Raw genomic sequence first — 1,059,396 nt, 5'->3', positions numbered from 1 at the left:
TGTGAAGAGATGGAGGGAAGCATCTTACTGCTGAGGGCAGCCAAAGATGAGCATTTCCTGGAACAGGACAACTCCCAGCACAAAGGAATAAGCAGAAAATGCTACCACTGTAGAGGCTGTGTGTCAACCTCCTGGAGGAAAAAAAACCCTGAGTGCAAGGGAGGCAGACAACAAGCTAAGAGGTGCCCTGAGCTAGAACTGTGGTATGGAGCTTTATTATCCCACCACTTTTCTCCTGGAGGACCAGGAGGGATATAAATTCTCTCTTTTCTCCCTAAGCACTATAAGCAGGGATGAAATTGCATCTTGCAATGATGACCAGGGGACACAATTCCAGTGCAGACATGTCTGCCCCTACATGGGACAACTGCAGAATTAAATGCCACCAGGGAGCAGAAAAGCAGCAGAAAGCATTGTCAGATTTCAGTCATCTGAAAGGTGCTCCCATAGGGTGGGGTGTTTTTTTATTTCTGGGAAGATTGAGAAGCCAGTGGACTGTGTCTTCAGTTTGTGTGCATCATGTTCTCTGCTCCTACCTTGATGGGCTTCACACAGATTCTGGGAACAGCTTGAGATGATAGAATTAATTAAATGAAATTAATCAAAACAACCTACCCGGAGATAAAACTGGCATCGGTGAAATGCAGAGTTGGGCCAAGAAAGGATTCTGTACTCAGGGCTAATGCCTGCTCTCATCAATAGATTCTGTTTGGATGAAATCCCATGTCATACACGCCTCAGTCAAAGATGAGGGGCTCTGAGGAGTTGTGTGCCTCATGCAAGATCACGTCTGTCCACGCAGTGCGGTAATTGCAGTGGGAACAGATGGAGCCCTGCTTTTCACAGAGCCAGGCACAGCGTGTAATCACTGATCTAGCTTTGATGCTGAATGAAGCTGAACTCCAAATCGTGCTGTGTTAGTGTGGAGGAAGCAGGAGAACTGGAGCAATGGCTTTTAGAGATGTAACCTAAGAGGAATCCATGGGTCTCGTGGGTGTGTCTGCAAACCTGGGAACAGAGGTACAGATTTGCCCAAATGAACTACTGAAAATTGGAGATTCCCCTCTGCTTTAGTCTCTGCCTCTTTCCCCAGCACGTGTCAGCCCAAGTTTTCTTATGCCAGGTGCCAGTTTGGAGGCATTTTTTTGGGCCTGTCCCAGTCATTTATGTTCTTTGCTTTGTGAAAGCATCGCTGTCCTCCCAAAACCACCTGCATCAACTTGAGGGTCTATGAAACTCTGTGGGCATGATTTTTATCTATTGAGCAAGGATAAAAGCACGGTTACAAGAAAAAATATCTGTTCAAGAGTGAAGTGGTCAGATATATTGTGGGGATGGGTCCGTTATAAATATCTGAGAACAGAAAGAGAGACCCAAGCAACTTTATGAAGTGCTGTGTTATTGGGGCCACAACCCTGTGGCTGGGTTTATTCTGCAACCAGCAGAGGTACATCCATCACAGAGACGGGAAGCGTGATGCAGTACAGGGTCCCAGTGGTTGCCTGGGAAGTCACAGGGAGCTGTGTGTTTCTGAATCAGGGCATGGCTGAGTGGAACAGCATGTCCTGCTTTTAACATTTGGCAAGTATCAGGGGAAGGAAAACGTGGCCATCGCAGTTCCGCCAGACAAGTTCACTTATGACCTGCATGTGGGGTCTTGCAGAGTCTCTTGAGGAGGCCCCTGTGGACTTCCCTGCCGGTTCAAAATTGGATGACTGGCTTTATAGCAATGTTTTGACTTGGGTGCCTCAGCTATGTTCAGAACCTGAGCCCTTTCTTGGAGATTTATCCCCTTAAATAGGCTTCAGGAAGCCAGAAAGTACTTATTTAGCAAATATGCTGCAGACATTTAGGGTGGCGAGGTTGGCCTGCTGATACAGAGCTCACACACTGCGTTTGTGGTCCTATGCTGGGACAGCTGGTTTCTAGTTCAGTCGTCTGTTGACCACAGTCTCCATTCCTGCCCTGGTCACCCTGTTTTCATTTGCTCTACCTCCTTGCCTGGCTGTTAGGAGATAATGGGCTGGTGCCAATTCTCTTCTGTTTCCATTTTGACTTTTCCACTCAATTTCTATGTGGCCTTCCCCCATCTCCTTGTTGCAGGGGCATTAAGATCTCCAGTTTCAGTTGACTGTGCTGTAAAGACATGAGGAAGCTGAACCACATCTGCTGTTTGTCAAAAGGACCATGTACTCTCCTCTATGCAGATCCCATGGGGAACTTGTCCTACAAGGTTCCAGGTGCTGTTAGAGTAGTTGAAGTGCTCAAGGATTCTGTAGCCTTTCTGACAAAGGCAGGAGAAGCCAAATCTGTGTCTCCTCCCGCATCGTCTCCACTGCAGGCCTGTCATGTGGCGGACAGGCTGCTGAGTGCCGTGGCTTATCCAAACAGAGCTGTCACTTGTTATGAGAGAGGACAGCCATGTAAATGTATTCCCTGGCTCGTACACCTTGCTGTGCAGTCAGGCTGAGTCCATCCCCATCTGCAGGGACAGTGAGGGACTTGCCCTCTAATGTGTCCTGTGGTTTTTTGTATGGTTAGATGCTCCTTGAAAAGAAAGTGCCTAGTATTTATGCTAAGCACTGTTCTTCCCAGTCACCCTCCTGCTTCAAAGCCCCTCTTGTTTATGTAGGTGTTCGTACTTGTGGGCAGGCCCCAGTGCTCCTGGGATGATATGGTTGACCCTTTGCTTCTTATTTTCCCCAGGGTAATGAGGACAGAGGGTACTTGGGGCTCCTTGAGGAAGGAGAAGAAAGGAGTTTGCTCCTACACAAAGATGTCTGCAAATGGGAGATGACAGCTCTGTGCATCCCTGCATGCTCTTGTCTTGTTTAGGTAGAAGGAGAGTGATTAGATCCTTCCAGGTCTTTGCTGAGCTCCAAGGGAATGTGCGGCTCACTGCCTCTGATCAAGAGGCTAGTAGGGAGTCTGAAAATAGCATTATTTCTCCTGCTATCATTTCTGCTTTCTCAAATGACTTACTGGGTGATTGGTGGAGACAAATGCTCCAGAAATGGGAACCTGGCAAGGAATCTGAGTGCCCCCAAGTCTGAGATGACCAAAGAGCTGAAATCAGACAGACAAACACATGCACACATCATTAGCCGCTAGCCTGCATGTGAAATGAATTGAGATTTCCTGAGCTGGGATCCAGCTGGCGCCCTAATGAAGACTTCCCCTTGTTCTTGCAAGCAGACAATAAAAATCAACTCAGATACACACCCATCTTCCCCAGCCATTTCTGTTATATAAGTAGTCCGGGTCTTGATCGGTGTTTCTTTGATTATCTCTGTGTGCCCACATAAATATACTGTGTGTGTGTTCACACAAAATCCATCTATTTATCCACCCCAGAAACCATTTCACTGGGAGACAGCATGGTCCCCTGCATTTTTTATGGCTCTGCTTAGGTTGGAAAGAATCCAAAGGTCAAACACTGTACTGTATCTCCAGTCACCTTGCCAGTCAGCGCAGAGCATGGGTCTCTGATACTTTCTGAATCTCCGGATTGCCCACAGGGCACTAAATTACAGCTATTACACTGCAATTCGCTGTACAATTTTATTCTTTGATACACTACCTGCCTTTGTCTGTCTGCATAGCAGCGAGAACAGTATGCATTATTTACCAGGCTAAGTACACTGCTGCTGCTAGTGTTGGGAGAAAAAAAAAAGATAAGAGAACAAGAACAGGCTTGAAATATAAAAAGATGGCACAAATACAGCTTCCTGGGAAATGGTTTCACAGTTATGTAAAACTTTCTGAGATTTTGCAGTCCCTGCAGAGAGGTGTGTCCATGGCCTCCTAAAACTCTTCAGGAAGAACAGAGGTACTGGGGTAGATGGGAAGTCCAGTCTGGTCAGTGCCCTGGCTTCAGGAGGACCCCATGGCAAGCATTGTGCCTATTGGGAAAGGGGAGTGAAAAGCACATGATGAGGAGAGCAGGATGCCACTCCCCTCCACATGGGATACTCCAGGGCCTTAAATTGGTCTGTATTCCTTCTGTTTTGGCCAGAAATCCTTGTGAACACCAGAAAGACATTCCTTTATTACTTCAGTTGATATATACCATCCTTTCTCCAACCTAACCATGGTTTGTGTTCCTTCCAGGTTGTCCCTTTGAACCTGGAACCTACTGAGGCAGGGATCTGGGAATCAAATCAGTTCCAGAAGATTTCCATTTAGTGCAGAGATCATCAAAAAGATCACAGTCCTCTACTTTGGCAGCCTGAGAAAGACAGGTGGTAGCTGGGTTTTGTTGCCCTCTGTTGACTGCTTGTGTCCTTTGGGCTTCCTTCCAGAGCAGGAGTCTGGCTGTAAGGCAGCTTTTGGAACGTGCCTGAGTGGAGCTGGCTGGGTGATGCTGTCCCTGGCTGATGTGCTGAGAGACAGCTCCAGACTTCTCTGCAATGTAAACAGCTGGTGGAGGTGACAAGGCAGAGACAGACAAACCCTGGCAGGAGGGCAGAAGTGAGTGGCAAAACCAAGGCCAACCCAGAGAGGGAGAGTTTGGGAGAAGTAGGCTTGCTGTTTCCATCTGGTGAGAAGAGGTGGGATGTGCATGGTGACTCACTTGTTGCTTTCCTTTCCAAATGCCCTGCAGATGTTCCTTTCATTTCCCGCTCATCAGCTGGCAGCAATAGCCTGACCACCTTGCTGTGGCTCTGGTTTAGGCATTACACAGAGCAATGGTAAGACAGCACTTTATCCATCAGGTTGTGTGTACACTGGGTGCTAGTCTTGCAGGGAGAGTGAAAGCAGCTGTGCACAAGCTTCCTGAAGGCAGAGCTGACTGGAGTCATGCACTCAGACCAGCTCCTGGTCTTTTATTTGTTGAGATAAGCTACAGACAAAGTGGTTTTAAATCTAGTCTGTGGTCAGGGAAATGTTTGCTCACTGGCTGAATGTCACGAGGCAAATGGAGAGAGGAGAGAGAGCTGGGGCTCTGATTATTGCAGCGCTGGTTGAAGCAACATTGGCCTGTATTGCAGCAGTCAGAGCTCTGATTGTTTCCACTCTCCCCAGTGACTGGGGTCTTATTCACTTTCTCTCCATCTCCTTTCCATCTGACATGGCTTCATTACTGCTCAGCAATACAAAGTAGATTGCAGGTTGCTTTCTCTGTTTGGCCCCAAAAGCAGTCCTTACAGGAGATGGATTTCTGATTGAAATCCTCCGTGTCAATTGCTTCTGAGATGCTTTCTACATAGCGTGAAGACACTTCTTGTGAAATTGCTAGCAAGAGAGGGCTGAGGTTGCATGAAGCTCAGGCTCCCACTCCCTTCCTTTCTCTGGCACTGTAACACTGTCCCCATTTCAGAGATGCTTTGCACCCCCTTAGGGTTTTGCAGGCTCCTGAAGTGGGAGCATCAGAGCAGCACATGGAGGAGTGTCCCTAATCCTCTCCCTTCAACAAGCAAGACTGCCAGCTGTGCCTCCCTGGATAGACATCTTCCTGAAATCAGTGCTGAGAAGTTTTTCCCTGTTTCCTTCTGAGGTGAACCAGTTCTGGGTGAATCCCAAAGACTGTTTTTCTGAAACACAAGGCTTCAATTGTCTTCCTGTCCCTCATAGGGAGCTGGGCTCAGGTTGTGGGCTGCACTGGGCAATGTTGCCCTTCCTTGGGCCTGAGCAGTGCTGACTGTGGGAATAGGAATTGAACCCATGCTTGGATGAGATACGTACAGCTCCCTTTCCGAGAGCTCATTCTAGCCAACCTCTCAGCATTTCTTCAAGGTTGACAGTATATTTTTTTAGCTCAGTCAAAATATGTTCAAATATGGGAACCCCTAGGAGACCAGGTGAACATATGCATACAGGTTAAATAAAATCTAAAGATTGGACAGGGTCCTATTTACAAGCTGTGCTGGAGGAGTGCAGGAGCATCCTTTTTGTTGCTGGTTCTGGAGGCTGTTCTGGCAGAGCAATGTGGATATAGTCCAAGAGACTTTTTAGCTCAGCGGAGGGGCAGTTCAGGCGCAGTTTGATGTGCTCCTGCCTTGTTTCAAGGGCAGCACATCAACCATCAGGATGCCGGTGTGACAGGGGACTTCCTTTTGCTGTGACATTTTCCTTCTGGGTGCAGCAGGGGCTGTGGCTGTGCAAAGCAGGCAAATAACCTTATTACCTTCTCCTCTCAGAGTGTCTGGCTGATGAATGTAAAGAAGTTAAACATCAGCACCCTTTTCTCTATTCTGTCCTTCATCCGATGCTTTTGCTTGTGTCTCAGACCTGAGGAAAGATTTAAGTGTCCAAAAGCTCATCTGTCTTATCCAGTTAGAGTAGTTGGAAAAATTATTCTCCTGCCTTACATATTAGGGATAAAGCAGCTGTCCTGGTTGGGCTCATTCCTCTCCCAGGAAAAATATTATGCCTCTATGCTCTTCTGATGATACAGCTGTCTGTGCTGCCCAGGTTGTGTCTCACAGCCATTGCCTTGGCTGTGAATGCGGTGTTGGCAGGCAGAAGGGAGACCAGGGTGTGAAAGGAAGAAGTGAGGGAAAGAGGCTGCGGCACAAGGCATGCATTTTCTTTTCTGATTTGGGATTCGAGCTGTGTGTGGCACATGCAAGTGGGATTTGAATGCTTTTTGATAACTTTACAAAAGAACTTCACTGTTTCCAGATTTCACAACCTGGAAAGAGAAAGAAATTAGCCAAATTACCTAGCTCCAATCTCCAATGGCCAGTCCTTGAAATGACATCAAGCATGTTGCTTTAGAAGTGCTGTCAGGGTTTGGAAGAGGATGGAGAAGTGCCATGAAACAGGGGAAGAAATCTATAGGGGAAAAGAGACAGACAGAACCATTTTGTGTACCAGCTGCTGCTAAGACTGACAAACATGGCTTAGCCATATTTTGCTCTCAGGTGGAGAGTACTCAGGTATTTTCCACACATGTTCATCTCTGCAGCTAACTCAGAGGAGAGTGCTTTGTCTTGGCTGACATGTAGCCAGCAAACACCATGCCCTCACTCGCACCGGCAGATGCTCTTTTGAAGGCTTTATGGATAAACTGACATGTATCTTACTAGAACATGTTGAGACCTTTGCCCTGAGCACCAGTCTCTAATGTATTAAGGCTGCTGTAAATTCTTTTAAAGAAAGACCCAAGCTGGGACTGGAGATGTTGAAAGTGTGAGGTCCCAGAGCACTCCTGCCACTTTGATCCTGTGAGATGGGTTGCTTCCCATGCAGGGAATTTTGAAAATGGAGGTCAGATGGTTTCTTCCCTGAAAAAACATGCTGTTCCTATGCTTCACTTTTTAGACTCTGGAGGTCTTTGCCAGCAGCAGAGCTTTTAGTGGATTAGAGACAAGGAGCCCAGGAAGGGATCCCAGTTCTCCTGGGATTTCCCACATGCATTTTCCATACTTCCCATGGGAGTGCACTGAAGGCAGCACTTTCCTGTGCAGGCTGTCCTGACTTTGGGCAGCCTGGCAGATGACAGTTTTGTCCAAGTCCTCTGCATCCAGTGGTAACCCAGTGTGTGGGCAAGAAAGAGATGGTGTGATGGAGAATCCAGCTTTTGGCAGCCCTAACTCTGTGTTGAGCCTGCCTGCTTTTTTTTTTGGCAGCCCTGAGGGACTATGGGGAGTAGTGGAGCATGTGGGTGAACTGATGTCAAGGTGAAAAAGAGGGACAGGGAGAGCAGTGGCTGTGAAGTCCTTGGCTCTGTCCTTCCCCACCACAGGGGCAGAGGGTCCCTGTGGAAAAGAGGGTGCTGTAGAGCCTAGCTGCAGGAGTCCTCAACAGCCAGCCCCAGGTGCCTTTCCCTAGAGGAGCCTGGGGCATGGCTTGGGCATACTGTGTCCTTGTCTCTGCTGAGGGAAATGCTTTTTCCCCAGCTGGCATATGTTTGGCATATGAAAGCAGCAGGTATGCCAGCTGAGGTAAGACCCACTCCAAGAACGGCGTTGAGGCAACGCTCCTTCCAACTTCAAACATGTTCAGCAGGAGACCTGACTTTAAAATTAGCAAGAATGGGTCTTTTTTATGGCTTCACTCTCAGTCTCTGAGTGGCTGCCAGCCCTGAAAGCAGCAGGGACCCAAGGCTGTCATTTGAAAGCCCTGACAATGGGAGACTGGCAACAGAAACACTCTGGATGATTTGCTTGGAGAAGCCCTCAGAGCAATCCAATTCAGAGACTGATATTATCTAATTTCTACCTCCCCTTGTCATTTATTATTAGGAACCTGGAAACAATCACCTCACCCCTTTGAATTGTCTCCTGACTCTTCCTCTCTAGTCTTCATCTCCTGTCACTAGCATCCTGAGGAACCTCCAGGGTAATGAAAGCAAAAGCTGTGCAAGGCAGATCCACAGGCCTTGGCAAGAGAGCAGACACTAGGAGCTGGTCGCAGTTTGGTTCAGAGGATAATATTCCAAATGGTAGCGCTCCAGGAACACAGATGTGGTCAATACCTCCTATGAAAGCAAAATTCACTCAGCAGGATGGTAGTTGCAGTTCACAAGGAGGCAACACCTCATTAAGTTTCTGCTGTCTGTAAAATAAAGCTGTTAATGATATTTAGTCCTTCTTTTGCACCTTCCCTTTGAGGAGCTTGAAAGCATTTTGCAGACACTAATTAGTACTGGTTTGCAACTCCTTGGGAAAACACAACAAAAACTTAATCTATACCTAGGGAAACTAAGGAAGAAGGACAAGGCATTTCCTACATGATGCCAGGAGAGCAGAAATCATCAGGTGAATAGGTTGGAGGCACTGGGCTGGGGGGGTGCCGTGAAACAGTCAGCCCTGTTTGCTCAGAGCAGGGCAGCGCGGGAACACAGCACAGGGCGATGTGCAGCCAGTGCCTGAGACAACTGTCCCAGAGTTTGTAGGAGCAGCTTGCAGGACTGTAGGAAATCCTAACCCTTGCTGTCTGCCTCTCTCGGCTTGAACCGTGGAAGCTCTGGCTGCCCTGCTCTGTCAGAAAGCTGGAAGCAGAGATGAGTAAAACTGTTTTGTCTGTTGAAAGACAGGCTGAACTGAGTTTTGCAAGCTTCTCTGCTGAGGGTCAAGATAGGAAAGAGGAATGAGGAAGAGAAGATACCTCCCTGCCACTGGGTAGCTGGTGCCTCTCTGGAATTACTTTGTGCAAACTTTTCTCTTCTCATTGCAAGCTCATGACTTACCAACATGCCTCTATTTGCTGGGCTACAAACCCAGCACACTCAACAGCAGACAACCAACAGTCAAATCCCCCTTGTCCTACCCACCAAAGACACCAAATGGAGTACTTTTAATTGGAAGAGTTCTGGGAGCAGGGCTTTGCTTTCCAGGTGACCAGGCACTGGTCTTTAGGTGAGGCTGGGTGTGCTTGAGGTTAGTTTGACTCTCTGCCTTTGCTTCAGCCTGGCTATGAGAGGGACTTGTGGATGGGATGCAGACAATGACTCTTTTGTGGCCACACTGCAGTTTGGTCTTTCTGAGCTGTGCAGGCACAGCCAGTGATTTGTAGGCCAAGCAAACCAGTAGCTCATCCCACCTGCATAAAATAGGCAATAGGACTTCATGCTGGTCCCTTGTATTGTGTCCAGCTGTGGAAACAGTCACACACATTAGCCAATGAAGTCCACCCCCCCTGATCCTCTCCACTCTCACTGGGCTCTGTTCCTCACTGCCAGCTGGGAGGATTTGTTTCTCTTGCAGAAATATTTCCAGCATTTTAGTCTTGGCTTTCTTGCCTCTGCAGTGAAAGGCTCAGTGTTTCCCACCAGCCTTTTTACTGAGCAGTGCTTCTGCTGGACCTGTTCTCCAGGTGTTCTGCTTGGGTAGCCACTCTAAGACCTAGCATAAGCTCTGCTGTGAAGGATAGTGGATTTTGGACACAAGGAGAGAGATGAGAAGTAATTTATTTTACTTTTTTTTCAGTCTTATCTAAGCTCAGTAAAGGAGACCTTTCATGCAAGTGAAAGGATAGCTGTCCTCTATTCAGGTGAGAAGAGATTCTCTTGGAAGAGTCTATTTTCTATTTAGAAAAGTATTTTTCATTTAATGTTGTTAAGGCCTGGTGAATGCATGGCAGCTTTTGTGTGAAATGAGTTTGGCAAGCTCATTTCACATCCTAGACTGTAGGTATAGGTGTCAGAAACCAGGAGCTGTCTCTTGCCTGGCTGTGGTCACTGAAGAATCCAACAGCCTTTGGGATCTGGGACCTTAAGAACTTGGGGGCCAGATCAATTGTAAGACAAGGTAGAGGAAGAGAAGCAGACAGGATTCTTTCTCAGCTTCTCTGGAGACAAATCACAGACCTTCTGAAGGTTTCAGCTGGACACTTTTGTCTGGGGCTACATGAGAAAGACAAGAACAGGCATTTCAAGGTTTGGCAGGCTCAATCTGTAGTCAATGCAGCGACACCATCCTTCTCTACCCATTTTTAGAAAGGTTGACTGACTAAGGGTTAATTGCTGCTGAAAAGCCTCCCTCAGGCAGCTCTTACCCTAATGTAGCAACAGCATGGCTGCAGTATCCTCTGATCCATTAGAGCCTTATCTGGAGTTCCTTATTCATCTTTCTAAAATCCCTTTAATTCATGTCTTCCCAGAAGACGATCAACCATATTCTGACTTCATCCTACTTAGCTGTGTATATAATCACTTTAAGTAATCCACAAAAACAGTCCTGATACCTTGCTGTATGGGTTATAAAAAAACCTAAACTTTTATCCTCTGTGGGAAGAACATTTTTATCTCTTTCTTCCTTTTTCTTTAGGCAGGTTAATAATTTCCTGGTTTTATCACAACCCCCATGGATGCTGGAGTATTCCCCATGGCTGGTATATACTGTACTGCTAAATTCAGCATCGCTTCCAATATTTTAGTAGCACTTCATCACAAACAGTTGGGTTTTATTTGCTATGCATTCTGCTCTCCGGTCCTTCCTATTTTTTCCTTCTGGTATCACGTGGATTTGATTTATTCCCTGTGGGTGGTCCTGTGATGTGACTTGGTGTATCCCTTGACAGTACTGGGAGCAAGAGCTACTGAGTGCAGTTGTGCTTGGTGCATGAGACCGAGAAAGCATCTGCCACTCACCTGGACCTGCAAGGACACATTGACTGATATTTCACCTAGAAGCACCTGGACCCACAGAGCCCAGGATTAGGCACCTTGGTTTTCTGATAGGGAGAGAGAAGGTCACAGCTAACCCAACTTTCCTCTGGGACTCATGCGTCCACTTCAGCCTCTGCAATCCTCCCTTGAAAGCAAGAAACACTGCCTAAACCACAGCCTCTCCTCACAACAGCTGTCTGCTTTGTACTTGTCCAATGCAAGATTCAGGAGCTCATCAAGCTGTGCTGACAGCTAGGAGGTTCAAAAGAGGAACCACCCATTCTTCACACATCATGTAGCTAAGTGGTAGAAGTCCTTGCCACAGGGTGTTGTGTGTGCTTAAACTTTACTTATGTTCAAGAGGAAATTGGATAGGTTCATGGAGAGAGAGCACTCTGAACAGACCTAGTAGAGGGAAGGAGGCAGGTGGAGGATCACCTGCTTGATGTATTGCAGTGCTCTTAGCAGCTCACGGAGCATTAATTGTGGCTTATAGGCCTTGCAGGGATGTTTTAAGGATCTGCATTTTGTGTTCACACATGCTGCTTAATTCACATGTTAATTTTTCAGGTCTAAATGGAGATGTTGCACTGCCTAGGTAATATTAATGAAATCTTTTGCATTCCTGGAATGGAATATGGTACACCGAGGCAAGACCTGACATATGATCATTCCTGGGCAGGGAAAGCTGGCCTTAGCAGGAAGGCCCAGGAGATCTGTTACAAATTTTCTCTTTGGGACAGATGGTGAACCACATTCCTCTGCCACACTTGCTCCTTCTGGAAAGAAATGATAATGCAACATGTCTCATGTGGAACCATCAATGCTGATCTCAGTGAGGAGCAGTAAACAAGACTGAGCTTTTCTGTGCGAGGATAAATATTAAATGCAAAATGGCACAGAAACAAGGCCAGTCTCCTCTGTCAATCCCTTAAAGAACCATTAGCACCCAAGTATTTACTCTCTGACTTCAGATAAATGTAGTTGTTTTATAACTTAGGCCTTTTTATGAAAATGCTGAAGTTATGGGCAATGTCAAGATGGCTAGCTGAAAACCAGCCAACTTTTCTGCCAAGGAGGGATATTTTGGTCAGATTTGCAAGGGATAAATAACAGTCTCATCTGGCAGAAAGCATGCTGAATTCTCCTTTCCTCCAGAGGCATTAAGGTTCTTCTTTGGCCTTGGGAACTGACAGATGGCTGAACAATGCAGAGATGGAAATGAAAAGCAATTAAAATCCCTTCTACCAGACCACTGGAATTATCATACGAGAGCATCTCTGCTGTCCCTCAGCCTGGTATCCGTAATCTTTTTCTTCCCAGCACTGAGAGTTGCAGAGAAGGTGGCAGTCACCATGGTGGACATCCACAGTCTAGAACAGAGCATGTGCCCAGGAGACATCTCCTCTCTCCGTCCTAGTAAAGCAGCAGAGGTCCTACACTGGACCTGGAGGAGTTAAAATCCCTTCCAGAGAGATTTTATTCTGTCAAGTGTGACGGTGGATATTTTCATTATTCATATCAGTGGCTTTTTCTCTTCTGAATGCTTCTAAGCCTCTGTTCTCACTAAAATCACATGGCAGTGAACTTTACAGGTTAAGTATTCATTGTCTAAAAATAGTCTTTCTTTTTATCAGTTCAAAATTCATCACCTTTCACTCTAATTGCATGTCCTCTGTTCTGGTATTATTGCCAGTCTCTATGAGGGAATGATTTACTTCTGCCTGTCCAGAGGTTATTTTGTACCTATTTTTCCCATCCCTTGTATTCATCTTCCTTCTATATTACCCTACTTCAATCTCCCTATCTCTCCCCATTCAGAAGGCTCTGCTGGCTTTTAATTGTTTTTGCTACGCTCTCTATTTCTGCTGTGTCATTTTGCAGAACTGCCATAGGCAAAGCCAGAAGATGGGACTCACTTCTCTGTGTCCCAGACTTCAATCCCCCAGAGTCAAATAGGACTGCACTTGGGGGACACAGTGATAAAGCAGGGACAGGCCATTATCAGATTTTCATTCTTTATATCTCATTCTTTATGCACACAAATGCTGTGTTGACACTGGCAACACATAACCCAGACAGCATTTGCCTTGTGGACACCTTTTGGGGTGCCACATCTGGCAAGAAAAGGTGCATCTGTCAGCATTGCTTGCTGTGCCCCACTTGTGTCTGTCATTGGAGTCCTGCATCATGTCAGCTGTGGTCCCTCAACACATGGCAAGGCAACAGGCAACTCCAAAATGAAGTTGGCTTCAAAGTCATGTTGCTGTAAAGACTTTTTTTTTTTTCTAATTGAGTTTCCCTTTATCTGGGCTTTTAAAATGCTTAGCAAATGCAACATTCAGCTTCCTTTACCACAATCACGTGGTTTGAAAACTTATAGGGACAAGAAAAACTGAGATTTTCAGGAAATTGCATGCCGCCAGGAAGTGAGGATTTTGGACTCCCCCTTTTCCTATCCGTTGAAGATTTATGGAAGAAAGCTGAAGACTGATAACACAGGCTCAACTGGCTTTCAAAGGTTTCCTCCAGGACTGGTGAACACAGACAGTCTTGTGTGTAATCGGAGGAGGTGGCAGAAGTGCTCTTGTAATAGAGCTGCATAAAGGAGGAGGAGAATGCTAAAGACTCCTTGCTGCTGTGATCACTTGTTAATTCTATTGCCCATACAGGTGCTGCTACATGTGAAATCACTCACCAGATTGACCACTTTTGTGTTTTAGAAGTTCTTTGAACCTGTTTTTGATCTTCAATAGCTGCTTACATCTTCCTTTTGACTGCTTTGCTTTCAAATGGTGCCAGTCAGCATGAGGAACATAGATGGAGGCTTTTTGAAAGTCCAAATAAACCACCTCACTTTTCCTTTATCTGCTGTTTTGCTGACATGCACAGTGCATCCTAGAAACTATGTGAGACATGAATACTTTTGCTGAAGCAGTGTTGGTTTGTTCCTGTTATATCACCACTGTCATCTAGATGTTTTATTCTTTGAGCTTTAATTATCTATTCAGCTAATTTGCCTAGTTCAGAGTAAGGCTCATTGGTCTGTAATTCCCAGGATCACCACTAATGCCAATTTTAAAGATAGGTTTGCTTTTACTGCCCTCTAATCCTCCTTCAATACAGTAGCTTATTTTAACGAAATATCATAAGCATTAGAAGACCTGCATTGAGTCTCTGTGCCTTCCTGATCTCTGGATGCATTAGGTTGTTCTGGCACCTACTCTCTGAACCTCTCAGTCCTTTGCAACCCCTTTCTCATTTTGCTCAAAAAGGGTGATCTTGGTCTAGCCTCATCCTCTTATTACCCTGTCTCCAAAATACGTGCTGAGAGGGATGCTGAGGAGAGATCACCTGCTTTCCCTGCAGTGTCTTTGCTCACTCTAGCAGTCCCTTTCAGTTCCTGGTAGTTGAGTCTTGGCAATGCTTCCTGCTCCTAGCAGTGCCTTGAACAGAGATATCCCAGCCATTTTGATCCATGGACTGACAGTTGTGGTGCCCCAGTTGTGGTACAGACCAGTACCCACCAGATGTATGGCCTCAGGTGGCCAGCGTGTACTCCTTGCTCCTCTTCACATCCTCAAGGAGAGCACAAAGGCTGTGGGGGCGAATGGCCTTGTTGCAAATCTCATTTCTTCAAGGCTGAGTCTCTGCTATCACTTTTGTGGTTCTCTGCGAGGCTTTTGGGGCCAGTATTTCCCTATGTCAGCTCTCCCAGGGCAACAGAACTGCTGCAGGCTGGTGCCAAGGCAGGACCTGCATTTCAGACAGTGGAAGCAAAGAGAGGAATAACTGCTTTAAATCATTTTCTGGGTCTTCAGGCTGCTGCAGTCTTGTTTACTACTTCCTTCAGTGGTGCTGAGTTCTCATGAGGTGAGATGATGGGCCCCAGAGAAGAAAAGGCCTTCAGGATTTTAAGATTGCAATGTTTGGTACCTGACTTGTGAACGGCTGAAGGGCTTGCTGAGGGTCTAAGCCAGAGGAAAGGCTGGGCTGTGAATGCTCATGGGGTAAGACAGAAGCCTTTCCTCCCGGAGGCTCCAGGGGGTCCATGGTACCTCTAAGCCCAGGTGCAGGAGGCTGAAGAAGCTTTGCATGGGCCACATCAGGATCTCGCAGAGTCTGTTGTTGTCCAGCTTCTCTCAGTGCCACAAAGAGATGACACACATGCTGAGGACATTACAAATGACTTTACAGATGAATAAAGCCTGGAGCAGATTTCTTAGTAACACTGGATCCTTTATGAGGCATAAAGGGAGGCAGGTACATTGCTTTTTCTTTCACCTCTCCCATGCTGAACTGTTCTTTTCAACTAAGATTGATTTATCTACATAAGAATGACATTTAAGGGCAATCTGTTCACATTTGGTACATAGCAATTTATAATCCATATCTGCACCTTGTTTAATGCTGCTGCTCTAAAGCAAGTCTCTTTATCATCAGCTGGAAGGCTCAGTAAGTGAAATGATACATCTTTGCTCATTAAAAACACAACTCCCTTTCTCCATGATGAGTATGTAGCATAAAACATTTTAGCATCCCATTTGCCTTTCATTTTCTCATACTTGCTATCTGTCAAATGGGTCTTTTGCCTCTTAATATACTGATTTTGTGTGTATGCATCTGCCTTTCAACAGCTTTCTCCATTCCTGTAGGCTGCTATATCAGAAATCGCAGATCTGATGGTGGTTTATAAACAGTGACTCAGATGAACTCTGGCTGAATTTTCTCCTAGCTTTTCCTGATATTGTCATACCTAGGGTCTTTAATGTATGTGTCTGAGACCTGAGTGTGAGTGTGTGTCTGAGTATGACATCTAAACATAAACTCAGTCTTGCTGGCACAGTGTGAGCTGTGGTGGCTAATAGCACCTGTCACACCATGATCATCAGCAGTGTCAAACCTCTGTGTCCAAAACTGTCTGGAGATGGGGCAAATATGGTTTAATACTATCATTTGCTGTGTTCCCCAGGAGGCAACCTGCTGATCTAGCTTGAATTGTCTAATGATTAGGGGTGGGATGGAGAAGACACCAAATTTTCAGTGCTGAGCAGGGGTTCCCTGCTCCCATTTCAATTAGAAGAGATGGAGTAAAGGCAGCCAGCACAGCCTGGAGGGAAATGCCACACAGTGAACTATGCATCTCTGCAGGCTGTATTGACAAAGATGGGATTCAGTTGCTGAAATACAGATGCCTTGTGCTGTTTGAGACACCTTGGGGCATTCAGGGTGTTCCCACTGGACCCAGAGCCCCATGAGGAGCAGCCCTGGGAGGCTGGGAGTCCACAGAATCATCGTACTAGAGTAGTGAATGGCTTAACTATGTGAGAAATATGTTACCTTGAACTCTTACACTGGGTTCAGGCTGATTTTGAGATGGCAAAATTATTAATATCAAATAGTAAGTGGTCATAGGCATTGATATAATGACAGAAGGAATTCATAGAATCTCAGGGTATGAACTCAGACAATGGTATCTGAACATCTTCACCCTGCTGCATTGTGTCAAATTGGTTTGGATATGAAGAGGAAAAGATTCAAAAAAATAGAGAGTTCTCAAACTTAAAAAAGAGAATACTTATGAATGTGAATAGAAATGCCCATTTTTGTAGGCACTGAACAAGCATCAGAATCTGCTTCTTTACTCAACAGGATTCTAGTATAGATGGGGGGAATGAAAACCATAAAATAAAGTCACGTGCTGATATCCTCAGCAAAGTGCCACATACCTCTTTTATACCCATCCACCTAATGCCTGCACACAGTCAGTATCCTGAGGACATGTACTGATCACACAGCTTCTGGAGAGATGGATTATTGCACAGATACTTTATGGACTTTCTTTCTGTGTGTGCATAGAAAATAATCTGGCAGCAACATGTAAGAAACCTGCCTGGGTAGCTAAGGGACAAATGAGGACAGTGTGTTTAATTTTAACAGTTGATGCTACATGCTGTCCTCATTTGTTCCTCAGCCAAGCTGCTAGCATGTTTTTCTCTTAATTTGATCTACTACTCCTAACCTACTTTATTTCTAGCACAACCTTTCACCACAACAGTTACCCATCTGCCAGCTGCACAGCTTTTCTTAATGCAGGGAATAAAATAAAACATCTCCTGTGCTGGAGTTCCTGAAAGCCCTAGACCAAACCTGTGGATGATGCCTGTAGGGAAAGCAGCTCTGGTGCCACCTGGAAGAGGCTCTGAGCATCTTGCATCCTCTGGGAACAAGCCACTGAGGGCTGCTGACATCTCATTCCCACTCTAGCCCTTCTCAATTTGGTTTTCAGCTAGAGACAGCTGTATTGTAGCATCAGCATGTTCTCCCTTTTTAGATGCCAGCTGAGAGAGAGCATCAGATACCAGACAGAGTGATCACATCAGGGTGGAAGCAGACTTCAAATGCTGGATGTGGTCAGTTGGGTAATTTGCATTTCCAAACTCTGTAAGACTTGCATGCAAATGACATGCATCTGGCATGGAGCTTTGATGCATCCTTTAAACTGTGAATAACACCTGACTGAAGATTAGCAAAGGTAGTATCTCTAGTTAATAAGGGTGATAAATGTGCTCTGGGCATGTACATGGTCATGTCTGACCTCAGCAATGTTTAAAGCTTTTGAACAACTTGTGAGGGATGGACAAATTAGCAGAGGTAAATGGAAAAGGTCATACAATGAAACATGAGTTTTGCCCTTGGCAGATCATGACAGAGCAGTCTGATATCTTTCTTTGAGAAGGCAGCTGTTTTTCTAGACAAAAGGTGTGTGGGAGATCTATTTATGCTTAAATACAATTTCTACAGGATGCCACTGAGAAACCAGTGGAACTGAAGTACATGGGGATCAGTAGAGCTCCCAATTAGAGCAAAAAACTGACTCAAGAGAAGATGACAGCAGAGCCTGTATCTTAAGACTGTACTGACTAGGCTTAAGGGTCTAGAACTGTTTCTTAGGGATGAATATTAGGACTGATTTAATGTTTTTATGAACAGAAGAATAGAGGTCCTCTGGTAGAATTTTATACTCACAGAAAGATAGCAGACATCAGCAGGACAGAAGAGGATCAGAATATCATGCAGCAGAAATTGGGTTACTTTCAAGGCTAGAGCAGTGTAAGGTCTGCTACTACTAATTGCAGTGCCAGAAAGTCTGAGAAACTACTTGTGAAAACCTCAGCTGTGAGCTGGGGGTCTATGTCTTTGAAAGAGTCATGAAGACAGAGATCCTGGGGGTGCTGCTGCATCACATTGGCTGGCAAAAATGATGGTTGGTTTTTCATCAGTGTGTACATGTACCTGAAGGGTAGGTGCAAAGAAAGCAGAGCCAGGCTCATTTCAGTGGTGTTAAGTGGCAGGACAAGAGGAAATGGGCACAAACTGAAACACAGGAGGTTCTTGAACGTCTGGAAACAATTTTTCACTGTGAGGGTGACCAAGAAGTGGCACAGGATGCCAGAGATGTGGTGGAGTCTCCATTCTTGTAGATATTCAGAAGCTGTCTGGACACAGCTCAGGGACATCCTTCCAACCTCAACCTGTCTGTGAGCCTGTGTGAAAATGATACAGCCAGAAGAAAGGTAAACGTCAGTCCTCTGAAACAAAGTATTTCCTGCAAAGCGTGGGAATTACTGCTGCCATCAGAAAGGCTGCTTACAAATAAAAATAGGATGGAAAAATGCTTTGTGAGCATCAGAAAGCAGTTCTGCAATGGTTTCTCAGCAGATGCAATGGGGAGGAAAAGCTCCAGTGGGATCTAGGAAGGATTTTGTCAACATGTAAGAGGAGTATGGGCATTTGCTTGCCAGAGGGGACAGAGGATTGGGCTCAGATACTGCAATAGCAAGCCTGTATTTTTAAACTGTCAAGAAGGACGAATCCACCATTTAGGGTATTTCTCCAAATCTGAAGCTTCAGGGAGGGTCCCTTGGTAACAGCAGGCCAGTTTTATATATTCTTTCATTTTATAGATCACAATTTTTAAGCCCTTGCTGAAAGTTCAACTCTTCTTGTTGGCTTCCCAAATTAGGAAGAAGTACAAGCAGACTTAAAATACAATCTTCTGTGCTTTTCTAGGTTGTTGTAAGTCTAGGTTTTGGGAAATCAGATGTGTCACTATAATTAGCCTGGGCTGCCTCCCTGATGCTCCCTGCTCCCTGCTGGAGATTTGTGCAGTATTTCCTTTTATTGAAGGATTAACTTTAACAATAATATTCCAAATATATTTAATGGTGCTCTCTGAGAAAATTACTCCATTCAATAGTTTCCCATTTCTGGGACACTTTGAGGACATGAGCAGTGAGCTCAAGCCCCTCATTCTGCACATTGCAGTATTTCCACTTTGAATTTTCCTTCTCAGTCATGGTGTCTCACACCCTTTGTGGGTTACTCTGCCTCCACCTTTACTCTCCTGGAGTTGTCACTAGTCTGCCGGGGGTGGAGGCTGGTGGGGAGAGAGGTGGAGATGTGCAGGTCCTGTGTCACTTGGAGGTGACAAGAGCTGGGGGAGAGGAGAGTCAGGTCTCTTTTTGAGCTGACTCCCAGATACAGGCTCTGTTGTCCCTCCCTCTGTTTGCTGTGCTTCTGAAAACGCCTGGCATGAACGTTGGTGTTTGCCTTGCAGTGCAGAGCCTCCTGAGCACCAGCCAGCCTGCTGCAGTACTCAGACTATTAGGGAGAAAAGGTTTTGAAGAGAGAAGCTTATTCCAGGAAGGTTTGCACATATCCACCCCAACCTCTGCAATGAACCCTAGGCCAGTCACTGCAGATTGCTAGAAGTTTATAAACACAGGAAGAAAAGAGATGGAATTCAGGCACCTTCATCCAGGCAAGGATGTGAGGAGTGTGCCCTAGTACCCAGCCTTATCGGGTGCTGGTCAGTGATACATTGTATTTTGGGCTACTGGAGATACTGTGGCACAGACTTAACTGCAAGCCAAACACTGATGTATCTGTCAGTGGAGAAGGATAATTCCTTTTTCTTTTTTTTTCCTTTGGTACAGAGATGGTTTTTTTACTGACAGCTTCAGCTGTAAAAGAACAGAAGGATGTTTGTGCTAAAAGACCATAATCTGTGACATGCTGGGGATCTGCACCACTCTGCTCTCTGCATCGTAGATAACAGTAATGTCACAGTGCATCTCCCCAGCCGAACAGAAACACCACCACAGCAGCAGCCCAGATGCTGCAGCTCAGAGTAATGATGCCATTGCACTCAGGACTATAACTCAGAGATATTCTCCTTTCTATGAATATGCTGTGTGCATTCTGGCTTTCCCAGCTGTGGTACAGCTGGTGAGGCAGGCTTAGAGAGGCTCAGATGCTGGCTTTTGGTTTAGCTTTGTGTTCTCTAGGAACACACAAAAACTGAAAAATGAGAAAGGATCTGGCTTGCATTGCTCCTGACACTAATGACATTTTTGACTATGGTCAGAGTTCCACCTGGCCAGGCTCACATTGGGTGAGAGATGCAGCACCAGGGAGTCCCCTTTGTAACCAGTGCTCAGAGCTTTCTCCAGCCTTGCCTTGCTCTGGGAACCCTGTCAAATCTGGGGGTTGAAGCAGAGGAGACTGAGAGCTACCATCCTTTCCTGTGCACCACAAGAGTGAAGAGGGTGCAATTCATGAGCCTGAAAAAAGGTGGAGCTTTTGAGGTCTTTTGTTCCTGGGCTAACTTCTTTTTCCTGAGCAAGGACTGACAGCCACATTTGTTGTGCCAGTCCCCCACTCAGTAAAAAGAGCATAATGAGTCCAGTAGCATAAATACTTTATTCACCTCTTGTTTCCCCCCGCTGTTTCCAGTTTGCAGAGCTCACTCCTGCCTGTGTTGCTGGCTGACTTGTTCAAAGTGTTGTCCTAATGCCAGTAAGTGACAGTGACACGTCATCTGGTATATCCACCCAGTAATCTGTAGATTCCTCCTCAGTGGACTTGCCCACTACCTGCATTATAAAGTCCAGCCTGGGCTGGGAGACTGCCCCAGCATAGGCAACAGGCTGCTATTATATGCTGGATAAATTGAGCCCATACTGGGTCGAGCCTGGGTAGGAGAGATGTCCCAGGCTTGGTACCTCCCACAGACATTGTAGGTGTTTTAAGCCTGAACTACCAACAGCACCATGAGCAAAAACACATGAATCACAGAGCCCAGAGGGCTCATGACCCTCACAAATCTCTTATTACTTTTCTCACAGCAGGTAATACAGGCTGACTGGAGTGGGAGAAACTTCCCCAGGGACAGGTGATACCTTCAGATTTCTTTCTGTTTCCCTTGGAAGAGTCCAGCACCAACCAGTGCCAAGAACTGGTCACACTGAGCCCATCAGCAACTCTTTTTTCACGGAAGCAGGCTAAGCTGCTGCTTCTTAAGATTCAGGAGACTGTAGAGAATATTTCAAGACTCATTGCACCAAAGCCTCCCTCGCTTCGGAGCTTTGATACGCAAAATATGGAAACAAACTCAAGCTTCGCCTTTTCTAATTACTGCTCAGTGCTTGAGATGTGTCTCTCACATTTCTGGCTGCCATGGGAAGGTGGTGATGTGGAAAGCTGATGTATATTAAAAGAGTGACGGTTTGGCTCCCTGTTGCTGCTGGCTCTGCTTCTCTGAGAGCCTGCAATACACCCTGAATATCTGTAGATGTTGCTGCATGCCTGCGGTCTTCCCACAAAGCTTTCCACAGAGGGAAGCCCACAAGTGCAGAGCATCTGGAGGGAGCTACACTTTCAGAGGGGCAACTCTTTCCTCCCTGGGCTCCAGAAAGTGAAGATACAGGTGTGGAGGCTGATCTCTGCTGTCTGACAGAAAGTCTTGAGGAACCAGCTAATTAGGATGGATTGGGATGCGTGCCGAAAGGTCACTGTGGAGTTAAAGGTTTACTGCAAATCATTGCTGATCTGTGTTGCGTTGCCTGTGCCACTGGGTTCCTCAGCACTGACCCCACACTGGAGAGTAGGGCCTGGTCTGGAAACACAGCTGTTCCTTATGTCATCCTTCCATCCTGGGGAATCAAAGGGTTTGCAGGTATCATACTCCCCAATGTGTCCCAGAGCATGTCACAAGTCTGAGTCTGGCCTTCCTCTACACTTCATGTACCCACCCTCTTGGGTTATGGGAACCCCCTAGCTCCAAAATACAAGGTCTGGGAGCAGAGGGGATCCCTTTTGTGCCCTTAGACTGCTGTGGCCTCTGCAAAGTGATGTGCAGAGCTGCCAGTTGAAACTCACAGTGTGCAAGCCCACGCACTCCCTGCTGCCCTGGGGATATTAGCTGAAACCAGGTTAGAGATTGATGTGACTGCTCTTGATTGAGGGTGGCTAGCAGGAATCAGCTAGGTCCTAGGAACCTGCAGTAAATTCCAGCAGATGGGAAATGCTCCTTTGTGACAGATGCAAGACTTTAGAAGCAAGGAAACTTCAAAAATGATTACTCTGAGATGTGATCTGTGCCAGGCACACACAGAGTGACTGGAAAGAGTCTTGCATCAGTGCCCTCAATGCCATGTATCATGGGGCTCCTTAGCCCCATGGGATGGACACAGTGGGTTGGGAGAAGTGAGGAGGGAGTGGGGTAGCAGGCTTGCAGCTAGGGGGGGAGTTAGGCTGCTGCACAGCTCTTCTCCCCTCCTACTACCTGCAGCAAGCAATGCATGGGGTAATGGAGGTGGCCGAGCTCTGCCTCCTTTTTCTATGCCCCTCTCAAATAAGTCCACCATGTCGTATTAATGCAAGTCTCTAACTTGCAAACGCAGGAGAAATTTCTCATGGGGGAAATTACTTACTCTGGTTTAAGAAAGCAGAAAGAAAGAATTTCTTAAGAAAGAAATATAGTGATGGGTTTAAAGAAACAGCCCTGACCCAGGCAGAGCTGGAATAGAGAACTGAGATATTCACATCAAACCTGACCAGGATCTGCTGGGGCTGATCTACAGTATATTATAGGCTTGGCATGAGTGTTTGGCATGTTTGTTTGTAGGTGTTGCTTCTTTTCAATATTTATGTCCTGAAATGAAAGGTATGATATTTTCGGGAAGCTAGCAAGTCACTGATTGTCACTGTCCTGAAGTGGGGATAGAGCTGTAAGCCCTGAGCTGAGGCTGCTGGTGCTCAGAATAATCAGAGGCAAATGCAGTGGGGATGCTGTTATAAAACTGTGGCCATGTCCAAAAATTATAGTAGACAAAGGTGTTAGTATTAAGTGAACTATCTGGCAGATGGAGGGGTTAGTTACCTCCATGTGTCAAAGCAGCCAACCCTGACTGCCCGAGGGGGAGTATCAATATGTTGAAGGGAGTGCAAATAGTTGCAAGGCCCAAGGAGTTGGCAGTGCCACCTGTAGCAAGCAGGGGATGGAAGAAATGCACACCTCTGCCCTCCTCCATGTAGCTGTCTCTGTCCTTTGCTCCCTGCCAGTGGAGTAAGTCATGGATGTCCTGACAAATACAGCAGAGACCATGGGGCTATCAGACTGGGCTGCCCAAGACAGAACTTGGCTTGTTTGATAAACTTGCCACTTGTTGTGGTTTGACCCTATCTGGCAACTAAAGACTACACAGTTGCCTGCTCACTCCCAGCCCCTCAGTGGGATGGGGAGAGAATTGGGAAAAAAAGTGAAATTTATGCATTGAGGTAAAAGCTTTTTAATAGGACAGAAAAGGAAGGGGGAAAAATAATGATAAAGTAATTAGAATACACAAAACAAGTGATGCACAATTCAATTGCATCACTCACTGACTGATGGCAAGCCAGTACCCAAGCAGTGGCCCCCAGAGAGCTTTCCTCATAGTTTATATGCTGAGTTTATATGATGTCATAAGGTATGGAATATCCTTTTGGACATTTAAGGTCAGCTGTCCTGGCTTCTTGTGCCTCCCCAACTTCCTTACTGGTGGGGTGGGGTGAGATGCTGAAAAGTCCTTGACTCTATAAACACTGCTTAGCAACACCTAAAACATCAGTGTGTTAACAATATTATTTTCATCCCAAATCCAAAGCACAGCACTGTACCAGCAACTAGGAAGAAAATTATCTCTATCCCAGCTGAAACAAGAACACACTTCTGCCTCAAATCAATTCCTGGAGAATTTGTTTGTCCTGCCTGCCCCAGGCTTGTGAGGATGTGGGGCTCCCATGGAGACTGAAATGCAGGAGCAACCAGCAGAGCAGAGCTGATGGCTGCTGTGGAGGAGGCACAACAGGGTGTTCATGCCCTGCATATGTTCATATCCCATGCAGGTGTGCAGGATCCAGACAAATACCTGTCCAGCTCAGCATCTCAGCAGCTGGTTGTGTGTGCTTGGGATAAATGTCAGAAAAAGACAAGTGAGCAGTGCAGCCTCTCCAAAATATACCCTCATCTCCCATAGATCTGCAGTTCAGGGACCAAAGCTGCTTGTTTAAGACATCAACAGGTTTGTCCTCCTTGACTTTGGTCTGCTGCGTTTTGCATCCATGTTGATACTGAGCATCCCCACCACCCCATGGCAAGAAGTCCCACAGCTTAGCAAAGCATTGCATGAAAAACTACCATTTCTTGTTTGCTTCAGACCAGCCACTTCCTGCATTCATTTGATGCTCCTCAGCCTATTTCTGGTATAAGAAGAGACAGCAAATATCTCTGCCTTTGGCAAATGCACTGAAATCTGCTTGGCTAAACCTAGACCCTGGCAAGTCTAAGGGCATGCTTAGACTACATTCAGCTTACAGGCTGCCCATCACTTTTAGGATTTTCACATTAGCTGGACTCAGATGTCACCCTACAGCTTATCTTTAGCAAGAAGAAGGAGACATCACTGGATACATCTGCTCTCATGATATGCCAGTGTTGAGGCACAGGCTGCTCAAGAGATCTTTGCTCTGCAGGCAGAGCTTGAAGCAGGGCAGGGCGAGATCGCAGCTGTGATGAAATCTTGGTATTGCAGGCCCTGTGCCCCTGAAGGCTCCCTGTCTGACTGGCACCTGGTGAGCAGATAGGATCCCTGCCTGGCTATGCCACTCATAGAGCTTGAATACCTCATCCCAGACAGAGTATGAAGCAGAGATTAGCCCATTCTCATTGGCATCTGCATCAGGGGAGAGATAAGGCAGTCAGCTGATGGGAGTCAGCCACTTTCTGTAGGGCTGCGGGTGGTTGGGAAGCATACTTGTCCTGCTCACTGAGCAGCAGCAGCAGCAGCTCATCTCTCCCAGGGTCTCCTGTCCTTTCAGCATTAGCCCTGCACATAAAGGGAGGCTGCTTTGCACACCAGCAGGAGCAAGCCTGGGCTTTGAGCAGCACAATTGCCCCTTTCACTGCTCTCAGCTGCCTTGCTCCACTCTGCACTCCCATGCCCGGGGACTCACTCAGTCTTGGGAGCCCAGGGATGGGGAGCCCTTGGCCTGGAGATCTGCTCCCCTGGTTATTTGAAGAGAGTGCTCAGCTCCTTTCAAATAGGCAGTTCTTTCTACCAAGAGCTCCAGCACTGAAGTGATGACACAGCTATTGTAGCAGCTTGGGGAGAAATCTTGGCCCCATGCAAGGACATGGTTTTCAGGTGGGTCATTACCTGTCCTCACCTGCACATCCCTGTGCTGGCACCCAGAGGGGCTACAGCTGCTCAGCAGCCCTGTCGAGCCTGATGCTTTGACCTGACTATCCCCCTATCTGTTTCGGTGCCAAGATCTGGCACCCCTTTTTGGGTCCAGTGCACTTGGATCACCATCCCCTATCCCTTCACTCTTCAGGTACAGGGAATGGTGATCCAAGTCCTCTCCTTGGCCAGTCTGTGAGGTGACAGCTCGGCTGAGAAGCATTGATGCTCAGGAAAACAGGCCAGTCACCCTTTCTTTCCTTTTCTCTGCCATGTATTTCAGGGCCTCCAGTCATTAATTCTCTCCAGTCACTCATCTCCCTCCAACATGTTTTAGGGGTTTGCCCATCTTCTGGATAGTCCTTCAGAATACCCTTGCTTCAGAGAAGTGCACTGGGGAGTGAGGGAGGCAGGGGAGCACTTGGTACCAGCATCAGTCAGGCTGCAGGGCAGGCAGGTCTTGGCAGAAAAAAGTGGTAGAATATATATACATATTTTATATCTATATAGCTATATCTATAATTTTTTTTTAAAGAATACCTTAGGATCTCTAAATACTATTCAAAAATCTGCTTTGTCAAAGGCCAGCCCTACCTCCCAGAGTCTGCTCCTTTCAGTTCTTTGTGCTTCTGAGCAATCTGCTCCTACACATGTTAAGAAGCACTTAGCAAGTGACTAAAAGCCTCAGAAAAGGAATAACCTAAGGATTTAATAAACTGCAAACAAAATTATATAAAAAATTTCCCAGGCAGTTGAGTTTTCAGTGATTAAGAAAATACAATTTCCTGTAATTAAATCTTAACAAGAAATGTTATTAAAAACACTCTGTCCCGGCTTTTGTAATAATTGCCCATTCCCCCAGAACAGTAAACAGAATTAGAGTCTGCAACACACACTGTAATCCATGTGTCATTTTGATCAAATTTACCTTAATAACTTTATCTGAAGAGAAAAGTTGAATTACAGTGTCTGAAATGGAAACCCCTGCATGACAAATGTGACTTGGGGCTGCTTCTGGGGCTGGAGCAGGGGCCAGACAGGGTTGGTGATGCTGCCAGGGTGGTCCTGCCCTTGCATAGGCTCCCTCCATAGCTGCTGCAGCACCCTGAACCCCAGGGATAAATGGGCTTGGTGCTCCTCTCCAGGTCATGGGATATACACCTTCCTCATGGCTCTAACCCTCAGCACTTCCATCCCAAACTTCCTTGGTGTCCCAGAACCCCGCAGTGGAGTCTCAAACCTCCCTCTTGGGAAAGTCTGCTCTGAAGGGTGATTTGTTCCCATCTATGGTTTCAGCTCCTTCCCACGATGTGTCTTGTGCCTGGTGAAGCCCTCCTGGTGCTTCCTTTCACACATGACACCACTGCCATCTGCATTTTAGAGCTGATGTGGGGCTTTGTGCTAACATGTCCCTGTCCCCTTCTTCCTGGGTCTGACTGCCAGGGGGTCTGGCTGTGTAGCTGCTGCAGCCTTGCCCATGCTTCTTGATTCCCCTTCCCTCTCTTTGCCCATGGCATGCCTGCTGGACCATTTCTGCCCTCTTACAACAGTAGCTCCCTTCTTCCAGCCCTCAGCTATTCTCCTGCTTTCCGTCTCCCCAGGACTCTCCCAGCACTGTCTGGCCCTGGCTGCAGGCAGAAGAGAGGTTTTTATCCCTGCCTAGTGGCTCTCTCTAGCATGGCTGACAAGGCATCATGCATTTCCCCTATGATCCCCTCCCAAACACCAGGGCTGGGAATAAAAGTCAAGCGGAGCGCAGTGTGGGGAGTGCTGGCACATCCTTCCCGGGCAGCAGAGACTAACCAGGGGCTCTGTCAGCTGGCTGACAATTTCCAGCCTAACCTGAAATCAGTCTGACAGCAGCTGGGCAACCCACTCACCTGGGGGGTAATTTTTAAAGCCGGTAATTGGCTGTCGTTGTTGTGTCAGGCTATGCCACTCGCCCTCCAGCGAAGCCTGGGAAATGGATGAGGAACCTGCCTGCACAGAGGCAAAGGTTTCTCATGTGTGCCAGGTGGCCCCGGGTGGAGATGGGGAAGTGGCTGCATGTGCTGGGCAGGGCTGTCCTGGATGCTCTGCATCTGGCAGTGGTGGGGAAAAAATACAGCCCCTGCTATGATAAAGGGCTGTTTGCAGCCAATATGAAAGGGACCTTCTGAGCAGCTTGCCACAGAGGACTGCTAGCAGATTTTTTTAGGAAGGGCAGAAAGAGCTGGAAAGTGATGGTCTAGTACCAAATGGAGGGGTGTGGGCTTGAGTTCAGACTGGTCTTGCTTCAGATACTGTTCCCAGCCACAGGAAGAAGCTGGTTTCTCTTGGAAATGTTGTCCAGATGTGCTACAGAGCTGAAGAGTCTCTGCCAGCAGTGGCAGAGCATAGCGCTGTGCAAAACCTGGATCCAATATCTGCAGGGACTTCTAACATTTCAGTAGTTGCTTACATCACTAGGTGGAGGTGAGTGTAGAAACTGGGAAGGGTTGAGGGGAGCAGAGAAGGTTTTGAAATACTATGCCAATTTTTGTCAAAAGGCAAACACCTGACCATGCTGTACAGTTTTGTTCAGTAGGACATTGCATTTTTCCACCCAGCTTCATTGCCCCTTTGAGATGTACTTTAAGAACCTGCTGTCTTCGTTCTCCTCTAGTGATCCAGCTTCCCAGCTAGATGTACCCCAGCCCTTGTGCCTCATATGAGACCCTGTAAACACATGCAGGCTCTCCTTGTGTACATTGTAGGAGATGTGGGCCAAACCATGCAGAGAGAACTCAGCTTCTTAAGGAGAATCTGAAGCCTGAACTATGAACCCTGCAATGGTCTCTACTTACAAGGAAGCACGGGTTCAAGCCAGAAAGACCAGTTGCGCTCTGTCTCCTGGCCCTGTCAGTAGGTACCTGGCTGTGAGGAGACGACAGATCCTGCCAAAGTGTTGCTGGCCACCCAGCATGGCAAAAAGGCAGAACATAACTGGTGGAATGCCTCTTTCTATCTGTTTGTCTGGCTACTTACCTACCTATTTTTCACTCCAACTTTCCTTCTTCTACAGTTAACACCAATCCATCCATCTCTCTCTAACAGAGAAATGCCCCATTACACTGTTTGATGGTAGCATCTCCCTCTCTGATACTGTTTCTGTAGGGGCAATCATTACAGTATCATGGCATTACCTAAGTACAAAAGAAAAGGCTCAGAAAAGGCTCTGCACCTGTGAAATATGGTTTTCTAGCTCTGGAAACCTCCAGACAAACATACAGCAGATGCCATCTCTCTAAACAAAGGCTTCTTGCAGAAACTAAGTTATTTGCTGTACAGGATCCAGCAGTCCTGCTAGCCTGAAAACACGCACGCTCCCACTGGACTGAGTCCTGCACTATTTCAGGGAGGTGGCAGGGCAGATTCCACAGTCCACATACTCCATCAATGCATTTTGCTGGCCAATTTCTTATCTGTCAGGGTCTAAAATGCCTGCTGCTCTCAGAGTGTTTGAACAAACTGCCAAATCCTCGCTCTGTGTCACACTGCTGGCATCTGTTGCTTGTTCTGGCAATAAACCAGTTTATACTGTCACGATCCAACCCAACGGTTCTCCTGAGTCAGTGCAGGATGGCTCAGAAAGGCAGTTTCCTTTTCATAAGGTTTTTATTAAAAACAACACTGGAGAGTGGAGTTTCTGTGCTGAGATGGTGGAAGCAGCTGGGGGATTGTTTTTTTCCAGCACATCATGCAGCTGGTATTTTATGTGCAGCCTTTCTGCAGGGGATGGCCTTGATTCTTCTCTTTCTTCTACAGGTGTAAATGAGGAGTCTTTTTAGTGGAGTTACCCTGCTGTGAAGCAGGTGTAAGCAAGAGGAAAATCAAGCCCATCTGAAAAGAATTGGCAAAGTTAAAGTCTTTGGAAGCATGTTGGAGATTGCTGCTTCAGTAGGTACTTGAGGAATATTCTCTGTCAACCCAGACAGTGGGGCCATTGGCAATAGAAACCGAGTTTAAATAAAAACTTCCTCAGCTATTCAGTGGAAAGCAAGGCTATGGCAGGGCTAGGTTTAAAATAGAGGGACAGTCCCTGTGGGAATCCACTTACTTCTCCAGGAAGGGCTCTGTGCAACCAAGCAGCTCTGATGAGAAACGGGGGGATCGTGAGGCTGGTTTGAGCACCAAGTAGCATTTGAAAACAGGCAGCTCTGAACCTTCCAGCACAGGAGAAATTATTTCAAAAGAACCAGTGTCATGAGTGAATCAGACACACTGCTTTGAAACAGAGCTTTTTGTGGGATCTCAGCACCTTAAGTCTGTTGGGAGTTGAGTTGTTTCATGCTTGATATGTCCATAGTAGTCTTTAGATGTGAACCCTCAGGGATACAGAGGGATGTGGCAGACTCTTGTCTGGGAGTTGGGCTTGAAGGGACTGGGAAAAGTTTTTTCAGATCAAAGTCAATTTGGAGTTCTCTCCTATATTAGGAGAGAATTGATAGAATTCCAGCTCAGAGGGACGAGATACTCCTGGTATTTCACCTTGTGCCCTTGTCTTTTGGAAGTCTGGCCTCTTGCCCGCTGGGAGGAGAAGTGATTGGAAGCCTATCTAGCTCCGGCCACTGAAATATGGGGGTTTATCTCTAGCAAAAGAAGAAGACATACAGCTGGGCCACAGGCAGTGTTCCACAAAAGCCCTGGATGAGTTATGAAAGCTGAAAGGTTAACACTGAGACCTCAGGTAGCACTTATGAGGAAGGCAGCTACTATACCTTATGCACACTGTGCCTTTGCAGGAGAAGCCTAATGCTTGCCAGCTGCCCTGGGCTACAACCCCCAGCACCCCTGCCGTTATTAAACAGGACAGTGACCATCTAAATTCTTGCTCATCTAGAGAACCCACTCTTGGAGACCCAGCACTGGCAGATGTAGTCAGACCAGACTTGTGCTGATACAAAGCTCTAACATCAGAGATGTTTATCTATCCGGAGACTGTCACACTGATTTTAGCACTGAGGGTGTTTAACACCACTGCTGTGGTCCTGCCCAGCAGTGCACAGGCTTCCTGCCTCACGTCTTTCCCCTGGCCCTGCAAATAACTGGTGCCTGAGCTCATTTGGCTTATGTCCAAACTTCAGCATGCATTGCTCCTCCTTGTTTTAAGCAACAGTCTCCTCTTGCCTCCACCTTCTCTAGGGAGGGAGCAGCATTTCATGATTAAAAGCAGAAGGCTGTAAGGAAAGGTGGCTTTCCTGTAATAGTAGATACAAACAAGAAAACCTACAGATGTAGCAAGTCAATGAAGTTAACACAATCCCAGTTTGGAGGCAGAAACTGGAATACTTTATTGGACTCACAACTTCATATATAACAGGTTTAGGGTTTACATATTTAACGGAGTGTTTACATATTCATTGAGGGGTCGCATATTCATTCCATTACAATTGAGGACTTTACAGAGATGAGGTAAAGGGAAAATCCTAAATTTGGGTCTTAGAACTTACATCATAGGGGAAACTCCACTTTATCTGGGGGGATTTCACAGGGGGGAACAGGTAACACACAAAAGGGAGAGAAAACACAAAAGGTTTTCTGCACAGGTTTGATGAGATCAGGGCATGGTTTCTCCAGGCTTAGGCAGGACATTCCAAACCCGTGACATCAACAGATCCTTGTCTGGACTCTAGATGGAGGTTTTTCCCAGTCTCTGTCAGCCCAAGGCTTTTGTTTAAACTTAGCAGTTTTTCTCATATCCAAAATTTGGAATCCAACATACAGAGATTGTGTGCTTGGCTCAGTTTCATTAAGATTTTGAGCTTTTGGCTGATGACAGGTGTTGAGTTAAATCACCCAGGCCATGTTTTATAGTCATTAAAAAAAGCCCCAAAGATAAAAAAGTGAGAGATCGTAAGCCATTTTCAGGATTTCCTCTCCCTTTGTGTCACTGCAAAATTTTAATTATCTTTCTCTGCACTTTGCACTGATCTTCGGATGTTAAGACTGAGACCTTAAGCTAGGGATCATGCTCTAATTTGGCATCACTGTTGCATAGTAATATAGCTCCCTTGGCACTTTTTGCAAACATTGAGTTCTTCTAAATGCTGCACTGGCTGTCGAAGCTCTCTGCTTCGGCTGTGGCTCTTTTGAACACCATCCCTGGATCCCTCCCTGCCCTAGGAGACCATGTAATCAAAGTGACATTCTTCAAAGTCAACCTGCCCTGCAGATGTACGCATGCAATTAGTAACCTTCTTACCCACCTGCATTTTTGGTATCAACCCTTCCTTCCCTTTGAAAACACCTCAGGATTGATCCCTCTCTGATCTTTATCATCTGTCAGTGGCCCAGAGATCCATACAGTCAGAAGGAATGTGAAAGTAAACTGTCTTTAAGTGGACTCAATGCAGTGAAGATCTGTGGGGCTTTGAAGATGGGGAATTTCTCACCAGAGAATGTTAACCTGCTGAAGTTTATATGGGTTCAAAAGACACTGGACCCAGAGGCAGCTCCCAATGAGTACCTGTCCTCCTCCTTGGCCCTAACACCCCTTCTTTATGGCAGATGGTTGAGCTGGGCTGATGTCCACCTTGCACACAGAACTGCTGCATGCACCCATGTCCTGCATCTCCATCCATCTGAGGGGCCAGTATATTGCTGTAGAAGGGTGAGGAGAGCAGGGAGATACATGAATATTTAAACTTGATGCAGGTCAATGTTACAGTGCTCGCTTTCTGGAAGCCACAGACAGACTTTAAAGCACAAATGTGCCTGTCTGCTTCTATTAATTTGAATTTTGCCTGGCTGTTTTTTGAAGGCTTTGAAAGGGCTCTAAGTTTGTACTGTGTTATGCATGTTCAATAATGCATTTCCTGCTCACAATGTTTAAATGGTTATCTTCATTGTTATTTATTAAAACATCTCCAAGAATGTCTGGACATTCATGGCTCTGCATCTCAAATGATTCATTAAAACATCCACTTTCCCTGTCAGAAACTCCACTCTTGTATTATGTTCTGATCTCCACCACTGAGTGGGTGAGAGGCCTATGTCAGGTAGGATAAAATCTTTATCCCACTGCACATCCACAGAACAGAGGTGTCTGCACAGTGTCTTGCAGATGGAGGTGAGCATAGACTTTCAGCTCTCCCCTCTTGGTTACGGTGAGTCAACCCTCCCCTACTGTTAACCCATGCTAGCAGGGGGTGCTGAGCTGCATCTGTCTCGCCCCTCTCTCCTCAGAGTGGCTTAGGAATTTAAGTGTCACACCTTGATAAACTGGCTACCTGGCTTCTGGATCAGAGCTGGCTGGTGCTGGGATCAGAAGACAGGCGGGCAAAGCTGGCTGACACAGTCTGCACTGATACCTGCAATAATCATGATGGAAAGCTCATGTGACTGCAAAGATAGGATTTGCAAGCCCAGGGAAAGCACATATTGTCTTCAGTCAGCAGTCCCTTCTGTTTGGCTCTTGTGAGATTGCATCTGGAGCACTGGGTCCAGTTTGGGGCTCCCTGGGAAGACATAGCAACAATCTGGAAAGAGCCAAGAGGAGGGATACTGAGATGCTGGGGGCTGGGGCACCTGGCATGTGAGAAAGAGTCTGGAGATTTGGGGAGCTCTTTGTTGTCTTCAGCTGTCAAAAGAGCTGTTGCAAATAGGATGGAGCCAAGTTGTTCTCAGAGATGCATAGCAAAGGATGAGGAACACAAACAGACAGCTTCCATGGAAATTTTGATCAGACATAAATGGAAACATAAATCTTCCCTGTGAAAGTGGTCATGCACTGGAAGAGGTGCCTGGAGAGTGTGGGATGTCTATCCTGGAGATACTCCCAGAAGGCTGGACTGGGTGACTTCAGAGGTCTCCCCCCTGCATTCTTACCTGGTTACAGCTGTCTTGACTCTGCCACTTATTGGTGGCAACATTTCACAACCAGCTCTTCTCATAGCAGTCCTCTCTTGATATCCAGACAGAGCTTGCTTCTCAAGGTATACCTTTTGCCTCCTGCTACCCTTACACAGAACACAAGCAGTCAAGAAAGACATTTCTTCCTTCCTAGTGCCCAGACTTGCTGGTAGACTTCCCTGCCAAAGTTTTGGTCTCCCAGGTGCAGATTTCACCTTGCCCTGTTGCAGGTAAGTGGACTCAATGCAGTGAAGATCTGTGGGGCTTTGAAGATGGGGAATTTCTCACCGGAGGATGTTAAGCTGCTGAAGTGTATATGGGTTCAAAAGACACTGGACCCAGAGGCAGCTCCCAATGAGTACCTGTGCTCCTCCTTGGCCCTAACACCCCTTCTTTATGGCAGATGGTTGAGCTGGGCTGATGTCCACCTTGCACACAGAACTGCTGCATGCACCCATGTCCTCCATCTCCATCCATCTGAAGGGCCAGATGTCCCAGAGTGTCCGAGAAGGACTCCCTCACCACAGCCAGGTGTCCCAGAAGGAGCTTTGCAGATCTGGGAATCAGATCACAGAGTTTCCAAATATCTCTGGAGGAACAATAACACCACCAGATTTTGGCTTGTTCCCTGTAGCCTCCAATTCAAGAGCAAGCAGCATCAAATAAAGCTAGTGGGAGCTGGGCTTGAAAGAAGCAAAGAGAAGCATCTCTTCCCAAAAGAGATAATTACTCTGCCTGACTCTTTGCTGCAGGATGTTATGCTAAAGTTTCCATTAAGTCCAAAAGAGGAAACCCCAGAACTCGTTACTGAGCATAATTAAACTGTCTCTGTTTTAGCAAGCCTCTGTGTTGAACCTGTTCACTTCTGTTGAAGGAAAGGGATTAAGAGCAAGTTTTGTATATGCTTGACCTAGTCTGCCCTGGTCCCTGGTCCCTGACAGGACACTGGGATCTCATGGGATACTGTACAGATGTTCTTATGAAGGGGACGACATTTTCCTCACCACAAACCTCACTCCATTGCAAAATGGCAAATAAAAACCTGCTGTCTTTTGTCAAGCAATTAGCTAAGATAATGAGAAGCCTGGGCTTCTGTGTTTCTTGGGAGAGTGTGCCACTTGCACCTGCAGCTGTGCAGTTCCTGGCTCTTAACCTGGTCAGCTGAGATTTTTGAGGGACATGACATTTGACTAGAGCTGTGCAAATAAGCACTGCTTTAGTTTGCTATAGGAAAAACAGCATTAAAAAAAAAACAAAAAACAAACCAAAACCACAAAACAAGCCCACAAGAGGGGGTCATTGGGAAATTCATTATTTTTCAGTTTCCTGCTGTAATGAAAAGCAGAAAAATCATCTTGTGTTGAGTAAATTACTCAGTTTGAAAGCAAATGTTCTGCTAAGGGATCTTAAAAAAAGGTCTAATAGCCTATTAGAAATCTGTAAAAATAAATGGCTATTTCAAGAAGCTAAAACAGCTAATTCAGAAAATGTTGAATTGGAGCCTTTGAACTTGTCAGTTTTCTTCTCCTCAGTTGAAATAATTCGCTGATTTTTGCAGTGATGCGTGACCTAGCTTGGTCAACCCAAAGAAGAATCTTTCAGTGGGAAAGTGTGACCCTGAAAATTGGCTCCTTCTCCTGCTCAGGACCACCCCTAAATATACTCCTGCTTCTGCCACGCTGATTTTCAATTGCTGCAGCTGCACTGGTGTCCTTGCCACTAATTGTCTCTCTGGCACATCCCTGAGACACCTCTTCCCTGGTGAAAGTCTTCTAATAAATAAGCTGCTGCAGGGTTGTCTGCCTCATTTCAGCCTTCTCCTCCTCAAGGGTCTTCATAATTTTTTTTCTGAAGTGACCGGGTGGCTTTAGATATGCTTTTAGCTGAACAATACACAGCACTTGTCATGGTCACCGCTTTTCTGTCTGGTATGGGAAGTGCAAAAAAAGCAAGAGCAGCAAGGGTTGCAAAAGCTTTTTGGAGACCTGTGTTGTTTAGGAGGAATGATGGTGTGTACTTCATCTGGCTGGAGGTCCTAGGATCCTGTGGTGCTTATGCAGACCTCCAGGATAGCTCCACACAGATGGGTTCAGCTGCTTTAAGAGAGGACAGTGTGGACACTGAGCAGTGCTGGGTGGATATGGAGCAGTGGGGTGCTGTGGATTTGGAGGTTCACTCAGCAGCGGAACATTTCAAGCACAGGTGAGAGTCCTGGGTACATCCTTGCCATTGTGGTAGCTCAAGGCTTAACTCTGCATGCCAACCCAAACTCCTTGGTTGCACCTTATCCTTGAAGCCTGCCCACAGACAGTGTGGACACAGCCAGTTGCAGCCCATGATGACGTGAGGGGGGCCCCATTTGGCGGGTTTGGGGAGGTGACCCAGGGCAGAATGAGACTTTGCATGCTCTGCTGCAGATGGATTATATGTCCTTGGGAAAGTGATTTCCTCAGAGTCTCTTGTTTCCCTGGGGGCTGTGAGGCTGGATTTGTTAGTGTCCACAAGGAGCACAGCGGTGGGATTGGAGAAGGCTCTTAGGAGGGCATGGTAGTGATTAGTCACTTGTAAATGTCCTGTGTTCACAAGGATCCACGTGCTCACTAAACCACATTCCAGGCAAGCATTCCCTTCTCACAGTTGCTCTTCTTCTCAGCCCTGTCTTACTTCCCAGTGCTGAATGCAAAATTAACACATTTATCATGCAGTCTGAAAAAGAGAGAGAGACCAATTTAGAACAGGTTGTATTTGCAAACATTTGAGCCCAAAATAACGCAAACAAGCAGTTGCATGACAATTCCATGGTTGCTTTTCTTCTGAAGCCCTTCACTGGAACATGCCCCTTGCCTTGCTTTTAACCATCCTCTGCCAGGTGATGCAATACATTTCCACACTCAAATCTCCAACTAATCTGGCAAAAGCTTTTTAGGGGGCAACAAATCAGATCTCAGCCAATGACCCATGGCCACCACTTGCCTGCTGCAGGCTGCTTCCCAGGGTAGTTTTCTCTACATGGTGTGGCCGGGGTGTCCTTGGTTCTCTGATCCTCAGGAGAAGACAATTTCATACACGGTGGACTCCCACTTCTGAACAGCTGGAAGAAGCTAAGGGTGGCTGCATTTCCAGGCTGGAAAACACACTTTCTCTTCTGTAGTAAAAGGCAGAACCTGATTTTACCTACATTTCCCATGAACAACCAAAAAATGTGGTGGCCCTGGAGGCAAACACCCCACCTCTGAAGACATACAGTGCAAGAGGAACAAACTCTTCTTCCAATATGGCACTGCCAGTGCATCTAGCCATACCCTCCAGAGGTCCTGGTGGAGATGAGGAGCAACCTAAGGTGCCACGGCCCTCAGAGCTCCCAGCTGATGCTCTCAAGGGGGTCTGCTTCCCAACATATGTTGTGTTGGGGTTTGTTTTGCCGTGGTGTGGGTCTGCCCTGTGGAGCTGAGGCTGATATATGCAGTGGAAGAGACTCTTTGTATGGAGATCTTGGAGGTTCTGTATGAGAAAAGGCAATGCCTTAGGAGAGGTAGATTTGTGAGGTGACTTGGACAGTCTGTTAGACCCCATTCCCAGCTGTCACTGACCCACACAGAGACCTGACACTGGAAGTGTCACTCTCAGGGGGTTATTTGTACAGACAGGAGTGGATGGAAGTGCAGAGACACATGGGAAGACCTGTTTATTTTTAACCTATGCCAAGCCTTCAAAGTGAACTCCCTTCAGGATGCTTCTTTCTCAGTTTTCCCTTCATCCCACCCTCCCTCTTGTCACTGTTACAGGCTCACAAGGATGATGGATGAAAGGCCTTAAAAGCAGCTGGTTTCACATTTCATCACTGTCACATAACTTGCTCTCCTCTTTGTCTGAAACTGCTCCTGCTGCCAGAAATGCCCTTGGCATCCCAAGGTGCATTCTTCCCTCACCAGTGCCCAGCAGGGGATGGCCTGCTGGAGTCACATGTCTCAGTAGTTTTGCAGCACCCCTGGACATCTTGAGAGGAAGGATTCCTCACAATCTTCTGCTTCTGATGGCTGGAAGCAACAGCATTGGCTTTCACCATGGGAAGAAGGGATGATCTGAGCATGGCAGGGATGTCCGTGCAGAGGTGACAGAATGGCTCTCATGAGAGAGGGGAGGCAGCCGTGATGGGAAACCCTGGTGGCCAAGGGACGTGTGGGAGTGCCTTTGGGGCTCTGCGCTGGTGCAGCTCAGTCTCCTGCTACCTGTATGCTGGGTATCTGTGCTCTGCTTGCAGGGAGGGGTGGCAGCTGTTCTTCTGGGGCAGCGGGCAGGAAGGCAACTTCTTTGAGGGTTGGCACTGGGTGTCTGGGGTCCCTGGTGGCACCAAGGAGGGTTTCTGTCATGGGCAGAAACACCCTTGATGTGAGGGGGAGAGGAAAGCAAGTTCCTACAAGGACTGCAGTACTTGCACCCCTAATGCCCATGGATAACCACATCACATCTCCCTGTCACCTCTGTGTGCCTGGGCATGGCCAGATCTTACCCTACATTCCCCCATGCTGGCAGGCTCATACCTCTCAGACAAGCCCTGATCCTCAGAATGGATCTGGGCAGGGACTAGTTAGAAAATATTTCCACTCTTGCATCTCAAGTTTCCTCTGTTTGCAGAACAAACAGATGAAAAGCTGGGTTGCAACCCCCCTTGCAGGCAGCTGTGATTGAATGCCTAAGAAGGGGAGGGGAGGGAGAGGAGGAGCAGAAAAGAAATGATTGAATGAAAAAACCCCTAAAGTAAAATAAGAATCAGTGTGAAGCAAGAGAAGATATTGTAAATCAAATCCTGCAAAAGGAGGCAGAGTGCAAACGCTTTAGCCAGGTCTAAGCCACCACCAGTTATTTATTCAGATATTATTGGTGAGGAGAGACACTCACATCTGATATATATCTCCCAGTCCTGGAGAAATATGAAAAGGCAGCTGGCTCTCCTCCTATCAGAACCACTCCAGATGTTTTCAGCTGGTGTTAGACGTGCTGCTTGGCATGACAAAGCAAAGGGGAAAAAAAGCAGAGAGAAAGAAGGGAAAAGAAATGTCATCATCTTTTTTTTTTTTTTTAAACACAAAAGGAAAAAGAAATCATGGCTTCCCATATTAAATGTTTCCCCTGGCAGCTCGTGGTATAGTTGTCATTAATAGCTGAAACAGCAAGGGAGATAGCAGAGCACAAGGCTCCTATTTACCATTGTTAATCAAGCACTAATTGGTAGTTTAGACATTCTAAAATTATTGTGGGGAACATTTCAAAAGTGTCAAGAGCCCAAGATCCATTCTCAGGAGTGTCTCCCAAAACTGATTTCCATGTCTGAGTCATTTAGATGCTTTTGAAAATTTTTACCTGAACAGTCACAGCTGAGACTGGAGCATAAATTTTGGTGCCGGGAGCTGCAGCACGGAGTAGTGGCTGTGCCCCAAAGATTTTGATGAACGTGTAGGTGCAGGAGGAGGCTCTCTCACCATGTTTGATATCTGAGGGGTTAAGTTATGCAGGGATTAAGGGTGGCACCTATATTGCTTTATTAGGTGGCTCTGGAAACAACCCGGGCTTCTGTGAGTCTACAGAAGCTAGCTGTGAGCATGCTGCCCCACCAGCCCTTGCAGCAAGCCTCTCCTGTGGTGCTTCCTGATGCCTGCTGGCACCTCCAGCCTCCTGCCGGGCTTTAGACATTCATTTTGTGCTCTGGTGATTAACCATCTCTGCTGTGAGCCCATGGGAACTTGCAGTGGATGAGCAGGGAAGGTGTTGAGTGAGGTAGTGCCTTACCTGTGGAGATTTGCTTGTCTGTGGGAAAGGAGGCTGGGAGCTGTTGCAAGACGGTGCTTTCTGCCTTTGTCATGAGAAAGAAGGAGTAAGCTGTGAATGGAGCATCGAAGATAAACACAAGCACTATTGAGGAGAGGCAAACAAGGAGCTGGGATGCAGCCGGAGACAGTTACCATAGTTACTCCCCATTCCTGCAAGGAGGGAGGCTCAGGCAGCTGCCCACTGCTTTGGCACACAGAGCAGAGGTATGTTCCAGAGTCCAGGGGTGCTTCTGGCAGTGGGAGTCAGCTGGGGGGGACATCAGTCTGCTTGTCCTGGGCTTAACCCCTTACTTGTTCTGACCTGGCAAGGAAAATTTCTCTGCTACCCTAAAGCTAGCAGCTTGAGGGTGGTGGGGTGCAGTCAGGCATGCAGGACCAGGGCAGGGGTTTGCTAAAGCATAAGCAAAGCTGCAAGAGTGCAAAGAGCATCCAGAGATTGGTTGCAGACTTAGCTGGGCTGTTTATGGTGTAGATATGGGCCTGGGAGGCTGAGGGGAAAAGAGGGCCCTGGTTTGGGATCAGGTCAGGATTTGCAAGATAATAGACATGTCCTAGTCCAGTTGGGGAATTGAGCTTAGATCTCTTTAGGCCCACTGGAAGAGATGCATGGAGGATGACTATGTAGATTGATGATTGAGATGCATGGAGATGATTATGCAGCCCCAATTCAGGCTATGCTTTGGAAAATCAGTGGAATGACACAGAGCACACTTTACCTGCAATTAGTATGAGCCTGAGCCCCTAAAAAGCCAGTTAGAAACTTGAACCATGCTATTGGATGGCTATAGAGAAAGAGCAGTAATTTTTCCCCATCAAGAAATGGCCTTCAGATCACATCAGCCGATGTGCAGTGACACCTCCTTGGCCCCTGGCTGGCTTTTCCTCTTAGAAAGAGTAAGCAGAGAGACATGTATGTGCAAGCGAGTGATAAGCAGCCACAAGGCCCTGGAAGGTTCCTGTTCAGCTCCAGTCTACCGATGGCCATCCACAGCGAGTCAGCTTGGGACTTGTCTCCTGATGAGCAGCCCCGGCATCAGCCAGACCCACTTGTACTGGCTATCAGCAGTACCACTGCTGCTTCCCTTGGGTGCAGGGCTCACCTCAGAGTGGGATGTGTGGAGTGCCTTGGTGCAACAGGGCTGTGTTCAGCTCAAAGCCAGAAAGTCTGCATGTACAGAGGTCCAATGCAGAGGTGGCAAGAGAAGTTGTCGGCTGGGGATGGTGCTAGGCTGACCTGTCCTTTGGGAAGAGGTCAGCATGTCACACGGGCTCCCAAGGCTCAGCACCTTCTGGAGGATGTAGCTGAGAGCTGGGTATCGGCTGGCTGGGACCGTAACCATGGCAGCAGCAGCTTCTGCATAGCAACATGGCTTGGGGACACAAAAAAAAAAAAGGAAAAAAGGGAAATAAAAGGGAAAAAAAAAGAGAAAGAAAAAAAAAGAAAACCAATTACATTCTAATAATTATATAAGCTTGATGGCAGATCAGGTTTGCTGAATGCCTTTCACCTAGGCAGGGCCCACCCCTGGGCACCAGGTGAAGATGTGATTTCTAGAGGAAGCCAAGCATGTGCTCTGGGAAATCACATTGAGAGTGTTCGGCTGGAGCTGGGGAAGGGGGTCCACCTGCTTCTGTGCTCCTGAAAGCTCTCATTACACTAACAGGGAGCATGGTGGGGGAGAGCCATGGGTGCTGGCACCCTTGCTGTGCACTTAATAAAGTGCCTGAAACTCCTGTACGTATTTTTATTAAAAAAGTGTCAGTGCCTCAGCAGAAGGTGGGAAGGAATGACTAAATTGCTGTTAAGCGACATGTTCAGACATGAAATCAAGTGGAGCACTACATTTTTAAATTAGTTTTTGACAGTCCTTTCCCCAGCATCTCATCAGGCTGCAGCTCCTGGGAAGATGTGTCCTCTCCCTCTCCTCTCCCCATGGCAGCCCCCTCGGCTGGTATCTGCAGTGCCAGTTTCTCCTGTTGTGGAGATGGGATGACCACTCTGCCTGATAGACCTTATGCTCCTGGAGGCTTAAGGTACCTGGTGAGAGCCAAGAAAAGCACATTGGGTACATCAACACATGTGGAGGTTCCTCTGGGCTTCACCTGCTCATGTGGGTTCACAGGCTGCTGTGTGAGTGGCCTTCACACCATCATGCAGCTCATGCCAGGGTGATGGGCTCTCTCTGGGACTGTCTTTCCTGGGGGCTCGCTCTGGTGACCATGACAGACTCCTGCTTGACCTGAGTGAGTGGCTCAGTTATGATCCCAAGTTTCATGGCTCTCCATATGTGGCTGTTCCCACTGCCAAGTTCAACTCTTGGTTCATGCTTACAGTCCAGACTCACACCCAGCTGCCCATCCCCTGTCCCATTCACATTTAGCTATGTCCCTGCTCTCCTGTACGGCAGCAGAGGCTCCGATGAGGGATAAGGTGTTGCTGGGTGGGGATATAGGTGTGTGAGGCTCTCAGTGGTGCTGTAAGTAGAGTGAACTGTATATGTGGAGAGGCAGACTTGTTCATGTTGCTCAGCACTGCAGGACATGCCTCTACCACCCACCCTCCAGCACAGGAGTGAGGGATTCAGCCCAAAATCCGTGATCTCAGTTTGCTTCAGCTTGTCTGGGATTTTCATGTGGGGGGTTTAGTGCGCAAAAAATGGCTTTGCAAGTCAAGAGTCAGGGTTAGGAGCCTAGATAGCTAAAGACTATCCTAGAGAAGACAGCAGTGATAGAACAAGGAAGGGTGGAGGAATGAAGGAAAGTTCAGAGAGAAGCTGTGAACCTGTGCAGAGCACTGGATGTCTTCAGGGTAACTCTGTGCCTCCCTTCCCAGCCCGGACGCTGCAGGGACTCTGCCGATGTCTGTGAAGGGCAGAAGCTGTGAGCGCGGGGCTGTGTCACTCTAACGTATGCATGCAAGGTAATGTGCTGGTGGATACCAAGGAACAGCTGATGCAAATTCAGGGATATGCATGTACATGCCCAGCTGGGAGCCAACATGCACATCCCTGGCTCTGGTATATCAGCATATGCATGGCTACAGTACCTCTCCTGCAGTGAGACAATGAGGCAAGGGGCTCAAACAAGCTTCGTGGCACACAAACCTTCATCCTTCAAGACAGACCAAGCAGTCTTTGAGCTTAAACTTCCTGAAAACATCATGAGATTTTCTCAGAGCTCTTGGGCTGCATTTCTCGGTGCAGAGAGCTCATATATAAAACTTAAAACACCCATCTGCAGTGCCTCCCTTGAAAGCTTCTTGGGTCAGAGGTGTGAAGACAGTCCAGGAAGGGAAGGGAGGGGGCAGGCTGTCATCTCCGATGAGGAGAGTGCTGTGAAGAAAGGAAGAGTTTCCTGTCTGATGCCCACTTGTTTCTCCATCGCTTCTGTTATGGACTATTAAAAATTAACTGAATCATGTTCATCATTAACATGCGTGGTCTTTGTTCTCCAGGCTCCTAGTACCCATTTGTAGGGCTTTTGTTATGTATTTTTCAGCACTTTGTCTCTTTAATTGCTCGCTTCTCTCTGATGTGCTGGGCTGTGGTTTGCAAGTCAGTTGGAGGGAACAGAGGGGCATTTTTGTTGCTCCAGACTGGATGTCAGTGAAAGGAAAGGCTCAGCAAGTCCCAGCCATAGCAGTTAAAGCAACCCCTTCAGTCTCTGGTGCCTGTGCACCAGATGCTCCTTGCCTACTGGTGGGCAGACAGCTCTGGAGTCTTTAATCCATTGTGGAGGAGAGGGAGGGAGGCTTTTCTGAAGCTTAGGTTGCCTTTGCTCCTTTTCACCTCTTTCCTCCCACACACAGTCCTGCTGCTTTTCTCACTCTCTGCTCTCAGATGATGTAGCTGTTTTTGGCACCCCGAAGTGCAGTGTGGGTCTCACTGCAGTGCTGTGGTGCTGGATGCCCTGGGCTCCACTGCTGGCTGCACTGCACAGGCTTGCATGGCTGTGGGGACACCTCCAGCCATGACCAGGCTGGAGGTATCCCCACAGCCCTTTCCTGATATTAGTCCCTTCCTCTGAACCTAAGTGCTGCCTTCACTTGAATTTAGTTGGGCCAGGAAGGCCTCCTAACAGTTTGTATAGTCTGATTCCCTATAAAAAATGGATGCAGCGTAGTAATCCTGGCAGCTGGGCTGGGACTGAGTAAATGCAGGAGGTGTGAGCAGCTGCCCCACTCTTGAGGCTGTGGTGTAGGCATCACTGTTGCTAAAGGGAGTTGACCATGCAAGACCATGGTGGTCACAGCTCCTGAGATGTCTCCTCCAGCTGAATGCGCTGGGGAGATGGAGTGAAACTAGAGAGGGGGCTCAGTAGGAGGTACATAGGCTGCTTCTGCTACCAGGAGAGATTTCTCTTTTGCCAACCATGGAGGAAGACAGGAAAAGAGATTGTAGAATAGGGTACTATCAGTGAGTCTCCTGGGGCAGCCCATCACTTAGAGCTACCAGTCATCCTGGCAGTCAGCTGGAGAGCAGGAAGAGATGGGTCAGCTGTTACAGCGCTCATGCGGAGTGAGTCAGACCTCTGCCCACAGCTCCCCAGTGGGATGCTGAGCAGACCTGACAGGCAAAAGTGAAACATCTGCTTCAAGCCCTTGTTCTTTTCAAGCTTGGCAAGTCACAAGGCAAGAGCTCACCTCTTGAAACAAAAGTGCCGAGGGAGAAGTACCAGGAGTTGGGGTCTTTGGTTTGGGAGCAGGGGGCTGTTTGGCACTGAATCCTCCCTTTTAGCAACTTGGGCAGAGAAGAAAGACTTAGTTTCCCTTTGCGTATGGACAATTAGAACTAGGATTGGGACTCACCTCTTTGATCAACAAAAAAAGCCTAGACAGCGCATTTCTGGACTTAATTCAAGGCTCGCTGACTGCAGTTCGACAAACTATGCTGTTAGGAAGGGCAAAGATAATCAGAAGTTTTTAGTGCTCTGAACCTCTGTGAAATATCCTGATGGAGGAGGATCTTTGGTCTCAACTACCTTAGTTAGTGTCCTAATGTTTCTTATCAGAAAGGTTGTAGATCCTCAAAGCACTGATGTCCTGAGAGCACATCAGTCTTTGGGAAGGACTCAAGTCCCTCTGAAGATGACGTAAATCTTTTCCTTGATTTCATCAGTCTGTGGATCAGGGCTGGACTCATTGCATTTTCTGCATGGTGAAGTGAAGTGCCACTGTGATTAAAACAGTCAGCTGCAGAGGTGATGGCAGGAAGTTTTAGAAAGGGAAAGGCTGGTGTCAGCATTTCCTCTAAGAGCTCTAATGCCCAACATGTTGAAATTTAATAATTAAGGAGGTGCTTTCACTTTTTTCTTTTTTTCTTCCTTTCTTTCTTTTTTTTTTTTAATAGTCTAACAGCATGAACTAAGCCATTCAATAATTAATTGACAAAGTCGAACTGCACATGCCAGCACCGAAGCTGAGGGTGTGGGCTCAGCCTTTGCAGACAAATGAAGTGAGAAGTAATTGCTTGATGAAGAAAAGGAAGATATTAACATAAGATTTGTCAGGTCCCTCATAGGAATTCATCATAGTGGGTCTGAGGCTTCGAATGGGATTTGTGCTGCTAATTAATCACTAATTAACACACTAAATTGGCCCAGGCATGAGAGGAGGGAGGAAGCTGGGGTGATTCTAGGCTTCAACAAGAGCAAGTGGAAGGAGAGAGAGAAAAATCTTTATTTGTAAGGGGTGATTCAGAGGGAATAAGGAGGAAACAAAAATGGACTGCTCGTGCTGGTCAACATCTGCACATGTGTTTGTTGTTGGGAAGAGTCTAGCAACACTGACATCCACATGGAGGATCCTAATGTGCTTCCTTTCCAGTGAAGGGAGCCCCGGTTCTGCTCCTGGCTGACTCCAGTCTCCATCCTTCTCATCATTCTCAGGATGTCTCTGCTGTTGCAGATGTTACATATGGTCTGGCTGGGTTCAACCTGACTCTGCTGGTCCTCTACTGCCCGAGCCTTGCTCCATGTACGGTCTGTAGAAAGAACCAAGTACCACAGCGAGGGTAGGCACCTCTCCTATGCTGGCTGAATGTGGCTCTGAAGAGCTGCTGTAATACTTTAAATAACAAATCCACCCAGCCGCCACCTAACATGTGGCAGCTCTACCTACTGTAAGATGTGGCACCTCAAAGTTGCCTCAATAATTTAAGTCTGTCTCACCAGGTTATCTGTATCCCTGTCTCTGTATGTGTGTTACGTGACTTGGATATCTCCTACTTGTTACTATGTGGATCAGCTCCACTTGGAGAGACAGTGAAAGCTCAGTCAGTGTGCCCTAAGATGGCAGCTGGATACTAACTAAACTTGGGGTGCACTGTTCCCCCACACATTCTCTGTTTCCCAGCTATTAGAGGAGTGCCACCTTTCCTGTGTTTTTTTCGTTTTTCTTTTTTTTTAATAAGAAATTTCAAAAGCATGATAAAGACACTAAAACTTTGAAGAATGTTCCTAAAAGGGTAACTTCTTCCCAGCTCCAAGTTTATTCCCAGGACAATAGATTAGTAGCATTTAGGGCTGGAAAGGATCACTAGTTTAATCAATAGACTAAAAAAGATCACAGTCATTAGTGCCAGGCTTTGATTTTTACACTGCCACTACGTGGCTGCCTCCCCTTCTGTGGCATTTTATAGCACTCAGGGTACCTCTGTCTTACCCCAGCCCAATTCATGCTCTAATCTTATCCGATTCATCTATTGCTTTGCTATCTCTTATCTCTCAGATGTTCCTGGATCCATGTCCTGCGATGTTTCCATCATTCACAGGCCATACCAGGTGGGAAGCAGTCCCACAAGATGCTGGCAGTGTTTGTGTGACAACTCCAAGGCAACCCAAGGGCAGTCTATGTGCTGTCTGCTTTTTACTTTAGGATCAGCACCTCCTAATTTTGGCTCGAGACTGACCAGGGATAGATGATTTGTCTCCCCAGACACTACAGCAGCATTCAACTCAGAGTCCTGAGCTAAGCCTCTCCACCTTGAAGGTGATGATATGGGCAAAGTGCTGGCCAGGCTCGGAGCGCTTGAGCAGGCTGCCAGAGTCTTTCTAGATGGGACTGCTGGGAATGCAGTAATTTCTGGTGAAGAAAAGGTGTTTTTCTGCTCTCCCCCTTCCACTGTCTTACAGCAGCTGAGCTACTTTTCTCTCCCTACCCAACACAGTTTTGATCTTTGGCTTGCCTGATGGTGAAAACTCTGAAGCACTCTTAGGAAGGACAAAGTCACAGACTTCAGGTGAAACATGCTGCTGTCAGCTGCTGCTGCAGAAAGGGCAGTGGTCAGAAGTGCCTCTGCGTCTCGTTTGCAAAGAAAAATAAATGGGTATAAAAAGAAACTTGTTTTCTCAGAAAGTCAGCTCTGAAGGTCCCCTGAACTTGTGTAATCTTTTCGCAGCCTGAATGTGACTAGATATGTGAGTGGATGGATTGGGATGCTGCAGCAGGATAGGCTATAGACAGAAATGAAGGTGCTGACAAATTACAGTGTTTCTTTGGTGTAGTTTATTCCAGAGACCTTGCTGCAGCTTCTAGGGAATGAGTTACCCTTGAGGGAATGCAGGAAGTTTTTTAAAGTCTCAGTAGATAAAACCTCTCATAAAAATGCTATTGGCTTCCAGTCAGAACCCTTCTAAAAAGCATCTCAGTATGCTTTGGGTTATCTGTGGATTCTATGCACAAACATATTCCTTCCTTGTGTTGCATGCACTAAAAAGGAAAATTTAGGTGTCAGCTGTTTTTATGACTTCTGGAATTTTTGAGAGATAGAAAAACACAGGCAACTTTGTTGAAGAGAGCCACAAATCCATTCTCTGGCTTCCTGATACAAGTCCCTGGATGAGTTTTCTATGGTTCTGCTATGGATGGATGGCAGTTTCTGTTCCAGCCTTAAATTAATTGGCATTGAGGATCTTTACTCTGTTATGTTTCCAGATGGGAGAATGAAAAATTCCCAAATGAGGTCTCTAGCTCCCTATTTCCATCTCTGGTGAATCAGTCTTCATGAGGTCCCCTTGGGCATTGCTGATCTAGTAGAAAGCCTCCACAAGACTTTGTTTTCTGCTGATCAATAAAGCTTCTTCCAGTCAGATTTTCTCTTGGTGTTTCAGGGGGAGTTGGGAATCTTAATAGGATTTGAGCATCATTGGTAAGCCTAGAGCAGCTATGTCATCTGATAAATAACTTCTTGTTAGTCTTCTGTCTTAGCTATAGAATGATTTTTGCATTGACTTGTGTTTGCTCTTGTAGTGATGCAAGTTATACCCTGTTTCCCATGCATGGATAATCAGACATTGATTAGAGGGGAGTCCCTACAAACATTGAAGTTTTTGTGACAATCCTCAGGACTCTGTGAGGCCAACACTTCACTTGTAGCTTGATGAGGACACTGAAGCCCTTCTTCCAGAAAGCACCAGGAGATCCTGGATGATTATCAGCTATCAGTGATATAACTTCAGCAAAAGTTTTCTCTCTTTGAAGCTGATCTGGGATGCACAAATCAGTACTGATCCCGAGGGGAACCTCGTGGCAGACTAGAAATACCTGTTACTGTTCCCCAATGCTACCTGTGGCTTCTGGGTTCTCCTGGCACATTCCAGAGCCAACTGAGGATTCAGCTGAGGATGTGAGCATTGCCTCAGTGTGTACACATGGTCCAGAGAATAGTGCGAGCTTCCTTCTTCAGTGAGAACAGCAGGTATTTGCAACCCTGGAGAAAAAAAAAAACAACTCCAGCTACTTCCACAGTGGGATTTTTAAGACAGCAGAACCAAAGAATAGGGTCTGCTCTGTGGAAATTCTTTGGAATTGTGTCTTGCTACAGTAATGAAGGTAGGTGCAATCTGTGAAGAAATACCTGGATAAAATGCCTATGCTTTTGGTGTGTGCTGGGTATATGGCAACTGGTGGGGAAAGAGTATCATGACTGTGGACATTCCTGCCTCTTTGGGTGGGATTTCCGCTGTTTGCCAAATGCTGTGTCCTGCAGCATTTGAGCAAGATGTATGAGGGTGAAGGTCTCTGATGCCTGGAGGTAGACGTCTTCCGATGAGTACTAGGACCAGACAGGATTCAGCCAAACTGACTCCCATTGCACTAGAAGAGAATCCAGATTAGGTGGTGGGATTCTGCTGGCTGACAGGGATGCTGTTCCCATGTCTTTCACACCACAGAAATGCTTTCCCGGTTTCACAGACAAGAGCCCCAAGACATATCTCAAAGTGCTCTAAGTGCCTAACCTTTTCCATTTTAAATGGTACAAATCAGATTCCCACTTTCCTAGCAACATGGAAGCTGGAGAGTCCTGTTTTTATTATTGCTTCACTGTTCCAAGAATTCTGCATCAAACCTATTATTTTTACTGTCCCGCTTTCTGAATAAGGGATGTGGGTAACAATACCATGTACCTGGAAAACATCTGCAATGTTAGTTTAGGCTTGTGGCTCCCTGGAAAGATCCAGTGAACTGCAAGCAAAAGCAATACATCAGAGCACTGCCAGAAAAAGCAATAAATTAGCTCTGTACAAGCGATAGTTTCCCAGCAATAGCCAACTCAAGCGGCTCTAATAGGTTTCTACTGACTTTCTGCTGAAAGAATGGCACTCGGCTCGAAAAACAGAGATGTATCTGTGGGCAGGGGAGGTTCTCTTGCACCAGAGGCTGCTGTGAGCTCTGTGAGGGACACTTCAACACTTCCAAACTGGAAAATCTGCAACCAAAATGACCCTGAAACAACCACTTCAGCGACATTGAAACGAAACCTTACAACTTCATAAATCAAACTGTGGTGAGGAAAGGAAGCAGAGGTTCTGCAGTCTGAAACTGGAGGGTATACCCAGTGGGAAGAGCACCTTGGGCTCAGAGTCAGTTTTATCAAACTTTTAGGAGTAAACAATGTTGTTCTGGCTGTGTCTGATAGTAAGAGGATGGATGGCCTAGTACAGTCTGGGACAGGCAGATCTACAGCTGAGCAAATGGAACTGAACATGTAATATATATCAGGCAACCCAGCCTCTTTTCCTCCTGAGGGTAATGCCAGCCACCTGCCATTTCACTGAATCCAAAATAATGGGAGAGACTTGCAGAGTGGGGAAATAATAAAATGTTTTGTAAGTGAGAGCAAAAGGATCAACTGACAGGGTCTGATCTGCCATGGCTTGTGGCAAGGCTCTGGCATTACTACCCAGACTTCTCCTGCCATACCCATGGGAACATTGTGTGTGGCACTGGAGGGACCATCCCTTAGACACATGTAGTATCTGCTTTTCTTCTGTCAGCTGCTTAGAAAATTGCCTGCCATAGGTCACCTGTCCATCTGTCTCCTTGGGACTGGCGCCTTCTCCTTCCTTCCAGAATCAGGGATGGAACAGAGGGTGGGGGTGCTGCTGGTACCTCACAGAGCCATGGGGACATGTCAGCAAGAGGTGGAGGAACATCCCACAGGGGCCACTACAGAGCTGGCACCACTGGGCAGAGCTATCAGAGTAAGACCATCCAGAGAGAGCAGAAAGGTGTCACCTGGTATCCTCTGGTCCCATCCACAGCCCTGGCTGATTCAGCCTGGGAGCCACCAGTGTTGCATAAGGCACAAAGGGCAGGAGCCACCCAAACCTCCTTGATCCATCCCCTCTTTTCCCTCAGCAAATCATGCCCTGTCCAAGAGGAGGAGCCAAGGTGGAGCGGGATAGAGATGTGATGCGGGGTAGAGGTGACCCCACTCTCAGCCATCAGTGAAGTATGCTACCCATGGCAGCAGGGCTGTAAATCTCCCCCTCGTAAACACTCAGTGGTTCCTACGTTCAGACAGATGTAAAAGGAAATCCAATGAGCATTTACAAACTCCCAGCCCATTACCGAACGGGTTCATAAAGCAGCAAACAAAGGCTAATCAATATGCTGAGTGCAGGGAAGAGGGAGCCTGGAATCATTCGTTAATCGGGGGATGCTGCCGGCTTTATAAATAACGTGGGTCTCTGATGGGGAGTGGGCCCAGGGAGCAATTTGGCACCTTTCATCTCCAGTCACCCCTAAATGTCTCTCTCCAGTAATGAGCTCGCAGCTCTCCTTCCTCCACAGCACAGAGAAGAGTGAGAAGGAAGAGGCAGGCGGAGCAGCCACTAATGGTGACTTGCCACAGGGATCAATAGATAGGAAGCAAATTAACTAGGATCCCGTGGGAAGGGATTTGTTGATATGCGGGGTGGCAGGGAGTGACATCAGATTGGACGGCTGTGCAGTTTCGGAAATACCAACCTGTAATGAACCCCCGAGGGAGCAGGAGGGAGGAGACCCTACTGCCTGTCTGGGATGCTGTCTTTTCTCACCTCATCCTTCCATTAGCATATACAGCGCTTTGATTTTTCTTCCTAACAAGTTCTCTCACTGTCTCTCTTGCTCTCTGAAGTGCTGTTCTCTCCAGCAAAACTTCTCCCATAGATCCCTCTAGAGAAGGGGTAGGGTCCTCAAAGTCCAGGGCTCCTTGTGGAGGGTGGGCTAGGGGGCTTGGCATTAGGACATACCTGAAGCCTTTTCTAAGAGTCTTGTAGCCTTCCTGCCCTGGAAATGTGGGATGTGCTTGAAAGAAAAGCCCTGGTCTACTTAGTTTGCCTCATGACCATCATGGCACTGTGCTGTGAGGTGGGGAGGTGGTGAGGGAGAGCTCAGCCAGCTGTTGCTCACTCACCCCTACCTTCTCTGGGCCTGGGGATGGAGGGACTGCTTCTCCAGGCAATGAAACTGGGAAGCATGCTCCTTACCCTGCTTAGCCTGGCGACTTGGTCAGTCTTTGATTTCTGTGTCAGCATTCCCAGAGATGGAGATGTCCTCAGGCCCCACTGCCAGCAGCCAGTACAGGAGGCTGGAGAAAGAGACTGCTCCCAGCCAGCTGCTACACAGAGCAACCTCATGGATGTGGGGATGTCATGAGGCTGGGTTATGGAGCAAGTGTCTTCAGCAGAAACTGGTGCAGCCTGTCCAGGCTGTTAGAATCATAGAATCATTTAGGTTGGAAAAGACTTTTAAGATCATAAAGTCCAACCATTAACCCAGCACTGCCAAGTACAGCACTAAACCCATGTCCATAAGTACTCCAGCTACAAAATTAGACAGCCCTAATTGTAAAGGGCTTCTCCTGCCTTCATTCTTTACCTGCACATGGGGAGCCTGGCACTGCAGGTGTTAGTCCTGGTGTTCTGCACCTCAGCAAGAACCAGCAGACCTGGCAGGAGGAAGGTAAGAATCGACTACCTGCTAGACCTAGCCTGGCTGGGAAAGGGCAGGAGCTACAAGTTGTGGTACCCACTGGAGGTGGTTCAAATAGGAAATTTGTGCACAAGTAGTGCTTTTAAGAACCAGAAGAGATTTCATTATCTTCATGCTCACATTAGGCAGCCCTGGCAGGAGGGTGGGTGGATAGGAAGGACAGTAGCAGGGGAAAACAGTGGGCTAAGAAAAGCAAGTCCTGAGAACACACAGAGAGCAGGACGACCCTGCTGGAGTGTGAGTCATGTCTGCAGAGCAGATCCATATTTAGTACCTCTCCTTCATTGCAGATTTCAGGGCACAGCATAACAAGGCATCAGTTGGCTGCTGAGACAGCCAGGGATGGATTTCCTAGGGCAGACAGCCAAGAGGATGGAGTCTCAGACTCCTGGAAGCCACCACCAGCATCTTTGCAAGGCAGATATTGTTTCTGGACAATACTGAATGTTCCTCATGGAGCTGACCAAGGAGACCCTCATGCTCCTGAAGCTGGCTCAAAGCAGAATTCATGAGAGGAGTCTGAGTCCAGTGAGTTTTGTGAGGGACACCAAAGTTCCCTTGGAAGGCTGGGGAGCGGGTGAACTGGTGTGGGCTGGAGATGCATCTCTGGGCATGCAGAGGTGCATGTCCCATGCCTCTTGCTCTCAACACAGGTGGAGGAGGAAGCAGGACAGAGACCACCAGCTTCTGCAGCAGGCAGCCCAGGCAGCCTTCTGGCAGCTGGTGATCTGGAGGAGTGGGGGTGATCATCTGGCCGTGCTGCTTGTGCTGCTCTGGCAGGGAAAGTTCTTACTGTGCTGGCAGCCCCTCCTCAACTGCCTGACAGCTTATGCCCTGAGGGGCTCATTTGGTGCAGATCCAGCAACGAGTTCAAATCTCATTTAATTTTGCATGCACGCATAAAAGAGAAAATCCTGTTGTTTCTACAACTAGCTGCTTGACTGCCTGCCCAAACAAAGAGGCAAGATAAAGTGACCCTGGGCATCTCTGCTAAGCCATGGCCAAGGCTCGATTGAGCAAATGAACTTGCAGACAGAGAACAGAAAAGTTCATGGATTTGCTCTGCCTTGGTTGTCCTCTCTCCAAACACTACTGGCACCCAAAGGAGCAGGGTCCCCTAGGCCCCTTTCTTGCTGGGAAGGCAGGAACAGGACCAGCTTTCCAGTAGGGGGAGGATTGAAGAGAGTCCACATTGGGGAAACCAGAGCACTGAGTGATTGGCATCTCACTTACAGGAAAAAGAACAGCATCTCTTTGGGAGGCACCCTTTGTCCTGCTGCTGGCACTACAGCCAGCTTGCCTGCCTCACTTTTCTGCTTTCCTCTCTACTCATGGTCAAAGACCCCAGTATCTCTGGGCAGGATTAGGAAGGTATGCTCTGGACTAGGCTGTTAACAACTTGAAAATAAACCTTCCAACCCTCCTTCTGTCTCCCCCTCACTGCCTTCTCATACTTCCATCTCTCCTTCCTGATCTCCACTTGCCCTCTTCATCCTCCCTCCTGTCTCTCCCTCCTGTTTGATCTCATCCTCCCTCTGCAGTGGAACTGTGCCTTTCAAGCAGCCTATTAAAGGGACTTGCTGAAGGAGCCATTAGTTGGAAGCAAAGTGGAGGCCTGTGGTGTTGAAAACAAAAAGCACAGTGGTGGAGAGCAGGGAGGGAAGAGCCAGTCGATAAAATACAGCTCTTCTCCACTACCAAGTTCAGTGTGATCCCCCTCGCCACACATCAGTCAGCCGTGCGGTGACAGCCATTTGTGAAGAGTTCAAGCATTCCCATCTGCATTTCCTAATGAAGACAGTGACTCACAGAGCCCCAGCTGAATCACACCTCCTCCCTTCAGCCCCAGTATGTGAAGCATGAGCATCTGCTGGGGTTTCTGCTCATCTAGAGGAGAGCAGCTCTCACCAGGAAGCAAGAGGAAAGTATGTAAGCATGAGAAGGGACCTAAGAGAAATCTAAAGGTGACAGTAGAGGTTGGCAAGCTCCTGGCTCTTTCAGGCTGCTAGGAAACAGGTGAGAATGAGTGTATTGTCTCAACAAAACCACACTGCCTTGTTGACAAAGCAGGGCTGTGTGTGAGGCTATCTCGCTCTTGCTCACTGTTAGCGGTGAGGAAAAAAGGTCCGTGTATAAGAACAGAAAATAAGATTGGATTGGACACCCTACCTCTCTGTGCCAAAGCCCTTTGAGGTTAGAATGATGTCCGGATTTGAAGACAACATCTGTTGGGACTGCTTGGCAGGATCTTCTGGATATTATTCTTCTTCCTTCTGTATCAGTGAAGCCTGGCTTCTTCCCCAGCACCATCCAAGCAATTGCCCTGCACAGAGCTCTGCCCTAGCAAAGAGCCACTGTGTGCCTGTAGATCTGTTTGCTCTTTCTGTGGTATCTGTGACCGTAGAGTGCCTTTGCTTGGGCAGAGAGAAAGTGCCTGCAGGATGGCTGGAGTTCTGTATTCAGGGCCTATGTACTGCAGTTAGTAAAATACTGGGATGCTATAGATATAAGGTCATATAAGCAAATGCTCAAGATTCCAAAAAGGCAGCATTGTATCACTCTTCACCCGTCTTCACCTGCTTCACCGGTCTTCACCTGCTTTGAGATCACTGAATGCAATATTTGATATAAATGCAAAATAATTATTATTTTGAAAAAAATTATTAATTTCCAATTTCCTCCCATTATACTCACACGCACCAAGGAGTACATTCCCATTGCCAAGCATTTGTGCATAATCTCTGGAGAGTGGCTTGTCTGATGTGTTTATTCAGTGTAAATAAGTTAAATGCTGGGGAATGACTGATTCTACTAATTGAATTTATTCTTGTAAATTTAATATGCCATTCTAGCCAAATGTGCCATCAAAAATGTGCATTATTTTGTTCGTCTGCATGGTCATCATTGAAATTCAGAGAACACATCTGAAATTCTAGTGCATGGCTGGAGGAAATGGTCTTTCCAGCAACCCATGGGAATACAGTGTGGAATTTCAATATTTGTATATCTAGAATGACTGGATCCAGTGACTGCAATTGTAATGCTGAAATATGCCCACTGTGAGAGAAAGTACAGTTTCTTTGCTTTACTAACTTCTCAGATATTGATTCCTTTGAGGCTTAGAGTCCCTCCTGTGCTTATTCTCTGCCCAAAGAGGATTTTAATGTACAGAGGAAGGGGACAAGGAAAATCCGTAGGTCTTTCTATAACTGTGCTTTGTGTACATTGTAAGAATTATATCTGGGTGTAACTTGGCACTGGTCAGGTATCTTTTGCTCTAATTCACCCGTTTTATAGCTCTTATGGAGAACTGACAGCAATGAATGAGCTGTTTGTGAGGACACAATTGATTTGGAAGACCTGAGTGCAGGAGTTTCTTTTTATATCTGCGTGCCAGGAGGGTCTGTTACATTTCTTTAAGCTCTTCATCCATATCTCACACCACAGAGGGCCATGTATCTGCTGCAAACCCAATGTGATACTTTTGAGCCTGTTGCATGGCAGTTCAGTGAGATGGTTTGGAGGTGGAGAAAGCTCCTGCTAAACCAGCCATAGGAAGGAAAATAAAGCAAAGCAGAGAACATCATTTTGACGTTGCCCGTGTGCCAAGTAGGGCATACAGCTCAGCTTCTCCAACTCAAATGCCTTTTATATAGTAGAGGAACAGAGCAGCAAGGATGACCAAAGTGGGGAATGACTTGGGTGTGAAAAATTATTAACTGGGCTAGGATTCTTCTGTCTCAAAAAGATAAGTGAGTAGCTATCAAATTGTGAATACTATGGAGAAGGAGAACAAAGAGCAATTGTTCTGTCCCAGCATCAAGACTGGAGAGGTCAGAAGGAACTGGCAGGTGGCTGTTACACAAGACAGTAGAGGAAGTGCCACCATAGCAGGGGCATTGATGAGCTGTGGAACACCTGGGCAGTGGGCATCTGGAGCATTCCAAATGTGAGTGGGCAACTCTGTGAAGGAAAAGTCCACTGTGAAGTATTAAAGGCAGGAATGCTGCATGTGATTTAGGATGTCTGGAAGCCAAAGTTGGCTGGGAGAGTAATCAATGGCACACTTGCCCTGCGTTCATCTGCTGCTGGTTGGAGACAGGGTGTTGAGTGAGATTGGTCTCTGTTTTTACCTGATATGACCATTATTGCACTTTCATGTCTGTTGCTCAAAAAAGACCCTATGGTAGTCAGCTCAGCTCTAAGAGCACTAAACTTCAGAAAGTTATGTAACTATTCACTGCTTTATCTTCATGCCATTAGGTATCATTAGGTCCCTACTATGGATTAAGCAGAACACTGACTAGCCAAGAGGGAGAAATAATTGCGGTCCATATGCCTGAAATCATCCATCCCACTAAGGACTGCAATTCAGCTCATGAGCAGTAATCACATCAATTAACCTTTGTTCCATTTAACATTAGGAGGGCCATAGAATTACAGCTTTTGTAATTAACCTCCTAAATAGGGATGTATTCAAAACAAAGCGAAATCCCTATGTCTCCCAGGCCTGTGCAAAGGCAGGGAGAGGGAGAGATGAGGGTTACTGAACAAAAGGAAAGAGGGACTAATGCCCACTGAGCTTTGTTGTTGCCTTGCAAAGGGAAGAGCTGCTCTGAGCCCTCGGGGCTTGTGAGCCTCCCTGATGGGTGGCAGTTCTGCACTAAGGGCCTTGAATCCAAGGCCAGGGAAAGGAGGGATGCAGGATCGGGAATGGGGGAAACAGAAAACTCCCAGGGCCTAAGTAAGGGTGAATAAAGGAAGCTCCCACCCTGGAGGGGCAGTTTGTGTGGTATCTCAGCCCCTCTGGGATCAAGTGCCGAGCTGAAGACCCATGGGGTGCTTAAGACCTGTTCTCTGCTGCTCTGTCAGAGGGTCAGACAGCAGAGCTGGCCTCAGGGAAGGAAAAAACACAGAGCTGCCGTTTAAAGGGAAAAATGGAGAAGATTCACTGAACAGTAATGGGAAAGTAATTGAGCTAAACTGAAGTGTAATTGGAAAATAATCATGGTGAGCAGCAGTTTAACACATCTTATTGTAATCTGAACAGAAGGTCCTTTATGAGTTTGCGTTCCACCCCATCTTGGGGCTTGTGGTGTGTCTATAGTGTAGATGGAAGACTTTTTCTGTGGCTCAGGACTGAAACCAGAAACAGACTCTTCTCCCTCATCCTCACTGCCACTCCTGTCTCTGTATGCAGTGCCAGAGCAGAGCAGAAGGAGGAATCTGGTTTCTCCAGCAGTGTGAGAGAAGGATAGCGATACCACTCACAGCGGAAGGTGACAGCTGCTGGCCACTGGGGACGACACTGGAAGACCCCACTTGCTTACTCCATGTTAGTCAAGAGTATTTTCTGTCCATTCTTTCTGTGTGCTATTCTGCTCCAAAGCTGTTTATGCAAAGCATTCAATAAATACTCCCTGAAATGTGGAGGAGATGAACAAGGTAATGTGAAGAATAATGAAATGTCCCTCAGCCTCTAGGGAAGCAATATTGACCAGCCATGGAGAGAGCTCATAATGAGGCCCACTCTACTCAGAGAGAACAATAATAGCCTTTCCTTCCGCAGCCCCCCCTTTGCCATCCCTGTAAATTGTGTTTGCTCAAGAAAATGATTTGTGCAGGAAAGGAGCCAGGCAGTGAGTGCAGTCTGGAGGGGATGATGTGGAGGGAAGGGGAAAGGTTGCAGGGAGAGTCATGGCTCAGATGTGGCTCCGCACAGTCAGTTACTATTGCAGGCAGGGTCTGCTGTCTAAAATGTTCCTCTGGACCCTGCTGGCCCAGAATCCTGGGGGAAGAAGACTTGGGAGTGTGGGAGCCAGAGCTGGCAACAGGGAGTGGATTCTGTGCTCAGTGAGTGTAACCCTTGCTCCAGTCATGGTTTTCCCTTGCCTCACCCATGTCTCTCTGTCCAAACTTTTGTTCTTTGTGCAGGTGATGTGATCTCTGCACTAGTCCCACTCTGTCCTGACAGTCATCCCAGGCTCCTCGGCCCACCCTTGCTCTGCTGCATCCCTCTGGATGGATTCAGTGAACTCGCATGCTGGATTCAGTGGCCACTCTCCTCTGGCCCCATTACCCACCACTGTCTGCTGTAGAAAACTTCTGAGCTGAGACTGAGCATCCGACAGAGGCTGTGTGTCTGGGCAAATGACCGGCCCCGACAGGGCTGTAATCCAGGTAACCTGAGTGCCCAGTGACAGAGCTGCAGTTTCCCACCCAAGCACAGAGGCTTTTGTTTTCTAGCCTATGACCTGGGGTCCCTGGCAGCCTTTACAGCTCTACAGTGTCTCTTGTTTCAGCAGTTATGGAGATTTCTAGAGCACACCAGCTGTTCACCTGGTTTTAACTATGCTATCTGTTCAACACAGCATTCAGTCTACATTAACCTTTACCGCCTTATCCCTTCCATTCCTCATTTCCATTCCTTGCCCCCTTGTTATCTAGGGAGGCACCAGGTCTGTCACTTTGCCTTGCTGTTCTTCCTATTAATTTCTCTGCCTTTTACTGTCAGAGCTTCCTTTGCCTGCTCCCTCCTTGAGCAGCATGCCAGTTGGGACGAGCATCTCATTAGACTGCAATTCTCTTTGCCTTGGTCCGGTGTACAAAGTGCCAGAACCTCTCAAATTGAGCTGGGACTGTTGCCTCACAGACAGCAAGGTCACTGCAATCCAAGGTGCTCCTAAGCCTCTGTGTGTATGAGGCAGCCCACGCTCACACAGAGCAAAAGGCAGCTCTGCAAACTTTAGAGCTATCTGAGTCCTCAAGCTGGTGCATTCAGGCACCCACACACTGCATCATTTCTTTGGCAGATGAAGGAGAAATAAGGGTTTGCTTTTATTATCACTGTTATTGTATCATTTATTTCCTCAGTAATGTCCAGAGGAGAGACTCCTTCCTGCCTCCATGACAGGTGAGAAAAGGGTGCAGAGGAATACACCAGGCAGTGGAGAGCTGAGATGAGGCATGAACCTGATAAGGCTGATTGGGTGATAAAAGACTTGAGTGTGTGGTGGATCACAGTTACTGGTGAGCTTCTTCCCTGCTGTGCTCTAATGTGGCCCATTGTATGGCCAAACCTGACTGGGTTTTCCAACACTTTGTGGCATCCTCCATGGTCCCCCCCAGGCATCTGGGACAAGGGGTTTCTCCCACTGAGCTGTAGACAGTCCCACACTGGCACCCTCAGGGGATGTCCGTCTTTCTCCTCCAGTCAGGGAACAGAGGGGTTAGGCTTCACTGTGCCCTGGGGAAAAGTCACTGGAAGCTATTAGCCTAAAGCAAATTAGAAGAGCCCCCCTACTGTGTTCAGTCTGTTGATTAAAGCAGCAGCTGATCTTATTGTCATTCCTAGCAGATCATCCTGAGTTTTCCAAGGCTGCTGCTGAGCCCATTGTTATCTTGGCTAGTTGCAGTGATCTGAATTTATCCTAAGGGTTTTTGTGTTTTCTTCTTATGGTTTTGACTCTGCTCAGAAAATAAATTCTTTCTCATTTTGTGTTCATTGGGGTTTCACGTTGTGGAACCTGCCAACCTGCAAAACCCCTTTGGTTGTGAGTTGCTGAGGGATGCTGAAGCAAATCAAACCAAACCAAACTCTGTGAAATCCAAAAAAGCTAAGCTATGGCCAAAACAGACCAGATTCAAACAGACCCCATCAGTTCAGCCTCAGCCAAACCAAACCAGAGACCTACCTTGACTTGACCAGATCTAATTGAATTAATATTTGAGTTAAGGGGAATAGAAAAGCCCTTGGACACTGGAATAGAAAAGTATTTTCTTTCCTGCTTCCACTGACTTCAGGAAGAGCTCTGCTCAGTGTTCCCTGACAAGTGGGCCTTCTGCTCAGGTGCAGAGCTTCTTAAGGTGAGAGTGTTGCTTGGAGAACTTGTCACAATGCCACATCATTTCAGAGAGGACCTCTGTTCTATTCATAGTAAAAGCCAAATGAAAGCAGAGAATCATCCTTACCTTTGATATGCTGCCTTAGGAAACAACATGGGAAATACTATCCATTGTTATCACAGCACTGACTGTTCTATGGTTGACACCAGATGCTAACCTGGCTTTCCTCCTGCCTGGAGGTGACACACAGCTCTGATCTAAATGAAGGGATTAGGAAGCACAGTGCCTGTGCCATATGATCAAGGTCAGCAGCACCAACTCATGGCCTTGCTGCTGTCCACTCAACAAGCTATCCACTGGCAATCCCAATCAGGAACAGTAAGTGTGAAATGGAACAGCTCTTGGAGATCGGGTATTTACCAGACTGTCATTATCCATTTAAGTCCTTATGATTGTTTTCCCATAAAAACAAGAAAACAAGCAAACAACCCAGCAGAAATAATTTTCTACAGTCTCAACAGTTAGAATAAAATCTTTGTTTTAAGCCCTCTCTTCTTCCCCATGCTTCAGGTTGAGCTTCTTACTTTTCCCAGCTAATTAGCATGCAGCCTGCAGGTTCCACAGCATCAGCTAAATATAAGCTATCCTTTTATTTTTCCTTTTGTTTGAGGGCTGTTGACAGAGCTTTTTGTTCACTTGAAAGGTAGAGGATTAGCCATGTGAGGTTCATTCCTCATGTCTGTCTCCTGTCATCTCATTAGCCAGGCACACATCCAAGGCAATGCATTGGGCAAGGTGTCAGACAGGACAATGTCACAGCCAGACTCAAGGGAGTGAGTGCCTGGGCACTCAGTCTAGTGCTGAGGACAGGAGCTCAGCTCTTGTCAGTCCTGGCTTTTTTTCCCTGCCTCTTGGCTGTTACAGAGAAGTTACCTTCCTTCAGTGTGCTTTGTGTTCTCCACATTGTGTTTCTGGAATAATCCTGCTTGGGAGGAAGAATGGCTGATGCCTATGAATAGAAAGGTTGCAGGGTGATTGATCCCAGTCATCAATCTTTCGGTTTAACCAGCTGGTACCTGTAAAATTCTATGAGATTTGCTAAGAAATTAGCCTCTAGCATACATGGGGCAGTGATATGTGTCCTCTCCATGTGCTTTCATGCTTCTACTAGCAAAGCTGGCCCCTGCATCTGTCTTGTCTGCCAGTTTGTACTGTTTTAGGAGTGGTGACATTCCAGAGGGAGGAAGGATGAATACAACCTCTGATGTTAATTGTTCATCATTTGGTGCCCCCTGTGTCCGTTTTATACCCATTAGGAAGACAGGGTGACATTAAGGGAGCCACAGACTGCATCTCAAAGCCTAAGGTATCCCATCTTGGCTGAACTGTAGCTGACATTTCACTCACCCTGGGCTTTAATGTGCAGCAGAGACCCTCTGGGCATGATACACAACCGCTTTATGGAGCACTGAAACAGCATTCTCCGGCTGGGATAATAAAGGAGGGGATTTTTTTTTTCCAATGGCTCCTGTTGGAACACATTATGAAACCCTTTTTGAGAGGCTTTAAAAAGTACCTTTAAAATTAATTCAAATGGAGTGAGAGTTGGCAGAGTTTGGAGTGGAAAGAGAATGTGGGGGATGGAGAACCTCCAAGCCAAGGGAAATCACTCTGGGAGCATGGAGAAAGCTATCTGCAGGATTAGATCTCTTTCCTCCTCCCAAATGATGAAGTGGGTGGCAAGACTCAGATTTCCCTCCCTGAAGTTGACACACAGTTGGCCAGTTTATCATTGAGTCACTGGCTTGGTCTGGTTGGTCCCACACTTGCTACCCTACAACCACAAACAGCTTGGTGTGGACACTCAGGGTGACCAGGTGATTTGACTATGATGCGATCCCAGATGAATGTCCCTTTGGACTTACACCACCTCTGCAGCCAAAGGGTTTCCACTTGAATCCATCCCACTCTACTTGCAAGGCTCCTACTTATTTCTTTGCTTCCTATGGGAGGTGGAATCACTGCCACCCCTTATAACACATCCTTCTCTCTAGAGCTGCATCTGTGACTTCTCTCCTTCTCTACAGTTTCACTTATCTACTGCCCATGTTCATCATTACCAGTGATTTCATAATGGAGAAGAAAGTTATAAAATGGAAAAGACCTCCCACTTCTCAAAACACATTGTTTTGTAGGAATTTATAAACCCAGGGATTCTTAATCTATCAGTTCAAGAGGAAAGACCTTTGCCTTGTTGAGCTGGTACCTCATCATATCTGAGTCCTGCTTGCTTGATGCTTCATCCCAACAAGCCCAGAAAGCTGGGCAGTCCACCTGGTATCTCACTCCCCTACTGCTGATAAAGGGCTGTGCTGCCCTCATGTAAGGACATCAAGGGATAAGGAACAAGCCATCTGCTGAGGGGACAACATCACCAGCATGCAGAAGACAGGGACTTCTGTCCTAGATATTTGTCTGACTGGAAGCCAGGGCTGTTGGATGTCCGGAAATGTTGGTCAATGCTCCAAGTGTTAAGACTGGTAGAGCCAGGGCTGATGTGTTAGAGGCTTTCTGGGCCCTTGCAGTTCTGCTGGGGAGCTTGGTGAAAGCAGATGCTTTCTAATAAAGGCTTGTTTTCTGAGTCAGATTAAAGGAGTGAGAGATGAAATTTGAAGATAGGGATGAGTATGGCAGTCTGTATGGTAAGGTCTCTCCTATGTGTTGAAGTCTTCTTTGGAGGAAAGAAATAAAAATTAGCCCATAGCTGAAACACAAGAGATCTGGAGCTTGCTTTGGCCTTGGGAGAGGGAGGGAGGAAGAAAATAGTGTTTGGGGACCTTCATGCTCTTCCAGTGAAGCCTTCTGGTGCAGTACAGGTCTTGTGTTGTCTCTGGGATTTCAAACAGCAGCACAATGGCACATCTGTGGTACTCAACACAAGAAGAGAAGCTAGAAATCCTGTGACTTGATCACTAGCCTGACTCTGGTATCTTTTCCTTAAATCCAACCTCATTGCTACACTAGAGCCACTAGTTTCAAAACTTCAGTTCCTCTGTGCCTGCTCCAAAGTTGATCCGTATGTTAACTGCGCAAGCTGGGGTTTTCAAAGCTGAAAATATGCCTTGGGCTGTTTTAATGTTTCATCTAAAGTGGGTCATTCATTTCCAAAGAGAAGATTAGGGAAAAAACAAACACCACTGATTTGACCACACTGAACAAAATTCTGACAGATGGGTAGTTGGAAAGTGCAAGCTTATATGTTGGAGATAGGAATCAAAGTTTGTATAATTCCACTCAGCCTGACTAGAGCTGCCCCAGTGAAAAGCCATGCATTTCTGAAAACTCTCTGGCCCATCTATTTTCTGTAGAGACCAGCTGTATCTGGGCTGCTGTGTCCTCAGAAGCACCTGCGTATGCTGAGTGAGCTTGCTCTGCCTTCCTGTGGCTCCTACAGCCCAGTTTGACTTCCAGCATCTACAGGGTGATTTTTTTGGTGCAACTGTTTCTCTGTTGTATCATGGTAGACTTTTCAGCCCATAAAGCATGCTACTGCACTAGTGATGAAGGCTGTGTCCCCATCTTCCTGTGCTCCAAAGGAGTATTCCCCAGGATGTGGGTGGGTGAGGTAGGGAAGGAGGAGGCTGTCTCTCCAGGTGCTGCTCTAGCTGCTGCACATGGCAAATATTAGGAAGGACTAAACCAGGAAAATGCAAAAAGCAGGAAGATGATCTCATGCATCCCAAGGGAACTGGATTGTTTTCTTCCTCTGTCACTGTGCTTCTTGCTGTCAGGGAAAGGTGGCATAAGGTAAGATATTCATTGAGAGCAACTCATTCCTCCTTTCCTAAATAATGAGCCTGATTTGTGCTGGCTGTTATTATAACCAGATGGATTCATGCTTCAAACACATAAAATCCTGTGTAAACCCTGAAAAATCAGACTGTAAGATCTTTGCAAATCTAGCATACCAAATTATGATAATTTTGTATGAATTTGGCTTTGTTTCTGTCCTTCAGTTCATCAGGTATGAAGATAATAAAGCCACCTGATTCAACAGGAGAAGTCTGATGAATAATTCATTAATACCTGTGGCACTCAAACGCTATCACGAGCAGAACTCAGGCTTTGAGGCAGGTCTTGAGTCCTGCTGAAGGCTGTGAATGAGCAGGAGCCAGAGAGGCTGAGGAAAAACTAGGGGATTGGAGCAATGGGAGTCACCATGAGCAGAGTAAAATGACTATCTGTCATTGTGGTCCCTCAGTCTGGAAACCTTCTCCCTGGTTCCTCTGAGGAGAGAAGACATGGAGGTACTTGTCTTGGGGTGCTTGGGGGTAGGACTGGAAGGATGCTGAGGAACAACCATGCCCTGGTACTCAACAATGGACCATGTGGGATAAATGGGCCACCTGCATCCCAGCATCCCATCATGTAATTTCCTCCTAGAAAGGAGCACTAGGCTGAAGGGAAGAGACAAATGGCCCTCCTGGAGGGAATGTGGTATTTAAAAGAGAACTCCCCTGAGCCTTGGCTCCACTCTGTGTTCCAAGCTGCAAGGCAGGACCATGTCAGCTCACTCACCCATTGCCATGCCGCTCATCTCCATCACTCCTGCTCCTTGTCCACCCCACAGCCAGGCGTTAGAGTGACAGCAGTCTGCTTGTGTCATCAGCCCGAATGCAACTAGCCTGCAAGGGAGGGAAAAGCATATATTAAACACTAAATGGTATATAGCCATTAAGCACTTTTGAATTTCAGCTTGGGTGTAAAAACTTATGGAACTGCTAATGAGTGGATGATGTGCCAAATGGTAGTTTGTGTCAACAGGGTGGATTAAATGCTTGTGCACACAGTGTGAGGCATCTCCAGAGCTCCACTCCTCCGATTGGCTCCCTGCTGCTGTTTCTGATCCCCACGTAGACAAGCCTGAAAACTTCACACAGTTTCCCTTAGGGCCTCAAGATGGTAAGCTATTTGAGGGTTTAATTTCAAATATTAGCACTGCAAAAGAGTAGGAGTTTTCTGAGAAGTGGCTCACATATCCAGAAAAAGAAAAATAAGGAGATATAGTTATAGTGGGGTGGTTCTCCAGTTGCTGGGTAATTCAAAGCATGACATGCTTCTTCATATGGCATAGTTGTAGTATGAGCTCCCTCTACCCCACAGAAGTCTATAACTTATCAAAGAGATCAAAGTGATCTAAGTGATGGAAATAATCTATCTGGAGTACTGATGGAAGTAATACACATCCCCAGGTGATCCAAGTGCCTGAAACTCAGATCACTCCAACTTCTTCCATGGTTTATCACCAGAACACGGATTTGCAAGTGTCTCTTGACTGTTCTGGCTCTGGGTGGACAGCCTAGGTCAGGTCAAGCAGTGAGCTACTACTTTGCACCACATCAGAAGTCACCTGCTTGGGAGAGAAGTACGCTTAGCAGTAACCTGAGCACTTTGAGCTAATATTTGATCAAGAAGTGCCAAAGAAATGGTGTTTTCCACTGGAAAACTCCAATTTATTGAACCCCAGAGTGTGTAGCAGTAAGAGCTGACTTCAGCGAATGGGGGAAAAATATATGTGCAAGACTATACATTTGTAGAGAAGGAAAAGTTCCCAGACTATCAAAACCATGATGAAATATTCAGGCTTTCGGTTTGCAGCAGCTTTCCATTCTTGAAATGTTGGTTAATTCATACATAGAAGAAGAAAAAAAAAAAAAAAGCCTTGAAAGCTCTAAAGGTTGAAGAGGCTGCACAAATAGAGGTCTGTAGCCTTGGAGCTGTTAGAGAGGCACACTTGCCACACAAGAGCCAGCCTGTCTGGCATGAGAACAATATCTCCTACCCCCTCAGTGGAGCACCGAGGCAGGCTCTCAACCCTGGAGTGGCAGCCAGGAGCTGGCCAAGGGCTTCTCCTGGGCACCCTTTGTCCAAAGGGCCATTTGGCAGTAAAAGGACAGGTTACCCTTGGGCGAAGATACTGTGGCTCCCTCTCCTTTCTGTTTTTCCCTCCTGAGCCACAGCTGGATCCATCCCTCTCAGACTGAGGGGAGGAGAGAGGGGAAGACATGCCAGCAGGGAGGGCCGGGTGAGAGCAGCCTGTTTGTAACCCTCGATAAATGCCAGGGTGCAGCCAGCGTGAAATGAAGAAATATTGCTTCTGGTAAATATTTATTTTATATCAGAAATTAGCATACCAAATGTAATTAAAAACAACTTTATGTGCACGTTCCTCCCCCCCAATCTGTCAAGTTACAGTTTAGAATAACTAGTTATAAAGAATGTGGCCTAATTAGCAAGCATCCCAGCCTACTGCTGCTGTTTGATAATTACCCTACAATGAGCTTCTGAAATGAGGATTTCATTCCCCCTCTCTGCCCTCCTTCAGCCGAAACCAGCACCTTTTTCTTGGTGAATACCTGAGTGCCTATGTGCCAGAACCAGCCTCGAAATCCCTTGCTTTACTGAGCTGGGGAATATGACTGACACCTGTCAGTAGAGGCACCCCTGTCCTGTGGGGCAATTTGTGGAAGGCAGGCATTGGAGTGTCACCTGTGCTCCTCAACTCCTTGTCCAGGCACCCGGGAGCTTGGCTGGGGTGAGAGGATGGGATGAAGGGAGACTGGAGAGAGGCACAGGAAGGAGCAATTAGAAAGATCTCAAGACAAACAGGAGAGTGGTTAATCCCGATCTGGTGTGGGGCTGCTTAATTGCTTATCCTGGGGCTACTTGGGGAGTGTGGCGTGCAATGAGCCTACTGCCTCCGTTCACCAAGCATGCATGAAATAAAAACCAGTTTTAAAGAGGGCTTGCAGGTCTTAAATCCATCAGAAATGACCCATCAGCTGCAGGGAAACAAAAAAAAAAAAAGAAAGAGCCAGATGACGCCTTGCGAAAGAAAGCCTTTCTCCTTTTGTTACTAGAGCAAAATCGAGGCTGCCTTTCCCAGCCCTGCACAGGCTTCTAGTGAGCCTGTAGAGAGAGGCTGCTGGCTGCTAGAGACCTGAAGTCTGGGAACATGACTAGCACATTTTCTCCTCCTGAGAATTTTTACTCCCAGTGATCCCTGATGTTTGTGCAGCCCTGGCCCCTTCCTTGCAGACCCACCACTGCTAGAAACAGGGATAGGGTGGGTGGGGGCCAGTCCCTGGGGCAGGTCCTCAGGAGACTTTGCTGGAGATGTCTGCCTCAGGCATCTCCAGTCTGCTTGTCTCTGAGGCCCTTGCTCCCCTTCTTCCTAGGGAAGAGGACAAGCTTTTAGGATCTGCTTTGTCTGACTTATTTTAGCCATTGACTTTAGTATGAGACAAATGATGTCACGGAAGAGTCTGTTTTCTTCACCTGACCAAGCAGAGACTCCAGGGTTACTTGCTCAGAGAAGAAAAACATCAGTGAAATGAGTCCTGTTCTGAGATCTTGTTTTCCCACAAATAGAGGCTAACCAAGACAAAGCAGAGGAGAGGGGCAGCTAGAATTAAGGAACAACAGAATTAACTGTAATGGGAAGCATTTCCCAAGAGGCTTTTCAAAAGAGGCTTTTCATCAGCACACAAGAGAGGCATTGGCTTTGTCTGCCTTTGTCTGGGATGCTTTACCAAGAGGAATGAGGACATAAAGAGACAAAATTTTGGAGAGAGCCGCAGCCAACAGGGTCACACTGAGGCTGAGTTCTCTAGAAATTTGGAAGTGATGTTGAGGCATCCTTAGCTCCATTTGCACATTGGTGGTTTGTATAGCTTGGTTGAAAGGGGGAGGTGTAAAGGAACCAGAGGCTTTAGGAATTAACCTTGTGCATATCTGGGAAGGCCCTAGGGACATCTGTTCAAGCCACCCGCATCTCTAAGGGCAGAAGAATAGCATTGTCCTACTCATCCCTACCATTCCACGTGGGACCAGACACCTCAGATCCCAGCATGGGTCATGGTCTGGTGTGGGGTGAAGTCACAGCCCCACAACTGAAGTTTGAGGAGTTTGGAATGTTGGGTTGTTTTCCATGGGAGCAGTGAAGCTAACTAGATAGTTCCCATGGACACAGCCTTGAGCTGTGTGGCTGAAGTGAAGGTGCGCATTCCTCAGTGTTTTTGTGGAAATATGTTTGTGTTGTGTGTGTGGGAAAGTAGCAGTGGGAGAATCTAATAAAAGGCTGCCTGCTGCACTGAGCAGGCAGACATCTTTTTGTCTCACCATCCTCGTGTGTATCGTCTGTCCTTCTTCCCCCTTCAAGCTGAGACCCTTTGACAGATACCCAGCGACAGTCTGGTGGTACATTTTGGGTACAGCGAGTGGCACACTGGGAGGGCCACTCAGTGGAAGCTGGAAAGAGAGGCTTTGATGATTTTGTTGGGTCTGCAAATAGAAGGAGCTCTAAGAAGATGTGCCACAGTAGAGACTGTGACCCTCCTTGTTGCCTCCCAATGCTGAGTCTTGTTTTGTGTGAAATTTGAATCTGGGTTTGGTGTCCCCAGAGGCAGTACCCCAGCCAGACTCCATCCTTCTTGGGGCATGCTGGGGTGCTATTGTATGTTTCCAGTCCATGGGGTCAGCTCCAAGTCTGGACTCTGAAGGGTTGTAGGTTCCACAAGGAATGTGAAAAGCACCATATTGCTGCTGGGCTGAGACATGCTGGCATCCGGAAGGAGAGTGGAGGGCAGAAAGAGAGGGAAAGGGACCTGGGTAGCTTAAAAAGGCCTTCCTCAGACTCTGCAGTAGCCTCTGTCCCTGTGCTGGCAGTGCTCCCAACTTTAGGGAGACCTCCTCCTCTTCCTGAAGAGGGCAGAGAGGATCTCCATGCAGACACTGCAAATACAGCAGCCCCAGGCACTGATTTCCTAATTGCTGTGCATGGCTGGGTCCTCTTGGGGATCCAGCAAGGAGGGCTATTGAAGATAGAGAAGGCTGGCGTTTCATTTAAGTCATTAGAGAGCTCCCCAGGGAGCTGGACTGAAGACAAAGTGAGAGGGATGGAGGAGCAGAGGGAGGGGGAGGCAGGAGAGGAGGAGACAAGGAGGGAGTGAAGGAAGGAGTGAAGGAAGGTGCAGATGAAACAGGATGGAAATATGGTGAAGTACCTGGAAAGAAGAAAAAGAGAAAGGAAGAGGAGAGAAAAAGTAGCATGGGTAGGGGGAATGGGGTGTGTATGATGGAGGAAGAATGACCAGATATCAGCGGATGAGGAAAAAAGACCTGGTGCTTACCAAAGCAAGGAGCAGGAGCACTGCAAGCCTTTTCCCAGGGTGTGCTGTGCTCAGGCCCTGTGGCCTCCTGCTTCTTCCACCCCTCTTCCCTCTCCTTCACCTTGCTCTTCATGTCGCCTCCCCAGTTGTTCTTCTCCCTCCAGTTACCCCTCTGTAGCCATCTCCTGCCTCTGAACTGGGCAGCAGCATTTTTAATCTTGAAGATTTTTATTTTAATTTCTGACAACAATGAGAGCAGCATGGAGTCTCCTTCACCTGCTCTTTATTTTCCTTCCCTCCTCGCCCTGCTTTTGGACTCCTAAATCCTTTTCCTTCTCCTGCTTCTCCTGCTTTCCCCTCTCCAATGGAGGGCACCAGGCAGCCACTCTCAGAGCAGGGAAAGGAGCTGGCCAGCAGTGGGGTGAGCTCAGCATATCAGGCTCTACTCAGGAACTTCTAACTGGAAATAGTTGGCTTGTTTTCTTTGGAAATATTTTCTTGTGAAAAAAATAACCCTTTCCTATACCCTTTTTGGAGGAGGATAGCAAATTGTTGTTTCTCTCAAACATTATGTTTTGTAGATGGAGGAAAATAACAAATATGTATAACAAATATGTACTCTTTTGTCTTTCCCTATTTCCACATGGGAAAAAATGACATGTCTGAAAAAGCGAATTATTTTCATGGATTGTTTAGAAGAAATCGATTTTTTTGTTGTCATTGGAGAGCAAAAAATAAAATTTTTTCAAAAAATAGTTTTATTTTGATGAATTCTGCTGGTATTCTGAGCGGACAAAGGGAAATATCCTCACTATAGCTGTTTCACTGCTGTCTTGCAGCACGGGAAGGGTTGGCTTCATGGGTTGGCTTGAAGGCAAGCTGTGAGTCTCTAGGAAAGTGAGGCATCACTCCTGGATTGCAGGCAGTGCATACTGGAAAATTCTTCCCTACTGGCCATGAATCTCATGCGTCTTAGCAGCTCAATGGCTCCACAAAGCCCAGACAGCAGAGGGAACCACAATTTTTCTTGCCCTAAGGACAGGGAATGCCAACACTGGCAGCTGTGCCTACTCGCCTTACAAACAATTACCTCCTTCCAGCCTAAGTTGCACCGTGCTTTTTACACACCACACACAGTGTATCTGACCTTACCTGCTCCAGCTCCGTCCCACCCCAGTGCCAGCTGCACCCTTGTGCTCAGAGCATTGGGCACACTGCTTAAGAGCTGTACAACAAGGACATTTCTTCAAATGAGGAGGCCAGGGAGGAATGGGAATTAGATTTAATTGCTGAAGCTCAGGATGTTTTCTAGAGCTTGCAACACAGACTTTCTCAAACACGGGATGCATCAAACCTAATTGCTCTCCAGGCTGGCCTGCTCCTTAATGAGGAAGTGTTTTAATGCTAATAAAAATCGCTTTGCAGTATGAAATGAGAACCAGCTGCCCCAGCACCTTGCAGCACTGTTAGGACCGAGGCAGGAGCACAAGATGCCTGGGTGTCTTCCTGCAAAGAAACCCCACGGGGCTCCAGTGCTGTGAGATTCAAGGGTGTCCTCTGCATCCGGCCAACTCACCTTCTTTCATCCTTTTTCCAAACAAGACTGTCTCACAGGATATGTGTGCTTTCCTGGGAAAGAAATTCTCTTATTAGATATCCCAGTTCAGTAAGGACATGAGTGGTTGTCGTGGGTTCAGTCTTGAGGCTGGACAGCATGAGAGCAGCAAGGGGCAAGCAGGAGATATGCTCCCAGGCTTTCCCTGGCATGGAGATACCACTGCATCAGCCCTCCTATCTGAGCTGGTGCAAGCTATAGCACGTCCATGGGAGAGAGAAGAAGCAAATAGTTTCCAGCACGGTTTTCTGCTTCTGAATATGTCCCCCTCCTCTGCCTTTCCCTGGTCTGCCGTTGTCATTTCCCACTTGGCCAGCTCCACAAACGTCTTAATTTCATGCCTGCTTGTCAGGGCTGCTTTGTGAAACATCTGAATGACATTAGCACAGTTTAAGAGTGTGACAGACTGAGGAGCAGCAGCCTCCTGTGATCGCCTATTCCAGATGGTTAAGTGACAAATCTCACTTTTGATATCTTAACTAGAAAGGTGCAGGAGGAAAACGTCTCCAGGGAACACCAACACTCCACCCCGCCAGCTCTGAGCCTTTGCTGGGCCCAGGCAGCGGTTAATCCATACGGAAGGAGACATGCAGCAGATGCCATGTTCTTCAGGGACCCTGGAAAGCTTTCCTCCTCCCTCTGACTTGTTGCTATCTCCTATCAGTTACATTCACAGCCATAAACAGCTCAGCCAGACCCAGTGCTTGTTCCTGCAAGTGTCTTTTCACCCAGTGACTATTCTCACTAGTGTGATACTCTATCACATTGCCTTCAAATGGTATTAGCAGTCTCATAGGCAAGCTTCAAGCCCCAAGCCGTTGCAGGATATTTTGAGGGAAGAAACTGCGTTCAGAGCAGTAGTGAAAGACAAGCATTGCTGGGGGGAACTTTAGAGTCAAAATTTGGAGTGTATGTGTGTATGGGTAATGTAGTTGAGGCTGGTGAAGCCCAGGGTGAGACTGCAAATTGCTTGCATCTCAACTGCCTTGCTGGGTGCTGCTTCACTTTCCAGTGCAACCCCTCCTGGGTCATATCTAGTTCCTGGACCACTCCTTCCTTTACTATAAGAGTCTCCTACTACTGTTACCTCTGGGAGTGATAGAAACACATTGTAGGGCTAGTGCTGGCAGTGTTAGCAACTCTGCTAGCAAGAAAAGCTAGAATTTTCTGGGTCAGCACATACGATCATATGTGTGTGTATGCGTGTGTTTTTTATGAATTGCTATTCTACCTGCTGATATCTAGCTGATGTCATCCTTAATCACAGCAGCTGATTGGAAGGACAGGCCATGAGGTGGCAAGGCAGGAAGTGAAACAAAATACAGTAAAATTGGGAAGGGGTACTTAGTAATCATCAACAGCTGGAGTTTTATGCCTCCTCTGCAGTACAACACTGTTACAACACTTCCTTTTGTCCATGCAATATAAACTTCCCATCCTGGCTCAGGAACTGGGTCCTGAAACAATGGTGTCCTTTCTCACGCTGTAGCAACAAATGTATTCTGGGTCCACAGGCCACAGAAAATTCAACAGACAAGGTAAATATTGGGAGACTATGTCCTCCTATGTTCCCAGTGCTGTTCCCATTGCTATAGTTACAGCATCTGTGTGTTTGCTTGGTAATGCCCTTGCCTTCCCTAATCTCCCCTACCCCCAGCAACTATTCCCAAGCTCAGACACCTCAGGGGCAGAGGCTTACAGAGCCTTTGTTTCCAGCTCACCTGGCTTGCTTGTGTCAGTGACCTGGGCAGGGAGTTGAACAGCTTTAGTAGCACTCAAACAGAGAAAAGTGTCCATCCTTCCTGACCTGATGCAGTCTCCCATCTCTGAAGTGAGAGCTCCCTGCCTCCTGGAGCGAGAAGCTGAAGTTGTTAGCAATTGGGCTGGGAGGTGGTCATGAAAGACAACAGCTGATCAGAAAACAAAATCAGAGAGTCTGGGGAGAGGAACTAAATCTTGCTTTTACTGATCTTACACAAAGTAGCAGCAACCTGGTAGTTAGATAATTGCTTTTGTAAAATTCTTTGATTTCAATGTAATGGTTGAAGGTTTTCTGGTAATGCCATATGAATAAATTTGGAGTTAGCGTAGATACTGGTTTTCTCTCTGTGAAATATTTGCTTTTGGTGGCAAGAGACTCACAATTGCAACTAAAGCTCTGGTCTACGGTTGCACTCAGCTGCTGCAGTCCAGAGGCAAGTCTGACTTGCACACTCCTGAGAAATGCTCATAGGAGGCATGTATCAGCATCCTGGTCCCTGCCTGCCTCCCTCCTGTTGTGTTGGAGCACATCTATTACTTCAAAAATATCCCTTGAGCCTCTTTGAAATAGAAATACATGGGAATTATTATATGCTGTTGAAATCCTATCTTCTGCCCTCTGCAGATGGGAGGCAGAAATGGGGTTGGATCCAGCTAGGATTACTCTGGATGGTTGAAATGATTCCCAGTCTGGTTCTGGAAGAATGACAGGCAGAGAAATGAGTGTAGGGGGAACAGACGTCTAAAACCTTGCCAATGGAGAATATTTCAAGTTACACCCTCAAAGAAGAAAGGCGATGTTCACGGGCCCAAGGAGGGTGACCTGGCCTGATTTAATTCATCTATGCGGCTCTGAGTATGGGGAATGTTGTTGCCCATCACCTCCACCTTCTGCTTCCCTCCCCAGGGATCCTGGAGGAAAGTGACAAGCAGAGCAAAGTGGAACCTGTGGGACTCTGCAAGTGAGCAGCAAAGTCCCCAGCCATGGGTAAACTGTGCCTTTCTCAGCGCTTTTAATCTCCTTATTATGGTAATAGGCTGATAACTGATTGTGTAGTTAAAATGGAATTTGGCACCAGGGCTGCCGTTTCTCTGACTTCAGAGAGACTCTGCAGTAAACAACCTGGTAAAGAGCTATAAGAGCTGATGTTCTGCTTCAAACCTGTGCTAATGGGAATATGAAGAAGTGCAAGAGAATAAAGGGAAGCTGAATTTATGTGGATAGAGGCATCAAATGGCCCTGGACAAATAAAGCATTTCTTGGTCTAGAAAGAGGATGGTAAGAGAGGTCACCCTGTGGGTGGAGATGAAAAGGGAGGGGAAAAGCAGGAGCTGTGCAAATAAAAGACTCTGGGGCCACTGGCTGCAGTGTACAGCATCTGCACAATCCTGTTGCTGTGGCTGCATACATAGCCTCAGCAGGCAACTGGCTGGGCTGACACTGATGGTCCCATCATCTTCTTACCCCTGCAACAGCAGGATATCATGTTCTCCTAACGTGGTTCCCCTCTGCTTGGCCCAGCTAGTCACCCGGTCTTTTAATCATCTTTCAGCCTTTTCCTTCTTCTGTTTTATTAATTTCTGGGTTGTATTGTCTCCTGTATTGCCCGCTATGAGGTACAGAGTGACCCAGCATGTTGGCTAAGCATTTGCCCTCCATGGATTTCCTTTGAATTTTTCAAAAATTTGGGGACCTTTCTACCGCTTTACCTGATCTGTCAGCTTTGCTCCTACCCTATCCCATCCTATCCTATCCTATCCTATCCTATCCTATCCTATCCTATCCTATCCTATCCTATCCTATCCTATCCTATCCTATCCTATCCTATCCTATCCTATCCTATCCCATCCCATCCCATCCCATCCCATCCCATCCCACCCCACCCCATCCCACCCCACCCCATCTGACTGCATATCCTCCCATTCAGTGGATTGTTTGCCATCCCAGCAAAGCATAGCACAATGACTGATGTCTGTGGCCTGTGTTCTTTTCTTGTATTTTCACTCTTGTCAGTGGTTTGACATCGAGCTGTGTCTCTACAAAGCAGGAAAGGGATCTCTGTCATGGTCCTAGGAATTAAGTTGCAGAGGATAAGAAAGATAAAGGTGACAGGACTATGAACCTGTCTTTGTCTCCATCTCTATAAGCTCGTTTCTCCCACACTATAAGGAATAGAAGGGGAAGAACCTCCCTCCACTTGGCCTTCTGAGATAGGTGACAACTGATGAGGCAAACTGCAAACCCCTCTGAACTTCTGAGTTCCCAGTACTTTTCCAGATCCTGAATTCTGAGGAGTTGCAGGTTCATGGCCTGATAGCTGCAGGGAAAATCCTCGAGCAGTCCTTCTGGATTTACCCCAATGAAGATCCCTCTTCATGCTCTACCAGCCACTTCAATCACTCCATTCTCCCTTTGAGAAACAGAAAGGAAAAAAAGCATCATTGTGAGGGTCTGATTTTACTTTTTTTAAAAAAACTCATAGTGAAGTACATTTATGTGGGGAAAAAAGACCCATTGAATTTCAAGGTCTTGGGCAGCAGCTGTTTCCTCCATTAAGGAGGCGGACGTGGGGAAATGAGGGAACATGTATTGATTGATTTTACCAAAGTCCATTATAGGTCATGTGGATATTGAAATATCAATCTGGCTTTGACATTAGGCAGAGAGGAAGCTGGACTTCCAAGAGGATGATGTAATGAGAAGGTACAAACTTGTTTTATTTGGTGGGCTCGGGGGGAGGATGAACAGTGTCCCCAGGTGCCACAATTGAAGCTGTGTTCAGATGCTGCAGGTAGTCCTGGAGTGCTCACCATCAGCCCGCAAGCCCATCCTCTTCCTCCTGAGGACTGTGGGTGGTGTAGTAGGTGTGCATAAGTCTCAGACCCCACCATGAGCACGTAAGGATGGGGTTTCCTGTGCTCCCCAGACACCCTCCACCCATGTGCTAGTAGTGAGAATGATACTTAACACTGCTCCTTCACAGGAGAGGCTCGGGGACTTAGTCTGTCCCTGAGTACCGAATGGCTCAGGTACTTGATAGAAAAGCAGTATTTATGGAGGAGTCCACTGAAACCTAAAGCCTGAAAGGTACTGTTCAGGGAAAGTACTGGCTGTCTGGTATGATTAGCTGGGAGTGCCATATGAAGGCTTTTATCTAGCTGCATCTGCACCAGGGGAGGTTCAGGTTGGACATTAGGAGGAATTTTTTCACAGAAAGGTTGATTAAACATTGGAATGGGCTCCCCCGGGAGGTGGTGCAGTCACCGCCTCTGGAGGTGTTTAAGAAAAGACTGGACGTGATACTTAGTGCCATGGTCTAGGTGACATGGTGTTGTTCAGTCATAGGTTGGACTTGATGATCTCAGAGGTCTTTTTGAACCTAATTTATTCTGTGATTCTCTGTGATTCAGGTAACAAGAGGTGAATCTGCAGGCCTGCGGAAACTCCTTGCTGGCTTTGCTCTGCAAGTGCTGGGAAGCAAGAGGGTCTGAGGGGATTGCGCTGTGATGCCAAACAGGGTTTGTGGGCTAATGGTGTCTCACACTCACATTTATTCTCAACATGAGTTGAAGAAATAGAATTAACTGTGTAAATAAGAGCAAGTTCAGCTTCTTTAGGTGAAGTAGATACTGCAAATCAAGCTGTGCTGATCCACACAGCATGTGCTAAGCTGCGGAACTCCTTGACACAAGAAATTAAGTGTGAGAATAACTTAACCAAGCTCGATGACACATGTAGATAGGCAAACCAGCATGTACAGTAATACAATCTTGTGATCCATGGCATAAGATGGAGTTTCTTTTCTAGCTGTTAGGTCTAGGGGGCTTTCCCAGCTTTTTTTCAGCCTGCTGAACAAATAAGTCTTTGCTGTATGCATGTTTCTGTTTGCACCTATTTTTTATCAGGGGATTAGAGAGGTGACAAATGCTTTTCATCTGTGGGATGCTGCTTGACTGATGTACCCAGAGTCAGAGACATGGGTTTATATAAATGTAGCTCACAGGAGTCAATGAGATTCTCTTTTCTTCCCAGAGCTATCAGTAAATCTTACAGTTAAAGCCCCTTAACCAACCCGGCTGTTGTTTGGGAGAATTTGTGACCTTCTTCAGTCCTGACAGTCAAAAGCATGCTCTGCCCTTCTGCTGGGAAACTCTTCCTGTCCTTTTTTATCTACACCCCAGCTCCCTCATCCCAAACTTTGAACTTGTCAGACACTGTCCATCACCTTGGAACAGACGCTGTTTGCTGCCTGCTCGGCTGCCTCCTTCATAGCCCTGTCACTGTGGTTGCACACCAGATTCAAGGCAGTGTTCCCCAGTGTGAGCTGGGCTCTTGTCTTTTCCTTCCCTCCACTGCACATCATTTGTGTCCTTGTGTCATCTCTCTGATGCCACAATGCCTTTTTGCCTTGCCTTCTCCCTGGCCTCTCCATATTAGATGCCACTTCCAGAGGTCGCATTGGTCTCCTTCCCTTTACACGGTCCCAGGAGTGCCCATTAGCATTAAACTTCCCCTCCTTGCAAGTCACAGGTGGTCTCACTCCTTTTGGGCTTTAGCGTCTAATTTTAGCATCATTTTTTCTTACAGCTACTCTTCCCAGAAGGTCAGGAGAGTCCCTGCCCTGCCTGAGATGTTATTCTCCTGGTAGCAAGCAGGTATTTTGCCATCATGCAAGCCAGGCTTCTCAGAACAAAGCAACCTTTATTAGGCATTAGGGATGCTGTGATTCAGGGTCATTAGGCTGGTCTGGTATAGAAAAGCTACACTCACATCTGCTGGGGGTCCCTCTTCAGAGGGGTCTTCCTTTCCTGGCTGACACTGCTCTATGGCTGTGCTTCCCAAGCAACTCCATACATGCACAGACCTGGACTAATGCTATCTAAGTGCTGCCTTTTTCCCTTCCTAGGTCCCATGGTGTAGGGGATCCCTGCAGACTCTGCCTGGGGATGAGCCTAAGCTTCGTCATTACCCAAAGCTTATTACTCTGGTTTTGTGTTTCAGAAAGGTACTTAAGTGCCAGGAAGAGCAGAGGTGCAGTAGAGCTCTCCCCCCTAGCTCCCCTGGGAGAAAGATGTGCTTCCCTAAGCAGGCATTCCCGGGTCACAGCACATCTCTTTGAGTATGGCTTTTCACAGAAATTGCCTCTGTCGTCTCTGAGCTGACTGACACCCTCTGTGAAGTGAGCTGCCTTTTGGTAGCACTGCACTTGTGGTATGACAGGGCTGTGTATTGAGGTTCTTCGTGAAGAAAGGCAGCCTATGAATTATTTAAACACCTCTGTTTCTGATTAGCTTATGACTAATGTTCATTGCACTAACCCCTGAGACACTGCACATTAAAACTACTGGAGAAAAAATAATGCATCTAATTGCTTTCTAGGTAGCAAGGTACACACAGAGCTTTTGTGGACTTTTCTGTGTTTGTTTTGCTTTTAGTTTTAAATAGGCATGCTGAAAGGGAGCTCAGAAAGTCTGCTCAGGGATTGAGAGTCCACAATGGGCCTGAATCTTTTTTCAAGGTCAACAGGGAACAACGGGGAGTGAATACCACAGCAGACAAGGGAATAGGGAAGAAATCTTTCTGATTTTACATTAAGGTTTTATAAGTCTTAAGACCAGGAGCAGGGAGTAGAGATTGCCTTGAGATAGCCCATGGAAGGAAGGGTACATGAGCAACACTAGCAAATTTCACATCATGTTGAAAAAAACATAAAAAATAGTGTTGGTGGAGCTCAGAAACCAGAGGCTTACATTAGAGCAAGTTAATAAATGCCTGGTGTGTACTGATCTCCTTGTGGTCTATGGCTGGAGCTGGAAGCTCTTTCCTGTTGGAGTGGACCTATGATAACCACAAGTACCTACCTCTTACCAGAGAGTGCAAGTCTTATGTAAGAGCTCAGCTACTAACCCCCTTATACATTGAAGACAGCAGCCCAGAACCTGGCAATTCACATATTTAACTAGCAGTTTCATGTAGGATTTGGATACTCAACACTATAGTTTTTCAAAGGATTCCTGTACCTATTAGCAGTCCCCCTTGCCAGGTGACAGGGCTCTCTTTGGGTCACTGGGGATCCAGAGATATCTTTTTATCTGCTTCCCTTCTTGATGTGGGTCAAATGAATTGAAAACTCTCAGCTTGTACTTCTTTATTCACATTCACTGACTGTTAGTTATATGTCCCTCTGGATACCTGTGTGCTGGCTTATTAATCACCCAAGTTATATTTGCTAAATAGGGGTCTTGATCACAAAACCCAAGCAGCAACAAAAAGGAAAACTTCATTATTCATCATATTATTCCACAATATCAGAGCCAGCTGCACCATGTTCCCAATGGTATGAGTTTCCTGTAGACCTTTTCATCAGCTGAGCTCCCTTTAGGTAAGACAGCTAGGACAAAAGCCACTTGTAACAAAAGTTTGGGGTCCAGAAGGAACACCAGGTTCCCTGTTGAGAAACTCAAACCAACTCCTGCAGCCTCCTTCAAAACTTGCATCTATTTCCCAAACTTCTTTTTTTTCTGCATAAAGGTCTTGCTTGGGTTCCTTCTGTCTTAAGGAACAGTATTTCTTGGGCTTTTCAGGATTGTCTGAGACCCCACTTAGCATAAAGAAAAAGGAAAAAAAGATATATGTAACAACAAAGGCAAGAATCAAGGTCTCAATAACACAATGTGTCATTCATTGCACTAAAAGGCATTTTCAGTGGATGCTTCATCTGCCCTCTTCATCTGGAATAGATGAGATTTCTCTTGTCCTTAATATGGCTCTTCTCCTGTAAGAGGGTCCTGGAGTGAATATTTTACATAGAGGCATTTGCACAGTGGACATCCAAAGGGTGAGCAGGAGAGGGCAGATTTTTCCCCTGGTTACAGAAGCAAATCACTAAGATGAGAGCTGTCACCCAACTCTTCTACTTGCGGCCTTGTAAAGTTTTATAGAGGAATATCTTAGCTGCAGGAACCAAAGCAGTGTTTTCCAGAACAGATCCAACCAGTGAGTCTCTGATCCCCACTCAGACCTGGGAGCTTCCAGGTTCTACTGGAAACAAAGGCAGCTTCAAAATATCTCCCAAGAGCTCCTCAATGGCTCTGTTCATTTGAGGGATCCCACTGTGCAATAGCTGTGTTTGCCTGTTTGGTGCAGGTGAGAAAGCCAAGGGAGCATCTGATCCACAGCTGGTTTTCCTGCCATGGGTGCAGAGGGTGCTGAAGCACAGGCTGTCCCATCCCTGCTACCCTTGCCTTTGAGGAAGCCAGCTGAATTATAGCTCTGAATTCATGTGGGTGTCTGTTGACAGTCCTACCTCACTCATCAAGGCATTTCCTTGCTGTGTGGTGAGTGCTGGGCTTCCTGCCAGTTTACAGAGACTGTGTATCTCAGACTAATGCAATGGATGTGGGACCTACCTATGCTTGTGCCTTCTTTAGCTTTGGGGGGTAACTAGGTCTTTCAAACCATTTGAACTTTCCAGGTTTCCCCATAGTGGGGATTTCACCGGATCTCCTAAAATAAGAAGGATTTTATCTGGCCAGTGTCCCTGTGGGAAGCCTGCAGGGCACATTCCAATGATGCTAAAACAAACAGCAATGGCTTTCAGCATCACTGGCATGGTCTGACCCCGAAGGGAAGCTTAGGTGCAGGATGAGCTATCTTGTAGCTAAATCCTTAAATGCAGACTTCGGTGATGTCTTGAAAATTTTTATCTCTGATTTTTTGACCATACCACAAAGCTTGTGAGTCTACTTTGTGCACCATACTTCCCACTGGGGCTGGTATCCTTCATTACTTGCTGCCTCATAGTCCACCCCAGAGGCAGCTGCACTGTGACACTAAGGGACCCCATTACCTGTGGGAGTCCCTTGAGAGGGAAGATGCCATAGCAATGCCTTGATGGTGGCAAAAGAGAGGCGGTTGCTGGGGACCAGCTGCTCTCCCTCTCTGCCGCATGTCTGTTTCTGTATGCAGCCTGAGTGCAAATGCATTTTATTAAATAAAAACATCTTTAATTGAATGAAACTCCCAAAGCTGGTAGGACTCCAAAAGCAACGTCAGCTCCAGGCATTGCTTTCCTTTCTCTTTTGACTTTTAGCCTCTTCAGTCCAAACAGCTCTCAGATATTATCTCTTCTGCATTTTCAATTGGCAGGGCTCATGGGGGTAAAACATTTCTGTGCTCAGTTCAAGGAACAGCATGGCCTTAGCACTGTTGCCAGCAGGATGCACGGGTGAGGCCATCCTGCTTTAAGAGAAGAGAGTTGAGCATGGATGTCAGCACCACGCCATGCTGTCTGCTTTTTTCACCAGAGAACAGGCCCTGGCCTCTGAGACTGTGAGAAAGGGTGTTTTGTCTTAGTCCAGCACTTCTGGTCTCCTAATGTTCCCTATCACTACTCCAGAGAATTGAGGCCAGCCTGGTGACGGTGGGAGATACTTCACCTCCACAGCCACCATCCCAGGAAAAAAATGGACAGAGCAATTTTTCAAGAAGATGAAAGCACTCAGAGAGGAAATGTACAATATCTCTCTCAATAACATCTTAAAGGCATGGCACCAGTGTGTGGAAGATATTCTCCTTCTCCCACTATAGCTGCAGGAGAAATTTTCTACTCCATTTTGCTATGGTCACTTGTAGGAAGGTCATGAGTCTTACTTGTGCACCCCTGGAGTTCCTTCGAGGTTCTTTTCCATAATGACCTTGCTACAAAACATCCTGCTGAGCCTCTCCTCTCCTTGATCCTATCAGTGTCACGTGCTAAGAGAGAGGATCTGTCCCTTTGTCATTTATGGCCTGCTAAGGGATCCCTCTCCCTGGAGGACCCTATCCCCACACTACACATGCTATGCTGAACTAGTTGAAGTGTAGGCAGTCGTCTACCATCTACCAGCTGCAAGGGACACGTGTCCTGGTGAGGGCTGTATGGGCTTGTACAGACCTGAGCCATGCACAGGGTGGAGAGCAGCCTATTTGGGATCTTTGAGGGGTAACCAGACTTCAGCAGGACATTTTCTCCATTCCCATGTCAGTCTGTGGCCACAACACAAAACTTCTGGCTGGGATCTTCCCACAGACATGCAGTGTTGGAGCGTTACACTGCTCTGGCACTGTCCATTAGGCAACCTTGACATACACTTAACTGCTGTTTTCAAACAAAGAAAGACAAAAGCAGTCATTAGTGAGCAGATATTATCTCATCCATCCTAGCAGAACCTACTCCACCTTCATCACGTATTTCTCATGGCACCTTTTTTGTGGTGCACAAGAGGTAGGCTTGACTGCCTGATTCCTCTTCATTGCACTGCTCCCTGCAGCCAGCACCAGAAACAATCTGTTTTCTCCTCACAGTACTTTCAGGTTTGGGATTAAAGCAGCAGAAGCCAGGGATATTTCTCTTCTATACAGGGAGGTTGTTGCCATTGTGAGACTTCATTTGCCTGGGTTGAAACTTGAAAGGGGAGCTTGTGGATCTGCAATCAGAGCCGATTGGACATTTCAGCACTCACCTGGACACAGTCCCCAGCTGTTCCTATAAGAACTGACAACACTTTCATAGTAGCATCTTTTCTTGCAATGAAGCACGTTGCCTTTGACAGTTGTCCACCCTACACTTTTTGCAAGACTCTTGCTTAATGTGTTGCACAGATCATACGATGCTGTCACAAATCCCTGGCATCTTTAGTGCTTGTTTCCAGGGATATTCCAATTTCTTGATCAGGTTTGGGGTCAAATCAGCCTCACTCTATAATCACTGGTCAGGGGTTGTTTTATTTCCCTGAACACAGAGTACCTTCATGCATCATTTATATTCCCTGCACCCTGGCAAAGCTCTGGCCATTTCTATATTCCAGCCACGTTTTCAGAATTGTTCATTTTCTTTCAGATTCTCTTTGTAAAAACAGAAATGCTCTATCATCTCCAATGACTCTGAGGATAGGTGATTTTGTAAATTTTCCACAATCTCAGCAAATGCTTTGTCTGCAGATTTAATAGACACTTAAACAATGCAGCAGATTTATAAATTTTAGCCCCCATTATGATCAGTAAACTGCCAGGATTTTTTTAGACATTATAAATTGTTTACTCTGTCAGCACAGGGCGAGCAGTTTTCTCCCGAGTCAGTGGAAAAGCCTGTTTTGCCCAGACAGCTGAACATACTTAATCCTTGTTCCTTTTCCTCCTGCATGGGTGGATTACTCACAGCCCTGTACCCTGCACTGTGCAGCTCTATGTGCCGTATGACCGGGTTTTGTGGCTCTCCTCATTCACCAGCAGCCCAGAAACAGAATTGAGCTGAACTAAAAAAATGGCTGGGGAAGAAATGGCTCTAAGTCCTGAGGGCTGGTCTGTATCAACAGTTTTGCAAAGAGATGATTTTGTGCACCCATATGGGTGGAAGAGCTATGCCCTCACCTTGTGTGATGCTACTCAGGTCTCTCCCCACCTTCTCTGTCTTGCCAAGTCAAAGCAGAACCTCTGCCAATTCCTGTGGTGGGTTTGCATGGCATGGGCCAGCACCCTCATCTTGGCTGGGACCCCAGTTATCACCATAGCTCAAACACTGTCAATCCGCAGGCAGGTTGCTAGCAAGCTGCCGGCACTTCCATGTTGGAAAAACAACAGCCTGGTGGGCTCTGTGCAGGTTTTTGCCTTAGCTGGACAATGTCTGCAAACTGAGCAGGTGAGGCATTGCATGTATTTTCTTCCTTCCTCCTTCCCCATGCCTAGGTTTCTATCTGGTGGTTGGGTGCTGGTTGGCTCATGTAGGTGGCTCTTCTCTGAGCCTGGACATCTCTAGCCAGGAGACAGCCCCCCACTTTTTTAGATTTTGAAGTTTGATGGATGAGGACCTGTGCCAAGTAGCACAACTCCAGGAGAGCTTCTGAGTCCTCTGACTGTCTCCTGACTCCTTGTCTTCTGATCCCACTGCTTTCCCCTGACATTTCCTCTGACAGCTGGACTTTACTCCCAGTCAGGTCTCCTCCCCTTTCTGCTCTCTGCAGATTGCAGTCAGTTCAGTGGATGGAGGCATGGGGAGGTGAGTAGGAGCTGGATGGTAGAGCAGATGGCATAGTCCTCCATGTTTTGTGCAGATGGTGGGACTTATGAATTATAGTATTGCTCAGTATCAAGAAACTGGACACAGAATGCCTTCACTCCTGTATTATAAGATGGAGACATTGGGATGGCCAAGTGGTCTCTCAGGCAGAAGCAACTGAAGCAGGAGGAGAAGGGCTTTTCTGAGATCCCTCAGGCCCTGGTCTTTGGGTGGAGGTGAGGAGGGAGGGCACACTGCACATCCCACTCTCAGTGTCCCTCTAAAGAGCTCTCTCTTCTGGGTTGGTGTGATCTCTGCTAAGCCATTCTGACCTCTGGAGACCTCTGAGAGACAGATTAAGGCAGAACACACCTGTGGTTTGGGAGGCCGTCAGGCTTCAATGCAGCTGAGCAGAAAGGCAGCTATTGAGTATGCTGAATATTTTATGGTGCATTCAAGTACTGAGACCATTATCAAAGCTGGACATTATCCATTTAAAGCCTTGTGTGTAAAATAAACTATTTGAGTATGATCTGCTGCCAGGTGAAGGAAGGGGGTTGTACGTCTGATATGGGAAGAGAAACTATACCAAGAAGGCTGAACATTCTCACCCGAAAGGCAGAGGAGATGGGAAATTAGCTCACAGAGCCCAGGCATCTCTCCAGTTCAAGATATCATTTAGAGCATATTTCCCAGCAAATTATATTTTTGCAATAAATTGGAGAATTTTGAATCCAACACTCTTCCCAGAAGAAAGGATTTGCTTATTTTTTTTAAACTACAGAGGTAAGTAAAGGCTGAGTCGATACAAATGGTTGTGGAAAAAAGAGGAAATAAAAAGGACCGTGCTGGGTTGGTAATGTGATGCATGCAAGGGAAGGTAGCATGGGCTGGGCAGGGAGCTGTATTGTTGGGGGATTAATTCTGAGGTAAAGATGTTGTGGGTTTTGAGTAAAAAGGAGCTGCAGATGTTTAAAGATATGGAAGACAGGTAAGTCATGGAGGTATAGGAAGGTTTGAAGAGATCTGTGGGGATTTGTGGGGTTCATAAGCCCTGGGGCAAGGGAGGGCAACAGTGAGAAGGGGAAGCACTTCCTCTGAAGAAGGTGCATAGAGCAGGTGACCAGCATCTATCTGACTGAGCAGTAATGCTCAGTGTGTGCCCAGCCTTTTTCAGAGACAACTGCTGCATAGAAAAACACATGAGCCATGAAGTGAAGAGTAAACAGAGGGGGTGAGAAAGGGAGAACAGAGGCCATTGTGAGCACAGGAGATGCCACACTGGATAAGATGAATGTCCCTTTAGGCCCTTATCTCAACCCTGACAGTGGCTGATATCAGATGCTCCAGAGAAAGCTGCAAAAACATTCTTCACAACACATCTGGGCATCAGTGTGATAGCAGCCCCACAGGGGCCCTTCCTGCCAGACCCCATTTGCTGATCAGCCTATACATGGAAATCAGAAGACTGAAGGCTCTTTTCAGTTTTGCTCTGGCTGATGTTGCAGCCTAAAGGACTTTCACTCACACAACCTGCTTGCCCAGCTGGTTTCCTTCCCCTGTTGTTATATTCTGGAAGTGCCCTTCTGGCAAGCATACACCCATGAGCTATGTTGCTAATCCCCATGTTCCTGTAGACAAGCATTGCCCAAGGTGGAGCTGGACTATACCCTTTCTTCATCTAATTGCCATCCATTGAGACCTCACCCATTCTTCATCCCATGGTTTTGAATACCTCGCTTCAAGTGTGAGTAGGCAGTTGGAGCAGCATGCCACCACTCTTTCCCTCACTAGAGCAATGTTCCTGGAGGATGGGCTAGCAGGAGTGTGAAGAACAAAGCAGAAAATCCACATAGCACTGCCATGGATAGTCATGGAAGGTCTAACAATGCTATGTGGCCCAACTGGAGGATCTATACCAGTATTTCCATTGTTTTAGGCATTAAGCCTGCTGTCTTCATTCTGCACATGGCAGGATTGATGAACGGGGGAAATAAATTTGAGGAAGAATCCCAGGAGCAGATGACAAGCATCTGGGACTTATCAACAATTGCTGATCTGGGATTTACTGGCAAATGCTGAGCAAGTTGATAGAGTGTAGCATTATCCTGAGGGATCTTTGACAGGCCCTAAGGTGACGATCTGTAATATATCAAAGTGTAAGATATACAGATCTATTGTACATAAACCTCTTAATGGAAAACCCACACTATCTGTTCATACTCAAAGCACAAGGAGACCAAACAATGAAATAAAAATAAAAAGGAATAAAAGAACTTTAAAAGTTTTATTTGGCTGTAAATGAGAGTTGCTCTGTGCTCTCTGCTCACAATGCTCTTCAGGAGGTCTCAGCAGCTTAGGTGATTACCTACAAAACCAGAGGTGGTGAAACTCTGACCTGATAGGTTTTCTGGGCTAAGTCCTCCCCATGGATATGATTAGATGTGAGCCTGGGACTATCCTGAGAAAGACCTTCCCTCTCCTCAGCACTGTGTGGGAAGTGGCAGCATAAACCATGGGGGAACTCCTGGCTCACGGCTAGTTCAGTTCCTCTGATAGAATGCTGATAATATTGGGAGGTGTGGGATTTTGGTTTTGGACCTCCCATACCCTAGCATGCACACATGCACATTTATATGAATTTCTAGGCACTGTACTATGATATCCCCCAGCTGCAGAATTACATGCCCAGCCAGCAGAAGTGGTTTTGTTCTGTCCTCCTCCCATGCCCTGCCTCAAAGAACTGATTTTGGGGAACACACCACACCAATTCATTGCTATTCTTTGATGTCCCTACTGTGACAGCCTTGACCATGGATCACAGCCCCACTGGCCTGTTTAATGTGTTTGGGTTCACAGCACTACAGTTCCCAGGCAGCGATTGCAGGCTGCTGTCCTCGCTGTTCCTGCTCACTGGAGGAGCCCCGGGGAGGTGAGAGCTTGGCTGCTCAGCTGCTGCCAGCCCTCCGGATGCCTGCTCACGCCTCCCCTCTGCTAGTGCTGGGGCTGTACCCCGCCTGGCACATCATGAGAGGCAGGGGGCCACAGGTCTTGGCTGGGACACCTACGGTGAGCACATGGTGTGTCCCAATCCATCTGCACTCCATGCCCTTCTGCAGCCCCCAGAGGGGGTGGCTTTCACTCCCTGACTACCTGCATCATGGGGTCAGGGCTGCGTTGGCTTTGCATTGTCACCACATGGCATGAGAGATAGTGGAGGATAGCAGGTCATTTGTAGGAGTCTTAGCACAAGGGACTTAGCTGGGCTCTCCAGATGCATTAAAATCCTTGGGAAGGTAAATGAATGGCTCTCCAGGGATGATCTCTCCATGTACTAGCCCTTTCCCTCTTCTTTCTCCTGGCCTTTGATGTGAACTTTCAGGCTCTTGGGGGGGGTAAGTAGGGACACTTGAAAGCTATGATTCATAGTTTTAGGCTTATGCTGCCTGATTTTTTTAAAGCTCAGAATTATTTGCTGCTGGGACACCGCAATGATGCTTCCACAGCCACTTCAGTGCAACAGTGCTCATGCAAGAGACAGCATCTGAAGTACTGCCTCAGCAAGGCCTTTGCTCTCCATGGGCTATCACTGCCCTTCCCTGGGAGCAGTGGCAGCTCTGCATGCTGCTTCTGTATGTGCAAGGTGATGGAAATGGGTAATATTTCTTCTTGGACTGCTTGTGGGTCGTGGTTTGGTTCATGTGACCTTTGTGGTTTCTGGTACTCGGTTTGAAGTGACTGGCTTAGAATGCCTAAGGAAGAGCAGTGAGCAAAGCCTTCTCACAGACCACATTAATGCTTGCACTCTCTTTCCCTCTAAATTAACACTTTCAGGTTGTCAACATGGAGCTTTTCAGGCCATAGAGATTGGGAGGGGGTGTCTAATTTATTTCCACTTTAATGTAATTTTTTCTTCAATAAACATTGTTGGTTTGTTGGTAGGGTTTGTGTTTTGTGTTTTGTTGTTGTTGGTTTGGTTTGGGTTTTTTAGCGGTATCAATGGCTATTTCAAGGCTACTTCTCAAACAAAAAAAAAAGCCTCAGAAAGTTTTTAGCTGTATGGGGAAACCTACAAATGATGCAAATGCAGCTATGTCGTGACAGAGGTTATTGAAGCACACTGGACTTCATCACCCCCCACTTACAAGAGCAATGTCTGCTGTTAATGCAGAGCACAAATTGATGAACTGTTCTTTACATGGTTAAAAGAGTCCCACCTCAATAAATCCATCCCTTCATATGTGTTATAATTCCCCCAAAACTAGCAGTTTGGAGCTATGGTAATCCCACTGTCCACACAATACAGTTCCACGGATCAAGAACCACACCATCCAACTCTATGCTGCTGCTCTCCAAGGTTTGCTGTGGGGCAGGTGTGCCAGGGGAGTGAAGGTTGTGTCTACGAAAAGATTTTGAGCATGGATACTCAGAAAGGCAGAAAAGGGTTTTGGCATAGATAGGAAAAGGGCAAGATTGTACCTCTGGCAATACAACCCTGTAGAAATGTGTTCAGCTGGATAGAGCAAGATCATCTCGGTGTCACATAATACATGTCCACAACCTGAAAACTTGCCTTCACTGTTGCTGACACACATGCTGAGGTGAAAGACTGAATGATAGATTTATAGCTCCCAAATGCTTGTAACAAAGACCCCAGCACTGATCCATGCAGTGCCTGTTATCTATTCTGTGCATAAACAAAGGAATTCATCCTCCAAGGACTATCAGTCTAGGCTTCTTTCATTAAGAATAAATTAGACATTAAAAAAAAAACCAGATTGTAGAGGAAAATTTTTAAAAGTTTTTGTTTTGTTTTGTTTTGTTTTTATTGGAACACATTTCTGTAAAGCCCTGACTGGAATAAGCAACATATAAATGCAATGTATTTCAAATAGAGAGAAATAATGCCCTAAATATACCGGGCTAATTAGATGTACTTTCTCTACAAACCCACAATTCTAATGTTCCTGTCTCGCTGTAATTAAAGAAGCATTTACCACACATTGGAACTTTTAATTAGATCTAACATCTAATAAACTTGGAGAAAACTAACAAATATTTTCTCTGTCAATGGGTAGTTTTTAATCAGTGTTTAGAGGTTTAAAATTTCAGATAGCACACATCAGCCAGTGTCTAAAGAGCTTAAAGAGACATTTGAGCATAACCATTTGAGTGTTATAACATTTGCGCATAACCACGTTATGTTCACCCTTGTAAAGGCCTGTCGAGGGAACCAGTTCCCAGCCTTTTCCCTTTGACAGTTTAATTGTCCTGAGGGGGAATTACTCTACAGGCTGTATTTGCATGAGGTTTTCTGGGCTGTGGAGTGGACATGAGTACCTGATGGGTGCCAAGTGTGGGCTCCTTCCCTCTTGCATCAGTCATCCAGAAGCTAGACCAGCACTTCTGCTGTAGCCAGTGGAGGAAAAGGGGGTTCATTCCCTCCCAAATAGTGTTTAAGAGAGGTGAGGCCAGCCCCTTGCCCAAGATTCCACTCTTTCTCCATCAAGACAGAGCACTTGGTGGCCATCCCAGATGAAATATCTAAATTATAGACAGCCAAAGAGAGGTGAGAGGTATCTTTCCACCCTGCTAGTACAAGATGGAGACAAGGGTGAGCTTGCTGACATGTCACTGCACAGAAATCAGCGTGGTGCACAGGAAAGCTGTCAGGGAGGAGAATATATCTCCTGGTGGCAATGGATTGCAGGAACCCAATGGGGAGAACTTGTGCTAGCCATGTGGGGAACTGTGTCTCTTTCCTCAGGAGGAAGGGACAAGGCTGGGAGAAAGGGGATCTGGATGATGAGGAGGACAGAGGCACTGGGGACTCAGTGGCTCCTTCAGTGGGATCAGACAAATGTAGACTCTTTAGGACTTGCCCTCTCAAGTTCCTGTGCAACAGGACAGCTCTTTTGAATCACAACCTCTTTTATGTGTTCCTATAAAGGGTAGGGGCATGATGCTGGAACCTCAAAGCATAATCAGAATATGGTGTCTCTGCTTGCAGCATCCTAAACTGTCTCCAGACACCAGTCATGCCATCTTCCCATGTCCTATGCCTTGCACCTCTTTCTGCCAGTTGTTCCAAGTTAATGGTCCAGGTAATGGTCTGTTACAAGCTCACTCCTGTGCTAATGGGTTCTGAGAGACATTCCTGCCTCCTCATTGTCTTGGGAAAAGAATTCCCCCCATTTTTTGGCAGGACAAAGGGAGTGCAGAAACTGAATAATGAAATAGCTCAGAAATTTCCATATTCTCTGCAGAAGAATAGGGGGCAGGGGAGTAGAGTATAGGAATACATGTTAAAGGAGCTACTGAGGAAGCAAGCAGAGGAGGCAGGAGATACATGCCCAGTGCAAAGACTGAGGGTACAGTTGGGAAAGAGAGTGTTATGGAGGATTGGGTACAGTGGAGAAAACTGGGAGTGCGAGGAAAGGGTAAAGACTTTCAGATTTGGTCATGGAAATGGGGCTAGCACACTTTGGAGGGGCAGGATGAAGCCCAGTTGTTGCTGAAAGATGGGCACACAAAATACTGCCTGTGAAGGTAATATTTGTCTCTGTACAACTGGCAGGTGCCTGTGCTTGTGGAACAGAAGGTCATATATTTTGTGTGAAGTCTCCTGCATCTAGGGAATGACTTTAATGTAGCTTGAAGTACCAATAAGTGGAATAAGTATGTGCCATTACCAATAACAATAACAGCTCTGGAATATTTTCTACCTAAGGATCTCAAAGCACTCCTTTTTGTGACTTATTCATTGACTCTTTTTGTCCCCAGGGAGGGAGGGGATTATAATGATCACCCACTTTACAGGTGGTGAAAGGGAGGGTAAGTGGCTGAGCTGTGAATAGAGCTGTGACTCTTCTTTGAGAGCATCAAGTTCCCAAGCCAGTGGTTGGGAAGGAAAAAGTTGCAGCAGCTGTCAGAAAAAGCCTCTGACATCCCAAGGGGCATGCGAAGGGGGTGCCTGTTGAACCTTCCTGGTGTGACTGCAGTGTGGAGAAGAGAGACACTCAAGCACCTTGAGGGTAGACCCAAGCAGGCTCACTCTTGTGCCAGGCATGTTCTCTGGTGCTCTGGCTCCTGTGGCCTGGATCCCAGCACCATTTGGAGGTGCTCAAGCTGCAGACCTGCTTTAAAAAAAACAAATTTACATGGGTGAACCCCAGTCTTTCCCCTCACTCCTGGGCACACAGGCTGGTTTCTCACCCACTCCCAGTGGGCAACCCACAGTTCAGACAAGGTTGGTTGGTCTGAGTGTGTGGAGAATATTTGAGGTCTGCTACCCCTCTGTGGCTAAAACAGATGTTCAGGTTGGCTCTTATGCTAGCAGACCAAAGATTAGGGCTTATGGCACAAATCCACACAGCTATGGGTCACAGTGTGGACTACATGCTGTACTGTGTGCAATACATAAAAAGTATACAGATCTAAATGGAAATTAGGAGAACTTATCTGTATGTACACCTTTAAAAAGCCTACTAGGAACTTACCTGGGCACTACCAATATAACAGGCAACTTACCAAAGGGCTGGAGAAGATTGTCTCCAGATACAAAACAGAAGTTTAAAATATTCATGTTGCAATTGGAAAAGGCTCAGGCCCTAAGTGGACAGGATAAAGTTAAGTGGCTTGGCCACTACCAAAACAATACCAAAGCCTAGTAGTAATACTACTCAAAGGCAGTGTTAGTGAATCCTTTGTCTTGCCTCCTGACCCTTTCCACCAACATGGCTCCCTCTTTCCTCACTTACTGTCTTCACTGGACCTGACTGAAAACAGACAGGAGAAATACAGACCATCATAGCCAAGCTCCTGAAGATGTTTTTCCAGTGGGGGCCAGCAGACAGGCCTATCCTGGGGGATCTCTGCCTGTACTGTCTGGCTCTGTCTCTCAAACATGTACAGGCTAAAGTTAAAAGCCTGAACTTGCCTTCTGCAGCTGAGGAGGGGCTGGAGGAGTTGTGTGGCAGCACTGAGAGTTATTGCTATGACATTTATAGAGCATGTTGCTATGAATCGATATCTCACCATAATTACCTCATTTGCCCATTTTTCAAATTAGATAACAAGGTTCAATGTCTGACCAGACCATCCCTCACCCATTTACATCTATAGCCCCTTTTCTATTAATTAGCAGGCCTAACTTAGGGTGAGTGGGGGAACACCCTGAAAACTCATGGCTCCTTTTGCCTTTTGTGCCTGAACATTGTTGTTAGAAAGTGAGAAGCCAGGCCAGACTGCCTGCTCGGCAAGGATAGGGGGCTGTTTGTCCCGGCTGGTTCCAGACTGAGATGGGATGCAGAAGGGAATGAGCTCACGCTCTGTTCAGACAGTGACATTTTCACAGGGCAGGGCTCATCCATCATGATGTGGTGGCTGAGGAGTGCTGTTAACTATTTCAAGCTGGCTGCCTGCCTCCTGCACAGCAGTCACACTCGCTCCCATGGGGAGCTCAGGACCCACAACATCCCTGGGGGAGTGGTTTGTGGGGTGGTCTCAGGGAGAGCCCATTCCCCTGAGCAGGGGGCAGTAAGGATGACCCCCAGCATGACTCAGTGTTTGGGGAACACAAACATCCATTTGTAGGGGCAGTGCTTCTGCTTTAATCCCCTTGGGCAGCACTAGGGAGACATTTTTTTCCTCCTTGTACCTGCTGCTTTCTTCACAGAGGACAGGCAGGCTGCCCCCAACATGTTCCCCTCTTTTATAGGAGCTCATGATCTGCACCACACACTGACATACACCCATCTCTTACCTCAGGGGTTGATTTTGGGCTGGACCCATCACCCTGCCCATGATGAGGTGTTTTTGCTTCTATTACTCAGCAAAGCATTCATGGTCATCTGGGTGATGACTTGGCTTTTGTAAAAATAGCGCTTGCTCAAAATCAGAAGCCAATCATATCCTCAACCCTTCTCCATGCCTCATTCTCCTAAGCCAGCCTCCAAGGCAATACTTATTACCAGGTATTATAAGCAAAGCAAATGCCTGTAGTCAGATGGCTCATTAGCTCCTGCTTCTCTGGGGACACCCCTGTGCATTTCCTCTGCTCTCTCTCCCCTGTGAGGAGCGAAGGACCCCACCTTTGCCAGGGTGAGATAAAGAACAATTAATCTGCAGAAGGAAGGGCAGAAGGGGCACCAGCTGCTGAGCTGCTGTTGCACAGCTGAAATGCGGTTTTCCAGGGGTGGCTGGGAGGGCAGCTTGGATCACAGATGGGGGAACTGTTTTGTGCCTCTCCCTTGTTGTCAATTAGTACAAGAGGTTGGCCTTACTTCCAAGGAGCTAGGGACCTTGGAGCAGACTCTTTGGAGACTAATTGGGGTCTTTCACCTCCTTTTAGCTGCCTCTCAACAATGTGCTCTGGAGTGCAAGCAGGAGAACAGGTCCTTAGTTTGGCAGACAGGGAGTCAACAGGGCTTTACCAGTGCCCCAGGGCCCAAGGGATAATAGGAGAAGAGAACTGGAAGACGTGGCTCTGAGGTCAGCAAGCCACTTTCATTCATTTACCAGCAGTCCTGACAAACTGGGGAGGTCCCAGATAACTGGAGGTTAGTAAATGTGACGCCCATCTACAAGACGGGTCAGAAGGACAACCTGGGGAAACAGAGGACTGTCATCTTGATCTGTGCCAGGGAAGGTCGTGGAGCAGGTCATTTTGAATGCCATCTCGCAACATGTACAGGACAACAAAGGAACCAGCCAGCACAGGTTTATGAAGGTCAGGTCCTGCCTGACGAACCTGATCTCCTTCTGTGACAAGATGACCCACTTAGTGCATGAGGGAAAGGCTGTGGATGTACCTACCTGGGCTTTAGTAAAACCTTTGATACCATTTCCCACAACATTCTCCAGGAGAAACTGGCTGCTCAAGGCTTGGATGGGTGCACTCTTCACTGGGTAAAAAACTGGCTGGATGGCCTGGCCCGAAAAATGATGGTGGATGGAGTTATATCCAAATGGTGTCCAGTCACAGGTGGTGTTCCCCAGGGCTCAGTGATGGGGCCAGTCCTGTTTAATACCTTTATCAAGGACCAGGATGAGGGGATAGAGGGCATCGTCAGTCAGCTCGCAGGTGACATGAAGTTGGGTGGGAGTGTCAGTCTGTTGGAGGGTAGGGAAGCCCTGCAGAGACATCTGAACAGGCTGGAAAGATGGGCCGAGGCCAACTGTATGAAGTTCAATAAGAAAAAGTGCTGGGTCCTGCCCTTGGGTCAAAACAACCCCTACAGGCTGGGGGAAGAGTGTCAGGAAAGCTGCCCAGAGGAAAAGGACCTGGTGGGCTGGTCAACATCTGGCTGAACATGAGCCAGCAGTGTGCCCAGGTGGCCAAGAAGGCCAATCACATCCTGGCTTGTATCAGAAATAGTGTGTCCAGCAGGACTAGGATAGTGATCATCTCCCTCTACTCAGCACTGGTCAGGCCACACCTCAAGTACAAGTGTTCAGTTTTGGGCCTCTCCGTACAAGAACATTAGGGCATGTCCACAGAAGGGCAATGGAGCTGGTGAAAGGTCTGGAGTACAAGTCTTATGAGGAGCAGCTGAGGGAGCTGGGGTTGTTTAGCCTGGAGAAAAGGAGTCTTGAGGGGACCCTATCAGTGTCTACAACTACCTGAGAGGAGGTTGTAATGAGGTGGGGTTGGCCTCTTCTCCCAAGCTGCAAGTGGCAGAATGAGAGGAAATGGTTTTGACTTCTGTCAGTGGAGGTTTAGATTGGATAATAGGAAAAAATTTGTTTACCAAATGGGTCGTCAAGCATTGGAACAGGCTGCCCAGAGAAGTGGTAGAGTCACCATTCCTGGGAATGTTTAAAAGACATGTAGATGTGGCACTAAGGGACATGATTTAGTGGTGGACTTGGCAGTGTTGGGTTAATAGTTGGAATGAATTATTTTAAAGGTATCTTCCAGACTAAATGATTCTATGTTTCTGTGAGGTGCTCTGTGGCTGGGAAGAGGCCCTCACAGGGCAGGGTGGTGCCTTCAATGGCACCCAGCATGGGGCCTCCCCATTCCCAGCTTTCAGACCCTGCATGAGACTCCCTGCTCTTGTGTCCTTTTCTGCCCAAGTCCTTGGGTTGACACTCCTTCAACAACCTGTAAGGGATGACCTGAATTCTTCTGTACCTTCTTCTCCATGGAAACATTCATGGGGAGGCCTTTATACATGTGGGGAGAGCTGGTGTTTTGCCAAATGTGCTGCAGAGGAGGAACACGTACATCCACATGGAGAAGCACCCCTTTTCCCTCCTGCTGCAGGAGGTTGATAGTGGCTTACATCGAAAGGTAGCAGAAATGTCCTATAAAAAGGGAAGGGGAAAAACTGCCCAGGCATCTCCTACAGGAAAGGTGTCTTATTCTGGGAGAGGAGAAAGGGGTGTGGTTGTTCTGAAAAGATGCTCTGGACTGCACCAGAATACGCCATGAGATGAGTTTGAATGGCGGCTGGTTATGAGCCCCGTCAGGGAGGGCAGCAGGATTCAGGCTCAGTTATTAAGACCATAAATCATGGAGACAGTCATGGGGAAGGCTGATGAGGAGGGTGCATGCAACCAGGAATGCTGGGAGGGAGAGGGTGGGCATCAGAGGCACACAGCTTCTCCACATTGTGTTATTTTAAGAATTTTTCTTTTTTATGGCAGTGCTGTCAGTTTTCTCAGAAGAAGGGACCAAATGTTTTCAAGCTCCCCAATTTCCTGAAGACCCAGGCATGAATTTCATGTTGCTCCTGACCAAGAGCAAGGGATGGGGAGCAGGGGTGAAACAGTATTGCCAAGGGGTGCACAGCAAGAGCCAGGGTCCACCCAGAACAGGGCTGAAGTGAGGCAGTTAGGTACCAGGATCATCCCATGTACAGGGAGGGAATGGCCAGTATTTGGGATGGCAGGGTTTTCACTGTCAAAAGCAGAAGGCGTTTTTTGGTGAGCGGGGGACGTCCATCCATAGCTCTGCCTTCAGTGAAAGGTGGAGCTGTTTGAGGAAGCTTGGAGTGAGGCTGTGCAAAGATAGATGAGCAGCAGCCCCTCACCTTGGGCAGACTGTGCAGCACTGATGGCTTCTTGCCCAGCCTGCTCCAGTGCTCGAGCCCTGCAGTTTGTGGTCAGCTCTGGTGTGTCTGTGCTATGCTGTAATTGTGATGCCTGACTATCTGGAGGGTACAGCAGGCAGATCTTTGCCCACTTGCAGCTGTCCAAGCCTCTCACATCTCTTTAGAAGCCTTCAGACCTTTCTAGGTAGATGCTGAGGTCTCTCTGAAGTATCTGGGCCAAGGAGAGGCAAACAGTCACTCAGAGCTGTGCAGCCCATGTGCCTGGCGACTGTACTTTGCTGTTGGACTAAAGGCAACTGCCTGGTTCTGGCTTGGCTCTGACTTTGGTTTTGGCTCTTGCTTGGAGCATCAGGCACAGCTGGAGCTGCAGGGGAGACATATAGTGAGCTTTAGGCATAACTCAAGTACTTAGAGCAGGGCTCAGACTTGCTGCAAAGCCCATTCAGGACACTGGGTTAGAAGAGGCTGAGTCTTGTAAGTGTAAACCTATTGAATAAAGGACACCTCAGTGATTTCCCTCTGCAGCGTAGCTCTTTTCAGAGGCAGACAAAGCTGAGGTCAGCCAGGGCAGCTCATGAGAACATAAAAACTGACACTGGTGTTTTGAACGCTGAGGTGAGGTGACATATAGGCTGAAACAGGGCAGGAGCCTGGCCAAGGGCTGCAGCTCAGTCTTCATGCATGTGACGGGACCCCTTTCTCCTCAACAGTACAGAGAATTTTCTGGTGCTTGTGCAGGCAGTAGGTGATACCTTGATCTGCTTAGTGGTCTCCTGACAGGCTTGACTTGCAGCCCTGCACCCTGCAGGAACAGCCCTAGCTCTCCTGCCTTGTCTGCTCTCAAGAAAAGCCTTCACAGACATGTCAGTCTGGCTTTTGCATGGAGCAATCTGTGGTGTGTCTATTTCCCTTGCGCCCAGGGGCTCACATGGGATGTGGAAAGGGATAGATGGGTCAGCTCTGGGCTCCAGCTGCCAAAACCTTCAGCCTGCTCTGGTATCCCTCCATCATACCTACCAGCCACAAGGTATCTGGGCTAGCCTGTCTCTTCTCAAGGCGATGTGAAATTAGTTAATCCCTGTTCCCTCTCCATGGTAGGGAGGAGTACTGCCAAACTCCCAGGTATGGGAGCAGGCAGTGATTTTGCCTTATGCTAAATGAGTGGAGCAAGTGGAAGGGCTGCAGCGCTCTGATCCCTTGGTGCAACAGGTGACAGGGCAGTGAGCCCACAGGGCCAGACTGCACCATCTGCCTCCTTCCATCAGGAATCCTCAGGGCAGCAAAGGGGATCAAGATGCAGCCATGAGAGGCTAAAGGGAGTCAAGGTGGCTGAACCCACGCAAGGTGGGACAGTGCTGCTGGTAGGCCCTGGTGCGAGGGGGGTTTCACAGAGATCAGAGATCCAATGGGAGCAAAAATACAGGAGGAGATCTGTGGTTGGCAGCAGCACTGACAGAAAAGGGGTGGAGGAGGGAGTCAAGTTCAGTCAGACCCTCCTTGGGGACGAAGGTGTGGCATGTCTAGGGGACCACATAAAGGAAGAGTATCACAATGTGGAGAAAGGCAGCTGGAGAGAGGTGCCCCCTCCATTGCCAGATACCCAAGCGTAATCTAAACCAACACATCTTCCTCTTCCCCTGCTCACTGAGCTGAGGGACAAGGGTTTCCCAGCCAGACTAAGGACCCAGTTCTGCTCTGGGGCTCACACGGGCTGGCAGGATGCTGCTGTGGTAGGCTGTAACTGCAGCCTGTATCTCTAAATCTTTTCTGCTTTTTAGGTCACTTTGTTCTGCTTATAAATCCTGGCCTTGTCGTACAAGCAATAAATCTTCCTCTTCAGTCAGTAACATTTATTTTTTTCTCTAGTCTTGTTAAAATAACAGTGTCAGAATATTTAAAATCCAGATTGTTGCATTTTCTGTGGTTTTGGTTCATAATTAGTATTCTCTTCCATTCTGGGAAAATACCACAGACCTGTGGCGAGACAGGTCTGCTTGGGAACTTGAAGGGAGTGAGGAATACAGGAAAGGGGATCCAAAGGATATGCTGCAATAATCTGCCACTCACACAGCCCTTACATGCATGCTCAATCCCCATTCTTGCGTGTAGCACATCCAGTGCGCCTACTTGCACACAACTTTACCTGCCCTGCTATCACACACCAACCACCTTGCTGGCACCCTGCACCAGTCTTCACTGAGGCACAACCTTGCACAGATCAGAGCTGCGTCTTCTCCCTCCACCCCTGACACCCATAACCAACTCAAAATGTCTGGCAGAGAAAAGAAGTTGTTCCCATCCCCTGCCTTGCCAAGCAGAGCTGTTAACCCAAACTTGGTCCCTGCCAATGCTACCTTGGTGCTCTGAGACTTTCCACCCTCCCCAGTGTCAGGAGCAACTTCTCAGCAACCTCTATACCCCCTGTGCTTCTCACACCTTCCTGCAAGATGCTGCTGGGTCCCCATCTGGGAGAAGCACCACCTCTCCTCTGCTGCCTGCCTGGGGAGGAGGAGAGACTCTATGAGAGTTGGGTTCATGTGTTGCCAAGCACCAGGTACCAAGACAGCCCTGCACGGGATCATGAGCCTGCCAACAAGTCGCGTGAGATGGCGCAAAGCCAGTGTTCCTCGCTCAGCCAGCCTGGAGCCCACAGGTGTGCAGTGAAGCATCTTTGTGTGTCTGCAATACAGTCCTCTTTTTAATGACTATACAACTCGTGTTTCTGCAGGTTTCATGTGAAGGGCTGTACTCACTTGAGCATACAGTCAATACTCCTTTCGATCTTCATCACTCACTGTCTGGCTCCAGGCTTTATTTATTGCACAGCATCAAATCACTGAGCCAAAGACAAAAATGTCTTGCTCCCTTGTGGCCCTTTTGGTGGGCATTCCCGGTGATCAGGCTTTAACAATATTAGCCGTGCTTCTACCTTTGGAGGTGATATTGCTGTCTGCAGTGCATGCAGGAGGGGCTGAGCTGTAGCAGCTGTACAATCAATCGTACAGAGCACCTCTCAGGAACAGCCTGAACCTCAGTCTATTTTCTAATCTGCCAGCACATCCTCTTCTCCCTCAGGGAAGAACTACAACATTAAGTTCAGGAATATATTAGTGTGTAGGTTGTGAGAATGACCACAGATGGGGTGCCAGGCATAGACAAAGACTAGAGTAAATTCTGGATTATTGGAGGTAATCCCCAATAGTGGTGCCCTGCTTGAGAGAGCCAGAGCCCCAATAGGTATCATTTTTTAGATGACACACTAAAAAGCTTTGAGTGTTTCTGCAAAGCAGACGCAGTGTGGGGATATCTAGAAAAGCAAGAATTAACAATTAATGACAAAAATATAAAGAGCAGACTCAAGCTCTCTGGGTGATATTAAACAACCTCACATTTTCCTTCTTTGGCTGCCCCGTCTACCTCATTTTCCTCCCAGACTGTGCAAGAAATGAAGACACATTCCTGCAAAATACAGCCTGCTTTCCTGCACAGCCCCTGCTCAGCCTGAGAGCTGATATGGCCTGTGTGCTAAACGAGAGGGGCCCTGAGAAGTCATGACAGAGTGGGACCTGTATCTCAACATGCGCATGACAGGGGTGAGCTGAACTCGGGCAGGAGAGACAGAGATGAATGCTATGTGCATGCATATATATAATATATATGTATATTACATATATATATATATATACATGTATTTGTTTATTAGTACTTTGCAGTACTTTAAGACCTGAATCTCCGCAGCAATTCCAGTATGCAGGTCCCTTCAGACTCCCATCTGGAGACGTTATTTTTCATCATAGGAGAGAATAAAGGAAGCATTTACTAGGCATGATTCCTTTCATAGAATCATAGAGCTGGCCACCCTCGTTGTTATTGGGTTTCACAACTCATGTTGCGAGGGAAGCACAGGAGGCAGAAATTCTGGGTTGGTTTGGAAGACCCTTTTGCATTGCTTTGAGCCCTATCCCAGACTTTCTCCAGGCAGTTCAAGATGCCACTGTATCATCATCATTAACACGAGCTGGAATGTATGGCTGTAGCTTCAGTGATCCACTGGCCCAGAGTCAGGGTAAGCACCCGGGTACTGTTTTAATGTTTTAGCATCTGTTGAGCTTCAGCCAACAGCTGCAGGTTGTGGCATGTAAAACAAAACTATGTCTGGCTTTCACATCAAGTTCTCTGAAGTGTTGCTCTTAAGCGCTGGGATGAGGCAATGTTAACTTAGGCTCTAAGTGAGTAGCCCTGCAGATCTCATGGCACAGAGAAGACACCCTCACCCAAAAACATCTTAGGCATTATGCGGGTCATGTCTGGCATTGTCCATTCCCTGATGGGTCCGTGGAGTAGTTGGACCCCTGCTGGACACCCTGGGGTGGAGGGGAGTACCAGGACAAGGGGACCTGGCACCACAATGACAGCCCATGATTGTTGGCTTGTTTCACACCTACTAGTTTTGGAGCTGCTGTCTTGGCTCCTCATCTTGTGGGAGAAGAGCAAAGGACAAAAGAGAACCAGCTTTGCTTAGTGTCATCAGGAGCCAGCAGCCTCAATAGCTGCAGGCCTGGTGTGGGAAGGGGAGGTTTAGGAGAGGCCAAAGGAATGCTAGGTAAGGGAACATCAGGGAAGATCTCTGTGCCTCCCACGCTGTGCTCCCTTCAGAAGGATTCCCCAGCACTAACTGCCCCAAAACTGCCTGTGCCATGTCCTATGCCCAGCCCCCGTCATGGGGTTTGAGCAAAAATGAGAGGTCTTCCGCAGGGACTTAACCAGATGTTTTGGGAAGCCTCAGGGTCAGACACCGGCACATACTTCAGTGTTAGGCAGTAATACAAGCTATTCCCTGTCCCAGCCATTGTAAGCACCCATTGGAGGCTGCACCTTGTCATCCCACCCCCACACAGAGGGACACGCAGGCTCACCCACTCTGAGTACTGCAGCTTTATTTGAATGAAACAATTCACGTTGAGAGTCTATAGGTTACACAGTGGGTGCATCAGGGTTGTGGGCAGGGGGATGGATGAGGCAATGCTTATAAAACATCTCACCCTGTTTAAAAGGTTCAGTTCAGTCCCTTTGTGTTTTGTGCTTTTAACGTTGCAGACAGCTCAGTATTGTGGTGGTGAGAGGGTCCCAGCTCCACTCAGTGGTGGTGACGGCATTCTATGAGATGCGGAGTGGGGATGGGACAAGATGTGGTGGTGATGAGGGAGGTGGGTGGAGAATGAGGCTCTGTCCCATGATTCCCACCTAGGATACTGATGGTAAAAAAAACAGGAGACACCAGAGGACCTCTCCCCATCCTCCACAGTATCCCCAAAAACACAGACTTTGTGTGTTGCTCCTGTTGGGGAGTGTGTTTCTAAACACTTCTGTCAGGTCAATGTATACTCTCTACTGGCCTTAGTGACCTGGAAGTGTCAGGGTGACGTAGCCCCATTGAAACTGGATCCCACTGAAGTGGCTCACTGTTGGGCCTGAGCTGGTTCTCCCTACACCTCAGAGTTGAGGACAGGATTTTGGTATGATCCCCTTCTATGGGATCCAGGGGTGAAGTCTGCTGCTGTCTCTCTAGGCTGGAAATGAAACGCTTGGTGAGGATAAGTATGGAGCAGGGGGATGGAGTGAGGAAAAGTGTGGAAATCACTGTCTGATGCTCATTTCAGGCCAAAGGCAGGAGGTGCCAGAGTTGTTTCCCCATGAGACACTTGTATCTTGGATGATGGCCCCTCTCCTCTGCCATGTATATTGCAATACAGACAGAATGGTTCTGGCTGGGAAAAAAGACCCAAGCAAAACCATGCTGGCACCAAATTTTCCACCCATGTAGAGATTAGATATTTTACTTATGCTGTCAGGCAAGGGCTGTGACAAAAACCACAAAGAAGAGCTACATATCTGTAGCATCCACAGCTTTTGGGGTATGTCTTGAGATGAATGCATGCTGTAGAGCCCCCTGGAATGAGATGGTACATCTAGAAGATCCCAAAAACTGGGAGAACAGGCCATACTCATCTATTTGAAAGCACTGACACTAAGCCACTTTAACACCAACAGTTACATAAATGCACTGAGAAGCTGGGGATGGGCAGCAGAGAAGGACAAACATCAAAGTTTGACGAGAGGAAAAAGTCACCTCAGCAAACCCTTGATAGAGTCTTCTTGTCCTAAGATGCTACATACTAAGGGCCTCCAGAAACAACCAAATAAATGGACACGAAAGCTTCTTTGCTCCATGTCTGGAAATACCTTCCCTCATCAGCATCTTAATTTTCCCAAGGAGATGTCCAGAGCTCACAAGTCCCTCGCTCAATCTCTGTGTGGTATGTGCTGCCACCTGTACAAAAGACCTAAATACAGTCCCCATCTATGGTTGTTGGCATTTCAAAGACAGAATGAAATCAATATTCTCCTTTCACCACAGTTGAGGTGCTGAGCTGACCATGCTGCTACAGCCTCTCTTGGCTGTTCCTCTGTATACTGATACTCACAGCTAGTTCTCGATAACAAGACTCAGTGAGACAAGATATATCAAACGTCCCATCTTCAAAGGTGCTCAGAGTTGGAGCATGGACTTTTGGAGAAGAGAAAGGTGGGGACTAGATCGTGGTGCTGCCACCTCCAAAATGGGCTTTCAAGTCCTGTCTTCTCTCTGCTGCATTGCTGGCAGCTGCAACAGAATCACACCTCGGTTTTTAGCTTGGATCCCTCTACAAGCTGCTAAGATAAACACCTTACCAGTGCTGGACCTACAGTGCAAGCAACACGTGGAGACAGCTTCATCCCAGCACCACGTTATATAGCAGAATCACTAAAAGCAAACCAGTTGGTGCCTGCCCACAGAGACTACGATGCAGATGGGGGCTGCACTTACTCTTAGGTAGTTTGGGCTCATCATTGAGCAGCTGTAATACTGAGAGCAAAGGAATCACAGCTCACTCACAGTGACTGAGCAGGACTGCTAACATCTGGCATGTTCCAGCTCCTACCCAGCACCTGCCTTTGCTGATGATCTGAGGCATACTGTAGTTATGCAAGTTTTGAACATCTAGGAGTATCCATTGTAACAGCTGGGTTTTACACAACTAAGAGGCACTTTGCTGCCTAAGTGGCAGGACCAGAGACCAGCTCCCTCAGCCAAAGTAAACCTCTGCTGGCTAGAAGCAGCAGTGGGGCTTTTATCTTCCTACAGGCTTGGCTGGCAGACAGGACAGATGCACATGGGTGGTAGAACAGACGGGTACCCTTCACTTGGCTCAATGTTTAGGCAAGGACCCAGCCATTACAGCACATCCATCGCTATGAGCTTTGGGCACTGGCACTGCTTGGAGACAGTAGCACTGTGTGAGGGCTGTCCAGCTGGCCCTGTCTTATACTGACTTTAGGTCATCCAGGGGGTAAAAAAACCCTACTCTAAGTCAAACATTCATAGACAAATTTCCCTTTAGAACAACAGTTAACGGAAGCACAAAATTTTGCCTCATTCCAGAGGAACAAATGATTTATAGGCCACATCAAATCCAAGCAAAACCTGGATTTGCCACAGACCTGCACAGCTCTTCGCAAAACCTTCTAATTCGCCAGCTCTACCTTTGCAACAGATGTGAGTAAAGACAGAATTTCTCCTTCTCCCTTTCCCTTATTCTCTGCCCCATGCTGGAAAACCCTGACCATGAAAGGCAGCAGAGAGAAAGGAAGGGAGTGCCCGTATGCTGGGATCCGAGCACAACCTCCCTTTCCAGCTTTCCCAAGGGATCACCTGTGTGAGGACAGTGGGTTGCTTGGCTTCCTCATGCACAGATGTGCTGAGGCTCTGGAGGTGGACTGGTGCATTTTAATAGTACAGGTCCAGCTGGGAAATCTGGTCTAAGGACTTTTCTTTAGACTCCTTGCCTAGCACCTGAGTGGCTGCAGCTAGTGAAACAAAAGAGAACGCACTGTGGAGCTCATCTTTCCACTCTCCTTTTCAAGATGAACACAAACAAGGTCTGTTCCATCCTCTCAGCCACCCATGGGGCTGTTGAGAATGTCTTTTGCCTCTGATGAAGCCAGGATGTGACTCGCACTCATCCCTCATGGAGCCAACACATGCCCTGAAGTGCTCCTGTCTTTCTGCTCCACCACCACCATTCAGAAAGCCCCACCAGCCCTTCAGGCTGTGTCAGGGCTGGGAGGAACAAGACTGAGAAGGTGTCAGACCAGATCTAGGTGATGCAGAGCGCAACAAGTGCCAAGGGCAGTGGGACCAAGCCCCCCATCCCCTGCAGCCACACAGGGACACAGCAAGTCCTGCCAACCTGCTGTCAGTCTCTGGGAGCTCTCTCTCCTTCTGAGAAAGGATGCCTAATGGCAAAGCCACTGAGCATGCACCTGAATCATGACCCAGGGTCTAGATGTCAGGCACACATCTCACTCAGACAAAATGGAGTGGGATGGCACTGCTCTTCCATGGCCAAGGGGTGTCCTGGAGACTACAGCTCCCTGCAAGTTGCATCCCCTCCCTCTCTGGAAAGGCAGGTTGTGTGAAGGTGGCCCTGGGCTGTCCTGCAGTGCTCCTCGGGACATTTAAAGTCTCCAGGGCACAAATGGCTGCCTCTGGTTTGATGTGACCATTCCAGACTGTACTGTCAGAAGACCCCAGAATCCCCTGTGGTAGGCTAGGTGGAGGCAGATGATCAGCCAAACTGACATCCTACTCACAAGGGGAGTACTGAAAACCACATACATATCACAGCTATCAGTTGGGATGCCAAGTGCACTGAGGCTATTCAGCTCACTGCTGGAAACCAACAGCTGCCAGTTATTACCATGGAGTGTAAATGGGATCCTGTTAAAATGCAATTTCCTGAACTCTTCAGCACTTGTTCTTCTGCAAAAGCCTTTTGTCTCCATTAAATGCCTTCCCAAGCTGAGCAGGACAAGCTGTTATCAGTGAGGCCAAAGCAAAGACAAATGGTGACAACAGCCTGCACAGGGTCCTGCTGCTGCACTCTTGCCTCTACAAACAGGAGTGCACATGCACTGAGGGCAGCCTGGAAAAGACCAGATGTCAGGGCAGTTTAGGTGACCAAAACTGGTCTCTGACAAAGCCAGGAATGCAAGAAGGCCTCTCCTTTGCACAGGAGATACAATGCCACTTCTTATCCTCACTAAAAAGCTGAGTCCTTCTCCCTGGGTGCAAGACCTGGGCATTTCTTGATGCTGTGTACACCCAGCTTGAAGCACAGAGCCCACGGTGATAAGTCCCTCCATGCTGTTGCTAGGTCATCCAAAGGCAGAAGGCAAAGGGGTGCTGCAGCATTTCCAGAGAAAGATGGATTTCTGAATGGTGCTGACAGAAGAAGGGGACTAAACCAGCAACACCATGAAGCAGCAACTCCCTGAGCTCTCTGCTTTAAGGAAAAAGTTCGTCTCTTCAAGTGGGGTGAGGTGACACTATTTACTCCATCTAGCAGGGAAAATGCCCTGGTTCCTTTGTCTGTCCCTGCCTGGGGCAGGTGAGGTCCCTTAGGGCAGCATGAAGGACCCCCTGGCAATTCCCATAGGTAAAACTCCCTGCCTCAGCCTAGTTGAGAACTAGTGGGGAGCAGGGCTCCTCCTGCCAGTGCCTCGCACAGGGACAGCTTCACATTGAAGACAAGGCTCAGGGCAGCGATGCTTCTGCCATCAGCACCACTTGCTGACCCCAGTGACTGTCACTGCCAGGCTGAGAAGCACAGGGTGCCAACCCAAAAGCAGGGTGCTTTTCTTGGCACAGAATGATAAGAAAGGGCTGAGGAGGAGAAATCTAGACCCTGCTCTCCCTTTGGTAGTGAAGCATTTTTTTGTCATTCTGGAGTAGTGCACCCACAGGATTTTGTATGGAAAGAAATGAAATTTCCATATTTTGAATAGCAATAGGGAATACAATACAATTTGTATCATGTTCACTATGCTCATTTATACATCCCTAAATTATTTTTGCAAGAAATTTACCAGCCTAAACATCTGAAGCCCCCCCTACTTTTTCCCCAGTTGCCACTGCATTTCTCAGCAGAAGAAAACTACTTCCCAGAAGAAGGGCTCCATATCGCTGTTGCTGCAGCTGCTTTTCAGGCAGCAAGCTGTGCAGCTCTGCCGGAGCAGCTCTGCACGCATGACAATCACAACACTTCAGGAGTTCCCAAGCCATTTGTGCACTATGCAAAGTTTTTCATATATATGAGACATTTTTTCACTCCCGTACAGATGGGAAGAGTTGCACTCAGGCGTTCCAAATTACTTAAGTCCAGATCAAATGAAACATATTAGTTCCATTGCTTTCCAATGGCTGATCTACGTAGAAGAAAACTAGTCTATTACTATTATCAGCCAGGAGCTGCATTTCAGAGCAAGCAGTAAGAATTGATGTTCATATTGTTAAAAGTCATGGATTAAAGTCCTGTTGATGACCTGGTATTGGGACTTGCACTGAACTGTAGAAAATTATAATTTAAAAAGTGTATTTTTCAGAATACAATGAACAACTACAAAAAGAGGTTTCAAATGAAAGTTTCTTTGTAAGCCCCACTTGCAACTACACAGTAGCATTCAGTACTTCTAATATCTACAACTTATACCCAGGAGCCTGCACACTCACATATTTTCTGTTTTATACCCTGAAAAAAAAAGAAATTGAGTATATATTGGCTAACACCCACACAGCATTCTTCCTAATGTATTTCTACAACTACCAAGCAGAGGTCTCTTTGTAAATAAAAGCAGTCTCTTAAATTTATATTGCACTTTTCTTCTGCAGGGACTTTCATGCTATATACACGAATAATATCCACCATCGCTGAAATGCAGTTGGTTCTGGAGTGGAATAAAGCAGCTACTCGATAGGCACGGAGCAACATAAAACATCAGAAAGAGAAACATAACATTAGGACTGCAATAGATATTTAAGCAGACAGACTGTAATTAATTTTAAGGACTGTAATTTAGCCAGAACACTCTGAAAAGCATGAAGGGATCTTTAATTGGAAGGGGTAAAGAACATGGCTTTGTATCTCACCCAGGATGTATTACCACCCCAAGGAGATTTGTCCCTCAAGCATGGAGTAGTAAACCACAAATACCACTGTCCCCAAAGAGGAGGGACACTGCCTCCCCTCCACCCCATCACTGCACAGCTTCCCATCCTTGTTGCTGAAGTACCTCTTTCCTCTGCTACTCTCTCTCAGCACATTTGCCAAGGAAATGAAGTCCTTCTTTTCAGCCTTGGTAGTTCTGACAAACTGAGGCACTTGAGTTAATGACTTCCCCCAAACTTATCACCAGCTGATTTCTAACCAGAGATAAAGGAGCAGAGGTCTAAGCAGGAAGGGGCTCCCTGAGACTTTTTCTGAAGCTGATGGGTCCACACCTGACAGCAGAAGGCTTCACCTCTGGCTGGGGCAATCTTCTTGCTCCTCCCTGGACCTACAGCCACCAATGGGCTTCTTGCCCCCTGTGCCATGGGTTTGCTTGGTGAGGCACTTACATCCTTCCTTGCAGGAGCTGGCAGGAGGGCATGGACACCCTCCCTGCAGGTGTCCCTTTCTAAAAATGTGGTGGCCCTTTGCTGACACTCACCTCACCTAAACAACAAAATGTGCTTGTGCAACCTGGGCTAAGCAGTCTGTAGAAGCAAGGCCACAAGGGTCTCTGCCTTAGTAAGAGCTTAGAAAGTGAGATGGTTGCCCTGGGCTATTTCTTACCGATGGGGGAATGTTTCTGTCTCCACCTTCTGCCCAGCAGGAGCTTCCTGGAACCAGCAACACAACACAAATATGTTGCTGCTGACAGATCAGGAGCCATCGTGAAGTTCCCAAGGGTCCCTGGAAAGCACTGTCTCTCTCCTAGGAGTAAAAGTGAACTCTTACCAGGAATCGGGTGATGACTTCAGACCTCTAACAATCATGTAGGAAAGGAAGAGCATGGGACTGAAAGAACTCGGCTAAAAAAGGATGGTGGTACTGGCTGCCCATGAAAATGGCAACAAATAGCAAGATGCAGAATCGCTGTTCGCACCCACTGCATCCATGATGCTGCCTGGCCCTAGGCAACAGTCTTGGGTTTCCAGGTCAAATATGCAGGATGACCAAGGTCTGGGCTCTGAAGGGAGGAGTGGAGACAGAAAAGACACAGTCCTAATTCTTGGAAATGGAGAAAAGCAAATTAGTAAGGGAGACCTGTATAATCCCCTCCCACTGTCTTGCATTGCCTCCTGTGAAGGAGGTTCCCCTGCCCCTCCCAGCTGATATCCTTTCTCTCTCTGGTGACTGGGAAGCATTAGTGCATTAGTGCAGATGAATACCTTTCCAGGATCTAGGGAGTGATGGATTTCAAGACTTCAAACTGCATCTCCTGGGAGTTAGGTAAGAGCTTTCCCCCCCATCAGTGAAGGAAAGGAAGCACCAGCTGTGGCTGGAAGCTGAGCAATGCAGGAGGCAGCTAATACATTCAGGTGATTTCAGATAAATGCAGCTGTCTCAGAGAAGCTGATATATTCATCAGAAATAGGTAAGAAGCCATGGGTACTGAGGGCTTCAGTGAAAGAGCTAGCTTATTATACATCTCTGGTGCCTTAGATAGGGGTTTTGGATGGGGTGTTCCCCAAGAGGAAGAGTACCACTTAAATGGATTGCCAGAGCATGGGCTAGTAAACCACAATTCACAGTCCTGTGGGGCTAACTCTGACCTGTGCAGGAGATTACTCATGTCCAGAGCTGCTTCCAGATGCAGCAAGGCTATCACAGCTCCTTTCTGGCCAGTGCAGGGCAGACCCTTCTCCTGGGGGTTTAATTTGGAGTAGCACATGCCTCCACCTGCTACAGGTCTGCAAGCAGGGAGAAACATTAGCTTTACCCTTTCATGAGACCAGCAGGAAAAAGGTGAATTTCCTGTCTACTTGTTCCTCAGTGGCAAACAGGGCCACAGTTCAGCACAAACCCCTCTTTTGGGTCAACTTCCTACCTCCATCCTTCATCCTTCTTGGGGCATGTTCCTGCCTGTTTCACCTTTCAGCTCCTCTGCCCACTGCTTTGGCAGTGGAAGCCGTGTGATTGCCTGTGTGGCTGCATGTGCTGACAAAATTCAGCCACCTCTCCCCTGAGCAGCAATGCTGTTGCACCCTTCACCCATGCTGCAGCTAATGTGCCATGCATGCAGAAAGGCCTCTGGAGGTGAGGATGCAGCATCGGAGCTGCCTGAACTGCCAGTCCAGGGGCTGGATCATGGGCACAGGACCTGCTGTCTGTCTGACAAACATTTAAATGCCTCACTTTTCCCATAATCCAGAAAGCTTGAGGTGAAGAAAGTTAAGCAATGGAATAACAACCAAAATAAATAGGTAATGAAGTAGAGGCAGAGAAGCAATCCTGGATTTAGGGTTTAGGTGGCCGTCATCCCAATATGCACAGGGGGAAGCCAAAGCGAAACTGCTCCACCCTTCCAGTCCCATCCCATCACACCTCATCCCCCAGCCTGACAGAGACACCTTTCTGTCTGCAGCTCAGACCTGCTCTCATGGTTTCCCTACCCAGCAAGAGTGCTGAAAGACAGAAAGAGGCTCTTAGAGGCCAGTGCTGCAGCTGGATCCAGCCAGTACTTCACCACTCAGCGTGGTCCGCGTCATTGGTCCCTTCCTGCTCCATCTTCTTCAGGCTGGTGGGTGAGAAGCACAGAGAAGTGGGGAAAGGCCAAAGCAAACCACACTGGGAGCAATTAAATACATGAGAGCCTGGAAGATGTGGATGGATGGAGACACTGAAGCACATGCGGTGTGAGGCAAGGTGCTCTGGCCACTGGCACTTGGGGTGGCTGCTGCCCCACGGTTGAGGCTGGCATTACTGCAGGGAGCTGCAGCTGGAGTGGGGCAGCCCCAGCCAGAGGGAAAGCATGAGAAGACAAGGGGAGTACTGCAGTATATCATCCACTAAGCTGTGGGGTCTGCAGTAAAGAAGGTAACTGTTCTGGTAGAAATTTGTGCTTTAATATATTTTTGTTTGTTTGTTTAAAACAAGTTCCCACTTCCCTGAGGAAGCCCTGTCCGACATTCCCAAGGAAACATGGGGGTGTTTTTTTCCTCCTTCGTTTGCTCTTCACATTTCTTCATTCCTATTTTTTGTCTTTCATTCCTTCTTTTCTGTCTGTTTCTGTTTCTTTTCTTCCTTCCTCTCTCTCTCTCACTCTCTCGTGCACGTGCTTTTAAAAAAAAGTTTTGTCTTTATTTTTAAACTTTGTTCTAGACATTATGACTTTCTCAAGGAGTGCTCCAGTTCTGAACCAGATCCCTTTGCGTGGTCATGCCTGTCAGTCTTTGGTAACATATGGACACTTTGGTGTGCCAGTGAGGAGGGTAGGAAAAGGAGCAGAGGTGGTTGATCAGGAAAGGAGCAGGAATGTCTTGGTCCGAAGACAGGAGCGCTCGCTTGCCATCATCTGAGCAGCACGTAAAGGAAGAAAGTCAATGGGCCACAAAGACAAGGGCTGTGCAGGGCTGGGACACCACTTCCTGGAAGAGCAACCGCTGCCAACCGAGAAGAGAGAAAGAGAATTAGTGATGGGACAGATCAGCACGCATCAATGTCTTCTCCCACACCAAAACACCCATATCTATTGGAAGATATTTCTAGCCTTTCTTGGACATTCTCAAGGTTTCCTAAAACTATTTCTTTTCTAACTTTGGAGAAAAGGTTGAATCTTAGATACTTTTGCAATCCAACCCTCCTTTCATCCCCAGAAGTTTCAACTTGAGTCAAGCAAAAGGTTCTGGTTGTGTTTTGGTTACAGGTTAACCATCCTAGGCTGAAACAGACCTTTAACTGCACATAAAATTTTGAAATTTTTAGGGTGTTCTCACTTTTTTATGCTTTGTTTCCCCCTTCACCTTTGAAGTTAAGAAAATTGCTGAAAGTGACTCTTAACAGATTTTTTTGTTTCAAAAATAACAAAAACTTGCTCACAAGTGCCTGCCTGTCTCTGATTTGCCTACTCCAAACATGTGTCCTCCTGCCCACCTGAGGCATGTCATCGAGGACACAGGCAGGACTAAGGCAATAAGCCCACCAGTAATTCCCACTCGAGGGAGAATGCCTCCATACTGCTTACACACCTTGCTATGGCTTCAACCTATAGTGCATCCCAGTGAGAGTGGAGTTGTCTCCATTACTGCAGTGCTGGTATCAGGTTATGTGGATGGACTGGAAAGAGACTGGTGGGATTTAGCTCAAGTGCTCACTGTCAGGATTGGGAGAGAGGTGCCATACAGCTCAGGTAGCTTGCTCCCATCCTGCATGTGTGATACCCTGCCTGGATGTGCCTCTTTGCTCAGAGGGCAACAGGAAGAATCCCAGCCCCTTTACTCCATGCCCCAAACAGCAGATTTTTTTTCCTGGAGAAGGACTGACTTAACACTGCAGAGGCCATTAAATCCTGCAGAAGACCCTTCCATTTCCAAAGCTCCCGCACCTGAAGTTTCCAGAAATGAGATACTGCAGAAGTCCTTAGCTTCTTTGGGATGACACCCCCACCCAACATACTGGTGCAGACTTCAGCATGCTGGTGTCTGGCACCACAGCCCCTACAGGATCTGGCTGTTCCTTTGAGCTCTGCTAACTCACCACTGTAAAGAGGTGTTCAAGAGTCTGACAGCTCCTCTGCTGACTTCTGCTGATGGAGTCAACCACTTTGTTGAGTCCCACCAACATGTGCTTTGAAATTAGCTGTCATCCTTAGTGCATGCATTTTTGAATGCGCTCATACCAACTTGTTTGCCTCTGAGGCACACACAGTCTCACCCTTATTTGGTCCAATTGGCTTCCTTGGACAGTCTCCCTTTTTCAGAGTGACGTCATCGATGGCAATGTCCCCCTCGTAGCTCGTGCCCCGGACACCTTCGAAAATTAACTGCAAGCAGAGCATGGGAGAGAGCCTGGCATGAGGCTGCAGTTGTGGAGGGCCCTTCCCGCACTGCAGGGCTCTGCAGAGGTGAGCAGGACACAGACCAGATCTTATCAGGTCCCCAAGTGAATGATTCCTTCCCGTTTCTCCAGTACTCACAGAATCTGGAAAGCCAGATCCCACTGCTTTTGGGACCAACCTCCCTGTGCTGAGTGTCTGTACGGTAATAAATGACCATGTACAGCTCTGCTTTATTAAGTGTCCTGCGCTAACAAGCCAACCAATACTGAACAGTACGTGCAAGAGTAACTAAATTCTCATTTATTATTTTGAAGCACACTGGGCATTTTGTCACAGTGCCACAACTTACCAGCTTGCACAGAGCAGCTCTCACAAACAACCCTACAACAGCAAAGTAGCCTGTTGAGTAAAAACATCAGCAATAAAAGCAGCCACTTCCTGGCTACACATGAGTGATTCGACGAGCAGATACAGAGTGTCCAGTTCATACTCACAAAATCTCCCATAGTCCTAAACCGGGGGGGAGAGTGGGGGTGGGTTCTTGCAGCACATGCTAGAAGAAATCTCTAGCACTCAGTCATTTTACACCAACAGCCCCCAGATGTTCAACACTAAGAGACCTGTCCGTCACACGGACACGGTACCAAAAGGTGCTCTTTGATAAGCGGTTTCCAGACCAGCAATAATCAGAAATTTATAGTGCCAAACTGATGCTTGCACATAACTTCAGCAAGCTTTTGCTTTGCCCCAGTGACCCTGGGGTTGAGAGCTCCCAGTGCCCTCCCAGTGCCCCACCAGTGCCTGTGCCACAGAGGCAGATGACTGCTGGGAAGGCTCCTACATCCGTACCACATGGACAGGAAAGGTGGCAGGTGACTCCTTGACTGTGGAGCTGACTTACCTGGAAGGGCCCAGGCGGGTTGATGGGCACATGTGCTTGCTGCCACATGTTCCCCCGGTTCCCACTGAGTGACCAGACCTGGGTGTCGATGGCTCGCTTGTTCCGCACGCGGACTAGCAGGTTCAAGGAGCCTGTAAGAGAGAAACCAGGTGCTGGTGTAAGGGGGCAGGCAGGCAAGCCTGCCTGCTGGGGTGGCTCCAGCACAGCTCTGGAGTTCAGCCTCAAACCATAGCTGTATGCCCCAGCTGGCCCAGGGACAGCCAGCAGAGCCGCAGCAGTAATCTTTGAAGGGAGCCAGCTTTCTTCTCTGTTGATGGATAAGTGCCACTGGCAATGTTTCATCCACCTAGACTATCCAGGGGAGGACACAGACCCAGACAAAGAGGGATAGGACAAGGAAGAGGAAGTTTACAGCACGGCTGGGGTGGCACAAGAAGGGGGTAGCAGAAATGCTAGCTGCCAGGGATCTCCAGAGGCATCCCATCCAACCTCCTGCTTGAAGCTGTCTCCCGCTCTACAGGAGGGCAGCATGGTTTTGTCTGGCCAAGTCTTGAATTTCCCTGAGGAAACCAACTTTGTCCAGTATGAACCTTCAGCACTACCAGTTGTTGTCACTGCAACCTACTATGTTGTCTAATACTATGAAAAGATTTTGGTTTTGTCATCTTTGAATGTGCCCTTGAAACAGTTGGGGGCCAAGAGCTGATAGTAAGCTCCTCTTTGCTAGACTGAGCCAGTCCAGCTCCCTTAGGAGCTCTTCCTCAGAACTTTTGCTCCTGGTCTTTGACCATCCTGATGTCCTTCTGCTGGACGCCCACCAATTACTCTACATTCCACTTGAAATGAGGAGCCCAGAACAGGTATTTGTCTCCCTGTTCACCACTGAAACCTGGCATATACTATGCAGCTTATAGTGCTCTCCCTGCCCTGGCCCTGGAAATATGTTGCGGAACTCTGACCAGTGTCCTCACTCACCACTTGCCCTGGAAGCAGCCTTGGAGTGAGCACCGTTTCTTTGCAAGCACTGGACAGTATTGCCTGTACCACACTACCTAATACCATCCCAGCCCCTTGTTTTCAGAGGGACACAAAGACCCTGTGAATCATTCTTTCAAAAAAAGCAATTCCCAAAAGGTTTTGTCTGCCATTAAACCAAAACCAAAGCCAACAAATTTCAAAGCATTTCCAGTTCTCACTTTGAAAAGTGTTTCACAGCCTCCTACCCTTCATCCGCAAATGAAACCATCTCAGTTTGTGTTCCTGCAACATCTTTTCACTAGTGCCCTCAGCTGACTTCTTTTTCTATTTTGCTTAAGGGAAAAAACATTTTAAAGCATTTACTCAGTGTTAACCTAAAGACCTTTTTTCCTCAAAACATCAATCAATCACAACTCTAGTTATGCTGTTGCTCATCAGTGTTTCTGGTCTCCATACAAAGATATATTACACCTGAGAGCAGAGGGGCAATAGTAACCCTTACTTATACATCTGTAGTCTGTCTGCACTTGGCATGCTGCATTTACACATGGGTACGTCTTTTCTGAGAAGCAGCGGAAAGAGGTCAGGGGAAGAGAGAGGGAAACAGACTTTCCTATATGATCTCTCTCCTATATGATCCCCCCAAATTCTTCATTCTTGTCACATCTGCCTTGGGGGCACTGCGTGAATCACAAGGACCTGGAATTACCCCCATCAAGTGCCTGGCTGTCAGAAAGTGAGAGATATATCACAGGGAGTTCAGAAATGCATAATAAAGATGATGAAGTGTTTAGATTCTGAGTGAATGACTTACAAGAAAAGGTTAAAAAAATGAAATATGTATACAATTTAGTGAAATGAGGAAAGAAGGGCATTTTATTGCCTGGAAATATTCTGAAGTGTTAGCAGTAAGGCTAGCTGAGAAAATTAGACGACGGCCTGACAGGACATAGCGTATCCAATTCCCTTCCCTAGTGGTACCGAGCTTTGGATGCACACCATAACCCAAGATCAGGAGAAAAATAGATGGTTTCTCTCTCTCTCAAGACCAGCTGGCACTGCACAGCCTTGGTGGGCCAGAGGTAAGTGAGTGAGACCTCTCTTCTGCAAACACAGTGCCACAGACAAGAGATGCCAGAGTCTCTGGCAAAACCGGGTTTGAACTGCTGATTTCTTGGCATCTTCCCTGCCCTCAGGAGCTTCCTACAAAAGAAAGTCCCTCTAAGAGGGATACCTAGTCCTCCTGGAGGTCCTTGTTAAAACTGATAGCTCACACAAGAACTACATAATTCCACAGATCAATGTCAACAGGAATACGCTCAGAGCAGCTAATTACAGATGCCAGAGCCGGTGAGGTGAGGGACTGAGAGTGAATGAAGAATTAATATGAAGCTGATAGCAAGCGCGGATTAAAAACAACCATTGTCTATTTCACTCTCGTTTGGGGACTTGTAGCTAGGATCTGCTGTGCAACAGCCAGCACTGGGACAAATCAGGCAGCAAATGAACTTTGATGCCCCAGGAAAAAAAGCAAAGGTGAGATAGAAGGAAACCCAGAGAAGCATCTGGAATGCAAATTAGTGCCTCCAAAGCACTGTCTGTAAACGCCTGGCCTAAACCCAAACTAAGCCTGAGCATATCCTGGCTGACAACTTCATGTCCTTGCAGCATCAGGAAAAATGTTTCAACCTTTTGGACCCCAAATTCCCTAATACAACAATACTGATTACGAGCAGGCATTCTTCAAATGGTTGGCAGTTATCTACTCACAACATGCTGTGTTTCACTACCCCTGTCTACAGATGGAAAACTGAAGGTCAAAACAGATGAGCAGTATACAAATCAGTCAGACTTGTGAAGGACAGCCAGGTGTCATAGCCCTACCTGCAATTCCTGCTGAGTTACAGAGGCTCCCTGAGACTGGGAAGGAACTATAATACCTCCAGCTGTCACTGGGAATATGCTTATGGGAGGCATGGCAGAGACTCTAGGACTTTAAACATCTGGACTGTCCCATCTGATTTGAGGCCACAGTGTTGTAGATGTTAAAGACTGTGCAGGTCTTCTACTTTATTCCCTTCTACCATGTGTCAGTCTGCCACCAGTTGCCAGTCAAGTTTAAGGGCATGTAGCCTGTGATGGCGGTACTTGTAAATGAACCTCCAGATCTGAGCTCCAGGCAGAGCCATAAAACATTGCAGACTTGGACTGCAGGAATCTCCAAGTCATCTTTCCAGTTCCTCAGAGCTTCTTTATCTGCACTTTCCAGTCTGGCTTCAAAAGCCAACTTTGTGATGGAATAAGCGCTGCAGGGCTTTGTGTTTTCCAAGGGAAAGCTTTGGGTTCAGCCCACTGCCCTAAAATCAAGCATTGTTCAGGATCTCACAAATTAAGTCTCAGGCTAAAAAGGGAGGTGAGGCCTGTGTAGATATGGACATCCATAGGTCCTGACCTCTGGTAGATTCGCATCTGCCCACACCTACTTCCATGCAATCTAGCAATACCCATCTCATGCCTTATTAACTATCTTTATTCCCAGTGTAGCTTTCAGCATGGCACACAAATTCAGCCTGAATCAACCACCTAATGCTTGTTAAGTGCCCCTCCTAAAGCAAAGACTACATCTCCAAATCCCACTTTGCAGGAGGTAGTCAGTGCACAGTCTATGCATGTGTGGGGTGTGAGGAGCCCATTTACAGCTGAAAACTCACTTGCTATGGGATCCTCAGCAAACTGCTTTTACCTACTTTTGTCTGCTGACACAATATAATAATGATAATCAAGCAGGACAATAACTCTCAGTCACTCAGAAGGGAACTGAGAAACATAGCAAACATTTTATGAGACCTGAGGGAACATACAAGTGCCTGAGCTCTTCTCCCCTTCCAGTGGTTACAAACTGAGGAAGAACCAAAGTGTCACTTGCTCTTCAACTTCCCATCAGTGCAGATGTGAAAGGCCCATATGGGATGTTCTCCAGTGCTGCAGTCACCCTTTTTGCCTGGTTTTAAACTGCAGTTGTGCCTACTCTCCTGTATCAGAGTCCAAAACCAGCTGGTCAGTTTTGTTACCTATTTCTGTCATTCTTGCCCCTTACCCATCTCCTCTATCTGGCATTTCCTAAGGGTATCTGCTGGTGAGGGACACACAAAAATAGACCATCTATCTGCTGCTAAATCTCTCCAGCCAACCAGAGACAAATAAACAAAAGAAAAATCCCAGGACACCAGCAATCCTGTTGCTACCTCTTCCCATACAAGGCAATCTTTTTGTATTTGTCTTGTAATCTGTATTATTCCTTCTTCCTAATCAAAAGGGAGAATAAAGGCCAGTGACGAGTGATGAGGAATCAATTACAGGGAGAGCGAGTGGTACCTTCTGCTGGCTGCCTTTAAGACCAGAGCTGGCATTTCAAAAGAGTGGCACTCACACAAAAGAGCACCAGCTAGGCTGCCAGATACAGTAGCCCAAGGGATGCCTTTAAATGTTACCTTCTCATAACAAGAAAAGGTCTTCACTCAGTTTCCACAGGATGGGGACTTCACTGTTGCAATGAATTGCAGTGTAGATCCAGAAGGGCCAGCGCAGGCAGCAGTAGGAGGGAGGTAGGGTCTGTAAGGGCAGGGCCACTGGCACAGTCTATGCAGGATGGCAGAGAAGGCAAAGGTTTTTTCAAGAGTTCTCTTCAGGGAAACTGGAGGGGGGGTCAACGGAGGGTGATGTTGTGGGAAAAGGCTAAGACGCAGCTCAGTTTTTATGGCTCAGATGGAAGGCAGGCAGCTGGAGCAGTCAGGAAGCAAAGAGAGGATGCTGCACGCTGAGAGATGGGGTGCCATGCCAAGTGCAGCAGAGCTTCATGGGATGGGTAGGGAAAGCTGTTGAAATCTACAGCCAGGAGCTGGGCTGGCTGCAGGCTGGAACGCAGCCTGGTCTCACTGGGACTCCCTGCTGTGCTCTGGCAGGATCCCTGCTTCAGCATGGGGCAATCTCAGGTGATCAGCTATTCACAAGAATTTCTGGCTGCAGCTCCAGTTTAGATTTGGCATCAACTGGGAATTCAAGGCTGAAAGCCCCCATGGAAATTCCCATGGCATTTCAACTGCAGACAAGACAGACTGAGATAAGAAGCTGATTGATTGCAAGAGATATGCAGTGGATGGAAAGAGATACACAATGAGGACTTAGACCTTGCATAGCTTAGCAGAGTCACCTGCAGATTCAACATGAGGGCTAAAACCAATCCAAGGAGAAATCAATCCAGGGAGAAAAGAGCTCTTACCTTTCTAACAGGGGCTCTGAGCGCTTCCTTAAGTGTTTAATGTTAACACACTGATCAGAAACTAAAAGCCCAAAGCTTAGTGCAGGCAAATCCCAGGAGCAAATGACAGTCTCTAGAAAGAATCTATTACTGTTTATAATCTCTGCAACAAAGACAGGTCTCTCCCTCTCTCATTTAAATGGATGTTAATGAATAGCAGTCAGTGTCAGGCTAGTGTTTTCAGTTACAGAGCTGTGGGGGAAAGTGACTGCTCTGTGAGCTAGAGAGCAGAGTGTGGAAAAATAATTGTAGCACAGATAGAGATGGAGAAATAATATCAGCTGGTATTGACTCATAATTTCTAGGAATGGAAGTTGTCTTCATGCCATGATAGGATATATTTACTCATTCACAGTCTCTCAGGATGCTTCATACATTTAACATATGTGCAGTAAGACAATTAAAGCCTCTGGGCTGCTTTGACTCCTGATTACAGAGAACTTTGTCTCTACATGTCTTTAACAGTTCTCAGCTTGGTGTGCAGAGTCCCCTGTGTCCAGTCACAGGGTCACTACATAGACCTCTTCCTGCAGCCACCACTTCACTAACTTCAAAGCAGGAGGGTTCAGAGAGCTCATTTTGGTCAGAGTTCGGAAAGCACCACTATCCCACTTCTACTCACAAGGCATCCCCACTGGGAAACTGAGCATGTTAAGTGCTGTGCTGCAAGTTGGCTAATTGCTGTGGGACACTCTGTGCCTCATTACAGTAGGGAATGAGAAGAGAGAAAGGGATCAGGAATTCAAGCCTCCAGTTCCCTGCTGTGTCTGGGACTTTTTAGGAATATAAATAATATGGTGAGTTTTGAGGGGCATTGTTTCCCCTACAGCAAACCTGTGAAAATCTAACTACAGAAAATTTTCTTTGGAGTTTACAATAGATTTAAAAGCCCCCAAAGAAACAAACACATTTCCACCCCTGACCTCCTAAACCACCCTCAAATGAGGCTGGGATTGAAGCAATATTCCCTAACATTGCAAAGTCAATTGCACAGATTGATCTATGATCCATCATTGTCCATCTCACTTGCCTGGTACGTACATGAATTTTGGAATGGAGGGAATGGGCCAGCAGAGAAGCAACAACACTGCACTCTGTGGATGGCTGGATGCCTGTATGGCTGGATGTCTGGGGGAGACACACTGGAGGTGGGGGACCTGAGGCCTGCAGAAGTGGGGTAAATGCAATGGTATAGTCACAGCTTTCTCATGATGAGGAATGCAAGAGCTAACGAGAGGAAGGCAGGCAAGCTACAGCTATAGCTCCTTCCCTCTAGCATATCCCCAGCTGTCTGTGTACATATAGAGCAGATGGTGATACGGCAAGAGCAGACTTGCAATGGAACTATGCTTGAGCTCCTCTGCTCATTTGATCCACAGTATAGTTAGAGAAACTGTTAGCATAGGAAGACGAAAGATAGAAGACTTCCATCTTTGATATTATATTTATGGAACAAAATCCTGCCACCGCTTTTCATGGAAAATTCCCTCAGAGGTTTGTGATCAGTAACAGGCTTTCTATGTGTGGACAACAAGATGTGGCTTAAGGAATTCAAAAGTGTGAGAAAAAAATCTTGACGCTTCATAACATTAAATTTATACTATCTTGGAAGGACAAACACCCATCTAATAGGCAGCCAGAACAGAGTAGAGGGAGGGTACAGGAGGGGTGATTCATGGGTAAGTTCAGAGCTTGTCACTTTTGGGGTCATGGCTGTGTATGAGCCCAGCGTTGCCTCTGACTGAGCTGCAGGCAGAGCAGGGGGAGCCCCAGGTGTTCGGCAGTGAAATGGACACTGCTGCCGTCATTTCTCTGCGCAGTTGCTGGCAAGCAGGATGGGATGATGCCAATGGGGGCAGCTCCTTCCCTCGTACCTGTTGTAGCTCCTTCTCTCTTACCTGCTGTGCTGGGTACTATATAGAGAGGAAAGGCCAGCCTGGGGGAAAATCATAGAATGGTTTAGGTTGGAAAAGACCTTTAAGATCATCAAGTCCAACCATTAAAAATGAGAGTATGATTAGCGTAGCAAGAAGGAGACCACGTGTAGGAAACTTTCCTACCAATTTTGCAGACTCAAGAAGCAGAGTGAACCACAGTTCAGCTGTGAGGTCTGTTTGCTCCTTGTTCACCCTCTGTTTCGTGACATGCCCAGATGCCTCCAGGCAAATGCTCTTTCTCCTCCCAGCTTTGATAACTGACCCCTTCATCTTTGCCACCAGACACAGATGGGTCCTTTGCGGAGTTCATGTGCTCAGCTCTCAGACTGAGAGCACGTACTGTGCTCTGCACTCTCAGACAAGCTGAAACAGAAGTCTGCTTCATAGACAGTGCCAGGTTTAAAAGAGCACAACAGCCAGACAGGAGAGTCTGCCTGCCTGCCTCCCTTCTGTGGGCAGGCTTTGCAAAGACCTCAGCCAGAGAGGATGGAGACTCCCAGAGCCCCCAAAATACAAGTGATGTATTTGGGAGGGCTCCTGACAAAAACCCTGCAGACACAGATGTATGTACACCAAGGAAAATTTTGCCCGTCTCTTCTCTATCTCTATCTCTATTACCAATTTCTGTATTTCCCCATCATCACTCTGTCTGTGGTGTCTCAGTCCCGGGAGCCAAGCACAGGGCAGCTGCATGGCTGCAGGGCGTGGAGCAGATGGGCTGTTTTACTGTGATGCTGAAGCCAGTAAGACAGCAGGAAGGAGCAGCTGAGTTCATATATTCTTCCTACTGAACAGAAGACACCACTCAAAAGCTGTTCTCTGGCCTCCTCCTCTGCCTGACCCAAGGAGACAGTGAGAGGATGAATGGTTCAGGCCTAGGAAGTGATTTGCTGCACAAAGGCTCTTTGTTAGAGTAGGCTGTGTTCCCCGCTTTGAATCAGTATGCATTATAGCAAGACACTCCTTTCCCATTTCATGCCTGGTTGTACTTTCATCAAAAAACTTCAAGGGGACTAGCTGAGACAGTGAGACTCTCAACCTGGATTTGCAAACTCCTTCAATTCAAGTTTTGGGGTGCCTATCATCCCTGTAGATCTCTCTTTGGGAGAGGAAGTCACCCCTAGAAGTGGTGGTGATGACTGATACTTGCTGAGCACTTTTTTTGTTTTCTGGGAATCATTTCCATACATTTTACAAAATCATGTCTTCTTGAAGCTCAAGTACAGATTGGGATTGGTTGCATAAGTAGTGCATGATGCTTTTGCACTCTGGCCCCATAACCTTTATCCTGTCAGAACACCTATGGGGGGTATCCAGATGTGCACCTGGAATGACCAATAGTGGAACAGTTAACAGCCCACGAAGAGAACAGAATAGTAACAAGGGAGTGCTAAAGAAGTAGCTGGATATGCACTGAGTGCTCCTGTTTCCTCTTAAGTGTCTGTTAAGTTTGTATTTAGCAGTTTCAGGGTCAGAATAATTGATGCAGCACCTGATGTCTCAGGAGACAGTCAAGTCACAGTATATCCTTACGGCCCCTCAACTTTGCACAAGGCTGCTGCTGTGAGCCAAGTCTGAATGGAAGGAGTCTTTGCTTAAAGCCTGGAGGAAGGATGGGGAGATCATAGCAACTTCCAACCAGAGGAGTAACAATGACTCATATCAGGTGACCAGGAGCAAAGATGATATGTGGGGATTCAGGGCATCTGCAAATGAATTGGTGCCAGTGTCTGTGCCTCTGACAACCTTCCCAACAAATTCTGTAGCAAGAATGTGGCCAGACATTCAACTGGCAAGACAGAAGAAGAAGACTTTTGATGAAGACAGTATTTCAGTGGCTATCTGCACTGGGAACTCAATTCAGTGATGCACTCTTTGTGAGGAGCAAGAAAAGGTGGAGATCAGTGAACCCATATTCAACATACTAAGCAGAATGCCTGCAAACAACATGAAGACACAATATTTGCGGAATAAAAATGACATGTAGCCAATCCACATGTGAATACTTTCCCTTCTCTCCATGTTTTTTTCAGCTTTACATGCCCTGCTCTTCGGCTTATGATAATTCACTCCTACATGCCATATCAAACATACTGTTGATGCTCTTTGTAAGTAAACATCCAATAAAGGTATAGACACATAGTATTTACTGGGCCCCAGCAAAAGCAACTGAAGGAGTTTTCTGCCCTTGGTTATGCAGGAAGTTTGATTAGACAATGTATTGGTCCCATTGGGTCTTAATTAACTTTAAATCTATGCCTCTAATCCAAAGTTCACTGAAGTCTTTAGAAAAACAGTGACTTTAATGGTCTTTGGTTCAGAGCCACTCTATTGAACCTACAGAAGTTGAATGACACTTCACAAATATGTAGTTATCTTGCCAGATATTTATAATCCTTGCTCATGGTCATGGTATTTGACTAACTTCCCAAAAAACCAAGCAGATACTACTAGAAGAGACCACAGTCTATCCAAAGGGTCCATACCATAGCCTACAGGAAGCTGCTGGATCTCTGAACAAAACATTAGTCAAATACATATTTATTAACGGAGGAATGAGTAAACCCACAAACCCATTTGAATAAGTGGAAAAAGAATGAGTATTAAAAAAATTGAGTACATTTTTCATTACAAACTCTTCACTCAACTCTAACTGCAACTTGTTTTCAAGAGCCTAGAGGGACATGAATCATATTCATTAGGAAAATCAGCTTCCCCTCAATCAATCCAGTGATGTAATCTCTACTATGTAGAGTTATTGCTCTGGAGATAATGGCATGGACTTCAAGAACAATACTTCATGTATCCAATAGAATGCAGCTACCTCCAGGGCACCACCTGCACAACTGTGCAGTAGCAGGGTGCTGTGTTCATAAACGAAGTTTGGGTAGAAATGACGAAGCTACGATGTTGAATCTTACAAAAACGACGTTTTTGTGGTTCAAACTGCTTTTCAATTGACATAACTGGTACTGGTACTGGTAACTGTGTGACCTGACAGCTCTGACTCCTGTTAGAAATGAGATGCAGCTACATGGCACCCACTGGCATGTGATCATCCACCACAGCCTTTGAGACACACACCTTTGCACTAGTTGCATTATCTGAGTTGAAGAAGTAAAGAAGCAATTCACTTTGGCAAGCCTTTCAGATCTATGATTCCCTCTCAGCAGGAAGGCATCAGTGGTGACAACACCAGTGTAAGTGGCTGCCCACAACTCAATTACCTCTGTGAAACAGCTAATGGCTTTCTTGAACTCGAATGCTGTGGCAAGTGATCTGATCAGGTCTCATTGTTTCCAGTGACTCAGAACCCAAATCTCTCTTCATCAGTCCCAAGCACTGTTGCTGATGCTATCTTAGAACAGAGTGGAGTAGGACAGAAAGAGAAAAAAACAAAAGGGAAGAGAAGGGAAAACGAAGTTGGAAAGGACCTACGACCATCAACTAGTCCAACTGCCTGGCCACTTTGAACACCTCTCGAGGAAGCCTTTTCCAGTGTCTGACCACTCTCTCAGTAAAGAAATTTGCTCTTTCCCTGATGCAGTTCTGAACCATTCCCATGTGTCCTGTCACTGGATACCAGGGATCAGCACCTTCCACCCACTTTCCCTCAAGAAGCCGTAGAGAGCAATGAGTACTTTAAAATTTCATTGGAAGCTTCCCATCTTGATTATACATAGGCTAGACTTAGCTGGAGTGGTCAGATAAGGTCTGTGTCAACATTGGAACAACCACACCTTTAAGTCTTCATAAGTTTCATAGATGCTGGACACATGCCAGAAAATAAGCCAGTTGCCTGATTTCTGGGAGAGGAACTGGCCAAAGTAAAACCATGATGCTTCTAGTGCAGAAAGGAGGCTCAAAGTACAAAAACTGCAAGCCAAGAGCAGGGTCTTCAAACTTTGCATTCAATCAGGCCCAGCTCTTGAAGACTAAGACTTGCCAGTTTCACTACAAAAAGCAGCTGAACAGTCCCATCTTAGGAGGTACCCCAGGGCAAGGAGGGGTCTTTGCCTTCTCCCCTCTCTGAGGCCAACCATAAAACTGCGTGCAGTGACTACCGCTATTAAATACATAGTTTTAAAAGGGTCTACCAAGAGGAGGTATCCACATGTCTCTGAGCAACCTTCATCCTGTGACCTGACAATGAAGATGTCTTTTGCTGCAGGGTCTGTAAGAGCATCCAGCAGGGAGCAGGAGGAAGTGCACACTGTAACCTGGTTACCAGTTAGGAGACATGAGAAAAAGGTGGCGGGGGATTGTGATGGGAGCAGTCCATATTCAGCTTGCCTCTGACCAGGACGCCCAGGTCTCTTTCCATGGCACTGCTTTCCAGCATCTCATTCCCCAGTCTGTCCATACATCCAGGGTTGCCCCATCCCAGGTGCAGAATCTGGCACTACCCCTTGTTGAACTTCATACGGTTGGTGATTGCCCAGTCCTCTAATTTGTCAAGGTCTCTCAGCAGGGCCTCCCTGCCTTCGAGGGAGTCAACAGCTCCTCCAGTTTTGTGTCATCTGCAAACTTACTTAGTGTCCCTTCCAGTCCCATGTCCAAGTGATTTATGAAGATGTTGAAGAGCATAGGGCATAAGACCGAGCCCTGCAGAACCCCACTAGTGACAGGTCACCAGTCTGATGTTACCCCATTCTCTATTACTCTCTGTGCTCAACCAGTGAGCCAATTGCTCACCCACTACATGGTGTGTTTATCCAGCTGTGTGATGGGCATTTTGTCCAGAAGGATCCTGTGAGAGACAGTATCAAAAGCTTTACTGAAATCCAAAAAGATCCAAAAATGAACTGGCTTCCCTTTATCACCTAGGTGGGTTATGTTGTCATGAAAGGAAATCGGTTTTGATAAGCAGGTCTTTCCTCTCAGGAAGCCGTGCTGGCTGCGACCAGTGACAGCGTTGTCTTTCAGGTGTTTTTAAATACTTTCCTGAACAATCTTCTCCATTAGTTTTTACCAGGCACTAAAGTGAGACTGACAGGTCTGTAGTTTCCAGGGTCCTCCTTCCTGCCCTTCTTGAAAATCGGGACAACATTTGCTACCTTCCAGTCAGCTGGGATCTCTCTGGAATCCCAAGAGCATTCAAAAGTCATCAACAGAGGTTGTGTGATGACATCAGCCAGCTCTTTGAGGATTCTGGGATGAATCCCATCAGGCCCTATAGATTTGTAGGGATCCAGCTGGAGCAGCAGATCCTGTAAAATTTTAGGGTTGACTGGGAGCTGATCATTTTCGCAGTTGGTCCAACAGCTCAGGGCACCAAGACCCCCTTGGCCCGTCAGCTGCATTGAAGACAGAGAAAAAGAACACCTCTGCCTTGTCTCTGTCCCTGTTTGTGAGGTGACCATCCTCATCCTGTAACAGGTTGATGCTATTTCTATCCTGCCTATTGCCATTAATGTATTTGAAAAAACTCTTTTTTATTGTCTCCTCCATTTCTCATCAGCTTCAACTCCTGTTGAGCTTTGGCCGCACAAATTTTCTTCCTACAGCTGTAAGCAGCATCTCTGAATTCTTCCCAAGTCACTTGACCTTGCTTCCACTGGGCATACACCTTCCTTCTTTGCCTTATTTCCAAGAGAAGATTCCTTTTCAGTCAAGCCGACCTTCTGCCTTGTCTGCTTGACTTCTGACATTTGGGCATTGCCTGCTCCTGTGCCCTTAGGAGGTGATGTTGGAAAAGTGACCATCACTGCTGGACCCCAGCACCTGCAAAAATGTTTTCCCAGATGACCTTACTTACTAATTCCCTGAGAAGCCTGAAGTCTGCTCTCCTCACATCCAGAGTTTAGGTTTTGCTGGCACTTCTCCTGTCAACAGAGATCTTAAATTTGGTCTTTTTCTGGTCACTGTGGCAGACAGCCACTAATCTCCACTTTGCTCACAAGATTCACTCTGTTGATAAGCAGAAGATCAAAGAGGGCATTTTTCCAAGTTGGCTTCTTTATGACCTGTTCCATAAAATTGTCATCCAGATTTTTTAGGAATCTTCTGGCCTGGGCTGTAACAGTTGTGTGGTGCTCCCAGTTAATTTCTGGCAAATTGATGTCCCCCATAAGAACAAGGGCAGTTGATCTGGAAGTGTCTCTTAGTTCCTCAAAGAATAATTCGTTGTCATCATCGTTTTGGCTGGGAGATCTATAGTAGACCCCCACAATGACATCCACATTATTTGTTTGCCCCTTGATTCTTATCCAGAGGCTCTCAATTGTGCCATTGCCAACTGTGAGCTCCATACGTTCTAATCCTTCTGTTACACACAGTGCCATCCCTGCACCTCTTCTGCTCTGTCTATCCCTCCTGAAGAGCCTGTAACAACAATCCAACAGGGCAATCCTGTCACAGGACTTATCTCACCAGGTTTCAGTTATGCCAGTGATGTCAAAATGCTGGGACCAGACCAAAGCTTCAAACTCCTCTTGTTTGGCAGCCCCTGGAAAGGGAGGAAGAGGAGTCTGATGGCTGAAGCAAGGACTTGAGGATTTGCTCCCAGCTGTGATGCTGACTCTCCCACCCAACCTGACAAAAAGGCTTTTTGAACTTGGCAAATGGTTGCTGCCTGCCATGGCTAGTTTCCTCCCCTGAGGAAAGCAAGCAATTCCTCATTTGATACATCTGCACCAGGCACAATGTTCTTGAATGTCTGAGACTTCTTTCCTTCCCCTCCCTCTGATTTTTGTGTTTAGGCAGGCAGGATCATAGGGCAATGTGAATGCTTGCTCCAGAGGGGGCCAGAGGAAGAAAAACCGATGACCAAATAACTTCAGAAGAACGGGAATTGCCTTCAGGGAGCTCCCCTTCATCCTGAGTTCTCATCAGCTGAGAGAGATTCAACATCGTCCTGCTCTGCTAGTCGCTGAATATTTTATGCCATGGCTACAACCAGTCCATTTGTATTCTGTTTCTCTCTTTCGTCATATCTATTATAAACGAGTAGTGTCTGGGAACTCTCCCAGGGAAGATTTGCCTGGATGGCTATGGATATTTTATAGTCAAATTGTGAGAGTAAACCAGCTTTCAAGTTCTGTAGAGGGGGAAAAAAGGTAATAAAAGGGTTATTAAAAAAATAAATAAATGTCGGGATTTTATATGGCTTCTGTCCGTAGTGACAGAGCTTTGGTTTGCTCCAAAATGGAGCTAGGGTTGCTAGGAAAAGCTTGGGCTGGGAGATACCCTCTTGCAGGCACTGTCTGCCAACAGAAACAATCTGATACGCTCTTGCTAAGTGCTACGGTTGGCTCAGCAGGGCTGGCACCTGGCTCAGTAGGACTCTGCTGGCACTAGGTGAGCCAGGGGTTGGGGTCATGACTGGAGGCATCAGGGATAGCCAGATATGTGGGAAGCAAGGCATGGCTCAGGATTGTAGTAACCCCATCTTTACCTTCATAATGTTGGATATGTGATACGGGTAGGAGGGCAGGGTCTGTCTCCTCATTTGACAGAAGGCCTACTGAGTCCTACACTCTCCTCTAACCCATGGCTAAAGAAGAAACGCTGAATAAACTTGCTTTACCCTAAAAACTCTGAGAGGACTTCAGCCACTAGGGGTATCAAGCCTGGCACCATCTGAAAAATGTACAGCTTTCTGGAAGGGTTTCACAACTTCCATACAAGCAAAACCAGCCAGGGAGTAATCAACATGCATTAGAAATTTAGATCGAGGTGGTGAAACAAGCGTGTCCTGAACGCGGGTTTATTTGCGCATGTGCAGAGATGAGGAGAGGTATACCAGAGTGTTGCCTTCCTTCACAAGGAAGAAGATCAAGTAGCATAAGAGTTAGTAATTATCACAGTGGGAATGATGAAAACCAGACAAGTTCTGATTACTAGGCATTCTGATTTTTCCTGTAGAGGTCTCAGTTTCACTCTGCTGCCACAATATGTAGAAGAGAAGCCAAAATGGTTACAGAATATTGTGACTGGCCCTGAAAGAAACTCCAGTGTTGAGCAGATACAAGATACCAAGTTTCAATCTGCAGAGAGATACAGAGTGGGTTTGCTAGACCGAGTCACGTATTGCACATATTCACGTATTCTGGGACAAGAGAAAAAGAACATTTTCTCATTTAGTTCTCTTTCATTCTCTGACTCTGTCTAGTCAGTCTAATTTTAAAATAATTTATTCCCTCTCAGCTCAGCAGCACCCACACTGGAAATAATCATTTGACATTAGAGTCTATCCACCTTGCACAAATTTATCAGCCCCTTTGTGCAACAAAAGCAAAATGGAGAGCAGGCAGGGGCCACAACATTAGGTATGAAGAGAAAAATCAACAGATGTAAAAGGCATCTGAAGCTGAGGAACAGAAAATGGCACTTAGTGGCTTTCTTAGATTTTGGGAGTTACTGTAGCTTTTGCTCTGGGTAATTTGCTGGTGGAGCAAATGAGTAAAGAGTTAAAATGCTAAAAGCAAAAAACCTATAATTAATTGATTCCCTGGCATGTCCGGTTCATCCCATTTCCAGACAGACTGCCCAATGAGAGCTGTAAAACAGAGCTCTTGTCCAAAAGCAAGCAAAAGTTGATGGCTTTTACTTTACCTGTGAATGAACTTGGGATATGACACACAGTTGTATTTTCAAAGCAAAGAAAGCAAAAGAGGCCTCCTCTCCCTACATCTTTCCTTGCCAGTCTCCCACCAGTCTGGCCCAGTCTTCACTGAAATTACAAAAAATGAGATCCCTCTCCAAGCCTCCAGGACATGCAGAAATTAGGCAGCAGAGCTGACTTACCATGAGGGCTAGCTGCAGGAACATGCGAGTTTGCCAGACATCATTAACAGCTGGACTCGGTCAGCTAAGCGGGACCAGCAAGTTCAGGAAAACCTGGTGTGAGCCAACATTGACAGTGCTCTTCTGTCTGAGCATCCTGCCCCTGCCAGCTTGACTACAGCATGGAGTAGCCTGTCTGCAGGGGAAATAGAGGTGTGTGCAAACACCTTTGACCTAGTCTGACCCCTCAGAAGAAAGACACAAGACAGAGACCTGCTCAGTGAACCACAGACCAGCCCCTAGCCCCCAGCACCCATGGTTGTCAGGGTTTCAGCCTTGCCCAGATTTTGTAGTCAAACTTCTCAGCTGTGCCACAAATGAACAGAAGTGTGGTGACCAGACTCAGGAGTGTATTTCCTCCCAGTGACATCTACAGTGCTGAGTAGAGAGCTGTTAATTAACCCCGTTTATTGAAGGGCGGACACATTCCTGCCTGGGCCCTGATTTTTCAGTCAGGCTCCAGTCCAGCAGGTGATTAATAACCCAGTGTGCTGTGGGAAGAGTGCATCTATTATTCAAATTAATGAAATTATAATCAAGAGGTGACAAATTAGCAATTGCTCCTTGACTGGATATGGAAACTCATTAGTGTGCCAGGCACTTCTGGGGTGCTCGCTGCACTCACAGGCTTACAGTTAGAGAAAAGGGAGTCGGGCAGACCAGACAGCCCCTTGGCACAGCTGGGGGAACACACATCTTGCCCACCCTAAAATAGCTACAGCCACTGCAGAGTTCTCTGGTCCCACAAGACCCCTTAACCTCCACCTCTTCTTCATTGGACAGACTGATTGCAAGGTACTGCCCCAAGGATGGGCTGCAACAGTCTCAAAGCCCTGACACTGCTGGGCTGTGTTATGGGACGAGTATTTGAAAGCAGCAGCCCACCCCGGTGCTGTGAACACTGGAGTAGAACTCCTGCCCTCCTGAATCGCTGGTTGCAGGCACAGTTGGTGGAGTGAGAGGCTGGAGATCTTCCCCAACAGCCTGCTTAAGGCTGGGGTTACCCTTCCCTGGAGGGTACTCACCGATGTGCTTCCCATACATGTGGTAGTAGAAGGAGACACAGTAGTACTTGGCAGTAATGTTGTAGAGGGGGCTGATGAGCCGGGCTTTGTCTCCTGTCACCCGGGGCCGGGACGCCTCAATGAACATGTAGTAGCCTACAGAACAAGAGAGAAAGGTGGGGAAAGGCAGCATGCACTGTTTCTCCCTTCTTGCAAGCTATGGGAAGCCAGTGGCTGGGAAACTACTCCTCCTCTGGGAGACATGGCCTTGCTCTTCCCAACTGCTCTGCACCCAGTGTGATCCTGGCCAGAGACACTTGCAGGACGTCTGCAGTGCCTCTTCTGCCTTTACAGTATTTAGGGGAGAGCAGGAGAGATGGGCATCTGCAGACCGGCGCTGTGAGTGCCTGCAGCAGGTGAATCCCTGAACGTGCACACACACACATCTGTCTGTGTGCAAAACGAGCCTTCCTGCTGCAGCACAAGGACCCCAGAACTGACTCCATGGTGTAAGGAGAAAACCAGAAAGAGAAGGCAGAAAGCATTCCCAACTAATTTCTCCCCCTCAAGCAGAGAGAGAGACGATTCGGTATATCTGGTCTAAACAATATTGTTGTCTAAAGAGAACAATACTAACGTAGTAGTTAACAGCCCAGGGAGGAACAGATTAGCTATTTAACTTGTTGACATAATTTTCAATGCTCAATCAGGTCGGTGTACTGAAAACTAATGGGAAAAGCCATTTCCTTAGCTGGCCATTGGATATTTCCCATTTTTTTTGAGTTCAAAAATATGTGCTTGCATACAAATTTACTTTCCTCGTTAGAGAAAGATGGAAATAATATCCAGCTAAAATGGGAGCATGTGCTCCATTCACAGTTAGCATGAGCAAAACATAACACCAGTCTCCTCCACCTACGAGGTGAGGTGGCTCCTGTCTCTCATCCTCCTGCTTGGCACTAAGGAGATCTGTTTGCCTCCCTGAGACCTTCTTTGAGGAAAGAGCTGGCTAAAACCAGCAGAGCCATTTCTAGGTGTTAGAGATATTCTTGTACTTGTTTATCCTTTTTTAACTTCAAAACAAGCATCAAACAGTACAAGGGCATCAGGCAGCAGGCAATTAGCTGGTAACAAGAACTAATGCTCACACTATTCCCTTCAACAAAGTCGTGGGTGTTTTAATTGTGTGTTTAATGCCAATCAGTAACATGCAAATTAACTGCCTGCTCCCTGCACCCTGTGAGGAGGAGAAGTGTGCTGTGTGGAAAGCAGATCAGCCCTCCACCAGCTCCCAGAGCCGCAAGACTCCTGACAAGCAACGGCATGCATCTCATCCCCCAGCCAAGCCGGAAGAAACCCAGATGTGTGCCTACCCTCCGGCGTACCGCTGATGTCCGTGGGGGGCCCGGTGTTGACGGTGCGCTTGGGGTTCTGGGTGAGGGCATTCTGCCGGGTCCAGTCAAAGTTGTCCATCTTGTCCTGCATGAAGCCGCAGATCTTCTCGTCCTCAAAGCGGCAGGTGTTATCTGTGGGGAAGGAAGGGAAAGGGCTGGTCAGCCGCTGCTTTTCAAACCTCCTCCCCAAGCTGCCTGGGTGCTCGCAGCACTGCTACGTCCCTGTGTTGAGCCGGGGGCAGATGGACAGCCCTCGACCTCAGGAGGAGGCTGAAAAGGAATGTATCACAGAAATCACAGAATGGGTTGAGTTGGAAGTGACCTCAAAGATCATCCAGTTCCAAACCCCCTGCCATGGGCAGGGCTGCCATTCACTACATCAAGTTGCTCAGGGCCCCACCCAATCTTGCCTTGGACACTTCCATGGATGGGGCACCCATAATATCTCTGGGCAGCCTGTTCCAGTGCCTCACCAGTCTCTGAGGAAAGAATTAACTCCTAACATCAAATCTAAATCTCCACTCTTTTAGTTTAAAAATATTCCCCATTGACCTCTCACTACCCATGATATATCCATGATTAGTATTATTATGGAAGGGTTAATGCAGTCTGATGGATGTGATGGTCTGACAAAATAGAATAAAGCCAATATAGCTCAAGTGAAAGAGAGATTCTGCTGAGAGATCTGAAGGGGCAAATGTGGAGGAGGGTAAAAAGAGCATTGAAGGCAAACGGGCTACAAGGGCTTTTATATCAGAAAAACTAGATAGTAGAATAATTTCCCCAGGAGAGAGGAAAAAGCGCCAGCAGATGACCCCCCTTTAGGCTATATATTTAACTAAACTATGACACACATGAAAAAAAATCAGCTGTGGAGAAGAGGTCAGCTCAGTGTGACAAATGTGTCATTTGGCTAGAGTACATCCAATTTATATGAGCTAAAAGGCACATTTGATTTTGAGCTTATGCTGGTTCCCCTAACAAAATAAGTCATGTAGGTAAAAGATTTTCATGTAGGATCAGCCACATGTGCAATAGGGCTCGCTTTTATTACTACCACAGGACAGTTACACCCTACAGCAATATTGTAAGACAGGTGAAAAATCTTGTGCATAGACATAAACCAATATGGACTTGCAGAGACTGGAATGAATAGGACATAACAATGCTGAAGATTGTAACTTTTGTGTTAAAAAGGTAGTTCTTGAGTCACAAAAACAAAGGCCAAAGACCAGCTTTACGCTGCTGATGCAATAGGAGGGGGGTGGATGAAACAGGCAGAAAAGAAAGAGAAAAGAGGTCCAAGACCCAGAATGAAAACTGCTCTGTGTTTTGAGAGGTCCCTGGGTAAAAACTCGAGCTGGGTGGAGAATGGGCTGAGCATGGATCTTAGACGTTGCAAGTGGTCATCCAAACAGATATCAAAAGTCTGTACACCCCTGCCACCCTTGTGGCAGGGATTTGGGTTCCACCTTCTTGCCTGTCTCTTTCCAGCATCCCACCAATGCAGTGAGGAAAGAGGAAGCAGCCTTCTGCTGTGGCCAGCAAAAATGTCTTTGCTAGCATAGGCTAGACACTGTGTGGCAAGCCAAGGGCTTGGTTTACAGACCAGGGTAGCTGGGTTTTCCAAAAATTCAGCGGGAAATGCCTCTCTTTCGAGCTCTGCACAGCCATCAGGAGCTTGGCTGGGCTGGCCACTTAACTGCTGATTAACCCTGGCTAAGTGCTTTCCATTCAATCTGCTCATTTCTAATTAGCATCCAAATCCAAATTAGCCACTGCTCTGCAGTGCCTAGCACAGGGGTGGAATGGCATCTGGAGCTGAAGGAGAAGGGAGGAGTGCAGAGGAGATGATGGGGCAGATGCTGGCGGCGGGGCTGAGACAGGGTAACTGCGTGGGATGGGGGGGGGCCTTTTTCATTCCCCAGCACAGGGAAATGGAAAGAGAAGAGTGGAAAAGCAGCTTCTAAGGATTCTTCTTCAGCTCTCATGGCTGAGAGAAGGGAGTTCATGATTGTACCAGATAGCCAGTGGTCTTCAAAGGAGGGGCTGGAGCCCACAAGCTTGCTGATATTGCTGGGTTGTGTAATACCCCTGGTTTCTCTCTGCTGGACCAAAGACAAGCATTTCCATGACTTCAGCTCATGGGTTGCCAGCTGCAGTTAGAAGAGACAAGTTTTCTCTTAGAATGGCATTATCCTACACAGCAGAATCACCATGACTCTCCTTTTGCAAAGGGACTGGGATTGTTTGCAATTCTGACACTATGATGCACATGGACCTTCAGAGAAAGGTGACATCTTTCTCCAGCACGAAATTATCTTAACAGGGAATATCAGATGTAAAGCAGAGCTGGAAGCTGTAACACAGAGGTCAGCCAGGCAAGTGATTGAGAGGGAACAAACCCACAAATGAGGAGGCACAGATACCAAAGGAGAGGCAGATTAAGGAGAAAGCACAAGCTCAGGTGGAGATCAGAGAGAGCTGTGCAAGACAAGAGGACTGAAGACAGTATTCTCAGCTTAGCACCAAGGTCTGGTTGTACCAGCTGATGGACTACTGTGCCTCATTTGTAAGAAGCCCCACACACCTATGGGATGAGACTGCTCAGAAAAGATGACTTGAAAGCCCAAAGAAAACTCTTTTAATGTCAAAACAGGGTCCTGATTGCATCTGCTGCTCTCACTCAAATGCAGCTAATTCCAGAAGGCAATGCTTCTAGCAGAGAACATAAAATAGAGAACGGTCCTGTGCATCATGGATCAACCAATGCTGTTGGTAATTGACAACATGATCCAGCTTATGTGCAACACCACTTGCTGTGCGGGAGTTTATAACTACAGCACATTACCTCTGCTTAGCTTGGGAGCTCAAGGCACTTTGCAACAACTAATGAACAAGGCTTCTTAACACCTCTATGGCATAGCAATGCCTCTTTCTATATATCTCCTGCCTTACACATGGGGAAATAGATGCCCAAAAGTATAGATAGGCACATTTAAGGTCACAGCAGGCAGTATCTAAGCTGGAAACAGAACCCAAGTGCTCTGACTCCCAGTCCTTTGGTTTAAAACAAGCCACAGGAAGGCAAAGCTCTGTTGTTTCTCCAAGCTAGAAGTGGAGGTGCCATGAATAACTAGGAGATGTTCAATGTCGTTTGGGACACCACCAGCACATCACCTCTGTGTGGTTATCAGCAAAGCTTGCCAGGAGATAACTGGTAGATCCGGCCAAAAGAAAAACGTTTAAATGGCTTGCTGTGTCTTAAGAGGCCACAAAGGTGACCTGACTGATGACCCGGCTGTGTGAAGCAAATCTTCTTGAAGATTTACTCCATCTGCCAGGGATCCTGGCTCAGCACCATGGTGCAAAGTGATGCAATTAAGAAGTGGATTTAAACATTGAACACAGAATTTGTTCTCTGGATTGTTATATATGAGGTGGAGGTGGCAGAGGAGCTGGTTCCTCAAAGGCTGTCTTCACCAAACAGATTTCCTTGGCAAGTTTTGCAGTGGAGGCAGCTCAGTGCAGACATATTTGCACCTGGTTACAGACCCCTCCATGCATTCCCAGGGGAGAGATCCTCTGCTGTGGCTATTAGCATTTCTTGTTGCTTTGCCTTCTTGAGGAATATAATGGAGATTTTCCTTTCAAGTCCTTAGGGGGAAACCATCCCTGGTTCTGAAATGCTGATGCCAGATGAATACAAAAAATAATAATCCTATTCTAGCTGCAGCCTATGGGTGATGGAGTGCACTTGAATAAAATTGCCTGCATCATTTAGCTGTGGTCTGAAGACTGAAACTGGCTTAGTGCATAAAGAAACATGCTCCAAGCCTCGGCTCCGTTGCAGACCTCTTGACTGACCCACAGGCTATCACCTTCTCTTTGGACATCAGTTTCCCCACCTAGAAAATGAAGACAATGAAAACTGTATTGAGACCTCAAAGTACATTGTGAACTAAGCAAAAACATTTAACAGTGTCTTCCATTGTAATCTTCTAGAGCATTAATCACCAGTAATGGAAGAAAGCTTCAAAATTACATAACTGGATAGGTCATGCTGGATTGCTGTCTGGTTTAATATCGCCATCTGCAACAAGGGGATAATATGGTCTACACAATTCTATTTGCCATTATGATACAAAAAATTGTCACCTTTTTTAACCTTTGCATTACACACATTCCTGAAGGATGGGTACAAATTTGAGTAATCCAACTCTACGCAGCAGGCTGGCATCTCATTCCCACATGTTCATACTCGAGCAACAACCTTAAATTCCTCTGGACTGTGAGGCATTATCAGAGACAGGACACACAAGCGCTAGATGGTAAGCAACGAACCATGGTAATCTACAACAACCAGCATTTGGCACAGATCACCACCCACTCTGCTTGTCCATGGTCCCAAAACGTTTTAGCACCACACAGCCAGACTGCAGATAAATGAGAAACAATGTTGCTGCTCTGGAAGGGTAAGACACACTGGCCAATAGAACTAAATCAGCTATCCAATATAGTTCTTAATGACCTCATCACCAAGTTGCAAAGTTACATCTGGTAGAACCAGGGAAACCAAACCACCTGGTGCCGATGAGCTGGAACAGTTTGTGGGGCAGCACTGCAGCATTTGGGTTAGAAAGCAAAGGTTATATCCAAATGAAATTACAGGGGAGAGGTAAAAAGGACAGAGCAGATTCTCCAGCACCAGAATTTATTCATGACATTAAAATAATCAGTTATTCTAAGAGAACTTTAAGATAATTCTTAGGCAGTTTCTTTAAATATAAATTCTGGTTTTTAGAACTAGATCAGCTAAATTTTAAGAGTCAGCCTTACTGGTAACCTCTAAATATCAGAAATCCTCAATGTCTTTTGTTCACTTCCTCTGCTTTTCTTTTGCTTTTCCTTTAGAGCCCTGTACCTGGCTCTGTAACCATGCCACACGCATGCCTGCCCCAATGTTATTAACATCTTATTAAGCTGAGAGAGAAAATGCATGAAGAAATAATTGTATTAAGTGACTCTCAGAGTTTGTAAATTAATCACCATTGTGCATGCCCTTGGATCAGGCTGCCAGAGGCATTAATCATCTAATCTTTGCTTTTCACTTGAGAGCTCTCAATGTTTGCTCCTAGAATTTGACTGGGCAGCCTAGCATGAACTTTTCCCTAGGGGCGGTGGTAGCAGAGGAACTAGGAAAAGAAGAGGTAGCAGGAGGGATTTCCTGTTACTGGGATGACAATCTGAGAACTCAGCTGTGGTCCAAAGAAAGAGCTAAGAGCCTTTGGGCTCATATTTACTAGCAGCTGGTCTGAAAGGAAGGGTCATATCTGAAATCAAGTGCAGTAGGTCCCATTTTAGGCAGTCAGTCTCAAGATGTGAACTCATGGGCAAGACCCTCATGACTGGCCCAGAGGTCCCAGTATCCACCAGAGGCTGGGCAACTTACATCAAGGTGAAATCATAAGTGTTGGGTTTACTGCGTGAAAATACATGCATGGCTGTCATCCTCCACCATAGGCAAATTTAATGCAGTTGTTTTGGACTCAATCAAGCTGCCAAAGCAGCCCCAGGCAGGCAGTCTGAAGGTTCATCTTACAAAGACCCCAAGAGATTGGTACAATCAGGACTGAAGTTGCTCTGGCTCTACCAGTGATTTATACAGTGTAAAAGCAAGTGGCAAAAGGCCAGATTTTGTCACTTTGACCTGCAGGCTGGGATGCTTGCCTCCTCTAGCAAGTACCAAGAGACATACTCTGGAATTGGTCCCTGGCAATATGCTCCATGGTTCCCAATGAGTCTTCTGTGGACAATATTTAAAGAGGATCAGGAAGTGAAGAAAAGTAAGCAAATGGAATATGGAATTAGAGCGACAAATCCCTCTAACCCTGTAAGCAGCTCCTACTCTCAGGCAGAGTATGGCTCATCAAACCATCCTCAGAGTGTGAGCTTGCAAGAATTAACACTTCATGGTTGCCTTAACAAGACAATCTCGTATCCTGATTTTTGGCTGCCTTCTTCTCACTGCTACCCTGCAGTGCAGCTGTAGCACTTACCTACACATACACAGAGTAATACATAAAAGGACTGAATATGGAACTACCTGCTCCCCATGGACCATTAGCAAGTAGTCTGCCCTTCTCTGCTCAAGAGCTTTGCCTGGGCTTATATATATCCAGCAACTGAAGCAAAGGGACTTTGTTTCATCCCCTGAAGATCACTCCACCACTGCTTACAGCAAGCTAGAAGTCCTCTTTCCTGCCCGATGGGCACCATCACATTCATGTCAAAGACCATCATTCTGAGACATTGTGTATTCTGCTCTCAAAATCAATGGGAACTCTGGGGACTCAACAAAGATGGGCCTGCATCTTGGCAGGAATGACCGAAAGGAAAATAAGCAAGTTAACAATGATGACACCAGAAGGGAAAAGAAAGGGACTGTGTTCAAGAAGTTTGTGAGAGGAACCAGATCTGAGCTGGACACAGCTCCATACTAGCCTGCAGAGATATTAAGTGAGATCTTTTCTGGTCAGAAGAGGAGGGGAATATACATTCCTAAACATAGATTATTTTAGGGAACATTTAATAACCTTCTTACTGGAAGCAGACTGCTCATTTTAAGGGAGGGTGGTTTCAAGATCACAGCCTATCCAGTCACAGAGACATCAGGTGTGAATGAGAGGCATATCTCTGGTGTTTATCTCCTGGCAATAATTTGAGGTGCAACAAATGGCAGTATTTACTGGAAGCTTTAGCATATGCAATTTCATCCTCTTTTGGGGAAAAAGGTTTGAAAAAGTCAGCTGTGTGTTCCAGTTGTTGGCTTGCCTTATCTGCTGGAGTACTTGACTAATATGCATTACATTCAAAACATAAACACAAAGGTGTTGTTGCTTACCTGTTGGGTTGGGATAGTTGATTGCTGGAAGAGGAAACAGAAAAACAAGTCAGAACACCTCGTACTTCCTCAAATCACAAATCACAATCAAACTCTGAAAATAAAACAAACATATCAAGAAAGGTCACAGATGCACAAGTCTCCTGGCAGCATCCCTGTGAAACAGCAGTGCTCAGTGTCTGCCTTGGTGATGGAAAAAGATGCTAACACTCTAATTCAAGCTGCAACAGACCTTAAGAAACCCCCACCTAAGGAGTGAGTGATCCTGGGATTACATTGGGGAAGCCTTCTGGCAACCCAAGCAGTTTCCTTCTGGAGCACCCAGTGCGATAGCACCCACTTAGACACCAAAGCTTGGTATCTAAGAGAGAAATCAAAACAGTTTGACACACTGTGGAAGTTTAAGATGACAGGTATGCTGAGGACAACAGACATGTTGTCAGTCCACAGGTTAAGAGGATTGTATGCAATCATGCAAACATAGAAGGAGACGGGTCTGTACTTTCTGCTGAAATATAAGGTCCAAACTCCTAATGGTAGTAAAGAAATAACAGAGTTGTGGAAATGGAGAGAATTCTGAGCTGTTGGGATGCTGAGTCGAGAAGTATGGTCAATGTGTATCAATGGGATGGTTTGGGAATCGTGGTATTGGATAGAGCTACAGATTTATTAGTGGCTAGTTAGGAAAGGAATCATGCATTCAGCTCTGGAAAGAACTGAAGCCTTCTGAAATCCTCTTATTTTTATGGGATTGTGACTAATACAGAGCATCCACTGGCTGTCCTCTAATATGCCAGTGTACCATGGGAAACTGCAGCATGGCTGATGGGGCACTGAGGTTTTGGGGATCTTCTGCCCACAGAGTGGAAAGTGCTGTTGAGTCACAGCTGTTGAGTGATGGTTCAGTGGAGACTGACCCTCAGAAGTCTCTATTTAGTGCTCTGCATTGATGGCAACAGCCAAAATACAGTGAAATGTGATAGCACTGTGCTATCAAAACTCCTCAGCGCAGAGAGGTCCACCCAAGGGTGACAGAAGACCACATCTATTCAGGACCATGTCCCTAGGCCTGGGGCTCAGACCTGTTCTTGTAGCCAGGACTGAGGAAGAGACACCTACGTTCCATGTACCGGATGATGCGGGCAGCCATATCTCCAGCCCCAAAACTGGTGATGGGTGTCAGGCGAACTTCATAGCTCTGAGGCACTTTCAGGTTGGGCAAGATATGTTCCAGCAACAGGCCTTTCTCCATTTTCTTCACAGGAATGAAGGTTTGGATGGTGCTTCTCTGAGACAGCTGCATAGAAAAAGAACCCACAGTGTTATGAGAATCTTGAAGCTGGAAACCTGAGCAATCCTATCCACCATCTAACATACTATTCCACCTCTTCCTATTGTTGCCGTGGGAGTTAGGTGCTGAAAAAATCTCCGGAGCAGTTAATTAGGGGTGAGATAAGAAAGGGTTTATTATGCCAAGGCAAAGATCTTACAAGACGCGCGCGCAGGCCGTGCCTGAGATGTTACATTTTATAACATCATCCATCCAATCCCAGATGTGTCCACCCTGTGGCCTTTACTCCGGTCCGCCCCGGGGTCCACCCCCTGAAAATGGGTCTGGGGTGTATTTCGGGACCCTCTGTTCATCCCATCCTCATCTTCATCAGAGCACAAAGGGAACATAGTCACCCAGTTTTTGACTGTGTTCTGTGGTTTAGGCCCTGATATGCTGTTCTGCCAACAATCTAGGCCTTGCCTTGACAAAAGACTAAACATTTCTGCTGTATTCAGGGGTAGGGGTGATATAGGGAGCATAGAATGGGGTAAGAGGGTTAAGGAATGTGTAAACAAGGGTGCTAGAGGGAAAGGGACAAGGGATGAAGGGTTGCTGCTTTTAAAATCTACTTATAAAAGTTACAAGTATTAGAAAAATAAAAAACCATTAGAGGTTTAAGGCATCACTATAAAGACACGTACATCTGGTTTCTCCATGAGATCTTCATGGTTTGAAAATTCCAACCCCTGGTACAGAACAGTGATCAGGAGACTGAGTTCCCCCTCAAGAGAAGCCTTGGAGTCTTCCTGACTCTAGGGACAAGTTGAACTATGGGTCCTGAAGCAACTTTGTGTCCAGAAAGAATGGTTTCAGGATGGGAAAAATGGACCCAACTTACCCCTATTAGTGCACCAAGGTCCTTGCAAACACAGCATGGCATTTCGCCAAGATACTCTGCAGTTCACAATCACTGCTGCAGAATTCATTCACTTGCTGCCTGGGCCCTGTGGCATTTCATTTGGTGCCTCACTGGGACTTGTCTACTACCATGCTTCCTCAGCAACCTTCCGTAGGATCCATCTTTGAATCCTAGCCCACACTATCTCCGCAGACCAGAGTAAGGGATCTAGTCCAAGTCGGTGGTTGTCTGGAGTCAGTCACAGGCTCTCTCTTTCTCTGATGCCCACTGGAAGGAGCTGAACCCTACTGGCTAAACATTGTTCAGTTTGCTAAGGCAGCAGGGAATTTTCAAGAAAACAATGGGAAAAATATCATTATCAAAATCACCACCACTAAAAATGATGAATTATGTGTCAGTGAAACTTCCCTGTCATGGTCATGCTTCCTTGGTGGAGGAAGGATAAGAATGAGGACTGCATTTTGAAGATACAATTTCCTGCCTGTCGCTGTGCGGTGCCTGGATCCTTGTGGCAAGATACATTATTGAGGATGCTGGTGCTGGTAAAACGACCTTTGGCAGGGCTTTCCATGATCCAGTGTTCACTGTCCCTGACACTAAGCTTTCTCTTGCCTCTGATATATCCTCTAGGTTGACAGTTTCCATCGCAAAGGCAATTTTCCTGACAGGCTGTCTCAGTGTTGGTCATTAACGCTGAAGTTACAGGATTATTGGAACCAGGATGCATGGAGGAAGGTTTACAGCAAATCTGTCAGTGTAGAGAGTGTACGGCAAGAGGATGGAGTGAGGGCACAGTAGGAGCAAAGGCCATCAGCAAGGTAGGGCTGGGGAGCAATGCAGATGTGGCACTTCATAAAAACAAGTTCATTCAATCCCTCCTCTGCCTGCCTTCAGCCCTCACAAATGTAACTGTAAGTTCGAACTCAGAAGCAATGGCTGCCACTGGAGAGCTTCCTGTGCCACAGCCCTGTTCATTTCCAACACAGCCAGGAGCCAACAACCCATCTCCTTGATCAGCCCATAGTTTGGACGGTGCTTCAAAGTGAAGGGGCAGCACTGGACCAGATCCTGTGTTGGGGCAGGACCTGGGACCCCATGGCTGCATGTGGTTCTCACAGTGAAAAACAACTTTGCACCTGCCTTACAGATTGTACCTAAAAGAGACCTTTGTACCTGAGCAGATCAGGGTGCAAGTTGCTTTAAGGACCTACTTTCTGCACCCTCCTCCTCATCCCTGGGCAAGATGGGTCAGAGAGCTGGGAGCTGCTTTCCCGCAGCTTGGTGCCTTCCTGAAAGGTGCCTGGGAGGAGTCCTAGCAGGCAGGACCAGGGCAGGGAACCAAGCATGAACCTGGCACCAAGATGCTGCCAGGATCCATCCGTATCAACAATGCCTCATATGTGCTTGCAAGCTGGCATTCCTACTGCTCAGCCCTCCCATCTGCCAGCCTTCCATACCACTGCTCTGCCAAGCAATGGTAAAGCTGACTCCCAGTGGCAGCGACTTCACTTGGGATCATTAGCACCAGACCCCTAATTATCTGGGAGAAGAGGAGCAGCCACAAGCCAGAAACAGAAGGTTGGAGTGGTACAGCTGGCATAGATGTTTTGGGGAGTGGAACCTCACTGGGAGGGCTGGCAGCAGCTCCTCCCCACAGGCTGCCATGAGCTGGGGTGCTGAGAAGGCAGCCAGTAAATAGGAGGAGGTCAGAAGCCATTTTCCTCATCTAGACATAACCTTTGGAAGAGAAACAAAATGGGAGAGTCAGAGAGAAGCCTGGGGGTGAGATTCAGACAGTGCAAATTTCACCTCAGCTGGGATTTAAGTGGAATTTGGGTATCTAAAGCCTCTGGGAGCAGTGTCAAATCACGTACTCTCCCACATCGTCTAATCCAAGACAAACTACAAAATCAGGCTCCAGTCTGGACTGCAAAGCTCTAGATCCCCCACTTGAGTCTATCCTCAGGGACTTGTGGGTTAAATCAAATAAATATCTGGCTGCCACCAAGGGAAACAGAAATTAATTTTGGCTGGGAAACAGAAATTAATAAGGGCACATACGCTTCCTATGGTTGCAACTTTCCTGCTTCCCAAAAGAGACCCGGACAACTAGGTAATGGGAAAGGCACAGCTGGGGCCCAGCAGTATCTCCTCTTGGTGTATAGAGGGAAAGTTTTAAGAGAATCTTTTCCCTCCATCAAATACTTCATAGCCAACTCTTCTCTCAGCCTATGTCCTGTCTCTATTCAATCTGCAACTTGAACCTACACAGAAACTCACTGCCAGAAAGGCTGCCCTCTGCACATCCTTAGTACGGTCCCTACAGTCCTGGCATCATAACAGAATGTCTTTGGAAAGACTGGCTCTTCTCTGTGAAAGGCAGCATGGGCCAAACATCTCCCCTGAGCCAGCTGCAGCTGTCAGTAGAGAGAGCCAGGTGCCTTGCCAGCACAGTTTAAAGGGCACGTGCCAGGGAGAAAAAGGGGGCAACTCCAGCCAGCCGCTTGCTGTGTGCATGCAGAGCAGGTGCTGGCTTGTAGTCACTAGCACAGATCCAGCAGACAGAGACATTAAGGCCAAGGTCTGCCCCCCTCCCTAAATATCCTTTGCCTCCCTTATTGCCAGCAGCAGGTCTGTGCAGAGCTGCATGCATTGGCCCAGTAGGAACCCATTTTTCAATCCGCTTCAATTGCCAGCTGTTGCCCTTTCTCCCGCTCTGTGTTCTCTTCTCCCATTTTATCCTGTTATCTTCTTCCTTCCACCCTCTTCTCAGCCTCCCTCCTCCTGATCGTGTTGACCCAGTGCTCCAGTTTAATATTGCTGTGGTGCAGTTAATAAAGCAGAGGCAGGCGCAGAGGACAAGGAAACACTGGCCACCTTATTAGAGATGCTGAAGCCTCAGTGGAGGATCTCATGCAACAAGCTCATTCATCACCAGGCTCGAGAAGCTGCCAACAGGGCCAGAACAAGAGCACTGCGCAATGCACAGCCTCGCCTCTGCCTTCACCTCCTTTCATTTCCAATAAAAAGAGGAAGGGGATGGGAAAGGAAAAAAACCCAAACAAATCCACAGTTTCTACCAGCTGGCTGTGAATATCCCACAGGCTGCAGAGGTGAGAACATTCTTCCAGAATGAGTTCACTAAAAACACCTTATGAAGGGAAGAATCAGCCCCATATGGTACGTATGTATTCACATGCAGTGTACGCAACCTGTCCCTTTCCTCTGACACTTATAAGCAGTATTAGCAATCACGAGAGAGCACACTTACATGCTTATATGTACTTAGCCATCAAAGCTCTTGGACCTGCAAACTGGGACTGCCCTTTCTTGTGCCTCAGCATCACATTCTGTTGGTAGGTATTGCCTGTCCAGTCCCCTGTCTTATCATGTGAGCTGGCTTTTGACGCTTACAGAGTTTTTGTTCCACTGTGGCCAGCTGAGCCAGCTCATGGTCCAGGAATACAAATCAAGAGACTCAGAGAGAAAACCAGGATTCCACACTACCTCTGCCCGCTGCTGCCACCTCAGCTGGGGCATTGTCACAGTAGAGGAGTCCAAGGTATTTCACCGCCACACCTATGTTTTCTGTTTATATCAGCTATTAAAGGAAAAAAAGGATGATGTTTTCAGACTGATCTTTAAGCTAGGTACATATCAACTAGAAGACTCAGTAAAGCCAAAGGATATTAATAGACACATCTATCAAGAGTTCATGCTGCGGTTCTGCTCAACAAACCACACCAGGAATTCACAAGATTTGGTGTGACTTGTGTAGCCACACATGTGGTCTCACAACCAGCTGTACCTTTAACTACTATGCATACTTGTTTGAGGGACAAATTAGAAAGAAAGTCTGTTTCATCACCAAGCTCCAAGGAATTGTTGCAAACACTAGCTAGAAAAAAGCACATTAAAATCATGTAGAATCCCCAATAAGCTGATCAGAGCAAAGGAACTGCTCTGCAGCCATCCAGATTCCCAGCATTGCAATTCACTCTTGCCACTCTCTCCTTACTTGTTCTGCTTCTTCAGCAACTTCTCAGCTCAGGGCACAAGCACTACCTCTGCTTTCCAGTATCTCCCATCCAAATCCTTTCCACACATACTCGCTGTCTCACCCTTTTTTCTCAGCCTCATTCAAATTCCCGTGGCTGCTCCTTCCTGCAGCACAAACAAGACAGGGGTCACTTCCCACACTCCCACTCCATTCCCACTAACTAACCACAGACATGGGGTGCTGGGATAGCTCCCAGCTCCATCCCCAGCCTCCTCAGCCTCTCCAAAGGGAGAGGATTCAGCAGAAAAAGGCAGGCTGATGTGGCACAGCAGCTTCACACACAGGCTCCCTCTCTCTGGCAGACTTCCTTACTTCCTGTACAGCTCCACAGAGGAGAACACCAAACAAATGGCAGAGGGATCAGGAGCACAGGTAGTAATTTCTTTGATCCTTCCAGCAGCAAGGAATAATATTGCTAGTAATAGTCAGATCCATCAGGTCAATGAGTAGCTCCAAGGTTGGTGCAATCGTAAAAATCTGGCATTTGTTGACCATGGGATGATCTACTGAACACCTGGTCTACTGACATCTGAGGGGATGCACGTATCTCAGGGGGGAAAAAGAGTTCTAGCACATGAGCTAGTGGGGCTTGTTACAGAGCTTTAAATTAGCTTGGAAGGGGAAAAGGGGTAAAACCAGGCTCGCCAATGATGAGTGATGGGATGGTGTGCCAAAACTTGAAGAAACCAGCACTCATGGGATCCCTCAATCTTCTTCACGAGGTATTTGCTACAGTGTACCACACCTGAAATGTTCCTATACAAATCCATGCACCATGAGGAACAACCAGCAGAACTTGAAGCTTTAGCCCAGTCCCAGAGATTTGACATCATTGGCATAAGTGAAACCTGTGGGATGTGTCCTGTGACTGGAGTTCCCTGTTGGATGGTTATAGGCTCTTCAGGAGGGATAGGCAGGGCAGAAGAGAGAAGGTGTATGCCCAGAGGAAGCAAGGTCAAGTGACTTGGGAAGAATTCAGAGATGCTGCTTACAACTGTAGGAAGAGAATTTGTGTGGCCAAAGCTCAACAGGAGTTGAAGCTGATGAGAAATGGGGGGACAATAAAAAAGTTTTTTCAAATACATTAATGGCAATAGGCAGGATAGAAATACTATCAGCCCGTTACAGGATGAGAATGGTCACCTCACAAACAGGGACAGAGACAAGGCAGAGGTGTTCTTTGTCTCTGTCTTCAACGCAGCTGACGGACCAAGGGGGTCTCAGTGCCCTGAGCTGTTGGACCATGACTGTGAAAATGATCAACTCCCAGTCGACCCTGAAATTGTGTAGAATCTGCTGCTCCAGCTGGATCCTTACAAATCTATAGGGCCTGATGGGATGGTCTCCCTCATGTGCTCAAGAGGACAGTCAGTCTCAGCCAAGCTGCCCACTTTCTCATGATGCATAGACATCCCTGTTTAGCATGATCTAAGGGCCAGGAGAAAGTGACAGCAGCAGAAGAGCACTTTTCTTCTGACAGGCAATACCACTCAGGGTGTGACAGAGTCTCCCATTTGTACCAGTTCAGCCTCTTTGTCAAGAGTCTTGGCTGCATTACATAGCTCTGTCCTGGAGTGCTGCAGGCATCATCTCATACCAGATTTCCCCCGTGGCTGTGACTGTGAGGACCCCATCCCAACAAAGTCCAGCTAAGATATAGCTGCTCCCTTCCAAAGAGAGTTTTGTTCACAATCACACCACTGCACTCAACATGATGGGGTGGGCAGTATCTATGGCCTTAAACTGGTAACAGCCAGGAAAGAAACTTCCAAGCACCCCATCCAAGGGATGGAGGGGACTGAGCTTTGTTATGGTGCTGGTAACAGCTCCTGTGATGAACGTGGGGCTCTGCAATGCAAAACACCCCACTACCTCAGCACACATGCTCTGTCCTCAATTTCTGCCCCAACTGCACCTCCGAAGCTACAGGATGCCTTGCAGAGAGGTAACTTCAAAGAGTACATATCATGGACTTCTGAGTGTTGGAAAAAAAAAAAAAAAAGTAAGTATGATTACAGGATTTATGTGTGTCAGAATTTACAGTGTCCAAGACTGAGAGAAAAATTATCCAAGGGCCAGACCCATTATTCACTGCTGGAGAATGAGAGCCCAGCAGATGAGTTCCACAGGTAAAAATAATTCCTTGGAAAAAGAGAAATGAAAAATGCTCAGAAACAGGATCAAGAGGGAGGCAGGGATAGGAAATTTTAGGAAATCCTCCTAAAAATGAGGCTCCATTATGTTCCACAATGATGGAAAAATCTGCCAGAAATCTGCCCCTCCTCTCCCACTTCTTCCTGTTCACCCTCTGACACATAGCAATGGATTGAGATTCTGATCCTTCATGTCATCTTGGTGGCACAGGGCAGAGAAGAGGAAAATGGTTTGTCTTGTGGGTCCTTTCCAACTCAGCATATTCTGTGATTCTGTGAATTGAACACCACAAATTTGGGGCTTAGTCTCGGTATTTTGGCAGAGGGATAAAAACCCTCTGCACTGGTAGCTCCCAAAGTTCAGAGAAGGGCAAACCATGGACACACTCAAGGACACAGCAGGAGAGGTACACTCCTGGCTGATAGGGCCCAGTCCTCTGTCACCACAGGGGCTGCCTCTGCTTATTAATTTTATGTATGCATCACATCCCCTCTTAAAAGTGGTGCGTTCCCTTTAGGCCTGCTCCTCCCGCTGGATGTCTGTTCCAGAGCCTGACCACCCTAATGTTCTCATTTCCAGATTGAATTTATTCACAAGCAGTTTGCACCCAGTTGATCTTGTGCCAATACTGTCCTTTAGCTTAAATGGCTCTTTTCCCTCACTGCTGCTTGACCCCCTGATATTTTTATAGACAGCAATCACACCACCTCTCATCCTTTGCTTTACTAGGCTAAACAAGCTGAGTACTTTGTGAGTCCTCTTCTAACCCAGACTCTCGCTTTCTCTGATTGATTCTATAATATTTTTCTGCATGATCCCACTTGCTGGAGTTCGGTGCCCCAGCTCTGCATAATAGGATGCAGTGGCACCTCTCCACCTTGCTTATAAGTACCTCACGTTTCACCAAGGAGTACATTTGTCCTTTCTTACACCTGCACCTAACCAGCAGTTACTTGAAGTCAACTCACTCATGCACATTGTTCCTTCACTTCAGTAATTTCCCACTGTAGCAGATTTCTCGTCTTACACATGCATGACCCTGCCTTTGTACCACATCCATTTCATCTCACCAGAACTACTCAAGTAGTTTTCTGTCTTTCGGATCTCACTTAGAATATCCTGATCCTTCACTGAGATGGCATTGTCTCCCAACCTGGTGTCAGCTGCATGAAATTTCAACAGCACAATCTTAATAGGGGTTTCTGAACTGACTGACTGATATCAGCCATGGGAAAGAGGCATACCTACTCTGGAAAAAGCCATTTTGGTAAGATTTGCATAGTGGAGAAATTTGGTTTGGATATAAAGACAGTAATTGTGATGTTTCTTTATAATCTCTTGTCAAACTTCCTGTGCCTGCCATATTGGATTAAAACATTTTCCTTTGTTAGTACTTCATCACCACCTTGGATGAAAATGATGTTAAGCATTAACAGCATCAATTAAAGGGCTAGGGTAAGTTTAAGATGGGATTTATTTCATTTTCCTTGCTTGATAACCTTTACTAATTAGGGGTTTCCAGAGCAAATAATCACAGTGCAAACACAAAGTTGGCATTTACCACACAAGCATACCAGTGAACTGAAATTCATGCCTGTGTTGTTCATCAGTCAAACACACAGGTTCAGATCCTGGGGTTAAGCAAGGATGGATGGCCAAAGCAAATCCATTATTCAGTCTAAATGAGGAGTCCTGGAAGCTTTTTGTCTCAAACTGTCCTTTATCAGGAGGCTCTGTTTCCAGGCTGAAACATCCCCAGCTCCAAAGAGAGAAGCAACTGAGACCTTCAGTAGCTACTGAGGAGAGCTGGAGCCATCTAAGCTGGGAGACAGTCTCTCTCTCTTCCTCTTGCACAGGCAATCAGCTGCCTATCCTCATTAAGTGCCAAGAGCAGCAGTTTATGGCTTCCAAGAGAAGCCAAATTGGTGCTGTCATGAATTACTATAAGTGCTTGTTCCACACTCTTCAATAATGTCTTTCATTAGGGGCTGATCAGAAAGCAATATGTTTTTTATTAGCGTATGTTCCCTGGTCTAAGGAAGAACAGACCTAAATCACTCTGTCAGAGTGACAGTCAAGCAAAAGCCTAAACTGAGGCTCTCTTCTACAGCCCTATTTTCAATTCTGAAGGCACATGCCATCCTTCTGTTTCAGACTGGAAGCTCTATATTGCTACTGCAAGTTCCTACCTGTACTTGACTATGCACTGCAGAGCCTGAAATCATCTCTATGTCTTCTGTATGGGCATAAGTGGATAAGAGACAACATCCCTCGTGTTGCTTCACATCCTCTCTTCCAGACAGCAATGGTTCCAGTCTCTTTTCAGCCTCACATCTGAAAATCAGCACTACTCAGTGCCTTACTGGATCCAACTTTATACTCATCCCTATGTCAGTGAGCATAGTCTCCTCTTCCACCAGTTTCCCTGCACTGGACATGACTGCTTGCAGCTGCACCCACACACATGTCTGTACACTGTGCTGTCAGCACTTCTGGGTCCAAGGAGAAAAACCAATTTGGCTCTGCATAGCCTAAGTTTGCCCAGCTGCAGTGAAGTTGAGCTCTGAGCCACTTTGTCTTATAAGTTGCACTTATGGTTGTAGCTTAGCAAGCAAGACATGCTCCACCAACAGGACCTGCCGCCTCCCAGGCTTCTTTTCTTGGGTTTTCTACAGACCATGGCAGAGCCCTCCGTTAGGGCACCTTCACCCTTGAAAACAACTAATAAAGGATGGGGTTGTTGCTTCCTGGAGCAGAAGTAGCCTTTCTGTGGGACTCTGGACTTTCCAGTTTGGTACATGTAATGAAAGTATAATATAGGCATCATTCCAGAGTCTATAGGCCACCTCTAACTTGACTGCACTTGTGGTCCTGTCTCTAACAAAGAAGAGGCAGCCAGCACAGCATATGCAAGGAGAGCCATACAGCTCCTCTCAATGCTCCATGCTGCCTGCTTCACTTCTTTACGAAACACAGTCAAAACATCTATCTAGTGCCTACTCCTGCTCATTTGTGACTAGCTTTGGGAGAGACTACATCTCTCTTCCAAATCCTTCCCCTTCACACACTCTCACCTCTTATCTCCAATACGTTCTAGAAAGTGAGAGCCAGGGAAAAAAAAATGAAGCCGAGAAAAAACCAAAAAAGGAAACAGAAACAGAAGAAAGAAGTGCAAAATAGGAGGGGGAGCAGGGAAGGGCATGAAGGTGCACAAAGAAAAGATGGTAAAGCAGTAGGAGCAACATGGGCTGACTACTGAAAATAACAGATGAGCAGAGTAAATGGGAGGAAGCTGCATCAGAGCCTATCGACAGGGACTTTTGGAAAGACTCAATAAACAGCATGTACCCCTTGAAGCCACTGAAGGAATGTGGATAAGAAATCCACAAAAAGGACTGACTTTTATCTTTGATACCTGGCAAGCATTTTTCATCCTGCGTTCAGCTTTGTAAAACACAAGCCAACAGCCTGCTGGATATGAACAAGCACAGTGGTGTGAAAACAACATCTCTAGCCTGCAAGGCTGCTCTGAGGGGTGTATTGGTTTGGGGAATCAGATTATCTCTTCTCTCACATTTTCCTTACCCTCAATGAGCACTGAATGGCAGTGTTAGGAGTTAGACAGAGACGAGATTTTCCTTCTAGATGAGTTTTAAGATCATATGAGCCTTTCCAGCAAGATTATTTGTACTGTTCTTCTCAGGCACTGTAACTATTCTGAACAGAACTAAGACTGGAAAAGCTGTTTGGATTATTCCCTTGCACTAGGCAAGCTAAACAATACCCTGCTTTCTCTCTTGCCCAGTCAAGTACTTGAATTGCATTAGAAGCAGTAGTTATGAAAAGTGAATGTTAACACAAAATGTCTGCTGGCACTTTATGAATGGTGAAACACCTTGTAAAACTTTCAGCTACCCTGTTTTGGGCAGATGAGCTTATATATTGGATCCGGGTATGACGGAGTTGATTTTTCCCATAGCAGCCCTCCTAGTGTGTGCTTTGTGTGGGTAGCTAGAAAGGTGTTGATAACACACCAGTGTTTTGGCTACTGCTGAGCAGCGCTGCACAGCATTAGTGCTGTCTCTCCAACATTCCTCCCTCACCAGTAGGTTGGGAGTGGGCAAGATCTTGGAAGGGGACATCATATCCAGGACTGCTGACCCAAACTGACCAAAGAGATATGAAAGGGATGAAGAAGAGGGCATTTGTTATGATGTTTGTCTTCCAGAGCAACTGCTACATATAATGAAAATCTGCTTCCCAGGAAGTGGCTGGACATTGTCTACTGATGTGAAGTATAGAATAAATCTTTTATTTTCCTTTGCTTCTCCATGTGGCCCTAGTTTTCATTTAATAAACTGCCTTTATCTTGATGTGGGTTTTTTTCCATCTTATTTTCTCCACCTTGTCTTGCTGAGGAGTGGAATGATAGAGCAGCTTTGTGGGCATCAAGGTCAACCAACCACGCCTTACTTACTCTGGATAATCACAGAAGAGGAATGATACCATAAGACTGAGGCACTTACCTGCCACTGCTCATATTACTCATTTACTCATATTACTCATACCCCAAACTAATTTTCCCAACTAACTGATTAGAAATTATCTGTGGACTAGGGAAAACCAGCTCAGAAAAACCATGTATCATATTGAAGAGCAATTTGTGAATTCAAAAAGACAGAATTAATCAGACTAATGCATTAGTTAAGCACCATTTGATAAGCTCTCATGGGCAAAGGGAAGAAATCTCAACAGTGGCATTGGAAGATGTTAGGCTATCTAAGGGGACAATCTTATCCCATGGCTACCATCCATTTTCACTGAACTCACCTGAGCCATTCAGTGCTGGTCAGGCCTGTGTCAAGCTTCCCTGTCCAGCCTTGTAAAAAACACTCTGATTCTCTTGCTGACAGGGCCAATGACAACCATGGCTGGGCAGACACCTCCACCTGTAGTGGTTAAGGGAAAACTCCCTTCCTTTGTGCTGAGTGGAGGCTCTGCTATGGTTGACTTAGCCAGTAGAGAGTACATACATGAAATGTGGAAAAAGCTCCTTGTTTCCCACCCCTACCAAACATCCAGCTATCCTTACAACATGGGTAGAAAGGACCTTGCTCTAACAGCAGGTCTCATTAACATATCATCCCCTGTTACACATTGCCAGGGATGAAAAGAGATGGCTCAACGTGCTGTCAGCTGCAGGGACTGATGGTGTGTCCTATTTTCAGGCAGCAGAGAGCAGAGCTGAGGCAAGATCCTTCCCTCTTCACTCCCAAACGCCTGTGGAAAAGTCGCTGCTTTACCCCCAGGTCCTGCACAGCAATCTTACTAAGCTTCAAGGACTGCTTGTCCATCAAATGCTATTGATCAGCCAGTTCTCCTTCCACCAGTGTGTGCCTGACACTCAGTCCCAAACCTCTCCTCCACTTGCAGCCTAGAAAGACAGTACCTCCTTTCCCCTCTCCTGCTTTCCCTGGCTTTGCATCATGCTGGCTGTTCAAACCGTCCACCAAGCACACCTCCTGCTAGTGCACTGGCTTCTTTCTGCATCCTCTTCTACCTTCTCTTCAGGGTTGAGTCCTGCACAGCATCACATATGCCACTAGCACAACTGAAGGCAATGGACTGAAGAGCACAGATGTAATTTGCCTATTCTCACTGCCTGAACAAAAGTTGAAATAAAAAAAAAAAGAGCATCAATAGGGGTATTTAGAGTTGAAAAAAGACTTTTTGCCACTACAGAGTCTGGCTCTGCAGGTAGATGGAATTGTGTTGATTTGAGATCCCATATGACAGCATCCTGTGATCAAACATCAAACTGGCAGACAAGGTAGGCAAAACAGAAGAGAATACTAAAGAAGCTTTCTGACAAATGTGACTTATAAGCCATCCTAAAACAGAAGGTCTGCTTTGAGATTCAGTCCCGGACAAACACTGCAAGGCCAAGTCACTAACACCCAGTCCTAACACCAGTGAGACAGGACCAGCACAGCCCATATCAAGTGAAATGATGAACAGTAGAAGGGTGCAGTTTGTCACACCCCATGAGTTTTTTGGTTGACACAGCATCTCACATGTAGCCAAGGCCACCATCTGCTGCTTCACAAAAAGCCACACTCCCTTCATGGCTGCAGCTGGCTGGGACTGTGATGCTCTAGGCAAAGGGGCTCACACATCCCAGTTCCATGTGCCCTGTCTGTGCTCCACACTGGGCTATCCAGTCAAGTGACCTGTTAGCTGGAGGATTTTTTGCTCCATGTGGCACTACAAGCCCATTCCCTTTTTCCAGGTAACATCAGGACAGTGCACCACAGGGCACATTTTATCCAGAGCAGGTCCCTCCCTAGCTTACAAGACACAACTCCATCCTTTAAGCTTTTCATCTTCTAGTATGACAAGTAGGACAGCCTTGTCTGCTTTTTAGCTATGTCCTAAACCAGGTATCACCTCCTCAGCTCTTGCAGCATCCCCCAGCTGAAAACCCCACCGCAGCACTACTGGGGGAATGTGGCAATGGATTTGTCATACGCAGGATGGAAAAAGTCCTGTCAGAGATGGACTGGTGAGGAAAACAGCTCAAAGCTTATGGAGACAGAAGTCTTTACCGTGGTTTAAACATGTTTCAAAATGGCTTTTTGTATTTTCTGCAGTGTCACTGTCTCCCTCTCCCTGACACCCCCCGTGAAGCTATTGTCTCACACAAGGTGTCCTGGGAAGGTGTCCTGAGGTGTTTCTCATTGGTCCTTTGTTAACCCCTTCCTATTGGCTGTGGACCCTTTACCTGATGGTTTTTTCCGTGTGACCCTGAACTTGTGATTGGTCCCCTTTGACCCTCCGAAAAGCCTTATAAACCCCAACCGCACAATAAACTTCCTCTTTTGTCCATCCCTCCCTGGTGGTCTGTGTGTGCTCCTTGTGGGGTCACCGGACCACGTCCAGGGGTGGGAGGAAGGGCATTCACCTCGCAGGTAATGGGGCTAGCAGCCTAAGGCCTGGAGGTCTCCCCCATTCTCCCTAATCCGCCGTAGGGGAATGCACAGGATGGGACCAGTGGGGTCACAGTGCCCCAGAGAGCTTCAGGATGAGGGCTATGGACCCAATCTGGTCTGCAGCAGTTGCCTTGGCGATGGCAGCATTGTGCTCCAGAGCCAATAAAATGTTAACCCTTTTGTTTGTAAAGCAAATTTGGCCACCCTGAACTGCTCTGCCTTGGGCAGAGCTGCCTTCTTAATGAGGTTTTGGCATTCCCTGGCCCCAGGGTGCAGCCCTGAGGCAACCTCCCAAAGCACTGCTCGGTTTCCCAAGAATCTTCGCCTGAAGCCATGGTTGCATGTGCAGAAGAAAGGAATTTTGTTCACTTCTCAGTGCACAGGGCTGGGCTGCTGCAAGGGCCACCACCTGCTCAAATATATCACCTTTCTGCATCATAGCCTTTTCTAATCTGGAACCCAACAGCATTTTCAACTAAACATTTATGGAAAAGACTGGTGTACTGCTTGCACATCTTCCCTTTCTAGAGCTACTAGCCCTTCTCAGTGCATGCAGAGAAGTGAGAGACACCCCTGCCCTCGGACGGAGTGCCAGCGCCACATGCTAATGAAGCCGAAGACAGACAGCAGTTGACAGATACTACCGAAGTGGGCTCAGAGGACAGAAAAAGAACAACTCAGAGGCAGAAATGAAGTGATACAAATCCACAATCCATGGACCTCGGCATAATACCTCTCCTGCTGCGCTGTGATGGCCATCAGCAGAGTTAACCTTCCACTCTAATCACAGTCATTAAATTCCTGCTAACGTCCCTGTCCTATGTCTGTCCAAACAGCTCTTTTATCTGTCACCTCCCCACACGGTGTGCCCGGCTCCCCACTGCCACAGCTCTCATTAATGCTGCTCTGGCTGGCTGATGAGGCAAGTGGCAGCCGGCTCCCAAGCCCAGATGAGTTTTGTAGACAGCAGGGGATGTTTATCCAACATGGAGGGGATGAAAGTGCAAACAAAGAGAGACCATACAATTACTCAGGCATCGCACAGGGCCAGTCTCATTAAAGACATTCTCCCTGACAGGAATTAATCTGAAGTGACAACCCAGTGAGCTAATTTAGCAAATGGGTTTGGGGCTTGGCCCAGTGCAAATTTCAGGGGGCTGTCTGGCAGGTAGAGCTGAATCTGCTTCTAGGAGAGGAAAGGCAGGAATGTGTTAAGCTGGATTGGTTCTGGCCCAAGACTGTGTATAAGAAGGTACTGAGGAGACAGCAGCCTCAGGTCTCCTTGAGGGGCACAATAAAGATTAAACTTTCCTACTGCACCAATAGCTTCTCCTTCCTCTTTCTCTTGCAGCCTCAGGTCACAGATGGGCTCTAGCTCATTAAGTGCATAGTAATTCTGCCACTATCCCCTGTAACCACCAGCCCAATTCAGATCTTTCCTCCATGATGCAACCTGCTTGCAATATTAGATGGCTTTTCATTTCTCTGTAATGTTAGAGCAGAGCCCTGGGAGGGGATAAAATACATAGAGAGAAAAAAGCAACTTAAAAGGCTTTTTATTTTTTAAGCAAAGATCTGGTCTGGGGAGGCTGCTTTGAATCCCCAAGCAATGAAAAGCATTTTCAGTTGGAGTGCAGTGCCTCAGTGCCTTTCTACACTCCGAGAATACATGGAAGAAAAAAAAGCTGACCAAACAAATAGCCCAAAAGCCTCGTGGCATCTGCCTGTAACCAAACCACCCAGGGCTGTTAACTCATTGAGTTCACCAGTAAAGGTGAAGTAAGGTGGTTGGCATCTGGATCACTTGCCTTGCAGCAAGAAAAAACCTTCCAAGCTGTCAGGACAGAAGGCTGAGCGGCCCCTGCTGTTCCTCAGGGGGGAGGTTTGCCCCTCTGAATTGGCACTCAACAAAGCCACTGCCTAAGCCCCCCTGACCAATGCCCTTCAGGAAATAACCACCTCTTTGCTGAGACATAGAGCAGAGGCTTTGCAAGGAGCTTGCTTCAAGTTGCTATCAGATGTGCTTTGCCTGGGTCAGTGGCTTCAAGCTGTCAAGCTGCTTATGCGGTTTTAATCGAAAGTTAATCCTTATTCTACTGGAACTGGTACGTCTGCTGCGCTGCTCGGCCCGCTCCACAGTGCTGGGAACAATCAGCTCTACTTGTCTGTCTTGCTGGGAGCCCCTATGTATTACCTGGGAAACCATATTCCCCCCGACTGCTTGCAATCCCCCCCGGAATGCATGATCAGCCTTAGGGAGCCGCTGTACAGGAAGAGTTGGAGGAGCCACGGTGCCAGCCAATTAATAAGCAGCACTTTGACTCTCACCCAGCTTCATTTTCAGCAGCTGCAGCAAGCAAATCTAATTCAGGGGTTCCCAGGTGCCTTGCAAACCATCCTGCTACTTGGGGATCTTCACATTACATATGCCAAGAGCTCTTTGAGCAAACCAGGGGCTGTGAAATGAAAACTAGCAAACCATCTTGCAACTAGTGGGCATCTCAGCTGGTTGCCCTTTGGATTCCAGCTCAGCAAGAGTTAATTCTCCCCTTTCCATGCCCTCTACCCCTGACAGCCCTTCACAGCCCCAAGACTGCAGGCTGCTGCTGCCACATTCGTTCACCTTTAAGGTGCTGAAAAGCCCCTACCATGACCACTAAGGCTGCAGAGCTCCCAGGGCTGGCTGGGTAAGCTTTCATCAGCTTGATGATGGCAATAAATCCGTTGTGTCTGACCATGTGCAAGGCCCTTTTTACCTAAGGAGAATATTCCATTTCAATCCTAGCTCTCTAGGATTTTTCTGCCACCACAGCTAGTTCCTGGAAAGCCAGCATATCCAGTGAGGAGAGTGCGCAGGCAAATAGTAGCTCCGCATCCAGGGAGACAAATCCCCTTTCTTAAGAGCTCTCCAGTCAGTAATACTTTTAAGCTTTTGAGCTTTTGACAGTTATATTCAGTGAGGTCACTATGTTTTACAGTCCGACAATGGAACAGAAGTACGCAAACCTTACCCCAGGTGCCTCAGCACAAAGAAGAAGGTGTGACAAAGCAGCAGGGTCTTCAGGACATGGAAGAGGGTGATGGAGCAAGGGAAGGAGTGAAAGGTCAGGAGATGTCACGAGGCTTCTTGGAGTCCAAGTGAGACATCATAGGGAAAACACCAGGAAGGCAGAACAAGAGTATAAGGAAGTGGCAGGCTGAAGATGAGGGGGGATGTGATCCTCTGGGACAAGGAAATGAAAAGGGCTCAGTGAGACCTCAGCAAGGCATGCGGAAGGGGGGACCTTGCCATGAAACGCAAGTATTTTTGTTGGAGGAGGGCCAGGAGGAGGCAGCACTGTGAGAGACTTTTCCAATGTTTCCTGCTTGTGCTTGATAGAAGTGGGAAAAAACTCCCCTGCTTCCTCCTCCCTCTGCCCTCTCTTATTCAGACCCAGGTCACCATGTAGCCATTTCTAAGAGCCTGCCCATACATGAGACTGGGCTACAGCAGGGCCACGATATCATACTCCTCTAAAACACATCAGTCAATAGTTACAACTATGTGGTGATTCTGCAAAACATTAACAGCAGTAACTAATGGAGTATGAACAAAACTGGGGGGAGAGGTGTGTTAAATTTGCATGGCCACTCAGCTCCCTTCATGTCATAACTCAAAGAAGAAAAGTGGGTTTCCCTTTTCTTGATCCCTTTCAGTAGAAGCTCAGTGAAGAACAGATCCAAGATTACTTTTAAGAAATGTGCAAAAGGAAAAAAAACCCTCAACATAACCAGAGAAGGATAAAACCCACAAATTTGTTCACTGATTCACCGTGCTGATAATAGCAAAACTTGGCTCAGAGGGAAGAGCTACTATGACAAACTGCCTTCATTATTAGAGGCTCCCCTGTGTCTTGTATTATTATTAAGTACTGACAACGTGCTCCACACCGTGTGAGTAACAAACACAGGCTATCCCACCCCAGAGAGCTCACAATCAAACGGAGACATAAAACTGGAGCCTACTGTGCAGAACTAGAGGAAAAAGACACTTGAATCTTTTTAATTATTTTGTTTTCTATCTACAGTAAACAAACTTTCTCTTGCAAAATGCATTTGCTTCCCAGCTACCACTGAATGGCAAGAAACACCAATCTTAAGTGTCCCCATTTTTCAAAAATGTTGAACACAGGTGCTTTGCTGAGCGTGGATGAAAGTACCTGGCAATCCTGCTAAGTTAATCTGCTTTTTAAAAACATCAAACTCTTTTCTCTAACCTTCTCCAACCAGTGATGTCTTCAGATTTCACTGAGTTCTTCCCTCCAGCTCCCGCCACCCAATATGATTTCTCTTCAAGCTAAGAAACGTTGAAACCCACTTTTCTTCCCCTGCAGAGTTCATATAGTCCAAATAGCTTAGTTACTGCAACAGTATGAAAGCCCTTCTGTAACACAAACAGTCTATGATTTTTCCCTGCAGTTCCTGCCTGGAGAGGTCTTCAGCTTATTCTCTTTCTTCTGTATGAGTGAGGAGGATGGAATGCTACTTGTTTGAATCTTTGGCCTATAAAATCTACAATACCTACTAATGACTGTAGGGTATTGCTCCCATTAAACCTCCATTCAAAACACTGAGCATGAACAGTCCAATGGGAGCAGCAGGGCTTTGGAAGACCTGGATCGTACCCAACACCAGAGCTAAAAATGAACACTGAACTGTGCACTTGGCCTGTCTCTTACATTCTCTGGGGAAGGTGCAGGACCATCAAGATCGGGCAATTTCATCACTTTCAGCTCTTAATCAGCAAGGAGACATTGATGTAACTGCCTCCTTAACGGATCTCTTCCCAAGGGCATATGCTGAGGTTCCAGAAGAGCAGACCTTACCTGCCGGAGTTCCAGACGGTACTTGAGGATGGGATCCACAGCATCTGGCTCCTTCTGTGTCCACTGTAAGATGTAAGAGTAATTCTTGGACTGCTTCTGGCTCAAGGTGGGATTGGGAGTGTCATAGTAAAACTCTGGGCTATAAGCTTTTGCTGGAGGGGAAAAAAAAAAAAAAGAAGGAAGAAAGTAAAAAGGTGGGATCAAGGGGAACATAAATTACAAAGAGATGCGGTGAAAGTGGATCAGCTCCACTCGCCCAACTCGTCCACCTACCTCTGACATGATGGACACCTTTACTGTTGCACTGATGTGCCACCATTTTCTGTGACTTGATACTGCTTTCACAGCTTAAACTACCGGGAGGATTAGCAGCCCTGCAACACCAGTGGGGCATGACCAGCACCTGAGAAGGTGGGAACAAGTTCAGTTCTCCAGCTGGAGCCAGCTCTAATCTTTTCTCCCTTGCTTTGTAGTTTAGATTGAGGTAACAGCTTTAAACTGGCATTTCTTCTGTTTCATCTGCTGCTTTACAGAGACTCCTGCTAACAAACTCTGAGGAAAGATCATTTGGCCAGTAGGTCATAGAGAAGTGTTATTTATCACACAGGGACCATGGCATTAAAAAGGAGACCTTGCTCCTTCTGCACCTCCCCTGCCTCGGCAACACAGTGCTCGAGCCTCTTTGTAGCACAACAGTCACCTCGACAGCAAAGGGGATGCTGACCTCAGCCTGGGTAAAAACAGCAGGAGCTTTGGCAGGGGCGGAGATGTCTTTTCTAAACTCACATCTCTCCTTAAAAACAGAGTGCAGCAGGAGAAGGGAAACACAGGAGAAACAACGTACCAGAGAGAAACTAGGCAGTTCAGGGAAGAAGGGACTTCGCACGATTTCCCCACCCACTGCTGTCCTGAACCGCTACTAAGCAGAATTTAAAGGCCACTGCCATGCAACCCCCCAGCTGAAGGACTAATGCACAGGGCCCAGAAGCAACTCGAGGTCTTATCCACAACTGGTTTTGCTCTATTTGAAATTACCTGCATTTCATCCTGTGAACTTCAATTTTTGTCAGGTCCTGTCCTGAGCCAGGTAGGAGCTGGACCTGAACAAAAACCCAGCTCTCTGGGTTCAGGTCCAATCTGAACCTGCAGTGACCAGAAAGGTGCCTAGGTAGCAAGGGACACTGGAGAGCAGAACAGGCATAAACTGTCTCCCCAGGCTATCTGCTGCACCTTTCCACTTGAATTACAGAATTGCCACTCTGTGTGGTTATAATCAGGCTCGACAGGATTCAATGTGTTTTTTTTTTTTTATGAACTCAGATGTATAATATTGATATTTATTTCCAAGTCCTTTTTTTCTTATTATTTTTATTGACTTGAATTTTGGCACAAGCAAGAAGTTCAGAACCACCTCAGAGACTAATTGCTGCTTATTCAACTTGTATTGACTGTGGAAGTCAAGCTTCATAATGGATTCAGAAATAAAATCAGAACTGATGATAATCATCATCTTGCATGATATTAATTCCTTATTAATTGACTCAAAGATGGAAATGGAAGTTAAAAAAAAAGCTTTTTGGCCTTCTTGATAGAACTGCTGTACATCAAAATATTTTCAGAACTTCCTTTCTGGAAACTTTTAGCGTTACTGGAAAGGTTTTGCTTTTGCTTAGAGCCTATGGGAAGAGCTGAAGGTTATTCACTCTGTCTTTCAGGGCTCTTCTGTGCTTGTGGCTAGCGGGAGAGCAGGTTATGGCCACTATGGGCTGCCTGATAACTTGCTCAAGAAGAGCGGGTTGGATGTCTCACTATCTTTACAAAACATCTTGGAAAGCTCATCACCCATCCGTAGATTAAAGTAATCCCATCCTGGGCAGATTCATGTACTCTATTTCCAGTACATTTGTGACCCCACAGTCACAAATGAGTCACTGCTTCCTTGTCACATAGGAAGGTTTATGGTCTTCCTTCTGTAGAGAAGAAACAAAACCAAAAAGAGACCATGCCATTCTGCCCACTTACACAGGAAGGCTGTAGCTGATGTGAATAAAAACTCCAGCAATCCTAAGCCCAAGTGTAGCAGTCTAGTCACTGGATTATTTTTCAGGTTGCTCTACAGGCTCTGAAAGTCTTAATTGATTTGTAACTGTCCAGGAAACAGGCAGAGATGTCTGGAGCTGTACAGCTACCATCAGGTATCAATGCCTTGGAAACAGAGAAGGAATGCAGAAAAATAAAGGCTTGCTTCTTTCCTGATCAGTGCTCTCTCTGGATGCAACTTCCTTCTGCTGAGGGAATTCTTATCTAAGGCACAGCATGGCACACTGCGTGGCAATAAGTATTTGTTCCTGCTCCCAGCAAGAAATTCCTGGGAGCATTCCTAAAATTGATAGGGACACAGTTTTCTGTGATGGCTCATAGAGGGATATGGTTTGCCATCACTTAGTGATGTGAGAGTTATGAAAAAAGGGGAAAGAGGGACAAAGCTCTCAAGAAAAATCCACTGCCAGACAAATGCCAGGAAATTTCAAGGGGTGAGAGCAAAGTCCTGAAAAGGGACACAAACAGTTTGGATTCCTCCATTTCTGAGAGCATCTCAGAGTTACAGCATACCTGAGCTTTTCCAAACCTTACAAAAGATCTGCTTCAAAATCAGGCCTCTCTGGATGTTATTTATTCTCTTTGTTCAGCCCTGACTTGAAAAGTATTGTAAATTGACCCCAAATCCAAACCCCAGTATTTGGGTTGAATTTATTGCTTATTAAGGCAACTTCATGGGAGAGCTTTTCTAGAAACTTGTTCCCAAGTCAATTCTGGGGTCGTGAAAAAAGCAGATTTAATGATCATCTGGAGGAGCCAGGTCAGATGTGTGGTTTTAGATGCTATAACTCTGCCATCCCTCTTTGCAGTTGCAGGTGCTGGAGAGAAATCCTATTATGGTGGATGATGGATTCACAGAAAACTGTGAGCTGCAAATCTACTGAGTACTAGTGTCCATATCCAGTTCATGTTTTTCCTAGGAAGCATCATGAGACACAAACAGACAGAAGATATAGGGAAGGTACAGAAATACATAACACAGGGTTTGTTTCTTGGTTTGTTTGCTTTTAAAGGGGAAATTAGATGGTTTGGAGCCTGCTGGAGGTATGTAGAGAGCTTTTCAATTCCCCATGGTCAATACTTATCAATGATACAGGTTGTCCAAGCTTGAAAGCTGATGGCAGCCTTGAATATAAAGTCCTGTATTTTTCAGGCAAGTGGTTGAACACTGTTAAAATGTAGCAGTGGCTAGCTCTAACTGCTCCAGGTCCATCTGCCCGAATGATGGAGGCAGATCTCCCTGTTGGCTTACGGAAAACCATTCCTCCTGAACAGAATGCTGTGTACAGAGGAGGCAGTAGAGGTTGGTTTTATTGGTACCAGTTTATGAGGAGCAAGCTTCTCGCCTCTGTGACCCCATCCAACAGCTTGCTCTGCTGTGGATTCTGTGACTTACCAGACACCTGGAAGAGGCAGGTGGAGACTCCCACGTCATTGGAAATGCTGCACTCGTAGGTCCCACTGGTCTCCCGGCTGACACTGTCCACCTTCAGCTCCGAGTAGTCCTGCTGCTCTGCCAGGGGCTGCACCAGGAGGGTCCCATTGAAACGCCAGACAGAGGTGGCCACCTTCATGGGGCTGCCCTTCAGCATGGTGCAGCGCAAGGTGACACTGTGCCCCATGCCCTGGCGTACATCCTGGAAGGCTGGCTCCACCACGGGGGGGACTGGAGACCGAACAGAGCAAAGACAGGGATGCAGTCAGGGAACAACCGTCTCACTCAGCACGGTCACCCTGACTGCCTCTGACGAGGCAGACACATATGATTTCCAAGGGGATATTTATTTTCTAGTGGGAACAGGATCCGTCAAACCAAAAGCAATAGTCATTTGACATCTCCTAACTGGGCTGTGGTCACATCCCACCTCCCTCCTATTTATGAGGTAGGGGTGGCCTTTAGCAAGTACTCCTTCCACACTGAGACACTGCTTGGAGGAGCTACCAAGCCCTCCTTTTTCGTGCCAAAAGTGCAACCCAAGCAGCTGAGTGTCACGGCTTGGATTCAACCCTCAGATCCTAATCAGAAAAAACATAGTCCTCTTTTGCAGAATGAAATGCACTCCCTGAGCAGGCAGGTAAGCTCCCAATCAGTTAAATTCATGTTCTTCTTGTCAAAGTCTGGCAGGGTTATCAAGGACACCGTGCTTAGATGGAGGGATATGCACTGGCTGTCCCTACAGACCTGAAAGGGTGTTAGAGGGCTTCCCCCAAGTACATCAATACAACACATCAGGGATCAGCCACAGGGACTCTGAGTCCTATTTTTATATCTGAAAACAATGCCCTGATGTTGGGAGGTGAGTCACATCTATCCATGTCAGCTTCTCTACCGGCAGTGTGAGAATGGGAATGGCAATGTGTGTTCACCTCCTTAGCAAAGGGAGACTACCATGTCTTGTTCTTCAGCACTTGTAAAAATTTACAGGAACCTCACAATTTGGGCATGGCTGAAGTAGAGCAAAGAGAATGTCTGGATTGGTACTGTTTAGGTTATGCCTTATTTAATGCAATTGCAGAGGACTTCAGTCTCCACAGCCGTCTGATAGACATGTTTCACTTGCAATAAACTTTTAATTAAAACACTACAGCATAGGGATAACCAGAAGCTCTTCATCTAAAATGAGAAAAGCTTCCTGAACACAAAACAGCTGTTCACCCAAATGTAAAAGATGGAGAACTGATTTAGAGCAGCTTCAGCACAATCACAACTCACCTTCTCCATGTTCAAAGCACCTGCTCTTCCAGAGATGATTTCTATGCACTACAGTTGTGCAGAGCACCCACCTCCTCTAAAGGTCCACAGAACTGCCAAGCACAGCCAGGCCCAAACACCTGCAGCACCCAGCATCTGAAGTGCCACGAACACCTCCAACAACTACCATGGGTTACTCAGTATCCCTGCTGCCCTGAACACAGCCATAACAGGAGGGCTCCAGCTCACTGGTCTCTCCTCTCCCACAGCCTGACCTCCAGCAAGACTCACTGACACCTCTGTAACACTAGTGACATCTTCACCACAGATGAAGGTGGTGCACATGCTGTCCCATAGGTAGGCACGCATAGTGTCCCAGGGCACAAATGCATCTGTGGATATGCAGCTTACAATCATCCGCTCCACCTGGCGGCCCTGGTTTGACATAGATGATTGTTTTCAAGATACCTGTTCTCAGCTCTCAGTCTCTGGGCCCCTTGCTGCACTTCAGTGGATTAAAAGCAGCCCTTGACTGAGATGAGTGGCATGGTCAGCTCATTACAGATGGCTTTGCTAGCAGTGTGTCTCTGCAAGTGCTCCAAGTGCTGACTTGCCTTTGGCTCACGTCTCCCACCTCATGGTGAGAATAACGTGAGAAGTTGTTTGATTAGACCTAGTGCCACAAATGTGTCATCTCCATCCCTAGCTGCTATTCCATTTCTTCAGTCACATCTGCTCCTTAATTGAAGCTGGTGGGGTCTCACATTACAATCTAGGCCAGCTGGTGATACAGGGGAAAAAAAAAAAAAGGAAAAAGGGAGGAGAAGGGAAAAAAGAAGGCTTAAAAAAAATGGCACAGCAGCTCCAGAGGTACTCAAAGCGGTTTCTCTCCTGAGGAGGAGAGAGAGGAGTGGGAGAGCAGCTTCCCCCACTGCACCTGGCTGTGCCTGTCTATGGGGCTGGGACAAAGGAAGAGAAAAGGTCTGAAATTGGACAAAGTGCTGACTGCAAGGAAACACACTGCAGGGAAGGTGCCCTCCTGGGCCTCACTGAGAGAGTGTCTGGAGCTGGTAAAGGGTCACAGAGGAACAGAGTTGAGATGCCCCAAATGCTTCCTCAGGTCACTGGAACAGCCGGGCAGCCAAGGATGCAGAAGATATTTAATCTTCTTCAGCTGGGAAATGGGATTTCCTTGATTTGCACTGGGACAGGCTCTGGGCCTATGTTATCATTTTGCAAAGGGAATGTCTGAAAGTGCCTCTAAATTAAAAATTGATTACATTTTCTTCTCTTGTCTCTGGCACTAGGAAACACCCAATGAGCATTAACTCTGCAGGTAGTTCTGTAGCTCCTGGGTTTTCTGAAGAGAGGGATGAAGTAGATCATCCCATTGCTGCAAAGCATACAGAACTATACCAAGGGTTAGCTATTCCCAAAGGTTCCCAATGGATATGAAAACAAAGAAAGGTCAACAGCAATTACAGAGCCAGACATCAGCTTCAGCCTCAATGCCTACTGGGGAGTCCACACTTGTTCAAGAAGGTTACACACAAAAGGCAGACTTCACCAGAAAGGCAGGGATTCAGTCTGTAAAACCTAGCTGCTAACAACACAGCCTTTTCTGTTTCTGTTCTTTTTCCCTGGCTTAAAGGCAAATGAAAGCTTGTTTAAATGAGCTGGTGCTCCTACTCGCTAGAACTGGGAACTGAACAGCTCCTGAGATGGGGACTGTCTCAGAGCAGAGACCTCCCACATGACTCCTGCACAGACACCGTTAGGGAGCTGCAGGAAAGGATAATGATTTCCCAGGTGCCTCTTATACCTACAGGCAAGCTGCATCCCTGCTGGCTAGGAGAGAGCAGTATCTGGCTATTCTGGCTGGCTAAGCTGCCATGATGCTCTTTGAGGACCTTGGGTATCAGCCCAATTTTTAGCCCAGTTACAAAGCTGAGTCCTTGCCCAGACATTCTTCAAATGCCTTTCTGTATCCCTCCCCCCCCCCCCCCCTCCCCCCCCCCCGCCCCGAACTCCAATGCCTGTGTCTGAAATGCTCTTTTAAGCAGCCACCACATTGCAGGCAGCAGTTGCTACACTTAAAGGAGGTAAAAAACCTCTGTGCGTATACAGGGTTTTGGGATCTCCTGGTAAGAAACACAGCAGACAAATATAGACAATTACTGATCTCTCTCAACACACAGCTTAAGTCTAGAAGAGCTCACTGGCAAGAGGAGTGATGAAAGGGGTGAAGAGGTAATGTTGAAGTGAGGTTCCTCCAGCAACCTTGTTAAGATGCTGTTGCTGCAAAACACAAGGCAGGGCAGCCTGCCTTTGCAGCAGAATTAGCTAGTTAGGAGCAAATCAAATCAGCCAAACACAGGCAACCTACTCTAGCATGCCAAGCACCCTAAAGCAAAGCCAGGCTGCAGGCAGCTCCCTTGCTGTGAGCCAGAGCAGATGCTCTGCACTGAAGGGTTGCTAAGCTAACACAGTGTTCACAACGATGAAAAACAACAGTGAGGAAAGCACAACAGAGAAATGTCAAGCACCAAGGAGCGTTGCTTTGTGTCCGAATAACCTCTTACTTTCTTGGTTTCACTGGAAATAACCAGAATTGAAATGTTCATCCTGCTAGGTGAGTGAGAAGTGCACTGGCTGATGAGTGGTGGTTAATTTGGTTTAAGTCTGTTTTTATTTTAGCCTTGAGGAAGGGAAGAGTGTTCTTCCTTACAACAGCCAAAGAGCTTGAAGAAGAGACCACACTTTTCTTGCACTGTTACTGTGCTGCCCTGCTTGGGCAGAGCTCAAGAAGGGGTATTCAGCCATCCCTGCAATACTGTCTGATTGCTAGAGATTCCCATCAAATTCAGAGGCCTCCAGAAGGCAGAGATGTTTCTTTCACCAGTGATGAAGTCAGAGCATCCCAGGATGGCAGAGATGCACTATAGAAAGTTTTTTACTTGTGGGGTAAATATATATATAAAAAAAATCACTTAAATTAGAAAATGGGGATGCTGTCATGAGTCTGCTCAATCTGGTATAGATGAAAGGCAAAGAAAGGCTCCTATTGGAGTGGACTGATGCACAGAAATCAGCGACAAGTTTAAACACAAAACAGGATCTATAGAACAGGGGAGTACCGAGAGAACAGACCTCGCATTAATTGCTCAGGCAGTAACTGAGAAGGTTGAATATCACAGACACCACAAGACAACACTACTGTGCAAGACACATGCAAAGTCTCCTTTCCCACCGTAGCTTGAGAACTGATCAATTCCCAAATGCTGGCTCATTTTGGAAGGGTTGTCAGAGCTGAGGAACTCACTCATAACCTGCTTTCTGACTTAAAGGCAGCCTTGTCTCCTGTGTAGCCACCCTGACCAGTGGCTGACAACAGCCATCTCTGTAGGTGGTTAGCTGCCTGCATTGTACTGCTGGTCTGTGGAGCTGCCATGGGCTGCTGCACTCTTATTTTTCTACAGGAATTTACTTTCTGCAATGCTTCCTCTGCTGCAAAGAGCACCACAGTGCAGCAATGTCCAGTAGGAAAAAGAGAGGCACAAACCAGAAGGACGTCTTAATTGAGGTCATACAAACAGGCAGCATGAGACAGAAGCAGCAAGGACTCCTGTATCCTGACCCTCAGTATCTGGTGTCCTGAATCAGAATACCTTCCATAACAGGACCCATATCCCAGTCCTTCCATCCTTAGCCCAGGCTTCCTTCTCTGTGAGAAACACCTTCTACTCTACCAGAGTCAGCCTTTACATTTTTATTTAAATTTAGAAACTGCAATACGTAACACAAGTGACAAAAATAGCAAGCCTTGCTAGACTAGAAAGCAGCTTTATTGTGAGTAGCTTTCATTCCACCCTACTAACTGACCCCCTCAAAGCTTAACTATGCATCATAGAGCCAGTGGGACTCCTGCCTTAAACCATCACCTTATCCCATGTGTGAGACCTAACTGATTGCTCACTTGCTGGATTAACATTGCAAATGACACATAGATAACCTGGTATGAAAGACTGTACTTTGTGGTTAGTTACAATTATTAGCTGTGTCTTGTTATCCAAAGTAGTTAATGGCATCAGGCAGTAATTTCTCTCTCTAGAAAGCAAATCAGCACAGGAAGCTATTAGGGCCTTATGAGACCTGTATGACCCCATTCAGCATCCATTTAATTTCTTAAAGGTATCCTTCTGTAGTCATACTGGATGCAATCTTCCCTAATCTCCTCCAGACAACCAAAGCAACCCCAGCAAAAGTGCCTTCCCTATCCAGCCTCTGGTCCCACAGTCTGGGGTAATAAAGATGCTACAGGCATCAAAGATACTGCACCCCTTTTCTCACAGCAGGTAGAGAACTCCAGGGTTTCAGCTCTCTACCAGAGCTCTCTACCCGAGCTCTCTACCCAAACAAGTGGGAAGCTCTTTTATTATCACAAGGCTGGGAAATCACAGCTGAGCAATTCTGTTCCTTGCCACAGCACCCACACCCTTGGAACACACATTATGCACCAGCAGTTTACCCTGCGAAGACAAATATCCAACCCATATTTACAAGTCTAGTCTCATATGCTTGTTTCTGAGAGATATAATTGAGTAGTTAGAAGCAGGGAGATGGAGGAAGGCTTGTTCAACCTATTTCAAAAGCCAGAATCTCTTTCTTTCATCTTAAATGCCTTTTGCCTTTGCACTTCAGTCTCCCCATGCGTAAAGAGATAAAACGTCTGCTTTTTGCATAGTGCTTGAAAGCCAAGTTGCAAGTATTGTTATTTCAAAGAAAACAAATTTGTTTGTGTACATTTTCTGCTAGACAAGTGGGTGCAGGGTCTGGAGAGGCAAGGCGCAGAGCAGAGAATGCTTAGTTCTGTGCTAGTTGACTGCTTTTAAAAGAAGAGCAAATGAAATGTATTCACTACCAGCTTTTCTGCTTTCCTCTTCCCTGAACTTTCCAAGCCAATTAGCTCAACCAGTCTTCACCTTGTTTTAATAAAGAGGGATTTACTAAAGGATTTCCTCTTCTGCATGACAAGCTGTGCTGATTAATACATGAGACCCCTAGCTCACTTTACAGAGTGCTTTGAAGAAAGTCCATCCTGGGTGGGAATTTCCAGACCTTCAGCCTCACAGACATGCCTCCTCAAAAAAAGATCTGTCCCAGACATGCTGGAATGCCACTCAGACTCACTGCCCAATTAATTCGTGCTAACAGGACACTACAAAGCCAAGTATTCTCCTACAGTGTAAAGCCACCTCATTCCCATGCCTCACTTATCTTCAAGCACCTGGTTTCAAAACACTACACTCCTCTAATTGAAAAAGATAAGTGGGAAAAGATGGTGTATGTACAGAAAACACATACACATTTGTATGTGAAAAGCATGCCAATAATCCTCCCCCCAGCCACATACCACCCAATTAGCAAAGTTGTGCACAAGAGAAATAACGAGGGTGAGAGAGTGGGTATTTCAGTGCTAATACCATTAATTACTACCAGACCAATGGCATAACCCAAACTTGGATTTTTTTTTTTTTTCACAGACAAACATGAAAATATTTTCTCTAACTTACAACCGATTTTGCTAATTATAACACGGTCAAGCAGAATGACGGCCAGGGTGGATCTGCCCACCCTTCATTCTCCTACCCACCCACATACCCACAGGAGGGGAGCCCTCCCATGTGTAGCATTGTCAGATTACCAACTATCTGTTCAAGTTCTGCCTGTCTTCTACAAGATAACAAGATATCAGCTCACACCCATGCATCTGTTATTACATACCTCTGTTTAACAAATTGGGCTGTCAGTGACACACTGCTCCCAAAAGTATATAAATAGTTTAGATGCAAACATTCACTAAGAGTCAGCCAATGATATTCTCTCCCCAAAAGCATCCCGTATGCATTAACTTTTGGCAGAGAACCAGTTATCTTACTACTCAATAATTCATAGGTGAGCTACTCAGCTGGGTAGTTCTGGGAATAAAGCAAATCATTGCCAGTGCAAACTAAGGAAAAGAAAAAAATAAGATCAACCCACAAAAAAGAACAAAATGAGATTCTTCTTCCAAAACAGAGAATCCACATCTTTCCTCTTCAGAGTTTATCACTAGTTTTCCTTACTATATAACCCAACTCCCTTGCTTCAGTTTAAACCTACTGCAAGTCCTCCCTACTGGTGTTTTTATGTCCTATGTTATTCTGCCCTATCCCCAGTAGCTCCCAACCTGAAGAAATACTAGAAGGAGAAAATTCTTAGTCCTCTTCTCCTCCTCCCAAAGTCCTTGACAAGAGGATGTTGACATGTTATATGTATGAGTGTGTATGTATATGTATCTTTACAATTCCTCTTTCTCTCCTTCCTCTCTTCTTCAGGTTGCAGAAGCACAGCTTTAGTCAGTTCCTATTTAGATTTTGTTTTCCCTGAGCAGAAACACTGTCCTTGGCTTTTAAATGCCAGAGGAATCACATGCAAAAAGTCTAGGAAAGGGAAACTTAAAAGAGAAACTTGAATCTACATCTCTGACTCTCCTCATGTGCCTGGCACAAACAGCAGGGCACAGGGGCCCAATAATGGGGCAGAGATCAACAGGCACCATTTACAACCTTGCAAGTAGAAACACCATCACAGCAGAACACATTCCCTGTGTTCCATCCACTGTGTAAAGAAGGATAAATAGAGGGAAAACAGTCAGTCTGTGATGTTCATAATCCTAGGATGGGCCCTCCACATTCCTGAGAAGGATTTGGGACAACTGGGAAAGGATTGGTCACCTCCCCCCCAGGTTTAGCAGTAAACCTGGCACTAGCTGCAGCAGGACTTCAAAGACCAAATTTATCCCATCGGACTCCAGGTTCTTCATTGAGGCACTCAACTTAGGAATGCCACCTCCCTCCAAGGCTACTGACTACGAGGCACATCTCCAGAGGATGATTCAGATGGTAGGAATCCCTGGGTGTCCTGCCTCTGTCCTGGGCCTGCACAAGGAGCCTAAGGTGATCCCAGTCCTCACATCTCTGTGGGATGAATGCAGAGCAAAGTAAATGCACAGAAGTGGCCAGTGCCACCCTCCTATATGAACCTCTCCATGAACTCAGTGCCTTGTTTAATGAGTTGATCAGTAGGCTGAGTCATAACACGCAGCTGAAACTTGGGCAGCATATCCTGCTCTTGGGACAAGAGACACCTCTTGTGCTCGAACTGCTGCGTGCCACAAACAGCTAACCTGGGAAGGAAAACGGACACTGGCCTGCAGTGTCATATTCCCCATAGCAAATATAGTGATTACAGTGAATTAGTGCCACCACTAGGGCTACATCCAGAGTATGCAGCTGCCACCTGCAAGGAATTGTTCAAGTTTCCTCTTGTCTTCTACAGGGGATCTCACCTGCAACCAGAGGAGCTACTGGACAGAGGTGAATGCTGACTCCAAGCAGCAATCCAATAGAAACAGGTTCCTATTCCGCCACCAGCTGCCTTAGCAATTCAGTTGCCTCCATATATTTACACCCTTTTAATAAAAGAACTGAAAGTTAAAAGCAGGGAGGCTGCAGGAGAAAGTCCCTCTGAGAACTGCAATCCTGTCAAAACAGAAAAGAGTCCCTGCTTTAGAAATGCAGTGATTGTCAGGGTTGTAGGGGGTCAGAGATTTCTGCTCACAGCTGGGACACAGCATTATCTCACCTTCTGTTTTCAGTTTGAAAGCTAAACTGGGACCACAAGACAATCCCTTCACAGCTGCTTTCAAAACACATAGGCAAAGCAAGAGGCAGCACAGGCAAAACCAGAAATATTGATTTAAAAATCAGACCTGCTTTAATGATGAGGTAGTGGGATCAGAGCTGGAAAGGGGAGAGATCCAAGCCAGAAAGAGCCTGCTAGGGGAAGAAGGGCCATCCAAGGCAATTAAGATACTAATACTAACCAGCATTCCTTAATATGTTTACTTGGAAATCTTTGTCCGTACTAGTAACCAAAAAGGACACACGGGGCAAAGCTATACCAGGAAGAGGTTCACCACTTATGTACAGAGTGAAAAGAGGACAGGCTTCCCCATTAAAACAGGCTTTTCCTCAGCCTCTCCTTCAGGCCTAGTAGGGAATTTGGATCAAGGAGAAAGAACTCTGCATAGAGCAACATGCAGTTCTCCATCACTTCTCTATCAGCTACCTCGGAGTTCTGCTGCCAATTGTTTAATATCCTGCTCCACTAACTGCCATCATTACCCCATTTTCCCATCCTTCACTCATGATTGGTCTTGATTCATCTGAGGAAGATGACGACAATGAAAACGTAACTGTTCAGAAAGAGTCTGAAAGAATGCTCAAACTAAAAGATTAATGGCAAATGTTCAGTTTCATAGATTAAACAGCTGAGGTCAACAGATATCAAAGCAATTTTTCCCATAAGAATTAATGTAACAAGGGGGGTGGTGCATACAGGAACTCAAGAAATGCATGCAATTTAAAAACACAGGCTCAGTATATATGGCACAGAGAAAGGAGAAGAAGGAACATTTTTTATTGTAAGCATTTTTACTGTCACTCTCTGGATGGTTACTGCTTCATCATTGTCATCATCATCTTCAGATGAATCAAGGTAGATCAAATCAATCAAGGGCAAAGGATAGAAAAATGAGGATAGATTCAGGAGGTCATCAGATGAAATGGCTGAGGTCTGTCATAATAGTGACTGGCTCCAAAAACCAGCTGCCAAATAGTCACCTTCTCTGCCATATGTAGGTCCTGTCTTTCCTCTCCTTTCTTCACACCATTACCTGCACACATTTAAAATGTGTGAATTCCATAATGGCCTTTGCTCAACTCCTCCTCTATTAATTTATTATGAAAAAAATACTTTATCTGTCCTATTAGTAACTGTCATAGCTTTTCATGAATGCTTCTTCAGTGCTGGTTACAGAGAATCATCTCCCTATACCTTATTCCCAAAACAGCTAATTGCTTATGGAGACAGCAGAGGATTTGGCAGTCCCATTTCTTCAGGTATGGATGATATCACCTGTCTCAGAGGATGACATGGACTCAAGCTGTAGAGGACTTACTCCCACATTGGAAACCTCGTGTCTTCTCTCTGCATTGGCACTGTGTTTCCCAAGAAGCAGCAGCATACCATCCTTGCTGCTGAAGCAGATGCAGCCCTGCAGCTCCTGTCTTTCCCTGTGTTAGGAGAGCAGTGTCACTTCTGACAGCCGCAGGTGCTGTGGGCTCCCAGAAATCACTCTCCAGGACTAGGGGTCTCCTCTGCAGCAGAGGGCACAGGATGGAGGCCAATGACAGAACTGGCAACAATTCAGTGACCACAGCCTGCTCCCTCAACCTCCCCATCTGGCTGTCATCTCTGTCCCATCTCCTCTGGACTTGGACCAGCAGAGGGAAATTTATTAACAGTCCCACTCACTGGATAAATCTGATCTGACATTGAATTTTCTGTGACTGACCTCAAACCGGGTCAGTACGGCAGGAACCATTTGGAAGAGCACCATCCCTGCAATGTGGGCACTTGCCTATCTCACACAGACACTTTTTCATGTTGACTTGAGGAGAGCTTAGGCTGCAAGAAAAGCTGATATGCAGGACAAGTGGGAGTACACACTCCAGTTCTTCTCTCGATTCCTGGATTTTGTTCCAACAGATAAATGTCTGAACTTGGTTCCATAAGTTTCCACTATTCTCATTCCCAACTCTCCTGGGACACAAAAGGTAAAGCCGTCACCTTCCTCATTCTGACCCACTGCATCAAGATCTCAAAGTGGATCCTGGCCTGAGCCAATCCATCAGCAGTCATCAGTCTGAAGGTTTGCAGCAGCACATACTACAACATAGGATCCTGCTCCTTCCAATCTCTCCATGACAGATAATAACACCTCCCAGAATCAGATACTCCAGGTGAGAAGGGCATTTTAAACAAGTTTCAGCAACATTTACTGAGCTATCCCACTGTGGTGTGCAGGAAGAAGATATAATTCTGTGTACAGTTCTGGAAAGAAGCTGTGTGGACTCAAATCTGGTAATATCTGTGGCTAAATCTGTGATAAAAGCCAGCAATGATGGAAAGACAGGCTATGTCTGTTTGTAAGACTCTCACTAGATCTGTGTACCCTGATCTGAATTCATCAGTGCAAAAATGGCAGAATGACAGACTTACAACAGACCATAAAAGTGTCATAGAAAGTAGGAAAAGATGTGGGAAACATCATCCAGCCAGGTCTTTGAGGGGAAATTTTTGATAGCATCCTGTGAACATCAGAGGAGATAAAATTATTCTGTACCCTCCATACATGTATTGCCTATAGCAGTACAAACATCAATCAACTGGGTCAACATAAGCAAATGAGGCCTCAGAACATACAGCAATAACCCTTTTTATTCCTCATTGATTCCATAAAAAACCTCATGGAAGATGAATGTGGGATGCAACATTCCAAGTTAAAAATGAATGATGATTAATATAGTTTTATGGGTCCTTGGCAGACAAACTGGGTAGTGTTTGAGAAAGCAACAAGAAAAGTAACTATTTTGTCATAACATCCTCAGGCTTTGGAAAGATCCTGGCTTGCTTCCACACGACAGACTAATTGAAGATGTAATACTATTCAAATGCAGCCCACATTAAGCCGATTAAAAACACATTAACTGAAAGGGTTCAAAAAGAAATTTTAAATGGCTGCACACACCACTGGGATCTCTCTAGCAAGAAGAAAGACCTATTCCAGGAAGACGTCTCTAGTAAGAACCCACACAAACCTCTTAAACTGATGCTATTTCACATTTCCATCAAGGTCAAAAATCCAGCCAGCAGGTTGGCATGGCTAAAGCGTATAAATTATAAATCCCTGTTCAGGATGTGTAGCCAACATCACACATTTTTCACATTTCGGACACCTTTAGTGTCTGAATGACCTTGCATCCATTTGCAGATGGGGTGATTGGGTGCAGACTTTGGCATGTTTGTGACATGTGGCTTGTGCTTTGCTTCCTTCCCTCCCACACAAAGGCATAACTGACAATCACCATTCTTAAGTGCCTATGTTGGGATAATATACCAACATCTGTAGAAGACACAAAATATGTAGCAGTAAATAACATACTAAAGAGACACAGACAGGACAACTTGGCTTGCTTCATGGAATGGGGTATGGGAACTCTATTCAATTTATCTTGGATAACCACAGAACCATAGAAAAGTTTGGGTTGATAGGGACCTTTAAAGGCCATATTGCAAAGGTTCTGGAAAGAAAACTGCCAAGGAAAGAATGAGTCGCTCTTTCAAGGAAAGAGACAGTAACCCCAAGAGGAGCCTCAGTTAATGTAATCCAGTAAACATCAGCTTTCAGTTTAATTCTGTAGTCCAAAGATGTCCAAATCCTTGGATGACTAAGACAAAGCTTACTAAACGTATTGTGAGATGTGCATCACATCTGCATTGATGAGATAATTTTTGTAAATCTCTTTAATACGTGTGACCATCCTGCCATAATGATGTTGAAAAAAAACTGAGAAGAGGGCTATAAAAATGAATCAAGGGCTGGAAAACATGCCTTGTAGTGAATGGCTGAAGAGACTCTTTCCAGATTGCATACTCGACAGGCTAAGAGATTACTTGTTCTGTTGTCTGAGACAACACAAGGAAAAGACTGCTAATAACAAATAGCTCGTTATGTGAGAAGACAAAAGCATAAACAGAGCTTGTAGTTGGAAACTGAAATGAGACAGGCCTAGATTAAAAGATGACAACTGAACCATGAGAATAAAAAGACACTGGAACAACTTACTGAGCAACACACTAAATTCTCTGTCACTTTAGTGTGTGAGGAGATGCTGCACTGAAAATGTACAAATAACCCAAGTTTAGATGCACAAAGGTAAACTCACCACACTAGTGATAGGGACTACGTTGGCATATAACCAAGTCTCCTGTCTAGACAAACAGCACGAAACGGTCAGAAAGGGATTTAAAGAGCTTTTGCTTTCTCATACTGATCAGGAAGATGGAGTCACAGCATTTTGGATAGACAGATTGGAGCACATAAGCTTCTCAAATGTTTAAAAAAACCCCAACAACCAACAAAACAAACCACAAAAAAACCCACGGAAAAACCCAACTCTTTCCTCCTCTCTTTAAAATCCGTAGGTAGTTTCATTTGTATCTTTTCGTTTATACATATGAGTTGGTTCCTAGAAAGTGAATCAGTATGATAACTTGCCCACTTCCATACATAAACTTGGACTTTTGCAAGTTTTCATTACAAGCAGCTGAAGGGGAAGAGAAAGATTTCCAAATCACAAAACATTTTGAGTTGCTCCATTTTCCTCTGACCCAGCCAACCACCACCATCTTCTCATCCCTTTAGATCCATCATACTCTTTCCATGAAAACATCTTAGGTGGAGGGCTGCTCCTTTTCCCTCAAGCCCCAGTTCTCCATTTTACAGCACACCAGAATGTTGGCTAAAGGACCTGTATTATGCATAAGCTATGAACTGCTCAGAAAATCCCAGCAGACCTAGCACTATTAAACTCATCTATATTGCATTAAGTTATTAGCTACTGTATTCTAGCTTGTGATTAGGACAGTAGAGTATCTCTTTGCAATCAGCACTTTGTAAGGAAAATCCCTGTTCAGTGCAAATGCTACTATCATTCATTGTTCTCTTGACCTCAATCACAGTCACTGTTGGAAACCTCTATTAGTTTTGGCACTCCAACCAATTTCTCCTATGAAATGCTTGGCTGAATTGGTCCCAGAGTTGTATCATATTTGCAACAGATGAAATTTGCAGCACTTATTTCATCAGCTGTGAGAGCAGGTCACAACAGATAGAGAGTCTACAAACAATCGCCTGGGATGGCCTTCAGTTGCCATTGTTTCTTTACCAGCAGGGATTTGCCCCAGATGCTTCTTTGTCACAGAAACGGAGTAATTTTCAGTCTTTTCTACATCCTATTCATCCCTCTGCAGCTTGGCAAATCAGGACAGAGAAGGACAATACATACAGCTTCAGAGATACTGGAGCTGGAAAAGGCATGCCAAGGGAATGATGGCAGTACACAAACATTTTTCCTTCCATATCTTTCTGATCTGGGCCACCCATATAATTTGAGACCTCAGCCTCAATCCCAAACCGCTATTTTGGTCAAGCAGTAGGATTAGGGTTCAGAGAATCATGAAGGCTCCAGTTCCAGGGATACTGGGGCTGGAAAAGGTATGCTAAGTAGAGCACAGCACTGCACCAACATTGATCTCTCCATATCTTTCTTATCTGGGCCACCCATAGTACTGGGGACCTCAGCAGCCTCTGTCCGAAGCTGCAGTAAGGGTTAGGGTTCAAGGAAGCGGAATGCCTGTAGCTCCAGGGATACTGGAGCTGGGAAGCCTGTATCTCCAGGGACCAAAAAAAAAAAAAAACCAAACCACAAACAACCCAAACCCCCAAAACAATCTCCACCGTTTTTGGATGCGGAAGGGTACATTGCACTGAGGACAAGGAAAAGTCTGAGGTACTTAATGCCTTTTCTACCTCAGTCTTTAAGAGAAAGACCAGTTATACTGAGTATCCTGAGCTGGAAGAAAGGGACAGAATAAATCCCCTGTAACCCAGGAGGAAGTACTTAGCTATCTGCTGTGCCACATAGACACAAGTCTATGGAGCCACACGGGATCCACCCAAGGGTATAATGAAGGGATTGAGAGCACCCATAGTCAGTTTGCAGGTGACACCCAGTTGGGTGGGAGTGTCAATCTCCTGGAAGGTAGGAAAGCCCTGCCGAGGGATCTTGGACAGGCTGGATCGATGGGCTGGGGCCAATTGTATGGGTTTCAACAAAGTGAAGTACTGGGTCCTGCACTTGGGTCACAACAACCCAATGAAGTGCTGCAGGCTTGGGGAAAGAGTGTCTGGAAAGCTGAAAAGGACCAATTGAAAAGGACCTAGTGGTTGGTGCTGGTCAACAGCCATATGAACATGAGCCAGCAGTGTGCCCAGGTGGCCAAGGCCAATGGCTTGTATCAAAAATAGTGTGGCCAGCAGGACCAGGGCAGTGATTGTCCCCCTGTACTTGGTACTTGTGAGGCTGCAGCTCAAGTACTGTGTCCAGTTTTGGGTCTCTCACTACAAGAAGGATAATGAGGTGTTAGAGTGTGTCCAGAGAAGGGCAACAAAGCTGGTGAAGGGTCTGGAACATAAGTCCTCCAAGGAGCGGCTTAGGAAGCTGGGGTTGTTCAGTTTGGAGAAAAGCAGGCTTAGGGGAGACCTTATTGCCCTACAATGATGGGAAAGGAGGTTGTAGTGAGATGGGGGTCAGTCTCTTCTCCAGGCATCTAGTGACAGGACAAGGTGAAATGGCCTCAAGTTGTGCCAGGGATGTTCAGGTTGGATATTAGGAAAAATTTCTTCACCTAAAGAGTGGTCAAGATTGGAACAGTCTAGCCAAAGAAATGGTGGAATCACTATCCCTGGAAGTGTTCAGAAAATGAGTGGATATGGCACTTTTTGATACGTCTTAGTGGTCTTGGTGGCATTAGGTCAAAGGTGATTTTGGAGGTCTTTTCCAACCTTAATGATTCTATGATTCTATGTGAACAGTCTCAGAAATCAGCTTGTCCCAGTCAACAGTAATGAAAAATTTCCACGGTTTCCTGTGACCACACATGACCCTAGAAACAAGGACTCCAAAAGCAAACAAAATGCAACAGGTCCACGTGTAACTGAGAAATTTAAGCATGTCTTCAATTCCTGGGACCAATGACAGTTTTGCAGGTTCATCGCTGGGTTCATAAAAGAAAACCAACTGTTTTAACTCCAGTCCTGAAGGCCAATTAAATTTGAATCAGAAGCAACAGCTGGAAACACATGAAAAGACTTAGTGCACACATGTGCTTATTTGTGTTTTCAGTAGAGAGGCAAAGAAGAATGGAAATCGGGAACTATAGGAAGTGAAAGAGGGTGAGAGGGGTACATGTTGGAAATGTGATCTCTGCTGACTGAGAAAACAGTTTCCTGGCTTCAATGAAAAACAGTTTCTTGCTCAGAAACTGGCCCAAGTGGAAAAACACAAACTAGTCACTGAGCAGCTGTTTCCCCACAGAAAGCTCCAAAAGGCACCTAAGACCTTGCTAAAACCTGAACCTCAGCCCCCCAGTACTGTGTCCCAGCACAGAACTGGCAACAGAAGACCCACTGGGATGTAGAGAAGCCTGACCACCTCTGAAATTTAATTCACAGTTTCCCTATAGGAGTGAATGCAATTAGTGCCATTTCAGAGCTCAGGGTCAGGATGGTCATAGATAATTCAAAATACCCCCAGGATGCTCAGTTTCCTGCTAGGGCTTCTGTTCATATCAGGAGTGTCTCCAGGTCTTCTCTGCATGAGTTCACTCCTCAATAGTGGCATCACTATCCTGTGTGTTGCTTTAGCGTGCTTGCCACAGTCTTTCAGCTGGGCTGGAGGAAATAGTTCTGCTCTACTGCCAGAGTCCATGGAGTAGGTGAGGTATAGCATGGGAGCCTGTTCCTGTACCTTCATAGGTGCTGCTTGACATGGTTTATGGAGCAAAAATCGTAGAAGAAAAGCAAAGACACAGGCACAATGACATGGCAGTACACCGCTGTGTTTGGGAAAGAGGCTGGGGAAAAGGGCCTCTGCTGACACAGGTCCTGGTGGCCTATGCTTCCCTTCAGGTGTGGGCAGCTGTTTTCACTTCCCTGTGCCTCAGGGCCTCATGCAGAGACTGAGAGTTATCATGAGAAAATGAATTGCGATTTTTGTCTGCTTGGTGTCTTCCTGGTTCCCCTAGGAAGTTCTGGTCTGTGATATCTCTCTCCCCACAACTGGGCACCCAACATGCTCATGTTCCAGTCACCATGAGGTAGAATTTTATTGGGACAGAGCATTCCCTCCTTTCCTATCCCCTCCAGCCTTGAAACATGAGTGCTGACAGCAGTTTTCTAATTTTTCTCAATTTACCACCTCCTTTGCCCCATGTCTCCTGATACCACTGTGACCTTGTTTTGGCTAGGACAGTGTTAATTTTCCTCCTAGTAGCTGGTACAGTGCTATGTTTTGGATTTAGGATGAGATTAATGTTGATAATGCACTGATGTTTTAGTTCTTGCTAAGTAGTGGTTTAACTCAAGGACTTTTCAGTGTCTCATGCTCTGCCAGTGAGCAGGAGCACAAGAAGTCACAAGGGAGCATGGCCAGGACAGCTGACCCAAACTAATATAAGAAATATTCTGTATCACAGAATGACATGTCCAGTATATAAACTGGGGGAAGATGGCTGGGAGGCACCAATCACTGACTGGGGTCCCAGGGGATGGGCTGGATATTGGTCAGTAGGTGGTGAGCAATTGTACTGTGCATCACTTGTTTTTCTGGAGTTTTTCTCCTCTTTCAGTCTCTCTCTCTCTCTTTCTTTCTCTCTCCCCCCCTCCCTTTTCATTACTATTATTATTATAATGCTGTGTTTCAGTCACTAAATTGTTCTTACCTCAACCCATGAGTTTTACTTTTTTATTTTTCTGATTCTCTTCCCCATCCCTAATGGATTCCCCATAAATTCAGATCCCAGTCCTATTCATCACCCTTGACAAGAGAATATCCCACCAGTCCACACTCCAGGATCCACAATGCTTTCTCTTCCTTGGCCAAGTTCCCATGTCCCCTGGACCTGTTCTGGTGCTGCACAGACCAAGAGAGAAAGCTTAGCAACAGCTGCTGTGCCAGACTCACTATCTCTGACCTGCTTACTGGAGGTAAGCATGCAGCAGAAGTACTCACAGTGTATGTTAGAGAGGAACCTGTGTTACACCTCTGTGCAAACAGAAGCAGAGCTAGGACAACCTCTCCCTCAAGCCAGGCTGCCTTGATGCAATCTGGATACCACCAGCTGTGTCACACTTTGAAGGTCTTTCATACAGGTGATTTTACCTATGGGCTAAACCCACAACAACAACAGGACTCAAAACCAAAGCAGTTTCTCCTGAATCCCGAGACAGGAAGCACTGGCAAAGTGTCTGACAGTCCTTTGGCAGCAGTATCCTCCTGTGACTTAAAGACAAGGACATGCTCGGGTGAGACCTGAACATGCACAGCCTTTCAGGATGCCCAGTGCAAAGCAGTTGAGAGGATTCTGGAGTTGTTTTTTATCCCAACAAGTTGATATATAACTAGGTCCTACAGGGCAAATAGGTGCCACAGCAGGAAAACTTTAAAAGGGATGTCTGAATTAGAACAGTATGAGATGTGGTGTTCAGCCCTGAAAGGGCCACAGAAGGTGAGCAAACACCCACAGAGCGATGACCAAGATTGTCTGCCATCCACTGTTTCTATACAGCCCTTGTCTCCCCTTTCCTGACAAAACTGTATAGCTTCGATGTGTCTTGATAAAATTAAGTTGTTCTTCCTGGACAGCCTGTCCGAAAAACAGAATAATGGGATTATGGAATGTGTATTTGTTTCTCCCAACAATATCCGAGAAATGGATTAACTGATTTAAACCAGTCCTTTTCTGAACAAACAAATTCATGTCTCTAGGCGAGGAGCTCTCACAAGCTTTTAGAGATGAACAATGAGCTGCACAGAGGCTGAATGGCAGTGCAAGGCAGGCTGCAATCTCACAGACCAGACCTAGGTCCCCTCTTCAAGGCAGGCTCCCACCTTCCTGATGCACATAACTGGGTATTTCCTCCCTTCTTTACCATGTTTTACCCAGGGCACAGCAAAGAGGCCTCATGGTAATTTGCATCTGATGGATGTTGCCACAGACTGGACATGCCAGCTTTGCAAAATCTGCTCCCCAGCCTCCGAATTCCCCCTGCCATCTGGGCGTTTTGCTTTATGTCTCAAGTCTCATATCTCCTGGCCACCACAGCGTGCAGACATGCTCTGTCAGACCAATTTCAATCAAAGAGGTAAATCAGAAAAGCTCTCAAGGCACAAGGGAGACTTCCCAAGAAACCTCAGTGAGTGGCAGCACATGGGAACCTTGTCCACAAGGCAGCAAGCAGAGACACAGATTCTGCAGAGTAAGACCCAACTGCTACACATTGAGGGCAAAAATTCAGACCAGCCAAAATTCATACAACTCCTTTACCCTGTCAAAGGCATTTTTATTTCTTTAAAGCTGCATACAGCAAACGTCACCAAAAAAACCCCAGCACTGGGAGTCCTGGGGCTTTGCTCTATGAACATAAAGGTGGTTCCAAAGAAGGCTTTAGCTAGGCATCCTTAGCCTGCTGAACTATCTACCCCTTAATGCCACAAGGCTGGCAGAAGGGTAGGACCAATGAGTCCTATACGGTAATATTTGGTACAATCCCATCTTAAGACCCAATCCAAGTGCTGTCACAGCCTCCATCTGTCAGGTCATGGGACCTGGTAATTGTTAAGATAAATCTGAGGCTGGCTGTAAGTCTCTGTGATTGTTATTGTGCTCTAAACTGTGGCCATTTGGGTTTACAGCCACAATGGAGTGAAACCGATTCCTCCCTTCAGCCTGTCCTGAGACTGACAACTCTAATTAGTTGTTAGCAGCCCAGGCATGGGAAGCGGAGTGAGCAATCCTAATCGCCCAGGACAGGGCTACGTGCACAAACACAAACTCTAAGCAGCTTAATCCCAAACACAATACTGCAAGCAAAAAGTGTGTTGACAATCAGGAACACAACTCCCTGCTCTTAACAGTGGGAGCAGGGGGGTGCTGTGTATTGATAGAAACACAGAAATAACATGTATACTTTTAGCTTAGTCACACAAACCTCTATGCAACAAATCTGAGGATAAATAGGGAGGATTTCCATCGAAGTGGAACCTAACTGCCAGGCCAGGCTTCATTCAGACTGGTGGTTCAAGGTCATGCCCAGGGCTATGATTTATTTTATTCTTTTTACTAATGAAGGTCTCCAGGTTTGCAAACACTGAACTTCCAGAAGACACAGTTCTCCCATGACTTTGAATACAGACACCCAGAGCACAGGTTCATTCTTAAACCTCCCGTGTTCTAAAATGAACCAGAACATGACAGAGCCCTAGTTGGTAAGAGAGCCCAAGGTTTCCCTCTCTTGCAAGCAAGACCTGTACCAGGTAGAACAGCAATACTGAAGCATAAATGGAAGGGCAGGAAAGCTCCAGCTATTACAAGGGTAGAAAAATCATCATCTGCCCCCAATTTAGCTCCTCAGAACTCAGCTTGGAAAAGGGTATCAGGATGGACATCACTGATGAAATTAATAGAAGAAATTAAAACAGTCACTATTAATAAATACAATCAGAAATTAAACCAGCTAGGTCTAAAATTCTTAGCAGATGGCTTCATACTCCAGCTCACATGGCCACGCAGCAAGACAGATAAGCCAGCTCAGTCACACATAGGGGTCAGCTCTGGCCCCTGACAGTCTCATTTCTCTTAGACTCCCTTCATAGGCAGGGAGAGATGCAGGGAGCTCTAAGGAGCCAAAAGCTCAGTCTTAGCCACTCTGCAAAAACATCTTCATGCCAAAGACATGTCTCAAGAGCACTTTTAACAGAGCAGTTAATATCCAAGCTTTTGGAGGAGGGGGCAGGGCATCCACAAAAGAGCACTGACATTGAGCTATGGCTTCAACAGTTGATCGAAACAGTTTAATGCATTTCTATTTCCAGTTGCATGGATCCAGCAATGCTTCTTACTTATTTACAGTATCACCCCTTCCCCTCCTCCCTGCTCTTCTGTTTGCTACATAGATAACAGGGGAAATTGATGCTGACTATTGCCTGTCTGATGTACAGCACTGCCAATGGGTTCAGCAGGATTTTAAAGAGGAATGAGTCAACAGTATGTGACCGGGAATAACATTTACCAGCGTGTGAGCTTGAATAGGAAAACACATCTGTGCTCACCTGAACATTAGTTAAAGTGACAACGGCAACAGATGACCCAGCAGGACGTGTTCTGGCAGTCTTCCAGGTCAGGGAAGAACCAGACCTGCTAGTCACCAGCCCTATGGCAATGCCTATGTCTAGGACTATAAACAGCTCCTGAAGTCCCATTAGCCATGGTAACCATCTCTCCAAAGTGAATGTCAGTCTTCTTTCCTGGTTACACCTAATATTCACTATGTTTTGAAGATAAAGCACAATAACCCACCTGCTGCTTAATGGGGCAAAACTTTACCTACGGGCTATAAGGATAATCCTTTGGACATCAATCCCAGATGATTGTGGTCTATTACTTTAGATCCAGCACAGGTAAAATTCACGGGCCATGTTATTCCAGGGAAAGACACAGTCAGGTTAATTCCTTTTCTAGTCATTCCTCCTGCCAATATCTCACCTGTTTTGTGACCCCAAGACAAGAAACGGAGCCAACTTTCAGACTCGACGACCCAAAGCAAAGTCAACCCTATATAAATATCCCCTCTTCTTTCTTCTCTTTTTTTGCTGGGCGCTCAAAGACACTAAAACTTCTGCTAAAGTAAAAAACGGCACCAGCGAAAGTCTGCTTATCTCCTCTTCAGAATTTGATTCACTAATTAACAACTGTCAACAGAGGAGACAGGTGCTCTTCTACCAGGCTTTGGTGGTAATCCAAAGAAGGAGAACACATTCAAGTGATCAAGCAAGGGCCTGAGACAGCAAGTAGTGAGTGTTGTTAAGGAGGATAAACCCATCTGCAGGAAAATACTGGAATGGATGTATCAAGGATCAGGTGGGATGAGGAGTACAAGGTTGAGCTGGACTTGGACTAAGCTGTCCAGCAGTTTACGACATGCTGTTGAGGACTGATAAAGCATCAGAGCTGACACAATTTCATTCAAGTAGGATAGTGTATTAGGATTGCAATTTTCACCACACTGTTTTATGAGGCTCTAACATAGCAAATGTCATATTCACTGTGATATGACAGTCATTTCAAAGGCCAGTCCTAGCAACAGCTAGAGTTTACAGTCACTACTAACCTTCATAATTCATGGAAATACTGTTTTGACCAGTCTTTTAGGATACTTGATTAATACACTTTTTTCAATTTGTTGCTACATGCATTCTAAATTCATATCTAGGTAGCATCCTTTTCACTGATCCACACATGCACACTGTCTGTCTTTCCTCCTTTCATACATATTGGCTCAAATGACACTATTGTATTGCAAACCCCAGACTGCTGCACATTTTCAAGCCCAGTGTGTGTTTTACAGCCTTACACTATCTCCCCTGTACAGGGTGACCCAGCCCTGATTTTAAACTCACCTCTACAGAAGATTGATTTTTCTGCTGGGATTTTTTTGAGTGAGTACCTCGTTCTGAAAAAAACCCTTGACAACAGCATCAGTGATAGCACTGATTTTGTTAACAGTACTCTGGCATTCCATTAATATTTTTATCACAACGCTTCAAAGTGCTATGTTTATTATGTCCCACAAATCTTTGATAATATGGGTCACTTTTATTCCTGTTTTGAAGATACAGGAAAAGATGACAAGATGTTGCCACTCCAAGTGGTAGATTCCCTGGAGTTCTGACAAGCCCAGCCTCTCACTCTAACCAGTATATAACATTTCTTCATCCTAAACACAGAGCTATAAGGCTGCAAGGACTTTCGTGAACTTATTAATCTTTCAAAGCTCTACAGTTCAGACCAAGAAGTCCAGGGAAGACACCATCCATCCTGTCAGAGAGCTGATGATAGACAATTACAGCTCATAAGATAAAAGAAGAGCAACTTTTTCTGCTTTCAAAATACAAAAAATAATAAAAGTCCAAACACCTTTTTTGACAGCTGACTTGTTCTTTTTGTCTTCTTATTTTCTTTCTACTATTGAAGTGCAGTTGGCAAAGCCTATTTCTAGGCTAGTTTGTTACAATACAGCACTACATGCATGAGGGTGAGGGGAGAAAACCAAGAAAAAAGGGAAACACAGAAACAGGTTCTGACATCTAATCAGATCTGCTGTATTGATTTTGCAACTTTAGCTTTGGAGCAAATCAGAGAAACAGCCACATTATCATCCAGAATTCACTCTTCCCTCGAGTGAGCCAGTTCAAAAGGAGCTCACACTGACACATAAACAGGCACTCCTGCATGCACACACACGCACACGCAGATGCACACGCCCATGTGGATGCACACCCCACTGAAGCGGCTCTCCAATGGGATGCGTGGGCTGGGGGAGGTGAGGGAAGCGCTCATCACAGAGGCTGCAGGAGCCACACGATTCCCATTTCCAACAAGATGAGAATTCCAGAGCAAACCACCAGACTAATGAGCTACCCACACTGGAAAGCTGTGTTTCAATTAACCATAGAAGCCCCTGCTGCGGCATTCACGTTCTTCCAGCAGCATGAACATGGAGGAGAGGGATAAACAGGGACTGTGTTGTTTCTGGGTCTGGTTTTTGGGGGTGGGGAAGGAAAGGAGAATTCTGTAAAACGGTTGAGGGCAATTCTTGTCCTACTTTCTTGGTTTGCAGTTTCTTATTCATACTAATAGAAAGAGTAATTGACAGTCCTGAAACCAAAGCTGCCTGCTTAGGCACAGAACAGGCAGTACCACCGTAAGGTCCTTCCACAATTTCCGGGCAGGAGGAGACAGTTCAGGTGTACAAACACTCAGGATGCACCCAGCTTCAACTAAGGGTAAATGGAAATAATGGAGAAGGGAAGAGGGCTGTTTGGGTGGGCTGTTGCATGGACCCTGACAGCATTACTTCGGCAGGATCACAATAAAGCATTGTTTGGCCATGGGAAGAGCTATAGGAAGAGTATGTTGAGTTACTCTTTACATGGTTCATCACATTTTTGCCTTCTTGAGGGTCACATCAAAGGCTCTGCCCCAGAACTGCTTGTTGCTTGTACCTACAACCTTTCTTGTATGGGGAATCATGTCCTCCCCCTGCAGCCCAAGATTCAGGGCTGTGATACCCCTCCAGACCACCTAGGAAGCCTGAATTCATCCCAAGCTTGGCACTGCTGCTCCCTCTGCAGGGGCAATGAGGGTCAAGCGAGGACCACACAGCTTTCAAAAAGCAACACCAAACTAGGGACACTAGCAGGTCTGATGGTTCTTTGCTCCCAAGTGAAATTTTGCTGCACCTCTCATCAGTTTTTGAGGTGACCAAGGGTCACCCTCCCTGTCATGTCTGGCCAAACCCCCAGGATGCCTTCCAGAAAAGCTCAAACCAAGATACACATTTTCACCCTGATTAAGGGAAGCTTCTCCACACATATTTACCTGCATGGAATCTTCACACATTTCCCTGTCTCATCCTGTAATCTAATTCCTGCCATGCTCCTGAATAGAGATAATTTTAATAGGGGATCTTTGAATACTCAAAGTGCCTGCAGGATTTCACACACATCCATTACTGCTGTGTTCCCAGCAGCTCACATCTGTGAGCAGTTTGTCTGGTTGGTTTCAGCCAGGTTGTCTGCTCAGGTCTCACTTCTCTTATTCCTGGGGAGAGAGCCTGAAAGAAGTGTGGCAGCATGTCTAATGAGTGCTGCTGTGCTGTGTGTGGAGGCTCATCAGTCACAGCCCAGAGGCAGCATGCCCAGGTGCAAATTAACCTGCTCCCTGCCCATCCCACACCTGTCAGATCTGTGCCACTCAGAGTACTCTGCAAGAGTTCAACAATCACACCATTCTGATGGGATGAGAGATGCAGGAAGAGCCACTCCTACAGTCACTGCTCCTTCCAGACCAAGGCATTTTACCCAGCTGCTTTCCCCATCTGATTCAAAGTCTTGTAAAAGAGAGAGCACACACTCCCACATGTCACAAAACACCTCAACAGCATGAGAGCTGAGCAGGCACTCACTTCTTTGGAGGGAGAAACCACTGCAGGGAAAGGACGGAGATGTCATCCAATGCAGACACAGGCAGCATCCCTCCTTCTTTGTTCACCTTTGTACACAGTTATTGCCTCCAGGTGGGGCTGGGAGCACCGCCCATAGGTAAAATCACTCAGTATACCGCATACTAAGGATCAGTTTTCTGTTACTCACCACCTTGTTGAATGAAAACCATTTGGGATATGCAGTCCCTGTTAGGTCTACCTAGCACTGCTTTTCAGGCAAAATGATTCAGGCACATCCATAAAAGATAGCGGAGGTAACTAAGTTGAAAAAAAAAAGGTTGTGGGGTGGAAATGGTGTAATTAACATTCATTTGCACCTTTTGAATGTTTGCTTTTACAAACTTCATAACATACCCTGAAGGTATTTACACACATGTAATGCATATGAACGCACACCTGGTGAAGCTGCTGTTCTGCACTCATCCTCTGACACGGAAATAGAAAGCATTTTATACAAACATGTACAACACCTCTCCCTTCCATTTGCAACATGTTGGCCATATGGTACCCCGCCCTTATTCTTGTGTAGCCAGACCAATTAAATATAAACTGTTCAAAGGTCCCCAGACAAAAGAGATGTGTCTGCTCAGCCCAGGAAGAAAGGTCAACCCTGCTTAGCCTACAGGCTTTTGTGTACAAAGGCATTCAGTCAGGCACTTCGGTACTGAATGGTTATACTCACACTGCACGTTGAGCTGCACCAGGGCTTCCCGTGGTCTGATGTTAAAGCCATTGTACCTGGCTGTCTGACACTTATAGGTCCCACTCATTTCTCGGCTCACACTCTCCAGATGCAGCTTCCCATCATATGTCTCCATTGTCATTGTCCCTGAAGGCATGGGGGTTTCCTTATCTACACGGGACCAGATGATGGGTGGCTTGGGCTTCCCACGAACCTCGCACTGCAGCTCTGCCCTGGAGCCTTCCCGGACAGTGATGGTGGACTGACCCTTAGGGACACTGATCGTTGGTGGCACTAAAAGAAAGACAAGAAGGGAATAATTTTACAGTGGGTTTTCAGCACGTAAGGAACATTCTTGAGATGCCTGTGTTTCAGTCACGCCAACAGCCTTGAACTTCAAAAGTTTCCACTTGACACACTGCAACCCCTCTACGAGCACACTGTCCTGTGGGAATTATCCTACAGGGTCTGGAGCTGCAGGGTAACAAGAAGATCCCAGCTTCTCCAACATTGTATCCCAATATCAATGGCAAGTGCCACTTGTATTGGGCAGACTCCACCCTCCCATCCCTCTGTCTGCAAAATGCTATCCAGTAGCAGGGATAGCATCCAGGAACCCAAAGGTAAAAGCCTCTTCGATCCATTTCTCAATTTCTCATCAGTGAATTTCTCAAGGAAAGTCTTTTTGTCAAGAAATAAACATTGTATCTCCTGAGGTATCCAGCACCCTTATCCAGGTCAGACCAAAATCAAGATTTAAAGAATTAGTGCTTGTAAATTGCATCTCTAGGAGATCCACAATCCCTCTCTGTTTCTAAACTACAGCAAGGAGTCAGCCCTGTTAGGTGTCTGCTTATTTTACATTGGTGAACGCACTGTGAATCTCCACACCAATGAACTTCTGGATCATTTGAGTGAGAGACAAGTCCCAGCAAAGATCAGTCCTGGCATCCCTTCCAGGTTGGGAAGAGCTCGCCCAGCAGAATTGCTGCCGAGCCACGGCTAGAGTTGGAGGCACAGTAACACTCAAAGAAATACCCAGTTATCAACTGACAAACAAAACTTTGTTGATAAACAAAGCTCAAAAGAAACCCAATGACTACAGCTAAAGGGTGCAGAGTTGTCAGTGGGAAGAGGTTTGCTTTTCACATCCCTAACACCACCAAGAACCCAGGAAGGGGATGTTTGTGCTAAAATCCACGTAATATTGACAACTTATTTGTGTTGGGCTTTAGAGTTAACAGTTCAGCTGAGGTAAATATGGCCACAGTCATTCTCTGAAAGCTGCCTTTTCAGCCCTTCCTGCTGACAATTGGCAACACTTGGATTGACACTTCTATAACTGCAAGGGCCATGTACTTTGTTTCCATTTAAATCAAGATGTAGGACTACAGAAGCTATAACAAGCTGGTCTGACCAATATTAGCTGAATTCAGTTCCAGCAAAGGAGAATGTGCTATGATAATTGTACATGTTACAGCCTGGAGCTCTCTATGAACAAATTTAGGATGGATCCAGCCTAATCTTCCTCTGCAGTGACCTCCCTATGAAACAGGGAGGCCACATTTTCAATTTGCAGGTCTCCTCTGGGCGGGGGAATCTCATCACGCCCTGTCCTGCACAGTGTGAAGGTACGGCAGCACTTTCAGTGCCAATGCTGTCGGCAGCTACTCACCTGGTGAGCAGCAATTTTCTCCACAGGACAAGTTGTAAATTACATTTGAAGATATTTTCTGTTTAATTAGAGCTATCTCCTTGGAGCTGCTCAGTGGAGGCAGCCACCTTGACGAGCTCAGGCTTTGCTCAGTGGGGAAACATGGAGCCGCTGCTGCTACCCTCCTGCTCCAAACCTGTGGTCTTGCGAAAACCTGGGGTTTTATATGGGAATCACATGTTGGAGGTGGCTCATTGCTGTTCATGGGGATGCTGCATGTTGGACAGCCTTGGGTGCTGCACGGAGGGCTGCTCCAGCAGGGATGGCTGTTTTCATTCCCTGGGACACATAGTAGTCCTGCTGGCTCAGGTTGCCAAAGAGAGGCTTCAAAATACCGCAGGCTGCCCTCCCACCCTTCCTCACTGGCAGCACCCACACAAGCATATGGGACTCACCCTCTTCCGAACAGGCATGGGGCAACCTGCTGCTGTAGATACCACCTTTAAGGCAGCAACTGGCTGGTGCTTAGACCAACATCTGCACTGACCAACACTGCCCAGCCTCTCAGTGGGATCATCCAAGGTCTCCCAGCCCTTTACAGCCTCCTACCCTTGCAGTCTTAAACACAACTGCACTCTGCCATCTAGTGATCTTGGGCAAAAAGGATTGCTCCTGGAGGTAGCAACCACACAAGGTCAGGAGAGACAGTTTTGCACCAGGATTGGGGAGTTCCCCCGATTTTGTTCCCTGTGGGTATAACAACGCTGATGTCAGCTGGCATCGAGTGGGTCCTACCTTCCACAGCTGCCCACAGAATAGAAGCACTATTCCTCACTTTTTAGTGGGTCCAAAGCATGGGCAGGACTCATTCTCCAAGCTGCTAATGAGCACTGGATGCAATCCCATTGGGAACAGCCTGGCCTCAGAATTTCTGATGGGAGACAAGGGCTTCCCAAAGCATCAAAACCAGTTGCAGCACTTTTTGTTGGGGAGCTGAAATCAGAAGCGTCCAGAATCAAGACTGGGATCAGCCTGGCCTATGGGTCCAGCACAACCAGAGACTGAGAAGAAACTTTCTGTGAAGGCTGAGGTCAAAATCTGTGGGCAGCTGTCTCCCCTGAGGAGTCCTCATCAGATTACTAATGCAGTGCTGCTTTGTGCTATACCTTCTCAGTCCTGGAAAGGCAGCACAATGACATGGATATAATGGAGAGCACAGCTGGACCCACCGCTTCCCAAGATACAGAAAAACAGCCCTATCAGATCCCAAAGTGACTGACAACCATGTACTTACTGGTCCGGTCCTCACCAAGCGATGGGGTGAAGCTTTGGCCCTGATTTTAAGGGGGTAGGCATTTATAACACTTTGACTCCTACAGAGAGTGCCCAAGACAGACTTCATTTGCAATTCAGTAAACATTAAAACATTAAAAATCTTCATCTATGGCAGATGACACCAATATCCTGGACACAGCTTTGAAAAAAGGTATATTCCTCATAAGCGATGCCAAAGAGAGGAAACAGCAGCTTTCTTTCTCTTTTACTCCCTTCTAAACAAAGGGACACTTGAAATTTGGTGAAATACCACCTCTTCTTCCTTCCTTCACAATGTAGAGGTTTCTTTGAACAATCAAACTTTAAACCTGTCTCTGTAGCTTTGACTGGAGTGTACTTTGGACTTTTCACAGGGAGAAAACATCTTTATGTTATGCTTGCTGCATAACACATCTGACAGAGAAGCTGTAACTTTGTCCATCTCCAATCTCAGCCAAGTGCTTGCCTGAGAATGAGACTTTTCCCCACTGGGATTCAAGACACTCATGTGAGGTCCTTCAAAAAAGCCAGAGGCATGGGGGCAGGGGGGAGCTGGTGATGTCAAACACTCCTCTGAGGTCCCCATCTGCCACAGAGAGGCTCACCTGTCTCTGAGGAGATGTTCACCTCCACACTGAGGTCAGGAATGGGTGCTCCCTGGAAGGTAGCCACACACAGGTAGGTACCATAGTCACTGAATCGCAGGTCAATAATCTCCAAGCTGCAGGTCACAGGTGGGAGCTCGGGGTCATTCCGGGTGATGAGCAACCGGTCTGAGAACCTGGCTGGTTTCCCATTCTTGTACCAGGAATAGACAACCTTCTCCTGGGGAACAGCATCTACATGGCATGAGAGCTTCAAGTCCTGCCCTAACTGGATAGTCTCGCTCTCTTTGATCACATCAGGAGTGATTTGGAATGTGGCATTCTTCATGGCTGAGATAAAAAGAAGTGAAAAACTGGTTAGGGAGAGTAAAGTGTCTTGCATGGGACAGGAAAGCAGTTCTTTGCTCCTCAGGAAGGCAAAATCTGCCCAAAGACCTCTCCCACTTACTTTCCCACAAAATGTCCCCAGGACCTCCCATCTGGCAGTCTGGGATCATTCTCTATCTCGGGATAGTGGTACAGCCTGGGATGAGGCTGCAAGAAGTGCTTGCGCAGCTGTTGGTCTGGGAGCAGAGAAATTTGCACAGGCACTTCTCCAGAATACTAATTGCTGCTAAATATCACATTTGCCCTCAGCTGTACAAGAACAGCCAGGAGAAATGCAAATCTAGCCCCTCCACCCCGAAAACCCATGCTCTGAGAAAAACAGCAACTTACACCGCACCAGCAGGTTCACTATCTTCTTTGCTGGGTTCCCCACATTGTTGATGGCCGTGCAATTATAATAGCCCGAGTCCTCCACGCGGATCCTCCAGATCGTGAGGTTGCCTCCTTGCACAAGGCTATTGGGAGGCATTGGGCCAGGAGAGTGAGACCAAACAACTTCTGGCTGTGGGTCACCACCCATCAGAGAGCACTGCATAGTGATGTTGTCACCAGGGTTGACCACCAGCGTCTCATTGACAGACAGCTTCAGAGCAGGTGGGGCTGGAAATGTACAAAGAGGGATACTTCTGAGCTTGAAAAAGACCCATGCACTTGCCTGTACACAGCTTCATACTTTCTAGGATTTATTCTTGATGATGGCTGATTTGAGTAGGGAGAGCTGGAGGGATTAATGAACTCATTACAAATAAAAGGTGCTTGTGAATCTAAAGCATGATCCTTACCACGTCTTTCAGTTAGAACACTGCTCCCTTAGGGCTAAGAGACAGTGTAGGGAGGAACCACCCCAGTATGGAGGTCATACCTAAACCACTCATCATTAGTGCTTAGGACTGGAGCACAAACTAGGTATGACATTTTATCAGTGCCCAGTGCAGGTTCTTTAGGGCTTAGGATGTAGGTCCCAATGAACCCTTTGCATGAGCAGGGGTGGCAAACAGACAAAATTTGACAATGGAAAACCCAAGGCTGAAAGCTTCTTGACTCCTAGTACAAACAGCTGCAGTTAGGCATAAGGGCAATGGAAAGCCATTGTAAACTTGATGGAGAGGTGAAGGAGAAAGGCTCAGAGAAGCCTGCTTGAACAAAACCACTGCTTGTGTTCAAGGACAGCTTGAACCACTCCTCCCAAACAGGCTTTTTATCCCAATAAGGGAGCTTTAGGGAAGGTCTATCACTAAAAAAAGATGGCAGCTTTCCTACAATATGCTTCTCCATCTCTCACACCCAACCAGACATCTTTGAGAGGCAAAGCCTTTGACAGGCAGCTAGTCCCTGCAGCTCAGAGCCTGATATGGAGGGTTAGAACCTGTTTGCACAGTAGTAGACCGTGAAGAGCAACTCTACACCCACTCTTAACCTTCTTCACCTCCTCAGGTGCCTAATACACTTTTCTATACACTTGGGGGCTACCACAATCACAGGGACTCTCTTCTATGTACAACTGAATGGAAACTCATTCAAAATGTCTAGACAACCTCTCCTTTGAATACCCTAGTACCTGATTTTCGATTTATTTTATTTCTGCACCCTTCTCATTACAGCCCCCTCCAGGAACTGATCCAAAATGCCTCCCTTTGTATTCTCTATTTTATTCCACGAAGAGTCTTTCAAAGCCCCTGTCAGCATCACCACTGGCTCCATCCAGACAGAGTTGAGAAAGTATCAGTCCCCAGCACAAAGGCAGGGAGCTGTTTTAAGTAACAGCCATAATAATGCAAAATAAGATATTGTTCCATATTCATGAAGCCTGATTTAACAGCATCATTATTTCTGCCTCCTCTCTCCCTGGACCCTGTGTTAATGAGATGTGCTGGATTTGTGTTGGATCCCTGAATTACAGCCCATACAAACAAGGCGAGGAGGATTGCTCTCTCTTCAGCACCAGTGCCATAATTTAGTAGTGCAACTACTGCCGTGCTGGAATAATGCTTTAGTGCACTGAATATAACATCCTCCCTGGCCACAGTACATGCTATTTTTGCCAGAGGTGGCCAGTTGTGCCTAAGGAAGAAGATGGCTCCTCTGTCACCTGCACTGGCCATTTTGAGGCCAGTGGTTGGAGTCCTTGAATTTCGGGAGGCCACAACCTGCATTCAATAGACTTTGGTAGCTCTCTTTGTTGGAATCTTGTAAATAGCGTGCAAGAGTTAATGCATACTAAATGACAAAGGAAGGATTTGTACATCCTCACCAAGGTGGTTTCATGAGATACTATGAAGCCCAGAAACTCAATAGCTCAAGTCATTGTGGTCGGGTAGGACACATTCTTGTCACTGAGTGTAGCTGACACCAAATAGCTCTTTCTGCCTTCTGACATTGAGCTAGTCTCAGATTCACAGGGCACGGACAAACTGACAGATGCAGCATCCATCCCCGTCAGAGACAGAAAAAGGTTGAGACCAGCCTCTATCCAGAGAGAAAGTGTCAGAGTTGGGAAGCACAAACCAGAGGTCCTGCATGCTCTGGTTAAGATTGCAGCATTTGATGTGCACATATCTGACCCATACTCATCTTGCCCAGCTATGGGCAAGGCAACATAGAAAAAACATGACATGCTGGTGGAAGCACTGCATCAGGACAGGTTGTGCGTACATGCAAGAAGGAGGTAAGGAAACTGCAAATCTGCTGCCTGCACAGCTCCAGGCAGCAAGCTCCCATGACATACTGCAAAATGGAGCCCTGGCTGTGGCAGCCTGTGTGGATCCCCACTCCCACTCCTGTCAGCAGACAGAGGTTAACAGACTGCAGACATTGTTATGCAGGAGATGAATCTCATTTATTTGTAACCTGTGGCAATTCCTTTTGTTCTTGGCTCAGAAAACCTGCTGGCGGAGTCTGCGGAGCAGCGAGGGGACCATTAAAAACAAAGAATTGCTTTCAATTCCCTTTGAAGTCCAATTTGCTGCAGTAAAACTGCAGGAGAATTAACCAGCTGGCCCGCTTAATTTTGCAAAAATTGAGGAAGGGGAAAACATCAGGCTGACTCTGCTGGAGCAGGTGATGGTAGCCCAGTGCTGAGCTGGTCCTGTGGCCCTGCGGCCCTGCAGACTCAACCTGCTGCTTGGAGCCATGCAACAGCAACAGAACAGAGGAAGATCCAAGAAATCTCCTTCCCATTAAGATTGCAGACAAAGAACCCAACCCCTGCTGCAAGGGCCAAGCTGCTCACATGGAGCCTGGGAGAAGCACATCTTCTTACTGGAGACTATGATCTGCCCAAAGGCCACTGAGGAGTCAGCTGAGGAAAAGCAAATGAACTGAGAAGATTCCCTTGGCGTGACATGATCTGACCCACCAATTCCCCTCAAGGTCTGTAGTGCTCAGGACTATAAATATTTAAGAGATGGATTTCCAACCATCTGAGTGCCTTCTCAGTTGCAAAGGCAAAAGCATCCTGAGTGAAGATGCTCAGGATTCTGGGCACAGCCAAGGCTAGAGAAGCTGTGAAAGCACAAGTGCAAGAGGGACAGAAAAGACCTAGGCAAAAAAGGAGAGAACTAAAGAATTTCCTTTAAATATTTCCCCATCTATGCACAATACTACCTACAGGGCAAGTAACCCAGATAATATTTCGAATTAAATATACTTGTGGTATTTAACGCAAATCCTGCTCACACCGCAATGCCAGCTTCATTTTCACTGCCAACTTCTAATACAATTTGCTACGAACACATTTTCCATGGCCCCTTTGAGCTTGTAGTGCCAGGCTCCACTGTAGCTATGTATAAATATGCATCTATAATTAAGCAACAGGAAAAAAAATACTAGATATACGTACTACATGGTCCAGGTTCAGAGCTTAGGTAAGTACTTAAGAACTTGGTGTAAATTCAGACGTATCACTGACTTCTGATTGGGGCTACAACCTGAAAATACATTTTCCCCATTCACTTAGCAAAGGGGCTGGATTGAAATGAAGGGTAGTTTCCCTGTGCTTAGGATGGCAGGGGAGTGGACATGAAGAGAAATTTGATTTTCTGACTCTTCAAAGGTAAAGACACACAGGAAAGAAGAGCTGTATAAGATCCCTTTCTTCATCATGAGCAGAAGATAAATTTTTAAAGAGAATATTTCAACATTTGCTACAGTCTCATCCTGAGAGAAATTCAGGTAATAGGGTGAGTTGCTCAAGACATATTCAGAGATCTTACTACACAGAGAATATTTTTTTCTGACATTAGCTATAATTCACTTTCTTAAGCTCATTATTTTTCTTCTTCCTACCTAAAATGAGACAACTATTGTTCAACACCTTGGGCTCAAGTTAGATCAATAAACACAATTTAAACAGTATCAACAGTATCCTGTCAACAGTTAGCAACATCAAAAAAAGTTCTGTTTCCGCTGCACAAAGATGACACAAGGGATGCAAACTGCTTTGTGTTACATTAGAGAGGTGAATAATTCAAACCACTACAATGCCTTTCTCTCTGATCATGGAATACTCCAGGGCTGGAAACGATTTCCTGACATTTACTTACTATTTGAAAATATTCAATACATGTGGGGACTTTGCAGGTGGGGATTTTTTTTGTGTGTGTGGTTTTGGGTTTTTTTGTTCTGTTTTTTAATGGGCAGGCTGCAATCAGGTCCTTGCCAGTATTTGATACGTGATGCTCAATCAGTTACTGCAGGTCAAGCAAGAGGCACCAAACTGAATCTGCTGAAAACTGGAAGTGCCCTTAAGTATTGCCAACATGAATATAAGTGTAAAATCTCTTTATTGAGAAGGCACTGGAAAGGTATGCTCTCTATAAACACCAGTACCAGTGGAGCCTGTTAGCTGGGATGTGCTGAGAGCACAGCCTGGCAAACCAGGCCAAAGTCACACATGGATGAATTATTTGTAAGAACTGCAGCACTGCCCAGCTCTAGATGTATCGAATCTATTTTTAAAGTGACTCAGAATTATAAATAAATAAAACAGTGTCTGAGTTAAAAACTACATAGTGCCTCAACACCTACATGCAGTCTTCCTTTAATGATCTCATGGCAGGCCTGGCCAAGGCACCGGATATATGCAGTGCTACAAGAAATTAGAGCATCCCTGGCCACAAGACTTCCATGTGAAGGCTCTGTAATCCTAGCAGCCATGTACATGAGGGTGACGTGCTGCACACCCTGGCCAGGGTTCTGTGTTACCCCTCTGGAGGAGTAATGGTTGTTAAGCAGGTGAGGGGTCAGAGGGTTGCAGGGACCCTTTGTGTCCCCTCTTACCTGTGGTGTTTGTGAGCTGGAAGGTGATGGATTTGTCAGGGATGCTGCAGACATTGCGGACAGACACCTGACATGTGTAGCTGGCATAATCCTGAGGTCGTAGGTTTTTCAGCTTCAGGACTTTGGTTTCACCCTGGGATTTGGGAAAAAATAGGGGGGAAAAAAGACACAGGTGTACAAAGCACAGATCATCACTGCAAGTCCATAACCTGTCCCAAGGTTTACAGATTACCAGCAGATCCCATCAAACCCTCAGGGAACTGAGCATATTCCAAGCCCCTCCAGCTCTATATAAAGGAGACACAAAATGTTTGCAGTGGTAATTTCACCTCAGGGATTTCTCAAAACACCCAGCAACTGACTGACATTTGATCCGAAGGCACTGCCAAACAGGTCTGGGCATAATTTCTCATCAACTGCTGCCAGAATCATCTTGCAGAACATGACAAACCTTAAACATCCCAGAATAGATCCTGGGATCTCACTCTGAGATGTCAGTAGGAACCCAAGGAAAGTCACTGGGGACCCAACATTGCCAAACCAAAGTAAATTAGAGCAGATTGAGGCATTAATGCTGGCCTAAATATGACAAGTTCAACAGTTACACTGTAAAAATTTACACTATAGAGGGAAAGAAGATAATTCAGAGAAATACTCAAAAAACTCCTAAAACTTTCTGATCCTTCTTCTCCAGATTCTAATCTCATTTATGTGGATATAAATCCAGAGTGGCTGCACGGACTTTGATAGCCTTTTCTCATAGTAAGGTATCAAACAAAAAAAATCACTGCCTGGCACTCCATTAGTTACTGGCTTGTTATAGAAACAGAATCAAGTTGTTAAATTAATGATAGATGTGTTCTGTAGATATTTATTTACAGAATGCAGAAAGCTCTGAGGTGCATCCTATGGTTTGCACACCACGCAACTCATATGTCTTCCCCCGACAACTTGTCGCTAATTCTCTCCTTGTGTTTGTCTAAATCTCTTTTGGAGAAATCATTCCATAACTGCCTGCAAATGTGAGAAGGTGTCAGCATGATAAATCCTCCTAAGGACAACCTTGGGGGACTGGACAATGAGCTCAGGCATGCTAATATGCAGAGAACAAGGACATGAACTGAATAAATTAGAACAATAAATACCTGGGACACCAACAACCCTGTGAGAGTCCTGTCCCCTGAGGATTGTTGCTGTGCCACACAAATGATGGCATTTACACTGTGCATGTCATCTACTTACTTACAGGGTCATATGTATCCTGTTTATTGATTAGTAAATGTTGGGTAAATGTATATAAAGTCTTCAACTGCTTTCTAATGTAAAAGTCTGTTCAAACCTGACACTGGTACAGGTTCATCTCTAAGACAATATTGCAAACCTCAGTGAAGGGTGCTTTGTTAAACATAGTGCATTTGAGCTCCAGCAAGATTTTCCCCTCCCAACAGTGTTGCAGAGGTGTGTTTTTATTAACTTCAACTCTTACCAACCCAGGCTTACCAACTTACAGGCTTATACTGGTGCTAAGGAGAAGACCTTAAGGGCATGCCTCTATGAGCACAGCAGTCCTAACACCCTCTCTCAGAGCTAGGAATGACCCATCGAGTTGGGAACATTGCCTGAGAGGAGCTGCAGGATGATGGGTTCTTTACACATTAATGCTGCAACATGGTGAATTTCTACCAGATGCCTTATATAGCTGAAGAAAATATCCCAAGACATCCTCTCATTAAGCAATGTCTCCCGTTAATTACACTGAGCTTAGTGAAAGCTGGAGAGCCCATGGTGGCTTCCTCTAAGGCCAGGGATGTCCTACTTGGGAGCCACATAGTGCACAGACAAAGCTGTCTTCAGGGCCAAACAGCAGTGCTGACTTACAGTGTTTCTGTAAATCTGCTGCTAACCTGCAGCTCTCTCCTCCCTCCTCATCCCCCTGAATGTTTCCATTTGGCTGCCCATTTCCATGACCTACAGAGATGGCGTGTTTCAATAAAATATGAACATGACTACATTAACTTAAAGGTTGCCTGGGGCATTGCTCAGAAATCAAACTTGGGCAGAATGTGCTCAGGGCCCAGCTTTGGGAGTGCAGAAAGGTGCTTGGGATGAAACAGGTGCCCTGGGGAGCTGCCCTTCCAGCCCTCCCTTCCAGCCCTCCCTTCTCACCCATCACTGCCTTGTGCTGCCTAGCAGACTTGCTGGAAATACTGGGGCTGATTAGCATCTGAAGGACATTCAGAACCAGAGCTCAGCTCAGGATAACATGCCCAGAGTGCCTTGGCAAGAGAAAAAATCCCTTTGGTCTCCCACTGCACTGGGAGGCTAACTACTGTGAAGGAAGTGGTATTCACGGGGGGAACATGGTTGTGCAGGGCAAGTCCAGCACAGGCAAGCAGGACAAGCAGAAAGGATGTGGACTCCTTGTCATTGGACAACAGTCAGGAAATGCCCAGGCATCTCTGCTCCCCATAACACGTGGTCATTAGGAAAAGCCCATGGATCCCACAGCAATGCCTGCCATTCACTCACACTGCTAAACAGGAAGCACTTCCCCTTGCATGTGGGGCTTGGGCATTCAATTACAAAAAAAAAAAAAAATCAGCAATGAGAGATAAAAGAAACCTGATCTTGGAATTTTTGCTTGGATTTTAGTCTCAGCCATCTAACAGCCACATAAACTCATTAGGGGAGCTGTGACCTGCTCTCAGGGACAGTGACAAAAAGGGGAGGGTAATTCTAGGCTGTCACACAGCCCCCTGCTCTTCCTGTACCCTGGGAACCCACATGCAGGAGGCTCTACCAGCCTTTCTGGAGACAGTGCTCCTTGCAGTGCTCCACACTCTCCTCAACATCATAACCCATACAGGGAAAGACAATCTACTACAGTGCCCTGCATCAGCCAGACACTCAACATAAGTCGGCAGAGATTTGCTTTTTTTCACCTGTGTGTAGAGGGGTTCATAGATGTCCACGCCATTGTCCTGACTGTGAGAAAGTGTCTCAGCTCCCCGTTTCCAGATGAAGCGAGCTGGTGGGTTGGAGTTGACAGTGCAGCGGAGGAAGACAGTCTTCTCTTGGTAGAAGCTGCCACGTACATCACTGATGGTCTGGTGAACGGTGAGAACAGGTTCATCTAGATCTGGAAGGAAAGTAGGGACGGTCGCAGCAGCAGTTAGCAAAGCTTGGTCTGCGTGTACAGCCTGCAGAGCAAATGATGCTCCAGGCACCACAGAGGAGAGGGGAAGGTCCCACACATTTGGCTGATGACAACTGCTTATTTAAGAACTGACCTGAGGGCAGGTAATACAACCAATATCTAAAGGGAACAGACAGGAGAAGCCAAAATTGTCCCGCTCACCACACAACCTTCAGAGAACAGAAAGCAGTCTCTGGTTTGCAGATCCCCATGCAGTCCTCAAACCACCTGTCTGCCACATGCCTCTCAGAGCAGTGGGCTGCCTCACCTTCCATGATGGCACACCCCCACTCCCTCCCTCAAAATCACCACTCTCTACTTCAGTGAGAGGTCAGAGGGATCCCAGAAAACTCTACTCCATCATCATTTCTCTACTTTTCAACTCCCAGATCCCTCCTGGAATCACGGGACTAAGCCCACGGCTGTGAGATGTCCATACAAAGGACAAAACAAACCTTCAAGTAAAGGAGTGAGAGTGGAAATCAGGATAAGATTGAGGAACTGAGATGGAGAATCATGTAGACAGGAGCAAGCCTTGTGGGGAGTCATGGGAATATGAGATTCAAAACACTGTAATAGGAATGTATAATTTCTCTCCCTATTAAATATCCTCTGTATTTTCTTCAAAGTCTGTACTGACTACCCTTCTTCAGCAAATTCTACTCGCTTCAACTCCATTCCCCATCCCTAAACTGATTGGATTCTTTTGTTTTCTTCCTTTACAGAAGACACTCCTTACAATTCCCTCACCATACCTCTACCGGACCTGCAGCCATCATGACTGAATCAACGGTCATCAGTGACTTCACTTGCAAGGACTCAAGCAACAGCTCCACAGGGAGAGTATTTTCTCCATCCATGCAGAGCACGCTGCTCCCCTAGAGTTGCCCACCTGCTAAAAAGGGATCATTTTCTTGGAAGCTGCACCTGGTGTCAATGTTTGAACATCAAGGTAGCATGGGGGAAACCTCAGAGGAGGTGGATCTTTCTCCTCCCAGAACCACTTTGAGACTGACTGAGGTTAAACGTTAAGATCCCACTTGACAAGAATTGACCCTCTAAAACTGAAATCTGTCCCCGTGCCCTCATGTATGTCTTTTAAGGAATCTTTTGAGCTCAGTTGAAGTGATTCCACATTTTCAGGAGCCTTATGACCCCATCTTCAGCTTTGAGGAAACTGAGGTATGTCTCTGGTGCTGCCAGCAAGTCTTCTGCTTGTGTTAACATGTTAACATGCTCATCGCCTCCTGCCCTCCTATGCCACCTAATTTTCATTCCATTTTATTTTACAGATTTGCAAGTTTGGAGATCTGACTTCTAGAAAGGAAGAGGGAAGCAAGGATGAGTTTCTGTTAACAAGTCATCCAAACAACGTATGTTCTCTGCTGAATCACAAGTGTCAACTTGTGCATTTGCATATTTTAATGAGCTGTATGCTTGGCAGACAGCAATTGTAATGGGACCTGAAATTTGTCTGCTTGACCGTAGCTCAGAGATACAAGTAGAGCCATTAATGGAACAATGACAAGACCCAAAAAAATATCTCAGGGGACAAAAACAAAACCAAAACAAAAAAAAAAAACCAAAAAAACACTCAAGGCTGAAGAAAAACATACACAAGTGGAAAAAAAAAGGCTCCTCTCCATACAGTGCTGTCTTCATGTGGCCATAGGGTGACTGAACTTCACATCAAATTCTTTTGGACCAGGACCCTGGGAACAGATTCTCCTCTTTTCCTTCTTCTTTGTCTTTAATCATCCTTTATTTGTTCAAACTTTACATGAGTGATTCTGTAGCAACCATCCTTCTAAGAATCCATTTCTCAGCAGAAAGTATGGTGAATCATTTCCCTTTCTAACCAAAGAAGATGCTTGCTGTTCAGGTCTCTTGGCTCCCAGCTACTCCCCACACAGAAAACAACATTTTTCTTTTGGTTGCTAAAGCTTTCTTCCCTCAAATCTTCCAGCCTTCTTTTGTAGCAGTCAGCTCTAGGTCTAGCCCTCCTGAGAAAAGCTAAAATAAAGCCTACAATGATATGTATGTCCTTGATCTACAGGTAACACCACTGATGTCAGTGAGCTGCACAAATGATAAATTTGGCCCAAGGCTGCTCATGGAGATGACCACATGGGATGTTTCATGCACAGTAAGAGCTTGTAAACATTCATTCTTTCTTTTCCTTTACTTTCTCTCTCTCCCACATGGAAATACTCCGAACAGCAGCTGCCTCTCTGCCAGTATCAAATCAATACGTTAAAGCCTCACTGATGCTCATTTGAGGCAAAGGAATATCATGCTACAGGGTTTAGAGTTTCCAGTTTAATATCCTCTTGGCACCAACAATGCTCTCTGTACAACCTTGCTGTCTAATACTAAAAGTACGACTGAGGACGAGCAGTAGCTGTCAAGGACACCAAGGTACACATGAGGGTGTGTACACATGACCTCTAACTACAAAATGGGATGTAGGGAAAGAAGGGGTTTGTTTTTAAACTCTTGTTCATTCAGCTGAAGGTTGCCTGGGTGAGCGTTCAACAAAAACAGTGACTTTTCCTATATGTTCCCTTTACCTACTGCAAATAGTCTCTCCTTCCTAAAAACCAAGTGAGCAGAACAGAGGTGCAGTACCAAGTCCATCTGCAGAGTAGATGTAAGTATGAGAAAGCCCTTGGCCACCCCATTAGCCCCATAGTTCTACAGGTCAGAGCTGCATGAGGGACCATGGGACACTACATCACTCTAGCTCCATCCTGCACTGTGGGAGTGCCCTCAGGGCATAAAGAGATTCATGGCGCAGTCCTGTTCTAGAGACACAGGCCCTGACAAAGTGTCACACTGAGGCTTAAGAAAAGCAAGTCCCCTTTGAAATGAAGAGTTATTGTATGTATGCTTCCACCCACATAGGAGAGGAAAGAGGCGGAGAAGCCAAGCAGATCTAGGGCAAGTGTCAGAACTCCCCTAGACAAAGCGATGCAATGCCAGTGAAAAAATACCCATCTTACACACAGTGGCTGCTGCTGAAGCAATCTATTTCCCCAGCCTAGGTAGGATGCTGCCCACACACCAATAAAGGGTAGGGCAAGGAAGGAACAGAGATGGGAACTTCTCCCAGCCATACAATATTACTGTGGATCATAAGCCTGCCAAAAGCTAAGGATGCTCATGTCTATGGTACAGTTTGTGAGAGTCACATCACAGTAGGGCTGGACAGCAGGACTAAGAGGAAGCATTCAGGCAGCAGTTGCTGTCAGCAAAAATATCTGCAAAAGTATCTCCAGATTTGTACTGGAGTTTTGAAGCCTGGAGGTTGCTCCACTGACAGATAACCACAGAGCACATCAGCACAGAAGACTGTGTTGCTGATGAGTGTGGGAACAGGTCATGACAGGTTCTGGGACAGTTTCAGCTGCTTTATCGTATTTCACAACTTTTTAGCATCACCTCTTGCTGGCTAGGCCTTCTCAGAAGATATGAGTGAGGAGAGAGATTTGGTATTATTTGGGCTGGAGAAAATTGGAATAGTGGATAGCTAAGGACAATGAGCAGAATGGTAATTTTCTGCAAGAGAGCAAATATGTTCAAAAATTGCTTAGACATTAAATCTTGGATTCCTCCCATATGGGTGTTATGGCATAAGTTTAATTTCCCTCCCTTTTGTCCACAGCAGCCCAAGAGTAGACATTAATCCTGAGAATAAACATTAAGAGAAAACTTCAAAACTTGGAGCCCAAGTGGAAAACCACTAACAGTTTCCTCAGGACACAAGAAGGATGGGCGCTGTGACCAGCCAGAGAAATGCTGAGTCACCTTTACATTCACCCTTTCACAGCTCAGTCTCCTCAGCTGCATCCCATAGTCTTCTACACTGTTTCCATCATGCCACAGAGCTGGCAATGCTGGGAGCAGGGCACTGATTTCAGAAGCTCTCCCAGCATCGGGGGCACTACCAACTTCAAGAAGCATTGGTTTGCTTCAAGCACTACCAGCTTCAAAATGAAGATAAAGAAAGCAGAAGCTACCTACAATGCTAAATCCCAGACAAGTGCTAGGGAATCCTGTCAGTGACAGACATCATGGCACCTAGATAAGAATGACTCACAAGGACAGACAGAGCTATATTTTTCATGGATTGGTCTAATCTCTTAGGGAAAATGGCCCCTGAGGACACCATGCCAGTCCCTTTGCTCCTGAATCAGGTGCACGTGGTCCTAGGGCAATGCAGCTCCCCGCTGGCCCCGCAGCGAGGCAGAGACATGCAGTAGAACTGTGGGAAGGTCTGGGTTGCCGCTAAACGACTTACACTGCACATCTACTCGAATGGACTTGATGGCAGGGACCCCAACCCCATTTTCTGCTTTACAGTAATAGCGGCCCCCCTGCAGCCTTTGGATCTTCTCAATCCGAAGGGTCTCGTTAAGCACTGACGTCTCTTGGAATTTGTCCGACGCGCTGCCAGCTGTTTTGGTCCATCTCACCTGCATGAGAAGAACAAGACAAATGAAATCAGTGATAGAAAATAGAGACCCCAAGGTACAGCAGAGCTCCCTTTGCTGCTCTTCCCCCTCCTCTCTAGCCCTCTCAAGAATGGGTCCTACAGCACCCCCAGACTTAGCAAAGCTCAACTACTGATCTCATTATGTCTCAGTAGGCCAGCTGCTGATTCTCATCCATCAGCAATCCCCGCGTCCAAGAATTCAGGATGAGCCCTCAGACACCGTTCCTGCTCTGGTCCTGTAAACCCAGCAGCTTGCTCAGTTTTATTCCGCACAGGAATTCAGCCTTGGGACCCCATGTGGCTGGTAGGTCATGATGCTGCAGCAGACATCAGCTCACAGCTACAGAGCTTTCATTGCAGTTCACACTCATCTTTTTCTGGACAGCAAGGCTATTGCTGCTTTTTGCTTTTCCAAGAGTGCGAAAATGCAGTTGCTATCTGACTCTTGCCCCTTTCCCACAGGGAACCTCAGCGTATTTTATTTTTATAAGGCATCCTTTTGCAGTACACAAGGTTTTCCTCTGTTTTTAATGATACAGAAAAGAAAAAAAAAGAAAAAAGAAAAAAAAAATCCCTTCAGATTTCAAGCTATCTTTGCATTTTTTTGTCCTTATATTACATGTCTTAAGATCCTGGCTTGCAGGAACAATGGAGCTGCATGATATTTCACGGTGAATGGTGGCAAGAGGACAGCAATCCTAAAGACTGAATAGTAATTCTTATGTCTGGAATGAGGTACAGCTCTCACAGTGGCAGTACAAGCTTTCCCCTTGTTTTGTGCAGTACAGACAATGAAAGAGAGAGATGGCTTTTCCCAGCCCATTGGTTTCCTATATCTATAGCCTCCCTTCTAAAGGCTGGTGACTGCCAGCCTCCTGCACTGGTGCCCATCTAGACTCTGGGACTGAGATCCAGCAAGATCAGCCAGGAGAAAGAAGACAGACTTGCATTCAGTGTTGGCTATAGATAAAATGGACCAAATATCTTGACCACTCGGCCAGACTTCGCCTAAAGCTCACTGCCATCACCTGATTGATGCTGGTGCTCTAGAAAGAGCAGGGCTGTCTATGTCTCACTCCCAGAGCACCAGACTGAGCAGATTTTCAGAGCTAATGACCATGGATTTATTCAGCCTTTGTAGGCTTATGAAATTGTCTGAGGGCTCCAAGACTCTCCGAGTCTCCTGTTTGCAAGGACAATTCAGCCAGCTCTTTAATCTTTTCAATTGCAATCTCATTTAAGTATTTTGGCCACATTTTCATGCTTTAATGACTGGCTGATAGAAGGGGAAAGAGAAGATTAAACAAAGGTTAACATAAGAGCTTAGCTTGGAAAGAAATCAATCCATGAGGAGGAAGGGCAGAGATAGGATGCCTGTCATGTTTTATATGCACAAGTTCCAGTCTCCCCAGTCACGCCTGGTTCCACATTTTCATGTACCCTGTGAGTGTCCAGGCAATGACAAGCCATCATGTTGCCCACTAGAATGCTGTCTGCAACAGGCTTTGCTCCAGAAATCTCTCTAGCTACTCAGGCTCAAATCCCTACAATTTGACAGGACCTTCCCACATATTCAACAACCTTAGGCAGGTCCAGCCCTGACATCTTCCTCATTTACGATGTACACAGGTATCATTTGCTTATCACAGTCACAACCCTAGGTTGGTCATTTTTGCTGGCTTGGCTCAGATTATTTTCTTTTTATTGTCTCCAGGATATGCTTTTGGTGGATAAACCATTTCAAATCCTGCTGGCTCCCTTGCCTTTGTCATCATCTTTTTGCCAAGTAGCTCCTCACAAGCAAGTCCACAGAGGCATCACTGGTACATGCAGACATACGGCTTCTCAGCACAAATATTTTTGGCAGGATTGAGGAAGGGGGCCAAGAAGACACACGAATCATATGTGTCTCCCTTGAGTGTATTCTGGCACATCCATCCTCATAGTATGCACCAGCTGCCACTCCTACCATGCTCTATCCCAGAGCTTACAGACCCATGCTCTGGTCCAGTAGCTCTATGGACTCATCCATCCTAACACTGAACCGTCCTGCTTGAGTATCTGAAGGGTGGAGAGGTGGCTGCATGGGACTTGAGGCTATACAAGCCTTTAGACACCGCAGGGAAGGACTGCAAGTTAGCCAAGCTCAGCTTCATACCTCTCCACTGAACTGTGTCTAACAACAGCATGGATATGTCCAGTGCCACAAGTATGAATCCACCTCTTCTTGGTGGCCATAAATCAATGAAAAGTAGGCTCTGCACAGCGGTCAGTGAAGTGCAGTACAAACAACTTCACAACCTCTCCCAAGCAGGGTCCCCTGGGCTCTCATCATGTGAGAGACTGATGGACCATGAAGGACCAATTCCTACGGCCAGCACATGTGGGTAGCCTTATCTATTCTCTACACTGTTCCTACTATGTAGTAAGAGTGTAAAAGATTTGAGGGTGGATTGTATATTGGATTCAGTCTGGGCTTTGAGTTTCTGGGGGGACTTCACTGAAGATCATTAGAAGGTCTCTGTAGGCTCCTGCAAAGCTTTGTGGGCTGTTTTCTGCAAAAGGAACCTTAAATGCTTCATAGCTTAACAAACAAGTGCTTGCATGATGGGTCATCCCTATCTGACTCCAATATGTAGGAGAAAGCTGGGCACCCTGCTGCCCACAATTCTGCTCTATGTGGAGACTACAAACAAGTGCCATGGGGAGTATGGGTGACAGCTAAGATTGAAAATTTACCTGTGGCCGGGGGTGTCCTGTGACCAGACACTGCAGAACCAGCGTGTCCCCCTCCCGAATTGTGTAAACGCGTTCACTGATGTTGTCTTCCTTCACCACACATGCTTGCCCAGCATGGATGATCTGGGCCTGAGCAGGAGCTGTGGAGAGAAAAAAAGTAAAGAGGGAAATGAGAAGTATCCCATCTCCTTGTGCCCACTACCCAGGGCAGCTGCTCCCACAGCAGGGTGGAAGAGCCAGTTCTTAAGCCACAGAGGGGAAGAGCCCAGTCAGTGCTGGAAATGAGACACAAAGGTCTTAGGAAATAGAAAATTAAGCAATTTTTCCCATTTCCTGGGCAACTGGTATCAACTTTATTTTAAAACCTTTGGTCTTGTGATGAGCAGCTGTAGGCATTGAAAAGCAGAATATGGAGATTTTTGGGGGGCCCTTCTGCATGGGTTGAGTACTAAGAATATCCTACTCTCATCTCTCCCAGAGAGGAGTACGTAGAAGCAGCTATTTCAGGGACTTGGTCAAATCACAGCTGTTCTATGCCTGTCAAAAATAAGCCTGATTACTATGATTTACCTTGCAGGGGTCTGGCATAACTACCAAGCAGCATCAGAAAGAGCTTTGAAGCTCTGTACAGCGATTAGCACACATACCTAGAACAGGCATAACACACACTGCAGGAAAAACAAGTTTTTCCCATATTAAATAGCAGCCTATCTCAGCCTTGAGCAAGAGAGAACACCGTCTGCAAGATCAGGGGACTCATAATCTCTAGGGATCTCTACACCTAGGGCTCCAAACAGACACCAGTTACTCCCAGGAAAATGACTGAAGACCAGCGCAGTGGAAAAATACATAGAAAGAAAGTTCCCAAATCAAAGTTAAAAAACACAATGACCCCCAAAAAGCACCTCTGTCCCATTGCAGCCCTGATGAGCAGCAGGGATAGACAAGCTCTAGGAGAACAGGATTTTATAATGAAAAAAGCCTCAGCTCTGAAGTCCTGTGCAAACAGCCTTTGGCTTCCTGCTCCAAAGCATTTGTGTGATCACAGAAGCAGCTGAGATGTATTGAAGGCGACTTTGCAGCCCAACAGGACACCTCCGTTTGTTCAAGGGGAAAACTCCAGTCGCATTTCAAGAACAGAGAAACTCACAAACGTCTCTGAGTCAGTGTCTCAGTGACAGTTCCCTGGGATACTTCCCTGACTTGCTAGAATGCTTCCAGGAGACTCTGGAGTCACATCTCGAGCTCCTATTTGTGAAATATAACACAAATGAACAAACCACTGAGGAGATGATCAAAGGTTTCAAAGCAACAAGCTTTAGTAGGACTTCTTAAACATGAACAAATTTTGCACAACCTATTAAGGCTGAACCAAGCACCCACTTTTTCCTCAAAGTTAGTTGAACTTCAAAGACTCCTTTTTTAAAAAATTATTTTCATTCTTTTGACATGACCAAAGTGTTCTAAAACCAATCACCTGGGCAAGGGAAGCCCTCAGATTTTTACTGGTTTAATCTGCCAGCAGTACAGACCTAAGGCAGGCTGGGCTTGGGCAGTGGAGAAAATCTGCCTTTGAGGGCAGTTTATAAACTGGCATCACTACCGTGCACTAACCAAGCGGCAGTGACATGAGAATGGACACAGGGCTAGTGGACAACAAGTTGCTCTTGCTGCTGGGGCTTCACAGCCTGTCACAGCCACCCAACATCTAAGCAGCAGCACTGCACATACAGCAAGTTACTCTCTTTTTTGACACTTTGTTAAAATCACTATTACTGTACAAACTGTTGACAAACAGAAGCAACATGTGTATTTGAATAATATGATGGCACAAACATGTACAAATCCCTCAGGGTCTCCTGTCTTCCCCCACTGCAGGCCTCCCAAGACGCCTGCCATCACTCGAGCGCTATGAAATGCTGAAACCAACTGTCGAGGCTTCGCTGATAAAACTGAGCAGGTGAGTGACTGACCTTTCCCTGCCTGGGTGGCAGAAGAGTCTTGTTGAACCCAAGAGCAAGTGGAAACCTATATATGTGCTTACACACATCTGTGTGTTTGTATACCCATGCATGTATGAATATGTATACTGATATGTAAACACATTAAGTAAATTAGTGACTTATCAGGAAAAGACTATAATAATGCTTGTCAAGCCAACAGTCATAGAGGAGGAATTCAGAAGCCTTTATAACCTTTACTAATACATTTTAATCCAAATGACAGTATCTTGTGCTGTTACAGCCCTCAGATCAGTCTTCTGCAGATCTGCCATCACACCTTTAACCCCACATAAACTGCAGAGCACCACTTACGGGGCTAATACCCAGGCTGGAATGCTGAAGAATCCCTGTTCTAGGATTAAAAGATAGACTAGGTCCCTTTGCATCCTATGCCACATTCCCCCCCATCTCCAAACTGTGCTGCCTGCATTTCAGTAGAGTCCTGGCACCCTGCAGCAGCAAAGCTCTTGCAACCTCTCTTTGTAGTCTTTGGGCTGCATTTGCCAGCTGGTGGCTCTATTCTCCCTTTGCAAACATGACCTTGCTGCAAAAACTAATTTCCAGACACCCCATGGAGAATCAGAATATTTATCTGCAGCTCTAGCTCCCAGTTAAATGTTGCTCTGCTGTACCCCATATGGTATACAAGGTAAGTCGTATATTCTTTTCCCTTTGTCTATCCCACTTGTGTTATTTCACCTTTCATGTGTAACCCTTTTCTACCACTTCTCCAAAGACATTTCCGCATGGAGAATTTCCACAGCAAAATCATTAGGTCCAGCGGTACAGGATTAGCAGGCTTTTGTGCAATTATTCTGGTGCCAAAATACCTTCTGGTATTTTTCTGGTGGCTGAGTTTGAGAGTAATATTATTTAAACTAAACCATTTTTGGCCCTACGAATCATTATTAATCTACAGTAAAACAACAGCCCTGGGAATAAACCCTGGGTCATAATTTTGTCCTCCCAAAATTTCGCTGGATACACTCAGTTTACAAGGAAGGGTGTGAACATCCAGCTTTGTTCATAGGTGTGTGAACTTGCTTGTGTCTTCATCACTAATACCTTTCAGCTAAATTCATCGGAAAGGCACATCACTTTAAGTGAATCTCATCTGCTTAAGCTGTAACATCTCTCTGGCAATCACAGCACCAGGTCCTCAGCAGAACATCCACCATTTTTCCATGTCTTAAACCCCACATGAACCCAAATCCCTCAAAAGGGAACTCAGAAAGCCTAGGGTTGTCATGGAAAGAGAGGCACTCAGGTAGATGGCATAGAAGCCTGAGAACTCTGCCTTTGGTTTGGTTACAACTTGACATTAGTAAAGGAGTGGGGGCTAAGCAATGAACCAATCCAGCTCTTTGGGGCCTGCATTAAATCACGAGATGACACTCAGGAAGGTCTCTGTTCCAAGCTCAGGCTGCCACAGCACACAAAGGCTGGGAAAGTCACCTCATGCCATATTACAGATGGGCAGAGAGACTGTGAGGATTAATTGCACTTCTAATGTGCTTGAACAGAAAGAATACATTATTGTTTGACATCATCCCAAGTCTCCTGGAGGATTTCAGCATGCAGACAGTTTGCACATTGCCAGCACAACAGGATGGCAGGACCATGCCTGTCAGAGCATCAGTTTCACAGAAGGCCCCTAGGAATGAAAAGAAAGGCTGGAGCATGAGGCCAGGTGCTGGAGTTGAAGCAGCAGTCTAAGCCATTCTCAGCAGTGCTCTGTGAAGAACAACTCTTGCACAGAGACAACCTCCCTTGCTAAGTCCTGCTGGGGCAGAATCCCTCTCCTCAGACTATCAAACCCCAAAGCAGAGATCCAAGGAAGACCTCTGATGGTCTCAATGGGGGAAAAGGGGACAGATAGTTTCCCACCATATTTTTCCCAGAATTTTGAGAGACAGATGCATCATTACTTTTATTTCAGTTCCAGGTAAGAGATCAAGTTAGGGAAGGCTCCCAATACAAAGTCCTCCAGAGAAACTAGGACAGCCAAATATTGACTGTCAGATGTTTTAGAAGGGAAAAAATTCAGACTCTGAACATGCAGCATTAGGCCCTTCCTCAGAAAATGGCTGGCTTGCAATGCATTTGGCCTCTGCACTGAGATTTTCTACTATGCTTTCACTTGATATATTTACACATTAAAACAAAAGGAAATTGAAATGGATAAAATAACTTTATTCCCAGTGCAGTGTACTGCACAATGTTATTATTACCATAATCTGGAAAGTTTATGAGATGCTTGGTGCTTAGAGGTTGCTAATATGAAAATGCAGAAAATGAGAGAAAAATGGTCTTTTGGAGAGGACTGAGTCATCTGTGGTTCACATGTCTAACCATTTATCTCCTTTAACCTGAGATCCCATCGCTACAATGGCAATGATGAGAGCTCCTTCTCAGAGAGGATGGTGACACTGCCTACTTTGCTATCAACACCCACAAGAGCCACTCTCCTCACTTGCAGCACAGCATCAACCACACTTCACTGCTGCCTTGTCAGCAGGCTAACATTAGCCATCACTGTTTGACTCTATCCCACCATTACCCTTGCCACCTGCACACATCCTGCTGATGGCCTCAAGGATGAAGAGCGTTCATCTCCAAAGCTGCTGGGCTAATACCCACAGCTACACACACAGGGGCACTGAATCCACCCACCTCTGCTACTGCCCTCATGCAGGGTAGGGGGAGAGGGAAGCTGCACCTGGAGCTTTCTTTCTTCCTCAGGCTTAATCTACCACCCTACTTAGCATGGCAAGCAACGATCTTCCATGTATCTGGTGTAGTTATAATTCAGTCTCTTCTGCACATACCCTAGTCAAGGAAGCCAAAGTCCTTCCCCATTTCTGTTCACAGGCTCCTTGGACTCACATTGCTTAGTTACACTGGAGCAAGAAGGAGGGGAGCATCAGCCACTAATCTGCTGCTTAAACCCCTAAAGAACCTGCCTGTCTCCTTCCCTCAACATTCCCATTGTGAGAAAGTGGTATGTAAGGGATGTATCTTGAAGGGAGTTCCCATAAAAGGGAAAAACACACAGGGTATTTATGAACCACAGTGGGGTTGAATAAGCATTTCATTAAGGAAATCTACGTCTGGCATTCCCTGTGGAACAGCTACTCTCAGCAACTGCGTGTCCATGGGTGGAATTGCCCTGCAGCACTATTAGTTACAGACCATACATGGCAAAACACCCAGGGGGCATCTCAGGCCTCGAAGTCACTGCTTTAGTTAGTGTTTCATCCCATCTGTTCATACAATGCACAGATCTGCTTAAACAGCAGAGGCATACAAACTTAGAGACCTTTGAGGAAGGGATCATGTCCCCTTAGCAGAGCACAAAGAGAAGCCAGCACACATGTAAAGGGAAGAGGCATGCTAGCAACACTCAGCAGGAGTTAGGAAAGTCTAGTAGGATGGGAAGGGTCTGCAGGGGCAGCATCCTGACCATCAAACAAAACACTGCTCTGTGAGCGGATGGCAACTGCCTTGATGTGTGCTCCATCACTATTCAGCTGGTCTCACTGATTGCTTCACTGTGGATGAAGACCACAGGCTTTGCTGAAACTTTAGACAAAACAAATTAACCAGGCCAGATCCAGCCCACAATGCAGGGCATGATATCGATGTACCATTTGAAGAGGAGAATTCACTCCAGCTTGAGGACAATTATGGAAATAATAATACACAATCAGTGTCCATTAACACTGTCAGCAGGGTTGTGGATCAATATTGTATTAATGGCTGAAGAAAGACTGCCCATACCCATCAGTCAGCAGTTAAGACCAGCACAATAGCAGAAGAAGAGAAGATAACAATGGGTGGGTGTAATCGAGCTCAGGCATTGGATGTCTTTGTAATGCCTGCCCAGGGAACCCCTGTCATCACCACTTTTCAGAACACATTCCCTGGTGCTTGCTTAGGGGCCTCCTCCTCACCTCAACCCCTCACTGTCTCTTTGCCCAGTGCAATGGCAAAGGGAGCACAGTCCCTGCAGGGAACTAGGGAAGTTCCCCAGCAGAAAGTGCTCAGTACAGTTCAGCCTGATTACGCTCCAACTTTTAACACAAGACCTTAGCAGAGAGGGAGGCAATTCACAATCCCCAGGGATAGGTGAGGATCAAAGCACATCCATGGTCCTGGGTCTCCTCCCACTCCTTGAACTGTCTTGCCCAAGCTCCTCCTGTTGACTTTTCCAACGTGGTGTGCTGCCTGGGCAGCTCTGTGCTGCTACGAGGCTGTCCTAGAGCAAGCCTTCCCTTCAGGAAGCCCTCCCTGCATGCTGACACTAAGGGTTACAACCCGAAACAAGACAGATCTCTAGGGATGCTCTTCGACTCCCATGCACCAGTGTTCTCACTGCAGCCCAAACCACATATGCTCAAAAAAAAGAAAAAGTTATTCTTACTGTACTCCTGGCCTAAATTTGCAGCAAGGAACACATTATATTTCAGTAGCAAAATGACTCTGATTCCTTTGGTATTTGCACACTGATTATGATTAAAACACAAACATCAATCCACTCATAAAAGAAACACAGCCACTCCCAAGATATGCAAAGCAACCATGTCTAACTCCCCACAACACTTCATAGCACTCTTGAGCAAGAAGAAAAAAATTGGTTTTTCAGTGGGAAGTGCACAGAGAAATGACAGAGTTGCGGAAAGTAATCACTGAGGATGAAACTTGGCTACCTAAAATAGCATGGGATTGTTTTTTACTTGGAAGAGACCAAGACTTTGTCTTTACATCTCTGGCTGATTACATCTCCAGAAACAGTTTCCTTTTGCAAAGCTCAGCCAGGTGATTTCCACAGTCTTAAAATACCTTTTTGCTTAATCAATGTCACTTCCTTGAAGCATCTCTATAATTTTGTTTCTTTTAGAAAAATGCCAGCAACAAAATCATGTGAGATGTCATGAACAGCACGTACACCTCACAGTGACTCGCAACACCTGCTCCCGAGACCACTATTCAATTTATAACTAAAGCAGTATTATGTGCTTTACTAAAGTATCAGTCACCAGATCATCACTGATCCCTCCTCCCCCCAATTCCCAACTCCACTGTCTGCAATGGCTCGCTAGCTTTCCTAATGTTCTCAAAATATTCTCACATAGGTCCACCTAACTGCAGAGTGTCAAGCATCAGAGCAAAATCGATCGGCAACTTTGTTTGATAAGAATCAACTGATGGATATTATACACACACAACATCATGGTGGCATAAACCTTGCATTATTGCCTAACTCTTATGCCTGAGCGGAATTTCTGTTGATGACTCAATGCCACCAATATGAAGTAGGTTGTCTCCAAATCTTTAGGGTTCCAGATATGGTGGCAAGCAGAGCCTGTACCTCACCCATACTGTCCTGGAAGATTCCAACTTTGGCTGGGAAATGAAAAACGCATGCCTGTCTTTTAGTAGCCATCAAAGAGACTTTGTAATCTTTTCCAAGCCACTTCCCACTGTGCCAGCTACAGAGCCTGAGCTGTATCTCTAAATCTTGCTGCAAAACCCAAGGAGCGACAGAGCCACACTTGGGCAAGGTGATCCTGCCAAGCTGAGTGGTCAAAGCATCTCACTCAAAAACACATTTCTTGTCTGATTGCCACTTAAAGCTCCTAAGCATTTTAGAGGGAAATACAAATGAGGCAAGCAGCTAGGGCAAGAAATCATCCTCTATTCTGGAGACCACTGACAGACCAACTTGTTTGTCAGCTGGTAAAATACACAAAAAAATGAAACAGTCCAGTCAGAGAAAACAGGGCTACAAAGAGGGGAACTCAGCTGGGCATGTACACCACAGACAGTCATTTATCCCATCCACGTGCTGCAGGAACAGCCTCAGTAGGACAGGCAAGCACTAAGCTCCTTGGTAGGTTTTGATCCCTTGCCTCCTTACATAAACACCCACCATGTCTCCAGTCCCCTGAACCAATCTCCAGCTGCTCCATGCACCCACCACCGTCTGAAGGTGAATTAACAGCTACAGGCATCCAGAAAGCTTGCAGACCCTCTGGGATTTATTAGCCCTCATGCTCTCAGCTTTCATTGTGCCCATCACCAGAAGCCTCTGAGTAGACAGTTCAACAGAGAGCCAAGGCTGGCTCAGGTGGAGACACAAGTCAGCTGCTCTTCATGCATCTCACACTTCTGCTCTCCTTTTTTGCTCCTTCATCATAGCATGAAGGACCCACCAAAGATGCATATCCCCACTCAGCCAGGAGAACTGCCTTTCACAGCCATGCTGCAGCTTGGCAGCACAGGCAGCAAAGTCCAACAGGCAATGTCCCCAGGATCTGCTGCTAATAACTTTTGCAGGTAAATGGGCTTTGCTTGAATGGTCACAAGGGTTTTACCTCTCCTCTTTTCCCTGAATTCAAGATCAGCTCATTACCAAAGCCACCATTGGCACTGCATTTTCTAGTTTCTTTCCCCTTCTATACTTTGAACAACTTTGGTGACTCTTCAACAGAGGTCCATGTGCACAGATCTTTAAACCACCGTTCTTTGAAACTCAGCTCTTTTTTCATGGCTAGACCATCTAACATAGGAGATAAAAGGAAAGTACAACACAGACGTTTCTTTCTTTCAAAAGTGAGAAAAAAAGTCAATTCACTAATCATTTGTTGACTAGATTAGCAATGAAGGTGCACTAACTCCAATCAAGGAATAACTACAGGCTCCCTTTCATATCAAAACTGAAAAAGAAATCAGATGACAGCTGTGGTTCCTGGATCATAAAAAGTAAAGAAAAGCAGAGGTCATGGTTTCAAACTGAATTCCCCAGCTGATGGGACACATAGAAAATGCTCCAGACTTTGCTGGTGGAGAAACCACCGAAGTCACATACACTTGCTAAATAAAACCCACCCTGGAAACACAGGGAGAAACAAATTCCGGTGTACTAAAAGCAATAGAGAAGAAGCAGAATGAAAACCAAACCAGTATGCAATCAGAGCACACCAACAGAAACTGGGTAAGAATAGGAGCATTTCTATAAAACTCCAGCTGGTGCTGTTCAAAATGCTAAACTCTGAGGCCCAAAATCTTCAACGCCGAGGTGGAAACTGCAGGCTGATGGGCAGGACAACAACTGGCAGAAAAAAGCTGCTGTAAGAGAGGACTTCTCTCTACATGCAGAGCCGAAGGGGACATCGTATACTCAGGGCTGCTAACCCCGGAGAGTGGGTGCACAGATATGGGGCTGGCAAAGCAAGGCACTGACTAGCTGGTGTCCCAGCTCTCCTGAAGACCTCCCTGTGTACGTAACCAAAGCAGTTCCACCACTGTCAGGAGAGTTTCTGCAGAGGCACAGAACTCTGTGCAGACCACAAAGCCCATCTGCACAGCTAAGTAAACACTCAGGCACTGAATCAATGTTAAATCCTCACCTGTCACAGCTTTGTTTCTTCCAGGGCCCCAGCCAGCCAGCTCAGAGTAAGCTGGGAATGTGAGGGCAATCATGCCATGATGGCAGTGCAAACATTCACTCCACACAGGAGAGGAAAGATTCAACAAATGGCCATGTTTACCTACTGTTATACCCATCTTCTGCATAAAGCAAAAGGCTATTTCAATTGTGAAACAGAGGGTGAGGAGGGGCAGAGAGGGGGGAATGAGAGCAGGTAAGAGCCACAAGAAAGAGACCGAAATAAAATTTCACTGAAAGTCTGTTTTGTTCTCACCACAGTTAGAAAGAGCTGAAAGCACAAATGCTGCCCTTAATTCAACTATCTAAAATCCAATTTTGCTACTGAAAAGTGGTGGGCAGCAGTCTCTGTCCTAAGCTATGAACAGCGGTGCCCAAACCATATGCACCCCAGGTCCCCTGTAGGAAAGTCACCTCCCAGGGGATCAAAGCACAGTGGCTGCATGAGATCTGCTTTCAGCTCCAAGTGATTTGGTGGGGGACAGGCAACGCCAGCTGACACAAACCACGGCACAATCACTCACTGGAAAACCTGGCAGAGATGTCAAGGACCCAGGGGATGGCAGAGACTTGGTACCCCTCTGCTGGGTATATATCTGCTTCCAGCAAGATCAAGGAGTAGAGGCAGGGGTGCTGCTGATGGTACAGGGAGGCTGCTGCTAATACAGCCAGCCCCTCAGTGGAAAGAAGCCTTGGTGCTCAAATGAGTTCCAGTGCAGGTCCTCACAACACACTGAAGCTTTTATCCCCCAAGCAGTCCTGTTAGGTGGGGAAATGCTGCTATTGTGCTCTGCCATCGTTGGGCAGGAAGCCTGAAGCACAGCCAGGGATCAATCCATAGCTAATTCCAGTTTAGTGCCACATAATGCAAAGGCCAAACTCCACCCCAAAGGAAGGGTGAGAGCACTGAAAGCAAATGCCAGCAAGTTGTCAGCAAAACTGAGGCAACAGGGGCTGAATGACATCCCTAGAAATCAAGCCAAGTAATGTTTTATCTTGACAGCATCTTTTACATCCCTGCAGCGCCTTTGGTGTTCAGAGTCCTAGAAAGTCCCCAGCTCTTTCCCTTCCGAGTACCAATAATTAACAACCACAAACAGGCAGACAAGCAAGCAATTCCCCCCGGTTCCGATAAGAGGAGCTGACATCTCTCTAACCCTAGCCACCTCCATTGTATTATTCTCTTTGTTTATTGATCCTTTTATGCACATAATGCAAATTGACATTTAATAATTCAGCCGAGTTAATGGTGCTTAAATATTAAAAGGCTTTTCTCTTTTAATTAGCTGTAGCAAAATAGGCAACAAAGGAGTGCTAGATAGACGCCATTTAAAATGCTCTTTTCCAAGTTCCTTGGCCTTTTTCTAGGAATGGGAAAGAACAGTTCAAGGGAAATTTTGTACAAGTCTCTTACTCTTGCTAGGAAGGTAACTAACCCATAGAAGAATTTCCAGAGACTTTAATTCATAGAGCATATTCATCTCTGTCAACTCTTCATTTTCTCTCCCTTCTGCTCTTCTCCTAATAAAGAAAGGAGGGGAAGGAGTGACAGAGGGTAGAATTAAAATCTTTCCTCATAAGCAGTGCCAGCACCCACGTAACATGGTGCAGATGTGGATGCAGAAGCCTTCTGACACATCATTGCAAGACCTGCATCCAGTTGAAAACAGAGCTAAAAGGGAGAAGTACACAGAGCTAATTGAAGAGTTACAAACAGCACAGAAATATTGCAATTATTCCCTGAGGCAAGAATAACTTATCCAGGAAATTAATTTAAGATTACACTGAAAAAAAAAATAAATCCACATACAGCAGGCTAAGGGAGCACTCACTTATTTCTCTTCTGCTCATTACACCAAGGGTTGAGAATGAGAGGGAAAATACACGGTATCTTTAAACCTCTGTTCCATCTCAGCTGGAGCCAATGGCAGTAATACATCTTAGTCATAATGTTGCTGGTATGTATCATCATAGCTGCAAAGACTTGGCATTATTTGGGGTGTTTTAACTGTGCATACCTCCTCTCTGAATTAGTGCTCATTTTAAGTCCTCAATGGGTTTGAGTTTGGGATAATGATTTCCCACCTAACCCAGAGCAGAACCACAGTCACAATAATTAGATATAGTAACTGTTAATAACTTAGTCTAATTACAACCCATTTTCTTCAAATTTAGCCTAGACACAAGATTTCAATGAATTCAAATTACATACCACGTTTGAAGAGCCTGCGTTATTACATTATTAATTCCAGACAAAGAGACTGACAAACACTAAATTCCTTACTGAGGATACTTAAAAAACTTAATCTTAATTCGAGTTAATTAATATATTTACTTGCAAATTCTGGGCAAATTCATTCTTCCAGTGAGGACTATGCATTCTAAATCTGCATTTTTCACACATAAGAAAACTATCAAATTCCATTTTTATGTGCAAAGTTGAGTTCATCCTTAGCAGCAGATCTGCTAGTGGCATTTCCACAAATCACTGGAGTCACTGCTCTGAAGCTGCCGATAGGACATTATGCCAAAGGGTGTCCTCATATACAATGGCACCCAAGGAATTCAGGATGAATGGGAGAGGGCAGAGTGCTGGTCCTTATGTCCTAAAGTGGCAGGAGTGCACAACACACAGCCCTGTTCACAACCAGCATCCCCTCATGCACACAGGAGAGGGCAGTGGTGCACATCCCAGAGTCAGCATGTTATACTTTTATGACTGATGTTAAGGTGGGGAACATAAGGAACTGGTGTTTTATCTTCCCTTGCACACAAAATCTAGAGGAAGGTCTCTGACAACCCTCCTAGACTTGAGTTACCCTCTGACCATTGTTTGGCAGAACATGGGGAAACCCTCCTTGGCTCTGTAAGGCTCTGCACACAGGGAGCATTTGCTGTCACTCCACATCTGCCACATGCTGCTCATGCAGTGAAATATTCTTGACACCATTACAAACAGTTTGCATTGTTTCCCTTTAATAGATTATCCATCTACTCCTCTCCAGCTGTGCAGCACATCTGCCCATACTGCCTCTCCTGGGCAGGCACTTCCCAGCCCAATATTCTGTTTATTGTTGCTCAGGACACGTAGGAGGTAATGAGGGAGTAAATGCCTAGCGAACAAGTTGCATCTCCAGGCATTTTCAGAAGCAATAAAACACAAGCCTGCTTCCAGCCTCTTCAGTAACAAGTTACCACTTTTGACCTTCTGTAGTCTCCCTTCCACCTGTGGCTATTCCCAGTAAGATGGAGCAACTCTCTGGATGTACATGTGATTAAATAACAGGCTGTTCCTGCAAACAGGTTGGTCTTTGGATCACTACAACGAAGAGCTCTCCTTAACCTCAAGTGCCAAAGGTTGGCCTCAGGGGCGTCCCCCAACCCCTGCAAAACAAGAGTAGCTCTGGCATTGCCACATCCCAGTTCTGTTGCTGGATTTCATTCTGACAAGCAGCAGCTCAAATAATTAAACTGGAGGAAAAAGAGGGGGGAAAAGGGAAAAAGGAAAATGGATTAATAAAGAGTTTTGCCAAAAAAAAAAATCTGATTACAACTGAAACACAGACAATGAGAAGCGAGGCAGGCTGATGCTGGTTTGGACATTCACTGATGAGAGACTGACAGCAATGAACTTAAGAGCAAAAGTTCCACAAAGCCAGGTTATGAATTTATTACTCTGCATCTGTGTGGAGTCAAAAGATCACCTGAAACACCAGAGACTTGCATTGGGGAAGCATTAATCCACATGGGATGGTGTTTAAAGTAATTTCTCAGCTGGCTGACTGCACAGGGGGTAGGAACAGGGATTAATTCTCTACCCAAGATCATGCATTTGTGCAAACATTGTTGAGCGGCTTGTTCAACAGGGGATTCGGGGAGTAACACAGCCATATCAAAGCAGCCAGGGTCTGGCTGACAGCCTTGCAAAGGAAGTAAGATGATCTTTGACACTAAGGAAATAAAGCTCTGAGAGACTGAAATGCTGACAGGCACTAGCCTCAAAGTCAAAGCATCTCTAAAGAGGAAATCTCTTTCAAGACTTTTGTTCTCAAACTCTCTTCTCTGAAAGAAGAGGCTTTGCCCTATTTAGGTGAGGCCAAGGGCAGGCTGAGACCTCAGCATATTTTGAAATCACTTATCCTCAGCTCCATTTGATGTTTTCTTGATATTAGGAAGAAAGTTCATTTTATTTAAAACACTCCTGGGCCTTCAGCTGCATGTGGAAGGACACAGAGCAGCCCATCCCATGGAGAACAAAATGGTCCCTTGGTCTCTGAAGGGGACAGGAGGAAAGAAAACTCAGACAGCAAAGTCTCAAAAGTAGCCTCCTTTCTTAAAAGGCTTCAATCAACCCAGCCTGCTGCAGAACACCCTTGGATGAATTAACACAAAACTGGACAGCAGGCTTCCCACTTAAAAGTATCCGAAGAGGGAAAGAAGCACAGCTTCTGAAAATATGTACTTACTTGAACTGCCATCCCTTAAATGAGCAAATCCCTTGTGCTTCCTGTCCGACAAGGCATTGGTTTACCTTCTAAAATCTAGTTTTGCCCTCTGTTTCAGTCTGTTCCCATTTTGTAGTAAGGGGAAAGACTCTGGAATCTGGTTATGCCCCAGAAGAGCGTGCATCTCCAGGAGTCCACCAGACTGATAGCTGTCAGACATTATGAAATTATTTCCCAGTGTTTGTCCCACAAGACATGTCACCAATTACCAAGGCACCACCAATTTGTTTCATTGAGATGAGCAGCCCACTTGTTTTGGGGCATTTCCCCAAGGAAGACAGAGTGGAAAAGAAACCCAGAAACCAAGAATAATCTGTAATGAGCCCTAGTCAGTAATTGCCTTGATGTGTGACCTTGGGCAAGTAGGTTCTCCCCTTCTTGGTGCATCTTTGCCTCCCTGTGTATCATTTCAATAATTCCACTACAATGTCATGCTGTGTACTTTAAAGTTTAGTGTTTATACAACTTTCTGAAGATGCAAAAATCATATAAATGCTAAGTATTATTGTAGTTATTACCTTCCTCACAGGGGGGGTTATGAAGCTTTGTAATTAATATTTGTAAAGCAAACCTCTGTCATCGGATGAAATGTGATGTGCTAGAGAAGTGCGAAGGATTAATATCCTCAGTAATCTGATGTGGGTTTTACTGTTCCGTGCAACACTTAATAAAAATAATTAAAAACAAACTTAAGCTGATCCTGATAGGAAGGATGAGGAAGCAGAGACAGATGCATGTGGGGACAGACTGCTCTCCCTTAATTAAGCCCAATACCATCAGTCTCCGAGACGTTGCCAAGTATTTTCTTACTCCTGGTGATAATCATGCATTAAACTTAATGCTGATTTTGGGTAACCAGAACTCTTGAGCACCCCAGAAAGACTTGCAATACAGTGAGGAATACCAAACACAGCTAAAGCAGCACAGCTCTGACCCCTCAACCTTTACACAACAACTGCTGCCAGGGGACAGAGAGCAAACAGGTGCAGATATGCTCAGAGACCCCACAAGCACCTAGAAGAGAGCTCTAAAAAAGCTGGAAACCCACAGGGCCCTACTCTTATACACCCCAAGTCCTGGTCTCCAGTCACTAGGCTGGAGGAGTAGAGAAATTTCACTCATTAGGCTGTGCAGGATTCAAGTGCCCTTGGAGCACAGTCAGTGACCAGTCCCGTGCATTGAGAGCCACTACCTCAGTGGCTCTGTAAAAATACATACCAACAGCTTTAAATTTCTTCCATATGAGAAATGTGGTTGCTGAAGTGTATTGCAGTACATCTACATCCAAGTGCACCAAGATGGAGAAGCCTTTGAAAAGTCTCTTTGAGAACCATTATGACCAGAGAAGGAAAACTGCTGGCAACTGCTTTTACTGCCCAAGTACCAGCTTTCTCCCTAGCACAGCAGATGCTGCCAGAGCACTGCCCTCCCAATGTCTTCATATCAAACAGCCCTCCAGATACTCCACGTGACTGAGTTCACGCCACACATGCCCTTGTATTAGGGATGGTATAGGTAATACATATATATACATATGTATGGTGGTATGGGCTATATTTCTTTACACACACAGGTTGCAACAGTAGCTCCCTAGGAGACTCCAAAATCAACAGGATGTCCAAGCCCTGCAGATTTTTTTGTGCAACTAACTGTTCATCAGGCTTCACTCCTGTTTACTGCATTTGCCCACATGGTTTCTTCTGGTGCCAATTCTCTTTCCTTAATGTCAACGTGATAAAAGCAATACTGGTTTTCCCCTGAATATGTGCATACAGATATGCCAACACTTTCTATAGGTAAATGGACCAAAAGCAAAACTCAGACGAGCTACAGGAAGAGCTTAAGGAATCACACATATTTCAGACAGAAGAGTCCCACAGTACTTGCCAGGTCATCTGCAAGCCTCCCCTAAAGGCTTCTCCACAAAGATGAGCCTGATCAAGCTTTAAAATATCCCCAGAGAAGATTTCCATAACTTCTTTCATGTTTGCATCAAGAATATTTTCTGGCATTCAGCCCAAGTTGTCCCCACAGGCAGGGGTTTACGATATACTGAAAAACAGCACCCAAAGCACCTGTCTCGTAGAAGGCATGTCATCTTTTTGTTTATCACTTGAAGGCACACAGCAAGGGGATCTGAGCTCACATCAGGTATTACAGTAATAGGTGTGATTATCAACAATCCTGGTTGTGCCTGATAAACCACCACAGTAAGGAAGACGCACATCCTTTCTCTTTAGAGGGCTTCAAGTGATGATGGGAAGCAAACTGCACCACTACTAGAGAAACAAAAATCACTCGAGGAGTCTGTGGGATGGGGTGGGAGTGTGAGAAACTAAACAAACACCTTTTTTCACCTATGACACTTCACTCAATATTCACTTTTAAATCCTGAGAAGCCACTTAACCTCTACCCTGACTCACATGAGACTCAAAAGGAGTACAAAACACGTGTGGCACTATGGAGCAGTGTAACACCCTTTCTCTCTCTGTCCTGTGCAAAGGATCAAGCCAAATGTCCCCTTACTATCTTCAGTTTTACAGGGGAGATGTTGGAGGGGGTGTGTTTCATTAGAGGATACTCTGCTAATCCTTGTTATACATGACCGATAAGGGCAAAGGATTAGCATCACCAGCTGCTCTGCTGGAAAGTGCAACATGGAAAACTGGATGCATATATGCAGTGTGGAGCCATTAGGAAGAACTGCCTCAAGCACCTCCCCCTCCCCATACTGCAGCTCATAATTCCCCATGTCATGCCCAGTGCACTCCCCTTCAGCATAGCCTTTATCTTTTGTCTCCTCTGCAGCCTGTTACTCCAAGTGCCATATCCACTGCTGAAACACCAGCAACACTCCTTTTCCATTCACACTGCTGTAGAGCAGTTACCTTCATTAAAATCATTCTGGGCAGCTGGTGCACACTGCAGAACCAGTAGAGAACCAGTAGAGAACCAGTAGCAGCACCTTCTTTCTGCAGCTTGGCCTTAGCAGAGTGGAGATGCCAGAGATCCTAGCTGTGAGAAGTAGTCACTTTACCTCACATTTTGTTGTCATTTGCCATATCAAAAAGATAAGTAAGCACACAGGTGGGAGAAGAGGTGCTGCTTCCATAAGGAACAGAACATAGCTTTCTCTGAGGAGGAATATAGCTGGTTAACAGGGCTCAGGAACATTATCTAATTGCTCAGGCTAGAAAGCAAAAAGCAATATGAACTGATCTGAAGCTTCAGAGGGAGTTAGGAACCAGAATATAATTACCTAAGTTGGAATTTGGCCACAACTCATGGGAAGAAAAAAAAAAAGTGATTCTGGTCCTTCATGACCGCAAACAAATAGCAACGTGGTGTTGCATTCCTTTCCGGAGTGGTATAGGTGTGCATTTGATCTCATTCACACTGCTCTTTAAGAAGCAGTTTTGAGGTAAAGAAGAATGCACTGAGTTTATACCAATATAGCTGTCAATTACACTGTGATGCTATGCTAGAGATCATAGTGTCTCACGACACTCAGGTGACCTCAGCTTTGGGAATATGCAGATTTTCAATCCTTGACTTTCACAATTTTTAAAATCCTCTAGCAAATCTTCAATAAATTAAATATAGACTAATAATCCAGTGCAGCCAAACACTTTTCAGAATATTTCATATCTGTCACCTCAAGACTTTTCACAAAGCACCCATGGAAGAACAGTGGGTTTTCTATGGCCAGGTATCAACTGCACAGCTCTGGGTCCACGGTGCAGGACAGTGGCACTGCCCTGGGCTTCTGTCCCAGCAGAAGATCTTAGTGGCAAAGGGCTTGGTCAAACCCCAAAGCACATGTTGGTACAGCTCTTAGCAGACTTGGAGTCACAGCAAGATGAGACCAGAAAAGCTTGCATTTTCAAGGCAGGAAAGCCTTCACTCTAATTAAGTCTGGCACATGGCTACTTGGAAGCTTCTCTGGTATTTTACAAACTGTGAGAAGCAGCCAAGCAAAATCTGGTCTGCTTTAAAGAACAGCCAGACTCCCACACAGGTCAGAAACACTGCACAGCTGCCTGCAGCACACATGAAGTCCATATATGGGGCAGGTCATGGCTAAAACAGCATTTGTAAAAAGCTACCAGCAATGCCAGATTGGCCCTTTTCCACCTCCAACCTCACAAGCACTTACGAACAAGTGAAGAAAAAGCTGGTGCCTTTCTGCTTCAGCCTACCCAGAAAGAAAAAAGTGGTGGGGTCTTTTCCCACAGCAATCATTACCAGCTCTAACTTTGAGAGTTTTGATGGGCACAAATCATGCACTAAGATCACAGCCCCCATCATCCCTACTTGTCCTAGCCAAGTGCCTGTTGCACCTACCCCTTTAGACCAGCCTTGCCCCGCTGTTAAATAGCAAGGACAGAGCTAATTCTGGGCAACATCTGAGCTGATTGATTTGCAGTGAAATTCACCCTCATGCTTTGCTACAGCAAGGTGTGTCCACACAGACAACCTGGCACAAGTGTTTAAGCCTGTGGAAGTAAGGGGATGTATTATAAAGTACACCCAGTGCAAGTGCTATATCAACACTGGCTTGAAGATTGGGCCTCTGCTAGAAGGATTACAGGGGGACAGGTAGGGCAACACCATCTCTGCTGTTTAGTACCTATCACACAGCTTTGATAACATTGCTGTTCTCTTCTGAAGCAGAAGATGGAGGAGGTAGAATTGAAGGTAGCTTGGGGGGATAGGGAGGTCTGCCAGGAGGAATTAATTTCAACATTTTTAATGCTTAGGTCTTAAATAATCCAATTAAAAAATCCAAACCTTCACAGAATGAAAAATGTCATAAGCTAAACCACTCAAAACCCATGTACAAACAAAGGAAACCATTGGCAGTAGGCTTTGCTTTCCATCATCTGTCACACTTCAATTCTTAAAGATGAAGCAGGGTGGTGGGAGACACTGGCATCTCCAGTCCACTGTACACTGAGTCACAGATACATGGAAAGGGTCTTGCTCTGACCTTGGACAAAAGGTCTAGAGAGAAAGCCAATGATGGGTCTTCTGTCTCTAATATGTATGGATCCAATTCCACCTTCCACTGCAAAATGGCAACTTTCACTGCAGTCAATGGGAATTACACCTATTTAATAGACAGAATAATTGATTTTGTGATCGCAGGGGCCTGGGCCTGCAAGATTTCAAGCCCACATAACTTTAGACAAAAATCCAGCTAACCCCAAGATAATGAAGTCTTTGAGATTCCACAAAAACTGCTTCACTGAGCAAAGCTCGGAGATGGTTGGAACTCAATGCAATCACAACCTGCTGCTAAATTACCTTGGGCCAGAAACATTGCAGATCAGGACATTTCCAGGCAGGTTAAGGACTACTGTCACGAGAATTGCTACCTAAGGGATATTTTTATCATTACTGCATTGCTCCTGGGCAAAATGCAGAGAGGATTATGTGTACACAGAGCTACGATTCCCATCTAAGAGTTGAGCCTAAGCTTCACATCAAGCTGCTCGACTTTACTCTGCAAGATTTACTTGTCACAGTGCAAATGCAATGATGTGTTTAAGATCCTGTTACCAGACAGAAAGAGTGAGAAAGGCAGCAGGAGCAGCTGTCACCTGCTGAGACATGGCTTTGCAACTTAGTGTGACATTGAGGACTGTGAAGTGCCTGACAAGAGCAACAAAAGGTCAGAGGTATATACTTCACTAGTGGATCTTGGCACCTTGATCAAAGCACTCTTGGGAAATGAGAAGACTCCTCAGCTTTGCTCCTCTTTGTGTTCTCCTTGTGCTCCCCTTGCTGAGCTTCTGAGCACGAGCTGAGGGCAAGAAGCTACTGCTGGAGCCAGCAGGTGCCTGGCAGCTGGGGGAGCTTGATGGAGAGAGCTGAACAAAAACCTGGAGCATAAGGTCAAGCATCTACACCTTTTCTCCCAAAATATCAGTTCTTTTCTGCACCACACTAGAAGACCATGAGGCACCACCTAGCCCTCAGCAGCAGTGGGGAGGAGAGACTGGAGCCACACTGAGCAACAGGCTGGGAGCTCAGCAGGGCTCACCTTGCAGTGAAATCCCATGGCAATGCCTGTTCCAGATCTAAAGGCTGCCTGAGAGTCCTAAAGATGAATTAAGAGTGTTCAAGGAAGACTTTAGCTTGGTTTGCAATCCCTTTTCCTTTGCAAGATTCAGCCTCTGCTCTCCTCCTCTCTAGGGATCACTCTGTGAGTGTTACTGCATTCAATTCATCATCCCATCTCCATTCGCAATAACTCAATACCAGAGGACCATGCAGACCTGGGTGATATGTTGTTCCCATTGCACAGAAATTACATTGTTTAGCAGCACACTGGCCACAAACTGCATCATTTTGTTGGCTCTTGGCCACAGTAATGGTGGCCCACTATGATAAAAGCAGATGCAGCTTCCAGGGAGTGGGTACTGCTGATGGCCTGCTGCTCATCTCCAAAGGCAGACAGGCAGACAGCTGAAAGAAGTACTGTGGCACCTCATGGGACCCCACATCACACGTGGAGAAATGGATGTGGAAGAAAAGGGAAACAGACACATCACCTCTCCTCTGTGGGGGGTTTTATTAGACTGAAGGGATTTGGACCACTGCCCTTCCTTGCAGACTTGCAAAGGCCTCTCATTTGCAAAGAGTCAGATGCTCGTGCACTTCTGGCAGGCTGGTTAGCAGCTGCACAAGTAAGAGAACTGGGCACAGAGAGATTAAGGATTGTGACCAGGATACTCAGGGATTCAGCAGTTTGGTCTAGGAGCTAACTGTTCTCATTTGCTCCCATAGCTACATCAGTCTTCGGTAACATACAGTGAGGAACAATCTCTTTGGTGCTCATCCTTGCAATTTGCAGTCCAACAGCCCAGTCACATGTTTACCAGCCTCCCACAAAGGGAATCACAGTATAGAAAACAACATGGCCTAGAGGGCCTGTTTTCTGTAAGGTATCCAACACAGAATGGCATAGGCTGCCTGGTGCATCCCTATGGTAACACTCACTGCAACAGCTCCTGCCACACAACACCCCAAGAGCCTAGAAAAAGAGTTAATATGAGATGGGGGGGGTTCGCTCCACTCACGAGCAACCTGATTTGCTGCTGGAGAGATCCAGCCCCCAAGGAATAACACAAAGGAGAGAAGTGATGAGCAGGCAATAGGAGACTGAGACAGAAAGCTTCCTTGGTGTTTATTAAAATAACATCTGCTAGTCACCTCCTTGGCTGTGGTGGCATTTAAGCTGTAAAACAGTGCCTTGAGGCAGAAGCCAGCACTCCTGGTGCAAATGCCTGATTCCCACAGGAGGCTTCCAGCACAGCTTTTGCTCTGGCCTACTCAGCTGCCGGTCTTTCAGACTGCCCCAACACATGGAGCCCCTCAGCCTCCTGGAGCCTTGTCTCACATACACACAGTTCTGCAGACCACACTGCCTGCCAGGAAGGGCTGTGGTTTTGCACTGTCTGAAACACCCAGGTGCAGGGAGGAAGGAAACAAGGGGAAGGGGCAGCTGGAGATGCAGGACACTGCTGCTGCAGCAGCAGAGTGAACTACCTCAGCTAGACATGTAGCCAGCCCAGCCACGAGAACTTGCTGGGATTGCCATGCCCCACAGCAAATGCCAGCACTGCCCTCCCATTAACCCATTAATGCTCATTACAGCAGCCTGGATCCTATTACAGGGAAGGCACAAGGTTTCCCACACAAATTCTTCAACAACAGGTTTCAGGCTACAGAATATGCAACCTGCGATAGATTCCATATTCCATATTCACTTTGAGCCAGTGTTCTGGTTCCAGCCAGGACAGGGTTGATTTCTGCAGTCACCAGGAAGGGGCAGGGCTAAGACCCAGAGGATGTCATTGCCTGGGGAGAAGGGAAGGGATTATTTTCCAAGGACAAGGGGGTCCTTCCAGTGGAGTGGCTGAAGGAGCCATCAGGTAGACATATTGTCACAGGGTTTCCATTGTTCCTTTCCTGCACTCTCTCTGAATTGTTCCTTTCCTGCACTCTCTCTCATTAGTATTGTTGCTGTTATTGTTTGTTTTCTTATCTCATTGCTATTTCCTCTACATTGTTCTTATCTCAACCCATGATCTTTACCTTTTATCTTTACCACAGGAGGAAGGGGACAGGAAAGTGAGGGAGCAAGCAAGCAGAGTGCGGTTTGGAGTCTCAATGGGAGCACTAAATCGGAGAGTACCATTCCTAAACCATGACAGCCAGATTCTTCAAAGCGGAGGCTGATCCTTGTGCATTTGCCTTTACCATTTCTCTCCTTGCATGTTCCCTTCTTTCTTGAACAACTAAGTACTTGTAGGATGTTTCATGGTCAGTCTCACCCAAATAAGCCCACTTGCCACAGAAACATATCCACATGGGGGCAGAGCCCAGCAGCAATTTAATGATCTGTTGCAGTACCAAACACCACTTGAACAGGGCAAGAGGAGAAACATTAAATATGATCTCACATCAGGCATGAAAATCCTTCTGCAGCTGTAAAAAATAAAGGCCAGAACAGAACATAAAACCATGGTGGTTTTAGTTTTGTGTTGTTTTTAATTTCTATGTAACCAGGCAAGCCAAAAGGCTAGTGCAATGCTGGACTAGTGCATGCACACCAACACAGTGAGCAAGGCAGTGTTTCACCATTCACCGCCCATAGATGCTACCCAAAGCACTGGGAGATGTTCCCATCTGCTCCCAAAATAGGAATTTCCTGCTGTATCCCATGCTCTTGCCCCACAGCACTGAATAGGATGCTCACAACTCTAATTCATACACCTGAAGAAAGAAAGGGTGAAAAACAACCTGGTAGCTAATGGTAAAGAGCTCAGAGTGCTTTGCCTATGCCCTGGTAGCCATAGTGCTGCTGGGCAGATACCATTACACCAGTTCCCACACAAAAGGCATGAGTTAGAGACCCAGGGAAGGCAGCTTTTCAGTAGCTTTCAGGGACAACTGCTGTGTCAGAGGTTGAGGAAGGTGGGAAACAGAGGGGACTTTCAGCCCAGATGCAGTCCCAGCCTAAGATGTTAATTCTCCTGCGGTGTGTGAGTGCTCTGGGGACGACTTGCCTCAGGGAGGTGACTGGGACCAGCCAGGTCTATAAATGGATTTCTCAGGGCACCTTGACAAGAAGAAACTTCAGATTCATCTGGCTGAAGACACATGTTGCTTTCCTTCCCATTACCTTCCTGCCTAATGCTGCTGGCTGCCAAGCCCAAATGAAGCAGGAAAATGAGGGGGTATGTTTTGGCAAAGAGCAGAAAAAAAAAGGAATAGCCTGCTTCAATTGTTTGCAGAGAATTAAGGTTACTCGGGGAGCAGCATCATACCTGCCTAGGGAAAAGCAAGTCTTTGCTCAATGGGGGGATGCTACTTTGTTCAAAAACTGAAGAACCATTAAAAAAGTCAGTTCTGTGCTCTATATCTAAGACAGGAATGGATGTGGTATAAGAGCAAGTTTCATCCTGCAGCATGAAAATTGTCTTGGAATTCCTCGGATTGCATTTCTCAAACCTCTTCTTCTCTCCATGCCCACAATCCCTTCCATAACTAAATCATGTCTTTTATGCAGATACAAGGCTAGCAAAGAAGTAGAAAGCATCCAAGCTGGGAGCCAAAAGCTCTAATGGAAATTCTAAGAGTTAGAATTCTACCTTTAAATTGTTGAAACCCATGATTTTAGTTTCATGTTATATGAATTACTACAGCAGGAACCACCTAAATCAATGGAGGACAAGCCTTTCAAGAAGCAGTGCAAATGCAGCAGCACCAAGACCTAGGCTAGCTTTGATGTCCAGTAACTCCACGCAACACAGCACTTCTCCTGTCCCAAGTGACCACCAAAGTAGACAGAGCCAAAAGTCATGAACTAAATTAATTTAATGGATATTTTGTGAACATTTATCGACATTTTAAAGACTTTTCACAGGGGTGGTGCATTGACTGTGGAAATTATATCTGTGAACTATATCAAAGGATGGGAATGGGAGCAGTGGGTGATGAGGATGCATTGGAATAGTGTGGGACCTGAGCATGACATAAACTGCATGGAATTGGGGTGAAGAATGTGCTAGTTTTGCCTGGGATAATTATCTTCATAGTAGCTAGTATGGAGCTATATGTTGGATTTGGGCTGGAAACAGTGTCAATAACACAGGGTTGTTTTCATCATTGCTGAGCAGTGAGTCTTTTCTGCTCCTCATCCCATCCCACCAGCATGGGGGCTGGGAGTGCACAAGAAGTTGGAAGGGGACACAGCTGGGGCAGCTGACATCAACAGACCAAAATGACATTCCATACCCTGCAGCATCATGCTCAGCATATAAACCTGGGGGAAGAAGCAGGAAGGGGAAACATTTGGAGTTACTGTGTCTTGTCTTCCCAAGTCACTGCAATCCTGGGGCTGGCTCAACACCTGCCTGCCCATGGGAAGAAGTGAACGAATTCCTTATTTTGCTTTGCTCGTGTGTGCAGCTTTTTCTTTACCTATTAAACTGTCTTTAACTCAATCTACAAGTTTTCTCATTTTTATTCTTCCAATTCTCTCCACCTCCCTATAATGAGGGGAGCAAGCAAGCAGCCACATGGTGCTTAGTTGCTGGCTGGGGTTAAACCACAGCAGAAGGTCAGCAGCGAGGGCCATTAGAGGGGGCTGATTCCTCTGATGTAGTGCCATCAGACCCAGGTGAGGAGGAGATGCAGTCCCTGGACCCCACACGTGCACACATGTTGTGTGACATGAGATTCAGAACTAGAAGAGACTGAGCCAAGCAGTGCTCTCCCCTAAGTCACAGCAAGCCCTCAGCAATGTGGGCAGACAAGTACATAAATAGGCAGATGTGAGCAGAACCTGCAAGGAAGACTTCCACTAGCATTCCTGGGGAAGAAATCCTGCCAGTGGTGTTATCTCATAAAAAAGAAATACACCATACAAGACATTAAAGAGAACACATAAATACTCATCTACAGGGATGGTGAAGGCAAGCAGGTGCTGTTTTCTGTAGTCCTGAACCAGACAGAGCCTGATATGCTTTCTAGGAGAAACATGATGAATCAGTCTTGCACAACAGCAGGGACACCAAGAAGCTGTTATTCTGGGGACCTGTCACAGACTCTGCTGTGCATCCCAGGGACACACTAGGTTTCTATATACACCTTGTATTACTTTCCCAGTAGTTATTTCCAAGCCATATTCCACAATATATGCTACAAAACTTTAATTGGAGGAAAGAGTTTGCCTATGTCCTCAGAGTAACTCATGAACACTATCCCTCCCTGTCTGCCCTTCTCTCAGAAGGGGTCACTCCCAGCATTTTCTCCCTACAACCAATGCAAGGCAGCCCCCAACCACCTTCCTGCCTGGTCCTATACCAGCAGTCTCCTCCTGTCAGGTTGCTACTTGGTGCAGTGCACCACATCCCCCATGGGAGCAAGCACACTTCCCGATACCAACTGAGCTCCATCTCCTCAGGACACTAGCAAAGCACAGCTTGCTTACTTTGCTACAGGAACCAAGACTGCAGAGGACAAGCAAAACGTTAGGGATAATGGAGACAGTTCAGTTAGTTCCCTCCTACAACCTGTGCCACAGCCCATGCAGAGAGAGACAGTGGAATGAAAGGGCAACACATCCAAAGCAATGCCAAGGACTTGCAGTTTGACAGCTCTGTTTTGTGAGTCATTGCTCTTTCTGCTAAAGGCCTGGGCACTGGTCACACTTAGGGCAGGGATTGGACCAATTAGCTGGCATGAAAGGCTTAAAATCCTCCACCTAATGGGAGCCAATCACTGGTGCATGTCAAACAAGTGGTACCTTGGATTTTAATTGTCTCCCTCTAGCCTGCATTGCTCAGAAAGCCTGGCACAGCACTTGCTCTACCTGTTGTCCAGAAAGCCATGCTGCAAGCTGGAGGAATGGGTCTCTCCTTCCATTGGAAATGTGGCCAGCAGCCCTCCTGCAGCAGCCAGCACCCTTGCCAGCTGGGCAGAGGAGCCTGCCCTCCACCAACCCTCTTCTCCAGCACCGTAACAAGCCTTCTGCTGACTATAAAAGCAGCATCAGCTCACTCCACAGCCCCAGTAGTGTTAAATACTCTCCTAAATTTTACAAAATGCTGTTGTCGTTGTCCCCATGCACATTCCCCTCATGCCATCAACTGCAGGGACCTCTGCCTGACTGCTTTAAAATCTCATAAACTTTTCCACTCTTTCTCAAACCTGGAGTTACTGCTCTCCCTGGTACTCAGGCTGGTTCCCTTAAAGTTATGGCCAAGTCAAAAATAAACTTGTGGTTTAAAAATTGCACAGATTTAAGATTTAAAGTGATTATTCATTTCTGCCTCCCTACCTCCTTCCTCCCTCTAAGTGTTTCTGTGACCATCACTAAATTAAAGCAAGTATAAACAAGGCTGAGGAGAATTCCAGCCAATTTTAAAAGCTAAAAGCAGCATCTCCCCCATCCTATTACTCCCTCCTACTCTTATCCTTGTATTTTATACAAAGGAAGACTTCCCTTTCTTCCTGCCTTTACTAAACAGACTTTCCAACCTTAGGCTCCCATATTTGGGCAATTAATGGAAAAAAGGCATTGTGATGTCACTCATTAATGTGGAAGCCCAGTATAAACCCTAAGTTTAGAGGTCTTCTCCGCTTCTTACGTATTTCCAGATGATGTATTTCAAGACACAACCCTGATATTTCTGGCCTTCTCAGAGGCAGAGTGGATGCTTATATGCATGAACAAGGGCTTTCCAAAATATCTCCCCACCTCTCCAACCATGACTTTACAACTGTCTCATTGCCATGACAGACAGGCTATACCCCAGACCTGGAGGTTTTGAGACCAGCATGGGGACTGGCAATCAGACCAGGCATCAGACCAGCTGACAACTCAACAGGCACTGGAAGCCCTAAGCCTTGCTAACCTTGTCAGATTTTTCACCATTGAGATTTATGGCAGCTCTGGATAGCTGCAGGATCTGGATTTAAGGGATGCTGAGACTGTGTTTCCTTGTCTAGATTACTGCTGGAGCAATCATGTAACCGGCAGCCAACAGGGAAGAGTGAGAAAAGGAGCTCCATGTCCCTATGGGACCTTCAGCACAGCTTTGGGTGGAAGCTGGGACTCAGTTGTTGCTACCAGGGATCTTCTGTCAGACTCTAAGAAAGCATCAGAATCCTGCAACATCCTCTTAACATGAGAAGCAAGATCCACACTGGCCCTCTCCAGCAGGAGCAAATTGGGGTCAAACCAGGTATGAGCCCAACATGACTAGGCTGAAAACCACCCATAGAGAGAGCCACCCTCACAGGAAACCTGTTCCTCAGCCAGTGCTGGCAGCACATGGGTAGGCATGAGGCAGAAACCACTTTTGTCCTCCCTCCCCCTCCTCTCTTTAAAAGGCTGCAGCAAGGACAACTTTCTCCTCACTGGGGCAGCTTTGGCCTGTCAGGTCTGTGTGTCCTTCCTGCCGAGGGCATGCAGCAAGCTGCCCCGCTCCCCTTGGCAGGTGAGACTGTTGCAGCACCCAGACCACTCAGAGAGGGAGGGTGCCCAGCTCAGACTTTAATCAGGCATTTTTTTTTAGCCAGTTACCTGTCTCAGGCTTGATTCCCACTTGAGAAGCACCACCCCACAAACCCCCACGATGGGGCCCCCCTCTGTAGACTGTGCAAATTGGAATACAAATCAGAGGAAAAAGCTTTCCTCTGTTTGAACAAATTGCTATAGATTCACCCCCGTCTCAGGTCAGAGCCCCCGATGGGAAATATTTTCACTGGCTGACTGCTAATAGACTCTGGAGCAGCCACTGGATCAATACCTGAATAAGAAAATTAGCCAAAGCACACAATCTGATTTTGCCTTGTTTTGAATTACAGCAGGTTTGTGTTTATTTCGCTCCCTTTTCCCTCCTTCCCTCTCTAGCACGTTTCCCCTGTCCTTGCTCCCTGGTTACCTATCTATCAAATCTGGTCAGATTTGTGGGAACATAATAAAGTACATGCAGGAAGATGTAATGCCTTTTGAAAAATGTTTACACACATTAATATTTCCTGGTGAAACTGCAGTGCTACCACTCCCTCAGAGAAGATAGTTCAGGAGCAACAGCAAGACTTTCATACACCCTCCTCAAAAAGGCCATATGTATACAATAAAAAAATAAATAAATCTGCAAAGTAGGACTGAAACTAGGCTGCACGCTCCCTCTCAGAAAACTCAAGAGGTCAGTAGCAAGGTTTCAACGTTGGGAATTTAAAATAATAATAGTAATAGTAGTAGTAATAATAACAAACAGCTCAGTCCTTTCCTTTAATGTTGGTAGCAATGAAGATGTGTAACTACACCTGGGCTAGATTTCAGATGCAGAGAGGGCTAGACAAGTCATCTAGAAGTCATCCCGTTCTCTGAAAGACTTCACAAGCAAGGGAGAAAGCAAAGTGATTCCTTTCACAAAGATTCAGTGCTGTGTTTCTGACATCTGAACACATGAACCTTCCCAACTTCCTAATCCTTTTTTGCTAGTTTAGAGTCTATTTCATTTTAATCTGGAAATGGCCCTACAAAAAGGGGAGAGATGGAGAAATAGAACACAGATACTAAGCACATTAAAGAAAAAAAGCTGCCAAACCAACTGTTCAGCTAGGGCACGTTGCCCAGATAAAATGCAGTGGGAGTAAAATAATTCCTTCTACTTCCTACCCCAGCATCCCACTCCCCATGCCACCTACAATTGTGTCAAATGAAGAGAGAAAGCATGACTCGATCTTAAGCTTCCTGCTCTGGTGTGTCACGCTGTGAAGCAAAGCCACCAACTGGGCACCTATGGAGAACTCAAAGTGTAAAGAAACCCTGGAGCACTTAACGTGAGACAAGGTCCCTCTGTTACATTAGCACACCACAAGTGGCTTCGGACTAAACAGTTTGAGCTGAACCTCACATCATCCTCTTTATAAAGCTTTCCTCAGAAACCGCACATCTTTCTCCCAACCCAGTCACTTACTGCTACACACCAGGGACAGGACTCTCTTCTCTTGACTTGGTGCACAGAACAGGGTGTCTGCTGGGCATTCCCTGCTTTCTATTCAAGGAAACTGACTGGGTATCCCAAGGGCAAAATCACTTGTGTGTCTAATAAATATATACATTATATATGCATATACATACACGTGTGAGTACATACATACAGACACACACAGCTATTTTACTCTCTGTGATACATGGCCAATGGGTTTAATACCCTTTTTCACCGCCTCTAATCCCACATTTGTTTAATCTTTATGTTACACTCACAGAAGACTACTAAGTATAAATGTCACCAGAGATTATGCTGCACATAATGGAAAATGTACAAATGTCTACCAGCACATCTTCAGTTTCCCTGCTTGTCTGTGTCAGACCACACCAGGAGTGTGCTAATTACAGCATGTTCAACGAAGAACTTTAAAGAGGATAGGCCATAAAGCAATCTTTCTCACAAACACCATGTATCAGGGACCATCTCATTGGAAGAAACTAGAAAAGACATTTTCCAGAAAGCAGCATTTACAGTATGTGATACTGGATCAAGTCCAGTGAGGGACCACTAAAATGGTCAGGCAGGTGGAGCATATGGCATATGAAAAAAAGCTGAGAAAATCTGAGTGGGTTTCTTTGCTTGGTTGGGTTTTTTTCTAAGCCTTAGAAAATGACAAAGGAAGGAAGAAGAACACAGAGTCGAATTCTCCTCAGAGGTGGTTGGTGAAAAGAAGGGCAAAAATCACCAGACAGATTACAGGAAATTCCCATTTCTAAAGACAGAAACTATTTCGCCATGAAGCTGGTCAAACCCCAGTAGAGGGTCCCAGAGAGCCTATGGATCCTCTATATTCAGAGAAGCTCAAGATTCAACTGGATGAGGTGCTTAACATCCTGGTGTAACTCCAAAGTTGGCTCTAATGTTAAAGTAGCTCAGCTTTGAGCAGAGAGCTGGACCAGGTGATTTCCAAAGTTCCCCTCCAACCTTTTCAATGATTCCATGAAGTAACTACACACACAAATCAGATTTCAACTTGGAGATGTGGAAACAAGGTAAAATACAAAACCACAAAGAACTCTCATGGACATCAGACTTACTTGGTTTGGTTTGGTTTTTTCTTAAGATTTGTTCCATTATTGCAGATGCCATCAGAGATGAACAAGGGTTTTTTATGGCTTAGGACCTCTAAACCAGGCTGCGGTCCAGGCAGTAGGAATTTTTGACTGAGTCCCCAATTACAATTACTTTGGTACAGATTTTAATCTCTGGACCCTGCTATTTCCCAGAAAAAGGTAAGAGGATTGGAAAGATGCCACAAATTAGATGTAAGCTCAGTCCCAAGGAAATGGAACTTTAGGGTGTCTTTTTTCCCTTTAAAAACTACCACATTTTTCCCTCTCCCCTCATATACAGTGTTGATTTTCACCTTTACGAAGTTACTGTACCAATTCCCTCCTTGAGGACTATAAAACCTAGAAAGAGCTTCTGGGAAGGTGGCCTCAGAGCTCCCAAAACAATGCAAAATGTCAGCTTTCCCCAGGCAGGAATTCTAGGGAAATCTAGTGGATTATCAAAAAAGCAGTTTTCCCCACATGGATGAATGCTGCCTTTGCTGTAGTTAGTGCCTACAACCACACTGCTCAACTATGGCACCTGGCTGCTGCCACCTATGGGCATGCATGCTCCTGGGGGAGAGCCACTAAATACTGGAGAGGATGAATCTGTGAAAGGGGAAGGGAAAGTCACACTCCCGAGAGATAGTGAGGAAAAATGAAAGATCACTCTACACTTCAGGTAGATGAGAGCTTCATGCAAATCTTTTCTTCAGCAAAAAGGACTGCATTTTTCTGTATTCGACCCAACCAACCCAGATGCTGCAGAAGAACTGCAGATTTAGATGTATTACTCATTGGTTACCCAAGAAACAACAATACACTGATCCAGCAGCAATGAACACTACGAGCACAAAAGTATCATGAGGAGACAGCTTCTTTCTCCACCCTGGGAAATTTAGTGTCTGGAGGTTATTCTGTCCTGGAACATGTGGAAGCTGAGTCTTGGCCCCAGCTGACCCCCCAACCAGGAAGGGTTGTGCTCCAGAAGACACACAAACTCCCAGAAGCACTCACAGACCTAAAGCCCACATATCTTCTTGGAGAGTGATGAGATGATGGACAAGTGATCTGGAAATGTATCTGCCCAAGAAAGAGGCTATAAATAAAACTAAAAAATTAAATAAGGGCAAAGACAGCGATAATGTCTGTGTTGGGAATACCATGAAATGAATTTGTGTGTGTAAATCTACACATCTGGACAAAGAAAAGGGTGAGGCTGGAAAGATGTCTCAAGGAAGGCAGGATGAGGGAGCACTGGGAGTCTGAAAAGACATTTGACAGGCAAAAATAAGAAACGGAACAGTTGACTGTAAGTTTTCTCTATCACTCTTGCTCAGAAATGGGAGCAGTGATGACAGCTCACACCAGCAGAGTAAATACGACAGAGATTACTGGTGTGGCTACAGAAGCAGCCCGAGAAGACTTTAGACCTGACTCAGTTCACATCTGATCTCACACACAGTTCCCAAGAGACCCATGAGCTGGCCCTTGAACCCAAATTCCCAGCTCCCTGATGAACACCAGGCAAGGTTCTGGCCCCTTGAATGAGAGGATACATTTAATGTCAAATGTGTACAAATGATTACAAAAATATTAACAGGAAGGAAAGGAGAGACACAGACACAGTGGAAAAATCCCTCTGCTCTGGTCAGCAGGGCAATCTAAACACATCAGGCAAGGTCTTTCTCAAGGTCTTTCTCAGCTGTTTCTCCAACAGGCTGGGCACTCGGCTACGCTAAGCTCTTCGGTCACCATTCCTTCAGTAGGTGCTGAAGACACTCCGTGCTTCTCCGCAAGTGTTCAAAAGCTTTGTGGAAGAGGGTCAGGAAAATACCCCTCACCAGCACTGTGCCTGCTACTTAATCTTATTCATACAGAAAGATCAAACCAAGCTTCCAGCCGCTGTTTGCCTTCACTGTCGTAACTCAGTATAAAGGTATCACCGGCAGCATTTCAATGCCTCTTGGTTTTTCTTTGCTGCTGTTTCAGCAGTAGGAATTTCCATTGTATTTGGACATTTGCATGTGGGGAAGCAGGGGAAAAGGGCTTTCTTCAGTTACAGAATTTTGTTGACATACTCATTTTATGTGCAAAAGCATACAGTCAGACTTTCTTTGCAAAGCCCTCTCTCGCAGAGCCAATATGTGTATTTAAAATAAGGGATAATGCATCCCTTTAATACCGCTTTTATTGTTCAAACAAGTATTATTTTAAGCACAGTGAATTCGGGAATAATTCCGAAGGTGAAACGACAGGAGCTGAGGAAAGAGAGAAGGCAGATGGGAAGATGGTGGTGACAATGGGACAAAGACTCCCCCCCGGCAGGCCCTTATCTCCAAAGCCAAGTGAGATCCTGAACAGTAGCTCTATTTATGTCCCTTCCTTCTATCTGCACTTTTTAAGGACACCAGAAAAGTTAGGTAACAAACATATGTGACAAAGGCAAGGAAAAAAAATTTCAACCATTGTAATACAATTAAGCAACAGAAAAAAAAAAAATCCTCTTATTCCAGCAAAACAATCCTGCAGGAAAGCAAAGAATGGGGGAAATAAAGAGGAAATCCAAATAACTCTTGCCAGCTACCTACAACTCACTTCAAGACAGCAAGCTGTAAGAGAGACAGGCCTGCGATCACCAGGAAAGGATACTCAAGTGGTATCACATATCAGATAAAACAGCCAAAAACTTTTGGGGTAGGAAAGACTGGTTTTCCCACTATTCCAGATTCACCAACAGAAGTGAACACACGACTTGCTGAGAGTTAAGTTGTAGTTCAAGTATAATAAGAATTACCCCATTCTGGAAAAATCACAAACATAACCCAAGTCCTCCAGAGTAGTGGGGTTTGAAATCAAAGTGCCCAGACACTTTTCAGGCCCAGAGAAACAATGCCCTACAGAAACAACCATCTTGGAAAGTAGGTCCAAAAAATAGTGACTAGGGAGTTTGGCCTCTCCAGTGGCATGTTGCCTGGCTGGCTAAGTCTCCAGGCACTGCACTCTGGCCAGACAAAGCCAGCATACTTTATGAAGAGGGTTCACACTCAGGGATTTTCTGTGCTCTGATGACAGATCTGCTGTCGGATTCTCCAGCAGCAGCTCACCAAAGGCAGCTCAGGGACTGTCTGAGAGACTGGCAGTAGCGCAGTGACCACAACAACCAGCCAAAAGATGCTCATCAATGCAGCAAAGCAGAAACTGCCACAAAACGAAAAATGTCTTGAATGAAAATTTAATGGCGATGGGGTGGAAAAAACCAAAAATCAAATGCCCTTGAAAACCTGTAAACTACTAAGACAGGATTCCACACAAAAACTGAGGTTGCCTGTCTATGCCCTCTCCTTTCATATCTAGATGAAAACACCTCACTGAAATCAGCAGGTTCATCTTCAAAACCTCTGTCCGAGGCAGACAAATGGCATCACCTTCCATTCACACAAACAAAAGGGCAGAAGAAACAAACAGGTCTCATCTTTTTGTGCAATTTAAGGCAAGTTTATTTGTTGCTGCTGTTTTTGTTTGGGCTTTTTCTACATACTTGGTTTACACTGAAGTCTTTAAAATAAAAATGTCATAAAGAAAGACTGACAGCAACAGGATCCAAGCCATTATGTGCAGCATTTCAGGCCAGCATTTTTACGAGAGCAACAGCTCAGCTGCATTTAAGTCCCCTGCTTTAGAATTAAAATGCTATCTACAGGAGTAGCGTAGCATAGCAAAGCCAAAAATCATATCCAGGAAAGTGAATTCTCTAAGGCTTCCCTCACCCTCCTTCTAACTTCTTTTTTCCCAGAGGATCTGAAGAAACACAAGCATTTCTCCCAGTCAGGCAGTAGCAAAGGTTTGAGTCAGAGTTTGGCCAGCAGCTCTTGCTGGTGGGTCACAGGTACAAGGGCTGCCTGCTCACACTCCCATAGCAGCAAGCAATTCTCCTGGGTTAATGAATAAAAAGTCATACATGTCAGCAAGGTAAGCAGGTGTGACAAAGAACATATAGGAAATCAGACCTTATATCAACAAAAATCCAACTAGTCACACATGCCTCAAAAACTGATTACAATGACTCATTGGATCAGAAAAAAAGGGAGAAATAACAATACAGAAAAAATCAGAAGAGTTAATTCAGCAAATGAACCCCTTAATTACAAACTATCACCCATTTTACACCACTGTGGGATTTGGACTACAGCCTTGGTGTCACCTACAGTTGTTCACCCACAGACAGCAGCAATGCTCACAGAGTATCTGGGAATGTAAAAAAAAAGCATATAGGACTATGTATGAAAATTCTACATTAAATCTTCCTGGAGGTGCTAAGACTAGCCCCTTTTTATATGACTTTTAATTGCTTTCTGGCAGATGTGCAATCCTGTTCAGGGAAGGCTTCCGCCTGATGGGGATGGTGGTTCTCACTTGCTCTTCCCATCTTTCATTTTCAACAGCAACAATGTCACGGGTATTATCATGAGGCCAATGAAAGATAGAAATATTCTCACTCTTCAAATTTACACACACCATCAAAAGCATCCATTTCTTTCCTCTTTTTTTTTTTTACATCTAGCAATAGCTAGACACATTTCCTTCTCATTTCCCTGTCTACCTCACCAAGCATATCACAGATCCCAGCACTTTTAGCACCTTCCCCTGCTTCCTCCTTCTGCAAAGCTTTTATTTAGAGCTAACAAGCAAAAAGCTCATGAATGTGGTTTCCTTCCCCCAATATCCTCACTTACTACTTCCTCTAGACTTGCTTTGAGATAATCAAATGCAATTTTAAAAATTAAAATCTGTCTATTAAGTATTAGTTCTTCTGGAGCTTTCCTGCACACTGCTCTACGCAAGGAAATAAAGTTTGTGATGTTGGGCTTCATTTTTCTTTACTGCTCTTTTAAATGTCTGTATAAAATGCCCTGCTGACCCATCTGAAGCTGAGTGATAAGCAGCTGATCTACTGTGTTTTACCCAATGTCTCTTATCTAAAACCATCTCCTTCAGCAAGCCATATGCTGCAAACATACTTTGAAATGTCTCCATAATAATCCAGGAAGCAGAACTGTTTGTCAAATAGCACACACACTACTGCTGGCCACTTGGAATAACCATCAGCCACAAGTAGGTACATATGCTCATTGTGATCTGCAAAAATCAGCATGGCATCTTTGCCAAGGCTTAGCAAATGCCAGTGTGGTTTCTAGTTTCAATAACTACCATTCACTTAGGCTAATTTCTCCTTCTACATGGAGTTTCAAGCCTGATTACCAACCACAAATACATAAGAAACTGCTCCTTTCAATTTGTAGTAGTGATATTCATGCCTCTCACCCAACATCCCAAGATGAAAGATTTATGGTATTAATCATGCACATCATAGTAAACAGTCATTCTCTACTGTCGATTGCATTTTTCTGCTGAAATAAGGATGAAAGTCCTAAGCTGCTTATCATTTGACCAGCCATAAAACAAACTGTTATTGTGCTATTTTAACCAAAGCCGGAGCTTAGTTTCTATGGGTAACATCTTCAGATGCAGCTACATGCTTCAGGAGCTTGACTATCCTGTTTTGAAAAACAATTTAGAAACTTAATCACAGCTAAATGCAGTGCTTGTCTATGCAAGGAGTTATTCAGGACTAGCTTTTCAAAATTAAAGATTAATTCTTAGACCTGTTGTTCAGAGGGTTTTTTTCACCACATCAAACTGCATTAAGCCAGTTTGCACTCCTGCATCTATGCTTGCTCGAAAAACACCACTGAGCAAGAGCAACCCTGGCATTTGTCTTGCTAGAGTTCACAGCTACAGGACTGCAGTAGCTAAGCTGCTGCAGCCCTCAGACTTCAAACTGCACCCAGTAAGTCAGTTAGCTGTATTAACACCCAGTGGTACAGCCTGGAGTTGAGTCTGTTTGTGCTGCAATCCAAAAGCAAGCATGAACCTCATGTAGGTGCCCCAAAACTTATCTATCAAGCAGTCGAGTGGAGTATGTTGCTGCCAGGAGACACCAGGAACAAGAGGCTCAGCACACACCTCAAAGCCCACTCAGAATGTTGCATGAGTGGCTGGAGCACAGGCCAGGCTGAGCTGCTACAGCTGTACTGCAATTAGTAACTAAAACTGACAGTTTAAAGAGAGCTCAAGAGTGCACCCACGAGTCACAGTTCCTACTTCTGTGTAGGCATAGTGCATGTGCACTGTAAGTTGAATTGTCAAACAAAAATCACTGACATTAAATCCTTTTGGGTTTCATTAGCATTTGGGAAACAAACACTAGAAATTTCTCACTGTCTTCATACTTGTAAGAAAAATAAGAATATGGATTAGCACATACTTTAAATGACAAAACGTGTTGGAATATTCAGATTTCTCTTTTGCTTCTTCAAAAGCTGTGTTCTGCTCTGGCATCCAGCCTTATTTTGGAGTCATAGCTCCACCCTTGTTATCACAACTTCTCTCCTTTGTCCCAGACACTGTCCCTCATCATGTACCAATTATATGGTCCCCTGCTTTTCTTCCATCCCAAATCTTTGCTCCTTCATAGCAAACACAGACTTTTTGTCCTTTCCTCCAGGTACAAGCAACAGTCATTTAATCTCCTCCATTCATGACAGAGGCTTTTCGTAGCAAGAAGTACTGCTTCTTTGATCAAGTGCAAAATAATTTAAATTGTTGCAGAATGAGTCAACAGATTCTGAAACTGGTCCTTCTGCAGATCCACACAGCAAAGGCATGTATGTATCCACAACTGAAAGATTTCTTTCTCTCCCAGTGATGTACAGCAAGGCTCAACTTCTAGAAGACCTCCAAGAGATGTCCTAAAATAAATCCTAACCTGTGTACAAAGATGAGCTAAATTAGTAGTGAAAGACAAAACATGGTTGTGTTTTCTTATTAAAAATGCTTGATTCTGTGATAACTGGATCAAAGCCTGTTTTCAGTGGCTTATGCCTTCTTATTGAGGATGTATTTACCTTGGATCTATCAGCCACAGGGATTGCACTTAATACCAGCTGCACTTTACCAGAGAGAAAAGGATGGTTAAAACTTCGCTGATGTTCGATTCTCCATTCTGCTACGGGCAAATCACTTAATCTCCATCTCATTTCCCCACATGCAGAATGGAATAACTGTAGGCAACAGGGGCATTGTAAAGATGGAAGTTCAGGGATATTACAGTGATGGGAAACACAAGAAATCCTACATGTGCACTCTGAGAGGGATTTTCAGGGTCTGACAACTGCAGTGGAAATGCCCCCACCAGTTAAATTTTCTTAACATCCCAGCTGGATTCACTTGACTGGCAAGGGAGTTTAGTCTCCCATCCCCAGCTGGCTCTTGCTGCTCAGGTTACTTTTGTGAGCCTCAGTTTCTCACATTTCTGCTATTCTGAGGAATGCTCCAAGTCAGACTAATCCATTTATTAAACTTAGCAAAAGACAGTAATTCTTCACTCTAAATCTACAAATGCCTTTTTTCCATTGTGCAAGGCATGCAAGAAGCACCAGAAGGTGAAAAGGTATTTGTAAGCAAAAGCCATTTTGACACATTTCTCAAACACCTGTCTGAATCATATCTTTGTTTTTCCTTTTTATTTCATCACAAAGGCACACAAGAGATGCACAAGATTCCCATCCACATTTATTTTAAAACAATTTACACTAATTAGTGAAGGATCATTTCCTTCTGAACAGGAGCAGGAACAGCAAGCAGTTACTCTTGTATTAAATGTCCACCTGCAGACATCCTAAAGCCTTTCTCACAGCTTGACTTTAGCTTTCAATGTTATGTCAGTTCTCCTTTAGACAGCGTTTGCTAATTTGTCTTCAGAAACTGCTGTTCTTACTGCACCTTTGTCGATTGCTGTCCTCACCCTGCCATCATTTCCATTTACATAAACTCAGTAAAGTATCTGCATGCCATTTGTCCTACACTACAGCTCACAGTGGAGAGAAACCACAAGCCGCCACATCACCGTCAGAGGGATTTTTAGTTACATCAATGAGATCTTTCCTATGCAAGCTAAAGCAAAGGGATAACAGCCAACACCACGGCCACGAGCAATTTGCAGCACGAGTGAAAAGAGCCACAAGAAAGCAAGAGGCCGGCAAAATCAATAAAAGCTGCTAGAGATCCTTGCTCGCCACCTTGATACACCCTCTCCCTGGGGGTCTGCAGCCAAGCACATCACTGTGACCTGTTCTGAGAGCAGTGCTGGTGACTTCAAATCACCAGGTGACTTCAAATCACCAGTGGGCTGTCCTGCCTTATTTGCAACCACTGAAATATATAATTGTGTCTACACTGCTGTTCATTACTAGCACAATACTGAGAACACAGAGTGCTTTACAGAGGCATACAGAGGGAGCATTTTTCTCAGAGGAGTTCAAACATTACTAGAACCATAAAGCGCTCTATACATTTTGGGAATACAGTCACAAGCACACAATGGAGTACCCAGACTGTCTAGTCTAGAAGAACAAGTAGAAAATTTAAAGAACTAATCATTTATATTCAGTTGTCTCTCTACTTCCCTGGTTAACTTAAGGCATCTCCCTTCCCCAGCCAGGGACCAGAGTATTTGGGCATTAAACCTGGAGCTTAATAGTCAGAAGCTGACCTTGGATACAGCGCAGCAAATACACTGGTGCAAAGAACTCCCTGCAGGCAGCCACAATGCTCAAAAGACAATTTTGCTTTAAGCTAGGGCCCCTAAGCCCATGTTTTCCAAGAGCCAAAGCACCGGCATCAATCAAATACTTCTGCTGTGGCCCCCTCAGATCTGCTGCCTTATGGAACCAAGGCGATAGATATATCACAGCACTAATGCCTCACCTGATAATTTTAGAGCCCTGATAGCCAGACCTCACCTTGCTGTCTTTTCTCCCTCTTCCAGAACAAGGCAATGAGGATTCATCTTCCCTCAAATCTGTTCAGATTCCTTTAATCCTTAAATATCTTTTCCTTTTGAGAACCAAAACCAAACAAACGCCTAAATGAACAGCAACAACAACAACAAATCACAATACCACATCTACATAGACACATGAAAGAAAAAAAAAAAGGTTAATGAAGGTTTTAAGAAACCTGCACTCACTTTATTGTACGATCTTTGGAAATGGACAAGAAGGAACAGAAGAACAGCACTTCCACCAGAAGAGTATTACAAAGAAGAGAGAGGAAAACAAATAGAAAAGGGTAAAAGGGGAAAAAAAAAAAGTGGGGCGGTGGGCTGGGGAGGGCGGGTCATGAAGTGCTTGTGTACAGTGCGACATAGCTTCAGACCCAAAGACAAACCCGGGAGAGATGCTAAGTGGCACGCAGGCAGTCAGCGCCAAAACCTGGACGCCGCAGCTCCGTCCCGGGCGCTCGCTGCCACGCTCCGTCCTGGAAGACGGACAGCGGGGTTTGCCCAAAGTCCGCCAAGGTGGCCACGGAGAGAATGAGCCGCCATCCGCGTTCCCCGGCCGAGCCGAGCCCGGCCAGCCCTCCCCACGCGTGTCCGGCCGGGACACGGGCGCTCCCACAGCCGGAGTGCGTCCCGAGAAAGTCCCGGCCCCATCTCTGTCTCTGTCTCCGCGGGAGAAGGGGCGCACGCCGGCAGCCCCCGCCGCCGGGGCGGTGCAACGCCTCCCTCTGCCGGGCAGCGGCGGAGCGGCGCGGCCCCGCCGCCCAGATGTGCTCCGCAGCCACAGCTGGAGAGGAGCCAGCCGGCAGCACGGGGAAGGACGGGCAGCTTCCTGCGCCTTTCCCTGGGGCGGGAGGGGAAGCAGGAGCCGCCTGCAGCACCGTGCTGTGCCTGGGCAGAAGTCAGGAAAAGAAACAGGAGTCTAAGCCTTCGTTCCGTGAAACACCTGACAAAAGTCTCTCTGCCTCCCGGCAAGTCCTGTCCTAGCTAACCTGTCGGTAAGCGCCCTTCTCCCACGTGAATTTTGTTAAGCCAAGATCAGCTGATGCCCAGGATCTCCTTTTCTGGGCTCCACTTCTCGACCTCTTTCCCTTAATGCAGCGCTTTTGATTGTCAGCTCCATTAATTTCTTCATCTAAACAGCAAGCGTTTGGCTATAAAAACAAACTTTTGTTCCCCCAGATAAGTAGCAGATGAAAGCTTTTTTCTTTTCAAAGCCAAGTACTTTGGATCCTAGCAGAGTAGAAATCTCACCAGTTAAACATGGGCACAGAGACATGAAACACAGAAACTCTCCTCTCTCATTTCTTCACAACACATCACTCTCTCTGGTGAATCCTGAAGGCCTTGCCAGATCAGCATTCTGCTGTGTGGTGTCAGTGCCATATCCCTCCCTTCCTCCACAAGCCCAGGAGACACTGGCACATTTTCCCCTTCTGAATTTAAACCTGTGCCACACTGGCAGATGATGATCAGCAAAAGGTGTCTGGGACACCTTGACTGCTTGAAATCTAAAATGGTCTCAGTTTTCTTAATAGTTTCAGAGTAACTAAAATCTGGGCTACCAGGTACAGCCTAAAGAATCACACACTGTATTACCTACAGCATCTCTGAGGACAAACCAACATTATCCACAGCCTGTTTTCTAGAAAGCTCATCTTCCCTACAGTAAAACATAGCCCATTACGATGACAGAACACAGCAACCCTTCTGCAGAAAAGGTACTAACATCTCACCTACCCTGATGAGAACTTAACGGGTGAACTGTCTCTCCAGAGCTACACAGGTAAACCAGCTGACTGTAGACTTACCTTATGCTGACTAAAGAAGCCTTTTGCAGGTAGGGTTAAGGACATTTCCACAGAGTTAGAAACACCTTCCATCCCAAGTAGTCTTTCACTAGTTGAAATGCATCTCTCTCTATTACTTGTGCCAGCACACTGGCATTGGCCAAAAGGCAATTTCCTACCCCCCAGCTCTGCCCTCCTCACAACAAGTCGTAGCCACACAGGCATGTTTCTTAGCCATAGACTATGCTTAATGAGCCAAGAGAGCACAGTATGTGTGGAGGGAGGGACTGGAAGCCTGAAAATGCACTATTCAAGCAAGCAGAATAGCAGTAACTCATCAAAACACAGGCAAAACAGTAGGGCTTCTGGTTGATGGGAAGTGTCACAAGATCCCTAAGGTACCAGCATGGAAGTCACTTTGTCTTATTCCTTAAAAATAAAAACAGCAGCCTCAGCAGCACAGCACCCCTTACTGCCATGGCTGAATTGCTGTCTGACTACTGAACCTCCAGGTCCATCTTTTGCTGCATCTTCCATTTATTTGGAGTCACTTATTATACCTACCTTCCCCTCTCTCAAACTCATCTGAAATACATATATATATTTCAAAAACTCCAGTGCAAACCAGACACAGTGATAATTTTAAAAGCTATGCTGCTCATGTCAAATTATTCAACATCTGTCTTCATGTTCCCACAAAAATTAGCATAGGATGGTGGTTTCTGATGACACCTATAGTGAAATATTTTGACTTCATTCAGCAAGTTGCAAACAACCTGTCAAGAGGATAATGTCAGTTTTCTAGTACTGCATATTAAAGTCAATTGAGGGCTTATCTGGTGTATGAAGCTACTGACCTGACCTAAAACTAGAGGCTCTAGTGTCACACGAGAGTCAATGTGACACATTACAGCTGGAGAACAGCAAGGCATTCTGAAGCACTGGGCTGGATAGATTTAATGCCTTGACCTTAAAGAGCTGTTAAAGACTTATGCAAATCTTGGATCAACCCAGTCCTTTGGTGAGTCTATTTCTATGGCACTCCAGTTAGAAAACTCATTCCTCAAAAGGCTGTATACAGCCTAAGCCACCACAGATTTAAGGGCTGGACAACAAAGATAAATGGTTGAGCACAAAAGATGTGTGAACAAGTGTGTATGTTTTTATATATGTACATACACACATACATAGTTTGGAGGACCACTGTGTTCATACTTCACATTTTCCAAACACAATCAGCCAAAAAGTGACTCACAGAGCCAGCTCCGCCCCTCCTTTAGCCAGTGATCTGCTCAGCCATTTCTGAGGGCACAGGGTATGCTGAGATGACAGCAAGGTATCTTGGAGAGCTCCATGTCTTGGACCCCTGTTCCTGCTGGCAAATCAGCTCTAGGCAGAGGCAGGTGAGAGCGATGGATCCAGGTCACTGGGCTCCAGGTGACATTAGAGTGTCTGTGCCCCAGAAACTGGCAGCAAAAGACACGCACGCACACAGGTTGCAAGACTGTGTGAGGCATACTGCATTGTAAACTCTAGTAAAAGCATTTTTACCTTACAGATAAAAGGAGCAGGAAACAAATCATGTCATGTGTACATGAAATGAAAAAGTGCAGATGTTTATGGCTTAAACCCAGGATATGTTTTACCATGACACTCCTCCATCACAGACACAAGGAAACAATCTTCCAGTAGATTTTTTGGGGGGCTGTCTGTAGTGGCATCTCAGGGGCGATGGTGTCTCTTTAAAGAGAGAGCCTTAACAGGTCATTTATTCCCCACTTCTGAGGCCAGGGCAGGCCTACTCTGCTCTGCAAGTGCTTCACCCCCTCCAGTTTCAAGTGCAGCCCATCCAGGCTCTCTGATCATGGTGCCAGCCAGCTTTCCCTGCTGCCCAGCCTAAGCCTTCCTTCTATTTCCTTTCCATCACCCTGTTGTATGTAGCCCCTCATCACACATTGTGATGCCCATTCCTGAAATGCTTTTTCTGCAGGTGAATTTTGAGAGGCAGGGGACAAAACATCCCACTCTTTTATTCCACCTGAAAGGCTGCTGCTGATCAGCTGGACTGTGCTAATTGCAAGACAACCCAGAAGTGTTAATTATATCCTGCACATGGGGCAAGCACAGCAGCAGCACTGTGCACACTCTGAACCAGATCTACACAAGTCCTGAAATCTACAAAGTTGAGCGGGAAGCAAGAGGCACACTCTTCCCCTTGAATACCATCCCCCCACAGCACCAATCCTCTCCTTTCAGTCTAATTTATAGTCTTAAAGTCTTGATAACTCCAAGCCTGGAAAGGCAGGTCCCCTGTCTCCTTACCTCTTCCTTCCTCCTCCCCAATTCTGACATTTTCTACAGATCTATTTCAACTTGCTCCTTATCTTGACCAGCAGCATTAACACACCAGGACTGAAAGGCACGTGCAGCCCGGGAAATGGGCTACCACAAAAGGCTAATAAGAGTTGCTTCTTGGCAGTCTGCTGAATTGGCTTCCCAATCAGGCCAGCCTTGTCTCACTGCAACAAACAAGGCTAAAAGAATGGGATCAGCTAATGAGAAGAGGGTTTCAGACACACTTCAGTCATTACAACAAATGCCAATTTATATAACAAGCCTCTTCAGGTAGCAGGCATAAAGCACCTTGACTCCTAATTAAATTGCACCTCGATTGTAAATGCTCCTTTCCCAGAAACGCCCTTATACACATTTTATTTATACCATTCATCTCAATAAACCTCTCCAACAACTCTGCTCTCCTAGACAGAGGTCTTTTGTGCACATCCATGTGGGTGTATTATTTAAAGGGTACATCACATGGATAGTTTATCTTGTTTAATCTGATTTAATCTCAGGAGATTTGCTAAAGCAAAATATATTTATAGACCCATATAGATGCCTCCCCCAATCTCCACTGCCATACAGTGGAGAAAGCAGAAAAACAGATCTGAACCATGACACTTGAGTTCTCATCATTTCTACATTTGGTGCCATGTGAGATCAACATTCACAACACAGAATGGTCAAGTACTGCTTAAAGCTATGGTGAGAGATTTAGGAAAAATCCAAGTGGGGGGGGCTAGTAGGACTAATTTCTAATCCTGCTTTATTTATCCTCGCAAATATAACCATATCAATCCAGCTCTGCTCGACCCATCAGTAACAGCAATCTTGCATCCAAAGAAACAGTGCTGGCTGCACAAGGCATGCAAACAGCACAGGTTAGTGAACTGAAGACAGGATTGGGAAAGACAATATGAAAACTATCAGCCACCATCCAGTGTGCTGATTCCACAAGACACTGCTTTGGGCTGCGCTCAGCGACAGCTGTGTATTAAGGCTCCTGATGTTGCATAGTTTGAAGAGGTAGGGGTGGGGAGAGGAAGGAAGAGACTGGGTTTCCCCTTTGTGTAGTTAAGTAAGAGAACAGATAGAAGTAGTGTGCCATTTTGGCTCAAAAGAATGGCTTCATCTTAGTGTATGTCTCTATATGTGCTTTCTTTTGTACACAGTTTCTCCAATCTCTCTGTGAGAGAAAAAGACAAAAACATGAGTAAGTTATTCTGAAGATCTAATTTAGCAGCAACTGTGTCAAATGCAAGTTCACTGAAGTGGATGAAAAAATACATCAGGCAGCCTTTTAAAGCACATTTAAGCAAACCTGGTTTTAAGCTCTGTCCCTCTTGCTACAATCCTGAGCTGAGAGGCCATTCTACAGCAACTGACAGCTATTCAGCAGCAAGAACACTAAAGTGAAATAATATAAGTTTGGCTAAAAGCAGATTACCTGTTTTAAAGGAATAAATAACATGCCCTGACCAGGTTTCTGTACCACAAACTCATTCTACTCCTCATCTTTCCAGCCTTCTGAGGGTCATACAATTTTCATCTGGACAGGCAGACTGGGAGAAAACACATATACTGAGAGGAAGAAAGAAAAAAAATAAAGGGAGCTAAACACCCTCTATTTAAAATGGTTATTTTACAAAACAGACCCAAACTCAAATTAACACCCCAGCCCTCAAGGAGAAAGGAGGAATTGTCTCCATTAAAGAAATACATCATTAAAAAGTGACCTACAAAGACTTACCCACAGTCAGTGAGACTGAACTGATCTTTGCCAGAGCTCACACAAGAGACTGGCTGCGTGCTGTTAAAAAAAAGAGGGAGCGGGGGGGCTGGATTCTCTCACTGGGGTCTCTCTTCAGAGCTCAGAGAGCCTGGCTTGTTAGAGGCAGAGGCATGCCTTCCAGGAGGACTTTACAGCAACGCACAACTGAGTTGTAAGCCAAGATAAAGCCGGCTTGTTATGAGAGACAAGACTTGTGGGTTGCTTTTATTTATTTTTTCCCAGTGTATTGGAAATGCAGATCTTGTAAAGCAAAAATTAAGAGAGGGCTGGGAGAGGGAAAGGGGGGCTGCACGGCTGGCTAACGTAAATTCCGGGTGTTTTCTCAGCCCGAGCTTGTGCTCGGCGGTGGCACGGGGTGCCATCCCCCCACCTCTGCCCTCGCACTGAGGGGCTACGGGAGGCAGACCTCTCATGAGAAGACCATCCGAGCTTGCCATTTGCCACCCTGCCTGCAAACAAGGAGAGGAAGTAAGCTCCGTAAACGCAATAATAATAATAATAGTAAAAGAGGGGGAAAAAAATCAACCAGCCCAACATCAGCTCTACCACAGATCACCACCCACCCACCTCCATCACCTTAAGAAGAGAATCAGCAGCAAAGTTCCATAGGGTGCAAAATCAGCCTCGCCCCTCCCGGGGCGCCCGGCAGGGCTCGCCGTGGGGAGTGAGGGGAAGCCGGGGCAGGGCGGAGAGCCGGCCCCGCCGAGCCGGGAAGAGCCGCCCCCCGCGCCGGCAGCGGGGAGCGGGCTGTCCGCGGCAACAGGGGAAGGAGACCCCCGAAGCTCCGACGCGGAGCCCCGCGGGGCAGCGCCGGCCGCCCTTCTCTCTGCTCGCCGTGCCGGTAGTCCTGCGAGGAAGCAAACCCGCAAGCGCAGCGCGGGGAGGGGATCCTCTATCCTCCCCTTGCCCCAAAGAAAATGCAACTCGGAGGTGCTCCCGGAGCCGCCCCCACCGACATCAGCGTGGCGTCCCCACGCGAGTGGGGAGGCAGGGCCGGGGCCCGTGTCGTTCCCCCGGCAGCAGCCCCGCTGGCGGTCCCTGCGTGCCATGTCGGCGGACTCGTACATGGGAGGCGGCCAGAGGTTACGGCGAGGAATTATGAAGTAGCTACAGGCGCTGGAAGCCCTATTGCTGCATCAATCTCTCCGCTCAGGCTGCGACGAGCTTCGCCGGCATCATTTACTTTCTCCTGCAGGTGCTTTTTAACTTTGATCCCACCGCTGCTGTCTGTGCCCTCGCCCCCCATCCCCTCCGCCCTCCTCCGCAAACAGCGACCGTGACAGGTCCCTTACCGTACACCCCTTGTCCCCTGCTGTACACTGGCACCAGAGACAGGAATAAAAAACAGATCATGTCCATCTTCAAGGCAGAGGCTTCATCGCCGGCGAAGAAAAACAGCCAAAACAGCTCAGGCAGCATCCGGCGGGGGAGCAAGGAGCAGCCGAAAGCCTCCCGAAACACCGCCCCATGCGCCCCGCTCCGCGCCGGGCACCGGCGTCCCTCGGGCGGAGGAAGGGACTCCCCCCCCCCCCCCCCCCAACCGGGGCCGCCTAGGGGTAAAATTTAAAATTAAAAAAAAAAAAAAAAGAAAGAAAGAAAGGAATTAAAAAAGGAGGGAGAGAGTGAGGGAAGGAGGCAGGGAGGGCAGGAACGCGGAGCGCCGCTTCCCGCTTCCCCTCGCCAGGTTGCTCGAGGATCTCCAGGCGAACAGGCAGCCGCGCCCGTACTCGGGGTACAGGGAAAGGCCAGCCCGGGGGCACCGGGCCGGCGCCGGGATAGGGCAGGAGTAGGGCTCGGGCCAGCCCAGCGCTATCCTCCAGCTCCTGCGGGAAAGGGGGCTCCTTTGTTCAGCGGGAGCTGCCGAGCTCTGCCCGAAGTCCCGCGCTACCCAAAGTGCTGCCAACTGGGGCCAACTTCAGTGAGTCCTCGCCCTCTCTCCTCCTAGCGAGGCTCTGGCCGCAGCCCCAGAAGCGGACGGGGAGAAGGAGAAGGAGGTGGAGAAAAAGGGGGGAAGCGAGGGTGGGGGGTAGGAGCCAGCTGCTGAAAGGCGGAGGGAGGGATAGGTGATTCCTCTTTTCCAGATCTTCTGGGGAGGGGATTGTTGTAATTAATCAAATCCAGGAAGGATTTTGTTGTTTGTTTTTTTTTTTTTTAAAGCGGCTCCCAAGAGCTCCCCCAGCTGCACTGCATCGCCCCAGCCAGCCTGAAGGGAGAAGCAAACGAGGAGCAGACAGACCACGCACCCTCGTTTCGCCTGCAGCTCAGCCCGGCTCTCCTCGCCTCCTCCCCAGCCTACCAGGTCCTTCTCCCTACAAAACTTTCCCTGATGTTGTGTGCCGGCCTCAGGTGGATGCTTTGCCTCCGTGTGTGCCTGCTCCGCCCGCCTCGCAGGGGATTTGCGGCTGTAGAGAGGCCCGTGTCTCTCTCCCTCGACGGCTGCCGGAGGTCCTATTGGGAACTAACGGGCTGCAGCGGGAAGGGAGCCGACGAGGAGAGATAAGAAGCTGGAGAAAATTGGGCTATTCCTGCCAGATGCCAGCTGGAAACCGCTTGGCAGGTCCCTGCCCCACCGCTTTTTCCTGCAGCGCCAAAATTTCCTGCAGAAGTTGCTAGGAGCGTCACCGCTCCCCAGCCGGCCCCGGGACACTCTGCTCCACCGGTCCCCGACGGGGCGTCCGGGGGTTCCCGCGCCCGCCGGCCGGGCTGCCCCGAGGTTGCCTCACGCCTGCCGGGTCTGGCAGCTGTGCCTTATTTTCTTCTCTGTTGGCTTTCCAGGTTTTTCCCCTCCCCTCCTTACCGTTTCATTCCCCTTCAGTTAAAAAAAAAAAAGAAAAAAAAAAAGAAGAAAGAAAAAGGAGCCAATTAAAGCGGCCGTGCTGGGGAGAGCCCAGCCTCCTGCCCAATTCTGCGGGCCTCCCCACGCCTCGCCCCAGCCCAATTATAGACAACACCGCAGGGCTGGGAAGAAAAAGGGATTTGCTTCGGGCGAGAGATCCGTCGTCAGCCCGGGGTACCCCCATCCTCAGGACACTCGTGGCAAGGTCGGATTCTCCCGGCTGGGACCTGAGATGCGAAGGGGTGGGGGGGCAGCTCAGGCTGCCCAGTGTCTCCTATGCCGGCGCTGGCTGGTGCCAGCAAAGTTTTTTGGGGCCCCCCAGGTAGGTTGCAGGCCGGCGGGGCTGCCTCGTGCATGCTGCCAGGGAGCGGCAAGGCGGGGGTGCCGTACGGGCCCCCACCCCCGTGCGAGGCTGCGGTGGCCGCGGTACCCGCCGGACTGCCGGCCCCGGGCCGTGGTGAGGCTCGTACATGAGACTCGGAGCCGGGGAGCTGTGCATGCCGCCTCCGCTCTTCCCCGCACCTCGCAGGGTTCGGAGCGAGAGGCTGGGAGGAGGAAGAGGATGAGGAAGCTGCGCGAGCCGCGAGCATCGTCACCGGCACTGGGGGGCTGCGCGGGGCTCTGCTTTGCCATCCCTATCTCCATCTGCTTTGCGAGAGGGACAAAACGCTGCTTCTGGGGAGCCTAGACCTGCTCGCCGGCGAGCCTGCCCGTGCCCGGCCCGGGGCCGTAGCAGTAAGCTCAGCCCGTCAAGCGGAGCCAGCGCCGTGGAAACCCGTCTTAGGGCGCGTACTGCTCCCGGGAGCCCGGCTCCGGCTCGCCTCTTCCCCGGCGCTGGTCCTGCCGAGGCTCTCAGGGACAGGCTGATGCGGGTGTCCCTTAGGGACAGCGGGTCCTCTCCGGCTCTTTCCTGGGGCTGGTCACTGCGCGCTCTCCCGCCTCGGCCACGCGTGGGCTCGGCACGCTGCCCCCGGGCGCTCCGGGCCCTGTCCCGCGGCTCTGCACCCATGCCCGCTCCCCGCGGCAGCTGGCGAGGGGTGCGGGACCCGGAGGGAAAGCGGTTGGCCGGCAGGCACTGAGTCGCCGTGTGAACAAGTCACTCCCTGATAAAAACGTAATTTATTAAAAAAAAAAAAAAAAAAAAAGGAAAAATATCAAGAGATATGGCCTAGAGAGAGCGGCCGCCTGCTCAGTCGTGCTCTAACAAACAAGCAATTAATAGATATAGCCCCTAATTAGTAAGCAGTTATTCCTATTGTAAATGGTGCTCAGCGAGAGAGAAAAGCAATAGCGTGCACCAGAAGGGGAGCAGCGATACGAACAGGGCAGTTTCACTCCAGTGCCCAGCATCCCTGCATGGAGGAGGCATGGCAGGCGGTTCCCCACTGGGCTCTATTCTATCACTTGTCAGGATACCGCCAGTATAAAACTGCCTTGTTTAGTTTTGTGGTCGTTTGGGGTTTTTTTTCCCTTCGTATTTTTTTTTCCTATAACCAAGCTAAGGGAACATTTGCCAAGACACTGTGGGCTTTGCACTCTGAGATGCCCTTTCCACAGCTGATGGAGTGGGGCACTTGTGAAAGCACCTGATGTGATCAAGTTTATTCCTTAATAAAATAAACCCTTATCTGAGAAGGATTTAATCCTTCCTGTGGTGAGTGGTGGCAACATTAACAAAGGGCGCATAGGTAGAAGGAGGCAGCCAGCACCAGGAGGGGACAGGTGGAGCAACGCCTTTGCCAGGGCATAGGGAGAAGCAGGAGCTGAGAATGACAAAACAAAGCAAAATTGTCCACATATCCATGAAGTAGGCTGAAAGCAACACGAGGAAAACGAGATGTAGAAATGTCTGCAGATCCAGGAAACTTCATAGTAACTAAAAAAAAAATCAACCAGCATGGCAACATGGAGACAAGACTCTTGTTTTTTTCTGTGCATAACTTTGAAATAAGGATATTTTTGTGGCATTTTGTAGCCTTTCCACTATTTTTTCCAGGGATTCTCATTAAATTATGGAATAGTGCCTCAGTGTTTGAATGAGGCATATCTGGCTAATGAGTCAAAAAAGGAAAAATCAAAAAAATGTGTGCTTCACACCCCTTTTTTGTGTTAACATTCAATGAACATGCTCATGTTTTATTGGCTCAAATGATTATGAAAGATGAATTTCAAAGTAAACTGACAAAGTATACTCTGAGTGGAAAAAAATGCTGCCAAACCCCAAGTACCTAACTGCATTTGCTAAATAAGAATTAATAGTTATTGCTTGAGGCCTGATAAATCATAGCATTCATAACTCTGGAGTTTTCAGTGGGTGACAGCAAGGCAGCACTCCTATGCACACTTGCTAAGCAAGCTACTTGTCATAGGCAAACATACTCTGTAGTGATTCTACTTGTCAAAAAGCAAAGATGAGGGATGCCTTTCCTCCCCTCAGACTGTGTCTAGAGAACATATTTGTCCCATCTTTCTATCTGGGAGTCAGTGTCTCTGGTCGCTTCTCAAGACCCCACTTGTCAAATGAGTCCTGTCTCTGAAATATTTATACATACTACATCACCTATATTTCATATCCATGTTAAGAGGTAGACAGTCTCTGGGACAGATGTGATGTTCAAACGGAGCAAATCATATATAGCACAATGACATCAGGCAAGAGGCGACTGAAGAACCATGTGAGGCCAAGGTCCAGTTGTAACAACATTAATTATTTCTGTGTCAATGTTTTCATGCTGTAGTCTGGTTCAGTCTGTCATTTATCTCTTTTCTGGGATGATGCAACTATCTCTGGGCCCCAGTGATCTTTTGAGCTTGTAGTCTGACATTTCTATCCCCTCTTTCCTGTTCATTTTCTTCTCAGCACCACATCCAAGAATGACTCCATCATAGATTTGCATCAAAGACCTGAGCATAAAGGCTTGTCCCTGCAGTGCTGCTGAGCTGGGCTGAGCAGGGGCAAGTGTCCAACCCAAGGCAGTGAGATGGAGCAGTAAGAGAGCCAAAGAGGGGGAAATGGGAAAGGGAAGAGAAAGCCAATGTGTGTGAGGAAGGGGAGCCCCATCAAACTGTCGCAAACAAACTAGGGGCAACAGCACCAGGTACTCTGCAATGCACAAACTATGGGAAGATGGGAAAGCATGGGTGAAGCTACAGTGATAGGATGCAGTTAAACTGTCCGCTGTTTTCCTTCTGTTTAGTTGGTCTTCATAGGAAAACTGTAAAAAAATATACTAAAAACAATCCTAGTTTGCCATTCTGAAGTGCTAGAGTCAGAATCTCTTTGTGGAAAAAAAATGCCTAGAGCAGTGCTTCCCACCATTCATTACACCAGGCTGGTGCTGCTGCTGTCCTAGATCCTCCTGGGTATCTCCTGCTTCCAGTATGAAGCATGACAAGATAGGGTTATAAATCCCAGGGGTTCTGCTTTGCTGTCCTCAGTTCTCCTCATCTCCACTCCAGGGAATACACCTATGCTGTGCTCACTTTCTTCCCAGATGCATTTTACAACATTAGTAGTACCTCTGAGCCTCTTGTGTATCCTGTTTTTTTGATTAGCTCTCCTCATCACAGATAGTGTTTAGTACAGAGAGGAGTGATGAAGAGGGAGTCCATCTCTATTCCTCACCCAAGACCTACCAGAGCTTTACCACCCTTCCTTCCCTGCACCTCCCAGATGCAGCTAGTCGCAGGGTCATATTGGGATTTCTGACAGCTGGTTGCTATTGTATTGGATTTTGCTATTCCTGCCTCCTGCCTTTACCCAACTACACTTTGACAAACCTACATTTCCCGGTTAAGGCTTATTTGAAACCATTGCAATCCTTTGCCCCTCTTATCTCAATGTGTGGCCACTCTTCTTTCCTTTGCTCAAGTGCTCACCCCATGCCCTCCCCCCTCCTTCTCCCACTTTTGCTCTAAACCCACAGGCTTTTAACTCAACGTTTTCTACCAATCTCTATGCCTTTTAGCCTATATATCTAGTTTTCCAGAGATCCTGCTGGGCTTTTTTTTGCTTTTGCGCTTTAGGACAGATTTGGGCTGGTATAGGGGCACAGACAAGGGTCTCAGCATCACTGGGAGCATCTTTTTCCCGTTTCACCTTTTCTTTGATCTTTTTTCTTCTCTGCCTACTTCTCCTTCTAAATTCATACTTTCTTCTTCTTTCCCACCCTCCCTTTCATGTGTAAAAAGTGAGTCAAAAAAAGTCAAGCTGGTGCTGGTCAAAGGAACTCGTTCTCCCTGTCTTCCACTTCCTTTCATTGCCTCAGCCCTCTCTCCTAGCACACATCTCCCAGACTGCACTGGAGAGGGATACTTTTTCACAGAGGGCAGATACAAAGGGTTTGGGCGTGATTCTCCCCTGTTTGTGCCCTCTGCCACCACCAGCAAAGGGTGCATCAATTGCAGATTTTGTCAGTGCCAGGCGGATGATCTGAAATGTGTGATTTCTGCCCTGTGGTGAAGGTGGTGATGCAAGGGAGGGTAAAGGAGCTACTCCTGAAGCAGATGCCTTCAGCCAGAGGGTTGTGTTTGAATCAGTTGTCAGCACTCCCAGGAGACTGTGCTACTTGAATTTCCCATGAGAGGTTTTAAACACAGCTCACAGCATGGGGATGATTGATTGGCTCATACAACTGTCAGACGGGACTTTCCTGCTTAGACCTTGGTGGAGACAGACTTTGGCCACAGACAGCACATTATGTCTTCCTGACATGAGGAGGAAGCCATCCTGCAGAGTCACTTTTGTGGGAGCAGTCGGGTAAGGCTGTGGATTCACATGCCCTGAGGCCTCTCGGTGGTGAGAAAACACCCCAGCTGGTACCTCCTCACTTTAGTTGTCCAGTGACCACACTTGGTTTTGGGAAGCTGATCTATTAGCATCACAATGACTTAAAATAACACAAAAGAAGTTCCTCAGTTCCTTTTTGTCCCTAGACAGAGCCAACCTCACTTCAGGAAGTTGAGCATTTTTGTTTTGGATATAAAAAGGAAGCTGCAGAGAAAACTATTTTTCTGACAGAATCTCCCCTCACTAGCAATCCCAGAACACAAGAGCTGGGAGAGCCAGTCACAGAAAGATTCAACAGTGTGATGGGCAAGCTGTAGAGAAGAACATCCAATTCAATGCCTGAAGGAGCAGAGAAGAACATCCAATTCAATGTCTCCTTCCTGGGGAACCATAAAGTGCTCATCAGTGGTGCAGCTTTCCATCAGCCTCTCACTGTAACAAGATGTGGTGGGTTGACCTTGGCTGGATGCCAGATGCCCACCCAGCTGCTCTATCACTCCCCTTCTCAGTTGGACAGGAGAGAGAGTAAGATGGAAAACAACCCATGGGTTGGGATAAGGAAGTTTATTAAAGCAGAAGCCAGGCGAAAGCTTGCATGCACAAAAGTGAAGCAAAAGATAGCACAGATTATTCGCTTCTTCCCATCAACAGCGATGGTCAGCCACTTTGAGAAGCAGGGCTTCAGCATGCATAATGGTTCCTCAGCAGGCAGCCATTGGAGACAATGAATGCCTGTCTTCCTGCTCCTTGCCTTAGTTTTTATATCTGAGCTGACGTCATATGGTATGGAATATCCCTTTGGTCAGTTTGGGTCAGCTGGCCTTGTTGTGTCCCCTTACAGGATCTTGCCCTCAATTGGGGAAGGAATGTTACAGTGGTGATGCTGTGTCAGCGCTGCTCAGCAGTAGCCAAAACACTGATGTGTTATCAACACCTTCCTAGCAACCAATGCAAGGCACAGCATTGTGAGGGCTGCTACGGGGAAATGAACTCCATCTCAGCCAGACCCAATACACATGACAATGAAAAAAATTTGAAATCCGTAGCTGTCAGGAGCCTATGTGCACTGCCACCATCCAAACAGCTTGGGCAGTCAGTGGGTATGGGCTTTGTTCCACCCGGGAGAATGGATGTGCAGTCCCAGGCTCACTGGGCATCACCAGCTGTTATGATTGGAGATACCTGAGTCAGCCCAGTTCCTGGTGGAGGCTTCCTGCTGCTCCCTTTTTGGCAGCTCTTCAGCTGAGTGCTATTTACCTTCACTAACACAAATACACTCTCCCAGCCTGACCCATCTTCCCTTTGCCCAGACTCCTTCCAGGAGGATTATAAATAAGCACAGCTTTGACCTGAGTTTTGGAAATCCTGGGGCTAGAGTTCCTGTTCAAAATATAGTGTCTCCAGGGTACTTATCTCCTCCAGAGGTACTCAAAGATGGATGTGGACACTCAAGGCTTAAGTCAAAATAACTTTTATGGCCTGTTTCACTGTCACACCTTGCTCTGCTCTTACCTGTAGCTCAGGGTGGCAGGTGAATACATCAGAAGGTTTCTAGCCTTAAGGAGAGAATGCAAGGAGCTACCTTACTGAGCAATGCACATTTTAGTGCTACTGACCTTCCCTGCTTTGGATCTGTAGGTTAATGAAATCTGGAGGGATAGAGTGCTGCACATCTTAGTCCCATGAGGGAGGATGCTCTGAGCTCATCGGTGAGAAGTCTGGGTCTCTCAGCCCCCATGTACACTCCTCAAGAGTCTCTGTACAGATACCACTTGTACACACACTGTTTCATCTCAGTGTTTGGATCATGTATGACTTTAAGGAAACCTGGATTCCTGAAGTCCATGTGTCTTGAGAAAGGTTGAGCACAAAAAAAGTCAAGGGTAGTTAGCCCCTCTGATTTAATCCAAAAGCCGCTGTCTTCTCATGACCCAAATCTAGCCCAGGGTGGAAAAGTAGCCCACAAGGTTTAGCTTCCTCAGTGAGTTTGGTAATAAAGTCCCTATGGTTAACTTGTGCAGAATAGTTTCCTTGCTGTATATAGTCTATGAGCTACCCTTACTATTGCCTCTTCATTTCCAGGTGTTGTTTGCCACTGCTTCAGTATTTGACACAAGAATCTAGTGATTTTTATCTATGTGTGAACCTCTATGTGTACACACACACACACACACACACACACACACACAATCCTTTTCCCTTCTGTCCAGTGATACACTACAGCCTGTTCAATTCAAAATGTCTTAGACAATTCATTGCACAAATCCAGAAGTTGCTAGAGAAATGTGCAAAGAAGTGTTTGGAACTGTGCCTGTTGAAAAGATGCTTTGAAACACAAGAGCCTCTCCCTCCTCCAAGGATTGCAGCTTTCTCTTTACCTTTGGGGGGAGTCCAAAACACAATTCCATGTTGCCTCTATGCTTTAATATTCTCAAATCCTTAAGGTGCAGTAGCATCCTTGTTTTTCCTCTGTAACTTGATCCATTTTAGAAAATCTGTGGTGAAAGACTCCGTTTCAACTTAACATGACTATTTATAACACAATTGTACAGCAAATCAGAGTCAGAAGAGCCATTACTGTAAAACTAAGTAACACTAGATGCTATACACAAGAATTTAACAGAAAAACCCTATTGGGAGGAAATTATAGAAATACCAACCACATTTACCAATATATTTTTCATTGGAGCTGCTCTAATCATTTTAGAAAAGCTGGAGCTGGGGCTACATGGGGACATGATACAGGTGTGTGAGTGCTGTGCAGCACTGAAGCACTACAGGTAGGGACGTAGTTTATCAGCAGAGCTGTTCTTGACAGGATCACCCCTCTACCCACTGCTCCCAAGCAAAGTAGCAAATGAATCTGCACTCACATAGAGGGGTTTTGCTGGCATAGCTGTCTCAGTCATGAATTGCACCCCTGATCAAAAGTGAGTATGAAGGAGCACTCCTGTGTGTGAGGAAGGGGCTGAAACACAAACTCAAGGTGTGACTCACCCAAACTCAGACAGTGAGGCAGAGAGATGAGCAGAGCTGGAACAGACTACTTTCTTGCCTCATTTCTCAGCATAGCTGCAGACAGACAGCATTGCCACTGAACTGTGTATTCCAATGTATAATTACTTGCTTATTAGCTGGCTAGCTCATTATGCCAAGAAAGTTAGCGGCAATGTGGAGCAAAGACATTTCTCCTCTCCCTGTCTTTCAGACTAGAGAAGAAATGACAGATCATACAACCTGCTGGGAATCTCCACCTCCTCCACCCTTCATAGGCTGGCAGAGGTTGAAGTTTGATTGATTTCTCAGTTACATCTAGTCCTCAGAAGAAAAAGAGCTAATCATGCTAGCCTGATTCTAAAGCCAGGGACTTTGATGGCTGTGGCTATTGCTGCTTACAGAGTGATGTGCTGAGCACGTGTCCTGATGGGTGACCTTGCACTGAGCCAGCTCTACCATACAGCATTGCTCAGTACCTCACAGATGTGGAGTGTCAGCCTGAGGTAAAGCCAAATACAGGAGTCAAAATAGGGCTTGACTTACCTATGGTATAGGTGGCACATTTTTAAAGCTTAAAAACATAATCCCCTCTGTTGCAACCTCCCTCAAGGAGCTCACCAGAGGCTACACTATTTTCACGCATGTCACTTCATGTCTTAAGCATTGCACACCCAGCCTGTGTGTTTCCAAAGAAGTTTCTCCATGCAGCTCCCCAGGTGGCTGCCCTCTGGTGAAGGCTGAGGCACTCCTTGCTGAACCAACCCCTGCATCCAAACTTCCCTAGGAAAATCAGATGAGGGTTTTGAACAGCAACAACAGCCTTCCCTATTGGCTATGTCAATCAGTAAAATTAGCAGAAAGTAGCATAATTTTTAGATGGGCCAAATCATTCACAGATTACAGAGACAGAAGGAAACACTGCTGGTCTGATCTCCTGTTCTAATCAAAGTGCATTGTGAGAAACAAGCTCCTGTACTGATTTCTGAGAAGCCAATAATAAACCATTCATTTGTATTTCACATAGGGCAGTGCCACATTCCATCAGGATGCACAAACCAGTATTCTGAAGGAACAATACACATTTGGGATTGGATTCACAGCTCTACAGCAGCCCTCAGATTTGCCCGTAAACCACAATATCTGACTTGCTGGAAGGTTTCATGGCATATAATGCTGGCAATAAGGAATAGATGCCTCTGATTTTCCTACTCTGATTTTTCCTGGTCTTTGGCATGAAGAATGGGGGGGACATCAGGGAGACAGTGCCACCCTTCCACCCAGCTTCAGGAGGGACTGGAGGAACCAGCAAGATCCAGGTGAGAGGGAGAAGCTGTGGTGAATCAGGGCAGCACTGACTCAGGAATTAATGGAGTGGACAGTGAAAGGCAGGGGTGGGAAATGGTCTGGGGGAGGGATGAAAGAGAGACACTGGGGCAGCTTGAAGCATGGGAAGAGAAGCAAGGACTGCTGGAAAGATGTCGGAGCAAGTAGACAACTGAAATTTGGGGAAAGCCAGCATGTAAGAAAGCACTGCTTGCTGGGGCAAGGACTGGTGGCCCCTGGTTGGGTTGAGATGTGGTCCTGGGCCATGGGTAGGGTGAGGGGAGACTTGAGGAGAGAGGCTGGGCAGGGTCTCCAGGACCTAGCAGCTCTGCCCCTTCTTTTTGCCCAGTCAGCCCTTATTTTTCTCCATCCCACATTTCGGCACCCCCTCACTTGCTTAAAATCCTGACAGAATTCCCTTACATTCCTGTCCTTGCAAGGAAGGCAGTGGGGTTAGATATGAAGGGCTGATAGGAAGGGGCAGGGAGGGAGAAATAGGGTGAAATGTGCCTCCCTGTGCCTGATGATTCAGTCCAACTGCCCTGGGCACACATCGTCTTGGGGATAACATGGAGTATGGTCACCACAGCTAACAGGGAATGAGCTCATCGCTGCTCCAAACATCCTGTGTGAGGTGTCTCATGCTAAATATTCTTTATTCTCCATGTACCTCTGAGCCCCTGAAAACAGCAGACATATTTTACAGGAACAAATAGATGCCTTTCCCTCTGGAAAATGAACATTGGCTGATTAAGAAATTACCAATAAAAATTTCTAATATGAGCACTTTTTTCCCCCCTTGTTTGTCTTGATGGAGAATCACATTTTCAAACCACAGTTCTACATTTATCATCCCTGATTTACCAAATTGCTTCTTGCGAAAGCAGTGTCTAACCTACCTTTATTTAAGATTTTGCAGGATAATATGTTTATGTTGGACCCAGAGAGGCTGACAAAAAAAGTGGCAAACATATTGCAATGGATGTACCGTAAAGGATTTTAGATTCAAAATATTCCTCCTCAAGTAACACTTTCAGAAAATATTGTATTGTCAGTAAGACTTAAATATAAAATCTTGAAGCAAGAGGAATTTTGTTGTCTTTCTCCTTTTTTAATTTTTTTTTTCTTAGTAGGGATCAAAATCAATCTTTCAATAGGCCTCTCTTTGTAGTCAAACTAGAAGAAGGTGAAGATACCTCTACAACCAGAGTTGGCTCAAGGCTTATCAGCAGGGTAGGTAAAATTTAATTTTGCAGCCCAAGGATTTTCACTTCACCCTTGGGCAGGCAGAATTCAACTGCGTGGCAGCAGCAAAGTGGGTCCCTCCCTGGATGTGTTTCTTCTTTTCTATCGCCTTGATACCACACAGCTTGTGGGAGAAAGGCTGGACAGTTGGCTCATGCCTGCTGCAGCTACAGCCATCCCACATCTTCCAGCTCAGGCAAATCAGGCTGCTGGTTGACCCTGGCAGGCTCCCACATTCGGCAGCCAAGAGCTTTGCCTGTGCATGAAACCAGCCCTGTCTGTAGTAAGGTAGAGAAACTCTCATCTGCAAAGCTGAACCTGGAATCATTATATTGTAGCTGCAAATGTAGCCTCCCACTTAAATGTAAGGATGCAGATAATTGGGCCATCCTGTATAAATTCTTCTGCCCTTTAAACTGTAACCAGTACACATGATGCAATCTCACTGTGCCAGGGGAGTGTTGGGAACGGGGGTGGCTTACCCCAAGCAAGAGAGGGCTTCTGTGCCCTTAGCACACACAGATAAACTTCAGGGAATCATGACATTCACACATATGCCCTCTTCCCGTTTAGGCTCCATGGGAATACTATCAAGCTGATGGTTTTTAGTGAAATCAATAAGAAAGTAAGAGGACATCAACAAAATCATTAATAATTTCTTTCAATTATAATCTAGTATTTTCAAATGCAGCTGTTGCTGGAGCCTCCAGCCAGAATTAATGATACGGAAAATCTGAAGGACAATAAACAGTATATCCGTGAGCTAGTAGGATGTGAACAAACAGTAAACAAAAATGAAAATGTCAAAGGGGTTAAATCTTTAATAAACTACTGCTCCATTATTGTTTGATAAGCTCTCCTTCAGATGTTGCACAAATATCCCTTACTTTCAGAGCCAGCCTGGTCTTTTTCAAGCCAAACACATTTCGCAGGCAAAATTGTAGAGGAACTGAAATGGGCCTTTAAAGAGAAACAGATTGTAACCTCATTGTTACATTTTAAAAGCAATAACATGAATGCATTATTACACATTCTTCATAGCTGTGATTCCTTGTTCCTCCTATGTACACAGCCTATGCTGTGTTCAGCGCAGAGCTCGCTGATGTTCTGTACTTTCTGCTGTTTATAAAGTGAATCGAGCAGGTACATTTTGCAATTGTTAATACCAAGGGTAATAATATACACACACATATGCATCCACCCACATAAGCACAGACAGGTTAATACCAACCTAAAAATATTTTGTATGGCAGAAAGAATACAAAAACATTGTCATCAGAGTTGTTGGAAGACAATATTGGTTAATGGAAGGTTTGTGGTCTTGGGCACAAACTGCAGGAGTTAATCCATGTTCCTCTGTCCATCCTGGGCAAACACTGTACTTACTTCTCTAAAGTACTTTATCAAGTGCTTTGTGATGAAAAAGGCCACAATCCCTGTATGTCTTAAATGAAGTAACCAGCAATACAAGTGAAATAGGCACATTTATGAAGCCAAGGAAGGAAATGATAAGTTTTCTTAGGCCTGATTTCATGTCACAGGTGCATTTTTGTTACTTTTAGACTTGCCAAGAGTGACACAAAATGCAGAATTCTAATCCCCCAAGACACAGAGACAATCAATCACTGATGAAGGGGAAATTCCCAGTATCTAGCCTTCTCTAAGAAAGCTGTCCAGCTGTGTCATGCAAACTAATCTCTTACAAGCATCATCTTTTTTGTTTCTTGCCCTGGTTCACATATATGCGCACATGCAGTTGGAGAGAGAGAGATAGAGAAAAAAAGAGAGGCAGAGGAAGAGAGAGGCCATGTTTACACATATCAATAACTGTTGGAAGAAAATAGCTTATACATGGAGCTGGAGTTGGAGAAAGGTGGGACTACTCTAATAATTCCCTTGGTGAACTGCAGCTGAGATTGGTCCAGAACTATCGTAAATAATATACTGCATGGAAGACAAAAATCAGAGCATGTTTTAAACCGTCTGGTGGGGTGAAAATAGCTATAGATTCTGACTGAGAGAAGCAGATGGCAGTGAATTACAAGAGCAGGGCACTGCTGCTGCTGCAGCCGCTGCTGCAACTGACACAGCTCAGCTTTTTTCCATGTGACAGAAGGGCCCCTGGGCAGCCAGAGATGAGTCAGACCTGTGTATGTGTGTACAGGCGTCTCTGGGGAACCCCGGTTTCTCTCTTTCATTTTGTGACACTGCTTCAGGGTTTGAAATGAGTCGTGCAGCCCCTACATCCTAAGAGCACCCTTTCTCCTTGCACTCTGTCTTTCTCAGTGTCTGAAACGTGGCCAGCCCTGATGAGCACAGTGTGGCTGGATGACATCATGCAGGAGGGATCTCTACAGTCTTCAAGCAAGGGTGCTATTGGCATCCTTCGAGTGGTGCACCTTAAGTCCTGAGCTAACACAAGAAGCAGGCATCGAGGACACTAACATTGAAGCCACTTTGCTTACACTCATTGGGAAGACCTGCGGTCTCCACCTGCAAACCAAACGATGTGCAGCAGCCACATTGCAAAGCATCAGTATTTGGCTAAGTCACTTAAACCTATAGGTTACACATTAGCACTGGTGAATAGTCCCCACTGGCTCTGGGAGACACCCCAACCCCTGACCAACACTGGTCCAAACTCCGACAAGACAGTGGAAGCAGGAGAGCTGTGTTTTGAGCTGGAGACTGGCCAAAGCACATATCCAGTGTACCCCACCATGTGAGAAACTCTTGCCTGCTTGCAGAGGAGGAGCTATGCCAGAACTGGCACCCTGGATTGCTTTTTTTGCAGAAGACTTAGCTGTTGGATTGAAGCTGGTGAGACATTTCCCATCCTCAAAAGACTATTTTAGGCTCCACAGAGAGCAGTTGTTGAACAAGCTCTGTAAATACAAAAGGGCAGTAGCAAATCATTTCACCTTCTTAGCTAATGGCTTCCCCTCCTGGAAAAGAGATTCCTGAGGAAGGAAACCAACAGTGCTGTCTCTGCCACCAAGCCTGACCTGAGCCTCCCTGCAGCAGGCTGCTCACTCCAGCATGTGGAAGGGGAAGAGGTACCTCTCTGGTGAACTGGTCTGCCCTCAAATACAGAACTGCAGGCTGAGGGCTGTGGTAGAGGAGGGGAGATGAGCTGGGTAAGAAATTATTGTTTTCTGTGCTTCGATACCTTCTGGGAAAAAATTAGGGATACTTAGCTACTGTCATACAAACATTTTATGCAAATCTTATCTTCGCCTTCTGCATACTGGTACATAATTTACATCTGATTATCAACTTTGGGTCTATTGTTTTATTCTAAACAGTATTCCTGCTGCTGAAAAGTGTTGGATTGACAGCCCTGGTGAAAAAAGTCCTCTCATCATCTCTATATCAAGGGGTTAGGAGAAGAACGGCTTCTTACACAGGGCTCTGCCATTATTCCCCAGCCAGGGCCAGCAGTGAGGGTGCCAGCCTTTGGCCTCTTCTGAGCCTGCCAGCTGATGTAGAGCAGAGCTGTGAATGTGGAATCCCTGTGAACTTTCTACAAAGACAACCAAAAATCATCTTAAAAGGAACAGTTAGTCTTTTGGGTCAGATTTACATTTGTGCTACACACACAAAGGGTTCCAGCACCTAAATGGCTCTGAAGTCACATGGATCATGAAAAAGTTTACATGGTGGGGTCTTCACACCCAAAATGAAAGTCTTTATCCTCTTGACCTAGAGGAGAGGAGGCATTTGCTCCCCCTGGCACATGCACAAATATTGGCAGCTGGATACAGCCTTGTCTCCAGCAGCAGCAACATGCTTAGTCCTTTTCCTGAACATAGTAGGGTGTCTTGCCTTGTGTTGCAAGGCAAAAAGATTTACCTGGAACTGAAGTGTATCAAGTCCACTGCAGTCAGTGACTTGACAGTTTGACTTTGGCTTACCCTGGCTGAGAATTTGGCTCAGTTACACCACGTTACTAGAAACTTTTTGGGAAGCCCCATGCAGAAATCAATGACAACCAGAGATCATGGTTTTCAAGTTCTGCAACACATTGATCTTATCAGTTACCTCCTCTGTCTCTGAAAAGATACTTTTCTGTCATCTGGAGTAAGGACACAGGGCCCTCCTAGTCCTGGGGAAGAACAGGGAACTACTCATGGTAGCTACAGGATGAAATGGGGACTAAACTAACTCTGCAACACAAGGCTGCTTCAATCAAGCCAAAGGATGAGGACAAATGAATTTTAACCTGATTTTCAGGCTTCAGCAGTCACAGCACTGAGCAATACAAGTCTGTCCACTTGGCTTTGGAATGGATGGCTGTTCTAGCTGTGTTTGTCCTGTTGATAAAGTATTCAGGCCCAGTAACAGCTGCTTCTGTAAGAGTGATAGATTAAGACAAATAATGCAGACTTAGTGCTCTTTACATGGATTGCATGGGCTGACCCTGCTGCAATATGCACACCCACAAATCTTCTCAGCTCATTACCTCGTTGAACACGGTTGCTCCTTTGTGAGGAGAGGAGCTGGGTGATACCTCGACAGAATTTGAACATGACATGCCGAATCAGAGACAGAAATAGCTGACCAAGAGCTCTGGGCCTGTCTTGGTAGGGAGGTGGACCCTGTCAGAAAAATGCAGACCCAAGAAGGACACGTGACAGCCCTGCTGGATAGGAACCTTGGCTTTGCGGAGCAGGGAGCACAGCTTTCCTGTCATTGACATCCCTCATTATTTCTGTGCTTATTCTTTGCCAACACCCCCTTAGTATTTCACTTCTCTCCCTCTCTACACAGCCAGTTTTAGGTTAAGAAGGCAGGACTACGCATTGTGCAAATAGGGCTTGTTGTTTTCCTTTGAAGTTTGTGGGAAGGCTTTGAAAACCCAACTGTAGCTGTTCCCAGTTATCTAAACTTTCTGCTCTATTTCTCTGGTTAACCTTGCTGACTCAAAACAACAAAAAGGATAGCCTAAAGGAAATAGTACTCACTGCTTTCTTAACTTTCCAATGGCATTTTACCAGAGATATTTTCTTTTTGTTAAGATATTTGAAGTCCATTCCTCTCTTTTTGTGTGGATTCCCAGTGAGACTAAATGACTTCTCAGCCTGCTTTCCTCCATGACTACCTTCCCCAGGTCATAACAAGAAGGAAGAGTCAGTGAGGGGGCTGCTGAGATGCCAGTAGTAAACAAGTCAGCACAGAAATGTGTTTTGTTTTTTTCCCAGAGGATGGTGGGAGCAAGATTTTCCCTCACACACGTGTCCCAGTTAGAGAGTGAAGACGTGATCTGTTAGGATATCTGCCCATCTAATAAGACTGAGCAAGTCTCTCTTTCATATTACTTTTCAGTCAGCTCAAGAGGTCACTCTTACCTCAAGCAAACTTTCTTCCCCCAGCCCCTAGCTGCATTTACAAACTAATTGCCTGGAGAAGGAAGTGATGGGAAGTTCACATCATGGCAGGCTCCTGCCAAACTTTGCTAAGATACCTGCCTGGAAGAAGAGGGTGATCCAAGAGGATCACTTGAGGGAAAGAGCAGACACCCTTCCTTGTTCCATTCCTGCTACAGTACTTCTCCTCCTTCATCTGAGCTCAAAGAATTGTTGTTCCTTTGACAACCTCAGGATGGTTTTCCACATGCTGGTCAGTGGCTTGATGAACACCTATCCCATGATTGCAAGGCGCAGGTAATGCTTCTGCTGAAGTACAAATCCTGAGTGTGAAGAACATGATGGAAAAGGGCATTTGTCCCACTGTCAAGTGTGCACCACACCACCACAGCATACAGCAGGCTGAAAATATGAAAGCCCCACAGCTAGGAGATGTCTCTGCCAGGAAAGCCTGTCTCATAGATAGTGCTTTCATCCTGACCAAGTCAGCAGAAACAACACGTAGCCGCCTACAAGAATTTAATATCACCACCCTCTGCTTATGTCTCATCTCTAAAGAAATGTCTAGTTTTTCACGGGAAGATGAAGAAAAAGACATGTTCTGCTTCCTTAAACACCAGTCCTTCCATCATAGATGTGGCATGTAAAGGGAAGGAGAAAGAACCATATACAGAGGCCTCTTGAACATAATTGAAGAACTGGACTAATTTGTCTTGTCTTTATAACAGTCCAGAGCTGGGCACTAGACTTACCCGCAACAGATAAGATGAGTAACTACATAATGAGGTTAAAATATTCATTAAGCTAATTGCATGTTAATTAAGTAAATGATGCTATTAGGGATCCATTGAGCTCCATCTGTGTGTGCAAACAGAAGTGAATATAATCACACCAGAAAGCAGGAGGAAAGATGGAGACAGCACTTGGGAACCAGGAATGTGGGGGCAGCTCCATGTCCTGGGGGAGCTGGCAGCTGTGAAAATGATGGTGGTCTCCTGAGAAGAGGGGGGACTGGTCACGAGAAACTCTAGGCTGCTGTCACTGGTAATCATGTTGTGAATGGGCATATTATCTCTCCATGCTCCATTTCAGACATGTAAAACAGGAACTATAGCCTCGTCTCAAGTGAGAAAACTCATGAGAGAACTCAGGATTTAGCCAAGCTCACCTTCACTACTGTGTTTGTTGATTTTATCAGAATTGCTTGCGGGGGCAGAGATCCATCATCCCAGAAAGGACTCAAGCCAACAGGCCATAAGGCACTGGAAAGGTCTGTTATTGAAAATAGCCAACAAGAAGGCTAAAAATAAGGAGGCACAAACTACTTATCCATTTAAACTTCCTCTGTCAGCACTATGGAGGACAGTTTCTAATAAATATTTCTTCCAAAAAAGGAGAAAAAAATTCCATCTGACATAATTCTGTTCTATATGGCAGAATAGGGAAAATGCCTACATTTTTCATGCTAAAATTCATTAATAATGAAAGGCAAGGATTAAATTACGTAACTGTCACCTTTAAGTTAAATAATATTTTCAGCAGAAGGAAAGGGAGATGGGACAACTCCATAACCAACACGTTTATTTCAGTACATGAATAATGTAGGAAAATAATACAACAGCTTTTTAAAAGGGACAAGATTTGATGAGGAGATTGGGTTAGAAAGGACTTGCAACTGCATTTGGAGATTTGAAGGACTGGGAGAGTAGTTCATAATCAATCATTCATTCGATTAATTTGTCCTTTCTTTCGAGCCATTAATTGGCAGATTGTTCTTTTTGCAAATGCACTTACAGTTTGAAGTTTCTGGAGTCAATCTGGTCCATAGTTCCCCTTGAGTGGCCAGTTCCTTGAAAGGAGTCACTGCACAAAATGGAAACAGGTTTGGATGGGGAGGTCATCTCCCAGTGGGTTTCCGATGTCAGACTAGCTCCTCAAGTACTTTTTCCTATGAATCTAAATTTAACATCTCCTCATTCTCCTGCAATAATTGCTTAAATTTTCTTCTTCCCCAGGCAGACCTACCAGCTCACCTCACTCATCCTACTTGGGTACAAAGTAGAGGGCAAAACTGGAGTGAACATGAATGAAGCAGATTCATTACAAATTTCAGACCATTGTTCATGAAAAATCAGTTTATGGTGTTAGATTGTCCCCAGTGAAGCTGGCATTGTTCCAAACTACCCTTCTCATGAGTGGGAAGGAGAAGAACTGCTTAAGTAATTCATATTTCTGCAGTGAAATCTGACAGATGCTGCTTTATCCAGAGGCTGATGATTGTCTTGGGTAAAACAAAAATATCCCTGTAGATTCTGCTAAGTGCCCAAATATATGTGCTCTGCTCCATAGACCCAGAGCCCCCCAGACACACTCCAGCTCATGAAAGACACCCAGGAGAACTGGTACAGCCCTTTCCACAGTCCCCCAGATAAAACCAAATGCAGAAGTTAAACACATTTCTCCAAGTGGCTGGAACTGCTGGCAAGAGCTCAACATGGGTCTTGGGATGCTGATTCCTGTGTAACAACAGAGCTCTGGTGCCCAGAAACCATCCCTGTGACTGACTCAGCAGGAAGTCTTAATCCTGATTATTTTATGGCTCTTAGAGGCCTGTGCTTAATGATTTTTGTCTGGGTTGCCTGCCCATTTCCAGGTAGATAAATGTCTGCATAGCAAAAACAGAGGCCCTGTTTGGCACTGAGGTGCCTGTCAAACTAGGGATCTCAACAGGCAGCCTCAGGGCTCCTGCTCAATTCAGTCTCCACTCTACATCCAGGGAATTCTGTTTTGCAGCCGAAGGAAGACAGACAGCAAAGGAAGCACAAATACATGTTGCTTCTACTCTGTTGGTAGCAACGAGCGAAGAACACCCATCTCCAAGGATTCTAGTAAATTCTGCACCACATTCTCTTAATTTAAAGAAAAATTATAAATAATAAAGACTTCTGAAAATATTTCTGGTAGGTTTGAAATGCAAGTGAAACCTAGGTTGTTCATATATGTAGGCAAAATGGAGAATGAGCAAGAATGAATGAGAGTGGGGCTCCCTGTGAGCAGAAAAGACTAATTTTATCTGAACTGCTTTATGTGCTGGATGACCTAATATATCTTTTCCATCTCTAATTTCTCTGCTTCACCTATCCCTAGTTTATCATTAAAGAATCACTTACACAAATTCAATTAAGTATTTAACATTTTCCTTCCTGTAGCTCCCTGCCTTACTGACTCTTCATCCCATTTCAAATCTCAGCTGACAACATCTTTTACCTCTCTGGCTTCCATTTCTTTGCCCTTAGACTACTAAATCAGTAACTGTGTGGCTTAATCTGCCGAAATATTTTGGGGTTTCTCTTTCTTGCAAAGAAGACACAAAATGAAGATGTAGCATACGGCATTAGCAAAGCCCAGTTGCTGGCTGCAGTCGTATGTTGCAAGAGATTATCCTGCTGGTTTGGCAGCTCTGGTGACCCCAGTTCAATGCTGCCTTAAGTCAGGAATGAAAATGAGGTTTTCCTTTCCATTGTTTGAGTTCACTCAGCAACATATGGGTCTGAGTTTAGCTGAGTGCATTCATGAGCTTAGGATGGGAAGAATCAGGCTGTGACGTGGGCCAGAGGAGGGGGAAGAGCTGTGCATGAGGAGTTCAGGGTTGGAATAGCAAAAAGATGAATGGTTTGCATGATGTACAGCAGTGATGCACAGTAGTGCTCAGTCTCAGCCAAGAATTACTGCTCCTCTGGGCTTTGAGAAGGAAATTTTAGCTGTTTACCACTTTAGGTTCTATCCTCCTGGTTTTTCTGCCATTATTCTTCTGGGTTTTTGCTCTCTCTGGTGTATGCTACCCTCCCTTCACACATACATGTTAACGCAATTGTATGTAAACTTGCTCAAGTTGAAAACCAATGTTCTAGAAAGCCTCAGGAGCAAGTCCCAGCTAAGTGCATAATTATATAGTACTCAGAGTAATTTTCCTTTTCCTCTGAAAATGCGCATTGGCTCTGATTTTTCTATCTGCAGATTGTAAGCTCATAATTAGCAGTAAATTACTCACACAAGTGACAAATTTTGTGCTTTCAAGTAAATAGACAAAATACAGTTCACAAATTGCCTTGTAGTGCCACAGACACCTGGCTTTTCCTGCTTCCATCTTTCCCACTTGCGAGAGGGATAAATGGATCAGAAAATGTTTCTTCAAGGAGCTTGGATGATGTTGCCATTTACTGAGTTACCATAAAAAGCTATAAAGGGCAGCTGCTGAGCTAGTGCTGCCCAGTCCCTGAGGATTGTGTGGCTTAGCTGGGTGTGAGCAGGAGAATATGTGGCAGAGGCAGCTCAGGAGCAGAGGGTCTCCCTGAAGCCATGTCCCCAGCACGCCTACCCAGAGCATCTGAGGACATCAATAAACCCTTGATGTAAGAACTGAAGCTTCCCTTCTGAAGCAAGGGGAAGCAATAAGAAAAAACACGTGGTCTGGGATGTTGCTGCAGAGCACTGGAGGAAGATGAAAGTGCTGAGCTATTGTGGAGCAAGGGCCAGGCTAAGCACTGAGGGTGGAACAAACTTCTTAAACTCCAGTCTGGTGTTGGGCAATGCTGTGTGATGAAGCAGTACCAATACGATTTGATAATTGCAGTTAATCATAGTTGCTGGGTGGATAACCCAGACAGAGTGGGTGGACTTTAGGGCAAACAAGCCAATCATTTTCCAATTGTAAGAGCCATCAGCTGAGAAATGACTCCTGGAAGAAGCCCCAGAGATGGGTGTATCAGGATAAAAGATCATCTATTCTGACTGCACATCCATCTGAGACTCAGAGAATGGCAACAGGCCCATTCATCTGGTTAATGAGCAATATGTTTTCAGGGATTTGACCTGATGGTCATCAGTGTCTCTACCACATAACAAGAAGGGGTCTCAGAAAAAATTGCCATAGCAATTATCAAAGAGGTAGAGATAACAACAGAAAAGAAATTACTTATGAGATCAAAAGGTAGCTGTTTGGCAATGTGTAAATACAAAGGAAGGATTATTGGAGCATGCCATTAGGAGTGGAAGAAAAATGTGAGGAGGTGCTGCATGAGGGATGTTGCTTAGGTCTCCAGTAACTTTCAAGAACCAATGTGTACATTGATGGGGTAAACTCTGTTCCCTGAGCTGGATGGAACACTGTCATGGATGCTGCTGTGACAGTGTAGGCAAAAGCAAAGGCAAAAATCATATTCATGTTTCAGCTTCATTGGAAATTCAGGGGGGAAACCACATAATCCACTCAGCAAGCAGAAAAAAAAAAACACAACAGAACAAAAGAGGCAAGGTATTAAAAATGGAATTTAAAAAAAAAAGGGGGAGGGGAGATTATATGAAAAAATTGAAATAGGAGGTTGCAGTTGGCTTGGGATCATAATTGTTATTACTTATTAATATGTACGGGATGTTTGCAAGGAAAGGATACGATAAAACAATTAATCTACAGCATCCATACAAACAGAGGCAATTCTTTCCTAAGCATAGTATCATTTGAATACATTGGAAACAGCCAATCACAGAAACATTTCATATAGAACTTACATTTTTAAAGATGGACTGAAATTTTCATATATTTATATATATACACATATACACTTAGGAATACTATTTAAGTCCTTGAATAATAGTACTTTGCACTTGTGTAGCAACTTCGTTCTGAAAGACTCAAAGGACTTCACAAAACTGAGTGAAGTAAGTTTCTCCAACCCACTGTGAGGGAGATAACTACTTTTACCTTATTATACAAAGAGGAAGGAGGGGAAACAGCAAGACAGAATAGCTAAGCAATTTGACAGAAGTCGCACGGTACATCTGATGGTCTGAATGAGTTTGAGAAAGAAGTTGCTAAGTTGCTACAAGAAGTGTGCAGCCTGGCTGATATCAGCTCTAAGGAGAATGAGGGGGCAGCAGATGTTGCAGCAGCTCTCTGCAACAGGTGTTTGGGAAAGCAGAGTAGGGAGTGTTTGCTACCTGCGATGCAAACAAGACTGGAATGACAAAATATCCAAAAGTTGCAGGTATAACAGGGTCTCTGGAAGGGCATTTGCAAACCCACTTCAGTCTATTAGTACTCTTTGAGCGTGTCAGCAAATATGGGACAAATGAAAATCATCTACCTGTTTTCACTTGGATTTTCAAAGCGTTCTCAACAGGATCCAAACAAGAGAGTAGGCAATCAGGTACTCTATTAATGAGAACATCATGCCATGGCAAGCAGACAAGCTGGCTAAGCATCTGCAAAAACAAATACATAATTTAGCATCAAGTCTGCCATTTCCAACACGGAAAAATATTACTAGCAGCATTGCATCTAGCTCCTAGAAATATCTGTTATTGTAGATTATGGACAATGTGGTAAACAGTCAGTAAGGTGGAGACACTGGCAAATGCTAAATATTTTTTGTCAAACTTAGAGGAAGATGTGAGTAATCAACCACATAAGGGTGTTAAGTTTCCTGGTAACAAATGCATGTTGGAAGGATTCATTTGAAGTATCCATATGTGGTCCTAGGTTCAAAATTTGAGAGGCTTTATGTTCTCCTGGGCTGCATCCTACATCTTTGTAGCACTGTGCTCCTCTGTGGTCAAACAGTTCTCTCCATCTGATGAGGCATGCATAGGGAATAGGGTGGAGTTTCTCACTAAAAATGGTGTGAAATCAGTATGAAAGAGCATTCTGTCCGTAATGCTGTGTTCAGCTCTGTATTCAAAGAAAATTATAGCAGAAATCAAAAGGGTCTAGAAATAGTCAACACAATTGTTTCAAGGAATAGCATGATTTCCATGTAGGAAGCAAATTAAATGGCAGGTGTATTTATTTTAGAAATCATATGAATAAAATAGGCATTCAAAATAGTTAGAATAAATTATGTAACAAAGAAGATTCAGTGCTCCTATTTACCTTGTCTTTCACACTCCAGCACCAAAGGCATATCTCATTAAACTGAGCGATAGGGAAAGTATTCCATCAGAGGGAATACTTCTCCTCAGGCATCCTCATTCACCTGTGGAAATCTCTGCTACAAGATATCTCTGAGGTGCAGGGTGTGGAAGGATTCAAATAAGAAAGAGATATTTGCGGATATTGAAATTTTCCAGATTTACAATAGAAGAAGTTAAGATACGAATGATGAATATAAAAGCTTCATAGCTTCACAATAGCATGTCAGCTAACCACTAATGAGGGTGCTAGGGAAGATATTTCCCTAAGCAATCCTTAATTGTCCAGCATGAGATCCTGTGAGTCTTCCTTTGTAACTTCTAGCGCCCATCAGTATCAAAGACAAAATACCAACCTAACTGATAATTGGCCAGATCCCACGTGGCATTTCCTATGTTCTTGAACCTTCTTTTCCTCTATTTCTTTCTGTCCTCAAGGCCACCCTTCCTGTTATCTAAAGTGCATGGAGGTACAATTGAGTCATTTTACATTTTTATTGGTGTTTTTCTGCCTCTTTTAAGCAATTGAACTCATGGTCCCCAGCATCAGCCTTGCTGCCAATTTTGCCTTGACCTGGTCACAATTTTGCATGCACTGTCAATGCCAAAGCAACAGCTGAAATGGAAATTTTAATGACGTTAATGAGTAAAAGCTTAAACTATGCTTCCTGCACCTGGGCAGCAAAAGTGCATTTATAATTACTTGCCAAACAAGCCTTCTAGCTGCATTCCATCTGCCCCAGGCAAGCAGTTAACTGAGGTTTTCTCCTTTTACCAAGATTATTTTTGAGTGAATACTTCTGCCAGTGAAAGCTGTTGGATTGACAGCTCTGGAGACTGAAGTCCTCTATTACGTGACAGAAGTGAAAAAATCTGTAACAACAGTTTTTATTAGGTCACCTAGTTCATCCCTCTGTCAACACAGGATTGTTATCTATAATATATTCTTGAGTGATTTCCACCACCCCTATTCTTCTCCTGCTCTTAAATATAAATCCCTGGGTCTTTTCCATTTTTCTGCACAGCTCTGATGCTCACAGTCTCTTCTATGTGGACATTTTAGAAAAAAAAACCCTGTGTGTGTGTGTGTGTGAGTGTGAAGACATGCATGTGCATCTTCCAGGCTCCCAGAGTTCATTACAGAAAGAACAACAAGAAAGTTTGGAATCTGCAGCGAAGATGCTGAGAAAATATCAGATAGCACTTTTTGTGGACCAATGTTCTTCCTCCTAGAAGTCTCCTGAAAGAAGACTTCAGATCAAACAATGTTATTTTCCTTGTCCTGATGCTAATACACTGCTAGTATTGTCTGGATGACCACTACCTTTTCACCAGCAGAGCACCTTTAGAACTTATCCTGGTGACTTTGCCTTTGTTTAAAGAAAGAGAATTGAGGCATAGAGCAATTAAGGGACTTACCCAAGCTCACAGTGGGTGAAATGAGTGTAGATTCCTCCCTGCCTTTTAACCCAAACCCTTAAATTCTCTCTGGGGACTAGTTAATAAAATTGAACTACCAATGAATCTTTGTCCACGACGGGGTACTGGTCCCATACCAAAGCGGTAAGAGCAGAGGAGTTCAAATCCTGTATAACATAGATTTCTGGAAACTCCAATCTCCTTTTAGCCCTTTCGCCCCTTGTGTGTTGACAGAGCACAGGATTTATTGCTTCAGTACCGTAATGTGATGGTGTTTCTTCCAGAATAGGTCCTTCCCTTCTGTCAAAATTAAACCAACAAACATATGAAAGCAGAAGCCTGCTTAGTCTCATGAGAAATACTCTGACAGCTGTTTCTGTTTATAGAATCACAGAATGGTTTGGGTTGCAGGGGACCTTAAAGATCATCTAGTTCCAATCTCCCTGTCAGAGGCAAAATTCCACTAGAATAGGTTGCTCAGGCCCCCATCCAAACTGGCCTTGAACACAGGGATGGGGCATCCACAGCTTCCCTGGGCAACATTTTCTGGTGCCTTACCACACTCACACTATTTAGTACGTGAATGAGAGTGGGAGCAGAAACTACACTAGAGATGACCAGTTTACAGAGATGAATTTTATCTCTGTTTTGAAATCATGTATTTACCAATCATTCCAATAGTCAGCACCCTTTCTTATCAGATTTCTTTCCTGCTACCACTTCTTGTACTAGAACAGAGCTGCTCTAAATAGCTTCCTCCAGAGAGGCATCTTGAAACTCCTTACCTTCAAAAGAGCATTACAGTATATAAAACAGCCAAGACTACTGTCCCAGACATGGTCCAGTTTGATTACTGTTTGAGTTCCTGCCATTTAATTATATATATTTGGTTTATAAAAGAACCTTAGCTGGCCAGTGTCAAACAGCAACCAGGTATATTCAGTCAGGGAATTACAACTGACTTATTCATTGCTGTGATAGTGCACATGGATGGATCCTAGACTGCATGCCCAAAAACACAGGGCATCTTCTGCTCTCGCTTCCACTAGAGAGCATATGTCCATCATGCAGTGCAGATCAGGCAGAAATTTCCAGGCTTGCACGTCATGATTTTGCTGTGGTTTCAAAGGCACTGGAGCTTCACTGTGTGGTGCTGGCTCCAGGGAGTTGGTCCTGCTGGGAGCAGTCTGCTGGCATTGCTGTGCCACTTCCATGACCCGAGCTAATGTTTCCATGCAGCACCCTGCTGTTGGGCTCACTCAGTCCTTCAGCACAGCAGTGCACTGCGCGGTGTGGACATGCCCTTGGGTCACTTGCCAAAGTAATTTTATTTCTCCCAGCTCACGCCATGACAACTGTGCTGCATCCATATGCAGCTATCGAAAAAGAGGGTGATTACAGGAGAATTCAACAGTCTTGAAGAGCCTGTACAGGAGAAGGGCTGGCTTGAGAAAGTCAGAGCATGAGCAGAGCTTAGAAAAGAGACTGCGACCGGAGACAGCCTCTGTGGGGATTTCACTGTGCAGGAGAAAGGTACATACATGGGCTAGATTCAGCAAAGAAATTGAGGATGTTGGAAGTGCACCTATGCTGAAGAAGAATCAGCAAGGCACTTAAAAGAAGGTGACAATCTGGGTTGTAAATAAGGGTTTTGTCAGATGTCTGAATGAAGCCTGGCCACCTGTCCTCCTTCTGTCTTATATCATTACTTTGCGCTCAGCAAAACAAGGTCTGGCTCACTATGCAAAGACACCTGGAGTCTGCCCCATCCTGGAAAAGTTACTAACCTGGCTCCCAGCCATCCTCATGCACCACAGAGCAGCCAAGGACAGGAGCTATGAAGACCACCCTGAGGTCTCGTCCACACGATACCCATAGCACTCATCCAGAATCTCAGTCTTGTGCCCTGGCAAAATTCGTGCCCTCTCTAAGTGAACAATTTCCAACAGAGTAACACAAGTGATTCATTCAGTCTAACAGTCTTTCACATGTAAATATTTTATATTCCTATTGAATATTTTTGGTTGATTATGAATTCTTGATGTGATGAGGACCTTGCTATGTATGAAAGGCAGGCAGTAGCAAGGACTCCTCAAGGAGGAAAAGCATCCAAGAATAAAAAATAAGATATCATTACAAACTACAAATTAGAAAGAGCTGGGATAAAAACATAGGCACATACCACTCTTTCTTTCTTCTCTGACTGGACATTTTCAGAAACTGTCTAGGGCTCATATAATGAGCTTTGCACATGGATAGATATGGAGTTAGCTGCCTCTCACTCTTTCCCTCGCTTTCTCTCTCTCTCTCTCTCTTCTTCTGATTCAGTTTTAATTTCATTGTTCCTGTTGAAAGATGCAATACCAACAGCCCAAAGGACCCAAGACTGAAGTCAGTCCATATCTTCTACTCTGCAGTTTGACTCTGTTTCTGCAGTGCATCCAGAAACTCAGACTGTGCCTCTGAATCCACACAGCGAAGTGAGACTGAGGGTGGAGAACTTCTACAAAAGAGGTAGATCCTGAAAGGATCTGGACAAGACAATGATTAATTTTGGACCCCTAATATTAATAGTGGCAGTACGAGCTTCATGTATGAGTACCAAAATATCTCAGAGTTGTCACAAGGCACCTTTGCTAGGTTGCAGTGATTTCTCTTGTAGGTCTCAATCATCCAGTTAGTCAGAAGGGCTTTCACACATTTCAGAGGTGAAAGGTTGAAAAATGTTAAGTCTCAGTCAAGTTAGGACAAGGTTTGTCAGCAGAAACATATCCTCTTGATTTGAACTGATATAACTAAAAGTGAAGTAAAATTAATGTTGGTTGACTCTATATGTCTATACACAGGCTTGGCTTCTCTTCTAACAGTCCTCCCCGTGAGCTAAGAAAAGGATTTGTAATGCCAATGGTTTTCATAGTTCCCTGACTGACAGCACAATGTCAATGTCTTTGAGTTACCAAAAGCCAGCTGAGGCCTCACCTGCTAGTCCAGATGTAAAAGTACATGAGCCTAAGCCTGTCCAAAGGGCACATAGTTTATGTTGTTAGTATATCTAGCTAGATTAGGAATAATAGTCTTTCTAAGGTTTCTCTAGGATTCTTGTTGTCCATTGTCCAAGGTTCCAGCAATTTCATCTCCATAGAAATCCCATGACAAAGAGTCACACTCCTATCTACACAAGAATCACTTCTCAAAGCCTGTAGGGAATAGCCTAATTTTTGTGGTGAGAGAAGAGAAGACAGCGCTGTCTTTGCAAGGGTGGACGTTAATTTGTACAGGCCTGAACTAAGAAGTCGACTAAGAAAATGCTTATCTGCCCCATGACACATCTTCCAAACCTGTCCACCTCTGCTCATGCTTCCTTAAGGAGTTGTCTGCAAGCGTAGCACCCCATGACTGCTTAGCATGTTGCCTGAAAAGACAAAACATCCCACTGCGTACCAGGGAAACGTGGGCAACCAGCACAGCCAGGGAAGTTCTCATCTGAACAAACCCACATAAGGATTGCACAAAGGACCCTGGTTATCTGGTCCCTGTCCTGCTGGCATCAAGGTCCTGCACTGAGCATTAGGATTTCCATGTGTCCCCAGGGTGCAGTACACTGACTTTGCTTGAAGTGCAATTTAAGATTGATGAATTCACAGGTTTTAAATCAACTGCAAGCATCCGGGCTGGCCCCTTGATGGAGGCTATTAACTTAATGAAACTGAAAGGCTGTGAAGTCAGATAACAGACATTAGAGTCTTTATTTACCTAGAGATTTAAGAGGACCTTTCTGAGGTAGCACATGACTTCTCTTTTGAGAAGTGTAAGATACTGCCTAACAGCACTTCCCAGGCACATATACACACACTCAAGATGCCAGGAAGGCACTGCGTGCTGACAAGTGCTCTTTCCCTCCCAGGTTGACTGACAAGTGGTGCATTGTGGCACAAGGAGAAAGGCTTATTTTAGAAGTCCAGGTTCTGCTGCAGCAGCTGTCCAGTATGAAAGGAAGGACACCCAGTGAGTATTGGGGTCCCACATAGCCAGCCTCCAAAAAATGTTGCAGCCAGATGATTATTGGATACTCTTGATCAGGTATGTACAAAGTCAGTCAGCAGGGCCAAGGGTAGAGCCTGATTCTCTCAACCACTGCCTCGTTCTGCTGGCCACCAAGCACCACAGCTTCCCACCATATACTTCAAGAGGAAGAGCCAGAACAGTTCTCCAGCTGAGTGAGCAAAGATTTAGTAGCAACTGGGATGCCCCTACTCCCCACCTCATGGTGTAGCGTGTGCATGTTCATTCTCTGTACAAATGTTGTCCGTTTCAACCGCTATCAAACTGAGTCTCTCTGATAAGTGCAAACATTATGTTTCCTGCCTTTTCCCCACTTTCATACAGAGCTACAGTGACAGGGTGCACAGTTCAAATGCTCCAGTGGATGCTCACAAGTCAGGAGAGGCTTGGCCATCTGGCTTGCTACTTTCGGGAGGGAGAGAGGAGCAGAAAAGCAAACGTCCAGCATGTACAGCGATGCCCAGGCCCCTGCTCATGCAGAGGCAGTGCTGCTGCCCGCCCTGCGTGGCATCGTGGCATCTCTGGCAGAGCCAGGGAAAGGACAAGGAGGAATAGAGTAGAGAATGGATGGCACACAGATTTAGTGACCCCCAGGCCCTCGCCTCCTCAGCAGTCAGTTCAAGGAGGAGAGGTGGGGTTTGGAAAAATAAGAATGCACCAGCCCCGAGTCCCTGCCTTCACTGCAGTCAGTTTACACAGCAATGAAATCCCACTGGACTTCGTCAACCAAGTAGATTTGTGATGAGAGCTATTAGGGCTATGGAGCAGCCTCCTACAACGCAATAAAAATGCCCTGCTCCCAAGGTAATCTGGTAGAACAATTTTAAATGAAGCACTCGTGGGTGGATGTGTTTGTAGTTGTGCCTCCTTTATTCAAAAATTGCCCCTACTCAGTCACTGAGGTGCAATAGGGCAAAACCTTTATAAGTCACTTCTATCCTGAAAACCCACTACAGAGCCTGGTATATCTTGTTCAGATATACTTGGACTCCTCCCAGCACCAGGCAGAAGGACTCTCAGAAGCATGTGATAGAGGATTTTAGTGTCAAAATAACTAAGGGGTATTAAGGAATTTATCTTGGCTAAATGACATATGTTTCAATTTGCATGAGGCTAAGGACTATTCCATTTAAGCTCTTATACAGATGATTTTTGCTCCTGTTCACCTGGATATAACCATGTCTTTTCAGAGAAAATGCAGGGGTCACTCTGAAACAAACTTTCTGTTCAATTCTCCTCAGAAGAAAAAAAAAGTAGTTAAAGTTTACCTTTTAAATTTTTTCAAGTCTCCAGTTCTCTTCTTTTAGTGATGTAATACCTCTTTGGATTTTCCTGTGGGCTGAATGCATTAGTTAGTCTGTATCAAAAGGACTAAATTTAAATTCCAGAATAATCTTCCATCTGCAGGAAGTTGAAATTAAATATTATATCCAAGTTCTTGTTTATAGGCTCAGCGGAAATGTGCGCACATGTATATATATTTATACATATATAAACCCAAGAATTTGTTGCTAGTATAATCGAAATCTTAACAGTGTAATCCAAGAATAACACTCCAGATTTGACTATAACATAGGAAGAATACTTCTGTACATTAAAAAAGCCCTCCATAGTAGTAAGAATGCATTTTAAAACTTTTCATTTTCCACTAGTTTCCTGCTTCTATGCTCACCCTTCCACAGGTCTTCTGTCTCTTGATGGTGGTAGTTTCTATCTGATGGGAGGGGATGGTGTGTTGTTAGCATGTGGAGTCGATCACCAGAAAAATATGATGTTGATGTTGATGGTTTCCTCTTCTTGCTCCTTTTGGGGTCTATTTTATAGGTCTGTTTTTATACCTTGCTCATTTTTCATTGGTCTGCAACTCCGGTTACATCCAAATGCATTATGTATGGTGCATTTTACATAAACTAGATACTTGTTCCTTCTTCTCTTTGTTACCTAAAGTAACTGGTTTTGTCCAGGTTCAGAGCACTTGTCCAGCCACATTCCTTCACTGGCTGTTGCTGAGTGGTTTATAGCCATGCGGCTTCCAGTGCCAGCCTGTGCCCCACCTCTTGACCCATCCCATACCCCTATGTCCTAGTTAGAACAGCTGGGCCCAGTTCATCACTGGATGGGTGTAACCCAAAACTGTGTATTCTATAGCCTTCCATGCCATTTCCCAGAAACTGTTGTCAATAGACTATTTGCACCCTCTGCCCAGAGCAGCCTGACTCATCAGGCTACAAATTAGGTGCTAAGAGGCCTGCAAGATAGAAGGGTGTTTTTGTCCTCACACCCATTGAGGAACCCCCCACCCTGAGGGAAGTACTGAGCATTCCTGCCTGAACTGGAGAATGTATAATCTTGGAGTCTTGGGACTTTTGGAACCACTCGTGGGATCCAGAGGAAGACTGCAGATCACCGCTCTCAACCAAACTGCAGACCACCACTCTCGACTGGACTGCAACCACCACCCTCTACCAGACTGCAATCACCACTCTCGACCAGACTGCAACAGCACTCTCACCAACAGGTTTTCCCCTCTCCTTTTACTTTGGACTCAGGGGGCCAACAAACACCATTCTGTTCATGTCCCAGGGTGCTGGGTTATACATTTGGGTTTTGTGGGTTAAAACCAATTGTTTGTCTGTATAATCGTACTTATTGTATTATTTTATTAAATTATTATTCTGATTTATAATCTCTCTTTTGGGTTGAGTTCGTTTTCCCTTGCTGGTTTACCTTTAAACCAGCACACCGTACTTCTCTAAACCTCTTCATGCCTACAAAGCTGACAGAGATCCACCTGCTGCACAGTCCTGCTGCTGCTGTCCAGGAATTTTTGCCTCGGTATTGTTCTTTGCTGTCACAAAAATCTTGGAAGACTGAACACAAAGACAGGGAGCTTTTTCTTTTAAATCCCTGTGGCTGTCATTCCTCCTACCTGCTGTCTGCCACCTCTAATTAAAGTGCAAGGACCATGTCATGAGGATGGTGAAGTTGTATCCAGACTGCAAAATTTGTTTTCTAGCCCTGTCACCAACTTACCAACCGATGTCAAGCAAAAATACAGTCTGTGCCCTTTGTTTTTCCTCTTGTAAAGGAAGGATGGCATCGCTTATATTATTTCTGCAGAAATTTTGGAGGAAGGACAGATAATGTATTGACCCAGGTTTACAGATGAGCTCTGACAACACAGTGAAGGAAGTGGCTAAACCATAGTCATTCTCTAACCAGTTTTTCACTGGTTGTGATCCTGGGGATCACCAAATGGCAAGTTTAAGTAGTGCCTAAGGGATTATCCACCTGCAGGGGGTGGTGAAAACACAGTGATTCCCCACTTTTCCCATATCCTTCATATGCTCAGTGCCAGGGATAGCATGAAGGATGACCTGATCCATGAGACCTGTGCCAGCTGAGTGTGGAGAACTCAGCAGTCAGGTACACATCCTCTCTGGCAGGACAACAGGATGAAGAAGGTCTGATTTTCCTTCAGAGTTTGTAATAACAGCAGTAAGAGGAGACATCTCTCTTGCAGCTTGCCTCCCAGAGCGAGACTTTCTTGCTGAGATTCTCATCCTAATTCACTGCTTCATGCCTCCTGGGCTGCAACTACAGAAGCATGCCATTGTGCCCAGGAACATTTCCAGTGCACGGCTTCTGGCTCCATTATTAGAAAATTGTGCATTATCTACTGATGTGTGACTTGTGTGTTAAAAGTCACCCACGGGGCCCTGTCCCCTGTGCACACAGGGGGGTGCAGCCTTTCGTTACTAAGATCCAGCACTTTGTTTCAGGCTGCTGCAGACCACGTTTCCTTTCCATCCCTGTGTCATGCTGCCCACTGCACTCCAGACAAAATACTGTGTACCAAAGGGCTGCTTCTGCTCACAGTGGTGCAAATGGGCTGGTAGTCTTGCTGGGGATTGATGGATATTCCAGGGTGGGTGAAAGCAGAATTCAGCTTTCTAGTTCTCTGACACATCTCCTGCAGTAAGCACAAAAAAATACCATAATACAAGCAATTATGTCTCCTACATCTTACCTTTCAGCATTAGGTATAGTTATGGACCTGGATGCAGCTCCGTATTCCAGATCAGGATTGTAAATTTTGCCTTTTTGGCACAGCTGACAATAGGCATCAGAAAAAAATAACAAAAGCACAACAAAATTAGAACTATTCCTTCACCTATTCTCTACTGGAAGATTTCTTCTCTTTAGTTGTTGCGGAGCCAGAGAAAGAGCAGACTGATGATTGTATTTCTTTTTTGGCAATTGGCCCTCCAAAGGCAGCACCCTTTCCCTTCTCCTTTTCTGGCTTGGGAGATTGCTCCTTCCTGTGCCTTCATCTTCAGTTTTTGTCCTGCTTGGCAGAAGGAGTCAGTTCCCTGTATGGCTCTGTCGATCTGAAGTAGTATCACGGTGATATGGTACTCCCTTAGCTTCACAGAATCACAGAATCACAGAATCATTTAGGTTGGAAAAGACCTCTGGGATCATCGAGTCCAACCTATGACTGAACACCACCTTGCCAATTAGACCATGGCAATAAGTGCCATGTCCAGTCATTCCTTGAAAACCTCCAGGGATGATGACTCCACCACCTCCCTGTGCATCCCACTCCAATGTTTAACAACCCTTTCCATGCAGAAATTCCTCCTGATATCCAATCTGAACCTCCCCTGGCACAACTTGAGACTTTGTCTTTGAAGATTGAAGGCATTCTGGGGAAATGAAGGGGAACTTTGTAAAAGAGAATAACCAAACCAAACCCATTATCATTTGTGAGAACAATAATTATTGAATCCCCTGTGAACTATTCCAACCTCTCCCTCCTTCCCCCATTGGCCAGGTTACATGTCCTAGGGGCACAAATATAGCTTGAAACAAGAAGCAACCCCAAACTGAGATGTTCTGGAGTTACCTGAGCACACACCATGTCTGTAGGAGTAGCTGGGGCAGTAGCCTAGCCTATGGGCAGCTCCTTGGGATTACCTCCAGCTACCACAGAGAATCAAGATTTCTATCAGCTGCACTACCCACTGCATGGCAAATGCAGCATTTACCCTGTAATACCTGAGGTGGATTTTACGAGGTGTTACTTCTGTTTTGCCCAGGAACAAACCCAGAAAGGTAGCTACAAGTGAGCCCTGAAGATGAATGTCTTCTCCCAGCTGTGAAGGAAAGTTCTGCATTGCCTGCTGCTCAGACAGGGAGGACATAACCACATAGGGCCTGTGCAACTACATACTCCTCAAAGAGCAGCAGAATCTCCCCCCCAGCTTCTGGGTCTTTGAGGACCTGCCCTGACTCTGTCTGCCCCACCAGCTTCACCCCTGGAAGGGAATTAGACAGTGCCTCTCCAGCCGAGCTGGCTCTGCCCTGTGTGTTTAGTCTTTTCACTCTGTCAGAGCTGGATTAACCCTCCTGCTCATCTGGACAAGCTGATTAGTTAAAGAACTTGTTTCATCCCTCCCTAGGGCTTTATTTTTCATCTGTCATTTTCCTCTTTATTACCACAGTAAGCTTCTGCCTCTCCAGCTCTTTCCATACTTCCCACTCGCTGTCCCCTCCAGTTCCCGGCTAACAGCCCTTGCCAGCCTTTCCCAGCTGGGATGAGGGTTCAGGGCCTTCCCATTCACCTCAGTGTAATATGTCCCCATATCCTTTCACCTCCTTCCTTCAGATGTTCCCTTTCATATGAGTTATCTCTAGTTTTTTCCTTCTTTACGCCCTTCTGTTTCATCCCCCTGGGTCCATGTTGGTCCCATGCACAGCACTATGCTTGAAGACTCTGGTGCTCCTGCACATTCAGACACAACTGAAGGCAGTCTGGGAGTCTTTTCTCACTGTGCATGGTAGTCCTGGGTCAGGAGTCAAGGAGGAAACTGTATGCAGGTAGCTGTCCTACAGAATGCTTGCACATTGGTGCTTTTTTCTGGCCAAAAGGAGCTTTGGAACATGAAATGGAGATTCCAGGACCTTGTAGTCCGTCAGAAAGAGAAGCACTGGACCTGACAGCCTTTCTCACCCTTTTGTGGGCCTAGCAACACCACCCCCTGAGCTGCCTTACTCGTCTCAGCAGTTTGAACACGACCTTATTTCTCCTTCTTGGCTCTGTCTAGGTTGCTGGTTACCTGATCCTGACCACTGCTCCCTGCTCTTTCCATCTCTTTTCTCTGCTGTTATCCTTGCAAGGGTCCCAACACATCCTTCTCCATCTGTGAGCAATACAGACAAACCCTCCAAACAGTGGGCAAGTGAAATGTATCTTTAGGGAAAAAAAAAAAAAGAAAAAAGAAAAAGAGCCTATAATTATGCTGCCCCTGTGGCTGCCAGCAACAGCCCTGATTGCTTTGACTGTACACTGTGACCCCTTTTGCCATGCTCCATCTGTTTATTTTTACAGTCTGAATTTGCAGCAGCAAAAGGACCGTGTCTTCTTATTTGTATCTACAGGGTCCCCTGTGCAATCTGCCCCTGTTCTGACCAGGGCCTTGCTCTACAGCACAGATAAGGAAGAATAACAATGAAGACATGAAGAGTGGGACCTGCAGCCAGCAGCACAGCTCTACTTTTGGGAGCAGAATAAGACAGTTAAGAAAAAGATTTTCAAATAATCCAAATGAAGAATACAAGGGAATAAATATTTAATACTCGATCATGCAGCTTCATCCTCTCTAATAATCCCTAATGCTTCTACAGTGTCTTTCAGAAGAGAGCAGTGCATAAAGGGCAGATGGAAAGTGTAGCTCCGACAGGCAAAAATCCTCCCTCTTCTCCCAGTGGAGTGGCGAGTGTGCAGCTAGATCCAAGACATGAGGGAGTCCTTCCAGTGGCAGCCATACCTGTAACCCTGTGGAGCTCTGTTGGAAGGATATATTCTGCTTAAGCTCCAGCTGTGGCTATATTTTCTATTCTTACTCCCCTTGACTCCACAGGCAGTATCATCCAGAGATTATGGATTTAGAATACAGTAACGCTCTGTTTAAAATTGAATGAAACCAATTCACACTTTTTGCAACATAGTTCCATGTTCCCTTCTGTCTGGGGGCTCAGCAAGCATTCTTCATGTGGAGAGAGGGTGCACTGACCATAGATTTCCTGCAAAAAACCTCTGCAGTCCACAGACAATTTCTCTGCCTTCCTCTTACCCAGGCATTTTCAGGTGTCAGGCTCCACTCAGAAATTCCCAGCACAGACAAGTGCCAGTATGACAAATACTGGTGTCCAGTCCGGGTCAAGGGGAGTCTAGGACAGTGAGAAGGGACAGACAGATTGCAGGTGGATTGGACTATCCAGGGGGAGAGAAGGACAGGCAGAAGGGCTGTGTGTACCTGTTGGAGGATGCAGGAGCCAGCACCTGGGGTACATACTGGGTATTTTGGAGTGGGAGTACTTTGTCTCTGTGTGTGCAGAAAGAGAAGGATTTCAGCAGTCTGGTTTTCAAACCTTTTTCCACTTGTCTGATTAACAGTTGTGATTATAAGCCAGAATTATCAAGCCTTGTTCATACTGGGCAGGTAATATCTGTGTACAAATGGAGACATATATGTATAGTAGGGAACAGGCCACCTGCAGAGTGTCTGCAGCCTTCTTCCCTAAGTGCGAACTTGGTCTAGTTTTCTTCTTAGTAGTCTAGAGGCAGCTGCAAGCAACTGGAGGGAGAGGGTGAGATGTTACCAACAAGCTGCATCCCTGTTTCTGAGAGTACATGAGTGTATTTGAGTGAAAACAAATTCCAATGGCAAAGGATGGATCCAGATAAAATCTCATTCTGGGACCTGATATGTTTGGTGGGGATGGTGTTAACTTCCAGAAACTTGGACAAGGAATCACATTCCCTTCACAAATTCTCTGGATTACATAACTCTTTTTAATTTTCTACAAAATAAAACATGCAAATGGAGAAAGCACTGGCTTTGTAAGGTGTTCTTAAGGTGGTTTTACACAACGCAGTTTCAGGTCCTGCCTCCCAAGAGGAAAAGAGGATGGCATTTCGGAAAGACGTTTTCCCCCAGTAGTTCCATGTGACCATGAGTACAGTACTGCATAGTGGCAACCTTGGGAGGAGAAAGGAGCAAATTAAAGAACTGCTGAATTATCCAGGTTGGAAGTGACCTTCCAACTCCTGCTGGCCAACTTCAAAGCTGAGATGGGTTACTCAGGGTCTTGTGCAGATGAGTTTTGAGCATTTTTAAGGATGGAGATCCCACAACCTCTCTGGGCACCTCTATCATGATCACCCTCATGGTGAAAAATTTCTTCCTTACGTTCATCTGGAATTTTCCATGCTGCAACGTGTGATAACTGCCTTGTACCTTTTCACCTCTGGGAAGAGCATCTTCACTATCAACCCTTTTAGGCAGTAGAAAACAGGATTTAGATCTCCTCATTGCTTTCCCTACTTAAGACTAAACAAATTGAGTTCCTTCAGCCTCTCTCTGTACTCTGTGCTGCAGCTCCCAACCATCCTGGTAGCCCTGTACTGGACTCCTTCTAGTTTGCCAAGATCTTTCTTTTACAGAGCAATCCCAGACTGGACACTGGACACCAGATATGTCCTCATGAGTGCCAAACAGAGGGACTAATCACTTCCTCATTCTGATAGTCATCTCAGCTTTCCAGATCTGCCACTAATAAATGCACATCATGGATGTATCCTCTGCAGTTCTGTGCTATGCATTGCATACATGTTGGAAAAACTTACTGGTGAGTGTCAGACAAAATTTCCTTTTATACTAAAAAATGAAAACATTTGAAATAATTAGTCTTTGAAAATTATAGAGAGGGAAGAGATTTTAAATGTTCAGTAATATTTAAGGGCAAATTGTGTGTGTGTGCTTGTGGGATGTAAATGAGTAGGTGGCTGAGTGGGTATCAGTGACACTAGAAAGGAATTCTTGATGATTTTTAAAATAAAAACATTAAGGAGCTAGCAGTAAGAAATAGCAATTATTACAAATCATGATCTCATTTCTAAATCTGGTATGAATTTCAGGCTCTGCAGTTATTACATTTTGAATAAATAGCAATTAACATCTAAGGCTTTTCTACTTCTTTTCTATTTTTTTTTTAAACTTCTGGATAACAGACAAACTTCAGCCATTTTAAAATCCAAATACCTCTGAAGAGAATGTCAAGACCTCTACATCTCCACTAATGGAAAAAAAAAAAAAAAATCCAAGGCATGTTATCTGACTCTGAGATTTTGCTTTATCTTCCTGGACTGACATGCACTGACCACTCGTAGGTTGTCACTTATTGCAGTGTCAAATGCCTGCAAATCTCATACTGACTTTGCAGCTGATTTGTATTTCAGCTTCTTGTTCTAGTGCCTCACTGCCAAATTTAGACTTTTCCCCCCCTTGCTTGTACAATAAGACCCATAGCAAAGTTTTGTAGACCATGTTCCATTGTCAGTGACATCCGAGCAATTCCACTTTCTGCCAATTCACTGACAGTGATACAGGTGAATAGGCTGAGTCTCCAAATTGTGCCTGAAGCAGCAAATTGTGGGATACCTTCCCCCACCACTGGCATGTGTGAAAGTGCAGTGTGGAGATGAAGCTCTGAGACCTGGAGCTTCAGGTCACCCTTCCAGGTCTGTGTTACTGGTGTAGGAGACATAACATTGAAAAACAATGAAAATGTAGTTATCAAAGAAAACAAACCTAATTCTCAGGTGGTACCATGTCCTTTCACTGGAAAATCTTTTCTGAACCATCTTCTTCCCCTAATGTCTCCAGTCAGTATGTGTAACATCTACAATTTGAAAAAAAGCCTTGAACGTGAGATGAAACATCCACATCAATGAATTAAACCATTCTTTTCCATTTATGAGTTCCTTAAAAAAATTCCAAAGTAAGTGTTATTTATTTCCTTTAGAACAAATGTAAGACAACTGATCATATTCATTTTTCTCTGATATCATCTGAAAGTCCTGTGGGAGCAGTCTGTGGACTTCCAGGAATCTGCAGAGCTCAGACTGAAAACTATTGCAGTGATGTATACAGAATGAATACACAGCCTGCACAGCAGCAGTTGGACTGGTATTCAGCAAGGTATGAAAGCTTCTGAGTAGACAAAATACTTCACTGTTAACCCCCGTTTAATAGAAAGTGCTGTTGCTGGAGGACTGATGTGAGTATTGCTTCTGAAGAAGAAGCAATACTACAGCCCACTTGATCCTGAAACATACTAAGCTTACTAAACAAGTGGTGCAAATAGTCTGAGACTGTGTGCTGCCTGTTTTATGGGAACTACAAAGGATCTTCTACCTCTTTCCTTGAGAGACTATTCCACAGCTAGATAGGTGCTCAGTCAAGATTTGCCTTTGGACTCCAATGCAGTTTGCTGTTGTTTTATCTCCCTGCCCCTCTTTCACATTTTATCTCCATGTGTACTTTTCAAACCTTCTCTGAAGCAAGCTGGAGTGTGTGCAATGAGTGTGACAGAGTGTGACACAGACTCCACTTGTCCTTTTTCCTGTACTCCCACTTGACTCCACATTACCCTCCACTGGGCACAGTGGGGAATCTGGGCAAAAGAAGTTTCTTGGAAAGTTTCCTCTCTGCAAGTGCAGGGGTTTCCTACAGGGACGCACCCTCTGCTGTGGTTTCCAGGGGGCAGAACCAGGGAGATGAGTGGCTCTTCTGAATCTCTAATTCATAGCCATTAGCAGAGGTCACTTTCAAATATTTCTCCCTTAATGAAGCACTGGCTGTTCCTTGCTGGTGTTTCATTAAATCACAAGCTGGAGCAGGCAAAGATGCGCTGGAATGAAAACGGGGAGAGTGGGGCACCAGCTGGATGCCCTTGGGGTCCTGTAGGACCTCTCCTGCCTCCTGCAACTGGAATCCTCACCCAGATCACAAAAGAGTAAAGAATTTTTTTTTTTGTGATGAGGGTTTTTGTTGTTGTTGTCTCCTTTTCCCAGTGCCGTGCCCATCGTTCCAAAGAGAGGAGTGAATATTTGATTGCAGTAATTAGTCAATCAGTAACTGGCATAATTTTTTTCCCCTGATTAATGCTTTGAATAATCATTGCAGCCCTATCTGTAGGCAGTCCTGTTATCAGAGTCACTTTGAAATGATAGATCTGCATCCTTACAGATAAAATTAGACAGGTCAGATGCTCCACCCTCCAAAAACTGCTCTTTCATTGAAATTGGCCAGGGGAAAAGAGAGATCAAAAATGCATTCTCTTCTCTCAGATCACTCATTTACACTTCTCTGGAAGCACCATTCTGGAAGAACTTGGGGAATGAGTCCACATGGAAAATCTCAAGTACACAGGGCAGATGGAGGCACAGGATGGGCCTTCCAGGAGATGAGGACCAGGAAAAACATTCATACAAAGACTAATCTGTCTCTGTCCCTAGAGCTTATTTCATTGCTCCATGGGAATGCTGAAACAAGGGACCACCTGCTGATCTGAGGGTAGGGCAACCTCAGTATGAACTCCGTGTGTTTATACATATATATACAGTACATGTACATAAATAAAAATATTTTTTAGATGTAGATTATATTTTTGTGTATATAATGCATGCTTTATATGTTTTATCGCTAGGCCCTGGCAGATGAACCTTAGGATTAAAGGGTGGGTCCAGTTCTGCGCATGCTGCGTCTCACCTAAAAAATCCATTGCGCAGGCTCAAATGTTATCCACATTTGTAAAGCCCTGTGGATGGATGGATATGTTTTATGCATATAAAACTTGCATGCATAAGATTAACTTCATAGAAAGAAAAGGATGTGATCCTTTCCATCCTGAAGGAGCTAGAGCAATTCCTAAAGCAGTGGTGAAGTTCAAAGTCAGCCTTGCTTTGGAGGGATAAATAGTGTAATTAAAAAAAATTTTCTGCAACAAATTATTAATTCTGAAAAACTGAATCTCTCCAGAACACCCAAGCCTCAGAATGGTCTCTTGGTTTCTAAGTGGATTTCTAAGAGAAATGTGAGAGAGACAGTTCACGTTAATGTATGCAGTGCTTGGAATGCTCAGCACAAGACAGTGCTCGATGGGAAGGGCCAAACTTTCAAAACCATGGCCTCTCCAACTGAAGTTGAAAATCTGGACCCAAGCTTTACTCATCCCTGGTCAGTGCTGTATTCTCCTGCACAGGAGCTATTTTGAGTGCCACTCCCAGTCTGTCACCACAAAACATGAAAAAATGGAAGTTTTCCTTTCTTTTTTTTTTTTTCCCTCATGTGAAACAGGGATATTTCCAAAATCCTGAAGGTGCTAGGAGAATGGTATCCCATTTCCTGACAGCTCCACCTTAACCACCTTCTCCCAAAAGTGGTAACATCAGCAGTTGTGACAATCATCAGATCACGAAACTCAGATTAAAAAGACAGAGGGTATTTTCCCAAGGTACATTACTGCTTATTTGACAGGACACTATTTATTTTTATCAGCCATTGTAAGGTATCAGTAGCAACCATGTGAGACTAATGATCCTTGTTGTGCTCCTTACCAGTGGCCAGGCAAAGAGATCACGACCTGCTGCCATTTTTACTAGAAGAAAAGAGCCAGTAGATATGTACAGCATGTGGAGAAAATGCCCCCTCTGTAACTGGGGCTGTCACTGCAAGGTTGAGCTGGATTGGATAAAATAGAGACGTGCCCAAGCATCCTTTCTCACATACAAGCTGAATCCTTTCCTTGAGCCCGTTTTCAAAAAACCACAACATTGATGTGTATAAGGTGGAAACCAAAGGTATTTTTAGATTAGGGGAGAAGCAGCGGATTTGTGTGTGAAGACTGACACTGCATCATTCAGAAGAGCTGAACCCAGCTACATTGTGTGACCCTGCAGACATCAGCAGCAAAGGGTTGAAAGAAACTCCTCTACGAGACTAGGATTTCCTGTAATATGCACAAAGATATATATTTAGCAATCTTACAATATGATACCATGAGTAAATCAGGAACAATGCAATAGAATTACAATCAGACCATCTTATCTTTATCTAAACTATTACCTCAGTTATGTTATAACTTAAGTAAAAAAATGTATCTGCTGGCTTCTTGGCAATGAGGCCATTTCTTATGACCTTTTGCCCGTGGAAAGCCTCAAGTCATTTGTCTTGCACCTCCAATATTTCCTGGACATTTAACTTCCACTTAGCTTACCTAATGCTGAGCTGACAAAAGCTGTCTTGGTAATGGGTACTCATATGTGCTAAACTACTACCTATACTCCTATCGTATTCCATTTCTAATGATTATTGTATAATATTTCCTACATTCTCTTATGCTTAATACTATACTTAGACTTACTAAAAGAGTCAGGATTAAATGACATGTGAACAGCTATCAAAATGGATAATACTATTCCCCTTGCGTCAGGAAGACTCCCGGAGTGATACGGTCTGGCTGGCTCGTGCATTTGTAGTCATGAGAAACCAAGCAGACTGATACCTTCTGATTTCTGGCTCTGGAGAAAGGAGAGCTGCTTAGAGCTGCTTTCTGTCTGCTTAACGTGTAGTGGCCACTTATAGGGATGATTAAAGTAGGATGCAAAGAATTACTAGAGACAACCCATGGACAACTCTGTCTCATTTCTGCACTTGGAAGAGCCCGGTCATTTACTAGTAAAGCCAGTAAAAATCATGAGATTCGTTCTTGCTTATAAGATTTCAAAAGTAGCTATTATATTCCAAAGACTGCTTATGCCTTCATAATTGACCTGATCCTGCCAATACAGAGATATCTGCGGAGAGGAAAAGATGATAATTCACTGATATTTACTCACTCTTATCCCAGCGGGGATTCATCATATACAGAAGGTCATGGCCTCCCTTGTCCACCTATTTAACCAAGGGAATTTCTGCCTGGAGCTGCCTGACAAACCTAGGGCTCCCAGAATGGGGAAAGCTAGGGCTGCTGTCCTATCCTTGTTGGTGGCAACTCCACAGCCCCTGGAGACTAGACTTCACTGGAAAAGCAGGGAGTAGAAGTGGTGTTAAATTTAGACCATGTTCATTTCTGCTGTCTGAAGGAAGAGTGAGCAGCTGCCTATGCCCCGGATCCCACATCTGAGCTTTCTCCCTCACGCTTGGATGCTTGGGCATACAAAAAGTCTGGGAAAGAACTGGGGGCAAAGGCAGGAAGGCTGGAGGACCTCTGTGCAATTTCGTCCCCAGGGAGAATCTCTGCAGGCTTGGATGTATTTTTAATCTGCTCCATCAGCAATAACAAACACAGTCAGAAGAAATATTAACAGGGATTTTGCTGTGTATGTATGAACTTGTTATCATGAAATGTAATCTCTCAATCAAATTAGAGCTGTGTTCAGACATTCTCTTCACTGACCTTGGGCTCATCAAGAGAAAAACATTTTCTTTCAAAGGCAGCCTTTCACAGGCCTGTTCTTTACTCAGGGACCTGAACACTTTCACCTTGTAACTATCTCTTCAATCTGTTGACGCCTAACTCTGGCTGAGTCAACAAGGAAGTTCAAAGCAGTGTGATATGTTTTCTTTAACATGAGATGTTCCATAAAAAACCCAGTTGAGTCTGATTAGTATCAGTGCCTTGTTACTACAGTGCCTGAACCAAATACCAAGTCAGAAGAGTTACAGTACATACTGGATTAATTCTGCTGTTTTAGACCACCAAGAGTATCTCTTAACTGTATTCCTAACTGTTAACATTCTTAACTGATGTGTAGTTATGAACTGAAAAGCTATAGTTCACAGCAGGGCTGTGACTAAACCACAGTGTAGAGCAGAGTGCTACCAGAATACGTGAGATGTAGTAAATTGGTGAAGTTTATTAGCTTTCCTGGGTGGAAGACACTCCTCTGCTACCTAGGCATAACTTCTCAAACAATCAGTTCAGGATGCCAGACATCCTCCATCCCAAGAGTGCTTAAGGGCACACAAGGAACTAACAGCTACAGCATCTGCTTGCTGGGCCAATGCTCCCCATGATGAATGTTTGGGGTATTCCAACCCGGCCCCAAAGCTGATGGGACAATTTCCTGATGCAAGCTGGCCGTGTCTTTGTCCAGAGCTCCAGCAGACTCATCCAAACCCACCCAGTAGAAGTTAAAGGGCAGAGTTACCAAATGACCCTGCCATGTCCTTAATGTGCCAGCATGCATAATTCATCATCCTCAGATAACCTGCAGTCCTTCCACCCTTCTGGTGACTGTATCAGCATTTGCAATGCAAAGCACTCCTTTAATTTTATTTATTGAGGGACTGATTTGCACAGCAGGGCATCACTTTGTTTATTCTCTGCAATCGTTGTTACCTTTAATGAAGACAATGAAGAATTTTAAATAATAATTATAAAATATATCCCCCTCAGTTACCCTGGCAACAAGCTGGAGCTTTTTAACACTGCCACATATTCCATCTGTTTCTTTCTTTTAAATGACAAAACAGCTACCTCCCATACCAGCATTGCATGGAGGAGAGGAGATTCTCAGGCCGAGAAAGATAGAAGTTCCAGCTATCAAACCACTCATTTTACCTCTACGAGGGAAAGCCCCTTTCTAGGCAAGAGTGGTTTCTTTCAACCAATGCTGTCTAACAAAGTTTTCTCTACACAAAAAAAGGGTTCGGGTCTGTTAGCAGCCAAACCTCCAGGACTTCACTCATTCCTCCAAAGAACAATAGGTACAGTGGTGAATGTCTCCCTCCCTTTCTTCCATCTGAAGCCTAATCAGACTCCATCAGATGAATGTCCGTCAGCTTGGTGCAAGTCTAGACCTAGATATGACTCGGCCCAGTTTGAAAGCAAGAGAGTAAGTGCATTCTTGTGATACTGCAGGAGAGAGATCACAACAAGATACTTTCCAATAGATTTGTGGGGTGTGGATTAGAGGTTAATAAAATATAACAAAATTATTATTTTTCTAGCCTCAAAGTTTCTGTCACTACTCTCCCACATAGATTTCCTGGTTTGACTTTTTTCTCTTCCTCCTCTTTTTCAGACTCTGTTTTGGGGTTTACCCCAGCTCATCCCCATTCCCAGAAATTTCTTAGCTCTCTAAAATGAACTCTGATCTTCTCTCTTCCCTTGTTGGCAGACAAACCCTCTCCCCCTAAAGACTGGCTGTCTGCCACTGCTCAGATGTATGTCACACCTGCCTCCTGCTTAGCATCTGACTCACAGATGGAATCATTTGTTGTATGAAGTCTCCATCTGCAAGATTTTGCTCTTACTTTTAAGGATATAAAACCAGAGCAATTCTCCCCAATTTGCTGGGGATACTCTGCCTCTTATGCTTGCATTACCAAGACCACAACTATGCTCAAATGTTCCTCTTGGTCTTGCAAGTGGTGTTCCACAGAGAAACATCAATGGACAAAACTGAATGCTTAGAAAGAAAGCTGTGAAGTGACCTTACATGCACAGCAAAAACAAGCCTTATCTTCAGAAGCATCTTTAGGGTCAAAGAGTTTGCAGTCTTTCTTTCCAGCTTCTGGGATTGGTTTTGATTTGGTTTGGGTTTGTTTTTTCCCCTGTATTATCTAAATGTTTCCTGCAGTTTTCCGCCTTCTTTATCAGTAGATTTTGCTTTTTTTCATCTTGTGCCCCAGTGTTTCTCCCAGAGTCCAGTTTAATCACTCAGAATTTTACTTTCGTGTAGGCTGCATACTGTTCTGGGGTTTTGTCTTTTCTCATACAATCAGTTTATTGGTTCCTTCTGTCTTTCCAAATAAGCAGCAAATTGCAGTTGGCAGGGGGAAGGGGACGCTGGAAAGCGTTCTGAGAGTTCACCCAGTGATGGAGCAGCAACACTGACCAAGCCTGAAATGAGAGCCAGCCTGTGGCCAGGAGAGGTTAGTGCCTTTAACCTCTGCATATGTGTATCCTGGCTAGAGCCAAGTCTCATCTTGACCACTACTAATGGACACTGGAAAACCATCATGATGGCAGTCTCTACTTTGGAAAGATTCAGGGATGAACAGCAAAGAAACAGGACAGTCAATAGCAAGGGTCCATCTGCAGGAAAGTCTGGAGGTCACAGCCTGGAGTAGAAGGTGCTGTACCACTGACTGGGGTTGTCCCAGGACATAAATAACAGAACAGGCACCTGGTGGAGCTGAAGGGACAACTGTGTAGTGGTTGCAATGTAGAGAACTCTGACAGTCAGACTGGTCTGAGTGGAGAGTGAATAGCAAGGTCTAGGTAAGGACACACAATAAAGGACAGCTGAGGAAGAACTAAAAGAATAGTAGATGTTGCTAGCACCAAAATCTGGAGGTCACCAGGATCATGGCATATCTACAGGTAGTTTCTCAAGAAACCTGGAAAAAACTCTGAAAAAAAAAAAAAAGAACAAACTAAAACAAGGGATACAACTTCCTTATTTTGTTTTTGGTGTTCTAGCCCTGAAAAATGTCACTGCAGAGGCAGAAATATCACTAGCCTTTCTCTATTACACAGAGGCTGAGATGCTCCCTCTCTCCTTCTCTTCTTCTCATCTTCATCCATAAAGAGGAGATGCTGTTTCCTTGAGAAACCAGAGACTTAGAAGAGCAGCAGGGATGTTTGCCTGTTACCTGGTGAGCCATGGAGCTCAAACTGAGGACTAGTGAAGCTGTCCAGTCCAGCATGGGATGAGTGGAAGAGAGCTCCTCAGTAAAGCACTGCACTATGTTGGAGGAAAAACAGAAGGGCTATGTGGCCTTTTAAAAGGGATAGAAGAACTCCTTGACAAGCAGTAGAAGATGGAAAAACTGGACTGTTTTTGAGATACCTTGCCTTGGGATTTCTAAGGGCAATGTGCAGTCTCTGAATGATAAACTACCAGAAATGTGGTTGATATCAACCTTTAGAGATGCTGTGATGAAAGGGCAGAAGGGGAAAACATCCTCTGTACTATCACTCCTGAGCCAGGAGTGCTTGGGGTGGAAATGGCACCCTCCTGCCTTGGGCCTGCTGTTTCATAGTTGTCCATTACTGGGGATTTTATCCTTCATCCTGAGATGTCCCTTTGTGTCCATTGCAATAAACAGGGCCCTGGAGCCAGATGGTCCCACAAGCAGTCCTGATGCTGGCAAGACAAGAGCACAGCACTTGGCGCTTTACTACCTCCTCCTTTACATTGTGTATAACTGATGGTTTTGGTGTTAAAAAAGGACAAATATGATAAATAGCCACGGAAAAGAAATCCATGTAGATGGATATTCTACTGTAAACCATATGTCTCTGTCCAGGGCTACTGTAGAGTTGTTACTGAAAACAGCAGGGTAATAAAAAGCAAGATTTCCTACATTTTCAATAATGTTTTCTGACCACGTGTAATGTCAAGTGTTGAGAGACTGGCCAGAATTTCAGCCCTGGAGGCTAGACAAAACCTCCTCATGTCACGCCTTCTGGGATCTTTCGCTAGGGGGAGGGAACCATTGCTGTCAGCCAGTGCTTGCCTGGCACCAGGCCCTCTTCCTCCTTCTGGTGGTGAATCTGCACCTCCAAAAGAAGCCAGTTTTCACTGCAGTCCTGGTGATCATAAAACTAAAGTTGTTGGCCCTTGACATTAGCTCTGCAAGGACAGAAATACTACTCAGAGGAAGAACACATGCACAATCTGAGGAAAATCCAGAATATTAGTGCCAGCAAAGAGTTTTTCAGGATTCGTGGTGACAGTCAACCCACCAAATTACTTTCTCACCTCACTAATGAGGATATCCTATGCAGAATAGCATCTGGACATCCATTTACCAAACTCCACTCATGGCTAGGCATATCAGTGTAGGTATTCCTTTGCAGATCTTCCTCTACTCCCCACAGAATGACCTGCCTTTGCTGTCTGAAAGCTAGTCCAGCTAATTATCTACCTCAATTAACATTCATATAGAGAGGATTTACCAGAGGGATTTATGCTCTAACAATGCTCTGACCATCAGCTTTCACTCTATAATCTGTAACAGCTGTCATTGTCATGTTTTCCCTCTATGTTGGTTCTCTGAATTCCTTGATTTATACTTTCTGCAGCAAAAACTTACAGGATGAAAGCTAAAAGTGCTTAGGCAAGCAAGGACTGAGATCAATGAAATCAAGGGTTTGGTACTCCCAGGTGAGGAGCAAGACAGGAGTAAACGTGATATGTTCTAAGTTAGAAGCAGTTCTATCCCATTACCTGCATCCAGGTAAGTGAGCAGTTAACTGTTGCCCCTAATAACAAATGGTTTCTGCAACTGAAAATAAATAATTTTTTATCTTACACAATTGCAATCCAAGGTAATAGTGGTTTATTGTCCTGTCAAAAAGAACACTATGGGTAGGGAATCCATACAAATGGAAATAGTAGTGGAATCATTTCGTCCTCTACCTGAGTAGATGGAATAAAGAGACCTTGCTCCCTTGGAGCTCTGGCTCTTGGGAATTGGCAAGCTGGGAAGATTGCCTTTTCACTAGCAACTATGGTTGTAATAGGGGTTTTCAGTTGGATTTCTGCCCCACTGGGTTTGTAGAAGTGAAGCGTTACAGGAGAAAAGAGCGTTTGCAATCCCTCCTCCCAAGCCTTATCATCTTCTCTTAACTGCTAAGAGGAGCTGAAGGATTTGTTCCCCTGCCCATCTTCCCTGAGCTATTTTTCATAGTGGATTGAGAAAGGCTTAAATGTTACAGATGGCTGAAAATCTTGTGGCATTGGCACGGAATGGCTGTTTCTGTTCATGCTAAGAGCCCAAAATGAGCAGCAGCAGCAGCAACATGCCACTGTGAGCCTCGCTCTGGTCACTTTAGTGTCTATCAGATGAAAAAAATGAACAAATATATCTGATAGCAAACACCATCCAAGGCCTTTTTGGCACAAATTTGCCACTTTTTAAAGTCTGGTTTGGCTACCTCAGTGATAGCAAAGTGACTCATCCAGACAGTTACCAGCATTGTTAATGTGTTTTTTAGCAAAGATGAACCTAACTATAGGATATTTGTGTGTTAGAGCAAACTTCCAAAGCCTCTTGTGTTTTAGACCACTTGGCTACCAGGTCCCATTAACTTAGCTCTCTACGATAGCTGGGAGCCCACATGCCAGTGTCACCTAGGCTTTTGTTCACTGATTGGTTTTGGAGCAGCATTAAAGGTGACCAACATCTGACTCACTGCTTTCTGTCTGTTAAACAAAGCAGGAGATGAATGTGCAGCATCCTATATGTGTGTATGTTGCTTGAAAGGCTTCCCAGTCTTGCTTAAACAAGTTCTTCCTTATACTTGGTCTCTTCAGGACCCACTTCCTTTTTTCCTATTTCTTCCTTCTGTTAGAATGTAGCTGACTCTGGTAGGATGAGAAACCAGCACAGCAAGCTGATTTTCCTTCTCACATCAAGGAATAGCAGTGAATGCAGATGCTTGGTGCAAGAGCACCTGTAACTGAAACCCATCACTGGAGCCATGGAGCCCTCTGCTCCCCATCCTCCTCCATGCTAGAAAGGTATTTGCCAGCAGACATTTCCACACATATGTGCGTCACATCTACGGTCTTCTCTGTAACAAAGTGTGTAAGGAGGTGTTCAGCCGGACCTGTGTTTGAATTGTTTATCTAACAGCAGAAAAAGTGATCTTTTTAAAATAAAAATATTCATATTTCAAGAGATGCATTTGTTGTAGACAGATTTCAGGGTGTTTCTGAGCTGTTGAGCTTGGCTAAAATTATTAAATGAGAGGTTCTAAAACTCACTTTCCATGTTTTTCTGCAGATATGTTTTTAGCATCAACCATGATTATGCCTTGGACTGGCATCCTAGGAAAGCAGATGGGGTTTCCTGGCATTGGGTTTCCTAGGCTTTTGACTGTTGGAGTCTACTGCATCCTGTTGTAAGGGGAATGTATTTTGCAGTGCCATAACAGGATTCTATCTATTTCCAAATATAGTGGTTTCCTCCTAATTCTCAGACATGAGGTACTGCCAGGAATGGCTCAGCCTGACACCATTTTACTACAATGGACATGTGAAAATAGCCTGATTTCTGCATTGAGTCTCCAAGCCAGAAATTAATTGAGCCAAGAACAAATAAGTAATTCCTTATTTATTCCTCAGTTGAGGTTTGCTGCTGTTGTCAGGTCATAACAGCTTGGGGAGGGGAATTGCTCTCCATGCCTCAAAGAAAATATTACTCACTGTTACAGGAAATTAATAAAAGGCAGGATTCCTTTTCCTCTGGGAAAAGGACATCTCCCCCTCTTTGTAATTTACACTAGTGTTTTGTAATCTCTGTCTCTTAAGTACAAGTGGTTGGACTATAACTACTACCTTTAAAAACAGAGGAAATCTTCAGATGCATGATTTCCTTGGAGTTTTCTCTCACATCTGACCCCACAGTGGTTATCCTATGGGGAAGCTGTAAAGGTCACAAGCAGGCACAAATGCAGGGACAATGTGCCTGGAAGCACTGAGCTTGTGAGCTGAACCCGTAAGTTTCCATGTGGAAGCACTGGGGAGTTAGTGTCCTACAGAACACTATTTCATCACTGAAGCCATGGAATCTGCACCACAATCTCCTTCTGAAGCTCTCTTTCCTCTACCATGCTGGCAACATGACCTGCTAGTACCCACAGCCCAATATGCTCTCTTCCTTCACAGATGCTTTTGAAAAGCTCTTTATCTTGTGATTCAGACTCTGTTCACAGGAAGTTTACTCTTGGCTTTACATTTCAGGTGAGTGCCAGGACATTTCCTAGCAATGTGAGCATTGCTTCTACGTAGTAAACCCTGGAAGGAGAGGCTTCTTCAGGGCTCAGTCTCCTCTGTTGCAGGCTTCTTCTCTCTGACAGCGGAGGAGACTCTCCATGGTTTCTGTACAGCAGGGCAGATGTGCAGCTCAGGAGCCTGGCTTGTGTTCCACTAGCAGAGACTCATGCACTGCTAGCACTCACCTCTGGCTGGGCAGTAACCTGTGGTCATGTACTTGAACTTGCTACAGTAAAGGGGCACTGCAAAGATGCCTCCTTGACTAAGATTGCCTTTAGGAACAGGCTAAGTTAGAGTGGTGCCTGTGGGGACACAAGGCAGTCCTGCTGCAGCAAGGGAGGTGCCCAGGCCATCCCTTCCTGCTCAGGGCTCCTCAAGATGCTCTTCTGCTTGGTGAGACAAGGGGCTGCATCAGGATTCTGCTCCATGCCTCTGCTATTCCTCCACACACATGGCACGTGCCCACTGTTACTGCAGTGCTTTTACCTTAGTACTTTAGAGTTCTGTACTACTTTTAGTTTTAGCATTGTTTGATAAGCAACTGGCCCCTTCCAGCATGGCGTTAAGCACCACTGAAATCATTCGCAATTGGTAGAGCCTGCCAATAGAGCCTAATTTCTGCCCCCCCCCCCCCCCCCCCCCGCCTTGAGACAGCTTGTGGAGAACAACAAAGTGGCTATATAGTGCCATCCACAAAAATTATGCAATAGTATAGGGCAAAAAGCAAAGTGAAAACCCGTAGTAATCTGAAATGTTGGGGAGATTTAAAAAACGTATAATTAGACAGGCATCAATGTGGCCAGGAAACCCTGTTTAGTGCCCCATTGTCTTTAGAAAAGGACCTGAATTTTGTGCATGCAGTAAATAAGGGATTTACCAGAATATTAACAATATCCCGGTTCCTATATTAGAGAGCATTCTTGGTACAAATAGAAAGGTATTGCTTGCCACCCACGGTCTATTGCCCTTGCTACTTAGAGACCCCAAGCACTTTGCATTTTGCCAGCCACTTGGAATATATATACTAGCTATAAAATGATACTTAAAGAGTTCCTGCACTTTGTACAAATGGCTATTTATGACCTGCCATCAATGTTGTTCTACAGAGAGGCACAGGGAGGGGGGATTGATGGAGCAGTGAGCCCAATCCATCAGTCACTTTGCTACAAACTCTAAACAGATTTTAATTGTGAGGCCAGATTTACTCCAGCCATCTGTATACGAAACGTGTCTCCCCACTGAAATAGAGAAATACTTTATACTGAATGCTCTTTTGCAATGTATATATTGTGTCAATGTCAATAAAATATTTGTCACAGCAAAAATGTAAGCTTGTCTGCTGCATAACAGAGAGCCCCAGTGGAAGGCAACTTTCCCAGATTTAATGCTGACTAAACTTCTCAGTTTCATAGGAAATTAATGGGGCTGGGGAAGAGCCTTGCAATTAGAGGAGCAGGGCTACAAATTCTTCCCTTGCTGTTGGCTTGCTTTATTGGAAAGATCTCAGTTCTCAGAGCAGGACTAGGCTGATGGCTGGAATTGCTGGGAGGTTTTATTTCTCCTCAGAGCAATAAAAATAAAGCCTCTGACATGACAAGCTTGCCTACACCTCCAACCCCTGTTCTGATAGAGCACCCCAGGTTGTTCCCCACCCAGAGCAGTGGATTTACTCCCACAACCCCTTTAAACCATGGCAGCGCTGTTGAGACTGCCAACATGGGAGCCAATTAGGTGGTACTACAAAGATGTTGATGCCTGTGGTCTGATATCTATCAGCTCATCTCAAATATCCCCTGAACTGCTGTAAGTGGTAGAAGCTTTTAATCACTGTTAAGCTTGACTCAGTTCAGACCATTTTCTTCAGCTATCCTGTCCTTTTGTTCACCTCACTTCCAGGATGATTAAAACTCTATTTACTGTAAGGGGACACTATCTTCTCTAAATTTTATTCCTTTCCTCATCACTAGCCATAATACAGTTATTTCTGAAGATCCTTAGGTTAAATGACTTTCATGTAACATGCCCCTCTTTTGTGGTACACCCAATCTGCCACCTAAGATCTCCGGACAGCATTGCATAGTCACCATGCTTGAGACCTGGTATCCAGTCCTGCCACAGCTCAGCTTTTTCTGGTGCTCAAAGTGGCACCACATTACACCATCCTCTCTGCGTTACCATGGACAGGCCCTCTCTGCCACTCACAGATATTTTTTAAACCAGGTGGAACAGTTCTACTTTGCAATTCCTAATGCACCTGCTAATAAAAAAGACAAAAGTGTTCAGTACAGCCTGAAAGGTTGGTCTTCCAGACTCTTAGGGTTGGTCTGTAGGTGAGGAACATTTCCTCCACAATCAAGTGACCAGTGCATGCAGGCATTTTTTTTCTTTTCTCTGAAGGTGCAAATCCTACCAGTCCCATCTCATCCCCACTTGTATTTTTCTCCTGTGACTTTGTGGGTACCACTCACTCATCTGTTGTGGTTTTCAGTTATTCATATAGCTGATGGAACAGGACTTTAGTCTAATTAACCTGAATGGATGCTGGCATGCTAAATGTTGCTTACTCTGATTTATAGAGGACACCTCAAAAGCTTATCCTTGCAAGGCTTTTCAGAATCCCATTTGCTTTTCACTTTCTGCTGTTTGCTTTTTCCTTGGCATTTCTCTCTGATGGACAATGGAAACAGACATCTAGCTTGAAATTCAGTTTCTAGTCTCGCATTTGTGTTGCAAGCTCCCAAATGGGATTTTTACTTGTTTTTGTTTCTTTCATAATATTTTTAATGAATTGCTGTGCTATATTTTTATTGGTCTGTGGTATTTATGGGGCAGCAAAAGCTGGACTGAAGGTGAAGCCCTAGCCTTGGCTTTTCCCCCAAAATGGTGGTCCCTGTGCAGCAGTTATATGAATCTAAAACATTCATCACAGCTTCCTGTGTGCGTGAAGGGAAGAGCACATATCGATAGTCTCTTATCTCCATTTCTGTCCAGACGTGCTTAGTATCAGGGCAGCTAACTCTTAAATCACCAGATGAACTTCTGCACCATGTGATTCAGAGAGATCTGCCAAAGAAGAAAATAGTAGGTCAGTGTCGGTGCTTCTGCGTTAACCTAGTGATGTTCATTGCACAGGCGTGAGCCTCGTCTCCTGGGTGATATTGAACAACCCAGGAATGATTCCAAACTCCTCAGGCTTTGCTCTCGCTAGGCTGGTGCACGTTTCACCCTTTTCCCATTAGTGGTTAAGTGAGACAAGGAGTATATGGATGTGAAGAGGAGAAGGGATCCCAGTGAGGCAGGCAATAGTTTGGCAGTTAAATTTACCATCAAAACCACTCTAATGTATTCTAGAGCCATTTTAAGTGCACTGCATTAAACACAACTGGTAATACAAAACCAGAACAGAAATATGTCTTTGATTTGCTTGTGTTTTATTGCTCTAGTGTGTGCTCTGTAAACCACGTGAGCATTTGCATCCAGGATAAGGCATTAAATGACAGTGAAATTCAGTGGGCAATGTTCCTGCCTCTAGGCAGCAGGGTTGGAGGTCTGGATTTTCCTTCAAGCTCATACCTGCTGGTGGGAAAACAAAAAAGGGCTGGAGGGATAAGTTGCTTTTTGGAGTAAGAATTAAACAGAGAAACATTGTGAAATGCAACAGGGTGAAAATGAGGATTCACATCACTCATTCCAGAAACATTATAGCAGAGTATGTACATCTGACTCATAACGAAACTTATTAAAATGACAATACAAAGTCAAACAGTGAAAAATTAGGAAAAGGCAGGGATCTTCAGGCAACCATTAGTTTGCTCCCTTATGCATTAACTACGTGGCTACACAGTGTTTTCCCTGCAGGGCCCTGTTTCATTCACTGCACAAGGCAGACAGTGCTAACTTAATAAATAACATTTCAGTATTTCCTTTCTCCTTTGTGTTTGCTCTGCTGCCTCCACAGTTGGGTTCCTCCTCTCCTGTGCCCCTGTCCGCTCTCTTGCTCCCTGTGCTCTCTGTACTCCCCTCCCTTGCTGGTGCTCCATGACAGATCCTCTCCTCAGGTGCAACACCAAGCCTTGCTGCCCCTTTCCATCAGTGCCTCCAAGAAATCCTGTCACATTAGTCCCAGCTCCCCTACATCCTCTTCAACCCACATCCAACGGTTGCCAGTGTCTCTTCAAGGTTATCTCCCCACCATTATCTCCCCACCCACCCAACCTCAGTCACTGAGGACTGGCCCCACAACACCCTCACTCAGCCAGCCCCAGTCAACTGCAGGGGAAGGGATGAATGGAAGGACCAAGGAGTCACCTCTGCATCCAGGGGCTGCGGGAGTTGGACTGTGACATGGAGAGATGCCCTGCAGAGGGTTTGCGTGCCAGCACAGGCTCAGGACTCTGCAGTACAGGCAGATTCCCAGTTTTCATGAGCTTCTGAAGGTTTAAATCACCCAGGGAGTTCAGCAGCTGACGTCCCTCCCACAGGCTGTGAGCCTGGGCCCCATCTGATCCAACACAGAGGTGTCCATCTGAGCTAATCATCTGATGAGCCTTTTGTCGTCAAGGCAGAGAAAACACAGCAGTCCTGGGGCATGATTCATCCTAAGCAGGCAGTTAATATAGGTCAGCAGAAATGTTCCCTATGAGTGCCACTGGCTGTAAATGGAAATAGAGCCAGTGAAGCCGTGTCAATCAAATGCCACGCCGGTGGCCAGGAGGGGGAGATCACACCATCACCTAGACACGGTCCCAGTCTTCATAGTCTCAGTCCCAGACTGATCCTCTGATCCCACTTTCCTTACCCAGGCCATTTTCCAGGCCCAGTTTCTTTGCTCATTGTGTCTCAGTCTTTCACCCTTCTCCAGATCCCAGCCCAGTTTCCCTCTCTCTCTCGGTCTTACCAGCTCCCAGGTGAAACTCCAAAACCTCACCAGGCTCCTGTGCAAATCTGCTACCCCAGCAGCCTTTGAAAGCTGGTTCCACATGGCTACAGACCTTGTACAGTAAATTCTGCATAGCCTGGGGCATCAACCATGCTGAGGACAGACGGACTCTTGGGGGAACACTGCTTCTACAATCCAAGTAATTCCCAGTAGAGATGTGCAAATTGCAGTTTTTGGAGGCCAGATTTGGGGCAGGTTTGTAAAGAGACAAAGGGCATATTCCTGACTCAGAGACTACCCAAGTGTTCAATTCCGCAGCATACTGGACACAGAACATTTAAAGAGAAACATTACCTTTATTTTTTAATGTGGACAGAGGCATAATTTTTTTTCTGGCTTCATTCTTCAAAGCTGTTACATCATTTTGGATGAAACAGACATAAATACATGCATTCCAAAAACGAAGACTGAGTAACCATGAAAAATCTCTGCCTAGAAAAGGTCTTACATAACAAAAAATAAGATTTTAGTATGGGAAATGCTGGACAAGCTTAATTATATGTGAGCTAACAACCTACATGTAAGGATGAGACACTGTCAGGAATTGATGTGTCAAAAGAAAAAATGCTGGAATAAATGTGCTACATTAAAGAACTGTAAATCACCAGTCTCTGATGGCCCAGGTTAAAGAATCCTGAAGGCTCCTGAGAAAGAAATTATGAAGGAAAATATATAATCTCTCAATAAAATTAGTTGGCTGAAAGATAGCAAACACCAAGTCTACCATTTTCAGAAACACTAGGCTTACTCATGCAAATCAATACATCTTACTCTTACAAACAAGTTTTGTAATGAAAATTTAAAACATAATTACAGCATCACTGATTGAGATATATTAAGCAAATTTTCAACACAGGAAAATCATGTTTCATTGGTCGATTGGACTTCTTTGTATAAAAAGGCAATGGAGAATTGGTTGCTAAAGGCTATTGGATTCCAACAGAACTTTTGATGAAGTCTTTCTTAAGACGAAATTGCATAAATTAAGTAGCCAGAGCTAAAGCAACATCATAAACTAAAGCAAGGCTGCAAAGCAAAAGACAATTAAGAGGAACAAATGACTAATTTTCATTATGGTAAAACACCATTTGTGAGATACAGTAAGTTTTAGTACCAGGATCATATTATTCATCATAGTATTCTGTGATCTTGAAACATGACAAAGCAGTATAGCAAAAAAGGAGCCAATAAGCTCCCTTTATAAGGATATATAAGGCTATATAAGACTGTGGGGGTTGATCTTTGTGCATGGACTACTCAAACCTCCAGTGGGGCCACCACTGGACCCCCAAGCCAGAACTCACTTGCTTAACAGTGTATTTACCTACAGTGCTTTTACAAGCCTGCAGCTGCTATGTTGCATTTTTCCAACTTTAATTTGAAGTACAACTGGTCTTCAAACAAATGCTCCCTTAAAAATCACAGATACTACTTATGAAGCATAACCTTCCCTCCCGGGAAGCATCAAGCACAACCCATGCCATACTTGATTCGGACCTTGAGGATTAACATTTATATAAAAGGGGTCTGTTCCTGGAAACCTTTGCTTCAAACTCTGTGAAACTTCCACCACATTTTTAAATAGCAGTGTTTCATGTACATTTATAGCATTATAAACTATACCACCTAAGGAGTCCTGCTGTGCCTTTTGCAACTGGACTTGTCTATCTCGTATTTGCCTTTTTAGCCACCAGCGTGCTTGCAGCAAATGTAAGTAGAGCCCTTCCCAAATCTTTGTTTGCGAAGCCTAGCCATGATAGCATTATAAAAATTAAAATAGTCTTTTTACAATAACCAGTCTGCTACAATCAAGGGTCAAGCCAAGCCAAGTCCTTTGTCCTGGCACATTTGGACAGGACACTCCTTAAACTCCTTGCAGGGTCAGCCAAACTGAAGCCAGTTTCTCCAGAGGGTGGCTGCTTTAGTGCCTCACATGTCTCTGCCTTTGAAGTCTCTGCTCAAAGTTGCTGAGAATAAGGCACCTCTAATCCTAGGAGCTGGGCATGTATCGACAAAACACAGCTCCCATTCTTTTGGGCCTGACCCCACTTTTTGCTGTGGCATGAACAAATCTCCCAGATGGTGCATATAGTGGGTAACAGACGTGCCTTGTGCTCCCAGGTGTACTTCGGTGCTGAGTGTGGGGAGACAACAAGGAGATGCTGTTTTCTATGGCCTCAGAAATATTTCTCTCTTGGGATTTTCCTCTCTTGTCTGGTAGGTTGGCACTGCAACACCCAGGAGCTCTCAAAAGCTCTCTGCTCGCAGCAGCTCCCCACAGCGCTGCAAAGGGGAACATAGGGAAGGGATGGAGGGGGAAGAAGAGGTAACAAAAATTCTTCAGGAAGCAGAGCCAGAAATGGGAAGTGCTACTGAGCCTTCACCTGCAATTGAATTTTCATAATGGTCAGGCTGATTTGGAGGCTGCAATTCTGTGCTAAGGTTTGGAGAGTGATCTGGAAAGATCTGGACAGTTCCCCGTTTGGTCTCGCTGATGTATGGCGTCAATATGCCCTATGGCAAGTCATCTCCAGGCAGTGCCAGACATCAGGACAGACACTGTCCATGCTCTCAAATAGGGCTGTGTTTTTCAGGGGGGCTCCTTTCTCCTCTCTGTGCAGTCGTTTCCTTCTCTGCACACAGTGTCAGATGCTCCACTGGAGATCACTGTGATCTTAGCGATCTGTCTGCTTGTAATCATTAACTGTACAACACACTGTGACATTGCATTCACTTCCTTTTCCCCCTCTACCTCTCTTCCATACCATATAAGCCACCTCCTGTCTGTATGATCTGATGTTTGAGCTCAGATTCCCATATGGAAATTCATATTTTCCATAGTTGACTTCCGTAGGGGCCCTTCCCCAATACACTCTTAAGAAGTGAACAACAATTAAGATTTTTTTCCTATTCTTAGACAGCACACACACACACACACACACAAAATATTTACTGTTCCTCCAGCTATTTACAAAGGCAGGTTTACATTCCCACACTAGCAAGGGCAGGAAGTAGTGAAAACCATAATTCAGGGCTCCTAAATAAAAGCAAGTCAACAGAACAGCCAGCTGAGCTGAGCTCTAGCACCAGTCCTCTGCCCCCATTTCACTTTTCACCCCTTTCTCCAAGTCCCCAGCTGCAAAGAAGAAAGGCAATAAATCTTCAAAGGTCAAATGCTGGTGCTGGCTTGCCAGGATGGACGAGTTTGGTGTCTGATGTCAATGTGGGGCTGTTTTCCCTAGTGCCCATGTCAGCATGCCAGGCTGTTTTAAGGATGACACCTCAGCAGTAAGATGAATATTTGGGCTCTGAGCTGGATGACAGCTGTCTAACAGATTGAAAAGAAGGGTAAGAGGATGGTCATGTGGGCCTGGCAGCATGGGACCAGCCCTCTGATCAATATATTCACACATTCTTGTCCCCATATTTGACTGCTTCAGAGATTGGGGAAGCATTTTTTGAAGCTCCTCTGGCAGAAAAGCATCCCTTGCAGCAAGGAGAAAATGGTCAAAAGCAAGGCAGCTCATGTCTCCCTGGAGTGATATGCAGAAGGTACTGGCCTGAATATGCAGAGTTAAAAAAAAAAACACAAACAGACTCAGCTGCCTAAAAGAGAGTCAGTGCAAGGAAAATAATAAAACTTCTGTATTTGTGCCATGAGTTTTGCGCAAGACAGTCTGTATCACGTGTGCTTGTGACTCAGTACCTGCTGTAAATAGGGGGGTACTGGGGAGAAGAAAGAGGCAGGCTGTCTTTCTCCATGCACAACCAGATATTGATGGATGGATTCCACTGTCCTTTGCAGGCAAAAGGAGGTGACAAGGACTGCTGCAGCCTTCCATGTTGACCCAGCATGGACAGATGTGGGTCATGCAGGTGGCAAAGCACATCAGGATACCTCCAGTCCCTTGACTGTCAAATCTAGGCAGAGCATTTGCTCTCTCCCCCACTTAGACCCAGGGTGGAATTGTGCCTGCCATCAGCACACACCTTGAGGTGCTTTGGTTCTCTGCCTAAACCATGGGGAGAGATGTTTCAAACACACCTTCTTTCCCAGACAAGGGGGTTATTTTAATGCATCTGATGATATTAGCAGTTGAGACTGTTGGAAACTGAGGGCAATTCCCACCAATTTTTTTTTCTACTTTGCCTTAGGAAAAAAACTCAAAGACTAATTTGGAAAATTTTCATGATCTGATTTTCTGAGAGAAGTTCATAAGTTGGTAAAGCACTGGAACAGGTGCCTAGACAAGGTGTGAAGGCCAGGCTGGATGGGGCTTAGAGCAACCTGGCCTAGTGGAAGGTTCCCTGACCGTGACAGGGGTGTTGGAACTAGATAATCTTTGAGGTGCCTTCCAACCCAAACCATTCTATGATTCTATGAAGTTTGTGGGGAAACTCAACACGTAATGCAAAACTCCTCTGACGCTCTTATGTGACAAATGCTGGGGCCCAACAGAGGGTCAGGTAAAGACCACAAGCAGCAATTGTTTGACTTTCTTGACAGTGTCATGAATCCTAATTAACAACCTCAGGCATCTTTGTAGTAGTGCGCCTTTTCTTTTAGTGGCCAGGCTATCACCTTATCCTGCTCTAAGTAACACCCCAGGGGAAGCAAAAGTTCCAAGATAGGCTCTGTCAAGCTGTCTTCCCTTCAGATAAGCTATCGTAGTTGTTCAGCTCCACAAGGTAGACACATACAGTGGTTTTAGCTGGGCAAAATGTACTAAGTGTGAAGCTGGGAAAAGGTTTATCTTTTTGCAACATTTTGTCAATGGTTTTCTCTATTAGACTTTTTCTTCAATAGAAATTGTTTCAATTTAGACCCTTAGGGATAGTCTGTGCATAATTTTTCATACTGACTTAACTATATTAGCTTCAAAGCTGATGTAATTAAAGTAGTATTCCCTCCTCCTCCACAGTCACACTTTAACTGGTATAAAGGGACTTATAATGGTACTGTTTACATGAAAATTAACTGCATTAATTTTTGCTTCTCTGCACACCTGTATTACATCCAGACAGCTGCAACATCACCAGGGGATGGGCTGGGGATGAAATACCAAAAGCCTTCTGGCAGATTTAAATGCGTAGGCAGATAATACTAATGAGACAGACTATCTCACAGTCTGGTCTTGCACTTAGTGGGACAGGCTGAGACTCAGCATCTATGGATTTGAGGAAAAGGAATCTACAAGAGTTTGATTTGGGGCACTCTGTCAAGAGAGTCCAAAAAGAAAGAGGAAGTTATAGCTTCTGGTCTCACACCAGCATCAATCAGGATCTCCACTCCTGATGGCAGAGAACAATGTGTTGGTTTCAGCTATTGCCTCTAGCTATCTCCTCATACACACAGCCCTGTCAACTCTCACAATGTCTTGTCTGGGTACTAAAGTTTGCAGCCATTCTTCCATCCTCCCTAGCCTGCCTTTCCCTCTCCCAAACTCGAGGTCTCCTTCCAAAGGAACCAGCTGCACCCCACATCAGGTGAGCACCTGTAAGTCACCACAGTCATCTTCTCTGTACAGACGCCCAACAAAGTGCAACATAATTTCACATTTGTCACTTTCCAGGCTCCTTCCCAGTCTCCCTGATTTGTGATTTCTATTTCAGAAGCTCTGCAAAGGAGCTCCACTGATTAATCCTCCAGCTATGAACTAAAAGTAACTGTAAGCCCAGGCATGGGGAAGGGACCCTTAAACGTTCCTGGCGGAAAGAGGAAGTATTAATTCTGGCAGGGAAACAGCACTTAGCTTGCCTGCAGAATGACTTAATTTGTTTCTTAATGGACACAATGCTTTGCTGATAAAAGCCCTAAAGTGCCTTCAAAAAAAAATTAAGAAAGCGATTGTTCGTTCTTTACCCGTTGGAGATTTCATTTGTAATGTTTATGCTTCAGCCTGGAAAGCAGAAAGGGTTATGCTCTGGATGGGAAGTTAACACGTGCAGGCTCAAGTACTTTGTTAACTTTGAAATGGGAAGGCGAAGTCCACCATCGAAGAACTGCTGAGAGCAGCTCCTTGTAGGAATTACTGTCCAGCCAGAGCTTCAGGACAGGGCAGGAGGGATGCCTAGACATCCAGGGAGACTTTTTTACCTACAGTCTTGTGTGTTATAGGAAGAAGAGGTTGGAGATTAAACCCCACCTCTGAATTTCCCTAAACTGGATAGTAAGGAAAGTCAGCTCTGCCATGTATCAGGTGAAAGCTGGGACCAAACACCACTCCTTGAACAGAAGGTGTTATCAGCCACTTGGCTCTTCCTTCTGATGCAGCCTTCAGGTGCTGGTATTTTCTTATAATTGCTGATATCTCAGGGAAGGGGAGGAGGAAGAGTGATAGATTCTAGAGATGGGAATAAAGAAAAGCTTTTTAGATGATACATGACATCAGAATACCAACCCAATATTCAGAAACTGAAAATGAGATTCCTGCCCAGCTCTGGATCCTGGCCCAGGGCTTTGTTTTGGCCATTTCTGCAGGCTGAATTTGTGCTGCTGACCACTGCCAGGGATCTGAGCTAGACGAACCATTTGTTCAATCTCACAGGACAGTTCCTGTGTACCGTAATGCATGATGGCTATTACATTTCTAGGGATCCAGGCTTTCATCTTAAGCCCAACATCCAGACTTTGGTACCCATTCTAAAGTGTTGGGGCTCCTGCTTGTACTCCTTGACACATTTGCCTGGAGCTGCTGGGTGTGCTGGGTGAGTGCCAGCCCCACACTGCCATTTCTGCACATCTCCATGGCAGGCAAAGTTCTTCTGGCATTCCCTTGGTATATGGTATATGCCTGGGATGGTGCTGCAGCAGGGTTGATCATGTTTCCTGTCAAGGTTAGGTCTCCCACCCTCTTAGGTCTGGGATCCCTTGTTCAGTTAATCTCATGCTGGGCTTCTTGGAGATACATGACTGACAGGTCACTATCTCCTCTTATGCCTGGAAGCCTCTTCCAGGAAGGAGGGGAAAACAACTTGTCCTCAGAGATTCATCCCTCTCTCCAGGATGGGGACAGCAGACTGAGTCAGAAAGAGAAAGCTTGGTTATCAGAATCTCCCCACAGCAGAAAGTTTCCTCCCTGTCCATGAGATGAGGATGGAATAGCAGAGCTTCTGGAGGCTGGACTGAAGTAAATGAGAAACCAATGTAAAACATTTCAACTCACAGAGAAAACTCAAGGATCCAGGAGTATCAGTGGGAAGAGGGAAGATCTTGCAGAGATCGGTGCTATAAAGAGCAATAAAGCAAAAGAATATGATTAGCTACTCAAAATAAAGTTCCTTGAGTAATGTATTAGCCCATGCAGGAGTAAAATACCCTATGTAATGTATAGAGCAACTAGGTGCAGAAATCTGGGCCAAGGCTAAAAGCGGGGGAAAGTGTAAAAGAGTCTCTGTTTTAGTGTTGCTCTGTCATAAGCAATCACCAAGGTTCAAACACCAGTGAAAACTGCATAGCATGCTGCCCTGGTGAGCAGAAAGGGCACCCTTGTGTCTGCAGAACAGGCAGGATGAACATGAGAGAGATGCAGGAACTTGGCACAAGGTCCGATTGAAATTGAAAATTCCTTGACATGGGCAAATCAAGGTGGAAATCAGTGCAGGAAGACCTGCACTTTTTTGGGCTTCCCTTCTTCTTGCCTAGCAGGTCAATATGTTGTTACTTGCTCTAACAGGATAAATCAGGGAAATCCCATTCCTAAATGTGCACTGAGCATCCAGCCTAAATCCTGATCTCACTTTTACAAGCATCAAGGCAGGTTTAACATCATCTGAGCAACTTCCGACTTAGAGTGGTGTCACCACGATCAGAATCAGGCCTTTAGTCATTCTTGGCATGAGACTCTGTTTCCCTCCCCCTCCTTCTCCCTTTATTTTCTGTGGTCTATAAGATAATTTGCTAAATATATTACTATGTGCTGTTTGTACTGTCTGCCTCTTCAAGGTGTTCCTATGCTGTCACCCCTTCCCCATTCCATTCTGTGGGAATTTCATAAATCACTGCAGGTTACACTCACCTACCATGGGGCCATGCATCACCTAAATACTGTCTTCACACACTGCCTTTCACCCCAAGGATAATAAGAAAAGATGCTCCTGCTGGCTGGTCTGCTTCTTGCCTTGCAGAGGATGTGTGAGGAAAACTCCAGACACAGCAGTATATTGATCTAAATTAAACACACACACGCAATCTAATTGCACTGACAGGAAACTGGTGTTTAAAGGCAGAAAATTAAAGCTGTTAATATAATAATGAACAGTTGTGCTTACTGTCTGTGCCTCTGACATTTCATATTGTCGTCTCACTAGCTAATAACCGCCTCTCCCTCTTTTGTGGGAGTTAAAATGTTTTCATCCATTCACCCAACAAGTTAGCTCTCCAATTGTTTGACAGTTACTAATATATCCTACCTGCTAATGAACCACCGAGCTGGAGCTGCATAGGTGATGGAATAACAGCCACCCACCACTCCACAATAACCCTGGTCAGGTCAGGCAGAGCACACCACCTGTTTGCTTGCCACTCGCCTTGGTCCCTTCGATTAGGGCAGGCCCCCAATAGCCCCACTCACTCCCTTGGTGCTTGATGGGAGGACATCAGGAGCAACTCTGTCTGAGCAATGATGTTAGTTTGCTGCGGGAGGAGTGGAGAGCCACAGCCACTGCCTTTGGCCAAAGAGGTCCCTTCCCAGGTCAGGGCTGGGAAGTCAGACCCTGGCTATGGATGTGGACCCCAGCTCAAGCTGCTGCACTGTCCATGGCTTTGCAGGGGACCTGGCAGGTCTGCCCATGCAGCTATTCCCAGAACAAGCTGCAGAGGTTTTTGAGGCACTGCACTAGACCCTTGTTTTGCCTTTTATGATAATTTGGCTCCTCTAACTTCCAGTAGAGAGCTGTGAAGACTTCAGCCTGCAGCCAGTTAGGCTGCTGGGCTGGGCCATTTCAAAGGGGCTCTTCAGGTTTACTGGCCAGCTGCCACCTGCCTGCTCTCCCAGAATCAGGGGCATGAGCACCGCAGCTCGATGACTTTTTTGCTTGGGGAACTGTGCTCACTGGTAAGTAAATATCTCTGCTCCACAGACAGGGAGCCTGTGGGGAGGGCAGGAGGACAGGCTTGCTTGTGAGTCAGAATCAGGACTGGAAAATGGGCCCTTGCCCCAGCCCCCGGCATTGCCGGTTTCAATTTCGAACAGTTGAAGAGGGAGAAGGGGAATGAGGCTCATCTGCCTTTAAAGACAACCTGCAAGCTGATTTCCTCCAACGATTTTCCAATAAACTTGGCTACATCGCTTGAGTGGATTCTTGACAGCCTCAGCATAACAGAAAGGGCACCACATTCCCCTACAGTAGCCCCCACAAGGGCTGCACAAGCTCAAAGCCTGTGGAATAAATGTTACACTACCCAGGCCAAATCCTGCTTTGTGTTGCCCACCAGTCATGTCCTAGGTGATGTGTAGGTACCTTTTTAATTGTAGTGGGATGAGTTTGAAGTGGCCAAAGTAATTGCACCTATGGTTAGTCATCATCATAACTGGGAGACACCTTCTTCTGCTTGCACAGCCAGTGTGTGCAGAGTCCCATGTCCAGAAGGCAGGAAGGCAGGAAGAAAGAAAGGAAGAAAGGAAGGAAGGAAGGAAGGAAGGAAGGAAGAAAGAAAGGAAGAAAGGAAGGAAGAAAGAAAGGAAGGCAGGCAGGCAGGCAGGCAGGCAAGAAGGCAGCCAGGCAGGACGGAAGGAAGGAAGATAGGAAGGCAGGCAGGCAGGAAGGAAGGAAGGAAGAAAGGAAGGAAGGGAGGCAAAACCACCATTCATTCTCTGAATCTGTCTCCATTGGCTCTGGAACTGGCTCTTGAGACTGACTTGAAACATGGGGATGGGCAGGAACTTTAACTGGTGCTGTGGTCACATCCTTATCAAGACTTCCAGAGGATAATGAAGAAAACTCTGCAACATATAAATTTATAAAAGCATGTATCCCTTGGGGAAACTGCCGCTACCACCCATCTCATAGAAACTGGTTTCTGCCATGAATCATGGGGATTGAGAGTTCATCTTACGAAATTAGGTTTATTTCCATAATCCATATTCATGCATAATTTTTTTATTTTGTTCCCACTCTGTTTTTTGGACACATTAATTTTTTACAGCAAGGAGTTCCACAGACCTGTAGCTATGTATTACACAAAAATAATTTTCTAGCTTCCTATGTGCAGTTTTTCAATGTAATGAATCATCTCTGAGAAAGAAAGTAATTAGGAGCCTCCAGTACACCTTGTCTAGCCCATCTATTGTTTTACTCTGGTCTACCACGTCCTTGTTATATATATCCTCTGTTTGATAAAAAGATACAGTATTTTGCACCACTTCTAAGTTTTTTCTGCCTGGTTGCCAATTCCTTTTACTTCTTCTACATCTTTTATGGACAGATTTCCAGGGCAGAGTATAGTATTGCAGGTAAAAACAAGCCATCTAGAAATATAATGGCATTGCCACATAATTGATCTCCTAACGTATTTCCAGCTGTTCTTTGCCTTGCTTCACCACCTTTCTGCATACTGGAGGGGTTTCGCAGAGTTCTCTGCACTGGAAATCTGATTTTTCCTTCTCTTAAGTGAAGACACATCAATGTCACTGAATGGTTTAAATTATCTCTCCCTGCTCCTTGCCCATGATGGCACCCACAACTCTAGGAAACAGATTATTGGCTTTGTTTGAGTTAGCATTTTTCCATCCTCTGCATTTCTGTCCACCTGTCACCTTCTCTGCCAGCTCTGTCTGCTTATGGGCTGCATGAATTACCCTTCAGTCCCTGAGTCAGCCCCACGTACACAGACCCACACCCGCTGCTGGGACCAGCACTAGATGAAGATGAATGGACACCTCTTCTACTGCAGGTTTCCCTGAACTCCCCACTGAGGAGCAACAGGAAGTCAGTCTCCAAGCCCAAACTTCCCATTACCAGAGACATGAGGAACAAAATAAACCTTCATTCACCCAAGAGGGAAGCAATACTCGAGAGGTGGCATTCAGGTTCCTGCAGGGAACAATGAAACAGTCAGGCAGTCCCAGTTGCCATGCAGCTTTCCCAGGTTCTCTTTAGTGCTTGGGTTGATAAAATCCAGAGGACAGTCAGCAAAGGTCATTGAACAAGCAGGGACGGCAGAAGTCCTGTTTCAGAGGGAGAGAAAGGACAGAGAGGAAAAGTGGAAGGGATCTGACGTGTAGAGCAGAGCCAATTCCACCATCTTCACCACCACATTGCAAAGCATCAGCATGCTGGTCCCTGGGGATCACTGCCAGTGAGTGGGATGCTTGGTGGAGATGCCTCACTTCTGGGCAGCCACGGCCGCTGGCACTGCATGATGCGTGGTGAGAGATGGGAAGTGGTGATGGGGGTGATCAGGAAAGCCAAGGTGTGATGAGCTGTAGCAGTGAATCAGCTTTCCCTGGCCTGGCCCATCCTTGCCCACATGGAACAGCTGGTGGACATGGGGTGCAAATCACTGCTACTGCACCTGCTTTTCCCATTGGGACTGAACCCACTAACATCCTGCTACACATGGATCACATTCTCTGACAGGTAGGTAGCATCCAGGCTTACCCTGCAATTAGCCACTCAGAGGTCTCTTCTGGGGCATGTTACTTCTTGCTTGGCCAACAGCACAACAAAGAGGAATGCAGGGAAGGATATAATTCCCTATTGCACAGGCAATAAAAGTATCTTTCCTAGTTTTATAGGCACCTGCTGTCAGGCTTTAAAAATAGGGGACCCAATTTCCATTTTCATGGTGTTCCCTTATATAATATAAAGGAGCTTTAAATTGGAGTGATCTATATTCATCTCATGGTTTCTTTACACTGCCATAGCGCTGTAAAATCTGTTTTAGTGTAAACGAGAATCAGGTCCAAAGTGCTCTTCTACAGCACAGAACAGCACTGGCCCAAGGCTTTGAGCAAGGAACCAGGGAAGCAGGAGAGAAGGAGAAATCCTGTGGTCAAGAATAGAGTGATGTAAGAGGGCAGGAAGGGAGACATGACCTTGATAGGCACATTTGAGAAATCATCCTCTACCAGCTCGTGACTGTAGATAGCCCTTAGGGATGTGAATGCTCAAAGAGGATTCACATGGGTGAATTAATGTGGGTCTAGGCTTGTGAGAGAAATAGGCACCATGCAGGTAACACCTTCAGTGACACAGTATATTTGCATATGTATAAATCTATATATGTACGCTTATGGATGTCTCTTGGTTTTGGCAAATCTTTTCAAATTTGTTTCAATTCCACCAGGATCCAGTGGAATATTGATAATTTAGAGTTATCCTTCCTGTACAAGATAATCAGTTTCATACACAGTGCAAGCAAATATGTCAAGCAATTTCTTGGTTCACCCATCTGTAGCTGCCAGTCATGCTAGGATTTATATGTATTAACTGTGTTGGATCAAACGTTGTCTCAAACATTGGATAATGTGGTGAGAGAGGCCAGTGTTTTTCCAACTGAAAACATGCTGAAGATGGACAAGACTGTGAGAAACAGAATCGGTTTTCCTTTTTAACCCCTGACAAATTCCACAGGCAACAAGGCCTCCGCTGTTAAAACTGAGAGGATGACTGTGGTTTTGGTGTATACCCAGCTTACATGGAGGTAGCTACTGCCACAGGCAGTGCTGCCTTCTGACCGCCTCTGCTATGCCTGTGGGTGCAAACTGATAGTTGTGACTCCTGGGCTTGGAGGAGGAGAAGGTAGTTCAGGTGCCAAGTCAGAGAACAACAACTGCTCAGCACAGGTTTCCGTAACAACTGTCAGCCTCCACAAAGCCCACCTTTTTCTGTCAGGGTGTCTATGCAGCCTCTTCTCTCACTGCTGACAGTTGGGCCAGCACAGCTTGGAGGCATTTTGGCTTTATGACCAAGATCTACAGAGGTTCCTGAGTCACTCTATGCATTCATCCTCCAAAGAAATTGGTACGGAGAGATAAGGTTAGCAGTGTCCCAACCCTTGTACCCTCACTGAGCTCTAGAGAAACTTTCTAGCTGGAATAAATGGTGCTGAATGAAACCCTGGGACCTGAATCAGACCAGTGGCTGAATACTGGCATGTCCCAAGGCCCCTATAGACGTGCTTTGAGTTATGGAGGAGAGATGACCTCTCTGACCCTTGTGCCTTTGTCTGGCTGAAACTGCTAGTGGGCAAAGAGGAATCAGCTTTCACCTGACTGCCTCTTCCTTAGAGCATCATCAAAATGTCAGCTACAGGTTTCTGGGATGTTGAAAGAGAAAGGAAGGAAGAAAGGAGCTTGCCAACCCAGCAAGGATGAAATGTCATGAAGTTTGTAGGAGGCAGCCTCCAGCCAAAAAAGAGGCTGTTTCTAAAGCCTCTGGTATATGACAAAGTTGCTTGAAGTGCAAATTCACTGGCCAATGCTTCGCACTAATGTCCTCTCATGATGGAGTTACTGTCACTACATGACATAGCATTTGGGGTGGCAGACAGGACCATGTGAATGTCAGTGGGGTGGGTAAGAGACCAGGAGATCCTATTAACTTTCTTCTCTCACGGATTTCTTCTTTAAAAGAAATTGACAGTTGGCTTCGGGCTCCCCATACAGAAAACAGCTTCCTGGTGTCCAGTTGGTGGTCTTATTCTGCAAACATCCATTGCTTCTCACCACCATGGAATTCTCTTCAAAGAGAAAAGTCAGGCACAGTTCAGCTATTGAAGCACTGCACATTTTCCAGCCAGAAAATGTGTAAAGAGCTAAATTAATTGAGTGGGTTAGAGTTGGTCCAGGATGATGGTACTCTGTCCTAGGGAGAAATGCTGTGATATTTGCAAGGGATTAAAGCTATCACTAACTGTACAGTTCATCCAGGTCTTTCTGACTCTTTAGTTGAGCATGGATTCAAAGGGCAGAAAGTGGTTGTTCCCCACAAACACAGTCATACCAAAACACCAGTGCCATTTCTTAAGGCAGCTAAGCTTCCCATACTACTGACACATATTGGTGCTGCTTACTTTGTAGGACAGGTCACCCAAGGGACACATGTGCTTGTCTTCTTCCTATAACTTTCTTTTGATGAGACTGGTTGCATCACCCTCCAGCCACCTTTGCCACCATACCCCAAGCAGAGAGATTGCTGTCACCAGCTGAAGCATAACTGACCAAAAAAAAAATCACAGCACTAGGCTCTTCCAGAACAAGACCTGTCCCCAGCAAGCCAAGGAATGAGAATGAGTCAAGAGTAGCTTTTCCCAGGCAAGAAGCTGTTCATAGCAGGTTATGCTTCCCAGAAGACTTTTCTGGTTGGCATTGTTACTCCAAGGCTCGCTTTGCTTTTGCTATTTCCTAGCTCATATTTGACTAGTTAAAAGTTTTATCAGCCAGGGCCATAAATTACCATGACAGCTTCTAGGGAAACTCAGCCCTTTCGTCTCCTGCTCATTTCCTCTCTGTCCCTTGTCATTGATCAAACCTGCAGAGTTTTAGACTTCTCAAAGCAGAAACAAAGAGAACTCCAACCCTGTCTAATTGAGACGTAGGTAAAGTTAAAAAGCAGCCGCCACGCATGTCTTTGCCTCAATTAAATTGGCTCCTTGATATTTCTGATAATTCCTTTCTCTTCTTTCCTTTTCCTTTTTTTTGGAGCAGTTTTATGATTAATGGGTGTTGTGATGTGCTGACATTTCAGCTTTTCACATATCCCACGCCCCTGTTAAATGGTGAGGGCTCAAGCTCCTGTTTGCAAGGAGCAAGAGGACTGTAAGTCAGCTATTAATCAAAGGGGTAATTCAGCCGGGGAGGGAGGGAGAGCTCAGAGCCTGGCTCCTGGCAAACACAATACCCCCCAGGAAATTTGAAAATGTTTGTATCCGATGCACTCAGCAGCTGAGAGCAAAGTGGCTCAGCTGAGTAGCGAGCTCAAGGCAGTATCATTGCACTGCTTGAAGGTCATTAATTTGTGTCTGATGAGGGAGAAAAAAAGCAGTGAAAGCCAATGCTTTTCCAATGTGTGGATTGAGGGCTCTAACAGGCCCTGAAGAGCTGAGGCTGGAGAGCAGGAGTTGTGTTTCAACCCATTAAACCCTGGCCTGACTTCCAATGTCAAAAAGGAGATGGATGATGGTGCTGAGAGCACAGTTTCCTTGTACAGGAGTTTGGAGGCCATACAGTAAACTTTGAACTGGAAGGAAGTGTGAGGAATATCAGGCTTTGCTGGGGGCTGCCTCTGTAATAACAAGTTTCAGACACTGTAACTGTCTTCAGTCCTAAGGGGACTTCAACAAACCTGGGTACACAAATCAGTCACTGTGATGAGAAAGGAAGGGCAGCTGCTCCTGGAGGAAAAAAGGCACAGTGCTGTAAGACAGCACTGCATATCGGGAAGGTGGGACTGATCCCTCCATTTAAAGGGAGTATTGAGAATCCAAAAGCAATGAACAAGTCTAAAAGTAATGTTTAACCATGCCTCTAAGATACCTCCTAAGTTGCATGAGCATCATGGTTGCTTGCCAGAAAGCCTCAAATTTCCATAGTCAGGTTTCTTGGTCAGGTCTCTGCTAGGTCAGTCATTCTGCAGCTGGGGAGATCGGATAAGGTGGTAGCCTGAGATGGGTGATAAGCTTTATGCACAAGCAGAGGAAAGCACAGCTGAGGGATGGACCATAAGGATTCTCCCCTTCTTCCCCTGGTGCAGCATTTCTGAACAGGGGTGCCAGCCCAGCATTTAGCATCTAAAGAAGCATCAAAGCGCTGAATGTCCTTTCACCTGAATGGGAGCAGAATCGACTCCCTTGCCATTGAAGGGGGAGTTGCACAATGTGGCATGTTCAGCAATAAACAAAAAGACACAGGTTAAAAATAAGCCTTCCAGAAAAGGGCTGGAGAAGCTAACTTCGATCTTCTTATCAAAGCACAGAACACAGCCCTACAATCAGCAGTGTCAGTACAGCTGAGGGGGCTGCAAAATGGGGTGCAAGAACAGGAATTTCTTAAGTCAGCTTTATGAACAAAGGAAACTTATGATGTAATTACACCATGACAGCAAGCACGGCAGCAGCAGGTCTCTTTTGTCTCTGGATTTCTGTTACTCCCTAGATGTGTATATAGTAGAAGCAATCCAGCCAGTCCAAGCTACTCCACATAAAATAGCAGTAGTGAAGAAAACAGTAGAAAGCTCTGTCTGCTATGGCCATATGGGGTTTGTAAATGATGTTCCCAGTTCTAGGAAAGGCTTCTCTAGGAGACCAGGGCGCCTACAAATCACTATGTTGTCTAACTAGTGTGGAGATGGAAGAAGTCATGCTTACTCTTTGGGAAGACTTGTAGAGCAGCAGCCCTCAGAGAAAGAATCAAAGCTGGTGCAGCTACTGTGGTGGAGCTATTGCAGAGCATGCTGTGGTTCAGCATCACAACAGTAATTATCCCACACTGCCTGGGAGGGGAGCAAAGAGCAGCAAAACAAAGAGGAGAAGCCCCTGGTCTGTGCCGCATTGCCGCCTCTCTTTCCAAAGCACCAGCAGAGACATAGAAGAGATGAAAGAGTCAGTTCTTGGGAAAGCAGTGTCCAAACACCCTGTCTTTCCTTCTGCCCTGACAAACCCAACTCTGAGATGTACTGAACAAATACTCTCCAACATAACTAAACCAAGGGATGAGCAGCAAGTGTTTTCACTGAAATAGAGCAGTTCCCAAATTAAGGGTTGGAAGGTCAGTGGGATCCAAGAGAAAACAATGTAAAGAGGCTTTGACAGGGGGCTCAGGGCTGCAAGCTTCCAAAGGAGAAACATCAGAAGGACATATTGGCACAGCTTACCTTGCCTGGAGAGTTTCTGGTATGGGCACGTGTCTGCTGGGAGAGATACAGCTGTGGCCAACCCTGCTGGGGTAGGAGGATGGACCAGTAGATTTTATGATGTTCTTTTTACTCCCATTTTCCACAGCTGCTATCAAAGGGACCTCTTTGCAAATAAAACAAATCATCGTCTTAATTCTTCCACAACCAGGCTTAAGCAGAGCAAATAGATTTAGATATAAAACCCAAGGGACAGGCAGATCCATTGGAGGCCAGAGCTTTATCCAGTAACCCCAGCCACATCCTTCTCCCCCTGCTGAATAATTCAGAGCTTCATTTTCTTATCTGCTCTAATCTGGGTTTGTACAAACCAGCCCTGCTGTTAAGTAACACGAGGAAGATAAAGAACAACAAGGCATCTTTGTGCAGGGGGAGCCTCAGCAGGCAACAGATACCTCCCCTTTGTGCTGCCACACTTTGAGAGAGGAACTGGCATCTTTCCTCTGCTCTAGTACATTTGTTTCCCTGCATTTTCTCTTCTTGCTCCTTTCCCAATGAGGATTCGTTTTGTGCCTAGGCTGGCCTCTACCTGAAGCAGGGAAAGCCAAGCAGCACTGAGGGGAAAAAAAAAAAAGGAAAAAAAAAAGCCCCAAGCTCTATAATAGACTTTTCATGACATTTATTAAATCTTTTGAAAGTTTTCCTTCTTTCTGCACTAAATATCAGTTGCTTAAGATAATCTGTGAACCTGTAGAATGGCCATTAGGAGCTCCCTGGTGACTAGGTTAATTCACAGTAAATTACAGTCACTGCCAAGGAGATTGCAGGGAGGTTAGGAAGAGATTGGAAGCGGCAGGCAGCAAAATACTGTAGCATTTACCAAAACCAGAAAATAGAACAGTAATGAAAGCTCTCCCTCGTAAGGAACAAGGAGGCCAGGCACTGAATGCGTGTTGGAATAGTCATTTCTGAATTCTGACAAATGCTGGTAAACACTGGGATCAACATTGGGTGGGTTTTCTGAGTGACCAACCAGCAGTAGCCATTGTTACCATACACAGGAAGCATGAAGGACACTCACAAAGAGACTACCCTTTTTCCAACTCTTTTTTAAAGTGGTAGAACACAGAAGTGCAGGGCAAGAACCAAAAACTTGGCTGCACCAGGCACTGTACACATGGAAAGATGTTCTTCAGCAGACAACAATCTTTTTACACCTTCCCTTACCCTCCTCCTTCTCATCACCATTATTCCATCCTTTCCCTTTTGACTGTTAATATGATGACACTGACCTTGTCATCAGCCCCATCACTGGTGTTGCTGTGAGGACCCGGGCCCTTTCATAACCCAAATATTTGCTAGTGCACTGGGTGTGCCACTGCTCAGAGGCAGGCTCTCTAGGTGTATGATCCTGGTCCTGGTGCAGACCAGCTAATTTTAAGTTTAAAATGGGGGGCAAGTTCCCTGTGCAAGTTACATCTTGCAGAGCACACTTTGCTTGCTTCTTCTGGCTCAGTTCAGAGCCCAAGTCTCTCCCATGTGTTTGGTCACTGTGATGCTGGGAATAAGTACATTTCCATAATCACATTTGAGAGGGGGGAAAAGGGGGAAATGCCGTGATCCAGGCAATCCTCAAATTACTGAACAGTAATTTGAGTCACATGCAATGTCTAAGGTCTGTGACAAAATTGTGCCTGAAGAGCTTTTTGAAGAATACCAGAGAGTGGTCTTCACTGTAGAGTGTCCATAGCTACCTGGGGACTGCAGCTGTCTGCTGCAAACCTCCTCTGTGCTCCCGAAACAATTGTGTACATCCAAAAACTGCCAGGATTTTTTCCCCACCAGACACAAAAGGCTCCTTTTTCAGCTGACAGACACAAAGACTCCCTCAACACACTTGCATAGTATCCACATGCCTTCAAGAGACCAGCATAGTGAGGACAAACTTGGCAGTGTCACCAAAAAGAGGACACGTGGCAAGCGTCACCATCCTGCAGTGACTTCTCTCCAGCCTCCCACCCAAGATCTGTTTCCATTCTCTTAATCTGCCCACAGTCTCTTACTCCAGACACTGCTCTGACTATCAGTCAATATTCAGATCCCTCTGATATTCTGGCTATGGCTTTTTAGTGTACAAAAGCCTCGTGTTCAAGAGATTCACAGTAAGTTGGTAGTAGATCATCCTCCAATGTGCTGGGGTTTTCTGCACAATTCAGCTCAATCCATTCTTCCACCTTTCTGCTGGGTAGGAGGCTACAGGGTATAGAGGCCCCTGGAAATTCAGATATCATCTCATCCTCCCCTCCCTCCTTCCTTTCTTTTCTTCTTCCCTCCCTTCCTCCCTTCCCAGCAGTCGCTGGGCTGCCAGATTTTTTAATATGAACTTTAATTTCTGCTGCTAGTAAAATGTAACTGTACCAAAAAATAATTTGCGCCTTTTTGCTTTCTTCCTGAAAATATACATATTAACCTATTTGGAAAGGCTTCCTTTCTTCTGCCAGCTGGTATCAACAGTCAATCAGAATCTGTCAACATAGCAATTTTATCATCTCCAACTTGGGTAGCAATGCAGTCGTCATGGGAACCAAAATAGTAACTATGGAATAGCTGCCTTAGTAACAACAACAACAAAAAATGTGTTGGCATAAAATTACATTTGTAGTAAATTTCAGTTAACACTTTAGAAATTAAACAGTCGCTGTGTGAATCCTGGAGTTTGTAAATCCAAGGGCCCTCTCCAGGGAAATGGTGGGCTTTTAAAGTTCCCTGAGATCTAACCTTGTTGCTGACCCCTCACACTACAAGTTGAAAGAGGAGGAACAGAGAGAAACACGTCTTTATTTTGATCTGGGCATCTGCGTAACGTGAGATTATGGATGCAGCAGCTTTATCCTGCTTGAAGAGGCAACCTTCATTCCTAATGTATAGAGTTAAATTTATGATGCTTGGGAGAACTACTAACTACAGAGACTTTAAAGGCAGCTTGCTTTGGTCCCTCTGAAGATCCAAAAGAACAAGACCATGGGCAAACAGCAGGAAGGGAAACATGGAAATTACTGTTTCAGTGCAGACCTGTGGCCCAGTACTCTGGGGCATATCCACATTTCAAAGGAAAATACATATTCTCAAAATGCTTTTGGTCACATACACACAGAGATTCAGCTTTTCAGGATAGTGGGTCATTCTCTTAGTCCATTTGATGCTCACACTATATTCCCAAAAGCAAGAGAACAGAAAGGGAGGGTATGTCTAAGAAGAGCACTTGCTGGGTTTTTCTGTTCAGAGGGCAGATTTAATACGCTCAGTGCTTTCATCCCCTCCAGACCTCTTGTTTCTGTCCTGTAACACCTTCAGAAACAGAAAAAGTCAATCATAGCTTTACTTTGTACGTGACCTCTAAAGATTCTGCCAGATCTCCTTGCATGGTGTAGATGAACATGACTCTCTTAACAGCAAAGATGAATAGCTAATTTCCAGGTCAGCTTTTTTAATTCTCTGTCAAGGAGGTGACCTGCTCAGCTGAGCGTCAACACTACCCACAGCAGCAGGTTCAAATCCCAGCGCTGTCTTCTCTGCCCTGCATAAAGAAATCCAGTTGTCTAGCACGGCGGTCAATCAGTCTGAACATTTGAGGAGAGGGCTATAAGAGTCCCCAGAACAATAATAGAGTTCCTTGTGAAATGTCTTAAGGCTCTTTTTAAAATGACAGCACTTTTAATTGAAGTTTGCTAAAACTACCAAATATATAGAAACTGTGTCTGGCACTAGAAAGGTTAAGCTGCAGGAGGTTGAAGGCTGGAGAAGATGTGGGGAAATATCATTATCTACTTGCACTTGTCTTATACCTTTTCCAAAAGGTCCAATTTTTGGCTCCTGACAGATAAAAGATGCTGTGCTGTGGGGATCTTTGACATGCACAGTTTGGATATTTTAATACCCTTCCATACACATGCCCAGTTCATTACTGGCCTACATCCAGGAAACAGTTTTATTTAATCATTGCTGTATTAAAATTGTGAAACAATTGTCATAAAAAGGGAACGGATATGTAGTTAATATTTGTCTTTCTAGAACATGAGGTAGTTTAAATATTTGTGTAATTGCAGTGTCACAATCCATTATAATTCATCCACTTTAGCACCTTTCTTGGGAAAAAGGCCATTGAGATTGTCAGTTTGTGACAAAGGCCAATGACCCAAACTCCTGCTCCAGCAGTTGATGTTCCCAAGTAAAATACAATCATTTAGAACGGTATAAGTGATATACAAAATTTAAGTGACCTTTTGGCCGGATGAGTTTGTCCTAGTGACTAGTTACCTAGAGAAAGCATGCTCAGAGGAGAACAGTGGTCAGAAAGGTCAAGAAAGCTTCCCATTTTGCCCCCTTTTGAAAACTTCTTGTAAGTCAGAGAAGTGAAGATGCCATGAGATGCTCCAGAGAAATCAATAAGAAAATTCAGCTGGAACGGTAACAAAATCCATGTCATGTAAAGTGAATTTAGACCTAAGGTTTAATGCCATTATCTTAAAAGGGCATCTCTCTACATTCTGCTCAGCACTGTGATAGTACAGTGAAGAACAGCTTGAAAAGGTGTTTTTCAGGAGGAGGTGTGAGTACTGGAGAGTTTGGAGGATTAACCTTTCAGTTGTGGAGACCAGGGCTGTGAGAGGTGGATATGAGTAAGTGAAGGCTGCAAGGCTATCATCATGGACAGAGCCGACAAGGTTACAAAACAGTTTGTGCGATTAGCCAGGAGCCACAGCAGAATCAGTGACAGAAGTGAAAACAGATTAGAAATTCTGCAGCTTTGAAGACAGGAACCAGAACTCTGGCTAAAGAATAAGGTTAGTTTACTCAGAGGTATTCCTGTGCTAATGAACAGGGGCCAGGGGTCTGAATCCAGCCAGTAAAGCTGATCCAGAAAGCAGAACTACAGGTGAGAGAAGGACCGACACTGGAGGCATTAGCAAGTCCAGGGTGTGCCCATGCAAAGATTGTAGCTACTATTTCCTTACTCCATATTTCCTTTACCACTCTCTCTCTATCACTTGTCCCTTCTTCCTTTCATCCTGGCATACATAACCACTTTACGAAGTAAAGGTGGGGATAAGGTGAGAAACCTTTGCAGTTTTACTGCTCAGGAGAGCCGAGCACTAACCATGAAGTCCAAGGAGCTTTGACAGACTAACCAACTTCAGTGACTGTTTGCCGAATTTCCTGTGTTTTCCCGTGTCTGTGAACCACACCCTTTCAGTCCCTGAAAGATGATTGCTACTCTTCTAAGGTCTAGAAGACACAACAGAATTGTCATTCCTTTTGCACTGTGGAGTTATGGGTTGATCCCAGCATTAATGGTGCCTGGCTACTGCCTATACTGTTCTCTAATCCTCAAAAATTTTCCATATTCCACATATGCTACAATTAAAATGTTTTAGAGAGCAATTTAACCCTGGGAAGAAAGAAGCAGGAATATTCCATAAATCCACTAAAATCTACTGGAATAAGGAAGGCTTTAGAAAAGGCAAAAGGAGAAAATGAAGTTACTTCAAAAGACAAATGGGACACAGCATAGGATGTGCATGAGAGGCAGTTTGTCGCTGTCCCTTAGTGCCACCTCTGGCTCAGGAGGTCCCATGACTGCAGTCCATAAGCAGTCACGGAGAGCACACCAAGGAACTTTCATTGCCTAATGGCTTATTTCTGGGGCTCTTCTCCAGGCAGTTGCTGCTGCCAGATACTGGATCCTGAGTGAAACAACTTTTGGGTCTCACCCAGAGCAGCTGTTGGGATGGTCACATCCCGATATGTTCCTGGAAGGCAGCTCTGACTACATAAGCTGGAAAGAGATCTCAGTCCAGGAGGAAACAGTATGAGCAGTATGAGCAGTTCACAATGACTGTGCTCTAAAAACATGTGTTTACCTTTGACAGTTCCAAGAAAATTTTTCTGAAATCAGGTCTGCAATTGCTGACCTATTTTTCTAGTTACAAAGCAAATGATTTTTGAGGAAAAAGTGACCAAAATTGAAGCCAATTTTCCCATGTCCCAAAATAAGGAGCCAAATGGGGATGACATCTCCGGGGTGCCCTGTATGGTTGTGAACAATATTCCTTGTAATTGAGCAGCCCTTAGGCAAGGGAGAGGGAGGTGAAGCCCTGTCTCAGCCACACATACATCCCAGCCCAGGCAAAGAGCTCAGCTCCACTTGGGTGAGGAGCTCTGTGAATGACACAACAAATGGAAATCCAGGCCTGAAATGGTCTCCTGCCCAGCTTTGTGAAACACTATATTATCATTTGATGCAATTATGTCATTAACTAATTTTCAAATTTGCATAGAACCATTAATTTAATCTTTAAATAAATAGTATGGATTTAGAGCCAGTGAAAGCCCTCCAGATTAACTGCTTGGTGAATGAAGCCTTCCGCTTATCTGTGAGACAGCAGCAGGACCAGCTTTATCCCTATGCTGACCTGCCAGCATACTGCAACCTTGATTTGACAGATAAGTGCACAGTGTCTTCTGAGGAGCTGGAGGAAGGAGCTCAGCTCCCTGATTCAGACACCTCATAATCTCTCTTGGGCTATTACTGCACATCAGGGCAGAAAGTTCTCACAGAGTGCAGCTGGCACTGAGACTCATCTCACTTCCTGTGCTTGAATCTCAGCATCTTCAGAATTGAAGCGACTAGCAAGTTGTCACAGGGAGCCAGAAATGGCCCCTCTACAAAATGAACACTCCGCATCCGTGAGCAGCCACAGCAGAATAGCACTTTCACATGTTCTCACACTGTCTTATTGTCCTCTGCCACCCACCTCACTTAAGCTATTTATGCCGTGCTCTACACAAGATACTCACACCTCCTTAGAGACGGGGAAGACAGACAACTGGTTGGATTAGCTCCACTGCCTGGAAGCTGCCTCCGCAACCACTGCTCTCTTGCAAGTTGCAGAGGGAGGCAGCCATTGTGTTGAGGAGGGCCAAAAGATCCTTGTGTACCTGCTTGGTGGTAGATGGAGCTGGATTCCCTAATCTACCCATCACAGCTGGGCAGGTTGACAGCTAACAGACCTTCTCCCTTCATCTGGAAAATACACAGGGCCTACACCACTAGAGGAGGAAGAGGAGGAGGAGGATCCAGGCACTTACTCCAGTGCCTTTGCGAAATCCCAGAACCACAACATAACCATGACAACTGCCACTCTGCAATCAGAGGAGTGAGTACTAAAAGACAGTTGCTGCCAGCCATGAGGAATGGCAGACAAAAAGCAGAGGTAGAAGCTAACAGAAAGGGGGTGACTTGGCAGCCTCTGGTGTGAAAACAGACCCTGTGCCTTGCACCACTGCCTGGGAGGCACACATGGCTCTTGGTTGCTCTTATTATTCCCTGCAACCCTTCAGCATGACTCTTGACAGAAAAATTACCAAATGTAATGCACTTGTGACTTAGTTAATTTGCACCTGTATCTAATTTCAGACCTGCTAGAATAACAGAGCAGTTCTGTAATCAAAAATGGAGAAAAAAAAAAAGCCAAACCTGCCAGTCACTGGCTGCTGCAGGGGAAACTGCCCCCACTTAACACAGGGACCCCATGCAAGAGCTTTGCATGAAGGTCACAGCAGGACACAGAGGTTTCCCTGAGAAGGGACAAAGCAAACTCCCATATGTGGGACTCAGAGTGAGCCTATAGCGATTCTCAGTGGCAGCAGGCAGCAGTGTACTCCTCCCTGCTTTCTCAGTCAGTCAGTTTCCTAAATGTCTCTGCACTTTCATTTTGGGAGATGGTTCTGAGCAGTTTACAATTGTCTACTTGTAGCTAGCAGCCTTGACTTTCTGAGAGCCAGAGGGTACCATATTTCATCATCAGAGAAAGCACTAATGAGACAAAGTCCCTCTGGCTCTTGATTGTGGCTCATTAGGGTACTAGTCACGATGCCTCAGTTTCCCCTCGAGGCTCTGTGAAGCCAAAGCTGTTAGACCTCATGTGTCATTTTTAATCCTCTTCCTCAGTCCCTGCAAGGGTCTATCTCCTCCACAGTATTCAAGACACAAAAGATTTGAGAAAGTCAAAACCACTTTGCTTTTGGCAGGTCTCCCAGCCTTACCCACACTAGTGCCAGTGTGCTCAGCCCAGCCTGCCCAGGATCCAGCCACCACACAGTGTGTCACACCAGCTCACAGACCTAATCTGGGCTCACCATGGGACCTTGGGCTGGCCTCAGTCTGCCCAGCCAGGGCCAGCAGCTGCCTCTCCTTCATTGCCTGGCACAGAGCTGTGGTGGCAAAAATGTTCTTTCTGAAGGAAATCAACAAGGAAGAGCTTTGGTTTACTTCTTGACCAACTTCCATGTCCAGCCTTCCCCAAAGAGGGCCTATCTATATCTGCCTCACTTTCTGGTGTCCCCTCCCTGCATGGATCCCATTGCAGCATCTCCAGATATTCCTTGCATCCTGATGACCCTTAACCCAGGTGCAATTCTATCCTGTCACATGAACACTAAATCATCTCAACCCATCCCCAATCTTCTTCCTACACCTTCCCTCAGTAGCATCTGCTTTCCTGTAGCACAATCACCCAGCTCCTTCCCCACTGAGTGTGGTGATTAACCCCAGTCATCTCCACCCTGAGGGGAGCTGGAGGCAATACAGACACACATACAGCACGGAGCAGCCTGCACTTTTCTGCTTTGAAAGACCAACTGCCTTTAATAGAGCTGCATAGAGAAAGCAGATTGGGACACAAAACATTTTGAAATCTTCAGACAAAAGGGGTTAATGCATCATTAACATCGATTTCTTTGGTTGAAACGTATGTTAAGCACAGGTCTTGGAATATGTAAGTCTGATGTTTAACCTTGTCTTTCTCACTGACTCTACATCTCTAACCCTGCTCAATCATTTCTAGGCTAAAAGGAGGTGGGTTCTAACTGTCCTGCCTTGCCAGGCTGGCTGCTGTGACAGCCTGTAGATCTCTGTAAATGTAAAGGGCATTATCTATCTATAGATGTAGGCATTATCTATCTATAATAGCCTCCAAACTCAGCATCCTGCAATAGCACATGTATCACAGCAATATGCTCCCTGAGGTCCTTCCACATCACAGCCTTGCTTCTCTCCATGTGAAAGTGCTCTCCTGGGTAGCCTGTGCAGACAATATCTGCCCATTACAGCTGAAGATGAGGGTTGAACCACGAGGAAGGAATTTCAGACGCTGTCTTGGGATGTCCTCACACATCATGCTGTTATCCAGTGGTCTTCTCTGCACTGGAATACAGTTCCAGGAGTGGTTGCTCACTCATCCAGGGAGAATGGCACAAAGCACAACTGCTGATCCATGTTGATCATCTCATCACTGCTGAAATTTCCTCCCAGTGATGTCCTGCAGCAACAGAACTCGGAGAGAAGTCTGGGTGAAGGATATGCACTTCTGTCTTCAAAGGGACAGCTGAATCCACCACTCTCAGCCTGACATAGAAGCACAAAGGCCACGAAAAGACCATGCCAGCATTCACACCGGATCCACAAGAGATAATGACTATGGGGAGTGAGGCAAACTCAGGGCACTGAGCAGTGTCAAGGATTTCCCTTCCTGTCATATTTGGCTCCAGCAAACCCTCTCCTTCAGGAAGCTGAAGAACTGTTTCACGTTCACAGTACCTGTGCAGGAATTCTATGCCAAATAGCCTTTATGTGAAAGAGTCTTCCTATGCTTAGAACAACTAGCGCAGGGGACCTGGAATCCTCTTAAGCTGTGTTGACTCATGACTGGGTAACTACCTACTGCCCTGCTCCTCTGAGACAAGCACCTACCTATGGGCTGGTATTCATCAGTCCTCCTAGTTTCAGTCCTAGCAAAGAGGCCAAGCCTCAAGTACCCCAGGGAAACCAATATGGGAGAACTGTAGTGTATCTCAGGATCCAGAGCTATCAATCCAGTGCTGCAGTGGGGAGATACAAAATCTTTAATTAACTTTTACTCACTTGCTCCTAGCACTGGTGGAGGTGGGTGGATGTGATCGTTGCTCAAGGGAGGATTCTTCCCTCCCCCTGCTTTTGAATTCCCAAGCAATTAGTGCTCTGTATAGAGCAACATAAATAGAACTCCTCAGACCTAGAGGGTTTTAGTTTTGTTTTGGGATGGGTTTGCCTTCCTACCTGTTCTATCAAATACCAAGCAATTTATGGACCACTTTGCATGTGTTTGCACACCGTTTTTGCATCTCAACTGACAACCTACATGCTTTTTTAATTAAAATTTTATTGGCTTTTCCATGAGTGATGTACCTACTGTAAGTAAGCACGGTTCAGTACAGATAACATGTGGTTTGCTTAGCTATCTTGCAGGAGATTATTTCTGTTATCATTGTAAGTTGATTATTGTAATTATTGAAAGAGAGAATGCTGACAGAGAGAGATCATGCAGAAGGAAAATGGGGGGGGAATTAAAAGATAATAATAAAAGATAATAATGGTTTCCTTTGTTCTTATTTTTCTCTTGACAGCCTACTGTACATGCTAAATTCCAGTTTAATGTTAGAGTCAATCCCTCCTGTTGCTAACACACCCCCATCAATAACACAAGGTCTTTAAACCCTGGATGCCTGCAATTAAATTCGATATCAAAGAAAGCCAGAAACTGCCTCTCTTGTTAGTACTACCAGCCCTCTGAGTATCTCAAAATGCTTCTTTTCACCTCTTTCTTCCTAATTCGTTTGATATTTTTAACCTTCTTTAGAAATCGTATGGCTTGAGTGTACACAAAATTAGAGAAAAGTATTATGTGCAGGGGGTAATGTGTGTGCATGAAAAGACTGAGGGAGAGAGATTATACACTGCACCGATAACCATGTGGTCCTGGCAACACTTTGAGGCCAATGTATGGAATGGGAAGGTGGAAACCCCTGAAGGCCAGTCACAATGCTGTTGGTGGAACACTGTGCTACCCTGTGCTTGTCAGGAGGGACAGGTGTTCCAGGGGCAGTAAACACTCCCTGTTCCTGAGAAAAGCAAGGGAGTCTACACGTGCTGGTCCTCTCAGTAAGAAAAGTGCTAACTGTGGCACGTGGGGGTTTTTTTCCACATTACAGAGACAGTGGCCAATGCTTACAACTACTGGAGGAAGATATCAGAAACAATCATCATAGGAAATGGCAAGACTCTCATACAATTCAGATGGTGTTGATAAGGTTACTTTTTTAGATACTTTGATCCAGGCTACTAGGGCTTTCAAGGACTGAGACTTTGAACTTTACTGTATATTCTCTTAAAACATGAGAGGAGGGGACGGCACAACCAGCTTGAGCTACTGGAGCGTTCTGGGCTGCAGCAATGTCTCCCACATCCCGATGACTTTGTACTCAATTGGGTTAGCAAAAAGGGGAAAAGCATAGGTCCTTGTGGGACAGCACCACATCCAGGCATTAGCAGTAGTGATATATGTTCACATCTCTACTAACTGGGGTATGTCTCACTGAACCATTCTCACCAGACTGCAACCCCCTCCTCAGCAGGGATATGAAGGGTTTCATGGTCAACAGAGTCAAACACTGCAGAGACATGAGCGGGAAATCTGTCCTCTGTGTATCAAACGCAGAAGTGCCACAAAAGCAGTTTTATCTAATGTTCTGGCCTGACTCCAGCCAGAGCCCCTGTGTCATTCCAGGAACACTGCAAGCAGCAAACCTCACTCAGGCTGGGGGGTCAGAAGTGAAGCCATCCTGCTAGCAGCTACTCAGATCCTTCTCAGAAAATCCTCCCAACAGAGCAAGCCCCACGAAACCGATCTGAAAAACAAAAACCAAGAAATCAATGCTGTGCTCTTTACAGTTTTTCTGCGGTAAATAAATACTGCATTACCTACACTGTGCTCACATTAAAGGATTTTCTTCACTATGGGTGGTTACTCACTTCAGCATATTTGGCATTTGCTTCCCCTCTCTGCCAGAGGACCTGATTTGTGGTGTCTCATGAAACTTCAAAATGAAGTGCAGCTCTCCTTTCCTCTCACAGAAAAGGAGACTAACAAGCTGCACACCCTTGCTCACCTCTCCCAGAGAGGGAGGGCTACAGCCCATGTTATTGCTTTATAATGACATGACTATTTACGGTTGCAAAAGTTCTTGTCATGGTTCCTCTAGTGAAGAGGAGAAAGACGGGAGATAAGACTTTGAAGGTCAAAACAAATGGGCAAACTAAGAGAGTATTTTTTTCACTGGGGGGAGTGAGGGGAGAGACGAGGAAAATATTCCCCTTGAGATCGTCTGCGAACATAAAAAAGCGGTAGGGATCAAACCTGATTTTCATTTGAGGGGTAAAAATCTGGAGATCAGACTGTAAATATATTGACAAATAACCAATTTTACCTTGCCTTCATTATCTAGCAGTGCCCATCCTGACCTGCAGGAAGCAAAGCAATGAAAGAAACTGGAAGGAAAACATTTTTAAATTAACCCAGATTTCTCAAACCACCTTAAACAGGCAAACAAACAAATGAAACAGCCTGAACAGTCACTCACTTCTTGGATGCAAGCTCACGTCAACTTTTATTTTTCTGAATTGATTTGCTTGTTTGTATTGCTTGCCATTTTTATTTTTTGGTCCCTGAAAACGTTGTAAAAACCAACTAATAGGGGTACAAAATAGTAGGTTTTATGTACCTTGCAGAAACTTGTATGTGATGCAGTTTGTTAAGATCTCTGCCGTTCCCCCAGCAGTGTGTCAGGTTTGTCTAACACCCAGCCCCTGAGTTACAGGTTTACGGTGCCGATTTATAGCGTTGTAAGTTTAATATAGTGGCGCGTTGTAAAACGGCTTCTTCTTCTTCTTTTTTCCTCTTTTTTTTTTTTTTTTTTCCCCTCCCTTCCCTTAATTAATATTTCAGATCCCAGGAAAGCGCCACAAGGGCAGGCGGCAGGAGCAGGGCTATAATTTACGGAGCGCCTGGGGCACAGCCCGGGGAGCGGGATCCCGGCGCTGGGGCGGGCGGGGCCGCCCGGGGCAGTGCTGCCCCCTCCCGGCACCGCGCGGCACCGCGCCCGCCGCGGCCCCCGGGGGGTGGGCAGTGTGACAGCGACAAGCTCCATCACCCCCCAGGCGCCTTCAGGGTACTGAGCGAGCATTGTTTAAAAAGCGATAATAATTTTAGGGGGAAAAAAAAAAAAAAAAAAAGAGAGTGCTTCCTAATTTAAAAGAAACAGCCAACCCCGCCCAAGATGGGGTCAACCAGAAAATTGTAAAAATTGGATAGACACAACCCCCTTAATCCCCTTTTGCTGCTAACGTTAGCATTGAAATGTAAACAAGTGGGGCAAAAGCCAAAACATGGCAGCCCTTGTGCACTGGGAGTAAAACATCAGCTTTAGGCACAGGAGCTCTTTCCTGCGCCTGACTGATCCGTCTGGAAAGACTGTGCTGTGGTGGGGATCATGCCATGTGCTGGGGCCATCTCTTCAAGGCCTTCACCTCCCTGGGGTTTACCTCCAGCACAACAGGACACTCCTGAGATGCTAGGGAACATCAAGGTAAACACAGGAAAAACAGCAGCATTGCTGCTACTTTGTAATAGAATGCTAGATACCCTGAGTTGGAAGGGGCTCACAAGGTTTATCAAAGTCCAGCTCCTGGCCCTGCATGGGACAGCCCCAAGAATCACACCGTGTGCCTGAGAGCACTGTCTAAATGCTTCTTGAACTCTGTCAGACTCCATACTGTGACTTTTAAGTCTCCTTATTTGCCATTCTCCAGTGAGTTGTTTTCCCCAGAGACTAGTGGGATCTAACAATACCGCTTGCAAAACCAAGCTGTATTGTCTTACAAGAGAGGTGATGTGGGAGAAGTAAATTGCAAAGTGAAGATGCTTCAGGGACAGAGGAAAGAAGAGATGCTTTGGCTTTCACTGCTGACCCTCTGTCACTGAGCACCCTCTACTCTGAACAGCTGCTTGCCATTAGCCGTGCCCATCACTAGAGTCAGCTCCTGCTTTAGTCCCTGCTTCTCTCTGTCACTCTTCTCTCCTTCCCTAGAACACCAATTTGTCTGATTGTTTGCAATTAACTGTTGATTATGGTGCACAGAAGTCCAAAGAGGATAATTAAAAACCGTTCAGCCAACAGCAGTGGAAAGAGTCTGCTGCTGTAGAAGAGAGAACAGTGCACAGCAAGCATATCCCTGCTTAGGGCAGGACAACAACACCTGGTGAGAACTAACCAGGCTGGTGTGCAGAGGTAGGCAGGGTGCAAGGAGGGCAGAGCAAGCCAGAGGCTGGTGGTGATCTGGTGATCTCAGAGAGCTCGGATGAAACGTTGCAGCTTACTGCTCCCACCCCCAGAACGTGTAAACAGGGGTCGTTCCCCATCCCATTATACCAACACGACCAGGAGCCCTGCAAGTACAACATGCACCTAGGTCCGTAGCAGCAGCATCAAGTCCCTGAGCAATTTCATCAATAACTTTGCTGAATGGGTTGAAGAAACACACTTTTCTGCCTTCTCTAGCAGCATCTCTTTTTAGACAAATTGTCAGTGGAAAACCTTTCAAGAAATCACCTTGCTGTGAAATACGCTTTTGTTGCATGAAATAAAGCACCCAGGCAAATGCTGCAGCTGATAATACAAAGTGCCCACTCAGTCCTGTGTCAACACAGATCATTTTTATACACAGTAATAGACAACATGGGGTGTTGAGGAGGAGCCTGGGCAGGAACAAAGTACACATGATAAATTTAAACCTTGGAGGACCAAGTGCAGGAAGCAGAGTTTTATTGAGGGACAGGCATTTTGCCTTCCCGGTTATACAAAAAAGAATTACAAGTCAATTAGAATGAAGAAAAGTCTATCCAGCTGTATGCAGTAAGCTGACTCTAAACATAGACCTCAGAGCCTCTCTCAGATGACACCTGTAAACAAGAACAGACTGTGACTCTGCAAAGGGAAGTGGGAGGAGGAGTCTGCAGGTAGGACTGCTGTTTATCTCTAATAGTGTCTCAGAAACTAAAAAAAAAAATAGCTTTTCCAAATGAACCATGTATCCAGAAGGATATACTGAATTTGCTCCACCATGGGTGAAACCAAGTCTTGGTACGTGGTCAGCTGAGCCAACACAGATGTGTCAGCTGAAAGGAAGAGATCTTCTTCCTTGGCCCCTTGTCTTTCTTTAGCTCCTGACTTCTCCTGATCCTGTGAGCTAACCCCTCCACTTCCTGGCCCCTTGATCCAACTCTTGGTGCTCAGCAAACCCTCCAGTGAACTATATGAATCATTAGCCTGGCAGGATATGATCCTAATTTCTGGGATGGTTTCTGCTATCTTGAGTTAAAGCCACTCAGGGTATGACACACACAAGGTAAGGATGTTAGATGCAGCTGGAAGAAAAAAATCTTCCTTCAAAGGAAAATAGCACAATGCCAAAGCCTAGTGAAATGTTTCAATACATGGTGAGAATTAAACCTCAAGTAAATCTCAACCTTGACCTGTATTTTGGTGATCATCTTGTACCCCAGATACAACAAGTGATGCACAAATGGGTAAAAATGAAGAATAAAAAAAATAATTGAACTGCTTTGATTTTCAAAGAGAGGTTCAGGACGGCCCAGCTATGGTTATAATGAGCATCCTTTTTTTCCTCCATGGGAGATCTGTAGGGATATAGTTGCTATAAAGATAAGGGCTCAACAAACTGGTAAGACATGATTGCAGGAACTGTGCCATGCTGCTACAACAAAGCATAGTTCGAGACACAGATACAATATTTTCTCTGAGAAAGGTGGAGCTAATTGCAAATTCTCTTGGTTTCACAGAAATCTTCTTCTTGGATTCGTTTCATGAAGCCTAAGCAAAGAAAATGTGAACAGCTGGGATACCAGAGACAGAGTGAAAAGGAGCAGGAATTCTGTGCAGAAGAAAATGCAAAAATACAAACTGAATGAGGCTTGGTACATCAGGGATGAACTCCGCTTTGACTTTTTTTAATAATATCCCACAGCCTGAAGACACAATGCTAGTGCTATAAGAAAATAGCTCTCCTCTGAAGCCTGATGTTTCAAAAGAATCAAGGCTTAAAGTGCCATTAGATATTTGTTTAAGGACTAACACATTTAGCAGCTGTAAAACCTAACTATAATGTCTTGCTGTTTGTCCACTAAATCACATTATGCTGTAGCGGTGGGAGGTATACTCTGCTTAGCTGTCCTGCCTGTCCCCAAAACTAGAGTTTTCTCCCTGAATGTGCCACTAGCATTGTATGGTTCTTGTTCTAGACCTTGCATGTAGGGCTGGTCAGGAAGGATGTGAGAAACATTTTTGAAATATCTGACCTTCTGCCAGGTGGCTCAGGAGCAACACAGGCAAGACTTGAACTGAGATTAAAAAGGAACACATTTTATTTTGTAAGAATTCAAGAAGCAAAGGGTAACTTCTGAAACACAGATCTGTGGGACACTCATTGATTCCAGTGACACAATGCCTTGCCCACAGTTTTACTGATGTCCGCACTATCGGATGATAGACGGGTCTAAAGGGGATGAGAGTTTTCTCATGACCGGTGTTATCCTAAAAGAAAGCAGGCTGCCTATGTTTCATTTACAATTTCAGCAGAAGCCTTGCTCTCTTGCACCTAGTCTGCTTTGGTCCGTGGATCCTATCCAATAGGAAGTTTCATCAAAACTTGATTACTCACTGAATCTATGTTAGAGTGGACTGCTAAGTCCCGACGTCCTGACATTCAGGCTGCTAAAATGTGACACCTTGAAGCCTCAAGTCTTCATGTCAAGCATCTAATTTACCTCGGTCACTGACAAGCTTTCATTCCATTCAGAGAAGCTGTTCTCGGTGTTTATGAAGTCACCCTTACAGCCCAGACTAGCTTTTCTGCTGAGCCTCATAGCCCAGTGACAATTTTAAAGCTTTCTCCACTGCTGTGGATGTGCCAGACCCAGAACTGACAATCCTCAGAATTCAAATCAATAAATCATTCCCCAAAGTTGTGAGTTTTGTCCAAAAGTTGTAAGAACAGATAGATTACTTAGGGACAATTTCAATTTCCCTGAGTCTGTATTTCCCTATGAGTAGCTGGCTGGAGATCTGGGCTTTTTAGAAAGAAGGAAAGAACAAAGACATTAATTCCTTGCTCCAGGAGACAGACCTGCAAGATATCAGAGATCCGTAAAATCCTGAGCTGGCAACACCCCCAGCTCCGGGGTCTCTAAAGTGCCACTGCGTGAAATCAGCCATCATATCTCATCAGCACAGAGCAAATACAAAGTTTATTGTGTAATCATTGTTTCTGGAAGAATTATCTATTCTTTATCTCTGTGAGAGCGTGAGAGATTAAGTTTGGAAGCCTATTAGCCACCGCTGAAATGCCATTGTTATCATTCACTGTTAATCGTCATGCCTGGCTCTAATGCACTTAATCAGAGCAGTTGACACTTGGGCTCTAAATGAGAGTCAGCCAAGCGGGAGAGAGGAGGCAAATGCCCATGGCTATTGCATGGAGCTGGCATCTTCTGCTCATGACAGCTTTTGAGTTAAATAAAGACCCCAGCAGCAGGGTGGGAACTCCTGTCAGATTTTTCCAGATCCCTAACTGATTACAGCTGGTCTTGGCAGTACGTTTAAATGGCACAAGGAAGATAGCAGAAAAGTTCCCTGTCATGAAACATCCAACACAGAACTAACAGACATGCTGAGGAAGCCAGCCCCTGGTCAGGGAAAATGTTTCTTGGGGTCTTTTTGGAAACTCCTGCCTGCCAGCTGTTAATGGATGGGGCTGAATTGCAGTCTGCATGTTAATGAGCCTATTATGAAAAGCACTTTATCTTGTGACAAAGGTGGATTTAATGGAGTTGAAAGGTTTCCCAGAGTAAATTTCTAAATGTCCTAATAACGCGATGAAGACTCCATTAGTGTATTTATTAATTAAGACACAGCCACGTTTCAGCAAGGCTGTTTCAGCAACCCAGGATGTGAACCTCCCAGTACAGGAAGCTCACAAAGACATGTCCTGCAACCTGAAGATGAGAGTGTGAAGTTGTGCGTCACAGCCCAAAGGATCTCCTCACAATTCTGGGCCTCATGGGTGGATCGCTATAGCAAAATATCATCTTTTAGCTTGAAACATCTTGTTAGAGCAGAGCAAACCAGAAGCTGGAAAAGCCTGCTTTGTGCTGCACAAACATGTGGAATCCAGGCCAGAAGAGACCACTAAACAGTGCAGCGTAACCTTTTAGAAGCCCTTAACATGATGTTCCTTACCTCATCTTGCACCTTTGCTTCCACTCTACTTTATCTGGCAATAATTCTCACTTTGAGGTTTATCAGGAGATCTGGGTGCTTATCAACCAAATACTCCAAAACACCTCCTCAGTCTGTCTGTCACTGATGAAGTTCTGGAGTGGGATGAGGGCCTGTCTCATGTAGGTTTGTAGGTTCGAGCCATATCTCACAATTCCCTAGGTATTCCCCATTGTTTCTCTGGACTATTTTGATGAGGCTTTTGCCTCTACCATGACTCCTCCAGCGAATGTGATAGTCATGTCAGCTTCTACAGTGCTACTATGACATGTACCAATTGCTATTCTTTGCATGCCTGGGCTCAGATCCTTTAAAGGTCAATCTCAAGGCTAAGACTGATTCCTTTGTCTCAGGATTGACGCTGGTCTTTTTACCCTGCTGGTCAGAGGACTCTTCTATCTTAGATGCTCTGGCTCAGTTTCCATTTAAATTGTCCAAAGGAGAAAGGAACCATGACAATTGTTCTACAGCACTGTCAGATAGAGGACATCTTTCTTTGTCTTTCAGATTATGATTTGGCTTAATAGTGAAGTGTGAATGACTGCAGGCTTTCTGTGGGTTTGCTGGAGTCAAACTTTTGAACTCTTTCCTCTCCTAGGAACTAGCACACTCAGAGGTGAGGAAAACAAGGTGTGCAATTAACATAAAATTCTGGCACGATATCATGATTCACAGTATCACCTGGGTTTTCCTTTCAGCGCTCATCACCTTTGTCTCTTACTGAGTGCCTTCTGTGCACAGAATACCTATGTTTTCAATTCGCATCTCATTTGGCAACCATACACCTGTTAAAAAACCCTTGCAAATACAACTGCTCACAACTTTTCACTGACAAGGAGAATGTGGTCTTTCCTACCTCCACCAAAAACTCCAGTTGGGAAACTTGCTGTGAAAGCAGCTGCACGGATCTATAGGAGATGCTTTCCTTCATGCCAATTGGCTCATTAGTAATTTTAAAGGAAGGGTTTAAAAGTCTGTTTAATTTGGAAAAGGGGACTAAATAGTATCCTTCAACCCAGTTTCACTCCAAGCTCTCAGCTGCATTTTAATTAACTTTACTATCTCCAGCAATCCAAAAGCATTTTCAGTCAAAAGAAGAAACAATATTTCTTCTATAGTACCTTCTATTCAAGATTGAATTATCATATCATCCTATCGTTATTGCCTTTCTTTGCTGTTGGATGAGCTGACCCAAGGCACTGTGAAGCAGCATGTCTCCACTGACAACGACCAGTGGTGGGACAGACTCCATCCCACTGGCCCTGACTCACAGTCCATTCCTACGCACTCATACTGTCTCATTTGAAGGCATCATGAAAGAGCCCATGCTGCTTGAGCCCTATTTTGTGGCTAGCATGTCTCACCAAGTAATTCTAGTTCTCATCAGGCATCTAGCAAGTATTAATACTGTACCCAGAAGAAAAAAGGCTGCATTTTGGGCTTCTAAGAGGAAGAAAAGTAGGGTTATTTCATCCTTTCTTTGAAGCAAAGAAGAAATTTCTCTGAACATGGAAAGGGTCCTTTTCGGATCATCTAGACCTTCCCTGGACTCAAATGCAATCATGCAGTCATATAACCATGAACTTCAACGTCATACAGAAGGGTATCATTAGAGAAAGAGGTCAGTGCTGGTGAACACAGGTATTCACACACTTCTGAGAAACAAAAGGACTATAACAGATCCAGGAGTTTTTGTTTTACCACTCCTCCAGGGGTAAATTGCAGTAGTCGTGGCAAATACCCCGTGGGAAAAAAAACTTCTTGATGTTTGTCACAAGTGACCAGAGAAGAGCATAAAACCACAAATAAAGCCATTTGTATTGTTAAATCAGTCCTGAACGTGGTGTTTTTTCTGGAAAATACAAATAATATAAATTAATTTGTCAGCTTGTGTTTAGACCCCAGCCTCTTCCACAGCAATACATTGAGAAGAGCTGGTTGAAATAATTATTCTCGACTTATGCAATCATTCTTTTTATTTCTGAAGGCTAATGGAGTGAAAACATGCTTTCCAGACCTTTGCTAATGACAGAGTCAGAAATAATGATCGGGGACCCTTATGTTCCTCTCCTAATGAGGAAAGCAACACAAAATGATAGGGATGCGAGTCCTCAGCAATCACTTGTTCTTTATTTAAAAGGCAAATGGAGCGTTCAGATGAGTTCTTTAGGTTAATGGAGCCACAAATAAGGTTTTGGGGCAAGGATTTTTCACAGATAATGCAATACAGGCAATATCTTCTCTGGAGGACAGAAATATTTACAGATGTTGAGATTTCTCTATCATAGAAAGGCAACCTAAAAGCCAACACTGAGAGGACAAACCAAACCTGTCCTTTATTTCTCATCTCTCCAAGTCTGCACACACAGTCCCCCAGGGTGCAGAGGCACCACATGCCCAGCCTGGGTGTCAGCTGCTGAAGTGGTGCAAAATGGTCACAGGCAATATGAGCCCCAGACAAGATTCAGAGAAAGGGACACAGCAAATTTGAAAATTACTCCTCATGTGCCTGCCACCCAAAACTCATGTCTCCCTGCCATGCACTTTCCTGTCCCCTACTCCACACCCTTGCCCAAGCACAGATCCTGGCACCAACCCAGCCCCCCCAAGACCCCCAGAAAAATGAAATGACCCAGTGACTCCTGCTCCACTGCTGAGGGTCATGAGATTGGACAGACTAAGCCCAGGAGGCCGCTCAGCAGAGCCTCAAGCAGCAGCTCACGCAGTTTTATCCCAAAGAAGAAGAATACAGAGGTAGTCATCTGCAGGATCTTCATCTTCAGAGGTTAGGAACAGAGTGTGGGAAGTTCCCCAGGCTCTTTGCTGATGGTCAGATGCAATTTGTTTTACTTCTGCTACAAGCAGCTGGAAGAAATGAGAGCCTGGAAAGACTTCTGCCCTTCTGGGTCCTTCATTCTTAAGGAGATTGCACCTGTTTCTTTCACACAGGCCGGTGAAGGCAATGGCAGAAAGGAGCCCACATAACCTTGGGACAGCAGTTCAGGTCCAGGTCTCCTGAGTGATCTAATTTTTTTGCTACATCACCACATGAAGCAGGTTCATGTTTCCCTTCTGGTTCTTGTTGTACTCATCAGTTCTCCTGTAAATAGACCTGAAACAACATCCACAGGCTGGGGACTTTTAGAGAAAACTATCTCCCTGATTGTTAGCACCACATAAATTGATTGTTAGCACCACATTTTACTCACCTGCTTTCACTTCTACTGCAGCAAGAGGAGAGCCAGGCTTAGGTGCAATCTCTGCCATACAGACCTTCACTCTTAGCAAAGCCTACCCTGAAAAGATAGGATCTTCTTAGTCCTTCTCATACTGCTGTTTCAGGTGGTTTAAAAAAGTCCAAATGCAGGCATACCCATATAATTGATTAGTCAGTAGCAGGAAGAGGCAGTATATAATCTACCAAATAAGTTCTGAAAGATGTATAGTAGTACAATTAACAGTATCTCATCCCTTTCAATATGAGATCATAACAAGGTGAAAAAAATTTCTGACCACCACTATGATACTTATAACTCAGTAGGTACGATGAAGCAGTCTCCTGGAAAGAAGGAGAGAATAGTTTACAGAAACATTTGTTTTTTATCAAAACCTGCTTAGCCCATCAGAAAAAAGAAATTTAAACCCATTGATCTCTCAGGGTTAACGACAAGAGAAGCAAGTTCAAGAAGTTGGTTCAATACTCAAGACCCTATTTTAATAAAGCTAACTGTTTTCCCAGGTTGTGATCTCATCAACTCTCACAAGCTTAGTGGCAGGAACTTTTTTAATGTGTTCATTGGGAGTCCTTGAGCTTGTAGAGGAGCACCTTGAAGTGCTGGAGGGAAGATGGCTGGTCCTGCAAGGCAGGACTTGAGCCCAGTACCCTGGCTGACGTGCGTCTGGTTCAGTAATCTGTGAGAAGAGATATGGAGACAACATACTTAAAATCTGTGACCATAAAATATTCTACAAGACTTCGTGGATTTACATTAGGCTAGGTGATGTTTGATTTTGAGGAGGAAAAGCTACTAAAATAGAGCATCTATTAATGGATCCATCTTCCTATGTGCAACTTCTCCCTTAAGATTTTTGACTTTCATTCAAGATCCGGGATGAAATCAAGATATTCCTAATAATTAACTGGAAATAGACTCCCCTTCTATTGTCTTTACATCATTCAATAAAAGTACGAGTCTTTGATGCTGTAAAGCAAGTACAAGCTGGAGAAATTCTGCTACTACAACTTTCTCTCCCTACTCTGCCCAAGACAGTATGAGATGCTAATCACCCTTCAAACCTCACTTTGTGAAGATTGTCTCTTGAGGGTCTATGAATGAAGACCCAGCTGCAATAACCTGGGCTCATGTTTTGGATAGATGGTACAAGAATGCCCAGATAATGAAGAGAGAAGGGCAGTTGTCCAGAAAAGTGCTTCAAGTAACTTTAGGTGCACATTTGACTAGGTGTAATTTATCAGCTAGTGCATGAACCTTTAGTTGTAAGCATAGAACCAAGCTCAGGGAAGATGTAAGCCACTTTAATCAGCTTCTCCCTGGGTGGGAAAAGCACACAAGGAAAAGTATAAAATCAGTAGCAGAGTGACATGTGCTGAGCACAGAGTAGATCTCAACAGTCACCTACATCCCCACCAACTCTGATTCACTCATTGCTGGTACAACACTGTCACCCTCACCTGTAAGAGGCTAACACTAACATACGCAAACAGCTAAAAACAGTCTGTGCTGGCAAAAAAACATTTGCAAAACAGTAAGTGATGAGATCCAAATGTATTACCCTAGAGTAACATATTTCAAGATGAAAAAAAAAAGGAAATAAAAAGAAAAAAAATCCTGTGTTAGGGCTGCCATGAATATGAGTTGACTAGATCAGAACAGTTCCTTTTTCCTGCAATCCAGGTGAATGGCTTGGTGTTTGGCACCATTAAAAAACATTTTATTGAAATGGACACTGCAAACTGCACTATTTTATCTCTCTGTGTAACCACTCTGTCCCCATCATTATTGGCTACTCCTTCAGTTTGTGTGTCATCCTCAGATTTTATCAGCAGTAATTTTATATTTATGTCAAGATCACCGATGGAGAAATTGAAATAACACTGGACACAGACTATTTCATAAAAACCTCACTCCCATCAGTCAGTATTCACTGCCTCTTTTGACTCAAGTCAAAATATTGTGCTGGGCCATGCTGAACACATTGCAAAAGCACATTATCTCTCTAGAGTCACTGTCGACAACTGAATTTGTAATCACATACAAAATGAAAGTTGTTCTGTTTAGCAGGCTCTACCTCCTGGAAAGCTATGTTGCCCGATATTAATTATATTTCTAGTTAGAAATTGAACCTCATATTTCCCTGTGCAATATTTTGCCAGATATTAACTTCAGGTTGTTCAGCTTATAACTATCATAGCCACTGCTGTTACATACCTCTGAATTACCGGCAAAACCTAAGACCTTTGCAGCCATCTGCAATATTGCCAGCACTCCCAGGTTCATTAAAACCAGATGTTTCCTGAGCCAACCTTCTCAAGACTCTTAGATATATGTTGTCCTAGTAGATAATGTTTAGCAGATCCTTCAGTTATTTCTTCTGGGAAGTAATCAGCCTTATCCAACCCCATATGCTGTGGCTTTTCAAGTGTAAAGTAGGAACCATGACATAATGCCTTTGACTTCCTGCCTTCATTATAATATCTTTAATTATCTCTCTCTGATAATGACAGTATTCCTACTGTTCCTAAACCCACAGAAAATTCTCATTACCTCTGCCTTCTCTCACTAAACCAGAGGATTGTGTGGTGTGTTTAACTGTCTCGCCCTCCAACAATCCCTTTTCCCCTCTCTCACACTGAAAGGGTGTTATGGACAAGGAACAGCAGGCAAGTTCTGGAGAAGGATCAGGAAGGATCCCCAACAACTGCGTAGGAATTCAGAGGCCTTTCTGCAATTCATCCACAGGTTAATAGGACCTGAAGCCCTGCTGCAATTAGGGGAAAGTTATATGAAAAGAAAAATTTGGTCCCGTCCTCAGGGTCTCAGTGCTGTTGCACAGGGCTTCTCTCTATCAAAAAAAAGTAATGAAAAGTAAGTTAATGGTTGGCACAGGGGCCATAAAGACAGAGACAAAAGTCACTACTCTAAACTCCTAATTTTGTGCCTTTTTCCCATTTCACTCTATTTTTTTTCCGAATTACATGCCCCATCTTGTCTTCACTGCCACATGCACAGCTGAACTAAAAGCTTTGCGCTCAGAATAAATATCTACTACAAGGAGAAGCTTGTTATAGTAATAGCACATTCACCGCACACAGACTGCATTCCAATAACTACAGTCATGTAGAGAAATCCTCTTAAATCAAAGAAATACCACAACGAATAATGAGAATGTTCAACAAAACTCTCTGAAGCAAACTGGGAAATAGAAAGATTGTTTGACCTTTTAATACATCTGCAATGCCCAAGGAATGGCTGCATCCCACAGTCTCCTGAACAAATGCCTGATGCCTCTAATAACACTGTTTTCCTGCATGTGTCTATAACAGCTGCGTGGCTCCTCTTAGCAACAGGACAAGACAGTTGGGATTATATGGAGCAGCATTTCCCAGGTGTTTTGATTTTTGTATTGCAGGTTTTTTGTTTGGTTTGGGGCTTTTATTCAGTTTGGTTTTTTTCTTCCAGGAACAGTGTCCATTGACTAGGTTAAGTCATCAAATGCAGCATTCCTTTCTTCTGAGAGGAGTTAGGCAATACCAGAATATCAGGGATGTATCTGTGCAGTCAACCAAGGGCTACTTTGTTAGTCATCACAGGCTGAAGAACCAGTTGCAAAGAAACATATGTCCCACTGGACAAGCCACACTTCTCTGGGAAAAGTAGGATGAATAGCCTGATCCTAGAAGTTTCACAGTCCTGAAGAAGCTGTGAGGGTCACAGGGGAATTTCGATGAGTGCCTGAGGCAATGGCACCTGCACCTCCTCAGTATCTGCGTTGGCTTATGATGGAAGCAACCTGCATAGGTTTTGGGTTCACCCCATGTAGAAGTAGTTGCAGAAAGAGGGTTCCTCATTGTCTGAGATTGGAGATGGGCCTATACACTCCCCAAAGCACCCTCTGTGGACTTCAAAGCATGAACTTTTCTTCTTGATGCAACCATACACAGAGCAGAGGCCATCAAGTTAATTCTACCCTAATTATCACCCAAACTGGAAGGGGAATAGCTGTGAAGCTGCTTTGCTCTACAGCAAGACTGATTTTCTGGGCACTGAAAGGTGTACTGGATCTATACAAGCTGATTTGTTACCTGCACAGAGCTGCACTGTGCCATGAAGACTCACCAGCTTGTTAGGAGAGGCCAAGGCACAAGCCTGGGTCAAGTTTCCAAAACAGTTTGGTTCCCACAGAGTTAGGTCTGTGAAACTCCAGTACCAGGTATGAGCACCAAACTGTTCGGAAAACCAAGCCCTAAGCTCTTGAAATCTGCCCTTTCTCATGCTCTTCCAATTACTTCATGCTCTTCCAATTACTACTGATCTCCACATTTAAAAGCCTGGTAGTGCTGAGTGGTGGTGTGATGAGCACGGTAATAGAAACAGATTTTTGGAGTCTAACAAGGTACATTTAGCTGAAAAGTTTCAGCCATTCTTCCTTAAGAGTAGCATTAAGAATGGGAAGAAAATAGTAACGGGTTGTTTAAAATGACAGCCAGAGAAGGCAGAAGTGTTTCACTAATCTCTCATAATTCTCTGGCCATGTCAGAGGAAAGCCACGACTTATTCAGACTGTCAAAATGCTTTTGAACACTCATCGCAAAAAAGAGAAACTATAGGAATTCAAACAGCATAGTGGAGGCAGGTAAACTATTATTTTGATGAAACTTTAACAAAGGGAAAAGAAGTGAAGAATCAGATAGACTATTTTCACCCTGACAAATGTCATATGCCTCAAGCCTCCCCTCTGGATGCCACACTGTTTAATTTGCTTGTGTTTTTGAATGATCTAGAAAGGGCTGGAACTGAAATAGCAAAAATGCACTGGGCACAAATTTTTAGGTGGGTGAGTAGGAAGAATTATTACGATGACATTCAGGAAGACCTTAGGCAACCAGATGACTGGCCCAAGTAATCAAATTCAAGTTCCAAAACACCGAAGACATGTAACATTGGAAAAGGGGAAAATGTTGCTTGCACGGAATTCTAAATGTAAGTGGGAAATTCTTTCTTTACAGAGAAAGCTGGGGGTTTTTTTACACCCATCCCATGATCTGTACCCCCAAACTACTGAGGGCCCTCATTGCTGCACAGGGCAGCAGTCACATGCCCAGTGTCTCTGGCAGAGGATGCCACGGCAGCTCTGAGCAGCAATTGCCCCTGTCCCACCACAGGAGAGGCTGTGCCTCACAGCAGGGTGAAGCCAGGTAAAACCTGGCAAGTGAATTTAGTAGAGCAATGTGAAGATTAGAGAGAGTTAAACACAAGCTACAAGCTTTGAGCAAGGCATAGAAAACTTAGTATTAAGAAATAGCGGAGGCAATAAAGTCACTAGAATACAGGACACTCTGACATGAGGGAACATGGGCATGAATGGGGAGAACTAGAAATGCTAGCACACACAAAAAAGGACATATGGAAGAAAACAAAAGGAGATAAGAAAAGAGATGAGCCAAGAAATCAAGAACTTCTGCCAGACACTGGAAATACCTGCCAAAGGCACAAGGAAACTATCCAAATTAGGGAAGGTTCAAAAGTTTATGAAGATGATGGTAAAAGGACGCTGAGTTCATGACGATGAAGAACAGGATTGACCACCGAAGTTCTCCCCAAATTAGAGACCACGCCTCTAACTCCGCCTGTTATGAATATTAAAAGTAGATGTTGCAATGTAATGAATATTCATAATATGTGATGCAATTGCTTGGCAAAAAGTGTACAAAAAGCTCAAATTGTAAGTTTCTCGTTGGAGCAGGCTGTCCAGGGCGACCTGGCTGCTCCCCAGCCGCTCCCTGGCCGTAAATAAATACCTCCTGCTTATAGACTGAAAATTCTGTCTCTGAGCAGTTCCTCTGCGCCTTCTTTGGGGCACAAATTGGCATCAAGGGCAACACCTCCCCTGCCTGCCTCCCTCGCCCAGCTCACAGCATGGGGCTCTGCCAGTTCACACAGGCAGGGCTTCCTCTGCATTTTCTTGCCCACAACACACAAATACACACATGAGTCCCTCAGGTGCCCCTTGGCCTCTGCCTCAGTGAGGAGCTCCAAGCAGGAGAGAAGAACAGAATATGCAACATGCAAGAGAAAGAGGCTGTGATGTTACAGGGAGGAGGAGAGTAAAGGAGGAATGGTCAAGAACTGGGGCTAGGGAAAGGATGCTGCACCGCAAGTGGTACAAAGATATAATGCAGGTGACACAAGGAAACAGTTCAAATCATCACTGTAGATATATCCATGTAGATTCAATCTGTACACAAATGATAGCAGATAGCCAAAATTGATTAAAAATTAAGCACTCAAATACATTTGAGCAATTCTAGGTAAGCACCACAAACCCAGCTGAAATCTTACACATTGTGTCCTTCATTGGCTCTGAAAACTTCCTCAGAGATACTGCACAAGTTAAATGGGGACATGATTGCTGTTAAAGCAAGATATTAAGAAGACATCCTAGGGAAAGAGCAGAAGACAAGGCCATTAACTAAGGTTAGGGTTAAAAATGACTACAATAAGAGTGCTACAACTGGTGCAGGGAGAGAAAGGGAGGCCAAAGGAACAGGGAAGCTGCAAATGTTCTGGACTGAAAAGTCTTCCACTTCCAGGATATCTGAGGGTCTTGGTTAAGGCTGCCCTGACAAAAAGGATGAGTGAAAGGGTTAGGGTTAGGAGAGGGACAAAAACTACTACTCCAATTTGAGTAGGGCAGGAAAGGGGCTGCCAAAGGATAGATGTTCTGCAAAAATAGCTCTCCTATAAGATCCTACTTATCCTAACCATGCCTGGGAAAGCTGAAACAAAAGTTAGCCAAGGTCAGCAATTTGGACTAAGGTATGGATTAGGGCTTGTGTTTAGGGTATCTGTATTTTTTAATGGGGCTGGAAGCAGGCTGCCAAACTAATGCTTAAGCTGTTGAAAGAATTCATCCCCTGAGACCTTTTGTACAATAATGTGAGGAAGGAATGTGTAATCTTTAGAGCATACCCACTTTATCCCTACTCCTAACTTCATAATATCAGGAAAAAAGATAGGCAGTGAAAAAAATCACAGCAAAATCACCACAGATAGAAAGAAATATTAAATTCTTCTTGCAAACAGGTGTTTAAGCCTATTACTCATTGCTATAGTAGACCAAGGACACAGGGTGATTCAAAATGAAAATGTATTTGTCTAAGGATAACATTAGTTTCCAGAGTCATGGGAGTTAATGATAACAACAATTTTTAGAGTGTATTAAATGCCATTCTTCAAGACTTAATCCAACCTCTAACTATTTCAGGATCAGGATGAGATCTAATGGGGCTTGAGAAAAAGGTTGAAAGGATTGATTATCCTGCATCTACCTGCTGTGAGGTTCTTACATCTTCCTCTGAAGCATGGAGTGCTGGCCAGGGTCAGAGGCAGGCGGCTGGATAGGAAGGCACCCTGGATTAGCTTGTTTGTACTTCCCCTGCTCTGCCTTGGCTGTAAGCTATTCAAGGTTTTATGTCTGTAATCCACAGCTCTCCTTGAGGAACACAGAGGGCCTCTGAAATGCTAAACAACCCAGGGAAAGAAGCTTACCTGAAGCCATGAGTAAACCCAGCAGTCAAACCTCTGGCACAGGTTTTGGCTTCTTCCTCTTCTAAATGGCTCAAGGTTTGGATGTCTTTGTTTTCAGCCCTGTATCTGAAAGATAAAGGAATTAGCAGGATTTCTTTAATCTTTGTGTTCTCCCAGATAAGTGTATTAGGGGAATTTTGTAGGTTATGGAAATATTTATTTTGAATTGAAATTAAAGCTGCACCACACTATGTGTTACTGTATCTTAGTGTAGGGCACAATGCAGTCTCCTATATCTGACTGCAGAAACATCATTCCTCTTGCTCAGACCTGGAAAAATGAAATAACAATGCTCTCTTTTCAGCAAAACCCAGTTTATACCTGTTGCGACACAGAATGCATGGAGTCCAAAAAGTCTCCATAAAATAGGTACTTTATTTTCAATATTTCATTAGGAAATTGGTTTGACTTTCAAGCATCAAAGAACTAGAGGTGTGAACTAGGGCATTATGGAGTCAGCATGTCCAGTTATTGACAGAGGAGACCAATAATTGTATTTCTGTGTAAACTTGTTTTACTGAACACAAGAATATCTCAGCTGGCTTTACTTGAGCTCTCTCCAGCCTGTTTCCTCTAATTTAACCAAAAGGGAGGTTGCTGCTACTGTTTAAGATAGAGAAGAGTATAGAAAAAGCGATAGATAGCTAATAGGCAGACACGTTTCCTCACTGTGAGCACAGTTGTTGCTGCTGTCTAAAAAATTTCCTTCCCAGCTCCAAGGGAAATACAGTTTTTGGAACAGATCAAGCCCAGAACACACTCTGAATCTCACAGGCAAAGATTTGTGAGCAAAGTGAACATATTTCTCAGGTGCAGTGCTCCTCTGCCTGAAGGGATATAGGGAAAGGTGAGGAGCACAATATGAACCCTTCCCATCTCAGCAGCTCTGGGCCTCTCTGATTCCTCCTCATGGCTGCATGAAGCCCTCACTGAACACAGCAGCCCACCAAGCAGCATAGCTCCAGCACCAGCTGAACTACTCTCTTACCTAACAACCCTAAAAATCCTATCATAGCCTTCCAAAAATCTCTCACTCCTAGTCCTGACTCAGTCAACACTCAAGGAAATGCAGTTTAATTAACCCTTTCTCATGAGGATTGAATTCAAGTACCCCATCTAGATAAGTACTAGTCTTGACTCAGGTCGTATTGCCTCAGTTTCTCCTGCCATATTATTTTTCCCCTTCTGCCTTCAGTAAGCTCTTTAGATTCAAGCACTCACCTCAGGCCAATTTTTTATTTCAAAGACGGATTACTGCCTTAACTCCCTCTTCCCATTTTTCTACCACTTAGTTCAGTGCTCTCTGACTGTGAGGATGTAACACAGCAACAAAGGACCAGGAAAAAGACACTGGATTAAAGTATAAATGGATTTAAATACTTAATAGCTGGAAGGAAGAAAAGTGTGACCTACATTAATCAGAGGCAAAGTAGTGACAATGGGCTTCAGCTGGTTGTGTACCTAATTGTTTGTATGTTTATTTATTTATTTTTAAGGCACCAAGTAGCAAGAAAATATTCTTGAAAAGGTTTCATTCAAATGTAACTTCAGACATGATTTGGAAATTTTCTACAGCTTGGAAACAAGCAGACAGCACTTGAGGGAAAAAAAGTAGAATTCAGTTTTATGAAGACTGCACACCAGACAAGAGACAGTCAAGAGTTACCGATTGAACCCACTGTGTGTAAATTACTGAAATTTCTGTTTAATTACACCACAAGGCTCTTTGTTGGCAGTTCTTGAAACTTATTCAACCTTTAAAACTGCAGCTTGAAGCTCCAGGCCCTAAAGTCAAGAGATGATATGAGAGTCTCAGCTTCCATCACAAATAACACTGAATGTCAACAATGTTCAGATATCAAGAAAAAAAAAGCAAACAACTTTCATCTATCTATTTTTGACTTACGATTTTTAAAGGCAAATTCATGTGGATGATGTACCAACTTGTCTTCTGAACTGCTGGAATGAGCAGTGCAGTAGACATGGGGCTGTTGTAAGTGTGCAGATCTCTCAAGGCTGCTGGCTGCATCCTTTATTCTCACTCCAGTTGCGCTGGAAGAAAGGACAGAAGATGCAAATGGCCATTGCAAATGGCCACCTGTGCTGCCTCCTGCCTTGTGGGAAGTCTGGGAAGAAGACTGTTCTGCTGACACTTTCTTGGCCTGCCCAAAAGAGGGTGTGATTTTGAGGGTCCCCAAGCCTGAAGCAGTGTGCAGCTGAGAGTGATACATTCGTTGCTTCAACCCATACCTTCTTCGCTATCCTCCTCTGAAGCACCACAGCTTGACTCGTTGCTGTACTGCTGTCTCAGTATCCTCTTGAGCTCTGAGCTGGATTGGGTTTCATTTAACAAATCAGCCTTCTAGCCCCCATTTTAACAGTAATTGATTGGAGATGCTTTTAACTGTTCCTTCTGGGTGTATTAATTTTTTACAGATTGAATTTGGTTTGATGAGGCAGGAAACCTGAAACTATTCCTGGCATCTCCTGTATACTCAGAATAACCATTCTAATGCATTCAGAGGAGCACACAGCAGCAGGGTGGTAACAGATCAGGCTGGGGGACGGGGAGGCAGAAGTGGAGTAGAGGGAGCCTAGATAGTCACCTATCCATTTCCAAAGACATCAGTAAGTGATTGCTTACCCGTGTCATCTTTTATATTAAACATTTTTTTCCCAGCAATGCAGGTATTTTGATCAGGCTGGGGCTGCTGACATTAACAGATATTAAATATACTCAGGAGAAATATGATCAAATGTTTGAAGTGTCTAGTAAATGTGCTGTTAGCTGCCCTCCCAGGGAGGCTTAGTGCAAGCTATTGTGTTTTGCTGAGCGAGAGAAAGGCTGGAATATTAGACAAGGAATCCAAAGGCAATTTTATCAGCAGCGTTATGCAGCTCTGGAACACATTGCTTTTCTATTGGAAGCTTTTCTATTACAGCCATCAAATTACTTGCTATTCTTAAACACTGAAATGCCATTTTGCATTTTAAACCCTCTGAGCTGGCAACTGTAAAGGATTGCTATGCTCAACAACACCTCCTTATTGTGACACTGTGGTGATGCTCCGGGCAGGGCTGGGCTTCGATGTCCTTTAGACCAGACAAAGGCTTTATCCTTCCTGCTCACCCAGGCAGGAAGTGGGAGACACACTTGGCCAAGCTTACTTCCAGAAATGTAGTACCAGCAAACTCCACCATTACAGCTCAACTACTCTGCTCCTGGAGCAGAGAAAATAACAGATGAGAAGATAATTGGTAGAAGAGACAGGAGGTTGGCCCTACTGGAACTTAAGTAAAAGAATATGAGGAAAAAAGACTGGGAGAAGATCCTCCTTCAAAGTGTATATCTGCACAGTGGCTATTTCTCCTCTGTTTTTCAGCTTTTGGATTCAAGAGAAGGAGCCTGAGGCTGCTCCTTCCTCTTGGCACAGGAGGGCCTGAGCCTGTGAGACCTCTGTTAGATTGGGCAATGTAAACACTCCCTTGCAGAGCTTTGCTTATCCTCAAAACAACATTTCTATCTTGCAAGACTCTTCTACAGGGTTATAAAAAGGAAACCATGTAGACATAAAAGGCCACTTTCTTTGGTAAAAGGCCAGGTTTCCCATAGAGAAAAATGGCCACTAAATTTTACAGAAAAAATTCAATTGGTTACTAACTAAGTTACATAGATTAGTGACACACACAGTATTTTTCTCTCTTGGAAAGCACCCTCATTCCTTTAAAACTTCCAAGTATATCCAAATAATCCAAATACAGCCATGTCTAGAGCAGATACAACCCTTCAAAATACTCCTCTCCAGTCAAAAGTTCAATTCAGGCAAAATGAAGGAAAAGCTTTTTTTTTTTTATTAAAGAAATCAAATACCATGTTTCTGGTATACAGCTACACCTTGCCTGAGGCAGCCAGTCCCAGGAATAGCCTGAAGCCTAGCATATTCCTGAGACCCAGGACTACATATCCAGAGCACCTTTGTAGATGATTTGAATTCAGCCTGAATTCAGTCCTGCCCATCTTTCCAACAGACAATACTAGTGCCCTCCTAGTATGGACATGGACTGTTTCATCTATCCTATCAATTATGTGGTGTTGCTACAGGGCAGAAAAGACCCTGAGGACAGAGCCATGTTTTGCACACTGGGGTCTCTGGGCCCACTCACCCATTAGCACCTGTACAGTATGATGTTCCCCTTCTCCCTCTTCCCCATAAATGTAGGCTGAACAGCTGGATTAGACCAGGAGTATCCCAAGGCAGTAATTCAACAGGCTAGACAGCCAGTGCAGGTGTCTTCATTCAAGGCTTTGAGATTAGTCATTAATCAGTCATGATGGTCAATAAGGAATTGGCCAATGCACTGCAGAGGATTTTAACCCGCTGTTGAAGCAGCAGCAGGTGCTGGCTTTGGAGAACCAGTGGTCTCATTTAGCAAAGCAAGCCCTAGGCCCTCCTGTTTGTTAGAGCAGCATGCTTATTTTAAATTCAAACCTGCTGTCTTTTTCTGCTCTTCTTCTTCTATTGCTAAAAATGGGTTTATGACAGATCTTGATGGATATGAATTGTCTGCCATATGTTGTTTCCTTTCCTGACTTATCTCCATATGTCAAATGTACTTGGATCTGATGATCTCCATACAAACGATAACAAAACAAACAGACAAGGAGAGGCCAGACTACAGGGGAAACAGAATCCCTATCAGAGAACTGAAATACCAACAGACAGCCTTTCTACAGGAGACTGTACAGTTTACATGCTGTCACTCAAAAACAGTGACTCCTTCTAGGCACTCTCACACATTAGTTGCTTTCTGACTGCTAAGAAAGGATGTGTTCAAGGGGAAATTCCCTGGGGATCCACCACCCAACTTAGGATATACAGAGTAGTGAGAGACCTAATGAGTAAGGTTTGTTTTGCCTCCAGCATAACTGGTGCCAAGCTTTTTATAATTTGGTTTTTTCCTGGTAAATTGTGTAAATTATCAGAAGTGCCTCAAGTGAGGCACTTAATTAAATTTACCAGAGATTTGATCTCTTAAGTCCCTTAGACACTTACAAAATTGGATCCCTTCTTTCTTATAGTTGTTGCCTTTCTCCTTTGTTTTCTTCTTATCACATTGCTATTTTCTTTTGTGTCTTTGAGACTTTTCCCACTCTCCAAGAGATCCAACAGCAAGGCATACTTAGAAAACACAGGATCATAAATACCTCATAATACAAGATGGTAGGATTCCAACCTTACACCATTTTGTCCCTAATTACTTTTGTCCCTAATGGTCCCAATTTTTATTTCCTAAACCAGATGTGGGAATTCCTGCACATCTTTCAGGCTTTTACCCCCTGCAATGAGCATCTGTGAACATGGGAGTGCTTGGCCCCACCAAAGTCTCCTTGTTATGTCTGTTGAAAAGAGGACAGGCTATTCCAGAGAGGCTGGTGACAGTGACAACAGGTGAAGCCCTACTCCACAGCACTTTCATCTCTGTAATGGAAGCTTTCTCTGAGGCAACACAGATACAGAGTCACATTGTGCAGCCCCTGTGACCATATTGCATCACTGGAAAGGAATCGTCTTTCCAATGGGAAGTATATCTGGAGCCCTGCCTCCTTCTTCCTGTGTCCAAACTTTCAGCAAGAGAGCAAAGGCACAGTGCCTTTTTTCCTGGCTAAATTCACAAGGAATGAAGTTGCTCTTTACAGGCCAAGGTAAATTGGTGCAGTTTCTGAGAAAGAACCCGCCAGCAAGGTAAAAGTTAAAAACCATATTTTAGGTATGATAGTTTTTGACTTCCCCAAGTTCTACTTTGAATCTTTCTTTTCTTTCTTCCTTCCCCTCACAGTTATTGCCCTGCTGAGCTGCTCAACAAGGGAATCAAAGTGTTGTAATAGAGATCTTTGCAAGGTTAGAGAAGACACCTTTCACTTTAACAAATGATGGCCTCCATCTGTTTAGCATCCCTCTCATGTGTCTGTAACAGATACAGGCAGAATTGATTATCTTTACTTCAGGCCTACTAATTAAAGCCCTCCTCTGATGTAATGGTACCACTAAAATTTCCACTTGGGTCATCTGTGTTTTTCTGCGGATCCTCTCTTTTTTTTTTTCCAACACAGAGGAGATTATATTTAAGGGAGTACGTTTTTTAAGGGAGACCAGACAGCAAAGAAGTGAAAGGAGATAACAAATCTAAACAACACAAAGGAGTTCTGAGACCTAAAATAATTCAGGTTGGAAGGGATTTTAGGAGTCCATGTAAAACTAAGCACAAAAACATCAAGAATAAGCTCAAAGTCAGCTTCAAAAGCAGGTCAGGTTACTGAGGACCTTGTCCAGAAGTTTTGAAAATTTTTGAGATGGTGACGCCACAGCTGCTCTGGAGACTTGTTCCCTTGCTTGACTGCACAGCTTGTAGGCTAATACAGCAACCAAATAAAGAGGTTTATGTCTGGTATCTTATCTTAGGTATCCTTTCAAGGCAAAACATGGAAATTGGGGCTGAATATGGCCAGTATTTGCCTGGGGCTCAGCATCTACACAAGAAAATGTTAAGGCCCACAAGAAGAGCTGGTAAATTGGTGTTTCAAGCTTTTGTTAAACTGAAAACACATCAAGGATGCTAGCTCCTAGGGAAGCATAACTTAGCCTGTACAGTCATTTCGTGAGCAAAGAGGATAAAATAAGGACTGTAAAAATTAGCCTCAAAGAGCTGCTGTTCGGAGCCCAAGCACTTCCCAGAGCACCCCTCATCAGAGGGCTAGCCACACCGCACTTCAAAACCAGGGGGGTTTAAGGATTCCCTTATCCCTCATTATGCTACCTATGTTTTTATTAGTCTTACAGTGTTACACATGCTTGCTTTGCCAGATAACATGGCCACAGCAAATTTCCTTCCTTCTGTTCCAAAATCTTTTTCAGGATCTTATCCAGTGATCCAGGTCCATAGTACAGTCAAGGAGGCAGTCAGCAGAGGGCACACATTCCAAAACGAGCGGCAGTGAGCAATCCAGGTCAGAGGAAAAACAAACCAGGTTATGTTAGCTCCAGTGCCGAAGCTGATGCATTAAAATTATGCCCTAAGTGCTGAGCCACCGCTGAAAGAGATCTCACTGTGAGTGGCAATGCTTATGTGAGCAGTCAGGCAAAGGAGAGGGACAGAACCCTTCAAACTAGTCACCTGCTAGTTTAGTGCAGTTAACAGAGGTTAGGTTCCCTGTGAGTCCTGGCTGAGTCCCTCACTTCACAAACCTTGCCACTATTTGCTGGCTCTTGTGACGATAGCAGTTCCTCAGATCTTTCTCATGGAAGGAAAAGAGAGGGGCATAGGTTGGAGCAGACCTTTGAATGCTCAGGGAAAGCTGAGATGTTTCTAAGAAGCTGCAATACACATGGTTTATTTGTCAAATTAGTAACACCTAAGATAATGAAAAACTTGCTGCTTCTCTAATTAAATCAAATTTTAGCTATTGGCTCAGGCCAATACTAAGCAGACTGGTTGGGTTGCCTCTCCTCTACTTGTTGGTTGTTACTAAATGTGTACTTAGAATATTTAAAAAAAAAAAAAAAAGAAGTGATTCATTCTTTTGAGCTAGCTGAAACCATTAATTGGTCCATACAGAGTGAATAGACAGTAAAACATGCTGGCACACACTGGAGTTTTTCTTTGCTTGAGTAAGTCTAGAACCAACCAAGCCTGAGATTTTAGTATTTAGCATTAAAGTTCACACTTGTATAATGCAAATCTTCTGGGTCACTTGCTCATTAGCCACAGAAGTGCTCTTCTTGGAGGTGCAATGTAAGTAAATAAATAAGAGTTAATGTATGTAATTCAATTTAAATTCAAGAAAAATGAACCTGAATAATTTTTCTTAGGGTCATTCAGCTTTCCAGGACTCTAGTCTTCTGACAGTGCTTTAACAGCTGCTCTTAAAGCAGCAAGCAGTTTAGCAAGAGGCATTGGGATATGGGGTAAGTTGAGGGCCAGAAGGGATCAGCTGGGGAGGATGATGATCACCCCAGCATTAGGGCTGAAAGAAAGCAACAATTTCAGACCTTCCTCCACCACAGCTCCAGTTACCAGAAGTCTGTCTGTAAGGATTTATATAGTAAATAGCTTCTAGATTTGTCTCTTGCACATCTCTGACCATTAAGTACCAGTGTTATTGCCCTTGGGGAGCACTTAATGTCTCCATCTATTTTAATTTCTTATCATTTTGCACTGGTTCTTTAGAAATTCAATTTCATGCATTGCTTTCTTTCAGTCAATACCACCTAGACAAATTGAAGTTGGTACATACACAAACTCCTTAAAGATAATAATGCCCTGAGATGAAAGGAAAATATTTGATTGCTTCATATACTTGAACAGGAAGGAATTGAAAGGACCACTACCAACATCAGACAACCTTGCCACTTAGTTGTGTATTTCAAGAGTTTGATTATATTGTTTAGTCAAATTCTTGCAGTTCAATTCAGTATGATTTTTGCCAACATAGTGTGCACTTCAAAGCTGCTGGTGCAATTGCTTCTGTTTAGATGGTGCCCTTCAATCAACATAAGACCTAGCACTACAGAGAGCATATGTAGAACTCATAGAAAGCCTTTCCAAATCACAGCATTTACACGCTCTAAAAAGCAGGCCTATCTGTGACTGGAAAATAATAGAAATCATAAAGCTTCCCTAATTAGTGCATTCAGTTTTGGTGCCATCTAAAGACTGAAGCACGTAAGTCTCCATGTTTAAAATTAATTCTACAAGACACAGAGGAATCACTGTAGTGCATAAGCAGAGCCAGGAAAGATGAGAGAGGAGGAACTGGAACAGCAAAATGACTGTGGCACTAATGATTATGGCTAATAACAAGATGTTGCAAGAGTTAAATTGTCCAAACAGAGAGAGAGTGAGAGTGTGTGTGTGTGCATGAGTGCATGGGGCTAGAATCAAAAGGATGAACTGCTCAATCTCGGTGGAGTTGAGCAAGTTTTTTAATATAAATAACTTCTTGAATGAAGTTAAGCTTATAGTCTATTTATTCCTTATGAAGTGTCTGTTCAATGATTTGAGATTTTTTTTTTACATTAATTCACCATTGGAAATTGTCTCTGAAAACCTGTTAATTAATTCAAGTGATCTACAATTCATTCACAAGCTGGTTTTTGGAAAAATTCTGTATCAGAAACTGTGCTGGGTTTGTATAGATTTCTAGATGAATGAATATGCTTCTCGATCTCTAGATGCTGTGCCTTATTAATTGCTAACACTGGTTTTCAAAGGCAGATTCTATTACAAAATTCAATGTATTAAAAAAAAGTCACACACCAGCTAAAATTCACAGTAAAATGTAAGGGATGAAATTTTTTTCTTTTTTCAAAATTTTTGTGTGCACATGTGCTTACGGGAACTCTGGCCTCCAACTCCCCTCAGAAAAACATGGTGGAGACAATGACAACAAAGTCCCAAAATAAGGGACAAACATCACTGCAAACATCATTGCAAACATCACAGCAAAGGACTAAAGAAATCAAAACTAAGGATACATTTGTGGAGAAAGAAGCAGTTTGAGCCTACATCTCTTAACATGAGAGACATTTCAGATAGATGTTTTGCACAAGTTGAAGAGACATCCTAAGCAAGCACAATCCCAGCAAAATCATTTGAAATCACAAATGTTGATGGCAAGTTGATTAAATGAATCCCTTAAATGTTTGATTTTACCATATTGTTAATGAGTGGAAGTATCTTGAGTTTAGATGGTAAATTTCTTTGTACAAGAGAAGGATGGTCAGATCCCATCCTGCTAATGCAGCAAATCTCTAAAAGCCACAACATTTGGATTAGTGACAACAATGCAGATATTGCACCACGTGGCCGCAGCTGCTGCTGCTGCTGAATTTTGTTAAGTGACATCTAAGGAGGACAAAGTAACTTTCTGTACATATTTGAAGATTATATACAGCAGAGTTGAAAAAGAACAATGTAAATGGTACATAAATAGAACAGCATGTCTGTATGATGCTAAGCTAAATCAGAGAATCCAGGTGCAACATAGTGAGGGCTCACACATACCATACATTTCAAATACATTACAGGTGAGTTCCCTGATTCAGCTGCTCAGATGGATACCTGATGTGAGGTATCTTGAAAAAAAGGAGCTTGTAATAGTAGAATCCACCAAGTTAAGGGACAGAATCACCAGAGAAGGGGTAGAAGCCAGAATTTTGAAATACAGACAATTTGATAGCTGCTCTGCACAGAGGTAGCTGTTTTCCTGTGGGTAAAATAATCTACTGTTTCAAATTCCTTTTCTATGGCAACATTTATGACTCCCAGACAATGGGGCAGCATGTTCCCCACTCCTCTTAGTACCCCTTCCTCAGACAACTCTTCCTACGCTCAGCACCACTTTTTGGTACTTATTACTTCCTTGGCAATGTTAAACCTACGTCCATTGTTGCTGCTGTAGGTTATGGCATCAGGCTGGACTCCCAAATCCATGGAGGAAGGACTGACAACAGGCAATAGTTCAAATTAATTGAGATTTCCCTCCTCATTTGGAAACAACTCAGGGATAACACAAACCTTGTCATATTTGAAGGACGGCTTAATACTACACTTCTAAATGAGACATGACTGAGTCTTAATCCCTCTAAGTGAAGCTTGACTAGTTCGTATTAATAGTTTATTATTATCTCTGATGGTTCCCCCCACTCCAAATCCTATGTGCATCCTTTACATGAGATTTTTAAATGGCAACGCAAAATCCATTAGGAGAGACATTTTCCCATTTTAATAACATTTTCACACACATCAGCTAAGTCAGTCACTGTTGCAGCTCAGCCTCACTTTTCTGCAGTGATCAGAATTAAATGCCAACTGATCTCCTGGGAGTCTACAAACCAAGCCAAGCACTGCAGGCTCCTGTGGTAGATATTGATGCTCTCAGTGAATCCCATACTTATTCGTGTGTTTAGGATTAATTCAACACCACGTGCTTACAGAAATCACAGGATCCCAGTCCAGCAATTTTTGCTGAGGGAGTTTCTCTATACCCTGAGATCATATTTTAAGCCATCTCACTTCAGCCTCTCCATTTCTCAGTGCCAAGTTAGAACCTGTCTCCACAGTGGATCAGATGAAGAAGTGGCCCTGAAGTTAATACAGGAGCTTAGAGGTAAAGATGAGGGCCCTTTCAGGCCATAAACCTAAGAAACAGATGTCAAATTCAGGCTTTGCTCTTGTTTGGACAAACTCAATTATAAAGCCTCTGTTTTTCAAGAAGGAGCATAAGTCCCTTTATTTCCCCTTCCTACAGAACAGGTGTCTCTCTGTCTCTGCTGTTAGGAGCTGAAAGGAGAATCAGAAACACCAGAGTGCAACCTCCCTAACAGTTACGTCCAGCACTGTCTGGGGTAACCACAGATGGCCATGATTCATCTGAAAAAATGACTAGAGACTCTTAAGCATCAGCCATGTCTTTTCACAGATAAGGTCTTTCTTCCTAAATGTTGTGGACACATAGATCACACTCATTTTCTAAGGATAATAGCCCACAACACCATACAACTCAAGAAGCTGGGCAGTCAAGACCTACAGATTTAGACTGGCAGACAGTGTATCCATGCCCTTCTAGGGACATCAGAGGAAGATAACCTCACTTGCAGAAGCAGGAAATACTCTCCCTTCAGGGTTTTTCCACAACTGTTACCTCCTCTCATCCCCCAAGAACATCTGTCTTCTTAATAACCTGAGCCTCAGCCCCTACACTGCTATAACAGAGAGCACTCGCTTTGAGAGTAATCCTTAAGGGAGAGTGCACTCCTGACAGCACTGCCATCACCCAGAATGCTTTACAGGACTATATACCATTTGGGGGAAAAAAATGCGCAGGATTCTCTGTATAATAAAAGATCTTTCATTCCATTTGAAGTATGTAATGGATCAGAGGTAACAAATCTTTTAATTGTGAGTGCATACCGAATCCTTTGTTGTCCATTCTGTGCTGCAGTTATAGGTGATCCTAGGACACCTGAAAATTATTGAGGGTGTAAACTGGCAATGTTATAATTCCTATATGGGCTCAGACGCTGAAAAATTAAATTTTGTTTGCAAGTTGCAAGCAATCAAGGCAATTTTATATCTAGTAGCTTTCTAAATTCATGACAATTTTGAAGGGTGAGGATTGTGCTCAGTCTCAGCAATCCTGTCTTCAGACAAGAGACAGAAGAACCAAGGAAATGTGCTACCATGTTTTAGCATTTGCTAGTAACATTCTATGATTGGGACTATTGTAACATCTAAGATAGTCTTGCTTTGCACCTTGCACAAGGCATTCATGCCTGAACAAAGAACATACAAAATGCTACTCTTTGGATTTGGCAGCATGTTGTAGGCGTTTGGCACAAGCATACATTTCAGTGTAAACTGCAAGGCAACAAAGAATCCAATCCCATTCACTCCACAAAGCAAAGAGGAAAAAAAAAAAGACTATTTTGCACTTACCTAATGACAAAATTTGCCAGGTCTGAAGAGCCTTGTTTTTTTAATGTTCCTATCAGCCTTGCATTTAAAATAGGAAGAATGGTAGCTGAGGGCAACTAATAGCTTACAGGGTCAATCTCAGTGGTAGGATTTGAATGAAGAGATGAAAGAAGTCTAAAGGGAATGAAATCCCCAGACCACAGAACTATGATCCTTTTGAGAATCATTCCCATAGGGCCACTTAGCAACAGGCCACCATCCAAGCAAAACACTCCTGAGAGCAGAAGAAAAACTTTCTTCTTTGTATCTTGCCCTCTCCTTTGAAAATGCCGTTTTCAGCTTATTCCCTGGGGAGTTAGAGCCTCATCAGGAAGAAATAAAGCTGGCCAGTCTGAGAGTGATTGTGTCTCATGTTCTGCAAAGGCACACATTTCTCTTATCCTCAGGAAGAAAATTGCCTCATTTTATATTCAGATTCAAATGTACTGAAATTATAAGCAGTGGAATAATTACCTTCAACATGGCACACTAGATCTGACCTTAATAATACAGCCTGTTGGCCTTAACTGTTATGAGACTGGCTTCTTCCATTTGTAGACCTGTAGATTTCCACATTTGCCCTCCAGTAAAAATAAGTTATGTGCTTCTTGCATCATGTCCATGTGCCTTGTGTGACCCAGGGGGCTAAAGCAGTAACTCATTCAGTTCTGCTGACTTGACCAGTGCCACTAAAATAGATACAAAGAAAGTAAACATTTACTTAGAGAGAGGAATTGACACAGCTGTGGAGTTATTTTTAGTCTTTAATTGTTTGATACTGAATTTTAGAAACTCTGTCTCCTCTGACACAATGATGTTGCTGTCAGTGTTGATGGCTCCAACGGAGTTTGGACAAACCTCTTTGACAAAGGTATTGCGTATCAAAATCTGTCACACACCAAAATCTGCCAGCTTCTTCACTTCTGAGCTCCAGGTCACATTAGTATTCCAGTGCCACCACCACACAACTCTGCCAATGCTGCTCAGTCATGACTTACACCCCTTACTATTAGAGCACCGAGCACCCCGTGCAGTGTAGACTACTCATTTTTCTGATGGGATGGATTTAACACAAACCATCACATAAGTTGGAATCGCTCACCATTGTTCTGAAATCTCCCTATACTTAGAGGAGGGAAAGCTGCAGGATGGGAGGGAGGAAGAAGAACAGATCTGTCTGGGACATATCCTTTGGAACCTGCTGATGTGTTTTTTAATCACTCTTTTTCTTGGGGATCAGTTAATCAAAAATACATGAGAGATGAAAATCAACATTCCAACTTTCTACTCAGTAACAGGAGCAGCTGGAGAGAAATGTGTGGATATAAGTGAGATCTAACAACTATGTGCAAATTGTGCTCCCCAGAGCGTTGCATACATGAAAGTTTGGTTGAGAGCTTACCCCCACTCTCTTGACAGAGGAGGTATTAAGATTTTTACAACTAAATATCAAATCACAGGTTATTACAGTGCTTTCTTCCGGAACTTATGCAACCGTTACTTATTACCAGTTCAACTTTCTACATAATCTCCGATTTCTTCAAACCAAAAGCATGAAACATGCCTTAAACCCCTGAATTGCTATTCCTTATGTGTAAAAGGAGGCACTCTAGTATTTCTTTTACAGGCACGCTGGAAGGATAACACTGCAAATGCTTGGAAGGTGTTCAGAGGCTGTGGGTATAGACATTGTACAGTATGAGGAAAGGCAAAAAGAACTGACTTGTGTCTTTACTGACAAATTACATGTGTATGCATTAGACCTGGAGACTTGGAGAAAGGATATCTATGTTGTTTTCCCAAGTCTGTCCTTGGTATTCTAGGTGCCACTGGAAAAAGCACTTTTCTTCTCAGTACATCCATTTCCCCAGCCATAGCATGGGAGCAATACTACTGACTTATAACTGAGGAGATTGGGAAAGCTGAATTCACTCATGTGCAGAATGCTTCACAGTTTGCATCACAGATCATGGATTAGAATTATCAGTGTCACTGTCCTGGTGCAACCCCAGTGGAGCTGATTTTGAGACTCTCATATTCCAGTGCTAAAGCAAGGAAAGCAAAAATCATTCTTGCTTTAAACAGCAGCAAACCCTGCTTGCACTTTCTGATACACACCTCAGAAAAAGATGACAAGGCACATTGTAACCCATGTGTCAAGGACAACCACACAACATGCCTCTGTAATGTGAGAAGCCATAGCACCTCCTCCGTGAAGCCCCATCCCTGTTCAATGAGCTCTGCCAAACACACCATAAGCAAAAATAAAGGCTGCAAGAGAACCCAAGAACTCTGTTGTACTTTTGCCCTCCACAGCTTCCGTGGATCACCTGGTAGAAGTCCCTCAGTGCCTGTGATCTGCCTTGGACAGCCTGTCAGGACAGCCAACACTTCATGGCAGTTCGTCACTCAGCGTTGCAGGTCAGGGCCCCATGTTCCCTCCCCTGTAGAAAGCCTTTGGCAGTAATTTTCCAAACTTGAGTGTATCCTTTGTCTCTGAGAAAGATCTGTAATCTGAAGTTGCAGAGGGTCTCCTACACAGTAGGAACTGGTCAGTGTTCTGCTGCTTCCCAGTGACAGGGATTTTGCTCCTTGTCTTATTTTGCATGGCCTCAGCATTTACGGTCTGTAGCCTTCTATACATCCTGCTTTTTGCAGTGCCACCATGGAAATGTCTGTATAAATGTGAATTTCAATAGCCATTATACTCCCAGCAGCAGCAATCGTGTTTGGTACCTCAGAGCCTGTTAATCTGTAGTAGTCATGAGGTTACTTATCTCCTGCTCTTTTCAAATACCTCAGCAGTGGATACAAAAGGGAAATGGCAGGAGCTATTCTTCTCTGGAGTCTGAGAGGGGGTTTTTTTATCTTTTCTTTTCTTTTTTTTATTTTATTTTATGCTGTACTGTTGCTACATTACATTCAAAAGCAATGGCAAAGTTTGCAAGAGAGATAATAGATGAAAATCTTCCAAGTTTCTGCTACAGTAAGACTCTCAGCCCATAAGAGCACCTGGTTGCAGGGTGTTGTTTCAAGGGCCCAGAGTGCTTAGCTGTCTGTTAGCTAATTAAAGCACTGTGATCTCAGAGCTTTGAAAGATTTAGTTCAGATCTTCCTTGAGGTAATTTTTAGCTCTACTATCTATTTGCTGATGAACCCTCAGCTCCAGCCCACAGGTGTTGAGCTACAAAGGGATGTTTGGAGAGGGGTGCTTGTAGACATGGACTTAGCATTGTTAAAAGGCAAAGAGAGACGTGACTCCACAGAGACTTGTAGTGAGGATAACCAGAGCTAAAAATGTGCAAAGAAAATAAATTATAAAAGAAAACTATAATTTTGATTGGATTTGGACTGTTGTTGCTATGGTGAAAAATTTGGGATGATGATTAACTTAACCTCTACCACTGCTGACATCCAAAGTTGAAGCCATTTCAGCAACCAAAAACTGGACAAGAGCTGTCCCTGAGGGCCAGTCCTTATCCCTTTCTATCTCCCTAGGTGGAGTGTTGCAGAGCAATAGAGCACTGGGAGATCTCACTGTGTGGCCAAGTGTGACTGAAACATGGCCATAAAAAGAGCATTAAGGCACAAACTCCATGACTAACCAGTTAGGCTAGTAGGACACACTGTTTAATGAGGGACTGAAGAAAATTCTCTAATGTGGGATGAAGTGTCCCAGATGAGATCAGAGGTCTGCCAGATGGGAAAATCCAGGGAAATCCGCTGTGGAGCTGGGTTTACAAAAAGAAAGGAAGGTGCTAGACTTGCACTTCCAAGCCTGAGCAGAGCTGGGTCCTGCAAATGGAGAACAATTGTACCAACTAAGACAGGACACAAAATATAGCAGATGTGAGGGAATGAAGAGGATGCTGAAGGTGCTTAGAAAAAAGCCCCAAAAGATGGGAGTGATCTGGGTCTCTTGAGGAGATGGTAATAATACAACTTTATTTTCTACATATAGCCATTAAGATACTAAAAATTCTTCAATAATTTGGTAAACAAGAGACTCTTAGTCAAGACACAGTAATGTAATCTTCATATTTGTTGTCCATCATCCAGCCTTTGGAACAAGACTATAAAACAGGATTTTCTCCTTTCCTGCACATCAGGGTCCCAGAAAATTCAGTAAAGGACAATGCTGAGCTCCTTGGAAGGTATCTTTAATTCCTATTGAATTTCTGCAGGCACAGCCATATATAAAAATAATCAAGACAAGGCAAAATAAAAACAAAGAGCAAGGCCTAGCAACCTAAAATAAACTACGCTCCTTTTCCTACTGATCACCTCAACTCCTTGCTTTATTCCTAGCCAAATTGGAGAGAGAAACAGCTCAAGGATTTCAGAGAAAATAAGCCAAATAATGTGTACCTGAAAAAAAATCCATCTCAAAAGCCACGGGCCAGGAGCAAAGAAATTAAGTTGAATTAAAATCTGGCTTTCTTCCCTCCTCTTCCACTTCCCCACCGAACTAAAAAGCTTCTGCCAGCATCTGCTTGTGGAAAGGTAAAGGCTTCAGGCACCGGTTTTTTTCTGCTCCAGCATCATTTTAATTGCATGAGCAACCACCAGTATAGTAAAGGAGTCTTGCATTTTCTTCAGCAAGTCTGCTTGTTCTTCTGGCCTGGAAGGAACACGCTTTTGGTGTCTTTCCTTGTGCATCTACATGCATGGCCCACTATGACTTAGCTGCTGTTTGCTGTTCCTGCCTCACAGGGATAGATATTCAGAAGGAAGAAAGTAAATGAGAGAGTGCCCAAGGTGCCTCACAACATGACTTGGTTCGCTTTCTGAATAATTGCTGCCACAAGCTAATGAACATTTCTCCCCAGACTTTCTCTCACAAGGACAGAAAACTCACTTGGCTTAACAGGATTTTCCTGTTGTGGGTACAGGCTATGCAAGCCAGAAATGAGAAATATTTTCATGGTTTGAGGCAGCTGCACAAAAGTAATCAAAAAAAAAAAAAAAGAAAAGCTGTTATAGAAATCAGGAGATGCAATGAATGAGCTCAGATTTGCATTCAAACTTAACCTCAGATCCTCGAAGGCAGCGAAATCTGAGGTGATCTTTTCAGCAGGATTCCTTGACATCTACTGGACGTTCAAGTTCATGAATACGATTTTGTTGTATATGTATGAATGTGTATTTACCTGCTGATTATTTATGTGAACTTTGGCATGGGTTCTTGTACGTACAGTCAGGGCTTACTCCAATGCATTTGTCAATAACTCAGTATTGGTGATGCCCCACCTTAAGCACTGTGCTCAGTTTTGGGACCCTCACCACATGAAAGACACTGAAGGCACTGGATTGTGTCCAAAGGGCACGGAAGCTAGGAAAGGGTCTGGAGTACAAGTCTTATAAGAAGCAGCTGAAGGAGCTAAGGTTGTTTAGCCTGGAGAAGAGGAGGCTCAAGGAGACCTTATCACTCTCTGCAACTACCTGAAGGGAGATTGTATCAAGATGGGGATTGGTCCCTTTTCCCAGGTAACAAGGATGAGAGCAAATGGCCTCAAGTTGCACCAGGGGAGGTTTAGGTTGGATATGAAAAAAAATTCTTCACTGGAAGGGCTGTCAAGCCCTGGAACAGGCTCTCCAGGGATGCACTGGAGTAACCATCCATAAAAGTATTTAAAAGTCATGTAGATGTGGCAGTTAGGTACTCAATAATCGCAAAGATCTTTTCCAATCTGAATGATTCTATGATTCTAAAGCTATTTTCTGGTGTTTACCTAAGCAAAGTAATAATCCAGTTGTACTTACAGCAATTTGCAGCCAGAACACTTGGGGCGCTGCAGAACAACAATAGAAATGCTTCAGAACACAATACAAACAGAGTATTAAAAACATCTTATAATTCAAACAAAACATGCTGAGTTCCTAAGAAGCAAAGCCATGGAGATGTAAAAAGGAATAAATATGTGGTTACAATGGTTTTGTTTCAAAGCACACTGTGAGCAAATGTGGTTTAGATGGATTTAGCAGAGAAGTGGCGGTGGGGTGAGCTCCTTGTGTCAGAGCCCTCTCTGACAAAGACTGACTTTAAAAGCTCATCTGTGTCTGGTGCTGACACAATCAAATTAAACTTGAAGCAAGCAAGCCTGGGGTACTGCAAGGATCAGAGCCATAAAGGGCTTTCACTGAGCAGTATCAGTGTGTGACAGTCGCTCTGCCCCAGAGGAGGCAGCCGTCAGGCTGAACACAGGGCGTGTGAAATTTAATCTTTGCCGTTTTCACCTACAAGTGGGGATTGAGGGAGTGACTTCCTAACTGATATAGGAGCCATGTGAAGATACAAGGAATGACACTGTGACCCCAAAGGTGAGGCTACAACAAATAGCAAAACCTGTGCTTTGTACTCGTGGCCCATCCCACGTACAAAATAAAAAAACCCCACCCTCCTCTTTTATTGCTCTCAGCCCTTACCTTCCCGTAGATTTACTCAAAGAAACACAGGCCAGCCCACTGGGAGCACCAGCTTGCCTGCTCAACCGTCAAGGGGATCCCAGCAAATGCCATCAGAGCAGTTGTTATTCCTCCCATGCAGTATCTCTCAGCACAGCACAGAGATATAAAGCCAGTAGAGGCCTCGCAAACAAGAACCCTATGATTTGTTGAGAGCCTTCTCCAAGGCTAGTGCTATGTAACGGGAGCTGCATCTGGTGATAAGCGTCTTGCTCCAAGGCTACTGAAAGCTAAACAAACCCATGTTTCTTTGTTGTGCAGCAAGCAGAGCTCTAAGCTGGATGCTGCCCAGTGCCTTACCCATGTAAATAGGGGAGTTCCTGCTCAGATGCCAAATGCCAATGCTCAGCTGCCTTTGAATCCCTGACATTGATTTCAACAGGATACAATTGCTGAAGCTTGGTTCTCACTGAATAAAATGAAAGACCTTAAGCAAAGTTGTGCCTGGTGGAGCCGAATTTGGTGTAGCAAGAGAAAGGCTGAACACTGCCCTCTGCCTTTTCAGCTCTATGAAATAGGCGTTTTTCACTCCCAGTCTCCTGTAGAATTCCAGGAAAAATGCCAGGAAGCTCTCAAGAACGAGCTTTAGTTCAGGGCTGAGCCCTGCTAGGGGTGTGCACAGTGAACTAGAAATACTGGTGGGAGGCAAGAGTACTGGAGAGGCAAAAAGTGATAACCAGGAAAGCACCAACACTCAAGTGGAGCAGGACTGTTCAGTATCAGCTTGCTCAAGGGTGTACCAGGATGACATGGATCGTGCTGGCTGTCCTGCAGGAGTCCCACTGCTATCGCAGCAAAACCCAAAACAATCTGGCTGACTCTTGACAACTGTGTGCCAGAGTTCCACTCTTTGTGACACCTGATGTAGTGTAAAAAATAAATGCAGTACTTTAATATAATCCCACTGACATAAACACAATCACAAAATTTCATGTACCAATTCAATCACAAATGTGACATCCATATTTTCACTCTAATTTAAAGAACATTGAATGATCTTGGCCCAAACTTTAATTTAATATATCCAGGTAGAGAAAGAGCCTTCATTGTATAAACAAAATTACTTGTTTGCTTTATCAGAGTAGCATAGAATACAAATTAGTTACCAATATCTGTACAGCACTTGGACTATGACTGAATTGCTTGGGTTCTTGGAGTATCCTCTCAAGAGAAGGAGAAAAAAAAGACACTGTTCTATTATCTTTGTGTTCTCTCCAGCAGCTGTCCCCATGTGATGCATAGGAAGTGGATCTGGCTGGCAGGGGTCATACTAGAATTTCTCTTCCACAGTGACACTACCCCCAAATGTCTAATTGTTACATGAAATGTAGGGTGCTACATATCTCAGGTGCAGTGCTCAGAATTGGCACTCCCGATGAAGGCATCGGTGGCTGAGAGAATGAGAGTTTAAGGTAATATTGAATCAAGAACCAGAATAGCTTAAAATTTATACTATCAGAGTCACTACTGATTTTCTTCAGTCTGTACCTTAGCTGGAGAAGTTCCTCTGGCAATAAAACCAGCATCCCTGCAAGACTTGGAGCCAGATACTTCAAGCTGACCCACCCAAGTCTAAATTTATTAGGCAGGGCCATGCAAGAACAGCCACAGCAGCTCTGTCATTTCAAGGTTAAATGTTTGAAATGGTCTAATATATGAAAGAAGGTGAAACATCAGGATATATTGGGCCAAATGGTATAATTAACCCCCAAATGAGGACTGAATTCTACTTGTCCAGAATCCTTTAAGTTCTGCCTTTCTCTCCAGAGACCTCCCTCATGTATTATTAGTGACACCAGACCTATATCTATGGTCTCTCTCCCTGTCACAGTCCCTACATATCACACACTGACATTGTCCTTTCCTTCTAGCTTTCATAAGGGATGACATTTTTGACATCACCTATGAGCATGGAGTAAAGAAACGACAAAGCGGCAAGCTATTACAGGATGAAAATGCACAGATCCACCTAGTTAATGATCTGAGGGGTTTGCAGGCAGGTGATGTCTCCTGTAGGTTTCTTCTTCAGATAGATGGAAAAAAGGTACATGGAAGAAAGAGTCCCTCCCAGTCCAGGGCACCTGGTGAGAAAGAGACTGTGTTCAGAAACTTCCAAAGTTTGTCTCATTCCTTTAGGGCACAGTTACACTTTTGGGTGTTTGAATTAAAAAACCTCCTGGGGCTTCCTTGTCCATTTTGAGAAACTCCTTTCTTATGTGAAACACTTCCCTTGGACGTATGGGCATGAGGAAGTGTAGAAAATGTGAAGCCTGGGAGAAAAGCCTGGAAAGGCCAGCTATTCTAGGCATAGGTTTGAAGCTGCTTAAAGAGACAGCTTATGTTTCACTGAGGCCAATTCTGTCTTCCTATTCTATTATTCTCCTTTTTCCCCTTCATTTTTGCCTGAAAAGAACTTAAGGATAATAATCATCAGTAACACAAATAACAGAAAATGGCATATACCTAGAAACTAATAAAGGAGATGCTTTTCTGGGATTGATCTGGACTCCATAACAGTGTTGGAAGTCACTGCTGGCCACATTGCTCCAACCTCTCTGTGTCAGTTTCTTGCTTATTTTTCCTTGGTGTCAGCACTATCTATTCAGCAGTGTTATATGTACAGGAACAAACAAAGCATTTAGTGATGGCCAATTTTCTGAGGTTCTAGCTCAGTTTTAACTCAGTCTTTTTCCAAGCTCCTTCCAGAGAAAGAGATGAATCATGATTAAATAGGGGACATGAAAATAGGAAACAGATAAAGAGAATATGAAGTGTTTCTCCTGGAATTTTGTTCATTCTTCAGCCATTGCCCTCCATTTATGTACAAACAGGTGAAAGGATGGGTACGAATATGTTCCAGACTAGACGCAGTAAAATTGATGGAGACTACAGATGCCAGAGCAAATGAGATCTCTGAGGGCTCAGAAACAAACTTGCTGACATATCCACTCAATATTCATTGAAATGAGCTCAGGAAACTTTGCTCAATTAAAGACTGGCTGCGGGGAAAAGCAGATCCAAGCTGAACTCCAAAGAAGTGTTTTTCTGGATGCATGAGATCTAGGTCAAAAGAGACATAATTGGCCAAGGGATGCAGTATATTATAGTGACATCTTCCAGAACCAGTGTTCTGGAGCACTCTGGCTTAATAATGCTCATCTTTCACATTTACTCCGGTGATGAAGTGTCAATGTTTGTATAGCTAGCTTTGTAGTACAGCTGTACCTATAAATGCAGATTCCCATGGACAAAGAGGACTTTTGACTATAACGGTTAGTGAATAACAATTAGGACAGATTCTTTTCCTAGTGACAGTAAATCTGGAATAAATCCATGGAATTCATTGAAACTTCAGCAGTTTTACAGTAGTATAGACTATTGTAACATATTCAGTTGTGATACTGCAGACTTACACTGATATAATCATATATCTTGAGTCCATTTCATTTGGAGAAGGAAACCACAAATTACTAGAGTCAGCTTCACTCATCACCTCCCCAGAATCCCCATAAAAGCTCCAGAACAGGCATGACTTTTCCAGATTAAACAAACCTGCATTGTCATTCTAAACAATGCCTTCCCACACGTAGTGAGCCAGATTAATTTAGTCAATTGCAGTAACATCTTACATTTCTGTAATACTTTTCATTCCAAAGGTTTTGGTGGAATGCTTTGACTCCTTTGCTGCATATAAGCTTATTAATTAACGATATGTTCGTAACCAGTGCTTGCAGCCTGTTCTGCTTCCCACTGCTGTGAAACTCTTCCCTGGAGCCTATGCAGCTCAGTTTGAAGCTCTGGACAACCATATCACCCACTGACCACCCAGGAAACTCATCCAACTGAAGCCATGAATGAATGTAAAAGGCTGTCAGAGTAAAGCCACACTTTGCAGGTAAAAATCAGCCAAATCTCACTGCTTATGCTATACATGTGAGGCATGAGGTGGGTCGTAAATCTTAAAACAATGGATTGAATGGCCTGACCTACAGAATATGAAATTGGATGAAGCATACAGAGAGACCCAGCCTAAGAGAGAATTTAGGTCAGATGAAGGCCAGACAAAAGCTGAGTATTTTTTTCATGCTGCATTCTCAGATTATGCCGCGAATATCTAATACAGAGAGGAAAATCTTCTGTGTAGGTTTTGACCCTTCTTTACCTCCACTTTTGGTAATAGCTCTCATGATGCTGAAGGCAGAATATCATTTAGTTGAATTTGTTAACTAACTCCGGAAATAAGGGAATTAGAGCCATTAGTAAATCTTTTCACCTCAAAACTAAACAAAGAGGATCAGATTGCTATCTGTTGTAGTCTAATTGAGTTCCATGAATTTACAACCACGGACAAATTTTAGCCAATAAAGAGAAGAATATAACTGTTTCATTCTGACATTTGTGACATCATAAAGCTAATACAGCTGTGCAATGAAGGGAAGATTTCTGATCACATTTGTCTAATTTAAGTTTCATTTATAATGGAAAGTAATTAAACACATTCCATGAAATTGAAGAAAGAAGAAAAGAATTCTTAAGGACATCACTTCATTTGTGGGACTGAGATGTACTTTATTGTCTCCTTCTGTTTATCTTTAGTTCTGCAAGCAGGAGTTCACATTTATGTTCATCTATCAGCTGCCAACCTAAAGCCCATTGGAAGATGCATAGCATTTCCAGAAGGATCTTAATAAACACCGCAAGTGGAGAGGCATTTCACACTTGGCAATTCATCTGTCAGAGCAAGAGATAGCTTAAAATTATTTCCATGACCATTTTGCAAGTATTTGTGGAAGACACCTAGCACCAGGAATATAATACTTAGGGAAGGCACAAGTTAGAGAGGACTCACTGGTTTCACTAGAAGAGAGCACAGCTCAGTAAGCTCAGGGGTGACACTTGTCTTACCATTGATAGGCTACACCAAATTCATCAGACCAGTTGAAGAAAATGGAAATTTCCTAGCAATGAAAAGCACAGCGCTACTAACAGCATTCCATGGCTCTGGGGTGCTACTGTCAAACTTTCCCCATCCATGCCATGGTAGGCAGAGCATCTGGAGGGGGAGATTGGCCCAGACAAGTGCTTGCATCGCACAGAGAAGTTAAGAGCACATCCTTCAGCCTCCATAGGATCCTGCCTCTGTAGAATTGTCAGATTGATAGTCTTCTGTTTCTTTTGGAAACTCTAGAAGTTGCTGAAGATACTACAGCTTAAAAATAAGGCCAAAAAATTCATACATGAACCAAGCGGGGAAAAGAGGTAGAACTCATCCAAGCATTGCCCATCCCCCCTTGGACTGTGTTTCCACTGCCTTGTTTATCTGGCAGTGTTCCTCTCTCCCGATTTTCCCATCTCTCTATCACCTTCCTCCACTTCTTGGATAAGAGGGAGAATGGGATGATAGCAAATTAAGTAAACAGGATGCTTGACTCACAAGCAGGCAGCAGAAACTGAGGTAATTATGGGTGTCTTGCAGTCCTTTCCCAATGGAGAGGCAAATGAACAAGGGAAGATGTGCATATACAGAGTGTCAGGAAAGGTGTGCATGTAAGCAGTGCATCTAAGGAAAGACATGACTGAGAATCTCTGTCTTCTGAAGCCATCTGGCAGAAGCTCCTGGCAGCTCTCCCCAGTACTCCTTCAGCAGTATTTCCCTCAAGCTTGCACAGAAGGTCAGGCACAGAAGCAAGGCAGTGCCTTCACTTGGGGGTCATGTGCTGCAGCTCTAGGCATCAGCTCTGAATTTTGTTTCTGGGGAGCAGAGATGAGAGCAGAAAGAGGAGTAGAGCACTGGCCCAACTTGGATCCCCTCCTGAGGTGGATTTGTTCCTGGCATGTGTTTCTTGCATTTGGGTTTGTTTGCACATGGAGCCCAGCAGTTCAGAGGAGTGTTAGTGTATTTAACAGTTCTGCTCTGGTTTTAGTTAAATCAAATAAATTAGTCCTCTCTGACAAGGATTTGTCTTTAATTATGAAGGACTTCATGAGAACAGGAGAAAGAAGTCCACCTTGATGCGCTGCATCCACATAGACTTGGTTCTGGAAGTAGGTTTGCTGGGGCATTTTTTCACACCTTTTTCTTTCAACCTTTTCCAGTGTAACTGCTCCAAGCACACCATGTCCACTATTCCAGCTTTCTCCTTAGTGTCCCTGCAGCACCACAAGGCTGTAGCAGGTTTTTCTGATAGGGCTCTGCAACTCTGGACACGTATCCCAGGGGTTTTTTTCCTTTCTTCTTGTGGCCATGGATGTCACTACATCATTACACTAGAAGTTCACCACTCCAGCTACTACCAGCTGGTAACTGTTACTACCTAGTACAGGACATACACACACACACACACACACACACACACTCTCTCTCTCTCTCTCCAAGAGTAGCTCTTCTTGCTCCCAACAATGCTTTGACAACAAGGGCATTGTGACTCCTTCCTGCTCTAAGAAAACAATGTTCATCAGCTTCCCCAGCTCATGAAATTTTTTCCTGGGTGCTTCTGTAAGACCTACTCTATTCTACCAAGAGTTAATGTGGAATGCATATGAAATATATATTTGAAAGGCTGATGAAGATATGACAAAGCTGGAGGCTACCGAGCAATATCTGCTCCTGTGAAATGTGAACCTAGTGTATTTTTTGCCCCACAGCTTAACTAGTCCTGAGCCTCAATGACTGGTAAAAGCACAGGGTCTTTGGACATGGTAAGACAAACAAACTTCAGAAAATCATGGCTCAAAGGTGTAGGTGGTTTTGCACTTCTTCTTTAAACCCAGATGCTAACCATGCTAAAATGCAAGTTTATTGTGCAGCCTGGCAAAATTTCAGCAATTTTATTGAAAAGGCATTTTGTTACATTTATTAGATTTGTCAAAAAGGCATTTTATGATGTTTATGAGATAGCATATAAATTTATGAAACTGTAACATTTTTTGTCAAAAATAGCCTTTACTGAAAATCAAATAATACAAGTAGTAAAACCTCCTATCAGACAAATACAGGGAAAATTTTCCATCAAGCAAGGTTATAGACTCATCCCCAGAACAATCTGTGAAATACTGTCAGTGAAACCCATGCCACAAAGCAGTGGAAAAATTGCTGGGTGCACACTGGAAGGCTGCAATGCTCCCAGCTGGGTGCAGACGTGGCAATTCTGTCTGATGTCCTTGCCTGACTACAAGTGAGGCGGCATCTGCTGGTTTTATTACCCTAGCTTTTGCAGAAGGAAGGAACAAGCTTCTGGCTTGTGTTTGGCTTTGTATTGTGTACTGCTCTCCATAATAATCACTTGTCCCTCTGATTTCCAGACCATGACTGGCTGGGGTTGACATACTGCTCAGGAGTGAGCCACAAGCACATCCTCTACCAGCTCTCTGCTTCTGTCTCCACTCCAGAAGCCCCTTCTTTAGTTTTTTTTTATTATTATTTATTTATTTTATTTATTGCTGTTGTTGCTTTTCATTTCCTGCTGTTCATTTCTATCTCCCTCCCACACCCCCTTCAAGTAAAAAACTGTCTTATATTTCCACTCAGAGAGCTCCCTTCTGCTCCTTATTTTTTCTTTTGTTCATCCTCCACAGTACCATCAAGATGATGTGAAACACTTGACCTATTCCTTTTTCTTTCTTGCTTAGGAGGTCATTCTGGCACTCTGGAATTGATGTTCTCCCTTCTTGAAGACTGTGATGTGGCAGCAAGACAGGCTGAGAAATTGATTAAGCCATTACTGTGTCAGCTGGGATCTTGGTCACAGCCATGATAGCGTTTCCAAAATAAAGATTTTGGAATGCCATTCCCCCAGGCAGGGAAAGGTGTAGCAACAATAAAATATTTCCCATGCTGCTTCCACTTTGCAAAGGAGCCCTAAAAAGTTGGAAAAGTGGAGGGAACGAGAGGCGTTAGGAGGTTAGGCAGGAGAAATCTATGTACTAAAGAGCTGGAAGATTAGGATCAGGAGGGAATGAAGTCAGCCCTGCCTGTGTGTCAACACAGGCTGTTCTTATGCTTGGACCAGTTCACCCTGCCATGAATCATAGAATCATAGCATTTTTGAGCCCATATGGAAAAGACCTTTAAGAACATCAAGCACAACTGTTAACCTAGCACTGCCAAATCTCCCATAAACCATGTGCCTAGTTCTGCATTTACATTTACAGCTTGCTTCATGATGCATCAAAATGAAACGGACCTGATACTCATAGAGACTTACTACCTAATAACTACTACTAGAATGAAAACTTGCATTTTCCAACTTGTACTTTTTACACTGTTTTTAATTATTCTAAGGTACATAACGAAAATGGTGTAAATACATTCCTCCTAGAGTAACTGTTGTCTTTTAAGCAGCTGTTTTTTCAAAGCACACCCAATATTTTGGTATTGGAAAAGCAAAAAGAGTATTGCATCCACAGGGTTTCAACGTCAAATGGTTTTTTAATAAATAAGGTCCTGAAAGACAGAGAAGGGGGCTATTTGAAAAGCAGAGGACAGACAAGGGAGATGTGGTCACTTTGTGCAGTCGAACGGTCCTCTCACAGGTGTAGCATCACTTCATCAATAACCTTTCTGGGCCTGCTTTGTCTTGCACTCTTGGTGAGGAGCTGCAGCACTGTCTTTGCCTGCTGTTCTCCCTTATTTCACTAGGGGACACATTCAAAGCACAATGCCAAAGCCGGGTCCTGAAATAACCTTAATAGACCTAAACTGTGATGACACCAGGAGCGTGACTGTGACAGTGACCAGCCAAGGGGTCTCCTTCCATTTCCACACGTCTTGTTTGGGGAAATGTACCTCATAAAATGCCATGGGAGCTGAAAGTTGATAGCACCCATCAAATAGCAAAGTGCCTTGTTTATTGTCCAAGCTCTCCCTAGTTGCAGTATCAGTAGACTTGGATGCCCTTATTAAGCATTTATCCACTTGAAAGTGCTGCACTGTCATTAGTTTGATTGAGGTGGAGGCATGTGCTGCAGTGATTGGCCTAGATAGTATAAAACTCTGCAAAAATGCAAAGGGCTGGGAAAATGGGGATGGTGAGTAAGTGAGAGTGTGCTATTACTATGTACTTAGAATCCAAGTTACAACCCAAACAGATTGAAGAAACTGCCTAACTCTTGTTGGCCTAAAATAACATCGACTGTAGGGCTTGCAGAACACATTTGTGCCTTCCCTCATCCCTACCTCTACAACCCCAAGATACACCTGAACATAAAGTCTACCACCACTATCTTAAGAACCCTCTTACTGTAGCTGTACAGCAAGTTTATGCTGTGTTTGGGGAGCATCCTCGTCCGGGTCTGTCCTGTGTTTTTTTTCCACAGGGAAAATATCCTGGATTTACAGGCATTTTCCATCCTCATAGCCCTGACTCCTCTTTGACACCAGCACAGGTCACAGCACACCAACTTCTGCACCAATTACCAGACATAAAGCTTTGGAGAAGAAATAGGTACGTGGAACATTGCCAGAGACCTTGTTTACAGCCTCAGAGCTTTTCCCCCTCATTTTTGCTGGTTTTATTCTTTCCTTGTTGCAATGACCTACATCCTAAGTACATCCTTCTCCACCATTTTAGTACATACACCTATATCTCCAGGTCACTCCAGGCCACTCCAGGCATGTCTGAACAGCCTCCTTTCCCTGGGTGTATGATGACCTACGAATTCTGGGTGACCCCTCATGTGTGCTTGGCAAGGAGATTGTGAGGCATGAGATGGTGTATGAGATTTTGAGAGTATTTATTCACAGGCTAATTTTGGGTACGTGCACCATTATTTGAATCCCATTAGCTTGGCCCTTTATCCAGTGAGAGCAGGCAAGCAGATTAATCAACCCTGGCATGAAGCAATATCATATGGCATATCAGCAAGAGGTCAGGTAGGAAAGTTCAAAGTATAGATGTGTCCTCACAAAACTTAATACACCATAGCTCATCCAAAGATTTTTGCACATGCCACTTTTTAAATAAATCCAGTCTATCTATCAAAAGTGAACATGACTTGCTATAGTTCACTGTGTGAGTTCACTGTAGTTCACTGTGTTTCAGGTTTGTAAGAAAAGGGTAGTACAAAAGCACAAGTAGAATAAGCCGGCCATTAGGCAGCATTTGTCATGTGGCTCTGAATAACTAAGGAAAGCATGTGAGCAGCACATATGAGAGAGCTACAAAAGAAAGAAGGATCAGAAGGATGTTAGAGCTTCTTCCTCTTAAGAACTTATTTAACCCACTGCTTGTTTGTTTAATTAAGAATAAAAGATTACTGAAAGATCTCCATGGTTCTTGGATGATATATTAAGGATGTCTTAACTCAGCACTTTGGGCTGGTACCTTCGGACTGAATGTGGCCTTGGCATAATTGCAGTGCCTTCCACCAAGATGCACCCTATTACCACAGTGCTGACTTTGCCCGCTCTTCTTGAGGCCACATAACTGCGCTCCGTATGAAAGGAATGTATGAAGCAGAAATTAAATAGAAAGAAAGGTATGAATGCAGCTTCATGAATTTTACGCCAGTCCAAATGAACTCGGAAAGATTTCTAGGCAAGCTTTTTAAGTGAGGGACTATTAAGGCATTGGGTTTTTTATGTCTATCAGCACTGACCCTGATTTAATATTTTCTGTATCACTTCAAACATCATGATTCATAGGTGATCTGTCAGGACTTTCAGAGTAGCCTGTCCAACCACTTAAGGTCACAAAGGTCTTGGAAACCAGATGTCCTTAATATCTGAATGTTAACAGTTCAGAAGAGTTTCTTGTCCACTGGCAACCTCACTTTGCCTCTGGTAATCTGATACAGATTACCTGACCAAAGATAATTTGCTTCATACATAGAGGTGGCTATTGCCGTATCTGGTGAAGACCTAAGATCCACCAAGGTTTGGAGCACTGTTTACTGTGGGAACAACTCCACTGCAGTATGCTTTAGGGCCTTTAGAAACAAATCAACAGGAGCGGAAAAAAACCCTATGGCTCTGAGGGGGTCAATCACCCTTCCTCAGTGCTGTTTGCATGCTTCATGATGTGATAGGAGCCAGTATCTATCAGCTGAGTCCCACTTTCCCCTTCTTGCCGCCTGTGCTGCCCCAGATAGTTTTGTACCCTCTGCCTGAGTCTGTTGAATCCTCTATCTACACATCACAAAGCCCTTGATGCTCCTGTAAAATAACATAATGAGTATGTGAGACTGGATAGGCTCAGAACTGCTACCTGGGCTGGCAGCTCAAAGCAGAGCAGCTTGTCACTGAACAGATGGCAGGATTCGAAATACTGGGCTCCCTGGAGCCAGGAGCTCGAGTCCCAACAGGGCCAATTCAACTCCCTATTCCCAGTTACTGCACTCCACATATCTTCCTGTCTCTAACCCTTTAGATAAGACCTTCACATCCTGAGGCTGTGCCTGGTTAGTATGCCTGCAATACCTTTTGAGGCACTTTTGGTGAAAGCTGGGTTTTCCCCAGTGGTTTAGGGTAATGTTTGCACCAGGAATTATCCAAATATCTAATTGACAGGAATCCTAGACCTGCTGGGGAGTAAATTTGCTGGGGAGGTATTCAACAGATAAGATATTCTGCCACGTATATATCAATATTTACAATTTCTAGGATCAAATCTGGAGTCTCACTGAATAACTGGAAGAAAACACACATATTTTGACAGTGCTATGTAAGCACTTGGGGCCTAAACTCTAATTTATAATGTGCTTTGGGATTAAAGGTGTCCTATAAATGTAAGATAATTATTAGTAACAGTATCACTGCAAGTCCCAAAACAGTGAGTTAGGAACAGATACAGAGTATTCTGCATGTTTGTCAAACCAAACATAAGCACTATAGGAGACCAAGTATTTCTTGTCTTTTATTGGAATGAAGCAGAGAAGCAGTATGAACAAACATGATTAAAAATACCCTCTGGATTACATGTACCCCCGATTGCTCTTGCAAGCCAGATATCAAATTTTGCACTGTTTTCTAGGGGTTGATTTTTACTCTATAGTCTTCATCTGATTTTACTGACAGCATTAGCTCAAGCTTATTACATTTGTAACAGGATACAAATACCACACCATTAATTTAATTTTATTTACGTTTCAGAGTTATTCAGCTGGAATAAATTGAACACAATTTGATTGAAACTGTCTTGCAGGACTGACTTTAGACACATTCAACAGGAGTGCTTTATAAATAATGGCAGTATTTGGTACGCAAAAGACACGCTCAAACTGAAGGATTTGCAGGATTTGCTGTCTGATGAGGGAAAAGCAACGTTGCCCAGAACAGAGCTAAACTGAACATTTCTTCTCTGCAGCCCACTTTTCAGAATCTGCATCTTCAGAAGAGACCTCAGCTGAAGACCCTGATGACCATACACCTCTAGATCCTAAAGTAGTTGCTAATTTGGGTGTTTCACTAGGACAAAAACATCAGGACTCTGCTAAACTGTCAAGTGAACCTTGATGGAACAGGAATGAGGAATATCAATATCTGTTTTGTAGTGGCCCTTAGAAGTCCCAGTCAATGATGGAGAAGCTGTTGTAAAGACACTTAGCAGAACTAAAAGACCATCCCTACCTTCCAGATGTATGTAAAGGGCAGCAGGTACATCTGGGCAGACAGGGCAGTGGGTAGTGTGATTTGACTCCTCTTTGTCAGTACGATGGAGAGTGGCCAAACTGCTGGCAAGCTTTTCACAGGCAGCAGAGTAAAGGAGGGTTTTCAACAGAGATTTGGAAAGGTAGCGAGGGTATTTTGCTGCTCTTTACCAATATTCCTCCCATTTACAGCAAGGAAAAAAGCACAGAAGTTGTTTCTATAAAAATGTTAACAAGTAAGAAGTAGAGACTGACAGAATGATGAGAAGGAGATGACACTGTCATAGCAAAGAAGAGCCCTTTGTCAGGGTGGGAAGGGGCTTGACAGGAAAGATAAATAGCTTGTGTTTGATGGAGTAAAGAAGAGGAATGTAGTAGAGAGGAGCAAAAAACGTGTAAAATCCTCAAACTGATGGGTTAAGAGGATGATCCTTATAGCAGTATTTTGCAGGGATGTGTGAACAGACTGAAATTATACTTGGCAAGACCAAAGAGAAGGGTGTTTCAGTAACCAAAATGAAAGACAATTGAATTTTAGCCAGGTTAGATAAGGCCATCTGATGCTTTTTAACTGGAAGGCTAGGCTACTAGCATCATCTTTCTTATCTTGCCTGGAAGTGAAAGGAAGAGTTTGGAATAAATTTTTCCTTTTGATTATTATTGGGTTTTGTTCCAACTTCTGACTGCCTGCAGCATCCATGAAACAAATCCATTCATATGTGTGGGAGATAGAATCATAGAATTGTTTAGATTGGAAAATACCTCCAATATCATCAAGTCCAACTATTAATACAACACTGCCAAGTCCAACACTAAGCCATGTCCCTAACTGCCACATCTACACAACTTTTGAATAAGTTCAGGGATGATGACTCCATCACTTTCCTGGGCAGCCTGTTCCAATGCTTGACAACCCATTTGGTGAAGGTTGTGCGATCTTTGGTGTTTTTCCACCTCTCTACCTAATCTTGTATAAGCCCTGAATGAGGATTGGAAGGCAGTACTGTAACAACAGGTAAGTGAGATTTGTTAGTACTGATTTGGTGGCACTTAATAGGTGGCCACTCAAGGTCAATCCCTTCTGGAGCAAGTGGAAGATAAGGATTTTGTTTCAGACCACAGATATTTTTGTGATCTATCATAGCAAGATATCTGATTATAAAGAAATAGAATTGCCACACTGTACCAAACAAATGGACCATATAGTTTAATAATCCTGCTGTGATAGTGCCTGTTGAAACAATTCAGATTAAGTACAGGGAACCCAGCAGAAGACAAGTTGGGAAGGACTTGCCAAAAGGGGAAGTTTCTTTTTAATTCTTATCAGTTAGCAACTAGCCTAGGCCCTGAAGCAAAAGGGCTTATATCCTTCCATAATAAAAGAAAATATGTATTCTATTTAACGAGAACACCCTCAATCACATTATCCATATAAATGTCTAATCCTTTTTTTAAAATCCTGCTAATCTCTCAGGCTTAATGTTATCTTATGGGAATGAGCTAATTAGGCCTTGTATAAAATGCATTTCCTTTTAACAATTTTATATTTGCTGCCTTTTATTTCCATTGAATGTCCCCTTGTCCTTGTATTCTGGAAGCATGAATAGGAACATCTATTTTTCCTTCTTTCTACTACCCACACATTTCACATCCTAGTCAGGGACCTCCTCTCTGAGGTATAACTTTCAGTGTTTCCAGAAACACCATATTCATGTCATTTAGCAATTTCTGCTACTTGTATCTGAGAGCCTTGTTCAGCATCCTGGCCAAACAGGAAAACAGAGCAGGACAAGAGGATTGTGCCATTGACTCAACCCAAGGGCATTACCGTAATTGCAGGCTGGTTTGTCTCACGCTCTGGGTAGACTTGCATTATTAGCACATTTGAGCAGCCCATTATGCCTTGTGCAGGAGAATCTGATGCACTCTCCCCTGTGGTACTCCAGTTCCCTTCCTGAGGCATTACAGTTCAAGCAAAACCCTGCAAGTGCCATCACCCCTTCAGGAGGCACTGTCCTACACCTGTCAGCGTGGGAAGGGGCCCTCCACCACCTGCACACACAGGATGCCTCTGTCATTGCTTCATCTTCTCTACATGTGAGGAGACTCTGGGGCAGTGTCTGATCCACCTCTAACACCTCACCTTACCCTCCCTTTTCCAAACTGTTAAATAGTAGCCACAGCAGGGATTAAGGAGGGGTCTTGCTAGCAGTCTTTACCAATTTAAAAACCGAACACTTAATCCTGTGCTTTGTTTCCAGCCCTTTCGCAGGTGTTTGATGTTTCCTCCTGTGACCTTTTACCCACCTGGCCTTTTTAACAGTATTTTGGTAGGGGGTTTTGATACATTTTTAAATGACCAAATAAAATTTGACAATTTGTTCACATCCTATACAACCCTGCAGTGGTACAGGAGTAATGATAGTAAAACTTGGTTCTTGCTAGAATATAAAGAACCTGCATGGAGCAAAATATAGAAATTGTGAAGGATTTCTATATTCTGGATTCAGTACAATATTTCTTCTGGCTCTCATCCAAGCTTCTCCACATTGATTTTATTTTTTTTTCAGAGCTTATACAGGAAGCCAAACAACCTTTACATTGAACCCAGAAGTAAACTGATCACAAGCCAAAGATGAGTCCTCTCTCTGCAGCTATCTGAACCATTACAGCAGCATTTATTGAGTGTACCTTTATTTTTCTGGTTTTAATTTGCAGTGTGCTGACAGCTCCAGAAAGATCCTTCTTAATGGACTTTAATAGCGGTGCAGCACTAAACTTATATAGCACCTGCCACATCAAGGCATCCCAGCAGACTTCCCAAATAATAGAGTTTAAAGCTTCTGCTTTCACAAGCCAAAGGAAAGGCTCAAGAGAACAAAATTAGGTTTGGCTTTTAAAATATCGACAAACTTGACATTATTAATTTCAAGAGGCAAATTCATCACTACTGGAATCGATTGCAAGGGAGAAACCAGGGGAGGGTCGTCAGAGACAGCATTGGTCAACTTACAGCCATACACCTGGATGGTAACCCAGGAATGAAAACCTTTCTTCAATGTGCAACAATTGCATGTTTACAGCTGCATAACCTAGAGTAATTAAAATAAGTAATCCAGAAAAGCAACAGAAAGTCTGAAGTCAGACTTGCCCTGTGTCATTTTGAGCTTTCATGCAGTACCTTCTATGCAACAGTTTCAGAGCATTCTACAACTACTAATGGATTATGCCTCCCTGATACCAAAAGCGTTATAGGTATTCCAAACTACAACATAAAGATCAAACGATCTGTGGAAATTAATTCACAATAGCACTAATAGCAGAAACCCAGGAACTTGAGTTCTCAGATTCTACATTTACCTCTTAGTCAATGAAGCTTCCTGAATCTCCAAGAGGCCCATGTATCACATGCATGACTTGTCTTTCACTTTGGTCCTAATTCTAAAAATGGTTGTCTGTGTTCTATTAAGGCTAAGATAACATTAATAACTGTATCTTTTAAAGCAGGTGTCATTTCCATTCATCAGTAAGATTTCATGCTTTTAAATCCAAGGAAGCAGGAGAAGAACCAAACCTTGTGTTTTCTGAGCAGAACAGTCTTTCAGCAATAAATGAAACAAGTTAGAAACATTTTGCACACCACCTGAAGCAAGAATACAAGGAGATGCTGAAATGTTTAGAACACTTATGAATACAGTTGAACAGATCCTGGTAAGAGATTTTACCTCGTTTCAATGGAATAGTAAACCTACTTCCTAGCTATCTGCATAAGCTGATGAAAGCTGCTTCTAAACTGTGGCTGCAAAGCTCAAGACAGGTAACACTTTCCAGTAGAAAATAGGGCACATGCTTACTGAACACTACAGCCAATATATACTTACTTTTTGGTTCCATATCTTTCAAAGTTGAATGCATCTTCAACTGATTACAGCTATTTTCTTATTCTTATGTTGCTTATCACATGTGTAATAAATATGTAAGCACAAGTTCAAGCTCACAAGCTAGGAGTTCCCATTTGAAACTCCTGAAATACTTTTTTTAATGATGGCAATAAATGCTTTTGATTCAGACAGCATAAGTAACTGCGGCTTGTAGATATTATGCAGATCTGAGCTTGGAAAAAAGGCATTTTTGTTTCTCTGCTGTAAGATTGTCCTCCATGATTTTCAAACCATTCTCAGACATTTTGCTGCCAGGCAAAAGGTGACATGCAAAATAAGCTGCAGGAAGGAAAGGGTATGACTGGGCAAAAAGTATGCACAAAAAAAGGCAAAAGGAGCTCTTCTCTGAAAGAGAAAGTTTATAACCAAACTCAGGCAGTCGAAGAAAAATTGTCTGGGAATTTAAACTATTCTTATCATCCCACATGTGAACTCCACCATTCCCCAAGGTCATTCCCACCTTCTGCCTCCTAGGAAGTCCATTACAATCCTATTTTTGAGTGACTATTGAAGGTGTGAGGAGGGATATATCTCTGACTGAGCTCTGTCTAGCTAGGAAACAATTTACGCCTTTGCACCTAATCCACAAATTTGCAGCATGACTTCTTTACACCTACAGGCAGAGCATCTGACTCAGGAAACCAAAATGCTAAACTGGTGCCCTTGGGCTGTCCTACAGTTGTTTGGTGTTAGATGAATACAGCTGGGTAAATCAGATAACTAATATGAAAATCTGTTTTCAGATTTTCATATTTCTGTTTTCAGATTTTAAGGCCCAGTTCTGTCACTTTAAGAAAATATGAGAGTACTGTCACTGCTATCCAATGAAGAAGGTACTTCTTTGGGTTAAATAGATCCAAAATATGAAGTATTAGTGGTAGTTCCTTTCAGCATTTGGATGGGAAAATGATGAAGAGATATATTGTAGCAAACTCCTAAGCACCACAAAGACACAGCATAAAATATGAGGCACAGTGCAGAGCAGAGCTCCCCTTGGCTTATGCATTAGCCTGCATGAGCCAGGAAAGAGGCAGTATAAAAAAAAAAAAAGGTGTATGCTACCTTTCATATCCAAAGCCAGGGCAAATAGTCATCAAGAAGCAGTTTAAATGAGTTTAGGATGGGTCATGAACAGCAAAGGGGACAAAGAAAACTGACAGGTATTTTATAGGACTGACACGTGTAATTGGGTGTGCCTTCCTGAGAGATGCTGCCACACAGGCAGGGAGTTTGGTGTGGGACTGAGAAGCAGCATTAGCACCTTGCAGGGAGGGGAATGGATGATCACAGCTTTTTGTTAGGTTTTATGTGGGGTTGGCAGGGCATGGGAAAGCAAGAGGGGGGAGAGGAAGCTTAACGAGTAGGTACTTTAGCCTGGGGCTTTTAGTGGTTTTTTTACCTCTAGAAGATTTTATGTGTTTCATTCAGGTGTCCAGTACTGCTAGGAACTGTCAAAACATGAACTACAAAAGCAGTTCTGCCTTGATAAAGTTACCAGCCAGGAATAGGGAGCCCAGAACAGATCAATATATAATGTGGGAGTCATCGGCAAACCACCTGCTTAACCAGTGTCTAACAGCCTGTCTCCAGAAATAGACTACATGAGACAAACATGGATGTAAGAGATTCTGCAGTAAGTAATTATGGATTAAGGCACAGCTAACTACCGAGAGTTTGTCTCTCATCCATTTCTGTACCGCCTCACCTATGACTGCAATTTTCACGCATTTTACTTCCAACTGTATTTTCATCCTCCAGGGAAAAAGCTAGCCGTAGACCTTTTTGCAGGGGTATAAATTAGAGCCTAGGTTTCAGTGTAAGCTGAACCCAAACTGGACACAGCTGAAATCTAGACAGCAGAGTTTAATTTTAGTAGTCCTTCAAAGCCACCACATCTCCTAAGCCTGTATTTTCCAGACCCTCTATTGCCTCTCCTTTTCCTCCAGCTTACTAGAAGCCACCTGCTTGTTTCTAGCAAAGCTGAAACCCAAAATATCACAACATGCTCCATTTCTTCATCGCTCAGCTCTCTTCAACAGCCTGAAAAGGCACTACTCGAATGGGCTGCTTGCTGGGCTGAGTGCTCAGTCCTGGGTACTCACTGGTGAGAGAAGGGGAAGGAACGTGGTTTGGCTGGACACGCTGGCACCTGCATGAAAACAGACATGGGAGGATGGCAAATGAAAGCCTTGTGCAGATGTATGTCTTGCATTGGGGCAGGTTAAATACAATTAGACCATCTCACTCTCTGCTTTCCAAGGCAACGTACTGCAACAGCAAGAGCTGCCATGGGGCTGTCCCATGGCGAGGTGACTGGCTAGGCACACGGACAAGTGTTGATACAGGATCAAAGAGGAGAGAGTACAGAGTCCTTGGGAGAGCCCTTGGCAATAGAAGGACCAAAAAAAAGCAGGAATAGACCTTGGGACAGATTGTGTGGTTAAGTGGAGCTGGAGATAATTGTGTTTTAAAGAGCTCCTGGGGAATGAGCTGAGAATAAATGCGGCAGAAGGGCTGGATCTGTAGCTATGTATATAGCTATCGATGCATTTTTTTAGCATGAAAGAGGAAATGGAGAACCATGGCTTCCATGAGTAAATTTCTTTTAGCAGGTCAGTGCACTGTTAGACAGATGTGCCAATACTAGTGGTATAACATTGTCCCATACAGGCCTTTACAAGCCCCAAGGCTATACTGAATGAAAACATTAACAGGAATACTAGTCCCCAGAGGTTACTTGTTCATAGCCTGCTGTTTGGGAATAATGCAGGAAGCTGGAGAAGAGATAATTTTGTCACCATCTTCTTCAACATTACCTGGATGTTCACCCCAGTTATTCCTGACTGCATGGTTACCTTTTTTTTTTTAAACAGAGGAGAAACTTGATGGAAGCTCTGATATATATAAGTAGGATAAATGTCCAACAGCTGTTAGCTAGCTCTCCCTATTAATTCATATGATGATCAGTCAACAGGCACTGAAATCTCCTCTCTGAAGAAGTAGATGTTTTTCTATCAAAAGCCCAAGGAAAGTTATCCACTCTCTTGTTCAGGGATCCACAGGAAAATATCACCCTTCCAAGGCTTCCCTAGGCTGGAGAAGCAGCAGAACAGCCATGGCAATGGACACTACATCTGATTGCCTTAACATTTCAAGCTACTCTACTCCCCTTACCATTTTTCCTAGGTTTGTTCAATGAAACCACTTGAAACCATGACAATAGCATAGGTGTGGCTGCCACTGGTAACTGGGCTACTAATATTTTTAAACAGGCTAAGCAATTAAATATAGGCATGCTTAGTAAGCAGAAATACTAACTTGTGGCCACATGTACTGTAGGACTTATAATAGGGTTTTCTTTCTTTCTCTACACAAAGAAATAACATGCCCTTTCACTGTTTTGATAGGACTTGTCACCTCAGCCTGGCTAAGGAAGCCATTCTGACCTTTCAGCAAGAGATTCGTGATGCAAGGAGAGGGATGCAAGCAAACTCAGAGGGAACAAGGTGCAAAGACAGGCTTTGTTCATATGCCGGAGTACCAGGAGGAGGAGAGGGACAGGGAGAGAGGAGCAAGGGGACGTACACAGTATATAGGGCGAGTATAGAGGGAACAGGGCGAACAGCAGCAGCAGAAACTTGAATGGTTCATAATTTAAAAGGCCATTAAGTGAAAACCCAAGCTATAACACTTGTGACAGTACAACCTCCCACCGCAGCAACCAAGCACATTCTGTGCAGTGCCTGATAGTGGGTGATGCTGGTGATGAATTCCCTTCAAACAGGCAAAAGTCCCTACTCACTGCCTTGTCACTCTCTGTCACCACAAGAGCAGACCAGGCAGTGAAACACTGCTTGGTGTCACAGGTCCTTTACACCAGATGTGCTTCTCTGTTTCATTCTTGGTTATGCATCTGTATATACATGCTGCAGAAAGAAGCAAAAATAAGGAAGTTGTATCTAAAGCTTTTATTAAAACATTAAACTCTTTTGTAAGTATAAAAAGGAGGGTAACATCTTACTCTGCCCTCAAAAGCTGTACACAGCATCACATCCCCTCATTACAGAGGTCACCCCAAGTTGTCCATCTTGAGGACACTGGTTACCCCTTTGACACATTGGTCCAGCCACAGTGCAGTGAGTGCTTTTGCTGGCTGTCCACACATGTGTGCAGACTAGCAAGGTTTTGAACTCCTTGCTGGAGAACTCTCCTGATCTGCTCGCAGATGTTGTGCAGATGCAGTGTGCTGCAGTAAAAATGAGTTGCATCCAGTGGGCTTTGCTAGCAGAGTGGCAATGCCTTCAGTGCACCAGATGTGCATACTAGTAGCAGCTCAGCATGTATAAACCACCTGCTCCCAGGCACTTTGATTTTGGCATTTAACTTCTGGAACCAAAGCAATGCAGTCTGCTTTTCTTTAAAAAGAGATACTCAGCTTGCAGTTTCAGCAGTGCAGGGTCCCTTGCCTGGTTGCTGCAGCCCTTTTTCTCAGAGCAGCTAAGGGCCAGGTGAAAGACCCTGGGTGTGAGTGCAGCTATCTCCCTCTCTGCAGTAAATACGCATGGCCAGAAAGTGCTGGAGTAGAAGTGAGAGGGTCACATTTGTGGTCTTCCCGAAGTAGGGAGGTGATGTGCCCATCCTAGAAACCCAGGAGGCACCACTGAGAATGAGTAATGGCTATCGACACCTAACTTGTGTCACCTTCTGACCCCAGAAGTGAACGAGCTCACTTGAAGGAGAGCACCGCCTACTAATTGCAGGTAACAACAGTACTTCGCTAATAAGCACAGGCAGCTCACACCACAGAGCTCTTGTCTAGAAATTGTCTTCAAAAGGTGGTAGAAATTTTTGAATTGGGTTTTTCAGGCTTTTCTTTGACACCAGGAAAGCAGAAAGCTTTCTTCCCTAGAGAACTGATTAGAAATAGGCCTACGCTGACATGGTCTTAATCCAGCCTTGACTATGAATAACAGAATAAGAAATCAAAGCAGTTCGTCCCAGATCCCATTTTAAGGTGTTGAACCGTCACACTGTTTCAAAAATAGGCGTTATTACAAAGCCACTGTGCCAGCTTTTCCCTTGGTCTCCTTAAACCTCTCACGATTACCTCTGCTGGGGGGTTAATAAAGAAATGAGTAAACTCATCAGGCAACACAAGTGACAGTCCCAGCAACACCAACCACCTTCAGGAGGCTAATTGTGACAGTAAAGGTTTGAGGATCCCTGCCAGAAGTCTCCCAGTTTACGTATTGCTTCCTAAGAGCTGGCTGATAACTCCCCTTTTCCTATCCTCTTATTACTCTTTTCTCCATTGCTAAGGTTTCTGCCTGTGGTATTTCACTGAAGTATTTTTAGCCTGTTAACCATTGACCTGTCCCCATGTGCCACCTCCTCCTGTCAGCAGCCTTCAAGATGTACCCTATAACCTTTTCTTCTGTTGAAAAGTTGTCTGTAAAATGTAGAAATCCTCCTGAAACCCATACGCAAACCCCAATAGTGACTTATCCTCTCTTTCCCACGAGGATAGGGGTGGTTTAGACACACATGATCATCCACTGTTTCATTTCTGTGCCAGCACACAGCTGCAAACCTGAGTGTAGGTATTTGCACTGATCTTCTAACTAGACTCTTACTCCACTCACATCCTCAATTTGTCCTACAAATACACACATGAGTAGCCCATACAGGCCAGACTCACTGCTGAAAGATGGGTTTGGGAAGCTGGAGAGCTGAGAGATAAGTAGAGTGAAGTTAAGAAGCTGCAGTGAGATTATTTCCATCTCCTCTCCTTGTTCAGGATCTTTACATTCCTCACCCATACATAAACACTGACAGCAACTTTCCCTCTCACCTGCTCATAAGAAGTCCTCCCTCCCAAAGCTGAGTGCGACTCTGGGACCACCTGTGTACTTGGTGTGTGTGTGTTACAGGCTATGCAATCTGGGATGGAGAGTCCCAAAGACTTTGAGACAAGACTTACCATTCCTGCTACTGTAGGAAGGAAAAGGATAGTTGTTTCTTGTGCTATGGGGAGATATTATCCATCCCCCCTCCCCCCAGCAGTGGCCCCATACCATACAGCTCATCCCTCTTTCTGCACTGCTGGTAGTATCAACAGACGTTTGCAGGAGCAAAGTATGGATTCACAGCTGCTCACACTGGGGACTGTGGTCATGAACTTCAGGTGCTGCAGCTTCTCACTCACCCAGTCTGCTCTGCACTTTCTGTCTCAATTACACTCGATTTCTGTCTCACAGCTGGGCCAAGGTTTCTCCCTGTGGCTGGTATCTTGTCGGAAGCATCGCCCTAACTGCTTCTTCACTTCCAGATTCTGGGTCCTAACTCTCACAGTTCCCCACAAACCATTCTTTCACAGCTTGCTGCTCTGATTTTTTATCTGTTGCTTTGCTGTCTAGGTTCTCTTCAAATTTCTTGCCTGACTGAAACAAAATGGAATAGTCTTGGCTTCAGCAGCAGCCTGTTAAAGTGAAATGCTTTGCAGCTTGACAGAGGGAGATACAAAGATCCCCTGCTGTGCTTCTAAGGACAATGCAAAGCCACAGCATTCTCCTTACTCACCTTCAAGGAGCACTGTTTCCTCACTCTCTGGCATGTACCCCTACTCATCCAAACTGGAGTTGCAGTTCTCCTCTTGGGGTGAAAGACTCCTTCAGATCTCAGCATTTTCAGCCCAGAGAGAGGAAAGCAGAGCACACCGCCCCAGGTGTGTCACTGCAAGAGGCAGGACAGGACGCTCCAGCAGCCCCTCACCAACTCACCTTCTCTTCCTCTCCATTATCTGTCCAAGGCCAATGGCTGCTCTCTTGGCCTGGGGACGGACTAAGCTGCTCAGAGCCACTACCTCCTCCACCCTTTCCTGCTTGTATTCTGCCATCACCTTGATGCGACCGGCAGACTGGGAAACACTTGTGGCTCTCTGGAAAGCTGGAGGTGTGACTCTCAGCCTGGGATCAGAAAGCAGCACAGGTTTAACAGGGTGGGGCAGAAGGCTTGAGGATGACCTCAGCACTGGTCAGCCCAGCAGATGCTGCTGCATGGCATGACAGCTGTGGTTGGCTGCACAGCATTCCTGCCCACCAGCCTGCAAGTCCACTTGGAATGTGCCCAGCCATTTGCAGCCAACAGCTGTGGAAATGCATCTCAGAGAAAAGGCAAGGGAACTGAGCACAAATGTGGTAGCTCAGTTGTACGGCATAAAGGAAAGCTGTCAGTGTGCACACAGCAGGAGAAACTGTGCCATGGGTACAACTGTTAACACTTTAAACTTGTTTTATAACAGCGTCAGACAAATTTGAAACAGCTGCTCTGTATGCTCTTCATTTCCAGCGGCAACGTCTTTTTTTTTTTTACTTGCTGTAAAAGAAATTGGTGCTACTGCTGTTTACAAAATTACCCGAGCTGCACTTATGACTTCTAACTTCTGATCTTCCTGTGATCACACGGATACTGTAAACAGCAAGATCAGGGTTTGCTCTCCTAACGTTGGTGCCACAGCCCTGAGAAAGCCAAATGTTGGATACATTATGGAGGGGAGAAGGCAGGGCAGCAAAGGAGAACTGTTGGCTTCCATTTCACATTCTCTAAGACCTTTTGTCATTGAACTACCAAACACTTTCTCATGCCGCCAAGCAATTAAGCCTCCCTGACACTGGAGCATTTATGGGGGAATTACCGCTCATCTCGGCCATGCTCAGAAACACCAGGTCAGAAGTCAGAGAATTGATAAACCTTATTGAGGTGCCAGGAAATACGTTCAGCTGCTGAGTCCCCAGGGCTGACATCTTCAGAGCAGTGAAGGAAAGAGCAGAAATAGCTTATATTTAAACAGATTGCTAGGGTCAGGCACCTTCCAATTCAATGAAGAGTGAACTATTTCATATTTATACAAGATGAGAGTTTTATAATGCTTGTTTATCTGTGCTGCAGTAGGACCCAGGAGACCTACGTGTAGGCAAGGTCCTTTTGTGCAAGGCATTATGAAAATGCTGAAGAGAAGCGAGGTAAAGAAAACAGAAAAATATGTAAGTATCACTAATCTTCTACCTTTCCATTTAACCGTATTCTTTTTGCCTAGGCTCCTTTTTCAAAGGGAAGGACATGTATAGTCCTTTATTTCTTTTTATCCATGTAATTTATAAACCAAGTAGCTGCAGAAAAAAATTATTTGAGACTCCATTGTTTAGCAAACCCGGACACTATGGCAGAGGAAGCAGATCCTGGGAGCTGCTAAAGGAACACCCAAGGCATGAGCTCTGCAAGAGGGCACAGACTCTGCATTGGTTGCTATATTGGGAGTTGAGCAATGTGAATGCTATTACTAGATCTGCAGGTGCCTTCTTGTGTGACCCTAGGCAGCTTGTTTCACTTTCCAAAGCTGCTTTTCTCCTGGTAAAATTGCTGTAACAATGCTTACCTTTTTTTTTTTTTTAAAAAGGGGATGGAGATCATTTGCTAAATAGAGCATTCAAAGGCTAAGAATGGTCTTTGCTGAGTCTGCTATCCAGCATCAGGAAATGCCTAGCACAATTTGATCATCATTACACAGTCATAAGTCTCATGGTTTCTAATAATAATGAAAGTTTCAACTTATATAGAACATAGAATCATTGCATCATTTAGGTTGGAAAAGACCTTTAAGATCGTCATGTCCAATGATCAACCCAGCACTGCCAAGTCTGCCACTAAATCATCTCCCTAAAGTGCCACGTCTACACATCTTTTAACATCCATAGGTTTATTTCCCTGTGAGTGATTTTAGTACTAGTCACTGTCACCCCACTGTGTGGAGTCACTGCCCACTTTTGTTTTCTAGGCATCCTCTCTCCTTTTATTAAATCACGTCTGATGTTATGATTTTTTATTTTAAGTATTTTATCTGGCATTTTTAGACTAGTCTAGAATGTTTGTTTAATTGCACTCCGATTTTTGCATTTGTGCTTTTCTCAAAGTGCCCTGGATTACACAAGGGGCATGAGGGTGAAGTAATACATGTGTGAAATAAATAAAAGTATTATTGCCTCTGGGTTAGTTATATTAATGTAAATTGCAACTGGTTGTGTTAAGAGTTTTCTCTTTCACCTTGGACCCTCCATCCAGCCATTAATTGCAAAGAAATGGCACTTTCTTAGTCACAGTAATAATAACAACAGCAATTTCTCATTTCTAAAAATGCCATCCAATAAACATTCCCCTTTACCAGAGTGCCCATGAGATTGTTTCCATTTGAGAGAACAAAACTGAGGCACAGAGAGACTTAAAATAACTAAAAGAACGTCCAGGTCCCTATTCCAAATTCTGTGCTGGAACTATTGAAACTTGCCCTTTAGTTTTCAAATTTAAGTTTTATGTTTCAAAAAGACACAGCTACAAAAACCTTCTAATTTGCATGACTCATAAATTGTTAATTCATGCATGGTTTGTTTTTTTTTTTGCTTTGTCAACACAAGCAATGTTGAGAGCCAAGATGAGCTCAGCTTGCCTTCTTTAATCGGGAGACTTCCTCCAAGCAGCAAAGAAAGCTGAGTTGGATTCATTGAGGCCCAAGCCAGAGGCTAAGGTGCGGGCACTTCTCTCTTCAGACTGCTTGCACTGACACCTAACTTAAACTAAATGAATAAGCAAATGTTGAGACATTCAGCTGGATCACACCCTGCTATGCCAGGTGCATACAAAAATCAAGACATGCCTTCCAAATGGAGAAAATGAGATGAGCTATGCAGTGAAGAGGAGGCATTTGAAAGCCTCCAGCAGCCTTGGTCCTGATTCAGTCAGTCTTTGGGCGTGGTTCAGTCACCTTTTCTGGGGTCACATCTGTGTTGCTGACTTGCTGCAGGTTAATGCCTTCATGGTCTGTAGCCCATGCCCTGGGCTCTAGTGAATCATTGTAATTGTTATGCTATGGCTACAGCTCAGATGTGTCCTCTCCACTGCCCTTTCCCACATGCTCATTTTATTTTTCAGCCTCAATACAGGTTTTAACAAGAATAAACTTCCAAAAGAAAAGATTTCACCAAGAATATCTGCCTACTGGAGAGGAATAAAAAGTGGTGATTATTTCAATCAGTTCAAGAGTCTCTCTAACAGATTGGCATCACATGTGTCACTTTTATCATTTTATGGTAATTTAGATCTCGAGATGAGAAGGAAGACGTACAATACTTGTGACATTCTCCACCTGCTCCACTTTATGGTTGTCCACATGTACTTCAGTTGGGCAATCATGTTTATACTAAAATAAACCACCCCCATACATTCTGAATATATACAGGTACAACATTTTCAAGCATATATATAAAAATAAAAGGGAGCACTTGAGAAACAATGGTATTTTAATTGTGTGAAGTTTTGCTTTCCGATCCTGTGAGGTCTATTACCTCATCTAATCCTTCAGTGGGGTCCTGCTGAGAATGAGACAGAAGCATCTCAGTGAGAGGTTAAAACCAGACTTTACCGCGAGAACATTTTCTGCATGTCCCAAGCATTTCTCCCATTAGAGACATCCCTTTTATATTTGTTAGTAAATTCTGTGTGTCCTGTTTGCAAATATCTTCTATTTTTGTTGATAATTTTGATTAACAATGTATGGGTATCTGTGCCCAAATTGCCAAACAGTAAACATTAGATTTTTCAATTATTTCAGTGTCTGCAGCCTGTATTTTGGGTGCTTTTCTCTGCATTCTCTGAATTGTCTGCAAAAAGATGCCTGCAGAAGAGCTGCAGGGCCACTAGAGTCTCATTAAGAAGAATTAGCACCTTCCCCATCTCTTTCATGCATTCAGATATTCAGAACTAAAATGACCTGAGCTGTTCCTGTTGTTATGTACTCAAACTTTTGCTCACTATTCCTGGCGTCACTCTCCTCCAAGTTACCTTCCCATCACTAAAGGGTTTTTTCCCCCCACCTAATGTGTGTTTACAATGGATATTTGCTTCCCATAAGGATGAAACATGCTTTGCTGTATCTGGACCATATGACTTTCTGTGGATGAATATTCCCAGCCTCGTCCAGCTACTACGCTGCATATCCCTGCATATGCTTCCTAAGTGCTGTTTATCTGTTTGTCTGTGGATGTTTATACGTTAGTTGAGAAAGCATCCAGGCTTGGACTCAGGATGCAAAAAGAAAAAGAAAATGTCACTTATCACTGAAATTCCTCAGGGGGCCAGAGGCCTGGATCAAGACAAGGTCTGTTGGAAGAAGAGCCCACACACTGAATGGAGCCTGTGATGCCCTGTTCATGATTGTGTTAATTTTAGATCAGCTGAACCAGTTTTCTCTCTTTCAGCCTCTGAAGAAGCATCGCACAGCAGTACTTCCCCTTGCTGCCACATTGCAACACAAAAATACACCTTCTGGTGGTTGCAAGTGGATGGATATGATTAGAAGACACACGACACATATCAAAACATTACAGGGTTTAGAAAAGCAGGTACAGATTAACACACTAAATTTTCAGGAAACAATGCTGAACTGATGCCTCAATAATTTAAATTTTGTGTTAAAAAATGTAGAAAGTACCACAAATATATAAAACCAGTGTTGCAGAAGTCATACTTAAAAAGAAAAAAAAGACCAAATCCATCATTACAAAGCACACACGCTTCCCTGCTCTCTGTCCCACAGTATTCAACTGCACTATAACCCTCAAGTCCACCATATGTGTGTGACCTCAAGATTATTTCTCCTTAGGGCATTAGTAGTAGGCAGAGTTAGAGTTGTTCATGGATCTTCACTGTCATCATGCTTAGTATGTGTTTGCTTTGTGTAGTAATATTATACCTAAACTCATGCTTTTCTTGTGTTTAACTTTGGAGTGAATTACCACACCCCTGTAGGGTTTTTAAAAATCTGAACTGCTTGGCAAACTAGAATTTTGACATCATCCCAACATACCTTTACAAAATCATGAAAGGTTTATTTGCAATGACACAAGAGTACTGAGCAGAGAGAATGCTTCTCCACAACATTTCCAATACTTGAAAGTTAACTCAGTATGAGCTTACTTTAATAGCAAATACAGACATACTAAATCATCTTTAAAAAGCCAGTATGTACTCCTTACCTGAGGGGAATTTACAGCCTCTGGCAGTAGCACAGGTAGCCAGCACGAATGGGACCATTTCAATTTCCAATTGACTTACTGGCTTAAAGGGCTGAGTTAACGAGGCCAGGGCTATTTTTTTCACGTACTCACTTCTCTGCTGCCTCAGCAGCTCAGCATTTTCCTCAGAGAGCTGTGCCAAAAGGAAGCCCTTGTGCTTCGGTGCACAGGGTGGTCTGGAGCAACAGACACTTTAGAGAGGGCGGGCAGTTAGACCAGATAATGTTCCATTTCCAGTCTCACACTCCGTGACTTTACAGCATCCAAAGTGGCTGCTGAAGAACAGCAGTGACTGGTTGAGCTACTGAAGCATTAATGGGGCCCACTTAATGCATCAACCAGGAGTCAGGCAACCCCAGACTCTACGTTTTTAATAAAACCAAGATCATTAGCAATCTGGCACGAATTAGCCTCTTCAGAGGAAGTCTGTCCCCATGATTTCAAATAAATTCCAAATTTTCATTAAAAAGTTTTAAGTGTGTGTGTATATGTATTTTGTTATTACTTTTCTTCTGTCAGGAATTAATTTGATAGTAAATTCTTTAAGAACGTTAATATTAAAATCAAAATATCTTTGGCAGAATTAATTAGTTGTTCACAAAAATCTACATACTCTGGACTTTGCTACACATGTTCATTATTTTCAATGTTTAATAACCTTGGTTTTAAGTGCAAAGCAGAAATCAAAGTATAAAAGAGGTAACGACATGTCAGGAATACATCAATATTCCACCTTCTTTATTGCCACACCGGTATTCTTCCACACAACATTTTCCACTCAGATCAGAAAGCAAACTCTAGCAGGGGGGGCAGCAATATGTCCTCTTCCGAGACAAAACCAAGGTACAGTGAGTGCAGGACTGTAGCTTGCTCAACACCACTGGCTAACCAGTACCAGAAGTACAATCCCCATTACTCAGCCCTCAAGTCCAGATGCTGGAAATTCCCCTTTCCTTTCCTGTCCGTCAAAGGGCGGCAGCCAGCAGTCACTGAGCCTGCTGTGCTCTCTCCCCCCCGCCATACCTTACCTCCTCAAGACCCCAGAATGGGGCCAACACACGCCAGCCGGAGCGGCCTGCCTTCTCCCGGCTTCAGCCAGCCCTCAGCTCAGCGTCCTCGAGCAGCAAGTGGTGTTTGTTTGAGGGAAGCCCCGGGCACGTCACACACCTAAACGGCTTTATTTCGGATTGAGGGAACGCAGGGACGCACATCTACAGAATAAGCAAGAAAAGAGAAGGCCCAACGTCGCCCTCGGGGCCTCCAGGCCTCCCTCCAAACGGAGCCCCGGGAGAACAAGTCCCGGTCCGCGCCCCGCACAGCACCGGAGCCCCTCAGAGCCGCCCGGCTGCCGGGGAGAGACCCCGAGCGCGCACAGCCCGCCCACCCCGGCACACTGGGCTGGCAGCGACCAGGACCAGTGAAACACGTTCAGTATCCCCGTGCGCGAAGCAGCTCCCGGTGACTGGGAGCCCCGGCAGGTGCCGGCCTGGCCCCCCAGGGACCCGCTCCCACCGACTTCCGCGTCGGAGCCTCTCTGCGCATGCGCGGCGAACACCGGTACCCGCACCCCGCCGGTCGTCCCTGGCTGTACCACTGTGCGCCCAACGTGTGGGTAGAGGCAAAACAAGGCGGCGGCTCCAGGTCCGCGAACCTCAGCTCCGCCTAAGCCTCCTCACAGAGAATCCTATTCTCGAGCTTATGAGCGCCCTCAAAACTCGCTTCTCACCTAGTTCCCGCACTCGATTCAACCCCACTCCCCCCGGGGATGTGCTATGGTACATGCCGCTCCCAGCTGATTCGGTGGCTTGACGAAACCATCGCGCTCAGGACGGGGGGAGCCAAGGTGCCGGAGGGGGACACGCATTGTTGCGCCAGGGGCCGAGCGGCTCTCCGGGGACGGCGGGCGCGCCCCGCTGCGGCACCGGGCCGGTCACTGGCACCGGCGGGCGGGCGGCGCCGCCGCACGGAGCTCCGCGTTCCCGTGCCGCCGCGTCCCCGCTCCCCGGCGCGCCCCGCCGGCAGGGCGCGGCCGGGCCCCCCCGCGCCCTCCCCTCCGCCGCCTCCCCAGTGGTGCCGCCCGGCTCCAGCTGACCGGCCTGGAATCCCGGCCGGGAGCCGCGCGCCCCCCGCCCGCCGCCGCCCCGCGCCCCGGCCCCGCCATGGGAGACGCCGGCAGCGAGCGCAGCAAGGCGCCCAGCCTGCCCCCGCGCTGCCCCTGCGGCTTCTGGGGGTGAGCCGGGCCCGGGGCTGGGCTGGGCGGGCAGGGACGGACGGAGGGGGGCGGGCGGCCGGGCGGAGGGCGAGGCGGGAGGGGGCCTCGGCCGGTCGTAGCCCCGCACTCGGGCCTGTGGCGGGGGCCGAGGGCACAGATCGCCTCGGGGCGGGGGCGGCCGCACGCCCGTGCCGGGCGGGCCGCAGGGCTTGTCCCCCCCCCGGAGCAGGGGTGTCTGCCCCCCCTGCCTGTGGCTGCTGCGTCCCGGGGGGCCCGGGCCGGGGTGGCGGCTCTGGTCTCGGAGGCAGCGGGTGCCCCGGGGGGCGGTGGCTGCGCTGTCCCCCGGCGCGGGGGGGGTGCCCGGGCCGCCCGCGGCCCCCCCGCCGCCCGGGCACCGCGGCCTTCCCGGCAGCCCGGCGGGGGAGGCCCGGGCGCTCCCCCAGGCACGCAGGTTTCCTGGAGCGGCCGCCCCTCCTCTGGGGCTGCGGGCTGCGCTCCGGGGCCTGCCTGCGGCTCCTCACAGCGCAGATGAGTAATGCGGGCCCCTGGCTGCTCTGCCGGGTGTCCCTGACACATCCCTGCCCTGCGCCTGGGGACGGGCAGCTCTCCCTGCAATTCGCTCAGGGCAGCGTAGCTAATAAAGGGAAAAGGCTAAGGATAAAAACATACTTCTTTCTCCACCTTATGAAGCAGGGGAGGTTCATTATAGATAAGGTCCTTGTTAGCTGTTGGCTGATCCCCTTTTAGGAAGAAGGAAGTAGGGGTCATTCCTTTTTGGCTAAGGTGAAAAAAAGGAGTAAACCAGTTCCTTGCTAAACTACCACCTCTGGGGTCGTGTCTGTTGAAGGTGTTTCCATTAGTGGTTTGGGGTTTTTTTTTGAATCAGATATATCATGGCAGATGGTATACTGGCAGATATCATCATAACGTATCTTTTGTGTCTATCACACAAACGTTAGTCCCTAATGTTCTTATTTATGGAAAATTCAAAGAATACGTGACTAAATAGACTTTTGAGGGCCCACCTGAGATTTACACTTGTCTATGATTGTACCTTCTTGGGATTTATGTTGTGCAGTTTAAGGTACTCTGGGGAAGTGGAGGCTGAGAGAAAAGAGGTACAATAAGAGTGATTTAGTGATGTCACTGTACATTTGGTTGGTTTATTGAAGTGGCAAGATTTTAAATGAAATCCCATTTTTGAGTTATGATGGAAGCCTGAACTGCAACAAATGCCATGGCCCTGTTGGGAGTGATATTGCAAGACAGATTATAAATATACGGTAAACTATTTTTGTTTATTTTTGTTTTGTTAGGCCTCCATATTTGGGCCTGATATTTACTGTAAAGTAGTGGAAAGCAGTTTCTGCTATCTCTAATGTAGTGTACTGACTTTTGCAACATGATATTGATGGGAGAGTTGTAGAAAGTTGAAAGTGAACTTTTTCTTTGGGCTGAACTTCTTGGCTAGTTCAACGTGTTGTGATAATGAGAAAAAAATCTGGTGCTTTGTGTTCAAGGATCTGCTTAATGGTGACAGGAGACTCTCAAGAAAACCCATTGCCTTCAAAGCTGATTTATTTTTTTCTTTTTTAAACATGTTTCCCTCAAGGAGATATCCAAATGGTATTTTTTTGCCTTCCCCTTTTTTCCCCCCCCTTCAGAATGTCATCCAGGCAGTGTTGTTTATTTGAATTATAATTTTGAAAGATAGCACTGTGGAAAAACTCTCACTTTTTCCACTGATACAATAAATAATCTGTTTTTCAGTCTCTTTAAGTATCTGCCAGGTACATTTCAATACACAGTGGCAAACTACATATCTATTTTTCCACTTTAAATAAAACAAACAAACCCCCAAACTGTGCTGTCAGTTTCCAGAGTTGGTTGTACTTCTCAGTCCTGAAGAAACTCAAGTGTCTACATGACCTTATTTACCTAGGCCTTGCTAGTGCTTGAATAGATCGTCTGGTAAATCAGTGCAGACATGCCCTTCTCGTGAAGTTGCATTGTCAGGAGTTCTTAAGAGGTTACAGTTTTATACCAGCTTTCTGAAGAAAGTAAGTCATGATAACAAAAAGACTTCAGATATTCATCTGAAGTTGAAATTCTGCTCTAGTTGTCAGCTAGGGTTATTACCGGCAACGTGTCTTAAGACAGCGTCTTATTTGTGACTTTCATGTCATCTTTATGTCTGTCAACTCACGTTTTGGAACAACAGGGCCAGGACATTTAAAGCTATGAAGAGTTCTGAAACTTGTAATTTAATGTAGTAGTTTCCATTAGATTTGTAAATAAAGTAATGTAGAGGAGTAGTATTTCTTTATATTTCCTGGTCCCCATCGGTCCAGTGGTTGAGAATCTTTTCATAGTTCTTCTTGAGTGAGCCCAAGTCATGTAGGCAGCAGAACAACTCTGTGTCTGTGGGTGAAACAATAAGGACTAGATTTTATCAAACGTAAAAGATGATGCCTTTTTTTAAAAGTTGATTTTATGTGATGCTTAGCCAGGACTGTTTGTAGTAAGATAACATGCTTTCTTCAGTAAGCCACAAAGATGGGAAACATTAGGAAAATACTGAAAGAAGCATTAAAATGAAAGTGAAGTGTGGGTTTTTGTGCTAAAGCTTGCCTATTGGTGAACAGGGATAGAAGTAGCTTCTGAGGCGCATGTTGATAGTGGTGGCATGCAAAGAGATTACAGGAGCAGACTGGTATGTACCGTCGCATTGAAGTTGGGGGGGTTTCTTCTTTTGAAAGACTTGGGTTTATATTAGAAATTCAGATCCTGTAGGTTTCAAGAATCTCTAGAGACTGGAAAACTACTAAACTCTTGATGTTTCAAGATCTAAGAGACTGAAATATGAACAGCTGAAAGAAGAGATTTGAGTGAGACTGCTAAGGACTTCTGAAACATCTGCTTAAGGTCAACGGCTAACGTTTGCTTACCTTTTGTTGAAGATCATGAAATCCATCCTTAGACCAGCAGACTTGCCCTTCATTTTAGACTGTCCAGTCTGTAATTTCTGCTCAAGTAAAGTTCAGATAGAGTACTGAGATAATGTTTATAAAATAATTTCAGTTACCCAGATAATCTCAACTGGGAAACTGCATCAGGATTCATGTTATTTATGAAAAATTCACACAACTTACTGTTTGGAAATATTTTGCTCCAATTTCTCCCTGTTTTTATGTCTTAAACTTCAGTCAGTTGTAACTATCTCGCTTTTTATTGGAATAATCTTAGTATAAAAATATTGGAAAGGATGTAGTATGCAAACTTTTAAGTTACTTCATCTAGAGTTTATGCTGTGCTTAAATTCTCATTTTTATGATCTGCAAAAAATTCTGTCTTATTTTCCCGATTAACAGACCAGAGAATCATAGAATCATACAGTCATGTAATGTTGTGTTTTTTCTTAGACCAGCGGATTTCAGAAACCTGTTTACCTTTATGGCATATATTAACTTGGAGTTGAAGATTTTATAAATACATTAAAATATTGCTGTACATATTATATTCCAGTTAAGCCTTTTTGCTTATTAGAGATGAGGCATGATTCTTTAATGACCTACATGTTGGCAATTTCCCTTTGGCTTTTAAAGGTCTCTATGAAAATTTCACTTGGGTGTAGTTCATTGGAAGGCTGGGGCTGTTGCTGTTAAATAGTTATGTTCATAAAAGCAAAAATATTCCTTGTCTGGTAGAAGCGTATTCTGTGAAAGGGGTATTTTGGAGAGGGTAATACTTTTACAGTTCTACTTGTACTGTAGTGACTGCTGCTTATCTTTCTTATTGTCCAGACTGACACTATACCGTTGCATTTAGTGCCTTAGAACCAGAAAAGAAGGAAATATGTTAATGGACATAAAACAAATGAATTCCATTCTTGAAATGGTGGCAGCCAGCAGGAAGTTGATTGAAAACACAGTATGATTAGTTTCATCTCATCTTAGTTCTGGCAACTATAAGGTACTTTAGTCAGCTAAAACTGATGGCAATATTTGAGGACATGGCCAGCAGGGGTTTTGCAGGATTACCACTTGTTCTGCCTTTCTCTGACACTGCATTCATCATATGTGTGATGAGACATTGTGCCCCAAGCATTCTGTGCAGGCCCAATTCAGAGTTCATTTCTGAATCTGGATTTTCCAGTTACTTATGTATCATCAGGCCCTTGCCATGCCAATCTGGCTCTTTTCTCAATTTTGTTTGCTAAAATTAAACATTTGATCAAACAGTGAATCATTTTTGACATAAGCATGATTACTTTGTGACTGTATATCACCAAAGCTTGCTTTTAGCTTCTAAACAAACAGTGATTATATATATGCCATTTAGAAGCCTCTTCTCTGACTAGTCTTTTTTTTCCTTATTTTTGGTGAGTAGAGGTGTTCATTCCATATGAACTCTCAGTGACAGTCCTTTTAATAAATACAGACTAATCTCATAGGCTGTGTAGGTCATTGTGAATGCATAATATCTTCCTAAACCTAATTTTGCTTTTACCACAGTTGCAAGCTCACACAGATGTTCCTAAATGACACTTGAGTAAACTATTAAAATATGTATCTTTCCCTCTGAGAATTAGTTTTCACTGGGCTTGTGTCATGCAGTTCCTTAGCCAGGCTTTGACTGCCTGGCACATTGGATCAGATGCTGGAATAAGCAATGAATTTGTCAGTTTATGTGAGACAACATACGCGCTACCAAATAGGTTATAGTTTATTACTGAGGTCTTTGAGTAATAGTGAGCAGTGAGAATCCCATAAGGTGCTTTGGGATAGCTGTGTGTGGGTAGAGCTGTCTGAGGACAAGGTTTCTCTGCAGTTATTGATGATCGAAAATGTCACTTGTTCCATCTAAAATAATAAATTGATTTAAATCAATAAATTAATGACGCTTGTGTTCTAGGAAGGGTAATTCTTTCTACCTTATACAAGACCTAACAATTTTTTGTGAGTAACATAAAAGCTTGTTTGCATTTATTAATTACAAATGTTTATAGGCCATCTCTCATAGGAAACTGTGGTTGGTTGGAATTTGTCTGCTGTGGTCCTTGTGCTCTATTTCACTCTTAGGTCAAGACTAAAAATACTTGAATGTTGTATTTTTTTGATGTTATACATGAACTGATTTAATACTCTGTCAAATCCTTGGGTAAAAGAACTTAAAGCAGTTTATAGTTAAAGCCAGCATTAACTGCTGTAATAATACATCGACTGGTGTGTTGCACAAATAGAAGTGAAAAATTATTTAACTGACAGAAACAAAGAGTCTGATGAGAAATTGATTTATTTACAAGCTTTCCTATGAAGTGCTGCAGAGGATGATAAGGGGACTGAAATTATTTGCTTGGATCTTAATTTTAGAAGATATTCAGAATTATGAGACATAGAGAAGCTTCTGTCTGGGGAGAGAGTGGTGGTGAGGAATTGAGCATTGTCATGTTCCCTGCTTGAAGAAGAATATGCAGAATAAAGAATGATAAATTGGGATTTCCCTCAGTCATAATATAAGTAGAAGAGCATCTCAACTGAAATCAAAAGACAGAAATTTTTTACACTTTTTTTTGTACAGTGAGCAATTGCCTCTTGCATCCACATTTGCCAGGTACCTCATTTTTGCTAAGTTTTCCGTTTGCTGCAGAATCTTACCTTGTGAAATGGGGGTTATTGGCACTCGAAGTAAAAGCAGATGAACTGGATTTAATACTTTAACTGTAATAAGCTCTTTTCTAGGAATGTGAAAACAATGCTTTCTTTTGCAGTACTAATAGAATAGACAAAACAGAAAGGAGATTTTGTTATTTAATGAAAACCAGCTGTTCTGGATCAGACGAAAGATACATCCAGCCCTGTTTCTGATTTGGGTGATAAGTGATGCTGAGGGAGTAAGCATAAGGACAGAGCAAGCATGCAGTGATGCTTATCTTGGTATACCTCCTTTGCTTCTGGCAGTCGGACATAAGGTCGTCCTCTGTTTTATGGATTTATAGCTTAGTAGGTCTTACCTGTTTTTCAATAAATTTGCATAATGAATTGGTGAATCCATATGTACTCTTGAGCCTTCTGAAGTCCTGCAGCAAGATGTTCCATAATTTAACCATTCTGTTTATGGGGAAAAAAAGTAATTTTTTTTCCTTTATTCTTGCTGTGCGATAATTCTGAGGAGTGAATAAATTCAAAGAGGTGATGTATGAGGATGTTTTATTTAAGAAGATCCAAAAATAGGCCTCCTTGATTAAAAATGTCTGTTAACTTATTCAGTGCAGCTGGAATTTGAGGAAAACTCCCTCTTGCTTAAACCATGAATTTATTCAAAATTTTTGTATAAAAAGTTTTATAAAAATTTTCTAATTGTAAATGGGTTCTGTGCTAATTATAGACTGACGTATCTAGCACCTTTTAATCTAATTGTAACTTCCTCATCAGTCAGAATGAAATTCATTGCCATAGCTGCTGTTCTTACAAGTGGAACAAATAAGAAGTAGATTGTGTCCTGCTTTTTGAAGCTTGGAGGAGTTCAAAGTTACTGTGTCTAGGTCACCTTCCAAGTTTCTTTCTATCTTCCTCTGAGACAGTACCTTCTCCATGTCTTCTGTAAACTGTGATTAGTCAAAGGTATTATGATTTAGGCAGTGCTGATGATTATTCCACAGTTAGTGCTATGAAATATCTGCCTTAATGCTAACTAGTAAAATGTTCAACTGTCATATGATACTATAGATATTTTTTGTATGTTTCTTCATTGTATTGAAGATGCTTTGGGTTCTCAAAAGTTTCTAAGGGTAAGCCTAGTCTGTTAGAGGTTATAAAATAGATATTAGTTTTAGGGAAATACTGCTGCTGATTTTAATTGCATAAATTTTAAACAATTTACCACTTCTTTGGAAATTTGATGTTAATGTTGTTGCTGCATGTTGGAGAGCTGTTGAAGTCTCAGCCTGGTGGAAGCCTTGTGACCCAGTATTTCTTTTAAGGTTTTGAAATCAGTGATGCAAAACATTAACTAGAGGGAATGATCCTTGATGGATATATTTATTGGAGATGTCTGGTTTTGACTTGAATGTTTTGCTAACGTGCTATGCCACTGCTGGATTTTAATTTTTTTTTTTTAAATTAGGAGTTAGTGCATATAAATAGACACAGACTTTCTTTAGAGCCAGTTGGTAAAAATTATGAATATGATATACTTTCTCAGACAAATATTGCCTGTATTCTTTGAAGTTAAAAATGTCACTGTGTTCCTGTATCTCCTCAAGTATGCAACCTTGACTGACTTAATTAGCGTTGTACTTCCAGTGTTATCAAAAATGTCTTGTGAATGTTGTTGGAAAGTATTTGATCTTGATTGAAACCCTTATTCGGGTTAAGATAAACTTCATATGCGCTTTAGGCATTTAAATTACATTGATCTTTTCTCCCTTTTTTTTTCCCCCTCATTTTCTGACTCAAATGGGAAAAATCTTTCCTGTCTATGTAGTACAGACAGGAATCACTAGTATGGAGTCCCTTCTCCAGTTTCGGAAGAAGAATTGCAAATCAGGCTGTGGCTGCAGCGTGAATCGACTTCTCTTGATGATAGATCTGTGAAGAAACTTAGGTCAGAATAGCTGCAGATATTAAAATGACATCTCAGGACACTGAGAAGGCCACATAAGAAAATACTGTTGAGGACACTATATGCAATGAATAGCAAATGATTTGCAATAACGCTCTGAAAATGAAATGTTCGTGTGAATGACCACAACGGTTTCAGCCTGTGGAGATGACATGAAAGTACAGAAGTACTGGGTTGGTATTTTTAGGTTCTGAAAAAATGCCCAACCATTGTCTTCTACTTTAAGATTTAAATGTAATACTATTTTTTGTTTTTATAGTAGAGATGGATCTTTTATTTGAATTGGTGGGAATTTTATATGCTTAAGGAGTGTGGGATTCAAACTTTTTTTTGACACTTCTTTTTGAGGTCTTGTAACTTCAGAGTCAGACACTGTATTGTAATACCTAGGTCTATTAACTCTGAGTTATTCTTTACCTGTACTCAAGAAAATATTAATTGAAGAGTTACAGTATTCCGTAAGTTGGAGAAGGAAGACATTTGCAGTTGTGTGTAGAATTTGTTTATGGCATCTGACTAGTAGCATTGCAGTAAGTGCAGTAGTTGCCTGCATAGAGAAGTTGTATTAGAAAATTCTTGATGGATTTTTACATTTAATCTGTCATCCGGAGTCTTCTCTGCGGCAGAGAATGCTGCTCTGCATTATTTATGAAAGAACTGTAGGTGCCCTGTTCAATTCTGGCTATTTAATCTGGCCACCATATGCACGCTCTGAACTTGAACAGTGGAAGTCAATGGGAGGAAGATACATTTCAGTTTCTAAATATTGTAATATTTTTATTTCATTAGTGTTTTAAGGGAATTTATTTCTAGTATGACTTTCATTGGTGTTATGTCCTTTAATAAATGTACTTTGGCTAGTGTTGAATTTCCAGTCTTTATTTGGTGTAAATTAGAGGCTAACTGGGAGTAATGAAAAATTTTGAATGGAGATAAAAACTGGTTTCCCTAAAATAATTTTAATAAGCAGTCAGACAAACAGAGAAAAGGAGGTTGGTTGTTGATTACTGTCTTTAGTTTTTGGCTCTTTAGACTATGTAGTGTCTAATGTTGGGTGAATTGTTAATTTGAGGGCCTGTCTTAGTAATGTATATATTTAGCTTCTCCATGGTTGAATGTACTATTAAAGTTGAAAGTCCTATTTAAATCCTAAACACCTGAGGAAGGAGGAGGAGAAAGGAGCACAATACTAGATTTGAAGCAGCATTTAGAAGAACGAAAAGCAGGGTGGTTTCATGATAACCTCCTAATTGTGCCCTTAGAAAAGCAGAATCCAAAGTCATGTCCTCATTGACTTAATTGCTAAAACACAACCGTCCTTCACAATGTGACTGTTACTGAGATCAACTCTGGCACCATAACAGCAGCATTTTTATCTCTAATTATATGTTTAGAGGTGTCTCAGAGGAAGTTGCATATATAGAGTAGGCAAAATGCTGTCATTTAGCGAGAGTCCCTCAGTACTGGAAATTGTATTGTCCTCTAACTGTTGATTGGATCCTATTTTGGTCCAAGATAATGTCAATATTAAGGAGTCTAGTTTTTTGATAAATCAATTAACTATCTTTGAAATTTTTCTTTAACAAGTATCCAGTATTACTCAGTGAAGTGAATTTTTTAGCTGAAGCAAGGTGAGTTTTAGGTCAGGTATTGCTGACACCAGTTTGCAAGAAGAGGCATTAGTGTCAGATGCAGTAATGCTTGTTCATTGTTTAATGGCCTAGTGTTACCTTTTTTTAGTAATCTCCTTCAGTGAACTAATGGACAGTAATGGTTTCCAAAATTGTCCATGTGTTAACAAATGCTTGCTTATTCATGCAGATAGGTTTCAAGTGTTCCCCTGAATTTTTAACATGTTAATCAATTTAAAATCTAATAATTTCTATTTTTAGAATAAACTTTTGACTGTGTACTTCTATGAAGGAGTGAAAGCATTTTTCATATAGTACGTTTCCATAAGGAAGGTTCTCTCCAATTTTAATTTGCAAGCATGTTAGTATAATTACTCAGTTTTTAACAGGGAAAACATTATATGGAAAACATCATAATTTAACTTCTGAGAATGGTCAGAATTTTAGAAAGTTTAAAATACAGTAGTACTTTGAAGCAGCTGAAATCTTAGGGTTTTTTCCATTTTTTACATAGATGTGTGGATGAACCATCATCTGTGCTATAACTCATAAAGGGCTTTGAGAATTATTCCGTATATATGCAGTAACTTCCCTAGGTGTAAATTAATTTTTGAGCTTTCGAAAGAAAGCAATTAACAATAATATTTGAACACTTGAAATATATTTTTCTTGGCATTGAGACTTTGTGATTAATACTTCTTGGAAAAGTAATTGAAATTAAACTTGCCTTGGAAATAATAATTAAGGTGGAGCAAGTTGACTCGCTTTGTTCAAGAAAGTGGAGTAACTCTGCTACTTGTAACTCCTGGCATTGTCAAATACATGGAGTGTTGTGATACTTCTAACATACCTATTTTAGATATAATTCTTTTCCAGAATTAGTTAGCTGTTAGAATGCCACTGTATATAGTGTTGAATGTCACTATATAGTCTTCTTTTACTTTAACTGTAGTTTTGTTGGCATTAGTTTTATTTTGAACACTGGATGCATTTCTGTTTTAACTTTCTCTTGAGTACCACGATTCCAAGTGTTTAGACATTGTGCTCTAATGCTGATTTTTTTTTAATACATCTTACATCTGTTACAAGACTTTAGAGACTATAAACTCAGAAAGATCTGGGTTCCTTTTTTTAGAAGTCCCCTTCTTGGCATTTAAGTTTAGGTAGGGTTTATTATTATTTCTGCTCCTGATATACTGTGAGACAGTCAGTCCATGCTTTTCCATTTGCATGTTTTCATTTGTGAATAGTATATCCCTCCTCATTTAATTCCACAGTGCTTTAGGAGCCTTAAATGAAAGACTGTCTAGCAAGGAATATTTATGGCTTTTCTTTTAGAAACAGGTGTTTGTTTTAAATCAAAACTTGATCTAGGACAATATTGACCCATTGACATGTTGTCTCCTGGGTTGTTCATCCAGAAGGAAGTGTCTGTGGTGGGTGGAGGAAGTCTCTTTCAATCAGAAGAGTTGCTATGCAATTAGAAGAGCAAGCACCGCCTGCATTACACATCTGCGAGTCTCAGGTGGTTTTGCAGCACTCAGTTGATGAAGATAGGACCCCATTATTATCCATTATTCTGTGATGCAGTCTCTCCTTTGACTATTAATGTTCTCGTGTGACTAATTCAGGAAAGACCAGAAATCTTTCTGGTAATAATTAACACTTCCTGTTCTGCTCAAGTGACTTGCAAAGACAGGTTCACAAGGTAAAAACAAACCCACAGTGATATATATTATTGTATAGTGAACTGATGCATTATGTCATTCTTTCAAAGTAAAATATAATACTGAAAATTCCATCACTTAGTGGTATAACAACTCTAGCATTACAGGTTAGAATTCAGTTACCTGAGCTGAAGTGCAGCCGAAATTCAGACAACAGAAAGTACTGGTTGCTTTTGAAACCGCTGTAGTTGGAAACACAAACTAAACAGATCTGGACCAGGGCTTTGAGAAATTCAAGTCTACAGCTTTCAGAGATTGTTGCAATTTTTGTGGGAAGTTTTTTTGTGGTTTTTTGTTTGGTTTGGTTTGGATTTTTTTGTTTATTTATTTTTGGTTCTCGTTTTTTTGCCTGGTTGATTGGTTTGTTTCCCCCTTTGGATCAGATTCCCAGCACACTTCTAGATGCCATTGAGACAAAGTGATTTAGCTGCTTTCTTATTAGCGTTCTTTCTGTCCTTATTATTTCAGTTCACTGATTTAGTGGTGGGTTTCTGACTTCTATTAGCAAAGTGTTTGTTGCAAACTTGTATATAGAAGTGCTTGTTAGGAGTCTTTATATCGTGATTGGAAATGTTGAAATTTTGTGTGTGAAATTTTTTTATATATGTACGCCCCTTCAGTTTCTTTGTAACTTTTGATACAGAATTGTAAAACCTGACTTGACTTCTGCATCACTCATGTAGATGGGTTGTGTAGGTAATGACTTGCTGTAGCACAGAAGAATGCTCATATGTGTTCATTAATTTTCAGGATGAAAACAGCTGTAAAAAAACGTTTTCTGTCTGAACATGACTTTGACTAAGTATTCTAATAGTATTTTTGCTGCTATGAATATCTTAAAATTAGAGATGCAGTGGTTTTTTTTGTTTAATTATTATTTTTGAGGACTATCTAAGGCCACTAAATAACCAATAAATATTTAAATCAATTTATGGTCCAGATGGATTTATATTCCTTTTAAGGCTACATAGTAAGATTTTGAAACAAACGGAAGCTTCAAGGACTCATATGCTTTGGGTGTCCATGGAGGCAGCTACATAAGAGGGCAGGGGAAGTGGTGTGCAGGATCCTCATCTTGGGCTTGATTGTTAGCTGGTTAATCAACAGCGCTTTAGTTTCCTCTGCTTAGTTTTTTTGTCCCTTATCATTATGCAGGACAAATTTTGAAGGTAGGTGTTACATTTTTAGTAGCACAGCTGACTACTTAACTTAGAAAAAGCAGAGCTTTTGGAGGCACAGGCATTTCTTTAGTGTATGGGGAAGCTAATCTACTTGTTCAAAGTATATACCTGGATGTTATCTCTGTCCCCAAAATCAATCTTGCCTATATCCTTAGGTTGTCATGGTTGCAACAATGACATGAAAGATAAGTGTCTTCTACCAGCCAGCTGGACAGATGGCCTGAATTAGTGTTTGTTTTCAGCTGTTTACCTGTGGATGTTGTTCAGAAACCACTATTTCTGCTAAAATCATGGAGCACAATATGTAGCAAACCCTAAATGTGGTATTACCCTTACCACAAAAGATTGAACAGTTCAATTTGTACCATCTAGAGAAAGCTGCAGATGTTTTAAAATCACTTTGATTCTAGCTGTATTAGTCAAGTGTAAACATTTTCTTTGAAAGGGTATAGATAGCATTTTATCTTCCCAAAACAGAGTGAAATCATCTACATAAATTGACTGGAGAAAAATTATGCTTAGAGCGCTGAAAATCCAAAATTATCATCTGCCAGTCTACTGTTTGTAGGGGGTAGGATACTAAGTAAAAGCATTGGGAAGCAAGAAAACAATTTACATGAAACTAATAATTTACGTATTTGCTATTCATTAGTTTAATAGTTGAAGACACTTTTTTTTTTCTGTTACCTGTCACTTAATTTCCCAGACTGCTGTGGTGCAGTAGTAAAAATGGAGAGTGACAAAAAAATTCTGTGAGCTCCTTCAGAAGAGGCCTTCCCTGAGTAAAGGATGCAACTGAACAAGCTGTGGAGTTTTATGATTATAAGCTTAAAGTCAGGCAGAATCATGGAAACATTAATTTTTCTTTTTTATTTTACTTGGAGACTAGAGGTGGCTGAAGAGCTACAGGCTGATACTGCTGCTTGCTTCATTTTTAAAACTCATTTTAACTCCTGCTTCTGTTTAGGATTCAGCATTAATTTGACACAGTTAATGAAGCAATAGAGGTGCAGTTTGCAGCTTCAGCCTGTCATGGTGGTTAGGTGGTTAAAACTTGCCTGTTGTTCTTGTGTACTGAGAAGGTTACGCATAGCTTGGATGAGAGTTCAGGATGAGGTAAAGTTTCGGGGCTCATTTGTATTACTTACTGTTAATGATCACTCTGCTTGCTTACCATGCCTTTGCCTAAGATTATCTTCAGAAATGCATAAAAAGCTGATCTAACAAAAGAGCCTTTGCCATTTGCATGCATGCGAATGAAATATTTAACTTGGCCCTGTTTTCCCGCTGTCTGAATTAAATGAAATAAGCGTACTGGTTGTGATTTATCCCTTCAGTCTCCATTATTAGAGGAAAATAAGAAGTTGAGGCTTGTTCCCACACTTTCTCCATGTTATTTCAAAATAGGAAGATTGTGAGATTAATAGAATGGTTTCTGTGAGTGCTGTGATACCCTTGTTTTTGTTCACGTAAATAAATCTAGGCTGTCTACTTTAAATACTTACAAAATAGTAAAAGCTACCTTGCGTAAATGACAGCTGTGAAGATTACAGTTTGCATTTACATTAATCTAGATCATTGGACATGAAAAAGCCAAACTACCAGTCTGTGTAAAGGTTTCCTTCTCCTGTCATGGGGGATGAAGGATGTCGGATGGATTGGTTTTTTTCACTACATGTTTAAAACCCTTGAACTTTTAAAGCAAAACGTGCATGCTGAATTCTTTTTATGGTGATGGAAATGCAATTGCCTTGGGAAGTCTGCTGTGTGAAATAGGAGAAAGGCACAATGCATTAAGTAAGGGGTCTCATCCCAACTTTACATCTGACTGACTCCCTTTCCAGAAGGTGCTGTTCTCTGACGTGTCAGCCACTGAAGGGCACATGCAGCAGCTCCTTTCCCCTGGAGAGATGACTAGTGCAAATTTAGTGAGCTACCCGTACAGGTGGTCCACACTGCCCTCTGTAGTAGTTGTAGTCTTACTCAGGGGTCTTTCACCTGAACGGCAGTGGAACAAGAGCTCCTGACTGAGTTTCCAAGACACGATATGAGAAAGGCTGTCCACAAACATCTTCTCTGGAGAATAAATTTAGGCTGTGGCAAATTTTTGAAGGAGATAGGAATGGGGGAGGGTAAAGAATGTTGACAATTTGATTATTCCTTTAGTTTCCTTGTTGCCTTTTCTTCTAAGTCCTCACAAGTAGAAAAGAAAACCTAGGTATTTTTATTTTTGTCAAGGAAAAAATCTTAACAGTTTTGGGTGACCTCATTTTCTCTGTCCTCCAGCCATTAAATTTAGTTCTGCTGTAGTTGCATAAAGGCTTTAGTTATAAATTTATAAGGAAAATGTCAACTGGCTAGGCACAAAATTTGATCTCTCTCATTACATTAGACACTGCAGACTTCTCCACATACTGCTTAAAACTCTAGAAAAAAATCTCACTGCATATGTGCGATTGAGTTATGACAGAACAAGGTACACATTATAGAATGGTAAGCACCAGTGCTTTTTGCAATTTTACTTTAGATGTTGAGGGAATCACTAGCATATTGGAGGGTAAAGTTTAAGAAGTTTGAGAGATACTGGTAATTTATTTACCTAAAAGAGACTGCTGATGGGCTTTATGTAGTTCAGAAGGGCTTCTCTTGAATGAATTGTATGAATTAACAGAACTTGCGTGTTTAAAATGCAAAAGTGGACTGATGTCAATCAAGCTAGTTAACTTTGGGAGTTTAGATTTGTGGGTCACTGATTAGCTCAACAGATTTGGTTATGTTAAAGTTGTTTCCAAACAAGACCTACTGCTGTTGATAGCACATTTGCTGGTTGACCTAAACACTTCACTAACCCCCTTGTGATTTAGCATGCGTAGTGTTTAGTTAGTTGCATTTCTCATTAGTTAGATGCTGAGAGGAAATGAGATTAACAGGTTTTATTTATGTTTTGGCAGATTATTGTATAACACTTTCTTGTACTGCTGCACTGCTAAGATGACAAAATTAATAGCTAATGCTGTTTTATTTTAAAAAAGAAAAGCTTCCACTTGTTTCTTTGAGCAAATAGTAACATGATTTGTTACTATTTGCAAGTGCTAGCCATGTGCATCTTGCATTTCAGAGCTGCCACAGAGAGACTGAAATGTAAGATAAATACATTTTTCATTAATACTTCAATTTGACTAAACCTAAACTTGGAACAGCAGTCATAAGAAAATATTTATTTGTACTTTAGGAGCACGAAGAGCTCCCAAAACTGGAAAAATAATTTATCAAGTTGACATTATGCAAAATTGTCAGCTGTTAATAAATCAATGAGTTCTGCACTAGAATAGTTCAAAATCCTAGAATGGAATTCCTTTCCAAAGTAATTGGGTAAAAGAAAAGTATGATACAACATAGACCACAAAATACTGTGGCTAGTAGAGGTACAAATGAGTTCAGCTACAAAAGTATAAAGTTGGGAAAAATGCAGAGGAGATTGCAAATCAAGTTATATATAATCTTACTGCAAACATAAAGGGAGATTTATGAATAAAAGATGTGTATGGGGAATGCTGAATGATCTGCACTCGGTGTGTCACTTGCTACTTACAGGAGCAAAATTTGAATGGTGAGTGGGTGAGAGCAGAGGGCAGGGTTGTTGCAACTGTACGAGCTGTGAGTAGTCATTTGAGCTCAATTCCAGAGGAAGCACAGAACAACTTTTTGTTGCAGTGGGTAGGTACTATCAAACTCCATTTTGGGGCACAAGCAGTAAGAAAGGACTCAAACTTTATTTTGCCTCTCATGTGTCATTAGGAGGAGTGAGGATGACACTGGAATGCGTAAGGCTGAAAGAGATTTGTGAGAAAAATAGCTAAAATTTCTCACTACACCTTGGAGCATGAAAATGGAAAAATGTTACTTTACATTGATAGAAATCAGGAATCAATCAGTATTTTCAGCCTAGAGAGTATTACAGTCTCATCTTATGGATTTCTCTTGCTGAAGTTGTTTTCGTATGCTTTCAAATATTAAAAAGCTTAAGACTGTTATAAACCCACCTGAATTCTGATCATAGAATCATAGGGTCTAATGTATTTTTTTTCTTCGTGGAAGTTGAGTTTTGATTTATTTACTGGGAAGGCCTCCTGTCTAGTTAGAGATGCCCTGAAAATAACATGATTGGGTTAAAACCAAAAAGAACTCTAAATCTTTCGTGGGTAACAAAGCAAACATAGTTCTTGTAACTGAGTGTCCTTCACCGAAAGTCTAAATATAATAAATGATTTCAAAGCATTTAAACGACTTGTGTGTTAAACCCCATTGGCACTCAGGAGCCTTTGAAAATGTTAGGTTACCATCCATACTTATATAATGTGATCAAACAGTGGTTGTAGGCTTTTAGGAATAAATCCAGAGCCAAAAATGTGGTAAAAATCTTAGTGGGGTGATTTAGGCCAGTAGCAGAGTCAGCATTTGATAAGCTTGCATATGGCTTGACCTAAGTGCATTTAAAATGTAGTTGTATAGTCCTTTTCTTTTAGAAAGCATGTATATGTTTAATATTGCACATGTTGGAATAAATAATGTAGTTTTACATATTAATCTTTTCCCCAGCTGCAAGGTAACAGCAAAAACTGTTGCATTTGCAATCTTACAGTTCACATTCAGTCTTGTGGTAAAATTTCAGAACATCGAAATGAAGGAATGCCATAAAACAAGGTAACTAACCATAGTTCTGTCCGTAGTTTGCACATCTGAAAGGAAGTCATAAATACATGGTGACTTACTAATAGTTTTGAATATCAATATGAAATGTTTTTCCACAGCTGTGGACAGTAGTGTAGTTATTTTCATTGTAGATACAGAATAACTATTAAATAATTTCATAGGGCAGTATTTTTTTGACTTCTTACTGGCTACTCTTTTGTGTGTTTAATTACTGGCAGAAATAATACTGTGTATGTAAAAAAATATATTTTCCCCATTAGTAAGATGCATCACTCCACAGTAATTTATTATCGTTTCTGATGACAAACTGTTTTGGAAGAAAAACATTTATCAGCATTATGTTCACATTCTAATATGAGTGTTTTTTTGACAGACCCTGTAGCAATATACCAAATTTTTGCTTCATTTGCCCTATTTTCAGTTTGGAGTTGGAAATTACTTCTGATGTTTGTTGTGCTTCAAAAAGATACAGTAATTTTTCTTTGGGAAAGTTGCATGTGGGTTACATGAGTATGCTTGGGGTCTACAAGTTTGAAGAAATATTTGGAAATCCTAAATTTAGTAGGTCTATTCTGCTGTTGCATATTAATTCCCGTACGAGTTTCTCTGCAGCCTCATTGTACAATATGTTTAAGTATCTCATGGAACCTAGGAACCCTGGTAGGAACAAGATTTTTCCTGATTAGAGCAGTGAAGTAAATTGTTTGAAGTAGGGAACAAGACCGGATTACTGAACTCATTGACTAGTTTAGGGTGAACAATTTTGATGATGGTAATGGAAAAAAAGTTGTTTAAAATATACTTAAGTTCAGCTGTGCTGTATCATCAGGTTCTCAAATTCCCATACTTCCCTGCTGAATTCAAAAGAGAGGTGGCAGGGCAAAGAGGGAAGGACAATAGCTGTCATTAGTATGTATTTTTAACATTTAATGCTATGAACTTAAAAGGAGTTAGGAATATTTTTGCTCTTGCCACCAGTGTTTGCCTTAATATATGCACCCAAAAAAGCCCCATAAGTTTCAGTGAGATGTGGATGCCTACACTGGATAAGAAATAGTCCTTGAGCCCAGGCAAGCTGTAAGCTTTAACATTCCAGGGTGTGATGGTTCATTCAGTACATTTTCAAAAGCCTCAATAACTTGGAAGATGAGTCAGTAATGAAAAAACCACTTTATTCCATCCACACAAATTCTGCTTTTGTAATTAAATATGGTATCAATAAAATATAAAGTTTTCATACAACATAGTTTTTTATGGAGAAGGCTAATGTTTTTGGAGGTGCTCTGCCTTCCCATAACCAGCTGCTGAATTATTTGAGCCATTTCTGTAAAATCATACAGCTTTTTTTGTTACTGTACTGTAAATGCCAGAAGTACAGCTGCAATCACTGACCTTCAGCTGTATAATGGTAAGATAAAAATTTTCAAAACCTTTTGGCCTGATATATAAAGGACATTGCTTTGTATGTCAAGGAAACTTCACTCAAGAGTGAAGACCAGAGTATTCAACTGGTTAGTCCAATTCACAGGATTTTTATTTTTTTTTTAAACCATACATGTAATACTTCTGTTCCAGCTAAAAGTGATGATTCAAAATAAGATGCTCATCTTTAAGGAACAAAAAGCAGAACAAGGAAAGACAGATATGACGGTCAGTCCCATTGGCAGGTGGGAGGAAGAAGGCAGGTAGTTCAAAAACTTTTTTTTTTTTTCCTCCTTTTGACTATTTTGTCACTATTATTGAGGAGGCTTCTGGACTTTGTGGTCTGAGATGAAATGTTCACAGTGTATTACAGGAACAAACCCTGCCCACATTGTGTGATCAGTTTTAGTGTAGGTTTTATAAAGGAAAAATGAAACCTGTGGTGTAGTTATGGTTCTCTTGCACAGTACCAAAAGTGAATATAACTTTCATTCCTCTGAAACCACTAACAGTGATGGTTGTTTTGCTGTAACTGATGGGGAAACTATGACAGATGAATTAGTTAAATGCAAGCTAGAATTGTATTTGCATCTTGAAGCTTTAGGAAAGTGTTGATCACTGATTCACAACCAGGAAGAAAGTTTTAATAGCAAAAATAGTGTGAGATTGCTGGGGAGATGGGAGGATTTGTGATTTTTTTGGTGATTTTTGTTTTTAATTTCTTTTTCCCCAGAATGAATATTGCAACAGGGAAGAACATTGTTTTATAATGTTAAGGCATTTAATTTCAAATGTAAGGGCCTAAAGAACCATGTGGCTCTTGTGTAGGTTTAGAAAATTGTCCAGAAAAAATTACTTTTAAGCAATATATATTACTTTGTACTCTTATGTTATTAAAACCAAGAGCTGACTGCTTGAGCTTACAATTTCTAGTCAGTTTAGCATTTCCAGACAGCATGTTTCACAATATTAATATTATATTCATATAAATATACATATGTAGTGTATACATACATACATACATAAATATATATGTATATATATAAAACTTATATTGAAGCTGTGGACCTTAGTGCTTTCTTATTAACTTGGAACATTTAATCTGTATAGTTGACTTTAGTAAAGAAGCTGTGTTATCTCTTTTAGACTTTGAGATATAGGGAAAAAAAAATTGGGTTGTTTCTTATGTGATGTATAGAAAATGAAAAGCCTTATCAATGTTTAGAAATTCCAATAATTACAATTCTCAGATGACCCGCAAATGAAATTTGGAGGAGAGTATCATTCTGAAGTCTGAAAATCCAGCCCATTGAAAATCCTAAGCCACTTACCTTTTTAAAAAGACACTGTTGAAAGTGTCTTTCTTGATTTTTTTTTAGTTGGTGTTTTAACCTTTATAGAGACACTTAAAGACTTTGAAATTTATTAGTAGAACTGTTGGGACTGTCAAACCACTTCTTTGCTTCTGCTGAATTTGTTAAGATCTCAAGAGCAGAAGGGGGAGCTCCTGCTGAGGGAGCAGGAAGCGAATTGAAATCTATGATGATGTTCACTTTGGCACTGGTCAAGCATTTTGTGAATGACTCTCTTATTCTGTTTAAATATAGTAAATATTCATTTGATGATAATACTTCCCAATGTGTTCATTTTCGCACCTTCTGATTTGCTAGTTTTATTATACTGAAAAAAGAAGCAAGGAAAAATAGCCTAGAACCTTTGTAATGTGTGTAAAAAGGAGGCAAACAGATACATTTTTGTGTAGATTACTCAGATTTTTTTTTTTTTTTTAATACTGGAAAAATTTTCTGGGTTATTTTGCATATATGATACTAAATCCTGTAATAAGGTAAGTTACAAGATTTATCCTGTTTCTTTTAATACAGTATTGAGCATTTCCCCTTCTATGAATAATGCGAAAGACCACCACATCAACAAGTGTATTTGGTTACTGTGTGCTAATTGTAGTGAGTGGTATTTGTTCCCTGTAGGTTTATTTGCAGACATTGCAGTCTGGATCATCATGTAGTAGTGCCCAGTGCAGATGGCGTTCACTGCAGCCTTGCAATACTGGTGTAAGCAGGTTGTTATTTAACTTGGATTTTGTAGAGCTGAGGGACGACCTTCTGAACTTACCAGGTGTAAGTCCTACTGTCCTACTGTGACTTGCCCATTGGTACTGAAGTGTGGTAACCTGCTTCTGTAATACATTTCCTTTATGCAGTAAATTCTCTTTAGTGTTTCTGGTAGTTCAGCTGATTCAGTGTTTACAACAGCCGAAACCCTTGTGTGCTGATAGTTTGAGTTGTAAAATGTTTCACAGATGTTAGAGTACCTAGAGAATTATAAATGTTCTGTGCAAACTAGCAGAGATCCATAGAGTGTGCATTTTGTAACAGCAGAAAGGCAGTTCACTCCTGCTTGTGGGGTACTTTTCTGTGATGCCACATCATTTTGAGAGTGGTGGGTATAACCTATTAGGATGTTAGAGGTATGGTATATTTTAAAGTATACAGTGTCATAACATTTTTTATTGAATAAACAGTAAAATTAATTTTCTGACTTTGGTTATGTGTGAAGGCCAAGGGGAAGTGAGCACCACCTAAAAAAGGTGAGCAGTCTCTCCCTAGCTTCCTTTGCCATTTTTATATTGCCATGGCTGATCTTTTTTAAAAACTTTTTAAGCCAAGAGCTAAGCTGAGATTTGGAGTCCAATCCACTTTCCCTTCGTAGGTCAATTAGATACACTGGAACAATTTTCCAGTTCCTCACAGGATGTGCTCAAGAAAAGACAGGTGGAATATTTGCTATTAAAGAACCTCCTGTATTAGTGAACAGTATGGGACACATCTGGCCTTTCTTAGAAACTCTTTCAATTTAAGCCATACCTAGCTCATACTGTAAACTTCTCTTGGGAAAATAAGCAATTTTAAGAATGCTTAAGAATTATATTTAAAAGATATTTTCAAAGTTGGCTGTAGTTGCATATGTCATAGCACCTGCATTGTTTCTTTTTCTCTTAATTCACTCTAATACCTTTAAGAAAATAGAGATTTGAGTTCTGATTAGAGTATGTTTTGGTAGATCTGACTGCCTTTTTAGCTGGTAATCATGTAAATAAGCAATAGACTTTGATGTTCATGCCACTAGTTCAAATTTAACAAATCCTGGGAGTCTCCGGGTTTGGTGGGTGGTAGCTGGAAGTTCACCCATGGGTAGATGATTTCAGTATGTTTGTGTTAGACTGGGAGCAGTGCTGATTGACTGCATAAGGAATGGTGTACAGTGTTTTGTTCTTTGTCAGGGTTAATAGCAGCAGCATTTACAATGATGAGTGTGAGTTAAAATTATTTTCAAACAGTGAGTCCTTTAAGCCTGAGATGAGTGCACATGAAAATGTCACATCTTCAGCTATGTAGTTTCTAATGTTCATACTTTATAACTTTGATGGTCTATGCTCTGTTTAGAAGATAACACCTAAAATTTGAAAAGTGTGTATCCTGATGTTAGTCATGATCTAATACATTCTTTAGTTTGCATAGCTCTCAATTATTTACTAACATAGGAGATCGTGCAATCTGGCATGTATTTGCTTGTTTTCCAGTCCTTATACTTCAACTGGTAGAATGAGTTTGCCTTCCCTCAATTTACGTCTTCCACCTATGCAAGCAGGTTATATATGTGAGGGTACTTTTTTTAACAGCTTCATGTATCAGAGTAGATTGTAGATTTAATAAGGAGGTCAAGTTTAGACTGAGGACAAAATTCTTCCAAGAGTTGTAATGAAGGTATTTAAAGCAAAATCAGGGTGGTTGCCTATAATGATCTGTGTTTCATTTTGCCTTTTTTTTTAACCACCTCAGTGGTCATTTATTTTTTCGTAATTGCTCAAAACTGGTGGACTGGCTTATTCAATCTTTGCTAATATCTTCCTCTTATATCCAGTTCAGTATTTTGCCTTGTTTTTCATGATGTCTAATAATGAGAAGATTTGGGATGGGGGGAGTAATAAGTAAAGAACTCTGAAGAAGAATGTTCCTGTTTTGGGGTTGGGTTTTTTTTTGTTTTTGTTTTGTTTGTTTATTACTATGCAAAAGAAGGCTATGTGGGGAAAGATACCTGAAAGATATCTATCAGTCTGTTCTTTTCCCCTGATCTTTCTTTTATCAGTATAGCTGTATTAACTACCCAATTTGAATATTTGGGAATGAATTGCTGTTGTTTCCTTTTAGAATTTTGAGAAATACGTTTTTATGTGATGTTTTGAAGATGTATAGAGAGTTGAAAGATGGAAAAAGTAAGATAAACTCGGAATAATCTAGCATAAAAATGCCAGTGTTCCATTAGGAACAAACACTTGCCTGATAGACCGAATTCATCACTAGTGCTTTCGGTCTGGGTTGGGTTTTGTGTATTGTGCTCATTCTGTTTCAGTGCCTATGGAAGATACCTCATGATGTTGGCTTCTTGATCAATGCAGTGATTGTAGTAGTGACCATATAGCTCTGGAAGAGAAGGCAAAGATTATATTCGTCTATTTGAAAGAAGAAAGGAAAAGCATCTGTATAATTACTAATAACATTTACATGTTATGACTCAAAATACTTCTGATTCATTGTATCCTTTTGTTTTGATGGTTTTGTTATTTACTGAGAAAGTTAAATGTGCAAACATACATATAGGCAGCTTTCCCATAACAGAGAGTTATTCTTTTATTAGGTGTTTGTTTTGAAGAACTTCAGTTTTTTTTGCTCCAGTAATGTTTGACTTGTTAGACATGACAAGTAGAGCTCTGTAACAAAGGACTTTATTTTATAATTTTGATGCTCTACTAGCTTTTGAGAGAATACATATTGCATAGTACTTAAACCAGACTTTGTTAGTGTGTTTTGTTAATGCTATGCAACAGCATTTTTAAATCAGTTTACATAACTTGTCCTTTTAAATGTTATTTGACATGCACACTGTGGTCTTGGAAATGCTTTGAAAGCTTTTCTTTTTTTCCCCGTCATTCAAAAGTTCCAACCGTTCTAAGCCATTATATTGCCAGGCTTTTTAAAGTACATTTTTGCCACAGAAAAATAACTTTGATTTAAAAAAAAAAATAATGCTTCCCTACACTTTTGCTGCACTTAAATTGAGCAAGAATTAAACATTTCCCCACTTTCAATTCTAAATCTAGTGGTTCAGGTCAGAAATGTTTCAGAAGGGTTTCCTGTCAAGGTTTGATATATAATTAGCCATACCTTTAAGTCAGGGGACAAAATGAATACTTTCTTGAGGTTTCTTCTGGCTACTTTTTTTTCTAAGAATGTTTTACTATTTAGTATTTATTACTGATCCTGTAGTAAATGGAATAACACAAATGGAACAGATTTTTGAGTGCTGCTTATCAGAAGAACGTTCATTGGAGTGTCTGATCTGAAGAAAAAGATGAAGTTGATATAATCTCATATTGTAAATCTCAAGATGATGCTTGTGTTGTCATAGGGAAATGTTAGTTATTACCTGCAGTACACAGAAAAAATAGTATCCTTGAGGAATTTGTGGAAGTGGGGTAGATCACAACTTTTAAATTTTATTCCTACTTCACTAAAGGCCTCATGGACTCTCTTAATACTTAGTATTTCAACCTTTTTGCTGTCCTTTAAATAGTAGGCTACAAATCTTCATGAAAAAGATTTTGAAGAGTTGGCAGGGGAATATTTGGTGTATGATTTTGCTGCTGAGATTCTTTTTTTTCCAAAGGAAGTATAGAGATGTGTATTCATGGCAATATGAACCATTTAGCCTTGGCTGGAGGGCAGCAATGTTGTAAGCTCAGCTAGAAACTCAGTCGAATGAGATTTTACTTCTTACAACCTGACTTAGATAGTTTAGATGCGCTGGGTTCTTTGCAGTTTAAGAATTATTGGAGAAGGCTTTAAATTGAAACTCTATCAGTGTTTTTGTGTCAGAACCCATATGTTTTGTAAGACTAAGGAGCTACTTTACTGTGTATTTTCCGTATTTTCCTCTCTTGTGTGTTTGTGCTCTTCTCTGGACTAATTGTCAACAGAGCACTTCAGTGTCTTTGTATATTTAAAACATAAAAAGGGTTTCAGTCATAGAGTTTTAAAAGGATGCTTTAGTGAAATTGAAAATATTATAAATCAGGATACAGCTGCTCCATTGGGGTGCATCAGCATATCTTTTGAGTGTGGAAAACTGCCAGAAGGGCATTGCACTAGTACACTGTACTGTTCATAAAGTTTGCCCTCCATTTCATTTCAAATTGAGGTATGAACGTGTGACTCACTAACTGAAGCATCATTTTCAGCAGCTTACCAAAAATCTTGAAATTATAAGCAACATATAAATTGCCAGTGGTGAAAATGAGGAGCCGAAAACCAGAATACTCATATTTTTCAAGGAAAAACCCCAGAAGTAGTTGTAATAATAAAAAAAACCTTACTGATAACACTTTTCTAATTGAACTAGAATTCTTAACACTGAGTGTATGGATATAGAACAGGTGAATTAGAGGATATTGAATACTGAAGTAGAGGATATTGAATGCATTTGTGGGATATTTAAGATTTTAGTTCACTTAAATATCTGTTTCTGAACGCCTGTTACTGCTTCTGGTTGCCAAGTTCTCTATAGGTCCACCTACATTTGACATGCTCCACTTCTGCTCTTTTATTTTAAAGGAATTTGGCATACATCATTCATGAAGAATAATTGAGCTACCTCAGTTTGAAAATATGAATAATTGTTTAAACTGCCCAAAAAACCTTGCCTGTATTCCCTTAACAAGATCATAAATTATGGAGGATCTATAAATATCAAATATGCAGCATATATGAAATCAATGAGGTGACTTCTGATTTAGAGAAGTAAAATGGCTTTCTTCAAAAGCTCATGTACTTTCAAAGGACAATTGAGGGTCTTATTAACACAGCCTAGTTAACCTCCCTCCTGCACAAGGTGAAGCGTTGCACACTCTAAGCAAAAGATGAAACGTGTAAGGGAAATACAGAATTGGATCGATTTCTTTTAATGATAACTAATTCTTCTAGTCTGGTTGGATAAAAGTAAACATATGTGCTCTATGGTTTTGCTTTTGCTGTGTGCCAGGATTCAGCTCGGAGTGAACTCTTGGCAGAGTTATAAGCCTTTGAAAATTGCTTTATAATGGAAATGGTGACAGATCATTAACTACAGTAGTATAAGTGCATTGATTTAACATATGTATAGTTGTCTTAAGTTGCAAAATACGTGATGCAGTATGTGCTGAATGCATAGGGAGTATCTTTGTAGTTTTAACTGATTAATGACATTATTCATATTATGTTAATCTTTTTTGAACATACGGCCCCTGACAGTGTTGGACAGGTGTCATTCAGGGGCTAAGATATGTTTGTACTGTAGTGACACTGTGATCCCACTATAATTGCTGTATGGGAAGGGGACCAGGAAGCATTTTATAACATCATGCATTTAATCACCAATGCAATTACAGTGCCACTGGAGTAGATATGTTTTCCTGCTACCAACTCTTAGGAACTTCTGAATCATAATGAATCATTACTAGATAAGCTGGAAAACCTTGTTTCCAGTAAAAAATGCAGAATCTGGGATTTTGCAGTCACACCTAATTAACATCTGAGGCTTAAATGTCTTTAAAATTAAATGTCTAATGTACGTATGCTATATGAAAGCATTTTTTCTCCAAAACCCTTATTCTTTCATCATCAGAAGACAGATGAACAAAAATTATTTTCAAGAATTATGATTATTCTAGTGTCGTTTTTCAAGCATTGAGGAATATATACTCATACTAGAACCTTTACTTATTTTTACTGTGATGCAGCTGCATGATTGTTGTCATTGGTGAGCACCTACACTAATAATACTAGTTCACCATTACTTTAAAAAGTGTAGGCAGCATGCTAATAAAGGATGAAACTGAGCATTTTGTGTTGCCCTTTGGCACTTGTGTAGAGTAAAGCTAGTATTAGTTTTTAGTGTTTCTGGTTTGCCTTTTTTTTTCATCTTTGAGATGGGATGACGAAGCTATGAAGCACCTGACCCGCTGCTGGAAAATGGAGGATTTTGTTACAAAACCTTCATTATTTATTAGGTGTGCCTATCTAAGTTTCTTGGCAGAAGGTTGTTTTTGGAGACTATCTTAAGATCAGTCAAATTTCAGCATGCTTCTTTTTAACTCCCTTTGACTGCACAAAATTTCCACATGTAACTTGTTCTTCAGATTGAGATTGTCTTTTTTGATCCTGTCTGTTCTGTTCAACTACTGTACGTCTCACAACCTTTGAGATTTATGACTAGAATTCAGCTGCATTCTCTGGATGTGGTTTTGTATTGATAGTCATTTACTGGGAGAGGGGGAAGGAAAACCAAACTTTGAGTGAAGACAGGGTGGAATGCGCATTGATTTGGATGGTACCTTGCAATGGTACTGTCAAATGGCAAGGAATAAAAGGAAAGGATAGTAATATGGAGCATAAAATTGAATAAATAACGTCGAGTGCTCTTAGTGGAGTAGATAAAGCCACTCCGCACCTTTATAAGAATGTACTGGAAGTACCATATGAAAATAGAATTGGGAAAGCAATCTCTTCAGTTTTCTTGATTAGTTACATATCAGTTGTGCTGTAGGATATGAACACGTATAGGGTTTGAAGTATGTGATTTTTGATATTTAATGACTCTTGCTGGCTCACACTTTGCATTATGGACCTTTAACTGGAGATGCCGAAGTCCATCTCACCGAGGTTGGGACCTTTTGGTGGTCTGTCTGTCTGAATGCTCTCGTAGTTTCCTTTGCTGTGGCGATTTGTAGGCACAACAGTGCAAGTGAGGGATGATGATTTGAGTAGCCTCAAATGTGCATTTTATTTTTTTTTTACCCTTACATGTGATTTATTTCCTGCTAAAAGTATAAATACGTTATAACTTCCAGGATTTCCCATTTCTGTAAATTTCTTTCACTTCCAAAGTCCCCATGTTATTGCTACTACTTTCATGGTCATGTTGTTAAAGGAGTGTTTTCTTTCTTCAGCAGTGGGGGCAGTTTTAAAACCCGCACTTTTTTCAGACTGAGCCCTGTGGAAGGGTTGTGTGCAATCATTCTGGAGCCTCTTGGGTGTTCCAGCTGCCTTGAAGTATCCTCTGCCTCTAATTTAGTGTGCCACTTGACCTTCTGAGCTTGCTTCACCTTGTGGTTTCCAATCTACATAATAATTTTGTGTCACCCTTTAGTTAAATGGTTTCTTTTTGACAGAAAGAAATACCTTCAAAGAGGGTTTAACTTTATATTCTGCCTCAGAGATAATACCATTCTATTTGACTTGATTTATCTATAAATATGAATATCTTTCTGAATACCAGCTTAAATTATGTACAAGCGGAGATTATAAATTATCAATATAAAACCGGCTTGCTAGGGTTATTGTACATATATATGTGAGTAATTCTGGATTAGGTGCTGTTCAGCATGAACCTGAGTTTTATGGGGAAAATCTGGGAATTACTGTAAGTCCAGTTAAAAACCAGGGTGGTTTGATATCTGATTCAGAAGCATGTTGAATATCCCAATCTGTGACAGAAGGGTGTAGAAATGTTGGGTCTCAGCCTAAAGACTTACCATCTAAAACATGCAGTTCTCACTGCCAGGACTGACTTTGAATTCTAGCTTTGCTGTGCCTTATTCACCAGTACAGTGATGATTTTACTCTGTGTTCCTAGAAGCAGGAATTGTATTCCCTTCCCTAAGTTACTTGTGACCATCTTTTTCCTATGAAGTGGGAATAGAAGGCTGTGTCATGACCAAGACTGATATTTCAGAACTTTAAGTGTTTCAAATAAAATTTTCTCTAGAAATAACAGATATTACATATGTATGATATATTTGAGAAGGTTATCAGGAACAAAGGAATTGTATATGTTTGTGTTCCTCCTTGGCGCTATGAGCTTTGGTGAATTCTGGAGTCGCTGAGAAATAATTAATATAAACCAGCGATGTGGTTAACAAGATGTGCCTCATGAGAGAACAGCAGTATGCGGGCTTGCTCAATTTTAAGTCTGGTGAGTGAACCCTTGCCTGCTGTAAAGAGGAAATCCTGCCAGTGAGATGCGGGATTTGTAGTGTAACAAAGAGCTGTCGAACAATGTTTTACTTGACAGACAGTGATATGAATCTCAGATAATACCTAGTAGGTTTGATGTATGTAAACTGCATAATGTGTTTTCTTTATAAAGCTTTTTCTCTAATTAAATATTGCATTTTCAAAAGAAGCTATTGTGATCAGTGCTGTTACTCTATCTCCAATAAAAATGCTCTCTTTTTAGTTATAGTATAATGATGATGTATCTGCACTCACATAAGTGGCTGTGTAAAAGAAACTAAGAGAAAAAAACACTCAAAAGTTTAGATTCTCATGGTAGGTAGCAGCCTCAGGCTGACTTGGATGCCCTGAAAAGGCATATAAAAGGTTTGGGGAGAAAGTGATCTTTGAAACTATAACAGTGACCTGAAGTTATTTAGCTCACAAGGTCACTTGTCCAATAGCGCTGTCCTTTCAGAAAATCTGCTGGGTTTTGTGTGTTAGGAGTAAATGGCATTTTTTTTCTTTTTTTCGCATAGCTGTATGTTGTGTTTGCATCTGCGTTTTCCATTGTTGGTGTGCTTTTAAGTAAATATTATATGGGGCTTTGGATTGATATTTAACAACTGAGATGGTTGGTTATACCACTATTGTCATTGCCCATTCTAATGTCATCAATATGAACCAGCTGAACTCTGCCTTTCTTTTTCTTTGCTGCCCCTGGGGTTTAATGGCTTTGCAGAGAAGCTCCTGCCTGGCATACTGAGCTCCTACAGAAGGTCTAACCCATAAGCAGTGAGTACTGAACTGCAGCACACTAATGCTGTAGGTGTTGACTCACTGTGCTGTTTTTAATTGCAGTTGTTTGAAGGTAGATAATCTTTGCAGATATTGAATCTTTGGGTATCTACCAATCTGATGATATATTTGTATGGCTACAAATGCTGATCTGCTTTTCTTTTCCTGGGAATTAACTTTTCTTCTGTGCACATACTGTTTGCATTTAAAACTAGCTTTCATGTGTCTGTGGCTCTTGCTATAGCTGGTAAATGCTTATATCTCAAATCTGCAGTGATGTGTGTTCTTTTAGAATTCTTGAGCCTGATGTAAACCACCTTTCAAATGTGCATGAATTGAAGAGCATCTGTAATGTTTCGATGTGACTAATGCTAAGATATGATTGACCAAGTCTGGATTTACTTTTTTACTGGAAAGTCATTCAAAATAACCCTCTACAAACTCTGTGGGGAGAAAAAATTTCTATAATCCTGATATGTATGTTCATTTGTGATATAATTGCTTTGAAAAAATTGTCAATTTTTTTCTCTCAAGATAGCAAGCAGTTTTTTATAATTTGTGTTGTTAAGGTATTGATCTCTCAAAATTCCATCCGTGTTTGGCTGGAAATAGAAAACAACTGTTTTGATTGTCTCAGTTGTTTTTGTGTATGCATATTTCTAAAGATAAAGGTGCAATTAATTTGCCTAAATTATATATTCCAGCTAGAGATGCCCTGAGGAGGCAAAAAGGTCTCATCTTGTCTGTCAATAGGTACTTTCAGATCTGCTCAGGACAGCTTTAATACTTACATGTAATGGCAGAGCTAGTTCAGGAATGCTGAACAAATCAAATATTGGCAGGCGTGCACAGAAACTGGATTGTTCTTACTTAAAGACATTTCAGCACTTTTGAGAATATTCTCCAGGTCACTTTGTGAAGGAGATGTGATATTATAAGAGAGCTTTTGTAAACTAGGAGGAACTCATTCTCCCATAGAGTTTTGCTCTGGGTATTTTCATGGTAGCCCTAGGGAGGTCTACAGCCATATATATACATATTTATTTTTTTTTTCTGTGAGCATACTGAGTTTCTGAGCTTTGAACACTTGCGGCATAATTGCATAGATAACTTTGGAGACATCTGGGAGGCTTAAGATATGGTGTTGTTCTCCAGCTGTTTTTCTCTCAGCTGAAGGTTGCTGCCCTCAAAGCTGAGCCACTCTAATGGATCATATGAACTGTCCTAGTCCATGTCAGTGCAGAGCCAGACAGGTTATTTTAAATTACTGCTGGATACAGCTGAGGGTAGTAATGAACAGCTTGAGGTAATAACTACTTAAGCCATTCCAGCTAGACTTCAAGAGCACATATGTCTGTGTCCTTATAAGTACAATACTTTAATCTCTCCATTGCTGTATTGTATTCAGGATTTGTCAGGACTGCAGAGCTGTTGCCAAGGGAAGTCTGATATTTAAGTGGAATGTATTGGTGCTTCCTGTCTATCATCATACTGCAGTAGAAAGATTTGAATAATGAATGTGTAACATGTACGTTGAATGGTAAAGGAAGCTTATTTTCATATATGAGGTAAATGTGTGGAAATCATGTTTTGGAAACTCTTTAAATTGGAAAGAGATTACCACACGAAGTCTCTTCCCTGACTCTGTTTCTAGTTCAGCTGTTTTCAGCCACTTATCTTTGATTCTTAGCCATATAAGTTCTTACCCTCTCTGTGCCCTTTCCATTCCCCAAAAACCTTCCCTGTATTGATTAGAAATATAATGAATTTTTTAGCTCTATTTTTTTTTATTTTTTGCCCAGGTCCAGCAAGACTATGAATCTCTGTTCCAAATGCTTTGCTGGTAAGTGCAGTAAAAGGTTTTGTGTTTTTGTTAGATTATTGAAACCACATTGTTGGCATCTCCTTTAGGATTTGTGCATGGGTTTCTCTTCTTTCAGTGTGTATATGTAATCAGGTTTTCCTCACTTCGTTGCTTCATTTCTTTGCTAATCAAGAACCTCTTGTGTAAATGTACCCATCAAAGCTTGTTCTTGAAGTTTATGGAATTTTGGTACATCCTTGAACTACGGAGCTCCACTGCCAGCACAGCTCCTGTATGGATGATGTGGCTTTCAGAATGTCTGAATTGTAATTTGGAATTTCATAGAATTATTTTATAATAACCTCTGTTATATAGAATGGATAAAAAATGAAAAGGAAAAGTTGGTATAGAATACCTTGTTTCTTTTTACTTCTTACAGCCCTTGAATGTTAAATCATCAGTAGCTCATCGGTAGGCTAATTCTAATTACTGCATATTATTTCTTATTGTAAGGTCATTGCTTTTGTGTAAAATCTTAGGAATTGTTATTGACCGTTTCCCATTACCATCTTTTAGCTTTGCCTTTCTGAATTTTTTTTTTTGGTATTATTTAATCTTGTAAACTAATTTTTAATTTTAATTAAAGTCCTGTCATAGTTCATGATTTGTAATTTGTCTTGGGGGAACCGATACAATTTTAAAAGGATCAGCATTTTTATTAAACTTTAAAGCTTTTTCAGCATTTTTTTAACAAAAAAAATGAATTTTGACTCATAGATTATAGATCTTAGGTTCAGCATCACTTCATTAAACAAACACATGGGAAATAAAGATTGTCTAAGGTTGTACAGCAAAATGATCCATGTATTTCTCTGGCTGTTTTCCAAAGCCATGGGTCACTGGAATGGTATATTGAAAAAAGTGTAAGTCCTTTCTTGTGCTCTTTCCCTACTGACCACAGTCACAAACAAGTTACGAGGTCTTTGATTTGATTCAGTGAGACTGATATGTTTATATTAGCACTGTAAAAAGCTTGTGTTTGTGTACCTCAGAAATTGGGGTGTTCTGAATCCGAGACATCAAAATGACCCATCCCTCACATTCTCAGTTTAGCAGAGTACCCAACACTTCTCAGACAGCAGACCAGGCATTAGGCAAAACATCTTTTATTTTGGTTTTACTGGTTTGGATTTTTTTTGCTTGCTTGGAATTCTATTTCTGTTTAACAAGAAGAAAAGTTCTTGTCTTCTATTCTGCAATTCTTCTGAAACTCCATTACTTCTGATAAAGTTAATTTTTTTCTGTTGTAAAATTGCAAGATGATACACAAACATTTGTGTGATTGGGGACTGTGGGGGTGGGGGGAGGCGGGAGAGCTTATGTTTTTAAATTTTCAAGACATTCCTTAGAGCCTGTTTATTTTAATGAAATAAGTTCTTGGAAGAGTTTGAGTAGCTTAAAAAGCTACTACTTGTTGGAATAAAACAAGGTATGGTAGGAAAAGGCAAATTTACTTTATCTTTTTTTAGACCTTAGCTATGGTTCCTTCAACAAGTAGTATTGAAATAACCAGTTCTGTTGGAGTCATAACTTGAAACCTCTCAATGTCATCATTCCAACATAAAAGAATTTTTCTATTTTTTCTTTTTTCCTGATGTTACTGAAAATATTTTTGGCGTATTTTTTATACTGGGTTTCCAGCCACATACAGAAATAGAAAGATGTATACTCTTGTTTCTAACACCACAGATAGCAAGATTTTAGGCAAGTAAGGTGTTGAAGATGTTTTTCACTGTTTCAGGCACTCCAAAGAAAGCATGTGAAAAAAGTTCCTCTTTTTTAATATGGCAAATTATTTATTCAAATGTATTGAAGCAGGTTTGTATGTGAGGGAAAATTGCAAAATATGATTTCTCTTGACCATTGTTTCCTTTCTCTTTTATTTCAGAAAAAAGAAATCCACACAACGAAAAAGGTTAGTGACTTTTTACATTTTTTGTTGGTTTTTTTCAAGGAGAAGGGATAGAATCCAGTCTTCCTGTTTTTTAAAAAATTAATTTGAGACATACACAGCAGGAAAGACCTTACATTTGTGTAAGCATTACTTTTTTATACATACCAGAGGAGAAGGGCAACAAGGGATGAACACATTGTTGTGTTTACAGTGCAGTATGATTTATTCGTGGAGCCTTCCTATCTTAACAGGTTTTTCAGACTTTCTGAACTATGTACAAGTTTGTAAATATGTGATTGTGAGCTGTTCTTTGCTTTTGCCCTTCCTGACTTCCCCATTGTCCTGGTTCCAGCCAGGTCAGGATTAATTTTTGCAGTAGCCAGGAGCAGCATGGCTGGGACCTGGAGGTTATTCCATTCCACCTCATGTCATTGCCAGGGGTGGGGGAAATGGACTCATTTCCAGGGAGAAAGGGTTCCTTCCGTTTGAGAAAACGTGGCAGAGGGAGTGGCCGGTTCCAAGCAATCCTATGTGAATTGTTTGCCTATCTTGTACATTTATTATTGATGTTGTAGCTGTTACTGTGTGTTTTCTTACCTCATCGAAGTCCCCAGTAAATGTTCTTATCTCAATCTGTGATCTTTACCTTTAGTGTCTCCAGTTCTCTGCTCCAGCCTGCCACAGAGGGAGAGGAACGGGGGGGGGGGGGGGAGTGAGTGGCGTGGTTTGGAGTTTCAGTGGAGAATGTTCCTAAACCACAACACCCATCCCTTGGGAAAAAATGGTCATAGTTTGATATCCATTGTATTAATCAGCACAGAATTTGATCAAAGGGCAATTGCCTGTCAGTTTGCCTTATTGTTTGACCAAATGCTTCTGATTTCTAAATTTATTATCAAAATAAATTCACTGAATTTTCACTCCCATTTGTCCAAAGATGAAACAAACAGCAAAAGCAACCAGATTATGTAGCAGGGAGGCTGGCATTCCTTGTTTTGGCTATCTTCTGTACATTTTCTTACATTAAATGTGGGAGTACTGTTCACAATTTATTATAGAGATTAAGTTGTTGAGTTTTCTATGGCAAGAATGAGCTGCATACTGCACAGATATATGCAACCATTTGCCCAGAAGTGCCCAATGTTTTGGCCTAGATCTAGAAGGTTCAGTAAGCTCTTCTGTACAATCACAAATTTGCTGTTCATTTGCCCCAGACTAGCTCTTGGCTTGCATGTGAAGGTTGATAAATACTGTAGAGGAGCTTGAAGTTAGCTGTCCTCTTCAGCACCCTTTGCCGCCTCTTCTGAGAAGGAATACCTGATTTGTTTTACTTTAGCCCTGTAAAAGCAACAGACTTTTGTAATATTCAAGAGCTGCTCTGAAATAATTTCAAGTGAATTGTACTTCTGCAAAGTGCTGTAACATTGTCTCCAATTCAGTGCTGACTGTGTGCTATCAGTGCCTCGAAGTCTCCAGATACAGTACAAATGTAATACTGCCTATTAAAGTGCTTCAAATTAAATATGCTCTTTAGATGGTTAAGACATAGTTGCTTCAGACTTTTCATTCCTTGAGAATACAAATACAATAAAGTGGTGTTTTGGGGTTTTTTAATCAGAATATAGGCTGATGAGTGAAAAAATGCACATTACAGCCAGAGTATCTCCCTTAATGACAACACATCTTTCACTAAAACTGCAACATCTCTTCTTTCAGTATGGTAAACTGTGAAATTGGAGTGATTAAAATACGGGACAGTGATGAGTGAAATTTTTCAAAAGTACTCTTATGAACATAACTTTGCTCACATTGGGTTTATGGAAGTTTTAATGTCACCTTCAGGTAGGGGCAATGTTTGAGTACCTTTTGAAACGTTGCTTTTATAAAGTAGGGTCTTTCAGGCAGGAATTCTGCATTTGTGGAAACAACACCTGGTACCTCAAGAACTCAATTTTAATTGGAACCTCTGGGAAGAGTCACAGAACAAACTATTATGGAGCAAGAACAAATATTTAAATACAGAAAATGGTGAAACTATGCTTTCTACTTAAATGATGCCAAAAACACATAGTCTGCCTTTAATCCATTTGATTGTGATCTTAGAAGGTTTAGTGCATTGGAAAGAGGGGTGCAGGAAGTGGATTTCAGCTTGTTCAATAGTATCTGAAGCTGAAGGTAAGTGCAGCAGGAAGGTTTGATGGACAGATGCACTTGGAAAACTGAAAGAAGATAAAGTTATGATTAGAGTATTCATGGATTTGTGAATCAAATTAATAGCCCTTCTGTCTCAATGTGTAATTGAAACTTCTAGAAGTGGGTGTCATTTCTTAATCCAACTGTACAATATTTATGTTCACATTCTGCAAAACGCTAGATCAGCATCATTGAAATCGAGAAAATAATTCAATGATATAAATCAAGAATTTTCTGAGTTTTAAGGGCTTTACTGTTACTGAACTGTTAGTTCAGTTTTATTTTTAGATTTAAATAAAGCATTTTTTGTACATACTCTTTTCTTGATGAGTAAAAAAAATTACAGATTTTTAATCTCCATCTAACAAGCAGAAAATCAGTATTGCTGGAAGTGCATATGTATTCTCAATGTGTATGTTTAGCTCTATGCTAGGTTATGAAATTTTGTAACCTTTTATTTTCCTGAATTGAAAAGATCTAATAAGGGTGTGGAAAATAAAAATAGCTAGTAATATCTGCTATATAACATACTTGAACTCTTACTGTAGAGTTATTTCATATTTTTGTGCATCTTAAACATCCTGCTTTCTGGAGCAGACCTTTATTTTGTCATGCTTAAGTCATACACAGTTTTTGAAGCTTACAAAATTGGGACTTCTATGTGGCTCAGAGTTACTGAATAACAATTCCTTTTCTCTTGTTTTTTGTAAATCTTGGGAGCTATTTAGAGCTTGTCTGTTATTACTACCATGTCTGGCAGTAATAACACCTACTGTAAGCATGAGCTGGCAAAAATCAGTGTTCCTGCCGAAATAGATTTTGCTGTTAATTAACTGCTAATTTGATCTTTAGTCAAGCTTTCAGCTTGCTTTCTGGAAACCTTTTCAACTGGTGTATCTTGCATGTTTCTAGTTCAAATTTTGGTTTTTTTGCTGTATCCTATTGTATGATAAATGATAAATTATGCCACCAAGCCTTACAGAGTTCAAGAAGCATTTGAATGATACTCTCGGGCACATGGTGTGACTCTTGGGGATGATCCTGAGCAGGGCCAGGAGTTGGACTCAATTGTCCTTGTGAGTCCCTTCCAACTCAGCGTATTCTGTGATTCAGCCCTTCTGTTCATAAAGTTTTCAGTCCTAAATGAATGTTTAAAAATCTGTAGGTTTGCATTTTTCATATGCTTGTAATTTTCAACATGAATCCACAAGTTTTAGTACTTTGTTGGAAAAGCAGTGAACATTTTCAGAAGTTCGAAAACATCACTAAAGAATTAGTTTTCTTTATTGCTGCACAAGATGTTTCTTTTTTCAGTATGGTATTCCCTTTGTTGGCTCCTGATGGAAACCAGAGCCTCAATATGTTGCTTCATTAGGCTACAATTTGTTGCTGTATTCATCTCGGTCTTTGTATTTTGAAGTACATGGAGTGCTTGCTACAAAAAACATCACTCACTGGCTAGAGCTTGAAAGCAGTCAGGCTTCATCTTCTCAGGCTTGCAGCTAAATATTTCTTTGGAAAATTGTATAGCTGATTACAGTGGCAGCAAAAATATTTCTAATTTCTAGAGCACTACTAATAGAAAATTGTAACATTTCAGAGATAACCATAGATATTGTTTGGCATCCATTCAATTTCTTTTACTTTATACCCAAAGAATTTCTGAAAGGGAAAGGCTGGTAGGAAAAAGATGTCTTGGCATAGTTAATGAACTTGAAAGATGAGATGTATGCTAAATTTGAGAAAGAAAGTCACCAGGAAATGGAATTAAGAAAAAATCGGATAAACTACTTCAGTTGAGCTTCAGTTATTTATAAGCTTGATTTGCACTGCTGACCCCGGTGACTCTTTTTACACTGTTGGTATGTATTATTCTGTGGCTTTAAAAAAATGTAAAGATCTGAGTAATAGCTCTGTTTGGTTTGTTAGAACAGGGCAATATTTTGTGGAAGGGTTTGGAAGGGACTTAAAAGATTTTTAGTTGACTCCTTTTCCCCTAACCTGGCTTAAAGTTTTAGAGGGGAAATACAAATTAATAGAAAGTGAGTTTATTAAAATACGGTTGTATGATGTAAGCTTAGGACTAATCATTTTACTGCTGTCAGAAGTAACATCAACCAAATCATCCAGCATGTTTATACTACACCATCTTACGTCTCCATAAATAAAGGAGAATTGGAAATTTGGGAGAGAAGGATACCTGAAGCTTTCTAGCCTTGTTGGAGCTAGAAGAGTTAAATAAAGAACACATGTTGAGTGGAGTTAGTAAAACATTACTTGAGGGGTCCACTTTTTTGTTAATGTCATGGCATGGAAGCTGTGGAGTACAGTGCTCCTATGTTTCTTTGTGTCAATGCTGATATAATTTGGCTGTGCATTATGTAAAAAGGCATTAAAGATGCTGTGTAGAAGACACAACTCTCATCTGCTCGGGACCTGGCTGTGTGGAGTAGTGCAGTGAAGGGTGTGACCAAGGGCCAATGGTTCAGCTGCTCATTTGGTTTGCTCAAATATTTTGTCCTTTTTCATCCTCTTTTATCTTCCCCCATATAAAACAGTGGGAAGGGGTGAGCACTGATGGAGGACAGACCCATGAAGTTTCTTTACAATTGTTAGTGGAAGAAAGGGAATTTCTTTCACAGCTGTCACTCAAATGTTGTGTTCTGCTTTTTCTCTTTTCTTCTTCCTGGCTACTGCAAGTTAGTAGGGCATTATCCCATCACATTTGTGTCATTTCACCAACACAGTCTAGTAAAACTGAATGCCTTTTAATTAATAACTTTATCATTTTACACTCAATCCTGTCAGCAAACTACCCTGTAGGACATTGGTGGCTGTTGGATTGTGCCTTGGGAAATAAAGTCTAGTTGTCTGGGGCTCATTTGTTAAAGATATAAACTCTACTCATACAAAACTATGACCCTGTATCAGTGCTGGCTACCCGAAAAGACTGTCAAATAGTCTTAATTTCATTTTTTTTCTGTCTTGAAAAGACATTACTGATATTTTCCATGTGTTTTGTTTTTCTTATCTCAGGGGTTGGACAGTTCCATTGTACAGATTGATCTACAAGCAAAGAAAAGGACTCAGCTCTCATTTTTTTCCTTAGACTTGCCTTAGTTTTTCATAGCTCTGTTTTTGACTGTATATCCTTCTTTATGGTAAAGCCAGTTTCTTTCTATTTTGCTAATATCTTGTTCACCTTCTAACCTTTCCAAATGACTTGTGGAAACACCAGCTGTAATTTAGTCTCCTGTGTACAGGTTCTCTGTTGACGTAAAAAAAATGTTTAGAAATATGACTTAATTGCTATGATGTTTGCACATTACCAGCATGAAAGCAGACTTATCAAGGATGTGCAACTCACAGGTTTAATTTATTAAACTTTCTTGTAACTCCGTTCTCCTATAAATGTGTGCATGAGACAGAAGGAATGTTTTTGCTTTTTTCTAATTTAGCAATTTGCTTGATTTATAGAAAAGTCTGTGCTCTGTTTTGTGTATTTGCTTGTTTAGAATCCTTCTCTAGTTTATAGAGACAGTAGTGATTTGTTCCTTAGCCTCCCTGTGGAGTTTGTTCCATATTACAATCTAATTCCATGTCCATGTCGTGCACTCCTGAGCTGTTAATTTGTACATTTCGATGCAGTTTGTTTCATCGTGTTTTTGTAATCCAAACTGAATCTAACGAGCCGTGTGCTTTGGGGACCCAGCCTTGCCTTGCCAATTAGAACAAGTGGTTACTGAGAGAGAGCATGTTTTAAATAAAACATGGCACCTCTGCGTGGGACCAGCAGCCTTTGGGGAATAAAAGAGAATATTTAACTCTTTGTGACTGAGAAGAGAGGTCAGATCAGTGGGCACATTTTAGAAACATTCAGCTTATTCCTTTAAAAAGTATTATGCAGATTTTGTCTTGCAAATAAAATGTCGTTTGGCATTGGAGATGTGTCAGGCACTACTGCACGGGAGTATTTAGGAATGCACAAGGATATCTATTGAGGTGACTGCATGTTTTCTAGGATTCTAATTACTAGTGCCATATGAAAATTGTACAGGACCAGCAGCTAACCTTTCTCTTTCCCCTTGCACTGTTACACAAGAGTCCAAGGTGGAACAGGAGAAGTGCTAGGTGGTAAAAGAGCTGGTTTCAAAAGGCATTTTACAAGGGAAGGAATCTAGAGCCAATTTTTTTTTTAATAAGTACTAAGGTTATGTGCTAGGTGGCCAAGAGGAAGTTACTCTGCCATTTTGAGGTAGCTGGGAAAGTGTACCTCTGTGATCAGTATTTGTGATGGTTGGAGAAATTATCCAGCATTCTGCTAGTCCTTACACTAACTAAACTTCCTGGTGAATTCAAGCAGAACACAACAGTGATTTTGGACAGTTAACTCTGCTTGCAGTTCTTGCAGTTCTTTCATTCCAGTCCCAGCATTTGCTTTCCTCTCTTATCCCTATTAACTTGTACATGCTTGAGCATCTCCAAATGGAAGTAGTTACTGTCCAACAACAACCCTTAACCAAGGACAGTGAGAAAGAATTTAGGTGAGCAGTCACAGTGATGGGCTAGACAACATTTCGGCAATTCTTGTCTACACAAGCAAGGCAAGACCAAGAAAGACCTTCCTTGTGAAAAGCTTTTTGCTCAGCAGCTCAGTGTTAAGGAAAGTATAGCTGTTCACCAAGGTGATTTAAGCTGTTGGAGGAGCAGGTGTACAGGACACATGTGATCTGGATAATCGAACAAAATGTAACTGATGACTTTTCAGTTGTTTATCTGTTTTATGTAAAAAGAATGTGATCTAGCAGCTAGACAGCTGACTAGGATCCTGGGACTCGATTTCCTTTTCACAGTCAGTGAGCATTTCTTAGTGATACTAGACAAGTTGCTTTTTTTGTCTCCTAATTCCATTCCTCATCAGTTACTGAGAGATGATAGTATTTCCCTCTTGATTTTGGACAGGCTGATTTTGGACTTGCCTTTTATACCCTTGAGGAATGGATGCAGCTAGGGACCTTTTGTTTCTTTATTTTGTCTTAGCCTTCATAAGTCTTAGACAAAATTCTGGAATTTCAGTTCTCTTCTGTGTGTGGCTGTTCTACAGTTGCATTTCCATTCTTCATCTTTGTGACACTTTATCTTTAGTTCAGTTTGTTTATCTTCTTAATTTAGAAGAAATCACATTGCTCTGTTGCAATTAATGTGTACCAGATTGGGGTTTTTTTTTAAAAACTTTTAATGCTGTTTCTTATGGAGCCTGCAAACATTCCAGTCATTTTTTATTCTTACTGGTTTTCATATGTGTTGCAAATCTTGTATGTTCTCACAAAGTTAGTCACCAGAGGGCAAACTGTTCATGCAGATTTAGTCAATACAACTATAACTTTGAGCTTTTTAAAAAAAATCAGTGTCTATGAATGAGTTTGCATGTAGTATTAATTAAATAGAAGGTGAAAAGATAATGACTCTCATCTTCAGAGGTACAAAATTTAAGATATTATGTTGAATGAGATGGAATTCTTAAAGGTTAACATTTAAACTGTTGGACTAATTTGCAAACTTTGGGGGAAAAAATACCCCTTGATAATTTTTCTTCTTTGTTATTGCATTAAATATCCCTTATTTAATAAGTTATTTAGGATCACTTATAAATAAATGTAAAAAGTGATTAAATATCACTTAACTATTAGTCCAGGAGAATATTAGTAGGTTAAAATAGTTTCCAGCAGGAATGTCTTTATCCTTAAATGTGAGTAGATGAATCTCCACTGTGGGGGCAGAGCTGTGTGTTTGTAATTTTATACTGGAGATCTCTAAGCCTGCAGGACTACTGATAAGGCCTTTCTGGTAAAATTATCTGAAAGAACTGCATCTCTAATAACTGAATGTGTAAGATTTTGCTCCTTTCTTTTGCAGAAAGCATAGGCTATTGACTGAATCTGATGCTGAAGATTTAGGAAATGACAAGGCAGGTTATGGTGCCATAATAATTAATCCAGTCTCTGTGTATCCATTATAACTGTCTTTTAATTATGATAAAAGGATCAAAGAGTACAGGAAAGCATAAGATTACTGGCCTACTCTGGTTTAAATCACAGGTCAGTAGATATCATCTAGGTAAGCTCTGCTTGTTGAAAATGTCTCCTTGAAACAGATATCCTGTCCTGATGTGAAGCCACTGGGGGTTCTGCATGCACCATGGGCTCCAGTATTTCTAATGTATAGTCTCCCTCACTGTTAAGTAATACTAAGGTGTGCCTTCTTAATTGCAACACTGTAGAGATGTTTATTCACAATTGTACTCTCATTCGTTGTACTGAATAGGAGGCAATATAAGACATTCTGTCATGCCCTGTATCTTCTTACCAGGATGCTTGCATTTGAGCTGAATGGAGAATAATTAGTTTCTTTATAGAATTTCTTTAAATAACTCATTAGCCCCCTAGTGTTTCAAGAAAATAAGAAATTTACCATCTTGACATTTTTGTGAGTCAGGGTTGTGATATTCTTGTTCACTGTACATAGATAAGAATCTAAACCACAAATGTCAGACATCCACACATATTGGGATTATATGTTGGATATCAACTTTGAGAAGCCTTGGAACTGCAGTCCTTTCCTAATCTCCATCCCCCAAGGCATATAATTTTTTGATGCTTTAAACATTGAAAGTACACATCTTCCGACCTCGATGGAACTGCAGGGGTATTTAGTGCTTCTCCTAGTGGGGACCCAAGAATCCTAATTTGAACATCTTGAAAATAAATACGAGGAGGAACTTACAAAAGTCACATTAGAATTCTGTGGCAGAGAACATGAGTAGAATTTAGTTCTCTTTGATTTCTCTTTGATTTCCTTGGGGTTAAAACAAAGTCAAGAATCTAGCAGAAAGGAGCTCTGCTTTCTGTAAGATACCAGTTGCACATTGTGAACATTTTTCATTCTATCCAGTAAGCAAATTAAGGGTCCTCTAAAAGAGAAGTTCTGTGAATGCATGCATTATGAAAATAATTTCAAATTAAATAAAGAGATCAGATCACAAGTGTATAAAATTGATTTGATCAGGTGCTTACTTATTTCAGAGTGCTTGACTTTTCAAGCTTAGTGTAGGATTTTGCCATCCTTTAATGCCACTCCCATCCATCTAGTATAAATAAATGCAGTTATGTGGAACTGTGACTGTTACTGGCCAAAGTATTTGGAAACTATGAATCAGGAGTCTTGATTCTGAGCTGTTGGGCTGCAGTCAGGTCACGAGTTGGACCCAAACACTCTGTCTCAGTTGGGATCAGAAGTGCTGAAGCTGAACAAGCAATCTAGCTGTGGTCTTCTGTAGAGTGTATCTTCTGAGATTTTTTCTTGCTGCAACAAAAAGTAATAGCCTTCAGAGCATAATAGAAGACTTTTCTCCCTCTCCTCTGCATTAAGGCTCATCAAACAAATGCAGAGGGAGGCTCTGGTTTGTATATTTTTAACTGCTAATGTTACCTACACCATAGCTGTTTATTACTTGAATAAGTGAACACATAAATTTCATGATGTGCAGGGTTAATGAACTTAATGTATAAGGAGGAAACGTTGGAGATTTCTAAACTTCTGTCCTGTGTTTATGTACATTTATATACCTTAGTACTCAGCAAAAGCAGTAGCATTTTTATTTGATTTCAGCCCTTAAATAATAGGAGCTTTTATATTTTGGGATTGGTCCAGCTCTGTGGGAAAGGTCCCATATAAATGGCGAGCAAATTTGAACAGAGAGTAGATATCTTTGGGGATTGTAAGCATTAGAAATGACCAAAAGTAAACTTGTGCATTTCGAATAAGATTGCTCAAAGTGGACTTAGTATTCACTAGAAGTTGTTTGCAGTGAGCTACATCAGGAATAAAAGACTGATTTCTTTGTTGGTAATTGTATAAGTTACAGGCTTTGCTCTTTTAACAAAAGATGGTGGAGTTTTGCCTTCTGTCTTGAGTTTGCTTCAGAGTAGGGAAAAAAAACAACTTTCAACATTTTAGAGGGTATCTGTGGAGGTAAATACCAGTCTGGCTCATTTCTAGGTTGAAAAGGAAATATATTGTGCTATTTACCAGCGTGTTCTAGCGATGTTTAGTATAGCATTACTGCTCCTAATAGACAAGCTTTCGTTCACCTCTGTTGACACGTCCTGCCCTCCAATGTGTGAAGAAATAGAAAGCTGATCCCAGTGTAGGTGAATGCAGTCTTTCACCGTGACATTTTCTGTGCCTCAGCAAAGTCTGTGCATAGCTTCAAGTCCTCAGGAGAACTGCTGTCTGCTGAAACGCTTTGAGCAGCAATTTGAAAACTACATTATGACAATTTTTTTTTCCTTGAGACTCACTAGTATGTAGAGAAAATTGTGATAGATGTAAATAATTCTACAAATACAGAAGTATATAATGGGTCTTGACATCTACTCAGTTGACAAAGGTAAGTAAAATGGTTAGAAATAGCTCAAATGTTAGTCTTCATTCTGCACCACTTCTGTTAGTGTCCATAATTATAATTTTTAAAGAGTTAAAATAACAGGAAACTTTTAACTGTAAGGGTTTAATTTACGATAGATGTAGCAGTCACTTGTTTTGATAATCAACACATGAAAATCATAGTTGATATGTAACTGCAGCTAGTTGGAGGTAACTGGATGGGTTCCAGTATGAATATATTCTTTTTTTTTTTTTTTTAAATGAACTCTTGAATCTATGCACAACTGAATTGTAAAACACAGTGTCTCAGAATCCAAAATCAAGATGACTGACAATATCCTCCAGATCAATATATCTGGTAGCTGTGGATAGCAGTAGGTCTTCAGTGCGTTTCAGTTATTTTTCCCCCCCCTCTTTTTCTTTTTCTTACTTTGAAAGGGTCCTGGTGTACTTTAGTTGGGGAAAAATACATAGGAATATTCATCAAGGAGATTTAGAAACGCAGAGTGCTGAAAGCTTTTGTAACAGAGCCTGTTTTTCTTGGTAGTAACCAAATGAGCTTTTTTGATGTAAAGGTCAGATTTCATGTATTTGTTCCCACTTGAGCTCTTTCTGGACAGACCGAAAGCTATTTTGCTCTTGATTTATAAGATATTTACTGTGAGTTAGTACTGCATAAACATCTGACATTGTGAGCAGCTCTGGGTACTGCTGACCATGCATTGATGAAAGGAATTTTAAGATATTTATTGGGGCCTTTTCTGCAGGTACTGTAGCAAAGTACAGAATGCAGAAAGGAGAGCAGAAATAATTGTTTTGTTTTTAACTTGAAACCATTTTCTCTTTCACACAGCAAGCTGCAGTAACTCCCTGCAGAGAGAATGAATGGTCAGTTGTGACTCCGTACACACACCTGAGCCTGAGAAATTAGTTGGGCCATAATGTAATAGGAAGGAAAATGTATGGCTCATTCACTTTTAACTTCTGAAGATGATGTTGTCAGTAGGACTTGAGATTATATCTTCCTTTAGGAGACTTCAGAAAAAAAATCAAAACACAAATCTTGTATACTATTATGTCAGCTTGTTCTGTAGTTAGACTTACCAAGGTTCAAATGAGAGTCTAGCTGCTTTATATTAAAAAAAAAAGCTAAGCAGATAATCTTATTGGTGTGATGACACATAATTTATATAAATTCAAGTTGAAGATGCTTTCTGTGAAGAAAGTTTTACTAATATTCTGTTAACATAAGAGCAGTCATTTTTACTAACAGAAGTACCTCTAAATAAATACAAAGCATTTGAGGTGACTCCTTATTTAACCAAGTAATCAATTTTATGTTCCTGTATTTCTGGACTTTCTGGGAAATTCATTGACATGTATTCCTAAATTATCAATAGACAAGCTAGTAAACAAGTGTTCAGCAAACGGGACAAATACTAAGCTTAAGTATTATGTAAATGTAAATGTAAACTTTTAAGCGTGATCACCAATTTGTAAAACATTTTGGTTAAAATTAATCTTTTGTGAAACAGGATTAGAATAACATTTATTAAGTTTAAAATCTGACAACTCTAAAGCTGCCAGGTTAGAACCTATTTCTTCCATTTCTCCTTTCATAGTGAAATTTGAAGGACTTTGGGACCTGAAAATTGAAGGAAACCATAAGGTACTGTGAGACTGTATTCTTGAGCAGGGGAAGAAAACCTGTGTTCTGTTTTACATTCTCCATCAAGTTTGAGGCTGAGTAGCTGTAGAACCTGTGTAAGGAACTAACTGCAAGGGTTGAGATGTTTGCTGGTTTCTACTCGGCCTTCCTTTTCACTTAGCCAAAAGGAAGGTTTAGCTTTTAGACTCTCAGTTGAAGCCCTTTAGCATGCAGCTTACCATGTGTCTGGGTCACCTTCTGCCCTCTTTGGTTCCCATTCAATGAAATAGAGTTGGGTGGGCAGAGGAGTTAGAGTGGCATGGCATTGACTGTGTCCAAACCAGTGACTCCCCCCACCCACCACCACCCCCTTGTATTAGAAAACTCTTTTTGCCCTTTTATATTGTGCCGTACATTGCATTCAGAAGAATACTGTATTCTAGTAAGGACATGGGCACCTTTACAAAACACTAATTCATGCATAACTGGGTTATTGAAGAGAAAGTTTCCTGAGTTTTGACTGTACTTGTAGGTTCCAGTTTGAGTGTGGTTGAGTGAAACTAGTAGCAAATTACTGTCGTAGATTTTTTTGGCTAGTGCTCTTCTGGCTCTCTAAGTACAACTTTCTTCCCTAAAACCTTTTTATGTTAGTATTTAGTATCACTTATTAAATAGAGGCTTAATATGGAATTGCATTTCGTGGTTAACTGCAACTCATTTTCTGCCCTTTGCTCAAAGGAAAGCAAGTAGGAGGCTTCCTGCCTCTTTCCCCAGTTTTACTGCTGGTTAGGGAAACTGAGACTATAAAAGTTAGCTTTTTTCTTTTTCTGCTATATAGGTTTGTGCAGCAAGGTATTAACAATTTCTCAGTTGTGCCCTGGCCTATTAGCAGGAATATACAGTGGTACAAGAATGAATTTGTTGCAAATTTTATGCCTCCATGACCTACTGTAGAATGTTATCCTGCTGCAGTGTTATTGAGTCATATTTCATCTCTTAAATTAATGTTGACAGTCTGTTACTGGATTTGTTCTTGTCTTCAAATTGGAACATAAAGGAAAAAAATCTTATTGCTGGAATATTAAAATTAATTGTTTAAGTACCTTGCTTGAAGTAGAATTCTACTAGAAAGATTATAGTGTAAAATCAAGGTGTGATTTAGATTTGCTTGCACGTATGAAAAAGTGCTTTTGGAGCATTCAGGACATAAGGAGAATGCAGGAGGTAGGGATGAGTTGAAATTGCTGTGAGAAAGGGGAAACTGCAGAAAAGGAGACACCCGTGTCCATCCATGTCAGTATTGCAATGTTTGGTGATGTGAATTTTGTGGGATGTACAGTGAGGTGGGAAAGCCGTTTGAAATTAAATGTCAGTCCTGGTGGTTGGGTTTGGTTTTTTTGCTTTGAAAAGAATCTTTTTGCAAAAGGGGGTGCAGGTTTGGAGCTGGCATTTTGCAAATGTTTTCACTATAGATTTTTGCTCTGATTCTAGAAGTTATTGATAAGGAATTTGTTTGCCTATGGAAGATAAACTGGCTTGATATAGTATTCAATAGAAACTGGATTATAAACATTTTAGAATACTCCAGGTGAAGCATTTGCTTTTAACTTTAGAAAAGAGAGAGATCCATAGAGATTGAGCTGGAGTGCTCAGCATAACCAGTAAGAGATTGGGGAGGTGGAAAGAAATTCTTTGTTTTGCTTATAAGATAATTTAACCATCATACTTGGAGGCTTACACTCCTTCAGACAGAGCATAGGGATAAATGTAGGTGAGCTGGTATTTGACAAGTGGTGGAGCACAGACCTCTGCCAAGAGGGATGCGTGCAAGGAAACCACTCAGCACCTTTACAGCAACAGCAACTACAAAAAGGTGAATAGCAAATAATTCACCAATTACCAGCCCTAGGAAGAAGCACTCAATTTTCTGGTAGTTTTTAAGTTGGACATTTCAGCATGTGTTATATTCATTAGGCAAGTGGTGATTTGTTCTTATTGTTTTGTATTTGTTTTGGTTTTTTGGTCCTGATGGGATGGCCAGCATATGACATCTGAGGAAAGAGAAAATTTTCTTCAGTTTGTTCTGTGGGACAATTGTGTATTTCCAGGAGTTTTTCTAGTGCCTTGTCATCTACTTGCTCTCTTGTAGAGTGACAACACAATTGCATACGGTGTATTCTTTTAACACATTTGTTTAAAATTAACATCTTCAAATTTTATTCAGCTGGCTGAGCTATAAAATGAAATTTGCTTTACAATGATTTTAATAGTTTTGTACCTAAAACTTTTTTAGTTGGTGCAAACTGCTGGTTAAAGTAGAGTCTTGCACTGAATGGAGGGGTAGGTAAAGACAGGAAAGTTAGGGTTAGAGTTAGCTTCTTTTTCTGGCTGATATTGCTGAAATTTAGATCATGAAAGCAGTAATTGGAAACTTTTCTACCAAAAGTCCGAGTTGTATGTCTCATCTGGTGGGACTGACTCTTGTTGTAATGACATTTGTGAAGAAGAAAGGTTTTGTTTGCTGGAAGCCATAAACTAGTGAAGTAAAACCAGTTTGATCACCTAGTCCCTCTGCAGATGACACAGGATTTCTGATACACTTTTTTGGCATGTGATGTGGGCTACAGAAATTGCTTTGAGGATAAAAGGCAAATAAGTTCATGGAATTGCTTCATCTTTTCAAAGGACAAAGAGAAAACACTCTTTTCACTGGTGTCTACCAAATGAGATAGCAAGAGGAATTGAAATATACTTAAAATCTGAGTATTGCTCTGCAAGTACAAAAAATCATGCTGTCAAACACCATATTTTTGCTCTAGAAGTTGTAAAATAAAACCATAAGATTTGTGAATGTGTTAGCTTTCCAATAAAGCACAAAAGATGAGTGTGAGTTTTCTTATGTTAACATAAGTCAGAGGTAACACTGATTTTTATTTTTTATATTATTCCTTTTAATCATCCTTCTTTCTTCTGAGAAGTGAGACTTTCACAGAATGTCAGGTATAGCTTGGCACAGACTTGAAGAATCTGAGACATGTACCTTACTTTGGAGTTGTCTTTTTTCAAGAATTCTTACAATGCTGTCAGTCTAACTTAGCTTTTTCTAACTTGGCCTCATAGGCTACCGCTCCTGCCTTAGAAGGTACTCATGATTAATTCCAACTTAGAATGGATCATTACCTTTATTTGTTTTTTTAAAGGTTTGTATGAAAGTTCATATTATTCAGTTTGATCTACAGAAATGCTCAAAAGAAAATGGGGAATCTGTTTGAACAGAAAAAACTTCATTTAACGAGGGACCAAACTTGGGATCTCTCTATTCCAGAGGGCAATAGTTTGTGCTGTCAAGGTGCTATAGGTGCCTGCTGGAAACAGTTCCCTCATACTAGACAGCTCTTTGTCATGTCCCTGTCCCTCCACTTTTTTTGTTTTCTGGTTTAATTCAGAAGATGACACATCTGTCAGTGTGGTGAAACCTTACTGAATGCAGTACAAAGAGGTTAAAGCAAAGGATCTGTATCTCTGATAGCTTTCTGAAAAGCAGTTTTAATCCCTAGGGTATGGTACATTGCCTGTCTTATATGATCAGTGGTAAGTGTTCCTTACAAATCAGGCATTCTCTGGTAACCTCTTCAAATTCTTGCAATCAAACCCACAGCGTTCAAGAATTATAAAACCAATATTGTGAAGGTTCTCTGAAAAGCAGATGTGCATTAACATGTTAAGCAGCATGCTTTCTAGTGTTTTTCACTGAGAGAAAATAAGTGAAACCTTAACAGTTTTTATACTTTGTTAATGTGGTAAGTCATTTGTGATAATGCTTCCCCATGTCATCTTCTTCCCTGTAGGTATAAATGGTAAATGTGAACTGCATTTTTGAAGGATTTTTCTGCATCTGTGCTGTCTGGTGTTTAAATTGATTGGGCCTTTTCTTTTAACTCTTATAATGAGATTTCAAAATTGTTTTAGTTTCTGGTCAAGGCTTTCAGATATGTTCACACTTGAAATGTAGTGGGCTGTGAGTAAATATTTTTTTCTGTGTGTAAACTTATTACTTTTCCAAAGGAGCTTAAAATCAATCTTAACTCTAACCTCACAATATTGTATTTGTGTGATATTGGACTTTTGTATTTGTGTGATTTGGATTCGAAAATTGAGGGTAAGGTCAAGCTACTAGGTCCTGGCAGACAAATTGTGAAAGGTGTAGGAGCTAACTGGAAGAGAATCTGCAGAGAAACAGTGCTCTCTTTTGAAAATTTGTAATATTTAATTTTTATTTTTCTTCAGTACCTTGTATCTGTCTGCCTGATGCAGTCTGGGGGAATCAGGTGTAGCTTCTCTTCTACCAGTAGCCAGTGAAGTGAATATGCAGACCTCTGTCCACAGGGCCAAAGAGATGAGAGAACCGTTCAAAATAAAGATAAAAAATTGAGAATTTATATTGAATCGTAGGATGCAATCTTAGTTGCTGTTTATTTACAGTGTGCCAGTATTTCATGCCACTCACTCTTGTTAATTTTCTTGAAAGCATTAAACAGTAGTGCTATATTCACTCGTGTAGGGTTGGCAGCTGGGTTGAAAAATCACACTACTCTCTTGGAACCCAGAAAAGCTATTCAGTAATTAGTAAATTTAAAAACAATTGAATCTGCATGAGTTGGTGGTACCATGTGATATCACTGGTGATGAAAAGTTATTAGGAAGCCTGAAAAAATTCTTTGCTCCCTAGTGCTCTAATCACAATAATAAATCTTCTAGGTTATCTTCATTAAAAAGTATAAAAACTGGTTGCTAATTTCAATTTTGTTTTACCATGGCAATAGTTTTCATGGAATTTCAGTGTGTTGATTTTCTACTGTTTAGGCAGTTGCCTTTGTAATTTCTATGTGCTTCAGTCAAAAATAGAGCTGTGTACTGTATGAATAAAAGCGATGATTCACAGTCTTGAGCTCAAGTGTGGCAGCTGGGAGATTGGCAGTGTGCTGTGAAGGGAGAGGCCACTGGTAGGAGGAATACACAGACATGGTTCTTGTGGCAGGAAGAGTCCTGCATTTCTTGAAATTCTCTGTTCAAAAATTTCCATGCATAATAAAATTCCGAATGTTGCATTTTGAGTTGAATTTTTAAAGTTTTCTTTGTATTTTTTGTTTTAAAAACCATTATATTTAAGTAACGAATGAATCAAAGATACATTTGCATTTTTAGTGGAAAACATTCATATAAGAAATTTTTGCCTAGCTCTTGTCTGCTGTGGAACATAAATAACTGAATTATGTTTGCTTTGGGGCTTCAGAGGCACAGAATAGATTTCTTTAACATTGAAAGGGGAAGAGGAGGGTATAGGTGCTTCATTCGAGCTCAGTCAAAGGAGTCACCCTGCTTACAGACTGTTCTTTTCATTGGCATAGTTCAATGACCATTGATCTTATCTGAGATTGTGATCCTGAACAAGTAGCATGGAAAAGGGAAATACATAACTGAATAGACTGCATGGAAAAAAGATTTCTTTTTGAAAGGATGAATTCTGGTTCCTCTCAAGGTGAAGCTGATGTGGGCTTTTAACGGGAGTTTCTTGCATGGTGCAGGAGAGCAAGACAAATACATGCTTGGTTTGAAATATCACCTTACAAAGAACTGTCTCTTTATAAATGGATGTAGAATTTTCTCTCTTCTTTTTTAACTTCTGGTCTCATAGAGGGGACAATTGATGAAAAATGCAGGTGCAGGTTAAAGCAAGGCACAGAACTCATTGAAGTTTCTGTAACAGATGCAGGTTTTTTACTCATGAGGTAAACCCTGGAATGTTGTGAGCAAAAGTGTTCAGCTAATGCTCCTGAACTGTATAAGCGTGTACATGTCAGTTTTTTTCTTTTTCTTGATCAGATGGCCCCACATATAGCATATTTTAGATTTATTAAGAATCAGCTGCTTTAAAAAGAACTGTTCCTTTATTTCCTTTCTGAACAGAAACTCCTCTAGTAAGCATTCAGATTTTCCAGCATTCACCAAAGCAAGGAATTGTTAGAGAAAAGGAAGTGCAGGACTCAGTCTGGTTGACACTGGGCAAGGGTGTTCTTCCTGAGGCTGTAAAAGGGACTCTTGTCCTGTGAAACCATGTAGAGTGTGATAGCTTCTGGAAACACTGGAGGTGGCAAACCACTGAAACTGTTCTTTGGTTTTCTTCTTAGGGAATAGCATATTGGTTTTTAACTCTGAGAGCAACTTCTTTCCAAAGACTTTTCACTTGCCATAATTTGAGGAAATAGATTTCTTTCTGGTTTTCAAATTATATTTAAACTGAGGCTGACTTAGGAGAGAGAAGGAAGAGTGTATGCATGTGTGCACACCCATTTATTTATATTAGTTTCCCTTATAATTATGTTCTTAGACTCTTTTCACCCTACTGTTTTGGCTGTTTACATAGAAATAAGCAGCAACTATCCCTATTTAAGTAGAAAGGGGAAATATTCCACAATGACATTTCATTCCTTGATTGAAGATACACTCCTTTCTAGGATTAAGTACTGGAACATTTTATTCTCATTGCCTATCATTGTGCTTTGCAGTAAGGAAAATGTTTTATCAGTCAGATACCTTTTCATCTGCTTTCTAACTTAATTCTAACAATATATGTGAAACACCTGACAGAATAACACATTGTGTTTATAATTCACCGCTTACTAGAATTCTGGATGGAATTCTGAAAGAGGGCATTCCCTACTTTATATATATTCTAAGCATAATTTTTTTTTTCCCTGGCAAAAGGCTGATCAAACTTCTTAGGACATCATACAGCTATCTAAAAAGGGAGGGGAGAATGTGTTCAGCGTGGCCTGAAACGTGTCCTCTACTGCTTCAACAGTTCTAAGCAGAAAATCTCTGCCTTGCTGATAGCAAAATAAGAATTGATCAGCTACATTGTATTTGACAGTGAATGAATGGGAGAGTGAGGGGTGAAAATAGAAAAGGGAAGATGACAACACCATAATGCTGGAGACATTTCTAAAATAATATTAGGTCTGTTGATGCCCTCTCCTTTGTGAGGGCCATTGTGGAAGCTATTGACTCTTGCAGAGATTCTGTTAACCAGATTTTTCTCAATTTAGGAAGCATCTTAGCCTTTAGATAAGAAAATACAAAGGAGGATAAAGCTTTTGATAGTGTCTCTCAGAGGATCCTTCTGAACAAAATGTCCAACACACAGCTGGATAAACATACTATGTGGTGGGTGCGCCATTGGCTCACAGGTCGAGCACAGAGGGTAATAGTGAATGGGGTGGCATCAGACTGGTGACCTGTCACTAGTGGGGTTCCACAGGGCTCCATCTTAGGCCTTGTGCTCTTCAACATCTTCATAAATTACTTGAATGCAGGACTGGAAGGGACACTAAGTAAGTTTGCAGATGACACAAAACTGGAGGAGCTGTTGACTCCCTCGAAGGCAGGGAGGCCCTGCAGAGAGACCTCGACAAATTAGAGGGCTGGGCAATCACCAACCATATGAAGTTCAACAAGGGGTAGTGCCAGATTCTGCACCTGGGATATGGGGCAACCCTGGATGTACGGACAGACTGGGGAATGAGATGCTGGAAAGCAGTGCCACAGAAAGGGACTTAAGCGTCCTGGTTGATGGCAAGTTGAATATGAGTCAGCAGTGCCCTGGCTACCAGGAGAGCCAAACATCTCCTGGAGGGCATCGGGCAAAGCATCACCAGCCGGTCGAGGGAGGGGATTGTCCCGCTCTGCTCTGCAGTGGTGTGGCCTCACCTTGAATATCGTGTGCAGTTTTGGGCACCACAATATAAGAAAGATATTAAGCAGTCAGAGAGCATCCAAAGGAGGGCAATGAAGATGGTGAAGGGCCTTGAGGGGAAGCTGTGTGGGGAGTGGCTGAGGGCACTTGGTCTGTTCAGCCTGGAGAAGAGGAGACTGAGGGGAGACCTCATTGCTGTCTACAACTTCCTTGCGAGAGGAAGAGGAGGGGCAGGCACTGATCTCTTCTCTGTGGTGACCAATGAGAGGACCCAAGGGAATGGCCTTGGTTGGATATTAGAAAAAAGGTTTTTCACCCAGAGGGTGGTTGGGCACTGAACAGGCTCCCCACAGCAGTGATCAGAGCACCAAGCCTTACAGAGTTCAAGAAGTGTTTGGACAATGCTCTCAGGCACGTGGTGTGACTCTTGGGGATGGTCCTGTGCAGGACTAAGAATTGGACTAGATGATCCTTGTGGGTCCCTTCCAGGTCAGCATATTCTGTGATTCTGTGTAATTATATCTATGCAATATTTTCCATGTGAAGAGGAGAAAACAAATGTGGTTGTTTATTTTGAAGACTGGAGATTCTTATACATACATTTTGTTTTCATTTATTAGTTGCCATGCACTAGTATTGAATGTAGAATATGGGCTAGAATGCATTTGTCACAAGGTGTAAACATGCATGATAATTTGCATTGGAGAAAGGCTTCAAATCTTACACTTATAATCCATATACTTTTAGAGCTTGTCAGTATCACAAAACAAAAATGAGAGTTTTCCATATAAAGGATGTGAAACAAAAAATCCCCATAAAATTATGTTTTAAAAGGAGAGTATTTCTAAACAAAGGAGGAACATGTTAAACATGAGAGAAATTAAATAATAGTGCATGGTGTCTTTAAGAAAAATCTGTGTATGTTCTCTGTCAATACTAAAGCAATCCTTATTATCGATTATTGTAAGAATTGCAAATACTTTTGCCCCGTGAGTTAAAATATGTAAACTATTTGTATTTAAATATCTACAGAATAATACTTCCAAGCCATTGGCAGACCCTCATGGTAATGTTTTACACAGCAAGAACACTGGAATTCTCTTAATTCTTTGGTATTGTGTTCCATTCTGGTTACTTGTCTGCCTCAAGTATAGTGTTTTCACAGTGACCTGGAATGATAATTATATTGGCTCAAATGTGGCATTTTCTAAGGAATTTACCTTCTTAGTGTGGATTTTTATTTCATATATAGCTCTCCCTATTGTAATGCCTGAAATTAAGCAAGCAATTTGATTAACATCTGCTATGCGTGGTTTGTTCTTTCTTTCTTTCTTTCCTTCCCTAAGATAAATCCTGTAGGGTTTTTACTAAATACATTATTTTATTCTCTGCTCTGTATTTATGTTAGTGAAAGCTAGATCACCAGAGTATACCTTGCCTTTAGAGAAGATATTGATAATATTTGCAGTGGTTTTAGTTTCTGTAGGATTCCATCACACTGGATTACATTACACTTGAATTGACTATGGGGAAGAGTCGGTGCCATGTGACTGTGGGGAAGAGTCTGTGCTATGCAAGTGAGCTTCACCCCTGCTTTAGGCAATTTGTGGTGTGTTGATACACTGTGTGGTTCTCTTCAGATGCCTTGTTGGCAGATAACTGGTTTCACAAAGATAAGATCTGACATCTCACCTGAAATTCCTCTCTGAGAAGCCAGGATAGAGGTTTGGACAGGTTCCATGTGCTACTCACAGTATGATGATAAGTGCTATATTCAGCACTGGTTGTAGTTCCCTGAGGGTTTGGGCAATTGGCATTGCTGTAGAGCATCCAGGAAATGACAGAGCTGAATGTAGTTCAGGCTAGATCATCACCTTCAGTTGGGTTGCAGCTTCCCTTAACAGCAGCCATTTCTTAGAGATCATATTTACACATAGGTGTGGGTATATAGTTGTCTCCTGTGATTTTCATGGATGCTGTTGGTTTGATGTTCCACGTGCTGTCCGAATCTTTTGTTTCTGTTCTCAAACAATAGCAACAGGAATACAGTCTTAGCACTGACAGGTGACTCTATCTGCAGTTAATGAGAACTGCTTTACCTTGGGAGGATTTCTTCATCATCGGTCAGACTGCTGCCTATGTCACAGAATCAGAGTGGTTGAGATCAGAAGGGACCTCTGGAGGTCATTAGATCCAAGCCTCCTGCTGAAGCAGAGCCACCTAGAGCTGATTGCCCAGGACCGTGTCCAGATGGTTTTGGATACTCCAAGGATGGGGAACCTGTGCCAGTTCTCAGTCACTTGGTCACTGTCACACTGAAAAAGTGTTTCTTGATATTCTGATGGACCCTCCTGTATTTCAGGTTGTGCCCATTGCCCATATTTGAAGAAATGTCAGGGAAGGAGCAGGATGAGCGAGTAGTCTAAGTACATACCTTTGCTATTCCGAAATAAATATTTGTGAAGAAGGAAAAAAAAGTATGATTAGATCCTTAACCATTCAGATTGCTTCAAAGAATATTTTTTCCTTCCTTAGGCTGTTGTGTGTTGGAGGCGTTACATGGAAAGAATATTGTTTCAAAGTTCTGTTTGCTTTGACACATTCATATATCTAAATGCATGATGGTATTACTAACCAAATACATCTTTGAATCTTCATTCTATGCTGCATAGTAGTATTCCTTTTCACCTAACTTTCTGTGTCTTAGAGCTCAGTCAAACACAGGTCTAGTTCCTGGTTGATGAAAAGTTTGCTGCTTCTCGAGAGTGCAGGTGTTAAATGTCGCATGATGGGAATCATGGGAGAATTTTGCTTCATACTTCCCAAATGCATTTGGAGCAGAAGTAGTTTTACTTGAGGTTTTAATAACAAAAAACTTTTCATCCTTTATGCTGTTTACAAGGATCGGAATGCATTAAATAAAGTAATTAGGCTAGCTGTAATAATGGAGTTGCGAAATCATCTTAATTTACATACAATTATTGTGATATACATAGTGAAGAATTTGTAGCTTGTCATAAGGCAAGCAATTGCTTTGGGTAAAATGAGTATTTAACTAAGTTCTCAATATTTTATTTTTTCCAGGCAGAGAATTAAAAACAGTGTCCCAGTGTTATGTATTGTCATTTCCAGGAGCTGTTGAAGCAATTTTGTAAAAATAGGCAAAAGTTATTATGTAAATTGGGTACAACAGGCACAGAAACCAACTGTGTGGAACAGTACTTCAACCTTTTTGTCTCCTTGTGCTGACTAGGATTCTCAATTCCTGGGTTCTCATGACTGTTTAATAGTACCTTAATCTGTCAATCTGCCTTTTTTTTTCTAGTACCCATTAACTTCATGGTGTTTGTCATAAAGGAACAATAAGATAGATGATGGACACCCTCTAAGTCACCTACGAAAGATGTAACTCTAAAATTTGATACTAGAAGAACAGCTAAAATCATTTTAGGTTTGTATTTGAATGGCTTTGAGCAGGAATGTGTCATGCCCTAGAGAAAGGTCAAGTTAATCTTCAGCATTGTGGATACAAAGTAATTTATACAGGGTTTGCAGTAGAAGAGAGTTTAATGGACCTGCAGGTAGTGTTTAATAACTGAGAATGTAAGTTAAATTGACCATCTGTTACATGTCTCTGCCACTTGCTGCAGTGGCATGTGGGATGGTGGAGGAATTTCACACTCATTTTGTTTCAGATTGTTCTAATTGTTTCTTTTTCATGCAAAGCATGAAAAGGCTCTCACAATTAAAAGAATGCCCTCTCTAAATTAAATGTAAACCCAGAGATTTAATCGAACTAATTCCCAAAGTAAATTCACTTGTCTTCATTGCAATGCCTTGAAGGGATGACATGTAACTTCATAACTGAGTTGAAACAGGACTTCATTGCAAATGATGCCTCTGAGGTGCCTACTGAGTTGCCTTTGTCTCATTCCTTGAATGATTTGCATCAGTTAGGAGATTACAGTTTGTCCTGGATTGTTTATCTTTGGATAGTTGAATAATAAGCTGCACAGTTTTTTAAAATTTGCCTTTAAATGGTAATTTGCCTTTAAATGTTTTTATTTTTTTGAAGCTGTGTTTGAGGTCACAGAGCTAACTAGAGATTCTCAGGAAGAAATCAATAGCAAATGGAATTCAGAAGGATTTTGTCCATATACAAAATACATCGATGAAGATCTTAATTTTAGAGGCTCTAAATACTGTCCCTTGGCAACTCTTATATTCCTTGATGGACAGCAGAAAGGTTGCACCATATGCTAACAGAATAAATAGCACTTCCTCATTGTGAGAAGCTGTAGCATCTCAATGTCAGCTAATTTGAAAAATGTCCAGAATGAAGTCATGCACCATAAATGAGAGCCCTCTTGAGAACATGATTGCTAACTGTCATACAAAAACACTTTCTGAAAATCCAAGTTGCTTCAGGGATCAACATGTTAGTTGAAAAGTGCCCTCAAGCTGACATGTATTGGAGTGGAAATCAATGTTTTAGCTACAACATCTCTTTGAAAGTGCTGTAATCAAAATAGTGTTCACTTCTGTGTACCTAGAATTAAATGAAAACCTGTCCATATAGTTGTGCATATCTCTCTCTCTCTCTCTCTCTCTCTCTCTCTCTCTCTCTCTCTCTCTCTCTCTCTCTATCTATCTATCTATCTATCTATCTATCTATCTATCTATCTATCTATCTATCTATCTATCTATCTATCTATCTCCTGTGAGCATAGTTTATCATATTCGGTATTGAACCAGAGCTATTAATGGTGCAAATGCATGCAAGTGAACTGTATAAGGGACTGGCATGTATAGAAGCTAGTTTTGGCATAAATATGAGTTTAAGCTTCAGTTTGTTTGGGGTTTTTTTAAATATCTGTATGGTTTTAAGTGCTTTGTAACTGAGAACAGAATGTTTTATTAGGACCTAAGCATGCATTTTCTGTTTTTCTTTATCAAGGAATTAGGAGGAGTAAAATAGCAATAAAAACAAAGCCCATATACTTGGTTAAAGTATTAAATAGTTCTTAGGAATGGTTTTAACCTAGTGGTTTTGGTCAGATAATGAGTGAATTGGCCGTATGATACAGCAAACTAATACCAAGTTAATTCAATGGCATCAGTATTTGGTTCAGAAACACCAAAGTTGCGAGAAGGAAAAGTATGTTCCTGGTTTTGGGTGAACAAAATAAAAGTATCCTTCATTTAAGGTTGTGAATTATTACATGCATTTACATAACCATAATTTTATTGCCATTGCCCCTTCCCTGACCCCCACCACAACAGTATATCCACGTGATGAGAAGTGGTAATCTTTTGCTGCCTTGATACGTAGCTTTAGAAATATTAAATTCTGGCCGCTGTGCATTATGCACTGGAGTTTACTCCAAGCAGTGCAGGGTAGCTGTGCCTTTTACATAACCAGTGATTGTGGGTGGTGTGAAGTGTTAGCCTTGTCTGATTCTAAAGGAGAGCTGACAACGCTGTTGGCCATTTTCCAGATGAGCTGATGATTGTACTGGGCATAATAAAATCACCTCCTTCCTGAAGGAGGAATAGGAAGTGTTTCTGTGGGTTCAAAGTATGTGCGAGTGGGGAAGTCCATGCTGCGTTTCCTGAGCTGGACTCTGATGTATTTGTTCAGTTACCGATTTTGTCTGACTGAGCAGAATTTTAGTGCAAAAGCACCTTGAATTTATTGGACTTCAAATATTTAAAGAACAAAAATATGTACCAAGAACCTCAGATAACATCTGTCAGTGTTTGATTTTGAATCCCCTTTTTGTGCAAATGATAGTAACAAATTCTCAGGTGTGTCTGCATTTTTTTCCCTAACAGAAGACATTTAAATACTCCAAGGTCTGCCATTTAGGGGTTTCTGTAAGAATGAAGCATTGCTTATACTGTTTGTCAACCTCTTAAAGTAAATTGCTATTGATTGTTTCTCACTTGTTATTGAAAGTTTGCTTTACCGTACATTAATGTCATAGTAACAGAAATGAGTGGGAAAGCATCTGCATCTGTGCCTTCCCAAACAGGGAACAACCATCATTGGTGAAACAGTTGTTAGTGTTTATTTGAATGTCTTTTTTGTCATGCAGTGGGGAAAATACTTGCTTATGTCCAGTGTGCAAATGACAGAGGCAGTGTCCTTTATAATTGCTGTCGCACACAGTAATATTTATCAATTGTAGGTGATATTTCACAATCCATCTCTTTGGAGTGGTATCTCTTCCAAAACACAGCCTTATATCTGTTGAGAACAGTATTTATCTCCCAGCTCACCAAATGCAACTCAGAATACACCACAGTTTGTAATAACAGGTGAAACAGTCTAACATTTTTAAATCTCTATTTTACATCTGTTGGTTTTGCAACAATCTGCCAAAGCAGGTTTCTGTGCTTTGAGGCCTCTGTCATGGTCCTGTAAATTCTTGATTCCATTTAGGAAATGTCAGCTTTCTCATATGTCACCAGGCTTCCTACTACTAATGTGATAAATATTTGGGTGGTTAACAAAAGCTTGTAAGCCCTACTGCTTCCCTTACTTGAATTTTTAATTTCACATTATGCTGGTTGCCAATATATTTCACCAACTCTGAAAATAAACAAATTCTAAAATTCCTATCACTGATAAAGAAAATGTGTCCTGCATACTTTCTATCCCAAAATTTTTTTCCCAGGAAACAAAATTTGTAACTTGAGTGACAGCCAGCACTGGACTTTGTGCTAGTATGGGAATGAATATGCATATGTTCAAGAGATTATTATGTTGTTTTCATTGCTGACTGCTAATTCTTTTGCTTCCCATATGTCTCTCCAGGGCTTGGACAGTACAGGAGTTTTTTGAGAAGTGGAATGATTTTACATTTAAGGAACTGAGATGCGTATCTTGGGTTCTGCTGTAAACTTCACAGCGTTACATCTCTTAATTTCCACTACTCTGCCATAATTGTTTAAAAATGCTTTTTGCTGACCAGTATCTGTTAGACTTTGCATTGATACCTCGGACACATTTTGGATTCCATTCTGACTTCCATCATATAACATAGGAATCTGTGTTGAGCTCAGATAATAAAATAGTTCTGGTAACTTGAAGTACTATACCATAACCAGTATGAGAACATGCTTGGGTATCCCAGGCTGACAAATGAGGACGACATCAGTGGTTTATAACTCATGTGGACATGGAAAGAATGGGGACGTCAGTCTAACTGTTCTGGATATAAGGAAAATAAAAAGAAACATTTTCTGTAGTGCTCCTAAAACTAAAGAAATATGTTTTATCCAGATTCAGAATAGTTAAATAATTGTGATTTTATTTTTAGAACAGTGAGTAACACTTTCTAAAGCAACCAAAGCAATAGAGTACTTCTGAGAAATAAAAACTAAGTCATGAGCATTGTATACAAAATAGTTCTGAAGTTGCACTTAACACAAGTTTGTGTATATTAATTTTCAATATGATCAATTAAATACAGGTCAATAGTGAAGACTTTTTATTGTGGGTTTTGTGGACAAGCAAATAGCACTAATGATAAAATAAGCTGGTTTTCCTGCTTGGCTTTTATTTAGTTAGGCTGTCTTTCCACTATCAACCTCCTTCAGCTGGTATTTGAAATTGTTTATTAGTGTGCCCAGCCAACCATGTATTCAGTGCTTTAAAAATACAGTTTGAAAGCTTGATCTGCTTAGTTCCACTGTATCAATGTTCCTGTTTTTGAAAACACTTTACTGCCTCTCTTCACTCTGTGCATACAGGGATTCAAGATAACTTCTGAAATGTATATTTGTTCTTAAACCTTTTTCTACCATCTCCTGACAATATGGAAGCAATAAGAGGAAAACAAAATTCCACATATTTGTAAGAATTGCCTAAACTGAAAGGAAGAGCAGAAAATCACGTAACCTCTCAGAAGCTGTAGAGCTCACTGCTGAAATTTTTCCTAGCTTTGTTCCTTGGGTTGAATTGACGACAGGATACGGGTTTCTCAGCAGACAGTGAAGTGACACTATGATATGTTCAATTTTTTTATATTGAAGATAAAACCATCCCCTAGAGACATTATGTAATGTTTCAGGCTACTACTTTTTCTTTAAATTCCCTTTAGAAGGCTTATACTGTGTACTGATGTAATAGCTGTTTTTGTCTAGTATGTTTTGCACTTTAAACTTTTTTCTGATTTTGTTTTAATTTTGGGCATCGTCTTACAGGTCATGTAGAAGTAGACAAGCAGTGGTTTAGACTGCTTTGTTAGATTTTATGTGTTTCCCAATTCTTACTTTTCAGTCAGTAAGTTTGCCTCAAAGAATTGCTTCAGCTATCAAGTTTGCTCTGTAGACTTCTCAGCTTTATTTGTATTTTGTTAAATTCATCTATATTTGGACCAGAGAGATAGCAGTACTTGCTTATGGTTTAGAGAGTTGCTTCTAAATAAAACATATATTGAAAGTCTTATTTAAGATTGTCATAGGAAAAGATAAAGATATTCTAAAATTTTGCTATTTGGAAGTTGACTGAGCTGGCGTGGAGGGGAGGGGGAAAGGTCAAAGGTGTCAACATACTATCTCCAAGGGTGGAACCATTCATGGATATTAAAATACCTATGCCTATATAGGTAGAGGGTATAATTTAAGAAATTTCCCACAAAGCTACTGAAGCAAAGGTAACTAAGTTACTGGATTTTGCAGCCAATTTCAGATAATGAGAACACAACTGCTCTGAAAATTTATCGCTGCTTACTCTACAGATACATGAAACTAAGGCTGAGCTTTCAAGTACATTTCTTCTGCAATTGATATTGTTTCAGGGACTCCCTGTTGTTTGTTTCCTCCTCAGTGTTGCCCTCCCGGTTCTGTTGTGTAAACTGGGCTGGGAACTATGTGATGCTGACGAGAGTCAAAAAAATTGAGGACAAAAATGTGCTTGTTCTGGTATGTGAGGTTCTTTGGGATGACAGGAGGTGGTGTATTTTTCCCAAATTCCGATCAGCTTTCCAATGTGGTTCATCACACTGGTGTAGGACAGTCAGCTGAGGAACATGCAGGGAGAGCTGCTTAAACTGCCACGGCTGTTGGAAAAAATGTTTTCTGAACTGTGGCATGTTTATCTCTTCAAGATGACATTTTTAAATGATGCAGTCATCTTGTTTTGGAAACAGTTTGGTTGGAAAGTACTGGATATATTTTTGCATTGGACAAAATTTCAGACTGCTGGCTTATGCAGATAATAGGGTGAGATAGGTTTAGGATTTCTTTTCCAGTTTGAGGAATAAAATCATCCTCAACTAGAGATTAGATGAACTGTATTAGAAAAACTACTTTTTAAAAGTGAAGGGAGATTTATTTTTGCTAATAAGAAGGGAGGATGGCAAGGCTTACCATTAGCTGCACAACTCCAAAACTTTGGGAAATGCTGTCTAATTATACCATTATAATATCTGGGGACTTGTAGACTTCTTTATAACTTCTGGTGTACAGATAGCTCAAAGGGAAGGTCTGAAGGAATAGAGTAGTGAATTTACAGGTCACTTCAGGTTTGTGTGTTTTGTGTTGGAAAATGTCATATCCTGGAAAACAGAAAGCCTGACATTTTCCTTATTTTAGTTATTGCAAGGTATTCATGGACTTGAAATTTCATTACTCTGCACTAAAAGCATGCTCTCAGTGCCACAGAAGGTTACTTAAAATACTAAGTAAGAGGATGATTACCCTTTATACTAGGTCATAAAACAGAGTAGTTTGATCTTTTAGGCACCACAAAGATGGAATCCCACAGAAATCTTACAGCAGGCTTTGACTTTGTGTTTTCATTACAGTATTTGAAGAAGTCTGTAGTATCCCAGATATACTTTCTACAGTCTTACCTTTGCATGTTTTCTTTTGTTTACAGCTCTCTTCGCAGGGTAGAACAGCAACCTACCTTGTTTGGGCTGCTGGTTATTACTGAAGTATGATATAAAGAATTGGGTTTCTTTTCTTATTTAAGCATGTAGTACAGTTTTATGGTGTTTAGGATTTTTTTTTTATGTGTTTTGAAGATTTTTTAATCTTTGTTTGTAGGTCTCTCTCTTTACTTTCCAATGCTAGTAGTTGACATAAGTCAATATACTGGTTTGTTTTTCTGTCAGTATTTGCAATAGCTCTGACAGTGGCTGAGGTTTGCTTTTTGAAATGGTCATAGTGTGAGAAAGAGACTATAATTTCTATTACAGCCACGTTCTGTAGTGTCTGAAGAAACATGATATGGTGGCAGTGTTATTAACATGAAAATCTCCTTTTAACTCAAGCAAGTCTGTGGCATGCTCTATCCAGGGAACTTACAGATCTGTACAAAAGCATTTGCTTTGCAAAGCAGAGGCGGCACTTTGTGCACTGAAGCAACAAGGTTAAATAAAATGACTGGTGAAATTAAAGACTGCCATCTCCTCGAAGAAATGCATCTTCTCATTTTCCCTCTCCCAACCTTTATACAGCCTTATATTGTCCAGATTGCTGTGGGTCTCTTCGTTAAATGAGCTTTGCATCTCACAGTTAATTTTCTGCCAGTATCACTTTAGGCTGACGACTGTGGGTGTTTGTGTATCTATTAAGCACACTGCCAGGACATGTCCACCACTTGCCACCACTCCCATTAAACGGCTGTCAGCAGGTTTACAGAGCTGCTTTCTTGCTTTGCATTAATTGCTGCAACTCAGTAGATGCAGTGAAAAGCACCTATAAACAGAGAACACAGTTTGCCTTGAAAATTCTAAAGGTAAATAGAAATGCCACGAGCTGTTAAGTCATATTTCGTATTTAGTCATATCAATATGATTGTCAGGAAAGACGTGTCACTTCTTTTTAATTTTCTTTTTTTCAACTAACCTTTCTCCTTGAGCTCCGACCTCCATAAGGAAAATACTGCAAATCTAAACAAGAGTATGTCAGCAGCTTCTTGCATGTGACTGTCTTGTTGAAGTTGTATATAATCCCATGCTGAGAATTACAATTGCTTCTGAAATGAAAATCTGTTAGAATTAGATCAAACATTATCCTAGCTGAGATAAGCAGTGCGGGGAAGATTAATGATTTGTCCATGAAAGTCAGTGTGTAGATGGGTTATTGGTTTAAGGCTTTTCAAGAGATGTACTAAAATGCAGAAGGAGTACTAGCTTAATTTGATGGGCTGCAGCTAGTTTGCTGCATATTAATATGGTATATTTTTTCAGAGTAGAAAATTCTTATTCTAGTTCTTAAGACAAAGAATCATTTGGGGTGAAAATTCCTTTGTACTACTTGAAGCAGTGAAAGCAATAGTAAATAATTAAGGAGTGAAGCAGTAATTTTCTATATTCAGACTCTTAATAAAATACTACCTTGGAAATCTGGTGAACATGAGTAGAAGGCCAGCGCAAGATGCGGGAAAACTTAAGTGTATTGACTGAAGGTATGAAGTTGAATCTAAAGATTTATTATCTCTAAGAAGTTTCTTTGAGGCTTTACTTAGCCTTATATTCAGTGACTTCAGACTTTATTAATTTTAATTTAGCATTCCTGAGCATCGTTTGTAGGTGAATTTTGAGAACAAATCGTTGTGTAAGTTTACAAGCTAATTTGACATGACCAGCATATGGAAAAAGTTGAAAGAAACTAGTGAGTTGTGCAATGTCACTGAGAACACCAGTGGTGGAGAGCAGAATAGTTCCCAAGTGCTTTGATACAAATAGGTATCCTCTACACTGGGTGGCACAGTCTTCTGAAAATGACTAAAAGTTCTTCTATTCATTGATCTTTCTCTGTCTTACATGCTGCAGAACCATGAATTTTTCACCCAGTGATGTTCTCTTTAGAGTCTTTGGGTTTTATACGTCTTGCATTGATCTTTTAAGGGTTGTTCAGTGTTGCTTTTCAAGCAGCCAGCTAAGAGAATAATTGAATGATCAGATACTTACCTCTCATGCCAAACCTGCTGGTTGTAAGATTCCTGCTTTCACTGGTCATAGCATATTGGTGAAATAAAGGATTTTTAAAGATGATTAAGATCTTCAATACCTTCTCACATAGAAATTTGTGTTCTGTGTTTATCCCTATGCAGTAATTCTTTTTACCCAAAATCTCTATGCTATGTACAAATACAGTTAGATAAACTTGATTCTCATGTAAGAATAAAATCAACTTTGTCACTAGATATGTTCTGTTTGTAATAGTTTCTAGGTCTCTTGAAGGTAGCAGTATAAAATAACATTCATCATCTGACTTGAATATTTTGAGTTCCTTTCTGCTCTTTAGTAACCATTGCATTGTTGCTCATAAAAAGTTGATGATTATGAAAATTCAAAAAAACAAACTGATAGCCAGCAACAAAATACAAAAATCCCCTTCTAAAATGCTAATTTTCAGCTTTCCTGTTTTGTGCTTCAAATTTTCTTGTAAATTGGAATTGCATAAACTTTTTTGTGGTTTATTATTGCCTCTTAAAATCTTTGGAGTGCCTACTGGTCCGTCTTGTCCAGCATTAGTTAAATCTAAATCAGCCCTAAGGCACGTTTGTATAACATTTTTGCAGGCCTCTTTCACTGTATATTTTGATCATTTTCTGACAGTGCTGAAAAAGTATGATATTTCCATGCTGACAATTCCCTCATTCTTTTGCCAGGGGTAAAATCCTGTGCAGGCTATGTAAGTAGTTGTTTGTTTGAAAGGTTTTGGGGAAGGGATGGGACTGGACAGGTAGAAGGGTATGTAAATATGTGACATGTTAGAAGGGTTAAAAAACATACTTTGTAAATGTGTAGAGGAATGAAGTGAGCTCTTAGTGGTTCATTGTTCCTGAGGGAGCTCAGTGAAGATTCTGGTGAACAATTTGCCTCCTCCACTTCACCTGTCTTATTTTTATAGTAAAAAAACCTATTCTGTTACTCCAGAGATCTGTCAGCCACAATATCAGTGCCATCTCTAGCAGAACACCTTTAAAGTTGGGCATTTTGAATATGATCCTACCAGTGTTGGAAGCCATATGAAAAGTAAAGATCTGTTTAATCGCACAACACCCTCTGGGTTTTGAGCAGATGTGGCTACATGTATCCACAGCTGTGTTTCAATGTATGCTTACAATACATACACACAATGAAAACCAGGAGTGTTTTCCACTGAGATGGAAAAAATTCTTTTAGCCAGGAGAAAAGGACAGCCATAGTAACTGTTGTTTGCCATTGATGAAGTCTTCGGGAAGTGAATGCAGAGCTCTTTTAAGTGCAATCAAATTGTCCATTACAAATTAAAAAGTCACGTTTTCAAAAGAAACTTTAATATTTCTGTACATAGAAGATGGTAGAATACAGATTTGTGAGGATGATTAGGTTTGTAGTCCTTTTGGGTCTCTCATTTTTTTTTAATTTTTAATGTGGAGATGCATAGATATAGATCTGTGCACTCGCTAATGGTCTAGGCACCTAAGTCTATAAAGTAATGTTAAAAAGAAAGTAATGCAAGTAGGAAAAGAAAAGGATCTGAAGATGTGGGATTAGTGTGGAGTTTCTCACAAATTGCTTTACTACCCTGACCAAAAATATTTGATTTTTCTACTCTGTCTGATTTCTAAAATATGTATTTATGAGGAGTCAGTACCATTGAAATATCTGAGATAGAAGTTCAGGTCAGAGTACTATATAAACAAAACCAAAGTGTTCCTTGCACTAGTAGTAAACTATCTCAACAGGCAGGAAAAAGTTTTAGTGTTTTCCTTTATTCAAGACCTTTACCCTTGGCCCTGTAAACTGAGGGTCACTATGTATTCAGCTATGTGTAGGTTACACTTTATGTTCAGAATTTCATTGGGGCTTGAGGGAACTTTTGAACACTGGAAGCTTTGAGCAAGAGGAATTAAGACTTTAACACTTATGTAGAAGTAGCAAACCATCAAAATCACAAATATGTCAGTCCAAGATCTTTGAGACTCTAGCCCTGGGAAGTAAGCTACTTCACAAGTACAAGGACTTGTTCCATATTGAAAAGATACTAATTCAAGTTAGGCCTTTCTTTCGTTAGATGCTTGTACCTGAAATCTGATGAATGTTTAACTCGTGTCTGATACAGATCAATGTATTTATAACTTGGATGATGATTATAACTTGGAAATTGATGGTCAGATCTTAAAGTATTGACATCGAATGTCAGACACGATCAGTAACTTGCTGGTTCTGAGAACTTTATTAGTAGAATCACAATACTTGTGTGTTTCCCAAATTGCTTTTTGCCCCTTTCCTCCTTTTTCATTAGACAATAACTCGCCAAGTGCTGTGAACATTTTACGGCTGTGTTAAATTTAAACACCAAAAGATGTTCTGAATAGTTAAGTTGATCTCAAATTCAAGACATCTGATACAAAGTATCAATGAACATGTAAAGGATTGAAATCCTGGTAGAATTCTGTAGCCAACTCAATTTTTGCAATATTGGGTGAAGCCACAGAAAATCAAAGTGAGGTTTTGAAGAAAAACATTCTTCACAGCTGTCTGCCTTTGTAATATTTATAAAAAAGACTGCTCTTAGTGGAGACCATACAACCAGTATAAGATACTGGAGGGGAAATTTTCTTAACTGCCTTAAGTAAGATGTCATGAAGTCAGCAAAAATGATTCAAGTACTAGAAGTTTCTGAAGCCAAACGCAAGTTGCCACTCTTTTGCACTTCTTCATTGCTCTTGCTTCTTTTCACTTCTGAGAAAATTTGAGTTCTCAATTTGACTATGGACTTGTATTTTAAAAAGGGCAGAGTAGCATCTCTTGTATTTCTAGCTCATGTATTTACTAAGAATGTGGCTTGACAGTATATTGTGTATCACAGTCTCTGATAATAACTGCCTGTCATGGTACTCGATTAAAATAACTTGATGGTTTTGGGTTTTCAGGGTTTTTTTGTCATTTTCTTTGTCTTGTCTTTTTACAACATGTTGATTAGAAGCAGCAACGTTATGCTGGCTAGAGAACACAGTAATTGTTACCTTCTTGCTTGCTAAAGCCCTAATTAGTGTGAATGAGCATGAAAAATAGATACTAAAATGCAGTAGATAAAGGTAATACTATGCCACAAGAGAAAAGCTTTCTTTATTGTGACCAAATTCTGGCGTATTTAAAGTATTAAGAGGATTAAATGGGTGAATTAAATAGTTGTGCTCTCATGCACTATTTGCATTTGAAAAGGGAGACTGTGTGGTAGGGTTTGGACAAGGAAATGGGTCCCGGCCTGCTCAAAGTCACTGCAGGGACAACATAAATGATAATGGACCTACTGGATTTCTTCACAAAAATTTTTCTTGACAAATAATTTTTAGGAGAGCAGCAGACATGCATAAACATCATTAAATATGAGGTAGATTTGTTGATATATTTTGTTATAAAGTGAACTAACCAAACTAAATTACTTTTTAAAATCACTTAGTGTGTACTTGGTGTATGTATTTATTTTTCCAATAATTTTGTATCTTAATTAACCTAGGACTGAGTGCTTTCTTAAAGATGACAAATTATTATTTTTTTTTAATAAAAGCAGGACATAAATTGCATGCTGTTATTGCAGTGCCTCATTCTGAGGCCCATTCTGGTTTTTATTCTCTGATACAATTTCTTTCAGGTGCGTGATACCTACAGAGCATCTTTTCTCTCGTGGTATGGCTAATTACTCTCTGTTTATTCTCTTTTCTCTCATTATATTTAGTTGCTGAATAGAATCTCAAATAAATATCTTTTGGTTGCACATACAGTTTTAGTTGGATAAAATATGTGAAGTGGTTGTATTTTGTTATCGGCTGCTTTTTCGTTTGCATCTACAGACTTCTGATCACTTCAATTATTCATCTGTCTGGTGTGTTTTTATACAAATTGCATAAGTTATTGTTATATATGCTGGACATTTTCAAGAAATAACCACTCTTCTTAATTGGATACATTTATATTCTAGTGTTCTTTACTTTTCTGATGTGAGTTCTAGTTCTTTAGCTTAGATAGTAGTTCCAGAAATCTGTTGTTTGCAGCTGAATACAGACTGGATGTTGGATTTTGCCTAAAAAAGTCATAAAAGTCTGTTTAAAAATTTCAGAAATTTCTAGCTGTGCACTTTTCACTTCTGATTACTTCTGGTAAACTGGGCAAGTGTAGGTCCTGAAGACATCAGGAATTGTAGGCATCAATGATAGATCCATGACATAACATGCAATAGAGAGTTTGTCTTCCCTTTGTGAAAAATTGTAAACCTTCATAAGCAAGACAAAAATCTGCAGAAAAGTTGTAGCTTGGCAGTTTTGGATCAGTTTCATTTGGACTTCAGTTAGACAGTAATTTTGTATTAACATAAAGAGGCTGTGCTACCAACTTCTGTTTTTAAAAGCAGATGTCTTTGAAGATATTTGAGTACTAATCAGGCATCCAGGTGGAAAGCTTCAGCTTTCTGTTCTTCACCACATGAGATTTCATGAAAGCCTTTCAGTGCACTGTCATTGAATGGGTAAAGAAAATAATAGAAACTATTTTCTCAGCATCAGAATAGCAGACCAAGATTTGTTTCCCTAAAGAAAGTATGAAAATGAGTTGAGAATAGCAGGAGGATGATAGCTCTGTACCTTTGCCGAACTTCCAGATCTTCCTGAACGTGATACTGTTGCCATGCTCTGCTTTTGACAGGAGTCAGTTGCATTGGGACTGCTTTGCACTTGCCTAGTGTTAGCGTGCTTTGCTAACTCTGCAGGTTAACAGTAATGTTGCTCTTACTTGCTTCTAGCCATATTTTTTTTCCTTGTGCTTGATAGCAGAAGTAAGAGAATGACTGAAGAAAAAGGAAGTAGAATTATGCACAAGTGAGAAGACAACGCAAATATGGCCAACAATAGCTTTAACTTCCCTTTTGTGTATATCATTAAGACATCATTTGCTTGGGGATTTTATCAAAAAGGAGGGGAAAAAATTGCAGGAAGAGTCCATCAGTATAACATCCAATACTGCTCCCTAAAAATAAGTGTTGAAAAGAAGAATGTATCACTAAAATAAGTACCTTTTACGGTACTGAAAGAAGTCTGGAAGGCAGCTAATGCAGAAAATCATAAACATGAGTCTTGTGTTTGGAATCTGGCAACAGATCATTCATGGACATGTACAATTACCACTCTCCACTGGCTGATGTCTGCCTCGAGCTTCAGAATCCAGCATTGCAATGAGTTTGACAGACAAGCCTGTTCCTAGCAGTCTTTGTGACTGTAACGCTTTCTAAAAAGTCATTACTTTCCTGCTACATAATTTTGATGTGAAAGCTATTCTGAAAATAGTAAAGATTAGTGCCATGTCTCCAACATAAGGGACTGCTGCAGATTTTCCGACTGATGCAGTTATTCTCATGGCATTGCAAATCAATATCATTGTGTAGTTTTCTTGTAAAGCAAGTTTGATGGGAAATACTGACTGAGTAAATCGTCTTTAAATTGACCAGAGAACATAAGATTCATGTTTCTGAAACTATGGTTTTTGAGGGAATGTGGAGCAGGCAAGAGATTTCAGGTTTGATGAGCAAGAATAAGAAGCTCTAGAATCAGACAGTGGTAATTTCTCTATGCATTATAATAAGCTGTTTCAGGGGCCTCAGGAAAAGGAGAGCAAAAGTCAGGGACTGAAAAGCTCTTGCTGTCAGCCATGGCTTTACTTTATTTAAAGTTATGCTAGTCACTTTGCTGTTTGCAAAATAACACACTTTATAAATATTGTGTAGCGTTTATAAAGGTGTTATAAATTAAAGAATTTTTAAAACCAGGTTTGTTTGTCTAGAAGGGTTGATTAAGCAAGGTATAAGTGGCAAACCTTATAATTTCCACGCAAAATGGCTAATTTCAGAATTTTCACATTACTTGATTTTGTGGCATTGAGTTCTTCACACAGTTTAATCCTAACTATTCTTTCTTTGCAGATTTCTGTTATTCTTTCCTCAGCTCCATTCTTGTTATGGTGTTACTTGCTCTCTTCAAACTGTTTCCTGTGCACAAGTGAGCAATGCCTAAATAATTCATGAAATTGAATAAAAGAGTACCTGTACAGGGCCAGCCAAAGGTATGACTAGCCAGCACCCTGTCATCAGTAGTGACCAAGGTGCCAGACCAAGCAAATAGGGCAAACTGTTCTCAAAATTTCTAAAAATACTCACCAAAAAAACCTTTCCTAAATTTGAAATGAATGTAGGCTTCCTGAATTTGTCATACAGCTCCAGCATGAAATTGGGCAAGTGGCTTAGTTTTTCTCCGTACACAGCTTCTCCCTATCTCTGGAGGCAGTTGGATACCCTTACAAAGTGGTTATGAGAATATAACCAGCAACACTGAAAGTATATTTGATAATACTGAAAAGATTGCTTGACAGTAAGCGGAAACTTAAGCTTCAGTTATATAGCATGGGGCATTTTTCACTTTGAATGGTGTGCAGTTCAGTGTAAAGCAGTTTGAGATAATCCAGTTGAACACACTACAGAAGCTTGGATTTCATGTGTCACCTCTGCCACCATGGTCTCTTTTGGGCTACTAATTTTTTGTCTGTTTTTAAAAAATTCTTTTAAATGTGCAAATTTAGATCTACTAATTCAAGTAGCATCACAACCAGAACTCTGGTGGTAATTTAATACAGCAGAATTCAACTCAGGACAGACTAGGCAAAACTGTTAGTGTAAATGTCTGCAAAACGTAAAAATGAGTGTTCTTCCTTAAATTAAATACGAGGTCCTGAAATCTTATAATTGAAAGTTGAGCTTCTGTAATCACACTGTTTATCTCAGATGCAGCTGACATATTCTAATATAGCCTGGGGAACTTGGAAATGAAGGAATAAGCAAGAAGCCAGGCCACTGTTGCAGTCCAGATTTATGTTCTGAACTGGGAACTGGAGAAGATTGTAAATTGAAGTCCCACAGTGTGTTGCAGAGGTCCCAAATTAATTAGCAAGGGAGTATGTTGATGGAATTGAATATATGGGTTTCATATCAGGGTGTTTGTAGTGCTAATGTGTTCTTAGTCATTGCTGAATTTGGCAGGAAGAAGATAGGGCATAACCAGCAGCTCTCTTGAGTCTGTGAAATCAAGTGTAGGAGATTTGCAGATGACTTGCCTTTATGAAACAAGATGCGAGATTCAGACTTTGAGTTCCTGTGGAATATCAGTGCAGTCAGCATGCAGGTCTACAAATTAATTTCTTGATTAAAAGTCTTGGAGAAAACATGCTTCAGCTTGGAATTCAGTTCTAGGAGAAGAAAAATTCAAATGTTAGGCTGTGGTTTTATGTGATCACCTGAAATCCCTTCATTTTACTTCTGTTTTCAGTTGAACTGCCACTGTAATTTGCTGTGAATCTTAAGGTATTAATGTTTACAGACACCTTGGACAACTAATAGAAAGACAAGTGTTCCCTGAAGTTGACTTCTGGAATATCTAGTGCAGTTCATTTTTTATTTAAATAAACATATAAAGCATCTTTTTTTTGTGCATCTAAGTAGTGTTTCTAGAGATAATTCAAGCCCATAGTATGAATAAAATCGATGGTTCCATTGTTCCTGTCCCATGTAGAAAAAAATTTCCTTTTTTCTTACATTTTTACTTGTGATAAATTTATTTCTTTTGTTGAAATTTATTTTATATATAGGTATAAAAATGTGTCTGGTGTTATATCTGTCACTATGGTCTTACTATATGATGATGAGAATAAAATCTATCCTTCAGAAGAGTAACTCCTGAAGTTGTTTGCCTCAGAGATATTTTAATGTACAGACAATTAGGCAGCACTGAAATGTTACCTTACAGCATTTTAGATGAGGAAGAACAGTGGAAAGTCAGCCAGGGAGTATTACATGTTAGATTTACTGTCACTGTTTCCAAGCAAAATCCATTTCATAGGGAAAAATTTACTCACCTTTTTTTTCCTAGATATATTTCTGCTTCTCCAGCAAGATCAGATTTAATGTTGGAGGTTCTCCTGATAAAAGTTACCATTTAATGTTCATATATTGATGAATTTGCAGACTTCAATTAGAAATAGCCAATGCAGTGGATGACAGGTTTCTTTTCGTGAATACTGGAGTTGTTCTACCCTATATTTGAAGGGATACACACAGGAAAACCTAAGTCTCTGTTTTTCATCTGCATTTCTATTTGCTGTTGGTTTGAGTCTCTCAGGTATTAGCTGTTCAGCTCTGTGAGAAAGAAATAACTCCTCTTTTTTTTTTTTTTTCTCCTCCAAACACAAGGGGTTTGGTTTTATTACGTATACAGAATAGCTGAAACCATTGTAAAGCAAGATGGCTGGGTTGGGAGATAATTTTTTTTTCCATATGTAACTGAGTTGACTGCTGTAGTCAACAGAAGTGAGTATTTCAAGAGAGCAGTTTAGGTCCTGTGTATAGCAGTAGTTTTTTTCCTCGTGTAAGCACTCTGAATCTTCTTCCAGAGATGTCTATTTCTGTCCATTCAAACTTGTGCCAAAATTAAATTAGGCATTGTTGGTACCACTCCTTTGTCTATTAGGAAACTGCACTACTGGTTATTCTCACAGATTTATACAGCAGAATTTACCAAAGATGAAATTATGTGTCTTGTTTCTGCAACTATGTGTCTTTTTCTCCTATTTAACTTAAAATTTATCTTTCAAATTTGATAATGTGCTGAACTGATTCTGTGGAAGATAGCAGGTGGTGCCACTTCACATTTCTTTTCTTTTTTTTTTTTTTTTTTTTCTTCTTCCCACTGAAGACAGTAGAAGTAGTTTCTGTTTTGGAAAAAATTCTGTAACAGTCCCCAGTCATATGGAAGATGAGCATTTCTATTGTCTTTGTGTTATGGGTCAGAAAGGGGATAAAGGGCAGGGGTTTTGTTGATTGTTTGAGATGGAAATTATGGATTAGTTACCAAGTTGCTTCTGTTAAATAGATAATCAAATTTGCCATAGCAGTAATTAGTCTAAAATGTATATACATAGCAAGAGATTCTTAAGAGTGTCTTTACAGCAAGAAGGAAGCTTTTTCCCTAGTGAAGATGATTAGAATAGAAATCAATGTGCAGGGAAGGAAGTTTTTGGAAAATGCAACCTAATGGAACACCTCCCTCTGCTGGTAGACATTACGTTGTTTAGTCTGCTCTGTCACGCACTGAGCTGGGAACTTCCTGGTGAGGAACGCCTCTCAGACTGCTACTGAAGAGCTAGTAGAACTTCTTTAAAAGATAATTGAATTGTGTATATGGTTGCCTGCCACTGCAGCTCTGAATATGATGGGGGAGGGTTGGGCTGCTTGACCCACTTTATTCTGAGTTTGTCAATTAATTATTGTTTTCTCCCACCCTCCCCTCTTGCTGCTGGGATCCAGTTGCATTTTGCCATTTTTACTGGGCTGTAAAGATAGGCTCTATGGATATTGGTACTTTAAGCAGGTAATCAGAACAGCATGCATGAAACAGCTAATAGCTTCTAGCAATCATTTGGCTCTTTCTGAAAATTTAATTAATCTTTTAGTTTATTCATATTTAGCTGTTTGATCTGAATTTTACGTGCCAGTCCTCAGTTAGTTTCCAAAGTAATTTCTGTAATTACTTGAGACTTGTACTTGAAACAGAGTTAGCCACCCCAACTGCAAGAGAAAGTTTGTTGTTAACTGTTTATTTTGTAGTGTATTAATGCCAAGAGACAGATAATTTTTAAGATTTTTTTCTGTACTTTTCAGGGATGGGTTCAATCTATCAATCAATGGCCTGTGAGCCCCCAAAGAGACTGTAGAATTGTTATTTCTAGCTCTGTTTAGGCATAACACAGAATGCTTGAAAGAATGCTTTCAAATGCTTCTTGAAGGCATATTTTAGTTCCTTGCTTTTCTTCACCATTAAACTTCAAGAATTGTATTAAACTAGCTGAATGTGTGAGAATAACATTTTTCATCCTTGTTTTTCTTTCTGTTTAGTAAGCATTTTATAGTGACTTTTTCTGTTCTTTCACAGCATAGTGAAAATTGCTCTTATCCCAGTTGTCTAGGCTGAACACTCAAAACAGTTTTTACTTTTTTTGTACGTCATTAATAGTAGAACCTGTGAAACCTTTTAAATCTTCTCTAAGGCTCTAGATGAGAAGCAAAAAAACTGGGGCCCTTCCATGAGTAGAAGTCCTAATTCCATGATCGTGATGCTGGTAAACTCATAAGAACAAAACTTTGAACGTGGAGGACTGGCTACAAAAGCTGCTTTTATGTGCAGGATCCCAACGTTACCAGCATTTAATAAATGTTCAAAGTCAGCCCATCAGTGATCTGATTTGCAGTTTTATGCTTTGCTACTGAAGATTCCCATTTAAAGGATTCCACATCTGTTATGCCGAATAACAACCATTTACAAGCCAGAGCTCTGGAAACACCACCGGTGAAAGGCTACTTCTAACTTACAAGTGGGAGCACAAGAACTCAAACCACATCAAATCACAAATCGTGGATATGATATGTGCCTCTTTCTTATTGCACTTTGTCTTATTATGGAAATAAAGACAAAGACAAGAGTAGGTGTTTTAGGCAATTTCAGCAATGATCCTCAAGAAGGATCATTTCTTCATCATAAGAGATGCTTTAAGTTCACATGTGTTTGCTATATAAAAATAAGTGAATTAAGGAGAAGTGTATGTATCTGTAATTTCCACTGGGGGGACGGGAATGTATCATTCTGAGGAGAGAAGTTTTTCCATTCCTTTTCCTCTTCTACACTTTCCTGATTTCTTTGCATTAAAAGAAGCATCAATATTTAAATAGCCAACATATTTAAGAAAAAAAATTTTAAAAATCCATGAATTTCAGATATTAACTCAATAGATGACTTATTTTTGCAGCAATTTTGTACTGATTTCAAATGCTGAGATGCGTTCCAACTATTTTCTTTGGGACTAATTGGCTAATAATAACAATGGATGCTGTCATTAACTTGAATTCAACATATCTAATGCCTTCTTCTTGAAGACAATTTTAATAAGAAATAAAGACATTTTTATTAACTCAAAACTCCAGCATGTTTTGTTGCTCACAGGCCTAAGCAATGTTTATTTTATGTAGGCATTTATTTGAAGTCTGCGCATAATCATGTTTTTGTTCCTAAAGGACTGGAAGAGAAATAAATATTTAAAGTTTGCTGAAAATAAGTATGGTATGCTTAAGTTTGGGCTTGGTTTCTGAGCCATGGTTTTCCATAGTCAAAATGTAATGTAACATGGCAGTTTGCAGTGAGAGTTTGCAGTGTTTGAGCTTTTTGATTCATAAACTAAGATAAACTTTTCTTTCCTTGTTCCTTGAACTCCTGCCTTTTTTTTTTTCTTTTTTTTTTTTTGGCAGGTCGAACACTACTCTTCTGCATTTCTATATGATTATAGAATAGGATGGAGGGGATGGTAAATGGGAGACTGTAGCTATTCCCTTAAACTTCTGGACTCCTTTGGAAAGTTGGTAAACTGTGGAGCTTGAAGCTAAGGCACAAAGGTATCAGATGAGATTTCAGTGAGCTTTCTCATTTTTGTGATTAAAATTACCTCAGGTTTTTTCATATTATTGCAGATTATTGAAGTCACAAACTGCTTACATAAACTCCACCCATTGCAAAGTTGTTGCCCCAGCAACTGAGGACTGTCAGACTTGGAGTTTCCTCTCCATACTTTTCTCTAGCTACTGCATGTGAAAAGCAGATATTTATTACAAGAAGAAGCATCAGACTGCAGTAAGGTTGAGAGGAGTGGGAAGATCATCACCCTTTATACTTCACCTCACCATTCATTGCTTTGGTGGTAAAACCGAAACAATGGTAAAATACTAAATCTTCCTCACAGACACACATTTGAAAGGGTTTGGTTGGCTCTGGGGAAGTGAGGCCAGGAAATGAGTGCCTGATCTCCCTTCTCTTCCAGAACAGTCTTTACCTCTTCCTCTGGGATATTCAGAGGAGACTGGGGAAAAGACTCTGATAAATGAGTAATTCTGAGGGATGTTCTGAGAGTTTCAGTCTTGGTAGTTATTAAGGTGCCTGAACTGGAGATGAGGGAGAGGGAACTGATCGGTGGGTTACTGCTAGAAAAGTTTCATTTACTGTAGAGGCCTTTTATCCCTTGAGAAAATCCTGAGGATTTATGGTGTATTCAAATATTGGGGAATACTTGAACCATAAATGTGACTATTATTGACAGAAAATGAGGCAAACGTTCACTTTAATTGAAACCACATAAATTAGATTAGAGGAATTAATTAAAAAGTTATAGACATCTGTTTTGAAATTGGAGGGTTCTCTCTAGGTATTGGAAAGGGCATGATAAGGCAACTTGAAAGATAGCTCCAGTACAAGAAAAGCTAATTGAAACATTTCTTTTATTAAAACAATAGTTCCTATGTGCCTTGTGATTGAAGTGTCCTGAATAATATCAGTGGTAATTAAACTGTATTTCTGTCAGTTAACAATCCCATTTTCAAGATGTCTGATTTATTACAAACACACCTTGAGAAGTTTATTTCGTTAGTTTACTTCGTAGAGCTCACTGATGTTGCAGAGTTTGAGTTCATTGATCAGCTTCTTCTAAGCAGAAAGAATGCCTCTCCCTCTCTAGGAGCATAGATTTTGATGTATCATCACTGAATTTAGCTTGCAATGGGAACTTTAGTAATCTGTTTAGTTTCATAAAGGGATACTAGTACTGAAAGAATTCTAATGATAAAGATACAAAAGTTTAGGGGAACAACACAGCTCCATTTTTGGTAGGTTTTGTGCTGCTCTTAGTCAATTTTAAGCTTACACTTTTGAGTATTTTCTAGAATTATCTGTTGTAAAATGCTCATGTCGCACGTTTTCGAAGTAGTCTTTGAGAATAAATTCTATAGGTCGCAGCTGCTTAGATGTTTCCCCCAGGTACTTTTTTAAAATTTTCCTATATTTAATTCCATTATATTACCACTGTTGTATTACCCCCAGACCGTGTTAAATGTTTGTTCTTCTTAAGTTCCAAATGGATCCTTCAAATGGCTGCAGCATTTTACTTTTCCTGACGGTTAAGTGTCAGAGTTTCTTGTCTTGTTTCTTGGAGTTGGTAAAATTGTTGTCATTGCCATCTTTTCAGTGGCAGCATGTAAGAGTCCTTGGCAAGCTGCCCACTCGGTGTCTTACTAGTAGTCTGTTTTGATACATGTCCTTCCTAATGAATACCCACTGTACATGTCATGAAAAATAAAATATTTCTTGCAATCACAATGGAGTGGTGGCTTTGTCTAGTTATTTAAATTTCATAATTTCCCTTTGTATTAGACTATTACCAATGTCATTTGATACAGATTCAAGAATCCATACAGTCTCAATTCATTGGGTATTAAATTGTCTTCATTTTCTAGTTTTACCAGATGAAGGTGCTGTATAGATAGCCCTTCACTGGTTTTAGGTTTTGCAGTGTAATAGTGCCTTCATGTACTACTTTCTCACTGTATGGCTCTGTAATGAATTAAAAGTATGAATGCTGAGGACCCGAAGGATTCTGTTAGAGGAAATTTTAGGTGGATTGTTAATATAGAAGTTTACTCCTCATAGCTTCAGCACTTTAGATCCTGTGATGACAATAATATTTATTCTTTTTTATGTTGCTGAGTTTTACAGAATAAAAAAATTTTACTTGAATAAACTTGCTACTTTAAGTAGCAATGGGAAATGTGACATAAGGGTGCAGAAGTTTTCAGTGACCTTGTTCCTGGTCTGTACTGAAATAGATACAGTAAGCAAATTGTTATTATCAGGCAGAGCAAGGAGTGTTTGTTCTTTGGGGAAGCTGCTCTCAGGGGATACTTTCTAGATGATAATGAAATTCCTTTTTCATCAATTTAGGATTTCACAACTGCTTTGGAAATAGTGGGATCATATGCTGTAAAAATGGCAAAGCCTGGTTAATACAGTTACTGTAGATTCTTTGATACAAAACTGCATTTTCCTTCCTTAAAAAGGTGTGCATATGTATTAATGACCCTGATCTTAAGTTGAAGGTCATCTGTAACATTGTTATGATTGTTGTCTTGCTAGTCTTTGTTTATTAGTTATTCATGAATTTTCTTGCTAAATAATAGGCAGAATCTGGTAGTCAAATATCAAGCTTTCTGTGTAGCTTTCAGGATGAATCATTTTGTCGAGCCAAGAGAAAGAAGGACTATTATGGAATGTCATCTTTAAGCAAAGAGTGTCTTTTTTTGAGAGAAAAACTGCTCAGAACACAATGTTAACAGACTTCCTGGGGAGAGGCCCCCACCCCCCAAAAAACCCAAACAAACAAAAACCTCCACAACATAACACCAAACTAATCCCCCAAAATATTTATACATCCCAGTAATTTTACAAATAAGGTGTAACTTGATCCTAATTCCAGAGTGATAAATACATGTAGTTGCAGGTACATTCTCTCATTGTCTGTTTACTACCCTTGCAGATGCATCTTTTTAATTTTGCCCTTTTTTTAGTACTTTCCTGCTTATTTGGAAAGAAAATAAAATATCAATGTAAAACTCAGTATATGCAACATGGAAAGCTCAATATTATTTGAAACTCTTATTAATACTGTCTTGCCATTTTAAAGAGTATAGCAATCATAAAGGATAACTAAGCATAAAGAACTCACTTCAGCTTTTCTTCATGAAGAACAAAAGCTAAAAGAAAAAAAAAGAAAATGTTTTATTTATGAATAAAACCCCTAAGAGCTGAATGGCTTTCCTGTACCACATGTGCTTGTAATTCTAAATAAAGTTCGGTCTTATGGAAAATCACCTTTCTAATATTTTTGCTGCTTGTTAATTCTCTCTGTACTTAGCGTTTAACTCTGAAAGCGATGAGATCTGCTGATAGCTCATATATAAGAATATACTGCAATTGTTATTTTGTACTCTCCAGTCTAATATATTTTATTTATATATTTATAAATATAATTTAGTAGAATTAGTACATACCTCTGATTCCTTTTTATGACTTTGTTTGGCATCTTCTAATGGCAGTGCTTGTGCATGTTTTGCAGTGCATACCTCTAATAGCAGGATATCTGTGATCATCTGCAATTGGGCTAATGCATCTTTCTGTCTGTGTGTTATTTAAAAAGAAAAAAACTAAAGCTTCTCTTCCCAAGATGAGTGTTATTGCCAGTCCATTACTGGAGCTTTAGATTGCATTCAAGTACTTACTGAAAGTGAAGGTTTTATCCATTTCACCTTAATTTATTATGCAAAAAGTAGTTATGTATGAATGACACTTGAAATACCTTCAGTAAGCTATGAACCAGAAGTCAGTGAAGAGTCCTCAATAAATAAATAAAATCTTCAGGACTTTCAGTACTATTCCTTGGTCACGTATGAGCAGTTTTTCCAGACACATGATGGAAAAAAAAATAAAGTGATGCAATAACTTAAAGATTTCACAGTAGCGGTTTCAATGTCATAACATTTGTGTTACTTCCCAAAGAGTACCCTCAAAATACTGTTTCTCTTAAGTGTGGAACTGTTTTCTGAGTAGACTTGAGTAAGGTAAAGTCTGTTGTTGTCTGTTGTACATTGGGATACTCGTGGACTAGTAGACATTTGACGTTATGATAACACATTCATTTTTACTCTGTAAAAGAACAAGGTGCTCCAGTAATAGAAAATGTGCAGATTGCAAATCTAATGCAGTGTAAGAAGCAAACACTCTCCAAATAACCTTTTTGCTAGTTCACACTGCTAAGTTATGGGAACTGCAGGACCAAAGAATAAAGAAGTGTGTAATATTGCCTATCAGTCAAAATAATTACTTTAAAGACTCTAATTTTCTCCTCTCTGTTTACTCTGACACTTCTTCCAACATCTATAATTTATTTGAATGAACCCATTTCTTATTAATGAAAACTGTTATAGGCTAGAGAATAGGAAGTGTTTGTAACTTAGACCCTTAAAATAACTCAAAAGGAGAGCTTAAGACTCTTTGGGAATTTCAGAGATGCTATAATGTCTTATATCATAGCATGAGGGCAAATGAGGAAACTCTTTGACTTAGTATTAATTTCATGTAATGCTTTTCCATGCCTGTCTTTTTCAAAAGAAAATGCTTTATGACATGCTGATACAGTTCATATTTGCCTTCACCTCAAGTTTCAACTGACTGTAATCATGGAAGTTACCAGAAGCCAAAGAGTCGTTTCTTGCTTGATCACAGAGTCCTTAGAGTTAAGCAAGAGTTGAGGACTCAAGATTTTCTTAGGTATTTTGTTGGACATTGATGGCTGAAGTAAGCCAAGTACTGTAATGGGGATTGTCTGATTTTTTGTGTCACAGAATCAGGTATTTTAGGTGATGGAAGTGGTTGGATGTTCTAGATATTGTTTGATCTTGAGGTAATGGGTGAAATAAACCTTCTGGGGCTCTTTCTGATTGATCACCCTAACCTGGTCACAGTAAATGGACAAATGAACCGGCAAGTTTTAGTGCTGTGCAGAAGATGCTGGTTTTATGGGTTAGAATCGGAAGCTGTAAAGGCAATGGCCTTCATTATCAGTGTTATTTTATTAATACAAATGGGCAAAAGATTATCCTGCAAAAGAACTTCTCACCTGAAATATGGAAACAAATGTGGCTTCTTGCCTTTCTTTTAGTCTAAGCTATTTCAATTTATTGTATATATAGAATATGAAATATTTGCATCACGTCAGTATATGCACATAGTCATTGTTTTGTTTACAAAGAAATCCTAAGCAACAGAACAAAAATTACACTACTGACATCCAGTGCATAAGATTTTCTGCTCCTGCTCAGCTTGTTGAGATGCTGGGTGCAACCCTTAAACTCAACAAAGAAAAAGGATTATGGAACTAGAAGACTGACAGTGTTGCTACTTACTACTAGCAGCTTCTCTGACATCCAGTAATAGTTTACTGAATGCATTTCATGCATTTTATTGATAGATCTTTCCTTCTGTTATTCCCCCATGCAGGAAATGGCTAATTTTCGTGTCTTATTTTGAGGCTGACTCCCCCATAAAACTAACAACAGGATATTTTGCACTTTAACAAAAAAATCCATCACAATGACCAAAAAAAAACCAACAAAAAAAACCCCAAACCTGAAGGCACTTTGGAAAAGGAGACAGTGTTGAGAAGAAAGAGAAAACATCTTTTCTGACAAATGGAGAAAGTTTGCTTCCACTAAACCTGTGGAATAGCAATTGAAGTTTCTGTCAAAAGTTGCAAAGATGTGTTTCATTAACTGGGAAAGGGTGATGCAGATTTGATGGATTTTTGGTCCGTCTTGTGCATTTTTGCATAGAATTTGCTAGCAGATTGGAAGTCTCAGTAAAAATGAAGGAAAAAAATTATTTAAATTAAAGTGTTTTGCATGCCTCTCCAATTAAATAGGAACTTTTGGAAATGTTGATTAATGTCTTGCCAACTCTTGTTCTGTTTTTTCCGTATTAAGATTATTAGGAGAGGTCATTGTTCTGTCAACAGAACTACGTTCTGATTTTAATCAGAATAAAGCTTACCTTTCAAAACTTGCCAGGGTTTTGCCTGTATCGTGTGTGTATTTTTGTTTTGTTTTATTTGTTAAGCAGTTAAGGCTTAACTGGATTTATTCAGACACAACTCTCCTGTAACTGTTGCCAGCTTTTATTGTGCTTGTGGGGAGAGCAAGGTGATCTGCAAGTTATTTGTGCTAAGGAGAGTCCTGCTTGACAGAAGCCAAATGCCCTCCAGAATACACAGAACAAATATAATGCAGCTCATATAACCTCTGTGCTGTGTTGCTGTTGACACTCCATTACTAAAGCAGCTGTTAATGATTTGCTGTAGTTTGAGTGGTACAGCTTCAGTCACAGTTCATGTGTTTCAGGGCACTTGGGATCATCAGTCTCAACACTTTCCTCAAGTACTCTCGTCTGTGGTGGAAACGTGGGGTGGAAACATGGTTACAAAGGGGGACAGGAGATATTCTCGGGTTCCACACAACTGAGCAGGCTAAGACTTTTTTGAAAGTTAATTGATTTGCAGTCTGAGTAAATGTTGTTCTGAACACGAAGTCGTGGGTTCGTGGAGGCAAAGAGCATTTCACAGCCATGGTGTATTTGCTGCTGTATGACAGCTCTGAACTCCTACAACTGCTGCAGCTGCCTGACTGTGGCTGGTGCAGAATCCCAAGTGCTTGAAGCTTTCTTGATTGCACAAACATACAAATAATATCCATGAGCCAAATTTGGGTGAAATTTTGTTGATAACTAGTGAGCCCGGAGTAGGAGATCTTTCTGGGTCCAGTAACTTGTCCCTGACAAAAAGCATCCCACTGGTTTTTCAGAACTGGATTGTGAAGGTGGATGATTTCCTGCCTGCCACTTGCTTCCTCCTCCTCCTCCTATTTCTTCTTCTCCTTCTCCACCTCCCTGGCTTTGAACTTCTTCCTCTCCAATCTGGACTTCTGGCTGACTCTTCCACAGCAGAAATTATAGCTTATTTTTTCTGGCAAATCACTTAAATCCTAAATCAGCATTTAGGGACTGTTTGACTGTAATGCTTCCCAATCCCAGTGAGTCATGTTGGCAACCTGTGTTTCTAACACATCATCATCTGCAAATATTTATAGACTGCTCTGTTTTTCTCTCTGCCATGATATAATAATGAGCAATCAAATACTGATTGATTTATTTATTTGGGTATTGAATAAGTTCTACCTTTATATGTCATTTACAAAAAAAGTATCTTGGAATACCAAGAGGTGATGCACTTCTTTACAAGGAAGAGATGCCTTTGCATTGGGAGAAAGCTGGATGTTAAACAAACCAAAATCCGCTTGGCTGAGAGGGCTGCTCTCCAGAGGCAGAGTGTGCCAGACTGAAATCCAGTAGTGTAGGTGGTAGGAACTGAGACTTATGCTATGATCAATCAGGTATTAAGACTGTGGGTTTGAGAAAAAGCTTTCAGTGGGGGATTTGCACTTGAAAATATTTCCCCTCAAACCTGAATCCGCTTTGGAGGCAAGGGAGGCCTGAGCATGGGATCTGTCAAAGCCATCGAATTTGGACTATGGGGGCAATTTGGAGACAACTGTGACTTAGCACTTACTGACCAACAGAAAAAAAGGAAAACTTTGAAACCAAATCATTTATACATTGCTTTAATGTATTTTAGTGGTTTATTTTCTATACCTGATTCTCTGCTCATAGATCAATGAACAGCTTTTAGTACTGTTAATGTTGGAGTGAGTGAAGGAAGGAGGAAACACCCCAACGCACGTGTCACAGACACACATTACCCCCAAATCCCCATCAAACCAATGATGCAAAGGCAATCCCTCACCAGCTCCCCCATGCTAACCTGGAACTATAGCTGTCTACACTGGCTTCGCCAGAACTGTTACTGGTGGGATTTTATGTAATGGCAGTGAGAAGTGTAACATTTCCTTAGTGCTGTGTTACATGCCTTGGTTCTTCCTTCATTGGATGTTTGCTCCTTTGTGCTTCTGTACATGCTTTGTGTGAATCCTTTTAAAAATTATATGTGTGCTGTGGTAACTTTGAGTACTTTTGAAAGGCTGGGGAAACAAGACGTTTGTGTAGTTCTGAAGCTGTTTTCTTCAGCAAGTAACTTCTAAGCTGGTTTGTATCTGAAGTAAAAACTTAAAGGCTGCCCTTTGTGTTGTATGAGATATACAAATTATCAGAATGATTATACCTCTGGCAGTGTTTTGGGGTTACTTTTGTTATGTTGGAGGGGGGGTTCTTTTGCATAAAATTTGATGATTAGATTGAGCAAGTGGGATGACATATGAAATCTTGGTTTTGATAGATTTCCAGAAGAAACAGCCAGACGATGACTCTACTCCCAGCACAAGCAACAACCAGTCAGATTTGTTCTCTGGAGAAACGAACAGTGACAACAGCAATACCTCTCTAACCACGCAGGCCGCTAATTCCAACCAGCAGCTTTTGACAGAACTGAATGTAACTTCACCGAGCAAAGAGGAATGTAAGTGCATGACTCCTAAGTGAAAGCGAAGGAGGCATAAACATTTTGCTTTGTTCTCAGGTTTGGGTTTCACTGACTCCCTTTGGAAGTAAACGGCCTGACTTCTGGGGCGGAGGAAAAGGTTAGAAGCTATTCACAAAATAGACAGTGATGGCTTTAACCAAAGAACAAACTAATCACAGAGGTTTTTAACTAATTTTATGGCCATTTGAACTGCAGTATACAATTTAATTTTGAGAAACTCCTCACGTTTCTGGTAAATTCATATATATATTCCACCGTAAACACCGTATCTTGTGAAATTTGACTTTAAAACATGTTGGGTTTTAATTACTGCAGTTGCACATAACACTGGCTGTAACGCCTGTTTGTCTGAGGTGCTGCTTGCATAAAGCTTGTTTCATGTGGTAATTCATCTATTCTTTCACAACCCATCTTTCTTTTATATTGAACTGTCAGGCAAAAATTCTCCCCAAAGGTAAGTTAGGATGGTAAAAATTAGTAAACACAGTGAGACAAAATTGTCTTTTAAATTATTCGAAACCTTTATATAATAAGTTCATCCTGTATCTAATATATTGAGTTTTAAAATCTACATTCTACAACCTAAGCTTCAATGTGTAGTTTGTAGTTTCATTTTCCTTCAATTGTAGCTTTATTTTAGAAAGTGCTCTATGGAGAGAAACCCTCTTGAGCTGAATATACTTTAGGTTGTGGCCAGTAAATAGATATACACATTGCAAGAAAATGCTGGGTTTTCAGTAGGAAATTTGCAAAAGCGACTCTGGTTCTTCAACACTGAGGCAACTGCTGGAGATAACAATGCTGACAAAGCACTGGGACTAAAAAATCTTCAATATACTTGCTTTCAGTTGTGTTAACTGTTTGCATGGGATGATTTTGCTGAGTTGCCAAAGTATTTATTCTCTTTACAGGTCTGAAGAGCTTTTACTTATGCAGATTGGGTGTGGACAAAGCATAAAATATGATTTTGGGATTGCGGTAGCTTATTAGACTAACTAAAGTAAAATTTTTAAACTGAGATGTTGTTTTCTCTTTGAGAATATTGTCAGAGATACAACACTGTTCAAATGTGAATGATCTGATAGTACTTCTTGTAGTAAGACTAAACTTGCCATGTAACTCTTGTCTCTCCTTCACATACACAGTTGCTGCTGACCACCCTTCATCTCTTCCTTCTGTCCAGTGCTTCTTCAGGGGAAACCTGTAGCCTGCTGTAAAAACAAGGCCTTAAAACAACCTTCCTGGAGAATTCAGGAAAACCCATTATGCTTCAGCAACACATTTGGCCTTCACAGGCTTACTGGCCAGGATCTACTATTTAGTGTTACTGGGTGCTCCTCTAATGCTTACTGGGTCAGGTTTTCTGAAAATTTGTTCAGGTAGAAATTAAATTGTGTTACAACGATGTATCTCTCTTGTGGATGGGAAGGACTTGGTAAGTGAGAAGGTGATTACAGGGATGAGAGTGAAATTAAATAGTGTCCTTCGTCCTGAATTGCTGCAAGCCTGTGAACATACACTGAACGTGATGGATATTAGGCAGCACAGCCTGCAGAGCATTTGAAAATATTACCTGTAAAAAAAACCCTCTTTATGACTTCCTGATGGGGTGTTTTTAAGTGAAATACAGTAGAGAGATTTATTTACAGCTTGAGCTCTCTCTGTCTTCTCTCACATTCTCACTATCTCTTTAATGATGCTTAATATCATTTACCAGAAATAATTATACACAGATGGAGCTTTTCTGATGGATAATGGTCTCTATGTACAAGGTTCTTTCTGTAATGAAGAATGTCCAAATTTTAAATGTCTTTTTGATTTTAATTTGAAGGTGGTTTTTTCTGTACAACGTTATTTATTTTGCAGCATGTTCTATAAAGCACGCGCTGCTCTTGTTCCCACTGTGTTCTTCAAAGATTCATATTTTGCACTGCCATGTGAAACTGTGTTTTGTTCTGAATAGAATTGTGGTAATTCATCAGAAACCAATGTATGGGATCATTATGGTAATCCCTATCAAAGTGTGGAAAAATTGGACTACTGGTGAAAAATTCTCATGGTGCATTCCACACCCCTCTTTTTCTTTTCAAGATTTTGAAGAGAGGTATTTGCAACAGTACTTGAGTCCATAGGGTAAAAAGAGTGGATAAAATTGCAGCAAATCATTTAGGCAAATTAATTCATGTTATGACAACTGAAGAGAACCAGAGGAATCTCCTGTGGATAAGATACATATTCTGTGCAAGAGGAAGTGAAGGTTTTTTGTACTTGCTTTTAAGTAGCCATTTCCTTTTTCAGCACAGAATGAATGATACAGGAGAAGAGTTCCTTGGACTGTATTTTGCAAGAGTTCAGTTTGACAATCGCAAGTATTTCTGTGGTTTTTTGTAATTGTTTTGATTTTATGAGCAAGTTGCATTTGCATTCCTGAGTGTCTTACATACCTACCTAGGTTGTAGTGGCTTTCCTTCTCCCACCAGTTCTGAAGAGTAACCTATCGCAGTGGTTGCTTTGCCGATTAATCTCTCTCTCTCTAGCAGGTGAAAGATAGTTCTCAATCTTATATTTACAATCAGTGAAAATGTATTAAAGATTTATGCCCAGAGACCATGATGCAACTTCAGTACTTTTTTCCCCCCTCCTTCTCATGTGGGGTTTCTTTTATGAAATATTACTGATCACTGATTTTTAAAAAATGCTGTTGCAATTGGGGGAGGAATAGTCTATGAAATTCTTTTTTTTTTTTTTTTGCCCCTACATATAATTCTTGAGTTGACTGTTTCTATCCGGAACCTTCAGGTCTCATCAGTTGCAGTCAATTTTCTGAAGTAAACTTATAGACAAAGAGTATGTCAATGTCGGTGTATCTCTACTAAGTCTAGATTTGCACAGTTTTTAATTATCTTTTTCTTAACAGGTGGTTAAATAAGTCTAACTTTTGTTCTTCTGGTGCTTTATGTGCAGATAAGTTTCGTCTATTCTCATTTTTTCCCTTCCATCTTCTCCTTTCATTTAGGAGGTCCTAAGGGTAGTTATTTCTGCATCAGTCACCATATCAGCCAGTTGCTCTGTCAAAAATTTCCTTTTCTTACTGGGTGGGCAAGGTTTTTGACTATTTTTAGCAGACAGGAAAAAGTGGATTTGACAATAGACCTTGTTTCTCTCTGTCCCTACCTTCAGCCACCACCACTCTTAAGCTTATTAAGCAAGGTTCTATGTATCTTGGTAAAGAAAAGGTCACACTGCACATGGAATAATTTTGCTTAGTTTCAGGCCTTCATTGCTTTCTTTGGGGCTGTCACATTATTTTTCTGTCACTATGTGAGTAGAGCTAAAGCTAGTACTGTGCTGGTTTGAAACTAACTCTGTTGTTATGTGACAGGAGAAATGTCAATGGAAGAACAGTGACTCTGGCAGCTTGATCAGATTTGGTATTTCAGTAGTTTTTAGCTTGGGTTGACAGGATTTTATTTTAATTATGTGCTTAACTTTTCTTGGCCTCCTCGAATAGCAAGAACCACAATTGAAAAAGGACAAAAGGAATATCTGATGTTTCTAGAACAGTTAAATGCTCTTCATTTCTACATTGAAGAATTTAAAAGAAGATAAACAAAGATCTGAGATATTGCTGTGAATATCAGAAAATACACTGGAGATTTCAGCCCAGAAAGAAGGTGATGATCACTGACCACACCTTATCTCTGTGTGTGCTGAATTTTAGATGCCCAAATACAAAATTATTTCATGACTGAAACTTTGACTAGTTTTTGTATACCCTCCAGAATTCAAACTATTGCTCATCAAACTAAGTGTTTAAAACATTTTTAATTTATCTCAAATATTTAATTTTGCAAGGTAAGTTTGAAGAATGGTTTTTGGTTGTTTGTTTTATTAAGTATTTGCATTTGCTGGAAGTACTAATATATACCCCCAGTTTTGAAGTTTTTTTATTGAAGTTACTTTATGTACATTAAGCATACTGCATCTGAGACAAAGATGCACTAGGTTTCTATAAAAGAAAGGTGAGAGATTGTTTTTTCTACTGCACCTGCTGTTCATACTCTGAATTTCATTGCTTGTTGAAGCATGACTGTGTAAAAAGCCACATAGGCTATAGAACTAGAAATATAATGATATTTTTTCTGTCTGTGGAATAGAATAAAAAGAAATGCCAGTTTTTTCAACCTAACTTTATGAAAAATGGATAAACAGGTGTGTTCTTTATTTCTTTCTTGTCGAATGGCCTTCTCTCTGACACAATGCAAAAGGTTTCTGGCAATTTATAACAACTTCACAGTTTTTGCATTTTGCCTGAGTTTGTGAGTAGTCATAGATAACAGCTTTCCTATGTATGCTCTGAAAAAACTTCATATTTTGAATTATTATTATGATATCCTTAACTGAAATTTGGGCCTTTAAAGTAAGGACAGAGATTTTTAAAATGACAGATAGTTTTGAATGCCATTCATTGCATACTTTTCTAAACGCCCCAACTTCGAAAGTTCAGTTGCTTATTGCAGTAGAGTCAGTTTTGTGCATCCTGTCTTTTTTGTTTTGGTATGTTTGGGTTTTTTGTATGTTTTGTTTGGGTTTTTTTTTCCTAATTCTGTCTATGGGAAACTTTGTTTTCTGGCTCATCTCTGAAAGTTACATGCATACCTAGTTCTGTAAAGTATTAAATGTATAAACAGACCAAGCTAGCTGCCTATTTTTATCTTGCTTGTCACAACTTGTTGTAGAAAATGATTTGTTTTATTGCTAACCTGATTTATTCTCATACCAATTTGTACGTTTTTCTCTGATTCAAAAGAATGCATTAACTGGTAAAATTATACTGACTTACAAAACTAGCCTACCAGATAGATAGATGTGATTTAGTTTTAAATTAAACTTGTACTCAGACAGAGTCGAGAAAGCTGTGACTGGGTGATGGTGATGATGAATAATTCTAGTTTTCTTTATCAGCGTACAAGATTATCATGTGTTCTTTTTCAATGTAGTCAGTTTTGTATCAGAGCAAGAGCGGACACATCTCTAATACAGAATATGCATCTGACTTTTTTTTTGCTATTACAGACATCTTTGGGTTTCTGTGCCACAGAATAAGAACCAGCTATTTTCTTAGGCTTTTTCTTTTATGAAGTTAGAGAATCGTAAAAGCTGTTTTACATTTTCTGGTATTTTTTTAGCCTTGTTTTCATTAGAAGCTATTAACAAATAATGTTTTGGTACTGTTTTTAATATTGAAATTAATTGAGTTTTTTATTGGATTATCATTAAACCTGTGTTTTTTTAATATTTATCACAAAATACATATCTCTTAGTATCAATGCAAGCACTTTTTCTCTAGGAATTTGCAAGAATGCTTTCAAATATAAAACCGTATTGAGTTGTGGGCTATTTGTCTTTTGAGAGATGCTACTAGTATTAGGTGCCAGTACAAAACATACAGGAAGTTAGAAGTTTGAATAAAACAGTATCTAGAAGTGTCATCTTCATCATCTTTTCGTCGATGTAGATCTTTCTGTAAGTTTCAGTCTACTCCCTACAGTCTGAATTTCATTTAAAGAACATTTTTGGGTTTTCTAACATCATAAGCAAAGATCTGGCACATAGATTTATGAAATGAACAGTTCTTTCCACGTCTGTGGCATGGTAATTTTGAAACATAATGAAGACTAGTGGAATAGTACCACTGTTAATTGTTCCTTCTGATTTATAGTCACTTCACACTGCAGAGTAGACAGTGTGTCCTAGGGTCTCATTTATTAAAGTGAAAGGACCCCATGGAATATGAAGCAGAAACACAGTCACATAAGAAAAATGTGGGTTAGAGCTGCACAGCTATTGAGGTTACATAAAAATTATTTATAAAAATGTAATTTAACTGCTGGTTTCAAAAGCACATTTTTTTACACTTCAGCTTACACCTATAAAGTAGGAAAGTATAATGTCTGTTTTACAAGAGAGAAGACTGAGAAAAAAAGCAGGTAACAGGGTTGAGACAATAGCAGGGAAGAAGGTGGAATCTGAATCCTATCTCCCTGTACTTCATTGTAGTTGTTAAATTTACCATCCATTCAGCAACAAAGCAGTCCAGGTTTCATTTCCTTCAAAAGCTGCATGTAGATAAAAATCCCCAGAAGTACATAAAGGCAGGTTTGTAAAACCAGATTTTAAAAAATATATATTTTTATGTAATATAATCCTCTTTCTTATCTGTTTAGTAATGACATCACTGAAATTATCATGCAGCTTACCCATTTGCAGCAAATAAGTAGTTCTTAAGTGTTATAAAGTTCTTTTGCCTTTTTTCCTTAAAGGTAGCGTGTTCTGTCTGTGCAGACTGAATTTAGAGATTTATGTTCCTTCTTGTTTATGTATTGGTGTTTGTAATCAATGACTGTCTTCAAACTCAATTGTGTAGATTAATTAGATTATGTCTCTACCAATTCATGAAATACACAACTAGATTACTGGTTTGGACAGGTTTCCCAAGATGGATTCTTTCCTGTATTGCAAATAGCCATGACCTTTTTCCTTTCCTGGCTAAAACACTGCTGTCCAAGGAAATTCAGCTCTGAGTTATTACCCTCCTCCAGCCTGTTGCATGCAAGGGGTCAGTGTACTTTACCTAGGAAGGAACCATCTCAATACCAAAAGCTCAGAGTGGAGTTCATGTATCCTTATGTTCCTGGGATCAAGTGTTACTGGGCTTCAGGCTCCTTCACTTATTTTTTTCATGTTTGTTCATTATCTGGCTTGCAGTTTTTGTGGTATCTGAAATTGTTTCAATGTATTGCTGTAATTTAGACTTTGTACTCTTGTACAAACTTGGTTTCACTACGTTCTGCATTTCTTTCTCTGCTTAGTAAGTGCTTCCAAGTGCTGTTCAAATCCACTTGATGTGTGTACTCTGGGCTCTTCCTCAAACAGCAAGAAAAGGGGGGCTGCCCTGCTATTTAACTTTTTTCCTGCATGGGAGGTTCTAACTGAGTGGAGTCACTTCACTTTACAAAGGCCTTAGGAAGGGGAGACAAGAAGTTACCCTGACTCAGGGTATGTCCTCAGGACAGATGCTACTTGGCAATTGTTAATGTTGTTCAGGAAGGGAGGTGCACAATGCAGAAGAGCAGTCTAAAAACTTAAACATATAGAGGTTGTAGTAATTTGTAATAGTAAATAATAGCAATACTAATGTCTCTACAGAAATACAAGCAATATATAAAATTTTTTGGACAGCTAGCTAGCTAGAGAAATTGGATTTGAACGTGTTTTTCCAAACTGATATATTTTGAGTACAATTTAACAGGAAGTTACAGAAAGCTGTGGATATCATAAGCCCAAAACATAGCCGCTACATTAACAAGACCTTTTGTATTAATATATGATAAGGTTCAAGTTAAAAGATCCTGTTTTATCCTTTATTAATTCTGTGTTTGAATTTGCAAACCTGAGTCTTCTCACAATTCTTCTAATTTCTTCAGTAGCTTTTAGTATTTTTATATTTTTAATCAGCTTTTAGGATTACATTATCACTGGGCAGTGGCTGCTGTTGTTTGGAAGAGGAGTTGCAAATGTCAAAAACCATACACTGGGAAAAATAGGAGCAGAAGCTGTTGTTTAATCTGTTAATTGGATATAGAGTAAAAAGATATCTCTACCATTTTAATCTCTTTTTTGTGCTGAGAAGTCTTACAACCCAGTGGGTTATATTTGAAGCTAAACATGTATGGCCTTTCACTGTCCACTGAAGTGTTTAATGTAGCACAGTTAAATACCCTAGAAAAACTTATTTTTTTGGCAGTGAAGATGCATATATGTCCTGAATCATGCGAAGTTATAAGCCTACCTTTGTGAATAGCCAAGAAGGACTGGTGTTCTGTTGTTATCTGACTTCCCTTTCTCACATGCAGAATTTTTATCAAAGCTGTGAGAAATATACTGCCCTGTTTCAAACAGTACGAAGATGCCTGAATTAGCAGTTATGTATACCAAAGATTCAGCATAGTGGTTTCCACACAGAATTGCACAGTCAAGCCCATAGTACTGAATTATGCATGACATTTTTAATGGTGGAACAAAGAGTAGCAGAAGGAAATGCTGCAAAGTACGTGCTGCCTTTGCTGGTTATTAGGCACTAGTGTACGTGCATGCAAATCCCAAGACATTCTTTGTTGAAACTCTGGTGCTGTGCTATACAAATCAAAGCTGTATGAAAGCAATACCTAATGAGGGAAGAATAAATAATAGAAAAAGTCTGACACAGGGAAGTGCAGAATACATACCAACTTATTGTACTTTAGAGAGTGAGAAATGAAGTTCTTACATTTAGCTGGATGCTGAAAGTATCAGCTAGTGTAAATATTTACTGTACCGTAATTACAAGGATTAGTCTTATTTGTTAGTCCACAGTGATGATGCCTCTCACTGTCTATTCAGTGAAAATTGGGAGAACGTAACTAAAATTATTTACAGAGGAGCTGCTGCATCTTAAGAGGCAGCTGTGATCTAAAGGCAGTTCATTGAAATTCCATACCCTGTTGTTTATATTGTTTACACAAATTCCATATTGAAACCAAATACTTGGTCTTTGAAAGCTGAGACTGACTTAACAGACCTGCTCTGTAACCTTTTAGATATTCGAAAGGTTTCAGTAGAAAACTTGGTAAGGCTTCTGTTCTGATTTTCTTCCCAAATGTGCCAAACCCTAGACCAGGCATTTTTGAGCCTTTTATAATAGTATTACTAGCATAGATCAAGATAATATTTTCATTGTTTTTATATTCTAGCCTAGAAAAAGTTATGTTATAAAAAATTATTTCAGCTTACTTGACCATTTCTGGTTGTTGTGAAGCAGTTGTTGCTTGCCAGTGCTATCAGGCCTGAAGAGGGCACCACCTTGGTGATACCAGGATGCTTGAGCCAATCCATTCAGGATGCTTTATTGTTGGGTAGGAAAGGCATCCGCCCCAGGACTCCCAGTCCTCCTCACTGCACAAACAGACTTTGCTCTTCTCATATGCAGACTTGACCCTGCAGAGAGGTCCCTACCACTCCCCTCCACTTACCTGTGGAGTTCAGCCATTTCTCACCAGCTCCCTCCTTACGAGCCTCCAAAATCTAACCGTGCCTTGCAATACTGTCTGTAGCATCTGCCAACTGCTTATGCTGTTGCATGTCACGAAGAGCAATTTCTTATGTCACGTTCAGTAGTTTCTCCATGTCCTGATACTTCACTTAACCTCAGGCCAGGCCCTTATGAGCAGCCTTAGTGTTTACCTGCAGGCCAAGCACTGGCTTGCTGGCCTTTGCAACCACCTTTTAAAAGATTACCTGTTGCAGTTGTGAAACGGTGCATGTTGCCAGAGGGACTTTTTGGGAGAACAAAAGACTCAAAAATATATGGGTTCTCTGGAAAATGGGAAGTGTAAAATGCTGTTCCTAAGTGCATTTCGTTGAAATCAAATATGCCAAAGTAATTTCCTAACATATTTTCCTCCCAACTGCAGAAATTTATTTTCTTTTTTTTAAGTGCTGCTTTCCAGATATGACATGACTGAAAAAAATATAAAAGAAAAAGTATTTTTCAGGGCATGAAGACTTATGTTAAGGTTATCCTGTCATACTAAGCTCTGTTCTATTACCTGCAAAGTACTACTATATCACCAGCAGTTCAGTGCAAACTTGATTATTGGTATTTTGATAGCCAAACTCTAGTAGATCTAACTCAATTTCAGGCTCTCTAGCATCATCTAATTTATAATATCCAGTTTTCAAAGCTATGATGTGTTATTACCTCTGGTAATGTTACTGTCAATTTGTCTTGGCTTCCCTACATGGAGTTTATTTATTTATATTTACTGCAAGTCACTGAGTGCACTCAATTGGTTGCTATTTTAACAAGATCTCTGGAGAACTCCTCGATGATGATGCATGTTAAGGAAAAAGCCAGAAAGCGATTTGCTACCAAACAGATACCAAGACGAGTGGGCAAGAGTCCAGAGCTGAAAAACCTAAAACATGGAAAGAGGTTGTTAACATATGCTTGTGCCACACTTAGAACACACAATGAGGACAAGATAAAAGTGGAAGGTGTTATCTCTGGAATCAGTTGCAAGGTTCCTGTTGACATCAGAGAAGTGATCACTTTGTCCCTCTCGTTACTCAGTTAGATACATTTCTAGCATTGCAATTGTAGTGTGTATTTTCCTAGAAATGCCTCTTGAAGTATTTGCAAAGTATAACTTTGTCCCAACTTTTCATCTATTTTTTTTCAGTGCAAAACATATTCAGATTTGTCTGGGAAAGAAATATTGAGTAGTTGAATACTTCCATATGTGCTTTCCAAAGACAAATGCTCCTCAGTGTTTTATGTTGCTAAATATAATCACGATGTAGTTTTAAATGCTAAATACAGGTGATGTTTTGAGACATATGATTCTCTGTTTCCAGGTGGGCCATGCACAGGTACAGCTCATGCCTCGTTAACCACACCAACCAAAAGATCTTGCGACTCAGGTATGTGTTTTGTGGGGATCAAGGAATTAGGTTTTGCATGATATTTAGCTGTGTGGTTTTAGTTTAATAGTAAAGGGTAGTAACCATATCTGGCGAATGCCAAATGAAAATAAGTATTGTTGCTTTGCTGACAGAAACATATATATCTAAGGATTACTACGGCAGATAGTTCATCTGAGAACTAATTATGGAATTATGTTAAACATAATTTCATAAATACATTCTTCTTTCAGTTAATCTTTGTGAAAACAAGATATGCACGAGTAATTGGTTTGATTTACATCTAATGATTGTGATAGTGTTCTGCAAATCCTCCCCTTGAAATGCTAAGTATTGAATAGAAAACTGTTTGGGGTATATTTACTTTCCCTGACTGAAGACACAGTATAGACAGCTGATGTTTGCATTGAGACTAAATTTTACCTGCTTTGGGTCATTTTGATGCCTTTATTTCTACATGCAGGATATAGACAGATAATCTCTCACAGGGCTAGTATTAGTAGTGAGAAGTTAGGTCATTGCCAGGCTGAAGTCACGGCTTCTGCGTGAGATCTGTCATGAAGAATCTTGTGAGCACTCATTCAGGCAGGCAGCCAAGTTACCTGCATTGGCTCAGGTCTTTTTCAGGCTTTGGTTTTGTGTGGGTTAAGGAGAACTCGTATGATCCTTTCCACCAATACCACTTTAGGAAGCTATAACCTCCTGTGGAGTGGTGGCTGTGTAGGTAGTGGTAACATTCTAGCAGTCTGTTTTTCCAAAATAGTTTTTGCCTATATTTTCATTTATGTACCAGTTGAGCCATATTGAGTGTACAGAAAGGAAGGGTATTCCTGTTTGATTAAGGGCCCTCATTCTTTAAGGAGTTCAAGGTAAATTTCCTCTGAAGTCATTCTTCCAAAAAGTATTTCCAGTTGCTGTTGTTTAGCTGAACTCTAGTTATTCCATAGATGTATATTGTTAGCTTGTAGCAAATATGTGATATTGTAAGTTGGCTTGTTCTGCAGTGAAGGAAGGTTACAGAGAAGCTGCCTTACCTTGCACTTGCTGCAGGTGCAGACTTCTCAAGTGATACATGATAATCTGTGACAATGCTGTGAGTATTTTTTGCCAAAGAACTCTTGGAAGTTTGACACTGAAAGATACTTCTCCAGAATAGGAAGACTGGATTTTCTTTTCTGTGTAGACATGGAGATGTACCTAAACAAGATGGAATGTTTGCCACTTTATCCCTTGCAAACTAACCTGCTTTGCTTATGGTATTACTAAACTATATTTTGTTTACATGTTAGCTTTTGTAATGTTTCATTGCAGGGTAATTTAAAAGCTTGCTATGGTGCTGTAGAAACAGTAAACTGAGAGTACTGTAAGAATATTTTTTTTTAAATATGCTTGTAATTAACAAAAAGGAATGTAAGTTCTCTGGAGTGTCAAATGGCAACAGTAAAAGCTCCTTAGAATAAGGCAGATGAAGCTGAGACGTTGAAAAATATCCATTAAATGTTTGGCTGACTGCTCTGTAGTTTTCTTATTTTCGGTTTGTGTTAATGTTTGGTCTCTATATGTTACGGTTTTCTGTATTATTCATTTAGTGTGTTTTGCAAGAAGGCAATGAGATGACCTTAATTTGATGCCACAGCTATCATCTTCACTCAACTAAACCTAATGATTTTATATTACCTCAATTTCTGATGTTTTTTACATTATTTGTTTAGTAATCTACATATTTTTTATTTATAGCGCCTTACACTAATAAAAACCTGTTACCAGGAGTTACAGTTTTCTTCTTCAGATCATGAATTTTTAGCAAACTTTTGGTTTTAAAATAAATTACCGTGTTTTCATGGGAATTGACAAGAAAATGTTGACTACAAAATATTACCCAGAAATACTGTGACATCTTCAGGCATAAGCAGCATACCATGAAGGCAGACATTTGTCATGGTTTAACCACAAGTCCAAAACATAGCCCCATATTAGCTACTATGAAAAAAATTGACTCTATCTCAGTCAAACCCAGCACATTCTTTTACACTACATTCACTTCAGCTTAGGGTCCCTTCCTAGGAAGCTATTTAGGTGATGGAAGCAATATTTGTAAGTATTCTACATTTCTTCTCCCTGGAAGAACTTTGAAGGAAGAATGTTGTGTTGGATTTCATCTGTATAATTCTGTTCCCCCTTCAAGCATAGTTTTTGCCTAAGGTTCCCTCAATCAGCATTTGAGACAGAAAATTAGAAATTTGACCTACTTATGAGTTCCTATCAGGAGGATATTAAGGAAGACACAAACCTTTCATATTTTATTAGTGTGAATGTAACAATTGAAGAAAGATCAAAACAATAAATCTGCCAAGACATAGGAAAAATTCTCTCACAGAAAAAAGTTTTTACCTAATACACTTGTCAACCTGCATGCTGTAGGAGCTGTTCTGATAAAAAATAGTGTTCTGACACCAAATAGTGGGTTTTTTCTTCCTGTTCTCCAGAATCATCACTGTGGTAAAAAGTATTTCTATTCCAGTGTGCCCACAGGACAAGGATTATAATGAAAGGAATGAATAAAGCCTTGCAATCATTAGTTTGGATGATGCCTCAAAGGTTTTTGAGAGCCAGCAGTCTGAAGACTTTACAGTGAAAAAAATGGGACTGTGTGGCCTAGTGTATAGCCTCTTATGTATTTTGATTTGTTTCCTAATGGTTAGGTAATGTGATGATTGATGGCAGATACTGTGAGGCTTACACTAGTCTGCAGGGCATCCAGATCCCATTTATATCAGGTGCCCATGTTGTGGAAGTGCAGTACCAAGTGGCATATTACTCTTGTTTTTCTGCTGTACAACTTTAATGATGATTTACTACACAACTCTGAACAGCCAGATTTTAAAACATTTTCATGCAGCTTAAAGAAACATGGGAAAAAATCGATGGAACTGTGTGAGTGTGTTCAGTTAATTTTTAATTGTGCAATAGAAAAGGTGGTAGAAACAGGCAGATAAAATGTGGTAATGATACAATCAATTCATACATTATATCCAGAAAGTCGGTGAGGTTTTAAGTACTTTATTTCTCAGTAGCAGTTCATGAGAAATGTGCATCTGTAATACTTTGTATGGTTATATGTGTAGATAGCTCAGATTTTATGAGAATATCTGTCGTAGATTGGTGTGGTAGTGTTTATATTGTACAAGATGAGTATCTGTCTCTTTGCTCTATGTGTTTTCTGGTTTAAAATTTAAGTCTAGAAGATGGAAATAATTCTTTCACTGCCTGGATAAAGTGGCTAGGCAGGCCTGTGGTCCTTTTTGAAGTTTCTAGTTTATTGATGTTCTTATGCTAAGACATGTTCTTGCTTGTAGCAGTGCCAGGAATCTAAATGCTTTGAGGCTGAACCTGTACAATTGAGAGGATAGCCTTTTAGGAGTTCCAGGAAGGTCAGGTTCTGGAAATAAAAGTACACAAATTTTCAGCCAGAGCCAAAACCACAAAATCATTAAACTGATATGATCTTTTTTTTTTTTTTAATCAATCTCTATGTATTGAGTAAGGACAAGAGGACCTCATACCACTAAATAGATTTGATTTTTTTAATTGCTCTGAAGTGTTAAGCTCCTGAACAAAAATACACAAAAGATTATTGAAGGGGGCTTTATAGCATTAAACCAACTTTGAGGTATGTTTTCATTGGTGTTCCAGGGGACTATTAAGGTGTTCTTTAGTGTTTGACTTCTGGAGGGCATTGTGTTAGTAATCCAGCCTTCTTGGAGCTCTTTCAACGACAGGAAAGTGATGATAGAACAGCCTTCAAGCAGCATAATAAATCACCCAGCCCTAGCAATAATAGTGCCCATTAGGGACACTCTTCCCCCCCAACTCCTCTCAGTTTCCAGCTGTACTAATAGAACAGCACATCAAGCAAGGCTGTAAATAAAAGTTACAACCTAATAGGTGGGTGTTGAAGTGGAACGGACAGGAGCTGAGGCATGGAGGCCTTATTACTGCTCATCAGCAATTATAAACAGGATAAAGTGTCTGGGACTTGCACTGATACTGCAAGAGCTAATAGAGGCTGGGAGATGACACTGTACCACAATCAGGTGATGCATGTTGATGGGTTTTTACCACCTCATCTTATTGCCTATTTCTGTGACATGCTGTATTATGTGTTCTGTCTAGGTGGACAGATTGGTTTGCACTCCTACTGGTTATCTAAGAGCCCTCTCAAAGTGTTTTGATTATTATAAATTAAAATCCTTCTAATGGTAAAGACCATAATAGTCATACCTGTAAACAAAATTAAGGACTTGCTCTGATTGTATGATTTATTTTCTCTATCACCATTTTCAACTTTAAAAAGTCACTCTCATTCATAAAAAATAGTGGGTATGGTTCACCTGAACTCTCTTTTACACTGATTGCATCCTGTGCATTTTAGACTAAATTATTTACAACCAGTGTGGTTGGAGAATCCAGAGTGATGAGTTTTGGGCCAATATATCAAAAAGTTTGTTAATCAGCTATAGCTATGGTGATCCTTACTTCTGAATTTTAAAAACTTCAGCAGTTCCTGGGAATGTTTATAAAAGCTTGTTAACACTCAATAATAGGTAATATTTTTTTTTAAAAAGTCCTTGATTTTTATATATCACAGTCTAGCACGTTTCTTTGCTAGATGTCTAAATCATCTCTTTCCAAAACTGTAGTGAAAAAAATACCATGAAATTTATCCTGTACTTGCTTTGATCTAAAGAGAAGTTTTGCAGGCATCTTCGTAGTTCATACATTAATCACTCATGCTGTTTACTTCTGAAGATATTTTTTTTCTGAGTAGTGGAAAAAATACAGCATTTGGAAATGAAAAGCTGTGCAGCAGCATGACAGCAAGTCAAAACAGTGACTTCTATCTTTGTCTATTGAGTACAGTCAGGATAAAATAAATAGATTATTTTTCTATCTTATGGTATTAGGACAGGAGTACTTACATCTGCTTGTGTTAAAGTACACTAAACTGAAATGAATGGAAACTTTTCATAGTATTTCTTTGAAATTAACTTTCATACTTACTGGTTTCCAGGTGTACGTTTTCTTTGCATTGTTCATAAAGTGAGAAAGCTAGATAGTTGAAGTGTCCCAAGGGACAAAGAATGTAATGTGCCTGTGAAAGCCTTCTTTCATATGGTGTATCGATGAATTACAGATACTTACAGACAATGTTTGGAAGGTGTTTATAAAGCCTTGATATTTACTCTGCATCAAACAAGAGGCTGAACTAGGTGACCCCTGAAATCCCTTCCAACCTAATTTTTTCAGTGACACTAGCAGAAAATAAATATGATCTGACTGATTAAAGGTATTTAGTCTAACCTCAAGTAACATTCATAGCACTTGATTAGACCTGAGGCTGGCAGGCTCTAAAAGTACAGGCCAGCATTTAGTGCCTCGAAGAGAAGAGCCAGGAGAGACACTTCTGGACAGGTGGGAGAGTTGGGGTGGTCAGTACAAAGCAAAGAAATGGGAGAACAGTCCATGCAGCAGGGTTCTCCGTGGCCATGAGCGTGGTAAGTGACCTGTGCTTTGGTAAATGAGGCTCTCCTGTCCTGAAAAAATATATGCTGCTGCCCTCAGCACTTTCTCACCACATTTTTCTATGGTCTGATAGGTATTTTTCAATCTGATTGGTGAAATTGTTGCCAAATACAAAATTGTACATTTTCAAGATCATTGTCTTATAGAATTCAGATGTTACCATCTTTTTACTAGAGTCTTAGGGAATTACGACAAAGCATTTGTCCTCAAGTTCATTGAAAGAGTAAATATTTTATCCTTTATGTATATTTTGCTTAAAATGAAGCAACTTTATCTTCAATATTTTTTAGTGATTTCATGCCATGTTTAGTTTTCAAAACTGTCAGGTTCTCAGTGATCAGTTAAGTGACCTTTGACAATAGTTACTATCAAAGAATATACATATATTCAGCAGCCCTGAATTCCTCGTTTCATGGCCACAGACAGCTGGAATAGCTTTAAATAAGCCACATCTCCATTAATTTGAAAGGCAAAAAAATTAGGGTTACATGTCTTGCTTTTCCCACCTACAGCCTGTTGGAACAGAAGTGGGGGAGCTTAGGGTTTGCTTTAATTTTGATTGGGTTTGTCCAATAGCAAGACAGTATGGAGAATGTCGCAAAGAATAGTTGAGATCATTAAGTTTTAAAAACCTGACTCCTGTCGGGCTGAAGAATTGAATTGATTTTATCTCAGCAGTCAACACCCTGATGTCATCTATACAGATCAAGCAGCTTCCTTACTGTATGATTTAGCAAATGAGACACAGATTTTTATAATTTTTAATTTGTTATTTTATTGCACTGGAGAATTTTTTTTAAGAAAAAAAATAAATAAAATTAAATAACTGGCCTGAAATATATTTGAAAGAAATAGCCACTTATATTTACTTTTAAAATTTATTTTTTTTTTACTATGTTAAAATACATGTAGTCTGCAGGATGCTAATCCGTGATCCTGTTCTTGCTGTACTTTTTGATATGAGGGCAGAGCCCCAAAGATTTCATCTGACTCTTGGTAAAGGTCTTTATTCTCACTAATTATTTCAGTGAGCATCAGACAGCTTCTAAGAACAAGTTTTCAGTAGTTTCATTTAGATTCTAATTTTCACAAGTGCCTTAAAACTATATGAAGGTAATTTTAGGGTCTCTTGGAAGTACTCTTTAGTCTGTTGAGCATGCATGGGGGAAAGTGTATCTTCCTGCAAAGTGAGGAACTTGTTTGCATGACTGTTGAGTGAACATACAAACTACTTCTTTTTCCTGTTCCTGCTCCAAGTCTTTTTGCATGACAAAAACTTCAGGGAATAACTAATGAGTCCTTGGGGCATCTTGGGGCAAAAGAGCGTTGAAAAAGAGCTGGATGTAAGATACAAGACAGTGCATGTACTGTTGCATCCTCCCAGTTTCACTGGTCTGTTCTACCTCTCCCTTTATGTAGACCTGGTCTTTGGTTCAGGTGAATGTGGAAGCTTCCCAAACACCTCTTTTCCAAATAGTAAGAACTGCTCACTAAAAAATCCAGTGTAGACAGCAATCAGGTATACAGGAATTATCTTCTATGCCAGGATTTGTTGTTTTCCCCCCACAAAAATTGCTAGAAAAAGTAACACAAAATATAAGCTGATTTTTAAGCTTTATTTAAAATAACGGAATCAAAACCAAGTGTACTTTGAAGATAAATTAACTGTACATTTCAGAACCTACTCATAATGGATTCAGTAATATTTTTATCAAAATATAAAAGCTCTTATGTTTTTTTCCTTGACAATAATCAGTTACAGTCCTTGGAACTGTGGTCTCTCATTGCAAGATTTCTGTTGCTAATGGCATCACTGAGGTTTTGCAGTTAATGACAAATCAGTTTTTTGGAAGATAAATATTGAAAATATGTATTTTTTTCACTGCTAGCAGGCAAGGATTCTTTACAATTCCTTTTCTGAATCTCTGTCTTAGCCTTGGAAAACCCTCATTACACCAGTGCGGGGAAGGGTCTACTACGGAAAACTCAGTGTATGAAAGAAAAATAACAGAGCAACTATTTTCTATGTAGAACTGGTTTTAGGCTATTAGTTTGAAGAATTACCTTCCTAAATACTGTATACCATCTGATTGATGAGGACATAGCTGGAGTATACCACTAGGATTTGGAAGCAGAGCAGCACTGCTTATTTATGCAGTCTGGAGCTGACTAGCAAATATGCAATATTTATAGCATTATCTGTTCTCGTTAATCCAATATTAGAGAATTTCACAAAGCATAAGAGAGCTCTCAATGAAGTCAGCAAAACCAAAACTATAATATTGCTGAATACTTTTGAATTTCATTTTATCAGAACCAGTATGAGCTTATTTGTATGTATTTCTACATACATATTCATATATATAATATGCATGTACTACTACATGCTGTGGAATGGCCAGGATGTTTATGATTTGCCTTCATAACTTTTCATCATATATATTCCCGTGTTATGGCTTTTTTCTTCCTTCTTGTTTCCATTCTTCCATTTAGCTATCTGTGGTGTGTGCATTATCCCTTCACATAATAATCCTATTCTGATTATTCAAACCACTTATGATGTCATTTGTTCTTCAGCTTTAACTGTCACCAGAATCTGCCTTTGTCCCTCTGCTAACCCTAACCCTGTGCTGCTAAAATACATATTTTCATAATGAGAAAAGAAGTCCAAATTGACACCCGTAAAATATTTTTTTGAAAATCATTGAGTCAAGTGCTTTGGCCTTTTTTCCTTTTCTGGCCCTTTTTCCTCTTCTGGCCCGTTTTCCTCTTCTGGCCTTTTCAAGGGTCATTCTTGGTAATAGTCTGAATATGAAGGGCTTGAGATGCTGTTTGTTAGCTATTAAAAAAATTACAGCAACAACCTAAACCAGCTTCCCTTAACATCCTTAGAATAGTATCAGGCTTCTACCCTGCATCAGTTGGCCCCAGTAATCAAGACAACAGGAATTCAGTCTCGTGCCTGCACACACCAGCAGCACTGTCTATGTATGATTTTGCTGTTAGCAGCTGTTTTTAAACATGTTCTTCAGGTGTTTACCCTTGGAGCATGAGATGAACAGCAGGCCAGGTGCTCTGCAGGACTGTCCAACCTGTTCTCTCTTCACAAGCTCATTTGTTGTTGTGGGCTCTTTTGCCCATTGGTGTAAGTCAGGCAAGGAACCCCATTCAACTAGTTATTTAAACAAACAAAATCCTTCTTTCAGTCAGCAGCAGTAGAAGTGGCCATTGCCTTAGGAAATGTGTTAACTAATTGAAATGCCCTCAGTTAATCCATCAAAGGAACTGTACAGTACAGGAGGCTGAATACATTTAAATGTGTGCTTATTTGAATCAGTTTGGTATATGAGTAAAAATGGTTGAGAAATAAATGAATATTTCTATTAACTAAAGACATGCTGACATCAGAGAGTATGGGGGGAGTCATACAAAAACTTAACCATAAAACAGGTGTAGTATAGGATCCTAAATATGAAATGAAAACTAATTAGCTTTTTGCTTAATTTAACAATTATGAATTTTATTGAGAAGAAAAGATAATAGGCATTTTCACACTTTTTCTAATTATAACTTAGCTAAAATGCGTGCAGGAGCCTATATAGTTCACTATTTGTCATACAGTTTTCAACATGAACTAGATTAGTCTCTTCTGTTTCATTAGAGATGGTAGTTAGTAGCCTCATTAGGTAACAGTGCAGTATAGTATACTTCCCTTTTGACAAATGATAATACTGACAATACAGGTTTAGAGAAAAACTAAAAATGTGAAAGATAGATAGGAAGGAATTAATATCTGATTTTTTAATTTTATTTTCCAATCCATGAATCTCAGAATTACAGAAAGGCTGAGAGTGGTAGTGACCTCTGGAGACTGGTCGAACCTCCTTGCTCAGAGCAGAATCCCCTAGAGCAGTCTGGGGGCCATGTCCAGTTGGGTTTGGAGTACCTTCGAGAATGGAGCCTCCACAAACCCACCTGGGCAACCTGTGCCAGTGTCGGGTCTCCCCTGCAGTAGAAAAGTGTTCTCTTATGTGCAAGTGGAATGTTACCAAAACTGTATGTATGGTTATGCTCCCACACTTTCCTGCTTTCTTGAAATCATAGGCCAGCATTAATACACATTCACTCACATATATGCATAAATCTATATATATCTATATATTTCCTCTTTCCTAGAAACACGTGTCATGTATGCCAGTTCTCCTTTTGGAGAAATGAAGCCATTCACTGAGCTCAAAAATACTGCTTACACTCAAAGCAGTACATGATAAGTCCCTCCTTTTTCTTTTTTTTCTTCTTTTCTATTTTTATTGTTCATTAAATAAAATCCAACACTTCAAGTTATTGTCTATAACAGAATCTTTTTTTGTTAATCTCTATTTTAAAGGAGGAGGGTGAATTTTTTTCTGTGAGAGTTTGAAGCGCATCAGTAATGTTTTGCATTTGGAACGTCTTGCAGCAATTCTTTCAATTATGTATCTCAAACAGCTAGGCTAAAAGTTGTGTGGGTTTTTTATTGGTTGTTTTTACTCATTAGAGCTGGAAACAGCTACTGTTGCATGGTTGTGGTGATGGATGAGAAATAATAACTTACGTAATGCAACTTGTGGGGGTTATTTATAGTCTCCAGTGTGATTTCATGGAGAGCCTCCTGAGGCAAAGCAGCGACTGATGGGATGTGAGTTCTGTAGAGACTATTCCTATGTGGTCTCTCTATTCCACACTGTTTAGGGACATTGAGTTTTAGTGAAGTTGCTTTTAAACTCTGTGGAGGGGAAATAATAAATCGTTGAAATGGTGATGCTAAGGGCACTGTGATGATACTAGAAAAAATTGTGTGGTTAGATATTACCAAAGGGTTTATGTCAGATTTTTTGAGACATCTGTCTGGAGTGTTTTAAGAAAAACTTAGGTGAATTCACAAAAGAAATAAATTTCTTGTGAGCATGAGTACTTCTGAAGAGGAGCACAGCTTTGAGATGTAGTCATGATTGTGTGAGATGTTCATTTCAATGTAAATACCAGAGTTTCAGAATAACTTTTTCCACAGCACTATACAGCAACAGGGAGGGACTGAAGTAGTCACAGTTGTCAAACTTGGCTCATAAGGTGTTAATCTTGAATTTCTGTCTCTTCTTTAATAGTCAACAAACAAACGGGTTTTAGAGCAACTATGTTAATTTTAGGTTCATTTGAAGTAGAGGAGATGATTTTAAATGATGATTCTGGTAAATGTGATAGGAAAGATTTGTAAATTTCCTCTAGATGAAATTTCTAATGCATAGTCGACATGCCAGGGAATTAAGTAATCCCTCATCTAAGAATGGAATAATGAAGGGGGGAAAAAAATCAAATAGAAATTGGCAACAAGCTATTGCTGGAACGGTAGTTAATCCCTGTTACATAGTTATTGTCTGTTACCGTCTAAGTTTCTTTAGGGACAGAGATTTTAACAGCTCAAGCTTCTTTTAAAATAGTTTCAGAGGAGATGACAGGCTTCATTAAATATTGCTCTTTCTCGTGTTTGCACAGACAGCTGAGATCATAAATGCCAGTCTGTCAGTGTGATGGGTTCTTTATGAAAAGAAAAAAAACCTGAGTGCCTCAAAAGCTGTCGTGAAACCAGAGATTAAACAGATTCATCTTCTTGAAGCAAACAGCAGCAGAGGAGGGCTCCTCTTTCTCTCACTGTTTTCCAATCTCTTCCATCCTTCCTTCTTCCCCGTTACATTTTCTCAGCCCAGGTCTCTGTTGGACCTAGAGCATCTCACCCTCCCCAAAAAATGGCATGAAAGAGAGTGGAATTCAGCTCAGACACCATTTATTGGAAAAATTTTGAGGGGAGAACATGAGTAATGAAGATGAGAACAGTGAGGAACAAATACGAGTTTCTGTCCATGACATAAGAGTTTTAAGAACACTGCTCTGCTTGTCAATTCCAGACAAGCCTCCAGTTTGTCTTCCTCAGCTGAATTACTTTGTTCTCTCATTTCAAATGGGTTTTTTAAAGAGTCAGCACAATTAGATGAATCTCCATCATCAGATATCGATTAGAAGAATCCTTATTTTTTAACTCTGAAATAAAACTGCAATGAGAGAGTTTCAGTGGCAGTTACTCTGCTGAGCAGTTTCTTTGTGAAATTTGGGGCTCTCTCATCTTTATTGTTTTTCTTCATTTTTACAGAGAAGTTTTATGATTTTTGACAACTGCAGGTAAAAGGAGAGCATTCTTTTTTTCTCTTAGACTGGGTGTTTGTTGGTTTAGGTGTAATGCTAAAATGCAGACTGGGTGTGGAAAATGTTTCTTAAAAGCAAAGGCAGAAGCAATTATTGTTACACTGACCATCCTTCTGAGGAAAGCCACTGTCAGTCACTGGCTGAGATAATCCTCTTCTCTGTAGCCCTTTTTGATTGTTTAAAGGTTCCTGCTGGGAATTTACTCTTGATCCAGGGAATTTCAGCACTTCAGCCTGTTCATAGAGGGTTTTTTCTGCTGCAGTCCAGGTAGTAAGGCTGTGTATGGCAATTTCCTTTTGCTATCAGATCTCTGAACTTTATTGTTGAAAGATTCCAGGTGCTGGAAGATTTGTGTTGTGTATTGCTTGTGTCAGTATGGTGGAAGGCAACGTGATCTGGAAGAAATGCACACTAGACTGAACCTAAAAGTTCCAAATTTCTGACCTCTGCTTTCTCCTTGATCATTGTACTTGCCCATGAGAAGATGTAAGCACCTGTGCTGTTGATCTTGTTTGTAATGAGGATGAGCTGGGGCTTATGTGTTCAAGGCATGGTGCAAGTCCAGGAGAGTCAGGCTAAGTTTACCTCAGTGTTAAAAGTGTTTTAATTTATGGCAGAAACATACGCATTTTAAAAAATTTTAACTCCTGTGATATTAACCAACTTATGCTAATATTCAGTTAGCCATTACCAATTAACAGGAAGTGTATAATTAAATATTTTAATTCGTAGGACTACTAGCCCGTCTTGGGGTAGCTGTTTTTCTCATTAAGGCACATAGTTTCATTAACTGATTAGACACTATTTGATTCATACCATGAATCCCTTTTTTGGATTTTGTTATAAGCAGACCACTATTGTTTTCATCGGCTTAATTCAGAATGCCAGATATGCTTCTGAGAACTACCAGAATGGTGTATGTTTCCAGAAGCAAAGATGTGTGGGAGGTAACTGTTCCAAAAGCAGTGTATCTGTTTCTCTGAGTAATAAATAAACTACAAAACATGTAGTTTGCCATCTTTGGCTACAAGGTGGCTGGAATATGTTTTTACTGAACACTTGAGTCATCCAGGTTAGAGTACACAAGCTGCCTTTTGAAGGGGGCATCCTTCACTCAAGGCTAGCCTGGTCTTCTAGGCAGTCTGAAAACAAGTGTCTGTGTGATAGGACTGTTGGTCTTGGAGCATGAGACAGGATCTCTGTTCAGAATGTCAGGCAGTCTGTTCAGAGGATCTTTCCCTCAGATCACCTTCTGCAGAGATTTAAGACAGGACTAGTTGTTCCGTAACTATATTAATCCATGATGCACTATTTTCTTTTTCTTGTCAAGGCTCCTGCACAGCCAAGTATGCAAAGGTGGAGCATGTTATGTACTGAATGTCAGTTTAGACCTAATATATGTATTTTGTGAGGTGTTTTAATCTATGCCACTACTCAAAAAGGCATCTGTCTTGAGACTCATAGCAGATAAAATCATTGCAGCTTAATAAAAACTTATCACCTTTATACTGTGCAGAAAGCAGTTCACTCTACTATGAAATGTGAGATAGAGACTTTGTACTTATTGTGAAGCCAGGCACATTTTCAGCATATCTTAAGAGCAATATGACAGAAATAAAGTAGGCTCCAGTGAGGCAAGTTGTGTATTTGTAATGGTGTAACATTGGAGTCCAGCAACTGGAAAAACACTGTGACACAAGGGCTGAAACACAGGTAGGAAATGTGGCTTAGTCTGTATCGCATGTGAGTATCCAGGGAAAGTTAACAGAGCATACCCAAGGGAGAAGCTAGCAGGTATTTCTAGTCTTACTTCCTTAAGGTGTTTGCTCAAGGAAGGTCATGATGTTGAGAAGCAGGGGATCAGTTAATATAGCTGATATAACAAGAATACGGACAGTTACCTTTTCCTGCCTGATCCAAGACAGCTACACAAAGTAGACATAAGCACTGGAATATTAAAATAATGGTACAAACATGTTCAATAGGTTACCATCCTGCCAAAAAGATGTAGTTACCCATTGGATCAATGTCCTTTCAAAATGGATTTAACTGAACTAATTTTTTTTCCTTGATCACCATCGTGCACTAGAATGCTGACCAATTGCAATAATGGCTTTCAGCAGCTCCTTGCAGCACTACAAAAAAAAGCTATAATTTGTAGTATAGTTGGAATTAAATTTGTTTACAGTTCCTATTACAAAGAAACACAGCACTGATTCTGCTGTGCACAGGTTTGGGGAGGGAAAATGTCTTATCTTACCTGTCCTGACTTGGATTGCAGAGCAGCAGATCCACTGAAATCTTCTGCCTTTGACATGCCATAAAAACAAGGCTTGAGCATCCCATGTTCCAGTCAGTAATGTGCATTTCATGTGCTACTCTAGAACCCTGGTCAAGATACTCTCCATTGTAAAAAAAAAACAAAAACAAAACCAAACAAACAAACACAAACAAACACACAAAAGGAGGCACTGCACTACCTGAAGTGAGACTGTCCTGAACCTCTAACTTCTTAAGGCTTTCTACACACTATTTTCTTATAATCTGGAATTTATAAAGTTATTAATGCAAATAGTATTCTAATTCTTTCAAAATGGCTAAGCATTTGGAATTTATAGGATGTATATACAGATCATGCTTATTTAGTTTGGGTTTATATTGTTAGTGTATACTAATTTACATTTAAATTGTTAGCCATGTGGAAAGAGAGGGAAGCACAGTATGGTGCTTTCATGTACCGCCTTCAGTCATAAGAGTTATAATTTACATGCTGTGCCTTAAAAATCTCCCTTCTACCCAGGGAGGAAATAGGTTGAACCTGCGTGCACTTGTTTTTCAGCAGCAGCATCCTTCAGTTAGTTTGTGTGGGGAGAATGAAGAAGGCGCGCAGGAGAAACTAAATGAGATGACAGATGAAGCCTGCAATTGTTTAGGATGGTGTGTGCTCTACATGTATCTCTATATGACCCAGCCTTGGCTGGAAGGAAGCTAATCACTTCATTTTATATTTGGTATTGACAGCAGGAGGGGTTCTTATAGGGAACAAAGATAATTTGTCCTTTACTTGATGCTCACTTTGGTTGTTAAGAAAACGTGTGTATGCAGTAGGATGGGAAGAATCACACTGCTTGGTGGTGACCCCAACTGAAAGCAATATACCTTCAGTCTGCCCAAAGGGATGCCTCAGCAAGGAAGTTCTAATATTTTTCCTAAAATATTTGTTGTGAATACAACAGATTCACAGTCGGAGAGTGAGGCTTCTCCTGTGAAACGGCCACGGCTATTGGATGACAGTAATGACAGGCCTGAAGAAACCAGTCGATCCAAACAGAAGAGTAGACGTCGATGCTTCCAGTGCCAAACAAAACTGGAACTAGTACAGCAGGAACTGGGATCATGTCGCTGTGGTGAGTACTGTTTGTCAGTAGTGTCTGGCTTTCTAATGCAGCTGTGCTCAGATCCATCTCAGAGGTGGAAATACAGAGAACACTTGCATTTTTTGTCTTTCAAAGATACTTTAAACAGAACCTGTAGCTTCCACTGGTAGCAAAAAGTTATAATTAGTTGCTGTCTAATTTCCCCTTTAAAATTTTGACCTTGATATACTGCCTTGTGTCAAGAGATCTCAGATTTTAATGACTTTAGCTTCCTAAATCCCTGTAAGGTGGGAGAGCATCAGAGCCGCTTGACAGGAGAAGAAACACATCAGGAAGTATAAAAAGATCAGAAAGTTTTTACAGGGTGTAAAGGAACATAGGTCAGCATCTACATTCTGCATGTTACATTATTATTAAAAACCTTAAACCTAAAAAACTTCTAACTGAAAATATTTTCATTCTCATGTTAGTTCTTGCTGGGGGAAAACTTGTTGTTCATGATGCACTTCAAATCATCTAGCTTGGCTTTACCAAAGTTGATGACACTGTTCAGGCAATTGAATTGAGGACGATATTCCCATGCAGAAATCTAATTTGCAGTTTCATATTAAATGCAAATAATCTTTCTGAAACAATAATTAATGTGACTAGATTCCAGAGATGTTCTCTCCTTCATGAGTTGTGTTCATAACTGGTTTAAATGTGCTCATTAGACCCAGTGATGATGCATGTTTTACCTGCTAATTATTTTTTCATATAATCATGTGTTGAAAGCTTGCATTGTGCTCTCTGACAATACTTGTATCGATACATTTGGAGAAGTTTGTTTTAGTTACTCCACTGTATCTCAGCAGGGGGATAATTTCCAAAGGGTTTGCATAGACAATAGGTGCAATTAACATTGCTCCTGTAAAATATAGAATATTGTGTTAAAAACATTTTCTGGATAGAAAGCATGTCCTCCTGAGCACCAGTGTGAAGAGGAAGGGTTGGGTTAGCTAGTTACAAAGACCCAGTTATTGAATACTGAATACCCAAAACCAAGTGAAGAGAAGCAATAGAAAGCTGCAAAGATTTTATTCTCTTCTTCAGCATCTGTCTGTCTTCAGCCTGTAGAGATTACTGCTGTGTTGTGCTCTTTTGGACATGAGATAGGCCTTGTTTCAGATACTGGAGCACTGCCTAGCATCCATTATCTGTGATGCCACCAAACATGATATCAAAAGCTTGTAATGTTGAAATTCTTGTTACGGAAATCGTGTCAGGACACTTTGAAGTATCTGGTAACAGTTTTATCAAACTGAAGAGATTCAGAGCTATCAAGGACGCAGTTTGATATGACTCTTCCTCCTCAGCATGACAGAGGCAGGAGTTTCTGCTCTTGTTCTGCTCCTGTCATGTTTAGAATGACGGAGGCTGCTCACAGGTTCCTGACTGAAATAGAAGAATCCTCCCTAATATTGGGAGCAAGACAGTAAAAAGGTTTGGGGAGTATTGGAGAAAAGATTGCTTAGCCATTATGCTATATCAATAATCTTTCCTACATTCTGCAATATTGGAGCTATGTAAGAGCAATGAAGTTGAAAGCAACTCTTAAGAAGTCCTTCTATCGATCAGTAGTGTTTTTAAAATTATAAAATAAGACCTGCCTTTTTTTTCTTGTAAACTGGATTATAGATATATCTGGTTGGTTCCTCTCAGGTTTTCTTGAAGTGGTTCCATAATTCAATACTGTTGCAATATAAATGTTGTAGCAATTATTCTTTAAATTGTTTCTACTGGATATGTATAGCTTTATGGAAATATTTCTGTTAAAGTTCATAAAATGTCTAAATAAAGCATGAACATGAAAAAAAATTCTGGGTCCCTCAGCAATAAGTGACAAAATTAAAATCTGCATTCATATATTGCATCCTATATAGTTTAAAGTTTGTAATACAAACATTTCTATTCCACACATTTAATGAGAGAAGTAGAAGGCAGGAGTCTATTTCTGTGTTTACAACAGAGCTGAAAAAACTAGAGATCTTTGGTTTATCTGTGCAGTTATAAGGTTTCATTAACACTCTATGCAGTAAGTGTGTGTTATCTATAATGAAATGCTCTCGTGATGTGAATGTAGGCATACACTGTGCTACTTACTTTTAATAGTCATATTAATAAGAAGCAAACAAAACTCTGCCACTGAGCAGCACAGGTCATCTCAGCTTCACATCACCTGGCTGTTGATATCAGCACATGGCTGTTGTCATTTTTCAAAGATGCTGCCTTAGAAACCGTTCTCAGCAACTTGCCCTGCTATCTGTAAAATTAGATTGCTTTAGGTCATGAGTGACAAACCAGATCAAAAACCCTGTGGAGGAGGTGATGGGAAATGGAACAGAATAAATATGTTAAATTCTCATTCATTTAAAATATTTCCTAGATCCATATGTGATCAGGTTATCCTTTTTCGTCGAAATGTGAAGCACAGGTTATGATGTGTGTTCGTGGAGGTGGTGAGATGTAATCAACTGGTGTAAAATAAGCACATACATTCTTCAAAAGTAGTGGTCAAGGTGGAACATTGTTTGATCTGCACTTTGAACTGCTGCTGTTAAATTCTTGTCGTCTTAATCCTTAACTGAAGCAATGGGAAAAAAATGTGGGGAAAAAACTCTCAACTTCAAACATCAAAAAAAATTCTGATAGTCAGGGTTAATGAAAAGACAGACATCATCTTCAGAATGACAAATATATGTGTTTGCTTGGATTTAAAAAAAAAAGGATTTACCACATACAAATGCTCCAAAGCTGTATCTGAAACACTGTTGTTAAAATCCAAATTAACGCCACAGAGCAGCAATTTTATTGTTTGCTGTTGCACATCTTCTTGTCCTAATGTTAAAAGTACTGGAAATCATCTCCTTTTTTGATATTTGTCCTGGTAACTCTTCCAGTGAGATTTTTAGTGAGACATAGTGGAAAGAAAAGTGTGTACATACAGGACAATGTTTTAATGTAGACATACTTGCAGTTTTTGATCCACCTAACTGGGAGACAGCCTTTTTGAAAAGGGAACAGAGAGAGTGGGCTGCTGCTTTACATCAATTCAGAGATTTTTGAGAGACTGTTATATTGGCTTTACTGTCTCCTGTAAGACCTGTCCAGAGAGAGGTGATGCTGCTGAGCTTGTTCCCTTGACACTACATGGAATTTTAGACAGATTTGACAGAGCTGCAGGGCTCTGCTGTGAAGAAAAACAGTTCACTACTGAGAAGGGAGTTCCAGCAATTCAAACACAACATTTTTCAGATATAGAAAGATTTGTTTGTTTTCATACATGCAGACTCTCAAGATCTTTTTTCATTCTTCTTCCGCTCTGTTCAAGTTATTAACTGCTGACATGAAATTCACATCTCATAAATAATGCTTAAGAGCCATTGCTATATAAATTGAATGTGTTATGAATTGTGATGGGCCTTTTTGTAGCATACTATGCCTGGAGCAGGAAGAACAGAGGATGTCATTTTCATTAATTTCTAATGAGGTGCCAATTAAAGCTAAGGAAGGAACTCAGAAGGGAAGAGTCACAGAGTTCCCCTGAATCCTGTACCCTGGGGCTGTCAAATGAGTGTGCTGCCAAGCCTCCTCTGAAAGTTCCATTAAATTACAAACTCATCCAAAGCACACACAGACAAATTCAGCTTCCCTTTGATCTTCAAAAGAGCAATTTGTAAGACGAGTTCTGAGCCTTTTCACGCAGCAAACTGGGAGAAGTGATAGGAATTGTTAATTGCTGATGCACTTTGCAAGCTTCAGTGAGAAAGAGAAATTTTTAAATTAATTCTCATTTTGTGCCTCTGACTGGATAACCTTTTTATCAACATTACTAGCACAAAATCAGCTTCCCGTGAAACATTTCTAGGTGACAGTACAGTAGGCATGTTCTCCAGACAGCAATGTTCTCTAGTTTGGGGTGGATGGACCTTTCAATAGTTTAGTGTGTTACAATGGATAATGATTGTATTTAAATAAGGTGTTTATTTAATATTAGATGTAGGAGGCAGTTTTATCATCAAAGAATTGCAGCAATTTTGTTCTTCAAGTTACACTCCGTTACAGTATTTCTGTAAGCAGTCCAAAATCAATTGCCTGTGATCCTTGATCTGAAAATTAACTTGTTGTCCCAGTGGGGTGATAACCGGGGTGGTTACCACAGACTTGCTTAAAAACTAGGAGCAGGGAATTTGTGAGTGAAAGTAGCTATATGACACAGAGTTCTGGAAATGTATTTTGGAAAAAGGCAGGTTGGTAATTTGCAAATTGCTAGGCCTGTTCTTAATTACTTGACCAGATGTAATGGCCAGTCTTCGCGAGCGAAGATTTTGGGAAAGGTCATTAACCCTTCCAGCCTGCGCAGTGGATTTTTTAGGTGAGACACAGCGTGCGCTGAACTGAGCCCACCCTTTAGTCCTGAGGTTCATCTGCCGGGGCCGAGCAAAGCTTGGACAGTGGCAGTGAGGTCCCCAGGATGTAGGTTTGTTTAGAGTGACCTTCTCTTAGGTGGATTGCCTACCAAGGCTGATGAGCTCCACCTGCCCAGGGGGCCGGGAATCGAACCCGGGTCGCAGCGGTGAGAGTCAGGCACTCTAACCACTAGACCACCAGAGGCCCCTTGACCAGATGTACATTGCTATTAAATAAAGTTGTGTACAGTTTTAAAAGACACTGAGCCTGTAAACTTTTAATCCAGAGAAATTATTTGCACAGAAAGGATAGCTTAATTTTATGGCAGAGTCTTAGTACTTTACAGCAAAAAGTGGTTCTGGTACCACTTGCTGTGTAAAGCCAACACACAGAAGTCTGCAGTGGTCTTTCTGTTAGAATTGCATGGGAGATACAAAGATATTCTAGATGATCAGTAAAGGAATTTCACATCTGTCATGTTAGATCCACTTCTAGTCAGCAATCAAAGAAAAATTAGTGTGCCAGCTCTGCAGCAGAATTGTTTACTGTTTGTAGGCCACATCCTAATAGGCACCTCTGTACTTCAGGTTCCACCTGTCCAGAACTTCTTGGCAGTCAGTGGGCTGGTGAGAAAAATGGGCCTGGAAAGTTAGCCTAGCTTTAGCTTCCAGTAGAGTGCCATTGAGGGAGGTTGCCCTTTAGTTTGTGTGCTTCTGAGATAGGAATCTTGGGGGGTTTTGTGTTCTTTGGCCAGAGTAGATGCTTAATAGAATGGGAAGATGTTGAAACCTTCCAGTTTGATCACATTTAAAAAATAATTGCTCAGTTGTGGTTCATTCTGATCAAACAGTTGTTAGCCGTATTTCTTGCCTGTGTGGAAAGATTTTCTTGGAGTTTTCCTGGCCTAGGTTGTGTTGTAACAAGTTACAATTTCCCAGAATGCAGATTGACTTAACAGTTGTGTATTCGCTGCTGCTCTTGAGGGGGACTCTGCAGTGAGTACTAACCTCAGGCATGGGTGAAGGCAAAATGTGGTGTTTTGCAATTTTAATTTGATGTTGGCAAGTACTGATGTTTGTCTGTTTTTTGATTTGAAGGGATGCTTGCTCACAACTGGCCTCCACAGCAGTAAAACTTTGAGCCAGGAAACAAGAGTCTAAGTTAGCCTGTTAGCCGGAGTGCTGCCTCGTGCTGCTGAACACATGGAATTGAGAGTGTTGAGGCCCACCATAGACTGCTCCTTAATAAGGGCATAAATTTCCTTCCTAGTTACTGTGCTTATTTTTCCACCTCCTTGTTTTTAGTTTATTTCTGTATAAATTTGAATAACCTGTTGAAATTCTTTTCTTGGTACTATTGTTGGTTTACTTCTGTTTTGATCTTCTGCTAACCAGAGGGTAAGAGGCAGAAAAGAGCAGACTCCTGTCAAGCACTGAACATTTCTGTTAGCCAGCAGAAACAAAATGGTTCCACACAGCAGGGACTGTACCTGTTTTACAGATAACTGACAGCGAGGCTCACTGTGATTCAGTTATCAAAAAAGTGGAAGCAAAACAGCTGCAGATTCTTAAATTGTATAATAGAGCTGCTGGTTCATAAACACAGGAGATGAGGCACTTGTTTGGATAGTGCCAAAATAATTTTGGAATGATTTAATTTACTCAGTTAATTTAGAATAATCTTCAGAAAGACAGGAAGAAAGAAACAAACTTCAGTAGATAAACCACTACATCTTTGTACAAAGTCGTCCAACATATGTTGGACTAATGTTTCTCTTAAAACTTGGTAAAATATTAAATCATTGTTCCATTTCCATGGAATCTATTTCTGTCGAGGAGAATTTGTAATGGTGCTGGTAAATTCACTTTCTAGATGGATAGGGTTTATCTGGAATAAACCAAAATGGCTTCAGGGCGCGATTATGTATTGGTGTAACAGATGTGCTTCCATTGATTAAAATGAAATCCACACACTGCTTCTGGAGATTATGAGTCAACCAGTTCAGTAAGAAGTATTGAAAGAAAAACAAATCTTATTAGTATGTGGTTATGTACTACAATTCTGGCCAGTCTTACTGTTAGCCTTGAAGATGTACCATATTCAACTCCTCTGTTGTGTATTCTAAGAGACTTGCTCCCAGAATAGTACTTTTGCTTCAGCCATATCAGTAATGGCTAGCATCTTAGCTTATGTTGCTGCAAGTATTAAAAAAAAACCACCACAACCGAAAATCCATTGAAGTTTGAATTTGAACTCCAAAGGTTATTTTGTTTTGCTTTATTTTAAGAAGATGTTATTCCAAAACTCTAATTTAAAGTAATAGGGAATTGGAGCTGTTAACTAATGTTGGTCATTCTGAGTAATACGTATTCTGAAAATACTGGAAATTTTACAGTTAAAAGTAGCTGACTGATTGGTGCATCATGAGTTCCAAGGGTAGGACCCAGAAAAGTGCTTTAGCGTCTACATTTTAGAAAAGCTGTCCACAATTTTAAAAGTGTAAATGGAGTTCATGCTCTGCTTATAATTAGGAATCATGAAATATCTTTTGAAGATGCTCCAGTATATTCCCCTAGCTTGTTCAATTAACGTGGGTTTCTTACAGCATGTGCTCATTTTTATTTCTTTCACTTTCTTGCTTCCTAAGGTTTGGCAGTGTTGATTTAGTAATGTATACCGAGCCTATTACCTTCCTGTGGTCCCAGTGATTTAAATGGGTCAGTTGGTCTCTTAAGTCCCCAGATTCTCCTTCAATAAACAAATTAGCATGTTTCTTTTAAAAACAAAACAAAAAGCAGTTTTATTTTGACACTACTGATGTGATATGTCCTTCAGTATATAACCTTCAGGGGGGTTTTACATGGAAACTGCAGTGTGAGGTAAAAAATAAGCATTTTGTTGCTGTGCCACACTATGTCTCTTCTTTCCTACCCACCTGTACTGTGGTTACAGAAGAACAAACTGTATGCTTACAGTAAAAGATGATACAGTCTTAAATTGCCTTGTATGCACAAGTGACGCATGGCCTAGTGAACCTGAACATAAAAATCTATCTGAGACTACCTTATTTCTAATTTCATCTCTTTCAGCACCTTTAGAGAAGTCATTTGCTCAGTCTTTGAGTTGCTTTTTCTCATCAGAAAAATGAAGATAATAGACATCTATCTGCCAGATGTTAAAGGAAACATTTTTGAAGGTTAAAGTACTCTACCTTTTCTAATCAAAGTTCTTTCTTTACAGTGTTCTTATTTATCCAGAGTCTCATAGGCATTTCTTACAGCTTCACCAGGACTGTGCACGCAGAAAGCTTCTGCTGGTCAGCCAGAGGCTGCAGCAGTCTGGTCTCAAAAGGAAAGATACGTCCCCCTCAAAGCAAATCAAAGGTTTTTGTCTATGTGTTAACAAATAGCTATGCACCAAAGTACTGATTTTACTAATGTGCTTGATATTTGAGGTAGACAGAGAAGGCCTAAAAATATGCCATAATAATCTGACAAATCCTGAAGGAACATTTCTGGCTAGTTCAACTGACCATGAAGGTAAGGCTTAGGTAGGGAGGAATGATGCCCAGTGAATTTTGTTGGTGAAAAGTCTAAATTGTTCACAGGAAGAAGTGGGGAAAGAACATAACAATTGCTGCATAAGAACTGGGAGAAGAAAAAGGATGTTTAAAGGAATTGTCAGAATTTGCTTAAAAAGTCAGGGTCCTTTCCAGGAATTAGAGTATTTTTCCCCTACAAAATAAATACATATTAGCTAAAGGAAAATGCCACGTGTGGTCCTAAATTACATAATTCAGGTATAAGAAGGTAGGTACTGAGACCTGAGACTACTTCGTTCGCTACTAGCTTGCTGTGGATGTTCTGAGGAAATTGGATGGACACTCTAAGGAAGTGGCATAAAGATTCCTGTGCATCTGTTTTCACAAAAGTAAAAAGAATAATACTAGTCTGTGTCAGGGCCTTTTAATATTAAATATGTCTGTCTTTGGAGGAAAGTTTCAAGAGCTGAAAAACTGTATTTATGGATATTCACTGACGAGTATTCAGTAAGTTTTTTTTAAGTAATATGTTTATTTAACTGTATCTGATATGTATTGAAATGAAAATGGTTACTCAGAGAGGTGTTTACAGCTGTCAAACATTCCTGAGTGGCTGAAAGTTTTGCAAGTATATGCACAGCTAGTGCACAACTGGAGGGTCCTGCCATATTCTGCACAAGCAGGAGCAAAGAATGTTATATTAAGTCCACACACAAAAAAAAAAAGGAAGAGTGGAAGTGTACATTGCTCTAAGCATTTGTTTTTCTTTATGGTATAAATAGGGCTTCTGAATGGAGCTCTATTTTCCTGTGGTTAGAACAAGAATTAACTCTTGACATAGATTGCTAGAGGCTACAGGAATAGAAGACTCATGTGGAGCAGAACGTGTAATCTAAGCGACCCCGCACATAAGGTGTAAATAGGGAATGAAGACATAAAATACCTGTTATTTAGGTTTAAAAGAAACAGGGCTGCTTCTCTCCAGTGATTTGGCCAGCAAGCCTAGCTGTTGTCAGACTGGAGATCAATATGGTGCAACCTCTAGAAAGCTACTGAAACCCAAGGCATAAATAGTACAGCTCAGGAAATATACTGAAGGTCAAACCTGGAATCATATTCAGCATGTGATGAAGTCAAAATACATGCAGGATCCAGGAGAGCTGTTAGAATTAATACAACGTACAAGTACTGTATGTTGTATAGACCCTTTCATTATTCATTCCAGTTCTTTATTAGAAGTCTTGCATTTTCATTGGGCTAAACAGAATTATACACATACATTATTGAATCACTCAGTATTGCTTGCTATTTTAATTAAGTTACTGGGTACACTTCAGCTTTTAATTAAATCCTCAGCTTCTGGGAGAGGTGCATTAGCTCAGGTGGGCTTGGTGTAGAGAATTCTAGAAGTATTAATGCTCATGTAGCTCTTTTGAAAGTGTTAAACACAGGGCATCAGTCCCTGCACTGATGCTGTGGTGACTCAGTCATCCGCCCTCCCTTTCTCAGGACACGTTGTTTAAGATTTCACACTTCTCAAATCTAAATAAGCTGTGCAGGAAAAAAATGTTTATGTGCTGGTATAGCCTATGGAAAATCTAATTTTACAGTATTACTAGCATTTACTGTGGTGTTACTTATTAACATGTTTTACCTCTACTTTATTATCTGCCTAGTCCTGTACACTAGAAGGCCTTTTTGGCATAATTCTGCTTTTTTACTGTATATTCTATTCTTTGGATTCATTCTTCCACATCCTGCAGGATATAACCTTGTGAAACTAGGAATGATAGAGGAGGTGTAGTATTATTTGTGTGTTCCTGGTCCTGAAATATGGCAATGAGTGTTCCTTTTACAAATGAAGCAGTGATACTAATTCCACTTTAATACATGATTGCAAGATCACACAGTTAACTCAAAAAAGGAAACTCTTTTCACCTACCTCAAGTGTAAACTTTTCATTTTGACCCTAGCTTTTCATCTCCCTCAAGTTAGTCAGTCATTGGTGTTCACTGTCTGGCATCTCTGTTGATGCTGTAAGTTCTTGGGAGCAATTTCTTTAAAAATTCTTTTGTTAAATTAAACACTAATTGGTTTTGGTTGTTTTGTCTATTTTTTTCCGTCTTTATGCTTAAAAAATTGCACAAGCCTTTTGGTGAAAAATGTTTCTTTCAGTTATATTGACAGATTACATGACAAATTAAAATGCTAATTTCTGGGAAGTTGCATCTGTTACCATAGATGAACCGGGATCAGAGCTCAGTTCTATAGACGTTTCACAAGAGCAGTAACCCAGCATTTGTTCTTAGCTGGTGAGTCGGCTTGTGGTGTAACAAGTACTGCTTGTGCCCAGCTGCTGTGGATTGCAACTCAGACAAGAAATTGAGGACAGTGTATAAGATGGGAAGGGGAGCCTACAGATCAAATGTGTAGGTCAGTGACCGCTGAGGTTTAAGCAGTTCAGAAGTGAGTATGGATTGCATGGTGTATCTGTAGGAGTAATCAACCTAAATTGCTCTGTTAAGTCTGTCCCCAGTAGATATTGGCCTTAACTCACAAGTCTGTAATGGGGTGAAGAAGTTGTGATTTAGAAGTATTTACTTATGTGTGCATGAGTTCTGTACAGCAAGAAAAATATTTGGTCCAAATCAAAAGTTTTAACCACCATTTTTTTTCTAGTACATGACATAACAGAGATACAATCCTGACTGAGACCTGCAGTATTCAGTCAGACCTGACCCACAGCAAAATGACTTTGATTCTTTGAGGATTCTTTGAAATTCAGAAATAATCTGAAAACCTCAGTTCTATTCCTGAACAAGCTCTCTAATGTGGAGAGCTGTGGAGTTAGTATCTCCTAGAACAAAAGTAGTACTTGAGTCTAGAAGAGTGCAATATCTTAATTTTTCCCACTCTAAATACACTGTCTTTAAAGAAACAGGAGGAAACTTTCTTTTGAGTTCTTGTTCTTAGTTCCAAATTTAAGGAATAGAGTAGTGTCTTATGTAGAACCTCCTTAGGAATTGTTGATTCAAAAACAACCCCCCAAAAAACAGCATGTGGTCTGTCTTCAAGTGATATAAATTCTCTGTTCAAAATTTATGTCGCTTTTAATGTAAGAAAAAATAGTTTGACAGCTTTCTGTGCAAGTAGTAAGATAAATAGGAAAGTATATTTGAAATTAGCACAAATTGGGATAAAACGTAGTTTGTTTGCAGAGACTCCACAGTGCAAAACTGCATCTCTTGTGTGCTCCCTAAAGCAGCTTCCCAGGCTTATGATCTTAAAGAAAATAGACAGAAGACACTTTGAAACACAGGTTATACATGACTAAACTTGGAAATACAGTCTTTTCCTTGCAGTCTAAGGAATTTTTGCAGAATCTTTAACCATACCTGTCCAGTGGCTGTAACAGTATTATGTCCTCTCTCTTTTGTATACAATTTCTTCCATTCATTTCTTGGGCCGTTCTTTTCACAAATAGCTTTTTTTTATTTCTAATGTAAATGCATATGTATTGCTTTACCCTCTTTGTGGCAGACAAAAAAAATAGAGGAAGAAGGGGAAAAAAAATGTTTGTTCCCCTCTTTACTCCCAAGCATAAACCCAGTAGCAGAAATACAAAATGAATCTGTAGCATCTCATGAGCACCCTGAGTCTCAGATATAAAATCTTACGTAGCATCAGAGAGACCACAGAGCTGCGTGCTTCCACCATGAAACCTGAGATTATCGCTGACTGAAGAGCAGGATGGAAGTCCCAAGTTTCACACCCAGTTCCAGGGACAGATTGGCAGAGTAAACAAAACATTCTAAAGTGTCTTATGCCACCTCTTTCCTTTTCCTCTCTGATTCAGTTATTGATCAGTTTGGTAGTCAGGAGTAGCAACGATCTATATAAAGAAGAAAATGTTGAAAGGTAAGTTGCAATGATCATAGCAAATGGTTAGAAAAATAAGTTAATAGGAGAAGTATTGTTGTCTCTGCTGTATAGTTTGTGAATCTTTTGCAGCTGTGCTCTTTGTGAAGGAATGTGGAACTGAACTGCCTTGAGAGCAATGTTTAAGATAATATGCATTGATATGTAGAGACTTCTCACTTGGAGCACATAGAGGTTAATATTCCCCACCTAATCATCTTGGACTGGAAATGATAGAAAGGACTGCCTGAAGCTATGTTTTGTGGAGTTTTAATAAATACATCTATCTGGTTAAAAAGCTTCACCATAATGTGGCCTACTCCCCTTGGAAATGAAGGACAACCAAGATTCCCAAACAAGTTATTCTGAACTCCTTTAGCACTTAATCAAAGTCCATGACAACTTGCAAAACTGGGAAAGGGAAAGAGTTTAGCTCACTTATTTCTAAAAGTTTGTTGTTTAGCTTAGTGGGGTTTGGTTTGGTTTTATAGAAAATGTCAGTAAATTGAAACTTCCTTGAGGTGTGAAATGAAAGCTGACAATGCCAGTGCAGAACATTCCTCATAGAAGAGAGAGAAGAGGTAATTAGAGCATATGCTAGAAGGAGAATTATACAAGATATCAGCAAGCTAGAATATATTTATATTGCAAAACAGCAGTGCATGTAAGCTGCACTGGACGTTTTGCTAGTCTGGACGATAGTGCTCTTTCACATCCTTCCATTACTGCATGTTCTTTTTGCACAATCTGCAGAACACTAGGGGAGCAAACTGGATTATACTGAAAACCAGAGAGCAAGTGTTTTCTGAGTTACTCTATGTGCAAGCCTGTAGGATCTTGCTTTGTATCTTGGTAGTTATTTGTTCTACTCTTCCATTTATTTCTTACCTCTCTCATGTCTTTAAAAAAAGAATATTTCCCTCCCACACTTTTTAAAAATAGCTTTATTGTTAGTATAATTTGCAACATATTAAATTCTTTGTTCCAATTGAAGGGGTGGGGGAGATGCATAAATGTTGTTTTGGGGATTACTAGACACTTTCAGAGAATGATGTCCAGTTATTCTCAACAGTGCTGCAGCAGCCATGTATGGCGGCATGAGCTAATCTCCTCTGCTGGCTAATCTGCCTGCTTTGGCTGTGCTGTGTGATACCTTGTAGATATGTTCATCTTTGAAAGAGATGTTCAAATTTGTTCTTGCACAGAAATCTGCTTATAGATTCAGACATACCTTGTTAGATAATGTATCTTTGGTAGAGAATTTTTACAGCATCTTCAACTCTTTAAGTTACAAGATGTTTTTCAGTTCTGTTTGAACATCTGTTGATTAGAATTTCAAATTTGCAAGAGAAGTAAAATATCTTGTGAAGAATGTAAAGAAGTCAAAGGACACAGCACAGAATTCTGCACAGGATTATCTCTATGTCATTATTAAGACTGCTTTAAAATAGGGTTTGTATAAGGCCCTATGCTAACAGGTTGTTTATTAAATAAAATTTGAAAATTGTGTAAGCTGCAAATTTTGACAGTTTTGAACTTCTGACTTTTGCCTTGGGAATGGAAATGATAAATACCAATACTAGTGGGCAGGTAAGATGATTTTGAAGTACCAGAATCTCTGATTTTTATGGTAATATTGACTACACTTTCTTTTACCTACTAGTGGGAGTTTCTTTGAAGGAATCAAGAGGAGTCACTGTAGTATAGAAAACTAAACCTTCAGAGCAGTTAGTGCATGCAATGAAAACATAAATGTTTAGTGTGAATAATTAAGATGATTGATGGTACTTGGCAATGAAGAGCTTTGTCTTTTCCTGTCAGCAGTGATACTTGAATGGTTTAGCTTTCAGAAGCACAAAAATGTACCTCTACATACGTGAGGTTCAGTTTTCTTTGGTAGATGGAGCTGCCGAATTATCCATGTGACACATGCGCTGTGTGGCAGAGTCCAAATATGCTCCCTATACTTCAAAAACAAAAGTATGAATATACTGAATATCAGAGTAATTGTGGCAGCAGACAGCAACTTTTTAGGTAATGTATATCAAGATGTTTCCAACAGAGATGCTTTTAAATGCTTTATAGTCACTGTAAATGTGTAAGCTGTGTAAATCTTTAATAAGTTTGTTTGGCACTTTCACCACTTTTCAAACCAGGCACTCAATCCAGTCTGTCTTCTTTTAGCAGCTTTCTGAATGTCTTATCAATGAGATCAGGACCAGAATCTCTGGGTGGGAGAAAAAGGAGTTTCCTTTCTGTCACAATGCTATTCACATAATAGGGATCATTATATTTATTATATCTTTTATGTAACAGTGGGAAGTTCTCCAGCAGTACATTAGCAAAGTCTGGAACCTCCATGCCTGGCCAAGGACATCCACTAGAGTAGTCCCACCAGTGTGCTGTGCTTCTCCACTGGTAGCTTGCAGTAATCCAATTGCTAGGCATTTGTGCCACATTCCAAAAAGTCTGACTACTTTCTGTTGGGTTAACAAAAAGAAAGAAATTCAAATAAAATCAGGGGCCCACAAAAATTACAATCTGACTTCTTTGTTGTGGATTAATATGCTATTTAGTTAATATTTTTCTGAATATTCACTTATCATTTTATTGGTATTTAAGTTGCTTACTGATTTTAGAATTTGAAAACAAAAACTTAACAATTAAGTGTAGGTTTGAGTTGAAACATTTGCTTATTGTCATTCCATCCTCCCATCTAACTAGTGTTCTTGAATGTAGCAATGAAGAATATGCCATCATTTTTCATCATCACCCATGCACAGGAAACTGTAGGTCTGTGATATTCTCTGGTCTTCAATGTGGGAGACTGTACTGTTTTATGTCCTCTCCAACTGCCCTTTCCCAGGAGGTTCCTCAGGAATGATGAAAGCAACTTCACAGCTTCTTGTATGCAATCTTGAGCTTCCTTTGAATGACTCCTCCGTAAGGCAGAGATAGTGCATTGCTTTATGGCTTCAGCCATTTGTGCTCTGGTGATGAAATGGAAGTGAATTTTTTGATGATGTATTGTGAAGTAGTTTCTGGGGTGCTCAGAGGAGCTCAGATGTTTTGAGGCACTACATAATGTTTTTCCAAGATGTTTGCCTTGGAGACCTGAGGAGTAGGTGATTCATAGTTTACTTCTAATATCAGAAAACAACAATTGCAGTGCAGTGAGATGTATTATTACATTTACTAGATTGAAATCTTCTATGCTTGGAGTGGAAGTCTGGCATGATTTTGGTTGATGACTTGGGTAAACGAACTTTAGTTGGCAGATGGATTCCCTTTTCCAGTGCTCTTTCCCCTTGCAGAACATTATTTATTTTGTGTTTTAGTTATAGTGTGCTAAAAGAAGCATTTCTCAGTAAATTCCTGTAGAGGAGACAACCTGTATTTGATACCGTCCCATAATGAACTTAACAGCAAATGCACTGCGAGAGTTCATTTATCTAACTTACTTTATAACTATAAAAGCAGAGTTCTCAGGAGAAAATGTTTCGCTTCTAAATGTGGATTGGCTTTAAGGATCAAAATACAAGTACATATATTGGTCTTCTGCCCCAGAATACACAAGTTAATAATGGAACTGTTGTAAAAACTGATGGCATTGATGTGACATCAGGCATTTGTGCACACGCAGACCACAGAATGTCCTTTCTGATTTCCAAAGCAATGAAGAAGTAAGGAGTGAATATAGCAGTAATAACTTAATTGAATATATCCACTCTGAACTAATGAAAAAATGTCCAGAACTACTGTCACTCAATTAGCTACTATATAACAGTGTTTAAAAGTCCTTTAAATTTCAAATAAAACATAACAAAAATACAAGTTCCAATCCTTGAAGTGACCTAGGCATTTGAAGCAATGAGACTAAAGATCTGAATTCTCTTTTTGGAAATGGAGCTTCCAGAAGATCGGCATTGCTAATTCAAAAAGAATAAACCCCCTTCCTTAAGATCAGCCAATATATGCAAAACTATTTTAGTAACATTCAAAATGTGCTTGGGTATTCTTTCACTAGGTACTGTCTGTTCTAATTAGCAGTACATATTTAAATATGTAGATATTAATAACAGGTTTAGATTATTTAGTTGCTGAAATTAGAAATGCTGTTCCCATACTCTGGGAAAATGAAAATCACCTGTCATTTTTTTGTGGACAGTTATGGAAATTCTGCATAAAAATACTTGACTAAGAGAAAAAAAATAAATAATGTATCACATGGAATAAATGTAGTACACACTGCAGATTTTCCTATGTGAAAACATGCTCTAAAAAGAACTAAAAGGTGTTCAAAAAAGAAATAAACATACATCAAAGGACAGAATAGATTGTACTGGAGGTTGCAATGTAGAAAGAAACATCATGAAGCTCTGCTTGTCTGCAAGAGACAGGAGGCTTTGTAGAAGGTGAGACGATGGGGCAATTGAAAGGTCATTTTCAAAAGTGATAAATCATGTTGTATATGTACCTTTTTACTAGATTTATAGAACTGTCAAAAAGGTCTTGCTGAAGCAATGTAGAAGATTGTATAAATTTTCAAGGTCTCTTTTAGATAGTATTAGATGGCATTTCTACATATGGTTGGAAAGGATCTGTGAAACCATCAGGATTTAAAAAACAGTTTTTACATATAAAGGACTGAGATGCCTCCTGCCCAGTCCATATCTGCAGAGTTTCGTGCATCTACTTCTTGCACATTCATTGCAGATAAGCTGATGAACTTCATTTTTGAGCTCATCTAGTTAGGTGTTTATGTATTCTTGTACCTGCAGTGGACATTGATTCAGCAATTTGAAATTTTATTTCAAGAAGTAAGGGAAACCTTCAGACCATGTGAGAAAGAATTGAGTGAAATGCCTGTACAGTACTGAACCTACAGTCCAAGGATGTTTTCATTTTAACAATCAGACTTTGAATTTTTGGCACCTCAGGAAAGGTATTTGTCACATTTGAGTGTGGTATGACCCAGACTGGGATGGGAGGCAATGATCACAAGGGGCAAGATACATATCAATTCAATCTGCATGCTTCCATCCATATTTCTGAATTGTATATACCAATATAGAAAACTTACCTTTCTTGCTTTGTTCCTAGAACTGAGTTTCAAAGCCAGCCACAGATAATAGTCATGTCTTTTCACAGCCTGATGCTACTGAAACAAAGAGCAACGATAAATCCGGTTTTCTTGTTCTTTTTTTTTTTTTTTTAATAATTCCATATGTGATACTTTTTTCCCTCTATGTTTTTTTAACAATCACCCTAATATAAAGGTAGCCTGTCGTTCTCTCCTGCAGTTGACGTTTTATAGTCCAGGAACTTGAAATATTTCATGCATGTATTTTTTATATATATATATATATATATATCTGTGTATATATGCACAAACAATTATTCACTCACTCATTTTTATCCTTTTCCATCTCTCCAATACCACAGTTTTGTGGGTTTTGTATCTTTTGAGCATTCGAGGAGCAGCAGTAATGTAAAGCACTCAAGTAAGAGGCAGTGTGTTGCCCTTTGTACCATCAGACAGTAAAAATATCACAGCATAGAGGCAATACCATACTTTGTTTTGTTTGCAGTGGGCTGCATGAGCCCTCTAACTGTGTGACTCTTTTCCCTCTTATATCATCTTAATACTACTTATTGCTAGTTAACATTACTTTTGGAAGTAGGAAATTTGAGGCAATTTCTTTACTGTTACAAAGCGTTACAGACAAAAAAGAAAAAAGCTGATTTCCTTTGTAGGCTAGAAAGTGGTAGCTCTGGAAGATGCCCTCCTCACCTGCAGGAAAAAGTATTGACATGTTTCTAAGTCACATGCTCCCTGGAAAGCTGGATAACATTGACTAGCTTTAGACAAAGAGAAAATAACCTACATCTTTTCAGCTACAGAGCAAGATGATGTGGCATGACATGGCCCTGTGTCAAATGCCTGTTCCCCCCTGTGGTTAGTGTCAGAATGGTTCACGAAGAGAAACTTCTGAAAACTGGAACAGTGAAGGAGCAGTGAACTCTCCTGCAGTCGCTGCCAATGTTGGCAGTGAGGAGGAAGAAAGGTGCCTAAATTTAACAGTTCTGACTTAAATGTCTGCTTGGAAGTTCAACCTAGAGTACCATAGGCATGAATTTTAGAAATGACAACCAACTCCGCTTGAAAGTAGACATGATTTCAGTGAAGATGATCAAAACCCAAAAGCATTAGCTTTGTTACTATCTGTGTATACCTAACTTAGATGATTTTGGAGGCTTCCTCTGTAAGAAGAGAGGATGACAAAAAACCCCCACAAATCTGATATGACTTGAGCTTTGGTACTGTGTTGATAAATGATCAGCAAAATGCAGTAAATGATCAAATATTTATTAATACCCTGTAAGGAAGACAAGTAAAAACTTTAAGGTGGCATTGATTTTTGAGAACTGAGTAATCCCCCGGTGGGTGGGGATCCTTCAATACTGATTGAGGTAAGATTCCACCACTGAAGCCAAGTCCCTAACTGTATCTTTTGTTTCCCTCTCCACGGCAGGTTACGTGTTCTGTATGTTACATCGCCTGCCCGAACAACATGACTGCACGTTTGACCACATGGGGCGTGGGCGTGAGGAAGCCATTATGAAAATGGTGAAACTGGATCGGAAAGTAGGGAGATCTTGCCAACGCATTGGCGAAGGATGTTCCTGAGTGCAAGACTGCAACCAAATGCTGTTCTCTTAGTTCACTAATGTTAGCCTTATTTAGGACAAAGTCAGCCAGACACCTTGTACTAGGCAAGTTTCAGACTACAGCCAATCAGTTTCCTTTCTTTAGCCAACCGTCCTGGTACTGTAGTTTAGGGGTTGATGGTGGTTGAAATTGATTTCTGGCTGGTTACTAAGGTGCCTGCTAGCCACCGTATAAAAATAAAACATGGAGAAATATTATTTTTGAGTATGGCTAGTGGATTTAAACAAAGCGAGAAAAATCCAAAGGCTTCTGTTATTGCTGGAGTCACTCTAAAAGCCTTATGCTGGAAACATTCCAGCTGCAGAGTTAAAACAAATAGTTGTATAGAAGCTGGTGTAAAAGTTTGCTATGCACATGGCTTTCAGACAAACTGTTTAATGTGCAGCCTTTCACCTCTTCACTGCTAGTGAATCCTGAGGAGGTGAAATACTACTAAGAGCAGCAACTGCAGCTGCTTAAGCCCAGAAGACCTGACTGGTCACTCGTGCCTTCATTGCGTGTGGCTTTTGAGTTAGGCAGTGTCACCAGCATCAGGGATTCTGTTGGGGTAGGAACACCTTTCTGGTTCTTCCCAGGAAGCCAAAAAGAAAGGGGGACAGAGATTCTTATGAAAAATTTTTATATGTATCTTACTATAAAGAACCTATCAGGGTTTTGGGTTTTTTTTCTTTTTTTTTTTTTTCTTTCTTCTCTGTTAAATTATGATCTCACTTTAAAGCCAGCTCCATCCCGGAGCAGTAAATGGTGCATACTTTTTCATGGCATCCACAGAGATTCTACGCGTTGTGTGAACAGGTTCCACGTACCTTGAGCAGTGCAGCCATTCCCACCGGCCGAAACCTGATTGGCTCTTGTTTGCCTTTTGCTAAGTGCAGGTATCTGATAATTGATCAAATAAGGCTAATTCACAGCACAGTAGCCATGGCTGGATTCTACAGACTGACTTTCTGTAGCTAGACTTATATATTGGGGAAAAAAAAGGACATTTTGTAGCAAACGGAATTCAGTAACAGTATTGGGGAACAACCTGTAAAACACCCTTTTCCAGAATGAGTTTGTGTTCCTCACGTCCAGAGTGTCAATGAGATAATCAAATGGGCTCTACCAGCCCTCCTTCTATGCAGCTGAACGCTCTCAAGAAAATCTCTGCCCGCAAAGCAAGTATAGCAAGTGGATGTGAAAAGCATTACATGGAGTAGAATGTTCTGGATATGGTTAGACCTATGGTTCTGTATTACGGTATGTCACATTGAGCTGAGCCGAATTGCACCAGTTTTGTCAGTTTGGAAACAAAAAAGCAGACTTCATAATCGGGCTGTCTCCTGCTGCACAGGGGTTTTTGCAAGTAAAAAGGATCTGTACCGATGTCGCCCAGCTTAGTCCTGAATGAATTTAACTTCTCAGTCTACTAGTAAGTTATTAACAAGTGGGTAAATTTGTAAGAAAACCTGAGGGAAGGAAAGACTGTCTCATCTTCAAATACTGGGCAGATCTAAAACATCCAGGGGGTGAAGTGACATGTCACTTGAAAAACCCCTGTGTTTTGGGAGTGAGCTTGTATGAGTCATCCTCCATTCTACTTGTTACAGGTAATTAACTCATTATAGGCCAAATTATAGTGTTACTTTGGTAGCCAGTTAGGAACTTTAACAATGAGACAACTAATTAAAAAAGAATATAAATATATATATATGTGTGTCTCTCCAGACAGACAGCATCTGACTGTATTAGCATTAACCATCAGAAGTGTCCCATCATCATAAATGCAAGCTATCCAAAAGGCAAGCTGTTTTTTTTTCTTGTTGTTGTTATTCAAGAATATGAAACCAGCAGCAGAATCTTCTGAATTGTGCTGCATTTTCAGGAAATGGTCCTGGTGAGAGGGATTGTCCAAGAATATTATTTACATTTGCTTTGAGGAGTTAAAATAACATGAATTTTGGCGGCTGCTGTGATACGCACTTTCTTTTCGTACAAAATCCTATCCTAGTGTTCGATGGGCATTCTGATTGATACACAAGACTTTTCTGCATTAATACTGAAGATGCTATTTTGTTCCTCCTTAATATTCTCTTTAATCTCATTACAAGTGCACAGATGGTTTCAAGGTGGCTCTTGAGAGAACACTAAAAGTTTATGTGAATTATGGACAATGTTCACTTTAAGCAAGAAGTTGGGGAGGGGGTTGTTCCTTTGCAGTATCTGTTCTGTGAAGTTTGTTAAACGTAAAGAAAGCTTAAGTTCTTGTATCTTAAAAGAAGATCTTATTTAACCCTTTTGTGTTCTAGATTTACTTACACTTGTAGCCTAGAGCTCAGTTTTAGTTTAACATTGTGAAAATATTAAAAGAACCTTGTAACTTTATTCTTTTTCCTCATGCTAAAAAAAAAATTAAACCAATCAGATTAAAGTTTGAATTCCTTTCTGCCTATTCCAACAGGTCATGCTATTTTGCACCACTTCTGCTGTAAATTTATGTAAGAAATATAAATGGAGAAAATACCAACATTAGGTCAGTAACTTCAAGCTGAATTTAAAATTGGGGAAAGGTGGACAGGATTTTCTGCTGGCTTGGAAGGGAAGGAGAGTGTGCCTGCTGGGTTTTAGTGGTTTGTTTTATAAGCAAATCTACTATAGCCAATGTGGTCCATTTAACTTTGAGGTTAGATACAGTAGTCAAGTGAATAAGCTGTGCATACTCTCTACATCGAATGCATATTGTACGCGGCATCATTGGCATTAAAATGTCTTAAATATTCTTTCATGCACTTTGACAACTTCACCTAGAATAGCTGTATTCCTGATGGATAAATAGAGGAATAACTATTGTTTCTTAATCATTTGGATGCTAGAAACACAAGGCTAATTAAAAAAGCAATTTAGTGTATTAGAGGGAGAGAGAATATAGAAATAATTATTTAAAAACAATTTTGAAAATTATTTGGAATTGAAATTATGCCTGATTCATGGGACACATACATGCATTTTTTTCTCAAATTCATGGAGTACTTTCAATTATAAAACTCTTCATGATTCTTGAACAAGATGGCTGTGTTCTAGTAAAGGTAAGTTACATAAAACAGCTCTGCCTTTTCATCAAGTTTCAAACCTACAACTGGCTGTGAGCCCAGGGCTTCAAGGATAAACAAGAATTGCCCGTGAAGGTTGCTGTGCCAGAGCCTGTCGTTAATTGCAGACATTTCTGTTTTGAAGCAGCTCAGTGTCTTGAATGAGCATCAGTGTAACTGTAACATGAGGTACCTGAGAACAGGAGCTACTCTTCAGTAGTGCACAGGCAACACCCTGAAAAGAGTCCTGGTGCAATTGTAGCAGTCCAAAAGTAATATTAACTGCTTTTATCCACTCAATGGAAGGTGATAAATACATTCAAAACTTGAATTTTGCATGACTTTTCTTTTGGCTAAATTGTAATCCCCTGGCCTAGTGAATACAATGTCCTCTCTATATTTAGCTTTGTACTCTCTGTGGTGGTCAGTTCATTCTGCCATCAGCAATTCCTTCTGTGATTATGCTACAACTTGGATATAAATCTCTAGGAGATAAAAGCACTTTTTTGTTATCTTACAATGATTATTTCAGTACAGAGACACACTGGGGAGGAAAACTGATACTAACGGAGTCATAAAAATACAGATTTTATAACAGACTCCAAGCAATGAGCCAGTGGAATATCTGACAGCACCTGTCCTCGCAATTGGTGTGTAGACAGTCAAGTGCCCAGACAAATGAATTAACGTTCTCTTTGTTGTATTGTAGTTACTGAAATTGTCAGTCATCAGAGGAACAGCAAAGAGAAGGTCTAATCAAAGTAATCCCTTAATGTAACAATGAGCTTGTAGCCAGTTCATGGTGGAAATAAGTTTGTGTTCTCCTGGAAACTTTTATACCTAGAAAACAAATGGAAACATTTAAGATCACACTATTTAAAATGAACTGTATTTACTGGCAACAGATGGTTTATTTCATTACTCAAATACCTGATTAGAATTCTGCACACAGAACAAAAATAATATAAACATTAGTAAGCTGTGGTCCAACTCAAAAACTGTTGTGGCAGGAGCTGCTGTGTAAGGATACAATTCTAGTAGACCCAGTTAATAATCTGATGCTTAGTTAAGACTGTGCCTGTACACACTTTACTACACAAAGGACCACGGTGCAAAAAGAGTGCATAAGATTAAATTGTTCAAAAGTATTTACAGTGTACGCTTTACATGGTAAACTTTTGCAATAGTGGGCTTTATTTCTCATTATCAGCAGCTGTTTTGGGACAGCAAACTTTGCTGCTGGTGGGAAGAGCCACTTCTGAAAGACATCAGTGAGAAGGACTCTCTTCCTAGTCTTCATTCATTTTTCCTTTTTGTTGGGGCAGTCAGCATGTGCAGCTGGGCATTTGAAAGTAGTTCTGCTTGAATGTTCCTCTTTTTGGCTTTTCAGTACTCCCCACAGGAAAAAAAAAACCATCAACTTTGTTATTCTTACAAGTCCCTGCATGTCAGTCTGGGTGGATTAAAATATAGATGTTGGTATATAGAAGTGATAACCTCCTTGTATTTTACTGCAGTGTCAGGCTATTTCTTCAGTTAACTGAAATATAATGCAGACAAAATTTACCTGTTCTGGATGTTGAGCTATGGGGATTTTGAACTGCAGTTCTGTGATATTGTTCAAACACACCTTCCCATAAACTCTGGACACTTCATCTTCCAATCTGAAGTTAGTCAGGAGGAAAGAAGGCATAAAAGCAGAGGGTGCCAAGTGATAAGTGCTTAGTGATCACATCCACCTTCCTCTTCCATTCAGCTCGGATCATAAAAGAGTAAAAAGGCAGATAATTACTTGCCAAACAGCACCAACTTTTTTGACTTGGTAATACAGAAAACTATTTTGCTTTATCTTTGTGAATATACCTGTGTCTGAGTCCAGTCTGCAACATGTTATATGCAAAGAAATTAAATGGGACCGTCATAATTAGAAAACCTTTTTGATGGATTATTTAGTAATAACTACATATTTTACTAATGGACCTTCCTATTTTGCAATATGCTGCTATTTTCTTTAGAAGAAAAACAAGCAGAACTTTATAAGACTAACTGTAAATGATTTCAAATTCAGTACATGCATCTGAAGCTTTAGGGAAAGATTACTGAAATTATATATAGTTTTTAAAGATGATGATAACTGCATCCTCTAACAAAAGGGTTTTGTTCTTCAGATAGTAGCAAGTGTTGATGGCAATAGTTTAAGCATAAGCAGAATGTTCCTTTCTGCTGGGTTTGTGCAAAGCCTAACGGGCAGTAGGATGCTGTGAGTTAATAACTTGTAGCACGGTGCAGTGACTGTGTAAGTAATGAGAATAAAATTATAGAGACCTACTCTTGTCTGTTGGCTCTCCCTTCACACAAAAGGACAGATGGCACCCACTGATTCCTTGCTGCTTAGTCCCCTCAAGTCTTTTCTGAGTTGCAGACGACACTTCCTCTACTAGCATGCTCAAGGAGGATGGAAAACCGCATTCAAACTAGAGGATTTTTAGAAAAAAAAAGTTGACATCTGTGAAAGTGAAGTGTTGAAGTCATACTCTACATCAGAGGTGCAACACCAGGAGCTTTCTTTAGGGTTCTCAGAAGGAACACTTGAAAATGTTGGGGTGATTTTCTCCTCCTAGATTGTTCAGGGGCTCTTAGCCTTAAAAAATCCTAAAAAAAAGAGAGAAAAAAAAAGGCACAGCATTGTATCATCCCTTGAAAGAGGCCTGCATGATCAGCACTGCTGTATTAAGCAAGCTAAATGAAAGGTTCATTGTTAGCTCCTGAAACATTTAGTCTCATCTCTCAGCTTTTCAAAGGAGCAAATAAATGCAAGGCTCTTAGAGGAAGGAGAAAAGAGTCTGAGCTAGAGTTAAGCTAAATTCATTCTTCATTCCAGCAGTAATTTGTCTTCTCCCCCTCACCTTCTCCTGCAGTGTTTATATACGCTTGGTTTAGATTCCTGAAAGCTTTAGCTACCCCAGTTTCTGGAGGCATCTTTTAACATACTACATTTAGCAGCAGCATGAGAAAGATGATGAGCTCCAATAAGTTAAAGTTAATTGCTGTGGCCATCACAACTGTTCTTGTCCACACTAGAGTGCTAAGAGGATGGCTGCCTAAAAATGTTTTAGCTCATCCACCCATATCAGCTTTGCATGAATCCTGCTCATTTGGATAGTCTGTCATGTGCTAGAGGTGTAACCTTTATTCTGTCTGCAAGCAGACTTTCTACCCTTGGTTGCACCTTCCCCCTCCACCCCCAATATTTCTCTAGGTGGAAATACTCATCAGACAAGCAGCACTTACAGCTTACAGCTATTTTCAAGTCACACTGCATACCACTTGTTTTCTCTTTTTGACTGATTGGTCTCAGGTCTTCTCAAAAATAATAGTTCCAAATGGATCTTTCCATACATGGACACATAAACACACACAAATCCCCTGGGACATCAAATGGCTGTAGCAGAATTATGCTGCTGGACTAAAACCAGCTTTCACTTCCTGCACACCCACACACATATTATCAGTCCTTGTCTGGCTTGTCTTCTGGGGAGATGTAGCTTGTCCCCATATCTCAATTTGCCTGTTTAATAGTAGGTGTAGTTTAATCATTATTAACTGCTAGAGACTTAGTCTTGGAACCACCATTATGTTCATTTGCAATTCCACTGAAAACACCCCCCTAACAGCTGAGAGGTTTGAGTGACTGCACACAGTTGGGTTACTGATCTTTCTCAGTAGTGTGTGTCACGCTGTCCCAGGGGCACAGAACTCTGAAGGGTGAAGGGAAGTGTGTGTGTGTGTAGGATCAGCTTGGTGATGCTGACTGTATTCCAGCTGCTACCTCAATAGCAATACTTTGCCTCTGCTTGAGGCAGCAAGTCCTATGTGCTGTTTGAAACTTTAACCTGTTGGCCTGTTCTAGTACCTATGCAGGCCTTGATTTCTCTATTTGCTGTGATTTTCATAGGCTTTCTCCATCATCCCTTTTGCAAAATCTCCCTCATTAACTATAATGCCCATTTCCACATCAAATTGTCATGTTGAGAGGCAGAGTCTGTGTGAAGACAACATAACAGTAGAGATGACCACATCTAAAGGTACTGAGGCTTGTATTGCTGGTAGCTGTTTCCATCTGTAATGAAAATGTTAATTTTGAAGTGTTAAATGACTGCTGCTGTTTAGTATATGAAACTCCTAGAGATGTCTTAATACACTGTAGCAAATAACATTAAGGCTGAGTTCTACTTCCAATTGAAATCCCTTCTCCCTTTCTCTTAACTGTCTTGTGGACTTTCTCAATATGAGGAACCTTAGGGATAGTTGGATACTGCAGCCACTGGAGATATGCAGGCAGTGTTTAATACCAACTCTGCAAGTATCAAATACCCATCCAGGCCAAGAATAAAAAACTCTCTCTTTGTTCTGCCTTTAATTGTTCCTTTCCATTAAGCCAGTCTTAACCCAATGTTGTTATTCTGTGGATAAAATATTAAGCTATCACTCATTTGCCAAGTAGTGCTAAACATCAATCACAGTGATTGATTTAAGATTATTAGCATGTGGTTGATACTGTGGGTTTGTTTAGTTTCTTTACATCAAGCTTTGTGAAGACAATTCTCCACTGTTAAAAGCTACTGAAACAGGCAGATTCTATTGACACAGAAACCATGGGTCAAGTAGACCAAAGTCAAACTTGTTACGTGAATCAGAAGCAGTTCCTTGCCTTTGCTGATCTCCGTCTGGATGATAAAGGTAAAGCCAACTCTGCTGCCTCGGCTGCATGCGCGTGCCAGTTGTCCATGGGCTCAGCAGCTGGGGTGGCACCTCTGCTCTCCCAAGCCCTGGAAGATCTCAGGAGTCACAGAACCTATCCATAAGTCCCTGAAGGCAATCAAGTTGTATATTATACCAGCTCTTTCTAACCATGTTTGTTGTGTGAAACAATAAAATTGTTTATGAAGAGATAAAAGTATTAAACAAGACAGTGCTGATCTGTGATTGAATTATGCATTGTGGGGTGGCTTTCTTTTACCAGCCTTTGCCTGGTAGCAAAAAGGTAGGTAAGAAAATTCAACAAGCCTATGGAACTTAAATCATTCCACAGGAACTGAAAAAAAATGTTAGGTCCTATACAGTCTGCATGCATCCAGCAAGGCAAAAAGATTAATGCCTTTATTTCACACCAGCCCTGATTCAGTCACTTAACATCAACACAGATCAGTTTTCCTCAGCCAACATTCAGCATCTTTCTAGAGTAAAGGCAAAGAGGATCAATCATTTTGAGAGCAGTCTGCAGATAAAACATATCAGAGTTAAATATCTACTATAAAAATTACACAGTTTTGTGTAAAATGTACCAAAATAGAATTCTGATACAGAAATGCATTTCAAATACAACATTACATTTCTCTTTTCTCAGAAAGCTCCATGGAATCGAGATTGGGGCATTAACAGCAGAAAGAACAAAAGGTAATAGGCTTTCTGCACCATATAATTCTTCATGGTAAGACAGTCTGACCCTTGCTGTTCTTACTGTTTATGGATTTCTTGGTGTAATTTTCTGTTTGAGAGAGCTTAACTGTGAACTACAGTTTGTGGATACTGTGTAATTCCATTACTAGATAACAGCTACTCCAGAGCATATGAGAAGAAGGAAAGCATTAAGTCTTAGAATGTCTAATTTTCATCCTTTATTTTAGGGCATATGGCTAAGGGGTTGATTGCCTAAATATAGAAAAACAGAGAAATCTAAAATAGCAAATTCTTCCAAGGAACCTGTGTAAACTCTTCCTGCACAGAATTCATCAGGATGTTAGTCAAGAGCTACCAGGTAAATAGTCTTCAATTTAAGAAAACCTCAGTGATGAAGTGACTGTCTCACTTCAGCCAGGGGACACATTCCTTGTGCCATGCTTCTGTTACATACAAATTATTCGGTCTGCTATCTGTGGCTGCTGGGGCCCTGTCTGTGCCAGCAGAGCCAGACAAATAAAAGTACAAGCTTTGCACACCAACTCTTGCAGTCCATGAAGGCGGCTGAACTTCAAAGGTTTGCAACAGATAATGGGTTTACATGATGCTGTTATAACCATCTTTTGTTTTACTTCTCTGCTGGCACATAGGCCTTATCAAGAAGCATAACAACTTCCTTTGTATTGGTGAAAAGCCAGGCAACTAAGACTTAGTCAAACACCACACAACCCCTCCCCCCCAAAAAAAATAAAAAAGATCTTTCCTTCTCGAGAATATGAAACACAGTCACATTCTTCAAGTTGCAACCAGCCTACAATGCTCACAGGACAGTCTCACACAGGCATTAGTTCATCACAGATGACAGCCTCCCCCTGCAAGCAGTTCAGCAATTAGTTCATGTAATTTGGCAAAGAGAGATAAGTAATACTGGGCTCTAAAGCTCTCACTTATCCCAAATTTATTTGATTGTGGTAGCCAGCTCTGAGTTACAGTCCACAGCCACCCACATAAAAGAATCAAGCTCCATTTCTGTTTGTCCATACTGTGTCAAACCAGTGAGAGAGACATCATCCCCAGTGTGACTGGCACACAAGCTCCTCATCACACCGAAGTCACAGGCAGTATCAAGAAGTTCAGAGTTACCAGGCCAGGCCGAGACCTGTGCACCAGTCCCTCTGCAGAGAAAAAGGTACAACCCCCTGCTACTGTGAAGTCACTGTGACATTTCCTGCACTATCTGTGGTAGATAGGCAGGACAGAAGGGCAGTGATGTGTAAGATAATACTGGCAGTACAGCGTTGGTGCAGTGCTGGAGCTAGTGAGGCATCTCCTGTATTAGTTCCATCCTCTGCCCCTACACCACTTGGCCATGGTCTGCCTGTACTCTACAGAGCCTCTCTTCCAGCAATAGAAAGGGCTTAAGATCTCCTCTGCAATAAAATCCACCCACTTTCTCTCCTTGGACAAGTGTCAGATCAGCACTGTGGCAAATGCTTGACTGAAAGCCTTGACTGAAAGAGAAAGGAAAAAAAGTAGGAGTCCCAATGCTACTTCAGACTGTTGAAGGCCATGATGAAACCTTCCCTCTCCCCATCCCTCAAGTCTTGTTTCAGGTCCTGAAGATCTGTCAAGTGAAGATCAGTGAAGGGACACCCACGCTCCACACAAGGCTCCTTCTTAGATCCCACCAAAGTTGCATGGTGTCCTGGTATTTGATGGTTCTGGAAAGTTTGGTGGGGGTGGAATGGGATGCAAAACTTAGGTGGAATGTCCTCCTGGCATGCAACAAGGGAAGTTGCTTTGTTTTTTAAAATTAGCATCAACCAGCCTCCATTTGGTGAACTGACAGTGCCTATTTTATCATCTTGGACACAGAGCTTCCTGCAGAAGCAAGTTTTAGTCACTGACCCAACCTCTGGGTAAAAGACCAAAGTGTTCCTCAGGAACAGAAACAGTAAATCTCTCTGCCACATTTCATTCTGAGTCCTGCATCAGTGATTGCACAGTGTCAAGATCCAACATAAAGTATCTGGCTCCATGCTGAACTAATGCTTTGGCTTAGTATTTCATTTTCACAAGAAATGAAAAATAGATATGGAAGATTACTGAAAGAACAGGTCACTAGCCAAGGTGACTGGGCTACACTAGTCTGACTTCTCACAAGCCATTCAAGTTTCCTAAGGTTAGCTGGAGTACTGTTCTTCCCTTTCTCACACTAAGAGGGTGTTTGATTTTGCTTGTAAGGTGGTAAATGTGTCCTTCCTCCCAGAGTTATTTGCCCTTTGGAAGAGGGATCAAAGCGTGCAATCCTATTTGTAAAGCACTGAAATACATGCAGAAAAGTGTTATGCAGACTATTAAGAGACTGTCTGTCAGTATTAATTTCAGAATGGCCTGTGTGTAGGAGAAAATAAAGTAAATGTGTGATCCTAAATATAAATAAAATCAGTCCTGAAGGAGAACGTGAAAAATGTAAACCCAGAACCTGAAGGTTAGGGTTTAAAAGACTTTTTTTTTCATTTATGTTTTAGCAGCCTTGGCAGTAGAAATTCTCCCCCATCTCACATGGCTACCTCTCCCACAGATCAGGTCTTTGGTAGCACTTCAATTTCACATCTGTATTTATCTAGTGATCAGTGGACAAAATTTATTGAACTGCCACATTTAGCAGCAAAGAACTAAAGCTGAGAATTAAGAGATAAAATAACTGTGAAAACTTCTGATATGTGGCTGAAATTAAAGTAGTTCCTAAATAAACTAGCAGTTTCTGCAGTTTGACCATTAAGATTCATCCATCTTCCACTGGTATTTAATGAAAACCTCTCTAGGAATGCTGTGGCATTGCTCAAGCTGGCTTGCAAACCTGGCCAGCTGTTTGAGCTGTACTTGTGTTAGGGCTGTGCTTATCTACAGCAAGTCTGGTTGAATCCTTGCCACCAATCCAGATCTGTGGGTCCTGGGCACATCCAGTGCTGGGATCTCCTGCCTGCACAGGCAGTATCAACACACTGTCACAGTGCAACAAAGACAGCAGCAGCAACACTGACCAAACTTCAGAAAAATCTTGTGTTATTTCTTATATTTGGCAGCTATACTGTGCCCAGCCTTGCCCTGCTGAGCTTCACGACCCACTCTCTGCTTTGGCATAAAGACCCTTTCCTCTTGAAAACTGGACAAGATCTCTTCTGCTCTAAGATCACCAGGCCACACTCGCCAGCAGCTGCTAAGCTCTGTTATTATCTTTGCTTTTAAAGCACTCTGGACAACCACAATGCTGCACAAAACATACCCATTTATTTAGCCAAATGCCATTAGCCTTGCCTATTACATTGATGCAGCCAAACTGACAATTTTATTGATCCAGGTAGCCTGTTCCATGTCCCCTCTTCATTATTTTTCATTTGTCCAATTAAAGTAAAAGGAGAGAAGAAAAATAGGCTGTGACAGGACCCTGAATCAGCTGGAGTATTCATGTGGAACTACTCCCCACCTTTTCTTTCAAATGAGCACATCAAAGTACACCAACAAGCTCTCAATCTCTAAACCAGGAGATGTTCTAGTTTATTAGGCTCTAAAATAAGCCCTCTCTTCAAATAGATGAAAAACTGAGATGTGCTTGGTAGGGCAGCCAGTAAAAAGAGTTTCAGAGCAAATTCTCCCTTTCTTATCTCTCTGTCCTTGTGGAAAGGGAGAGGGACTCTCTCTTCTGTTGGAGTTTCCCTAGCCATGTTATTGCTCTTTCCTCCTAAAGGTTTTCTAACTAAGAAGAATAGCTTTTGTTGCTGATGTTGTTCCAAGAGAAAGTACAGGTGGTTCCAACAGTACAGACAAGCAGGCAGCTCTTCCTCACTGCTGCACTGCTACAACACACCTCATCAGAAACAAAGGGGATGAAACTAAGCAGCTGTACCCTTTGCTGCATGAGACCTGCATCTGGTACCACTTGCATCTACTAAAAAAAAATAAATAAAAAAACAAGAACAGTATACAAGAACTAGTACAGCTCAGCTGATGTGCCCAACCTGCATTACTACAGTATACCCAAGATAATGAATTTTCTGCAGCCAAGGGTAACTAAAAAGTCATTTAGCATAAACAGGAGATCTGGGAACAGTGAGCTTGCTTAATTTAATTCAGAGTGTTAAACCCGGATTCTTGTTGTCAGATTTGATGCACAACTTAAAAATAAGCCATGAAGAGCTATGAAGACAATATTCTTCCTCCTTTTGCAAAGAAATAGCTAGACAGAAGGCAGCTGCCAATAAGGTAGCACTTAGTCATGTAAATAATCTTCCATAACCTCCATTTCTTGATGTCAACAAATGACAGTAACAGAGAAACTGAGATAACAGCAGGTCTGCATGAGCCCAGAGGTAACGCTGGCTCCAGTGATGGACAGTTGAGCAGTTGGACAGATGGCCTTAAAACCTGTGCAGTGGCTTGGCTCATTCTGAATGGCTGCTCTTTACTGTACAATGTAAATGGTATGTGTTGACTACACTGTGCAGGAATTGGAGGGAGATGGTTTGCATAACAGCTCTGTTGTTTTGTTTGTTTGTTTTTAAATGAGATGTGTAAACCTGTAATCCAAATGTTTTTAAAAAGCTCTCCCTTTTTATAGCTTCCTTTCCCATCTGCCAACATGTTTTATATCTGCATGCTTTGAGAATTTTCATGATTGTTGCATGCAATAGCTTCAACAGCAATTGTGGGGTTGTTTGATGTTTATAGATATATTCAATTAGTTAGCATGGGAGTGGCTTTGGTTCCTAATTTGTTCCATTTCTGTTTTCTCCAATACATTTCCACTGAGATCAGAATTCCAGAAGTCCAGAGTCAAACTGCACAAGCCAGTCAATGTCAGATGCTGAATTCAAACAGATGAAACAAAACTGCTTTTTGAATAACAAAAATAGATTTTTTTTTATTATTAATTACAGCTATGCAGCACTCCTCTATCTCTCTTATCTCCCCACCATCCAAATAGGACATCTGAGATGGTGTATGTTGGCTAGGCTCTTTTCTCTCATTTAGAATCATTTCACAGCTTTGTAAAAGAGGCATCAAGCAGGCAAAAAAATTACCCAGAAGGTTCCCTATTCAAAGGCAAGTTTAGTTACAATGGTTAATCTTGGGCCCCCACCCTCTGTCTCTCAAGCAATTCTGTCATTCAAGGTACAGGTGAGAAATCAATGTAATTAGTACATATTTCCCAGTGGTAGCTGAACTGACCTACCTTGTACATGCCATTTTTCCTCCTTGATCCAAGAGCATAGCAGCATCTTAGATTCAGCAGCATAAAGGGAAGATCAAGTCAATTAGTGGCAAGAGGAAAAAAGAGCAGTTCCTCTTGCATGTAAGAAAGGGAGAGCAAGGACTGCACAGATTAGGTGGCTCATTACATTCTTTTTCATCTTAGATTTTAAAAGGCAGCAAAAATGCTAAAATATCATCAGAAATATTTGCTGTGACTCTCTGCAGTCAAGTCAGTCTAAATGCAACAAAGAAGTATTAGAAATCCCACACGAAGCCCAGGTGCCCAACAATTCCTGATCAGAGAACTGAAAAGCTTCACGTGGCATTTAGAATGCCACAGGCATCAGAGATCTGCCCTTTGGAGATGATATAAGGCATCAGAACATCTCATTATCCTTTCCACTAGAAAAATCCAAACATTCACTCTACTACTGAAATTTTAGTGCTAGATGTAGCCTCAGTTGCAAAGGGCCCCAGTCACAAATGATTTGTTCTTTCAGAAAGGAAACCTCGAATACGAAGAACACTCTTCTTCTGCTGAGTTTCCTACACAGAAGTAAACAAAGCCCAATCCTTTTCACTCAGGAAAATCATCGTGTGTGGATTAAACACAGATTAATCACTATCCCTCTGAGCACACTGTCAACACTGCGCATTTCTTTGGCACAAAAAAACCCAATCATTTCCAAATGAAATTGCTGTCTCCATCCTGAATGGAACTGAAAGTGATTGGGTTAATATGGTGTACCCTGGATTATGGCTTGTCCAATGAGCAACAGTAGCCAAGGCCTAATATGCTCTCAACCCATTGCAAATGCAAAGTAAAATTACTTCCACATAGTTTAAGTTAAAATCTTGTACTAAACTACCATTTATCACCAGCACTTCAGTAATATTTCACATGCATTCTTCTCCTCTTGCAAACACAGTCCTTCACACACATAGTACCTCAAACATTTGTTATCATAGGAATGTAGATTTAGGGAGGCAGCACTGAAGTTGTTTACATGGAAATTTGAACAGGCCATGCAGAATAAGAATCTCAGTGCCTTGGGAAGTTTTTAACTGCAGCATAAACCAAATGCAATTTTCATGTAGTGCATGAATGATGGCACTTCCAGAAGGACAACATCCCCGTTATCACAGCAAAGTGCTGTCTGCCCTTGAAGGGAGAGGAATGCCAGCTCCTCCATCAAAGGACTACACTCCTTGCAGCACAAGCTTTTCCCTTAGCATTCTCTCACCTAAGAACTGACCAGAGTTGAACCTGTATTACCTCACAAAAGTTAGCAGAATCACAGTCTGTGGCAGCCAGCCAGCAGGCCAAGCAAAGCACTACTCGGATCTCTGCAGTCTTTTTAACAGCCCTGGCTGATTGCCTTTCAGCTGGATCCTCAAATCCAGTGACATCTTCAAAGAGACCAACAGCTGCAAGATCTTGCACTGCTTATGGCAGCAGACTGGCAATAAAATGGCTGTGAAATCTCACTGCATCAGGAAGTGACACAGATATTACAGACCAACAGGGAGATGTGTCCTGGAATGCGCAAACAAGGCACACAAAAGGAATACCACATTTGCTGATGTTAAATGGCAGTCACCCAAAGTGTCACCCCTCTTTTCCTTTACCTGTGCAAAAATAGCTTTCTGTAAGGTCACTAGGCAGGAAGAGAACAAACCAGCAGCCAGTGTTTCTAAGTCATCCTGACTTAATTCATTCAAAGCACAGCTTCATGTTTATATCATGTCCATTATCCTTGGGTTGGAAGACATCTCCCTAAACCACAAAGTCTTTGGGATTCTAGATTAAAGCCACAGACAACACGGCAGAAAGCAAGGAACACAGACTTCACAAGAGGAATTTCTTAAGCACGCACGTTTCACACAATGCACACAGAGATTTGCTGCCCAAGATTCATGAACCTCAGCTCTCCAACACGCAGCCACCTAAGCCCAGTGACAATGCTAGGGAAGAGCACAAAGAGCCAGACCTGTACAAAGCTTTCAGCAGATACATGTTCTGCCCACTGCACTGCCTGTAGCCACTGAGGCACAATTTGGCAGCAATATTTGCCAGCAGTAAATGGTGTGGAATGGCAAAGGGGCCCATGCTAACAAACCTGAGCTAACACAGGCACTATGGGAGTGCAAAGACAAAGGTAGCCAATGTACTGTGGGAGTCCTGGGCAATGTAGAGGATGGGAGAAGCAGTGTGACACGTACTTAAGATCCAACAGTCTGGGTGGCAGAAGCAGTGTGAGAGCTCTGAGGGTTTTCTTCTGTTTTGTTGTTAACACAGGTGCTTATAGTCTACAGACAGTTGTACAGGCTTCTGCACATCAGCACTCTTACATCAGGGATAACCTGGACCTGCCTAAACTGCTGAAAGAAGCAACACAAGTGAGGCAGTCTGCTCAAAAAAGCAGACTGCTGTCTAGACCTGGACTGTGAAGCAAATTCTGCTTCAGCTTTACCAAGAACAGCCAGGTCATCAGAAAACAAATGAGAAAAACAGAGGTGGGGTCATAGGGCGAAACTGGAGAAGGAGGGATCTAGTCCAACTGCACACAGCAATCACAAGCACTCTCCTCTCCCAGGTGTTTTCTGTGCCCAGCAGCTGGGAGCAATCAGAGGTATTATCTCTGCCCTTGGTAAGAACTAGGCATGAGCATGTGCATCTCAGAAGTGGGAGAACAGATCTCAGGGTAAACTGAATAAGTCTGCTGTAGATGCTCCTCAGACTCTGCATCTTGAGAGACCCAAGATGGAAAGTATAAAACCCCTGTTAGCTCTGCAGTCTAACTGCATTAGAGGAGCTGTAAATTGAGAGACACTCAACTTATTATTTTTCCAGCTTAGGAAAAAAGAACTCCCAGCATGGATGGTTCAGATTCACTTCACTCCCCCTTAACTGTCACCGTAGGGGGGTGCTCCGAGCTAAGCACTCTCCCTATTGCCTCAGGTGTTAACTGGCACAGGCTAGGAGGAAATCCCACAAGGAAGTTTTTCCTTCACCTAAAAGACTAGTGAAAACCCCACTTGCTAGACTACACAAAGAATGCAAGGGTAAACCTGAGTGATACAAAATCACTGCACAGCCTAAACATGCCAGACATTGCTTCCTAAAATTGCTTCTGCAGTTGTTAAATCAACAGAAGAACTCACTTCACACCTGCTGCGGTTTAATTGGTTTGGCCACAGGTGACCAGGCTGTATACAATATTCTATGTATTCTGGTATAGTCTTAGTGCTCTTCTTTTGCTGCAGCAAATTCCTCCTTAAGCATGTCTGGAAACAGAAGTACAGAACTGAGATTATCCCAAGGTGTTGGTACAGTGAGGTCTATCCACATTCCACTTGTTGTCAGCTCTGCTAGGACAAAGGGCTGGCCACTGTTTTCCTCTTTCCCTCAGACCACTGGTTCCATTTGCATTACTACCTCACATAACACAACAGTCTTTACTCCTTCACAGTTCAGTTAACTCCACTCTAAAAGTTTTTCTCCTAATATTGAGGCAAACTTAATCGCTTATCAAGCCAAGTGTGCCTGCGCTGCCCTTTAAACATGGAAGCAGTCACACAGTAACATCTAAAGAGTCATTGAAAAAATTCTTCAGGTCTCATCTTCAAGTGAGCTGCCCACAAGATATATGACAATGGTTGGACAGATCATGCTGTTCCAACACTGGTCACTCCCCAAGTTGCAATTTTTTTTTCTTCCCTTTCTACTGTTATCCTGCATTCCTCTGGCATCTTGTATCCCTCTCCTATTTTTTTAATAATTGTTTAGAGGTCTTTAAACAATTATTAAAATTATTAAGTCCCTTAACATTTCATTACATACACAGTAGAGTCTCAAGTCTGATTGGAGCCCTTAGATGCAATGATACAAAATAATAATAATAGCTGCAGAGCTGTGTTAATACTCTCCAGTTGTGATGGGCATGCTGGAAAGATTACTTGATGTTTATAAAGCTTTTTGAGACTCTTAGATGAAAGTCAAGCTAGTGATGCACAGGATTTATTATTCTATTCACCACTTCAGTATCCAAGGCTAGCATCTATTCTAGTTGAAAAAGATTTTTACTGTATTGTAAAATGGAAACAAAATGAAATATATACAGTGCATGGTGCTTTATATATAAGGCACAGGCAGTACAGAAACAGAATTTCATTATTGAAATGGATGTAGCTGAAGCTGTTACACACAGTAGGTAAAAGACCAGATTCAGTGACCTCTTATTCCATTTAATCAAAATTGTTAGTATATGGTTTTCCAAAGGCCAAAGAAAAATTCTGGGTTTTTTTTTCTTCTTTTCTTTATTACGTATTTCATCACTTTGTAATAAACCTTTGTAGTTGCTTATGATGTGAATCTCAAGCAGACTTGACCAGCAATAGAATGAAAATAAAGTGTATGTAGGTTCAACAAACAAAGCCACCGTTCTTCTGTAATACTCTGTGCAGTTAACCACCAGATCAGAACCATTTGGGGAGGCTGCACTCCGTCTTCCTCATCACAACTTTCTGCTCATTTCACAGCACCCCCACTGCTCTATTTAGATGCAGGGCCTTTGCAAGTTCCCCCCTCCTCCAGTTCTGTGCTTGCTGAGCACAGAGGGTAGACGATGCTGTTTTAATGGTGCTAGTTATGCTATACGTGGTCTTGCTGTTTCTAGGAATAGACATGCTCAGACATCAATTAACATCTAATTGCGGGAATTAATCTTGTTCATCTGCCTCAGACACCACAGAGATCAAACCAAGCCTATTTGCAGTTCTATTTTTAATTTAGTGGAATTATAGGGTTTTTTTTTTTCATCCAGTGAAAAATAATTAAGTGACATGCTGTCCAGAGAATACACAGTTCAGGGATCTGGGTGTTTATGAAGAAATGAACCAAGCAGGAAAAGATCATAATTGTTTGTGCCAAAGCATCTTTGTTACTGCAAGTCTTTCCTCTCTTCACACCTTCTCACCAGTATTTCTCTTCACACCTTCCTGCTTGAGTGATCCTCAGAGAGACAGTGAGAATTATGAGAGTGGCTTGGGAAGGAATTGAATTTACCACCCTAGCAAATAATCCCCATTTCTCAGGGTCAGCCTGTGCATAAGGGCAAAACAAGCACGGAAAGAAGATAAAACAAGGAAGTGGAGGGAAAGGATTTAAGAACAACACCAACCACCAGAAAAAAAAAAAAATCAAGCAAAATGTTTTTGCAGCACTCCCTTAAAGCAGTCACCCATCTTCTTTATTACTTGCTGAAGACAGTCATTGCAAGCCACAGATGAGGATTTGGACTGTGTTTTGTAAGTTTTGATACTGAACGAAGTGAAGCAGCTTTCAGCGGACAGCTCCCAGTCTTAAGATACTGCTCCAGTTTCCTACATACATGAGCAAGGAAGGCTTGAGCTTGGCCAGTGAGTGAGGGTGGAAGCAGGTTGGATTATTTAGCAGGAAAAGAACAGAATCCTACATAACCTGGAGTGAACCTGCAACAGATACTGTCAGAAAGCTGGGCTCTAAAGAGCTGTGTGACAGAAAGCAGACATGAGACTACACTCTGGGACTGGGTCACAACACCTTCTACACCAAACTTAAAGCAGCTGAAGGAACCATTATGTCCACCTACAATGCAGACTGCTAACCTATATTTATGGAAAGGTCTTTGATGAGTCGTTTGGTTTTCAGAAAGAAGCAAACCACTCCTTTCTCATTCCTAGGTTAAATTGGCAAAGTCCTAGGTTAAATTCCAAGGTCAATAGTCATGACGTGTAGCTTCACTCATTTTTACTGCCTATGTCAGTCCAATTATTCTCTTAGCTCCTCAGCACCAGTGATCAGAATTGATCTCACCTAAGGCCGTCACCCCTCTCCTTCCTTTTTCTGTCATTTGCTAAATACAGCATGCCCAGTAATAACACTTTTTCTTCCTTCTGCTAAAGGAGAATGTGGAATATTACTACTTCCTATCAGCTCAAACTCCCTCCAGAAATGCAGCTTAAGGAAAAGGTGCTGTGAAGCTTTCTGGCACCTTTAGTATAGCTCACTCCCTATATGAGGAGCACATTTGGAGGGGATGAACACCAATCAGCTCCACACCCATAGAAATTTCAGAATTTACCAAAAAATAAAAAGAGTGTGGGAGAACCACCACCATTCCTTCTGCTCTCATAGATTTTCAAAAATCCCACTTTATTATTTGAAGAGTGGAATGGTTCCCAGAGCTTTGGCAACCAGACCTATCATTCCCACATTGCATTGTACTCAGAAATGGAAGGAATTTCTGGTTCCTGTAGAAGAGGAAGATGCTCAAAAACAAGACTTGGTTTGGTGACACTTTCCTAGGAACAGGTCAAATTTACACATCCTTATGTGTGAGTGAAAGGCAGAGGCAGACTGTTGGTAGCAACGTGTGCTAAGAAGTTAGAAAAAAACCCACAAACCCCATTTATTCAATGCACATCATTAGCTACTTAATTTATATTCCTACCAAGCAGCAATAAACATCCTTTTGCTGCTTCCCATTCCCCTCACCCCAGCTTTTCCATTAGGAGCTCAGCTGGAGGCAAGGAAGGAGTGGGAGAGGAGGGAAATGGAGAACCTAATTCCATATACCTAGTTCTCTCAAAATACTGATACATAATTCTGCCAATGTATGTTACCTTGACTTACAACCTTTGTGCCCCCTGCAGTCCTTACTCACTGCTGACAGCAGAGCTCCAAAATACTAACACCACAACTCAACAACTTGATTTGCTTGACACTTCCTCTACTACACTATTTCTGGAGTTTTTCCCTCTTCCTCCTAATTGCATCCCCCCAAATCAACAATAATCCATACCATTCTATACTGTTTCATCCTGCCCCACAGTAAACGTACTTTCTTTAGGAGATAGATATTGCAATGAAACAAGAACATAAAGAAAAGTGAACCCCTTCCAGCACAAAGATCTTAATTCTCCATCCAGATGAAACCCTCACATAAAGCAAGGACCATTCTAATTGGATGGTATTCACCTCACTTGCAAATTACAGAATTTTCTAGTGTGAAAAAGCACTTGCTATCAAGTGCTAAATATATCCAATGGCAATGAAGAAAAGAAAGAACACAGAATTAAAACTCTCAGATAAAGAGAGTAACCTTAATGTAAACCCTAAGCTAAAAACCAGTACTTTAAAAAGTTCTCACATTCAGAGATCTCCTTTCTTTCTTTCTTTCTTCACAGACCTCAGAGGCACAGACAGTGATACCCTGATCCCAAAGCAATCCGTTTCCTTCTCCAGGGTAAGAGATACACACCTGAACTCAACAATAACAAACAGGTAGAGTTAAAGTGGTGCAAACATGAGAAAAGAAATCAAATAGCTAAACACAACAGTGTTTTGGGTAACATGCCCCAGGCATGGAAGTAATGCTGAAGCATACCAGCACTTCACACAGTTTTTGTAAATAACAGCCAACATTTTCCTGAGTAGGAGAAAAGGGTGTTTAGATGAAAGACTGTAGTATTCCATTTGACTTGAACTGCACAGCAAATCAAAATGTGACTTGCATTCCTACCTCAGTTTGTCATTTATATAATCATGATAATAATATTCAGACACCTTTAAAAATATTTTACTATCTTTGTTTGATAAATGCAACATTAAGTTTATTCATGCTAGTCACTTCCAATATACTCATTAGCTCTACTTGAAGACATCGCAGCTTTATTAGAGAAACCAAAACTCCTTCATAAATTTCAATTACCTAGTACAAATCATTATTACTATTATTTTATTAACTCTTGTGTAATTGCCTGTTGTGCACACAATTACAAAGTTAATAAATGCAAATCCAACTTTAGAAGTTCTTTCTGTAACTTGTATTTGCATAGCTGGCACATGTGTGTGTGCTTACATAATTTTTTCATTAGCTTTAAAATCTCCATCCTGAAATTTTCACTGTGTTTACACATACTAGTGTGATTTAGACATTAAAACATTATTTTTTTGTGATATTACTTACTTCCAAAGCAGTCTTTTCGTCACTGAAAAAAAACCCCAAATCATCTCACCATTCAGATGTATGATTTGGAAATAATCCAGAAATATCCATATTTACAGAAATAAAGGAAAAAGAGGATCAGATTTTTATTTGGAGGATAACAAAGACAGCCACCTAGTTGTGTCTTAGGCATAATGTATGAAGATCCCAAACTACTAATCAACAGCTTTCACTCAGCTGCTGCCTATTGGTGGCAATACCTGCTGATATAGAACACCAGAGGACTTAAAATATACACCTGAGAGAAGGCAGTATTCAGTTTTGAGCATTACTCTAGGGACCATTATTAATTGGTAAAATAACTATGTGTTCCCTGAAGTAGGGATCAGAACTCTGGACTCTCAGGTGACTGAAGTACTTTATGTGGGAGCTTAATTTCCTTTTCCCATGTATTATTTTGTGCATGATGACATAGCTTCGATAACACAGGTAACAAGTACTATACCTCTCTCCCAGTAAACTGCAGGCTTAGATTTCTGGGAGAGAGATGTGACTTTGAAAGTTGTGAGGTTCCAAAGAAAACAATCTCTCACTTTCTGCACAGTTTCTGACAAGGTGTTATATACCAAGATGACACCTTCATCTCTTCTCCTGCAATGAGAATACATTAAGGAAGAAATAAAAGCTCCCTTCTCTTTGCAGGCATCTCCGCTCTATAGAGAACTCCAAACAATATCCTAAATGTTTCCTAATTAAACACTTGAACTCTAAAGAGAGACATGATGGATGATGAACCCTTCCACCCACAGTTTCCTACTGGTGGATCACTGTTCTGGAAACATTATTCTGGAAGTCATTTCGATGCATCTTCAAAACACTGTTCTGGAAGTCATTTTGATATACCCAGCTTTTCCTATACCTCATTCACGAAGCACAAGTGGGATTTGATGCAAGTTTCAGATTCAGCTCCAGGGAGAGGTGATTAAAAAATAAAGCATTCTAGCATTTAAAGTGCTGTACTTCATTGTGCTGAATTGGTTTTGGTATCTAGCTCTTAAAAACTGACATAATGAAGCTGTATTTATTTGCCTTCCTCAAACTTAACCAAACATCTGAAGGTAAACATGGCAAGTTAAAAGGGAAAAAAGTGTGTGGGGGGAAAGGTGCAAAACTAAAATGACAGAAAGCAGAAAGCAGCTGCAATATTACAATAAAAGAAGGTATTTCAGGTCAGACTATAGTAGTTTTACCTAGGCAAGGATGAGCAGGTACAGTACAGAGCCATACCCTCCTTGGGGCTTGACACCCGGGGAGCCGTGATGCAAGTCAGGCCCCAAGAACTGGATAGGAAATTATGGAACCACGACAGGAAAAAGCAGGAAAACAATAGACAGAAACTGAACGAATCACAGGGCATCTCTTGTAAATAAACATAACAACGATGGAATTACTGTCAAATCAAATTATACAAATTGGAGGTCGTAAGACACAGCTGCAGAGCAGCCTGGACCGATCACTCCAAACAGAGCGGGAGGCGGGTGGAGGGCACCTCTGGCACACGGAGCAGCTCCTCGCCCACGCTGGGGATGGGCAGCCCTGGGGCAGCCGCGTTTACAGCGCGGCTTCCACAGACAGGCGGGGATTGAGCCCCCGGCGCGGGAGGGCACTGCCAGGGCGAGGGAAAGCCAAGTCTCTCCGTCACCCAAGAGGGCGAACACAAGGCCGAAAGGAGCCCCAGCGACACCTCCTCGGCCCGGCGGTCTCCGGCTCCCTCTGCCGGCGCGGCCGTGGCCGGCGCTGCCCCCCGGGCCCGGGCTGCGGCCCCTCGGCTGGAACAGCCGCCCTGGGGCTTCTCCGGCTCCTCAGTACCCCGGCTGGCCCAGGGGGCAGCGGGGAGGGGCCCGGTACGGCCCCGGAGGAGCCCCTCCGGGAGAAACGCTCCAGGTGCGGCTCCTGGAAGAGGAGAGAGCCCTGGAGCCCTGCGCGAGGGGAAAAGCCGCTGGCGGTGTTGGAAGTGCAGCGGGAGGCGGGTCGGAGCCCTCGTGTGGGGCCCCGAGGAGGGATCGCGCCGCTCCAGGGGCTGTGGCTCTCCAGGGGCTGTGGCTCTCCAGGGGCTGTGGCTCTCCAGGCGTCTCCGCTGTGAGGCTGCGGGAGGTGCTGAAGGTCGGGAGGTGCCTCTCCACGGGAATCCCGTCCTTCTGCCTTGAGAAAGCCTCGTGAGAGGTGCTGTGTTGTGCCTTTCGCGGCGTATCTGATCAGAGTAAGGCACCTCTCCCCAGGACAGATAAACCACCTTTCTTGTAATGAGTATTCTCCTTTTAAATTTGAATGGACTCCTTCGATAAGTTGGTTTTATCGTTTATTCTGTCTGTACAAAACGATTTTGTTGCTAGAGATAAAACTATAGCAAAGGACAGCGTTTAACAAAGATATCAAAGGGTTTCTCACAAAGCAACGCTCAATACACACTTCATGTTATTGATGCTAAGGAAAGAAATAGATGGCCATTTTAGGTCATCCATCTCCAGAGGGAAAAGGACTTTTCACAGCAATTTTTAATGTAAAATTTCATCCTGCACCCAAAAAGTCCCAGTTGGTTCTTTCAGCTGTATTTCACTAAGGATCCTAGAGCAAAATAGTAAACTCTTAAATAAATGATTGCATTAAGTTTACAATGTCAACCTTCATATGTCACTGTTGCTCTTCTGGCTGGTTATGTAGATATCAGAATGCATTAAATAGTTTGTAGGTTGCTTTCCTTGCCCAGCATTTTGGCAGCATTTGCTTGGGATACTCTACAACAAATTACATGAAACAAGCAAAACCAGATACTACCTCAGCCTCCCTAACAGTGTGAAGCTCATAGTGTAGCTAAGGTAAATCTTCCTTTGAGGTCTTGGCCAGACAAACTGTTATTTAACTCACCTGCTTTTTTTTTTTTTTTTTTAATAAAATTGTCTTTAAAATGTATGTGGCGCATTGGAGGGGACAAAGTGTACAAGGACAGAAAGTGCATTGTCAGCCAAATAAGCAGCTAAATGCAATAAATAAGTAATGAGAGGAAGCAGGAGGCCCTGAAAGATGGGCCCATAAAGATGTGGGAATGCCCAGGAGAGCACTCTTGTAAAAGAGCAGACACTACAGCTTTGCTCCCAGGCAGCCACCCAAAACAGGGGACGTGGAAGAGAAAGCTACCACTGCTCAGGGCAGATGCAGTAAGACTCCAAATGCAGGCACAGACACTTCCAGGGCTAGAATATTAATGCTTTACATAGTCACACAGGTGCTAATTGCAGGTCACGGGGGAAAGAAGAATCAGTTTCTTCTTGCAGTGTCCTAGAAGGATCAGACAGTCTGCCATTTCAGTTCACTAAAATCTAAGGCATTGTTCAGCAATGACTGAAGACAATTCAGGGAGATTGGGAATTGTCCCCTCTTCTTTGTTTCCTTTCTTCCAAGATGAGAAGGGCAACACTCACCTTTCCCTAATGCCATGTGTCCAGCGTTTGTTGGAAAGTGACACTGTCATGAAACTGTTAAATCCGAGTTGTTGCCATTATTCCCAAGTGTTTCCCAGATTTGTTACATAGCAAGGAACGTTATTAACTGCCCACATCACCATATGCCCTTGGCTTCACAGTTTTCCATTTAAAGACATGGAGACTGGGGAAGATACTTTCAAATAGAGGAGCTGTAAATTTGATTTTCAGAGGTGCTGAGATTTCCTAACTACCAGTGAAATGAATTGGAGGGGCATTTGCTCAGCACTGCTGAAAATTAAGGTGGTTTTATTCAGGTATTGCATCAATTTAAAAATAAAAGCCCTGTTTATGCACCCAGGTTGAAGATTTTGGCCGTGAGTTTTAGCAAGCATCAGTCTAAAGCCAAGTGCAAGATCCATGTGGAACATGGAAAAAAATTCTCATTTCATTCTTCACAAATGTTAAGAGCAGCATTTTTGACTCAGCTTTCCTTTCTCAGTAGCATATGGTGCTCTGGAGATTACTGGGCCTGCTCTGTTACGTTCATACTTAGATGGTCATTTACAGAGTTGTCCCCTTTGGGGAGAGGGGCAGGGGGAGAGAGGCCTGAGGATTGATAGCCGAAATGCTATCTGATACTGGCTGTGGAAAGCCCATAAGAGGAATAAACCTATAAAAAGATGATTTTTTTTTTTTTTACTGTGAAGATGCAAAAGGACCTGTGGTACATTAATTTTTCATATGGAAAAGATAGAAACAGGTTGCAAGTTTAAATAATTTACTTAGAAGAGGTAACACACTCTCTTTTATCTCTAACTCATTTATTTTTCAAATACAGATGTTTCTGAGAAGCAGACTACTGCTGGCTCCTGAACAGTTTTGTAGTGGGTGTGGTTTTACCAGCTCGGTGGAAACCCCGGGTGATAAGCCAGCCCCTAATGCCAACTCATCCCACCACTGGGGTGGTGAACAGCAGGGACAGGGAGAAGAAAGGCCTCATTTGTCAAATCTTCTGTGGGAAAATGCTCAGGCAAAACCCAATAAAATACCCCTTAAAGCAGCTAAAGCCTTACAATGACATCCTAGGAATTTATTCTCAAACCATCTGGAACTGATATCATTCCTGGACCTATAAGGATTTCTGGGACACTCTTTCACACTGTAGTTATTAGGTGAACAGCAAACTTTGCTGTGCTTTAGTCATCCTGCTTGCTGGGGTTAAGCTGTGTATAAGGAAAAGGAACACCTCCCAGGCCTTTTCTGGCAACGTAGCACAGTATTGGATATGATAATTATAATTAATACTATGCGTGCAACTGTGCTAAATAGAGAATAAGAACAGAAAATGTTTGAAATGCACCAAAAGCATTCAAACTACTTCACAACAGCAGACTGTCTATTTACAAGCACTCCCATCTTTCAGAAATCTCCATCCAAGTATCAGTGTTGGAAGCCTTTCTTTGCCAGGAATTCACTCTAGTTAGGAACTGAATCAGGAAATAGAATCTCCTGCTGCTTTAAACACCTTTCTTAACAAGAAAGAGCATTATAGACATAACAACAATGTGTATTTTTTAAGGCATTGCTGTCATTCTAGGAAAAGCCGCTTTGGAAATGCCAGCACCTTGAGCCTCCCACCATGTTGGGAACAGCATTCGTGAAGAAGCTGCAGAAGAGGAGCATCTTAATCACCGCTGAGTGGTATTGGAGTGTAAACACTCACAAAGGTCTTTATACCATGCAAGATCTACTAATAGGGATTTAGATTAGTGTCTCTTATCCCTCACTACAGAATGCCCTTTTTAAAACACAGGTGTGGAAAAATAATTGTTTTCAAAACTCCACATTACAAAACCATCTGACAGATGGCAGCTAACAGTGAATGCGACTGGTTCGACCTAACTTACGTATCTGAAGAGCAAAGAGTATTCTGCACTTGGAATGGATAGTTAAACCATGCTTATATTATTTGCTAATGATTAGTTTGTAAGAGATGATTATATTAGGCACAAGCTATTTTCCAGCAGCTATTTGACCACATGGAACAAGCCCATATCAATCTGATTTTAGATTGCAAATGTTGCAGTGCCAAACAGGGAGGCCATCAGTACAATCCCCCTGTTAAAATTTCTTTACACAAAATAGTCAGTAACTGTGGGTGAGAGATCCACTTACAGAAACTATTCTCTGTTCAGAAACAAAATTCAAACTCAGTGGGTAAACAGTTTGCTGCAGATAGCTTGGGTAGATCAAGAGCGGCAGGCTGGGCACACTGTCGCTGTCCTGTGCTGTACCCACCAAAAAACCTCTTGTAAGGGTGCGTGCTGCAGATCAACATAAAGGACAAGCAGAACATCAGGCATTTTCTTTATGGAAAAACTGAACATGATGCTTTTGTCAGCTGCTTCCAGTAGACGACATGAAGCTGTGGGCAGGAAATAGGAAGCTCTAATAGAACAAAGCTCTTCTAAAGGGCAAGTCAAGCAAGCGCTCTCTAAAATTTCGAAAAGAACAAGCACACATTTTGCAGGCAAATCTGCTGTCCAGCTGGATCTGTTTACCACCTGCCTTATCTCAGAGGCACAGCTGAAATAATAACAGGGATTTTGATGCTAGTGAATTGCTTAAATATGGTTCATTAAAACCCAGGGTGACTTGGGAAGGAAGTATTTGCTGTAAGACGCAGGAATGCCAGTATCAGGGACTGACATGTAAAAACTCCCTCGTTGCTGGCCATAAAGTGGCCCAATGAGGGCTGCCTGCTCGAGGAGTTTGGAATATAATTTGCTTTCCCTCTGAGAAAGGGATTTGAGTGGGATATGGGAAAAAAGGGGAATATGTATAAATTAGAGAAGCTGCAGGTGGACAACCTAGTCTACGTCTATATCGGTGTCACTGTCACATTAGATGGTGGCCAAGATTTATTCTTCCAGAGCTTTTATAAGGAGCTGAAGCTTCCAGGCAGTCTGGAGAGATAACTGCTATGGGACTGGGTGTGACATGGCCCTTTTCCTATTAAAGAAATGGGATTACCCTGTTTTTTACTGTGCTTCCTAACCTTGGTGATTTGAAACCTGTTTCATGCTGCCCATGGCTGGCTATGATCCCAGTGCACAGGACCTTGCTGTGAAGGCAGCTGGCTACCCAGGAGGGATGATTAGTGACTCCCCTCATCACTCTCACCCAGAAAAGGAAAATGACCTTTATCTGACTCCTGCAGAAAACCTGAAGCCTCCAGAAGCCTTGGCAGATGAAGTAGATACTAATCAGTAGGAATCTTGAAACTAGTATCTCTGGTCCAATCCTGTGAGCCCTCAGAACACACTTGACTTTTGCACCCTTCAAGGAAGACTCATACTTTTGTACCAGTTCCTGAATAATTTTTTAGTTGTCACAAACATCACAAAGCAAATGGGTCTTCACTGAAGCTGGGGCCTTTTAACCAAAACTTTTCTATTAACATTCATTCTGAATCCTTATCCACAAAGGTGAAATGTTGGGCTCATATTGGTTATTGCTTCACATTAAGTAGAACAATTGATTCTTCATGGAAGGGAAGGACTGGCACAGAGGTATCAATCAAAATTCTAGTCTCTAAGCCACAAATGTGTTAGCCCATGGGAACCAGAAGAATGTGTCAAAAGAATCAATGTGCCTTTACTCTTCATTATACAGTAATAAAGAAGAATTTATGAATCTGTATCTGACTTGCTCTTCTCCCTTTTGTCTCCCTGAAGCAGGGCAACAGAACACACACATCCCAAGTTACCCAAATCCAGTATCTAAGACAGCAGAAATCTGATTATAATACTGTGCTCTGTCAGCTCTCCAGAGATCTTATAACAGTTTGTAATTGCTAATTCAGGCTCAGAAACCCCAGTGAGATAGGCTAAAGCCAGTATTTTCATTTTTAGGTATGAGTAAACTGAGACCGAGTGAGGGGCTATGGCTCATGGAGTATTGCTTCAGGAAGACATCTTAGAATTGTGGCATTGTTGCATTGGAGCAGACTAGTTAATGAAGGTTTGTCCCCCAGAATTCCCGAACAGTGTGCCTGCTTAGCTTAATGGGGTTGGTCACACATGGGCAGTTACCACCACCAGATAAATCAGAGGAAAGTGTAAAATTCCTCTGGCGAAAATTGATATTGTTCCCAGGGCATCTACTAATCTCTTCTGTTAACAACACTGTCTCCCTCTTGCTTAATTGCACTAAGATCTTTGAGTCCATTCTCCAGGATATATCAAAAGGAAAAAAAAAGTAATTCTGTGGGCAGGGATGCTGGTGTTCAGGTTTCTTTTACCCATTAGAGAATTGGAATAGTCTGTTACTGCTGTTGTAATGAAAATACAGCTCTCCTTCCAAGTCTTTAGAATGACAAAGGAACTGATTTTATGGTTGGTTACATATTCATTTTAATGGAATTTTCCTTCTCCCCTCATTAGCCAAGAAGGGGAATGTTTCAGATTACTGCTATCCCCCCGCAGTTTTCTGTGTTCTCCTAGGGAGGTGAACATATCCAGGAGGCAAATGAAACCTGCTTTGGTTCTCTCTAAATATTTGAATACCCAGGATTCCCTTAAAGGATTTTTCATTTATCTGCCTCTCCTTCTGCATGCACATCTCAGCTGATCTAAGAAACTCATCCAGCTTTTCCACTGAAAACACTCACAGTCATGTGTCTGATTTATCATAACAGTGTAGAAGACAAGCACTTTTCCATGCTCAGTTCAAGACACCTTTGCAATCCATCTTCTTCTTCTCCTGCACCTCCATAGTCATCTGAGTTTTGCAGAGCTGTAATTTGCAAAAACTAATGCCATGAACATGACCGTGCAATCACCTCTCTGTTTTCTGGGATTGGATTATTCAGATTATGGTTCATCTTTAACATGGCTGCAGCGGGAGTTGGGTGTGATACACTTCATATTATCACTTAGGTGCAGAGGTGGAGAGCTGGACATACCACTTAAAGGGTTGGAAATCACAGAGCTGATCTGTGTTGCATGGAGCCCCAGCTATAAACCTTGCCAGACTCAGTGCCTGTGCCACACTGGCAGGACAGGTGGGCTGTCAGGAACAGTGTGCAGGGACAATTTCCAGAGCCACAAGCAGTGTGACTGAGTACAGTTGTGCACAGTAGCTCTGCTCAAGCTGGATCTGAGCTAATGCCGTGCAGAACATCTGCAGCTCCGTGCTCCGGGTTCCAGCACTTGTTTGTTCAAGTCCTGGTGGAGACCTAGATACAGCTGCAAACCTAGATCCAGGCTAGCACTGCGCTGGATTAGTGAAGCCTCTCTCCGGAAGACTAAGGAATGCTAGTGTGACTGTAAGAGCCAACCAAGCTCTGATATGGCCAAATAGGCTCAACTGAACTCAGAGCTGCACTGGACACAGACATTGTGTATATTATATTGTGCTCTCAGGAGCACCCAGTAGTATTTGTATAGGCTTCTCATCTCACAAGTTTATCTGTTACCTTTGATAATGGAGATTTTACTATAGGATCTCTCTTCCATCTCTTATCCAGTAGTATTTAGGTATACGGGAAAAACAAATATGGCAGCTGAAGTTTGGAAATTTGCCAAAAACTGCAACTGCAGCAACTTAGTATCCACACTTACATTCTTAGTTGAATACATTTTTCAAGAGATTCTAAAGATGAAAAACTGCCCAGGTACGACTTTATCAAACACAACCTCATTCTTGGCTCGTTTGTTGCCTCTGATACTTTACTTATTTACACAAAGATAAGATCAACACATTCAACCTAGAGTAGCACCTGTCTTACATTTCCAGGAGGCTAGGGAATGTCCAGGCAGCATGCTAAGACTGAGTATGCCACTGGAGAGACCACCTGACACAGAAAAAAATGGACTGGTTTCTCTAGCCAGGGTGCTAAATTAATTAACTGTAGTTTGTAATATATTTGATATGCTTTGGGCCTTTAATGTTCAAGAAAAACAATACTTTGGAGGGAAATAACAGTAAATAATTGTTTGAACTAGCTGATCAGGACTATCATTTCTGTGCTTCTAGCTCTATTCCCAAGTCCTTGGCTGTCATTTTTGCCCCATTGGTGTGTGAGATTTCCTTCAAGCTGATTTAATAGAAAGCATATTTGCACACACATTTCGTTTCACTTCAGTTTCTCCAAAACTAAGCTTCTCTGAGATTTTTGGCTTCCTGTACCTGCTTTTTGCCACAGCTTCTCATTTTTCTCTTTGTTTTGGCTGCAATACAAAACCTGAGATTCTGAGCAACTTTGCTTATTGAGGTTCCACTTTTTGAAAGAACCAGGAAATAACAGTTTTCTTCATGGAAAATTCTATTGGCTGTTTTCCTTTTTAATGCCTCTTCTACCTCTTTCTTAAGGATCTGTACTGCCCTTTTAATTTATTCTAGTTCTTCACATCTCTTTTCCCCCTCCTATTCTTCCTTAGTTTTCCTCCTCTAACCTTTCATTTCCTCTTTCTTTCCAGCCTCTCTCCACTGTGGAGCAGAAACTCCCATTCTCCTCAGTCCTGGAGGGTTTTTCTCTTGCCATGATTTGCATGAAAAGCCTTCCACCTTTAAAATGGCTTTCATCTTTAGAGTAGAAAAGTATACCTTGGTGTTACCCATAATATTTGAATATAGCATGGGGTTTTGAGTGTTATGCTTCAATTAAATATCCTCTGCACTGCGTCCTCTTTCTGCATGTCATTCTCCAGTATTGTCCTAAATTCCTGGACGAGCCATGAAGACATACATTTATTCAGAAGTCCCACTTGAGAGTTGAAGTTAATGCCATGGTTTTCTGAGGCTTGTAGGAAGTTTTGAGGTGGTTATTAGCTGATTAATAATCATAGGAGTATGAATAATCTCCCTAGCCAAATCACTGCCCTGCCAGTAGCATCTGACAGGCTGAGAAACCCACTTGAATGCAGAGATATGTACCCAGATTCACCAAACAGGGCATTTCGGGAGGGATGTTTAAAATTAAAACTATATTTCAGTAAATGAAATTTACATCAGTAAAATGTAAGCCTGTAACTTTCCATCTGCAGTCAAACTACAGTCATACAAGATCCTCTACATGACTGCAGGGACCTGTCTGGTAGTCAGAAATGCAAGTTTATTTTGAGTTTCACTTTTGAATCTATAAAATGAGGCACAGCTTCATCATTTTTGAGCTTGTATCCTACAGAGAATTTAAACTGTCCTACAGCTATGGATTGTAAATCCCTGACCTGACATGGTAGTGAGCAATACTTGTTTGCTCCTTCCTTGCTACAACCATTAGAGAAGTGCTTTCTCTTGATCAGAGGCTACAAAATTAATTCCTACAGATCTCAGGCTAGCTGATGGGTTAGTTAGTCTCTTCTCTTTCTGTCATCAAAAGAACTGTATAGAATGAGTAAAAAGAAGCCATGAACATGCAGAACAGTGCAATTATTTCAAATTCATATTTTTACCAGCTCTTAATCATGCCAGCAGTTTCCTCCCACTCTGCTTCATGTGCTGAGCCTCCTCGTTTCCTTTAATCATTAATTAGAGCACTTGCCAAGCAAAAGGATTCTCACAAAATCCAAGGCTCCCCTGAATTTAGTGATTGCCAACCCTGTCAGCCTTTCGGCAAAGTTTATTAGTTATGTTTTAGCTTCTCCATTCACAATAAAACAGTTTGTCAATGTATTGATCCTTACTGGTTATACTGTGGGATAGCCACTTTCCTGACACATACTAGTGCCAAAGGGACACTTGCACCAAATACATGCTATAAAATGATTGTTCAAAAAAGCCAATAGCAAGAACGAGTAAGGAGGGGACAAAAATGTGCAGAGTTTAGGATTTCTTAATTTAAGATACCCTGTTTCACTTGCTGGTTTCTCTTCCCCCTGTCAGAAGTTTTTCCCCTTAACATAGACGTTCCTTCCACCTTGCATAAATTTTAAATCTGATGTCCCAGACTGAATTTAGTTGTGCTGTTTAGTGGAAACACACCAGGATGAGCATCAGTATAAATACACAGACTTCTGTGAATGTCTGGATTTTTTTGCATAGTGAAGCCATAAGTCTTGTTTGGTAATCTAAATCCTGCTAAAGGGAAATTCAGACAGAACAGTAATTGAAACACAGATTTAAATTGGTAAAATATGAAAGACAGCTGTTACAATCCCTTTTGCCTTGAGGTATGAATGAAAAAAAACCCCAAACCAGCAACCCAAGTTAAATTTCTTATGTTGTAGGATAGTTGCAGCAAATTTTGAAGAAAGGTCATCCCAGGATGGAATATACTAGCTGCTTTTTCTAAATTTAAAACTACAATGGAAAGAGGATCCTATGTTTTCTACTGTGAGACCACTGTTCCATCGTTTCTATTTTCATATAATAGACATTTGGAAAAGTCCCTTTAGATCTATAATCCAGTCTCTAGTTAAAAAAACCCAACTTATTCTCATTTAGAATCATAGAACCATTGAGGTTGGAAAATACCTCTAAGATCCTCAAGCCCAGCCATTAACCCAGCACTGCCAAGTCCACCACTAAACCATGTCCCTAAGTGCACAATCCACATGTCTTTTAAATACCTCAGGGATAGTGCTTCAACCACCTCCCTGAGTAGCCTGTTACAATGCTTGACAACCCTTCTGGTGAAGAATTTTCTCTAACACCTAATCTAAACCTCCTCTGGAGCAACTTGAGACCACTTCCTCTCTCCCTATCACTTGCTACTCAGGAAAAGAAACTGACCCCCACCTTGCTACAACCTCCTTTGAGGTGCAAGAAATTTGCTTGCACAGACTTTAAGTGCTTTGCCCAGACCTATTGTTTTGTGACCTTACCTATTATTTTGTGTTTGAAATTATATTTCAAGTTCCTTGATACAGGAATCCCATATGTATTTTTCAGTGTAGAGGTTTACAGAATACACTCAGGTGACTTTAAAACCATATTAGAAGAAAGAAAACATAATATGGCAATGATTCTGAATTTCACAAACATTCATTATTGCACATCTCCACCTGTTTTTACTTCTCATATAAAAGATTCTGCATTAGACTTGGAATTAAAGATTGCAGGTGGGTGAACTGTAGCAAAGGCCATAAGCATAATGGTTTTATTATATTTTAGTTATTTAGACCTGCTGTCACCCATATAAGTAAAGGCAAATCTCTCCACCCAGCCAACTGATCAGAACACTGTTTTTGCCACAGACGTCACTTAAGACTGAAGTTATTAGCTCAAAATGCTTTTTATAGTGTTTCTTGAGTATTTAAAGATCCCTTTGTCTTGTGGAAGTACCAGCTCTTCAGGAAAGAGGTTGCCTTCTGTCTTCCTCAGACATATTTTACTATTGCTCAATTTTGCTATTGCTAGGACACTGATAGTTCCTTCTGCTTTTACACAGGGTTTTATTCCAAGCATTTTCTGTAAATCTACATTATAGAAACTAATGTTGATTCAGCCACAGAGTTTAACATTGCACTCTTACCTCACTATGCCTATCTAAACTACCTGAGCACAGATAGTGCTTGTAGCTATGGTACCTGAGTGCTCAAGCAGACAACTCCATACCAGTTTTATTTAAGAGTAAATAGAGCAAACCAGACAACTGTGCAGTTACGAGATCAGAAGTCTCTCTCAAATGTGCTCAGAATCCATACTGGCTGTGCCATTCTGTTGATTGTTTTTGCCAGAATTTGTTCTCCAGGTGACATGGAACAGCAGAAAGAATTTCTGAGAAACCACTGGATTCTTGGTCTCTGGGCAATGACAACAGCAGCACAAACTGACCTTATCTATTACTGATGAACCCTCCCTATAAATACAAGCAATGCAGGAAAGCAGCTGATATTGCAGCTTCTTTGTAAAACTCTTGATTCAGTGTGCAATACATGGTGCTTACAGTGTACCTTTACTACAGAACTCCACGATTTATAGCAGTTCAAACTATGTTTTGAAACCACATGAAAAATAATCTGAAGGGAGTTAGGGTAATAAAATTCTCATACCAATGTTGTTACCATTAATTAATCTTGATGATATGCATACACTGTACCTCTCAAAATCACAGTGACATCCTTCACAGTGTTGCTTTCCAATATCTGACGCCATTGTAATGAGACATTATATGAAATTCCTTTATTACCATGCTAAGTATAGAAAAATCTAGTTGAGGTCTGAATGATAAACACATAATGTAATAAATCATACATCCTGTGCTGTGATATGTCTACTACGAACTAGAAGAAGCGACATCTGCTTTGGTTTGGGTTTATTTTTCAAGTGTGGTCTGAATTGGTTCTTCTCCAGCACTGGAAACCACAGCATAGGAGCAGTGTGTTGTTTGTATGCTGAAGACTCCCACCTAGTTGGTATTTCTTTGGACTCTGCTTTTAGGATTTGTTGACAGCGTGACTTGCTGGCTTCACTGATTCCTAGTGCCCTCTACAAGGTGAGCCTTAAGCAGGCTGATGCACTTGTTCTCTCCCACCACAATCACTCCTCACTAACATGGACATGTCCCTGGTATGATGCTGTGAAAAGGCATGACCTTCAGGAAAAGGTAAGTAAGATAGCAGGATGAGTGCTTTATTATGAACAATATGTTTTAAATTTTTTATTTTCATTTTATTAAAAATCTTCTGACCACCTAGACAGATTTTACTTGCCAGTATCATTAAGAAATCCTCATATTTTGATGTTGCCTGGGTGGAACTATGATGCAGTACTATATTACTGTAATAGCTCAGCAAAGATCCTTGAGCATGTAACATGTTGTAAATTTGCTGTAATGGAAGAAAATATTTCTGGTCACTTCAGGGAAAGGGGCTCCTTCTCTTTATGTATTTCCCCAAGTTTTGCCATGAAAATCCAGTCACAGTCAGCTGCAGTCAGTAGGAAGTCAAAGCTGACTGAACACTCCAATATATGATGCCTTCTGTTCAGTCTTCAGTGTTTCTACAGCTTTCAGATATTCAACAGTATTCAAATATTCAACTTTAAAAGCCTCCCCCAATTTAACACAGAGCCCCTGATGCATCCCTAACTAGGTAGGATAATTAGATGAACCAGGCACACAACACTGTTACACTAAGGACAGTCTCTGTGGCAAATCTTTGAAAAGCAAAAGATAAAACTCCCACTGGAATACACAAAGAAGCAATAACCATATGGGGATTGTGATGTTGAATATATCAGATAAATCAAGAAAAATATATCTCAGGGTAAGTCACCATATGGCAGGCATCAGCAAGGCTTAGACATTCTCCTCAGCTTGGGCTGTGTGTTTCTTACACAGGTCACAGAAAAAAATTGCTAATACCAGGAAAAAAAAGTGAAAGATCAAAGTCTGCACATGAGTTAAAAGTATCTCAACATGTGGGAACAGCACGTAATCCATGAAGCAAAAGGAGCAGTGTACTATATTGCCACCTGATGCTTCCAACACCTGACTGCACACAGGGGTACAGCCACCTCAGTTCCCTCAGCCTGCAGCCTGGTCTTCTGACCACCATATTTGAATTATAAAGAAAAGAGTAATCCAATCTCATACTGCAGGACAAACAGTCATCACACGAGGAGATAATTAGAAAATCTCTTTGCTCAAATCTTATACCATGCTGATTACCACGTTTTCTGAAAATGCACCATGCAGTAAAAATTCAACTGTTGTTTTTTCTCTCTCCCCTACCCAGCATCTCTTCTCAGGAATTGCTTCCTGTCTATTTATCTTCTGTCCAGGACCACTCAACAGGTCATGTATGCTTTAGAGAATGTTTTCCTTCAGTTGAAACACCGTACAGTCGTCCTTGCCAACAGCGATATAAGTGATTTGACAGAGCAACAGATGTGTGACAGCATCTACGCTAGGAATGGTTTCCTCCCTTTCTGGAAGCAGTTCATACATTCACAAACTGGTCAAATTTGTTTTGTAATGCATTGGTCCATCATTTAGTGAAAGTGAGTTAGCAATTTCCAAGGTAATTCCCCTATTTTCCTGTGAACAGCTCTGACAGGAGCCCCCGGGGAAATAACCATTAAGCAAACATCTGTGTACTTCCTATCTGTCAACATCTCAACAGCTTCAGAAGTGGGGGCTGACGTGACGGACCTGCCAGCTTTACCAGAGCCCAAATTCTGAGGCAGCTGAGATTAGCAGAAACTCTAAACTGTGCAAAGTAGCAAATTGCTGTTTTCCTAAATGTATTTTGTTCGCCTTGATACAATATATGTCAATTTTTACAATAAAAACCTCCCTTGAGAATCTGCTGCAGGATTAGCATTGTCATCTGTCTAGTGATGATACATTGTACTGTCAACTTGTCAAAATGATTAACTGAACTCAAAAGCTAAATTTTTAGTACTTTCATGATAAATTAAATGCATTGAGGGTTCTTTCTGTTTGTCAGCATCTGCTATGTTTTAGTAATTTGGCTCTGATGGTGGAAGGAAAAGGAAAAACAGAGTGGGGAGAAAGACAGGTAAGGAAAACCATGAATCTTCAGAAAAATAAGACTGTTATCTGCCCATCAACCTTAAGATGAAAATCACTCAAAAAACGATGGGCAATTTTATTTCACTTTAAAAAAAAGACATTAAAGCAACTTGCTACTTCACATTCTCAGAAGTACAATCTACCAAACACCTGTTACCTAATAGTTTCTACAATATTTTCAGGGGAACAGAATATGTTACTGAACTTCCTTGCCAACACTTCCAAACCACACCTGAAATACACCTTTGCATAGTACCTAGCAGAGAATATTTTCTTCAGTTAGATAACTAACAAAACTGTGATCTTATGTCACCCTTAATATATACTAAAACCAGGGATGTGCTGCAAGTGACATTAGTGACAGAGACTGTATGGCAGTTACCTTGATACAAATTTGTAATCAAGTTGAAAACATTTACTATTTTGGATATAGATATTACACAAGCATCTCAGTGGAACAAAAGTCAAACATTACATTTGATGCAGGACTGCTACAGGCAGCCATGGGCATTCTCTTTGGTGTTTTAGCAGTAGGCACATAAATTTATGTCTTGCCCAAGACAGCATGGTTGATTTGGCTTGCCCACTACCACAATCAGTGAAGACAACTAGAGATCATATTCAATACATAAAATATAGATATATACCAGCTTCAGTGTTCAGCCAGCTTCCAACCGACTACATAGCAAGCCAGGATTTGGCAGCCTTGGAAAGCAGATGATCTAAACTATTTTGTCATCTCCTGTCCTTAGAAACTGCTATAGATAGACACCAGCTTTACTTGTAGGTCAGTTGGTTGATGTGGCACTGAATATTCATGTTGCATCAGCTCCTGTCTGTCTCATCTCCTTCAGAGAGAAAAAAATCCTTGCAACCTTTACAAGAGCATCTCCTTGACTATGGATTGTGACAGGCTAAAGTGAAATGCCAGGCCCTTTCATGAGCTTCTTCATATACATAAATCTGGTGAAAGGATCATTTTTTGAATAAGCCTTCTTCCTCTTCCCTTATCCCTCTGAGAGAATATCTGAAACGTGTAACAGTTAAGCTTAAAAATCATAGCATTTAAGTTATTGGAACAGCCATCTCCCTAAACAGCTACCACTGGGAGCAGTTCAGAGTTAATGCTTGGAAAACAAGACAGAAAATGCCCTGGAGTATCAGCAAACTCGTGGCTTTTGTTTCTGAGGTTGCCCATATTAAAGACGACATGAAGGGAAAACAGCATCCTCTTTGAGCAGATGTTTTAATCACCCCAGTTATGTACTAGAGCCCCCACATGTTGGCCCATCATTCAAATAGATATGTGCCAGTGTGAGAGACAGTGGAAGTTCTTAAACACACTGACAGTCAAACCTGAACCTGGCAAATGCCAATGTCTTGCTGTAAGTCATGAGTTCTAGTCTAGTTTGAAACAAAAAGGTAGGTCAGTTAAACGGGGAATTCAGAACTCATAAAATATGCAGGATAACATAGGTATGCTTATACTATTGCTCCCAGTTCCAGAAAAGTAGAAGGAATACTGGAGCTTGCTGGCTGTTCCAATCAGGGGCTAATACTAAATCACAATTGTGCTAAAAGTTACCCCAGTTAGTTTTTCAGACTTTGAAAGTACTAACCCGGTATTCAGTGTTCTCTGCCCAAACTCTTCTACAGGTCTGCAGCTGGAAGAGATGCTTTTGACAAGGGAGCTACCTGTACTTCCCTCCATTTAAATAAACCTTCGCACCAATCCTATATGAGAACATAGACAATGTCTGTGTAGTAATTATATGATTTATTTCCCTTTCAGTAGATTGAACTTGAGAATGGGAGAACAGAACTGTCACTGGCAGAAAGTCCTTCCATTCTGCAGTTACAAAAGGGGATGAAAACTGCCAGAAACAGGACAAGAAAGCAGAACCATTAAACATACGGGAAAGAGTTAAGTGTACACATCAGCTAGAAAGCTGTCCACTGCGAATATTTGTATACCCCCACTCTTATCTCCCATGTCTTTGCTGAAAAACACATTTCTTCTAACAGCCTCAATTGAAAAGCAGTGCTTTTTTATCCTCCTACTAGGTTTTAACCTAGACAGTACTATGACAACATCAAAAGCATAGGTAATTCCTTTCCTCATTCTATTCATTTCCAAAGCTAGCCATTATCACTAATAACCAGATAAATCAAAATATAACTATAATGTAAGTTTATATACTTCTACTAACACTATATAGCTTAGAACACAGCTAAAAGATCACCATGACATGTATTCCATTTATATTAATAAAACTCCATTTATCTGTTTATTAATAGTGAAAATTTAGCTTAAAATACATCTATAAAATAAAGTGTCACCACCGTTATGTGATGTTGAAATCTGAACAGCATTAAGGAGCAATAAAACTACACTATGTCAGCACCTTGGCAAAAATAGCTTTTCACCCAGCAGTTGATAAAGAAACATGATAATGTCACATCTGAATTAAAACAAGAAGGATATTTATGTAGAGGTCTAGCACAGAGCATTCACCATAAAGAATGCACCTGACAGAAATACATCTATTTGTACCACATTCTCCTTTCTTAAAATACACATCATAAGTGTTCATTTCATTAGATTGTTGGAAAGCAAGACTTTTCAGTTCCTTATAGTGGCTCAGTTTAATACATTGCAATGATGGATTGATAGTAAATTGCCTTGTTAAACAGCAGGCACTTATAGAACTGCACCAGGCAGCCTCAGCTGTGCCTTAAGCAAATTTCTAATACTCTTACCATGTCCCTCACTGACATATGCAAGTATATTTGTTTGTGCCTGATCTCTTCATAGATGTGCCTAATGAAACCATTAAATCAAGCTGCAAAAGGGCTATTTATCAGAAAGTAAACACCTCTGAAGAGAATTCACACTTGTTCTCATGCATCTCCAAGGCAAGGGCAATTAGGAGTAATCATTCCTAGAATCACTTTTATATGGCTTTCAAGCAGTAATCCTGGAATCTGTAACAAAGCTTACTACCTAAGAATACAACAGTCCATATTTTCAAAGCTCAAAAATTCTCTGAATCCAATTAGGGATCTCTCATTAGCAAAGTGGGTGCATGAACACAGCTGATTTGCTTGTAGCCATTTGCATACATCAGGTATGCAGAAATATGTGCAAGTATGCGTGACCTGCAAGGCAGAGAAGTCTTTCTATTAAATAAGCACAGCTATGTCTCAATCTGGCCTGCTGCCCTGCGCATGAGCTCCAGGCAGTAGGTCACACAATTTGAGAATAACCGAGGCACGAGGCAGTAGCTAAGGGTAGAGCAGGGAGTGGACACACTGGAAAGCAGTTACATCCCCACGAGGATTTTATCCCAAAGAAAAGAAGGCTCAGGGGTGACCTTATTGCTCTCTACAACTACCTGAAAGGAGGTTGTAGCCAGGTGGGGGTTGGCCTCTACTGACAGGTAACAAACAGGACAAGAGGGCATAGCCTTGAACTGTGCAGGGGAGGTTCAGGTTGGACATCAGGAGGATTTCTTTACAGAACGTATTATTAAACATTGGAGTTGACTGCCCAGGAAGGTGGTGGAGACACCATTCCTGGAGGTGTTCAAGAAACAACTGGATGTGGCATTTGGTGCCATGGTCTATTTGCCAAGGTGGTCTTCAGTCACAGGCTGGACTCGATGTCAGAGGTCTCTTCCAACCTAATTGACTCTGTGATTCTGAGGATGACCAAATCCCTTGGCTATTCAATAGATGTGCTTCCCTGGCTGGGGGCAGGTTGATCACCTGCATATAGCATGTGTGGGCCCCGAGCAGCAAATCCTGTCTTCTGAAATCCATACCACAAGGGGTAGTGAAGGACTATAAATGAAACTGGGGACTGACAAGCAGGTCTCAGGTAAAAGCATGTGTATGACCTGACAGATCTGAAAATGCAAAAACTACTCCACAGTGCACAGAAGGGTGGGTCATCTCCATTTCCTCCTCAATAAACACAGAATGTGAAAACCCAGGATTTTCCTTTTACCTCTTGCAGAGGAAATAATTAACTCACAAATACACTCAGTGCCTTGAAGAAGTCAATGAACATAAGGATGCCAGTAATAGAGTTGGTATATTTAGAGTTTCCAAAAAGCTTTTGATAAGGTTTTTCACAGAATGTAACTCTGTTATGTGCTACCACCAGAAACAGGATACCAGAGTAGGGAGATTGTAGCACTTACCAAAGGCTCCAAGAAACTGAGCTATCATAGGGCATAGAATGCCCCTTCACAAAGAAATAATGTTCAAAGGAGAGAAAACCAAGTATACCTTTTATATTCTAATAATCCCTTCCCTTGCCAACTTGATTTTGTTCCAGAGATGGTGATATTTCAGTGCTAAGCAATACCACTATCTCTCTCATACACATGCCATGAATCTTCACATCCAAAAAACCACAGGGAGGTGTTTGATCAAACAGAGCTACAGCTGTGTTTCCACAAACACACTGGTAACATTCTGGCTCTGCAAGCCAGAAGGGAGTCTGGGGAGCAGTCAGTTTGTTGCTGAGAGTGAAGACTTGTGAATATTGTAGTTTCTCTCAGTTATGCAGTCTTCAAAAAAAAAAAAAGGTTAGCAATTTAAATGTCAACCTTCAAGTTGATGTTTACCACCTTAAAAAGCAGATGACAAAGAAGTCATTCATAAATGGGACTAAAGTTGGCACTGCACAGACTAGGAATGCAACTTCCCAATGACTCAGCTGCAACAAGGGATATTTTTGTGATGCATCTACTCTTACTAAATGGAATATGCTTTTACCTACACATCTTGGTTCTTCTGATGCTTTTGAAGCAAAACCCACACACTTTTCCAGCTACAGAAGGTCAGCATATTATTGGGGGAGAAAAAGGGAAAAAGAATGACAAATCACAGAAATACAGAGACTCAAAAAAGATCTTATACAATTATTTTTTTGTGCTTTGAGCTATAAGGCAAAAATTGCCCACTTTCCAGGATGTTTAATTTAATTACCACAGCCTACAAGGATATTTAAGGAGCAGTTAATAGAGGGTAAAATACAAAATAAGTAACAAGTGTTCTGTTTTTGTGCATTTTTCTTTGTATTGTTATTTGGTCTGTATCTGGTCTTTACAACTCACACTCCACTGATGTGTCTTGGTCTTTTAAGCTTCAACTGCCAATGCTCATTAACAAGTGAGCCCAACACAGAATTAGAAACAACTTTGAAATAAATTCTCAGGCTATACCATCCAAACTGACTGCACTCTACTACTGTTTGGAAAGGCAGCTGTATTTCCACTTCAGTCTGCAATCCCTTCATAAGCCCTACCTCTTGATGATGTTACAAGCCTAAGCCTGAAGATAAACTGGACCCTTACCAGAGCAAGGAGAAAGAATATTTCTTCTTAGCTTTACTCTCATCCAACTCCTTTTTCTCCTCACTATGCTTAACTGTGTTTTTTCTTCTTGTATAATAATATCCAGCACTTGCTATGAATTGCATTATCTTGAACACAATCAAAATTCTGCATGAGGGCCACAATGAAAATTTCCCAAAGGCCTCAAGAAGCCTCTGATTTGTCAAGACAAAGCAAAAAATCATTTTAACTTGGACACATGGCCTGGGAATGGCTTCAGCATGCGCTCCTTCTCATTGACTGGATTATGCTGCTTTCTGTCTTACTTTGAGCCTGTACCCTATTATGCAAATATAATTTCCAAAGTAAGGTTTCCTCCCCTCAATATTCCCACATGTTGTGTCACAATTTAGTAACTGAGGTGAGTGGCAGCTTATGCTTCAAAATCCACACATCTACTTTTTAAAATGAACAGCAGGATCTGACACTTAAAAAATCTCATTTTTCTTCTTAAAATCTAATTATAACTGTCAAACGTATTAACTATTGTATAACAAATCAACACACAAAAGAAATTAGATCCAATTATACTATGGCATTGTATGGTTTTCTCTGGTACCTCAGCTTGATCTTACAACTTGGTATCATACTTCTTTTTTTGAGTTTGACCTCTCCACTTTGTAGGTAACAAAAGGTATATACATTCATGGAGGGAATAGCAGGACACACGTACAAATGCTTAAAAGATTATATTACAGAGAAATATAGTGTTATTACTGGAGAACAGCCACTGCTTTAGGGCATGAAGTTCTGAAATCCAGGCAAGGCTTACAAAAATTCTGTTCAATATGTGAGGCTGATAAGATAAAGGAAGATAAAGGCCTACTATTATGAATCAAACATTCAGTGCTCCCACATTTCATGGCAGTCTGATGAAATCAAGTGCTAAATACTCTGAAAAATCAAACCTTTTTCTGGCTTGTTTGAAAACAAAATCCCAAGTCTTAAAATATTTCCCCACTTTTTTTGTGAAATGAAGTAAATACTCATACACTTCATCCAGAGTGTACAGCAACACATCCTGGTAGCAACATCCCACAGCTGTTGTTCTCAGTAGTTTCGTGGATGCCCACTGGCCTGAAAGTCACTGCAAAAATCACCAGCATTTTCTATATTGATATTAAGACTGGCATTATGAGTTAATATAACAATGATGACGTTATTAACTTCCTTGCCATGACGAGAAATCAATACAATTCTGCCAAAACTCTTCTATTCGTGCATGCAATATGTGAGCAGCATCAGACAAGTCTCTACCATTGTTTTAACAAAACTACAGACAAGCAGTTAAGCACAAAAGATCACTTTATTTTTCAAATCACACCCCTCTCATTCTTGAAAAGGTGTATTTCTAATTGTCACTGTTTTAAATATACTCTATATTTTCCTGTGAAGTTAAATACTTTGAAGAAGAATCCCCAAAGAAATAAATACAAAGCACAACAGTTTCACTTTATGATTTGCTTTGAGCATTGTCTGGTCCTGCATCCACTCTGTCAAGTTTTGCTGTTCCTTGAAACTCTTGAAAAAGAAATCCACAGTCAGCATTCCTTGCTCTCCAGAGCCCTCTGCTTATCAGCTGTTAATACAAACTGTTAATACAATGCCAGAGCATGCACAGAATAGCTTACAGCAGTTTAGTAATTCTAAAACTTTCATTACAAATACATGTTGCTACTAAGGAAATAACCGGGATGCTTCTTTTCTGGATGCACATAGAAAATTCCATGTTACAAAATGCTTGTTTGATGATGTCCACGTCTGCTGGTGAAAAGGAAATCAGTACTAACAAGGTTTGCCAGGTTGTACAATGGATAACTTACAAAACCAGACAATTCCCAAAGTTATCAACCGGATCAACTGCAGCACAATCTGCAACCATCATTTTACCTGAAACCTAATTAGCCCAAAGGGTTGGTAATGCACATCCATTGCAGTATAAAATGATAGCAAGGTCATCAGAACATGCCTTGTGGGGTTTATTCTCATATGATGAGCACAGTCCAATGCAACAGCACGGCTCCTGCTCACAGCCAGGAAGGGAGGTCTGACGATGCAATTTTATGGTGGTTGTCATGGCAATGGAGAGGTGAAAGTAGTCCAGTGCAGGCAGCATCATGTCCCTTCAAAGAGAAAGTTGAAGCACTTCCCATACCAGAAGTTGCTCTCCTGAAAAGCTTTTCTTGAAAGAGATATCAGCGTGAGCCTGAATGGGTGTGGCTGTGAACTCATCCCAGTCACATGTCTCACCTGGAACAGTATTCCTGAAAATGCAATCACGGTCTGGCAGGCTGATTTCGCTACATACATGTGCACTTAAGGAACATACAAAGACTATGATAAATTCTAAAAATTGCAGCTGAAACTCGTACCTGTTCACAACAAGGTCTGAGGTAGTTTAGAACCACTCTATGAGAAAGAAGGAAAGGGATTTAATGCACAAAAATTTGAAGATACAATTATAATTGCTACAGAGAAGGGGTGTGTAACAAAGTGTAAAACAGATTTAAACTACTGTCTGTCAGGAAAGAGGAGCTAAACACAGAAATAAGTGAAAAAGTTCACTGAAAGCTAAACTTCTATTTAGCCTGGCTCTGAACATTAACATTCACTACAAAAAACCCAAACAAACAAAACAACAAATCCAACAACAATAATGAAATTGAGCAAAGCAGAAAGGAAATTTTACAAGAGATTGGACAAGGTTAACAGACATAGGGTCCAAATTGTGAAGTAGCACTGAACTTCACAAAGTGAATCCACATGTTCAGTGTGATGTTTGGATCTCTGACAGCTGAAATACCTTCACACAGGGACACTGAAAAGTTACAAATGCTTTCAAGATTCACTTTTGATGATGCAGTTTATTTAGAAAAGAATATTTATGTATAATCAATGCATTAAGCAATGCACAACTAACAAACTGAGCATATATCTGGTGCATCAGGGTTAGAAAGAAATACTTACATTTATATTTAAGCATAATTTAGATTAACCGGCACAAAACCTGACCTACTTCTTAAGTCAACAGTAAACTTCTTACTGATTTTTCTCTTAAGGGTAACAGATTTTAAACAGATTATGGAAGCACAAGGTCCAAAAGGGTTAGTATTTTGCATATCCATAAACAGCCAAATTTAAATGCTGCTCACTAGCACTTGTCAGCCTAGTGGCAGTTGCCTTTAAAGTCTGATGTGAAAGAAAGGGGATGAGGATATTTTATTCGGCATATGACAAAGAGGAAGAATAAAGAAAGTTTTAAAATTCCTTAAAATATCACAATATGGAGGAAAGCTGCAGGGAACACCAGTGATATGATGTTAGATAGGGAGGAAAAAAGAGGAAGTAACAAGCAGATTGGGGAATGCATGCAGGAAAAAGTAACAGCTGAGAAGACTGGAGACAAACAGAACTAGCTCAGACCACAAGAATCATATCTTTGTGTTGCTCTTCCCGTAAAAACTACTGAAGCCTCACTCCCTACGTTCTTTCAGTGCTCACATTCAGGTGAGTGAGATTCCTTAACAAAATTCCCTAAATTAAAACAGAAAGGCCATGCAGAAACACATCTTTGCCAATAGTCACTTCAACTTGGGTAACACATACATTTTCTTTGCTATATATGCACAGATGCAACCATGCAATTCCATACCAGTCTTTCCCTTAAACTGCTCCTTGCAACACCAGCTCTTGCTTTAACTGACATTTTTAAATCTAATCATCTACCTTCCATGAATTTTGTATTATTGTATAAAAACATTCACTTAAGTATTTACCTCTCAAAATGAATAAGGGACATAATTCCTGAAACAGATCCAAAGAAGACAAAGAAGAAATTCTTTACTGTGAGGGTGGTGAGACACTGGAACAGGTTGCTCAGAGAAGCTGTGGATGTCCCATCCCTGAAGGTGTTCAAGGACAGGTTGAATGGGGCTCTGAGCACCCTGGTCTAGTGAAGGTGTCTCTGCCCATGGCAGGGAGGCTGGAACTCGATGATCTTTAAGGTCCCTTCCAATCTGAATCATACTATGATTCCCTGCTTCCTCTACTGAAAAGAAGCTGTGATAACTACTGTTCACTGGCACATAGCTCAGACACACAAACCCTCATCTGAACAGTAATACTGTCCAACTTACTTGATATTTCAGGAGTCAGCTGTACTTTTTGGACATGTAGAATTTGGTGTAAAAGACCATATAGATTTGTTTTGTAAATTCCTCAGACTACTAAATATAGACTGAAGTTGTTCATGTATATCTGCCAAATCTCAGGAGTCACTGGATAATTCAGAAAATTATGACAAACTAGGTTACCTTGTTTTAACCAAGCATCTGCACAAAGAGAATAGATGTGCCAAGATGATAAATACGAAAAGAATGAGTAAAAGTTCATTTTACCAATAGTGCAGCTTTCCTCCTCTATTATAGGAGGCACTGGAGAGGTATGTTTACACCTGTGCAGGGTGATGCCACCACTCATTCAAGCTTTTAGTAATCTGAACTTCAATTCCATTATGGTCATGTAAGGAATCAATTATCATTTTTTGCCAAACACCGAACTGTATTATTCTATTAAGGCTGGAAAGAAATGAGTAAGAGAAGAGAAGTAATTCTCTAATGACTGTTTGGTGCTAATGTCTAATGCCAAGGGTGGAAGGAACTGATTCTTCATCTCCACCATTTGTATGTATTGTAGTAATGAAACACATACAGAATGATAAAACTGGTATGTAGTTGTACTGCCAGTCAGTCTATTGGTAAATGACAGATATCTGTAGTTTCCTCATTCTATACTGAAGTTTTTAATTTGGACTTTCTTTCTCTAAGAAAAGCAGCAGGGTGGCTTTAAAACTTTTCACAGTAAACAGTCAAACACAGACCCAGATTCTATCATGGAATACGAGTGGGACTTTGACACTATCTCAGACAAAGCTTTGCAATGAAACCTTGGGAAGGGCCAAAAAGACTGCAGGGTGTTTTTGAGCAGTTAACTGAAATCATATGAAGGCTCATTCTGTAAACACTGCAAGCCATAGCAGACAAGGCAGCTAGGAGGAATATCTGTGTTCTTTGGACTGCAGCCCTGTCTTTGAAATTAGCATTTAACTTGCTCTATATTTTATACACCCCAGCCAAAACACTAATACTTGACAACTGGGCAACAAAGCACTTTGGACCTGCTCACCCATACCTTGTTTGGACATTAGCACTTAAGCAACCATAACATAGTCACCATCCTGCCATATCACAGGAGCAGCACTTCACACATGCCTGAAGACATTTTATTTGTTTGTTTGTTTGTTTTTAGTTTTGGAGCTTTAGAGCCTGTTCTAAATTCAAGCTACATAATTAGCTACTAGCTTGATTTAACATATATATATGTGTGCACACATATATGAATATTTAGGTACTCCTAAAACCTGACCCAGAACTTTTATTTTTGTATCCTGAACAAAGCTTTGTGGAGCTTCTATATATATATATCTAAGTTAACTAGTACAACTGACAACAACAACCAGTTCAGAGAGAACTAATGATTCTAACCTAAATAGACCATTCATTGAGAAACTGGGATGAGAACCAGGCTTCAAGCATCTCCTAGGATCTAAAAACTATTATTTCTGAAGCATGGTTTAGTCCTCTGGCAACTAGTATCATGACACACAAGCCTAAACGTTTACTCTTAAATATATTAATTCTTACTGGCTCTGATTATTTGCTCACTACTCTAGCCACAACAACAAAGTTACCAATGCATTCACTTGCTTATTTGACAGTATACTAACACCTGTCAGAATATCAGCCAATTAATATCTTCATAGAGAAATGCAATGTATAGCATGTGAAATCAAATCTAAGTTCTAGTTCCTTACTGAGTGTCTCTGAACAGGCATCACTTTATTACCAGAACTATGAACACACAACAATCAGACAAGAATGGCATTAACTTTGTCTTCTAATTCTTGTACTGAACATTTAATTAGATTGGAACAATTACAGACATCTTTTGCTTTCTTTCATGGAAACCAACTCTCATCAAGTCAGATACTCAACTGAAAATCCTCTAATGTTACCATTAGTAAAGATGAAGATGCACGAAATTGAATTTTTTAGTAATGCTGAGAAGTATTGAGCTCTTACATGAGTTGTCACAATAAACAAGAAAACTTGATTTTTGTGAAGAAAAAAAGAAAGAAAGGGAGCTCTAAAGGAAGGAAACTGCAATGAAAGAGTTCCTACTCTAAGAAAATTGGTATATCTCCCCTGTGCTGTCTTTTACATTAGATTTGGGTTAACCTCTCTCATTGCAATTCCATTTTAACAAGTCGTTTGACCTTATTTTAGAACTGATTGGAAATGGCTTGAAAACAGAGCTGAACAATTTTGTCTCACTTAAAAAATTAATTTTCCCAGATAATAATTTTCCCTTACATTTCTGTGAATAAAAAAAACCTTTTATTTGCATTTCGGAAAAGTTAACTAAACAAAAAGATTTTTAGAAACGCCTTTGCTGAGCTCCACATGAGTTAAGTCTAAATCTGAATTCAACCCATGGAAGAAAAACTGAGAAAATGAGGCCTGGGGAACTTAAAGATACTAAAGTACCAAATAGAATTAATGGCTCAATAGTGACAATACAGTTAGTTGCAGTATGTAGAAATCTAACAGCAGGTCTATTTCATAGTTTCTGACGAGAAAGCCACAAATGCCTGGCCAGTTCTGCTCTATCCTTGTTGCAAATAAAATATGAGTGACTGCACAGTTCTGAATAACTATAGTATTTCATCACTCTGATAAACCCTGATACTAAGCCATAACAGCACTACTTACTTTCACTGAAAGGAAAAACAAAGGTAAAAAAGAAAAGAAAAAAAAACTTCAGAAGAATATACAGGAAGTACATTTGAAATTGGGAGTCAATAAATACAGACAATAATTAGACAGGATGCAGACATTCACACCAAACCACAACTCAATTCTGTGTGGCGTCTTCCTCTGTCACTAGTAATATGTTCCTGATACAACGTTTAAGAGAAGAGCCCGTTTCTAGGCAATACAGGTATTAGGGGTGTTTGTTGGTGGGTAATATTAGAAGACCAAGCAGAGTTCAGCTATCTGAAAACATTATTTCTTTAAATAAAAAGGGTAAAGGTTGAAAATGTGAAGTTGTGGCAGGGCTTGCCTTAAAACCCCAGGAGCTCACTGGGCTCACCTTGGTGACAGGTTCTAAGAGCAACTCTGTATAAAATAAAGACACTGAGAAGGGCCATTGTGAGTAAGTCTAGTACTAATACCTGCAGGAAGAGACAATGCAAAGTTGTTGGGTTTTTTATTGATTTATGGGGGTAAGGAAACGAAGGGTCTACAGGACCTTGGAGTTTTTGCTCTGGGAATCTCAGATATGTTCATTCATATTCTTGGCAGAGTGTGAATATCATGGGAAATAGACACTTCTGTTCCACATTGAGTCACAGGACAAGACCAAAAACATGTGCAGTAGGTTATAGTCTACAAGATCATAAAAATTAATTTTGTATCATAAAAATTAATTGTGCACATTAAAGATTGCAAATGGAAAAATCCCATTCTTTCTCTGGGAGCCTAGACTCAGAACAGCTGGCACAACCTTTTCCTAATTTTTTTTTTTTAACATTCTCTACAACAGTGACTACTAAATACTAACAGCTAGAAAGTTATGCCCTTTGCTCCACAGTTTGACAAAAGCAGACTTGTTTGATCAAACTGCAAAGAAATACCATCACTCACACAAAAGGACTTACATCTACCAAAGGCAAGACACACTCCATGCATCTCAGTAGTTCCAGCATGGATTACAACAGGAGAAGCTTTCTGCTTTTACTTTTCAAAGGGAAAAAAATTTCAACTTTTTGGACCTATACTTAAACAAGAGGGTGGTGTCCCCAGTAGCTGGTCTCAATTCTTTCATGCTCCAAAGGCTGCTAAGCCATAATAAGGTAATCAGCCCCACAGATGAGGAGGTGACTGTCACAAGCAGAATCCTGTCCCAGAACTCCAGACTGTCTGAGGCAGCTGTAGCACATACATTAGAAGCTTTATACAGCACAATGGGCATCCATCTTCACCAACAAGCATTCACAAGTCAGGAGACAGCAGTGAGAAGGGAGAGGACTGCCTGAACTAAACTGTAATTTGGCAATGAAAATACTGTAATATTATTGATAAAGCCTAATCAATTTTATTTGAAAGAAGAAAGGACGCTTTTCTTATTAGAAATTTCCTCTGATTCACTGCTACCACCGATTATATTTCTTTTTGGGTTTAGCACAACTAGTATCCAACAGGGAAATTATTTCAAATTAAGTAGTGTGATAAATTAACATACAATTCACTATGTTGATATAACTCATTTTATCACTATGATTATGCAAAGCAAAACCGTATTTATCCTGCACCAGCTTTGTTTTCTTCTGACAAGGCTATTTATCACCATAGGAAATTCCAAGTTCATAAAACTGGTTAGCTGACATTTCCAATATAATATACTTTGTGAGGAGCAACAATCCTCCTAATCAATTTTGCCAATTACATCAGCATTTGTCTTAAAACAAAATGTCTTTATCCCATACTGAAAGACCAACATGGAGTTCTTCCTAAAAGTCATGGAGGTCTAGAGAGTAAGAGACTGCATCATCATCACTGTGAAAACAGAATAAGCAAAGTAGCAGGCAATGCAATCCAGACAGACACAGATGGATAATAAATTCTGTAACTGTAAAGTAAGGACCAAATTTTTTACAATACAGCACAAAAGCATCATATTTGTGAGGCTCATGAGAAATGTTAATGCACACATAGCCTGTGAATTTTTAGCTCCAGACTGTAAAACAATTTTTCTTGGAAAAATGTAAGTTATCTGCAAATTCTTCTTTCTGTATTTGAACAACTGCTTGTCAGTGACCAGATGCAGTTCCACTTTTCTAAACCAAACATTTTTGATGATCTGTTGCAAGTTGTCTTAGAAATGCAGGTAAAATTTAATCATTTTCAGGAGTGAAAAAATATGTTTTTCTTCAAAAAATGTTTGATTTAGGAATTTCCTTTTTGAGTGTAAGAAATGACAATTTTGTACTTTGAAAAGTCAACTAAGGTCAAGATTAATATAGATACATTAATTAGTTTGTTGATATCATGAATGCTTTTCTTGTCATCCCACTGATGAATGAGGGAATTTGCATCTCAGCAGGTAAACGTTTGATACTTCCTTAATCTACTGTACAGCATTGACTACAGCCAAAAATAAGAGACAAAGTGGAATACAGGGTCAAAATGATTTAGAAAACAGATTACTAGTTACAAAGGAATATGAATGAAGAATCACTTTTAAAAATAACATATATGCTGGACTGATGTGTTCCATAAATATTTTTTTTTGCTAATGAAAGCCTCTAGGGAACAAATACTTATTTCATATGCCTTCCATTCTGCTCCAGTAATTTTAGATTTCCACTGTAGCTCTGCCTTTTATTTCCTTCTGTTTTCCTTGCCTTGGTTAGATTAGAGAGGTAGGGTGTTAATGGGGTAATTGATGAGGATTGAAGACCTATTTTCTCACCCCTTGAAGACCAGCCTGATTTGAACAAATCGAGGAGAGTGAAGCAGTCTATTCGTGTGCTCAGGAAAAGCCTTTTCCATTTCAACGTTTCCAGCTTTCAGACATGGTCTCCTTCGTTCACAAAGAAAGAAAAGGTGCCAGCACAAGAAGGTTCTGAATAATTTCATAGAATGTCATCAAGGCTGCAAAAGCTCCCTTTCAACCTTCTTTATTGTTGGTGAGCATGTGAACGCAAGGTGGATCCAGGAGGGGAATGCAGGGGACTAGTGCTTGCAGCTCAAACAGGGCGAGAAACAAGCTACTGTCCAGCAGTCCCCACCTCTGTTGATGCTACTTCCTTACTACTCTCGTCCTTGTGGGTACTGTTTTGTGCTGGGCACTCAAAATGCACACAGTGAAACACCTGGAGAGAACGAAAAATGAAGATAAAGCAAAACAATTTAATGCTGGCAAAAGCACGATCAAAGTAAGATGAAGTCTATATGGAAGTGTGCAGGCCACATCAATGACAAAGTAATTAGTCAAATGAGAATGTTTCGCCATGAGGTCAAAAACATTTATCCATGGGCAATAAACTTTAGAAAAGGACACCAGTGGAGCAAGAGAAGGCCTTCAAATTATACCAACCTTTACATATGGCACTAAAAATCAGAAAAATACTTAAAAAGTGGATAGAGATATTTGTAAATTATTCTTTTCCTTGCCAAGTAGCAGATATATCTACTACATGCTATCACATGACAACAACAATTATATTGTCTTAAACATATCTTACAATATAATTACTTCCTCAAAAGGCTGAATGTTCACGTACACTAGAAATGAAATTTAAATCATTACCAACATGATTTTATTTCAAGATTGCCCTCTGCTGTAACAGCAATGGTAGCTCTACAGACATGTCCTGGAGTATGTAGAAGGGCATTCAGAGTGTCCACGGAGGCTGCTGCTTCATCAGATGAAATATTCCATTTCAAACAGTGATCATTTACTGATGTTTCAAACAATATCTGGGACCAGTGTACAGGTGACTGTATCTTAGAGGACCATCTGTTTAAGCATTTTTTCCATTTTATTTTCTACTTTACTTACTCTTACTTCTACTTACTTCTTGTTCTTGAAGTGCCTGGGAGGAGAAGGGGGAGGAACTCTTTAAAATTGTTACAAAACTTCTTTCCATATGATTTCTCATTGCTATGAATTGCACAGCTTTGCTACAGACTAAACATAAATCTTTTCTTATACTGTTTTAAAGTCTGCTATTTTCTCATGCCTTATTGTTTTAAAGCTAAAGCTTCATGAATATTAAAACCTGAATTTTAAAATTACTGTCTCAACTTTGTATGCTTTTATGACATTTTCTATTATTCTTGTTGAGAGCAGATCATGTTTTTAAAGCTCTTCTCACAAACAAAGATAATCTCTTATAATCTTAACTGCCCTTTCCCAGACCCTCTCAAGTTAATGTGGGCAAAATCAAATACCATAAACAAGACATGGACATACTACATATTCATACAAGACTACATAATATTATATTTTCTATCCTTTCTTCAATACAACCTAAAATCCTATTATTCTTTTTGACCATCCCTGCTCAAGTGCACACTGAGCAGACATCTGTGTTGACATGTCTGCAATAGCCCCAGGTCTTTTTTGAGGATGTAGCTAGTTAATTCCAATTCTGACAGCACACGTGAAACGAATAAAAAAGTATTCACGGTCACTCTTTTTTTTTTAATCCCCATTATATTTTCTTGTGCCTCTCAGTGTAAGAATGCTTGCAGTTCTTTATACAGATACATGGTGATGCATGCTTATATTTCTATATTTATGTACATGCTCACATGCATTGCTATGCCTTTATAATATATACACTTATGAGCAGATTACAAATCCACACCCATAGCCACACACAGACACATGTGCACAAAATGGTTTTTCTCTGCTATTCTTCTGGTGAGTTTTTTTCTGAAGCTGAACTAATTCCTACAGCGGCATGAATTCTCTCCGTCTGTTACAGTTCTTGAGAAGCTGATTTTTGTATTTAGTTACACTTCTCGAGAAGCCCCTTTTGTACTCATCTCGCCCCCGTGTTTTTAAAGTAACAGCTATCCTCATTTCTCCAGCTGCACTTACAAGGATAAGGCCTTGCAGAAAAGAACATTCTCTCACCTCTTTAAGATGCTGCTTTCCTTGAAAGGCAGCACAGTCTAATGAATGGGATAGAAGCCTTCAAATCAGAAGATTCCATATTTCTACTGTATCCCACAACAATAGTGTTATCATTTAAAACCTCACTTTACACAGTGATGCAGATTTCTTAAATACAGTGTGGGTAGCACTAAAATTTATCTAATACTAGTCTAGAAAGTCAGAAGTACCTGATCCTTATATTCTAAAATTAATTTTTACTGATTCTTTCATACTAAATTCTTAATGCTCAAAACATCTGGCACATTAACAAGCCTGTGAATTTAGAACATTTTTCTCAGTTACTCTGCCACATCAAAATGTAAAGAATAGAGCATGTGAGAGAAGCATAAGACTGAGAAGCACAACTGAGCTCAACCGCTTCAGCTGGTATCGGAATTAAGTATTTCAGAACAGTATTACTAAAACAAAGAATCCTGCATGTGTTTCTCTCAAAAGAAAAAGATGACAGTTCAGCATCATCCTCTGACCCACATCAGTTATACTTCTCATGGATATTTTAAGAAAGGTCAGACATACAAAGAAGGAAGGCCAAGTACATACACACTGGTGCAGTAATTTGTAAGATAAAGCTCTCACATCAGCAACTAGGTGTCCTTTCCAGGTCAGTAATACTGAAGAGGAATAACAAGGTAAACTTACATAAAGTATCAGGTGACCTGTCTGACAAATAAATGAAGACAAGAACTAAGGAAAAGTAATCCTTTTCTCTACAAAAGTAGCATGTCTGGGAGCTCAAGAAAAAAACCCCAAAGTTACAATTTTATCTTGTTCTAATATACCAAAAAAAAATTCAAATATCAGGTCAAAAAATCACTGAACATCACGTCTTCCAAAACCTGGAAAACATGGCAAAGGTAAAAACAAGTTTAAAAGATTAAAGAATTCACAAAGTGGAGAAATTTTATGGGATTTTTTTGCAAGTCCAAAAGTCAACTCTTCACTTGGGAAAGTACAGATTGTGCTTCAAAGTTCAAAGGTATGTGTTGGTACAACAAGCAAGGGGTATTTTTGTACCTATTACAATAATACTCCTTGATAAAAATATGCTGCCATTAGTATATTTTATTTAAAATGAGAATGGTTTGACATAATATACAACCAGCTGTGGGCAAATAATTATGGAAACTGCTGGTATTCTTACTGAAGAGACTACTGAGACTACAGACTCCAGAACAAACCAAGACTTCAGTTACACTATTATTATTTAAATCAGAAATATGAAAAATATCTTGCTTCCTTGTTTGGAAAATTAAAATTTATGCCAAAATATTACAGACCATTTGTTTAATATATCTATAGATACCTAAAAGTAATTTAGTAATAATGTGCACACCGATTATGTTCCTACTTTACAGGATTTAGGAGAAACTAAAAAATAATAATAAAAAAACTAAACGAAATTAGTGCTGGGTACAGATTTTAGAAACAAAAGAGGAAAAGACCAAGAACACCAGCATGTGTTTATAATTCCACTGCGCCACTACATGAATAGCTGTAACCTCAATTTACACATACTGTTCTTCACTAGTTATCCAGTGCTCTATATAAATAAATTACACAGGATATTAAAATCCTTGAAAATAGTAACCAGTTTGAAATTGGAATTATGGTTAAAAGCCTATTACTCTTCAGGGCTTAAAGCTATCTTTAAGAATTAAAAGCTGAAAGTGATATATACTGTAGGCTGGTTTGCTAGGTTCACTCAATGCACCTCATTCTTTTTTGACCAAGAGTTGAGAACGTACAAACACTGGCACGAGAGGAAACAAGACTGTCATTATGCAGTTGACAAACTAACTAATCCAAATGTAACAGTGCTATCCCAAGTTCTTTGTAGAAAGCGTGAAAGTACAGTGGTTGGTGGTGAACTACACGTGTGGGATGTAGACATGCATGTGTATACACAGAAGCAGCAGCGTTTGGTGCCTCTTACAGTCTTGTCATATAAAGTCCTAATCTCACAAAGACTTACAAATATTATTAAATTCACATATTGTAAATTGTTTCATTGAAGTCAAGTGTAAAATCTGGACTTCATCTGAGACAATGCACAACGATTACGAAAGACAGAAGCACAAGTAAATAAAGAGAGGATGATACTGCACTTGGTTGGTTAAGGCCCATTTTTTTTTCTGTATAAAATTAACAATATCTCTTGGTTTGACCACTATTATTCAAATGATTTAACAGGTATGAAAATTAATTATAAATGAATCTTATGCAAATAAGATTTTCTTAAAAATATGGGATTTTTCTTATGTTTTATTAATTAAAAAGATAATATAAAGGTGATAAAAACCAAGTAATCAGAGACCATACACCTTTCTAGTGTGCTAAAATGGTATTTTCATCGTTTATCGAATAAGGATTAGTTTAAAACCCAACCCAGTAGAAATGTTTGATGGCAGTGTGGAAAGGTCAAAACCAGGAACAGACAATACCATCATTAAACACTCACATAAGAAAAGCATTCATTCTAATTTTGCTAGATTAGCAAAAAAATTAGGCCTGTACATTTGAGAAGGCCTTATCAATTTCACTGCAAGATACGAAAACCTGTATTGTTGTGTATTCATGAAGAATGTAGGTTTTCTTAAAAGTTCCTTACCTCATTAGCTGTGTTGCGAGTTCCAACTATTCTGATAAAAGATGCAGGCTGTTTATCAAAAGTGATTGTTTGCCAGGATCTACAAAGAAAATCCAGAAAGACATACAAATATTGAACACGGTCACAAAAGAATGCATTCAAGTGACTGTAAGTACTATTATCACTTAATAGGGCAAATAGAGAAACACTTTCCATTGCCTGAATTTCCAGCACTCCTCCCTTGCGTTTATTTTTAAGTGTCTTGACTCTGCTTATGTGATTTCATACATACCTTATACCACTATAATTTGTGTGCAGGAACATTAATCATACTATTGTTGAAAGTTAAGAAAACGGTAAAAGAAAAGAAGCCTAAAATCTAAAATCCTTGGCTAATATTGACTGTATTAAATAAACAAAAGGTCAGACAAATAAAAGTAAATGCATTCTCCTGTTAACTACTCATGAGAAATCATCAGAGCTTGGTTAAAGAAATTACAGATCTAAGGAAAAAAACCCAACAAAACAAACCACCCAAAAACTCACATAAACTCATCTCACTCTAAGTGGAGCAGTAAAGGCAGAGGAGTCAAGCTTCCTTTGTGTGGGCCAAGGTCCTTTCAGAAAATTATAAGTGACACAAAGCATTCTTTGCAGGTCAGGTCGTTAAGATTTCCCCATCCTGACACAGAGGCAGTGAGGAGAACAGACCACTCCTTCAGAGCAGGCATATAACTTTTTGGGCTAGACTGAGAACACTGGAGGTACAATGGGACCAGTATAATCTTTGTTTCTCGTTCATGCTCTTCTGATCTCGGTGAGGGGCAGCACCTCAAGTAATGTAATACACAGCAGGAAAAGGACACAACTTCCTACATACCTTTGTGCTTACAGAACACACTGACAGTGAAAGAGAAGAAATAAAAAGAATACCAGGAAATAGAGGTTTCGGTTTGGTACCAGTCTTCCACTATACCAGATTAGTACTTGAACACATTAAAATTTAAATTATTTTACATTCATAAAACATGCAAATGAGATACACCATTTAACTTTTCGCTGAAACAGACTCTGTCACAGACGGTTTCAGAAATAAAATGGAGTTAAGTCTAACCTGATTAACTGACTACAGAAGTAAAACATTGGATAGTTTTCCAGAATGGGTTCAGAATACCTTTAGAAGTGTTCATATAAGAAAAAAGGACCAAAGCAAAACTGAAATAAAACACTACTCACCACCAATAGACTACCCCAAAGCCTGGCAGTATGAACAGATTGGTTGCTGACTATTTGTCAGACACTTGATTTTTCCCTCAGTAGGAAAAACCTTTTGTCACAAACATTGCATTTCTGGGATTAAATTAGTCTGCTATTACTTCTATCACTGCTGTCTGGTTGTTTTTGCTTAAAGAAGATTATGAGCCCAACTGAGACTGAATTTCAAGTAGTTTACTGGTCTTACCACATCAGGTAATGGGTGTAATTAGAGTTACTCATGATAACAGAAAGGTGTGGTCTGTGGTAGGCCTCAGAGGTACAGCAGTTATCTACCTAACAGCATGGTTTATTTATATCCCTCGTGTGGCTATACCCTTAATTTAAAGCTCAGGCTGTTTCTTCATGCTCTAAATAAAATACAAAAAAATGAGAATGGACTATTTTGTTGACTGTCCCAAGATCTGAAGACTGTTATGATTTAAACATTTTCTCCCTAAACAGGAGAGTAATTACTGAATTGCTTTCTCACATTACTCTAGTATAGCCAGTCAGTTAGTCTCCATGACCAAACAGAACTTGTTACCTTAAAAGTACAAAGTCCCAAAGATGAGCAGCTGGGACAATAAGATGATCACAACACTACTTCTCACAACAAAGCATTGCCATAGTTTGCATTATGTATATGCTTTCACATTTACATACATACACACTTTATGCAAGGACAATGATGCTGTAAAAATCAGATTTCCCTTTTCAGTGATTTGGAAAATAGTTTAAAGCTATTAGAAATAAAAGAGTATAAAATCCTAAAGAAGCTATTAAGTACAGTCCACACCTTCCTAGACACTAAGGTAGAGTTTGTGTTCCGTGACAAGAAAATACGTTAATTAGGCATCATAGAATAGAATATAAGTGGGTCTGTATTTATTTCTACTATTTCTGAGCACTGGCCAAATAATCACTGCAAGAGCTCAGTGCAGATTTTTCAAGGACGGCAGTAAATGCCATTTTCTGTCCTATGATGTGATAACAAGAAAGCTGATGCATCTATTTGGAAATACAGCTGAAGAGCACAACAGATAGTAAGAGAGGTTGAGAAAAAGATCTCTGAAGATCATTTTGACAACACACTTCCAGGTCAGCTCATCCAGGAAGTCCTTAATTTCTCCCACGTTCCACTTCATTAGAAGCCCTTACTTTCTGCTACAATGCTGTTCTTAGTATTGGATTATAATTACGCCTTTAATAATATTAAAACATAATGAAAAAGAGTAAAAAAATTTCTTGAGGATGTGAGGCTTGAAGGGAGATAGGTTTTTCAATAAATTCAGTCCCAAAAATATTTACTGTTTTGCTATGTGTCCATTTTGTTCCTTTCCCATCGGAAAATCAAAATTATAGACCATTTGTAGAAGAGTTATTAAAATTCAAGAATAGTGCCACTAGAGAATTAGTACTTGATTGTATAATGAGAAAATTAGGTCTCTTAGTTTATTTCCTTAGCAAAAAGAAAAAAAAAACAAAATAGAAAACACGCCAAATGGATTTGCGAAGAATCACTTTTGAAATTAGCAAGGCAAACCTTCTTCACTGGAAAGTTTCATGGATTCGGCTGCAGCAGTACATTTGAGAACATCAATACATGCAAAGCAATAGCTCTCCAGTACAGATATAATTATGCATCAAAGAGATAATTTATGCATGTAACTATACCCATATGAGAAAAGAGATTACTGACAGAACATTATCAAGGCATATCTGACCTCTTTTTGCATTTTTTGCTGATATAACAAATTCACTAAGACTTCTATTTATGTATCAGGCCATAACAATTGTTCAGTGGTGTTCCTTGATTAAGGACATTGTGGGTAAGCCTTAAGTTTCTTTTTAAACTTCCTTACTACTAGTAAAGCAGTACATGTCTAGTCATGCCATGCATATTTGCTCACTTTATATTTTCCTCACAGGAGCTAGTCTTTCTATTCTCAAAATTGCTTTTGATGGTCTTGACAAAAATTTCCTCCAAACTTTATACATAGCTCTGCCATCGATTCACACATAAGTCACTGTATTCCAGGAACAGCAGCATTCAAGTATATCAAAAGCACCTCATTTTTAGCCTGGGATTAGATAGCTCTATGTAATAGATGGCATTTCTTCACCTTTACTCCCCATATGCCAAACAAACAAATCTTCCAAACTGGTGGCAATACTTTCACTGTCTTTACCTAGGACACAGTCATAAAGAAGCTATCAGAATTTACTTCTCTCATAAAATGACATTGCTGTCTTTGGACTTTTTGTGTCTCTGTAGTCCTTATTAGTGACCCTCTAACAGATACATTTTTCAGGGTTTAGCTTTATTAAATATTCAGGCAGTGTCGATTTTTTTTTCTGCTTTGACACACGTCTTGCTGGTTGATTTGTTTTAGATTTGTTGGCTCAATCTGCAGCAGTTCTGGTCATCACTTTCACAACAGAAATAATCACTACCTCAAGCTGAGGTTTACATCTATAAGAGAAGACTCAAGGCTAGGAGCCTACTCAGATTTATACCAGGGTCCTCAAGCTGAAATGCAGCACTACAAGTTATTTGGCTAGCAAATGTCCCCCGATACCACAACTCCATTTTCCAAAAGAAATTAGCCTTGTTACAGTCCTACAGTGTTTTATTTAACACTCTACATCTCACCTCAGCCACCCGACTTTTAACTGTCTTCTTCTACCCAACTCCCCTAAGGAGATGCAGTAATTGGTGATTAGCATTCCAAAGCCATGCTTGCATCCTGTGAGCCTGTCATATTTAATTACATTTTAACTATATTCGTCTTCTATAATAGCCTGAACATAATTTAGATAATTATCTTTTGCTCTCTTATTCTCTGACTCTGCCTGTCTCACTTAGAGCTTCTTGCAATAAAATCACTTTCTCTGTTCAAACATATAAACAGACTCTTGGGCCAAGTGCTTTCATCTCTCCAACGGCAACAGCTGAAAACCCAATGGCTTTGTGCATCTCACAATCTCTTCACCACATTCTATTCAGAGGAAGAAAAGAATATTTGAAACCGCTCTACTTTCATGTCTGTTGTCTTTTTTCTTTATTAGGCTATTACAAGAAAAATGCAAGAAATACTCATGTCCAATAGCTTGCTATTGCTATAACTATCTATAGCTCCAAAATAGCAACTCACCTCCTAAAGAATATAATGGTTTTTCTCAGCATTTGGAATCTTTGCCTAGTTATTTCTAAGAAAAGCTGCTATCTTTCTAAAGATTTATTACATATAATAGGACCTAAATAGTGACTCTTTCCCATTATTTCCTTCTCTTCTGGAAAGAACAAATTGAGAAAGTAGTGGAAGCTTATCTTTTATTGAGGTTTTCTAATGAGCCACAGGCACTACAGAATACTACCAATACTACCCACTCTGTGGGCTATCAGAGCAGCACCGATCAGAGCTGAAAACAAGTTCAGGCCAAAAATATCAGACAAAAGAGAAAGCTGTTACATGTGACTAACATTCAAAAGCTGTAATAACCACATCATATCCATATCAAGGCTTGCTTTAGGCTAAGCATGTATGTTTTCAGTGTGCACATTTTGTCTCCTCACTTTCCACGGTGATGTACATTTTTTGTTCCTCACTTCAAAAAGAAAAGCAGTGCAGACTGGGAAACAAATATAACGTCCATTTTACTTTCTAATACTTGTCCACATAGGCCTTGTTCTACAGTAATAGTGAAACACTTAGTTTATTTGAATGCAGACTTCTTCAATTGTGACTACATTTTTTTTTAAAATGAAATTTGTAAAAGCAAATGACAGGAAAAGGAAAGAAGAGATGTATTGTCTTTCCATGTATTAGTCTGATGACTGTACTGATAAAAATAAAACAGACTGTAACCAGTATGTGATGGTACCAAATAAAAAATGGTGTGCACACATAAGCAAGCTGACTGAGACACGAGGAGCACCGCAGCATGTTCCGCATGGTATGTTACACCCCCTGTTCTATTAATGAATACCATACTAACCTCTCTTATGAAGTACCTATAAACACAGAAGTGTGCACTAAAAATGCTATAAAAGTAATTGTTATACACTTCTGTTTTGTTATAAAATACAAAAACGGTCTACAGCTACCTTATAAATTGCCTATAAGCCCCATGTTTTCCACCATAACAGTACTAAACAATAAAGTTAAGTAATGCTTCCTCTCCTGTTACAGCTGTAATTTAACATATTAATTCAGAGAGACAGACCCATAAAGCACAGAATTCAGACTGCATAGCTGGCTCAGCCACCCCTTTGCCATCCAGCCTCCCAAGCCACTGAGGAGGAAGACAAAGCATGAGAAAGAAAATATTGTGAGGAATCAAAGGTCATCAACACTTCCGTCTTTAAATCAAAGTCAAATTAAGTGCAGTTCTATCCCTGGTCTACCTCTACTAAAACTGAGTTTCCATCTATTCTGCTAATCACCACGACAGCACTTTTTCAAAAGGGGGCCTGTCAAACATGAGACTTCTAAAGATGCAAGGAAGGTGCAAGCTGGAAGTAACAGCTTTTTCTCTGCTGCTCTCAGAGACAGAGGCAAACCTGACCTAATAATACATCTTGGTTATATTTATGTGATAGTCCATTGATGAGTTACCAAATATACTTTATGCAGTATAGTGAAAAAAACCCCAAAAAACACAAAAAAGACCTCAAAAAGGACTTGAAATTCTAACACAGGTAAGAAAAACGGTTAATAGAAATATAACAAGAGTATGGAATAGATGTGAGAATAATAATAAATATTAAAAGTCATCTATCACAGATTTTGTTACATAATAGCTTTATATATTGACAGATAAAAACATATATTCACACCTTTTGGGAAACTTCCACTCAAATGTTTTTATTGTAAATATACCTCCCATAAGGAATACATAATTCTGAAAGAATCTGAACTTATTTATAGCAATTTCTATGACTAGTCACTCACACCAATCCAAACAAAACATCTGTCCTCTATAAGAACACTTTCTTAAACTGCCATAAACATTTTATTACATAGGGTTTGTTGTAGAAACCAAATGTGGGCTTGATGAAACAGACCTATTATGACAATTCTGACATAAAATAGATTGATAAAGTCCATACTGACTTTCTGACATCTTTATAAAGCTTCTAACCTGAAAGACTTCTTACAGTAACATCTGCTTTCACAGTTTCAGTGCTGACATTTTTGCTTTTTTACAAAAAATATTACACAAAGAAAATGTTAAAATACAGTCAAATTGAACTATGGTAAAACTGAATGTACTCATTATTTTTCTAACTAAATGAACTAATCAATTTTCAAATACTTTAGCATTTTTGTCCTGCATAAGCTCATATAATCTAGCTTACTTACACATATTTCCAATTTCAATAGGTTGTCTTTCTGTACTTCCAAAAATACAGATTATATCTAAAAAATCTTACACAAAATTAAATTATTAGCAATTTGTTGGCAATTTTCTTGCTGTAGCAAGAATTGTGCATGTAGTACCTACAACATACATCCTTAGGGGATGGCAGTGGCAGCGGAGGAAGGCTGTGAACTTGAGTAACTTGACCTATGAGTTCATCTTACTTCTGTGTACACCAGAGCACACACGCACAAGACAAGTCTGCATAATCCTAGGGGTTGAATTGGCTTTGTCGTGTTTACTCTCTACCAACAGTCATTGTTCCTGATGTTCACACTGGTAGCAAAGATATGAAAAGCCATCCAATGCAACAACATACCCAGTAATACAACTAATGGGATGCTTTCAACTTTGAAGACTTCTCCCACCCATAAACCTTACAACAGATTGTAAGCTATTTTTATTATATAACTCCTCATACCAAGGGAATAGTTGATTAATAACAAATATATAAACAATACTTTCAGAGATATGAGACAGAATCATGCTCCCTATTATTCAGTTTCTTTGTAGCGTGAACGCTAACGCTGTATTTATCGCACTTGTCTCTTACGTTCCCCTGGGTGTAATTTCATAGCCACTCGTAAAAACTTCACATTTACAGCAACCGCCCTTCTATTACTGTCGATAACATCTAATTGACATGTCAAATCTCCAAGGAATGCAGTAAATTGAACCACAGCCTCTAAGAAGAATAAAACAGTGAAAAAAGTAAATCAGCATGTGCCTCCTCCTAACAGCAATACAAATACTGAGGTTTGGTAATGGAAGGGAGGAAAACTGTTACCCTTTCTACTACCACACTGAATTATCTATTAACCTCAAGGTCAGAAAAGAAAGCCTTGTGACCTCAGACTGAAACTCGCCTACAAAATACCTTGGACCTGAATCCATGACTGCAGTAATTTTAGACATGAGAGTAAAGTGAACTAAGAAAGACAAAAGTAACACATATAACTTTTGCTTCTCTTACTGTGTTATAGAACAGAAAAAAATGTAACTCCCTGACAATAGTGTCTGACAAACTAAATTTTAGTATTTAGATAGAAACTCTATGCCTTAAAAATTTATATACAAAGAGCTGAGTAAAATTCACAAATACAATATGAAAAACAAAGGAAACATGACTCATGATTAAAGAACATAAAACAAAGTCAAGCAAAACTTGCTTAAGTAGCAACCAAGGTAACAGAAAAAAGGCAGAATGATTTTATGTAGCTGAAGTATATGAAATCCATTAAGAAAGAAAAATTAGTTGACAAGGACAGAAGAAAAATAATATCATGAAATTAGGTAACATGATGTTCTGTACTGGTATTGAGAAAAAAAAAATTTCTTTACTGTGGGAATTCAGTGTAATAGAAAAGCAAAGAGCAGAATGAAAGCACCATCCCTTGAAGTATATGAAAAAAACCTGACAACAAATTAATCTAAAAAAAATAAACCACATACCACATGGGGCAGAAATCCCCAAAGGATGAACCTAAAGATATAATAATTCTTCAGCTTTGTGATTCATGGTTATAATCTGTCCTTCTAAATACATTACTGTGAATAAATCAATGGCTTAATACTGCATAAATCTCAATGCAGGATATTTGTAACCCTAAAGACCATACCTGTTTTGGTCAGCATAATCAAATTTCATCAAACTTTCCAGAGTTTTGATGAAATTAGATTCTGAATATCAACAACATAGTTAGGGCAAATCTCTGACATCTGACTGGTCCCCTGACTATACAAGATGTCAACAATTGCTATATTATTCAATAACTTTTCCTGTAAGAAAGGGCTACAGACAAAATAGCAACTTACCATCTAGATCATTAGTTTATTAGATTATCTTATGCAACAACAAATTTCAAAGTAAATGAATATGACCACAAAACAACAGTTCAAGCATCAGGTATTCCTTTCTTATCTCAGGGAGAGAAATGCACCAGTGTCACAGGAGACATCTACAATTTGGGTAACTATTTTGTAGCAATATTTACTTACACAGGTGCTGAGAGTCTGCATGTGTGGGTGTGTCTGCATGCATGTGGGTATATGCATGCAGGCACAGACATTTTTAAAAGAGAGAATTTAAGACTGTGAAGACAATCTAATGTACTGCCACAGGATCATTCCATAATATAAAAGCAGTAATCTGCACTGCTGAGTCCTTAACCAGACATAGCTGAAAGTTTGTTTCTGTTACCATTGGGAAAAAACCCCTTTGCTTTACAGGATGCAAGACAGCAGCAGTATTCTTCTCCTAGTAAGAAAATTTGAATTTCTGTACCATTAAACAAAGTTAGAAATAGTTGGTGCAGACCTCTTAAGACCACAGGCTTTTGCAGAATTGCTTAACGTTATAGATCAAAATGGGACCCAAATATTTGAAGGGGGATATATAAGTATTCATAGCCTGTATGAACAATCAGTCACAGAGGAAGGATACCAGAATTTACAAATTTCTGCGAAGAGCAAGTCTCTTTTCTACTGAAACATCAATATGATAAGAAATAATTATAATAATTCTTGAAAGTAAATGAATATTTGCTTTGATTTTTATTTTAAATAGAAGACTATGCAATGATATTTTGGACATACTTAATTACCACTTTTTTAAAATATGTATTTTTCTAGATTATATTAGTAATACATACATCTATTTATATCATTAACTTAACAGCTTTTACTGGCCTCCAAAGAGACATTCAAGTCTTAGATGACATGGGGGAAAATTCCCTTATCTAAAAGAAACTGTGGGTATTATTAGGTATTGCTTATTCTCTCTGAGGCAGAATTGAGCTAACATCCAAACTGATGTTGGAGTTACTGTGTTGTTTTCTCCACTCTCCTCACAGTACCGTGGATGAAGAGGAGCAGAGAACACGCCAGCCACGTGGCAAATGAGAGTAAAGCAAAACTTTAATGCACATGGCACATGTAGAGCTGCAGTGAAACAAGTGCATAGAAAAACATTCAGGGGAGACTAAGACACTTTGCAACTCCTTGTTACACTGTCCAAGGCTTGTTCAAAAGATCCATGTATATTTGTGGCTGAAAAGCAAACACAGTGATCTGATGGTACAAGTGGAAAAAGAGAAAAGACAAATTAACAATTTGAAAACCTTCCTGTGATCCTGAATCCCCACTAAGATACACAACTTCAGGGAAGCTAGATCTTTCTTCAATCAAGCTAGAATCATCTAAAAGCTAGCAAATGAAACATTAGATATAGAGTTTACACACTTCTGAGAGGCTCCTAATGCTCTGAAATGGAAACTCTGCTTTCTCTCTGTGAAATCTTAATTCTTTGTGCTCAATAAGACAGATCTGTGAAGCTGAAGTCTCTTTCTTCTTTTGCCTTATTAGAATCTTTCAAAATGTGAGCATATAAACACAAGGAAAAATATGTTCTTCAACGCCTCTACCATGCAGGGCTTAAAAGCTCAATAATTACACAAAATGACCCTTTATATCTGTCTAACTTGCTCCAGTAGGCATTACTAGTGGCATAATGAACAGACTAATGAGAACTCTTAGTTTATTTTTGTGAAGTGAGACTTGAAATTGAGCTTAACAATGTAGCAATTTCACAGACATCTTGCTTGAACATATTTCATCTTGCATTGCATGAATGTGGCTACAGTGAGTTGGGCAACCCTGGAGCAGGCATCTGGATTTCACGGAGTTGCTGTGAAATTTGCTTCATGTGAAGTATATTTCAACTATGGATGAACCATAGTTCAAATATACTCTGTTTGACAGAAGAGGTACAAGAATGGTTTTGCTGTGGAACCGACTTAATGTAAAATAGGATGAAGTACAGTCAAAATACTCTGTTTGACATCACAGGTACAAGAGCAGTTCCTTTTATCCTGTTCCACCCCATCACTCAGGAGCTCAGGCATGAGACAGAATTAAGGACTACACAAAAATTAGGAAAAATGTTATTTTCTTATTCTAGTATGACAGGCATGCAAAACTGATGGGAAGCATCAGAAAGAGTGATGTAGGCATAGAGGCAGATGAAAGGCAAAAGAGCTGAGAAACACTACAGCCATTTTATTATGAGAGAGAAGGCCTATGGAAGTGGTTAAGGAAAAGAATGATGAATGAAAAGGGATGTGAGGGAATTCTAGGGATGGGATCATACAGTGAAGTGAAGGAACTAGAAGAGAACAGGAGGAAAAAGCTACTATGTTTGTGGCTAAGTATAAGAAGTTACAAATATAAGTAATGTGCCACATGCACTTACGGGGAAAGGTATTCACACACTTCAAATATTATTTCTATAGTAGAAGAAATAATCATATCATGATAGATATTAAACTGGTTTCACAAAAGTACACCCAGAAAAAAAAAAAATCAAAACCCAAGTTTGCCACTAGCATTCTTTAAAGCAGAAGTACTATAGAAAAAAATTCTCAGAACTGAGATGAGATTCAGAATTTGAAATAGCTATTATATAAGATAACAAACAATAGAAACATGAAATTAAGTTTGGAAGTTTTTAAACATTTATCAAAACAGCAATATATTCTGAATAACAAAAAAATTTAAACAATATATAATGCTGTATGTTATAAACCTTCTGAAAATAAGGTAATGCCCACAAGAAAATCATAAAACTCCCAAAACAGCCATATAGACAGGTGATAAAAACTGCCTTAGAATTTGGGAAACAATGAATATTATTTATGGATCAACAGTTCTATCAGAGTATTAGATCCTTTTTTCTTACTGGGGAATTGAACACGGTATGCCTGTTGCCAATGTATTAGATCCATTTCACAACAACTACACAGGAGAACTTTAAAGAATGATACTGAGTTGATGAGCATTGTGATAGCCTGCTTTGTATTTGTCTTTGCAGGGTTTATTCTATCAGAAGTGTCATTAACTCTGAAGTCTGACTCTCCTACTGGCCTTTGGTATCTTCTGTTTTTCATTTGACTTTCAAACTCTGTCAGCAAATTCTTCTAACAAGTGCAAGTCTCTGTTGTTCAACACTAACATGCTCGAGTCCACTTATAATAAATGTTTTTAAAAATAGAAGGGAACATGACTGTTTTTCATTACTGTCATACTGTGTAGGGAGAAACAGCTTATTGTGGAAAAGAAAAAAAAAAGCCTCCACAGAGCATCTGAAAATTGTCAATTACACAACCAGTATGCATTAATTGGCTCGCACTTAGGGAAGGTACACAAGCTTCCCCTGTGAAGATAACAGACATCCAGTTTCTGTCTTCAGCCTTTTAAAACTGGGAGAAGAGAAGGTTAGGAGTAGCCTGTCAGTTCCTGCCTTTGAGCACTGAATTATTAATTTACACAAAAGACTACATTAAAAATGCCATTAAAACAACCCAAAGCAGCACACTGATAGTTTAAAGGGGAAGTTCACGCTTCAGTAATCTGCCAAAACCAATATATGCTGTTTAAACATAATTTAATTTTCTTTCTCATCGTTTTGTTTGCCACTTCCTGATCATCTAAGGTGTCAGTCGAGGTCTGTGTTTGGTACTCTTATGGTTCATCCTACTGCTTGTGCCAGAGATTGAGCAAAATTACTTGGAAACCTCACAGGATACTTGCAAGACAGCAGGCTAATGACTTTCATAGAAGTCTGTAACTCCACTGCAAGACCAGGCAGACCAAAAGCCAGCAAAGGAAACACGTCTTATACATCTTTGAAGACAGGAAAGTGAATAGAAAATATTACTAGTAATCTAAATTTTCTCATTGTGAAAGCATTTTGTCTCTTTAAATGTAGGCTCCTGTGAAATTCTCCTATGTTTTAACACCATCAAGTTTCATTCCCTACACTGAAAAGCAAGTTATTTTTCTGCAGTCTACTGCAGTATATTAAACATAGAACTAGTGCCAGAAAGGGTAAACTCAGGATTTCAAGACCTTATCAACCACTTACGTTGCACCCACATCTCCAGAACTTGGTAGAGAATCAGATGTAATTTGGAGCATACTTTTTAGAAAGAATTGGTATTTTAGCCTGACATGAATACATGTGTAACAATTCTTAGTTGACTATTGCTCTGAGAGGCACTTGTCAAACAGGCAATCATAGTCCCATGGAAGGACATATCTCCTTCTTATCCAAGTGAAGACAATTTCAATACCAGTACAGGATTAGTCCTTTTTGGGATGGCATGTCAAAGTATTAATCAAAAAAAATCAGGATGTGGCTGAGTCAAAAAATAGTTGCAAAATTGGACCACATCAGCAAAAGATATGTTCTGTTTCATCCAGGTGAGAGACAGGTGCAGCATTCAGAAACATACAATGAAGAAAGAGATGAGTGTACTCTGGTTTCTACCCCTTTATGCTCTAGTCTGGTTAAGGAAGATTACTGAATGCAGGTTATCTTTAACTGTTTGCCTAAACCTGATGGTTTAGGCGCAGCACTTGAGTTTGATCCTTGCTTTTCCTTGGGAAATCTGTGAATCACTAGACTATAAGACATTCAGAGGAAGACTTCTCTCGAGCTGTGCTGTTTGCATAAAATACTGGCGTAATAGTGCTAAGAGGAAGGACAGACAGAAAAAAACATGAAATCCCTTGCATCCAGCAGGACTATCTTTACCCTTATACTATGACAGTAAACCAGAAAAACTGTACCACCTCCACTTTACTAGCATCTGTTAATTTTGGTTAAAATCCAACTCTCTCCTCTGTTTGTTTTTGCTGTTAAAATTATATAAAGTGAAAATAACTTTTTTGTTTTCATGGAAAAAACCCCTCATGTTTTCAATCAGAGATTTTTTTTAAATTACAGAAACTAACCCAAAAAGTCACTTCACATTTCTAGCAGTGACTGGTTCCATTTTTTTCTCTTCATCTTAATAGAGAGATCCTTAAGATGTCTCTACTACCATATTGAAAGCTTACCTTACAATTTTAAGTGAGGACCTTCATTCAGTGCATGAGTCATTGAATGATACTATTTCTTTCATTCTACATTCAACTGTTTTAAAGCACTAAGAGTATGGCTTTCTAGGTCATAGTACTGTGTTTCAGTATTTTTCAGTAAAAAAAAAGGATGGTCCAGCTCTGACTGATCTTATAGATATTATAGTAAATATTTATTTTTCTATATGATATACATAGAGTTATCGACCTGCCATTACAATAAAAGTAATTTTTGAGATGAAGTAATTTCAGCATTTCTGCAAATAATTCCTGAAAATAAAATTATATTAAGTTTTCTGTGACTGCAAAAAAAGAAAAAAGTCCATTTCTCTGATCATAAAGGGCAAGAGATATAAATTGAACATGAAAAAGCACTGTCAAATGCAAAGAAATCACCTGAAAATTGATGGGCAGTGAACTCTGCAAGCTTTATGACCAGCCTTTGTATTTGTTTAGAGGAGATAGTTACAGACAGTGCTAGGACACTCTGTGTCTGCAGATTTCAAGATTAAAGACTGGCTTTATGCCAGCTGAACACATATCTGTCAGAGCAAGAAGTCAGGCAAAATGCAGTTCTCTAATTCACATGAAAATGGTTCCTGCAGCCATAGCTTTGAGAACTTCCAGAGCACCTGTGTTTTGAATCAAGATTTTGAAGTATATCCCAATAAGGCAGCTATCTTTACTTCAGGTATGCATCTCTATTTGCCCAAGGTTAAGGCTTTAAAAAAAAAAAACAAACAAAAAAGCGTGGTTTGAACACTGTGCGAAGATATTTGAACTGGGCAGTCAATCAGCAATGTCACCTGTGCTGCGCATACTTAAGCAAGTGCTTCTTTTGATTGTTATAGGCTTTTAGTATCAAAATGTTCAAGGAAAAAATGCACAAAGATTCTTGACTGTCTCTCTCTCCTTTGTGGTTTCAGCCTTTTAGTGCTCCCACTGCTGGAGGCAGACAAAAAGATGAATTTTATCTATTACGCTGAGATGTCTTTGAGAATGATTAAATCTTTAGTCTTCCTCCAGACCTGCAGGCAGAACACAGGTTTTGTGCTCATCAATACCCTGCCCTTTACAGACAGTGAAAGGACGTGTCAAGTTCTCCTTCACCAACGTGTCTAGAGCACATTGTAAAGCATTTGAGTAGCACTGTTTGTTAAGAGATGGAATATAAACTTTAGAAAAATGTGTGTCAGCAGCATTGCTACAAAGGACTGAATAATTCCCTTACTTGATGTGACAAACTGAGATACATCTCTGAATTTGTAAAATCAATTTTGTTTTGGTTGGCACAAATACAAGATGGGTGGGGGTGGATGACTTCAATTTTGTCCCAAGAAAGAATATAGAAAACTTACTCGGGGAAAAGGAGATAAATAAGGCTTTTATAATTCTGAGCTTCCCTGGGGCTTAGTCAGCAAATCATGTCCTATCAACATTCACTGAATTCTGAACATACCTGTCTTCTGGATATGTAATATATAAATTTGCAGACTGTCTTTTCAGTCCCATGACCAGTATCTAGGTCATTCTTTGCTAGGAATTAGAACTATATTCACATGGTTTAAGAAGGCTACCCATACTAAATTATTCATCCATATTAGAAGAATAGGTTTCATCAGCAGAAATTGCCGAAAAGCCAATGGAGAGTATACATGTGGAGAATATTCATGCCTGATTTCTCCTGATTTAATTATTCAAACGAAAATGAAACAGTTTTTCTCCTTTCTTTATCACTGTTTAAGAAGCATGTTTGTTCCATGGAAGGGTCCTTTTCGAAAACAGAGTGGTCAATGCATTAGTCAGGTGCTCTGCTTTTGAACAGAGAGAAGGTCAAGCTTCGGTAACTGTTTGGTCTGTTATACTTTGGTCCCTGCCCTCACTCTCCCCACTCCCTTCAAATACCACACAATGCATTTATGTGCTTTGAGGGGAGAAAGACATTTTATTAACAAAATTGTTTACCAACTATACTCTCTTCCCTCTCTTTCCACATTTCTCAGGGTAGGGTGATTTGACACCAGGGGTCACCATAAACATGTGAACTCCAGAAAAACATGGTTTAACTTCCAGTGATCACAAAATCAAGGGTATGGTAGGCAGACTGTTTCTAAGAATGAATTATCCAACTGATTATCTGAAGATCCAGTACTGATGTGGTTCTTAAGAAATTGATTCTGGTCTGAAAGTCTAGATGTTCAGTTACACTAGAAGCTGTTACCCTCTAAAGTTGTATTAATCTACAGGTTATGTAATGATCATTCTCTTCACAGGAACCTATATAGGTACTGAACAAAAAACCCACCAGAAAAACAAGTTTACAGTTCTTACTTTGTGCAAATAAGTGGAAAAAAACCTGAACTTACTTGCAGGAAATTTTTGTGCGATCCACCACCATAGTCCACTGCTGCTGATTCGTAGAAACCTCAATGTAGTAGCTGTAACTCCGATCATCACAGTCCCAAAGTAGCAACCTAAGTATGAACAAGTTGTTGAATGATAAGTAAAACAAACATCAAACCAAGATTCTTAAGTTTGCCAGTCCTTTATTTTCTCCACTTAATCCTTTATAAATGTAACTGTTTCTTTTGCAATGTACCTCTAGCACTCAGCAAACTTTACTGTTTCTGCCATCTCAAACTACTGTGTCTCTATTCTTATTATCCCAAGGCCAGTAATAGGCTTACAGGCTTATAATAACCATCTTAAGAACATCAATCTATTACATTCATCCAATTACTTTCAATTTAATTGGCATGTGGCACTGCCTGCTTTAAACACGAAATGAAGATCTGTCTCAACAGGTCAGTTTAGGAGGGGACAGAAAAAAAGAATTGGGTGATTTAAAAGGATTAAGCTGTCTTCTTAACTGTATTCTCTTGGTTTTGGTAAATATATCATAAATATATTTAGAAAAACCCACAAAACCCCCACAGAAATAATAAATATATTAAAAAAAAAATGAGTAGGGAAAGGGGAATTTCCAGTCCTGGTTCATCAGAACATGATAAAAAAAAGGCAATTAATTGTTAAACAGATTGCTAAAAAGGCAGAACAAAAAGGAAGACCATAAAGGTCTCAAGGACTCATTCTGTACTTATTCTAACAAACATGCAGCTCTTCAGGAAGGGCACTAAATAACATATTGAATAGCCTTCAATTTCCATACTTGTCTTACATGGAGGAAGACAAAGCATCAGGGATGTTATTTATCTTAGGTACCGAAACACACATTTGGCAAATGTATCTTCTTTACTTTTCTTTATATGGGGATTATTGCCCTGTTGTAAGAGATATTTGGCCCAAAACTGGACACAGTACTTGAGGTGCAGCCTCATCAGCGATGAGTAGAGAGGCAAACAATTTAGTTCAGCACTTTTTTTTTTTGCTTTTGAAATCCCAGCATTCAAAATGGAATTAGGTCTAGTAGACAAGCAGATTCAAAATAAATTCCCTCGATGCTGAATCTAGCTCATTAATATTATCAAAAATAATATGCTGTCAAAAATAGCTTTAAGAAGCTAAAATAAACCATTTTTAACACAACCATTTTAGAACATGTTAAAACTGTCTATTTGCAAATTAAAAGATTCAGACCTGACTTAGTAAAAAATAAAAATAGTTGCCTGTGGCACCATGAAAGACTTCAAAAAAATCCCACACCCCAAAACAAAACCCCCCAACTTCAACCCCTCTCCTTCATCAAATCATCCTCATTCTGCTTTTCCATAGCTCGAAGGTCTCCAAATACTGAAGACACTGAATAAAGCGTATTTTCTTAAAAAAAAAGTTTACTGATTACAATCCTTTATTTGGTTAACTACTACTAATCAACAGATTCTGAATTGATTTAACATTTATATTTAAACCAAGTCTTCTAAACGATAAAAAGAGGGAAAAGTAAAAACATTCATAAATTTGTTTTCTTTCAAAAAGGCTATTAAAACGTAGCTAATTATGCTTTTCAATAGAATCCTTTTATCATGGGGACTCGGTGTCGTTTCCTTGATCCTTGTTTTTCAAAGCTATGATCAAGAGCTTGAATATCAGAAGCACAGTGGTGACTGTAATTTCAACTAACAATACTCTAATTAAAACACAACTGGCTTGGCTTCAGAGCAAAAGGCTAACAGGACATGTGTGTTACTTTCAAACACATGTATAATTGCTCTCTCCCGAAACAACCTAGCCCAAGTTAAATAGGTTTAGAAAAGCGTATGGCTTAGAATTATTACAAAGCAAACAATGAGTAATTAAAGTTGGAGGAATCTTTCCCAAAGTGACTTAGCATGAATACTAAATGTAATTTTTTCTTTCTTTGGTGCTTGTGAAAGAAAATGAAAAGTTATTTCTTCTCCAGTAGCTTTTTTAGGAAAGACTGGGGAGGGAGACTGACAAAAGAACCTATTTGGAATTTACTCTGCTTGAAAGCCTTTCTGTATAAGCAGTGAAAACCTTTCAGGTGACAACGTGAATATTCACCAGTGCACACTAAACACAAAGGCCACTTTTTACACCAGGTATAATAGTATTTGCAATACATTCCAGGCAAATTACCAAGCTACTTTTGTAGAAAAGCTATGTTTTTCTAAGATGGATATTAATTGACAGGAAGAAGAATACTCTAGTAAAAAAGTCTATACCCATTGGAAATGCATCTGTTTATAGAAAAATTGCTCATGTTCTTAGGACTTTCCATATTAGAATAAAAAGCTAAATTAGCTCATTAGTAAATCCTGCCCTCAGGATTAAGAAGGAAAAGTCAAATGAAGATTTATCCAGCTTACACCCTGCAACATTGTGAGATTTAAACATATTTCTTCTTTGGGAATCTAGAGTCTAGGCCTGTAATTTAATATGACATCTTTATTTACATCACATGTAAAACTTCGTATTACAGGTGTGGGACACAGATTATATTGGCTACCTGTTACATAAAAAGATGCTGTAGCCCTTTTTAAAACAGTATATCCTTAAATGTCATGTGTTGCTCTATGATTGAATGTTCTGTGTTTCTACAAGCATTTTGTACTGTCTCTGCTTGCTTTTTATTCCTAAATTTCTGTAAAAAAAGATTGTCACTTCTTAGTTCAGACTGCTGTATAACTAACTACAGGTACTCAAGGTGTTAGCATAATACCAAACACTACTAGTTGTGCATCTGACAGGATGACACCTCTTTCCTGAATACTATTAAGTCACTATTAAATGTATGACATAAATATTTGATCATACTTTGTTCATAAACCACTTGCACACCTTAGAAACCCAAAAGACAGAAATTAAAACATGAGGTAGTGACACTTCTTGAAAGATGAAGAAAAAGAAAGAAAACCCAAAACCACATGGGAGGAGTTTTCTTATACAATATTTGTGGCATTTTTGCCTCTGGATGTCTATAAACCTCTTCAGTTTTGTGCAGATATTTATGTTTCAGTAGTTATCCTGCAAGAAACCAGTCCTTCAGGATCTTACAGAGGAGATAAAATTCCTGCACATTTGCTAAGTGTTCCTATGATCATTCATTCTGAGCTATGATTTCACTCTCAAGTCAGACAAGCACAGAAAAGGAGCAGCAAAGAAAGAAAAGCTTCCTAAGCAGAAGTGGTATGGAAAATTAGAAAGCATAAGAGATGTACATTATGATGGTACAAGCAAAAATTAATTTATATTGTTTGTTAATTTAAGAATTACTCTGAATATGAAAAGCTATCATATTAGCAATAAAGTCTTCAAGTAGATTAAATTTGGATAAGTGGTTAATGTACTTTTCCAAACATGCAAAATATTTCCATTTATTCTAACAAAAAAAAAATCACTGTTACAGAATAATTCTGTCTCCCTCCACACTATAACAAATCCCATTTTATGTTTTGTTTTCTTTCTTTTTTTTAAATTCATAGGAAAAATCAAGCAAAGACCATAGTGTAATAGTATTATATTCCTCTTCCAGATAAATGCAGGGAGAGTTAGAGAGTTATTGTGATGTGGCAGCCATTTCAGTATTAAAGTTTTAGCCATTAGTTAAACTATGTTTAGTATGTTGCACACAGCAATCACTGTCTTTCTCTTCCTAATTAAATACTTTTACTGCCATTGATAAGAAAGGGTCTTTTCACAGAAGAAAAGAACAAGGTTATTTTGTGCCCAGACAGGCAACTATGTGGAAAAACTACCTAACCTAGCATTTTCTCTGTTAACTGTTCCAAATATCTTGTAATCTGTTCTGAGTATTAATAAAAGAATAAACCTCTTTAATTATTTTTAAAAAAATTTATAATCTAAAAGACAATATTTAGTTACAATTATTTTTTAAAAAAATCACAGAATCATAGAACAGTTTGGGTTGAAAGGGACTTTTAAAGGTCATCTAGTCCAACCTTCATGTTTTCCAAGTCTTCCCTATTACATAACACTACTGAGCACTGACTGTCATTACATCTTTTCAGAATTTCTGAGTAAACTTTGATATGTAAGTCAAGAGCTCCAAATTTATATACAAATACCTGAAAAAGAATTCAATATTAACAAACTTTCAACACAGTCTCCCATAGCATTCCTGAGTCAAATTGAACAAAAGATACCATAAGTTGCCTATGTGCCTTCTCAGCAATGAAGCATGTGGAGCTGTAGCAACAGGAACTGAGGCAGCTAAACAATGGAAAGAGACGATTCTCCTCTACTTGACACTTATTAGATCATACCTGGCATACTGAGTACCATTTTGGATCCAAATACAAGTGACAGATCTGAACAATTACAGCAGAGGACCATCAGAATGGCCATGAGGTTGGAGCACCACACTGTGAGGCTGTGGAAATTGGCTTCTTTAGCCTAAGAAGGCCTAGGGTTGGGAAGGAACTTAACAGCACTTGCCAATACCTAAGAGCAGGTTACCATGGGCTACCCAGAGAAGTTGTGGAATTTCCTTCCTTGGAGGTTTTCAAGACCTGAGTGCATAAAGCCCTGAGCAGTATGTTCTTTTTTCATAGATTACACTCCTTTGCAAAACAAGCTGGGTTAGATGTCTTCTTCCTCAAGTGCCTTCCAACGTGAAGGGTGCTAAGATTCTAGGACAACGAATGACTTTGTCAGAAAGCATGCATACAAATATATACTCTTGAAACATTAAACTCTCTGTGCATTTCTAAGGCATATTTGAGTACCAAGAGTTCTTCTGTTTTTTTCATACTCAGAATTTAGTTGTCATGGTAACACATTCTGTCTTGGAGCCTCTCACCAGTGGTATTCTGATTTCTACAGACCAAAAGCAGATAGCACTCTGTTTTCAAAGGCTCATGTATTTACCCTCTTTGAAACAAATATATTCAATGGCACATTTGTGTTTCTGAACTAAAAAGATATGTACTTTAATTCCTAATTATTAATTTAGAATCTAAACCCACAGGCAGATTTCTGTCTCTAGGCAATGCAGGTAGCCTCCTCTGTCAAAAGATATCCCAGATGATAACATCGTTGTTTTCTTAAAGTAAGCTATTCATCTGGTTTGTACTATACATGCAGGAAAACTGACAGAGAAAGATGAGATTCTCATCTTGTAGCTGTACAATGCAATACCACATAAATCACTAAATGCCTATTAGTTTTAAATTGTGTAATGTTTGGGTTATTTTTTTTAATTTGCTCTACACCCTTGCTGATTATATAATTATCATTTCTTGGCAACCAAAAGTCTAGTTCATCCAACTCACTATTTAATAATAAGACTTATTAAAAATCTTCTCTTAAGAATAAACACTAGCATAGTATTGAATATAGGAAAGTCAGACTTTCTTCACTGACTGGAAAATATGATACAATTCACCAACTGAAATGTAGCAGAAAACAGTAAGATAGGAAGACAGATTATGAACTGAGAAACTAGGAATACTGGTTATTGTCTTAATCCTTCATGTGGTCAAAGCCTTTGCTGCTTTAAGTTTACAGTGGCAGGAAAATGATATAAGTACGTTTCATTTATCTATTTTAAGAAATGCTAGTAGTGCATTTTCCTGGTTTTCTAATTGAGATGCAATACTTAATTGAACGTTAAAAACATCAAACTGAAAGGCATAAAACACTGAGTGTGGAAAGTTTCCAAATACACTTATTCAACTTGTTTCAGCAAGAACAAAGCCAAACTTGGATTATGCATAACATCTATAGCTAGCACGTAGATAAAACGCTACTTTTGTTAGGTTACGGATATGCCCGGATGTTTGATTTTAAACTTTATCTTAAAAGTTTTACATCCATCATAACAATGCCAAAGGCCAAACCCAAACCACACAAAACAGAAATTATGAAGTTACAAAAGAGCTTTCAAGTCTCACTTGGCTCATCAGTCAGTTTGAAGAGGCAGCTCTAACAGGCGGACCCCACTGAGCTCCTAGAAATACGTACCTATGTGAGTGATCTCTGTTGCAAGCCATACTCACCTGGGGTTTCAGCCTCTGCTCACTGGTACTCCAAACTTCAGAAATCTTTCCCTTTTTTTCATTGCCACAGAGCATACAAATTACATCCCTGACTACATATTCTAAACTTACAAAGAACATGATGCCATAAAGACAAGGTTTTACATGCTGATTTTATGAAACAAGAACCACAAACACTCATAGTCAGAATCTGAAGTTTGCAAGGTTATTTTTGTCTTCACCTCTGAAAAATCCCACTCTCCAATCTATTTCCTAAGTCTCTATGTTAGCCAAAAGTTTGATCTTCATATGCATACAGACATTCACTGTAGAAAGAGCCCAGTGAACTTCAATCCGAATCTAAACGCATTCATTAATCCAGCACTGTAAAGGAATAGTCAGATTACTGTACCTTTATTATACTGTTCATGTTCAAGTAAGAACTAGCACTAATTGTATAGTGAAAAGGAAATCTGGCTGACTGGAGGTGATGATTTTGTTCAATAAAATTGTTTTCACAATGAAGTGGATAAGAGGAATTGCACCTACTTAACCAAAAGTGAGACAGAAATTAAATTCTATTTTAAAATAAGTATATAACTTTAATCTTACAATTTGACTGTTACTATTATTATGCCTCTGTAATGCAACATTTTCAGGAATTGCACTGCTGTATCTCAACAAATAATTCACACGTTTAATTTTTTAACACCCCTATTATACTGAAGTAAGAAGCCAAATCACAACGACTAAACCAGTCCCCTAACTGATGTTGTTTCCAAATGTCATATATTCTATTAAAAGTTTCACTGAGGCCTTTAATTTAGAGAAAAATAAACCTTCTTACCGTATTGATCCAATCATGTAGGGCTGTGCTAGCTGTACTACAATAGCACCGCTCCCAAGCTGATGGCACGTGTATCCTGAATCCCAGTCATAGTTTTTTGTGTCTCCATTCAATAAGGCATTACGACTGCGACTCACACCCTCAATCACACTGGCACAGTCTGCAATTGTTGCAACATTTTCAGTGGGAACTGTGAATTAAAAACATAAAGATGACAGAACTACAGTCAGAAAACAGTTCAGATACCAGTGGACTTTATTGCTGGGAAAGGATTGGCTAAAAAAGAGAAAATTCAAAGTATTGTCAACAGAAGGAAATTTAACTCACATAACATGAACTATGAACAAGTGGTACAGATAACTTTTACAGCATTGATCCCAGAATAGCTTGGTAAACTAACAGATGGATTTCAGTCTTGGTGATATGAAAGTACTCTTTTAATACAACTGGGAAAAAAACATCTTGTCCAGTAAAAGTTTAGAAATTTTAAAACAATTTCTTCCTGTTTTCATGACGACACTTCCCTCTCTACTGCCAAAAGAACAAATGAATAGAGACAAAGAAAAAATTGGGAGATAATTTAAAGCACTGATCTGGGCTGTAGGAAGTCAGGACACAAATTCTTCAAAACTAGGGCTTGAAGTCTCACACCTCAGGAGACTATTCTCAATATGTACCTGTTGGTACCTCTGACAGTCTCTCTGACTGTGATGAGAAATTGCACCCCAAGCTTAAAAAATGATTTTTTTTTAATATTTATAAAATCCTTCAATATCTCTACTGGACTACAAAAGAAAAGGAGAGATCAATAGGTCTGTAAGACAATGGAACAGCAAATGCAGAAGTATTTCTCATTCAACCAAGAGATAGGAAAAATGTATGACTGAATGCCACAAAAAACCCTATAATATCCCAACAGAATATAAAATAAACTACTTCGAACCCTTCCTCTTGAAAAAGGGAGGGCCAGAACACAGGATAATGATTTCCCTACAGGAGAGAGTGATGGAATTATACTCTCCTCATTAATGTCATCAAAGATCCTTGCTGGATAATTCTTTCTTCTATCCTATAAGCAGCCATAAAAAATGCCAGTACGCAGTACTGTTATACCAAAGAAAGCTGAAGGCACTACTGCAAATATCAAATTTGCCCTCTTTCATTCACCTGATATACCGTTACTGGAATATTATTACAGGGAAAACAAGCAAGTTAGGAAACTCAAAGAATTTTCAAATTAGTAAAAGCATTCCTGGGAAAATGGAAGGAGCGAGTTTGATTAAAAAAAAAAAGGCAGATTACAATTCTAATTGCACAGGCCAGTGCTAAACTGCTACCTTATGCTGCAACATCTATAATGAACTCTTTCACCTCTACAGCCCCTCTTGCAATCAGTGTACATATCCAACACTGTGGTCTATGCATCGGCATCATCTAACTTCGGTTCTTCCTTCTCCCTAGCACATCCAGAACTGAACACTCTAGACTGGAAACTGCTGTTAGAAATCAAATTATATAAAAGGTGATAGAACCTTTTACTAGGCATTTTTAGAAGTAGAGGAACAGAAGGTACTGGGTAATAAAAAAAAGTGTAGTGTTCAGAATTGTTATTCTTTAGCAAAGGATGTAACTTCAGTGTTGGTTTCTAGAAAACTTTCCAAGGAGAGGAATGCTCTTCTTATACTCACTTAGTCCTGCTTAATCTGATTTACATCCCATGCTAAGTAGTTTACTCCCTCCTTTCAAATCAAACAGAATTCATCATATAGTTAGAACTTGACATAATTTCAGCAATTTCAAAGATCAAGACAACAGCAGCTCCTCTGGGAACACACTGTAAGAAGGAGGTATTCTTCCAGCACTGTTTTACAAGTGCTTCAACACTTGTTTTTCAAATTACATATTATTTCCCTTTGTTAACATTTGATCAAGTATGGTACTTTCTAATTGTAATTCAGAGAGAATCCTAAGCTTTTTGAATGTCACCTTCCAGCAAGATGACAGATAACATAAAACCCCCAAAACTATTGGGTTTGTGCCCCAAGCTATATGCCCCAATCATGTCCAGCACTTTCCTAAAAAGCTCAGTTTCTAGCTAACCTCCTTAGCTTCTAAAACTCCATTTCCTCTCTCAATCAAAAAATTAAAACTAACAAGGCTGAAAAATATGCCCTCTGAACATGTGAAAATCAAGATTGCCTGTTGAGCCTTTGTTTTTTGGAAGGAAAAAGTTAGAAGCACTGCTTGTTCATCTAAATGACAAGAACTCTTTCAGCACAGGCTGTATTAAAAAAGAATCTGAGATTTTGTGTATCATCCTCTGATAAAGGACAAACAACCTGTACCATTTTAAGCCTGCTGTACACGGATAACTTTATCACGCACTTTTAATAGCTGTCTGTAAAATATGTATTAAAATACTACAACATCTGAAAATGACTGAAACATAGCTATGTGAAACTTCAGAGCTATTGTATGAGTCTCCAGCACGCAAAAAAGAGATAATTTTCCACAAAGAGTTGGGATTCCATGTTTTAAGTGGGCTACTGGTATCAGGAGCATAATCTTAGGACAACAACCAATGAACCAAAACACCATAAAACACACCCTGGGAGAAAAAAGTGCAAGCTTGTTGCCAAGTAATAATCTGAGGCAGTGGAAAAGCAACCATTTCTAAAAAATCTACTGTGCTATCAAATGTACTACCATCTCTGTTTGCTCATAAAAAAATTACTAAACCCAGCACATTATTATTCCAGAAATCTCTTGATTCCCCTATCATATTCCCTACTGAAGAGAGGCATTCAACAATTCCCAGATTCTTGTAGGGGAGCAGGTGGTAGACATTAGAAGTACTTCACTGGGAACAATCTGAATAAAACAAAGACTAACAATGCAAACTAAAAGTACGAGCATCGAAATAAAGTTTGCCTTGACTTCCTTTTCTTACCCTCCTCTCCAGGAGTAAGGGAACTTCTTTGAGTATCCATTTTATATAGGCTTTAAAGCATCTTCTACATATGGCTGCTTTTTGTAGAAAGAGGAAGCTATTAAAATCTTGATTAAAAAAAAATGAATAAAAGATGAAGTGTCAAAATCAATGTTCATGTTGAAGCTCCATGGCATATTCCAGACACACTCCAAGCAATGTAAGGTATTAACTGAATGCAGTGCAGCTCAGTTCATCCACTATTTTGCCTGCATGCCCTCTGAGCATCATCCCGCTCCTTCTCCCATCTAGATTTCTGCACTAATCCATGACCTCCTATGAAGATGTTACCCTGATTAGTCAAACTTCTTAACAACCACACAGAAATTGTCTTGGTGTGTTTTTAACATAATTCTGTGGTCTTCTCTACATCAGCTAATTAGAAAGTGACTCAAACTAATTGAAGTGTGCAGAATGTGCCATACTGTTTCTTTTCTCTAGGGGGTCTGCCACTCCCTATTTTGAATGTTCATTATCACCTTTTATATCCGCTTGATAAATTTATTAAAAATACCATCTGGTGGGGACTCTGCTCTGTGCTGTATTTTAAAGTCTTCTGGTTCTCTGTTTTTTTCCCGTTAGAATTTCTGCTTCAATTTAGGTCACTTGTTTACAAAAACATACTGCCAAAAACAACAGTCTTGTTTCTACTTTTTTTTTTTTTTTTAATCCATCAGCTATTCAGCTTTTACGGTAACCAGTACTGTAAGAGAAAACAAAAGAGGAGATTACAAATATGGAAATTGCTTTTTCCCCACTGTTCATACAGCAGTTTTGCCCTGAAAAATCTGATTTGCTTTTATGGAACAGAAAAGATGTGTGTGAGTAAAGCATATACATTCTGTAAGCAAACAAAAGGAAAAGATGATTGAGGTTACAGGACAGCAGCAGCAAACATTTATTAAAACTTACTTTCTTGTCTCCTGGTCTTATGCTGCAGTATAGAGCAATGAACATCTGGCAGTATATTTAATGCTAGTAATAGTATTTTTGTAGAGGACTGTAATTTTCAAGTCATGGCCTAAGGGTCATCTATACTGGTTATATTTAAAGATAAGGTAGATATGTTATTCAACTCTCCTTAGAGATCCTCCACGATAAAATGTACCAGAAGTGTGTTGTAGCCTCAGTCATATTTACTTATCACTCCTTAAGCTTTTTTGCTTTTTCTTTTTAGCATACTTGATTTTTCATAGGAATTTTTTTTTCCCTGAAGTACTGAGAAAAAAATTTAATGCAGCTGCTGCCAACTGGCCTCCACATCTGAGCGTAAGGGTAATCCCTTTTATCTCCCATTTTGGACAGGTCAGCTTTTGCTTTCTGTCCATCTACTGTAACTGAACTACAATCAACTGGTTAATGTGGGTGGGTGGGGAAATGACAGAAAATCCTCAAATAACTTTTTGCAGTACAGGAAGGAACAGAACAAAGTGGGTTTCTGTACCAGTTCAAAAAACCAGCCATTAATGACCCTTAAAACAACTACTAAAACAGGGAGACAGCAGATCTACTGTCTCTCTGTTTATTAGGAAAGGAACAGAAGAATAGGAAGGCAGCAATTTAAAGTATTATGGACTGTTGAATATATTTATACTGCACTCTAGACAACAGTCAAAGGTTCTCAGCTAAAGTACCATTGCAACTGCGATAGTCTGAAACGTCAGTAATGTCTTGAACATTGTCAAAATCCTAGAAAAACTTTTTGTGAAACTGCAAAGAAGCAACTGCCTGTCTGTGACCACCGAGGCACCCTCCCCTCCCAATGACTCCTGACTGGAATTTGGACTGTGACTGGGGACTTGAGCTAAGACTCCTGTCTAGTCATCTCAAGTCTGAGGAGAAGTAAACCAGGCTCAGGAAAGAAGAATTTATTTGTGTTAAGAATCAGCGCTAACTGGTCTCAGGGGGTGGTGGAGAAGGGTTTTGGGGGTGTGATGGTGAAATCTCTCCACACCAAACCGAAAGAGTGAACGCCCCTGCTCTGGGAAGACCATGTACACATGGGACACTCATATGAAAGGCAGCTGATAAGGGGGTCATAAACCATCAAAGACCCCCAAAGCCACCCCCAACTATTCCTGAGGCATCTCCTGAACATATATTAATCCATTAGAGGCTATGTTTTTCAGGACCCTCACCACCATGAAGAGCAGAAGGACTGGACCAATGGGACACTGCTGGGTTCCACAGTGGTGATACTTTTTCTATTTTAATTTCTCTCTGTTTTTTTCTTCCCCCGCCTCCGGTTTCCTATTTCTTTCTATCTCTCTTTCTCTGCCTCACATTTACCATTGAATAAAACTCATAATATTGACTTTGGCATCTGGTCTTGTTTGCACCTAAATTTGGGTTGAGGTATTTCTAATAATTTTAAAAACTGGATCATAACAGCAACACAACTGTTTATTTTACTCAATTCTCTTTGGAAACTTACAAAATCATCACTTTGAAGAAATTATGAACAAAAAATTACACCGAAACGAATAAATTTCTGTTTTACTTAATATGAAGAAGTGATTTTCCTCTCATGATGATATCTGTTAAATGTACAGCTTTCAATTGCTTTGTATTTAACTGTGAAACTGCATTCCTTCTCTACCTGAACATCTAGTGAGCTGGCATAAATATTCTCACAAGAAAGTGATGGCTAGAAAATACAAGGCTGATACTAAACAAAAATAATAATTAAAGATGCAAGTATTATTTCAGGGTTTGATCATATTGTTTTGAATAAAAGGATATTGGGCATTTTGCTGTCATTATTTTCCACATGCCAAAAGATTTGTTAAGTCTAATCTTCATTCAGTATATGAATTTGCTTTTGTTTATTTGCTACATGGTAGAATAAAATATGAAATCTACAGACTTTTCAGTTAATTAAAATTATTGTCACAAAGTCCTGTCTCTCCTTCTACACAGACTTTTTTATTTTCTTGAGCTGAAACTTACTGATGGAATTACTACATTTAATCTGAATCCTTAATCAAGAAATCAAGAGCTTAAGAAATATCAACTTCAAACAAATATCAACAAGCATTTCCACCTGTTTCAGTGAAACGCTTTCTGTAAGCCATATTTATCTGGAAAAGAAAACCCCACTAATATTTGTCTATGGTTTTGAAAAAACTTCAGAGAAGGATGATTTTTCACATGATATCTGCTAGAGCTCATGATTTCTGATCCAATAAATTAGAAGAAAAGCATTCAAGTCATTAACCTGTCCATACTTTTAATTCCCAACCAATACGCTGCTACAGGGCTCTTTCATTAAACATTATGCCTGAAGAAGGCTTTCAGAAATAACAATTGTTTTAGGAAGTACATATCCCTTGTTGCAGCACTGAAAATAGAAAGAAAAAAAGTAAAAAAAAAAGGAACTGGAACCATATGAACAGATCTCTGTTGAAAAATGGATACCAGTAACTAAACCAATCACGTGACTGTCCTTGTAGAAAGAGGGGAAAAAAAATCCCTGCAGTATTTAGATCATCTTCAAATTTTCATAATTTCCTAAGGCTATGCTTGTAGTAGAGCTGACTTACACTGCTGGGTAAGCCTGCATCGTTTTGGAAGAATGCTAACCTTTTTAAAAGAGAAAAAACCAAAATATGATAGCTTTGTGTGGAGTCAACATTAAACTAGACACAAAAATAGCATCTCTCACTGCTTCCTTAGAGAGAGACAAAGCAGTCTTTTACAAAGTTGAATCACACACTAAGAAACTGATATGACTGGTTTCTCTGTTACACATTTACTTTAGTTTTGTTTTGTTTCAAATAACTGCCAAAGACAAGTGAATGTTTATTCGTATTTTTTCCCTTTTAAAACAAGTTCTCCTGAGGCATTGAACAGCGTAAAAAAGAAGGTTCACAATGATTCATAAATGCTGAACAGCATTCCCCAAAGGGTGACCAAGGACATTCCATTGTTTTATATCCATCTTCTGCTTTTCAGTCATTATTCACTGTTCTCCCTTTCATCTGTAATGTAGAAGTTAGAAGACAGTCTGATAGACTGAGACAGACTACAGACAAACACTACTTCATGTACAAGCTGCCCATGTTGCACTTCCTATGACCTTAACCAAGCTCAAAATTGGCCAGTAGGTTGGTCAAACTCACACACCCACATAGTCCTTGACTGTCCCTCAGCACTGAGTAGTGATTAAAGGACTAAGTGAGGTTATCAAATTTTTCCCTTTGAGGCAGAAAAGATGAATTGTTTCCTATATTTAGATGGGGAAAAAAACCCCAGAAACCAAAGTAGGTATTGAACAGAAGCTGTTCTAACTTCTTGCCACTGGGCAGACACACATCACAACACACCAGGTACTGCTTTTACCTCCAAAGGACTATGTCTCTTGCTTGTGAAAACATTCTTTTGTTTTGCATTCCAGATTAAATATTAGTGTCTAAAGACCATTCAAAATGTCAGAAGCGGAAGTTATTAAAAGCAAGCACTATGATTTTGAGATTAAAAAATATTTACATCCTTGTTAAATTAAAGTTATGCCAGTATCATGAATTTAATATGTAAAACTGTTAACTCACACATTTAGAGATAATACTATGCCAAATAGAAAATTACATCTCAACCCTAACATCTGCATTAGGGAATAATTTCATGTGATTGAATTCATTTCTGTCACTTGCCTCATTCCGTGAAACAGCAAAGTGTAAAACCAACACTAAAACACCACACAGTGCTAGAAAGAGAATTTTCTGCTACTTTTACTTCAAAACTACTACTCAGCCACCATTGGGTCATGCCAACACCACATCCAGTATTGTGTAAAGTAACCGCATAAATCATCTTCCACATTAACTTTTAAATGCAATATATCAAGTTAATAATTTTTCATTAAAACCTTGCATGCAAAAACACAACAATATAAAACTGTTATCATGAAACAGCACTTCATTTTTATTATTTGTTTACCAGCCTTCTAATCGTCACTGTACAGTGACAGCCATTACATAGATACTATGTATCAGTAATAATATGGCTGAAAAATTACCCTCTTTGCCTACAGCTTTCTGATCAAGTTGGATAGCTTTCAAAAAAAAAAATTACTCTGAAGTCTCCACATAAGATCCCTAAACAAATACCTCAGAGGCCTTATTTATTGGAATGAGTTTTCAAATGGTAAAGTCTCTGCATATTATCTTCAGTGTTGTTTTGGTACAAGCAAGGGTCACAAAGTCTTTCTGAAAAGGGCCATATGGCCTTCAAGGGCTGACCAATATTTCGTTTTTTTAATAAAACAGCTTACAGAAACAGCAGCTGTATTTGTTCTAACCTAATTTAATACCATATTTAATATCATATGGGATAAGCAATGAATCCAATGAACTGCTTTTCAAGGCTTGAAGATGAAAGCTTTTATACTGAGTCAAGCTTAAAAGCAACCTACTCTGAATACTATACTTCCATATATTTCATGGAACTTTCCTAACTGCTTTCAGTTCACTTTACCCTATCCCGTCATTGCAGAAACAGAAATAAACATTACAAATTCTCATCACAGCAATAAAATAAATCTGTGCTACCTACATCACTGGTAGTTCTACAGAGTTTTTACAGAAGTGGACCTTGGACAGTCTGCTTGATCACAGGAGCCAGACAATATGGTACCTTATGGTAATCCTCAGAGGTATGGAAAACAAAGTACTAAATGGATATAAGGTTATTTTGCTGGATCAAAGTTGTTGAGAATATTTTTGAATAGGCAATACTGATAGCCATAAATTCTGGTGGAACAGCCATTATGCCCCTGCATTCTTTCACAACCGGACTGCTCTCAACTAACCTCTAACTCTTCTCATTTCTACCTTTCTCACCATAAATTCTTCAGGGTCATGTATCCAACTGTTGCTGCCTCATTTACAACTGGAGGACGGTCCACATCCTGCTTTCAATTAACTACTCACTAAATTCTTACTTTTAATTTTCTATTAATTGTATTGACTACCATCCCTTAAATATAAAAAGCTGTGAGAGACCTACAGGCCTCTCTTTCCTTATTGTTGGTCACTTCAAATGACTTACATGTATAACAGCTTATGATTCACACTGAACAACAGTGTAGTTCCACTGATCCCCATTCATACCAATGGATAGTATTATGCTGTCCAAACCCTATTTACCGGTCAGATTCTGTAACTACAAAAATGTTTTAAAAAATGGAGAAATTTTAATAAAGCCATGTGAAGTCTCCACACCCTAGATTACCTCTGAAAATTATGAAATGCTAAAGCAGATCAATAGTTCATCTCACCAAAATGATCACTCAACCAGGAAATATAATTGAGTCTATGAAGGATGAGTCAATTACAGTACAAGTACACTTCCACAAACATGCATGGATTCACTGCCTTGCCTACTGTTACAAACAAACAAACTTTGTGTTAACACAAAAAAAAGGAAAGCAAATATGTTGAGTCCTAAATTAAGCATTTGCTAATTAAGTTTGATAATCTGATATCAAATCCATACATATGCAACAGCTATTTGCACACAGTAACTGATTTTGTCTGAAGTTTTTAAAAATATGTCTGAAGTTTTTAAAAATATGCATATGGCAGAGCTAAATATGAAATTTAACTTAAATATTTTAATAAACCTCAAATACTTTGTTTCTCTGCTAACAAGCTTACTGAAGGTAGATGTTTTCTTTTAACACAGTTCTTCCTTACTGCTTATTCTATTTTCTTGTCAATAGCAATTGCAATGCTACTTGCAATGCAATGCTACTTGCAAAGTGCCTAAAACGAAGGGGATTGATTTGATCTGCATTATTGGACAGCTTATGCAATTTGGGGCTACACAACAAAAAACAGTAAAGTGTGATTTGCCAGGCTACTTTGTTCTATGCTTCCAAAGAAACATGAAATTTCACATCAAACATCATGAGATCAAGTGTAACCGTGCAATGCCTTTTTATAATGCATAGGGAACAGGCTGAAAAGAGTTGTACCTCAGTTTTTCACAGGTAAATATTAAAGTTTTCTCAGGAAAAAAAATAAACATGTCTCATCCTATTTTGAAAACTGTTTTCCTTTCCATCTGTTGTAGGTGCATACTTTAAATATATATATTTCAAATCAGCATGAATTCTGAGAATTTTGCTGAAATTCTCAATTTCATGCCAGAATTAATAAACTGGGTAACATCCCATCTAGACAACTACTAAAAGGCACATAATACTCTTTCCAATAAACTTCAGTATCTGAATTCCATGAGTATAAATGGAAAAAAGCACACAAGCCACTCTGAACTATTAAAAAAAATTGGTATTAGATATTACTGTGACATATTTTATCATTCAGTAGTGTTGGTCTGCTGGGGATTTCTACCTTAATACTGATACCTTAAATCAGTATTATATAAGATGTCCAGAGCTAACAGAGCTCCATCAACATGGTGTTCTGAGAATAATAGTAGCCAATATAACGTTCTGCCATGGCTAAGCATGTCTACGACTCTTTGGGGGAAAATCAACACGTGAGAGTTTACTTTCAGCAGTTGAAACTAGGCTGTATAAGAGTCCCTAAATGCCCAAATCCATCTTCACTGCAATAAATAGCTCTGGTTACTCCATTCTTGTAAAAGAATTTGGGCTAACCGAGTGGGAGGAAAGAGCAACCATACTATGACATGCAACGAAAAATTAGACTGTCAGCACAGAGTGACTCAATTACCAGTAGCTTTGTCAGCAGCAGTTGATTTAATTTGAACTTCAGCATTCCTGCAGCATCATTAATTAATCCACAAAACTGGAATTTCAAAGAAGTTACAAGGACTGCCCAACTAATTCTATGCTTACAGCATTGTTTAACTCAAATTAGAGATTTCTGTGTAGAAACAGGAGCAAGAGTGCAGTGATGGTCAGCTTTAAAAGACAAGCATTCGCAACAGTTCATGTAAAAGGAAAATAGTTTCATCTCTTACCTATCAGACCTTTCTCAAGAGTAAAGGATTTGTTCGTGAACATGCATTCAAATGCCACAATATGGAAAACTTTGTTCACTGTGTTGTGGGTCCCAACAATTCGAATATACCTACAGGGAAAAAAAAAAGGTAAATAGCACAAGTTAAACATGATAAACTTCTGTGCACTAAAATGTAACTGATTCAGTTGGACTAAAATGTGCAAACCTATAGGAACTGAGTAACTTTTTAAAAAAAGAAAAGGAGTAAAAAGACTAAAAATTTCACAGCAAGTTTGCATTTAATCGAGATGCTGGTTACACTACAATTTAAGAAAAAAAAATCTTTAAAGAGATGTGAAATCTGTTAAAAATCTTTCTGGATTAATTTACCAAGAAAAGTAAAGTGAGGGCCTTCTGCTTCAGAAATGGTCTGTTAGTGCATATGTGTGCTCTGGAGCCTTTAAATAATAATAATAAAAATAATAATCCTTTCACCAACAAATTTTCAGCACTGTGAAAGATTTCATACAGCCAGGACAAACACAGCAAATCAGTCAGGCTTTTCTTCAGCAGTCAAAATTAATTCCATTTTATTATGACTGTTTCTAATTCTAACACTCGGTATAGGATATCAATCTCTTTGTTGGTGTATCTTTTATTAATAATAATTAAAAAAAAATCTCTGAACATTCAAACATTATGAAACAAAACTAACTCTGGGTTTCACTCCTAGTTGTACAACTTACACTTCTACACTCTAATTACAAATCGAATAGAGCTGCTCTTGAACACTGTGACCTACTCACCTGCTGTATTACCCTAAAGGCTTCACCTTCCATGAGCAACCATTAACCTCAATTCAGTCCAATTCTGCATTTTCTGAAGAGACTCAACAGTTCTTACTATACTTTTTGAAAAATCTTAAAAGGAATATTGTATGCCATCTCAATAAATGCTGAGCAAGTAACACAGAAAACTACCTGAACCAAATACCACTACCCCACAAAATGGGTTACCCACACCGCAGAAAACTTTGTATGGAATTAACTCATTTCAATGAGTATCAGAATGTATGAATCTTAACCAATATCCTCGGTCTGTGGTACAAAACAATCTTTCACTTACATAGTATAATTATATTTCCAACATCATGGCCATTCCCCAACAGCATCGTTTTTGCTTGTGTTTCTCAATAGATCAATTTGAATCTGTATCAAGACATTTTTCAGTCCTGTGATTTTTTTTTTTTAAACAATAAAGCAACCCTCACGGCTATTTAGTGTACTAATGTTCAACCTCCAAATTTCATTTAGAAATTTTAATTATCATGACTTCTAACAAAAAGAATTAAATGCTATTCCCTAATTAATATTAACTCATGGATCAATTAATTATCACAGTAGCAAATCTCCCGAAAATTATTCTATGCAGAAAACATAAAGTAGCAAAATTGAAGAAAATATTTATTATTCATAAAGAAGTTGAACCTACGTCTTAAGAGTAAAGCAGAATTTAGCCCTTATTACATAACTGTGCCAAGCGCCTGCAAAGACCATCACAGGAATCTTGGCTGACAGTCAGGGAAACAGCAGTTCTTTCCCCAGACCTGTCCATGTGAACCAGATTACTTTCTTTTGTCAATTCACAAGCACAGGTAACCCTAATGAACCCTAAACACACAGGTAATGTCCAGGATTCGACAAGGGTAACTGTTCTTGTTCTCTCCAGCCTCAGAAGCACAAAATTCAATTAAATACAGGAAAAATCTTGGAATATTTTTAAGTGTACGTGGAGGCTGGCTTGCCACAGAGACTCCCTCGTCTCTCTCAGGCAAGAAGGGTATTGACTGAGTTGTGCTGCTTGGACAAAACACACTCCTGGCTAACCAACAGAGCATTACTAATGGAGAGATACTTTGACATCCTTCAGTTATGCTTCCTTGCTTTAAAGAGTTTAGAGAATAAACAAAGTAACAATATTAATAGGAACACAAGAAACTGCTTCATAATTAGCTTTAAAACTGATTTGTTTGGATTTTTCATGTTATGAAATTGTAACACTAGAGCAAACTTCTCGATTGCTTTTTTCATTGAGATCAGAAATTGTTCAAACTCCTGTCAGCAGCAAAGCAGGCTTATAAAACACAAGGTTATCTATGAATCTGTGTGTGATTGCAGAATCACAATCCAATGGTTGGACTAGCTCCACTGTTAATGGACTTTAGACTCAACTGCTAAGACTGAAGGGAAGACAGAAAAAAAAACTCTGAATCATTCTTTAAAGAGAAAACCTTGATCAGTTCATGGTGTTTAAAAGTACTTCCCTGGCAGGTGAACAGAAACGCAGCATGATAATTTTGCCCCTTTATTTTATTTTCTGACCCTGTGTGAGAATAACGGATACTGAAAGTATAAATGCTATAAGAGTTTCATCCACATGTCACAGATTTCTCTGGCCACAGTTAGTCATGCTACACATGGTCCTAAAATTCCCAGAATGGGAATACTAAAATAATATGGTTGGGTTTGGGGTTTTTTTCCACACTTACAAGAAAATTGTTTTAACTAGAGGGAAAACAATATGTTCTACTGGAGCTTGGTAGAATTTTAAACTTCTAAAATTTGAATGGACTCCCTGGGTTGATTAATTAGGCACCCGCATGGCAACGGCCCTCATCTATCTCCCATTTTTCCCAGAGCAATTCTTCACATTTACACAAAACTATGACATGTGTACTCTGTTGTGGCCACAAATACTCATGTTTCTGAACAACTAAATTATGTTTTACTTCTGCTCTTTACATTTGTACAGCTGACACATTTAATTCAGATAACATCTGCTGCAGAGCATACCACTGATTCAGCTGTGGATACCCTGGAGGACTACCAATACCAAAGCTCATCTGCCTACATCAGAACAGTGCTTAGGACATATGTGTCAAAATATAAAAATATGCATACTCTAGAGGTCATTTTAATGCTTCATTATAATAACACCAGTAAGATACAGACAAACTCTAAAATATATTAAGCACAGATTCCAATCTGTTGAGAATATTGAGACAGAAGACTAAATAAGGAGAGATAATGGAAACTAACCGGTATTTTGCACTGATACCCATTCTAAGTTACTATAAAAGCAACCTAAGAACAGCAACAGCAAACTCAAAGAACTAAATCAAATAGGTAAAAAATGTGCTCTTATGAACTTGGCATTCCATTTTCCTTCATGGAGCATTTGGTATGAGACACCAGTGCTAGTCCTACATACTTTATATCTCCCCTAACTGCTTAAAAACCACTAACATTCACATTCCAGTCACTGCCACAAAGATGCATGAGGTACAGCCTAACACACAAGGGCATTTGAAGATATTCTGTTTGTCTTTTAGTGGAAAAGGAAACAGTGCTATTCAACACCATCTAAACTCCATTTATTGACAACTCCCTAAAACGTATAATCCTTCAGGCTCACACAGCTGAATCAACAGTCCCATGGCAGGAGGACAGAAAAAACAAGGAGGAAAAAAATCTATTGCCAGCATTAAATCATGTGGCAAAACAGTGAACGTAAATAAATATATAAAATAAGGAATTAAGCCAGAACAAACTTGAAAAGCATATCTGTCTTTTGACAGAAGACAAGTTTTCCCACTCTTAGACAGGAAAGTCTAGTAAAGTCTACAGCATAACAAAGGAAATCTCTGCTGCAAATATTGAAAGCAAGAGTGACAAATCAAACAAAAAACTTACACAAGACAAAATCATTGAACTCTAGCAGCAAAAGTACATGTAACGCCTGCAAAGCCTGTACAGTAACAAACATTTTCACCTTTGCAATTAATGCAAATACAGCAAACAGGGTAGCAGTCTGAAAACACATTTCTCTTTGTAATGTGCTAAAATGTGCTTCCAGATATTTCATGGTAGAGCATTCAAGTGCCTAAAAATATTGGTATGCAATACTTAGACAGCACATGTAATTGCTTGTGTACTGTACATAAGCAGTATATCAACCAAGCATCCAATGTTTCTCAACATATTTAACCAAATTAACACTGATGTGCTTCGGAACATAAGTGAGACTTGCACAGTCTGATATTTTGTATTCCACAGGTAAGAATAATGAGCTTACAAATGTTTAGTTTTTCATTACTGGTTTCCAATTTTTATTTTTTTACAACAAAAAACCCAAATTCAGAAAAATTCACTTGCATGAATCTCCATCTTCACATTGCACGCATCTCTAGTTCCACTAAAGTTGTCAAATCTGAACTTGGCTTGCCTGGTTTTGTTTCAGGTCAGACCTCAACCCAAAATAGCTCTATTTCCTAGAACTCACCTACATATGGGCAGAAATCTGCAATTACATCTGATCTCATAATGGACATGAATAAAAAACAAGGTAGAAGAAGATAGTAAGACTTCGATGTAAAGAATTCTGTATTTAAACCCTACCCTTGATTTGACTTTGCAGCCAAACACAAATATCACCTTCATTTATCTTTATGCTATCTTTGTTGAATACATAAAATGGGACTCTAATAAATCCAATTTTACAGAAAAAAAGTAGCTCTTACAAACAGAGAAGAAAGCATTGTTCCTCAGAAGGTCTGGTTCTAGCCCAAACTGGTTACAGGATTTAGAGAGCAGACACAAGCTGGCTCTGCTTACCTTCCAGGCTGGTGTGACATGGAGACAGATTCTTTCCAAAATACAGATAATCTTCAACAGGATTAGTTTTCTTTGAATCATCCTATGTTCTGATGTAGTTTCATGACTTTGGGTCAATTTAGCTTAGGCTTCAATATATAGATACATTACAGCCTCCACATTTTTAAACATATTGAAGAAACAGAAGAAAATACAGGATAGTCCTGCTCAGTGAAATCTGAGAATGTTTTCCATTTTCCCCAGCTTCTGTGATTTTAGTATGCAGTAATTACTTCTTGCTCCAAAGATAATACAGTAAGTGCTGTCTAGATCTAGCCTGGAATCAGACTATATACAATATGACAAAGAAATACTTCAAAAGTATTAGAACAATATATCCAATGATATATGGAAGAAACCCTACCATTTATTACATTAAAATTATACCAGAAAAGTACTAAGCAATACTCAAATGAAATCAGCTAAGTATTGGCAACATAAAAATGATGGAATACATCTTTTTCATCAATATTTTTATAATTTAAAAATTCATACCTATGGATTCAATTCTGTGTAGATTTGAAGGTGGAGGTGGTTAGAAAATTGATGCAAAGTATTGCCGGCTCAATTTCAAACTGGCTACGCAATTTGGAATGCTGAAATGTGAGGTAATTCATTAAGCTAAGTCTGCCTTATAAATTTTAAACATTTATGATATACCACTTAGTGTTAATATTCAAGTGTGGGTTAGATCTGAGACAAGAATGGTTTTGTTAACTGGTTCCTTAACTAAAAAGATGAGGATACAGTTATTATATCCCTGTACTACCCAGTGATTTACAGATTTACAGATGCCATGCCAACAGTTACTATGTCACTTAGAAGAAACATCAACTTAAATTGTTCAACAGTAGGAGCAATGTTTGCAGGAGCAAAACCTCTAAAAAAAAATAAAAATAATTACACTCAAACTAGTGGAATGTCAGTTCTGACTGCTTTGGCGTTCCTTTGACATAAATAAAGTGTGCAACATCTGTTCTGCTCCTGACAACACACAGCTTAGCCAAACTTTTTAACTATGATCATTCTTTGGCTGCATTTTAAAAATTATTAATGAAGACTCAAATTTACATGAAATATATATCAGTCACTATGAAATAGAAGAGAAGCCTCACTGGAAATTATAAGACACATTTTTCATGTTGGTGAAACAAATGTCTGATGTGAGACAGATCAGTGAAAGTAACAACCAATTACTTCTATATTCACCAAGTTGTGTCTTTTATGGGAAAAATCGGACATGATATCAATTAGCTGTATCACCTGCTACACATATACATGGTTGCTACCTCTTAATCAGTGTCTCTAATTTTCACTGCTTATACATTCCAGCATATTTAAAGACCTAACTCCTAAATACTGCAGGCCTGAACTGGGCTATAAAATAAAGGACAAAAGAAATATTATTTATGAGACTGTTCATCAAACATGGACAGTGCAGCAGATTCAATCTCGTAAGCTTCATAGTCTAGTTCTTTTTAAATCAAATTGTGTTTTACAGGAAATAATAGATAACATGATGAAAGGAGATCATAAATTTGGATTACAAGTAGGTCTATATTAAGTTGCACAAACACTCCTATACAGCTCAGCAGCAATGAGATGGCAAAAGAGAAGAGCAGTGACTTCCAGTATCTGGACCAAGATAACAAAACTTCCAGAAACTCAAGTTCTTGTGAGAAGAGTTGAATTATGGTTATTTTGAAGGCAGAGCATTTAAGACAGAAAACTACTTTAATGTAATTATTTCTTGTTCTCGCTTGTTCTCTTTTTTTTGGAGAGGCGTGGGGGGAAATTTGTTTTAGTTGTAGAGTAAAACCACATGTATCACTTGGTATTTACCTCATTTCTCTTGATGATTTAATAAGCAATCAGGAAAACTGTTAAATTCAGAACAGCAATATTGCAATATTCACAATATTGCACCAGTTAAATTAATTAGCCAGATATTTGCTCACTGAAAGACTACCATCAGGCTGGAGTGCCACAGCCCAAAGAAAATTTTATTATTTTGTTAAAATGTTGTTCTTGTTCTCCTACAAGATGAAAATAACTTATTTTTGACATGTTTATGAAATATACTACTAAAACTCGTGAGCAGGTGAACAGACTGCAGAAGACAGAAATATATTTACTGAGCTACTGAATTTAGGTCATTCAAGTGGTTCCTTAACCAAAGAACAATAACCACTCATGCAGTTCTTCTCCTATGGGTAAACATGTAAAAATATTAAATTGTTTATATCTAATGTCACAAATATTAAAATCAATTTGGAGGCAATGGAAGGAAAAGAGAATAAATGGTAACCAGAAAAATAAAGACTTTTCTTTTAAATGTTATTTCTTTTAAGTGGAATAGAAACTAAAATTCTCACCTGTCCAAAATTTGCTCAACAGTGAGTGAGCTACATGTAGGTTCCTTCTAGGTGATACTTATCCAGTGGGAGATCGTGACCACTGACTCAGTGACCAACTACTAAAGACAGACCCCAGACCCAAATGGAGGGAAGAACTACGCATACAGAATACTTAGCACGGGAAGCGAGAAATATATCTAGCAAAGAAGGGTTTGAGTACTAATTAATGCAAAAGTTAGGTGATAGGTATCCTATGAATGCTGATACCTTTGTTTGTTAAAATGTATAGTGTGAAGTTTGGATGGTTACCACCCAGCTCCCTATTTGTGCAAACTACAACAAAAAATAGAACTACCTTGCCTCAGCGCGTGAATTGGCGCTGCGCACCAGGTAACGAGCCTGCGTTTGAGACAACAATAGCACATATTTGTATCAGTAACAACAACAAATTTGCCTTGATCTTTCTTTGTAATGCCTTTCAAATAATAATAATAACAGATCCCGCAGAGCACTGAAAGGATGTGAAAAAGTCAGTACTTGCCCGTGCACAAATATTTCTACCAGTTGCAAGATGACTGCTTCTGTAGTGAACTAATATTTATGGCCATGGAAAAAAAACCCCTACAGTAATAACTTCCTCCACTATGAACAAGGAATCTTTTATTTGGGAATGAAACAGAGCTTTTTCTGGATACTTACTTGAAGACAGAATACATTAAGCCATTATCCATTTGGCTATCTATATATTAACCAGTGCCAGAGAGGGGTTTTATCAGTTGTTTCTAAAAAGCAACATAAACTCACTGAGCATAAGAATTGTACTGAAAATAATGAAAGTTGCAAATTGAAAGGCTTTAGCATCATGAGAAAATAAAGGCTTCTTAAATAATTTAGTGATCTAGGATCCTCTAATGTAACAAACTCATTTCTTCTCCATAAACCTCTGCCTTTTTCAGTCCAGATGACATGTAGTACTCAGAAACCTTCTTTTCCAAGCTTAAAGCAGTCTCTGAAATATTTCCATTACTCATGAAGGTGCTGCATTAGACCTCAATTCAGGTAAATCTTGATTGTTTTTCCTTTACTGTTGAATTTCATATTATGCTCAGAAACACTCAAATGCAGCTCTAAAATTCATATATATATTTATATGTAAAGAAAATGCAAAGATTTTTCAAGTGCTCTGAACCATCTAAATTCTTACCACAATATCCCTGACACCACCTTATAAACCTACGTCACACATCTGTTTTCACCTCGATAGCAGCTGGAAGAAGAATTCTGCCTATACAGCAAATCTCTAGCACTGACAAACTGGAGTTCTCAAAACAAAACCATGATGTTAGGTTTAATGGGAAATTGTTTTCTTTTAATTCTGTCTGCTTTTGACTATTGATGAATTTACTAAGCTAACACTAGAATGTGACTCCTCAATAAAGAAATAAACCATTATACTTGAATCAAAAAGTCAGAGCAAAAAAAAAAAAAAGAAAAAAAAGAAATAGAAAGTATTTCCCTATACTGCATAGCAGGTGAGACAGTGAGAATGAAATTAGTGATTTAGGATATTAGCTCGAACGGTTGTGCAGTCCATCAGAAACCTGCAGTTACACAGTTGTGTTGGGACTAGCGGAGCTGGTGGTATTCACATGCTTGTTTCACCATACCTACCTTCAGCATATTTGAGAGGTCTCCATTGTTATTACCTTGTATGTGGCCTTCCCAAGGTGGCTATGAGCATACACAACCCTCTCCTACCCAAAATCCAATTAGATCCTAACAACATTACATTGCAACAACTGGCACTGAAAGGCATTAGGTTGTATTTTATCTTCTTCAAGAAGATTTTTTTTCCCTCTGAAGGCCACAATTCTTCCCTCAGAAGTGACAGAAGTGCTCTGTAGTAGAGTATCTTGGAAAGGAATCTTACCACGCAGTTATGTGAATCTCAGTTCTGTAGACACAAATTTCATTAGCGCATCATTTCGATTTTCCTGAATGTCCTGTGTTACCTTTTAAACCATCTACTTCACTTTATTAGGCTGATAATTTGAGCTCAGTACTGCATTATTTTATGTAGCTAAAAGGTAAGTCAATGCATTTTATTCTTACATATTAATGCAGTGAAAACACGTTTCAGTAGGCAGCTCTTCATTATACTTCATTGCTTTATTCCTAGTTGTAATTGATGTCAGTTAGGAGGCTATTACCAGTCTAATAGTACTTTTTCCTCCATAATATTATTATTATTCTCAGTATAATGACAAATATCTATTTGGAAATGGAGGCAATCAATATTATTTATTGCTCTATTTTCATTAACTAGAAATTTGCAGGGAATAAAAGACTGTGACTTCCTTTTGTCCTTCATGGAGTGGAACCTTTGAACTTCAGAACTAAGGTTCCCCCATCTGAGCTTTCTTACCCTCTGGTCTGTCTGACCTTCCTTACCTATGCTGAAAGGCATATTTTCACACTTAATTTTCAGATCTCTTACTCTCCACCTCTCAGCTCATGCCCTTTCTTTCACCTTGGCAGGTGAATTAGTATCAGTGTTTCCCATTTCCCTACCATGTCATGTATCCTGAAATAGATGATATACTTGATATATTCAAAATGAATCTTGATACAATACAGCCTCATAATTTTAGTTGAAATCAATAATTAACTTGTGTACTTTTCATCATAAAATGTTTAAGAACTCTAATCTTTAAGAACACTACATTTAGCAAGTAATCGTGGTATTGATTTATGTAATGTATGTCCTTTGATGTATAACCTAACCATTTGGTTCATATCCCCTCATAGAGCTTTCTTGACCTCCTGCAACTCCCAGTGGCTCAACTACGTCAACCTTAAACTTCCTGATATAATTTTTTTATATTACTTTATATGGCCTTTAAAAAAAAAATAAAAATTAGTCCAGACAAGGCTGGTCACTGTTTCTACCTAAATACACACAGCTGACTCTCAGTATCTCAATTTGCAGATTCCTAACATCAAGTCAGGAAAGATATGGATAAGCCAAAAGAAGTCAATAATGCCAAAACATTAGTGAAACATTAGCTTATAGAAATGTTTTAAGATGGTTTCAGGGAAAAAAAGAGTCCAGGACCACGCATACTTAGTGAAAGTGACTGAAGCATAAGGAAGCAAAATTATGGTAATTTTAATGCCACAGTACCATTGGTTTTACATCTTACATGTGGACTGAAGCACATACAAGTCTTACAAAGAACCCTCAGAATTACAGTAGATAATACCTGCATCCCTACAACTCACCTGCTATTATTATTCACAGTAGCCAGATCACAATTAAAACATGCATGCTTAACTCGTGTTAGGAGCACACTTTCATTTTGCTATACACATACACCATAGAAATAGGATTTCTATGTGGTCAAACTACATTTAAAACTATCTCTTCTACCCAGGGATTCTTCTATAGTTGCAAATAAGTAGGTAAAACAGAAATACAATGGTCGGACACAAACAAATTTCAGCTCTAATAATTTTATATCTCTGGAATACTAAAAATTATTTGCCCAATGTCTGATTCTGTTTTCTATATATAATGATCAAGTCCATATATTAAGTACTGCATGAAAACATTACAACTAGATCCTATTTATCATCCTATTGCATGACTGTACATGACAAGCCATTTGAGCACCAAATAGATAACAAAATTCATGATGCTGAGAAAAGATCAACTGACGTAAGAAACTTGACAACTACTTATGTATCAGGAGAGATATTTAAGACAAAAAGAAAAAATAAATAACAACAAAAAACCCTCACCACAGTCAACCAAACAAACCCAAACATGATTACAGAAAGATGAAAAATAGTAGGAAGAGTAAGAAAACAGAAAAAAAAGGAAGAAACAGAGTGAAAATTAATAAACAGGCAGTTCCACACTGTTCTATACTTATCTCATTTCAACACATCTTTTTGAAGGTACTTGCTTTTAAAGTATTATTTAATCTCATAGCAAAAAAAGTAACAAAAAAAATCTTTCCACATACAAATGAGACCTGATTTTACTTTGAGAACTCTTAACAGATTTAGCTTCAGACTTTCAAACATTCACCATTGTGAAGCAGAAAGAAAAAAATACAACAAAAACAATGAGCAAGTGCATCATAATTTTGAAAATACCTTGTCAGGTGTGCATTGCCGATGCTAACTTGTAAGAATTCAAAGATTATTTTTATTATAAATAATACACTATTGTTGTAGAATGTCAGTATCCAAAAATGTAAACCCAGTGCATACGCTTTTAGTTCTGCACCTTCAGCTTTGGTTTTCCACCTCCGTTTCAAAGCAATGATGCTGCACACACATAAACAAAAAAGGACATCTAGAATGAATAAATAAAATGCAAAAGTTTGTTTCAGGGCATGGCAAAAGGACAGCATTGTAGCTGCACCTTTACTATGACTACTATACTACATGGTACACCATATTTGCTTTGCATTAGTCAAGTCTATGAGCATGCCTACTCTACACCAAAAAACTGAATCTCAAAATGACTCACATTCTCATAAATACTAATGCCAAAGGCCTGAGACACATTTAAATTAGAACTCAAACCTTCATGACTTTTTAAATATTAAACCATCATCAAAAATACATTTTTAGAGGTATTACTTATATTTTATGCTGTGATGTCCCTTTCCTGAAAGAGACCTTTCAGACCTGCACTTTAATAAAAGGTTTAGATTAGAGACTGAACTTTGTACAAATAAAAAGCTGAGACTGAAAATCTGGGGAATGCTTTGACCTGGAAAAAGCAGTCTTGTTTTAGCAAAAAAATATACAGTTTAAACCACTCATTTTTGAGAGTTGAGTTCATAAATGGCTAACATATCCCTTCCCTTCTAAAACAGAAAGATTACTTGAAATATTCTTTTACCAATTTTCTTCTATATTTATAAACATTGTTGTTAGTGCAATAGGATCACAGTAGATCTCCATCAGTAGATCAGGATAAGCCAAAATCAATTTTCCTGTCAATGGACGAATACTCTTTGGCTCTTCTTTTTCAAAAACAGTTTGTTCAAGACTTGTTTAACACCATTATCCTCCAGAGAGACAGAATTCACTTATCTTATTGATAACCAATACAGGTTTACACCCAGTGCTCTTATTTTATAATAAACTCTGTGGGAAAAGTAACATAAAACCTGTCCCATGCTTTATGAGCATACAATTCCCCAAAAAACCCAAAACCATCTCAAAATGTTTCTTTATCAGTGGAGATTATAATGATTAGATGATGATGCATCCTTAAAAGAGGATACATTCTGGACAGAAGTTATTAGCACTAGCCATCATTAGCACACTCCCAACACAAGGGCAGAAATGCACCAATCTAACAACCACCTTTGAAGTCCACACACTTGGTATTTTGTTTTCAAGTAGAAGGTTTCCTCTGTAGTCAACATATTCAAACAAAGAGAAACAGTTTCTACAACTGTATCTGAAAACTAACTGGTGGAAACTACTAAAGGGGGAACAATTATGTCAAAAATGTAGCATAACAAAAGTGGCATCTTAAAAATGTCCACTCCTCCTACCCATTATGGAATACACAATCACATTCACTGGGGTTCTCTAAGGACAAATAAGTTGTATGCATATACACACTCATGTACAGAAGTCAGCACAAAGCCAGAGTTAACACCTAGAATGAATGCAACCTATTAGCTCAGAAGCTGCAGTCCTCAAATTAAGAAGTTGATTTAACACAGTACTCCATTACAAAGATCCAATAAAAATGCTTTAAAAGCTTGAAATAATAGGATTATGCACCTCATCTGCCCAAGGGCAAGCATGAACTAAACGATGCTTGTGTGATAAAGGTTAAAATGACAACATGGAATTGATGATTAAAGGAACTTCTATATTCATGTTCTCTGATGTTTCTGAGGTGGAAAGAGGGGAAGGTTACCCCTCCCTGCACTGAAACATGGGTCAATCAAGTAAAATTGAGAACATCAGATACAAAGACAAATCATATTTTGATATTATACTTTTAATTTTTTTTTTCAAGATTTTTGGTTTGCCTTCAGGGTTTTGGTTGATTTATTTTATTTTTTAGAGAAATGTCTTGACTCAGAATGCATGAATCTTACAAAAGAATGCATTAGCCTCTTCCAAGCCTCTTCCAAGCAGGAAAAAGGCATAGAAAGGACATCCTGGCATTTTATTTAATGTTGTTACCAGTTAATATCCACATTCAAAAAATCTGTAAATTAAAATATGGAGCAGGAAACTAATATTTGATATAAGTAATTTGAACTTGCCAAATATGTTGGTTTTGACAAGGCCAAAACTCTTATAGAGAATAAATTAATTTCCTTTTAAGGGAATCCACACAAGAGATTTAAATTCATACTTAAATCTTAAAATATATGACAAATTTTCTAAACTTAACACTTGACAAGAACTATGGATTGCAATTATTGACTAAGGGTTTGGGCGTTTGTTTTTTTCCTTTTTATCCACCTCAATTGGAATCCATCATTTTATGAACGTACGCAGTCTATAAGTTTTATAATAAACAACAGTGGGGGAAGTTTTCAAGTACCAATATGAAATTTCAAAGCAAATTGCCTCCTCCAAATACATAGATTACATTGTCAGAAATCCCCAGTTCACAGAAGCAGGATTTAAAGGACGAATGACAATGATCTTGTCATTCCCAATCTCACACAAAAGAGAACATGATAATGATTTAATTCTTTTTAAACTATATTGGGTTGGGTTTTTTTGCCAACCTTAAAATATCAATGTAGCTCTTACTCAAATCAAAGTCTTGAGCCCTTTCTTTTTTTTTTCCTTTATAATCCTTGCTCTGCTGAATTTAATTGCCTTGGCAATGCCGGAACACTGCCTGATCCTAACAGGTCAGCATTGATCGCTCTAAACCAATTGGTTCCTTCATTACTGAGAAAATGAAGCAAAGAGAAAAGGCAGGTGTGCTCTCGCACAGTCAGCTGGACTTCAGCTCTTGCCCTTCTTCTCCCTCATTAACTAAAAACCAATCGATCAGGAACTTGCTCAGAACCCACAAAAACTATTCATCACTTCTGACACAGAATGGTTTTAACAGGTCACTAAAGAATATTTGAGATATCTATCTTCAGAGCCTTTAAAGCTCACACAGTTTTTAAACTTACATCCAAGAGAAACAAAAATCAAAATGTTACACTCCTATATAGTTCTAGTCTAAGCCTTGAATCCAAAATAAAATTTGTTTGGTATTTGTCCAAGACAAGACATTTTAAATGTTCTTTATTGTGAAGAACTTTGATCGATAGAGAGAAAGACCACAGCTGGAAGAAAAAGTACAGATGGCCCCACTCCCTGCTTCCAGTTCTTCTGCACTTCCATGGTCTTCAGTTGAACAAATTAAATATACCACTGAAAGTTAATCCTAAAGCTTTACACATCATTTCTACCTCCATCTTTTAAAATATCTGAACACTGCTTTTATTTCCAACCATTTCACATCACTTTTTCCTAACAAGCCTTTTCCTATCAAGCTCCATACTTCATTTGTCCATACAACTGGAAAAGAACCCTCCTATTTCATTTGTTAAAAATTACTAACTCTTAGTCAAATCACTCTTAAAAATTATTCATCTTGAAAGGTTACCTGTAATGATTAGCTTTTACTCTAGTCAGTTATTCCTGCTTGTTTCTTTTCTTTCTCTGATTGTAAACTCTGCAGAATGTGCCTTGCCATCATGCTTTGTTCATTAACACAGGTTTATAATTTCACATTACTATCAGCTCGAAATATTGCCAACAAAGGTGATTCAAAAGAAAGAAAAAAAAGTCAAAGAAATACGGTAAGAAATATATATTAGCAGGGAACGAGAGGTTTGGAAAAGGAAAACACACCAACAAAACACCTCAAGAAGAGAACTGAAGAGAGCATAAAGGAAAACAAAAGAATAAAGGGAAGAAGTAGCAGACAACAGACTGTGTGAAGAAACATGTGGGAGTAGCACCCCTCTGATTAGAAAAAAGAAAATTCTAATCAAAGATATTGCATAAAACATTGCACTTACATCTACTAAAAGAACTAGAAAAGAGAAGCATCAAACCAGTACATCACTTTATTGCACATCGAATGGGAAGAAAAATTTACGAAGGCTGCAAAAAATACAGATGTAATCCTTTTATTTGCAAAGCAGTGTAAGAACTATTTTTCTCCCAGTTACTTCTATTGTCTAACAAATTAAAAGAAAAGGTAAAGGTTATTATTTTGAACAAATACACGGAAATTAATTGACTGAATCCACAGAACATCATAAAGAAAGTCAGGTGTTTTATCTGTGTTCTTTGTATATAGAAACATGACGTGTGACCAGTGAAACTAATGTCAGTAGGGAAAAGTTTTAGCCATTATATCCTATTCATCCCAGATTACTCTAACAATTATTGACTATACAGTAAAATGGAATTTCCAAGGACAAGTAAATTAACTCATTCTTTTGCTAAATGTTTTGTCTGCCACAGTAACATACAGAATCAGCTTACTTCCTGCTGTTGTTTTTCACCCTCTTTTTTCCCCCTCTTTCTCTTTTGAAACCTTTGAAGCAACTGTCCCATGTATTGCTTAAAGGCCATCATTTCTGAAAAGATGATATTGCTATTCAGGAACACAGTCTCATGTGAAGCAAATCAATTTACCAATACAGTAGACTATATAAAGGGCTATTCACATGACCTCAGTTTGGATCCTACCTGAACTCCAGAAGAAAATCTGAGTACCCCAATCTTTTATCATTGAATCACATACAGACATTTATGAGTAGGTATCTAACTCTGACAGAAACTGGACGATAACCCTTGCTGTGGCTATTCAGTAACACATAAAATAATCACACGGATGTCAAAAGAGAAGCATGAGCATGTTCTACCACAATTTTAAAGACTGTACGATTTTCCCATGAGCAGTCAGAAATAATCTTCTAATGGTAAAAATACATTCCAGTAGGTTTGTGACAATCCTACTAAAAAAAATTTAAAATTTTACATATTACTGCGGAAAAAACCTGCATTTTAAAAATCAGTTAAATCAAAGGTTCTCAGATTCTCTGGATGTGATGACAGTGGCAATTCTCCAAGCTTCTCAGACCTCTGGATATTCTATCAAACTTACTAAAAAAAGTTATTTTATGAGTTTCAGAATAAAATAAGCATGTTTTTCTTACTCATGTGTCTCACCAAATTAACTGGTTTTGACACATGCAAACTCTGAATAAGGTTTTTCCAAAATCAGGGCAATTTTTTTCTGTCTCTGTCTGACCTTCTTCTTAAAGATCCTACAATGCCTGGTAATATTTAGGCTTTTTTCCAGTGAAGATATTAACAGAATGTCTTTCCTATATTTGTTATCAGTCAGTAGAGACTTTGTTTCTTCATGTAATTAAGTGCATACGCTATTAAAGAAATGCGCTTCACCATACTATGTACCCACAAACAGTGATCAATAAATTATAGTTTATATACCATGGAGCTAAATTATCCCACCAATAAAAATGCTGAAAATCAGAATGCAGAAGAATCATCAGCTTTTAAGAAATAAAACTCTACTGACCCTATGGTCATCATGCTGCTTTAACTCAAACTCCCAATTTCAGTCACACAGTCTAGAAATCAGAGTCCAGAAGTCACAGAGAAGAACAGGTTTAAAAGATAATTTAAGATGCTATGTAGTCCATTCCTCCTGTCACCCTTCACGAAGAAAGATCAAACCACATTTATTACACTCCAGACAGATAAATATGTAACCTTGTTAAAGTTCTCCACTTATGAAGCTTTCACAGCTTGTATGCAGCTAATGTCAGTGTTTCTTAGCACCATATGCAACTTTTAATTGCTATAATTTATGCCTATTACTTCTTGTCTTACTCCTTAAGAAGATGGAAAATATATTCATCTCATGCACTTGTTCTTAGGAAACTGCATTCTATTTATTTCAGACTGTGTCTCCAACTTGTCAAGATTCTTTTTAACTCTGATTTTGTCGTTTTGCATAAATGAATCTTCTCTCAGTTTCATGCCATCTGCAAATTTAAGAAAAAGGCATTACGCATATAGAGTAGGATGGAACACATGAAAGACCCCATAAAAATCCCACTTCATATTATAATTCCATTTTCCATTTATATTTAACTACGGTTACAAGAGGTGCTGCTCCAATTTTATATGCACTTTACTGTATTTTCCTTTAGACCATGCTCCCCTTGCTTGCATACTGAAATACCATGTTACTGTCAAAAGCTTTACTTACAACAAAATATAAGTGTACTGATTTATTTCTTGTTCATGCCCTGTTTTTCTGCCTCAGAAGGAAACTAAATTGACTATCTGTTTTTGACAAATCCAGTTTAGCTGACAGTAATTCATTTATCTTCCAGTGCCTACAAACAATTTGGTTCAATTACTTGCTCCAATATTTTTCTGGAAACTGAAATTGTGCTGTATGACACAGTTCCTCAGATCCCTCTTTTTGCTCCTTTTAAGGATGAGAAAAGAACAAATTTTGGGCCCTTTGCCTATTTTCCACAAATTCATAAAATCAATTCCCAGCTAACAGATATAACTACTAGTTCAAAAAAAGCTAAAACTACTAGTTCAAAAGCTGTTTTCTGGGGATTAGAAAGCAAGTTATATGTTTACATAACTAAATAAAATGGGAATTAAAATGTAAATTACAGGTACCAGCAGAACAACTTTCTGGTACTTCAATTACTAATTGTTAACTGCAACTATTACCACTGAGAAATCGAAAGCTTACATATTTTAAACTTTCAAGGACAAAAGCTTGAAGTTAAAGTTTAGCTTATAATTCCCAGTTTGCATAAAATTTCATTAAGGGCAGAACAAGTACTGCCCCTTCCCTAACACAATTATTGCTCCTTACAGTTCCATAGTGAAATATATATGGAATTTTGGAATTAACTTTTGCATGTCATGAAACTATGTACACTGTAAAAATAAACAAACTTCAAAACAAAAGAGAAAAATTACGCCTTACTAAGTAATATTCTTCAATGGGCACAAATCAAGAACATATAGAAAAAGAGGTAAACACAGTGACACTACCTTTTTATCCTTTTTACTTTTTTAGAAAAAAAATTAGTTTTAATGAAAGCCTTTCTGTGAGAATACTCAGACCTAGTGGTAAAAACTCAACGTAAGCCATAATGCCAACAGCTCTGCTCACTAACTTCATTAAATGCAATAGTGTCCTTACGAATCGAATACACCACTGAGGGCCTCTCAGAGACCTCCACTGCAAGGCAGAGGAGGAAAGACCTTTAAGTAAGAGACTGTCATATTGCACTCTAACCTTCCTACAGAAAAAAATGTAGATACCCTTCTTCTCCTCCCTCCACCTCAACTGAAACATATAGGTCTTCCTTTTATGGATGGATGAAGGAAAAGGAGGGAAAAGCAGGGAAAAGGAAGGAAATCCCACAGCTTTCTAGCTTGAGAAGATTCCATTCAAGAGAAAAATCTGTGCAGGTAAGAGCTCATCTTACCAGAAAAGCACAGAAACTACTGTTCAACATACACACCATGATAGGAGTTTTATAGCTCTGAAAAACAAGTCACCTTATTTTTTTTTAGTTTACTGACTGAAATCACTAAAAATGTGATAGCAGATCTGCTGTTATCTGCAGTGTCCACAAGAATTATCAGTTGTTTTCTACCAAAGTCTTTGTTTAAGTGCTGTAGAAAACTGTCTTTCAAAATCTGTCTCGTATCATATATGGAGTTTTAAAAAATGTAAATAATAAAATTAGGAGCAGAACTATTTTAAAAATTTTTTTTTTCTAAATGTAAATTGGGTGGTGGAAGGCACAACAAACCAAAGGAAGGCAATTAGCTCTGTCTTGTTCTTCTTGTATGCAAAAAGTAATAATGTCGAGGTCAAATGATGTAGAGTTTCTTTTATTTAATATTTGAAATAACTGTTTTATAATATGGCTAAATGGGAAGCAAAGAGGGAGAATCTATTGCATTTGTTTGTTTCATGCAAATACCTGCATGTTATTTTTACTATTGTTTCAAAATTCGGGGACTCAAGGTAAGTGAGAAGATAGAAAATCAGGTGTGTTAATAACAAGGCCTTATATGCTTTGCAACAAAGAACTGAGAGCTGCCTTCCCATTTTACATAAGTGGTTGCCTTTTTTACACTTCATTAACATCAACCTATAATGTTGGATAACATATTAGCATATTTCACGTTGGTATTCCTATATATTATTTAGATGCAGTAATCTTTGGGAAAAACAACAAAACTCAGAAACCTGTGAGACAAATCCTTACCCTAGGACCCCCAAAAATTTATACTCTGTTTAGACATACATTTAAAATCCCACAGGGGCAGATGAAGTCACTGTTACCCTCCCCCCCCCCAGTAGTTAAAGGATCTTCACATGATGCCATCTTCCTCTACTTTACAACACATGCATCATTGCATCTCAGTAGAGACATCACCTCTCTACCAGAGGAATCAGTAAATAAGAAAATGTTCAGAAATTTAGAGCAGGAGGCAATTTAGACAAAATTGAGATGAAAATGTAACATATGTTTAATATGTAAGTGTAAAGTAACTTCAAGTAAGTGTTAAGAAAGCTATGTTTGCTATTTTAGACACACTGTATATTTCTTGACAGGAATAGCCTCACAAATAGCAAGAGGTTAGATAAAAAAAAATAACGCACCTCAGGAAAAAAGCTGAGTGCTTTAGTAAGCTTAATTTTCAAAACTATTATAGTATCCTTTGATGACCATGATCAGGTAACAGAAGAATGAGCAGTATTCCACAAGACAGATTAATTACCAGCTCTTCCTATTTAGAGCTCAGTTATTTTACATTCCATTTTCCTCCATGTGATATATAAATCTTAAAAGAAACCAACATAACCTACCAAAATTGTAAAATATTATTTCAAAAATTTTCAGTCTGAAAAAATAGAATGTAAAAATAGATTAAGCTACTGGAGAGAAGATTTCTATCTTCTGTTCTCATGACCTCAAAGATACCTCAAGTTTTCCTCTTGGCACTGAGTGATGGGTCTGCCACACAGACATTGCTTGGATATTATTTTCTTTGAGATATTCCAGTCCTACTAATGAGGAAGAATGCTAGGTGAGAGACAGTAACAGAATAAGACTCTAAGTTTTCAAACATAACAGGAGGAAGAAGAATAGTTTCCTATTCCACTCAAATGACCTACATCACTTCAAATTTCAATAAATATTGTATATAAAAAAAATTATGTACTACTAACTCTGCATCATACTGAACAAGTATTAAGCTCAGTCTAAAAAAAACCTCTAACTCCATTTAAGGTCTTATTTTTTTAGTATTTGATCCCTCAAAAGCAGTCACAGATAGGAGTTTCTATCAATGCCCATATATCAAAAGAAATAATCAAACACTAAACTGCACTGCAGCAAACCATGACTTAGATAAAATCAATAAACACATACTCTATGATCTAGTTATATGGAATACTAACCTATGTATATACATTTTGCTCTCCAACTGTTCTTCAGTTACTGGGCAAACATGGTCAAGGAGGATCAGGCAAACTCCCAGCCAAAACTTTAACATTAAAGTATGAAAATAAGTATTCCTAACTAGCAAACAGAACCTGAATTAAGTTTGATTTTAAAGAAATGAGGTAAAAAGATTAAGAATCAGAAGTAGTATTCAACTCTCAGTAACTTCTCTTCCCTGTGTTCCACCAAGCAGATCAGCCACACTACAGACATAAAAGCTACCAGTCCACTTCTGTGCGCAGTGTACTGAGTTTAGCACAGGTTGTTCAACTCAAGTACTCTGTCATGTAGATGTTACTACACTGCTTGCATACATTTTTGTCCCAAATAAAAGTCACAAACCAAGTTCTGTGCTCCAATGTCTCAGCATTGCAATTCTGGAGAAAGTCCAGTGTGGGCAAAGCAGTACTTCCACGCAGATTTAACTTAAATCTACAAAGACTGTTCAGACCACCTCCAGGCTAACTCCTGCAGGGCTGCTCAAGCATTTTCTGCCCAAGCTTATTATATTGGAACAAGCACAAGACCAGTACATGTATTATAGACAGCAAAAGCAAAGTGACTTCACAGCGGGAGTGGGCATTGCTCATCATCCTCATCATGAGGAGAAGGAGCAGAGGGGCAAAGGCTTCCAGGCAAGTCTGCAGAAAGCAAGCTGAGCCTGTACAGGGGTCGAGATGGTGCTGATAACTCACTCTGCTCTGAGCAGCTCTTAAATACACATCTTGGAGATGTGAACTGTTGAACTTTGCAGTGAAACAGAATTAAAAACCAGGCACCAACCACTAGTTATTAATGAATAGCTACTACTACTACCGTGCTTCTCATTTTCCTAATTGTAGTTTTAATCCAAGGTAAAGGTATATTCAAACTCCCAAAGCAAAAACTGATGTCTCTTTCTCTGTACTAGTATACTTTAATTCACTGTAAGAAATACAGTCTGCACATTGTTAAACGTAACATCATTCCTTTGACAAAAGGCTCTTCAACTCTAAAGCTACAGTTTGCTAGCTTCAAGGATTCATCTTCCTTCATATCGGACAGACTGTTAATAAAGTTTAGTAGTAGAATTTCAAAGACTGAAAATAGCCAGATCCCACTGAGGAATTTATGGCTTCTATTTTTCATGTCATTATGGAGAAGAACACTGAAATGAAAGACACTGTTTCATACTTAAATTTTCACCCTGAGATCATACTTTCTTTTATAGGATATCTCTTCACTATACGTTCAACTAAAATAGCAACATACAACTACTTACCTTATTATTCTGCTAATAGTTCTTTCTCTATTTTTGATACAAACATATTTTTTTCTGCCACTAGTTTGCTGTTTCCCTGTGAAATAACAAGAAGCTCCTGCGTTTCATCACAGTTTATCAGTTGACAATTGATCCAACAGAGTTAAAATGCAAAATACTGTCTTGACCAAAGTGAAACTTTGAGATGTTCAGTGCACTCTGGACATTAGAAGGATCCTGACCATCAAAGCTTAGTGACCCTAACTTCTTTACTGATATTAATAAAGAAAAAATATATACCAAAATAGACCTAACATTACAAAAATTATAAGAATAAAAAAACACTGTTAAGAGTCAGTTGTAATTTGCTATTTTTCCATTTTGTTGTTGTTTTTGTTTTACAGATAAACAAGAGATGGCAATCCAGCAAACACTTTCAATTTTCATAAAACTATCTTTCATCTCAAAGTCAGCATCAGTTTCTTTTCAATTAATAGCTCAATCAAAACATGCTCATTACACCAAGTAAAGCATATAAATGGAAATAAAAAATATTGAATGACAAATTAACACCTGAAAGCCATTTCCATATAAGCTGCTTGACAAGAAGCAGCTTCAAGAACACTAGATCTGTAGGTTTGACACTTTGTAATTTCAAGTAACTTCAACAAGTTTAGCTTTTGAAAAAGTATTGTAAGTCTACAAAAATGAGAATTAGTTACCTTTATTTTACCACTCTATTGAGTATGTTTCTAAGAATTTTTCTGCTGCTGCTCCTATCACCCACCACCTTCAAAGGGTGGTAGAAAATACATCAACAGCAGATTCAATATTGCTTTGCTAGTTACAATACTGCCCTTCTGTTTGTAACACAGACTCTGGTTCTGACAAGAGACCACATAACCATTAATCAGTTCAACTTTTGTCTATCTCAAAGATTAGTCTATTCTGCCCATTACAACACTACCTTACTGATAATATGGTTGCAATAATAAAATCACAGCAAAGAGAAAACATTCTTCAGCTTCCAGTCACAGTACATCATCTCCACAATTTCAAAACAGTATAATTATTTCTCTGAGACAGTAGGAAAGAAGCAGGTGGGCAGACAACTTTTTACAACCGACCTTGTCCTTCTGTATTTAGACACCTGATACATTTAATGTACTTCCAGACCAAATAAAACATGGTTTCCAAACTCATTCAATGGCACATTACCATTCCAACTTTCAATATGTTTATTTTATCTCCAAGAGATAAGGACCCAGAGCAATCACCTCAGATACATCACTTTCCTTATCGTACTGTCCTCAGTCCAGGGTCAATTTTGGTGATGACATAAAAGACAATTCTATAACAGCCTCAGAAACTATTGACTTGGTAGGAATGGCAATGCCTCAAATACACTGGCCTCTCAGAGAAAGAAGATAAAGGTTAAAAACCAAGATGCAAAGAAAATACCACCATCACTACCAGACTCGGAGAAAGAAAATAGCTACAAAGCTTGCACAATCAGTCGAAATGCCTAACTTTGCAAATATATTGAAATCAATTTTATTTTTATTCTAAAATTACCTTCTAGCATGAGACAAAAATGAAGTTTATTTTCAATTAGGTTCTTTATTCACCACATTTCTGAACCAGGACTATCACATTGGAAGAATATTTTTCATAGAATACATTTGATTCTGAAAGTATCAATGTCAGTTAAAAGTCCATAAGAAAACCCCTTAAACTGATCTTTCATAAAATAGGCAGAACTTTATTAAACAAGTTTATCTTTCTTTTTTCTGAAGAAATTGGATACTCTAGCAGATGCAGCAATGGTCTGCAATGCATAAAACAAATCCCAAGTTCACCATATCACATCTTATTTTATACATATTTACATTTCTGTTCTTTTAATGTCAGCTATACAATAAACTCAACTCTTATTATTCAAAGTGTAAACTTAAAAATGTGTTTAAAAGTACAGCATTATCCTCATTGTTAACAAAAATTTCAAATGGAAAATATTTCTATGAAGCTCTACAGCAGAAGTTTTCCAATTACAAGGAATTCAGGAAATGTAAAAACAATATTCTGAAAGGGAACAGAATATCCCTTGTTTGCTACCACATTAGCCTGACCAGCACAATAATATTTAAGAACAAATCTTTTGTATATCCGTGTCAGTGTACAGAAAAAAATAAAACCAAACCCAAATGACACCTCTGACCAACATGTCTACACCAGGGGAAAACTGCAGAACAGGTGTAACTGCGCCACCAAACTATTTTTAGGGAATTAGTATAATATACCCATCCCTGGAAGTGTTCAAGATCAGGTTGGATGGTGCTCTGAGCAACCTGGGCTAGCAAGACATGTCCCTGCCTATGGCAGGGGGAGCTAGATGATCTTTAAGGTCCCTTCCAAACTGAACCATTCTATGATTCTACAATGGAATTGATTCTACAGCAGAAAACAATGCTTCCTTTATAAAGGTTTTATGGTGGTATATTTACATTGCAAAGTATAAAGACCCAAATAAGCCAGTAAAATTTACTTGTAGGGTTAAGCAAAAGCAATTGAAGGCTGTTCCATTTCTACATGACAACCATTGTGGTGATTTAAGATCCTTAACTAATATATAAAGCTCTCTCACTCTTACACTGATTCAGCTCCACAGTCCTCCTGGGCCATTCCCATCTGTCTGCATCCTGAGCAGTTTTTTTACACCCCTCATACTATACCACATGCCACAAAGTATACTGTGCTACAGCACACAAAATCTGTGCCAGAAAGAGAAAATGCTGCTTACAAGATACACATTACAGTAGGTTGGTACTGCTGAATTTCTACTGGGAAAAAAGAATAAAGAAAATAAAAATGAAGTGTAGAAATTTGCCTAGATTTCTGAAAGCAAATGTTTTCTTTCCCTGTTACATTTAATAGCAATAGCTACCTGTCCCTTAAAATTCTGGTAATTTTTCAGTAGACCTATGCTCTCTTTTATATTGCACAAAATTGTTGGTAATAGTGGAACTTTCTATTTATAATATACTTCTCATATTTGCCTGTCATTCATGTTGAGAGTTAAATAATGAAGACTCCAAGTATTAGCAATGTTATGTCACTTTATTTGCACTTTCTTCTGTCGCAACAGATGCAAAGTGGGTTTTTCCAATAAAAGTTAGTTTAAAGCACAACAAATTATCAGTTGGTATCTTTATTGTAAAAATTGTGTATATAGGCCTGGTCTAAAACTGTGAAAAAATAACTTCTGTACCACCTTAGTCCAGAAATAAAGCTGAACAGAAGCATTAAATCTCTGCATTGCACATAAAAACCCTGTAAGCCCTGCATCCTTACCTGAAAGATTCCTGTGCCTCTGACACCCACACAGCTCAGTGTATTCAACTAAAACTCCTCCCTGTGTTTCACGATCCAGGGACTACATACACACCAATTCCCCACTCCTGCCCAACTGACCTTCCTCCATGGAGCCTGAAGTGCTTCCATTTCTCCTCAACTTCCCTCTTCTTAGGACACACGATGCATGTGCTTCAACCATTTCCTTCTATGCTAAGACAGGTAACACAGTATGCTCAAGAGCAGAGCTCTGAGTTCACAAAATCACAGATTCATTTAGGTTGGAAAAGACCCCTGTCATAGTTTGAAATTGGCCCCCCTTGAGAGTTCGAGGGGCTCAGAGGTGATTGGGTGCCAGGACAGTGTTCCCTGTAGAGCCAATCACCACTCATGTCATTCGCTTCTGCTCAAAAATCAAATATCACAGCACCGGAAATGGTTGGCAGTGCAGTCTTGGTTGTTTTGCTGTTGGTGTCTGCTGCGTGTAGGTGGACAAGGCCAGGGGGTGGCTGGGCTCCCTCTCTTGCCCTCCGGGGGGGAGAGGGAAGCCCTGCGACCCCCCAGCTCAGCCTTTGGCTAGAATTGGAGTCAGCATTTGGAGTGTGTGCTGTGAAGGAAGAGATTCACAGCACCTGAGGTAAGAGGGAGGAGGCCAGGCCTTCTTTCCCCCCCCTGCAGCTGCGGGATGCTGGGGACAGTGCATAACTGAACCGAGCTGCCTGTGGCCAAGGCTAGGGGGCTTTTTCTCCCACTGCATTTAGGCTGGTGGGGGGTGGATTTTGAGGCTCAGCACTTGAGCAGAGCCAAGTGGATGGGCTGATAAAATCAGCTCAGTGCTTGGGAGAAGAATGCCAGGTGAAATTGGAGATGGACCAAGAGAGGCTCAGGAGTTTCCTGCCGAAGCTGACCGGAGGCAGCCAAAAACTGACTTAGAGGAATGAAGATTCCAGGACACATATGCTTGATAAGCTGCACTGCAGCAGCCTACGAACCGAGGTGGGACACCGAGAGGAGAGGGAGAGATCACCAGCACAGCAGGAGAGCAAGGACTCAAAGCTATCTTCTCAGACTTCATGAGGAGGAGAGACTACAACAAACAACTGCTGGACTTGGTGAGGAGGGAGTGTTCAGGAGCCCAGAACACTCCCACAGCAAAAGACTGTGTTACATTATCAGCCTTAAAGGCTGCTCCTGGACTAAAGTTAAAGGAGGGGCTTGAAAGGACTGACTGATAGTAATGTAATATATATATATATATATATATATAGTTGCCTTTAGTTTGTATAGTATTTATTTGTGTAAATAAATGTATATACTTCCCCCTTCCCCTACAGAAGCCTCTGGCCTGAAAGTTTCTCTCTGGTGTTAGGATAAAGTGTTGGGAAGGGGTGGGGGAAGCTTGGAAGTTGGATTTTAGATTTTTAATGTGGCTCAAACTGCCACATTAAAACTCAGGGCAGAGCTCTGAGTTCACAAAATCACAGAATCGTTTAGGTTGGAAAAGACCCCTGAGATCATTGAGTTCAAACTTTGATCATCACCTTGTCAACTAGACCATGGCACTAAGTGCCCTAAGACCAGTCATTTCTTGAACACTTCCAGGGATGGTGACTCCATCACCTCCCTAGGCAGTCCATTCCAACACTTGACAACCCTTTCCACGAAGAAATTCCTCCTGATGTCCAACCTAAACCCCTCTGGCGCAGCTTGAGACTATGTCCTCTCATCCTGTTACCAGCTGCCTGGGAGAAGAGGCTGACCCCCACCTGGCTACAACTTCCTTTCAGGTAGTTGTAGAGTGTGATAAAGTCTTCCCCGGAGCCTCCTCTTCTCCAGAGTAAACACCTCCAGCTCCTTTAGCCACTCTTCATAGGACTTACCCTCTAGACCCTTCACCAGCTCCACTGCCCTTCTCTGGACTCACTCCAGCACCTCGAAGTCCTTCCTGTATTGAGGGGCCCAGAACTGGACACAGGACTTGAGGTGTGGCCTCACCAGTGCTGAGTACAGGGAGACAATCACTGCCCTGGTCCCACCAACCACACTATTTCTGATACAGGGCAGGATGCCCTTGGCCTTGGCCTTCTTGGCCACCTGGGCACACTGCTGGCTTATGTTTAGTCACTGTCGAAGAGCACAAGCTCGTCCCCATCTTTTCCCCTACATTTACTGATTTTTATTCCTCTTAGAAGCAGTAGGAGACTGCATGTGTCTACATATATGTGTGAAATTTAGGCTCTTAGATACATAAGCTAGATAGAAGGAATGTTCTATACTATCACCTAGAGGGTTTACCTATTGTTTTAACTTGTATACAAATTTTCCCAGAAAAAATTCAAGACAGAAATATGAGTCAACCAAAATCCAGAAAACCTCCAGTAGCATAGCCAAAGCTAAGATAATATTAGCATCAAACTGAACCAGTATGAGTCTCCCTCACTTATTTCACTTTTTGAAAGCATTTACAGCTCTCCTGAAAAGCTTCAGCTCAACGAGACCAGCTAAAATGTCAGTGGGCAACAATTTGAAATCCACAGTGGAAAGACATTAAAGCCACACCTAGTTAAACAGAAATGAATAAGCTAAATTTATAGACATAAATTAATAGACTCTATAAAATTCTATATTAATAGAATATATAAATTTATAGAAGTCAAATTTAGAAGTGCCTTGTGGGGCACAAAGGCAATTGTACATCAGTTGTCAGATTTAGAAACTTGTATGGCATCTGCATCAAGTAAAATATCTAACAAAATACCTAAACTCCCAACAAAATCTTAAAGTTGTAGTTTTAACTGAATGAAGCCTGGAGTATTCAATTTAGAATCCTCTTAATAACTAATTTCCTATTGTATATAATGCTACAAAAAGCAGGTGTTTTCCCTAGCTAGAAGGGATAATTTGGTGCTGGCAGTGTGATTTTGAGCCTGCTAGGTTAACTAAGTTTATCCCAAGAAGAGAGCAGTTCATTCCTCCAAATGTGATCTATACTCCCTGGATCCTTAAAGTGAAATATAATAGAAGTCAGTAAATGATGTATGCATACAGTTGGAGCTGAGAAACAAGGCTGGTACATTAAAAAAAGCGTAAGACTGACCGCAGGACACCTGATGAAAGCACAAAGTAGAACATGAACAAGGGTAAAGGACATAATAGGGGGAAATTCCATGATTCAGTGCTGCACTGTAGAACAGGGCACAGTCCTTTCACAAGCTGCAGTTCTCAAGTGACACCCAAAACATCAAGTAAAACAGGCTTTTCTCAGGCACCCATCAAGTAGGGCTCCTCAATACTTGAAGGCTGTGGCTTCACTTAACATTCACAATTGTAAACTGAGATCAACATGAAATGGCAACTACAATAAATGCAATACTGTATTACAAACATAAACTTAAGGACTATAAGTAAGCTTATATATAACACCTTGATTTTGGCCTTTCTAAACATCCAATTACTGGATTTGCCACTTCGCAAAGAAAATCCACACAGAAAATTAAATAACTATATCTGACTTTTAAAGCCAATAGATCTATCATATGATATAACACTTTCATCCACTCAGATGACAACATACACATTTGTCATGCAGGCTTGTTAACAAAAGTTAACTGAGAGCAACTAAGAACAGTAGCAGATACTCATTCTCCACCCCATCAGCAGTACAGATGAATGGAATGCTCAGCAAGTTTCACAGATATTTGCTGCCAATAGAAGAAAGCCAACATTCAAGAATTTCTGGTGGTATTTTAAAAATCAGCTGGATGAGGGAGACAGAGAGCAAGTCAGTCAGGCCTACTCCCTCCCAACCTTTTCCAAACCAGTGTCTTACTTGATTATTAAAATTCAAGATATATCAAGGTATTACTAGTTATAAACGGTAATCTGGCAAAACCAGCAGTCCTGGTTTTGATTTTTCTTCTTTTTCATTTATTTATGCTCATACACATTTCAGGTTTGGAAAGGCAAGATTTTTCTTAGTTTGATTTTTAAATTCCCTTTGTGTTGAAAATTCCCCTGTATTTTAAATGAATATACATGCTTCTGAGGACATCAATCCTCAAGATATTTACCATTAAACATTATCCATGCTGCTAATTATAAACTGCAAAATAAAGGTAGAAAAACACCACCAACCTGAAATAAAAATGTTAATTTCATGCTTAACATACTGATATTTTAACTCATTCTATCCACCCACTCTGCTATGAGGCTATGAATTACTAAGACTCAAAATTGAACTGAATGATAATAAGTGGTAGGACCAATTGTATTAAGTGCATCTTCATCTGAAGACAAAACAACAAGTCAATACAATTGGAAGGTAAAATATTTTAAGACAAGTAAAAATGAAGCAGAGTAAATTTGTTCACAGTATCAATACAAGATATAGTGATTTCTAAAAACCTTAATAAAATCCCCTTTTAAAAAAATATTGATTGGAATAATCAAAAATCTAAGTGCTGTTCACACATTGATACATACCTCGACCCCTATGTCATGACAGGAAAAAAAAATCACTTTATCAGTAGATTATTGCATGGCCAAACAGACTATAATTTTTGTTTTACCTCCTGATACATAATTGCCAGTCTACCACTCAGGATATTCACTGGCTAGTCATGTTGTTCTGCAAAGGCAAGGAAAAAAGCCTGTGAAAGTCAAGTATCTCATTCCTTGCTATTCTGTCAAAAGAGCAAAGAAAGGGAGGCCACAAGGGATCAGTAAAGCAAACTGACTACAAGCACTACAGGATACAGTTTAACAGCATTACGATTGGACAGGCTTGTTCCTTAAATCAAAATTTTTGTGAAAATACATTTCCAAATACATTTTTCCCCCCTGTCTGTTCCTCTCTATCACACATGAAAATATGTCAACACATCCTGGGAAAAAGCAAGTAGATCCTCCAGTGCCATAACGTTTTGAGATGAAGAAGCAGTCAGACAACTATTATTTAAGGTATAAGTCACAACAACAAAAACCACGAGGGATGGGAGACTAAGAAAGAAAAGTAACTTCCAGGTTGAACCAAGTAATACAGAGTAAGCAGAACTTCCCTTGTCATCAATCACTCAAGTCACAAGAATACAAAATGTCTTCCCCTTATTTCAGAGGGTTGAAGGACGCCATCACTTCTGGTATACCTAAAGAAAAGCTCTGTTTTGACTGACTTCCCATACAAACTATTTTCATTACATTATGCAGCAAATGACTCAATTTTTCCTTTGCCAACACATGTGCAATGTTAACCCTTACATTTTTACATAAACATATGAATGCACCTACAATAATGCCAAACTCAAAATAGAGGTAGGCTGTTGTCATAAAGCAGGCTCAGGAGACAAACCCAGAGTATACAAAGCAAAAGCAGCTGCACTTCACTCACAAACAGCACAGCAAGTATGGAAGTGTGAGCAGGATGGAAATATCTGTGACTTTCCTATCCTGAATGATTTGGAAGCTTATCCTAGAAAAATATTTTTATTACTGCCATTCTTATGAAGTCATATTGTATTGCAAGACAAGGAAGCAGCTTAACAAGGAAGATAGTATGGTTGATGAAAAGTCCTCCATCAGCTTCTCAAACTACTATATTATATAGAAATTAATCAGCAGAACTTCTACTTGATTAAAAAAAGGCTCTAATGGTAGGTAGCTCTCAGGTGAAATCAAGACCATAAAACTAGTCCATAGAAAAGTCTTAGAAGGGCACTGGGAGTTTAACTTCTAAAAACCTCTACGCAACACTTCTGAAGTTCTTGCCAGTAATCTAATGAAAAAGAGAGAAAAAGGATGTGATGTAGAACTTCCAGGTCTTTGAGGTGGCAGGACCTTAATTTCAGAAGGTTTGTTTATTAAAATTATGTTTTCCAGGATCACATAAAACAACTTGTCAGAGCTTCTCCTAACTAATTCATATGAACCAGGGATTTCTTTTTAACTTCAATCCTAACATGTACATAGTATGATTTTTTTTCCTCTCTCCCAGTTTAATACAGTCCTGGGATGCTAGATTCCTCTTTCCTAACTTCCTCTTTCTCTAATTTCCCCTACATAAAGCATGTTGGTATTTAACTTGCCACAGAATTTCTTAATATTTTTCTTTTTTTTCCCCCTTCATTTATTACTGTATATTTTTCTTCTAAGTTTGTGAAACTACACGCCCTCCAACACCAAGGAACAGAAGACAAACTCTGCAATGGAGACTTAAATAAGCTCATATCTTCCAGTAATAACTGCAAAGTTGTCTAACACGAACATGAATTTTAAAATATAAGCTTTTATTTAAAAGTAGAGAAAACAGTACACTAGATAATGGCCTGCATTTACAGCCATTTCATGTTTCAGTTAAAAACAAAACAGAAAAAAAACCAGAAATAAATGCTTCAACAAATAATGGTCATTTCATGTTCACCTTACCAATCAAACAAAAAAGTGAATTTAATTAAGGTACAGTTCCTTGAAAAGGAAATTTCAGCTGTGGCTACTCTTTACTTTTCAGCTACTTCCATAATACCCATAGTGCAGAAAAAGCAAAAGCTGTCATTTTCTCCAAGTCTCTTGGTATACATCTCCTAAATTTAAGAGTAAAGAGCTCTACCTCTCAACCTGGGGAAAGAAATCCAATTCAAAGACAGAATTAATACAGCAGCCTAATCATCTGACAAACTGTCAGGTGATTAGACTGCTGTATTATGATGATCAAACTGGCAACTTTTATACTATTGAAAGGGTAGGTCTCACTCCATTTCCAATTTCATTATTTCAAACTTCCCATCACTTTTTTTACTTCCAGCCAAGAAGTTCCATCTCAAAACACTTCTGGTGCTTATCAGACAGAGCTTATTCACTTAATTAACTTAACTTATCCAGAGGTAGAAAATTATCGTGTCATGGATCAGTGAGTCGAATCTGTTCATGCAGACATGCACCAGAGCCAGCACAATGGAGAGGGGCAACTATGTTCACCCTAGAATGAGGAAAAAGATCTTCCATCCTTTTCAACCTTCCCGATATGCAGCTACAGATTGTACTTGCACATACATCTAACCCATCTTATAAACCAATTAGTCTCCTAAATTGCTTCAAAGCAGTAGAAAACAAGTATTTCCTCACTGCTAAGAAAAATTACTCGAATATTGAGCATCTCAGGACATGAAGTGAGGAGACACAATTCACATCACCAACTCAGTACTTTTCCTCACAGCATTGCTTTGAAGCAGGGAGTGAGCAGTGTACATATGGTGAAGCCAGTGTACACAGATATCTGAATGATACATGCCATGCTTGGAATCACGTAAGGCACCTAAAGCACAGAACTGTACCCAAGACTCTTAACTCCCACATTAGTACTTAAAGCAGAACAACCTTCTAAAACAAATATGAAGGCAAAGGGTCATTAACTGAGATCCGACAGATGTAATGACATGGCTATCAGAAATAAGGCAGCTGTGCTTCCAAAACCACCAGGTCATACCAAGCTGCAGATCAACTGACCTAGATGGAACACCACAGGCATGTTACATGTTTTCCAGTATTTAAGCTACCCTAGCTATTCCCTATAGACTTGACCCCACATAACCCTAACTAAGGAAATTTAATATAATTATTTAGAATTTCATAGAATCTAAGTATCAGAATCCTAGGCACAAGCATTATTTTGCAGATATATTTAATGTCCTTTTCCTTTTCTTTAAAAAAAAGAAACAAAGCATGCATTTCCTTCCAAAATTGCTAAAATGTGTGTAAGATAAATTGCAACAGGAACTTATCAAATAAAACACATACAAAACATTAAAATACATGACAAAAGAGATGTTTAACTAAGAAAATTATCCTTTGCCAAAAATTTAGTAGTGACATTCATTAGTCCTTTCCCCAAGACACAATTGTTCACATTCATGCAATGGCGTTTCAGGTCTGATTAAAGTATAAAACCTCTTTAGCAAATGTTACAACTGTATTACACCACAATTTACAGCTTATCTGTCTAACTGTGATAACACTGTATTTCTTATCAAACAACCTGTATGTCATCTATTAGTATGTATGAAAATTCACCCTCAAATAACTTCACCATTGCCAGAGATGATCATAAAATTAAGTAAGTCCATGGCTCAGTAAGAAATGCATTCAATACATAATCATAATGGGCTGTACTGAGCTTTTTATCATGTACCTGTTTACGGGAAGACACATGGTAACATTCACTCTTATTTTCATTGTTCACTCTGTCTTAAGCTTTCTTAAATATTGGTTTTGGACGTGACAAGAAAAACACAGGCCTGTTGAAGAGCCCTGAGCACCTGGAAAACTGGATCAAGTGCCTGTACCATCACTGCTATTCCTCATCTAAACTAAAGGTTATTAGTGAAGACTCTTAAGGGGGAGCTTCAGTAAAGAAGAATTTGAAAGAATCCTAAGTGTCACAACTTTGCCACTAATTAAAACTGAAATAATAGACGTTATGCAAAGGTTTTTACCAACATTTTTATGATGTTAGGGAGCGTTTTTTCCAACTGCTACAGCCATGGACTCCTGATAACAAAATATTGTACTGTTGAGCACTCATACAATGTAAGCTGTTGGAATCCAAACAAGAAAAGCAGCTTTCTAGCATTGTCCAATTTCAGTAAATTCAAACCTTATAAAACTGCACAACAAAGCACTTTTGTACCTTTACTAACTGTATACCAAATGTTAAAAAATTTCCTCATGAGATCTCTCAGCTTGAATGCTGAGGTTTTAACTTCGGCAACAGGAGACAGGAATTGAATACCATGATCAGGTAAGTCCATGTTTTAGTCCCTTATTTGGCAATTACACTGATGTCATTATTTCAGCAAACAACATTCACTTCTACTCAACATACAGAATCATATCAATTAAAAGACTATATAATTGGTCTTCAAAATCAAGGTTTATTGGTTTATTAGAAATAGCATCTAGATTGAATCAGCACTTGCTCCAAACCTTGTCCCTAGGTCTACTAAAAAAGAAACACAGGAAAAATGATAAAGAACTATAAAACTGAAGAGAAAGAAGCAAAAGATCAATTGAGAAAATAGTAATTTAAGAAAATAAAATTTTAAAAACTACATTTATCTTCAAACTTTCTTTCCAAGTAACTTCTCATGAACCTGACTGCAAAATAAGAATCAGAAAATGTTACAGCTTTTTTTTTGTGGGTTTTTTTTTTACATATGTCATTAAATTAATGCTAAAAACAACGTCAGCAGCATTTTGTTTTGATTTAGTCAAATAAGGAATTACATGAATTTGAGTAAATTATAACCTTAAAATTTAAATAACTTGCAATGAGACCATTACTGTCACTCAAACAAGTTTCTACAGGTAAAGTCTGCATGTTAAGTGTAAATTAATTTGCCGTTTGAAGAATATCAATAATTTATCTGTTTAACGTGAAGAAGACAAGATGCAACTGGAGATTTTTTTTCTGGAGAGAAAAGATTTTAGTTATTGCACAGCACTCTCTAGCGGCAAAAGGTGTTCAAGTCAACTAAGTCTTTCAAACAATTCTATCTGACTAAGAAATTTATCATTTAAATTATAAAAAATTTACATGACAATATATATATGCTTCTTACCTTGGAGTTTCTGAAAAGTGCTTACGTTTGTTATGGTTTCTGTTAGTTTTGTGGTTTGGGGTTTTCTTTTAAACTACCATCTCTCACGTACAACTTTTATCATAGTAATGCTTCAAATATAATCTATCTGAAGACTACTGATGCTAAATCTAATAACCTTTCATCTCTCTCTAAATCACGCTTTTTAATTTCTATCTAATGCAGTATATTCCATGAACAACAAACCAGAAAGCATTTGCATAACTCTCCATTTATGTTCTCTGACTTCAAGCATAGCCCGTAAGTACAAAACACTTTGAACTGCTTGAAAGCAGCTTCTACAGCCTGCATATATACTTCTTTCTGAAGTATATTTTCATGAGGCTGATGACTCATAGGTTACAGATGAAGATTTGGATACCCACACATGCAGCCAAGTTGTATTTTGTACATAATAAATTGTACCTAATGCATATAAAGACAAAGATCATCTATCTCCATTAATCTGCACAAAAATGACGTAAGCTATAATATTTTTGCTTATATTTTTTAAAGTAAGTAATTTTATTTTAAGATTAATATTAGCTTTACACATGTCAACCCAAATTCCCTCATCCATCACTTGAGAACAAAGACATGAGGTTTGTTTCTGCAAAAAGAACAGAGGAGTTTACTGGTCTTTCAATCAGCTCACTCCCTATCTCTTCTTTTAACAGCAAATTTTCAATGAGATCCTTATGCTCAACAGTGCAGATTTCCTTTAATATTTGGGATATAAGCAAATAACCCTTTATTTTTCAAATGCAGATCAACTCATTTTCATGCTCATTAAATAAATTAATCTGAAATTCAATTGTGTTTGAAATGGAACAAACCTTGCCTTATTATTTAATGACTCAGGGCATGCTGGTTCCTAAACTCCCATTTTATGCCAGAACTTCAGTGCAAACTTATTTTAGCTTTACTTTCAAGGAACAAGCATCTTTTCTGGCCGATTAGTAAAATACTAACTTTATTCTAGCAATAGAACAAGAACAGATAAAGCCTGGCTAATCCATTTTCATGACAAAATTGTAAATAAATGTGTTCCTTCTTGCTTAAAAGGCCCATTCTTAAGCATTAATTATCACATGCAAAATTATGCTTTCTAGACAAGATTTTTTTACACAATAAAACGAGTTTAAAAACATTTTAATTATTTAAGTACATTTGGGCCTACTTACTATCTAATACCCAAACCTTCAAAGAGAGAACTAGAGATCCACTGTTTCGTTTGGCATGTCCCTAGACAGGCTCACTGGGCTTGCCGCCAGCTGGGAGCAAACAGTGAATTGCAACTGCTGACAGCTGGGGCCAAGTAGGATCTGATCAAAACAAACTCAAGGGCCGTGGATTCAAAAGGCTCCAGCAGGTAAAAAGAACTTATGTATCTAAATATTGATCTTGCTCCAAGAAAACAATCCAAAATGCCTACATTGGAGGAATCACCTAGTGCTGGGGGAATGTACAGCCCACTGGAAAGCCCTCACCTAGGTTAGTTTTTTTGCATGCTGAAAATTTACACATACGAGCTCTGAAACATTACTGACTTCTGATACTTCTACCAGCTGATGTATGATCCAGAGACTAGATAAAAAAATCCTAATAAACCAGAATTTTCCTTAACTTTTTATTTTGTTGATAATATTGTTGTTGTTTAAAGCCCTTTATGTTAACTAGGAATAAGCAGCTCCTGTTGGGAATACAGTCTCTGAACACCCTTCTGAAGACTCTCGATTTTATTAGCAGTTCCTGTTAGCTTTTTCAAAATTTATTTGCTGAAGGTAAAGGTGCATATTTATTGTTTTGAAAAGCTACCCTGGCAATGAACAGGTATTTCTGGTATAAAAGTATCACAGTTTCACAACTTCTGGAAAACCACACATACAAAACCAGCCCTTGAATGTATCACCGCCTTAACTGTTGTTCAGAATGCCAGAGAACTATGCTGAGCACAGCATGAGGATTTCTGTATGAACTCATTGCTCACGAAAGCTTCAGAAGTACAGCTTACTCCTTTAAGAGTTGTACCACAAACATAATGATGGTTTAAAAATTGCAGAATTCTTGGAATCTAAACCCCTTAATTCCACAATACGATAAAGCACTGATTACTGTCAACATGCAAGTTTAAAACATGAACTGTTTCTCCATAAAGAACTTCTCTTACTAGTTAGTCTCTGTTAGAACAGTTTCTACCACATAGCTTTCATTTTTGAAGGAAAAAATTGAAGAAAATGCTGGAGGATTTTCTCTAAAATTAAGTGAGCTTTTTAACACCATAAAAATCCATGCCATCCCTTTTTAAAACTTTACAAAAAATACTCTTATTTCAGGCTGTCATACATTTATTCTAAATCAAAAGACTTTCTGAAGCATTTTTGACCTTTGAATTAATTTTAAAGAGTACATGCTCATGAAGACTGCAGTTGTTTTCAGGAGTGATAATTTAGGAAAGGAAATTTATCAACACTTTATTCTGAATTTCTTATTTTATTTAACAAAGAAATTCTAGTTCTTATATATACAACCCTCTTGATAGAAAGAATAATTTTAAGAAATCTTATATTATAAAAACATTTTTTTAAAAATATTATTACATGTAGTATCTACCTAACTAGAAATCCAACACTCCCAGTTTGATCTTAATTGTAGGTAACATTTTGAATTTTATGTTGCATTACATGTATAAGATGAGTATTACAACAGTATACAATCTGCAATTAAAACAATTATTCATTATATTTATAAAGGAACTTTAATATTTAATCTTCCTGAGAGTAGTCTTAACAACTGTCTAAACAGGTTTACGTGTGTGTCTTTGTACACATAGATATAAATGTGTGTGTGCATGTGTCTATAGGTGCTTTACACTGAAAACACTGTCAAATACTGCAAAGACACAAAAGGCACAATGAATTCTACATTTGCTACACATTATTTTATTACAATGCAACACCAGAGAAAAATAGTAAGGAATAACTGCTTATATAAGAAAGTCAGTTTTATTGAATTCCTACTTCATTTTACACCAGTAAGAATGCTTTGAATTAGAATTCAGTACTCTACCTGGGGTTAAACACATAAGACATACAGTTTTGTTTGCTAGTCAAAGAAAGATGTGATTCTGTATATTTCTTGTTAAACCTTAAAATTACTGTAAGGATAGAATAAAGAGTTTCTCACAGGCATATTGACTTTTGCTATGAAAAATACACTGTACTTAAATAATAGTTCCTATATGCTCATTGCTCCAACATAGTGTCTTGAACTACTGTGCAGATTAAAAGCCCAGTCTCTTGCTTCCAAAATGCTTCTTAGAGCACTTTGATAGGAATACAAATTTGAAAAGTTAACATGGTACCTCAGAACTGTGACTAAATGTGGTATTTTGTGGGCATCTTTCCTTACCATCAAACAAGTAGACATTCTGCATATAAACTGTCAGAACAAAAAATAACTTGAGATTTCCCACTTACATTCTCTTCTCAAAGCTAATCTGCTTCTGCATTGCAAATTCTAGTATAACACTAGAGCCTAAGAAACAGCAGTTTTTTAATCTCTTATCACCACTTTTATCAACAGGCAAGCAATATAAACCTAACAGTTTTCATCCTTTGGTCCCTGCATTTCTTTTCCATGTGAGAATGCAAATGGCCCCAGTTCAGCAGAAAACAGAAGGGCATCCAACAGCAGAGACAGAAACCCCTTTTTGGGCTCTTAATGAGGTCTCTAGAGCCCAAGGCAAACCAATAACAAATTGTACTTTCCATACATTGGGAAATGGGGGTTGTGAGGGAGCAGAGGAAGAAAACCCTGGAGCTTGTCATCTGAAATTAATTGAACTTAGCCATGCCAGGAAAACACTGGTAATAAACCTCCCCATCTAAATAAAGCTTTTACACCACAGAAAAAAAAATAAAAATTTATGGCAGTAATTTCATCTTGTGTTTTTCAAGAAGAGCTTGCTGTTTTTCTTGCTCTCAATAGAAAAATCCCAAAGGAGCAATACAGGCAGCAATAAGGCAGACTTCTAAAAAGATACCACTTATTTTCTCACTCCTTCCCTTGCACTATTGCTCCTCTTCCTCTTGTATTTAACTGAATATTAACTCTATCACTGAAATACGCTACCACAAGGTTTCTCATTCTGTACCGGTAGTAAGTCTTATGCTTTGCTATCCCCCTGAGAGGATGTTAGATCTCTGCAGGTTTATCTCTCATTCCATCATCCTAAAAGCAGTCCAGAGATGCTAGACAACTTGGGATTAACAAAATGCCATAAAAGACCAAAACATAAAAGATTTTAAAATATTAAATCTCAACTTCAGCTAGAGGATAAACATTCCACATAAAAGTAACTGACATTGCACTTCTTATCCCCTACATGCCACAGAAACAAAGTGATCTTGAATTTGGTAATTGCTGAATACGTTTTGCTTCACTCACTTATGCATCTTACATGTTACTAAAAATCCAGCAACTAATATTCATTGAATCTATTTAATATACACTATCCAAATCCTTCAAGCACTAAAAATAAAACTTTGCAATTGTAGTTCGTTCTATAAACAAAAGCAAATTAGCCAATATCTTTTAGTTTTATTTTTCTCACCTACATGTGAACAATAACCACAAGCTAAAGGAATTTTCAAGATGACCTATATAAAAAAAAAAATTAGCAATGCACTCTACCAAACCTAAAGAAATTATCAGCTACCTCCTTTATTGCTTCACTCAGTATCATAACAGAAAACAAAAATTTCTATACAGCTCATACATATCTCTTGTGTCATAAAACAGCTTAGACTGAGGTACTTTTGATGTATCAGGAGAGCGACAACCCAAGTTCTCCAAATTAATCATTTAACAAGTTGAACCTCGTGCAAAGAGCTTTCACACCCTGTAAAACACTCAGTTCAAGCAAACAGAAACCATGCCCTCAGTAGACCTGATGGCCCCCCATTTTAGGTCTGCTACCCCCAAGCTGTTCCCCTCTTCTGCACAGCAATCATTGTGCACAAAAGCACAGGACAAACTCTTCCAGAATTCAATCTTGAGATTATTCTGGCTACCCTATCCGTTTTTAAGGTCAGCTGAAAATGTAAGCAGACATACTGCCTGCACTGTGAAAACACTAGAGCTGTCTCTGGCATAATTTCAGCCTAACCCAACTGGCATCCCCTTCTCAAGCACTACTTGAGTGAGGGTTTACATGGGCCAAAAGCTGTTCCACCCAAGGGCAATGAAGATGGCCAATATACTCTGTAAGCTGAAAGGAGTTTCGTACGATGGATGGTCAAGGTGTAAAAGGTCATTATAGGACTAAAGAATAGGCATTGGGACTATTTAGTCCATTAATTTTTAGATACATCTATAAACTACTTGAAACAGTTTCAGAGGTTTATCACAATAGTTATTAGAAACAAACATACTTTCTAGGCAGAATGATACATTTCAAATTTGTTCAGCTTTCCTAGGCACTCTCTAGACTTGCCTTGCATGGCCATATTTCTATATTTTGCACATGACACTCGCTCTTAATCCTATCTTCCATATATAGCTTACCTTGCCCTTTGCCTAATACTCTCACTTTAAAAGGTTTTCTTTACTTTAAAAGCTTATCCTCCTATTCTCCTCTTCTGACCAGGCTTTCTAAATCTCTCTAGTCTCTTCTGAAACTCATGAGCTACATAGTTCTTAAGAACTTATGCAATCTCCCAATCAGGCTTATACTGTACGTTTAGAGAATGTCTGGAGAATGCCAGTTGCCTTTAAATAGGATGAAATATTTTTTTTTATTTCAAGTAAGAGCTATAAAATTTGGATCAAGAAAGAAAATAGTGCAGAATTTCTCTCCCTTTAAACACAGTGATTATCAGGTTGATCTCAGAGAAACTTTCAAGAATAAATCAGAGTGACACTGACAAGTACTTTATTATCCTGCATTTATGTTTAGTCCAATTATATTGTCCAAAGATGCACAAAAAAAACTTTATAAATAATCTTGACTACTTGCCATATATATGCCATTTCATTTACCTACACAGTTCCAAATCTTATCTAGCATCATTTTCAAATCAACAAAACATTCCTTCTAATTCTGTTGACATCATTTGATCCATTTTACCTTAACACAGTATCTACAAGCTATTGCATCATAGCTGACCACAGAATTCACCTAGCTGTCCAAATTTTTTTAAGTATCTTCCAGCTCAGGACAGGAAGATGCTGCCAAAATAAAAACAGCTGGTTCCAGTGAGGAATTAAGGCCTTTCCCAGGCCAATTATGAAACTTTTCATTCTTCCCTCCCTTCTTCCTGAAGTATGATCCAAGTCTCAGTTTTACTGAGAGAAATCAGTGATGAGTTTACATTGTCTATACCACCTCTGTCTACAAGTTTAAGCAATTAAGCCATGCAGGGTAAACTAAAAACAAAGCAAAGGCACAAATGTGAGACAGCTTTAAACCATTACTATCTGGCACTAGCTCAGCAGAGAATTAAGACCATCAAAAACACAGAAAAGATTGATGCGACAAAATACAGAAACCCTACCAGAAGCAGTAGAGAGAAGGAAGAGAGCAGCTCAGCAAAATGAAGGCTCAGCCTGCTCCAGGGACTGCACTTTCCCACTTGACTGATGACTGGCCTGCAAACAGTCACTAGGGGACTGTGCTAAGGGTGAAGAGCATATTCATGTTTAGTCTAAGAACGTGCTTTCCTGGTTAATTACTGTGCACATGAACAAGAACTATTCTTCACTCACAAATTAAGTATGATCCTGCTGTCAAGCACCCATGGCCAGCAGAACAGATATAATGATCCAAAAAATTTGATGACTGCACCATGTATCTCTACCACTGTAAAGAAAGTGGGGGAATAAAGCAAAGGAAGTATCAAGCTTGATCCTTGCAGCTCCTGTCTACATCTAATTCAGCAAATTATTTTTCTTTCTATAAGAGACTGGCAGTTTCTCATACACTCAGTCCAGGAGTACAAACTTCTAATTAAAGCATATGAGGTTAAGAGAGGAAGGTAAGAGTCAGCCTCAAAAATCCCTGCCTCAGTGCTAACCTTGAGCTCAGGGCAGAGGAAGATCACCAGGACCATTTCAATTAAAACCTTCTGAAGGAAGATGAAATAGTGACAGCACAGCGCATGGGAGATGTGTGTTAGTCACTAGGCCAAGAAACCAGCTGTCTTAACATCTGATTTTCTGAATGAGAATGAATCACCTATAATTCAGTCCTAGCCTGGAAAAGAATTTAAAGGATGAATATGAGAAATTAGCAGTTTTTCTAACTACAAAGATCTCTAAAAATATAGAGGACTAATGTGAGCATCAAGACACTGTTAATGTGCAAGTGAACTACTGGATTTAACTTGCTCAACGGGAACTCCAAGGAGAAAAGCAGTATCAAAAGGAAAAGCATATTCTAGCTGCAGATGACCAAGCATGCCAAAGGGCAGGCACTTCTTCCATTTCTACTTTTGGAAGTTGTCCAAAACTGCATTCTAGAAAACAGGCCACAAAAATTACTCCAGTGATCCTGGAATAAATTATTCTTCATTAAAGCTCTAATGTTGCAGTAACTATAAACGACAATTCTTCTAACACTGAAGTGTGACCATAATTCTACAAAGAGTAAAATTTTCAACTTTATTTTTAAGAACACCCTCCTCTGGGGTCTCTAACCCTTGCGAAAAGGACAAGCATATTTCAGAATACCTGGATAAGAAATCTCCACTTTGCTTCCTGATATTGGTGTTTACTGCTTTATTCTAGATACTCATTGCATCTTCCGTATCTCTTAAATAGAAGTCTGGAGATAATTGCCTATAATTATTATGGAGTACATCCACTCTAAAGCACCACGTCTGAACACCTTAAGTATCATGCACAAGAAAATATAAACCACAAAAAAATTAATTTCTCCCCCTTGAATGATGCTAATTTGTATATATATACCTTCTATGACAAATCTTGCATCATTAGGATAAGACACATTAGTGTATTCCATCTTCATGGAACTTTTGCTTGCTCAGTATAGGAACATTTTGGATAACTTCAATGAAACCACTATATTAACCAGGCTGGAGCTTATAAAGAATTGAAGAACTGACATATTAGTACATAGATTTATTTTTGACCCATAAATCAAGGTAACTATGTGGTCAACATAAAAGTTCTCCTTAAAAGACTAGGTGGTAGGAAAGCTCCATAGTGCTGTCAAGTCATGTCTTCTAGCCAATGTCTGAAGTAGCACTGACGGGTTCTGAAAACCAGAAGTCAGAAGGAGAAAGAGCAAACTGGAAGGAAGCAAACTAGATGATATTCAAAGGACCCCAGAAACAACTTTCCTCTCTCCTTTAAAAAGGCTACTAGAAATAGGAAAAACACTGCATAGATCACTAAAAAGTGATCCTATCAGCCTGATCCTATGTACCTCATGTAAAAGCACTCTCTGTTGTTTGTGACTACTGTGGTGACCTCTGTTTTCTTTCAAGTACTACAACTACTTCAAGTAATTTCCATGGTAACTGCCCACAGTTCCTAATTTTAATAGCCAAAACAAATTTTTACCTGACTGAATGAAATATAATACATATTTTAGCTCCTTATGCAGATATAATTCACTAGAAGCTAAAATGAACAAAGATATTCAAGTGCAGTTATGCCTGAAAAAAGAAAAGAAGGTAATTTTCCAGTTTTACAGCTGCTTTCAGAATTCTGCCTGAAGGATTACACTCAGCAATTACTCAGATGTAAAATATTACTTCTATTTCATAGATTTTGAATATGAACTATTAAATCTATTAGATCAATAGTAATTCCTCCCACGTGCACTTAAGAAATTGATATAACAACTATTACATTTTCATACCGAAACATTCCCATTTTAGGTAATAGAGAAGAGAACAAACATATTTAACTTTTAAAATTGCATCACAGCAGTTGCACACAATGTAAGCCATAAAGCTATATAATAAAGATTAGATTATGAATTTCACCAAAATGGCAATTTTAAATAATGTACCACTGAGCTTACCTTAAAATAAAATGGGATAACAGATGTTCTTCAGTGCCTAGCTGCCTCTTTCCACTCTGTAATTTTTTTTTTCAAAAGTAGCTACTAAATAAGTGTGATGGTTTGTTTTTGACCAGCTCAAACACTGGTCATCCACAGTACAAAATAAAAAATAAAAAAAAGTGTCAAGTAAGTTCAAACAGGGTAGTTAGTCAGATAAGATCTATTTTTAAATGAGCTATTTAAAAAAAATAAATTATAAATTAAGTCCTTCAAATACTCAAGAGGTTGGTCAAGAACAGTATTAGAATAGTACCTGAAACAAGCCGTCCAGCGAAGTGGTTCAGTCAGCAACCCTGAACTTACTTAAGAGCATGGCTTGATGGTGGACTTGGCAGTGCTGGGTTAATGGTAGCACTCAATCTTAAGAGGTCTTTTCCAATCTAAATGATTCTATGATTCCACTTGCTCTTACTCCCTACACCTTCCAGAAGGAATATTTCATAAAACCATCCCAGAACACACAGAACAATGAATCATATTTTTAACTGAAGTCCAGTATTCACCAAAGTTAATACAGGAAATGGGCCAACCTAGGCAGACAGTTTGCATTCCATGCATTGCTTTAAGCAGTTTTCCTTAGCCTATGATTTGGAGGATTCATAAGCAATAATTTTTGGAAGAAATGTGCACTAAACAAGCTTATAGAACAGAATAAAATGTTGAATCAACTCCCCAGTTGCTAAATGCCTTTTTAGATTCATTTTAGACACGAACCAATATTGTATCTAATCTGCATCTTTTGAGAATTCCAATTTAGAAATTGTTCTTTAATTCAACAAGCCCAAGCAATTTGTTAAAACCATGTGATAATTTGGAGGACTTGTCACAAAAAAACCCAACAAAATGCAAAGCTTCAAGTATCTTCTCTCAATCGCCTTGTTTCTGATGACAAATACGAAACAATCAAAATACAGAAACAAATGACAGTAAAATGTAGACCATCCATTGCTCTTTGAATAAGAAGTCCAGACTCATCAGCATCTAAAAGATGGAGTCCCATCATCTCCCCAGTTTACCAGATACAGACCTTCCTTCTCAAAAGTTTGTGATGCACAACTAAACTCAGAGCAATATTTCTGAAATACCTTCCAATAGTAATTTTTTTCCTAGTATTATTCAAAAAGTAATTTCCTAAGCATGGGCCTCACCAGCAGCCTGCCCTTGTACTAACATACCTCCAAAGATGTATTAATTGCTTCCATCAGACACATATCTCCAATTCATAACATGAACACTCTGACCAAGAAACAATTCACAGAGGAAAAAGGATTCACATCATTTAAGCTACAGGCATTCAACTTGGGGAGCTTCATTGTGGCAATAGTTTCTCAGCACTATCAGCGAATATAAAAAGACTCCTCTCAAAGGCATTCAAAACACCACATTCAGGTTCATGCTCTCAAGTCTTGGAAGAGGTTCCCTGCTCTCTATTAATTATATCTTCAATGTAGCAAGATTAGCCTCCTCCTGCAATGTGTGTTACCTTACATGAGCTTCTGCAATCACTTTGCTATGAAGTCAGACAACCTTCATCCTTCATCAGACTATTTCGGTGAAACTTTGTAAACCAGACTGTCCAAGCTAGAATTGAGAAACAAAACAACTGAAGTTTCTAGAAGATAGGCATTTTCTAGCTACATCGCCATACACATCAGCAGTTTTGGTGGCTGCAGATACTCTTCCTGCTAGCTTGCTCATGCGCCATTATAACAAACCCTACAAACTCGACTTGCATATGGCACTGTGAACCTTTCAAGGATGTGAACCTTTCATGGCCTGGAAAATTCCAAGAGACTGTCAGTCAGATGTGGAAACAAAGTATTCTAAGTATGTTGCTGACCTCAAACCTTATTATTATATTTACTTCCAGACATCTGTGGGGAAAACCACCTAGATGCTAGATGCAATGGTGCCAACACATGCCCATGTGCCAGAAGATGGTAAAGAGCCTTCAGTCATATGCCTAGAAATCAGGTGATGCATAGATGATACAGGCACAGGTAACTACAAAGTTTCCATAATACAAAAGATAAAAAAGGATTAGGAAGCCTGAAAAAAATAAATTTTCTAGCAGTGAACAGCAATTTCTGTTAAAATGATGAATTGCACGCTCTTCTGTGTAAATTACATAAGAGTACGGTGAACCCCTTTTACTTTACTATAATTCAGTACTCATGAACCCGTCTGACAACTGTTGATGATACAAGGAACATTCTCTTACTACTAATCTGCATTATGTCAATCCACACCAAGAGGATAAAATACATTTATAGTTTCTAGTTTCACCCAAGAGTGAACTATTTCAATTTCATTCATTTTCACTCCAAAGAAATAATATAGATTTGCCTTATTGAAACAATTTGTTTCCCTTTCATTTACACACTTATCTACAAAGGCAAGATGAAATATGATACAGGAAGTCATCCCTCTTTACAGCTGTTACATATGCTTTATAATTTACTACAAACTGGAATCATTGGCAATAATGTCTTCCAGCCCTTCACACTAGTTTTGATCTATTGAAGTGTTAAAATCAGTTTTCATCTAAATATACATTAAATCCTTCCCTTAAAAAAAAAGGGATGAAATACAATCTGAGTGGGAAGAATGCTTATACATATATATATATACACAGACTTCCACCCAGATTTAGTTTTTCTACCTATTAAGTGAAAATCAGAAACTCTCCTGTAAAAAACCCAAAGCTAAAATAACCCTCACCCTCCAAATAAAACATTAACATTGCCAGTAAAACTGAAAAAACCCAAATTAGTTTAAACTGTCCAACATCAATAAAAGTCTTCATAAATACTCATTTACACAGAAGATTGTGCTGCTACCAATACTGCAATAAAAACAATAACAATTTCAAAAGTCCAAGCTCAATAGTTTTTAGAAGAAGATTTTATCAGATAAAAACTTATTAATATGCACTGAGGGAACAGAACAGCAGCATGAAAACTCCCTAAGGCACAGTTAAGATTGATTGTATGCACCAATACTATGTACTCGTAATTTACTCTAAAAATTTTCAAATGTCCCAATATGTGACATTCAAACTCATAATTTCTATTCTAAAAAGCTTGGTACAGAAACAGCAACACATTACATTTTTCAGTAGCTTTTTTAACTGAAGTTATTTTTAAACTCTATTATCCAAATTTTGATGGTATAAAAAGAGCAAGGATATCTGATCAGTTAATGTGAAAATGAACACATAATCTCAAATTACATGGAAAATTAGTATAAAATACCCCACCACAAATACTTAACATCTGGAAAATCAGCTCTCAAGGTCAGAAATAGGACACAGGGCGAGGTGCCCACTGACCTGACTCAACAGGGCACTTGCATTGTTAATGAAAATGCAGCTTGATTAGCCAACTTTGCAATTTGCCATTAAAGAGACAGGATAATTAAATTGAACAGAATACAGATTTAGAAATCAATATTTAATACCCCTTCCATCACTGTTGTTATTCCCCAATAGAAATGAGAAAGACAATGATATGAAGAAAAGTAATGAAACCACTACTTTATTGATCACTGAAGATGTTACTCACAGTATCTAAAATTTCCAAGATCTTTATTACATCTCCAGTGTAGTATGGAAATATTTGTCCTGATCTAACAAATGAAAAACTAGCATGAAAGTATAAAGCTGTAAAAATTGCTTTGTGGTAAAAATCAAAACCCAAATGCAGAATCTGCTGTTTAACAAAAGGATCACTCTTTCTTTCTTTTAGAAGACATTACGAAGAATAAAATAACTGTTTCCAGCAGCAGCCTGAAAATGATAAATCACATGTGGCTTTCCTATAATTAACCCAACTGTAAAAAACTCTTTTACAACACTTTTAAGTTGCAAAGATTTTTTTTTTCCCAAACATGCAGTATTTCTTCTGTGTGATATCTCTCTTCCATTGCTTTCTTTCCTTCACTCACTCATTTCTGTCAGTTGAAGAGACGTGCTCATGGCTTATTTTCTATAAATTGGATTCTCTATAGAACATAATTTGATCATTTATTGGTATTTTCAGCTTGATTTTTCATTTTCAACTGTCTGTGTCTTATCTTCTCCCATTCTGGAGAGTGAATATTCCTTTTGTGGAATAGAAAACTATTTAAAAACTGCATCAAATGGAACCAGCAGTCTCATCCTCACAATTGAAACTGAGATGAGAAAGAGCAAATACAGACCAAGCCCAAGGAGCTTAACTTCAGTATGAACAAGCTTCTTTTGAGGACAAAAAGGACACTGAAAAGTAGTTTACTTTAGGGCTCTCCCACTCACACACTGATCGATAGCTTTAAAAAGTGCTACACAGAAGATAACTTCATCTTTGTGAACACAGAATCAAGTTTAACCACAGACAAATTTGCTTTACTATAAAATTTTTAACATCATCCAAATTATTCCACAACTGAGACTGGCCTAGTGTTGGTTGACAGATGGCTTTATAAACTTAGAAGACTGAAAAGTGAATCCACAGCAGTGTGTTACTTGGTTTCACGTATACAATTTGAATATTCATAATGTGTAATTGTAAGCGTGGTACAGTGTTTCAGATACACATTGACAAAGCATGACCATTATCTGCTGAGAAATGGTGAGAGAGAGAGAAATGCTTTATACAATGGCATCAAACAACTTCAACAGATGGTCATCACTGATCAACAAACTAAAATAAACCAGAATTCTTACAAATTTGGCAAAACATGATTTCCTTTTGTAAAAGCCTGTCTTTGTAAATATATATGGCAAGTTTTCACAGTTAATTCTAGCTCTTGGAGTGTAACAGAAATCACAGAGGAGGATTTAAAGAAAAGGAGTGTGGAAGATGCCTTATAAATAGGTTTTTCTTAAGCAAAATTAACTTTTAAATACAACTTGCTGTAGAATTATTATAAACAATTTGATAACAACATTTAGCTGTATCTTTATGTATCACTGTCAAGCTCAATAACTACTTATAATTTTTACCTATGTCAGATCTCATTTATGAGGTGAAACAGGTTGAAAACAGACCTACAGACAATTTGGAGTTTAAGAAACTCACAATAAATATGTCAAAATCCAGACTACGAAAATTCTAACCATACTACAAAACCCTACTTATTAGGTCAAACATGAGAAATATTGTAATCTAGGTCTCTTAAAACGTTAATTGTTTCTTCTAAACTATGAAGCAAAAAGAATAGAATATATTACACCTTTTTATAATTCATGTCCAACAAACTGCATTGGCAGGCTCTCCACATTTCTCAGATATTTCTAACAAGCCATATTGACCCTCTGCACACACTTTTTCAGACAAATACTCATTTTCAGAGGATAAGTCGTCTGGTAGGTTGTCATCAACAGCTTAAATGCACACCAGCTTTTTTGCTTTTCCTCAAAGCTGGGTTGGGCTCTTTAGGTTAGGGTAATTGAAACTGCTCTGACAGACAGAAGAAGGAATTTGAGAAGAAAAAAGCTGCCTTGATAAAGTTCTTGATGAAAAATGTTATTGATTATTACTGTAGAGAAATGAGCTTCTGTATCACTAGGAGCACATTTGGAGCCAAAATTAGAAGTATAAGCTTAAGATCAAAAGTATACATAACCTGAACAGAAGAAAAGAAACCTTTTAAATCAATAAACACTCCACCCTAGATGAGGCAATAGCTTTCTTAAACTGTGTAGACGATCTACATTGTTTGAAAAATCTCAGGCTACCATATTATCTTACAAAAGAAAAAAAATGCCAGATTGAACATGTACTGGAAAAAAAAAAAATGTTTAAGCACTGATAGATAGAAAGATAAGCAGCACCTACCTATCCATTTCCTTGTATTTCACACAGTGAAAAAACAAGGCATTGGAAACATGTCAATAAAGACTCCTCAATGTGATCACATCCTAATAGAGTGATTAGCTTTCTTCTCCACTCCCAAAACAAACAAAAAAGCAAACTGCATGGCTGCACTGAAAATATATTTTTAAAAAGAATGTCAGTGAAAAGCCTTAAAGGTCTGGAGTAACATTTCAAAATTGCTTCCATTTATTAATATGTTTTTGTAATACAAACCAAGATAATTTTTTACTTATCTCTGGACATTACATTATCACTGAATTACTTACAGTATTAGAATCAGGAAAAGATTTTAAAATTTGAGTTATCCAGAAATAAAGAAAAGCTAATTTGAATTATGTAGCGAGGTTGGGAGTTTTTGCCTAAACTCAGAAACATCAGCATATTTGCACAGTTGGAAATAAAATATTTACATAACAGTCAATGCTTTCTGAAGAACAGTATAAACAAAATAACTAATCAACATGTTGCCTGTGCAACCATTTGTAGTTCTCAAATGCGGTAACTAAGGTAAAGATGGATTCAGTTCCCCAAGTTTAATCATTCCATTTGCAGGAAGTCTTTTTATAAAGATACTAATGACTTACTGATGAAAAAATTTTCCAATGCTTTCCAGCCTGACTGAAGGCCTTACCCAGCTCCTGCCAGCAGTTCTTAGCCTATGCTTTCCAGTTAGGTCAGTGATGTAGTAGGGTTTCATTTTAAGTTAAAACAATGTCCAAAAGCTTCCTTTGGATGTCTGTCTGCATGCTTTTTCTGAACACCAGCATTCCCTACTGGGGAAGGGGAGAGGATATGTGAAAGAAAAACAAACCAGCAATAAATTAGATCTGCAGACACTGCTTTCCCCTCAGTTTATTTCCAGTACCTGGGACAATGCTTCAACTGGTTTTTCCTCAAGAGTTGATTCCTCACTTGTTTCAACATTTTAAATCAAACTGTATTTGGAATGCCTTTTGGCAAGTTATTGTCCACTGAGATTCCACCAAGAACAGGAAAACTGCAAAATGGGTATCTACTACAGATAAGAATGTCAAAGACCTACTGGTAAAGCTGAAAATGAGACATTGCTGCTTAATCAGTAACTAACTTCAATAACTTTTTTCCAGGTGGAAAGAAAAATAAAATTACTGCACCACCACTAGCAGAAAGCACAGTTATGTGAGGCTATCTGATTAAGAACAGAATTAAAGAAAAATGTCTTGTCTAGACTATACTTAAGAATCAAATCTCTTTGCATATCATTATGTGCAAAATAATTGTGCACAACTACTGGTATTTCTTAGTCTAGAACTGCATTAGTACTGAAACATTTACTCTTTTTGCATTTCTTCAATGTTCAGGAGACAGGGTCTACAATTTAATCTGTCTTCACTCAGGCAGAGGATTACAAATGGTGTAATCATTAGTAGCAAAAACTGTTAAAGCGCCAAACAAGAAACTCACCCAGTAGCATTAATGCTTAATAAAAGGAAAGGCAAGTAATTCTCTCTGCACCAATAAAGACATTTAACACATGAGTACACCTTCTAAAGTAAAAATAACTGTAATGCCACACTTCCTATAGCAGCCAAGTGCTTTAAGGCATTTAGACATATTGTATCACTATTAATTCAACATACTAGTATTAGAAAACCTCAATATTTTTGAGTGCAAAGCAAATTAAAAAACAGGAGAAAGAATATGCTTAAATAATTTCCCATATTCACAGCATTGTTCTACAAGGATCTGTCAGCTCTCTTAATAAAAAAATGCTTTAGTGACAAAAATTTATGCAGCGGTAATTAATATTTCTTTTTGATAAGTTACAGTATAATATCTCAAAAAGAGGTAAGATATTAAAATAGTAGTAAATGCCTATAAAAATTGACCTCTTTCTCCTTTCATTATCTTTTTCAAATGTTGATATTACTGATAACATGGCATTAATTTAAAACCCTGAATTAGTCGGGTGAGCCAAATACTCCCCTAATCAAAACTCAGCATCATCCAATGTCAGATGAAACATGAGAAATAAATCGAGTTTCCTTCTGATTTTACGTACCATCTCTGTACTTGCCCCTCTACAGCATGAACAGCAAATCAGAATGATTCCGTAAATCTGGGAAGTTTTAATACACAAACAAAGCACACAGTAGGAATAACAGTTTCACCAAAGGAGTTTAAACAGAAAGAAGATAAGACTTTTAAACTTTCATTGTAGTGACATCTTGTGGCTACATTTGACTTACTTCGAGACCTCAAAATTTTTCATTTTCTTTTAATTCTTTTAAGGAATTTTTTCATATTTTGTGGTCTAGGACAAAGTTAAAAGATGAAAATGCAAAACAAAGATGAAATGATGAAAAAAATGAGCAGGATAAAACAGAAAACAGCACTGCCTGTTCAAAGATCTTTACCAGTATTAACATTCAGTGTTACAAGAGGAAGCTGGAAGAACTATGAACCCAACACATGTTGGGTTCATCACATGTTCCTAACTTTGACAGGAACCTGATTACATGAATATTTTCTGTGTCCTGTCTTCCCTCTAAAGAGTTTTCAGCTCTACACGAAAATTGCTATAAAGGCACAAACAATTAAAGTAGGACCAAAAGAAATTCTAAAAAAATACAGTACCATATTAAAAAAAGGAAAAAAAAATGCCCTGTAATCTCACTCTCTTAGTTGCTTTTTCCACACCCTATAGGGCTGTTCACTTTTCAAAGGTGGTAGAATAATGTATTCTAAAAGCATTTAAAGCAAAAATTAAAAGCCTAAAACACAATTTATCAATAAAAACCCCACATATTATACTTACCTTTTTTTTATACTAAAAGCCCTCTAAGTAGAGCAACATCCCTCACTTGTAGTACTAGGCTTTGACACCAAATAAATAATCTTCCTGGTACAAATTAGCTTGTATATCTAAATCAGGAATTACATTTTAAAAATAACAAATAAATCATTTGATGAGTGTGAGAAAGCATAAACAGTCTTCTCATTTCCTTTTTATTTTAGCATTTCAGTCTTTGGTTATTGCCCCTCCATTTTTTCCATCTATTAATCTAACAAAGGTTATGGTTGGCAAAAGTTACTCTGAACCTATATGCTGGAGCATGCAAGTAGTAACAGGAAGAAGCAAAGCATGTAAATAATCTTATCGTGTTACTCACTTGACTCTGCCTAATTAGTTTGGATGGTTTGATACATGCTTTGCCAAGTACAAACTAACTTTCATGGGAAGCACAATAATGCCCCTAATTCTAACACTATTGTGAATATTTCACAATGTCCCATATATCTATGTCCCATAGATAGATTTGCTTAAGAGAAAAGTTAAAGGTTTTCAAAGAGAAACAAAAACCTCAGCTGGCGTACATGCAAATAGAAGACACACTACATCAATTTTTACACCCATGGAAATGTTTGAGTAGCTTCTTAAAACTTAGATGAACACATCAGCTCAACCCTTGACAGCTCTCACCTTTTAAAACTAATATTTATGTGGAAGGTAACTCAAAAAGGCAACTAACCTTGCCTAATGTTACAGGGCTCATATCCTCTTTATAATCTGTTTGAACAACTGCTCTAGTGTATCAGACACAAACTGGCTGTCCTTCAACAACCTGTACAGGATCTGACATGTTCTACTCCCTCGCTTTGAAAAATGGTGTGGGAATAAAAACACCCAGCCAGTAATTCTAGCCTCCAATTCTTTGTTGCTCCTCAAAATGTCATCCTATACAGTGATGTCATAAAGCACTTTGGGCTAAAATAACCTTTTTTTAAAAATGAAAAAACCCAAAACACCACCTATCTCAAGCCTGTACTGATAAGACACTTAGTCCATGATCTTCTGCTAAATAAAAAAAAAACCTCAAAAAAATCGCAGCATGGTTCCCAAAGTGGTTGTTTCCAAAAATATTATCTGCATTACAAAGGCAAAAAGGGAATAAATGTGAAAATTAATGGCAGGAAGGCTGAGGAAAACATGATGCTTGCAATCCAGTCCTCTGTACTGTTTGTTCATTAACAAGAACATTTTGGCACTGGGACTTGCTACACTAACTTGAGTATACAACAGAAGCAGCGTTGAGCAATATGAAAATATAATTAGCTTTAAATTAAAAAATATATTGATTAACCAAGTGCTAGTAAATATGAGTGATTTGCTGAGTTACATTATAGTCTTTCTCTAAAAATAGGGCAGGCATTTACGTCTTCAAATTAAAAAAATTAGTTTCTTTTTATTATCTGCTGATAAAACAGGGCATATAAAACACCTAAAACATATCTGCCCTTTGATAAGCATGCATAACTTATCTGTAAAAACAGAATATCAAATAATAAAAGAATACATTCTCACATAACCACATATTAGCTCATATTTTAAGTCTGTGCACAAAAGACTAGAGAATACCTTGGTTTTAGGTGACAAAAACTGCTACACATTTTAAGATATCTATTCTATGCATTATAATATCCTAGAAATAACTAGTTTAACTCATTTAAGTAAACAGAACTACTTTAAAAACATAATCACAAAACACTGAAATTGGAAACAAGAAAAAGTTTAGTAGTCCTTCCTTAGTTCTTTCTAAACAGAATATTAATTAAAAGACAGATAAATAAAAGTCTCTAATACTAATATGCAAGTGTATGTAGCCTCCACTATTCAAAGCCTCTCTTCTGGAGGGAATTTGGTCCAAATTCCAGATCAAAGCAGAGCCAACCTTCAAGTTAGATCTAACTATCTATATTAACATGAATAAATAAATAAATAAAAAGTTCTTCAAGTGCAACTCCTCAAAAATTTGTCAGCAATTTTACATCTCTAATTACATGTAAAATTTCTTATTATTTACAGGAAAAACACGTAATAGAGCAGTAAACTACAGCCACTTTTACCTTTGACTAGCAAATGCATTCTTACTACAGTGTAGGCTTCAATTCACTGATGTAAGCAGAGATTACAGAACAGCCAATAATTATTGTGTTTACTCAACTGAGAACTCACCTTAAGGTGAGTGCCTTAAGGTTACTGCTCCTTAACAATAAGTACTCATAAATTTATGCTACTACATTTTCACTTGCTCTTCAAAGAAGCTGCACCTCCAAGGAATTCCCCACCACTTTGTGGATATGATAATGAGGAACAGAGATTTATAGAATAGAACGTGCTTCCTGTGAATCATGGAGCAGAACAGGAAAAATCTGAGGCATGAGGATTATATGATAAGGAAATTTGTGCTGTAGATATCTGGACAACTGTATACTTCCAATATGTGCTACAATAAAACTGCAAGGGGGAGGTTCCCAGATGTGCTTGTGCATGCGGAAATTGTATCCCTGTGCATATGAAAGCACCACATGAAACGAACTCCCTCCTGATAATCTGCTCCTCCAAAAGAGGGCAAGTCACTTGCAGAGGATTAGGAGCTCACTGGAGAGCTAGAAAGTACAAGAGATCCTTCTGTGCCAAAAAACGCGTAAGGTATCTTCTAAAACTTTGGAATAATATTTTTGCCTCCTCTATTCCCTCTGCACTTTCAGGCAAGGCTACAAAGGGCCTTCACAAACACAGAACAATGACACTCTCAAAAGACAGCACACTCACACTCAAACACAGATGAAGACACCTGGGAGGGTGGATGGCAAACAGATAAACTGTTGTTGAAACAGAATAGTCACTTTTGGACAAGTCTTTGAATGAGGCCGAAGAATGGCAGCCCTTCTGAAAAAACAATTTAGGGAAGTCCCACCACAACAGAGAAGTCCCTAGGCATTATCTTGGTAACATGATGGAAGCAAAAAAACCCTGTGCATAGTAACAATCAATCCAATTTGCATGAAGCTAAAGTCACACACAAAAAAAAACACCCCCAGGAAATGTAAAACACCTACCAACTCACGGACATTTTATCAGTGCTAGGTGATTTATCACAGACATCTTCAAGCAAAAATTTATCAATACACACACAAACTAAGGGACTGCACCAACCGTTTCAGAAAAACGGTAAAACCAGAATTAAAAAAGTTACAGAGAAAAGGTGAGAACGTATTTGTTTGTATAAGGAAAAATAAATTTCAAGTCACATTCAGTATGAACTTAACGAAAGGACAGCAAGGTTGAGAAAGATTTATCTGAGGAGAGACACGCAAGTGACCCGCTAGACCCCTTCCCCATAGACTACAACTGCTTGCCAGCAATCCAATGTTGCAGAGCAGTAAGGATCAGAGAAAGAGGTCATTCTTTGGGAAAAAGAAAGCACTTTCCTCCTTGGGGATTCCAAGAGTTGCTGTGCCGAATAAAAACTTTGCGTCTCCCAAACAATCACAGTACAGGTAATATCCTCCTTGGGCCTATGACCCAAAACCTAATGACAACAGTATCTTTGATATCTAGAGATTGTGGCCTCTCCCTCAATGAGCTCGATTCAATTTTTGGATAAAATAGTTTCAATCTGATTATAAGCTTTTTCCAGAATTCCCAGCACCTACAATAAAAAAAACCGTCATCACCTTAATACTGCTTAAACCCATCTAGGTATTTTGGGTTACACAAGGCATTGCTCAAACCTCCTTTCACTCTTTCACAACTTTAAAACAGTCTCTCAGTGCATCAGCAGAAAATATATAAAATATATAAACATACATTTCCAAGTTCTATAGTAAGTATGTAAATGCATTATCAACATTTAGGCAGTCAAGGAATAACATTTACTACTGAGTGGAAAAAATCGTATCAGCTGCAAAAAAGCATGAGTGTGAGTCAAAAAAAAAAAAGTAGATATGGAAAAACCAGAGTAAAAAAGTACATTTTATCAACTATATTTACATTAAAGAAGCATCCACCAAGATAGAAAATTTTAGGATAGCTGATGAAAGTTGTGTATATAATACATTTTTAGAAATACATAATGCAGTAGCAAAATCCAGAACTTATTCTGGTGCCCACATTCTTTAATGTCAGCCATGCAATGTTACATTGATGAACTAACCTGCAGACACGGGCAGGAAAATACAGGTTCTGCCAGGACCGACAGAGGTACTTAGAGTGATCAATAACCCGAATCCAGTCTAATTCATCCATGGACACCTCAATGTAGTAGGAATAAGACCTATGGATTGTCAGAAAACACTGGTTAGTACACATTTTAGGTATTAAATTTTACACTGTCTTCTGGATTTTCAGTTGTGCTGAAGAGAAAGCTGTTTATTCCTACTCAGATCCCTGTTTTCCAACTAGCTTTGAAAATAAACTGCCATGCAGTTAAGGCATTTTTAGAATGATTTAAAACATCCTTACACTCACAATCTGCAGTCACTATAAGATACCTCAAAAAATGCAACGGAGACTTTCAACTCAATCACAAAAACAATAATAATTTGTATTCCTTCTGCATGGAATAAAACTAAAGCACTATTTCTACTGCCAAATCAATAAAGGAAAACCCCAAAACAATTAGCAGATCAAAAATGCAAATTCAAACCCTTCACTTAAAAAAAGCAAATTTACTTTAAGGTCATTCTCACTGATGCTGTTCTTCACTTTTAACCCTTTCGGTTCTTTAGGATACATTGTTAAGCCTGTCACTACTTCCTTATACACTCCAAAATAACCTCACGAAAAATAAAAAGGTCACCAACAAAATCTCTGTCTTCCTCTTGCTTATCAATTATGTTTAGCTTATAGTTTGCTGTTAAGAGAAAACAAACCCAAACTAGAACTTTAAAGCCATAGCTAATTCCCTATTATACCTACAACAGTGACACTTATAATTGAAACTTGACTTGTGGAGCAACAAATCATGAAATAAATGTTTCAGCATATTTTCTTTCTCCTAATGTACTAGTCTGCAACATTCACAGGCATTTCAACAGCACCACATCAGCACTTAACATCCTTCCACGCTGATTTCTAAAGAGGAGTTGCTCTTCCAGAGTTCTACAGAAACATTTCTTGTTAAACATTAATGCCTTTGTTAATATTTCCAATTTTCCTGAGGACTGAGAAGAGTAGGTGTCTAAAGTGGTACTGTTTAAAAACCCTTAAAATGTTAGAGAGCTGTTAATAGCAATTGACACACTTGGAGGGGTTTTTAGATGTCAACTGCATAATCAGCTTTCACATTCACACCAATCAGATGTGTAATATTCACAACCCATATAAATACACTGTGGTTTTGCAACATTATTATTACTAGCCTATGCATATTTGACCATACTAGACTCCAACGTTTTAGAGTTTGAGCAGTTTGGATACAAAAGTTACTGACAGTCCTCTGTGTGGTGAAAATTTAAGAGATTCTCACATCATCATTGCTAGATTAATGTTAACTTGTAACCAATAAATAACATGCTATTTCTTGGTTTCTGAAGGTACCAAACAAAGAAATATTATCTCAAAAATACAGTTGTATTATCATATGCCTTTTTTTTTAAGGTTAGATAGCATCTTTTAGCAGAGGCAATTTGGACAGCTACTCTCCTTAGTAATTTTATATCTAAGACTCAGCTGTTAACAACACCTCTAAAGTAGAGGTGCAAAACACCTGTTATATTTGGTTCTGTTAAAAATATCCAGTAGACCAGAGCTTCACAGAGAGAGTTAAAATGAATGAATATTTTAAAAAGATGTTCAAGAAGAAGCAACCATGTGCTTGTACATTATTATGTATCCCACAAGAAAGATGTAGGTAAGTGGTTGGCAATTGTTAGACTAAGAGAGTGTAGAGAGATTGGAAAAATTCCTAGAAAAAGCAAGGACAATCTCAGAGCAAGGTCCTTAAGACCTTGGCTGGTAAAACTCTGCATACCTCCAAGGGCTAATATTCATAACCTCTCTGGCCAAACTCATCCGAAGTTCAACTACTCCATTATGAATTTTTTTCCTACTATTTAACATGAATTTATCTTTTTGCTTGTGCCCACTCTCAGCACACAGCTGTAAGTGGAGTCTGGCCCTGTATTCTCTACATTTTTCCACTGAATAGGTGAGGAGAGCAACAAACTCTCCCTTCTAAGTCTGTTCCTCTTAAAACTGCAGGTTCTCATGTGCTCAAGCCTTCATCATCTTGGTGTCCTGCTGTACTCACTCCAGAAGGTCAGTATCTTACACTGAGGAGCCCACAAATGGACAAAGTACTTCAAATGCCTCCATTTCCATTTATCTTAAGACAGTTGAGCTATTGGAGAGAAAAAACACTGAAAATTCACAGAATCACAGAATATTCTGAGTTAGAAGGGACCCACTAGGATCACCAAAGTCCAGCTACTGGCCCTGCACAGGACAGTCAGTGTTAATTCCGGTACTGAATCTGATAGGAAGCAAAAGAAAGCCCAGTAGCAAACTTTCTACAGAAAGTAAAAAAAATGAGGATGACACAGAAACTAGATCCTAAACCACTGTGCCCTCAGTATTTTATGAAGACAAAAATCTCTAGAGTAGAGGTCCATCTTGTCTGATATTCTGCCAGCAACAATGGTTTGTTCTAAAAATTTCACATCAAGGGCACAGGACACTAAACAACAGATAATTCTGTACTAAGCTGTCCCACAGAGAATATTTTTTCTCTGAGTTTCAGCAGCTGCTAATTAATGCCTTGCAGATGAGGGGCATTTTACCAGTCATACAAGCTCTCTAAAAATTGCTAGAGAACTCTCACTATTAGTATATTTCTAATACTGCTTTAAATTTTATAAAGTTGGTTGGTAATTGGTTCATTAATTTGGTTGATCTTCTGGGACAAGTAGTATAATGTTATATGAAGCAGTTCCTTGTACCTTCGGAGTTTTATTTTTTTATCTTTCCAAAAGAAATAGAGAAGAAACATAAATTTCAGTTGAACTGAATTAGGAGAATTTACTTGAAACAATTAGATAGCTAAAACCCACGAAGTGGCTTCTAATAACTACTGTAGTTTATTGGTAATTCACATTCTAAATAAATTTCACTATCTCTGAATTACAGAATCACAGAATCATTTAGGTTGGAAAAGACCTCAAAGATCGAGTCCAACCTTATTGTCAAAGTGTGTCATTTCTTATGTTTTGACATATCGAAAAAACCTGAAAAAAATTCATCCAATGTTTATAATGTAAATATGTTAAAAATAGGGTTCTTCCAATGAACTAGAAAATTCTTTTTCAAACTAAAACAACAGCAGTTGATAAATGGCAAACAGAAAACAATTAAAACAATTCCTATTTGGTAAACTTTCATTAGTACAAAATGCATTACCTTCCCTTTTTATGTCAACTTGGCACCTACCGACTGTCTCTGTCCCACAGGAGTATTCGTATGTAGTTGATTATTGATGGCTGGCCTAGTTTAATTTCAATTCCAGAACGGCAGTCGTCACTGATCGGGTGTCGAGAGAAGCCATGATCCAAGTCGTAGTTCTGAGTATCTCCGTCTAATAAAGCAGACTTCAGCTCCCCTTTTACAACCTGTGCTCCATACTTCATTGTTGCAATGTTTTCCCCTGGTACTAAGAAGAAAAGGAAATAATTGTTTAACTTTTACACTCTCATACTGCAAATTAGGTATTCCGAACATCAACTCTATTAGGTCAGATCAAAGATGTATTGCTAGTGTCCTTTCTTGGCCAAAAACACATGCTCAAGTGAAAAGAAAAAAAAAAGGCATTTTAGAAATTTAGCTTCTTCAATACCCCCTAGGTCTTTTATGGTAATAAAGTTGTGATAATTTACTAGCTTGTAATAGCTATATTCTCAGTTCCCTTTGTGATTTTACGGAATTCTGTTGCACCTTCCTCACTCAATCAATACTTTCCTTCTTGCTTTAAAGTTTTGGTCTGTCTGTTTAGTCTCTCCTTGTGATCAGCTTCTCACCATACCTCTAACACTTCTTTTTGCCCTTTCTGTCTTCTTTTTCTGATTTCAAATGTTGTTCACTTTGGTTTTGGGTGTTTGTTTTGTCTTGTTTTTCGTAAGTGGAAGGAAACTAAAAATCACATAAAATGTACAAGATGTGGATCAAATATTCAAGATGCATCATGAATTTGCAGGGTGGTATATAGGGTAGTATAGCTCTTTTGACAGCTATATCACCTTCTAGTACTCTGCAAAGCTAAATGAACTCGAGTGAAAAAGGCAAGTTTTGGCTACTTGAGCTTTGAACCAACATGGTAAAGCAAATTTTTTTATGCCATCATTTCACAGTAATAAACTTCTTGCATGCTAGGAACATATTCCATCAAGATAACTAGAGATAACTATCCCTACCCTCAGCTACAAAACAATACGCTGATGAACCACCCTCTTCAAAAGACATTTTTAAAACCTTCTTTGAGGAGAGACCTGAAAAAACATGATCTGAAAGCTAAATGATAAAAAGCTGCCCCTGAACTCTTCAGGCAGACTGGCAATAGAAGTATGAATTTCAACAGGGTGTTAAGTTTGACATCTAAAGAACAGAATTTGAAGTGTTGAAATTTTAACTGTATTGTTGCACTACCACATCAAATGCACAATTATGAAACTGTAAGTGGTTGTCAACATTTACACAAACAGAAAAAGTTCCAAGAGCCTGAACGAGTACTTAAAAAACAAAGAAATTCCACTCTCCAAAAAGCTGTGATTAGGAGCATGCTATTGTGGAGAGATAAATATTCAGAAAAAGAAGTCAAAGAAAACACCATCTGACTTATTCAAATTTATCTACTGCAGTGTCAATAGAATATCTTGCATGACAAGACTTTTACAGTAACCTAGTATTAAACTCATATGTTTAAATATTAATATCTGTAACTTCTACAGGAGAACAAAGGGGATATGCAGTTAACATTTTCAGAGCTCATCATGTATGACTGAGAATACAGTGTAAGCTCTTAGAGAACATTTAACTTTATTCTTTACTGTAGGCCAAATACTCTCTATAAGTCACACATTAGAGAGCTAACAACACCTTTCTAAAGCTCTAGTGCTAGGTACTCTTGTTGAATTAACAAGAAGCGCAGACCCAAGTCAAGCGCAAAGCTTCTCACACTTTTTAGGCTTCCATTAAAACAGTTTTGAAAGACTTGTTTATACTACTTGGGCAAGCATGTAAAGAGTAAGAGAAAAGTCATAAGTAGTGGAGAAAATATGAGAATCTTCACAGAAGTAGAAAACAAGTTACCATCAACATAAAACCATTTAAATATCATATATCCCACAGCCAATGCATTTTTAGTTTTAATATTTTTGTAAAAGCTTTTCTATTAAAATAGCAGTCCCTCTAGGAAAATACACTTTTATTACAACATTCACGTTTGAGCAATATCTGAGATAAAAAGCAAGAAAATACGTTGACTAATATTATCTGAGAAATAGAAACGGAGTGAACAGTACACAAGATATTTCCTTATGTCAGACCTTTACAACGTGTAATAATAGTTAAAAACTCAAAACCACACACTAACCATATCCTCCAGACAACCATAGTCACTAAATGAAAAGGAAACAAACAATAAACTTGATGCTTACTTAACATGCCCCTGTAGTTGAGGTCCATGTCCCGACTCTCTGAACGAATCTTAATGGCATCTAGGATGGCATCAGGTGACAACAATCCAGAAGGTCTTACGACATTCAGTAGTTCAGTTAGACTCATCAGTGGCAAACGTACAGCTTGCATGATTTCAGCATGGTTTTCCTTGGGGTTATGTTTACACCAGTTCATCAAAGCTTGGAAAATGTCCTTCTCAGGAGCTGCAAATGAGTCCCTCACTACAATACTTAGAAGAGCAGCCTGGAAAAGAGAAACAAGAACAAAATAAAACCACACAAATAAACAGAAATTAAATTGAGTTTTATTTTTTTAATCACGGGAAATTAAAATAAGGCAAAAATTAATGAGTATTTTAACTTGTAGCTATTAAAAATAATCTCCATGGGAGTAACTGCCTGAAACTGTATCTTGTTTTAGTTATGTAAGAATTACAGAATCCACCACAAAAATAATAGGTAATATTACAAAACCACTAGAAAAAATAAGTCAGAATTGAAATGCAGAGAACTACTCAAATCAATATAATACCAGTCACTACTTCAAATTTACTTTGGAATATTATAACAGATTTGGGAGTATAGTTCAAAACATTCTTTTAAACTTAGGCTGCTCTAAGAACACTGATAAGAAAAAAGCGTTGCTCGGAATCACTTTTTTAAACCATTTCTAACTACTTGGGATTTCTATCCCCCCACAATCTCTTTGTCTTTTGGTACAAACTTAGAATAAGCAGGTAAAAACTCCAGTGGTTCTTATTCATGCAGAAAAACCACTGACTGCAAAATGAGAACAAGAACAATCAAACAGCTTTTGGATTTTCACTTAGCTTGCAGAATAATCAGGAGTTTGCATAGAAAAAGGCTAAATCTCTCATATATACCAGGACTGGCTACACCAAAGACATCAAAGTATGCTCTTCCTGATGAATGATGTTTCCTCATTTATCATTAATATGCTCTCAGAGCTCAGATTGACACACTGCACAGGACAGACGAGAGTGTAGAGGAAAAAGTATTTTTCCTTTCTCAACTAGTAAGTTGAGAGCCAAAGTGTCTTATACTCATTCAAGGAAGAGACCATTCACAGCTTTTCCACTAAAAACACTTAAAAAAAAAATGAAACCATCATTTAAGGTCCTCTGCTACGTCATGTGAACATCACTTGAAAACACTCCGTCACTGTTATAAACAGCTCAAAGATCACTCCAGAGTAAGTGGAAAATCTGAATTTCATAGACTAGCCTGACTCAACCATAAATATGCATCTAACAACAGAACTAACACACTGAAAAACAAAACCACCCCACCACACCATTATATTCTGCAACTTCAGAACATGATAACAACCAGCAACATAAATCACAGCAATCTCCAGAATGCTTTAGTTTACACAGTAGAAAATCCCCCATCACTGATGTAGCCTATATCAAGAAAATAATGGAATGGAGTATCTCCTGCCATCTTCAAATCTTTACATTCCCTGTGTGGCATTCAGAAGCCAAATTCTATTATATCAAGAACAGATGAAATGAGACAAATTAAGATTGCCTGCTCCCATCTTTTAGAATGCTCCATCAGATTTTCTATATTTAGCTATACTGACTGGTCAAAATTAAATACCTAAAAAATTCAGAACAGATCACCAGAACTTCCAGTTCCACTTGGCTTGAACATTCCCAACCGTCACAGTTTCAGTAGTATAAAACTACAACTGTTAACTAAGAAATAAATTTTTATTTGGTGCCTGCATTAGTATTTTATCATGAAGTTATACACAGATTAAAATGAAACATTTCAGGGGGGAAAAGTGCAAACAAAACATATACCTTAGAAAGTGACAGGAAGCCTTCACTGGAGAGAACCTCTTGGGCATTTCTATCCATGAACATACAGCACATAAAAGTTAATTTGGGAAGAGAATAAAGACTGGCAACATCAAAGGTCATACAGACATTCTGAATATTAAGTATTGTGCAAAGATATTCAGATGTAGAATCCTCCAGTTCTGGGAATCCATATTTATGTGCTAAGCTTAAAAAGTCTAGAAGAACCTCCTCTTTCTCATCTCGTAGTGTAGCACGACCAGTGTAAATATATTTCAACAGCATGGTAAATGCTTCTGCAGTGGTGTCCTGAAGAGGAATTTCTGCTTCAGGCTGAGATTCTCTCATTCCTCCATACAATAACGCTCTATAAGGAAGATAAAATTTGAGAAATTTATATCCTGACAAAACCCATGCAAAAAGTAGAAAAAGAAAAGAATAACTATTTGCAGCAAGGGGAATATGAAGGGGACATGGTTTAAGAATCTACAAAAGAAAACTCCTTATGCTTGGTATTTATAGTGTGGCTCTGCTCTGAAATAATCTTCTGCACAAGAATAATCTTCTAATGCATTATGTTTTTGTCCTACACAATAATACCTGCATCTCCACTTAGAACAACAGTTTGTGAACCAGAAATTGAGATATGGTTCTTGTGCCTTGCTTTTTAAACATAGTACTATCAGTGAGAAAGAAAATTTTAAAAAATTATTTCATAAAGCAAGTGAAACAAATAGTTTGCAGTACATCTTAGCAAATCTCAGGATTCTTATCTCCTGTTCCTAAACCCAGCACATGGCAACTCCTGAATCTTGAGAAAAATCAATGACAGTTTGAACAAAATTTGCAATCACACTTTAGTTTAGCTATTAGCTCATCCCTCTGACAAAATTCACTGGAAGATTACCAGGAATTCTATTAAATACATTTAGAGTTAAAAATGCCCAGCTCTTAAAAAAAAAAGTTGCATTTCAATTACTCCTAGTTTTAAAATATATATTCTAATCTGTATCAGCCAAATCTCTTTAAACATTCAATTCCAATGCATCAAAATGAAACTTTCTAAATGAGTATATTCCATAGAGGCACACCATTTATACTCTGAGAAATCAAAACAATTTTGCAGTAAAACTTGTCTGTTCTCAAGTTATCTTTCTCTTGAATTTGTGAAACTACCTTCAAAATCCAATTTAATGAAGGTCAAAAGAATAACATCGTGACATGGTATTTATCTTTTTCTATTTGGACACAATGATTTGATGTGCTGGGAACCATTCACACAGAAAAGGTCACACTCAATGGACAGATGATTACATACTGAAAAGTTCATAGAGAAACAATGTTTATCTTATTTGCATAAAAATTTCCTGTAAGCCTGACAAAAAGCTATACTTCACCTGAAATAATGGCATCTAGCAGCCAGGATCACCCTGTGTGCTGGAAAACGTTTCTTTTCTACAATAAAGGTAACGTCACTATATTCCTCCCCGTTCATTAGAGCACCAATGTGCTCTGACAGAATGTGAACGTGGTCAATCTCACCCACAGCCGTGTAAGGACGAAGTGGATGGCTGTTACTCATCTTGGAGGGATGGTGATATTGGTAGCCTAAAGGGAAAAAGAAAACAACCAGTATTATACAGGGCAAAAAACATAAAAATGGCAAATATGAGACTGCAATTACAAAAGAAGAGTGACTAGTCTAAGTAACCATATATTACAAGAAAGAGTAATCCAAGAGATTTTCTATTAAAGTTCATTTACAACAGGATTCAATGCAGCTTGTATCTACAATTCTAGCTGACAAAATATTTCAGAAAATTCCATCACCTTGTTGTTCTGTCAATACATTTACTTAAAAGAAAAAGCCTCCAACAAAAGGAAATAAGAATTAAACTATTTTAAATAATGTTACAATTAGAAAGCAACTTTATCTCAATTAAAATGCACATAAATTATAAACAAGTAATGTGAACAACTAAGCATAGTCTTAATTCTCAAGTCTGTACCAAAATCAGTGACAAGTGAAAACATCAGCATTTTTGCAGGATTCTAATCAACTTTCCAGAACTGGGAGAAAATAAACAATCATGATAACTTTTAATAAATAACAGATAAAGTCTGTTCTTTACAATGAGCAATTCAATTTTCTTACTCTTTCCACTCAGTTTTCTTGATGCCTTCTTGTTCCCTCATATATTTAAGAAAACAAAGCCTCTAATATCTCTCAGTCATTAAAATTAGGAGACACTCTACTAATGTACAATATAGATTAAGGCATTAGTCATATCTTCTGTTGTGAATTAAGAAGAAACAAAATAATTCCACAGGTTTGTTGGTTTTGGTTCATTTCAGCAAGAAAGGCTTTCTGTTTTTACACTTTGGCTTATTTTTATTTAAAAAGAGGTTGGTTGTTTCAGATAAAAACCATCCAGATTTTCAGAGAAATCCTCTGTTCTCCAGTAACTACCCACTTTTTGAAATGGGCACATACCTAGTGCTGAAGAAAGATGGTGTACCACAAGAAGAAGAAAAATGATTAGGCCGTACCTTGCACACAGCTAACACATTCATCTTTCAAGTAAAATATTCATGACACCACTGCATTTTTATGCTCCATTTAAAAATATTATGAGAAAATATGCATCTGTTTCCAGGCATTGCTACCCCAAAAATGAAAACATATGCACATGGGGTTAAGTATTATTTTAACTTTAACATGTAGAAATACTGAACCCAAAATCCAAATACAGTAGAAACAAGGTCTCAAAGAACTTTAAATTAAACTAGGAAAAGTGATAGAAATAGAAAACAAAACTTGAGAAAAATAGAGCATATTGAATCGACAATACAGATCACAGCACAAATGGGAACAAAACTCCAGCTTTCCACAGGCTGTCTCTGCCACGTGAATTAGAAGCTGTGTGTCCATGTAGCCATTACAGCACAGAACCAGCAACACTGGCCAAGATACTGGAGGCGGCCTAACCTTGGGAACATAGAGTACTGTACAGTCATTCTTCCATTCTGACATGATAGTAAATTAATTTTTATGGGTTTTCATAATAACAGATTATTTCTTCCATTTGCGCTTGTTAATTTATAATTAACTAAGCTTAAATTTATGCCAAATACACTTCCAGTAACATTTACTTCGTAACAATCAAGATTAACTTAACTCACATCAGTCCAGCAGCATCTATTTATTCAGGAATAATATTTATCACAACATAAATATCTGAGAGTTTAGAAACAATAGTAAAATTTTAACACCCTCAAAACAGAAAACTTTTTATTACCAGAGGAAGAAACAAAAGCATGTATAATACTCAGCTGCAAAACTTGAGTCTCAGTACTCCTTGAAGATTTCTGTACCTTACACGTCCGTATCTGCTGCTGTTGATCTTCATTTGCAATAGTCAGGCAATCCAACAAATGCAAATTACATGTACATTATCAAGGAACTCTGTACTATCTCTCTTCTGTTAGTTCCAACTTTGATTGCGTAGGGAAACTGATTTATGATACTTCATACATGTATAAGCATTGACACATTTTGGTTTTAAAATCTATTTTTAATTCCATTTTGTCTACATTTTACTTCTTTGTTTCCTGAATCCACTCTTATCTCTAAAAAATAAGAACATGTACTGTCTGAATAAAACCAAGAGACTGTAAAAGTGGTGAAGACAAGGAAATGCCACCAGCTGCATACTAACGTTGCTTCTAAGTAGCTGTGGATGTTTCAGATATCAATAGGGTGAAGAGTTCAGGGGAAATTGTTTCTATTTCAGGTTAAATAAACAAATAAAATCAAAAGCATACTTCCCTCTCAAGGGCACATAAACCTCTCTCTAAACAAGAATGGGTGCATAGAAGAGGGCAAAGTCTTAAGTGGGGACATTTGCTAGTAAGCCAATGATGCCAGTCCTTATGAACATCAAGACCCTGAACGACAGCAAGCAATGAAAGCAGAAATTTAGAAATTGCCGTGTGTAAGCAGCAAGACAAATCTGTTCTGATGTTTAATGTTCTTCGAATTGCTGGTACCATGTACTACTCTAAACTGTCAGTTTCAAACAAGAACATGCCGATCACAGGGAATACAGGACTCAAATCATGGCTACAAGCCTCTAGCTGAGGAGCCTTTCAAATGCTTGAAGGACCCAAAGTCCTGGAAACTTATCACTTTTATGAAACTATATTCATGCCTTATATGTGTTCTATGGGTAATACTAATACACTGAAGAAGCATTCAACAAACTCATTTGTTTACTACCACAGATTTCCAACACAAGCTTTGTCTGTATTGTGGATTTTTCATACAAAGCAGCCCAGTGAGACAGTCCTGCCTTCAAAATACAGAACCAAATAATACATGACTTCAGATCTTCCCAGACTGGATTAATTATTGGTATGAATTTAGTCAACCCTTGAGGTGATCTGCACACTTCTTGTTTGAGGAAGTAAAACATAATAACCTCTTTAGTTGTGGCAAGTCACTATGAGGTCACAACTTCCCTGCATAGCTAAACATGTGTTTTTCTAGTTGCCATTCAGAAGTATTATGTATGATAAAAAAAGACAGATCCTGCTAGAAGTTTGGGTGAAACCCTTCCTGAAGGTCCCTCTGGCATCTTCTGTCATCAAACATCACCCTTTCAGAGGATACAGGTGTTTACTCATCCTGGCAGTCAAAGAACATGTAACCAACTTCAGAATAGAACACCAAGCATTTACAAGCCTCTTGCCAGCACCATAACCTATTTCCAGGAGGTATTCAGAGCTAATTAACTGCTTCAGGAGTCATGCAGCCTTGTTCACACCACAGAAATAAACAAGCAAAACAGTCTTTTCAGTGGATTTGAGGCACCCTTAAAACTGCAAAATTGGGAAAGGCATTTGTTAAGTCCGAAGGCCTACAAACCACTTCTAAGACCTCACTGAAAGATGCGCTGCTTGGTGTCCATCTTCAACAGAGAGCATGTGAAAAATGCAGCCTAGTATTTATTACATAAGGCAGCGTGCTAGATCCCAAATGTGTGTCATGGCTAGAGAAACAACAGCCCCCCAGCTTTCGGTTTGCTAGATTTCTATTACAGTAATCTGTAACATGTTATGACATAGAGAAACATGATCTAGAAACTGCAGCAACAACAGCAGAACACCAATGACATCCTTACTAAACAACTCTCAAACCAGAGCTGCAATGAAGACTGATACTCAGTCACTTCCCTCCCTCATTTAGGCTAACTTCAAAGAATCCTCTGAAAAGCAGTGCAGTTTCAGTGAGACATGGAAGAGTTGTTTTTAAAGCAGGCACAGAAAAAAGAATACAAGAAATTTATCATGAACACTTTTTAAAAATAAAAGTTATTTAAAATGAGCTAAGAATACTTATATAACTCTATCAAAACTTTAGAAATAAATGCAAGCAAATAGACTACTGCTGGAATTAAAAACTTTATTAAATAAGTCTGGACTATAACTGAGCAAATAACTTCATACCCTTGAAATGCTTAATTCCTTCATCATCTAGTTTGTACCTAGCAAGACAGTATTTTTTTCAGAATTTCACAAAGGGAATTTTCTTAAAAGTAATTCTCTTACAGTACTATTTTATCTAGAAATAGGAACTAGTTCTCAGTTGATCAGAAGGCATTTGAGTAGTATTAAAATTTTTTGTAATTCATTACTTCATAAAATAATTTGCTGTACTGTAAATATATTCCAGCAAAATATTAGTTTATGTTTCAATTTCTATTAGACTCCCAGAATATGACAGATGTGACAGTAAGACTACTGTACAAACATACCACTGTTTCAAATCATATGGTTTGTATTTTTAATGAACACGCATATGTCTTTTTATAAAAAAATATTTTGTTCTCCTAAGTTCAGGTTCAGTAAACTAATATCTCAGGAAATAGGAATTTTTAGTAAATATTTCAACATTCGTAGGGTATAACCCGAGTAAATACTTTGATTCTGTCAGAATCCTTGCACTTCTAAGTGCTCCTTTGCACTTCTGAGTATCAATAACAAAATTGACTATGAGTGAAAATTTTAACAGGGAAAAAAAATTAAAGCATGTTCTGATACTTAGTAGACATTAATAATAACAACATAACGAATCTGACTTTATAAATATAGCATATGAAAGTTCAAGAAAATGAAATTCACAAAACTTTCAAGTCTCATCTCCAAACCTTCTGTTGTAAAAGGATTAAAAGAAAAGCAGATGGTAGCATTAATGGTAACTAACCCCATCATTCAATGACAGCATTCTAAACAACGATTTAGTACCAAAAAATGTTTTGACTTAAAGCATATGGGAAGTTATGCACTGCTTATCTGCAAACACACTCCCATCATTTAAGTGCTGTAGCGCTAAGGTTTCAAGTTCTGCTCTAATACGTATCCCTGGGATAGAAGAGCAGGAGTAAGTTTAGCTAGGTACAAAAAAGAATACACTAAGTGGAGATTATATATTAACACACATATAAATTAACCTGGTTAAAAAGGCATACAACTAAACCACTAAGTTAAAAATCTCAAGAAAATACATGGGTCCACTCACCAGCAAAACTCTCTGAAGATCTACAGTGAACGTAGCCCGTAGGCACATTACCAGCTTCCTGAAAATTAGGGTTCTTCGCCATTCTGAACAACAGCCAGATTGAACAGCAAGCTCATAGAAACACTATTCAGCAACATGCAGCTGCACAGCAACAACTGTACCATTTCCTGAAACAATGCATGAAATACATACCATCAGAAACTGGGAGCACTGAGCATTATGACAAAAAAAGTGAGATGTGTACTTCTCAAATCAAATTTTTGTGGAAATAAATTCTTTAAAAATACCTCAATTTTATGGGAAAACTTCTAATAACATTAGAATATAGCAACAGAATTTCTTTTTTGAGTCATCATCACTGAATTTTGACCGTTTACATTTTTAATCGTCACAGAATATGGTAACATATTGCCATTCATTTGTTCATAAGTCACGAAAATTTCATCCTGACTTTCCTGCCACAGCATCAATGTCCCTGAAGACACTGTTTTCACATATAGGTGTCCTAATTCAACCAGATCTATACCAACTGTATCACACATGCTTTATTCCCTACACAGCCAAATCTCTTCAAGTGTTCTTGCCTAGCTGATGGTTTTGGGGGTTCTGTTTGGCTTTAGTGGTTGTTTTTTTTACAACACTTAAGGCAGTTGCAGATCTTTCTCTTGTGCAAGCCTTTAATTTTATAAACAGGAAAACAAAACAAAATTGCAGGGTGAGGAAATACAGAAATATAGAGGTTTTATTTGTTTAAATACATAACCAACATAATGAGTCTCTCTCGACAAGTATAAATTATTGTTATCCTTCCCATCATACCTGCCAGCAGGAAAAATAAACTGGATTTTATTTGTTAAACAGATGATACCTTGATCTACAAATTCTCTCCCAAGAGCCGCTCTAATCTTTTTCAGAATATATGCTTAAGAGAACAAGGGAGGAGAAGGCAGAAAAAAATATTTTTCAGTAGTCTCATTAACTGAAAACTAACCACACCTTAATCCTGCAAATCAAAACCAGGCATTTGACAAAGAAACTCTCCCGGTTTTGAGGAACAAAATGTAATGTGTAAATATTTGTCCCTACCAGTAATGTATGTTATCAATTATCAAAATATATTCAAAAGCCATTCATAAAAATTCTTGGATTCTTTTGCTTAAATATGAGTAAACATTCAAAAAGAACAGTATATTTCAAGTATCTGATTTACAGATTTGTAACTGAAGACATGCCAAACACAGCTACGTCTGCGTGCTGCACTTTAAAAGCAAGAGCAAACAGCACTGCTAGGCAAGTGAGACCACCAGCAGATTGCTAACAAGTTAGTATCAACTTATTTTTTTTTAAAGTCTGATAATACGTCTTGTAAATCTAAAACAATTTCAGTGAATCACAGCAGCGTGAAACTGGTTAACTACTCTGACACCAGAAGGACCAGGGATTACCGTGTACCATAAGAGCATCAAAATACTAAACTAATAGTTAAAGCAAAAGAAAATTCAAATAAGGCAGCTGCAACAGGGCCTTGAGAAGCCAGCCAGGGGGCAATCCGGCCAGGGGGACAGGAGCAGGGGGCGGCGGGCGAGGCAGGCGCGGAGCAGAGGGCGGCCGGAGCCGGCGATGCGCCCAAGGTCGCGCCCGAAGAGCCCGGGTCACCGCCGGCCCCCAGCTCCGGGGGCGCCAGGGAAGGTGACCCCGGCCCGCCCGGCCGCCCCCTCCCTCGCCTCCGCGGGAAGGCGTTCCAGGTGAAATCGCCTGGCCGCCAAACGCGTCCGGCGCCTTCCCCGGGCGGCGGCGCTTCCTCGGCCCGCTCCCGGGTGGCCCTGCCCGCGCCCGGCGGGAGCCGCCAGCGGCAGCACCTCTGCCCGCCGAGGGGCCGGAGCGCACAGCCCGGGCGGCCTCGGAACCCCGCTCTGTCCGGGGGTGACGCGGCCGCCGCGCCCGCCCGCGCCCCTCCCGCGGGACTCACCGGCCCCGCCGCGCCGAGGCCTCACCCCCCGCCCCGCCGCCGTCGCTGCGTCACCCGGCGGCGCGCTGACGTCACCGGGCAGCAGCAGGCGGCGCGTGACGCAGCGCCCCGCGCGGGTCGCGCCGGCGGAGCAGGAGCGGCAGCGCTGAGGCCGCGCCGCCCGTGCCTGGGGCGGTCGCGGGGCGGGAGCGGGGGCGGCGGCTGCAGGGCCTGTGCGCTCGTCCGGGCAGCGGGCCTGCGGTGCCCGACCCTTGTGAAATAGCGACTGGTGCTCAACCTTCCCTGTCGGCTTCATCTGCTGTTCCATGGCTACATTCAAAATACACAGAATCACTGAATATGCCGAGTTGGAAGGGACCTACGAGGATCATCGAGTCCAACTCCTGGCCCCGCGCAGGACACCCCAGGAATGACACCATGTGCCTGACAGCGTTCCATAAATGCTTCTTGAACTCTGTCAGGCTTGGTGCTGTGACCACTTCCCTGGGGAGCCTGTTCTGGTGCCCAACCACCTTCTGGGAGAAAAACCTTTTCTTAATATATACAGCCTAAACCTCCCTTGACACAGCTTCATGTCATTCATTCCCTTCGGTCCTACCACTGGTCATCAGAGAGATGGTGCCAGGTGTAGCTCCATCCATCTGAGGAGCGGTCCTTGGAGCAAACCAAGCAGTCTGTAGGCCAGTCCCCTGCTCAAAGTTAAGGCTAGATCAGGGTGACTTATGCTTTATGTGACCAAGTGTTGAAAAAATCCCAAGGATGGACATGTTTCTTTCATAACCGTGTGCTTACCTGCCTCTTTTCATTCAGTACGAGTTCTGCTTTCCTGAGTCATGAGAACCTCTCCCACAGAATGTGGGCTCGTCTCTGCATAACAATGAGATTCACTTCTACTGTACTGCACAAAGCTAAATTTAGGCCCTCCAAGAGGCAAAGCATTACATGCTATTTAATTCCATGCTTTATTTAGCAGAAAAAAGTCTTACTTGGAAGAAGTAAAAACGACAGTCTGTGAAGAGTGAGAACATCAAATAATTTCAAAAGTTTTCTACATCTAAAATATTTTAATATTGTTGCATGTTAAAAGAATCATCAAGTGTTTATCTTTAATAGTTTATTCTTAGATTTTATAACTGAGAATACTGGTTTTAATTAGCTTTCAGTATGGCAAGCAGCAGTAACTTTTTTTTAGAAAAAACAAACCCATACCTTGCCCCCTTCATGATGTTGCTGTAACGAGTTTGTAGATGCCAGTGTTTTTTTATTAGTTTCCTCTTTATTACTTCATTATCTATTATGTCTGCACTTCGTCAAGCATATAAAAAAAAACAAAGGTCATTCTAAGATTAACAAACATGCTTAGAGTAACTTTTATGTGATTACTAAGCAGAGAAGCTTTGGCATAGCCTGCTCCCACTCAAGTAGTTATCCACTGCACTACATCTGCACACCCTTTGACTTACTCATCTGATTTATGAACTATCCTGGTTTTAATTACTGGATTCCATACAATTGGGTCAATAGCTTTTCCAGTCACACCTGTATTTTGAAGTGTAGTGAAACAAGACTGAATGAGACACTGCATGCTGCTAAAATATAGACCACCAAGTGACATGCTTGTAAAACTTTTGAGATTTTCTTAACCAATGCCTTGGTCAGATCTACCTGTATTGACTAAAATAAAACTTAGTCTAAGTGGACTCATCAAACTATTAGTCTAAAATAGTTTTTCTATTCACACAACCTAATGAGACACTCTGAATGGCGAGAAACTGCAATTAGCACCTGTTTAAGTTCTTTTATTTAAGTTCTTACTTCAGAACACCAGCAGCAGATGTGCATGAAAAACACAGTTTAGCCATCAAAACCTATATAAACTGCAATCAACCAAGTGCTTTGTCTCATTGCCACAGCTCGATGCTTCTCAGCACTATACTCATCATACTAACTTCAGAAGATACCATACTACAGTTACACTACAATAGGCTTCAGAATAAAGAGCTCTCTGAATTGCTGCTGTATTTTGAAATATTGTGTACCTTTTTTAAAGTAGGGTGAGGTTTCATGATTTAGTTGAGCTCATCCAACTTTCTGCTAGAACGATCAGCTTTACTCATTTGGGAAACCAAGGAGCATTGAACTGGCTCCTCATTCCTGCATAATAAACTTGGCATAAAACTGAGCATTCAAGAAAACCTTTTGTCACTTGCTTAAGCTGAATTAGCCTGCTTGGGGCTGGGAGTGCAATGTCAAAAACCCTGTATTTGGGAGGAAGAAGACTAAGATCATTGGTGATCCTACAGCTATTACAACAGCTCACTTGGGAGATCTCACTCACTCCGAATGTTATTGTTCCTATCAAAGTGATTTAACTTGCAGGAGAATAATCAAGTGCACAAGGAGCAAAAGAGGGAACAGGCTAAGTATTACTTCTGTAACTATAAGAGGGCAGAAATAGAGAATGCAACTATGAACCAACAGTGTTTATTGGCACAGAAAAAGGCAACTTGGCAAATATTCAAAAAGGGAAAAGAATCTACTGTATATGAATGGCACTGATAAAGCACCACCTGAAGCACAGTATTTGTAGATACTGTAGAGGCCAGACAGAAAATACCATAAAAAGGACAGCTTAAAGTATCAGGGTTAGTTCATAAAATAGAAAACTGAAAAAATATCTTTTGAGTTGCTATGTCTACCTTCTAATGAATTTATGATTGCTTGCACATCCATAGGTGGTATAAAGCAGAGCAATAGTTTTAACGTCCCTTTTTCCAACACCTCAGATTCAGAAGAAGCATATCTATTTTACTCATTTCCAAGGGTAAAAAAAATTATCTTGGACTAGATTTCGTAATTGATTTTTCATGTAGAGTTCTGTAAAACTCCTGAGTCTATATATGCTACTTGTTAAGATGAGGTAGATGAAATTAAAGATGTTTCAGAGAAGGAGACAGGACAGCAACACTTAGCATTTAAGTCATTAACATCTACGTTAATATAGAAATCAAATGCAATACTTTCTATATTTGTTTTAACTTATAAGCTAGGGAGCTATTGAAAATTATTATCAACTCTCTACATTAGGTTACTGAAACATCCTGCTAAACAAGTCACACATTTATCTTCTTCACTGTTACTCCCAATTCATGTTCTTTTATCACCAGATTTCTTCTCAAAAAAGAATCCGTAAACCAAACCGCCTTTCAGTCATCCAGAATCAACAATCAGCAAAGCAACTGGTCACAGCGCTTTAAAATTATTTTGTAGTTTCCCCCATTGCTTTACTGAGAGGTGAATTGCAATGCCATTACACTATCAATAGTCACATAACTGAAGGAGTTAAGTGCTATTCAAACCAAAATAAGACAAGGCAGACGCTTTTTTTTCCTCGTTGGAAGAACAACAGGATTTCAAGAACTCTCCTTATTTTTACACTGTTTATAAGATGTGGAACAGCATAAAATCAAACAATTTGTATAATACATGTAAATGTTACATGTTTTCCTGCTGTTTACAGGTATGTACTGTCACTCATTTTGAGAGGTTAGATCACAAAGTCTAGTACTAGGAAACTGTTGTTTCAGATACTATTTTTATTAATTTCCCAATGCAGAATGTACAGAGCATTAAAGTTAAATACAGCCCCAGCCTTGCACTGAAACAAAAATTATGAGCAAGTTCTTCATAGTGTTGAAAGAGACAAGAAGGGTCACTGTGAGTTAGCAGCTATGAGACCTCTTATCTTGGCTGTAAATCAGCAGTCAGGAGCTGCAAGACTGAATTCTTTCTGCTGGACTGATTGATTGCCTCCACAAAGTTTCTTGTTTCAAGACTGTTTAAGGCTGCTCCTTAAAGAGGTTTGCCTAATATAATATAAGATTAGAACTTCGATAAACATGCTACTACTTAAGTCAAAGTTCATCTGACATTTTATTATTTATACATTCTAGTATACATGATAGGGCATGAAGTCTTCAGGATCTTTTTACTTCAAAAATATTCTTTTTGTCTTCCTTGTTGAAGCTCATCAGTAGTAACAGAGGACTTTTTGTTGTTAGTTTAAATCTAAGCAGTGTGGGATGCAGTGAGTTTCCAGTCAACATATCTTTTGACAGTGTTTAGTGAAATATTAACATAATCAATGTTCAAGAGGAGAATCTGTGTAAGTGCTCTTCCAGAAAATGGTTCAGTATTCCTACATGGAAACAAATTGTGGTGGCATCACAGGACAAGAAAAAAAAGGAATCCAAGTACAGTCAAGTCCCAGGGGATAGTTTTAGAGGAGACTCTGAACATGACTGAATCCTATTAAACAAGAATTTTGCCAACACTGTTACAGATTTTCGCCAGGGGACTGCAAGTGGGCATCTCTTATATACTATACTTCATTAGAATTAAGTGAGAGTCACCATGTGGTTAGGATTCAAAATTTCAATCCAGTAGCCATCAGGATCCTGAACAAATGCAAGTCCTTTCATTTTACCTGTTAGAGAAAAAAAAAAAAAAGAAGAAAATATCAAGTTCAGACTACATGACTGGTTCTTAATGTCAAATATTACTACTTTGAAAAATATTTTTTCTTTTTTTCGTTTTGCATGAGAATTAGTTCAAATTTAGACAATTCTAAAAATATCAAGATTAGTTTTTAATCAGCATTAGATCTTTGTATGCTGAACTGTCAATCATACTCTCAAAGCTATAGGTTAAAGTCACTTTGGAATTCCATCTTCTGTTGACTGAAGTTTTTTGCATATGCCCCTGTAAGTGTTCACCTGCTTCATAAAACAGAGAGATGCAGGACAGAATAGTACATGTTTGACCAGTAATGTAGGAAAAAAAACCACACTGGATCTCCCACCCTGCTCCACAAACAATGTGAAGTACAAAACTTTATAGTCTAAGCTTCCTGTCCTACATATCTTCATTCCATATAACTTCACAGCTCCAAGTTAGCAGCCCTCACTTCAAGTCTCTCAAGGTTTAACAAGTGCTGAACAAAGTTCAAACTCTAAAATGCTAGAAATACCAAGTTCAATTCTTAAATCAATAAATCTCTATTCAAGTTAAGTTTTCAGCTATACTTCCTATATTTGTTTCAGCTGAGAACACAGTGAATAAGATGAAAATCCCTTAAGGCTCTTTTCAATTACTAGTATTAAATGTCTGTTTTGGAACGCATCAGTCCGAAAATTCTCACGAGATTTTCATTAAAGAGAATGCAGTTGAAAAATGCAAGATCTCACCACTCACTTCTGCATTTTAGGCTATTTTGATATTTTACTGAAGGTCAGGTTGCATACAGGAGGCACATAGCAGACTCATGAGCTACTGTTATAGAGATGGATCTATTGCCAGTTTTGCCCACGCTATTAGGAGGTGCAGGTGTAACTGGTTCTAGAACCTTCTAAGCAGTGGCAACTACTAGAAACATGTTACCCAGCTGTCCAGGAAGATCTACTGGACAGAATATACTAAAAACAAAGAAAAAAAAAATGACTTGCATTTCTGATAAAAGACTTACCATCATCTGGTTTCTTCACAAATTTCACTCCTAGTTCTTCAAACCTCTTACAAGCTTTATAGACATCAGGAACAGCAATTCCAATGTGTCCTGTGCAATAAGGCAAAAAGAGTGAAGTAGACTGTAAATATTGCCGTGTGTTCCAGGAAAAAGTTTGCTCAGTATTTCATCCTCTGCAAAACTTTCACATGCTGTAGTTCACATAAAATATGATTTTGCAGAAGAAAAACACAGCTTCCAAAGAGAAGAGCATTTTGGGTATTAACATTATTCTCCTTCAGAGAGTTGTCATTTGATAATGACTTTTAAAACAAGAACTTTAGAGTTGAAATATCTCTAGTTGTTTAGAGAAGAATATTATCTGGAGTAGGAAAAAATGAGATTTTTCAATCAAACTGCTTTATCTGTATTTCCTTTCTTAAAGCACAGCTACATAACAGGATTTTGTTGCATTTGCTCAGTTCAACAGTACAAGGAGTTTATCATTAATGCTGTATTTGCAGAGACTGACACTAGTGCTATGCAAGGCCTGAGCTTACAAACCAATTCAGAAGCTTTAAATGTCAAATGGATAGATTGAGTGTGAAACTTATTTTACAAGCAGTGACCTTTCAAGCACTCGAGTATCAAATTAAGCCACACAAATAATACCCTCAGTGCTACAAACAGAATTGTCCTTCTATCTTAAAATGGGTAACCAGTGGATTATAAATTAGAAATCCAAGTGTAAATCAGTTTAAACACCATGATAACCTAATACACAAGAACTGCTGTTCTTCATTCAGTAGTTACAATTAGCATGTGTTTGCTTGTCAAATGATTAGACTCTTCCTAAAGAATGTAACTCTGGCTCATTACTCTGAAACACATTTCTTTACTTATTTTCACCATCTTCCACAGCATATATGCTGAAAGAAGAGAGATAAAGGATGAGATGCAAGTTCCCATCTTTCCTACAGGTAGTTTGATTTTTCAAAGTAACCTATTAGACGAGTCTTTTTTTATCCAAGTTTAAAATATTTTCTCTACTAATTCACATTTAAAAAAACCCTACAGCATATACTTACCCAATAATCTTTGAACAAAATTGATTTAGATGTTTTCTCAAAAATATTTGAAACTGCATTTTCACCCAGCATCCGAGAGAAAAAATGCAACCACAATAAACCAAAGTTTAAAAACTATAAACACAAAATTAAACACCTACCAAATCCTCGGGGATCTGAATTGCCATTGTGATAAGACTGCTTTTCATCACTTTCAGTGCCCCAGTTGCTGTAAGAAGTAATTATTACATATTGAAGAAAAGCATCGAAATTAACAAATCATAAATGTTCAGTTTCCCCAGGAGGGTAAGTTCTTTCTCCTAAGAAACCAAAGAATTTCATCTGTTGGCTGCATTCATTAATCAAGATTTTCCCTACTCATGGGTTCTCAGGATAAGCTTGGGGCTAATCCTGTTCATGTTCACAGGCCTTCACTAGTATTCAGGGTCCACATTTGAATGAGCCAGAAATATTCCTGTCTCATTCAGATAAGAAAAAAGGTTTTGCTGCACGAGACAGTTTATCTACCCATCACTGGGGAACAAAAAGTGAGGGTAGCAGGTCCTGGAGCTAAGTAAGACAGTGGCAGATTTGGGAGATTCTATCTGCACAAGTACAATGATTAGTAGCATTAACCAAATTGTCCTGTTTACAGGAAGAATATCTTTTGACTTAATACCTCTTTTGATTAGATTCCAAAAGCAATAGTTATCTATTACTAGGATGTTTTGGGGATCCCAAAAAAAAGTCTAATCACATTGGGTTTTCCTAAATTCCCCACCTAGGTGTCAGGCATACTCATATACTGAAAATATAGCAAGGATTGTTTCATATTTATGTACCACTGTTCACCTAGCAGTTTGAAAGAGCTCTGAAGTGAGGCAGATTAAGCTTTCCAAGTATCTAATCTCAGCCATATTTTAAGGCTCTATGACAGTGAAGATGTATCCACAGTAATGATTAATTTTTTTATTCAATCCAGCAGGATTTACACTTATCCAATTCTGTTTAATCACGATTAGCTAAATGTCATCTCTCATTATATAAATACTTACTGTGTCAGTTCGAGTGTAGCTTTTCTAGAAAAGGTCCAAGGTGTTCTCTCCGTTTTATCTTTTGGGATATCGTTTTTATCTTCATAGCCCAGGAAATACAGTGAGAACTTCATAGTAGGAAAGTCAAATTTTTGAAGCAGTCTAAATGGTAACAATTATTTTGAAACAGTAACTTAGAAGGGTGATCAGGTAGCTTCTGCTATGGAAGAACTATTTCTGTGAATTTTTGCCTTTCTGTAATTCACATCTTAAAATAGCTACATTTTAAACTATCAAATAAAACCATCCAGAACCCATTACAAACCTACAAAAATTAGAAGAAATAGATTCTTAAAGGCAGAGTACCAGTAAGTAAATAGCAAAGTCAGTACATAGGCTTGGGCCTTGAGGTTGTCACTCTGTTACTTGTCTGTATTTCCACAGGAAGATCTTTAACAACTTATTCTTTGATGAAATTTTAAACTTACGCATTTTGAAGAGGTCACTGGCATCAGACGAAGTTTTAAGAACACAGCAAACATACCTTTAGATGAAATATTTTTACGATTTCAATAGCTAGCTATAATAATAAAATTGATTTCCAATGTGACAATTTAATCAACTAAAAAATACTTGAGGCATACATTTTTGTGTAGAACATTTAACGGGAACAAGTAGGCACAGAAAATGAATCTAATTTCTTTTTCAACTTGCAAAGTACTTAATTTTTTTTGACACATTTTCAATACAGTGGAAGTACTTTATTTTACTTTAATCTGGACTCTTGTCAATATATTTAAAAACACAGTGGAATTTTGTTTTGAAATAAGTCACATCAGATGGCAAGAAAGTGCAAAGAGGCTCAGCATGAACTCATTAGACTACTGCAGGGCATCTGCCTCCCAAAAGCTTTCTTCAAAAGACTGAGTTTGGACCTTCTCTCCACCCTCTGTTGCCTTGTTCTTTTATAACTGGAGGTGGTCATCAGCCACCTCTGAGAACTAGTAGGAAACTTAATTTGAAGATTTATAGCAATGACCCCTGATTATAAGCACTGTCATAACAATTGCCAGTTAGCTGCAGCCTCAGCGAGGAGGAAGTAAGCAAGTTGTACACTGATAATTAATGACCTATTTAGGAAAAAAAGAAACTTCTAGTCAAGGCCCATATTAGCTCATTTGCAGCTTAGGCATTAACTATGCTATTGGAGTCCTCAGAGACTCTGCCAGACTGTCTAACTGAGCATCAGCCGATGGGCCAGCATTGTTTATGTAGTTGGACCAATTAGTATAATTACATCAAAAAAAAAAAAAAAACCAGGAGGAAAATGCAGGCTTATTGTGGCATATAACTTCTACTCACGTCATTCCAAGAACCCTTGTATAAAAATCCAATGACTTCTTAGGATCTTTTACTCTTAACATTGTCTGCTGGAACATAAAATCCTGTAGGGAAGAAAGGTTTATTATTTATACACCAACCAAGATTGAATTATGGGTATTAAAAAGTTAGTAATGGATCTAAAACCAGTAGGTTCAGAAGTAACAGAGCACTACATTAAGGGTAAATAAAACTTTTTGTCCTGATCCTACACATACAGATTTTTGTTAAACCAATATGCCTTTGTAACATAAGGTTTAAAACAAATAAAACCATGACTGATATCACTCAATATATATTATCAGTGGTATCAAAAAACAGTATTCTTCTTACATTTATTATTCTTTTATGGGGCTGTAGAACACATGAACAACTTCACATGCAAGCAGATCAGATATGTGAATATTCAATATTGGGCCTCACTGGAGAAACAGAATTTAAATACAGATAAATTCCTGAACTCATCATTTTTATTATTTCATTGCACAGGTGTTGAATTTCTGCCAAGCTTGGTGATATCTCGGCAGCAAAACCAGGCTCCAACTCTGTAAGGATATTTTCTTGAAGCTACAAGGCAACTCTAAATACCAGGGGGCTTGTGAACGACTAAGTGTGTAAAAAGTGAACGGTAGGACAGAAGACAGAGGTAATGAGAGGAGGGGAAAAAAAGGTAGATGTAGAACCACTGAAATGCAATTACGTTCTCCTAATAAAAAAATAGCAATGTTTGGGGTGTTTGGGGGTTGCTTTTGTTCGGGGGCTCACAGCAGCCGGCCCGGCCCGCCCGCCCCCTTCGCCACCACCCTCAAACCGCGCCAGGCCGGTCCCGCCGCTCAAGCCGTCAGGGCAGCTCCGTGCCGAGCGACCCCCGCCGGGACCCTTCCCGGCCCCATGCCGCCTCCCATCCACCGCACGTCCGCCCTGCAAAGAGCGGCGCGGGGACCGGGGAAAGGCGGGCACGGGCACGGGCACCGGCGCCGCCGCAGAGCAGCCGCCGGCAGCCCCGGGGCTCCCGCGTCACCCCCACCCACCCCACCTTCGTGCTGGCATCCGGCTCCGAGCAGGCGCCGTAGGCTGCCTCGTCCGTGAGCCCGCTGAGCTCTGCGGGGGCCGCCATGTTCGGAGAGGGAGAGACGGAGGAGGAGAAAGAGGAGGAGCAGGACGCGGCGGGAAGGCGGAGCTGCGGCCCGCCCCGCCTTGCTTGCTGCCGGGCCCCTCCCTCGCAAGGGAGCCCGTGGAAGGCTGTGAGGGTGTACGGTCAGGTTCCGAACAGGGTTCTGCCTGTTCGTTCGTTCGTGATATCGAGCCTCTCAAGATTTGAATCAAACTTCGTATGCTTGGGTAATCTTTTTGTTTTACGACAAAGCGAAAAGAATCCCGAGATGAGTGGGCTATCTGGACGATAGCCATCAGGAGTGAAGTCAGCAAAACTGAGCAATAACTGGGACAAAGGTAATTCCGGCAATCATGACCACTGACTCATTGACCACCTACTCAAAACAGACCCCAAACTCAAATGGAAGGAAGAACCACACCTGCGGAATAATTAGCATGAGAAGAGAGAGCTACAACTAACAAATAGGGGATTAAATACTAATTAATAGAAAAGTTGTGTAATTTCTAACCAATTAATGCTGATGCCTTTGTTCATTGAAATGTATGAATAGTGTAAAATGTTGATGATCAGGGAGCCAGCCTTTCATGAGTTACAACCCAGCTCCCTACTTTGCACAAACTAGAATAAAAAATAGAAATACCTCGCCTTGATGTGTGAATGGGTGCTGTGCACCCGGTAACAAGCCCACGTTCAGGACAACATAAGGAGCCTCCCTGAGGAAGGAGCCTCCCTGACTGTGGCATTACTTAGCTGAAGCGTGGAATGAAAGCATGGATCCCTCATGCTGACCTGATGATACATTCCTCCAGCTTCCATCTTCCACCGGCAGGCCGAGGGTACCACACCAGCACCTGGGCAGGCACAGGCACTGTAACCCAGTGAATGCTTTTGTAAATCCTGGTGGGATCAGGCTGGTTGGGAATCCTAGCCACAAACATACATATGGTGTGCTCAATATAATATGTTACCTCATTAATGTTTATTAATTAAAATATTTAAAGAGGGGGTGCCAAGAGGATGAAGCCAGGCTTTTCTCGGTGGGGCTGAGCAACAGGACAAGAGGCAACAGGCAGAAATTGGTGCACAGAAAGTTTTACCTGAATATCAGGAAGAACTTCTTTACTGTTTGGGTGACCGAGCACTGAAACAGATTACCTAGGGAGGTTGTGGAGTCTCCCTCACTGGAGATATTCAAGAACCACCTGGATGCAATCCTGTGCAGTGTGCTCTAGGATGACCCTGCTTGAGAAGGGAGGTTGGACCAAACGACCAACTGTGGTTCCTTGCAACCTTAGCAATTCTGATTCTGTGATTTGATATTGACAGAGGTTGGTTTCTGCTTTTGCCTCCAGGCACTGGGAGAAGATTCCAAGTAGCATTTGTCACCCTTCAGAGTTATGCAGTGACCATTAGCATAATCAATCATTTCAGGCCTAAGAAAGATGAATAGTATTTTTCTCAAAAACTCAGCATGAAAACCAGGATAGAATACTCTGTGGGGGGGGAAAAAAAATAAAAATTAACTTTTGATAATCGAGAGGAAAGCACTTGCAGTGCAGCGTTCCCTCTGCCTTACTCAAGTAACTTCCATTGGCGCATTCAACCACACCAACCCCCCGGGCAGGGGGGAACCCACGGGACCCCCGTACACGAGACCTTTACGGTAGAATGACAGCTTCTGGGGGTCGAACTGCGGCCGGTCCTGCGCGGGGCCGCAGCGACGCGCGGGCACAGCGAGCGGGCGCCGGCAGCGCCTCTGCGGCTCCCGGGCCGGCGCGGGGCCCGCGGGCGGCAGCGCCGCCTCAGCCCCGCGGCCACGGCTCCCGGGCGGGCGTTGGAGACCCGAGGCCCGACACCCGGCCCGAGCCCCCGCAGCTGTTACGAGTCCGCTGCGACCCTTCTCCAGGATCTCATCTGCCCGGCGAACGCCCGGGCGCGGGAGGAGTCGCAGGCGGGGAGGAGCCGCCCCGCGGCGGGCGCTGGGCGTTGGACCGCCCGCTCCGCCCGCTCCGCCCGCTCCGGCCGCTGAAGGGAGCGCCGGCGGGCGCTGCGCTGCCCCGGCGCTGCTCCCGGCTCCCCGCCCTGCGAGGAGGCATCGCTCCGGCGAGGTCGGTGAAGCTCTTCGCCTGAATCTCTGTGCCAAAACTTTTCAGAGGAGAGTGCTCTGTGCTTAGGAATGCTCCACTTTCCTCCCTCGCCTCATCCTTCTTCAGCCCTCCTAAGATGCATGCTCGAAGCCAGACCTACTCTTCTTGAATGAATAGATCCTGTAGACAAGGTTTTGGGCATTCTGGAGGGGAGGAAAGGGGATTTTGGCATAAAAGCACATCTGCTGTTCCAGACGGGAGAGGTGGGCAGCTGGAATTCATGAAGGTTTTTGAAAAGTGAAAATCTCAGCTGAGCCACCAGATAATCTTGAGTATAGATTTTGGAGAGCCAGGGAGGATGCCACTAGACAATGAAGTCTTTGTGGTTTTTTTTAAAGACAGCTGTGAGAACCCCACCTCTTTTATCTTGGGCTTTAGGGACTTTAGGGACTTTAGGGGAAGGTATCAGCTAAAAGAGAACTAGTTAAAAGGCTAGAAAATTAACATCTAACCTATTGTGCCTGAGTGGAATAATCAAGGAGGAAAGTATCCCTGCTAACCTTGTAGATGACCAGGCCAGTCATAGAAAAAATGAAGAAAAAACAAAGGAATATAATTAATTAAGATTTTTTTTTCCCTGAAATTTGTTTTGGGTGGTTTTTTCGGTAGTATTTTTACTTCAAGAGACAGATGAACATTTTCTCTAGCAGGTGATCGTATGCCAAAGACTGTAGAATAGTGGCCACTTTGTCACCTATTACATCAGCAAAAATAAGGAGCTAGTAGTGTAATATCAAGTGTTGCTTTTCAGGTCAGCCTCACCTTTGATTGTTTATTTCTTGAATCAGGCAATAGTGCCTAAGAGAGTGTATAACATTGTTACATCTGCGATTGGCTGCCCTAAGGCTCTCACAAGAGCTACTAAGGAATTCTTGATAGTTATTGTAATAGTTGTAATAGTACGCTGAGTAGAATAGCAATTTCTGTGTATGCAAGTTTTTTGTAAGATCAGTTGCTGAATTTGTGTATATATTTTAGAAACTAAAATTTAAACAAACCATTTGTACTCTAAACCATTTCTATTTCTCAGTAATCAGATATGCACTGAAAGTATTAATATTTTAAAACATATTTGTTATATAGAAAGATTTTCACTCCACAAAACATAAATGTATGATAAATTGATTTTAAAAAATGTTTTCAATCTTCAGCTTGACATTTGCAAGCTATCATAAAATGTATCTAAATGTCTGATAAGAACTGGAAGAGGACTCTATGCGACTACTGAATTTATATCCTTGGGAAATCGTTTTTGAGATGCTCCTGTCTTCTTGAAAAGGTAGACTTTAAATGTCTGGATTGTTATAAACATTTTTGGTTTTTTTGCAAATTTCAGAGTTCAGAATGGAGGAGGCACAAAAAAGTAATAAAGGAGGTTCAAACACTCGAGAAAATGCTGGGCGTAATCGCACTGGTTCTGTCATGAAATCAGAAGATGTCGTAACCAGAACTACTCAGCCTGCTCAACGAACAGGAAGCGTTTCCTCTTCTCGTGGATCTTTTTCATTTGGAAGTCAAAGTTTGTCTAAGATTTACCGCCCTAGTGGAGCAACAAACATACAAAGTTCCAAAGCAAAACAGGTTATAAATTTTTTCAGATCATTAAATCAGTTTATATAAACAGTTAGTTTTGGTTTTTTATTTTTATTTTTTTTTTATTTCTAAATTTCTTTGTACTCTATTCTTTTACTAAATTATTTCTGGTAGAAAGTGTGTCTTTGTTTTCAGTGTTAGTAATATTCTAAGATTTTATTTTAAAGTAATAGAGGAAGGAAGAAGGAGATTTTAATTGAATCATTTACATTGAAGCAAAGCTCTACTCTGTTCCTGCAAATATTTACCCATGTTTTGACCTTTCTGTATTAATATAATAAATTGAAATTTTGATAGTGAAAAATAAAATCGGTTAATATGTCACAGAAATATTTTAAAATCTAGCTAATAATATTTTTAATATTTGTTTTTCCTTGACATATCCTTAGAGTTGAGTTTACATCCTATAATAATTCTTAATTATTTGTTCTTCTGTTAGCCTCTGAAAGTTTAGATATTTTTAAAGAGTAGGGCATTTATGTAGTTGTATAATACAAGACAGTAGATTTCAGCATTAATTGCAAGTTAACTAGATCATTATTGTGATCATTTTGTGTATTTTTAGTTTGAAAGATATGTTTCATGTTTTAGGCTCAATACATACAAGCAAGAGAAAATCGAAAAGCACAAGTTAATGCTTCACATAAATACATATTTGAAGTTCTCAGTGCCAGGATAGGATTAGACTTAGCAACTGTGGAAGAAATGATTTTGGATGCTCCTTCGGTGAGTCTGTTCTGTATACTTGTTGATTTAAATTGTTAGTTAAAATATGTAGCAGATTACCTATTTGATTTGAATTGTTATTGATCACTTTGATTGTTTCTGCCAGAAAATGTGATTATTAAGGCACACAACTCATCTAAAAGGATACCTGACTAAATCTTTCAGCTTAGTTTCCTGGCAGATCTGCAAATATCCCCAAGGTTTTTGATTGTGGCTTTTTCATCTTTCTTATCTCAAGGAAAATATAAATACTGCTGTTGTTTTGACCGAGGAATTTCTGGTCACATCTACCAGTTCCAACAATTTTATTCATCTCAGCCTGACATTATTATGTTCTAATGATGATCATTTTTATTTGTTAAGCAAGTTCTCACTGAAATTCCAAAGATTCTGCAAAAACTTCGTGGGAAAATTTTGAAAATTAGGAGTGTTGTTAGTAATAAGAAGGGCAATTAATTAATCCTGCGCCATTTAAATACTATAATGACATTTGGAAAGACCCACTGAATAATTTCAGTTTTGAGTGCTTTGTTTATTTTTAAATGGTTTTTTGTGATACATAGCATTTCCAGTTTTAGTTTATTCATAAACAGTTTAGGCTGTTGGGGCTATGTTAACACTGTCCTTCAATGAATTGTCATTTACTAAATTGCCATATACATATCATGTCTTTGACATCCATTAGCTAGGTTTAACCCTTTAAAACATTAGCCTGCATATGTATTCACACAGTGAGTGTGGGTACCACGTGGACATGAACCAGAAGCTCTTTGCAGAATCAGTAGCTGCAGTGACAGCTCCTGTCTTACCTTGGATGTAGAACCATAGAACCTCAAGAGTTAGTTTGCCTTTCTCTTTTGTCAGTGAGCTTTCAGTACTTTAACAATTTTCTTTTTTTTTCCCCTAATTTTGGGGTGGAGATCATCTTCCTATCACTGTTTTGATTCAGTTTTTATATTTGTTTATAAGAAACATAAACTCCTAAGGAATATACCACATCTAGAAGTGCATCCTTTGTCCTTGAACAGGTGATTTGTCTCCAGACATCCTTGCTTGCTAAATTTCTGATGTTTTTCTGATGGGGAGGAAACAGAAGGTCTCACTACCAAGGCTGAGCCCTTCAGTTGGACAGTTTGAATGCCCAGTCACATCTTGTTGAGCTAGTTGTCCTTACAGAGACTGTGAAAGAAGCTGAATTTTGACCAGATCAGTCAATATCTTCTGATCTCTGTGTCTTCTTTCAGTGCTTTTCAGAGCTTTGTTCACTTCCTATTAAATCCCATATCCTGGTTTTACCAGGACACGCGAATCATCTAGGACAATTTGAAAATTTGGATTTTTGAAACTCTAACTGTAATTTCAGGCAAGTTCTTCAGAATGACAATCCATACACAAGCAGTGTTTGTTACAAAGCTTTCCATCCTTGCACCATCCAAAGCACCTTGTGTAACATGACAAAATCAAAATGCACATCTAGAGACCTGTAGTCTCTACTACACCTTTTAGGGTGGCCAGTTTATGGACAGGTACAGCAAGCTAATTATGAGGCAACATGGTCTCCCTCAGATGTGATCTCATTGTCCTTCCAGAGGTCAGCAAAATCTTTGTCATCATGGAAAAGTTTTGGAGCCAATGTGGCCAGTTCATGTGTCCAGAATAAAATGTTCACGTCTCATGTTACTCTTCTTACATGAATTAATATTTTACATTAAGGCATACAGTAGCAATAGCAGAATATGTCAAGTCATGGAAATGTTCTGTGAATGTTTCTAAGTCTCTTATGACCAATTACTTCAAGTAGGTACTTACTGATCTCTGTGAGTGGCAGATATTCTCCAATATCTCTTTGTTACTGGACAAAATCATAAATGTTTGATGCACAGTTACCAGGAGCTAGGCCACCTGTGTGTGGTTCAGTACTTGAAGGCAATATTTGAAATATCTAATATGCTGTTTTGTATCTTCTCACAATATTTGAGGATAAACCTTGCATTCCAACAAAACTTTAAAAAGCAGCATGAAATTAGTTTTGCATATCCTAAAGGCACATAAAAATATTTTGAGTAACAAGTATTTACTTTTGATTTAACAGTTGGAGGCCTTTGATTCTTTTTTTGCCAAGCGAGGGAGAAAAGCATTGAAAATTTTCTATCAAGAAGGAGATGCACCAGGAATAGGTAAATGTTTAGCAATATTAATACAGGCAAATGTAATAGTGCATTGTGTTGCTCATTTTGTTTGATGTTTCCCAGAAAAAAAATCTATTTTTCACTTGTTCAGAACTTTGCGACCTTTTTCTCTAAGAACTGAAAATTAATATTTTAAATGCTTGTTTCAACTCAAATTGTTTAGAAAAAAATTCTCAATTTTAACAATTCTTGGGAGGAAGGCTATAAAACATTCTCCTGAAATACTGAATTGGTTGTAACTTTTTCATATGAAAATTGTGCCCCCAGTTCATTAGAAAGCACTTTCATAAAACCTGTCTGAATTCACATTTATTATAAATATTTGAAATTTTTCAGTTTTCAGATGCTTGATAGAGAAGTAGAATTTAATGTCTGAATTCCCTAATGATTCTCTAATCACTGCACATGCTGTTCCCTTACCTACATATATTAAACTATCAAATTGCATAGGATTATATCCACAGAGGACCCGAGGCTATTCATAGTCTCTATTTTCTCACTCAGACCTGACGTCTTGTTTGATAGGATGAATGGGAATAAACAAAGTACCTTAGTCACCAGCAAATTGTTCCAGAATGATAAGCCTGAACAAATTACCCTTTCTATGCAGTACAATGTGCCAAAATAGCTTTGTAAGATATATGGTATGTGTTTGGTGTACCTTTCTAAGGGTGTAGTTAATTACAGTCGCAAATTCTGCTGGTTTTTGTTCTCTTACAAAAGAAGAAAATAAATTATTTATGTGTTCAGTTTTCTTTCCCTACATTGATTTAAGCACTTTATAATACCCTCACTTTTTAAAATAGTGACATGTATGAAATTCCTTTTCAGAGTGTGGTCGGACAATTCCAGGTGCTGCAAAAGGAAGTAAAGTGATGCAATTTTATGTGGACAAGGCACCAGACGAAATCATAGGACTATGCTTATTTTTTGTTCGTTGTAAGAATGACAGTGCCATAAATGAAAAAACTATACATGAGGTAGCTATTTTTTGTTTAATTATTTTTTTCAATATTGACACATATCTAAAATTACTGGTAACTGCATTTTTTGAATGTTAAGTTTTATCACACACTTTGCTCTTCATTTTCGGTGGACAATGGATAATGGTATTGCTTCAGCAAATGCTCAGGATATCTTGTGAATTTAATGTCTTACAGGATTCTTGCTAAAGAATTCGGCATTTAGATAAATTTCTTTTTCTCCTTGATGTTTCTGAAGCAGTTAAAGCCACTAAGTACATTTTAGTTGTGATGAAAATCTCTATAAACTACAAGGACACACAGAAGACTTTATTACAAATACCAGGAGACAAAAAGTTTACCTGTACCATTCTGTTTTACGTTTCTTTGAATGTGCAAAATACACAGTTATCCTATGTAAATTATGTAGCATGAGTTTTTCTGCTTTACAAGACAAATTCTTGGCTAAGTGTAGGCTTTGTTCTTTTTTATAGCTACACATCTTAATACTCAGGCAGCACTTGAGGGACTGTGAATTGCAAAGAAACAGTTTTACATATCTTTTAATTAATTTTTTAATTAATTTTACATATCTTTTAATTAATATAACTTCAAATTCTTCAAACAGAAAATCCAATATTAATTTATATATTTTATATTAAAATATTCCATTCCTTTGGAGAGCTAAGAAGTTGAAAGAGGAAAAGCATCATTAGAAGTGAGATACAAAATCTGTTTTTATCGGGAGTCTAAATATTGGTCGTAAATATTACTTTTGCATCAAGTTCCTTCCAAATACATTCCAAATACTGAAGAGATAAGGAAAAGCAATTTATGTCCTAGGAAGTTCGTTGCATGAAGTATGCTAATACTTGCTTATTTGAAAGACATTTAAAATACTGGAATATTGAAAATAATCAGAACTTGTAAAGTTTAGTTTTGGAGAGTAGGAAAAAATTTCATCTCACCCAAAGTAATATGCATTCGGTCAGATAACTGCTTCTAATATAATTTCAGATATAAACACTCAGAGCACTTTTTGCTCTTCATGCATTTCATGAATTAGTAGCTAATTTTAGGTGGGGACGTTTTTCTACGATTTAAAAATCTCCAAACTCCTTGTATGACAGGGAAATAACTGAAGTTACAAAAGCATAACCTGACAGCCTTCTAAAACTCTATTAAATCATTATTGACTTCCCTTTTTTAATGAGAACACAGTCTATGGGCACATTGGAGGTGTATTTTTTAAAGATTTTCTCTCCTTAAATGAAAGTTTTAGTTGGCATATTGGAGTGCTTTTGTGAAAATACGCTGAACTTAAAATACTGTTTCTAGATTAAGTTACTGCATCACTAACAATCATTTTGTTACAATGCAGGAGATCTTCTTTGGTGTTTTCGATGCCGCTGAAGGACTCCTACGTGGCATTAAGAGTATGATAGAAAAGGTTTTTCTCCCTGCTATCCTCGCAACAAGTAACTGGGGTACTTTAGGTGAGACCAAAGAGGATATAAAAGACAAACAGAATTTTCTGGAAACAATTAACAGATACCTTTCATTTTTAGAAGGTAAGTATTGCATTTAGGAAAGATACTAGAGCAAATCTATTTAAAGATTTCTGTTTAAAGGCAGTAGCATGTAGATAAGGTTCTTTTCACATTTTGCAAGAAAAATAAAATTATCAATTACTTGCATAATAAATACATGGGTTGATTATTTTCTTGAGGAAATAGTGATATGTTACTTTTAAGGAGGATCACTGGATTTAAAACTAGAATTTTCTGCTTTATGTGAGTACAGTAAAGTGGCTATTATATTGAAACAGCACTGAGTGCAGACATAAATATTTTGAAATTTAAATTACTTAGACTGGTAGAAATTTATTTTAAAGTCTTAATTGGTTTTATATTGTAATTTAACTTTTTTTCAGGTGCTGCAGCAAGCATTGAAGGAATTGTTGAGTTGAAAAAAATAGATTACATAAATTTTTCTGAACTCCAATCCTTTGAGAAAATAGCTGCAGCGGCTGACAATTACGACACAGTTCGCCAACTAGAGGAAGTACTTATGATATGGTATAAACAAATTGAACATGTAAGTTGTTGTTTTAACACATCTATGCAGCATGAATACAGATAGATGTTCATAAATGATATATGAGACTTGCCTGTAGTTAGCCAAAAGCCTCAGCTGCTTCTCCACCTGAGTTAAGACAAGTGCTTTGCTTCTGTGCCCAAGTTAAGCAGATAGTCCTTATCCCTAGGAACTTACAGTCTAGCAAGAATAAGAGTTTCTGAACAATTAAGACAAGAAAGTAAGAAAAAGAGAACAGAAGGATGCAGGAATAACAACACTGGTGAGGACCACATATGTATATAGAACTTACCTAAATGTACATTGCCGGTGAAGTGTCTGCTGCCACTCGTGCTGTGAGATACTATTTCTAGAAAGATCTTTGACCAGGACCAGCAGGACATTTTTTGTCCTGCCTAAGTATTGCGTGGGAAGGTCTCAGTTATCCAAGAAATTAGTGTCTGAGACTTCCATGAAAAACACAGAATCCTTTGTCAAAATGAGAATCTGTGTAGATTGGGCATAATATGTTTAGTGTGTTTAGCTCACAAGAATAAAAATATAAAAGACATGTAAAAAGAGCTGTCTGCATGTTTATCCACTTAAAAATGGGTACATTTATGAGTGATATTTAATATTTTCATTAAAGTAGCTCTTGAAGATTTTTACTAGTGAAGTTACATTTGGTACATTTCAATTCATAGATTCTGATTAAAGGGAGAAATATAGGTATATGCTGATATTCACCCACTTTATGACAGGAGTTGAAAATACATTTTAACTGCCTTAATTTCAGTTTAAGAATATGATTAAGTGCAATTCAGACTTAGGATGCTTTTCCAAATGGGAACTATTTTCATGTGTCATTAACTGCAAGCTTGTTCCTTATTAAATGAGTATCCTCAAGAGTGTTTCTTCTTTATAATGACTTGTCTATTCTCTGTAGTAGGCATTTGATTTTTTATTTTTTTTTTAAATTGGTTACAGGTTCTGATTGAGAGCAAGCAGATAAGGAGAGAAGCTAATGATACAGGTCCACTGACTGAACTGGAGCATTGGAAATATATGTCTGCTAAATTGAACTTTATTATCGAGCAGATCAAAGGACAAAACTGTAAAGCTGTCATTAGTGTTCTGAGAGTTGGACATTCTAAACTACTAAGGGTAATTATTTTTTCTTTTTTATATTTTTTTTACTATTGTAGGCAAAGCTTATATTTTCAGGGTTTTTTCATTGCATCTAAAAGAGATTTTCTGAGAATTAAAAGAGAAAAATTTAGGTATGATGCTGGTGTGCTTAAGGTATTAAGATAAAGCACAAGACATTACAGAGATACAGCCAAAATGATCATAAAATATATTATATATATAAAAAATATAATAAAATAACTTTTATTGCTTGCTTTGACAATGCCTTTTAAAAATTCATTTACCAAGGTTTACTTCTGGAAAATAAGTGCAAATTAAGGAAATAGTTCACTATGTATGAAGTTTTTACAGTACTGTTTTCCCACTAGACATGGCAAGAGTTAGATGCCAGAATCACAGATGCAGCTAATGAGTCAAAGGATAATGTGAAATACTTAAACACACTTGAAAAAGTTTGTCGGCCACTTTATACCACTGATGTTGTAAGTATGCCTTTCATAATTTTTTAAACATAGTTTAGGTGTTTACCTAGAATGCCCAGAGCAAAATAAATCTTCTTGTACTTGGTTTAAAGTGATATTTTCTGATTTACATTTCTATTTTTCTAATTTCTTTCTAAATGCCTGTCAAGCTAAATGTTGAAGTTTATTTTATATATTACATAAAATATTGTATTTTAGAATAGGTATTTAATCAATAAACATAAATATATATGATTGCCTAATAAGTCAGTCCTGTTACCAATATTATTCTAAAAAGCAATTAAGCAAGGTACATATTTTATAATACAAGAATCTCAAAGTACGCCTTCCACTGAAAATTCCATATGTGTCAATGAATGATCACATAGCTGAAACAAAATACCAAAATTTCAGTTGTAGAGACAATAATGAAACCTAATGAGGTCCTAAACGGGTAAAATCATGTTTTAATATCAAATATAGTATTAGCTGCATCTATTTGCAGAAATACCAGCTAGTCAGCATTTAAATAATTACTTGTAAATGTACACTATTTGACCCTAGTTCAAGATATTATTTAATAGGTGTAGGAACCATTAATTATTATAACAGGTGAATTTTCCTAATGATTGTTGCAGAATAGGATGAAAGGAGGAAGTATTCTAGAAAAATAATGCTCTTTTGTTTTAAAGTGCTTTGTGTTTTGGTCCTATATGCCTCCTGTCCTTTGTCAGGAAGTGTTGCATTTCTTTTGAACCTCTAGCAGCTTAGAATCCTATGAAGTTCGAACTGAGGGGAAGCAAGAAGACTGATAATATATGACATAGAGCTGATATTGCATGTAATAGTATAAGAGACAAGTATGATTAACAGTATTAGTAACCTGTTTATCTTCATCTCTTCAAAGTATCACTAGGGGGAGCCAGGTACCAGGCCATAATGATGAGCTACTTCGTAGGTGTTATGAAGACAAAAATTCTTTTTATCACAAACACTCCATTTCTGGGTGGAAACCCATTGAAGAGTTCATAATTTTACTAATATAAGATAGTTAACTACTGTTCTTTGTTTAGTCTGGAACAATTTGGATGTATCTGAATTTCTGTTTAATGTCTTTGAACGTGTTCCAGAGATCAAGTTAATTTAGGAAAGATTTTCTGTGGTGTTCAGCTTAAAAAACAACGCTAAATATACCCTCGTTTAAAAAGAACTTCACTCTGTGTTGAGTTGAATTCAATATCTGGTATGGAAAACCGTTTTATGTATTAACGAATGAGGAATGGAATATATGCAGATTTAATATGATACTTAGTGTGTGTATCATAAAATATGGCATTTTGTGTATGTGAGATGGTGAGATTTGTAGCTGAAGTGGGTTAATATATGAAAATTCAGACTTAACATTTAACTTAAGGCTTTGAATCAAAGAAATTTCTGTACAGTCTGGTATTCAGGGTTTTATTTTTTGTCAAGAGTTGAAAAAGAAAACCAATAGACTCAGAGTCTCCTGATTCCATTTCAGGAGTGGTGGTGGTGATGAACAATGTGGACACAGATGATTGGTTTTATACTGTATAGCATTTCTTTCACACTCCTGCTAAATGCAAATGCCTGCTATGTCTACCCACAGTATAAGTTTACTTTGAGTTTGCAGCCCAAAGTTAGTTCCAGGAGCTTGATTTCTCCATTGAGGGGTGACAGCCAAAATTACTTTTGATGTCGTGAATTACATTTTGACAAGCCCTGATAATGTTAAGTATTATAATTTTTCACCTCTCTTCTCTTTTTTTTCTCCCAAATACTTCAGAAGTGATTGAGTTGCAGAGTACTTGTAATTCCACAGTATGATTTTAACAACATGAACACTGATTACATGAAATATATGAATTATTTAGGTGTTTCATATGATAGTTGAATGAATTAGGCATTTGTTAATGAAACTAACATTGGAACAATTATTCTATTAGTTTTATGAAAGGTCTGAATTAAACATTTTATGTAAAGATTGTTATCACAATGAAATTACATAAGTATATTTAGCAACTCTGCTTGAAGGAAAGCAAAAGCATTCATCACAGACAACTGCTGTGAGCTGCTAGAAAAACACTTCTGACTGTGCCAAAAAATGCAAGCTGTACTTTTTGAATCGGTTTTCAGTTTTGTTCATCAAAATAGCATATTAAAATAATTCATAACTTATAATACCTTTAATCTGATTTCTTACCAACCGATCAAGTATTTTTATTGTTCTTATTACTTGAGGTTTAAAATATTATTGAGCATGGTTAGTTTTTTTCTTTTACAAGAAACCTTTTGTTAAAATGACATGGCATTTTATAGATTGGTTCATGTGATTTAGGGAAAAATATAAATTAAAAGTTGTCAATAGAATAGAAATATATTTACTAAGAATAGGAAGTAAAATTTTTCTCAAAACTCTGCTTTAAGGTATCAATGACACATGGAATACCAAATTTGATAAAGGCTGTACAAATGATTCATGGTGTTTCAAAATATTACAATACTTCTGAGAGAATGTCATCACTGCTTATAAAGGTAAATATATTAAGCAAAATGTTAATTATAAAAAATATGTCATTTTCCAGAAGAGAAATTTTGTTTAAATCAGGAGAACATTTGTTAAAAAATTATAATAAATAGTGGAGGTCTACATGGGAATGGAAGAGAACTCTGTTGATCAGGCGAAGATTAAACTTGGATTACAGACTTGTCTTCTGGAAGGAACTTTGTTGTTATTCTTGGTTCAACAATGTCAGTTTTTTTCTTATGTTCTTGATTAATCTTCTGACCTGAATTACTCTGATCAGTTGTTTCCCAAATCACAGACTCCACAAAGATTCTTTTATTATCAGCCTCAAAGACCTAGTTTGGCAGATGGCCATCAATCTGACCAGGCCATTCCTCTAAAAGGCGTGAAAGACAAAAGGTTCCTGTTTTCCGAAGTCATACTTGAAAAGTCAATTAAACTTCAGGTCATAAACTTTTCCACGTTAAAACGGAAACTAAGACAGGCTACGTGTTTATACTTATGTCTTTTGCAGAATCCAGGTATTAACTGCATGAAAAACTGTTTTGGATAATGGTTTTATAGCAAAGAAAAACTTTATAACTAAAACACACACCTCCACTGAGCATACAGAGGAAATTCACAGTGATCCTCACTACACAACTTTGTTGTTTTTTTTTCTTTTTAACACTCCAGAGTTTAATGTCAAGTTTTGTTACACTTCAATTTGAATTAGTATATTAAGAAATACATGCTCTTTTGAGGCCGTATTTATTCCTGGCTGGGGCTGTTTTCCATATATCCTAGGTTAGGTATATATTGCCTGTCATATGGTGGTTTTTTACATGTTTGTGTATTGACTCTTGCTAGTGTCTGTTATTTAATGGTCCGAAGGAGTGTGCATTTTAGTACAAAGGCTAACAACAAACTGGTTACATGAGGCTGTGCCAAGAAATAACAAGGAAAAATCTCTATTTTATTTCAGCGGTTTAAGGTCCCCCTTCCCATTGGTTTCCACTTAATGATCACGAGAGGTGACATCCTATCTACAACTTCATCAGTCATTTTGTTACAGTTTGAGACTGCCTTTGGTGTGGTACTATTCATTCTTTATTCAGTTAGGGATTCTTAAGACCTGCTTTACAGTATTCTAATGTCAGAAGAACTGGTTTGAATTGTTCATGTTACTTAATAGACAAAAAAATTATCTACCTCTAGCTGTTCTCTTTGATACATCTTCTATATCTGCACATACTTCTCTCTCTTTCTGTCATTACTAAATTTGGAGTTTTGTGGTTGAGAAGTAGAAGAATCTTTTCTCCTTTTTATAGGCATGGGAAACCAAGGTAAAGACATACTGCTAGGATAGCAAACTCTTTAAGGGCAGTCTTTAAATAAGGATGGACACGCTGCAAAGTGTAAAGATGACAATGTAGGGGAAGAATAGTTGGAATTAAATAAATTCTTTTTGTTCTTGAATTATGATTGAAAACCTTCTGTGTTTATATATATGTATTGTTGAACTTATAGGACTTACAAATATGTCCTGGGACTTAAATGCATTTCTGAGAGTGTTCTTGGGGTTTTTATAGGGTGTTTGTTATGCCTATTGCATATAACATTTAGCTGCTCTTATTCCCAAAGGCAAAATTTATTCAAAATCTGATAGTACTAATACATGGATATAGGAATTTTGTTAGATTTTGTGAAACAGGAAAATTTCCTATTAAGCTTGAGACCTACTTTGTTTTTTTGTCTAGGTTACAAATCAAATGATCATAACATGTAAAGCCTATATTACAGATGGAGGCTTGTCTCAGGTCTGGGAACAGGAGACATCAACAATCACTGAAAAAATTAAGGTTCGTATTTTGGTGTTTTATTATTTACCTATCAAACATATTGATTACCTGTTGATATCAGAAGGAAGTTCATATCAATATGTATTAAATGCTTCAGATCTTTGCTCTTTTATTTCATGATGCTTCAAATATTTTCCCAATTCTTAGCCCATTGGCGTTGTTGAAATTAGAATGGCCTCATCTTTTTCAGTGTAGTCTGTTATTGATCTTGGAATTGGCATCTTCACCATATGTGCAGCCAAGGAATTTTTCCATCCTGCGTAATCCACATTCTTCCCTCTTGAGGAAGAGGGGACATGGGAGAGGGGATACTTTTCCCCTCTCACGGGAGAGGGGAAGATGGTACCATCTTCCTCTATCATGGGGAACCTGGTATTTGAATAGGTATGACATTGTTACGGTAGTTCTTACCAATACAAGATTTTCTTAACATATCATGAAAGTTCATTGCTAAGATAGTCTTCCTCTTCTTCATCTGATGGTGACCTATGAAGAACAAATCAAGCGCATGCAGTGTGCCGGGGCAAAATGTGCAGCTGTGGGGTTACTGCTTGCCAATGCTGACATCATTTCCACCTTCTCCTTTATCAGACCTCAGCTCCTGAGTTCCTAATGTACCCAAAAAGGCATAGAATTTCATAGCCCCTTAAAAATTAGGTCCAGAGGTAAAAAAGAAAATGTATTTAAATATATCTCTCCTGACTGACAGGATGATCTGATACTAATAATTCATCTGTTTCAATGAGGAAATCTTGAGGCTGGTGTACAGCTGACAAGCCCTCATTATTCAATGAGAGAAATATACACCCAGTTTCAAATCATGTTGATCAGTGTTCATTCTAGTATTTGTATATTTTTGAAGATCTGAACATTTTTTTCTATGAGGACTTTTTTCAATTTCCTGTAATTCATAGCCACTTGTTTTATATATACCTGCATATTCAGACAGCCTGGTAACTTCCAGTATATGTGATAAAATCTGCTTTCTGTTTGACAAGAACTAGCAGAAAAGTTTGTATTCTAGTGACTATAGACTTCACATTTCTCACATTTCTCATCAGTCACAGTTTTTACATCTGATAAGGTCTTAGTGTAGAACTCTTTGTTGAGGGGGCCCCCATCCCCAAAGGAACAAGACTGTGACCATCACTCTGATGTCGAAATTGCAACAATCAAGTCTTGTCGCTGGATCCACGGGTGGTGATATCTTTTTTCTCTACTATCTACTCTTGTCACTTCCTTCTCTTTCTTTCTTTTCCTTGTATATTTTCTTCATGATATTTTTACAGAAAGGAACCAGAAAGGCTGCATACCTTCCTTCTACTGCAACCAAGTTGTTTTCAGAATAAACTTGCCACATATATTCATCAGTCATTCAGTGTTGTTTTGCTCTAATCCACCCCAAAGGATCTATAAACAAGAGTGTCAGTGACCCTGTCTCAGAGGTAGAAGTCTTAAAATAATCAACTGATTCTTCAACATCCCTTTAATTCAGACTTGTCAACATACATTAATTTGAATAACCAATTTCTTTTAAGTCCTCTGAGAGTTCCAAACAGACTACTCTGTTATGCCACATTCTGTCCTTACTCAGCGGACAGTCTGACCTTTCTTAATTAAGTTAATGGCTTTTCTTGCTCATTCTGTTCATTTGGACATCTCCAAATGCCTCATTTAGAGCAGAAGCCATCATCTGCTCTTTGCAGGCCTCTAAACCACTACTTACTTTAACACGAACTAAAACTTTCCTCTTCTTTTTTTGGTGACTCATTTCCCAATGTTACATCTTTTACTGTACTGTACTATTGTGTGTTTGTATGTTGCAAACATTCGCTACAGATGCAGAAAGAAAACCACTGTATGTAAGTCGTTACTGCCTGTAACTAGATTCAGTGATAATTAACCACTTTGGAATGAGAGTTGGTTTGAGTTCTCTAGTCTCTCACCCATAAACGTAGTGTAATGAGTATGGTATTTATTCCTTCACTTTTTAGGACTGCACATGTCTGTTGAAAGAATATCAGAAATGCTTTCGTGAAGCTAAGCAAGAGATTTTGGAAGCTCTGGGAGAAAAGGCATTTGAAGTATCAGAAATGTACATTTTTGGAAGATCCGAAGCTTTTTGTAGGAGATTAGAAAAAGTGAGTGTACTGTGTGCTGTTATTATTGGTAAAGAAACATCTCTCCAAAGAGCAGTTTACAAAGTGGACACTTGTCAGCATACATGCTCCTAATGATCTTGTAAAGGAGTTTGTAACTCTTTGTCGAGAGAAACTAGGTACTTCCACAAAGTCAACTCAGTACTTCAGCAATTACCTCACAATTGCCTTCTGTGCTTGTCAATTTGTCTCTGTTAGTGTGGAGAGAAATAACCTAATTATCTAGACTTACATCATTATTGTAGGAGGTTTAAAATTATGTGAAAAAAAACACACCTTTGCTTTTTTGAATGGTATCCTGGTATTGCTAAATACAATTTTTCAGATGATTCTGCTCTTTGGTGTGGTCTTAACATTCATCTTGGTAATCCAATGAAGAGATTTTAAACTAGCATTGATAGAGTTTGTGTGGAAAAGGTAATAGGTGCTTCTTGTGCAGCATAAGGTCAGACTAGGGATAAGGCAATAATGGGGCAGTCATCACAGCGTAGGAATTCCGTGAGTCTTTGATGCATTTCCTCATCATGCAGTATACATACTAATCTGTAGGATTGTTTTTTTTTATTCTTTGAATTATCTTTTTGTTATCAGTATGCATATGTCATGTTTTAACTCTTTCCACATAAAAAATAAATCCCCTATCACAAAGAAGAACAATGATTATTTTACTTTGTGTTGGGTTGTAGTGAGAACTGATGTTGAAAACTGAATTAACAATGCTTTGTTGAAGATACTTGATTCAGAAGCTCAGAAACTACACATTTGTGAATGCTGTAGTTAGAGAAGTGGCTGTTGTTTATTTTATTTTACTCACGTTTTAGTTTATAGCGGAAGTAACAAATAATTTATGAGCATGAATATAATGTCTATATTTCAGATTACAGAGATGATAGCTGTAGAGAAAACTTTTAGTGCACTGAGCCTGTGTGCAATTGAAGGTATAGATCTTATGGCAGTAAAATTCAAAAATATCTTCCACATATTTCAAAAGAAACAATATGACGTCCTTGATCCACAAAACACAGAATTTGATGTGGATTTTGTGAAATTCATGACAGAAGTTGAACGTTTAGAGGTAAGTAGTATTGCTACCTATAATTTAATCATGGAAGAATTTCATCACTACTTGCTCAGTATCAAACTGAGTGTCAGTGAGACTTTGGATTGTGAATAGGCTGTGTTGTTGTTCTTCCAATGAACAGGAGTTTGTGTTTGTCTGGAGGGAGGCTTTTTCCATTCTTTCTTCTACTTTCAAAGAAAGGTGTAAAATATATCAAAGAATCCTCACTGATGATTGTCACTCTGCAGCCAAAATGAAAAAATCATGAGACCTGAGAGAATGATCTGCATGGATGCCATTTATTAGCCTAGAGAAACATGGTTAGATTTTGGGCAGAACAAAGCTGCAACTGATTTATTTCATAGAATTATATGACATTTTAAGAGACTATTTGACTGAAACTAGCTATTCATTAATTATATTAAGCATGGACTGGTGAAGGCTGCTATTTTGTGCTTTAAGCAGTAACAGTTTAAAATGTTAAGACAATATCAGGCATCAAAATAGTATTCTATGACCAGAAAAAGCATACTAAATTATATATTCTTTAGACACAGCTACAGACCTTTATGCGTACCTGTTTTGGGAGAATTTTGTCTTCACAGAACTCACTTCAGTTACTTCAAAGGTATTGGCAACTATGTTTTAAGATATTTTAAACTGACTTCAAATTATTGATTAGCATGATTTAAGTAACACAGCTATTTTAGAACAGAGGGCTTAATCGACAATTTTTCATTACTGATGTTCTGAACCACTTAATAATCATGAAATATATATCGTAGCTTTCCTATGTGAATCAATATATTCTGTTTCTTAATTTCATTAGATTATTTTGTATGCATGAGAGGATACTAAAGGAAAAACCTAAAGAATTACAACACAACAACAAAAATACCCAGCAAGGCAGAAATTTTCAGCTTACTTGAAGTTGCTCAAAGCAAAGTTTTCTGAATTCAGAAGCATTTCCTAGATTTGTGCTTCTTTCACTTTATGTAATGTTCATATACTCCAAAATAAATTAAAAAAATTATTTGTGTTTTAGGAATATAATTTTGGGTACTAATCTTTAATACAGGTTTCAAAATCTGAATATGCCATGCCTTCAAGAAGAAACAGTACGTACAGCTGGTTGTATTCTTAAACATTATGTAGCAGAACTTGAAGCTACTAAAAAGGTATTTCATTTCTTTTCAATAAATTGTAAACATCATGTTAAAATAGGTGCAAGTATTTTAATATGAATTTTTATTTATTCTGCCTATTTCACTAATTGACTATCAAAGTTCAATTATCATACTTCCTGTTACAGCAAACAGACCTTAGTGTGTGGGAAACACAATAAACATGCTTTTGAAGGCAAATATGTAATCACAATTTTACTTTTTAAACCAAAATATTTTCTGTTATTCCTTCATCAATTAAATTTAAAAAAAGTGTTCTCTACTCGCTGTGTACATTACTTGCATATGCCTGTTAGTTTTTTTATTATATGAGATCTCTACAGTTAATTTGCATTTATAAGTTGCGATTATCGAAGATGTGACAGCATAAAATACATGTAAAATGAAGTTAAATTGTGTTTATGTTGATTATAAAGTAATATTTCATTATTTGTGTGGTGCACCATGACTGTAGGATGAGAATTAACTTCTGGTGACTGTTCACATAACTTGGTTGTAATTTTTTAGAGAAGAATTGATCTAACCTGACTTTATTTGTCTGTAAAATAAACATCTGCCTTGGAACTAGATGTCTAAACTCCCTTTCTACTCAAGAAAGAGGGAAGTATTCTAGAGTTGGTTAATCTGATTCATTTCACGTAGTAACATGAAGATTTAAATAATTCCCTCCAAATGGCCATTTTCTTCAATGAGTATAAAGGGAATCTGGAAAACCAGTCTGGTGAAAATTTTCTTTGAGATGTTTACATTTTGTGAGATCAATGACAGAAGTTGACACAAGGAGCCAAGTGTCTATAAACTCTGCACTTATTAGAAAATGATTCCTCCAAACAGTGTCTTAAAATTGTAGCCTAGCAAAGCTGCTCTGAACTACTCTTTACAGTGTCCTTTCTCTACCTACACACTGTATATAACACTTCCGGAACCTGTAATTACTGGCTCAATTTAAATAAAATATTTACCGCAGCACTGCCTGCTCAAAAAATCATGTAGCCTACCCCTGGCTGTTTTCCCCAGGGGAAAAAAAAAAACCAAACTGGCTATATTTTCTGAGAGGGTTTCATCCAGGTCAGCTCCTCTCTTAAGTTCACTGTGAAGCTACTTGGATTTCTTTTGTTGGGACTGTGCAGGAGACAGTGTAGGGTTAAGAAGACATACCAGTAAGTGAAGAGTTGTGTCATCACAGAGTCTGCGTTGTCACAGCGTGAGTTTTGATGCTGCAAATTGGGTGGATACAAATACTCCTTTCTTCTGTTGAAGAATATGTCTCAATTATACTGACTAGTATAATTTATTAGGTGTTATTGGATTGTTTTTATCTTTGCCAAGAAAGTTATTTCTATAAAAAGTTGCTCCCACTGCAATACTGGTTCTAAAGTGATTGACTAATTTGTCAATGCAAATTTTGTATGAGATCATTTTAGGCCAACTTTTTTTTACTCTAATATATCCATTCAGTGAGGAGGAGCCATTTTTTTTCTCATCTTGGGCACAAATAAAAGCATGGGCTGCTTACCCAGGAGTATCTACATGCATATAGATTAGAAGTTTGTAGCAAAGTGCATATCATAGAATCCTAGATTATCCTGATTTGGAAGGGGCCCACAAGAATCAGTGAGTCCAACATATGTTAGCTAATAGTCAGAAGCATGTGACCAAAGAAAAATGTTGACATTTCTATTCAGGTAAAACTCTCAGTTAACAATATAGCTTAGACCTCTCCTGATGCCAGTTCCCAAGCAAAGGAGGAAAAGCCTCACAAGGGTTCTCTCAAAAACACTTCCTTAAAAAACTTGCTTTCACAGCAGATGGCTCTAAAGTCACATAGCTGCACCTGTCAGGGTTGGTTTAAATGCTGGCTGCTCAGCTCCTAGGCTTGCAATGCCTTCTGGTGTACTTGGAGCTCTGTCATAATTAAGGACAGCTAAAAACCATCACGAGTTAACGAAGAACGGAGACTTACTGGCAGTGATACCAATGTGTCCACCTCAGAAACGTAGCAAGTCGAGGAAGAAATATGTTTTTCTCTCCATGAACTGCTGTGTGCCTCCACACAAATTTAGTCTCTTTGGGAGGAGGAAGAAATTGTGGTACCAGAGAAAACAATTTAACATTACAACAAATTTTTTTAATCCATGTGTTTAATGATATTGTTCTTACTGTAGCTTTACCAAACTCAGAAACATGACCCTCCTCTGGCGCGAAACATGCCACCTATTGCAGGAAAGATATTGTGGGTGAGACAGTTATTCAGAAGGATAAACGAACCAATCAACTATTTCCATGTAAGTTGATGTGAGGAAAAATTAGGTGTTTTGTGTAACAGTGAACTGTCTTACTTCAGCAGAGTGATTATAAAGTTTCTGGCTATGATAATGTGTCTTGTTATATGCTAGGCAACATGTTTAATTGTATAGGAATACTGCTCTGCAGTAACCGTTGCTGTAGATCCAAGATGTCATGTTAGAATAGAACAGACTAGACTATTTCAGTTGGAAAGAATCTACAATGACCATCTAGTCCAACTGCCTGACCCATTCAGGCCTGACCAAAAGTTAAAGCATGCTGTTAAGGGCATTGTCCAAAAGCCTCTTAAACACTGACAGGCTTGGGGCATTGACCACCTTTCTAGGAAATCTATTCCAGTGTTCAATCATCCTCTCAATAAAGAAATGCTTCCTAATTGCAAGCCTGAACCTCCCCTCACTTTGAACCATTCCCACACATGCTATGACTGGATCCCAGGGAGAAGATCTCAGCACTTCCCTCTCCACTTACCCTCCTCATGGAGCTCTAGAGAGCAAGGAGGTCTCCCTCAGCTTCCTTTTCTCCAGACAAGCTACAAGTCTTCAGCTGCTTCCTCATTCCTTCCAGCCCTTACATCAGCTTTGTTGCCGTTCTCTGGATGCATTTAAGGACCTTCTTAATCTGTAGGGCCCAGAACTGCATGCAGTGCTTTCCTGTTTCCCTCAGATGTGAACGTGAATCATCTGATCTGCTCCAAAGAAAATAGGCATAAGTATCATAACTGGTTAAAAAAGGAAACTTTTACAATAAGTTTTTAGTTATTCAGTTTTGAGTAAAACTGAGCATCTATTTCACTGTGAATTGCATGTATTTATCACAGTATAATAAAGTAATTGCTCTTACCTGTGTTATTTAGTATTTATTCCTTACAAGATTTTACCGACTTTATTGCCCTATGAATTTGAATCATAAATAGTGGATACAGTTTTTAAGAACTCTGTAAGTGTAATTCATAGTATTACCTTAAGTTATATATAGTCAGTAGTTAAATTGAGAAAAATCCAAGTGGTATGGGGGTTTTTTGATATAGTTTTAATTTTAATGCACTGTTTTTTAATAGAAAAATTCAAATATCTTGGCAAGTCCAGAAGGTAAAGCAGTTGTTCAATCATACAACAAACTTGCGTATGCATTGGTGGAATTTGAGGTAGTCTATCATAATGCATGGATGAAGGAAATGTCGCAATTAGAGTATCGTAAGTAATTAAATATGTACTTGGCTTGTTTAAACTGTTGTTGAATAGTGAGTTAACACAAATCCAATCAGATAGGTTTTTAAAGCCTCATTTACCCTTAAAATGTGCAAATTATTCGTGAGTCAATAAGCAGGCTCAGTAATACAGTCGTGGTGCCTTACTGACCTTGAAACTTGATTTTGATACAAAGGATTGCAGATCTGGCACACTGTTTGACAGATGAGTGCAAACAGTATTGATACAAATTTAAGACACAGATAATTTTGGTATTGAAATTTTATGTGTACTATTTAATAATTCTTCCTGTTTTCTTTCCACTATAATAATTGATACAGTTGTATTATCCCAGTCCCTCTAAGGACAAGTATTACTTTATGCCTACAAATGTTTAATATTCAAGTGTTGTGTTTCCAGGTCCTTAGAAAATTAATTTCATAATTTTCTAATTTGAGCTCAGAAAAAATATGACGCAAATAAGACTGGATCTGAGCCTTGTTTAGTTTATGATGAGAAAGGCAGAAAACCAATATGGTGGAAGTCAGCTGTATATTTTCTTTAACTGAAAACAATGTGAAGCTATTTCACAAGTAACCATTCATACTTAATCATTGTATAATAATATTACAAATCTGGGTTCCATAATAATTTATAGGATGGAAACAATTGTTTGTCTTAGAAACTGATATTGGAATGTCTTTACAGCCTTACAAGCCACAATATTTGTGCGTCATCCTAAAACCGAGAAGTTCCTGGTTAATTTTGATCCTCAAATTCCAGAAATTGTGCGAGAGACCAAATGTATGACAAAGCTGGGTCTGGAAGTACCGGAGCAAGCAGTAAAGATAGTAATGTTAGAAAATAAACTGAAGTCAATCAAGATGCGCTTAGAGGTAAACTTGAAAAGTATCATGATTGCTGTTTAAAAAAATTAAAAGAAAATCTGTTTAATCATACAATTTTTTCTATAGTTATATAAGTACTAATGCTGGGTAGGAGGTAGTTTAAAGTAAATTTGTGCAATGCACAGGTGGACATAGAGGATCTCATTTGAAACCCCCCTGCTAACTGCTGTGGGGGCTAGTAGATACTTAAATATAAAAATATAAACTTCTTATACTCCATGGCAGGTTAAATATACTCTGGTGATGAAATAATTAAATGCACACAAAAAGTGTTCACTGTCTGAAAATCAGTAAAACAAAGTTTTATAGAGTTTTTCAGAAGGAAAGGTTGTAGTTAGTCTGGAATATTTTGAAAGTTGGTAAGCCACAAATACATGAAGAATTTTTCAGGTTTGTCTGCCAGAGAAGTCACATTTCTGATTCTTACTGTAGTATTTGCTGTTGTAGTATTTTGAGAAGCCTATATCTTGTGGATAAGGTGTACCATACAAGATTTCTCACTGTGTGTGTACAGCATAAGACAAGATGATATTTTAAAATTGAGTTCATATGTGAATTTAAGTACGTAAAGCACGTTATACTCAGTTTTAAGAGGGCATTGCAAGTTACAGTCATTAAATTCAAGCCTTCTTTAGCTCTAGAGAAAGATCATACTTTGTCTGGCTTTGTGCATTAAGACAGTGTTGCTCAAAGGTGGCTTTCATTCTTCCTTTTATAGTATGAAAAAAATTCATTACTTCCTAGAAATTATGTTCATAGGCATGTAATGCATGTGTTAAATTCTAAAATTGTTTTTTAATAGATCCTTGTGCTGTTTTCCATGTTTTTCTAATGATTTGATTGTACAACATGTTGTTTGCTTCAATAAAGAAACACTTGAAATATTCTACTTGATACTACCCTTTCTAATAATTAACAGGGTCTTGTCCAGCGTTATGAAGATTTGTGTCGAGAAACACCAAATATGTTTGTAAATCTACTGGCACCAAAAATGCAAAAGGTTGGTATTGCTAAATGCACTTCAGTATACTTCATAAGAAGTTAAAATAACTTAATTATAATTTAAAATTCTTAAATATTTAGATGGATCTGCATATTACCAATTTAATGAACTTTACAAAAACCTTTAAGACCAGCAATTTGATCATTGCATCCCTCACACAGTGCTCGAATAACGTGTATTACAATAGAATAATCTTAGTGCCTATGAGATACAAGCCCAGTAGAAAAAAAAATGTGGACTTTGGGGGTCTATTTATCTACACAAAACTCTGGCTTTGACGTGGAAGTAAATTATCACTTATTCCAGTTTTAGAGGTTTTAACTGTGCTTTTCATTTAGATGAAATACTAAATGTCATGATCCTTGTCTTTGCTTGGAGAGATTTATTAGCCTTGTGAATGGAGTCTCTTCAGTGGGGTAGAAAGGTTATATGCTACACTAAAGGTACAGTTTTATTAGAGATGCAGAATGTCTGTCCCACAAGCCATTTAATTTTGCCAGACATTTGCAAGTGTACATATGTGGTTGTTCTACGTAACTCTCCCCTTTTTGTTTGTACATAGTAACATCAAAAAGTCACAGAGTTTGTGTAAGTTTGTGTAACTACATAACTGGCATATGCTGAAGTGTGAGAAGCAAAAAACATGTCCTTCTCTTAAGACTTAAATAATAAAAGATAAAGAGATAAAGTAATGGTAGTTTTCACTTTAATGATACTACTGTAAACATGATTATATCATAAAGGGAATCATGCATCTCTGTATGTTAGAGAAAACAACTGGCAGAAGAGAAAGGTGAGTATTTTACAAACAACAGAAAGTACAAAAGTTTTTTGAAGAAGGGAGAGAAGCCTTTGGTGTATAGGAAGAAGAAAGGAAAGCACAAATCCAAAGATGGAATAAGCAAATGTAAGCTATTGACTAGATTAGTGCCATAGTAAGACAGCAACCTATGTAGAGCCTTACAGTGTTTCTAAATTGACTATGTTACCAGTTACAAGTAACAATATTGTCCAGTTACCGGTTGGTTGCCAGTAATAATATTGTTCCAATATACTGGAGTTAAATATGTTCCCGAAAACCACATAAGCTAAGGTGATAATATTGGCTGCATTTGCAAATGGCTGTGTGTCTGTTTGAGCTTAGTTTGTTGTTTTAGTTGTGATATAGAAATCACAAAAAGAAGTATTAGGATGAAGAGGTTGGGTTAATTCTGGGCGGTGAGTTGGTAAGCGTCAAGATGAAAGAGCAGATATATAGGTGGCTATTTAAAATCAAATATGATTGAAATAAGTTCAAAGTTCCTCAACAATTAAGCAAAATTAAGTTTATGTCTCTTCAAGGATGATGGGATAACAACATTTAAAACTGTGATGGCTGTATACTGGCAAATCAGTGAGAAGTTTTTGAGTACTAGGCAAAAATTTCATAGGAGCTCTGTGAGAGTCTGGAAAGGATGATTTTCATAGCTTGGCAGTAGTATTTCTTTTCATGAGTCCCATCTCCATTTAAGGTACAGGATCTGCAGTGAAAGAAGGACCTTGGTGTAGATCATACAGTGACAGGGAAAAGAGATGATTTCAGCTACATGCTGAACATCTTGATGACAAATCCAGACGAAACAGACCATGGAGAACTAAGAATTCAATAATGGAAATGATAGGGAAGAGGGGATGTTTTTAAAATAGCATTGAGACTATAAGAAAACTTGGAGAGGATCAGTGTGATTCAAAATGGGAAAAGTGAAAAATGTTGTTACATAGACACATATGAGGTGGAAAGAGAAGCAATTATACTCTTGAGAGCATTCAGGATATGTGTTAACAGATATATTGTATGATCAATAGTGGACTTGATTTTAATTTCAGGAAGCAGTGAGAGCCACTAAAAGACAGTATCAAGGAGAAGAGGAAAGGGAAGATGTTTGCTGAGCATGTCACTTAGAGGCTTTAGTATGCACTACCCTCCTCTTCCTCCACATTGTATAAATTTCTTTGATTTTTCTGTTGAAAACCTGTAACCTTCCAAACCTTAGATATCACTCTGTTTAATAAGTGATGTTAGTAATTCTAATAATAATTGCATTTGTTTTAAATGGTTTCTTTTTTTTTAAATAAATGAAATTATATTTTTATGGTTAGGTTGAAGCTGTGTTCAGACAAGGACTTACCATGTTGACTTGGTCGTCTGTGGCGCTGGAAAGTTTCTTTCAAGAAGCTGATCAAATTCTGCATATATATAAACAGCTTTTGAGAAAGGTATACCCACTTACTATATAAAAAAACTATAAGTTTAGAGAAGTTATATCTAGTACACTGCTCTTTGCATTGGAACTTAATCTGTACTTATTTTTGTACCATACATAGAAATTTTGTTGTCTTTAAAATATGTTCTTTTCTTGGAGAGTGATATAGTCAATGATTTTCTCCCATTATTACCCTCCCGTGTTTGATTTTTTCTTCTGTATTTAAAGTAGAATGTATTTCCACTTCTTGTCTTCCAGTTCTGTGACATCCACTCTGATTTTCAGAGACTGTGTCTGCTTCTCTTTGAGTGCTTGTCCATGAGTGCAGTTGCACAAAAGATACTTCCATGTGAAAATTGTTCAGTATAGAACTTTTAAACATTAACTCTGTTCATAGCAGGCATGTTGTGAAACTGTATCCTCTTTCTGCAGCCCAGAAAAAAATGAAGGAGAACATGCTTTTCCCTCGGTCCTCTGCATGCTGATTCAGCCTGAGGGTTTTTACTCTCTTAATGTTTGTCGCATAATTTCTGAATTATTTTTATTTCATATTTAATATCTTCATAAGTGATCTGGATTGTGGGATCAAGTGTACCCTGACAAAGTTTACCAATGATACCAAACTGAGTGGGGAAGTGGAGAGCCACCCTGCAAGAAGACCTGAATAGGCTGGAAGAGTGCACTAACAAAAACCCTATGAAATTCTACAGGGACAAATGTAAGGTCTTGCACCTGGGCAAACATAATCTAGCAGTGCAGCTACCTGGCTAGGGAGTAGCTCTGTGGAAAATGACCTGGGCAGCCTGGTGAACAAGATCTTTGAGAGCGAGCAGGGTGCTGCTGCAGCAAAGAAAAGACAACAGAATGATGGGTTGCATCAACAAGGGCATCACCAGCAGAGATAAAAGATGTCATCGTCCCCCTCTACTCAGCACTGATCAGGTCAAACCTGAAACTGTATTCAGTTTTGGTGCCTTCTATAGAGAAAAGATATGGACAAGCTGGAGAGGGTTCAGAGTAGGGTTCATTCAAAGATGATCAAAGGACTGGGAAGCGCCTACTGAATATGGGGAAAGACTGAGAAAAATGGGTTTGTTCAGCCTTGAGTAAAGAAGGCTTAGGGAAGACCTTATCATTGTGGTCTAGTATTTGAAGAATGGCTGCAAAGAAGAGGGAGACCCCCTGTTTACGAGGACTTACATGGAAAAGACAAGGGATAATGGATAAAAGTTACTCATGAGGAGATTCCAATTTGACAAAAGGGAAAATTTTTTGCAATGAGAACAGTCAGCCATTGAAACAATCTCCCCATGGAAGTGGTGGACTCCACAGCATTAGACACTTTTAAGATTCAGCTGGACAGGGTACTGGGCCATCTTGTCCATGCTTTTGCCAAGAAAGATTGGACCAGATGATCCTTGAAGTTCTCTTCCAACCTGGTATTCTGTGATTCTATCATTCTATGATTTAACATGCTTGAAGACCTGTGTTGGTTTGGTTTTTTTCTCAAGAATTTACCTTGATAGTCAGATCCCCCTTCTGGCTTGATGGTTGAACTATAACGCTACTATCTCTTCTACGACTATCATAAATTATGTCTCCTGTGACAGGAGACTGTTAGACAGTGGTGGGTATATTTAGTTCTTTTTCTGTATGGCAGAAAAACATAATTATGATGAAATGCTCTGTTTGCTACTGAAACCCAAAGCTGGAAAAAGATTGTCCGAAATTAGCAGTTTTTTAATTATGAGTATATCTGAAATAACCATGTTTTTATATAGAAACACTGTTTCCTTTAAATATGTATGTTGTATACATTTTTTACTTTTCTTATCTCTCCCATATCAATAAAAAAAAATTCAACCTGAGTTAGACCCTTTATTGCTGTGAATGGAGTATTGTAAACAAATAGGGGAAAAGTGATGTGAAACAGAAGCATGAGTGATATTGTGAAAAACAAGATGGAATATGACAGATGCAGAATATTTCAGATAAAAAATTATAGTTTGAACAGAAGTCAGTTTCATTTGGATTCTGCCATGACAAAAATAATTTGCTTGTTGACTGAACACTAACAATGCTGCAATTTAGAATCAAAAAACCCAGCAAAAAAAGCTAGGTGTTTGATTAAAAGGAGAAGGACTGAAGACTAACCCATCAAGCAAGTTACAGTAGGCTCCCCCTTGCCTTGCTGCTAGACTTGTGGCCTATAAAACAATCAACAAGAATCCAATTATATTGATGTAGCTTGTTTTGTTACTCTGTTTTATTTAATCTAGCAGCAGTGTATCTTGCATGACAGGAATGATCTGGGGTCTGACTTTCTGTAACTGCCTGTCTGCCTAAAGCTGCAGTTAAACCAGCAAGGATTCTTTGGGAGTCTAGCATGGATAACATCATGGAACAAAAGTTCTCTCCTATTCCATCGGTTCCAAAGCTTTCAGAACAGAAGAAAAAAAAGTTTAAAAATGCTATTCTTAGTCTTTGGTCCACTTTCTAATGAATTTCTTGGGGCATAGGAGGTAATTCTCTCTGTTGTCACTCATCCATCCAATGTTCAAGACTAATCAGTTCAAAGAGCCGCCAAGAGAAGCTTGTTAAAAAAATTAGATTATTACTGTTATGGTGCAGAAGCAGTCTTTGCTTACACTGTCTGTGAATTAATTTCATTTATACAATGAGTTTTAAAATATGGTGCTGATAACCAGAAATCTGTGAAGAAGTAGGTGGAAACACCAACTTCCTCTCAAGATTTCAGTTTCTTAAGAATTCATATGTCTCAGTTTCCCAATGTGGAACGTGCAGATACTTAAGAATTAAAAGGTTTTATTTTTAAAGGGCTATCTGAAATTAAATTGTGCACACTACTGATCTTTTTAGAAATGTGTTATCAGACTGGATTTAAGTGCATGTAGTCTCAGCAATCAAGATCCTATGGCAACGTAACCATATAATTTCTAGATTTACATCTGTTCTTTCCAAATTGTCTACAGTGGAGTTAAAAATATCTGGATTTTTTTTGTAGGATACTTGTATCCCTAAATTCCCCTCTGTAGATAATAGAAAAAAGAGGATAATTAAATCACTGTAAAAGCAGACTATTTTTAGCCATAGTAAATAACCCTTAAATTACTGCAACTTTTGCAGTAACTTTCTTAGAGGATTTTCTACACTTTAACAGTCTAGCATTTATTTTTCTGCAAAACATTTTATACCTGATAGAGCTCTCAAAAATAGAATACATTAATACATTTTGCTTTAAAGATCAGTGTGTGGTATTAATATGATTTTCTCTTTTTAGGTTAATGTTGCAAGTGAAGTGCGAATTGGTTCATTATTAAAAGACATATCAGATACTGCTTTAGTTATCTTACCAGTAGATGGTCCTACCAAAGTAGACGATATGTTGACCTGCAATGAGGTGTGTGCCACTTTACATCTTTGAACTTGAATTCTAGTGCGTGTTTGAAAAAATGCCTTAGTAAATGAATATAAAACTAAAAAATAATTCCTCTCTCTGGGGAAATACAGAACTTTATTTGTAAGGAAAATATTTTAGTTAACACATTTTATATGAAGATAAATTGGTTCTTAGGTATTTGAGATACTTAAGCGGTAGTATTTCATAGATAATTTTAATTTAACTGCTTCATAATTAGATGAGATTTTTTGTGTATGAAGATACTCAGACATATATAGCCTTTTTTTTGCTCCCCTATTTTTTCCAAACTGTTTTTTGAAGGAGAAGGCAAAAAATACTTTCCAACAAGTATATTTAAAAATCTGAAAGGTTTCTTGATTCCAAAAGAGGCTAAAAATGTATTAATTAGAAAATCAGTGCAAGTAAATAAAATTGTTAAGGAGAGTTGAAAGAGTATTTGGTTAATTTCAAATTCAGACTGTGACCTCCCTTCAATATTCAGGATTTTCTTCTGGCCCTTAAAAGTACCACTACATTTAAAAAATGTATATTTTGTTTTAAGCATTAAAAACATAGTGCTAACAGAAAATTTTTATAAATATATGTATATTTCTTTGAAATTGTTTCAGTCTAATGAATGCAATATTCAGGGAAATGTTTTGACTCTCCATAAAAATGAACAGTAATAAGATAATCAGTGATACTAAGACAATTCATTGATATTTTTATTTAACAGGCTTATACTAAAGAATGTGCTGAATTATTGAACGTGAAAAGCATGCAAATTGAAGTTGCTGTTCATGAGCTAATAGCTCTATTTGAAAAGCATTATGACCTTCCATCTAAGACCTCAGAAAAAGAAGAATCAGCAGGTAGTTAATGTTGGTTATCTAAACAAAAAAAAAATCCGTAGATTTAGCTAGTTTTTATCAAAACTGATTTGTTTTAGCTAATTTTCTTCAGACTTCTCCCTCCCACTACATTTTTCATCTGTGTCACAGTTTTGCCTTCATTTACTCACTACTGTTAAACTAAATCACTGGGCCATGAAATACAGAGATAATTCAGTTTTGATGGTATTTCTAGAATTAAACTCTGTCCTTCTGTATAGATTACCAAGAAATTTGCTCTAGACGAAGAACATTGAAGTTCCATTTCTTTCAGTCACTCATTATAACCTTTTCCCCCAGCTCTCCCCTCTGCTGTAAGTGAAATACAGTGTTCCTCTCTTCTCAGTTATGTCAGGTATTTAGTACCATCCCTTTCTTTTTCACTTTTTTGCCACAGTAGAATTGTATCTCAAATAGCAGTGCTTTGCTGGCTGGTCAGTTTAAATCAGTATAGTCAATTGCTAGCATATATATGGCTGGTTCCCACTCCTTTGGGGTATGTTACAAAGATTTCAGAAGGTCCTGTACTCTTATAGGAGGAAGAGTGTATGGAAAAAATATTCTGTTCTTAAGAAAATTTATTCTGAGCATTAATCAGAAATGAAGCTCTTTTCTTACATAGGTTTTTTTTTTCCTTATGGCTTCAAATTTCTCCAGGTATAGAGGCGTAGTCATGGTCAAAATACTCCAGGTAGTTCAGTAGTATGCAAACAGAAAAACCTGATGCAAAGATACTTCTCTGTCTTTTGTTAAATTGTTTATATCGATTTTGATTTTTTTTTTGTCATTTTCACTGATATATCCATGTCTGCCTATCTATCTTTAATAACAGATTGGTAGTGCATGGTGTTTGTTAGGCTAAGGCTTACAGGCTGGACTCTTAACCAGATTCCCGGTGTGAAAAAATGTTGTGAAATAAACTCTATTTTTGGCAATCCAGGTGCTACTAAAATAAAAGTCAATATTATTTTGCCTCTAAAGAGGGGACAGCATGCTTTGAAGTAAAACACAATGTGCAATTAACAAAAAATTTTTTTTTTCATTTTCAGCAAAAGAAAAGCGTATAGCATTTGAAAATAACGAAAAGGAGAAAGAAAAAAGCACTCCTGAAGCACCTCCTAGTGAAGATAGCAAGGTCAATGAAAAAGAGGAAGAGTTTAAAAAGGTATTTTCTAAAAATAAGGAAATTATTTTTCAAACTGATCTGATTTTTAAGTATCTTGAGTTTTGATAGTTGTATATCTATGTTACAGAAAGATATCACATTGACAGCATCAAACATAATGTAAAAGTGATGAAATAGCTTTCCTAAAAAGTGAGTTTAAGATGGATTTTAGCTTTCAGAAGTATATTGCATGTTATTCCAATTAACACCTTTATTAAACAAATTCTTTATATGTAAGCGGTAAAGGTAAAAGTTTGGAGAGGATATTGTTCCTAAGACATAACATGGGCTTTCCTGTGTTTGACTTAAAAATTTTTGAAATAATCTTCAGGCTTCTCTCTGAACACAGTCCTAAATAATGTGTGGTTTATTTATTGCAGAGTTGTAAAGACTTACTTGCCTATTTCACTCGCCGGCTGCTATTCAGCCTCCAGAAGGCGACCCGGCTGTCTTTGGCTAGCATTAAAAAAAGAATAAGTGTTTCCGAGTAAGTTGCAAATGGAAGATTCCTTCAATAGTATGCACTCTTTATGAAGTCTTCATGATAATGGCAAGATCCATACAAAGTCCTTCTCCTATATTCAGTATAATCCCTATAGATCCTTCTCTGCTCAAATGGGCATAAACTTCAGAGACAGCATTGCTTCAGTATAACATATATTGTAGATTGAAAAGCCTACTTAGAGTTTTATTAAGAGAATCTATTTTAAGCAAATGAAGTTTTGTCATTAACATGTGTTAAAGCCTGAATTACATTTTTGTTTTCTGAGGATATCTTTCATAGAAATTGTATTGAAATGCTGATCTTATTGAAGTCAGTAGGATTTTTTTTGTTGTTTCCTTTATATTTGTCTACTGTATCATGTTGTTGGATCCTTCCTTATTTCACCATGTCATATCACAGCATTTTAAATTATACTTTTCTCTTTGATTTTAGGCTTTAGTTTTAGTTTTGAATAGGTTAAGAACATGTATTTATCATTTTGCACTAACTTGTTGTCTTTCAAAAATATTTTTCTGTTCTGTTGAGTATTTATCTAAAATGTAGTGGGGCGAATTTACTCATGATACATTGTTGCATGAAATGATAGGGAGACCTTCCTATGCCCTATTTAAAGCAATGGCAGAGTTCCATCATTCTGAAACTGAGAGATTAAAATCCAGAATAAGAAAATATTCTGAATAAAAATTCTGAAAGCAATGACTGGATTCAAGCTAACCTTTGTCTGAATGGTGGAGCTCTGGTTATTATCCTTATCCTTTAGACAAGAGGCTTCTGTAAGTTTTGTCAAATAGTACATAATTTAATGTGAAAATTCTCTATGTGGGTTTGCCCTGAAAAGGTAGTCAAAATTATATTTCTCAGGTAATTTGAGGAGGTTTTATTGTGAAGTGTTTATGATATGTTCCAAAATTATTTTCATCAAGACAACAAATTTTTTCTGTTCATCCAAGCAAACCTGAAGAGATCACTCCTTTTATAAAAGCAGAAGTACACCTTGCTATTCCCAATCTGGTAAGTTATAAATCATATAGATAAGGTAAAATACATTGTATTTAAGTTATCTCTTCATTTGCCCAAGTGCAGGATGTGGGCACGCTTCTACTGAACCAGCATCTGTTCCAAGGAGAACGGTTGCTCAGGTTTTTCAGTGCACTAACTGAGGAAATGTGCTCACAGTTCCACAGTGTCCTGGCTTCTGCCTCCATCATACTGGCCTTTTACACTGTTCATCAGTGTTCTTTCCAGAATGATTACATGTAGCAGTTGCATTCCAGAAATAGATCCTTCATCTTCCTTTTTTATTTTATTTATTTTAACTGTTACTTGTGTGATCTAAATCCTTTGTTGAATTGCAATAATGAACATTATCTTTACTCATTTTGGCTTTAGTAACCTAAATAGGAACTTAGATGACCAGAATGAGGAACACTGAACAAAAATTAGAAGATCCAAACCCAAAAAATAGAATTTCTATGGATTTCTGTGGATTTCTATGTGCCGAGGACAAAAAGGCAGCTTGATTGCAAAGAACTAAAACATTAATTTGGTTTCCTTCTGTAGAGGAAAGTAACTATGTGTCAGCAGTATGTATGGTGTTTCTTTTATTTTATATATGGGAAGGTAACTTAATATTATGCAAATGTCTTATAAAGATTAAAAGTTTTATATTAATGAAATGATAATGAAAGAAAGGTTCTCTTCTAAGGTGATATTCCTTTGACAATGAACTGGTGTTTATACTGGCATTCTGTTGTACATTCACATTGTGTGTTTGTGTGTACACATGATAGGTAAGTTCTGTCCAAGTGTAGAATATTTACCTTGTTGATATTTGTAGAAGCATAAGGCTCTAAGCTCTACCCACTAAGGAAGTACATCTATCTTTCTTTCCAGTTCTCAAATGTGTGGCTGATCCAGGGCAGTAATGCTGGGTAAAATACCATTTTGCTAATGATAATGTGATTTTGCAAGAGCCTTGCTTTTATGTATGCAACTGCTCAATCTGTGAAAGTGATTTATAGGTCATCAGAGTCACTTTTAATTAGTTCATATCCCAGTTCTGAACACTTTCATGGATTCCATCATTTTAAAATGATGAATTGAACATGAAAGCAATAAGATGTTGTTTTAAGGACTGTATTCGAGGATTGATCAAATCACAAGATTGATCATTCTTCTGAAGTTTAACAAGAAATGCTCAGGCCAGACAGCCTGTTAAAGTTACATTTTCCAGCTTCTCTTCTGGGCCAAGCTCCGCAATTCACTATGAGTGAAGAAGAACTGAGGTCTCAAAAATGCCAATCAGTTTCATTTATTTCAACAATACTTTAACTGTTTTAAATAGGAAATCGTTCCCAGTTTAGATGACATACAGCAAGCCATCAATCGCATGATTCATTTAATACTGGAAGTAAGTCGTGGAGTTGCTCAGTGGGGACAGAGACATTTGCAAAAATCTATTTTAAAACCAGAACTGGGTACACAGCAAGCATCTTCTGGATTGCCAGGAAAAAAGGCTAAAAGAGGTGAAAGTAAGTGTGGGGGTTTTTTTACTTCTTTCAACTTTTTACTTTAATAAGAACACCATATATAAATATAAATATTTGTAAATAAGCTAGTTTTTCTTCAAAGCAGCCAACTGTGGATTATTTTGCATTACTTTTTTGATTTATTTTGATTTATTTTGATTTAATTAGCTGTATTGTTCAGCCTGTATTTCAGGCTTATGGAAATGTTAAAACTCTGAGAAACAATAAGCAGAAAAATCTTTGAAAAATTGCTAGCTAGATCTGAATCTTCTACTTAATGTAGCCATAATGATATGGCTGAAACCATAAACAATGGTTTTAGACAAGCTGCCATCGAAATATGGAGATGGAATAAGCGCTAGTTCAATCAGTAGATTTCTGTAAAGATTTTAATTGCAGTATGTATTCCTAGACTGGATTATAAAACACCTCAAATGTGTTTTCATGTAAATAGTCAAACTGAAGATAGACCTGCATCCATTTTAGTGAAATACTTTATTCCTTATATTGTTTCTAAGCATTTCTCCATATGCTTTGAAAGCATTCATAAAAGTCTAAATATATTTTTAGCATTGGGTTCTCTTAGCTGTTTGGCTGAGCCAGTGATCTGCAATATAGTTATAACTTTGTTGTGATTCCTTTGGAAAATCTGTAACATCTAGGAAAGTTTTTCTTTTTGACAGTCTGGAGCTGGAACTTTATCTTTCTTCTGATGTGTCTTGTATGATTTTAACCTCTTTAAGTGGGTTTCAAGCAGGGTGGCAGGAAACAATCCTCATCAGACAGTCATAGTTTTTGCCTCTGCTGTGCCAAAATATAACATCAGCAAATAACCATTTTCATCACCTTTAACTACACATCAGCAACACCTGGGGGTGTATGTTAATGTTTGGGCAATGAGATTTATGGAGTACACTGGTAATGATGGATCAATTTGAGATTGTTTCCATTGAGTATACCCCAGAAAAGGTCTTCAGAGTAAAAGAGAATTTGGAGTTGCCTTAAATCCCCCTCATTAAACAATGTTTGTGGTGGGAAGAGTGGATTTTTCTTCTCTGTTCTCTGAAGTCTGCTTCAAAATGCTCAGGCATTGTTATGACAGAAGTAACTCATTAGATCTCAGTACTATCCATTTCTATATTGACCCTGATTGTCTCAGCAATTCATCAAAGAGTTCAAGAGGCTTACACTGCTTTAAGGGGTATATACCATTTAAAAGCTTTATATATAGGAATTTAAAAAAATTATTAAATAACTTGGAAAGTTTAGGAGGCCTTTATGTTCCAGTTAAAATTAAATTACAGTGAAGAAAATTAAATTTGTGAATGAAGAAGACTATTTTCTTTCTTTTTGCAAACCTTCATTTTAGACTGAATTTGCTCTAGCTGTATAGAGCCTGGTGTGAAATAGCAGCTGGTACTTTCATATTAAGCAGTCAGACAGATGTTTGAAGGAGTATATTCAGCGTTATTGAAGAGCATCATTGCTTAACTTAGTATGCATAGGTTTAAAGAGAATTCTAGTCAGACTGTTAACAGTTCATCGATGTATATATAATTTTATTTTACAGAAGGAACTGAAGATGCGCAAGTCAAAAAGCTAAAGAATTTTCACGCAGGTGTTGCAGAACATGAAGCTATCACTAAATTAGTTGTGCTCCTCTCTTCTTCTGTGGATCCTATGAAAGAAATGGCTATTGAAGTTCTGCAGTACTTTGAGAAATATAAGGTCCTATGGACAGAAGATAAAGATGCCAAAATTCAGGTGAGTTTAACGATGATCACCTACAGAACTATTCTTCATTAATCTTCTATTTTGAAATCAGAAATCTTTAGGGCAGTGAGGAGGGTGCACAGGAAGCTCAGTGCCCTGGACTTCAGGAGAGCAGACCTTGGCTCTTTTAGGGATCTGCTTGGTAGAGTACCATGGGATAAAGCACTGGAGGGAAGGATCACCTCCTCCAAGCTCAGGAGCAATGCATCCTGATGAAGAGAAAGTCAGGCAAAAGTGCCAGGAGGTTAGTGTGGACTCAAACTCAGACACAAAAAGGAAGCCTACAGAGTATGGAAGCAAGAACAGGTAGCCTGGGAGGAATACAGAGAAACTGTCCAATCAGCCAGGGATCAGATTAGGAAGGCTAAAGCCCTGATAGTATTAAATCTGGCCAGGGACATCAAGGGTGATAAGAAAATCTTCTATAAGTGTGTCAATCACAAAAGGAAGACTAGGGAAAGTATGGGCCCTCTCCAAAGGAAACGGGAGATGTTGTTACCTGGGACATGGAGAAGGCTGAAGTACTCAAGTCAATTCATCTTCACTGGCAAGTGCTCCAGCCATACCACCAAGGTGAAGAAAGTGAAAGCGGGGAGGGACTGGGTGAATGAAGAACTGCACACTGTAGGGGAATATCAGGTTCTAAAACATCTAAGGCGCATAGGTCCATGGGACCTGACAAGATGCATCCTTGAGTCCTGAGGGAACTGGGCCAGAAAGTAGATAGGCCACTATCCATCAAATTTGAGAAGTCATGGCAATCTCATGAAGTTCCCACTGACTGGAAAAGGAGAAACATAATCCCAATTTTTAAAAAGAAAAAAGAAGAAGACCTGGGGAACTCCGAGGCAGTTAGTCTCACCTCTGTGCCCTGTAAGATCATGGAGCATATCCTCCTGGAAGCTATGCTAAGGCACATGAAAAATGTGGAGGTCGTTTGTGACAGCCAACATGGCTTCACTAGGGGCAAGTCATGCCAGACAAATTTGGTGGCCTTCTATGATGGGGTTACAGCATTGGTGGATAATGGAAGAGCAACTGACATCACCTACCTGGACTTGTGCAAAGCATTTCACATGGTGCCGCATGAAATTTGTGTCTCTAAATTGAAGACACAGTTTTGATAGATGGACCACTCTGTTGGTAATGAATTGGCTAAGTGGTGGCACTCAAAGAGGTATAGTCAATGGCTCAATGTGCAAGCAGCCACCAGTGACGAGTGACATTCCTGAGGGCTCAGTACTGGGACCAGCAGTGTTTAACATCTTTGTCAGCAACATGGACAGTGGGATTGAGTGCACCCTCAGCAAGTTTGCTGATGACACCAAGCTGTGTGGTGCAGTTTACATACTGGAGAGAAGGGATGTCATGCAGAGGGACAGTGACAGCTTGAAAGGTGAGCCTGTGTGAACCTCATGAAGTTCAACAAGGCCAAGTGTAAGATCCTGCACATGGGCTGGGGGAATCCCAAGCGCAAGTATACAGTTTGGGTGGAGAATGGATCAAGGGCAGCCTTGGGGAGAAGGACTTTGGGGTGTTGGTTCATGAGAAGCTCAGCATGACTTGGCAATATGCACTTGCAGCCCAGAAAGCCAACAGTATCCTGGGCTGTATCAAAAGCAGTGTGACCAGCAGGTTGAGGGAGGTTATTCTGCCCCTCTGCCCCACTCTTGTGAGACCTCACCTGAGTACTGCATCCAGCTCTGGGGCCCCTAACATAAGAGAGACCTGATGGAGCAAGTCCAGAGGAGGCCACTAAGTTGATCAGAGGGTGAAGGACCTCTCCTATGAAAGAGCTGCTGTTGTTCAGCCTGGAGAAGAGAAGGTTCCAGGGAACCTTCCAGTACCTAAAACGGGTGACAATAGAGATGTAGAGGGGCTTTTTAGAAGGGCATGGAGTGATGGGACAAACGGCACTGAAACAGGTTGTCCAGAGGAATTGTGCATTCCTCATCCTTGGAAGACCAGGTTAGAGGGGGCTTTGAGCAACCTGGTCTAGTGGAAGATGTCCCTGCCCATGTCCAGGGAGTTGAAACTAGATGATTCACACTCAAAACATTCTGTGATTCTATATTGCAACTCATAGAAATTCCCACAACATCAGTGCTGATAGGTGTTCACTTTTGTCTATGGAAAGCATTTACTTTGAGTTTATAAACATTTTATTCACCAATCTTCCTGTAGTTATTTTAGGAGGTGGTTTCTGCATTCTATATTCCAGCAAGAATCCTCTATGCAACTCTTGGTTGTTTGAACTGTTACTTGAATCCTCAGGTATAATGGAAATATTTTGCATGTGCTACAGCAACAAAAAATTAGTTTCCAGGAATTGGAGGTTTGACTTCTGCTTCAGAGTATTTCACACTGTTCTTCTACAATAAAGTTTTAATTAAGAATTTGAATTTAGGTATTCAGGAGAAGAAAGTTGTCTTCTATATAGTCTTTATTTAACCTTGACTTAATAGAGTTTTCTGTTCTTATCTTTTCTATTTAACAGACTTCACTATATATACATATCACATAATTTTGTTTAATACGGGAGCACTGCCCTCTTGTTTGTCTCAGTGCAAGTTAAGCAGTTTATGTGGACTAAAAACCACCACTTTATATATAGAGCTGAAAATTTGCTGTAGAATTTTAAGTCTAATCAAATAAATACTATTCATTTGCTCTAGCTACTACTGGAGAAAAAGATGCTGCTACAGTGAAAGCTTGAATAAGGCAGTTAAGTTTTATATACATGTCCTCTAATTTCTGCATTCTTCCTTTACCACTATGCTAACTCTTCCACTGCCTGGCCGAGTACTCTCAGACAGAAGAGTAGAAGTGGGAAAAAGGTTTCAGCATTTATTACTTGCCCATGCCAATGTAAGCATAATCAATAGAGGGCCTGAGTAACATTTCTGAAATGCAGCTTCTCAGAATCACAAAACTTTTCTGCACGTGAGTTCTGCTCATGGAACTGCCTAGAAGATGTATTTTCTTGTGATTGTTTTACACATAATTGGGCTAATGAGGTAGTCTTTCTGTAAGTGTGGGCACATATTTTTTGATCTCTGTTTTGTCACCTGTTTTCACAAAACCAGAAGGCACTTAATATGTCCTGGATATCTGTTTCTCTGTTAAATTTGATTGAAATTTCTGAACAAGCTTGAGAGTTACTGACAGAAAAAATGGTAAACATGTATTTTACTATGTTAGCAAGGCTACAGAAGGCTAAAAGCAGGTATAATATTGGTATACATTTTCAGTAATTGCTGAATAACAGTTGCAACATGTGTTATCAGAAATATGAAAAAGGACATTTTTTGACTGACATTTTAAACTACATGCAGGAATTTTTGGCTAGCTCTCCCACTCTCTCTGAAATTAAAGAAGAAATACTTCACTATAATACGTTTCAGCAAGAGATGGCAAGTTTAAAACCGATTATTCTTCTTGGTCCAATTGAATTGCATACAGGTATGACATATCTTAGTGTGTACAGTAAGATAATGAGTAAAATAGTCATGTTATTTGGTTTATTCTTGTAAATATGAGTACAAATATATATATATATTTCAATATGAATAGAAATCACTGAAGAGACCTCACTGACTATCTGACTTGAAAAAACCTCTATTCCCCTTGCCTTTTCTTTGGAGTGTAAATATGGACAGTAACTTCTGTCATGGCTGTGAAGTTGTTATGGAGGCTTGCCAAAGAGTTAACGAGTATGTACTGACACTAATTTAATCCTCCCTGGCACTCCTCTCTGGCACCAGGTCAGTCGGTGCTTCTCAAGAGCACTGAAAGAATAAAGCATCTTCTTTGGTATTGGTGAAAGACTAGCACTTCTAACTGCATTAGAATCTTTTTCACTTTCAGTGTGTGTTTCAGCAGGAGATATGGCTACTTAGCCATTCCCATGTTTAGTATCTCTAGCTCTCAGAACATCATTATTCTGAATTAAGCTGTTTATGCTATGGCATAGCTGTTTGTGTTAAAGATTTGAATGACACTTAGGCCTCTCACCTTGCAGGGCTAACATGTCTACTCTGGACCAACTCTCTGGTTGATACCTAGGGACAAAAAAAAAACGTGTCCCTTTCAAAATATCAGTTGGCCACATTTCTAATGAGCAACCTTTTTTTCTCACAGATCTGTTTGATTAGATTAAGAAATAAACTAAAATTTGTCTTCAGTGCACATCAGAGAAGCAGAAGCTGCCTATTTTTGAAGATTAGAGTTCATTTCAGGATCTTGGTGGTGTGACCCTATTTCTTTCAGTGAATAGGCAAAAATGTCAAACTGCTGACTACATATCCTTATGCAGGTCTTGGATACAGTTTCTTCTTAATGAAACCACTCTAGAAAACACTTTCTGCCTGTTATTGCGTGAACAAGAGTGATAATAACCAATGTATACAAAATTATATGGATTTTGTTGATGGTCACAGTACTCCCTCATCTGTGACCACTGCATCAGAGGGAGCCAAATCCTCTAGATTAAGGAACAAGGTTATTAAATGTTTTTACAATCTGAGGTAGTCCAGTTAGTTTCTTGGACTGTTTCTTGTTCCCAAAACTGCTAGATTTGGGAATTGATTTATTGTGATTTACAGACTCTAACTTCTGAAAGGGTACAGTACTTTTCTTGAATTACCTGTGGCCTTCAGGAATCATCTCTTAATGTTAATAGCCACATTATTAAAGTAGAATCTGTATCTGCTGTAAAATTTGTTTTGTGAGCAGAAACTTTTTGTGCTGTTAGTATGTTTTGCTTTCTTTTATCACAGTACAAAACACTCCCTATTAAAATCCTAATTTATTCTGTTAGTAAGTTAGAGTGCCAGTGATTGACTTTTCTGTCCCTTCATTGTTGGTTTGTGTTTAACTGCATCTGATCTGTCACCTTACAGTTTTAGCTGTGAACTATTCCAAATCCCAGTATTGAAATCCCAAGATGCCACCTCCTCAATGGGTATAAGCCATTTAAATACCACCAATCTTTATGCATTTGGTTAATATATATCAAAGGTATTCTCTGAAAATCCAATTACTAAGTAGGCATCCTGTTCTTTATTCATCTTCTCTATGTATTCCATTAGCTTACCAGCATTTTTTACGCCTGCCATAGTATACAACAACACAAGAGAAATATATTTCATTATAGTTAGAATTACTTTGAAACGTTTAAAATGCTGTAATTGGATTGCTTCTCTGCTTTTTTCTTATTGCTGTTAGAGAACCATATATGATGATGTGGGCTTTTTTAACAGAAAAAAATTAAGATCTGGATTGCATTTTTTTTTTTTTTTTTTAAATCAGGACCACTGAAAACAGCTTTAGCAATTGAAGCCAAAGGCTGGAAAATGCTTCTCTGTCGTAATTTAAATGAGCAATACAAAAAGAAATTGACAGACATGCTGTCGTTCATGACTGAATACATAAATAAATTGTCTCAACCTCTGCGTACCTTAGATGATGTCAGATTAGCAATGGAAGCTTTAGCTAAAGTACAAGAAAATAAAATAGACATGGATATGTCCCTGGGACCTATTGAAGTAAGATGACTTTATTTTTTCATTGAATAAATATTATTTTATATATCTCATCCATTATTATTATTACAATTATTAATATTTGATAATATAGATTAGGTGTCACAAGCTAAGATTATGTGAGAACTCTAAGAGTGAATTTACTGTCTTGAAGGAACTAGGCTTAAGATGGGTAACAAAGTATTATTTTTGTTGTTACTTTTATTTTATATTATGAATCAGTATTAGATAATTTGCTAGATACTGTGTTAATACAAAACATAAAAAACTATTCTCTCTCAAATAAATTTTAATATAAATGCAATCTAGGAGACAACATACAGAAATAAGAAGATGAGAGAACAAGACGAGGGAGCAATTTTCTCTCTTTTGCTGAGTGTTTTTCCATTAGCCTTAATCCTCTTCTTAACTTTTCTGTGTCTGTAAACAAACATCTTGATCATCTATCCCTTGAAATATAGCCAGAGAATATTTATGGTGTCACATATCATTGTATGCTGTCAAAATCTTGCAACATTCTTTTAGTTTTCTCTATAAGAAAGAAGCTAAAAGAAGCTTATTCAGTTTTCTATGTACTTGGTATTTATTATCATGCTCTGAAGCAGTCAACTTAGTAGAAGACATTAGTTTTATGTTTTCCATCCACATTTTGGAGAAGAAATTTTATTTCTCTACAGTAACATTTTTTTTCTTGAAGACTGTTCTATTAACATGATACTGAAAAGGACTTTCAGCGATCTCTTTTACTGGTTTTATGACATGAAAGTGGGTTTTGTCTTAATAATTTATGTGATGGTCTTTATAAAACAATCAGTTCTGTGATCCAAAAGACACAGAGGTTAAACAAGTAAAAGAAGAACCTGAACAATAATTTAAATATTTAAAGTAGTATTCAGATCTATTAAATGTTATTTCTTAGATGTTAAATAAAGCAAGCTAAAGGAACTGAGATCAGCACTGTTTACTTGTCAGGTTTTACATGTGTAGAAAATCATGCAAACTTTTAAAATAAATAAATAAAAGGTATAAAAAATTAAGCAATATTAACATTCTTGTTTATTATTGTTATTATTATTGTGCTTCTGCCAATTTGAGATGAATATTTAGGATAATATTCTTTCCCAAACCACTTATATTCTAAATTATCTTGCAAACATTTACTCCCTTTCTGTATTAATGTAATGAGTCCTATAAATGTCAGTAGGGTTAGCCAAATTAACAAGTTGCTCTTAGATCTTTTTTTCTCCATCTCCAGGAGAAGAATAACCCTAGATACCAGTGCAGCCTGGGTAGAAATTAGGTTTTGCAGTAAAAGAACTGAGTTTCATTCACCAAGTTGAATGTAAGCCAGAAAAGTGTCCTTGCAACAAAAGTGCTTGAGGGTCTCCTGGACTGTATTACAAGTTATGTTGCCAACAGATGGAGGGGCACGATTCCCTCTGCTCCAGGATATGAGACTTATCTGGAGTGCTGTGTCCAGTGCTGGGCTTCCCAATACAAGACAGACATTGGCATACTGGAGTGAGTCCAGAAAAAGTTGAATAAAGTATGAAAATGAATTAATTTTTAAATATGCAATGTGTCTAGGAGGAGGATAATAAAGCAGAAGATATGCAAACAAATTGCGAATGAGAACAAGAAATAAGAAAGGTTCATTCAGTTTCAGATACATATGCAGGTATTTGACAGTGTGGCAAACTTAGAAACAAAGATTTTATAGACAATATGGCAAAACTTTTATAAATTCGTAACTTAGTGTGCACAATTATTCGAAGTTTGAAAAAATTCATTAAAATCTACATTCAGGTGGAATTTGAATAAGTGGAATAAAAATACCATAGAGAGGATAAAGTTTTATATTTTCTAATATTAAATTTATTTTGTTTGTATATGTTTTCCTAGTATTCTAGCCAAGAAATCTTTGAAGAAATATTTTTTTGCTGTTGTTCGCTAGTTCTTCATTCATCATCCTTATTTTTAAAAAATGCCTAAAATATATTAACAGATTTACTTTTACATGTGTTTTACAAATTTGATCTATTTCCTGCAAATGATCTTCCAATGCATCATTCCTAAGGTTTTATTTTTCCATCCAGGAAGCCTATGGCATTTTAAATACATATAAACTGGAGGTTACAAAAGAGGAATCAGAAGGCATTGATACAATGAGAAATTCTTTCAAGCAATTACAGACTCTAGCTGTAAGTATATAAAATTATGTCGTATATTTGTCTTCATGTGCTTGTTTTCAGATTATAAATGAGAGTCAGAGACCAATTGTCACTGCTCTCTGACTTCTCACTTTTGGCCTCAGTTGTGCACCAGGGTCTATGCTTTCTATTAGTATGTTAATTTTCTATTTTTTTATTGATACATATCTTTAATATTTAAATATTATTGTAGCTTTTAGATATGTGTTTAACACCTGCAAGGAAATGAGTAATTTATTGTGTCTCTGTGCTTCTACTCGCCTTCATTTCCAGTTCTTGTGTCATTCTTCTCTGTCCAGGGAGTTTACTACCCTTAGATTACCTGTTTTTAAGAAGTGCATACTCTGCCAGTGCCCTTACCCATAAGTGGTGGTTGTCCTTTATCACTTAGGACAGCCTTATATCCCTCAACAGCTCTATTTTTATTATTTTAGGTAATGTAAGTGGTTAGATAAGAATAAGTAGATATTTCATTGAGCCCATCAAGGTACATCCTGTCCTGCAGGTTAATCACTCAGGAAAGGACTTGAGAGTATGTTTTACATTTGTGTGCAGTTCTTGGTTCTTTCTCTCAAGCTTTTGAACAAAGTATAAGAAAGTTGTTAAAGAGAAGGCTAAGCCATCCATGAGGAAGATGACTCTAACACTCTGGGGCTTGAGGGTGGTTTTAGAGGGAGGAAAGAAAGAGAATAAGGACCTTTTTCTTTTGTCACCCCCTTGAAATGAAACACATTCCCTTAAAGATGGAGATTTTGTTATGGTTTTTGGTTGAGGTGGTTGTTTTTTTTTTCCTTCAGCTTTACTCTCAAAAATTAAATACATAACACTATAAGAGGAAAAAATGTATTTAGCTTCAAATACTCAATTTTTGTTCAAAAATTTGGTGTGTTTTATTTATGGTTTTGATTTATATGCGTTATATACTCAAATATCTGCTCCTGATTTTTATGGAAATAACTTTGATTTTAATCTTTTCTATGTCAGACCGAAGTTCAAGATGAGTTGGTTCGAGTTCAGCCCAAATTTAAGACTGAATTGCTAGAATCAGTTGCAGTTTTTCAGGAGGATGTATCAAACTTTGAAACGTCATATGAAACGGTAAATGAAGTTAGTAGTTGCATGTAAGACTTGTACTTAGTTTTTCAATATTTTTGGTTTGCAGTATTTGGTTGCCAGAATTTTATTCTGCTCAGCTACTGATGTTTGATGCTATGGTTGCTAAGAAGTCATCATTGTAGGTCAGACTTTTCAATATGAAGAAATAGCAGTGTACACAACTCTGTAAAGAAAGAGAAGAAGTCCTGGTGGTACAACTTGTAATGAAATCTTAATTATAAATTAAATTACATAATAATTAAATTACAAATTAATTCGGAAATTGTAGCAGATGCTGTGGCCTCTTTGCTCACATATCAACATTAAAAAGGACTGTCTTAGGCCACGGCCTGGGTATTTTATTTTCAGCACAATAACAAAGTATGAAAAGTTACAATCTAGTCCTCTTGAGTTTAATTAAGGTAAAGAATTTTCAATTGCATAAAAGTTATCTTTTCTTAGATTTACCATTTTAAGTATTGCATTGCCAAGATACATAGCTTGATTTGAATTTGGCTAACAAAAAATAGGTATTTTGTGATTACCTGTAAATATACAGTGGACTTCAGTCACTTTGTGAACTAATATTCAAATTTTTTTAATTGCTTATTTGAAAGGAAGGGCCCATGGTTCCAAGTATTCCACCTCAGGAAGCCAGTAAGAGGCTACAGCTCTTTCAGGTAAGAAAGTAAACTGTTGAATTTCCAAATAATTAAAATTAGATTTGTTATTGCTTATCATAACAAGTTTATCAAATTATAATTTGGATATTCTATGTAACATTATGTTAACTATAGTTTCTCTCATGCAAAGCTTCCCTTAATGGGAAGGATTGTTTGATTGATCTATAGCCTTTCTTCACTCTTCATGTTTTTGAGCAGAAATTGTAAACTTGAAATAATAAAATCAGTAGAAAATGGAAGAGTCAATTATGACACCATGATAATTACTGAAAAGAAGCCAATTTACAAAGCAGATATGAGACAATCTTTTACTCTTTTAAAGATCACATTTTCCATTAGATAGTTGTGTTTCAACTTGATATTTGTTTACTATGAACCTCAGTTCACAGGTCCATGAGGAGGTTTTGATTATTTTTCATCCTTCTTCCTTTTTCTGCAAGTTATAGTAGCTTGGATAGTACTTTTGTCAGTCTTATATATTGTATGGATTAAGTAAATTCTAAGTTTGAGAAAAGCGCTGAGTAACTGAAAGAAGATGCTTAAATATTCTAATAACACCTAATACGTAGCAAAAATTGAGTGATTTTGTTTGAATTTGCTGTATTTCTTATTTTGCCAAGAGGAATACCTTGTGCTTATGGATACTAATTGTGAAAAAAAATTTTTAGCACTCTAGTGTTTTTCTTCAGGCTATATATTTTACCATTTGATACAAATATTTTCTTTTTTTTTTTTGTCAGTTATGTGGAATTCATTTCACATCTCATTTCTATAAGATGCTTCTTTGAATGATTGCTTCTTCTGTAAACCTTCACTTTTGAATTCACTATGTGGATTTGAGTATTATGTTACATGAAGACTGTTCAAAACTTTAGCTCAAAAACATTTTCAGATATTTACATATACTTCTAATAGAATTAAGACAAGTTTAAAACTGTTTAATGATTTATTATTAGATAATTTTAAATTAAAACCTATAAACTTATATTTTCATTTTGTCTGTATGAAACGTAATCTGGGCAGGGTGACTTCGATGAGTTGTGGAGAAAGTTCGTCACATACTCATCTGGTGAACGGTTGTTTGGATTGCCTGTCACAGAGTATGAAGTTTTGCATAAAGTCAGGTAACTGTGAAATAAAGCTGTCTTAAGTGTTTATTAAGTATGTTAGAAAATCTTAGGCATATACCAAAGGGGGAAATATTACAGTATGCAAGTTTTCTGTTGCCTTAAATAGATAGATAGATAGATAGATAGATAGATAGATAGATGAATGAAAAATTTGCAGATATAACGTATTTGCCAATAAAAATAATTTTATTTATTTATTATTGTAACAGAACCATATCAGAACATTTTCATGTGTGTATATACTATATAAAGTAGCAATATGCTCTGTTCTAGAAATACAGATATAAATAAAAATACATATATAAATAGATGAGTAAATATAGTATTATATGTTAAGATAATGTAGAAACTGAAGAAGATGCAAGGGAAAGTCTCACCATATATGAAGAATTTAACTGTAGCTTTTGTGAAAATTAGAATTTTTTGAGCAGCTGTAGAAATGGGGAGCAGATTCTAAAATGTTTGCACATTTCAATGGTTTGATGATGATTCACAACACATGAAGATCTGACTCTTTCTGGCTGTTATTTAGTTCGCATTCAGAGAGTGCTTCTGAAGTAAATTGACTACTTGTTCCCACTTACTGTACTCTGTTTTGCACAGCAGAGCCAGCTCAGAGTATATAACCTAGGTTCCTTTGGGGTGAATGGAAGTTTTGGAGAACTAGATGAAAGCAAAACTTCCCCAAATATGTTCAGTGTAGATATTAGGTCCTGAGCACCAACCATTTTCTCCTTTTTGTGGATTTTCTTTTATGAGGCATTTTTTTCTACATTAAGAAACATACTCTGATTGATCTATTTCTATTTTTTCTAACAACATTACATTACCAAGTATTTAACTATTGTGAGATATCCAGAGAGCTGATTAAAATTATTGGCATAATTGCTTCCTTTTTTCCCAGGAAGGAGTTGGCCTTGCTTCAGAAATTGTATGGATTATATGATACTGTAATAAGCACTATCGATGGTTATTATGACATCCTTTGGACAGAGGTAGATATTGAAAAAATTAGTGCTGAACTTCTGGATTTTCAAAACAGGTATGTTTATAATATGAACAATAACTGATGTTAGATGCATTAAGGTTTAGGTGAGTTCAGTAGAGCCATTTGATATATTTAAATACAAAGTTTCTATGAATAAGGTTTATCAAAAAACAATAAGATTATTCAAGAAAGAGGGAAATAAAACCATATTGTTAGTTAAGCATCTTTTTACCTGTAATTTTCGTAACTGAAGGGCATACAGTCAGCTGAAGCATCAATCTCCTTATCTAAACCAATCAAGAGGTGAGGAGGGCTGAAATTTTATTTGTAGAAAGTAAGTTCTTCAACTAGGATGATTAGCACATTTATTTTAAGTTTTGAATACAAGAATAACAAACACAAGATACTTTACCCCTCAGAGAAATTCAGGCAGTTGTTAAACATCCAGTTTGACAGCACCTGGGGAACTAACTGACACAAATGTGCTGGCAACCACCCAGCATTGACATAGCTCTAAACCACAGGCTGACTGCTGTATTGTACCTGATTACTGAAAATATGAAATTATATCAGTGGAAGGTAGAGAAATAAGTGATAAATGATGCAAAACTAAGGCTTTATTATTTTTTTTTGCTAAAGATATACTTTATCATTTACAATAGGGCATTTACGTGGTAGATCAACTGCTTAGCTCTTAGTGTGTAGGCTCTGTAAAAGTGTGGTCGAAGAGATGAATATTTGTTTAACTGTTCTGCTGGAGTTTTTTCCACATTAGAAGTATATAATTTTCATTAGTGAATAGTTTCTGGACCACTAACCAAAAGTGAGGGAGAAGGTGGTCATATCTGTTTCATTTTCATGTCTATCTCCAAAGTGGTGTGTTACTAAGTACCATGAATATTGCTGGTATTTAAATTGGAGTAAATATTGTATTTATACAAGGATTTCATATGTGAAATTTAACTAATTTTGTTTTGTTTTGTCTTTGCTAGTAAAGAGTTTCTGATGATAAGCAGCAGATAAGCTATGTTTTAATGGAAACTGCAATACAATCCACTTCATATCTCCTTGTTTAAACAATTGTTTAAACGATTCCTATTTTGAGAGAAGAGGCATTTACTACTGTATCAATTTAATTTAACTACAGGTGCCGTAGACTGCCTAAAGGTCTCCACCACTGGCAAGCGTTTTCAGACCTCAAGAAAAAAATCGAGGATTTTATTGAGTCTTGTTCTTTGCTGGAAATGATGTCTGACAAAGCAATGAAGCAAAGACACTGGGAACGTATTGCTGAAACAACAGGGCATGAATTTGATGTAGAATCTGAAACTTTTTGCCTTCGAAACATCATGGAAGCACCAATTCTTAAACATAAAGAAGATATTGAAGTAGGTGCATACATTTTTCCCCCCTTGTTCATTTTCTATTATTAACAAAAATAATATGATTACTTATAAAATGATTACCTTCTTTTAAAATATTTTTTATTTAATTAAAGTCCTCAACTTTTAATCAGACCACACTAGTTTAAACAAATTTATATTTTATTTAGAAGTTTTTATGCATATGAATAAAGATAGAGGTAGCAACTGGAATCTTTGGACACTTATTTTTAGATAATCTCTTAAAATTCTTCTGCCATTATTGTATATGATTTTCTTAGCTCTTTTTAAACAGGTAAAAAACCTCAAACAAAACATTGAATGATTATGGCCACTTAATTTTTTAACTCTGGTTGCTTTAAAGTTTAGTAGTTAAATCATAAATTTTAGAGGAAGGCTTAATGCATAATAATATTTAAGAATTTTATAGATTATTATGGCTTCTTTTGAACCATACAACTTCAAAAGAACCCCCAACTGAACTTGAGAAAACTCAGTGGGGTTTGCATGTTTCATATGATAAATATGTATGCAAAAGATATATATAGATACATATATAGATATATCCATACTTGATTTATATGGAAGGATTTATATGGAAGCATTCCAAGTAATCGGCTTAATTTTGAATTAAGCTCTGATTTGAACTGAATGTTGGACTTGATGACCTTTCCAAATTAAACTATTCTTAGATTCTGTGATTCTATAAACTAAAATGTGGTAAGAGTCAGAGTTCATCTGGTGATGAGTCTACATCACGACACTCCCTAAGCCTTGTAAAATTATGATTCAGAAATCTTGTTACACAGAAATAACAAAATGTGAAGCAACAGAAAATATTTATCCATCCACTTCCAAATGTGCACTTTTCAGTTATCCATACAAATAATTTGAGTGAGTAAAATTTGTAGTGTGATTTCTGCATTTTTAAATATGCTGTTACTAGATGACCAGTATTAGGAAAAATTTAATTTCAGAAGAATGGAGAGTCTAAAAAGTGGTTCTTTCTTTGCAGGATATATGCATATCTGCCATGAAGGAAAAAGATATAGAAGCCAAACTATCTCAAGTAGCTGAGACATGGGGAAACCAAATTCTGAGTTTTGCACAGTTCAAAACAAGAGGAGAGTTACTGTTAAAGGGAATTGAATCATCAGAACTTTTGGTATTGATGGAGGACAGCTTAATGATTCTTGACTCTTTACTGTCCAATAGGTACTTGGAATTTTACATGGTATTTTCAGAAACACACCAAGATAGCAACAGTACTATTAATGAGATAAATTAGCAATAAACTTGAATGAAATATTTTTAAATGAAAAAGTAGTAGCAAACTTTTGTCTCAATATATTTGAATGTAATCGAGCTGGTAAAACCTATCCATGAGGTTGTTCTTGTTCTAAGTAAAACAGCTGTTAGTTTGTTCTGGGTTTTTTTCACCATTGTAAGTATTTATTTTAAATTAGCTTTATTTAAAATTAAATAATTGCTTCTTCTCATCTTTTTTTAGGTACAATACAGCATTTAAAAAGCAAATTCAGAGCTGGGTTTCTAAACTAAGCAACTCTGCACACATAATTGAAGAATGGCTGGTTGTGCAGAACCTTTGGATCTATCTTGAAGCTGTTTTTATAGCGGGAGATATTGCAAAAGAGTTACCACAGGTAAGCTTCACAATGCTGACCTACTGTTGTGTATTAAAAGCAATTTCCAACAGATTATGATGTGAAAGGACTTATGCTTTTGCTATATATAGGAAGCGAAACGTTTTCAGAATATTGACAAATCGTGGGTAAAAATAATGCAACGAGCTCATGAGAACCCAAATGTAGTAGCCTGCTGTGTTGGAGATAATACTATGGAGCAAATTCTCCCTCAGTTACATGAACAGTTGGAATCATGTCAGAAATCACTTACAGGGTAAGTGATTGTAAGTTAATTGTTTGATTTCTTTATTGCATTATTATATTGTAAATAATTTATATTGAACATGAATTGTAGTTTAGTTTTACTTACACCCTTTTACAGAAAACAATGATGCCCTGAAATAGTTTTAAAAGAATCTTGTTCAATTTTAAAGGTATTTAGAGAAGAAAAGGCTACTGTTTCCAAGATTCTTTTTTATTTCTGATCCTGCACTTGTTGAAATTCTTGGACAAGCAAGTGATTCTCATACAATTCAGGTACAACCTTAGTGATTTTTTTCTGCTTATAACATAAAAAATTACAATATGGAGAAACATTTGATAAATTAAAATATAAACATTTTCTTCTTACAAACTCTGCTTGAGAAAAAAATTCTCTTCTTGCTCTTTGGTCTTTAACAAAGTGTGAAATAGATACCTGTAATTTAAAAAAATCTTCAGAATGCAGAACATTGGAATGTGGTCCCATCAAGTGATTTGCAGATGGTTCCTTTCACAACTAAACATAATAGAAGGGATCCTGTGAAACTTTCCTACTTTTCATGTTGCAAAATTCATCCAGCTAGTCTGGATTGTTATTGAGGGTTGATTGAGATAAGCCAGTTGATCTCTTCTAGATCACATCTGGAAACTGTAAAAACACAGTAGATGGAGCTAAAATTCTACACAGTCATTTCTGTAATTATTACCTACAAATGGTCAGATATTCATCTGTAGGTTGAAATGAACGTTTGCGGGGTAACCTTATTTGAGATTATTGTTCTGTTTGCTAATGTGAAATATTTACATTGAATCATTCCTGAATTATCCTTACAGCCACATCTGACTTCCATATCTGACAATATAAATGAAGTAGACTTTCACCCAAAGGATTATGATCGCATACTGGCAGTCATATCAAGAGAAGGAGAAAAAATTCCAGTAATTATCTGATTTTTTTTTTCCAGAAATGTTAATAGATAAATAATTTTATTACTGAACATCTAAGAGAGAATAAGTTGAATTATTATTAGTTACAAATAAATATTTCAAGGATTGTTGTTAACAAAACTCAAATATGTCTTCATTAAACATATTTCTGGTACGTTAGCTGAAATAAAATCTGTAATTGTAAATAGAAATTTAGTAACTGTGTAGTAACTCATGTTCTGAAACAAAAGGTTGGTAACTTTTTATATCCTTTACTGTAATTAATTTTTCAGTTGGACACTCCAGTAGTTGCAAAAGGACCAGTAGAACTTTGGTTGAAGATTTTATTGCAAGTGCAGCAGAAGTCATTGCATGGCATAATTAGGGCAGCATATTACCAAATTAGTGACCCAGGATGTCAGCTGGTGAATTTTCTTAATCAATTCCCAGCACAGGTAAGAATACAAGGTGTGGATATGTGTGTGTAGTCTGTGTTGTGTGTGGGGGGAGGTGGAAAGTAAAGAGCATATGGAATTATCTGTATGAGAAAGTTTTCATAGAGGAAACAAGGGGAAGGATCTACTCAGTAGAAGGCAATCCTTAAAGACTTAAATTTTGGTACCCTGTTTATATCATAATATTTTTCTTGCAATCTACTTTAAAATTACTTTTTTTCTTTTCTTGGAGAATATAAAGTACAGCTTGTATTTTCTGTGATGGATATTGAACTCCTTTCAGCAACAAATAAAATTTCATGTGCAGATTGATTTCTCTCTCATAATTTAAGATTGCAAGGGCTATGATTATGATTATTTATCTCATAATTTACCAGATCTACCTCATAGTTCATGTCTTTGTCACTTATGATAATGCAGTCCTGGTAGAAACCTATGTTGAAGTATTCTGGTTTGCCTAGAAAACTCCTTGGTCTTACTGATAATTCATAAATATCATTAACAAGTAACAAATTGTTTCCCATCCTCTACAAATTCTGAATCTATAATTTGCTAATTGGTACAATGCTTAGTGTAATTTTTGAATAAAAAGTTTTGTAAATATTAAAACCGACCAGTATGTTGCTAATTAAAAAAAATCAGTACATTTAAATATCTAGGACAATTTTCTTAAACATGTATTTGTGATGTAGTTATGTATTGTGCACCATTATTTATTTCAAAAATTTCACTGCTTTAAACATATAGGGACTATCTGGCTTGTCAGATATTTGAAAGTGGATTTATTACCATGTGCAAAGATTTTTTTTCACATGTCTTGCTAATCCAGATTTTCTTACATTCAAAAAATGTTTTGTGCTAGAAGGATTTGGCCAAGAAATTTTTACGGAGAAAGAAAAACTGTGTTAAAGGAGAGAGAAAAAATTGGGCAAAATACTGATAAACACAAAATGTTTTCTTCAAACTGCCTTTTTACTGTCTCTGAAGCTTCTGTTATAGGTAGCACGAAAAAGTCACATCCAAATATTTATTTTTTGTTTTTCTTTGACCATTCATTCTAATATAAATTTGGTTTAGACTCTATTTATTAGAGCCTGGTGATTTTACAGTGGTGAGATATCTCCTGCTAGACAAACTCTGTAACCATGAACTCACTGCAAGTATAGGGAGATAAAAAAATAGAGTGGTTGAGTCAAATATTTAGGTCTTAGTGCCTTGTGAATATAGAAATGTGGGGAATAAAGGTAATGAAGGGATACAGTGCTCATCTATCATTTTTTGTTGTGGGTGTTGTAAATCAAAATCAATCGGAGATGGTGGTTTATGTCCAACATCCTCTAACTCTCTAGATTTATTTGGAAGCAAAATAACTTTTAGTTCAATGTTCTCTAGGCTGTACTCTAGTCCTGACAGAATGTTAGAAGGCAAGCCATCCCACATTTAGTAGCAATGGCCCAGAATTTTAATGTGCTTGAATTAGCTACAAATTGGCAGTGGGAAATTTTCAGAAAGTCTTCTACATCCAGGACCAGTTTATGTCTGTGTTATGTTTATGTGGAACACTCTAAAGGATTTTTAGAGAAACTGACACTCATCCTTAGTTTGAGTGTATCTCACTACATGACAAATTTTGGAACAATTTTAAAATGTCTTCTCAGGAAGGCACAGCAGAGCCAATTAATTCAGCACAGTATCCTGGTGAGATAGATTCATGCTGGATGTAGTGATATTTTGTGACTGTTTACACCGCAATTTATTGTTCCCACCCAAGACTTCTATAACAAGGCTTGAGTTTAACAAGTGATTATTTTGTATATTTTTCCAATATTACATTTTTAGGTTGGATTACTGGGAATTCAAATATTGTGGACACGTGATTCAGAAGAAGCTCTAAAGAATGCTAAGGAAGACAAAAAAATAATGGAAGTAACCAATGGCAGATTTCTGGATATTCTGAATACACTGATTGGCCAGACCACACATGATCTTTCCAAGTTTGACAGAGTGAAATATGAAACGCTTATTACCATTCATGTGCATCAGCGTGACATTTTTGATGATTTGGTAAAGTATAGATTTTGATTTCTGACAATTAAATGTGTTTTCTGTCATAATATCCTTTCTTATATGTGGCAGCTACTGTTACATGTGTATGTATGTGTTTATAAGAAAAAGATGTCCATAACCTCACCATAATCAAAGCAGTAAAATTTTGCTTAATCTAGAATAGCATTAATTTGTTTTGTCAACTAAATATTTTTGCCAAATGTCTACACCTTGGATATTTAAATTTTTCACTTCTTCCTATAAGTTATTTTGATAGACAAAACCCTTTTCGTATTTCTTTCCTTTGAAAAAAGTTGTATTAGTCTTACTAGCATAACTTAAAAAGTTGAGACTGCTGAGGATGTTGTAACTGTCTCATTATAATTAATTTCCCCATGGCTTGTTACAGAATCTCAGTAGTTGACATGGGGCTGCACTTTACTAAGGAGAGTACATATAAGAGAAATAAACAAAAATTCCTACTAAAAATGGCAAATAGTTGCAATCCTATATTTGAACTTTTGAGACTGTGCTAAATTGTTACGATTACTTTATTTGTTGAATAATGGCATCCCTCAACATGACACCTCTCACATTTTTACTGCTGATGACATAGGCTTATTAGTTTATACAGCGTTTGCCTTCCATGCCTCAGTCACATCCTTCCTTCATCATGCCCTTTGTTGCAATGTGTTTGGTGGATTAAGAAGTATGCTATTTGCATTTCTCACTTAGAAGGTGGACTGCACTACCAAAGCAATTTGATTAACACAGATGTTGGGATGATCAGGTTAAGCGATCAGGATGTTTTTTAGTATCAGTCTAGCATATATCTGAACACATTATGTGATGCTTGATATATTTAAATTTACTTACAGAGAAACTTTAACCTGAGTAATCACTTGTTATTCACATACAAATAAGTATTTTATCACGATTGTCAAAGACAATAAATGTAGATGCTTGGTTATAACATATGCATTTACTTTTTTTAAGGTAAAAATGAACATCAAATCACGAACTGATTTTGAGTGGTTAAAGCAGTCTAGATTCTACTATAAAGAGGATCCAGATCACGTCATTGTATCAATTACAGATGTTGATTTTATTTACCAAAATGAATTTCTGGGTTGCACTGATCGTCTGGTTATAACACCTCTTACAGACAGGTTAGAAAAATATTTATGGATAAGGAATACTTTTAATATCTAGTGTTTAACATTTGTCTTTAAAGAGGTACATTTTAAGTCCTGTGTAGGCTAGGCCACTCATGAAAATATTCTCAAACATTTGCTTTTAGAAAAGATAAAATGATCTCACTGATTTGTACACTTAATAATCCCTTATCATTGCCCACTCTTAAAAAAAACATTTAGTAACGGAAATTAATTGTGTTAAGGTTATATAGCAACATATAGTTTAGCAGGATACTGAAGAAAAGATTAGGTCAAATATTTCAAATTTTGTAATAAGAGATTCTATAAAGGTTCTGTGGCTACTTTCTTTGAAAGCCTAAGAAAAAGTCCCAGCTGTATGTACTCACATTCTGTTCTTCTGTAGCTAGGCAAGCAAATGGCAAGTTTGTTTCAAATGTGGCTTAACAATAAGAACTATATTTCTTTTTCCTCTTCAGAATTTCTTTGCTTCCTTTCTTCTCAAAATTCTTTTTCTGTTCAATCCTGTGTTGAAATGTCACTTTTGACCAAATGAGAAAAAAAGGCCAAAATATACTTCACTTGCAAGAAGACTCCCTCAAGAACTAAAAATAACTTTCAACCTACAATCATTTCCTTTGCTACCTATGTGGTGTCTGTGTTTCTATGACTTTTTGAACACCTTTATTTTTACAGAAAATGTAGGACTGCTATTGGGACAGTATGGAAAGTTTAGTAGATTTCTGCAGTGAACTGTACTGCCATCAGCAAATGAGTATTTTTGATATAAAGTTGTTAGCTACCCCAAAATTGATCCTAGTAGAACTGTAGAGATTCTTGTCACTTCAAAGTTTCTTACTGTATAGAAAACATGAAAATTCCCGCAGTGCAAATTGGACATAATAAATTATAGTCATTCAAACTAAACTGCAGTTAGTTATTAAACTCTATTCAATTATGAATTAAAACCAGAAATACTTCATTTAGAAATGTGTTCAGAGCATGTTGATTTGACACTGAAGACAACCCATCATTTGTAAAGGAACTTTGTTTTTTAATTCCTTTAGCATTACTTTTCCATACCTTGCCGTGAATGAAAAACATAACTAAGGCTCATATATAAGTAAAAAAGTAGTCTAGACTTTTTAAGACTTAGAAAAAAGAAAAAGGATAAAACTTACGGGTTTTTTTTCCTAGAATTGTAAATATTTCTTACTGATAACTGAGGAAGAGGACATATATCCTTATTCTTTCACACTTGAGAATTTAGGCAAAGGTAACATAATGAAATGTACACAGGTTAAGATGCTGCAGAATGTGATGACATAACAGAACTCAGCAGCAGGATCTGCTCTTTATAGCTGTTAAAAGAGTTAATGACAAATTCCTTTATGGGATAAACATTAACTTTTTTTTTTTTTAGCTCGTTAACACCAGGAGGTTTTCTGTTTGGTTGGTTGGGGTTTTTTTTGTTGTTGTTGTTCGTTTGTGATTTTTTTTCTTTTAAAAGTAATGTTTAAATGCTGTATTTTGTGCCTTTTACCTCTCTGAACTTCTTACACTCACAAAAAATAATTGGAACTGCTTTATGAAGAAGTAGCATTTCAACATAGGAGCTGTAGAATCTATTGCATAACTCAATTGTTATATATATGCACATGTATCTTTCATATAATTTAATAAATCCATATCAATTAACATTTGTAGGTGCTATATAACTTTAGCACAGGCTTTGGGAATGAACATGGGGGGAGCTCCAGCAGGACCAGCTGGAACTGGTAAAACAGAAACAACGAAAGACATGGGAAAGGCTCTGGGAAAATACGTCGTGGTCTTTAACTGCTCTGATCAAATGGACTTCAGAGGTTTGGGTAGGATTTTCAAAGGTAAGATTTCTTCACGTATGATAGAAGAGACTTTAAGAGGTCATTTAGCACATGCCATTAGAGCAGGTTGCTCAGTACCTTATTCATGTTGGGTTTTGACTGTCTCCAGGGACGGACATTCTGCAACACCTCTGTTCAAGTGTTTTGACTATATTAAATTTAACAGTTTTTGTACTTCCACTAACTTGGAATGTCCCACATTGAAATGGGTGTCCGTTGTCTTCTCTTCTTCCACTGCACCTCTGAGAAGAGCCTGGCTCTTTTCTCAGTGCCTCCTATTAGTTAGTGATAACAGCAGTAGGCTTTTCCCTTAGCTTCCTCTTTCAGGCTCAACAAATCATGGCGTTATTCTGTTCTACATAAGGGACTTGAACTTCACGAAGTTTCTGTCATCTCATTTTTCAAAGTTATGGTATTGTATGTATTGAGAAGCAATAAAAAGGGGCATAAAAAAAGCTGAAGCTGTGGGTTTATGAAGATATTGCCAATTTGACAGTCAAGGTATTAAAATTTTAGAAAACCTTTGTGTGACAGAATTCATGACAGAATCCCTTTAAAGTGATTTAAACTTAACTGCATGACACTAGTGTACCCTGAATGACTTACATAAATTATTCACTTTTAAATAGCTATCTTCCAGTATAAATGAAAGAAAACCATTTCTTTACTGATAGTTTAATATCATCTGTGAAAAGATGCTGCTTTTCTCATAAAATGTTGTGAAAGGAAGAGCAATTCTCCTACTTGTTACTAAATACATGTTACTTTTCCAAACTTAAATTAGACAACTGTGAAAATAATGCTTTATGAAAATATTCTTGCTGTTAATATAGTGCTGCTAGATTTCTCTTTCCATTTAATCTTCTTTCTCCATGATCCTCTCTTACTTTCATAGACATGTCTACACTTTGAACGTTGCTAATATCCTGTACCATTACATGAGAAACTTGTAGTTTAGTGGGGACGTAAAATGGTAATGCTTATGCATAGAGATACATGCTCCCAGTTTAATTTTTTCTGTCTTTTGGGATTCAGTTTTATTTAAACCTCTAGTTAGTGTGAAAATAATTTCAATTTTTAATTTTAACCTCTATGATTTATAACAGGCTAGTCAAAAGTAATTTTAAAGCATTGTGAAAGCTGGAAAACCCAAATGAAAATAATAAAAAAGAGGATGTTGTTGTTGTGACATTTAGGGCTAGTCATTTGTAGCTCTCAATCACTTATTTTTAATTTTTTTGACTAACAGTACATCTTTTTCCAAATAATTGGATGGTGCTCTACAATAAAAGGCTACATTCACAGAAAGTTCTGGACAAAGTATATACCAATTGCCCCGAAATATAAAAATATATTTTTTCAGACTTTGATTCATTTTTAAACCTTGTATATAAATCAACTAATATTAATTCAGATTGATATGGAAATAGTCAGGCGGATTGGAGAAAGACGGGCCTTGACCACGGGACAATAAATAAAACTACTGTTATTTAATTATTTGCAAGAAAAGTAATTTAGGCCAGATATCTCAAATATGCATGGAGAACAGCAGATAATATTTTCTTCTGTCCCTTTTTATAGGTCTTGCCCAGTCCGGATCTTGGGGATGTTTTGATGAATTCAACCGAATTGAATTGCCTGTCTTGTCGGTAGCAGCACAACAAATCTATATTATTTTAACAGCAAGAAAAGAAAAGAAAAAGCAGTTCATTTTTGCTGATGGAGACTGTGTAGATTTAAATCCAGAGTTTGGAATTTTCCTAACTATGGTAAATGTAGTAATAATTACAAAGAAGTGACACATTATATTATATAGAGGTTAAATGGCAAGGTGAAAATAACCAGTTTTATTAATTAAGTGATGCTGTCACTATAGATTAGACTAAAGTGTTCAACACATAATCTAATTATTCATGAATGGCTTGCCTTCATTTTGACTTTAATATTATTGCAAAAGTTCATAATTATGTCCATTTATTACTGTATTTTAATTCATTATGCAAACTGAGAGTTTGACCAAACTTCCAGAATTCTCTGTGCTCACTGAGAGGACTGAAACACTAATACACTTTACTACCTTACCTTGAAATGCTTTAATAGTATTAATGAGAATGATACCTGTGGGGAGGGGGAGGAAAGAACATTCACTTAAAGTAGGAGATACAACAATGACATTCTTTGGGGCATATGTCTTGACTAATGGGTACTTTACATGGAAATGTAAAAATTCTTAAAGCTCCCAGATACAGAATATTAACTTTCAGAGTATGCTGTATTGTTGCCACAGGATTCTTGAGGCTTTATAACACTAATTCCTGTAATCTCATGAGCAGGAAATTTTAAAGTGTATGTTTCCTAATGCCAAGGCTGAAGACAATCCAAGGTGACTTCATGGGAGATTAAAATTTTAATAACTGGTAGACAAGAGTTCTAACTCTGAACTGATCTACCTATTTATACATGCATTTACTGTTATTTTGACTATTGTAAATAATAATGAGGTATGTTTTCTTATATAGAATCCTGGATATGCTGGACGTCAAGAGCTACCAGAAAATCTCAAAATTCAGTTTAGAACCGTTGCAATGATGGTTCCAGATAGACAGGTAAAAATCTTGAACAAACTGAAAGGAAAAATGTGTTTTATTTTGATGACCTGTCTTCTGGAGAAACTAATGGAATTTCTACAAAAAATTGTATTTCAGATAATTATAAGAGTTAAACTTGCAAGTTATGGATTTATTGATAATGTGGTCTTGGCTAAGAAATTCTTTGTTCTTTATAAACTTTGTGAGGAGCAGCTCACTAAACAGGTAGTGTTATGTATTCCTTTCCTCTTTGTCTTCATATTTATGCAATAAACCCCCATATTTTGGGTTGTACAGATTGTTTTTGAAGCATAACTTTTATGCTTTTTTACAAAATATTGACATAATCTAAAAGTAATTCAAACAAATATCTGTATAAAATTTTTTAACAAATAGCCATATTAACTCATTAATATGTGGTCATATAGGCACATTAGTTTGTTAAAAATGATACTTTGTGGTTAGTTACAAGTGCATGAGGTTCTCTGCCTAAACATGGCAACCAGGTAAAAATTATCCTGGTCGTGCTGTTTTTCTGTAAGAATTATCTAGGGCTAGAGTAAGTAGTTGGAAATTGGAAACTGGAAACTACAAAAGAAATGTCTAAAGTTTGATTTAAGTTGCTCATGTCCTGATAGCACTGCCTTGCTCTGAAGTTTATGCTTTAAGCTGCCTCAGTTGGGAAGACAGAGTCTTGAATTGAACTATTAGTTTTTTAGAACTCTGCTATACAGAGCTATAAAATAATTGCTATGTGGCATTATAAATTGTGAAATCAATAAATTTAAATTAGAAAAGAAAAACCTTTTAACACACACCACCACACTCTCCTCCCTTTCCCCCACCATCCCCCCAACCTTCCTGAAAACAGCCTTTATTATCCTTCGTTTGTTTGAATAGAATAATTCCTAAACATTAGCAACAATTCCTATTTTAGCTACTTTTTCCAGGTAGGACAACTATACTATACAATATGGAAATAAGGCTTGATATACTGATGAAATAAAGCTAGAGAATTTGTTACTGATGCATAAGCCTTCTACCACGCTCTAGGTCCATTATGACTTTGGTCTGAGGAATATCCTCTCAGTACTGAGGACTCTTGGAACTCAAAAGAGGGCCAGGCCAGATGACACTGAATTAAGTATTGTTATGAGAGGGCTAAGAGATATGAATCTTTCTAAGCTGGTAAGAATCTAATTTAATGTTTTAGCACCATTTAAAGGCAAGCCTACTGGATTTTTCATGGATTTTGTATTAGAATAGAAGAAATCTTGAGCATCCTGTTCTTTAGAAATTGAAACATGATAATCTTCATGTTATCATTAAACAGCAAAGAGAGCTTATTAGACTTGTAAACAGTACTCAGTGTGCAAAGGTTCAAATAGATTACTAGTGGCTTACCTGTGTATGAGACTTTTTATGTACTGACTTGTGTACAGACTGATTAACATAACTAAATTGAATAATGAGTATCCATGAAATTAGACTTTTAAAGATTTATTTACAGATAGGATTTTCTTTCCAATATATGCTGGAAGTGTTTTACAAATCAATTTTACAACTAGATTCCAGTGCCTACTCAGTGGCAAATTTCTTTCAGTTTTGAATTTATATTTTGTGTGGCATGTGAGTGACATTTTCAAAATGCTAAAATTTTTGTAGCAAGCTGTCCTGTTGGCTGTCTGTAAGCATCTGTATTTAGAAAATACCTTCTTACTACTTATTCTTTTAAAACAGAGACTAATTTTGGTTCAAAAATTCTTTGGATAACCATGCTTTCTTTAATTGCTTAATAAATTTTTTTGTTTCAGATAGATGAAGATGAGCCTTTGTTTCTTAGTCTTATCAATGATCTCTTTCCGGGGATACAGTTAGACAGTAGCACCTATGCTGAGCTTCAGACTGCAGTAGCTCATCAGGTTGAAGAGGCAGGATTGGTTAATCATCCACCGTGGAATCTTAAGCTTGTTCAGGTAAAATTTTTTTCTGAAACGTTTTTCACAAACAGGAGTCAGAACAACATGTTGGTTGTTAAACCACTGTCTCACTCAAGAACTGCACATCTAGTATGGGAAAAAATGAAGATTGTATGTGTAAGACCTATGCAAGTGACTCACTGTGGTGCCTGTAGATCTTCTTCCTGTACTGATTATAAGCCTTTATCTGGCTTGCAGAGGAAGAACTACATAAGCTTCATCTTACAAGCTGCTGGCATCGAGGAGAACTATCACTGTTTTGTGCCTTTCAGTTCCTTCAACAGGAGATACTTGTATAGGCAGACCCTGACACTTCCATAACAAGCCTAATGCTAATATTAAAAGACAAACAGAAAATTCAGTAAAGAACTCTTCTGAAACTAAACTCAAATACAGTCCTGGAGAAAGTGCAGTCCCTATGTTTATTTCATATACTCAGGTATTTTAGCACTAGTGATGAACCATACTTCTGTTGCATTAATGTTTTGTTACTATTCCTTTTTTCGTTTGAATAATATGAAAAATACTTTTTAAAATCTAGTAAAACTATTTTCAGTTGCTTTGAAAAGTTTAGGTAAGATTTAGTCCTGTAAACTGTTTATAGTAGACTTTCTTGATGCTTAGAAGATTAGGATGTTATGTACTATTCCACAAAAAGCTAAAATTCAGCAAATGCATGCTGAGTTTAATTCTGAGCATATAATTTGTACATCTGGTATATTTTTCATCACTCCTAAGTGCAAGCAAAAATCTTTTTAAAACATGTATTTGTTTTATTTTATTTTGATTTTTTAATTGAAATATTTTGACTTTGTTAATAGTTGTATGAAACGTCTCTAGTACGTCATGGGTTGATGACACTTGGACCTAGTGGATCTGGAAAAACAATGGTCATAACTGTATTAATGAAAGCACTCACAGAATGTGGCCAACCTCATAGGGAAATGCGCATGAACCCCAAAGCTATTACTGCTCCTCAAATGTTTGGAAAACTGGATGCTGCAACTAATGATTGGACAGATGGAATCTTTTCTACACTGTGGAGGAAAACACTGAAAACCAAAAAAGGTATATAAATACTTTGTGCTTGGTATCATAAAAATACATCTTGAATGATATATTGAAAAAAGCGTATTGAATTTGCAAATGTGGTGAAGTTCCCTGTTGAGGGAAACTAGAGCAAACATAGATGACGTTACAGTTCACTTCTTAAGAAGGGCAACAGTTTAAAAATTTATTATTTCAGTAGTATATCTACATTAAAAAATTGATGATTTTCTTGCCACTTCAGTTCTACAGTGCAGATGTGTTATTTGGAAGCTGATAAACTATAGTTTAGATTTACTTGTACTGATGGCACTATCTTTAAAATAATGTTTATCCTGTGATTTTTGACACATTGATTACCCAGTTTTATATTTCAATATTTTATTATTGGAGTACTGAAATTCTTTTTCACAGAGTTTCATTTGTATCTGAGAAAATAAAAATACTTACATTAAAGAAAGAGAATTCTTCCAGGGAACCTTCCTGGAAGGAGGTTAATTTTAAAATTGAATTTTCTATATTGGAAACATATATGTTTTTTCTTGGGAATAGGAAATTTTGTACATTCCAAATGAAGCTAAACTTTGCTTGCAAAAACTTAAATATTTTCATCTGTATTTCAAAATAAAAGGAAAGCAACTAGATTTTAAGAACAGATGAGTGATCATAGATTTCATTAACTTGGGTGGGATATGTGAATATTAAGTGCCTTTTGTTTAGTTGCCCAAATAACTCTTATTTTGGTGACAAAATGAGAAATTTCCCATCTTCCCTGAGCGTGGGTGGGGCAGGAAGAGGAAGAGTTAGATTATGTTGGGAGGAAAGAAGTTGAGTCCAGAGAAAGAAAAGGGGTGGGGGAAAGGTGTTTTAGATGTTTGTCTTTATTTCTCATCATCCAAATCTATGTCATTTGCAATAAAATAGTTTTTGCCAAGCCAAGTCTGTTTTGCCCATGACAGCAGGCAAATGATCTACTCATCTTTATCTCAACACACAAACATTTTCACCTTATGTCCCTCAGTCCTGTTGAGGATAGGGAAAGAGAGAGTAGAGCAGTTTCTGTTTGGCAGCCAGCCAAGATAAAAAATGTTCAACATTATAAAGATATATTTGTGCCCTTACTTGCTACTAATAATTTCAAATATAGTTCCTTACCTAAATAAGCAATTTATTCAGTAATGAGCATCCATAGAGATGGCAGAAACTACAATAAATAAAATAAATTTTTGTACATTTAAGTTCCAGACCATCTTTTGTAAACTTATTTTCTTGCTATTTCCACATGATGACATGAACTATATCTCTTTTGATTATTTTTTCCAGGTGAAAATATATTTCTGATTTTAGATGGTCCTGTAGATGCAATCTGGATTGAGAATTTAAATTCAGTTTTGGATGATAACAAGACCCTCACTCTAGCAAATGGAGATCGAATTCCTATGTCTCCTACATGTAAACTGTTATTTGAGGTCCACAACATTGAGAATGCCTCTCCAGCAACAGTTTCTCGAATGGGTATGGTCTTCATCAGTTCTTCTGTCCTCAACTGGAAACCAATATTGCAAGTAAGATAATCATTGCTGGCTGCTTCTAGTTTTACCTTGCTATACATTTTATACAGGATTTTACCTTGTTATACATTTTATATACTGGGGATGTTTTTTCCAGGCATGGCTGAAGAAACGTTCTGCTCAAGAAGCTGAAGTTTTGCAAAGTTTGTATGATAGAATCTTTGAACCAGCATATACATATATGAAACTAAACCTTAATCCAAAAATGGAGCTTCTGGAATGTAACTACATAATGCAGGTAAAACAGATGCAGTATGAATTTGTATGAATTGACTGACAATCTTAAATATGCAGAATTAGCAAAGAGAACATTTGATAGCAACAAAACTTAATTTCAATGTTTCCTGACAAAGAAAAGCTCAAACTCAATATTTGTTTCTTGGGCAATATAAGAGGAATGGTTAGAGATGTGCAGAAGAAAATTTTACTTCTCTTTATCGCTTCATACCTAGGCTAGTCTTCAAATGACAGGAATTTGTAAGCTTCAGTAAATTTTCAGAAGCATATGTTTAATAAGCAAGTGGACTCAGTCCAGTACTTTTAATACCAAAAAATTGTGATAAGGATCAGTGTAACCCTACTGGTAGTGTTAGCAGAGGGAGAGAATCTTTTTATCTGCAGATGTAATAGATGTTATTCTGTCCATCAGCTCATCCAAGGTCAATGTAGTAATTTTTGCCTCTCCCTTCCTATAGTTGGAGTTCTATCTTGAGTGAGTCGAAATTATATTAGTGATTTATTAATAATAAAAATATGTGGCAGATTTTGCAAGACTGTCATTCCTGTACTGCATGCCTCCAGCAGATTTGTTAATGAGTCTGTTGTCATCTGCAGATTCTAAATCTCCGGACTTTTCATTTGTCCATGTAATCTCGGTTTCATATTTACACACATAAAAAAATTCAGTAGTGCCCTTGAATAAGAGGCTAGAAAGATCATGTTTTGCATAACACTTCAATTTAATATTGGGTGCAAATTGGCTAGTTTAATATCTTTTTGTTGTACTTTAGACAGTCAGCTTCAGATTTTCTAGGTTGTGAAGTATTTTGCTGCAAATTAATAGCCGCAGTAAATGCTGCAAAGCTTAACTGTGCAGTAGCAAATGGATATCTATAGAATTATAGATATAGAATGTATCTATAGGATTGAAGTTCACAGGCAGAAACTATGTAACTTACCACTTTCTGATGATAGGTTGACATGCTACACACAACATTTTTGGGTGATATATTGTTTTTCCTCTACATTTGTTATCTGTGAAACCTGACTGAGTTGAGCTTGTCTTCATGGAACACTTTTCCAATGATTAAAAGTTTCTATGTTATTTTTGATTAGCGCTTGTTAGGAAGTGTCAGCAAGTTAGTGCTCTGCTCATGCTGCTTGGTCAAGGAAATATTTCCCAGATTTAAGCTGTATTGAATGTTTCTTCTTGTGAATGAAAATCTCTAATAAGTTTCTGTCCCACGTGTGAAAGAATAATTAAGTCTTAAGGGGTCTCCATGCTGGGATTACCTAAGAGCCAGTGAGACCAGAGCTTTTATCCTGCTTGAAAAGAATCATAACATTCCAGTTTTGCCATAAATGGTCTATATGCAGAAGCCCTGTACCTTTTCATCGTCTTTGTTTGGTCTTACTTCTCTATTAATTGTAGGATTCAGGACATACTTTTGTTTAAGTTCAGACCTTTTCATAGTTTGCAACCAAATCAAACCCGTTGCATCTAGCAGACTTGTGTTTGAGTTCTGAAGTTCAGTTTCGGATGTTCACCCGAACATGCACATGGATCCAATTATCTTCCATTCGTTAGCATTCACAATTTAAGCTGCCTATTCATCTCTAATAGTTTTATGATGGTTTTATATAGAAGTGACCTCACCCCTGTTTTCTTCCTTGTAATTTCCACTAACTTTCTAACATTTTACCATCCTCTGGCCCCACCTCATTAGGTAGACAAATATAATTTACCTTAAGAGATTCAACACAGTTTTTTTTGTTTAGGGTTGTCCTGCCTTACAAGTCAATTCAAAAAGTGATTAAACTTGTAGCTAAAGGAGATCTGATTGATATAGCCTGCATGAAGGATCAAAGGTGTTTGACATAGTTCTTTACCAGGGATTTACATGGAAGCTAAACAGTCATAGCAGAAGATAGGAGATTCATTTCTAGATAAATAACCTATTAGAAGATATGAAATGTGTGATTGGATTATCAGTTCTTAGGAAGGGCAGAGGTTATCACTGATCCTGATTCACTTTTACTGGGATCAGTACTGTTCAAAATATTCATAAACAATTTAGAAAAGTTTTAGGTGAAGAAATTGATTGATGATACTAGATTATTCAGGGTAGTAAGGACAAAACATCTAACCATGAAGAACTGTAGACAGACTTTATGACACTGAATAAATAGGTAATAAAATGGCAAATGAAATTGTGTGAAGGTAAGCATGAAGGGGTTCACCCAGGGAGAAAACAACTGTTCAAAGCCATGAATAGCAGACCTATGGGACATCTTGCTAAAGGTTGTTACGGACAATAAAAGCTTATGTAATGCTCAAGACCACTCTTGATATTTTCAGGGTGGAAAAAACCATAGAGGATTACTAAAAAGAAAAAGCTTATATCATTCAGAAAGTCAAAAGCTGAAGAGAGTACCAACAGGAAGTACTACACCCAGCACCACCACAAGCCAAGAGTTTTTTCTTTACTTTTACTCTTCTCCACTTTTGGTCACTATTGCACATGAGATGCTGGGCAAGCTGAAGTTTTCATCTGAACTTTTGCCTTTTATGTGTGTCTTTTTGTGTCAGTTTGATTCCTCCTTTTTTTTTTCCCTTCAAAAACTTGTTACAGAATATTTCCAAGACCCAAAACATCTTTGGAAATTTTGAACTCAAGGTTGTATTTGAGGGAACAAAAAGATTTTGTTCAGATAAACTGGAACACAGCCTGTCCTGGAAAAAATTAGATAAATCAATTGTCTTCTAAAGAAAAGGACTGACATTGTTTAACTGATCTTTTTGAAAACTAAATTTTAAAGTAATCAAAAATATTCTATTTATGTCCTTCAGACTGCATTGAAAGTATGTGTTACTGCATTATTTCCCACTTCAAGTATCAGATCCAAGATAGCATAAACAATACTAATTCCAAGAGCTGACTGAAAATCAGTTTCACTGCTAAAAGGATATTTTTTGAAGCAATGTGCTGGACACTAACCTTATATAGAAAGGGAATATGAATGATATTCTCAAAGACAGTCAAGCATCTGACTTCATGAGCAACATCACAGAGTTATAGACAGCAAGTTACTAGTTTTCTGCAATCTGGACTCTGGTTCCTTAGAAACAGAGTGAAGCTATCATAACATTCAATATTTTAATCTGGTTTTTTTAAAAGCACAAAATAGAAGTTAATATGATAGATGCATTAACTGACCATAACTGAGATAAATACATCAGACAGATGCTGAGAATGGCAAGGCTCCACCTACTCTTGGAGTTCTGAATATTATAAAATCCCTTAAAAAGCTGTTTTGTTACCCTAGCTCTTAAATGACATTTATTATATAGGCATAATTTCAAAGGGCAGCTGATGATCAGATTACTTTAGTAATTTTAAAAATTTTATCCAGTCTTATATAGATATTTTTAGTAATTTTTATTGGGTTTGTAATTCTGAATTTTGTGTTATTCCTTTGTAATCTGTATTGATTTAATGTTTTAATAGATATAAATAATGCATGTGCATACATATATATGGAAATAAAAAGTGATTATGTAATAGTTTCTCAAGGCATATTTTAAAATATTTTCAGTCTATTAATCTTCTGGAGGGCTTGATTTCACCAAAGGATGCAAGTAATTCAGTTCGTCTGCAAAAATTGTTCAGCTTTGCAATAATGTGGAGTTTAGGTGCCCTTCTGGAGTTGGATAGTAGAGATAAACTTGAAGCCTTCATTAGAGGTCATGATAACAAATTAGACTTACCAAAAATCCCCCGTGGCACCAATCAAACGATGTATGAATTTTATGTTTCTGAGCAAGGTAAGAAAAAAACAGTAACATTCTCTTTATACTGTTGGTTTAAAACTCTATTACTCCTTCAGTTCTTATTATACAGCCATATGAGTGGAGTTTTTTTGATAACTGTGTAGTACCAGCACCTCTTGGATGTAAGAAGTCAGAAACGAGATAGAGTGCTCATTACTAGCATTTTCTTATTTCTTTTGTTTTTAGTTTCATTGATACAGGTTACTTTTCTATTAACTTAAACATCCTACAGTTTTTAGATAATTTATCCTTAGGCTGGTTTAGTCAAACTTAATATTAATCTTATGTTTAATTTTCTCACAGCCAGTAGTTTTTGTTAAAAGAATAAAATTTTATTTTAATTCTATTTAGTAATTATTATTTATCCACATCCAATAATCAGTTGTAAATCTTACAGATTATAAAACTATAAGACTGGTAAGATATTTTGAAGACTGTGAATCTTGATATTTTGGATAGTGTGCTATTTTCCAGAACAAACTTTTTAGTTTAAATACCCCACACAACCAATGCTATAGAAAACTTATAGCTATGCCAGACTATGTCCTCCCCTGAATACATTGATTTCTCTCTTATCCAAATTCACTTCTTTTTTTTTGCCAACAATGTTGTTTTAGTGTACACATGTGCAATCCATACTCTGATGTTCTGTAATTTTTCACCAACAGTGTGAGAATTAGTCTCTAGGTAAACATTGTTTTGGGGGTTTTATTTAGATATGTATATATAAATTTAAGAAATATGTCTGTATTTGGTAGGATTGTGGAGTAATTGGGGTCATGGCTAAGTATGTCCTTTGTTACATGCCTTTTAGCTGGATTTGAAAAATTTTATGCCTTTTTATATTTTGTAGTATTTTACCTATAACATATATTTTTTAAATTATTATACTAACAAGATATTGATCATGACCAAAATGTGAGATATTTTTTGTTTGTTTGTTTGTTTGTGTTTTTGTTTGTTTGTTGGTTTTGGTTGTTTTGGTTTTTGGGTTTTTGGGGGGGGTTGTTTTTGTGTTTTTTTTTGTTTTTTTGTTTTTTTTTGTTTGTTTTTTTGTTTTTTTTTGTTTGTTTTTGTTTTTTTTTGTTTTTTTTTGTTTGTTTTGTTTTGTTTTGTTTTGTTTTGTTTTTTTGTTTTTATTGTTCTTTCAGGTACCTGGGAGCACTGGAGTAAAAGAGTCCAGGAATATGTTTATCCAGCAGATCATGTCCCAGATTATGCATCTATTCTGGTTCCGAATGTTGATAATACCAGAACTCAGTTTTTGATAGACGTAATTGCAAAACAAAAGAAAGTAAGTACAGGATTACTTATTTAAGTATATACCTACTATATGAAATAAATTGAAAGTTACTTATGAAGTAACTGCGGGCTGAAATATTCTTCATGTTCTTGGTCTCTAGTAATTTCTTCCTGGATGTATCATTATTTCTGTGTTGCTTTATTTTTAGTTTCTTAACATGAGTTCTCTGTACTTTTTTCTGTGCATGGACAAAACTTTCAAAATACCCTTTTTATAAAATAATTTTTATCATAAAAGTTTGCCTTCAACAACCTATCACTTTTCTCAGAGAAAGATATAAAACCCTGTTCATAGTCTTTACATCCTATTCATTTTTCGGATTTGTACTTTCTAGAACAGGGAAACTAGGTAAATAAATTTCACAAAGCAGTTCATTTAAGATCTGTAATTCCTAACCTTATCTGTGTCTTTTTCCTCACACTAGGAAAGCTGTAGTTAGTAGCAGTTAAGTGCAGTTAATAGCACAAATATAGAAGAGGAGAGAACGGGGCTGGGAAGAAGGACACATGTCAAATAGGATACCTATAGCCCAAACAAATTGTAGAAATTTTATATTCCAATTAGATGTTAGAAATTACTTTCCATTATAAAGGAAGCCACCTTAGGGTCATCCACTAAAAGAGACTGCTGCAGTGAATATATTGGAAACTGGAAGAAGTGAGGCAAATGGAAGAAAATTTTGCTTCTTTCTCTTTTGACTCTGTAAATAATTTTCTTAGAGAATCTATGTGGGATGAAAAACACATACTGTGTCACTGCATATGGAGTCACAGGAAAAACTCATCAGAAAATATATCATTTAAAAGTAGACACGGAGACTATTCCTTTCTCTAAAAGAGATCTGTTATGCATATATAATAATAAGGTTTTGTACTACTTATGTGATTTAAATATCTGTTACAGGCTGTTTTGCTTATAGGAGAACAGGGGACTGCAAAGACAGTCATGATTAAGGGATATATGAAGAGATATGACCCAGAAGAGCACTTGTCAAAATCTTTAAATTTTTCATCTGCCACGGAACCATTTATGTTTCAGGTAAAAGTATACATTTTAAGCAATCTTGTACATAATTTCCTTGCTAATTGTATAAAGTGTACTTAATTCTGATGATAAGTGATTTAGGATTAAAGTCTAAAGTATCTTCTTCATCTAAGTCACTTCAAAATTTCAGGAAATTCTATTCAAAATAATTTTTGCAGATCAGAATAAAATATAGCCACTCACATAGAGATACCTATATCCATGATTGCTGTGTGCATTTTTTACTGAAGACCTTTTCTTTTTAGATTTTTTGTTATACTTCTTTTTTTTTCCTGATTCTTTAGTATACAACTATATTTTTTATAAGCAGCTTTCAACTTACAAATGATTTTATTTTTCCTCAGCTCAGGCGTGACTACAGCATCAGAAATTCAATCTTTAAGGACCTCTAGCAAAACAACTTTTGTAGAAATTTCTCTTTCTCAATGTAACTGGTAAAAATTTGTATAAGTAGAGGCAAAATCTGTAGATAGTTTGGTTTTTTTTCAAGTGATCAAAAGGATCATTTATACCACTGTGCTATGATTTGATACTACTGATTTGCTAAGATGTGACCCTGTAAGTTGAATTGGCTTCGTTACCAATTCAATGCAATGAATTCATGATGACAAGCCTCCACTAGGATAAAGAAATTATTTTGGAATATTTCTAGATTGAAAAGTCTGCTCGCGGAACAGGTCTTGCAAACTCCATCCCAAAATCAAATGTATTTTTTAAGAGGCTAATGTAAATTTTATGAAGAAAATGGTGAAAAGTAATGGATTAAACATTTGCTTTTAAAAAATACCAAACTCACAGAATGTCTGCTCAGTTTTTCTCAGCAGGTATTCTATGTATAAGGTCTCTGGCCATGGTTTGTATCAACTGGGTGGCAGAATAAGACAGCCATCCTTTCATGCATGCAAGATTTGTTGAACAGTCACTATCTCTGTCTCGGTGTCCTTTACTTAGTTTATTATGGGTCCCTAGAACATTACTGTCTTGCAAACAAACTGCAGGCTTCCTTATCTCTGGTACAGAGAGTCTGTGAAAGAATCTTAGTATGTCTTGTCTCTGCTGCAGTCCTGTCTTACCTCAGAAGATATGCTCCCTCTTAGCAGCTAGCTAGCTGAATACGTAGTTCACTCAGCTGATTTCCAAGAGAGAGATGTAGCAGAAAAAACAGTTGAAATCCCTGTAAACACTTGAAAGGGCTACACTCAAAATATTATTTTTTTTTAATTTTGAGTCATCATTCTGAGGATATTTGAAAGATTGCATAATTTTGGATGCATTAGATGTGTTACAAAGTTTTTGATTTCTTATGTAATCACTTAGTTTCTCTTTTTCACCTTAACCACGTATCTTCTATATGCCTTTAAAATACTCAGCTAATATATTGTTGTAAAAACAGGACAAAAACATTAGACAAAACTTATATCTGTTTTCTGTTTCTAAAATGCTGTTAATACTTCTATCTTTATGACAGCACATGCCACATTACTCATATAGGATGACATTTGTGCTTTTAGAGAGAAAACCTTATTTATCTAAGGAAAACATCTGCTGCCATCTTGTAAAGTGTTTTTCCTGTCATTGTTTATGTATTTTTAGAAAGGCTGTAGAGCTGTAGAACTTTGAAGAAACATTTCAATTATATATCAGTGTCTCACTTGCTTATTGCATCCAGCTTCTTGCCACCAAAATATTAAAATTCTGCATTGCATCACTCACAAGACATCTGGGAAATCATTGTGAAAGGACTCTGAGTTGCCTGTGTATGGTCTGCTGTTGTATTGCAAATATAAAACAACTGATATTAGAGGAATGATAATGTTGATAATGAAATAATAATTTCTAAGTTTGAAATATTTTTAAAAACTTCTCTGCTAGCCAGAAGGTTGCAGGACAGGAATTGGATTCCTTAGGAATTGGGTTCCTTCATCATAGAATTAAAGGTGAAACTGCTTACAAACAGAGGGAATCATTGGGGAAGAACTGTAGCAGAAAGCAGAAACACACTTTCCAACAATGCATTTTAAATATTGTTGCTTTAGATGCAGAATGAGAATTTTCTTTTCTTTTTTAGAGGACAATAGAGAGTTATGTGGACAAACGCGTTGGAAGTACTTATGGACCTCCTGGAGGCAGAAAAATGACTATTTTTATTGATGATATCAATATGCCATTTATCAATGAATGGGGAGATCAGGTAAACTGTTTTTTAACATATACAACTCAAATTGTTGTGCTTTTTATATATATACACATGGAAATCAGTGGACTTCCTAAATATTTTAATTAATTGTTAATTATTGGAAATGCTTTCTAATTATGATACACTGACAAAAAAAGAAAAGAGAGCAAATTAAAGTTACTGAAGGGACATGTACAATAATGGTGCCATATTTTACATAATCCCTACTTCCTCATTTTTGTAAGTCTAAATAAAAAGCATCCGTGTGCTAAAGTAGCATATTATTACTTTCAAGATTGACACTAATTTGAAAACACTAGTAAAAAAACTTTCTGTGAAATGTAATTGTGATACTTCAGAGAAAGAAATAAAGACTGTGAAAAATTCAAGGGTAACACACTGGCTTTTGATAAGCCCATCCACAATTTGTTTGTGTAGTATCTATATGCTTTTGGAGATCTGGCAGAAGTCTTTCACAGTTTCTTCCTGTAGTAGGTCTGAAGTAGTTGAAGTCCAGGATGTTAGGTCTTCTGAAATATCTATTCTAATATAAAGACCAAATATGCTTACTATGACTTCTTAAAATTTGCTCAGACTAAATAACAGCAGAGAACCCTGGGACCTCTGCACTTTTGAATGTTCAGGCTCTCTGCCTTCTGTGAAGCTCACAGTGTGTGTTAAGGCTGCTGATAGCATTGAGTGGGTTTGTTAACAGCATGATTAGTAGGTCTGGTTGTGAGAGTGGGCCCGGGCATGTATTTAAGTAGCAGTATGGATTTAGGTGGGTCTCTGTGGACTGAATAGTTTCTCTTCTTCACTTTAGAAAGCTGGTTTTGTAAAATGGAGGCCAAGCGTGAGTTTTTAGTATCTCTTAAGTGGAACCTATAGCAGTTCTTTGGTTTGCATCATTTGCTCTCACTTGAGAGAACTGCAATTTTTCAAAAGAAATTGAAATTACTGTTGAATAACCCACAACACTAGCTACTTCGTCAACACAGTCTAGAACATGGGTGGCTGTGTTCGAGGAAAAGCTCTTATAGGCTCAGGAAGTTTCCAGAAAAGCAAGGATCTCCATTAGGGAAGGATCTCCACTAGGTCTTGCATTATGGCCCCAAGACATTGTCGAAATATTTTTTATAGGATGATGGTTTCAGTGCCCTCCTGCATATCATGTTGGTCTTGCTGAGGTATGTGGGCATATATATAAGGCTTGCTGAATATTATTGGAGCAGTTGCTATGGGGGCTAACTCAGGTGCTGTAGAGTGGAATGTAGAGTGAATAACCTTTTCAAAATAAACATCTTCCTCTTTCAGAAAAGAATTAGTTGTTTTGCTTCAAAGGAGACCAAAATTGAACTGAAACGTGTAGTTTGAACATCTGTAGCTGAATGTCCAGCAGCAAAATAAGGAACAGAAAATTTTCCCCACAGTACATTGCCTTAACTTTTAGTTTCATTTTCTTGATATTATGTGACAGTACAGCCATGAAAGAATTTTTCTGCCATTTAAAATTGCATAAACCAAGATCATCCATATGACTAAAGAAGGAAGTTTAATCTGGTTTTAGATTAAAGGGAAAATATTTCTCTATGGATTAATGGTAAAGTTACAAGACAAAATTAAATTATCATGGTATATTTTGTTTTTTCTTGCATGAATTTCTAATTTGTACAAGTTGCATAAACTTGCAGATAACAAACGAAATTGTCCGTCAGATGATGGAAATGAGAGGAATGTACAGCTTGGATAAACCTGGAGACTTCACCACAATTGTAGATGTACAAATAATAGCAGCAATGATACATCCTGGAGGAGGCCGTAATGATATTCCCCAGCGTTTAAAAAGACAATTTTCTGTGTTCAATTGTACATTGCCATCCAACGCATCCATTGACAAAATATTTGGTACTTCTTTCTTCTGTTTTAGTATAATTTATTTTTTTCAATAATTGATTTAAAATGCATAAAAGTATACTGTCTTTCTCACTTTCATCGTGCAAATTCATAGTACTGAAGTTGTATTACAGCAAAAATAGTCCTATGGAAGAGAAATTAACCCTTTTAAATGCTTGCCTTTCTAATTTTGGACAAACAAATGTTGAGAAAGTAATGGCATTTCCTGGAAGACTATGAGCACTGTTATTACTCTGTAGGTTACCATTCTACCCCTGCCCTGTCTGAAATGCACTCTGTTGCTAAATTTCTCGATTCTGTTAGCTCTGTCAATATGGTATATTGTGAAAAGCCAGCACTTACTGCCTGTTGTTACAATGCCAGTTCAGAAAAGCCATAGACATCAAAGAAAAATCATTTAGCCTGTAATATAAAATTATGTTTTACCAATTAGTGTTTTAAATAAGTGCTAATATGTCTTGCTCACAATCTACCTTATTATATCCTACAACCTGAGATTAATTTATATTGCATTTTATATTTTCAGGTGTTATTGCCTGTGGATATTTTCATTCCTGTAGAGAATTCCCGCCTGAAGTATGTGATCTGATGGAAAAATTGGTCTCAACAGGCAGAATATTGTGGCAGCGGACAAAGGTATAAATTACAGGAAAAGCTTTATCACAATCAGTCTGAACAGACTGCCTATAGTGTAATTTAAGTGACTATTCTCTAAGAACATATCTATAACAAAAACACACGTACACCCCAAACCCAAACAAACAAATAAAAGGGAGAAAGATGTCTTGGAGATGAAACCTGGAAAATATCAGATTTCTGTATGCAATATATGAATGGAAATATCAGTCTGTTCGTTCCTATAATCAGTGTTACCCAAAGCTTTAATCACTACAGCTGAGGAACACAGAGTGAAATTCTTTACAAATTATAATTTTTAACTTATAAAGCCAGAGCAACATATGAAGCAATTGCATCTTATAAGAGTTGGTGTTCTACATTTAGTGCTAGATTCTGCTTTCAAATAAATTGAATACTTTTGGTGACTTCTGGCAAAGAGTTTTCCCACATTATTATGTGTGAAAATTAGTTGGTTTTTTATTTTTATGTTTTATATGTGTTATTAATTATAAATTTATAATTTATATTATTCTTGAATCCTTCTAAATATTACTGATTTTTATTATCTACAATATTTTTATTTAGATAAAGATGCTGCCTACACCATCTAAATTCCACTATATCTTCAACCTTCGAGACCTTTCTAGAATTTGGCAAGGAATGTTAACTATAAAGGCAGAAGAATGCAACAACAGCACTGTCCTTCTAAGGCTTTTTAAACATGAATGTACCAGAGTAATTGCTGACAGGTATAATAAGTATAGCATTTTATATCTAGTAGATTTAGCCATTTACTTCATATATGCTCATATATCCATACAACTTCTGAATATGATAAACCTTATTAGGTCAGTGTGAAAAATTTTGTCTTATTTTACATGAAGTTTGCACTGGGGTATTATCCCAATAAATATCATGCTATATTTTGATAGATTAACCAAGTAATTGGGTGGACAACATCCAAATATGCACATATTGTATGTTATAACCTACTTTTTTTTTTTGTGCTTTGGCTACATTCAGCAAGTTACACTGTAAAAAAGAAAATTGTATAAATTTATACGCAAAGAATAATATAAAATTTCTTTGATCTCCTCACGGGAAAAAAACCCAAACAAACCAGGATTGCATGCCTGTGGCTAAAAACTGTCCCATCTCCTCTAAATCTCTGTCAAAATATTAATAAAACAGATACAGCTATGAACTCTGTGTGTTAGACATCAGTATGATTTTTCTATTTATAGTGTCTGATTTTCTTGTGCAATTCTAAGTAGCACTATAGCTGTCACTAAAAACTTGACATATACCTACTACTACTGTGAATTATTATAATTTATATAATTTTTTTATTCTGATGTCCTGACAAAGGGCCTTCGTAATTTTTATTAAATTAATGTTTTACAATTAAAGCATTAAAATTAAATTTTACTCTCAAAAACATGTATTCTTATTTTCTTACCCTTCATTTATTTTATAAAGCTATCACAAAATGAAAGAACTGAGAAATATTTTGCCACGGACACAAGAGGGCATATTATAGTGCTTTTGCTTTTAATTAGACCTAAAGTTTTGAATTGGAAAGTAATTAGGAGTTACCTGCCATGACCAGAATTTTTTCAATATTCAACATAGCTGCAAAAGATTAAAATGGAATTTCTCTGCTTTAAGATGCTGACTACATAAATACATTCTACTGTAGATGATTTAGCATGGTAGCAGGCAAGATGAATACATAACAATTGTGTTATATTCAAGCAGAGTCAGGCTTAATTGTATTATTCTAGTAACTTTTCAACATAATGGCAAGAGCAAAGGTATAAAAGCATTATAAGCAGTTCCATCTCTGGTTTTGAAATATAAGAGGGACAAAGGGAAATCCTCTTAAATATATGTTGGTATGTGGACCTTAGCATCTACTCAGTGGAAACAGAAAAAACCCAATATATATGAAACTTAGTGTTGAATTGCACACTGCCAAAACTTGTGGATGAAACAATTGCCCTCCATTTCATTTAAATGTTACAAGCAATTCCAAACAAAACATAGACCATTGTCAAAAAGTTTTGTTTACCATCCCTACCTGTATCTTCTGGAATCCCTCATTTTCTTGCATGAGAGTTCTGAATCACTGACAAAGGCCGTCTCATTTTTCCCCAGAAAGTGCATTAGCAAACTTGAGTTAAGAGCTGAGGAAGATTTCTATTATGACCAGTTTCAATATCCCAAGAAGAACTCTAATCCTGCTCACTATCTCCTCTCTTCTAAGATACATATGCTAAGTTCAGAAAATGTATGCAGGAAATCTAGAAGGGAATCTTATTCATCAGTTTTCAAGAACACAAAAATGAAGGCCAGACTTTTCTGCTGACTTTAATAGTTATTATTATTGTAACCAGAGAAAGCCTACTTAGTGTAAATCCACCACAAATTCTTAAGAGTGCTGATATTTCTAACTGCCTGAACTATCATGTATTATACAAACTTTCACATTGACTGAAATATATATATACACATATGCATTTATATGTACCCCAGAGTGCTGTTGATATAAAAAGGGGAAAAATGTTTAATTTTAATTTAAAGTTAGGATCAGACCCACTGATGCACTATACAGTGTATTATTTTCTGATTTCAAGTTAGGAGTAATATCACTGACATTTACTGAAACAATCTTTTATTTCTTTTATTTGTTGTGGGGACTTTAAACATGCATGGAAGATACGTATTTGCACAGATATGTTATATACTAGAAAGAGGGTGAGAGAGAATGTAGTCATGCAGTCCCTTCCTGCACACGGCTTTTAGGTTTCCTAGTGGTTAGTATTATGATGTCATCATGAAACCCCTCTAACAAGAATGAAACTTATAATGTATATCTAGGCTGTCTCTGCACTACAGTTCTTCAGTTCTTATTTGAAAACCCAGAGCACTGAGCTTTTTTGTGTTTATTCTATTTTCCTCTCAGTTGTATCACTGAGAAGAAAATGAAGTCAATAAATGAAAGTTGGGGTTTTTTGTACTTTGACATTCACAGTTGGAATTCACTTTTTCTGGGGTCTATCTGACTCTTGCCTTTTATGTTTGTCAGTAACTACCAAGTAGCATTCTTGGTTGCTTCTCAGATAATCACAGCAACAGACTACTTTGACAGAGCAGTCAAAGATCTGATCTGTATTAAAATCAGGGGAAGCAAATAAAGTTGTTTAAACTATGACATGTAGTCACTAGTATCTGTTTGCAGACTTTGTTTTATTACTCCCTCCAACCCCAACATATATTCCCCTCTGTAATTTATGGGTTTTGTTGTAAGGGAGGTTGAGAATAGAATCAGGTTGTACTGACATATATTTATCTTCCTTTCACTATTCCTTGTCTTATTGCAGTTTCATAGGCAATGCTATATTAACATGATTTATGCTATTCTACTGCATGTTAAGATGATAAGGGTCACTTAGCAATGTTTTTTTGGGAGAGAATTCACCCTTTTTCATTCTATCTCATCTGAAAAATTAAATGGTCTGTTATTGCCTAGTTCCAGGTGAAAGTTGGAAGTCAAATTATTTTTTTTTGTTCTATGTTTTATGTGACTGACATACTTTAGAGTATGGAAGCATTTGATTTCTGTGAATGTTACCTAATCCATTTTTGTGATTATTGTCTATTATATATTGTCTAATATTTATTTTTCTTTGAAATGTTGTGTTGGTTTTCTTTAGTATTTAATTACCTGTTTTCTCCCTACATAACTTGAAATATTCTTTTTAAAGTTGTAATAATTTATGATTTTTAGATTTAATACTCCTGAAGATACAGCCTGGTTTGATAAAACTATTGCTAAAACAATGGAGGAATATCTGGATACAGATTTAACCAAAGTTCTTGAAGCTGAACCGTATTTTGTAGACTTTTTACGGGACGAGCCTGAAGCTACTGGTGAGGAACCAGAAGATGCTGAGCTTCAAGCACCAAAGGTTTATGAAGAGGTATTTCATTTTACACATAAAATACTAGGCACTGAAATTTTCCTTTAATTTATGTTATGTTGCTGAACTCTTATAATTTTTGTTGAATACCTACCACATATTTTGTGAAAATATATCTAGATTTTTCTGGTTAGTATGCAATAAATTATTTTAGTGATGTTAGAGTTAGTAATGCCATATAAGTGTGTTTTATTCATTCCTATTCTCTGTGCTTCTTTTTTTTTTCACCATTAGCAAAACATTTCTGCTTAAACACAATTACAATCTTTACAGTGAATTAGCAAGATAATATCATTACACTGGCCAATGTATAAACTGAAGTTTGTGTAAAAATAGTACAGTTTTAAAATTGTGAAGGGTCATACTAGTGTTGTTACTGATTTTGTTTTTTTGTTTGTTTGTTTTCAGGTTCCAAGCTTTGAATTTCTTTGTCAAAAATTGCGGGCGTATCAGGGACAATACAATGAAAATATTAGAGGATCATTTCTTGACTTGGTATTTTTCAAGGATGCAATGACACATCTTGTAAAGGTTTTGTATTGTTACTTTTTTTATTAGTTTAAATACCGCAGTGTCCTGATTTAAGCAAGCTATGCTTAGAGGGCACATTCTGGAAAGCTACTCTTATCCCCAAACCTTCTTGCCATTTTTGCTTAGTCATTTTCAAGAACTAGGAAAGAGCTACAATCATTTTACCTGTTTACATGTTTTATAATAAATTCCTTCTTTAATATATTTGTTTAACCTTCCACGTATTCAGAGGTATGAAGATTTTCCTTGATAGGAAAGGTGAACTCATAAAGACTTTCATTTATATTTTGTATATGGAATGATTTTTAATAATTTAGAATTCAGAGAACACTTCAAAGGTTCACCTGACAGGTGACCAAAACAACATGAGTTAGAATCTGACTGGGTGGGAGGCATGAAAAGAAATATAAATCAAGGCTGCAGTAGAATCAGTGTGTAGGGTAGAATTTAGGGTAGAGTATGGTTCTCAATTTACAATCATTTGTACCCCTATGCAGAAAGGAATATATAAGAAAGAAATTCATCTGAAGTCAGAACCTAATTCATGGGGGGAAATAAAGACAAAGTATGAGATTTGTTTGAAGCACTGTGTCTCAGGTTTAAGAAGTTGTGTTAGTTATCTCAAGAATTAGTTTGGATGATCTGTTTACTGAAAGACATTTAAAAGTTACTCTGAAACAAAACCAGATGGAGATGTTTTGTTCTTTTCTAGCCGACCTCAAAGGAAGTAGATGAGTGTTTGTTTTGCATTTAAACAGAAGTAAATGATTTTCTTTTTAAATATAGTTCATGTGATGCTAGGTGAATTTCAGAAGACCTTGGAAGTCTCTGATGCAGTTAGTGAGAGCAGGGCTTCTTTGTGCTAAAGTGGCAATAAATTTAGTCACCTGCATAATTTCATATTGAGACTTCTTTAATATAGTTATCTGGATAGGCTTAGAGGAAACTGTGCATTAAGCCAAAATTTCTTAGAAGGAAAAAATTATTATAGTTCAAAGGCTCGATGTTGATGCCAATCTTTTGCATTTCATGCATAATTTACATGAGGACCAAAGCATAATGAAGAATCTGAAAAGTAATAGTGCACTAACATATAATAAAACTAAAGAAGATATGATGTATATAGAGGACATGTGTGAAAAAGCAGTAAGACAGTAAATTTGTAATCCAGCTTTTGTATCAGAGAGACTTGGTAAGAAAACTATCACAAAGGAAATGTTGCAGGTAGATAAAATAGAAGGTAATACTAAAGGATAGTTTAACTCTGTCCAAGTCTTTCAGATTCCTAAACTTAGGAATGTATTATGTTTGTTCTTCTAGCTAAAGTTTTTTGTTGATATTTCTAAATACATTCAGGAAGATGCCTTCAACATAAAATGGACCTCTAAATGTATTTATGTATTTAAATCCTATGTGTAACTGATCATAACCATCCTATATTCTTATATGCATCTTCTTCATTAGTTACACAAAATTCCTAAAGAATTTACAAATATTCTTTTGAGAGGAAAAATTTTCTGCAAGTATCCTTTTAATAATCTTTACATTGTAATTTGGGAAATTAAGTGTAAAGCATAATGGATTTTTAATTCTGCTAGTTAATATTTAAATTTAAAATGATTAGCAATATTTTCTTTCATTATTTCCTATATAGATTTCCCGGATTATCCGAACAGCATATGGAAATGCTTTACTTGTTGGAGTTGGTGGTTCTGGAAAACAAAGTCTTGCAAAGTTGGCCTCCTTCATTGCTGGCTATAAAATATTTCAGATCACTTTAACCAGGTAGGAAATGCAAGAAATATATAAATCACATTTATGGTATTGTGGAGGGGGTTGGGGGGGCGATTTGGTGTTTTGGTTTTTTTATTCCAAATAAATTCTTGTCTGATTTGTATACAACATTGGATTTAGTCTGACTTGAAAAGGGTGGACAATGTGTTAGCTATTCCTGTGCCAAAATATGTATTTTTACAAAAGATGTTTGCATTATCATTTATAAAATGCTATATTCCAAAAAATAGCAGTATTATGAGTCGTTTTTAATTGAGAGGTAATATTTCTTATTGCTCCTAGATCCTATAATGTTACCAATCTGGCAGATGATCTAAAATTGTTGTATAGAACAGCTGGACTAGATGGACAAGGCATCACTTTTATTTTCACTGATAATGAAATAAAAGAGGAGTCATTTTTGGAATATGTAAATAATCTGCTGTCTTCAGGCGAGGTAAGAGTCTCGACAGGCAATGTACTTTGGAAGCAGGAGACTGTAAAATTTGTTCTCACTAGCTTACTTATTTTGGTAATAAGCTGTAGACTCGAGAATGATTAAAATATTTCAACTTCTAAAATAGGGAGTACTCTGGGTATATATTCCCTTTATCTCTATTTCAATGTAAGCCAGGACAATATAAAAGTACATGATGATTCAGTGGCCTGTCAAGATTTATACTCTTCCAGAGTTAGACTTCCTAATTTTAATTGAGTTACGTAAGTCTAAATCAAGGAAGAATTTGGTTTTTAGTCTAAATTGTGTGTGTGCAGAGAGAGATATACACATATAAACAGAAAAATATTTATAAGTTCTATAATAATTACATTCATGCAATTAATTTTTTTATCAATTTTTATTTTATAAAAAGATTTCTAATTTATTTCCTCGGGATGAATTGGATGAAATCACCCAAGCATTAATAGCTGTGATGAAAAAAGAGATGCCTCGGCATCCTCCTACCTTTGATAATCTTTATGAATATTTTTTAACTCGAGCAAAGAGGAATCTGCATGTTGTCCTCTGCTTTTCTCCAGTAAGTTTTTTCTTTGTATTTCTTTTCCTTACTTCCATTATTAAACTGTCCTATATAGTGTGAGAAGATTAGTCAAGTTTTATATTTTTAAGGAAGTTTTAGGATGCATAATAAGATTACCAAAGTCCAGTTGTAATTGCTGAGATAATAAAAATAATAGTAAAGTTGTCAGAACCTAACATCAAAATAGTTAAAAATTAAATAATTCCTTACACATTAAAGTATTATTATTTTATTTCCCTGCAATATTCTTTCTTAATACATATCAATGAATGTATCTTTTTGAAATCCTTGCTTGTTACTTGAAAACAATATTTTGTTGGAAATTAAAATTAAGTGTTTGACATTTCAAAATATTAAAACATATACATTTGTCATGAACTTCTTTCTTCAAATTTCATAAAATATTGAATGTTGAAAATGTAGCAGAATACCATTAGAAAAGAAAAAAAAATTCAGGGTGTTTTAAGCAGAAAATCGTCAAAAAAATATACTACTTAGTTGTTTGTATGAATTAAACAGTTTGATTGACCTTAGATTAAGAATCGTATTGTAAATTAACAGTGATATTCTCTTCAGGTTGGTGAGAAGTTCCGTGCACGTTCTTTGAAATTTCCTGGTCTGATATCAGGGTGCACCATGGATTGGTTCAGTCGATGGCCAAAGGAAGCTCTTGTAGCTGTATCCAGTTATTTTCTTTCAGAATTTAATATAGTCTGCTCTCCATCAGTTAGAACGGAAATAGTGGAAACCATGGGTGTCTTTCATGATATAGTTTCAGAAAGCTGCGAGAATTATTTCCAAAGGTAATATTTTCTACAAATGCAATAATTAATCCCAAAAATGTTGCTCATGATAGTGTTTTTTGAACTCATTGTGTTATATGTATCTGTAAGTGGATTTTAAGACTAATAAAAAATTAATGTGTTATATCAATATATCCTAAGGACATGAAAAAGAATTCTTATGTTGCAAAGTCTTTATCTTCATTCCCACTATCCAACAATCTTTAATATTGCTTATGTGGATAAAAACAATGTAATTGGTAGTAAGGATTTGCATTATGAAGAAGTTTTTGAATGAACTGAGACTTGATTTATATAATTTCCTCTTTCATTGGAATTAATCATATGTACATATCAAAAATACGTGCGAAGTTGACGTTGCCAATATTCTTTGGTTTAGGTATCGACGAAGAGCTTATGTAACACCTAAATCTTATCTCTCTTTTGTCAATGGCTACAAAGAAGTTTATACTGAAAAGTTAGAGAGTATTAGTGAACAGGCTGAACGCATGCAAACTGGTAAGCGTATATTTCCATGTATGATCTCAAATGATCTATTTTTTTAATATTTTCACATTATGTAAATTTTCCTCTATGGGTCTCTTGCCAGTTCCTGAAATCAGGACTTATTATCAGTCTTCTTTGAGATAGGGTAAAAGTCTGAGAACCTTGAAGATTTCAGATGGTGGGTTTCATTTTGGGTTTTTTGTATTCTTTCTACAGTTTTTCTATTTACAAAAATAACGCAAAAGTAGTAATGTAAGTAGCTTCAGCACTGTCAATAAAATGTCATGTAGTTTTTAGTAGCCTCTGACATGTCATCACAAGTTTCTTATCTGGTCTTCAAAACAAAATGATCGTGTGCGTGTGAACATGTATATGTTCTACTGCAGCATCTGTATATCACTGATGCTTAGAAAACCATGTCTCAGCTTATAGGCAATACTCATGCCAGTTAAAAAATATTCTAATTAGCTTCACTTGCACAGATAAAATGTATTACAAAAGAACAAAATCACTGGTCATTGCTGACTACAAATGTGCTCCACTGTTAACTGCATCCTAAGGGACATTCTCAAAAAATTTACTGTAAATTACTTAGCTACCATCTCACACATCCATCTTTTAATCCTTAGTCTTCTTCATCTAATGTCCAAAAAGAATTCGAAGGTTAAAAAGATCAACCTTGACAGTTGTTTCAGTTTGTTAAAATATCCTGATATGGGATTTCAATTTAATGCTATTAAGCTCAGCTGAGATAGTGTCGCTCTTTTCATCTCCGTGTTGAAATGTTTATCCTGTATGTAAAGATGTCTGGGCCAATTCAAGTTTCTTGTAAATTGGGAAAATTCTAAGAAATATCTCAATCAATACTAATTTCTAGAAAAGTGTCAGGTGTGCCCTGGGCAGCTGCTGCAAATGATCCATTTATTAACAGTCCATCAGAAATAACATAGAGGATGTAAAATACACAGTTTTGGTTATACCCACACAGTGATAAACTGGTCCTGGCCCCTGTAACTAGGACACATCTCCTATGAGGAGCAGCTGAGGGAGCTGGGGTTGTTGAGTCTGGAGAAAAGGAGACTTAAGGTGGACCTCATTTCTCTCTACAGCTACCCAAAAGGAGACTGCAGTGAGGTGGGGTTTGGTCTCTTCTGCCATGTGTCAAGTAAAAGTATGAAAGGAAATGGCCATAAACTGTGCCAGGAGAGATTCAGATTAGAAATTAGAAAATATTTTTTCACTGAAAGAGTGGTTAGGCATTAGAATAAGTTGCCCAGCAAGGTGATGGATTCACCGTCTTTGGAAGTGTTCAAGAGGGCATGACAGTTGGGAATATGGTTTAGGGGTGATTATAGTGGTGCTGGGTTGACAGTTGAACAAGATGATATTGAAGGTCTCTTCCAACCTTGATGATTCTGTGATTCTGAAGAATGGCAGTAGCCTAATCATGAGGCAGCTGTTTCAGAAGAACAAGAGATATACTGGAAGAGATTGCATGTGTGTGTGAAATGCGGTAGCAGAAAATTGGTGAGCCATCACAGAAAAACAGTGCACATCAAAAGTGTAAATGCAAGTGTGTGCTGACTCAAGTCCTTAGGGAGAGAGGGCAATAAGGGGAATTGCTTCCAGGCAACTTGTATGATTTAAAGTGGTAAAGAAAGGGGTGAGGAGAAGTTTCAGCATGCAATGTGGAGCTCAGGAGTAGCCAAAATACTTTGCACAAGTCTGTGAGCAAGAGAGAAGAGAAAAAAAGAATCTATGAATGCATGGGAAAGATTGAATATATAATAATTATAGAGGGACCAAGCTCATCTCTTTCTGAATGCTCCCAGACACATGGTGTGATTCTTGGGGTGTCCTGTGCAGGGCCAGGAGTTGGACTCAATTCTATGAGCTGTTAGGCTGAGTGACCTCTATGGATGGTTTCTTCAGCACATATAAGAGCTATGATGAGTCTGGCCCTAAGCACATATGTGCTTTTCTACACTCTCTGTCACTAGGAGAGGGTAAAATCAATATTCAGGAGCTGGAGATCATAATTTGCTGTGATCTTAGGTCCACTTTTGGCTTCACTTCTTCCCACATCTTTCTAGAATGAACTGCCTATTAGAAGGCAGTCATGGGTCCTTATGTCATTTCTTCATTCAATGACACAAATGAAGTATCATTTGGATTTTCTGATTGCCCCATGACTTTATGACACAACATATCCTTGACATAGCCCCCTCTTTTTTTTTTTTTTTTAAGAAGTCTGTATGAGCATAAGCATATTTCATTGCAGGTAATATCCCAGCTATAAAATTTAGGGTACTGTTTATAGCTATAACAAACTAAAACTAAGTAGTATGGATTTCTCCTTTGGAGAATTAAGGTTGTTTATAATAATTTTATGCCTGTGAAATAATTTATATCCATAGGACATAAATATAAAATATAGGACACAATATAAAATATAGGCACAATCATGATAATATGACTGCTTACACATACTTTCTCTCCTTTATATAAATTAAATGAGACATAAATTTAAATTTGCATGAAGTTAAATGAGAACACAAGGTAAAAGGCATGTGAGATCTGGAGCTAGATTGTATTATCTAAATAGGAAAAAAAGATGTTTCAATTTTTCTGAATTTTGTCTTTTTCTTAATAGGTCTTTCCAAGCTAATGGAGGCCAGTGAATCTGTTGCTAAGCTCTCTAAGGAGTTGGCTGTTAAGGAGAAGGAACTGGCTGTGACATCTGCTAAGGCAGATAAAGTAAGTACTTGAGTGTTAAGTAGTATCAGAATATACAGTGGGGTAAAATGCTATTGCAGAATTTTCTCATAATTTGCACAATCCAAAAAATTTGTCTTGTTGTCTAAAATGAGGCTTCAGTCTTCTCTCTATGGCTTCAGTCCTCTCTCTGTAGCCTGTTGATTCAGCATTTGCTTCTGAAAGTGAGGCACTTTAAGACTGCCTCACCTCACTCAACCAACAGAGATTGAGTGCTTTCCTTGTTCTTCTACCATTTCTTACCCACTCATATAAGTATCATGTTCCCTTTTTTCCATGGCTTTTTTGTGTGTGTGTGTGCTTGATTAACATTTGTTAAATTTGGGGTTATATGTGCACTTACTAGCAGATAAGAAGTTAACATGATAATGGCCTTTACTATTTCAAAATTCCTTAGAAAAATGTTCATCACACTTCAGTTTCAGATTTTGTCTTTTCCATTAACAAGGTATCCGTGTGTTCGTGGGATTTGTGGTCTGGTAGAAATCTGGTTGCCAAAATTACTCTTTGGAAAGGTGTGCTAGGGGATGGATTAATATAGACCTTCTTTTTTCTGGAAGATACCATAATGCTATGATGGTGCATATTTAATATAGAGAGCAAACTTTTGGCTGGTGATTGCTAAGGGACTGCCTGCATTCCTCAAGGCCTTTAATCTCGTAAGAGAGAAATATATAATAGAAAGGGATGAAATTAAACTTCTCACATTTAATTTTTATTCCATAGTTTTATGATGCCATATATAGTTAGCTGTAGTTAGTTAGGGTTAGCTTTATATTTTTAGTAGCTGTTATATACCTGTTTTATCTTGTGTCTGATAAGCACTTGTTCCACCATTTTGGTTTATGCATTTTTTGTGTTTATTATCAATTACAGGTACTGGAAGAAGTCAAAGAAAGTGCTGAAGCTGCATCTAAAATAAAACAGGAAGTCCAGGGTGTGAAAGATAAAGCACAAAAAATCGTAGATGCAATTGATTTGGAAAAACAGGAAGCAGAGAAAAAATTGGAGGCAGCTAAACCAGCATTAGAAGCAGCAGAAGAAGCACTGAAAGTGAATAAGTCTTACATTGTTATTAGTATAGTACTATTTGCATTACCAGTGAAAGGCTGGAGCCACCAACATACATTTGTCACTTGGTTTTGACTGCTGTCATCAGCTCTTCACTGTTGGTGGACATATCTCTCAGGAATATTTATGGCACTCACATTTTACCTTAAACACATAGAAACTATTTTGTATTAGTTTTTGCTTCCACCCTAATAATTGATCATTGTGAAGGTATAAATCTTTCCAAAAGCTATAGATGCCTTTAGAGTATCTGTTACTCTGAATTCAAGAGAATACTCCTTGTGCTAACAGAATGTTTTTAATTTACACTTAAGTAGTTTTACCTGTCTTTAAGACAAATAAAAGGCTGTCTCTTCACCAAAAAACCACATTTTATTTTGAGAGAAACAGGAAACAAGGGGTATTCAGGATCAGAATCAGGGTTCAGAAATTTGGAGGCATTGCTGTGGTACATAATTTCATTATTCTGCCCTGAAAAATTAAACAGTAAAGAACTCTGGAATCAGAAATCAATGATGTATTATATCCTTAAGGCCTTCTGTTCCAGTTACCAGAATTTATGTGACAGAAATGATTGAGTGGAAAAAGCAAAAAAAAGGAGCAATGTTTGCTCTTACATTGTCATTTAGATAATGAGACGAATGAAACTTCCAAAAATGGTTGCAAAGTTCACTTATAAAATGTGTGGACTTATAGAATGGTTTCTGTAATGTGTCTGTAACTACTCCTTCTAGACAGGTAGTGCTATGCCTATATTTTTATACACAAATTAATATATTATTTTTGAATTTTTTAATAATTTATTAATTTTGTAGTGGTTGAACTAAGCAAAGTGTGACAGTGACACTTCTAGGAAATTAAGTTAAAAATGGTATCTCATAATAATTTAAAACTCAACACAAATAACCAAATCCATCTCAGAATAAATGATAATAACACTCAAAAATCTGAAATACTATTTTATCAAGGAAACTGATTTTAATTAGGTTCCATGCAATTTTACAATGTACTTTTCTTCAAACACTTAGACTGATGAGTTAAGTTAATGTTGCTGTATGTAAATTTTATTTTTGAGTGATGTCTTCAGTACTGGGAAGATATTCTTGTCTAATATTCATTACAATTATTAAAGTTTCATGAACCTATGAAGTTTGTTAAACTAAGCCAAGTTTCTTGCTTTTTTGGTATGTACTTAGTACAAATTTACTTCAGAGAAAAGCATTGCAAACAAACATTAAAATCAAGATATTGAATAGGAAAACAGAATAATGGTTTTGATGAAGTATTCTGTTACATCTTTCTTCAAATAGACTATCAAGCCAGAGGATATTGCTACTGTTAGAAAACTTGCAAAACCTCCTCACCTGATTATGAGGATCATGGACTGTTGTCTGCTACTATTCCAAAAGAAACTGGATGCAGTCACCCTGGATCCAGAAAAGCCTTGCTGCAAGCCATCGTGGGCGGAATCATTAAAAGTAAGTACAGTTTTCAAACAGTGTTTCTTAAACATCAGAAATAGCAATTTGCATATCAGAGAACTTATGCTGTTTACCAAAAACACGACAGAATTTTGTAAAAAGGCAAACATATAGTTTTAAGAAGGACATAGATAGTATATAGATGAAGTTTATCTGGTAGAAATAGCAGGTGAATTGCTTGGAGACTTTTGCAGTAGGAGCTTTAGAGTTTCTTTGCCCTGTTCCTAGCACATGGCCTGATAGCAAATAAAGAAATCAAACCAGTCATGCTAACCATACATAAGCTAAAGACATTCTGGAAAAGCCCTCTTTGAGAACTTGTATCTTCACATTTAAAGTCTTTTCTGAGCCATTCAAGCTCCTTGTTTGTTTGAAAGATTAATTAAATGACTAAGAGATAGTAGCTTTTCCCATTCTGTGTTTCAATATTCCTGGCCCAAATTCCTTGGTCAGCCAGCCATTTCTTCCTCCCAGACTTTGATCTTCTCTCAGGATACACCTTGATTTCCATGGCTTCTCTTGCCATTCTTTAAATTCTGTTCTCTATGTCTATTAGTGTATTAATATGCCAATATTATTACCTTGATATTTTTTCATGCAAATGATGAAAAATTATGTATATTGGATACAAATAGTGCTCTTGCTTTTTATTTATGCTTTTACAGTAACTAAGAAATCATCAAAACCTTTTGTTTTCCACTGACATAATAAAATGGGTCAAGCAGTTTTTCCATTAATTGTCTTTAAAATACTTAAACACTCATTAGAAAAAGTTAAACCCAATGGTTTCACTTTTCAGAATTTAAATCACATTTCCAAATGCATAAGCAGTTTTTTGCATTCTTCAGGTAAGTTGCAAATATATCTCTGAGGCTTTATTTTGATTCTTTTTTTTTAATTACATGGTGTTTCTTAAATGCTTTTAAAATGTCAACACAGGAATATAGAAGATGGAAAGTACATCAATAACTTTCGAATCTAGTTACTGGAGTGTACCTGCTTAAAACTCCAAAATAATCAAAGATGTGTGGGAGGATTTACAACTGACTAACACAGCTGTAATATTTACTATATGAATTACCTTTGCTTACAGAAGAATTTTGGGAATACTTTTTAAAATAGTCATCTGTAAACAAGGTTTTGAATGTAAAATGTTTAAATAACTCATAAATATGTTGGGTTTTGCAGCTTATGAGTGGCCCATTCTTGAGCAATCTACAGAACTTTGCTAGGGATACAATCAATGATGAGACAGTAGAATTAGTCCAGCCTTACTTTGAAATGGAAGACTATACACTGATGAATGCTAAAAAGGTGTGTGGCAATGTGGCAGGACTCCTCTCTTGGACACAAGCCATGGTGGTATTTTATGGTGTTAACAGAGAAGTCTTGCCTCTTAAGGTAATACAACATCTCTTGCTTTGTGTTTGCTTATCATGTAATTTAGTTTAGTTTAATTTAATAGGATTCTACAAATATAGATATAGATAATTTTATTCAGACATAATAGCCTGTGATGTTAGTGGCTAAAGATGATAAGAGCAGAAAAAACTGTATTCTCTTCTTGATTCTAGGCAGAATGCAGAACAAAAAATTAGCCTAGATTAAATTTATGTGCTCTGGTTTACTGTGTATGGGAAAGGTGTTTACAGTCTTTGTTTTTATAATGTTATAATTACTTTATAATTGTTTTCAAAAAGTTGTACCGGGATCTTCATTCCTTCTCTAAAGAGTCTTGCAAACAGAGCTTTGCAGTTATTTTACCTTCTTTGCTTTCACACAGTAACTTAAATGCAGTGGAGGACTGATATCTTGCCCAAACATTGGCTTTCTGAAGAGATTCAGAGCTCACATCAATAAAGGAGCTATGTTGCAATAGTAGGAAGCAAATCGAGTCAAACATTTTTAAGAGTAAATTTTACTTTATTGTGGGTGTTCTTTTTCATGTTTATGAAACTCAAAGGCAGTGATTTTTGGTTCTAAACAAAGATTTTCCCCTAAATGTAGCACACTTTAAAAAAAAAAAAAAGAGCAAAGCATAAGTTGATTCCAAACATTTTGCACATTTTTGTCTCTGGTAGAAGAGTTATTTACAGAAGCAACAATAATACAGATGAATGATTCATAAATAATTTCATTAATTTCTTGCATTTACTGTAAATATGACTTTAGGAGCAATGGGAAGATTCACTGTTTTAGGACTATTGTTTTATAGTGGTTCAAAGCAATATTGTTACATGATAAAGGACCAATCTCCTATTGTGATTGCTGGTCACTACAGAATGTACAAATAAAAAAGAAAATAAAACATATAGTCAAGTAAGAAGACTGAGTGATTGTTCCTCTAGTCTAATCAATATATACAGATCAGAAACTTTGCCTTCTTAACCAGCTTCTTGAAATGTAAATTTTTCTAAAGGAATATTGACAATATATAGTAGGAACTCTATTGCTATTTAACAAAAAATCTTATCTGCAGTCCGTATGTGATATAGTTTTCAGATTAATTGTTTTTGATATTTATATAAAAGTTACTTTGACGTATTATTGTCTCATTATTACCAGCTAAGCAGGCTTAAATAGTTCATTGATTTATATTCACATCCTATATAATTGTTGTTTTAATATTTCTTCTCTTTGCAGGCTAATCTGGCAAAACAGGAAGGTCGCCTGAAAGTAGCTAATGCGGAAAAAGATAAGGCTCAGGCAGAATTAGATGAAAAGCAAGCTGAACTGGATAAAGTGCAGGCAAAGTTTGACGCAGCAATGAAGGAGAAAATGGTGAGATAAAAGTATTTTAGTCTTATGAAAAATACCTACATACAATACTGTCAGGATTTGCTGCAAACACATATTCACCAGCTACCTTGAATAGCATGGATGAGATTCAGGTATAAAAGTAAGAGATTTAAATCTATATTCTCTCCTACTCCCTTATTTCGGTGAATAGGAGCATGATACACAATACATGCCCTTAAGAGTTCTCATGAATGAGTTTTAAATAAATAAAATAGCAATAATAAATATAAGAAGATGAAAAAATATAAAGTAACTCTAAAGTTTTGCATTTTATGATTAATTTATGTAGGACATTTTTTCAATTTTAGGACTTGGAGAATGATGCAGAAGCATGCAAAAGAAAGATGCAAGCAGCCTCTGCGCTTATAGATGGACTCAGTGGAGAGAAAGTTAGGTGGACTCAGCAAAGCAAGGAATTTAAGGCTCAGATTAAAAGGTATCAAATTCATTACAGAAAAAAAAAGAAAATACATGTAAAAATTAAAGCGCTAGTAAGCAATTTAGTAGCTTTAATGGTCGTACATAATTTTCTTCCTGGAAATCGTAATATAGCAACACAATCAAATGAACTATCCTGAAATCTGAATTTTCCTCCCATAAGTGAATACATGAGTGCTGAGTGCTTGTATTTCAGTTAAGAACAATACCTCTGATTTTGGAATTTACTTCCAAAGAGATTATTACTAGTGCTGTTATGTGCCTGTATAGCAGCTGCTTCTCCAGCCCCCTAATACTGCACGTCCTTCCAATGTCTCTGGGGAAGTAAAACCTTCAGATAGGCTCAGCTTCTGTAGAACACTTATATCACCAAAAATTTCCTATGGGGAAACTGGGCATTTCTGATGAGGTCTACTCGTTCTAATAGAACTAGGTTTGTATCCTCGATAAATATTTTATTGCATGTATATTGCATATATATTGTATATATGCATATATTGTATATATTTTTAAGAAATAAACAGTTTTCTTGCTTCAGTTATGAGAGAAGAAATAGTTGTCATCAGGGTTTTATTGTTTTGTGGTGTTTTCATATGATACCACTCTCAAGTTTTGCCACAAAAATACTTCGCAAACACAAAGAAACTATTTGTTTGAAATCTTCTTATATTTCAAAAGCTGGTTGTCTAAATCAATAGGAATTGAATTTGTAAATCACCTTTTAATTATGATTTTGTTCCTTTTCTAGACTTGTGGGAGATATACTACTCTGCACAGGCTTTCTTTCATACTGTGGACCTTTTAATCAAGACTTCAGGAATCTTTTGCTTAAAGATTTATGGGAAGCAGAGTTGAAAGCTCATAAAATCCCCTTTTCTGAAGATTTGAACCTCATTTCTATGTTGGTAGATCAACCAACAGTAAGTTCTTGGTGCTTGGAGGGTTGAATTTCTATTAGCATATTCTGTAAGTGCTAGCAGAAATTATGCTTGCTTTGAGCAGAACTATAATCCCCAATATTCTCAATATTGCTGTGCTATGTAGTTCCAAATGCTCTTGGCAATTTTCGCTAAACATTGGAGTGTTGAGCAATGGGTTAGATAGGTAAGAAAGTTATAAATAAGTGATGTATAAAATTAGACCATTCCCAGTAAGCACACTTTTGAGTACCTTATTTTGAGAGCCCATCACCACAGTTATGCATATCTTGTTGTGGTTTAAGCCCAATCAGCATCTAAGTACCACTGGAAAATAAAATTGGAAAAAAAAAGATAAACTTCTTGGGCTGAGATAAGATCAGTTTAATAATTGAAAAAATATTTATCAATAATAATGTTGATACTACTACTACTAATAATAATGCAACCCAAGAGGAACAAGTGATGCACAGTAGAATTTCTCACCACCTGCTGACCAACACCCAGCCCATCCTCAAACCACAGTCAAGCCTCTTTCGGGTAATTCCCTCACTGAGCATGGCATTCTATGGCCTGTTTGAGTCAGCTGTCCTGGCCATGCTCCCTCCCAGTTTTTTGTGCACCTCCTCGCTAGTAGAACATGAGACACTGAAAAGTCCTTGACTTAGGGTAAGGACTGCGCTACTGAGCAGCAGCCAAAATATCAGTATTATCAACATTATTATCATACTAAATAAAAAAAAAATACAGCACTGTACCATCTAATAGGAAGAGATAGAACTCTGTCTCAGGCAAAACCAGGATACTTCTAAAACAGTGAGTTTGGTTGCAATTTTAAAAAAGAGTGCATAAAGTCTTTTCATTTAATGTGAATATATGAGAAATCAAACAGAGAGCAATGCCAGAATCTTAAAGTTTCCTTCAGTAAATATTAATCCCCAAAAACTCTCTTAGCCTTGTTTTCTTTTAACTAATCCCAATGTTTAATTTGTCTGTCAAGCTGTCTTTTGACATCTTTACACTTTTAAAATATATTTTTAATGATTCTATGTAGTCAAAAAGATTGACAAAAATAAATTCCTGGAAATATTTTTACATCTACATTAATAATTTTTCAGCAGGTTTAGATATGCATCCCCTTTGGCTTGATGTCCCTGTTCTTAGAACAGTTGTAATTGAAGGATAATTCCGGTGATATTTTATTCCAAACTACCTTTTTTAATTTTTTTTTTACTTTGTTCTTTAGATTAGTGAGTGGAATCTTCAAGGACTACCTGGAGATCATCTCTCAATTCAGAATGGTATCATTGTCACTAAGGCATCTAGATACCCGCTTTTGGTAGACCCACAAACTCAAGGGAAAACATGGGTTAAAAATAAAGAACAGGATAATGAATTGCAGGTAAACAGAATTTCAAAGAAATAACGTGCTCTATTATAGTCCTTCAAACATTATTACTTTAGAGGAGGTTTGCATTTGAGTCAGTGTAACCTGAGATAACTTTAACATGTATGGAGACTGACAATTATGTAGATGCATCAGCAGGAAACTTGATAAGAGCTGTAAATCCCACTCAAGGACTTGAAAAAGACCAAGACCATATAACTGGTATAAAATCTATCAAGAAGCATAAAAGAGAAGGAAGTAGCCTTTTGTTCAAAATTGGTGAGTATATTCCCTACACAAAAGAGGACAAAGACGTGATCAGTACAGCAAAAGAGTAAAATACAAAATCATTAATTGAGAGTAAATTGGGCAACTATTAGTAACATTACAGACAAAGGCAGGATAAGTTACAGCTCTGAAAATGTAAGCAAAGCTGTTCAACTGATGCAGTCCAGAATTTAGAACCTGAGAGGATGTTCATACGTGAAGTTATTGCTACAAAAAGAAATTGAGGACAACCAGCTGAAACCAAACCAAATAAAAATTTGCCTGTCCTAACATTGCTGCAATCTTCATAGCTCTTTTATAGCTTAATCCAACAGGGTAAAATGTCTGCTCATGAAGTATAATATAAAAAAGTTCATGTGTCATCATTTGCATCACAAATGAGTATTCCCAAGTGATATAGCATGAAGAAGGGAATCTGCATTTTAAAACCCTTAACCTTAAATGTTGCAAAACTCTTATATCCTGAATATCAATAAATTTTGGAGGATTTAGTATTAGTTAATTATATATAGTTTATTTATGCAGGTTTTATGAATCCCATTTCATGAAATGTCAGTCTGGGTTCAAAATATTGTAACAGCAATTCATTTGTTAGACTGAATTCATATTTCCAGAAAGAATTTCTCAACACTTCAAAGCTAAAATCAGAAAATCTAGTCCTCAGGACATAGAACAGAAAATTAAAGGTTAGGTGTCTCTGATTTCAGAAATACACATAACATCTTCAATATACAAAAAGCTGTACCAGTTTTATTTGGTACATTATTACTCTCACAGTGAAGTTTTGAGGATTCGATTACAGCCAACCTTTTTATGGTACTTTTCATTGTACACACAAGAAGTATTTCTGCATAAACTGCTGCATAGTCAACATTTATATTATTTTCTTTAAAATGCAACTAACAGAAACAACGGAAAAAGTGTCCATTGTTAGATCTGTGATTTTCATGTAAGAGTTTCAGGAAATGTTTTTGCCCTTACACCAATTTCTAATTTACTTTTTGAGGTAACAACTCTGAATGACAAGTATTTCCGACAGCACCTAGAAGACAGTCTTTCACTGGGCCGATCACTCCTGATTGAAGATATAGAAGAAGAGTTGGATCCAGTCCTTGATAATGTATTAGAAAAGAATTTCATGAAATCTGGATCTGCATTTAAAGTTAGTAATCAAACAAAAGAAGTGGAATAGGTAGTTTTGTGACAAATGATATTTTACCATTATTCCAAACCTCTGCTGAATCAGGTAAACTTTGTATTCAATAAAGTGTAAAGAATCAAACTAATAAAATACAGGAGACAGAGCCTCAGCTCTATAGTAAGTTGGTGAGTCTAAAATTTGAGTTTAACTGCTAAAGTTATCACTGAAGATTCCAAACTGGAACCAATTATTTTTATCCTATTGAACGCTTGAAATATTTTCTCTTGATTTTCACACTTTAACAGAATTAATAGAATTGAAAAGATCTCTTCCTGATGGGAAGCACTGATTGTGGCAACTGCAAAAATCTTTAATCAGTTTGAAGCTGTTTTCTGATGGAACAAGCCAAAAAGCACAAAGATTTATTAATAATATTTATTCCCAGCCTTGAAAAATCATGAATCTTTCTGACCATCAATAGATAAATAAATCACTCCCAAATCTTAACAACAGATCCCTTTCAAACATTCTGAAATAAAATGAATGCACATGCTGTATTATTTCTAAATAATGTATTGTAATGTGTATGTGTGTGTATATATATATATAATGTACATATATGTATAATAATGTAATTTATTTTTATCAAATAATCTTAATTAAGTGCCTGGGATATGAGAGAGAGGGTAGACCAGATTGCTGATAATAATGAAAATAAAATGGTTGCTATTTTTGTGCAGTAGTTTTATTTTGAATGTTAGTGCAAATGTGCTGAAGGGAGTAGCTTGGTCCTAATCCTCTGTAAAGCAGTTATTTGAAGTGGCCTTGGAGGCTCATATGTTGGAGCTGCCTGTGTCCCCCCACCGCCCTATGGCACTGGAGTTGGAACTGGATGATCTTTTCCAACACTAACAATTCTATGATTCATATTATGATATACAGTAATCAGATTTCCTTGTGCACATGCAGCTTTTGAGTTAGTCTGCTATTTTGGAATATCTTAACTCTGTAAAAATTTCTTTGGAAAACTCTGAATAAATTTTGAATTGCTTTGGAAAAATTCTTTGAGATCTGCTTAATCTTGATAAAGATAGAATTTATCTCCAATAATTTATGTTACATTGTTAGATCATGCAATTCCTCTTTTTTCTTGAACACAAGAGAATAATGATTTCTACAAGGGTCAGCAGTTTCCACCATCTTCATTCGAGGTGTAATTAGAAGCCCAAAGCCTAAACCACATGGTTCTGAAGCTGTTAATCAGAACCCACAGTGAAAGCAACCCCTATATTTAGTTAGAGGGGAATGCTGCATTTATAATATACTTTATGTTTGGTCATTGACTGATATTTTCATGACAAATTTTAATTGTAAAATAAAATTCCTCTCTTTGGCATTTCAAATAAGGTTAATTTTTGTTTCTTGTCAATATTACTGTGTTTAATAAAGCTCCTTTTCCTCTGTTTAATATTATTTGAACTTACTCCACAGGTGAGAGTTGGTGATAAGGAAGTAGATCTTATGAATTCATTTAGACTCTACATTACTACAAAGCTACCTAATCCTGCTTTCACGCCTGAAATTAATGCAAAAACATCAATTATTGATTTTACTGTTACAATGAAAGGACTTGAGAATCAGTTACTGAGAAGAGTAATACTTACTGAAAAACAGGTAAGTTAACAGTACACATAAACTATAGTGATGCTTAATTTATTCTTTTTTTTCACTCAACAGGTTTTGGTATGTAGGGAAGGCGAAATGTTCAAATGGGTAAAAGATATCAGCCATTTTCCAAAGTTTTATTCAGATTCGGTATAGACATTTCCAAATAACAAAAATACATCTGGAGGCTATTCTACATATGACTGTCAGTATGACACAAACAATTAAGCACAAGTATTTCTCATGGATAAGATATGTCATAAGATACTGAATAAGCACTGCTTAAAAAAAATTTTATTAAAATGACATTTTAGATACCCAAACCAGAAAACTACACATTTTGTGACTGGAACCAACTCTTCACCTGTATCTTCAATCACAATTCATGAACTTGAAAAATCAGAACTGAATTTTAAGTATCCCTCATAGTTGCAGTCCATAAAGTGTCATGCCATTTTCTTGGGTTTTAATAATAGGAATTAGAGGCAGAACGAATTAAACTCATGGAAGATGTAACTTCTAATAAGAGGAAGATGAAAGAACTGGAAGACAATCTTCTTTACAAACTAAGTGCAACCAAAGGTACTGTATCAAAGGATTATTCAGATTAGGCAGATTAAACTGATTCACACTAGAACCTTTCCATACAGAAAGTGATTTATCCATCTAAGATACAATAAGAGAACATCCAATGGTAGGAGAATGAGGGGTATGAGGGATTTAGTACTATAACATGCAGCTATATACAATTCTAGACACTTAAGTTTAACATCTAAACAAGTTTTGTGAAATAAATCCATTTTTGAGAGATTTCTGCCCCTCAAATGACATAAGATATCTATCTGATCATGGGCAAACTCTTAACCCATTGAAAATGCAAAGTAAAATGGGTTAATTTAAAATGGTGTTGAAAGTCTTTCACAATACATTAGGAGCCTGAACATGATCCATTACTATCTCAGGTGGAAAAAGAATCTGGTAACAGTAATTGATCAGTGACTGCTGGAGAAGCATGAATACTGTTGAATGGCCATTTCCTTTAGGACCCTAGGTCTTCTTTACTTTGAGTGTACCAGTGAATAGACTTCAAAATAACTGAAGTACTATGTATGAGTATGTATTTTATGTATGTATTTTTAGCATCATATATCCTGTTTTATCTCAATTTTAAAACCTTTCTGTAATTCAGTAAATAATTTCTATTTGTTATTAATATTTCCTGTAATTTGGCCCTTTTTTCTATGTATATATGAAATGAAAAAATTATTATAAAAATGTCCTAAACATCCATTATTTTACTTTTTAGGTTCTTTAGTAGATGATGAATCCTTAATTGGTGTTCTGCAAACAACTAAGCAAACAGCTGCTGAAATAGCTGAAAAGTTGTCAGTGGCAGCAGAAACTGAAGTGAAGATTAACACTGCGCAGGAGGAATATCGACCTGTTGCTACCCGTGGAAGCATTCTTTATTTTCTTCTTACAGCAATGAGCATGGTCAATAATATGTATCAAACTTCACTGGCTCAATTCTTGAAGCTATTTGATCAATCCATAGCCAGGTAGGAAGACACAGATTTTTCCTACTATTCAGATGTTTGTCTTTCCAATGTATTTGCTGCTATTAACACGGCTTTCTCTGTGCTTTGTTTTTATGATTCAGATCTAAGAAGTCTCCTGTACCTCAGAAAAGAATCTCAAATATTATTGAACATCTTACCTTTGAAATTCACGCATATTCAGTTAGAGGCTTGCATGAAAACCACAAATTCCTCTTTACCCTCCTCCTGGCATTAAAAATTGATCTTGAGAGAGGACATGTGGAAAACAGAGAGTTCCAAACACTCATTAGAGGTAATTTTTAAAAGTTGTGTTATGTGTAGAGCTAATTCAACTTTTTAAATTTTTATGCCATTTTGAAGTATGATTTTTTTGGCTAAATCGTTTCTCCCAACAGTTCTGTGGGAGCTGCCTCTGTCCTTACGCCTGCTGTGGTCCTGTAAAGATAGATGCAGTTCTCTGTCTCACTTCTACCTCTGCCATTTAACCTGCCTGTGTTCTATCCTGAGATCAAGGTGATAGTTCTGGTTTTCTCCATCAAGCTGTTTATTGTATATTTTTGTATTATATTTGTATCCCTATATTATAAATTAGGTGGTCCTTTTTGATCCTTTGCTTCTCTGCTTTGATAGAGCTGAGTAAAGCTATCTCCTCAGTTCCCAGAATTGCTCCACATAAAGTTGAAGACATGCTGCAGTCTTTTATCAGTTTCAGTTTGAGTTTTCTCTGACTTTTGCCAACCACCTGACATTAACTTTTAGAGAACATAAGGTGTTTCTGTGGCCCAGCTGACAAGGTCTGCCTCCTCTGTACTCTATGGGTTTGTGCCTCTCCTGAAAAATGTGATCAGGATTGCTTATGTGGAATCCATATGAAACCTGTATGAATTTTACAGTGTTCAAATGAATCCTGCAAAGGTCTGATGTCAAAGTAGTGAACCCAGATTTGAAGATAATTATCTGTCTTTAAGCAATCAAATGGATAGGAAACAACCTTAAATTCACTTTCTGTTTTGCCTTTCAGTTTGTCGTAATGGTTTTATCCCTTGAGAATGGTATCCACCTACCAATTTACCACAGGTGTCAGGCATGCTTGGAAATTTTTTCAAAATTAACAGACTGCTTTAGTGAGGCATTAGGCAAGGAATCATATTTCTTGGCTTCTCAGCTCATGGATTCTTCTTTTGCAGAGGAAAACATACCTTGGACATCTGAAGCAGAATGTGGTCACCTCTTTTTAACTGATGAGAATCTGTAATAAAAATACTTCTAGCAATTTTTGTCTAGAACATACGATTGCAGTTTCCTGCCAAGCTTTAGCAGAGGTGATTTGATAGTGAGAAATTTTTCTGGTGTATAAAATGACACCAAAATAGCACCATATTTTCTTTAATTATTCACATTATATTAAGTAAGATTGGAAAGTAGGCAGACACCCAGCCAATTTGTCCTGGACTCTTAGGTATCTTATGCGATGAATGAATTCTTCATTTTTCCTCTTTGGATGAACAGTTCTTTGTGCAAAATGAACATCATGTTACCAAACAGCAGCTGAAGAAAGGATTTATTTGGAAAATCAATCTCTGTTCCTCTTCTTTCCATTTCTTTTCCAAGAGATTTCATTGCTTATTATCAGGGGATGTCTCAGTGAAATAAGCATTGCTATTTGAAATGAAAAGGTCTCTAAAACACATTGTTCAGCCAGTCTCAGGAGATTATCAACTTTAAGTCTTTCATTCTGCTAAAGTACATAAATTGAATTTCATTCTATTTGCTGTGTTCCATCAAAGCTAATCACTAGACCCTTCCAGAATATTCTAATGCTATAGCTTGAAGGTAAATTTAAGTCAGCAAGACTAAAAAAGCAGATCCCCAAATTACAGGAAAATAGCCTCCTAAGATAATGGTGTAGAATTTTTATTAAAGCATTAGGAAGGAAGAAAATCCAAAGATATGATAATATCTAAGGAGTTAATTGATGATTTTGTAGGTATCTTGACACATAGATAAGCTGTGTCCTTTACCAGTAGAAAGTGAAGGACTGACACAAGTGAATAATACCAACTTCTCTAGCAGATGTATTTTACTAAGAAGGTCTATAAATATTAGAGAGCATGGTACAGAGGAACTGCAAAACATCTTTGACCTAAATAAAAGGCAGAAATATTGCCAAGTATGGTACTTGGTGGACAGTTCATGATTAAGTCTTAAAATTAAGGCAAATCTTTTGGGATAAAGTGATTATGATTCTCTCACAGAATTCAAAAATTTGCAAAAGTATTCCTGTTGGCCTATTGTACTAAATTTGAGAAACACGTGATTCTGGTATAGGGTATCATTTTGCTATAAAAATGCCAATAATAGGTTACAGTTTTGTGCTAACACTTTTTGTTATCTCTCTTTGATTTCCATTATTTTAGTTTGCAGAGACTAAGAGGAAGTTCTGGGATCCATACATGGATCACAGGCAGTTATTTCAAACTATATGTCCTAATGACAAAGACATAAGAGGATATGTGAGGGAACTTTTAACAAGTAGTTACAAGAAATAAAGGAAAATCAGTATTTACATCTCAGGTATCATGAAGCAGCCTTTCTCTCTGTGGTTACTTCAGGTTACTGAAGCTTGTCATCCCTGAGGTGAAGGGAAGGAGAAGAAAGATCGCAACAGAAGGAAAACTTTGTCATAAAAGCAAATTAAGTAACTTTACAATTTTGGATTACGTAAATAATTTGGATTTGTTTGTAGGGACTCCACATTCTTGAACAAGAGTTTTGGCCTTTAGCTGGGCAGTAGGACTGAAACTACTTCAATAGTTCATGAAAACATTCATATAATATATTAATCATACAAAATTCTGTTTCCTGGTTATATCTCACTCTATTCATCTGTGGAAGAAAGCATTGCATAAATTTTTATAGATGATGAAACTTTTCTCATATGCCTATGACTGGCAAAGTGAAAGCTAATACAAAGAAATAATTTTTCCGGCATCGTATATTTAACTTATCAATATAAAAATTATTAACCGTAAGATTTTAACAGGATTTATCAAAATATTATGTATGTATATTAATAACAAGAATATAAAGTACTACAATGAGAAACACGTTGTTTAGAATTTTGTAATTCTCATTCTCCATTAAATAACTCTGCCTCAAAAAGTTAAGGTCTAAGAATTTCCCAAAAAGGAAAAACTTCCCTGAGCTCTGCTTCTCCCCACTGGTATACTAATGTCCAGTTCAACAAAGTGATTCTTGTGTTTCTACTCAAATATGTACAGGTAACTAGGAAATGTTTAGTCTTTCTCAATAATTTTTTAATAACAAAATTAGTGTCTAAGAAATTAATATTCTAATTAATATTCTAATTAAAATAACATTCTAATTGTTATTTCAATGATGTTTCTCCATTTTTTTCCTTCTTGCTTTCATGATTCATTTTGTCTACATCCTATTCATGGAGGTGGGTGCGCGATTAGAAGGATCTCTGTGTTTAAATAATAATTAAATTAATTAAATAATAATAATTATTCTATTATTCTATAGAATAATTAGTTTGTAAGAAGTATTATTATATTAATTGAAAAAGAACTACAAATATATTTATGTATGTATATTTTGAAAGTATTGAAATAATTATAGCTCATATATATATAGAATATGTATATTCCTCCACATGCTTACATATTTGTAAGTGCTTAAAAATAATAGCACTTATTCCAAGGTGGGTTTTTAGTCTGTTTGTTACAAGTTGGTGAAATCTGTTATACCAGTTATTAAAATGAATAATTGATCTTAGTTCTGGGGGGCACTGTAACACCATCCTCTAGTTTTTCCAAGAAGTAACCTTAACTAATCTGTGGAGGACAGGGAAAGAGACACCTACAAGAAGAAAAAAATTATGATACAAAATTAATCATGATAAAAAGTTAAAAGTTTGTCTGTTTAAAATTGGATTGCAGTCTTAATCCTAGAGGCATTCCTTTCTATTTCCTCTTCTTTGGCATATCAGAGGATGTAAAACATCCTCTACTGTCCTACTGGCTGTTCAGCTATTTAAAATAATTCGTACTGGTCTAGGATCAATTGATTCCATTACTCCAGACTTTTTCTTTTCTTGTTGTGCGTGGGTTTTTTTTTCCAGTGATCTCAGGAGAATACTTTGCTAATATCTATGATATTCTTTAGATATTATAGCTATGTATTTCATTAGAAAAGAGGTAGAAGTTTGCGGTTGAGAAGATAAGATTTTCACTTCAATTTCTTTTCTTTTTTAGGAATAATGAGATTAAAAAATAGGCTAAGGGAAGGTCTTCAGAGGAATATTTTTATCTTTCAAATAAATACAAAATTATCTCTAGCATATTTTCAGCACAAATGAAAAGGAACAGAGATTATTAAAATTTCCAATACTTGAAATACAATCAGTATCATAGTATAAACTTACAAGAACAAACTGTAGAGAACTTGTGATCTAAGATGAGAGGCTGAGAGAATGGGAGTTGTTCAGCTTGCCGAAGAAAAGCCTTAGAGGAGATCAAATAGTAGCCTTCTAACAACTATGAGAGGTCTATTAAGAAGACTGAATTATCCTTTGATATGAAATAAATGTTAATTACACAAGAGTACAATTAGTGTTCCAGAAAAAAAACTACTTAGGTCAGAAAACATAATTTAAAAAGAAATATCAAATATATCTTGACTCCTGGAATATCAGGTGTACTTCATCAGAATATTTTTATCCACAGGAGGTGCTGCTTTGGATCTACAGGCTTGCCCACCCAAACCATCCCGCTGGATTCTTGACATGATATGGCTAAACCTAGTGGAATTGAACAAACTTCCACAGTTTGAAGAAATTATGGATCAGGTGATATTTGCTAGTTATTGTTTTAATGTTAATAACCAGTTTCATCATCATAACTGTACTTCCAATTTTTTACATTTGGAATGCACCAGAGATGTAGTTAAAAACAAGGCCAGAGAGGATGCAGAGTAATGGCACAGGGATCAGCAATTAGGTAGCATGAGTGGGGGTATGTTTATTTGCTCTGCATTTGTTATCTGCTTTACTGTATTTTGTATTATAGTAATTGAGGTAGAAAGAGGAGAGAAGGAACAGGAGCAAATAACTAGCAAAAAAAGGAAGGCAGTGAAAGAGAAATAAGTAGAAAGGATAAAAAAGATAGAGGTATCAAAATGGCTCATAAAATTTATCTGAGTGTCATATTCTAAGTTGCAATGTCTTCTGTCTTAAGTCTGGTATATTTTTCCAAGTAAATTGTTTGCTGCTTGTTTTTAAATACTCATTTCCATTCCAAGGTTAACATGTCATTCAGATACGATGAGCTAGTTTTAAACGTATTATTTATTTTACTGAGACATACATGAACTTATATGCACATAAGCTTATGACATGTTCAGTTTGGTACATTTATCTTCTTATCAGTGTAGTTAAAACACTTCCTAAGCATTTCTTGTTCTGTAACTCCTAAGCACTCCTTGTTAATCAGGCTGATAGCCAGGACAGTAAGTTCTTGCTGTTACAGCATTGGTCAGCCAAGTCCATTTTGTGATAGCATTTCTTGCCCTGAAGAGTAGCAGAGATTTTAGCTAAATGGTTATCTGGAAATGATCCTGGCTGTTTCCTAGCTCTGTATCAAGGCAAGATCTAGATGCATACCAGCCCAATTCCTCCAGTTTTTGGTTTCTGGGGGTATCAAACTAGGATATTGAGTTAGGAGAAAGTTGGAGGAACTTTAGTTCGGTTGTTCACTCTGGGTTGTTAGGACACCAGAACCCTTTCTAGAAAGGTCCTTTCACCAGGACTTTCCTAGAATTGTTGCAAACAAAATTTTAGACTCCAAAATATTTAGGTGACCATGTTACCCCCAAAGGCCTCTGTTTTAAAGTAATTTTTTACCACTATCTTACATTTTTCATATAGTTGCAAGTTGAAAAGTTACACTTAGGTGATTTTAGTAATAGATAGGGATGGAATATGGGAGGAAGCCAACTAGGATATCAATAAAAATGCAAATATGGAAATAATATTTTTAATAATTATTTGCATCCAGTAGATATGCTGTTCTATTTGACTTATCATATTAAATACAACTGTATCATTATTCATTTAGATAGAAAGTTAAAGTAAGAAAAAAGAGCCTGAGAATGGTATGCCCAGGTCTCAAAAGCTTGCCTGTGCTTTTCTTTTTTTCTTGGTATTTTAATTTTTTTTCATCTTTAAAAAATAAGTCCTCCATTTGCAGATGCCTGACTTAATTTAATATACACATCTTCTTTTTTAAACATTTATCAGTGCATTCCTTGTTCTCTTTCCAGTGATCTGAGAACACTGTAGTAGCTGACCCTTCTCAGTCACTTCATTATATGCTCAATTGCATTTTCACTATGTTCTGTCTGCCGGTATCCACTGGTAGGTCATGGATTCTAAGAGGTGCCTAAAATTGTGATCATATTTGTGGTCAAATTTATTCTTTGTCAAGTCTTTATCTTTATTAACAGATACTAGAATCTGTTAATTTTAATTTGTGATTCTTGGCTGGCTGGACTGTACTGGGACAGATTTTACTGGTCCTCCTCATACTTTGTGACCAAAAGGAATGAATTAATCACAGTATGTTCCTCTTGTAGTATAGAACCTTCTGCTAATTATTGATTTTTCTCAAGTAGCTGCATGTGTTTGAGAAAGAAATCCATGGATAACTGATTGGCTTTACAGCCTCCATCTTAATACTAATTGTAATATTTTAGTTAATACTATTTGTAATATTTTAATAGCAATTCATGTGGCATATGTCTTAAATGCTATAGACAATGTTACTTGTAATATATCCTAATATAATAACAACCTCTCATTAATAATACATTTACAAGGGGATTTTACTGCAGCTGAAATATATTCACATGTCTGTTAATGTAATAAATTTAGGTAGCAAAAAACGATAAGGCATGGAAAAACTGGTTTGATAAAGATGCTCCCGAGGAAGAAATCATACCTGATGGATACAGTGATTCACTTGATACCTTTCGGAAGCTTTTACTCATCAGGTGAGTGTCTTCAGAAATTTTGGGAAATTACTCAGTTGCATTATGTGTCTCAATCTATTGGTGTGCTATTACCATAACAGTGTAATTTTAATTATCTCTGGTTGACATTAAATATTATTTAATTCGCTCACATGAAATATGATTTTATTCACTTCAGAGCTATCCTCTGCCAACTAGAGTTATTTATAGAAAATATTTTTTATAGCTTTGCTTTTATGTCATGATAAATGGAAACTGGGAACCACATTGAAGCCTCCTGTGAGAAGCACATGGAAAAGTTGAATCATTCAAATAGTTTTCAATTTAATTTCTTTTAAAATTAACTATTTTAAATAGCTTTAAACAAGTAATTTAAAAAAAAAAAGAAAGAAAGAAAGATTGTGAAAATGGTATTCCAAAGCCCCATATGAAAAGTGTGCTATAAATTACTTCTTTTACATTGTGTAAGATCTCTGTGGCAGAGTTTGGGATAAAATGGATTTCCACAAAGCAGCATTCAGCTGCCTTATGCATGAGATCATATCTTCCTACACTCATTGTATACTTTCCAAGTGCTGCAACAAATAAATCAGAAACACTACAAAAACCCCAGCAACATTATTTACTATACCATGATTTGTTTTTGGAGGAGATTCAACCTGTGCAGTAAAAAAGGCTAGAATCTGATGGAAATACCATATTGTTGTATGCTCCACACCCTAAAGGGGGAGGCAAGCACCTAAGTCTTAAGTATTTAAATAATAAGTTTATAAACTGAAGTTTTTTGAAGTCATATATTTTATCCAAAAGTAGTTGTTTGTTTGTTTTTTTCCATAGGAAAAATGCTCATCCCCAACACAAATGCAATGCAGTGCAAAAGATTTGAGTCTGTATCCTAAAAGACTAACAGACCTAATGAATCATTCTGCAGAATTTTACTAAAGGGCAAAAACAATCTCTTACATTTCCCTACTTGTGTTCTCAGATACAAAAATTCTGTTTAAAATGGAGACTGTCCCAACCTTATAAAGGTACCTAGAACAGAAAATTCCAATGCAAAATTGTAAGCAGCTGAAAAGTCACAAGTAGAGGGAAGACTACCAGCTCTGTCTATTACAATATCTGTAAAGACAAACCTACAAACATATATATGAATGTGTGTATGTATATATACATATACATATATATGTATACTATAAAAAAAAAACCCTTTAGTTGATAAGAATAGAATTTATAATTTAAGTCTGGTCTTTGCAATAGAAAGAGGCAGTGAATTTTTATCTTTGTAATTTCTAGGTCTTGGTGTCCAGATCGAACACTTTCCCAAGCCAGGAAATATATTGCAAGTTCCTTGGCTGAGAAATATACAGAGCCAGTTATTTTGAATTTAAGAAAAACTTGGGAGGAAAGTGACCCACGAACACCTCTCATCTGTTTTTTGTCTATGGGATCTGACCCAACTATGCAGATTGATTCCTTGTCTAGGAAGCTTAATTTGGGTATGAAAATAATTATTCATTGTCATATATTAAGATACAGAAGGGTAATGTAAGTAATTTCAGTAATATTTTTTTCTGAGAGGTATTTCTTAAACTCTTTTGTACTCGTTTTGTTCCTGAACTATCATCTTAGAGATAAATAATATTTCAAATAAAAGACGATATGCTGAGCATCATTCCGTGTGAAGCTGGACAGTAATGTTTTCAGTTCTATTTTTTTTATAAATTGTTATCATTCTTCCCAGTGATGATAACTTTTTAAATCCCTATCTGTCCAACAGCTCATTTTTTAAAAAATTTTGTTAGGGTGACAATAGTATTTTCTTGTTTCAACTCTAAACTGCAGGTAATGTAAAAATCAGCAATCTGCTTACAAGATTACTTTGAAAAAAAAAAAAATACCCACAAGATCTGCATTTGTATATTCTGGACTTTATGTTTATACTATATGGAAGTTTTAAAAAGTTGTGCGTACAAACTGAGTTGGAAGTAGACAGATATATTCTTTATATTCGTCACATTAGTATGTTCACAAATGCAATTTTACAACTATGCATTGTGTTCATTTATGTGGCTTCATTATGTACATGTTGAGAAAAATCTATGTTCATATTTCAAATGCTCTAGCATCATTAAAATTTGGCAAAAATTCACATCGACAATAGTAATATTAGTCACAGTTTTTCACTGCTGTAAATATTGTGGATGTATATTTCAATGTTATTTTACAAAATTTCAGTATTTAGAAAATTTATACATTATAACCTAATATGATGATGAAGGGATTCTACTTTTGTATGTATATATTTTTGCATAAAATGTATTTAATTGTGATGTATTTGTACCACTGTTTTTTGGACTGAATTGGAATTCTTACTTTTTCTCAATAATGTAAGTTCATTAATTTTATATTGTCAAATATGTTGTAGAATGTAGGACCATCTCTATGGGTCAAGGACAAGAAGTTCACGCACGCAAAATCATAGAGGTGTCAAAAGAACAGGTGGGGAAAAAACTCTTTAGCATGCAATCTCTTTAATATTTTCACCTTACTGTCAGGCATATCTCAGGGTGAACACGTCTTTTTAAATGCCAGAGTTGAAAAACATTCCCCTGGGGGATGTGTATGTGACAGTGAAGTCCAAGTCAATACTTCTGGCACCAGTGCTACTGAGCAGCATTTCAAAAGCAGTGCATTCCTTACTTATCACTATACTGTTATCCAAGGGTAAAATGACATTGAGTCCTAGTCCTATCCTGCACATCCCACTTTTTTACTGGAATATTTTTTTCATTTTTTCCCCTCTCCTGTAAGAAATACCTAGATATTGCATAGCTTCTACTAGATAAAATGATGAGTGCACACAAAGTTTAAAGTTGTAGATACAGAAGGATATGCCTCCTCCTAATAATGCTTCATATATTCCTCACACCTGTGCTAGTGAGAGCACCTCTTCCTCACCACCATCTGGTGTCCATTATTTGTTTTTTTAATTGTCAATCCTTTGGCTTTTAGTCTCAAGGATGTCTAAGAGTTTCCAATCAATATATAAGAATTTTTCTCTTATATTTGATATTGTATTTTGTTATGGCAGATGATATGCTCAAACAGTAAAAACACAAAAAACCTAAGTAGCAGCTAGAGAAAGATGGTAATTGAAACCTCAAATACAATGTAAAAGTTACAGCCTACAGGTGGGACCTTCTGGTCAGCTGGACACTTCAAAGAATTGTGTACAGTGTTGCAAATGAAGACATACAGCCATAGTTGCCTGAAAACTCTAAATATGGCCTGTATTTTGGAGGCCTAGAGTATCTCCACTAATAGAGAGCAGAACATGAGTATTGGAATATAGATATACACCACTTTGCAAAAAGAGAAAAAAGAAATCTCTGTAGCAAATGGCATTTTTTATTATGTGTAAATGCACTCATGCATCTCAAATTGCTTTGTTTGTATGTCTAGAATGGTCATTTTCAACATCCAGTTCATTGCAGTGGTGAAAACTGGGTCACCCCTTCCTTTCTTTTGCCCTTAATTAAAAACACAAGAATACTCTAAACAGCATTCCAGTAGAGCTACCAGTAACAATTTCTGAACTACATGCCTAAGTGCTGCAAAGATTTTATGGAGGGAGGTGTTATGTGAACATCAGATTTGAAATTACAAAACAGAATAGTGAATATGAAGACAAATATCTGTCTGGGTGTTTTTGTATCTTTAGCCAAGAGTATATAATATGACTAAAACTGCTGTGCTGTGTTACAGGTTTTTTTCAAATTTTTCAAATTTTCAAAAACTAGGTCTGATTCATTCGTAAATGTAAGAAATTGATTAAAGAGCTCAAAAAAGCGGATCCCCATAAAAGAAAAAAAAACCCTCCTTTTTTTTTTTATATCCATCAATTCACCATATATATTTCAATTATATTTTGTCACCAAAAGTTACTGATTTCTTTTTAAATGAGCTAAAACAAAATTGCTGAAATGAAATTACAAACTGTAATGAAATCCACACGTCACTGTTTAGAACAGATTAAATCATGTCCCATTTTAATATCGGGCTTCTGATTCATCAGGCTTCAAAAGTGATGCTATAAAAGCTGATTGAATTTAAATTCATGAGCAGAAGTTCAGAGAGATAATAATCAAACAAGAGCTTTCATGGAATTTGAGAGCTGAAGAAGATCAAAATAAGCTGAGGTTGAATTTCATGCAAAGGCTTTTATTGCAGATAAAATAATTACAGTTAAAAACTTTCAGAGTCTTATTACCACCTTTCTACACTTACTTTAGATTATGTTATTAACAAATCAGTTTTAAAAAAATATATATTCCAAAAATTTCAGCTGTTACTTTTCCACTCACATTCTTTTGGATCTGATGAAGGATTGCTTATCACTGGTGTTTTGCTGGGAGCGTACAGGAACTACTTCTTTTTGCCACTAGATAGCACTGATACTTTACTTAGAATATTGAGTCTGGTGGAAATAACTTTAGCACTAACTTTTCCTATTTGATTTAGCTGTGCCAATATCCCAGCATATCAAATGATAATACATATTCAGGAACAGAACAAAAGTAAAAAAAAAATTACATGGAAAACCAAATTGATTTTTCTATAGACCGTTGGGTTTAGTGTTATGAATAACTTGTTCTAAATTGTATATGGTAATAGTTGATATTATTATTTAGGGAGGCTGGGTGCTACTCCAGAATTGTCATCTGGGACTGGATTTCATGGATGAACTACTGGAGACACTTCTTACTGCAGAGATCCAGAATGAAACATTTCGAGTTTGGATAACTACTGAACAACATCCTAAATTCCCAATTACGCTGCTACAGGTTTGTTCAAATATTTAATTCAGATACTTCATGCCATCAATATTATTCAAATTAATCCTGTAAATGGCAGTTAAATAAATGGAGGGGGAAAACCCAAAACCCAAGAAAAAATGGACTTGTCTTGCAATGCGAATTTCACTTTAAACAGGAAGGTTACACAGAAACACTTGAACAAAAACTGTTTGGCTTTACTTGTATCCCTTTTTGCCCAACCAGATGCCTTGTGAGCAGATTAATGCCCACAACTGCTCTTAGTCTCTTACAGAGAGAGATTCCAGATTCCCTTATCTGAAATAAAGAGTAAATGGGACAGAACACACATGGATAGTACATCTCAGAGAACATCATATACCAGGAAGTAACCTATTTTTCTTTGGATGAACTATAAATAGCTGTTCTGTAGATCTCAAGGATATATTTTTCATCAGTACCAGGAAAATTGCCTAAACTGTTACGAAGTACATTTAAGTCACTGATGGTGGTTCCCAGCACTCTCACAGTGGGTGATAATGCTACCTAATATCTACTGTAATAGCTGTATGTTGACACTTCTGTGTTCCCTTTCCTCTTAAAAGCAGTGGAAGTCTCCTTAGTGTTTCTCATTATCTCTGAATAAAAATAGATACCACACATGATATCTAGGATGAGAAGGGAAAAAGTGTTCCTTTCTTGAATGAATCTAGAGACAACCTCCAGTAATCAGTGTCTTGTCACCATGGACTGTGTACAGAAAGGTAGCCATATGGACCTCTTATATTCTCTCAACAGCAAATTAACTCATCCTGCATCTTCAAGGGTTTTATGAACAATGAGGTATATAAACATATGGTTTGCTAAAAGTGAGACTAGAGAACGGAGGGGGTTGCCAGATGAATCTTCACTGTATTTATCTCAAATGTTTCAAAAGTGATTTCCCAGTTTATAGTGTCACATTACCTGTTAAAATGTTAACATATTCAGGGGTTCCAGAAAACGTATAACTGGCAAACCAAAGCTCCTTCTCAGAAGAAGGGAGAGAATAATTTGCTTTGATTTTTTTTAATATAGTGTGTTCATCAAAAACTGAACAGGATATCCTTTGAAATGTGGAAACACTGATTTTTGAGTGTTCCCATTCAGTCCAACAGTCACATGAACACAACACATAATACATATGTGCAGATAGGTCCTTGCCCCTGGGCTGCCTGACGTTTACTACCTTTTCTGTCCATGCTACCATGTTACCCAAGCCAGACAGACAAGTACATACTTTGTTGGAGCAAAAAAATTCTTAGTTTTTATTTGGTTCCTCCAGCATTTGTTAGTGTCTCAAGGAATAGAGATTCTGGTAAGGCCAGTCTGTGTCTGAACCAATAGATTGAAGTGTGTCCCATGAACATTATCCAGCACTGGAATGCCATAGCACAGAGGGGTAAGTAGTTAGAACATTCTCTGACATGAAAACCTGTGCTTACTAGCACTCTTCCAAATAATTTCCAGGTACAGTTTGATGATTAAAATTTTGTAGCCACTATTCCCATTAGGCAGTTTGAATGAAACTAAGGGGCTGTTGCAGTCTAGTATCACAAATGTGGATTCAATGCCTGCTGACCAGAGTCCTTGGGAATATTCTCTGGTAAATCTAATTTACTGCTGTAGACATAGCCACAGAGTCCAGAGTAGCCGCTGGAACACAAAGATCTGATCTGAGAAAAGGTGAGGTTTCTTAGTACTTACCGTGAAGTTCTGGGATCAGAAATACATGGTTTTTGTCATATATGCTGGATAGTTCTCTTCCATCATTCAGTCATTGAATTAGGGATAGAGAACCTTTTCCTTCTGAAAAACATGGGGACTGCTTCCAGGTCATTGATGAAAATTCTCGGATCCATGGACAAGTGTCAGTGATGGTTCTGACCAACATAAGTTAAAGGTCTATGTTCAAAACCTTTTGTGGCCTAATCTGGTATGACTGGAGAAGAGAAGGCTCTGGGAAGACCTTATTGTGGCCTTCCAATACTCAACGGGGCCTTTAAAGAAGATGAGAACAGATATTTTAGCAGGGCCTGTTGCAATAGGACAAGGGGTTCTGGTTTTAAACTGAAGAAAGTTTGATTTAAATTAGATATCAGAAAGAAGTTATTTACAATGGGGGCAGTAATGCAGGTTACCCAGAAAGGAAACATTCAAGGTCAGGTTGGACAGGGCTCTAACTGACCTGATCTAGTTGAAGATGTCACTGCAGGGGGTTCAGATCAGATGGCCCCCCCTTAAAAGGACCTTTCCAACTCAAACTGTTCTATGATTCTATGTACTCATTTTATGCAGTTTATAGCTACATATCTACTTTATCTCTGCAATGCTTCAGCTATTTACGTTTTATTTATAACTAATAGTTTTGACATTTTCATGCATTGCTACTTGTGTTTCAGTAAACAAACCCAAATCCTTTATCTTTTTCACATGACAGATTGCTATAAAGTTCACAAATGAACCTCCCCAAGGTATGCGTGCTGGATTGAAAAGAACATTTTCTGGAATTAGTCAGGATCTGTTAAATGCAAGCAACCTGCCTATGTGGAAACCTTTGCTTTACACTGTAGCTTTCCTGCATTCTACTGTTCAGGTATTTCTTAAAAAGTTTGCAAATAGTGTTATAGTATATGGAGTCACTTAATAGAGTTTTCTGAAAAAACAAATTCTGATATTTCTTGTAGTATCATGCTGCAGGGCTGAAGCTTTAATTTCTATAATCTATATTTCAAGGTTCCTTATTCTCTTTTTATTTTTTATTTTTAAATTTTAAACAATTTGCATACTACGAGCATTTAGAATTTGATTTTTTTCATCTAACTTTGTCTGACCAAAGTTAGTCATTTGGCGTAAGGGAAAAATTTCTCTTTCTGTAGTCAATAGAAATAGATAAGCCCTCTGAAACAGAAAATTAGCTGATCTGTCGCAGCTGTCTTTCCCTAAGAGTGAATATTTTTCTAGAGGTGTATCACTCTTTCTGTCCACTGATTTTAAAGGCAATCCAGATGCCTAGCTTAGAGTAGCTGTCTGCTTTCTAGATGGCTAAGTTTAAATAAAATTCTATCACTCTGCATCTAGTTTTTATCTTATCTGTGTCAACGTGTTTTCTACATTAATTCCAATGTGAGAACAATATCTATACTTTGTATTTTAAAGATATATACATTTTGAGTTCATAATACATACCAAAAATTTGAGCTCCTTGAATGCACCTTCTTTTCATCAAGGATCTCAAAATAGTTATAAACCACTATTTGAGCCTTGGGCTCCATTGAGCAGCTCGTATTTTCAGTATAGGGAGATGGTGAGAGAAGGACAATTTGTTGATGTTCCCTATTAAGATACGGTATTCTGCATTATTTTCCTCCTTCTACCTTTTAAACAGTGAAAAATTTGTTCTGTGTACTGCCTCAGGATTATACTGTTCTTTTGGAACTAGAAGATCTAGGCTTCTTCAACCCATCAGTATTTTTAGAACTATGACATCTATTCATCTGTTAACAAATTTTATTTATGAATTGCCAATCAATATGCAAAATATACATTGTTCTGCCTTTAAACTGACCAATTCTTAGTATCCTTTGGTGACAAGATCATTATGATAAATGTAGCTTAAGAAGTAATTCATAAAATTTGACAGAAAATCATTTTACATTTCTGCAGGGTATTATTGTTAATTCTGTCTCATCTGCTTATAAGCAATATTTGATTTTGAAAAATAAAAGAGCTTTTTTTTTCCAATTCTAGATCTTTTTAAATATTGTAGCTAGGGTACTTAAATGTTACTTCAGATGTCAAAGACTGTCAGTCATTGGTGACCTGGTAATATAAACTCTGATAATTACTTTATCACTTAGTTAATTTTAAAATGTCATTTACGCATTTAATAAATGTCAGCACTATTCAGCAATTTAGTTCTTAATTTCTTGGATTAATTTGTTCTACCTTCTGAAAAAAAATCATTGAGCAATTTAACTGAGGTGACTGTAACAAAGTTGTGAGAAATCTAATAGTGTTGAATGTTTAAAATGTTTGGGCTACAGAACATATTCTCTTACTTTTTTATAGTCAACTATTTTTCTGTTACTACAACTGTTATAATTTTATTTTCAAAGAGATATGAAATAATAAATTTAAGTAATGTAATGGTGGCAGCCTTATAATAAAGTGGTGGAATTTTGAAACCCTACACTGAAACAATGAGACATAAGAAGCAACCTAGAAGCCTTTGGATGACTGAACAAAAATACAGGAGCTTGAAAATGTGAACCTATCATTAGTAGACAGTATATGTAAAAAGAAGTTGAAAACTGTAAAATTCAAATTAATTACTTAATATAAAAAGCTCATCATCCAAATAGACGCCAGACATTGCAAACCTATGACTGATACATTGATTAGTAAAGCTAGCAATAAATTATTTTGTTGCTTTTTCTATAATTATTTATCCCTTATGGTGTAACTTAATATTAACTGTATTATTGACATGTATGAAAACCTTTTCCTATGCTCCCTTTCTTCACCAGTTCAAATCTTTACTCTGCTGTTACTATTATTATCGAACTTCAATAAGGAAAAAAAATTATTAGTTGTTTCATAAATATACTTGGTTTTAATTTTATTCCTAAGGAGCGACGCAAGTTTGGGCCTTTGGGTTGGAATATTCCCTACGAATTTAACTCAGCAGACTTTACAGCCAGTGTTCAGTTTATACAAAATCACCTAAAAAAATGTGACATCAGGAAGGTATGTACTAAAATTTGCATACAGTATATTTAATTGCTTTGTATGGCATCAGCAATTGTTTTTTCCTCATGTTACTATTTGTCATAGTTTAGTCATTGCTATCCTTTCAGTGCAACTTCTAATGATCAAAGTTTCAAGTTCTTTGCAGGACAATCAAGCTTAAATATTTTGTGTGCTGTAATCCATGTAAAATTATGTAGCTTTTAAGAACTTAAGAATTTGATATTGTTTTTTCTTACTCCTATATCTAAAATTACCAAGTCTATACATTATCTGTTTTGGAAAGGGCTACCATTTGGTTTTCTACTTAGCAAGGAATAGCCATTCCTTGCAAAGCAGCACTTGTCTAATAGAGAAAGATGAGAAATAGGGAGAAGGGGTGGGGTGGGGTACGGTGAGGTGGGGAGAAATGGGAGAGGCAGTAGCAGCTGAGAGTGATTTCAGGTCACACAAGAAATAATGAAATAAATTACATATATTTTAGATATGTAATGACATATTACTTCTAGACAGTAAGCCCTATGAGGAGAGGCTGAAGGAGCTGGGGTTGTTCAGCCTGGAAAAGAGGAGGCTCAGGGGGGACCTCATCACTCTCTACAACTACCTAAAGGAGGTTGTAGCCAGGTGGGGTTGGCCACTTCTCCCAGGGAACTAGAGACAGGATGAGAGGACATAGCCCCAAACTGCATCAGGAGAGGTTCAGGTTGGACACCAGGAGGAATGTCTTCATAGAAGGGGTAGTTAGGCATTGGAATGGGCTGCCCAGGGAGGTGGTGGAGTCACCATCCCTGAAGGTGTTAAAGAAATGGCTGGACATGGCACTTAATGCTGTGGTCTAGTTGACAAGTTGGTGTTTGGTCAAAGCTTGGACTAGATGAACTTAGAGGTCTTTTCCAACCTAAATGATTCTGCGATTATATATTTATATTAGCAGGATCAAGCCCAACTCTTCTATTATATTACAGAGTTGAGTTCAAAAAATACATTGGAAAATATTATTTTCATATGATCTTTTCAGGTTGCATTTCAGAGCCTTATGAGCTTCAGATGATATTGAAAGTACTGGACACCTTCTTCTTACATATTATAACTACAGTCTTTCATTTACTTTACTTTCATCCAGGGGATATCATGGAACACAGTACGCTACATGATTGGAGAAGTACAATATGGAGGCCGAGTCACAGATGACTATGATAAGCGTCTTCTTAATTGCTTTGCAAGGGTAGGAGACCTTGGAAATAGTTATTTGCCATTTTTATTAGCAGTTGCAATACGAAATCAAAATACCGTCTTTCTGCTGAATATGCATTTTACCAGTTTATAGGACTGTTCAAAGTAAAATGAATTTTTCAAAACATCATTCTTTGGCAGTGAGGTTCCTCCTTAGTGAGGAGCAGAAACTTAAAAAGACTTAGTGGGAATTCAAACTTAGCAGACAGAATTCTTAATGTTTTACTTCTGTATTCAAGTAAAATTAGATGTAGTTGCTGAAATAAGAACTCTAATTGTCCAAGAACAAAAATGAAATTAAAAAAACCCTCAAGTAGCGAAGTAACTGTTGGGTTTTTTCTCCCCTGGATTTTTCACAGGTATGGTTTAATGAAAATATGTTTGAGAGTGATTTCTGTTTTTACACTGGATATAAAATTCCAGTGTGCAAAACCCTGGAACAGTACTTTGAATACATCCAGTTACTCCCTGCCATGGACAGCCCAGAGGTCTTTGGTCTCCATCCTAATGCTGATATTACGTAAGTATGTCTCAACATATTGAAAAAAGAGAACCTTTCTTTTAGTGTTTGGAAACAAGTCCCTATCAAATGTTCAAGTAAAGTATATTTTTCATAGGAAACAGGATTCATGTGAATTTCACTATTGAAGTGGAACGCTTTCTGTGTATCACGTGGTTATGAATGCAGTATCTTCAGCTACATTTTTCAAGTTGTTTTGAAGCAGTTGGAATTTTTGCTACTTAGTCTTCATGGTTTTACAATTTTTTTTAAATTGAAATAATTATAATGAACATATGATACAAAGTTCTATACGGTTCAATTAGAGAAAGTTTCTAATATTTGCCTTCTGTTCCAAAGTAGTATATTATTTTTCTGTGCGCACTTGATAAATGGTTCTTTGGATTGTCATTTGCTTTACAAACACGTCTTTGGATGCAACTACAAATTGTTGTTGCTGTCAGTCCTGCCATTTCCATTATTTAAAGAGGACTTTTCAACTGCACCAACTACTAACTCCATTTAAACTTTGACTTGATTCACTTTCATTCCAAATAATCTGTGTAACAGCTTAACTTTTATTTCCTTTTAATATTACATGCCCTGTGAAAGGATATGAGCATCATCATATTTTTTTCACTGAAGTTCACGATAACTGTGCCACAAATTATTGCATTTTCATTATGTTCACATTCACTGTTTCTTAACATAGCTTTTTTTGTACTTTAAACAAAACAAATGTTATTCAAATGCAGAGCTGCTGTGAAAACCTAATATAACATTTTGGGACAAAACAATAATTTCCCACAATTTTTCAGCCTCAAAGTTGAGAGGCTGATGCCATATCAAGAGCCTAGTATTCTAAGCATGCTGTGAGAACAGTACACAGTTTTATTGTCAGCTCTGCCTAGTACATACCATTGTTAATATATACTTGTGAAGAAAAGAATCTAAGAGTAGATTCTGTTTCAAGTCATTCTCTGATACTTGCAAGACCTCCCTTGCAGAATTGATTAAAGAAGAGCCAAGATTTAACAGAGAACTAAACAAAGTCTTGAAGAGACCCCTGCTTTAGATCCAAAATTAGGCTTGTAGGAGAGCTAATTTATAGGAGAAAACTTGAGGCTAACAATGTTGGGGGAGTTTTTGTGAATAGAAACAGCAGTTTGATTTCTCTTTACTACTGAGTTTTTCTTTCTTTCATTTGGTACCTCAGCGCATTCCTGCTACTTTAGTTCTTTTATTTATTTTTTTTTAATTTTCCTTTATAGGTATTTTTTTAGAATTTGGAGAAAATGTTTCATGCTTTTTTTCCATGTTTAATCACATGTTTAATCTGTTATAGGCAACTATGCACAGATACTGTGTCTGAATTTCATTTTTGATACAAACCAAATGGATTAGCATCCCATACAATATAAAAAGTTCAAATTCTCCTTAAAATATCCTATCAAGTCATCTCATTGTATGCAAAAGGCTAACTGCTAGAACTGGAACCCTGAGAGAGCCAGGACTTCTCCAAGTTTCTGTTACTGAGGACAAGACGTTATCTCTCACCAATTTACTGTGACAGTTTTACAGTTCAGCCAAAAGCTCAATCTGTTGGTTCTAACTGTAAAGCTTCACTGAATTTCAATGCTTTCACTTAGGATTAACACCTGAAGTCAGAGAATGATTTTAACTTGCTATGTGAACCATAGGCTCTGCAAAAACAACACCATGAACAGGTATCCGAGTGGGAAAGGAATATTCTGACAATCTTCTGTGAAAACCCTGTCCCAGTTGGTTCTCTACTGAAGCCTTAAATGTAACTGAATTTTTGTAAAGATACTGCAAGCTGCTATTAACCAACTGAAGATGGAGAAGAATCTCCTATTGTCCCTTGGTGAATGCAAGGTTTTGAACACCCTGCTGCAATAGATATTGCTGTTTTCTACACAAAGCTGAGGCAATGTTCCTGTCACACTGCAATTTTCTCAATTTTAACTTCCAGTACAGAAAATTCCTGATGGCACTGACTCCAGCTATCTAACTGTGCTAGGTTTTCACATCCAAACTCTTAGAAAAATATTCTTAATAATGCTTTTTGGAGTACATCAAAATTCATAGAAAATGAATTCTTTTTTTTCTTCTTATGACACAATTTGCTTTACAATACTATTTCAGGGAAAAACAATATAAACAGGTATTGAGTGCTTCATCTTACATACCTACTTTTAGACAACACTGACACTATAAATGAGATTAACTTAATGTTGCTGTAGCTTCATTCATGGTTACCCAAGACTTCCTTTACTGTAACAGAGAAAAATAAATCCTTGTAAAGTGCAATTTCTCTGGTCACAAAGCAGACATCTAAAATACATGAGCTGAATTGGGCTATCTAGACAAAATCTGTTTTGTAGGCATCTACACTTGGATGTCTACATGTGATGAGGGTCACCCCATGATGTATAACTGATTTTCTTCTCAGGAATATGGTACTTCCTCTACAAACCTATGAGATTTTTTTTTCATGATTGTTTGCATCTATATTTCAACATTTTATTTGCAATCTAAATGAAAGTTTCTAACGGTTTTCCAAAGCCCAGAAAAATTTTGTTTCAGAGTGGTTTTTATGTTCAATGTGTCCCAGTGGTATGTGAATGAATTTTCTTCTTTTTATTTTAATCTCACTTTCAAGCTGGAACATTATTTTTAATTATGTTCACATTGAGATACTTCTTTTTGTCTTTTCTATTTTTATTTACAAAAAAATTCTTCTTCAAACTGTAATTTTTATTTTTACAACATTCACATAATTTCTCCTCTTCAGAAGATTCTTACCTTCTGTCATTCAAGAAAGAAATATTGCTAACCTTTGATTCTGTTACTTTAATGTTATTTTTCAAAATCTGTTCTCTCCTTTTCCCCAAAGTTTTTCTTTTTAAAATTGTTTCTATTTTTGTTTAGACTCAGGGAAAGACTATTTTTATAATTCTGTGATATATTATAATTCAATTGATATAATAATTGGGGAACCTATTCCTTCTACATAAAATAGTCCAATAGCAGTATTGGAAGAACAGTACTCACAGTGTGAAGAGGAAGGTGCACATCTCTCTTATCACTACTTGTTAAATAAGCAAGACACAGACAAAGGTTACAGCCACCAGTATGTCATCCAAATTAGCGATGAAGTCACGAGTCCAAGAGAAATTTTATTTTATCTTTGCTGCTCATATGTGGTCTTGAATAAATCTTTCATTCATTAAATGGGGCCATAAATTGAAAAAAAGATTGAGAGTTTTGAGTCTAAAGTCAAGGGTTGTTAAAAATCGTTAAAGCCCTACCATTCCTACATTTAGAAGCAGAAATTATATTCTCTGAGAAGCAAACTCCCAGTAGTATTTCTTCTGCATTTCTGATTTATAGTTTTTATAATTGCATTCACAAAAAAATTTAGTTTAACTACTGTGGTATGTAGCTTCTTTAGTTTTGTGATACTATCTCCAAAGCTTAGATGCTTTAGAAGTTCACATGTTCTATCCTTGGTTTCATGTCTTATGTAATTAGGTATGACAAAGTAATAGAAGGAATGGGTGTTGTATGAAAGTTGAAAAGTAAAACTGACATGCAAAACCATGCTTTGAATCAGTGTAAATTTATGTCCTACGCCAGACTCAGGATGTATGTTCCTTGTGTACCTGATTTCATAAGGTAAAAGTAGGTATTGCTAGTACTCCAGTATCTGTTTTCTTTCTTATTGCCTCTCATAGGTCTACACCACTGGATAGCACTGTAACAAAAATACTCCTATAATTCTGCTTGTATTGAAGGATTGACGTGATCTACTATTTTTTATCATCCAATGCTACACAAATTTAGTTCACTTTTTTTGTACTGAATCAGAACATAAATTTACATTAGCACTGCCCAAGCTTCATTATGGAACACAATGTTTCAACCTGCAGTGCTGTAAATCTAGCAACTCTTATCATTAATCTGGAAATACTTCAAAGAAGAATGAATTTACTAATTAATAAAGGGGCAGCATGCAGAGTTATACCTCCACCTTTTCCTTCTTCTGTATTTCACTTTTAAGAAGTAGCTGAGGGAAATATTGTTTCTTTTTATGAAATTTTTGTCGCTTCTTCCCAACAAATAGCTATTTAGAAGTTCTTATCAGAAACATGTCATTTTCTTCCCTTCCCTCAGAATCTCTAGAACTGTTGTGATAGGTTTTTCTGCCACCTCACAATCTTAGTTTGCAGATCTCCTTCTTATCCCTCAATTAGAAAAACATCAACTGTATAACAGGGTGTGTAGAGGGAAGCTCATACCATTTACAGCCATGGAAAATCAAACATTGTTCATGATTAGTGTGTTAAACTTGTTGCAGAATGCCAAGGAAAACAATTTTGTGCAAGTTTTGATTTGACTTTATGACACTCTATGTTTTTTCTCAACTTGCAGGTTGTGTGTTCTACAAAGTTATGACTAACTATTAAAAAATCCTATGTAATTTATAACATATTTCTTATCCTCTCAGATACCAAAGAAATACATCAGCTGATGTTTTAGATACTATTACCAACATTCAGCCTAAAGAAAGTGGTGCAGGATCTGGAGAAACTCGTGAATCAGTTGTTTATCGTTTAGCTGAAGACATGCTAGAGAAACTTCCTCCAGATTACATACCTCATGAGGCAAGCTAATTTTAGTTTTGTCTTACTCTTCTCTCTGTTGAGTTTTCACATAAGACATTCCAAAAAAGAAACACTGAACTGTAACGAAAGGTCATATAGCTAGTAGCAGATTCAAGTAAGGAACCAACAATATTATTTCTGTCAGTATGAATTGGTATGAGGCTTTGCTATTTAAAATCAAGGCATCTAACAATTGGTCATGCAGATATGTCATGGATACTATGCTTGGACTTCCAAATCTACTTGTGAAAACATAGGAAAAAATCAGTCTTTGCTTTTTGTGCAGCAGTCCCCTGGGCCTTCTGGGTGAAGTCGTATTCTAGCAAAATCATGTGTAATTGGGTAGTATCGGACAAAAAATAAAAACTGCAACAGTTTTAAGGGGATAAATTTTAATTGAATGATATACAGATCTAATATTTATTTTTCTGAACACACTGGAAGTTAGGATGTTGTATACGACAACAGCATTTCAACAATTTAGACTTAACTAAATTCCTTCTGTGCTTTTATATTTTAGGTCAAAGCTCGTTTAGTTAAAATGGGGCACCTTAACTCTATGAATATTTTTCTACGTCAAGAAATTGACCGCATGCAGAAAGTGATCACCATCGTCCGCAACAGTCTGAATGATCTGAAATTAGCCATAGAGGGAACTATTGTTATGAGTGAGGCAAGTAAAGCATATTTACTACATATGGAATATTGTGTTTTAAACTATTACCTTGATTGCTTTACTTTGGATATTACTATTTCATTGCTTTAGAATTTAAGAGACGCACTTGACAACATGTATGATGCTCGAATTCCTCAAGTATGGAAAAGAGTATCTTGGGATTCTTCCACACTTGGCTTCTGGTTTACTGAACTTTTGGAAAGAAATGCTCAATTGTCTACTTGGATATTTCACGGAAGACCAAATGTGTTTTGGATAACTGGATTCTTTAATCCACAAGGTAAGGGTACTGAAAGGACTTGAATAGTAATGTATGTAATAATAATTTAATGATTATACTACATATTTCATTTAATATTACATGTAGAAAAGATATTTTCATTGCTGCCAGAATATGTAATAGAAGCCAAAAGACAAATGTGTTCAGAAAAGAGATTAGATAAAGTCTCGGGAAACAGGTCCAATGGTAGCCATAAACATGATTGCCCAAACTTGACCTTTGAGTTGTGAGGTCCCTAAACTCCAGATTGCCAGAATCTGGAAGAACATAGAAGGGAAAGGATTTATGTGTCATTTTGCCTGATGTAATATTATTTCACTAAGCATCTGCCTTTGCCTAGTGTCAGAGACAGAATGCTTGTACAAGTGGTCTCCAAGTGGAGAGCAGTGACAGTGACATTCCTCTGGGGTTGGAACTGGGACTGGTGCTAACATCTTTGTCAGCAACATGGACATGAGATTGAGTGCACCCTCAGCAAGTTTGCTGACAACACCAAGCCCTGTGATGCAGTTGACATGCTGGAGGGAAGGGATGCCAGTCAGAGGGACCTGGACAGGCTGGAGAGGTGGGCCTGTGTGAACACTGTGAGGTTAACAAGGCCAAGTGCAATGTTGGGGCAAGCACAAGCACAAGTACAGGCTGGGTGGAGAAGATATTGAGACCAACCCTGAGGAAATGGACTTGGGAGTATTAGTTGATGAGTTCAGCATGACTTGGCAACGTGCACTTGCAGCCCAGAAGGCCAACCATGTCCTGGGCTGCATCAAAATAAACATGGCCAGCAGATCAAGGGAGGTGATTCTGTTCCTCTACTCCACTCTTGTGATGTCCCACCTAGAGTGCTGCATCCAGCTGTAGGGGCTCAAACATAGAAAGGATGTGGACCTGTTGGAGCAAGTCCAGAGGAGGGCCACAAAGATGATCGGAGGGCTGGAGGCTAAGAGAGTTGGGGCCGTTCAGCCTGGAGGAGAAGGCTCTGGGGGCAACCTTTATAGCACCTTCCAGTACCTAAACGGGGCTACAAGAGAGATGGAAAGGGACTTTTCACAACTACATTTAGTGATAGGACAAGGGGGAACTGATTTAAACTGAAAAATGGTAAGTTTAGAATAGATATGACAAAATTCTTTACTGTGATGGGGTGAGACACTGAAACAGGTTGCCCAGAGAAGCGTGGATGCCCCACTCCTGGCAGTATTCAAGGCCAGGTTGGATGGGACCTGGTCTAGAGGAATTCTGGATTTTGTTTGTTTGGGTTTTTTGGTTGTTTGTGTTTTGTTTGTTTGTGGTTTTGTTTTTTGGGGGTTTTTTTTGGGTTTTATCTGTTTGTTTGGGGGTTTTTTGGTGGCTCTGCCCTTGGCAGAGGAGTTGGGACTTGATGATCTTTAAGGTGCCTTTCAACCCAAACCATGCTATGTGATTCTATGGTATTTTAATCAGACCCACAAATGCAGATTTTATATTACAAGAAGGAAAACGTAGTTAATAAATAAAATAATTTATCTTGTCGACATTATATCATGATATACAGCTTCTAAAGAAAGTATACTTAATGATAAGGAGTTGGACTTGATGATCCTTGTGGGTCCCTTCCAACTCAGAATATTCAGTGACTCTTTGATTCTGTGATAATTTTCCAGCTTTTAAAGAAAATATTATTTGTGGTTCAAACTGTTTAACTTATTCCAAACTGTAAGTTGCAAGAGCTTTAATCTAGAACAAGATGTTACAGTAGAAACAGAATGACTTTTTACAGTACAGTAAGAGCACAGGAACAACAAACAACCTCATCAGGGACATGGTTGAATCCCCATTGCTGAAAGTTCTCAAGATGTAATTGGACAGAATGCTAGATAATCTTATCTAGTCTCCCTTTCCCGGGAAAGGTTGGACCAGGTGGTCTCTCAACGTGGACTGTTCTGTGATTCTATGAATGTGCAACAGTACCAGCATTTATAGCAGTTATCTATCTTTCACAGGGAATCATCAAAATGTAGTTTTCAATGTTCCCATTTCACAGGTTATTTCATGAATAGGTTGTTCAAATTCATCAAAGATATGCTGCAAAGTACAAGTAAACATTATCTGTCATTATCTGTTATAGCTTAATATATTTATCATTTAGAGGAAGGAGGAAGAAAAATAAATTTTAACCATCTCCATGAGTAAAAAACCCCATTTCTTAATTAGGTGTGTATTCATAGAAGAATCTCATTTATCCTACACAACTGTCTAAACAAAATTCTTGTGAGAAACTTCTGTGTAACAGCTATGAGTTGTTTTTCTAATTAGGATTAAACTCTGAAACTCTTGAATATTTTATGAGTTACCTTTGCCTTGTGATTCTTTTGTTCCTACCGGGCTTCCTGTGACCAGGACTGTAGAAAGTACTAATATCAAAGTTTTTTTTAGAGTCACTCTCATAAACAGTTGAGGTGCCTGGAGCACATCCAAATTATCATTACAAGATGGTATTGAGATGCCAGTCAAAACATCACTCCATTTGTATCATAAATGGCACAGCTGGTAAGCACACTGATCTCTGGTGATTCGAGAGCAGCACTCATGCTGTAAGATAACAGACCAAATTCTTTCGACCAAAGGAAACATTTAGCCTAATAGCCAACAAACCTGAGACACAGAGAGTCTCTAATATGACTATTGCTTCAACATCTGTGTTCAAAAAAAAGAGTAGTCCTGCAGCTGGAGAGAGGTCTGCCAAGTGCAAAAGGTGTGCTATGGGTAGGGTTGAAGTAAATATAGTTATTGTAATCATAATACTGCTCACCAGGAAATTCACTCTAAAGTGTGCAGTTCTCTATTTTAACTTCTCTTTCTTTATCTCTACCTCTTTACGACAATTCCAAGTAGTTCTTCATCTGGTAGCATAAAATAGCAGCTACTGAGTTTTTAGTGACTCCATTGACATCTTCTGACACACATAGAAACAACCAGGTATTTGCTACTAGTGTTTCTATTTTTGTAGCTTTTTCTTTTATAACACATCCAAACCTCTTTGCTGCTCAATTTTTTGTCATCTTGCGCTTAAACTATTCAGCCCTTTACCTCCAAAGACTAATTTAATTTTAAAAAAAGGGAAAAAACCCCCACAAAAGTATGTGCCATTTAAAAATCTTTTTCTCGGTGTAATGCATTCTATACCACTTCTGTCATTTGTTCCTATTTTGGTCCCAAAGCAATATTTCTATCTTAACCAGGGTGCTTTTTTCAATAGAACTCTGACTATAAGTTCAGTGCAGAAACATGCTTGTAACCAAATAAGATAATTTTTTTTTTTGGTCATGTGAGATAAATACTAAATCTCTGGCTTAATTTCTCAAGGATTCCTGACAGCAATGAAACAAGAGGCAACTCGAGCACATAAAGACTGGGCTTTAGATAAAGTCGCAGTACATAATGAGGTGCTAAAGCAAACCAGAGAAGAAATCACAGCACCTCCTCCTGTATGTATGCCATGCAGAGATGTTTCAATATTAATTTTGGTATTTAGTTTATATTATGCATCAGTGAGTCGTTTTGGATTGATAGAGGGCAAAGTTACTCTTGCCTTCACCTTGCTGTTTTTGCATAGAAGACAAATACTAAGTATGAAAATTTTATTTTCTTAAGATAGAAAAATATTTTTTTAAAACAACTATCTAGTTGTACCACTTTTTAATTTTTTTTCTTTATAGTAAGCTTTAGATGAAATTTTGTAGGATATACACTTTATTAAACAACTTTTATTGCCATCCATTTCAGCAGCATTATTTTCTGAAAAAGGATGATATTATAGTTTAAGATTAAATAGTTAGAAAAGATTCAATGTTAGATATTTTTTACTATAAAATATATATTCCTTTTAATGGTTTAAGACAATACCTCATTTTAGAAAACAGATGTTTTATTTCATGTGGTGTATCTGCTTACCCTTCACACAGGAAGGCGTATACATCTATGGGCTCTACTTGGAAGGTGCAGGCTGGGAGAAACGAAGAAGCATTCTCGTTGAATCTACACCAAAGGTTCTTTTTGTCCAGCTGCCTGTGCTGCATATGTTTGCTGTTGATTCAACCAAACCTAGGGATCCCAGGCTCTATGTTTGTCCTCTTTACAAAAAGCCCATGAGGACAGATTTGAACTATATTACAGAGGTCTATTTAAAGACAGTAAAGTCTCCAGACCATTGGATATTGAGAGGAGTGGCTCTTCTGTGTGACATCAAGTAAGCTGTTCTTCATACCAGAACAGAAATGGAATATATGACACAGGTCACAAATTATATGTGTAATTCTTCTACTGCTTTGTTTTGGTGGCTATTTGTCATTATACTAGAAATTTCATTTCAGTCTTGGCTTACTGATTTTTTTCTCTGCTTTCTGTAAATTCAGTTTGCCTTGGCTATTTGTTGATAGTCTTAAAGTAAAGTTTTCCAAAGAAGTTCACTGACTGTAGTCTTTGATATTTCTATTGAATTACTTAAAAAGGAAATAATACAATTAATGTCAAATAAAATGGTGTTAAACCTTAAAAAAGAAAAACTTTGATTCTTCACATTCTTTTAGCTTGTGTTTCAGTGACATATGATGACAAGAGAAGACAACAGAACATAACAAAATTTAAAATCTCCTAGATGCAAATTTAAATTCCTGGATTCTGCATGATACACACATTATTTTCTTTGAGCCTTGAGGAAACTTATGGACAGAAAAATATATTTGATGCATATTTTTCACTTGGGCTTTCTCAGGGCTTACTTGTTCTTGTTACACTATCTAGATTAAGCAAAATTACACTAGAAATATTTGTGTCTGGAATATCTGACAGAGACCACCAGTATGTTCTCTGTCAAGTTTAGCTGTGTGGGAACAGCTACAGAAGTAGAACAATTCCAACTACTTAACATGGATTTTTTAAAATTAAAATAGAGAACCAGATTATATACAATTTTGTCTGCATTTCATTTTAGCTATAAAATACAGGTTGCAGTCCTTGAAATGGCTATCACAGCATTATTCTGTGATGATCCTACCCATGAATTTTCCAGTCATAGTAATAAACTAATTCGACTTATCTAATACTTAACAAGGTACGCAGTCTACACTATCTCTTTAATAATCTGAGAAAAGTTTCTTCCTTCAGACAGCTTTATTTGGCAATATGGTTTTTCTCTTACACCCCATGATTCCTTTTGCTGTTCAGGAGTGTTCAAATGCATCTGCTGTGGCAAAGTGCAGCTACTACTTGAATTCCTGGTTATCTGGTGGGGCGGTAAAAGTTTCTTCCTCAAGTTAGAATCCTGTGGCTTTCTGCTAGAGGTCACATCCCAGGATATCCGCTTGCAGAAAGTCTATGGCATACAGAAAATTGCAATATATAGACACAAAATCATGAGCAGAGCAAGAAAAAGAAAGATCTCCAAATGCAATTAAGTAAATCATTTCTTCTCTCTAGATTTAGGTCCAAATACAAGAAACCAGCTAAGGTGTTAGATAACTTTTACGATTTCTTTGTATTTTTAAAAGTTGTACCACAGAACTACATCTGCAAAGAAGGAAAAAAAAAATCTAAGTTTGCAACTGCAAGAGATTTTGCTCCAAGTAATCAAAATATTGATGACAGTATTTGTGGTGAGTTGACCAGCAGCTAAGTACCTGCCCAGTTTCTTGCCCCTTGCTGTCCTGCCCCAGAGGACGGGGAAAGAATTGCAAGAGCAGAAGCTGAAAACATGGGGGTCAAAATGAAGACAGTTTAATAAGTGAAGGAAAGCTGCACACACAAGCAAATAAAATTAAGGAATTTATTTACTCCTTCCCACTGGCAGCAGATGTTTAGCCACTTTCTGGAAAGAGCTTCTGCACACATAATGGTTACTCGGTAAGACAGATTCATAAGAACAAATATATCTCCCAACCTTCTCCCTTCCCCAAGTCTGTGGTGCTGAACATGGCATCAAATTGTATGAAATATCCCTTTGGACAGTTTGGGTCAGTTGCTCTGGCTTTTTCCTCTCCCATATTCTTGCACATTCCCAGTCTAATCACTGTGGGGGCTGAGGGGGAAAAAGTTCACATCCCAAAACCAGCACAATAACTATAATGTATTCATTCAAGTGAAAGTCTGTAGAGGAAAACAGCAGGGAAAGTGCAAATTAATGTGCTGAGGTTATACAATTTACACGGAAGACGATTTTATTCTCCATCTAATATAGTATCAAGAATAGAGATGAATTGTTATCTCAGTTATATCATATATGGCAGCAGATTCTTGAGAGCGTCTCTTTCTTCCGTTTGTCAGAGTCCAGTCACCACTTCCCATCTTTTCTGAGCCTGTCTAGGGGCTTGTTCCGTTCTCTTTCCTCAATACCATGTAGTAGCTCACTACTTCCAGGTTACAGTGAATGTTAATTTCCATATAGCTTTGCAGTTAATTTATGGAAATAATCTGTGTTTTGTGACAACACAATCTACTACTATGTATTAGAAGACTTTTTTTTTTCTGCATGCTTTAAGAATATTTATGAAGTAGTTTCATATGCTGGTTATATGTGGGATAGTATTCTTACACTTAATTTGTTTACAGCCAGCTCTTCAAACATTTAGTGAGGTGCAGTTAATTAGTTGAATCTCCACAAGTCATTCTTTCCAGTTGTCATTATCCATAGGAATTAAAGACCTCCAGTCAAGACTTCACTCCCAGGAATTCTCTATACCTTCAGGATGTTGTAATAAGCATTCAAATTCCTAAATTACTCTAACACAGGGGGTTTTTTTGCAAGTAACTAAACAAGTTAACTTTCTGAACTTTTTTATGCTCATTTGCCATTCAAGTTACTGCTGTTCAAGTTGTGAGACAGTATTGTGCTGCCTGAATTGCCAAAGACAGGAATACCATGTCAGCAAAACACAAATATTTAAGATGATAAAAAAAGACTAATACTTGAAATATGATATTTAACTAGTCTCTATGAGAGAAAACCTAACTCAGGAAGATCTGTGCTTGAGAATGTAAAGAACATGTCCAGAACTAGCATCCACAGTGTATGTTTTTCTTTCCTCCCTTGGTGGAACTGTCACACAGAAGGACTTTCCTCTGATTTTCAGAGGTAAGTTCAAGCAGGTCTGAGACAAGAGAAGGCACACTCTTTCCTGCTGCTTTAGAGTGGACACATTAATTGGGAGTCATTGATCTGCTGTATGTCAGGATAATCACTTTCAACAGAAGTGTTTGTTCTTGGGTGATGATTCATAAAAAGCCCGGAGCATGGCTGTGCGCTAAGGTCTTATGTAAAAACGGTAAGAATTAATAAAACCTATGGAAAAGAGCTGGCAAATGGTGGGAGGGGGGGATTTGTCTTCTGTTCAGGTTTCTAAATCTCATAAAACCACTGATTGGAATGAGCTTGTTCCAAGAAGGTAACATTTCAGCTAAGTTTTAACCTAAAAGGTTTATTAATTCCAAAGAATCATTTTCTTCATCTACAGCCCCTGTTTCTGCCTCTAGATTCTTGTCAGTTGTAACTAAAATTTGCTGAGAATATTCACAGTTTATGGAAAAACCTACCATTTTCTTAATCAGTAATCTCATTCATTGATCATATCTATTCTTAATATTTAAACTAATTCATTGTATTTTGATAGTCTGGAAAAACATCTGTCAGCAGTATATAAGTGTATTTCTGTCAACTCAAATATCAAATGTATGGAAATATTTCTGCTGATTTTTGAAATACTTGAGTGTAATTGCATAACTACAGCCTCTCATTCATATTTCTTTGGAAGCCACCGGTATTATTTATACTCCTAGTACAGATATCACAAACACTAAACCAAACATCGTAAGATTGGTGCCTGTATATGCACCACACAAGCGGGGTATTTCTGAGGCAGGTCCAGTTGTATAAAAGCCAAACCCTCGTGCCTTTTCTAATGATTAACACTGCATTCAGAGCACAAAGAGGCATGCATACATTAACTCTTAGACATCCAGGAAAATTTTTTTTTAACTTAGCAACAGTCCATCATAAAGGTCAAATCGAGAAACAGACTTTGGAAATAGAAATACCACATAATTCTTACGTAGGAAATATTATGATGGGAAATAAGGCACTGCTAACATGTATGACTTACTTCTATGCCTCTTTATTTCCATTACAATTTCTAATTTATTCAATATAAATATATGCTAATAATGTCACTGGGGACATCTGAACAGTCTCTGACTTACTGCATTGACTATTTAACAGAGGAATGACTCAACCAAGGTATTCGGTAGTTTGATGACTAGCAATTAAGGAATATCCAGAAACATAAGACCCAGTTAACCAATTTTGACTATCTTCACATTCCCAGATCTCAAAAAGGACTAGTAGTTGTGTTCTGCCAGTTAAAAACTCTAGTTTTGGGAATTTAATTTAATTCTTACCTTGCTGATAGATCTGAAAATTTGCCTTATGTTTTTGTATCCTTTATTATTAAAGAAGATACTCTTCTCAGCCTTCCTGTGAGGTTCAATCTTTATCAAAATTATTTTGTAATTTCTCACAAATACTGATTTCTCATCCAAAAATCATGCTCAATGTCAGTGCCAACATTTACCTTAATTAACATATAGTTATCCGTATTTTCTTCCTAAGTCTCATTCAGCTCCAGGCATATGTCATTCCACTCTCTGGACATTAGGAAAACACTACCTTTTATTCTTTCCAGGACAAAATGACACACCTGAAGTTAAAGAATTTCCTTTTTGAGTCCTTGCCTTTCCCCCCATTCGTGTCCCAACTCTTGGACTTTCCTTGTGGATTTGCAACTTCAAATCTCTTACAGTATCAACAGGCTGTCTTCTTCAATTCACCTTATGCTTTGTTTTCCAAAGCAATCATGGCAGCATGTCTTAACAGGTAAACTGTCTGCAGCTTCTTGTATATATTCACTAAATAGTAATTCCCCCTACCAGTGTTTACATGTTTATGTTTGATATTCAGATTAGTCAAGTGGTTGCTCAAAAGGTTAGCTAATTAAAGCTCCTAATATTAGTTTCTCAAAGTCTTTGGCAAAATGGTAAAGCAGGATTTCTGTGACCGGACGGTCAAAGGCAGAATGATTATTTGCCTTACAGACACAGTAATTACAGATAACTGCCCTTCATCCTTGCAGCTTCAGATGACTTATGAGCAGGCTGCTGTATAGCAATGGAAATGAATGATGGTTAGGGTCACCCTCTCTTTTTGGGGAGATATTTATGATGTGACAAGCTAAAGCCTCAAAGAAACCGTGATTAGCAGTTTGTGATCTCCTCACTGGGCACATGAGTACAAAACGTAAAATTACTTAAATGTAAATAGCCATATAAACGCAAATGAAAACTATTAAACCTGCGTATTTACGGTCTACAGAATTTAATCCAAATAGTACCCTTCTCTCTCTCTTTAGTCATAGCCACAATAGCATATGGGAAACAGGTTCCCAATCTCACTCATTTGTCTGGGGAATATTTTGATATGGAATGCTAGACTATGAAGTTTTGTTTCTCAAGGGACACATCCTGTCCCTCTTCAAATGTTATTTTTCTCAAAAATCTATCAGATACTGCAGACAAGCAACTAAATGCTTGTCTCAGCATTTGGGAAGCATTTTACCAAGGGGATACCGGTCCTACCTACTAGGACAGCAGCACAGTAGACATAAGTTATATCTCTTTCTTTGGAAAAGGCCAATATTATTATCACTGCAAAAGATGCATATCAAGCTGTACAAGGAAGTTTTCCTTTTCTGTATTGATGTTTCCCTTGGTGGGAAAATATTGAATGGAGTGATTTCCAAATAACTTCCCCACCGGAAAAAGTTACCACTACAAAAGGAAGGAGACGGGAGAGTAATACTTCTGTCAGTTTTACTTAATAAAGAATAATTTGACTTCTCTTTTCCTCCTTTGTTCTGTGATTCATAGCTTCCTACTTTCTTGTGAAAAATGAAGAGAGCAAGAGAATTTCTTACAATCATTTCCATTGTGCTAGCATCTTTTCATTAGTTCATCCTAGCAGTCTTCTATAGTCCAGAATACAATTCTTAACAGGTTCAAATCCTTGAACACAGGATTTTTAATCAGGAAATTTTAATTAGGAATTGGGGATTTTGGTAGAAAATTCAAACTGTAATAAAGTTATTTTCTATTATATTACATGACTGCAAATAGCCTTGACACTTCTATACTTCTAAGAATCTTAAATACAGGAACGTTGGGTCACATTCAGACACAGAGACATACAAATCCTTCAACAACACTTTATGGAAAAGATTGAAATCAATTTCTTCTTTATAAGACAGAGAATCTAAGCTTTATATTGAAATTAAATACCTATCTAAATTATTCCCTCCATATAATCATTACACAGAATAAATTCCAGAAGGCAGCTGGGTTCTAAAAGTAGGTACAACTATTTCAGTTCATTATATAGTTTACAAAACTTTAGTTTAAAAAAAATTATATTTGCACTCATTTCTTTGTTGTCATCAAGAAATATATAGCCCAAAGTGTACAAGCCATATTATCTGACAGTTGAAAAATGGAGCTGTCCATTTCGATCAAGCACTGTTCTCATATATTTACATAAACCCAGTCTCTTATGTCTGGAACTGCAATCTAGTAACTCTTTATGTTCATTCATTCTGAGTCTGCATCTACAATTATGGAAGGGTGGGTCATTTCAACCCATGCGTTCCAGCCCTGTGCAGTCACCATGAGACATTTCATGTACAGAGCACAGTGTCCCGCATGTGGGCACGTAACTTAAGTAACAAGAATAATACATGCTTATAAGCACTAAATTAAAAATAATGAGATTCAATGCAAAATGTGTACTTATGGCCAGTAACCAGAAGAAATGCTCCTGCTTCCTAATGCTCTTTTAAAACATTGAAAAGTTTTGTACATGGATCTGTCACATAACTATTTGCTGTAGCCATGTTCTGATTCAGAATACTCTAAGATCATTTTGAGTTTTACCCAAAGTTCTGGTTTCAAGGTGTAATTTATATGATTTAGTTTCTCCAAATATGTAGGAGTATATATAGCTCCAAGGCAAGATGACGTCCTTTCTAAACACCAATAGGTGCTTGTAATCACAGTTGTGACTTATATGTTTGTAACTCTCATTTGCATAATCCTGCTCAGAGATACCTTTTTTTTCCCTAGGAGGCCTACAGAAGGATTCAGCTTAGATAAACTTTTATTTCAGTTAAGTAGGTATCAATATGAATTCAAATTCTCCAAACACCATTTAAATTCAATGATTCAACACTAACATTCTTCCACTTCCTTTCCTAAGCACATATTTCAAATGTCTGAGGGATTTGTTTGAACAACTTCATAGGTGCTAGTCCTCAGCTCAGACACCTTAGCTTCTATTGAGCTTGGAAAGATCTTTACTGACAGTTCCTCTTGGGTTTGTAAAGAAAAAAATGAGCCAAACCATATTCACTGCTGCAGCACACCACAGGTACAAAACACAAGAGCAAATGGTTAACAGACTTTCAGGCACATGGGCAACACTTGCACAACCCCTGTACAGGGCAGCCACTCCGTCCAGTTTTCATATAAATCCTGAGTCTCAGTAAAATTCTCCAAATCTCAGCAGCTGTGTACCCTGCAACTTTAAATACACATGTACAAAATAGAAAGGAATAAAATTTAACTAAGAGTTTAGATCTATTTGCACTGAGGTTGTTTCCGAGAGTTGTATGTCTCTGTCCCAAAAAAAGTTGCTATAAAAGAGGATGTTTATAGAAGATAGTAGTTACTGGTCACAGAGAAGCACAAAGTGGGTGACTTGCAGTGCAAACTGACAACATTCCTTATGATACTGCCTATGGCAGCTTAGGAAAATGTCTGTTACCCAGCAAATGTCAAAGCAGAAACATGCAGTTTCTCCACAACAGATTTTTCTCTTTAGAAAATTTCAGAGACAAAGCATTCAGTCTCTCATGGGACAGGGTGTTACTTGCCGCATGTAAGAGTCCAGTGGTGACAATTTTTAGGTAGCAGAGCACCTGAACCCTTGTGAAGGCTTTGTCACTTGCCTGCAGAAACCTCCCATGGCAAGTGACTGGTTATGCAGCCTCCACAGAAAGGGATTATCAGGGGAGATTAGTACAAGAGACACTGAACTTTTTTCAAAATGCAGTTTTGCTCTCTATGAAAAGTAAACAGCATTAATAATGCTTATTGGTTATAGGCATACAATAATGCCTGTGTTGCAGTGTAACTGCAAGGCAGCTCCTCCTTAATACATGGGAGCCTCCTTAATACATGAGAGCTGTGGTCCAGCCGGCAGGTAAAGGAACAAAAGAAAAATTACAAAGTTCTGCATTTTAAATAACATCTACAGTCTCAGGTACAGCAAAAGAAGTGCTTGCCTAAAGAAACTAAATTCTGAAGTTGAACAAAGCTTTGTCAACTCATTGCATTTTATTTTTCAAACAGAAAGGACCCCAGCTTCTTTTCAAATTTCAAATTCAAGTTGTGTCATTTTAATGCTGCACTTGGCTATTTTCAAACTGTTCTTTTCTTGCATAAACACTAATGAAATATCAAGTTAAATTTTACTATAAATAAAATAATGAATAAATATAACAAAAATCTAGCAGACCCAGGTTTGAGAGACAAATTTCAACAGCATTTCCCCCCAAAAAATTGAATTTATTGAATAAATACCTTTCCATCTCTAGGAAAATGACCTGTCTTTTAATACAGTGATTTAGGTCAAAAGGATTTGCTCAGTCTTCTGAAATTTATTAACAGCTTCTTACTGGGCACAGTGAAAATGTTCATGTTCAGAGTTTACTCCAATCAGTTTTGATTTTTTCCTCCTGTCATGTAGATAACACTAGTGTATTGTTGTGTTAAGAGTATAGAAATTTAGCACGAAAATAAACCCCCTTGTGCTCCAGCTGCTCCTCAGAGATCAGAGGGGCTGGGTGCGGCTGGGCCTAATTTCTGATTATAGCCAATTTGGCACTGTAAGTCTGATCTCGTTCAATAGGAACTTCCACAAGCACAGATTTCATGAATACTGGTTTCAACATGGTAGGTCTGGCCATGTTCACTGGAACTTGTGCAATCACAGATTCACAACTAGTGTGGTTTAGTGAAGCAACAGAAATACAGATTTGGAATTGCATTTGCTGCAATAGAGCTCCAATAATACTACTATTATGATAACCCAGGTAATAATAATTGTATGCAGAAGCTTGCCAAGAAGGCATCCCTGCTTGGGAGGAGGAACAGGAGAGAAGAGTCTGTCTCCAGGGTCTGTCTCCCAGGTCTTTTTGGGTCTTCCCCCTAACTAGGTGATATTTCTACCCTGCTTAGTCCAGTCTTATACTTTCCCTCCTGCTTATGTATAGCATGATCTAAGGGGAGAATTGAGTAATACAGTCATATATGTGGTAGCATGTACTTCATTGAGCTTATTAGCATATACTGAGTTTTCATTTTAACATTTAAGTGCACCTTAATTAGGAAAGTTTCTCTTTTGGCCATGGCGTCCTTCAACATTCTGGTAATATGACTTTGTTCTGTCCTGTGCTGTTTGTCTAAAAAGGACCATCCACAGGACTTCCTCCTTCAGCCAGCTCATCCTTTCTTGACATCAGCCATGCAGACCACCTCCCACAAAGATAACTTAGAGGGTACACAGTGTAGGCTGCAGGTAGTAAGCCTTAACTCTTGCCTGGTTCCTTGGTCATTATCCCATGTTATGATGTCATCATCCCTGAAGAGTTACTTTGATTATTTCTGGAAAACAGAATTATTTCAAAGTAAAACCTCTGCTTCCAACCTGATACGTGTCACCCTTGTAGCCCTGATAAGGCTTTTCAAGGGAGAGGTGAGCATACTAAGGTCTTGCAAAAGCAGCTGGACCTCTGCTATGCACAGATGCTGGGAGCTGTCTTGGGAGCAGAAGTCCTAATTGAAAAACTTAATTAATAAGCCTGGTGCAGAAACAATAGAGAGCAGTAAAGATTTCCATGTGAAATAGGTGTACCCTGTTAAGGCTGACAGTGCTATCCAGGTGGAAGAGGTCTCTTTCCCTTTACTTAAAGGTGTCCTTCGTGTGGCCTGAAAGTAGTAATAATTTTTTTCCTTCAATCTTTTTTTTTCCTCTCACTTTAGAAAAGTTGAAAGAAATATCTTTTCAGTCTTCTGTCAACCAAACTACCATGAGAAATTCTTTCTTCTGGAGTTAGCTGTTGAGATGTAATTGCCCTGGCAATTCACACTCTGGGCAATGTCATGATTTCATGATCTCACAGCATCGACGCTCTGACTATTTACACTCCCAGCCTGATGCTGTGTTGTATTTGAAATTAATACACATCATTAATATTTAAGCTATTAACTTTTTTATATTCCAGCAGCATCTAACAGACCAATATGAAATATTTTCCCCACTTCCTGGTTCAATTTTGAGCTTTACTTCTAACTCTGATGGCTCTGTATGCTTTCTTCTTCTGGATTCTGGTGTATAATTTCATAAAATATAAGTGATTTAGTGGAAGTTTAGTTTTATGAGTCAGTGCAAAGTGAATAAATAAGAACAATAATACGAATCTAGCAAAAAGCAGATGCAGAGCTTGGCAAGTAAGTATTCTAAATCCTCCAAATTTACACATCATACTTCTGCCAGGACTGACCTGTGCCCCGTCCTCAGCTTAAAAACCAAGCTCTGATCTGACGTGCAGCTCCGCAAATTCATGTTATAAATGGGTAATTGCATTTACTATTATTAAAACCTAATAAAACTCGGACGTCTCGAACAGCATGAAGGTCACCAAGATGCACAAGCGTGAAAAGATTCAGAGTCAAATAAAAGAAAATAAGAAGTTGCGAAGGTGGGGGGATGGCGTCGTCGCAAAGGCGCTTCCTCAGCTTTTTTCTTTCCCTTCCCTTCCCTTCCCCTCGCCGAAACAGCCCTTTGCGCTGCCGACTCCCGACACCCGCCCGCGCCCCGCGGAGCGACCCCCCCCACGGCGGCGGCGGCCGCGGCTCCCCATCCCCACCGGGCGGCGCCGGGCCGGGCCGGGCCGTACCTGGGCCGGCCCCTCCCCGCCTCCGCCGCCGATACAAAAGCGGCCGCCGTCGCCACCGTGCCCGCAGCGGAGCTTCGCCGGGCCCCCGCGCATGGGGGGGCCGCCCCGGACATGCCCTTCTCGCCGCTCGGCTTCGCTCTCCTGCTGCTGGCGGCCGCGGGAAGGTCCCTCCCGGCGAGGCGGGTGAGTGAGTGCCGCGCTGAGCGGCGGGGGCGCCGGCCCCCCGTCCCTGCCCCTGCCCGGGGGGTGCTGCCCCTGCCCCGCCGCTGCCCGGCCCGGAGCCCCGAGGCGATCCCGCGCCCCCTGTCGGTGCCGGGCCGGGGGCTGCGCTCCGCCCCGGGGAGCGGAACGCGGGAGCGGCGGGAGGGCTGCGGGACGTGGCCGCGGGTCCGGGCGCGCCTGGAACAGAAGTGGGAAGTTTAAACGCGTTACTTTTTGGGCTCTCGCGCCAACAACTGCGGCACAACGAGCGGCCGCTGGAGCGCGGGGAATTCTCCGCGAGTGGGTCCCTGCGCGGGTCCCGCGCCCGTCGTGCGCGCCCCCGCCGGGGGATCGGGGATGGGAGGGAGGCGAGTTTGGGTTTAAGGCGAACGGACTGAGGAAAGGAGATGCTGCTGCTGCGAGGGCATTGCCCTCGAGGTAACGCTCCCCCCGTTACCGACAGGAAATAACACGCGTGTCTGTTTTGTCAAACAAATGTAGTGCCGTGGGAAAACCAGAGCAGGGTCGCGGCGGGCGATTGTAGGGTCGGCTGTGACACAGCGCGAGGTTGGGAAAACAAAATATAATCTGTGTGAAGAGCAAGGGTTGGCGATGGGGAAGAGGGAGAGAATGAAGGAAGGGGTGATGAACGGAGAAAGCTGACTGCGATTTGGTGGATTGGGGACAGAGAAAGACAAGAGGCTGGTGGGGACGGATGGAGGTTACAGCATTGGAGGTGGCAGCAGGAGGCTACTGCTATAGGGAGAACAAGGACAGGCTCGAAGTGGAGGTTGTGGGCTCCAGAGGTGAAGGAAAGGACAGTGTAGCTGATGATAAACCAAATGTACTGCCTATGTGGTTCCTTTTCAGTTGCTAAAAGTTTTTGAGGTTACAGATTTACACAGAACAGCACTAAGGATCTGTTTAATACCCAACTAGATCTAAGTCTGTAGGATTGTCTTATGTATTGGCTTCTGGGTTGTTTTTTGTTTCTTTTTTTGGTGGGTTTGTTTTCCTTGCTATCTACTTCAGGCCCTTAAAAGAGCAAGAGGCACAATTTGCATGAGAGAAGATTCTAGTTAGGAAACTCTCTTTGTCATGAAGATGATCAGACTGAAACAGGAGCCCAGAGAGGCCCAGGGAGACTCCACCTGGGGAGGTGTTTGGTATTTGACAGGATAAGGCACTGAGCAACCTGAGCTTGTACCACAGAGTAAACTAGTGGTAGGGATAGCAGTGGTAGAGAATCAAAGTGGAGTACCTTTTCTAGCAAAGAGGTCTCCTTTAGCTGGATGCAGAACTGGGGGCAGGTGAGAAGAAAGAGTCTTCTCTGCCCTCAACACTATGACTTCAATCATGCAATAAAATGTGTACTTCTATAGCCTTTTCTGACACTAGAGGGTCTTATCTGACAACTTCTCTAGAGTAGTGGTGCTTGTTGTATTCTGAGAAACTGTACAAAGTACTCTGCTCAATCCAAACTGAATGAAAGCACAAGATCTTGGCTATCCAGATTCTTTGTTCTAGTTCTACTTAGAATAGCGTTAGAGGTAATATTTAAGGTAAACTGCAACCCAGTAGTGGGTAGTAAAATCTTGGTTAAAAAACAGTCAGTTGCGAGGTCTTCTGGTTTAAATACACAAGACAGATGTGAGAGGAAGGTAGAATAATTTAATACAGAGTTGGGGAAAGAAGTATTTTATTGGTACTGTGACTGCTGTTTTACTTTGGCCTTCCCTATCTCTCCCATCAACTCCTCAAAAAAGTGAGAAAGGGAAGAAGAGTAAGCTGAGAATGTTTGTAGAAGGAAGAAAAATTTAAGTCCAGAGTTTTTTATCTGAGCTTGTGCTGCTTACATGCCATCATCTTAAATGCAGGGTGACTGGAAATTCCTTAATAAGTGTCTAGATCTTCCTTACAGCATTAAGGATAATAAAATGACTGAGAGCTGGTAGCACATGACTGCACTGCAGAATCTTACTACTAATGACAAGCCTGTGTCCTTTACCTGCTTGGCCTTGAAGAGCGATGCCCTGATGCTGAGAGAGCTGACACACAGCTGGCCACTGGTTCCCTACCATCCACTTCTCTATTGGATTTGGATTTTGCATCCTGGTTGTCTGTGTAGTACTTAATGCTCAAAGGTTTGATAAGATAATCTTGAAGAAAGTAGTTTAAATGTCAGTGAAGAGCAGAAAGGAGCTGTGCCACAATTCTTAGCTGGGGGTTCTGTTCTTCAGACTACCCTGGTGCTTCTGTTCCAGAGCCTAAATGTGAGTAATACAGGCACCTGAGTGGAAGTACAGATGAATTCAGTGGAAAGGTTGCACATCTTTTGATCTCCTCACCTCTTATTTCTGAAGTGCTCTGGTATGGGAATAGAAGAGCACTCGCATCAATATCAACATTAATTAGAGTGTAAGGGTATGTGGATGTTACAAACAGAAAAGTGACGTGGAAGCTAGTGACTCCTTTCAGAAGCAAGGATGGGGAGTTGAACTACATCTTTATTAATAGAATAAACCCCCTTCATACTTAGGTTGGCTGGAAGTTCAGAGTTACTCCTTTTCTTTCCCAGAAGCTTGCATAAAGCTGTTGCCTGCTCTCTGCAAATCAAAATATGCCAGACTGGTCTCAGCAGCATGTACTGACAGAGGTATAGAAAGCAGCGGAGGAAAGGGTTAACAGACAAGGTCTGACACTGGGCTACCTTGTTGTAGTAATTATTCAAGGATACTTGGCTGGTTTCTAGGTAATGGGCTTCTTTCCCAGGAGTATGGCCAGATTCTTAAAAATTTAATATTTGTAGGCTACTTAAATTCATGAATATATTAGTATGGTGTAAAACTTAAATTAGATGATTGTCCTATTAAGTAATTCAATACTGATTAAATTGCTATCCCAAATGACTAAAACCTTTATGTATTCATAAAACAATGTGTGTGTGGAAGTTGTTGTTTGCTTTTACCTTTTTTTTTTTTTTTTAGAAACAACTGTAATTTTATAAAGCTAGTGACTGTGTTTGCTACAAAGACAGATGGCCTAACATAGAAAATCTGGTTATACGAGCTAAAAAGGAGATACTTACTTGTTATAATATCCCAAACAGAACTACATTGGGGAGGACCAGAGATGGCATATGACATTTTAGGCTTAAGGAGCCTAGGACAAGAGCATGTAGTGACAGGACAAGGGGATTGGTTCCAAACCGAAAGAGGATAGGATACTAGGGAAATGTGAGTGTGGTGAGGCACTGGGACAGGTTGCTCAGAGAAGCTGTGGATGCCCCATCCCTGGCAGTGTTCAAAACCAGACTGGATGGAGCTCGGAGCAACCTGGTGTAGTGTGTGGCATCCCTGCCCATGGCAGAGGGTTTGGAATTAAATCATCTTAAAGGTCTCTTCCAACCCAGGCCAAAGGAATGGACTGTATTTCACACAGCAAAATGACTTCGCCCTTGGCATTGTTTTAAAGCTCTGATGTCTTTTCCAGGAAAGTTTAAGTTCGTGAAACAGCTCTTAAATTCTGCCACCTTCCCCATAATTCTGTCGCCATTACTGCACCAGCACCATTCCACATGCACCATCCTGCCTCCTGCCCAGACTAGGCAGCAATCTGAAAGAGTTTGGACAAAAGTATTTGAGGTAAAGTGCAGGTAGATACATCTGGGCACGGAAGGACATGTTTCATGGCTGTACAAGTGCATGTAGCTGTCTTCTGTGAGAAGAAAACTTGTATTCTCAAAGTGATGGAAGTGATAGAGCTTTGCAAAACTAAAACTCCTGCCCTCCAAAAGTTGTAGCTCTATAGCTGGGATAAAGTTTAGTGAAACTGGGCCTGATATACAAAGCATAAACAGTTGTCTGCTGGCTGTCAAACAGATTTTTAAAGGTATTGTATCATATCCTGTTTCTGTTAGTCTGTCAGACTAAATAGGGCTTTAATTTGCTGCATTGATTGATTGCCAGTTACTTGAGAGGACACACCAGGAGGAGCTGTTATCTCTGAAATCACAGGGCCTTCGCTAGTTTATAACTTGGAAAAGTCCTTTTCAAAACTGATTGTTTCCTTCTGTGATGCTGTAGGGAAATGAAAGCTGTTATGTTTTTGTTTGGCTTCTTTCAATAAAGGCTTTTGTGTTTCTTTCTCTGTGGTAAACCAGTGTAGGTACTGCCGCCAAGGCTGACTGCTGACGTTTCCTTGGTGCAGTACATCAGTTCTATTAGTTTGTGTCTTAACAAAAGTAAGTGTACACAATTGCAGGGATGTCTCTGTTTCTGGAAAAAAAGTTGTCAGCTCAATAGATAAGAGACCTTTTATTTAAGCTCTATAATATTGTTTTCTTGTGAACCTGAATTAAAACATCAGACAGGAACTCCTTTAAATAAATAAATCTTCCTAACCTAGCTACCAAAAAAAAAAAAAAAGACCAAGTTTATTGCTTCTATCCAATGCTTCCCATTAGAAGAGGAATAGGGAAAACAGTAGCAAGGGTTCTCTAGCTTGTCAAATGGAAGGTAACCCCTTCAAATGTCATAGTTTTATATGCAGCAACTTATAACGGGTGAAGAAAGTTTGCTGTTGGTGGCTGAATACTGCTCTTTGATGCCTCTTTTTTTTCAGTGTTGGAAACTGGTATCTATAAATTTCAACCACACTGGCCTGTGATCGCTGCATTGCAGTGATCCTTTGGGGTGAATGTTTATGAAATGCATGTTGATCTTCGTAGGCATGAGGAGAATCTCCAGGCAAAGTTGCAGCATCATAATAATCTGTGGTTTGTAAGCACAGAAATGGAAACCCCACCTCTTCCACTGCTGGAGGAAAGTAGATGACTGTACTCTTAACTGCTATGGATATGGATCCATGCAAGGAAGAACTCCCTGCAGTTTTACTGGGACTTCAGTAAGCCTGCCAGTGTTTCTGGGGTACAGTGTGGCACATCTTTGTGGAGAATGAGTGGATTTGAACCAGTTGTCTTCCTCTTAATCTCTATGCTCCTACCGTCTTAAAGAGACAAGCAACTCCCGCTGCCCTCTGATGCTTGTGAATGAATTAATACAGTGATAACATAAACAGCTCTTTCACAAATGCTTACATGAAACCTTGTGAGCAGCCCCTGCAGGGGGTTCAAGTATGTCTTCTTAAATACTGCAGTTATGTATAGAAAAGACATGGGCTTAATTTAATCGAATGAACAATTGAAAAAATGGTAACTGGGTAGGGGAAATTGTAGTTTATACATGTGGAAAAGAATAGTTCCTTCAGTTGGTCATTTTACTGACTACATTTTATTGCTGTTTCACCATAATTGATTGTTAATGGATTGCTGGCTTATTGCAGTCTGGTATTGACTGCTATTTTTCTTGAAGTTGATTGCATTTCATTGTTAGTTCACCCTCTCGCCATCTTTTTCCTCAATTGTTTTATGCTGGCATTTCCAATTACCGTATTTTTGTCTTATGCTCGTCTGTCCCTTGAGCTCATCTGCATTCACCTGTTCTGATCTTGCCTTGTCCTGCTTGCTCACATGCCCTGCTAGTCTTCCAGTGCCTTCTTTGCCTTCAGGACAATTTTTGAAACTTGCATTCTAGTCTTGAAGTGTGGTTTTAGCTGTTTGTTGCTGCCCTTTCCGTTGCTCTGTTGCTGCTCTTACGTGTTCTCTGCTGCACTGTGGGAGAAGTTTAGGAAAACAAACCTGCTTTCTCATTGTGCTTTGTCCTTCTTATATTGTAGTGCCCAAAACTGCACATGATATTCAAGATGAGGCTGCCCCAGTGAAGCGTAGAACCGGACAATCACCTCCCTTGACTGGCTGGTTATGCTTTGCCTGATGCCCCCCAGGACACTGTTGGCCCTCCTGGCTGCCAGGGCACTGCTGACTCATATTCAACTTGCCATTGACCAGGATCCCCAGGTCCCTTTCTGCTCCATAGTTAACAGCACTCACTGCTCGTGGTGTTGGCCAACATCTCCTGGATGCAATTCATCCTTATGTATTATTTCATTATGAAAACTGAAATTTTTGTTTGTTTGTTTAAAGCATATTCCAATTGTTTCATTGCAGCTCAACGTTTTTGCAACTGAGTTTCAAAGAGCTTTTCATTTGACCAGACTGAGTCAAATTTTGGATTTCTCGTGTCTTTTATCAACTCAGTCTTTCTTGACATCTGAAAGAGCCCTGAGTGTAATTGGTCTGCATGACAATATAGAGTGCAATTGGGGAATATAAAATACAGATGACAAGTAGATGACTTGTCAACTGCAGCAAGGGGGACCCAGTCCTCTAAGAACGTCTTAGAGCAAATAAATCAGAGGATTACCTTATTACCTTGATAGGTGTCAAGACCTGTGACCACCTTAAAAAAAACCAACAAAAAAACAAAACAAAACAACAAAAAATCCCAAAACAAAACCATGAACCCACCCTAAAACAGAACTTAACTTCAAAAGCATTCTAGAACATTTTTTTTTCTTTGATGTTTCCTGTCACTGTATAAGGCATTAGGAGGATAGTAGGTGAGGGGATATGGTATGTCCTTGCAATTGCAGGGATCTTATGACCGAGTCTTTAGTTTTTTTTTCAAGATGAGATAGTCGGCTTTTAATGAAGAGAAGAAAGGGTGAAGGGTTTGTGCTAAATTACATGGGGAGACTGTTTCTAACCTAGTTGTTAGATTCAAGGCCATGTATGCAGAATGCATACAAAAAAGCATTTGATGTCTGTGTTAGCAGGAGCCTTGGTGGATGTGGCTAAATCTTGTATTCTGTGCTGCCATTCATCTCTAAAGCCCTATCTCTGGGAAAGGGTTGCAGTCATTAGACTAACTTCCTCGTGAATTTTGACTAGCACCCTTCTGTGATATTTGGCTCTTTCTTAGCTTTTTGTTGAGTGGAAGATAAATCCTAGGCACGGTGTGCCATGTGTGTTGTCAGCAACACAGCAGATTTTTTTTTTTTTGCCCCCTCCTGTAAAAGAGTCTAACTCTGAACTTTGGCAGATAAAGTAATTGCAGAAAACTTGCTCCCTTTGGGTGGTGTTTCTGGTCTAGTTTTCTCCTTCTGCAGCTGCCTGGAAGAAATTCTGAAGTATGGAGTTAATGTAACTATTATGCTGCAGTGTGAAAAAGTAGTAATTATTGCCTTGTGAGCCTTCTGGGAGAGACTGACATGGCTGATATCTGCAGGCTTCTATCATAAGATTAATTTCCTGATATGCACAGACTCCTGGCAATGCAGTAGACTCTTCATAGGTTTTCTTCAAGATGGAAATTGATAACTTTGTTTGCTCCTTTGACATGTCTAGAGTGTTGTACAAAGGCTACTGAAGAGTTGCTGTAATTCATTTTGATATGCGGAAAGGGTTTGGTGTAGGGAAGCATTGACAAATATCAGATGTCTTTATGCCTGATTGGAGGGGGAAACCAGGAAACTCAAAAATCTTGGTTTATAGGTTAGAGAATGCTGTATTTAAGTACTACTTTATGAAATTACTAATTTACTCATCCCAGTGTGACCTTTGTGTTGTTCAGACTGAGTGAGCACCTTGAAAGCTAGAATAGTGTCAGAGCAAAGTACCTGTCAAGTTTGCAAAATACAGAAACCTGTTACCTTTATGGCTGGCTGTGACTTCTCTACAGACTGATCATTGTGCTGAGATGTTCTGTACATAGAAATCCAAATTTCGTGCCTTTCAAAGAGGATGAGAGACTAGGCATCAGTGCTTGAATTTTTCCCTCTCTCTCAGTATGTGAAAAGTGTGGGGGAAACCCCAACATCTAGGAAGGTAACAGCTTGCCTCATGTGCCCTAGTATCACTAGAGTTGCTACTGCTGTTTTGGAAGGAGCCAGACCATGTAAAAACACCTACACTTTCACCTAAGTCACCTCTAAACGTTTTGTGGATATTGGGTTACAAATAAGATTTACAGCTGTGTATCGCTGGATCAATGATACTCAGTTAGGTCAATCTGCATCTACCTTCTTCGGCCCCATTCCTGCCAAATAAAAATGTTCTGCTGTAAAAAGCTAGTCATGCAGAATGAATGAAGCTTTTAGATTTTATTCCTTGAAATGGGAAAATTAAGCGTGTAGTATTTAATCTAAATTATTTGAAATAGCAATTGGTCTTTGCTTTTGTCAGATGCTGTGATGCCCTGTAATATACTGCTCTTTCTGTTACTGTTTCTTAATGAAGACAAATTCATTAAGTGCCATTTGAAATGCATCACTGTAAGAATAACAAAAAGATACCACTCCTTTTAAACTTGGTGGCACTGCAGGCAGAGTACGCTCTGGAAAAAAAGACAAGACATTATGTTCTGTTTACAGTGACACTGTGTAGTTATGAATTGCACATCAAGTAAATTAAGATGTGTTTGTAGTGGACCTCTTTCAAAAAGCCCTAAATTCTGATTATGTATGTTTATTATGTTTATATATTAATATGTTCCTTTCTCTAAATGAAACACAGAGCATCACAGAGATGGCACGGATGGCTTTCGGATATAAAGATGGTGACAAATATCCTGTTTGAACAGTATTTCAGAAAACTAAGTTCCAACACATTTATTGTTGTGATAGATGTGCTTTAAGTCTCCATCTTGGCAATTCTGTTTATTAGTTGAATTGAGCTAAAAGATGACACTGGAAACTTCAAAAACCTGCGTTCAGTTGCACTCAGCTTTGCTCTCTATGGGCATCCAAGGGCCAGCAATTTTATCTTTTAACTAACTTAAAGGATAAACTTGCATTAGAAGATACCTTTAGAATAATTATTCTATAACTATCTAGAATAATTATTCTGTAACTATTCAGTATGCTCTGTATTTGTTCATTGCTCTTTGGGGATTAAGACACCTGGTGGTAATGAATGAGGCTATTAAAGCTTTGTAGAATAAAACTGATTTTATTACTAATGAGATGTAATGATAAAGGAATGCCAGTTTAATAGTTTGAACTCTTAACTTAATGGCCTTGCTGCAGGAAACAAAGCTGGAGTTGAAAGCTGCATCCTCCCCCCTTGTTTTTATGTTTAAATAACATTCGTGTCTCAGGGCTGGAACCACAGAATGGCTGAGGTTGGAAGGAACCTCTTGACGTAAACTGGTTCAACCTTCTTGCTCAAGCAGGGCCTCCTAGTTATTTACTCATGTTTTTCCTAATCTGTTTTGCTACTTGCTTCTTAAGAGTAAATGAGTGTTGGGACATCCTGTAATGGCTGAAGGAAGCTTTCATCTTGCACCTCACTCCTGCCTTCTTTTGCCCTCTGCCACTGTTCATCTTTCTTAATTAACTATAAACTGAATTTGCATGTGGTATTTCACCAATCAAAGCTTTTTTCAAGGTGTAAAGGTCTAATAAATCTCCATACAGTAGACTTACAATCAGCTGATTGGACTCAAATAGACCTTTACATGATCACACCAGCAATTAAACATTGTGAGTAGGGAAATGGGCAAATAATCTCTTCCCCTACATATAATTCTAGAGGAAGCTGTTACAGTTGCAGACTGTTAATTTTCTGTAAAAGAAGCCTTGAGTTAGTGCAGCTTTGATTACTTCTTCTTGATTTTAGCAAAAGGGTGTAAAATGTGAACAGCATTCTCTTCTTTGGATCTTTATGATGATCTTCCAGGATGCTTTTTCTTTTCCTAGAAGAAAGATAGCAAGGGGCTTGGGGTTTTTTTGTCATTGCTGGTTTTGTTTTGAGGGGTGTGTATGGTGTATTGTAGGGAAACTTTCAAAACCTGTTCAGGATAAAATGTTTCTTGTTTTCAACAGAAAACTGTAATTTCTGTGGCAGGGTGGGTGGGAAGTACATGCTTTCAGCTACAGAAAGCAGTTAGGGCCCTCTTTGAGGCTGGGGCTCTGACTTCTTTACACAGGAAAAAAGAGAAGGTGGGTAACAAGCTGTCTACCTTGTTTCTGAAGTAGTCGTGATTAGTCTGAGCAGTCAAGAGAGATGTGCCATCCAAGACTGTTGGATGGCTGTTGGTGGCGAGGAATCTGGCCAAACTGTAACTTGTGGCTCACTCATAAGCTGCTGTTCTTTGTTAGAGGTTTGGTTTTTTTTTTAGCTTATATGGTGCCTGCACTTGCAGACAAAGGCTTTCTTCCAGAAATAGCAAATGGAATAGTCAGGTGAGAAAAGAAACAGAGGTGTCTCAAGATCTGTGTTTAAATGTGTCTCTGTGGCCTCCATGCAAGACTGGTGGAACATCTTGTGGCTGATAGATGACGAAAAATGTCCAGGTTTGGGCTTAGGGGGGGTGTTTGCTTTTTTTCTTTGACTATCTGACAGAGAAATATTTAAACTTGCAGACTTTTAATATATTATTCTCTTCATTTTGGAGAGATTGAGTCAGGTGAGTTACATTCCTATGGGTTTATGTTTTAATTTTTGAATAGGGAAATGGTTTACTGTGTTGTCCTCTGTTTTGCATAGAAAGTAGGAGCTGTTGTCACTCTTGCTTTTAATAATAAAATAGGATGACCACATGTGCATGTTGCTGTAATCCATTGAGTAAAAAGACCCCTTCCAAATACCTATTATGGGGAAGGACTGGTAGTGCTTTTTTCTATGTGCACTTAATTCACCAAATCTGTGTGCTTCCCTACTAATATGATGGGTGCCTTGGAAATACCTAATAGCTAAAGAAAGTAGTTTATAAGTATGAAAGTGGAGTATGAATTGCTTTTTATATTGAGCTGGGGTTGAAGGACTGTTTGTCTGAAAATGTTCTCAGTTCCTGTGTAATTGATTGCTGGGGAAGGAGGGGCTAGAGCTGCACGGCAGACATCTTCATTGAGACTATTTGTACTGTTAAGCAGTATATTCTTTAGAACCAGTCACTTCATAACAAACTAAGCTGTTGGTGCTACACATCCTATTTAGGGAACTTTTAGGCTGTAATATTGGGAGAATGAAGCTAATGTAAACATCATTTATAGTTCATGAGGTTAACTTTCTACTTGCTCAAGCTTTCAATGATTAGTTTCCTTCATATCTGTCTTTTGTATTGCCCCTTACATGTAGAGTTCTGAGGTTCAGCAGCTTGTTTCACAGCCTGGCTTTAATCATTCCTGGGTGGTGTCCCCTGTTTTCTTTGAAAATACTCAACAGTTTTTCTTCAACCAAAAGATTTACAGTCTTCTTTAATCTTGGCTTTGCCATTCAATCTGAGCTGCTTGGCATAATGCTTAAGTAAAGGTTTAAAGAAGATTCACGTGCTCAAGTAATTAATGAATATGCCTGTACTTAAAGAAGGGGAAGGAGAGAGAGCCTTTACTGACTGATCAAGGAGAAAGTGAATTTCCAGTTAGTGTGCTGGAAAGAACTTGTATAAAAATCTTGAATTCCAAATACTTTCTCTTGTCCCCAAATTACATCTGAGATGCTGATCTTTATGTTGATTCTGCTTTATGGTCTCTGGAGTTTTTTGGTTTGTTTTTAATTTATAGCTGTTCTTCCCTCTTTCGCCTAGTTTTGTCATGCTGGAAATATTTGGAGCAAAATCAGATTCTGGTAAAAACCAGATTTATTACATTGTTCAAAGTATCTGTATCCTGCTCAATGGACAGCTGTGATCAGCACAGAAGAAAAGTATTTTGTGAAAGACAGCGTGGACAGCAGACTATGTCATTGGGAAAGAAGAAGATAGTTTCATAATAAATTTGTAACAAGCTTGGAACACTGTCAAGTACAGGATGACAAGCAGCAGACGTGGAAACGTTCAACTTCCACTACCATTGTGATCTAACTCCTTTGCGCTTATTTTGCAATGCTTATCTTTTATTTAGTTTTATGATCCAAACTGGAAAAGAAACTATTTGAACAGTAGGGAATGGAAAGTGTCAGCTTACTTTGGTTTTGACTAAATCGTTTTCTCTTTAACCTTCTTTTCCCTCTCATCTGTCTCTTCCTCCACCCTGGCGCCTTCTTAAGTTTTTGACTATTTCTGGTCCAAGTAATCTGACAAGAGAGATGTTCTGTGGGTTAGTGTCCTTTCCATTAAAAGTTGTGGTAGAAACAAAGCAGACAAGCTGTCCTGTCTGCTGTGTGTTTGTGCGGTTGCCCAAGCTGCTCGTCTAATGGGCTTCTCCAGGGAGCATGTCCCAGCTCTGGCCAGTGTTGTCTTCCTGTCCTCCATGTAGTGAGTTACTGCCTTTTTTGGTTGTGTTGTTTCCTCCTTTGAATTCCATCAAGTGGACGCTTCTGAACAACTCCAGTTAAGACCAAGATTTTTAGGATTTTTATTTCCCCTCCCCCCCCAAAAAAAATCCCAACATTTGTTTATATAGTGATCAGCCTAGAGAGATTCTGGACTCAGCTGGAGTCTCATGAAGTTGTAGTGATGAGCATTTGTATTTTTTTTTCTTTTGAAAAGCTAATGAAAATGTCCTTTTTTCTATTTTCCTGCTCCTTTTTTAAACACTGTGTAGCTAAATGAGCCTTCATTTTGGAGACAGGAATTGTAAAGGATGTAACTTAAAGAATTTGTGACTTGCTCATTTTAATAGTTGGAGACTGATGAATAAAGGATTTTGTGGAAGATTTGCGTGCACAAACACTTACTCGCTGAATCTAAATAAATTTTGGTTGCCGTAAAGGAGGAGGGTGCATCTTACAGTGACCTGAACAGAAGCTGTTCCTGCAAGTTGTTGGAACACAGGATTTTTTCGTGTACCTGCCATTTCTAGCCTGGTTTTGGCTATGGGCTTTAAGAATATGATCAGAATTGACCTTTCCTTTCTTTTCCACTTAGTACGTTTAATTATACGTGGATAATAAGAATATTTTGCTCACTTGGTAAAATCTTAATTGCAGCATATTCTGTGGTGTTTATGTACCATGTCAATCTTAAAGGTCTGTCTGATCTCCTAACTAGTCCTTCACATGGTTTTAAAATTTGTGATTTTATTACTTAATGATGAAGAATAACTTGGTTTATTTTGTGGTTTAGTTTTTATTTTACCTTTTTCTTATTATTTTTAAGGAGTATTGATGATTGCTTTCAGCCTGTTGAGAGCTAGGTGAAAGTGTAACAAGATGTGGAGAGAGAAGCTGTGTAGGGAGTTTCTTTTAAAATGTGCTCTTCTAACTAAAGTGCAAGAGCATCTCAACAGCTTTGGAGATATTAATCTTAGATTGAGATTTGCTGCGTTTCTGCAAGATATAATGTAAAAATAAATTTGAGTATTATATGTGGGTGTATGTGTAAGAAAGGCGGATAAGACAGCTGAGAAATGTGGGCAGTAATTAAAGTCAGAAAGTGAATAGAGACTATTATTGTTTTATACTGTGGATCCTCTGAAGGTCCTGTGCTTTGAGTCATATTTTCCTTGACTCCACATGCACTCTGTAAGGGGGAGAGAAGAAGACAATAAGAGAGGAAAAAGGCAATGGGACATGTAATGATTATTTTCTATGTGCTTTGGAAGGGGAGTGGGGAGTGTATATGCACACATGCTTGTGTGACTGGGGTAATGTTTGAGCAGAAATTTCACATACAGTGGCTTATTTACCTATTTTAAACCTAAATGTTTCAGTGAACTTTCTGCCCTCAAAATCTACACTGAAAAAGAAAAAAAAAAGACTTGAGGCAGAAGAGGGACTGTTATCTGTAGTATAACAGTGTGCTGCTTTTGGTGGCTGTGAGGAACAGACTTACTTTTTTTGGGCAAGGTAGTCAGGCATGAAAGCTTTTACCAATCTCTAGAAGCAGATGTGATCTACAGCCCTGATACTGCAGAACTTCATCTACAGATTTTGGCTTGTTTACCCAATTCATTCCTCCTAATTGAAAAAGGAGGAAAAAAATGTAAGTTACCATCTTCAGCTGTAAAACTGAAAGAGTGAAAATTACGTGAAAAGAAAATATTATCATATAAAAGCACAAATACTTGTAACTCTGAGGTGATAGTGATGCTGATAGTGTCCCCAGTACCTCCAGCTGTGTAGTTGTTTTCTGTAATAACTTAAACCATTCTTGTAAGAAATTGAAGGGCTGGCTAAAATAACTCCCACAATTATATATAACAAAAAGGTAAGGAAGCTGGTGGCAACAAGTACAAACCAACCGTTTCAAAAATGCTAATGAAGGTTAAAGTATCTGACAAGTCTGTGGCTCTGGGCCAAGGACAACTGGCTCCTTTGTCAGAAACCAATTCAGTCATAATGGTGGTGGGGTGGAGGAGCCCGGACTCTCCTTTGCTACCGTTCAGTACCATGCTAACACTCTGCTCTAGAGCTCTGCAATCTATGAAAAATTCAATTTGTGTTTGCTTTCACTAGTAACTATTAGCTGTTTAATCTGATACTCATCCAACAGTGTTGTGAAAAAACTGAAAAATTATCTAACTTCATAAATATTAACCAACTTGTTATCTAAGGAAAATTCAGTCAGGTATAATGTAATTATGTAATTTCTATCTTATTAATTAAAACTATTGTACCATACTTCATGTTTTGCAAGGTTGTTGCTTTTAAGGAAAGATATTTGCTTGGGAGTTTCAACTCAGACCAGTAATAAGTGGAGAATTCAATAGTGAGGGTGATCAAGCACAGTAGCAGCTTACTTAAGATTGCAGTGGATTCTCCATCACTTGGATTCTTCAAGTTCAAGATTAGAACTGTTTCTGAATGGTATCTTCTGGTTAAGGTAGTGTGTGTGAGAGATGGGGCAGTTGCTGTGAGGTTCTAGAAGGCGCTATGGGGGAAATCGATGGCTTTGTTATCAAGGTCACTATGGTTGCAAAAGGTGAAAAATCACGGCCTGCACAGTGGGAGCGTAGATGAGGAAAACTTAAAGGCTGTTTCTCCAGTTGCTGGAGTCCTCAAATCTTTGCTTCTTTGAGTAATACGTTCAACTCCTAGCTTAACATCTTTATACAGGTAGTTCATTTTATATGCTATGAGGACTTTACTTCAGGCTCCTCTCTTACTTCTAATGTGGTGGATAATTAAGATTATTCTTATGCCTTGCTGTGAACTGTGCTGCATTTGTCTCTGCTTCACAGCAACTCTTATTCTCTCAAACATTTTTTTTCCCGTTTAATTTTTCTTTGGAGAGTTTGGTTGTCTGGCTTACAGTGTTGATGTTATGAGTGCTTATGGTGGCATAAGGAGAAGAGGGGAGTGAAATGTGGGGGAGAAAAATCACCTTTCTCTGGGGACAGATAAACCACTGCTTTCAACAGTAGTGCTGGTTTATGCTGCTTTAAATGCAAATAGTTACACTGTAAGATGACTCAGTGCTCCAGAAGTACATCCTAAAGATGAACTAAGATGTAAAACATAAGTCCTTTGCAGAGCAGGTTAGCTCTGCAGATTTTTCCTCTGAAAAGGGAACATGTCAAGACTCTACTACTTAAGTTCCTGTGTTTTTTCTCTAGCATCTTCTCTGTGAATCTATTCTGTTCCTACAAGTGTTGCTTGATTTAAAGTAAATGTCCGAAAGGGAAATATGTAGCTGTGAAACTACTAACATGGAATGAGTTTAATTCCTTTAAGTGACCTATCCATTCTCAGCTTTATTACTGCATGGTCACTGCTTCCTTCAGTGCTTTTTAAATTGGAGCTGAGAGAGGGGAAACTTTGTGCACAACTTGACTTTCCTCAAAATGAATAATTTAGGGACTTGACTGGAGAAGCAGCTCTCTCTTCCATGTTTCCATTTGTCTAGCCTAGGCAGCTTACTTGAAGCTCTCTGCATGCTTTTCTTTGCTTGGCTTACGAAGTTCTTTCTCCCTTGGGCTTTATCCTCTCTCTTGCTTTCTGAAAATCAGTGTACTTGCTTCCTGAACAGCAATCTTCCTCTTGCTCAGTTTCCCCTTTCTTTTGAAGGTGCCACTAAGGAAGAGTGGGAAAAAGTGGAAGTCCCCTCAGCTTTAACATCAACACAATCACATTTCAATTCTGTAGCTTAAACCACAAACCTCTTTAGCTACAAATACCTCTGTGAGAGTATGGAAAGGAAAGAAGGGCTGAGGAGGAGGCAGGCTGATTTCTGTGGAGAATTATGACTGTCTTTCAGACTGACTGTTGCCATAGCAGACCTGCAGGGCTGAAGGCTGTGCTACCTGACTGAAGTAAAGAATTAGGATCCAGTCCTGGAGCTGGTATGGATTCTGAATGAAGAAAATAAACAGATTTCCCACATAGTGGAAAATGATGTTGTGAGATTCCAATGATGAAGATCAAAGCCTGCTAAAAGTGGCCTGAGGATGGGGTAGGGATAAACTTTTGGAAAAGTAGAAGTTAAATCTTGCATTTGAGTTCCTCTCTTTTGCTACTATTTGGGGGCAGAAGCATGGTAGCATGTGGGATTGCCTTGCAGAACTAATGCATAGATCCTTTGTTACTGATTCAACTTCTGCAGTCAGTGCCAGGATCTCTGGGCACAAGGGGGACTAACTATCTGAATATTATGTATGCAAGGTTAATGCAGCAGAAGTAAGAATGTAGAGGTATGGGGAGAACAGTGAGCTGCTGTGAACATGATCCTGAAATGGGTTGGAAGTTGCTCACTCATTTCATTTCTTACCTAATTAAAATACTTGGAGAGAGAATTGGGGAAAATTACTAGTTTGTGTGTTTGAGACTTGCAGTGTGGAATGTCTGATAAAATGACCCAATATTGGCTGCAGAAAGAAAGGATTGAGGATTGTTTTTTATTAAAACTCTTACGCTACAAAATCTCTAAGCTGAAGGAAATGGTATACTAAAGCAAGGTCTCAGGATTAAGCATACAGAAGGATTTTTAATTTTACTACTGTCTGATCTACACATGCTAGTGTTGTGTACTAACTATTATCATCTCTTTGAGGAACTAGAAGACAGAAAACTCCTAGAGTCTGCATGGTTTTGGTCATCCATTTGCTTGCTGTCACACTTGGTGTCTCACATTTTCACTCTGCTGCGTTTCTGAAATGTAGGAACTATGGCCATCTTCTTGAAAGAGGCATTGGAGTAGATTAATTCAGATTTGAAGAAAAAACTGATCTGATTCTTGTAGTGATAGTGTGGTTCATAAGTTGCTTTGCAATCCTAGAGTAAGCGAAGTCTGGGATTCAACTTGACTTGCCTCTGTGTCCGTAGTTGGCTTCTCTGGCTGAGAAGGATTGCATTTGTGTGTCCAGCAACTAAATGGCTTCTGCTTGATTGTAATTTTAAATATTGTAGAAGATGATGATGACTGTCCTCAGAAAATGAGAAATCAGAAAATTTAGGTTTCAGTTTTGAGATGTTTTATTTCTGCCTTCAAGAAAGCTGATTTGGCCTCTGCAAATAAAAGCTAATGTAGAACTGTGCAGAAGTGAAAGCAAACACTGTAGTGCCTTCATATCTGCTGTTGACTCTTGTGCCATCACTTCTGGGTAAAGATGATCATGCAGCCTTAGCTACCAAGACCTCACAAATATAGCAGGCTGTTGTCAAGTTAAGATGATGCTTTAAAGAACCTTTCTGCTGAGAGGCTTTCAGGAGCGTAGCCAAAAAACAAACAAACAAAAAACCCCCAAAACAAACAACAACAAAAAAACCCCACCAGGGAGCTAACTCTGCTGTTTTAAAAGAATGAAAAGGACAGGAAGGACATGAGTGGTGGGATGGTGGTGGGAATACAAGTTCCATGTTTGGGTAGCCTCTGGAGGTGGTAATGTCATCTGACCCACTCTACCTGAGAACACAGCTCTGAGGATGCTGCTACTGATTGTGGTGCCAGATTTTTTTTCTTCTAGCTTGTACCCTCTGATTTTGATGTCAAGAAACTGCAAGATCTTCTCCCCAAACTTTGGATAGAATAATATGATCATTCAATGTAAGTTTAACTTCAGGCATGCTGATTTTGTCCTTTTTTGTCAACCTGTGTTACCCTGGTGTTTCACATGATCAGACTGCAGTCCCTGGGTAGCATCTTGATATACCATTTTCATTTGTCTTACTACTTTTTTTTGTTCATTTAAATGTTTCTCCATGTAAGACTGTAGTCTTTATGCAACATTGTTCCTGTCTTGGTTTTGACAAATCAAGTGGAATATAACACTTGGCAGGCTTCTGGATTGAATGCTGGAAAGTATAAGATTATATGCAGGCTGTAAAACACCACACTGCATCCGACCACGTAAATGTGAACTCTACTATATATGATATGATACTGCAAGGATATTGTTTTAGAGGTTCTGTCCTGTCATTGTGGTAATGCCAAGGTGTACCTCTGCATGTACCTCCAAATCCTTTTATTTAGGATTTGGAAGGCAAACAGATGATGTCTGGAGAATGAGCTTCGCTGGCGGAACTTCTCTTGTATGCTCTGTTCTCAAATGTGTCGTAATTCTTGATGGAAACACTTTGCAGTTTGCAAAGGTGCTACATATAACTGCCTTGGCAGGGACAAGGCAATATGGCAGATAATGGGACAGTGGACCTTGAGCTGCTGAGGGAGTTAATTTGCATTTGTTAAAACCAAAATAAACTACTGCCCTCAACTAGAACTGCAAAAGCAATACAGATTTGATTGCATTCTTCCCTAGCAATCTCTAAACGATAGTAGATGCAGAACCCATGAAATTGTATACTGAAGTTTTGGGGTTTGTGCGTGATGGTGTTTTTTAAATAGCTTTGTGGTGATTGCTTTTCTATCAAATAAATTTTTTAACTGGAGAACTAAGTTTGTTTACAAATTAAAGTGTAAATGGGAATGCATTCAAGGTTTGTGAAGGTTAATGTGTGTGATTTATTTGTTCGGTTTTTTCTTGTTGTTGAGCTTATTGCAGGGATTGCAGTGATGGGGTAACAAACTGGTTAAGTTGCTATAGGATTTGTGAGCTCTCTGCACCTTGCACCACAGCTCTTTAAGAAGAACGACTGTTAAATAGTCATTTCAGAAGCTGGGGGGAGCTTAACTCCCTTGGGTTGTTTTGGTATGGAAAGTGAAAAGATTTAGAGTTTTTTCTGCCTAGTGAAAATACAGGTTGTTTACAATGAAGTGTTGTTCATTCAGTCCCTGAGGTTGTGGTGAAGATTACTTTTTGATTTTTTTTTTGTGAAAAAAAATTTTTTTTTTAACTTGGAAACTTGAATGTTGCAATTCCATGGCTCTGTGGAACTGCCGGCTCAGTCTGCCCCTCTGCTCAGCCAGCTCTGGGACTGGACAATTGCTGGCTGGTGCAGAGAAACCAGTCAGTTATATGCATAAAATAAAGATCCTTTTAAATGTGCTTGGCTCAGTATGTCCTCAAGAACCAGCTTGACTAATTGCATTTTAAACCTCAGAAAGAGGAGCCAGAAGTCCAGCTTTGACAGATGTTCTTTGCTTTGTTTTGCTTCAGCAGCTCAGAGATGATGATAAGTCAGTTGCCCAAATGTAGGCATCTAGTGCTGCTCAAAACTTCTCAGTATTCAAGACCCTATATGGGACCAACGGGTATGATGCAGGATCTAGGGGAATCCTTCACCTCTCTGTAGCTGTGGCAGGAGACAAAACACAGAATTTGTCTGTGCTGAGGGGAAGTGTAGGTACCTGTGATTAGGCATCTGAATTCCACCCTCAATCTCCTTTGCTTTTTCAGCCCTATAGATCCCTCACTGCTCCTCTACTCCATTTGATAGTACATGATTACAATGTCCCATGGGTCTGTACTGGGACCAGTACTCTTAAATATCTTTATTAATAGACATAGACACCGGGATTGAATGCACCCTTGGCAAACCCTTGCAAGTTTGCAGGTGATGCTAAGCTGAGTGGTACGGTTGATTCAGTGGAGGGGAGGAGTGCCACCCAGAGGAACCTCAACAGGCTTGAGAAGTGGGCCTGTGCGAACTTCATGAAGTACAATGGGATTGAGTGCAAGGTCTGACACCTGAATCAGGGGAATCATCAGTATCAGTACAGGCTGGGTGAAGATCAGGAGCAGCCTTGCAGATAAGGACTTAGGGGTTCTAGTGGATGGAAGACTGGATATGAGCTGACAGTGTGCCCTTGCAGCCCAGAAACCAACCGTATCCTGGGCTGCATTAAAGGCAGAATGGCCAGCAGGTTGAGGGTGGTGATTCTGCCCCCTACTCTGTTCTCATGAGATCCTGCCATCCAGCTCTGGGGCCCGCAGTACAAGGAAGAAATGAACCTGTTAGACTGGGTCTGGAAGAGCACTGTGAATGTGACCTGAGAGCTGGATGACCTCTCCTGCAAAGAAAGACTGAGAGCACTCAGATGCAGTTCAGCCTAGAGGAGAGAAGGCTCTGGAGAGACCTTATTGTGGCCCTTCAGTAATTGAAGGAGACATAAGAAAGGTGGAGAGAGACTTTTTACCAGGCCTTGTAGTGTAATAGGACAAGGGGTAATGGTTTTAAACTTAAGGAGGGCAGAATTATTTTAGATAGAAGGAAGAAACTATTTCGTATGAGAATTAGTATGGCAGTGGTGAGCCATACTAAGGTGAGTGAGGTTGCTCAGAGTAGTTGCAGATGTCCATCCCCAGAAGTGTTCAAAGCCGAGTTAGATGGGGCTGTGAGCAACCTGATCTAAGTAAAAGATGTCTCTGCCCACAGCAGTGGTATTACAACTAGATAATTCTTAGAAGTCTTTTCCAACTCAAACCATTCAATGATTCTATATTATTACAACATTTTTAGTGAAATGCTGAGTTTCTGTTCTAATAGCATAGGCCAAATTTTGTTGCTAGATGTGTAGTGCTCTTCTCATCTTCAGCTTTTTAGCTTTCCCTGCTCCCACAATGTTCCTGAACTTTGCCTTTGTTCCTTCCATAATGTTTCTAGAGCTATGCCTTGCTTATCTGCCTAAAAATGCGTTTAAGCTATTCTGTTCTTTTGCTTGCTCTGTTATATGACTACATCAATAAAAGTCCTCTTCTAAAGAGCACTTCACAAAGTATATGTCTAGATTTGCAATGCACAGTAAAATCTGCTTGTATGATAACGTAATTCTCATGAGTGCTGCACTCTGTCTCCCATTAAAATTGTTGGATTCTGATCTTCTCTCCAAGAGTTTGTGAGTTATAGTTGCTTTTGAATTTTGCTGTTTGTTTGTTTGTTTTTTTGGGGGTTTTTGTTTGTTTGTTTGTGGTTTTTTGTTTGTTTGTTTGTTTGTTTTGTTTTGTGTTTTTTTTTTCCTGTGCCTCTGTGTAGTTGCTTGTAGTTTCTTCTGGCATTTTTGAGTGGCTCATGTAATACATCCTTGACAGGAACACTTACCAGAACAGATGAAAGACATTGTAATGAAAATAACATTGTCTGGTAACAGCAGCTGCCAATCTAAATGTGTATCTGCTTCTGCTGTAAGCATAAGGATTCATGAGTCCTACAGTCATCAAAGAGGAAACATCTTTCTGGGCTGGGAGAGTCCTTCATGGGACAGAAAAACTCTGCAGGTTCTTGTCCCAGGTCTGTCCACTACTGAACACAGAAACAGTAGAACCTTGTACCCCATGAACACAGGTTTGCACCACATTTTCAGACTATCTTACTTGACTACAGGAGTTTGATTTTATTTATTTATGTCTCTAAAAGATAATGCTAAATTCTGTAGTATGCTGAAATATTAGGCTTTACTTTATTCCCTTTATTTTGGGACTGTATACCATGCAAGTTGATTTATATCTTAAAAATGCTTGTTTTGACATCTGTCTCTGAATGCCGAATACTTTGTCTTGATCCAGAAAATTATAGGGGCCAAAGGAAATTTTTCTCGTTGAAATGCACCTTGGAAAAACAAAAATTTCAGTGTTCGGAAAACTGGTTATTTTCAAAGCACCAATGAAGGATCCCAGGACAGAGCTGGAGCATTTGGTCCTGGAGTGGAAACCCTTGTGGTCACAGCTGAATTCTCCTGCCTGCTCAGACAGTTTACATATTTGGAATGATTTTTGAAGCAGTAAGTCAGCTGAAGTGGAGCTGCCTGTGCAGAAGTACTGAGAAACAGGAATGTGCCTTAAATCAGTTTTGAGTTTGTTCTTTAAAATGCCTTGTCTGAGACTCTGGGGAGAAACATTCTGCATTTTCAAGCCTTTAGGAGATGCATATGCTTATTCTCTTGTCCTCAATCCAGAAAGAACAGGTTTTAAGAGTGGGGGAGGGGTGATGGCAGTGATAAGTGCCCTGTGCTATTATAGGCTGCCATGGGACTGAGCTCAGCCAAATCTTCCTTTTGAAGCTGTGCAGGTGTGTAGAAGAGAAAGAAAAATGCATGAGGGCAGGCAGGCCAGGATGATGGACCATGTGGTCCAGTGGTTATTTTCAGCTGAGAGAGAGAGGAATGCTGACATTCGGCCTCTGGTTTAAAACAAACAGAAAGAACAACAGCAACAAACACCACCAAAAGAAAAATAGTCAAGAGGAAAGAAATCAAGCTCCACCCAGGTATTTTTATACATACTCTTGTCTTTGACAGCAGTGGTGTTTGCTCTTTCAGGATGCTCTCTAAATTATCTGAAATACTGTTTTGAAGCTGCTCAGGCAGAGGATGAACTGCAATGGGGGGAATACTGTGTGTTTTGGGAAGTTATTGAAAGCCCGATGTTACTGTTCAGTACTGGAAGTCTGCCATCAGTCTGGGCTAAGAGGCTCTGATGAGTGAGGGAGAGGAGTGTCTCTCCTGTGCATTGATCAAATGTAGGTGTCTGAGGAGAGCTTGCTCTTGCAGCTTTGAGTTCAGAAGGTTGATATCATGAAACTTGAAGCAGTTGTAGAATAGGAGGGTATCCATGCATAGACAGCTGGTGGAACACTGTTCTCCAGATTTGCCTTTATCAAAGTCCTGAGACTTTTTGTTTATCTTGAAGGATTTATTGTAAAGTACTAGGCTGCTGCAGCCTAAGAGAAAGAACAGCTGGCAGGTGTCATCAGGGAGTTTCTCCCTGAATCTGGTAGCTACTTTGAGAGAGCTCATTTGTTGCTGTTTCCCTATCAGGAAGAACGCTGAGAGGTTTCTTTTTCTGGTGCTCTTGAGCTGCTGAAGCCACTGGTTCATTAGTAACCAAGGAGCAAAAGCATTTGCAGGAAAAGCTCGTAGAAGCTGGCGATAGCCTTCCCTCTGAAAGAAAAGTTGGTTTGATCCTGTTTGTTTTTCATGAAGGGTGAGGAATTTGTGCAGAGTGATCCAACTGACGATGAAGTATCTTGTAAAATATGACTTGGGAAGCAAAATTAATATTATATCATCTGACCACTCAAGCAGCCCTACAGAAGGGACCAAGAATAATGACTTTACCTCAGAGGGTCACTTAGTGCTGTGTAATGTCAGATAACTACATTAAACTCAATACTGGGCAGCATAATATGGGAAGAGAATTTGATAAATACAGAAATCTGGGGAATTTCAGATGTCCTAAAGTGTGATCTTATTTTATGATCTCTGGAAAAGGTATGACTTGGGTATGTTTAATGATGTCTTTTGAACTATCTATAATAGAGACAGCAGTGTAATTTTTGATGTACCTCCTTCTCCTTTGGCATACCTGCAGTACATGAAGGAGAGTAACTGGAGTGTCAGATGTTGCCTATAATGGGTTTAGGTTCACTTATTACATAGAAGTTGAACTAAGTTATAACTGCTTAGTTCAACTGGGTTGAATATCTTCTCTTGGATTGGAGTGAGGGCTGAACAATAAACCCTGCTTCCATACTAACGTATTTCTAGAACCTGTTTTGGTTTTCAAAAAGCATTCTACTTGAAGGACTAATCTTCGGTAGGATTGCTTTGTCATGTGGTAAACAGTGGGTCAAAGGACTCTGTTAGTGTCAGCTGGTGTTGGGTATTTTGGCTTAGTGTTGAGTTTGCGTTTTTTTTCTGCAGCAATTAAGGAAATGTAACCAACTCTACAAACTGGTGATTGTAGCAGAACATTTGTAGAATTTTTTTTACGATTTTGTAGTAACTCTAGAGAAATTGGATCTTGGCTGATGGGCTCAGGGAGGTAGTAGTAGCATCTTGCCAATCATATGCTTTCATATTTACTTCAAGTTAGAAGTGGATAAATGTGATGACTACTTCCAGGGGAAGATGAATTTGTTCTGTCAATAGCTAGTCCTGTTGCAGTGTTGTGCTGTGCTACAACCCCTGTTTTTAAACTTCTGCTTATAGAGGGCTGTTGTGGCAAGCTGAAACATCTTGTTTGGTGGGAAAGCACTATCAGGAGGGTGACTGTATTAATTTATTTATTTATAAATTATTTTATGTATTATTATATATTATTAAATTATTTATAAATTAATTTATTTATTTAAGTTTGAAACCTGAAAATAATTCTTTCTTGGACAGGAGGAATCTCATCTCAATAAATGAAAGATGCTATTGGGTCCCAGCAGATTGTTGTGGGGTAGCCATGTTGTGTTTTGCCCCATTTGGGCTGTGATTTGAGGACAAAACTGTAAATTCCAGCTTATGTCCAGGCTATGAATTGAATAAACAATTCAATTAGCTCACTGCTGTGTTGACTTTTATTGATGGAAACCTATATCTTATGTTACATAACAGATGATTTAAAAGATCTATCTTATACAGGAAAGAATGTTAAGTCGGAATGAGCATAAATCTGGTAATGTGTAATCTTCACCTATCTTGGACTTAGTTGCTGTGCTGATCCTAAGCAGAATAGCCTTGAAATAATGTTGCATTGGACTTTCCCAAAAAAAGCAGTGAAATTTAAAAGTAACTTGCTGGTGCTTCTGAGAGAAAAGGCAGGAAATATAATCTGAATCCTCTTCTCACAAGGTAGGTATGTCATAGTTCCTATCCAAGGGAAGAATACCAAGGCCATGCCAAAGTGTTATTCAGTGCCAAGCTGGTTATCTTTTGCTTTTGAACGCTATGATTAGCAATTTGGAGGTCCCAGTGGTTCTAAGATTACATTGCAGAATATGCTGAGTTGGAAGGGACCCACAAGGATCATCAAGTCCAACTCCTGGTCCTGCACAGGATCATCCCCAAGAGTCATACCATGTGCCTGAGAGCATTGTCCAAATGCTTCTTGAACTCTGTCACGCTTGGTGCTGTGACCACTTCCTTGGGGAGCCTGTTCAGTGCCCAACCACCCTCTGGGTGAAAAACCTCTTTCTTATATCCAACCCAAACCTCTCCTGACACAACTTCAAGCCATTCCCTCAGGTCCTGTCACTGGTCACCACAGAGAAGAGATCAGTGCCTGCCCCTCCTCTTCCCCTCATGAGGAAGTTGTAGACTGCAGTGAGGTCTCCCCTCAGTCTCCTCTTCTCCAAGCTGAACAGACCAAGTGACCTCAGCTGCTCCTCATACGGCTTCCCCTCAATGCCCTTCACCATCTTTGCTGTCCTCCTTTGGATGCTCTCTAAGAGCTTAATATCTTTCTTGTATTATGGTGCCCAAAACTGCACACAATATTCGAGGTGAGGCTGCCCCAGTGCAGAGCACAGCAGGACAATCCCCTCCCTCGATTGGCTGGTGATGCTTTGCCTGATGCCCCCCAGGACATGGTTGGCCCTCCTGGCTGCCAGGGCACTGCTGACTCATATTCAACTTGATGTGAGCCTTTAATGGCAAGGTGAAGTCTTGCTTGTTATTCTGAAATATTAGAAGCATGAAAATATTGTAACATAAGTGTTCCCATTTAAAAACAAAGACAAAAGAAATACAAATGTAAGGAGGAATTTCTCATTTTATTGCATGTGAGACCTTATATGTGATGATGGGAGAAGAGGAAAGAAGATAACCCCAGGAGTCACCAGCTGCTTATGAAGCTCTGAGAACTCCCCCTTCCACTTTGATGCCATTTCATGGTGTATTTTTCCTGCAGATTTATATTCTGTGTGCTCAGATTTCACTGTATTAGAATATTGCTTTTGTGGCATTGAGCACCTTGGATCTGTATGGATGTTGTTTTTGTTTCAGCAGAAATTGTTTCAAAGATGTTGAAAAGTGATTAAAATGCTTCGTTTTACAGTAGGTGCTATGAAGACAAATGATGGCTATAGAAAAGGGCCTTCCTATGAAGTTTTTAAGGGTTTGTAAGGAATTCTATCTTCAGACTGTTCAATGTGCTAATTTAGAGTGTGCTCTCTAGAGATTAATTACACTTAATTGTATACTTACACTGAGAGACTCCCAGTCTCTCCTCTTGCCCATCCTAATTTTTCTCCGTCTGTTTTAAGCTCCTTTGGCTGCACCATTACTCACCTCCCTAATGTCCTTCAACCATTCATGTCTTTTGACTCCTCCACCTTAACCAATCAGCCGCGCTTCTATCTTCTCCTCCACTATCCTTCTGTGATATATTTTCACCACAGCAAAACTACTGCTGTTTTTCCTCCTGTGGTTGAGTATGACTAGGAAAAAATCCCCAAACAAAGCCACAACTACATGCTTTTAGCAACAAAAATATAGTTCTGAGTTTAACAAAGCTATGTTTTTTCCATTTGCTCGAAATTTTGGGTGCTGACCAATTAACCTTTGGCTTTTATATGTTCCTTTAGTGCTTTGTTTTGGAAGGAATTAAATAACTTTTCAAGAAAATACAGTATCTCTTATTTGAGTAACTGCTCACATGGTAAATCTATGGTACTGTGTAACTTGTGATTCTCATTCATGTGGGCCAAAAGCCCTTGGAAATAGAGATTAGCATATATTAAAGCAAGTTAAAGTCAATTTGTCTGGTAAGAAAGCATGGTATTTAGCTGAACCAGAGTGAACTGTTGCATAGAGAGAACAAATTATGTGGTCTTGGAATTTATATTTGATTGTCTTATTGCAGCTATAGATAACAGAAAACTGTCTACCAAATTTGTCTTATCCACAGAAAGGCATGTCTAATTATTTTACTCTTATAGTTTGCTAATCTTCCTGTTAGAGCTTATTCTCACATTATGAAAAACCAATATAAGTAGACTGTTTTTACTTTTTCATTAAATGAAGGGATAGAGGCTCGCTTTTTCCTCAGCTGTAATTAAAGCTGGTTCTTCCTGCATTTTTGAAGGCAATAGATGAAAGCTTGATTTAGCAAAAGATACTTTAAGGCTTGCTGACTCCAAAAGAGCAAATTTTCTTAATGCAAGCAGTTTTAGGGTATTGTCAGGATATTTTAAAAGATAGTCTTGTTTCTAAATGAAATTCTGTATGCATCTTTATCTTGTAATGATTTTAAAAGCTGGATTTGGATTAACTTGATGCAGTAGTCATCAACATACTTGATCAATAGTTACTTTTTGGGAAGATGTGTGACATTTAGTGACTTCTGAAATTATTCTGAATCGTAATTTAAGAGTTCATCCAGAAAATGTATTTCTCATTCCTTTATTAATGTTAACCTGGTGATGAGAGGATAGTGAAACAGTCCTGTGTAACTTCAATAACCACCTTTGTAAGATGAAGACCTTTAAATGATTCTATGGTTCTAAATTACATATAACCTGAAAGTCACTTTTTAAAGACTGCCTGAGAGAAGCTACACTTTGAAAGCTGCTCTTCTCCCTGTACTCTGGTCATTTATCCTTTTTCAGCCTATGTGGATCTGTAAATGGCATTTTAGTTTTAGTTACTGATTATCTGTTTCTCTACACACACCTGTCGACCTAATTTAGGTGATGTTTTCTTTCCCCTTCAGGTATGTTGAGCATAGATCACTACATTAGAAGTTTGTGTTTCCATAGGCACATGGAGTTAAAATTCAGTGGAATCCGTTCATTTTATGATAGGGACTTTAGCCCAGACAGACTTTGCAGCATTTATTGGCATAGATCAGATTATTAAAATCAGGCGCACAGGGTCAGAGTTTCCAAGATCCACAGATTTGTACTTGTTTTGACTTCAGGGAGAGCTGGCTAAATTCTAAATTATGACCACAAGGCCCTAGCTACAGGTAAGTTGTAGGTAGTTATCCTTAAAGCACAACACAGATATCTACTACGTGTTCTATTTATCACGTGCAAGAGCATATTTGTAAGTAAATCTGGTGGCTTAATCCAGGCAAAAGCATTATGCATATGGTGTTTGGTTTTTTTCTTTTCTAACACTTTTTTAATTGGAAGGATATAAATGAAGAGGACTTGAGGTGGCTGTAGTCCAAAAATATCAGTTCTACTTCTGTTCTTTTATACCAAAGTGATTCCACTAATGTCTAAATTTTGGTCACATTGGTTGTAGAGGACAGCATTTGGTTTAGCCTTCCTAAAGTGCAATATAGTTTTAAAATTACTTCTTCATTTTAAAATAATTCTTCCTGTGCCCTGGTTTTATTCTAGCCATCTGAGAAAGGTTTAGAAGCACAAGCGGAAAATAAAAATTAGCCGTTGAAGGTGAGAGGGTAAAACTGCAAGGATTATTTACTCTTGTGCTTCACTAAATAAACTGATGGACATCTGGGATTAAACGAATGTACCCTCACTCAGTGTTAGAGTGTTGTACCACTACGTTCATGCTGTTGATTGTATGTCTGAGACATCCATGCTGGGCCTTTCTCTGGAAAAAGAAGGCTGAGTTAGCTGCACTGTTAATCACTTACAGCCTGCTAATCCTCTACATTACATTCGTAATTTAGTTTATACAAATGTGAAGAGAGGAGAGATGGACTGATGTTTCTACTTAAATGCAGTGAGTAAGCTGGATCTCTGTGAGGCAGGTGGGACATCTGCTAGGGTTGAGTGAGCAGCCAGCGCTGAGTTAGCTGCTCATTCTAATAACAGCTAATTTCCTTTGTCCTCAGTGGAAGTTTGTACATACTTTTCCCCTGCCCCCTCACTATTTGGTTTAGCTGATGGTGGAACCTGCAGCCTGTTAAAATGTGCAAAAAGGAGGTCCCTGTTCTTTCTGCAGTTTCAGGAAAAATATGCTGGATGCGGGGAAAAGCTGCTCATGGAAGAAAAGATGGGTTGGAAAAGCTTTCATCCGCATTCTGGAAGAATACTTGAGGAATATCCGCTGAATACAGTGAACTAATTTGGTTTCATTTATGGGAAAGCAGAAATACTGCTGTTGGAAAGAAAATCTCTACTAATAAAGGGCTTACTGCTGTCCCTATCTCTTCTTGAGATACAAAATCACATAGTTGGGGCATGTTCAAGAGAGGAAGGCTGGCTCAGTTTGGGTTTCAGCAAGGATATAGATATATGAGGATATAGTTTGTGGGTTTTTCAATTCCTCGTGGTACAAATGGAAAGGGATTTCTATACAAATAGGAAGGGATGAGAAGCAATGCTGTTTTGTCTTTTTGTAGTCATTTTCACACTCACCTACTCAGTTAACATGAAAAGCCATATGGCTTAAATTCCTGCAATGTCTGAGACTCATGGTTTTTCTTTCAGAGTTCAGATGGGTCTCTATCTGAAGTTATGCAGAAGTGGAAGGAGTATCAGCTCCAATGCCAAAAATACTTATATGAGACACCCCCTATTGTTTCAGGTAAGCTAATTTGGTCAGGATAGGGTATATTAGTTTTTAAAATGCATGATAACAGTAGTAAGGTAGTGATTATGAGCTTGAAAATACTTCTTGAGCTTACTTTCTGGTCCATTGCTTCTTTATCCCATTTGCTTCTGCCTGCTCTCTGTGGGACTCTTCCCTCTGCTGAGGAAGCATTTCATAGAAAAATTTCATTGTAAAGATGTTTGTCCTTAGGTCCAGAGTGTTTTGCAGTGGCAAGTGGTGGCTGTAGCACATCAAGAGCCCACTAATGTAATACCCCTGTAACTTTTATAGGGGTCGAGGTATTAGAAAATCTGGAACCCTGCTGTTCCTATTGAACTAGGAGTTTGTGGGTTGTAAAGCTGGTATAAATTATTTTGAGCATTGTAAAATGCTGAAATGGCTTTGGAAAAAAACAAGTGACTTAAGAAAATGAGAAAGCAGCCCAAACACTATGACAAGCTACAATAATGTGCTGAGAACATCTGTGATGTGCCAGCATCATGCTGTTTGGAGGACACTGGTGCCTTGTCAATGATACAACTGGACACCATGCAGCCTCTCCTATGCTTCAGTGCATTTGTGACACACTCAAGAAAGATAAGATGGGTCTAAAGTTGTGTCTGTAAAGAATTACTTAAAAACTGTCAATATTCCTTGTCTTAACTGTGTTATTATGGCAGAATGAGAGCAGGAGCTGATGACAGCAATGGCAGGGACACATTCATCTCCCTCTGCTCCATTATCCTGTTGAGCAGTTGAGTGCTGCCCTCTAAGAATGACAGTTTAATAAATCTGAAGTTGAAATATTATCATGTTGATTAAACTGTAGTGCAAAGTTATGGTTGTGTGTGTGTATTTCATTGATGGATCTGTATATTAGGCTAGACTTTCCAACTGCAGGATTGTGAACTATTCTGAGGAATTTATTTAGTGTTCATAGCAAAAATTATTTTAATTAAACTGAGACACATAAGTGTGTAAAAGAGAAAAGATGGTAATGGATTAGTATTAATTTATCTTTCTTGCCTATTGATTTAGACTAAGACCCTAATCTGCTCTTATTTCCTGTGTGGGAATAAACTCTCAGAAAACTAAATGTCATTTAATTGCACATCAAAGCTTAAATGCATAATGCTGTTATGGCTTAAATGCATGTGTCTGTATTTTCTTTTATACTCTGCTCTTTAGTCTTTTCCTTCTTGCAGTATTAATACAAGTCAGTGGCAAAACCCTCCCTTCTCTTTCTCTGCAGAAGGCAAGTTTTGCAACAGAACATTTGATGACTATGCCTGCTGGCCAGATGGACTGCCTGGCACCTATGTGAATGTCAGCTGCCCCTGGTATCTTCCCTGGGCTAATGCAGGTAAGAGCCTTTCCTTTTAGGCAGAGCTTTAAACTAACACTGTTTTCCTTGCACAGTCTTAGCAGGGATAAGACTGGCTTAAGTGGCTGTGAGTGCAGGCAGTTTTCTGTAACATAAAAGTAGGAATGGGGATTAGTATGATACACTCTATCCCTGTTTAGCCAGAAAAAGCGAAAATGAGAGAAGAGATGGTTCTTAAAGGTTGCATTTAGTTTGGATTTTTTTTTTTTTTGCTCTCATCTGGTTTTGCTGCTTGAGTAGTATTTTATTAATAGTAGCTATTAATAAAATAGCTCTGTGGTGCTTGTTGAAGGTTATCTCACCATGATAATGGCTGAGATGGAAATGGAAAACCGAGATAAAAGTAACAAAGCTAACTGGTAGGTCATCCTGTAGTAGAAACAGGCAAACAGGTCTAAAGTAAAGTGTTTTATGCTACTTCCTGAGCACAAACTTATTTCTCAGAATGCTGCGAGATGAAGGCACTGTCAGAGACTTTTTCTCTATGAAGGACTGAATGTTGCCTTTAGATTTTACACCCTTATGTACATGTATACTTGAAGGCGACGTGTACTGTATTACTTTGTCTAGTATTCTGTCTTTGAAACCAGTGACTTGTATAGCTTCTTCTTTGTAAGCACCCTTCCATGTTTTGAAGTCTAAATGAAACAGTTTTTTTAGCTAGCTACCTTGGTGTGGAGAATTGGCTTTGGACAGAGGATATTGGTTAATGAGTATGTATAAATCTGACTGATGGACATAAAAATGGTGTAAGTGTGGAGAACATGTAAGTGTTGGTATAAAAGGACCTCAGGAATGACAAAGAAAAGGGATGGGATGGTCTAGTCAGAGATTACTTAGATGTGTTGGGTAATGTGGGACCTGGGCATAATACAAGTGGTATGAAATAAGGGGTGGAGATTGTTTTGGGTCTGGCTGTGTTGAAGGCAACTTCCATTTTACAACTGGAAGTGTTGATAATGCACCTGTGGCTGTTGCTGAACCCTCATCTGACCAAAGGAATATTCCCTACCACAGGATATTGTGGTTGGCAATAAAAGCTCAAGGAGAGGGGGAAGAGAAGGGTAGAGGCATTCAATGGTGGTGTTTTGTCTTCCCAAGTAATGGTTTTACATGCTGAGGCTCTGCTTTTCAAGAAGCAGCTGGGCATCTGCCTGCAGATGGGAAGCAGTGAATAAATTCCTTGTTTTGCTGAAGGGTTGGTGGTATGTGCAGGTGGAAATCCCTACACTAATATGAGAATATCATCACGACAAAGGTTAAAAATTTACACACACAGTAATACTGCACCCCTTATCCTTTCACTGCTAACCATGAAAGATTCTCCATAGAGGAGAATGTGGCAACATCCAGTCCCAGCTTTTCCCACTACCTCTTCCAGTTACTTATTTATCTTGACCAATAAGATTTTTCCATCTTACTTTCTCCCCCATCCTGTTGAGGAGGAAAAGCGGCTGGATGGGTGTTTGGCAGCCAACCAAAGTGAATTCATTGTTTCCACCATGGTAGCTCCAGGAGCTGTGAAGAAATCTCTGCTCTGGTGCCTGCAGCATCTCCTCACTTCTGCCTTCTGACCAGAGTGCTTGTAGGGCTGTTTCTCACACCTCTTTTCTCACCCCTCACTGCCAGGCAGTGTTTGGCTCTTCCTTGCATATGTTTTCCCTGAGGTGGCACCATCGTGGCTGAGGTGCTCAGCCGTGCCCTGCAGTGGATCTTTGGAACCGGTCACGTCCAGCATGGGACAGCTCCAGCCTCTCCTTGCAGAGGCCACCCTCGATTACCTCTTCAGCCTTGCCTGCTTTCTGAGTGACCTCAGAAGTTGAAATGCTGTTTGGTAATCCTCTTCAGATTACTATTAAAGATGTTATGCTTTTAGAATGGGTAAACAAGCTTTTACAAATGTATTAAATTAATATTTACCTTATAGTTCATTAACATAAAATGATTGGATGCTGCAGAATTTCTTTCCAATAGTGCTATTCTTTCTGGATACCTAAAACTCTTCACAGAATTTAACTTTCCTTTTAACCTGTTTACTTTCAAATTTTAAGACCCTGGACACAGTTATTTGACTTCCAACTGCTCTTGAAACATCACTGCTGGAAAGAACCAAGGTTTAACAGAGTACTGCAGATTAATAAATTATTGGAATGTGCAATATCTTTCATACTTTTGGAAATAAGATTTTTTTAAAGAAAAAAAATTAATTATCCTGAAAACAGTGTTTATTTCAGTGAAAAGAATAGCAGCATTTTGTAAACTCCTTGCTAGGGAGGATTGTGAAATACTTTAGAAATTCATTCAACTTATGGATGTGTTCCCTTGTTGTGTGTATTGTGCATAAACCTCAACCTCTGTTTTATCAGCGAGAAATAAGAATGGAACAAGGAGGCCTTTCATTGTCTAATATAAAACAAGAAGTTTGTATTGGTGCCAGCTATGCAATTTAGGAGCCTGAATTACCTGATAGTATTCTGTGACATATTATGGAGTTGTGTTTGAAGTGAATGCTAATGAGCTGCCATGATGAAGAGGTAATGTCTTTATAATGGAAGATCTAGAGCAAGAGGAAATTGAACACCCTGTGCTTTAAAGTGGCCACTAAAGCATGCTTATTACTTGTTCTTGCTTAGCCCCCGACTTGGAATTTGAAATATATTCTAGCACTGCAGGGTTTCCATATCATCACCTAATGAAAACAGAGAAAATGAAAAGATGAGACCTTGTTTGGGGAGCACCTTCAAAACCTGTTCAGTGAAGGTCATCATTAAGTATGAAGTGCTTTGGCCAAGTGTACTCATTTAAGACTGTTCCTTTGATTAAGAGTCAGGTTTTCATAAAACCCTTGCTGGGGGACTTTATGTCATATCCCCAGAAGTCCTCTGGGGATTGAATTGAGTGACTTGAAACTGATTGCTGTTTATGATGGGGTACTGAAATGGAGGAAGCATTGAGTGCAAGTCCCCATGATTTGACCACTTGTGTAAAAAAAGTGTAGAAGAGCTGGAAGCAGGGAAAGGTGACCCAGGAAGCATATAGAGGCACTGATTGTTCAAAGATAGCATTAGGAAAGCCAGAGCCCACCCAGAATCTGACAAGTGATGTGAAGAGCAACAAGAAGGGCTTCTAAACAGATATGAGAGAAAATTTGGATCCACTGCTGAGTGGGGCAGGAGGATCTTGTGGCAAAGGTTGGGGAAATGACTGAAGTATTCACTGCCTTCTTTATCATTACCTTACCAGTAAAACTTACCTTTAGCAATCCCAGGTCACTGAGATCAGTGGTGAAGTCAGGAGCAATGAAGGCTTATTCTTACTGGATGAGGCTTAGAATATGGAATACTTTAACAGGACATATACATGTCCACAGAACTTGGTGAGACATATTAACAAGTGCTGAATGAGCTGATTGATGCCAATGTGAGGCCACTCTTTATTATCTTGGAAATGTCATAGCAATTGAGAGAGATTCCTGCAATTGTCACCAGTCTCTTCAAAAAGTGCAAGGAGACAAGTCTGTGAACCTATGGAAGATTTGCTTCTGTCAGTCCCCAGGCAGGTTAATGGAGCAAATAATCCTGGAAACTGTTTGCAAGCACATAGAGGACAAGAAGGTGATTGGGAGTAGTCAGCATGGATTTATGAAGGTGAAATCATGCTTGATGAACCTGATGAGATGACTAGACTGGTAGATAAGGGAAGAGCAAAGGATGTGTTTATCTTGACTTTAGGAAGGTTTTTGACACAGGCTCCCATAACATCCTCATGGCTAAACTGATGAAGTTTAGGTTAGACGAAAGAACAGTGGGATGAACTGAAAACCGCCTGAGCTGATGGCCATATGCGGTTGTGGTCAGCAGAACAAAGTCCAGTTGGAAATCAGTACCCTAGTGGTGTACCCCACAGCTTGGTAGTAGTTGTATTAGGAAGAGCATCCCTGGCAGCTCAAGAGGATGATCCTTCCCCTCTACTCTGTAGTGTGTGACACATCTGGAGTGCTTTGTCCGGTTCCGGGCTCCCCAGTGTAAGAGAGATGTGGGCATACTGCAGCAAGTCCAGCAAATGATCATGAAGATTAGTAAGGGATGGGAGTGTCTCTCTTATGAGATGAGACTTTGGGAGCTGGTATTCTTCAGCCTGGAGAGGAGAAGTCTCAGGGAAAATCTTGTCAAGGTGTATGTTTACAAACCGAAATACAGGAAATTTCCTTTTAAGATAATTATTTTACTGTGAGGTTGGTCAAACACCTCAGACAGGTGATCTGGAGAGGTTTTGGAGTCTGTCCTTGAAGAAGATGATGACAGTCTGACTGGACATAGATGTGAGCAACTTGCCCTTGTTCACCCTGCTTTGAGCAGGGTATTGTGTTAGGAAATCTCCAGAGTCCCTGTCTGTTGTCTATTTTGTGCTCGTCTGTTATCATCTTATTAAAAAAATATAGTAACTCTTGGTAACTAGTTACTGTCAGGTGTTACAAATTTCTCTATGTGTCAGCTAGAATATGAGATGAGGAAAAGAATTTGTATGGTAAATGTTTGAAAAGCTGGAGTGTTCCTTGGTGAATTACAGGTCTTGCAAACTCGATGCTTTAATATCTCTTACTCTGTGTACCACTCTTGTCCCAGTGGCTGTCAGTCTTGATCCTGCCCTTCTGCACATCTCAACAGCAGATGTGGCTCAGCATGTTGCCTAGCAAAGGGGCAAGCTGAAAATGTGAAGAACTTTTTACCTGCTGAGCAGGTATGTGCTGTGTCACTAGTCCGACTGCACATGACGTTAGTAGGTTCTTGTTTCTACTTGCTGCCACAGAGGTGCTCGCCGAGGTGTAACTTTCTTCTTGCTCATTTAATGGGGCAGCTTCTGAATCCCTGCCTGGGTTGTGGGCACAGTTCAGCAGTAATGCTTTCTCCAGGTCTTTGAATTACTCGTTTATCTCCAGGTACAAGAGCAATTGCAGGGAGATGGGAATCTGTTCACTGAAAAACTTGGGAGTTAAACTGGTGTTCAGTGCTGTATGCCTGTTCAGGCTTGTGTGTATACAGACACTCAAGACCAACCTTTCACAAGACAAATCCATGGAGGATGGGCCTGCAGGTCTTCTGTGCTAAGCAATGCGTGCACTTACAAGGTTTTTTTCTTACAGGACCACTTGCCTTATGATTGCTACGTTCATCTGTCCTTTTTGAAAGTGCTGCTTGCTAAGGCAGCCTATAAAGTACAGCAGAGACCATCAATACTGTCCTAGTCTTATCAGATCTGTTTAGAAACGCTGAGACTGAGACTTCTTTTTGTTGTAGTATTACATAGCAGGTGTATCAGCATCCCTGCCAGACTCAGTATTGGTGTGCTGTCTGCAAGGATGGACTCCAAGGGCTGGGAATATGTTTGTGATAATTGAATAGAGGAAAGATCACAACATTAGACCCAGATATTATGCTTGAAACCATGTATCCCTGTACTGCTTATGACAGGCAAGTAAATTAAGCCTGAAATTTTAGAGGAATTTTTGGTTTATAGGTTGCACTGAAATACTTGGTATTCATTTGTGGGTGTGCCTTTGAGATGTGACCTGAGGGTTGGGTTATTATGTGTTTCTTCAGTGGCACTGCACTGCTGTCTTTTTTCCGTCTCTGGTTGTGCAGCAAACTACATCAGGAATTTCACCCAACTGAAATGTGGGTTTTTCTCCTCATTCCTTTGAGTCTTGTCTCTTTTCTTCTCTCATGCGGATCAGTTTTCTGATTGATGTGATTGTAGCTGTATTAGTATTCATGTGCTTCAAGTGTATTGGTGGTTATATTATTTTCTTAACAGGAAATTGTGAAATAAGAATTCACAACTAAGAATAAGAGTTCATAAAGTCACCTGTGTCCCTTAAGTGCCATATAAAATACCTTTGTGCCTGTAGTGAGGAAGCCATTTGGGACAGTGAGAAGCAGTATCACTGGGGCAAATGGAAGGTGGAAGGGAATCTAATTCTGGTCAAACAAAGCACTCTGATCAGGGCTCTGCAGTGAAATTCTGAAGTTTTCTCTTTGGGAAGACTTCTTGGTTTTTGAAATATTGTTTTGAAATGCTTTGAAAATATGAAGCAAAATGTCTGGACTATCAGAACATGCACATGCTTGACTTATGCCCTGCTTTGCTTCCTTACCCCCCAAAAGCCCCCAAAACCAAAGCAAAGCTTTTGCTTATAAATCTTTGAAATAGCAAACTACAGAAGTTTCAAACCCATATGAGCAGTTTTATTCCAGTTCTCTTTGGCTTTCATTTGTTCTTATGCAACTCCCACTGTGGGCAGGTCTTTACAGGGAGATACTGAGTAGCAGGAGGGAGGTTATTGTTAAATGAATTGTTCTGCAAAGTTGCCAGCGCACATCTTGGACCACAGCCAAAGCTTGTTGAAGGCAAATGTCACTTGTGGCTGACAGAGTTGAAGCTTTTGCTTCCCTATGTGAAGCCTACTTAGGTTATAGTAGCATTGAAGTTACACCAGGTAAAGTTGGCACACCTTGCTATCTGCATTGTAACCAGTGAGATTATGGCAAGTTCTAGAGACGCAGATGTCTCAAAGTTCAGTCAGTGCAGAAACTCCAAGGGGAGCAGTATTCCTTTAAGGGATGGTGGGCACCTTGCCTCACTGTCACTGGCTGTGTGCTTTTTCTTGTTACCTTCTTATAATTGAAGGCTGGCTGCCAGTAACACCATGTGGATTTGGAAACTGTGGAGCTGCACAATTCATCTTGCAATTATGCCTCCTCTGGGGTTCTGATATTTTATTGTTTAATAGCACTAAATCCTTTTTAATTAAAAAACCTTCCAGAGGTAGTAGTTTCAGGCAAGAGTTATGTGAACAGTAGCCACATCAGTTGCTCCTATATGCACTGAGCAGCACAGAGTCTGGCTGCAGACTTGCATCAACCCATGTTGATGTTACTGGGATCTCCACTCAAAATCTTCTAAAATCTTTGAATGCTTTTTTCTCAGCTTAGGGCCTGTCTATAGTTTTGAGGTGTCTGACACCTGAATTGGCTTGACTGCTGATCTGTATCTGTATTGGCATCATGTTATGGCACTGTAGTGAATTTTGAAGCAGCCTCCTGATTGTCTTGCTTGCTGTGACTGAGTTAGTTTGAGCAGTTTTGGTGTCTGTTTCTTTGGAGTAAATGAAACTAGAAGCTGTGCCCCAGGAGTGCATTGGATTCTTTTCAGTCCAGGACCTAATGATTTGTCTGTACTACTATGAAGTCTTCCAGTATGACCATACATGGGCCATTGGAGGACTTCTGAACTACCAAACTCTTATTAAATCATGAATGTTTCTTGTGCCAGGTAAAGGGCCAGGTGGCTTGTACGCCTTTAAATGATGTCGTCCATGAAGCTTCAATGCTTTGTGATTCCTTATGTTCTCTAGATTCACTTTTCTCCTAGAAAAGAAATCCTTTTCTTTGTTTAACTAATAACTTCTGTTGTCATTCACCTTTGCTGGAATCACTTGTCTCCTATAATTCACTTTATTATCTGTATTATCCTCTTTTCACTACATTATGTGTTACAATACTGACGCCTGCTCCTTTGTTCTCCCAGATCATCAGGCAAAGTACAGCCTGGGGACCCCTGGAAACAACATTACTGTTCAGCCTGTGACGTGAAAGACCTGAAAGTCTCTCTGGTGGGAGAATAACCCAGCAGCAATATCAGATCTCTGATAGTAACCTTGTGGCTGCCTCTGGCTACTAGAGGTGCAGTCTGATGAAATAGTGGAGATCTGCTACCACAGCTGTACTTCACACAATAATTTTGCCTGGTCACAGAGCATGAACCAAGCTTCATGTGGGGCTGTGGTAATGCAGAGATCAGAGACCAGGTTGCTGGCTTCAGAGTACCTTTAGTTGCAAGGATACATCCAGGTCATCTTCTTCTCACTTTCCCCCGCTGTAATCTACATTTGAGATCCTCTTTCCAGCACTCCCCGTTTGCTCGCTGGCAGAACTTCTTTACCTGATGTGTCTTTAGATAGGTGTGGATGCTGCATGAGGCTTTGGGTGGAAGTGGGGCATTACCTTGGAACTCCAAAGTGCCAGAGGTTAGCAGTTTACCCCTGAGGATTTTATGCTTTTTTAAAGCAATTCCCCTGGGGCTATGAGATAGACAAACCTTGTGGTGCAGCAGAGATGATGGAAATTGTCTGCACAGTCCCCACCCAGCATTAGTCTCTGGCTTAGTCCTGGCTGTTGTTTAGATTGTAAACTAATACTTTCCTTCTTGTGTGGTGTCTTCGTCTACCCAAAAGCTGTAATGATAGATTTACACAACTGTAATCACATCATATACCGCAATATTGCAGATCCTATTCCCTGCTGTACAAGCAGCCAAAATGTAAGTGTTGAAATGGATTTTGTTTAGGATCAGATAGTTTAATCTGTGATTGTTGTGCCCACCAAGGAGAAGGGCTGAGAAAGGAAACAGAACCTTGTTGTGTTTGTCAAGGTGTTGCCACAAGTGCTTTGTGTCTATGGCATGATCAACCATGACCCAGGTGAGAGAAATTTTCAAGTAGACTTGTGCCTCAGCAAGGATTTTGTTATTGACTGCAGATGGGGTGGCTAGTAGCACAATGCCCTCCCCACAGCAGAGAGCTCTGGGCTGGGCAGGTGGCAGCATGGTGGGGAGAAGGCTGGTGGTAAGCACTACTTTGGAGTTGGAAGCGTAATATAACTGACTTTATCTGTATGTCTTGCTCAGATGTTGTTCCATGAGCAATGTGATGCCACTGGTGTCCTAGGTACACCATATGTGGGCCACTGGAAAAGCTTCTGCAGCTAACCTTTTCCTAAATGTGGTTTAGTGCTCCCCACATCCCCTTGCTATCAAATGTGGTTATTGAGGGTTGATGTTCAAGCTGCTGCACTCCTGGGGCATCTGCTGTGTTGCAGGATTAAATCCACTCTCCTGGTCCTCTTCCCTTTCCCTGAGTTGCCTGTGTTTGGGCACTGTTCAAACTCAGAGGGGGAGGGAATTTGGGGACAGAGTGCCAGCAAAAACAAACAAACAAAAAGATGCTTGCTTTGGCTTGTGAGACCTCCTGTGGGTAGTGATGCTGCAGTGGTGAAACTCTACTGTTGCCCGTGAAAGGCAGACCGAAGGAAACAATATATGTTGTTTTCTAGAGGGGTTTATGGAAAGTCCTACAGGCAAGGAAGCAGACGTTTGTGTGAGTTTTCTTTGAGACTGTTTTTGAAGTATGTGCATGGCAGGAACATTTTGTTCAAGGTACCAAGTTAGACCTTGTCTGGTTTAATCTCTCTCATTTTTTGTTTAATCATCCAGTTTCACAGTTTGAGATAGTCTAAAAACCAAGGTAGCAGATGGCTACGTGAGTGAATAGTTAAAGTACCTGCTTGTCTTTTTACGTGCAAGAAAATAAATTTCACTTCAAATATTGGATACGGTGAAGATGATTAGACATTTATTAAACTTCTTCCATTCTTTGCATTAATAAAACTAAGCTTCCAGAAAGCTCTCCATAATGCTGAAAAGGGGTGTGACCTTTTTTCAGTGAAAAAGATGTTGCTTTGCATTTGCTAACCCATAAGCAATTCAAAATTTATACTTCCTTGCACTATAAGCTGTCTCAAGCTAATTGGCAATTTCAGTTTGCTTAAAGTAATAATAAAATCTTAGCCTTTCAAGTTCACCTCTGCCTGTGTTTGCCAGTCTCCATCTGGTAGTACACCAGAGAACTCTAACATATGTTGTTCATCTCAAGGGTAGATGTAGGGACTGTTGGCAAAAATAATTTTTGAAGTAATTAACAGATAGATATTATTAACGTGCATTTATTTTGGACCATGTGGCAGTGCCATTCTCCATTTTATCAATTTTCTTTAAGCAAATGAAATATATTTTTAAATAAATTACTGGTGAACTTTAGATTGAGCTACATGCAATAGAGCAGTGGTTTATGACCTTTCAGCTGGGCTGAGATGTGACTGTCCTTTAGGGACAGTGAAAAGCTATCTACTGATTCCTCTTCTGCTGCAATCAAAATACATCAGATGTGTTACAGAACACAAGGAGACTTTGCATGTGACCGGACACTGAAGTGCGTGAGTGGGTGATGGGAGCAGCTGCATGTTGTTCGTGTCAGGTTCATCTGGTCACCTGAGGCCTTCCAGGAAGAATTAAGTTTTCTATATTGCTGGACATAGTATTAATGCTGGACAGCCTTGCTGTAGGATATCAGCTTGCTGTGATATTTAGAGCAGATGGCAGGACTTCATGTTTTCCAGCAATTTTTCAGTTATAACTGTATCATATTTTTCTTTCTTTTAAAGTAGTTCCTTGAAAAGTACTGTCAAGGATGTCAAGGCACACCTCAGCAGAGACTTAGTTGAGCCTCATCCTGCGACTGCTTGAGAAGTTTCCCTCAGCTGATCTGACCATGAATAGGATATAAGAAATGAACACCATCAGATCCAGCTGCAAGGAAGTTACTGGACTGCCTCTATGCCTTGCCCATGCTAGTTGAGCAGGTAGCTAGACAAGTTTGAGCTTACCAGTTACCTTAGGCTTCATCTATGCTCTCAGTACACACTTGCATAACTGAAGTATATATTATCTACTCACTTTTATTTGTTTGCAGTACCAGTATATTCTTAAATGGAGGGACCTCAAACCTTTCTTCACATTACTTACACTTCAGAACTTGCAGTTTTTAATTGCAGTGGACAAGGAGTAAACTGAACTAATTAACAGCCTAGATAAACATAGTGCTTGTGTGTGCTACAAAATTAAATGCCTTGCTGAAAGCAGCTTATTAATTATCGGGCTTACTTAAATGTTGCTAATTAGTAAATTACTGATTTTCCCCTCCCCTCCCCTCTCAAAGTCCCAAAAGATGGGATAAAATATGAATGCCTGATCTTAAAACAGCATAGGTGGAGAGCAACTTGCTTCAAGAGCCATATGGCCTGCAACTCACTTCTTCCTCCCTTTTTCAGGAATCCCTGGCACTTCTTTTTCCCAATACCCTCAGTTAAATTATGGTGAAGATACAACTTAGTCTACTTATAGTTTTATATAAAAGTAAGTGTAAAAACAACTCAGTCTTTGCCTCTTGAAGTTATTAACTCTCTTTGAATTTTTAATAGTATTTTCATTTGGTAGAGTAGTCATGTAAAAAATTTGTACTGCCTTAATAGGTGTCTGCGTGTAAGTAGTCTAATTATAGAACATCCTCCCTTTCATGCCATTTCACAAATGCAGCTTTAATGTGAAAATGTGCTAACCTATACAATGACTGCACTTCCTAATCATGCACCTGGTTTTATTTGTTTAGCAGTATTATCCTTTCCCATTTGTGTGTTTTGTTGGTAACTTTTACCTTGACAGTTTTCTGTCATACACTAGATTTTTCCCCTGAGAGACCTAGGACCCTGCTATGAATTTTGAAAGTGTGTCTAATCCTCCTCAAACATGCTCCAAATGGTAACTGTCAGGATTCCCATGCAACACTTTATTTTTCCTTTGAATAAGAACAAAGTTTTTCTGGGCAATATGTTTATGAGAGAACCTGGGTACATGACAAGTTTGACAATAATAATGATGGTTGGTGCCTGGGCAGAGTCGTCTGACCCTTCTGCTTCTAATTTACTTTTTGACAATTGGAATGAGCAGAAATGAGTTAGGCAAAAAAAGGATCAAGTGTTCATCAGCATATTTCCTCTGAAGGCAAAAAATTGGCTTTCACACACAAAACCTGCCTGATAATTGTCCTGGAGCTTAGTGAAGCAGGCCACCAACAATTTCCTTTAAGCAGAATGAAAGCATGGTTAAAATGTGGAAAATGTGTTGGTGTGGCTGATGAATGATAGTGGGCCTCTAATCTTTTAAAAATGTGACGTAGCGTTGGCAGTGGATATTCAAGGAAAGGATTGTGCCTTGGCAGGAAAAGCAAAGTTTAAGTCAAAAGGATTTTATGTCCATCCAAGTACCTTTCAAGCAACAAAAATTGAGTGGAAACAAAAATGAGTGGAGAACTTGGGGAAGATTACCAATAAAATGGTGTAAGAGATCCCAATTTTGGGTCAGGTAGGTCCCAACTTTGGGTTGGAGGGTAAGAATCAGTGAGATTAATGTAAAGCTTGGCTTTGTAATGGAAAGGTAAATCCAGACCTACCTGCAGCTTTAGTGGCCTCCAATCACTATTGACAGAAAAGATGGTGTTTTTCTTAATAGAAATGACTTGGTGCTTTCTTCATTATTTGTAAGAGCTTATATTTAGTAGCTTACAGGTTTGTAGAACTCTGCTTGATGAGATTCAACAAAATCAAGCTCTGTTTTAAGGCTGATGTTTTTCAAGAACATTTTTTTCAAAACATTAGTCTGTATTTCAGCGTGTGGATGAGGAAGAGTAATATGGCTCCTATGCTATTGGTGATATGACTCTTGCTGCTCATGGGGATCAATTCCTTATATGTGCTCCCTGGACTTCCTTGAGTTTGTACCTACTGTCTCCAGAGGCTACATCAGTGTGGAGCAGTGTTCCTCTCTCTTTAAATATTGTGTGACTGTTGGGGTCAGATGTGCTTTTGGTGCGTGGGTTGAGCAGGACTTCTTGTGCTCTTGTCAGCTGCAGTAGACTCCAGATCTGAGAGCAGAAGCTCTTAATTGACTTCACCCCACCTTGCTGGTTGGCTGGAGGAGGAGATGCTGCTGGGGTGCGATGAGGAAGGCTGAGAAACAGGCTGGTGAGAAAGGAGATTTGAGAGGCCGGAGTGAAGTTGCAGTTTTAATTATGGTGTTTTTGGAGAAAGGCAAGCCCAAGTAGGAGCTGAGAGAGAAATAGGAAAGTGTGTAATGCTTTCATACATTGTAATACAGCATAGAAGTAAGCATTGTAGCAACAGGAAGGGCTGGAGAAATTAGCTGAAGAGGAGAAGCAAGGAGGGGAATGGAATTAGGGGAGAGAAGAATGGTGTGACAGTAGCTGAAAGGAGTGGGGCAAAAGAGGCAGAGAAAAGAGGAACAGTTCAGGACAGGAAGGAAGAGAAATTTAACAGAGCTTGAAATTCAATTATCAGTTTTCCCTTGTTGTATAGCAGAGAAATCCATTGGCCAAGCATGGGGGTATCTTGATGTGGCCCAGGGCAGTGTCCTAAGTGATAGAAGTAAGAACTGTATTTCTTTTTATATTTGAGCTCGGTGGGTTTGGGGTTTTATTGCATAATACTACCTGCAGGGGAGAGACATGAATGAGAGGAGCCCTGCAGAGAAAGACTTGAGATCGATGGTTGATGGAAAAATCAACATTAGCCAGCAATGTGAATTCACAGCCCAAAAAACCAACCATGTCCCAGGCTGCACCAAAAGGAGCATGGCCAGCAGGTTGAAGGAGGTGATTCTCCCCCTTCTACTTTGCTCTTGAGAAGATCCCACATGGAGTACTGCGTACAGTTCCAGTGCCCCCAGTATCAGAAGAAAGTGGAACGGTTGGAGCAAGTCCAGAGGAGTGCCACGAAGTTGATGAGAGGATTGGAGCACCTGCCCTATGAAGAGAGGCTGAGAAAGTTGGGGCTATTCAACCTGGAGAAGAGAAGGTTGCATGGAGACCTTATAGCAACCTTCCAGTGTCTGAAGGGGGTCTACAGGGAAGCCAGAGAAGGGCTCTTCATCAGGAACGGCAGTGATAGGACAAGGAATAATGGGTACAAATTGCAAGAGGGGAAATTCAGGTTAGATATTAGGAAGAAATTTTTTACTGTGAGAGTGTTTAGACACTGGAACAGGTTGCCCAGGGGCATTGTGGATGCCCCAACTGTGGCGGTGTTTCAAAGCCAAGTTGAATAAGGCCTTGACCAACCTGGTCTGGTGCAAGGTGTCCTTGCCCATGCCAGGAGGGGTTGGAACTAAGTGATCTTTAAGGTCCATTCCAACCCCTTAACATTCTATGTTAATAGAATGGTCCATTCCAACCCCTTAACATTCTATGAGGATGCAGCTTATATCTGTAACACAAAGTCTGCAGAGAGTGTAAGAGTGATGTTTGAGGAACTCCTTTAGCAGTTGATACAATTTCTCTTTAGAGCTTCAGATGCTTTAGCTCATGTATAAGCTTTTAACCAATGCCAGAATGCACAGCTTGCTCAATAAAAATGTCACTCTTCAGTCTTTGAAATGCATGAGATGCTTCATTGTATTTGTTCTGCTTTGAAGTATCCACATTCTTTACCTTCTGTAGGTAGTGGGTAATACTTGTGGAATTATAGTCAGCTCTAAATGAAGTTTGATGGTTTGAGTTCCTTTTCATGATATGTTTTACAGGGGTCTGTGCTGAAAGCGTGCCATTCTTTAGGATTTTTTTGGACTATCTTTATAACTGTCCCATGAGACATGATAAATTTAGGATTATTGAATCATTAGTTCTGTATACCATTGGTTTTGAGGATAACTAAATGCTACTAATTTCCTTCTTGCCAAAGATTGGCTGTTTGTTTGCAGCACCTGGCATTGGTTTTAGCCTTCACGTTCTGGAGCTTCTTTTGCGCAGAAGCAGCATCAACCAACTGGTGTTTATTTGCATGTTTACTTCCTTCTTCCTCCTAGCTACGGATATTTAACATACTAGTTGTATGTTGGTTTTTCTCAAAGTTGTTTTTCCTAGCTTTAGCTCAGCAAGCATTATGCTAAGGATTTGTCTAGTTGTTTCCTTTCCTTTTAGCTTGTTTTTTCCCTTCACTGTCTGCATGTTTGTTTTTTTTATTTAGGAGTGTTTTTTGTTTATTTTTATAAGGCCTTAGGGCATGGGCATGGTAAAACAGATCCCTTCCTCTGCTCTGGGAAGACTTTAGTTGTGTCTCTTGCATCCTTTTAAGTAAACTTTTTATTGCATAACTTTGTTGCTTCATTTTAATATCTCTGAGATGGCTTCTATTAACTACATTAACCAATCCAATAACTTTAAAACACAAAACCTCTTAGCACTGTTTTTCTAAGTTTATTTTACATTAAGCTACAAATCACGTTTGTTGCAATAAATTTATTGTATTTATTCTGAACAAAACTTTTAATGGTGCTTTTTGGTACAATACCAAACCTTGACAAATCTGTACCATTATCATAAATACATGTTTTTCATAAACTGCCTCCCTTTATTACATTTAATTCACGTATCTTTTATAGTTCATAAACACTCTTTATTGAAAACCTGATGCACACATAACATACATGCATGCATTTTTTTTTTTAAGTGTATTTCAAAAAATTGTTAGGTGTCTGTGTGGTCTAGCATAGGTAATACAGCCTCAAAGTTACTCTAATTAAATGCTTGGAGGGTATAACTCCTTTTAGGGTAATGCTCTGTGTTTAAAAAACAGTATTGTTTTTCAGACAGCTATTTTAAATTTTACGAGATATCAAGTCCTACCTAATGATGTATAACTTTGCAACTTAATGAATGCTTTATGGTTTGGCATAGTTCTGTTTGCTCACACAACCTTTATTGGCCACCATTATGTGAGTAGTTATTAATGATGAAGCTATAGTCTCTGTATATTTTTTTTTTACAGATTTTAATCCTTCACTATGAAGAATGGGTTTACTTGTGAGATATGTAGTAAAGGGGGCTCTTCTCTGCAGGATCATTGCCTCATTAACTGAGGAAGTTTGTTCTGAGTGAAGCAAGATATTGCAGAGCTGACAAGGATGATCTCTGCACTAGGTGAACTGAATATGCCCATGCAGAACAAATTTGGGGGCTGCATAATTATCTTTATTGTATAAATCTGACTTTTTTTATGTGACTAAAATATGCTCTTTATTTTTTAGGTCATCTCTGTACACATACAAGATAATAGCCCTTAGTGTTGACTGGGGAGCTGAATTGTTGGTAGTCTTTGAATGGACCATACAAATCAGAAAATGCTGTATTTGATATAGACTTGATTCACTCTGCTTAAATATGATTTGACATTTCACGGTAGTAAGGATGAATAATTTCACAATAAATTATCTTCCTCTATTCTGAATAAAACAGTGGATTCTGTTGGAAAAAAATGTATGGCTGTAGAAACAGTATTATTGGAAGGAACTAAAATCCATATAAGTAGCTTGAGCTTGAGCTTAACACTTCCTAATTCAGGAATCTTTAGTGTTGTTGCGTTAATGTACTTTCAGAAGGAATATTTTTAAATAAGTATTTATATGCAGACAGTATCCCTTGGGTGATGCCAGTCAGCATCGTCTCCATCTGCAAAGACTCTGTGCTTTTGATAGCACAGCACAGGATTCAGGCTCTGAGGATTTCTACTGTGTACAGGGTGGGATGTGCAGCCTGTTGCGTGGCCTGTGATTGCTTAATTGGACCTTCCCTTGCTCCGTGTAAAGGTATTTGTTAGGTCTGCGCAAGCTCACATCAGGTGATCAGTGCAAGTTCTTGCTGCAGGAAGAGAATAATTTTAAGTAATGTTATATGGTTTGGGTAAGAGGTGGGGAAAGAAATTCAAAGACTGCCATCACTAGGGCCTAGCTTGAAAGATCCAAGAATCCCTCCAGTCTCTTCCAATAAAAAACAATAGTACTGCAAAGAGGAGTGACAAGAGGAGCTAAAAAAAAATCAATGCATCCACACTCCTACTGAGGGATGGACATGAACTTACACAGACCTAACAGATACCTTTACACAGTGCAAGGGAAGATCCAGCTAAGCAAGCACAGGCTTTTTTCTTGTCATTAATAAAGAAAAGGAGTTGAAATGACTAATACACTACAAGGGAAGAGAAATAGTGCAAAGGAATACTAAATTAAGTACCTATAGTTAAACTGCCTGTTGAGGTAATATAATTTTGGACAATGTTCGGGTAGGCAGTGAGCCCAGCACAAAGGAGCATTTTGATAAATGTGATTATTGGGCAGTACTGCGGGCTGGGGCTCCTCTGACTTCCTGGAGGCTTCAGGATCAGGCTGCTCCCTACTGTTGTGTTTTAAGCTGCATGAGTCCTGGGTTTAGGATGTCTTTGCAGTAAGCAGCACCAGGGTTGGGACTGAGTGACAGTTAGCAGCAGCTTTTACAGCCAAGAGTCATTCCTTTCAGGAGAGCATTGCCCAAGTCACACCAAGTGATAGCTGAACAAAGGCTGCTGATGGGGGCACAACCTCCTAAATTCTGATAAATTATTGTCCCCATCAAAGGGCAGGTTGCTTATTTCAGGAACAAAACAGTCTGCATTGAAGACTGTCGTGATTCTCTCATGCTGCAGAGGTCCTTGTTTTATGGAGAAAATTGTTACCTTTTCCAAAACAATTCCCCTGCTGGAAATAGAGAATGGATATTAACAGAGGAGAGGTCTATAATACTTGACACAGAGTAGACAGACAAAACCGCAGTCTCTTGTTCTTCTCATTCTCTCATCTCTCTGCCTGAATAGAATTGATTGGCTAGGACATGCTGTAATTTATTTTTACAATGAATAATGTTCCAGTTTATCCTCAGGAACAGTTGGGTGAGTAATCTCACACTGACCTTGACACCCTGATGTTGTTAAATGCAGATCAGGTTGGCTGTTTTAAACAGAGAAGTCACTCAGTTTGGTGGTTTTTTTCTAGCAAAAATGGACTAATAAGTGAATGTTTGTGAGCCTCTTACCCATGTTCTCCATATGTAAAAGTATTCAAATACTAATAAGATTTGATTTGATTTGATTTACAAGTTCACTAGATAGATATTATTAACTTCAGTGCTAACTCTATCTTTTGTCAGCTTACAGAGTTTGAGTTTTGGGCATCAGTCCATGTTTCAACGTGTAATTCTAATGAGATGTGTGATTGACACTGTTCAAATAAACTGGTCTCATTAAGCTGCTGTTCCAAAGGTTGTGCAAGTTTGTGAGTGCATTTAACTTAAAGGTTAAATAAAATTGGATTCCCTGTGCACCAGCTGTAGATATATTTGTTTGTTTGCAGAGGATGATAGCCAATTCTAGAATGCAATAGAATGATTGGAAACATTGACTTTATGGTAACAAAAAACATTACAAGACAGGAAAAAGGTATTGCAGGGTAGCGAGGAGGCAGGAACCACTCAAACCTTCAGAAAAGTTTGTTCATCATGCTGATCTACTAGAACAGAAGCTGATTGTTGTATGTTTGGTATTTTCACTGCATTAAAGGTAAGAGGGCCTGAGTCACTGTGAAGGATTCGGGCATGGATAAATGTGAATCACCTCTGACTAAACCACCTGCAAGCAAGAAGTTGAAATTGCTCAGCAGTTGCAGAAGAAGCTGTGTGCGTGCCTTCCTTCTGTCTTGGCTCACAGGCCACCTCCAAGCATGTCGTTGTTAGTTTGCCTCTGTGTGTATTAATAACTGAATTTTTTTCAGCAATGGCATCATGTGAAGGCTGAAGGAAATGAGGTTCCTCGTGAGCTGTGGATCAGGCCCATAGCAAAGGCAGAATGTGTACATATACCATCTCCATTTATCTGTTTTAGGACATTGAAGATCTCATCCATCTTTATATATATATATGTATCATGCTGTGTGAAATTTGGGACTCTTGGGTCTGTGGCACTGGGCAGTGTCTTCTGGGGGACTTCTGCAACTGCTCACACAATGTTCAAAGATGTCAGTGCTCCTGGACTGGGTTTGCCTCACAGGTCCTACATGGTGCTGGGGCTGGGTGTGCCCAGCTGCAGGGGATCAGGAGTTTCGTGTGTGTGGTGTATATCCATTACTGGGCTGTTCATGGCTCCACGCAGTGATGTTGTGTGGGTACTGTGGTGTTCGACGCATGGCTGAATATAATCTATTTCCACAACAGTGAAACTTGTTTTCAGATTTCTGAGAGTAACTTGCTGCCTACAGGGCATCAGCCCTATGCTTTTTTCATGTCCTGGTTTGTGCAATCTCTCAAATCTTTCATAAGCATCTCTGTATTTATCAACCAGAATCTCAATGTTGCCTTAAAGTGCCTGTCAACATTTTTTAACTTTTTCTATCTCATAAGCACTTTGGCTAATAAATTATTCCTTAGACCAGATGTATACACTCTCACATTCTGATATGCAGTCTCTTCTATTCTGATTTTTGGTTTGATTAATTATTTTACTTCTTAAGGCTCTTTCTGGGTACAGGCAGCCCGGTTAGTCTTCAGTTACCTTTGAGTCCTGCACTGATGAGTTTTGGCAAGCAGTGAGGCTATGGTAACCTGACACAGCCAGCATATGGCTACCCAGAAGTCCATAAAAGTATTTGTGACTTGTAGACGTGGCAGGACTGTTCCTGTCCAGTGTAATAGCATTACATTATTTTTTTCTTCATATTTAAATAGATCGCCTTGTCTTTCTGTCTGATGGCAAATTTCATGTTTCATCTATTTTAAACACTTTGATTCTCTAATATATGCCAGGCTTCAGCATACAATAGATTTTCCTCTTTTTTTATTGATAACATTTCTTTTTAAATAATAGAGAATTAAAATATGTCATGGTGATGTGAAGATAAAATAAATACACTGAGGCTAAGCATTCATCTGAATTAGACTTTGCCACTAGAAAATACTGACGGGGTGGAATTCACAAAGCGTTTCAGAGAATGTGAAATAATGTTGGGGTTTGGGTTTTTTTATTTGTTTGCTTGTTTTTTAATTAATTCTCCTTTAGCAATTCTTTTTCTTTCCTTTTTTTTTTTCCAGGAATATAGTAGAATTTCTTTTCGTGTGAGATTGTATAAGCTATAACCATGTATTACAAGACAAAATTATTCGAAGAAACAGTGGCAGTCAGATTGAACTTCTGAGTCCTGTGATCCTCTGGACTTAAACCTCCAGGATTTCACCTTCATTGGCTTCAAATATATAATATTTACTGATTCCCAATTCCTAACGCTGCTTTTGCATAGGTGTTTTGAATGGCTTACTTCAATATGCTGTCCACTAATCCTGAGGGGGAAAAAATTATGCTTTCCTACTTGCTACCCTCCATCAGGTGTGAGATCCGTAATATTGTCATAGAAGCACAGAATGGTCGGGTTGGAAGGGACCTTAAAGATGATCTAATACCAACCCTCCTGTCCTGGGCTGGGACACCTTCCACTAGACTAGGTTCCTTAAAGCCCCATTTAGCCTGGTCATGAACTTTTCCAGGGAGGTAGCATCCTCAACCTCTCTGCACAACCTGTTTGAGTTCCTCACCACCTTTGTAGTAAAGAATTTCTTTCTAATATCTAATCTAAGCCTACCCTCCTTCAGCTTAAGCCCATTCCCTCTTGTCCTATCACTACATGCTCTTGTGAAAAGTCCCTTCCCAGCTCTCTTGAAGCCCCCTTTATGTACTGTAACATGCTATAGCATCTCCCCAGAGCCTTTTCTTCTGCAGGCTGAATGGCTCCAGCTTTCTCAACCTGTCTTCACAGGAGGGGTGCTCCAGCCCTCTGATCAACTCTCTGGACTTGTTCCAACATCTTTCTTGTTTCGGGGGCCTCAGAGCAAGAGGCAGAACTCTGGGGGGAGTCTCACAAGAGTGGAATAGAGAGGCAGAATCACCTCCCTCCACCTGCTGGCCACACTGCTTTTGATGCAGCCCAGGACAGGGGTGGCTTTCTGGGCTGCAAGAGCACATTGCTGGGTCATGTTGAACTTCTCATCAACCACCACCTCCAAGTTCTTCTTCTTCCATTCTCTACCCAACCTCTACCTGTGCTTGGGATTGTCCTGTGCACAGGACCTTCCACTTGGCCTTGTTGAACTTCATAGTGTTCACACAGGCCCACCTCTCAAGCCTGTCAATGTCCCTCTGGATGGCATCCCTTTCCTCCAGCAGGTTGACTGCACCACACAGCTTGGTGTTGTCAGCGATCCCACTGTTTGTGTTGCTGACAAAGACATTAAATAGTGCTGGTCCCAATACTGACCACTGAGGACTGTCACTCTGCACTGCTTTCCACTTGGACTTTGAGCAGTTCACCACAACTCTTTGAGTGTGACCATCCAGCCAGTTTTTTATCCACCAAGTGGTCCATCCATCAAATTCACATCTCTCCAGTTCAGAGTCAAGGATGTTGTGCAGGAGAGTGTGAAATGCTTTGCACAAGTCCAAGTAGATGATGTCTGTTGCCCTTCCCTCATCCACCAGTGCTGTGACGCCATTGTAGGAGGCCATCAAATTTGTTGTAATTCACCCTTAGTGAAGCCATATTGGCTGTCACCAGTCACCTCCTTATTTTCCATGTGCCTTAGCATAGTTTCCAGGAGGATCTGCTCCATGATCTTGCCAGACACTGAGGTGAGACTGACCAGTCTGTAATTCCGTGGGTCTTTCTTATTTCCCTTTTAAAAAATGGGGGTTATATTCACCTTTTCCAGTCAGTGGGAACTTCACTGGACTTCTCAAATATGGTGAATAGTGGCTTAGCGACTTCCTTGTCCACTTCCCTCAGGACCCGCAGATGTATCTCATCGGTCTCTTGAAGCTGTGTCACCATGGTAAGGAGCTACAGGAAGAAGTGAACAGGCTGCACAGTATTCAAGCGAACAAGCAGAAGATAGGCAGATTATTATTAGAGACACTACAGCCTCAAGACTCTTGGGACTCTCAGTCCTCCATTGTAGTGGAGAAGCAGATGGACTCAGGACCCTGCAGGGTGATTAATCAAAGGCATGTTAGTCAAAGGTGTGTTAAAGATGAAGTCTGGAAGCAGGTCACAGCATGTAACAGGAGGAAGGTTCCTCTTCCTGCTCAGAATTTGACAGATAGGATTGGCATCTTCTACAGCAGGTATGAGGCTCTGGAACTAGAAGGCCAGACAACTGATGAGGTGAGCAGAGGTCCTTCTGGGATAGTGGGGCCTCCTAAAACTGTCTCCCAAGGGCTTGGGTAAGGAACATTACTGGAAAACTCTCCAGTCTAGTCAGGCACTCTGGTTACTATCTGCTATTGGTTGTTCAAACTGGCAGCGATGAAATAACAAAGAGAAGTCTGAGGACAACCAAAAGAGACTTCAGGGCCCTAGGATAATTGGTAGAGGGATCGGGAACACAAGTAGAGATTTCTTCGATTCTTCCAGTAACAAAGATTGATAGAAATAGGCAGGTCCATCAGGTCAATGAGTGGTTCTGAGGTTGGCATAATGGGAAAAATTTTGGGGTTTTTGACTATGGGATGATCTACTTAACACCTGGTCTACTGACACCTAAGGGGATGCACCAGTCTCACAGGGGAAAAAGTATTCTAGCACAGGAGCTAGCAGGGCTTGGTGACAGAGCTTTAAATTTGGCTTAGAAAGATGAAAGGGACAAAACTAGACTTGCCAATTATGAACACTGGGATGGTGTGCCAGAGCTTGAGGAAGCAAGCACTAACGCAATCCCTCAATCTGCTTCACAAGGTGTTGGCTACAGTCTACCACTCCTGAAATGTTTCTACACCAAGGCACGCAAGCATGAGGAACAAACGAGGAGCTTGAAGCTTTGGCCCAGTCCCAGAGATTTGATATCATTGGCATAAGTGAAACCTGGTGGGATGAGACCTGTGACTGGAGTGCCTGATTGGACAGTTACAGGCTCTTCAGGAGGGATAGACAGGGCAGAAGAGGTGAAGGAATGGCACTGTGTATAACAGAAATGTTAGAATGTATGGAACTCACAGTTGGCAATGGCACAGTTGAGAGCCTCTGGATAAGAATCGAGGGACAAACAAATAATGTGGATGTCATTGTAGGGGTCTACTATAGACCTCCTAGACAGGACGATGATGACAATGAATTATTCATTGAGGAACTAAGAGACACTTCAAAATCAACTGCCCTTGTCCTTATAAGGGACTTCAACTTGCCAGAAATTAACTGTGAGCACCACACAACTGGTACAACCCAGGCCAGAAGATTCCTAAAAAACCTGGAGGCCAGTTTTATGGAACGGGTCCTAAGGGACTAAGGGACTTGGAAAGGTGCTCTCCTTGATCTCCTCCTTGTCAACAGAGTGGATCTCATGAGCGAAGTGTAGATTTGGTGACCGTCTTGGCTAGAGCAACCATGAAGTGATCAAATTTAAAATCTCTGTTGACAGGAGGAGAAGTGCCAGCAAAACCTCAATTCTGGATGTGAGGAGAGCACACTTCAGGCTGCTCAGGGAATTAGTAAGCAAGGTCCCCTGGGAAAATTTTTGCAGGTGCTGGAGTCCAGCAGTGATGGTCATTTTTCCAACATCACCTCCTAAGGGCACAGGAGCAGGCAATGCCCGAGTATCACAAGTCAAGCAGGTGAGGCAGAAGGCCAGCTTGGCTACCAGGAATCTCCTCTTGGAAATAAGGCAAAGAAGGAAGGTGTATGCCCAGTGGAAGCAGGGTCAAGTGATGGGAAGAATTCAGAGATGTTGCTTGCCATTGTAAGGAGAAAATTCACACAGCTAAAACTCGACTGAAGTTGAAGCTGGACAGAAATGTGGGGGACAATAAAAAGATTTTTTTCAAATACATTAATGGCAATAGGCAGTATAGAAATATCGTCATCCTGTTACAGGATGAGGATGGTCACCTCACAGCCAGGGGCAGAAATAAGGCAGAGATATTTAACACTTTCTTTGCCTCTATCTTCAACACAGATTATGGACCAAGAGGGTCTCAATGCCCTGAGCTGTTGGACCATGACTGCGAAAGTTACCAACACCCAGTCAACCCTGAAATTGTGCAGGATCCGCTGCTCCAGCTGGATCCCTACAAAACTGTGGGCCATGATGGGATTCATCCAAGAATTCTCAAAGAGCTAGCTGATGTCGTTGCACAGCCTCTTGATAATTTTTGAGCAGTCTTGGGATTCTGGAGAGATCCCAGCTAACTGGAAGCTGGCAAACGTTGTCTTGATTTTCGAGAAGGGCAAAAAGGAGGACCCTGGAAACTACAGGCCTGTCAGTCTCACTTCAGTGCCTCGTAAAATTATGGAGAAGGTTATTCTGAGAAGTATTGAAAAACATCTGAAAGACAATGCAGTCATTGGTCACAGCCAGCACGGCTTCCTGAGAGGAAAGTCCTGCTTATCAAACCTGATTTCCTTTCATGACAAGGTAACCCACCTAGCTGATTAAGGGAAGCCAGGAGATGTAATCTTTTTGGATTTCAGTAAAGCTTTTGATACTGTCTCTCACAGGATCCTTCTGGATAAAATGACCAGCACAGAGCTGGATAAACACACCATGTGGTGGGTGAGCAATTGGCTTACGGGTCGAGCACACAGGATGATAATGACATCAAACTGGCGACCTGTCACTAGTGGGGTTCTGCAGGGCTCCATCTTAGGCCCTGTGCTCTTCAATATCCTCATAAATGACTTGGACACAGGATTGGAAGGGACACTAAACAATTCTGCAGACGATACAAAACTGGAGGAGCTGTTGACTCCCCTGCAGGGAGGCCCTGCAGAGAGACCTCGACAAATCAGAGGACTGGGCAATCACCAACCATATGAAGTTCAACAAGGGGAAGTGCCCTTGGGATGGGGCAACCCTGGATGTATGGACAGCCTGAGGAATGAGATGCTGGAAAGCAGTGCCACGGAAAGGAACCTGGGGGTCCTGGTCGGTGGCAAGTTGAATATGAGTTAGCAGTGCCCTGGCAGCCAGGAGGGCCAACCGTGTCCTGGGGGGCATCAGGCAAAGCATCCGGTCGAGAGAAGGGAGTGTCCTGCTCTGCTCTGGGGCAGACTCACCTTGGATATTGTGTGCAGTTTTGGGCACAACAATGTAAGGAAGACGTTAAGCAGTTAGAGAGCATCCAAAGGAGGGCAATGAAGATGGTGAAGGGCCTTGAGGGGAAACTGTATGAGAAGTGGCTGAGGTCACTTGGTCTGTTAAGCCTGGAGAAGAGGAGACTGAGGGGAAGGTGTGGCTGGAACACTTGTTGGGGAAGACTCTGGCAAAAAATTTGTTAAATACCTCACAGCCTTCTCCATGTCCTGGGTTGCCAGGTCTCCCATATCCTTCCTGAGAGGACCTACATTTTCCTAGTCTTTCTTTTATTGTTGGTGTACCTGAAGAGGCTGTTTTCATTACCCGTGAGCAGCATTGTAGCAATATCCTAGCCTAAGGAAGTGGTTGTCACTGACAGTAGATAATGAGAGCAGATGAAAAATGTTCATAGCAGTTAGTTTCTGTGAAGGTATGTGTTGCAGGTGGTTACCGAATATCTCTTTCTGTTTTTGTGTAAACATACACAAATAGATGTCCTTAATAGTAAGAAAAAAACCTCCATCGATCATAACTTAATTTTTGTATCAACTTTATATTATTTCTCACTGGTATATTCTGTGTACTAATTACAAAGGCAAATAGGCTATGCCTACCAGAACCATTATCAGTCACCATTTAGCATACTCATTAAAAATGGCTTATTAGAATGTTAATGTCTATATTGTTTTTTCAAGCATCACTGTTAACTTAGAGTACCTAATACAAGTGTGCTGCTGACAATTATCAAACAGATTACCAGTTGCCAACTAATATGCAAAGAGCCTACTGGATTGTTATAATTTCAAATAAGTTTTAAAATTTTCCTTTTGAACAGAAATGCCAAATTCTAACAAGTTCTATTTTGCAGTAATGAGGGAGCTGACAACAGGATGAGGTTGCAGCAGGCAAGGATAGGTTTGAGAAAAAGCTGTAATTGAGAAGCACTTTGGATGCCCTTGTAGGACTGAATCCTCCTAACTGAGCTTCTACCTCAAAATATTGTATATTTCCAAACATTAGGTGTATGCTAATCCTGGTTGAAGGATTGACTCAGCTTTTGAGGGGTAGCTTTGTAATATTGAATAGGTCTGTTTACTGGGTCAGAAATGTGATTAGTAAGAAACTTTCTTTGCAAAGCATCTGACACTATTACTGTACTATAAGGACAACTCTACGTTGCTTATGTATACAGCTGTAAAAGTTGTTAGACTTCCCCAATTCTCTATACATTAGAGAGGGGGGTTGTTTTCATATGCTATGGCTGAGTGCTCCTTTTCCTTTGCACTTTTATTTTGGTGCTTCAGTCTGATGTAATTGTATTATGAGCCATTTCAACATACCTGCTTTTACAAGATCGAGCAACTAACTGCTTCAGAAAGGTGTTTAATTTATTGTTGATTTCGTTATTCAAACACATAGACAGAAGGAATAAAAAGAGCACATGGGTAGTTTAGGCAAAGATTTATGGCTTCATTTTGTAGCACAGATGTCTGTATAAGCATTTACATGTTGGAAACCCTGTGTTAGCATATCTCTTCTGGGGTTTCTCTGACTCTGTATTCTCTTGGAAAAGAAAAAGCACATTTAGTCTTTGTGCACCTTCTTTTCCATGTGGATTTTGTAGCTGAGGCTTAACTTTCCCAGAATTTGTGTGTCTCAAAATCTAACATTTCAGCGAGCTGGAAATTATGGATGTTGTGAAATTCACACAAAGATAGCGGCAACTATTTCAGGCTATTGTTGCTGCTGAACGGTCAGCAGTTGTCCTGGAGCATCTGCCATCTGATCCCTTGGCGGCTGCGTATCCTTCAAAGCCTCTCCAAGGATGAGTAGCAGAGTGTCAGCCGCAGGCAGGGGGTGGGTGAAGCTCTACCTCTGCCATGCTGCAGCTTCCCCCTCCATCCAAGAGGGTGATAGGTGAGGAAGGAGGGGTTTATGGAGGCTCAGAGTGCTCTGTGTGCCTTGCCCCTCAATGAAGCAGGCTCTCCTCCTGTTAACCCTGTGGCTCGTTTTCTCCTGGCAGTGCTGCATGGGCAGGTGTACCGGTTCTGCACCTTGGAGGGGACATGGCTGCTGAAGGAGAATTCAACCCTGCCCTGGAGGAACCTGTCTGAATGTGAGTCCTCTGACCAGGTAAGAGTTTTTCACCCCTCTTGATGCTGTTGTTTAGGACAAAGCAGAAGAGAGGAGGATAATAGTCTTTGGTGCCCATGCGGTTTTGTCCGGTCAAAGTAATCTTTTCTGTCTCGCTTCAGTGAGCCTGATGGTAAGAGATGTCAGGTCTCTCCCCTTCAACAAAGGGAACATGGAGCGTAGACTAGAGTAGGTTTAAGTGTACATGAGAGAGCCAAGAGAAGTGAATCAGATCATCCCAGCTGTGGTGCAGTGCAAGAGCTCAACTGCAGCTCACCCCACTCGCAGGAGTGACCTAATGTTATTCCTTTCCTTTTTTTCCCATTGTCACGTCATTGTAATAGTGACCACTTGCTCTCTCTGTCTTGTTAGTAGCTATTAAAGTGATTAAGATGAACTGAACTGAAGAATATTTGCTTTTCACCTTTGGGCAGGGGGTAGTCCCTGCCTTTTTTTTTTTTTTGCTTTTTTTTTTTTTTTCTTTTTACCTTAATTTTCTGTGGGCGATGGAATTAGGCTTGTCAGTGTTATTTTCTTGCCCTAGTGCTTTATACTCTGCAGGGAGCTGAGACACCTGGCACCAAATGAAGGAGAGCATAGGGATTTCCAGAGGATTTTTGACAGCCATTGGCGTCAGCTAGCACACTGTGTGCATTCCCATGACACGTGATACCACTACTACTGTGAACCTCCAAGGGCGATGCTTTTCCTCACAGAAACTGAGTGCACTCTCTCTATCCCAGAGTACTAGGCACTAGTACATTATCTAGTCTAAACAGTTCAAGTTCATGAAAGTCTCAAGTGCTGTGGGATCTCTGCCCTCTGTAGTTCCCATTGCTCAGTGCCTCATACTTCAGAGGGAATAATGGCTGCAGAGTAGGAGGAGATGGAAGTAGAGATAGTTTCTGTTCTCCAATTTTGTAAAATTTAACCTTTTCCTCTAATTTGCAGCCTTATTCCTTGTCCCTTTCATTTTCTGGGGAATCCCAGCAGAGCGCATTTTCATAAAGCAACCTGTAAGCTTAGTCATTTGACTTTTCCTTCTTTGCCATTATGGTTTCTTCTAGAGCTGTGTTGGGACATGCCAAGGAGCGAGTTACTTTAGTGGTAACACTTAGTCATTTGGCACCTGCCCCCAGATTTCCATGAACTGATCTGAATTCTGAAACCCTGTGTACACAATGTCACTCCCTGAAATGTGAACAGCCATGTTTGGTTTCCCAGCTAATGTATATAGAGCCCCCTAATAACTTACTTTGTTTTATGCATCTGGCACATGAGAACAAGAGCTTGTTTTTTATAAGTTTGCTATGTGTTATGTTACGGTTGTTACTAAAACAAATTCTAAAGGGGATGTTAGTGAATCTTTATAAAATAACATTGTTTATGTGTGCAGTGTAATTTTGATCTGTGTACATGTTTTAAACTGTAGGGTTTCAGTAGTTTGCCTAAGCTTTGATGCTGAAGAGATTTTTCTTTTCATAAGCTACCTCTCACATCATTCCCTTTAAAGCATTAACCTAGCAAATCCCTGAGGAACAGCCTGTTCACCTTAAATCCTCCTGGCTGTGCAAAGTACATCTGAATAACTATACTTAATTTTTGAAGTGCAAGGAATGTATTCCTTTGTACAGCACAGGTCTCATGAGTCAGTTGCAGAATTAGCAGCTTGAAGAAGGGAAGTAAAATGCCTGAGTCTATTTAGACAAAGATACAAACATAGAAATGAACCAGAGTAGTGAATATGAATGTGCCTCAGAGGCTGAGCAATAAACCTCTGTTATAATTCAGACCTGCCTGAACCTTTTCAAGAACTTCTCTTCTCTGTAAGGATTTTGGCCAGAATTTTCAAACAAGGGTCTCAGTTATCATGTCTTCAGCAGTGAATCTGAAGAGAGCCCCTGCTCAGGACTGCAGGTGGTACAAGAATCCCCACTGCTCTGGTCCACACCGTGTCGCTCCATCCCAAGCAGGATGTGACACTGAGGTCATGAGATGCTGTTGGGCTGTGGTTTGTTACCAGGAGGTTGCATAGCTGAGGCAGAAGAGAGACTATTTGGGGGTAGAAAAAAAGTTTGGTTGCATGAATGCAAGTCATGCTTTGCCTCAACATCAACAAATGGGATCTGGCTTGTTTTATTTCTGAATATTGATGTAACCAAAGGACCCTGCTCGTTACCGCAGTAAGGAGACTTGCTTGAAGTGTTCAAGTCTGAAAAAATCAGCTTTGCCATTTTTACTACAGGACTGAGTTGTGTCTGTGCTTCTTGCCACTTATTTTAAGACTTGCTTGTGTGGTAATTCATGCCTCTCCAGCTTTATTATGAAATAATGTCACATTATCTATTTTTCTAGCCTAGCTGCAAAACTCAACTGTTAGAGTGAACACCTGGGAGCAGCTGAGGAATTAAGATTAAATTTTTATTTCTTTAGAGCATATGGAAAGTGGAAGACTGATTTGATATGTGCATTTAAACTTAAAAGTAGGAGAATGATTTCTGGTTATCATTAAGAAAAGTTAGAAAGCAACTGGGAGAAAAGAACTGAAGCCCACGAGCTCTGTCTTTTCCCCCTCCCCTTTCTTGTTTTTCTTTTTTCCTTTATATGCTCTCAGGATGCACCAGAAGAACAGCTCCTGAATTTGTCCATCATATACACCATTGGATATGCTCTTTCCTTCTCTGCCCTTGTAATAGCAACTGCCATTCTTCTTGGATTCAGGTAACTGGCAAAGCTTTGAAGAGAGTGGAGTAAAGGTTTTATGTTTTTCTGTATGAACGTGTCAGACTTTGACAGAAACTTTTGATTATTTTTTCTTTCCTTCCATCACCTCATCATTTCTCTATCTTTTGTCACTTCTATGTTCCTTCTGAAAATAATTTCTTCTCAAAATGCAAGTAAAATTGCCAAATTTTTGCAGTTTCCTGTATGAATATGTGGAACATATACTTTTTGTCAATTGGAATATTTTATTGTGACAATTTTTATTTCAATGAAATTTCCACTGGAAGAGGTGGTAAAAGAAAGAGATGCCAACATTCCTTTGTGGTGTCACCTTGCAGATGAGGCACAAGTCTGAGATGGGCAAAGACATTTAGGAGAGAAATTTTCATCTTGTCTTGCTTGGAGTTACACAGAGCATAAATCTCAGTCTGGCCTATTTCCCAGCCCTCACGTGCAAGGTGTGCAGACAGGGATTTTTTTAAACAATTTTTGTTTTTGGAGAACTTTTAGAAATTCTTACTTCTTTTGCAATATAAAAGAGAACCTAATTTTGAAACTTGAAAAGTTTATGTGAAATAAATTGCTGTCACCTGGCCATATTGATGTATTGAGTTCATCCAGGTTTGCACCTACAAATTCCATGGAGTGCATTGAGAGACTCTTGGTTGCACATGCCAAAGATACGCTGTGTATGTTTGGTTAAAAAAATAAAGAAAAAAACCCCAAACAAACCAAAACACAACTTTGGACTCCAAGAGAGATCTCCTTTTTTCCTCTGTAAATGCAAGAGACATCTTGATTCCAGCCAGACTGTCCTGTGGTTTGGGGATGCTGAGCATAGGAGACTGGTATTTAGAAAACACAAAGATGCTCTGTTGTGGGAATGAAGTCCCTCTGCCACAAAACCCTGCTCCTTGCTGCTGTATATAGCCAGGTCCCATCATCCGTCTTATGTGCTGATGAGGCTGCCTCTCCTAAAAAGTAGAGTTTTCCATCTCCTGCTACTCTTATCTGAAATCAGGTCAGGAACCTTCAGTGCTCTGATCCTTAAGAAACATTTTTTGCTGACTAAAGAATTACAATTTCCAGTTATTGATCATTTGCTCTGGAGCCTGCACTCCACCTTTACGAAGGCACTCCCTTTCCTTTCCTCCCTCCTATATGTTTATACCCCTTATGTATTTAAAAAGGTCAGTCACACCTTTTAACTTCTAATTTCCAAAACTAAAACAATGCAAACCTTCTAATATTGTATCACACCTTTTAGCAATGTTATTATCCATCCTCCTTGCAGTGGAGAAGCATAGGCAAGCAATCTCAGAGAAGTTTTAAAATGACTGCAGAAGTGCAGAGACGTGCTCACCCTCTGTGAATGCCATGTGATAATTATGAGTTGTACGTGTTCTACCTGTGCAACTTTGGGACCCATCTGACAAAACACCAGATGGTCTTCAAGTCTCCAAATGTCTCCCAGGATAAGTGTTTTCTCCTCATTTCACCCATCGATGACACTTTTTGAGTAATCTTAGCAGCCCAAGTGTAAAGGTCACAGAGCACAACCATATACTTTTTGAAGAAAGGAAGAAAGGATGTGCATATTTTCTGGCAGGGAGCAAAGAGCAAGTTTGTCACCAAGGACTGGTAGGAGAGAGGGAACTTTGATGCCCTCACTTTTGTGGGGTGATGCTTTAGCAATTTTTCCTTCAACTGTGAAGCAGGGACTGGAGAAGTGTACAGGAGTGTGTGATTCTTTTTCTGGAAATGAGGTTCCAGAGATGTTAAAGGGGCCAAGAGTCTTGTTAATACTATGCCATCAATCCATTTCATGCTTTCCTTTCTAAATTGTCTATCAGGAGACAACTTGGTCCCGGATCTCATGAAATACATGAGACCTGCTCCTATGTGAATTATTCTGACTGGAATCTCCTCCTGTGGCCTCTCCCTGGAGCTGTGCAGCCTCAACAAATGCGGATTGAAATCTAAATCAATGACACCTGAATGTTGATGGGGCTTTTTAAATTCTTAGACTACAAAATAACCTTCATAATTGTCTTTAATGATGATACAGCAGAGGAAACTATCTCTCTAGAGTCCTATTTTGCATCTTCCGAAAGAAATGGAAGAAAAATCTGTAATTTCAGTGGTGTAAGCTGAATTAGGCCCATAACTTTATGACTGAAACAATTTGAATAATTTGCTTTGCCTGTAGCAGTAATACTCAGTAACTATTTGCAACCTATTTTCTTCAACTGCCTATTTTACATAATTTTTTCAATCAAATTGAAATGTGTAGCAGTTCTGAAGGGTAGAAACAAATGAATTTTGAGTTAAAGGAAAATAAATATTAATAATAGGTAAGTTTTGAAATAAGATGTGATTTAAAAGTGATTAAGAGATTTCATTAGAACTATGAAAAAAATAGCTCTTCTTCAGTGCAAAATCTCTTACTTTTAGACCAAGTCAATTTTTCTACCAAAATTTATAGAGCAGTAAAAAACAGACATTTAAAGTGTAAGTTCGCTGAAACTCTTGCTGGAATAATTGCTGATTACCATATGTTACCTCTATCTTTTAGCATTTAAAAAGAGTCTTACCCAGTATAACTTCGGGGCAAAGTGTGTACCCTTGCAGAGCTGGAAGAAAAGTGTTTGTGGATAAGGCTGGTAAAACATTGGCAGCACTCTGCAGTTGGATGCCATTTACATGACTGCAGTTTCTTTTGCTATCCCTTAACATGCTCTTTTTTGACAAGTAGCAGTTTTATTGTCTTTGCAGCTGGCTGCTGAAATTCAAGAGGATTTTTTTCTTTGGGTTTTTTTTGTTTGTTTGTTTTCCATTCTGAATGCAGAGGTGAAAAGTCTGTTCCTTTTACTTCTACCGTGAATATTTACAATTCCTCTAGGAGGCAATTTGAATGCAGATTTTTCTTTTGTTGTCAAAGTGGTAATTCACAGGTGGATGTTTTTTCATTGTGGGTTTGAGCACAGCCAGAAGCTGCACCGCACCAGTTCCTGAGCTTTGCCAAAGTAAACCTGTGCAGTGACACTGGGGTCAATTCAAAGCAATTAGCTTCAGCATTATGTGCAACTTGACTTTTTCAGTCCTTTCAGATATGTCTTCTGAAAACGACTTAATTTTTACACTATTTAATCTTTTAATTTTTTTTTCCTTAACACACTGGTCTCCTTTCTTTTCCCAAATATTCAGTCTTAGGCTTGAAGTTTTGAATGTCTTTTCCTTGGTAGTGATTTCTTTTCAAAGACAGTTTGAAATCCCTACAGTGATTCTCAAGTTATGGGATTTCCTCTGGTACCTTCTGATTCCCTACAGGGCTTATTATTCCCTCTTTCAGTCCTGTGTGTGATGTTGCAGCTTTTACATAGGTAGCAGATCATGACTAGTTTGTTTTTTTTACAGACATCTGCATTGCACGAGGAATTACATTCACCTGAACCTCTTCACCTCTTTCATCCTCCGAGCTATATCTGTTTTCATTAAAGATTCAGTGGTGAAGTGGATGTACAGCACAGCCACACAAGAGCACCAGTGGGAAGGACTTATTGCCTTCCAGGTAAGGTCAGACACTGTGGTGGTTCTTAGGATATTGAAGTCATCACTGTGTGTCTGCATGAGATCAAGTCATTTAATTCTTTAGTTGATGGCATGGCATGTTTCTCTACCTATGAGAAGTTTGCCCCCAATGGACAGAGGAAACACAAAAAAATTGCTTTACGTATATATATATATGTATATGTACAAATGCCCATATCTTCTTCCCATGCTGCAGGTTCATGTCTTTCTAGCAGTGACAAGAGGGTTTTCATTCCCTAAGCCAGCACCTTTTGTGATAGGACTGTCCGCCTTGTGTAATGACCAAATTAGTTGGTTTTTCTTAGAGATCTTTAATCTCTTGATGACAAGAAAAAAAGGAAGCATCTGATTAAAATGCAAATTTGAAAGTATTTAGAAAAGCTTCGGAGGAACAGGATAATTAAGTACTTCTAACTCTTGGGAGAGGATATACAGCTCTTTTGTAAATGCGATGAAAGCGTCCCTTTCCCCATTTGCATTTGGAATACAAAATGTACTTGAATCTTCAAAGAAAGGTATTTTTATTATCTGTATAGCTCTTGTGGTTCTAAAACATGGGTACAGCATTTACTGCTGCTATTCAGGGTTGGGGTTGTAAAGGGTAAGTTTTGTGATGCATCCTTAGTACCCATTCTTTTCTGACACTGCCTAAGGCTTAAGCGCTAATACCACATAGTGAATCTCATATGATAGTTGATTTTTCTTCTCATCTGCAGTGTATCAGTTGCCAGAAAATAACATTGTAATACACATCTTAAATGGTTTGGAAATGTTCACATAGGATTGTCAGTCATTTCCTCTTCCAAAAAGCCTAGGCTTTATTCTTTTACAGATGGCTTATTCAAATAGTGGTTTCATCAGCTCTGATGGATATATTAATTAAGTAATCAGATTTCATATTTATCTAAAGCCCTGCTGACCACCTCTGTAATTTGCTAACTATGAGAGATTTTGCTCTTAAATGCGGTGCACTGGGCAATATTGCTATTCTGTTAAAAAATCTTTGCTTTGGAAAATAGTCAACATTATGGCATCCACTGTTTGCTCTTTAATAGAGAAATTCTCAACTGCAGATTAGAGTATCTGGGGAAATGTAAAGATTCACTGACAGCATTTGATATAGTACCTTCCACTTGTTCTTTTCATCTTTGTGTCATGCTTTTCAAGCTGTAATCTATTGCTTATTGAGATACAGTCTATTGCTTATTATTCTAAATGCAGAATGTGTACTTTTTATTTTTTAAAGGAGGAATGTTGTTAAAAGCGTCTGTCTGCTGCATATAGCACCGGCTTCTGCCCCTTCAGTACTCAAATGTGATTAGTTTAGCAGTCTATTTTTTTGAGGAACAAAAGTAGGAGAGAGAACCAGTCTTTCGTGTTAGTATCCTTTTATTCTTGGCCCCTTGGGCTGTGCTTTCTTCCCTCACAGGAATCACTCAGCTGCCGGTTGGTCTTTGTGATGATGCAGTATTGTGTGGCCGCAAACTACTACTGGTTGCTGGTGGAAGGCATGTACCTTTACACACTGCTGGTACTTTCGGTCTTCTCTGAGCAAAGGATTTTTCGGCTCTATCTCTGCATTGGCTGGGGTAAGTTGATTTTTCTGTTTGTGGCTGCACTGGCACATGGTATAACGGGAAAAATTGTGTTCTACCCTAGTGCTGCCCAGTTCAAGTCCTGCACTCTGCATTCCTGTTTTGTTCCCAATCCCTTACCTTCTTTGAGCTGGAGGGTGCTGGGCTGTCGCAGCTTCTGGATGCTAATGGAGTAGAAGCTGTGGGTTCAGAACGCAGGGGCTGTGTGACATCACAGAAACTCCACAGACCAGTGGCAGGCACATGGTACTTTTCCTGCAAGTCATCAGCTTCCCAGTACAAATTACATGTTGGTGGTTCCATACAGGTGTGAACTTTTCTTGCCTGGCCTGCTTCATCTCCTTGAAGTTTCCCATTGCATTTACAGATGTGTTAACTACTTGTGGAGCAAAAGAGCAATGATGCCTTGCATCTGGGTGAGGATAGCAGTAGAGAAATGGTGGCAGTGTGAGCAGCAGGATGCAAAGGACCAATGAACAAGGAGAGCCGTGAATTTTCAGGGTGATTAAGTGGGCAGAGCAGGTCTAATAGGGATTGTTGAGGGGAAAAAACGGTCAGGTTGTATGTGCCATGGGCATGTGTGTGCTTGAAATCAAGAATTGTGATGCCTTGAAATCAGTTGGTTGAGCAAGGGCCACGTTGTGTAGAAATGCTAATGCTTTGATTCTTTCACTGTCTGGTTCACCTGAAAATACATTAGAGTTCAGGATTCATCCTATTTTTGGAATGATCTTTTATGGATTTTTATTGCATTTTCTCCCTTCCTCTTCTCTACCCTTCCTTTTTGGTGGAATCAGGCCACTTTTGGAAAGCTGAGAGTAAATCCAAGTAAATACTGCAAGTGCTTTCACAGATGCTAGTTTGAACATTTAAATTGCTTTGACTCTTCTTTTCTCTCCATGGATTTCAACTGTGAATATTTTAACAAATTAATTCCCTGGTAAAATGCATATAAATGGCTTATTGTGAATTACCCAATTTTACTGAACAGTGATATATGAGGAGCAAAGGCTTTCTGGCATATTGATGGGAATAAATAAATGCGAATAATAGCAGTCTCCTGCTGGAGAGTTTTAGTTGAAGTTCTCTATCTTCCATATTCTTTTATATAGGGCATGCAGCAAAAGCAACACCAATTTGTATAACATTCGAACTATATATGTTTTAATTATACCCTCAATTTAATTAAAAAAAAGGTGGGGGGAGCTATCCCGAAGCACTGACTGAGGTCATGAAAGGAAATGGAAAAGAAATTAGAACAAAATTATATCTAGTCAAATCCCAAGGGGATTATGATGTTTTATAAGAAAGGGATAGGCTGGTTTTGGTCTGAATCACTTCTATTTAGAGTTTGTCTCCTGCAAAAGCAGAAGGCACAAACAGAAGATGTTATTTTGGTTTTGTTCTTCCTTTACAATGGCAGTTCTGCTACTGTATATTGAATTTCTGGATGAGTTTGTGGAAATGAGCGGCAATGTCAGAACTTGGCACTGGATATGTGGGCTTCATCCAAGCTTCCTAGAAAGGTCTGTCCATGCCATTCAATCCTCATCTGTACAATTTCTTGCTATTCCAGATGTGTCTGCATGTACAAACCTTGCCAATGATTCTCCACCTTCAAATGCGGAAGCATCTGCTGTTTCAGTGCTCCCAGATTAGTTATACTAGATAACAGTTTCATCTCTAACCAAGGGAAAGAGATGAAGATTTTTTCCCCCTCTTTCTGCTTCTTCACTGATGATTACATTTTTTGGGTGCTCAAGTCCCTCACTGGGTGACTTTCTGCTGTATGCATTGCTCAGAAGATTTTTATTTAATTTTTTAGTTTATTTAATTTATTTAATGATAGACTCAGTATAATGCTGAGGCTTGAGAGAGACAGTAGGTTCCTGTTTGAGCTGTGTGTCCTTCTCTTTGAAGTAGTTTATCAATTATAAAAATAAAGCTGGAACAAAAAAATAAATATTTGATTGTCAGAGCTGATTTGATACCCTGACCCTTCTTCCCATTAATGAATTGTCCTCTTACAGGGTAATTTTTTAACTTGTTCATTATTCATCATTTGGTGAATATTTATGTATACAAATGTCATGTGTGTATTGTTCAAAAACACCGTGGGTGTTAGTCACTTCATGTTGTTACTTCTTCTAATTATAACTGAAGTTTGTGATCACTCTCAGACCATACCAAAATCTGTTCTCCTGAAGTACAGGCTACTGGGCTTGCTGTGCACCCTCCTCACTTCCCTAAGGATCTTGAATCCCGCATTTTATGGTCACTGCAGCCAAGGCTGCCCTTCAGCTTCACATTTCCCACTAGCTCTTCCTTGGTGGTGAGAACAATGTCCAGCATGGCACCTTTCCTCATTGGCTCCTTTGTCACTTGGAGAAGGAAGTTATCATCAACACATGCCAGGAACCTCCTGGATTGCTTATGCCCTAGTATGTTGTCCCTCCAACAGATATGGGGGTGGTTGAAGTCCCTCATGAGGACCAGGGCTTGAGAATGTGAGGCTGCTCCTGTCTGTCTATAGAGGGCTTCATCTGCTTGGAATTCCTGGTTGGTGGCTGGCAGCAGACCCCCACTATGTCACCTGTCCATGCCCTCCCTTTCATCCTGACCTGTAAGTTCTCAGTCAGGTCCTTATCCATCCCCTGGTGGAGCTCCATACACTCCAGCTCTCACTGACATAGATGGCAACATGCCCTCCTGGTCTGCCCTGCCTGATCTGCCTTAGGAGCCTGTGATTCTGTTCCAACACTCCAGTCAGGAACCATCCCACCATGGCTCAGTAAGATCATAGCCCTGCAGGTGTGCACACATCTCTAATTCCTCCTGTTTATGCCTCATGCTATGTGTGTTTGCATAGAGGCATTTTAGTTGTGTCCCTGATGACTTGGAGTTGATGTCAGGAGTGGCTGATATTCCTTCATGCTGCTCTTCAGGTACTTTCTTGCTAACCTCTGATTCCTTCAGGCTCTGGGCCTGGCATCATCTATAGCTGGCACTGGCATCCATTTGGTAGGAGTGGAATGGATTGAGGATCCCCTTCCCCAGCAACTTTAGTTTAAAGTCCTCTTCACCAGCTTGTCAAGCCTATGACTTAGATTCTCTTTCCATTCTCTATCTGATGGACACCATCAGTCCACAGCAGACCAGTTGTTCCAAGATATCCCAAATATATTTTTGCTATAGTAAGTTCTTAAGTCAGTTATTAGGCAGTAGTCTATTTATTATCAGTTCAAATGAGTAATTATTCTTTGCTAGGATGTGCAGAATGCTCTGAATCAGAGTGTCCAGGACACCAGAACATGGTGTTCATCGCATCTGAGCCCAAGTGAAGAGCTGCTGAGCCTGACATTGACTTCAAACTAACAGTAGTCTCTGGAGAAGAGCAGTTTATACTATAACGCTGCTGTATCAGAAGCTTTTAGTGGGAAAAGGACCTGTTCACATTTAGGAGTAGCAAGGAGGGGAGAATGGGGAACAACAGAAATATCACACGGTGACTCTGTGTGACATCCAGCAGGAAGAACAACAGGAGACCATTTTCAGCACTAAAGGCTAAGAAGAAAATGTTAATAAAAAGCTAAATATTCTCTGAGCTTCTATGGCAATTTTACACCCAGCTGCTCTTGCAGCAGGGAAATTGCCATAAAAAATAAATAATCCATTTCCTTTCAAGCCTTGGCAATCCAAACTTGCTCTAAGGAAGAATACTTTAAGGGAATGAAGTTATCAAAAGCAGGAAGCCTGGCTAGGGCATCAAAATCTACATCCTGATTGCAAGGAAGATCTGACTGGAACAGAGGCAGTAAGAAACCTTCCTTCAGAAGCCCAGTATGAACTCACTGTAGCAACAGGATGCATTCATTGCACTGACCACTTCTCTTCTGTTTTCAAAAGAAAATGGTGTTTCAGACGAGGATGTGAAAGTAGGTTTGGTATCCAGACTGATCTTGGTAGGAAATGCATGTCAGGAGTTCCTTTTAATTCTCTTCACTCTTTGTCTTCTAGATTGAAGTCTTTCATTCTTTTCCTTTCTTAGAAATAAAAAATGTTTCATCTTTTCTTCTCACATCTTCAGCGCTTTTACTCTTTCTACATCTATTCATGTGTATTTATCAATTCTTTCAGTTCCTCATCGCATTGTTCATGCATTCATACATAAAGCAGCTGATCAAGGAAGAGCATCCTAGATGCTTTCTGAGAGAAAGAGGACTGAAATTGTTCTGACAGCAGGACTGTCCTTCTGGTTTGTGTGCCTTATTGTCTCGGAGGTTGAACTTATCGCACATGGCAACCAGTGACGTCAGGTTACAGCTGAAATACTGAATACAGTCCTAAAATGCTATATGCAGAATATGTCCTCATTTAAGGGTCTCACCAGGATGGCAGTGCTTTGGTCCTACAAATTCACTTCAGGAAGACTTTCTACTCAGCACGTGAGGATGAGGGGAGCCTCTCTTGCTCCTCATATATCTTCCCTGAAATTGCCTTTACAGAAAGTGGGTGCAAGGGAAAGCCACAAATACAGTGTGTCTGTAAGAATGGAAACTTGCTTGCACATGGAGGTAAGGGAAAGAAGATGGCATGGAATAGCACCACCTGGTGACACCTTTCATGGTAACTGGAACTTTGTGCGTTCCAGAACAAACCTGAGCTTTTCTGTTCAGTTACCGAAATATCTTAGACCCATTAAATGAAGAGACTGATTACTACATGCTGTGATCAGGACATTGCAACTTCCATTAGCAGCTCCACGAGTTTCATGCCCCTCTGCTCATTCGGGACAGTGGAGCATTCTGAAAATGTCAACCTGTGCAGATTTTCTTACAATTTTCTTTTCTTACCTACCCCATCCTTTTGTCATTGTGGAAAATGCTTGGTTTTCCAACTTTTTTTTCTTACTATGCAGACACCTGACCAGGTGTAGAATATATAAGCTAGAGTGAAACTAGGAAAGTTGTGCTGCTTATTTGTGCAGTGGGGTGTTAAGGTGTTGATTTGGCAGTTCCATTACTTTCTCATCATCCATAATATATATTATTATTGCAGCCTATAATTCAGATGCCCAGTCATTTGAAGTTGAACTTTATTAGCTGAACTGTCAGCAGGCTTATTTCCTAGTACACTTGACAGATTTCATAATCACCGTGTAGTGTTCGAAGATTTTGGGTCAGCTATCAGCCTGCAAGAATTAACATTGCAGAAGCTATTATGAGCAGGCTGTTGTAATTTCTGGCATCTTCAGCAGTGATGCAGTACAGAAAAAAGTAGACATTACCATTTCCAGAATTCAGAGACCTTTCTCTGGTCAGTTAATCTAGGAAAAGATCAATCTCAGAGCTTTCTGTGTGATAAAAAGCAAAACCAGAAAGAGTTCAGCCTATATCTTGAATAAGTGCATCCTATAAATGAGTGCAGTTTTTTCTCAGATATCTGATATTCTTTGAATAGCAGCAGCAAGAGAAAGAAATGTAGGACTGAAACTCAAATACCCCAAAAGACCTGCATGTTGAGAGCCCAGTGGAATACACCACTGATTCTGTTAATGAAATATAGTCATCTGTAGTATTTATTCAAAGAGTTGTATGCAGTTTACTTCCACTCCCTGCTCAAACCAGACAGAATTCTCTTGACTGAGTGATGTAACCAGAATAATATTTGCACTTGTGACAGTTAATGCAGGGTAATTAGGTGTCAAAATTGTTAATTAATCTTTGGAGAGTCTCAGTGCTCCTTGCATACTACAACTATTGCAGAGATGCTTTAGACTTGCCCTTTTGCTGTTATGAAAGACTTCTACAGGCTTGAAGTGAATAAGGGAATGTTCTTGAGGCAGTCTCCTCTTTAGATCTTCACCAGGACTTTGGAAAACTGGATGCATTCCCATCTGCTGAGAGTGTGTCCTAGATGGTTTTCAGAGCCACCCATTTCTCAAGGAAAGGTTTTGTGAATTTGGTAGGTGTCAGGGGATATCCAGAAGATGGAGATATCCACAAATCATTATTGTTATCACTTGATATGTCAAATGATATATCCACTGACATACAGCCCTTGTGCTGTCAGTGTTTGTATCTTATCCTGTAACTTCTATATTAAGATGTCTTAATTCTCAGCAAAGTCAAGAAAGAAATAATTCAATCTATAATTTGTTTCTATGAATCACAAGCTCATTTGGTTTGGAACTGATTTGCAATGAGCAAATGTTCTTAGTCTCTTTATGTCACTGTGAAAGCAGCATAGAATTCTTAGAAAGTTTGCTCCCAAAATATTGTGTATTCTCAGTATCAGGTACATTCATGGAACGTGTTCAACCACTTGCCCAAATAATCTCTACTCAATTCACTATCTTTGCTGTTGTTCTAATTATTGGTAATTTTTTTTCTTGCTGTTCTTTATTCTCTCTCTTTTTTTTTTTAAACTGATTTAGGAGAATATTGTTCTTCTGTGTTGGCAGTATTTTGCTGTTCTGATAACAGAAACAGTCTGCAGTACAAGAGAGAAGTTTTTTTACTGATAATACCCACTACAGATAACTGCTTGAGATATTCAGACTGCAAGAGATGACCAATTTCTATGTGGGTTTTGTTTCCAGGAACTGTGTATCTGCCCTGTACAGCACTTACGGCTCTACCCCAATGTTTTTAAGTACAATGAATGTTGTCCTTTCTATACAATGTACATGCATCATCAAATACTTACCAAGGAGGTACTCGGTGAAATTAGTCCATCTTGATCCATCCCTAGGCAGAAATTCCTCATCCTGCTCTTTAAGTCTTAACCTGCTTTCCTTCCCTGTGTGCTTATTTTGGCATTCTGTGTACTGAGTATTGGTTGGTAGATGCACTGTCAAATTATTTTTCATGACATAGGCATTTCATAAATGAAAGAAATTAATTTGAGAGCCTTTGACACTATAAAGCAGGTAATGTCTGCGAGTTTGTTTGGCTTGTCTCTCTTCCCTTTACACCCCAGATAAATTGACCAACTGTGGCACATGCACTGTCAGAGGTAAGGGTAGGACCAAGCCTCTTCTCAAAGCAAGGTGCATCTGCTGTATTTGCTGCAGCCACTCAAGTCCATGCCAGTACTGCAGCCCAAACTTGGGACTTCTCTGTGGGGGAGGCCTGAGCACACTTGCTAGGTGTGCCCACACTCCTTCTGCCATTGGGGGAATGTGGGCTGGGTGTGCTCCAGCCCCGATGCCAATGGACAGCCTGAGCTTGGTGCTACCTGAATGAAGGGTAGGTGACCCACAGGCAGAAATTTGGAGGCAAAGGTCAGGGTCAGAGCACACTCCTCTCTCATGTGAGTACAGAGGGTAGTAGAGCTTCCAAAAACTTAATTCCCTTGGCCCCTCCGTGAAATGTTACATGGAAGAAGTGGTATATGCCAAGTATGGGGGCAGTTCTGTTTTTCATTTTTCATGCCTGTTGGAAACTAGGTAGGAGCCCAGAAGAAAATGAGTTATATCTATTAGTTACTTGTAAGTTAAATGCCTCCTCCCACTGTTGATGGTCATCTGTGCTGGATAGGAGCTGCAACCCTGCCACCAGTTAATTATGTTGCTCATCATTATGGTGTTTGTATGGGGAGGGGTGGGTTGTCGTCCTCTCTGCTTTTCCCAGTCTCAGTGTCAGTGTCAACCTTGTCTCCTCTCTTCCCAGGTGTGCCAATGCTGTTTGTTATCCTCTGGGGAACTGTCAAGTACCTTTATGAAGATGAAGGGTTCGTTTGTTCTGATTTTTCTAGCTATCTCATTTGTGCTGTATGTGTGCACCAGCAGGTCATTGTTTGCTTTCTGTTCAGTGTGGTTTGCTTTGCCAATGTGCTGAAACCTCACATAATTGCTTCTGTTTTGTCTGAAGGTCTTGCATAACATTTCAGAAAGGAGCATATGTTTTTTTCTGATCAAAATTTTCTGCATGTCTGAATGAATCTATCCTTTTGCAGGTCAAGGAAAGGTATGTTTTGTTTTTCTGTAGTTACAGTGTCAACAGTATCAACAGTAGAAGTCATCATACCAACCAAGACCACTCCTGATGCTGTGCCTTTGGCAGTAGCCTTTACAGTTATGCTTCAGAGGGAGGCAACAACCTCCCACAGGATTCTGCCTACGATTTGTAGTGGTTAGCTTATGCCTAGCAGCAGAGATGTGATTGCCTGCTCTTGTTTAAGCTTCCATTACTTAGATTTTCTTAAAACAAATGCACATTCTGTCTGCTTACGTTAGTCTTCCTGAAGTCAACTATGTCATGCACAAGACTGCTGTAAAACACAAAATACTTTTCATCTGTTTTTACCATAGTGGCTGTTCTGAAAAAATTACCTTTGTATGTGCTTTCTGTACCAAATTGCATTGTAGGCAATTTGTTGGGGTTTTTAAAAATAAAAAATTAAATAAAAGGGAGGAAAGTGGCTTCCTCTTTTTAGTGGCAGTGGCTGCCTGGAAGTATTTGGGTAGCTTTCTTTGTGATGAAATAAATAAACGTATGGTATTTCATTTCTATTATAAATTTACTATTTAATGAGTTTTATTCTTACTTAGTTTCCAAACTACCCAGCCAAACTTTTGTAGAAGGTTCTCTTTGCCCCCCCCTTTTGTTTCTTTTTTTTTCCTCTTTTTTTTGATTTTCTTTTTACCCCCAGGCATAACCCTTGCTGGAGGGATGCTGCAGTGTGAAAATTCAATGTAGTCAGACATTTTTGTGGTGTTCATTAGTATTAAGAACCAGCGCTTTTTTTTGGTTCTGAACCAGTTCAGTCAAAGCTGCTTCTTCTGGCTTAAGCAATGCTAGGATTTTCTGACTTTCCTTTTCAAGGTTGACTTGACAATATTCTGTGGCAAGATTGTGGCTGTACTGATATATTGCAAGTTTTATTGAAATTATCAGAATAGGTATAGAGACCATGCAGTCTCTGAGCAGGCAGCATTCCATGGACATATCTTCCCATTGATGTAGAAAATGTATTCAAAGTGCCCATACTGAGCCTCCTACATTATGCGGTGCTCAGAGCTGATTTATGTTTTCTATTAGGGAAAACTGTCACTCACTGCCCTCAGCGGACCTTAAAAGGGGCAATCTTGCACCTTATTGAATTTTCTAAATCTTGTCTAAATATTTGTAAAATACAGCAATAAATAACCATGTGCTGCAGCTGCTCTGAAAGGCAAGATTTCTGTGCCTTGGGCTGTTAGAGCAGCCAGGGATATCCTTCATGCTGTTTGCCATAGCTCTGTCACTGTGGATGTGCAGCAGGCTGTAAATTTCATTTGTGATTTAACTATTTCCCTGGCTATGAAGAATAACTGGAAGTAAATGTGATCAGGGCTGGGAATTTGAGGCAGTCCTGTGAACGTAGCCATTTGAATGAAGGACCAGAGCCTGCAAGGCTTACTTGCACACTGGCTTCTTCTTTCCTTACATGTGCAAGTATAAACTCCTTTAGAAAGCAATTGTGTTTTAAAAGTGAGCTATTGAAAAATACTTTGTCTAGTTTAGAAGTAAATTTAAAAGCAAGCTGCTGTTCTTAGTTATTAGACTGTGCCTAAAAAGCTGATACTTACACATTTTTGTTCCTGTCCGCAATAAAGTATGGGAGGAGAACAGCCAGCCTAAAATCCTTTTTTAAAAATGGAGCCATTCAGCTCTAGCTCTTCAGGGTAAAAATTTAGTGTTTTCACTTTTAGAGAAAGAATACAGGATTGGTAAGCAAAGGCAGAAGCTTCCCAGTAGCATTTGTTTCACTGGACAAATTCTCCACTCGTGGCTCTGAGGCTATTAGTTGCCAAGCATCTTCTGAGTGGTGCTGAGCAAACTGCAGGGATAGATCCCAAACACAATAGATGTTGGTGTATTTATCAGTGTGACAATCACAGAAAGCACAAATGGGCAAGAAATCATGTACAGATATACCAATTTTATTTTCTGGACACTTTAGTAGCCATGACACTTTAATTGACCTGTAGTGGTATTTTTATTGCACACATTTATTTAAAATAGCTAAAACTGCTATGTGCCACAGGAAGCAAATTAACACACACAGAAATGTAGCAAAGTTAATGTAAAGAATTGTTTCTCAGTGTATGTTATTATAAAAAAATTTGTAAATTGCCTTTGCATCTATTGCAGCTAGTGAGAAAAGTAGAACTCCACTCCCAGCCATGCCTGTTATCCCATCGGTTTTGAGGAGTTCAAATAAAATTAATTTCAAAGGCTCCATGAAGCTGGCTCTCAGTCACACGTACCAGTTAAGTTCTTCTGTTACTCAGATTCCAGCTCAGGTATGCTGACTGCACACAGTCTGTATACCTGTTTTCTCCAATATCTAAAATACGATTGAGCTGTAGGTCGTAGAGCTGCTGGTGGCAATAATATGCTTGTTATACGCGTTAAACTGAAAGGGATAGAAAAATGAAATCCTGGGACCTTCTCGGACTTGCATTACCAGCAAGGGAATGTGGAATTGCCACAGCCAAGCTGCTACGCTTTCCTCTCTAGTCTGTGGGCACATGTGGCCATGTGGTTGTAGCATGGATCGCTCCCACATACTGCATGGTTTGCTCTTTTTTCTTTCCACTTAGACTGTCCCACTTCAAGGCTGGGAGGGTTTCATCTCCACCACCATCACCCAAGCTGAAGTTTCCTAGGTCTGTTAAGAAATCTTAAGGAAAATTGTGCATATGTATGTTTTGATGAGAGATGGAACTTGGAGAGGAAGAGAAACTTGTTTTGTGAAGGAACCTGTGTTTTCTGTAGTGCTCTTTTCTAGTTTGTGTTTCACAGCCTGTGTAGCTCAGAAACTTGCTCACTTTACTGGTGACTGTTTTGCTTTTGAGTAATGCTGAGCAATATGGCAGGAGGCTAACGAAGTTATTTCATAGAAATGTTAAGAATGCTGTCATTGCAGGAACAAGTGAGCACTGCCCTAACACCTGGGCCACCATTGTGCACAGACATAGCCCATCAGACAGTTGGTGGTGGTTGCTGGCTGTGGCCAGAGCAGAACCGAAAAGGACTAGATGTACAAACCCCTCCATGTAAGGTTCACTTCAAACCAGCAATCCCAAACTGTGGCTGTCAGGCATCACTTTTCTTGTCATTGTTCTCCAATATTGCACAAGGAGACAGGAATTTAAAAAGCTAAAATGAGACTCATGGGGGAAATTAAGGATTATATTGCCTGCAGCATGCTGCTTACTTGGCAGAGGGCTCAGGTCAACAAAAAGTTAGGAACTGTTACTCCCATCTTTGATTTTACTTGTTTATAATTTTTAAAACTCCCTTTGGGCCAGAAACACTGTGCTTATGCACTGAAGGAACTGGAGTTTGCTGCCTCAGTTGCTTACTCCGGGCTGAAATTAGTAGGTCCTTCATGAAAATAAGGACAAATAAAAGTAGTGCAGAAAGAGGAGGCTAGGAACCACACAGGAAAGATCTGACTCAAACAGACTCCCCTCCTCCCGCTTCTCCTTTCAGCCATATGACAAATTTGACCTTGGTTTTAATGGAATAAATCTTCACCATTAATGGATGATAATTTATAGCAAATTGTGGAGGAGAGCTAGCCATTAGTGGGCAAGAAGGGCCAGTGAGTAGTATCCAGTTGGATTATGATAGCTGCAATAGTACAAAGCATTCAGTGTTTCTCAGAAGCAATTGCCTCTGTTTCCATGTCAGCATGATGCGCTTTCCTAGTATCTAGTCCTTAATATTGTTTTCCATCTGCATTGCTGTGACAGAATGAAAAGCAGGAGATTTTAGTAATGTACTGAAACTTTTCCTTCTTGTCTCCTTTTTGTCATCTTCCTAGTTGCTGGACCAGAAACTATAACATGAATTACTGGTTGATCATCAGACTGCCCATTCTCATTGCCATTGGGGTGAGTATGAAGCACGTGCTGCGAGCTGGCAGATTTCCATGAGAACAGGATGTGACATAGTACAAAGATGCACACATGGCCCTTGTGCATGTCCAAAGGCTAATAACCTTTGAGGCTATTGGCATTTTCATTCAGAAATGTGATTTTATGAAACCAAATTGGTTTCTATCACTGGAATTCCAGACTAGCCTTTTGTTTGTTTAATTTGGCCACATGCTGTCATGTTGTAGTGGCAGGAAATGATAACAAAACAGCATGCTGCAGCAATCCAGTTAATTCCCCAGTGAACAGAAAGCTATGGCAGGTAGTACAGGGAGGGTGGAGACAGTATTTTAGGTACTGGACTGCAAAAGAGCCACAAACGTGTGGTATTGTGTAGAAATGCCATGTTCTGCAGCCCCAATACTGTGTCAGTCTCAGATCTCCAGACAAGGCAAATGGGCCAACCCACACTTTCATAGTGTCTCACTTCCCAGAGAGTAGGTAGGCTTCCCTGCTTTGTTTAATGAAGTGCCTGTGTTTTCAAAGACGACTTGTGCATTCACAGTATGCATTTAGAGCACAACTCCTTAGCAAGGAGTTGAGTTACGCAGCAAATTCTGCAGCTGCAGAGTAGCTGAATGCAGAGACCTACGCGTGCATACACAAACCAGCTTTCTTGAGTACTTGTGCATATGTATTTATTTGATGATGATGATGATGATGATGATATAAATCCTTCTTTCATTTCTCCAGGTAAATTTCCTCATCTTTATCAGAGTTATATGCATCATCATCTCCAAACTAAAGGCTAATTTGATGTGCAAAACTGACATAAAATGCAGGTATGTCTTATGGTGGTCTGGCTCTTTCCATGCCCTTCAAAATAGAAGTAGACAAGAAGGTACACAACATGACTGGATGGACAAACGTGGTTAAAAATCACAGCCCTTGAGTAATGCACAGGTGTGGTGTCACACATTGGTATAGCTGCTTAGTCAGTCCCCAGAAAAGCCTCAGTGAAGCTGGGGGCAGGTATTATACCTGTGTTACAGATAGACAAAGGCTTGATGTCTGTCACTTTACAGTCTTCCATTGGACTGGATGAATATTAATTAAACAGATATTTTTAAAATACACACAGCACATGCAAGTACTAGATGTTAAAGTCATTGAAAGTGTCCAGAGAAAGGCAACAAAACTGGTGCAAGGGTTGGTAGGAATGTCCTGTAAGGAGTGGCTGAGAACTTTTGACTTGTCATTGCTCTCTACAGCTCCCTGAGGAGGGAAAGTGGAGAGGGTGGAGCTGAGCTCTTCTCCCTGGTATCCAGTGATAGGATGTATAGGAATGATTTGAAGCTGCACCAGGGGAGGGATAAACCGGACATTAGGAAGCATTTCTTTACAGCAAGGGTGGTCAAACACTGGAACAGGCTTCTTAGAGAGGTGGTCGATATACATGACTGTCACTGTTTAAGGGGCATTTGGACAATGCCCTTAATAACATGCTTTACATTTTGAACAGCCCTGAAGTAGTTAGGCAGTTGGACTACTTGGTCATTGTAGGTTTCTCCCAAAGGAAATATCCTATCCTATTCAATTTTGAAAAAAATAAAAAAAAGAGTGATAGAAATAAAAGGTTTCACTTTGAGAAAGGTAAGACGGGTCATTTTGAGTTTTGCTCCTTGTTCTTCATGCCAGTTGTTATTGGGACAAACTTTCAATCTTGAATGCATGAGGTGTTTCAAGAGAAATGTCAGGGTTATCACAGAAATGTTTTTGTTTTTCAAGCTTCACCCTATCTGTGTCTCTATTCTTCCTGTTATTTAATCACCTTGCTAAGATTCATGGTTGCATCCTTCATTTCTGCATCTTGAAGAATACTTTTGTATTGCAGTCTGAAAAACAATGTAGGAATAACAGGTTAGCTGTTGAATTTTCCAGTGTGGAGCTACATGCTGTGGCAGCTGGACTGCTACTGGCGCTGGACTTAGTGACTTTGAAATTGGGTATTTCAGTGCTGCAGCCTTCTAAGCTAGACAAAGCATGTAATTTGGTACATTCTCATCACAGTATAGAGTTGCTTTGTATGTTACCTACCTGCTTTACCTCACATGAAATTTTAGAAATCCTAGTGCATCTTTAGAGCTCAAAGCAGAGAAAAGGACTTGTTTTAATGAGCTTTGTTTTCAAGCCTCCTTTTATTTCTTTTTTTTTTTTTCTTTTTATTTGAATATGTGTGAGCTTTATTTGCCAGGATAAAATTTGTGGTGATGTAAGGGGGGGATTTTCCAGTCCTTATGGCTTGAACCCATTTAAAAGTCTGACTGTAAATTTACCCTGTCAAGGGAGAAAGCCTTTGCCCTCATGACTTGTGCATGTGGCAGGAAGGTTTGATGCAGGTGAGCCATCACCTCAGAGATGCATGTTCATACATTTCTTCATTTTACATGTTCAAAACTCTTCTGTGTGAACAGAAGGGTTTTATCAGGAAAGAATTTACCCAGCAACAGAGCCTTCTTCTTCACTCATGAAGACTCTAGATTTGGTGGTCTGTCTGGAGGTCGGTGGCTGTAACTAGAAGTTTTGGAGAAGTCTTTTACTGAAAAGAGTTCAGTGTGCCTCTGATGATAACAAGACCAGTAATCAGAGATTCCTGTATCAGACTTCTTTTCCCCCTTCTCTTCCACTCAAAGTCACTGGAAGAGATGTTGGGCAGAGGAAAGACAGAACTGCTATGCTGGAATGGGTTATTTTAAACAAGGGCTAGTCTAGGTGCCCTAGAAGGTCACTAGTTTAGATACGTGTAAAAAGGAGAAAAGTGTTTTGCCTTTCAGGCCAGTCTGTCTCTCATCTCTCTCCTGTTGCCCACTTGCCCACAGCAAGCTCATTGTTCAGTATGGCAGCAAACCTGTTTTCTCTACAGGACTGGAGTTGTGGAGAAACTTCTCCCCTTGCTCAGGGGAATTTTGCTTACCCAGGAATCCTTTTCATAGGACTTTGCATGGCTTCCTGTTTAAGGCAGAACTCTCCAGGTATCCCATCTAGAGCAATTAATTTTGATTAAATAAGCAAGGAGATTGCTGTACACCTACACAACTTATTTTTACCCAGGGCCAATTCAGCTTCAGGCTCCCACTTCTCTCTCTCAGGCAGGTGATGTGGAGCACAGCCTCCATTGCAAGGCTAGCTGGTAAGCTGCTTGTTTAAACAGGCTGCCTATCCCCCAAAGCAGTGGTGTTGCCTGAGTCTACTAAGAGCTACATTTCTGCTTATCTATATGTGTAAACCTGTTTAATTTCAACAGCTGCTTTGATTCATCCTCCTTTGGTCCTTGTGTATCAGGGACATTGGCAGGCCAGTGGGTGGGCTGGCAGGAACCTTGCACTTGCTTTGTGATAACCTCATGCAGCAGTACAGGATGCACACTTACTGGGGAGAACACTACAGAAGACCCAGGGAGGCTGGAGGAAAATATGTTGAATGTGGTTCAGCAGTGTGCCCTTGTGGCAGTGTAGGGTGACTGCACACTGGGCTGCACAACCAAGGGCAGAGACAGAAGGTCAAGGGAAGTGACTGATTCCCTCCATTCAGCACTTATGAGACTGCTTCTGGTGTCCACCTTGAGGCTTCCCAGTATAAGAAAGGCAATGTGTCCCTTGCCTCCAGCCTCATGGGTCTTGCATCAATTTTGCACCAAACCAGTTCAGGGGCTGGACCAGGTGACACAGGAGGAGGTGCTGCAAAATGGGTTTATTCAGTCCACAGAACAGAAGAGTAAGTAACGATTTAAGTGCAGTCTTCAGCTAGTGTGGGTTATACAGAAAATGGAGCTGGAGTGTTTTCAGAGAGTCACAGTGAAAGGACAGGGGCAGAGGTTACAAGTTATAGCAAGAGAAATTCCAATTGCAGCTCAGGTGAAAATAAATTCACAATCAGAGTGATCTGACACTGGAAGAGTGGCCCAAAGAGGGTGTGGAGGACCTTGGAGATATTCAAAACTTTGCTGGACACAGCCTTGAGTAACCTGCTGTGAACTGGAGTTCAAGAGACTTCCAGAGGTTACTTCCAACCTGAATGATTACATGATTCAGAATAGCAGCCAGTAGCCTGCAGGCACACAAGATCTGCTAAGTACTGACAGCCCTGCTAGATGAGTGATTTCGTATCTACTGAATTGTTGTGAGATCTTGATATATTCTGTGGCCCAGGAAGCTCCCATGTGATGCTAAGGCATCTTTCATTATCCTGTTGGGTGTTGTCTATCAAAAGAGAGTTAAGGATCATTCTTGTGAATTTTTTCCTGTGGCTGTATCTCTTGAGAAGTACTCTCTCACATGTGAAAAATGTTTTATTCCAGGTTGGTTTGTCTCATTTCCTTTGCTAGCTGTGTCTTTGAACTTGCTGTTTAAATCATGGAGCCATCACTCACTTTAACAAAGCTTAATTGCTTTGACAAAGTGTTCTGCAGTTACAGATAGTTACAATGAAGATTTAACACACCACAGGGTGGAATAGCAAGCACGCCTCCCTTTGCCAAGATTCTTTTAAAATATTCGAATTATTGACAGATTATTTCTTTCAGGCCATCAACAAAGTAGGTTTTGGTCATCTTTCCCGAATTACAGGTGGAGAAAAAGATACGCAGGAAGACATCACAGGTACAAGAAAGCACATGGCCTCCTTCTGAGTTTGGAAGATTTTCCAGGTTAAATACAGCTGGATACAGAGAGTAGCTCTCACCAAGAAATGGTCTGCAGTGAAGGGGTAGGGGCAGTTAAATGATATGGAAACTTACTAAGGTTATTTTGAGGATTTCTTTTTTTCCTGCTGCCTCTGGAGGAGGACCTTGCATCACAAAGTGGTACAGTGGCTTACCAAAGCTGACAGTGTGTCAGAAGCAGAATGCAGAAACAGTGACTCTCAGTGATCATTTGGATCAACAATGATCTATTCAGTGGCACTGTGTTTTTTTCTTTCTTTGTGGTCTTAGGCTGGCCAAGTCTACGTTGACTCTGATCCCACTACTGGGGACCCATGAGGTCATCTTTGCCTTTATTACGGATGAGCATGCCAGAGGGATGCTGCGCTTTGTGAAGCTTTTTACTGAACTCTCCTTTGCTTCATTCCAGGTAGCACTCACAGTGTGCATATGTGCATAAAATACTTTTTAGCTGCTATTTGGGGACCTGCTTTCTCTCTAATTCATTGCATGTTCCCTGTTCCTTATATTTGTTAGTTTAGCACTGGATGTTACAGGATTATGACAGTGAAAGTATAAGGACTAGGTTTTAATAACCAGCTTAGATGTTAGTGTCACATACACTTATTTTCAGTGTCTTAAATTTACTGCAGTAAACTGGTATTCCTGTCTATAGATTAATATTTACTTCCTATGGTTCACCTCAAGGCAATAACAAAAGTGTCTGTGATTTCATGTAATTGTATAATGGCATTGCTGAAAGCAAATTTTGTGCTTTCTCCAGTGTTTTTGATACTCCTTGGAAAATCTGTGCTGTGAGAAGTCTACAGCTGTAACTCCATGTGAAGAGGATGTAGGCTTATTGTGACTTTTATTTAACTGTTGCCTTAGGTAAAGGCTATTTTGAGTCTCCTTGTTTAAAGAAATCATTATTCCTTTAGTTTCCCTGCGCACTCACTAATCCCCTGTTTATCAAGCACAGAGATGTATTTAAGACAACTCTGAATTGCTCACTTCTGAAGTGTTTATGACTTGAAACCAGGTAAGGAAAAAGAAGGGGAAAGGAATCATTTAACAAAAATAACAGGCTGAAGAAAACAGTAACTCATTTTTCCTAAGATCATGTGCTTTGAGATATAGTTTGGTCAAACCTCTCCTCTGCCATGAGAGCTGACAGGGGCCAAAGATTGTCTCCACCTTTCAGTCTTATCATGGACATGCCAGTGTGGAGCCTCTAGACCTCTGCAGTTTTGTTTGACAAAGCAAGGAAACTGCTCTGCTGACTATTCTTCTGGTTTTTGTTGGTTTCAGGGGCTGATGGTTGCAATTCTTTACTGTTTCATCAATAATGAGGTAAGAGAGACACCATTTGTTCCAATTTGCCTTATCAGCATACACTGTAGGAAAAGGAAATTGAAAATGGTCTTGAACTGCTAAATTGTCCTTTTTCAGAAATTTCACTTTTTTTTACAGATCCTTCCCTGCACAGCTGCACAGGATAACTCAAGAGACAAATGTTGTTGGAAGGAATTCAGGCAGTATAATTTAGGGTCACTATTTGTAGATGTGGAATCTCACAAATTGTCTTGCTCACAATTGTACAGTTTGTACTGCTGGAATCTTTTTTTAAGAATTATAGCTGCTCTTCTTAATCTCATGGTGCTTCTTTTTTGCTTGTTTTGGTGAATGTGGGAGTGGAGCCCTTTTTATTCTGTGAACTCAACTCAACTGACTGTTGAAGCTGGAGAATCCTCATGGCTGTTGCTGTATAGTTTGGTTTCATTTGGTTTCCCTGTGGCCCAGCTCTTGAAGACATAATTACTCTCTCATTAAGAAACTGAACTTCACAAAGTGGTGAGCTCTCCCACAGGCCCAGAAGAAATGTATCTTTGGCTTTGAGTAATTGATTGCAAATACCATCTCCTGTGGATTCTGCTGAATCCCAGCCTTGTTGGGTGAAAGGGTATAATTCTGTTTCCATATCGCAGGAATTCCTCATGTTACCTTCTAAGTGATTATTATCATTCATTCATTCATTCATTCAGCAGCCAGATTTTCAAGGGAAGCAAACACTTCCTATTTGGCAGTACATTATTAAATTAAATGAGCATTAATGTGTTTTACACTCGCAGTAAATCTACTTTTAACCGTGACCTGGTAATTCAAGAACACCTATTGAGAGACAGGCCTCATCAAGGAATTGGAATTGGTGGAAAAATGTGCTACTTGTGTCATTATGGCCAGGCTGGAGTCAATAGAAAAGCAGCAGGCATCCTGAACTAAGCCTTGCAGGAGAATGTTTACTTTTGTAGCTTGTGGATAAGATTTTGTTTAAGTGAATCTGTTAGTTGTACTGCTTGTGAAACTCAAAGGTAGGTAGCAGCAGGCTTTACTCAAATATTAATTAGAGAATATTTGTTTCAAATTCCTTGTACAGCTTTACAGGTGTACTTCAATTGTAAAATGCAGCATTGTCTGCTGGTGCATCCTGTATTTCTTTTGATTCACTTTGGCATTTGCTCATACATCCCCTGTGCAGCTGCAGCCAGGCCTCTCCTGAGTAATGTCCAGTAATTTCCTTCACATGATATGAGGGCAAAGTTACATCATAACTGAGACTCTATTACAAACCTGAAACAGGTAGGCTTGTTTCATTTTAGGGGGCTTACTGTGTAATAGCCTATCTATGTTTCTAAGAGATCCTTCAAATCTCTTATTACTATAATTCTCTTGCTTTTGTAATATAGTTCATAAAATCTAACCACAGTGTGCTCAGCTTCACTGACAGACAATCTAGGATGAATTATTCTGCTTGTTCCAGCTCTTGTTAAAAGAAGGGAGTAGGGTTTTGTCAAGCCCAGTCATCAGCATACATAAAATAAATCCATGTAAAGAGTTGATTAAATAAAGTCTCTTCTATTTCTTTTCTATATGAGAAATATTTTCCTAAACTGAATGAGAAACTGTTTGTCTTCTGATACAGTATATGTGTCCAAAGAATATCCTTGTTTGCAATGTGGTCTATATTTTATTTTTGTCTGTGACTCATTGACTCCTTTGCTTTTTCCTTAACCATACAGAATAAAAGATCTTTGCAAGTCCTAGTGCCCAGATCAAGAGTAGAAATTTAGCTAGAAGTGCTATTGTTATCCTTTTCTAGTATCTACTTCTGAAAAAACACTAGAATATGTTCATATTTAAGTCTTATTTCACCTGAAAGATTCTGGATTTTCTCTGAACTTGTTCTGAAGCCAATAGCAGGGTCTCACCTGTTACCACCGTTGTTCTTTGCAAAATGAGCTAGGCTTAATATGACCAGTTTTTCTGCAGTTAGTACTGCTTTCTGTAAGAAATATTTTAAACCACAGAGATGCTGCCTTTTTCCAACAGTTAGTTTAAGATGGTTCAGGTTTAATTCTCTGTAGTCTTGGTTCTCCTTTTTGCCTCTTTCCTGTCACTATGGAAGTACACTTCACTCTCGTCTACATTAAAGAATCTGTCCTGATGCCAGGACTCTTGAATTCTTTAAATACTGCCCAATCCTCCCTTTTTCTTGTAATTTCTTTTCATTCTCCATATAGAATACTCACTAAACTTCCATCAGCTCCATTCCATCCCATTTCAGACCTACTCTCCTTTCACTGTGATTTGTTGAGATTTTTTTTGCCAGAATTTAACTATTTTGTAATCAGATTCCACATTCATTGCCACACTCTCAACATCCTTCCCCATTAGCTGCATTAAGCTCGATCAGTTGGCCTCTATGAGGTCTTCTCCACTTTAACCTTCCATCAGCATCTTTTTCAAATTCTCCTACCTCTTCCCTTTCAAAATACGCTACATAAACATTTTTCTTCTTCCCCTTTCTCACGTGTCATGGTTCAACCCCAGCAACTAAGCCCACGCAGCCACTCGCTAACTCCCCCTTGGTGGGATGGCGAAGAGAATTGAAAGAGTAAAGGTGAGAAAACTCATGGGTTGAGATAAAGACAGTTTAACAGAAAAAGCAAAAGTTGTGCATGCAAGTAAAGCAAAACATGGAATTCATTGACTACTTCCCATTGTCAGGCAGGTGTCCTCCCAACTTCTTGTGCATGCCCAGCCTACTCAATCTCAGGGTGGGATGAGAAGCAGAAAATGCCTTGGCACTGTGTAAGCATTTCTCAGCAATAAAAAAAGCATCTCTGTATTATCAACACTGTTTTCAGCACAAATCCAAACCACAGCCCCATACCAGCTGCTACGAAGAAAATTACCCAGACAAAATCAGCATATCACGAGAGGTTTGTTCTTGGTTTCCTTTTCCCTGTAGAGCTTATTTCTGGGGAATCTTATTGACATGTGGAAGTTACTAGGATAATAATTTTGCTGAAAGATCTGTAGGTCTACTTCTGTGCTAGAGAACTGCAAAATAAATCTTAAGCTGTTCCCTTGGTTATACATTCACAGCCATCTAGGCAAAAGCTCAATTCAGCACAGACAGCAGAGCTGCTCCCTATCCTTTTCCTAACCTTTTGAGAGAAAATTTATATTCTGTCATACAGATCCATTCCTAAGATAGATCCTTTCCTACAGTCTTTTGTTCCAGTCTTCCATTCACTTTATCTCAATCTTGCAGGCTATTTGTATCATAGCTATAGCCTGTTATGTCCTCCCTTTGACTGACTTGAAGGTACCTATTTCTATTGCTCATTGACTTATTCTGTCAGTCAGTACATTCATGCTTTTGTTCAGGGTTTGCCTGTAAATCTCTACAACAGCTTTTTCCCAGTGCTGCCTGTTGTTTTTCATGCCCACAAAAGATGCCAAGGGGTGGTAATATGGCCAATTCTTCTGCAGACAGTATGGTTCCTGCATTTCTGTCTTTATCTGGCCATTCTCCCTCATTCTTCAATGCCAAGCTATCCCAGACACACTGTCTTTCTCTGGTGTCTTTGTGCACCTTTTAACACAACAACTCCCCGTTACCATGGTACAACGCAAGCTTCTGTCTTAGCATCTTTTCTTCTGACCCATTTGGTTGTGATACTGGAGGGACAGATTCTATTGTCAGAAACCCAGAGATGCGGCTGGTTGCCATCAGGACAATATTCAATACAAGGGCTGTAGCCCAGAGCTGATAAGCACTGCTAGAGGTACCCAACAAGGGAAGACAGTTATATAAGGCTTTGCTTCTTTTTTTTAGGGCTGCCTCCCAGATTCAATATTTCACAGGGAACAAGCAGAGTAGACAGACATACAGCAGCTGGTTCCCTAGGAAGTTTCCTTCAGAATATGAAGGTTTCAGCAGCCCAGGAATGATGACAAGTCTATGCTGAAACTGCCATCAGCCTGTTTAGTCTCTTGGTGGTCAGTACTAGATCCTAAAAGGAAACAAAAAGCATCTCTCCAGAGAAGGCTCACTTGAGTGACCCACCTACAGTGAACTTATTTCCAGGCTGAAGTACACGCCATAATGAATTGATTACTGTAGTTGCACTCCTGCCTTCCTATCTAGAGTACTGAGTGTTCAATCTTCTGTCCTCTGCCTTATGTGTTAAAAGCTAATGGAGGTTCTTACTTTGGTCAAGTGGCAAGAACTTTGCCCATGGAACTGGGAGATCTAAATTCTGGTCTTGTGTAGCAGTGAAAAGACCCTGGATAAACTTCCAAATGAGTACAGAGGTTACACAGTTCAACCCAGAACCTGCGACTAGATCAGTATATTTTGTAGCTTTAAAAAAAAGCTAGTATCTGGAAAAAGATACTGGGATTGCTATTTAAACAGTGCAGTCTTCAACTTGCTTAATTGTTGTTTTGAATTCTGAATAAATCTTCATTTTTGTATGGAATAAAAAAACTTACATAAATATTCAAAGAACAAAAATAATCCAGGACATAATAATGTTTAAATCAAACCAGAAGTTAGAACAGAACTCTTAAGAATACCTGTGGTGACATATTGAGCACGAAGCCAATCTTTTCAGACATTTCATGGCTGATAAGGAAAATCAACTTAATTGTTAGTATCAGTAGGGCACAGAGTACAATCAGTATTGCAGGTGAATACAATTTAGAGTAAAATAATGAAGCTAAGATTTTCTGGTGCATAAAAAAGCTTTATTTCTACAAGTAAACAGGAATGTCATTATTTCAAATGTGAAATACCCTACAATGGACTAACAAGATAATTGGATAATTTGAAGCAATAATATTGCAGGTTTCAGCTTTTCTCAGCAGTGTGGTATCTTTTTTTTTCTCTTTTTTCCCTTGCTCTTTTCTAATGCAAATGGAGTCATTTAAAGAGCGGATTAGTTCTACATTAATTCCTTTTGTTTTCTTCTTTGCTTCTGTTAGGTTCAGATGGAGTTTCGGAAAAGCTGGGAGCGCTGGAGATTAGAACATTTGTATGTCCAGAGAGACAGCAGTATGAAACCTCTGAAATGTCCAGCCAACAGCATCAGTAGCGGAGGCACGGTAGGCAGTAGTGTCTATGCTGCCACTTGTCAGGCCACATTCAGCTGAGATTTCTGCAGGTGAATCAGACTGAGAACAATGAACTGTATGATATACCTGAAAACCCTTAAATACCCAAGCAAGTGGCTTAAGTATGCCATCTCCAGCAAGAAACTTAAGCATATGCTGCTCATTGCCTGCAGGCTGTTGGACAAAGGTTTCTAGCGAAAGCAATCTGCTAATGTAATCAACACATCAGAGGAAAAATTGATCACGTCTAAAGTAAGTTAAAAGAGTTTCCTCCTATTTGCACACAAGGCCTCCAGGTGTCCAAAACTTAAGCACAGCATTGATCCAGTCTGAAACCACAGGGTCAGTGGCTTATTACTGTTGAGTGGGCGAGCTGAGTGATTGACTGATTAAATTACAAGGATACAGAATATGATTATTGCCAAAAAATACGTTTAGACTTTTATGGGGACTGGGTAAGGTCACCATTTATAGAAAAAAAATAATTTAGTGGGACACAACTCATGTTTTAGGGAAGAACCAGTTTTGTAGTAGGAGTTTCCCAAAGTTAAAGTTGAAAATATGCTAACCTTTTTTCTGTGTAGGTGAAGGACATTATCCTGTAGGTTTATCAATTTACGGCAGGTAGTTTGGTGAACACTTGAACACTTCTGAATGCTCTTTTTAAGCTTCACTTGCAAAAAAAAAAACGAAAAAAAAAGAACCAAACTCAGTATCTGTTAGGGGCCTCATCTGCTAGAATTACAGAATTAGGTACACATTATCTCTGTTGACTTGGATGGAAGTGTCCCCTAAATGCACAGCTCTTCCATTACATTTGGTACTCTGATTGTCTGGTGGGCACACAGGGATGGGATAATGACTTCTGCTTCAAGAGAATGTTTTCTGTCGAAGCTTTACTCTGTTTCGTGTGGGTGCAAGCACACAGAAGTCAGCTAGTGGCCACTGCTGGTCTTAGCACATCTCATGGCATTGAAAAGATTCACTAGTTGGCATTGTGGGCTCACTTTTGTTTCTCCTTCAGCCTTGGTCCTTTTCTCCAGAGATGAGGTACCCACACTTGGGGGCAGGAAGGCAGCCCTTGCATAGGGCACAGGTTCAGGACCAAGGAGAGCTCCTGCCCGGGTGGGCTGCCATCCTCCTCCAGAATCTGCCTGCTTCCCATGAGTGGGATTCCAAAAAAAAAATCCCCAAACCCACTATCCTGAACTCCATGAGCTTTTGTGAGTTTAAAACAGTGAGGGCTTGTGCAGTGACTGTATTTGCACTGCACAGTGTTTCCCTCCCTGATGTTTACAAGAGTTGCTGGGGAAAAACAGAGGTACCTTTACAAGCAGGATGTAATCCATTGCATCACTCAATAGCAAGCTTTACATATCTTTACTCAGCTGTTACTCGGCTCCCTTTACAACAAAGAGGCCAAATGCCAAAGACTAGTCCTGAGAATCTCCCTGTTCAGAGACTTTTTAGTAAGTAACTTCCATGGCATAGCAGTTAAGAAATACTTAGCAGAAATAACACACCAGCACCACTACCACCCTCCAATTTTCAAGTCTCTTTGCACTTGCACTCACAGCCCCCATTACCAAGAAAATACACTGGATATTCTGGGATGTAATTCAGCATCTTTCCTGCCTGAAGCTAGATTGCTTTGCATGGTATTATTTAATCATTGTATTAGAATCCGAATTGCCAACAGTGTGGATTAGTTTTGGAATCACCAGGTTAGAACTGAATTAAGAGAGGATGTGTTACCTTCTTCTGCTATAATACTTGTAATAGAGCTCCAGGGAGAAAGTCAGACATGTTTGTAGAAATCCACCACAGTTCTCAGGCTGGCTTATATATGTTTAGCATGCTGGCTTCTATGTGGGCCATTCCCAGGCCTTCCTTCCTTAACATCAGTTGCAGAGCTAACTTTGGAATGAAGCACCTCAGGTTCTTCTGTAAATTTAATAACTAGCTTCTGTGTTGTGTGACCATCAATAGAATACTTGACTACCACATGCAGATATTAACTGCTGTCCTAAAATATAATTAATTAGCTTCCTATAGGTAGAGAGTATGCTTGATATTTCTATCTACCATGTACTCTGATGTGCTTTGAACAGGAAAAAAATGATAGTCACTGGTAGGTGAAAAGGCAGCGTGATGACAGATGAAATTTGCAGCTGTAGGATAATGCACTCTGGAGGGAATAATTTCACTCATTAATATTCAGGAGTGGATACTAGTTTTCCAGGGCCCTGCTTAGTTGCTTGTAAACCTGGGAAAAAAAGTTTCTGCTGCTTGCGCAGCTGTTAGCAAGATGATAATTTTGCTATGACAACAGGAAGTTACAGAAGTGTTTTAACTCACTACTGTGCTGGGAAAAAATGTGTATGTAACAAATGAAAGAGGAAAGTCATAGGAATAGAGAGCATTTCCATGTGTGGTAACAAACCTGTACTTAGTTGCTGTCACAAGGTTCTTTCAACAGCTTGACATGCTTTTGAGTTTGTAGGCTCTTCTTGTCCCTCCTAGTCATTTGAGAAGTGAGGGCTTTGGGCCCACAAGAATAGCTCCAGCACCAGATATCAAACTTATCTTGGTAACTTTCGCCTTGTTAGAATACAAGAGAAAAATTAGGTAACAAAGTGAGGTCTTAGCCAAGCAGAGGGTTGTGGAGGAATTTTTTCTCCCTCTCTGATTAAGCTCTCACTTCTTCAAACTTTTTTAAATCCCCCCTAAGAATAACTCAGTAAAAGTTATTACCACTAAAGCAGAATTACAGTATTCATGTATTTAGAGACAGTGCAAGGTCTCAATGCCAATTTCTCCGTCATTCTTTATCTACTTCAGTAAAACCTTTTACAAGCCCTTTGTTATTCATGTCATCTCTATTTCAAAATGTGTAATGTACATTTATTTGGGTAGAATGAAATAGGCGAACCAACACAAAGCACTGGAACAGATGAACTGTGTCAGTTTTTATTTCTTGTGCCTTCCAGCTTCATGCTCACTTATTGTGGTAACTTGTTTCATGAAGCATTAAGTACAAGAGTCTATAAATCCATCTGGACATAATGCAACTAGAGTTTTTAGCAAGTGAAAACTTTATTTCCAGCATTGCTGCTATGAAGTTTTATAATTTCCTGAATCTTACCTTATATTTAATATTTATTTGCATGTATTTCCTTGTTTTAAAAAACCCCCACAGAATCGAACTGTACAGGATGTCAGATTATCAGTTCCCCATAAACACTATGCTGATGTTTATTTTTATCATTGTGAATAAAGTTTCAACTCACAAAATTCCATTGTTTACAGGTGTTTTGAGTATCATCTGACTATTTCTTGACCTCTAATTAGAATAGCGTTTAAGAATGGAAAGGTTCACAGTTCATGGTTCTTCTGAGGAAACAAATATTTATATTTGTTACTTTGTGTCCACTACAAAGAGGCCTTTGAACCTGCAGAACCTATGTTAATCAAAACCAAAATGCAGCATCACTAGTGGGGTTCTGCAGGGCTCCATCTTAGGCCCTGTCCTCTTCAGCCTCTTCATAAATGACTTGGACACAGGACTGGAAGGGACATTAAGCAATTTTGCAGATGTCACAAAACTGGAGGAGCTGTTGACTCACTTGAAGGCAAGGAGGCCCTGCAGAGAGGCCTTGACAAATTAGAGGACTGGGCAATCACCAACTGTATGAAGTTTAACAAGGGGAAGTGCCAGGTTCTGCACCTGGGATGGGGCAACCTCGGATGTACGTACAGACTGGGGAATGAGATGCTGGAAAGCAGTGCCACGGAAAGGAACCTGGGGGTCCTGGTTCATGGCGAGTTGAATATGAGTCAGCAGTGCCCTGGCTGCCAGGAGGGCCAAATGTCCCGGGGAGCATCAGGCAAAGCATCACCAGCCAGTCAAGGGAGGGAATTGTCCCGCTCTGCTCTGCACTGGGGCAGTCTCACCTTGAATATTGTGTGCAGTTTTGGGCACCACAATGTAAGAAAGATATTACGCTATTAGACAGTGTCCAAAGGAAGGCAGTGAAGATGGTGAAGAGCCTTGAGGGGAATCCATGTGAGGAGTGGCTAAGGGTACTTGGTCTGTTCAGCCTGGAGAAGACACTGAGGAGAGACCATCGCAGTCTACAACTTCCTCATGAGGGGAAGAGGAGGGGCAGGCACTGATCTCTTCTGTGGTAATGAGTGACAGGACCCGAGGGAATGGCTTGAAGTTGTGTCAGGGGAGGTTTGGGTTGGATATAAGAAAGAGGTTTTTCACCCAGAGGGTGGTTAGGCACTGGAACAGGCTCCCCAAGGAAGTGGTCACAGCATCAAGCCTGACAGAGTTCAAGTGTTTGGATGCTACTTTCAGGGACATGGTGTGACTCCTGGGGATGGTCCTGTGCAGGGCCAGGAGTTGGACTCTGTGATCCTTTTGGGTCCCTTCCAACTCAGCATATTCTGTGCTTCTGTGATTTGTACAGTCAAGAGGAATGTGTAATAATAATGAGAACTCTGAGGGATTTTTACCAGAGGATGGTAAAAATGTTTAACTGAGAGATGTTTAACTACTGAGTGATGCTTAACAGTGTTAACATATTATGTATGCTTTAATCTATTAATCTCTTTCCAGTCCAGTTAAATTCAAAACACCACTTCCTTTTGTTTCCACAACCAGTGAGAAAACTTGCAGTAACTCAAGCCTGAACACTGTGTTTAACAGTTAAATTAGACAAGGCATAACAAATCAGGATTTGAAGAAACAATTTGTGGGTTTTTTTTCTCAACTTTGTCCTTAGAGGCACAAGTTCTAGCAGCTGCTCTTCACTATGACTTAATGATTTCATTGAATCACATAATCATTAAGGTTCGAAAAGACCTTTAGGATCAAGTCTAACTGTCTACCTAGCACCACCACAACAATCACCACTAAAACATGTTCTCAAGTGCCACATCCACCTGTTTTCTGAACACTTCCAGAGATGGTGATTCTACCACTTTGCTGGGCAGATCTGGTTTAATGCAATGATCTGTATATTAAAAATAGTGGCGGATCATACAAGTACACCTGCCAGGCATAAGTCTTTTTTTTTGCTTATGTTACAAATTATGAGAACTAATATGAAGCAAACAGACTTTGCATGATAATCAGATGTTTGTGTTAGATCAAAGACACGAGTGCAAACTCAAACAGCAGTCTGTTTTAGATAAATGGACAGCACTTCTTCATGTCTTTTCTTCAGAAAGAGGCTTCCAGCCAGTACTGGGAAGAGCAGCAGTTGGACCATTCTAATGAAGGTGTAGACAAATCTGCGGCAAAACTCCTATGGAGCTGAAATGCACCAGCTGACACGCTGGCAGCCACAGCTGTGACAAGGCCGTGCCTCTCGGGGCCGCCCGACAGCGGCCGCAACAGCTGCCCGACCCCCAGGAAAACAGACCAGAGCGCGGGCTTTGCTACGGCTTTATTCGGGACCGGACGGCGCGGGGGGACTCGGGGCCAGCAGTAAGGCTCAAGAAGGCGTTTTGCATAGAAACAACCCCCGTCTCCTCCCCCGTCGGCCCTTCCTCGGGTCCTTGGGACGGCGGCGGCGGCGGGGCCGGCCCAGCACAGCGGCTGTCCCCGCCGGGCCGCCGCTACCTGCCCGCGGCGGGCCGGTAGTGCAGCTCCCGCTCCAGCTGCTCGGCCGTCAGCGTGCCGGCGATGGCGGCGCAGCCGGGGTTGAACACCGAGTAAGCGCTGAGCTCGCCGGGCCGCCGCTCGGCGGGGCCGCGGGTGCCGGCGTACATCCAGTAGAGCAAGGAGAGGACGAAGTAGGGCAGCCCCAACTCCAGCTCCGCGAACAGCGCCAGCAGCACGGCCCAGAGAAGCACCTTCAGCAGCAGCGGGCGCGCCCACACCGGAGCCGCCGGCGCCGGGGCGGGATGGACCTGCGGAGGCGGCAGCGACACGCGGCGTCAGGCACCGACTGGCCGCCGCACCCCCGACCCGCCCGCCCCGGCGCTCACCTGAGCAGCGCCGCCGCCCGGGCCCGCTGCGGCCCGCGGTCCCTCGGCGGGCTCCGGAGCCGCGGACACTCCCGGCGGGTCCGCGGGGCGCGGAGCGGCCGCAGCACTACCGCGGGCGGCGCGGAACTCGGCCAGGCGCCGCTCCACGGCCGCCGACATGGCCGAACCGCGCCTGCGCCAGGGCCGTGACGGCTCCGTGGGGAGGCGGGGCCGGTGGAAACATAAAAAAACGGGGAAGGAGAAGAGTTGGGTCCCCCACCGTGGGGAGCCACAAGCGGCGAGGTCATGCTCGCGTCGCTGCCCTGTATGGATAGCAGAGCCGGCCGACCGACTCTGGTGAAAAGCTGTAGTTCACCAGAGGCCTCCTCTTGTGTTTTGTTTTCACAGAATCAGAATTTATCAGGTTGGAAGAGACCTCGAGTCCAACCCATGACCGAACACCACCATGTCAATGAAACCATGGCTCTAAGTGCCATGTCCAGTCTTTCCTTAAGCATCTTCAGGGACAGTGACTCCACCACCTTCCTGGGCAGTCCATTCCAATACCTAATCGCCCTTTTTTGTGAACGAATTCCTTCTAATGTCCAATCTGAACCTCCTCTGGCACAGTTTGGGGCTGTGTCCTCTTGTCCTTTCACTAATTGCCTGGGAGAAGAGGCCGACTCCCACCTGGCTACAACCTCCTTTCGGGGAGTTGTAGACAGTGACAAAGTCTCCCCGACCTCCTCTTCTCCATGCTAAACAACCTTAGTGACCAGTGTTGGCACCAAAATGAAGAGGTGGAGGAGAGAATAAAGTGTGGGGAAACCAAATCCTGGGGAAGGTGAATAAAGTGTTCACAGCCAGGCTGACCAGCAACATTTGCATCAGGCATTCGAGATGACGTCTTAGAAGAGTGTTGAGCAGCCCAGGAAGGGGCAGCATGGAGGAGGTGGAGAAGAAGGGCACTGCCGTGGCACCAGCCACTCACCATGTGAGGAGCCAGGGCTCACCCTGTGCCACCCGCTGCTGGCCATGGAAAAAAGTGTGTGGTGAGCTCCCTCCAACAGGCCTTGCCAGCATCCATCTCGCCCTCTCTTTAAATAAAAAACTAAGATTGGGAAAACCAGCTCTATCACATCACATTTCAGCTATCAGCACTGCCAAGAAATGAAAATTTATTTACAGGATCTGTCTCTTAGCCTCAGGAGTAAAATATTCATCATTCTCCAGCAGTAATAGTCAGCAGTGAGACATCATTTCATCCTGCAGTGCTGTTTCCAGTTACTTATAGCCTTCTCAGAAGTGACCTTTGGGGCTGAATGTCTCATGGATGTGTCAGCTCAGAAGTGATTATGAGAAGTCTAATAAAAATCAATTTGGGTGTTCTTAAGTTATCTTAATGTGGAAAAAATTGTGTTTTTCCCCAGCTAAATCATTTTTCAAATGCCTATTTTATGCTTGGTTACAAAATTATTTTCTTTTAACCTTCTGACTTTACAAAAAGTGCTGCAATGAATGACATTTTTCTCTTTATTTGTGGAAATTTGATTTTGAAATAACAGTCAAAAATGTTTTAAGATAGCCTGCACAGGGCATCATTTTAATTTGATATTTTTTTCTTCCTCTTGTTCTACTGTTCATTGAAATAGCTCCTTGTTCTGTATATATCATTAGTCACACTAGTAGTTATACCTGAGCTTAATACCTCCTTTGCGAGCTGCACCCAGTGATTCCCATGCTGTTAAATTTAATTCAAAATTTTCTGGTTTTACTATGTATTTGCTATTGTGCATCCAAACAGCTATTTTATGGCTATGTTGAGCTACCTATATTGCCATGTATTGTTAGGAAACACATAGAATAGTGCCATGAATCAGGCCTTTGAGGCCTAAGAGCACTCCACTATCCTCAACTGTAAATGAGGGTTTCACTGCAGACAAATACCTGTACAAATTGTACTCATAAAGTCTTAAATTACTTCAGTATATCTTGTTTTAAACAAACAGCTTAATTGAATAGACAGTTTTGTTTGTTTGTTTAACAAACCATACGGACAATTTGTTTCCTACTCCAGTGCCTACAAAGATCCTTGGCAGTTCACCAGTCCTAATCTTTGGATCCTCAGCCTGTGATTGGGAGTGCAGAGGGGACATGGAGAGGCTGAAGAATACTTCTGTGGAACTTGAATCACTTCATGTCTTTCTCACTATTTATGAGAAAAACAAATTGAATATAGTGGGTCTATAGGTGTGAGACTGAGCCAAGGGTTTCTCCCCTTTGGTGCAGCCAATGATTAATTGATAAATCTCTAAACCTGCATTCTTGATAACAGAAATCCTGAAACTGCCCATCAACTTCTAGGAGGCAGCATTAAGATCACTTAAAAAACTTAGGATTTTTTTTTCATTTGTTTTGTAATAGATCATACTACATAGAAGCTCACATGTGTATTTCTCTCTGCCAAGAAGAAAACCTTTGTTCTTTATAAATTTCCACTTCAGCAATTTTGAAACCTTTTCCCTTATCCCAGCTATCAACTTTTCATTATATTTTAGTATTTATGATACAGAAGAATTATTGCATTCTGCTCTCAGCCAATTGTCACCAGCTTAAGGAACTAATGTTCCAAGCCATTAGGAACTTTGTCTATGGCACTCTGTCAGTAAGTGAACTGAAGGAGGTAAAGTGCCTGCTGAAAGAATTGGCAAAACAGGAAAGCTATTGAAGCCATACCCAAAGTGCATTTGATTTTATATATTTGGGGCAGTGACTGCAGAGTTTTTCTTAATTAGTTATCAAGTATCTCTGCTCTTCCATGCCCCTTAAAGAAGAGAACTGAAACTAATTCAATGAGGTGTTTTTACATGACAAATAGCATTAGTACTGTTTGTATCAAAATATCAACTCAGCTGAGTTAACCTAAGCATTGATAGCAACATTCAGATCCTGTGGCACCCTTTGCATGTACCACATCAGCAGCCTGTCACCATGTCTTGGTGTCAGCCACCTCTTTATTCAATAGTACAGGCTCAGGGCCTTGCTCAGTATTTTGGAGTGTTGTTGCTTGCATCCTATGACTCCAGATACCTGTTTGTGTATGCCAGATTTTTCAGTAATCAAGTCACATTAATTATCTTGATGGATTAATCTAATTCAGGAGCTCTCTCCTTCGTGAGATAAGCATTCACTCTTGCACTGACTTGCTAAGTGCCATAAATGCAGACAGAAGGGCAACCCATTATTAATATAATGACCTAGCTTAATTAGTTCAATGGAGCTGAGGGAGCATTAGCTCTAGTTGTTGAGATCTTGCAGAACATGTATAAAATAGATTGAAGTGCACAGACTCATATTTGTCTAATTCCACAAAGAGCTTCCTGCATATCCATTTACTAATCAGTTCTAAACTACAGAGAAGAGCTGCTTCCTTTTTAAAAAACGGTCATTAATTTTCCTTTGTAAAATAGCAGGTATTTTGCCATTAGACAGAAAGAAATATTTTATTTTATTCTTTTTATTGAACTAGTTTAATTTCTGAATTGCAAATTTTCGTGTCTGTGTGGTTTTGAAACGTACGTTTGTATATTCAGCAGTGCATACTAAAAGTTTCTGAGATGCTAGCACTTATGTTCCTGCTTTAGGTACTGAAATGCTCTATATTTAAACACATTTATAACTGGGCAGTGCAGAGTTATTAATGTTTTTGTCACAATTCTGAACTGTTCCTTATCATTTCATAGGAAACTTCCATTTGAGGAAAAGAACAGAGTGAAAATCCCTCACTAGTGCAATGCTAGCTGTAAATGTCAGATACTTAGTGAAAACATGGTAACAGAAAAGGGAGATGAGCTATATTTTTGCATTTAGAAGATAACACCCAGTGAGCACTCTGGGTGGGATTGTTTTGCTGCATTCATAACTTTAATCTGATTTCAAAGTCAAGGTTTTGAAAACTGTTCTAAAATTTCAGAATTTCAGAATATTGCCTTTTGATTTTTATCATATAGCTAGTGTGGGAAAAGAGGCATTTGCCACTTGGTATTCCTTATAACTTAAGAGAAAGGAAACCTGATTTGTGTCTCCTGTCAGTCAATGTTATGTTGGGTTTAATCAGTCTACTCTTCTCAAAACTTTTTTTGAAAAAAAATACTTTGTAAATTAATTAACAAAGTACTTTTGTGAAAGTATTTTCTGGAAATACAGAAGGCTCTTTGGGCTTGGAGTGAATATTTTTTTATTCTAGGTCTGTATAGCACTTAGCCACAACATTCTGTAACTAGATGCTGTAATAGCATTTCTCCAGACAGGAGAAATGAAGTAAATAGAATGTCAGAGAAGACCTTAAAACTCAGTTGAAGATCTGAGTTCTGGTTCCAAGTCTATTTCCTTCAAATCCATTGGAGTTTAAAATATAGAAAATTCTATATGCTAGAAGTTGAATAAAGAGTGAGGAAGACAGAAGGGGACTACATTATCCCCTTACACACATACACACTCAATCTTTAGAAGTCTTTCGTTAAGTGTGCACTGTAAGCTTTAATACTCACGTTGGCTGCCAGTTTTATACAGCCACTTCCACGAAAACACCAAGGGCATCACAACACTGACTGATTTCATTTTTAGAGGAGCAGAATGCACAGAAAGGTGTTGCAGCAACCTTTTCTCATGCCTTCAAGCCTCTGCCCTATATGATAGGGCAAATCATCGTCCAGAAACACTGAGCTATCATTGCGGTTGGCAGGGTGCGTTCCAGCCAGGTGGTTGGAACCTCAGGCTCTTGGTGATAGATATAATTTTCTTATAAACAGCTCAAATAAGGGTGAGAGTTCATCTGTGCCCCTGAGGTATACCAGGCATAAGGGCTTGGCGCTATTTTATTAATTCCCACAAATTATGAATGAGCGAGACATCATGACATTCCTATTCCTCCTTGGCTCTACACAAAAGAAATTAGCTTATCTAAAACAAAATAGTTGAATATGTGTATCTTTATGTAAGGACGGAAGTCTAAACTATTACTTCTGACAAGCTGTTGCATTGTATGAAAATATTATCTGTTTACTCTTTTTGGCAGTTTCTCCTTATCATAATCACCTTTTAGGCCCAACACCTGTGCTAGATTTTGGAATATTTATGATGTTTACCACTGGAAGTGAAACTGCTCAGTCAGATCACAGCTAAAGGTTAGGACTAAAGCCTTCCCTAATGCTTTCAAAAATAGGAATAAACTAGGCAGTCCACCAAGAGAATGAGCCTTTCAGCACGACCTAGGAAGACTCTTTTCCAAATCAGTATTTAAACATATGATATACCAAGTACTTTGTTCCAAACTCTGCTACAGGATAGCGCAAGTAGCTGATCGTCATTGCAACAGAAGCTTTGAGCTCTAAACTGCCTTCAGTAATACACAAAGGTTGTGTAGGGGTCCACCAGTGAAAGTTAGTGGATGGCACATAAAAGTGAAAAATTTTTCACACAAGTGAAAAATGAACTTAATCCCTAAATTCATCTTTCAGTTTTGGAAGGAATTTTTATGGGTTTGTGAACCCTGGGAGGAAGGCAGGAGCAAAAAACTTTATATTCCACCAATGCAATGAGTCCAGGCTGGGGCATCATCAGAATCAGCTGTGAAAAATCCAGTGTTCAGTGGGGAAATGGTCAAACTGTGATACGTTGTACAAAGTGGGGGCATCACCACAGGTACAAAGTTCCCCAAGCACTCATTCATTTTCTAATGGAACTGGTGATTATTTTTTAATGCTCTGAGTTGAATCCAGAGCTATCAGATATCTCAGCCATGTACCAGAGCAATTTACCGTTCTTAGGGATGAGTGGTTTGAGAATCACAAATTAATTTTATAGAAAATAGGACATGAGGGTGCTCTGCTCACTTAATATGACACCACTTCTGTAGACAAAGAAGCACCCAAGAAAGCTTTCTGAATAAAGAGTGTCTAATCCCCAGGGCAAAGATTTTGTGCATGGCTGTCTTGGATTGCAGCCATGCAATCTAAATTCTGTCCAAAACCCTCACCCATGTTTAGGTGGCTGCATCTGCTCTATTATCTTACATCTAATAATTGGCATTTTGGATCAAGTCACAGTCCAGACTGCAACTGATCTGTGTGTAAAGGTCTAATTAAATTTCAGCCTTGCTCTAGGTAATTACGTGCTATTTTGGATCTTACCCTCCAAATGATGACTTTTAATTCATTAAGAAACTACCAAGAAATTTATCCTCATGATTGTAAAGAAAACACAGGAATCCAAAAGGGTACAACCAGAGTAAAAGGTGCAACGGTGGTACAGAACTCTTTAGTAATCAGAGTTCCTTGCTTTTTTAAGTTAAATTTAATAGTTCACAGACAGAGTATTTTTCATGTCAATATTTGTTTTAATAAATGGAACAAAGATCTGGAAGAAAAGCTTATATAAAGCAGTATGAGAAAAGAAAAGCAAGATATTAGAAAGTCTTGAATCTACAAAAGACTTGCAGAAAGACAGCATTTGCTAACAGCTGAAACCTAGTAAAAGGCAATTTGGCCTATTGAAACAGGTTAATAACACTTTGATTTAAACACACTGCCAACCCTGACTTGCAAAAAAAATCTACTCAGTACTCCAAAATACAGTGCATAATGCAGAAGCCTACCTCTGACATCCTCAAAATCCTGTCTTCTACTAGCTACTACTTTGTCTTGAAGTTATTTCCATGGCTTGAGTCTGACTGTGAGCCCAGAAAAAACACGTATCAAACACCACATCAAGCAGAGACTCAGCAACAGCTGCCTGTCCTTAGCAATCAAGATATAACATCTCAGCAGTAAAGCTGGTAAGGTGGGACTGGATGAATACACAGGTAGGAGAGAAAAACAAGGGGAATTGATGTGAAAATAACAGAGGTGAGGCCAGAGACACTCCAGTGGGTCTGAGAGAAACAGGCACCAAGCTAGATTCTCAGTTTTTCTGAAGTGATGAGACCCTGCAATGTGAAAACCTGGCTCCACCGAAGTCAGTGAGAACTTTGCCAGGACTACACTGGGGTTGGGATGACATCTCCTGAAGCAAAGTAGTTTTGCATTACTTCCCTTAAAAATAAACCGCACAACAATAAAATCTTACAACTTTTTTTTTTATCACGACAAGTCTAGACAATTTATTCTATTTATTGTACTGTAAGCATACCCCACAAATCTTGTACCTTATCCATTTTAAAATAACATAAATTACACTAGGGGGATCTAAACAAGATTATCTTCTTATGTACTGGATTGTAAAGACAACCTGGCATGGGGATGAGTCTCCAAATTTATGACAAGTAAAGTTCAGATCTGGGTCTGGCTGGTTCTAATGAAAGAAGAGAATGCAGAGGGTTCATCTTGGCTCTGGTGGGTTTAGAAAGCATGGGCTCTGTTTTAGCATTTTTGTGCTGATCTTGAGGGGCACTCAGCATTGCAGCAAGTTCAGCATGTAACCTCCTGCCAGGATTCTCTCTTCAGTCAAACTTGACTAGAGTTTCAGTATTTCACTTGACTGGGACCTCACAGGCCATGCTTTGAGCAATCAAGCTATGAAAGAAAGGGGGGGGGAAACAAGTTCAAGAAAACCATACTTTGTATGTACTGGTCAAGTAGAGATTTCAGATGGCAGAAAAGACTGAGGACCATTTACAGACCATTTGTTTATCTCAGAGAGCAGGAAAGGATGCAATACATTCTTTGGTCAGCTCTTCCAAAGGATGACTAAGTGGCTGTCATAGGCAGGGCATTGCAAACATTTAGTAATATTATCCTCTAATTTCTGTTTGAGCAGTCCATCAAGGACAACAATATGTAGCAGATAAGTTATGAAATCATGAGGGAGAAATATTTACAGATTAAAAAGTCTGACATTTATGTTTCTAAAGAAAACGTAAATAGACAACAGCAAAAATCTCTTCATTTTTGTTTTATACAACCTAAGTGCTTGTGGCACAGCCTTCACGTTTTGAAGTTGAGTTCTGGTCTTAAAGACATACTGGTCTATATTTTCTTCCTCCATTTGCGGTCTCTAACTCCCTTCTGGAAAACTTCCACCGAATCTGTTGAGACTTTTTTTGAGATTTTTTAAGCGTAGCAACACAAGGGGTAAGAAAGCTGCGAATTCCCTCATGACACCGTGAACCGAAGGAGAAATGATAGCGCCCTCTGCTGTCATTTTAGATGATTACCTTAAAGATTTCTGTGTTACAATGTTACTAGTTTTATCTTCCCTGGGAAAAAAGCTGACGGAATCTTTGGTTCATAATTTTTATTTCATGCTACAAAGACTGTGACGGCCTTGTGATTTATTTCTATTTTACTCTTTTGTAAATTACTGTTATGTTCCACAATTCAGTTTAGTTTGTCTTTTGAGATCTAAAAAAGAACTGAAATTTTAAATCCATGTCTTCTACTTAAGTAAGGTAGCACTCACCCTTTTCTATTGAAAGAAATATACCTTTTCTTTCAATAAACATGTTTTTTATCACATGTACACTGAATTTCAATATATATTTTCTAAATCCTTCTCTCTGATGGAGAGCCAGACAGGTTTAATCTTCACTTCTGTAATTCATACGGCTAACATGGGAAAACTGCACAATACCATTTGAGATTACATCTCCCTTTTCCCTGATGCAGACGCAGGTGATTCAGACACTAAGCTCGCACAGACATAGTTGGGGACTGACTACAGAAGCCTGAAGTGATTTACTTCCAGAATTAGGGGCTGAAGTACAGTTTGCATTATATTAGATGAATATATACTCCCTCTGTCTCTAATTCCTGCTTCCCTTCTGTGATGGTCATATGTTTGTGGTTCTGATTTATATAAGTTCTAAAAGAAATGTAAAATCACAGAGGCTTTATTTATGTATTTATGGAAGTGGACTTACTTGCTGTAGACCTGATCTGATAGATCTCAGGTTGCTTTTAATTCCCTCGCATGTGTGAACAGAGTGAAATATATTGTATTTATAATATTGTGATTTGCACAAAAGCATCTGTGTCTCCAGACCCTGGGATGCTGAAAATGGAGCTCTGGTTCAATACCAAATAAATCCTTTACTTTAGAAACTTTATGTGAGGTATTAAGCCAAAAATGGATGAAGTCTTGCTGTATAGGTAATGTCTATCTCATTAACTGGATTTCAGAGTTCAATTTCAGGTTTTCCAACTACTGCTATTTCTTTTGAAAGGAAATCTAGTATTCTGTCCTCTTTGTTTCTTTTTTTAAATGCTCAATATCAACATTTTAAATTGAAGTGCTAGGAAAGATTCTTCTGCATTCCTTATAAGAAATTGTTCTACTGGCAGTGATTTTAAAACATTGTGTATTAGTACTCATTCGTGTTCTTGAACAAAAGTGATTTTCAGGAGAGAAATGCAAAGTAAGTACAGGTAATGTACATGAAGTAATAGACTTTTTACTAAGAGAGAACAAACACATAATTATCTCAGCACTGCTTTTGCTTCATGTCATTGCCCAGATATGTTAGCATGCAGTTAAACAACAAAACCAATGGGAAGTCAATAGGACAGAACTGACTAGGTTCTCAGTGGCCATCAGCTGGTACATAAAAATCACTAGCACTGCATACCATACATTAGCAAGCATGTGGCCGAGTTTTCCTCATGGAAGGTTCTGGACCAATGCTAAGTGGTTGGCTCAATTCAGTGTCTGTTTATTTTTGGGAAAAAATTCCTAGGAGATTGAACAAAATGGCATCTGCTCTACAGTTATATTTACTATATAGCCAAAAGAACTTTTGCCGTATCTCCAGACCTATCACAGTTTGGGTCTCTCTTTGGTTGCCCTTTTATGACCTCAGCCTCGCTTCACAAGGGAGTTGATTCCCTTTCCTGTTTTCCTATGTTTTCTTGTTCTCCAGTCTTTGCTGACTGTAGAAAAATGAAATCCATATTTGCCTGTCACAGCCTTGGTCCTCCCGTCCCCTCCTCAGCATTTAGCAGGGCTGTAAGGCTTCCAAGGCCACTTCCACCTAACAATGCTTAGGTGCTTAATTATAACTTTCTGTTAATGCTTTGTTGTACTTACAGTTTTGGTGTATACCTGCAGTCTAAGACAAAAATACTATCTCTGTTTGATAGGTGGTTGTCTCTTTAGGCCAAGGCCACCTTTCACAGCATGTAAATTAGGTTTCTTGACATGCAATTCTATGGCCTTCAGACAAGTTGCTGTGGTGTTTTGCTATTGCTGACTGACATCTCCTGCTATGAGGCACTGAAGTTATTGTCTAGGACATTCAGCAAAGGCTCCTTTGGTCTCTTGATGAAACCCAGTACAGGGTTAGAAGACTGCTGCTGTCTTCTTCAGTATAAACAGTGCAGGGAACCCTGTAGCAATCTCAGTCAGTTTTACAGCATGCATCATCCCAAAGCAGGTAAGCAAAAGCAAGCATCTGGCACCGAGGAGCACCAAATGAAGGAGCTGTAGCATCATGGCAGGCAGATCTCAGATGAGAGCACGGCATAGCTCTGTTTTGGCCTGTTTAAGCTGTGCCATGGACTGAGAGCAACAGCAGCAGGGTCAGGGCCCAGGAAAAGCAAATCGAAGTTAGGCGAAATTTCTGTACACAGTTCTTCCTCCTGTTCTTCCCCTGTTACTGACATCCCCCTCTCTACAAGTCTGTTTTTTCACAGCTATTTACGTCCACTAGGTGGTAGCAAAAAGACGTTGTTGGAAAGGAAGGGTTTGCAGGGCTCTTCTCTGCCCGGGTGGCTGCATCCTTCTCCCCAGATATCTGCAGGGCAGACCTGGAGTCAGGCTGCTGCTGGGGGTGGGCAGGTGGGGGAAAACTCTGAGGAACTTCAATTGTATGTATCCTAAACTATGAGCTTGATAAAGAGTAAATGCTTCTCAAGCTTCGGATAGACGTGAGGTAGGCAAGTTGCTGCAAATGTTTTGCTCTTTCAGAACTACAAAATAGTAAGTAGGGAATTCTTGGGAATTTTCTCCTTGAAAGCACACCCAAAACGTGCAAAGGAGTGTTCTGGTGCATTGGTGTTCCCCTACACATGCATGGAGGTTTCCATGTTCTGCTCATTTCATCACGATATGCTACATACAATAAGGCCATCCCTGGGTAAAGTGCTAGAGGTCAAGGAGGGGAAAAAGGCAAAGGTAGTTCATATGCTGATGACATTATTGCTTCATTTAAAATTACCTACCGTTAATAAATTAACTAAGCTATTTGTTTGGATAAAGATTCAGGTGGAAGCCTGAAGAAACAAACATGGATCTCCTTCTGCTCCACATCTGTAACATGGCTAGCACTAGAGCTTAGTGAAAATACATGAAGCATCTGATCTTGTAGAAGTTTTACTTTTCCATATAGGGACAAACTGAATATTTTTTAAATGGAAGATGACATTATTTTTGGTGGGGAAAAAAAAAGAGCAAAAGAAATTCCTTGAAATAATTAGAACATTTACATGGGGAAGGAAAAAAATAAACCAAGAAAAATCTCTCATTCAAATCCCAGCCCTGCTTGACTTAAGGCAAGCCTTGATTTCAATGGGCGGCTTTACCAGAGACTGTGACCTCTAGGTCACCTCATGGGACACAGTCATGCAGTCTGTGTCTAACCAGCCTCTGCTTCTTTGCAGGTCTCTCCCAGCATGTTAATCTGAATTACCACACTACAGGAAACATCTTCTGCTGAAACATTCTTGCAATACATTTGGCCAAAAAAAGCATCTTTTATTTGGAAAATTGCTCCAGGAACTCCTGACCATCTTTGTTCAATGAAGCAGGAGGGCCATGATTTCAGAGTAAAAAAGGCAAACTCAGCAAACTGCCTGACCTCTTGTGCACATACAACTTCCCAGCTACTGCTGGAGCCTAATAGAAAGGGTGACAGAATGCCTGTGTAGTCATTTGGTACCAACCAAGTAGCACTGGGAAAGATGCAATTTGTTTCTCTTCTCCAGGTCCTCTGTGTTTAGGCTGCAACAGTTCAGATTTCTTTGGAGAAATCCTCACCAGACTGCAGTTTAGTTGAGGTCTTATTGTTCCGCAGGAGAAAAGCAGAGCAAGGAAAAAAAAAGAAACAGAACAAAACCAGTAACTCTTTATTAAAAGTGAATTGGTTCAAGAGCAAAAAATTCAGAAAATGTCCCATGTAAAACAGGATTAGTTATATCAGCTTTTTATTCCCACATTCCTGCAGGTTTGATTCAGAGGCAAGGTAATCAATAATCCAGATTTTTTCATGATCTTAACAACATCCTAGAAGAAATACTTTCACAGGGATAAACTATTCAGCAATTTCTTTGGTATAGTAATCATAAGCTAGCCTTTCTTCAATGTCAGACAGTCCTGTACTTGTGCTTTTCTTTTTGTCACTTTTTTTTTAAGTAATATTGAAAACAGAACCATGGTTTATTTGACCATTGCTTAACTTCATATCCTTTTCACAAGACAAGTTTGCATTGGAACCCAATCCCTGTGGCACTTCCATTTCCTCATATAAATTGTTATTTGTCACAGTTCCTGCATTTAAATTATAACCCAGTCTTGCTCCATTTTTAGATTTCACTGTAAAAAGAATGCTTTAAATCAAGGTGAATACATTTCTGTTACTATGGTAGATTTCACAAAGGCTTTTCCTGATGTCATATCTTCTCTAGCTCCTTGACAAATACCATTGCTTTTATAGATGATTTTTCCCACTAACAGGATATGTAGCCTTTCACCTCTAAGATGCTGTTTTGAATCCTGCCCTTCTCAATTGCCAAACAAATGTCAAAGAGCAGCACTTTAGATTGCAAGACTTGAGGGATCTTGATCTAATTTCCAGGGAAAAGATATTCATAAAGCATAATAGGAGTCCACTTGGCCTTGCTTACCAAAGAGTTAATAATCAGAACCTAAAGTTAGACCAGCTGTTATGAAATAAAGTGGACATTTTCAGTAAGTCAAGCAATTAAGTATCTTACAGATTTAGCAGACTTCAGGGTCAGGGAGTCCTGTGACCAGAATCTCATGCTGTACATATGCAAGCTAATGGAAGCTTTAATACCTTTACTTTACCTCCTGCCAGCAAGAAGGTTTTAGTGGGTGCAGCATCCCCTGCTCATTTAATGACTGTTTGCTTTGTGCTGGTGCCTTACAGTGCTTTCTCCAAACTAGGGTTAGCATACAAGCAGAAAAAAACCAAGTTCCCTTTTTGCATGCCCGAACCTTGCCTATCCCATGGTTAAATGAAGTATTCTGTTATCATGTTCTTCATGGATGACAGTCCAGGAGCGGCAGTAGCAATATACAGTCTTGGCCTTTGCAATTTCATTAACCTTGTTCTTTTGTGACTGTGAGCCTTGCAACCTCAAGTGTCACCTTGTTTTCTGCCATCAGGTGCATGAGTTAGTCATGCAGAGTTTTATTTATAAATGCAATATCACCTGGTTTATTTGAGCCCCAGAGCTTTTGGGTAAGCACAGAACCTGGACAAATGGGGATGGTGGGTCTCAGCATAACATTCAGCATTTTTTGAGCACATTCTGCTGCATTAGTAAGAGCAAGTAAACATCCTAAACAAAGGAGAGGCCATAAGGAGAACAAGCAGAAGCAGGACTAAAATTAAATCCAAGGGCTTTACACACACACACTCACATAAAATAAAATTAAAAAAAAACAAAACCAAAGCAGAACAAAACAAACAAACAAAAAAACCCACCAAAACTCATACATACCATGTATGATGCATGGAGACAGGGAAGAAAGGGCTGCCCTGACCAATATAGTGGGACAATACAGATATTGCAGTTGGCTCTTGCCAGTCCTCCTGTTGCTGCTTCCCGTCTTTGCCTTTTTTGGGGGAGTAAGAGAGGATGCCAGCCGCCCTGGGACCTCTCTGCTGAACCACTGTTTTCTTCTGTCAGTTGCAGTGGGCAGACATAGTGTTCAGGAATCTTCAATTTTTTGATCTACAAAACAGCCTTTTTGGTTCTGGCAGGTTTCTCCCTTTTCTTCCTGCTGCATGCTGAGGTGAAGAAACTTGTCTGTTTCCCAGCACTATCTAGCACATCCCCTTGGCTAAGGCATTCTCTAACAGACCTTTTGTTCCTGACATGATTATAAATGTCCTACTTTGACTTCACAATCTTCAACCCTTTTTTGTCACATCTTTTGTTGCCTTCCTGACATTTCTGGTTTTGTTGACCTTTATCCAGCATTTTGCTATTTCTTTGGCTGTGTGATATTGTGTTGATCCTGCTGATTTATATTTTTTACTGTGTCTTTATCTATTCCACATCCCAACCATGAGATAACTGACCATTTTTTTCTCATCAGGTACTTCTGACTTGGTAATAAATTTCTTGAAGTCCCTGATAGTTACTTTTCTTTCCCACTCCAAGCCTATGCAATTCTCTTCAATATTCAGTGAAGTCCATAGCCTACCCTCAAAAGGTCGTGTTTGTGCATATTGGGACAGAATTTGGCAACAAAAGTTTAAGTTTTTCTATGTGGAATTTTGCAAAAACTTAAAAACAGAAATATAAAAAGAAGTGAAGGTGTTTCCCAATCCACATCTCTCACTAGAGCAGAGTTATTACCTTAGTAATGCAGGTTTTCGCTCGCATCCACTATCCCAAAAGCTCCAGATTAGTGTTTCTCAGAGGATTAGAACCTGTGAAGCCAGTGAGTGTTTTCCTGGGGCTCTCAGGGTTCCAACTTTGAGCATTCACCTACCTGCAAACCTGAGCTTGGTTGTTTTTCAAATATTTGGAAGGTAAGTGGAACAATATGCATTTGGGTATATACCTGCATATAATCATTCAGTAATTTTGCAACATCACAGAGCTGGATCAAGAGCTTCAGTCCCTTGTTCTGGCTTCTAGCAACAGCTTGCTGCGGGATACTGAAAACACAAAAGGTTGCTACACTAACACAAAGATCTGGAATTAAAAGATTCTATAAAAGGGCATAGAAGATTAGTTAGTACTCTGTTATCCTAAGTGATACCAGGCTTAGTGCAGGGAATTAATTTAGTACAAAACATGAGCCTGAATGTGCTCAGTAAACAAGAGGACATTCCTTGAAGAGGGACAAATTAGTCTTGAAATTCATCTGCAGGTGAAGTTGTTTGGTTTTCCTTATTTTTATTTATTACTGCATTAGATAAATTCTCCATTCAAATCAACATAACATTCATGGTTTTGCTTTTTCCTCTAAAACAAACAAACAAGTCGTGTCTTGCCTGAGTTGTTTAGGAAGTTGAATTTTATGTCATAGTTAAGAGCACAATACCATTTTTAAGTCCTGGATGCCATTTTATATAACCAAGCACCAGTTAGAGCAAGTGCTCAAGGTCAAGAGGATAGATAAATAAACCTTAACAGTTTGTTGGAAAATGTTATAAAATCAACAGCATGAACCTCAGGCTGCTGTTTCTTATTCTATGTCTGGTGACTGCACCTGAAGGCAAACCTTTGTTTTCATGTTCTGTGCCCTGGGAAAGAAATTTTGCAATATTTTTTATATTATTTTACCTGCAGATGTACTTTGCTGAGGTCACATAGTAACTTTTTCATCAAGACTTTGCACAGGAGTTTGTATTCCTCTTTGTACAACATCAACAACTCCACAGCTGTTCGCTCACAGTCAAGCGCTAAGCTTCTCAAATAAAAGATTTCATGTTTTGTTCAATTTATTTCTCTACTTTTACAATTTATCTATTTAAAATTTCCAGTATTGAAACAAGAAATATATTGAAACAAACAGAAAAATTAAAACTGGCCTAAGGATACAGTCACAGCAACGTCTCTAGGTACAGCCTACAAGGGAACTGTCTAGTCTCCAGACAAGAGAAACACAACTTGCCATGGCATGCATATACACTGATGTGTCTTCCTATCCAGTTTTTAGTAAATATTTTTAACAAATCATCCCACTGAAGAAGAATACAGATTCATTTAAAGCAATGCACAATGCTTGTTTCTGGTTGTAACATGTATATAATATTTTAAAAGAATTATCATAAATTAATAGGTTTTGCAAAGCCATGATGACATTTTTTTACATTATCTGATGATAAATTAGTAGGCTGTTTGCAATTATTGCATTTTGCATGGTGTTCAGTAATTTCTGTAGAATTCATTTAACAGACTCCTTAAAAAGACTTTGTTAATAAAAAGTTTTAATCTGAAAATAGAAGTGTAATGGATTTTGATGTAGTGTTGCACCTGCAGTAATGTCAAACAATGTGAGAATGTACAGAAACCTGCATGAAGTTATTCTTATCTCCCACTACCCGTAGTTTATATTTAGAAACAAAAAATCATGATCGTGGTTGTAATTCTGAACTATGCTCTGCATGTCTGAACGTGTATTCAAAGCTCAAGTTTACCTAAAAGAAGAAGTCAGCCTCAGGTCAAACATTCCCCTCGCGGGAAACTGGAAACACCAAGAACTTTGAACTCTGTGAGTTTGAGTTTCTGCTGCATTGCTTGATGTGCCACCTCTGTGGCAGGAGAGAAGGCCATGATGACAGGAGGGTTTCACTGGTCTGGAGCAGAGAGGAGAGGCAAAGAAGCAGGTTTGGAAGTCTTTTGTACCTGAGTCCAGCTTTAAGATGTCCAAGTGAGAAGGGTAGATGAATAGGGACAAGAATTGTCCCTATTTTAATCACAGTCCCTCCTGAGCTAGAGGTCCCTGTGGCCTTGATCATGCTCCTAGCCTATTCTTCTTCTGACCCAGATGTCATATTCCTCAGCTCCCTGTACTGCAGTGACCCACTAAGAGTTCAAATTATGAACTCTACAACTCCTTCCTTTGTCCTCATCACCCCCTTTCCTTCCAGCTTTCCTCCAATCCCAAATCCCTTTGCACCACTCCTGCTTCAAATACCCCACTTCCCATTTTCTCAAATGTCCCAAAAGTCAACCACGGTGCCCTCTGCCTCTCCATTTCAAGAACATCTCCTCATTAAACCCTCTCCTGTTTCAAATTCTTAGTCCTGATTCTGCAAGCCACCCTGGAGCCTCTTATCACCATCTTCTCATTCCTCCCTTCATCCCCAATCCTCCATCCTGTCCTCAAATTCTCCTCCAGCTCACCCTCACCCCATACACACACCCCCCCTTATCTGCAACTCCTTTCCCACCTTGCCTCAGATCACCAAATCTGTTGTGGTTTTTTAGTTCTGCCTGCTCAGCTTTGGTAATATTCCATCCTCTTTCCCTGGACGTGGGTGATCAGCTAAAGTCTTCCCCTTGCAGGAAAGAATCAGAGTTCCTCCTTTTTCCAGGATTTCAAAAGTTCAGTCTGGACTTATCAGATGGCAACAAGAACAAAACAGTTTTCGAAAGACAATAGCAAGGTGAGGAAAAGGATGTAGGATAGTCATACTTATCAACAGAAGTCTCAGCAGTCCAGGTATCTGTCCCTAATTCATCACAGGAGTAGAATGGAGAAGGGAATTTGCCTAGAGGAAGAAGTAGAGCACAAAACAATTAGCCAGGTCAGCATTCCCATAAGAAAATCCCTGGAAAGGTAGAAGAAGTCAGAGCAGTCTGACCTCAAGTCTTTATTACACTTGTGTTCTCCAAGGCATCTGGAGAAGCACAATCCAAGCTGTCCTATGTGCATCACATTCGAGCTCCATCTCTGAATGGAAGAAAATGGAGCCCTGGTCCCCCAAACCTTTGGACACAGTGCAAGGCAAACCGTGGGGGACCTAACTGAACCAACAGGGGAAATTTCTGGTTTGGATTTTGAGAAGTTTGCAACACAGGCCATAAAAATTTCCCCAGAGCTATGTATGAACAACTGCACGGCAGCAGCCTAGTGCTAGTTGTAGGATATTAGAATGGCAACTGGAGAATTCCTTCATGTGTATTGTTGCAAAATGGTACTGAGTAATATTTATGAGTATATTCTTGAACACTCTTTCACACTGAAAGTGACTAATCCTGTGCAGATTTAGATGAACTTTCTCTGAATACCAGGCAGTGCTGAGGAGCAAAGTAGTCGGACCATTGCACTGACTACAGTGTAGCTGTTAGTAAGGAAACCGGGCATAGGAAAAAAGTGAAAAAAAAAAAAAAAAGCTTCCCTTCTACTTGAGCAGAATTTCTTGAAAATGTAAAATTCTTTCCTTAAGAAATGAAGGGCCTCTTAATTGAAGAAGGGTCATTTCTACTGACAACAGACATCCAAATTCTGAAGAAGAATCAAAACAGCCAAATGATCAATATATTGTAAAGCGCATTACACTAAAAAACTTATATGTTTACAGCAAATGGGACATATCTGAACACTCCAGATTCTTTCTCATAGATGTCACTTGCACAGACACTACCTCCTCATTGCTGTACATGACATTTGTAAATTCTTCTGCTGGCATTACTCAAATATTCATTTTAAAACAACAAACAATATTTCCTCATATACCAAAGAAAATGGGAATTTTAACATCTTAAGCCTTCCCTAGAGATGGCAGGATTCCCTTGGTTTGTGTATTACTCCACAGAATTGCATGTTATGCCAGTATGAGGGAGAGATGTCTCCTCTGTTTTTTTCCACTAACTTTACAGCGAGGAGCTCTTTGTCCACAGACTACTACAAGCCTCCTTGTTCCCTGGCTTTGTTCATCATTCATTTCTGAATCCACCAGGTAGGACAATTTTGTACAGGGTGGGAGAAAAAGAGTAATTGCATTTGCCCAGACTCCTGTGGCAAATAGCAGGCTTGAAAGTAGGAAGCATGACAGGTTAAGGCTAGTTGTGTCTCCCTCAACTTTGGTCTGTCTTCAGGAACCCATTTCTTCCTACCAGTCAAAAGTTTCTGATCCTTATTTGCTCACCTCTCCATTTAGTCTCTGGTTTCTCTCCGCCACCAAGATCTGCATGTGGGCTGCTTCTTGTGAAGGACAAATGCTCAGTTCAGCAGCCAACCCTCTGCAATCAGGGCACTGCTCCTCTGCCTGACTGAGACTCAGAAACAGCTGGGGGCCTTCTACCCTTGGTGTTTGTCTCCTCTTGCCCCAGGTTCATCTCCTATCACACAGTGCCATGCTGGGCTGCCAAGTATTCCACTGAGGTAACCCTTGGCATTTCCAGCCCCAGGGCCTCAGCACTGACGCAATTTCCAAAATTATTTTTTAAAAAGCCACAAATATTTTGAATTCCTAGCAACTGAGAAACCCCAAAAGCAAGAAAGCAGCATTCTTCTGCCAGGAAGGGAAGAGGAAGGACTGCAATGGGGAGCAGAATGGTGGATTAAACACTGCTTCATCTTTCTATTCCCTCTTCTTTCAAAAGTTGCTGGAATGCAAGGTCAGGGAAGAGGAGAGAAAGAAAGAGACAAAAACTGAGGTGGGGGAAATAAATTTTGGAATCCTTTCTCCAGGAGTAGAGTGGAAAAGATGACATAAAACAATGGTAGTAACTTTCTCTCTCCCTTTTCTAGCTTCCGACTTCCATAAAAGCCGTATATTAATACAGGTGAGAGATAGATGCTATTATTTTTCCACTTATTCCTTCACTAAAAATAAATGAACAGAGACATAGTTAATGGTTAATGCTGCTGAGTTCATGGAACAAACAGTTCTCTTTTCCCATCTCGCCTGTAGTTTAATAATGAACTTAGACTGCCTTCAGGCTACAAAGGGCAAGAAAGCAGGAAATACATATACCCAGAAATGCAGCCAGCATTTGATGTCTCTGAGCTAAAATTAAATAAAATAATAAAATTGAAGTACAGAATAAAAGCAATATGCAAACCATGGAGCTTAGAGTCAAGTGGAGAAAAAGCAAAAAATGAGCTCTGAGGTAGCTGAGCAACTAGCAACGTTCAAATTCAAATTCAGCAGTAATGGTAGAAAGCTGTTTCTGTGAAGGTTGTTAGTAAATGATCTTCAAAGTAGACACAGATTAAAAAAATAAGTGAACAAACTGTGGCTTCTGTAAGCTCTTTAGGTTTACCAGCACTGAACAAGCAAGGTAGGAGGAGAAAAATCAAGACCCCATGGTCTGAAGTCAGAAGAGTGACTGAGAAGCCCAGAAACCCTGTAGCGATGCAGAGAAGCCAGAGAATGGGATGCATGTCCACATTTCTCCAAAACACATGGGAAACTTCAGAATTGCCTTGAAGTATATGATGCTCTGAAACACAGGACATCAAAGGGAGGTGAAAGCAAAGCTGAAGGACCACATTGGACAAGGATGCTCATACAAATCTGACACTCAACAGTGCCACAAGTAGTCACTGGACAGCTTCACAGACACAGGCAGCAGGCTTCAAATCCTGATGCTGCAGGAAGAAGAGGGCTTTCTGTCTTCGTTATTCCCTGGTGGAAGAGGACAGTACATACAGATGCCTGCCAGAAGGGGAAGAAGGATTTGGAGCTTTAGCACAAACCAAAACTAGACCCCAAAATGTTTCCTTTAAGTGTGACACGCATTTTTGTGCAGCTCAAAGTGAATCAGAAATTCTAATCTCAGCATCATAGCAAAAGACATGAAATCAAGGAATTGATCCAAAGTTCACTAAGCATTGTGAATCAGGTTTGCCTTTGGATACGATAAAATACAGATGACTCTTGTATTTGTAAGAAATAGGAGGCATACACAAACGAACTGACTTCACAGAATATATACGGTCACAATTATTTGAAGAAGCCATAAAGCATGATGAATGGCATAGGGATGCTCAAAATTATTATGAATGCAAAATTCATAATTACAAATACCTGATAACACATGCAAATCTAGTTTTCAAAAGTCAGATAGGTGGGTAGTCAGGCAAATTTCTAGGAGAAACTCCAAGGAATGTCTCCCATAGTTTAATACTAAAAGAATAGGGCACTCCAACATCAGACACATCAAGAGATGTGCAGGATGTAGGTTCTGAAGACACAGCATATACATACTGCAGAATTTGAAAATATCTAGTTGATGCAGATTAAAAAGATACTGTAATTTTAACCAGTCTGTAGAACTCAGAGAGTTTTTTCCTGATTGGTGCCTTTCCCTGCGTCATCTAGTGAAATAACCTTGTTAATCGGCCCGTGAGTTTTCTAAAAAATTGAGGGCTAGGTGAACACTGTGGGAAGTGAAAGGGGAAAAAGACAGGCAAACTGCCCCATAAACCTAAAAGAAAAAGAAACCCAGACAGCTGCTTTACAGTTTTATCTCTTTAAACCATAAAGATGATAATTAATTTAGATATTAGCATCCAGATTACAGGTAGTGATATTTACACATGTATCCAAAAATCTAGCTATCTTGATGCAAAAGGAATCCTTGAGAAAGAAAAAAGAGCAACTTGTGGAACAGCACTTCATGAACTTTGATATGTTGATTTACATTTAAAACTAAGACTGAAGAGGGGAAGTAAAAAAGCCTTTAGTGATGTTGGAAGATTATCCCTTGTTATTAGAATAACCACGGACTTTCAAACAGAAGCCAGAGTGGATTATTCAAGCCCAAATGGATGTCCATATTCTAGGAAAGAGGAACCCAGATACTATTGTGAAACAAGATGGAGACAATATATACTCTTTTCTTTGGTTACCTTTAGCACAGGCAATCAGATTACAAGTAGAATGAATTAATTTTGGAAAAAAAGAAAAGCATATCAGTGTATTAATGCATGGTCCAAGGACAGAACATAATTAATCAAATGATGCACTTGTTATGTTACTAATTGAAATGCCCTATTAAACAAAATAAATAATTAATCTTTTCCGTAGATGACTAGTGAGATTCTCACAAGAACTACTGTGATTTGCCTATATTTTGATTATTTTTTTTTCTTTGCTAGAATACCAAGCGTCTTCTCTATGAACCTTCTGACCACTAGTTGGCATTGTTACTTCACTCAAATAAATAGCCTTTAAACGAGGTGTTCCGCTACAAATCCCGACCTCTACATTTTTGAGCCCTAAGTTTCATTTTGCCACATCTGGAAATAGGGATGAGGGAAAAAGGGAGGAACAAGTAATGTGTGATTGGCAAATTTTTTCCCTCTCTCCATCCTATGTATCTGTTTCAGCAATTTATTTGTTCTACCTTGAATTCTGAAGGAGAGAATGAAGCAATATAAAGTTATTTGAGGGTGGGGAAAGAGCCAAGCCAAACCATAGCCATAGTCATGCATACTTAAGTGGTACAGTCTAGGCTGTGAGTGTAGACCCAGTAGTATGGAAGCTTAAATAACAGAAACACAGCCGTTGAATGAGAATATGAAATACAAGAACTTTATACCCCCATAGGTTGCTCCTTCTGTTGCACCAGCACTGTTAGTGGTGCCTTATGCTCTGTTCTATCTGCTGTGAGCTACTGGTAATAAAGCAAGGGACAACTTCTCTGTCTCTGCTTTGTGGGAAGATTCTGTCGTGGATAGAATAATGGGAAGGGTGCTTTTCTCATCTTCCCAGAAAAAGCAGGGTGATACCTTTGTGAGTTGAAGTTCAAAGAGACCTTTAGGGCAGAATCTGCCTGTGCTGGTCAGCCCCTAGTCCATTCACCCTAAGGCTGCTTAATCACACACAGGGTGGGATGTGGGATTCCTCCTGGCTGTGCTTCCTGTAGCTCTGTCGTGCAAGACAGGGGAGCACCTCTGAGGTTCAGCAAAACAACTTGGTTTTAGAGGTCCCTGCAGACAGGCAAGTGGAAAAGAGAACAGGTTGTCTCTCTCTGCCCTGTCAGTGGGAGAAGAAGAGGGGATTTTCACCTTTTGGAGTCTAACTGATATTGAAACAGTTAATGGTTTGCTTTTGCTGCAAATGAAACTTCCTTTCCAATAAACCTAACCTTTCAGTTTCACAGAAGCAAGCTTTCAAAAATACCCTCTTCTCAAAGGAAAATGAATACAACCTGAAAGAAATGCTTCAGAACAATAAGAAAGATGTAATCTCTGTAATACTGCAAATCCCAGCTCATATACAAACCCACAGACTGACACTGCTAGCACATTAACTACAGTGAGTCACAGTAAAGTTCTCAAATTAAATCCTCATCTACACTACTGACACACTTGAAAGCCTTAAGTATGTCTCATCAGCACGCCTGAGCTCTAAAATACAGGTAATACTTACCAAGAATTAGAGAGAATAATTCATTAGCAGCTGCAGAGTGCTAGGTAAATGTTTACAACAATTAACAACCAAGTAGGATGTTTTTGTCACCAAAACAAAAAGAAATAGAAAATGCAAGTGGCACCAATATGAATGGTGGAAAATGAAAGCAAAAATTTCCTTCCATTCTAATGAATGCTTGAAAGCCAAAGCAACAGCAAAAAGCAGTCAATCAACCAGACTGTGTTTTTGAGTAACTTTAGTAGCTTGACATCAGCTCTTTCAGAAGACACAGTAGGACGGATATATACAAAAATTTAAACAGATTTTGCAACTGCTTTACATAGAGGACTTTCTAAAGTCTCATGATAGAAAGCAGCTGATCCCACAATATCCAAGATATCCCTTGTTGTTCTAGATTTAATTAAATTAAACCACTCACATGATTGGGCTATGCCACAAGGCAATCCATGGATGATCACAGAAGCTATAGCAAACCATTCCCAAATTTTCTGCTCTTGAATATCTTAGCAACTGTTTTCTTTTGAAGAAGCTGTACGTTAAAAATTCTCAGTGAGTTGGAGGGAGCAGATGTAATGCTGCTTCAGACAGCCACGTATGCAGTCTAATCTCCCTTCTCTTAGTGAGAAGCAACTGAACTATGCGTGATGGCTCCTAGTTTACAACACAGACTGGAGTCTGATATTCAGTTGTACTCACTATCAAAATCTTCGTAAATGCTGTCCACTTTATTTAGCATTAAAAGCTTCCATCTTTTGAAGATAAACAGGTTAACAAGCTTTAAAATCATTAATGAAGTAAGGCTTGAGGAATATATTTCTGAGCAGCATAAACATTGGCTCAGCTAACATCTCATGCCATCAATGAAGAAAGATCACTAGCAAACCCAGGCCAAGATGCTGTGGGAAATAAGTGGAAGGCAATAACAGCTGGAAATATTTGGCACATACAATAAAGTTTTGAAACTCTTTGGATACTGAGTTTGCCAGCTCTTTTTTTCTTTTTAACCACAAAATATTTCATTAGCACTTGTGTGAGTAACAAAGTCAGCAGCACCCAGGTGTGGTATGACACTGTTACCTGCCACGAGATGACACAAAATCCCTCTCCATCCTTCCTCTCCCCCTCCAATTATCTATTTGCAGAATGCATGTAACAGCACATCTTCAGAGCTAATGTTATATGATCTGGGTAGGAATGCATATGTATACATTACACTTGGAAATCCAGCCTTCTTAGGGTACTTTGCTAACTAAATGGCTTTATACAGTAGTGCTGTACATCTGTCCAGCTTTGCATTTCCTAATGGTTTCCAAAGATGACAGGCAGTTTTAGCCACATTTGAGGCATGGATTGATTGAGGAGGTCCCAAATTCCCACAGTGCTTTAGGAGATTTGCATGTTGACAGAAGATACTAGCAAATTTCCCTGTGGAGGGAAAGGTTGTAGCAGGGAATCTGCAGCTCCCTGCTGAGTCGGGTCAGGGAGGACACTGCTCTGAACCAAGCATCGCACACACCACCTTCTGCCCATGTGGAGGCTTAGAGGAAGATGAGAGTGAGTATGTAGGGAGCAGAAAGGCAAGAAACAGTGAAAGGGAAAAAACCTACTGGTGGAGGCCTCAGAAAAGATGCAACTGTTAATTCTGGAGAGGTTTTTAAAATTTATTATATTCATTTATTTTCGCTGGCAGAAAGTTGGGATGTAGGATGCAAGACGTGGGGGAACTAGATTTCTGCAGCTCAGAAGAAAAACAGTTTCTTTCTACTGCAATGCTTCCTAACTATTTAGACATCTTACTCAATCAGTTGAAAACCTGCTTATCCACTGGTCAGTGTGATGGGGGATGAGAAAAGTAAGGTGAGAAATAGTTGTGTACTGTGGTACAGGAGCCCCAGTCACTGCATGGACTTGGCTGTGCTCACTCCACAGATGTAAACAGAAAAGATTATTCCTGTCCTAAAAAAATTAAAAAAACATAAATATTTTTCCCGTCTGCCCTAAAACAGTGAAACCCAAACTAAACATAAACCAACCACCCTCTTTAATGGTGATTATAGCCTTGCTGGATTCTGTGCACAATAACAATGATTTGAGTTTATTAAAGGTCGCAAGGAAAAGTACAGCAACAAGACCTTGCAGCTGGTAGTGTGTTTTTATTCCTCAGCTTAAAGCATACACAGTAGCTGGCTCCACAGCAAGTGCTTTTAAACAGCAATCTACAGAATAAAAAAAGAAATTAACTACGCACTATTGAGAAAAATAAACTGATATATAAAGGTATGACTGCTGCTCTCTAAAATTTCATAGCTATTTCACCTGTGCAAAAGCCGTGACAGAAAAAATTACATAGCACTCCTTGACTGTGCAACTTATGGAGAAAGATCTCTCATGCTGTCATTTCTGTTACATACAGAGCTCTGCCCCAACACGATGGCACAAGGAATATTTAAGGAATCCAAAGAGTGCTTCTCTCCCATATCTTTTTTTTATGCAGCAGAAAGGAAGAATAACAGAATTAAAATAAATTTAGATTCAATAAGTACAGCATGACAATACTCAGTTGTACTCCAGGCCTTTGAGTAAACAGCAATGTGTCTTGTGAAACATTCAAAACAAAAAGATAAGTAGCCTTTAAAGACACAAACTGTTTGCGTAAACAGAGGTTGGGGGGACACTACTGGATTACCAACACCTTTTAATGGAAAAAGAAATCAGCAGCTCTCCCTTCAGCAGGAATGAAGAACTGGGATACAGATCCTGCAGTAAGGCTTCCTGCACTCCCAGGAAATCACACAACAGATGTCCACGTGCCCACTTTCCACACAGTATCTGCCTATTGATAACCAAATAAGGACCTAAGAAACATGTCAGACAAAATAGCTATAGACAGAAGGCAGCAAAAGAGAGAGACTGAAGGCACTGCTGCTGTGCTAGATCCCTGCAATACGCAAGAAAACTGCTAAACAAACTTTGTTAAATAGTTTAGGGGGACAAATCTCTGCTGATCCCTACAAGAAAGGGGAAGAAGTCTTAGCACAGGATTAACAAAAAATAAATACAGTGCAAGCAGTGATCTGGTTTCCTTTTGAACCTAGCAGATAGACGTGGATTCTTATCTTCAGAAATTCTCCAAATTAGTTACACAATCCCTTACATTGGTCTTATCGTGTTCAATCTCCCAACAATTTAAACTCCTCAGTCCTTCCAGTCCTGTTTGGAGCATCTTACTATGAGTGTTCAGGAACCTTCCAGGTTCTGGCCTAAATTAGCTAGGTAATAAACACTTGATCTGGGAGTAATATTATACTTTTATAAAAGATTTTTGCCTCCTTGATACAAAATCCATTTACAAATAGTTGTCCTATCCCCTTATAAGCCAAAGGAAAAAGAAATCGAGGTATTTTTGTCTCTTTGTAAGGAATAACAGGGAAAAGTTTAATCCATCTCATTCTTCTAACCAACCTACTAATTCTCATCAGTACCTGTCTGAATTCACATTAAGCTTTGTTAAAGCTAGGTTATCTCAGTCATACATAAAACTTTATCACTGTCAGATACAATGGCTTGGATAACTCTACGAAACTACCTTGCTTAGCTCACCCTAAAAGTACATTATGCATTTCACTTCTGCTTCACACTGGTTGCTCGTAGACACTCACAAATTTGATTACCCATCATATTCTTCTCTTTTTTTCTTCTACACTTGTATTTGTTTCGAAGACCCAGCAGCAAGTACAAGCAAGACAGTTCGCTTCAGAGATGGTTGCTGTGCTGCTTCTGCCCCACCACAGGGCTTGTGGCATACAAGTTGTATTCTGTGCCACTCTCTTAAGTCAAATAGGGGGATTAGCACACTAGACAAATGGATTATTGCAAAAGATCTCAGTGTTGCAGAAATATAATACTCCCTTGCAATCAGGAATTAGCTTTCTCAATATTCCTATAGTAACAGATACTTGCAGTTACATGTAAATTGAGAAGAAAGAATTCACATGGTTTTGCATGCAAAATAGCCGACAAGGAACAATTTTTGTTATACAGCTAAGTGAAACCCACCCCTGGAGTACTGCTTCCAGTTCTGGAGCTCTTGGGATAAGAAAGACGGGTCCTGAGTCCAGAGCAGGGTCATGGAGATGATCAGGGATGGAGCACCTGAAGAGCGGGAGAACCAGTAACACTGAATGTCATAGGAATTTACAGAAATGTGAGGGCAAAACTCTACGGACATTTTCAGAAAAGAAGTATACAACTGCCAAATGCAACACACTGTAGTGAAAATTTGCCTTTCAGTTATGCTGCCCTTTTGTGGCTGCCAAATGCCACCAGAAGGCTCACAGCCATGACTAACACTGCAGATGTAAGAGCAAGAATAATTGCACAATTTTTTAAATCCTAGTATACTTGAGATTGAAGTGACATGTTTCCTGTAAAAACAGTTTGATTAGTCAATTACCTTCAAACACATGGACACGCTTACAATGGTCTCAGGGAAAAGTACAAGTTTTTGGCCTTCAGGCCTTCATATCAAAGAATTATTAAACAATATTAACTTGTTGAGCCAGAGCTAAGATTTTAGCTTCTTCTTAAATTTGAATGATGGTCTACTTCTGGATCACATGGCATCACAGGGGAAAGAAGTAAAATATTATTTAAAACCATTGCTTTTGAGTGAATTCAGACACACAAGCTCTTTGTGACTTGCAGACAAGTGACTGTGATTAGTACTTTGCTATAGCTTTGTCACAAGTTAGTTTGGTTGTGGCACAGACTGTAACACTACCAATCTAGGAACTTTAGAAAGCAGGATGTCTTCTTGGGCACCTGGTTCATGAGAGCAGTGTTCTACAAATGGATCCTACTACCTGCCCTGTTAATTAGCTGAAGAGAGGGGTTTTATGCTACCCTGCCCTTACACAAACTTTGTACCAATTACTAATTTCCTCTCTTTCTGACTTTTGCATTTATTTACAAATTACATAAGCAAAGTACCTCTGAGTATTCAAGGAGGTACTTCCTCTGCTCATGGTTCCAAGCCTCCTTCCAGCTGAGCCCTGAGAGCTCCTTCTCTCTCTTGGTTTCACGCGTCAAATAAATCTGTGTGATGGTTCTGCAAGCTTTCCTTGGCTGCTGCTCTCCCAGACCCACACTTCCATAGGAAGATCATCACCATCTTTGGGTTTATTCAGCTCCTCATAAACTCTACACAGCTCACAATGTCATTGAGATTTTGAGATCTACTCTTTGAACAGCAATGATTGTTATTTCATCCATGCCAGAAGAGAGCTGAATATCTTTCTTACACTTCTTGTGAAAGTTTCACCTAACTCTTCTACCACTGCTTTTCCCACACACTCTGTACATGCCCTCCTCCAGGGCATAGATAATTTCTGATGACCATAAAACAAGGCAGAGGACCATCTCTTTTGCATCTTTTCTCACTGCTATGGTTATTTTCTGCACAGGAGTTAAAGGGACAATCATGGTCATGGGCCTGAATCTAGAGCCAAGGCAAGCTCTGTGTTCCCTTTCCTTTGAAAAGGGGATATCTGGCCATGCACCAGGCACCAGAACTACTGAGAGCAATGGAGTTAGGCAGAGCTGAATTAATCCTCTCCCAGGCCCTCCACCCCCTCACTAAAAACCTTGGGAAAGCTCAAACCCAAGCTTGATCTTTAGGTACAATATGCGTCAAGGCCACAAAGTGCAAGCTTGCAACCAAAGGTGCTTTGAATACACAACAGATTTCCCAGATGGGAATTTCTTCCATTATTATTTTTAATTTTCCATTTCCTAACATTCAAATACCAAAGAATACATCCAAGCATACTCAGCTTTGAAGAAAGCAGTTAAGCAAGGACTGAACTAGGAAAGAACACTTCACATTCTACAACACGGCCATTACATTAACTCCTCTGAGAGCTGGTCTTTTGAATCCAAACATAGTTTGTTTTTTTAAAGTCACTAGCGATTACCAGAGGAAGAAAATAATTGTTGGGAAAAGCTTGGTTAATTCACTGACCAACATAACGTTTAACTCCTTTCCAAGCTTTCTGCGGCATGATGCATTGCAAGATGATGGCATGCGGTACTCTGAGGGTCAGCTTCAAGGGCCAGGAAAAAACCAGTCACCCAGAACTTAAGTTCAAGTGAAAAGCACAGTTAGTTTTTGGAATGGAATGACTGGTGGGCACAGAGCATTAGGTTTGAACTCTGGCAATATAAAAAGACTTACTTTTATGTATAAACTAATTGTATCTACAAGTTTAACATCTCTTCAGGGTGTTCTGTGGGCTTCAGGATCAAAAAAACCCAGGTTTTTGGAGCAAAATTAAAAAAAAAAAATCTATTCAAGAGACCCTAAAAATATGCAGATAAAACCCTCGACTATCACAGCATCTTGGTTTCTTACTTTCATTACTACTGAATACCATGTAGGAAAAATTGGAAAATAGAAAACCTTTCTTTAGGATCCTTCTAGACTAAGCCAGAATCCCAGATCTTCTTCTTTTAGGCCAAAGTTGCTGCAGCTGAAAGCTTTTTACAATCTGCAGTTAGATCAGAAAGGTATAGGAAAGGGGCAATGGCAAATATGGTTTGGGCCTAAATGTAATTTGAGGTTTTGCCAGTGAAAGCTGGTATTTTCTGAAAGAAAAACACATCAGCATCACCCACTTCAGCTATAATCCTTCTTCACTAGAGAGTGAGGTATAAGTTATGAGACTAAATTTATGTGCTGGCAGCACTGTCAATGCCCAGGAGAAGAGGCCATGCTCTTCTAAACCCACAAATACATAAAGAAGCCTCATAACCTTTGACAGATGCAAAAGATGTTACATGGAAATAAAAATTCGGCTGTTTGTCTGAACATATCACCACAGTAAAATGTGCTTATAAGCAGAAAACTTGATCTGTAGTCAGAAGATGTTATAATCTTTTCAATAACTGGATGTTTCTGTAATTCCAGTGCTATATTTAATCGGATTTACTGACTGTGTTTTTACAAAATGGTCATAGAGAGCCAAAAGGGGTTCTTATCCACCCTCTGTGCCTCTGCCAGTAGAACAGCAATTGCCACTTCATTACGTATTATGAAATACGTTGATGGGAAGAAGCCCTCTTGCTCCACATGAAAGAAAGGAAGGAAAACACAGGTGAATTTGCCCTGAAATAGTATAAGGAAGGAAAAAGCATTTCCTCTTCTTTTCAGAGTGTTTCTAGTTGTTGTATTTTTATTACAGTGCAGTTTGTTTTAAATATCAGAAAATGCCATTCCCAGGGTGAAGTGAAACTGAAATCCTGAAAAGTTCCTCTGATCTTGGCCCATCAGTGAAAGCAGTTTGAAACGTCTGCTTCTACTAAATGTTTTGTTTGGGTAACTTCCACTAGGGATTAAGTCTTAATGCTTTATTTCCATTAGAATGTCCTTTGAACAGGATTTTGTAAAAGCTTAGATTAAATGAGAAAACACTTAGGTCAGAACTTGTTCATAGCAGTGTTTCTTCAGGACTTTATTAGCCTGGGATTGAATGAACTGTATTGTATCAGCTGACAATCAGTAAATAAAAGGCTAGGTAATTACGTTTCTTTCAGTTCAGTGACTGTATCACAGCAATTCCAGCAAGGGAGCTTTGTAAGCAAGAATGTGAAGCCATTCACTGAGAAACAGCCAGAAAAGGGCACATTTGCTTGCTGATACTTATACAGCCTTGCATACACTGCACCTCAAAATACAGTCAGCTGAAAATAAATGTAGCAGATTTTGTAGTCTCTGGCCCAAGTTTTGTTCACATTTAGACAGGCCTGTACCCAGGTCACATCTATAGTTTCACTGAATTTAAAAACAAAACTAAACTTTAAGTTGGATCAACAAAAGCACTGTCTGGGTCTCTGAATCCAGAACAGAATCAAAAGGCATTTAAAAAGCATTCTTCCAGAAGAAAATTCTCCTCCTTCAGCAATTAATTTTATTGATTAATAAATAAAAAAAAAAGAAACTGACAGTCAAAAAGTGTGAGAGAACATCACCCTCCTTATCCCACATACTTAAAGTCTTAATGAGGGATTGGTATAAATCCTGGAATATGAAGTGTATTACCTCTCCAAACTTTTGTTCATATTATTTATTATGCCTCTTCTGGTATTGCTTTTTCTTTTCACAGTGGGCTTTACTTCTCAGTAAAGAAGTGAAGTACACAAATATTCCTGTGGTCACAGCACGCCTTAAAAAAGCCCTTATACAGAGCATTTCCCTACAGGATGTTCCTGTTGTTTTTCCGCATATGACTGTGACAGAAAACCAAAGCAGTAATCCCTAAAAGAGGGGATAGTGTCGGAAGAAATATGTTGCCAGAGCACATGTGCTTTCTGACAGCAGCGAAGATGTTAATCATGACAGCACCAGAGCATATGACTCCATGGTTACAGCCCTGAAAATTTGTCCCAATAAAAACATCTCTATATTTCTTCTTACATTTTTAGTAGGAAAAAAAGCTCCTTTCCTGATTTGTAGTAAATTACAGCTCCAGGCAAAAACTTCATCAGAAGAGAAACATTTCTGACCATCCTCTTTTATCTTACACAAGATACAATCAGTTTCTGTTGCAGAAAGTCTCCAGCACATTCAGTTATAATTTCATCCAAGGTTAACTAATATCCCTCACCCCTCCCCACTACAAAACTTGGGCTTACTCTGGAGCTGCAGCGTTGCCCTGGAACATGCTGGTGATTTTCCACTATCTGTACAACACATCATCTCTGATGTTTCTCAAGCGTCTTGGCTACAGGGATCAGGATTTTCTAACGAATCCATTTCTCCATGATGCACCACACTTAAAGCTCTGCCCCCCTCAGAGAAAGTCATGTCTGAAAACAAATTCTACCTGTTTGCTTAATTTGTTTCAGGAAAACTAGTTACTAATAAGTTACTGAAATAGCACCCCTTTCCTCACAAGTATTGCTTTTCTTTCTTATTCATCTGAAGTCTTTTCAAAAATCACTGCTCTTTGCTTTTGGTTACATGTAGGGGGCAAAATGAAAATATTTTATAGAACATGGTAAAACAAATGAGGGGCAACTGTTGTTAAGCAGAGACTCTCGCTGTATAGCTTCCTCCTCCCCATGCCTGCCTTTCCCCAGCCTTTAGCAGCCTCCAGAAATGCAGCTTACTCTTAAGAAAGCAAACCAAACCCACCCCATTTCAGCTCTTTTTTCCCATCCCGTGCTTACACCATTAGCTCTTTCCAGTGCCACTTTCCTCTCTCCTCCAGCACAGCTTCTCAGCTGGACCGTGAAATGTTACCAGCTGCACCCTGTCTTGCCATCTTCCTGATCCTAGGGAAAGGTGGAAGAAGTTAACTGAAAACAAGTGTCAGCCTAAATACTGTCCTAATAGCACGACTTGCAGGTACACAAATGACCTTGGTTATTGTTGACTTCTATCTCTGCTCTTTACATTAATTCTAAGCACCTGAAAAGCAGCATCCAGCAGCTCCTGAGGGAGCTGCCTATGCAGTGCACTGACACCATCGGCTGAACTCTGTTCAGAGACATACCTGCCTAGGTTTCCTAGTAATCTCTCCATCTTCCAAAAACCAACATGTGACATCTACTCTGGACAAGGGCAAGAGTTTTACATAAAGCATATTTCAATTTCAAATACATTCCGTTTCCTGCTTTATTTATCTTCATCAGGCACCATCAGGTTCAGAGGGAGACTTCTTGCTGCAAATCCCATTCAGGGAAAGTGTAACACTTTCCCTGAAGCAGAGCTTAGAAGTTCTGTTGGAATTCGTCTAGCAAGTGTCTTTCCTCATCCTTACAAAGGTCTTGTATCCTCCCATCCTTTTTTTTCCCCCTGAAGTTCCCTAGTTTGCCTCTCAAACTTCGTTGGTTTGTTTGAACACCTGGATGTGTCTTCTCTAACCATCTGGTAAGGCCCCCTGGAGCTAGTGAGGAAGATATCTGACCAACATTCTCACATGTGTTTTTTTCAAATTCGACCGAGGGACTCACAGAACCTGAGCTTATCAGGAGATGTACACATTCAAAATCATTTTAACTGTTCTGAGTTCAGAGCCACAATCTTAAGACATAGTTTATTTGTTTATTAAACAGCATTATGATGTCCTGGGAAACTTTTTAAGTTGCTTATATCCTATGAAGTGACATCACTGAAATTAAACAGCGGGTCACAGTGTCACAGCTGGAAACCTTGAATACACCATAACAGGATCTTCAAGTTTCCAATTCAAAAGCTCTGGAGTGCTCAAGTATTTTTTCCCCCTAAGGGTATTAGCTCAGGATTCTGCTTTCCATGGATCATTGAATAGGACTTGGTACTAAGCTATTGATGGAGTATCTCTGAAAACTCTAGCTGTGAGAACACTGTGTATAGAAAAGCACAGTGTCAGAAGCCGTGCTTCAGTCCTGTCCAGCCCTGAAGGCAGGGTTACACTGCTGTATTGCCATGCCATGAGGTCCCTACAAGCTTCAGAATGGTATGAAATACAGGTAAATGTAAACAGTCTAAGTTTGATGACAGATAAACACAGGCTTAGTTGAGGGAATAGGTGTATGATACAGACATTGACTGTGCCTGACAGAGCAGGAGCCAAACAAGACAAGACAAACTATGTGAAGAAAATGTTCATCAAGGCAGGGGATGCATCCATACACACAAATGAATAGAGGAAGTCTCTTATAAAGAAATATATTCAGTTTTTTTCCTGTTCGAACAACAGAATTCAGTGTTCTTGTATCTCTATGAGATTACAGACAACAAAAATGGTAGGAGAATAATGCTGATGTAATTTGCATAGACCTAAGGACTCAAGCCTTCAGATTTATCTGACAGTGGGTAAACTTGAACAACAATGCAGACAATTTCTGCAAATGCTTCTGTATGAAGTCATCTGCAGGGAAGGAAGTTTAGACTGTCTAGCATCAGTTGTCTAAATAGTTTCTTACCTAGTAAGATTGCTAATGGGGACTATATTTCTATTAATAGATTTACTACAAAACTAGCATCTAGCTCACATGGAAACCCAAATCCAGCAGGATATTTATGGCCACTCTAGAAGGTACAAAATTCCATGTTTTCTCACCAATCACAAAATGGTTCAGCTTTTCCCCCAAGCCCTTTTAGTGACTACAGTTCAATTCTGAGATTACTATGTTCTTGAAACTCACTAAGATGCATCTGTAGAGGGGGAAAACAATCAGTCACAAACTTTATAAAACAACAATAGCAACAAAAAAATTAGAAAAATCTTCCAAGGATAAACAGAATTTCCTGCCTGGTTTAATGGCCCAGCTAGGATTAATCAGCCCAATTAGAAAAGATTATTAAACATTTTTAAACCACAAAAACTGCCTTAAAAATTTCTACATGATCTGGAGGAAGGAAAGTTAAGTGGTGAGTATTCTTGCCCTCACATATAAAATACAAAGGATTATTTCTTAAAGATAAAACCCACAAGAATAATTATTTTAGTGCCAATTCTAGTTACAATATCACCTAAGTCTGATAGAGTTGTCTATCCATTTCCTGAAGGCACTTAATTTTTTAGCCTTACAGGTTATGTCCCAGTGAAACAAAAAGGAGGAGACGGTGGAAATCGAAGGAGTTCCTTCAAAGAAGGAAAGAGGCATGAAGCAGTGAGGTGGCTCACCCAGGAAATTTTGAACAGAATGAAAGAATGAAGTCAGGTTATTACAACATTAGTGACTGAGACAGAAAATACTGATCTCTCCTCTCATCTGTCTGTATCTGAAACACTGTCACACAGACTTGCTATGGGCCAGCAGAAAATTTTGCCTATGAAAGACTCCAGAAGGAAAACCAGTTAAACACTCCATTTCTCACTACATAAGGGTAAAATTAATAGACAAAGGTTAGTATGCTTCTGAAAGATAGGGAAGATTTCTCATTTTCTTCAAGAACTGCACAGAATTCTGCCCCTCTAAAAGCTATTAAGAGAATATGAAATAAAATCTCTTCCCAGCATTTCATGCTCTTTCATATAACACATTTAAAGAGAAACAAACAAGTTGTATGGGACAGTGATGAGTCTCTGAACAATCCTGCTTTTCATCAGGATCCAAACTGGGTTTCAAAAGCTGCTTGAGACTTGCCTAGCTATTTCTGTTGCACGGCAGTACAGTCATGGAAAGTTTTCCATGTACCATAGCAAGGCCACAGAGCAAACAGTTTATCACTGGAGTGTCTGAGCTTGAATGATAAAAAACAAGCAGGGAGTAATATATGACAAAACCTTGAAAGCAGAATTTTAGGCTTCAATTACCTGGTTAGAAGCTCTTTTGAATAGTTTGTGTGAGTTAATAAATTTCTTGTTAGAAAACAAGAACAAGTCTACTTTGTCTGGACTCTAATCTTGGATTTATAGCAGATTGTTATCAGTGCTTTCCCCCTGGAATTTAGTTTCTCTGCACAGGTTTAAAAGAATAAGTCTTTTTCTCTTCCTTTGAGGCACTAGAATGTAATATAGCTGCTGCTACTTTTTACCCATATTTGGGGGGAACGGCAACTGCCTTAATTTTCACTTATGCTTTGGTTTCCTTTGTCTTTCCAGCAAGAAGAGACTGCAGAAATCCTATAGAAGGCCTCCCACTAAGTTGGCATTGAGTCTCTACAATATTTTTCCCTTTCTTGTTCTTCTGTAGAGATTTTAGTGGGGAACCATTAGGCACATGCCCTATATCTTCAGAAGCTGGTGGAAGGAAACACAGAGTTATTCACAGGCAAAGGTTATGGGACTTCCTGTGGTTCAGAGAAGCTGCCTGGTGGGTCTGGCAGGCAGCTGTGTTCAAGAGCAGATGGACAAGTTCAAGTTCAGTGGTTCTTGCTGTGCCATATCTCCCAGCTGAGGACCTGCAAAGCCTACAACTGCCCAATGGTACACATTTGCTGGACAGATGTCACAGAACCAATGTGAGAACACCATTACTGAAGAGATGGGGCTTGGCTGCTCCAAAGACAGAATGATTTAAAAATATGAAGAAAAATGAGGATCAGGACATGGGGTTTCTCTAATGTTTACACAAATCCGGAGGAAATCGCAGAAAGCAGGGATGCTTGTTTTGTTATGCACTGTAAGAGTCTAGAGGACCATAGGATTGAAAGGGACCTTTGAAGGTCATCTAGTTCAACCTCCCTGCAGTGATCAGGAACATTTTCAACTAGTTCAGGTTGCTCAGAGCCCCATCCACCCTGACCTTGAATGTTTCCAGGGATGGGGCATCTGCCACCTCTCTGGGCAACCTGTTTCGGTGTTTTACCATCCTCGTTGTAAAAACCTTCTTTAAAAATACTTTTTTTTTAACTTCTGTAAAAAAAACCAATGGCCTTTTGTCTTTATGTGTTTCAATAAAGTCTACCCATGTCTTTAATTTGTTTTGTTATCTATACCAATCTCACTGAAATACCTAGGGAAGGTTCCCTTGACCATTCTGTGAGCATGTTATCATGAATGTGAGACTTCTCCAAAACAGATGTGCCAAACCAGCCCAAGGATGCTGAGCTGAATGGAAAGTACACGCTGATCAAATATTTACTATTCCTGATGGGGAGGGAGCTGAGAGGTGGCGTTTCCATGACATTTTGTTCTTGTAAAGCCGAGAACTGTTCTATAACCTTTGAAAGTGCCTTGAAATTGTTAATCTCACACCAGAAGTAAATTGAGAGATTTCGAAAAGATGCAATTACTTATTCTCAGTCCACAGTATCACACATAAATAACACTTAGCAGTGAATATTATTAATAAATAAATCCTCATGATGAGTATAAGAAATAACTGATCACAAAAAAAGAATTTACAGCTTAAGAGCAAGGTGACATAGCAACTCAATGCAAGGTTAACTTACTCTGTTCTGTGGTAATAGACAAAAGTGCTTAGCTGAAAGTTTATTTTAAAAACCATGCTTATATTCCAGAGATTAGCTAAGAATAGTAGTTTACAAATATGAGATGTTTCCATATCATCCATTAGCCAGAGCTTCCAGAACAATACTGTATAAGAATCAGGGAATTAAGACATTTTTACCACTTCCACCCTGCATTGGGTCATCGAGACGTGGCCTGGAGTACAGACTGGTTGGACTTCAACAGAGAGCAAGCAGGAACAAGAAATGCCATGTTCAAGGAGGAAACAATGAAAAGACTCAAAAATACAGGTGAAATGTTCAGAACAAGAGATGAAAATAATTTCAGCTGCTGATTTTTCTGGCAGTACAGAAGTCCGATTTGTCTCTTTTAAAAATGCATGCATAGCCTTCTGAATCTGCTGCCTGCACCCTCTGTTTTGCTCCTTTGCAATCCTACCAGGATGCACAGACATATACATACACCTTGTTTATCAGGCATCACCAAATACTTCAATTCCATCTAGCTCTTCTCTCTTGGAAAAGTGAAAGAACGTTACCTATCCTACATTTATTAATATTTTGTCTAATATAGTTTGAGAATGTGCCAAGTGATTTAAAAAAATAACAAAAATTGCTGCAAGGAGAACTCAGTGCATTTGATAAATTGTCTTGTTGCTTCTACTAAGGGAGAAGATCTTTTATGGAGGAAGGGAATAAAGGTCAAAAAAACCCACCCAAATCAAAACAACAACAAAAACAACAAAATAAAACCAAAAAAACCACATACACCCAAAGCCTCTCCAAAAAGAAGAGAAACCCCACAAAACCATAAAAATAAAATTAAATTTAAAAATTCATTCACCACTGAGATATTTCACCTGTAGGAACTACAAGTTGTTTAAGCTATGGATAGGTTTTGATATATGCAGATTCCACTTATCCTTTTATACCTTATTTTATTCTCAACCTGCATTTTATTATCACAGGTATTGTATAATTGTCAGCACACAGAAAAAAAAGTTAGGATTGTTGGAATGACTTTATACGCCTGTTTCACTCTACAGTCCTGTGCCTCCATGACTCTGAAGATATGTAATTTATCACAGTGGGTAAAGTAATTTTAAAATTGCTATTAATGAAATGCAAGTCCTACAGTGTGATTTCCCTGAATCTAAGTCCTCATAAAATGGGGAATTACATAAAATTTCTTTCATCTTGCAGAATGGGAAAAAGCAAGAAGACAGCTCCAAGACAAAGGTATTTGATCACAATTTAATTGCAGATGCTGCATAATTCTCACAGCAGCCCAGCCCACCTCCATCTGGGGAACATGACAGCATTTTGGAAGAACTTGTAGCAGTCCATGCACCTCTCACTAGAGCCTCAGTAAAAGTAAAAACAAACAAACAACCTTCCCTCTGATAGACACATTGAAGTGTTTCTCCTGCACTAACCTAACATCACACAACAGAGCATCCAATTTTCTTTAACATTTTCCAAACAAGCCTATACATTCATCCAAGCTTATGCATATAATATTTAGTAATTTTCACTAACATCTGATTTAAATGTGATATTAACTTCTGCTTCTTTAAAATGCAGACCAGAAAAATCCCTTCTTTCTGTCATTTTGTGGTTGTTGTGTTTAAAGAATCTTCCCTCTGGGAATTTGATGTGGTCAGAAGACTTCATCACAAACTCACTGTACTACATTAGCTGTAAAAACAAGAAGCCAGTGACTTCTCCATTTCCTTTTCAAGAACCATGGTTTATGATGTTTTAATTAATCTCCTCTTGGCTTGACAATTTAAGAAGTAATTTGAACGTACTTTTACCACTTTATTACCACAACTTAAAGCTGTGATCATCGGTACAGGGGCCTATTTGCTCATTGCATAGTCCTAGGTGGGTTCCTGTCTGAATGTGTCATGTACCAGCTTCTTTTTCTTCCTAAAGATGGTCCTGTAAGACATAGATATTTAAAATTTTAAAATAGCATGAAAAGACCAGAGACTACACTACCCTCATCATAAGATCCTGGGATGTCCAAGTAAAACAAAGGCAACTCGAGCTGTACCATGAAATAAAAGCCAGTTGTTTGAAACTAATGATGAGACAGCTTTGATATTTTCAAAGGATGATTATAGAAAAAAATACAGTGGTAACAAGGATGTAAGAATGCCAAGAATAGGAAAAGCTTAAGAAAATATGAGACAGATAATTCATTGTTTCCGATAAAAGTGAGGAACAAAAAAAATAAAACCATTTAATGCAACTCTACCGTCTGGTAGCAGAATTTCGGAAGGGCTGGATGAAGTCTATAATTTTTTAGTCTCCCAAAAACCAGAAGTATTTTGCAGATGCTTGAAATGGAAAACAAATAAGTTTTGAGGCCTCAAGCACTATTTTAAAAATGTCAGCTCATAGTAATCTACCATGAAACCTCATACTATCACATCTGTAAAATGTATATTTTAAGACACAACTTTGGAATTTCAGAGTTGCCTGAACCATCTACATCTCTGTCTCTTATATATGTATGTGTATGTGTGTGTAGATATAAATGTATCTATAAAGCATTTTTTTTGGCTTTAAAATATATTTCTCATAAGTCAAAACACCATCCTCATTGCACTAAATTGTTTGGTTTAAACATTGTTCTCTAGGCCACTGATAAACATTATTTTTGTGGGTTTGGCAAAGCTGAAAATATTTGCATTTTAAAAATCCCGTAGTGCAGAAAAGCAATGTTTCAGCAATCAGAAACACGTCTTGTTCTCTGAGCATCATTCACTGTAGCTAAGCCCCCAAAGAAGTGCTGCTAGTGGATGATTGCCAGTAGTAGTGTATTCTAGAAAGAGTAAAAACAAACCCTGAAAACATAAATAGGTGCTGTTTAAAACAAGTTGTGCACAGGTACTGTTCACAGACAGGCAGCCAGCATTACACCGTAGTCCAGAGGTAGATCAAGTTTCCTCCTGGCAAACAGGAGCTTTCCCATTAGGTATTCTCAGCCAAAGCAACAAAAACCAAATTGGAGCCTGATATAAAAACCTGTCTGTCCTTGGTGAAGCTAAATCTCTTCTGGGGACCCCTTCTGAGAGTGCCCTGCCCTGTTTGCTCCCACCAGCTATGGAGAGGGATGGCAGGCCCCTCCTGCGAGGGCACGTGCAGCCAGCTGTGGGACAAGGCTTCCCACACAAGGTTTACCACCTTTGTCAGCCACTGACCAGTGAGGGATTTTTGGCAGCAGTTTTGCTCCCCATATCAGGGCTGACTAATCAAAGGCTTAGCATTTGAATGAGTCCCAGCTACCTCCCTCCTTCTGGCCCAGACTCAGTGCAGCTCAGTGCAACCTCAGCAATAGCATTTGATATACAACAGTGCAGGAACACAGCACCTGAAGCTTCTTACCACAAACCATATACCAAGAAACACGCTGCACACATTTAGTACCCATATAAGGAACAACCCTGGCACTGATCTGCTATTCTCATTTAAGTCTCCCTCACCTCACACTGCTGCAGCACAGCTTCTGCCTGTACAGACTCCCACAGAGTTTTGGGTTGCTCTGTGTCTGAAAGCAGGAGTAGATGAACTCAGTAACTTAATGACCAATTCTACAATCCACAACAAAACAAAACAAAAACATAGAGCAAGTCCCCACATCTGTGCTTAGTTCTCAACTCTGGTATATTTTTGTCAGACACCCCCAAAGTCAGAGGCTTCATGGCAAGGGCTATCTTCTCTGTAGTCCTCCACTGGACTAACTCCACTGCTGCTCAGTCTTCACCAGGGCATGCCTCAGAAACACCTGTGGTACAAGTACTCCTACACCCCTGGATCCCCCCCCTCATAGCAGAACAGATCCAAATTGAGACCAGTTTAGGCTGAAGATGTCTTTATGCAACTCCTCCTGTTCCAACCTGTCCAAACAGATCCTGAAGAGCTCGTTCCTCTACTTGATTTTTATAGAACAGTAGAGCTAGTTTTGCAGAACAGACTCAAACAGGACGAATCCTACCCAGCTTGCATTGCATCTGTAGGAAAGCATGGGTTATAGATATTGCTGGTACTTCCAAGGAAATATTGATAATTTTCAGTCCTCAAAGTCCAGACAGGGAGAGAGGGACTGCCCCGGCAAAGAGCAGCAGAAGTCCTTGCCATATTTATAGGGACTCTTATAAGCAAGTAAGCAAGTTCACAATCAGCAGGAGTCAAATTGCACATCACAACTGAGCCATGAAGCTTTCTAGCCTCAGGTATCAGATATCCAGCCTTAGGCCAGGCAGTTACCTCTGGCATCTCATGCTCAATCACTTCTGGAAATGAACAATCTAGCAATGCCTGCACATCTCTAAGAGGCAGTCCAGGAAAGGTGAGCATTGCTCAGTAGAGGAGAGCAGTGGTACTTATATCTTCACCCATTCGAAGTATTTGTGTTGGCACAGGCATGGTTTAACTCCCGGGGGAAATTAAATTCTCATCCTCAGGAACACTGCACAGTAACAGGAGCCTCTATAATACTCTAAGGCTGAATAATACTGAGAAGGACACCAATGAATCAATCCTGGCCACAAACAAAAGAATATAAAGAAGTGTTTCTGTGTATTTCAGAGGAAAGGCATATTTACAACTCTACTTACATTTTCAAACAAGCAGCCAAAGGGTTTTTATCTCCTATATGAGAGACAGACAAAGAAGAGCTTGTTTATTTAAACAGCAAAATTTTATAGATGGTGTGAAGTTTGGGGGAAGCATTTGAAGCAGCTGAAGCTTGAGCCGCTTTAGGTCTGGGAAAATAATTTATCCGCCATGTTTGATCTGGGTGGCATTATAAAAGAACAGGAATGTCCTATTTTGCAATGCATCCAGGCAATCTTGTTTTCTGAGCACCACAAAAAAATTTTGCTTCTCCAAGTTATATTCCCATTGACCAGTCTCCATACTCATCTATTTGTAGACCTAGTTGCCCGTTTTCTCTACAGAGTCAGATTTTATCAAACTATGGTAAAGCTATTCTATGCTTTTGTGTGCCCTAAAAGATGCTCTTTCTGCTTCCAATCTACCTTACCTGACCATAGATATGGTCCTGTTCTGGCTCTAGCAAAGTTACAGGGTGCATGTGAGCTAACCTGCATCTTATCTTAAGAGGTATCTGCTTCTAAGACCTGAAATCCTTCATAGGTTTGTATTGTCTTAATGAACTATTACCAGCAACATCTATAAGACTGGTTTTGTTATTTGTTCCCTCCATCATATTTGTATGCTTTTCCTTCAAGTCTCCCCATCTTCTCAAACTTGACAGCCTTACACACGGTTTCAGTATGTAACATGATTAATAAAGTAAATCATCAAATGAAAGAAAACCTCAGCTATACTATTCACTTGCAGTAGAAAGCAAAGCAGCACATGTTTCTTTAACTGCAGTCAATACCTTATAATGCTAGATATTTTTAGCAACTCAAGATACAGGTGCTATCTCTTCCTTTGAATAAGCAGTAAATACTAAAAAACAAAAGCAACTCATCTGTACATATGTAAAGGGATTTTTTTTTTAATCTCCATTCATGTTTTCTTCTTTGGCTCCTCTTATTTTCCAAGACCTACAATCCAAAAAAACCCTCTGCCTCTGCCAAAACTTGAGACATATGTGGTTGGAGCATATATTTAGAATAATTCAGATAATACCAATTTATTTAATTTTATCTACTGGAATTAAATGTCACTGCCAGCTAGCAGTCTTGTCTTTTGTGTGTTAGTTGTGGTAAAGATTTCATAAGCCATATTCACTTGAGACAATATAGCTTTATCAGGTGAAAAGAAACCTGAGAGGGAAAAGCTTTTATTGCAGGTTCCTTTGTGCATTTGTGTTCCCTTGAAAAAGGTCAAAATCATGGCAATGAGGAAGAGAGAAGGTGTCCCTTGACAAAGCCTTCACCTTCTTACCTTCAGGTCCCATGCCTTTCAAAATAGCTAATTCTGAGATTACACAGAGGGCTTTCCCCTATCTCAAGTCAAAGGGATATGCAAAGAAGAGTTAAAATGCTGGAAAGTGTCTCCTTTGAAGGAAATGTAGGGATAGATGTGCATGGGTTTGGCAAAAATTAAAGAAGACAATTCCTGGAGCTACCAGAAAAGTTTGGCCCAGAGGATGTTGCTCTGAATTCGTATCAAGGAATACAAAGACAACAAAAATATTTAGGATGCTGGTAACCAGACAGTACACTTTTTTTAGTCCATTCTTCCTTTTCTTTTGGCAACACCTTTGGTCTCTGCCCCTCTGATACTAACCTGTGTGTGGTAGGGGTGTTTAAGCTCTCTCCACCAGTGATGTTTATGGCTTTCAGATTAGCCACTTCCTCTACCCAGCCCACAAAACTTACAAAACAAATGGTGACTTATCCTAAAACCTTACCTCAAAACCCACACCCACTCATCCAGGGGAAAACTGACACCCGTTGGTTTTTCAAGTAGTGCTCCTCCTCTGTTCACACCATGAAGGTAGAACTTATGGTTCAATCTATATTTGAGTGTAAATTTATTCATTAAGCCTCTTCACAACAACTTTTACAAAAATGCAGGATTGGTCAGAGACACTGGATGGATTTGCCTTGGACATGGAAGGCCTCTGCATTATCAGAGGTACCACAGTGCTATCAGCTATTTTAGAGTGTCCTTGGCAGGTAAATGTAGCTATTGGAAACATGCTATTGGAAGTTTTGCAGACTTGATAATACAGAATGGAATGCACACCCTTTTTCCCATCATATCAGAATGTCTTTAAGGTCACGTAAGAATGGATTGCTTCCTGTCATGCAGTAAATGCTATTAAATAATTGGTAATATTTTTCCCAGCTTACTTATGGAATCATAGAATATCTCGAGTTGGAAGAAACCCACAAGGATCATTGAAGTCCAACTCCTGCACAGGACAGCCCCAAGAGTCACACCATGTGCCCAAGAGTATTGTCCAAATGCTTCTTGAACTCTGTCAGGCTTGGTGCTCTGACCACTGCCCTGAGGAGCCTGTTCCAGAGCCCAGGCACCCTTGTTTTGTCTGGTTTTGTTTTGAAAATTCAGTTTTACAATCCTTTAGTAACAATTACCTGTGCCATGGCATACAAAGTTAATGGTCTACAGGAATTGAATAAGTAAAGGTCTACTTCCCTTTACTCCCATCATACCCACACATTTCAAAAAAACATATTTTTGGCTTTTTTTTAAATCCTTGTTTACTATTCTGTGGTTGGATGATGCCATTTCCAAAGCTGTAAGCTGACCTGGCATATTACCAACATTCCTAATGCTGCTGCTGCTGCATTGGGAAAAAAAAAAAGATTCCCCACAAACCACCTACACACACAAAAATTCTTTTTGGAGAAGAGGCAAAGCACTGAGTTGGGAAAGGATAAAGGTGAAATCCATAGCACATAATTGCTCAGAAAAAACATTTGAGGTTTTGTGGTGTAAAAGTGACATTACTTTTTTACCAAACAATGGTACACTGATGCTGTCATAGCTTTAGAGATTATTCCACTTCTTGACTCAGTGCTCACAAATGACCGGAAAAACAACTTTTAAAAGAATAAGCAAGTTCAGTGATAACTTACTTAGTAGTGGATGAAAACTACTTGAGCAATCTGAGACACACAATGTCCCAACCACAACCAAATGTTATTTCTTGTCACCCTGTGACTCCCTTAAGTGACAGCTATGAAAACGATGAAGTTCTCATTTCTTTTTCCTCCACAATACAGTTCTCATTTCTCTTCTTCCGCATGAAGTTTGGATCCATTTACTGAGAACTTGGATAACATAGGAGCTAATGCTGAGTGGTTTAGAGGGTCAGAATATAAAGGAAGTATAAACTAATGCTAACTTCCTCTGTTCAGAGTGTTTATGATAAAAGTTTTGAGTCTTGTTACAACAACAGTTGCTCCCTGAGTAGAAGAGAGTGAGGAAACCAGCCATTTCAAGCTTGCTGTAGGTCAGACATGCAATATTAGTGGCTGGTTTCCAAAATGTGCTGCATTTCACACCTTGTTCTGCTGCAATGCAAAGATGGCTACCTTTTCTTTTTTTTTTTTTTGTGAAATGAAGCTGGCAGTATTTCAACAGAGGAGAAAGCCCCTGCAGAAATGTGGGGATGTACACAATATCAGGAAATAATATCCAGGCAGTTGAATTCTCAGGGACACACTGCTAGATGCTAAGCTAACTCATTCTGAGGGACACTGCTCTCACCAAAACCTGGTATATGAAGAAGTAATTTGCATCACTGTGAGAGAAATTGTTCTGGCAGGTAACAAAATCAGATAAAACTCTCTTCAAATAAGAACAGCTGCAAATGCTGTCTAGGATGAGAAGAGGGCAGGAAACTCACTGGACTGGGGCCTTTACATACTAGTTTTCAAGTCTTGCAAATTGCAGTGAAATGTGCATGACAAGAGCAGGTAAACACCAAATGAAAGAAGTGTTCTTTATGTCTGGTCCGGACAAGAGCTGAGGCCAAAGTCAACACAAAGAGGTAGCTTTAGTCATAAAACCTCCCAGTCAGCCTTGATGGTTTGGGTTTTTTCCTCCTTCCTTAGTAATGTTGTAATTATGTGCAACAAAAAAAGATTTAATATAGTTTGTTTAAATATTAACTACTTATGATTTGAGGAGAAAACTAACCACAGACTTAAATATTCTACTGTTACATGCCAGTGAGTGACACATATCCCCTCTTCTGAAAGAGCATCATGTTTACCCCTTCTCAGTATAATGCAGAAAGTCATGGCTACTTGGTCGGTACGAAGAATTGCTTTTCACTGCTAGTAAGGAGGGAATCAGAAAACTATGGTTACATGATAGACTAAAATATACTATAATTGACAAAATTAATGAAAAAAACCCCACAATATCTGGAACAAGAACAGTGACATCTCTGTGGGGAAAAAATGGTTGCAGACTATACACAGCACATTGAAAACAATAGAGCCTCCACAGGAAGGAGATGTATCTCATCTAAACCTCCTTGGGAAAGAATAAAAAATACATTTCAAATCTTTACTAATAGTTGTGAGGAGACATTTGAAACAATGAGAAATATTTGTACTGTACTATTATCTTTGCCATTTTCGAACTGCAGTAAGGACGTTTCCTATGGAGAGTTTGTCCATTCCCGTGCTTTTCGAACATGAAAGGGCCTAATGGAAATGGCCTGGTTTTTTATATCACCTGGTGTGGAATTGCTTAAGTGCTCATTTAAGATATGGGTTCAGAGTCCTTTTCTCTCCATCCAAATCCAGCTCTCGTGAGGCAGAAACTGTAATCAACATGGAGAATTTGCTCAGCCCAGGACTGAATCAGCTGCCACCCACAGCCTCATCCCCATCATTTGTTGTCTAACCCTGGGTACAGAGGCAGGACCAGAGCACGGGCAGCATTTGTGTAACCAACATTTAACACTGACAAGCCTTATGGAAATTAAAACAACCCTCCCAGAGTTACTGTCATTTACACAAGAATGAGTGGGCGAGTGGGTCCACAGGGAGCCAAGGGAGTAGGTATAACAAAACAGTTTTGTTGCTCTTTCCTTGGGCTTCATCTTCTATGGAGCATGAAGCTGCCTGAACTTGAAGTAAAACAGCTTAAAGACTACCACATTGTGGTGGCTAATCATGCAATTAATGTGTTATTTAACTGCTGTATTCATTATATAACCACATTATTGCATGCTTGGGTTTTCACTTACGTCCTTGTTGTTTCAATACCATGACTCAGTGGAGAATAATACTTAGCTTATTTTCCAGCTTTGTGGCCTCTCTCGTTGATGCATGTGGTGTAAGACAGGAAGAAGACATCAGGGAAATAGTTCAAACTCTGCCGCTGTATGTAGACCTGAAAGCCAAGTCTTCAGACCTTTTTGCATCCAACATCACTCACGTTTGGGAACAGTTGTGCTAAATGTTTGGACCTGGTCTCATTCATTGGAGGTGTGCTATCAGCTCACTGAGCTGTCAGGACTGAGGTGTCCTAAATATTTCTCTCCCAGCCTTTGCACAGACGCAGGCCGTAGTGTTTCCAAAAGTAAGAGCAATATGAGTGCAGGATGTGATGCACCCTTCCTGGCACAGGATTTCATTCAGATTCTCTTACCCAAACAATACTCTGAGCAAGTACTACCTCTCCTAAATCAAGTCCCTAATAATTAGCCTCTCTCCTGGACTGTGGTGCTCATCAGCTGGTGTTGCTCCTTCCTCCATTCTCACCAACTTTATGGCAAGTGTTTGCAGTGTTCACAAGGCTGGGCTGGGAGGATGAGGGGCAGAGCACACACAGCTTGGCACAGGCTTGGGCTTTACCATCTGTAGGAGACAGTTAACTCCAGAGGCTGAGAATAGCAAATGTAAAACGTTCCTGAATCTCTGATTTTTATTTAAAGGTTTAATCATGCCATTTGACATTTTCCATTCCAAGATTTTCCCAATGGCGAGCTTCTTGAGTCGGGTGGATGGACCATGTATTCCCATATCTTCAGAGCTGTCAGCTGGATCACTGAGTCTCCTCCATAAACACATGTTTTTGGTAAGATGATTTGTGTGTGCATGAGATGACTGTGAAATTGTACAATTCTGGGAGTCACTGTTGACAAGGGGAAGAGACCTCAGCTCCACAGAGTTTTGAGCAGAGGTGCCTGTTCTTTTTTGTGCGATTTGAACTAATTTAACAAACAAGGCAACTAAAGACAGAATGGCCACTGCTACCTCCTCTCAGATTTCTTCAGCCTTCTCATAGTGCTAGACAGCTACCTCATCTTCAGTAAATTTAACTGTTGCCACATCCTCTCAGTCCTTCAGGTTTTAAAGTCACTCAGACACTGTGTAGTTTTGGGGACTGAAAAAGGATTTATTGCAGCAATGTTCTTTGTGGGTTTTAAAACATACTTGGGTTTAGGTCATTTACTTGGAGCACACTTCATATATGTTGCTTCTTCCAGCTGGGATGGCTAGACTAAATATTAGTTGGATACTAAGCGACAGGAGCTACAGGTGGAGTCCAGGGAGAAGAGCAGCTGGGGTAGCTGCTGGTGTTGAGGGGCCATCCTGCAGTATGTGTTGGAGGTCTCTGCAGCCTTCAACCTGGGAGACAACAACCACAAGCAAACCTAAAATAACTTCGTGATTATGGGAAAACCTCACAGCAATATTTTCTATGCTTCTCTCAAGCCAAGACAGCATGAAATAGCCTTTTTTAATTATTTGAGTTTTTTTGAAAAAAAGGTCAAAAAATGGCACATGTTCGAAACTGAAGCTTCAGGAGAATATCTTGGAATCACAGAAGTTTAAATTTATAAGGACCTCAAGATATCACCTGTAGCTTCTTTGATCCAGATTGGAATAGCTGTACCTAAATGTTCCCTGGTATATATCTCAGCTGTTTTAAAAACTTCCGGTATTGTAGTCTCCACAATGGGCTATGTATCTTATTCCTGAACTTAGAAAACTCTTTTCAATACTGCAGATGAGTGCTGATCTCTTCACTTTTCTGTCTTGTTTGTACTGGGCATGCAGAGCAATTGACGACTCTCAGCTTTGCAACAGCTTTTTTATGTTTGAAATCTATTATCAAACAACCTGATGTCTTTCCTCTGGACTGAATACATTCCTTCAAATGTCCTCCACCTTCCACTCAGTTTTCATCATTCTTCTTGATCATTGTAATTTGTGATAAAAAGTGTGAATCACGGTGCCTTTGTCAAAAGATTTTGAAGGCCTGTGCCACCAGAGATGCACTTTTACACTGTCTTAATTTCATACAAATTTGAGACACTGAAATTTCATAGACTAGGAAAACTCTTTTCCCCTTTCACAGAAGATTTCGGCTTCTTTATAACATTATAGTTACTTGCATTTCTTCAAGTTTAAAGTACTTTTCTTCCCAAAAAGATAGAAAACCATTTGTGCTAATAGGCTCAGATAATATTTCTGTCCAGCAACATGTGAATTCATTGACCTTCACTTCCATTTGCTCAACACAACAAAAGTCAATGAAGGTATATCACAGTACAATGTTTCTAACATTTAAGGTGTGTAAATTGTACATCAGTGGACTGGCTGTTTATGTGATGTTTATTTGTGGTTATGTCATTGAATTGCTGTCCACAGCAGGAACGATTCCTTGATTTTGCATACTGCTATCTATCACTCAGTTAAACAGGATTAGTAATACAGCATGTTGCAAATATTTGCTAAGGATCATGAGTATTATTTTTTTGTCCTTGTTCTTACACAGCATTTGGGCATCTGTCACTCGAAAATGTTGTGCAACTCTCTGGCAACACTGGTAACCATCCTCCTCTGCAGAAAGAGCTATTGGCATTCTCAGCTGTAGATTTTGTTTGTTTAACATAGTGATCAAAAGGCACATTGTATTGCCACCAAACCCTTAGTCACCCTCTCCAGGGAACAATCACCCTTTCTTTCCATTTGGGTGGAGATAATATATTTCTTACTAAGGCAGTGGTGATCTCAGTCAAAAATTTCTTGATAATACTTACTAAGCTGAAGGAGGCTATTTTATATCGAGATGACAGAGAAAAGTGGGCTTATTGCATACATGCCAGTAAGCTTTTGTAATTACACTGCTGAGATCACAGCAGCAGCTTAGAGTCTGTTTTTTTCTGAGTGCAGTTAAAGAGGGAGAGGGAAGGAGCATTAGTATAGGTGGTGCTGTGAACTTTGCAAAAACATCTGGCAGACCCTGGCTGTAGCAAAGAAATAGAAACATCTCTTGATTTATTTTTTTTTCAGATGTGCTACCTCTGCACTTCCTCAGATTCTAACGGAGATGTTCTTCTGTGGAACTATTGGTTTTGACTTTTTATGTTTAGGAACATGCAGCAGCATCAGGATACAGCAACAGGCACCCTGTGGTGACAGCACGTGGTAGCAGAGGGAAATGGTTGGAGGTGGAAAGTGATGAAACTGCCTGTCACATGCTAGGGAACAGGATTGGAGTGTGAGGAAGACTGGCTAATTTTGCTCTAGAGGAGGCAAAAGAGAAGACTTTGCAGCCAAATGCCACTTTCTTATGCTCCAAGATGAGAAGCAGGAGGGAGGAAGAAAGGGGAGGAAAGGCAGAGTTCAGAGCCAGGGTTGTGGCAAAACGCACGCCTGGGGATCTCCCCATTTCTTTCCCGTTATCTACCATAACCCTCACAGCAGTCAGGTCAGGGGGAGGAGGGAAGAGAAGAGCAACTAAAGGGAAGCACAGGGGACATAGGGTGGCACATCAGAAATTTGCTGCAATTGGTCAGTTGGGCTGGAACATGACAGAGCTCTGGAGAGTTACTCATAATAAAAAGTTTCGAAATATGCACAACTCATGCTCAAAAAATGGCTTGTGTCTGAGGGTGGGGAATCTTTTCCCCAGCCCCTGCTTGTGAGACAAATAGGAAAATAGGGACAAAATTACTACAGTAAACTCTTTGTTAAAGATAGTTGCAATGCAGTTTGCTCAGGTAACACTTAATCTTGCTGCCTGCTTCCTAGAAACTGTCCAAGGCAGGCACCTGATAGCACAGCTGGGTCCGGGGGGGGGGACACAGAAGTGGCACAGCAGTGTGCCTGGAAGCCTGAGTCTGGGCTCAGTAAGGATTTTGGAGATTTTACATAGGCTACCTTATGAATTAGGAAAACTGATACTGAGTGCTTAGGTTGTTGGGGTTTTTTAAAGACCATCTGCAATCATAAAAACTAATTTATTTTAGCTGAATGGAGACAGCAGCTGCTAGATGATAGTTGCCTTTAGCTTATTATTTTTTTTTCTTATGTGAATTTTTTGTTTTTGTTTACCAAATGTATAGAAGTATGAATGTCCTTATATGCAGATACACTTCTATACTATGTATGTCAAAAAATCATTACTTAGAGCAGCGGCAGAAAATTCTCCTGAAGTGCAGAATCAAGTTGCTTTTAAAAAGTCATTGGATCTTATGGCTGGTCCAAACTTTGCCTATGCTAAACTGGGTACCAGTGCCACTGCTTCACCATCACTGACCTGGAGTGATCCTTTCAAAGGCATATCTGAATAAACACTTCTGCGTGCTGCAAATAATTCGGCTGTGGCAATCCTTGCATGATTGCTGTGTGACTGACAGGGACCAGTTACCTGGATTTCTCATAGTTGCAGGAGATGAAGTGACAGAACAGTGTTTGAGCCTGATGGGAGCAAAGCTTATTCCCAGCCTGTTTGACTTTAAAAAGATCTTTGCTTGCCTCAGCCATGTATCAAGTCACTCTGACCTGCTACAGACAGATTTCCATAAATACAACCTACAAAAGGAAATGCTTGCTCTAGCTAATGCTGAGGGAAATTTCAGGTCAATTTATTTATCATATTCATCAGTATAATACAGCACTGGGTGCACACACTATTCCTTTGATTATTCAGAGCATTGTTCTAAATCATTTAGTGCTGAGAACATGTTCCTGCAGGTGGCAAGAACCAGCAAGTTCAGGCTAAATTGGGGAGTTACAGTTTGCTGTCTCAGACAGTTGCACTGACAACTAGATGGAAGCCTAAGCCATGTTACAGAGGGATGTAGTGTTCTCATCACTTTAAAATTAACCTTCAGGTAATGTCCAGATTAGATGTACATCATAAGCCAGTGAGGGCTACTCCATTCCGAAGTGGAGATGCAAACCTGATGGATCTTTTTCCTCTTTCTGTCTCTGGCTCTCCCCCTTCCATTTCCTTCTGTCTTCACCTGAAATCTGACATCATCATTGTGCTAGGTACTTCTATGAGTCTGCTCTTCCAAAAGCAGAGGAAGCCTCTAAGTGTCACTTGAAAGTATTGGGAGCTCCCAGAAGAACAGCACATTCCCTTTGAGTGGCTCATTCCCTGATGCTAATGTTCCCTTCTCCCCAAATCACTTCTGAGTATTTTCATTTATTATGAGTTTAGGGACAAAGAAACTGTTGAATAATATCATAGCCAGACACATCTTTGAATTCTTTTTTGTGTGTTTGCAGAGGTTTACAGGGTGAATATTTTTGTGGGAAGAAGTTTCTGTTGTTTTAAATTTTTTTCTCTGTATAACCTTACTGATTTCCTTTACATTACAAATCCTAGGTAAGGTTAAAAAAAAAGTAGTTTTTACCTGTTTGCCAGTTGAATTTGGTTTCTGTTTCTTATACTGAGGCCTCAGGGAGTTGTTGTCCTTGTCACATGCAGCATTTTATGACAGGAAAGTAATGTTTCAGTACCAAAAGTCACCATCACAAAGATCCTGGCAGTGCAGTCACACTTGATATTTACTTAAATCAACTATTTTTTAAATAGAAAATTAGACCCATTTTTGCAGCAAGCTGTTTAGATTTGGGGGTACATCAAATTGAAAGACAAAAGTCAGCTGCAGGTCTATTTAAATGTGTATTTGTTTACTGAACTAAGCATACATTGGAGAAAGCTGGTGAAACAATATTTCTATACAAAAGTGCAATCTGATTTATGAATTCTCCATACTTCAAAAACTTCAGTGTGCTGCAAAATTAGGTTGAAAACATGTGATAGTATTGCAGAATTATCAAAAGGAGACAGAGCTGGAATGACGACAGCTGCTTACTTAAGCAGCTGTAAAGGAAAAAGATACAGCGTGGGATGAGGATGATAAACAAGTTAGTTTGGTTCTTCTTCCTAAAATCCACCAGTGTTTCATTTTCAACACAAGGCACTGACACTCACATACCTGCTAATGTACGCAGACTAGCTTAGAGAGCCATTGGTAGCAAATACCGATGTATCAGCTTATGTTCAGGTTTCCCTTGCAATCACAGTGGCTGGAAACTAACTTTTTAATAAATGAAGGCAGATCTGAACAGATTTTATACCAAAGGTGAACGCCATACTTCAGGGTCACAGAAGTCATGCAGCATGCACAGGTCTGACATGAGAAGTCTGGCTGATTCCTCTCCAAGCCTTTTGGGAATTACTGCCTTCCCCACTGGGAAAGCTGAGCTCAGGATCTAGGAGGAGAGATGGATCACCAGAGCAACGGACCTCAGCAGAGTGTCTGTACATCAGTGGCATGAGGTACTGCAGATAAAGCAGTTCCTCTCACCCCTCTGGTGAGAGTGTCCCTGTTTGTAGAGTGTCTGCAGAGCTCTTAGGAAAGAAATGTGCAGAACCTTTCTTCAGTGCTCAGTCTGTGTCCCCAGACCCAGCTGTGGTCCCAAGTATTGTTACTCTGGGTTAGGGCTTTTCAGCACCCCCTAGACAAGGCACAACACTGCAGTCCTTTGGTAACACAGCTCCAGTCAATCCCTCACGCAGTGTAACATATATCAGAATAAAACGCAGTTCTTTGCTATTACTTTGCCTGCATCAAGAGTTTTGCAGGTGTAGTTACTGTGGCTTCCCCTCCTGCCTTCCTAATAAAGACACAAACCAAATTTTTTTCAGATGAAATCAACTCTTGCTTTTAATTGCCATTCTGCATCTTGTGGGGCTGTTTCCTGAAATATGTAAGGTTTGGTTTTGTTCCCCTAGAGAAGCTCAGGAAATTTCAGCTACATTCTGAATTAAATCTGACCTAGAATGTGATGTCAGCTCTCACACACTGAAGTGTGTTAAAAATATGAAAACACAGTATGAATCATGAAGAACCAAGTGACTCTGGTTCTGAGATTATGATTCTAGACGGAAAAAATGAGAGTCAGCAAACTAAGGACTCAAAATGATGCTTTGGCTTTGATGCATTTTCAAGGTACCTTGAAAAGGAAGAAGAAATAACTAAATGCACCAATTGATTAGAGTATGGCAAGCAGATACAGTATAGTTTATTGCTATTGATAAAATAGCAATAGTATCAATAGCAATAGTACCAACAGTTTATTGCTACAATAGAATGTTCCTTGTTGAATTTCCTGCAATGAAAAAGGAGTCTTTATTTGATGAAACCTAACTACTCCTGTGCACAGTGGAGTGGAACAAATAAACTAGTTATGGAGAAGATAAAGGACATCAGCTTGTTTAGTCTAGCAAAATAAGGACAAGTTAGTGGCATGGAGATACAATTACTGTAAGTAAATACATTGGGCCATAACACTAGGAAAGGAAGAGAATACTTAAGCTAAAGGATGTTAGCTTACTAAAAATAGGTAAGAACTGGTCAGGAACACATCTGTGCAGAAAATCAGATTTCCAGACCCCAGAGGAAGGAGAATTTGGAACAGCCTTCTTCTAGGGTCAAAATCCCTCACTAGTTTTAAAAGGAAACTGGATGTATTTGTACAAACGGTACCTGTGATGCCCATGGAATATGCCTGATTGCATAGAAGATTCTCTCTGCTCTGACATTTTTATGTTCAGCCCTTTCTTCCAGATGCAGCATTAAACAAAATTCAGAAAGTATGCAGGTGAGATATGCACCTTGGGATGCCTTTGCTGTACAATCACAGGGCAGTAAGTCCACCTCTTGCGCATCTGTCAGTGGGAGTTGAAACACGTCCTTTCTCAAGCTCAGAATTTTTATTAGTCAAACTAAACTAAAACAAATTTTCAACAAGTGAAAAAAGTTACTTGTTTCTCCCCACGTTGTATTTTAGTTATTTGTTTCTCTTTATGCTGTATTTTGTTCTCAAAGAAAAGCAGCCAGGAGTGTATTCCCTTGGTAGGAAGGATAAAAGGGAGAAATTTATTGCTTTGGAAATTACCTTACTGAGTTGCTCCAAGACGGTATAGTTTTACATCGGTCAATTACAAAGACTAAGTTATTAATATTTTTTCATAGGAGCATAAGCAATCCCCCCTAGTATGCTTAGGCAGCAATAAGCGAGAAAAAAAAAAAAACCTAATTTAATGGGTATTGGTGAATCTGAAGGGCAGAAGAGTAAATGGGGAATCAGGCCTGCCAAACTTTTGCTACCTCAGACTACTGAGGTAAACTGCCTCTTGTGTTTTTCTGCTGCCAGCATGATTCCTCAGGCATCAGCTCCAGTGAGATTATTAGCCTGAACAAGGTATCCCTTCAGCAGAATTAAGTCATAGTCTCCAAACATTCAGACATTATGACTCAGGTCTCATAGAGGCACAAGTTCTATCTTTAAAAGGCCTTTGATTTGTTAAGTATGTGTGTGTCTAATCTGATAAAACTTTAAATGCTGTTTTACCAGTCTTTTGCATAAAAGATCAGGACAGATTAGGATATGTCTAATCCTTAGTGTGAAATTCTGACAATGCTGCAGGCAGTGGGAGCTCTTTGAATGACTTCAATAGACCAGATGCTTCTTTCGCTTTCTTCTTGGGAAGTCTTGCAACTGGTGAATAAAAGTCTCATTGGTGAATTACAGAGGAAAATTAGTTCTCTTCCTTTGTAATTTAAGAAATTAGTGACCAAAGGATCAGTTTGAAAGAAATTTTTACCTATTACAAAAACTGGGGGAAAATGCAGTTTCTCAACTGTTATTAAATTAAATTAAATTACCTAAGATATCATTTCTTAGATCCTATGGAAGCAGGGTACATTTGGAGTTTATTAAGACAAGAAAGCAAGCAATCCAGGATATGTTTCTTTGATAAATAAGATGATATTTTAACTAATTTTTATATATCTATTGAACTACCTTCCTTAATTGGCCAATGGGCTACCTCTCCCATGAAAGCTCTGTTAATTAATGCAAGCTCACCGAAAGCCTCAGATCTATTCTGTAGCCAAGCCTGATGGTAATGTGAATATTCACATCCCAAAACAGTGCTTCTCTTCAGTCCTGTAGAGGAGACAGTACCCAGTACCGAATAAACATCTCCAGACAGAGGGATCTTGAGAGAAATATCTTCAGGTTGAAAAGGGTGGGACACCAGAAGCTGGAGATAAAGATCAATGTAAAGTAAGCAGCCTGAGCACCTGCATTTGTTCACCAGTGGCAGTATGAGACATTTCTGAAGGTCTTCACAAGCAAGAGGAAGATATGGCCTTTGGGGTAACTGGATGAAATATCTCAGATATTTATACTTGTCTTTTTAGTTCAGACAAGCAATCACTTCTAAAGGACACAAAGGCTGTAATGGTTTGATTTTTATAGTAAATCAGTTCCACAAATCCCTGATGATCCAAATGAAAACTAGTGACAGAAAAGCAACAGCTTTTGAAAGTCATGCCAAGGTCTCAATAGCTCTTTGAGGTATATGACCTTACTGTGAGCCACCAGAGCATTAGGGCATCCAAGGGCAAAGCCACATGGGAATGATGTCTTGGATGCAAAGTTAAACATGATGACTGCCAAAACGTGTTCCAAAGACCAGTATCTGCTACTACAAAGATTTATGCAGTTTTAAAGGAGGATGTGGAATGCAAAGTATTTTCACTAGGTGCTGGCAGGATCTGGTGAAGTCCTGGTCACATCTGTCTCAGACATAAATTTGGCTGGGAAGATTATGGGATGGGTTTGTTACTGCGAAGTGAGGTGTTGATAGATAGTTTCAAGGTAAATGTATGGGAGTAAGTCATCAGCAGGACAAAGACAACCTCCCAGGTGGAACAGAGGAAAAAAAACAAGTTGATTTAGTGCTGGGTCAGGATCCAATGGCAATTCTGAGCCTCTCTCTCTGGCTCAGGGTGATGGACCATCACAATGGCAGATTCTGCTGGCAAAGACCAAAGCAGAAAGCTCCTTTTGAAGATCTTGCTACCTTTGAGGTGTTGAGAGATGTTTAGTTGTTTTTGAGCTTCTGAGATTGCAAAAAGCAGAAGTAGAAGAAAAAGGTGGAGGGGAATTCCATCTTAAATGTGGAGGCTGGAGACTGATCAAAATGGATTGCAGAAAAGCATATTAGGAGCTGCCTGAGAGAAACTGAGGAATTGCTAAGGAGAATAGAACACCAATAGCACTGCTATACAGGTTTTGGCAAGGTAAAATGTCTGATCATGGCCCATGGTATGCACATATATCCACAGTAATGTGCACATTGACAATATCTCAAAAAATAATCCAAGTTTTCTAATTGCTATTTTAAGATATGATTAAAAGAATTTATTTTGATAAATTTGATTTAAACACATACCATTAAAGTACAAATGACATCACAAGTTTTAAATTACAGTTGCCATTTGAACATTTCTTCTCCAATAAAAGAATTGTTCTCTATTTATTTGTACCATTGCTGGAGGTAGGTGTACATCACTAGTTGTAATGATGGACACAGAAACTGAGAGAAGAGAGCAATTATTTTCTGAAAATTATTACTTCTATGTAGTTACATATTTATTTTCAATACTTTGAATTTTTTTTAAAAAATAATGATATTGACCAGCATTAGCTTATTTTAGCGTTAACCATCTGACTACTGCAAATTCATTATATTAGCATGTTCTTCTGTGAGTCTTTTCATAGTGTATTTTATCAGGAATCAGAATCTATTGGACTTTACAACTGGTCTGATATGAAAGATCCCTCCAAACCTTACAAGACATGAACTTGTTGTGGATGTTCCACCCCTGGCAGTGTTCAAGGCCAGACTGGATGGGACATTGAGCAACCTGGTCTAGTGGGAGGTGTCCCTGCCTATGGTAGAGGTGGATTGGAACTAAATAACCTTTAAGGTCCTTTCCAACGCAAACCATTCTGTGCTTCTATAAATAGCTCAGCCTGAATACTGAAACTATGGTCTACATTTTCAGTAGCATTTCTGTACTGACTCAATTTATCCAGTAATCTGTTGCCAAGCTAAAGTGTCCACATATCTGTAAGTGAATACAATACTTTTTCTACTTTGCCCCAGATTTCTATATACTGTTTTGCAGCTACTACATCCTTCCGTGAAGCTGGCTTTCCAGCAGGTTGCAGTGCAATGTTTCAAGCCTATACTGTGTTCAAACACTGTGTGACCCTTCATAATTGAAAGTGCCACCTAGGATTACCAGCCTGCTTGCACATCCATGGTAAATGTTCTTAGACCACTCTTACTCCTGTTCTCTGAGCTTACAAACCAACTGGAGTGTGTTATAATTAGAAATGAAGGAAAGAAACACTATGAACAGCAATTGGCAAAGCTCCTTCTTATTTTCTAGACTGGTTTGTCCATAAATAACCTGAAATCAGATACCACTTTAATAAATGACAGATTTTTCACTTGCAAACATCAGGACAGAGTGAGCAGAAGGAGTTGCCGTGCCCTGTCTCACCAGGCCATTACTGCTAGAGGAGCTGTAGGAAGCCGCTCAAGCAGCATTCGCACAGGTTTGCTCCCCACCCCACGAGCATGGGCCCACCACTGACTGCATGGAGTCTCTGTGTACCTGCTCCTCCTGCCCCGTGATTTTGACTACCTGAAGAAGTGAAACTGCTGCCTGATGTGTTCCTGCGTTTCTACAGGATGCCAGTAGAGGGCAAGGATGACTTTAAGCTTGATGCGAGAAATCGCACATGTTGCCCTGAAGAGCAGAAAAATTGCATGAGTTAAGAGAAAAGGCAAAAATGAATGGTAGTACGGGAAAAAGAGATGCGCCAGGACCGCTTTCTTAGCTCTTTCTCCCGCCCCGTGAGCGCAAGTTTCCGAGCGGCACAGCAAAGCGCCGTGAGTCACGGTGGTGAGCCCCACGCTGCAGCGGGAGCACTGCAGGACTCGAGCACAGGGACCTGTCTGTCCTCAGCGGGACAGATGTGCCCGTGCCTGGCTGAGGTGCTGTCATTCCCATCATGCCTAGGAAAGGGACAGGCCTGACTTCTGCACCTGTTGTGAACAGAGGCTGCTCTGTTACACTGGTCCAACTCTCACTTCTTCGTCAGCTTTCTCTCTGTCTTTCCGGAACAGCTGCTTAGCATGGGCTACAAGAAGACTCTCCCACTGGTATCGTGGCAGCTGAATATTTCTGATCTCTTTACCAGGAAAGCTTAAAACAAGAGTAAAAAAGGTTTTTTTGCTCTATTCTTTGGAAATGGAATTAGCTATAATATGAACAATCCTTAAAGGTCTTGCAATCCAAATAACCCAAGACATTAAGACTAAGAAATGTGGGTTTTATTAAGATCCTTTCCCTGAGCTGAACAGAACATGACTTATGGCAATAAGTATTTCAGATAATCTCTAATATACCTTAGTAAAGCAGCTTTTTTTTCCCTTTTCACTGCAATGTCTTCTCTACAAGCAAGTCCTATGTGTCTGAGAACATTATTTATTCTTCTACTCCAGAAACAGAAATAGTGCAACATTTTGTAAATTTGAAGGAGTCTCTCTCAAAAGAGAAAAAGAGAAAAAAAGAAAAAAGAAAAGAAAAGAAAAGAAAAGAAAAAAAAGAAAAGAAAAGAAAAGAAAAGAAAAGAAAAGAAAAGAAAAGAAAAGAAAAGAAAAGAAAAGAAAAGAAAAGAAAAGAAAAGAAAAGAAAAGAAAAGAAAAGAAAAGAAAAGAAAAGAAAAGAAAAGAAAAGAAAAGAAAAGAAAAGAAAAGAAAAGAAAAGAAAAGAAAAGAAAAGAAAAGAAAAGAAAAGAAAAGAAAAGAAAAGAAAAGAAAAGAAAAGAAAAGAAAAAAAGAAAGAAAAAGAGAAAAGAAGCCTGAAAAACCCCAGTGATAAAAATGGAAGTGAAGTAAATAAGCTTCTTGCTCTTTTTCCTGAGAGAACTCTTTTCATAAAACTCCTCAGTCAGAGGTTTTGCCAGTTCTCTCACCCATGAAGTGTTCCTCTGAGATACCAGCTTTTTAGCTGTGACTGTGCAAAGCATCTGTGCTGCTCTGGAGGGCAAAGACTTTCACAGAATTTCTTACCTCTTTTTTTTCTATCCCTTCTATTAAGCAGTGAGGTAAATGAATAGAGACTTGTTACACAGAAATGAAAGGCCACTGAATTTAGAATCCAGAGGACTATAATCAAGAGATAACCTCTATAACTTTACATGCATGACAACTGATGTACTGTACAACCACTTCATCCAAGTAACAGAAATCCATACATGTGGCTGAAAAACAATGGAAGATAAATAAGGAGTGAGAGGAAAAGCTAGGCAAGGAGGACACACTGTTTAAGGAGAAGCTGATTGAAAACAAAAAAAATCATTGCTTCTTTCAAGCAGAAAACCAGATGAAATACACTGGCCTAGACATAGTAAACTGCCTTAACACCATTATATCCAAACACCCAACACTGGCAAGGAGAGCCAGACAATGAACTAGTAGATCCCATACTGCATCATTCTCCAATGACCTTGACAACTAAGGAAGCTCAGGAAATAGAAATTATATAGAATCTCCTTGTCTTTTTATTATTTACCTGGGTTCATTCTTTTTTATGTTGGTACATTCTAGCTATGTTAGAGCAGCCAGTTAATCTTGGTAAGTGGAAGAGGGTATGTTATTTCTACGATGTGCATGAAGTATTGCATCTGACTTATAGCAGAGACTTGTTATGCTGAGTAACCCTATCTACACAATACAGGGATAATTTAGGGAGTGATAAAAACAGATTAGACCTCTTAGAGTGGACACAAACCACAGAAATGTAAAGCTGAAAGGGACTTCAAGATATAACTGAATATGCCCTTCTGTACTGGGGGTCTGTAAATGCAGCAACATTATCCCTGACAGTTGTTTGCATAAGCTGTTCTCAAATCCTCCAACAGTTTGAAATCCACGTCCATCTAGAAGAGTTTATTGCTCTTACAGTTGGAAAGCATTGGTAGCACCAGGCTCTGCCTTGTTTATTGCAATGTTGACAGATTTTTTGTTTTCTCAAGGCCTATGAGGAACAGTTTAGCCTCCCCTTAGCACTCTTCAGCAGTCTTTTATCCGTCAGAAAACTTACATGTACTAGCTGTTTTGTTTTCTTTTTTAGTCTGAATAAACCCATTTTCAGCCTTTTCTAACGGCTTTCTCAAAAGTCATGCTTTCTTAAAACATTTTCTTGTTGCTGTGACAGAGACTACTCTCAGCCTACTTACAGGTTCCTTAAAATCTAATGATCAGAGCCCATGCTAGAGTCCATATTAGCCCCACCATCCTAGAGAGTGGAATAATACCTCCTACCTCTCACACATGCTAGTTTTGCTTATACATCCGAGGATAATACTCGTCCTTTTGGAAGCCATCATATGTGTTTGGTGGGGGATCCTTTATTACACCTCCCAGATCCTTTTATGCAGTAGTAATTCTGATGCTATTGCAGATATTTTGATTTTAATTATCTTTAAAGTGTTTGGGATGTCTTTCTTGAGGTGAGAGAATGGGATTTTAAGAATTTCCTGATATGGGCTCTATTCCGGTACATGCTGGTTTCTTTTCTCATGAATTCTGTTTTTAGTTTCTTCCTATTTTGCTGCCCAGAGGCCTCTGCACCCAGTACAGCCAAAAATTAAAACTAAGATGAGAACAGGAACTAATTATTTCTACTTGCTAATGGAAATATAAAATGAGTATGAAATTAAACTTCAGAGAGTTACATGTTGCGCATAAGAAAAATTATACTACCTGAGGAAAAAAAAACCTGCTAAGGGAGGTGGTGGAAACAGTGCCAGTAGATCTCACCAAAGCTACTACTAGACCTCATTGTCAGCACAGAGTCATATGGGTTTGCTTACTGCAAGGAGTTATAGGTTATGGAGGAAAAAGGTCTGCTCAAACTCTTAGGCCTTCCAAGGTCGTAAATAGCATTGAACAGCTAAGAGAAAATGAACCTTGCGTCAGGGATTCTGTGAGGGAGACCTACCCAGGTTCTGGTCTGATCCTGAGGGAAACAGTGTGACTGACTCCTTGTGAGAAGATGGGTGAATGCAGAACAGCAATAAGACATAGTTTGGAACAACAGGGAACAGGGTTATTACTCCAATAATGGTCAGATGCCTTCCTGGAGAGTCTTCTTCATAAAAGAAGATTGTATGCTTCTCATGACGCACATGCACATCACTTTTTGTTTAAATGTCATATAATGGAGACATTTAGTATGAAGATATAGGCTTAGCTATTTGAGGATCACTGTGATGATTCAGTGGAAGAGAGGAAACACCTCTCTCTTGTGAAGTGATGACAATTCCTGCTTCCCCAAAGTCCTTTTCCAGCAGGAGACATATGGCAGCACATGCCCTGCCCTCCTCACTTGTGGTCTCCTGTTAAGAGAACATGTCACATCCCAATGCACAGCGGTACGTCAGGGCCTTCAGCTCCAACAAGTATTACAAGAGACAATGTTCTAAAGCTCTTGCATCCACCCAAACTCATGTTCTTACCCTTCCCACCTCAAATATAAGCCAGCCCTAAACATAAGCCAAAGCAAAGGTTTGTTTAGCAGGACATGTGAATGTAGAGGAATCTTCCTAATCCATAGCTAACAAGGTTCCTTATTCCCCCTCATGCAGAGCACCTACTGTGTAATGCTCTGGCGTGAGCTCCATTGCCCCCCTTCTTTACAAAGTTCTAGATGATGACTGTCCTCTCCTAGTCCTGTTTCTCATTCCTAGGGTTTCATTTTTGTGCACAATTACTTTGGTGCTGCCAGACATCCCTGATACTTGAAGACTCCTCTACCTTAGTTCGAGACTAATCAGTCAAGAGCTATGCAAATTATGTAAATACCTCTGATAATTCTGCCTGGGGCCAGTGGCAGATGCTATTCATGGTCTGTTCTTCTGTGCCTGTACTCAGCTGATTGTCCCTGTCTAAAATGTTCCCTTTACACTCCCTGGCACCATAACACACTAGAATTCAACTATGGAATGTGGTACCAGCTATATTCATGCTATGAGCTTGTGCTCTCATGCATTACTAACTTTCTATAGACTCCTTCATAGCACACGTGACTCCTTCATAATCTCTTGGTGGTGGCTTCTGCACAGATGTGGTGTGAGGCCCTGTTCCTGCTCCTGCCCCTCTCACTGGTGTTCTGAGGCCACTTATATTCAAGTGTTATGAAATACACAAAGAGTTTCTGACACTGATCTATGATATTTTTAAAGTTACAGTTTTGGCATTTATTGGGAATAACTGTAACTGGGAAAGTAGCACATATGGATTTCTCTAGTGCTTAAAAAGATTCCACTGTGGGAGTTTTCTGTACCCTAAAGACTCAATATGTAGGTCGTCTAGGTTATATTGGTTGCCATCTGGCTCTCAGTCCCACTCTTTGTTTTCAGTCTCCAGGCCATTATGTCTTTAGTAAATAATCAAACATATTTTGTTCTATTCAATTTCTTTTCTTCTGTTGAATTGTTGATTAGGAGCCAAAGGTTTATTTAAACAGGTGATAACTTTGCTGCTTACTTGGTGCAATGAGAACGTGGTTTTAGGTCACATCTACAAGACAAAGGTAGTCATGTCAAGAGGTCTGAACACACAGCAACAAGCTAAACTGTTCCTAAGGCTTTGGGTGCCTTCTGGAGGGTTCCAGACTAGATAGAACTAAGCTTTATTCTCCCAGTTCAGAAGCTGAAACAGTAGGGACAACTGTGATTATAAATTGGGACCGGGGAGTGTAGAAGTAGTGGTAAAAAGGAACTGGAGTGGGAAGAAGGGGAGGAGGAATAATATGGAGCTGGAAAAGGTGTAACTACAATTCATAATAGGCATAGCCTTTTTCAAAACCTATTTTGAATTCCAGCCTTACTCTCAAGCCTCTTAAGAGTATTTCAAGAGGCTTGCCTAGTCCACTTCGTTGCCCCACAGTGAAGCTCTACCCTTGCCTTTACCAAACGACATCTGTGCAAATCTTAATCCACAGCAGATATAAATAGCATGGCTGAAAGCGTGCAAAAGCTTGACATTTTTCACAGAAGGAAGCCATGACCGCTCAGCTGGGTGCCTTGGTTCTGTCTCCTTTAGCTGAAGCAGTTCAGACTGATGCTCTTTGAGTGGGAAAAGCCAAATCTATCTTCTGGCTGTCAGCCTGAGATGCCAAGAGGCTGCCGTGTGCTGCCCGCAGGCAGCCATGATGTTCCTAGGGAGCCACGGGAACTGGAATGGGAGAGATGTTACGTAGCTGAGGAAAGGGAACATTAAGGCATATAAACAAGGAGAAAAGCAGCGAGAACCAGAAGATGTAGACAAAAGGGGTGGAAGTGGCATCCTTCCTTGAAAAATTAGTTGGGTCATAACTGCATAGGTCTGAGTAGAATGTGTGTTTGAAACCAGTCACAGTTCTCCGCATCCTGAGTCTTGTTGTTGTTACTTTGAAGAATGGTGATTTTACAGTAAATAAACCGTGTTAACCCCAAAGTCTTTTCCTCCCTCTCTGTGCCAGAGGAAGCTAAGTTTATCCCAAGAGTTTCCAAAACCACATAGCACTTGCAGGCACAGTAATATGTGGGGTCAGAAGCTTTTAAATAAAAGCCAGCTAGAGCTTCAGTCCATCTCCACCTCAGTTTTTATTTTCATTGCATTCTCTGAAAGAAGCCTGTCTCAAGCCCACACATTTTAAAAGGTAGCCAATTCTTTCCTGCAGATTTTGCAGCTTTCAGCTGTTATGCCTCCATAATATTATACTTTGCATCTAGTGATAAATATCATAGAATTAAACTCCCACAGAGACATCAATAGCACTTGGCCAGACAGCATCTTCAGAAAACTACTTGAAATTATTTGCCAAAAACCTAATTTCCTAGTGTTTTAAAGCAAATCTCCCCACAAATAACAGGTTCCTCAGTTACTGTAGTTTTGGGTCTCTGATTTCTTCCTGTACTTGATACAAATTTTATCTCTTGAATTTTTTCTTGGTTCAGAACGATCTTCCTTTAACTTTGCCTGAGTGACATGCTGGGGTACTAGAGTTAGGGCTAAATGTCAGGCTCTCTTCTCAGTGTAAAGCAGCTGTAAAGGATGGAGAGCTTGCACAACAAAACTACAGATAACTTGAAGGCTAAGGTTTTAAAATAGGTATTTGCTTTACTTTCTTGCCTTTATCTGGTCCCTGTCATACATCTCAGAGTGTAGTCTGATATTTGACCTTAGTGAATTTCACTTTCTGAAGAAATGCAGCACAGAAAAAAATCTTAAAGCCTGAGTCTTCTCACTGTATGAAAGAAAGCCCCCATTGCAAGCCTTTCACACTTTAAGCCACCCATTTTCTATCATTTATAAAAAACTAAGAGCCACAAAACCAGCCAAAAAGTGCAGTGTCCCCCTCAGATGTCCAAGGCATGTTTCTTACTCCCGCTTGTGCATTCATTTCCCATTCTAATCTGCAATTAAAAAGCAGGCCAATTAGCTTACTACTTTTCCTTCCTTTCCAGCCGTGCCAGAGATGGAGTTGGCAAAAATCCCAGGCTGAGAGGAATAGAATATATCAAAAGAGGTTGTCTGCATCTGAAGTCTTGGTTTGTTCCTTTACTCTTTGCTAACTGCCAACCTACAACCGATAAGCCACAAATATGAAGGTTGCCAGAGAAGGACAACAGAGTTTTACGAATAAACATTTATCCTCTAGTTTCTGAAGATTGTGACTTCTATTTCAACGTGAATATGGATTTATTTCATGTTGGCATGCACATATTTTGCAGTTCTGCCCAGCAACCAGCAGTATGTAGGAACAAGTGCTCCTCTGCACCCAGCTTATTTTGGTTGGTATGGATAGCGCCCAACCCACAAATAAGCACAGGAGAGGATTTTTGTCTCTGATCTTAGCAGCATTAGTAATTATGATACTTCCTTATACACCCAAAAATTTAACTACATAAAAAAAATGTTATCAACAAGTGTCCAAAGCCAAAAGTCCACAGAACAGTGCAAAGCTGTCGACAGGCCTTGAACAGGATTTTTTTTTGGTTTTGGTCATTCATACAGAGTGTATTAATTCTCCTTACAATTAAAAAGCATATTACTGTGCCACAGACAACTTTTATATTCAAATAAGATTAAAAGTATGTCAAAGTACTTGTTTTTTTCTTGAATTAATAATGTGTAGTCTAATTTGAAAACACAAGTGCTTTTGTTTAGCATATTTAGGAGAGTAGCCAAAAGAATGTTATTAAAGGTTAGCATGGGAAATTTCAAAGAATGTCTGTGGGAAAAATATTAACTTGTACTTCAGATATTTTGTGTTTTAACTTCCTCACCCCAATTTCAGAATTCTTATTTTCAGGTTTTTTGTACTGCTTTCTTTCTCATTCACAGTCCCACTCCAGTAAGGAGAAAAAGATGTGTTTTCCACAGGTTCCTCCATGTAAGAAACAACATAACCCTCAAAATATGAAGAGTGAGTTATCATCATCTTTCTTTTACTCTTTCCTGTGAGCAGCAAGGAGTGACAATAGGGAGAGAACTTCTGGCATCCTATAAAAAAATACCTAAAAATAGAAAACCACAACTCTTTGAATTCACAGTTGTTTCAGTTCAACTTGTAAAATCCAACTGATTATTAAAACATTTCCATCAGAACATTTCTCATATGTCAATATATTTTTCATATCTGCACTGATTTTTTTTAACTGGAAGGAGTTCTGGTTATGGGCTGTACTTGGAAGCTTGGCCATCAGAGGAAGCCCTCCCAGCTACAATACGCTACCTGGCTTTCAAGGAGTCTCTCTGTGTGCAGGATAATGCCTCCAGCATCCCAGTCCACATCGACCCTCCCTTTCCAGAGAAGTCCTTCTGATGGGAAATAGCAGATTTCCCTTGGTCAGTTAGATGAATCTTTTTGGGTGTTACATTTTGGACCTATCAATCACGGTACCTCTCACTGTGCTAGTCTGGCTGTGTAGTCCAAGATAGCCACTTCTTGAATTTTTTTCATCTCAAGACACAAACCATCTGCTTGGACACCTATTGTTTTTCCACAAAATATCACCTCCCCAGAAAAAACTCCCCACCCCTTACGAGTCCTTTTTTCTTGGGAGATGGGAGTGCAGCCCTTTTTTCCTAAGACTTCGCCAACGTGCTGCGAGTCAGAAGGATTTGTATTGGCTGCATGGAAGAAGGTATTTGCCAATAGGAAAGTGAAAAGCAATTCCTTAGTCATCCCTTCAAGTATCCCACAAGATCTGTAGGTGATCAACAAGTTTTAGTCTAGAGCTAAAGGTCTGCCAGGGAGAGGTAATACCACGGATTTGCTCTCAGCGAGATAAGTGATTCCTGGCAAGGCTAGGTATGCTCCCACTCACCCATCACTTCCCACTGTTCCTCAGACATGGAGCTGCAAGGAAGCCACAGCACTCAACCATACTGTAAAGCCAGGCAGGGTGTGTGGAGAAGGCCCAGTCTGTGTGCAGGTCAAGGGAGCTCTCTAAGAAACAAAAGGAAGTAAAAATCTGAAGAGTATTGTACTCAGCAGAACCTTTTACTTCTAGATATCACGGTATTAGTTATCTTACCAAGGGGAGGTTGAGGCTAAAAAAAGTTTTTAAAAAGAAAAATCAAAAACCAAAAAAGCATTCAACTCTTGCTTAAAAAAAAAAAAAAAGGGGAGCACAAGGTACAAGTCATGAATTTAAAAAGAAAAATCTTCCTGCTCAAACTATACGCAACAGATCACCACCAGCTCCTTGCATAAGGGTCAAGAGAGATATTTTATGGGTTCTTCAGGACCTAGGTCCAGCTACAGGAAATTGCCCTGAAGGGAGTGAAGTAGCATTTTTCTGTGTAAAACAGTCCTGAGCAGCAACTCTTCCTGCTCTATCACTGTCTTCATCTCTCACAATTAAAGGTTTGAGTTCTCCATGTCCATGACATGGTTGCTGGTATCATGTTGCACCATGCATTGTAAAGGCCTATGATAAGCATTTAGTGAAAAGATTTCGGGTTTAAGTGTCAGCTGGCCTGTGATTTTATCTATTAAGCTATTGTGTTCAGAGGAACCCACAGCCAGGCATGGACCATAAGAACAGGCATATAACAGATACAGGTTTGTCCTGTTTTCCTACTTCTGTAAATTAATAACACTGCTAAAATACTGAGGGCAGAGGGTGAACAATAGTCTGTTGGCTCAAACTTGCTGGGAGCCAATGGAAATGTTACTGAGTGCTTACCAGACTCTGTGCTATGTCCTGCCCTCAGCTCCGTGAGGAGACCCCATCTCCCTCTTTGGCTCTTTTTGGTAGCAATCACCAGTCAGGCACCTCTTCCTCCTTCATTGTGCCTCTGTTGTGGGGCTGGAGGAAAGGGTAGAAATCAGCTATCCTTACCCAAATCAAGACAGCATCCACCCTTCCCTCCTGTGCCCATGGGTCTCCCCACTTTCCTAACTCATGCTTCATCGATGTTCAACTCAGTTGCTGAAAGGCTAAGGTTCAGTCTCTTCTTCCTCAGGCTGAGGTTGTCCCACTTTCTTCAGATGGCTCCATTTCTATCATAGGTATCACAAAGTCATATTTTGCTGCCCGTTAAAGCAGGTATTTAGCTATTTTCCAATGTGTTTTAAGGAAACTGCTGGAGTTGAGGGACTGCAAATACTTCTAGCCTGCAAAATGGTAAGCACTGCTACTAGAAATCTTGTGAAAATTCATAAACAGCTATTCAGATATTTTAATAGCTCTAGCCTAAGATTCAGACCACAGCCATAAATATCCATTTTATTTTATTGCAATATTGATTAACTCTAACACTTCCCATCTCAGTGCATCTTCTTTACAAGCCCCCCTGATAAAACACAGCCCCCAAAATAAACTTCAGTTTATCTTTTAACAGCTGTCCAAAATCCACATCAAATAATATTTTGCTATGCTGTATCTAATTGAAGACCAGATGCCATTGAACTGAAGTCATCAATACCCATATAAGTTCAGACATCTGCTTGCATAAAACAACTAGCTTTTTTGGCTCCTTATCTTCCAGCTCTTTGGACCAGGACCAGACTCATTTGTGAGGTGCATTACATGTGCAGGTAGTTGTAAAAAGAAATCTTAATTACCATTCTTCTCATGACACAGAGGATAAATTGTAAAATTTTTATTGCAAAATATTAAAATAAATTACATTTTACAAAGACTTAGCAAATATTTACATACAGTGTGATCCCAGTGACAATCAGCAACAAAGAACAGACAGACAGGCATATTATGGAGTGATAAGAGTCAGAACTGTACAAACTTCAAAAGCCATATGAAAGACAAGCTGATTTTTAAAAGTTAAGTCCATCACAAATGGAATGAATCCGACAAGGCACAAAAATTACAAGTCTAAAACAGAGTTCTTTTGTTTAGGTCAACAGACTTGTATACTGCTTTTTGCTCTCCTCATCATTGGTGCTTGTCTGTCTCTACACACTCTCCCAGATCAACTGGAGGAAATATAAAATCCCAACATATACAAATGTGTAACCATGGATCTGTTATCAGTCTGGTTTTACTTCTGCATGCTTTGTGATATCCATTGCCAGCAACAGATTCACGAATCATTAGTTCAGAAAAATTTAACACTCCAATTTTGTATTTCCCCAGTGATTTCGTACCAGTGTATCAGATGTGTTAGATTGCCTGATGCAAGACAGGTATCTGAAAACGATGCCCTTCTGGTAGAAAGAGGCTTCAATAACACTAAAAAAAACCAAGACATGTCACAATGATCACAATGATGTCGTGAAGGATGGGGTCACACAGTCTATAGCACTTAAAAGGTCTTTTGTAAGAACAGACTTCTTACAAAAGAACAGACTTCTGTGGTCACATTTCAGGATTTTTTAATTTTTGAAAAAAAATAAATTTAAATTACTGGCTCATCTTCGCAAAATTAGTAAGTGGATCCATCTTTCACAAGATGTGACTGGAAATACAACCTACTCGTAGGCAACAGGCAGAAGAGTTTCCACTGCCATTCATCCCTTCCTTACACATGCTTTTAAGCTTGTTCTCTTTTTTTTTTAAAAAAATCCCCCTTTCCTCTCTTTCCAGGAAGAGACCTGTTTCACCTGTAAAACCAACTCCACAGCATCAAGAAAAGTGTTAATATTATTAGTTAGCCAAATGAAATCTTAATTGACATCCAAAGAAAATCCTTCCAGATTGACCAAATAATTGAAATAATTGCAAGACATAACCTAGTAGCACTAGGAATTCACTCAGAGGCACTTTTGAGGCTGATTAGATCAAAACCCAGCCTGGACACCCCTTCAAGTCACTACACGTTAATCTGAAGGCAGAAAGACATTAACTTAGATCCCCCAGGCAGCTGCTTTTCTCAAGACATGGAAGACAGGCAGGCAAAATGCTGTCTTGCTTAGCACTTCGGCAGTTCTGAGATGGCACCATAATTTTAAAATCCCTGGGAATGGTTCAGCTTTTGGAGAGAGCCAGTGTGAAAGCTATGCACCAACTAAACCCCTCCAAAACACTGAAACAAGTAGGGCTTAATGAGACCAATGGTGTTGGCCCCTGTGTAAAAAGGAATTTTTTCCCAGTGTTACAATTACATTAAGGCACATGGTGGGATATCTTGAGAACAGTTTTGTGAGGTGTGATCATGTTTCCCCGAAAAAGTGGGAATATTGTACTTTGTTTTAATAAATTTAAACTATTACTTTAAATCCCATGATACTTATTATGCTGACTTATAGTCTATGCTGACTACACTGGGAAAGGCCAGAGAGCCACATCTAGCTTGATAATATGAAACAGATCCCATCTATTCTCAGCTCTGGCGTACAAGTGCACTTCGCTATGGAGAACGGTCTGGGTTCCAGTGTGCAACATCCCCTCCCAATGAAAGCAGCTCAGCCAAGTGTCTGGGTTGTATTATTTCTGTATTAAAGAGAATTTTTTCTTTTTTTTTTTTTTTAAATGAAGATTGGACTATGCTTTTCCACTTCACGCACTTTCAGCAAGTCTTTTCTCTCCTCATTGTCCTGTAGCTTTCTAATTGTTACTAAAACTTTAATCTTTGCATCAATAATGGAAGACAAGCTGGAGGACAGCAAAAGCTATATGGAGTGCTTTCTCATATCCTTTTAAGTTAATATGCACTTTTTAAAACAAAAAATATAAAAAAAAGAGAAGGCTAGACTTGCTACACAAGCATTCTGTGCATCACACACGTAGTCTTACCTACCATTTCTTACAGTTACAAGGTATAGCTGTCAACCACAACCCTTCAGATATATACAGATACTTGAAGGGCTGGGAGTCATTTTAAAACAGTGAGGATGAAGGTAACTTATCAGAAGTAAATAAGAATCTTCTTGATATGGCCTCTCCCTCTTTCTTGTCAGATAAAAGTAAATACATCCAAGCACCCCTGCTCCAAACTGCATTAATGTAATAAAATTTGATTTCAAAAGAGAATTCTCTCTTCAGCAATACTATCATAAATTACAGATTAACTACCACATCCAATTATGTTGATCCCACATTTTTGTAGTATAACAGAGTTGGCCCTAGCCTTGTGTTCACTTTTCTATTTAAAAAAACGTCGTATACGTGGAAAATTCCAGGAAAAAAAAAAGACTAGTAATGACAGTCCCTCATTTCTCAGTAGATGACTTCAAAACCTCCCATCAAAACACTATCCAACCAAAGTGCCAGTTTCTCACATATCCTCCTTCTTCTGTTGAAGAGGCCAGATGCAGACAACATTTGCAGTTATTAGAAATAGCTAGTAATTCAAGATTAGCATTGCAAGATTCCATAGGCTTTTTTCTTACAGAGCTAAGTTAGTCTGCCAGCATTACACTGAAAATGAGAATGAGACAACTTTTAACTGTTCACTGATTTTTGGAAAATTTCGGACATACTGGAATGACTTAAATACTCTAAACAGAACAGCAGAACATAACATGTTAAGGTTCAAAGGTCTTAGCTATTTTTTGTTCCAAGTATGTTGGATACAACTAAAGTCAGTACCTTTTGCCAACATGTAATCAAGAGCCTCATTTGGAAGAGTTGTCAGGGTTAATGCACAGATATGGAAAAAGAAAGAAAAATAAAACCATGGTAAAATTTTCTTTGGAGCCAAAACAATTTGGGCATAAACGCTATGAGCAGACATATTTCCTCCTAACGAATAGCCCATCTCCAAGTCAAAAGATAATACTTTCAGAAGCTTAGAGTCAAAGTTCCTTTTAAAAAAAAGTGCCTTATGGCCTGAAGTCACTTGATCACATCTCAGTTTGCCCAAGGTTTGGTATTGCCCAACCTTCTTTAAAGTGGGATAGAATAACCATTGTATATGCACATAAGTCAAACTCTAAAAAAACCCTCAAATATGCGAAGTGTAATCAACTGTTTGAAAAATCATCTCCCATTCAAGTCTAGTCTGAAGTACCAAGGCAGGGAGGAACATCAAACAACAATACTGACTAACACACTGCACAGATCAGCAGCAGTGCTACAGATCCCTTCTGACAGGCATTAGGGCATTTGGAAAATATCTGTGCCTCCCAAGGTGATTTTTTCCTAATACGAACAGTGTCAATAAAACTTCACCTGTACATAGATACTGTATAAGGTTCATTCAAGTATTTCCTTTAGGAAATGGACAGTGGAAGGACACTTTCAACATTAAAAAAGTTCATTGCATCCTGCTTGTGCTCATACATGCTTTGATCAATAAGTTTTCCAGTCTAACACTAACAGTTCTGGGGCTGATGTGCAGTTTAGCAGCCCAATTGGTAAGCTTCCTCCTAGATGATTCTTCCTTGTTAGAGGGTGATTCTTCCTTGTTAGAGGGCTCCTTCTCAATCCATTCCTTTCGAATTTTTCATTTTAATATTTTATTTATGAAATTAGAATTCACTATAATTCAAGAAGCACTGACATATTCTAGACAGGTGTTTCAGAAGCTTCCTTCTCAGTCTGCCAGTGCACCTCAGCTCAGATCTGTGTGTCCTGCTACCCCAGCTAAAGTTTCTTGCTAAGTATAGCCAGGCAACCCCTTTGATTTCATTTGTGATCAAAGCAGGATTCAAGTCCAGGTTTTCAGAAGTGAAAGGTTAATGGAGTAACCGAACACATTTGATGCTCAAAACAGTCTCTGTGCCACAGTATAGTTACACTCCCAAACCAATTCCTCAATGAAATGCATGAACCCAAAGCAGGTCCAGTGTATTAACCAGTCTTTTTTTCCTACTTTTCCTTTTTGTTCAAGAACCATAAAATCCCAAGAAGGAGTGAGACTCCAAATTCAACTGTTATTTTACACGTTTTTCAGAAAAGCAAAGCTGATGGGCTCAGAAACCAATTTATGATGGGAAAAGGAAGCTGGAGTTTCTTAGTTTGGAACTTGCTTTTGTTTTCAAAGAGACAGGAGAAGCTGTAAAAACATACTTTTCTCCTTGCTCTGCTATATGTTCTTTATGTACTGACCACTTTCAAAAAACCACTGTCAAACAAGATTCACGTGGCAGCCTTCGCATTGCTTACTGTATTATATTCATTCATCAGTTGTTCATAAGGCACAGAAAGTTCTAGCTCATTATTGGTAAAGGTAGATTCATCTGAGGATGGGAATTTTACCAGTTTTTTTGCAGTTTCAGATTCCTCTGCAAGATTATCATCCATGGAGGATTTTGATGTTTCCTCATCATCTGAGATATCTTCCTCTTCATCATCATCTTCATTTACAAACGTTATATTGGCATTCTCAAATATTAAGGGTCGATAGTCTCTGGAATCCCACACTTCGCCTTCTTCTTCACTAATCCTGTCCAGCTGGTTTACAAACATGGTTCCTTCTAAAGGGCTGTCTCCAATACGTTTATCATGCAGGGGTCTCAGTGCATGACCATTTTGAATGTCCAGGGAAGCCTCATCATACTCAAATGTCTCTGTCTTTGTGTAAGTCACCTGAACATCTATACTAGCATTCATTTGTTTGGCATTTTCGACTATTATCATTTTCTCATTGTTTGTTTTCAGGGCCTTCTTCCCAATTTGCTTTATAAGATCATTGTAGGTCTCTTCCTTCTTTGAAAGAAAGCTGAAAATGTTGACATCCTTTGAGGTACCCATTTGAAGGGGTTTTTTAGACCTAGGATGGTTGTCAAATGACTCTTTTCTTTTTTTCCTCCGTTTCTTGATTGCTTTGTGGACTTCCACAAACATACTGACCTTCCAGTTAACAAAGAGCGAAAGCCAAGCTAATCCCAGATAGATCCATAACTCCACAAAATATCTGTAAAGGGCATGATAGTTTGCATCTGGATTTACACCTATAAGGAAGTAAAAACAAAAACATTACTGAAAGAAGACTCACAGCTGATAAACCTTTGAAGTTATGACCCTGAGAATTACTCCCTTCCACACTAATAGAGCCTAGTTGTTTGAACACTGCTCTGAGAGGTAGCAAGTGGGGATCTGAGAGTTTTCTGAACGAAAAAGTTAATCCCATATCTCCCACATCCCTTGGCCACATGTATTCTGACCACTGGACAAACAAAAAAGCCCCAGCAGCATATTTATCCTTTCCTTATAAACTAGAAAAGCGAACGTTTTCCTGGTTGAAAATTACAAGTCTTATCCCTGCCACTGTGGTGTGTATATATTTACCTACCTTGGGAAAACGATTCAAATTTTCACTTTTAAGGACCACCTCCAAAGCCCTGGACAAAGCAGTGGATTTTAGACAAAGAAAAGGTTTAGGAGGGAGGCACGAGTATGCTCAGCATTTCCCATTGACTAGTTCTAAACAGCTGCATTGCCCAGTACCTACACATCCTGCTTAGGATACTGGATCCTATCCAAAGGTACATAACTATCATGCTGGATAGGATAGCTCTTTGCCTGACATACAGACCTGGGGCACCTGAAAGACTTACAAACTCTAGAACTTGGCTGCAGACTTAGCCCAGTAAAGGCCTTAGGTATCTACACTAAGACTGAAGAGCCAGATCTAGTCCATTGGATCAGTATCCAACTGTAATTGAATGTTCTATTCAGCAAAATGTTCTGGAAAAGCTTAGAAAATATCTTTTCAAATTAGAGTTTTCAAAAAGAATTGCCACGCTATGCATGTAATAATATACTACATAAAATACAATTACTGACCAGCAACAAAATCTCCAAATCCTATGGTGGTGATAGTGATGAATGAGAAATAGAGCCCTTCAATATAATTCCATCCTTCAGTCACCATAAAGACAAATGGAGGAATAACCAGATGGACCAAGACACCCCAAACAATGAAAATAGCTGTGCACGTAATTTGTGCTTTCCTCTGTAAAGAAAAAAGAGAAAAAAAGTCAGTGAAAGATCTCAAAATTTTCTTTTCCCATCTCTGGCACCAAGAATTATCTGACAGTACCAGACATTTCAGATTTTTGTGCTAACCATTTAGCTACCATAATTAAAAGTCACTAAAAGTGACTGAAGTAAATACACCTTCTTTTTTTTTTTTCCTTCAGGCAGAACTCCCTATTCTTACAACTACTTGCTCAAAAAGGATTATTTCCTCATAGCTTTCTTTCACACTCATGGAAAGTTTAAGGAGTCCCTGATGTTTTATAAACAGGCATGGCATATGGACATAGTGCTCTAGGACATAGTGCTCTAGTCTAAAAAGCAGTCAATACCTCTAACTTTCCTTTTATTCATTTGAATATAGAAGATCAGAAATGTTTTTAAGATGCTTCTCTCCTACTTCTGCGTCCTTCCCTTTGCCACTCATGCAACTTCTGTACAAACCTGCATGTACACATGCATTTCACTACTGTTTCTTGTACTTGCCTCTCAGTTCTTGCTCTGTTCCTAAACCCAGGACCCAAATCAGTCCCACTGTCCTCCAGGCACTATGTCCCTGCATTGCCTCCCATTTCTGCATAAAGTTAGAACTGGGAACTCACTCAGAATGCAGGAGGGAGAGGAAAAAAAAACCAAACAAACCTCCACCAAAAAAAACCCAACAAAATGCCACAAACAAAAAACCCACAGGCCAGTAACTCAGAACGAAAGTGTTATTTTCCAGTTGATTCACTGCACAGCAGGAAGTACTCATGCTAGCATACAGGCAGGTGGGAACAAAGCAGGACAGCTTATTTCTGTGCCCAAGGGGCTTGATTGAAATGTCTGTGAAATGAAGCCTCACCTACATTTGTCCTAAAGGTTTCTAATGTAAGGAGATACATTTAGTTAGTACTAAAGGTTTCTATGAGACTTCATTTGCTAAAACTTCTTGCAAAACTAACTCATCAGACCCAACCCCCCTTTCAGTTATTTCTATTCAACACCATTTGGGAAAATTCATATTTGTGCAAGTGTTCATTTGCAAGATGAGCAGGTAACTTAAGAAATGTAAGCTTAATTCATGCATCAAAAACACATAGTTCAAGAGTAAACAACTAAGAGCTTTACCAGGCTCACTCCTCTTTTCGTCAGAAACTGGCCCAGCCTCTTGGCACGTCCTCCAAAGAACTTCCCCAGAGCACTGATCCACGTCAAGCAGAGAGGAACTCCAAAAAGCCCATAAAATATGCAGAAGAGACGCCCAGAGGGTGTCTTTGGAGAAACATTTCCATAACCTAAAAGAGATAAGTATGTGCTCCGTCTGTTCTTGTTGAAGAGAATTCAAGGCAATTCTACCTAAGCACAAAACATTATTTGGGCTCCTGCTGTATCAGACACTCCTTATTTCACCTATAAGATGTTTAGTTTACTCCAGATGCTGATCTTCTGAGTCTAGATGCCTTCCAGTTCTACTCTAGCAAACATATATTCCATTAATGCAAGCTGAGAGGGTTACTGCACTTCAAGCGTTTCCTAGATTTTGTGCATCATTTTCTTGACAAGATGGAATAAATATGAAATAAACCTCACCTTAAAACTTCTAATATGATCCCCCAACCTTAAGCAGCACTGTTAAAAACTTGATTGATTCAATTTTATAGACTAAAAATTCAAAATTCAGTCTGTAGCTAGCTTCCATGTGAAAGATCCACTTTACATTTAACTTGTGACCACCTGGTGCCTTGGCAGGGGAAGAGCTTGTGAGTTAAGTGCAAAGCAAGGAAGTGCAAGGTATGTCAACTGAATTTAGTTCTTTGCTGGTCACAGAACCCAACAGGGCATTACAGACTCAGGCTCTAAAATCAGCAGCATATTTTCTGAACTTCTGCCAGAGCATAGTGTGTTATTCTTCAACGTTTTGTCATAAGTTATATTATAAGGGGGGTATTGTGAGTTTCAAATAATAAAGAAAACTACAGTACTGCATATGATTTAACAGTAAGACTTCTATGTGTGTATACATCTAGCCTTGTCTGGCTATTTTGCATTCCTCTTTTTTTTTTTTTTTATAGGTGTAGCAAGAAAGAATTCTTTCAGTGCAGAGGGTTTTACAAGCACAAATCAATAGTGATATTTAAAAGACAGTAGTTGTTCTGCTTCACCTTCTTTTAAGAGATGGTTAAAAAGTCTGGATTGTTCTGCAAGCCAGGAACACTGATAATCCAGTAGCTTCAGAGGATTCATCTGTGTAACAGGAGTGCTGTACAAAAACCTCATATGCACTTGCTTTAGGCATTAGTTTAATGGAATGCTTTGTTATGCTTTTGTTTTGGGATTTTATGATTTGGAACTTTGAGTGCATGAATCAATGGAACTGGAATGACACCAGTCACCCCCAACAGCACCTTAAATTCCTTACTTATTGGAAAGGCACACTTTTCTGTATGCCTATGGAGAGAGTGTCAAAAACCTCATTTTTACCTTCTATGAATCTGCAGGTGAACCTGTACTTAAGGCAACAGTTAGGAAAGTTGACATGGTAAATACGTACCGATTGTAGTGATTACAGTAGCAGCAAAGATCACAGCGTTAGGCCAATTCCAGTTGTTGAAAGTATTGTTCCCAGTGATGGCAACACCCTCTCCAGCAGCATCTGACACAATCTGTAAGGAAACAGTTTACAGTCAATCTTGGAAAATGCTGGCAGCCTAAAAAAGAAATGTTTGTCCCTCTCAGGTTTTCACCCTTTGTTCATACTTTGAAAAATAATCAAGTTTTTTGTGAAGGCAAGCCTAGTATATTCACTAAAAATAATTTTATGAAATACTAAAAACTTGCTTCACACAAGAAAAAGTAATGCAAGTGCTCTGACATTTAAATAGGGAGTTTTAATTAAATAAACTTTTACTTGATTTATAAGATTAAACCAAATGGATGTCTTCCAGAGACCAAATATACTCTTCCAAACTGAACTAGCATTTAACCTCCAGTGCAGATCTTGAATTTGGTTTAATTTTAGGGACATCTTCAGAACTACTATCCATTTCAAAACATCTGTTACATGCCTCAGCTTGACCTGGGTATGAGCAGGATATCAGAGAATCCTTGGCGAAGCTAGTGCGATTCATGTTAATTCACCTGCTGTCTCTGGCAAAGTCAAACCATCTACAAGCCAACAGTAAAACCGTACTTTTCAAAGACAGAGAAATTAACACCTTCTCAAAGCATATTATGCAATAGGATTCCAATCACTGCCCTTGAATCAGCCCTTTTCTCATCTCAAGTTTGAATATAGTACATTTGCCATGATGAATGCAAAGCACTCGTTAATGTTTCTGGGAAGTAAGTGAGGTCATTAGCATTTCCACAGGTTCTGCAAGTCAATTTTTTAACAGCTGCTCGGGTCTTCAGGTGCTCAAGAATGCTTAACCGCCTTCACCTTTTGTAGGAAGGGACTTGGAAGAACCAGCTTCCCCCCCTTTTCTAAAACTAAACAGTAGAAAACGAATTGCTAAAAAAGCAATTACTATTTAGTGCAGAAAGTGAAAGTTTCAGATTCAAACCATGCATCTGGACGATTCTGGCATGCATTTCTACCTCTCCGAGGTAAAAGAAAAGAAACGATTTACCATATTCTCTCCTGGAAATCTCCAGTTATTTAAATCTTTACTCTGCCACATAATGATGCAGTTAAAGCCTTCCCGGGTTACTCTGCTTTTTTCCCTTCAGTGTAAACACTGAACAGAACTCTGAGGCTCCATCCCTACACACGAGGGGTGAAGATACCTCCAAATGTTGATTCATAACATTATCGCACTTTCCCTGTTTCTCTCTCAGTAAGTGTTATACACAAAAACTATCTTGAGCAAACACCTAAAAAATTGGAGGCAATGTACTTGAAAAAAAAAACCAAACATGACAGGTGACATTTATCTTAAACTGGCAAGAACTTACAGATGTAACTACAACCAGCTCTTCCTTCCCCCTCACCCCTTCCTTCCTTTCGACTTGATTAAGATCTGATCTTGGACCCAGCAGAGATTCAAAACAAAGTTCAATCACTGCTGAAAACATACACAAGTTAACACAGGTTTTAATTATTCTTCAGACGTATTACATATCACCATCCTCCTACTGTAAGAAAAATACCCTCGAATGAATGTATTGTGCATATACAAGATGCAAACAATGTAATTAAAAATGCACTTTCAAAACACAAGCTGTTATAGAAGATAAAAGGAGAAGCATTGAAAGTGAACGACGGTACAGAACTACATTTTTTTTCTCCTGGCAAAGGCAAACTCAAAGTACATACAGCGTCTTTCCAAAGCCTACAGGCTCGGGATAGAAAAGGACAGAGTTCTCACCAAGGCACTCATTTATCATAAAGTGGAGTACAAATGAGAACTAGCTCTAAAACAGGCAAGTTGAGAGCAGGCAACTAAACATAAAATGCCACCCCCCTTCCAAAAAAAAAAAAAAACTTGTGCAGTTACATTGGTCACAAGAGTTCATCTGAATAGAGACCAATTAAAGTAACATCACTCATTTCTGCTATGGTCTGCAGATGAACTTCCTAAAAGTCCCAAATGACATCCAAAATACCTCACAAACACAATCTGTTACCTATTATCCTCGAAAAGATGGCTTGACTTCTTCCACTGCCTAAACATTATACGAAACACCAGTTCTCCAGTCATTTTCCATTCCGTAAGCGCAGTTGGATTTTTTGGTTTTTTTTTCAGTTGTTGTTTTCTCACAGAGCAACTGATCTCATAAGAGACACAGTGAAGTATCTGTTTCCATTGTCACAGGGCCATTATCTCACCGCATTACTCCACCTTCGGTCTGATCTAATGAGCTCAGTTTCCCAGTACACACAGTTGTGTTAAAATCTGCCAGCATCTGAGGTCTGGAGGTGTGAAGGGGGCCCAGATCTGAGGGGAAGAAGCTGCTGGACTGAGCAGCACTCAGCGACCCTGCACACCCAGGCAGCTAACATTTTGGGGGAGAGATGGACAGCTCTCCAAGTTATACAAACTCTTTGTATAGAGAAACACAGATAATTCTCCAGACAAAGCTGCCACCGTCTTCCTATCCCTATTTACATGCAGCTATCGGCTATTAGCACACAATTATCTATGACCTATAGTCCAGTCTTTTAAATTACTTTATGCCTGCAATAAGCCTCAATGCGCTACATGCATCCCAGCCGGAGGAACAAAGATGGTCACAGAACATGCATAGTTAGCTTTGGTGCAGTGGGAAGTACATAGCTGCTTTCCAAGCAGCATAACTTTTGCCCATACTGAAATAATTAAATATTTTGGCTCCAACAAACAATGTGAGTGGACACTATAAAACGGAACAACAAACATGGGTTTTTTTGCTTGGCAAATCTTCTCAAGCATGCCCAAATGCAAAAGTTGAAAATAGTTTACTAATTCAGAATTTATACATAACTTTAGATCTCACCTCATGAAAGCTCATACTGATAAAGGCAGGACTTTCTGTTAAATGACTTTCGCCTCACAGGAATTAAACCCACTCTTCTCCCTCACTCCCCACTACTTCAATTCTGCATTTTGGCAAAGGAAGAAGGGTAAAAAGTTCTAGAGACTCTGGTGTTACGGTTGAAAGTTAAACAGACTTGTAATCGCAGATAGAGATTTAACACATATGAAACAACTACATCTTCTGATTACATTAACACAAGTAGAAAAGGGGACGTAATTTGAATATAATCAAGCAGACAATATGCTCCATTTGCAAGGTACTTCCCCACTACAACCTCCAGGCACTGCTCCAATAAAGCCTTGTGTTTCCTGGGTTTGGTGACTTTTTTATCAACCCTCTGATGATCAAATTCACAAGAAATAGTTGTTAAATCCCCTCTACCTTGAGCAAAGGAGAAGAATTTACCTCAGATGCTGTGGGCACATGCCATTTGAATCCCCTCTGTATGAGTAACAATAGAGCTGAAAAGTTCTTAAAAACAAATTTGAAAATAGCAAGGAGAAGCCTTGATTCATATAGGTCACACACCATTAGTGATTTTATCCTAAGAGTTAAGGAGTGCAAGAAAGCTGTGATACAGGTTTTGCATAACAAGTAGGAATAATTTAATATTTGGCATGAAATCTTTGATGTTTTAGTAAGGAATAGCTGGGTCTGATAACAATAAACAATAGGAAAGACAAAGGACTTTGGGATACATATGGCCAGACAGATATACCAGACTAAAGACATGAGACAATAAACAGGTTCTATATAAACTAGAGCAACAGATCCTGCCCTACAGGCACCCTGTTAGGAAGAACAACCAGATATTGTTCAGTGACAGGTATCTTTTGAAGAGGCTAAAGCCTCCCATGTTGTTCAAAGCATTCCCTAAAGATCTTACATATAAGTCTAATGGCAGTTTTAAGATTCTCCCAGTGGTATGAACAATTCTCGTTTGAAATGCTGTTTCTCTGTAAAGAAAGGAGATGTAATTGAACTATTAAGCCTGAAATCAGAACCAGTGGCTTTCATTCTACCCTCAATAAGATTACCATGTAATGGACAATCACAGTTGGCTGCTACATCCAAAAGCAGAGTCCATTAAAGCAATAACTGATGCATCCTGTCAGAACTCCTAGGCTTTGTCCTCAATTCTGACTCTGAAATAACATAGAGTAATTTTGCTTCTTTTTCAAGTTTTTTTATCAAGAATGTAAAGATTTAATGTGCAGAAAACCACTGAGAATTGCAAATCTACCAAGTCCTTTAGAGACTTTCCTGTAAGGAATAAAAACTTCAGCAGCAATCTCTTTTCACATTAACACCTATATCTTTTCTACAGTTTGAAGAAACCAGGCAGTAGTTATCTAATCACGGGTACATACAATACTGACAACTTAGCCAATCATAATAAAATTGTCCAGGGTAAAAAAGTTTAAATTTATACTATCAGATGAAAGTCATATACTGCTGTTCATCTTTAAGCAGATTTCAGTTTTAACCAAATCTAGTAGCAGCAGGGCAAAACAGATAGGTGAAGTGGTACAAGCAGTTGTATGAACAGTTTATGTTATTTAAAAATACATAAACAATTAAAATCCATGCCATGCAAATTGCACAGCCTTTTACTTGTCCCACATGGACAAGTTCCTAGTTCTTTTGGCTCCAGCCTGAAGTTACAGTAGCAGTTAGCTGTTTATAATGATCATATTTTTAAATGCAATCAAAACATTTTAATTGCTAATACTTATCTTTCCAGTAATAAAAAACTTGAGTCACATGTTAAGACTGCCAGGTCAGAGACACATTAAAAAGTTCCGCTTACCTAGATAATATATTGTTTCAGGATTGATTACATACACAAAAAGAGAAAAGAAATCCCCTCAATCAGTACCCCTTTTGAAGGAAAACTGTCAGTGGGTGGTCACAGTTCGACTGACAGAACAACTTTCTCAGACTCATTATGCAGACATGCAGCACAGTGGCCACGGCCAGAAATTTCCTGCCCTGTTGGCATATTGCACTTTGACGTCTGCTCGCATATTCAAAGGAGCAGAAGCTCCTTTGCTCCACAGGCAAAGTCTGAATTTATTAGTACTTTATAGCTAGATCAAGTAATAGATTCAGTCAAACTAGGAATATATTAATCCTGCCTGACAGTCGTCATAGCTCATCTATAGAGTAAAGTTTGTATGTCTAGTTGTTAAGTAACAAATTATATATTTAATATAATACTAAATGCCATAATCTATTGTTTTGAGTTGTAGTCAGAGAAAGAGAAAACAAACAAACAAAAAACACAGATATGGAAGGCAACTGGCTTTCACTCTGCACCACGACATGTCCCAGCTGAATGGAAGATACTCCCCATCAGAGAATGTATTTTCCTCCTTGAAATATCTTGGCAGCTTGGAGTTTGAGTAAGGAAGGGGAAAGCAAAGCCAACTATGCAACTAATGATTTTACCAATGAGTAAAAAACTTTTTCCCCCCAATTACTTTTCATGTCAAGATATATGAGGTCTATATGTGTAATGTTCTATTAAAATTTCCTGTTTGAGTTCTTCAAAGCCTTTTTTCTCAACCTAAATTCCAAAGACAGATGCAGTATTGCTAAGAAAACCTTGCTATGCCACGATGCTCACTTTGGTAGCCAGAAACACAACGTGGCAGAGTTGCAGGAAGTCAAGAGAATACACATAACGGTTAAATGATTTCATCAAGGCAGCAGAAAGATCAGCTAGTCCAATGTCATCTTTAGGATGGCTGCTATACACGTGTCTGTGCACAGAGAAATAGAAGCTTATCGCTCCTTGGAGAGGAAAAAAGAAAAATCTTTAGGGATTAGAATATAAAACCCCCCAGAATCCACAATACAAAACAGCAGCACCCTATTTGGACTCGCATTCTTTTGCCAGCCCCTTGTCACCTGGCACATTTAGTATGTAATCTGCTCAAGGCAAGAGTTCTCAGGAAACCATGCTAGTAACTATCCTCCCCTACCAATCAGCTCAGTCACCAGAAAAGCACACATTTCTGGTTCCTGCCATCTTTTTCACTCCCATCTCTAGTGTAATGATAGACTTATCCTGACTGCTCACTTGGACTCAGGAGTTCCCAGTTGACTGAATCACACTGGCATATGACCAGGGCCAGCACACAGGGCCAAGAGAACAAGCCTTTGAGGCTGCCTCAGCCACTTGACAGTCTACAGGACTATGTAAACCAGCAGGACTTAGGATAGCTGACCTTTCATTTCCCTCTCAGCATTATCTGTGTTCACAGCCAGAATTTCATGTTTTTCAGGACAAGAACCATGCCAGATGTAAAAAGAAGTCTTTTAGCTGAGTCCTGGATTTCCTACTCCGCTTCTCTGGGGAATGGTTTGCGACCTTTTTTGAGAAAGAAAAATAAGACAAGTGAACCACATTGTCTCGGTCTGACAGGCAACACCCTTGTGTCTTGCTAACCTGTGAAAGTTTTACTGTCCTTTACTGACCTACGCGGAGAGTTGAGTTGGAAGGTGGTTGGGGCAAGAGGTGCAGGATATGAGTCAGCAGCACCTGCATTACAGAAGGATGGAGGGAATTAATAAAATCCACATTAAGTGAGGAGGACAGCAGTTGACTACATAAGTCTGATTCCAGATCAAGTGAATCCCCAGCTGGCCTATACTAAGAGTTGTTAGGTTCTTCAAGACTTGATAATCTTAGAACTTGTGTATAGTCTGTTTTAACAAACAAAATCCTAGGCAGAAACAGCTTATTTCTAACAGCACAATGGGGTCATGGCTAGTAGCCACCCACTACAGGGCCAAAGTTGAAACTGAAGTAAAAAATAAGAAGTGGTAATTGAGGGAATAACGTTAACTTTCACTTCTAAAAGAATAAAAACTCCCCAAGCTTCATGTTTGGTGTTGACAGATGTAAATAACAAACATAACCAAAAGCATACATGAAGATTACCCAAAAAGCTGAAGATCAATATGAGTATACATGATTCCTTCTCCCTTATCTTTGAATTGAAATAGAAAAATTAAAAACAAACCCTGGAAAGCAAGTGTTAGTCCCTGTGTTTACATTCCTACATAGATCAACTACAAATAGTAGGGTACAAGTTTTCCCCTTGCTGTCATAACCAACCACTTTATAAATGCAGTGCAACTGCTATAGCAAGTAAATACATATTTTGCATTTTTCAATCAATAGTTTAGTCTCAAAACACAGTTCCTATCAAAGAACAAACTTTTGAAAATTCCCACTTGGGGAAAGAAAGTCTTGGCAAAATAAGGATTCACATACATCATGGGATGTTTTTTCCAGCAATAGCAAGATTTAATCCAGAATGAGATGGTTCCTACTGATACAGCAAATAGAATGTTATCTTGTCACTTTTCCACAGTCTTTGGAAAAAGGAGAACTTAAAGAAGGTCTCCCTTACTCTTTTTTTTAACTGCTTCAACATACCAGTGTTTCTTGTTTGGTTGGGTTTTTTTTTAATCAAGGAATTATAAAAGTTATTTAAATTTGCTAAAAGTGACTTTAAATGATCCACTAGTATCTTATAGCATGCAAAATAAGAAAGGTATATGTAGAGGTCAAATGCACTGTTTATCCAAAAGATTATAAAACAAGACTGAACTTGCTCTGCAGAGAAAGCTTAGCTAATCTTGCTGGTTCTTCATTTACCCATCCAACTTCTTAGTGTTTCATTCTCTTCATGCAACAGTGCTTCTCAATGCATAAATGAATTACAGAACCAAGGCACTCTATTGCTTCCCCTTCATTATGCTTCACTTTGGTCTGCAAGCAACTTGGACCTCCACCTAACCTAATTTTTCTTACCTAATTGAGCCTCCAGCACATGCCACTTCATACAAATCTGTCCCTGCATCTAACCCTGATATTTAAGGAATGCATGTAAATACATGCCTGGTTTTCACTTTGCATAGTTTTGTGATATAACAGGACAGAAAACCAGACATCATTTGTGGCTGTTAATTTAGAACACAGCAATCAGGGTTGTAAAAAATTCCCAATAATCCAATAAGGGATTTTTACGTGTTTCTTGGTCTTGATTTCTCAATTATTTTTTTTAAGTAATGGGGAAATTCCTGTTCCTAGACTTCGATGTGCCCAGCACTTTTTTTTTTTTTAAGTAGCCTTATTAGTTTTATTAGATGGAGAAATCACAGAATGGGAAACTGGACTTTGAAACCAGATTCCAATGAAAGTAATTAAGTACATGCTATGAAGAAAACTGTAGATTAGAGCTCCAGATCCTTTTTAATTTACTGATTAGCCAGCACAGAACAGGCTGTCTAGTAAGAACACCTGAAGATCACAGCACCAAACACACTTAAGATGATACTACCAAACACAGAGATACACAGAAGTGGTCTTCAGCAGATGGAAAATACTCTTGACTAAATAATACATTACTGTGCTGTAAAGAAAATCATGTGTACATCCTTCAAAGGACATGACTGAATTTGAAGAGGGCCTAGAAAACATTCACATCTTAATCCTATACACAGACACTTTTACACTTTAAAATATTCACTATTTAGTATAATTCTGAGGCGGCTTCATCTGAGGTTTATTTAGGTGCTCAGAATTGAGAAAGAACACTGACATATCCCAAAGCAAACTGGAACTGCTCAACATAAGCTCCAAGATATCTCTGCAAAAGACTTTGTTGGATAAGCCAACGAATTCCTATTTGCACCTGAAGTTCTATTAGGTTAGCTGTTCTTTTTAAAATTCACACTACCCAATCCCAGAATAACCTACATGCACAAAAAGGATTTAAACAACAACATCCTTGCTATGGGTTAGTGTATGTATTGGGTTTGTGTGGACAGGTATTGGTAAAGAGTGGGGCTACAGTGGTGGCTTCTTTGAGAAGCTGCCAGAAGCTTACCCCATGTCTGATAGATCCAATGCCAGACAGCTCCAGGATGAACCCCCCACTGGCCAAGGCTGAGCCAATGGTGGCAATGCCTTTGTGAGAATATATTTAAGGGAAAAAAAGTTATTGCACAGAACTAATTGTGGCCAAAAAAGAAAGGAGTGAAAATATGTGAGAGGAACCAAGTATGTAGATACAAGATTCAGTGGACAAGGAGAAGGAGGAGGTGCTCCAGAGGTTCCCCTGCAGCTCATGATGCAGACCATGGTGAAGCAGCTGTGCCCCTGCAGCTCATAGCAGTCAGTGCTAGAGCAGAGATCCACCTGCAGCCTGTGCAGGACCCCACGCCGGAGCACGTGGATGCATGAAAAGAGACTGTGAACCTGTGGGAAGCTTATGGTGGAACAGCATCCTGACAGGGACCAGAGTACCCATGGAGAGAGGAGCCCATGCTACAGCAGCTTTCCTGGTAGGATTTGTGGCCCTGTGGGGGCCCCACACTGGAGCAGGCTGTGCTCGAAGTACTGCACCCTGTGGAAAACTGTCCCAAACTGGAACAGTCATGAAGAACTGTTGCCTGTGGGATGGACTCATGTTGGAGAATTTCGTGCAGGACTATCTCCCGTAGGAGGGACCCCACGCTGGAGCAGGGGAAAAACTCCTCTCCCTGAGCAGCAGCAAAAACAATCCGAGATGAACTGATCGTAACCCCCATTCCCTGTCTCCCTGCACCGCTGGGGGGAGGGGGTAGAACCTGGGAAGGAGGGAGCGGTAGAGGGAAGGTGTTTTTAACATCTAGTAATAAATTTAATTAATATCCCCAAGTTGAGCGTGTTTTGCCCTTGATGGTACTTAGTAAGTGATCTCTCCCTGTCCTTATCTCAACTCATGAACATTTTGCTATATTTTCTCTCCCCTGTCCAGTTGCAGAGGGGAGCAATAGAGCAGCTTTGGTGGGTGTCTGGCACCCAGCCAGGGTCAACCCACCACAGTGCACTACTGCGTACAGACTCCATGACCTTCCAAAAATGTGTGTGGGTGAACTTTTTCAAAACCACTTGTGTTTGGATGGAATTCTATTGTAAATAAATACTGTCACAGCTCCCTATCTTTATTGGGCTAGTGCCTTAAAAATCTGTCCTGACTTTGAAGAAGAGACCTTCTTTTTAACTGTTACACCAAGTGGAAAAGAGTTGTCCCCCGTCTTCTCCCAAGCAGTGATGATAGCACTTTTTCACCCTCTCTCTGGCATCACTATTTTAACACACCACAAATCACACATGTTAAACAATTTAGAAAGTTCTTCAGTGGACGGAGTCTCGAAAGGAACGGAATGACATCTTAAATCTAAGTCTGGGCATTTCAGGTTTTTTTTCTCCTGAGTTTTGTTTCACCCTTTTGCAACTGCGATGTGTGTGTGGGAACAATGCTAAAAACGATAAATTTGTAACGGGGACCAAGCACTGAGCTTAATTAATCCATAACTGCTGTCACTCACAACCCAAGGAAGAGAGGAAATAAACGATTTAACATGAAAGGACAGTCTCACTAAAGACAGCGCTACAGGCACAAGCCTATCTTCTTGCCTCTGTGTTCTCTTACTCTATATGCTTCCTAGCTGGCAAAATGAATAAGGGCAGAGAACACACATTTGTCACAGACAGAAACATTTGCAATTTCATGCTTTTAAGTGCTCATCTGTTTTCTTGTTTTTTGATTATAATTTAACCAGACTAAGTGATCCTTTAGAAAGGCAATCTGTTAATTAACCCATACAGGGCAGCACAAATCATACTCTGCAAACACAATCTCAATTTATTATCCAGAAATAGGTCTTATCAGACAGAGACAAGAAGAGGGGAAAGGTTTTTACATGCAAATTAGAAAAATACATGCTCTACCTTGGTTTTAGCTTGTTATCTGAAGGCCATGCAATAAATCATTAATTTAGAAGAGATGTAAAGAACCATCTTTATACTTGCTTGAACCTGAAAGACTCATAAAAATTTAATTATGCCTAATATTTATGAGAATGGAGGCTTCAGGACACAGTCCAGTGGAAACAATTGGTGAGTTTACTGACAAATTAATTCCACATTATTTTTTGGAAACAGAGAAGGTAAATAATTCTGCCAGCTATTCCCTGCTTGGAAAGATGATCAAAATTAGACAAAGCATGAGCAGGATGAAACAGGATACATACAACTTGAGGATAAAAATCTTGGGGATTCAACAGTGCCGGCATTCAATATATTGAATATTTTTCTCCCTCACTTTCCCCTGCACACACTCCACGCCCTCCCAATTAAAACCAGACATTCATGTGCTGAACATTTTAGTAATTCATATAGATGTAAATGCTGATCACTTGCTACAGCAAGTCCTTAGGGTTGCTTCTACCTAGAGAAACAGTGTCTTAGTATTGCATTAATGTACTGCAAGATTACCTGCTCAATCAGCACTAGTCACTAGCACCACCATGTTTTCATTTCCTCCAAGGTGAACACAGGCTTCACAAAATGTATTGTTATGTTTGAGTTTTACATGGAAAGATACAGCTGAGTAATAAACCTTATCAAGAGAGCATTCCTGAGGACATGATGCTTCTCAAGATGCAAGTGCACTTTTTTTTTGGTGTACTTGGCATGGAGAGCAAAGGCTGAGAGCTTTAAAGTCAGTAGAAAATATCCTGGGAAATAATTCCCATTGACAAAACTAGCAGATTATCTCCTGTGGGACAAACAAATGGGTGGGGATCAAACTTAACCCTCCTAGCTTCCCAACTTCTGCAATATCTGAAAATTAATAGAAAAACAGTAGTTCCAGGAAAGGGTTACAGGAAATTCTTGCCGTTGATTTAACAACAAAGTGCCTGCCCATAGAAGAGAACCATCTGACTTAGTTCAACTACATCCTTTGACGAGAGCAGGCTAGCAAAATACAGTTTAAAGTTATCTAGTTTCTTTAATTTCCTACTTCAGTCTATGATATGAACACAATCTCTCCTTCAATTAACCTGAAATAAGAGGAGAGTTCCAGAACTTCTGCATCTTGAAACTGGGCTTCATTGCCCTTGAGAGCAATATAGGTTTTGTCATCAATTTTATTTAGAGAAGAAAGATAAGCAATTTATACTGAAAAAATAAATAAAGAGTGAGAGAAGATAGCATTGCTCTCTTTTGCACTGTATCAGAAACTAGAGCGCCAGATCACAAATAAAAGTCATTTAAACTAAAACCCAGTTTGGTATAAGAATAAACAAAACATTAAAAAAAAATGAGTGAAATTAAGAGGCAAATTAAATCAGGTTCTTAACTATGCAGCAATTGTTAGTCAAAGCATTCCGCACGGTAGTGTATATGGAACCTCCCTGCCTAAACCAAGATCCAGATAAACAGTGATTGGTTTAACTACTGTAAATATTTCTGCAATGTGGTGTTAAAGGTAAGATTTTGGATCTCAAACTCTTATTACTATTATAATGCACTGGGAAGCGTACTTTTGTCCTACAGTAAAATCCTCTTAGTAAGAGAGGAGTTCTTCAGACAGATGTAGTGAGAAAGGGCAAACACTTTTCTCCATTTTCTGTGGCTCTATTCAAAGACATGGAGGAGCTCTTCCTCAAGAATGAACATGATGCAGAGCATGCAAGAGATAAATGGTAAAGAGTAAAACAGATTACTGGTAAAGAAACAATTCTACTGATAAATAGAACACCAACACTTTTGCAGCACCAGCTTGATTTGTATTTCTTCCTGACAGACTTTTAACAAGTTTAAAAAGGTCTTTAAATAAGGTTTGAGCAATACAGGATACATATAATTTCCTTTACTGAGTAAATGAGTGGTTCTACAAAGTGGACACATTTCCCTACTGACTTTGTGAAGCATTATCTTAAGGCTTCATTTAAAAGAAGGACAAGTCAAGATTAGTGATTTTGTAATGATAATTTGCACTCCTTACTTGTACAAAGTGCTATTCTACTGAAGGTTTACAGATGGGTGTTATGTCTACAGCTACAGACATAACATAAGAGCTATGGAAACAGAACTAATCTGAGCAACCTGGTGTAGTGGAAGGTGTCCCTGTCCATGGCAGGGGGGTTGGAACTAGATGATCTTTAAGGATCCTTCCAACCCAAACCACTTGTTCTTTTGTTTTGTAACAAGCAAAGCAAGAGTTACACTTATCTTTACAGTTTTCTATCATAAGCCTCTATTTTACAAAACAGTGTTTTAAAAATAGGCAGTTTGAGACATTTTCAGTCAAAACACACATATGTGTTTTCTAAAAAGTCCTCACATTGCGTACATGTGTGTTTGTGGAAACCTGCTGTACTCTGCCCAGACGTGATTTGGATAATGCTTATTGATTTCATGGTCTGCAATAAGTTCTGTGTTTTGCATTTTTCTCCATCCTCATGGAAACTCCCCATTGCTTTCCCAAACTACCTTTCCTGAAAAGAATGCCCCAAGTTTGAAACTTCATTTTTCACACAGTAAATTCAAGAATAAAGCCACAGAAGGATGGTCAGCCCAAACAGGGTTGCAAGCACGTGCCCCTTCTTCTTCACTAAGGCAAGTTTGAGGCCAAGCCAGCATTACTCACGTGACTTGACAGAAAAACTGTGAGTAGTCAGGTCTTTGGAAATATTTCTATATCGTGAAATCATACATGCAATCAGGCCCTTAAGAGAACTTAAAGCTATTGTTTGATCAGAAATTGAGCAGTTAATTGTAAGCTGCTACATGATGAATTTTGAGGGGTTTTGGCAAGTTGAACCATTACAATTGAATGATTAAAGCTTTTCCTCTGTACCAACCCTAGCTAACAGCATGCTTGATTAATGACCTCCAAGATCACGTTTGTAAAAAAAAGAAGAGTAGGGGTAAACTATTGTGATGAGAGAATTAATTAATTCTGCAATAACACCCTAAGTTTTGGAATAGCTTCTATTAGAATGAAACACAAAGTCAAGCAGATTTATGTGGTAAGAGTCCATTAAAAAATCTGAGCTCTATTTCTATTCTGCAGAACAAATAGGTGTTACTGTTTCCTCTGGAAAAAAAGTTCTAATCTGTAGGGAAATTAACCTCTTGGAGGCATGTCAATATTTTTACAGCATGCACTGTTTAAGCCATGCTTGTGTATGATGTATAGCATGGACAGTTAATTTTCCTATAAGTCATAATTCATAGGACAAACAATGTGAGGGATATTAATGGAAAGAGATCAACAAGGTTATTTCCTTTTTGTAGCTTTCTGCAGAGTTAAATAATAAGTTAAACTCATAATTCAGCAAATAAGTTAACTGGAACTACTTTTTCATTGCAGAATTGAATGCTGAAGCTTACCTACTAATGATACTTGCAGATCCTCTGCTTGAATCAACTAATGCTGCTCAACTTTATTTCTCCTTTCTATTTATGTGCAATGGGTGTAAATACCAACCGTTTTGAAGAGGCATCTGGCTTTTTGACAGATCATGACTAGAAAATTCAAGTTGATATAGATTTTTCCCCTATTAATTTCAGGACTAGATTCCAGTTTTATGAACTAGTTAATAAACTATTTTGATGAAAAGCATATTCAGCATTCCCTTGCTATTCTGATTAATATAATAATAGAACCGTTTCCTTTTCACTTTCCCAAGTTCCACATAGACATGTTTTGAAGACAAATTAACTAAAGGTTACTGCTGCATGAGAACTGCAGCTGTTCTGCAGATGCTGAGTGTCCCAACTTTTCATTAGCCTCCAATTATTCTCATTCAGAAATAAAACCTATTAGACTGTTTCATAGCTACAGCTTAATTTTAAGGACTTCTGTCTTATGCTTATAACGCATTTTGCCTTGGATGGAGAAAAAGAAAAAGTATTTCAATAACTTTTATGTTGCATCAGCTGAAATTAAGGCATTGGAATAATCTATAATAGCAGATTAGACTTCCTTCCTATCTGAATACATACACGGTGACTAATGTAGCCAACTCCCCTTTAAAAGGGCTTTGGAAAATGCTGTTGCCCCCATTTCAGAGATAAGAAAGTGGAAGCAGAAGAGTCAAGAGTTTAATCAAGCCCTCACACCAGCTGGTGACCTGTGTTAGGCAGGGTTAAAACCAGACAGTGTTTGCATGAGACTCTTGCAACAGAGGTGGTACCGATTGCATAAGCAGAGGGTAACCCATGCAGCAGACTGAGTTTCCAAAATAAGGTATTTCAGTTTAGTTGCAATTGATTTAAGCAGATTTAGATGGAACCAAAACAATCCCATTGTCAATAAAAACAGTTTATTGAGATGAATTTACTAGATGGAGGGGGTTGGACAGAAGAGCATTGATACTGCTCTTCTGTAGATGAGGTAGAGAAGTAGATGAGGAAGCCGAGTCTAAAATGAAGCTTCCCCTGCTCCTACCCTGCTTTCAGTGTATAAGAATAGTTAATTAGGACAAGTCAAAACACAGGTGATCCAAGCTTGACAGCTTTGCTTACAGAGGCCCAAATAAGCTTTTCAACTCAGTGAATGAATAGCAGCATAAAGTAACATTGCATTAAGAAGCATACTGCACTCTCTCCCATTTATAGTCATGCATTAAAATACGCTCCAGATTAAGAAATTTACAGAAAGTCACTGTTTTAGAACAATCTAAAAACTGTTTGTTTCTTAGGCATTAGGAAATGTTGTAGACTCTTGGTTTCACAAGCACTTTTACCCTGGATTTCAATATGACTTTAAAGGTCTTGCCCCTCTGAAGACAAGCTAGAAGCTGCTGCCAAAGCGTGTTAGTAGAATCACACATTTCATTTCCTATTTAACAACCTATCTTAAGGGAAAAGAAAGTAAAAAAAAAAAAGGCAGGTCCTGGTGAAACAACTGTTACTTATCTGACAATCCAATGAGCTTACATATGCTCAAATAAAAATCTTATTTGTCCCAACAGCATTAAATCAAAAAAATGAAAGTGATCAGACTTGGGTGGAACAGAGTACTACTTGTAACAACATTTTTAATCAAGTAGAATTTTGAACTACAGAACAGGATCAAGAAAAAGACACACTGTTGGCTATTAACTCTTTAAGGTAGTACCTTTATTAACTCATATTGGTAAGCCAAACAAACAACAAGGTTTCCAGGATCAACCAAAAACTTTACAGAACCTCAACCACACTTAGTCTCTTTCCCTGTACCGTTCCATCAGGCAGCAGGAGGAGGTGAGGCAAGGCAAGGCAGGCTTCCAATGTCAATATGTACAGGATGCTTTGTACGAAAAGCAAGGTGATGGGTTTATGTTAAGAGGTGTAACAAGAGGGAAAAATCTGCCACAGAAACGCTATTTGCTTTGAGATTTCTGTTACTATGTATTCAGCTTTATCCAGGGCTTAACCTGAAACAAAATGTTTTATGCTCCTTACTATAAATCTCTTCAACACCAGATTAGCTCGAGTGATCTTTGAGGAGGACTGGGTAAAGAGTGGAGGCTGCTCTGAACAATTGTTTTCAAACAGAGAAACAGTTACTGCAGGTTAGAAATAAGTGCGATCAGTAGCTAAGATAAGTGCACTAGGAAACTGTCTGATCTAGACACTCTCATAGCTTGCCTAGTCTATCTTGTTTCTTCTTCTGGGGGGGGTGAATTAGACTGGCAGTAGCATTAGTTTGCTGCTACAAACTGGCTATGAATTTAAACATTTTAATTAATTAAGAAATTTTGAAAAATTTCTTAAACACAGTTGTGTCAGCATACAAACCATATTTCTGCAGGAATAGTATAACATAAAAACCACTCACACAACCATGTCCACTGGAACACAATCTTCTGCTATTTTAATATACTCAGCACTATACTATTAAGTACATACACAGAATGGGCTTTCTTCCCAAAAGAGCTTCCAACCAACAACCAACGGACAGCAGAGCAGAGACTTCTTCAATAATTCTTCAAGAGTCTTTTCCATCCCGTACCACATTTAGTTCCTGGTCAAAACCCAACAGTGAACAAGTAATTGTGTATATCCTGTAGAAAGGGTTTTGAATAAGTGAAAAAGTAAGCTTAGTCAACTGAAAAATCTTTCAACTTTAAGACCGTGCACACTTCCAGATTTGTGACATTTCCCATACAGTCTCCTCTGAACAACAGCATGAGACAAGCTGAAGGCAAAGAGCAGTGTACAGTGTGGCAGGTAATTAACAAATTCTTGCCCTGTCACTTCTCAACTGTCCCATCCCTGAGGACATATGAAAGTCAAACCACTTTGTCATCTTCTTGCCACTGCATTAAAGGGAAGAGGGATCAGCTGGCAAAAGCACTATAGTTGCTGCCTTCTGTTTGTTACACTTTTCCTTCCTAGCCCGGATTTCCTGCAACTGACTTCTCTGACTGTTCAGCAGGCATCTATTACCTTCTCAGAAGCTGAGACAGAGAAAGCACTTGCACATTTCTAAGTAGAGAACCCTCAAGCTTAAAAAGCTGCTCAGCATACAAGATGCTAAGGGAGTCATCGAAACCACAGGAAAGCTGCAGTTACATCGAATAAGTGAGATGGTTTTCCTAAGATGCACAAAATTCATCTGAAAGCACCTAGTCAATGTCTGGTGTGAAACTATTTTATTGCAGTGTTTCTCCACTAGGAAACAAGAAGCAGCCAGCTGTGAGGATGTCTGTCCAAATAACCAACTGTTTAATGGTAGCAGAGCTGAACAAGCATTATTAAAACACATGCAAATAAATCCAAGGTACTCTCAAAATGGGAACTATATTTTGCTTCCGTTTAAGACAAAGACACCTATGCTCATTTCATTAATCAAGTTGAGAGCTTTAGGACCTTGCAGACTTTGCAGCAACTTCATGAAAAGTGCAATTATCTTACAGTCACACTCCAGTTAAGATGCTACCTGAAAATCTAGCATTACTGTAAAAAATAATGTAGAGACACAATAAAACTGACTGGGTTTACTGCTACAATAGCATCAACTTCAAAGGTTTTCACTCTTCCTCTCCCTTTCCTGCCTTCCACCCGAAAAGTTGTAAAAAAGAAAAAAAAAATCAGAAACATGCAAGTATTATTTTAAAAGGGCAAATTAGTAATGACACAGGTGGAAAGCTTTCAGAGTGCACCAATAGAAATAAGAAAGAGTGAAGCATAAACTCCAATGCCCTTAAAAAACCTTTGTGCCAACAAGGCAATTGTTGATTAAGGAGAAGCCAAGGGAGAAGTCAGTATGACCAGTAAGTTGGTTGGACCCCTTCTCTTTACACAGTTGCTTGGCTCCAAACACCTCTCCTGTTTCTAAGGTATCTGGAGGAGACTCATCAACCTTACTCCCCTCACAGGTGAGAACTAAAATACTTAAGCTGCTGTTTCTCTAGCAAGGGATCACACATGATTCTTCAAAGCTTTTTTGACTCCTTTGGAGTGGGTTGAGAGTAGCAAAGAGGAGCAGCAATACAAGCATTTGGAGGTCACACAGCGAAGTCATCCCTGATTAATGTGATAGGTCAGCCAAGCCACCAAAAATACTGTATCATATCTGTGCTTTCCACCTCAAAACCTTCACAACACTTTGCAGAATTATCTTCAAGTTCCATTAGCTATCACTCACTGTCAGTTTTGACAATCTTATGATCTACTTTGCAGTCCAAATGAATGTTAACTGTCATCTTTGTAGTTAAAAAGGACCAGAGTTCAGAGACCTGTGATAGGTGCAACTGGGACATTTTGACACCTGCTGCAACTTCAAAGAGGCACATAGTTTTGTTTCTCAGCAGTTGGAACCTGCTTACACAATATTTGCAAGATGCCGGCACAGAACAAAGTCAATTTAGTATTTACCAGTTTGCTCAATCACAATCCGTGTCTACCTTTTCATTAAGGCAGAAATATTGCTACAGATCAGCCACTTTGTAGGATTACTGATCCCACAACAGGGGTTGAAAAAATAGACCCGTCGTAAGAAACACTACACATGCACATGTGGTTAGAAAAGAAAATTGATTTCAGATTCAATAGAGGGTACAGAGGCTATGATACACAACCTATTATTAATTTCCTACTCCCTTTTTATCACTTACATTTCTTTCTTTTAAGAAAACAGAGTATGAGGTTTGATTTTAAAACATTTCAGAAGCTATTTTGCACCTAAGAGTGCCCGTGATCCGCTCGAGTTCACACAACACAATGCAGGGAAAAAAAAGAAAAAGAAATAACTTCCTTACTGATTTGACTGTAAGTAGAGCTACGAGGGCAAGGCATGCCTAGGAGGGATCTCTCCTGCCTACAATTCAAATGTTGGTAAGTACATAACTAACACAGTAAAATCTAAGAACTCTTATATAAAGATATGATAAAATAACACCACCATACACAGGAAACAAACAACCAGCCTGAAGTTCCCTGGTGCTTTAAGAAAAGATCTAGTAATACTCGAATCAGCAATGCTGATGAGGGACCTTAATCAGAACGAAGACAGGAAATAAAATAAGACAAAATTATACCCTCAAGCCTAAACCATCTCTTCAGGAGATAGAGCTAGTAAAAATGCAGAGTGCATCTTGCATGCTAAATTTTAAAGGTTCAATCTGCCTTTAAGTGTGGCTCTTCTAAGGATGTCTGTAGCACCGCAGATGCTTCAGGTGTGACCACAGTGGCCTTTTAATTTAACTGAAGAATGCAATTCTTCCAGCTGTCCTGTTACCACATGCTGTTACATATTACAGAGCAGACTCAGTTTATGGCATGTACTCATTTTGGAGTGAACAAAACCTGAAGACATACTCCATGAAGAAATTTAACTACATTTTTAGGGGTCTCACAGAAGCCAGGACAAAATAAAACCCCTGCGAATCACAGGCACTATCATCAACAGGTCCATAGCACCAAAGTGCAAAAGCATTCTCCTTTGCTCCCCAGCTGATCAGATTATTGACTGCCACTTGTCCTCAGCTTGCTTCTGGTTGTATGTTACTATGTTGACATCTACTTGCAGTACAAGCAAGGAATACAATTGTTGTGAAAGTCAGCAGCATTGAAAGAAAAGCAAATCAACTAATTATGTTTAATTAGTACTAATAGCACAAACAGCAATTTGTTTAAAAAAAGGAAATCTATACAAAGTCATCATTACACTGTACCTTCACTGGCTACAGAAGGTATCTTGCAATAACCACATATACAGTATGAACCAAAGCAGGGGTTCCAAGATATTTTAGGACAACAAGCTCTTGATAACTGACAAATCTGCTTGCATGCCAAAAAACACACCTAGCAGCAGAACTTAACGGGTAAGGTAACACAAACATTCAGTTCTAAGGTAACAGAAGGACAACATACTAGAAACACTCAAGGATTAAGTCTGTAACAGGAAAAAGGAAAAGCCCCATAGCAGGAAAATGATAACTTCTGATCGATTACTATTGCTCCATCAGCAGAGAGAGTTGCAGTGCATGCACTATCAGCTTTGTTTAACTATCTTCCAAGAAAGTTCAAACAATTTAATAGTTAAACAGGGAAAAAGGGAAAAAAACAATAAAGAAAACACAACAGAAAAGCATGCCTGCTTACATATGATTTTACGTGTAGAAACGCACAGAGAAAAGCTGTGGGATAATGCAGTTGGACATCAGGAGGAATTTCTTCACAGAAAGGGTTGTTAAGCATTGAAAAGGACTGCCCAGGGAGGCAGTGCAGTCACCATCCCTGAAGACATTCAAGAAATGACAGCATATGGCACTTAGTGTCATGGTCTGGTTGACATGGTGGTGTTTGGTCAAATGCTGGACTTGATCTCAAAAGTCTTTTCCAGTCTAATTTATTCTGGGATTCTGTGCTGCCTGTCCTCAGTTTTTTTCTCCTAATGCTGCAGTGGCAACATCCATAACTCATACTCTGAGACAACTTAGTCGGCTGTGGACAGTGGTCCTACCTTTTAATATCAGTTCATCCCTGCTTACCTTAGAGAATGCATAATTCAAGATATAAATTCAAAAAATCTAGCAATAGCTATTTCTCAGGCACAAGCTTTAACTTACACTGTCAAGTTTTTATATGAGAGCTATTAGATGTAGTTGTTAACAACTTTGCAGTTAAAGATATTCCATTGGCAGTCACTTGTCCTTATCTGACAGATGCTCAGCTTTAGTCTTGAAAGGAGGAAGTCAACTGGCATTCCAGCTAATGAATTCAGTCCCCTATTTATCTACCCCACAATCAATACCCTCCATGGAAAGGATCAGGAAGCTAGAGATCAAACCAATAAATTCAAGTCTAGAATCTCATTTATGCATCTCCTGACGAAGAGAGGAAGGGAGGGATTACAAAAAATATGCCCCTATAAGCTTTACATTGAAAAAAATCACTATACAAAGTGTAAGCAAAAGCCATCATCTGTATTGAAATTTGGGCTAACAAAGAGCATTTAAAACATAGTTCAAGTTTTTAAGAAAACTACAGTTTGCAGACACTCTCAAGAGTACTGCACACAGATTTAAACCTTGAGGTAGAAGCTTGAAAGTAAAGCAAGGAGGGAAACAATGTTCAGAATCAGAGATTATTTTTCATAAAATAAAATAAAATCAGAGATTATTATTTTCATAACAAAACGAGCAAGTTCCAAGAATATACAAATCTAGAAGCAATCTTTAGCATACTCAAACACAAACCAAAATCCTGTAAATGTACCTGAAGGTACTTGTGAATGGATAGCACAATTTGGTTTTAAAAAACAGAGGGGAGAAACTATTATTAATCCACTTAACTGTTACTTCCTTTAACATGAACCATGTGCCGTGTATATCCCAGCAGCAGCTATCCTTAAAAGTCTTCCAAATGTTTGTTCACAGCATTGGCCTTTAGGACTAAACATTTCGGTTTCTAAAGTTCTCTCAGGCCTGTTTAGAGTCTTGTATGCTTTTCAAATAAAGACCTCAACTATTTGTTCTCGTACTCAGTATGTTTGCCTGTTTACCCTAAAGAGAACCAGCAGTTTCTCTTTTCATTTTATTGCTGTTTTGAAAGTAACCATTTTCACTCATCTTCAAATTTTTCCCTTTCTTTTCACCAGCCTTGATGTTTATCAATGGGAAGCATTTAATTTTTTGATGACCATAGCAGGCCAGTAAAAGATTTCCTGGTAAATAAGACGTGGCCCAGGGTTGGTAAACCTTTGCTCATGTGAATACTGACAGAGGGTCGAGAGGGCACCTCCTTGCATGAATAGCTCCTTTATCATTAAGCTGATGTTTCACAATCAGGATGGAGCAATAAAGAGTAAAAGTAAGGAGCTGGAGAAGAGGGAAATGACTGAATCACCTTACATTTTCTTCAGTCTCCAAAACTTAATCCTACAGCAGGGTAAGCAAAGGTGCCATCACTGTGGATCTCTGCTTTGTCCCCCCCTTCCTAAAGAGTCCCAGGACTCAGGGCCACTGAAACAAATGGCAACGACAAGCCATAGACTTTTATCAACAAAGGCGTTACACTACTTTAAAGATTTTACAATGACAATAAATATGGTGCCATAATATCCATATTAAAAATGTTAATTTTTGCAGATATTCCAGAGGTACGAGATGTTTCTTTTCCAAAGTAATTGTACATGGTGAGGAGAGATTACACAGTTCCTTGTGTCAATACACAGTTGTGCTTGAGTGTCTTTGGAGGCTTAAATAAATTGCCATGTGAAGCATCTCAACCACATTTTCATTTGATCAATCAGCTTTACCCAGAAGAACATGGGCAGGCAGCAACCAGCCTATACACTGCCCAGAGTGAGTCACCTTTAAAATCAGGGTCTACATAGCATCGCTCTAAGACTGTTTAAGTACTTTCTTTACCTCTTCTAGTTATGGTAAGTAATATGGTACTCACGACAATTAAAAGCAGATGGGTTCTTCATACAAGAGATTCCTAAAAGCTGTTTTTAAACAATTTTATTTTTAGGCATTTCTCAGGATTGGGGAAAAAGGCTTTCTTTTTAGCATATCCTACAATACTCTGCTTGTAGATCTCTGAAAGCGTGTTAACACATTTCAGCAAACATTTATTGTAGTGTATCTCTACCGTAATACATTGTGAAATTTTTATTACAGAATACAAACTTTAGAAAGTGTTTCACCACATACAGCTCACTTTGTAATCACTTGAACTGTTGGTATAGAGATAGATACTAGTCTGTATGTGAGTTGAGAATCTTTGCTGATGATTTACTTCTCTTTTAAAGTACTTCAGATTAACCATACAGGTCTAGTTTTGTAGTCATTCCACACAGAGTTTCCATCGCACTTACAGCTAAAATTAGGCTCAAAGGAACACTGAGCTAACCTGGGTGGGGAACAAGGGCAGCAGAGAGACCAGTCTCTGAATAAGTCAGTCCTTGTCACCTTTCAGGCTGCTTCTGGAAACAAAATTGGTATCGTGAGTTCAACTTGAACATTCCTTGGCATCCTTGCATTTTACTAACAACCATTTAAAATTCTAAAAAAATTGGTGAATTTATTGAAGAAATTTATCCAGTGTGTCTTAAATGGGGATATTAAAAAGAACATCAGCGAAATAACAGCAAAGCTCAATGTGGCTCTGTAGAGTGACATGTGTGTCAGTAGAAACCAAAAGCAGAGTGAAAGAAGTGAAAGAAAACGCTCCAAGACGAAGCCACTTGTAAAAAAAAGAAAAAGGACACAACAGCATAGAAAATGAGTTAAACCATGCAAAATCCCAAGAACAAATTCAGGGAGTTCATGGAAGAGGTTAGAGGAAGAGGCTCAGAGGAACAAGACAGAAGTGGAGACAGGGGGTATTAAATGACCATTTTCAAATCAACAACATTCTGGATTTATCACAAGAGAACAAATTTGAAGATTTAATATGAGAATGATCAGGATTTGTGAAAGAGCACAGACGTTAGTAATGTTTTAAAGATTCAGCAGAACCCAACAGAAGCAGCATTGATAGTGGCTGAGAAAGGACAAAGACTATTTCTGATATGCTTTACATCTTACTCAGTACAGAATCCTGATGCCCTTACATGATTTCTCCCATCACAGTTAGCTTCAGCTAGGTTAGATTTCACTACGCCATTTTTCTCTGTCAGAAATGCCACTCCACCCCTTCCCATCACTTCTCAAATAGAAGTTGATTAAGAACAGGAAGCAAAACTACAACTCTGAAAGAAAGCAGGCAGTTAAGTTTCCAGTAACCACTAAGAGTGAAATAAAGGCAAAGTAAGACTTACATTTTAGCTAAATTGAGGTTAGGACAACAACAGAATATCTATGAGGGATCAGACCAGCAAGACTGGACATGGAAAGTAGGATATGATTGGAAGTAGTACAGAGGCAAAACTCAAACCACATGAATATGAGACTATCACCAGGAACTAACATGTACTGAAGAGGGAAGGCCCTCAACATTTCTTCATTGTCATCTTGTACTTTAAGAAGAATCTTTCTTCCACTTCAGGATTAATTATGATAGGGATCATGGAAAAAAAAAAAAAAAAAAGAACTTATGATTCCCTCATACCAACATAAATTTCCTCCTAAACTGAGGCAGAACGTAGATTTTGCATTATGTCTGCAGCAAGTTAAGCATGTCAGCCTTCATGCACATCCAATCCAAATGAGGTTTTTCTCTTGAGGACTTTAAAACAGGTTTGAGGTATAACCTAGAGTAAGATTTCATTAAGATTCCAGAACAGCAAAAGCATACTCAAAATGAATAGTACATCTTTCATTTTCTAACATCCCCTAATAGTTTCAAGCTTCCATCCACCTGTTTCACTTTATACCACAAATACACACTTAACAGGGTCCTAAGATGGTAACAATAAGGACACAACCACCAGAAAGCTCTGCTATCTGAAGCAGACAGAAGGCAGCCACCAACTGAAGAAAGAGAACTTAAACCACAAACTTGTAGGATCAGGAGCCCATACTCTTCTAAGCTTACACTGTATCTGTTACACCAAGAGAACTAATGAGCCACTTTCGAATTCTTTCGTATTTTAGCATTTTAACAGACTTTTAGTGGATTTGAAAATAAAATATTTTTTTAAAAACAATCCAAAACACAATGAGCAGAAGATTTACTCGGTATAAACATTTCTGAAATAAATGATTCATTCTCACCAGTGGAGCCCCACATATCCGGGCAGCTTGTTTTACATGGTTCACCTTTGCTTGCCACCACGTTTTAACAGATACTATATCCATAAAAAGGCACTAATCAAGTTTACATTGCTCTCGGAATTTATACACGCTATCGATTAATAATTAGTTTTGAAGAGACATTCTGCCAGGTGAGCGAGACAGGACGATTATCAGCTCCTCACGGGTTAGAAAGAAGTCAGTCTCGGAAAGTGTATGAGCGCAAGAGTTGCGAGCATCCCTCCGTGCGAGCCCTGCACTCTTTCCCCCAGTTACCCCGACTGACCTCCGGGACCCACAGGCACCTCTTCAGCATTTAAGTAAGGGAAGGGAAAAAAAAAAAAAAAAAAAAGAGAAGAAAGAGAAGGAAATCAGACCAAACATAAGAGGATCGAGACACATGGCTTCACCTTCCCTTCCCCGCAACACACCATCCATTGAGGCAGAAGGAACCACCCCGGGTGCTACAACAAGAGCCGCATTCACGGGCGCGGGTCGAGCGGCGGGCGGGCTGGCGGGAGCGCGCTCCGGGCGGGCACCCCGGGCCGGCCGGCCAGCTCCGAAAACAACCCTCTGCTCCTTCAGCACTCGGGGGGACAGAGGAGGAAACGCAGACCCATTTACTGGCTCTTTCATTAAGTAGCTAGGAACGATCAAGAGGTTTTCCTACGCTCCCGCTCGAGGGACAGTTTTTCGGCACCGGGCTTTGTGAAGGCACGGACGCGGTCGGGCTCTGCCGGGACCCGGCTGATTTCCCTGCCCGCCCGCGGGCGAGGGATTTTCCGCTCCGGGTCGCCCGGCAGCACCTGCTGCTGTCGCCGCCCGGCACCCCAAGCCCTGGGCCCGGCTCCCGCCCCGGCGGCACTCGCTGTACCTGCAGGATCTTGTCCAGCCCCTCCTGGCCCAGGCAAGGGAACTGCTTGAGCAGCTCCGTCTTCTGCCGCTTGTAGTCGTCGGTAGCCGAGCGCCAGTGGGGCTCCTCCAGCACCTCGAAGATCGCGGCCCCGATGGACAGGTAGAAGATGATGGCCGAGGTCAGCAAGGGGCCCCTGTCCACCATGGTGCCAACGGGAGGGACGGAGGGCGGGCGGGCGGAGCGCGGCGGACGGGCGGGCCGGGGCGGCTGCCCCGCGCTGCGGCCGTGGGTGCCCGAAGCAGCACTGTCCTTCCCCTGACAGCTCTGCCTGCCCGCGCTGTCCGCCGTGCCTCCTCTCCCGGCTTCTACCGCGTTCCCTTAGTCTTCCACACTCCCCTCCCACTCTCTTCTCCTCCCGCCTCCGCTTCGCTCCACTCCCCCCGGCTGTCTCCTTCCCCCAGTTCTCTCCCCTCCCTCCCTCCCTCAGCAGCGATTTGAATCTGGTGCTCTCCCGCTTCCTCTCCCCTCCCGCCCGCGCATGCGGGGCCGCCGCCGGGGGAAAGGCCGGCGGGGCGCCCCGGGCACTCCCGGAGCCGGCTCGTGGCGAGGGACGGGCGGTCCCCGCGGAGCGGGAGAGCGGCGGTGGGGTCCGGCCAGCGCCCGCCCTCCAGGGGCCGCCCAGGGGAAGGGGAGCGGAGCCGCGACCTCCCCGCTTCCCGCCCTGCCCGCACGGCCGCCGGGAGCCCGTGTGGGGGCCGAGAGGCGAGCCTGGCCCCGGCCATGTGCCCCCAGAGCATGGCTGATCCCTGCGCCCGGAGCCCTGCGTTGCCCTCCGCGTTTTCCCTTTAGTTAGGGGAAGAAGGGGTAGCGTCGCTCAGTTTTATTTTGCTTTTTCCCTCGTGCTGGCAGGTTCAGCGTAATTTCTCGTTTTCGACGCCGGCAGGCTGTGAAACGAGGGCTGTGGCTTTCCCGGATGCGTGGAAGCGTGGGGGAAAGGTGAGAAGGAGATCAGAAAATAAGAAGTCTGTCGGCAGGTTTCACCCCTCCCCTGAGATGTCGTCCAGACGTGTGCATTACAGATTCTTCAGAGCAGACACTGCATCTCCCTTCTTCGTGCATTTTGTACCTTTAATAAATGTTCCTGTGCATGCTCTCTGTGTGTTTGGGAGTGAGGGAGAGGTAGCGGGTAGTAATTTTCCATGAGATGGTCAAAACCCCTTCCAGGCTGAAGCTCTCCCTGTTTGTGAAGCAGCCCACGCTACTCCGTGTTCACACTTCCAGGCAGGAGGAAGGCAACCCGACTGCTTTAAATGAATAGGGCTGGAAATGGGGTTAAATGGGACAGGGAGAGGATACAGCAATGTGTCATGCACCCTGGCAAAGTGCTTCTGGTGCGGACACAGTTCATCTTACATGGATCATCTTACAAACACTGTTTTTGTGCAAGTAACTTGTTTTATTACTTTTCTAGCCCCCCCCAACAGGAAGTAAACAGTCAAGAAATAGAGTCGTTCATATCAGTTGCATCAACACTAAGGATTTTGGGTTGTATAGGTACATCAGTTGCAGTACACAATCCAAAAGGCCAGCTGAAATTTCTCCTGCAGATGTAGTTGAAATGGAAGGAGGGGGAATGGAGGAGAATGGGAAAGGGAAAGGAAACAAGTAGAAAATAGTGTCGTAAGGAAACTACACTAACCTTTTTTTATTAAGGCAAAAATGGGGGATGCTTCATGAAGTTGTAAGGCAGAACTTTGAATTCAAAGGAAAAGAAGAACCTCATGATGCACAATTAGCCCATGAAAATTATTCCCAGATGTTATCACTTGGCCCAAGACCTTTGCAAAATTTGAAAAGCCATTGGCCACATAATAATGTGAGCATCCATCATTGCTTCACTCACTAATTTAAAAGTAAAGTTCAAAATCCTAAGGTATATAAATACTTACGGCAAGTGACTGAAAGTGTTGAAGAACTCTTTCAGTAGGCAAACTATGATACAATTTTCCTTTTCGTGCTCTTGCACCTTCTTCTGAGTCACCTGCAAATGATTAGGTTAGTCCAACAGCAGCATCGGTAGCCTGACACGATACAGCAATACTACACTTGTGTGTTCCTGACCCTGAACATCTGTGCTTCGTAATGGGAAGGTATTTGATTATATTTTGAAACTGTACTCTTCTCCATCTGTCTTTAGGTCTCTAAAGGCACATTTATACATTGAAACAGTATCTTAAAGTCACAAGGAATAACACGAATGACCCTGAACCCACTGCAGTTATAGAGCACAGACAAGCAAAAACACTTTCAGGCATTTTATAGAGAGTTTGTTTGCAATTTTGATTCAACGTTTCTACTTTCCACTCTAACCTCCCAATCACTGATTGCATAATTAGTGCTCTCAGTTAGCTGAGTCAGTGTTTAAAAACAAACAGACCTGTAAATCACATATCATTTTTCCCTGTGTTGAAATGCTATTGCACTTGTTAGACTCTCTCCTTGTGTTTCCCTGAGTTTCAAAGAGATGAGCCTGGTAAGGAACAATATCTAGAAAAATAGTTTATTCCCCAAGGAACCATAATCAACTAGTCCTACAAGTAGGGTTGATCCACTGAGTATCAGTAAACTTCTTGCATTTAGATATTTCACTTTGATTCCGTTGTCTTTTGCAGAACAAATTACAAGGTATAATTTCATGCTGCTGGCCAAAGGACTGTGGCAAGAAGGAATGTTTTCTGTAGCTGGCCTGTCTTTGCACCTCCTGATCCAAAATGCTTCTCCTGACCTCATAAAAGATCCCATATCCTCTTATTCATGGCCCTTTTCTCCTCTTTATTTCCCTTGGATTAAACAGTACTCTATTGTTAACCCACAGCACCTGCCACATAGGCCCCACAGCTTTTCATGCTAGGCTAAGTTAATGAATAGGCTGGGGTTATTCACTCACAGGCTTTTAAATCTCATTAAAAATCAAGAGAGAACCAGCAGATAGCACTGTGGTGAGCAATACCACAAGTATCAATCATTTATACTATTTGCATAGGTCGTTATTTCAGGCTGTCCAGTCCAAAAGGAAATCTCTATCATCCAAGATGTATGTCTAAGACACATTTGCTGTACAGATGTTTCCTAGAACAGCCTGAAATGAATTAATAAATGTCAGAATATGTTTTAGATGGAGCAACTAAAAGACATTATTTGGGCAAAGCAAACCTGTCATGTAGTGGCAGAGACTGCAGGTTGTACTGAGTATGAAATATGAGCCTCTCTTCAAGCCTCTACCATTTTTCACTTAGGAGTCTGGTTTTGCCTGGTTGATGACTGTTTTCAGTGCCTGTCAACTCTGCATCTTTTCTTTATCTGTTGAAATTTGGACACCTCAACATTGCCTTCAAGTGTTATACATCTAGCCATGGAAGGTTGAACTAAGTTCAGAAGTGTACTATCGTGACTACCTTAAGCCATTTGGCTTCTTTGGTGCAGTCCAGTGTGCACAGATAGGGTAAGGCTGGTCTGCAGATGATGCAGAATTTTATATGAGACATTTGTAGAAAGTTAAAAAATTCTCCATGGGATTGTTCATACCTTTTGGCTTAAGTATTTACGCAAAGCAATTTTATGCCCCGAATGTAGAGTAACACATAGTAAATCATATTAAAAAATAATAAAAACCTTTACCAAAACAATCTGCATACCACTGCAACAGACTTCTTCACTCATAGGCAGATAATGAGTGAACAAACACCACATGACAGATGTTAGTCATGTTGCTTAATGAATAACTGGTGATGAGTACAATACCTGTGTGGAATGGCTGTAATAAGTTCAGCGAGAAATATGCATTTGGATCATCAGTTTTGCACTGAGATACCTGCAGTGCTCAAGAGAAATGTCTTCATCAGGAAGAAGCCTATGCATTTCAACATTTTTTCTGCATGTATTTCCTTGACTGCCTTGTTCCTCAGCCATCCATAGAAGTCACTGGATGATGAAACATGCTTTCCTTCAAAATACTTTAAAAAGAAATACTTTGGCCTTCTCTTTCTGCTCCACCATGGCCTCAGTGGTCGTGCCAAACGTTTTATGACAGTCCTTCACACTGACATTCATGTCAGTGATCTAAGCAGTTCAGGATACAACTCTTCAAAAAACCCCAACTTGTACGATGTCAGTCCTGGACTGGGTTTTACCATCATGATACCCAGAGCACATTCCTGCTCTAGACAGTATGCTCAAGGATAGCTGAGCACCATGGTAACAGTCAGTGAATATGCAACAATCTGTTATTTTGTTATGTAAAACATCACTGTCAAGTCTTATTTTTGTGTCATTAAGAAGGAGTTAAATTTTATTTGTATATAGTAATATGAATGAATGCCTGTACATTGCTCTGAGATTTGTTTAAATTAACTTTTATCAATCTGGTGTCATGCAGTGCCCGCAGTGCATACCTTCTCCAGTGTTACTGCTTGAATGTGATAGGGGTAGATTACAGGGGAGAATTCAAGGAGCTGTTAGTCTCCCCCGTCTCCTAGCTAGGTTACACAGCTCCATATCTGTGTGCCAGATTGAGCAATGAAGGACCTTGTGTGTGGCTGGGCAGCTCCCAAATCCACATCAGGCTCCCTTCCATGCACGGTGTGTAGCACTCACATTTTGTTAGTCAACATGCCTGAAGAGCTGGTCCCACCTACTTCTCTTCCCTTTATAGAAACAAAGTCAGCACATTAATTTTGGCAGAGGAGAAGCAGAGGGGAGGTTGATGGCTTTTTTTTTTCCTCCTGGGTGAATAGAGCCTTGTGGATAACAAATGAAGACAGCTATACACCCAAAAAACATTGAAAAGGATCATATTCTTATCATCTGTTCTCCTGTTCCAAACCCTGCAGCAACAGCTTGTGAGGTGAGATTGGGTCTTATCTTGGGGAAAAAAAAAGATTGAGTAAGTGAGAGAGTTGGCTACAAGCAGTTAAAGGAGTATGGATTTTTCAGATTTTTTTTTCTATAGATATTAGTTGCTTTTGTGCTTGATGTCTTGGAATGGAGAAGGTCCATGGCCCATGCTGTTTCTATGCATGTGCCTCTTCCTTCTATGCTTAAAGGAGTTTTGGAAGAAAACAAAAGTTCCTGACATAGTCTACCTCCACAGGCCCTTTGCCTATCATGTGGTCCTTTGTGGTCCCTCCTCCGTCATGTGTGGAATTGGGAAAGAAGATAGCAAAGACTAAGCCCTAACACCCACAGCTGTCCTTCAAGGGAAGGGCTTGCAAGCTGTTAGTAGCTTTTAACTTATACTTTCTACCCTCCTAGACCATCATCAGGAGAGATATTAAGAGGGTTTGGAGGAACTTGTATTTCAGTGTTTGTTGCCTTCCAAGAGTGCCTCTCACATGCCAAAACCCAGTGTAGAAGTAGCAAGCAAATCCAGGTTACTCACAGTGACCTAGGGAGGCAACTTGACACAAAAATGACTGAGTTAGAACACCAGAAAAAAATCCACCTGGTCTAGTGCTTCAGTTAACAGCAAGACTCATGGTGACCACCATGCTCTTGACAGTGACTTTACAGGGATGTATATGTGTATGGTCACAGTAAATTGCAAGATAACCCATGACTGAGGTGGTAAAACAAGTCAGATGCTGGAGGTTTTCCTCGTATTGCGCAGCACCTCAGCAGTGCTCTGTTCATCATTCTGTTTCAGAACTGGAACAAAGTCCTGGGAAGCTGAGGCAGCAGTGAGTGAATGGGAGCGTATTCAAATTGCTGCTCTCCTCCTTCCTTCCATGGGGAAGTCCTGGTAACTCAGGTCAGACTCACAATGGTGCCAATAATGAGGTGTAGGAGAGGCCTGACAGGAAGCAGAGTTAAGAGAAGGCAGGGAGCATAAGAACAGACAACCCCTAACTATACCTGTGCATCTGCAAAAATCTCTGAAGTATTTGGGTAGGGACAGAGAGAGAAGAATATGGGGAATGGAACACTGACCCCATCAAGATAAAGGGATGTGGTGCTCTCTAAGGGCATCCAAACAGAGGTGAACATCCCTAACTTCTTTGTTCATTCCAGGGGACCATCTGAGGCCAAATGCCCCCAGTGCCAATGTGGGTTATAGAAACTATAACTATAGCAGCCTGTTAGAGGTTTCACAACTCATTTCCTTTGAATATTAGTTATTTCTTTTGCCAAAGAGAGGCAAAAAAGGGGGGAAGAGGAAATAAAAACTAAATGGGCTAGTTAATTTATTTTTTAAGATCAAATCAATATCCAGATGGGTGAACTCTGCAGATGGCATTGCTTCAGTCAAGATAGAAAATTCAGTGCTTTCCTTGCATGTGTTTTTTTGCAAGATTTCTTTGGAACAAGGAATTGTATGCAAACAATGGGACAAATCTGCAAACGCTCACTCATCTCAGCAGCCAAGAACTCTCACTGACTGGGGATACTTGCAAAAATAAAGATTCTCCAGGCTGGGGAGCCTGGCTCTTAGGTCTGCTTCATCTTCTATGCTTGCTTCACTCCTTACTCTCACCCCCAATCTTTTGCAATTCAGTGACAATCAGAGTTAATAAAGGTGTGTCTGTGATCCTATAAAGCAATTTGCATCATCATATTTTGTGATGAAATTTTCACAGGGGAAGGAGGAGACAGTAGCATTTTGTCCAAGTAAAGGTTGCCCTGGCAATATACCAAGAAGCCTGAAGCCCTTAATTTTCGTAAGAGATTTGATTACCGCAGCCCGTGTCTGAGTGCAGAGATGTGTCCTGAAGAAACTACGCTCCCCCACCCCTTCACTCCCCCTTGTCCAAGATAAGTCTCAAATTAGTCTGAAGCTTACAGTCTTGCATTACTGCCACTGTGTCACGAGCATATGGACAGGCTTGGGCTGCCTTGCTGAAATTATTGTACTAGGTCTACAACAGACCACATGGCTCCTGCCTCTGCCCTACCAAAAACATCATTTTCCATAGCTGAGTTGAAGAAGCTGTGCTGCTTTCACTAAACAGAAGTGGCCAGAACCTGCCAATTGACGTTAACTGTGTTGTATGTTATTTCAGTATGTGTCTATTATAAACAGATGACAATGCAACTTCCATTTTGACTAAAGGAACCGATAATCAACACAGAGCTATTAATACATGACAAATAAGTAATCTCTAAGCCAGATCAATAAATGAACTGTCAGAAACATCTTTCTTCTGCTGTTCTGTGCAAATACAGCAGCCTTGCTTAATAAAGAAGGCCTTATTTAGTTCTGGCCTTGTCTCAACACTAGGCTTTTACAAGTACTTGGGACAAGATCATTAAACCTGTATGTATCAACTAAAGGCATGCCCCTCAAATATCCTTCTAATACTGGGAAAGGCCCTAGTTACACAATTATACATTAACTAACAAATATTTATTCTCAGCCGTGGGAAGTGAGTTATTTTGCCGCTCTATTTTGGAATGTTCAGATGCCTTGTATGACATTTAGAGAGATTAAATTCCTTTGTCCCTCTTTTAGCTGAACTGCTTGTAGGGCGTGCTGCAACACTGGCACCCAAATCTGCTTGGAGAACCATGAGGAAAGATTAAAATTGGAATATCTATTACCATGATGCGTGGAAATCTGACACATATTAACAGAGCACTGTAGCAAGGACATTACTGAGGCTCATAGGTAAAGCAGAGAGGGGATTTTGATATCTATCATTAACATAGGACAGTGGGAAAAGCTGATGTGGTGCCTCACTGGCAAGATCCAGCGGGCAGGTTTCTACTGCCAGCAGCTGGGCACTGGAAGAAAGGGTGGGATGGAGCCTGCAGGAAAGGTTGTACAGGCTGACTGCCAAGGGAGGCCTTCACTGATTGTGTTGTAGGCAACAGGACCACATGATGAACAGATACTGCAGCTATCATTTTCATTTTCCAGAAAAAGTTGGCTTTCTCATCTGGGATGACTAAACTAAAACGTCTTTTCTCCATTTAGTCTTGATGCAAACTCATATCTGTTTCTGAACAGAGATCCCAAGTTTTAAGATCCAGTTCAAATATGAATGTTTTCTTTCCTTATGGTCTCCACTTTGTGGAGAATACCTCTGAGTCTGGCAGTTTTCCATATCAGAAATCTAACATTGTTTATTTAGATTGTGGTTTAGACATAAAGCCTGAATTCAGTCCTGTGTGGATAGAAGGATTTAATATCTTCAAAGAGTGGCGTGGAGAGAAAAAGAAAGGGAGAGGAAAATTGCCCTGAATAATATAGATAGAATCTGGCAGTGCTAAGGGTGCAGATCAAAAACCTCTTGGTCTTTTCCATGTGAGACTTTTGCAGTTCAACAAATGCTTTTCACAACAGTTGAGTACCCCACCTCAGGACCAGGTAAGGAGGAGCTCACACTAGCAGCTTGACAGCTTGCCAATGCATACAGAAGCAATATGCACCATTCAGTCAGTCCCTGCAATGAATTATGTTTTCATCTGTACCTTGCAGAGTGAATAGAAAATAACTATAACACTGTCCAATCTGTTCCCCCAGATGCACTTCTTTTCCAAAGAATACACTGTACCATGCAGTAACGAGGGCGTTCAAATAACAATGGAAAGAATGACTCTGATATTCTCCTGAACTAATTTCAAAGCTGCATATCCAGTTCTCTGCCTTTTTTGGTCAGTCTCTTTACACCATTTATGCCTGGTTTTAAACAGACTGGGTAGGAGTAAAGATTCCAGCGCACCTGATCCAACTTTTAAACTTAGCTCCACAGAAAGGCAGACATTATGCATTCATAGAGTAAAAAGTCAGTAGAATTTTCCCTGCTTCCAGTACATTTATATTTCTTAAATATATGCAAATGCTATGTTTTAGGTGAAGTAGGTAAGTGTGAGAGGTTACACATAAACTGGAACGCAGAGCACAAAAAGTCATATCCTTCTGTAACACTGAGTGTTATCTCACATATGGGAGGCCACTTCCAGGCAATATATCAGAACTCACAAATCCTCCTTTAGGCACCTGTAAAAAACCACTGAAACTAACATAGGCCACCTGCAACATGCAAAGCCCTCTGCTAAAACAGTCACGGTCACAAAGCTGAGCTCTGAAATCCTCTCTATGAAAAAGGCCTCAAAACTAGAAAGATTTATTATTCTTCTGGGAGCAGTTTTAGGCACATAACTTATTCCCATTGAGCTCTGACAGTTTCTCGTATTCTGGTTCTTCTCACAGTATCTTCTCTATAGCTAGTCCTGCAGCCAGCTTGTTTTCTAGCTGGACAAGCTGCTTCTTAGGTAATATCAGCACTTGTTGGGCCAACAGGGAATCAGATACATATATAGGATAACAGTAGTAATACTGGTATATTCTTTATTCCTTGCATTGACTTTTTCTCTAAAGGACTGTGCACAGCACAATACTGAGTGATTTTCAGCCCTGTGTGTAGGGCCAGGATATGGTTTCTACAACACCTGAGTTCTACTTAATGCTCAGGTTGACTCTAAGTGGGAGATAACTCTTGTTACAGTTCTGCACATGGGCAAATTTTGCTTAAAGAAAACAAAAGATTATTTGGGAGGAGTGAGGATATTTTTTTTTCTTTTCATTCTGAAAAGGACCACCAAAGCCTTTCTGCCCACTGAACTATAAGGACAAAGAATGAAGGTTGCCACTACTATGGCAAGGAAAAGGTTTTAGACCATCACTCTGTCCTGCGTGAGTTGTCCATCTTCATACATTGTTCATGTATGAACATTCAGTGAATTTCTGTTCAGAAATGTTCCTGCCTGAGTGTCTGCTACATGCAGTGATAGTTAATAGAACATTGTATCATAGGTAGTGCCTGGCACACAGCATTGATCTGCCTTTCCAACCTGCTGTGAAAATTGCAACCAGCTGAGTACAGTGGCTGTGATGACATGAGTGAAGGCTCCCAAGTACACCTGCTGAACCAAATATGTTTCTCCAAAAACAATGTCTTGCAATAAGACAAGTGAAAACCAACAAGCCTCTGACTGAAAAACAGACAGTCCATTAATTCTTTCAGAAATTCCATTTTTGTAGGGGATGGATACAAGCCCTCCATAACTCTAAAATCCTCCAAGTCTTAGAGACAGACAGGTCTCATTCTAACCATTGTCCCAGATGTATTTCATGCTCAATACAAAACAAGTCTGGCTCAATCCTTTGCAGACCTCTGAACTGTCAAAGCCTGGAACTGTGAGGCTCCTAAGTAATTGCATCACATGGGAAGGAAGGAGGTCAAAAGGAATCATCTCTTGAGAATGCATGCCCACATCTCAGCTCCTAATCCTGATCTGACACTGGGCATGTCAGCTCACGCACGGAGGAGATGCACAGGGCATGCCACTGCTGGCAGGCGCGTGATGCTTAACAAGGTTGCTTTGAATGCTGGCCCCTGCAGGTTCTCCTCCACCTGCTCCAGCCCGGGGGCAGAGTGCTTCCTCTCTGCAGCCACAGTGCTGGCAACAGCTCTTACTCTGGGGGATGCTACTGGCAGGGATGGGTGCAGGAGGATGGTGCTACCAGCAGTGGAGGAGCAGCAGCAGAGTGAATCTCACTCAGACTGCCTCAAGGCTTAGCAGGGCTCCTCTTGGCATCCACCAATGGATCATGCCACTGCCTTCACAGCCACAGAAATATTGACCAAGGTTTACTTATTCTTTTAGAAACAGAGAAATTTCATACAGTGAACTGTGTATTTCATGGATGTTATTTGGCTTGCCAAATGGCTGTAACCTGTCAGCTTTCAGTTTTGTCCTACCAGGTCAGCCCAAGGCCTTCTCCATTCTCCTAAAAACGCGATGTCCTGTACCTTATTGCTGAAAGATTGGTTTGTGCATGCTTGGGTAGAGAGATTCTTTTAATGATAGTCTTTTACATACAGGTTTCTAAGCTCCTTGTAGCTTCATCACAAAGCACATATTGTCTTCTTTTCTCCAGAAAAATATTGAAATTGTCAAGGGATCAGCATATGTTAAAGAACTAAAAAAATAATTATAGAAAGGAGGCCAGAGAATATACAAGTTCTTTGGGTTCCTGTGTTCTGGAGCCAAAGTTCTGAAAAGCACTTCTATTCAAACACAGAAACTGTGATTCTCTGAACTCTCAGAAGGGTGTCAGCAATTGCAGAAGTGTGGAAGAGGAGAGGAAATCTCATGGTGCCAGCTGAAGGAAGGAGAGGCAGTGAGATGAATACTGCCCTTTCAACCAGCAAGAAAAAGAGGAACCATCAGCTCTGTTTCTAAACCACTAGCTCTCTTTTCTGAGCTAGCAGGATGCTCCTCCCAGCCCTGCTTCAATTTAAATTTTTATTTCAGAGAAATAAATGCAAATGCCCCAGGTGAGGACTAATTTGTATCACAGAAAATGAATGGAACCCATGAAGTCAGGAAAAAAATTACTTGAAAAAGGGCTGAGTTTCATTGCTCTCACTTCTCTTTGAGCTTGCTGAAGTTCAGATACATTCAGAACTGGAGTTTTGAAGTAGACCTATCTCTGTTGTCAACTTACTTAACCTCTGTTGTTGTGGGTTGTTTATTACAAAATAGTGTGTGCAAGATACTAGTCTAGATAAAAATTTAGAAAAATGAGATGTGAGTGCAGTGGCCATAATAATTTCATTGTTTAAAATGCTTTAAATAATATGCTTAAGAAAGCTGAGGACAAGTACATGTGAAGATATACTGCTTAAAACACTAAACTTTAACCTTGTAGTTCTGCACATTTGTACAGATAACAACGTCATAAACTCAAGCACTCTTAAATTCAAACTGGCTGGATTCGTCAGGAGCTGTATACCTGTGGACAGAATATATTTCAGCAAGTTGGAAGTAGTACAAAATGATCATGGACTGAAAAGGCTTTTACTCTGTTCTGAGTTGCAAAAGGAGTAGGATTTGGCCCAAAAATATACCATCAGAAGCTCTTTGAATTAATGTAATAACAGAATATGGTGTTTTTATTCCTTTTACCTAATGGTCTCAAATTAATTGGTAAGCATTATTTAGCACTAACT

The 1,059,396-nt window shown here is 40.5% G+C and overlaps 8 protein-coding genes and 9 long non-coding RNA genes across 27 annotated transcripts; 7 read left to right on the top strand and 10 right to left on the bottom strand.

Moving 5' to 3' along the window:
• Window positions 1–38,324: 38,324 nt before the first annotated feature.
• Window positions 38,325–39,937, bottom strand: LOC135412498 (uncharacterized). The gene is made up of 2 exons (XR_010429694.1): window positions 39,280–39,937; window positions 38,325–38,490 (listed from the first exon to the last, which is right to left on the bottom strand). It is a non-coding gene; the product is annotated as an uncharacterized LOC135412498 (long non-coding RNA).
• A 60,048-nt stretch (window positions 39,938–99,985) lies between these two features.
• Window positions 99,986–253,571, bottom strand: MDGA1 (MAM domain containing glycosylphosphatidylinositol anchor 1). 2 transcript variants are annotated; one of them, XM_064648480.1, is made up of 17 exons: window positions 252,675–253,571; window positions 206,465–206,604; window positions 203,531–203,705; window positions 198,977–199,173; window positions 196,035–196,167; window positions 191,088–191,357; window positions 190,371–190,700; window positions 186,798–187,091; window positions 160,966–161,235; window positions 157,470–157,621; window positions 138,329–138,506; window positions 137,210–137,233; window positions 130,285–130,437; window positions 128,933–129,067; window positions 111,888–112,018; window positions 110,863–110,971; window positions 99,986–109,592 (listed from the first exon to the last, which is right to left on the bottom strand). In XM_064648480.1, exons 1-17 carry the CDS (start codon window positions 252,799–252,801, stop codon window positions 109,501–109,503), a joined length of 2,910 nt encoding a protein of 969 aa, XP_064504550.1. In that variant the 5' UTR covers window positions 252,802–253,571; the 3' UTR covers window positions 99,986–109,500. The 2 variants fall into 2 exon arrangements, with proteins under 2 accessions (XP_064504550.1, XP_064504551.1); XM_064648481.1 differs by having other exon boundaries at window positions 130,297–130,437.
• Window positions 252,052–255,866, top strand: LOC135411204 (uncharacterized). The gene is made up of 2 exons (XR_010429042.1): window positions 252,052–252,577; window positions 253,540–255,866. It is a non-coding gene; the product is annotated as an uncharacterized LOC135411204 (long non-coding RNA).
• An 8,272-nt stretch (window positions 255,867–264,138) lies between these two features.
• LOC135411205 (uncharacterized) lies at window positions 264,139–284,934 on the bottom strand. Its single transcript, XR_010429043.1, has 3 exons — window positions 283,654–284,934; window positions 276,082–278,623; window positions 264,139–271,801 (listed from the first exon to the last, which is right to left on the bottom strand). It is a non-coding gene; the product is annotated as an uncharacterized LOC135411205 (long non-coding RNA).
• A 4,069-nt stretch (window positions 284,935–289,003) lies between these two features.
• On the bottom strand, window positions 289,004–304,658 carry LOC135411202 (uncharacterized). The gene is made up of 2 exons (XR_010429041.1): window positions 303,597–304,658; window positions 289,004–292,135 (listed from the first exon to the last, which is right to left on the bottom strand). It is a non-coding gene; the product is annotated as an uncharacterized LOC135411202 (long non-coding RNA).
• A 4,591-nt stretch (window positions 304,659–309,249) lies between these two features.
• Window positions 309,250–404,214, bottom strand: LOC135412367 (uncharacterized). 4 transcript variants are annotated; one of them, XR_010429614.1, is made up of 3 exons: window positions 403,539–404,214; window positions 354,846–354,950; window positions 309,250–325,933 (listed from the first exon to the last, which is right to left on the bottom strand). It is a non-coding gene; the product is annotated as an uncharacterized LOC135412367 (long non-coding RNA). The 4 variants fall into 4 exon arrangements; XR_010429615.1 differs by having other exon boundaries at window positions 309,250–320,141; XR_010429612.1 differs by lacking the exon at window positions 309,250–325,933 and adding an exon at window positions 337,365–337,551.
• A 350-nt stretch (window positions 404,215–404,564) lies between these two features.
• On the top strand, window positions 404,565–536,507 carry ZFAND3 (zinc finger AN1-type containing 3). Of its 2 annotated transcripts, none has more exons than XM_064651087.1 (7): window positions 404,565–404,740; window positions 435,726–435,766; window positions 437,676–437,702; window positions 489,535–489,714; window positions 500,194–500,259; window positions 515,316–515,486; window positions 533,901–536,507. In XM_064651087.1, the coding sequence occupies exons 1-7, from the start codon at window positions 404,670–404,672 to the stop codon at window positions 534,053–534,055; spliced, it is 711 nt and encodes a 236-aa protein (XP_064507157.1). In that variant the 5' UTR covers window positions 404,565–404,669; the 3' UTR covers window positions 534,056–536,507. The 2 variants fall into 2 exon arrangements, with proteins under 2 accessions (XP_064507157.1, XP_064507158.1); XM_064651088.1 differs by lacking the exon at window positions 404,565–404,740 and adding an exon at window positions 405,902–406,005.
• On the bottom strand, window positions 471,954–1,047,818 carry KCNK5 (potassium two pore domain channel subfamily K member 5). Of its 2 annotated transcripts, XR_010429610.1 has the most exons (6): window positions 1,047,401–1,047,818; window positions 1,021,529–1,021,640; window positions 1,020,106–1,020,272; window positions 1,018,804–1,018,972; window positions 1,013,727–1,017,968; window positions 471,954–471,964 (listed from the first exon to the last, which is right to left on the bottom strand). XR_010429610.1 is itself a non-coding variant. In XM_064651059.1 (5 exons), exons 1-5 carry the CDS (start codon window positions 1,047,584–1,047,586, stop codon window positions 1,017,154–1,017,156), a joined length of 1,449 nt encoding a protein of 482 aa, XP_064507129.1. In that variant the 5' UTR covers window positions 1,047,587–1,047,818; the 3' UTR covers window positions 1,012,763–1,017,153. The 2 variants fall into 2 exon arrangements, 1 of the variants encoding a protein (XP_064507129.1); XM_064651059.1 differs by lacking the exon at window positions 471,954–471,964 and having other exon boundaries at window positions 1,012,763–1,017,968.
• On the top strand, window positions 550,205–556,891 carry LOC135412370 (uncharacterized). Its single transcript, XR_010429618.1, has 2 exons — window positions 550,205–555,208; window positions 556,575–556,891. It is a non-coding gene; the product is annotated as an uncharacterized LOC135412370 (long non-coding RNA).
• Window positions 578,531–698,220, bottom strand: BTBD9 (BTB domain containing 9). 2 transcript variants are annotated; one of them, XM_064651055.1, is made up of 13 exons: window positions 698,134–698,220; window positions 696,165–696,331; window positions 690,982–691,192; window positions 689,588–689,951; window positions 687,738–688,002; window positions 685,519–685,738; window positions 682,247–682,366; window positions 625,444–625,553; window positions 614,505–614,694; window positions 607,607–607,714; window positions 591,663–591,741; window positions 587,946–587,963; window positions 578,531–587,240 (listed from the first exon to the last, which is right to left on the bottom strand). In XM_064651055.1, the coding sequence occupies exons 2-13, from the start codon at window positions 696,244–696,246 to the stop codon at window positions 587,136–587,138; spliced, it is 1,872 nt and encodes a 623-aa protein (XP_064507125.1). In that variant the 5' UTR covers window positions 696,247–696,331; window positions 698,134–698,220; the 3' UTR covers window positions 578,531–587,135. The 2 variants fall into 2 exon arrangements, with proteins under 2 accessions (XP_064507125.1, XP_064507126.1); XM_064651056.1 differs by lacking the exon at window positions 587,946–587,963.
• GLO1 (glyoxalase I) lies at window positions 701,710–709,088 on the bottom strand. Of its 3 annotated transcripts, none has more exons than XM_064648477.1 (6): window positions 709,024–709,088; window positions 707,100–707,182; window positions 705,759–705,899; window positions 704,865–704,932; window positions 703,658–703,747; window positions 701,710–702,619 (listed from the first exon to the last, which is right to left on the bottom strand). In XM_064648477.1, exons 1-6 carry the CDS (start codon window positions 709,048–709,050, stop codon window positions 702,531–702,533), a joined length of 498 nt encoding a protein of 165 aa, XP_064504547.1. In that variant the 5' UTR covers window positions 709,051–709,088; the 3' UTR covers window positions 701,710–702,530. The 3 variants fall into 3 exon arrangements, with proteins under 3 accessions (XP_064504547.1, XP_064504546.1, XP_064504548.1); XM_064648476.1 differs by lacking the exon at window positions 709,024–709,088 and adding an exon at window positions 708,154–708,283; XM_064648478.1 differs by lacking the exon at window positions 709,024–709,088 and adding an exon at window positions 707,451–708,151.
• On the top strand, window positions 710,222–838,572 carry DNAH8 (dynein axonemal heavy chain 8). 2 transcript variants are annotated; one of them, XM_064648475.1, is made up of 93 exons: window positions 710,222–710,342; window positions 711,718–711,962; window positions 712,566–712,700; window positions 714,793–714,877; window positions 715,721–715,869; window positions 717,233–717,422; window positions 717,785–717,948; window positions 718,915–719,091; window positions 719,445–719,558; window positions 721,986–722,093; window positions 723,825–723,926; window positions 725,921–726,067; window positions 726,963–727,160; window positions 727,697–727,773; window positions 728,224–728,323; window positions 730,495–730,614; window positions 731,697–731,832; window positions 732,535–732,722; window positions 733,654–733,734; window positions 735,877–735,993; window positions 739,282–739,401; window positions 740,138–740,273; window positions 741,341–741,456; window positions 741,837–741,943; window positions 742,912–742,972; window positions 744,306–744,486; window positions 746,063–746,253; window positions 749,598–749,724; window positions 751,573–751,808; window positions 753,902–754,006; window positions 755,000–755,113; window positions 755,728–755,790; window positions 756,817–756,917; window positions 757,828–757,965; window positions 759,059–759,299; window positions 760,309–760,508; window positions 760,804–760,957; window positions 761,050–761,213; window positions 761,374–761,476; window positions 762,035–762,139; window positions 762,421–762,582; window positions 764,422–764,646; window positions 765,625–765,797; window positions 767,490–767,668; window positions 769,250–769,437; window positions 770,188–770,274; window positions 770,374–770,481; window positions 771,310–771,444; window positions 772,071–772,232; window positions 773,057–773,303; window positions 774,606–774,847; window positions 774,951–775,091; window positions 778,670–778,898; window positions 780,056–780,198; window positions 781,111–781,245; window positions 783,320–783,442; window positions 785,119–785,332; window positions 785,868–785,977; window positions 786,545–786,708; window positions 789,750–789,942; window positions 790,351–790,473; window positions 792,128–792,258; window positions 792,550–792,703; window positions 793,119–793,283; window positions 793,863–794,089; window positions 794,469–794,587; window positions 797,229–797,332; window positions 798,227–798,403; window positions 799,732–799,899; window positions 801,091–801,303; window positions 802,546–802,683; window positions 803,010–803,137; window positions 803,888–804,059; window positions 805,303–805,458; window positions 806,738–806,893; window positions 808,364–808,546; window positions 809,014–809,119; window positions 809,844–810,096; window positions 810,198–810,388; window positions 814,845–814,966; window positions 817,049–817,167; window positions 818,443–818,645; window positions 819,575–819,648; window positions 821,841–821,993; window positions 824,443–824,598; window positions 826,635–826,751; window positions 827,875–827,976; window positions 828,344–828,504; window positions 833,015–833,171; window positions 833,692–833,844; window positions 833,938–834,127; window positions 837,470–837,591; window positions 838,069–838,572. In XM_064648475.1, exons 2-93 carry the CDS (start codon window positions 711,726–711,728, stop codon window positions 838,354–838,356), a joined length of 13,929 nt encoding a protein of 4,642 aa, XP_064504545.1. In that variant the 5' UTR covers window positions 710,222–710,342; window positions 711,718–711,725; the 3' UTR covers window positions 838,357–838,572. The 2 variants fall into 2 exon arrangements, with proteins under 2 accessions (XP_064504545.1, XP_064504544.1); XM_064648474.1 differs by having other exon boundaries at window positions 744,306–744,492; window positions 746,060–746,253.
• GLP1R (glucagon like peptide 1 receptor) lies at window positions 849,241–941,276 on the top strand. Its single transcript, XM_064648472.1, has 13 exons — window positions 849,241–849,399; window positions 878,705–878,801; window positions 880,060–880,170; window positions 906,927–907,036; window positions 909,651–909,757; window positions 913,178–913,331; window positions 914,781–914,940; window positions 922,620–922,680; window positions 926,767–926,836; window positions 927,572–927,660; window positions 931,809–931,947; window positions 932,829–932,870; window positions 937,854–941,276. The coding sequence occupies exons 1-13, from the start codon at window positions 849,328–849,330 to the stop codon at window positions 938,019–938,021; spliced, it is 1,380 nt and encodes a 459-aa protein (XP_064504542.1). The 5' UTR covers window positions 849,241–849,327; the 3' UTR covers window positions 938,022–941,276.
• On the top strand, window positions 914,959–916,909 carry LOC135411199 (uncharacterized). The gene is made up of 2 exons (XR_010429040.1): window positions 914,959–915,362; window positions 916,523–916,909. It is a non-coding gene; the product is annotated as an uncharacterized LOC135411199 (long non-coding RNA).
• On the bottom strand, window positions 937,595–938,657 carry LOC135411198 (uncharacterized). Its single transcript, XR_010429039.1, has 2 exons — window positions 938,552–938,657; window positions 937,595–938,026 (listed from the first exon to the last, which is right to left on the bottom strand). It is a non-coding gene; the product is annotated as an uncharacterized LOC135411198 (long non-coding RNA).
• On the bottom strand, window positions 943,424–944,175 carry SAYSD1 (SAYSVFN motif domain containing 1). The gene is made up of 2 exons (XM_064648471.1): window positions 943,983–944,175; window positions 943,424–943,904 (listed from the first exon to the last, which is right to left on the bottom strand). Exons 1-2 carry the CDS (start codon window positions 944,139–944,141, stop codon window positions 943,611–943,613), a joined length of 453 nt encoding a protein of 150 aa, XP_064504541.1. The 5' UTR covers window positions 944,142–944,175; the 3' UTR covers window positions 943,424–943,610.
• LOC135412368 (uncharacterized) lies at window positions 1,047,437–1,052,301 on the top strand. The gene is made up of 2 exons (XR_010429616.1): window positions 1,047,437–1,047,560; window positions 1,048,292–1,052,301. It is a non-coding gene; the product is annotated as an uncharacterized LOC135412368 (long non-coding RNA).
• Window positions 1,052,302–1,059,396: the final 7,095 nt, after the last annotated feature.

Source organism: Pseudopipra pipra, chromosome 3, assembly GCF_036250125.1.
Source record: "Pseudopipra pipra isolate bDixPip1 chromosome 3, bDixPip1.hap1, whole genome shotgun sequence".
Classification (NCBI taxonomy): domain Eukaryota; kingdom Metazoa; phylum Chordata; class Aves; order Passeriformes; family Pipridae; genus Pseudopipra; species Pseudopipra pipra.
Note: the sequence above shows the minus strand (reverse complement) of the source record. Positions and strands in the feature narration are given on the sequence as shown.

What these genes read in the sequence shown, in the direction of transcription:
- MDGA1 (XM_064648480.1), bottom strand. Translation starts at nt 252,801, where the DNA reads ATGCTGCCTGAGCTGTTTTGGCTGTTTTTCTTCGCCGGCGATGAAGCC. An exon ending in GAACATCTCCTCAGAGACAG is followed by an intron (nt 187,092 to 190,370) that starts GTGAGCCTCTCT and finishes TCTTTCTTTTAG; the next exon opens with TGCCACCAACGATCAGTGTC. An exon ending in ACCCGCCTGGGCCCTTCCAG is followed by an intron (nt 110,972 to 111,887) that starts GTAAGTCAGCTC and finishes CTCTGCTTGCAG; the next exon opens with TTAATTTTCGAAGGTGTCCG.
- ZFAND3 (XM_064651087.1), top strand. Translation starts at nt 404,670, where the DNA reads ATGGGAGACGCCGGCAGCGAGCGCAGCAAGGCGCCCAGCCTGCCCCCG. An exon ending in CAAAAGATCTTGCGACTCAG is followed by an intron (nt 500,260 to 515,315) that starts GTATGTGTTTTG and finishes TGAATACAACAG; the next exon opens with ATTCACAGTCGGAGAGTGAG. An exon ending in ACTGGGATCATGTCGCTGTG is followed by an intron (nt 515,487 to 533,900) that starts GTGAGTACTGTT and finishes TCTCCACGGCAG; the next exon opens with GTTACGTGTTCTGTATGTTA.
- BTBD9 (XM_064651055.1), bottom strand. Translation starts at nt 696,246, where the DNA reads ATGGCGAAGAACCCTAATTTTCAGGAAGCTGGTAATGTGCCTACGGGC. An exon ending in GCTTCCTGTCACTTTCTAAG is followed by an intron (nt 688,003 to 689,587) that starts GTATATGTTTTG and finishes TCTCTTTTCCAG; the next exon opens with GCTGCTCTTCTAAGTATTGT. An exon ending in CAACTACAGGGGCATGTTAA is followed by an intron (nt 685,739 to 687,737) that starts GTAAGCATCAAG and finishes TTTTCTTCTTAG; the next exon opens with TACCAGGGGAAAACATTGCA.
- GLO1 (XM_064648476.1), bottom strand. Translation starts at nt 708,234, where the DNA reads ATGGCGGCCCCCGCAGAGCTCAGCGGGCTCACGGACGAGGCAGCCTAC. An exon ending in GCTACACTCGAACTGACACA is followed by an intron (nt 704,933 to 705,758) that starts GTAAGTATTTAT and finishes TACTTCTTACAG; the next exon opens with CAACTGGGGCACTGAAAGTG. An exon ending in TGTGAAGAAACCAGATGATG is followed by an intron (nt 702,620 to 703,657) that starts GTAAGTCTTTTA and finishes TTTCTCTAACAG; the next exon opens with GTAAAATGAAAGGACTTGCA.
- DNAH8 (XM_064648474.1), top strand. Translation starts at nt 711,726, where the DNA reads ATGGAGGAGGCACAAAAAAGTAATAAAGGAGGTTCAAACACTCGAGAA. An exon ending in GGTATAAACAAATTGAACAT is followed by an intron (nt 717,949 to 718,914) that starts GTAAGTTGTTGT and finishes AATTGGTTACAG; the next exon opens with GTTCTGATTGAGAGCAAGCA. An exon ending in TTTGGGTAGGATTTTCAAAG is followed by an intron (nt 767,669 to 769,249) that starts GTAAGATTTCTT and finishes CCCTTTTTATAG; the next exon opens with GTCTTGCCCAGTCCGGATCT.
- GLP1R (XM_064648472.1), top strand. Translation starts at nt 849,328, where the DNA reads ATGCCCTTCTCGCCGCTCGGCTTCGCTCTCCTGCTGCTGGCGGCCGCG. An exon ending in TCTTCCCTGGGCTAATGCAG is followed by an intron (nt 880,171 to 906,926) that starts GTAAGAGCCTTT and finishes TTCTCCTGGCAG; the next exon opens with TGCTGCATGGGCAGGTGTAC. An exon ending in CTATCTCTGCATTGGCTGGG is followed by an intron (nt 914,941 to 922,619) that starts GTAAGTTGATTT and finishes CTCTCTTCCCAG; the next exon opens with GTGTGCCAATGCTGTTTGTT.
- SAYSD1 (XM_064648471.1), bottom strand. Translation starts at nt 944,141, where the DNA reads ATGTCGGCGGCCGTGGAGCGGCGCCTGGCCGAGTTCCGCGCCGCCCGC. An exon ending in CGGGCGGCGGCGCTGCTCAG is followed by an intron (nt 943,905 to 943,982) that starts GTGAGCGCCGGG and finishes CCGCCTCCGCAG; the next exon opens with GTCCATCCCGCCCCGGCGCC.
- KCNK5 (XM_064651059.1), bottom strand. Translation starts at nt 1,047,586, where the DNA reads ATGGTGGACAGGGGCCCCTTGCTGACCTCGGCCATCATCTTCTACCTG. An exon ending in GGCTGGACAAGATCCTGCAG is followed by an intron (nt 1,021,641 to 1,047,400) that starts GTACAGCGAGTG and finishes GTTTCCTTACAG; the next exon opens with ATTGTGTCAGATGCTGCTGG. An exon ending in CGAAAAGAGGAGTGAGCCTG is followed by an intron (nt 1,018,973 to 1,020,105) that starts GTAAAGCTCTTA and finishes TTTTCTTTACAG; the next exon opens with AGGAAAGCACAAATTACGTG.